The sequence below is a fragment of the Oncorhynchus kisutch genome, unplaced genomic scaffold (assembly GCF_002021735.2).
Source record: "Oncorhynchus kisutch isolate 150728-3 unplaced genomic scaffold, Okis_V2 Okis02a-Okis13b_hom, whole genome shotgun sequence".
Lineage (NCBI taxonomy): Eukaryota > Metazoa > Chordata > Actinopteri > Salmoniformes > Salmonidae > Oncorhynchus > Oncorhynchus kisutch.
In genome coordinates, this window is record NW_022261979.1 from 5,377,353 (window position 1) to 6,333,115 (window position 955,763).

Below are 955,763 nucleotides of genomic sequence, written 5' to 3' on the forward strand. Positions count from 1 at the left end.
CTCTCTTCTCCACCCCTCCCTCTCTCTCGCTCACTCTCTCAACCCCTCTCTCTCTCTCTCTCTCGCTCACTCTCTCAACCCCTCTCTCTCTCTCTCTCTCTCTCTCTCTCTCAACCCCTCTCTCTCTCTCCCTCTCTCTCTCAACCCTCCCTCCTCCCTCTCCCCTCCTCCTCTCTCTCCTCTCTCTCTCTCTCTCTCTCTCTCCACCCCTCCCTCTCCCTCCTCTCTCTCTCTCTCTCTCTCTCTCCATCAGGTGGTGAGTGCGTTAGATGTGGTTTACAGTCTGTTGAGGAGCAGCCCTCCCAGAGAGCAGGTCCAGGCTGTACTGTTGGAGTGGGGAGTAGAACAGCTCTACTGTCTGCTGCTCAAACCCAGCTTTGGAGATGAGGTCAGGGAGAGAGTCTTCAGGGTGAGTCAGTCTGCTGCATCACACCACCATTACACTACCACATCACACCACCACACCACACTACCACATCACACCACCACATCACACTACCACACCACCACCACCACATCACACCACCACCACCACACTAACATCACCACCACCACACTACCACATCACACCACCACACCACCACCACACTAACACCACCACCACCACACTAACACCACCACCACCACACTACCACATCACACCACCACACTAACACCACCACCACCACACTACCACATCACACCACCATTACACTACCACATCACACTACCACACCACCACCACCACCACCACATCACACTACCACATCACACTACCACACCACCACCACACTACCACATCACACCACCACCACACCACACTACCACATCACACCACATCACACCACCACCACACCACCACCACACCACACCACACTACCACACCACCACACCACACCACCACACCACACTACCACATCACACTACCACACCACCACACCACACTACCACATCACACCACACTACCATACCACACTACCACACCACACTACCACACCACCACACTACCACATCACACTACCACACCACCACCACACTACCACAGTACCACCACATCACACCACCACCACACCTCACTACCACATCACACCACCACACCTCACTACCACATCACACCACCACACCACACTACCACATCACACCACCATTACACTACCACATCACACCACACTACCACATCACACCACCACACCACACTACCACATCACACTACCACATCACACTACCACACCACCACCACACTACCACACTACCACCACACTACCACATCACACCACCACCACACCTCACTACCACATCACACCACCACATCACACTACCACATCACACTACCACATCACACCACCATCACACTACCACCACCACATCACACTACCACCACATCACACTACCACCACCACCACATCACACTACCACCACCACCACATCACACTACCACCACCACATCACACGACCACTACCACCGCATCACACTACCACCATCACATCACACTACCATCCCCACACCTACATCTCACCACCACACCAACATCTCACCATCACACCACCACACCAACATCACACCACCACACCACCATCTCACCAACATCTCACCACCACACCAACATCACACCAACATCACACCAACATCACACCACCATCTCACCACATCACACTACCACCACCACCACATCACACTACCACCACCACCACATCACACTACCACCACCACCGCATCACACTACCACCACCACATCACACGACCACTACCACCGCATCACACTACCACCACATCACACTACCACCACATCACACTACCACCACCACATCACACTACCACCACATCACACTACCACCACCACATCACACTACCACCACATCACACTACCACCACATCACACTACCACCATCACATCACACTACCACCATCACATCACACTACCACCATCACATCACACTACCACCATCACATCACACTACCACCATCACATCACACTACCACCATCACATCACACTACCACCACCACATCACACTACCACCACCACATCACACTACCACCACCACATCACACTACCACCACCACATCACACAACCACTACCCCCGCATCACACTACCACCATCACATCACACTACCACCACCACACCACACCAACATCTCACCACCACACCAACATCTCACCACCACACCAACATCACACCACCACACCAACATCACACCACCACACCACCATCTCACCAACATCTCACCACATCACACTACCACCACCACCACATCACACTACCACCACCACCACATCACACTACCACCACCACCGCATCACACTACCACCACCACATCACACGACCACTACCACCGCATCACACTACCACCACATCACACTACCACCACATCACACTACCACCACCACCACATCACACTACCACCACATCACACTACCACCACCACATCACACTACCACCACATCACACTACCACCACATCACACTACCACCATCACATCACACTACCACCATCACATCACACTACCACCATCACATCACACTACCACCATCACATCACACTACCACCACCACATCACACTACCACCACCACATCACACTACCACCACCACATCACACTACCACCACCACATCACACAACCACTACCCCCGCATCACACTACCACCATCACATCACACTACCACCACCACACCACACCAACATCTCACCACCACACCAACATCTCACCACCACACCAACATCACACCACCACACCACCATCTCACCAACATCACACCACCACACCACCATCTCACCAACATCACACCACCACACCACCATCTCACCAACATCTCACCACCACACCAACATCACACCAACATCACACCACCACACCACCATCTCACCAACATCACACCACCACACCACCATCTCACCACCACACCAACATCTCACCACCACACCAACATCACACCAACATCACACCAACATCACACCAACATCACACCAACATCACACCACCATACCACACCACCACCATCACACCACCACACCACCATACAACCATATCACACCATCACACCACCATACCACAGCACACCATCACACCACCACACCACCACCACCACACCACCATACCACACCACCACACCACACCATCACACCACCACCATCACACCACCATACCACACCATCACACCACCATACCACACCACACCATCACACCATCACACCACCACCATCACACCAACATCACACCACCACCATCACACCAACATCACACCACCATACCACACCACCATACCACACCACCATACCACACCACCACACCACCACCATCACACCACCAACATCACACCACCACATATTAGACCCTCTGTCAGTCAGTATTTTGGCCACTGCTGGGGTAAGCAGGAAATCTGGAATCCTCCAACCAGGACTTCTGGAAAACCTGTGCATGTTGGGGAATTGACCAAAGATACTGCAACTATAGCCATTCTATGTTCAGAGTTTTACCTAGTCATACGCTCAATACACAATCTCCCCATCTTTCCTAGTTTATCTGAGCCGTAGGTCAGTGTTGTTGTTAATCTCCTGCTCTCCTCCTTGGTCATTGACGCAGGTTCTGTACAAGATCCTGAAGAGTGAACGAGTGTCTGAGCGCGCCAAGCAACGTGTCAAGTTGAAGGATTTTGGATACCTGGGTCTTGTTTGTTTTCTAGGAGACGTCCCCGTAACCATGACCACCGTGCGCTGTCTTTACGAGCAGGTCCTCGCTACAGGTAGGCCTCAAATATAGCCTCTGGTCGTGTCCCAAATGGAGCCCCATTCCCTTTATACAGTCTAGTAAACTATTAGGGCCCATTGTGCCCTGTCAAAACTCTATAGGGACTAGGGTTCTCATAGGGCTCTGGTCAAAAGTAGTGCACTCTATAGGGACTAGGGTTCTCATAGGGCTCTGGTCAAAAGTAGTGCACTATATAGGGACTAGGGTGCCATTTGTTTTTGTAGCACTGCTTTGCTATATCTTGGCCAGGTCGCAGTTGTAAATGAGAACTTGTTCTCAACTGGCCTACCTGGTTAAATAAAGGTGTTCTCAACTGGCCTACCTGGTTAAATAAAGGTGTTCTCAACTAGCCTACCTGGTTAAATAAAGGTGTTCTCAACTGGCCTACCTGGTTAAATAAAGGTGTTCTCAACTAGCCTACCTGGTTAAATAAAGGTGTTCTCAACTAGCCTCCCTGGTTAAATAAAGGTGTTCTCAACTAGCCTCCCTGGTTAAATAAAGGTGTTCTCAACTAGCCTACCTGGTTAAATAAAGGTGAAATAATCAAATAAATCAACATTTGGAACACATCCTCTGAGAGGGACAGACAGAGGAATACTGAGAGGAAGGAGGGAGGATGTTCCTGATGTAGTTGCTAAGAGTCCATTTAAAAGCATCCATGTGATAGGGGCTCCCGAGTGGCGCAGCAGTTTAAGGCACTGCATCTCAGTCCCTGGTTTGAATCCAGGCTGTATCACATCCGGCTGTGATTGGGAGTCCCATAAGTCGGCTCACAATTGACCCAGCATCGTCCGGGTTTGGCAGGGGTAGGCCGTCATTGTAAATGAGAATTTGTTCTCAACTGGCCTACCTGGTTAAATAAAGGTTAAATAAAGGTTAAATAAAGGTTCAATAAAAAATGTCAGGTCTGTTTGTGTCCTGTTTTTCTGTACAGGCATCCTTTTACAAAGCATTTTGTTCTTGTATTGATGGCTAGTCTTCAGAAAGGCTTTAGAGCTGAAATGTCAACATGAAACAGTCTCAACTATAACCTTGTTGTTCCTATAGTATGTATATCTATAGGGGATATATTTTACTGTGTTTAACCCCTCTCCTTGTTGTTCCTATAGTAGGTACAGTTGAAGTCGGAAGTTTACATAAACCTTAGCCATATACATTTAAACTCAGTTTTTCACAATTCCTGACATTTAATCCTAGTAAAAATTATCGTTTTAGGTCAGTTTGGATCACCACTTTATTTTAAGAATGTGAAATGTCAGAATAATAATAGACAGAACGATTTATTTCAGCTTTTATTTCTTTCATCACATTCCCAGTGGGTCAAAAGTTTACATACTAATTGAGTGTATTTGGTAGCATTGCCTTTTAAATAGTTTAACTTGGGTCAAACATTTCAGGTAGCCTTCCACAAGCTTCCCATAAGTTGGGTGAATTTTGTCCCATTCCTCCTGACAGAGCTGGTGTAACTGAGTCAGGTTTGTAAGCCTCCTTGCTCGCACACGTTTTTTCAGTTCTGCCCACAAATGTTCTATATGATTGAGGTCAGGGCTTGGTGATGGCCACTCCAATACCTTGACTTTGTTGTCCTTAAGCCATTTTGCCACAACTTTGGATGTATGCCAGAGGTCATTGTCCATTTGGAAGACCCATTTGTGACCAAGCTTTAACTTCCTGACTGATGTCTTGAGATGTTGCTTCAATATATCCACATAATTTTCCTGCCTCATGAAGCCATCTATTTTGTGAAGTGCACCAGTCCCTCCTGCAGCAAAGCACCCCCACAACATGATGCTGCCACCCCCGTGCTTCACGGTTGGGATGATGTTCTTCAGCTTGCAAGCCTCTCCCTTTTTCCTCCAAACATAACAATGGTCATTATGGCCAAACAGTTCTATTTTTGTTTCATCAGACCAGAGGACATTTCTCCAAAAAAGTACGATCTTTGTCCCCATGTGCAGTTGTAAACTGTAGTCTGGCTTTTTTTATGGCGGTTTTGGAGAAGTGGCTTCTTCCTTGCTGAGCGGCCTTTCAGGTTATGTCGATATAGGACTCGTTTTACTGTGGATATAGATACTTTTGTACCTGTTTCCTCCAGCATCTTCACAAGGTCCTTTGCTGTTGTTCTGGGATTGATTTGCAATTTTCGCACCAAAGTACGTTCATCTCTAGGAGACAGAACACGTCTCCTTCCTGAGCGGTATGACGGCTGCGTGGTCCCATGGTGTTTATACTTGTGTACTATTGTTTGTACAGATGGAAGTGGTACCTTCCGGCATTTGGAAATTGCTCCCAAGGATGAACCAGACTTGTGGAGGTCTACAATTGTTTTTCTGAGGTCTTGGCTGATTTCTTTTGATTTTCCCATGATGTCAAGCAAAGAGGCACTGAGTTTGAAGGTAGGCCTTGAAATACATCCACAGGTACACCTCCAATTGACTCAAGCGGTGTCATTTACCCTATCAGAAGCTTCTAAAGCCATGACATAATTTTCTGGAATTTTCCAAGCTGTTTGGATGCACAGTCAACTTAGTGCATGTAAACTTCCGACTTCAACTGTATGTCTATAGGGGATATACTTTACTGTGTATAACCCCTCTCCTTGATGTTCCTATAGTATGTATGTCTATAGGGGATATACTTTACTGTGTATAACCCCTCTCCTTGATGTTCCTATAGTATGTATATCTATTGGGGATATACTTTACTGTGTACATCTGATTGTCATTGTTTTGTGTAGATGCCACTCCTAACTTCAGAGACCTGCTGGCTGTGGTCCATCTGTCCCATCGTGCTGAGCTCACTGTCCGTCTGGACGTCTGTCGCAAGGTCAGTCCTTACCTACTCTAATCTTCTTTCCCTTCCACTGTCCTGTTTCCCCACCTCTAGTCCTCTTTCCCCACCTCTAGTCCTCTTTCCCCTCCTCTAGTCCTCTTTCCCTTCCTCTCGTCCTCTTTCCCTTCCTCTCATCCTCTTTCCCTTCCTCTAGTCCTCTTTCCCCGCCTCTAGTCCTCTTTCCCCACCTCTAGTCCTCTTTCCCCACCTCTAGTCCTCTTTCCCCTCCTCTAGTCCTCTTTCCCCACCTCTAGTCCTCTTTCCCCTCCTCTAGTCCTCTTTCCCTTCCTCTCGTCCTCTTTCCCTAGCCTCTAGTCCTCTTTCCCTAGCCTCTAGTCCTCTTTCCCTAGCCTCTTTCCCTTCCTCTAGTCCTCTTTCCCCTACTCTAGTCCTCTTTCCCCTCCACTGTCCTCTTTCCCCTCCACTGTATATCTTCACATTCTCTCAGGTCATTACTAAGTATAGTACAATTGAAGATAAAGGTATATACTATTTGGCAGCTAAAGGTATAGACTATAGGGCAGCTACAGGTATAGACTATAGGGCAGCTACAGGTATAGACTATAGGGCAGCTACAGGTATAGACTATTGGGCAGCTACGGGTATAGACTATAGGGCAGCTACAGGTATAGACTATAGGGCAGCTACAGATATTGACTATTGGGCAGCTACAGGTATGGACTATAGGGCAGCTACGGGTATAGACTATTGGGCAGCTACGGGTATAGACTATAGGGCAGCTACGGGTATAGACTATAGGGCAGCTACAGGTATTGACTATTGGGCAGCTACAGGTATAGACTATAGGGCAGCTACGGGTATAGACTATTGGGCAGCTACGGGTATAGACTATAGGGCAGCTACGGGTATAGACTATAGGGCAGCTACAGGTATAGACTATTGGGCAGCTACAGGTATAGACTATTGGGCAGCTACAGGTATAGACTATTGGGCATCTACAGGTATAGACCATAGGGCAGCTACAGGTATTGACTATAGGGCAGCTACAGGTATAGACTATTGGGCAGCTACAGGTATTGACTATAGGGCAGCTACAGGTATTGACTATAGGGCAGCTACAGGTTTAGATTATAGGGCAGCTACAGGTATTGACTATAGGGCAGCTACAGGTTTAGACTATAGGGCAGCTACAGGTATAGACTATTGGGCAGCTACAGGTTTAGACTATAGGGCAGCTACAGGTATAGACTATTGGGCAGCTACAGGTATTGACTATAGGGCAGCTACAGGTTTAGACTATTGGGCAGCTACAGGTTTAGACTATTGGGCAGCTACAGGTTTAGACTATTGGGCAGCTACAGGTATTGACTATAGGGCAGCTACAGGTATAGACTATTGGGCAGCTGAAGGCTTGACTGTTCCCTGTTTTTGTCTTTCTCTCTCCTTCTCTCTCTCTCTCTTTCCCCCTGCTCTCTCCCTCGCCTTCTCCCCCCCTCTCTCTCCATCGCTTCTCTCTCTCTCTCTCCATCGCTCCTCTCTCTCTCCTTCTCCCAGCTCTTCTACCTGATCTATGACAATGAGGACTATGTTCGTCAGCTGGCCCGTCAGCCAGGCTGGCAGGATGTGTTAACTAAGCTCTATATGAAGGAGTCCTATGAGTCTCGCGGTCCCTCCCTGGCAGGCTCCAGCACCCACAGCTCCCTGGACCCCTCCTCCTCCCGCCCCCCTCTCAGGTAGGGATGAGTTCCATTAGTCGATTGAGGGAATCTGTATTGATTCGAAGAGTTGGGAATCAATAATAACTTAAGTGATATTTTATATTTCTGGACAATAAACAAGATAGTTTCTGGATACAGCTCTACCCCAGCTATAGATCAGTTAACATGTGTTCAGCTCTATCCCTGCTATAGATCAGTTAACATGTGTTCAGCGCTTCCCCTGCTATAGATCAGTTAACATGTGTTCAGCTCTATCCCTGCTATAGATCAGTTAACATGTGTTCAGCTCTACCCCTGCTATAGATCAGTTAACATGTGTTCAGCTCTATCCCTGCTATAGATCAGTTAACATGTGTTCAGGTCTACCCCTGCTATAGATCAGTTAACATGTGTTCAGGTCTACCCCTGCTATAGATCAGTTAACATGTGTTCAGCTCTATCCCTGCTATAGATCAGTTAACATGTGTTCAGCGCTTCCCCTGCTATAGATCAGTTAACATGTGTTCAGCTCTACCCCTGCTATAGATCAGTTAACATGTGTTCAGCTCTATCCCTGCTATAGATCAGTTAACATGTGTTCAGCTCTACCCCTGCTATAGATCAGTTAACATGTGTTCAGCTCTATCCCTGCTATAGATCAGTTAACATGTGTTCAGCTCTATCCCTGCTATAGATCAGTTAACATGTGTTCAGCTCTATCCCTGCTATAGATCAGTTAACATGTGTTCAGCTCTACCCCTGCTATAGATCAGTTAACACACAACTCTTACTAAATGTTGAACTGCTCCCCTCAGGAGAGATCACAGCATGGTCATAGAGGACTCTCAGTACGCTCACACAGACGTCTTCCTCCCTTACACCTCGCCGGACGATGAAGAGGAGGAGGAGGGAGACGGCGAGGGCCTGGTAGGGAGGAATATCTCAGAGCGTTTCTCCGACCTCTCTCGGTCTTCCCCTAACAGCAGTGGAGGCACGTTGAAGGACTTTGACGACTCTCTCCAATTTAAGTCGTTTGACTCGGTAGAGCAGGGGAGCCGCTCGTCCTCCCTGTCCAACACCGTGGACATCCCCTCCGGTCGGCCCCAAGAGGAGGCTCTCTACCACCCTCTGTCCCCCTTCGGCACCTCGCCCTTTGAGCTGGAGCTGGGGGGTATGAGGGGTGAGACGGGGACATGGAACCACAACCCTGTGGGGGGTAGTCAGGCAGGCACCCCCTCCCCCCTGGAGCACAGCCGGTCGTTCCCCTCTCTGAGACCCAGGAAGAGCTCCAGTCTGTCCAACGTGCTGGACGACACCAACTATGGAACTGACCCCCGGGCAGCTGACACCATCTCCAACACCTCCAACCCACAGGTACTGCTGCCCTAACCTTGACCCTAACCACAGGTACTGTTATCCTAACCTTAGCCCTAACCACAGGTACTGTTATCCTAACCTTAACCCTAACCACAGGTACTGTTATCCTAACCTTAACCCTAACCACAGGTACTGTTATCCTAACCTTAGCCCTAACCACAGGTACTGTTATCCTAACCTTAGCCCTAACCACAGGTACTGTTATCCTAACCTTAACCCTAACCACAGGTACTGTTATCCTAACCTTAACCCTAACCACAGGTACTGCTGCCCTAACCTTGACCCTAACCACAGGTACTGTTATCCTAACCTTAGCCCTAACCACAGGTACTATTATCCTAACCTTAACCCTAACCACAGGTACTGTTATCCTAACCTTAGCCCTAACCACAGGTACTGTTATCCTAACCTTAACCCTAACCACAGGTACTGTTATCCTAACCTTAACCCTAACCACAGGTACTGTTATCCTAACCTTAACCCTAACCACAGGTACTGTTATCCTAACCTTAACCCTAACCACAGGTACTGTTATCCTAACCTTAGCCCTAACCACAGGTACTGCTGCCCTAACCTTGACCCTAACCACAGGTACTGTTATCCTAACCTTAGCCCTAACCACAGGTACTGCTATCCTAACCTTAACCCTAACCACAGGTACTGTTATCCTAACCGTAACCTTAGCCCTAACCACAGGTACTGTTGTCCTAACCTTAACCCTAACCACAGGTACTGTTATCCTAACCTTAGCCCTAACCACAGGTACTGTTATCCTAACCTTAACCTTAGCCCTAACCACAGGTACTGTTATCCTAACCTTAGCCCTAACCACAGGTACTGTTATCCTAACCTTAACCCTAACCACAGGTACTGTTATCCTAACCTTAACCCTAACCACAGGTACTGTTATCCTAACCTTAACCCTAACCACAGGTACTGTTATCCTAACCTTAACCCTAACCACAGGTACTGTTATCCTAACCTTAGCCCTAACCACAGGTACTGCTGCCCTAACCTTGACCCTAACCACAGGTACTGTTATCCTAACCTTAGCCCTAACCACAGGTACTGCTATCCTAACCTTAACCCTAACCACAGGTACTGTTATCCTAACCTTAACCTTAGCCCTAACCACAGGTACTGTTGTCCTAACCTTAACCCTAACCACAGGTACTGTTATCCTAACCTTAGCCCTAACCACAGGTACTGTTATCCTAACCTTAACCTTAGCCCAACCACAGGTACTGTTATCCTAACCTTAGCCCTAACCACAGGTACTGTTATCCTAACCTTAGCCCTAACCACAGGTACTGCTGCCCTAACCTTAACCCTAACCACAGGTACTGTTATCCTAACCTTAACCTTAGCCCTAACCACAGGTACTGTTATCCTAACCTTAGCCCTAACCACAGGTACTGTTATCCTAACCTTAACCCTAACCACAGGTACTGTTATCCTAACCTTAACCCTAACCACAGGTACTGTTATCCTAACCTTAACCCTAACCACAGGTACTGTTATCCTAACCTTAACCCTAACCACAGGTACTGTTATCCTAACCTTAGCCCTAACCACAGGTACTGCTGCCCTAACCTTGACCCTAACCACAGGTACTGTTATCCTAACCTTAGCCCTAACCACAGGTACTGCTATCCTAACCTTAACCCTAACCACAGGTACTGTTATCCTAACCTTAACCTTAGCCCTAACCACAGGTACTGTTGTCCTAACCTTAACCCTAACCACAGGTACTGTTATCCTAACCTTAACCCTAACCACAGGTACTGTTATCCTAACCTTAACCCTAACCACAGGTACTGTTATCCTAACCTTAGCCCTAACCACAGGTACTGCTGCCCTAACCTTGACCCTAACCACAGGTACTGTTATCCTAACCTTAGCCCTAACCACAGGTACTATTATCCTAACCTTAACCCTAACCACAGGTACTGTTATCCTAACCTTAGCCCTAACCACAGGTACTGTTATCCTAACCTTAACCCTAACCACAGGTACTGTTATCCTAACCTTAACCCTAACCACAGGTACTGTTATCCTAACCTTAACCCTAACCACAGGTACTGTTATCCTAACCTTAACCCTAACCACAGGTACTGTTATCCTAACCTTAGCCCTAACCACAGGTACTGCTGCCCTAACCTTGACCCTAACCACAGGTACTGTTATCCTAACCTTAGCCCTAACCACAGGTACTGCTATCCTAACCTTAACCCTAACCACAGGTACTGTTATCCTAACCGTAACCTTAGCCCTAACCACAGGTACTGTTGTCCTAACCTTAACCCTAACCACAGGTACTGTTATCCTAACCTTAGCCCTAACCACAGGTACTGTTATCCTAACCTTAACCTTAGCCCTAACCACAGGTACTGTTATCCTAACCTTAGCCCTAACCACAGGTACTGTTATCCTAACCTTAACCCTAACCACAGGTACTGTTATCCTAACCTTAACCCTAACCACAGGTACTGTTATCCTAACCTTAACCCTAACCACAGGTACTGTTATCCTAACCTTAACCCTAACCACAGGTACTGTTATCCTAACCTTAGCCCTAACCACAGGTACTGCTGCCCTAACCTTGACCCTAACCACAGGTACTGTTATCCTAACCTTAGCCCTAACCACAGGTACTGCTATCCTAACCTTAACCCTAACCACAGGTACTGTTATCCTAACCTTAACCTTAGCCCTAACCACAGGTACTGTTGTCCTAACCTTAACCCTAACCACAGGTACTGTTATCCTAACCTTAGCCCTAACCACAGGTACTGTTATCCTAACCTTAACCTTAGCCCAACCACAGGTACTGTTATCCTAACCTTAGCCCTAACCACAGGTACTGTTATCCTAACCTTAGCCCTAACCACAGGTACTGCTGCCCTAACCTTAACCCTAACCACAGGTACTGTTATCCTAACCTTAACCTTAGCCCTAACCACAGGTACTGTTATCCTAACCTTAGCCCTAACCACAGGTACTGTTATCCTAACCTTAACCCTAACCACAGGTACTGTTATCCTAACCTTAACCCTAACCACAGGTACTGTTATCCTAACCTTAACCCTAACCACAGGTACTGTTATCCTAACCTTAACCCTAACCACAGGTACTGTTATCCTAACCTTAGCCCTAACCACAGGTACTGCTGCCCTAACCTTGACCCTAACCACAGGTACTGTTATCCTAACCTTAGCCCTAACCACAGGTACTGCTATCCTAACCTTAACCCTAACCACAGGTACTGTTATCCTAACCTTAACCTTAGCCCTAACCACAGGTACTGTTGTCCTAACCTTAACCCTAACCACAGGTACTGTTATCCTAACCTTAACCCTAACCACAGGTACTGTTATCCTAACCTTAACCCTAACCACAGGTACTGTTATCCTAACCTTAGCCCTAACCACAGGTACTGCTGCCCTAACCTTGACCCTAACCACAGGTACTGTTATCCTAACCTTAGCCCTAACCACAGGTACTGCTATCCTAACCTTAACCCTAACCACAGGTACTGTTATCCTAACCGTAACCTTAGCCCTAACCACAGGTACTGTTGTCCTAACCTTAACCCTAACCACAGGTACTGTTATCCTAACCTTAGCCCTAACCACAGGTACTGTTATCCTAACCTTAACCTTAGCCCTAACCACAGGTACTGTTATCCTAACCTTAGCCCTAACCACAGGTACTGTTATCCTAACCTTAACCCTAACCACAGGTACTGTTATCCTAACCTTAACCCTAACCACAGGTACTGTTATCCTAACCTTAACCCTAACCACAGGTACTGTTATCCTAACCTTAACCCTAACCACAGGTACTGTTATCCTAACCTTAGCCCTAACCACAGGTACTGCTGCCCTAACCTTGACCCTAACCACAGGTACTGTTATCCTAACCTTAGCCCTAACCACAGGTACTGCTATCCTAACCTTAACCCTAACCACAGGTACTGTTATCCTAACCTTAACCTTAGCCCTAACCACAGGTACTGTTGTCCTAACCTTAACCCTAACCACAGGTACTGTTATCCTAACCTTAGCCCTAACCACAGGTACTGTTATCCTAACCTTAACCTTAGCCCAACCACAGGTACTGTTATCCTAACCTTAGCCCTAACCACAGGTACTGTTATCCTAACCTTAGCCCTAACCACAGGTACTGCTGCCCTAACCTTAACCCTAACCACAGGTACTGTTATCCTAACCTTAACCTTAGCCCTAACCACAGGTACTGTTATCCTAACCTTAGCCCTAACCACAGGTACTGTTATCCTAACCTTAACCCTAACCACAGGTACTGTTATCCTAACCTTAACCCTAACCACAGGTACTGTTATCCTAACCTTAACCCTAACCACAGGTACTGTTATCCTAACCTTAACCCTAACCACAGGTACTGTTATCCTAACCTTAGCCCTAACCACAGGTACTGCTGCCCTAACCTTGACCCTAACCACAGGTACTGTTATCCTAACCTTAGCCCTAACCACAGGTACTGCTATCCTAACCTTAACCCTAACCACAGGTACTGTTATCCTAACCTTAACCTTAGCCCTAACCACAGGTACTGTTGTCCTAACCTTAACCCTAACCACAGGTACTGTTATCCTAACCTTAGCCCTAACCACAGGTACTGTTATCCTAACCTTAACCTTAGCCCTAACCACAGGTACTGTTATCCTAACCTTAGCCCTAACCACAGGTACTGTTATCCTAACCTTAGCCCTAACCACAGGTACTGCTGCCCTAACCTTAACCCTAACCACAGGTACTGTTATCCTAACCTTAACCTTAGCCCTAACCACAGGTACTGTTATCCTAACCGTAGCTCTAACCACAGGTACTGTTGTCCTAACCTTAACCCTAACCACAGGTACTGAGCATTCCTAGGAGGTATGTTGTGTGGTGTTTGAAAAAACTGGACCGAACGTGTTGAATATGAAGCCCAGTGTCTTGTGTCCCATATCCATAATGCTAATGGATTTCTCCTGAAATGTGTCAGTCAGAAACTCACAAGTATTAGCATCCCGTAAGCATGTTTCAGAGTCCACAGTCGTGATAGTCTGGTAGACTCTGTGACCCCCATCTGCTGGGGTCGTACAGCCTGACCTCATACCTCAGAAAAATTCCCATCCAACGTGGCTCAGTGTACATGACTCCTATTCAACCAGCGTGGCTCAGTGTACATGACTCCTATACAACCAGCGTGGCTCAGTGTACATGACTCCTATACAACCAGCGTGGCTCAGTGTACATGACTCCTATACAACCAGCGTGGCTCAGTGTACATGACTCCTATACAACCAGCGTGGCTCAGTGTACATGACTCCTATACAACCAGCGTGGCTCAGTGTTCATGACTCCTATACAACCAGCGTGGCTCAGTGTTCATGACTCCTATACAACCAGCGTGGCTCAGTGTACATGACTCCTATACAACCAGCGTGGCTCAGTGTACATGACTCCTATACAACCAGCGTGGCTCAGTGTACATGACTCCTATACAACCAGCGTGGCTCAGTGTTCATGACTCCTATACAACCAGCGTGGCTCAGTGTTCATGACTCCTATACAACCAGCGTGGCTCAGTGTACATGACTCCTATACAACCAGCGTGGCTCAGTGTACATGACTCCTATACAACCAGCGTGGCTCAGTGTACATGACTCCTATACAACCAGCGTGGCTCAGTGTTCATGACTCCTATACAACCAGCGTGGCTCAGTGTACATGACTCCTATACAACCAGCGTGGCTCAGTGTACATGACTCCTATACAACCAGCGTGGCTCAGTGTACATGACTCCTATACAACCAGCGTGGCTCAGTGTACATGACTCCTATACAACCAGCGTGGCTCAGTGTACATGACTCCTATACAACCAGCGTGGCTCAGTGTACATGACTCCTATACAACCAGCGTGGCTCAGTGTTCATGACTCCTATACAACCAGCGTGGCTCAGTGTACATGACTCCTATACAACCAGCGTGGCTCAGTGTACATGACTCCTATACAACCAGCGTGGCTCAGTGTACATGACTCCTATACAACCAGCGTGGCTCAGTGTTCATGACTCCTATACAACCAGCGTGGCTCAGTGTTCATGACTCCTATACAACCAGCGTGGCTCAGTGTACATGACTCCTATACAACCAGCGTGGCTCAGTGTTCATGACTCCTATACAACCAGCGTGGCTCAGTGTACATGACTCCTATACAACCAGCGTGGCTCAGTGTACATGACTCCTATACAACCAGCGTGGCTCAGTGTACATGACTCCTATACAACCAGCGTGGCTCAGTGTACATGACTCCTATACAACCAGCGTGGCTCAGTGTACATGACTCCTATACAACCAGCGTGGCTCAGTGTTCATGGCTCCAATTCAACTGAATGTGATGAGGGATAGAGTCGTGCTGAGAATGATGAAACTATTCAACCAATGGTTCAATATCCTAGAATACGGCTGTGCAGATGCCTCCGCGGTTTAGTCCGTCTCCGACACGATGTACTGTATCTGTGTGTCTAACTGTGATTATGGTGTGTGTGTGTGTTTGTGTGTGTGTGTGTGTGTGTGTGTGTGTGTGTGTGTGTGTGTGTGTGTGTGTGTGTGTGTGTGTGTGTGTGTGTGTGTGTGTGTGTGTGTGTGTGTGTGTGTGTGTGTGTGTGTGTGTGTGTGTGTGTGTGTGTGTGTGTGGTCCCTTTCAGCAGATGCCAGAGGAGGAGCTGTGTAACCTGCTGACTAACATCGTGTTCTCTGTGCTGTGGTGCGGCAGCGGGTCGGAGGGGGGGGAGGACGCCGTGTGGAGGGAGAGGGGACAGGTCTTCTCTGTCCTCACCAAGCTGGGCTCCTCATGCCAACTGGTCCGCCCGCCTGACGATATCAAATGCAGGTCAGTCGGTCTACAGCCAGCCAGCCAGTCAGCTATTTAGTTAGTTATCCAGTCAGCTATTTAGTTAGCCAGCCAGCCAGCCAATCAGTCAGTCAGATATTTAGTTAGTTATTCAGTCAGCTATTTAGTTAGTTATCCAGTCAGCTATTTAGTTAGCCAGCCAGCCAGCCAATCAGTCAGTCAGATATTTAGTTAGTTATTCAGTCAGCTATCTAGTCAGCCAGCCAGCCAATCAGTCAGTCAGATATTTAGTCAGCCAGCCAGTCAGTCAGTGTCTGCATCCCAAATGGCACCCTATGGGCCCTGGTCAAACGTGTTGTTTGGGACCCAGGTTAGTCAGTCAGTCACTCCCACTGTCCTTGATATGCAACTCCCTCTGTCTCATGTCAGTAAACAGATTCATTAAGGTGACTTCAAACCAAGTTGTATTTGTCAAATGCTTGGTAAACAACAGGTGTGGACTAACAGTGAAGTGCTTACTGACGGGCCCTTCACAACCATGCAGAGAGAAAAGGAATAACAATGAGGAACGATAACTAGGTACAAACACAGGGTACCAGTACTGAGTCCATGTGCAGGGGTGAGAGATCATTGATAACTAGACTAGTACCGAGGCCAGTACTGAGTCCATGTGCAGGGGTGAGAGATCATTGATAACTAGGCTACATACACAGGGTACCAGTACTGAGTCCATGTGCAGGGGTGAGAGATCATTGATAACTAGGTACAAACACAGGGTACCAGTACTGAGTCCATGTGCAGGGGTGAGAGATCATTGATAACTAGACTAGTACCGAGGCCAGTACTGAGTCCATGTGCAGGAGTAAGAGATCATTGATAACTAGGCTACATACACAGGGTACCAGTACTGAGTCCATGTGCAGGAGTAAGAGATCATTGATAACTAGGCTACATACACAGGGTACCAGTACTGAGTCCATGTGCAGGAGTAAGAGATCATTGATAACTAGGCTACATACACAGGGTACCAGTACTGAGTCCATGTGCAGGGGTGAGAGATCATTGATAACTAGGCTACATACACAGGGTACCAGTACTGAGTCCATGTGCAGGAGTAAGAGATCATTGATAACTAGGCTACATACACAGGGTACCAGTACTGAGTCCATGTGCAGGGGTGAGAGATCATTGATAACTAGGCTACATACACAGGGTACCAGTACTGAGTCCATGTGCAGGAGTAAGAGATCATTGATAACTAGGCTACATACACAGGGTACCAGTACTGAGTCCATGTGCAGGGGTAAGAGATCATTGATAACTAGGCTACATACACAGGGTACCAGTGATGTACTGGGCCGTACGTACTTCCCTCTGTAGCGCCTTGTGGTGGAATGCAGCCTGTCAAGATGCTCTCAATGGTGCAGCTGTAGAACTTTGAGGATCTGAGGTCCCTTGACACATCTTTACCGCCTCCTGAGGGGGAAGAGGCGTTGTCGTGCCTCCTGAGGGGGAAGAGGCGTTGTCGTGCCTTCTTCATGACACATCTTTACCGCCTCCTGAGGGGGAAGAGGCGTTGTCGTGCCTTCTTCCAGACACATCTTTACCGCCTCCTGAGGGGGAAGAGGCGTTGTCGTGCCTTCTTCATGACACATCTTTACCGCCTCCTGAGGGGGAAGAGGCGTTGTCGTGCCTTCTTCATGACACATCTTTACCGCCTCCTGGGGGGGAAGAGGCGTTGTCGTGCCTTCTTCATGACACATCTTTACCGCCTCCTGAGGGGGAAGAGGCGTTGTCGTGCCTTCTTCATGACACATCTTTACCGCCTCCTGAGGGGGAAGAGGCGTTGTCGTGCCTTCTTCATGACACATCTTTACCGCCTCCTGAGGGGGAAGAGGCGTTGTCGTGCCTTCTTCATGACACATCTTTACCGCCTCCTGAGGGGGAAGAGGCGTTGTCGTGCCTTCTTCATGACACATCTTTACATCCTCCTGAGGGGGAAGAGGCGTTGTCGTGCCTCCTGAGGGGGAAGAGGCGTTGTCGTGCCTCCTGAGGGGGAAGAGGCGTTGTCGTACCTTCTTCATGACACATCTTTACCGCCTCCTGAGGGGGAAGAGGCGTTGTCGTGCCTTCTTCATGACACATCTTTACCGCCTCCTGAGGGGGAAGAGGCGTTGTCGTGCCTTCTTCATGACACATCTTTACCGCCTCCTGAGGGGGAAGAGGCGTTGTCGTGCCTTCTTCATGACACATCTTTACCGCCTCCTGAGGGGGAAGAGGCATTGTCATGCCTTCTGAGGGGGAAGAGGCGTTGTCGTGCCTCCTGAGGAGGAAGAGGCGTTGCCGTGCCTTCTGAGGGGGAAGAGGCGTTGTCGTGCCTCCTGAGGGGGAAGAGGCGTTGTCATGCCTTCTTCATGACACATCTTTACCGCCTCCTGGGGGGAAGAGGCGTTGTCGTACCTTCTTCATGACACATCTTTACCGCCTCCTGAGGGGGAAGAGGCGTTGTCGTGCCTTCTTCATGACACATCTTTACCGCCTCCTGAGGGGGAAGAGGCGTTGTCGTACCTTCTTCATGACACATCTTTACCGCCTCCTGAGGGGGAAGAGGCGTTGTCGTGCCTTCTTCATGACACATCTTTACCGCCTCCTGAGGGGGAAGAGGCGTTGTCGTGCCTTCTTCATGACACATCTTTACCGCCTCCTGAGGGGGAAGAGGCGTTGTCGTGCCTTCTTCATGACACATCTTTACCGCCTCCTGAGGGGGAAGAGGCGTTGTCGTGCCTTCTGAGGGGGAAGAGGCGTTGTCGTACCTTCTATGGTGGTCTATGGTGGACTATGGTGGTCTACTGGAAACATGTAGGTATTACTGGGTCAGGTAGAGGTTGAACATGTCAGTGAAGACACTTGCCAGTTGGTTGGTGCTTGCTCAGAGTATGCATCCTGGTAATCAGTCTGGCTCTGTGGCCTTGTGAACGTTAACCAGTTTAATGGTCTTACTCACATCAACCACAGAAATAAACTTTTTTTCGGTTCTGTGCTGTTTTGGTTGAGCAAAATGTAACCCTAAATGTTAACTGGCTAGTTAAATTGCCTCGCCTGGTTCACCAACTACTTCTCTGATAGAGTTCAGTGTGTCAAATCGGGGGGTCTGCTGTCCGGACCTCTGGCAGTCTCTATGGGGGTGCCACAGGGTTCAATTCTTGGACCGACTCTCTTCTCTGTATACATCAATGAGGTCGCTCTTGCTGCTGGTGAGTCCCTGATCCACCTCTACGCAGACGACACCATTCTGTATACTTCCGGCCCTTCTTTGGACACTGTGTTAACAACCCTCCAGGCAAGCTTCAATGCCATACAACTCTCCTTCCGTGGCCTCCAATTGCTCTTAAATACAAGTAAAACTAAATGCATGCTCTTCAACCGATCGCTACCTGCACCTACCCGCCTGTCCAACATCACTACTCTGGACGGCTCTGACTTAGAATACGTGGACAACTACAAATACTTAGGTGTCTGGTTAGACTGTAAACTCTCCTTCCAGACCCATATCAAACATCTCCAATCCAAAGTTAAATCTAGAATTGGCTTCCTATTTCGCAACAAAGCATCCTTCACTCATGCTGCCAAACATACCCTTGTAAAACTGACCATCCTACCAATCCTCGACTTTGGCGATGTCATTTACAAAATAGCCTCCAATACCCTACTCAACAAATTGGATGCAGTCTATCACAGTGCAATCCGTTTTATCACCAAAGCCCCATATACTACCCACCATTGCGACCTGTACGCTCTCGTTGGCTGGCCCTCGCTTCATACTCGTCGCCAAACCCACTGGCTCCATGTCATCTACAAGACCCTGCTAGGTAAAGTCCCCCCTTATCTCAGCTCGCTGGTCACCATAGCATCTCCCACCTGTAGCACACGCGCCAGCAGGTATATCTCTCTAGTCACCCCCAAAACCAATTCTTTCTTTGGCCGCCTCTCCTTCCAGTTCTCTGCTGCCAATGACTGGAACGAACTACAAAAATCTCTGAAACTGGAAACACTTATCTCCCTCACTAGCTTTAAGCACCAACTGTCAGAGCAGCTCACAGATTACTGCACCTGTACATAGCCCACCTATAATTTAGCCCAAACAACTACCTCTTTCCCAACTGTATTTAATTTTTATTTATTTATTTATTTTGCTCCTTTGCACCCCATTATTTTTATTTCTACTTTGCACATTCTTCCATTGCAAAACTACCATTCCAGTATTTTACTTGCTATATTGTATTTACTTTGCCATCATGGCCTTTTTTGCCTTTACCTCCCTTCTCACCTCATTTGCTCACATTGTATATAGACTTGTTTATACTGCAATATTGACTGTATGTTTGTTTTTACTCCATGTGTAACTCTGTGTCGTTTTATCTGTCGAACTGCTTTGCTTTATCTTGGCCAGGTCGCAATTGTAAATGAGAACTTGTTCTCAACTTGCCTACCTGGTTAAATAAAGGTAAAATTTAAAAATTTAAAAAAATGTTGACTGGCTATTCTCCCTCCCTCCTTTCTGCTGCGTTTCTATCTCTCAGTCTGTTAGAGATGATGCTGGAGTCTTCTCTGTCAGACCTGAGGGACTCTCAGGGTGTCTCTCTACCATACTTCCCCAGTCTGCTGCGTCTCCTCAGGCTGCTCCAGGACTTCCTCTTCTCAGAGGGAACAGACAACCAGGCCCTGTGGAGCGAGAAGGTACAGTACTGCACCATGCTCCACACGTTGTCTGCATCTCAAATGGCACCATATACAGTGGGGCAAAAAAGTATTTAGTCAGCCACCAATTGTGCAAGTTCTCCCACTTAAAAAGATGAGAGAGGCCTGTAATTTTCATCATAGGTACACTTCAACTATGACAGACAAAATGAGAGAAAAAAAATCCTGAAAATCACATTGTAGGATTTTTTATGAATTTATTTGCAAATTATGGTGGAAAATACGTTTTTGGTCAATAACAAAAGTTTATCTCAATACTTTGGTATATACCTTTTGTTGGCAATGACAGAGGTCAAACGTTTTCTGTAAGTCTTATAATCTGATTATACTATATTTAGAAAGCGTATAAGTCATTTCAAGCCTTATTCATTACAGTTTTATTGAATAGGAAATACGTCATAAAATATTTCATATTTTCAATATTTGTATAATATTTGTACTGTGTATTTGAGCTCAAAAGTTACTTCATCTCAGCAATGTATAACTATTTTTTCCCAGAAAGGTGAGATTGAACCTTTCTTGTAGTATGCAGCATTACTAGTTATTGTTTATGGTCCTCTCATGGTAAATAATACATATTCTGGGATTAGGTAGATTACATTTTAGATTACATGTAGTTACATGTATTAACAGCACAGCTACTTCCTGTAATCGTGAATGTGTGTGTTTAATGTCAGTGGATGCGTGTTGGCTTTAGCTTGGCTACTGTTTTGAAGGATGTTTTGAATAGTAGTTCTAGCTATATCATTTAACTGTGTGGTAACCCAGTCTTGAGAATTGAGTCACTGTTATGTTGTTTTCACGTATCTGCACTCTTGCCTACATAATTGCCCCTCGTGGGAATTGAATTGAATGAAAATGTGTTGTAGACTGTTAACAGGTGTGTTGTTGTTGTAGATCTTTGAGGGGGTGGTGAACCTCCTGGACAGACTACAGGCGTGGCACAGCACCCCTGGTACCCCCGGGGCTCTGGAGCTCAGAGAGATGGCTCAGATCGGCCTGCGCATCATCACCGGCTACATCCAGCAACAGGACTCACAGGTCAGTCACCTATGTTACACTACGCCCACCTCCCTCTAGCCAAACTAGACTGGCTCAAACTCTGGCTTGCATGCCGAATGGCTCCCTATTCACTATATAGTGTACTACTTTTGACCAGAACCCATAGGCTGAGATAGGGGTGGAATAGGGTGCTATTTGGGGAAACAACTTCTTTCTCCAAACTACATCCATTGAGGGCATAAGTCAACGCGTGGGTTTGAAAGTTTAAACTCCAAATGCCGTGGGACCAATCCCAATGCTCTGTCTGTCAGTACACATTTACTATCAAATAAAGGTTAGACCTTTTGAGAGGAAGGTGTGTTTAGAACACCAGTCCTTCTATGGTTATCTATCAGTGCACAGAGAACATAGCTAGCATTCCTAACGAGGAGTGTTGTGTAGGACGGGGGCAGCTCTTCTCTGAGTTATAACTACTGTTGGTGTGCATCCCAAATGGTACCCTGTTCCCTACATAGTGCATCACTTTCTGGTCAGAGGTAGTGCACTATGTAGGGAATGGGGTGCTATTTTGCACTCCTGTAGGAGTAGTATCAAGTGGTCATAAATAAATGGTCCAAAATGGTCCTTTAAGTGTTGGGATTTGTTTATTTCTTTTTTGAAGGAGCAAAGCTTTTTCCATCCACTTGAATTGTTGTTGTGTGTGTTGTTAGTATTAGTACCCCACTTTAAAAATACATCTGCTGAGGAATAATACTATTAGGTTTGTGTCCTGATGAAACATTTACTAGGACTTCTGTTGATTTTAAGACCTGTGAGAATAATTTTGAAGTGGAGCCTAATTTGCTTTTTGACCAAAGAATTTCTCTCTCTCTGTGTCTCTCTCTGTGTCTCTCTCTGTTTCTCCCTCTGTGTCTCTCTCTGTTTCTCCCTCTGTGTCTCTCTCTGTTTCTCTCTCTGTGTCTCTCTGTTTCTCTCTCTGTGTCTCTCTTTCTCCCTCTGTGTCTCTCTGTTTCTCCCTCTGTGTCTCTGTCTCTCTCCCTTCCCTCTCTCCCCAGGTGTCTGTAATGGCCTGCGTTAAACTCCACAGCCTCCTACAGACAGTTCTGTCTCTGGGCTGGGACGAGGTTTGCTTCCTGCTGGGGCGACTAGGTGCCCCCCTGTGGCCCGGCGGGGTAATGGAGGTACATTTACGTTGGACATTTCTGTCATTTTAGCAGACGTCCAGAGAGACTTAGTTAATGCATCTGTTATTCTGGTGTTTCCATTCTTATCACCGGCTTTACACTAGTAAATAAAGACAAGTACGACTGCTAGTGTAAGAAAGACAAGTACAACAGTAAGGTGTTTTTTATTTTTAGGCGGGCCCCAACGGAGGACACACGGAGACCTTTTCTCAGCTGGTGCCCATCGTGCGTACCCTCCTGGACCAACACGCTGACCCCGTGACCCTGCACGGCCTGCTGCCCAGCCTGCCAGTCACCAACGGCAGCCCCACCTTCGCCCAGGACCTCCAGAGCTACAGCCACACAGTAGAGTGGCTGGACTTCTACCAACGCCACGTCAGTACCACTCAACCTTCATCTATCTTCTTCTTTATATAGTCTGTATCCCAAATGGCACACTATTCCCTATATAGTGCACTACATTTGACCAGGGCCTTACAGACGGGTTGGTTGTTTAGCAACAAAACCAACGGTTGCGAAACTCTGGGTGGGGCCAAACAGACGGGGTCGGCTTAGATTGTTAACAACATGTAAACTATATTTCATCTCAGTGTTTATTGAAACTGAATATATGAGCACAAGGAGCTCTTTTTGTTTCTAAAATCTAAAGTTGCAGTTGTAGGTTAGCTAGCTAAGGAACTTGAGCCATATTAGCATAGACATGACATCAGTCAAACACGTCAAAACAGAACATGGTATCAAGAACAACTTAAAACTAGTTGAAACGAGTTGAAACGAGCTGAAACCAGCTGAAACCAGCTGAAACGAGTTGAAACCAGCTGAAACGATTTGAAACCAGCTGAAACCAGCTGAAATGAGCTGAAACGAGCCGAAATGAGCTGAAACGAGCCACCTACGATTCCCCATATGACAGCTTGTTGCTCGCTATCTGACCATCCAGAATCACAACATCACACAGCCTTCGTCACCATGGAAGCCATTTGGGACGTGATTTATTTCACACGGACAATTAACAATAAAGGTATTTTTTTAAGGACTGGGTCAGTCCCACTACTTTAATTTGGCTTTTTGTATTGAAGCGATAGTAAACTGTTTGAAAGACAGGGAAGGGTGAGTGAAAGGGCAGTGGGACGGATTCAAACCCACGCCGACTCTGGTATACATGTGTGTTGTAACGGATGGACCACACAGGTTATGGACAATGGATTATAGTCAACGTCTCAGACAGTGTCGTATTTAAAAATATATATATATATATATTTATTTATTTAACCAGGTAGGCCAGTTGGGAACAAGTTCTCATTTACAACTGCGACCTGGCCAAGATAAAGCAAAGCAGTGTGACACAAACAACAACACAGAGTTACACATGGAGTAAACAAACATACAGTCAAGTATGTTGGACAGCTCATTTCCCTCAGTAGTTCCTGGACAGGCTAAAAACATTAGCTTGTACACTTCTCTCTTTAGTTCAGAAACTAAACTGAGTTCGTAGGTTCTTCTACTAAATGCGGTGTTGACGTTTTGTCTCTTTTCTTCTTTAGTTCAGAAACTAAGCTGAGTCCGTAGGTTCTACTACTAAACGCGGTGTTGACGTTTTGTCTCTTCTCTTCTTTAGTTCAGAAACTAAACTGAGTCCGTAGGTTCTACTACTAAACGCGGTGTTGACGTTTTGTCTCTTCTCTCAGGCTAGTGTTTCTAGACAGGCTGATGTCACATCCTCCTTTCTGCCTCAGAGTGAAAACTAAACCAGGGACAGATAATCTGTCTGTTCAGTGTTCTCTTGTCCTCCTCTCATTATTTACCTCTTAATCTACGTGGATGGAAGGCCAGGATTTTGTCCAGGACAGTGTCTTCTCTCCCAGGTTAGAAGAACAGAATCGGAACGCTTTCCTTGTATTTACCGTGTGAATTTAATGGAAGAGAAGTCACCTAGCAGACCAAGAGGTTTGAGGATATGAAGCCAAACAGACGTCTACCCACTTGGTTCAGCTGAGGATTTATTATAAATATGTGTGACGGTGAATAATCACACATCTGTTTTGTTTAGATATCTTGTAAATAGAGAATGTCATAGATCTGGCAGTAGAGCCCAGTTTTGACCTTTGCTCCCAGTCTGAGTCAGAGGGGCTGGGTTAAATGCAGAAGACACATTTCAGTTGAATGCATTCAGTTCATTCAATAGGTAGTATATAACATTACTGTATATAATGTATCGGTAGTGTATAACATTACTGTATGTAATGTGTAGGTAGTATATAACATTACTGTATATAATGTATAGGTAGTATATAACATTACTGTATAAAATGTATAGGTAGTATATAACATTACTGTATATAATGTATAGGTAGTATATAACATTACTGTATATAATGTATAGGTAGTATATAACATTACTGTATATAATGTGTGTATATAATGTATAGGTAGTATATAACATTACTGTATATAATGTGTGTATATAATGTATAGGTAGTATATAACATTACTGTATATAATGTGTGTATGTAATGTGTAGGTAGTGTGTAACATTACTGTATGTAATGTGTAGGTGCAGCCCACCATGGAGCAGTATGAACTGGATCAGTTTGGGAAGAGTCATGACCTCATGTCTAACTTCTGGAACTCGTGCTTTGATGACCTGATGAGCACTGCCATACGGCGGGACAAAGAGAAGACCTACAGCAAAGACAAGTTCCAGGTAAACTATGCTACTAGCAGGCCTGGTACTCTTATGAGGTCATAGTACAGCCCACTGTCCTCCATTATGACATAACCTCCATTATGACATAACCTCCATTATGACATAACCTCCATTATGACATTAATAATATCAAGTCAATATTATGTGCCTTGAAAGTTGTTTTTGTTCAGCTAGTTATACTGTCTTCATTATATTGTGGTGATCTGGAGTATTCTGAAGCAGTGGATTATCAGCCCAGTACAACTTGGTTTGTGCTCGTATTGCTGATTGGTCACTAATCTACAGGGATATCTGTGTGTGTGCGTGTTCGTGCGTGCTCATGGGGACTGTGCGTGCTCTTACAGGAGGTGATAGTGGACCCGTACCTGAGGCGGGTCCGCAGTGAAAACAGCCGTTACCACAGTGGTCAGAAACAGAGCTCCGGCCAGCAAGGAGTAGTGTGGCGCCACTGGGAGTCCCTCCGCAGGCTGCTCACCAGCGAGAGAGGGGCCTGGGCACACAGGTCTGACTCTATCCTATCTATACCTATGGATCCGTCCCAAATGGCACCCTATTCCCTATATAGTGATCTACTTTTGGCCAAGGCCCATAGGGCTAATGGCACCCTATTCCCTATATAGTGATCTACTTTTGACCAAGGCCCATAGGGCTAATGGCACCCAATTCCCTATATAGTGATCTACTTTTGACCAAGGCCCATAGGGCTAATGGCACCCTATTCCATAGTAAGGTGTATATATCTAGGCTCTGGTTACCTTCCCCATGTCCTAACATTAAAGGAGTAGTTCATTATTTTACAACATGACGTTAGCTGGTTCCTCACCCTGAAAGTAGTCTTTGGGCCAGGAGAAACTTGAATCTATGGTGCAGTTATCTTTAATCAACCCTTTTCAAACTTCAGCTAACTTTAGCCACTGCTAGCTACAAATCAATGGACGTGATGGGGGCATGTTTAGAAACAAATACTGTCCAAGTCACCTGACATCAACTCCATATTTGGTTTGATGTTACTTTAAGATGATTTGGCCATGTAAAAGATAAACATGCTCACCCCCCCATCACTTCCATTGATTTTTAGCTAGCGGTTGCTAAAGTTAGCTTAGGTTTCTAATGACTGTTTCTCCTGGCTCATAGGCTACTTTCAAGGTGAGGAACCATCTAACATCATGTTGTAAAATAGTGAACAACTCCTTTAACCATTAGCGGTTAAAGTGCAAAACTGACCCTAGATCAACATATAATGGGAGCTTTGCCCTGCACCAGATGGACTCGACTACTAATGTCATCATATGTTGTAAGCTTTGTTGTGGTGCTTTGTGCCTGACTGGAATCTACTGTGATTTGTACCTCAAGAGTCCCACTAGAGGTGAAATGGAAGTTGTCCAGCGCGGAGACGTACTCTAAGATGCGTCTGAAACTAGTGCCTAACTACCAGTACGACACTCACCAGGAAGCCAGCGCCTTCAGAGACAACATGGGTACGCCTTATGAGATGACAACTATACATCGCATGTTAGGAGGACTTTATGTGCTTCGCCCAGTTATGATGTCATAGCCATGTCTAACAGATTTCAGTTAATTGCTTTTGTTGAGCAGAAGCAAGTTTCCAATGTAAATTGGTAGGTGATCTGTTTTCGTGTGCAGGTTAGCTCCGGACACTGCTGTGTTTTACAAATCTGTGTTCAGGTAACATTAGATTAGAAGACCTTTATTTTCCTAAGATTGGGGAATTCGTTTGGCATTAAGCTTCACAACATCAGGAAAAAAAAGAGTTATCATCCTGAATCTCTGCTCAGGTAATATAGGTCTGTGAGTGTGTGTTCAGGTAATATAGGTCTGTGAGTGTGTGTTCAGGTAATATAGGTCTGTGAGTGTGTGTTCAGGTAATATAGGTCTGTGAGTGTGTGTTCAGGTAATATAGGTCTGTGAGTGTGTGCTCAGGTAATATAGGTCTGTGAGTGTGTGCTCAGGTAATATAGGTCTGTGAGTGTGTGCTCAGGTAATATAGGTCTGTGAGTGTGTGCTCAGGTAATATAGGTCTGTGAGTGTGTGTTCAGGTAATATAGGTCTGTGAGTGTGTGTTCAGGTAATATAGGTCTGTGAGAGTGTGCTCAGGTAATATAGGTCTGTGAGAGTGTGCTCAGGTAATATAGGTCTGTGAGTGTGTGCTCAGGTAATATAGGTCTGTGAGTGTGTGTTCAGGTAATATAGGTCTATGAGTGTGTGCTCAGATAATATAGGTCTGTGAGTGTGTGCTCAGGTAATATAGGTCTGTGAGAGTATGCTCAGGTAATATAGGTCTGTGAGAGTGTGCTCAGGTTCAGTAGAATGTATTGTCTGTCTGCATCTCTCCACATCAGGAGCTGATAGTCCTCGCAGTTCAGAACCCCTCCCATTGGCTGTTGCCAAGGAGGCTAAAGTGAGTGACATGGAGGATGACCAGTTAGGAGAAGAGGACATTGTCTTTCTGGACAATAAGTGAGTGATTTGATCTCCACCCCCCTACCCACTCCCCATATCAACCTCAGAACCAGTGACCTGATTCAACTAGTAAAATAATCAGCAAGCCCTTGGTTAGTTGAATCAGAAATGCTAGTGGTGAAATATTCATCTGATACATGTCTTTTCTCTAACGGTTCCTCAGGGGGGTGGAGGGGGAGGACGACAGTCAGAAGGAGAAGCTGGTTCTGTCGGAGGACTGTGAGCTCATCACCATCGTGGCGGTGGTTCCGGGTCGGCTGGAGGTCACCACACATCACCTGTACTTCTACGACGCCAGCAGCGAGAAGGAGGAGACGGAAGAGGGTGAGGACATAAAGACGTCTGGCAATGAACACTATGGGGCAGTTTCCCAGACACAGATTAAATCTAGTCTGAGACCGGTAAAGGTATATCAATGGAGATTCTCCATTCACCAGGCTTCTTAGTCCAGAACCAGGCTTCATCTGACCAGAGGATCTGTCTTTGTGTATGCATCATTCCCCAGTCACAGTAAACAACACTCACTGCTGACATCATGATACAATTGAATCTGAAAGAGTTGTTGTTGACAAACTTCTATCGATCCAGGAATTGGTTTTGATTTCAAGCGGCCCCTGTCTCAGCTGAGAGAGGTGCACCTGAGACGCTACAACCTGCGTCGCTCTGCTGTGGAGCTGTTCTTCATCGACCAGTCACACTACTTCATCAACTTCAAGAAGAAGGTGTGTCTCTAGTCTAACTGCTAGATTCAAGGGCCTGAGGCCTTAGTACAGTGAAGGCTAATGAGGGGAATATGGCTCCCAGTAATGGCTGGAATAGAGTCAATGTATTGGTATCAAACACAAGGAAACCATGCCTTTGTTGTGGCTGATACCATGCCGTTTCCAGCCGAGCCACGTCCTCCGATTTAACGTGGAACCAGCCACCACTGTCTTTGTACCACAGTGTTGATCCCAATACCTGTAATAAGATGTGGAATTGTATCATTATTTGACACTAATGATAATGTGAAGTGATTTGAAAAGGACCAGTGTAAGAGACATGTATAACCTGACCCCGACCTCCCTCCCCAGGTGAGGAACATGGTGTACTCTAGGATCCTGGGGCTGCGGCCCCCCAACCTCTTCTATTTCGGCTCCCGCTCTCCTCAGGAGCTCCTCAAGGCTTCTGGACTCACACAGGTAAATCTGTTAACTCTGTCTGCATCACAAATGGGACTCTATTCCCTATGTAGGGAGTAGGGTGCCGTTTGGGATGCAACCTGTGTGTTACACAGATAACTATTGATTCGGTAAGGACCTACTACCTCAGCCTACTACCTCAGCCTACTGCCTCAGCCTACTGCCTCAGCCTACTACCTCAGCCTACTACCTCAGTAACATCTTAATGATTGAGTCTCAGATGATGATGTCAAACATGTCAACTAAACTAAGAGGAAGCTAACTGTTTGTTTGTCATTAGAGATGGGTATGTAGAGAGGAAGCTAACTGTTTGTGTTTTGTCATTAGAGATGGGTATGCAGAGAGGAAGCTAACTGTTTGTGTTTTGTCATTAGAGATGGGTATGCAGAGAGGAAGCTAACTGTTTGTGTTTTGTCATTAGAGATGGGTATGCAGAGAGGAAGCTAACTGTTTGGGTTTTGTCATTAGAGATGGGTATGCAGAGAGGAAGCTAACTGTTTGTGTTTTGTCATTAGAGATGGGTATGCAGAGAGGAAGCTAACTGTTTGTGTTTTGTCAATAGAGATGGGTATGCAGAGAGGAAGCTAACTGTTTGTGTTTGTCATTAGAGATGGGTATGCAGAGAGATTTCCAACTTTGAATATCTGATGCAACTGAACACCATCTCTGGACGTACCTACAACGACCTGTCTCAGTACCCTGTGGTAAGTCCCTGTCCCGTAAACCAGGGAGGGAGGAAGGAATGAAATGAATAAACAGAAGAATCAATGAACAGAATAATCAACAAACGAATGAATCATTGAATCTATGAATGAATGAATGAACAGAAGAATCAACAAACGAATGAATCATTGAATCTATGAATGAATGAATGAACAGAAGAATAAACAAACAAATGAATCATGAATGCAGGAACAAATGAGCGAACAGCATTCATGCTGTAGTCCAGTCTAATCTAATGGTGTCCCTGGGTTGGGTTGGGTCCAGTTCCCATGGGTGCTGAGTGACTACACCTCTCCAGATCTGGACCTGGAGAACCCAGCCGTGTTCAGAGACCTGTCCAAACCCATGGGAGTAGTCAACCCCCGCCACGCACAGAACGTCAGGGAGAAGTGAGTACTGCAGTAACCTCGCACAGAGAACTCCAGGGTTGTGTCCCAAATGGCACCCGGTTTCCTATGTACACTAGGTCACTATTTATAACCAGGGAATAGGTGGCTCTGGTCAAAAGGTAGATCCACTATGTAGGGAAGATGATGCTTTGGGACGCAGACCAGATCATCTCCAGTTCTGTTTAAACACCAAGCTCATCCTAGTATATGTGTTGTGTGATCTGAATTCATTCTGTTTTATAATGACCAGTATTATACACAGCCTACGTGCTCCACAAATACACTGTGTTACTGCCTGTGTTTCATGTTGACTTCATTATTGTTCCTGTTAATGCAGGGTACCATTTGAATCATTGTGTCTTGTCTGATCAGGTATGAGAGCTTTGAGGACTCAACGGGCACCATAGATAAGTTCCACTATGGAACACACTACTCTAACGCTGCAGGAGTCATGCACTACATGATCCGTATGGAGCCCTTCACTACCCTCCACATCCAGCTGCAGAGTGGCAGGTACAGTAACCCTTCACTACCCTCCTCATCCAGCTGTAGGTACAGTAACCCTTCACTACCCTCCTCATCCAGCTGTAGGTACAGTAACCCTTCACTACCCTCCACATCCAGCTGTAGGTACAGTAACCCTTCACTACCCTCCTCATCCAGCTGTAGGTACAGTAACCCTTCACTACCCTCCTCATCCAGCTGTAGGTACAGTAGCCCTTCACTACCCTCCACATCCAGCTGCAGAGTGGCAGGTACAGTAACCCTTCACTACCCTCCTCATCCAGCTGTAGGTACAGTAACCCTTCACTACCCTCCACATCCAGCTGTAGGTACAGTAACCCTTCACTACCCTCCACATCCAGCTGTAAGTACAGTAACCCTTCACTACCCTCCACATCCAGCTGCAGAGTGGCAGGTACAGTAACCCTTCACTACCCTCCTCATCCAGCTGTAGGTACAGTAACACTTCACTACCCTCCTCATCCAGCTGCAGGTACAGTAACCCTTCACTACCCTCCTCATCCAGCTGTAGGTACAGTAACCCTTCACTACCCTCCTCATCCAGCTGTAGGTACAGTAACCCTTCACTACCCTCCTCATCCAGCTGTAGGTACAGTAACCCTTCACTACCCTCCTCATCCAGCTGTAGGTACAGTAACCCTTCACTACCCTCCTCATCCAGCTGCAGGTACAGTAACCATTCACTACCCTCCTCATCCAGCTGTAGGTACAGTAACCCTTCACTACCCTCCTCATCCAGCTGTAGGTACAGTAACCCTTCACTACCCTCCTCATCCAGCTGTAGGTACAGTAACCCTTCACTACCCTCCTCATCCAGCTGTAGGTACAGTAGCCCTTCACTACCCTCCACATCCAGCTGCAGAGTGGCAGGTACAGTAACCCTTCACTACCCTCCTCATCCAGCTGTAGGTACAGTAACACTTCACTACCCTCCTCATCCAGCTGCAGGTACAGTAACCCTTCACTACCCTCCTCATCCAGCTGTAGGTACAGTAACCCTTCACTACCCTCCTCATCCAGCTGTAGGTACAGTAACCCTTCACTACCCTCCTCATCCAGCTGCAGGTACAGTAACCATTCACTACCCTCCTCATCCAGCTGTAGGTACAGTAACCCTTCACTACCCTCCTCATCCAGCTGTAGGTACAGTAACCCTTCACTACCCTCCTCATCCACACCCCTGCTGTAGGTACAGCAGGGGTGTGTGTATATTGGGTTGTTTGGGTTGTTTGAAGACGCAAGTGTGTATCAGGGTGTATGGAGCTGTGGAAGGGAGTGTGGTGGTGTTTGAAGTTGTATGAGGGTGTAACATATTAACCTAACACTTCAAAGTGTGTGTGGTACATTTGAACAGTGTGGTTCCTGGCCGTGTGTGTTACATTTGAACAGTGTGGTTCCTGGCCGTGTGTGTTACATTTGAACAGTGTGGTTCCTGGCCGTGTGTGTTACATTTGAACAGTGTGGTTCCTGGCCGTGTGTGTTACATTTGAACAGTGTGGTTCCTGGCCGTGTGTGTTACATTTGAACAGTGTGGTTCCTGGCCGTGTGTGGTACATTTGAACAGTGTGGTTCCTGGCCGTGTGTGGTACATTTGAACAGTGTGGTTCCTGGCCGTGTGTGGTACATTTGAACAGTGTGGTTCCTGGCCGTGTGTGGTACATTTGAACAGTGTGGTTCCTGGCCGTGTGTGGTACATTTGAACAGTGTGGTTCCTGGCCGTGTGTGGTACATTTGAACAGTGTGGTTCCTGGCCGTGTGTGGTTCCTGGCCGTGTGTGTTACATTTGAACAGTGTGGTACCTGGCCGTGTGTGTTACATTTGAACAGTGTGGTTCCTGGCCGTGTGTGGTACATTTGAACAGTGTGGTTCCTGGCCGTGTGTGGTACATTTGAACAGAGTGGTTCCTGGCCGTGTGTGGTTCCTGGCCGTGTGTGTTACATTTGAACAGTGTGGTACCTGGCCGTGTGTGGTACATTTGAACAGTGTGGTTCCTGGCCGTGTGTGTTACAGTTGAACAGTTTGGTTCCTGGCCGTGTGTGTTACATTTGAACAGTGTGGTTCCTGGCCGTGTGTGTTACATTTGAACAGTGTGGTTCCTGGCCGTGTGTGTTACATTTGAACAGTGTGGTTCCTGGCCGTGTGTGTTACATTTGAACAGTGTGGTTCCTGGCCGTGTGTGTTACATTTGAACAGTGTGGTTCCTGGCCGTGTGTGGTACATTTGAACAGTGTGGTTCCTGGCCGTGTGTGGTACATTTGAACAGTGTGGTTCCTGGCCGTGTGTGGTACATTTGAACAGTGTGGTTCCTGGCCGTGTGTGGTACATTTGAACAGTGTGGTTCCTGGCCGTGTGTGGTACATTTGAACAGTGTGGTTCCTGGCCGTGTGTGGTTCCTGGCCGTGTGTGTTACATTTGAACAGTGTGGTACCTGGCCGTGTGTGTTACATTTGAACAGTGTGGTTCCTGGCCGTGTGTGGTACATTTGAACAGTGTGGTTCCTGGCCGTGTGTGGTACATTTGAACAGTGTGGTTCCTGGCCGTGTGTGGTTCCTGGCCGTGTGTGTTACATTTGAACAGTGTGGTACCTGGCCGTGTGTGGTACATTTGAACAGTGTGGTTCCTGGCCGTGTGTGTTACAGTTGAACAGTTTGGTTCCTGGCCGTGTGTGTTACATTTGAACAGTGTGGTTCCTGGCCGTGTGTGTTGTAGGTTTGACTGTGCAGACCGTCAGTTCCACTCTGTAGCAGCAGCCTGGCAGGCTCGCATGGAGAGTCCCGCTGACGTCAAGGAGCTCATCCCGGAGTTCTTCTACTTTCCAGAGTTCCTGCAGAACATCAACGGTGAGTAGCACTAAGGCTGTGTTCCCTTCACATGAGGGGAGACTAAGGCTGTGTTCCCTTCACATGAGGAAGAGTAAGGCTGTGTTCCCTTCACATGAGGAAGAGTAAGGCTGTGTTCCCTTCACATGATGAAGACTAAGGCTGTGTTCCCTTCACATGAGGAAGACTAAGGCTGTGTTCCCTTCACATGAGGAAGACTAGGGCTGTGTTCCCTTCACATGAGGAAGACCAGGGCTGTGTTCCCTTCACATGAGGAAGACTAAGGCTGTGTTCCCTTCACATGAGGAAGACTAGGGCTGTGTTCCCTTCACATGAGGAAGACTAGGGCTGTGTTCCCTTCACATGAGGAAGACCAGGGCTGTGTTCCCTTCACATGAGGAAGACTAGGGCTGTGTTCCCTTCACATGAGGAAGACTAAGGCTGTGTTCCCTTCACATGAGGAAGACTAGGGCTGTGTTCCCTTCACATGAGGAAGACTAGGGCTGTGTTCCTTTCACATGAGGAAGACTAGGGCTGTGTTCCCTTCACATGAGGAAGACTAAGGCTGTGTTCCCTTCACATGAGGAAGACTAAGGCTGTGTTCCCTTCACATGAGGAAGACTAGGGCTGTGTTCCCTTCACATGAGGAAGACTAAGGCTGTGTTAGCGAACTCACTCTGGAGTGTCAAAGTGCACTCTGGGAACTGTCAAACCAGATTTCCAGGGTGTATTTATGAAAGCATCCTAAGGGGAATGCAACGATGTTATGTTAATTCCTATTCACAAGTCATTCCTTACACAGTATATCAACACAACAGAAATATGGGCTGTCGTAGTGTTTCATAGAGCCTCATACCCTACCAACTGTTGGACACTCTGTTTACGTAGCTGAGGAAGGATGGACTGTCTCTGTGTGTGTTTACTGCAGGGTTTGACCTGGGCAGTCTGCAGATGACCCAGAACAATGTGACTGATGTTCTGTTACCACAATGGGCCTTGTCTAGAGAAGACTTCATCAGGAAACACAGGAAAGCTCTGGTGAGGCCTTCCACCTGGACAAATAATCTATGGGAAACGCTGGTGCAACCCCCACAGCCATGCTACACTCTCTGATTGGACACATTTTAATCAAGTAATCTAATACATTTCCTTGTACAAATGCATTTGTCCCCTAATATGGTGCAGGAGTGTGAACACGTTTCCTCTCACCTCCATGAGTGGATTGACCTGATCTTTGGCTGCAAGCAGAGAGGGGAGGAGGCGGTGGAGGCTCTCAATGTCTTCTACTACTGCACCTATGAAGGTATGGAGAGAGAAGAGTCCCGAATTACACCCTATTCTCTATATAGGTCACTACTTTGGACCAAAGCCCTATGGCTCCTAGTCTAAAGTAGTGCACTATATACTGAAAAGGGTACAATTTGAGACTCTCAACTTCGCCCAATGTGATATGAGGAGTAGGAATGGGTGAGAGAGCTCTTCCCTCCATCCTCACTCAGACACCACAATGTATACTAGGTACATTTCCTTATCAATAGAGTTCTGTCCTATTCTGGTCTGTTCTATTCTGGTCTGTTCTATTCTGATCTGTTCTGTTCTATTCTGGTCTGTTCTATTCTGGTCTGTTCTATTCTGGTCTGTTCTATTCTGGTCTGTTCTATTCTGGTCTGTTCTATTCTGTTCTATTCTATTCTGGTCTGTTCTATTCTGGTCTGTTCTATTCTGGTCTGTCCTATTCTGTTCTATTCTATTCTGGTCTGTTCTATTCTGATCTGTTCTGTTCTATTCTGGTCTGTTCTATTCTGGTCTGTTCTATTCTGGTCTGTTCTATTCTGGTCTGTTCTATTCTGGTCTGGTCTGTTCTATTCTGATCTGTTCTATTCTGGTCTGTTCTGTTCCATTCTGTTGTTCTTTTCTGGTCTGTTCTGTCCTATTCTGGTCTGTTATATTCTGGTCTGTTCTATTCTGGTCTGTTCTGTTCCATTCTGTTGTTCTTTTCTGGTCTGTTCTGTCCTATTCTGGTCTGTCCTATTCTGTTCTGTTCTATTCTGATCTGTTCTATTCTGGTCTGTTCTATTCTGATCTGTTCTGTTCTATTCTGGTCTGTTCTATTCTGGTCTGTTCTATTCTGGTCTGTTCTATTCTGGTCTGTTCTATTCTGGTCTGTTCTATTCTGGTCTGTTCTATTCTGGTCTGTTCTATTCTGGTCTGTTCTATTCTGGTCTGTCCTATTCTGTTCTATTCTATTCTGGTCTGTTCTATTCTGATCTGTTCTGTTCTATTCTGGTCTGTTCTATTCTGGTCTGTTCTATTCTGATCTGTTCTGTTTTATTCTGGTCTGTTCTATTCTGGTCTGGTCTGTTCTATTCTGATCTGTTCTATTCTGGTCTGTTCTGTTCCATTCTGTTGTTCTTTTCTGGTCTGTTCTGTCCTATTCTGGTCTGTTCTATTCTGGTCTGTTCTATTCTGGTCTGTTCTGTTCCATTCTGTTGTTCTTTTCTGGTCTGTTCTGTCCTATTCTGGTCTGTTATATTCTGGTCTGTTATATTCTGGTCTGTTGTGGTCTGTTCTGTTCCATTCTGTTGTTCTTTTCTGGTCTGTTCTGTCCTATTCTGTTCTGTCCTATTCTGGTCTGTTATATTCTGGTCTGTTGTGGTCTGTTCTGTTCCATTCTGTTGTTCTTTTCTGGTCTGTTCTGTCCTATTCTGTTCTGTCCTATTCTGGTCTGTTATATTCTGGTCTGTTGTGGTCTGTTCTGTTCCATTCTGTTGTTCTTTTCTGGTCTGTTCTGTCCTATTCTGTTCTGTCCTATTCTGGTCTGTTATATTCTGGTCTGTTGTGGTCTGTTCTGTTCCATTCTGTTGTTCTTTTCTGGTCTGTTCTGTCCTATTCTGGTCTGTTATATTCTGGTCTGTTCTGTTCCATTCTGTTGTGTTCTATTCTGTTGTTCTTTTCTGGTCTGTTCTGTTCCATTCTGTTGTTCTTTTCTGGTCTGTTCTGTTCCATTCTGTTGTTCTTTTCTGGTCTGTTGTGGTCTGTTGTGTTCCATTCTGTTGTTCTTTTCTGGTCTGTTGTGGTCTGTTGTGTTCCATTCTGTTGTTCTTTTCTGGTCTGTTGTGTTCTATTTATTATATTCTGTTATTTTGTGTAGGTGCGGTGGACCTGGACGCCATAGCCAATGAGACGGAGCGCAAGGCCCTGGAGGGCATCATCAGTAACTTTGGACAGACGCCCTGTCAACTACTCAAGGTGTGTGTGTGTGTCTCCCTCTCTCTCTCTCTCTCTCAAGGTCTGACCCCTGTCACATTACATTTACAGTCCTGCTTGATTTGTTAAACACTCCCTCAATGTAGAGTCTCACTCCATAAACCAGAGGGAATGGTTGTATTGAGTCTGGAGAGTAGAGTGTGTGTGTGTTTGACTGAAGGACATTGTTTATCAGTGTCTGGGTGTCTGTAGCTCCCTGCCTGGGTGTCTGTCTGTAGTGCCCTGCCTGGGTGTCTGTCTGTAGCTCCCTGCCTGGGTGTCTGTCTGTAGCTCCCTGCCTGGGTGTCTGTCTGTAGTTCCCTGCCTGGGTGTCTGTCTGTAGCTCCCTGTCTGGGTGTCTGTCTGTAGTTCCCTGCCTGGGTGTCTGTCTGTAGCTCCCTGTCTGGGTGTCTGTCTGTTGCTCCCTGTCTGGGTGTCTGTCTGTAGTTCCCTGCCTGGGTGTCTGTCTGTAGTTCCCTGCCTGGGTGTCTGTCTGTAGCTCCCTGCCTGGGTGTCTGTCTGTAGCTCCCTGCCTGGGTGAAGGTCTGTTGCTCCCTGTCTGGGTGTCTGTCTGTAGTTCCCTGCCTGGGTGTCTGTCTGTAGCTCCCTGTCTGGGTGTCTGTCTGTAGCTCCCTGTCTGGGTGTCTGTCTGTAGCTCCCTGTCTGGGTGTCTGTCTGTAGCTCCCTGTCTGGGTGTCTGTCTATAGCTAGCTCTCTGGGTGTCTGTCTGTAGCTAGCTGTCTGGGTGTCTGTCTGTAGCTAGCTGTCTGGGTGTCTATAGCTAGCTGTCTGGGTGTCTGTAGCTAGCTGTCTGGGTGTCTGTCTGTAGCTAGCTGTCTGGGTGTCTATAGCTAGCTGTCTGGGTGTCTGTAGCTAGCTGTCTGGGTGTCTGTCTATAGCTGGGTGTCTGTCTATAGCTAGCTGTCTGGGTGTCTGTCTATAGCTAGCTGTCTGGGTGTCTATAGCTAGCTGTCTGGGTGTCTGTCTATAGCTAGCTGTCTGGGTGTCTGTCTATAGCTAGCTGTCTGGGTGTCTGTCTATAGCTAGCTGTCTGGGTGTCTGTCTATAGCTGTCTGGGTGTCTGTCTGTAGCTAGCTGTCTGGGTGTCTATAGCTAGCTGTCTGGGTGTCTGTAGCTAGCTGTCTGGGTGTCTGTCTGTAGCTAGCTGTCTGGGTGTCTGTAGCTAGCTGTCTGGGTGTCTGTAGCTAGCTGTCTGGGTGTCTGTCTGTAGCTAGCTGTCTGGGTGTCTATAGCTAGCTGTCTGGGTGTCTGTCTATAGCTAGCTGTCTGGGTGTCTGTCTGTAGCTAGCTGTCTGGGTGTCTGTAGCTAGCTGTCTGGGTGTCTGTAGCTAGCTGTCTGGGTGTCTGTAGCTAGCTGTCTGGGTGTCTGTAGCTAGCTGTCTGGGTGTCTGTCTGTAGCTAGCTGTCTGGGTGTCTGTCTATAGCTAGCTGTCTGGGTGTCTGTCTATAGCTAGCTGTCTGGGTGTCTGTCTATAGCTAGCTGTCTGGGTGTCTGTAGCTAGCTGTCTGGGTGTCTGTCTATAGCTAGTATCTCAGTGGGACATTGACTGACTCAGTGTGCTCCTTTCTTTCATTCTTTCTTTCTTTCTTTCTTTCTTATTAGGAGCCACACCCTCCTCGTATGTCATCAGAGAATGCATCTAGGAGGCAGGCCCGCATGGACACTCTACCCCCCAACCTGTTTGAACAGCTCGACAAACTACGCCCTTTTAAGGAGGTAAAGAGAGGAATCATTCTCCTATATTTCATTAGAATCATAAAGATCATATATTTTCTCTAGTAGTCTACCACTTCAGTATTCAAATGTTGATTGTGTGTGCGTGTGCATGTGTGTGCGTGTGTGTGTGTATGTGTGTGTGTATGTGTGGTGTGGTGTGTTGTGGTGTGGTGTGTGTGCTCCTAGGTGGTGTGTGATGGGCGACCTCTGGTCCAGGCGGTGGTTCCTAGGAACCAGAACCGCTCCTTTATCATCCAGGGCTCTGACGTACTGGTGAGAACACACACACACACACACACACACACACACACACACACACACACACACACACACACAGGCAGCAGGTAGCCTAGCGGTTGGAGTGTTGGTCGACCAGCCTTCTTATTTGCAGTAGTTAATCAATATTAAATCAAGATGATTGTTTGAAGAAATGACCACATCTCTCTCAGTAGTGAATTTCCAGGACAGTCTCCGTTGATAATGGCTGCCGCTGGCCGTGACCTCCCTCTCCCAGGGTGTCTCAGGGGGACTGGCCGTGACCTCCCTCTCCCAGGATGTCTCAGGGGGACTGGCCGTGACCTCCCTCTCCCAGGGTGTCTCGGGGGGACTGGCCGTGACCTCCCTCTCCCAGGGTGTCTCAGGGGGACTGGCCGTGACCTCCCTCTCCCAGGGTGTCTCGGGGGGACTGGCCGTGACCTCCCTCTCCCAGGGTGTCTCAGGGGGACTGGCCGTGACCTCCCTCTCCCAGGGTGTCTCAGGGGGACTGGCCGTGACCTCCCTCTCCCAGGGTGTCTCAGGGGGACTGGCCGTGACCTCCCTCTCCCAGGGTGTCTCAGGGGGACTGGCCGTGACCTCCCTCTCCCAGGGTGTCTCAGGGGGACTGGCCGTGACCTCCCTCTCCCAGGATGTCTCAGGGGGACTGGCCGTGACCTCCCTCTCCCAGGGTGTCTCAGGGGGACTGGGGATCTGCAAAAAACACTTTCCCAATTCACACATGGTATTAATACACACTTGTTAATGTGTGATATAGGGCAAATACTGTATACGCACCAAGTTATTACTCACTCACTCACTCACTCTCTCACTCTCTCACTCTCTCACTCTCTCACTCACTCACTCACTCACTCACTCACTCACTCACACACACACAAAGAGACAAACTAGAGAAGGGATACCTCACTGACACCAGCCTCTCTCACGCACAACACAACTATATGAAACAACACATTCAGACACAACTATATGAAACAACACATTCACACACAACTATATGAAACAACACATTCACACACAACACAGCTATATGAAACAACACATTCACACACAACTACATGAAACAGCACATTCACACACAACAAGGTGTGCTAAAGGTTTTGAACCTTTCTGCTTGGTTGAAGAGATACAGAGGTGTTGGACCTTTCTGCTTGGTTGAAGAGATACAGAGGTGTTGGACCTTTCTGCTTGGTTGAAGAGATACAGAGGTGTTGGACCTTTCTGCTTGGTTGAAGAGATACAGAGGTGTTGGACCTTTCTGCTTGGTTGAAGAGATACAGAGGTGTTGGACCTTTCTGCTTGGTTGAAGAGATACAGAGGTGTTGGACCTTTCTGCTTGGTTGAAGAGATACAGAGGTGTTGGACCTTTCTGCTTGGTTGAAGAGACACAGAGGTGTTGAACCTTTCTGCTTGGTTGAAGAGATACAGAGGTGCTGCACAAGTCCGGTAACTTTCTCAGGTCAACCAGAAATCCCAGTTGGTAGACTCCTGGAATGAGGAGGAGTCTGGGAATGAGGAGGAGTCTGGGAATGAGGAGGAGTCTGGGAATGAGGAGGAGTCTGGGAATGAGGAGGAGTCTGGGAATGAGGAGGAGTCTGGGAATGAGGGAGTCTGGGAATGAGGAGGAGTCTGGGAATGCTCTTACCAGGACTTCTAGGAAACCCAGGGGGGAAAGTTACCAGAATTGTTTAACCCTAGTGCAGTATGGGGCTTCTTTTGACTGTCTCCCTCCCTGCTCTCTTCCTTCCCTGTAGGTGACAGTGAGTTCTGACGGTCTGATTGGGACCCACAGCTGGCTGCCTTACGATAAGAACATCGCCAACTACTTCACCTTCACCAAGGACCCCACCGTGGCCAATCCCAAGTAAGTTAGTGGCCCTACAGAATGCCTGCCAAGAAATGACAACAAAAAGTAAATCCCACTCTAAACACCGAGAGAAGGATAAGGAGGACCCCACCACACACAGTGTTCTGCATCCCAAATGGCACCCTATCCGCTATATAGTGCCCTACAGGACCCTATGGGCTCTGGTCAAAAGGAGTGGGCTAAATAGGGCACAGTGTTCCATTTGGGACACACACTGTGTAGTGTGTAGCCATCCCATCTGGTCCCCAGCTCAGCCGCGTGCTTTTATTCATGTGACTTCAAAGCACAAGTTGAAATGGATGGAGAAGTCTGTGCTTTATGAGGTTGGAGCGTTAGAACTGCTCTGGTCCTATAAACACGTGTCTTATTGAGATTAGTCTGAATGGGAAACACTTGAGTTCCTTTTCATTGATAAACAACATCTTTCTGCTAGAAAATGTTAAAGGACAAATCACCATTTGTTTATATCAACATGACACAACTATAGAAACATTTTGGTTTCAACAACCTCTCTTTTCCTTCAGTTAAAGGCCCATTATTGTAAATCATTACTAGGTTTACTCAACCTCCTCTCTTGACTCTCTCTCCTCCCTCCTGCAGAACCCAGAGGTTCCTCAGCGGTCTCTTCGCCCCAGGGGTAGATCTCAGTACCCAGGTGTTGGTGGTGTCCAACGATGGCCGTCTGCTGTTCAGTGGAGGACACTGGGACTGCAGCCTCCGAGTCACCCAGCTGGGAAAGGGCAAACTGGTGGGCAGGATCTGCCGACACATCGGTGAGCTACAAGATAATGATGGGAGGACGGTGAGGGAGGGAGGACGGTGAGGGAGGGAGGACGGTGAGGGAGGGAGGACGGTGAGGGAGGGAGGGGTGGACGGTGAGGGAGGACGGTGAGGGAGGGAGGACGGTGAGGGAGGGAGGGTGGACGGTGAGGGAGGGAGGACGGTGAGGGAGGGAGGGAGGACGGTGAGGGAGGGAGGGAGGGAGGACGGTGAGGGAGGGTGGATGGTGAGGGAGGGAGGGTGGACGGTGAGGGAGGGTGGACGGTGAGGGAGGGAGGGTGGACGGTGAGGGAGGGAGGACGGTGAGGGAGGGAGGACGGTGAGGGAGGGAGGGTGGACCGGTGAGGGAGGGAGGACGGTGAGGGAGGGAGGGTGGACGGTGAGGGAGGGAGGGAGGACGGTGAGGGAGGGAGGACGGTGAGGGAGGGAGGACGGTGAGGGCGGGAGGGAAAGAGGACGGGGAGGGAGGGAGGGAAAGAGGATGAGGAGGGAGGGTGGACGGTGAGGGAGGGAGGACGGTGAGGGAGGGTGGACGGTGAGGGAGGGTGGACGGTGAGGGAGGGAGGATGGTGAGGGACGGAGGGTGGACGGTGAGGGAGAGGAAGGTGAGGGAGGGAAGTGAGGACGGTGAGTGAGGGAGGACGGTGAGGGAGGACGGTGAGGGAGGGAGGGAGGGAAAGAGCACGGGGAGGGAGGGAGGGAAAGAGGACGGGGAGGGAGGGAGGACAGTGAGGGAGGGAAGGAGGGAGGGAGGACGGTGAGTGAGGGAGGACGGTGAGGGCGGGAGGGAAAGAGGACGGGGAGGGAGGGAGGGAGGACGGTGAGGGAGGGAGGACGGTGAGGGAGGGAGGACGGTGAGTGAGGGAGGACGGTGAGGGAGGACGGTGAGGGAGGGAGGGAAAGAGGACGGGGAGGGAGGGAGGGAGGGAGGGAGGACGGTGAGGGCGGGAGGGAAAGAGGACGGTGAGGGAGGGTGGACGGTGAGGGAGGGTGGACGGTGAGGGAGGGAGGACGGTGAGGGAGGGAGGGTGGACGGTGAGGGAGGGAGGGAGGACGGTGAGGGAGGGTGGGAGGAAGGTGAGGGAGGGAGGGAGGACGGTGAGTGAGGGAGAACGGTGAGGGAGGACGGTGAGGGAGGACGGTGAGGGAGGGAGGGAAAGAGGACTGGGAGGGAGGGAAAGAGGACTGGGAGGGAGGGAGGACAGTGAGGGAGGGAGGGAGGATGGTGAGTGAGGGAGGACGGTGAGGGCGGGAGGGAAAGAGGACGGGGAGGGAGGGAGGGAAAGAGGACGGGGAGGGAGGGAGGGAGGGAAAGAGGACGGGGAGGGAGGGAGGACGGTGAGGGAGGGAGGACGGTGAGGGAGGGAGGGAAAAAGGACGGGAGGGAGGGAGGAAGGAAGGATGGGGGGGCGGATGGGGGGGAGACCATGTTTCAATTTTGTCATAGTAAGAGTTTTAGGATCAGTTTTGCCTTTTAGATCAAAATCAGTAAGGTTACTTGAACAGGGGGATCTGATTCTAGATCAGTAAGGTTACTTGAACAGGGGGGATCTGATTCTAGATCAGTAAGGTTACTTGAACAGGGGGGATCTGATTCTAGATCAGTAAGGTTACTTGGACAGGGGGGATCTGATTCTAGATCAGTAAGGTTACTTGAACAGGGGGGGATCTGATTCTAGATCAGTAAGGTTACTTGAACAGGGGGGATCTGATTCTAGATCAGTAAGGTTACTTGAACAGGGGGGATCTGATTCTAGATCAGTAAGGTTACTTGGACAGGGGGGATCTGATTCTAGATCAGTAAGGTTACTTGGACAGGGGGGGGATCTGATTCTAGATCAGAAAGGTTACTTGGACAGGGGGGGATCTGATTCTAGATCAGTAAGGTTACTTGGACAGGGGGGATCTGATTCTAGATCAGTAAGGTTACTTGGACAGGGGGGATCTGATTCTAGATCAGCATGGTTACTTGGACAGGGGGGGATCTGATTCTAGATCAGCCCCCAAATAGTTATATTGTAATTTCTGTTGTCCAGAAAGAGATCAGAGTTACTGTCTGTCCTGTAGACCTGGTAACATGTCTGATAGTGATGGGTGTCCTGTAGACGTGGTAACATGTCTGATAGTGATGAGTGTCCTGTAGACCTGGTAACATGTCTGATAGTGATGGGTGTCCTGTCTGTCCTATAGACGTGGTAACATGTCTGATAGTGATGAGTGTCCTGTCTGTCCTGTAGACGTGGTAACATGTCTGATAGTGATGAGTGTCCTGTAGACCTGGTAACATGTCTGATAGTGATGGGTGTCCTGTCTGTCCTGTAGACGTGGTAACATGTCTGATAGTGATGAGTGTCCTGTCTGTCCTGTAGACGTGGTAACATGTCTGATAGTGATGAGTGTCCTGTAGACCTGGTAACATGTCTGATAGTGATGGGTGTCCTGTCTGTCCTATAGACGTGGTAACATGTCTGATAGTGATGAGTGTCCTGTCTGTCCTGTAGACGTGGTAACATGTCTGATAGTGATGGGTGTCCTGTCTGTCCTGTAGACCTGGTAACATGTCTGATAGTGATGAGTGTCCTGTAGACCTGGTAACATGTCTGATAGTGATGGGTGTCCTGTCTGTCCTGTAGACGTGGTAACATGTCTGATAGTGATGAGTGTCCTGTCTGTCCTGTAGACGTGGTAACATGTCTGATAGTGATGGGTGTCCTGTCTGTCCTGTAGACGTGGTAACATGTCTGATAGTGATGAGTGTCCTGTCTGTCCTGTAGACGTGGTAACATGTCTGATAGTGATGGGTGTCCTGTCTGTCCTGTAGACCTGGTAACATGTCTGATAGTGATGGGTGTCCTGTCTGTCCTGTAGATGTGGTAACATGTCTGATAGTGATGAGTGTCCTGTCTGTCCTGTCTGTCCTGTAGACCTGGTAACATGTCTGATAGTGATGGGTGTCCTGTCTGTCCTGTAGACCTGGTAACATGTCTGATAGTGATGAGTGTCCTGTCTGTCCTGTCTGTCCTGTAGACGTGGTGACATGTCTGATAGTGATGGGTGTCCTGTCTGTCCTGTCTGTCCTGTAGACCTGGTGACATGTCTGAGTGATGGGTGTCCTGTCTGTCCTGTAGACCTGGTGACATGTCTGATAGTGATGGGTGCCCTGTCTGTCCTGTCTGTCCTGTAGACGTGGTAACATGTCTGATAGTGATGGGTGTCCTGTCTGTCCTGTCTGTCCTGTAGACCTGGTGACATGTCTGATAGTGATGAGTGTCCTGTCTGTCCTGTCTGTCCTGTAGACGTGGTAACATGTCTGATAGTGATGGGTGTCCTGTCTGTCCTGTCTGTCCTGTAGACGTGGTAACATGTCTGATAGTGATGGGTGTCCTGTCTGTCCTGTAGACGTGGTGACATGTCTGGCTCTGGACCTCTGTGGAATCTACCTCATATCTGGTTCCAGAGACACATCCTGTATCGTGTGGCAGGTTCTACAGCAGGTAGGACTTTCATCTTCCTCTGTCACAGGTCTTAGGAAATCACTGGCTCTAGTAGAATAAGCAGGGTGCATCTCCTAATTATCTTCATATTTCTACTTTGTCTGTAAAAATGGTCTTCTGATGGAGAGTCCAAAAGGTTTCATCCCCCCCCCCTCCCTCTCTCTCTCCTCTCCCAGGGTGAGTTCTCCAGTGGTCTCTCTCCTCGTCCAGTGCAGGTCCTCTGTGGACACGACCAGGAGGTCACCTGTGTGGCCATCAGCACCGAGCTGGACATGGCTGTCTCTGGGTCAAAGGTGAGAGGTCAGGGGTCAGATATGGTGTGTTAAAGGGGAAATCTGGGATTTGAGAGAGACCTTCATTCCAGTTTGAGTGAAATTATCCAGGGTGTAGACTGTCACATTTGGTTTCTTACCCTCTCTCTCTCTGTCTCTCTCTCTGTCTCTCTGTCTCTCTGTCTCTCTGTCTCTCTCTCTCTCTCTCTCTCTCTCTCTCTCAGGATGGTACTCTGATAATCCACAGTGTACGTCGTGGCCAGTTCCTCCGTACCCTGCGTCCGCCCGGTGAGAGCTGCCTGCCTGCCCGGGTCACTGAGTTGCAGGTGGGCATGGAGGGGCACATCGTGGTACAGACCGCCCTGGAGGGACGCACTGCTGGAAAGGTACGGAACACACACATTCATTTTGCATGCACACACACATACACACACACACACACACACACACAAACTAATCAACTGTATTGATATTTCATTGTATCGCTCTCAATAATCGCCTCTTCCCTCGCTGTCTCTCTTTCTCTGTCTCCCCCTCTTCCTTCTCCTCTCTCTGTCTCCCCCCTCTTCCTTCTCCTCTCTCTGTCTCCCCCCTCTTCCTTCTCCTCTCGTCTCTGTCTCCCCTCTTCCTTCTCCTCTCTCTGTCTCCCCCCTCTTCCTTCTCCTCTCTCTGTCTCCCCCTCTTCCTTCTCCTCTCTCTGTCTCCCCCCCTCTTCCTTGTCCTTTCTCTGTCTCCCCCCTCTTCCTTCTCCTCTCTCTGTCGCCCCCCTCTTCCTTCTCTCTCTCTTCTCCTCTCCTCTCTCTGTCTCCCCCTCTTCCTTCTCCTCTCTTCCTTCCCCTCTCCTTTCCTTTCTCTGTTCCCCCTCTTCCTTCTCCTCTCTCTGTCTCCCCCCTCTTCCTTCTCCTCTCTCTGTCTCCCCCTCTTCCTTCTCCTCTCTCTGTCTCCCCCCTCTTCCTTCTCCTCTCTCTGTCTCCCCCCTCTTCCTTCTCCTTTCTCTGTCTCCCCCCTCTTCCTTCTCCTCTCTCTGTCTCCCCCCTCTTCCTTCTCCTCTCTCTGTCTCCCCCCTCTTCCTTCCTCCTCTCTCTGTCTCCCCCTCTTCCTTCTCCTCTCTCTGTCTCCCCCTCTTCCTTCTCCTCTCTCTGTCGCCCCCCTCTTCCTTCTCCTCTCTCTGTCGCCCCCCTCTTCCTTCTCCTCTCTCTGTCGCCCCCCTCTTCCTTCTCCTCTCTCTGTCTCCCCCCTCTTCCTTCTCCTTTCTCTGTCTCCCCCCCCTCTTCCTTCTCCTCTCTCTGTCTCCCCTCTGTCTCCCTCCCTCTTCCTTCTCCTCTCTTGTCTCCCCCTCTTCCTTCTCTTCTCTCTGTCTTCTCCCCCTCTTCCTTCTCCTCTCTCTGTCTCCCCCCTCTTCCTTCTCCTCTCTCCTCCTCCCCCCTCTGCTCCCCCCTCTTCCTTCTCCTTCTCTGTCTCCCTCCTCTGTCCTTCTCCCCCCTCTTCCTCTCCTCTCTCTGTGTCCCCCCCTCTTCCTTCTCTTTTCTCTGTCTCCCTCCTTTCTCTGTCTCCCCCTCTTCCTTCTCCTTTCTCTGTCTCCCCCCTCTTCTTCTCCTCCTCTGCTCCCCCCTGCTTCCTTGTCCCTTTCCTCTGTCTCCCCCTCTTTCCTTCTCCTCTCTCTGTCCGCCCCCCTCTTCCTTCTCCTCCTTCTGTCCCCTCTCCTCCCTCTTCTCCTCCCTTCCTTCTCTGTCTCCCCCTCTTCCTTCCCTCTCTCTAGTCGGCCCCCCTCTTACCTTGTCCTTTCTCTGTCTCCCCCCTCTTCCCCTCTCTCTCTCTCCCCCTGTCGCCCCCCTCTTCCTTCTCGTCTCTCTGACTCCCCCCTCTTCCTTCTCTCTCTCTGTCTCCCCCCTCTTCCTTCTCCTTTCTCTGTCTCCCCCTCTTCTTCCTTCTCCTCTCTCTGTCTCCCCCTCTTCCTTCTCCTCTCTCCTGTCTCCCCCTCTCCTTCTCCTCTCTCTGTCTCCCCCCCTTCCTTCTCCTTCCTCTGTCTCCCCCCTCTTCCCTTCTCCTCTCTCTGCCTCCCCTTCCCCCCCCCCCCTTTTCTCTGTCTCCCCCCTCTTCCTTCTCCTCTCTCTGTCTCTCCCCACTCATCCTTCTCCTCTTCTCTGTCTCCCCCATCTTCCTTGCTCCCTCTCTCATGTCTCCCCCCGTCATTCCTTCTCGCTGCTCTCTTGTCTCCACCTCTTCCTGTCTCCTCTCTCTGTCTCCCCCCTCCTGCGCACCTTCTCCCTCTTCTTCTGTCGCCCCCTCTTCATTCCCTTACTCTCTGGTCCGCCCCCCTCCTTACCTTCTCCTCTCTCTGTCGCCCGCCCTCTCCTTCTCCCTCTCGTCTGTCCATCCCCCTTCTTCCTTCTCCTTTCGTCTCGTCTCCCCCTCTTTCCTTACTCATCTCTCTGTCCTCCCCCCTCTTCCTTCCCTTTCTCCTATGTCTCCCCCCTGTCCCCCTCTTCCTTTCTCCTTTCTCTGATCATCCCCCCTCATTCCTTCTCCCTCTCCTGTCTCCCCCTCTTCCATTGTCCCTTCCTCCTGTCTCCCGCCCTCTTGCCTTCTCCTTTCTCTGGTCTCCCCTCTTCCTTCATCCCTCTCTCTGTCCTCCCCTCTTCCTTTCTCTTTTCTCTTCTCCCTTTCTCTGTTCCCCCCCTCTTCCTTCTCCCTTCTCTGTCTCCCCGCCTCTTCCTTCTCCCTCTCTGTCTCCCCCTCTTCCTTCTCCTCTCTCTGTCTCCCCCCTCTTCCTTCTCCTCTCTCTGTCTCCCCCCTCTTCCTTCTCCTCTCTCTGTCTCCCCCCCTTCCTTCTCCCTCTCTCTGTCCTCCCCTCTATCCTTCCCTCCTCTATCTGTCTCCCCTCTCCTCTCCTTCTGTCCTCCCCCCCTCTTCCTTCTCCTCTCTCTGTCTCCCCCTCTTCCTTCTCCTTTCTCTGTCTCCCCCTCTTCCTTCCTCTCTCTGTCTCCCCCTCTTCCTTCTCCTCTCTCTGTCCCCCCCTCTTCCTTCTCCTCTCTCTGTCTCCCCTCTTCCCATTCTCCTCTCCTTCTTTCCTTCTCTTTCTCTGTCTCCGTCTCCCCTCTTCCTTCTCCTTTCTCTGTCTCCCCCCTCTTCCTTCTCCTCTCTCTGTCTCCCCCCTCTTCCTTCTCCTTTCTCTGTCTCCCCCTCTTCCTTCTCCTCTCTCTGTCGCCCCCCTCTTCCTTCTCCTCTCTCTGTCTCCCCCCTCTTCCTTCTCCTCTCTCTGTCTCCCCCTCTTCCTTCTCCTCTCTCTGTCTCCCCCCTTTTCCTTCTCCTCTCTCTGTCTCCCCCCCTCTTCCTTCTCCTCTCTCTGTCCTGTAATTAAAGGAGAAGTACTCCCTCCATGTTTACTCTGTGAATGGCTGTCTGCTGTCGTCTGTCAGCCTGGAGGAAGAGGTGACAGCTCTCTACCTGGTCCCTGAGTACATCATTCTGGGGACCCAGCAGGGAAACCTACACATCAGACACCTGTACAGGTAAGACATGCAACACAGTGTGTATGGCCATCATCAACACACACTTCCATTAGACTACACCACCTTCCATAACATTCATTCATCTGTGTGTGTGTGTGTGTGTGTGTGTGTGTGTGTGTGTGTGTGTGGTGTGTGTGTGTGTGTGTGTGTGTGTGTGTGTGTGTGTGTGTGTCAGTCTGGCGCTGGCGGTGTCTCCCCTGCCGTTGAAGGTGGCTGTGAGGAGTGTGTCGGTGACCAGAGAGAGTAGCCACATCCTGGTGGGCTGCAGGATGGAAAGCTCATCGTGGTGGGGGCTGGGAAACCAGAGGATGTAACGTCTGCATCCCTAATGCACGCTGTTCCAGAACAACTTGCTCCTGAGCTTCTATCCCATCTGGAAATCATGTTAGATGATAACAAGATTATCTTTAGTTCAATAACATCCCTTACCCTAATAGTTACATTCTCCTACTTTCAACACATGCTCAGTGATGACCTGTTCTCTCTCTCTCTCTCTCTGTGTATCTCTCCCTCTCTCTCTGTGTGTATCTCTCTCTGTCTCTCTCTCTCTCTGTGTATCTCTCTCTGTCTCTCTGTATATCTCTCTCTGTCTCTCTCCTTCTCTGTGTATCTTTCTCTCTCTCTGTGTGTATCTCTCTCTCTCTCTCTCTGTCTCCCTCTCTCTCTCTCTGTATCTATCTCTCTATGTATGTCTCTCTGTATATCTCTCTCTCTCTCTGTGTATCTCTCTCTCTCTCTGTGTGTATCTCTCTCTCTCTCTGTCTCCCTCTCTCTCCTCTCTCTCTCTCTCTCTGTATCTATCTTATATATGTATGTCTATCTGTATACTCTCTATGTCTCGTCTCTCTCTCTCGTTGTATTGTTATCTCTTCTCTCTCTCTGTGTGTTATCTATTCTCTCTGTCTCCCTCTCTCTCTTCTCTATCTCCTATCTCTCTCTGTAATCTATCTCTCTGTGTATCTCTCTCTGTCTATCTGTATATCTCTCTCTGTCTCTCTCTCTCTCTGTGTATCTCTTCTCTCTCTCGTGTGTCTCTCTATCTGTACTACATCTCTCTCTATCTATCAGCTATGTATCTATCTATTATTGTATCTCCTCTCTCATGTTATCTCTCTCTGTCTCTCTCTCTCTCTCTCTCTCCTCTCTCTCTCTGTGTATCTCTCTCTCTCTCTCTGTCCTCCTCTCTCTTTCTCTCTCTCTCTCTCTCGTATCTATCTATCTGTGTATCTCTCTCTGTCTCTTGTATATCTCTCTCCTCTTCTCTCTGTCTCTCTGTAATATCTCTGTATCTCTCTCTCTCTCTGTGTATCTCTCACTGTCTCTCTGTATATCTCTCTCTCTGTATCTCTCTCTCTCTCTCTCTCTGTATCTATCTCTCTGTATCTCTCTCTCTCTCTCTGTATATCTCTCTCTGTATATCTCTCTCTGTCTCCCTCTCTCTCTCTGTATATCTCTCTCTCTCTCCTCTAGGTACGCTCGGGTCAGTTTTCCCGTCGGCTGTGGGGCTCAACACGCCGAATCTCTCAGGTTTCCTCAGGAGAGACAGAATACAACCCCACTGAGACTTCTGGGAAGTGAGGGTCGCCATGAAAACATACAGAAGGCAATATTATCGTAGCCTGTTAGACTCACCCGAGGCTTGGTTGATGGCCGACACCCAAATGGCATCCTATTCCTATATAGTGCCTATTGGGTTCTGGTCAAGAACAGCAGTATATAGGGAACAGGGTGCCATTTGGGACACAGACATTTTTCTACCCACCAGCAGTGGATTTGCTGGATCAGAATGAAGGGAGTAGAGACCCTGGATGTTGGCGTCAGAAAGCCCACCCAGAACTTTGCTGGACAGGATTGACTGTTAAACGGCCTCTCCAAACCTCTCTGGGTCCAAACCTCTATGGGTTTCAAGCCTCTATGGGTTCAAGCCTCTATGGGTTCAAGCCTCTATGGGTCCAAGCCTCTATGGGTTCAAGCCTCTATGGGTTCAAGCCTCTATGGGTTCAAGCCTCTATGGGTTCAAGCCTCTATGGGTTCAAGCCTCTATGGGTTCAAGCCTCTATGGGTTCAAGCCTCTGAGCGCTCCGAGAGAGACATGATAAACAAAGGCCTTTTTTTTCTACAAAAGGGAAAATAAAATATTTTTTGATTTAGGTGGTTTTATACTCTATTTTTAAAAAGGCATCATTCCAAAGATGACTCGTGTTTTGTAGACAAGAAAGGAGACTCTGTTTTATGTGACTCCCAACCCCTTTTACTGGGTTGTTCCGAGGCCAGTTGTGTGGCATTGGCACCTTGTCTAAAACTCCTTGAAACTTGAAAACGATAAACGTTGCAAGAGATTTCCATGGTGCAGTACCAGTGTAGACCACTAGAGGGTGGGATTTCTCTCTCTACATGTGTGCAATCCTGCTGACAATACAATGCAATAACCTGTTTGGAGTGGTCCAGACGGTATGTGCGGTTTGTATTGTCACATGATGGACGGTGATGTTCACAACAAATGAACCACTGTTGCCTTAAATAGGAGAGAAGAGATGTTGTATGACTTGTACGGTATATAGCATCTGTATGTGCAGCTCACATTACCGCTTTAGAGGATTGCTTTGATTGGTTGTGTGTTCCTGATGTGTTGCCTGTGTTGCATTCATTGATGACTCATTTAGTTTGTCTGTGTCTTCATCTTCACTCTTTACACAGATACTATTTTCCAGCAGAGAATACCTTACTGTAGCTGTTGTTATTGTTTCAAACTTGTTGTAACTGAAAAGTGCCTGTCATCTTTCCCTCCAGCACTGATTGGCAGGAGATGAGATGATCCCCTCCTTCTTTTTTCAGTCTCTCATCTGCCTGTCATCTTTCCCTCCCTCCCTCCTGGTCTGTCCATCACTTTTTCTTCTGTTGCAGGCCGGTGTTTCACAGTAGCTCCAGTCTTCGTAAGGACCTGCGTGTCCTCGGCAACCAAACCTGCATCACTTGTAACTAACGGTCATATTGTTGGTAAACTGTTAGACAGACAGCTGTGAAAGGGTCCTCATCCATCAGGGCGATTTAACCTTTTATACTGCTAGTATCTTGTTATTTTCTGAAGCACTGAGTTGAACCCTTTTGAACTAGAGATGGCTTGTGTCCCAAATGGCACTCTTTCCCCTATTATAGTGCACTACTTTTGCTCAGGGCTCCGGTCCAAAGCACTGCACCATATAGGGAATAGGGTGCGATTTGAGAGGCAGTCGTGGTGTCTGTAGAACACATGGGTGGAAAGATAGACTTGGGCTCCCAACGAGCCAGTAGAGGAATGTACTTCCTGTGAAAACCCCCCTTTTTTCTGCGGTTGGGTTGGAGAGAGACTGTTGTTATGCACTGTCATGTTGGGATGGAAGAGACGCAAAGGGAGCGTTCCAAATAGCGCCATGTGTAGTGCACTACTTTTGACCCGGGGCCCCATATATGGTGGCATTTGGGACTCAGTCACAAAGACAAAAGGGAACTGTTGGGGAAATGCAATGGCAACGAAATCGCGCCTACCAGCTACCGTCTCCAGTCTCTACTAACAGGCTGCAATCTGTGATTGGATGGACAGTGGAATTTTTAGAGAAAAAGAGAGAATATTGCTGTAATCTTTTCCACCATTCCGACTCTCTCAGTAGCACTTGAGTCTGGGAACGAGGTTAATATTGCTGTAATCTTTGATGGTTGTTTTACTGCGTGTCGCTATACTATGTGTTTAAAAGGTCAAGGGTCACAATATATGGTAATGCATTATTACATGTCTGTGTTAATGATCTGGCTGTGATGTTGACAGAATGCCTGGGTTTTATTGAAAAAGGTGGGCCTGAAATGCCTGCAGAAATGATACGTGTCTGTTTGCTTTATTGTCTCTTGTCAATAGTTTCTCTATTGGCCCTGGTCCAAAGTCGTACACTATATAGGGAATAGGACCTATGGAACTCTGACTTGTTTTCATAGTCAGTTCATCCACTTTTATCCTCCTGACTGATCTCTCACCAGACCTGGGTTCAAATACTATTCAGAATCCTTAAAAATACTTTATCTGAGCTTGATTGAGCATGCCTGATTTGACGGACCAATAGAATAGTCCCAAAATGGGAAACGCCATTTGGCATTCCTGGCAGGCTAGAGCCAAACTCTCTAAATATCTGAAAGATTAAAAGTAGTATTTTGATCCCAGGTCTGTGTCCCACGCCACAGTCTAGACACTGATCTAGAATCAGGACCCTGAGCCCCAGGATACTACTGCTGAATAAAGATCTCCAGGTGGAAGTTGCCTCTAGACACTGATCTAGAATCAGGACCCTGAGCCCCAGGATACTACTGCTGAATAAAGAACTCCAGGTGGAAGTTGCCTCTAGACACTGATCTAGAATCAGGTCCCTGAGCCCCAGGACACTACTGATGAATAAAGATCTCCAGGTGGAAGTTGCCTCTAGACACTGATCTAGAATCAGGTCCCTGAGCCCCAGGACACTACTGCTGAATAAAGATCTCCAGGTGGAGGTTACCTCTAGACACTGATCTAGAATCAGGTCCCTGAGCCCCAGGACACTACTGCTGAATAAAGATCTCCAGGTGGAAGTTGCCTCTAGACACTGATCTAGAATCAGATTCTAACCTTAAGTAATAATGGGGGAAATGAAAAATGTATCTAATGGCCGAACCGAACGTGTGTGTGTGTGCTCGCATACACCCCTAAAAGACCTTCGCTTGAAAAAAATAGAAATAGTACTGTTTGTCCATTTTGAGACGCCGTAGCCAGTATACACTTCCTCAAAAATAATCTGAATTAGTCTAAGATCATTTAAGAAATCTGTCATTAATTTTTATGTTTTTGTTGCGCAATTTTACAGTGGTGGGAAAAGTACTCAATTGTCATGACTTAAGTGAAAGTAAAATACTACTTAAGTAAAAGGCTAAAAGTATTTGGTTTTAAATATACTTCAGTATCAAAAGTAAAAAATCTTTTAAAATTCCTTATATTAAGCAAACCAGATGGCATAATTGTCTTGTTGTTTTAATTTACCGATAGTCAGGGGCACACTCCAACATCATTCACAAACCAAGCATTTGTGTTTAGTGAGTCCTCCAGATCAGAGGCAGTAGGGATGACCAGGGATGTTCTCTGTTTAGTGAGTCCGCCAGATCAGAGGCAGTAGGGATGACCAGGGATGTTCTCTGTTTAGTGAGTCCCCCAGATCAGAGGCAGTAGGGATGACCAGGGATGTTCTCTGTTTAGTGAGTCCCCCAGATCAGAGGCAGTAGGGATGACCAGGGATGTTCTCTGTTTAGTGAGTCCTCCAGATCAGAGGCAGTAGGGATGACCAGGGATGTTCTCTGTTTAGTGAGTCCGCCAGATCAGAGGCAGTAGGGATGACCAGGGATGTTCTCTGTTTAGTGAGTCCCCCAGATCAGAGGCAGTAGGGATGACCAGGGATGTTCTCTGTTTAGTGAGTCCGCCAGATCAGAGGCAGTAGGGATGACCAGGGATGTTCTCTGTTTAGTGAGTCCTCCAGATCAGAGGCAGTAGGGATGACCAGGGATGTTCTCTGTTTAGTGAGTCCCCCAGATCAGAGGCAGTAGGGATGACCAGGGATGTTCTCTGTTTAGTGAGTCCTCCAGATCAGAGGCAGTAGGGATGACCAGGGATGTTCTCTGTTTAGTGAGTCCGCCAGATCAGAGGCAGTAGGGATGACCAGGGATGTTCTCTGTTTAGTGAGTCCTCCAGATCAGAGGCAGTAGGGATGACCAGGGATGTTCTCTGTTTAGTGAGTCCGCCAGATCAGAGGCAGTAGGGATGACCAGGGATGTTCTCTGTTTAGTGAGTCCGCCAGATCAGAGGCAGTAGGGATGACCAGGGATGTTCTCTGTTTAGTGAGTCCGCCAGATCAGAGGCAGTAGGGATGACCAGGGATGTTCTCTGTTTAGTGAGTCCTCCAGATCAGAGGCAGTAGGGATGACCAGGGATGTTGTCTGTTTAGTGAGTCAGCCAGATCAGAGGCAGTAGGGATGACCAGGGATGTTCTCTGTTTAGTGAGTCCTCCAGATCAGAGGCAGTAGGGATGACCAGGGATGTTCTCTGTTTAGTGAGTCCGCCAGATCAGAGGCAGTAGGGATGACCAGGGATGTTCTCTGTTTAGTGAGTCCGCCAGATCAGAGGCAGTAGGGATGACCAGGGATGTTCTCTGTTTAGTGAGTCCCCCAGATCAGAGGCAGTAGGGATGACCAGGGATGTTCTCTGTTTAGTGAGTCCGCCAGATCAGAGGCAGTAGGGATGACCAGGGATGTTCTCTGTTTAGTGAGTCCGCCAGATCAGAGGCAGTAGGGATGACCAGGGATGTTCTCTGTTTAGTGAGTCCGCCAGATCAGAGGCAGTAGGGATGACCAGGGATGTTCTCTGTTTAGTGAGTCCGCCAGATCAGAGGCAGTAGGGATGACCAGGGATGTTCTCTGTTTAGTGAGTCCTCCAGATCAGAGGCAGTAGGGATGACCAGGGATGTTCTCTGTTTAGTGAGTCCGCCAGATCAGAGGCAGTAGGGATGACCAGGGATGTTCTCTTGATAAGCACGTGAATTTGACAATTTTCCAAATGGGTGCCATTTGGGATGCATCCCATATAAATACTGTACATATCTGAGAGAGACTAAAAAGTGTGCTCATTTACACCCAGCTCAATCCCAACTGAAACCTGAGGTGAGGTGAGATGAGGTGAGGGCAGGTGAGGTGAGGTGAGGTGAGGTGAGGTGAGATGAGATGAGGGCAGGTGAGGTGAGGTGAGATGAGATGAGGGCAGGTGAGGTGAGGTGAGGGCAGGTGAGGTGAGGTGAGGGCAGGTGAGGGCAGGTGAGGGCAGGTGAGGGCAGGTGAGGGCAGGTGAGGTGAGGTGAGGTGAGGTGAGGTGAGATGAGGGCAGGTGAGGTGAGATGAGATGAGGGCAGGTGAGGTGAGATGAGATGAGGGCAGGTGAGGTGAGGGCAGGTGAGGTGAGATGAGATGAGGGCAGGTGAGGTGAGGTGAGGGCAGGTGAGGTGAGGTGAGGTGAGGGCAGGTGAGGTGAGGTGAGGGCAGGTGAGGTGAGGGCAGGTGAGGTGAGGTGAGGTGAGGTGAGGGCAGGTGAGGTGAGGTGAGGTGAGGTGAGGTGAGGGCAGGTGAGGTGAGGGCAGGTGAGGTGAGGTGAGGGCAGGTGAGGTGAGGTGGGTGAGGTGAGGGCAGGTGAGGTGAGGTGAGGGCAGGTGAGGTGAGGTGAGGTGAGGTGAGGTGAGGGCAGGTGAGGTGAGGTGAGGGCAGGTGAGGTGAGGTGAGGGCAGGTGAGGTGAGGTGAGGGCAGGCCTGTCTTGGTTTGGACCTGTTCTACTGCTTCTGAACTACTGTTTTGGTGTCTCTAATGTTCTTCTAAGCTGTTGAAATAACAAGCTTTTCTAATCAAACTGCTTGTCTGTCATGTGTAACTTTTCCATAAGCACACAGCTCACATCGTCAAGGTCATTCTCTGTGAGGTTGTTATTTTTCTCCAGTGTGAGGATCATCAAAATCAAGACAGTACCGATCTGATGTTACTTCTTCAACTCAGCCCATTTCTATCTGATGTTACTTCTTCAACTCAGCCCATTTTGTTGTCAATACAGAAGATCATTCATTCACATTTATTCATTCACTCAGGAAGAGAGAACATTTCAATGCTGCTTATTCTACCGCTCATCTCAACAGTTTTTCTGTTGTAGAGTTGTATGTTTTTGTTGAAAAGGTCACAGCAGGTTCACCACATTTACTTAAAGGGGATCCTTTGAGCCAACATCCTGTCAGCCGGCCCATAAACACCTCTAGGGGACAATTCAGCAGGCCGTGGGGAGGGGTGTAAAACAGGCCTGTAAGCCCTTCCAGTCAATACAAGCAGAGAAGAAGAGGGGGGAGGTCAGGAAGGGAGGGATGGAGGGATACAGAGGCTATTCTCCCTCTGATGTGGTCCTGTTGACAATGGGAGGAGGGCTTGACACCTTGCTCTCGGTTCTGGCAGGTAGATTGCTCCTCCTGTCCTATCCTGACCTCTCTAGTCCTGAGTGGAGACTGATGGTGGTGGGAGGCAGAGGTGGTATCCCAAAGTTCCTATGTAGAACCAGGGCCCATAGTGTCCTGACCTCTCCTGTCTTGAGGGGAGACCTTCCCTCCGCATCTCGCTCCCTCCCTCCCTGTCTTCTTCTCCCCTTCTCTCCCTCCCTCCTTCTCTACTTTCCTGTTTCCTTCCCTGTCTTCTCCCCTTCTCTCCCTCCGTCTTCTCTCCTCCCTGTCTTCTCTCGTCCCTCCCTCCCTGTCTTCTCTCATCCCTCCCTCTCTCCCTGTCTTCTCTCATCCCTCCCTTCCTGTCTTCTCTCCTCCCTGTCTTCTCTCATCCCTCCCTCCCTGTCTTCTCTCCTCCCTGTCTTCTCCCCTTCCCTCCCTCCCTGTCTTCTCTCCTCCCTCCCTGTCTTCTCTCCTCCCTGTCTTCTCCCCTTCCCTCCCTCCCGGTCTTCTCTCATCCCTCCCTCCCTATCTTCTCTCCTCCCTGTCTTCTCTCCTCCCTCCCTCCCTCCCTGTCTTCTCTCATCCCTCCCTCCCTGTCTTCTCCCCTTCCATACCTCCTTGTGTATTCTTGGCTGTAGGACAGACAGATCAGGGTTGTAGTACTGCCTGATCTCTCGTCCTGAGGGAAGACTGAGGGAAACGGAGGATGGCAGTCAGGGGGAGGGGGGATATCATGAGTTCCCCCTATCTTGGTGGTCTTCCTGACCAGAACCACAACTACCTTCAAACTATCTAACTATCCTCTGCTCTGACCCCTCCCTCCCTCCCTGTGTCTTCATCCTCTCCCTCCCTGTGTCTTCTCCCTCCCTCCCTGTGTCTTCTCCCTCCTTCCCTGTGTCTTCACCCTCCCTCCCTCCCTGTGTCTTCATCCTCTCCCTCCCTGTGTCTTCTCCCTCCCTCCCTCCCTCCCTCTGTGTCTTCTCCCTCCCTCCCTCCCTCCCTCCCTCCCTCCCTCCCTCCCTCCCTCCCTCTGTGTCTTCTCCCTCCCTCCCTGTGTCTTTTCCCTCCCTCCCGGTGTCTTCTCCCTCCCTCCCTGTGTCTTCATCCTCTCCCTCCCTGTGTCTTCTCCCTCCCTCCGTCTTCTTGGCTGTCGGACAGACAGACCAGGGTTTTAATTATGTCCTTTACACTGAGCTGCTATTTCTCACCCTGGTATGATGACCACAGCCTGACCACTGACCTCCACCCCAGCCACTGGACAATATGAGGATGCTGATGGTCTGGAGAACCTAGTCATCTCTGACAAAGTCTATGTTCAAAAAGACGCCCTTTTCCCTACGTAGTGCACTACTTTTGACCAGAGTCCTATGGGCCCATCACCACATAGTGATGGGGTGCCGTTTGGGACTCAGCCCTAGTAATCACTGACTGTAGCCTATTGTTGTCACAAGGATTTAGTCCCGAAAATGAACGATAAACTCACTTTTTGTGAAGTAAACCATTTTGAAAATGTATAAAGTAGTCTGTAACTGTACTCTGACTATACCAAACATTAGGAACACCTACCTAATGTATATTTTTTGTCTTGCCCATTCGTCCTCTGAATGGCACACACACAATCCATGTCTCAATTGTCTTCATGTTTAAAAATCCTTCTTTAACCAGTCTCCTCCCCTTCATCTACACTGATTGAAGTGGATTTAACTTGTAACCTCAATAAGGGATCATAGCTTTCACCTGGATTCACCTGGTCAGTCTGTCATGGAAAGAGCAGGTGTTCTTAATGTTTTGTATACTCAGTAGAATCCATACAGTATTTCACTGCAAAGAGTCATTTTAGAAAAACATTTTTACAAGGTTGGTTGGAAAACAGAGCTGAGCCTGAGAGAACGAACCACCAGAATAAACCAATGGAAATGTGTCAACTCAAACTGTCAGCACAAGCAGCTCACAGATGTTGTACTGGTCTTTGTTGAACTAACACATGATGTTGTACTGGTCTTTGTTGAACTGACACTTGATGTTGTACTGGTCTTTGTTGAACTAACACTAGATGTTGTACTGATCTTTGTTGAACTAACACTTGATGTTGTACTGGTCTTTGTTGAACTAACACTTGATGTTGTACTGGTCTTTGTTGAACTAACACTTGATGTTGTACTGGTCTTTGTTGAACTAACACTAGATGTTGTACTGGTCTTTGTTGAACTAACACTTGATGTTGTACTGGTCTTTGTTGAACTAACACTTGATGTTGTACTGGTCTTTGTTGAACTAACACTTGATGTTGTACTGGTCTTTGTTGAACTAACACTTGATGTTGTACTGGTCTTTGTTGAACTAACACTTGATGTTGTACTGGTCTTTGTTGAACTAACACTCGATAGCTGCTTTATTGACTGTCGTGTTTTTATCGTACCAAACATTTGTTTGTTTGTTTACATTCCCCTCAGTTGAGTCACACTGTTAATCTTTGTTGGCATGTTCCTCTTGCAGTGAGAGAGTCTGATGTGCAGCGTTTTGGCCCCGAGATCTTCAAGTGGTCGAGTCACTTTCAAAGCCTATAGTTATTTTTCCTAGTGGTTACTGATATTTATATTTGTGGCTAATATTCTCCCCCGCCAGTATTTTTATGAACATGAATAACACTAATATTAGCCTATAGTTTTAGTAAATACACTACATGACCAAAAGCATGAGCATTAATATGGATTTGGTCCCCCTCTTTGCTGCTATAACAGCCTCCACTCTTCTGGGAAGGCAGTCCACTAGATGTTGGAACATTGCTGCAGGGACTTACTTCCATTCAGCCACAAGAGCATCAGTGAGGTTGGACACTGATGTTGGGCGATGAGGCCTGGCTCGCAATCTGGTTTCCAATTCATCCCAAAGGTGTTCAATGGGGTCGAGGTCAGGGCTCTGTGCAGGCCAGTCAAGTTCTTCCACACCGATCTAAATAAATAATTTCTGTATGAACCAAGCTTTGTGCTAGTTGGCATTGTCATGCTGAAACTGGAAAGGGCCTTCTCCAAACTGTTGCCAGAAAGTTGTAAGCACAGAATCCTCTAGAATGTCATTGTATGCTGTAGCGTTAAGATTTCCCTTCACTGGTACTAAGGGGCCAAGTCCGAACCATGAAAAACTGCCCCGGATATTTATTCCTCCTCCACCAAACTTTACAGTTGGCACTATGCATTCGGGTAGGTAGCGTTCCGGCATCCGCCAAACCCAGATTTGTCCGTCGTACTGCCAGATGGTGAAGCATGATTCATCACTCCAAGTAATGTGTTTCCACTGCCCCAGGGTCCAATGGCAGTGAGCTTTACAACACTCCAGACGACGTTTGGCATTGCGAGTGGTGATCTTAGGCTTGTGTGTGTCTGCTCGGCCATGGAAACCCATTTCATGAAGCTCCCGACGAACAGTTATTGCGCTGATGTGGCTTCCAAAGGCAGTTTGGAACTCTGTAGTGAGTGTTGCAACTGAGGACAGACGATTTTTACGCGCTACGTCCTTCAGCACTCAGCTATCCCGTTCTATTGGCTTGTGTGGCCTACACTTTTGTTTGAGGCTGAGCCGTTGTTGCTCCTAGACGTTTCCACTTCACAATAACAGCACTTGGGGCGGCAGGTAGCCTAGTGGTTATAGCGTTGGACTTGCAACCGAAAGGCTACCGAAAGGTTGCAAGATCGAATCCCTGAGTTGACAAGGTATAAATCTGTTGTTCTGCCCCTGAACAAGGCAGTTAACCCACTGTTCCTAGGCCATCATTGAAAATAAGAATTTGTTCTTAACTGACTTGCCTAGTTAGATAAAGGTTTAAAAAACTTAAAATAACAGCACTTACAGTTGCCAGGGGCAGCTTTAAACATGGCAGAATAACAGCACTTACAGTTGCCTGAGGCAGAATAACAGCACTTACAGTTGCCTGGGGAAGCTCTAACAGGGCAGAATAACAGCACTTACAGTTGCCTGGGGCAGCTCTAACAGGACAGAATAACAGCACTTACAGTTTCCCGGGGCAGCTCTAAACAGGGCAGAATAACAGCACTTACAGTTGCCCGGGGCAGCTCTAAACATGGCAGAATAACAGCACTTACAGTTGCCTGAGGCAGAATAACAGCACTTACAGTTGCCTGGGGCAGCTCTAACAGGACAGAATAACAGCACTTACAGTTTCCCGGGGCAGCTCTAAACAGGGCAGAATAACAGCACTTACAGTTGCCTGGAGCAGCTCTAACATGGCAGAATAACAGCACTTACAGTCGCCTGGGGCAGAATAACAGCACTTACAGTTGACCGGGGCAGCTCTAACTGGGCAGAATAACAGCACTTACAGTTGCCTGGGGCAGCTCTAACAGGGCAGAATAACAGCACTTACAGTTGCCTGGGGCAGCTCTAACAGGGCAGAAATTTGACGAACTGACTTGTTGGAAAGGTGTGCATCCTATGACGGTGCCACATTTGAAAGTCACTGAGCTCTTCAGTAAAGCGATTCTACTGCCAGTGTTTGTTTATGGAGATTACATGGCCCTGTGCTCAATGTTATTCACCTGTCAGCAACGGGTGTGGCTGAAATATCCAAAACCACTCATTTGAAGGAGAGTCCACATACTTTGTATACATAGTGTAGGTACATGCTTATAAAAGTATATGTTGTATACAAATTATATAGGATAATTAGGATGTCAATGTATAATATTGTAACCTAGCACTTGTAAAACCATGTAGGCTAAGCTCTACTGTCGTAGCATGTTGAAGGACAATCACTGATATTTAGCTTAGGCCTAAATCATTTCTGGGCTATTTAATAGGCCTATTAGTTACAATCAGAGGTCATCCATTTTATGGGTGTGGCCCAGGCATGCAGAAAGTAGCAGCTTTTCAAGTTCATGTTAGATCTTTTAAATGATACAAAAGGATTTCTAAGACAAACATTGGGTGAATGACACACCTTGTAAATAGTTAAGAAGGCACTGCATGGGGTCCTGGGACTTCAGAGGGGGACAAATGGAGATATCTCTCAGACACAATAGCAGTACCACTTCAAAGACTGTCTGGCTGCTGGAGAGAGAGACAGAAGAGGAAGAGACAGCCAGGATAGAACAATCAACAGAGTAGGTCACTGATATGTTACAACTCTGGTAGGCTACTGTCGGAATGTCCCAATGGCACCTTATTCCCTATCTAGTGCACTACATTTGAGCAGGGCACTATATAGGGAATAGGGTGCCATTAGGGACGTAACAATAGGCTACTGCGTGAGACTACTTTCTAGGCTACTAAAATTAAGAAGTACCTGAAATGAGTTATGTGTAGAGGCAGCTGGTCCAAAAATCTAAAATATAGAGGCCATACCATATGCCTTCCCTGAATATTTGAAAACTGTTTAAATAATGTCTGGGCTATTACATGTATATTTTAGTCATTAGCAGAATCTGTTATCCAAACCGACTTGCTAATAGTACATTAATTAAATAGCCCTGACATTATTTAGGACTAAGCTAAATATCTGTGTTTGTGCTTCAATAGTCTATTACAGTACAGTTTAACCTACTTACCGGTATTACAACTACTAGGTTACAATATTCTACATTGATATCTTAATTATCCTATATAATTTATATACAACATATATCATTTTATAAGCATGTGCTTATTTACATATCTACAAAAATATGTAGGCTATTATTTGTGTTATTAATGTTAAGAGTGTGACAGAGAATATTATTCTGTAACCCCCCTGGAGAAATAACCGGGGGTTTAAAAATTAAGACCGCAAAATACAGCCCGGGCTACATCAAAGTCCCAACTTCCATTATTTAAACAGATCCCTAAAGGCATCTTCCGGAATGTATCCCCTTTATTTATTACAGTGTATCAAGTTTCATCTCCATTTGAATATCACTTCAATGTGTTTATTGCCGTCGCGTATCAGCCAATCACAAAGCGAGGACCCGGGTTCCAGCCGTAGAGAGCTGAAGGCGTTGAAAGTGAACCAAGCGCTTGAAGATCGAGAGGCCAAAACGCTGCGCTTCAGACTCACACTCTGCAAGAGGAACATGCCAACAAAGATTGAAGTGTGACTCAACTATAGGGAATGTAACAAAGAAACGGTCTACAGTAAAAGTAGATGGTGTGTAGCCTAAAGAAGAGGATTTTTTTTACTGTTTTCCTGACGTTTTCTTTCATGGCAGTTGATTTCACTGAAGAGAAGCGGCACTCGGACTGAAGAGAAGCGGCACTCGGACTTGCTGTTGAGTTTTGGGACATTTTTTCTTCCGCCGTATGTGTAGGATACTTTGATGCAGTTAAAAAAAATGCTCTCATTTGGTCGTGTTCTTGTTACTTTCAAAGTGGTTTCTTGACAGCTGTGAAGAGTTTTTAGGAACCTAGGTGCGCTTTTTTTGGCATTTACCTGGGTTACGTCTCACGGAGTAGGCTATTGAAGCCTTCTTTGGTCCCAAAGACTTTTGAAGGGGTATAGCCAACTCATTGTACGGGATTTTCCATCGGCGAAGAACTGTGACATGGATGCGCTTTGGGTCTGCACACTTTTTCTGTTCGTAAATGTAAGTGTCATGTCGCTCCTATTCCTGATATACATAGGCTGTAACTCACTAATATATCTCATAGGCTACTGTACAGTAATACACGAACAGATCAATTCCCTCCCTGTTATTTTCTGCTGAGAGTGCAATGTATAGTAACGCACATTACTGGCCAACATGAGGCGAATTCATTATTTAGCCAATCTGCATAAAGTTAATGATTTTGGCTGCATTGTAAACTATGTTGGCATTACGCACGCGCTACATTGTAAACTATGTTGGCATTACGCACGCGCTACATTGTAAACTATGTTGGCATTACGCACGCGCTACATTGTAAACTATGTTGGCATTACGCAGGCGCTACATTGTAATTACATGCATTTATTTGATTTAACCCTTATTTTACCAGGTCATTTGACTGAGAACACATTCTCATTTACTGCAGCGACCTGGGGAATAGTTACAGGGGGGAGGGAGGGTGGTGGTGAATGAGCCAATTGGAAGCTGGCAATGATTAGATGCCTTGCGTCTTGGTTGTGTTACATTGTAATCTAGCCTACTTCTCACTCTACATTGACAATGTTCTGTATAGCTACAGAATGTGACATATTGTCATTATCTACAACTCTCCTGCTTTTACTCAGAGATAAACTCTGTTTTTCTTTTCTGATCTTAGTTTATCTTCCTTACCAATTGATAAGGCTTAGGCTGTATTATAAGTGTGTGTAATTGAAACGTTAATGCAGGTAGTTAAAGTCAGAATAATCCTTTCCACAGCTGGAGACGATGACACTGTGACACTCCATCTCCTTTCAAGTCCAACAGACCCGAGGGCCTGTAGAGGAGAGGAGAGGCAGCATGTCTTGTCATGTTCCCAGGGCCTAACCCTTTCTTCAAGATCAAAGCGCTGGAGATAAAACTCCGTCGGATCTTAATTCACTCTGCATTCATGTGACCCCGGAAAGATATGTATCTGTTTAATGAGGGGATAATAACAACAAACGTTCATTTTAAATGGAAAACAAAGTTTTGTTTCCCCAAAACACACCTTTGTTTCTATCACAGAGGTTTGTTTGAAAATTTAAAAAACAACATTTTTTTTGTGAACTTCTCCAATTAGTTTTCTCTGCTTAATATGAATGTTTTTTCAAACCTCAATGTATTAAAGATCATATTACTTGTCGTTGAATCACACCGGCCCACTAATGTTAGTGGTGTGATTGTCCAAGGTTCTCTGTTACATTACCAAACTGTATTACAATTCATAGATAGTGCCATAGTCCTTCCTTGCGGCAATTCCTGGTAGAAATGCGTCATGAGTAAAACTATCGCTGCGGTCTGGATATCCGGAGCAAAGAAATTATAATTTCTCTCAGTCTGTGGCGAGAGAAGGGCGACCCTGTTTGTAACAGAACAGTAAATGTAATTTCCATGTTGACGCTAAGCAGTTTTCTGATTGGTTTTCTCTTGAACTCACGACCGCCGCTTTGCTTTCCCACAGCGACATCTTTGAGACAGTAAGTCAGCATATTGAGAACTTTAATAATACATTGCGGACAGACAAGCAGGCTTACAGTGGCATGACTATTGGTATCCAGTAGTTTGTCATGCTGTTAGGAGGAGATGGAAAGCTCAGCATATTCCCTGACTGGAACAAAACATGGTTAACAAAAAAAAAAGTTCCAGATTCCAAACGTTGACTTTTTAAAGATGACCTGCAACTGCTGATGACAGTAATCAGTGTGCAGATTAATATCATGGACCAATCAGACAGGCAAGCAGCTCTAGCTCCACCCTCCCTACACGTCCCTCTGCCTTAGTGTGTCTGTCCCAAAATGGCACCCTATTGCGTATATATAGTGCACTGCCTCCCAAATGGCACCCTATTCCCTATATTGTGCACTACTTTTGACCAGGGCCGATAGGTCCACATTTTGACCAGACTTGCCCAGATAATGAGTCATGGAGGCAATTATGTGCATCCCAAATAGCACCCTATTCCCTATATAGTGCACTACAGGACCTCTATCTACATCTCCTGTTCTTCTGTCTGCTGGACATCTCAGGGTGGAGGTGGTGACACCACGCTGCTATCCTCAGGGTGGAGGTGGTGACACCACGCTGCTGTCCTCAGGGTGGAGGTGGTGACACCATGCTGCTATCCTCAGGGTGGAGGTGGTGACACCACGCTGCTGTCCTCAGGGTGGAGGTGGTGACACCACGCTGCTGTCCTCAGGGTGGAGGTGGTGACACCACGCTGCTTTCCTCAGGGTGGAGGTGGTGACACCACGCTGCTGTCGTCAGGGTGGAGGGGGTGATACCACGCTGCTGTCCTCAGGGTGGAGGTGGTGACACCACGCTGCTGTCCTCAGGGTGGAGGTTGTGACACCATGCTGCTGTCCTCAGGGTGGAGGTGGTGACACCACACTGCTGTCCCCAGGGTGGAGGTGGTGACACCACACTGCTGTCGTCAGGGTGGAGGTGGTGACACCACGCTGCTGTCCCCAGGGTGTGAGGGTCAGGGAAGAGGTGGTGACACCATGCTGCTGTCCCCAGGGTGTGAGGGTCAGGGTGGAGGTGGTGACACCATGCTGCTGTCCCCAGCGTGTGAGGGTCAGGGTCAGGGTGGAGGTGGTGACACCATGCTGCTGTCCTCAGGGTGTGAGGGTCAGGGTGGAGGTGGTGACACCATGCTGCTGTCCCCATGGTGTGAGGGTCAGGGTCAGGGTGGAGGGAGAGACCTGCCTCCTGGGGCTCCCCACCCTTTCATGTGCTCATCACTCTCACGTGGAAACTAGTGCTGCTGCAGACAAGGAGTCAAATATCATGTCAAATGGGATCGCACTGCAAAAAGGCCGAAGGGCGGCTTTAGGGAGTGTGTGTGCTCACGACTGGGTGACTGCACGCTTCTGTGTGTACGTGCGCTTCTGTGTACATGAGCTTCTGTGTGTATTCACACTTTTGTGTGTGTGTGTGCGTTGATTATGTGTGTGTGTTGACGGAGTGACCGTGACAGCCGTGGAGTTCATAGCCCCTTTTGAAAGCAGATAGGGCTCCATGGAGGTCTCCTCTCACCAGGGAATCAAGTCCTCTACTACTGAAGTGGAGAGAGCAACTGCGGCCCCTCAACTCTCTCCAGTGGCCCTGGAGCAGACCGATCAGGTCTGTGTGTTCTCTTTTCTCATGGTCCTTGAGCCAAGGAGGTGTCGACTGTGTAGGCTGCTTGGCTCTGTATGTAAGCAAGTCCTGAGCTACCACATAACAGTCTGAAAATGGTTTATATAAGCTAGCATATAACAGTCTGAAAATGGTTTATATAAGCTAGCATATAACAGAACACAAGGATTCTAATATAGTTCATCAAAATTCTAACAAGTCAGCACTTTTTTGGAACAAGATTCCGCTCTGATGTCATATGCAAATCGGGTCACTTTTCATGTTGACTTTCTCAACTGCCTTTTCCTGTTCAGTAGGCGAGTACGGAGACCTTTTACACAAGTCACACATTCCCTCTGAGGTCCATAAATCAGAGCTCTGTTAGTCCCAGTCCTGATTACTGTGGTCATTAAGCCCTGGGCAGGGTGGATGTTTACACACACACTCCACCCCATGAACTGGTGCACGGAGGGGAATATTTAGCTCTATATTTGGTCAGCACAATAGGAAATGCCAATGGGTCTGGATCTGCAGAGCAAAGTAGAGCTGGAGTGGACTCTGTCTGGACTTTCTCGTGTGTGTGTGTGTGCGCGTGTGTAGTGCGTGTGTGTGTAGTGTGTGTGTGCGCGTGTGTAGTGCGTGTGTGTGTAGTGTGTTTTGTGTGTGTGTGTGTAGTGCGTGTGTGTAGTGTGTTGTGTGTGTGTGTGTGTAGTGTGTAGTGTGTTGTGTGTGCGGTTGCCAGTTTCTGGTCTACAGCACGATGAAGCAGCAGTTGGAGACACTGCCAGACAGCATCGCTGGCACAAAACATTTATAATTCAGTGGATGGGTAATTGTATGTGTGGGGTACAGAGATGAGGTAGTCAATCAAAAATCATGTTAAACACTATTATTGCACACAGAGTGAGTCCATTCTACTTATTATGTAACTTGTTAAGCAAATGTTTACTTCTGAACTTATTTAGGCTTGCCATAACAAAGGGGTTGAATACTTAATGACTCAAGACATTATGGGGTCTTTTGTTTAGGCAAGTTACACAAAATCTGAATTGAATCTATTTCAAATTCAGGCTGTAAAGCAACAAAATGTGGAAAAAGTCATGGGTTGTGAATCCTTTGTGAAGGTGCTGTACGTTCCCAGTTTAAAATGATACCAGTAGACAATGTACACCAGATGTTGTACATTTAGCCTGTTAAGTGCTGAAATATAAACTAGTTTAGTGCAAATGCAAAGCCTTGTAATTTAGGTGCAGGATTACATTAGTTTTAGATGACAGTTAGGCTGCAGGAGGTGAACATTACAGGTAATATACAAGATGTTGTGAAAACCAGCGTGCTGTAAACATTCTAAACATGTTGTGAAAACCAGCGTGCTGTAAACATTCTAAAATGTTGTGAAAACCAGCGTGCTGTAAACATTCTAAACATGTTGTGAAAACCAGCGTGCTGTAAACATTCTAAACATGTTGTGAAAACCAGCGTGCTGTAAACATTCTAAACATGTTGTAAAAACCAGCGTGCTGTAAACATTCTAAAATGTTGTGAAAACCAGCGTGCTGTAAACATGGTGTGAAAACCAGCGTGCTGTAAACATTCTAAACATGTTGTGAAAACCAGCGTGCTGTAAACATTCTAAAATGTTGTGAAAACCAGCGTGCTGTAAACATTCTAAACATGTTGTGAAAACCAGCGTGCTGTAAACATTCTAAACATGTTGTGAAAACCAGCGTGCTGTAAACATTCTAAACATGTTGTAAAAACCAGCGTGCTGTAAACATTCTAAAATGTTGTGAAAACCAGCGTGCTGTAAACATGTTGTAAAAACCAGCATGCTGTAAACATTCTAAAATGCTGTGAAAACCAGCGTGCTGTAAACATGGTGTGAAAACCAGCGTAATGTAAACATTATAAAATGCTGTGAAAACCAGCGTGCTGTAAACATTATAAAATGTTGTGAAAACCAGCATGCTGTAAACATGTTGTAAAAACCAGCGTGCTGTAAGCATTCTAAAATGTTGTGAAAACCAGCGTGCTGTAAACATTCTAAAATGCTGTGAAAACCAGCGTGCTGTAATCATTCTAAAATGTTGTGAAAACCAGCGTGCTGTAAACATTCTAAAATGCTGTGAAAACCAGCGTGCTGTAAACATTCTAAAATGTTGTGAAAACCAGCGCGCTGTAAACATGTTGTAAAAACCAGCGTGCTGTAAACATTCTAAAATGCTGTGAAAACCAGCGTGCTGTAAACATTCTAAAATGTTGTGAAAACCAGCGTGCTGTAAACATTCTAAAATGCTGTGAAAACCAGCGTGCTGTAAACATTCTAAAATGTTGTGAAAACCAGCGTGCTGTAAACATGTTGTAAAAACCAGCGTGCTGTAAACATTCTAAAATGCTGTGAAAACCAGCATGCTGTAAACATTCTAAAATGTTGTGAAAACCAGCGTGCTGTAAACATGTTGTAAAAACCAGCGTGCTGTAAGCATTCTAAAATGTTGTGAAAACCAGCGTGCTGTAAACATTCTAAAATGCTGTGAAAACCAGCGTGCTGTAAACATTCTAAAATGCTGTGAAGACCAGCGTGCTGTAAACATTCTAAAATGTTGTGAAAACCAGCGTGCTGTAAACATTCTAAAATGCTGTGAAAACCAGCGTGCTGTAAACATTCTAAAATGCTGTGAAAACCAGCGTGCTGTAAACATTCTAAAATGTTGTAAAAACCAGCGTGCTGTAAACATTCTAAAATGTTGTGAAAACCAGCATGCTGTAAACATTCTAAAATGCTGTGAAAACCAGCGTGCTGTAAACATGGTGTGAAAACCAGCGTAATGTAAACATTATAAAATGCTGTGAAAACCAGCGTGCTGTAAACATTATAAAATGCTGTGAAAACCAGCGTGCTGTAAACATTCTAAAATGTTGTGAAAACCAGCGTGCTGTAAACATTCTAAAATGTTGTGAAAACCAGCGTGCTATAAACATTCTAAAATGCTGTGAAAACCAGCGTGCTGTAAACATGGTGTGAAAACCAGCGTGCTGTAAACATGGTGTGAAAACCAGCGTGCTGTAAACATTCTAAAATGCTGTGAAAACCAGCGTGCTGTAAACATTCTAAAATGCTGTGAAAACCAGCGTGCTGTAAACATTCTCAAATGTTGCGAAAACCAGCGTGCTGTAAACATTCTAAAATGTTGTGAAAACCAGCGTGCTGTAAACATTCTAAAATGTTGTGAAAACCAGCGTGCTGTAAACATTCTAAAATGTTGTAAACATTCTAAAATGTTGTGAAAACCAGCGTGCTGTAAACATTCTAAAATGTTGTAAAAACCAGCATGCTGTAAACATTCTAAAATGTTTTGTCACCAGTGCTTGTTTTGTTGAACTGTTGTCGTCCTCACTGTTGCTCCTACGGCACTAATCTGATGAGCACCTTTTGGAGCTCTGCCCAAGCAGATCATTGGATTGGTTTGACATGTTGTGAGGTGTCACTGATTCCGGGTTCTGACCCCTCTTTAGCTGATTTCTGCCATGGAACTTCCCCGGGAAGCCTGGTTCAGAACAAGGCTTGTGCATTCCAATTTGAACCCTATAGGACTCTGATCAAAACAAGTGCACCAAGTAGGGAATAGGGTGTATTTGGGACACATACTAAATACACGACCGTTGAAAGAGACTACAAGCCATTAGCCAAGCTCTTCTCACACAACTCACTGTGATGGGCCATTCTCACATTTACATTTTCTGTCATTTAGCAGACACTCTAATCCAGAGTGATTTACAGTCAGTAGTTATTTAGCAGACACTCTAATCCAGAGTGATTTACAGTCAGTAGTTATTTAGCAGAGACTCTAATCCAGAGGGATTTACAGTCAGTAGTTATTTAGCAGAGACTCTAATCCAGAGTGATTTACAGTCAGTAGTTATTTAGCAGAGACTAATCCAGAGTGATTTACAGTCAGTAGTTATTTAGCAGACACTCTAATCCAGAGGGATTTACAGTCAGTAGTTATTTAGCAGACACTCTAATCCAGAGTGATTTACAGTCAGTAGTTATTTAGCAGAGACTCTAATCCAGAGGGATTTACAGTCAGTAGTTATTTAGCAGACACTCTAATCCAGAGTGATTTACAGTCAGTGGTTATTTAGCAGACACTCTAATCCAGAGTGATTTACAGTCAGTAGTTATTTAGCAGACACTCTAATCCAGAGTGATTTATAGTCAGTAGTTATTTAGCAGACACTATTATCCAGAGTGATTTACAGTCAGTAGTTTTTTTAGCAGACACTCTAATCCAGAGTGATTTACAGTCAGTAGTTATTTAGCAGAGACTCTAATCCAGAGGGATTTACAGTCAGTAGTTATTTAGCAGAGACTCTAATCCAGAGTGATTAACCGACTGTGCATTCAACTAAGGTAGGTAGAACAACCACATATCACAGTGATAAGACAACCACAGCTCACTGTAGAAGCGCATGTGATCGCTGAGATGAATACCTGTTGAAACTGAGCTCCCATCACCCTGATACTGCAGATCTGTGCTAGCTGAGGTTCAGATGTTGTCTGGCTCCTCAAATAATGGTGCAATAAAACCTCTGTGCTGTATTTCTTGGCATGAAATGTGCCCTCCTTCCCTTCAAAGTTGTGCTGTTGTTCTTGGAATGAAACATACCCTCCTTTCCCTTCAAAGTTATTCTGTTTCTAGTGGTGGAATTGTATCAGTGCTGTTTTGTGACTGGAATTATCAAATTAAATTAAATATTATTTGTCATGTTGGCCGAACACAACAGTGAATTCTTACTTACAAGCCCTTAAAAATAGTGTTATATTTACTAAATAAACTAAAGTAAAAATGTTTTATTAAATTAAAAGTAACACAATAAAATAACAATAACGAGGCTATATACAGGGAGTCAATGTGCAGGGGTATAAGTTAGTTGAGGTCATTTGCACATTTGGTCTGCACATGCTCTGAGTACACATCCTGGTAATCTTTCTGGTCCCGCGGCCTTGTGAATGTTGATCTGTTTAAAGTTCTTGCTCACATCGACTACGGAGAACGTGATCAAACAGTCGTCTGGAACAGCTGGTGCTCTCATGCATGCTTAAGTGTTGCTTGCCTCGAAGCGAGCATAAATCTGAGTACACATCCTGGTAATCTTTCTGGTCCCGCGGCCTTGTGAATGTTGATCTGTTTAAAGTTCTTGCTCACATCGACTACGGAGAACGTGATCAAACAGTCGTCTGGAACAGCTGGTGCTCTCATGCATGCTTAAGTGTTGCTTGCCTCGAAGCGAGCATAAAAGGCATTTAGCTCATCTGGTATGCTTGCGTCACTGGGCAGCTCGTGACTGGGTTTCCCTTTGTAGTCCATAATAGTTTGTATGCCCTGCCACATCCGACGAGCACCAGAGCCAGTGTAGTATTCAATCTTTGTCTTGTATTGCCACTTTGCCTGTTTGATGGTTCGTCTGAGGGAATAGCGGGATTTTTTATAAGCGTCCGGATTAGTGTCCTTCTTATTGAAAGTGGCAGCTTTAGCCTTTAGCTAGGTGCAGATGTTGCCTGTAATCCATGGCTTCTGGTTGGGATATATACGTACGGTCACTGTGGGGACGACGTTGTCGATGCACTTATTAATGAAGCCTGTAACTGAGGTGGTATATTCCTCAATGCCATTGGATGAATCGCGGAACATATTCCAGTCTGTGCTAGCAAAACAGTCCTGTAGCGTAGCATCCACATCATCTGACCACTGGCATGGTGTGTGTGTGCGTGCGTTGGTTCCTGTGTGCGTTGGGCTCGTTGGAGGCTCCACATGTTGACACAAGCTGCTTCTTGGAGCAGACATCGGAGACAGCGGTTTCTCCCAAATGGCACCCTATTCCCTACGTAGTGCCCTACTTTTGACCAGAATCCTATTGGCCCAGGTTAAAAGTGTGTACTATAAAAGGGAATATGGTGCCATTTGGGAGTGAGTCGGCGAGAAATCAGAGGGTTGTTTAGCTGTTAGCAGGAGGTTAGTTGTTAGACATCTGTTAGTTCCTGTCTACCCTCAGGCTCCAGGGATAATGGCTAGTGGGTCAATCAGCCCTCAACATGGGCATGTTTCAGATGCCTGACTGCTTTAGAGGAGGGCCTTGATGGGGGGAGGAGAGTGTGCGTGTGTGTGTGTGTAAATCTCTTGTTCTTAGACATAGTGAGGGGCAGTCGGGAGGGAGCGACACACACACACACACACACACACACACACACACACACACCTGCAGGGCTGGGGGGGGGGGACATCAAAGGCCCCCTCAAAATAGACACACATGCTTGGCTGCGGGGGCTAACTGACACACCCGCCTGGGGCTACAACGGTCTCCCCTCCTCCTCACCCTCCCTCCCTTCCTCCCACCCCTCACTGTGTCTGAGGACAAGAGACACACACACACATTGTGACTATAATGTCATTCACACCCATGTGGAATGTGTCAATGTGGGAGGAAGCCCTTTCTACTCCTTCCTCTTCCTCATGTCTCAGTGTTTTCCTTCTGCTTTGTTTTAATTCTTTCCATGGGATTAAAGCCAGTCTGATTTAAAGCCAGTCTGATTTATAGCCAGTCTGATTTATAGCCAGTCTGATTAAAGCCAGTCTGATTTAAAGCCAGTCTGATTTATAGCCAGTCTGATTAAAGCCAGTCTGATTTAAAGCCAGTCTGATTAAAGCCAGTCTGATTAAAGCCAGTCTGATTTAAAGCCAGTCTGATTTATAGCCAGTCTGATTAAAGACAGTCTGATTAAAGCCAGTCTGATTTAAAGCCAGTCTGATTAAAGCCAGTCTGATTAAAGCCAGTCTGATTTAAAGCCAGTCTGATTTAAAGCCAGTCTGATTATAGCCAGTCTGATTTAAAGCCAGTCTGATTTAAAGCCAGTCTGATTATAGCCAGTCTGATTTAAAGCCAGTCTGATTATAGCCAGTCTGATTTAAAGCCAGTCTGATTAAAGCCAGTCTGATTATAGCCAGTCTGATTTAAAGCCAGTCTGATTAAAGCCAGTCTGATTTAAAGCCAGTCTGATTAAAGCCAGTCTGATTTAAAGCCGGTCTGATTTAAAGCCAGTCTGATTTAAAGCCAGTCTGATTGAAAGCCAGTCTGATTGAAAGCCAGTCTGATGATTATAGCCAGTCTGATGATTATAGCCAGTCTGATTATAGCCAGTCTAATTTAAGGCCAGTCTAATTTAAAGCCAGCCTGATTAAAGCCAGTCTGATTATAGCCAGTCTGATTTAAAGCCAGTCTGATTAAAGCCAGTCTGATTTAAAGCCAGTCTGATTAAAGCCAGTCTGATTTAAAGCCGGTCTGATTTAAAGCCAGTCTGATTTAAAGCCAGTCTGATTGAAAGCCAGTCTGATTGAAAGCCAGTCTGATGATTATAGCCAGTCTGATGATTATAGCCAGTCTGATTATAGCCAGTCTAATTTAAGGCCAGTCTAATTTAAAGCCAGCCTGATTAAAGCCAGTCTGATTATAGCCAGTCTGATTATAGCCAGTCTGATTATAGCCAGTCTGATTTAAAGCCAGTCTGATTTAAAGCCAGTCTAATTTAAAGCCAGCCTGATTAAAGCCAGTCTGATTATAGCCAGTCTGATTATAGCCAGTCTGATTAAAGCCAGTCTGATTTAAAGCCAGTCTGATTTAAAGCCAGTCTGATTGAAAGCCAGTCTGATGATTATAGCCAGTCTGATTATAGCCAGTCTGATTATAGCCAGTCTAATTTAAAGCCAGTCTAATTTAAAGCCAGCCTGATTAAAGCCAGTCTGATTATACCCAGTCTGATTATAGCCAGTCTGATTTAAAGCCAGTCTGATTAAAGCCAGTCTGATTAAAGCCAGTCTGATTTAAAGCCAGTCTTATTAAAGCCAGTCTGATTATAGCCAGTCTGATTATAGCCAGTCTGATTTAAAGCCAGTCTGATTAAAGCCAGTCTGATTATAGCCAGTCTCATTTAAAGCCAGTCTAATTTAAAGCCAGTCTGATTACAGCCAGTCTGATTATAGCCAGTCTAATTTAAAGCCAGTCTGATTAAAGCCAGTCTGATTATAGCCAGTCTGATTAAAGCCAGTCCCTCCTGCTAGGCTGCACTGGGCTCTATAAGCCCTTAGGAATGTCTGATGTATCCCTCATGTTTAACACACACTGGGGCTGCCTCCCAAAAGGCACCCTATTCCCTCTAGAGTGCACTACTTTTGAGCAGAGCCCGGCTAGCCCTATAGACCCTGGTCCAATGTAGAGCCCCATATAGGGAATAGGGTGCCATCTGGGCCTCAGTCTGGCCCCTCCATTACCCGGCCGGGGCAGATAAGCGCTCAGCACTCTGAAAACAGAGCCAGATCAAAATATAAAAAAAGACTATTTTCAATACGCCCACCTTCTCCCCATTTCAATACGCCCACCTTCTCCCCATTTCAATACGCCCACCTTCTCCCCATTTCAATACGCCCACCTTCTCCCCATTTCAATACGCCCACCTTCTCCCCATTTCAATACGCCCACCTTCTCCCCATTTCAATACGCCCACCTTCTCCCCATTTCAATACGCCCACCTTCTCCCCATTTCAATACGCCCACCTTCTCCCCATTTCAATACGCCCACCTTCTCCCCATTTCAATACGCCCACCTTCTCCCCATTTCAATACGCCCACCTTCTCCCCATTTCAATACGCCCACCTTCTCCCCATTTCAATACGCCCACCTTCTCCCCATTTCAATACGCCCACCTTCTCCCCATTTCAATACGCCCACCTTCTCCCCATTTCAATACGCCCACCTTCTCCCCATTTCAATACGCCCACCTTCTCCCCATTTCAATACGCCCACCTTCTCCCCATTTCAATACGCCCACCTTCTCCCCATTTCAATACGCCCACCTTCTCCCCATTTCAATACGCCCACCTTCTCCCCATTTCAATACGCCCACCTTCTCCCCATTTCAATACGCCCACCTTCTCCCCATTTCAATACGCCCACCTTCTCCCCATTTCAATACGCCCACCTTCTCCCCATTTCAATACGCCCACCTTCTCCCCATTTCAATACGCCCACCTTCTCCCCATTTCAATACGCCCACCTTCTCCCCATTTCAATACGCCCACCTTCTCCCCATTTCAATACGCCCACCTTCTCCCCATTTCAATACGCCCACCTTCTCCCCATTCTTTCCATCCGATGTCGAAGCAGGCAAAGGGGTGTGTGTATTTGATTTCCTGATTTCTACACGAACATTGAGGTCTTATTTTTGAGTCTTTGGTTGGTGGAACTGGACTGGCCTTGACTGAGACCAGCCGAGAGAGACGCTTGTGCTCTTACTCCTCCAAACATAGCTTGTCACCATAGTTTCCATCATAGTCTTGAACATGTCTATGTGTTGGTTTGTCACCATAGTTTCCATCCTAGTCTTGAACATGTCACAATAGTTTCCATCATAGTCTTGAACATGTCTATGTGTTGGCTTGTCACCATAGTTTCCATCCTAGTCTTGAACATGTCTATGTGTTGGCTTGTCACCATAGTTTCCATCCTAGTATTGAGCAATATAGCTGACTGGGTCAGTGGGGGGCTGGTAGCTGTCAACCACTTAGCACTCATCAGTTTGATCTATAAAAGAGTTCCCTCATCACTGGCATCTGCAGCACCGATAAATAAATCACTATCTATCTATCTGATAATTGATGCTAAGCTAACTGTTTTGTTTCTCCTTCCAGGTTGCCCTGGGAGATGCCTGTGTCAGTGGGAAGTTCAGCCAGTCAGGGGAGTGCTGTAGCCGTATCTATCTGATCATTGATGCTAAGCTAACCGTTTTGTTTCTCCTTCCAGGTTGCCCTGGGAGATGCCTGTGTCAGTGGGCAGTTCAGACAGTCAGGGGAGTGCTGTAGCCGTATCTATCTGATCATTGATGCTAAGCTAACCGTTTTGTTTCTCCTTCCAGGTTGCCCTGGGAGATGCCTGTGTCAGTGGGCAGTTCAGCCAGTCAGGGGAGTGCTGTAGCCTGTGTCCTCCAGGCCATGGGGTGGAGGTAGAGTGTGGGATGGAGGACACCAAGTGCCAGCCTTGCCCTGAGGGTGAGTCATGGAGGCAATAGGGTTTAGATGCTGTTGCTTATGCCATTCCCCCAGTAGACATACAGCTATAGTACATACATACTGATAACACTGTGAGATACATTCAAATCCCCTATACCTTGTATGTTCTAGGAAGGTTCTCCCCATCAGACGGTCTCTCCCCGTGCCTCCCCTGTGCCCGCTGCCCAGCTGGCATCCCAGAGCTGACCTCCTGCAGCGCCACCCAGGATACCCACTGTGACTGTGACCAGCACTTCTACCTGTGGCGGGATGGGAAGAGTGTGGCAGGGCTGTGTGCCGCCTGCACCATGTGTGGACGGGGCGAGGGGGTGGTGAGGCTGTGTGGTGCCCAGGGGAACACCCAGTGCCAACCATGTCGCCCAGGAACGTTCTCAGAGGAGAAGAGTGATATCAAGCCCTGCCAGGTCTGCTCTCAGTGCTCTGACACTGAGGTGGAGATCAGAGCCTGCCAGCTCAACTCTGACACCCTCTGCATGGGTGCGTCTCTGTGTGTATGGTGTGTGTGTATGGACTTAAAGTTGACCGGGGCAGCTCTAGCAGGGCAGACATTTGACAAACTGACTTATTGGAAAGATGGAATCCTATGACGGTGCCACGCTGAAAGTCACTGAGTTCTTCAGTACTGCCAATTTTTGTCTATGGAGATTGCATTGCTGTGTGCTCCATTTTATACAGTTGTCAGCAACGGGTGTGGCTGAAATAGCTGAATCCACTCATTTGAAGGGGTGTCCACATACACTATATATACAAAAGTATGTTTCCCATGCCAATAAAGCCCCTTAGAGAGAGAGAGGGGGGGGGGGGGGGGGGGGGGGGGGAGGGAGGGAGAGAGGGGGGGGGGGGGGAGGGAGGGAGGGAGGGGACATGTGGCCAACACCTGTACCCACACCTAATCTGAACACTTAGCAACACTTGAGGAAACATGAGCACAGTCCAACAGAGAGAAAACACTCTTAAGTGCTGCAGTCAAATGGCTCGGAGCCGACAGCTCTTAAAAAGGGCCTGACAATCTAACTACCCCCACACCAGACCCCAGGGCCTTGGCACATTGGTGACCCCAACATGGTAACCCCTCACCGGCTCCAAATGACCAAGCCTTGGTCTAGTGGCCTGGATCTCCCCAGGAGACTGGTCATCTGAACATACACAGGTCACCCCATCTGACACTGTAGATAGAGGTCAGGGGAGTCCCCAGTCGTGTTTGATCCTAAAATGGTCCGGCTGTAGAAGGAGTAAGGAGGGGTTTGGGGGGGGGTGACTGAGTCAGGGGCTGTAGAAGGAGTAAGGAGGGTTTTGGGGGGGCTGAGTCAGGGGCTGTAGAAGGAGTAAGGAGGGGTTTGGGGGGGGGGGTGACTGAGTCAGGGGCTGTAGAAGGAGTAAGGAGGGGTTTGGGGAGGGGTGACTGAGTCAGGGGCTGTAGAAGGAGTAAGGAGGGGTTTTGGGGGGGGGGGTGACTGAGTCCGGGGCTGTAGAAGGAGTAAGGAGGGGTTTGGGGGGGGTGACTGAGTCAGGGGCTGTAGAAAGGGGTAAAGACAAGGGGGGGTTGACTGAGTCAGGGGATGGTAGCTGACTGGGTCGGGGGGGGCTGGTAGCTGACTGGGGGGGGGGGCTGGTAGCTGAATGGGTCAGAGGGGGCTTGTAGCTGACTGGGTCAGAGGGGGGCTGGTAGCTGACTGGGTCAAAGGGGGCTGGTAGCTGAATGGGTCAAAGGGGGCTGGTAGCTGAATGGGTCAAAGGGGGCTGGTAGCTGAATGGGTCAGAAGGGGCTGGGAGCTGTAGAAGGAGTAAGGATATGTAGAGACTGGGATAAGGACAGGGCAGATATGTAGCGACGGGGATAAGGACAGGGCAGATATGTAGCGACGGGGATAAGGACAGGGCAGATATGTAGAGACGGGGATAAGGACAGGGCAGATATGTAGCGACGGGGATAAGGACAGGGTAGATATGTAGAGACGGGGATAAGGACAGGGCAGATATGTAGAGACGGGGATAAGGACAGGGCAGATATGTAGAGACGGGGATAAGGACAGGGTAGATATGTAGAGACGGGGATAAGGACAGGGCAGATATGTAGCGACGGGGATAAGGACAGGGCAGATATGTAGCGACGGGGATAAGGACAGGGCAGATATGTAGCGACGGGGATAAGGACAGGGCAGATATGTAGCGACGGGGATAAGGACAGGGCAGATATGTAGCGACGGGGATAAGGAAAGGGCAGATATGTAGAGGCAGGGATACGGACAGGGCAGATATGTAGAGACAGGGATAAGGACAGGGCAGATATGTCGAGACGGGGATAAGGACAGGGCAGATATGTAGCGACAGGGATAAGGACAGGGCAGATATGTAACGACGGGGATAAGGACAGGGCATATATGTAGCGACGGGGATAAGGACAGGGCAGATATGTAGCGAGGGGGATAAGGACAGGGCAGATACGTTGAGACGGGGATAGGGACAGGGCAGATACGTTGAGACGGGGATAGGGACAGGGCAGATACGTTGAGACGGGGATAGGGACAGGGCAGATACATTGAGACGGGGATAAGGACAGGGCAGATGCGTTGAGACGGGGATAAGGACAGGGCAGATACGTTGAGACGGGGATAGGGACAGGGCAGATACGTTGAGACGGGGATAAGGACAGGGCAGATACGTTGAGACGGGGATAAGGACAGGGCAGATATGTTGAGACGGGGATAAGGACAGGGCAGATACGTTGAGACAGGGATAAGGACAGGGCAGATACGTTGAGACGGGGATAAGGACAGGGCAGATACGTTGAGACGGGGATAGGGACAGGGCAGATACATTGAGACGGGGATAAGGACAGGGCAGATGCGTTGAGACGGGGATAAGGACAGGGCAGATACGTTGAGACGGGGATAGGGACAGGGCAGATACGTTTAGACGGGGATAAGGACAGGGCAGATACGTTGAGACGGGGATAAGGACAGGGCAGATATGTTGAGACGGGGATAAGGACAGGGCAGATACGTTGAGACGGGGATAAGGACAGGGCAGATACGTTGAGACGGGGATAAGGACAGGGCAGATACGTTGAGACGGGGATAAGGACAAGGCTGATACGTTGAGACGGGGATAAGGACAGGGCAGATACGTTGAGACGGGGATAAGGACAGGGCAGATACATTGAGACGGGGATAAGGCCAGGGCAGATATGTTGAGACGGGGATAAGGACAGGGCAGATATGTTGAGACAGGGATAAGGACAGGGCAGATATGTCAAGTGGCCCCCTTCTATCCTTAGTGTTTCCTTCATGGTTCAGTGGTTCTCTAATCAACAGTCTCCCATCTATCTCCAACCAACAGATAAGAAACTCCACATCCTGTCTCGTCCCCCTGAGTCTGACGGCCCTCTGGCCGCTCCTCGCCTGCCTGGGTTAGGGTTGGTGAATGATGGAGAGGAGGCCAGCCCTGCCCCTGGAGGAGGAGCAGCCCCCAGGGCCCCCGGGTTCACCCCTCAGGATGATGGGAGCAGCAACCACATCCTGGTCTACGTATCTGTTCTGGCTGCTGTGGTGCTGGGCCTGCTGCTCTACGTCGCCTACAAGTGGTGAGTTGACAGGAGGCACGCTGCCGTCTCATTGGCTGCATCCTGATTCTCCACACTTGAAGCATTGCATTGGTGTGAGCATTGGCTGGAGGGAGTTGTTAAATGCATGACAGGGGGGAGAATTGTTTGCAAACCTTTCGATTGCCGTCATGTATTTCTGTAATAGGTTGTGATACAAATGATCCTGTTGTTATGTTTTAGTAAAGAGTATAAACGTGTTTCCTCCCATGTCTCGTCAGCTGGACGTCGTATAAGCAGAAGCAGGCGTTGAGTAAAGCCCGCGCTGCAGAGCTGGGGACGTGTCCTGAAGGAGAAAAACTCCACAGTGACAGCGGTGTGTTCCTGGACTCACACAGCCTGCAGGATGGCCAGCCAAGTAAAGGTAACAACCAACAGCCACGACTACACTACAATTAACCTCACTGCACTACACTGTTACCTGAGTGAGAACAGAAGCCCAAGTTAAATACATGTTCTAATCTCTCTCAATGTAGAGCACATTTAGCATTTATCAGACACTCTCATCCAGAACAACTTACAGACGTCTTTTCTCATTGGCTTTTATCATCTATTATAACTGTTGAATGGACTTGTGACGATCTGTGTCTGTTGTGTATTCTACCCCCAGGTAGTAAGAGGGACAGTAAGCAGGACGGCCGTCTGTACATCAACCTGCCCCCCCACAGACAGGAGGAGGTGGAGCGTCTGCTCCAGGAGGGGAGCGGGGGCCGCAGAGGCTCCTGGAGGACCCTGGGGGCCGCGCTGGGCTACGAGGCCGAGCAGATGGACCTGTTTGGGCACGGCGAGGCCCCTGTACACACCCTCCTTTCCAACTGGGCTCAGCAGGAGGGCTCCACTCTGGGACTTCTGTGCTCGGCGCTGGCCCGCATCGAGAGGCCCGACGTAGCCGCCGCCCTCACCTGCCCTGCCCAGGGGGTGTCTGTGGTCTGAGGAAGGAGCCATGGTTGGTCCCAAATGGCACCCTATTCCCTATATAGTGCACTACTGGTAAGCTAAAGGTCAAAAGTAGTGCACTATGTAGGGTGCCACAGAGCCTTCCTCATGAGCCTGATAAGACTGGGTGGCATTCATTAGGAACCAAACGGACTGAATCAGGGAGTGACGACCTGAACTTGAACCAATAAGAAATGTTTGTTTTCCGTTGCGAAACATACTGTGTGTCCTAATGAATACGACCCTTGTGGACATAGGAGAGGATGGATGGGGCAAACAGCCCTCCTTCTCACCCAGTGGGATGGCATAGCATGCCAGGGGAGGTACTCTTGACTGCCCCATAATGCCTCAGACATTTGAACTGAAGAGGACAGTGGAAGTGTTGTTGCTGGCTCGTTGAGCTGGTTCATCCTCTATTGGAAATGTACAGTATATCCACCATTCTTCCAGTATATATATATATATATATATATATATATATATATTACCATACTTGTGTATAATCTGCCCAAGCGTTCTAGGAATGGGTATTTATTTGCAGCAATGTCAGAAGGATCCACTCTCTTTCCTGATTTGTTTTGCAGCAATGTGAGGAAGATGCACAATAGCTGACTGTAACTAACTGAACAGGCATGGGAATGAAATATTCTGTAGAATATTCTTTACAACTATGAAATAAATGCATTCTGTTCATATTGACAATCAGTAGTGAATTTTAAGACCTTTGTAAATATTTGATCATACATTCATTGTAATATAGTGTTAGAAAGGTTTTCAAGCATGAAGGGGCAATCGCAAACCTCTTTGACTGAGGATGCATGATGACTCTCTCTCTCTCTCTCTCTCTCAGCTTCTCCATCTTAAAGACATTGGGAGGCCTCAAATCAGTGATGTACTATCAGCGTTGCTAGTCACTGCCTCTCTCCTATCATGGTTTCTGGTGTGGCTGGCTATCCAGAACATTATCGTTATGTAACAATCACTTATTCTGGTCTATATTCTAATGTCATGGTGTGTGTTTTTCTAAGACGTTGTCTCATATAATAAATGCTTTTGAAGGTGTGAGTGAGTGAGAGTCAAACGGTGCTCTCTGAGCTTGTTGTGTTACATGCTCTGACAAGAACAGTGGTTTCTGTCCTACCCGGACGTAAAAGCAAGCAGCTACCTGCTCTGTGGTAGTTTATTCTGGAGATAATCAATGGCCGTCTTTGTTTGTCTCAGTCACCTAACTGAACAGGGGTGTGACTTGTAACATAAATGAAACAAGTATGTGGTCATGTCAGAGGAAAGTATGGAAGACTTTCATTTACAATTGAAGTCGGAAGTTTACATACACTTAGGTTGGGGTCATTAAAACTAATTTTTCAACCACTCCACAACTTTCTTGTTAACAAACTGTAGTTTTGGCAAGTTGGTTAGGACATCTACTTTGTGCATGACACAAGTAATTTTTACAACAATTGTTTACAGACAGATTATTTCACTTATAATTCACTGTATCACAATTCCAGTGGGTCAGAAGTTTACATACACTAAGTTGACTGTGCCTTTAAACAGCTTGGAAAATTCCAGAAAATGATGTCATGGCTTTAGAAGCTTCTGATAGGCTAAGTACCTGTGGATGTATTTCAAGGCCTACCTTCAAACTCAGTGCCTCTTTGCTTGACATCATGGAAAAATCTAAAGAAATCAGAAATATTTTTAGACCTCCACAAGTCAGGTTCATCCTTGAGAGCAATTTCCAAACGCCTGAAGGTACCACGTTCATCTGTACAAACAATAGTAAGCAAGTATAAACACTATGGGACCACGCAGCCGTCATTGCGCTCAGGAAGGAGACGCGTTCTGTCTCCTAGAGATGAACGTACTTTGGTGCGAAAAGTGCAAATCGATTCCAGAACAACAGGTACTTGTGAAGATGCTGCAGGAAACAGGTACAAAAGTATCTATATCCACAGTAAAACGAGTCCTATATGGACATAACCTGAAAGGCCGCTCAGCAAGGAAGAAGCCACTGCTCCAAAACCGACATAAAAAACATTCTATGGTTTGCAACTGCACATGGGGACAAAGATTGTACTTTTTGGAGAAATGTCCTCTGGTCTGATGAAACAGAAATAGTGTGGTTGGCCATAATGACAATCGTTATGTTTGGAGGACAAATGGGGAGGCTTGCAAGCCGGAGAACACCATCCCAACCGTGAAGCACGGGGGTGGCAGCATCATGTTGTGGGGGTGCTTTGCTTGCAGGAGGGACTGGTGAACTTCAAAAAATAGATGGCATCATGAGGGGGGGAAATGATGTGGATATATTGAAGCAACATCTCAAGACATCAGTCAGGAAGTTAAAACTTGGTCGCAAATGGGTCTTCCAAATGGACAATGACCCCAAGCATACATCCAAAGTGGTGGCAAAATGGCTTAAGGACAACAAAGTCAAGGTCTTGGAGTGGCCAACACAAAGCCCTGACCTCAATTCCATAGAAAATCTGTGGGCAGAACTGAAAAAGCGTGTGCGAGCAAGGAGGCCTACAAACCTGACTCCAGCTATGTGAGGAGGAAGGGGACAAAATTCACCCAACTTATTGTGGGACGCATGTGAAAGGCTGCCAAAAACGTTTGAACCAAGTTAAACAATTTAAAGGCAATGCTACCAAATTCTAATTGAGTGTATGTAAACTTCTGACCCACTGGCAATGTGATGAAAGAAATAAAAGCTGAAATAAATCTCACTATCATTATTCTGACATTTCACATTCTTAAAATAAAGTGGTGATCCTAACTGACATAAGACAGGAGTTTTTACTCTGATTAAATGTCAAGAATTGTGAAAAACTGAGTTTAAACTTCCAACTTCAACTGTAACTCTCCCCATTAGTACTGAATCTGAGGAGACTTCCATTTAACTCTCCCCATTAGTACTGAATCTGAGGAGACTTCCATTTAACTCTCCCCATTACTACTGAATCTGAGGAGACTTCCATTTAACTCTCCCCATTAGTGCTGAATCTGAGGAGACTTCCATTTAACTCTCCCCATTAGTACTGAATCTGAGGAGACTTCCATTTAACTCTCCCCATTACTACTGAATCTGAGGAGACTTCCATTTAACTCTCCCCATTACTACTGAATCTGAGGAGACTTCCATTTACAGTGCCTTGCGAAAGTATTCGGCCCCCTTGAACTTTGCGACCGTTTGCCACATTTCAGGCTTCAAACATAAAGATATAAAACTGTATTTTTTTGTGAAGAATCAACAACAAGTGGGACACAATCATGAAGTGGAACGACATTTATTGGATATTTCAAACTTTTTTAACAAATCAAAAACTGAAAAATTGGGCGTGCTAAATTATTCAGCCCCCTTAAGTTAATACTTTGTAGCGCCACCTTTTGCTGCGCTTACAGCTGTAAGTCGCTTAGGGTATGCCTCTATCAGTTTTGCACATCGAGAGACTGAATTTTTTTTCCCATTCCTCCTTGCAAAACAGCTCGAGCTCAGTGAGGTTGGACGGAGAGCATTTGTGAACAGCAGTTTTCAGTTCTTTCCACAGATTCTCGATTGGATTCAGGTCTGGACTTTGACTTGGCCATTCTAACACCTGGATATGTTTATTTTTGAACCATTCCATTGTAGATTTTGCTTTATGTTTTGGATCATTGTCTTGTTGGAAGACAAATCTCCGTCCCAGTCTCAGGTCTTTTGCAGACTCCATCAGGTTTTCTTCCAGAATGGTCCTGTAATTGGCTCCATCCATCTTCCCATTAATTTTAACCATCTTCCCTGTCCCTGCTGAAGAAAAGCAGGCCCAAACCATGATGCTGCCACCACCATGTTTGACAGTGGGGATAGTGTGTTCAGGGTGATGAGCTGTGTTGCTTTTACGCCAAACATAACGTTTTGCATTGTTGCCAAAAAGTTCAATTTTGGTTTCATCTGACCAGAGCACCTTCTTCAACATGTTTGGTGTGTCTCCCAGGTGGCTTGTGGCAAACTTTAAACAACACTTTTTATGGATATCTTTAAGAAATGGCTTTCTTCTTGCCACTCTTCCATAAAGGCCAGATTTGTGCAATATACGACTGATTGTTGTCCTATGGACAGAGTCTCCCACCTCAGCTGTAGATCTCTGCAGTTCATCCAGAGTGATCATGGGCCTCTTGGCTGCATCTCTGATCAGTCTTCTCCTTGTATGAGCTGAAAGTTTAGAGGGACGGCCAGGTCTTGGTAGATTTGCAGTGGTCTGATACTCCTTCCATTTCAATATTATCGCTTGCACAGTGCTCCTTGGGATGTTTAAAGCCTGGGAAATCTTTTTGTATCCAAATCCGGCTTTAAACTTCTTCACAACAGTATCTCGGACCTGCCTGGTGTGTTCCTTGTTCTTCATGATGCTCTCTGCGCTTTTAACAGACCTCTGAGACTATCACAGTGCAGGTGCATTTATACGGAGACTTGATTACACACAGGTGGATTGTATTTATCATCATTTAATCATTCAGGTCAACATTGGATCATTCAGAGATCCTCACTGAACTTCTGGAGAGAGTTTGCTGCACTGAAAGTAAAGGGGCTGAATAATTTTGCACGCCCAATTTTTCAGTTTTTGATTTGTTAAAAAAGTTTGAAATATCCAATAAATGTCGTTCCACTTCATGATTGTGTCCCACTTGTTGTTGATTCTTCACAAAAAAATACAGTTTTATATCTTTATGTTTGAAGCCTGAAATGTGGCAAAAGGTCGCAAAGTTCAAGGGGGCCGAATACTTTCGCAAGGCACTGTAACTCCCCATTAGTACTGAATCTGAGGAGACTTCCATTTAACTCTCCCCATTAGTGCTGAATCTGAGGAATATAATTCTATACTAGGAATAAGTTAATTTGTTTTTCCACAGAATGATCATAGGGCACATATGGAGATGTAATTTACAGTTATTACATGTTGGTCTTGAATCATAATACAACTCTTTAACAGTTTTATTAAATACTCCTCAATTAAACCACTTGACGGGTCACACTGTTAAGAGGTTTGGATTTAGGAGGGTATTTAAAGGGGTTGTGACAGAGACAGTATTAGGAGGGTATTTAAAGGGGTTGGGGCAGAGACAGTATTTAGGAGGGTATTTAAAGGGGTTGTGACAGAGACAGTATTAGGAGGGTATTTAAAGGGTTTGGGACAGAGACAGTATTAGGAGGGTATTTAAAGGGTTTGGGGCAGAGAGAGCATTAGGAGGGTATTTAAAGGGGTTGGGACAGAGACAGTATTAGGAGGGTATTTAAAGGGGTTGGGATAGAGAGAGCATTAGGAGGGTATTTAAAGGGTTTGGGATAGAGAGAGCATTAGGAGGGTATTTAAAGGGTTTGAGGCAGTATTAGGAGGGTATTTAAAGGGTTTGGGACAGAGACAGTATTAGGAGGGTATTTAAAGGGTTTGGGACAGAGACAGTATTAGGAGGGTATTTAAAGGGGTTGTGACAGAGACAGTATTAGGAGGGTATTTAAAGGGGTTGGGGCAGAGACCGTATTTAGGAGGGTATTTAAAGGAGTTGTGACAGAGACAGTATTAGGAGGGTATTTAAAGGGGTTGTGACAGAGACAGTATTAGGAGGGTATTTAAAGGGGTTGTGACAGAGACAGTATTAGGAGGGTATTTAAAGGGGTTGGGACAGAGACAGTATTAGATAAGTCTTCACCCAAATATCCAATAAATGTCGTTCCACTTCATGATTGTGTCCCACTTGTTGTTGATTCTTCACAAAAAAATACAGTTTTATATCTTTATGTTTGAAGCCTGAAATGTGGCAAAAGGTCGCAAAGTTCAAGGGGGCCGAATACTTTCGCAAGGCACTGTAACTCCCCATTAGTACTGAATCTGAGGAGACTTCCATTTAACTCTCCCCATTAGTGCTGAATCTGAGGAATATAATTCTATACTAGGAATAAGTTAATTTGTTTTTCCACAGAATGATCATAGGGCACATATGGAGATGTAATTTACAGTTATTACATGTTGGTCTTGAATCATAATACAACTCTTTAACAGTTTTATTAAATACTCCTCAATTAAACCACTTGACGGGTCACACTGTTAAGAGGTTTGGATTTAGGAGGGTATTTAAAGGGGTTGTGACAGAGACAGTATTAGGAGGGTATTTAAAGGGGTTGGGGCAGAGACAGTATTTAGGAGGGTATTTAAAGGGGTTGTGACAGAGACAGTATTAGGAGGGTATTTAAAGGGTTTGGGACAGAGACAGTATTAGGAGGGTATTTAAAGGGTTTGGGGCAGAGAGAGCATTAGGAGGGTATTTAAAGGGGTTGGGACAGAGACAGTATTAGGAGGGTATTTAAAGGGGTTGGGATAGAGAGAGCATTAGGAGGGTATTTAAAGGGTTTGGGATAGAGAGAGCATTAGGAGGGTATTTAAAGGGTTTGAGGCAGTATTAGGAGGGTATTTAAAGGGTTTGGGACAGAGACAGTATTAGGAGGGTATTTAAAGGGTTTGGGACAGAGACAGTATTAGGAGGGTATTTAAAGGGGTTGTGACAGAGACAGTATTAGGAGGGTATTTAAAGGGGTTGGGGCAGAGACCGTATTTAGGAGGGTATTTAAAGGAGTTGTGACAGAGACAGTATTAGGAGGGTATTTAAAGGGGTTGTGACAGAGACAGTATTAGGAGGGTATTTAAAGGGGTTGTGACAGAGACAGTATTAGGAGGGTATTTAAAGGGGTTGGGACAGAGACAGTATTAGATAAGTCTTCACCCAACCTGTTTTTAAAAATATGCTTTCCCTTTCCTTGATATTCCTGCTCCCTCCCTCCCCTCCATCCCAACCCCCTCCTCCACGACTTCTACTCACTCTGTCCTCAGCTGAAATCTGTTCATGATTTCTCTCTCTGTCTTTACTCTGTGCTCTAAGTGGGAGCAGGCCTGCGTCTCTCTCTAGCAGGGCCCGGGGCAGGCAGCGTTCCACGATTTCTCTCTCTGTCTTTACTCTGTGCTCTAAGTGGGAGCAGGCCTGCATCTCTCTCTAGCAGGGCCCGGGGCAGGCAGCGTTCTATGTCGTCATGGACACCAGACACTCCAGCTTAACTGCGGTCTGGAGCACACAGGCATGGGGCTGCGGAATGCACATTAACTCAGAGTGGGATGGAGGTGAGGGGGGGACCTGGTTTTCTGATCCCCACCCCTATCTTTTTTTTATTATGGTATCTGGGACCAACAGATCAGTGGAGGCTCTTCAGAGGAGGAAGGGGAGGACCATCCTCAGCAAATTTCATAAAAATAAAAATGTTAAGACATTGAAAAAGTTGACCTATTTAGATAAAACTACACTAAATATATTCACAGCACCAAACAATTGAATGAAACACTGTTTGCAATGAAGGTCTACAGTAGCCTCAACAGCATTCTGTAGGGTAGCACCATGGTGTAGCCGGAGGACAGCTAGCATCCGTCCTCTTCTTGGTACATTGACTTCAATACAAAACCTAGAAGGCTCTTGGTTCCCACCCCCTTCCATGGACTTACACAGTAATTATGACAAATTTCAGAGGACATCCTCCAACCTATCAGAGATCTTGCAGCATGAACTGACATGTCCAACCAATCAAAGGATCAGATAATTAATCTAGAGCTAGCTAGCACTGCAGTGCATAAAATGTGGTGAGTAGTTGACTCAAAGAGAGAAAGAAAATAGTTTAACAGTTGTCAACAAATTAATTTCTTCAAAAATGAAGGAGAAGCAAGAGAGCTAGTGTCATTCTTTTTCACTTTCAGTTTCACTTACTTAGCTACAAATGCAGCTGGCTAGTTTAGCCTACTGAAACACCCTGCTCAAACAGAGGGATGCTATGTTAGCTAGCTGGCTATGACAGAGGGATGCTAAGTTAGCTAGCTGGCTATGACAGAGGGATGCTATGTTAGCTAGCTGGCTATGACAGAGGGATGCTAAGTTAGCTAGCTGGCTATGCATCGGGGCGGCAGGGTAGCCTAGTGGTTAGAGCGTTGGACTAGTAACCGGAAGGTTTCAAGTTCAAACCCCCGAGCTGACAAGGTACAAATCTGTCGTTCTGCCTGAACAGGCAGTTAACCCACTGTTCCTAGACCGTCATTGAAAATAAGAATTAACTTGTTAGCTAGCTGGCTATGACAGAGGGATGCTAAGTTAGCTAGCTGGCTATGACAGAGGGATGCTATGTTAGCTAGCTGGCTATGACAGAGGGATGCTATGTTAGCTAGCTGGCTATGACAGAGGGATGCTATGTTAGCTAGCTGGCTATGACTACCCAACACAACACTGGATCCAAGTCAAGGTAAACTTTTAGTTGTATTAAGTTTTTGCCCCTGGACCGCCGGTGTAACGTTACTACATGATTGTAGCGGGTTTACTAACGCATTAATTATATTAGCTGTTGACTAGGATATTACTTTAGCTAATACGGGGACAACAATGTAGGTTGTGTGTAGCGGTTATGACATGGTTTGGTTTAGAAAGGTTTTTTCGTCTGGTCACACAAACGAAGGGAAAAGGTTGAGAGGGAATACGTGGCTGCTCTAACACTGAACTGTGTTTATACGTGATCAGTGGTGTATTCATTCCGCCTCTTCTGTTGAAAAACGTTTCTTAAACGAAAGCAAACGAAACAGGGAGACACATTCCATGCATTTGTTCAATAGAAAACTCTCGTTTGCAACTGTTGGACTAATGATTACACCCTAGATCAGCTAGAAGCAGGCAAGAGTGTACAAGGCTGTATTGCATGTGTCACTGTCATCTTACATTTTTATCTCGACCTGTGTTGAAAACGTTCATTCATTGGCTAGGTTGTAGCAACCTCATGATGGGTATAGGGAACATTTGACTATCGTGTAGTAGCCTAAAACCTATCAATGTTACATTGAACTGGGTGAATGGAATATGAATGACAGTCATCCAATATGCTGGAATAGAAATAAGGCCATGCTCATGAAAAAGAAAAGTGCTCCCTCAGAGGCACAGACCGCCACTGTAACAGATGCATATCTGTATTCCCAGTCACGTGAAAGCCATAGATTAGCGCCTAATGAATTGTTTTCATTATATGAACTGGAACGAAGTAAAATATTTGAAATTGTTGCATTTATATTTTTGTTCCGCATACATATTTCAAATCAGTAAAACAGGGCATCTACATCTTGTCAAAAGTAGTGCACTAAAATAGGGAACAGGCTACCATTTGGGATGTGAACAGCCTGTCCCTCCATATGCACCCTGTATTGAAGGGGTAAGTACACAGTGAAACGGGGATTGGGTGGTATGCAGTGCACTACTGGGTGTCTAACCATGTAGTGGAGGTACTTCTCACTCTAGAAATATTTCAATAGTGTGCAAGTTGAAAATGGAATACACATTTTTACAAAAACTTTATTTTTCTTTTAAAATGTTTGTACACTCAGTATGACAATGTGCTTGCACAGTACTTACAGTAGAGTTGGGGTGAAACTCTTCGTACATACAAAAAAAAAGAAGTCTCAAAACAAACAAAACAGAAAAATGCTGCAACCCCCACCACCAAAATTAAATTAAATTCAAACAAGAGGCTGTGAATCGGTGGAATCCTGGCTTTAGCTTACAGAGGAAGGAGGTGTTGATTTGAGCTGCTGGAGCAGACAGGGGTACACACTTCGACCCCCCCCCCTCCCCCCCTTCATTCACCTGTGTTTGGTATACTGACACCAGGCTATTGACAGGTTATATCACGGACCAACAGTCCATCCTTTCACAAGACTCTGCTTACCTAAACATTCTCAAACTATTTCTCAATATATTCACATATAAAGCACTATAATACAAGTGTGTTTGAACATGGTTTTAATGCAATTTAAATGGTGGTGTGAGAGTTACCTAAAGGATTAACGACCCCAAGCCTATGAACCGGTAACCCTGACGACAGGACACAAACCTTGTTACCCCGGAGACTAAGGAGTAAAACAGCTTGTGTAGCAACAAGACGACAGCACAGGCACCTCTGATGCCCGTCTAAAGGAATTATAATAGTAAAAAAAAAGAGTTAAAATGACCACGCCACACCCCATTGAGGAGGGGGGTCGAAACAGAACGGGGGACACACTGACTGACACATAAGCATCATGTGTCTGATAGCATCCAAATCCTGTTCACTTCATAGTACAAGTTAATTAAAGACAAAAACATTGATCAGTAACCCCATCCCCTGCTGTTCCTTATTCACCACCAAGTCCTCTTGAACTGTCCGTCTGTCTGTCTCACTGAAAAGAACAAGCTTCATAAAAGTTCATTCTTCAATTTTTGTATATAAAAACAAAATGTACTCAGGGAGGGAGCATTGGAACATGGACTATGTCCCAAATGCACACTATTCCCTACATAGAGCTCTCGTCTAAAGTAGTGCACTCTGGGATTCCCCTATGGGCCCTGGTCTAAAGTAGTGCTCTTTTTAGGGAATAGGGTGCTATTTGGTAAGCAGCCATGGAGGAATTCCCATAAGTACACCAGTCAGCACGATAGAACAGAACCCAGCCTCCATCCGAACCGATCCCAGCCTCCATCCGAACCCAGCCTCCATCCGAACCGAACCCAGCCTCCATCAAGCATTCATATAACAACAGAGGCTCCGGAGGATTGTGGTCTGAAGGCAGGGAGGGCACCAGATACCCTAGTCGAGTTAATGGCTGGCTTGGGGGTGTGGCAGGCGGGCGCACCAGGGGAAAGCCAGTCATATGGACAAACAGCGATTTTGTCTTTCTTTACATGGATCCATTTTGACCAGTTAATTGCCACTGCTGGACTTCATACAGCAACATCCCAACAGTGGAAAAACATTGAAGAGCAAATTAAAATGATGGTAAGTCTGACTCTTTCATGAATCCTTTTCAGACAGGGGAGGAAGAGTTCTAGAGAGAATATGTAGATAAGATTTGAAAACATTGTTAGTTAGGTAAGAAAGTTAAACTGGAAAAAAAATGTAGAAAGCTAACATGATAGTGACACTATAGGTCAATGTAGCACCCCTCTCTGGGTCTGAGTGCCAAACAGCACCCTATTCCCTACATAGGGCACAGAGAATAGGGTGCTAGTTGAGACGCAAGCCTAGGTGTCGCACACTTCTCTGTGGACACTTCACCTGGAGCCTCCGCCCCTTGGGAGACACCTCCCTCCTCGTCATGATTCTCGCCCCCCTCCCACTAGTCCCCTCCCATTAGTCAGTGGGCCCGGCGGCAAGCCTTCAAGGCATCAGTTTAAGACACAGTCTTAGTCAACATAAATATGTGTCTGGAGTGATCCCACCTCCACAGTTCAGTTTCCCAGCGTGACTTGACTTTAATCTGGGTTTCAGTGTGCCTCCTTTCACCGTTTGTGGGCCCCAAACAACTGTAGCCTAATCATATTTTCAAGTCTTGATCCCCGTTCTGTTCCTCCAGTCAGACGCAGTGTTAGTCCAGCTCAGTGTCCTCTTTGGGCCGGTAGATGTTGCCGAACTTCTGCATGTATTTCTTGATGTACTCCTTGGTCTTGTGCTTCACGTTCTCGTTGCACTCCAGGTCCTCTGGGTTCTTACAGGACTTCAGCTCCTTGTTCATCACGCCGTGAGTTAGCTGGAGGAATAGAAAGGGGGAGACAAGGAAGATGTTTCTCCTGACAACAACATCGGTAATGGGTAACTTTCCCATAATTCCCAAGTTTTCTAGAATCCTGGTTTGAGGATTCAGGATCTTCTGCTAATTCCGTCCTGATTCCATGAATCTTCCAAACATGATTTCTGGAAAACCTGGAAAGTTATGGGAATTTTACAACCCTGCAACAACAAAAGTGAAACTAGCTCCATCAAAAGGAAGAATGGAGGTTAGGGTCACACTGTGAAGAGATGAGGCTTTCATTCTGACGGATCCATTTCATGAGCTTTGTTCTCCTCCTAAAAATGTAGACAGTCAAATGTCAGGGCTGCGTCCCCAAAAATCTCAGCTTTCTATAGAAAACGAGTCAATCCAAAACGTTAGCTGGCGCTCTAGTTTTTAAGAGGTTCTGCTTTAAGGGTTTGTTCTGCACGGTAATTAAATTAAAAATGTGAACATGCCAGTTTACTTGGCCTCTCTTTTGTTTATTGTGACCATGTGCTCAAGAGTAGTAGTGTGTCCAAATGGCACTCCATTTAAACAAGTCCCCACCAAGTTGTGGTTGTCAACCCAGAGAAACACTCAAAACTACTTGAGGGGAAAAATCAGAGCTTTATTGCCCTTTGAAAAAAAGAATGCAGGCTGAGCATTGAGTGAGAGAGAGAATGTCCCAAATGGCACCATTTTCAATACATAGTGCACTACTTTGGAATAGGGTGCCATTTGGGATACAAGCAGAAGCAGTGGGAGCTGAAGGTTCAGGCGTTTAGTTCTGGTCTGAGGGAAGAGCTTTAGTGAGATGTGAAGGGGAAAACCTTTATCCTTTGAAGTTAATTGCTATCCAGGACTTTAATTCAATACTCTGACTGTTGGGAGAGGTTCATGTTTTGGATAGTTTGAGACAATAAAATACAAATACCCAAATGATTGCTTTCCACACACAACCCCCCTACCTTTCTGGCAAGGTGTTTGAAATCCTCGGTGTTGACAATGCGTCCCAGTTTGCAGTCTGGTTTCCGGAACGGATTCAAGCAGGTCACAATGAACTGTGACATCTAAACACAGGAAATAGGAGGTCAAATCGATCGTGTAGAGATGACATTCATTACATTTCAGTCATTTAACAGACACTCTTATCCAGAGCCACTTACAAGTGCATTCATCTTAATAAGATAGCTAGGTGGGACGACCACGTATCTCAGTCATAGTCAGATGACTTCACAGGGCTTCACATTAACTTGTAACTTTTTTAGCCACTTGTCAAAATGTGCAAACGCGGTCCCCCCCCCAAAAAAAATAAATAATAATAATACATCTCGCAAATACATAATTGAAAGACCACTTGTGCCTGTTGGCTGGATATCCTGGATATCACCATGTGCAATGCCAAGCGTCATTTGGAGTCATGAATCACAATTCACCATCTGGCAGAAGAATCTGTGTTTGGCAGATGCCAGGAGAATACTACCTGTCCCACCCAATACATGGTGCCAACTGTAAAGTTTGGTGGAGGAGGAATAATAGTCTGGGTCTGTTTTTCATGGTTTGGCCTAGATCTCTTAGTTCCAGTGAAGGGAAACCCTAACACTATAGCAATAAATGACATTCTAGACAATTCTGTGTTTCCAACTTTGTGGCAAGTTTGGGGAAGGCCCTTTCCTGTTTCAGCAGGACAAATGCCCCGTGCACAAAGCGAGGTCCATACAGAAATTATTTGTCAAGATCGGTGTGGAAGAACTTGACTCGCCTGCACAGAGCCCTGACCTCAACCCCATCCAACACCTTTGGGATGAATTTTAACCCCGACTGCGAGCCAGGCCTAATCGCCCAACATCCGTGCCCGACCTCACAAATGCTCGGCTGAATGGACGCAAGTCCCTGCAGCAATGTTCCAACATCGAGTAGAAAGCCTTCTCAGAAGAGTGGAGGCTGATATAGCAGCAAAGGGGGAGACCAACTCCATATTAATGCCCATGATTTTGGAATGAGATGTTCGATGAGCAGGTATCCACATACTGTTGGCCATGTGTAGTTGAGGAGGAGGTGAGGAGAGGAGGAATCACAGGAAGACTGAGATATGGACGCTGACTCACCTCTTTCCGGAACGTCTCCTTGCTCCTCTTGGCCAGCTCACTGGATGTGTCTGCCTCTGCTGTCTTAGTAGAGAACTGTGGAAACACACACACACACACACAAACACACACACGAGAGAGAGGTCAGGGAACATGTCAGTCTATAGAACAGTCACGTTTCGTTTGACTAGCTTGGTTCGGCCGTGGATTCATCTAAACGGTCGCCTAGCAGTCTGTCTGGGTTATAGCTACTGTCATTTTCTCAGCTGTGGCAGACAGCAGCAGGCGGCAGCCATTTCTTGGAGCTAAAAAGGCCCAGATCAAAGGAAGTGAGGCTGTATCAGCCACATGGATGAAACATGGCAGGTGTGGAGCCGAGGCCCTGGACTTCAAGGCCAGTGGGGAAGGCAGGCAGGCCACACCTGGTCACCAGCCCCCTCCAACAGGAAAGGAGGGAGCCACACAAAGCAGGGATATCCTGCCAGGATAAAGGCAGGGCTCCCTCTCCGGCTAACAGTACCCACCCTACTCAGACCCAGAGACAGGCAGTAGACAGTTGATCCCCCCCAGAGACAGGCAGTAGCCAGTTGATGCCCCCCCCCCAGAGACAGGCAGTAGACAGTTGATGCCCCTCCCCCAGAGACAGGCAGTAGCCAGTTGATGCCCCCCCCCCCAGAGACAGGCAGTAGCCAGTTGATGCCCCTCCCCCAGAGACAGGCAGTAGCCAGTTGATGCCCCTCCCCCAGAGACAGGCAGTAGCCAGTTGATGGGGCCCCCCCCCCAGAGACAGGCAGTAGCCAGTTGATGGGGGCCCCCCCCCCAGAGACAGGCAGTAGCCAGTTGATGGGCCCCCCCCCCAGAGACAGGCAGTAGCCAGTTGATGGCCCCTCCCCCAGAGACAGGCAGTAGCCAGTTGATGGCCCCTCCCCCAGAGACAGGCAGTAGCCAGTTGATGCCCCTCCCCAGAGACAGGCAGTAGCCAGTTGATGCCCCTCCCCAGAGACAGGCAGTAGCCAGTTGATGCCCCTCCCCCAGAGACAGGCAGTAGCCAGTTGATGCCCCTCCCCCAGAGACAGGCAGTAGCCAGTTGATGGCCCTCCCCCAGAGACAGGCAGTAGCCAGTTGATGGCCCCTCCCCCAGAGACAGGCAGTAGCCAGTTGATGGCCCCTCCCCCAGAGACAGGCAGTAGCCAGTTGATGGCCCCTCCCCCAGAGACAGGCAGTAGCCAGTTGATGGCCCCTCCCCCAGAGACAGGCAGTAGCCAGTTGATGGCCCCTCCCCCAGAGACAGGCAGTAGCCAGTTGATGGCCCCTCCCCCAGAGACAGGCAGTAGCCAGTTGATGGCCCCTCCCCCAGAGACAGGCAGTAGCCAGTTGATGGCCCCTCCCCCAGAGACAGGCAGTAGCCAGTTGATGCCCCCCCCCCCCCAGAGACAGGCAGTAGCCAGTTGATGGCCCCTCCCCCAGAGACAGGCAGTAGCCAGTTGATGGCCCCTCCCCCAGAGACAGGCAGTAGCCAGTTGATGGCCCCTCCCCCAGAGACAGGCAGTAGCCAGTTGATGCCCCCCCCCCCCCCCCCCCAGAGACAGGCAGTAGCCAGTTGATGGCCCCTCCCCCAGAGACAGGCAGTAGCCAGTTGATGCCCCCTCCCCCAGAGACAGGCAGTAGCCAGTTGATGCCCCTCCCCCAGAGACAGGCAGTAGCCAGTTGATGCCCCTCCCCCAGAGACAGGCAGTAGCCAGTTGATGGCCCCTCCCCCAGAGACAGGCAGTAGCCAGTTGATGGCCCCTCCCCCAGAGACAGGCAGTAGCCAGTTGATGGCCCCTCCCCCAGAGACAGGCAGTAGCCAGTTGATGGCCCCTCCCCCAGAGACAGGCAGTAGACAGTTGATGCCCCCCCCCCCCAGAGACAGGCAGTAGACAGTTGATGCCCCCCCCCCCCCCCCCCCCAGAGACAGGCAGTAGATGCCCCCCCCAGAGACAGGCCGTAGACCCCCCCCCCCCCCCCACATGCACCAAACCAAGGTGGTGAGGATCAAAGGGAACCACAATAGAGTCACACACAGTTCTCCTTCGTGCTTCCTGAGGGGTGGTGTGCCCACGGAGCGTACCAGGGAGAAGCATTCAGACTGATAAGACAACACATTATGAGCTAGTGTTTAACCTAGATTATTTTCCAGGTGGGATGCAAAGCCCTCTAACCAAAACACCAAATTATTATCAGGGGTCAACAGAGCTAAGGAATATAACATTTAAGTGGTGTCAGAAACTCAGTGGTTATCATTTCAGGTCCTGGTCAGTAGAGACAGACAGAGAGAGACACAGGCACCACTATCAAGACATGTTGGAAATGGTCCTTGAGCTCATTGCTTTTATTGGCCAACGACATCCCATCGTAAAGAAAGAGAGAGATGGAGACATCTCATCGTAAAGAGAGAGAGAGAGATGGAGACATCTCATCATAAAGAAAGGGTCTCTCCCTCTCTGGAGACACACATATGAAAACATTTCAGCTCAGAGACAAAAGGGCCCAGTGCGTAGACGCTAAACCAAGAGACCACAAACCTGGTTTCCATTACGATCAAAGAAGAGGGGAAACAAATGACAGAAAAGAGAGAGAGCGAGCGAGAGCTCAAGAGAGAAATGCATAATAACCATTCCTACTACAACCCATATAGGCCCCCTCAGATCAGACCTATGACACTCCTGCCCACCCCATGCCCCCCACTCCCACAAAGAGGGCCTCAACATGGAAGTCACACATACACCCATCCTAACAGGCCCAACCCCCACTCTTACACTAGCCCAAGCCAATGGCATGTACCAGATGCTCAGCAGGTTCTGCTCACACTTACTGGTCTGAGGCCAAACCACACGATTAACAACATTGGACACTTTATGGAACACAAAGCATTCACTATCTCATCCTGGAATATCCAAGGCCTGAGGTCATCTACCTTTGGCCTAAAGAGCAGGAACCCAGACTTCACTAAAGAAATACAGACATTGTCATCCTACAAAAAACACGGTATAGATGGACTCATTGGTTACTCTCTAGGTTACAGAGAGCTGGTAGTCCCATCCACCAAACTACCAGGTGTGAAACAGGGAAGGGTCTCAGGGGCTTTGCTTATTTGGTATAGAGCAGACCTAACTCACTCTCTTAAATTAATCAAAACAGGAACATTTTATATTTGGCTAGAAATTCAAAAGGAAATGAACTAAACAGAGAAAAACATCCCACTGTGTGCTACCTATACCCCCCTACTAGAATACCAATACTTTAATGCAGACAGCTTCTCCATCCTGGAGGGGGAAATCAATAATTTCCAGGCACAGGGACATGTACTAATTTATGGCAACAAACACCTACCTGGAAGTGACAGCATTCCCTTACCCATCCATATAACCCCCTAGGCACAACTACGACAATCTAACCAACAAAATGGGTCAACTCCTGCAGCTCTGTCACACGCTGGGTATACACACACATAGTCCATGGTAGGTGTCGAGGGGACTCCTATGGTAGGTACACCTACAGCTCATCTCTTGGCAGTAGTACCGTAGACTACTTTATCACTGACCTCAACCCACATTCTCTCAGAGCGTTCAGTCAGCCCACTGACACCCCTATCAGACCACAGCAAAATCACAGTCTACTTGAACAGAGCAATATTCAATCATGAAGCATCAAAGCCAAAGCAACTGAATAATATTAAGAAATGCTATAGTTGGAAGGAAAGTAGTGTGGAAACCGAACCAAAAAAACAATTAGGCAAATTCAACCCCTGTTAGACAACTGCCTAGACTAAATGTAATAGTGAAGATGTAAACTTGGCAGTAGAAAACAAACAGTATTTCTCAGCTTCCCTATCAAATCAAAACTGTCAAGACAACCTATGAAAAGTAGCAACAATGACAAATAGTTTGATGAAGCAAAAAAAACCTAAAGAAAAGAAATTGAGAAACCTGTCCAACCAAAACCAGACCCAGAAAACCTGAGCCTACGCCTTCACTATGGTGAATCACTAAAACAATACAGAAATACACTACGGAAAAAGAAGAAACAGCACGTCTGAAATCAGCTCAATGTAATTGAAGAATCCATAGAATCTAACCACTTCTGGGAAAATGCTAAAGAAACAACACAGAGCTATCTATCCAAAAACAGAGATGTGTGGATAAACCACTTCTCCGAATCCTTTTGGCTCTATAACAAAGAACAAAAACATATACATGATCAAATACAAATCTTAGAATCAACTATTAAAAGACGACCAGAACCCACTGGATTCCAGAACCCACTGGATTCTCTAATTACATTGAATGAACTACAGGACAAAATACAAACCCTCTAACCCAAAAAGGCCTGTGGTGTTGACAGTATCCTAAATGAAATGATAAAATATACAGACCACAAATTCCAATTGATATGCATCAACAACAACCTTGGGAAAATTGTCTGCATTATCATCAACAGCAGACTTGTACATTTCCTCAGTGCCAAACAATGTAGTGAGGAAATGTCATATTGGCTTTTTACCAAATTACCGTACGACAGACCACGTATTCATCCTGCACACCCCACTTGACAAATAAACCTAAACAAAGGCAGTTCTCATGCTTTGTTGATTTCAGAAAAGCCTTCCACTCAATTTGGCATGAGGGTCTGCTATACAAACTGATGGAAAGTGGTGTTGGGGGAAAAACATACGACATTATAAAATCCATGTACACAAAACAACAAGTGTGATAAAATTGGCAACACACACATACACATTTCTTTCCACAGGGCCATGGGCTAAGACAGGGATGCAGCTTAAGCCCCACCCGCTTCAACATATACATCAACGAATTGGCGAGGACACTAGAACAGTCTGTAGCTCCCATCCTCACCCTACTAGAATCTGAAGTCAAATGTCTACTGTTTGCTGATGATCTGGTGCTTCTGTCCCCAACCAAGGAGGGCCTAGAGCAGCACCTAGATCTTTTGCACAGATTCTGTCAGACCTGGGACCCGACAGAAAATCCCGTAAGACAAAAATAATGGTGTTCCAAAAAGGTCCAGTTGCCAGGACCACAAATTCAAATTACATATAGACACCGTTGCCCTAGAGCACACAAAAAACTAGACATATCTCGGCCTAAACATCAGCGCCACAGGTAACTTCCACAAAGCTATGAACGATCTGAGAGACAAGGCAAGAAGGGCCTTCTTCGCCATCAAAAGGAACTTAAATTCAACATACCAGTTAAGATCTGACTAAAAAAAATATATACTTGAATCAAACCATTGAATCAAACCATTGCCCTTTATGGTTGTGAGGTTTGGGGTCCGCACATCAACCAAGAATTCACAAAATGGGACGAATACCAAATTGTGACTCCACATGCAGAATTCTGAAAATATATCCTTGTACAACGTAAAACACCAAATAATGCATGCAGAGCGGAGCAGGAATGATATGTGGGTTGGATCTTGTAGCTCCTAAACCTAGTTCACCCTTACCTTCAGATGTTGATGAAGATGTGTGGGTTGATTTAACAGCTCCTAAACCTAGTTCATCCTTACCTTCAGATGTTGATGAAGATGTGTGGGTTGATTTAACAGCTCCTAAACCTAGTTCACCCTTACCTTCAGATGTTGATGAAGATGTGTGGGTTGATTTAACAGCTCCTAAACCTAGTTCATCCTTACCTTCAGATGTTGATGAAGCTTTTTAAAGATGTGATTCACTGCATCAAATCAACTGCATCTGCAGCTAGCGTTATAGTGTCTGTCTACATCCCAAATGGAACCCTCACCCCTATGTAGTGCACTACTTTAGACCAGGACGCATAGGGTAGTGGTGCACTATGTAGGGAATAGGGTGCCATTTTAGGATGTAGCCTCTGTATGACACTCCAGACTAGAGGCCCTTCGGGGGGGTGATTTTCTCTCCCAGGAGAGGAACCACAGCTGAAAATGATCCCTTTTCCAACATCTTCAATTAACCGATGGGAGGAACACTATCATCATGTTTTACAGGCAAGAACAGACATTCCAGGAAGCAAACCAAGCTCAAATAGTTTTGCTTTCGCACCGATGTGTTAGACTAGATCTGTTTTTCACACCATCATCTATTAGAAAAACCTCTCGTGTCCAAAAACCACAAGGCAATGTAATGGATATTATAGCAGGGTTTCTACTCCTAGACACACACCACTAGGGGCTCGGACCTAAAAGACTGTATGGAACTCTGCTGACCATGTTTGACCATTGTCCCGTGGACAAATGACACCTTAGTCCCTGGACAGTGCACTACATTTGACTAGAGTCCTGTGTGAATCTGATGCAACCGTGAGACATGAGATTTGGGCCCTATTCAAATACCTTAATAACCACCCACCCACCCAACCTTCCGTCCTTCCTTGAGGAAATCACTGACCTACCAGTCAGATTGGTGAAAGTAATGCGATGAAAGGAAGCCATGTTTTCATCTATCAACTAACATACAGATCAGTGCCCACGTTTCCATCCAACCTTCTTATACGAGTAAAGTACTTGTCAGATATTGTTGTTGTTGTCATGACAGGCCTGATGGAAACACAGTAAATCAAAACCCTCTCCACAAGGTGAGATCTTTTTGTGTCTATAAAATGAACAACGCGAGAAATGTCTTCAGAAATGCTTTTATGCTCAAATATTGATATAATAACCATTATATGGAAGTAAACTTGGAGTCATGCGATGACATGTTGTGTGGTCCTCCCACTACGACTGGTCAGGAACGCCTGCAGTTTATTAGGCTGCATATGAAATAAATGATTCACTTCACAGGGTGATGAGCTTGATGCTCCTTTCCATTAAACATCCAGAGAAAACCATCAATAGGGTTGAAAATGAGACGGAAACCCATTTAACTTGGATTTAAAACCATCAATAGAGTTGAAAATGAGACGGAAACCCAATTAACTTGGATTTAAAACCATCAATAGAGTTGAAAATGAGACGGAAACCCAATTAACTTGGATTTAAAACCATCAATAGAGTTGAAAATGAGACGGAAACCCATTTAACTTGGATTTAAAACCATCAATAGAGTTGAAAATGAGACGGAAACCCAATTAGCTTGGATTTAAAACCATCAATAGAGTTGAAAATGAGACGGAAACCCATTTAACTTGGATTTAAAACCATCAATAGAGTTGAAAATGAGACGGAAACCCATTTAACTTGGATTTAAAACCGCAAAAAGTATTGCATGTGCACCGTCATCACACAGCCTTTCATCTGCAACAAGTCAATTTGATGGAAACATCTCTGGAGGGAAAATACACAATGGTTTTTATGCAGATTTTAGAATATTCGTCACCAATTGGATGGACTCTGTCACCAATTGGATATCTGTCACCAATTGGAAACCTAGCTAGTGATTATATCAAGGAAGGAAGGATGCATTTGAAAGGCCTTGGCCTGTGTGTTTTCAGGGTCAAAGGTCACCTTGGAGGGGTTCTCGTCGTAGGTGGGCGTCCCCAGGTCCATCTCAGCCTCGTGGTCTAAGCTGTGAGAGTCTTCACTGACCCCGTCCCAGCTGCTGGGAGGATCCCACTGAGTCTGCCTGTAGGAGGGAGGGGTTAGATACACAGTAAGACACACAATCCCAGGCAGACAAACGCAGCCAGACACACAGAGTTAGTCAGACATGTGCAGTCAGACCAACAAGCTGACAGATACACACACAGTCACAAAACCAGACGGGCAGAGACCCGGGGCAGAGACCCGGGGCAGAGACCCGGGGCAGAGACAGGCAGCCTACCTGGTGATGACGTGATAATAGTAGATCTTTCCCTCTCCGTCCCGTGCTACTTTCCAGCTGGGGGGCAGGACAATGGTTTTGGGTTTGGGAGGAGAGGGAGGGGGCAGGTCTATCATACTGTTGGGGACTAACAGAGTGTTGGGCATCTCCTGCACAGAGGAAAAGAGGTAGGTGAAAAGACAGGAAGTCTCCTCTAGTGGTTAGAAAACAACTGTTTATGAGGCCTTCATCATGATAAAAAACACGGTATGAAACCGCTGGACAAGAATCAAGACGACCATCACGTTGATACACTGCCTCCCCCTTGTGGTAGCTTGGGGAAGGGTACGGCCAGACAGATTTGGTGTATGAGGTAGTGAGACAATGTTTTTGTTTTTTTCAACGGAGTCATCCGCTGACGGATGACGGACAACCGAGAGGATGCGCAACATGTCGATTGTGAGTCTGCAACTAGTCTGAAAGTCATTGACTTTGTGTGAAGTTTTAACAGACAACTATGGACAACGATTAATGCATATATTTCCTCAGTGTTCATGCGTCTGGGTCTGGCTAGAGGCCTTACCTGCTGGACAGTCTGTGAGGTGACGATGGTAGTGACCGTACCCCCCTGCTGAACCACCACTCCTTGCTGGTGACCTGTGTACACCGGCTGACCATGGAGGTAGTTGGCAGCCGGATCAGCGTAGGCCTGGCCAGAACAGGGTTGACAGATCACACAGAGATCATACAGATACTCAGAGAGAGACCTTCTGATCTAGTCATGAAACAGGTCTTTTTTCCCATGCGTTGTTTGAAAGCCTCCATCTACGAAGGGCGATATGTGTTGAGTGTTCATGGACACTGTGCAGTGTGTGTGCCTACCTGCAGGACAGGTGTGTTAGCCTGTGGATAGGCCGTGGGGATACTGTAGATGGTCTGACAGGGCTGGCCCTGGTAGTAGATGGCTGTCTGGGTGGGAGGTGGTGCTGGGACAACCTGGTACTGTGGTGCTACCTGGGTCTGTACCGTCACAGCCTGCTGGGTGGTAGGGTCCCACAGCGTGGCGTAACTCCCCTGGCCTGCCGACACCTACAACAATAATATAGGACGTTTGGAGTTAGGGGACCAGACGGAATTTGCAACTTGCACCGATGCGGCCAATTAAAACTGTTTACTCGCACATTCAAGTCAAAGGGACCAAACGAGACCAATGGCAGCACTCTGGAGCCATGAATAATAATGAATGTTATTTAAATTTATTTGCTTTTCAAAACACCGAAAGGCACTTTACAATAAAAAATTAAATACCCTGTTAAAATGATGAGAAATATAAAAAGTAAAGCACCTGAGGGGGCGCTGACACGGCTGACAGCACGCCTACACCCGGGTCCTGGCCCGCCACGCTGGGCTGCTGGGCATACTGCTGGGCGGTGCCGGGGTGGAGCTCCAGAGGCGTAGTGTGTTGGTGGATGTGTTGGGAGATGCTGGAGACTGGAGGGGGCTGGGAGGTAGAGGAGGGAGAGGTCATGCCAAGCTCGGTGATCAGAGCCTGGGGAGGTGTCTGCTCCAAGACCAGAGTGGCTGGGACCAGGGGCTCCACGGGAGGGGTAGGCAGCAGCACCTTGCCTGCGTTGGGGTTGACGGGGTCCACGTAGGTCTGGAGGGGGTAGCCAGGGGGGTAGTGGATGAAGCCAGCTGGGCTGGTATTGTAGGTCAGGGCTGCATCGTAGGCTAGAGTCTGGAGCTGCTGCTGCCGTTGTTGATGTTGTTGTTGTAACTGTTGTTGTTGTAACTGTTGTTGTTGATGTTGTTGTAACTGTTGTTGTTGATGTAACTGTTGTTGTTGATGTTGTTGTAACTGTTGTTGTTTCTGGACCTCGCGCTGGGCCACCTCCTGCTCAAACAGCTTCCTGCGCTCCTCTGTGGACAGCTTGGTGCGTTCCTTGGTGATGGAACGGGTCTTCTTACTGCTGTTAGCCAGGTCAAACCTAGAAACACACAGTCAATACTACTGTCTACAGAGATCAACACAACAGACATTTCTACAAGTCAATAACAGTTTTGGTATGCGTCCCAAATGGCTCCCTATATAGTACACTACTTTTAACCAGAGCCCTATGGGACCCTATTCAGTACACTACTTTTAACCAGAGCCCTATGGGACCCTATTCAGTACACTACTTTTAACCAGAGCCCTATGGGACCCTATTCAGTACACTACTTTTACCCTGTGCCCTATGAGACCCTATTCAGTACACTACTTTTAACCAGAGCCCTATGGGACCATATTCAGTACACTACTTTTAACCAGAGCCCTATGGGACCCTATTCAGTACACTACTTTTAACCAGAGCCCTATGGGACCCTATTCAGTACACTACTTTTAACCAGAGCCCTATGGGACCCTATTCAGTACACTACTTTTACCCTGTGCCCTATGAGACCCTATTCAGTACACTACTTTTAACCAGAGCCCTATGGGACCATATTCAGTACACTACTTTTAACCAGAGCCCTATGGGACCCTATTCAGTACACTACTTTTAACCAGAGCCCTATGGGACCCTATTCAGTACACTACTTTTGGGAAAAGGGTGCAATTTGAAAAGGAGCCTAAAGTCCTCAAGAGTTTTGTTTCTAAAAGCGTGGAAGTTTTCTAGAACGATTCAGAAAGTCCATTCAGTCCTACAGTCCAAGGACATGTGATCATTCATAGCTAGTCAGTCTATATGTTGGTGTTCCAGCCAGTCCTACAGTCCAAGGACATGTGATCATTCATAGCTAGTCAGTCTATATGTTGGTGTTCCAGCCAGTCCTACAGTCCAAGGACATGTGATCAATCATAGCTAGTCAGTCTATATGGTGGTGTTCCAGCCAGTCCTACAGTCCAAGGACATGTCAGTCTATATGTTGGTGTTCCAGCCAGTCCTACAGTCCAAGGACATGTCAGTCTATATGTTGGTGTTCCATTCAGTCCTACAGTCTAAGGACATGTGATCATTCATAGCTAGTCAGTCTATATGTTGGTGTTCCAGCCAGTCCTACAGTCCAAGGACATGTCAGTCTATATGTTGGTGTTCCAGCCAGTCCAAGGACATGTGATCATTCATAGCTAGTCAGTCTATATGTTGGTGTTCCAGCCAGTCCTACAGTCCAAGGACATGTCAGTCTATATGTTGGTGTTCCAGCCAGTCCTACAGTCCAAGGACATGTGATCATTCATAGCTAGTCAGTCTATATGTTGGTGTTCCATTCAGTCCTACAGTCTAAGGACATGTGATCATTCATAGCTAGTCAGTCTATATGTTGGTGTTCCAGCCAGTCCTACAGTCCAAGGACATGTCAGTCTATATGTTGGTGTTCCAGCCAGTCCTACCGGTCCTCCTGTCTCCTGCTGCTCCTCTCGTATGCTGAGGGCGGTGGGGAGGTGGAGGCACGTCGCCGCCGTCTCTCTGTGCTGCGGGGTGTCTTCTCAGAGTCTCTGTCCCAGTCTCTCTCTCTATCTCTCTCCCGGTCTCTCTCCCAATCCCTGTCCCTTTCTCTCTCTCTCTCCCGGTCACGTTCCCTGTCCCGTTCTCGTTCTCGATCTCGTTCCCGGTCCCTCTCCCTGTCCCGCTCCCTCTCACGTTCCCTCTCACGTTCCCGGCTGCCGGAGGGGGTGCGAGCCGGGGCAGCGTCTCGGTCTCGACTACGATCTGTATACGTGGAACAATGGAAACAGGTTAAAGCCTCACACCAACGGTAGGCTGTCAGCACTGTTGAAAATAAAACGTGACACTGTAACAGGTGTGGACACAGACCTGGTGAGAGAAAGAGCAGGAGAGAGGGACAGAGGCCTACCGTGTATCTCTTTCTCCACCTGGCTCTTCTTGGGGATCCTGTACACCTCCTGAAGGATGAGTCACACATGTAAATAACAATAAACTCAGCGTGTGTGTGTGTTTATTTATTGATCAGTGTTTGTCCTTGCCTTCAGGTCCTTCCAGCTGTCCAGCAGCCTAGCAGCCATGTCTCCTATATCCACAGCACTGAGCAGGGCTTCCTGGCTCCTCTCGCTCTCTACATCAGACACACCCTCCTCCTCATCCTGCGAGGGCGTCCCCACCGCCGCAGGCTCCACGGGGACCACCGGAGAGGGAGGTGGAGGGGCCTCTGAAGCAGGGGTCACTACCTGGGCAGCGTCCTCAGTGCCAGGGGCCACCTCCAGGGGACCCTCGGGGGCCACCTGGCCTGGATGTTCCTGGCTGCCTGGAGCCTTTTCTGTATCTTCAGTCCCAGTCTCTGCTGTGGTGGTCTCCTCTTCCTTCTCCTCGGCAGGCTGCTCCGCTGAAGGGGTCTCAGTAACTTCCGTCTGAATATGTGATGATTCCTGGACCTCCACGTTGGCCTGCTCTCCTGCCACAACCTCCCTCTCCTCCACTGACTGACTTGCCTGCTGCTGCTCCTCCTCCTCTCTGTTCTCCTTCTGTCCCTCACTCCACTCGTCTTTCACCTCCTCGTCACCGCCCTTCTCATTCACCTCCTCCTGATCTGTAGCGTCTTGGCTCTCCGCTTGGGGTTCTGTGATCTCCATGGTCTCCACCACCTCCTCTGGTGTCTCCTTCAGCTCTGTGACTGGCTCTTCTGGCAGCTCCTCCGTTGTGAGAGTCTGAGCCTGGACCTCAACCACCAGCTCTGTGACTGGCTCTTCTGTCAGCTCCTCTGTTGTGGGAGTCTGAGCCTGGACCTCAACCACCAGCTCTGTGACTGGCTCTTCTGTCAGCTCCTCTGTTGTGGGAGTCTGAGCCTGGACCTCTACCACCAGCTCTGTGACTGGCTCTTCTGTCAGCTCCTCTGTTGTGGGAGTCTGAGCCTGGACCTCAACCACCAGCTCTGTGACTGGCTCTTCTGGCAGCTCCTCTGTTGTGGGAGTCTGAGCCTGGACCTCAACCATCAGCTCTGTCTTGGACCGTTTACTGCTCTCCACTGGAGGCTCAGATGGCGAGACCTCCTCGTCCTCCATCTCCTCTTCATCCTCCTCTTCCTCCTCCTTACCGTCCGAGGCCTTGCTGGCGTCCGACATGGCGCTGTCCAGGCTGTTCTCGCTGATCTTGAGGCGACGATAAACGGCCCGTTTGGGAGTGTCGCTGTCCAACTCAGGGCCCAGTTTGGCGACAGAGGCAGAGGAGCCGTCGGGAGTGTTGAGAGGGGTCTGGGCGCGAGACATGTTCTCACTGGAGTAGCCGTCCTGTTCAGCCCCGGGGGCCTGGGGGAGGGAGTGTGTTTGGGCCCAGCGCTGGATGAGGCTCAGGACATGACTCTCCTCCAACATGTTCTTAGTGGAGATAGGCAGCGCTGACAGGGTCTTCATGATCTGGAGACACAGGGAATAGTCAGTTGGTAACAACACACACACCTTGTTTTGATATTCCTAGAACCTTTGAATTAAAACAATCTGAATTGGTTTATTCTGAAGTGGATTCTCATATAGATTCAGTGATCATGGTTGTCATGATCACAAGTGTGAGGGATGAGCAACCGACATTAAATATAAAAACATGTTTTGACCCCGAACGGATTTAATTGTCACCTGAAACTGCAGTTTGATGTTGTTGACACTGTTGCCCTTGGCTTCAGAGAGCTCCACCATGAAGATCCACAGTAGAGACAGACCGTGATGGTCCAGGAACTGCTTCAGACAGGATGGGCTCTGGGTATCCTGTTCATACACAACCACCAAGTCAACATTATGGTAGAGAAACCCTCCACACAATAACACAGTACACAGACATCCCCAATACAATACATCCTCCACACAATATAACAACCTATTAAATCACATTTTATTTGTCACATTCAAAATAAATAAAACTAAATAAAACAAGCAACTGAAATAAAATGTTGGTCCCAAATGACCAGGGCCTATAAATATATACATCTATAAGTATAGCGCACTATAAATGACCAGGGCCTATAAATATATACATCTATAAGTATAGCGCACTATAAATGACCAGGGCCTATAAATATATACATCTATAAGTATAGTGCACTATAAATGACCAGGGCCTATAAATATATACATCTATAAGTATAGCGCACTATAAATGACCAGGGCCTATAAATATATACATCTATAAGTATAGTGCACTATAAATGACCAGGGCCTATAAATATATACATCTATAAGTATAGCGCACTATAAATGACCAGGGCCTATAAATATATACATCTATAAGTATAGCGCACTATAAATGACCAGGGCCTATAAATATATACATCTATAAGTATAGTGCACTATAAATGACCAGGGCCTATAAATATATACATCTATAAGTATAGCGCACTATAAATGACCAGGGCCTATAAATATATACATCTATAAGTATAGTGCACTATAAATGACCAGGGCCTATAAATATATACATCTATAAGTATAGCGCACTATAAATGACCAGGGCCTATAAATATATACATCTATAAGTATAGCGCACTATAAATGACCAGGGCCTATAAATATATACATCTATAAGTATAGCGCACTATAAATGACCAGGGCCTATAAATATATACATCTATAAGTATAGTGCACTATAAATGACCAGGGCCTATAAATATATACATCTATAAGTATAGCGCACTATAAATGACCAGGGCCTATAAATATATACATCTATAAGTATAGCGCACTATAAATGACCAGGGCCTATAAATATATACATCTATAAGTATAGTGCACTATAAATGACCAGGGCCTATAAATATATACATCTATAAGTATAGCGCACTATAAATGACCAGGGCCTATAAATATATACATCTATAAGTATAGTGCACTATAAATGACCAGGGCCTATAAATATATACATCTATAAGTATAGTGCACTATAAATGACCAGGGCCTATAAATATATACATCTATAAGTATAGCGCACTATAAATGACCAGGGCCTATAAATATATACATCTATAAGTATAGCGCACTATAAATGACCAGGGCCTATAAATATATACATCTATAAGTATAGTGCACTATAAATGACCAGGGCCTATAAATATATACATCTATAAGTATAGCGCACTATAAATGACCAGGGCCTATAAATATATACATCTATAAGTATAGCGCACTATAAATGACCAGGGCCTATAAATATATACATCTATAAGTATAGTGCACTATAAATGACCAGGGCCTATAAATATATACATCTATAAGTATAGCGCACTATAAATGACCAGGGCCTATAAATATATACATCTATAAGTATAGTGCACTATAAATGACCAGGGCCTATAAATATATACATCTATAAGTATAGTGCACTATAAATGACCAGGGCCTATAAATATATACATCTATAAGTATAGCGCACTATAAATGACCAGGGCCATCCCAGACAGCCAGTGTTCATTGGTGGTGGGGGGTCAGGTGTGCTTACTTGGATAAGTTTGAGGCAGATGAGTTTCTGCTCCATGGTCTCCACTCTGACCATCAGCCTGCAGAGAGACACCACCTCCTTCTCATCATACAGACCCTCCCCGTTCTCCAGCAGAGCCTCTAGTTCCTCGTCCACCTGGCGACACAGCAGACCAGCTTTAACACACTGAGCATTAACAGACCAGCATTAACACTGACCAGTAACAGACCAGCATTAGCATTAACACACTGACCAGTAAGAGACCAGCTTTAACACACTGAGCATTAACAGACCAGCATTAACACACTGACCAGTAACAGACCAGCATTAACACTGACCAGTAATAGACCAGCATTAACACACTGACCAGTAAGAGACCAGCATTAACACACTGACCAGTAACAGACCAGCATTAACACACTGACCAGTAACAGACCAGCATTAGCATTAACACACTGAGTAGTAACAGACCAGCATTAACACACTGAGCAGTAACAGACCAGCATTAACACACTGAGCAGTAAGAGACCAGCATTAACACACTGAGCAGTAAGAGACCAGCATTAACACACTGAGCAGTAAGAGACCAGCATTAACACACTGAGCAGTAAGAGACCAGCATTAACACTGACCAGTAAGAGACCAGCATTAACACTGACCAGTAACAGACCAGCATTAACACTGGCCAGTAACAGACCTGCATTAACACACTGAGGAGTAACAGACCAGCATTAACACACTGACCATTAACAGACCAGCATTAACACTGACCAGTTACAGACCAGCATTAACACTGACCAGTAACAGACCAGCATTAACACTGGCCAGTAACAGACCTGCATTAACACCCTGAGCAGTAACAGACCAACATTAACACCCTGAGCAGTAACAGACCAGCAATAACACCCTGAGCAGTAACAGGCCAGCATTAACACCCTGAGCAGTAACAGACCAACATTAACACCCTGAGCAGTACCAGGCCAGCATTAACACCCTGAGCAGTAACAGACCAGCATTAACACTGACCAGTAACAGACCAGCATTAACACACTGACCAGTAACAGACCAGCATTAACACCCTGACCAGTAACAGACCAGCATTAACACCCTGACCAGTAACATACCAGCATTAACACCCTGACCAGTAACAGACCAGCATTAACACCCTGACCAGTAACAGACCAGCATTAACACACTGACCAGTAACAGACCAGCATTAACACACTGACCAGTAACAGACCAGCATTAACACCCTGACCAGCAACAGACCAGCATTAACACACTGACCAGTAACAGACCAGCATTAACACACTGACCAGTAACAGACCAGCATTAACACACTGACCAGTAACAGACCAGCATTAACACCCTGACCAGTAACAGACCAGCATTAACACCCTGACCAGCAACAGACCAGCATTAACACACTGACCAGTAACAGACCAGCATTAACACACTGACCAGTAACAGACCAGCATTAACACACTGACCAGTAACAGACCAGCATTAACACACTGACCAGTAACAGACCAGCATTAACACTCAGCATCAGCAGTAACAAACAGTCGTTTTTTACTACACTTGTAGCTTTTGCCAGCGTGAGCAGAGCATAAGCCACTTTATCAAGTGTTCTCTGGCCTGAATCGTGCCAAATTCTTGACAATAGGACAGCGTAGCGAATTTTTACAATGAGCCACTTGAGCCTCCTATGCCAAGGTTTCATTGAACATGAATGGGAGAGTCTCACGCTCAGCAGAAGTTAGTGTAGCTCTATCAAGACCACAGATAATCCATTCGACGTACTAAACACAGAACTGACAAAACTACTACTTCTCTGCAAAACTGAAGCAGCTTTCATGGTGATTGGGGGGGGTAAAATTGCCAGTCCTTTTGTGTTCAGTAGCAGTGTTATTTATGGAAAGGAGAAGACACTGGAGCTCTCAGAACAATTAGCCTAAAGCTAGTACAAACCTGACCCCTATCTGCCTCTCTGGACCATGTCAGCGTCTCTAATGGCACCATTCCCTATATAGTGCACACTTTGTACCAGAGCCCTGGTTAAAAAAGTAGTGCACTAAATAGGGAATAGGGTGCCATTTGAGACACAGTTCATCGCTGCTGGGGGTTTCAGCAGATCATCCGATCAGAGGTATGAAATAACTACATGCCACTGTAGTTAATCAATTGGCCTGAGTTTAAAGATGAACTCAATGGCATGGGTCAACAGCAACAACAAATAAAAAGTGTGGAATCCTAACTACCAGGGTGAGAACACATAAACCTAGATCGCAGGGGAAGAGAACAGATTGTAGCGTCGGCAGTTGTATTTCAAATGAGTTGAATTCTATATTTACACACTAGGAGGTTGGGATAATACTGTGCAAATGATGATAATGCCATTTTAGTGTAATAGCTGTTTGAAAAGGCTGAAATTTCAGCCCAGCTTGGTGGGATAATGGTTTGTCCTCCCGGGTGACACGACATCAGGCGGTAAATTAGTTAACTGACAAATAAGAAAGAGTTCCAAACCTTCTCCTCTCTACTCAGTCCACTCCCAAACAAAAACAGTCCTAGCTACATTCTTGCTGGAGTAATTGCTCTTCGCTAAGAATATATTGTTAGTTTTTTTGACCATTTTAATTGAAAACAATCACAGTAAGGTATTTCATTGTTACCTCAGAAATGATTTGATATTGAGATAAAAACAGGTGCATTGGACCTTTAAATATTCCCTATGGTTGATAGAGACATGAACTCCACAACAGGTCACTTCCCCAACACCTTTTCAAGTGATGGCTGTTCAGACAGTCAGTCCTAGGTTCGCAACATGTTGATCACTTCTTTGTATTGAAGATTCCCCAGATGTCCTACTTATTCCAGGAATCTTCCAAAACAGCATTTATGGAAAACCTGGGACTCTTGGGGGGAGTGCCATTACCAAACCTGACCCAAACACTCACCGTAGTGAGTGCATTGCTCACGGAGGTGTCCTTCTTGCGAGGGCGCTCTTTCTTCATCTTCCCTGCCGCTGCTCTTACACTGACCCTGTTCTCCCCGCCCAGGAAGCCTCGGCAGCTGGGAGCCCCACAGAAGCACTTCTGGGCCTCTTTCCTGGCGTGTACAGAGGAGAAGGAGTAAAAACACTACACCATAGCTATGTGGTCGGTCCAGAGAGCAACACGGGCTTCATAATGTATCGTTATGTTGTCAATGACTACAACAGCAGGGAGACGTATTAGAACAGACAAACATTGATATGTTACAACAGACAGTTAAAATCCAAAGAGAGAATCTGCGTCCTAAATGGCATCCTATGAGTTTTGGTCAAAAATAGCTCACTAAAAAGGGAATAGGGTGCCATTTGGGACAAAAGTAGAGAGAGACACTAACCCATATCTCTGGAACTGGTAATCGAAGGGAGAGAGAGACACTAACCCATATCTCTGGAACTGGTAATCGAAGGGAGAGAGAGACACTAACCCATATCTCTGGAACTGGTAATCGAAGGGAGAGAGAGACACTAACCCATATCTCTGGAACTGGTAATCGAAGGGAGAGAGAGACACTAACCCATATCTCTGGAACTGGTAATCGAAAGGAGAGAGAGACACTAACCCATATCCCTGGAACTGGTAATCGAAGGGAGAGAGAGACACTAACCCATATCCCTGGAACTGGTAATCGAAGGGAGACAGAGACACTAACCCATATCCCTGGAACTGGTAATCGAAGGGAGAGAGAGACACTAACCCATATCTCTGGAACTGGTAATCGAAGGGAGAGAGAGACACTAACCCATATCTCTGGAACTGGTAATCGAAGGGAGAGAGACACTAACCCATATCTCTGGAACTGGTAATCGAAGGTAAGCTCTGTACCAGCTGTGACGGTCTTGGAGGTGAAGAACCCAACTCTCAGCTGGCCGTTCACAGTCCACTGAAATACAGAAACCAAGAAAGAAACATTAGCGAGGTCAGGATAAAACAAACTTGGTTTTGACTTTGCTGATAAATACTTTGTTGAGGGAAAGTGTACTTGTCATGACCGTGATGTGCTGTTGTCTCACCCAGCCACCTTAAGACGAATGACTAATTGTAAATCCCTCTGGATAAGAACGTCTGATAAACGACTCAAATGTCAAATGAAAATCCCAGCCTGAGACGCAGCTCACTGATAAAGTAGCCTCAGTGCCAGTCTGTGTTAGAATGCAAACTTCTTGTCGCTCATTGTCATGTTTGGCTTGACAACGGCAGCAATGGAGCTGACAAGAGAACACACGCACAAGGTACCAGCCTAAAAGTAGAGCGAAGTACAGGCAAATATGGTTCTGAACCAAGACAAGTGAATGAAATGCATTTACATTTTACAATGAACTGTCCAGTGAAATTCTTACTTTTAAATGCTCATAATCTGTTAACTCGTACGCAAATAAATGTTGTTGACTCGGTCCTATACTTGTATGTGGCCGAAGCATCAATTAGAGAGAAATAAACCCCACCTCAAACTTATAAATCAAACAGACCTTTTCAAAAACGCTTGCTATTTCCGCATATAGAGGATAAGGTCGTGTTTTTAGCCAAGGCGGCTAACTGGCCAGTCAGCTATTTACTGTCTATAAAAATATTCATGACGGTATACGCCCACCCCATCCATCCCGTTGTTGGGGGTAAGCCCACCCCATCCATCCCGTTGTTGGGGGTAAGCCCACCCCATCCATCCCGTTGTTGGGGGTAAGCCCACCCCATCCATCCCGTTGTTGGGGGTAAGCCCACCCCATCCATCCCGTTGTTGGGGGTAAGCCCACCCCATCCATCCCGTTGTTGGGGGTAAGCCCACCCCATCCATCCCGTTGTTGGGGGTAAGCCCACCCCATCCATCCCGTTGTTGGGGGTAAGCCCACCCCATCCATCCCGTTGTTGGGGGTAAGCCCACCCCATCCATCCCGTTGTTGGGGGTAAGCCCACCCCATCCCGTTGTTGGGGTAAGCCCACCCCATCCCGTTGTTGGGGTAAGCCCACCCCATCCCGTTGTTGGGGTAAGCCCACCCCATCCCGTTGTTGGGGGTAAGCCCACCCCATCCCGTTGTTGGGGGTAAGCCCACCCCATCCCGTTGTTGGGGTAAGCCCACCCCATCCCGTTGTTGGGGTAAGCCCACCCCATCCCGTTGTTGGGGTAAGCCCACCCCATCCCGTTGTTGGGGTAAGCCCACCCCATCCCGTTGTTGGGGTAAGCCCACCCCATCCCGTTGTTGGGGGTAAGCCCACCCCATCCCGTTGTTGGGGGTAAGCCCACCCCATCCCGTTGTTGGGGTAAGCCCACCCCATCCCGTTGTTGGGGTAAGCCCACCCCATCCCGTTGTTGGGGTAAGCCCACCCCATCCCGTTGTTGGGGGTAAGCCCACCCCATCCCGTTGTTGGGGGTAAGCCCACCCCATCCCGTTGTTGGGGTAAGCCCACCCCATCCCGTTGTTGGGGTAAGCCCACCCCATCCCGTTGTTGGGGGTAAGCCCACCCCATCCCGTTGTTGGGGGTAAGCCCACCCCATCCCGTTGTTGGGGTAAGCCCACCCCATCCCGTTGTTGGGGTAAGCCCACCCCATCCCGTTGTTGGGGGTAAGCCCACCCCATCCCGTTGTTGGGGGTAAGCCCACCCCATCCCGTTGTTGGGGTAAGCCCACCCCATCCCGTTGTTGGGGTAAGCCCACCCCATCCCGTTGTTGGGGTAAGCCCACCCCATCCCGTTGTTGGGGTAAGCCCACCCCATCCTGTTGTTGGGGTAAGCCCACCCCATCCCGTTGTTGGGGTAAGCCCACCCCATCCCGTTGTTGGGGTAAGCCCACCCCATCCCGTTGTTGGGGTAAGCCCACCCCATCCTGTTGTTGGGGTAAGCCCACCCCATCCTGTTGTTGGGGTAAGCCCACCCCATCCTGTTGTTGGGGTAAGCCCACCCCATCCCGTTGTTGGGGTAAGCCCACCCCATCCCGTTGTTGGGGTAAGCCCACCCCATCCTGTTGTTGGGGTAAGCCCACCCCATCCTGTTGTTGGGGTAAGCCCACCCCATCCCGTTGTTGGGGTAAGCCCACCCCATCCTGTTGTTGGGGTAAGCCCACCCCATCCTGTTGTTGGGGTAAGCCCACCCCATCCTGTTGTTGGGGTAAGCCCACCCCATCCTGTTGTTGGGGTAAGCCCACCCCATCCCGTTGTTGGGGTAAGCCCACCCCATCCTGTTGTTGGGGTAAGCCCACCCCATCCTGTTGTTGGGGTAAGCCCACCCCATCCTGTTGTTGGGGTAAGCCCACCCCATCCTGTTGTTGGGGTAAGCCCACCCCATCCTGTTGTTGGGGTAAGCCCACCCCATCCTGTTGTTGGGGTAAGCCCACCCCATCCCGTTGTTGGGGTAAGCCCACCCCATTAAAAACATATAAAAGCTGCTTTTTAACGTAGTTTTTCTTCCAAAAAATTGTAATGAACTATTTCACTCATATTATAACTAATTATAGATCCTATTTCATAGAAATCTGGAAACACTGGACAGATACCAGGTAGCCTAGTTTGTTCGCGCATTGGGCCAGTAACCGAAAGGTTGCTAGATCGAATCCCTGAGCTGACAAGGTAAAAAAAAATCTGTCGTTCTGCCCCTGAACAAGGCAGTTAACCCACTGTTCCTCATTGTAAATAAGAATATGTTCCTAACTGACTTGCCTAGTTAAATAAAACATACCGAAAGGGGCTCCTGGGCTACATACCTTCTGGGTCTCACAGTTGGGCTCACAGCTGTGGTTCATGAAGCGAGAGCAGTTCCCCTTCAGTGTGGCATCTATGATCTGAGAAGACACAGAGGAAAGGAGTTTCAGGTAACATTACCTGTCAGTTGGAAACAATACAGCACTTGGTGCATCCCAAAATGGCACCCTATATAGCCACTACTTTTGACCAGAGCCAAATCAGGGTGTCATTTGGGATGCACACCTAAAACTTGTTGGGGTCTGGTAGTGCACTTTATAGGGAATAGGGAGCCATGTTGGACGCAGCCTATACTTGTTCCTGTTTCAGGAGTTCAGTGGATGACATGTCAACGTTCCAGTGGTCTCACCTCGTTATTCTTCAAGGCCATGAAATAGTAGTGGATGTTCTTCATGCTAGCGTATTTTTTCACCCGTGTCTTGAACTCCTTGTGGTCCAACACCTCTCCACAGTACTCCAGCACAAAAGTGTTTCTGAAATGTGATTAAAATGGGGGGGGGGGTGAGGTGAGCATGACTCCTTTGTGTACAGCTTTTAGTACAATGACCAGGGCTCCATCTCATTTTGTCTTTACGCAACTCCTCGCATCCTATCGCCACACCTCCTTCTCAACCGTACTGGAGAAGGTCCAAGGGGTTTCTCTCAGACCTTCCTCTCCTATGTGTGTTGAGGAGGCGAAGAGATAGGATGCGAGGAATCCAGGTTAAGATCTATTGAGAACGAGCCCTGGGCGCTAGTTATAACTTTATTATGAATCAAGGAGTACAGGGCTCCTGAGTGGCGCAGCGGTCTCAGGTACTGTATCTCGGTGCAAGTGATGTAACTACAGTCCCTGGTTCGAATCCCTGTCCGCTCCAAGGTGGCATAGCAGTTCAGACGTCTTTTGTCCTCGTCTTGTCGTGTCCTGTATATATATATATTTACAACTTTTTCACATACATTTTATTTTTATTTTCCATCAACTCATCTTCAAAACACTCTCCTGCAACCCGCCTCACCAATGTATATTTATAAAAAAGTATTATTTACCTCAGATCTGTAATCCTCCAAGAAGCTAGCCAGAAACTACAGGAGGCTGGCCTGAAACTAGCCAGAAGCTAATCCAGAAGCTAGTTCAGAAGCTAGTTGGCTCCTTTACTGGCAAGTCGTTGGTGTTCAGCTAACCACGGTTTGTGGTCATCGGCTATCCTTTGGCTCGAAAGTCTATCGCCAGTTCTGTACGGCGCAGCGCGGCTCGGAGCGGAGCATACCGGACCAATTTTTCTCTCCATGTCCCTGGATTTCGACTGCTCTCTGGACATTCATGCCCGGATCTCACAGCTAGCTAGCTGCTATCCGTGTGACTATCGGCCTTCGTCGATTCCGGAGCAAACATCAATTGTTCCGGAGCTAGCAAGCTCCGTCAATCACTCCTGAGTTCCATCAATCGCACCTGGGCTGCAGTCGCCTATCCGGACCCGTTTTGCTGCCTTCGCGGAGCCCCACCGGGCCTTCACAACTGGACTGCCGGCGTTATCTACCCGAAGGAGTTATTCGGCTGGCTCCTCCGTCGCGACGTTACCTGAACGCTCATCTGCGGCCTGCTAACCGTTAGCTGTCTTACCGGCTGCTATCTGAATAGACAATCGGACAATTTTTAATTATTTTTAAATTTTATTTTTTATTATTTTTTTTATTATTATTATTATGTTTTCTTCTTGGGCCTCTATAACTATATCTATTGTTTTTATTTTTGTTGTTGTTGTGTGATTTGGATTGATCCCCTCTACCACACGGAACCCCACTAATCTACTGACGGAGCGCAGGAGGTGGCTAACAACAGACCTCCATCCTATGCTAGCTTGCTACCGATGCCCTGGCTAGCTGTCTAAATCACCAACCAACCTCTCCACTCACCGGACCCTTTTGATCACTCGACTAAGCATGCCTCTCCTTAATGTCAATATGTCTTGTCCATTTCTGTTCTGGTTAGTGTTTATTGGCTTATTTCACTGTAGAGCCTCTAGTCCTGCTCACTATACCTTATCCAACCTATTAGTTCCACCACCCACACATGCAATGACATCTCCTGGTTTCAACGATGTTTCTAGAGACAATATCTCTCTCTTCATCACTCAATACCTAGGTTTACCTCCACTGTATTCACATCCTACCATACATTTGTCTGTACATTATACCTTGATGCTATTTTATCGCCCCCAGAAACCTCCTTTTACTCTATGTTCCAGACGTTCTAGACGACCAATTCTCATAGCTTTTAGCCGTACCCTTATTCTACTCCTCCTATGTTCCTCTGGCGATGTAGAGGTGAATCCAGGCCCTGCAGTGCCTAGCTCCACTCCTATTCCCCAGGCGCTCTCTTTTGACGACTTCTGTAACCGTAATAGCCTTGGTTTCATGCATGTTAACATTAGAAGCCTCCTCCCTAAGTTTGTTCTATTCACTGCTTTAGCACACTCTGCCAACCCGGATGTTCTAGCTGTGTCTGAATCCTGGCTTAGGAAGACCACCAAAAACTCAGACATTTTAATTCCAAACTACAACATTTTCAGACAAGATAGAACTGCCAAAGGGGGCGGTGTTGCAATCTACTGCAAAGATAGCCTGCAGAGTTCTGTCCTACTATCCAGGTCTGTACCCAAACAATTTGAACTTCTACTTTTAAAAATCCACCTCTCTAAAAACAAGTCTCTCACCGTTGCCGCCTGCTATAGACCACCCTCTGCCCCCAGCTGTGCTCTGGACACCATATGTGAACTGATTGCACCCCATGTATCTTCAGAGTTCGTGCTGCTAGGCGACCTAAACTGGAACATGCTTAACACCCCAGCCATCCTACAATCTAAACTTGATGCCCTCAATCTCACACAAATAATCAATGAACCTACCAGGTACCTCCCCAAAACCTTAAACACGGGCACCCTCATAGATATCATCCTAACCAACTTCCCCTCTAAATACACCTCTGCTGTCTTCAACCAAGATCTCAGCGATCACTGCCTCATTGCCTGCATCCGTAATGGGTCAGCGGTCAAACGACCTCCACTCATCACTGTAAAACGCTCCCTGAAACACTTCTGCGAGCAGGCCTTTCTAATCGACCTGGCCGGGGTATCCTGGAAGGATATTGATCTCATCCCGTCAGTAGAGGATGCCTGGATATTTTAAAAAAAATGCCTTCCTAACCATCTTAAATAAACATGCCCCATTTAAGAAATTTAGAACCAGGAACAGATATAGCCCTTGGTTCTCCCCAGACCTGACTGCCCTTAACCAACACAAAAACATCCTATGGCGTTCTGCATTAGCATCGAACAGCCCCCGTGATATGCAGCTGTTCAGGGAAGCTAGAAATCATTATACACAGGCAGTTAGAAAAGCCAAGGCTAGCTTTTTCAAGCAGAAATTTGCTTCCTGCAACACTAACTCAAAAAAGTTCTGGGACACTGTAAAGTCCATGGAGAATAAGAACACCTCCTCCCAGCTGCCCACTGCACTGAAGATAGGAAACACTGTCACCACTGATAAATCCACCATAATTGAGAATTTCAATAAGCATTTTTCTACGGCTGGCCATGCTTTCCACCTGGCTACTCCTACCCCGGACAACAGCACTGCACCCCCAACAGCAACTCGCCCAAGCCTTCCCCATTTCTCCTTCTCCCAAATCCATTCAGCTGATGTTCTGAAAGAGCTGCAAAATCTGGACCCCTACAAATCAGCCGGGCTAGACAATCTGGACCCTTTCTTTCTAAAATTATCTGCCGAAATTGTTGCCACCCCTATTACTAGCCTGTTCAACCTCTCTTTCGTGTCGTCTGAGATTCCCAAAGATTGGAAAGCAGCTGCGGTCATCCCCCTCTTCAAAGGGGGGGGACACTCTTGACCCAAACTGCTACAGACCTATATCTATCCTACCGTGCCTTTCTAAGGTCTTCGAAAGCCAAGTCAACAAACAGATTACCGACCATTTCGAATCTCACCATACCTTCTCTGCTATGCAATCCGGTTTCAGAGCTGGTCATGGGTGCACCTCAGCCACGCTCAAGGTCCTAAACGATATCTTAACCGCCATCGATAAGAAACATTACTGTGCAGCCGTATTCATTGATCTGGCCAAGGCTTTCGACTCTGTCAATCACCATATCCTCATCGGCAGACTCGACAGCCTTGGTTTCTCAAATGATTGCCTCGCCTGGTTCACCAACTACTTCTCTGATAGAGTTCAGTGTGTCAAATCGGAGGGTCTGCTGTCCGGACCTCTGGCAGTCTCTATGGGGGTGCCACAGGGTTCAATTCTTGGACCGACTCTCTTCTCTGTATACATCAATGAGGTCGCTCTTGCTGCTGGTGAGTCCCTGATCCACCTCTACGCAGACGACACCATTCTGTATACTTCCGGCCCTTCTTTGGACACTGTTAACAACCCTCCAGGCAAGCTTCAATGCCATACAACTCTCCTTCCGTGGCCTCCAATTGCTCTTAAATACAAGTAAAACTAAATGCATGCTCTTCAACCGATCGCTACCTGCACCTACCCGCCTGTCCAACATCACTACTCTGGACGGCTCTGACTTAGAATACGTGGACAACTACAAATACTTAGGTGTCTGGTTAGACTGTAAACTCTCCTTCCAGACCCATATCAAACATCTCCAATCCAAAGTTAAATCTAGAATTGGCTTCCTATTTCGCAACAAAGCATCCTTCACTCATGCTGCCAAACATACCCTTGTAAAACTGACCATCCTACCAATCCTCGACTTTGGCGATGTCATTTACAAAATAGCCTCCAATACCCTACTCAACAAATTGGATGCAGTCTATCACAGTGCAATCCGTTTTATCACCAAAGCCCCATATACTACCCACCATTGCGACCTGTACGCTCTCGTTGGCTGGCCCTCGCTTCATACTCGTCGCCAAACCCACTGGCTCCATGTCATCTACAAGACCCTGCTAGGTAAAGTCCCCCCTTATCTCAGTTCGCTGGTCACCATAGCATCTCCCACCTGTAGCACACGCTCCAGCAGGTATATCTCTCTAGTCACCCCCAAAACCAATTCTTTCTTTGGCCGCCTCTCCTTCCAGTTCTCTGCTGCCAATGACTGGAACGAACTACAAAAATCTCTGAAACTGGAAACACTTATCTCCCTCACTAGCTTTAAGCACCAACTGTCAGAGCAGCTCACAGATTACTGCACCTGTACATAGCCCACCTATAATTTAGCCCAAACAACTACCTCTTTCCCAACTGTATTTAATTTTTATTTATTTATTTATTTTGCTCCTTTGAACCCCATTATTTTTATTTCTACTTTGCACATTCTTCCATTGCAAAACTACCATTCCAGTATTTTACTTGCTATATTGTATTTACTTTGCCATCATGGCCTTTTTTGCCTTTACCTCCCTTCTCACCTCATTTGCTCACATTGTATATAGACTTGTTTATACTGCATTATTGACTGTATGTTTGTTTTTACTCCATGTGTAACTCTGTGTCGTTTTATCTGTCGAACTGCTTTGCTTTATCTTGGCCAGGTCGCAATTGTAAATGAGAACTTGTTCTCAACTTGCCTACCTGGTTAAATAAAGGTAAAATAAAAAAAATTAAAAAATCCAGGCTGTATCACATTGGGCAGCGCACGATTGGCCCAGTGTCGTCCAGGTTTGGCAGGTGTAGACTGTCATTGTAAATAAGAATTTGTTCTTAACTGACCAGCCTAGTTAAATAAAAGGTTACATGTAAAAAATAAGATGTAAGAGCCTTACGGTATCAGGTCCCTGGCAGCCCTCAGTCCCCAGCCCTTATCTTCAGTCAGGATGACCTCAAAGTCTGCATGCAGTTTCATCTGGAAACGCCGGTTGGAGCAGTAGCCTTCATTCAGGCAGCGCGACGAGCTGCAAAAGACAAGGACATTACAGTTGTTTTCATTTTGGCCATTTAGCGGACACTCTTCTTCAGACTTAGTCAGTGCATTCGACTAGGTTAAATAAGGCAACCACATATCAGTCATTGCAAATCTTCCTATGTTTGAAGATGAACTGGTAAAGGACCAACGATGTAAAACTATCGTGCATTCGGGAAGTATTCAGACCCCTTGACTTTTTCTACATCATTACATTACAGCCATATTCTAAAATGGATTAAATGCTTTTTTCCCCTCATCCATCTACACACAATACCCCATAATGACAAAACAAAAAACAGGGGAAAAATTGTATAATTTTATTAAAATATATCACAAAAGTAAATCAGACCCTTTAAGTAGAACTTTGTTGAAGCACCTTTGACAGCGATTACAGCCTTGAGTCTTCTTGGGTATGACGCTACAAGCTTGGCACACCTGTATTTGGGGAGATTCTTCTCATTCTTCTCTGCAGATCCTCTCAAGCTCTGTCAGGCTGGACGGGAGCGTTGCTGCACAGCTATTTTTCAGGTCTCTCCAGAGATGTTCGATCGGGTTCAAGTTCGGGCTCTGGCTGGGACATTCAGAGACTTGTCCCGAAGGCACTCCTGCGTTGTCTTGGCTGTGTGCTTAGGGTCCTTGTCTTTTTGGATCTTCGTACTTTGCTCCGTTAATCTTTCCCTTGATCCTGACTAGTCTACCAGTCCCTGCCGCTGAAAACATCCCCACAACATGATGCTGCCACCTCCAGATGTGACGCTTGGCATTCAGACCAAAGAGTTAAATCTTGGTTTCATCAGACCAGAGAATCTTATTTCTCATGGTTTGAGAGTCCTTTAGGTGCCTTTTGGCAAACTCCAAGCAGCCTGTCGTGTGCCTTTTACTGAGGAGTGGCTTCCGTCTGGCCAGTCTGCCATAAAGGCCTGATTGGTGGAGTGCTGCAGATATGGTTGTCGTTCTGGAAGGTTCTCCCATCTCCACAGAGGAACTCTGGAGCTGTCAGAGTGACCGTCGGGTTCTTGGTCACCTCCCTGGCAAAGACCCTTCTCACCCAATTGCTCAGTTTGGCCAGCTCTAGGAAGGGCCTTGGTAGTTCTAAACTTCTTCCATTTAAGAATGACGAAGGCCACTGTGTTCTTGGGGACCTTCAATGCTGCAGACATTGTTTGGTACCCTTCCCCAGATCTGTGCTTCGACACAATGCTGTCTCGGAGCTCTACGGGGAATTCCTTCGACCTCATGGCTTGGTTTTTGCTCTGACATGCACTGTCAACTGTGTGACTTTATACCGGGCGGTAGGTAGTCTAGTGGTTAGAGCGTTGGACTAGTAACCGAAAGGTTGCAAGATTGAATCCCCGAGAAGACAAGGTAAAAATCTGTCGTTCTGCCCCTGAACAAGGCAGTTAACCCACTGTTCCTAGGCCGTCATTGAAAATAATAATTTGTTCTTAACCGACTTGCCTAGTTAAATAAAAGGTTAAAAAAAAGAATAGACAGGCAAGTTCCTTTCCAAAGCATGTCCAATCAATTGAATTTACCACAGGTGGACTTGTTTTCCATGAAAACAGATGAAATTAGTTGCAAAATGAATAGGAAACAGTCAAGATGTTGACATGGTTATAAATAATGATATTTTTCTTTAAATAATTGGGTCCTTCAAACTTTGCATCATCAAAGAATTCTCAATTTTTAGCAATTACAGCCTTCCAGACCTTTGGCATTCTAGTAATCTGAAGTGACGCCACGAGTTGGAGTGGCTTGATGGACACTTCTTACGTACCATACGGTCAAGCTGCTCCCAACAACAGCTCAATAGGGTTGAGATCCGCTGACTGTGCTGGCCACTCCATTATAGACAGGATACCAGCTGACTGCTTCTTCCCTAAACAGTTCTTGCAGTTCGGAGCTGTGCGTTGGGTCATTGTCCTGTTGTAGGAGGAAATTGTCTCCAATCAATTAAGCACCGTCCACAGGGTATGGCATGGCGTTGTAAAATGGAGCGATAGCCTTCCTTCGACAAGATCCCTTTTACCCTGTACAAATCTCCCACTTTACCACCACCAACGCACCCCCAGACCATCACATTGCCTCCACCATGCTTGACAGATGGCGTCAAGCACTCCTCTAGCATTTTTTTCTGGGTCTCATGAATGTTCTTCTTTGTGATCCAAACACCTCAAACTTGTTCATAACACTTTTTTCCAATATTCCTCAGTCCAGTGTCTGTTCTTTGCCCATCTTAATCTTTTATTTTTATTGGCCAGTCTGTGATATGGCTTTTTCTTTGCAACTCTGCCTAGAAGGCCAGCATCCCGGAGTCGCCTCTTCACTGTTGACGTTGAGACCGGTGTTTTGCGGGTATTATTTAATGAAGCTGCCAGTTGAGGACTTGTGAGGCGTCTGTTTCTCAAACTACACACTAATGTAGTTGTCCTCTTACTCAGTTGTGCACTCCCACTCCTATTTCTATTCTGGTTAGAGCCAGTTTGCGCTATTCTGTGAAGGGAGTTGTACAGTTGTTTCTTGGCAATTTCTCGCATGCAATAGCCTTAATTTCTCAGAACAAGAATAGACTGACGAGTTTTAGAAGAAATGTCTTTGTTTCTGGCAATTTTGAGCCTGTAATCGATCCCACAAATGCTGATGATCCAGATACTTAACTAGTTTTAAAAAGGTGGCCAGTTGTATTGCTTCTTGAAAATCAGCACAAGTTTTCAGCTGTGCTAACATAATTGCAAAAGGGTTTTCTAATGATCAATTAGCTAATCCAGGTTTATCATTTTAAAAGGCCAACACAACGTGCCATTGGAACACAGAAGTGATGGATGCTGATAATGGGCCTCTGTACACCTATGTAGATATTCCATTTATTTATTTTAAACTGCCGTTTCCAGCTACAATAGTCATTTACAACATTAACAATGCCTACACTGTATTTCTGATCAATTTGATGTTATTTTAATGGACAAAAAATAAACAGTAGTACATGTTCTGAATGGTAGTGTACGTTTTTTAATTATTTTTTTAAATACATTTACACACCAACAATTTTTTAAATAAAGTTGACTGGGGTATTGGGTGTAGATTGATGAGGACATTGTTTTATTTAACCCATGTATTAGTTACAGTTGTCTCCTATCACGGCCATTAAACTCTGGAACTATTTTAAAGTCACCATTGGCCTCATGGTGAAATCCCTGAGCGGTTTCCTTCCTCTCTGGCAACTGTTAGAAAGGATGCCTGCATCTTCATAGTGACTGGGTGTATTGATACACCATACAACATGTCATTAACAACTTCCTGTTCAAAGGGATATTCCATGTCTGTTTTTATGCATTTATTTGTAACCTTCTACCAAGAGGTGCTCTTCTTTGCAAGGCATTAGAAAACCTCCCTGGACTTTGTGGTTGAATAGGTGTTTGAAATTCACTGCTCGACTGAGGGATCTTACAGATCATTCTGTGTGTGGGGTACAGAGGAGGTAGTAATTCAAAAACCATGTTAAAACACTATCATTGCGCACAGAATGAGTCCATGCAATTTATTATGTGACTTGTTAAGCATATTTTTATTCCTGAATTTATTTAGCCAAAACAAAGTGGTTGAATACGTGTCGAGTTAAAACATTTCAGCTTTTCATTTATTATTCATTTGTAAACATAATTCCACGTTGATATTCTGGGGTATTGTGTGTAGGCCAGTGACACAAAATGTAAATACATTTTAAAACAAAACGTGGAAAAGTCAAGGGGTGTGAATACTTTCTGAAGACACTATTTGATCTGCTTTACAGTTTTGTATTACCAGGGTGACGCAAAGGAGAACAACTCACCACTCGATCATCAGCAGACGGTTAAGGCAGTCCTCCCCACAAGCCATCATTCCACGAGACCTCTCCTCCCTCGAGAGCATAGAGCACTCACACTGCATTCGCTTGATGTCTCGGTGAGACTTGTTCTTCTTCCTGTACAGATCAACAGAAATCCCTCACTTTCTCTACAGTCAGATTTATTTCACCTTTATTTAACCAGGTAGGCAAGTTGAGAACAAGTTCTCATTTACAGCTGCGACCTGGCCATGTACTTATGCTGAAGTCGTATGATGATAATCGCTTTTAAATTATGTACAACTAATTTATAAAATAAAACATAGTGCATGCCAACTACTGAAAAAAAAGAAAATGGAACAAAATCTCACCGTTCAGTCAGATACAGGTTTTCCTCAATCAGGTCAAAGTACGGTGGCATCTTCTTAGACCTTGCCATCTCCCTCCAGTTGCTGGCGTCCCGGAAGTCCCTCAGACTGAGCAAAGGGCGTTGCACCTCAGCCTGACCTGGAATCTCCCTGGATTCTTTGGAGACCTTGGGGAGCTCCCTCTCTGCCAGTCGCTCCCTTTTGCTAGCCAGCACAGGTTCTGCCTCGCTGTCCGAATCTGACTCCATTTCTGGACGCCTTTTCTTGGGAGGACCCCTGCCTCTGTGGGGCCTTGAGTTGTCCTTGTCTCTGGGGGGTTCAACTATGGAAATATTCTCTGGAGTGGCGTTGACAGAGCCTCTACAGTTGCTACTTATTTCATGGGCTTGTACGAAGGCTAGCGAGCCTGGAAGCTTGGGACCATTGCATTCAACATCTAGTCTACTAAGGCCTGCTGGTTTCCCTTCACTGTCCTCATCACAGTCATTAGTCAAGGAGTCAGGATGGACTTGACCAACAGGCTCCTGATAATGTGTTGCAGGCACATGGAGGTAGACCGGTCTACAGGTGGGTTGAGTCGTAGTTGGTAGTTGGGTCCAGTAGGCCCCATTGTTTGTCCTGTACACCTGCCCCAAAGAAGAGTTCCCTGGCTGTTGTGTGTTAGGATGCTGTTGGGATGCCCCATAGCTGCTGTCAGGCTGCTGGTACGTACTGCTGGGCTGCTCCGACTGCGTGAAGTCCCAGCCCAGACTGCCCAGACTGCTGTTGAAGTCATCAGAGCTAGCAAAGTCTCCATGTTGGTAACGGGAAAGCATCCTGCCACCCCTGCCACTTCCATAATGCTGTGGATGCCCTGTGTCAGACTGCCTGAAGGAGTTCTCAAGGCTGTGGGCAGCAATCTGGCTCACCGATGCATCACCAATCTTTGGTCTCTCACGAGCACTGCTATAAGGATCCTTAGAAGGCTGGGCATCAGTGGCGTTGGAGCCCTCGAGCTGGCTGGTGCTATCGACCATGTTGCTCTGCGATTGATATACCATGATGTCATGTGCAGAGAGACTTCCATCAACACAAGGATTACTGGCCTGCCTAGTGCTCTCACACATGGCGGGAAAGCCTCTATGTCTCTGCTGAGGGCTTACTCTGCTTGGGATCTCATTCCTGTCCAGATCACCCTCTTGGCCACTGGCCCTGTTAGCGTGTTGTTGACGTCCTGGGCTAGTGCTTGGAGTGCAGGGAGACGCAGGCTTGTCTGTTGTGTCCGAGTGAGTCAGGGTGGAATTCTTTGGTACAACCACCACAGAGTGCATCCGTTTCACGGCAACACCGCAGTCGGAGTCCGACTCTGAATCGTCAGTGTCACTGTCCTCGCTTTGGCCTACAGCGTCCTGGCTCGCCACTCGTGTCGTCAGCGGTTTGCTCTTGTGAGGGCCATCTTTAGGTTTCTCTTCATTACCATCGTCATTCCTACACTGCTCCCTTCTAGCTCGGTCTACATGTGAGGTATTATTTAAAAGTGAGGGATCTCCATCCATTTGGCTGACGTGGGGTTTGATGTCTAAATGGTCACTGCTGGTTTCACAGGTGCCTGGTTGTGCAGTTGGGTTTGCGGACTCTGATTGCTCGTTCCCAAAAGTTATTGGTGCCGAGCTGTGTTCTTGTGTGATAATAATTTCTTGCTTAATCGTCTTGGAATGCAACTCAGCTTCCCATTTCAGTTGACCCTTCAGAGACGGATCTTCCTGGCTGACGTCTTGAGAAAACTCAATTCTCTTGACGGAGATGACCTTTTTCAGAGCAGGTTTACTTTCTTGGGAAGGCAATTTCTGGGGATTATCACTGTCTGAGGTGTCTTGTCCAACAATATCCCAACGTGATTGTTTTGTTTTCCCTCTGTTTTTTCTTATACTAGAGTTCTGTTGTTCCGTCTGGTTGGAAAACTGAGGTGCGGGACTAGAGGGTTCAGATTTGAGAGGGAGGTTTTTGCAAGACTGCATGTTGATATTCACATTTCTACTAGAACACAAGGTATTTTCTGGTTTAGTGTTCTGCTTAGGGTGGTCTCTGATAGATACATCCACTGTAGATGGTAATGACTTTGACCCAACTGAATCTTGAAAAACAGTCTTATCCTGGCTGGGTATTACTCTGTCATTACTGCAGGAAAAGCTAGAGTTGGTTACATCAACCCACTTCTCAGTGGATTCTATTTGGGGGTCTACACGCTGTGCATCTTTCATTTGTTCAGAGCAAAGGCTTTTATTAACATTGTCAATGTCCCCTAAGGCAAATTTTTCACATAATTGGTCTCCACTAGAGTTGTTCGGTGAAGTTGCTGCCGAGTCATTCTGAACCTCAATGCAATGATGGATCTTCTCATTAACTAGATCCAACGCTGGTTCTTGCAATCTGTCAGTTGGATCACAATTTGACGGTAACGACAGATTTGGTTTTTGTAAGCATTTATCTTGGGATGTGATGTCATTCATGTTGCCAACATCCTCCCTTTGGCAAGTATCTGCTAGATGGGAATCTGCTCCTGCTTTGTCAATTTTGCTCTGAGGGTGAGCATCAGAAGGGGTTTGTACCTTATTGGGACTGTGAAATGTGTCCTTTGATTGTCTATTAGTTTTCACGGATGACATGGTGGCAGACATTTGCTTAGAGTCTGATTTACTGGTGGAAGATGTCCATGCCCCTTCAGAACCAGAAGAGCGGTCAGAGCCCTGTGACTGAGACTTCCCTTTGTGAGCTACCTCAGATTCAGTATAGCTACTTTTCTGGAGACGTTTGTCTGATGTTTGAGAGAGGGCATGTGGACTGGAACGAGTGGATCGAACACCGATGTCCGGCTTGTAGTGGGTGTTGGATTTCCTGTGATTAGGTTCTACATCAGTAGAGCACTTTTGGAGGGAACTGGAGTCAACAGTTCTCTTTGAGGCCCTCTCAGACTTAGAAGATTGTGTTATTTTATCTATCTCTGAATCTCGTTCAGATTTCGAGTCTCGCTCAGATTTCGAGTGAGATAAGTATGACTTTGAATCTCTCTGCAAGCTAGAATGGGTGAATGACCTGCTGGAATCACTTGTTCTAGTCCGAGTTCTTCTGTGGTCATCTTCAGAGTCAGAGCTGTCGCCGCGGACTCTGCTGCTATCGGTCCGAGAGCGAGAGCTGCCTCTCCTCTCTCTGTATGGAGAACTTCTGTGACCCCCTGACCTCCGCTCAGAGTCGTAATATGACCGATCCGACCGCGATCCTGACCCTCTCTCGCTTCTAGATCTCTCAGATCTGGAGCGTGTCTCAGATCTGGAACTCGTCCGGGGACCTCTTGATCTGGACCTCGACCGACTCTTAGTCCTTCTGCGGCCTTTGTCAGAGCGGGATGACCGCGAGGGTGTGTGCTTTGATTCTCGGTCAGAGGTTGACCTTAATTCTCGGTCAGAGGTTGACCTTAATTCTCGGTCAGATTTTGAGTAACTCGAGGTTCTTTCGTCCTTCTCAGAACGTGAATGGTTAGAACTTTTTTCTGTTTCCTCTAATTTGGAGCGAGAAGAGGACATATTTTTTGTATCGTTACTTCTACTCTCCAATTTCGCTGTGGCCTTGGGTTCACCTGACTTGTAGCTAGAAGACGTCTGCACTGAATCAGCATCAGATTCTGAGCCAGGGAGTGTGCTGTCCGACCGGGAACGGATTTGTATGTTTTCTGAGGTGTCTTGCTGCTCTGTTATACTGGAAGTGTTTACATCCACTTTCTCTTTGTGGGAGGAGTCAGTGGGTTCCTTGAGGTCCAGCTTCACGTCAGATACACGAGTTAGAGCATTCTCAGAGGGGCCGTCATTGTCCATGTTCTGAAGATTGTTCTGAGACTGGGGCGTTCGTGTTGGGGTGACAGTTTCAATTTTACCTGAAGATTCCGTTAAAACCTGTTGCTCGGAAGGGGGTGGATCCTGTAAGACAACACTGGTTATGGGACTCTCTTCAATAACAGATGCACTGAGGATCTGTTTCTTGAAGTGCATCATTCCCAAGTCCACTTTAGGTTTGGGGACGGAGGAGACTGCCGTCTGAGGTGCAAGGATCTCTGCTACTGGTGTGGGCACCAACAATGGTGGCTGCATTTGCTCATTTGGGCATTCCGTATGCTGCCCTGCTCTGTCCTGAGGGAGTGAGGTTGTAGGTGACAGGACAGAGGGGAGTTCAGCAAGAGATTTTTCCTGACTGGGAGGGGCAAGGAATAAGTTCTGCAGCGGTTTCTTTGTCAGAGAGAAGCTGAAAGACACTTTCTGGCGACCCTGATCGTCCAGGTTCACCTTCCTCTTGGTTCCTTTAGGCAGGAGATGGCTGGACAACATCACTCGAGGAGAGAGCCCTTTGAGTAAAGCTGCCTTGGTGAGACCCTCAACCTTGACCTGTACAGTGAACAAAATAAGTAGATGTTACCATGGCTATAATTTCAGGAGAAACTATTACAGTAAGCCAAATCATATGACCGATCATTCAGTTTCCCCAAAAGGTGATTTCTATGTTATTGAAATGGTCAAGCTCAAAAAGATCCACAACACCAGCTGTTTGTCCAATAGAAAACAGATGAACAAAGACGTATTCATCACACGTTTGATAATAGACTTACCGAGGTATCTCCTCCCTCTTCCCTGAGGTAACATTAGGAGTGCATGGGGGGGGGACAAAAAACAAATCAATGTAAACTATTCATAGACTTATATTGCAACATCTGAAAATCTCTTCAACGCTTTAGCAATCACACAAAATGTATTATGAAATGTAATGCAAATCCATGTCCAATAAGGCAAGGCTAAAACATACACAAAACAAAAGCTATTTCATGCAAAGATGTAGATCACACGGCGGCTTGAGGGATACCCTGGCGGTTGGTGAACAATGTTTAACGCAGGGGGTCTCATCATAGAAACTACATGTCATCGTAGTGTAAAAAAAAAGGCCTATTTCACATTTATGACAAAGTAATCAACTCTTTTGTTCTACTAGGAGGACTCAATATTGTCGTGGTTTTCTTTACGGTACAATAAGCTGCTAGGCAACAAACTGGGTAACGTATTCCTTTAGGACTTGATGTTCTCGTTTTCCTCTGTGACCTTCAAAAGTCAGACCCTTCTAAAATTACCGTTACCAACATGGGAGGAGCCTTTTCATGTCCACTTTAGTGTCAGTTCCTGTTATTTTAACAAATGAGAAAACAGGATTGTGGTTTCATTCATTTGAATTTAGGCTATACCCATCACAAACCCCGCGCATCCTCCTAAAATAGGCATATCTGCAATACATCATTATAAACATAATGAATTAGCTGTATTTACAAATAGCAAAACATATTTTTAGAGTCAGGTTTGAATCGTTTAGTTTTTTTACATTGAGGTAGACAATGTGTAAGGGTGGCAGAATACTTGAGAAATAAGCTATCTGACAAAAATAGTGCTGAGCCATGAATCAAAATGTCACTTTTTTTGTTATTAAAACAACTAATTGACTGATGTCGGTTCAATTACTTGAATACAATGTCGGGTTTTTTTGTGAGCAAAATGCGCTGTTTCTCAAGAGAAATCAAAATCATTCACGAGAGAAATTAAGTCAAGAACTATGTGGGATGCTGGGTGAAGGGAGTTGTAGTTTTCATTAAGGAAATATTCAACCTAGTTAAGCGCAGAAACGTGGTAATTAACTACAATGACCATAATCTATTGTGGCTGTCCTTTCTGGCTCAGACAGAGACAGATACACTTATTGCCTACTACTTTAGGTCAGATATACAGACTGCATGAGAGAGGAATGTACACAACAACTAGGGATAGAGACAGTTTGTGAAAGTTTGCCTTATCTACTTTGAAGAACTAGTAGAAGGATTGTCAGAGAGCTTTGCAGCATACTTAGGCAGGCTAGCTAAATAAGATGACTAAAGACAGTACAGTATGGGGAGCACAGAGATAACGTTAGATGGCCTGGCTGGCTGCTACTACCTGAGCAGAGCGGAGCTGATGACTAAGGAATGAAAATAATAAAATAAAACTAAAGTAATATACACAACTGAAATATTATTTCATAGCAATTTCATGTTTTTCCTTCTGATGTGGACCTGACAGAGACAATGGAAAATGTTCAATGCAATTGAATATTCACTATTTCCATTCCAAAGGAATTCCGATTGAAAAGCTCATTATTTCATAATGGATTTAATGTTAAAAAAAAAAGAGATTATTTTTTAATAATTGAAACGACCTCAAAAAAGCACTAGGCACTCAGGACAAAGGGGTGGCAGGGTAGCCTAGTGGTTAGAGCGTTGGACTAGTAACCGAAAGGTTGCAAGTTCAAATCCCCGAGCTGACAAGGTACAAATCTGTCGTTCTGCCCCTGAACAGGCAGTTAGCCACTGTTCCTAGGCCGTCATTGAAAATAAGAATTTGTTCTTAACTGACTTGCCTAGTAAAATAAAGGTAAAATTAAAAAAGACAAAAGCAATCTTAACACAGTGAACCCTGTCATCATCTCTCAAGGGCAAAGGACAAAGAGTCATGGAATCTTTGCACTCAGGTTGTGCACCTTTCGTCTGTTAATATTCTGTGAGGTTGACTGCTGCCATGGTGACCAAGACTTCTGAGTCCACACCAGGTTGGTTGAGCAAACAAACTCGGCAGACAGAGGCTGAAGCTTGAGTACACACTAACATCTATAGGACAGGGGCACTTGACATACTAGCCGATATCTGATGTAACCTCCCCTGGTATGCAGAGAGATTAACCCCCGGGAAGAGGGGTGCCGAAAAGTCGGATCTGCAGCCACTTTAAAAAATGTTTTATCTAGCTAGCCTTTTTACAAGCTAGGTTGATAGAACACATTCTCCTGGTGAGTATCGTCGTTTTTATTAGGGTCCAATTGCGACTGCTTTGACCTTGCTCACATTGAGTCACGAAATTCAGCAACTTTGCTCAAATAAGAAAGTTATGATGGGCACAAAGCACTGACAGAATGTGGTCAAAGTATACAGTAAACAACTACATCAACCTACACAAGGCAGGTGCTTTTCAAACAGACGCCTTTCCCTAAAGCAGCACTGATAGTCTTTAGAACTGGAGCACTGGGATGAGATCAACATTCCAGAATTCAACACACCATGAATGATGTCATGGCTATTCATTGGATACACCAATGGACCAAATGACCAATAGGAGGGGAGGTGGGTGTCTTTTTAGATCCAAATGAATTTGTTCAGGGGTGTGGTCTACTTTGCATGCATACATACATTCCAATATCCACCATTGAGGGTGACAATCTCCAGGGCCAGTGTTTCCCAACACCAGTCCTTGATTACTCCCAACAGTACACATTTTGGTTGTAGCCCCTGACAAACGCACCTAATTCAACTCATTGAGGGCTTGATGATTAGTTGAATCGGGTGTGTCTGTCCGGAGCTACAACAAACATGTGTACAGTTGGCAGTACTCAAGGACTGGAGTTGAGAAACACTGTCCTAGACTCTAGTGTCACTTCAGTTAGCTAGCAACGGGCATTGATTACAGACAGTCTATAGTGCCACTCTGACACTCTGTCAAAAGGAGAAAAAAGATCCCTGTGTGTGTATTGGTAGTACCTGATCTCTGAGTTCACCAGAGCATCCATTACACAGTGGTTCTGGCGTTTGTAGCCCAGTAGAAGCTGCTGGCCAAGAATAAACCAGTTCAGAGCAGTGAGCTCTCCAACGTGATGTCACACCTAACAAAATATGAAAACAAATACATTGGGTTACACACCAACAATAAAAATACAATACACAGTCTCAAAAGAATTTAAGCTGATCCCCCAACTCAAATCGGGTAGACAATTTGGGGGTTGAGCTGCTACCATCTCTGTTATCTTAGGATCAAATCAAAGAACATCTGGATGCATTTGTTTACCTTATGACCACCACATGTTCAACACTGGAGGTTGCTTGTAAACAAAGCTTTGACTAGAAAATGTGCAAACTGTTTTCTGTGCAAATGAACACATCAGTTTAAACGTTGAACACAAACTACAGCCAGTAGCTAATGCCTATGAATAAACTGTGTATATGTCATCTCTGCAGATGATTATTTTCTGCCTGAAGTGCCCAGAGGCATGCCACAACACTTACAACAGGAGTAAAATAGAAGAATGGTTCCTATGCCAAATGTAGATGTATAAATGATGTATAAATCTACCAAATGTTTACATGGCGGTTCTAGCTACAATTCTTACTAAATGCCATTAAATAAGAGTATGTATGACATAGACCCGTTTCCTCTGACCCGTTGGTCAGAAACGACATGTCTGTTTAACGGCAATATCTGTCCTTTCAATTTGGCAGAAAGAGGAAGCCATTGCTCGCATTGACATTCATAGTAGTCAGTGGATTGAAAGCAAGTGATTAGCTCATGATAGAGGAGCCGAGTAGCTGTCTTGCGATATAACAACACAGTAGAGAAAAGAACACAATTCAAAAACATTACACAGAAATGTTTTGACGCTTCCACTAAATCACATATAGCAAGGTTATCTAGGCTGGCTAGCTACACCAACAGCGAGAAGACAAGGCGACATGACAATCTTCTCATCGCACAGCTTGCAAATGTGGGGTAACCGATTAGTTTAATATGTAACGTTACACAGATGAGATCAACAACAGAGCCAAGGGCCTCTTCTGTGAACTGGTTTAACGTTAAATACATACACAAAAATGCATACACTTGAATGGCTTGGAGTTTCTATAAATCTACTCCATAAGACCGGGTCTAACGTTTTACAACGAGGAGTCGAGGCCTGCAAGTGAGGCCTGTTGTGGTGGGAGGGGGGGTGACCGAATTGGCTAACGTTAGCTAACTAAATATCCAAGTTAGCACAACCTAGTTAATAACCGAGTAATGTTTGTGTTGTAAACTTAACTGTCTGTTCCCAAAAGTAATGTGCACAACATCTAGCTAACCAGCTAGCTTGCAACCAATGCATCGTCCATTATTAAATACATCCAGCAACGTTAGTTAGCTGGCAACATTGGTGGCTAACTATACTTGGTTGTGTGAAAGATCTGGTGGTAGTTAACTAAATTGAAGGCTAGCTGCCGGTGTACATAGGAGGGTTGAGATCATGTCGCATTCACTAAATACAACATGCCACTTTACCATAGTTAGCTATGTTTCGTGAAATGTGACCACAAAGGTAACTCCAACACTAGTTTGTGTAGGAAACTAGACTGGAAAGCGAACTAGCGTAGCGTGCATGGAAACGGCTAAGCTAACGTTAGCTGGTATCTAGCTAGCTTGTAACTAAATAACACTTTGGAAGTTGTGTGTATTATGGCAAGCCCAATAAATCATCAACAACAACAAAAAAATACCGAAAATAAGCCAGCCAAATACTCACTCTTTCGGGTGCTCTGGGTCATAAAGGTCCCCCATCTCCTAACATTAACCTCACGCCGATAACAAACAGCTCCCGTCTTGGCTGAAAAACATCCAGCGCTGCCGACGTCCACACGGGGTCGAAATGGTACCTAGCTAGTTAACTGTAAGTACCTAGCCTATTAAATCAGAAAAGCGGTGCAAAGTTGTGATTACTACTCAATTTGGTGAGGTATTCTAAAAAAATAAAATAAAGAGGCAGCTAATTAAACATGTGATTTCTAGCTGGATTGCACAATTTTGTTGGCTAACGTTATATTTTCTTTTGACAATGGCTACCTAGATAAATGTCTAGAAATGCCGTGCTACAACGGCGACTCCTCCCCTCTCGACATTCCATCATGACGATAAAATATAGTTTTATTTTTTATATATATATATTTAGCTTTCCCACTGTTCCCCACCAACTATCTAGTTGGATAATAACGTGCAAACTGGAAACGTCCAAGTGTCTAGAAGTTCTGCTTGTGGAACGAAGCTAAAGTTAATCACCTGGCTGGCGGATTGTTTGTAACAAACACCCCACTGTTTGTAGGTAGCCTACGTTCATGATTAGCTCGCTATGTGTGATACAAGTCTAATGTGATAGATATTCAGTTAGTTGACATAGCTAGTTACCATACAAGCTCAATGTTTATGTTGAAAAGTGAAGAAAAAAAAGGATGTTCCTCGTGATTTGACTAGTTGGGGTTTTGTTCTGTTTATCAGAGCACAGTTGTGCTAGCTGGATCACTGCAAGACCATACTGATAGATGTCTGCAGATGTGCTTCAGGTTGGCCAGTGTGTAAACCAGCTGGGCTTGGAATGGAGACTCATTACCAAGAGTGGTGCAGTCCAGAGCAAGCAGAATGACAGGTGATCAATTTTGGATAAAAAAGTATCATTGCAGGTCCATAGTTCACAGTACCAAAGTGACTGTGACTTGAACAAGGTACTTGAACAATCCCCAAATAGCTTGTGAGGGATACCAGGGCTATGTGCTAACTTTTCCCCCAAGGAGTACATGTGCTTCTAAATAAAAATAAAAATGTAGAAGCACACAAATAAATTTAGGAGCACAATGAAAAATGTTCAAGTAACACGAGAGTTTATTAACAAACAATTTATTACATACATAATTATACTGCGTGCGTGTACTAAGGGACACATACCACCAATCACACATTGACTCATGGCTACTAGACGCAAAGGATATCAGTTGTCCAGCTGCTTTTGTATGTTGGCACGCTTAGAGGTCAGCCAGCGGTCCACGACAGGAGTGGGATCCAACTCCTCGACAGAAGACCCCCAGGCTGATCCTCATCAGGTCTTCGGTGGTAGAGACCCCAAGGCAGCTTCTTGTCAATCTTAATCGAGTTCTGTGCAGAGAAGCCTCACTCACACTGGGCGGCTGAAATGGGCAGCACCAGCATAAGCTGCACCAACTCCAGTATGTTCTAGGGAAAAGATGATATCTTTCAATTCCATTTTAATCTTACCATTAACTTATCAAAACCAACCATAAAAGGATACCATACATAACCACTCTGGACTGTTAGTCTACCTTGTAATCGTGCCTGTAGGGGTCCTTTGTCAACATGGTCTCCCACATGCCACTAAGACTTGTCCTTGAAATTGTGGCTGACCAGGATTTTCAGCCCCTGCCACTCATCCTGGATTGCAGCCATGTTGCACCCCAATCTGTAGGATTTAACAGAGCAAGTGAGTTTGCAAATATGCAAATATAACATTGTCTCATATGGCAATGCAGTGTCAAATAAATTCTCAGCTCCTTGAAATGCCTCATCAGGTCTGCCACACCATCATTGCCAAAGGTGAGAAGGCTGGCCTGGTCTTCTGGCCATGTGTCAGGGTTTAGCACTCTGAAAGTCTCCACTGGGGTCTGGACACCCTCATTCTTCAGCAAACATGGCTTTGAGATCATCCACGCCAATGTTGATGGCCGCCTCCATGTGCTGCTTCAGCTAGGGATTGGTGAGGTCTGTGAAGCCTTTCAGATTCCCCTTCAGTGTTATACCCTTTAACAGAAATAACACACACACACAATGACATGTCTGGCCATTTGTCTGTCTCCCATAAACATTTTTTGAAGACTTCTCCACTGCATTTCCCTCCTTATCCTCAAATTGTTCTATTGGGTAACGAATACATAGATTCTCAGTGTGGGAATCAGTCTTAATCGTTGATTTTAATAATCGATTTCTCTTGCATCCTAACAAGCTCTCAGCCTAACACACCTGGAATCTCCTCTCATCACCCTGCTGCTGAGCAAGCATGGTCTGGATCTTCTCCAGCATGCCTCCTGCCTTTGCCCTAAGCTTTAGTGCTTCCAGTCAGGCCACTGTCTTCCCCAACTCTGACATGGCTTGGGGAAGGATCAGGTAATTTCTTTGCAGGGTGAGGCTAAGTGAGGATAGCTCCTCAACTCTGACATGGCTTGGGGGAGGATCAGGTCATTTCTTTGCAGGGTGAGGCTAAGTGAGGATAGCTCCTCAACTCTGACATGGCTTGGGGGAGGATCAGGTCATTTCTTTGCAGGGTGAGGCTAAGTGAGGATAGCTCCTCAAACATGTCAGAGAAAATGGCAGAATACACACGTGCATTCTCCATTTCCCGCTTTATCGGTTAAGTAGTGAGTAAATAAACTAGCACCTGTAAATTACTTTATTCTGAAAGTTAATTTGACCTATTTTTTAAAACTAGTGTTGTATTCCATTTCCTGTGTAAAACAGACCTTCTTTGCCTGCCCTTGAACGTCCGCTGTTGTTGATGTGTTGCAGAACAACGGAGTCCTGGCCTTCGTCAGAGGTAAGGTCCTTGTCTCGTCCATGCCTCAGGAACACTGAGGGCTATGTGGACATGGGGGATCCAGCGAGTTCCCTCGACGCTAGACGGTGTGCAAATATCTACACTGAGCTCGTGCCCGAGAACATAGAGCTCTCGTTTGGATTTTCCGCTGAAGTGATACATCTTCTGAAGTGATACATATCAGATTCAGAAGATCATACACGACAGACACATTTGTCTCTTTCTTCTGAATGGTCAGTATTGCCAGCTCTAGCCTGTGAAAGTCAGAACAGAATCTTCCAAACAATTCACCCCCCCCCCCCCCCCCATCTCTTGTGCCAACAGAAAACAATAATTCTGTGGTATTTACCATTCCAGCACTTAGAGCACACACAGACACACACAGTATTGTTTAACAAATCAAATCCAATTTATTTATAATGCCCTTCGTACATCAGCTGATATCTCAAAGTGCTGTACAGAAACCCAGCCTAAAACCCCAAACAGCAAGCAATGCAGGTGTAGAAGCACGGTGGCTAGGAAAAACTCCCCAGAAAGGCCAAAACCTAGGAAGAAACCTAGAGAGGAACCAGGCTATGTGGGGTGGCCAGTCCTCTTCTGGCTGTGCCGGGTGGAGATTATAACAGAACATGGCCAAGATGTTCAAATGTTCATAAATGACCAGCATGGTCGTATAATAATAAGGCAGAACAGTTGAAACTGGAGCAGCAGCACGGTCAGATGGACTGGGGACAGCAAGGAGTCATCATGTCAGGTAGTCCTGAGGCATGGTCCTAGGGCTCAGGTCCTCCGAGAGAGAGAATTAGAGAGAGCATACTTAAATTCACACAGGACACCAGATAGGACAGGAGAAGTATTCCAGATATAACAAACTGACCCTATCCCCCCGACACATAAACTACTGCAGCATAAATACTGGAGGCTGAGACAGGAGGGGTCAGGAGACACTGTGGCCCCATCCGAGGACACCCCCGGACAGGGGGTCCTAGTTTTATCTGATAGCAAATAAATCTGAAACTAAATCAGATCATTTATTAGTTACAAATATATGTGGCATACAGTGGATTGGGATTATATGCCCGCCTGCCTCTCTGCAGGTGGTCAATCACTCCCCCATGGTGGCACCATCTGCCCCAAAGGAGACCCACTTCTTCATCCATGACCCTCCATCTTCCTCTGGGCAAACAGCACGATATGCGGTCTTGGTGGCATCCAAAACACCTCGAATGGACCAAAAAATAATAATACAAAAGCATTTATTACTAAATAAATTATATCTTCATTACGAATAAGGATTCAATTTTACACCAAAATAACGCCTATAAAGATAAACAATTTACCAATGGCATGGAGTGTTCCGAAGTCTGTTGTCCGACCAAATTTGACTAAAGGTTCTTTCGCAATTTAGTATGGTATGTTTAGCTTATTTTCAGCTGTCTCCTCCTCAGACAGCAGCACTTGCCTCCTCAAGGCTGCTGACACCGTGGTTTATGGTGTCTCCTGTCTCAACATGTTCAGATCTCTGCACTGGATATGCCGCAGACAGATGTTATGTTTCGCTGCGCTATATCTCTTTTCAGATGCGGGTTTCCTGACACGAAGGACGGGTTGCCTGCCTGTTGCAGCCTTCTACAATATTTGCAGAACATTACATTGTTTTCTAACTCTAGCCATGGTAACATTTTGAGCCAATTCGCGTTGAATCTATATGTTCTCCCTCCGCCGGCTACAGTGGACGTTGAAGTGACAGCCGGGGGTCACCGTAGCTTCGCTAAGCGCCTCATGTAAACCTTGTGAAGAGGCTTCATTAGTTGAACCTTGCGAATCCCCCTCGCCTGATTACTCTTTCTCCTCGTCTCTTATTCGCTTAAAATAAAAATGTAATGGGCTTCATTTTTAGCTTAGTCTGCACGTTAATTTACAGCCTATACCAATACTTTCCCCCCAGTGTTGTTCACCTTTCTCTCACTCTGACTGGACTGCGTCAGCACTGAAAACCCTACTGTGGTTGGCGCTTGTGGGGAGAAAAAAAAATAGATTACGGTAGATTGTAATCTTTACTCGCACACTGTGCTCGTAAATCATTTTTCCGGTTCGCACACATCAATTTAAGGGCAAATGCGAGTGAAATACTCGCATTGTAGAGCCCTGGATACCTTTTACAGAATGCTCTGAGTTGTTATGATACTGCTATTTAAACCCACAAGGTTACAATGAACATTGGGGCGAGGAGAGTAATAGTTTACTCCAGCAGACGATGCAGGTGGAGAGAATAGATTACAACATTGGAGGGGTGCTACTTCACAGCCTGAGTGGGGGACACAGGATCTGGTGGGTAAGCATGGGACCAGTCCCAAATGGCACCCTGTTCTCTATGTAGTGCCCTACTGTTGACCAGTGCCCATAGGGATATGGGACTCTACTCAAAAGTAGTGCACTTTATAGGGAAAAATTTGTGATTTGAGATGCAGACATGGGCTCTAGCATAATTTGGAAAGAATAGAGGTCAGTGAACAGTAATAAGGGCCAGTTTCCCAGACACAGATTAAGCCTAGTCCTGGACTAAACAACACAGTCAATGGAGAATCTCCATTGAAATAGCTTTGTAGTCCAGGACTGAACGTATTATCTGGGTCTGGGAAACTGGCCCTGCTGGTGTGTAGTCGCGATCTTCAGAGAAATGTCCTTTATGCTGATAGAAAACATCTAGTCATCTAGGCAGCATAACATAATTGGCGATGATGAGTTTGCTGACTGTTTGTGCTGTCATTGTTCCAGGGCTCAGTTCCAAGCTGTGTGAGGAGATCCGTGACACGTTTCGGTCACATTTTGACTGGATCAGTGGCGCCGCACCAAAGTGCAGAGAATCCCGTTCAACACTACAGCACACTGCTGAGTTTAGCCTCACTGCAAAGGTCTGTGTTTGTCTTCTTTGAGTCAAAAGTAGCCTTCGTTGCCCAATAATACTAAACCCAGAAGGAATACCAAATGTCTAGTTTTGAGTCAGACTTGGGCCTGTATTCAAAAAGCTTTAGTAGGACTGCTGATCTAGGATCAGGTCCTCCCTGTCCATAATAATCTGATTCAACATCAAATTATATTTTATTGGTCGCATACACATATTTAGTAGATGTTATTGCAGGTGTAGGTAAATGCTTGTGTTCCTAGCTCCCAGCAGTTCAGTAATATCTAGCTGTAAAGATATTAAGGACAGTATGTGGATAGAATATTTAGTATATCTAGAATACGTAGGATAGAATAGTGACTATGATATAAAAGGCAAAACTGAGCCTAGATCAGCACTCTGAGAAGTTTTATGAATATGGGCCCTGGTCCTCGCCTGCCTTCATGTCTGCTGACAATGTGCTCCTGTTTCATAATGACCAGGCCCTGACCCTGAGCCCAGGCCCTACAGAGGGCGCTCATGAGCACATCATCCTCTCTCTCTCTCTGTTGTTACACCAGCAGCAGAATCCCTCTCTGTGATGAATACACACATCACCTCACGCATGGCTGGAATACTGCTGCCTGTCCACAGCCTCACCACAGTCAGGTAGGTACCCATAGTCAGACACAAGTCTGTATCCCAAATGGCACCCTATATAGTGCACTACTTTTGACCATAGTGCACTACTTTTGACCATAGTGCACTACTTTTGACAGGGGCTATGTACGGAATAGGGTTCCATTTGGGATGCAAACCAAGGACAATGACTACATTGTGATAGAAGGGCAATACGTTCTACTCTGCTGACCATAGCATTTTGTTACTAATGCCTTGTATTAAATACATGTCAATTCAATTGTCCCTCAGTGTAAATTGCTGATGTTGGTGGTTTCTCCAGTGGCCTGAGTTGAGGTGTGGAGCCCTTGGAACTGATTAGGTCTGTGTGCCCTTTACCTGCAGCCAGACTCCTTCACCCCTCAGGCTTGTTCCAGATGTGCCATTACAAACACTTGTATGATGTCCATCTGAAAGACTTCTTGGAAAATCGCATGTCTTTATTACATTGTAATTACATGTGTAAGTACAGTGTTTGGATGGATCAGTTGAATTATTTAATACACAGGGAATTGCTGGCCTCTCAGCGAAAGTGTTTGTTTGTGTCCGAATGGCACCCTCCTATTTATAGTGGACTACTTTTGACTAGGTTCCCTACAGGTCTCTGGTCAAAAGTAGTGCACTACACAGGGAGTAATGTGCCATTTGGGACTTAACCTGTATGTATTGTGATGCCTCTCCCACTTCAGTGAGAAGACTCGCTGGGAATCCTTGGCCAGCTGCACCCTCCAACCTGTTCCACAGCTTTCCCCCACAGGGAAATCTGTATCCTTCAAACTATTGTCCAGATTCAACTCCAATTGCCGTTTTTAAGATCAATGGTGATGTTAAGGCAAATTTGCCCTGAAATCAATAGGCCTGTGTTTGGATATCTCTCACACCCAAGTCAGACTGTTCTCTCTGCTACCACACGGCAAGTGGTACCAATGCACCAAGTCTGGAACCAACAGCACCCTGAACAGCTTCAACCCGCAAGCCATAAAACTGCTAAATAGCTAATCAAATGGCTCCCTGCATTGACCCTATTTTGCACAAACTCTCTTGCACTGACTCTATACACACATACTGGACTCTACCCACACGCTCACACATACTTACACTGACACCCCAACACACACACCACATACTGGACTCTACCCCCACACACACACACACACGCTGTTGCTACTGTCTTATCTATCCTGTTGCCTAGTAACGTGACCCAAACCTATATGTACAGTACATAGCTACCTCGTACCCCTGCACATAAACTCTGTTTTTTTTTCTTCACCTTTATTTAACCAGGTAGGCCAGTTGAGAACAAGTTCTCATTTGCAACTGCGACCTGGCCAAGATAGGGCAAAGCAGTGTGACACAAACAACACAGAGTTACACATGGAGTAAACAATAAGCAAGCCAATAACAAACAAATCAATGACACAGTAGAAAAAATAAAGTCTATATACATTGTGTGCAAAAGGCATGAAGAGGTAGGCAATAAATAGGCCATAGGAGCGAATAGTTACAATTTAGCAGATTAACACTGGAGTGATAAATGAGCAGATGATGATGTGCAGGTAGAGATACTGGTGTGCAAAAGAGCAGAAAAGTAAATTAAATAAAAACAGTATGTTTTTATTTAATTTGAGGACCGCCACAGGAAAAGAAGACCCAGAGTTACCTCTGCTGCTGAGGATAAGTTCATTAGAGTTACCAGCCTCAAATCGGCAATTAACTGCACCTCAGATTGCAGCCCATATAAATGCTTCACAGAGATCAAGTAACAGACACATCTCAACATCAACTGTTCATAGGAGACTGTGTGAATCAGGCCTTCATGGTTGAATTGCTTCAAAGAAACCACCACTAAAGGACACCAATAATAAGAAGATACTTGCTTGGGCCAAGAAACATGAGCAATGGACATTAGACAGGTGGAAATCTGTCCTTTGGTCTGATTTTTGGTTCCAACCGCCGTGTCTTTGTGAGACGCAGAGTATGTGAACGGATGATCTCCGCATGTGTGGTTCCCACCGTGAAGCATGGAGAAGGAGGTGTGATGGTGTGGGGGTGCGTTGCACCAAGAAGGAGAGTGAAGGAGTGCTACATCAGATGACCTGGCCTACACAATCACCCGACCTCAACCTTATTGAGATGGTTTGGGATGAGTTGGAATGCAGAGTGAAGTAAAAGCAGCCAACAAGTGCTCAGCATATGTGGGAAAGCATTTCATGTGAAGCTGGTTGAGAGAATGTCAAGAGTTTGCAAAGCTATCATCAAGGCAAAGGGTGGCTCCTTTGAAGAATATAAATACAATTTGATTTGCTTGGTTACTACATGATTCCATATGTGTTATTTCATAGTTGTGATGTCTTCCCTATTATTCTACAATATATAGAAAACCCCTTGAATGAGAAGGTGTGTCCAAACTTTGGACTGGTACTATGTGTGTATTTATATATATATATTTTTTGTATCACAAAATGTAACGTGATTTAACACACACAACCACAAAGTAGGTGGCGGCATGCACAAACAAAATGTGTGAACGCCATGATGCCAAAGAAGAAGAAGAAGAAATGACATGCGAGACAGTGTTGCCAACCCCCCGTAGCGACACATTTTCAAAAAAGCGACTCGCGACAAATCTAGCGACTTTTTCTGGTGTTATTGGAGACTTTTGGAGACTGACGTGAAAGCACTTATCGTTCTTACTCTTCTCAACGAGCAGCAGGTGCTGCTGTGGGCCCCCACCCCACGTCCCAATGCACTCACAGGAGGCCCAGTCCTCACACAGCAGTCCCTCCCAGCTGCAGTCAGAACAGGAGATGTTCACCCCTTCGTGTCCAGATTGCAAATGAATTGCGCATGCGGGAAGCCGCCACTGGCTGATCCCACCCTGGCTTACATAAAAATATATACACTGCTCAAAAAAATAAAGGGAACACTAAAATAACACAACCTAGATCTGAATGAATGAAATGTTATTAAATACTTTTTTCTTTACATCGTTGAATGTGCTGAATGTGCTGATGTAATGTCCTTAAAACAAGTCAAAATGAGGCTCAGTAGTGTGTGTGGCCTCCACGTGCCTGTATGACCTCCCTACAACGCCTGGGCATGCTCCTGATGAGGTGGCGGATGGTCTCCTGAGGGATCTCCTCCCAGACCTGGACTAAAGCATCCGCCAACTCCTGGACAGTCTGTGGTGCAACGTTGGCGTTGGTGGATGGAGCAAGACATGATGTCCCAGATGTGCTCAATTGGATTCAGGTCTGGGGAACAGGCGGGCCAGTCCATAGCATCAATGCCTTCCTCTTGCAGGAACTGCTGACACACTCCAGCCACATGAGGTCCAGCATTGTCTTGCATTAGGAGGAACCCTGGGCCAACCGCACCAGCATATGGTCTCACAAGGGGTCTGAGGATCTCATCTCGGTACCTAATGGCAGTCAGGCTACCTCTGGCGAGCACATGGAGGGCTGTGCGGCCCCCCAAAGAAATGCCACCCCACACCATGACTGACCCACCGCCAAACCAGTCATGCTGGAGGATGTTTCAGGCAGCAGAAAGTTCTCCACGGCGTCTCCAGACTGTCACATGTGCTCAGTGTGAACCTGCTTTCATCTGTGAGGAGCACAGGGCACCAGTGGCAATTTTTTTGCCCTCCTACGGCCTCCTCCACATCTCCTGATGTACTGGCCTGTCTCCTGGTAGCGCCTCCATGCTCTGGACACTACGCTGACAGGCACAGCAAACCTTCTTGCCACAGCTCGCATTAGTGTGCCATCCTGGATGAGCTGCACTACCTGAGCTACTTGTGTGGGTTGTAGACTCCGTCTCATGCTACCACTAGAGTGAAAGCACCGCCAGCATTCAAAAGTGACCAAAACATCAGCCAGGAAGCATAGGAACTGAGAAGTGGTCTGTGGTCACCACCTGCAGAACCACTCCTTTATTGGGAGTTGCCCAATAAAGGAGTGCTAATTGCCTATAATTTCCACCTGTTGTCTATTCCATTTGGACAACAGCATGTGAAATTGATTGTCAATCAGTGTTGCTTCCTAAGTGGACAGTTTGATTTCACAGAAGTGTGATTGACTTGGAGTTACATTGTGTTGTTTAAGTGTTCCCTTTATTTTTTGGAGCAGTGTATTTTTTACCTGAATTAGGGCCAGACTAGTTAACATAACTTTCTCACATTGCCAGTATTTATGCTGCAGTAGTTTATGTGTCGGGGGGCTGGGGTCAGTTTGTTACTTCTCCTGTCCTATTCGGTGTCCTGTGTGAATCTAAGTGTGCGTTCTCTAATTCTCTCCTTCTCTCTTTCTTTCTCTCTCTCGGAGGACCTGAGCCCTAGGACCATGCCCCAGGACTACCTGACATGATGACTCCTTGCTGTCCCCAGGCCACCTGGCCATGCTGCTGTTCCAGTTTCAACTGACCTGAGCCCTAGGACCATGCCCCAGGACTACCTGACATGATGACTCCTTGCTGTCCCCAGTCCACCTGGCCATGCTGCTGCTCCAGTTTCAACTTCCACCTGACTGTGCTGCTGCTCCAGTTTCAACTGTTCTGCCTTATTATTATTCGACCATGCTGGTCATTTATGAACATTTGAACATCTTGGCCATGTTCTGTTATAATCTCCACCCGGCACAGCCAGAAGAGGACTGGACACCCCACATAGCCTGGTTCCTCTCTAGGTTTCTTCCTAGGTATTGGCCTTTCTAGGGAGTTTTTCCTTGCCACCGTGCTTCTACACCTGCATTGCTTGCTGTTTGGGGTTTTAGGCTGGGTTTCTGTACAGCACTTTGAGATATCAGCTGATGTACGAAGGGCTATATAAATAAATTTGATTTGATTTGATTGACAGTTTTTTCTACTGTCTCTTTTTGGTCCATTTAGATTGTTAATGTAGATTGTATACAAAATAGTTTTTAAAAATGTAATGGTTAAAAATGTTCACGTTTTACTGTGACTTATTGTAGGCTCCTACTTGTTGTAGGCTCCTAAGTGGACCATAAGGTTAAAAACCAAACCAAATTTAGAAAACTAAAGTAAAAAACAAAAAACAAAAATAGAAAAGTAAGTAATTCAGCCAGAGTGTCTCTTTTGGGTCACTTTTGCCGGTCCCAAGCCCGGATAAAGGAGGAGGGTTGGAATTGTGACATAAAAAAAACAAGAATGGACAAAAGAACGTTCATTTGTAATTCTAAACATATTTAGGGTGTTTTTTTACTCACTTTTTATCTCTCCCACGACGTTATTCCTCTCTCCTACAGCGTACATCACAATTACATGCACATTGTCAATTGTACAAATTAAGCGATGACGTCATTTATCGACTTTTAGGACAGCCAATAGCTACGTTCCTTACTGAGGAGTCGGCAACACTGACATTGCGAGATCTTCTAACTTCTCCGTTTCCGTATTTCCAAACGTGTTATATCCTCAAGAAGTGCAAAAAATATATTATTTCCCGCCATCCTTTTGATTTTTTTGGTCACATTTTCTAAGAAATAACATTTTCTCTCGCTGCCTGTGTAAGTTTCTCTCTTCGGTGTGACTCTTGGGATGAAATTATCATGCTAGCGTAGCGTTATTTTACGAGTAGCCAGGCTAAAAGGCCCTGCTAGCTAGCGTTGTTAGCTACGCTAGCTGATATGTAGCTAGCTAACGTTAGATTGCGACTTTCTTTAAAACAAATACTAATTCAGTGTTTAATGTTGTATGGTGTATTTTCTTAGGTAACTAAAACGCTGACAATGTGGCTGTTCAACTGAACTAACCGGCTAGCATACACAGTGGCTAGCTAACGTTAGGAACCGTGCTATGGTGGGCTGTTTATTTTTTTGTTTGACCTTTCATTTAACTAGGCAAATCAGTTAATAAGAGCAAATTCTTATTTTCAATGACGGCCTAGGAACAGTGTGCTAACTTCCTCAAGTGATGGCATAGCTTTTGGTTTTTCTAACTAGTTTCACGTATCCTGATTTGTTCTAGCCAGATGAGTGCGTTTCGCACTGGTTGCTTTGTGACGGTTTTCTTCTCTTCTCTGCATTTAACTGAAATGTCGCCCCCTCCAATTATGTTAATGGTCGATGATTATGAAACCCTGAATCACGGTGTGCGACTGGAGATTTTTTATCTCGCTCGCCGTAAAAAGTAATCTATCTAGTTTATACAAATTATATATTTTTATAGGTGTCAGTATATGTTGGCGTTAAATTGACCAATGGCGTGTGTGTGCTCTACATGAAATGTATTTTGTGGCATGACGTTTTGACTAGTAGCCGTCACAGTAGGGTGTGGGCTGCTTCTTTTTGATTTGTGCAGCAGAACGACTAATCATACTCAAGTATGCCAGATATTACTCTTATGCCTATGGTGCATTTCCAGTAGACTTTACCCTGGTGATTGGACTGAAGACTTGTTTTTTTCCACCTCTGAGGCCTGGCCCCCCAAAAATCGAAAGGTCTTGGGCCGTGAACTTACTCACGCCAGACCTGGGAAAGTAACTTTTTTTCCAGAACATGGTTAACACAAAGTAAGTAAGTAACTGTTCCAAGTCCTTAGCGTAGTGATGGAAACACTTTCCTTATTAGTAATACACCAGGGTGTATGGACTGGAGTAACAACACTGCTGTATTGGAAAAGCCCATTGGGGCAGCAGTGTAGCCTAGTGGTTAGAGCATTGGACCAGTAACCGAAAGGTTACAAGTTCAAACCCCCGAGCTGACAAGGTACAAAATCTGTCGTTCTGCCCTTGAACAGGCAGTTAACCCACTGTTCCTAGGCCGTCATTGAAAATAAGAATTTGTTCTTAACTGACTTGCCTAGTTAAATAAAGGTAAAGATAAAAATATCTGACTCTGTGGACTGATACATATCAAAGAAAAGGATTAAAGGCACGGACAGAAAGCACGGGGTGGCACAATTCTATCCAGGCGGAGCGGTCGGTGGTTCTCATTGCACACGGAAGCCGCTCAGCCAGAGAAAATAGGATTCTGCTCTTATTTTCAAGGGGTGCCGTTGTTGACCAATCACAGTAGAACATGTAGCCTGCGTGGCGATACATCCACACTGACGTCCAACAGCAGGATCAGCTAACTTGCCCACTGGCAAACACTTGTCAGTTTAGAGTCACGTTTAACAATACATATTTTTCTCCCTAATACATTTTTTGGATTTATAATTTCTGTTGCGTGTAAATACTTTTTTTTTTATGAATGCTTATGGCGTTATAGCGTTTCTTCGTTCGTACGTATAGCGTTACTTCGTTCGTACGTCGATTATGTTTATTTCGTTGTTATGGTCACAGTCTTTGGAACAGCTGCCGGAGACACTAGCCGCTTTGATTTGAGGGACAAGTGGTGTACTCAGAGGGGTACTAGGCGATATTCTGCTGTCCGAAAAGCGCTTAACTATGTCCATGGCTAATCTCATTCCCCATCTCATTCCCCTATTTATCAATTATGGTGTGTATGTGTATGGTATGTCGAGATGTAGGCCTAATGATTGATGGGTTATTGCTAGATATTAAGTATCTACAGAAATTTGTTTTTTTGTGGTCTGGATATTCTGATGGTCTGAAATATATGCCTGTTTCTCATATAGTTTGGAGAGTTTCTGGCAAATACACAATTTCATGCCAGCGACACAGAGAATAAATACTTTTGTGTATATAGTGTATGTGGACACACCTTCAAATTAGTGGATTTTGTCATTTCAGCCACACCCGTTGCAGACAGGTGTATAAAATCGAGCACACAGCCATGGCCAAGCAGCCGCACACGAACCTAAGATCACCATGTGCAATGCCAAGTGTCGGCTGGAGTGGTGTAAAGCTCACCGCCATTGGACTCTGGAGCAGTGGAAATGCGTTCTCTGGCGTGATGAATCACGCTTCACCATCTGGCAGTCCGATGGACAAATCTGGGTTTGGCGGATGCCAGGAGAACCCTACCTGCCTCATTGCATAGTGCCAACTGTAACCTTTTGGGGAGGAGGAATAATGGTCTGGGTCTGTTTTTCATGGTTCGGGCCCCTTGGTTCCAGTGAAGGGAAATCTTAACACTATAGCATACAATTTCATTCTAGATGATTCTGTGTTTCCAACTTTGTGGAAACAATTTGGGGAGGGCCCTTTCCTGTTTCAGCATGACAATGACCCCGTGCACAAAGTGAGGTCCATACAGAAATGGTTTGCCGTGTGGAAGAACTTGACTGGTCTGCACAGAGCCCTGACCTCAACACCGTTGAACACCTTTGGGATTAATTGGAACGCAGACTGCAAGGCAGTCCTAATTGCCCGACCTCACCAATGCTCTTGTGGTTGAATGCAAGCAAGTCCCCGCAGAAATGTTCCAACATCTAGTGGAAATCCTTCCCAGAAGAGTGGAGGCTGTTATAGCGGCAAAGGGGGGACCAACTCCATATTAATGCCTGTGGTTTTGGAATGACATGTTCGACAAGCAGGCGTCAACATACTCTTGGTCATGTAGTGTATATGTGACTTAATGAAGGAGAATATTGCATGAAACTTGTGAACCTTTTAACACTATTGAATAAAGTGAAGCCTGGAATTGTAGATTGAAAGCCTGCCATTATACTATGGTGAAGGTTCATACCTGATGCATTTAATGTATGCACAGCTGATTTGAGATGGAACACTCTGTGAAAGGGACATCCAGTTTAATGGTTGAACTTTGTCACTCCTGGAGATGACATACTAATCTTTCAGATGTTAGAATCTCCGACCTACCGTTGTTGCCTGTATATAGATTTTTTATGGTGTTTCCATTTTTGTAGTGGCGTAAGTGTCGTATTGGGACCTTCAGATTTGTGCACAGCGTAGTCCTTTCAGAACATTTTCAGTTGCTGTTTTCATTCTCAAGGTGTCACCTGTTTTGGTGATGTTATAGTGGAATGGTCTGGAGAGCATTGGTGAGCTGGACACGACTGTTCTGCAATAATGCTATTATGTACCCCTCTGTCTACAGGTGGTGCTGTTTGTGCTGTTGTCGGAATGGCGGTGGTCATCCATTTACAGGGGCTCAGAATCACTGCAGGTTCTGAGGATGTTCGCAATTTCTTCACTGGCCTCAAAATCCCAGATGGTGGGGTGCACATTATTGGTGGGGAGCGTGAGGAGGCTTTCATAATCTTTGCTTCCGATGAAGACGCGAGGCGGGCGATGACCCGTTCGGAGGGATCCATCAAAGGTTTTCCGGTTCACTTACGGCTGAGCAGCAAGTCAGAAATGCAGGCCGTTCTCAAGCAAAGTATAAAACCCGAGGTGACCAAAAAGAGGCCGTATAAGGAAGGTTTCAGAAGACCGGAAAGAGAGGGCAGGAATGAGGAACCTGGAAGAAAAGAGCTTGTAGAGATGGGCAGTAGATCAGGGTCTTACAGTAATGTACGTAGTCAGGCCCGAAAGCCTTCCTCACAGCCCATCAGTCAAGATGACTTGTATTTGCTTATGCAAGGCATGCCTTTTACTACGAACGAAGACGACGTGAAAGAATTCTTTAGCGGATTAGAGGTGGAGGACATTATTATAATGAGAAATGACCGCGGCCAACCAAATGTGAAAGGAATTGTCAAGTTCAAATCCAGACGGGATGCTAGAGAGGGTCTGAAAAGAAATCGGCATTACATTGGAACTAGGTTTGTGGAAATCGATGTATGCTCAGAAGAGCAGTATTTTAAGGCAGATGTTGGTAGGGAACAGATGTTGGCATGGAACAGCAGTGGTACGTTTAGAAGAGGGCCTTCCTCAGCTCCCACTGAGAGGTCTCCTCCAGACCGTGCTAGGTCTTTCTCACCAGTGGCCTACAGGTCTAAGTCCCCTTCTCCTTCCAATGATGAGTTCTGTGTCTTGGTGGAAAACCTTCCCTACTTAGTGGAGAAGAGGGACATAAAGGAGATCTTCATTCATGCAGACCTCAAGTATGATCAGATCCTTCACCTTCTTGACAAGTATGGGTCAGAGACAAGGTCCGCATTTGTGCTGTTCAACAACCTGAGGGACTACGGTGCTGCCTTGACTCTTCACAAGAAGAAATTTCTCAAACGATGTGTGTACATCTCTCCTATCTCGAAAGAGAAAATGGTCACCATGCTAGAATCTGGGGGAAATACAATGGAGGGCACACCACCCTCTGAAAGGTCTTCCAGCCGATCTCAGGAAAGGCCTCCAAGAGAGACCGAGAAGGATGTGTATGAATCTGAGAAGATTTGCCTGTATGTGCGAAACCTGCCTTTCGACGTGCGCAAAGTTGAGATTGTGGACTTCTTCCTAGGCTTCAGAATCTCAGAGGAGGCTGTTGTTTTGCTGCTTGACCATAAGGGCAATGGGCTTGGAGAGGCTTTGGTGATCTTTCAGACTGAGGAGGAGGCTATGAGGGCACAGTCTCTGAATGGGCAAGGGTTTCTTGGAACAAATCTCATCCTGAAATGCATTTCTCTGGCTCAGATGCGTGAATTTGGTGTTGGTGAACCTGCAGTGAAAGAGCAAAAGATAGAGAGAAGCTCAGAGAGGTACCTGGCCAGGAACAGTGAGGCGATGTCCCATCTGTACACTGATTACAGGGTAAACCCTGATATAGGCCATCTTCCTATGAACGACCTGCAGGTTCATATTCATGGAGGCAGCAGTCTGGGTCTCGATTCTCAAATGATGGAAAGCCCTGTTCTGCTTGACAACCGGGGCAATGGCTCTGCTCATAGACATGGAGGCTATGGACCTTCTGCACCGCAGCAGTTTGATGGTCCAACATGCCTGAAACTGGTTAATCTGCCTTCGACTATCAGAATTGACGAAATCTATGACTTTTGCTATGGATATCGTGTAATTCCTGGATCGGTCTCATTGCAGTATGACAACAAAGGGATTCCCAAAGGCTCAGCAACGGTTGTTTTTGGATCTCGCTTGGAGGCGTTAACGGCAGTTGAGGAATTGAGTGGAAGACCAATAGGCAGCAGAAAAGTAAAACTAGTTTTTGTGTGAAATCCGTATAGAACAGGAAAGAACCTTTTGGGGCTTTAAAATGTGATGTTTTAGGAAGAACAACTCACAGTATTTGGTTAGTCTGATGGATTCCAACAATGGCGACTGAACAATTGTAGATTTAAAAAAATACTGTGTGTGTATGTGTATATAGCCTTCTACTCAATGTGTAACGGACAAACCTTTTGTCCATAGTTTTTTTCCCCCCCTTAAAGAATAACAAAATGATTTATTTGTATTTTGCCCATCGCTTGCTTGTCATGTAGCCTGTTTCTGAAGCTTTTTCTTTTTAGTGAAATTTGCCTGAAATTGTATTTTCTTTAACAGCTGGGTGAAGGTAAAACTTAATTTTGCTACTATTTGTTTAAATGTTTATTGCATTCTGTAGTGTAAAAGTTGTCCATTTAAACTTAGTGGAAATTCTTTTGATTAAAATTCATAATGTTCTCCTGTTGTCATCTTCCAAGATTGTCTAAGATATTGTGTTGTATGATAAATACTGCATTGCCCATGGTCCTTTTTTCTCCCTGTGGTCAATCTGGTGGTCTTTGGAATCAGAATGACCATGAATGCAATGTTATTTTACTTCAACTGGGGGACACACGCTAACACTCAAATTGTTAAGTATCTATATACGTTAGGTATTCCCCAAATCATACGGCAAGTTATGCAGGATTTAACACAAGCAAAGGGTGTAACTGTCTGCATTCACTCCCTTTTTATTTGATTCTGTTGCAGATGCATGTATTTAGTTCGTCAGGAGCAGTGAGAATAAAGCCCGAGTTTAGAAGGCAGGAGACTTTCACGCTTTACTGAGGATCTGTGAATTGCACCTACATTAATTCCAGCTACCCAATTTCCAGAAGTAACCAAGAGTTGGACTACGGTGACCAAAGGATAGAATGTTGTTCACTTATCTCACAGAAATGACGGTTTTCCCCTTTAAACCTTGAAGTAATAACTGGGTGGCCGGTAGCCTAGCGGTTAGAGCTTTGGGCCAGTAATCAAAAGGTCACTGGTTCGAATACCTTGGAGAAGGGCCCTAAGAATGGTCAAGAACTCCACCCACCCAAGTCATAGACTGTTCATTCTGCTACCGTACAGCAAGCTCGGGCCTCCTGAGTGGTGCAGCGATCTAAGGCACAATATCTCAGTGCCTGAGGCGTCACTACAGGCACCCTGGTTCGAATCCGGGCTGTATCACACCCAGCCGTGATTGGAGTCCCAATCAGCACACAATTGGCCCAGCATTGTCTGGGTAGGGCTGGTGTAGGTTGTCATTGTAAATAAGAATTTGTTCTTAACCGACTTGCCTAGTTAAAAAGGAAAAAAAGCTGTACCGGGGCGCCAGGTCGGGAACCAAAAGGCTCCTTAACAGCTTCTACCACCAAACCATAAGGCAGCTGAGAAACTCATATGAACACTTTCTCACACATCACATGCTGCTGTTACGTTATCCTGATTACCTCGTCTCTTTTACCCCTACCTACATGTACAAATGACCTCAACTACCTCGTACCCCTGCACATTGACCTGGTAAGGCTTCTTGTATATAGCCTGATTATTTTGTCTTACTATTTACTTTTTGTGCTAATCCCGCTTTACTTTTTAACTCTGCATTGTTGGGAAAGGGTTCCTAAGTAAGCATTTCACGATAAAGTCTACACCTGTTTTCGGCGCATGTCACAAATAAAATTTGATTTTTGACAAGGTGTCGATGTGCCCTTGAGCAAGGCACTGCAGCTATCCGGTATATGTGACCATTTTATTTATATATATATATATACACGTATAAAATGAATCGATAGGTACATTTCTTCTTTCCAGTCTAATGGCCCATGGCGTTGTACCATAGCGCGCTCTTGTGGCATAAACATGAACTTTACTACATACTGACACGCCAATTACATTTATTGAAATAATTATTGTCAATTATCCTATTTCTGTAACACAAATGTATATTTAAGCAATAAGGCCAGATAACTGAACAGACAGATTTGCCTTGGAAAATGTGCAGCAGAACTTTTAAAGTTATTTTATCAAACGAGTATTGTAACGGTGAACATGACGATAAAGCAGGAAAACGCCGTTTGATATCAGTATGATATTCTAAGAATTTGTTCTGCACGGATTTCAATAGGGAAAGATTGCGTCCGTAACCCGTTCGTCTCCGCTCGCGTGTATTTCGTTCGAAACGTTGCTTTGCTGCGCGTCTGGTGTTGAACCTTTGTGACCACAGCAGAAACGGCACCTCATCAGTGTGGCATCTCTCGGAAGGGAAAGGCACGCCTGTGTCGCCGAACATACAGGGTCAGGTAAATATGACCTAGACACAATAATGGTAGCCTGCTAGGGTTTTCATAGTGAACAGAACTTGAGAAACTTTTTGTTTGTTTGTTGCCATGATAAATAAATTACGGTCAGCATTATTCGATTTTTTTTTTTTTTTAATGGCCAACGAGATAACTTCGCTAGCTAACGTTAGGTGGCAGCCATGGCTATTTAGCCAGCCGCCTAGCGATGATGGGAATGCTAGCGCTGAAAGTTTTCACCGAGATACTGCATCCATTTAGTAGCTATTTCACGCGAAATGACTGTCACAACTTAACAACTAACTTAGCCAAGTTGAATTGATTAAAACCCATAAATCAAAGTTGATAAAGCATAGCTCGTTTTTCTAACGTTATCCGGTGGATTTCTAATGGGGTTGCCAGTGCTAGCTAGCTAGGCTTTTTGGAAATAGCAAATCAGCTGACTGGGAGAGTTTTTAGGATAGTTTAACTCATCTGTCAAATTATCTGTTGCTAGTTTATTAAAGACAACATTCACATCTTATGTAACTAGCCCCGGTCAAAACATCAAACTTTCTAGAATAATAAACTTATCACCTTTTTATGGGGTCAAAACGAATCAATTCAAGTCAACACTTCAGCTTTTGCAGTGCTGATGAGCGAGTGATGAAAGACCTGAGGTCATGTTTTTATCAAATGTGGTGGGTGACACGCACCACTTTGAATTAGCTCGAGTGACAATCTGTGCCGTCATAATCATACAATTGTCTCTCATTGTAGTTTGACAATCCGAGCAGGCAAGAGCACAAACAGATCTGGGACCAGACTAACTTTAAATAGACATGACCATGACATCCTAAGTTAGACGGCTTCATTACACTTTGCTGTTACAGGATGGAAGTGTCAAGGAGGCGGATCTTACAGAAGCACCTGCAGCCAGCCAGACCACTGCGGCGCTGCAGTACTGACCAGGGTAAACTTAACTGGACTAGTTCACTCTCTCTCATGTTCAACTGTCAACCTACACCTCTTGCTACTTTTTAAGTCATCCTTGGCCCAATTTTATGAAGTGTGATCCTCACAAACAGTCATGGACTAAGAACAAAAATGAATGAATGTGTCGGCTAACAGGCAGTATTCAAGATCTGATTACCTACCTACCCTTCTACCCAAAGTGTGTTCTTGCTCCCTCCCTGTTATATTTAAAAGGATAGGATTGGTGTAGGCAAAGGTTGTCAGTTTCTACGATATTTCTTACTCAAGTCAATTCCTTTTTAGTCGATGAGGGGAAGTGAGTGAGTGAGTGCACACTTCAAAGAGAAGGGTAGAGAATCCAACTGCAGCCAGTGTCCCACTTTCTCTTTATACAGATTCCTGCTTTAGAAATGAGCCATCTGCGTGTGGACAAGCTGGAGAAAAAACAGTGAGTGATGCATAGTTTTACCCAGAGAACTGACAATTACGTGCTTGGATAAGTAGTCAGTCTATAAGATTAATCTATTTCTTGCATTGACCATGTTTTTATCCTGTGGAAAGATTAACAGTATTGGAGTGGAACAGTTTTTTGAAATCCTCCATCTCCATACTCAGACACCACAAAAAGACTCCACCCCAACTAAAGGTAAGCTATCTATCTATCTATCTATAGAAGTGTGAGTTGAAAATGTTTGAATTACTTTAGTCCATAGTTGTGTCCCAAATGGCACTCTATTCCCTATAGTGCGCTACTGTTCACCAAGGCTCAAAGGAAGTGCACTATATAGGGTGCCATTTGGGACACAATCCACATGTTATCGTGTATGGATGTTGACTGATTCAAGTGATTCTCTCTCCTAGTGAGGATATCTTACACTAGAGACTTCCTGATTCAACTGGCCAGTTCCCCCATTGCCAAAAGAAAACCGGACTTCTTACCAGAACATCCTGTTGTTTTGGAAAAGGCAGTAAGCTCGTCATTCGACTCGTACTCAATTATGGCTTGTTTAGTAGTTCCTTTATTGAATCAGAGTAAATTCAGAAGCCTCTCCTTTTGATTTACCTTTCGTATCACTTGCCAACCTGCTCAGTATGTTTACCTTTAACCTGTTCTCAGTGCCATAACTTAACGTGGCTTATTGCAAATTCCTGATATTGAATGTTCATTCATTTCCACAGAGAGAACCTGGTGTGCCATGGTTGGAGAAGAGGTTTGATGAAAACAATGAAATGTAAGTAAAAATACAAGTGTGTCAATGAACTTGCCTGGTGCGAAGATACATTTTGTAAAGAATATCTACAGTTATTAGGTGAAGATTTGAGAGATTCTGTGAAATCAGACCAAAGTGTTTTCCTTTACCACAGCTTCTGTAGAAGTCAATAAAGCTTCTTTTTTTGGGTGCAATATCTATTTTAACACAATTGTAGAAATAATGAATGATTTATTAATCCAACATGTTTGTGTGAATATTTTCTCGTTTAGGCTTGCCTAGGCTAACATGGAGCCAGGAAGTCTGGTTGCTGCTGCTGCTTTTCAAACCACACACCACTACAACTTGCTCTGCCATTGAGTGATATACCAACAACAACAACAAAAATCCCAGTTGAGCCCAGAACACCACAGGCATGGGATGCGTCCCAAATAGCACCCTATGTCCTATTTAGTGCACTACTTTTGACCAGGGTCGATAGGGTTCAGATCATAAACAGCCATGACCATGAGAGTTGTAAGCGAGAGGTATATATATATATTTTTTTTTCCTTTGACAAATGTTGGTTCCTTTGGTGGACACAAACCTGAAAATGTACCGTAGCCTACATGTTTTAAATGGTGTGTTTCAGTCTAAAATAATAATGCGTGGTTGAATGATGTGCCTTGATGCTAACAAATGCCCCTTGCACTGTGTGATGTTTACATATGGCATAATGCTAATAACGCCTCAGTTGGAGGCCATTGACTCTGAGTAACCTTACAACGACCTCCCAAGACCAACACTACATTCATTTAACCCTTTCACTTTTTCATATGTTGGAGTATGGGTGTTTTAGGTTTGATATTGTCACTGAAGATTGATTATTGACTTATATCAACTAGTTGAATGTTGAAGTATAGGCCTGCTGCATAACTTGTCTCTATTCCCCCATTGAAAACTGAGCCTGCCTTTGCACACTATCCTTCTGAGGGTCAGTCCTGTAGTCACATCAAATAGTACATCTCTCCCCCACTTCTCTGAGGGTCAGTCCTGTAGTCACATCAAATAGTACATCTCTCCCCCACTTCTCTGAGGGTCAGTCCTGTAGTCACATCAAATGGTGCATCTCTCCCCCACTTCTCTGAGGGTCAGTCCTGTAGTCACATCAAATAGTACATCTCTCCCCCACTCCTCTGAGGGTCAGTCCTGTAGTCACATCAAATAATACATCTCTCCCCCACTCCTCTGAGGGTCAGTCCTGTAGTCACATCAAATAGTACATCTCTCCCCCACTCCTCTGAGGGTCAGTCCTGTAGTCACATCAAATAATACATCTCTCCCCCACTCCTCTGAGGGTCAGTCCTCTAGTCATATCAAATAGTACATCTCTCCCCTACTGCACCTTTTCTCAGTTTATTCTATAGTAGTTGAATGTGAATAACAGCTGTGTAAATTAGCACAGAGTTAGTGAAACCCGTCGCCTTGACTTGCCTGTGTACATAAGGGGTAGTTTATTATGCAGCTTGTGTTCGGAGACTGTTGTGGTTCTAGTGTGGAATGGGGAGACTGTTGTGGTTCTAGTGTGGAATGGGGAGACTGTTGTGGTTCTAGTGTGGAATGGGGAGACTGTTGTGGTTCTAGTGTGGAATGGGGAGACTGTTGTGGTTCTAGTGTGGAATGGGGAGACTGTTGTGGTTCTAGTGTGGAATGGGGAGACTGTTGTGGTTCTAGTGTGGAATGGGGAGACTGTTGTGGTTCTAGTGTGGAATGGGGGAAATTGAGTGCCTGTTTATTTTTGAAGTGTATTTATTTAATTTATCCTTATTTTGTTATAAGCTATTTGCCTATCGAGGCTTAGTCATGATGGCGGGCTTCATTCCAAGATGTTGGCCTTTTGTTGATACAAGGCTGAGAGGACTTTCCTATGCTAATGTAAAGGGACTGCCAAAGTGTAACCATGTATTTTCAGATATGCAGTAGGTTAAATAAGTGCCCCCCCCCCCCCCCCACATTGATTTTGACTTTCAAGTTGCACATTGTGAAGATAGTACACAAAATTAAATAGGCTATGGTGCACATCCTCTCCTTGCTCCAAGACGTATGAGCTGATCTGGGATCTGCCCTAATAGCCCTGTACATTTCTGTGCTCTTATAAAAAATAAAAAAATGTATGACAAATGTTGTCTTGTGAAGTGTCATTTTACACCAGAAGCAGCTCAAATGCTGACTATACCTCAAATTCGAACCTTGCATTATCAAAATCTGTAATAATGAAACCTCGCCATGTAATCTAGTTTACATGTAAGACTAAAACAGAAATTGTAGTCACACAGCGTAAACGAGAAACCAGAGACAATAACCATTCTAGTGGTAATTCACTGGTGTAAAAACTGCGCCAGTGGTGCGCACAGATCCTGTGTAACATCTCCCCTACTGGCGTTTTGATGTTCATGAGTTACGTCTACAGTGAGTCCAGACAGATTAATATAATAGTTCGTTTTAAAACGTTTACATGTTCTGCAAGAACGATTTTCCTAATCATGGACGCATCTGAAATCAGGCTACCTGATGGGACTTCAATCAATTCCAAAAATGGCCAATAAACGTTCTACCACCGAAATCATGTTATTTTTGCCAAGTCTATTTGATTCAGAGTTGGGACATAAAGTTTGTATGTGAACTATTTGTAAATTGCATACTTTGTAAATTGCATAATTCCAGAGTCACTCGCGCATAAGAGGCGGTGTTAGCACATGCGCAGATCAGATACTCCGATTAAACTGTTTAGATGTGATGATAATTCGAAAGATTGCTAAAAAACTAAAATCAGGGTTTAATCGGCGTATGCTTCTATTTTGAATTTACGACGATTAAAATAAACAGATTAAAGTGTTTACTTGACTATTGCCGTACTCGGCCAACTGCCATAATCCGTATAATATCGAATTATTAGTGCGCATATCAACGTACTCACTAGTGACACCTTCATATACAGTCAATGGCAGGGCATTCACGAGTTGCCACAGCCACAAAGTCATAATTATGGCTAAACCCCGCCTATTTCTACAATTTATCTTCTTAAAATCAGATGTTAAACCTAAACAGCACTGCTAACCTTTTCATTTCTCAAATTTTAATTAAGACCAAAAACAAATTTTAGTTTTCATGAATTTTTAGTTAAGATCTACACCATTTTTACTTTGCGGCTGTGATAACTAGTGACAACCCAATGTCAGTGACAAGTTCCTTAGCACAGCTTTCAATTACTGCATCTTATACATTTACTACATTGCAGATAGATATTTAGGAAACGGGACGCATCTAACGCAGCATCGTGCATATGCGAATCATCCACCTGCTACAGGTAATCTACATATATTCAATCGCTGTTTATCTGACATACCAGCCGGCATATTTTTGGTAGTAGTCGATGTTAGCCTACAGACTACGATATGGGATACATCACATCCTCGCAGAAACCGATGTTCGTATCACTAACTGGACCAGTAGTGACGACATCTATGTCTGAATTTGACAAATCCAACATTTGGAAATCAAGTTCATTTCATGTGTTTGCTCCGGTGGTTTGTGCTTCTTCCGTTTTTTTCAGGAATATGGCACCAGGACCAGGTTTCAGTGATGAAAAGAATGAGACATTGTGCGAGAGGTACACTAACATCTAATAAGTAATGGTTGGATCACGTCATTGTCTATAACTATGTCATCAAAGTGATTTGATTCGTGTTATCGTCTGAAAATTAAATGAATTCAACGTCATGACAAATAACACCCGGATAAAGCTTTTACTATTGTACTGTACATTTTACATTGACTTTTGTACTGTACATTTTACATTGACTTTTGTACTGTACATTTTACATTGACTTTTGTACTGTACATTTTACATTGACTTTTGACAGTAGGCTAACCACTCCCTTTAATCAGTGGACTATATTTGAGTTCATCTGTAAAACCAGGAAACGGCAGAGAGGTGTGTCATCCAGAGAAATTGACTTCCTGTACAGAAGCACGTATCATTGAGCATTACATTACACCCTACAAGGATAAAGGAAAATGACTCACAACCAGGCGATTATATCCTATTGACAAACAGTAATACGAAGACAATGTTGAACATGTCGAACCAAAACCAAATATGCTTCATGAACATGGGCCCAGAAGTTTAGCAGGTCGTCAAATAAAAGACTGGTCTTCCCTAAATGTCCTTGTATGATTGATTTTCTTAGTGAAAGTACTGTCTATGTGCATAACCCCCACCTGGATGGGATGAAAGATGACATTCTCTACCACTTTAACCTGGGGACCTCCACACACAACCTGCCTGCCATGTTTGGCGATGTCAAAGTAAGATTACTGATTGATTCATTCGGCTACTAGCTAGATTGCGTCAGTAAATGGACATTCATAACATCTTATTTCCTGCATTCAATAAGGTCAGCTTTTCTGTATTCCTCACACATTGGGCTGGTTTACCAGATTCAGATTAAGTTTAGTCCTGGACTAAAAAACCCTTTCAATGGACGTTCACCAAAGACCATGTGTTTTAATCCAGGACTAGGTTTATTGTATTGTTGTCTCTACCTTCTTGTCCTTTGTGCTGTTGTCTGTGCCCAATAATTGTTTGTACCATGTTTTGTGCTGCTACCATGTTGTGACCATGTTGTTGTCATGTTGTGTTGTTGTCATGTTGTGTTGCTACCATGCTGTGTTGTCATGTGTTGCTGCCTTGCTATGTTGTTGTCTTAGATTTCTCCTTATGTAGTGTCTCTCTTGTCGTGATGTGTGTTTTGTCCTATATTTTCATTTTTAATCCAAGCCCCATTTCCCGCAGGAGGCCTTTTGCCTTTTGGTAGGCCGTCATTCTAAATAAGAATTTGTTCTTAACAGACCTGCCCAGTTAAATAATGGTTCAATAAAATAACAAATAGAGTAGGAATCATCTGTGTTCAGGAAAGCAGTCCTGTATTTCTATTGATGTTTTGTATTCCTTCCCAGGACGTTAACATTTACATTGTCTGCTCTTATGTTCATGTCTCAGTTTGTGTGTGTTGGGGGCAGTCCCTGGAGAATGAAGTCCTTCATAGAGTACATTGCTGGAGAGCTGAGTCTGGAGGACCCCAAGGCTGAGTACCCCAACATCTGTGCAGGAACTGACCGCTATGCCATGTACAAGATTGGCCCCGTGCTGTCCGTCAGCGTAAGTGAAGAAATACAATACCGCTAGCCATTTCAATCACTTGTAGTTTATTATAGTGTCATTAGATGTTAGTAGGTTTAACACAGGTTTCAGTCACTTGTAGTTTATTAGAGTCGCTAGATGTTAGTAGGTTTAACACAGGTTTCAATCACTTGTAGTTTATTAGAGTCGCTAGATGTTAGTAGGTTTAACACAGGTTTCAGTCACTTGTAGTTTATTATAGTGTCATTAGATGTTAGTAGGTTTAACACAGGTTTCAGTCACTTGTAGTTTATTATAGAGTCACTAGATGTTAGTAGGTTTAACACAGGTTTCAGTCACTTGTAGTTTATTATAGAGTCACTAGATGTTAGTAGGTTTAACACAGGTTTCAGTCACTTGTAGTTTATTATAGAGTCACTAGATGTTAGTAGGTTTAACACAGGTTTCAATCACTTGTAGTTTATTATAGAGTCACTAGATGTTAGTAGGTTTAACACAGGTTTCAGTCACTTGTAGTTTATTAGAGTCGCTAGATGTTAGTAGGTTTAACATGAGTTGTATCTCAAATGGTACTCTATATTAAACTACTTTGGACAAGGGCTCTGGACAAAGGCCATCACCAGGTAATATGCTGCAATTTGGGACGCACTCACAATGTTGCACCTTTGGGTGGAATTGTAATCGATGTCCTGGGTTTGAAAGGTAATATGAAGTAATAGAGAAGGTTTCTTTGTAAAATAAATGGACGTGTCGGTGTAGCAGTGTGTTCTGCCGAACAGACTGAATTGAGTGGCTTCATCAGTGTCGTCCTTCTAACTCAACCGCGTTGCCATGAAGTAGTGCAGACGAGGTCGCCACGCTATCTGACGTGAGACTGTGGTGGTGTAATGTGGTACATCTATGACATCACGTGTCTCTCTCTCGTTGTTTTTCAGCATGGCATGGGTATCCCCTCCATCGCCATCATGTTACACGAGCTCATCAAGCTCCTCTACCATGCTCGCTGCACTGATGTTACCATCTTTCGCATTGGGACCTCCGGTGGATTAGGTAGGCCTAGAGAGTTTGTTCAGACGTTTTCTGTCTGGTTGTACTTCTCAAGTGCTTTGGATATGATTTCATTCCTTTCTGATTAACCACAGCACATCTGAATCCCACTGTAGTCAAACTAGTAATAACGCTAATATGGGGTGTTTCAATCAATCAATCAATCAATTAAAGTCCTTTGATTAATCTAAAGATGTGTTCCAAATGGCACCCTATTCCCTATATATGTATATATTTTTATTTAACTTTTAACCAGGCAAGTCAGTTAAGAACAAATTCTTATTTACAATCACGGCCCTATGGGACTCCCAATCACGGCCCTATGGGACTCCCAATCACGGCCCTATGGGACTCCCAATCACGGCCCTATGGGACTCCCAATCACGGCCCTATGGGACTCCCAATCACGGCCCTATGGGACTCCCAATCACGGCCCTATGGGACTCCTAATCACGGCCCTATGGGACTCCCAATCACGGCCCTATGGGACTCCCAATCCTGGCCGGATGTGATGCAGCCTGGATTCAAACCAGGGACTGCAGTGACGCCTCTGACGCTGAGATGCAGTGCCTTAGACCGCTGCGCCACTCGGGAGCCCAAAAGTATGGCCCAAAAGTAGTGTACTTTATAGGGAATAGGGTGCCATTTGGGACACAGGCCTAAAACAAGCCATATTTGCTGTACATTGTCCATCCACTCTGTTCCCCTTTCTCTCTCCAGGCCTCGAGCCTGGCACGGTTGTTGTCACCAAGCAGTCAGTAGACGCCACCTTCCTGCCCAGGTTGGAGCAGGTCATCCTGGGGAATACTGTGGTACGCAGCACGGACCTGGACCAAGGTCTGGCTGAAGAGCTGCTCCAGTGTAGCAAGGACCTGGGTCAATTTGAGACGGTCATCGGAAACACTATGTGCACAATGGATTTCTATGAAGGTGTCGGTTATTATACGCTACTTCCCTTTTCTGCTTGTTGTCTGCGAATCTGTCTTTTTATTTCAATGTTATCCTGTGTTAACTTGATACCCGATCTGTCTGTGCCCCTGTCAACTCCATTGCTGTCATTGTAAAGCCCAACATGTTAGGCATGACTGTGAGTGAGTTGGCATGATGGCACAAACAGACTGGCACTCAGGTTATATGGATGTGCCCTACTAGAGTTACTGTGTGTATCTAGCTGGTATTTTGTGTGTCCAGGACAAGCGCGTCTGGATGGGGCCTTCTGCTCCTACACAGAGAAGGATAAACAGGACTACTTGACCAAGGCCTATGAGTCTGGGGTTCGGAACATCGAGATGGAGTCTTCCGTGTTCGCTGCCATGTGTAAACTCAGCGGTCTGAAAGGTACCCCACGGGTGTAGTTGTAGCTCTCCATGATGACAGTACCAGCCGTATTAGCAGTGTTGTTCGCAGACATAAAGGTTTTTTTAAAATAAAGAAACAAAACCTTTGACTTTATATGCGTTAAAGATGAAATAAAGATGCATTTGAATAGATGTATTAAATACATGTGTTTTTACATCATATTCATTCCCTTGAAGGTCCTAATGTTGGACCTTTTGGTAGGATCAAAGTTCTGTATTGTGTTGCTGGTTATAAATAGGCTGGTCCTTGATCTCTTTGTGTTGTCATGCCAACTCCCTGTCTCATGTTCGAGGAGTTGGCATGATACTGTAGCAGACTGGCACTCAGGACTAGTAAATAATCAATCTCTGTCCTCTGTCACTGTGTCCCTCTGAAGCGGCCGTGGTGTGTGTGACGCTATTGGACCGTCAGAAAGGTGACCAGCTGATCAGCTCTCATGAAGTTCTCCACAGCTACCAACAACGTCCTCAGATACTGGTCGGTCACCTGATCAAGAAGATGCTCCAAACCTCAGCCTCAGTTGCAGTTCTTGACAAAAAAACGGTGCTCCAGGCACCTACTACATAACCCATTGAAAGGCACGTTTGTCTTGCCCACTCACCATCTGAATGGCACACATAGACAATCCATGTCTCAATTGTCTCAAGGTTTAAAAATCTTTCTTTAACCCGTCTCCTCCACTTCATCTACACTGATTGAAGTGGATTTAACATGTGACATCAATAAGGGATCATAGCTTTCACCTTGATTCACCTGGTCAGTGTCATGGAAAGAGCTTAAGCTTAATGTTTTGTATACTCGGTGTAAGTGTAATTTAGGGCAGCCCTTATTCAGTCATTCATTCCATATAGCCTGGCTGCTTTCACTATGGATTTTCACAATCATTCTCAATAGCAATCATTGACCGTATAGAAGCCATTATATATATATATATATCGATCATATCTATTGTTTCTGGATTGTAGCTAAGTGTAACCAAATTAGTACAGTAATCATGAGAAACATCAAACACACCTCTTACCTGACACTACCTCTGTTTTTATACCAAATAAACCAATGCTGAGCGAAGTAAAGTAACCTGTTCCATAAGTTGTTGCTTTGTGTAACATTAGAAAATATATTATACACAGTTTGTTTTTTAAAACCTTTTTTTTTAACCCCAAGCTTTTAAAATGACATGTTTTGTTTTAATTCACCAGTATGTATATTTTAGTTTTATATGCTGTAGCTATGGTAACGAGCAAGTTATGAATATTAAAGATAAGACTTCTCTGCACTTCGTTAGCTACTTTGAAGACTTATCGACACTGCATTGTACTGTACTATCAAATGTTGCTCTGAAACCATAATCATACATTCAACGTGTCGTCCTGTTACTGAGAAAATATGTAACTGAGTGCTTCTAATGTCATCTTATGAGTAATAAAACCACAAATACTGTAAATATTTCAGTGTGATTAAAATGGGTTTATGTCATCAACATTAGGAAGCAGCTAATGGGGATCCTTAGTAAGTACAGATACAGAAGCCGTCCCTGTATGGGAGGTTTCCTGGACACAGATTAAACCTGGACCTGGACGTAAAAGCAAGATCAGTGTAGACTCTCCATGGAAACTATCTTTATAGTCCAGGACTATCTGTGTCCGGGAAACTGGCCCACAGTGTCGGGCAGGCCTTGGATTTTCTGTCATGCATATTTCAGTTGATTGACATTGATCATTGATTGACTCATGTCCCTAGCAGCATTGCCTTGTCTCATTGATAAATGCACTAATTCTCTATACCAACATTGTGATGATGCTCCTTGTTTCCCCTTTTTAGCTGTGTCTGAAGCCATTCACAAGGTCTGGTAGCCTTTAGCATACGTGAGCTAGGGGCGTGTTCAAGTGGGACCTGTGAATATGTTTAGGTCATAAATGTGTTCCATAGGTTTATATACTGTAATATACACTATATATACAAAAGTATGTGGCCAGCCCATCAAATTAGTGGATTCGGCTATTTCAGCCACACCTGTTGCTGACAGGTGTATAAAATCGAGCACACCGCCATGCAATCTCCATAAAAAAACATTGGCTGTAGAATGGCCTTATTGAAGAGCTCAGTGACTTTCAAATGTGGCACCGTCATAAGATGCCACTTTTCCAGCAAGTCAGTTTGTCAAATTGTTGCCCTGATCGAGCTAGCCTGGTCAACTGTTCAGTAAGTGCTGTTATTGTGAATTGGAAACGTCTAGAAGCAACAGCGGCTCAGCCGCGAAGTGGTAGGACACATGAGCGCACGAAAGGGACCGCCAAGTGCTGAAGCACCTGGAGCATAAAAATTCTCTGTCCTTGGTTGCAACACTCACTACCGAATTCAAAACTGCCTCTGGAAGCACAATCAGGACAAGAACTGTTCGTCGGGAGCTTCATGAAATGGGTTTCCATGGCCGAGCAGCCGCACACAAGCCTAAGATTACCATGTGTAATGCACAACCTCACTAATGCCCTTGTGACTAAATGGAAGCAAGACCCCACAGCAATGTTCCAACATCTAGCGGAAAGTCTTCCCAGAAGAGTGGAGGCTGTTATTGCAGCAACGGGGACCAACTCCATATTAATGTCCATGATTTTGGAATGAGATGTTCAACGAGCAGGTGTCAGCACACTTTTGGTCATGTTGTGTATTTGTAAGTATTTAAACATTTCAAACAGAATACTTTATTCGTTTTTCCTCAAAATGTACCTCTGTAACATTTTTACTGTAGGCTATTCCTACGGTACCACTAGGCCTATTCTATTGCTGTGGATGGAATGTCTGATCTCGACGAGAGAGGCGCGTCAAAGGACGGAGGGTGGCCAAGCAATCTGCTCATGCGCAGAGACGCTCATAATTCAACCGCTCCCATCTTCCAGCTCGCTCCGCACCTCTCATCCTGATCTCAGCCCCCGGTCTTGTCTTTTTCGCTGACACAGTGCCTTAAAACAATATTTTCGCCCTTCAGACCCTAGCCGCAAAACACCCGCAGACAGCCATGGCCAAAACTGCAATTGGTAAGGATGCGAGTAAGATTTTTCAGCATGGATTATTGTTAGAGTTTGTTATAGGGATGGAGGCTGAGATCTGCGCGGACACCTGCATCGTCCTCATTATTTTATTACAGTATATGGGCCCGTAGGGACTGCAGCCAAAAACTGCTCTTCTAGATTGGACATTTTATGTATGTTATGATTTTATATCAAGTGTAAGATTTATTTTGGTTAATATGTTGGCGCGACTGTTTTTTTCTTATTTATAGCGGTTTTATTTACAACGCTGCACCTACTGCTGGTGATACGGCGGCGGCTCTAGTAGAAGCATAATGCAGAGAGACCCCACCCAATACGCGGTTTGACTACCATTTCAACACAGCTTGACAGGCTGAGATATCATTTATTTTTTCATTTATGTACTTTTATGAGTATACTCATATAACGGTTATATCGCTTGTTTGAGCTCGAATATGATAGAGAATCAATTTTAGGTGAATGAAAGGGGCGTGCTGACAATGCATTGAATTCAGTGGTTCATTTGTTGGGCTACAATAGTTAGTCATGTATTTGTTACCATCATTTGGCTGATATGTATTTAGGATCATTTGGCAGTTTTGTGTGTTTTATATTACAGTAAATGTGGGTTACATTTAATATATTAAACAAAAAGTATAAATGAATAAGGGCCTTGTCATCAATATCAGCCATGATATGCCAATGCAAAACAAGGCCAAGAGTATTTTGTTTTAGTGGAGGATACTACACTGAATTCAACTGTTCTATGTCAATATAACACAATAAAAGGGGGAGAGAAAACAATTTGTTGCTTTATGTTTTGTTTGACATTTTTCTGAGTTGTTTCTTAGTGGAACTGTAAAAGTGATTGATTATCCAAAAGAGTTGATTCTCTTTTCTGTCTGACAATAGCCAACACTTAAAAGGTATAGGCCTACTTCCTGTTCTCTGATCTCTGTTTTACCTAGAAATATTTGCTCTTGGGCTTCCATAGTGCCGGAATGTATTCTATGTTCAGTAGGGCCTACATTCTATTATGGAATGGAAATGGATCCATGCAGTTCCATAGGATCTTAGTGATTCTGATGACATGTGGCAGCAGGCTGTGTTGAGCAGTGGGCCATGGCACGCAGGTGTAGCAGGCCGCCAGACAGCAGGCTGGGATAGTGGCCAGCCCTGCAGCAATGGGCCGCTCCACACGCTGCTGGCCTTTGCAGCAGTTGGCTAATCAGTATTGACAATCTGCAGTCGTCTTCGGACAGAGCTCTCTCTCTCTCTCTCGCTCTCTGATGCTGTACCTTAGTGGAGTCAGGGCTACTAGTACCTAATACAGTAGGGTGATAGTAATACACTAGGTATTTCTTTTGGTGTTGGTGTTGGTGTTGAGGTAGAGACTTTGTGTGTGCCATATGGGGCCCTGATCCAAAGGGTGCCATTTTGAATTTGGACAGAGCCTGTCACTTCTAAATCCCTCCGTCACTATTGAAGTGAAGACTTCCTCGTAATAATGACAATTTAAACACTATTAAGATAGAGTAGCATCTAGCCTTTAGCTAATGCCCATTAGCTTACTGTTATCAGATCATGATAGAATTCATTAATAGAGCTCAAGTTCAACAAAAAATCATGATCAGTTATGGGCTGCTCTGGCAAGGCTTTTTATTACTGTATTTAACCAGGCAAGTCAGTTAAGAACTAACTCTTATTTACAATGACGGCCTAGGAACAGTGGGTTAACTGGCCTAGGAACAGTGGGTTAACTGGCCTAGGAACAGTGGGTTAACTGGCCTAGGAACAGTGGGTTAACTGGCCTAGGAACAGTGGGTTAACTGGCCTAGGAACAGTGGGTTAACTTCCTTGTTCAGGGGCAGAACCACAGATTTTTACCTTGTCAGCTTGGGGATTCGATCTAGCAACCTTTCAGGTTACTAGCTCAACACTCTAACCACTAGGATACCTGCCACCCCAACCACTACCCACTAGGCTACCTACCACCCCAACCACTACCCACTAGGCTACCTGCCGCCCCAACCACTACCCACTAGGCTACCTACCGCCCCAACCACTACCCACTAGGCTACCTACCGCCCCAACCACTACCCACTAGGCTACCTGCCGCCCCAACCACTACCCACTAGGCTACCTACCGCCCCAACCACTACCCACTAGGCTACCTGCCGCCCCAACCACTACCCACTAGGCTACCTACCGCCCCAACCACTACCCACTAGGCTACCTGCCGCCCCAACCACTACCCACTAGGCTACCTACCGCCCCAACCACTACCCACTAGGCTACCTGCCGCCCCAACCACTACCCACTAGGCTACCTGCCGCCCCAACCACTACCCACTAGGCTACCTACCGCCCCAACCACTACCCACTAGGCTACCTACCGCCCCAACCACTACCCACTAGGCTACCTACCGCCCCAACCACTACCCACTAGGCTACCTGCCGCCCCAACCACTACCCACTAGGCTACCTACCGCCCCAACCACTACCCACTAGGCTACCTGCCGCCCCAACCACTACCCACTAGGCTACCTACCTGCCGCTTTAACACTGTCAGTGTGAAGCAAGCCTGTATGAATGTTCTCTATGGGCCACTCTGGCTCAGACAAGGCTTTAATACTGTCCATGTGAAGCAAGCCTGTATGAATGTTCTCTCTGGGCCACTCTGGCTCGGACAAGGCTTTATACTGCCAGTGTGAAGCAAGCCTGTATGAATGATCTTTATTCCACAAGCCTGGCTGTATGAGCCACTCCGGCTCGGACAAGGCTTTAATACTGTCCATGTGAAGCAAGCCTGTATGAATGTTCTCTATGGGCCACTCTGGCTCGAACAAGGCTTTATACTGTCAGTGTGAAGCAAGCCTGTATGAATGATCTTTATTCCACACGCCTGGCTGTATGAGCCACTCCGGCTCGGACAAGGCTTTAATACTGTCCATGTGAAGCAAGCCTGTATGAATGTTCTCTATGGGCCACTCTGGCTCGGACAAGGCTTTATACTGTCAGTGTGAAGCAAGCCTGTATGAATGTTCTGTATGAGCTGCTCTGGCCCGCACAAGGCTTTATACTGTAAGTGTGAAGCAAGCCTGTATGAAGGATCTTTATTCCACACGCCTGGCTGTATGAGCCACTCTGGCCCGCACAAGGCTTTATACTGTAAGTGTGAAGCAAGCCTGTATGAATGATCTTTATTCCACAGTCAATAAACAGCATAATAACAATGTTATCTCCTATAGGTGCCATTATAGTGTCTGACTTTGGTTGTGTCAAAAATGGCACCCTGTTCCCTATAGTGCTTTACTTTTGCACTATATAGAGAATAGGGTGCTAAAGCACTATATAGGGAATAGGGTGCTAAAGCACTATATAGGGAATAGGGGGCCATTTTGGACTCCTCCACATAGCAGTGTTAACAGTCTTGTGTGTTTGTATTCCCTCAGCATACAAAGAGAAGATGAAGGAGCTGTCTGTTTTCTCCCTCATCTGCTCCTGCTTTTATCCAGAGGCACGCAACAAGCTGGTCGTCTGTGAGTTCGAAGGTAAGAACCAGGTCACACGAGAGGTAAGAACCAATCAGGATAGGAAAGTTACTACAGATATTGCAGGAGTTTCCTCTTGAAATCCGACATGTCTGTGGTAAGGACAGCTTGGTTGCTGATTATCTCCCAAGGGTGGGCAGGTAATACGTTTTGTGTTTTGCGTTCAGCCAGTTTGTTGCCCTGGCTCACAATTTGTTTTGAGTATCGTCTTGGCTGAGCTCGTTCCGAGGGGACGAGAGTTATAGAAGCGTACGTGAGTTTTTCAAAAACACGTGAGTTTTAGGAAACTATAAGAAAAAAAAAAGAGGAAAAATAAGATTGAAAAATAAAAAATATATACTGTATATATATAAAATACCAGTCAGAGGTTTTATACACCTACTCATTCAAGGGTTTTTCAACAGGACAATGACCCAACACACCTCCAGGTAACCTCAAAGGCAAAGGGTGTCTACTTTGAAGAATCTTAAATATAAACATATTTTGATTTATTTCACACTTTTTGGTTACTACATGATTCCATATGTGTTATTTCATCATTTTGATGTCTTCTACAATGTAGAAAAGAGTAAAAATAATATAAGACCAGTCCCCAGAAGACCAGACCTCAGAAGACCAGAACCCAGAAGACCAGACCCCAGAACACAGAAGACCAGACTCCAGAAGACCAGACCCCAGAAGACCAGTCCCCAGAAGACCAGAAGACCAGAACCCAGGAGACCAGAACCCAGAAGACCAGACCCCAGAAGACCAGACCCCAGAAGACCAGACCTCAAAACCCAGAAGGCCAGACCCCAGAAGACCAGACCCCAGAAGACCAGACCCCAGAAGATCCGACCCCAGAAGACCAGACCCCAGAAGACCAGACCCCAGAAAAAAATAATACATCTTTTCACTTGTTTTCAGACATGGAGGTGAAGCCAATCAACAAGCGGGCGTCGGGCCAGGCCTTTGAGGTGATTCTGAAGCCCCCCTCCCCGATGTCAGATGCGGCCCACAGCATCGCTTCGCCCCCCAAGAGGGAAGTGTCCCTAGAGGACATCCAGAAGAAATTGGAGGCAGCTGAGGACCGGAGGAGGGTGAGTAGTAGAACTATAGAACTAGAATGATAAAAACAGTAGGTACACTCTAAGAAAAAAGATCCCAAAAGTGTTCTTCGGCTGTCCCCTTAGTGGAACCCTTTTTGGTTCCATGGTTCTACCTGGAACCAAAATGACGGCTCTCTGATAGCAGCTTTTTTTCCTTAGAGTGTATAGAATTCTAGATCTTTGAGTAGGCAACCCCAGGGCCCTGCGTTTTGATATAATCATTCATATCCATATAATTAGAATCAACAGAACAGCTGTCCCATTCATGTTCACATTCCGTGGTGGATGGATCGGCGGCCATATTGAATGTACCAGTCAAATTACTATTGTCTGGGCCTCCCGGGTGGCGCAGTGGTCTAGGGCACTGCATCGCAGCGCTAGCTGTGCCACCAGATACTCTGGGTTTGCACCCAGGCTCTGTCGCAGCCGGCCGCGACCGGGAGGTCCGCGGGGCGACGCACAATTGGCGTTAAGAAGCAGTGCGACTTGGTTGGGTTGTGTATCGGAGGACGCATGGCTTTCGACCTTTGTCTCTCCCGAGCCCGTACGTGAGTTGTAGCGATGAGACAAGATAGTAATTACTAACAATTGGATACCACGAAATTGGGGAGAAAAGGGGGTACAATTTAAAAAATTACTATTACTATTGTCTGAGGTGCTTTGACCATTCTAGTGATTCCAACTCTATGGTGACATCCATGGTTTCTCTGTGGTCCAGTCCCAGGAGGCCCAGGTGCTGAGGGCCCTGGCAGAGAAGAGGGAGCATGAGAGGGATGTGCTGCTCAAGGCCATGGAAGAGAACAACAACTTCAGCAAAATGGCAGAGGAGAAGCTCACCATGAAGATGGAGCAGATCAAGGAGAACCGGGAGGCCCACCTGGCAGCCATGATGGAACGCCTGCAGGAGAAGGTGAGAGAAGACTGGCCAGTAGTACTGTAGAAGTAGTAATGGAGTAGTAGAACCAGTAGTAGTAGAAGTAGTAATAGATGTAGTAGTATTAGTAATAATGGAGTACTAGTAGTAGTATTATTATTATTATAAGTAGTAGTATTAGTAGTAGCAGTAGTACAGTAGTAGTAGTAGTAGTAGTAGTAATGGAGTAGTAGTAGTAGTATTTGTAGTAGTAGCAGTATTAGTAGTAGTAGTAGTAATGGAGTAGTAGTAGTAGTAGTAATGGAGAAGTAGTTGTAGTATTAGTAGTAGTAGCAGTATTAGTAGTAGTAGAAGTAATGGAGTAGTAGTAGTAGTAGTAGCAGTAGAAGTAGTCGTAGTAATACTACTACGGCTACTACTCCATTAATACTACTGCCAGTAGTACTGAAGTCGTAGTAGTAGTAGTAGTAGTAGTATTAGTAGTAGCAGAATGACTGTAGTAGTAGTAGTAGTAATGGAGTAGTAGTAGTAGTATTAGTAGTAGTAGTAGTAGCAGTAATACTACTACTACAGTATTACTACTACTAATACTACTGCTACTACTACTACTACAGTCCTACTGCTACTACTAATACTACTACTAATACTACTACTACTACTACTACTACTACTACTACTACTACTACAACAGTACTACAGTACTACTGTAGTAGTAGTAGTAGTAATGGAGTAGTAGTAGTAGCAGTAGTAGCAGAAATTGAATAATAGTAGTAGTATTAGTAGTACTGTAGTAGCAGTAGTATAAGTAGTAGTAGCAGTAGTAGTAGTAGTGTAGTGGTAGTAGTAGTAGTAGTAGTAGAAGTAATGGAGTAGTCGTAGTAGTAGTAGTATTAGTAGTAGTAGTCGTAGTAATATAACTACGTCTACACTACCACTCCATTAATACTACTGCCAGTATTAGTATTAGTATTAGTATTAGTAGTATTAGTCTTAGTATTAGTATTAGTAGTAGCAGCAGGACTGTACTAGTAGTAGCAGTAGTAGTATTAGTATTAGTAGTAGTAGCAGTAGTAGTAGTAGTAGTAATAATACTACTACTACTACTACAATATTACTACTACTAATACTACTGCTACTACTACTAATACTACTACTACTACTAATACAGTCCTACTGCTACTACTATTACTAATACTACTACCACAGTACTAATGCTACTACTAATACTAATACAACTACCGGCAGTAATATTAATGGAGTAGTAGTCGTAGTAGTATTACTACGACTACTACTACTGCTACTAATACTACTACTACTAATACTACTACTACTAATACTAATACTACTACTACTACTACAGTACTACTGCTACTACTAATACTAATACTATGGTTACTACTACTGTACTACTGCTACTACTACTAATAATAATTATTATACTAGCAGTAGTATCAATGGAGTAGCAGTAGTAGTAATATTAGTATCATAATAGTGGCAGTAATATTGTAGTAGTAGTAGTAGTAGTAGTAATAATGGAGTAGTAGTAGTTGTATTAATAATGGAGTACTAGTAGTAGTAGCAATGGAGTAGTAGTAGTAGTAATACTGTAGTAGTAATAATGGAGCAGTAGTAGTTGTACTAATAATGGAGTACTAGTAGTAGTAGTAGCAGCAATGGAGTAGTAGTAGTAGTAATACTGTAGTAGTAGTAGTAGTAGTTGCAGTAATGGAATAGTAGTAGTAGTATTAGTATTAGTATTAGTAGTAGTAGCAGTAGTAGTAGTAGTAGTAGTACTACTACTACTACTACAGTATTACTGCTACTAATACTACTACTACTAATACAGTCCTACTGCTACTACTATTACTAATACTACTACTACTACTACTACCACAGTACTAATGCTACTACTAATGCTAATACAACTACCGGCAGTAGTATTAATGGAGTAGTAGTCGTAGTAGTATTACTACGACTACTACTACTGCTACTAATACTACTACTACTAATACTACTACTACTACTACTACTACTACTACTACTACAGTACTACTGCTACTACTAATACTAATACTACGATTACTACTGCTGTACTACTGCTACCACTACTACTAATAATACTTCTACTAGCAGTAGTATCAATGGAGTAGCAGTAGTAGTAGTAATATTAGTATCATAATAGTGGCAGTAATACTGTAGTAGTAGTAGTAGTAGTAGTAATAATGGAGTAGTAGTAGTTGTATTAATAATGGAGTACTAGTAGTAGTAGTAGTAGTAGCAATGGAGTAGTAGTATTAATACTGTAGTAGTAGTCATAGTTGCAGTAATGGAGTAGTAGTAGTAGTAATAGTAGTAATAGTACTGTAGTAGTAGTAATGGAGTAGTAGTAGTAGTAGTGGTATAAGTAGTAATAGCAGTAGTAGTAGTGTAGTAGCAGTAATAGAGTAGTAGTCGTAGTAGTAGTAGTATTAGTAGTAGTAGTAATAGTAGTAGTATGAGTGTAGTAGTAATGGAGTCGTAGTAGTAGAAGTAGCAATGGAGTAGTAGTAGTAGTAGTAGTAGTAGTACTAGTAGAAGTAGTAATGGAGTAGTAGTAGTAGTAGTAGTAGTAGTAGTAGTAGTATTGTAGTAGTAGTAGTATTAGTAGGAGTATTAGTAGTAGTGTAGCAGTAGTAATAGAGTAGTAGCAGTGGTAGTAGTAGTAGTAATGTAGTAGTAGTAGTAGTAGTAATGTAGTAGTAGTAGTAGTAATAGTAGTAGTATTAATGGAGTTGTAGTGGTAGTAGTAGTAGTAGTAGTAGTAGAGACAATCCAGTTCAGTAGCAGTGAGCTCCCTTCTCCTACTGTAGAGCGTTAGAGAGGTGTAGGTCTTCTCATCCTCATCCCATCTCTCCAGGGTCAGGAGGCAGTCTGAGCACGTTGTCAGGAGAACCTCAGAAACAGGGATGGGGGTCACTGAGGTCCATGTGTTATTGTCATGCAGAGTAAAGTTAGAGTTGATCCTGAAGCATCAGAGTCCTCTGATCCGGAATACTGAAGCCAAAGAAGTCTAAGACCTTTATCCAGGCGGTATTCAGTATTCAGTATTAGCTACCAGTGGTATTACTAGTATGAGTACTGTAGTAATAGTAGTACTGTGTTAGTACTACTGTCATAATAGTAGTAGTAGTAGTAGTAGTAGTGTAGTTGTAGTAGTAGTAGTAGTAGTAGTAGTAGTAGTAGTAGTATTGAAATAGTAGTAGTAGTACTGTAGAAGTAGTAGTAGTACTGTAGTTGTAGAAGTAGTAGTAGTAATGAAATAGTACTAGTAGTACTGTAGTAGTAGTAGTATTGAAATAGTAGTAGTAGTACTGTAGTTGTAGTAGTAGTATTGAAATTGTAGTAGTAGTAGTAGTAGTACTGCAGTAGCAGTATGAGTTATGTGGTAGTAGTAATGGTATTGTAGTAATGGTGTAGCAGGGTAGTAATGTAATAGTAATGTAAGATGGAGCAGATCAAGGAGAACCGCCAGGCCAACCTGGCAGCCATGATGGAACGCCTGCAGGAGAAGGTGTGATCTAGAATTAGAATGATAGAACTAGAATGAAAATAGAGACTTCATTCTAAGAGACCACTAGGGGTGCATCCTGCCTGTGTAAGCTACAGCTCTAACTTCCTGTCCAGTGTGGATGTTAACTTCCTCCTCTCTATCTGTGGTGTCTGTGACCTGTGTTTCAGGAGAGACACGCAGCCGTGGTGCGCAGGAACAAAGAGCTGAGGGAGGAGCTGACAGCGTGAGCCCCACCTCTCCCCAACGTCCACCAATCACGCCCCCCAACCCAGCCTCACCCCTGGAAACTCCACAGCAGACAGCAAGCCCTGGAGTCCTGGAGGGTGGAGGACTTCACTACCAACACACTACACCACCCACCCTGACCCATACACACACACACACACACACACACACACACTCAGTATTAACAGTATTTTCCATTAGATAATTCATGATTTATTTTTTCCGAAGGGAAAAAAAATCAACAACATGAAAACATGGGTATTATTTTGTAAATACTTCCTTTTTGTATCTATCTTGATGGGTAGGCTAGGCTGATTGAGCGCAAACAAGTGTATCAAATGCACTGTGTTGTACAATTTCAAATGTTTCTTTTGCTATCTAATTATTTATTGGTTCTTGAAATTTGAATCTACAATAATTTTTTTGTGAAAGTATTTTTTGGTGTTGTGAGTTGGTTGTTAGCTGACGTTTGCATTGTTTTCTGATGATGTCAGTTTCTGCGTCTTTGTGAAGAATGTTAACAGGTAGTGAACTCAGACTCCTGACAGTGCATCCCATTTTATCACCTCACACACACACTCACGGACGCACGCACGCACGCACACACACACACACACAATTACACACACACACACACACACACAGACACACACACACACACACACAAACACACACACACACACACACACACACACACACACACACACACACACACACACACACACACACACACACACACACACACACACATACACACATACACACACACACACATGCTGTGAACTAACATTAAAAATCTGCCAAACTCTCGGCTTAAAATGTCCACATGTCCTCAAATGATCTTGAGGTAGCTGGAACAAGAGAGGTGATTGGTCCTCTTTAACAATGTGTCTCCAGAGGGAGCAGCTGTTTATCACTTCCTCCAGACTGACCCCTGACTATATATGGCAGCCTGTTCCCTATAAAGTGCACTGCTGTTGACCAGAGTAGTGCAGAAAAAAGGGTATAGTGTTCCATTTGGGATGCAGGCCAGGTGATTAACTTTAGCTTACTCTAGTCTGATATGTCCACGGAATCTGGAGACTTGAATGTTATGATGACATCATAGAGCCACCATACATGACATCCTGGCCAGTAGAATGTTCTAAAGCCCCCTTTCCTTTATCTTGACAGACATGTTCACTCTAAGTCTACATGTGTGTGTGTGTGTGTGTGTGTGTGTGTGTGTGTGTGTGTGTGTGTGTGTGTGTGTTTCAAGTGAGGTGTCATATCATCAGCGTCCTCTCTCTGGTAGTTCCATACATAGAGAATGGATACTCCACATTCAGCACACTACAATGACTCTGTTTAAATATGTCACAACGATCTGCCTGCATCCTCCACAAGCTGACTACTACAGTACAAGTGTTCTCCCTCCATGTGTCTCAAGCTTTGCTGAATAAAGCTTTGGGCTTCTGTCAACATGACATGTACCATCTCATTATTTTCTGTGCTAAAGACAAGGGAACATGTAAACTGCCAAATAAAAGAACCAATGACCTAAACATATTGAGTGGTTGATGTTTTAGGAATGACTGTCCTGCTGTCGATAAGAGACGTTGAGTAGGCTACTGTAAGTGATGTCAGTAGAACAGGGTTTCCCTAACTCGGTCCTGGGGACTGAACGTTCCCTTGGGGGCCCCGGGACCCAGTTTGAGAAACCCGGAAGTAGACTATCACCCATTCTTTTATTTCCTTTTCTGTTTAAAGGCTCCTGATTGTAGCTGGTTATTGGGACAAACAAAACAATGTAAATCACACTTGTCTTAATCTGGATTTATTGTGTTGAATGTAGAGCAACATGAGCAGAGTGGAGTTTGGTCCCACATCAAGGCATCAGGGACTGTTTACAGGCTTGCTGGGTTAGGTACTGTAACCCTGGGTTACTGTTGCCCACATGGTGGAGGACTACTCATTACCCGAAAATGTCAGAAAATGCCTGATAAACAGAATTCTTTAATTCTTCAAATGCATTTCTGAGCATTCTTGGAATCTCTGAAATAAGTTCAACTGCATTCTCAACTTCCTTCGCAATTTGATCTTCTAAGAGTGGAGTTGTGTCGCGACAGAGATCTTTCTTTGGATCGATGAACGTTGCTGGTGGCAGACTGAGACAATCCACCTGTTTCTTATAGAAGTCCAGTTCAGTAGCAGTGAGCTCCCGTCTCCTACTGTAGAGCGTTAGAGAGGTGTAGGTCTTCCCATCCTCATCCCATTTCTCCAGGGTCAGGAGGCAGTCTGAGCACGTTGTCAGGAGAACCTCAGTAACAGGGATGGGACTCACTGAGGTCCATGTGCTATTGTCATGCAGAGTAAAGTTAGAGTTGATCCTGGAGCATCCGAATCCAAAAGCATTTTGATGTGGAATACCGATGCCATAGAACTGGGCGATGTCGAGAATGTTGTTCTGGGTACCGACCGGCACAGAGACCTCTATCCAGGCACTGTGTAATAAGGTATACAGTATTTGTTCCCAGAAAGGACGGTCTGAACTCTCAGCAATATACATCCACTTCCCCAGAGTCTGCAAGATTGAAAGGCAGGTAGACAATAACTGGGTTAGCTGACACAAACAACCCTGTCTCTCTAACCATGGGTGGACAGACAGACGACGGACAGACAGGCGTACGGACAGACAGACGTACGGACAGACAGACGGAGTGACAGACAGACAGACGGAGTGATAGACAGACAGACAGACAGACAGACAGACAGACAGACAGACAGACAGACAGACAGACAGACAGACAGACAGACAGACAGACAGACAGACAGACAGACAGACAGACAGACAGACAGACAGACAGACAGACAGACAGACGGACGGACGGACGGACGGATGGACGGACAGACATGCAGACAGACAGACAGACAGACAGACAGACAGACAGACAGACAGACAGACAGACAGACAGACAGACAGACAGACAGACAGACAGACAGACAGACAGACAGACAGACAGACAGACGACAGACAGACAGACAGGTAGACGGACAGACAGACAGACAGGTAGATGGACAGACAGAAGGACAGACAGGTAGACGGACAGACAGACAGGTAGATGGACAGACAGACAGACAGACAGTACAGCTCAGTAGATACTACCTGAGTGACACTGCTCAGCTCCAGTGGTCTCAGGAGATCCTCACAGGTTAAAGGGGCCGCCTGGGAGCCACTCACTGAGAGAAGGCCCAGGACAACAGTAACACACACAGCCAGCATCATATCTGTCTCACTCTGCCTGTTGATGTTTCAGTAATGCTAAGGATAGTTCCAGTCTTTATATGATCTAATGTTTGCTCTCCTCTGTCTTTCATGGTACAACAGATCAGCCAGTACAATGAGGCCGTCCTCCTATAGCTCCTCCCACTGTCCTGCTCTGCTGTCTGGGTTCACAGTTCCACCACTGTTGCTTAATCTAAAAAAGACTCCTAATCTCGAGTGGACAGACTACATCATTTAAAATGAGTATCTGGAGCAAATAAGGAACATTTTAGTTCTGAGTTTCTGAAATTAACCTATTCTTAAACAAAACTTGAACTGAAGTGTCAACACAACATACTGACTATAAAAACAACCTGAACTCAAGGGTCAACGTAACATACTGACTGTAAAAACAACCTAAACTCAGGGGTCAACATAACATACTGACTATAAAAACAACCTGAACTCAAGGGTCAACGTAACATACTGACTGTAAAAACAACCTGAACTCAGGGGTCAACATGACACACTGACTGTAAAAACAACCTAAACTCAGGGGTCAACATAACATACTGACTGTAAAAACAACCTAAACTCAGGGGTCAACATAACATACTGACTGTAAAAACAACCTAAACTCAGGGGTCAACATAACATACTGACTGTAAAAACAACCTAAACTCAGGGGTCAACATAACATACTGACTGTAAAAACAACCTAAACTCAGGGGTCAACATAACATACTGACTGTAAAAACAACCTAAACTCAGGGGTCAACATGACACACTGACTGTAAAAACAACCTAAACTCAAGGGTCAACGTAACATACTGACTGTAAAAACAACCTGAACTCAGGGGTCAACATGACACACTGACTGTAAAAACAACCTAAACTCAGGGGTCAACATAACATACTGACTGTAAAAACAACCTAAACTCAGGGGTCAACATAACATACTGACTGTAAAAACAACCTAAACTCAGGGGTCAACGTAACATACTGACTGTAAAAGAGACAATAATGGGGACTGTTACAAGTCTATTTGCTGGGTATGTGGCTAGATTATACGGTCAGTCTGTAGACCAACACCCAGTGGGTTTTGTTAACCAGAGGGTATGAAACCAGGCGCCTCCCGAGGGGTGCAGTGATCTAAGGCACTGCACCAAAGTGCTTGCTGTGTCACTAGATATCCTGGTTCGAGTCCAGGCTCTGTCGTAGCCGATGGCGAACAGTTAGCCCAGCGTCATCCGGGTTAAGGGAGGGTTTGGCCGGCAGGGATGTTTTTGTTCCATCATGCAGTGCACGCAAGCAGTAACGCAGAACTTCAGTAACAGGGATGGGGGTCACTGAGGTCCATGTGTTATTGTCATGCAGAGTAAAGTTGATCCTGAAGCATCAGTTCTCTGATCCGGAATACTGAAGACATAGAAGTCTACAACATTGACCGGCACAGAGACCTTTATCCAGGCACTGTGTAACAATGTATTCAGTATTAGCTACCAGGAAGGACGGCCTGAACTCTCAACAATAGACACCCACTTCCCCACAGTCTGCTAGATGGAAAGGCAGATAGACAATAACTGGGTCAGCTGACACAAACAACACTGGCTCCATAACCATGGGTGGACAGACAGAAGGGCGGATGGGTGGACAGATGGACAGGCGGACAGGCGGACAGACAGACTGACAGGCGGACGGACAGACGGACAGGCGGACGGACAGACGGACAGGCGGACCGACATGCGGACAAACTAATAGCTATAATGTTTACACTCCTGTGCCTTTTATGACACAACAAGTCAGGTCCCAGGAACATTTGCTGTTTGTTCCGTCACGGTTTCCAGTTCTAGAACGGTTGCTAAATCTAATCAACTCAAAGTCCCATTTGCCCATTCCTGATCTTTTGTGGACAGACTGTTACATAAATCGAGTAACTGACACAATTTTTGTTCTGAGTTTTCCAAGATGAACTCATTCCTAACACAGAGTGCTGTTGTTTCCAGCAGGGGGCAGTAAAGCTTTTTGACGACTAATACTGAACTTAATTGTATTGTCTATACTGTATTGCATTGATTGAAAGGGGCTTTTTAGATTCCCTACAGTGCCTTTATTGAAGTCTTAAGTCTTGTATGTGAGCGTCTTGATCTGGTGCAGCACTTGTACTTCCAAGTCTAACATCCCAGCATTCTAAAGTCTAACATCCCAGCATTCTAAAGTCTAACATCCCAGCATTCTAAAGTCTAACATCCCAGCATTCTAAAGTCTAACATCCCAGCATTCTAAAGTCTAACATCCCAGCATTCTAAAATCTAACATCCCAGCATTCTAAAGTCTAACATCCCAGCATTCTAAAGTCTAACATCCCAGCATTCTAAAGTCTAACATCGTAGTATTCTAAAGTCTAACATCCCAGCAGTCTAAAATCTAACATCCCAGCATTTTAATGTCTAACATCCCAGCATTCTAAAGTCTAACATCCCAGCATTCTAAAGTCTAACATCCCAGTATTCTAAAGTCTAACATCCCAGCATTTTAAAGTCTAACATCCCAGCATTCTAAAGTCTAACATCCCTGTTACAACTTCTAACAGTGATGAGTGGAGGAGTCAAGTGCAGAGAGCAGGTAATTCAGTTCGTGGATATTTTATTCCATAGACTGTGGAGCCACGACATGCAAAACACCAGGGCCATGAAACAACCCATCCCAAAATACAACGGACTAAAACTGTCCGGAAAAATACTGATTACACTCATACACCAGATAACAGGGAAACAAGCCCGCACAAATACCCAGCGGGCCTAGTACCCTTAAATAGCCTACAAACAAACACTAACTCAAAACAGGTGTACCCAATTACCCAATAAACAGAAACAAACGGAAAGGGAATCGATGGCAGCTAATAGGCCGGCGACGACGACCGCCGAGCGCCGCCCGAACAGGAAGAGGCACCATCTTCGGCGAGATTCGTGACAATCCCAGCATTCTAAAGTCTAACATCCCAGCATTCTAAAGTCTAACATCCCAGCATTCTAAATTCTAACATCCCAGTATTCTAAAGTATAACATCCCAGCATTCTAAAGTCTAACATCCCAGCATTCTAAATTCTAACATCCCAGTATTCTAAAGTCTAACATCCCAGTATTCTAAAGTCTAACATCCCAGTATTCTAAAGTATAACATCCCAGTATTCTAAAGTCTAACATCCCAGTATTCTAAAGTCTAACATCCCAGTATTCTAAAGTCTAACATTGTAGTATTCTAAAGTCTAACATCCAAGTATTCTAAAGTCTAACATCCCAGCATTCTGAAGTCTAACATCCCAGCATTCTAAAGTCTAACATCCCAGCATTCTAAAGTCTAACATCCCAGCATTCTAAAGTCTAACATCCCAGCATTCTAAAGTCTAACATCCCAGCATTCTAAAGTCTAACATCCCAGTATTCTAAAGTCTAACATCCCAGTATTCTAAAGTCTAACATCCCAGTATTCTAAAGTCTAACATCCCAGCATTCTAAAGTCTAACATCCCAGTATTCTAAAGTCTAACATCGTAGTATTCTAAAGTCTAACATCCAAGTATTCTAAAGTCTAACATCCCAGCATTCTGAAGTCTAACATCCCAGCATTCTAAAGTCTAACATCCCAGCATTCTAAAGTCTAACATCCCAGCATTCTAAAGTCTAACATCCCAGTATTCTCAAGTCTAACATCCCAGTATTCTAAAGTCTAACATCTCAGCATTCTAAAGTCTAACATCCCAGTATTCTAAAGTCTAACATCCCAGCATTCTAAAGTCTAACATCCCAGTATTCTAAAGTCTAACATCCCAGTATTCTAAAGTCTAACATCCCAGTATTCTAAAGTCTAACATCCCAGCATTCTAAAGTCTAACATCGTAGTATTCTAAAGTCTAACATCCCAGAATTCTAAAGTCTAACATTGTAGTATTCTAAAGTCTAACATCCCAGTATTCTAAAGTCTAACATCCCAGCATTCTAAAGTCTAACATCCCAGTATTCTAAAGTCTAACATCCCAGCATTCTAAAGTCTAACATCCCAGTATTCTGAAGTCTAACATCCCAGTATTCTAAAGTCTAACATCCCAGCATTCTAAAGTCTAACATCGTAGTATTCTAAAGTCTAACATCCCAGAATTCTAAAGTCTAACATTGTAGTATTCTAAAGTCTAACATCCCAGTATTCTAAAGTCTAACATCCCAGTATTCTCAAGTCTAACATCCCAGTATTCTAAAGTCTAACATCCCAGCATTCTGAAGTCTAACATCCCAGTATTCTAAAGTCTAACATCCCAGTATTCTAAAGTCTAACATCCCAGTATTTTAAAGTCTAACATCCCAGCATTCTAAAGTCTAAAATCGTAGTATTCTAAAGTCTAACATCCCAGAATTCTAAAGTCTAACATTGTAGTATTCTAAAGTCTAACATCCCAGTATTCTAAAGTCTAACATCCCAGTATTCTAAAGTCTAACATCCCAGCATTCTAAAGTCTAACATCCCAGTATTCTGAAGTCTAACATCCCAGTATTCTAAAGTCTAACATCCCAGTATTCTATAGCATGCTGTTTACCACCCTAATAAGAGGAGACGTTGTTGTCTTCTCACCCAGGGTGGAGCCAGGTGCTATCTAGCAGGCTGTAGAGCCCCGAGATACCCTGTAATGAACATGAACTCTCCCTGGCAGTCACAGAGGAGGCCTTTCTCCCAGCGTTTCATCAACACTCCAGTCCCCTATTGATGGGGCCAACACTGGCTTTATATACTGTACAAACAGAAGCTAGGAGCCGCAGCACACTGACTCATTCTTCTTTGTGTGAGAACGTAGGGGGAGCCCCTGTCTGCTCCTTTGTGACGGTGTCTGTCAACAGTGTAGTTGTGTAGTTGGAGGCTGAGGCCATTGTGGCGGCCAGTGCCTTTTATTGACTCAGGGCCTCGCCAGGTTTGTTCCCAGGGCCCAACCTGAGGGCTCATGAATAATGGAGACAGGATCCTCGGGTGCAAAGGGAGGTTGAGAGGAGGTTTGGCACACTATTCACTATTTAGTGCACTACTTTTGACCAGGACCCATAGGGAATAGGGTGCCATTTGGGACACAACATGTGACGAAGTGGGGTTATTTCAAATCTGAAGCTGCTTGTTTTAACCTTTTAAGCAAATGGTGGGGTCACATTCACTACCAGTGTGTCTGCTGTAACCTGGAGTCAGATAGCTGCAGTGCTCTGTGTGTGTGCAATGTATTTATGCGTGTGCGTGTGCGTGTGTGTGTAACATACTATACATCTGGATGTTGATGTATTATATTGACTCAGTAAGAATCACGTGTGCAGGTCCTTGTATATTCACAGAGCTAAGACATCCCGAAGATTTGACAGTTGAGAAAGTTATTTTTCCTTTCTGAGACCTCGGGCATGTTCATACAGCCTTTCACTTGTCACAGCAACCACTTCCTGCTCTGTGTATAGAGGAGTAATATACCTGTCCCTGCTCTGTGTATAGAGAAGTAATATACCTGTCCCTGCTCTGTGTATAGAGGAGTAATATACCTGTCCCTGCTCTGTGTATAGAGGAGTAATATACCTGTCCCTGCTCTGTGTATAGAGGAGTAATATACCTGTCCCTGCTCTGTGTATAGAGGAGTAATATACCTGTCCCTGCTATGTGTATAGAGGAGTAATATACCTGTCCCTGCTCTGTGTATAGAGGAGTAATATACCTGTCCCACAGCAACCACTTCCTGCTCTGTGTATAGAGGAGTAATATACCTGTCCCTGCTCTGTGTATAGAGGAGTAATATACCTGTCCCTGCTCTGTGTATAGAGGAGTAATATACCTGTCCCTGCTCTGTGTATAGAGGAGTAATATACCTGTCCCTGCTCTGTGTATAGAGGAGTAATATACCTGTCCCTGCTCTGTGTATAGAGGAGTAATATACCTGTCCCTGCTCTGTGTATAGAGGAGTAATATACCTGTCCCTGCTCTGTGTATAGAGGAGTAATATACCTGTCCCTGCTCTGTGTATAGAGGAGTAATATACCTGTCCCTGCTCTGTGTATAGAGGAGTAATATACCTGTCCCTGCTCTGTGTATAGAGGAGTAATATACCTGTCCCTGCTCTGTGTATAGAGGAGTAATATACCTGTCCCTGCTCTGTGTATAGAGGAGTAATATACCTGTCCCTGCTCTGTGTATAGAGGAGTAATATACCTGTCCCTGCTCTGTGTATAGAGGAGTAATATACCTGTCCCTGCTCTGTGTATAGAGGAGTAATATACCTGTCCTGCTCTGTGTATAGAGGAGTAATATACCTGTCCCACACAACCACTTCCTGATCTGTGTAGACTGAGGGTTTGTCCTTTTCCCATTCACTTCTGTGAATGTTATTCTCCTCTTCACCTATGCCCTTCACCTGTCCCTGCTCTGTGTATAGAGGAGTAATATACCTGTCCCTGCTCTGTGTATAGAGGAGTAATATACCTGTCCCTGCTCTGTGTATAGAGGAGTAATATACCTGTCCCTGCTCTGTGTATAGAGGAGTAATATACCTGTCCCTGCTCTGTGTATAGAGGAGTAATATACCTGTCCCTGCTCTGTATATAGAGGAGTAATATACCTGTCCCTGCTCTGTGTATAGAGGAGTAATATACCTGTCCCTGCTCTGTGTATAGAGGAGTAATATACCTGTCCCTGCTCTGTATATAGAGGAGTAATACACCTGTCCCTGCTCTGTGTATAGAGGAGTAATATACCTGTCCCTACTCTGTGTATAGAGTAGGGACTCTGTGTATAGAGGAGTAATATACCTGTCCCTGCTCTGTGTATAGAGGAGTAATATACCTGTCCCACACAACCACTTCCTGATCTGTGTGGACTGAGGGTTTGTCCTTTTCCCATTCACTTCTGTGAATGTTATTCTCCTCTTCACCTATGCCCTTCGCCTGTCCCTGCTCTGTGTATAGAGGAGTAATATACCTGTCCCTGCTCTGTGTATAGAGCAGTAATATACCTGTCCCTACTCTGTGTATAGAGTAGGGACTCTGTGTATAGAGGAGTAATATACCTGTCCCTGCTCTGTGTATAGAGAAGTAATATACCTGTCCCTGCTCTGTGTATAGAGGAGTAATATACCTGTCCCTGCTCTGTGTATAGAGGAGTAATATACCTGTCCCTGCTCTGTGTATAGAGGAGTAATATACCTGTCCCTGCTCTGTGTATAGAGGAGTAATATACCTGTCCCTGCTATGTGTATAGAGGAGTAATATACCTGTCCCTGCTCTGTGTATAGAGGAGTAATATACCTGTCCCACAGCAACCACTTCCTGCTCTGTGTATAGAGGAGTAATATACCTGTCCCTGCTCTGTGTATAGAGGAGTAATATACCTGTCCCTGCTCTGTGTATAGAGGAGTAATATACCTGTCCCTGCTCTGTGTATAGAGGAGTAATATACCTGTCCCTGCTCTGTGTATAGAGGAGTAATATACCTGTCCCTGCTATGTGTATAGAGGAGTAATATACCTGTCCCTGCTCTGTGTATAGAGGAGTAATATACCTGTCCCACAGCAACCACTTCCTGCTCTGTGTATAGAGGGGTAATATACCTGTCCCTGCTCTGTGTATAGAGGAGTAATATACCTGTCCCTGCTCTGTGTATAGAGGAGTAATATACCTGTCCCTGCTCTGTGTATAGAGGAGTAATATACCTGTCCCTGCTCTGTGTATAGAGGAGTAATATACCTGTCCCTGCTCTGTGTATAGAGGAGTAATATACCTGTCCCTGCTCTGTGTATAGAGGAGTAATATACCTGTCCCTGCTCTGTGTATAGAGGAGTAATATACCTGTCCCTGCTCTGTGTATAGAGGAGTAATATACCTGTCCCTGCTCTGTGTATAGAGGAGTAATATACCTGTCCCTGCTCTGTGTATAGAGGAGTAATATACCTGTCCCTGCTCTGTGTATAGAGGAGTAATATACCTGTCCCTGCTCTGTGTATAGAGGAGTAATATACCTGTCCCTGCTCTGTGTATAGAGGAGTAATATACCTGTCCCTGCTCTGTGTATAGAGGAGTAATATACCTGTCCCACACAACCACTTCCTGATCTGTGTAGACTGAGGGTTTGTCCTTTTCCCATTCACTTCTGTGAATGTTATTCTCCTCTTCACCTATGCCCTTCACCTGTCCCTGCTCTGTGTATAGAGGAGTAATATACCTGTCCCTGCTCTGTGTATAGAGGAGTAATATACCTGTCCCACACAACCACTTCCTGATCTGTGTAGACTGAGGGTTTGTCCTTTTCCCATTCACTTCTGTGAATGTTATTCTCCTCTTCACCTATGCCCTTCGCCTGTCCCTGCTCTGTGTATAGAGGAGTAATATACCTGTCCCTGCTCTGTGTATAGAGGAGTAATATACCTGTCCCTGCTCTGTGTATAGAGGAGTAATATACCTGTCCCTGCTCTGTGTATAGAGGAGTAATATACCTGTCCCTGCTCTGTATATAGAGGAGTAATATACCTGTCCCTGCTCTGTGTATAGAGGAGTAATATACCTGTCCCTGCTCTGTGTATAGAGGAGTAATATACCTGTCCCTGCTCTGTATATAGAGGAGTAATACACCTGTCCCTGCTCTGTGTATAGAGGAGTAATATACCTGTCCCTACTCTGTGTATAGAGTAGGGACTCTGTGTATAGAGGAGTAATATACCTGTCCCTGCTCTGTGTATAGAGGAGTAATATACCTGTCCCACACAACCACTTCCTGATCTGTGTGGACTGAGGGTTTGTCCTTTTCCCATTCACTTCTGTGAATGTTATTCTCCTCTTCACCTATGCCCTTCGCCTGTCCCTGCTCTGTGTATAGAGGAGTAATATACCTGTCCCTGCTCTGTGTATAGAGCAGTAATATACCTGTCCCTACTCTGTGTATAGAGTAGGGACTCTGTGTATAGAGGAGTAATATACCTGTCCCTGCTCTGTGTATAGAGAAGTAATATACCTGTCCCTGCTCTGTGTATAGAGGAGTAATATACCTGTCCCTGCTCTGTGTATAGAGGAGTAATATACCTGTCCCTGCTCTGTGTATAGAGGAGTAATATACCTGTCCCTGCTCTGTGTATAGAGGAGTAATATACCTGTCCCTGCTATGTGTATAGAGGAGTAATATACCTGTCCCTGCTCTGTGTATAGAGGAGTAATATACCTGTCCCACAGCAACCACTTCCTGCTCTGTGTATAGAGGAGTAATATACCTGTCCCTGCTCTGTGTATAGAGGAGTAATATACCTGTCCCTGCTCTGTGTATAGAGGAGTAATATACCTGTCCCTGCTCTGTGTATAGAGGAGTAATATACCTGTCCCTGCTCTGTGTATAGAGGAGTAATATACCTGTCCCTGCTATGTGTATAGAGGAGTAATATACCTGTCCCTGCTCTGTGTATAGAGGAGTAATATACCTGTCCCACAGCAACCACTTCCTGCTCTGTGTATAGAGGGGTAATATACCTGTCCCTGCTCTGTGTATAGAGGAGTAATATACCTGTCCCTGCTCTGTGTATAGAGGAGTAATATACCTGTCCCTGCTCTGTGTATAGAGGAGTAATATACCTGTCCCTGCTCTGTGTATAGAGGAGTAATATACCTGTCCCTGCTCTGTGTATAGAGGAGTAATATACCTGTCCCTGCTCTGTGTATAGAGGAGTAATATACCTGTCCCTGCTCTGTGTATAGAGGAGTAATATACCTGTCCCTGCTCTGTGTATAGAGGAGTAATATACCTGTCCCTGCTCTGTGTATAGAGGAGTAATATACCTGTCCCTGCTCTGTGTATAGAGGAGTAATATACCTGTCCCTGCTCTGTGTATAGAGGAGTAATATACCTGTCCCTGCTCTGTGTATAGAGGAGTAATATACCTGTCCCTGCTCTGTGTATAGAGGAGTAATATACCTGTCCCTGCTCTGTGTATAGAGGAGTAATATACCTGTCCCACACAACCACTTCCTGATCTGTGTAGACTGAGGGTTTGTCCTTTTCCCATTCACTTCTGTGAATGTTATTCTCCTCTTCACCTATGCCCTTCACCTGTCCCTGCTCTGTGTATAGAGGAGTAATATACCTGTCCCTGCTCTGTGTATAGAGGAGTAATATACCTGTCCCACACAACCACTTCCTGATCTGTGTAGACTGAGGGTTTGTCCTTTTCCCATTCACTTCTGTGAATGTTATTCTCCTCTTCACCTATGCCCTTCGCCTGTCCCTGCTCTGTGTATAGAGGAGTAATATACCTGTCCCTGCTCTGTGTATAGAGGAGTAATATACCTGTCCCTGCTCTGTGTATAGAGGAGTAATATACCTGTCCCTGCTCTGTGTATAGAGGAGTAATATACCTGTCCCTGCTCTGTGTATAGAGGAGTAATATACCTGTCCCTGCTCTGTATATAGAGGAGTAATATACCTGTCCCTGCTCTGTGTATAGAGGAGTAATATACCTGTCCCTGCTCTGTGTATAGAGGAGTAATATACCTGTCCCTGCTCTGTATATAGAGGAGTAATACACCTGTCCCTGCTCTGTGTATAGAGGAGTAATATACCTGTCCCTACTCTGTGTATAGAGTAGGGACTCTGTGTATAGAGGAGTAATATACCTGTCCCTGCTCTGTGTATAGAGGAGTAATATACCTGTCCCACACAACCACTTCCTGATCTGTGTGGACTGAGGGTTTGTCCTTTTCCCATTCACTTCTGTGAATGTTATTCTCCTCTTCACCTATGCCCTTCGCCTGTCCCTGCTCTGTGTATAGAGGAGTAATATACCTGTCCCTGCTCTGTGTATAGAGCAGTAATATACCTGTCCCTACTCTGTGTATAGAGTAGGGACTCTGTGTATAGAGGAGTAATATACCTGTCCCTGCTCTGTGTATAGAGGAGTAATATACCTGTCCCTGCTCTGTGTATAGAGGAGTAATATACCTGTCCCACAGCAACCACTTCCTGATCTGTGTGGACTGAGGGTTTGTCCTTTTCCCATTCACTTCTGTGAATGTTATTCTCCTCTTCACCTATGCCCTTCACCTGTCCCTGCTCTGTGTATAGAGGAGTAATATACCTGTCCCTACTCTGTGTATAGAGGAGTAATATACCTGTCCCTGCTCTGTGTATAGAGGAGTAATATACCTGTCCCTGCTCTGTGTATAGAGGAGTAATATACCTGTCCCTGCTCTGTGTATAGAGGAGTAATATACCTGTCCCTGCTCTGTGTATAGAGGAGTAATATACCTGTCCCTGCTCTGTGTATAGAGGAGTAATATACCTGTCCCTGCTCTGTGTATAGAGGAGTAATATACCTGTCCCACACAACCACTTCCTGATCTCTGTGGACTGAGGGTTTGTCCTTTTCCCATTCACTTCTGTGAATGTTATTCTCCTCTTCACCTATGCCCTTCACCTGTCCCTGCTCTGTGTATAGAGGAGTAATATACCTGTCCCTGCTCTGTGTATAGAGGAGTAATACACCTGTCCCTACTCTGTGTATAGAGGAGTAATATACCTGTCCCTGCTCTGTGTATAGAGGAGTAATATACCTGTCCCTACTCTGTGTATAGAGGAGTAATATACCTGTCCCTGCTCTGTGTATAGAGGAGTAATATACCTGTCCCTACTCTGTGTATAGAGGAGTAATATACCTGTCCCTACTCTGTGTATAGAGGAGTAATATACCTGTCCCTGCTCTGTGTATAGAGGAGTAATATACCTGTCCCTACTCTGTGTATAGAGGAGTAATATACCTGTCCCTGCTCTGTGTATAGAGGAGTAATATACCTGTCCCTACTCTGTGTATAGAGGAGTAATATACCTGTCCCTACTCTGTGTATAGAGGAGTAATATACCTGTCCCTGCTCTGTGTATAGAGGAGTAATATACCTGTCCCTGCTCTGTGTATAGAGGAGTAATATACCTGTCCCTGCTCTGTGTATAGAGTAGGGACTCTGTGTATAGAGGAGTAATATACCTGTCCCTGCTCTGTGTATAGAGGAGTAATATACCTGTCCCTACTCTGTGTATAGAGGAGTAATATACCTGTCCCTGCTCTGTGTATAGAGAAGTAATATACCTGTCCCTGCTCTGTATATAGAGGAGTAATATACCTGTCCCTGCTCTGTGTATAGAGGAGTAATATACCTGTCCCTGCTCTGTATATAGAGGAGTAATATACCTGTCCCTGCTCTGTATATAGAGGAGTAATATACCTGTCCCTGCTCTGTGTATAGAGAAGTAATATACCTGTCCCTGCTCTGTGTATAGTGGAGTAATATACCTGTCCCTGCTCTGTGTATAGAGGAGTAATATACCTGTCCCTGCTCTGTATATAGAGGAGTAATATACCTGTCCCTGCTCTGTGTATAGAGAAGTAATATACCTGTCCCTGCTCTGTGTATAGAGGAGTAATATACCTGTCCCTGCTCTGTGTATAGAGAAGTAATATACCTGTCCCTGCTCTGTGTATAGAGGAGTAATATACCTGTCCCTACTCTGTGTATAGAGAAGTAATATACCTGTCCCTGCTCTGTATATAGAGGAGTAATATACCTGTCCCTGCTCTGTATATAGAGGAGTAATATACCTGTCCCTGCTCTGTGTATAGAGAAGTAATATACCTGTCCCTACTCTGTGTATAGAGAAGTAATATACCTGTCCCTGCTCTGTATATAGAGGAGTAATATACCTGTCCCTGCTCTGTGTATAGAGGAGTAATATACCTGTCCCTGCTCTGTGTATAGAGAAGTAATATACCTGTCCCTGCTCTGTATATAGAGGAGTAATATACCTGTCCCTGCTCTGTGTATAGAGGAGTAATATACCTGTCCCTGCTCTGTATATAGAGGAGTAATATACCTGTCCCTGCTCTGTGTATAGAGGAGTAATATACATGTCCCTGCTCTGTGTATAGAGAAGTAATATACCTGTCCCTGCTCTGTATATAGAGGAGTAATATACCTGTCCCTGCTCTGTGTATAGAGAAGTAATATACCTGTCCCTGCTCTGTGTATAGAGGAGTAATATACCTGTCCCTGCTCTGTGTATAGAGGAGTAATATACCTGTCCCTGCTCTGTATATAGAGGAGTAATATACCTGTCCCTGCTCTGTGTATAGAGGAGTAATATACCTGTCCCTGCTCTGTGTATAGAGGAGTAATATACCTGTCCCTGCTCTGTATATAGAGGAGTAATATACCTGTCCCTGCTCTGTGTATAGAGGAGTAATATACCTGTCCCTGCTCTGTGTATAGAGGAGTAATATACCTGTCCCTGCTCTGTGTATAGAGGAGTAATATACCTGTCCCTGCTCTGTGTATAGAGAAGTAATATACCTGTCCCTACTCTGTGTATAGAGAAGTAATATACCTGTCCCTGCTCTGTATATAGAGGAGTAATATACCTGTCCCTGCTCTGTGTATAGAGGAGTAATATACCTGTCCCTGCTCTGTGTATAGAGGAGTAATATACCTGTCCCTGCTATGTGTATAGAGGAGTAATATACCTGTCCCTGCTCTGTGTATAGAGGAGTAATATACCTGTCCCTGCTCTGTATATAGAGGAGTAATATACCTGTCCCTGCTCTGTGTATAGAGGAGTAATATACCTGTCCCTGCTCTGTGTATAGAGGAGTAATCCTTCCCCTGTAGACCAGGACCTTCCACCTAATCCTACAGGATTACTCTAGATGCTTTAGTACAGGCTTTAATTTAGTTATGACAGGCCTGTGTCAACAATGTTACCTTCTCACCCCACAACGTGATGGAAAAAATCTTTGTCCAGGGAAAGCCACTTGTCTAAACAGAGAACTCTGAGAACGACAAATGTAGTTTTTTATAAATGGGAACGTTGTGATTGATTTGAGTTTGTATGAAAGCACAGACTGCAGTGTGATTTAACCACACTATTTAGACTATTTATAGGAAGAGCCATGGTGCCCATATTTGGGCATGGAGTGCTGCCAATTGTGGAATAATCACATGGCCTTGGTCTGATCTACTGATCACTTTGCATCCTAAATTACTAGTCATTATTATATGAAGATCACAGTCAGTCACAAGTTACCCTAAACGCATCATGTCAGCTGTGAAGTCGGACAAGCCCACTTTCTCTCACAGGCATGGAGAATGTCCTTGAGATGTTGTTGCCAGCTCTGAGCTCCAGCAGGGGGCTTGTGTTATGGTCCGTGCTCCCCAGTCTCAGCCATCTGTTGTCAGGCTCACACGGCCTTGGGACCTGCCCTCTCCTCACAGCCTCCACGGGCGGCTGCTGTATGAAGGGGGGGCGAGAGGCGAGAGGCTCTGTGTGTGTATGTAGGGAGGAGGCTTACTTGTGTGATGGGAGCCTTTTCATGCCTCCTGCTTTGATCTTCTCTCTGTGCCTCAGGCCCCCAGTCTGCAGAGCACCCCGATGGACAGGGGAGGGGGGACGTGGGGATACGGGGGCGGCCGCTGCTCCTCTCACTGAGACACTGCTTGTTCTGTGTCCATAATGCTGGGAGGTGCTGCAAGCTGCACATGGGACACTGCAATCACAATCTGCACAGGGGACACTGCAATCACAAGCTGCACAGGGGACACTGCAATCACAAGCTGCACAGGGGACACTGCAATCACAAGCTGCACAGGGGACACTGCAATCACAAGCTGTGTCCTAAATGGCACTTTTCTATGTACAGGGTGTCATTACTATGATCCTCAAACAATTACACATTACACACACATTACACACACATTACACACACATTACACACACATTACATACACATTACACCCACATTACACACACGTTACACACACATTACACACACATTACACACACATTACACACACATTACACACACATTACATACACATTACACACACATTACACACACATTACACACACATTACATACACATTACACCCACATTACACACACATTACACACACATTACACACACATTACACACACATTACATACACATTACACACACATTACACACACATTACACACACATTACATACACATTACACCCACATTACACACACGTTACACACACATTACACACACATTACACACACATTACATACACATTACACACTCACTACACACACATTACACACACATTACACACACATTACATACACATTACACACACATTACACACACATTACACACACATTACACACACATTACACACACATTACATACACATTACACACACATTACACACACGTTACACACACATTACACACACATTACACACACATTACACACACGTTACACACACATTACACACACATTACACACACAAAACAGTGGAAATCCACAAAATTTGTTCCCGAAAATCTGGATATTGCAACACAAGACATAATATGACAGCCAACTAATTTAATGTGACAGTCTCCAACCCCCCCTACCCCTTCCCCCAATCACCCTCATCCTCCCCTTTCACTCCCTGCTGGGTAGTCAGCAGTCAGCCATGGGCTGAGTGAGGAGCACAGATGCGAAAGCACAGAGTGGTGACCCTAATTGTGGACTAATTGGATGGGTAGAACACTTACCTTTCATTAGACATGTGGCTTGTGTTAGACCCTGACAACCAATCACCCACGAACAACATCGTCTCAACACATGACTGCACTTAATAATGCATGACCAACACATTTGGGTCGGCGGGAGGGAGGAGGGGGAGGAGGAGGAGGGAGGGAGGGAGGGAGGAGGAGGGAGGGGGGAGGGAGGAGGGAGGAGGAGGATGGAGGGAGCGAGGGAGGAGGAAGGAGGGAGGAGGGAGGAGGAGGAGGAAGGAGGAGGGAGGGAGGAGGGAGGAGGAGGAAGGAGGGAGGAGGGACGGAGGGGGAATGTCTGTGTTCTAATAACAGTGTGATGATGTGGGGGGTGTCTGTGTTCTAATAACAGTGTGATGATGTGGGGGGTGTCTGTGTTCTAATAACACAGTGTGATGATATGGGGGGTGTCTGTATTCTAATAACAGTGTGATGATGTGGGGGAGTGTCTGTGTTCTAATAACACAGTGTGATGATATGGGGGGTGTCTGTATTCTAATAACAGTGTGATGATATGGGGGGTGTCTGTGTTCTAATAACAGTGTGATGATATGGGGGGTGTCTGTGTTCTAATAACAGTGTGATGATATGGGGGGTGTCTGTGTTCTAATAACAGTGTGATGATATGGGGGGTGTCTGTGTTCTAATAACAGTGTGATGATATGGGGGGTGTCTGTGTTTTAATAACAGTGTGATGATATGGGGGGTGTCTGTGTTCTAATAACAGTGTGATGATATGGGGGGTGTCTGTATTCTAATAACAGTGTGATGATATGGGGGGTGTCTGTGTTCTAATAACAGTGTGATGATATGGGGGGTGTCTGTGTTCTAATAACAGTGTGATGATATGGGGGGTGTCTGTGTTCTAATAACAGTGTGATGATATGGGGGGTGTCTGTGTTCTAATAACATAGTGTGATGACAATGACAGATTGGTGAATTGCCATGACAACAAGCCACCGCACCTTATCCCTGCATTTCAGAGCCAATCTCCTTTACATTGAATGGCAGTGTTGGATTTGAAAGATTGGCACTAGAGATAGTAGTAAGGTGTTTAGTATTCACTTATTATTAATTGGTACAACATGTTGTGATGCCACGCTTTCATAGAGGGGAAGTGCATGTGTGTGTGTGCGTGGGTGTGTGTGTCTTGCCTGTTGCATTGGCTGTCTGATGTACTGTATGTAACTACATTAACTACTACATCTCTCTCTCTCTATCCCTCTCTCTCTCTCTCTCTCTCTCTCCCTCTCTCTCTCTCTCTCTGTCTCTCTCTCTCTGTCTCTCTCTCTCTCTCTCTCTCTCTCTCTCTCTCTCTCTCTCTCTGTCTCTCTGTCTCTCTGTCTCTCTCTCTCTCTGTCTGTCTGACACCCCTATCAGATCACAGCAAACTCACAGTCTACTTGAACAGAGCAATACTATCATCACACTGTTATTAGAATAAGGCATCAAAGCCATAGGAACTGAATAATATTAAGAAATGCTATAGATGGAAGGAAAGTAGTGTGGAAACCTACAAAAAAAAACAATTAGGCAACAACAAATTCAATCCCTTTTAGACAACTTCCTGGACAAAACGTTACACTGTAATAGTGAAGGTGTAAACTTGGCAGTAGAAAATCTAAACAGTATATTTGACCTCTCAGCTTCCCTATCAAATCTAACAACAATGACAAATAGTTTGATGAAGAATTCAAAAACCTAAGAAAGAAATTGAGAAACCTATCCAAACAAAACCATAGAGACCCAGAAAACCTCTACGCCTTCACTATGGTGAATCACTAAAACAATACAGAAATACACGACAGAAGAAGAAGGAACAGCACGTCCGAAATCCGCTCAATGTAACTGAATAATCCATAGACTCAAACCACTTCTGGGAAATTTGGAAAACACTAAAGAAACAACAACACGAAGAATTATCTATCCAAAATGGAGATGTATGGAACAAACAGCAAAAACATAAACATGATCAAATACAAATCTTAGAATCAACTATTAAAGACGACCAGAACCCAATGGATTCTCTAATTACATTGAATGAACTACATACAGGACAAAATACAAACCCTCCAACCCAAAAAGGTCTGTGGTGTTGATGGTCTCCTCAATGAAATGATCAAATATACAGACAACAAATTCCAATTGGCTATACTTAAACTTTTAAACATCATCCTTAGCTCTGGCATCTTCCCCAATATTCGGAACCAAGGACTGATCACCCCAATACACAAAAGTGGAGACAAATTTGACCCCAATAACTACCGTGGGGTATACATCAACAGCAACCTTGGGAAAATCCTCTGCATTGTCATTAACAGCAGACTCGTACATTTCCTCAGTGAAAACAATGCACTGAGCAAATGTCAAATTGGCTTTTTACCAATTTACCGTACGACAGACCACGTATTCACCCTGTACACTCTAATTGCTTTGTTGATTTCAAAAAAGCCTTTGACTTGATTTGGAAAGAGGGTCTGATATACTTGATAATTGATGGAAAGGGGGTTTGGGGGAAAAACATACGACATTATAAAATCAATGTACACAAACAACAGGTGTGTGGTTAAATGGCAAAAAAACACATTTCTTTCCACAGGGCTGGGGGCGAGACAGGGATGCAGCTCAAGCCCTACCCTCTTCAACATACACTGCTCAAAATAATAACACACTAAACACTAAAATAACACATCCTAGATCTGAATGAATGAAATATTCTTATTAAATACTTTTTTCTTTACATAGTTGAATGTGCTGACAACAAAATCACACAACAATTATCAATGGAAATCAAATTTATCATCCCATGGAGGTCTGGATTTGGAGTCACACTCAAAATTAAAGTGGAAAACCACACTACAGGCTAATCCAACAAGTCAAAATGAGGCTCAGTAGTGTGTGTGGCCTCCACGTGCCTGTATGACCTCCCTACAAAGCCTGGGCATGCTCCTGATGAGGTGGCGGATGGTCTCCTGAGGGATCTCCTCCCAGACCTGGACTAAAGCATCCGCCAACTCCTGCACAACGTGGCGTTGGTGGATGGAGCGAGACATGATGTCCCAGATGTGCTCAATTGGATTCAGGTCTGGGGAACGGGCGGGTCAGTCCATAGCATCAATGCCTTTCTCTTGCAGGAACTGCTGACACACTCCAGCCACATGAGGTCTAGCATTGTCTTGCATTAGGAGGAACCCAGGGCCAACCGCACCAGCATATGGTCTCACAAGGGGTCTGAGGATCTCATCTCGGTACCTAATGGCAGTCAGGCTACCTCTGGCGAGCACATGGAGGGCTGTGCGGCCCCCCAAAGAAATGCCACCCCACACCATGACTGACCCACCGCCAAACCGGTCATGCTGGAGGATGTTGCAGGCAGCGGAACGTTCTCCACGGCGTCTCCAGTCACGTCTGTCACATGTGCTCAGTGTGAACCTGCTTTCATCTGTGAAGAACACAGGGCGCCAGTGGCGAATTTGCCACTCTTGGTGTTCTCTGGCAAATGCCAAACGTCCTGCACGGTGTTGGGCTGTAAGCACAACCCCCACCTGTGGACGTCGGGCCCTCATACCACCCGCATGGAGTCTGTTTCTGACCGTTTGAGCAGACACATGCACATTTGTGGCATGCTGGAGGTCATTTTGCAGGGTTCTGGCAGTGCTCCTCCTGCTCCTCCTTGCACAAAGGCGGAACCCATTGCCCTTTATGGTTGTGAGGTCTGGGGTCCGCTTACCAACCAAGAATTCACAAAATGGGACAAACACCAAATTGAGACTCCGCATGCAGAATTCTGCAAAAACATCCTCAGTGTATAACGTAAAACCAATAATGCATGCAGAACATAATTAGGCTGATACCCGCTAATTAGCAAAATCCAGAAAAGAGACGTTAAATTCTACAACCACTTAAAGGGAAGTGATTCCCAACCCTTCCATAACAAAGCCATCACCTACAGAAAAATGAACATGGAGAAGAGTCCCCTAAGCAAGCTGGTCCTGGGGCTCTGTTCACAAACACAAACAGACCACACAGATCCCAAGGACAGCAACACAATTAGATCCAACCAAATCATGAGAAAACATTCCAATAAAGCCCCTTAAATTGAAATTCAAATTGAAATTGAGAGGGAGAGAGAGAGAGAGAGAGAGAGAGAGAGAGAGAGAGAGAGAGAGAGAGAAAGGGGGCTGTACTAACACTAAAAGGCTTATTGCAGGCCGCTGAAAGTTTCAATGCAGTAGAAAGTAATGGGGCTGGCAGGGCGGAATCAATTATTAACCACAACAGAATTTCCCACAGGTCTGAGGCTGCCAGCTGGTATTGTGCTTCCACTGAGGAAGGAAGACTTTACTGCAGCAAAGGCAGCTGACATGTAGCAGGTCCAGTCTCTCTATATATAGTAGCAGGTCCATTCTCTATATATAGTAACAGGTCCAGTCTGTCTCTATATAGTAGCAGGTCCAGTCTCTCTATATATAGTAGCAGGTCCAGTCTCTCTATATATAGTAACAGGTCCAGTCTCTCTATATATAGTAACAGGTCCAGTCTCTCTCTATATATAGTAGCAGGTCCAGTCTCTCTCTATATATAGTAGCAGGTCCAGTCTCTCTATATATAGTAACAGGTCCAGTCTCTCTCTCTATAGTAGCAGGTCCAGTCTCTCTCTATATATAGTAGCAGGTCCAGTCTCTCTATATATAGTAGCAGGTCCAGTCTCTCTCTATATATAGTAGCAGGTCCAGTCTCTCTCTATATAGTAGCAGGTCCAGTCTCTCTATATATAGTAGCAGGTCCAGTCTCTCTCTATATATAGTAGCAGGTCCAGTCTCTCTCTATATAGTAGCAGGTCCAGTCTCTCTCTATATAGCAGCAGGTCCAGTCTCTCTCTATATATAGTAGCAGGTCCAGTCTCTCTATATATATTAGCAGGTCCAGTCTCTCTTTCTCTACAGTAGCAGGTCCAGTCTCTCTCTATATATAGTAGCAGGTCCAGTCTCTCTCTATATAGTAGCAGGTCCAGTCTCTCTCTATATATAGTAGCAGGTCCAGTCTGTCTCTATATAGTAGCAGGTCCAGTCTCTCTCTATATATAGTAGCAGGTCCAGTCTCTCTCTATATAGTAGCAGGTCCAGTCTCTCTCTATATAGTAGCAGGTCCAGTCTCTCTATATATAGTAGCAGGTCCAGTCTCTCTCTATATAGTAGCAGGTCCAGTCTCTCTCTATATAGTAGCAGGCCCAGTCTCTCTCTATATATAGTAGCAGGTCCAGTCTCTCTCTATATAGTAGCAGGTCCAGTCTCTCTCTATATAGTAGCAGGTCCAGTCTCTCTATATATAGTAGCAGGTCCAGTCTCTCTCTATATATAGTAGCAGGTCCAGTCTCTCTATATATAGTAGCAGGTCCAGTCTCTCTCTACATATAGTAACAGGTCCAGTCTCTCTCTATATATAGTAGCAGGTCCAGTCTCTCTCTATATATAGTAGCAGGTCCAGTCTCTCTCTATATAGTAGCAGGTCCAGTCTCTCTCTATATAGTAGCAGGTCCAGTCTCTCTATATATAGTAGCAGGTCCAGTCTCTCTCTATATAGTAGCAGGTCCAGTCTCTCTCTATATAGTAGCAGGCCCAGTCTCTCTCTATATATAGTAGCAGGTCCAGTCTCTCTCTATATAGTAGCAGGTCCAGTCTCTCTCTATATAGTAGCAGGTCCAGTCTCTCTATATATAGTAGCAGGTCCAGTCTCTCTCTATATATAGTAGCAGGTCCAGTCTCTCTATATATAGTAGCAGGTCCAGTCTCTCTCTACATATAGTAACAGGTCCAGTCTCTCTCTATATATAGTAGCAGGTCCAGTCTCTCTCTATATATAGTAGCAGGTCCAGTCTCTCTCTATATAGTAGCAGGTCCAGTCTCTCTCTATATAGTAGCAGGTCCAGTCTCTCTATATATAGTAGCAGGTCCAGTCTCTCTCTATATAGTAGCAGGTCCAGTCTCTCTCTATATAGTAGCAGGCCCAGTCTCTCTCTATATATAGTAGCAGGTCCAGTCTCTCTCTATATAGTAGCAGGTCCAGTCTCTCTCTATATAGTAGCAGGTCCAGTCTCTCTATATATAGTAGCAGGTCCAGTCTCTCTCTATATATAGTAGCAGGTCCAGTCTCTCTCTATATAGTAGCAGGTCCAGTCTGTCTCTATATAGTAGCAGGTCCAGTCTCTCTCTATATATAGTAGCAGGTCCAGTCTCTCTCTATATAGTAGCAGGTCCAGTCTGTCTCTATATAGTAGCAGGCCCAGTCTCTCTCTATATATAGTAGCAGGTCCAGTCTCTCTCTATATATAGTAGCAGGTCCAGTCTCTCTATATATAGTAGCAGGTCCAGTCTCTCTCTACATATAGTAACAGGTCCAGTCTCTCTCTATATATAGTAGCAGGTCCAGTCTCTCTCTATATATAGTAGCAGGTCCAGTCTCTCTCTATATAGTAGCAGGTCCAGTCTCTCTCTATATAGTAGCAGGTCCAGTCTCTCTATATATAGTAGCAGGTCCAGTCTCTCTATATAGTAGCAGGTCCAGTCTCTCTCTATATAGCAGCAGGTCCAGTCTCTCTCTACATAGTAGCAGGTCCAGTCTCTCTCTATATAGTAGCAGGTCCAGTCTGTCTCTATATAGTAGCAGGCCCAGTCTCTCTCTATATATAGTAGCAGGTCCAGTCTCTCTCTATATATAGTAGCAGGTCCAGTCTCTCTATATATAGTAGCAGGTCCAGTCTCTCTCTACATATAGTAACAGGTCCAGTCTCTCTCTATATATAGTAGCAGGTCCAGTCTCTCTCTATATATAGTAGCAGGTCCAGTCTCTCTCTATATAGTAGCAGGTCCAGTCTCTCTCTATATAGTAGCAGGTCCAGTCTCTCTATATATAGTAGCAGGTCCAGTCTCTCTCTATATAGTAGCAGGTCCAGTCTCTCTCTATATAGTAGCAGGTCCAGTCTCTCTATATATAGTAGCAGGTCCAGTCTCTCTATATATAGTAGCAGGTCCAGTCTCTCTCTATATAGTAGCAGGTCCAGTCTCTCTCTATATAGTAGCAGGTCCAGTCTCTCTATATATAGTAGCAGGTCCAGTCTCTCTCTATATAGTAGCAGGTCCAGTCTCTCTCTATATAGTAGCAGGTCCAGTCTCTCTATATATAGTAGCAGGTCCAGTCTCTCTATATATAGTAACAGGTCCAGTCTCTCTCTATATATAGTAGCAGGTCCAGTCTCTCTCTATATAGTAGCAGGTCCAGTCTCTCTATATATAGTAGCAGGTCCAGTCTCTCTCTATATAGTAGCAGGTCCAGTCTCTCTCTATATAGTAGCAGGTCCAGTCTCTCTCTATATAGTAGCAGGTCCAGTCTCTCTCTATATAGTAGCAGGTCCAGTCTCTCTATATATAGTAGCAGGTCCAGTCTCTCTCTATATAGTAGCAGGTCCAGTCTCTCTCTATATAGTAGCAGGTCCAGTCTCTCTATATATAGTAGCAGGTCCAGTCTCTCTCTATATAGCAGCGGGTCCAGTCTCTCTATATATATAGTAGCAGGTCCAGTCTCTCTATATATATAGTAGCAGGTCCAGTCTCTCTCTATATATATATTAGCAGGTCCAGTCTCTCTATATATATATTAGCAGGTCCAGTCTCTCTCTCTATATATAGTAGCAGGTCCAGTCTCTCTCTATATAGCAGCAGGTCCAGTCTCTCTCTATATAGTAGCAGGCCCAGTCTCTCTCTACATATAGTAACAGGTCCAGTCTCTCTCTATATAGTAGCAGGTCCAGTCTCTCTCTATATAGCAGCGGGTCCAGTCTCTCTATATATATAGTAGCAGGTCCAGTCTCTCTATATATATAGTAGCAGGTCCAGTCTCTCTCTATATAGTAGCAGGTCCAGTCTCTCTCTATATAGTAGCAGGTCCAGTCTCTCTCTATATATAGTAGCAGGTCCAGTCTCTCTCTATATAGTAGCAGGTCCAGTCTCTCTCTATATAGTAGCAGGTCCAGTCTCTCTATATATAGTAGCAGGTCCAGTCTCTCTATATATATAGTAGCAGGTCCAGTCTCTCTCTATATATAGTAGCAGGTCCAGTCTCTCTATATATATAGTAGCAGGTCCAGTCTCTCTATATATATAGTAGCAGGTCCAGTCTCTCTATATATAGTAGCAGGTCCAGTCTCTCTATATATAGTAGCAGGTCCAGTCTCTCTATATATAGTAGCAGGTCCAGTCTCTCTATATATAGTAGCAGGTCCAGTCTCTCTCTATATATAGTAGCAGGTCCAGTCTCTCTCTATATATAGTAGCAGGTCCAGTCTCTCTATATATAGTAGCAGGTCCAGTCTCTCTATATATAGTAGCAGGTCCAGTCTCTCTATATATATAGTAACAGGTCCAGTCTCTCTCTATATAGTAGCAGGTCCAGTCTCTCTCTATATAGCAGCAGGTCCAGTCTCTCTCTATATAGCAGCAGGTCCAGTCTCTCTCTATATATAGTAGCAGGTCCAGTCTCTCTCTATATAGTAGCAGGTCCAGTCTCTCTCTATATATAGTAGCAGGTCCAGTCTCTCTCTATATATAGTAGCAGGTCCAGTCTCTCTATATATAGTAGCAGGTCCAGTCTCTCTATATATAGTAGCAGGTCCAGTCTCTCTATATATATAGTAACAGGTCCAGTCTCTCTCTATATAGTAGCAGGTCCAGTCTCTCTCTATATAGCAGCAGGTCCAGTCTCTCTCTATATAGCAGCAGGTCCAGTCTCTCTCTATATAGCAGCGGGTCCAGTCTCTCTATATATATAGTAGCAGGTCCAGTCTCTCTATATATATATTAGCAGGTCCAGTCTCTCTCTCTCTATATAGCAGCAGGTCCAGCCTCTTATTTCATGATCTTAGCCAGCCAGAGTTACGTTTCACTCCAGGTTTTGTTTTTGCCACTTTCCCATTGATATGCAAACATTGTTTTTCCGGAATGTAGGTCGGGGGACAATGTGTGGCCTCAAAAGCTGCTTTCTCTTTGGTCCTCACTTCCCTGGTGAGGACTTCACGTGCTGTCTCCTGTTGTGCTGGTTTGGGAACCAGTCTTTAGGGCTGCCTTGCCTGCCTTCCAACCATTGTGTCATTGCTTAAGGCTGGATGCTGGTAGTAGGTGTATTGGATTATAGTGTGCCTGCTTATGGTGTGACATGTACTCTGTTACAGGGGAGATATGGCAGTAGGTTTGGAAGAATGCATCAAGTCTAGTAAACATACATATTGTGATGGGGATTGGAGTGTTTGCCAATACTTAGTGTTTAAAATATATATTTTTTATTTTGGGTTAATGGTTAGAAGATTGAAGATTCTAGAATTCAAGAGAAGGTTAGTGTTTAAGTTAAAAGCACCCTATTCACTACATGCCCTGTGAGCCCTGGTCCAACGTAGTGCACTATATGTAGGGTTTAGGGACTAGGATGCCATTTAGGACGAGTCCATGTGATGTCACTGGTGTGTAACCTGAGGAGCTCTCTTCAAATCAAAACAAACCTTTGACTAAACAGAGGAACAGGGAAGTGAACACATCCTCCTTTACAAGGTTTCACCTGTCCAGAAACCACCGCACACTAAAATGAATGGATGACTTTACAAGGTTTCACCTGTCCAGAAACCACCGCACACTAAAATGAATGGATGACTTTACAAGGTTTCACCTGTCCAGAAACCACCGCACACTAAAATGAATGGATGACTTTACAAGGTTTCACCTGTCCAGAAACCACCGCACACTAAAATGAATGGATGACTTTACAAGGTTTCACCTGTCCAGAAACCACCGCACACTAAAATGAATGGATGACTTTACAAGGTTTCACCTGTCCAGAAACCACCGCACACTAAAATGAATGGATGACTTTACAAGGTTTCACCTGTCCAGAAACCACCGCACACTAAAATGAATGGATGACTTTACAAGGTTTCACCTGTTCAGAAACCACCGCACACTAAAATGAATGGATGACTTTACAAGGTTTCACCTGTCAAAATACAAACACAGACTAAAATTAATGGATGCTTTTACAAGGCCTTATCTGTCAAAATACAAACACAGACTAGAATTAATGGATGCCAACAAAGGTAGGAAGGTGAACAGCGAGAAGGAAGGTGTATTTTGGTCTGATGGCTGGTGGGAATGGGTCTGGTCTGGTCCCGGTATAGAAACTGACTGACTGGTCGACCGGCCGCCTGTCGACCGACCGACACACACTTTATTATAGATCCCTGGTGGATCAGGGTACCTGCCTGACTGACTGACTGACTGCTTGACTGACTGGGTGCTGACTACCTGACTGAGTGCAGACTGACTGACTGACTGGGTACAGACTGACTGACTGACTGACTGACTGTTTGACTGACTGGGTACTGACTACCTGACTGAGTGCAGACTGACTGAATGACTGACTGACTGCCTGACTGGGTACAGACTGAATGACTACCTGACTACCTGACTGAATGCAGACTGACTGACTGCCTGCCTGAGTGTAGACTGACTGACTGACTGGGTGTAGACTGACTGACTGACTGACTGCCTGACTGGGTACAGACTGACTGACTGACTGACTGCCTGCCTGGGTACAGACTGACTGACTGCCTGGGTACAGACTGACTGACTGACTGGGTACAGACTGACTGACTGACTGGCTGACTGACTGACTGGGTGTAGACTGACTGACTGACTGGGTGTAGACTGGAACCAGTGGGAGGGAGACAGGAAGCTGTGGCCCATACGATAACATTGTTGTACTGAGGGTGTCTGGGGGGACACAGGCAGGTTAGGAGCACCATGGGTAGCGCTGAGATGCATGTCTAAAGTGCTGTCCCAAATAACACCCTATTCCCTATATAGTGCACTACTTTGTCCAGAGACCTCATCAAAAGTAGTGCACTACATAGGAAATAGGGTGTTATTTGGGACACACCTAAGTCTCTGAAGTCACTATGTGGTATATTGTGAGGCATTTATTTACTCTCTCTTTTTAAATGCCTTTGTCTATTTAGGATTCTAATTATTACATTAAATGAGAACTTTGAATTATTGATTTACTAATGGTTAAGAATGATGATCAAGAAATGAATCCTTACCATGCAGTCAGTCAACACTCACTCACTCACACACACACACACACACACACACACACACACACACACACACACACACACACACACACACACACACACACACACACACACACACACACACACACACACACACACACATACACGCACAACCACATACACGCACACACGCACACACACACACGCACACCCGCACCCCCCCCCCCCCCCCACACACGCACACACTCCCTTATTCTCTTGCAGTTGTTGCATGACAGATATAAGATGTCTTGGTGGTGTGCACACAGGACGCAGGAGGCCTGTGAGTGCCGTTGCTGCCGACAGACCCCACAGTCGACACAGTAAATCAACCCTGGGAGGTTCCTGTGAGACTTACCTGCTGTGTGTGTGTGTGTGTGTGTGTGTGTGTGTGTGTGTGTGTGTGTGTGTGTGTGTGTGTGTGTGTGTGTGTGTGTGTGTGTGTGTGTGTGTGTATGTGTGTATGTGTGTGTGTGTGTGTGTGTGTGTGTGTGTGTGTGTGTGTGTGTGTGTGTGTGTGTGTGTGTGTGTGTGTGTCACATCCAGCCAGCTAGAGAGGGTCTGTAGACGGGTGGGATAACGCTCGCCGGGACCCGCTCACACGGAGATTGAATTACCACAGAATTAGCTCAGGGCTGTGGGAATCAGCACCTCCTGAACACACACACTCACTGAGACACACACACAAACACACACACAAACAGTCACTAAGGGAAACCTGAGGGAAGACTGAGGAAGGCAGCTGGGCACACGCCGTGTCTCTAACAAATGCTTTCTGATAGCTTTTAACTTCCTGAGTCTGCCTTGAGAACCAGTATGAGGCTCATGGTCCATGGGATTCTTGGATTAGTTCATTATTAATAGTTCTGGTGCCATATTTATATTTCTTTACAGTAAGGTCATAATATTACAATCATGTAAAATAAAGACGAAGCAAACGAACTAAGGGCAAATTATTGCAAATCAGAAGACCCTTTTGTTCCAATGCCATGAGGGCAAACATCCAAACATCCAGAAGAGATATGAGGGTTGAAATTGGTTTGCTGGGGAAAGCAACAAAATTGGTTTGCTGGGGAAAGTAACATAATTGGTTTGCTGGGGAAAGTAACATAATTGGTTTGCTGGGGGGGAAAGCAACATAATTGATTTGCTGGGGAAAGTAACATAATTGGTTTGCTGGGGAAAGTAACATAATTGGATTGCTGGGGAAAGCAACAAAATTGGTTTGCTGGGGAAAGTAACATAATTGGTTTGCTGGGGAAAGTAACATAAATGGTTTGCTGGGGAAAGTAACATAATTGGTTTGCTGGGGAAAGTAACATAATTGGATTGCTGGGGAAAGCAACAAAATTGGTTTGCTGGGGAAAGTAACATAATTGATTTGCTGGGGAAAGTAACATAATTGGTTTGCTGGGGAAAGTAACATAATTGTGTGTAAAGAACACAAATAATTCAGTACTAATACAGAAGGCCTTGACAGTAGTCAGTGTGAGGAGAACGGTTTGTGTCTGGCTAATGGAAACCATCTGATCACCAATCTTGGCTGAGTATCCCAAATGGCACCCTAAAGTGTATATAGTGCACTACTTTTGACCAGGGTAGTGCAAAAGTAGTGCACTATATATGGAATAGGGTGCCATTTGTTACGCATACCTAGTGTAGATGTAGCAGCACCACCGTAGAGCCTGATTAGGGCTAGCCGCTCCATAAACAGAGTTGGAGCGACGCCTCCTAAATCCACTGAAGCTCAGGGGAAAGTCACAGAGGGGCCATGTTCGGCTTCTGTCTGGGGTCAAGGTAAAGCAAGTGGTTGTCGTTGATCTGGCTGAGTTGTTAGGTCAGTGGACTGTCCTGCCAAAGGCCTGTCAGAACTCCCTAAGCATTCTGGAATACAGAGAGAATAACACAGGGAGGCTGTCCAGGGAGGCTGTCCAGGGAGGCTGTCCAGGGGAGGCCGTCCAGGTTACGCCGTCTAGGGAGACTGTCCAGGGAGGCTGTCCAGGGGAGGCTGTCCAGGGAGGCTGTCCAGGGAAGCTGTCCAGGGAGGCTGTCCAGGGATACTGTCCAGGGAGGCTGTCCAGGGAGGCTGTCCAGGGATACTGTCCAGGGAGGCTGTCCAGGGAGGCTGTCCAGGGAGGCTGTCCAGGGGAGGCTGTCTAGGGAGGCTGACCAGGGAGGCTGTCCAGGGGAAGCTGCAGAGGGAGACTGTCCAGGGAGACTGTTCAGGGAGGCTGTCCAGGGAGGCTGTCCAGGGAGGCTGTCCAGGGATACTGTCCAGGAAGGCTGTCCGGGGAGGCTGTCCAGGGAGGCTGTCCAGGGAGGCTGTCCAGGGATACTGTCCAGGGAGGCTGTCCAGGGGAGGCTGTCTAGGGAGGCTGTCCAGGGAGGCAGTCCAGGGAGGCAGTCCAGGGAGGCTGTCCAGGGAGGCTGTCCAGGGGAGGCTGCCCAGGGGAGGCTGTCCAGGGAGATTGTCCAGCGGAGGCTGTCCAGGGAGGCTGTCCAGTGGAGGCTGTCCAGGGGAGGCTGTCCAGGGAGGCTGTCCAGGGAGGCTGTCCAGGGAGGCTGTCCAGGGGAGGCTGTCTAGGGGAGGCTGTCTAGGGAGGCTGTCCAGGGAGGCTGTTCAGGGAGGCTGTCCAGGGATACTGTCCAGGGAGGCTGTCCAGGGAGGCTGTCCAGGGATACTGTCCAGGGAGGCTGTCCAGGGAGGCTGTACAGCAGAGAGACTGTACAGCAGGGAGGCTGTACAGCAGAGAGCCTGTACAGCAGGGAGACTGTCCAGCAGAGAGACTGTACAGCAGGGAGGCTGTACAGCAGAGAGACTGTACAGCAGGGAGACTGTCCAGCAGGGAGACTGTACAGCAGGGAGACTGTCCAGCAGGGAGACTGGCAAGCAGGGAGACTGTACAGCAGGGAGACTGTACAGCAGGGAGACTGCCCAGCAGGGAGACTGTCCAGCAGGGAGACTGTACAGCAGGGAGACTGTCCAACAGGGGGACTGTACAGCAGGGAGACTGTCCAGCAGGGAGACTGTCTAGCAGGGAGACTGTACAGCAGGGAGACTGTCCAGAAGGGGGACTGTACAGCAGGGGGACTGTACAGCAGGGAGACTGTCCAGCAGGGAGACTGTACAGTAGGTAGACTGTACAGCAGGGAGACTGTCCAGCAGGGGGACTGTACAGCAGGGGGACTGTCCAGCAGGGAGACTGTCCAGCAGGGGGACTGTACAGCAGGGAGACTGTCCAGCAGGGAGACTGTACAGCAGAGAGACTGTACAGCAGGGAGACTGTACAGCAGAGAGACTGTACAGCAGGGAGACTGTCCAGCAGGGAGACTGTACAGCAGGGAGACTGTCCAGCAGGGAGACTGGCAAGCAGGGAGACTGTACAGCAGGGAGACTGTCCAGCAGGGGGACTGTACAGCAGGGAGACTGCCCAGCAGGGAGACTGTCCAGCAGGGAGACTGTACAGCAGGGAGACTGTCCAGCAGGGAGACTGTCTAACAGGGAGACTGTACAGCAGGGAGACTGTCCAGAAGGGGGACTGTACAGCAGGGAGACTGTCCAGAAGGGGGACTGTACAGCAGGGGGACTGTACAGCAGGGAGACTGTCCAGCAGGGAGACTGTACAGTAGGTAGACTGTACAGCAGGGAGACTGTCCAGCAGGGGGACTGTACAGCAGGGGGACTGTACAGCAGGGGGACTGTACAGCAGGGAGACTGTCCAGCAGGGGGACTGTACAGCAGGGAGACTGTCCAGCAGGGAGACTGTCAAGCAGGGGGACTGTACAGCAGGGAGACTGTACAGCAGGGGGACTGTACAGCAGGGGGACTGTACAGCAGGGAGACTGTCCAGCAGGGAGACTGTACAGCAGGGAGACTGTCCAGCAGGGAGACTGTACAGCAGGGAGACTGTCCAGCAGGGGGACTGTACAGCAGGGGGACTGTACAGCAGGGAGACTGTCCAGCAGGGAGACTGTACAGCAGGGAGACTGTCCAGCAGGGAGACTGTACAGCAGGGAGACTGTCCAGCAGGGGGACTGTACAGCAGGGGGACTGTACAGCAGGGGGACTGTACAGCAGGGAGACTGTCCAGCAGGGAGACTGCACAGCAGGGAGACTGTCCAGCAGGGAGACTGTACAGCAGGGAGAATGTACAGGGGCGCAGGAAGGGATATGACTGTTTTACACCACTGCATTACACACACATGTCAAGCTCTATAATTTGGCCAGTGTGGAAATGTAAGTATTTGCTGCAGTTGGTCAGGACTTGATGGGTGTGTGTGTGTGTGTGTGTGTGTGTGTGTGTGTGTGTGTGTGTGTGTGTGTGTGTGTGTGTGTGTGTGTGTGTGTGTGTGTGTGTGTGTGTGTGTGTGTGTGTGTGTGTGTGCGTGCGTGCGTGCGTGTGTGTGTGTGTGTGTGTGTGTGTGTGTGTGTGTGTGTGTGTGTGTGTGTGTGTGTGTGTGTGTGTGTGTGTGTGTGTGTGTGTGTGTGTGTGTGTGTGTGTTTGTGTGTGCAGCTGCTCCTTGGAATCAACTCCAAGTGCCAACAAGTTAACAACTGAGCTGATGGGCAGGCCAGGGAAACAGGTGCTCTCCTCCAAGGTGCTGCTGGGTACAGAACAGAGACGGGCAGGGCAGAGACCTGCTCTAAGGTGCTGCTGGGAACAGAACAGAGACAGACAGGGCAGAGACCTGCTCCAAGGTGCTGCTGGGAACAGAACAGAGACAGACAGGGCAGAGACCTGCTCTAAGGTGCTGCTGGGAACAGAACAGAGACAGACAGGGCAGAGACCTGCTCCAAGGTGCTGCTGGGAACAGAACAGAGACAGACAACTGTTGACTCAACTCTGGAGAAACATCTAGTTTTGCCCATGGTAAAGATCTGTCAGTGTCATGCTTTTCTTTCTCCAATTACTGGCTGAATGTTTCCTAGGTGAGGGGTGCCATTCAGGCTCCTTGAGCCAGTCAATTCACCTGGTTGCTCTTCAGAACAGGGAACTTCCTAGAAGTGCTTGGCCACTGAAGCAACCAGAGCCACTGAGGCCTCCAGTCCGATCAATGCTGCTGTTGACCCACACAGCTGACAGCATACAATGAACAACACACTCTGCCTAATGGCCCATGAGTCCTGTTACACACCAGTGAAGAGGGTGAGGGCTCTTGGGCTAATGGTCCCTGTGGCCCCTGACTCGGAGCTCAACAGGGGGGCTGAGGACCGACTGACAGGCTGGCTGCCTGGGAGTCTTGGTTTGAGCCTCAAGTGGCAACCCTATAGGGATCTGGTCAAAAGTAGTGCATTTTATGGAGAATAGCGTGCTATTTGGGACAAATCCTTGAGGAGGTTAAAAGTATTTATTGAATGGTGATTGAAAACATATTTTGTGGGTTATCTTAAAACTGCAATTATGTATCTTTTTTGGTTACTCGACCATATTCACATAGAAAATGGAGTTATAGATATGTAATTTTTGTTGAAAGCAAGTCTAAGAAGTGTTAGATCAGTTCTATGTGCGCTATTGCTATGCCTCCCGTTCTTAAGTTTCCAATTGGCTCACTCATCCCTCCCTCCTCTCCCTGTAACTATTTTCCAGGTCATTGCTGTAAATGAGAACCTGTTCTCAGTAAATGTACATTGTAAAATAAGGGTACAAAAAATGTATGAAATAAAATAAAACATTTCGGTGTTTGCGTAAACAGAAATTAGGCAAACTATTAGAATACAACATTTGTTTTTTTTGCGTAAAATGAAATTAGGCAAACTTAGAATTTGCTGAGCAATTTCTGCCTAGTGCATCTTTAACTAATGGTAGACCTACATTTGGAGTCTACGGATTATATTTGTGTCGCCCATACTGCTATTCAGAGAGGCCCCGCCATCATTGAGCGAAAACAACAAAACATATCACTCAAACGTCAGCTTGATTTTAATAGGCTTAGTACTTTTAAAGCCCGCCTATTCCCCGCCCCTTTCATTTTAAGCTACATGGTCTGAAAAGAATACCCTGAGAACAAGGCTTGACTTTAAACAGTTGCGCGGACACGTCGCTTTCACAGGATTTGCGGAGATCACACTGAGGGACGGACAATCTATACTGAATATTGCTACTTGGGATTCTGGAGCAAAATGAGACGAAATCACAATTACAGCTGTTCATCTGATAGCGAACTTGATGACAATATAGAAGTGGAGAAGGACAGTGGTGACGAAAATGTGTATGTTGAAAATTCAGTAATGAAGAATAGGAAATATTTTAAATGAGAAAATCAATTTATTTGTCATTCTGATATAAGCCTAATGTGTATTTCTTTGTGGTAGGCTAATCTAAGTCACGCATCTCTACACCGTGTGTCTCTCTTGAAAAACAGGCTATGCGTGACAGAAGCCTATCGTCACCAATATGTTATTGAAACTGAATGAAAATTACTTTGATTATTTCAGAAACCTTGACTCTTCGCATGACTTGATGTCACCCCCGAAAACCACTCCAACTCAAGCCAGAAAACGACGCAGAGGAGTGAGAATTACATTTCTCTTGCATAATTATACACCATATATTGCCATTATTAAGGTTCACCATCACCTTGATATGCTGTCGGAGACGCAAAAATCTAATTATACCTCGCTCTCATCCACAGATTATTGAGAAACGGCGACGTGACCGAATCAACAACAGCCTGACTGATCTCAGAAGACTTGTACCAAGTGCGTTTGAGAAGCAGGTAGGCTACAGTACAATTGTATATACCATACAGACCTATTGGATTCAGAGTATATTCATCTCAGTAGTCAACTTCCGCCTTTTCTACATCTTTGGTTAGGACTGTTATTTTACAAGTAACACAATCTAATCGAATGTTTGCCTTTTGTCACAGGGATCGTCAAAATTGGAAAAAGCGGAAATTTTGCAGATTACTGTAGATCATTTGAAGATGATACATGCTGCCAACGGACAAGGTGAGCCAATACCAAAACAATACAAAGATGTGATTTATGATGACAGCCTGTAAAAAATATGTAGTGATAGGGAAACTAATGCATATTTGTAGGGAACTAGCCATATCCTCCAAGCTCCACCACAGAATTAGACCAAGTCTCCATGTCCTTTAGTTCCTGTAGTGCTCTGTATACTCCTGTGTAGTTCCTGACCCTCTGCCTCCCTCTCCTGGTAGGGTATTTTGAAGCCCACGCCCTGGCCAAGGACTACCGCAGCCTGGGCTTCAGGGAGTGTCTGTCAGAGACGGCCCGCTACCTAAGCATCATGGAGGGCTGGAACAGTGTCGACCTACTCCGCGTACGCCTGGTCTCTCACCTCAACAACTACGCCTCTCAGAGAGACATCCACACTGGATTGACTGGACACCCTGGACAACTAGCCTGGGGCTCCGCTTTGAGGACACCCTCCGCCCACCTGCCACACCCCCTCTTACCACTTCCCCAGGGACGGACACTAGCCCACCACAGTACCAGCAGCCCACCCTCCTCCTGCTCCATCTCCTCCTCCTCCTCCACCTCCTCCTCCATGTCATCCCCCTGTTCTACTGATACCTCAGTGACCTCCAGACTCAGCGTGACGGCCCCCTCCAAGGCACTCAGGGTGCCCCCCAATGACAATCTACCCCTGGGGCTGGCCCTGTCAGTCTCAGCCTCCAAGCTCTCCCAACCACTCTCCTCCCTGTCTGCCTTGTCCTTCACTACTTTTCCCCTAGTGTCCCCGGCAGCCCTCAATTCATCAGGCTCCTCCACAGCCCTGAGAAATCAGCCTTACAGGCCCTGGGGGACTGAGATCGGGGCCTTCTGAACTCTTGTGATCATCAGAACCGGAAGGCAACAACTTAGATCCCCGCCAACCTGCCTCCCCCCAATCTGCCTCCCCCAACCTGCCTCCCCCCAACCCGCCTCCCCCCAACCCGCCTCCCCCCAACCCGCCTCCCCCCAACCCGCCTTTTATCATGAATAATTGTTAAATGTTGTTGTGAGCCCAGGTATGGCCTCCAAGGTAGGAAAGGACTGACTATTGTTTCATGACCACAAAACTGATTTCATTTGGTTTATTATCAGAGTGCACTAAGAAGGATTTTGGGGTATTTGTAGGTCAAATATAATATTGTAAAAATAGAACTCCTGCAGCTTTGAAAGAGAACAAATACACCTGCAATGTATCACAAATAGAGTTAAACATGAACTGGATCTGCTAATACATTAGTTATGTCTATATGGGATTGTCGAACATGCTTTATATAGAAAGCAACTTTGAAAAAATGTAGTTTTGTAATATTTTTGTACCAATAAACTGAGTTTGTAAGAAGATGCGTGTTTTTTTTAATCAATGCTCAGGATTCATGTGTTTAACCTATGAACTGTTGTGGGGTTTAGATTATGTTGTCCACTTCCCACATCACTTCAAATAAACTCATTTATCAGTTTCAACTGTGTCACGGCTGGCTGGGTGTGTAGCGAGGAATCAGGCGCAGAGAGCAGCGAGGTTCAGGGGAAAAGTGCACTTTAATACGGCACCAAAATGAAATGCCCAACACGCAGGGAGCAAACACTGACCAACCCAAACCAACGGGTAACAAGGTCCAGAGCACGAACAACACCGACGAAAACAACGTGAACATCAAAATAACCCCGCACAATAAAGGGGCGGGTTCCATACGCTAAATAGGAAAGACAATCAAGCACACATAAAATAGGAACAGGTGTAACGAATGAGACAAAACTAACCGAACATAAAAAGGGATCGTTGGCGGCTAGTAGGCCGGTGACGAAGACCTCCGAGCACCACCCGACCAGGCGGGGGAGCCAACTTCGACGGGAGTCGTGACAAACTGCCCTTTTTCTTGGTTTTTGGTGAATGAAGGAGTTGCATACAGATGTTGGCTCTTCATTTGATCACTCTTCTGTTGCTGAGAATTGTCCTACACAGCAGGAAATTCAAACTTGTAGTGTATTTGAGTTTTATAAAGACTTCTAAAGTGTAATTCCGACATTGAAATTTCAGACTTGATTTGCCCTGCAGAAAAAGGTATCAACCCCTACAAAAATGTCCATTAATTATAATCCACATATTTCACATTTTCTGTTGCTGCAGGATTATTTTCCTATTGTAACAAACTGGCTCAAATTAAGATCCTACATCTGTCTGTACTATATGTTTTATATATGAGCAAAGTGGTAGCTAGCAGTAATATAGCAGAGAATCTGACTGACTGACTAGCTGGCTGGTTGTAATCTCTTGTGGACAGACGCAAGATTGTGTTTCTGGGTTGACGAGATTAGGGTTGGTCGAGACACAGTCTCCAAAACTTAGTTTTAGTGCCATTGTTGCCTCCATGAATACCCAGGAAGTGATTAAAAGGAAATCCTTGAGGAAATCATCGATGCCCCTTGACCCCACTCATATGGACTGGCCTGATCTGACCTCACTAATATAGTCTGGTCTGACCCCACTAATATGGTCTGGTCTGACCCCACTAATATGGTCTGGTCTGGGCAGGAGACTATTGTGTGGCCAAGATTGAGGTATAGATGGCAGCTGGATGACACATACTGAAGCCTGTAGACAACAGTAGATCACTTTTGACTAGGGCTCATGGGGTTCTGGTCAAAAGTAGTGTACAGTAGGGAATAGGGTGCCATTTGGGACTCAATCACTCAATGTGCCCTTTACGTTCCTGCTGTAGTAGTATGCAATGTATCCACTAGAGACCATTGGATAGCAGTAGAAAACTAGTGATGGAGACTAATATCCCCTATGGGAAAAATGAATGGTGGAAAAATGTTTGGAACCATTTCCCTGTTTGACCTCTAAGTTTAATGGGTATTATGACACCTCCACCGTGGGGCTTCTCTGTCCAGTATCTGTGGTCTTTGCCCATCTTCATCTTTTATTGTCTTAGATATGGCTTTTTCTTTGCAACTCTGCCTAGAAGGCCAGCATCCCGGAGTCGCCTCTTCACTGTTGATGTTGAGACTGGTGTTTTCCGGGTACTATTTAATGAAGCTGCCAGTTGAAGACTTGTGAGGTGTATGTTTCTCAAACTAGACACGCTAATGTACTTGTCCTCTTGCTCAGTTGTGCACCGGGGCCTCCCACTCTTTCTATTCTGGTTAGAGCCAGTTTGCACTGTTCTGTGAAAGGAGTAGTACCCAGCGTTGTACGAGATCTTCAGTATCTTGGCAATTTCTCGCATGGAATAGCCTTCATTTCTCAGAACAAGAATAGAATTTCAGAAGAAAGGTCTTTGTTTCTGGCCATTTTGATGATGCTCCAGACACTCAAATGATGATGGTCCAGACACTCAACTAGTCTAAAGAATGCCAGTTTTATTGCTTCTTTAATCATAACAACAGTTTTCAGCTGTGCTAACATAATTGCTAAAGGGTTTTCAAATGATCAATTAGCCTTTTCAAATGATAGACTTGAATTAGCTAACACAACGTGCCATTGGAACACAGGAGTGATGGTTGCTGATAATGGGCCTCTGTATGCCTATGTAGATATTCCATAAAAATTCTGCAGTTTCCAGCTACAATAGTCATTTACAACGTTAACAATGTCTACACTGTATTTCTGATACATTTTATGTTATTTAAATGTGCAAAAAATGTTTTTTTTTTCACAAACAAGGACATTTCTATGTGACCCCAAACTTTTGAACAGTAGTGTATATATTAAAATAAATAAAAAAGTGAAAAATATTTGAATTTATTTAAATGTTTTTATGAATATCGCTAGCAATAATGGAATAAACAAAATGTGTATTATATACCCACAGTAGAAAAGAGGAGAATATATTATTTTATAAATGTGTATGTTTTTTTCCTCCAATTCCTATTATTGAGCAAATCACCCTTTCAAAAATCACCCTCAAATAGGCTCCCATTGCTTCAAGGGCCGCTGGCTGCTGATAGGCTTTCTTGACTTTACATCCATTTTTGCCAACACATCCTTGTTGTCTTTAATCTCTGTTTTACCAGCTAAACAGCTGCTCTTAGTGAAAATGTTTTTGAGTTACCTTTCTAGCTAATTGGCTATGTTAGGGTTTACACGTTCTCTTCCAATTAGGCTATCATGTGTTGAGGTCAAAACTATCAACCAAATCTATTGATTTGAAAATGTTGATTACTTCTCCTTGACATTATCATTCACCAGATGATAAGACAAGATACAGAATATTATGTGATTCGGGTTCCTTGGTCTCCGGTTTGCCTGGCAGGGTGTCCCTGGGTAAGAAAATGTTGAAGACCCATGTCAAAACAGTGCAGTCTGAGTCCCCGCCCCTCATCCTCTCTGTTGCCATGGAAGCACCAGATATAGCACTTGATTGGCTTGCATGGGTAAGCACGTGCTAGATGAGGCTTCAAATATGACAACAAGCCCATATGTAATTATTGCAGAGTCGAAGCAGTGTGCGTTAACGTGGTTTGTGGTGTTGATTAGCTCAAATTTACAACATGGTCGAGGCATTCGTTGGAACTTGGAAGATGACTTCCAGCGAGAATTTTGATGAATATATGAAGGCAATCGGTGAAGTCTTATCTTATTAAATAAAGCAGTTTTTTTTTATGAAAGACATCTAGAACCTTACTAAAGTTGATTAGATAAATATCCGTTTGTTTCACAGGTGCGGGTTTTGCTACTCGGCAGATGGGGAATATGGCGAAGCCCAATTTGCTGTTCAGCATCGACGACGGTGTAATATCAATGAAATCCCAGAGCACTTTCAAAACCACAGAGGCCAAGTTTAAATTGAATGAAGAATTCGACGAGATGACTGCAGATGACAGGAAAACCAAGGTGGGTGCAGGAGCCACACTATAGACATGCCGGTTGTTACAGTAGTGTGGCTTCCAATTTATTTTTTCTTAAATGTAATTTTACTTTAAAATTTAGTGAGTTGTGCTCTCCTGACAACACTCTATTTCAAGACTCTGATGACCTTTGAGAACGGAAAACTGGTACAGAAACAAACGTGGGACGGCAAGACTACCACGCTCGAGCGCGAGTTGCAAGATGGAAAATTGATTGCGGTAAGGTTTAATGTCTTGCTTGCTATTCCCTTCTGTGCTTGGTTTGACATAAAATATGCGTTTTTCATAAGCCTATTTTGCAATGTCCATGCTTGATATTGCAATATTGTTCAATGTTGCATGTGATCATCATTATGCAGTACACGTTATGTTGTAAATTGCGTTCTCCCGGGGTACCAGCAAGGATGGCACGCGTTTTTACGCGCGAACGTGTTCAAAATGTCCTTTCTAGTTTTTGCTGGGAAGCGTGGCTTGATAAGCACTTGCAGTCATGTGCAACACTACTTAATTATTTTAAACTAATTGATTCATTGCTAATAAACCCAATGATTTACATACATGCTGCTGGTGAGTCCCTGATCCACCTCTACGCAGACGACACCATTCTGTATACTTCCGGCCCTTCTTTGGACACTGTGTTAACAACCCTCCAGGCAAGCTTCAATGCCATACAACTCTCCTTCCGTGGCCTCCAATTGCTCTTAAATACAAGTAAAACTAAATGCATGCTCTTCAACCGATCGCTACCTGCACCTACCCGCCTGTCCAACATCACTACTCTGGACGGCTCTGACTTAGAATACGTGGACAACTACAAATACTTAGGTGTCTGGTTAGACTGTAAACTCTCCTTCCAGACCCATATCAAACATCTCCAATCCAAAGTTAAATCTAGAATTGGCTTCCTATTTCGCAACAAAGCATCCTTCACTCATGCTGCCAAACATACCCTTGTAAAACTGACCATCCTACCAATCCTCGACTTTGGCGATGTCATTTACAAAATAGCCTCCAATACCCTACTCAACAAATTGGATGCAGTCTATCACAGTGCAATCCGTTTTATCACCAAAGCCCCATATACTACCCACCATTGCGACCTGTACGCTCTCGTTGGCTGGCCCTCGCTTCATACTCGTCGCCAAACCCACTGGCTCCATGTCATCTACAAGACCCTGCTAGGTAAAGTCCCCCCTTATCTCAGCTCGCTGGTCACCATAGCATCTCCCACCTGTAGCACACGCTCCAGCAGGTATATCTCTCTAGTCACCCCCAAGACCAATTCTTTCTTTGGCCGCCTCTCCTTCCAGTTCTCTGCTGCCAATGACTGGAACGAACTACAAAAATCTCTGAAACTGGAAACACTTATCTCCCTCACTAGCTTTAAGCACCAACTGTCAGAGCAGCTCACAGATTACTGCACCTGTACATAGCCCACCTAAAATTGAGCCCAAACAACTACCTCTTTCCCAACTGTATTTAATTTTTATTTATTTATTTATTTTGCTCCTTTGCACCCCATTATTTTTTTATTTCTACTTTGCACATTCTTCCATTGCAAAACTACCATTCCAGTATTTTACTTGCTATATTGTATTTACTTTGCCATCATGGCCTTTTTTTGCCTTTACCTCCCTTCTCACCTCATTTGCTCACATTGTATATAGACTTGTTTATACTGCATTATTGACTGTATGTTTGTTTTTACTCCATGTGTAACTCTGTGTCGTTTTATCTGTCGAACTGCTTTGCTTTATCTTGGCCAGGTCGCAATTGTAAATGAGAACTTGTTCTCAACTTGCCTACCTGGTTAAATAAAGGTAAAATAAAATAAATAAATAAAAAATAAACCTGGGATTGCTGCTGCATGTGTTGGCATTGCCATTGCGAGGCTTTACTGCCACCTGTCCGCCATATGCACTATCCAGTAGGACCAGTCCTCCATAGGAATGAATGGAATGCATGTTTTTTGGGGGGGGTGATGGGGTTGTAGTGGGTAGAGTAACATCAGTTTCCTTAAAGTAATTTATAATGCATTATTTAGCTCACATAATGTAAAGTGCCTGTTATAGAATAAATTAATATAGATTCCAACAGGTATTTGGTGGTTTTCATCACTGAATGTATCATTACATTTTGAGTTCTCAGTTCTGACACTTGTTGTCATTGCATGACCTAAAGCGTGTACTGCTCTCTTTTCTAGAAATGTGTAATGGATGATGTGGTGGCACTGAGGACCTATGAGAAAGAGGTGTGATTCCAGCCTGCTGAATTGAAGACCCCCACCAGCAAATCAAAAACATGCATGTTATCTGTTCAATACCTACCATGTTAAATTTACTGACTCCATTGGTACTCTAATCCCATGAAGCTTTCAATAAAGTCAGTTCTGCTTTGTGAAAAGTGGTATTTCCTTCATTGCAATATGTAGGCCAGTTTGTTGGCTAAGGCCTATTCAGCTAACTTAATCCATGTGGATACAAACGGGCAAATCTCTGGTCTATCCTGAGTACTTCAGTTGTAGGTGGTGCTAACATTCAAGACATTTCAGTGTCAATTTATTGGAGAAAAATGGATGTTTGCTTACTTTGAGCACTCTACACTGAGTTCACGGCAAAATACATTGATTTCACACTACCTATTTTGAGAACTGGTGACCAAGTAGAAATGTCCAACTGACCATTTGTCTAATATGAAAAAACTGCCATGACTGACTAGTGGGTTAACTAAACCCTGGATGCCTTCATATTAGCGTCCTGCTGCTAACTAGCTATTACACAACTTTAAAACCAGAATTTCTTTGCCTATTTAGGACTGATCTATTCTGAAATTTTCAGCAGCATTCAGGTGCTTCTGAATATGACTACTGGGACCAGTGGTCTGCCCAGTGGTGCTGTTTGTTCCAAGTGTCTCTAGGAAAGGTGCTACTTTGATTATTTCAGAACATGACTTGATGTCACCCCCGAAAACAACTCTAACTAAAGCCAGAAAACGATGCAGAGGATTGAGTATTCCATTACTCTTGCATAATTATGCACCAAATATTGCCATTGAGGTTCACCATCGCCTTGATATGCTGTCAGAGACCCCAAAATCCTACCTCTCTCTCAGCCACAGATTATTGAAAAACGGCGATGTGACCGAATCAACAACAGCCTGATCTCAAGACTTGTGCGTTTGAGAAGCAGGTAGGCTACAGTACAATTGTGTGTGTGTGTATATATATATATACCATACAGACATTAGATTCATAGTATCTGTCAACTTCCGCCTTTTCTACATCTTTGGTTAGGACTTATTTTACAAGTAACAGTCTAATCGAATGTTTGCCTTTTGTCACAGGGATCGTCAAAATTGGAAAAAGCTGAAATTTTGCAGATTACTGTAGATCATTTGAAGATGATACATGCTGCCAGCGGACAAGGTGAGCCAATACCAAAACAATACAAAGATGTGATTTATGATGACAGCCTGTACAAAATATGTAGTGATAGGGGAACTACTAGAAAAACTTCTGCATATTTGTCGAACTAGGAATATCCTCCAAGCTCCACCACAGAATTAGAACCAAGTGTCTCCATGTCCTTTTGTTCCTCTAGTTGTCTAGTGCTCTGTATACTCCTGTAGTTCCTGTTCCTGACCCTCTGCCTCCCTCTCCTGGAAGGGTATTTAAAAGCCCACGCCCTGGCCAAGGACTACCGCAGCCTAGGCTTCATGGAGTGTGTTAGAGACGGCCCGCTACCTAAGCATCGTGGAGGGCTGGAACAGTGTCGACCCACTCCGCGTACACCTGGTCTCTCACCTCAACAACTATGCCTCTCAGAGACATCCACACTGGATTGACTGGACACCCTGGACAACTAGCCTGGGGCTCTGCTTTGGACACCCTCCGCCCACCTACCACACCCCCTCTTACCACTCCCCCAGGGACGGACACTAGCCCCCCACAGTACCAGCAGCCCACCCTCCTCCTCCTCCTCCATGTTCAACTGATACCTCAGTGACCTCCAGACTCAGCGTGACGGCCCCCTCAGAGGCACTCAGGGTGCCCCCCTAATGACAATCTACCCCTGGGCCTGGCCCTGTCAGTCTCAGCCTCCAAGCTCTCCCAACCACCACCCCTCCTCTCCTCCCTGTCTGCCTTCTCCTTCACTACTTTTCCCCTAGTGTCCCCGACAGCCCTCAATTCAGCAGGCTCCTCCACAGCCCTGAGAAATCAGCCTTACAGGCCCTGGGGGACTGAGATCGGGGCCTTCTGAACTCTTGTGATCATCAGGACCGGAAGGCAACAACTTAGATCCCCGCCTCCCGCCAACCTGCCTCCCGCCAACACGCCTCCCGCCAACACGCCTCCCGCCAACCTGCCTCCCTCCAACACTCCACAAACCCAGCAGGAGTACCTGGCTGTCTCATCTGTTTTTCCCCCTCTGCCAATGAGGGGGATGAGGTTGGTCAGTATTGCTGTAGAAAGGAACATGGATAACAGTGTTCTATCCTATATGTTTTTATCATGAATAATTGTTAAATGTTGTGAGCCCAGGTATGGCCTCCAAGGTAGGAAAGGACTGACTATTGTTTCATGACCACAAAACTGATTTCATTTGGTTTATTATCAGAGTGCACTAAGAAGGATTTTGGGGTATTTGTAGGTCAAATATAATATTGTAAAAATAGAACTCCTGCAGCTTTGAAAGAGAACAAATACACCTGCAATGTATCACAAATAGAGTTAAACATGAACTGGATCTGCTAATACATTAGTTATGTCTATATGGGATTGTCGAACATGCTTTATATAGAAAGCAACTTTGAAAAAATGTAGTTTTGTAATATTTTTGTACCAATAAACTGAGTTTGTAAGAAGATGCTGTTTTTTTAATCAATGCTCAGGATTCATGTGTTTAACCTATGAACTGTTGTGGGGTTTAGATTATGTTGTCCACTTCCCACATCACTTCAAATAAACTCAAATCATTTATCGGTTTCAACTGTGTCACGGCTGGCTGGGTGTGTAGCCAAGATTGAGGTATAGATGGCAGCTGGATGACACATACTGAAGCCTGTAGACAACAGTAGATCACTTTTGACTAGGGCTCATGGGGTTCTGGTCAAAAGTAGTGTACAGTAGGGTATAGGGTGCCATTTGGGACACAGTCACTCGATGTGCCCTTTAAGTTCCTGCTGTAGTAGTATGCAATGTATCCACTAGAGACCATTGGGTGACAGTAGAATACTAGTGTTGGAGACTTGCTGCAGCCACATCATTAGTGTAAAGGTTTAAAGCGTCCCAGCGGAAAGAAAAAGCGTAAAATCTCTAAAACTGAAACTTTTCAGGAAATGAAAGAAGAGCCATATTCTACCATTTATGAACATACAATCACAACTTAAAGCTATTTTGAAATGTATTTTATTGGACCTGGAGTCATGAACTGTTCAGCGTACATAAAGGACCATCATGTTAACAGTAACTATGCAGGTCCCTCAAGATTTCTCTTCCCTCCCCTGTTCTTTACAATCTGTTACTGAGTCAGACAAACTTTTGTTGGATGTGGACGTGGAAGGTTGTTCAATATGGTGTTCACTGGCTCCATCTGCTGGCTCAATGGACCTCACTGCTTTACAATAGAATAGAACAGGACAGAATAGAATAGAATAGAAGAGAACAGAAGAGAATAGAACAGAACAAAATGGAATAGAACATAATACCCATTAAAACTAGCGGTCAATCAAGGAAATGGTTTCAATAATTTCCCCACCATTAATTTTCCACAGAGGATTTTAGAAGCATTTCCCGGTAAAGTCTACACTTGTTGTATTCGGTGCATGTGACAAATAAAGTTTGATTTGATGTCTAGTTTAATGCTAATTAGCATTTTAGAATCTGAGAGCAAATAGAGCAGAATATATTGATAAAAGTCACCTTGTCCGAGAGAGATTGAAATGGTTATCAAAACGTCACACCAGGGGAAGTCTACACGATACACAGCCCTTATTTGAAGTGTTTCTAAAATCCCCTATGGGAAAAATGAATGGTGGAAAAATGTTTGGAACCATTTCCCTGTTTGACCTCTAAGTTTAATGGGTATTATGACACCTCCACCGTGGGGCTTCTCTGTCCAGTGTCTGTGTTCTTTGCCCATCTTCATCTTTTATTGTCTTAGATATGGCTTTTTCTTTGCAACTCTGCATAGAAGGCCAGCATCCCGGAGTCGCCTCTTCACTGTTGACGTTGAGACTGGTGTTTTGCGGGTACTATTTAATGAAGCTGACAGTTGAAGACTTGTGAGGTGTCTGTTTCTCAAACTAGACACTCTAATGTACTTGTCCTCTTGCTCAGTTGTGCACCGGGGCCTCTCACTCTTTCTATTCTGGTTAGAGCCAGTCTGCGCTGTTCTGTGAAGGGAGTAGTACACAGCGTTGTACGAGATCTTCAGTTTCTTGGCAATTTCTCACATGGAATAGCCTTCATTTCTCAGAACAAGAATATCATTTCAGAAGAAAGGTCTTTGTTTCTGGCCATTTTGATGATGCTCCAGACACTCAAATGATGATGGTCCAGACACTCACCTAGTCTAAAGAATGCCTAGTTTTATTGCTTCTTTAATCATAACAACAGTTTTCAGCTGTGCTAACATAATTGCTAAAGGGTTTTCTAATGATCAATTAGCCTTTTCAAATGATAGACTTGAATTAGCTAACACAACGTGCCATTGGAACACAGGAGTGGTGGTTGCTGATAATGGGCCTCTGTACGCCTATGTAGATATTCCATAAAAATACTGCAGTTTCCAGCTACAATAGTCATTTACAACGTTAACAATGTCTACACTGTATTTCTGATCAATTTGATGTTATTTAAATGTGCAAAAAATGTGTTTGTTTTATTCACAAACAAGGACATTTCTATGTGACCCCCAAACCTTTGAACAGTAGTGTATATATTAAAATAAATAAAAAAGTGAAAAATATTTTAATTTATTTAAATGTTTTTATGAATATCGCTAGCAATAATGGAATAAACTAAATGTGTATTATATACCCACAGTAGAAAAGAGGAGAATATATTATTTTATAAATGTGTATGTTTTTTTTCTCCAATTCCTATTATTGAGCAAATCACCCTTTCAAAAATCACCCTCAAATAGGCTACCATTGCTTCAAGGGCCGCTGGCTGCTGATAGGCTTTCTTGACTTTACATCCATTTTTGCCAACACATCCTTGTTGTCTTTAATCTCTGTTTTATCAGCTAAACAGCTGCTCTTAGTGAACATGTTTTTGAGTTACCTTTCTAACTAATTGGCTATGTTAGGGTTTTACACGTTCTCTTCCAATTAGGCTATCATGTGTTGAGGTCAAAACTATCTACCAAATCTATTCATTTGAAAATGTTGATTACTTCTCCTTGACATGATCATTCACATCTGTTTTTAAATATATTTTTGCCAACATGTGATTCGGGTTCCTTGGTCTCCGGTTTGCCTGGCAGGGTGTCCCTGGGTAAGAAAAGGTTGAAGACCCATGTCAAAACAGTGCAGGCTGAGTCCCTGCCCGAAAATAATTCCCCGCCCCTCATCCTCTCTGTTGCCATGGAAGCACCAGATATAGCACTTGATTGGCTTGCATGGGTAAGCACGTGCTAGATGAGGCTTCAAATATGTCAACGGGGCCCATATGTAATTATTGCAGAGTCGAAGCAGTGTGCGTTAACGTGGTTTGTGGTGTTGATTAGCTCAAATTTACAACATGGTCGAGGCATTCGTTGGAACTTGGAAGATGACTTCCAGCGAGAATTTTGATGAATATATGAAGGCAATAGGTGAAGTCTTACCTTACTAAATAAAGCAGTTTTTTTTTAAATGAAAGACATCTAGAACCTTACTAAAGTTGATTAGATAAATATCCGTTTGTTTCACAGGTGTCGGGTTTGCTACTCGGCAGATGGGGAATATGGCGAAGCCCAATTTGCTGTTCAGCATCGACGACGGTGTAATATCAATGAAATCCCAGAGCACTTTCAAAACCACAGAGGCCAAGTTTAAATTGAATGAAGAATTCGACGAGATGACTGCAGATGACAGGAAAACCAAGGTGGGTGCAGGAGCCACACTATAGACATGCCGGTTGTTACAGTAGTGTGGCTTCCAATAAATTGCAGAAACAAACTTGGGACGGCAAGACTACCACGCTCGAGCGGGAGTTGCAAGATGGAAAATTGATTGCGGTAAGGTTTAATGTCTTCAAATCAAATCAAATTTATTTATATAGCCCTTCGTACATCAGCTGATATCTCAAAGTGCTGTACAGAAACTCAGCCTAAAACCCCAAACAGCAAGCAATGCAGGTGTAGAAGCACGGTGGCTAGGAAAAACTCCCTAGAAAGGCCAATACCTAGGAAGAAACCTAGAGGAACCAGGCTATGTGGGGTGGCCAGTCCTCTTCTGGCTGTGCCGGGTGGAGATTATAACAGAACATGGCCAAGATGTTCAAATGTTCATAAATGACCAGCATGGTCGAATAATAATAAGGCAGAACAGTTGTAACTGGAGCAGCAGCACAGTCAGGTGGAAGTTGAAACTGGAGCAGCAGCATGGCCAGGTGGACTGGGGACAGCAAGGAGTCATCATGTCAGGTAGTCCTTGCTTGCTATTCCCTTCTGTGCTTGGTTTGACATAAAATATGTGTTTTTCATAAGCCTATTTTGCAATGTCCATGCTTGATATTGCAATATTGTTCAATGTTGCATGTGATCATCATTATGCAATACACGTTATCTTGTAAATTGCGTTCTCCCGGGGTACCAGCAAGGATGGCACGCGTTTTTACGCGCAGACCGGTTCAAAATGTCCTTTATAGTTTTGGCTGGGAAGCGTGGCTTGATAAGCATTTGCAGTCATGTGCAACACGCTACTTAATTATTTTAAACTAAATGATTCATTGCTAATCGAGTGCTAATAAACCCAATGATTTACATAAACCTGGGATTGCTGCTGCATGTGTTGGCATTGCCATTGCGAGGCTTTGCTGCCACCTGTCCGCCATAGGCACTATCCAGTAGGACCAGTCCTCCAAAGGAATGAATGGAATGCATGTTTTTTGGGGGGGTGAGGGTTGTAGTGGGTACAGTAACATCAGTTTCCTTAAAGTAATTTATAATGCATTTTATTTAGCTCACATTATGTGAAAGTGTCTGTTATAGATTCAATCATGGATTTTATGATTGAATATTACGGTGGCTGCACAGTGGTATCAATGGTGCCCCCGGTCAGTCATCCAGGGTTTATGTCATATTAAACCTGTTAACTACGCTCTGTTCATTGGTCAACATTGTCAGTTCCCTTTTTATATTTGACGTTTTAACTCCTACCCTGTCACATTTGGCTTCCGTCATAATGCCCTTCAGTTTAAAGGAAGGTAACGTGGTTTGGCTCATTCAGACTGCAGTTTAAAGTGGAACTACAACGACTGACACACTCAGGCTGATTTGGTGGTTTGTTCATCACTGAATGTGTCATTACATTTTGAGTTCTAGGTTCTGACACGTGTTATTGCATGAACTCGAGCGTGTACTGCTCTCTTTTCCAGAAATGTGTAATGGATGATGTGGTGGCGCTGAGGACCTATGAGAAAGAGGTGTGATTCCAGTTTGCTGAATTGAAGACCCCCACCAGCAAATCAAACATGTTATCTGTTCAATACCTACCATGTTAAATTCACTGACTCCATTGGTACTCTAATCCCATGAAGCTTTCAATAAAGTCAGTTCTGCTTTGTGAAAAGTGGTATTTCCTTCATTGCAATATGTAGGCCAGTTTGGAGGCTAAGGCCTATTCAGCAAACTTAATCCATGTGGATTACAAACGGGCAAATCTCTGGTCTATCCTGAGTACTTCGGTTGTAGGTGGCGTTAACATTCAACATTTCAGTGTCAATTTTTCTCCAATAAATGAATGTTAGTTTACTTTGAGCACGCTACAGTGTTCACAGCAAAATACATTGATTTCACACTACCTATTTTGAGAACTGGTGACCAAGTAGAAATGTCCGAAACGGACCATTTGTCTACAATACGATGCAAAAAATGCTAGACTGACTAGTGGGGGGGGGAATGATTCTTTATTGTGACACTGGGCTATCACCACTCCTAAACCACTGAGGAATATGAAGTATTGTCTGAGCAGTGGCATGGTAACTAAACCCTGGATACCTTCATATTAGTTTGCTGCTGCTAACTAGCTATTACTGAACTTTAAAACCTGAATTTCTTTGCCCATTTAGGACTGTTCTATGCTGTGAACTTTTCAGGTGCTTCTGAATATGACTACTGGGACCAGTGGTCTGCCCAGTGGTGCTGTTGACTGCAGCGTTGCCGTTTGTTCAATGTGTCTCTAGGAAAGGTCCTACTCAAGTGTTCCAAATGCCACCCTGTTAGGTTTATAGTGCACTCATTTTCACAAGCCTTAAGGGCCCTTGTCAAAATTCCTAAATGCAAATAAAGTTACAGGACACTTGCTGAATCCTAAATCCATTCATGGGTGGGAAATAATTCACAAGCTTACCCAGGCTGGGTGCCAAAATTAAACATTCTCATACTACAAGTACAGATGCCAAGTTGTCTACAATAAAAAATATAATCGGCTTACATTCTACATAGTAGTTCCCCCCCCCCCCCCCCCGTTTGGCTGTTCGGTTGTAGGGCTAATTTGTCCCAGAGGTAGGCCTAACAGCTTACGGGTTTATATGTAGACCCAAGATCAGAAATGGTAACATTTCAAGACCAAGTCAAGATTGTCAGAGGTTTAATGTGCCAGCGCGTCTATGGAATGGGGTGTTTTATCTGGGTAGAGTCATGTAGTCCCAAAAAGTAAAGGTTATGCCGTCTCCCATAAGACTGACATATCACCCTACTGTTATGGGCTAACAAAATACAGAAATCTTCCAGAAAGATTAGTCCAAATGAGCTCGTCATCAAGTCCCAATAATGTCAAATCCAATAAGAAGGCACAATGCCATAGGGAGTACTGTCCAGCCCTCTTCATAGTCTTCCAGCACCCATTAGACATTACACCTGACACCTTATGCTGCATTTGTAACGGAGTGGGAATTTACCACATACGACTGGGGGAAAATCCATTAGAACAGACTTCCAACTGGTAATTACTAGTGGGAAACTCAACCTGAGCTCTCACTTCTCCCACATGCTGACCTCTGTTAGATTATGGTTTATGTAGCTTGTTGGCCATTAGCCAATCAGCATTCCTCAACGAGTTCAAAGCACGTGAATGCATCCAACTGGTATTCATGGCTTCACAACTGGTAACATCCCACCTGGTTAGGAACGCAGCATTAACAGTCTCTTGTTCATGAACGGAGGAAGTTCTGAGTATTAAAGTTGTAAAACCACTGGTTTAGTGTTGCTGCTTAATGGACCTGGACTGATGAATGAATGACAAGCACCTTTTTGTATCTGGCTCTTTGGGTTGAGATGCCTTAAACCTAAAACTTTAATGCATCCCAAATGGCTCCCTATTCCCTACATAGTGCACTACTTTTGACCCGGGCCTAACCTTTTCTGCATCACAAATGTCTCCCTATTCCCTGCATAGTGCACTACTTTTGACCAGAGCCCCTATGCGCTATAAAGGGAATCGGGTGTCACTTGGGATGCAGACCTTGAGAGAAGACCAACTTTCCTTTGCTTCATGGTCAGATTTTTCACACATGATATCATGTGCTTTTTGAAACTAAGTGTTGATTTTTCATGATAGCGTCACTACAGTTGCAAGTTAGTTGGTTACACACACACACACACACAGATTCAGTCAACACATCCGGGAGTGTTTCTTCAAAACCAAGGCCAAACTATTCCTCGAACATTGTGTTTGCCAAATGTATCAAGTATGCACATAACTATTGGATCAAAAAGCTCACACTGCCTTGCACACACTTTGAAACCAGCAGGGTTACAACTGAGGAGTGTCACGGGGTCCCTTGTTATGCTGTTGTTAGTCAAACAGTTAGTCTAAACCCCCTCAGCCACTCTGATACTACATCTGCCTCAAATGGCACCCTATTCCCATTATAGTGCACTACTTATGACTAGGGCCCATAGGAGGGCCCATAGGGCTCTGGTCAAAAGAAATGCACTAAATAGGGAATGGGGTGCCATTTAGGACACAGCCACAGACTTCCAGTCCAAGCAAGTGCACCTAATTCCTTTAATTAGGGCTTTCTGGGGCAGTAGGTTGCGGCCAAATTCTCAGAAAGATTTGGGGGTTTTAGTGAATGATTATGACCATGGGTGGTGCTCCTGCAGCAAGCAAAATGTCCTGATTAATGAAAAGCTGATCTAGCCAAGTTGAATAAGACCAAGGACACACACGCACTCACACACATTTACACATACTCCTCTGATACTCTTTCGCTCCATTTTCCCATTTCTTCTCCTTACTATATCCCCTGTCCACCCCTACTCAACTTACCAGTCCCCTGTCCACCCCTACTCAACTTACCAGTCCCCTGTCCACCCCTACTCAACCTACCAGTCCCCTGTCCACCCCTACTCAACTTACCAGTCCCCTGTCCACCCCTACTTAACTTACCAGTCCCCTGTCCACCCCTACTCAACTTACCAGTCCCCTGTCCACCCCTACTCAACTTACCAGTCCCCTGTCCACCCCTACTCAACTTACCAGTCCCCTGTCCACCCCTACTCAACTTACCAGTCCCCTGTCCACCCCTACTCAACTTACCAGTCCCCTGTCCACCCCTACTCAACTTACCAGTCCCCTGTCCACCCCTACTCAACTTACCAGACCCCTGTCCACCCCTACTCAACTTACCAGACCCCTGTCCACCCCTACTCAACTTACCAGACCCCTGTCCACCCCTACTCAACTTACCAGACCCCTGTCCACCCCTACTCAACTTACCAGACCCCTGTCCACCCCTACTCAACTTACCAGACCCCTGTCCACCCCTACTCAACTTACCAGACCCCTGTCCACCCCTACTCAACTTACCAGACCCCTGTCCACCCCTACTCAACTTACCAGACCCCTGTCCACCCCTACTCAACTTACCAGACCCCTGTCCACCCCTACTCAACTTACCAGACCCCTGTCCACCCCTACTCAACTTACCATACCAGACCCCTGTCCACCCCTACTCAACTTACCAGACCCCTGTCCACCCCTACTCAACTTACCAGACCCCTGTCCACCCCTACTCAACTTACCAGACCCCTGTCCACCCCTACTCAACTTACCAGACCCCTGTCCACCCCTACTCAACTTACCAGACCCCTGTCCACCCCTACTCAACTTACCAGACCCCTGTCCACCCCTACTCAACTTACCAGACCCCTGTCCACCCCTACTCAACTTACCAGACCCCTGTCCACCCCTACTCAACTTACCAGACCCCTGTCCACCCTACTCAACTTACCAGACCCCTGTCCACCCCTACTCAACTTACCAGACCCCTGTCCACCCCTACTCAACTTACCAGTTCCCTGTATCCTGAGAACACATTCAGGGACTTTCTATTACAATCTGATCTCCCAAAGAACGTCGGAACCCTGGGTGTCCGATTGTTACGGCTGAATAACCACATTGTTGTTTAGGTTAAGCTGACTTAGGGCAGTTCTTTGAAAATGGCCTTGTGCCTCAGATTTTTCTTTAGACTCTGTGGTAGTGGCAGGGGTCCTTTGAACATATTTATTTTATTTTGAGGCATCAAAGAACCGATTGGCAAGTTCTTTGAAATGAGTTGGCTAAGGAATTCTGAGATGAAGGCTGTAATGTAATTGAACTTATTAACTGTTTGCTTGCTGTAAAACGTTAAGAAAAGCAGCAGTAGCGGTGGACATAGAGGGCATATCAGATGCATCCAATTTCACAATTCTCAAAGTGCAAAAAAACACAGAGTGGTTAAATAGCCTACTATTGCTATATAAAATATACAGACAGTGGCAGATTTGCAGGACAAGGTTGTGCACACTGCACCTCCAGTCATCCATTGAAGGTGTGAGATGTAAGTCATTTCAAGGATATACCAGGCCTTAATGGAACAAAGATCTCCTCTCTCTCTCTGGTCATTCTTTGGAAATGATCTGAAAACAGGATAGGTGAAAATAATATGGCTATTAGTGATGGGTTTGGAACTAAAGACCATAGTCGAATTCATTGTGATTGGAGTGAAGACTAGTCAATAATACTATCTGGTACAGAAGGCTAGTCAGTGTATTTCCAATGCTCTGCGTCTTTCACTATAAGGGAAGCAGTGCTGCGCCCTAGTGGTATGTAGAAGTGCACGGTGTTCATTTCGGCCAGACTGGGAATAGGATGACGAAACTATTTATTTTATGAGATGTTGCTGTGAGTGATTGTTTTATCATCGATATTGTTTACCTCTTTGAATGCAGCTTACTCGCAAAATATTTGCAATTATTATCACAGTAATTATGTTATTCCAGAAATCGTATATTTTCTTCACGGAAATGGAAACATCCTTCCGGATGTGACGTCGACGTTAAACATGGCTGATGTGGAGAACACAAACAGACAAGTCGATAAGAAAAACATGTCTTTTAATATTAGAGAGAAGCTAGATATCGGCGAAAATATGCCAAAATTACGTCATCAAGACACTTCGGAAAGTGGAAAGGGCACTGTCGAAACACGTACAACCTCGGAGTACTGTGAAAAGTTGCAGGGGTGGATGTGGCAGTACTACACGGCATATGTGAACTGGCAAAGTTGGCTGGCAGTGTCTGCTTCTCCGTATTTTGCACCGCAACCAATGCAACCACTCACTGCACCCGTCTGGCCAGCGGATTTCCCTAATTTTGATGCCCAGAACTGGTACAATAATCCATTTGGACTCCCCTTATCGACGTATCCAACCGCCATCCCCGCGGCTGGGATTCCGCCTGGGGAAACGGCTGGGAGTGGTGCTGTGTCCACTTCAGTACCAGCGCAACAACAACCACAACAGAACGGCAATGCACAACGGCCAGGTAGCTATCAGAGACACAGGTGTTGTTATTATTGTATTTGTTTAATGTGTCTAATATGATAACTTTGGTTATATAGCTAAATACCTGTTTGAGATAAAGCAACATGACAACAGGCCTGTTACAGTGATGAATTATGAAAATAGTGCCCTCTGTTGTCTGCTAAAGTAAACACCGTAGGCTCATCTGCTATAGGCCTGGGTTGCTAAAGACCCCCCAACCTAGGCATATTAACATTTTTGAAACAAGGAATTTCCTCTTGAAGGACAATAACCGTCGTCAATGAATGTGTTGGCGACATCTGTGGCTCATTTGGTAGAGCACGTTGCTTGCAACACCAGGGTTGTGGGTTCGATCCCCATGGGAGACCAGTACAGAAAATCAATATGAAAATATATTTACTCACGACTTTAAGATGCTCTGGATAAAAGCATCTGCTAAATCGGAGGTTCCCAAATCTATGGGGAGACCCATAGATATTGTTGTCATTTTTTTGGTCACTCAAAAATCACATGAATTCACATTAGACATGGTAAAATGTATAGAATTCCAAGAAAATGTCCTTTAAAACTGCAGCATTTTCTTGCACCACATGACAAAATGTGTAGAATTGCAGGAAATAAGCTTTAAACCTGCAAAATTCTCTCCACCAACGAGGAGTGTGAACAGTGTGTGTCGTGAACATTGCCTGTGCCCATAGAAATAGACATGGTGCGTGCACGCACAGGGGTGGCCTGGGATGTTCCCCAACGCTGGAAGGGGGGCCCCGAAAGGAAAGAGTTTGGTGACCCCTGGCGTCTGCTAAATGACTCAAATGTAAATATTTTGTATGTGTTTGCAGGTCGAGAATACAGTATTCCCTCTCCTCTTCAAAGGTTCATGGCTGAAATGGTGGATTTCTTCATTCTGTTCTTCATCAAAGCAACTATTATTCTCAGCATCATGCATCTGAGTGGGATGAAGTGAGTTTAGTATAATACAAATGTTTCTGTTCTTTTATTCCCTATAGTGCATTCCTTTAGACCAGAGCACTATGGGTCCCCCTCTATGGGGCCCCCCTCTATGGGGTCCCCTCTATTGGGCCTCTGATCAAAAGTAGTGCACTACAGGGAATAGTATTTTATTTAAATATCCTAGAAATTGATTTGTTTCGCACTCCATGGGTGTTGGTGAAGATTAGTCCAATGCATACATAACTACTGTGAATTAGAGGTCGACCGATTAATCGGAATGGCCCTTTTTCAAGTTTTCATAACAATCAGAAATCGGTCAATTTGGATGCTGATTTTTTAATAAATTTTTTATGTAAAAAAAATAATATATATATATATCTATATTTTTTTTTACACCTTTATTTAATCTTTATTTAACTAGGCAAGTCAGTTAAGAACACATTCTTATTTTCAATGACGGCCTAGGAACGGTGGGTTAACTGCCTTGTTCAGGGGCAGAACGACAGATTTTTACCTTGTCAGCTCAGGGATTCAGTCTTGCAACCTTACGGTTAACTAGTCCAACACTCTAACCACCTGCCTCACGAGGAGCCCGCCTGTTACGCAAACGCAGTAAGAAGCCAAGATAAGTTGCTAGGTAGCATTAAACTTAATCAATCATAATCACTAGTTATAACTACACATGGTTGATGATATTACTAGTTTATCTAGCGTGTCCTGCGTTGCAGTGCATTCACGAAAAAGGACTGTCGTTGCTCCAACATGTACCTAACCATAAACACCAATGCCTTTCTTAAAATCAATACACAGAAGTATATATTTAAAACTGCATATTTAGCTAAAATAAATCCAGGTTAGAAGGCAATATTAACCAGGTGAAATTGTCACTTCTCTTGCGTTCATTGCACTCAGAGTCAGGGTATATGCAATAGTTTGGGCCGCCTGGCTCATTGCGAACTAATTTGCCAGAATTTTACGTAATTATAACATAACATTGAAGGTTGCGTCAATTCGAATCTGGTATCAGGATAAATATAACAATGAGTCACCGATTGTATGCTATGTATTTTTTATTAGCTAAGCAATAAGTGGTAAATGCAACTTTCATATATACGGGCTCACTGTAATACCACGCAGGGCAGAACAGAGAACTGACTTGTTCCTGACAAAGATATTATAATATACCCTGATGACAGTAGTAGTTCCGGCTTCCGAGCCGGCCTGTCAGAGTAAAGACTGGGCGTGGTTTAAACTTGCTCAGCCTATTGCAGGCGCTCAGGCGGGTCCCCGCCTCTTGGCGCTTCTGTTGATAGATGTAACTGTTGCTGTGAAGAACATCCATGCGCTCATGCTCGATACCGTTATCTCACACCTGGCTCCTGTTATCTAACAAAAGACCGCTTGTTCTGCAACCCCACGCTCTGAATGTGCCCCCCCCCAACTCATTGCACAGTTCCTGTCTTCTGTATTTTTCCATCATGAGAAAGGCCCATGGCCTTGAAACTTTTAACAATGTTTCAAGTCAGCTATGTTGCACAACACATACATACATCCACACAAGCCAACAGCAGATAATATTAAATCATATATATGGTAATGGGCTATAGTGCATAACACAGAAACCTCATAAATGTAACAGGACTATTTAGACATATGGATGCCACCCGTTAGATAAAATACGGAACGGTTCCGTATTTCACTGAAAGAATAAACGTCTTGTTTTCGAGAGGATAGTTTCCGGATTCGACCATATTATTGATGACCTACGGCTCGTATTTCTGTGTGTTATTATGTTATAATTAAGTCTATGATTTGATACAGCAGTCTGCGCGATGGTAGGCACCAGCAGGCTCATAAGCATTAATTCAAACAGCACTTTTGTGCGTTTTGCCAGCAGCTCTGCTGTTTATGTCTCCAAGCCTATCAACTCCCGAGATTAGGCTGGTGTAACGATGTGATGTGAAATGGCTAGCTAGTTAGCGGGGTGCGCACTAATAGCGTTTCAAACGTCACTCGCTCTGAGACTTGGAGTAGTTGTTCCCCTTGCTCTGCATGGGTAACGCTGCTTTGAGGGTGGCTGGTCGTTGTGTTCCTGGTTCGAGCCCAGGTAGGAGCGAGGAGAGGTACGGAAGCTATACTGTTACACTGGCAATACTAAAGTGCCTATAAGAACATCCAATAGTCAGGTATATGAAATACAAATGGTATAGAGAGAAATAGTCCTATAAATCCTATAATAACTACAACCTAAAACTATTGAAGACTCATGTTAAAAGGAACCACCAGCTTTCATATGTTCTCATGTTCTGAGCAAGGAACTGAAACGTTAGCTTTCTTACATGGCACATATTGCACTTTTACTTTCTTCTCCAACACTTTGTTTTTGCATTAATTAAACCAAATTGAACATGTGTCATTATTTATTTGAGGCTAAATTGATTTTATTGATGCGTTATATTAAGTTAAAATAAGCGTTCATTCAGTATTGTTGTAATTGTCATTTTACAAATACATTTTCGGTATCTGCTTTTTTTGTCCTACAATAATCGGTATCGGCGTTGAAAAGTCATAATCGGTCAACCTCTACTGTGAATATATAGTCATGATTGAAGAATAATTTGTAGCATGCATAACTACTGTATAGAACGTGTTCTCAGTCAACTTACCTGGTAAAATAACGGATAAATAAATAAAATATAGTCATGGTTGAAGAATCATTTGTAGCATGCATAACTACTGTGTATAGTCATGATTGAAGAATCATTTGTAGCATGCATAACTACTGTATGTATTAATGATTGAAGAATCATTTGTAGCATGCATAACTACTGTATATATTATACTGTACTCGATATCATCTACTGTATCTTGCCAATGCTGCTCTGTACCATCACTCATTCATATATCCTTATGTACATATTCTTTATCCCCTTACACTGTGTATAAGACAGTAGTTTTGGAATTGTTAGTTAGATTACTTGTTGGTTATTACTGCATTGTCGGAACTAGAAGCACAAGCATTTCGCTACACTCGCATTAACATCTGCTAACCATGTGTATGTGACAAATAAAATTTGATTTGATTTGATTTATGTATTAATGATTGAAGAATCATTTGTAGCATGCATAACTACTGTGTATAGTCATAATTGAAGAATCATTTGTAGCATGCATAACTACTGTATATAGTCATGATTGAAGAATCATTTGTATTCTTGTTTCAGGGACATTTCCAAGTTCGCCATGCATTTCATTGTGGAGGAAATAGATGAAGACACGTCCATGGAAGAACTCCAGAAGATGATGCTGGTCGCCCTGGTCTACCGGATATTAGTCTGTTTCTATGAGGTCAGGTGACAAATCAAACTGCTACTGTGAACAGAAATCACATACAATGTTTTGATTTTCTGCTTTAAATGTCTCTGGGCTGTGAAATGACCCTTGACTGTCTTTGTTCTGACGTTGCAGTGGGATGATGTTTCTGTCTTTGTTCTGACGTTGCAGTGGGATGATGTTTCTGTCTTTGTCCTGATGTTTCTGTCTTTGTTCTGACGTTGCTGTGGGATGATGTTTCTGTCTTTGTTCTGACGTTGCAGTGGGATGATGTTTCTGTCTTTATCCTGACGTTGCAGTGGGATGATGTTTCTGTCTTTGTCCTGACGTTGCAGTGGGATGATGTTTCTGTCTTTGTCCTGACGTTGCAGAGGGATGATGTTTCTGTCTTTGTCCTGACGTTGCAGTGGGATGATGTTTCTGTCTTTGTCCTGACGTTGCAGTGGGATGATGTTTCTGTCTTTGTCCTGACGTTGCAGTGGGATGATGTTTCTGTCTTTGTCCTGACGTTGCAGTGGGATGATGTTTCTGTCTTTGTCCTGACGTTGCAGTGGGATGATGTTTCTGTCTTTGTCCTGACGTTGCAGTGGGATGATGTTTCTGTCTTTGTCCTGACGTTGCAGTGGGATGATGTTTCTGTCTTTGTCCTGACGTTGCAGTGGGATGATGTTTCTGTCTTTGTCCTGACGTTGCAGTGGGATGATGTTTCTGTCTTTGTCCTGACGTTGCAGTGGGATGATGTTTCTGTCTTTGTCCTGACGTTGCAGTGGGATGATGTTTCTGTCTTTGTCCTGACGTTGCAGTGGGATGATGTTTCTGTCTTTGTCCTGACGTTGCAGTGGGATGATGTTTCTGTCTTTGTCCTGACGTTGCAGTGGGATGATGTTTCTGTCTTTGTCCTGACGTTGCAGTGGGATGATGTTTCTGTCTTTGTCCGGACGTTGCAGTGGGATGATGTTTCTGTCTTTGTCCGGACGTTGCAGTGGGATGATGTTTCTGTCTTTGTCCGGACGTTGCAGTGGGATGATGTTTCTGTCTTTGTCCGGACGTTGCAGTGGGATGATGTTTCTGTCTTTGTCCTGACGTTTCTGTCTTTGTCCTGACGTTTCTGTCTTTGTCCTGACGTTTCTGTCTTTGTCCTGACGTTTCTGTCTTTGTCCTGACGTTTCTGTCTTTGTCCGGACGTTGCAGTGGGATGATGTTTCTGTCTTTGTCCTGACTTTGCAGAGGGATGATGTTTCTGTCTTTGTCCTGACTTTGCAGAGGGATGATGTTTCTGTCTTTGTCCTGATGTTGCAGTGGGATGATGTTTCTGTCTTTGTCCTGACATTTCTGTCTTTGTCCTGATGTTTCTGTCTTTGTCCTGATGTTTCTGTCTTTGTCCTGACGTTGCAGTGGGATGATGTTTCTGTCTTTGTCCTGACGTTGCAGAGGGATGATGTTTCTGTGTTTGTCCTGACGTTGCAGAGGGATGATGTTTCTGTGTTTGTCCTGACGTTGCAGTGGGATGATGTTTCTGTCTTTGTCCTGACGTTGCAGAGGGATGATGTTTCTGTCTTTGTCCTGACGTTACAGTGGGATGATGTTTCTGTCTTTGTCCTGACGTTGCAGTGGGATGATGTTTCTGTCTTTGTCCTGACGTTGCAGAGGGATGATGTTTCTGTGTTTGTCCTGACGTTGCAGAGGGATGATGTTTCTGTCTTTGTCCTGACGTTGCAGAGGGATGATGTTTCTGTCTTTGTCCTGACGTTGCAGAGGGATGATGTTTCTGTGTTTGTCCTGACGTTGCAGAGGGATGATGTTTCTGTCTTTGTCCTGACGTTGCAGAGGGATGATGTTTCTGTCTTTGTCCTGACGTTGCAGAGGGATGATGTTTCTGTCTTTGTCCTGACGTTGCAGAGGGATGATGTTTCTGTCTTTGTCCTGACGTTGCAGAGGGATGATGTTTCTGTGTTTGTCCTGACGTTGCTGAGGGATGATGTTTCTGTGTTTGTCCTGACGTTGCAGAGGGATGATGTTTCTGTCTTTGTCCTGATGTTTCTGTCTTTGTCCTGACGTTGCAGAGGGATGATGTTTCTGTCTTTGTCCTGACGTTGCAGAGGGATGATGTTTCTGTGCTTGTCCTGACGTTGCAGTGGGATGATGTTTCTGTGTTTGTCCTGACGTTGCAGAGGGATGATGTTTCTGTCTTTGTCCTGACGTTGCAGAGGGATGATGTTTCTGTCTTTGTCCTGATGTTTCTGTCTTTGTCCTGACGTTGCAGAGGGATGATGTTTCTGTCTTTGTCCTGACGTTGCAGAGGGATGATGTTTCTGTGTTTGTCCTGACGTTGCAGAGGGATGATGTTTCTGTCTTTGTCCTGACGTTGCAGAGGGATGATGTTTCTGTGTTTGTCCTGACGTTGCAGAGGGATGATGTTTCTGTGTTTGTCCTGACGTTGCAGAGGGATGATGTTTCTGTGTTTGTCCTGACGTTGCAGAGGGATGATGTTTCTGTGTTTGTCCTGACGTTGCAGTGTGATAGTTTAAGTCTTTGATATGGATTTGGTGTATTTTATCATGTTTCTCCTCTCTGTCTGCAAATACAAGTTCCCTCTTGATAGTACGGTTTTATTGATTGATTGTCTCCTGTCAGATTGTGTGTATCTGGGGAGCAGGGGGTGCCACTCCAGGGAAGTTTCTCATTGGTCTCAGAGTGATCAGCTGTGATTCCTCCATCCTGGTTCAACCCAACCGGGTCCTCGTGGTGCCTGCCACTAATGTCACTCTCTCTGCGTAAGTAGTGGATCACACCAACACCAACCCTCCATCCACGTGTTGTGAAATAATAAACCAGCTCATTTGGTTATTTGACACTTGATTTTTGAAGTGGTGATGAGGGGAAACATGACAATCTGGCCATTAGATGAAGTCCCTTGATGTTCTGCTCGTCTGTTGTTTCTATCATCTCCGTGACTTTCACACGTATTGTCCCTGTGTCCTTCTTCAGATCGACAGTCCGAGCCATGAACAAAAACTTCTCCATTGCCTTCTTGTTCCCAGCCTTCATCACGGTCTTCTTCTTCCAACACAACAGGACTGTGTATGACATGGTGGCTGGCACTATCGTTGTCAAGCGCACCGGAGCCAGATGACCATTCTGATTGGTTAAGGCCAAGCTAATGCCTGGCTGGGACCTGGCTACTATTTTATTTAAAGAGGTACATGTTGCTCTCAACCCTGCAGTACAGAGGAGGCTGGTGAGGGGAGGACATCTCATAATAATGGCTGGAGTGGAGTGAATGGAATGGTATCAAACACATGGAAACCATAAATTCCGTTCCATCCATTACAGTGAGCCCGTCCTCCGGTTGAAAGTGACACCACTAAGGCAGCCTAGTGTCACTAGTCTGGGGAGACAACTGAACTGGGAACCACTCTGCAAAAACGATGACGGGAGGCGAAAGCTCTGCATGAGCCTGAAGACAGGAAATACACTATGACATCATCAGTATCTAGGTCCCTCTACAAAGCTCTTGTTTGTGACGTCAGAGTTTTTAGAACCATCTCTTGTTTCTCAACTACTGTACTCTGGTTGTTTTTCAGAGGAGGTAGACGCTCTACCCTTTTAGATTTGTGCAATGGTAGTATGCAAATTAGCACCCGATCAGTTAGGAAGCACTGAGGAAAAGTTATTAAAGGTTTTCATTGAATTGCCTTTGCTTTTCAAAATGTATTAAATGAAAATCTAATCTCTAGGATGAGTAAGTGGAAGACTAGAGAATAGTTATTTAGTAGTTTTAACCTATCAGCATATTGATGCAGTTTTATGATTTGACTTATTTTAAGATATTGCTTGGTAACAATCCAACACTCCTAGAATTACAACATGCTAATGGTTTGGTTGACATTGCCCTCGTGTCTTACTGCACTATGGGTGAATTATTGTCTCATCATTATCTGGTTACAACTAGACACTTCTTTGGTTGTCATCAGACTATAAAATAGCTTTATTTTGGATCTGTTAACAGAACACCTGGGCTGATTCAGTGTAGACTTTCACGTGTATTATCTCAATGCTCAAGAGGAGATGTATTTAACCTGGCAAGTCAGTTAAAGAACAAATTCTTATTTACATTGACGGCCTACCCCTAACACGGACGAAGCTAGGCCAATTGCACGCCGCCCTTATGGGACTCCCAATCATGGCCGGCTGTGATACAGCCTGGAATCGAACCAGGGTCTCTAGTGATGCCTCTAGCACTGAGATGCAGTGCCTTAGACCGCTGCGCCACTCAGGAGCCCCATGTGGTTGTGTTTCAGTTGATATAGTATCTGATCTAACATGGAAAAACACATTTGTTTCTTAGGACTGTATTTATGTTTGGAACTTCCGTCGCAATTGAACCACTCTCTAAATCATTCCTTAAACTTTGTAACATGAGATAATTTACCAAATACCAGAAAGCTGGAGTGAGTGGCACGTTGTTCTCCATCACAGCATTAAGCAATTTTACCACAGCCTGCATTAATGAACTCAACAAGTATTAAGGGGAATATTAATGATTGGTCTAATCTTGTCTAAATGTACCCATGACCACCAAACTTGTCACCATATCCAATTTCGCCACGGAGATTAAAACATTTTGAGTGCTTCAAGCGGACAGTATTATGATAGTGTCTGTCAGTAAATGCTACTACCATATGAGGTGCCATTGGGGTTTCAATTCTGGTCATTTCCCCCAAATTCCCAGGTTTTCCAGAAATCCCAGTTTGAAGATTCCTGAATTCTGAAGCAAGAAATCTGGAATCCTTTATACCTGAGTATGGAGTCCAGATGTAGTATCACTTTTTCAGAATTAGATGTCAGCTAACTATGATTCTAATTTCTGTTTGTTGTTTTAAGTCCAAAGTGACAGGCTCACCTGTCTTCCTAACAACATGTTACCTTTCCTTGGTTGTCATTTTAATATATTTGCCTTGATTATAGAATATAAGTACTACAGTATTGCTATACATTTGTAAAAGTACAGTAACCGTGTAACCGTAAGTAATTCAGTTGCTAGGCTACATCTAATACCATGGGATGATAGTGCAGTATTGATGTATTTTATTTGTAGTTTTATACATTAATTTATGAAATATGATTGTGTACTAATTATTTTATTTTAGTAAATGAGCTTGGTGTATTAGTTGGAATTGTCGGCACATTTCGGGGTTGAATTTGCACTTTTTATGGATTTTAATTCACATGAATAAAACTTTATTGATCATTATTTTACAGAGAATGGGTTTCAAATTTCATGGACCAGTCATGGCAACTGTTCAGTTTCCTTGGCGTCTGTGTGATGATATCGATATGTGCCAAAGTATTCTGTTATGAAGTGTAATTAACCCAACAATACCATGACGTATTGTATTGTCTGTGTGTGCTGGCAAATGGAGACCACTGGATCACTCAGAGCGTCCCGAACGGTGCAGCCTATGGGCCCTGGTCACTGAGTGAACTATCCTGGCTAAATATATTGATTGACTAGACCCCTTAGCTAGTTCTGCCATGCATGACTAGTTCTGCCATGCAACAACACACCAGTGTTGCATTATTCCAGACCGGTCTACAGTGTGTTGGTCTCGACGTTGGATAAGTTTTTACTCGGTCTTGACTCCATGTCAGACACTAGCTTCTGTTCCCATCCAATTTCTGACAGATTTTCATACAAATAGTCTAAAATCCGAATAAAAAAATCATTTGCATTTTCCCATCAGTGGTGTTTCCACCAAACTGACTTTTTTGTATTAATTAATTTTAATATTTTTTTAAACGTTTTAAAAAAAAATGTATAATACAAAATTATCAACTTTACACCGCTACATCAAACATGTCTAACAAAACAAAACACAAAACAGGTATAAACAAGAAAATACTAAATACATACAGAAAATAAAATATAGAAATAATAATTAAAAAACACAATTCTAGTGCAATTCTAGGCCTTGGACGTGCGCTCTAGTCAACTGTTCGAAGATACTTTGCGGGTAGTCTACATTTATGAAATTATTATGGATAAGATTGAGAATATTTTTAGTTGTCAAACGGCAGTCAAGCATCGATCATCATGTCACCAGAATCAGACCCTCAATATTTATTGGAAAGGTGTAGCCTTCACCACCCTGTTAAATTGGAAAGAACCGGGATGAACACTTTAACGCCGTTTTCCCCCTAATTACTCACAGATCGATAGCGCTAGAGAGAACGTATTTTATGACAAACAATGTATATGTCCTCTACTATTAGCAACTGTAATTTCGTTTCTAGAATAAATGACAAAAAAATCTAATAGACCAAGAACGGAATTTCAGCAAAATTACGCAGCCTGGTCTCAGAGCATTTCGTATTATTCTGTACGTTGGCCGAAGGGGCGGGAGAAACCCAACCTTGGGATGAAAGTAACAGCTGGCGAGAAGTGCACAATATCTGTTTTATTTCCATATTTCTGTTTAGTAATGCTTGTTACTTTCAACAAATGTACTATCAGCCATCATTTCATGTTTCTATTGAGTTCAGTAATTCATGCTATAGGTTAAAAATGTATGAAAATGAACCATGCTTCAACATTGCAATGTTGCGCAAACACAACAATTTGCCTTAGAATATGAATCAGACTAAAATGTATCAGATAACAGCTATATTAACCATTTTCTCACCTCACATTAATGGGAATGTAGTAGGATATCTTTCCATTTTCCATGACTATTTATGCTAAGCCAATCAGGTGCGCTCCAACTGTCCTTCTCATGCACAATCCTCGTGTCTTGATAGAATAAACGTTTATATTATTTTCACAAACGGCAAACTCATCAGGCTTATCACATTTTCATGACTTGACACAAGGTAACTAACCCACAGAATCATAAAAAAATATATTTTAAATAACCCCTAACCTGTCGATAAAAGCTTATGTGAGTAGCTGATTCATCAAGTGAATTGATTAAGGCATAATTCTAATAATATCATATAGAATTTTCGAACATTCAGTCACTTGTTGACATTTGGCATTGTAAAAGCAGTGTCAACTAGAGAAGACAATGGCCTGTGTTAAAACATTTACCCAATTTTATTCCGTTAACATTGTGTTACTTTCGTCCCACCCATCTCTCCTGTAACTTCTCCCAGGCTAATGTCGAGTTCAAAAGAACTGGGAACTCAGAAATCTCTAACTACCGACTCACTGGGAACTCAACAAAAAAAAAACTATCCCTGACAGGGGGAAATGGTTTTCAACGGTCATCCAACACAGAATTTCAATTTGGGAATTCAGGCCTCTATCTAGAGCTCCAACTTTCTGACCGGAAGATCATGGACGTCATGCTTTGACCTTGTATTTTTCAGAGTTCCACAATGCACCACAACACCCATGAATAGCTAGCATGATACTTGAAACCTATGCTGTCATTTAGTCACTAGATGGGTTAAAATCTTTTACATATGTTAGGAACCTTGAACAACTAAACACAACTCTATAGTTCAAAACCACTTTTTATTGATAACTTAGCAAAACATGATCGGACTGGGCTGTTTTTTTTTTTTCAGGGAGCTCGTCCTCTGCATTAGGTACATGCTTCTGTCTGTGTTACTTTCACCCCATGTTACTTTTCTCCCGGGTCTCCCTTCATAATTTGTTTTATTTTAGCCTAATAAACATGGTTTTCTGGGTCGTAGTGGGGGGACCACACACCATATCATCGTGTGACTCCAAGTTTACTTTGATATGATGGTTATCATATCAATATTTGTGCAAAAAGGCGGTTCAACTGCCATTTCCTGCATAATTAATTTGACCAACAAAATAATATCCCACCATGTCGAAAAACACATTTTCTGTCGTCATTTGTAAAATTGTATCAAAACTTCCTCTTTCCATCACTTTTTTAATACGCTATGACTTTACTGGCATAACACCTGTGGATGAACACGCTATGACTATACTGGTATAACACCTGTGGATGAATATGCTATGACTTTACTGGCATAACACCTGTGGATGAAAACGCTATGACTTTACTGGCATAACACCTGTGGATGAATACGCTATGACTTTACTGGCATAACACCTGTGGATGAATACGCTATGACTTTACTGGCATAACACCTGTGGATGAATACGCTATGACTTTACTGGCATAACACCTGTGGATGAATACGCTATGACTTTACTGGCATAACACCTGTGGATGAATACGCTATGACTTTACTGGTATAACACCTGTGGATGAATACGCTATGACTTTACTGGTATAACACCTGTGGATGGAAATGTGGTTAATGAGGACTTTTCTTTCCAAGACAAATTCCATTTGACAAATAAAACTATTCTTGCTCTTATCCATAATAACCTCGTCATGTAGACTAGCCTACCTGCACTGTATCTGCCAGCTGTAGGCTAGAGAGCACGTGCAAAGACCAGAGGAGGCACATTTGCTATTCAACGCAGCAGTTTTTGTGACAAAACTTTTGGTAAAGTTGGTCAATGATATGCTCCATGACATGTTGAACCTGTTCGTGTTCATCGACCACGAAGACACCCCCCACCCCCCACCCCTCCCCCTGTTCAGCTCAAGAGGACGTCCTCTAGGTCCTCCAGCATTTCCTGGAGAACCAGCTTTTTGTGAAAGCAGAGAAATGTGAATTCCATCGCTCCACTGTCTCCTCCCTGCAGGAAATATTCAGATGGATTCTGACAAGGTGAGGGTCCCCAGGTTTTATCGGCCCTTGCCTCATCTCTAAAATCCTTAGCCCCTCTGCTGTTCGTCTTCTGTTGCCCCAGCACCCTCCGTATACATCCCACTTTTCATGTGTCTAGGATTAAACCTCTGTCTCTCAGCCCTCTGTCTCCTGTGTCTGCATCTGGGTCTTATACTGAGCCGTGACAGGGATTCCTTCCTTAACTGTAACATTACTGTCTCTCAGCCCTCTGTCTCCTGTGTCTGCATCTGGGTCTTATACTGAGCCGTGACAGGGCTTCCTTCCTTAAAGTAGTACCACGGTCATCTTCTATCTCGTTAACGAAAAAATCTACATGTATAAACGTATATACTTATGTTTGTTTATTTTCGTTTCGGTAAAAAAGTATTTTTGGCTTTGGTTACTAACCTTTACTTTCATTGAAAAATATCCTTGAACTCTCATGCTTGTCTGAATTAACTTGATTCGTGGGTAGGGAAGAGTGAGGGAAATTATTTTAAAGTTACACGTTCCATTAGTAAGGGGAGACCGGGGGAAGTTGTAACATATTTAGTCTTTTTTAATCTAGTATAGACCTGTTTGGGTTAGTGATCAATAAATGTATTGGAAAATGTGTGTGTTTGGCCGGTGTCTGTTATTTTTCCCTCCACGCAGTACACGCAGTAGGGAGATCTGCCTCTCTATTCCGTTGTAGAAATCTACAGTGTTTTCCAAGAGAAGGACAGATGAGAAAGCTGTTGAGGGTGTGTCCCCAAAATGGCACCATGTTCCCTTGTCTGGCTACCCATCCTCATCTCATCGTTTCTTTTGCACGATGAGTCTGGATTTGCCTCCCTCTCTGATGATTTTCTGGAATGCGAACACATTCTGACCGTTCTGATTGGTCCCCAGAAAACTAATGGGTTGGGAAAAAGGCGGCCCTACATGATATCAACTTTGATACTCTGACTGGTTAGAGACGATCCAATCGCTGATGAACGGCCCTCATTTTGAAGTCCCACAAACAACTTCTAGGGTGGCAGTTTCAGACTGTATGTAGTGAACGATAGAGCAGAGGAGTTAAATTGAGGATGAGTCGTGAGGAACCATATTTCCTACATAGCACACTACCTTTGACCATAGCCCAATAGGAATAGGTCACCATTTGGGACGCAATCTAGGTTTGGTTAAGATATGAAGACAACCAGTTCTGTCCACAAGAGAGATTAAATGAATGTCAGCTCTACTTCATCTACTTACCTCCCTGTTTTCATTATAATAAATGGCCCAGTACATAGGGTAATAAGCAAGGGCAGACAGACAAAGTAGAGAGTTGTTTTTCTGTGGTACTGCTAATGGCTTAGCCTGGAGAGGTGCTTGTCCACGTCTGACTGTCCCCAGCCCAGGCTAACTGCCGCTCCAGTGTTCCACTTTATCACAGATTGGAACCAAGCAGCAAATCTGATCTGCCTGGCAACAGTTCAATGTTTATTAAACAACTTAACCCCACAATGTTCTAGAAGCCATTTCGGGCCAATCAGTCATTTCCCCACCATAAGCTGGACAAGGTCATAGTATGCCCTATATAGTGCCCTATATAGTGCATTATTTTTGACCAGAATCCTATTACATGGATAGAGTTTTGTGGATTTTGATGAATTTGTTGTCGTCATGGTTATGTTCTGGGTATTCCACCCCTTACTCCAAATATAGTGCAGCCTTCCTACATGTAACGTCATTTTTCTGCCACTGGAATCCCACTTGTACAATACAATGGATTGTGTTGTGTAATGTATGCTGGGTTGTAATGTGCTGCATTGAACACTGCCCTCTGTTGTGTGAATCCGGTACTGCAACTAGGGACTACATTGAAGGGCCTCTCACTGATTCATATGCCCCAAATGGCCCCCTACCTGGGTGATGTTCATGATGCTGTTGACCTTAACAAGGGCCCCAGTACCAGTGGGAGTGAAATAGCCCCATAACATCAAAGCTTCACCACCATATTTTACAGTAGGTATGGGTATTATTTTCTGCTTATCGTCGCTGTGATGAAAACCTTGTAACAAAAATTTTGCTAATTTACTTTTATTTTTTTATTATTACTTTTATACATGTATTGAAAGCAGTGGGTTTGATGTTGAAAAACAGAAGCTTCTGCAGAAAAATACCTCATACCTACAGTAAAATATGGTAGTGGATCTGTGATGTTATGGCGCTATTTAGCTTCCACTGGTCCTGGGGCCCTTTAAGGTCAAAGACATCACAAACTTTACCAACTTTTTGCATAGGTGCTTTGAGTTTTTGTAGTAGGACTAGAAAAAAATGCCTGGAATGTATAAGAACTTCATTAACCGGTTCCCATGCTTTTAAAGTAACGGTTCTGTTCCGGAACAGTATGGATCACTTTCGTTCCAGGTTCTATTTCTGTTCCTTGAAAAATGTTGTTCTGTTCCCTGAACAGGTTCCAACCCCTGGTGTTAATTGCTTAATTAACTCAGGAACCCCACCTGTGTGGAAGCACCTGCTTTCAATATACATGGAATCTCTCATTTACTCAAGTGTTTCCATATGAGAATTGGTTTAAGCTTAGGATAAGAGTTAGCTAAAATTGTTAGACACGACTCAATTTAAAAAAATGTTTTTTGAACTTTAGCTGTACTCTATCTAGTCACAACTGCAGATGGGAGTCTGGTTCACTGGAAGTTAAAAGGTTTGCTGACTGTAACTGATTAATAATGTCCCAAATGTCCCAAATACCCCACTATCTAAAACCTTTTATAATTCATTACTTGTATCCAGGGCCCTGGGCAAAACTCTCTAAGATCAGGAGTCAAATCGATGTCTTCTTTCCAGTAACTCACAATGTTCATACTAGATTTAACACAAGTCATTGTGTTTGCTCAACTGGAGGAGTGTGACTCTTGAGTGACAACCTGTAATTTAGTTGAAATTGGTGATCAAATCGCTAGTTCCAGGGAGACGGGGCCCCATAGACAATAGTAAAGTGTGATATGGTGTAAAAAGCTGTTAAATGAATACACACTTTTTTTAAACAGTCTCTTACGCAAAACAATTTGTAGTTTTATATCCTGTTTATTCAGAGCACAGGGAAGAAAACACATCACTTCCTCTTACCGCTGTACAGTGCCTTGCGAAAGTATTCAGCCCCCTTGAACTTTGCGATCTTTTGACACATTTCAAACATAAAGATATAAAACTGTATTTTTTTGTGAAGAATCAACAACAAGTGGGACACAATCATGAAGTGGAACGACATTTATTGGATATTTCAAACTTTTTTAACAAATCAAAAACTGAAAAATTGGGCGTGCAAAATTATTCAGCCCCTTTACTTTCAGTGCAGCAAACTCTCTCCAGAAGTTCAGTGAGGATCTCTGAATGATCCAATGTTGACCTAAATGACTAATGATGATAAATACAATCCACCTGTGTGTAATCAAGTCTCCGTATAAATGCACCTGCACTGTGATAGTCTCAGAGGTCCGTTAAAAGCGCAGAGAGCATCATGAAGAACAAGGAACACACCAGGCAGGTCCGAGATACTGTTGTGAAGAAGTTTAAAGCCGGATTTGGATACAAAAAGATTTCCCAAGCTTTAAACATCCCAAGGAGCACTGTGCAAGCGATAATATTGAAATGGAAGGAGTATCAGACCACTGCAAATCTACCAAGACCTGGCCGTCCCTCTAAACTTTCAGCTCATACAAGGAGAAGACTGATCAGAGATGCAGCCAAGAGGCCCATGATCACTCTGGATGAACTGCAGAGATCTACAGCTGAGGTGGGAGACTCTGTCCATAGGACAACAATCAGTCGTATATTGCACAAATCTGGCCTTTATGGAAGAGTGGCAAGAAGAAAGCCATTTCTTAAAGATATCCATAAAAAGTGTTGTTTAAAGTTTGCCACAAGCCACCTGGGAGACACACCAAACATGTGGAAGAAGGTGCTCTGGTCAGATGAAACCAAAATTGAACTTTTTGGCAACAATGCAAAACGTTATGTTTGACGTAAAAGCAACACAGCTCATCACCCTGAACACACCATCCCCACTGTCAAACATGGTGGTGGCAGCATCATGGTTTGGGCCTGCTTTTCTTCAGCAGGGACAGGGAAGATGGTTAAAATTGATGGGAAGATGGATGGAGCCAAATACAGGACCATTCTGGAAGAAAACCTGATGGAGTCTGCAAAAGACCTGAGACTGGGACGGAGATTTGTCTTCCAACAAGACAATGATCCAAAACATAAAGCAAAATCTACAATGGAATGGTTCAAAAATAAACATATCCAGGTGTTAGAATGGCCAAGTCAAAGTCCAGACCTGAATCCAATCGAGAATCTGTGGAAAGAACTGAAAACTGCTGTTCACAAATGCTCTCCATCCAACCTCACTGAGCTCGAGCTGTTTTGCAAGGAGGAATGGGAAAAAATGTCAGTCTCTCGATATGCAAAACTGATAGAGACATACCCCAAGCGACTTACAGCTGTAATCGCAGCAAAAGGTGGCGCTACAAAGTATTAACTTAAGGGGGCTGAATAATTTTGCACGCCCAATTTTTCAGTTTTTGATTTGTTAAAAAAGTTTGAAATATCCAATAAATGTCATTCCACTTCATGATTGTGTCCCACTTGTTGTTGATTCTTCACAAAAAAATAGTTTTATATCTTTATGTTTGAAGCCTGAAATGTGGCAAAAGGTCACAAAGTTCAAGGGGGCCGAATACTTTCGCAAGGCACTGTAGATAGGGCATGGAGTGGAGCGGTCAGTCTTCATTCCCTGAAAGCACGGGGAAGAAAACACATCACTTCCTCTTACCTCTGTAGACAGACTGGGAAGGCTGAGGGTTATATGGACCAGTGTGGTGGTACAGACTGGGAAGGCTGAGGGATATATGGACCAGTGTGGTGGTACAGACTGGGAAGGCTGAGGGTTATATGGACCAGTGTGGTGGTACAGACTGGGAAGGCTGAGGGTTATATGGACCAGTGTGGTGGTACAGACTGGGAAGGCTGAGGGTTATATGGACCAGTGTGGTGGAACAGACTGGGAAGGCTGAGGGTTATATGGACCAGTGTGGTGGTACAGACTGCTGGGAAGGCTGAGGGTTATATAGACCAGTGTGGTGGTACAGACTGGGAAGGCTGAGGATTATATGGACCAGTGTGGTGGTACAGACTGGGAAGGCTGAGGGTTATATGGACCAGTGTGGTGGTACAGACTGGGAAGGCTGAGGGTTATATGGACCAGTGTGGTGGTACAGACTGGGAATGCTGAGGGTTATATGGACCAGTGTGGTGGTACAGACTGGGAAGGCTGAGGGTTATATGGACCAGTGTGGTGGCACAGACTGGGAAGGCTGAGGGTTATATGGACCAGTGTGGTGGTACAGACTGGGAAGGCTGAGGGTTTTATTGACCAGACATTTAGTGGGTGCTAGAATAAAAGCGGTGTATGGTACTCACGCCTGACAGCATTGCATGTCCCCGTTGGCTTGACAATAGCAGTTCATGCAATCACTGGTCCTCCAGCGGGACCCGATATCATGCCACGTCCCATCCTTGTCGTAAAGACACTGCCTCATGCCTAACCAAGAAAACAATAAATAAATAAAATATTTGTTGTGATGTCATGCCACGTCCAAGAAACATCAGTCCATAACAATATGAAATGAGGTTAAAGGTCATGTGGAGGACCACTGAAATAAAAACTGAAAATCGCATCATAATATTTCTATAAGAGGGGTTCTTTTTTTTCTGACCCCTTCCATTTTCCACATTTTGTTACGCTACAGCCTTATTCTGAAATGGATTCAATCGTGAAGAAAATACAAAACAGGAGTAGAGTACTGAACGTAACCAAAACCAATACTGCCTGACGACTGAGGGTTATAATGAAGGGGGAGTAATCAGGGTGGTGATGAAGTCCAGGTGTGCTTAACGATGGGGAGCAGGTGTGCTTAACGATCGGGAGCAGGTGTGCCGATGGGGAGCAGGTGTGCTTAATGATGGGGAGAAGGTGTGCTTAACGATGGGGAGCAGGTGTGCGCAATGATGGTTGCCAGGTGTGCAAAATGTGGGATGCCAGGTATGCGCAATGATGGTTGCCAGGTGTGCAAAATGTGGGATGCCAGGTGTGCAAAATGTGGGATGCCAGGTGTGCAAAATGTGGGATGCCAGTTGTGCGCAATGATGGTTGCCAGGTGTGCAAAATGTGGGATGCCAGGACCAGTGGTTAGTAGACCGTCAACGTCGAGCCCTGGAGGAAGGGAGCAGGAGTAAGCCCTGGAGGAAGGGAGCAGGAGTAAGCCCTGGAGGAAGGGAGCAGGAGTAAGCGTGACGGGCTGCAATGTTCTTGCTCACTGTTCTCACTAGTGACGGACTGTGTGTCCCAAATGGCACCTGGGCCAAGAAACACAACCTGATGAGTCCAAATTTGAGATTTTTGGTTCCAACCACCCTGTCTTTGTGAGACGCAGAGTAGATGAACGGATGATCTCCACACGTGTAGTTCCCACCGTGAAGCATGGAAGGAAGAGGTGTGATGGTGCCTTGCTGGTGACACTGTCTGGGATTTATTTAGAATTAAAGGCACACTTAACCAGCATGGCTACCACAGCATTCTTCAGCGATACGCCATACCATCTGGTTTGCGCTTAGGGGGACTATCATTTGTTTTTCAACAGGACAATGAGCCAACACACCTCCAGGCTGTGTAAGGTCTATTTTTTCAAGAAGGAGTGATGGAGTGCTGCATCAGATGACCTGGCCTCCACAATCCCCTGGCCTCAACCTTATTGAGATAGTTTGGGATGAGTTGGACCACAGAGTGAAGGAAAAGCAGCATATGTGGGAACTCCTTCAAGACTGTTGAAAAAGCATTCCAGATGAAGCTGGTTGAGAGAATGACAAGAGTGTGCAAAGCTGTCATCAAGGCAAAGGGTGGCTACTTTGTTGAGTCTCAAATATAACATGTAACACTTTGTAGGCTACTATTTTGGGCTAATATTGCATAGTTTTGATGTCTTCACTATTATTCTACAATGTAGAAACTAGTAGGAACAAAGAAAAGCCCATTGAAAGTAGATGTGTCCAAACCTTTGACTGGTACTGTATATGTATGTATATTTTTTTACTGTTCTAGGGATATAATTATTGTTTGGATAACCTTATTTATGATTTTTATATTTTCATTGTTTCACTCTTTATGCGATGCACACTACAGAGAACACTGGAAGACTAAATTATCACTGAATTATCACAGTGAATTGTTGTAATGTTTGTTTATCTGTCAATTGATCCCATATGGGAAGGGTTGCCAACTGGCGATGTGACACGAAAATAACATTTCATTCATTCATTCATTCATTCATTCATTCAATAGTCCATAATTCACATTATACAGGCCTTCCTGAGGTTGAAATTGCTGCTCACGTCTCACAATATAATGCCCTATTTCTAGAGAACAAAACTGCTGTTCCTCACACCATAGCTTGACACCATAGCTTGACACATCTATGAGGTTTGGTCTTACTATTGCATCACCAAATGTGTATTCACCAAAACCAGTTCCCCAGCAATATGACCTTAAGACCACCCTTTTATTGTGCTGAATTGATTGGGTCAAGGAGAATGTTTCAAAACGCTCCAACCTCAGAATATTCAGCTTATTCTTTATTCCCCAGGGTTCTATTCATTATTCTACATTCCCCAATGTTCTATTCATTATTCTACATTCCCCAATCATTATTCTACAATCTATTAATTATTCTATATTCCCCAGGGTTCTAATCATTACTCTACATTCCCCAGGGTTCTATTCATTATTCTATATTCCCCCGGGTTCTATTCATTAAACTCTATTCCCCAGGGTTCTATTCTATATTCCCCAGGGTTCTATTCTATATTCCCCAGGGTTCTATTCATTATTATATATTCCCCAGGGTTCTAATCATTACTCTACATTCCCCAGGGTTCTATTAATTATTCTATATTCCCCTGGGTTCTATTCATTAATCTCTATTCCCCAGGGTTCTATTCTATATTCCCCAGGGTTCAATTCTATATTCCCCAGGGTTCTATTCTATATTCCCCAGGGTTCTATTCATTATTCTCTATTCCCCAGGGTTCTATTAATTATTCTATATTCCCCAGGGTTCTATTCATTATTCTCTATTCCCCAGGGTTCTATTCATTATTCTATATTCCCCAGGGTTCTATTCATTATTCTCTATTCCCCAGGGTTCTATTAATTATTCTATATTCCCCAGGGTTCTATTCATTCATCTCTATTCCCCAGGGTTCTATTAATTATTCTCCCCAGGGTTCTATTCATTATTCTCTATTCCCCAGGGTTCTATTCATTATTCTCTATTCCCCAGGGTTCTATTCATTATTCTCTATTCCCCAGGGTTCTATTCATTATTCTCTATTCCCCAGGGTTATATTCATTATTCTCTATTCCCCAGGGTTATATTCTATATTCCCCAGGGTTCTATTCATTAATCTCTATTCCCCAGGGTTCTATTCATTAATCTCTATTCCCCAGGGTTATATTCTATATTCCCCAGGGTTCTATTAATTCATTTCTATTCCCCAGGGTTATATTCTATATTCCCCAGGGTTATATTCATTATTCTCTATTCCCCAGGGTTATATTCTATATTCCCCAGGGTTCTATTCATTAATCTCTATTCCCCAGGGTTCTATTAATTCATTTCTATTCCCCAGGGTTATATTCTATATTCCCCAGGGTTATATTCATTATTCTCTATTCCCCAGGGTTATATTCTATATTCCCCAGGGTTCTATTCATTAATCTCTATTCCCCAGGGTTCTATTCATTATTCTATATTCCCCAGGGTTATATTCTATATTCCCCAGGGTTCTATTCATTAATCTCTATTCCCCAGGGTTATATTCATTATTCTATATTCCCCAGGGTTCTATTCATTATTCTATATTCCCCAGGGTTCTATTCTATATTCCACAGGGTTCTATTCTATATTCCCCAGGGTTCTATTCATTATTCTATATTCCCCAGGGTTCTATTCATTAATCTCTATTCCCCAGGGTTATATTCATTATTCTATATTCCCCAGGGTTCTATTCATTATTCTATATTCCCCAGGGTTCTATTCTATATTCCACAGGGTTCTATTCTATATTCCCCAGGGTTCTATTCATTATTCTATATTCCCCAGGGTTCTATTCATTATTCTATATTCCACAGGGTTCTATTCATTATTCTATATTCCACAGGGTTCTATTCTATATTCCCCAGGGTTCTATTCATTATTCTATATTCCCCAGGGTTCTATTCTATATTCCACAGGGTTCTATTCTATATTCCCCAGGGTTCTATTCATTATTCTATATTCCCCAGGGTTCTATTCATTATTCTATATTCCACAGGGTTCTATTCTATATTCCCCAGGGTTCTATTCATTATTCTATATTCCACAGGGTTCTATTCTATATTCCCCAGGGTTCTATTCATTATTCTATATTCCCCAGGGTTCTATTCTATATTCCACAGGGTTCTATTCTATATTCCCCAGGGTTCTATTCATTATTCTATATTCCCCGGGGTTCTATTCTATATTCCCCAGGGTTCTATTCTATATTCCCCAGGGTTCTATTCATTATTCTATATTCCCCAGGGTTCTATTCTATATTCCCCAGGGTTCTATTCTATATTCCCCAGGGTTCTATTCATTATTCTATATTCCCCAGTGTTGTGTGTGGTACAACACCAACATGTATTTTTGTTTCTGCTGCTTGAAACTCAGGTGGTGGGGTGAGATGAGTGACACCTTGCCAATGGATCTGAGCTGGCCCTGGTCAAAAGTAGTGCACTGTGGGTCCTGGTCAAAAGTAGTGCACTATATAGGGACTAGCGTGCTATTTGGGAGACAACCCTGCTATTTTCCTTAACTGCTGAATTCCTCAGCTTAGTCTCAATGGGCTCTATAAGCACGGCGGTGTCATGCTACAGCACCATTGAGGGCAGAGCTGCAGAGCCGCAGAGCCACCACATCTTTCTTAATGGAGTGGGGAGAACTGTGGCGCTGCCCTGTTGCCATGGCAGCAAGCACTGCTCTTGTTGGCATTTCCCCAGCTACTGTTGACTGGCTTGCTGTTCCTTCAGAATGCTCCCTTCCACGACACAGAGACCGCTCTGCTCTGCTCTCTGAGGGAGCACAGTGAAGCTTACCGTCTCCTCTGATGTAGTGACACTTCAGATGTTTCCCAATTGGCACCCTATTCCCAATAGGCCCCTGGTCAAAAGTAGTGCACTATAAAGGGAATAGGGTGCCATTTGGAACAAAGCCTTAATCCCACTGCTGACACCAATATCTGAATCACATTATTCCTAACTAATACAAGGTGCTGCCCAATAACCACCTCTCATATATCTTCTGTCATACCTTTCTGTAGGTATCGTGATGTTGTTTCAGAAGACTTCTGGATTGGAGAAAAAGAGAACGTCTTATTTCTTTTTATATCTCGTGTGTTTTTATTCTACCTTATTATTTTTAATATTACATCGTTATTGATGACTGCATTGTTGGGTTTAGAGTTTGTTAAAAAAAGGCATTTCACTGTATTTGTGCACGTGACATTAAAACTGGAAACTGCCGGTACGGTGGTCCTTTAGGTGGTCCTAAAGTGTCACTGTATTTGTGCACGTGACATTAAAACTGGAAACTGCCAGTACGGTGGTCCTTTAGGTGGTCCTTTAGGTGGTCCTATGGGGTAAAGTGTCGGTTAAAATTCAGTTACAGTGCACATGCAAAACAATACCTTGAACCGTTTTGAGACGCTGTCCCATCCCTGGTATGAGGAGAACCGTTTTGCGACGCTGCCCCGTCCCTGGTATGAGGAGAACCGTTTTGCGACGCTGCCCCGTCCCTGGTATGAGGAGAACCGTTTTGCGACGCTGTCCCGTCCCTGGTATGAGGAGAACCGTTTTGCGACGCTGCCCCGTCCCTGGTATGAGGAGAACCGTTTTGAGACGCTGTCCCGTCCCTGGTATGAGGAGAACCGTTTTGAGACGCTGTCCCGTCCCTGGTATGAGGAGAACCGTTTTGAGACGCTGTCCCGTCCCTGGTATGAGGAGAACCGTTTTGAGACGCTGTCCCGTCCCTGGTATGAGGAGAACCGTTTTGAGACGCTGTCCCGTCCCTGGTATGAGGAGAACCGTTTTGAGACGCTGTCCCGTCCCTGGTATGAGGAGAACCGTTTTGAGACGCTGTCCCGTCCCTGGTATGAGGAGAACCGTTTTGAGACGCTGTCCCGTCCCTGGTATGAGGAGAACCGTTTTGAGACGCTGTCCCGTCCCTGGTATGAGGAGAACCGTTTTGAGACGCTGTCCCGTCCCTGGTATGAGGAGAACCGTTTTGAGACGCTGTCCCGTCCCTGGTATGAGGAGAACCGTTTTGAGACGCTGTCCCGTCCCTGGTATGAGGAGAACCGTTTTGAGACGCTGTCCCGTCCCTGGTATGAGGAGAACCGTTTTGAGACGCTGTCCCGTCCCTGGTATGAGGAGAACCGTTTTGAGACGCTGTCCCGTCCCTGGTATGAGGAGAACCGTTTTGAGACGCTGTCCCGTCCCTGGTATGAGGAGAACCGTTTTGAGACGCTGTCCCGTCCCTGGTATGAGGAGAACCGTTTTGAGACGCTGTCCCGTCCCTGGTATGAGGAGAACCGTTTTGAGACGCTGTCCCGTCCCTGGTATGAGGAGAACCGTTTTGAGACGCTGTCCCGTCCCTGGTATGAGGAGAACCGTTTTGAGACGCTGTCCCGTCCCTGGTATGAGGAGAACCGTTTTGAGACGCTGTCCCGTCCCTGGTATGAGGAGAACCGTTTTGAGACGCTGTCCCGTCCCTGGTATGAGGAGAACCGTTTTGAGACGCTGTCCCGTCCCTGGTATGAGGAGAACCGTTTTGAGACACTGTCCCGTCCCTGGTATGAGGAGAACCGTTTTGAGACACTGTCCCGTCCCTGGTATGAGGAGAACCGTTTTGAGACGCTGTCCCGTCCCTGGTATGAGGAGAATGGTTTTTCCTTGTTTTGTATTTTTTCCACAAATCATTGTTCAAATGTCATTGAATTGCTGCCATTTGAACAATGGTTAAATAATAAAAACACAACATTATTATCATCGTTATACCAGGGAAGGAACAGCATTGCAAAATTGTTTATCACAAGTGTGTTTCCTTTTGATAACAACATGTTACAACACATCACACTTTACTATTGTCTATGTAACTCCACTTCTTACTGGACTTAACAATAGTGATCACCGATTTCACCAGAATTACAAGATCGCAAAGTCACGCCCCTTGGTTGAGCAACTACAAGGACTTGTGTTACATCTAGTATAAAATGGTTAGAAGACATGGACTTGACTCCTGAACACACAGACCAGCTCCAGCATCTTGTCTGGACTCCTGATCACACAGACCAGCTCCAGCATCTTGTCTGGACTCCTGATCACACAGACCAGCTCCAGCATCTTGTCTGGACTCCTGATCACACAGACCAGTTCCAGGATCTTGTCTTGACTCCTGATCACACAGACCAGCTCCAGCATCTTGTCTTGACTCCTGATCACACAGACCAGCTCCAGCATCTTGTCTTGACTCCTGATCACACAGACCAGTTCCAGCATCTTGTCTTGACTCCTGATCACACAGACCAGCTCCAGCATCATGTCTTGACTCCTGATCACACAGACCAGCTCCAGCATCTTGTCTTGACTCCTGATCACACAGACCAGCTCCAGCATCTTGTCTTGACTCCTGATCACACAGACCAGCTCCAGCATCTTGTCTGGACTCCTGATCACACAGACCAGCTCCAGCATCTTGTCTTGACTCCTGATCACACAGACCAGCTCCAGCATCTTGTCTTGACTCCTGATCACACAGACCAGCTCCAGCATCTTGTCTTGACTCCTGATCACACAGACCAGCTCCAGCATCTTGTCTTGACTCCTGATCACACAGACCAGCTCCAGCATCTTGTCTTGACTCCTGATCACACAGACCAGCTCCAGCATCTTGTCTTGACTCCTGATCACGCAGACCAGCTCCACCATCTTGTCTTGACTCCTGATCACACAGACCAGCTCCAGCATCTTGTCTTGACTCCTGATCACACAGACCAGCTCCAGCATCTTGTCTTGACTCCTGATCACACAGACCAGCTCCAGCATCTTGTCTTGACTCCTGATCACGCAGACCAGCTCCACCATCTTGTCTTGACTCCTGATCACACAGACCAGCTCCAGCATCTTGTCTTGACTCATGATCACGCAGACAGCTCCACCATCTTGTCTTGACTCCTGATCACACAGACCAGCTCCAGCATCTTGTCTTGACTCCTGATCACACAGACCAGCTCCAGCATCTTGTCTTGACTCCTGATCACACAGACCAGCTCCAGCATCTTGTCTTGACTCCTGATCACGCAGACCAGCTCCACCATCTTGTCTTGACTCCTGATCACACAGACCAGCTCCAGCATCTTGTCTTGGCTCCTGATCACACAGACCAGCTCCAGCATCTTGTCTTGACTCCTGATCACACAGACCAGCTTGTCTTGTCTTTGGCATCATTAAACTGAAGATTAATCTTTATAAAAAATTATCTGTAATTATTATTACGTGATTAAACTACTTAATCATGTAACTGTAATTAACTAGGAAATCGGGGCACAAAGGAAAATATTCAGATTACAAAGTTATAATATTCCTAATATAACTTTCTGATATTTTAATATCTGATCAATTGGTCTTCTGATTAATGAATTATTCTTTACCTCACATTGTCACACCCTGAGCTTAGAGCTTCTTATGTCTCTATTTTGGTTTGGTCAGGGTGTGATTTGGGTGGACATTCTATGTTCCTTTTTCTATGTTTTGTATTTCTTTGTTTTGGCCGGGTATGGTTCTCAATCAGGGACAGCTGTCTATCGTTGCATCTGATTGGGAACCATACTTAGGTAGCTTTTTCCCACCATTGTTTTGTGGGTAGTTATTTTCTGTTTAGTGTTTTCTGCACCAGATAGGACTGTTTCGTTTATTTCTCTTTGTTATTTTGTTATAGTGTTCAGTTACAATAAAAAGGCATGAACACTTACCACGCTGCGCTTTGGTCCGATTCCTCTTCTTCAGACGACGACACCCGTGACACACGTTAATCTCATTCCAAACGTCCTAAATTGTTGGTTATCTGCACAAACCCAGTCTTCACTATGAGTCATCCATACATCAATCGTCTTAAAATAATTTATTTACTAACTAATTCACAGAAATGCATAACACAAACAAAGTAGATATGGTTACAAAGAAATTATAGGGGAGTGTGCCCTAGTGGGCTAAACCGGCATGGGGGCTTGTTAGACAGAGGGACTGATAAGGGCGCGAAAGATAAGAGACACTATAAAGTTGATCATTATAACAATTGAAATGCCAATCCTTTGCACATGAACGCTCACTCATTCGGGAATAATTGCAATCAATATATATATTTACGCTCAGTGTGTCGTCGGGATCTCTGTTGGAAAGTTTGTTTCTGTTGGAGAGTTTGTCCGCCCTCTCTCTCTGTCTCTCTCGTGGTTAGAATGGATAGTTCAGAGTGACGATGTTTCTGCGGTTGTCGGCTCAATGATACCGAATTCCTAGCTGCAGACTAGTAATTAATATCAAAGACTTGTTCTTATTCTGTCCGTATTGATAGTCTAAGAGTTTAACCACGTGGGATGGTTAAAAGATTCAGCAATCTACTTAAACCTTATTTCCCTCTGTGATAGAGCTACTGGTCTGGTCTCAAACCTTGGCCCTTTTGTTATCGAGGTAAGCTGGTCTGGTGATAGAAAACCCAGGTGGGGGTTTTATTCGGAACATAGAAAAGGCTGTCTCATGTCCTGTCCTGTCTGTGCCCCTGGAGGCAAAATTCCTTTGTTCACTCTATGAAAACTCACTCTATCTATACTGTCTGGCCCTGAGGCAGGATTCTCCTCCAGGAATTTACAACCTCTCTGACCACAGCAGCCTGGGTGTGGGAGACAGATGTAGGGGGATGGTGCAGAGGGAGGGGGAATAGCTTGCACATTATTAGAACATTTGAAAGGAAAAATGTTTTTCCTAATTTTCCAACGTTTGGTTTTGGAATATGTTGGGAGCTGCAAAGACGATTAAAAAAAGTATTATTATTTAACCCCTTGTTAGTAATTACTATCTTGTCTCATCGCTACAACTCCCGTACGGGCTCAGAAGAGACAAAGGTCAAAAGCCACACTGCTTCTTAACACAGCGCACCTCCAACCCAGAAGCCAGCTGCACCAATGTCAGAGGAAACACCGTGCACCTGGCCACCTTGGTTAGCGCGCACACAGGAGACAAGGATATCCCTACCTACCGGCCAAACCCTCCCTAACCCGAACGACGCTAGGCCAACCCAGAGTCGAACCCAGAGTCTCTGGTGGCACAGCTAGCACTACGATGCAGCGTCCTAGACCACTGCGCCACCCGAGAGGCCCCACATGATTTTAATCTTTAATGAACCATCAGTACTGGACAATTTGATTAATCATACCTGGGAATTAAACTTTAAATTAACCTGGGAAGTTGGTTCATCTAGGTTACTATTGTAAAGTTTAAGATGTATAATTTAATTGGAAGAACCTAGAAAAGTATGTTCAACAATTTAAATAAATAAATTGAATGAGACGATGATACCCAAGCAATTGAGATTGCTGGATTATCATAAAAGTAATGTTAGGTACTTTCACTACTATGGTACACTTTCCCCTCAGGCCACATCCATATGGGATTCCCACTGGAGGCGGGACTGATTGATTGTGCTTTGCAAAAGCAGATTTGACTGATTGATCAAATCTAATGAATAATCAAACCTGTATAGGCCATCTGGGAATTAAACTTTAAATTAACCTGAGAGCTTTGCTTCATCTAAGTTAATGTGGGAAAAAAATTCATATTGTCTCATTGTAGAAGCCCAATCAATTTGGATATTATTTAAAAGATCCACTTAAATCAGGCAATTTCACTTGTTAGTTAAATTGTATGAGACGTCGATATTCAGTCAATTGCGATTGGCTGGATATCTTAACGTGATCCAAGTTTGGATTTCCCTACTTCTTTTAAGAGATGTACTTGCGATTCTCACCACCATTGATGCAGAATGCTGAAATCAAACGGAAGTACAAAGGGCGGGACTTCCGTCGCGCAAGGCGGAGGAATTTAAACGGGACACAGGAAGAGAAAATATTGTTTCCCTTTTTTTTTAGCTTAGCATCTCGTGCAAACTAATCCTACTTTTTTCAGAAATATTACTTCCAATGACAAAATTGGGTTAATGTGAGAAGACCTTTTCGGCATACTTTGCTAGCGCCAGCGTCTTGTTACTGAAGGTAAGAGACTGATTGGGTTTCCTTCTCTTGTTGTGCTTATTGTCTGATGTTATGGGGAAGGATTATTGAATGACACCTCGCTCTACAGCTCAACAGAACCTACAGAATCTACCTGTGAATCCAGTCTAAATTCCTGTCAATCATGGTAAGTTCCTTCTATCATTGCATGTTATGTATGAGGAATTAGAAATTACTTTAAGTTATCTTATTACCCAGAGATCTAGAGGAGGGTTAATGACCTATCACCTCCACATGTTAAAATGTGTCAGTTCACTTTGCTAGTTCTTCATCTTTAATGTTTAGACGGTTTGATGAAAGGCCTATGTTTTATTGCCCTCGGTCTGCGTCTATGTATCCTGTGTGTATATTCTCTTCATTGTGGTCAGAAAGTACTGTAAATGTAGCCTACTTGGAGAATAAAGGTGATTCTGATAACATATGCTATTTTCTTCTTTCTCCCCGTGAAGAGGTCCTTGGCTGTAGCTGTAATGCTGTGTGCACTGCTGCCACTGTTCCATGCTGGCTGCTGGTTTGAACAAGCTAAACCAGGTAAAGGACAAAGATAACCAGCTGTTAACACACACACACACACACACAACCATAGGGCTCTGGGCAAAAGCAGTTGGTGTTGTACCGCACACACACACACCCCTGTACATTTATCAATTTAATAAAATAACCACTTGTACCAAATCATTATGTGATTTTAGTGTTTTATATTTGTATTTTATGACCTGTAAAGAGCATCTCATTTCATATTGTTATGCAATTATGTTTCTAATACACTTGAGTCTTGAATCTCATTGAAAAGACAACAAACATAGTGATATGTTATATTGTTTCCTTGTTTAGGCATGAGGCAGTGTCTTTACGACAAGGATGGGACGTTGCATGATATCGGGTCCCGCTGGAAGACCAGTGATTGCATGAACTGCTATTGTCAAGCCAACGGGGACATGCAATGCTGTCAGGCGTGAGTACCATACACCGCTTTTATTCTAGCACCCACTAAATGTCTGGTCAATAAAACCCTCAGCCTTCCCAGTCTGTACCACCACACTGGTCCATATAACCCTCAGCCTTCCCAGTCTGTACCACCACACTTGTCCATATAACCCTCAGCCTTCCCAGTCTGTACCACCACACTGGTCCATATAACCCTCAGCCTTCCCAGTCTGTACCACCACACTGGTCCATATAACCCTCAGCCTTCCCAGTCTGTACCACCACACTGGTCCATATAACCCTCAGCCTTCCCAGTCTGTACCACCACACTGGTCCATATAACTCTCAGCCTTCCCAGTCTGTACCACCACACTGGTCCATATAACTCTCAGCCTTCCCAGTCTGTACCACCACACTGGTCCATATAACCCTCAGCCTTCCCAGTCTGTACCACCACACTGGTCCATATAACCCTCAGCCTTCCCAGTCTGTACCACCACACTGGTCCATATAACCCTCAGCCTTCCCAGTCTGTACCACCACACTGGTCCATATAACCCTCAGCCTTCCCAGTCTGTACCACCACACTGGTCCATATAACCCTCAGCCTTCCCAGTCTGTACCACCACACTGGTCCATATAACCCTCAGCCTTCCCAGTCTGTACCACCACACTGGTCCATATAACTCTCAGCCTTCCCAGTCTGTACCACCACACTGGTCCATATAACTCTCAGCCTTCCCAGTCTGTACCACCACACTGGTCCATATAACCCTCAGCCTTCCCAGTCTGTACCACCACACTGGTCCATATAACCCTCAGCCTTCCCAGTCTGTACCACCACACTGGTCCATATAACCCTCAGCCTTCCCAGTCTGTACCACCACACTGGTCCATATAACCCTCAGCCTTCCCAGTCTGTACCACCACACTGGTCCATATAACCCTCAGCCTTCCCAGTCTGTACCACCACACTGGTCCATATAACTATCACAGTGCTCATTATTTCCATCTCTACAAGCAGCGGTTTAAGTCTTCACTGACATTTTCAACCTCTAACTGACCCAGTCTGTAATACCTACATGTTTCAAGCAGACCACCATAGTCCCTGTGCCCAAGACCGCCAAAGTAACCTGCCTAAATGACTATCGCCCTGTAGCGCTCACATCTGTAGCCATGAAGTGCTTTGAAAGGCTGGTTATGACTCACATCAACACTATCATCCCGGAAACCCTAGACCCACTCCTCTCCCTCAACATGAGCAAGACAAAAGAGCTGTTTGTGGACTACAGGAAAAGGAGGGCCGAACACGCCCCTATTCACATCAACGGGGCTGATCGTGGACTACAGGAAAAGGAGGGCCGAACACGCCCCCATTCACATCGACGGGGCTGTGGTGGAGTGGGTCGAGAGCTTCCAGTGTCCACATCACCAACAAACTATCATGGTCCAAACACACCAAGACAGTCGTGAAGACTATTCCCCCCCAGGAGATGGAAAAGATTTGGCATGGGTCCTCAGATCCTCAAATAGTTATACAGCTGCACCATCGAGAGCATCTTGACTGGCTGCATCACCGCTTGGTATGGAAACTGCTCGGCGTCTTGACTCAAATGCGCTACAGAAGGTAGTGCGTATGGCCCAGTACATCACTAGGGTCAAGCTCCCTGCCATCCAAGACCTCTATACCAGGCGGTGTCAGGTTGTTTTCAAAGACTCCAGCCACCCAAGTCATTGTCTATTCTCTCTGCTATCACACGGCAAGTGGTACCAGAATGCCAAGTCTAGGTCCAAAAGGCTCCTTAACAGCTTCTACCCCAAACCATAAGTCTCCTGAACAATTAAACACCGTTCGGGCCTCCATTTGATTCATCTATACATAGTCACTTTACCTCTACCTACATGTACAAATGACCTCAATTACCTCGACTAACCTGTACCCCGCACATTAATTCAGTACCCACTCTACATATCCTCGTTATTTTATTGTGTTACTTTTTTAAACTTTAGTTTATTTAGTAAATATTTTCTTAACTGCATTGTAAGGGCTTGTAAGGAAGCATTTCACGGTACGGTCTACATCTGTTGAATTCCAACGCACATGACAAATAATATTTGATTTGAGAATGAGTGGGTGAGTGATAGCTCATACATTGTTTTACCAAAGCATTTGCTGATGTTGATTGTTTGATTGCAGGTATTCTGAGCCCACAAGATTTCCTGATGATTGCATGATGGAGTTTGACCAAAAGGCATGTAAATACAACGTGTTCAAGAAGACCGACCGCTCCACCTCATGCCCCATCTACGGCGGTAAGGGGAAGTGATGGCTTTTCTTCCCCCGTGCTCTCAGGGAATGAAGAATGAAAGGGAAAAGTACAGTATTTGTTTTATAGATTTAATTGACATAATTGTTAGCTTAGCTCAGCCATACTGTCGGGTAACTTTCTGTTACTGTAACGATTGAAAAGCCATACTGTAATGTGTATCATTGAAGATCTGTTATCATCTGCTCTGACTGTGTCATGAGAAGAACCTGGGTTCAAATACTATCTGAACCTGTGAGCGTTTGATCTGTCCTGCCTGGAGTGCCAGATGGGCGGAGTTTGCTATTTTGGGGCAATTCTATTGGTTCACAAAGCCAGTGTTTCCTGACCCTGGACCTCAAGTACCCCCAACAGTACAAATGTTTACTGTAAACCTGGACAAGCACACTTGATTCAACTTGTTAACTAATCATAAAGCCTTCAATGAGTTGACTGAGTTGTTTGTCCAGGGCTAAAGTTTAAAATGTGTTATGTTGGGGGTACTGGAGGACCAGGGTTGGGCTGTTGGGGGTACTGGAGGACCAGGGTTGGGCTGTTGGGGGTACTGGAGGACCAGGGTTGGGCTGTTGGGGGTACTGGAGGACCAGGGTTGGGCTGTTGGGGGTACTGGAGGACCAGGGTTGGGCGTACTGGAGGACCAGGGTTGGGCTGTTGGGCGTACTGGAGGACCAGGGTTGGGCTGTTGGGCGTACTGGAGGACCAGGGTTGGGAAACACTGCATTTAGCCATGCAAGCTCAATCAATCAAGATAAAGTATTTGAAATTATTTCAAATATTATTTGAACCCAGGTCTGTTAAAGACACACAAGCTGCATAATGTACATGAGGTGTTGATATATAACCTTGAATAATAATACTGTTTATCAATGCTTTCTTATTAGTCCATAGCCATAAAGGTGGATATTGATATGCTGTTTCTCCTGTGGTTCCCGACCCACAATGCAGTTGCTTTGGATACATTTATACATACATTCATTTAATGTCAATAAATCTATGCAATCAAGGTTGTCTTGTCCTTGGGGCTTATGTGTAGAAACTCTAAAACCCTGGTCACATGACATAGGAGCTGACTTCCTCTTCCTCTGTGGTGTCACATGGAGTAGTTCACTCTGAGCAGGTTTGGTGAACATTTCCTGAATTAACTAAGGGGTCATTATTGTGTTTAACTACTACTAACTAGGGCTACCAATGGGGCCAACCACCAACCACACTCCAGTTAGCTCTACTACATGTATTTGCATCACAGGAGGTTGGTGGCACCTTAATTGGGGAGGGTAGGCTCATGGTAATGGCTGGAGTGGAATTAGTGGAATGGTATCAAATGCATCAAACAGTCCATTAGTTCTGTTCCAGCCATTATTATGAGCCTTCCTTCACTCAGCAGCCTCCTGTGATTTATACGTGAGTCACCCTGCCTGCCCCCTGTGTTTCTGACTCTGTGCTACATGTCCGGACATGTCTACAACTGGGTTTAGGGAAAATTAAAGGTAATGTCCTGCTGGGAGTAGACTGTTAAGAGGAGAATAAAAGGTGCATATATTCAGACAGGACAGGCAGTCTGGTGCATATATTCAGACAGGACAGGCAGTCTGGTGCATATATTCAGACAGGATTGGCAGTCTGGTGCATGTATTCAGACAGGACAGACCGTGTGGTGCATATATTCAGGCAGTCTGGTGCATATATTCAGACAGGACAGGCAGTCTGGTGCATATATTCAGACAGGACAGGCAGTCTGGTGCATGTATTCAGACAGGACAGACCGTGTGGTGCATATATTCAGGCAGTCTGGTGCATATATTCAGACAGGACAGACCGTGTGGTGCATATATTCAGACAGGACAGACCGTGTGGTGCATGCCCTATTAGTTATGGAGTTCTCTCAGTTCTGGGAGGAGGCGGGTCTGTCTATATGCCCTATTAGTTATGGAGTTCTCTCAGTTCCGGGAGGAGGTGGGTCTGTCTATATGCCCTATTAGTTATGGAGTTCTCTCAGTTCTGGGAGGAGGTGGGTCTGTCTAGATGCCCTATTAGTTATGGAGTTCTCTCAGTTCCGGGAGGAGGTGGGTCTGTCTATATGCCCTATTAGTTATGGAGTTCTCTCAGTTCTGGGAGGAGGTGGGTCTGTCTAGATGCCCTATTAGTGATGGAGTTCTCTCAGTTCCGGGAGGAGGCGGGTCTGTCTAGATGCCCTATTAAAGGGAAAGTTGTGTAACATGCCACAACAAAACAGCCGTGGTTCTCCTGGTGATGACAAGGTGAAAGGTGTGAAAAAGGAAATGAGAAAATGTGAAAATAAAGTATTCATGGTGATTGTGTGTATATATATATATATATGTATGTATAGAGAGAGAGATGACTAGCTAGGCCTTGAAATAGAAGAATAGCCTACGTCACAGAAAGTGTGTGGGGACAGGCTGCGTAGATACAGAACAGGGAAGGAAATGCTTGTAGACAGACCATTTTTATGTCCACAGTAACTGGTTCAACTGTGCCCGTCGTTGGCTATGGACATAGTTCCATGTTAGTTTAGAGGTCATTAAAGATCCCATTATCATAAGAGTAGGGGTGTTAACCCTGGTGTCCTGGCTACATTCCCAAATCTGGCCCTCAAACCGTCACGGTCACCTAATAATCCCCAGTTTGTCACAAGCAAAAATAAGACCGTTTGTCTCACTCACACTCACTCACTCACTCACTCACTCACACACACACACACACACACACACAAGCTCACACACCTTTCTCATGGTTACAGTGATGAATTTTCTGTGAACATCATCCACAGACTGATCCAAGCCACCCTTGTTCACATGTTGCCTTGTAAAGTCAGTACATATGTAGTTTGACCCTGCAGGAGCCATAGAAGTTGCTATTGTAGCAGCTACAGTAGACCTTTTAGTACAGCAGCGTCCCCAATGGCATCCTATTCCCTGTATACTGTAGGGCACTACTTTGGACCAGAGCACTATAGGCCTATAATGGGAAAGGCACCATTTAGGACACAGTTGTGTTTTAGTGAAAATATTCAACACTCATAACATTTGTGGCTGTGGGATGTCAGGTGTGTGTGTGTGTGTGTGTGTTAGGGTGCTGTGGAGGGTGTATGTGGGGGAGGCTAGGGGAGGCCTGGGGAGAGCTAGGGGAGGTCTGGGGGAGAGCTAGGGGAGGTCTGGGGGAGAGCTAGGGGAGGTCTGGGGTAGATCTAGGGGAGGTCTGTGGAGAGCTAGGGGAGGTCTGTGGGGAAGTCTGGGGTAGAGCTAGGGGAGGTCTGGGGGAAGGTTAGGGGAGGTCTGGGGAGAGCTAGGGGAGGTCTGGGATGGAGCTAGGGGAGGTCTGTGGAGAGCAAGGGGATGTCTGGAGGAGAGCTAGGGGAGGCCTGGGGAGAGCTAGGGGAGGTCTGGGGAGAGCTAGGGGAGGTCTGGGGGAGAGCTAGGGGAGGTCTGGGGGAGAGCTAGGGGAGGTCTGGGGGAGAGCTAGGGGAGGTCTGGGGGAGAGCTAGGGGAGGTCTGGAGGAGAGCTAGGGGAGGTCTGGGGGAGAGCTAGGGGAGGTCTGGGGTAGAGCTAGGGGAGGTCTGTGGAGAGCTAGGGGAGGTCTGTGGGGAAGTCTGGGGTAGAGCTAGGGGAGGTCTGGGGGAAGGTTAGGGGAGGTCTGGGGAGAGCTAGGGGAGGTCTGGGATGGAGCTAGGGGAGGTCTGTGGAGAGCTAGGTGAGGTCTGTGGGGAGGTCTGGGGTAGAGCTAGGGGAGGTCTGGGGGAAGGTTAGGGGAGGTCTGGGGAGGTCTGGGATAGAGCTAGGGGACGTCTGTGGAGAGCAAGGGGAGGTCTGGAGGAGAGCTAGGGGAGGCATGGGGAGAGCTAGGGGAGGTCTGGGGAGAGCTAGGGGAGGTCTGGGGGAGATCTAAAGGAGGCTTGGGGGAGAGTTAGGGGAGGTCTGGGGGAGAGCTAGGGGACGTCTGGGGTAGAGCTAGGGGAGGTCTGGGGAGAGCTAGGGGAGGTCTGGGGAGGGCTAGGGGAGGCCTGGGGAGAGCTAGGGGAGGTCTGGGGGAGAGCTAGGGAAGGTCTGGGGGAGATCTAGAGGAGGCCTGGTGGAGAGCTAGGGAAGGTCTGGGGGAGATCTAGAGGAGGCCTGGTGGAGAGCTAGGGAAGGTCTGGGGGAGATCTAGAGGAGGCCTGGTGGAGAGCTAGGGAAGGTCTGGGGTAGAGCTAGGGGAGGTCTGGGGAGAGCTAGGGGAGGTCTGGGGGAGAGCTAGGGGACGTCTGGGGGAGAGCTAGGGGAGGCCTGGGGAGAGCTAGGGGAGGTCTGGGGGAGATCTAGAGGAGGCCTGGGGGAGAGCTAGGGGAGGTCTGGGGGAGAGCTGGGGGAGAGCTAGGGGAGGTCTGGGATAGAGCTAGGGGAGGTCTGGGGTAGAGCTAGGGGAGGTCTGGGGTAGAGCTAGGGGAGGTCTGGGGAGAGCTAGGGGAGGTCTGGGGAGGGCTAGGGGAGGCCTGGGGGAGAGCTAGGGGAGGTCTGGGGTAGAGCTAGGGGAGGTCTGGGGAGAGCTAGGGGAGGCCTGGGGGAGAGCTAGGGGAGGTCTGGGGGAGAGCTAGGGGAGGTCTGGGGGAGATCTAAAGGAGGCCTGGGGGAGAGCTAGGGGAGGTCTGGGGGAGAGCTAGGGGAGGTCTGGGGTAGAGCTAGGGGAGGTCTGGGGAGAGCTAGGGGAGGCCTGGGGAGAGCTAGGGGAGGTCTGGGGAGAGCTAGGGGAGGTCTGGGGGAGAGCTAGGGGAGGTCTGGGGGAGAGCTAGGGGAGGCCTGGGGAGAGCTAGGGGAGGTCTGGGGGAGATCTAGAGGAGGTCTGGGGAGAGCTAGGGGAGGGCTAGGGGAGGCCTGGGGGAGAGCTAGGGGAGGTCTGGGGGAGAGCTAGGGGAGGTCTGGGGGAGATCTAGAGGAGGCCTGGTGGAGAGCTAGGGGAGGTCTGTGGAGAGCAAGGGGAGGTCTAGAGGAGAGCTAGGGGAGGCCTGGGGAGAGCTAGGGGAGGTCTGGGGGAGAGCTAGGGGATGTCTGGGGGAGAGCTAGGGGAGGCCTGGGGAGAGCTAGGGGAGGTCTGGGGGAGATCTAGAGGAGGCCTGGGGAGAGCTAGGGGAGGTCTGGGGGAGATCTAGAGGAGGCCTGGGGGAGAGCTAGGGGAGGTCTGGGGGAGAGCTAGGGGAGGTCTGGGGGAGAGCTAGGGGAGGTCTGGGGAGAGCTAGGGGATGTCTGGGGGAGAGCTAGGGGAGGTCTGGGGGAGAGCTAGGGGACGTCTGGGGGAGAGCTAGGGGACGTCTGGGGGAGAGCTAGGGGAGGCCTGGGGAGAGCTAGGGGAGGTCTGGGGGAGATCTAGAGGAGGTCTGGGGGAGATCTAGGGGAGGTCTGGGGAGGGCTAGGGGAGGCCTGGGGGAGAGCTAGGGGAGGTCTGGGGGAGAGCTAGGGGAGGTCTGGGGGAGATCTAGAGGAGGCCTGGTGGAGAGCTAGGGGAGGTCTATGGAGAGCAAGGGGAGGTCTGGAGGAGAGCTAGGGGAGGCCTGGGGAGAGCTAGGGGAGGTCTGGGGAGAGCTAGGGGAGGTCTGGGGGAGAGCTAGGGGAGAGCTAGGGGACGTCTGGGGGAGAGCTAGGGGAGGCCTGGGGAGAGCTAGGGGAGGTCTGGGGGAGATCTAGAGGAGGCCTGGGGGAGAGCTAGGGGAGGTCTGGGGGAGAGCTAGGGGAGGTCTGGGGGAGAGCTAGGGGAGGTCTGGGGTAGAGCTAGGGGAGGTCTGGGGAGAGCTAGGGGAGGTCTGGGGAGGGCTAGGGGAGGCCTGGGGGAGAGCTAGGGGAGGTCTGGGGGAGAGCTAGGGGAGGCCTGGGGGAGAGCTAGGGGAGGTCTGGGGGAGAGCTAGGGGAGGTCTGGGGGAGATCTAGAGGAGGCCTGGTGGAGAGCTAGGGGAGGTCTGGGGTAGAGCTAGGGGAGGTCTGGGGAGAGCTAGGGGAGGTCTGGGGAGGGCTAGGGGAGAGCTAGGGGAGGTCTGGGGGAGATCTAGAGGAGGCCTGGTGGAGAGCTAGGGGAGGTCTGTGGAGAGCAAGGGGAGGTCTGGAGGAGAGCTAGGGGAGGTCTGGGGGAGAGCTAGGGGAGGTCTGGGGGAGATCTAGAGGAGGCCTGGTGGAGAGCTAGGGGAGGTCTGGGGTAGAGCTAGGGGAGGTCTGGGGAGAGCTAGGGGAGGTCTGGGGAGGGCTAGGGGAGGCCTGGGGGAGAGCTAGGGGAGAGCTAGGGGAGGTCTGGGGGAGATCTAGAGGAGGCCTGGTGGAGAGCTAGGGGAGGTCTGGGGTAGAGCTAGGGGAGGTCTGGGGAGAGATGCCCTCTCTCTCCTTCCTCCCTCCTTTGTGTGTGAGCGTAGTCTGGTGTGTGTGTGTGTGTATATATATATATAAGTCTGTACAAGCTATTCACTTACTTTCTATCTTCCACCCATCCCTCTTTTATCCCCTCCTCCCTCTCTTCCTCCCTTCTCTCTCTGTCTCCTCCCTCTCTCCCTCTCTTCCTCCTTTCTCTCTCTGTCTCCTCCCTCTCTTCTCTCTCTGCCTCCTCCCTCTCTTCCTCCCTTCTCTCTCTGTCTCCTCCCTCTCTTCCTGCCCTCTCTCTGTCTCCTCCCTCTCTTCCTCCCTTCTCTCTGTCTCCTCCCTCTCTTCCTCCCTTCTCTCTCTCTCTCCTCCCTCTCTTCCTCCCTTCTCTCTCTCTTCCTCCCTTCTCTCTCTCTCCCCCCTCTCTTCCTCCCTTCTCTCTCTCTCTCCTCCCTCTCTTCCTCCCTTCTCTCTCTGCCTCCTCCCCCTCTCTCTACCTCCTCCCTTCTCTGTGTGTGAGCGTAGTCTGGGCGCTCAGCCAAGTAGAATGTGTTTTTGAATGAATATCTGATGCGGCTGGCTGTGGGAGGAGCTATGTTACTGGAGTATTGGGAGAAAAGGAGGGAGGGAGCGTGGGAGAGAGAGAGACCGAATGAGAGAGAGATGGAGAGAGTGAGAGAGGGAGAAAGGGAGAGACAGAGAGAGAGGTCTGACTGCCTTGCATAACACACGTTGGAGCAGCTTTGCACGCAGGACTTCATGTGATTCTTCAACCAGGGGGACTTCCTCTATCGCTGGCTCATCACAGAGCCTTACGGCTAGGTGTACATGTTCACCCGCTCTCCCGGACGGACCCTACCTGGAGCTTGGAGGAAAACAGGGCTGGCTCTGAAAAATAGACCTGCACAAAGGAGACGTAGAGAAAGAGGATTTCCCTATAGGAATACGTAGTGTAGAAGCTACACAGGCAAGAGGAAGTCTGACAATGCTCTGCCAGCTGTGGCTGTGTACAGCCTGGTAAGCTTTTCCCCTCTACCTCGGCAAAGGCAGTGTTTCTTCTGGTTTCTTCTTAATTTGTGACATAGTATTTTGGACCCTGGTCCTCTCCACTCATGCGTTCATCACCACTGTCATTCCCTCATCCAGTAATGCCCCTAGAGGCTACAGAACGTACACTGCATCTGGTTGGCTTTGGATCGCATTACGATAAATACATTTACAAAAGAGCCAAGTCATACAGGTTTTGTAGAGAGAGGTGTTTGCTTGTTTACACGGGAATCCCTGACCTCTCTGTTTGTCTCTGCCTCTCTGTCTGCCTCTGTCTGCGTCTGTCTGTCGTCTAACATTGTGTGAGCTTAGTGAGGAGATGAGCGATGCAGGACGCTGGAGTCATTGTGAAAAGAAGACAAACAGCCAGCTAGCCACAGCTCTCTCTCTCTCTTTCTCTCTCACGCTAATACTGCGTTCATAACTAAATGGGAATTCACCACATACGACTGGGAAAAATCCAGTTGAACGGCCCTCCAACCGGTAATTACTAGTGTAAAACTCATCTGTCATCCTGAGCTGCCACTTCACCCACATGCTGACCTCTGACGTCACCTACCAAGGAAATGACCTTCACAACAGCATTTTGGGTATTTAACTGCAAACAACAAAACTTTTTTAAATAAAAATCAATCTGTTAATATGTTGTTGTTTTTTAACACTATAATTTGTTTATAAGCACGATAGCTGTACTTTTAGTTTATGGTTTACGCAGTTTGTTGGCCATTAGCCAATCGGCGTTTCTTTTAAACTTGTTTCAAGTATGTGAATGCATCCGACTTTGTATATTCCCACCTCCCACTTGGTGACGAACACAGCATTAGAATCTCCTTTACACTCCGAGGTCCGCCTTTTAAAGGGAGAGTCAGAATGGAAGGGTTTATTTGGAGCATTAAAGCTAGTAGCCCAATAGACACACACAGATGGTTAACCTTGTGTTTGGTACATTTATAGGAGGTTTGTGGGGGAAAGATAATATCTGATGGAGAGTGTAGACAGTCAGTTAGTCATTGTCAGTCAGCCTGTCATTCAGTCAACCAGTCAGCCAATCATTCAGCCAGTCAACCAGTCAGTCAGCCAGTCAATCAGTCAGTCAATCAACCAGTCAGTCATTCAGCCAGTCAGTCAGTCAGTTAGTCAGTCAGCCAGCCAGCCAGTCAGTCATTCAGTCAACCAGTCAGTTAGTCAGTCAGTCAGACAGCCAGCTAGTCATTGTCAGTCATTCATTAATTCAGTCATTCAGCCAGCCAGTCTATCAGTCAGTTAGTAAGCCAGCCAGTCAGTCATTCAATCAGTCAGTCAGTAAGCCAGTCAATCATCCATTCAATCAGTCATCCATTCAGTCAGCCATTCAGTCAGCCAGCCAGCCAGCCATCCAGCCAGTCATTCAATCAGTCAGTCAGTAAGCCAGTCAGTCATCCATTCAGTCAGCCATTCAGTCAGCCAGCCATCCAGCCAGTCTATCAGTCAGTTAGTCAGCCAGCCAGCCAGTCATTCAATCAGTCAGTCAGTAAGCCAGTCAGTCATCCATTCAATCAGTCAGCCATTCAGTCAGCCAGCCATCCAGCCAGTCATTCAGCTAGTCATATGTAGTGTAGTCTCTGTGACAACAACAGAGTCAGGTGACAGAAACACAGCAAGGCAACATGTTGTTTCATCGTCAATGTTTGGTTGTTTTTTGTTGTTATTTGGTCGTCAAAGCTAATTTCTGGGAATAATGTACATAATGTGACCATGGCCCATAAGGTCAAGTGCACTATATAGGGAATAGGGTGCCATACGGGATGCAACTAGTCCCTCTCCAGATCTGCCTAGCCAAAGGACCCAAAGAGCTTCCTGTATTTGTGGACTGTGGGTTTAGTACATGAGTGTTCTCATCAGTGTTATCTTACTGGCCGTGTGTTTGTTGGTCTCAAGGTTATAATAATAACTGTGGGAAATGGAGACGGTTTCCTCCTTGGTTTCTGTGCTGCTTGCTATCCATGTCAGTGAGTGCCTGCATCCCAAATGCCATCATACAGATACACTACATGACCAAAAGTATGTGGACACCTGCTCTTCGAACATCTCCTTCCAAAATCATGGGCATTCATATAGAGTTGGTCCCCCCTTTGCTGCTATGACAGCCTCCCGTCTTCTGGGAAGGCTTTCCACTAGATGTTGGAACATTACTGCAGGAGCTTGCTTCTATTCAGCCACAAGAGCATTAGTGAGGTCAGGCACTGATGTTAGACGATTAGGCCTGGCTCGCAGTCGACGTTCCAATTCATCCCAAAGGTGATCGATAGGGTACAGGTCAGGTCTTTGTGCAGGCCAGTCAAAATTTTCCACACTGATCATGACAAACCATTTCTGTACAGACCTCGATTTGTGCACAGGGGCATTGTCATGCTGAAACAGGAAAGGGCCTTCCCCAAACTGTTGCCACAAAGTTGGAAGCACAGAATCTTCTGGAATGTCATTGTATGCTGTAGTGTTAAGATTTCCCTTCATTGGAACTAAAGGACACAAACCATGAAAAACAGCCCCAGTCCATTATTCCTCCTCCAACAAACTTGGAGCAGGTAGTGTTGTCCTGGCATCCACCAAACCCAGATTTAGGACATAGCCAGTCATTGGTAGTGAGTGAGTTGAGTTGAGGTGAGGTGAGATGAGGTAGGTGAGATGAGGTGAGATGGGTGAGGTGAGATAAATGAGGTAGGTGAGGTGAGGTAGGTGAGATGAGGTGAGGTGAGAGGGGGTGAGGTGAGATGGGTGAGGTAGGTGAGGTGAGGTGAGATGAGGTAGGTGAGGTGAGATGGGTGAGGTAGGTGAGATGAGTTGAGGTGAGGTGAGATGGGTGAGGTAGGTGAGGTGAGATGAGGTGAGGTGAGGTAGGTTAGATGAGGTGAGGTGAGGTGAGGTGAGGTGAGGTAGGTGAGGTGAGGTGAAATAGGTGAGTTGAGGTGAGGTGAGGTAAGGTGACTGAGTGGTAGTGAATGGAACCAATGCTTGTTCCCATTCAGGACGTGTCTGCTGCCTTTGGGGCATGTGAGGAGAGACTCTCTATATAGCTGAGCACAGGAGAGTTGTCCAAGGGTGCTGGGATCCTCTGGTTGTCTGTAGCGTTGTGGAGCTGTGTGTGTGTGTGTGTGTGTTGGACTCTAAACAGATGACTATTTTTACACCAGTGGAAAGTGGGACATGGTGTCTCCGTGTTGTGACTCTCCTGTAACCATGCCTCAGAGATTGTTTTTGTGTTACCGCAGTGTTCATTGTCAAGGCTTGGGTTGTTGTGGTGTTGTCATGGGATTGCCATGGTGATGGGGTTGTGCTGTAGCAGTGTCGTAGTGTGTGTGTGTCTGTGTGGAGCTAATCGACAATGTCTGCGTGAAGTGGAGGCTATATGGTGCTCTGATGCTACAGGCACCGCTTAATGTGGGTCAGGAAAAGCAGCTCTCTCTTTCCCTCCCTCTCCTCTCTCTTTCTCTCTCTTTCTCTCTCTTTCTCTCTCTTTCTCTCTCTTTCTCCCATCCTCTGCCACGTTCTGTTTTTCCTCTCTCCCTCCCTCTCGCTTTGTTTTTCTCTCTCTTTTTTCCCCTCCCTCTTTCTTTGTCACTCCATGTTTTTCGCTGCATCTCTCCCTCCCTGCCTGCCATCATGCGTGTTGTCTTTCTGTTTATCTCTTTCTCCCTCCCTGCCTGCCATCATGCTTTCTGTCTTCCTGCCTCTCTGTTTATCTCCTCTCCTTCTCGCTTTCTTCCTGCCTCTCTGTTTATCTCCTCTCCTTCTCCCTTTCTTCACGCCTCTCTGTTTATCTCCTCTCCTTCTCACTTTCTTCCTGCCTCTCTGTTTATCTCCTCTCCTTCTCCCTTTCCTCCTGCCTCTCTGTTTATCTCCTCTCCTTCTCCCTTTCTTCCTGCCTCTGTTTATCTCCTCTCCTTCTCCCTTTCTTCCTGCCTCTGTTTATCTCCTCTCCTTCTCCCTTTCCTCCTGCCTCTCTGTTTATCTCCTCTCCTTCTCCCTTTCTTCCCGCCTCTCTGTTTATCTCCTCTCCTTCTCCCTTTCCTCCTGCCTCTCTGTTTATCTCCTCTCCTTCTCCCTTTCTTCCCGCCTCTCTGTTTATCTCCTCTCCTTCTCCCTTTCCTCCTGCCTCTCTGTTTATCTCCTCTCCTTCTCCCTTTCCTCCTGCCTCTCTGTTTATCTCCTCTCCTTCTCCCTTTCTTCCCGCCTCTCTGTTTATCTCCTCTCCTTCTCCCTTTCTTCCTGCCTCTCTGTTTATCTCCTCTCCTTCTCCCTTTCTTCCTGCCTCTGTTTATCTCCTCTCCTTCTCCCTTTCCTCCTGCCTCTCTGTTTATCTCCTCTCCTTCTCCCTTTCTTCCTGCCTCTCTGTTTATCTCCTCTCCTTCTCCCTTTCCTCCTGCCTCTCTGTTTATCTCCTCTCCTTCTCCCTTTCTTCCCGCCTCTCTGTTTATCTCCTCTCCTTCTCCCTTTCTTCCTGCCTCTCTGTTTATCTCCTCTCCTTCTCCCTTTCTTCCTGCCTCTCTGTTTATCTCCTCTCCTTCTCCCTTTCTTCCTGCCTCTCTGTTTATCTCCTCTCCTTCTCCCTTTCTTCCTGCCTCTCTGTTTATCTCCTCTCTTGCCTCTCAGCTGCACCTCTCCTTTGTTACCTCTGGTACATCTAGCAGGCTTTATCAGGCTGTTCTGTTATAGATATAGAATGGTACATCTAGCAGGCTTTATCAGGCTGTTCTGTTATAGATATAGAATGGTACATCTAGCAGGCTTTATCAGGCTGTTCTGTTATAGATATAGAATGGTACATCTAGCAGGCTTTATCAGGCTGTTCTGTTATAGATATAGAATGGTACATCTAGCAGGCTTTATCAGGCTGTTCTGTTATAGATATAGAATGGTACATCTAGCAGGCTTTATCAGGCTGTTCTGTTATAGATATAGAATGGTACATCTAGCAGGCTTTATCAGGCTGTTCTGTTATAGGATATAGAATGGTACATCTAGCAGGCTTTATCAGGCTGTTCTGTTATAGATATAGAATGGTACATCTAGCAGGCTTTATCAGGCTGTTCTGTTATAGATATAGAATGGTACATCTAGCAGGCTTTATCAGGCTGTTCTGTTATAGATATAGAATGGTACATCTAGCAGGCTTTATCAGGCTGTTCTGTTATAGATATAGAATGGTACATCCAGCAGGCTTTATCAGGCTGTTCTGTTATAGATATAGAATGGTACATCTAGCAGGCTTTATCAGGCTGTTCTGTTATAGGATATAGAATGGTACATCTAGCAGACTTTATCAGGCTGTTCTGTTATAGATATAGAATGGTACATCTAGCAGGCTTTATCAGGCTGTTCTGTTATAGATATAGAATGGTACATCTAGCAGGCTTTATCAGGCTGTTCTGTTATAGATATAGAATGGTACATCTAGCAGGCTTTATCAGGCTGTTCTGTTATAGATATAGAATGGTACATCTAGCAGGCTTTATCAGGCTGTTCTGTTATAGATATAGAATGGTACATCTAGCAGGCTTTATCAGGCTGTTCTGTTATAGGATATAGAATGGTACATCTAGCAGGCTTTATCAGGCTGTTCTGTTATAGATATAGAATGGTACATCTAGCAGGCTTTATCAGGCTGTTCTGTTATAGATATAGAATGGTACATCTAGCAGGCTTTATCAGGCTGTTCTGTTATAGATATAGAATGGTACATCTAGCAGGCTTTATCAGGCTGTTCTGTTATAGATATAGAATGGTACATCTAGCAGGCTTTATCAGGCTGTTCTGTTATAGATATAGAATGGTACATCTAGCAGGCTTTATCAGGCTGTTCTGTTATAGATATAGAATGGTACATCTAGCAGGCTTTATCAGGCTGTTCTGTTATAGATATAGAATGGTACATCTAGCAGGCTTTATCAGGCTGTTCTGTTATAGATATAGAATGGTACATCTACAGGCTTTATCAGGCTGTTCTGTTATAGATATAGAATGGTACATCTAGCAGGCTTTATCAGGCTGTTCTGTTATAGATATAGAATGGTACATCTAGCAGGCTTTATCAGGCTGTTCTGTTATAGATATAGAATGGTACATCTAGCAGGCTTTATCAGGCTGTTCTGTTATAGATATAGAATGGTACATCTAGCAGGCTTTATCAGGCTGTTCTGTTATAGATATAGAATGGTATATCTAGCAGGCTTTATCAGGCTGTTCTGTTATAGATATAGAATGGTACATCTAGCAGGCTTTATCAGGCTGTTCTGTTATAGATATAGAATGGTACATCTAGCAGGCTTTATCAGGCTGTTCTGTTATAGATATAGAATGGTACATCTAGCAGGCTTTATCAGGCACACATGGAGGTTCACTGAGGTCTTCAGTCCGGTTGCCTGTATGTTTATTGTTGAATGTGTAGATGATGTAGATGTGATGACGTGAGGCAGGGGGTAATATACACAATACAACGTGACTTCCTAGAACATCATGATGTGATTGTCAAATTATCATTTCAATGCGGAGTGACTTGGGTGAAATGGATGGACACACACACACACGCACACGCACGCACATAAATACACACACACAGGCCTCCCGAGTGGCACAGTGGTTTAAGGCACTGCATCACCAGCTGTACCACTAGAGATTCTGGGTTCGAGTCCAGACCGGGAGCGGCCGCGACCGGGAGACCCATGGGGTGGTGCACAATTGGCCCAGCGTCGTCCGGGTTAGGGGAGGGTTTGGCCGGCAGGGGTGTCCTTGTCTCATCGCACACTAGCGACACCTGGGGCGGGCCGGGCGCAGTGCACGCTGACACGGTCGCCAGGTGTAAGGTGTTTCCTCCGACACATTGGTGCGGCTGGCTTCCAGGTTAAGTGGGCATTGTGTCAAGAAGCAGTGCGGCTTGGTTGGGTTGTGTTTCGGAGGACGCATGGCTCTCGACCTTCGTCTCTCCCGAGTCCGTACGGGAGTTGCAGCGATGAGACAAGACTGTAACTACTAATTGGAAACCAGGACATTGGGGAGAAAAAGGGGTACATTTTAAAAATATAAATACACACAGAACAACAACAACAACCAGGATGTCATTGGATCTGGTGTCTGGCTTGATTTTCACACCTACCTTTTTCCACTCACAGTCATTGAAGCAGGGGTTGGTACCGGTTCAGGAAACAGAACCCAAAACTGTGAAAAAAACAACAAAAATTCAAGTAACAGAAATAGAACCAGCAACTAAAGAGATCTCTAGTGTTCCGGAACAGAACTGTTATTTTCAAATCTTGAGAATCGGTTAATAATGTTATTGTTTTGTTCCCGAAAATATTCTGTATTTAAGTAAAGTTCTGATGCTAGTAATAGCCTAAACTCATGCCATGATGTTCAGCACTTCAAGCCAAGCCTGTTACATGTCCACCCCTCTTTTTCACTCTCTACTCACCCGCATCTCATGCCTGCAGGGGCGCATGTTAAAATATGGAATGTGATGATTGCTTATATCCTTTGACGTGTGTCATGCACAGAGAGTAAGCATGTTGGAAATGTACAGCCATCATTCTTCTCTGTTGTTTCAACATGCTAGAACATAACAATTGTGTTTCTTCCTCTGTCTCCAGATTTACAGCTGGCGGACGTTGTGGAGGCTGGTGGTTAGTCAGAGATGATTCCTCATGAAGTCCATGGAGTCGTCCTCTCTGTCACCTGGCGGACGTCACTCTGCCCTCTCTAGACTACTGAGTCCAGGACACACAGTCACACAGTGAAGACCTGAAAGAGACCTGATAGAGCCCACGACAACACTTGAGAGAGAGAGATGTTTCCCATGCCAATAAAGCCCTTAAATTGAATTGAAATTGAGAGAGAAACAGAGATAGGGACAAAGAGAGAGAGAGACAGTAGGTTCAAAAAGCCTACTTGAGAGACAAACAAAGAGTGAAAAACAACCATGAAATCCAACCAGGAGAGGAGCCATGGCTGTCTACCTCCAAAGAAGCGTGAAATCCTAGCCCTGGAGCAGAGGCCTGTGGTGGTAACAGCAGCAGCTGAGATCCTAGCTCTGGAGCAGAAGCCTGTGGTGGTACCAGCAGCAGCTGAGATCCTAGCCCTGGAGCAGAGGCCTGTAGTGGTAACAGCAGCAGCTGAGATCCTGGCTCTGGAGCAGAGGCCTGTGGTGGTACCAGCAGCAGCTGCAGCCTCAGCAGACACTACCTTACACACAGAGAACCTGGCTTGGCTGGCCAATGTAGCCAGCGAACGCTGCAGATCCACAGAAACTCCCAGCCCCAGGTTTCATGTCTCCTCGTCCTCCTCTTCATCCCCCTCCCATTCTGCTCTCCCCCTGTCCTCTCTCTCCACGATCTACCCCACTGGGGTGGGGCTCAGCCAACAGGGCGGGACAATCCAGTACGCCCAGCTGGCCCCTAACCTCCAGTTCATTAGCTCGGGGCCGTACACTGGCTACATCTCCTCTCAGATCATCCAGTCCACTGCCACCAATGTAGCCGCCTCCACAGGGCAACAGCGCCACCATCTGGACGGCCACTGCTACACCACCGCCCTCATCTCCCAGGCCACCAAGGTGTGTGTCTATTGTGTATGCATTCGGAAAGTATTCAGACCCCTTGAGTTTTTCCACATTTTGTTACGTTACAGCCTTATTGTAAAATGGATTAAATAGTTTTCCCCTCATTAATCTACACACAATAAGGTATTTTATACATTTATTTTTATACAATTACAAAAATGTATAAAAAGCTGGTTTTGCTTTGTCATTATGTTCACTGTGTTCAGATTGTTTATGTATTTACTCCATTGTGGAAAAGTCAAGGGGTCTGAATACTTTCCAAAGGCACCGTATATCAGTGTTGGGGAGTAGTGAACTACATGGAGTTCAACTAGTAAGTTAACTACATTTTGCAGTATTTTGCTGGTAGTTTATTATTATGGGAAGACAATTTGTGTCAGACCTGCCCAATTCTCACATAAAACATCATTTTTGTGTTTAATAGACTAGATTGTAATCTGTTTTTGCAATTTCTAGACTATGACATTTCAGATTTCAATATGATAATGAATCATTAATGTAGTCAACTACTTTTTCAAGGTAACTTTAAGGTTCAGTAAACTATATTTTCTTAAGGCTAGATTTAATGTAGCGTAACTTCTTCCAGAGTGAAGTAATTGTTAGCTTGATAAACTTTCATAGTAGCTTCCCCAACAATGGTATTTATTGTGTAATTAATTAGTGGTATTATTATTATACAGTGGGGCAAAAAAGTATTTAGTCAGCCACCAATTGTGCAAGTTCTCCCACTTAAAAAGCTGAGAGAGGCCTGTCATTTTCATCATAGGTACACTTCAACTCAGACAAAATGAGAAAATAAATCCAGAAAATCACATTGTAGGATTTTTTATGAATTTATTTGCAAATTATGGTGGAAAATAAGTATTTGGTCAATAACAAAAGTTTATCTCAATACTTTGTTATATACCCTTTGTTGGCAATGACAGAGGTCAAACGTTTTCTGTAAGTCTTCACAAGGTTTTCACACACTGTTGCTGGTATTTCGGCCCATTCCTCCATGCAGATCTCCTCTAGAGCAGTGATGTTTTGGGGCTGTTGCTGGGCAACACGGACTTTCAACTCCCTCCAAAGATTTTCTATGGGGTTGAGATCTGGAGACTGGCTAGGCCACTCCAGGACCTTGAAATGCTTCTTATGAAGCCACTCCTTCGTTGCCCGGGTGGTGTGTTTTGGATCATTGTCATGCCGAAAGACCCAGCCACGTTTCTCTGTTATGTTAAGGTTGGGGACCAGCAGAACCAGGTCCAGATAGGTCTGCCGTCTGACCTGACTGTTATGTTACGTTAAGGTTGGGGACCAGCAGAACCAGGTCCAGATAGGTCTGCCGTCTGACCTGGCTGTTGTGTTATGTTAAGGTTGGGGACCAGCAGAACCAGCTCCAGATAGGTCTGCCGTCTGACCTGGCTGTTATGTTATGTTAAGGTTGGGGACCAGCAGAACCAGGTCCAGATAGGTCTGCCGTCTGACCTAGCTGTGTCCGTTGGAGGGACCCACTTCACCACTACCCACCAGTACATCCAGCTGGACAGCAGCAGCCCTCTGACCGTCACCTCCCCTACCCAGGGCCACCTCCAGCCTCTCCAGCTCCACACCCACCCTGGGGTGGGCCTCCTCCCCCACACCCTCACCCTCGCCCCCTCCCAGGTGCTGGTCCAGTATACGGATGGGTTAGGGATCAACAAAGCTGAGGGCGGACACACCAAGGTATTTACATCGTTTTTTAATTTAAGATATTTGTTTGCAAGGAGAGCTTGTGGGTAAGCATGTCATTCTACAGTGTAGACTACACTGTATCCTGTGGATATGGCAAATAAAGATTGATTTGATTTGAAGGTGGTGCAGCTGAATGGAGAGCTGGAGAGGAGTTTCGGTAAACAGAGCTGTGCTGGCATCAAAGGAACCTCCTACTCTAACCAGAACAATCAGCAGGTTCACCATGGATATGAAGCTCGACACATCCTCATTCCCGCAGACTACACTACCCAGGATTCCACAGGGCTACAAACCTCCCTGGTGCTGGTAGCAAACGCCCAGCCCAGCCCCCACCCCCACCCTCACCCTACCAGTGGTGCTGAGCAGGACACGGTCCAGGTCCACCCATCATTAATACACAGTGAGGGAGGAGGCATCTGTCTAAGGAAACCTGTCTCCAGAACCTCCTCTTTCACCTCCCTCAACTCCTCTGAGGCTCTGAAGGTCTCTTCTGCCCCTCACACGGTTATCCAGACCACCCACCACTCTGACGAGCATGTACACAGCCTGTACTCCACCACCCAGGCACCAATCATCGGCTACATTGCCAGGGCAGGTAACCAGCATGGCGTCAGCTACGCCACCCTGCCGCAGCACCTGGTCATCCCGGACGGCCAGTCCCTCCAGTCTCTCCTGATACCCGTTAACGGAGTTACCACCACTACGGACCTCGAGGCTGCCTGCTCGGTGACCGCTAGGACGGCCAGCACCACCGCCTCTCAGCTGGCTCCAGCGACCGCATCCCTCCCCCGCCACACCTACCTCACCGCGTCCCTGTCCAAGTGTGAGATGCTGGAGTCGGACGGCCACCACCAGTCCCCTGCTGTACTCCAGGCCCAAGTACTACCCATCCAACACATCCAAATCCCATCTAACACAACTGCTAATGTGGTGGCGTCCCCCTCCCCTGCCCCAGCCCTAGCTCCAGGACCTGTCCAGGTCTCCCCCTCTCTCTCCTCTTCCCCCTCCCCTGCCCCAGCCCTAGCTCCGGGACCTGTCCAGGTCTCCCCCTCTCTCTCCTCTTCCCCCTCCCCTGCCCCAGCCCTAGCTCCAGCCCCTGTTCAGGCCTCCCCCTCTCTCTCCTCTTCCCCCTCCCCTGCCCCAGCCCTAGCTCCAGCCCCTGTTCAGGCCTCCCCCTCTCTCTCCTCTTCCCCCTCCCCTGCCCCAGCCCTAGCTCCAGGACCTGTCCAGGCCTCCCCCTGTCTCTCCTCTTCCCCCTCCCCTGCCCCAGCCCTAGCTCCAGGACCTGTCCAGGCCTCCCCCTCTCTCTCCTCCTCTCCAACCACGCTCCCTCCGTTCTTCATGCGTGGCTCCATCATCCAGCTGGCGGACGGGGAGCTGAAGCGAGTGGAGGACCTGAAGACGGAGGACTTTATCCAGAGTGCTGAGATCAGCAGTGAGCTGAAGATTGACTCCAGCACAGTGGAACGCATCGACACGGGCCAGACACCCAACGCTGTCATCATACAGTTCGGTGTCGGGGAACACAAAGCACAGGTAAGCTTGCAAATGCTTGTTGTTGTCTCCATTCCCCTAGACTCAGTGCCAGTCTGTTTGTACTACCCTGCCAATGCCTTGTCACTCATTCTCACACCGCAATGGTGTTGAAAAGAGCACAAACAGATCTGAGACCAGGCTACCATAACCCCATCCTAATGTCAATGTTTATGCCAATAACAGTTTATTGTGTATCCTTTGTGTGTTGTATTCCTCTGCAGGTGTGTGTGGAGGTGCTGTTAGAGTACCCGTTCTTTGTGTTCGGCCAGGGCTGGTCGTCCTGCTGCCCTGACCGGACCACTCAGCTGTTGGAGCTGAGCTGTGCCAAGCTGTGTGTTGGGGACGTGTGTGTCTCCCTGACCCTCAGGAGCCTGAGGGGTGGCGGTGGCTCTGTGTCTGGGAGGAACCACAACAGCCAGGGTCACGAAGTCAAGCTGAGGCACAGCCACAACACTGGGGACATCACACAGGGGTCTAACAGTCAGGGGAATAACCAGAGTAATGGTCAGAGAGACGGTCAGAGTATGGACAAGGACTTTAGGAACAGTTTGAATGCTGCAGGCAGCAACAGTGTCTTCCTGGTGCAAGTGGCCAAAACAGACATGTTGAATAAGGAGGATAGGGACGCCCGCTGTGTGGACCAGGGGACAGGATCTGGACTGAGACCCGGATCTGGACCAGGGGTCTACGGAACTGGAGTTGGACCCAGGAGCACCTCGGACCTGCATGCTGTCTCAGGGAATGGAGAGATGAGAGACAGAGAACAGAATAGCCCCATGCTCCCTCCGCCCCTCAAGACAGAAGTGGGTGAGGCAGACAAAGAAAAACCCTGGGGTCGTAAGAGGAGGTGGTCTGCTCCAGAGAGAGATCAGACAGAGAGGGCGGACGAGGAACCCCCTTTGACTCTGCCAAAACCCTCTTTTATAACTCAGCAGGTCAAACTCTCCATCGAAGGAAGGTCAAAGGTTAGTTGTTGAAGGAGCTGGAGTGTTGTACAGGAGGGAACATAGTTTTATATGTTTGTAACGTTGTTAGTGCTGTTTGGTTTAATCTATCTATCCACCTTAATGGAAACGATTCATTTACCTGGTATATACATGTTTTATGATTCTATTTCTATGGAAGGAACATTGTTGTCTCTGTGTTTGGCCTACTGTCTGGGAGGCCAGTCTCTCTCCAGAACACAGTGAGTGGCCCACTGTCTGGGAGGCCAGTCTCTCTCCAGAACACTGTTAGTGGCCCACTGCCTGGAAGGCCAGTCTCTCTCTAGAACACAGTGAGTGGCCCACTGTCTGGGAGGCCAGTCTCTCTCCAGAACACAGTTAGTGGCCCACTGCCTGGAAGGCCAGTCTCTCTCTAGAACACAGTTAGTGGCCCACTGTCTGGAAGGCCAGTCTCTCTCCAGAACACAGTGAGTGGCCCACTGTCTGGGAGGCCAGTCTCTCTGCAAAAACAGTTAGTGGCCCACTGCCTGGGAGGCCAGTCTCTCTCCAGAACACAGTGAGTGGCCCACTGTCTGGGAGGCCAGTCTCTCTCTAGAACACAGTTAGTGGCCCACTGCCTGGGAGGCCAGTCTCTCTCCAGAACACAGTGAGTGGCCCACTGCCTGGGAGGCCAGTCTCTCTCCAGAACACAATTAGTGGCCCACTTGCCTGGGAGGCCAGTCTCTCTCCAGAACACAGTGAGTGGCCCACTGCCTGGGAGGCCAGTCTCTCTCCAGAACACAGTGAGTGGCCCACTGCCTGGGAGGCCAGTCTCTCTCCAGAACACAGTTAGTGGCCCACTGTCTGGGAGGCCAGTCTCTCTACAGAACACAGTTAGTGGCCCACTGCCTGGGAGGCCAGTCTCTCTCCAGAACACAGTGAGTGGCCCACTGTCTGGGAGGCCAGTCTCTCTCCAGAACACAGTGAGTGGCCCACTGTCTGGGAGGCCAGTCTCTCTCCAGAACACAGTGAGTGGCCCACTGCCTGGGAGGCCAGTCTCTCTCCAGAACACAGTTAGTGGCCCACTGCCTGGGAGGCCAGTCTCTCTCCAGAACACAATGAGTTGATACTGTAGCTAGCAGATGGTTGACCTGGACAGGCTTGAATTTACTAAACCATGAGATTTGTCCTCTATATTGACCTATAAAGTGAATTATGCATGTGTGAGTTATATCAATTGATAATTTCTGCCTTGTTAGAATACAACCCTCTACTGCTCATCGTTACCCTCAGTCATCAGAACCCCCACCCCCCATACATTTGAGGACATTGTTTTATGTGATGAAATGTAGTTTTCATTTTGCTGCCTCAGGACAACGTTGTGCAGTTAGGCTACTTTAAAGGGAAATACAATGCTGAATGATAGACATGTAGATTCCCAGACAATGAACCCAGGGACATTCTAAGGGCCAAAGCAGCCTAATTGAGCAGTTAAGATCATACCCTCTGATTGTGAGGACAGTCCCAGCGAGGAAGAATGGACCTCAGAATCAGGTTTGAGAGGCAGTGAAATACTAGTTTAGGGAAAAGCTTTCACTATCAGCTTTTCCATGGTGTTATTGTATTAGTAGCGGCACAGAACGCCTAAATCTACCCCCCCCCCCCCCCCCAAAAAAATAGGATGGAATATTTGTTTCAATGAAAAAACACAATGTGTGTAGTAAAGGATTACACATACACCGTATACAGTGCATTCCTGAAGTATTCAGACCCTTTGACTTTTCATACATTTTGTTACGTTACAGCCTTATTCTGAAATTGATTTTTCTTTTAAATCTTTATCAATCTACACACAATACCACATAATGACAAAGTGAAAACAGTTTTTTTTTTGACATTTTTAACCCCTAACAAACAGTAGTACCTTATTTACGTAATTATTCAAACCTTTTGCTATGAGACTCGAAATTGAGCTCAGGTGCATCATCCTTGAGACTCTTCCTAGAGGTTGGCCGCCCGGCCAGAAACAAGTCTCTCACCGTTGCCGCTTGCTATAGACCACCCTCTGCCCCCAGCTGTGCCCTCAACACCATATGTGAATTGATTTGTCCCCCATCTATCTTCAGAGCTCGTGCTGCTAGGTGACCTAAACTGGGACATGCTTAACACCCCGGCCATCCTACAATCTAAGCTTGATGCCCTCAATCTCACACAAATTATCAATGAACCTACTAGGTACAACCCCAAATCCGTAAACACGGGCACCCTCATAGATGTCATCCTAACTAACTCGCCCTCCAAATACACCTCTGCTGTTTTCAACCAAGATCTCAGCGATCACTGCCTCATTGCCTGCATCCGTTATGGGTCTGCGGTCAAACGACCACCCCTCACCACTGTCAAACGCTCCTTAAAACACTTCAGCGAGCAGGCCTTTCTAATTGACCTGGTCGGGGTATCTTGGAATGACACATCCCGTCAGCAGAAGATGCCTGGTTATTCTTTAAAAGTGCCTTCCTCACCATCTTAAATAAGCATGCTCCATTCAAAAAATGTAGAACCAGGAACAGATATAGCCCTTGGTTCACTCCAGACCTGACTGCCCTTGACCAGCACAAAAACAGCACAAAACCTGTGGTGTTCTGCATTAGCATCGAATAGCCCCCGTGATATGCAACTTTTCAGGGAAGTTAGGAACCAATATACACAGGCAGTTAGGAAAGCTAAGGCTAGCTTTTTCAAACAGAAATTTGCATCCTGTAGCACAAACTCAAAAAAGTTCTGGGACACTGTAAAGTCCATGGAGAATAAGAACACCTCCTCCCAGCTGTCCACTGCACTGAGGCTAGGAAACACTGTCACCACCGATAAATCCACTATAATAGATCATTTTAATAAGCATTTTTCTACGGCTGGCCGTTCTTTCCACCTGGCTACCCCTACCCCGGTCAACTGCCCGGCACCCCCCACAGCAACTCGCCCAAGCCTCCCCATTTCTCCTTCACCCAAATCCAGATAGCTGATGTTCTGAAAGAGCGGCAAAATCTGGACCCCTACAAATCAGCCGGGCTAGACAATCTGGACCCTCTCTTTCTAAAATTATCTGCCGAAATTGTTGCAAACCCTATTACTAGCCTGTTCAACCTCTCTTTCGTATCATCTGAGATTCCCAAAGATTGGAAAGCTGCCGCTATCATCCCCCTCTTCAATGGGGGAGACACTCTAGACCTAAACTGCTACAAACCTATATCTATCCTACCCTGCCTTTCTAAGGTCTTTGAAAGCCAAGTTAAGAAACAGATCACCGACCATTTCGAATCCCACCGTACCTTCTCCGCTATGCAGTCTGGTTTCAGAGCTGGTCATGAGTGCACCTCAGCCACACTCAAGGTACTAAACGATACCATAACCGCCATCAATAAGAGACATTACTGTGCAGCCGTATTCATCGACCTGGCCAAGGCTTTCGACTCTGTCAATCACCACATTCTTATCGGCAGACTAAACAGCCTTGGTTTCTCAAATGACTGCCTCGCCTGGCTCACCAACTACTTCTCAGATAGAGTCAGCGTGTCAAATCGGAGGGCCTGTTGTCTCGACCTCTGGCAGTCTCTATGGAGGTGCCACAGGGTTCAATTCTAGGGACGACTCTCTTCTCTGTATATATCAATAATGTTGCTCTTGCTGCTGGTGATTCTCTGATCCACATCTATGCAGACGACACCATTCTGTATACTTCTGGCCCTTCTTTGGACACTGTGTTAACTAACCTCCAGATGAGCTTCAATGCCATACAACTCTCCTTCTGTTGCCTCCAATTGCTCTTAAATGCAAGTAAAACTAAATGCATGCTCTTTAACTGATCGCTGCCTGCACCTGCCCGCCCGTCCAGCATCACTACTCTGGACGGTTCTGACTTAGAATATGTGGACAACTACAAATACCTAGGTGTCTGGTTAGACTGTAAACTCTCCTTTCAGGCTCACATTAAGCATCTCCAATCCAAAATTAAATATAAAATTAAATCTAGAATCGGCTTCCTATTTCGCAACAAAGCATCCTTCACTCATGCTGCCAAACATACCCTCGTAAAACTCACCATCCTACCGATCCTCGACTTCGGCGATGTCATTTACAAAATAGCCTCCAACACTCTACTCAACAAATTGGGTGCAGTCTATCACAGTGCCATCCGTTTTGTCACCAAAGCCCCATATACTACCCACCATTGCGACCTGTATACTCTCGTTGGCTGGCCCTCGCTTCATACTCGTCGCCAAACCCACTGGCTCCAGGTAATCTACAACTCTGCTAGGTAAAGCCCCGCCTTTATCTCAGCTCACTGGTCACTATAGCAGCACCCACTCGTAGCACGCGCTCCAGCAGGTATATCTCACTAGTCACCCCCAAAGCCAATTCCTTCTTTGGCCGCCTTTCAAGTTCTCTGCTACCAATGACTGGAACGAACTGCAAAAATCACTGAAGCTGGAGACTAATATATCCCTCACTAGCTTTAAGCACCAGCTGTCAGAGCAGCTCACAGACCACTGCACCTGTACATAGCCCATCTGTAATATCGCCCATCCAACTACCTCATCCCCATACTGTATTTATTTATTTATCTTGCTCCTTTGCTCCCCAGTATCTCTACTTGCACATTCATCTGCACATCAATCACTCCAGTGTTTAATTGGTATGTTGTAATTACTTCGCCACCATGGCCTATTTATTGCCTTACCTCTCTTATCTTACCTCATTTGCACACACTGTATATAGACCTTTTCTACTGTATTATTGACTGTATGTTTGTTTATTCCATGTGTAACTCTGTGTTGTTGTATGTGTCGAACTGCTTTGCTTTATTCTTGGCCAGGTCGCAGTTGTAAATGAGAACTTGTTCTCAACTAGTCTACCTGGTTAAATAAAGGTGAAATAAAAAACCCAGATGGTCACTCTGACAGAGCTCCAGAGTTTCTCTGTGCAGATGGGAGAACCTTCCAGAAGGACATCCATCTCTGCAGCACTCCACCAATCAGGCCTTTATGGTAGGGTGGCCAGATGGAAGCCACTCCTCAGTAAAAGGCACATGACAGCCCGCTTGGAGCTCGCCAAAAGGCACCTAAATGACTCTGACCATGAGAAACAAGATTATCTGGTCTGATGAAACCAAGATTAAACTTGTTGGACTGAATGCTAAGCATCACGTCTGGAGGAAACTTGGTACCATCCCTATGGTGAAGCATGGTGGTGGCAGCATCATGCTGTGGGGATGTTTTTCAGCAGAAGGGACTGGGAGGCTAGCCAGGATCGAGGGAAAGATGAACGGAGCAAAGTACAGGGAGATCTTTGATGAAAACCTTCTCCAGTGCGCTCAGGACCTTAGACTGGGGCGAAGGGTCACCTTCTAACAGGACAATGACCCTAAGCACACAGCCAAGACAATGCAGGAGTGGCTTCGGGACAAGTCTCTGAATGTCCTTGAGTGGCCCAGCCAGAGCCTGGACTTGAACCCAATCGAACATCTCTGGAGGGACCTGAAAATAGCTGTGCAGCGACACTCCCCATCCAACCTGACAGAGCTTGAGAGGATCTGCAGAGAAGAATGGGAGAAACTCCCCAAAATACAGGTGTGCCAAGCTTGTAGCGTCATACCCAAGAAGACTTGATGCTGTAATCTCTGCCAAAGGTGCTTCAACAAAGTACTGAGTAAAGGGTCTGAATACTTATGTAAATGTGATATTTCAGTTTTGTATTTTTATAAATTAGCAAAAAAACAAAAAATAGTTTTGCTTTGTCAGTATGGCGTGTTGTGATGTCATTATGGGGTATTGTGATGTCAGTATGGCGTGTTGTGTGTAGATTGATGAGGGAAAAAAACTATTGAATCCATTTTAGAATAAGGCTGTAACGTAACAAAATGTGGAAAAAGTCAAGGGGTCTGAACACTTTCCAAAGGCACTGTATGTTGCAATCATGTTAGTTTGCAGAAATGTGGGTGTGTATAATTTAGTTATAGGCCATATTCCAGAAAGTCAATTCAAAGAGTAACCATATTGATCTGAACATCAACCAATGTCTACAGGACAGGGTTAGTAGTATCGTTGTTGCTAGTTTGTGTCCCAAATGGCACCCTTTTCCTATAAAGTGCACAAATTTTGGGCTATGGTCAGATGTAGTGCACTATAAAGCGATGAGGGTGCCATTTGGGATGTATTCTTTGTGATTTAATGTCTTCATTCCCTTCTTGTTTTAGATATACTGTAGTAAGTTACCTGATAGCTTCTCCTGCAGTGAGTTGTACTTCACCTTTTATCGGTGGCATTCTGTGGTTCTTCTGGACGTTATACAACGTTTTACAGTGGTTCTTCTGGACGTTATACAACGTTTTACAGTGGTTCTTCTGGACGTTATACAACGTTTTACAGTGGTTCTTCTGGACGTTATACAACGTTTTACAGTGGTTCTTCTGGACGTTATACAACGTTTTACAGTGGTTCTTCTGGACGTTATACAACGTTTTACACTGTAAAAGGTGGTGGAGGGAGAGCCACTGACATTGAACTACAGGTATAGTGAACCTGTACAATTAACTTAGTTGTAATTGTGTTGTATGTGCAATACCTGAATAATAGGTTTGTGTTTTTCCATGTTAAATCATTACAGCCAATGACCCTCTAAAATGTCTCTGATTCACTTTCATCAGTTCTTTGTATGAATGACATCCCATGTAAAACTCAAACCTCAACTTGCAATATGTCACCTAAGAACACATTGTATCTTCACGTGACATGAATCATTAAAATGTATATTTTCATACTTTTAATTCAGGCAAATCCGAGTAATCATGGTACTATCAAGTGAAAAAGCTAGAGTCAAGATCATCAGTGAATATGGACCAGTGCCATAGGTTCAACAGTAGAGGAACCTGTGCACATGCATGTGGACATTTCTCTACATTCTGTAACTACCTGGCCTCACTACCCGCTCGTGTACCCAACTTACTTTAGACTGAATTCTCACAGGTGTCTCTCTTTTCTTTCAGTTTAAAATTATACTATTTATCATTTTTCTTACAGCCAAAATAAAGTATTTACTACAGAAGTCAGGAATGGTGTGTGTGTGTGTGTGTGATTATCATAAAACTGTTTATCATCACAGAAAGCTATTGGATATTTTCAAATTCATTGAGAGAGAGAGAGCAAGAGAGGAGGGAGAGAGAGAACAAGAGAGGAGGGAGAGTGAGAGCGAGAGAGGAGGGAGAGAGAGAGCAAGAGAGGAGGGAGAGTGAGAGAAAGAGAGGAGGGAGAGCGAGAGAGAGAGGAGAGGAGAGAGAGGAAGAGAGCGAGAGAGGAGGGAGAGAGAGAGAGAGAATAGAATGAATAGAGATTATTAGACTGTTGTTTGCATCTTGCCAATAATCAGGTGAACTGGCAGAGAAACAGACACCGCCTATTGACTGTTTTTCCCTGAGATATGTATGTGCTAAAATATAAACATTGTTGTAGATATTATACAAAATAGGATCATTGTTATTATTGTACAATCTGTGATTTAAAAAATGTTCACGCATTGGTCCGCAAACCCCAAAAAAGGTTGTGAAATAACTTTTTTGTGTACCTCATATGTAAGATACATTTATGTACAACAGGAAACAGGAAACAAGAGGCATTGAAGACTTCAAAGTTGCTTTTCTAACTGTGGTTTTACGGTTTAATTTGTAGGATATACTCCAATCTGTTCTGTATGTTCTATGGTCTCTTTCTTAGAGAGGTTTTGTAGGTTTATGGACAAAATATTTCAGTGGTCATTTTTTAAACGTTTCATTTAGATTTCAACAAATTTGTTTAAAGAAACACAAAAGAACATTAACAAATGTATTGTCTCTGTATACTCAGAGTAATAAATAACAGAGTCAACTGAAATTCTGTCATTCGTCTTCCAAGAGGAGCTAGAGTGCTTACTCTAGCACTCTGTTTTTCCAGCCTGGTCTCATAGACTACACGTAACATACTCTAGCACTCTGTTTTTCCAGCCTGGTCTCATAGACAACACGTAACATACTCTAGCACTCTGTTTTTCCAGCCTGGTCTCATAGACTACACGTAACATACTCTAGCACCTCTGTTTTTCCAGCCTGGTCTCATAGACTACACGTAACATACCCTAGCACTCTGTTTTTCCAGCCTGGTCTCATAGACTACACGTAACATACTCTAGCACCTCTGTTTTTCCAGCCTGGTCTCATAGACTACACGTAACATACTCTAGCACTCTGTTTTTCCAGCCTGGTCTCATAGACAACACGTAACATACTCTAGCACTCTGTTTTTCCAGCCTGGTCTCATAGACTACACGTAACATACTCTAGCACCTCTGTTTTTCCAGCCTGGTCTCATAGACTACACGTAACATACTCTAGCACTCTGTTTTTCCAGCCTGGTCTCATAGACTACACGTAACATACTCTAGCACTCTGTTTTTCCAGCCTGGTCTCATAGACTACATGTAACATACTCTAGCACTCTGTTTTTCCAGCCTGGTCTCAGACTACACGTAACATACTCTAGCACTGTTTTCCCAGCCTGGTGTCATAGACTACACGTAACATAGTAAATGGAAATCCAGATTTCGAAAACACTCAATTTATTATAATATGTTACATTTGGTATGGTTACATAAGACAGAAGGTTACTTAAGACAAAAAACTAAAGTAGAGTGGTTGGTCAGGTTGGGTAGGTGTAAAACATGAACATCAAGCAACCCAAAGGCTGTGTGTATGAATAACATCACAGACAATTTTTGAATTTTATCTAATTAGCAACTTTGGAACTACTTACCAATTTTTTGCAACTTTGCAACTACTTAACATGTTAGCTAACCCTTCCCGTAACCTTAACCTAACTCCTAACCTTAACCCCTAACCTGGCTAACATTAGCCACCTAGATAACTTTAGCCTCAACAAATTAGAATTCATAACATATCATACGTTTTGCAAATTCGTAACATATTGTACGAAATGGAAGATGGACATCCACAATTGAAAAGCATGCCAAACGTTACATATCATACTATTTGGAGTGTCACGGATATAAGTTTACTATGTCTACCCCTGAGTCCAGGTTGGTATTTCATTCTGTTTCTCCTCTTTCTGTTTATTGTGTACAGGCAACAAAAAAAACGCATGCATTCACATAAATATTGCTCTAGATTCACACTTTAAGTTAAATCAGCACAATTGAAACAAGAAAGTTCATGTTGTCCGTCCCTCCATCCGTCCGTCTATTTACTACTATGTGAACATGTGGCTGGCCTGCTGTGTGACTCTGATAAAGGTGGTCCTGCGACTGAGCTCCTTCAGTTTGGCAGCTCCTACGTAGGTGCAGGTGGAGCGCAGACCACCCAGAATGTCCCTGATGGTGGCCTCTACATCCCCCCTGTACGGTACCTCCACCGTCCTGCCCTCTGATGCTCTGTAGGAGGAGAGGGGTATGGAGGGATTGAGGAAGAGGGGAAAACTTGTCAATAAATCTATGGTCTTTCCATTGGGTTGATCAGGCACATTGATTTCTTAGGTCTTCGACATCATCTACAGTTTTGTCCTAAACAGACCAGAGCTAACTACTAAATGAACATTTTGTGAAGGATTTCGCTTGCTTGTAAGTTACTGTAAGAAAAACAGAAAGGATACTGTATTTATATAGTGTGGGTGGAAGGTAGGCTGGTGCAGGGGTTCCCAACCAGGGGTACAAGGACCCCCAGGGGTACTTGAGAAGACTCATGAGACCATAGGCCTTCTGGTAAAATGCACAAGGGGGTACTTCAGGGGTACTCCAGGCAGAGCTAAATTCAGTCGGTGGTACAGTAACCCGAAGAAGGCTGGGAACCACTGGCCTAGCGGTTAGATCATTGGACCATTAACCGTAAGGTTGCTACTTTGAATCCCCACCCCGGCAAGGTGAAAACAATCTGTTGATGTGCCCTTGAGCAAGGCACTTAACACTCATTTCTCCAGGGCCCTGGCTTTGACCTCACTCTCCGAGGGCATCTCAGGGAGAACGGGATATGCCCCCCCCCCACGTGTAAGACAGGACAGATATAAGCACCTACCTAATGAGTACTGTTTACCTGTACTCTGCCACTCCCCCTACATGTTTCTTCATGGCCGTGTCAGAGCTCATCCCATAGAACAGCTGGACCTTTCTGCCATTCTTCTCAATGACCTCCCCGGCACACTGGTCGTGGCCAGCCAGCATGCCCCCCAGCATCACAAAATCAGCTCCAGCGCCTAGAATCACACACACACAACCCTGTTGAGAGAGGGGCAGGCAAGGCAGTATTTTTGAGTGACACAACACAATGCATGCGTTCCAAATGCATCCTATCACCAATATAGTGCACTACAATGACCAGGCACCATAAAGAATAGGACACACACACACACACACAATGTCACTATGATAGTATGATTTATCAAACCAGGACTCACCAAATGCCTTAGCCACATCCCCAGGACAGCTGCATCCGCCATCCTGGTGAGATAAAACAAAACATATTGAGCAAGCATTGTGGGAACGTTCAGTGGTTTAATGTCTCAAAGGGAAAGCCAAGCGTAACCCGAGCTCCAGCACCTTTAACCCCTGGGTTCGTTCAGATAGAAATGTTGTGTAGATACATGTATTGTGCAAGTGCGTTGAACCCTCCTGAATCTGACCCAAGAGGTCAGAATGTCAGAAGGTTCTTGAGGTCAGAGGTCACTCACTGAGATGATGTGAGCCTTCAGGCCGTGGGCGGAGTCTGCACACTCTATGACAGCACTGAGCTGGGGGTATCCCACTCCCGTTTTAATGCGCGTCGTACACACAGAACCTAGAGGGGAATCATGACGTGGCAGTTTGTCAGGAGCTGAATGCACTCAGCTGAAGTATTTTTCTCTCTTGAAGGGAGCCCTGGTGAACTCATGACTCCATATAGTACACTGTGCAGGGAAGAGGGTGCTAGAGTAACAGACAGAGTAACAGACAGAGTAACAGACAGAGTAACAGACAGAGTAACAGAGAGTAACATACAGAGTAACAGACAGAGTAACAGACAGAGTAACAGACAGAGTAACAGAGAGTAACATACAGAGTACCAGACAGAGTAACAGACAGAGTAACAGACAGAGTAACAGACAGAGTAACAGAGAGTAACATACAGAGTACCAGACAGAGTAACAGACAGAGTAACAGACAGAGTAACAGAGAGTAACATACAGAGTACCAGACAGAGTAACAGACAGAGTAACAGACAGAGTAACAGAGAGTAACATACAGAGTACCAGACAGAGTAACAGAGTAACAGACAGAGTGCCAGAGTAACAGAGAGTACCAGACAGAGTAACAGAGTACCAGACGGAGTACCGGAGTAACAGACAGAGTAACGGACAGAGTAACAGAGTACCAGACAGAGTACCAGAGTACCAGAGTAACAGACAGAGTAACAGACAGAGTACCAGACAGAGTAACAGAGTACCAGAGTAACAGACAGAGTACCAGAGTAACAGACAGGGTAACAGAGTAACATATGGAGTAACAGACAGAGTAACAGAGTAACATACGGAGTACCAGAGTAACAGACAGAGTAACAGAGTACCAGAGTAACAGACCCACCTGGCCCAATACCCACTTTAATGATGTCAGCTCCTGCCAGGATCAGCTCCTCCACCATCTCTCCTGTCACCACGTTGCCAGCCTGACCACAGTTAGAGACACACAGACAGACACACAGACAGACACACAGACAGACACACAGACAGACACACAGACAGACACACAGACAGACACAGTCATAGCATTTAGAATCCCTATACAGCTACCAAACCAACTAACTACCAAACAGGTGATAGTTTAACATTGCATGGCACATCACATTGCACATGTTAGAATATTTGCAGTAATTAAAATGACATAAGCAAATGAAGTCTTGGAAAGCTGTTCTGCTTTGTGTTAACTTGATGGAACAGCCTCACCATGATAGTGTGTTGAGGAAACCTCCCCCTGACGGTTTTGACAAACTCCACAAAGTGTTCAGAGTAGCCGTTGGCAACGTCCAGACAGACGAATCTGATGTCAGAGACGGCCTCCAGGACGCTGCACAGCTTCTCCAGGTCGGCTTGACCGCTGCCTGAACTGACCGCTACGTGCTGAGGGGGATGGGGACAGGCCGGCAGTGTGAGAGAACAACCAGGGTTGGAAGGATGGAGGTGCTACCGTAGAAATAGAATCATTAGAACGGGTCTGGAGCCTCTGATTTGACTGGTAAACTCATGGGGGAAACTCAAAATGGCTACCAGTCATGGCATCATTGACTTGTAAAGGGGTGGCCGTTCTAGCAATTATATTTCTATGGGTGCTACTATAAGCACTCCCATAACAAATCAGAGCACTAGTCCTTATAAGCGTTAGAAACATTACCATGGGCCACCCACTATTTCCATAACAACTCCTGAATTCAATACATTATTCAACCCTGGGGACACCACTGTTGCATGAGGTCATGAAAATGCTGTATGAAGGCAATTCTAGCTGTCCTCCAAACATTGTTGTCTGGGATTATTACAAACCTCCAAACATTGTTGTCTGGGATTATTACAAACCTCCAAACATTGTTGTCTGGGATTATTACAAACCTCCAAACATTTTGGAAACTTGGCTGCAAAAGCCTTCCACTCCTCCACAGTGTAGTGCTTCTGCATGGCGGTGAAGAGAGTTTGCTAGAGGAGAATGTAGAGAAACAAGAAGAACGGAAATTCACAGCGTTACTTAGTCCTCTGGCAACTGACCTTTCACAGGTCATCACCTTGGCAACTCTTTCACAGGTCATTACCCTGGCAACCCTTTCACAGGTCATCACCCTGGCTACCCATTCACAGGTCATCACCCTGGCAACCCATTCACAGGTCATCACCCTGGCTACCCATTCACAGGTCATCACCCTGGCTTCTCTTTCACAGGTCATCAGGTGGTCAAGACTTCACTGAAGCAGACCTGGGGATGACTGGACTTGTTGTTGTTGTTGTTGTTGTTGACAGAGAATCAACAGAACCACTGGAGTTTTTCCAGGTCTGATCATGTGGTCAGTAGAAACTCCCTGACCCTTACCATGGCATGTGTCCAGGTCTGATCATGTGGTCAGTAGAAACTCCCTGACCCTTACCATGGCAAGGTTTGGCATGGGTCCTCAGATCCTCAAAAGGTTTTACAGCTGCACCATCGAGAGCATCCTGACGGGTTGCATCAATGCCTGGTATGGCAACTGCTCGGCCTCAGACCGCAAGGCACTACAGAGGGTAGTGCGTACGGCCCAGTACATCACCGAGGCCAAGCTTCCTGCCATTCAGGACCTCTATACCAGGTGGTGTCAGAGGAAGGCCCTAAAAATGGTCAAAGACTCCAGCCACCCTAGTCATAGACTGTTCTCTCTGCTACCGCACGGCAAGCGGTACCGGAGCGCAAAGTCTAGGTCCAAGCGGCTCCTAAATAGCTTCTACCCCCAAGCCATGAGACTCCTAAACAGAAAATCAAATGACTACCCAGACTATTTGCAAATCAATTTAAGTTGATTTGACTATTGACCAGAGCCCTGTGGGAATAGGGTGCCATTTTGGAATAGGGTGCCATTTTGGGAATAGGGTGCCATTTTGGGAATAGGGTGCCATTTTGGGAATAGGGTGCCATTTTGGGAATAGGGTGCCATTTTGGAATAGGGTGCCATTTTGGAATAGGGTGCCATTTTGGGAAAGGGTGCCATTTTGGGAATAGGGTGCCATTTTGGGAATAGGGTGCCATTTTGGGAATAGGGTGCCATTTTGGGAATAGGGTGCCATTTGGGAATAGAGTGCCATTTGGGAATAGAGTGCCATTTGGGAATAGAGTGCCATTTGGAATGCACAATCCCAAACGGTATAGTGCTAACCTTGCTGAGGACCTGTGCCATCTCAAAGGTACCCGTGGTGTCCATGTTGGCAGCGATGATGGGGATGCCATGGTAACTCTGTTTGGAATTACGGAACGTGAACGTCCTCCGTAGGTCCACCTGTGAGGAGGGGAGCACAGTAACAATAAATAATCCTAGTGTATCCCAAATGGGACACTATTCCCTATATAGTGCACTACTTCTGACCAGAGCCCTATGTGCACTACATAGAGAACAGAGGGTGCCATTTGGGACGCAAGCCAATAAATCACACATTTTATTCATTCAACGTCTATCAAAACACCAAAAGGTACAAATGCACATCCTAAAAAGTAAGAATCGAAGAGGAAACCACACAGGCATTTAGCATTAGAAGTTGTGGGAATACTGCCTGAAGTCAGGACAGTTGACATAACATGAGAGGATTGGGAAGACCAGTTAAGTTGTGGTAATGTATAACATACAGGTGATGTTTGCTGGATTTGCCCCCAGAGTGACGGCCTGTATTGAAACTATTTGATGGTGTAAAGAAGTTAGACCACTGGTATTGAAGTAGAATTATTATAAAACTATTAAAACAAACATATGTTGATATTTCTCCCCGAGATGTCTCTCCATCCGGGATAAAATGTATGACAATGCTGGCAACAAATAACCTATTATCCATCCTTCAATCTAATTCAATGACTAATCAACGAACCAATGGCTGCTAGTGAGTGTATGGCCATATGCTAAAAGCATAATATTGTGTCAACTACAGTAAAACGACACGTTAAAAAAAGCCTTGATCTCAATCCTCTGATGATGATGTCTCATTGTTTCCTCAGCCTGCCTGGCTTCATCATGAATCAGCCTGAGCATCAGGCTGCCTGGGTTCACCATACATCAGCCTGAGCCTCAGCCTGCCTTGGTTCACCATGAATCAGCCTGAGCATCAGGCTGCCTGGGTTAACCGTGAATCAGCCTGAATCAGCCTGTCTGGGTTCCCCATGAATCAGCCTGAATGGGTTCATCATGAATCAGCCTGCCTGTGTTCACCATGAATCAGCCTGTCTGGGTTAATCAGGAATCAGTCTGAACCTCAGCCTGTCTGGGTTCACTGTGAATCAGCCTGTCTGGGTTCCCCCTGAATCAGCCTGTCTGGGTTCCCCCTGAATCAGCCTGTCTGGGTTCACCCTGAATCAGCCTGTCTGGGTTCCCCCTGAATCAGCCTGTCTGGGTTCCCCCTGAATCAGCCTGTCTGGGTTCACCCTGAATCAGCCTGTCTGGGTTCACCCTGAATCAACCTGTCTGGGTTCACCCTGAATCAGCCTGTCTGGGTTCACCCTGAATCAGCCTGTCTGGGTTCCCCCTGAATGAATAAGCAAATAGAACCTCACATGTAGGACAGAACAGATTAACAGTGTCTCTGTCTACGTCCCAAATGGCACCCTATATAGTACTCTACATTTGAGAGCCCTATGGTGCATTATATAGGGAATAGGGTGCCACTCAGTGTCACACTCACTGTCCCCTATGGGCCCTGGTCAAAATAAGTGAACTATATAGGGAATATCGTGCCATATGGGAATAAGGTGCAAGCCTGACTCTCTCATGTCATGTACTGTAAAAAAAAATATATATAAAATAGAAACACCCACAAATGTAGTTGTTTCAACCAATCCTTATTCAGTAACTGGTACCAAAGCCTTGTTTAAGTTTACTCAACTCTTCGGTCAAAGTGTTACCTGAACTTTTTTAGTAGGCCCAACAATATCTCTAATATGAGAAAACGCAGGAAAAGAATTCAGCCAACTTAAAGGGATGGGTTTTCTCTATTTGTCTCATATGTTCATTCAACTATAAATTATTATTTTTGGTATCTTACCTGAAAAAAAGGCTGTGGAACAGTCACACACACACACACACACACACACACACACACACACACACACACACACACACACACACACACACACACACACACACACACACACACACACACACACACAAATATCCTAATAACAGCCTGTGGATTGTTGTCAACAATGAGGCATATTCCATTTAGTTAGCGTTTAACTCAGAGTGTCATGTGTCATATCCCGCCGTGTCATGTCTCATATCCTGCCGTGTCATGTCTCATATCCTGCCGTGTCATGTGTCATATCCCGCCGTGTCATGTCTCATATCACGCCGTGTCATGTCTCATATCACGCCGTGTCATGTCTCATATCCTGCCGTGTCATGTCTCACATCCTACCGTGTCATGTCTCATATCCTGCCGTGTCATGTCTCATATCCCGCCGTGTCATGTCTCATATCCCGCCGTGTCATGTCTCATATCCCGCCGTGTCATGTCTCATATCCCGCCGTGTCATGTGTCATATCCCGCCGTGTCATATCCCGCCGTGTCATGTGTCATATCCCGCCGTGTCATATCCTGCCGTGTCATGTCTCATATCCCGCCGTGTCATGTGTCATATCACGCCGTGTCATATCCTGCCGTGTCATGTCTCATATCCTGCCGTGTCATGTCTCATATCCCACCGTGTCATGTCTCATATCCTGCCGTGTCATGTCTCATATCCTGCCGTGTCATGTTTCATATCCTGCCGTGTCATGTCTCATATCCCACCGTGTCATGTCTCATATCCCGCCGTGTCATGTGTCATATCACGCCGTGTCATATCCTGCCGTGTCATGTCTCATATCCTGCCGTGTCATGTCTCATATCCCACCGTGTCATGTCTCATATCCTGCCGTGTCATGTCTCATATCCTGCCGTGTCATGTCTCATATCCCACCGTGTCATGTCTCATATCTTGCCGTGTCATATCTCGCCGTGTCATGTCTCATATCCCGCAGTGTCATATCCTGCCGTGTCATGTCTCATATCCCACCGTGTCATGTCTCATATCCTGCCGTGTCATGTCTCATATCCTGCCGTGTCATCTCATATCCCACCGTGTCATGTCTCATATCCCGCCGTGTCATGTCTCATATCTCGCCGTGTCATGTCTCATATCCCACCGTGTCATGTCTCATATCCCACCGTGTCATGTCTCATATCTCGCCGTGTCATGTCTCATATTCTGCCGTGTCATGTCTCATATCCCACCGTGTCATGTCTCATATCCTGCCGTGTCATATCCTGCCGTGTCATGTCTCATATCCTACCGTGTCATGTCTCATATCCCACCGTGTCATGTCTCATATCCCACCGTGTCATGTCTCATATCCCACCGTGTCATGTCTCATATCCTGCCGTGTCATATCCTGCCGTGTCATGTCTCATATCTCGTCGTGTCATGTCTCATATCCTGCCGTGTCATATCCTGCCGTGTCATGTCTCATATCCCGCCGTCTCATATCCTGCCGTGTCATGTCTCATATCCTGCCGTGTCATGTCTCATATCCTGCCGTGTCATGTCTCATATCCCACCGTGTCATGTCTCATATCCCGCCGTGTCATGTGTCATATCACGCCGTGTCATATCCTGCCGTGTCATGTCTCATATCCTGCCGTGTCATGTCTCATATCCCACCGTGTCATGTCTCATATCCTGCCGTGTCATGTCTCATATCCTGCCGTGTCATGTCTCATATCCCACCGTGTCATGTCTCATATCCTGCCGTGTCATATCTCGCCGTGTCATGTCTCATATCCCGCAGTGTCATATCCTGCCGTGTCATGTCTCATATCCCACCGTGTCATGTCTCATATCTCGCCGTGTCATGTCTCATATCCCGCCGTGTCATGTCTCATATCTCGCCGTGTCATGTCTCATATTCTGCCGTGTCATGTCTCATATCCCACCGTGTCATGTCTCATATCCCGCCGTGTCATGTCTCATATCTCGCCGTGTCATGTCTCATATCCCACCGTGTCATGTCTCATATCCCGCCGTGTCATGTCTCATATCTCGCCGTGTCATGTCTCATATCCCGCCGTGTCATGTCTCATATCTCGCCGTGTCATGTCTCATATTCTGCCGTGTCATGTCTCATATCCCACCGTGTCATGTCTCATATCCCACCGTGTCATGTCTCATATCCTGCCGTGTCATATCCTGCCGTGTCATGTCTCATATCCCGCCGTGTCATGTCTCATATCCTGCCGTGTCATGTCTCATATCTCGCCGTGTCATGTCTCATATCCTGCCGTCTCATATCCTGCCGTGTCATGTCTCATATCCTGCCGTGTCATGTCTCATATCCTGCCGTGTCATGTCTCATATCCTGCCGTGTCATGTCTCATATCCTGCCGTGTCATGTCTCATATCCTGCCGTGTCATGTCTCATATCCTGCCGTGTCATGTCTCATATCCTGCCGTGTCATGTCTCATATCCTGCCGTGTCATGTCATGTTTGTCTCATGTCATTACATAGAGGTATAGGTGTTGACAGGCGCTAGCCAGACAGAACATTGTGAACTCTGTGCCAGGCAGGCAGTGGGAGAAGGCACAAATAGACACACACATTGACGTATGCACACACACACACACACACACACAAAGACCAACATAAAGAGTCAAACACACACAAGCATGCACGCACAGGCGCACACACACGCCCATACAAGTCCCGCTTATGGGAAGGTGACCTCCACACACACAGGGAAGGTTACTGTGTTCTGCTGTAGCAAGCTAAGGAACCATAGAGTATGTTCTACACATATATCCTCTACATCACCAGTTCTATATGGAATCCTATGGTATCTTTCATCACTGACCCTCCACAACTGACCCACCCAACACAGCTGGCTTGGGCTAGTTAGTATGTCATTTGTGATTCAACGCAGATTTGAACATAAGACTTGATGTTCTTGGCCCCCTTGGGAGTCCACCATGGCTCCACCTTTCTCTTTTCTGTGCTGACAAGGCAAAACACAGACATCTACAACAGCAGCTATAAAGGCTGGTTTATAACACCTTACCTCTGACCTGCTCTTCAGGCTGCTTCTCTTGGGTCTGAACAGGACATCTTTAAAGTCCAGCTTCACATCCATGTCTATCCGAGGCATGATGGCCTGTTACCTCCGGGATGGTCCAATCCCTGTCCCAGTCCAATAAATCAATAATTCTATGAATCACTAGATCCACATAGAGCCTGTGATGTGGTCTGCTGAGACCCAGACAGTAGCCAACCCTGAACCTCCAGATGCATTAAATATTTATAGCATGCTTAACAGGCTCTCCCCTCCTAGCAGCACACGCACCTATGGCTTTATTTGGTCTCTCTCTCTCTCTCTCTCTGTCTCTCTCTCTCATATATATAATTGAGAGCAGTGCAGAGGGAGGCAGCCGCAGTTGCAGCACTAGTAGAAGTGGTATTGTCACTGGCCATCTGACACACATCCATGTCAGATGGACCTATCACTGCAGAGAACAGCACAGCTGCTAACAGAACCAGGAAGTGCTTGAGTCAGTCAACATTCTCAGAGGGGATGGGGTGAGGTATATACACTAAAACATTCACAAGGTAGGAAACCCCAAAATGTTTTTTTAATGGGTCACTGAAGGCCAAATTCTATGCATTACTTTGCATTAATTCTATGTGTTATTATCCTATGGATAAAATGATCATCATCATCCTCTTCATTGTATCATGCTATTCATCATCCTCAACTATATAATCAAAATAGTTTCTCAAATATTGAGAAAATGGAACCTGAATCACATAATGAAATAGGATGTATTACCCAACCACACCACTAGGTGGGGAAAGGGAGTTTCTTTTCATGAGGAAACAGATGAAATACAAACTGTTCCAGTCCCACCAAGAAATGTCCTAATAACTGCGGAACGTATTCAACGAGACATTTTCCATTTAGTTAGTATTTAACACAAATGATCACTTTAACAAATGATGATATCTTCACCCTGCATCCCATAGGCTACCCTAACTTTAAGGAATTCAACAAAAAGTTATTCAAATGAGCAGTAGTTCACATTGTGTGTAGCCTAAGGTTTTAAAAATTATTTTTTTACATGTCAAATTAATATTTTATTTCACCCATTTTAAAGTATTGAATTGGTTATCTTTCAAAATGTGACAGAAACATGGTTACTGACATGTCACTCTTGTAGTCTCTTGGTTGGCACATTGCCATGGCTGCTGGGTTGGGGACAAAAGTAACGCAGTGTTAAATGAGCCAAGCAGCCAGAGCCAGGCAGTTAACCCACTGTTCCCCCAGTTAACCCACTGTTCCCGCTGAAGACGTGGATGTTGATTAAGGCAGCCCCCCCCCCCCCGCACCTCTCTGATTCAGAGGGGTTGGGTTAAAACGCAGAAGACACATTTCAGTTGTACAACTGACTAGGTATCCCCCCCCCCTTTCCCTAATGATAAAAACATGACTGGCCTACTTCAAGGGGTCTCTGAGCAAAATACACTTTTACAATTTCCCCCAGTCTCCCCTAATCATCGATGGAGGTTGTCACTCAGATATCTGTCTTTAGGTTATCAGTAACAGCATTGCTCAGTGCAAACACAACTCCTTTAGGATCTCTATGACATCTTGAGACTAGTTCACAACTGATAGAAAATACTCACAAATGAAACATTAAGTTACAAAATAAATATTTTATTAATACTTGAAAATAAATATGAAATCTTGGTTAAAAATGTCAACTCATTAAAACAGAACTTTAAATACAGAACAGAACCTTAACTACAGAAATCATTGATCAACAAATTGAAATCCATTCTTCAGGTACATAGTGTAAATAGCTATTTAAAAAGAAATGAAGAGCTTTGGTAGAGAATTCTTCTCAATTTCATTTAACCCTTATTTTACCAGTTAAGTTGACTGAGAACATTTTCTCATTTACAGCAACGACCTGGGGAATAGTTACAGGGGAGAGGATGTATGAGCCAATTGGCAGCTCATACATGATTAAGTGTCCATGATGGTATGAAGGCCAGATTGGGAATTTAGTCAGGACATCAGGGTTAACACCCCTACTCTTGTAATTAAGTGCCATGGGATCTTTAGTGACCACAGAGAGTCAGGACACCCGTTTAACGTCTCATCCGAAAGACGACACGCTACACAGGGCAATGTCCCCAAACACTGTCCTGGGTCATTGGGATGTTTTTTTTTTTAGAGCAGAGGAAAGGGTGCCTCCTACTGGCCCTCCAACACCACTTCCAGCAGCATCCAGAGACAAACCATGTTTAGATCTGAGCAAGCCAGCAGTGGGATGCAGGATGGTATGAGAAGCAATACTGTGACCTCTGTAGACTGGTAACAGGCCTGGTATGGTACATTGTTTGAACTCGCTGCAGGCCAGAAGATAGATTGAGTAACTCATCTGTGTAAGACAGTGGGAACATCCATCCCAACAGACACCCTATATAGTGCACTACTTCATTACAGCCCTATGGGCCCTGATAAAAAAAAAAATCTAATAAAGACTATTTACCTGGTCTGGTACACTCTTCTAGTCTAATGTAATGACGATTTCAACACTATGGTCAGAGACATCACATTTATATACCAGAGATAAAGATAAACATACAATGGAGTGTAAAGTATACATATAATGAACAACAAGCTTATTTCTCTCAAATTGTGCACAAATCTGTTTACATCCCCGGTAGTGAGCATTTCCCCTGTGCCAAGATAATCAAGAAGCTGGCATATCAAGAAGCTGATTAAAACAGCACAATCATTACACAGGTGCACCTTGTGCTGGGGGAAAATAAAAGATCGTTCTAAAATGTGCAGTTGTCACACAACATCAATACCATAGATGTCTCAAGTTGAGGGAGCGTGCAGTTGGCATGCTGACTGCAGGAATGTCCACCAGAGCTGTTGCCAGAGAAATTAATGTTCAGAATGCTACTGTATGCAGTCATATAGCACCGCATACAGTAGCACACTACTACTACTACAACACCAATACTGCAGTACTACTACACTACTGGTATACTACCCCTGGTATATTCCTACTGCAGCACTACCCCTGGTATACTACTACAGCACTACCCCTGGTATACAACTACTACAGCACTACTACTGGTATACAACTACTACATCACTACTACTGGTATACTACTACAGCACTACCCCTGGTATACAACTACTGGTATACAACTACTACAGCATCACCCCTGGTATACAACTACTACAGCACTACTACTGGTATACTACTACAGCACTACCCCTGGTATACTACTACTACAGCACTACTACTGGTATACTACTACTACAGCACTACTACTGGTATACAACTACTACAGCACTACTACTGGTATACAACTACTACATCACTACTACTGGTATACAACTACTGGTATACCAGTAGACTTCGGCGATGTCATCTACAAAATGGCTTCCAACACTCTACTCAGCAAACTGGATGCAGTCTATCACAGTGCCATCCGTTTTGTCACTAAAGCACCTTATACTACCCACCACTGCGACTTGTATGCTCTAGTCGGCTGGCCCTCGCTACATATTCGTCGCCAGACCCACTGGCTCCAGGTCATCTACAAGTCTATGCTAGGTAAAGCTCCGCCTTATCTCAGCTCACTGGTCACGATGGCAACACCCATCCGTAGCACGCGCTCCAGCAGGTGTATCTCACTGATCATCCCTAAAGCCAACACCTCATTTGGCCGCCTTTCGTTCCAGTACTCTGCTGCCTGTGACTGGAACGAATTGCAAAAATCGCTGAAGTTGGAGACTTTTATCTCCCTCACCAACTTCAAACATCAGCTATCTGAGCAGCTAACCGATCGCTGCAGCTGTACATAGTCTATTGGTAAATAGCCCACCCTTTTCACCTACCTCATCCCCGTACTGTTTCTATTTATTTACTTTTCTGCTCTTCTGCACACCAATATCTCTACCTGTACATGACCATCTGATCTTTTATCACTCCAGTGTTAATCTGCAAAATTGTAATTATTTGCCTACCTCCTCATGCCTTTTGCACACATTGTATATAGACCCCCCCTTCGTTTTCTACTGTGTTATTGACTTGTTAATTGTTTACTCCATGTGTAACTCTTTGTTGTATGCTCACACTGCTATGCTTTATCTTGGCCAGGTCGCAGTTGCAAATGAGAACTTGTTCTCAACTAGCCTACCTGGTTAAATAAAGGTGAAATAAAATAAATAAAAAAAAACTACTACAGCACTACTACTGGTATACAACTACTACAGCACTACTACTGGTATACAACTACTACAGCACTACTACTGGTATACTACTACAGCACTACCCCTGGTATACTACTACTACAGCACTACAACTACTACAGCACTACTACTGGTATACTACTACTACAGCACTACTACTGGTATACAACTACTACAGCACTACTACTGGTATACAACTACTACAGCATCACCCCTGGTATACAACTACTACAGCACTACTACTGGTATACTACTACAGCACTACCCCTGGTATACAACTACTACAGCACTACCCCTGGTATACAACTACTACAGCACTACCCCTGGTATACTACTACTGGTATACTACTACAGCACTACCCCTGGTATACAACTACTACAGCACTACCCCTGGTATACAACTACTACAGCACTACCCCTGGTATACAACTACTACAGCACTACCCCTGGTATACAACTACTACAGCACTACCCCTGGTATACAACTACTACAGCACTACCCCTGGTATACTACTACTGGTATACTACTACAGCACTACCCCTGGTATACAACTACTACAGCACTACTACTGGTATACAACTACTACAGCACTACTACTGGTATACAACTACTACAGCACTACCCCTGGTATACTACTACAGCACTACCCCTGGTATACAACTACTACAGCACTACCCCTGGTATACAACTACTACAGCACTACCCCTGGTATACTACTACTGGTATACTACTACAGCACTACCCCTGGTATACAACTACTACAGCACTACTACTGGTATACAACTACTACAGCACTACCCCTGGTATACAACTACTACAGCACTACCCCTGGTATACAACTACTGCAGCACTACTACTGGTATACTACTACAGCATCACCCCTGGTATACTACTACAGCACTACTACTGGTATACAACTACTACAGCACTACCCCTGGTATACAACTACTACAGCACTACTACTGGTATACAACTACTACTGGTATACAACTACTACAGCACTACTACTGGTATACAACTACTACTGGTATACAACTACTACAGCACTACTACTGGTATACAACTACTGCAGCACTACCCCTGGTATACAACTACTACAGCACTACTACAGCACTACTACTGGTATACAACTACTACTGGTATACAACTACTGCAGCACTACCCCTGGTATACAACTACTACAGCACTACTACTGGTATACAACTACCCCTGGTATACAACTACTACAGCACTACGACTGGTATACAACTACTACTGGTATACAACTACTGCAGCACTACCCCTGGTATACAACTACTACTGGTATACAACTACTACAGCACTACTACTGGTATACTACTACAGCACTACCCCTGGTATACAACTACTACAGCACTACTACTGGTATACTACTACAGCACTACCCCTGGTATTTATGGTTTGCACGTTGCTTCACAATATTGTTTTGAAGGTTTGTTTTAGGACTGATGCCCAACTGAACATTCTACTCAATGCATCCTCATTGGGGGCTGATGAATATTCAGTCTAAAGTTTATTACTGTGGCTTGAAAACACAATGACATTTCTAAAGGCGGCAAATAGCTAGTAGGAAAACCTTTTTTCATCATTTTGATGTCGCCGGATTAACTTTAGATGCAGTATAACGTTAGCCAGCTAGCTAAGATTGAGGGGAGACCTCCAGATTTTAGCTAGCTAACGTTAGTTAGGTAGCTAAGATTGAGGGGAGACCTCCAGATTTTAGCTAGCTAACGTTAGCCAGCTAGCTAAGATTGAGGGGAGACCTCCAGATTTTAGCTAGCTAACGTTAGCCAGCTAGCTAAGATTGAGGGGAGACCTCCAGATTTTTAGCTAGCTAACGTTAGCAATGATAGCAATGATAGCTATTTGGAAGTAAATCTACGTGTGACAGATCTGGTCTGTGCTGGTGTAGAACTCTCTGGAGGAACAGAGGTGAGTGGCCAGGTCTCTGGGAATATTGAAGGGGGCAGCACTGCTCACTGCCAGGGACAGCAGGTTGGCACAGGTGGGCAGGTAGATGTGTTGGACATGGTCCACCTCTGACCGACACACCGGACACACCTGAAGGGGTGAGATCAAAAGATTTGATTAGAATATAATATGCTAATCTAACATTAAAACACTGTATATATATATATATATATATATATATATATATAGAATCAAACAGACTTATTGTTAAGATACAGTCCTATAGATCTGGATGAATTAATCTATATAATCTTGGATTAACGGTGTCCACAGAGTAGCTGACAGTACTGCACTACAGGCATTTAACCTACGACCTACAGGCTACAGAAGGTTCCGGACAGCCAATAAACCACGGGAAGAAGGGTAACTATAGTTTCTGCAAACATTCCTCCCGGCTACCATACTCCTCCTCACCAAACAGTTCACTTCATTTGCTTAAAAAGGGAAAAAAACAGTACCAGCTCTTTACATTCACTGCCAACCACCATGACCTCTCTAAAAGTTTAACTTGGAGCTTCAAAGTTCATTCAGCACAGTGGAAGATACTAGAACATGGCGTTATGGTGTAACAGGGACTAGTGTTTAGTGCTACCACCCCTGGAACACATAAAACCCATGGAGGCTGCGGTTCAAACCCCGACTGAGTCACATTCCATTCTGTCCTTCTCCTCCATTTCAATCACTTCTTCACTGTATCTATCAATACAGACTACAAAATACATCAATAATTATATACTGTACACACACAACCGGTCAAAAGTTTTAGAACACCTACTCATACAAGGGTTTTTCTTAATTTTTTTTACTATTTTCTACATTGTAGAATAATAGTGACTCCATCAAAACTATGAAATAACACATATGGAATCATGTAGTAACCAAAAAAAAGTGTTAAATAAATCAAAATATATTTTATTTTTGAGATTCTTCAAATATAAAAAAATTCTTCAAATACACCCTTTGCCTTGATGACAGCTTTGCACACTCTTGGTATTCTCTCAACCAGCTTCATGAGGTAGTCACCTGGAATGCATTTCAATTAACAGGTGTGCCTTCTTAAAAGTTAATTTGTGGAATTTCTTTCCTTCATAATGCGTTTGAGCCACTCAGTTGTGTTGTGACAAGGTAGGGGTGGTATACAGAAGATAGCCCTATTTGGTAAAATACCAAGTCCATATTATGGCAAGAACAGCTCAAATAAGCAAAAAGAAACGACAGTCCACCATTACTTTAACCCTTGTGTAGTCTTAACATTCTGTATACTCCCCTTGTCCTAAAAGGTTAAAAAATGACCCGCCTTCACTAAACCCCTAAAATAAAGCAGCCTAATTGAATGTTAAACCCTAAATGTGTTTTGCTTGAAGAAACAACCTGTCATTCATCACAAACTTTGTGAATATCTGGTTTTTGATATATACTTATGGACTGTACAATGAGGAATTCAACTACAAAATACTAGTCTTCTCCCATTGTTTTAACCCTCGCCCCCCACCCACAAGGTGTATAAACAACAACAATAAATAACAATAAAATAAGATCGATACAAAACAAAAACGTGAAGAACAGAAATCAATCAACTCTAATTAGCATCTGTAGGACAGTATGCAAGTGTGTGTGCGTGGACTTTACAGGTGTATTTCTCACATGTGCAGCACATAGTATTTGTTAACTTGCCACAAGCACTGCAAAGGCTGCTGTGTGGGGGGAGGCACTCCCTTCTTTGAATGTGTGGGGTTACAAGAGCATTTTCCTCGCACACGTCTTGCAGGTCTTGACTCACGGTTCTCAAATCGTAGCATTCTTGAGAAAGTGTGAAAAACTTTCAGTGGCATTGTGGCACAAAAAAGAATAATATATATATTTTTTAAAAGGCGTTTTTTAATAATGTTTTATTTTTTTAAATCGCCCTTCCACTCTCTGCATCCCAGAGACTACATGTAGCCTCACCTCGGGACCTATACACACCCGCTAAGACTAGCAGCCCTATGTAGACACGCAGGTCAATCTGATCCATCCTTTTCCAGTTGTGTCCATATTTACGGAAATCCTCCAAATTTGTCTTCTCCAGGATAATTTTTTCGACGGCTGGTGTGATGAACATGTAGAATGTTGAGGTGATGTCCTGGATATGCATGTCTTGTGGGCCCTGGGGTCGTCCTTCTGACATGTTGTGCTGCCATCCTGCCCTGGTTGTCATATGGTGACAAGGACCATGTTATGTTGCTGTTCTTTGACAAAAATGTCTCTTTCAGCTTGGGGGTTCTCTTCTTCATCTGAAGATGATACATCGTGGCTCTGGGTTGTATTCTTCCCCATCTTCTTCTTCAGATACCTAATCTTCTTCTAAATCTTTGTTATCTTGTTCCTCCTGGACATCTGACAAAATCTGATCTACGACCTGTGCACTCATGGCTTCAGCAAAGAGAGAACTGGGGAGGACGGTCATCTGCAGAACCGTTATAGTCTCTGACTGCATTCCCCATTAGTAAACAAGGCTTTCAATACATTTTAATTTAGTCTGAAATTGTTTTAATTTTGTCTGTGAACTTGAGTCATGTGTTGATGTGTGTGGTGGTGGAGGGGAGATGCTGCAGGTGCACAAGAAGGTTTTAGTTTTGTCTGAGTTCAATCAGTAGCACACAGAATCTACATTTCTCATTGTGTGTGTGTGTGTGTCTTCGTGGTTTTTGTGGTGTGTAAATGATTTTAACTGCCGGGTCAAAAATGCCCCCGAAGACAATCTTTGTATCCTGGTGATGTACAGCTTTCATGGAAATATGAACAAAGGCGATGTTTCACTTTTTATAATGTTGAGGTCACTCTAGGAAAAAGTCATCAAATTTCAAGTTGAAAAAATATCATTTAGGGGGTTCTCTCTGCTGTTAAACAGAATGGCGGGTCGTTTTCTACCCTTAAGACAACACAAAGGTTAAGACATGAAGGTCAGTCAATACGGAACATTTAAAGAACTTTTTAAGTTTCTTCAAGTGCAGTCGCAAAAACCATCAAGCGCTGTGATGAAACTGGCTCTCATGAGGACCGCCACAGGAAAAGAAGACCCAGAGTTACCTCTGCTGCAGAGGATAAGTTCATTGGAGTTACCAGCCTCAGAAACTGCAGTCCAAATAAATGCTTCACAGAGTTCAAGTAACAGAAATATCTCAACATCAACTGTTCAGAGGAGACTGTGTGAATCAGGCCTTCATGGTCGAATTGCTGCAAAGAAACCACAACTAAAGGACAACAATAAGAAGAATAGACTTGATTGGGCCGAGAAACACGAGCAATGGACATTAGACCGGGGGGAATCTGGCCTTAGGTCTGGAGTCCAAATTGGAGATTTTTGGTTCCAACCGCCGTGTCTTTGTGAGACACAGAGTAGGTGAATGGATGATCTCCGCATGTGTGGTTCCCACCGTGAAGCATGGAGGAGGTGGTGTTATGGTGTTTTGCTGGTGACACTGTCGATGATGTATTTAGAATTCAAGGCACACTTAACCAGCATGGCTACCACAGCATTCTGTAGTGTTACGCCTTCCCATCTGGCTTGCGCTGAATGGGACTATCATTTGTTTTTCAACAGGACAACGACCCAACACACCTCCAGGCTGTGTAAGGGATATTTGACCAAGAAGGAGAGTGATGGAGCGCTGCATCAGTTGACCTGGCCTCCACAATCACACAACCTCAACCAAATTGAGATAGTTTGGATTGAGTCAGACCGCAGAGTGAAAGAAAAGCAGCCGACAAGTGCTCAGCATGTGTGGGAACTGCTTCAATACTGTTGGAAAAGCATTCCGGGTTAAACTGGTTGAGAGAATACCAAGAGTGTGCAAAGCTGTCATCAAGGCAAAGGGTGGCTATTTGAAGAATAAAATATTTTTCTTTGTTTAATACTTTTTTGGTTACTCCATGATTCCATATGTGTTATTTCATAGTTTTGATGGCTTCACTCTTATGTAGAAAATAGTAAAAATAAAGAAAAACCCTTGAATGAGTAGGTGTTCTAAAACTTTTGACTGGTAGTGAGTATGTATATACTTATTTTAAACCATGGCGTTATGGTTACCTCTAGCTGGACAGCACAGTTGTGGCAGCACACCATGTGTCCACAGGGGCAGAAGGCAGCGTCCATCTCCTCTTCACAGCACAGCATACACAGCAGAGCATCCTGGAGCTGCTGCAGCTTCTCCTCCAGAACCCGGCTCCTCTGGCACCCCTCACAGCCTCCTTCCCCCACCCCAGGGGACCGCGACGGGCTCTGCTCGCCGGACACACAGTCCCCTGCCATGCCGGCGTTGTAGAGCGCCCTGCGGCAGTGGTCGTAGACCTCCTTAGAGGTGCGTCGGATGTCGAAGACATACTTCTTGCCCAGGTCGATGCTCTCGTTGAGGAAGAGAGACGCCAGGTGACCCTTGAAGTCACGGCTGTACTGCATCATCACGTCGTTCGTCACCGTGTCACACCTGAAGGACAAGTAACATCACAGTTACTGACCAAAAACACTAAAATCAATATTATAAAATGTTATTACACTGTGAAACTGGAGTGACTCCACATGTACACTAAAACTAAACTTAGCAGCAACTCATGGAAATGATCATATGATGATGATGCATATTATACATTTCTTACTCTACATTGGCTCACAGCAGAGATGTTTTTACAAGAGGAAAATGTCACCCTGTGTGAGCATGTTGTTGGTGTGTGAGCCATGCTACATGCTACATGGTTGCTGACCTGTAGAAGGCATGTTGTTGGTGTGTGAGCCATGCTACATGGTTGCTGACCTATAGAAGGCATGTTGTTGGTGTGTAAGCCATGCTACATGGTTTCTGACCTGTAAAAGGCATGTTGTTGGTATGTGAGCCATGCTACATGCTACATGGTTGCTGACCTATAGAAGGCATGTTGTTGGTGTGTAAGCCATGCTACATGCTACATGCTAGCTGACCTGTAGAAGGCATGTTGTTGGTATGTGAGCCATGCTACATGGTTGCTGACCTATAGAAGGCATGTTGTTGGTGTGTAAGCCATGCTACATGGTTTCTGACCTGTAAAAGGCATGTTGTTGGTATGTGAGCCATGCTACATGCTACATGGTTGCTGACCTATAGAAGGCATGTTGTTGGTGTGTAAGCCATGCTACATGGTTTCTGACCTGTAGAAGGCATGTTGTTGGTATGTGAGCCATGCTACATGGTTGCTGACCTGTAGAAGGCATGTTGTTGGTGTGTAAGCCATGCTACATGGTTGCTGACCTGTAGAAGGCATGTTGTTGGTATGTGAGCCATGCTACATGGTTGCTGACCTGTAGAAGGCATGTTGTTGGTGTGTAAGCCATGCTACATGGTTGCTGACCTGTAGAAGGCATGTTGTTGGTGTGTGAGCCATGCTACATGCTACATGGTTGCTGACCTGTAGAAGGCATGTTGTTGGTATGTGAGCCATGCTACATGCTACATAGTTTCTGACCTGTAGAAGGCATTTTGTTGGTGTGTAAGCCATGCTACATGGTTTCTGACCTGTAGAAGGCATGTTGTTGGTATGTGAGCCATGCTTCATGCTACATGGTTGCTGACCTGTAGAAGGCATGTTGTTGGTGTGTAAGCCATGCTACATGGTTTCTGACCTGTAGAAGGCATGTTGTTGGTATGTGAGCCATGCTACATGCTACATGGTTGCTGACCTGTAGAAGGCATGTTGTTGGTATGTGAGCCATGCTACATGGTTGCTGACCTGTAGAAGGCATGTTGTTGGTGTGTAAGCCATGCTACATGGTTGCTGACCTGTAGAAGGCATGTTGTTGGTGTGTAAGCCATGCTACATGGTTGCTGACCTGTAGAAGGCATGTTGTTGGTGTGTGAGCCATGCTACATGCTACATGGTTGCTGACCTGTAGAAGGCATGTTGTTGGTGTGTGAGCCATGCTACATGCTACATGGTTGCTGACCTGTAGAAGGCATGTTGTTGGTATGTGAGCCATGCTACATGCTACATGGTTTCTGACCTGTAGAAGGCATTTTGTTGGTATGTGAGCCATGCTACATGCTACATGGTTGCTGACCTGTAGAAGGCATGTTGTTGGTATGTGAGCCATGCTACATGCTACATGGTTGCTGACCTGTAGAAGGCATGTTGGTGGTATGTGAGCCATGCTACATGCTACATGGTTGCTGACCTGTAGAAGGCATGTTGTTGGTGTGTAAGCCATGCTACATGGTTTCTGACCTGTAGAAGGCATGTTGTTGGTATGTGAGCCATGCTACATGCTACATGGTTGCTGACCTGTAGAAGGCATGTTGTTGGTGTGTAAGCCATGCTACATGGTTTCTGACCTGTAGAAGGCATGTTGTTGGTATGTGAGCCATGCTACATGGTTGCTGACCTGTAGAAGGCATGTTGTTGGTGTGTAAGCCATGCTACATGGTTGCTGACCTGTAGAAGGCATGTTGTTGGTGTGTGAGCCATGCTACATGGTTGCTGACCTGTAGAAGGCATGTTGTTGGTATGTGAGCCATGCTACATGGTTGCTGACCTGTAGAAGGCGTGGGTCTCTGTGATGGCCCGGTACAGGCCGCTGGCAGCTCTGGTGCTTGTCATCTTAAACAGCAGGGCCACATCCTCACCACTGTCCTTAGTGATGGTCATGTACACATTCTTCCCTGACTGGGTGGCCATCTGGATGATGGGATAAATGATCCTAGAACAGAGGACAGAGAGTCATTGTAGGCTCTATATAACTTCATATCAAATGTCCAACATAATATATAATCACATAGTAACGGTGTCTAGACCTGTAGATAGAACTACATAATCACATAGTAACGGTGTCTAGACCTGTAGATAGAACTACATAATCACATAGTAACAGTGTCTAGACCTGTAGATAGAACTACATAATCACATAGTAACGGTGTCTAGACCTGTAGATAGAACTACATAATCACATCGTAACGGTGTCTAGACCTGTAGACAGAACTACATAATCACATATTAACGGTGTCTAGACCTGTAGATAGAACTACATAATCACATAGTAACAGTGTCTAGACCTGTAGATAGAACTACATAGTAACGGTGTCTAGACCTGTCGATAGAACTACATAATCACATAGTAACGGTGTCTACTCTAACAGGAGCATGCTGAGTTTGTATAACCGGTCAGTGTTATATTTTCAACTCTGCTACATCCGTATACAAACACTGCACAGTAGAAAAAGGCAGGCAGCCGACCTCAACATTAGTTTCTTTGTTGTTGTTGTTCAGTGCATCAACGAATAACATGTTTTGCAAACAGAACTGTCAGGTTAGTTTAATACCTGTTGGTGGGGGTGAAGTCAGGTTAGTTTAATACCTGTTGGTGGGGGTGAGGTCAGGTTAGTTTAATACCTGTTGGTGGGGGTGAAGTCAGGTTAGTTTAGTGAATATACCTGTTGGTGGGGGTGAAGTCAGGTTAGTTTAGTGAATATACCTGTTGGTGGGGGTGAAGTCAGGTTAGTTTAGTGAATATACCTGTTGGTGGGGGTGAAGTGAGGTTAGTTTAGTGAATATACCTGTTGGTGGGGGTGAAGTGAGGTTAGTTTAATACCTGTTGGTGGGGGTGAAGTCAGGTTAGTTTAATACCTGTTGGTGGGGGTGAAGTCAGGTTAGTTTAGTGAATATACCTGTTGGTGGGGGTGAAGTCAGGTTAGTTTAGTGAATATACCTGTTGGTGGGGGTGAAGTCAGGTTAGTTTAGTGAATATACCTGTTGGTGGGGGTGAAGTCAGGTTAGTTTAGTGAATATACCTGTTGGTGGGGGTGAAGTCAGGTTAGTTTAGTGAATATATCTGTTGGTGGGGGTGAAGTCAGGTTAGTTTAGTGAATATACCTGTTGGTGGGGGTGAAGTCAGGTTAGTGAATATACCTCTTGGTGGGGGTGAAGTCAGGTTAGTTTAGTGAATATACCTGTTGGTGGGGGTGAAGTCAGGTTAGTTTAGTGAATATACCTCTTGGTGGGGGTGAAGTCAGGTTAGTTTAGTGAATATACCTGTTGGTGGGGGTGAAGTCAGGTTAGTTTAGTGAATATACCTCTTGGTGGGGGTGAAGTCAGGTTAGTTTAGTGAATATACCTCTTGGTGGGGGTGAAGTCAGGTTAGTTTAGTGAATATACCTGTTGGTGGGGGTGAAGTCAGGTTAGTTTAGTGAATATACCTGTTGGTGGGGGTGAAGTCAGGTTAGTTTAGTGAATATACCTGTTGGTGGGGGTGAAGTCAGGTTAGTTTAGTGAATATACCTGTTGGTGGGGGTGAAGTCAGGTTAGTTTAGTGAATATACCTGTTGGTGGGGCTGAAGTCAGGTTAGTTTAGTGAATATACCTGTTGGTGGGGGTGAAGTCAGGTTAGTTTAGTGAATATACCTCTTGGTTGGGGTGAAGTCAGGTTAGTTTAGTGAATATACCTCTTGGTTGGGGTGAAGTCAGGTTAGTTTAATGAATATACCTGTTGGTGGGGGTGAAGTCCTCCTGACAGATAGATACCCCTTCAGGGCCGACCCCTACAGCCAGCCTCTGTCCCTCTGAGTCCCTGGCCCAGTGCCACTCCACCCCGTAGTTCTCCAGGGAGGACACCAGCTGTAGGGCCTGGTACTCTGCTGACGCCTGGCTCAGACCCTCTAGCTCACGGTGCTTCTCCTGGATGCTGCAGACGGACACGGCAGGACGGGACAGAAGGGTTACGTTTTCTGCTGTTGTAATACTGTTCACTCACCAGGGGGGCCCACCCATACAATTAAACATGTTTTCTACCTTCTATTTCAAATGCTGCCTCCAAATAATCCCTGCTGGGTTTCTTTTCTTTTGTCCCTTAAATGGATTATTTATATATAAAAAAAAAAAGATCTACGAAATAAAATGTACTTAAACTAAACTAAACACATGAGGAATGAGAACTGTACTTTAGTGCCCGGTAGTGAATGTATATAGCTGCAGGGCTAGCTGAGTCAGCAGCCTAGTGTTTTAGGGACAGATGTTGTGAATCCCATTTATATGCTAATTTGGGAGTATTTAGGCTCCTCCCACATCAAGGCCATAACAGAAGACCAAACCATGGTTTAGTCAGCTCTTCAGATGGCCTTCACACATCAAAAATGTTATATTTTTATCATGTTGTATCTGTAGCACTTCTACAAGTCAGCACAGAGAAGTAGTTAGTAAGACATGGAATGCAGGTGGAGTCAAGTTAATCATTGCTGTGCTGACCTGTTGATGGTTGCCAGGTCAGGCTCCTGTCTGAAGATCTGGCTGGAGCAGTACTTGGCTGTGTTCTGGTTGTAGTCTCCATACTCAGCCTGGGCTAGGAGGGCACACAGCTCCTTGGCCTGCTCAGCCTCCATCTGCAGGCTGCCACTGTCCAGCTCCTTCTTTATGTGCAGGAAGAACATATGTCTGGAGGAGAGAGGGATGTGTAAAGGGTTATATGATGGACATGAGGAAGAACGAGAATACAACTTCACAAAACTGCCTCGTCATTGCACTGAAAAGAGGAAGGAAGATAATCCTCTTTGTAGGCCCTAAATCTAGGTTGAAGATACCCAGGTTAGAACAACGCAATAACTAGTATCACTGGTCCCTTTGTCTAGAATTCTTCCTCATTTATGCAAAGAATTATGGGATATTAGAATCCTCTTGTTGTTATCTTCAACACAGTCCTAAAAGAGAAAGAACAAGAATACAGCTTAACTGGTGATGGTAAACTAGCCCTCTGTGCCTCCTCAAAACAGGAAGTTGCACTGAATATAGGAATGAAGATAGCCTTCTTTATAAAATGACAGTTCTCTCATGCCTGCTATGAGCGCTTGACCTTTCTGTCCACAGGGTCAGCTATCCATCGTATTGCTCCAGTGAGGAATGTGGGTGGCAGAATTGCTGGTACAGGCAGGTCACGACCCCAGACTGTCCCATGTGATAAACAGGAAGCCTGTTTAAACTTAACAAACTCAGTCTGTGCTTCACTCCAATGTATACTACTATGGTGTAACGGCACAGTGTCGGAGGTGTAATGGCACAGTGTCGGAGGTGTAATGGCACAGTGTCGGAGGTGTAACTGCACAGTATCGGGGGCGCACTGGTTTCTGGTATAACATCATATATGCACTCGTCTCTGGTATAACATCATATATGCACTGGTTTCTGGTATAACATCACATATGCACTGGTCTCTGGTATAACATCACATATCCACTGGTCTCTGGTATAACATCACATATCCACTGGTCTCTGGTATAACATCACATATGCACTGGTCTCTGGTATAACATCACATATCCACTGGTCTCTGGTATAACATCACATATGCACTGGTCTCTGGTATAACATCACATATGCACTGGTCTCTGGTATAACATCACATATCCACTGGTTTCTGGTATAACATCACATATCCACTGGTCTCTGGTATAACATCACATATCCACTGGTTTCTGGTATAACATCACATATGCACTGGTTTCTGGTATAACATCACATATCCACTGGTCTCTGGTATAACATCACATATCCACTGGTCTCTGGTATAACATCACATATCCACTGGTCTCTGGTATAACATCACATATGCACTAGTCTCTGGTATAACATCACATATGCACTGGTCTCTGGTATAACATCACATATGCACTGGTCTCTGGTATAACATCACATATGCACTGGTCTCTGGTATAACATCACATATGCACTGGTCTCTGGTATAACATCACATATGCACTGGTCTCTGGTATAACATCACATATGCACTGGTCTCTGGTATAACATCACATATGCACTGGTCTCTGGTATAACATCACATATCCACTGGTTTCTGGTATAACATCACATATCCACTGGTCTCTGGTATAACATCACATATGCACTGGTCTCTGGTATAACATCACATATCCACTGGTTTCTGGTATAACATCACATATCCACTGGTCTCTGGTATAACATCACATATCCACTGGTTTCTGGTATAACATCACATATGCACTGGTTTCTGGTATAACATCACATATCCACTGGTCTCTGGTATAACATCACATATCCACTGGTCTCTGGTATAACATCACATATCCACTGGTCTCTGGTATAACATCACATATGCACTAGTCTCTGGTATAACATCACATATGCACTGGTCTCTGGTATAACATCACATATGCACTGGTCTCTGGTATAACATCACATATGCACTGGTCTCTGGTATAACATCACATATGCACTGGTCTCTGGTATAACCTCACATATCCACTGGTCTCTGGTATAACATCACATATCCACTGGTCTCTGGTATAACATCACATATGCACTGGTCTCTGGTATAACATCACATATCCACTGGTCTCTGGTATAACATCACATATCCACTGGTCTCTGGTATAACATCACATATGCACTGGTCTCTGGTATAACATCACATATGCACTGGTCTCTGGTATAACATCACATATCCACTGTTCTCTGGTATAACATCACATATCCACTGGTTTCTGGTATAACATCACATATCCACTGGTCTCTGGTATAACATCACATATGCACTGGTCTCTGGTATAACATCACATATCCACTGGTTTCTGGTATAACATCACATATCCACTGGTCTCTGGTATAACATCACATATCCACTGGTTTCTGGTATAACATCACATATGCACTGGTTTCTGGTATAACATCACATATCCACTGGTCTCTGGTATAACATCACATATCCACTGGTCTCTGGTATAACATCACATATCCACTGGTCTCTGGTATAACATCACATATGCACTAGTCTCTGGTATAACATCACATATGCACTGGTCTCTGGTATAACATCACATATGCACTGGTCTCTGGTATAACATCACATATGCACTGGTCTCTGGTATAACATCACATATGCACTGGTCTCTGGTATAACCTCACATATCCACTGGTCTCTGGTATAACATCACATATCCACTGGTCTCTGGTATAACATCACATATGCACTGGTCTCTGGTATAACATCACATATCCACTGGTCTCTGGTATAACATCACATATCCACTGGTCTCTGGTATAACATCACATATGCACTGGTCTCTGGTATAACATCACATATGCACTGGTCTCTGGTATAACATCACATATCCACTGTTCTCTGGTATAACATCACATATCCACTGGTTTCTGGTATAACATCACATATCCACTGGTCTCTGGTATAACATCACATATGCACTGGTCTCTGGTATAACATCACATATCCACTGGTCTCTGGTATAACATCACATATCCACTGGTTTCTGGTATAACATCACATATCCACTGGTCTCTGGTATAACATCACATATCCACTGGTCTCTGGTATAACATCACATATCCACTGGTTTCTGGTATCACATATCCACTGGTCTCTGGAATAACATCACATATGCACTGGTTTCTGGTATAACATCATATATGCACTGGTTTCTGGTATAACATCACATATCCACTGGTCTCTGGTATAACATCACATATCCACTGGTCTCTGGTATAACATCACATATCCACTGGTCTCTGGTATAACATCACATATCCACTGGTCTCTGGTATAACATCACATATCCACTGGTCTCTGGTATAACATCACATATCCACTGGTCTTTGGTATAACATCACATATCCACTGGTCTCTCGTTACAGCCATAACATTAACATTCAGTAGCTGATTTGGTTCTGGGTGCTGAGATTAGGCTAGATATCCACATATCTGCTGCATTGAATTTACAGCAGGTATATGAATCTACAGTACGTAGCCTACAGTGGGTATATGAATCTACAGTACGTAGCCTACAGTGGGTACATGAATCTACAGTACGTAGCCTACAGTGGGTACATGAATCTACAGTACGTAGCCAATAGTGGGTACATGAATCTACAGTACGTAGCCTACAGTGGGTACATGAATCTACAGTACGTAGCCTACAGTGGGTACATGAATCTACAGTACGTAGCCTACAGTAGGTACATTAATCTACAGTACATAGCCTACAGTAGGCACATGAATCTACAGTACGTAGCCTACAGTGGGTACATGGATCTACAGCCTACAGTAGGTATATTCATGTATGTTTCATGGCTCTAGTTCTAAAGATGTAGCCTATCAAGTCCTAACAGGCTCCCGTTAGACAATGTAGGCAGAGGACTGATAGTCACAGACAAGACACCGTAGGTAGAGGACTGACAGTCACAGACAAGACACCGTAGGTAGAGGACTGACAGTGACAGACAAGACACCGTAGGTAGAGGACTGACAGTGACAGACAAGACACCTATAGGTAGAGGACTGACAGTGACAGACAAGACACCTATAGGTAGAGGACTGACAGTGACAGACAAGACACCTATAGGTAGAGGACTGACAGTGACAGACAAGACACCTATAGGTAGAGGACTGACAGTGACAGACAAGACACCTATAGGTAGAGGACTGACAGTGACAGACAAGACACCTATAGGTAGAGGACTGACAGTGACAGACAAGACACCTATAGGTAGAGGACTGACAGTGACAGACAAGACACCTATAGGTAGAGGACTGACAGTGACAGACAAGACACCTATAGGTAGAGGACTGACAGTGACAGACAAGACACCTATAGGTAGAGGACTGACAGTGACAGACAAGACACCTATAGGTAGAGGACTGACAGTGACAGACAAGACACCTATAGGTAGAGGACTGACAGTCACAGACAAGACACTGTAGGTAGAGGACTGACAGTCACAGACAAGACACTGTAGGTAGAGGACTGACAGTCACAGACAAGACACTGTAGGTACAGGACTGACAGTCACAGACAAGACACTGTAGGTACAGGACTGACAGTCACAGACAAGACACCTATAGGTAGAGGACTGACAGTCACAGACAAGACACTGTAGGTAGAGGACTGACAGTCAGAGACAAGACACTGTAGGTAGAGGAATGACAGTCACAGACAAGACAACACACTGTAGCAGCTGTTTTGACAAAATGGTTTTACTCATTATGAATTTTAAAATGGAAACCACCAACTCTCAACCACACATTCTCCCATGGTGCCGCTCAGCTGTAGGACAGATGAAGTGCTGAATGCTCTCCGGAACTGTTGCTATGTGAACTCTGCCCTGCAAGTTGATATCAGCAGAACATCCTATTTAAACAGCTTGTATGCAGTACAATGTGATAAAGCAGTGGGTGTTTAGCTAGTGGGGCTCTCAGCTGTAGCCAACAGGATGGATGCCTGCTTGGATTAACAATGGCTAGTACCGTGTGTTCTCACTCTCAGCCAGCCAGGAGGTAAGGGGGTGGCTGGATGTGGGGGACTGTGCATGCTAAGCCTGCAGGATGCATGGCTTTCATTGTCAGTGAGTGTGGAGCTGCATGTGGACTGCTGACAGACCGAGGGCCTCTCCCCTCTCTTGTTTGCCCAACTCTTTCAGGGCCAGCAGAGCACGTGCTTAGAGATTACTTACATAAGCCTCCTGTTGAATTGATTCAACAAATCAAACATTGTTGTTACGAGTCATGATTCCCAAGGTGTGTTCTTTTACTTTTGGAATAATCTGAAGGCTGAGTTATATAGTAGCACTATAAATTTACCACATTATTCATTAAATGTAAAAAAAATTATAATAATAATAAAAAATAAAAATAAAATAAAATAATAAATAAAATAATAATATAATAATAATAATAAATAATAATAATACTTATTGGGCGACAGCCGATACTTTGTTGTTATCTGTGATACATGGTTCATGTTCCATCGTTTGCAGTGTTTCCTCGTGTCAACCCTACTCACGCAAAGGCTGAGAACACACCAGTACGGTGTTAGCCCATCTAGCAGACAAGGTGAACATTTTTTAAAATGTATATAAAAATATTAAAAATAAAACCCTAAAAAGAAAAACGAATTTGTATGGCTGACCCTTAACACATTTCACTGCATCCATCTGGTGAATGTGACAAAAGAAATAAACATGACACTTTCTGATCTTGCCACCTACATGCCTGCATATTAGCCTGCATATTAGCCTGCATATTAGCCTGCATATTAAACTGCATATTAGCCTGCATATTAGCCTGCATATTAGCCTGCATATTAAACTGCATATTAGCCTGCATATTAGCCTGCATATTAAACTGCATATTAGCCTGCATATTAGCCTGCATATTAGCCTGCATATTAGCCTGCATATTAAACTGCATATTAGCCTGCATATTAGCCTGCATATTAGCCTGCATATTGGGCTGCATATTGGGCTGCATATTAGCCTGCATATTAAACTGCATATTAGCCTGCATATTAAACTGCATATTATCCTACATATTAGCCTACATATTGGGCTGCATATTAGCCTGCATATTGGGCTGCATATTAGCCTGCATATTGGGCTGCATATTAGCCTGCATATTAGCCTGCATATTAGCCTGCATATTAGCCTGCATATTAGCCTGCATATTGGGCTGCATATTAGCCTGCATATTGGCCTGCATATTAGCCTGCATATTGGACTGCATATTGGGCTGCATATTAGCCTGCATATTGGGCTGCATATTAGCCTGCATATTAGCCTGCATATTAGCCTGCATATTAGCCTGCATATTAGCCTGCATATTGGGCTGCATATTAGCCTGCATATTAGCCTGCATATTGGACTGCATATTGGGCTGCATATTAGCCTGCATATTAGCCTGCATATTAAACTGCATATTGGGCTGCATATTAGCCTGCATATTAGCCTGCATATTAGCCTGCATATTAAACTGCATATTAGCCTGCATATTGGGCTGCATATTAGCCTGCATATTAAACTGCATATTAGCCTGCATATTAAACTGCATATTATCCTACATATTGGGCTGCATATTAGCCTGCATATTGGGCTGCATATTAGCCTGCATATTGGGCTGCATATTAGCCTGCATATTAGCCTGCATATTAAACTGCATATTAGCCTGCATATTAGCCTGCATATTGGGCTGCATATTAGCCTGCATATTGGCCTGCATATTAGCCTGCATATTGGACTGCATATTGGGCTGCATATTAGCCTGCATATTGGGCTGCATATTAGCCTGCATATTAGCCTGCATATTAGCCTGCATATTAGCCTGCATATTAGCCTGCATATTAGCCTGCATATTGGGCTGCATATTAGCCTGCATATTAGCCTGCATATTGGACTGCATATTGGGCTGCATATTAGCCTGCATATTAGCCTGCATATTATCCTGCATATTAGCCTGCATATTAGCCTGCATATTAGCCTGCATATTAGCCTGCATATTAGCCTGCATATTAGCCTGCATATTGGGCTGCATATTAGCCTGCATATTGGGCTGCATATTAGCCTGCATATTAAACTGCATATTAGCCTGCATATTAGCCTGCATATTAGCCTGCATGCTCACATTAGGTGTGTTTTGCCCGTGTTTGGCTATGAGAATGAATAATGTAATCTACGTTGTCCTACTGTACATTAAGAAATGATATGGATTTCCACGTAGATTACAGGATTTAGGCTACACTATGACAGAGGATTAAGAGCATCTGTCCTTTTCTGTTAAATTGACTTTCTCAATCCTTTGTTTAGCCAGAGAAGTTGTCCTTACTGGTTAATGTTTCAGACATTCTTTCCCACACCTGTCAGTTATGCAATGTGTCTTTTCTGAAGTTCAGCATTTCAGATATGCCGTGTCAGCTGTGTTATTACTACAGGCCTCGTGTCAGCCGTGTTATTAGTACAGGCCTCGTGTCAGCCGTGTTATTAGTACAGGCCTCGTGTCAGCCGTGTTATTACTACAGGCATCGTGTCAGCCGTGTTATTAGTACAGGCCTCGTGTCAGCCGTGTTATTAGTACAGGCCTCGTGTCAGCCGTGTTATTACTACAGGCCTCGTGTCAGCCGTGTTATTACTACAGGCCTCGTGTCAGCCGTGTTATTACTACAGGCCTCGTGTCAGCTGTGTTATTACTACAGGCCTCGTGTCAGCTGTGTTATTACTACAGGCCTCGTGTCAGCTGTGTTATTACTACAGGCCTCGTGTCAGCCGTGTTATTACTACAGGCCTCGTGTCAGCTGTGTTATTAGTACACACACCTCATAGTGACATGATCCCGATCCCTTCAATGAGAATGGGTTGGTTGGTCACTGGAGGACAACATTCCATATTGAAAGTCTTTGTTATTGGTCACATACACATGTTTAGCAGATGTTATTGGTCACATACACATGGTTAGCAGATGTTATTGGTCACATACACATGGTTAGCAGATGTTATTGGTCACATACACATGGCTAGCAGATGTTATTGCGAATTAAGCAAAATGCTTGTGCTTCTAGTTGACATTACTGCACTAACTAACAAGTAATCTAACAATTCCACAAGAACTACCTAAAACACACAAATCTAAGTAAAGGGATGGAATAAGATTCCTCCCGATATAATCAATATAGCTCCTGTAGTGAGGAGGAGAGACCAGATAGATCAAATAAGAGTCACATACAGTATCTATGTATGTATGTATGTATGTATGTATGTATGTATGTATGTATGTATGTATGTATGTATGTATGTATGTATGTATGTATGTATGTATGTATGTATGTATGTATGTATATATGTGTATATATGTATGTATATATGTGTATGTGTATGTATATATATATATATATATATATATACATATATACACACACACACACATATATACAGGCTCCTGAACTAGTCTGAGGACTACAGTTGCAAAGGGTTGGAAACCTTCAGGTAAATTTCTGGAATTTGTCAATATGAAGTTAAGTCATTTCGCTTAAATTCATTAAAAAAAAGGTAGCTTATAACAGTGAATCTGTTTTTTGTGGGATACACAAAAGGCAATTCTAGGTCTTGTGGCATATTATGGTTAAACTATCCCCAATTCAATGGAATTGCAACCCTCTGCATGCACAGCGCATTCTGTACAGCTGATTCTCAAGATCTTGCACACAAATGAGATGCTATTGAGCTCACACTACTACACTGTCTGAGCCAAGGATTACATGCTTTCTGGTAAGTTTTGATTACAATACTGGGTGGGGTGAATATATTTTATATGACATACATGTTATTTTTGTTAACTAGTAAATAGTAACCTACAGCAAAGTGTGTTTAAATAATTTCTAACTTGTTAACAATTTCTGCTAGTTAGTTTTTGCTACCATGTGGGTTTTAGCTTGCTGGAGCCTGCTAACCGAGGAGTGTTAATTCACCCGTTTCATGTTAAAACATTTATCTTACCAAGGAGTCGTTTAATCTAATGGTGTCACTATTTATCTGTACATGGAATTGTATTTGTTGTTTTTTAATACTCGTTTTTTTCTCATCTTTACAGGAAAATGCCACGGGCACTATCTGATGTGTAGAGACATTTCACTGCAGCTAATGTAGAAGGAAAAGCTGTGTACATTTCCAAATACTGTGCCAAATCATATGTGAAGAATGCAACAATGTGCACAGCGTTCCCTCAGCGCTCACAACAAGCAACTGACAAACATCCCTCTACTTCTATTGGAGCAGAACATTATGAATCAGACACCTTATCAACAGCTCATGATTCTCCTGGAATCAGACACAGCTCATGATTCTCCTGGAATCAGACACAGCTCATGATTCTCCTGGAATCAGACACAGCTCATGATTCTCCTGGAATCAGACACAGCTCATGATTCTCCTGGAATCAGACACAGCTCATGATTCTCCTGGAATCAGACACAGCTCATGATTCTCCTGGAATCAGACAGCTCATGATTCTCCTGGAATCAGACACCTTATCAACAGCTCATGATTCTCCTGGAATCAGACACCTTATCAACAGCTCATGATTCTCCTGGAATCAGACACCTTATCAACAGCTCATGATTCTCCTGGAATCAGACACCTTATCAACAGCTCATGGTTCTCCTGGAATCAGACACCTTATCAACAGCTCATGGTTCTCCTGGAATAAGACACCTTATCAACAGCTCATGGTTCTCCTGGAATCAGACACCTTATCAACAGCTCATGGTTCTCCTGGAATCAGACGTTGTTTAACTCAATGGAGGAACGTAGTCAGAGAAATGCTGATGAATGTCTTGCTCAAGCTGTGTATGCAAACTGGTTCACCTCTGATGCTCACTGGCAATGTGTGTTGGAAGAGATTTCTCAATGTTCTTCTCCCAGCATACACCCCTCCAACCAGACATGCTTTATCTACTCATTTGCTGGATGCAGAGTTCAACAGAGTTCAAGTGAAGGTCAAGAAAATCATAGAGAAAGCAGGCTATTGCAATCATCTCTGATGGGTGGTTGAATGTTTTCATTTATTTTATTTGACCTTTATTTAACTAGGCAAGTCAGTTAAGAACAAATTCGTATTTTCAATGACGGCCTAAGAACAGTGGGTTAACTGCCTGTTCAGGGGCAGAACAACAGATTTGTACCTTGTCAGCTTAGGGATTTGAACTTGCAACCTTCCGGTTACTAGTCCAACGCTCTAACCACTAGACTACCCTGCCGCCCCGTTTGTGGCCAAGAAATAATTAACTACATCATCTCCACCCCTCAACCAGTATTCTACAAGAGCACAGACACAAGGGACAGACACAGCAGTCTCTACATTGCAGATGAGCTGAAGGCCATCATCAATGACCTTGGACCACAGAAGGTATTTGCACTGGTGACAGACAATGCTGCAAACATCTTGGTTTAAAGTGTAGGAGTCCTACCCCCACATCACACCCACTGGCTGTTCTGCTCATGCATTGAATCTGCTCCTCAAGGGCATCATGTCACTGAAAACAATGGATACACTCTACAAGAGAGCCAGGGAAATGGTTAAGTATGTGAAGGGTCATTAAGTTATAGCAGCAATCCACCTCACCAAGCAAAGTGTAAGAATAAGACCACCAGATTGAAGCTGCCCAGCAACACCCGTTGGGGTGGTGTTGTCATCATGTTTGACAGTCTCCTGGAGGGGAAGGAGTCTCTCCAAGAAATGGCCATATCACAGTCTGCCGATATGGACAGTCCGATCAAGAGCATCCTCCTGGATGGTGTATTTTGGGAGAGAGTGGTAAGCAGCCTGAAACCTGTAGCAGTAGCCATTGCACTGATTGAGGGAGACAATGCCAGCCTGTCTGATGTTCAGACTCTGCTTGCAGATGTAAGAGAAGAAATCCATACTGCCCTGCCCACTTCTCTGTTGCTCCAAGCAGAGGAAACTGCAGTTCTGAAATACATCAAAAAGCGTGAAGACTTCTGCCTGAACCCCAAACACGCTACAGTATTCATGTTGGATCCCAAGTCTGCTGGCAAGAGCATCCTGTCTGGTGCAGAGATCAACAAGGCCTATGGTGTCATCACTAACGTGTCTTGCCACCTTGGCCTGGATGAAAGCAAGGTTCTTGGTAGATGGAGATGCAATATGGCAATCGTGCCAACATTTCCACCAGGTGGCTGATGCGATGGGACTTTGTGGATCTGAGGCCCTTTCCCCTGTTGCCTCCATCATTCTCCAAATCCCACCAACATCAGCCGCCTCAGAGCGCAACTGGTCCTTGTTTGGGAACACACACACACCAAAGCACGCAACGGGCTGACCAATACAAGGGTTGAAAAATTGGTGGGCATCCGGGCAAATTTGAGGCTTTTTGAGCCTGACAACTAGCCATCCTCAACAGGGTTGGAAAGTGACAGTGAAGCTGAGGCCTCAGAGTCTGATGTTCAAGAGGTGGACATTGAGGAGGTCCAGGGAGAAGACATGAAAGCCTGAGAGGAAGACAACCAAAGATTATTTTCTAAACTATCATTTTACAGATGCATGTTGAAAACGGTTTTGGGAGATGCGATGGATAATTTAATATCCCCTTTACTTTGTTGTTCAGTGAAATCATCCATGTGAAGAGTCAACTCATTTAATTCAAGTTAAATTCGTAACTAAATTATTTAGATGTTTTTTCTATTAGAAGGATTTAATCATTTGCAATTATGTGTAATTATTATTTTTATTTTTATTTTACCTTTATTTAACCAGGCAAGTCAGTTAAGAACATATTCTTATTTTCAATGACGGCCTGGGAACAATGGGTTAACTGCCTGTTCAGGGGCAGAATGACAGATTTGTACCTTGTCAGCTCGGGGGTTTGAACTCGCAACCTTCCGGTTACAAGTCCAACGCTCTAACCACTAGGCTACGCTGCCGCCCCGATAAGGTAAAAGGTTTATGTTTCTGTCTCCATATGATATGGTAAATATATCCAATGCAAAAAACCACATCTAAATATAAATGGTATTCATATTAATTAGTATATATTTCCGTGAATTCCCATATATTACCATTAATTCCCACGGAAAGTTTCCACCTCTGAATATTCCCCAAAATATGCAACCCTACTGAGGACTCATCCTGAATAACAGTCACATACAGTAGGTTCCTGAACTATCCTGAGGACTCATTCTGAATAACAGTCACATACAGTAGGTTCCTGAACTAGCCTGAGGACTCATTCTGAATAACAGTCACATACAGTAGGTTCCTGAACTAGCCTGAGGACTCATCCTGAATAACGGTCACATACAGTAGGTTCCTGAACTAGCCTGAGGACTCATCCTGAATAACAGTCACATACAGTAGGTTCCTGAACTAGCCTGAGGACTCATCCTGAATAAAAGTCACATACAGTAGGTTCCTGAACTATCCTGAGGACTCATCCTGAATAACGGTCACATACAGTAGGTTCCTGAACTAGCCTGAGGACTCATCCTGAATAACGGACACATACAGTAGGTTCCTGAACTATCCTGAGGACTCATCCTGAATAACGGTCACATACAGTAGGTTCCTGAACTAGCCTGAGGACTCATCCTGAATAACGGTCACATACAGTAGGTTCCTGAACTAGCCTGAGGACTCATCCTGAATAACGGACACATACAGTAGGTTCCTGAACTAGCCTGAGGACTCATCCTGAATAACAGTCACATACAGTAGGTTCCTGAACTAGCCTGAGGACTCATCCTGAATAACAGTCACATACAGTAGGTTCCTGAACTAGCCTGAGGACTCATCCTGAATAACAGTCACATACAGTAGGTTCCTGAACTAGCCTGAGGACTCATCCTGAATAAAAGTCACATACAGTAGGTTCCTGAACTATCCTGAGGACTCATCCTGAATAACGGTCACATACAGTAGGTTCCTGAACTATCCTGAGGACTCATCCTGAATAACGGTCACATACAGTAGGTTCCTGAACTAGCCTGAGGACTCATCCTGAATAACGGTCACATACAGTAGGTTCCTGAACTAGCCTGAGGACTCATCCTGAATAAAAGTCACATACAGTAGGTTCCTGAACTATCCTGAGGACTCATCCTGAATAACGGTCACATACAGTAGGTTCCTGAACTAGCCTGAGGACTCATCCTGAATAACGGTCACATACAGTAGGCTCCTGAACTAGCCTGAGGACTCATCCTGAATAACGGACACATACAGTAGGTTCCTGAACTAGCCTGAGGACTCATCCTGAATAAAAGTCACATACAGTAGGTTCCTGAACTATCCTGAGGACTCATCCTGAATAACGGTCACATACAGTAGGTTCCTGAACTAGCCTGAGGGCTCATCCTGAATAACGGTCACATACAGTAGGCTCCTGAACTAGCCTGAGGACTCATCCTGAATAACGGACACATACAGTAGGTTCCTGAACTAGCCTGAGGACTCATCCTGAATAAAAGTCACATACAGTAGGTTCCTGAACTATCCTGAGGACTCATCCTGAATAACGGTCACATACAGTAGGTTCCTGAACTAGCCTGAGGACTCATCCTGAATAACGGTCACATACAGTAGGTTCCTGAACTAGCCTGAGGACTCATCCTGAATAACAGTCACATACAGTAGGTTCCTGAACTAGCCTGAGGACTCATTCTGAATAACGGTCACATACAGTAGGCTCCTGAACTAGCCTGAGGACTCATCCTGAATAACGGACACATACAGTAGGTTCCTGAACTAGCCTGAGGACTCATCCTGAATAACTGTCACATACAGTAGGTTCCTGAACTAGCCTGAGGATTCATCCTGAATAACGGTCACATACAGTAGGCTCCTGAACTAGCCTGAGGACTCATCCTGAATAACGGACACATACAGTAGGTTCCTGAACTAGCCTGAGGACTCATCCTGAATAACGGTCACATACAGTAGGCTCCTGAACTAGCCTGAGGACTCATCCTGAATAACGGTCACATACAGTAGGTTCCTGAACTAGCCTGAGGACTCATCCTGAATAACGGACACATACAGTAGGCTCCTGAACTAGCCTGAGGACTCATCCTGAATAACGGTCACATACAGTAGGTTCCTGAACTAGCCTGAGGACTCAGCCTGAATAACGGTCACATACAGTAGGTTCCTGAACTAGCCTGAGGACTCATCCTGAATAACGGTCACATACAGTAGGTTCCTGAACTAGCCTGAGGACTCATCCTGAATAACGGTCACATACAGTAGGCTCCTGAACTAGCCTGAGGACTCATCCTGAATAACGGTCACATACAGTAGGTTCCTGAACTAGCCTGAGGACTCATCCTGAATAACGGTCACATACAGTAGGCTCCTGAACTAGCCTGAGGACTCATCCTGAATGGAACTCTGCTGCTCTATCGATCGCTCTACACATTAGAAGAAACTATAGTGACGTGGTGTTTGGCCAGAGCGATGTGGATGGTAGTCAGGCCACTCCCCTTCATAGCACACAGTGCCCTCTGTCTTGTCAGTCGATACACGGTGTCAGGGTTACCCAGGGCAAAGCAAACTGGTTTGACATGTCCAGGTTGACATTGACATGTCATTTGAAGCTATGCCCTAGTAGTAGGCTACTTTCTGGGGGGAAACAATTTTGTCATTGAAGAAAATACACTAGGCTCTTGTATTACCCTGGCTGGCTGGCATAGTACTGTAGGTACCCTGGTATAGTACTGTAGGAAAACCTGGTATAGTACTGTAGGTACCCTGGTATAGTACTGTAGGTACCCTGGCATAGTACTGTAGGTACCCTGGCATAGTACTGTAGGTACCTTGGCATAGTACTGTAGGTACCCTGGCTGGCTGGCATAGTACTGTAGGTACCCTGGCTGGCAGGCATAGTACTGTTGGTACCCTGGCATAGTACTGTAGGTACCCTGGTATAGTACTGTAGGTACCCTGGTATAGTACTGTAGGTACCCTGGTATAGTACTGTAGGTACCCTGGTATAGTACTGTAGGTACCCTGGTATAGTACTGTAGGTACCCTGGTATAGTACTGTAGGTACCCTGGCATAGTACTGTAGGTACCCTGGTATAGTACTGTCGGTACCATGGTATAGTACTGTCGGTGCCCTGGCATAGTACTGTAGGTACCCTGGCATAGTACTGTAGGTACCCTGGCATAGTACTGTAGGTACCCTGGCATAGTACTGTAGGTACCCTGGCTGGCAGGCATAGTACTGTAGGTACCCTGGCTGGCTGGCATAGTACTGTAGGTACCCTGGCTGGCTGGCATAGTGCTGTAGGTATCCTGGCCGGCATAGTGCTGTAGGTATCCTGGCTGGCTGGTAGAGTACTGTAGGTATCCTGGCTGGCTGGTAGAGTACTGTAGGTATCCTGGCTGGCTGGCATAGTGCTGTAGGTATCCTGGCTGGCATAGTACTGTAGGTACCCTGGCTGGCTGGTAGAGTACTGTAGGTACCCTGGCTGGCTGGCATAGTACTGTAGGTATCCTGGCTGGTATAGTACTGTAGGTACCCTGGCTGGCTGGTATAGTACTGTAGGTACCCTGGCTGGCAGGCATAGTACTGTAGGTACCCTGGCTGGCATAGTACTGTAGGTATCCTGGCTGGTATAGTACTGTAGGTACCCTGGCATAGTACTGTAGGTATCCTGGCTGGTATAGTACTGTAGGTACCCTGGCATAGTACTGTAGGTACCCTGGCTGGCTGGCATAGTACTGTAGGTACCCTGGCTGGCTGGTAGAGTACTGTAGATACCCTGGCTGGTATAGTACTGTAGGTACCCTGGCTGGCTGGCATAGTACTGTAGGTACCCTGGCTGGCTGGTAGAATACTGTAGGTACCCTGGCTGGCATAGTACTGTAGGTATCCTGGCTGGTATAGTACTGTAGGTACCCTGGCATAGTACTGTAGGTATCCTGGCTGGTATAGTACTGTAGGTACCCTGGCATAGTACTGTAGGTACCCTGGCTGGCAGGCATAGTACTGTAGGTACCCTGGCTGGCTGGTAGAGTACTGTAGATACCCTGGCTGGTATAGTACTGTAGGTACCCTGGTATAGTACTGTAGGTATCCTGGCATAGTACTGTAGGTACCCTGGCTGGCATAGTACTGTAGGTACCCTGGTATAGTACTGTAGGTACCCTGGCATAGTACTGTAGGTACCCTGGCATAGTACTGTAGGTACCCTGGCATAGTACTGTAGGTACCCTGGTATAGTGCTGTAGGTACCCTGGCTGGCAGGTATAGTACTGTAGGTACCCTGGCATAGTACTGTAGGTACCCTGGCATAGTACTGTAGGTACCCTGGCATAGTATTGTAGGTACCCTGGCATAGTACTGTAGGTACCCTGGCATAGTACTGTAGGTACCCTGGTATAGTACTGTAGGTACCCTGGCTGGCAGAGTACTGTAGGTATCCTGGCTGGTATAGTACTGTAGATACCCTGGTATAGTACTGTAGGTACCCTGGCTGGCTGGCATAGTACTGTAGGTATCCTGGCATAGTACTGTAGGTACCCTGGTATAGTACTGTAGGTACCCTGGCTGGCTGGCATAGTACTGTTGGTACCCTGGTATAGTACTGTAGGTACCCTGGCTGGCATAGTACTGTAGGTACCCTGGCTGGCATAGTACTGTAGGTACCCTGGCATAGTACAGTAGGTACCCTGGCTGGCATAGTACTGTAGGTACCCTGGCTGGCTGGCATAGTACTGTAGGTATCCTGGCTGGCTGGCATAGTACTGTAGGTATCCTGGCATAGTACTGTAGGTACCCTGGCTGGCAGGTATAGTACTGTAGGTATCCTGGCATAGTACTGTAGGTACCCTGGCTGGCAGGTATAGTACTGTAGGTACCCTGGCTGGTATAGTACTGTAGGTACCCTGGCTGGCAGGTATAGTACTGTAGGTACCCTGGCTGGCTGTTATAGTGCTGTAAGTACCCTGGCTGGCTGGTATAGTACTGTAGGTACCCTGGCTGGTAGAGTACTGTAGGTACCCTGGCTGGCTGGCATAGCACTGTAAGTATCCTGGCTGGTATAGTACTGTAGGTACCCTGGCTGTTATAGTGCTGTAGGTACCCTGGCTGACTGGTATAGTACTGTAGGTACCCTGGCTGGTATAGTACTGTAGGTACCCTGGCTGACTGGTATAGTACTGTAGGTACCCTGGCTGGTATAGTACTGTAGGTATCCTGGCTGGTATAGTACTGTAGGTACCCTGGCTGGTATAGTACTGTAAGTACCCTGGGTGACTGGTATAGTACTGTAGGTACCCTGGCTGTTATAGTGCTGTAGGTACCCTGGCTGTTATAGTGCTGTAGGTACCCTGGGTGACTGGTATAGTACTGTAGGTACCCTGGCTGGCTGGTATAGTACTGTAGGTATCCTGGCTGGTATAGTACTGTAGGTACCCTGGCTGGCTTGGTATAGTACTGTAGGTACCCTGGGTGACTGGTATAGTACTGTAGGTACCCTGGCTGGTATACTACTGTAGGTACCCTGGCTGGTATAGTACTGTAGGTACCCTGGCTGGTATAGTACTGTAGGTATCCTGGCTGACTGGTATAGTACTGTAGGTATCCTGGCTGACTGGTATAGTACTGTAGGTACCCTGGCTGGCTGGTATAGTACTGTAGGTACCCTGGCTGGCTGGTATAGTACTGTAGGTACCCTGGTATAGTACTGTAGGTACCCTGGCTGGCTGGTATAGTACTGTAGGTACCCTGGCTGGCTGGTATAGTACTGTAGGTACCCTGGCTGGCTGGTATAGTACTGTAGGTACCCTGGTATAGTACTGTAGGTACCCTGGCTGGCTGGTATAGTACTGTAGGTACCCTGGCTGGCTGGTATAGTACTGTAGGTACCCTGGCTGGCTGGTATAGTACTGTAGGTACCCTGGCTGGCTGGTATAGTACTGTAGGTACCCTGGCTGGTATAGTACTGTAGGTACCCTGGCTGGCTGGTATAGTACTGTAGTTTATTTGAATTCCATTTTTTATTTTTGTGAGCTCAATACTCACATTCCACAGTTTCTCTAGAGATAAATCAGATCCAGACTGAACTGTGCGATGTGGTAGGGAGTTGTAGTTTCCAACAGGCCGATATTCTACATAGTTTAGTGCATCAAAACGTGGTAATTAACTACAATGACTATAATCCATTGAGCAACTACTTGTCTGGTATGTGCGTTTTTTTTTCTTTTCACACCTGCTTCAAAAGAGGCAAAAGAATGCATTGTCTTGATGGGATGTAGCGAGCAGCTGTTGCTTCGTCAGGTATCTCTAACTGAAAATACATGATCTAAGTAATTAATAGTTGGCATTCAGCAGTCATAAAAGTATGCCTTACTTACTTTGAAGAACTACTAAAATATGAATTTTGTCAGAAAGCATAGGGAGGAGCTCTATAGAGATGAGATGACTTGGAATGAAATAATAAAGTCATCAAATAAAAAAAATGTAAAATACACAACAACTGAAATATGTTATTAAAGTAAAGTACTGTGAATAAATGATGGTTAATAAGGGATCAGCAGTAATGGACATCACTACCATCATGGGACTAATTCATTGTTTTATTCTGTGTTGTTACAGCACTCATCCCAAATCATCGAAACCGTGAGATATTTTTTAAGCAAGCCTCAAAAAGCAATAAGCACTCAGCAAGGTGGAGTGTGCAAAGTGCACATTTTGGGATAAGGGTAGAGAAATTGGGACACAACCCTAGTGCACCCATAGGAACGCAGTGCACTATAAAGAGAATAGGGTGCCCTCTGGGATGCACCCCGAGTCACGTTATACACTGTTACAACGCCTATAGAGCACATTGACATGTCGGTTGGGATAGAACCTGCTGGACACACAGTGAAATGCATGTAACTAACTCGCTGCAGATGCGTCACCAGACACTGGTACAACGCCTATAGAGCACATTGACATGTCGGTTTGGGATAGAACCTGCTGGACACACAGTGAAATGCACGGTAACTAACTCGCTGCAGACGCTTCACCAGACACTGTTTGCATACGGGAGGTCAAACTTCCCCTTGATGGGGAGAGAAGCCATTAGGTCATATTATTTATTGATCCTAAATGGGCTGAAAAACTACAAGTTAACTGAATTAGCAGGGTTTTAATGTTTGATAGGGTGGGTTTAACTCAATTTTATCTGATCCATTCTGTTCTGTCACTACATTTGTTAATCTTATTGCATTTAAAAAATATACTACTATCTAATGTTTGCAGTACCATTAGCTACAATAGGCAGAGTGCCTTACTGCAAATAGGTCCCCTACAATAAACATACCTTGTCTGTTCTTGCAGGGTCAGATGGGGTTCCACAAAGAACTTGACTCTGAGCTTCAGTCTGCAGGGAGACAGGTTATCCATCTGTTGGGAGATCCTGTTCCTGAGATTCAACCACAAACTCTCCCCTTTGCTTCCACAGAACTGAAGCCCAAAGTAATCCACCTCTATTATTCCCAGTTTCCGACAGACCTGTGAGTCAAAACAATAGAACAACCCACTTCACTAAAGAAGTTAATGCCTCATAAAGACTGGTAGTTAAATACAACGTTACATGTACTACGCTGTTGATACATTGTTACAAGTGTACGTACACGTTAACTTTTATTCAAATTCTCAAAATATTTACAGAAACCAAAATGATTAAAACTGCATTAATTTGCAACCCCAACACACAGATACTAACAACATGGAATAAAATAGACTTGAATGGTACCTTGTGTAAACAGTCCTCTCCATTAGCCTTCGAATCAACATCCACCTCCATCACCATCGAGTCCGGTCGCGTGATATGGCAAAGCATTTTTATTTGTCTGTATGTTTGCAATAGTTGTCCTATAGTAGTTTAATCTATCGATACACTTACACTTTACAGGAAAACCAAACATTCAAACTTTACAGTCCATGGACTGATCAGGCCGTGTCCAAAAATACAACCGTGGGATTTTATATGGCTCGGAGAGTAAAACACCGCCCCCTTCATTCAACGAACTTCTCAACAACCAATCAGTGTAAACACACAGACGTAAACAAGGTTTTTGTCGCCACCTACCGGGTTGTTCATTCTAACCATGTTACCTGTTCATTCATATAAAACCGCTTTTAGAAGCTATGCTACACAAATATTCATGTAAACTCACAATCATTTTACCCTCAAAATATTCAGAAATGTGTTATTTTAACATTTTGATGTACCTAATGAATGGCTTCCTGTGTTCTATGTGAAAGAATGTCGGCTGCGAATAGCTGCGCAACCCTGATTCTACTCAACAACCCCACTGCATGTTGACACTTGACTGCGTCTGGAAAACAGCTGAGCAAAGACCAAACAACAACCATCTATCAGACTTTAGCTACTTATAGAAGTATACAATCTGAACATTGACCCGTAGCTTAACATGGCACTTGAGGAATATTCACAAAGAAGCTAGCTAATACAGTTAATGCGAAGAGAAGAAAAAAAACGGATTTGCAGTTTGGAAGAAACCAGGAAGATGTTTGAGAATTTCAAAGAAAGGTTGCAGACGGTGCAGCAAGATTTCACAACGGGGTTTGTATTAAAGCTACTTTTATAGCTAATGCCTCATTCATGGCCCTATGTATTGTGACCCTGCCTGTTCTGACATTTCTGTATTAGCAATTTAAAAAACCATCTACGTTAATTAGCTCGCTAGTTTCTCCCTCTTTGCCAGCATGGCTGAAAGGCTATCTATCTAGCTGGATGTAACTGTGTGGGACGAAACCACCGAACAAGTTTTGCGTAACTAACTAATACTAAACACAAAACACACCCAGGCTGGCAGTAAATGAAAACCATGAATTTAGATGCTGCCACAGCTTATTGATACAGTTAGCTAACTACAGCTAGCTAAGTTGATTACATTCAGCTGACCATCATGTGATGGAAGTGAGAGAGACATTCTGGACTGGAACCTGATGCCGGAAGAGTGAAGCAGAACAAGTCTCAGCAAATATTTATGGCTCCCTATATATTGCACTACTTTGGGTTCTGGTATAAATTAGTTCACTATATAGAGAATAGGGTGCCATTTAGGAAACAGACAAAGTGTCTACTGTCATCCAATGAATATTGACATTGCTGTGACGGCTGTCCCACATATACATGTTGATTTACCTGCTCACATCTTTATCATTTCCCTTTAGGATGAAGACTCTGAGTGACAAATCAAAGGAGGCCAAAGTAAAGCAGAAACACAGGTAAGGCAGTCCTGTATCCATAGTGGCTCAGAGTTGGAGTCATAAAATTAAAAAAAGTTGATTTATTAACTTAACTGAGTGATGATGTAATATCAGGTTGGCCTTTAAGATCATAATGAATATAGACTATATGGACAGAGAGGACCTGATCTTAGGTGCTTTATGAATACGGCCCAGGAGTACCAGTCAAGTCATCCATTTACATCTACTTTCATTCTCTTATATCCTCTTCATTGTCTATTTCCCTTAATGACTCATTTCCTGTCTCTCAACAGACATGAACATCTGACACAGTTTTCTGCTGGAGTAGAACTGCTCAGTCGGTAGGTGTTGCTCTCATTGGATATAACTTTGGACCAGGCCCCACAGGTCTCTTTGGATCAGGCTCCACAGGTCTCTTTGGACCAGGCCCCACAGGTCTCTTTGGACCAGGCCCCACAGGTCTCTTTGGACCAGGCCCCACAGGTCTCTTTGGACCAGGCCCCACGGGTCTCTTTGGACCAGGCCCCACAGGTCTCTTTGGACCAGGCCCCACAGGTCTCTTTGGATCAGGCCCCACAGGTCTCTTTGGACCAGGCCCCACAGGTCTCTTTGGACCAGGCCCCACAGGTCTCTTTGGACCAGGCCCCACAGGTCTCTTTGGACCAGGCCCCACAGGTCTCTTTGGACCAGGTCCCACAGGTCTCTTTGGACTCATTTGTATAGAAGTATACAATCTGTATACAATCTGAACATTGACCCGTAGCTTAACATGGCACTTGAGGAATATTCACAAAGAAGCTAGCTAATACAGTTAATGCGAAGAGAAGAAAAAAAACGGATTTGCAGTTTGGAAGAAACCAGGAAGATGTTTGAGAATTTCAAAGAAAGGTTGCAGACGGTGCAGCAAGATTTCACAACGGGGTTTGTATTAAAGCTACTTTTATAGCTAATGCCTCATTCATGGCCCTATGTATTGTGACCCTGCCTGTTCTGACATTTCTGTATTAGCAATTTAAAAAACCATCTACGTTAATTAGCTCGCTAGTTTCTCCCTCTTTGCCAGCATGGCTGAAAGGCTATCTATCTAGCTGGATGTAACTGTGTGGGACGAAACCACCGAACAAGTTTTGCGTAACTAACTAATACTAAACACAAAACACACCCAGGCTGGCAGTAAATGAAAACCATGAATTTAGATGCTGCCACAGCTTATTGATACAGTTAGCTAACTACAGCTAGCTAAGTTGATTACATTCAGCTGACCATCATGTGATGGAAGTGAGAGAGACATTCTGGACTGGAACCTGATGCCGGAAGAGTGAAGCAGAACAAGTCTCAGCAAATATTTATGGCTCCCTATATATTGCACTACTTTGGGTTCTGGTATAAATTAGTTCACTATATAGAGAATAGGGTGCCATTTAGGAAACAGACAAAGTGTCTACTGTCATCCAATGAATATTGACATTGCTGTGACGGCTGTCCCACATATACATGTTGATTTACCTGCTCACATCTTTATCATTTCCCTTTAGGATGAAGACTCTGAGTGACAAATCAAAGGAGGCCAAAGTAAAGCAGAAACACAGGTAAGGCAGTCCTGTATCCATAGTGGCTCAGAGTTGGAGTCATAAAATTAAAAAAAGTTGATTTATTAACTTAACTGAGTGATGATGTAATATCAGGTTGGCCTTTAAGATCATAATGAATATAGACTATATGGACAGAGAGGACCTGATCTTAGGTGCTTTATGAATACGGCCCAGGAGTACCAGTCAAGTCATCCATTTACATCTACTTTCATTCTCTTATATCCTCTTCATTGTCTATTTCCCTTAATGACTCATTTCCTGTCTCTCAACAGACATGAACATCTGACACAGTTTTCTGCTGGAGTAGAACTGCTCAGTCGGTAGGTGTTGCTCTCATTGGATATAACTTTGGACCAGGCCCCACAGGTCTCTTTGGATCAGGCTCCACAGGTCTCTTTGGACCAGGCCCCACAGGTCTCTTTGGACCAGGCCCCACAGGTCTCTTTGGACCAGGCCCCACAGGTCTCTTTGGACCAGGCCCCACGGGTCTCTTTGGACCAGGCCCCACAGGTCTCTTTGGACCAGGCCCCACAGGTCTCTTTGGATCAGGCCCCACAGGTCTCTTTGGACCAGGCCCCACAGGTCTCTTTGGACCAGGCCCCACAGGTCTCTTTGGACCAGGCCCCACAGGTCTCTTTGGACCAGGCCCCACAGGTCTCTTTGGACCAGGTCCCACAGGTCTCTTTGGACCAGGTCCCACAGGGTCTAAATTATTGCACAATATAGGGAATAGTGTGCCATTTGTGATGCAGACATTGAAACACTAATAAAACACAAGGCCTCGTTTGTTTCATTAGTTTCTTGTCTTTCAAAGGTACGAAGACACCTGGGTGACTCTCCACAGAAAAGCTAAAGACTGTGCGAAAGCTGGAGAGGTTTGTATGAACTGTAGCTCAATGTATTAATTAGACAACAATAATAATACATAGGAACATCTCACCTTCTCTCTCTCGTCTGTCTTCTCTCTCTCGTTTGTCTTCTCTCTCTCTCATCTCTCTCTCTCTCTCATCTGTCTTCTCTCTCTCTCTCATCTGTCTTCTCTCTCTCTCTCGTCTGTCTTCTCTCTCTCGTCTGTCTTCTCTCTCTCGTCTGTCTTCTCTCTCTCGTCTGTCTTCTCTCTCTCGTCTGTCTTCTCTCTCTCTCATCTCTCTCTCTCTCATGTCTTCTCTCTCTCGTCTGTCTTCTCTCGTCTTGTCTTCTCTCTCGTCTGTCTTCTCTCTCTCGTCTGTCTTCTCTCTCCCTCGTCTGTCTTCTCTCTCTCTCTCTCGTCTGTCTTCTCTCTCTCTCTCTCTCGTCTGTCTTCTCTCTCTCTCTCTCTCGTCTGTCTTCTCTCTCTCTCTCTCTCGTCTGTCTTCTCTCTCTCTCTCTCGTCTGTCTTCTCTCTCTCTCTCTCGTCTGTCTTCTCTCTCTCGTCTGTCTTCTCTCTCTCTCTCTCGTCTGTCTTCTCTCTCTCTCTCTCGTCTGTCTTCTCTCTCTCTCGTCTGTCTTCTCTCTCTCTCTCTCGTCTGTCTTCTCTCTCGTCTGTCTTCTCTCTTTCTCTCGCTCGTCTGTCTTCTCTCTCTCTCGTCTTCTCTCTCTTTCTCTCTCGTCGGTCTCTCTCGTCTTCTCTCTCTCATCTTCTCTCTCTTTCTCTCTCTCGTCTGTCTCTCTCTCTCGTCTTGTCTTCTCTTTCTGTATGTCTCTGTATGTCTCAGACAGTGGATGGAGAGGTGGTGATGCTGTCTGCACACTGGGAGAAGAGAAGAGCAGCAGTGGTGGAACTACAGGAACAACTACAGCAGATCCCAGGCTTCCTCACAGACCTGGAGACGTGCACCAACCGCATCGGTGAGTCACTATGTCTGAGTTTAGAGTCTTCACTCTTCTGCTCAAGTGTGTACTTGCACACTCTTTCTCGCATGGATTTTACAATGGTGGAAACTCTCCAGACAATGCTTACACCAAGTGCACACTTGGGAGGAAGAGGGTGGAAATTCAGGACGTAGCCTAAGTATCATAGACTGCACCAGGAAACCTTTAGGACCAGTCAACAGTGGATCCTATTATAGTGGAGAGAAATGTCACAATTACTGAATGTCAATGCCACTCTTCATTAAAAATTAATTTTGGGGGGACCTTTTGTTACCATTGTTGTAGAGTAGGTTGATGTCAGAGGTGTTTATGACGGGCTGAGCTGTGTTCACCTTGAGAGAGCGGTGGTATTGTAGGGCACCAGCTGCCACGGCCTGCCTGTTACCTGTGGTGCTTCAGCTGGCAGTGGGGTAATAACAGCTACTGGTGCCAACATGGTGAAGGGGGGGTTGGTAGACAACAACAGAGACAACGGGAAAAGATGAAGCCTTTTTACACATGGCTAGTTTGAAACACAACACGTTTATAGTCTAAGGGGACGGATCTGACATCAAATCTGACTTCAGAATCAGATTCCCAAGCCACCTCTGTAGGTAGCTTGACCTACTTCCTCATCATATACCATATAGCACGGAGTAGTCTTCGATACTTTCTGTATTATTCCATGCAGTGGCCTTTACCAGTATGTATCGGTCTTCTCTAAATAGTTTCTAGTTTTGTACATTGTTCATGGAATTGGAACCCTCCTCCCCTGCCCTGCCCTGAATAGTCAGTAGTGACGGAGACTCCTCCCCTACCCTGAAAAGTCAGTAGTGACGGAGACTCCTCCCCTCCCTGAAAAGTCAGTAGTGACGGAGATCTCATCAGGATAATAATCTGTCTCTGTTGTAGTGTACCCTGTGATTTGTCACTGGCCATAGGGTGTGTTCTCCTAATGCCATTGATTTCCTGTTGATTCGCCAGATGTCTTCAAGCCTGAGCCCAAAACTGCCAAGCCCAAAATGTGGACATTAGAGCAAACAACCCTTAGATTTGTAGTTTATTTTAACTCACTGTTCAGCGCTGGTTGTGCTGTAATCCATGTTAGATAGTAGTTGGACTGTTTAGAACTCTGAGGACTTTCATTCCATCATTCTAGAATGGGTGTCTCCTGTCTCAGCCAATGAGTTGCACGTGATGTGAATTCTAGCGAGCACATGGGGAATTCCAGTATGAACAGACTGAGAGATGTGTTCTAGGAAGGTGAAAGAAGTTGAATATAATTCAGTGGATTTAACTTTATTTAGAACATTTACATTTGTAAGATTTGTTCCTGCCCTGTATAGAGTTCCAGATATTGCCTCAAAAATGGCACATTTCCTTTTATGTTGTCTTTGCCTTTGGACAGTGATAGTGGTTGGGCTCCCGAGTGGCGCAGCGGTCTCAGGTTAGGTGAGGGTTTGGCCGGGGTAAGCTGTCATTGTAAATAATAATTTGTTCTTAACTGACTTGCCTAGTTAAATATTTTTTTTATTAATAAATAGTGTTCCAAGTACAAACAGTTTCCCTATATGACCACCATATGTCAGTGTTCACTTGTGTTTCAGTAGTGTAGTGAATAATAGTTCCTTTGTGTTTTATTGGAATTATTCACATGAAAATGTTATACAGAGTCTGGCAACAGTCTCCCAGCAGCAGATGGACAGAGTCTGGCAACAGTCTCCCAGCAGCAGATGGACAGAGTCTGGCAACAGTCTCCCAGCAGCAGATGGACAGAGTCTGGCAACAGTCTCCCAGCAGCAGTTGGACAGAGTCTGGCAACAGTCTCCCAGCAGCAGTTGGACAGAGTCTGGCAACAGTCTCCCAGCAGCAGTTGGACAGAGTCTGGCAACAGTCTCCCAGCAGCAGTTGGACAGAGTCTGGCAACAGTCTCCCAGCAGCAGATGGACAGAGTCTGGCAACAGTCTCCCAGCAGCAGATGGACAGAGTCTGGCAACAGTCTCCCAGCAGCAGTTGGACAGAGTCTGGCAACAGTCTCCCAGCAGCAGTTGGACAGAGTCTGGCAACAGTCTCCCAGCAGCAGTTGGACAGAGTCTGGCAACAGTCTCCCAGCAGCAGTTGGACAGAGTCTGGCAACAGTCTCCCAGCAGCAGTTGGACAGAGTCTGGCAACAGTCTCCCAGCAGCAGTTGGACAGAGTCTGGCAACAGTCTCCCAGCAGCAGTTGGACAGAGTCTGGTAACAGTCTCCCAGCAGCAGTTGGACAGAGTCTGGCAACAGTCTCCCAGCAGCAGTTGGACAGAGTCTGGCAACAGTCTCCCAGCAGCAGTTGGACAGACACAACAGTCTCCCAGCAGCAGTTGGACAGAGTCTGGCAACAGTCTCCCAGCAGCAGTTGGACAGAGTCTGGCAACAGTCTCCCAGCAGCAGTTGGACAGAGTCTGGCAACAGTCTCCCAGCAGCAGTTGGACAGACACAACAGTCTCCCAGCAGCAGTTGGACAGAGTCTGGCAACAGTCTCCCAGCAGCAGTTGGACAGAGTCTGGCAACAGTCTCCCAGCAGCAGTTGGACAGAGTCTGGCAACAGTCTCCCAGCAGCAGTTGGACAGAGTCTGGCAACAGTCTCCCAGCAGCAGTTGGACAGAGTCTGGCAACAGTCTCCCAGCAGCAGTTGGACAGACACAACAATGAGATACAGCTTCACAGCACAATGAAGTTGTCATGACAATAGTTCCATCAGGTAGCCTAGCAGTAAAAAGCTTTGGGACAGTAACTGAAAAGTTGCTGGTTTGAATCTGCTGATGTGCTCTTGAGCAAGGCACTTTAACCCTAACTGCTCCTGTAAGTCGCTCTGGATGACTAAAATGACTAAATGTAATATGTTCCCTCTGCCACATACAGCCCACCTGGAGGCAGACTTTGAGGAGCTGGAGAGCCGGCTGATGTACCTGGACAACCTGTGTGGTCAGTGTGAGCAGCAGCGTTTCAGACACTTCCAGGTCCTGCAGCTGGAGAACTACAAGAAGAAAAAGAGGTAGGTTTTCCGTTCTCTCTGACCTCAGGATTTTACAACATAATAACATTGTGGTCATTTGTCCTGGCTAATACTCCACTTCACGTGACAACCAGCCTCCAACTCTATATCCCTGAGTTAATGTCTACTATGAAAACAGGTTCACCACTTGATGCACCACTGTGTTGCGTCCAGATGGATTCTTCAGTATTATAACATAGTATCATACCGGCCCAGGAAAAACAAGCAGCAGGGTCAGAATACTGTGGGAAATGTGACATTTCAGACATTTAAAAAAATATATATATATTTTCCAAAAACATCTATATCTGTTTTTGCTTTGTCATTATGGGATATTGTGTGTAGATTGACGAGGGAATAAAAAACAAATCCATTTTAGACTAAGGTTGTATCGTAAACAAAATGTAGAGAAACTCATTGGGTCTGAATACTTTCTAAATGCACTGTATGAACAAGCTCCACATATAATCTGCTGATGGCTATCATTATCACATAGTCACAGGAAAAAACCTTACTGAATCTACAAGCTGCACTTGTAGCTGCTCATTTGTGACAGATAGACTAGTGTCCTGTCCAGGGGGTGTACTGGTACATCAAGCTGCCTCACTACAGAAACAGGAGATAGACTAGTGTCCTGTCCAGGGGGTTGTTGTGTCTTTGGTTATGCCGGATTAAGTGATATGCCATGCTATTCTATAAAATCATTTTTCTGTAAATAATATTACCTGATTAAGCTAATCAGGTAAATAATTAACTAGGAAGGTGGGGCACCACGAAATAATGTTTATAGAGCTGTTGTCTTCCGAGTAAACTCTTAAAGACCTGGTAATCTTTAACGTCAGTAGCAGTCAATATTTAATCCTCACCTTATTTAGTCTCATCTGAAAGTTGTAAATTCTCATCTTCATGAAACCTGGCTAACAAGTTGAATCAGCAACACAACATTTGGTTTAATTATTTATTTACTATATACTAATCACACAGAATTACATATACACAGAATGAATCATACATTGATGGACCTGGTGAACGGAGCCGATACAGCGGCTGGTTACACAAAGAAAAGGGGCTGGGTTTGAGTGAAAGAGCGGGAAGACTGAGTAACAAAGGGAGAAGCTATGCTATCGTAAATACAGTATCTTATGCATTCTAAATTACCGCCTATTTGAGAAAGGAAAATGCAAGAAATATTTACTGAGCTCTGCTTCGGTAGATTGGTCGTAGATGGTAGGCCGGGTTGTCCTTTGAAGACTGTCTAGTGATGAACTGGAGCGTGGTAGAATGGTTACTCTGTCCGTCCTCTCCTAGCCCACGTTTAGCGGGCGGAGGGGGTAGCACTTCTTTAGTGAATAACAGTTTAAAGTTCACACCAAGTTGCCACACTTTAAGCTCGTGCTATATTCTGGCTGGTATAGTCAAAATTCATGAGAGACAGAAATCTTGCTTGTTTGTAGGTGACCAAATACTTATTTTCCACCATAATTTTCAAATAAATTCATAAAAAATCCTACAATGTGATTTTTAAATATTTTTTTTTCTCTCATTTTGTCTGTCATAGTTTAAGTGTTCCTATGATGAAAATTACAGGCCTCTCTTATCTTTTTAAGTGGGAGAACTTGCACATTTGGTGGCTGACTAAATACTTTTTTGCCCCACTGTATGACCCATTGACGTTGTATATCCTAAAATATTCACATCTGTGGGGGAAATTGGATACTTCATAGAAACGTGTACAGAAAGCGATGTACTGTCATTGCTGCTTAAGCCTTTCTGCACCTCGGTAGAAAAGCCTTCACAGCAGCAATCCTCCAGCGGCATTGTCCTCTTATCTGTGATGTGGGATTATTATTCTGTACGCCTTGAGGTTCTCATTACGGTGTGATGCTGCCTGACAGTTTACCAAGATGCACAAAGCTGCTTCTTCAATTCCACTGTTGTTACGCCGTCAGAAACTGCCAGGTCTATTTGATGGCGTGTCCACTAGACTACAGTCATCATTAAGAGCCCAGTGCTTCATTTGTCAATGTGAGCGTGAGAGTGGGCAGAACCTGGGGAGTTCTGAGGTTCACCTTCTATAATAAAGCATTGCATGCATATCACCGTATTGGCATAGAGCAGTGGAGTAGAGATACCTACTGACATAACACACATGGGGACATTTTTAGTAGCCCGGGGTCCTTTTATAAACACATTACATGAAGTCGTCTTTTTACATGACTGGAGACTGACAGAATCTTGTTTTAATACCACACCTGATGGAGACTGACAGAATCTTGTTTTAATACCACACCTGATGGAGACTGACAGAATCTTGTTTTAATACCACACCTGATGGAGACTGACAGAATCTTGTTTTAATACCACACCTGATGGAGACTGACATAATCTTGTTTTAATACCACACCTGATGGAGACTGACAATCTTGTTTTAATACCACACACCTGATGGAGACTGACAGAATCTTGTTTTAATACCACACCTGATGGAGACTGACAGAATCTTGTTTTAATACCACACCTGATGGAGACTGACATAATCTTGTTTTAATACCACACACCTGATGGAGACTGACAGAATGTTGTTTTAATATCACACACCTGATGGAGACTGACAGAATGTTGTTTTAATATCACACCTGATGGAGACTGACATAATCTTGTTTTAATATCACACACCTGATGGAGACTGACAGAATGTTGTTTTAATGTCACACCTTATGGAGACTGACAGAATCTTGTTTTAATACCACACCTGATGGAGACTGACAGAATCTTGTTTTAATACCACACACCTGATGGAGACTGACAGAATGTTGTTTTAATATCACACCTGATGGAGACTGACAGAATGTTGTTTTAATATCACACCAGATGGAGACTGACATAATCTTGTTTTAATATCACACACCTGATGGAGACTGACAGAATGTTGTTTTAATATCACACCTGATGGAGACTGACAGAATCTTGTTTTAATACCACACCTGATGGAGACTGACAATCTTGTTTTAATACCACACACCTGATGGAGACTGACAGAATCTTGTTTTAATACCACACCTGATGGAGACTGACATAATCTTGTTTTAATACCACACACCTGATGGAGACTGACAGAATCTTGTTTTAATACCACACACCTGATGGAGACGGCAGGCTACTATGACACTGAGAATCTGAGATCAATAAAACCACCTTGGCCTCCCGGGTGGCGCAGTGGTTAAGGGCGCTGTACTGCAGCGCCAGCTGCACCACCAGAGACTCTGGGTTCGCGTCCAGGCTCTGTCGTAACCGGCCGCGACCGGGAGGTCCGTGGGACGACGCACAATTGGCCTTGCGTCGTCCTTGTTAGGGAGGGTTTGGCTGGTAGGGATATCCTTGTCTCATCGCGCACCAGCGACTCCTGTGGCGGGCCGGGCGCAGTGCACGCTAACCAGGTCGCCAAGTGCAGGGTGTTTCCTCCGACACATTGGTGCGGCTGGCTTCTGGGTTGGAGGCGCGCTGTGTTAAGAAGCAGTGCGGCTTGGTTGGGATTCGATCCAGGGACTGTAGTGATGCCGCTTGCACTAAGATGCAGTGCCTTAGACTGCTGCGTCACTCGGGAGCCCAGTTTCACTGAATCACTCACTGATGAGCAGCTCACTCTCTGGTGATTGACGACGCGCTCGTGTCAAAAGCTTCTCTCTCTCTTCTTGTAAAACAATATTTGGAAGTAGATCTAATATGTTGGTAGCCTACAGTGTTTTCAGCAGGAGCCATTTGCTTTCCAACCTGTGTTTTCACTGACAGATTTGCCTCACGTTCCCGACTGTAGGCTATTTCTTTTTATTGGGCTACAGTCCACAGCTAGTGGTCCTCTGTGGCTAAATGATAGTCCTTTTTATTGGGCTACAGTCCACAGCTAGTGGTCCTCTGTGGCTAAATGATAGTCCTTTTTATTGGGCTACAGTCCACAGCTAGTGGTCCTCTGTGGCTAAATGATAGTCCTTTTTATTGGGCTACAGTCCACAGCTAGTGGTCCTCTGTGGCTAAATGACAGTCCTTTTTATTGGGCTACAGTCCACAGCTAGTGGTCCTCTGTGGCTAAATGACAGTCCTTTTTATTGGGCTACAGTCCACAGCTAGTGGTCCTCTGTGGCTAAATGATAGTCCTTTTTATTGGGCTACAGTCCACAGCTAGTGGTCCTCTGTGGCTAAATGATAGTCCTTTTTATTGGGCTACAGTCCACAGCTAGTGGTCCTCTGTGGCTAAATGATAGTCCTTTTTATTGGGCTACTGTCCACAGCTAGTGGTCCTCTGTGGCTAAATGATAGTCCTTTTTATTGGGCTACAGTCCACAGCTAGTGGTCCTCTGTGGCTAAATGATAGTCCTTTTTATTGGGCTACAGTCCACAGCTAGTGGTCCTCTGTGGCTAAATGACAGTCCTTTTTATTGGGCTACAGTCCACAGCTAGTGGTCCTCTGTGGCTAAATGATAGTCCTTCTCATGCTGTACCAGGCTGTTCTGAATGTTCTGAATTTCTTTCTGAACAGGAATTCTATAACTTTGGTAAATGTATTTCCATGAACCAGGGTGGCTCGTTCAGAACCCTTCACGTGGCTATGATTCTATAAGGAAATAAATGATGAAGTGCAATGCGGTTAAGAGGTTAATTAAAGGTTTTTTGACCTTTTATTTAACGAGGCAAGTCAGTTGAGAACAAATTCTTATTTTCAATGACGGCCTAGGAACAGTGGGTCAACTGCCTTGTTCAGGGGCAGAACGACAGATTTGTACCTTGTCAGCTCGGGGTTTGAACTTGTAACCTTCCGGTTACTAGTCCAACGCTCTAACCACTAGGCTGGAGGGAGGGAGGGAGGGAGGGAGGGAGGGAGGGAGGGAGGGAGGGAGGGAGGGAGGGAGGGAGGGAGGGAGGGAGGGAGGGAGGGAGGGAGGGAGGGAGGGAGGGAGGGAGGGAGGGAGGGAGGGAGGGAGGGAGGGAGGGAGGGAGGGAGGGAGGGAGGGAGGGAGGGAGGGAGGGAGGGAGGGAGGGAGGGAGGGAGGGAGGGAGGGAGGGAGGGAGGGAGGGAGGGAGGGAGGGAGGGAGGGAGGGAGGGAGTTTCACGTTCAGTGATTTATGTGAGACAAAATGAAGCGGCATCCGTTGAAAGGAAAACAACATGCCTGTTATTCATGTCAGGCCTTGGCATTATAGTGCTTCTAGTCGTCCGGGTTTGGCCGGGGTAGGCAGTCAGGATGAATAACAATTTGTTCTTAACTGACTTGCGTACTAAAATAAAGGTTAAATAAAAAGATTTGTGTTTTTAGTTGTACTTTGCCATTAAACAGCCATTAAATAGCCCTGGCTGTTAAGTGATGTGTAAACCCAGACATCTGAAAGACTTTGTTTCTGGCCTTGATTCACAGATGGGAGGTTATTGTTCATCTGAGGGTGTAGACTAGAGAGAGGAGCTGTTGGGAGGTTATTGTTCATCTGAGGGTAGAGACTAGAGAGAGGAGCTGATGGGAGGTTATTGTTCATCTGAGGGTGTAGACTAGAGAGAGGAGCTGATGGGAGGTTACTGTTCATCTGAGGGTAGAGACTAGAGAGAGAGAGGAGCTGATGGGAGGTTATTGTTCATCTGAGGGTAGAGACTAGAGAGAGGAGCTGATGGGAGGTTATTGTTCATCTGAGGGTATAGACTAGAGAGAGAGAGAGAGAGAGGAGCTGATGGGAGGTTATTGTTCATCTGAGGGTATAGACTAGAGAGAGAGAGAGAGAGAGGAGCTGATGGGAGGTTATTGTTCATCTGAGGGTAGAGACTAGAGAGAGGAGCTGAACTCTGCTGTATCTGAATGAAGCTTTAGAATGAGCATCATGTAGTTATAGACTCAATGATGGACTGACTGTAGCAGCACTTTGCAGTAGTTGTTAAATGAAAAGCATGTTACAATTGAAATGTCTTGCTGTTATTTCTGGTCCTGCAGGAACAAGCTGTAAAGACTCCTTCACAGAGCGTGAGGGACACTAGTGAAAAGACTCCTTCACAGAGCGTGAGGGACACTAGTGAAAAGACTCCTTCACAGAGCGTGAGGGACACTAGTGTAAAGACTCCTTCACAGAGCGTGAGGGACACTAGTGTAAAGACTCCTTCACAGAGCGTGAGGGACACTAGTGAAAAGACTCCTTCACAGAGCGTGAGGGACACTAGTGTAAAGACTGCTTCACAGAGTGTGAGGGACACTAGTGTAAAGACTCCTTCACAGAGCGTGAGGGACACTAGTGTAAAGACTCCTTCACAGAGCGTGAGGGACACTAGTGTAAAGACTCCTTCACAGAGCGTGAGGGACACTAGTGTAAAGACTCCTTCACAGAGCGTGAGGGACACTAGTGTAAAGACTCCTTCACAGAGCGTGAGGGACACTAGTGTAAAGACTCCTTCACAGAGCGTGAGGGACACTAGTGTAAAGACTCCTTCACAGAGCGTGAGGGACACTAGTGTAAAGACTCCTTCACAGAGCGTGAGGGACACTAGTGTAAAGACTCCTTCACAGAGCGTGAGGGACACTAGTGTAAAGACTCCTTCACAGAGCGTGAGGGACACTAGTGAAAAGACTGCTTCTAACTGTTGTTCCTATTTTCTTTCACAGGAAAGAGCTGGAGTCTCTCAAAGGTAAGAACCCATCTAAACAGAACCCATCTAAACAGAACCCATCTAAACAGAACAGTATTCTGTACAGTCAGTAAGATGTCTAAACAGAACAGTATTCTGTACAGTCAGTAAGATGTCTAAACAGAACAGTATTCTGTACAGTCAGTAAGATCCCCTCTAAACAGAACAGTATTCTGTACAGTCTGTAAGATGTCCTCTAAACAGAACAGTATTCTGTACAGTCAGTAAGATGTCCTCTAAACAGAACAGTATTCTGTACAGTCAGTAAGATGTCTAAACAGAACAGTATTCTGTACAGTCAGTAAGATGTCCTCTAAACAGAACAGTATTCTGTACAGTCAGTAAGATGTCCTCTAAACAGAACAGTATTCTGTACAGTCAGTAAGATCCCATCTAAACAGAACAGTATTCTGTACAGTCAGTAAGATCCCATCTAAACAGAACAGTATTCTGTACAGTCAGTAAGATCCCCTCTAAACAGAACAGTATTCTGTACAGTCTGTAAGATGTCCTCTAAACAGAACAGTATTCTGTACAGTCAGTAAGATGTCCTCTAAACAGAACAGTATTCTGTACAGTCAGTAAGATGTCCTCTAAACAGAACAGTATTGTCAGTAAGAGTATCGTCACAAGCTGCGTCACATTGACCTCTGTCATAATGAACCTCTCTGTCATAATGAACCTCTCAGCAGGAATATCCTGGTTCTGGTATGGATCTTCATGCTACATTACAACGTTACTTCACCTCCAATAGAATGAACAGTGTGACATTACAACGTTACGTTACCTCCAATAGAATGAACAGTGCTACATTACAACGTTACTTCACCTCCAATAGAATGAACAGTGCTACATTACAACGTTACGTTACCTCCAATAGAATGAACAGTGCTACATTACAACGTTACTTCACCTCCAATAGAATGAACAGTGCGACATTACTTTACGTCACCTCCAATAGAATGAACAGTGCTACATTACAACGTTTCTTCACCTCCAATAGAATGAACAGTGCTACATTACAACGTTACTTCACCTCCAATAGAATGAACAGTGTTACATTACAACGTTACGTCACCTCCAATAGAATGAACAGTGCTACATTACAACATTACGTCGCCTCCAATAGAATGAACAGTGTGACATTACAACGTTACGTTACCTCCAATAGAATGAACAGTGCTACATTACAACGTTACTTCACCTCCAATAGAATGAACAGTGCGACATTACAACGTGCCCCCCCCCCCCCCCCAGGGAATAAAATATGTTTCACAGCTATAAACACAGTATTCTCACAGAATAGCTAGTTGTGATGTTATCGAAGCGAACATGATGAGATTCCCTTGTTGGAGGCAGTTTACTGGCTCCCAGGCTGAATCCCAAAGGACACCCTGTTCTCTATATAGTGCCTTGCTTTTGACCAGAGGTCCTGGTCGTGCACTAAATAGGGAATAGAGTGTCATTTGGGACGCAGACACAGTGAGAGTCAGGGAGGGGGGGAGAGATGATGTGGGAGGGGAGGAGGAGGGAGGGAGGAGGGGAGGAGGAGGGGAGGGGGAGGAGAGATGATGTGGGAGGAGAGGAGGAGGAGGAGGAGGAGGAGGAGGAGGGGAGGAGAGATGATGTGGGAGAGGGGGGGGGGGGGGGGAGGAGAGATGATGTAGGAGGAGGAGGGGAGGAGAGATGATGTGGAGGGGGGGAGGAGGAGGAGGGGAGGAGAGATGATGTAGGAGGAGGAGGGGAGGAGAGATGATGTGGGAGGGGAGGAGGAGGGGAGGAGGAGGGGAGGAGAGATGATGTGGGAGGGGAGGAGGAGGGGAGGAGAGATGATGTGGGAGGGGAGAGGAGGGGAGGAGGAGGGGAGGAGAGATGATGTGGGAGGGGAGGAGGAGGGAGGAGAGATGATGTGGGAGGGGAGGAGGAGGGGAGGAGAGATGATGTGGGAGGGGAGGAGGAGGGGAGGAGAGATGGATCAACCTGACTATAAAGGTCTGCCTGACAGTGATGTGTCCAGAAACGAGTTTGACGCTAGAAGCTTAGTTCTGTCCAGTGTCTATAATGAATCATTCATGAGCCATTCAATAACCACTTTACTAGTGTGTGTGTGGTACTAAAAAAGAAAATAGCGATTTGGATGTTGCTATGCAAGAGTTGCGTTCTCAGGATATGAATAATGGAAGGGGATCAATGAGTGTGTCTGTTGTGGTCTTTTAAACAGGTAGGCTGTTCTCTGTGAAGTGTAATTGTCCATGGATATTCTCATCTGGAAATGTTACGTGGTAGAATACATATTGTTTTTGTTTAGTTAATATTCATACGTGGCTTTCATTGTTTATATTTGTGGCTTTTATTCCGTATTAACATATAAATTAAACTGAATGGGCCAGAATAGCAGTAAGACACAAGATTTTAGCTTCAGGGGCTACATTTCCTTGAAATTCTCCTCGCCTCATTATGCATGACGTTAATTTCCTGTTGTAGCCAGGATGGGAACTGCTTAGAACACCCCACCACCTTGCTATTTTTAGTCGGAGTGATCTATCACATTAGATACACCACAGAGATCATGTCACAATAAGGAGTTAAAGAAAGGAAAGAAAGAAAGGAATTAGATAGTCGTTTGTCCCCTCCAGCGAGCTGAGACATAAATTGCATCTCTTTTCAGAGATGTATATTTTATATGTCTGTTCTCTACACTTTTACATTAGTTTAGTCAGTGTTTGTATCCCAAATAGCACCCAATACCCTATATAGTGCACTATTTTTGGCCTGGGCCCTGGTCAATAGGGTGCCATTTGGGATGCTACCTTGAAGCAGTGTGGTCTTGTTCAGTACTGCAGGAGCAGATCCTTTCTAGTAGAAAGAGAGAGAGAGAGCTGCTGAGCTAATGTGAGATTAAACTAAAGGCTTGAGTCTTGACCGCAGACGGAACGGGCGTGACCGTGTCTTGACCGCAGACTGAACGGGCGTGACCGTGTCTTGACCGCAGACTGAACGGGCGTGACCGTGTCTTGACCGCAGACTGAACGGGCGTGACCGTGTCTTGACCGCAGACTGAACGGGCGTGACTGTGTCTTGACCGCAGACGGAACGGGCGTGACCGTGTCTTGACCGCAGACTGAACGGGCGTGACCGTGTCTTGACCGCAGACGGAACGGGCGTGACCGTGTCTTGACCGCAGACGGAACGGGCGTGACCGTGTCTTGACCGCAGACTGAACGGGCGTGACCGTGTCTTGACCGCAGACTGAACGGGCGTGACCGTGTCTTGACCGCAGACTGAACGGGCGTGACCGTGTCTTGACCGCAGACTGAACGGGCGTGACCGTGTCTTGACCGCAGACGGAACGGGCGTGACCGTGTCTTGACCGCAGACTGAACGGGCGTGACCGTGTCTTGACCGCAGACTGAACGGGCGTGACCGTGTCTTGACCGCAGACTGAACGGGCGTGACCGTGTCTTGACCGCAGACTGAACGGGCGTGACCGTGTCTTGACCGCAGACGGAACGGGCGTGACCGCGTCTTGACCGCAGACGGAACGGACGGGAGAGACTGTTCTAAGTTCAGTCACAGAATCTATTCCGCTGTCAGGGATCTTAACTAAAGACATGGGAGTTTTTGTGGTTCTTTTATAGAAACTCATCTAGCTAGGTGCTTTGAATTTCTAATGCAGTAGGTGTGTCAATCCCTCCTCCACAGTAGTCTCTATAGAGATCAATCTCAATCAATATCTCTTATGAGCTTCTCTTCAGCAAAAAGAGCATTTTAACTCGACTTGGAAGAGCACCGTACATTTACTGTATCTTTATATAGGAAATGCCGAGGATAAGGTTAATTACCTGATCATTTGCATAGCATTATGATATGCAGATTGTACAGTAGCTCAGTGGTTCCCAAACATTTTCACAGAGGATTAAATCAAATGTATTTATATAGCCCTTCGTACATCAACTGATATCGCAAAGTGCTGTACAGAAACCCAGCCTAAAACCCCAAACAGCAAGCAATGCAGGTGTAGAAGCACGGTGGCTAGGAAAAACTCCCTAGAAAGGCCAGAACCTAGGAAGAAACCTTTGTTCCTTGGGGAACGTGACACATCTATTTCTATGGGCACAACCACTGGCCACGACACATTGTTCACACGCCTCTTGTTGGCGGAGAGAACATTTAGCAGTTTTAAAGCAAATTCCTTGCAATTTTCGGGGCATTTCTGAACCTGGACGTTATAAATAGCTGTCTAAGGCAGTGGTCCTAGGATGATCAAAGGAAATTGGATGCAGCTGAGCTCAATTTGGAGTGTCGTGGCAAAGAGGTGTGAATGAGATATTTGTGTTTTTAATTTTCAATAAATTTGCAGATGTTTCTCAACATGTTTTCACTTTGTCATTATGGGGTATAGATGGGTGAGGGGGAAAAATATATATTTAATCCGTTTTGAATTCAGGCTGTAACACAACAAAATGTGGCATGTCGGAAGGCACTGTGGCCTACCACTTCATGGCTGAGCCGTTGTTGCTCCTATATGTTTTCACTTCACAAAAACAGCACTTAAATTTGACCGGGGCAGGTCGATGAACTTGGGGGGGGGGGGGGGGGGTAATTGGCAGGTTGTTTAGTGCACTACTTCCAAAACCAGTGCACTATGTAGGGAAGAGGGTGGCATTTATGATGCCGCCTAGGTTTCCCACTATCTGTCTTTATTATTAGAAGCCTCTCCCTCTCTTGTGAGTGGTACACTCCCAGGCAGCCCTCCCCCTCTTGTGAGAAGTGAGTGGTACACTCCCAGGCAGCTCTCCCCCTCTTGTGAGAAGTGAGTGGTACACTCCCAGGCAGCTCTCCCCCTCTTGTGAGAAGTGAGTGGTACACTCCCAGGCAGCTCTCCCCCTCTTGTGAGAAGTGAGTGGTACACTCCCAGGCAGCTCTCCCTCTCTTGTGAGTGGTACACTCCCAGGCAGCCCTCCCCCTCTTGTGAGAAGTGAGTGGTACACCCCCAGGCAGCTCTCCCGCTCTTGTGAGAAGTGAGTGGTATACTCCCAGGCAGCTCTCCCTCTCTTGTGAGAAGTGAGTGGTACACGCCCAGGCAGCCCTCCCCCTCTTGTGAGAAGTGAGTGGTACACCCCCAGGCAGCTCTCCCCCTCTTGTGAGAAGTGAGTGGTACACTCCCAGGCAGCTCTCCCCCTCTTGTGAGAAGTGAGTGGTACACTCCCAGGCAGCTGTCCCCCCTCTTGTGAGAAGTGAGTGGTACACTCCCAGGCAGCCCTCCCATCCTCTCTTCTCACCACTACAGCAGTGTCTCCTCAGCCTGGCAGTACTGCACGTGCTCCCTCACAGCATCGCGGTGTGTGTGTGTTTGGCAGCACAGAAGCGTTATCCGTCCGAGCGAGGTAGTGTGTAACCACTCTGTCGATGCAGAATGGGGGGTTAGCTGTAGTGGTGGTGTAGCCGTGGCATAGCTGAACGTCTGGTCTCGCTCTCCGCTCGGGGTCTGGGCCGGCCTGGGTCGTCACGATCACCAGGACACCAGACATGTCCTCTCCAGGGAGCAGCTCCAGGAACTCCTGTAGGTTACAATGCTTTTCTCCTCTCTGTCTCTCTCTCTCATTTTTCTCTCGTTTTTTTCTCTCTGTTATGTCTCTCCATATTCCTCTCTCTTTCTCTGTCTCTCTCCATGTCCCTGTCTTTATGTCTTCATGTCTGTCTCTCTCCCTCTCTTTGTCTCTCTCTCTCCATGTCCCTCTCTTTATGTCTTCATGTCTGTCTCTCTCTCCATGTCCCTCTCTTAATGTCTTCATGTCTGTCTCTCTCCCTCTCGTTGTCTGTCTCTCTCTCCATGTCCCTCTCTTTATGTCTTCATGTCTGTCTCTCTCTCCATGTCCCTGTCTTTGTCTTCATGTCTCTCTCTCTCCATGTCCCTCTCTTTATGTCTTCATGTCTGTCTCTCTCCCTCTATTTGTCTGTCTCTCTCTCCATGTCCCTCTCTTTATGTCTTCATGTCTGTCTCTCTCTCCATGTCCCTCTCTTTATGTCTTCATGTCTGTCTCTCTCCCTCTCTTTGTCTGTCTCTCTCTCCATGTCCCTCTCTTTATGTCTTCATGTCTGTCTCTCTCTCCATGTCCCTCTCTTTATGTCTTCATGTCTGTCTCTCTCTCTCTCTCTCCATGTCCCTCTCTTTATGTCTTCATGTCTGTCTCTCTCCCTCTCTTTGTCTGTCTGTCTCTCTCTCCATGTCCCTGTCTTTGTCTTCATGTCTGTCTCTCTCCATGTCCCTCTCTTTATGGCTTCATGTCTGTCTCTCCCTCTCGTTGTCTGTCTCTCTCCATGTCCCTCTCTTTATGTCTTCATGTCTGTCTCTCTCTCCATGTCCCTCTCTTTATGTCTTCATGTCTGTCTCTCTCTCCATGTCCCTGTCTTTATGTCTTCATGTCTGTCTCTCTCCCTCTCTTTGTCTGTCTCTCTCCCTCTCTTTGTCTGTCTGTCTCTCTCTCCATGTCCCTCTCTTTATGTCTTCATGTCTGTCTCTCTATGTCCCTCTCTTTATGTCTTCATGTCTGTCTCTCTCCCTCTGTCTGTCTCTCTCTCCATGTCCCTGTCTTTATGTCTTCATGTCTGTCTCTCTCCCTCTCTGTCTCTCTCTCCATGTCCCTGTCTTTATGTCTTCATGTCTGTCTCTCTCCCTCTGTCTGTCTGTCTCTCCATGTCCCTGTCTTCATGTCTGTCTCTCTCCCTCTCTTTGTCTGTCTGTCTCTCTCTCCATGTCCCTGTCTTTATGTCTTCATGTCTGTCTCTCTCCCTCTCTTTGTCTGTCTGTCTGTCTCTCTCTCCATGTCCCTGTCTTTATGTCTGTCTGTCTGTCTCTCTCTCCATGTCCCTGTCTTTATGTCTTCATGTCTCTCTCCCTCCCTCTGTCTGTCTGTCTCTCCATGTCCCTGTCTTCATGTCTGTCTCCCTCCCTCTGTCTGTCTCTCTGTATTAGTTATTCTCCTCATGTTTAAAGTGGAATGTCTATTTGGTGATGCTTTGATGTTGGTGATCTGTGCTACTGCCACGGTATTCTTTCAGTAGGACTTTACTTAGTGCAGCCTGGGTTGTGTGTGTGTGTGTGTGTGTGTGACTCAGTCATATGATGAACCCATGCAGTTACGCTCTGCTCCTTTTTGCCCCAACAGTTTGTCTATTGTCAGGAAACAGAAAAGGTCATGTTGAAGGGATCTAAGTGTTAGTAACGTAGGTAACGGGAGCGATTCTACCCATCAATAACTCCTCTATGAATGCAGTGGTCACCAGTTACCTTAATATACATCACTGGTCAGGAATGTGCAGCAACGTTCTTCCATAACATGTAGAGCTGATATGCCACATTAGAATCTAATTAGAATGCCTCCACGCAGACATAGACGGTCTGGGGTATCTGCTCTGGTGCTCACTGGACTGTGAACGGTGTGTTCCACTGTTACCGGGCGACTTGCCGTGTCGCTATGGGTGATTTGGGGCGGCAGGGTAGCCTAGTGGTTAGAGCGTTGGACTAGTAACCGGAAGGTTGCAAGTTCAAATCCCCGAGCTGACAAGGTACAAATCTGTCGTTCTGCCCCTGAACAGGCAGTTAACCCACTGTTCCCAGGCCGTCATTGAAAATAAGAATTTGTTCTTAACTGACTTGCCTGGTTAAATAAAGGTAAAAGAAAAAGAAAAAAGATTACAGGCAGCGATAGGACACCTGTCTGAAATGTGGGTCTTTGTTGTTGTTGCTGTTGTTTTACTACTTAAATCAGTCTCGGCAGCGGGTGAGGAGGGTAATTCGCTCGGTGGGTGTGGGTAAAAATGCAGCACTGGAGAAGTAATAGCAGGAAAATGGCTTAAAGTGTCAGTCTATTCACTCCTTACTTTTACGCTCCCTTCAGAGGGTATTGATTTCTCTAGCTCTTAACCATTATAGTAAAGAGGCAGGGATTTAGAGTAAGATGGTAGGTCTACGTCCCAAATGGTACCCTATTCCCTATATAGTGCACTACTTTTGATCAGGTCTCTGGTAGAAAGTAGTGCACTATATAGGGTGACATTTGGGACGTACACTGTGGCTGCTATTGCGGAGATCAATGGCTTGCTGAGGTAAGCAGTGCTGTCTGAAACCGCTATGATTGGATTACTTGTGAGTACCAAATCTGGTCAGGCCTGACGGGAGTTGGGACGGGAGGTCATATCTGAAGAGCAGGCTGCCCACACCTGACCAGAGTTTGGTGTGTGTGTGTTTTAAATTTTTAATTTCACCTTTATTTAACCAGGTAGGCTAGTTGAGAACAAGTTCTCATTTACAATTGCGACTTGACCAAGATAAAGCAAAGCAGTGCAGTGTGTGTGCCACAGTAGCCTAACTTGGCAGCCCACAGTAGCCTAACTTGGCAGCCCACAGTAGCCTAACTTGGCAGCCCACAGTAGCCTAACTTGGCAGCCCACAGTAGCCTAACTTGGCAGCCCACAGTAGCCTAACTTGGCAGCCCACAGTAGCCTAACTTGGCAGCCCACAGTAGCCTAACTTGGCAGCCCACAGTAGCCTAACTTGGCAGCCCACAGTAGCCTAACTTGGCAGCCCACAGTAGCCTAACTTGGCAGCCCACAGTAGCCTAACTTGGCAGCCCACTGTAGCCTAACTTGGCAGCCCACTGTAGCCTAACTTGGCAGCCCACTGTAGCCTAACTTGGCAGCCCACTGTAGCCTAACTTGGCAGCCCACTGTAGCCTAACTTGGCAGCCCACAGTAGCCTAACTTGGCAGCCCACAGTAGCCTAACTTGGCAGCCCACTGTAGCCTAACTTGGCAGCCCACTGTAGCCTAACTTGGCAGCCCACTGTAGCCTAACTTGGCAGCCCACTGTAGCCTAACTTGGCAGCCCACAGTAGCCTAACTTGGCAGCCCACAGTAGCCTAACTTGGCAGCCCACAGGAGCCTAACTTGGCAGCCCACAGGAGCCTAACTTGGCAGCCCACAGGAGCCTAACTTGGCAGCCCACAGGAGCCTAACTTGGCAGCCCACTGTAGCCTAACTTGGCAGCCCACTGTAGCCTAACTTGGCAGCCCACTGTAGCCTAACTTGGCAGCCCACAGTAGCCTAACTTGGCAGCCCACAGTAGCCTAACTTGGCAGCCCACTGTAGCCTAACTTGGCAGCCCACTGTAGCCTAACTTGGCAGCCCACTGTAGCCTAACTTGGCAGCCCACTGTAGCCTAACTTGGCAGCCCACTGTAGCCTAACTTGGCAGCCCACTGTAGCCTAACTTGGCAGCCCACAGTAGCCTAACTTGGCAGCCCACAGTAGCCTAACTTGGCAGCCCACTGTAGCCTAACTTGGCAGCCCACTGTAGCCTAACTTGGCAGCCCACTGTAGCCTAACTTGGCAGCCCACAGTAGCCTAACTTGGCAGCCCACATGTTGGAGATGAGTAGTATACAGCAACCTAACATGAGAGCTGAGGCTGGGGCCAGTGCTCTGCCTCCCCCTCTCAGATCATAGCTAATATAATAGCTTTACATCTATGGCTCAGCCCCTTTAGAACAGTGGTCAAAACCGCAGTCAAAGTTCTCATTAACCTAATTAAACCAGTTCAGTAGGAATGAGGTTTGTGCAGTAGGCCTGAAACGTTATCACATCATATATTGGCTATATGCCTGGCCTGCCAATATTGTTCCTCTCAGACCATATTATATTTTAAAACTTAAGCATTAATAACAATACATCAGTTGGTGTAGAACATGCTGAGCCTAAATTGAGATAATTGTGTTTTACTGGACTGATGGTACATGCATCTGACGGTCATGATGCTTTCAAGACAACTGGGAACTCTGGAAGAAATGAGATCAAATGATGATGTCCGTGAACATCAGGTCGGTAAGTCTGAGATCTAGAAAGATGCCAGAGTTTCCAAGTTGGATGACCTTTAAAAAAAAAAGAATTTCCCTGGAGTTCCCAGTTGTCTTGAATGTACTGAAGTCAGACATTTCCAAGTTCCCAGTTGTTTTGAACACGGCATTAGTCTCAGCGGGGGGAGTGAGAGCAGCAGAGGGTCTGCCTCTCACGGTCCCTGCTCTCTCTTTAATTTCCTTGAGTATCAAACTTTGCCTGGGTGGTGGAAGCTGTAGGGAGGCACGGTGATTTGAACTATCCGATTGGCCAGCGCAGTAGGCACCGTCGATTTAGCCACCGATCTCAAGAGTCTGCCGGGTTGGAGAAGTTTGTCTTTTCAGACAAATAAAATGGTTCAAACTGGGAACACTTTGCCTACCTGGTACATCAAGTGCACCGACCGCCAACAGCACAACACGAAGAAAACCAAAAGGAACGCAAGCCTTTATGCCGTTGGCTTTTCTACTGAAATGTTTGGTGATCCGCTAGAAATGCCTTGAAGATGGCGATCGACCGGTTGGTGACCACTGCTTTGATAATATATAGGAATGTAATGAACTGTAGGGGTCTCTGACCTTTTTTTTCACTCTTCACAAGTCTATCAGTTGAGGGTATATGACTGAATTCACTAGGCTTTACAGAATGTCACCACTGGTTGCCCTCTGAAACCCCCCTAACATAGCTTGGTATTAAATATAATTACATTTCTCTGAACATTTAATCTTGGTTCCTATTTATAGTGGTGACGCATGACTTGGAGAATGTTTATAACAGTGGAATTAGGAGCAGTAATATAAAGTTTATAACAGTGGAATTAGGAGCTGTAATAGAATGTTTATAACAGTGGAATTAGGAGCAGTAATAGAATGCTGTGTCTCTCCTTCCCTGGGGGTCAATAGAGAGGTTGGAGGGCTCATCATTATACATTTATCCTGCTGGGGGGGGGGGGGGGGGATAGGCTGTGTCTCTCCTTCCCTGGGGGTCAATAGAGAGGTTGGAGGGCTCATTGACATCATTCTCTCACTCAGAAAGCCATTGACATCATTCTCTCTCTGTCAGAAAGCCATTGACATCATTCTCTCTCTCTCAGAAAGCCATTGACATCATTCTCTCTCTCTCTCAGAAAGCCATTGACATCATTCTCTCTCTCTCTCAGAAAGCCATTGACATCATTCTCTCTCTCTCTCAGAAAGCCATTGACATCATTCTCTCTCTCTCTCAGAAAGCCATTGACATCATTCTCTCTGTCAGAAAGCCATTGACATCATTCTCTCTCTCAGAAAGCCATTGACATCATTCTCTCTGTCAGAAAGCCATTGACGTCATTCTCTCTGTCAGAAAGCCATTGACGTCATTCTCTCTGTCAGAAAGCCATTGACATCATTCTCTCTGTCAGAAAGCCATTGACATCATTCTCTCTGTCAGAAAGCCATTGACATCATTCTCTCTGTCAGAAAGCCATTGACATCACGTTACCTATGGGAGATCATCACGTTACCTATGGGAGGCCGTCATGTAGATGTATTGTGGATGAAGAGTTATGGTGTTGCAATATATGATAAAAGGAGAGTGGTATTTCTAGTGAATCAGAGGCTGGTTCTGTTGAGCTGCTGTTCACCATGTGGAAGATAGAATGCATGTCTCTGATCACAGGTAGCTTCCCAGATGGAAGCCTAGTATTCCCTAGAAATGGCACCCTAGTCTGTGTATTTCCTATGGGCCCTGGTCCAAAAGTAGTGCACTAATAATGAGCCGTTTGGGGCACAGACAGTTATTGTGGGGCCCTGCCTGGTGACAGCTGGCTTGACTTCCTGCCCACCTGGGACTAGTCGAGTTGACACATCCAGCCCACTGACAACAACACCCCTTTACCACAGGGGTGACTGACTGACTGTGTTCAAATGCTTTGGTAGATTCTGACGAGGAGAAATTACCTACCTGGAAATCCTGAGCCTGTATTGGCACCTTGGCGGGCATTTCAAGGATTTGTGAGAATCCAATGATTCAGGGTTGAAATTCTTATTTTCAATGAGGCAGCATTTCTGGGATGAACTTTTGTCAGAAAACAAAGAAGATACTTAGTTCCTCAATCTGCTGTTACTTGACTCCACACGGATGTCAGTTCTTGTAAAGGCAGCTGATGAGTAGAGCTTGATCTAGGACAAAAGATTCACTGCAACAATATGCATCTTTTAAAAGGATGTAGCACCTCTAGCCATAACACAGACACTCCTATGGTTCCATAAAAGTAACATAACCACTTCCTGCTGTTCTGAGAAGTGGGTAGGTGCTTCCTGTCTTTAAGACCGAGAGAGACATGGCTCACAGTGGGGACTAGAGCTTACTGGGACGATAGTCACGATACATGTCTGGCTTCACATAACAGAACCGTCCCGTTGTTTTCTGATCTGGAGGAGACACATTGGGCAGGCAGGTAAATAATTAGCCTACAATGTGGGTGATATAAATGTATATTTTAGTCATTTAGCAGGTGCTTTTATCCAGAGTGATTTTCATCTTAAGGTAACTAGGTGAGACAGTCTTGTATCTCAGTCACAGTAAGTCTGTATGTAGCCTCGCTACTTTTATAGCCTCGCTACTGTATAAAGCCTCTCTACTGTATATAGCCTCTCTACTGTATATAGCCTCTCTACTGTATATAGCCTGTCTACTGTATGTAGCCTCTCTACTGTATATAGCCTCGTTACTGTATATAGCCTGTCTACTGTATGTAGCCTCTCTACTGTATATAGCCTCTCTACTGTATATAGCCTCTCTACTGTATATAGCCTGTCTACTGTATGTAGCCTCTCTACTGTATATAGCCTCGCTACTGTATATAGCCTGTCTACTGTATGTAGCCTCACTACTGTATATAGCCTCTCTACTGTATTTGGCCTGTCTTTTTACTGTTGTTTTATTTCTTTACTTATTTCTTTGTTCACCTAATACCTTTTTTGCACTGTTGGTTAGTGCCTGGAAGTAAGCATTTCACTGTAAGGTCTACTACACCTGTTGTATTCAGCATTTCACTGTAAGGTCTACTACACCTGTTGTATTCAGCATTTCACTGTAAGGTCTACCTACACCTGTTGTATTCAGCATTTCACTGTAAGGTCTACTACACCTGTTGTATTCAGCATTTCACTGTAAGGTCTACCTACACCTGTTGTATTCAGCATTTCACTGTAAGGTCTACTACACCTGTTGTATTCAGCATTTCACTGTAAGGTCTACTGCACCTGTTGTATTCAGCATTTCACTGTAAGGTCTACTGCACCTGTTGTATTCAGCATTTCACTGTAAGGTCTACTACACCTGTTGTATTCAGCATTTCACTGTAAGGTCTACTACACCTGTTGTATTCAGCATTTCACTGTAAGGTCTACTACACCTGTTGTATTCAGCATTTCACTGTAAGGTCTACTACACCTGTTGTATTCAGCATTTCACTGTAAGGTCTACTACACCTGTTGTATTCAGCATTTCACTGTAAGGTCTACTACACCTACTGTATTCAGCATTTCACTGTAAGGTCTACTACACCTGTTGTATTCAGCATTTCACTGTAAGGTCTACTACACCTGTTGTATTCAGCATTTCACTGTAAGGTCTACCTACACCTGTTGTATTCAGCATTTCACTGTAAGGTCTACTACACCTGTTGTATTCAGCATTTCACTGTAAGGTCTACTGCACCTGTTGTATTCAGCATTTCACTGTATGGTCTACTGCACCTGTTGTATTCAGCATTTCACTGTAAGGTCTACTACACCTGTTGTATTCAGCATTTCACTGTAAGGTCTACTACACCTGTTGTATTCAGCATTTCACTGTAAGGTCTACTACACCTGTTGTATTCAGCATTTCACTGTAAGGTCTACTACACCTGTTGTAGTCAGCATTTCACTGTAAGGTCTACTGCACCTGTTGTATTCAGCATTTCCCTGTAAGGTCTACTGCACCTGTTGTATTCAGCATTTCACTGTAAGGTCTACTGCACCTGTTGTATTCAGCAGTTCACTGTAAGGTCTACTACACCTGTTGTATTCAGCATTTCACTGTAAGGTCTACTACACCTGTTGTATTCAGCATTTCACTGTAAGGTCTACTGCACCTGTTGTATTCAGCATTTCCCTGTAAGGTCTACTGCACCTGTTGTATTCAGCATTTCACTGTAAGGTCTACTACACCTGTTGTATTCAGCATTTCACTGTAAGGTCTACTACACCTGTTGTATTCAGCATTTCACTGTAAGGTCTACTACACCTGTTGTATTCAGCATTTCACTGTAAGGTCTACTACACCTGTTGTATTCAGCATTTCACTGTAAGGTCTACTACACCTGTTGTATTAAGCATTTCACTGTAAGGTCTACTACACCTGTTGTATTCAGCATTTCCCTGTAAGGTCTACTGCACCTGTTGTATTCAGCATTTCACTGTAAGGTCTACTACACCTGTTGTATTCAGCATTTCACTGTAAGGTCTACTACACCTGTTGTATTCAGCATTTCACTGTAAGGTCTACTACACCTGTTGTATTCAGCATTTCACTGTAAGGTCTACTACACCTGTTGTATTCGGCCACGTGACAAATAAAGTTTGATTTGATTTAAAACCGTTCCTCAATAAAGCAGCTGTCAGCAAAGTTGGTGCTTATAAGAAAATACAAGTGTGACGATAAAGTCAAGGGTTCCTCTGCTGTTGTTACTATCCTGTAGTACTGTAGGGGTGTCTTGTTAGTATCCTGTAGTATTGTAGTGGTATCTTGTTAGTATCCTGTAGTACTGTAGTGGTATCTTGTTAGTATCCTGTAGTATTGTAGTGGTATCTTGTTAGTATCCTGTAGTGGTATCTTGTTAGTATCCTGTAGTATTGTAGTGGTATCTTGTTAGTATCCTGTAGTATTGTAGTGGTATCTTGTTAGTATCCTGTAGTATTGTAGTGGTATCTTGTTAGTATCCTGTAGTATTGTAGTGGTATCTTGTTAGTATCCTGTAGTACTGTAGGGGTATCTTGTTAGTATCCTGTAGTATTGTAGTGGTATCTTGTTAGTATCCTGTAGTATTGTAGTGGTATCCTGGTACTGTAGTATTGTAGTGGTATCTTGTTAGTATCCTGTAGTATTGTAGTGGTATCTTGTTAGTATCCTGTAGTATTGTAGTGGTATCTTGTTAGTATCCTAGTATCACAAGAAAGGGTTGTTATCTGAGATAAAGAGGTCACAGAATAGTCTCTCTGGACAGACTCAGGGTGCTAGTCTCTGCACGCTCCACACAGAAGTGTCTCTGGCCAGACTCAGGGCTCTGTGAGGAGACGCTACAGTAAGGATGGTGTCTCTGGCCAGACTCAGGGCTCTGTGAGGAGACTCTACAGTAAGGATGGTGTCTGGCCAGACTCAGGGCTCTGTGGGGAGATGCTACAGTAAGGACATTGTCTCTGGCCAGACTCAGGGCTCTGTGAGGAGACTCTACAGTAAGGATGGTGTCTGGCCAGACTCAGGGCTCTGTGAGGAGACTCTACCGTAAGGACAGTGTCTCTGGCCAGACTCTGGGACCTGTGAGGAGACGCTACAGTAAGGACAGTGTCTCTGGCCAGACTCAGGGCTCTGTGAGAAGACTCTACAGTAAGGACAGTGTCTCTGGCCAGACTCAGGGCTCTGTGAGGAGACTCTATAGTAAGGACAGTGTCTCTGGCCAGACTCGGGGACCTGTGAGGAGAGAGCCCCTACAGTAAGGATGGTGTCTGGCCAGACTCAGGGACCTGTGAGGAGACTCTATAGTAAGGATGGTGTCTGGCCAGACTCGGGGACCTGTGAGGAGAGAGCCCCTACAGTAAGGATGGTGTCTGGCCAGACTCAGGGACCTGTGAGGAGAGAGCCCCAACAGTAAGGATGGTCTCTGACCAGACTCAGGGACCTGTGAGGACAGTGTCTGGCCAGACTCAGGAACCTGTGAGGAGACTCTATAGTAAGGATGGTCTCTGACCAGACTCAGGGACCTGTGAGGAGAGAGCCCCTACAGTAAGGATGGTCTCTGACCAGACTCAGGGACCTGTGAGGAGAGAGCCCCTACAGTAAGGACAGTGTCTCTGGCCAGACTCAGGGCTCTGTGAGAAGACTCTACAGTAAGGACAGTGTCTCTGGCCAGACTCAGGGCTCTGTGAGAAGACTCTACAGTAAGGATAGTGTCTCTGGCCAGACTCAGGGCTCTGTGAGGAGAGAGCCCCTACAGTAAGGATGGTGTCTGGCCAGACTCAGGGACCTGTGAGGAGAGAGCCCCTACAGTAAGGATGGTCTCTGACCAGACTCAGGGACCTGTGAGGAGAGAGCCCCTACAGTAAGGATGGTCTCTGACCAGACTCAGGGACCTGTGAGGAGAGAGCCCCTACAGTAAGGACAGTGTCTCTGGCCAGACTCAGGGCTCTGTGAGAAGACTCTACAGTAAGGACAGTGTCTCTGGCCAGACTCAGGGCTCTGTGAGAAGACTCTACAGTAAGGACAGTGTCTCTGGCCAGACTCAGGGCTCTGTGAGGAGAGAGCCCCTACAGTAAGGATGGTGTCTGGCCAGACTCAGGGACCTGTGAGGAGAGAGCCCCTACAGTAAGGACAGTGTCTCTGGCCAGACTCAGGGCTCTGTGAGAAGACTCTACAGTAAGGACAGTGTCTCTGGCCAGACTCAGGGCTCTGTGAGAAGACTCTACAGTAAGGATAGTGTCTCTGGCCAGACTCAGGGCTCTGTGAGGAGAGAGCCCCTACAGTAAGGATGGTGTCTGGCCAGACTCAGGGACCTGTGAGGAGAGAGCCCCTACAGTAAGGATGGTGTCTGGCCAGACTCAGGGACCTGTGAGGAGAGAGCCCCAACAGTAAGGATGGTCTCTGACCAGACTCAGGGACCTGTGAGGACAGTGTCTGGCCAGACTCAGGAACCTGTGAGGAGACTCTATAGTAAGGATGGTCTCTGACCAGACTCAGGGACCTGTGAGGAGAGAGCCCCTACAGTAAGGACAGTGTCTCTGGCCAGACTCAGGGCTCTGTGAGAAGACTCTACAGTAAGGACAGTGTCTCTGGCCAGACTCAGGGCTCTGTGAGAAGACTCTACAGTAAGGATAGTGTCTCTGGCCAGACTCAGGGCTCTGTGAGGAGAGAGCCCCTACAGTAAGGATGGTGTCTGGCCAGACTCAGGGACCTGTGAGGAGAGAGCCCCTACAGTAAGGATGGTCTCTGACCAGACTCAGGGACCTGTGAGGAGACTCTATAGTAAGGATGGTGTCTGGCCAGACTCGGGGACCTGTGAGGAGAGAGCCCCTACAGTAAGGATGGTGTCTGGCCAGACTCAGGGACCTGTGAGGAGAGAGCCCCAACAGTAAGGATGGTCTCTGACCAGACTCAGGGACCTGTGAGGACAGTGTCTGGCCAGACTCAGGAACCTGTGAGGAGACTCTATAGTAAGGATGGTCTCTGACCAGACTCAGGGACCTGTGAGGAGAGAGCCCCTACAGTAAGGATGGTCTCTGACCAGACTCAGGGACCTGTGAGGAGAGAGCCCCTACAGTAAGGACAGTGTCTCTGGCCAGACTCAGGGCTCTGTGAGAAGACTCTACAGTAAGGACAGTGTCTCTGGCCAGACTCAGGGCTCTGTGAGAAGACTCTACAGTAAGGATAGTGTCTCTGGCCAGACTCAGGGCTCTGTGAGGAGAGAGCCCCTACAGTAAGGATGGTGTCTGGCCAGACTCAGGGACCTGTGAGGAGAGAGCCCCTACAGTAAGGATGGTCTCTGACCAGACTCAGGGACCTGTGAGGAGAGAGCCCCTACAGTAAGGATGGTCTCTGACCAGACTCAGGGACCTGTGAGGAGAGAGCCCCTACAGTAAGGACAGTGTCTCTGGCCAGACTCAGGGCTCTGTGAGAAGACTCTACAGTAAGGACAGTGTCTCTGGCCAGACTCAGGGCTCTGTGAGAAGACTCTACAGTAAGGACAGTGTCTCTGGCCAGACTCAGGGCTCTGTGAGGAGAGAGCCCCTACAGTAAGGATGGTGTCTGGCCAGACTCAGGGACCTGTGAGGAGAGAGCCCCTACAGTAAGGATGGTCTCTGACCAGACTCAGGGACCTGTGAGGAGAGAGCCCCTACAGTAAGGATGGTCTCTGACCAGACTCAGGGACCTGCGAGGAGAGAGCCCCTACAGTAAGGACAGTGTCTCTGGCCAGACTCAGGGACCTGTGAAGAGAGAGCCCCTACAGTAAGGACAGTGTCTCTGACCAGACTCAGGGACCTGTGAGGAGAGAGCCCCTACAGTAAGGACAGTGTCTCTGGCCAGACTCAGGGACCTGTGAGGAGAGAACCACTACAGTAAGGACAGTGCGAGAGAGATGAGGAGCTCTGTTCTCTGCCGCTACAGAGGAAGTCTTTCAATAATAACTTGGGACTAATTACTGACTTCTATCTTATGATATCTATAGGATGATGTTGATCATTATAATAGTGAGAAGACATTTATCTTATGATATCTGTAGGATGATGTTGATCATTATAATAGTGAGAAGACATTTATCTGATGTAAACGGCTAACTACAGGTTGCGTCCCAACCTGTATGTATGTGGTCAATGGATTTGGGGTCACTATAAAAGAGCACAGGCTACTCTGACAAAAAGCTGCCACTTCCCATGGAGCTTAACAGGAATACCAAACAATGACTTGTTTATATTCAGTGACCTACACAGTGACTTATACTGTAACCTGTACAGTGACTTATACAGTAACCTATACAGTAACTATACAGTAACTATATATAGTGACTTATACAGTGACTTACACAGTGACCTACACAGTGACTTATACAGTGACTTATACTGTAACCTATACAGTGACTTATACAGTAACCTATACAGTAACTATACAGTAACTATATAGTGACTTATACAGTGACCTACACAGTGACTTATACAGTGACTTATACTGTAACCTATACAGTGACTTATACAGTAACCTATACAGTAACTATACAGTAACTATATAGTGACTTATACAGTGACTTACACAGTGACCTACACAGTGACTTATACAGTGACTTATACTGTAACCTATACAGTGACTTATACAGTAACCTATACAGTAACTATACAGTAACTATATAGTGACTTACACAGTGACCTACACAGTGATTTATACTGTAACCTATACAGTAACTATATAGTAACTATATAGTGACTTACACAGTGACTTACACAGTGACCTACACAGTGACTTATACAGTGACTTATACTGTAACCTATACAGTGACTTATACAGTAACCTATACAGTAACTATATAGTGACTTATACAGTGACTTACACACTGACCTACACAGTGACTTATACAGTGACTTATACTGTAACCTATACAGTGACTTATACAGTAACCTATACAGTAACTATACAGTAACTATATAGTGACTTACACAGTGACCTACACAGTGATTTATACAGTAACCTATACAGTAACTTTTACAGTGACCTACACAGTGACCTTCACAGTGCAGATTTGTGAAACATGTTTCCATTAAATAATGGAAGACTGAGGCATTTGACTGTGGCTTGTCCTTATGTCTATCCAGAGGGTATTACTGACCTCCATAGAAATGTACTAGAGCTCATCTACTATCTTTTCAATGGCTGCTTCCGTGAGCGCAAGTCAACCCTCTATCCACCTCTATGTTTATGTGTACTTCCTGTTTCCCCCCAGCCGAGCTGGACTCTGAGCACGCCCAGAAGGTGCTGGACATGGAGCACGCCCAGCAGGGGAAGCTGAAGGAGAGGCAGAAGTACTTTGAAGAAGCTTTCCAACAGGACATGGATCAGTACCTCTCTACTGGCTACCTGCAGATCACTGACAGAAGAGGTGAGCTGGAACCCAGAACACACACTGTGCAGCTCCCCTTTTTATAGTGCACTGCTTGGGACCATAGCACTACGGACCCTGGGAAGTAGTGCACTACGGGTCTGTAGGAAATAGGGGTCCATTTGGAACACTACCTCTGTTGATATGGCAGGGGGCGGCAGGGTAGCCTAGTGGTTGGCTAGTAACCGAAAGGTTGCTAGATCGAATCCCCGAGCTGACAAGGTACAAATCTGTCGTTCTGCCCCTGAACAAGGCAGTTAACCCACTGTTCCCCAGTAGGCCGTCATTGAAAATAAGAATTTGTTCTTAACTGACTTGCCAAGTTAAATAAAGGTAAAATAAAAAATAATAAACGTTGCAGAAGGTCAAAGAAAGGCTCTTTTTAAAAAGGTTGACTTGTGTTTTAAGATGATATTTTCTGTATTGACTTTGGTCTGGTGTAACTGCTGTTGTAACTGCTGGTGTAACTGCTGGTGTAACTGCTGGTGTAACTGCTGGTGTAACTGCTGGTGTAACTGCTGTTGTAACTGCTGTTGTAACTGCTGTTGTAACTGCTGTTGTAACTGCTGTTGTAACTGCTGTTGTAACTGCTGTTGTAACTGCTGTTGTAACTGCTGGTGTAACTGCTGGTGTAACTGCTGGTGTAACAGCTGTTGTAACTGCTGGTGTAACCGCTGGTGTAACTGCTGTTGTAACTGCTGTTGTAACTGCTGTTGTAACTGCTGTTTTGGTGTAGATTCTATGACTTTTCCCTTGTTCTGCTCTGTCTGGGACATTGAGCTTTACAGTAACCAGTGATGCTACGCCGGTTAATGGACTGTTTCCTACGTCTTTTATTGTGCTTCCCCTTCCTGCTTTCATCATACATGAGGTATGATAGTGCTGTCTGTCTGTGTGTCTCATGTCAGAGCTGTGTTGTCTGTAACAGTGACGTGTGTGTATCTTCAGTGTTGTACTGTCTGTCCGTCTGTAACAGTGACGTGTGTGTATCTTCAGTGTTGTACTGTCTGTCCGTCTGTAACAGTGACGTGTGTGTATACCTGCATTGCTTGCTGTTTGGGGTTTTAGGCTGGGTTTTCTGTACAGCACTTTGAGATATCAGCTGATGTACGAAGGGCTATATAAATACATTTGATTTGATTTGTATCTTCAGTGTTGTACTGTCTGTCAGTCTGTAACAGTGACGTGTGTGTATCTTCAGTGTTGTGCTGTTGTACTGTCTGTCAGTCTGTAACAGTGACGTGTGTGTGTGTATCTTCAGTGTTGTACTGTCTGTCAGTCTGTAACAGTGACATGTGTGTATCTTCAGTGTTGTACTGTCCGCCAGTCTGAGGTTCTGAATTCGTCATTCCGTGATTCCTCGCACCCCATCTCCTCGCCTCCCTTTCAACCACATTGGAGGATAAGTCCCAGGGTTCCTTGTGAGAAATGGAGGCAGGATGGGAATGCGGAACAGTAGCGGTGTGGTGCAGCTGCAGTGTGAAGTGATGCTGGTTGTGTGTGTCGCTCCACAGGGCCAATAGGTAGCATGTCTTCCATGGAGGTGAACGTCGACGTTCTGGAACAGATGGACCTGATGGACGTGTCAGACCACGAGGCCCTCGACGTCTTTCTCAACTCTGGAGGAGAAGACGACAGCCTGACCTCCTCACTCACCTCAGGTAGTTATCAACAGCCTGACCTCCTCACTCACCTCAGGTAGTTATCAACACAGTGCACTCTGTAGGGAATAACCAACTCAGTGGCCTTGTGGTTAGTGTCCTCCCTGAAATTGGAGGATTGGGAGTAGCTTCACGCTACGGAAACAGGAGATAGACTAGTGTCCTGTCCAGGGGGTGTACTGGTACATCAAGCTGTCTCACTAGAGAAACAGGAGATAGACTAGTGTCCTGTCCAGGAGGTGTACTGGTACATGAAGCTGTCTCACTACAGAAACAGGCTTGCAGAAGGCTTGCTACTTATTTGTACTCATTCATGTAGGGAATAGGGTGCAATTTGGGACGACCATTTGTTGATATCATGTAGCCACCAATGGTACAGAGACAGTATGGCTAATGCTATCACGTAGCCACCAACGGTACAGAGACACTATGGCTAATGCTATCACGTAGCCACCAACGGTACAGAGACAGTATGGCTAATGCTATCACGTAGCCACCAACGGTACAGAGACACTATGGCTAATGCTATCATGTAGCCACCAACGGTACAGAGACAGTATGGCTAATGCTATCATGTAGCCTCCAACGGTACAGAGACAGTATGGCTAATGCTATCATGTAGCCACCAATGGTACACAGTATGGCTAATGCTATCACGTAGCCACCAACGGTACAGGGACAGTATGGCTAATGCTATCACGTAGCCACCAACGGTACAGAGACAGTATGACTAATGCTATCACGTAGCCACCAACGGTACAGAGACAGTATGACTAATGCTATCACGTAGCCACCAACGGTACAGAGACAGTATGGCTAATGCTATCACGTAGCCACCAATGGTACAGAGACAGTATGGCTAATGCTATCACGTAGCCACCAACGGTACAGAGACAGTATGGCTAATGCTATCACGTAGCCACCAACGGTACAGAGACAGTATGGCTAATGCTATCACGTAGCCACCAATGGTACAGAAACAGTATGGCTAATGCTATCACGTAGCCACCAACGGTACAGAGACAGTATGGCTAATGCTATCACGTAGCCACCAATGGTACAGAGACAGTATGGCTAATGCTATCACGTAGCCACCAATGGTACAGAGACAGTATGGCTAATGCTATCACGTAGCCACCAACGGTACAGGGACAGTATGGCTAATGCTATCACGTAGCCACCAACGGTACAGAGACAGTATGGCTAATGCTATCACGTAGCCACCAACGGTACAGAGACAGTATGGCTAATGCTATCACGTAGCCACCAATGGTACAGAGACAGTATGGCTAATGCTATCACGTAGCCACCAACGGTACAGAGACAGTATGGCTAATGCTATCACGTAGCCACCAATGGTACAGAGACAGTATGGCTAATGCTATCACGTAGCCACCAATGGTACAGAGACAGTATGGCTAATGCTATCACGTAGCCACCAACGGTACAGGGACAGTATGGCTAATGCTATCACGTAGCCACCAACGGTACAGAGACAGTATGGCTAATGCTATCACGTAGCCACCAACGGTACAGAGACAGTATGGCTAATGCTATCACGTAGCCACCAACGGTACAGAGACAGTATGGCTAATGCTATCACGTAGCCACCAATGGTACAGAGACAGTATGGCTAATGCTATCACGTAGCCACCAACGGTACAGGGACAGTATGGCTAATGCTATCACGTAGCCACCAACGGTACAGAGACAGTATGGCTAATGCTATCACGTAGCCACCAACGGTACAGAGACAGTATGGCTAATGCTATCACGTAGCCACCAACGGTACAGAGACAGTATGGCTAATGCTATCACGTAGCCACCAACGGTACAGAGACAGTATGGCTAATGCTATCACGTAGCCACCAACGGTACAGCGACAGTATGGCTAATGCTATCACGTAGCCACCAACGGTACAGAGACAGTATGGCTAATGCTATCACGTAGCCACCAACGGTACAGCGACAGTATGGCTAATGCTATCACGTAGCCACCAACGGTACAGAGACAGTATGGCTAATGCTATCACGTAGCCACCAACGGTACAGAGACAGTATGGCTAATGCTATCACGTAGCCACCAATGGTACAGAGACCGTATTCGCTTGTGTCCATTCATGTTATTAAGTGCGTTGCTAGCGAGCCACTTTCTTATGAACGCATGGTATCAAAGCATGCGCGTCACCCTGGGGATAACAAGAGTTGTGTTGTCACGAGTTCAAACAAAACAGAGATTATACACTGCAGCACACTAGAATCACATGATGGAGCATGTGGATGAGTCCCAAATGGAACCCTGTATCCCATATATGGGCAGAGCCGTGATGTTGGACTGATCCCCTCTCCCTCCCTCCTTTCCCCCCAGGTCCAGACCCTGAGTCGTTGTCCTCTGAGATCTCCCTGCGGGTGCCCACCCAGGCGGAACTGAGGAACAAGCCGTCTTCCTTCTCCTCCACGGAGCCAGGCTCAGCCGGCCAGGACACCAGCCAGGCCACCAGCCTGGGGGAGTGCCAGGACACCAGCCAGGACACCAGCCTGGGGGAGTGCCAGGAGGGGGAGGGCAGTGAGGCCAGCGGAGACGGAGACCAGCCCCTGGTACTGCCAGACGAGGAGGAAGTGCAGGCCGACACAGCCCTGGTGTCGTTGCCCGAGGCAGAGATGTTCAAGAACTCTGACGACAGCGACTCGCAGGCCTCTTAGGAGCCGTCACAGAGCTGCCCCCTGGGTGAGACCGGCTCTAGGCGGTATAGGGCAGCTCCTAGACGCTGATCTGGGGGTCCGTTTTGCATTTTTTCCCCCAAAAACTTTTTTTCTTTTCTGTTTTTTTTATAAATGAAATGTAGCTTCCTTCCTTGTATCCAATTCTAAGTAAATAATAATAAAGTTGTTTAAAATGTTCAAGGGACTGCATTCTTCAGACATTACACTGGGAGTTTAAACCAAAGCTTTGAAGTCAATTACTAGAATAGCTTGGTGGTTCTTAAACACAGAGATGTTTATAGAAGGATGCTTGGAGGGTACAGACACACGGCACTGAGAAGAACACGTTTGGATAGACACTGTCAAACCTTTTTATTCAACCTTAATGGGTACTAACAAATAAAATAGAAAATAAAAGGGTCATTGTCCAACTTGAATCAGCATGGAAGGAAAACAGAATCAGAGATAAGAAATGAGACGGTCGGCTGTAATGAGCCTGTTGTAAAAAAAACAACCAAAACATTAAGCACGCTTTTTAAAAAACATCCAACTCTGTATATATGTGAACTTCGAAAATGGATAGTTTTTGTAAGGGGTCTCAACAAGCTGATTTGAAAGGACTCTTGTCGCGAGGCTGGAGTGCAACAACAGGAGTTACTCCTTCTGTACATAGTAGATTTGACCATTTTTATTATTCTTCTACTTATTTTCCCTTTTCATTAAAAAAAAGTTTAGGTAAAAAACGAGGGGATTCAAACTATGCAGCACTTCTCCATACTTGTTACCAGGGCAACCCTGGCCCCATACAACTAATGTCCAACACAGTTGACACAAGGGTTGTGATACAATATATTATTATTTTGTGTCTGCACAAAAAGTGTTTACACAACCATTTCACCGTCTCCACAACACTTGTGTAATTCTAGATTTGTTTTGTATCACAACCGTTGAGTATACGGGGCCACAGATGAAGTAACTGGTGGTGGTGGAGGGGGGGGTAAGGCTTTTTCTTCATAAATCCCCTACTCCAAAACACTGCATTCCATTCCTTAAAAGGCTCAGGTACATGTATCTTTAGACATTGACAATGTTTTATATGTACAATGCTGTTGTGGTTTTCAGTTTTTGTTCTTTGATAAAACACCTGGACTGTGACTCTCCCAAATGGCACCCTATTCCCTATATAGTGCCCTTGAGGCTCGGGTCAAAATTAGTGCTCTAAATAGGGGATAGGCTGCCATTTGGAACGCAGTCCCGCAGACCCAAGAGTTACAGGTCAAGAGCCTGTAAGGGTCTAGAGTGGATAACTTGGTCACAAAACAAAAACTATCGGCACCAGAAGTGATTGAAAATTATTAGTATGCATTTTTTTTTTTAGGCACAGTGTTTCACACCAAAATGGTCAGATGAGCGGTGTGAAGCCCATGATTACCGTTCCACTCTTGGCCAATTCTCTAAATAATTATAACATCAATGATCTGAGAAGGGGCCCTGTTTAATACTGAGGCCAGGGTCGTATTCACTAGGAAGCAAAAGGGCCAAAACGGGGAGGGACTTCCTGAACATGTCCAATAAGGAACGCTTGTTTTTTTCTGTTTGCAAAAAGTTTTGCTACGTTTAGCACTAATAAACACAACCCACTTTTTGCGCTCCGCTGGAAACATCTTTGTATCGTAATGCATGTATTACAAACCCCTGAAGAGCCTTATTACTGGTTGGAGTCTAAATGCAAAACTGTGTGTAGAATCAACTTATTGGTAACAAGTTCTAAAAAAGTGTTCACAGTTCAGGATGCAGTCCAATGGCTTTGAGCAAAAGAGAAATGATCATTATTATTACTACTACACCAATGACAGTATAAATTGAGCACCAAGATGTAGCACCAGGGAAGTGAAGTCTGTAGGTAATAACAGTAGGTGTAGCTAGGAGGATATTGTGATATCTAGATACAATATACAGTATTGGACGAAGGGCTGGGTTTCAATCCATATCGATGAAGATCCGCGCTAACATTTTAAAGGTAATTTCCAATTGAGCTGAGATACGCTGGAACGTTGCCTTCAAATTTCAATTGAGCTGTGGATCCTCCGATACGGAACTGAATCCAGCCATTAATGCCTCTTAAAAACATGTTTTTTACTCTAGTGCAAAAGCCGTGGTTTAAGGAGCACATTCTCCACACTGAGCAGAGAGAAATGTACCGTAGTGAAGCACTGGTCCTGTTGGAACACTTCAGAAGTCCTTCCTTCCTTCCTTCCTTTGAAGTAATCACAGGTGTGAATCGGTTGGATTGGTGACAGTAATTGGGTGGTAGTAACCTAACCACTTGTAAATCTGTGTTTACCTCAAAGAACCCAGGAAGGAAGGATGTGAAGTAATGGAACGCGGCCCATGATGTGAGTTATTTAGAGCTGAGGGCGGTCTTGGGCAGGGTGGAGGAGGGGAGGCGGGTGAGGGACACAGTGATGGAGGTTCTGTTTCGGGCGCTGCGTTTGGCTGGGGTGGACACCTCACCGGGGCCCTGAAGTCCTCTCATCCCTCTCCTCTTCTCAGCGCCGCTCTTCTCCAGCACTCTCCCACACACCCTGCTCACCAGATGGTTGATTTGGTCCTGAGAGGAAGAGGAATTGGAATCAGGAGAAGAAGAATGTGGGTTGACATTGAAGAGTGGGTGTAGTAATTGACGACCTCCTACTGCCTAATAATGGAGGTACTGTAGTAGTGTGTAGTGTACTGTAGTAGTGTGTAGTGGGTGTAGTAATAGTGTGTAGTGTACTGTAATAGTGTGTAGGGTACTGTAGTAGTGTGTAGTGTACTGTAGTAGTGTGTAGTTTACTGTAGTAGTGTGTAGTGTACTGTAGTAGTGTGTAGTGTACTGTAATAGTGTGTAGTTTACTGTAGTGTAGTGTACTGTAGTAGTGTGTACTGTAGTAGTGTGTAGTGTACTGTAGTAGTGTGTATTGTAGTAGTGTGTAGTGTAGTGTGTAGTGTAGTTTACTGTAGTAGTGTGTAGGGTACTGTAGTAGTGTAGTTTACTATAGTAGTGTGTAGTGTAGTTTACTGTAGTAGTGTGTACTGTAGTAGTGTGTAGTGTACTGTAGTAGTGTGTAGTGTACTGTAGTAGTGTGTAGTGTAGTTTACTGTAGTAGTGTGTAGTGTAGTTTACTGTAGTAGTGTGTACTGTAGTAGTGTGTAGTGTACTGTAGTAGTGTGTAGTGTACTGTAGTAGTGTGTAGTGTAGTTTACTGTAGTAGTGTGTAGTGTAGTTTACTGTAGTAGTGTGTAGTGTACTGTAGTAGTGTGTAGTGTAGTTTACTGTAGTAGTGTACTGTAGTAGTGTGTAGTGTAGTGTGTAGTGTACTGTAGTGTACTGTAGTAGTGTGTAGTGTAGTGTAGTACCTCGTCGTAACGGTACATCATTTTGAGGCCTCGGCAGGACTTGTGTTTCTGTACGTACAGCAGGACACACTCCAGACAGAACACCACGTTCTCACTCTCCTGAACCACCTGCAGCGACATGAGGAGCATGCCATCAGGACAGAATAAACACATTTTCCCTCCTGAACCACCTGCAGCAACATGAGGAGCATGCCATCAGGACAGAATAAACACATTTTCCCTCCTGAACCATCTGCAGCGACATGAGGAGCATGCCATCAGGACAGAATAAACACATTTTCCCTCCTGAACCATCTGCAGCGACATGAGGAGCATGCCATCAGGACAGAATAAACACATTTTCCCTCCTGAACCATCTGCAGCGACATGAGGAGCATGCCATCAGGACAGAATAAACACATTTTCCCTCCTGAACCATCTGCAGCGACATGAGGAGCATGCCATCAGGACAGAATAAACACATTTTCCCTCCTGAACCATCTGCAGCGACATGAGGAGCATGCCATCAGGACACGGAATAAACACATTTTCCCTCCTGAACCATCTGCAGCGACATGAGGAGCATGCCATCAGGACATGGAATAAACACATTTTCCCTCCTGAACCATCTGCAGCGACATGAGGAGCATGCCATCAGGACAGAGAATAAACACATTTTCCCTCCTGAACCATCTGCAGCGACATGAGGAGCATGCCATCAGGACACAGAATAAGCACATTTTCCCTTCAGGGACAATAAAGTAAGACCAGTCTTTTTACAGGACATTTACGATTGAGCCCCCATCTGCAGACTTAACCATTGATGCCATCTCCACGAACATCAGGGAAATGTCCTTTAGAAGGCACCTTATTGGCCGTACAGTACGCTTGTCGACAACCTGCCTTTGATTGAATCCCTGTTTGTGCCCAACCTTCCCTGCCCAGTAAAGACTCACCATGGAGAGGTAGCAGAGGTGTTGGCACACTTGGCAGCGTCGGTCCGAGGGGTCGAGCCTCAGCCACTGGCGCTGGATCCTCCTGCTCTCTGACGAGGCCTGGTTGTCATGGCTACAGTAGCGGGCAACAGACCGCAGCCCGGCATCAAACAGATCCCTGCGCTGTCTCAACTCTGTATCCCTGGAACAGGTAGAGCAGACTGGTGTATCGTCTGTCATCACTGGCTACTGTTGACTTTTTAAGTTGTGGAAAGGGTCAATTTGAGAGAGGTAACATGTTGTACTTTTAAATGAATGATGTATAGCTATTGATTCTTGAGTGGTTACATTTCTCCAGCCCCACCCCACAGCTGTTTATTCAACAGGTGGAGGGGTGACTGCTGTTTATTCAACAGGTGGTGACTGTTGTTTATTCAACAGGTGGTGACTGCTGTTTATTCAACAGGTGGTAGGGTGACTGCTGTTTATTCAACAGGTGGTAGGGGTGAATGCTGTTTATTCAACAGGTGGAGGGGTGACTGCTGTTTATTCAACAGGTGGTAGGGTGACTGCTGTTTATTCAACAGGTGGAGGGGTGACTGCTGTTTATTCAACAGGTGGAGGGGTGACTGCTGTTTATTCAACAGGTGGAGGGATGACTGCTGTTTATTCAACAGGTGGTGGGGTGACTGCTGTTTATTCAACAGGTGGAGGGGTGACTGCTGTTTATTCAACAGGTGGTGGGGTGACTACTGTGATCTACAATGATAATACTGCTATTAATACTGTGATCTACAATGATAATACTGCTATTGATACTGTGATCTACAATGATAATACTGCTATTGATACTGTGATCTACAATGATAATACTGCTATTAATACTGTGATCTACAATGATAATACTGCTACTGATACTGTGATCTACAAATATAGTACTGCTATTGATACTGTGATCTACAAATATAGTACTGCTATTAATGCTGTGATCTACAATGATACTGTGATCTGGAATGATAATACTGCTATTGATACTGTGATCTACAATGATACTGTGATCTAAAATGATAATACTGCTATTGATACTGTGATCTGGAATGATAATACTGCTATTGATACTGTGATCTGGAATGATAATACTGCTATTGATACTGTGATCTACAATGATAATACTGCTATTGATACTGTGATCTGGAATGATAATACTGCTATTGATACTGTGATCTACAATGATAATACTGCTATTGATACTGTGATCTGGAATGATAATACTGCTATTGGTTAAATAGTTAAACCCACCTGAGGTCTTTGAGAAGTGAGGTCATGGTACTCAGAATGACACCATTCTCCCGTTTGGATTCTGACATTGCGATCTGGTACAGCAACTTCTCCATGGAGAAGGACCTCTCTATGCGTCGACATTTCAGCTCCTGGGAAGGAGAGGTAAGAGATATTTGAACATTTGATATGACAGGGTCTTTTCACAACATATCCCAGTTCAGATTAATGGAGGTGCTCAGTTTGGTAAACCCTCGCAAATCCCTCCTTTCATGCAGTAGATGTGTAGGGAACTAAGATCCATGTGGATAACAGAATCTTTGATACTGAATTGACCAGCGTAACACTGGGTACACAGAGGCACTCTCTACCCTCAGTTTGTCCACTCTATCTGAACTGACTGACTGATAGACAGACTGACTGACTGACTAAACTAAGCTGGTTAAGTCAGACTTTAGAGCCTGGTTTACCACCCCTTCGTGAGGAGCTTTCAGGACTGGAACTCAGTCAAACTGGCCACCCCAAGATGTACAGGAGCATGGAGAGGTACAGGACAGGAGTTCATACTCTATGTGGTCAGACCCCTAAACGAAAATGAATTTTCGTTAATTTTAGCAAAGACATTTATATCATTTTAAAATTGTCTTGAATAACAATATATCTATTTTATTGTAACAGCAAAGTAATTCAGATTTTTTTTTAAATGGAGAATTGAATCTGTATTAATGCTTAAGACCAATACTTTAAACAAACTGATCTTGCAACTTTATCTGTGAAAACAACATTTAATGCCAATGACTAGTAACACTATACTAAATACTACAGTAATGTTAGCATGGCACGTAACATTATAATACATTATGTACTGAATTAAACTATACTCTTCTTTCAACGAATAGCTTTTCCTTCAAGTATTGATACGACGGGGGGCTCCAACCTTGGCAGCCTGGTATCCCGTGTTCAGCCACTGGGGGGTGGCGAAGTGCACTGTCTCGGAGACGCTGTAGCCGCAGCACACCTTGGAGACGAACGCCGCCGGGAAACAGACGACGAACTGGCCACTCTGCTGGACGGTCCGGTGCACTTTGACCCCCGCTCGACACAGCACCTCCGGAGAGATCTGGCGGGAGGGAGAGAGACAGAGAACATGTATTACCTAACGACCATGTCTACATCCCAAATGGCATCCTGTTCCCTATATAGTGCACTACTTACACCCTGTTCCCTATATAGTGCAGAACTTTTCACCAGAGCACAGTGTGTATGTGTGGGGACAGTGTTTCTGTAGTCCATGTTTATACTGTAGGGGGGACAGTGTTTCTGTAGTCCATGTTTATACTGTATGTGTAGTCCATGTTTATACTGTATGTGGGGACAGTGTATCTGTAGTCCATGTTTATACTGTAGGGGGGGGGGGACAGTGTTTCTGTAGTCCATGTTTATACTGTAGGGGGGGGGACAGTGTTTCTGTAGTCCATGTTTATACTGTAGGAGGGGGGACAGTGTTTCTGTAGTCCATGTTTATACTGTAGGGGGGGGGAACAGTGTTTCTGTAGTCCATGTTTATACTGTAGGGGGGGGAACAGTGTTTCTGTAGTCCATGTTTATACTGTAGGGGGGGGACAGTGTTTCTGTAGTCCATGTTTATACTGTAGGGGGGGACAGTGTATCTGTAGTCCATGTTTATACTGTATGTGTGGACAGTGTATCCTGCAGTCACACCATGATGTTGTTCTCCAACATCTCCAGTCCTGGGGTTCCATTAGCCTGCAGTAGTGTGTGAACCACCTTGTCCAGCTTCACCTTCTCCTCAGCAGGAATACAGTACCTGAACACCGGGTCACATGGGTTATTGGGATCTAATTGTGTATCACTATATGATAACATGTTGGAGTTAGTGGACACATGTCATAGCACTAGTAAATCAAAAATATCCTTGTCTGGCAATGAAACTTTATTTTTTATTGTAGTTTTATAGGATTTTATTTGAGCTCAACAATTACATTAAGGGGAATTTTATGAGGGGAAAGATTTGCTTTCGGAATTTTCTAAATATTTTCAATATGATTCATTTCCATGTTGGCTCTATACCTGGAAATGCCATTGTCTGAAGAAAAGGATCCCAATTTCAAACTCTCCAAAAAAGTAGCAATAATTAACATTAACTGAAAAAGGATCTTGTGTAGTTATTTGCAATAGCCCTTATCTCGAAACGGTGATTCCTGAAAGATGTGTCTGGAGATTGGGTCAACTCAAATCAGGAATGAGCAGGGTGAGCTCTACCATAATGACCTCTTATTCATGTTCTCATTACATGTAGTGCAACAAGACCACTTGTGTTCTGGAAAGTTCTCTGCTATCTGATATGTTTTAAACAAACAATATAGAAATCACCACGGTAACGTCAACGTCAAATCACCACGGTAACGCTAACGCCAACTCCGTCAGAGTGCTGAAAGAATCATTTAATATATTTTACAAATGTAAAATACTTTGAGGCAAAAATGTCTGTTTTGAGTATCTGTTGTCAACTCCGTCACTGATGGCTAAACCCCTTATGAATTTTTTTTATTGTTATAAAAAAATATTTGAATCGCTCTTCTGCAACACATGGTTAAACTATTGACATATTTGCTGTGATAGAGCTAAGGGATAATGTTTCCTTTATAAATTATGTTTTATGCCAAAACGCTAAATGTTTTATGTTCTGAATCTAGAAAAACATGCCAAAATGCTAATAAATGTTTTATGTTCTGAATCTAGAAAAACATGCCAAAATGCTAATAAATGTTTTATGTTCTGAATCTAGAAAAACATGCCAAAATGCTAATAAATGTTTTATGTTCTGAATCTAGAAAAACATGCCAAAATGCTAATAAATGTTTTATGTTCTGAATCTAGAAAAACATGCCAAAATGCTAATAAATGTTTTATGTTCTGAATCTAGAAAAACATGCCAAAATGCTAATAAATGTTTTATGTTCTGAATCTAGAAAAACATGCCAAAATGCTAATAAATGTTTTATGTTCTGAATCTAGAAAAACATGCCAAAATGCTAACAAAATGAGCCCCGGAGCATTATATATAGCGTTATAAAAATGCTTTATAAAAATACATTTGGAGATTTGTATTTCATATTTGAATAATGTAATGATAGAATTAAACAAACAAGGTCTTCAAACACTTGGACAATATATGTACAAATTAAATGCATTTTATGGTGTCTGACTGAGTTGACATAAATCCACTTAGTTGTAATTTATGAGAAAAACATTTGTGAATTAGGAGGTTGTTCCTTTACATGGTGTGATATATATATTATTTGGTCTATCAGATATTAAGACAAATATTTGTGGAAGAAAAGTTTATATTGTACCGTCTTTCAAGAATTCCTGATTTTATATATTTATATATATAATAAACTGGGTGGTTCGGGCCCTGAATGCTGATTGGCTGACAGCCGTAGTATATCAGACCGTATACCATGGGTATGACAAAACATTTTGCTGCTCTAATTACATTGGTAACCAGTTTATAATGGCATTAAGGCACCCCGTGGGTTTGTGGTATATGGCCAATATACCACGACTACGGGCTGTGTCCAGGCACTCCGCAATGCGCTGTGCTTAAGAACAGCCCTTAGCTGTGGTATATTGGCCATATACCACACCCCTCGTGGCCTAATTGCTTAAATATATACCATTTAGCAGATTTATCCAATAAAGACTTAGTCATACTGCATACATTTTACGTATGGATGGCCCAGAGAATCAAACCCACTATCCTGGTGTTGCGAGCGTCATGCTCTACCTACTGAGCCATACAGCGTTTCCTTCATACTGTACTGACCACGCTCAGGGAGTTCTATTAAATCAATCTCCACCAGTTCTATTTGATCAGGCTTGACTAACTGACGCTGAGCTCGTTCTCCATTGGCTGTGGCAGGTGGTGAACCTGAGTGACCGTAGGATTAAACTGGGAGAGGGCAGTGAGCAGTGAACCACTACTTACCAAATGCAGTCAGCACCAGTGTGTAAGTAATCAATGTATGGAAGGCGGTGATGGTCTCGCGACCAGCATGAGGTAGAGAAGACCATGCCGATGTTCAGCCAAGGAATGGTCACTCCTGTACAACCACAAAGGAAGACATAGTAGACCGTCAAGCTTTTCTAGTCAGTTCAAGTTCACTTAATTCATAGCAGAATACTATTGAATTGTGTCACCAAAAATGAGGATATACTGTATAAAACAATACAAAACTATCACAACATACATTCAAGGAACTGTTGTAGTTAATCGGGGCGGCAGCGTAGCCTAGTGGTTAGAGTGTTGGACTAGTAACCGGAAGGTTGCGAGTTCAAACCCCCGAGCTGACAAGGTACAAATCTGTCGTTCTGCCCCTGAACAGGCAGTTAACCCACTGTTCCTAGGCCATCATTGAAAGTAAGAATGTGTTCTTAACTGACTTGCCTGGTTAAATAAAGGTAAAATTTTAAAAATAAATTTAAAAAAAAGCTGATGGGAGTCCTTCAGTTCACTCTGCAGCTACTTACAACGGTCTGTATTACAATACAATGTACTGTCATCCTGTGTAACAGGAGAGGGTCATAGGTACAGATGATTACCTGGCACAGCACCAAGATGGCGTAGGATGGATCCTGAATTATTGGGAAGGATTGTAAGGTTCCATCCATGTCTTGAGTGGAGACAAGAGAACAGAACACATATTTTATGCATGTCCTTATAGGGTTGTAAAATTCCCCTAACTTTCCCAAAATTTTCCCGGTTCTCCAGAAATCCCAGTTGGAAGATTCCAGGAATCAGGAGGGAATAAGCAGGATATTCAAAATCCTCCATTCATGTGATCGGATAATGCCGTTAGGCCCTTACTTTGAAAACGTCTCAGACTTTCCAACTGGGAAGCCACTCCCATGAGTTTTAGTGTCTACTTTCCCACAGTGCACTGCAACATGACATTCTCTCTGCTCCACGATGTTCCAGTACTCCTGCTGCAATCACAGACAGAAACATTATTGCATTAATGTAGATGAAAAAACAAGTAGTGACAGTAGATCACACAGTGGGATGGCTGACAAGAAAGACAAAAGGAGAAAATAAATATGTCAATGACTTGATCAGTCATCTCCATACTACTTACGGTCCCAGTGAATTATACTACTTATGGTCCCAGTGAATTATACTACTTATGGTCCCAGTGAATTATCCTACTTATGGTCCCAGTGAATTATACTACTTATGGTCCCAGTGAATTATACTACTTACAGTCCCAGTGAATTATACTACTTATGGTCCCAGTGAATTATACTACTTATGGTCCCAGTGAATTATACTACTTATGGTCCCAGTGAATTATACTACTTATGGTCCCAGTGAATTATACAACTTATGGTCCCAGTGAATTATCCTACTTATGGTCCCAGTGAATTATACTACTTATGGTCCCAGTGAATTATACTACTTATGGTCCCAGTGAATTATCCTACTTATGGTCCCAGTGAATTATACTACTTATGGTCCCAGTGAATTATACTACTTATGGTCCCAGTGAATTATACTACTTATGGTCCCAGTGAATTATACTACTGATGGTCCCAGTGAATTATACTACTTATGGTCCCAGTGAATTATCCTACTTATGGTCCCAGTGAATTATCCTACTTACGGTCCCAGTGAATTATACTACTTACGGTCCCAGTGAATTATCCTACTTATGGTCCCAGTGAATTATACTACTTATGGTCCCAGTGAATTATACTACTTACGGTCCCAGTGAATTATCCTACTTATGGTCCCAGTGAATTATACTACTTATGGTCTCGGTGAATTATCCTACTTATGGTCCCAGTGAATTATACTACTTATGGTCCCAGTGAATTATACTACTTATGGTCCCAGTGAATTATACTGCTTACGGTCCCAGTGAATTATACTACTTATGGTCCCAGTGAATTATACTACTTACGGTCCCAGTGAATTATACTACTTATGGTCCCAGTGAATTATACTACTTATGGTCCCAGTGAATTATACTACTTATGATCCCAGTGAATTATACTACTTATGGTCCCAGTGAATTATACTACTTATGGTCCCAGTGAATTATACTACTTATGGTCCCAGTGAATTATCCTACTTATGGTCCCAGTGAATTATCCTACTTACGGTCCCAGTGAATTATACTACTTATGGTCCCAGTGAATTATACTACTTATGGTCCCAGTGAATTATCCTACTTATGGTCCCAGTGAATTATACTACTTATGGTCCCAGTGAATTATACTACTTACGGTCCCAGTGAATTATACTACTTATTCATTATGACTATATGGTTGCGTCCCAAAAAGCAGGACCCTGGCCAAAAGTAGTGCACTAAGGGCCGATTCAGACTTGAAATAAGTAGACTTAACATGGATTTATGTCTATAAAATATGGACAAGTCAATTTTTAAATTTTTTAAATTTAAGTCCATGTTAAGTCAACTTCTCTGAAACCTGAATAGGGCCTTAAGTAGCGCAACCTACGTAGCAGGTATATAACAGTTTGGGATATGTAGACCTTACCTCCACCTCAGCCGTCCCTGGCTCCTTATTGAAACACATGTTCATAGTATTCCTGGCTGTCCTGTAGAACGTAGTGAGAGAAACCGACTTCCCCTGCCATAGAGAAACACAAAGAGAGGGCTGAGACCTTACGGTCCCTTTCAAGTTCCCTGATACACAGTCAATGTAAAGATTATCACAGCAAATCATCAATCATCACAAAGAGTGTACGAGCTTATGGACTGAGGTGTTTTGATATCCTGCCAATCGAATGACTCAGAAGCATAACCAAAGAGACTAGTAAGACCATACAGGAAGTAGTCTTTTATGTCCCTTGATACACTGTCTCCGTCCCTAACGACATCCTACTTTTGAACAGGCTCTGGTCAAAAGTAGTGCATCAGAAAAGGGAATAGGAATGTGATTTGGGACGCAGACCACTGTCAATGTAACGATTATCACAGCCAACCAGATGGGAGAGTTAGTTGAACAGCCAGACAAAAATGATACATGTGGATGTCACTGTGCTGCATGACATCATCTTCCTTCCTCTCCCTGCTGTTGCAGCCTCAGCACATTCTGAAGGGGAGTCTTGCATCCAGACGGCTTTCTCAGGTTGCCTCCCAAATGGCACCCGATTCCCTTATCCAAATGGCACCCTATTCCCTTATCCAAATGGCTAACTATTCCCTTATATAGAGTACTACTTTCGATCGGAGCCCTAAGGGCCCTGGTTAAAAGTAGTGCACTAGACAGGGAATTGGGCACCATTTGGGACATAAGCTCAGATACACGACAGACAGCCGGGCAGGGACAGAGACTGAGAGCCTGTATGAATGTGCCAGGAAAATCCCTGGTTGGTTGGACTACGGTCAGTCACTGTAAGCTTTCCCACATGTGTGGAGGAGATGTATTTCTTACTATGGTCCAATATATTGATTTCATATGGGTCCAGCTATGCTGGCAGTCACAGACAGAATAGTCCCTACGAGCCAGGTTTAAAAAGTAGTAAGTCAAACTGAGAGATGAAACGCTAGAACTAACTGATACTACAGAAGAACTAGCTGATACTACAAGAGAACTAACTGACACTACAGGACAACTAACTGATACTACAGGAGAACTAGCTGATACTACAGGAAAACTAGCTGATACTACAGGAGAACTAACTGATACTACAGGAAAACTAACTGATACGACAGGAGAACTAGCTGATACTACAGGAGAACTAGCTGATACTACAGGAAAACTAGCTGATACTATAGGAGAACTAACTGATACGACAGGAGAACTAACTGATACTACAGGAGAACTAGCTGATACTACAGGAGAACTAACTGATACTACAGGAGAACTAACTGATACTACAGGAGAACTAACTGATACTACAGGAGAACTAAATGATACTACAGGAGAACTAACTGACACTACAGGACAACTAACTGATACTACAGGAGAACTAGCTGATACTACAGGAAAACTAGCTGATACTACAGGAGAACTGTAACTGATACTACAGGAGAACTAGCTGATACTACAGGAAAACTAGCTGATACTACAGGAGAACTAACTGATACGACAGGAGAACTAGCTGATACTACAGGAGAACTAGCTGATACTACAGGAGAACTAACTGATACTACAGAAGAACTAGCTGATACTACAGGAGAACTAAATGATACTACAGGAGAACTAACTGACACTACAGGACAACTGACTGATACTACAGGAGAACTAACTGATACTACAGGAGAACTAACTGATACTACAGGAGAACTAGCTGATACTACAGGAGAACTAGCTGATACTACAGGAGAACTAACTGATACTACAGGAGAACTAACTGATACGACAGGAGAACTAGCTGATACTACAGGAGAACTAACTGATACTACAGAAGAACTAGCTGATACTACAGGATAACTAACTGATACTACAGAAGAACTAGCTGATACTACAGGAGAACTAACTGATACCACAGGAGAACTAACTGATACTACAGGAGAACTGTAACTGATACTACAGGAGAACTAGCTGATACTACATGATAACTAACTGATACGACAGGAGAACTAACTGATACTACAGGAGAACTAACTGATACTACAGGAGAACTAACTGATACTACAGGAGAACTGTAACTGATACTACAGGAGAACTAGCTGATACTACATGATAACTAACTGATACTACAGGAGAACTAGCTGATACTACAGGAGAACTAACTGATACTACAGGAGAACTAACTGATACTACAGGAGAACTAACTGATACTACAGGAGAACTAGCTGATACTACAGGAGAACTAGCTGATACTACAGGAGAACTGTAACTGATACTACAGGAGAACTAACTGATACTACAGGAGAACTGACTGATACTACAGGAGAACTAACTGATACTACATGAGAACTAGCTGATACTACAGGAGAACTAGCTGATACTACAGGAGAACTGTAACTGATACTACAGGAGAACTAACTGATACTACAGGATAACTAACTGATACTACAGGATAACTAACTGATATTACAGGAGAACTAACTGATACTACAGGAGAACTGTAACTGATACTACAGGAGAACTAGCTGATACTACAGGAGAACTAACTGATACTACAGGAGAACTAACTGATACGACAGGAGAACTAACTGATACTACAGGAGAACTGTGGCTGATACTACAGGAGAACTGTAACTGATACCACAGGACAACTAACTGATACTACAGGAGAACTATAACTGATACTACAGGAGAACTAACTGATACTACAGGAGAACTAACTGATACTACAGGAGAACTAACTGATACGACAGGAGAACTAGCTGATACTACAGGAGAACTAGCTGATACTAAAGGAGAACTAACTGATACTACAGAAGAACTAGCTGATACTACAGGATAACTAACTGATACTACAGAAGAACTAGCTGATACTACAGGAGAACTAACTGATACCACAGGAGAACTAACTGATACTACAGGAGAACTGTAACTGATACTACAGGAGAACTAGCTGATACTACATGATAACTAACTGATACGACAGGAGAACTAACTGATACTACAGGAGAACTAACTGATACTACAGGAGAACTAACTGATACTACAGGAGAACTGTAACTGATACTACAGGAGAACTAGCTGATACTACATGATAACTAACTGATACTACAGGAGAACTAGCTGATACTACAGGAGAACTAACTGATACTACAGGAGAACTAACTGATACTACAGGAGAACTAACTGATACTACAGGAGAACTAACTGATACTACAGGAGAACTAGCTGATACTACAGGAGAACTAGCTGATACTACAGGAGAACTGTAACTGATACTACAGGAGAACTAACTGATACTACAGGAGAACTGACTGATACTACAGGAGAACTAACTGATACTACAGGAGAACTAGCTGATACTACAGGAGAACTAGCTGATACTACAGGAGAACTGTAACTGATACTACAGGAGAACTAACTGATACTACAGGATAACTAACTGATACTACAGGATAACTAACTGATATTACAGGAGAACTAACTGATACTACAGGAGAACTGTAACTGATACTACAGGAGAACTAGCTGATACTACAGGAGAACTAACTGATACTACAGGAGAACTAACTGATACGACAGGAGAACTAACTGATACTACAGGAGAACTGTGACTGATACTACAGGAGAACTGTAACTGATACCACAGGACAACTAACTGATACTACAGGAGAACTATAACTGATACTACAGGAGAACTAGCTGATACTACATGATAACTAACTGATACGACAGGAGAACTAACTGATACTACAGGAGAACTAACTGATACTACAGGAGAACTAACTGATACTACAGGAGAACTGTAACTGATACTACAGGAGAACTAGCTGATACTACATGATAACTAACTGATACTACAGGAGAACTAGCTGATACTACAGGAGAACTAACTGATACTACAGGAGAACTAACTGATACTACAGGAGAACTAACTGATACTACAGGAGAACTAACTGATACTACAGGAGAACTAGCTGATACTACAGGAGAACTAGCTGATACTACAGGAGAACTGTAACTGATACTACAGGAGAACTAACTGATACTACAGGAGAACTGACTGATACTACAGGAGAACTAACTGATACTACAGGAGAACTAGCTGATACTACAGGAGAACTAGCTGATACTACAGGAGAACTGTAACTGATACTACAGGATAACTAACTGATACTACAGGATAACTAACTGATATTACAGGAGAACTAACTGATACTACAGGAGAACTGTAACTGATACTACAGGAGAACTAGCTGATACTACAGGAGAACTAACTGATACTACAGGAGAACTAACTGATACGACAGGAGAACTAACTGATACTACAGGAGAACTGTGACTGATACTACAGGAGAACTGTAACTGATACCACAGGACAACTAACTGATACTACAGGAGAACTATAACTGATACTACAGGAGAACTAACTGATACTACAGGAGAACTGTAACTGATACTACAGGAGAACTAGCTGATACTACAGGAGAACTAACTGATACTACAGGAGAACTAACTGATACGACAGGAGAACTAACTGATACTACAGGAGAACTGTGACTGATACTACAGGAGAACTGTAACTGATACCACAGGACAACTAACTGATACTACAGGAGAACTAACTGATACTACAGGAGAACTATAACTGATACTACAGGAGAACTAACTGATACTACAGGAGAACTGTAACTGATACTACAGGAGAACTAACTGATACTAGAGGAGAACTGGAACTGACACTACTGATAAGAGAAGTGTGAGCAACAGAAGATCATCATGCAGCATCAAGACATAAATACTGGCAGTGATAAGTTCACATGAGGTGACAAAATGAGGTGAGGTGTGTGTGTCTGATCGTGTGTGTGTCTGATCGTGTGTGTGTCTGATCGTGTGTGTGTGTGTGTGTCTGATCGTGTGTGTGGCCTCTGTGCTTGCAGATGTGCAATGACCTATATTAGATGTGAGAGCAACTGAACCAGGGATATTGTAGTTCTGCCTCCAGGCACTAACAGCTATACACACTGTATTGACAGTGCTGCACTGTATTCAATCTGCCCACACACAGCTACCACAGAGCTCATTAACCAATAGATTTAACCAATCGAATATTTACACAAGCATTGTGCATGTTGTAGTGCCTCCACTATGCTTAGGTAATTATTTTGGTCCAGAAAAACTGTCTGTTGGATCACATTTGTTGTGCCAAATGTGTTGTACATCAGTTGTTCAACCTGAGTGTGAACAGGGCCAGAGAAAGGGGCTAACATGACCTACCCTGTATATACACTTGTGCTGGTCGCTAAGAAACTCTTTCTCCTCCTCTGCTCCTCCTCTTCCTCCTTTCTTCTCCTGAGAGAACAGTCTCCTCCTGCTCGACCTCAGCCACATGTCCTTCTCTTGAGAGAACAGTCTCCTCCTGCTGGACCTCAGCCACATGTCCTTCTCCTGATTCTTCCCCTCTTTCGCTCCTTCCTCCAGGTTCCTGGGCAGGCCGTTCCTCCGGATCACCCCGTTTACCAGGCCGTTCCTCCGGATCACCCCGTTTACCAGGCCGTTCTTGGGCTCACAGCGGGGCAGCTGGAGCAGGCTCTGTTGGGAGTCATCTGAGTGGCCCTCCAGGGGCCCTCTCTTCTTCTCCAGCCTCCCCTTCTCCTCCAGCACCTCCCTCTCCAGGCGGATGCGCTCAGCGGGGTCCAGGGAGTCGTAGGACAGTAGGTACTGACAATAGGCCTCCTGCAGCTTGGCCAGACGATCCTGTGGTCGGGTGGTAGGATATTATTACGTTGCAGTTGACAGTTGACAGGGAGGGCAGTGTTAACATCAAATGTCAAAGTGCTATACTTAGCTATGCAGCTAGCTGGGCTGGCTGTTGGTTTTCATCAGAAGTCAATCTCAAATACAAAAGTAGGATAAAAACAAAATGACCCACTTCAGTGTAGATGAAACACTACAAGACACGGATACCGGAAGGAATTGTTTGATACAGAACAGCATCATGGTCAACACAAGAGGCTGAGTACCGAATGGCCCCCTATTCCCTATATAGTAGGCCAGAGCCTTATGGACCCTGGTCAAAAGCAGTCTACTATATAGAGGACATGGTGCCATGTATGCAGCCTTGAAGCAGTACCGTACCTGTGCAGTCTTGGGGATACGGAGCTGGTCGGCTAGCTTATTCCATTTCTTCATGTCGCTGACCTGCTGCATGCCGCCCATGTCGTTGATGAGCTGAAAGAACCGGGCCAGGTCCAACTCACATCCGCCTGGCAGGGAGGGGGGGGGGGGAGGATATGGAGGAAGAGGAGGGAGTGAAGGAGAGAGAGGGAGGATAAGGAGGAAGAGGAGGGAGTGAAGGAGGGAGGGAGGAAGAGGGAGGACATGGAGGAAGAGGAGGGAGTGAAGGAGAGAGAGGGAGGAAGAGGGAGGACATGGAGGAAGAGGAGGGAGTGAAGGAGGGAGGGAGTGAAAGAGGGTGAGAGGGAGGGAGGGAGGGAGGATAGGGAGGGAGTGAAAGAGGGAGGGAATGAGGGTGAGAGGGAGGGTGAGAGGGAGGGTGAGAGGGATAGGGAGGGAGTGAAGGAGGAAGAGAGGGAGGGAGGAGGTTGGGAGGGAGTGAAGGAGGGAGCGAGGGAGAGAAGGGAGCGAGGATAAGGAGGAAGAGAAGGGAATGAAGGAGGGTGAGACAGAACACAGAACAAGGAGGTTAAAACAATGTTCTTTAATCCTGGTTCTGTGAAACCACATGGCTTATAATGATTGGTTGATTTGGTGTATTAGTACTGGGCTGTTAGTGATGGGAACAAAAGCATGCGCTCCCTGTGGGCGCCCATGACCAAGATAGTAGAACACAGGTTAAAATGTATATACTGTATGCATCTGGGAGGATATAGAGAGGACCAACGGGGCTGATAAACTTGGATTCTGAAAAAGCAGCAACATTCACTACATTTACAATAAGCTTTCAAACAAATTACAGCCAAATTATGAGAGGCTGTGGATGTTTGATGAATGAATGACTTGGCTCTGTTAGCCAGGACAGCCTGGTTTAGACAGCCTGGTTTAGACAGCCTGGTTTAGACAGCCATGATCCTGTTTGAGGTTGAGGCCCACTCTGACAAAGCAGAGGCCTGTAGGTATTGGAGCCTGTGAGAGAGAATGTCTGTGTCCCAAATGGCAACCTATTCCCTATATAACTAATATGGGCCCTGGTCATGCACTATATAGGGAATAGTGTGCCATTTGAGATGCAGACAGAGTGTAATATCTCTGCTACTTCGTTCCTCTCCTTTCCCTCACCGTGGGATTCTGCTGCCTGTAAAATCCCCTTACAGACGTTCCCCATTTGTCACACACACTCACACACACACACACTCACACACACATTCACTCTCATACACACACACTCACTCTCTCACACACACACACACACTCACTCACTCACTCTCTCACACACACACACACACACACACACACACACACACACACACACACACACACACTGCTACTGGTCTGGGGGTTGTCAGTGTGTGTGAGTGTGAGTGTATGTGACTGTGTGTGAGCTACATTAGTTGTGTGTGTGTGTGTGTGTGTGTGTGGTGTGTGTGTGTGTGTGTGTGTGTGTGTGTGTGTGTGTGTGTGTGTGTGTGTGTGTGTGTGTGTGTGTGTGTGTGTGTGTGTGGGTGACTGTGTGTGTGTGTGTGTCGGGGATCCTGACAACCCCCATCTCTCCCAGTGTAATCTCATCAAAGCTGCCACCTGGCAGAGGAACTGTAATCCTTCCTCACTTGGTAAGGTCAGAATCAAGGTCTCACTTACAAACACACTAAGAGCAATCAGCAGCAGCCAATGGGCAGTATGGCCAGGATGAGAGGTGGTTCAGAGGTCAAAATGAGAGGTGGTTCAGAGGTCAGGATGAGAGGTGGTTCAGAGGTCAGAATGAGAGGTGGTTCAGAGGTCAGAATGAGAGGTGGTTCAGAGGTCAGGATGAGAGGTGGTTCAGAGGTCAGGATGAGAGGTGGTTCAGAGGTCAGGATGAGGGGGTCAGAGGTAATTTGGGAGAAGCCATTTAACTATAGTATAGTTCCCTCAGAAGGAAACCTTTAGCAGCACACTGAATTAACAAGAGGAAACTTCAAACTGTAAAACCTGATAGATAGCCACTCTATGTAGAGTTGACATATGTGCTAGAATCAGATGAAACTGTACTAGAATCAGATAAAACTGTACTAGAATAACATGACTGTACTAGAATAAGATGAAACTGTACTAGAATCAGATGAAACTGTACTAGAATCAGATGAAACTGTGCTAGAATAAGATGAAGCTGTACTAGAATAAGATGAAACTATACTAGAATAAGATGAAACTGTACTAGAATAACATGAAACTGTACTAGAATAACATGAAACTGTACTAGAATGTACAGTACTTGTTCGTTATTACTGCATTGTCGGAACTAGAAGCACAAGCATTTCGCTACACTCGCATTAACATCTGCTAACCATGTGTATGTGACAAATAAGATTTGATTTGATTTGATTTGAATAAGATGAAACTGTACTAGAATAAGATGAAACTGTACTAGAATAAGATGAAACTGTACTAGAATAAGATGAAACTGTACTAGAATAAGATGAAACTGTACTAGAATAACATGAAACTGTACTAGAATAACAGGATGTGGCGGAACTAAATGTCTTTGACATTCAACCTTAGCGACAGTCTTAGTCCCAAATGAAACCCTTTTCCCTATTTAGTACATTACTTTTGACCAGGGTCCATAGGGCCCCCATAGGGCTCTGGTCAAAAGTAGTGTACTATGTAGCAAATAGGGTGCCAGTTGCGATGCACACTAAGTATCAGTTCTACAGAAATGTACCTATGAGCGGGGGGTCCTCCATGGAGATGCCCTGGGCCTGGAGGTGTTTCCTGATGCAGGCCAGCCGGAGTACATTGGGCCCCCAGCGCCGACCCAGCTTATGGATGTGCTGCACCTGGGTCACAAACCTCATGTCCTCTTTCAGCTTGCACTCTGGCCTCCAGTCCTGAGGAGGAGCCACCCTGCACAGCCCATAGCTCTCTGCCTGCCCCCGCACCGCTTCCACATACACCAGGGGGTCGTGGAACTCCTCCAGACTGGGCCTGAACACTGGCACCTCGGTTAGGGGCGGGGGAGGGGGCGGTGCTGCACCTCTCTTCTCCCCACTCTCCCGCTGCCTCTCTGCTGCTGGTTTAGCTGGGCTGCTGGTGCCTGGTTTCACCTTGGCTGCTGAGCTAGTGGAAGTGGAGGTGGAAGTGCCCTTGGAAGTGACATGGGAAGTGTTCTTGGAAGTGCCCTGGAAAGTTTTCTTAGAAGTGGTGTTCTTAGCTGGTGGTGTAGTATTAGCAGTAGTAGTAGTATTAGCAGTAGGGGGTATGGGCTGTGCTTGTCGGGTCAGCTTGGCAGCGGAGGCTCGTTTGGGTCTTTGCTTCGAGGAGGAAGGTCGGGATGACGTGACCTTACCAAGATGGCCGCCGGACCCCGCCACAGCCTTCTCCTGGACATTGACCTTCCTGCTGCTTCGCGTCTCCGGGGCATTGACCTGCAGTCTAACCTTTTTGACCTCCGGCGAAGACTCCGGTGTCTCTGTTGGACTCTCCTCAGCCGGGAGCCCCAGACGTCGCTTGGAGTGTCTGACGCCCTCACGCCCCTGCAGTACCTGCTTACCGCCACATCGGCGTGGGTGAAGCTGCCCGTTGACTCGTTGTAGGCAACACCTGCCAGCTGCCTTGTTGGATTGTACCTTCTGTTTGTTGGGAGTCTTTGCATCGCCACTTGAGAGTTTTCCTGAGTTGGAGTGTGGTGGGCGTGGGTGGCGGCGGGCACTGCCACAGGCAGAGCGCCGTTGGTTCTTCAGGGGTTGGCGAGCTTTGGGGGAGGCTCTTTTGCCCACGGTGAGTTTGGCCTCTTTGAGAAGTCTGGCTTTGGTGTAGCGGACGTGGCCCCTGGGAAGCGCTGTGGCTGCAGACTTCACAGTTCTGGACAGCAGTGGTCGGGAGGCCGGGGGCTTTTTGGCACAGGAGTTGCGTACGGTAGCTGACGATACCCGCGACAGCCTGTTCACTGTTGAAACCTGCAATAGACACAAGGATGATTTTGGAAATCTCACATCATCATCATTTATACCTAGCTCCATCATCATTTATACCTAGCTCCATCATCACTTATACCTAGCTCCATCATCATTTATACCTAGCTCCATCATCATTTATACCTAGCTCCATCATCATTTATACCTAGCTCCATCATCATTTATACCTAGCTCCATCATCATTTATACCTAGCTCCATCATCACTTATACCTAGCTCCATCATCATTTATACCTAGCTCCATCATCATTTATACCTAGCTCCATCATCATTTATACCTAGCTCCATCATCACTTATACCTAGCTCCATCATCACTTATACCTAGCTCCATCATCATTTATACCTAGCTCCATCATCATTTATACCTAGCTCCATCATCATTTATACCTAGCTCCATCATCATTTATACCTAGCTCCATCATCATTTATACCTAGCTCCATCATCATTTATACCTAGGTCCATCATCATTTGTACCTAGCTCCATCATCATTTATACCTAGCTCCATCATCATTTATACCTAGCTCCATCATCATTTGTACCTAGCTCCATCATCATTTATACCTAGCTCCATCATCATTTATACCTAGCTCCATCATCATTTATACCTAGCTCCATCATCATTTATACCTAGCTCCATCATCATTTATACCTAGCTCCATCATCATTTGTACCTAGCTCCATCATCATTTGTACCTAGCTCCATCATCATTTATACCTAGCTCCATCATCATTTATACCTAGCTCCATCATCATTTATACCTAGCTCCATCATCATACCTAGCTCCATCATCATTTATACCTAGCTCCATCATCATTTATACCTAGCTCCATCATCATTTATACCTAGCTCCATCATCATTTATACCTAGCTCCATCATCATTTATACCTAGCTCCATCATCATTTGTACCTAGCTCCATCATCATTTGTACCTAGCTCCATCATCATTTGTACCTAGCTCCATCATCATTTATACCTAGCTCCATCATCATTTATACCTAGCTCCATCATCATTTATACCTAGCTCCATCATCATTTATACCTAGCTCCATCATCATTTATACCTAGCTCCATCATCATTTATACCTAGCTCCATCATCATTTGTACCTAGCTCCATCATCATTTGTACCTAGCTCCATCATCATTTGTACCTAGCTCCATCATCATTTGTACCTAGCTCCATCATCATTTGTACCTAGCTCCATCATCATTTATACCTAGCTCCATCATCATTTATACCTAGCTCCATCATCATTTATACCTAGCTCCATCATCATTTATACCTAGCTCCATCATCATTTGTACCTAGCTCCATCATCATTTATACCTAGCTCCATCATCATTTGTACCTAGCTCCATCATCATTTATACCTAGCTCCATCATCATTTGTACCTAGCTCCATCATCATTTATACCTAGCTCCATCATAATTTGTACCTAGCTCCATCATCATTTATACCTAGCTCCATCATCATTTATACCTAGCTCCATCATCATTTGTACCTAGCTCCATCATCATTTATACCTAGCTCCATCATCATTTGTACCTAGGTCCATCATCATTTATACCTAGCTCCATCATCATTTATACCTAGCTCCATCATAATTTATACCTAGCTCCATCATCATTTGTACCTAGCTCCATCATCATTTATACCTAGCTCCATCATCATTTATACCTAGCTCCATCATCATTTATACCTAGCTCCATCATCATTTATACCTAGCTCCATCATCATTTATACCTAGCTCCATCATCATTTGTACCTAGGTCCAGTATGTCTTCTCCTTCTATATCTATTAGCTGCTGTACATTTCATCATTGACCATCGGTCCACGTTTTAACCTGATCATATACAGTAGTGGAACATTACAGACTTCATATCTCCTCTCTTACTGAGGTGTAGTTGATTAGTTCCACACCAAGGTGGACAGGACACCAGACAATCTGTCACCTGTTGGTTTGCCAAGGACAGGGAGAGGTTTCTGGCATCCCTCCTATACAACAGCAGATGCACAAAGGAGATCAGGTCTGTGTCCCAAATGGCATCCTAATCCCTATATAGTTGCCTACTTTTGTCCAGAGCCCATAGGGCACCAATCAAAAGTAGTGCACTACATAGGGTATAGGGTGCCATTTGGATCAGAGACTGAATGAAGACCCAAATTGGAATGTGTTTGAAATAGCACTCATGCTAAATATTCTTAATGACGTATGTCTGCCAAGGTTATGTACATGAAGCCAGTAGCTGTCAGTATTATTCCTCTGCATAAAGGTGTCTGTGTGTGTGTGTCGGGGAGGGGCTGAGCGTTGCTGGGGAGAATGAGGGAACCATCCCACTCCGCCCACCAGAGGGCATCACTGCTCCCAGTTGCCATACAGAACAGTGTCACTATGTCAGCAGTGTAATGGTGGAGTTTCCATCATACTGCTTCCTTAAACCTTACAGATTTGTAAACGTTGAGGGGTTAGTTACGGCCGAGGGGAAGGGGAAGTCTGGCTTGAGACATAGAGAGAATTTGGGGGAGTGAGAGAGGTCAGCATGTCTGTAGCCAACAGGAAGCTGTACCAAGAGGACAGGAAATGTAAACCCTCCAGCAGCGACAGAATACTGGGGCCAACACTAACAGACTGGCATGCTGGCATCAGACCATTAAGATACACACTTAATCTGTCCCGAAAGGCACCCTATTCACTATACAGTACACCACTTTTGTCCAGAGCCCTATAGGCCTTGGTCAAGGGTAGTACACTACATATAGAATATTCAATAGAGTGCCGTTTGGGATTCAGCCCAGGCACTCTCCATCCCAGCCCATCTGTGTCTCCCTGGTGTACCTGCTTTGGGTGCTCCTTGTTGGGCCTGCTGTGGCGAAGACTGTGGGTGGTGCTGGAGGTCCTGGCTGAGGGTCCTGTAGAGGTCCTGTGGTTCTCCCTCCGGGCCTCTCCCCTCTCAGCCCTCTCTCTGGCCTGGATAGCCTCTCTCCCTCTGGGCCTCAGGAAGAGCTCCTTCCCCCGTAAGGACCTGCTGTGGCCATTCAACACTGGAACACAGAATGAGAACGATGAAATGTATGGACTGTTTACACTGTTTTCAACATCAGTTTTACAACTTTTCTGTTTACTCTATCCTTACATTAACCTTGAACCTGGTGTGGCCAAAGCCACATCCACACTGAATGCGTGTGCAGCTATTATTAACAAACCATAAATACCATACTAAATGGACAAACAAAAGTAGGCTAGCTATTCAAACTATGCAGAAGCTTCTCAGATAAACCATATTTCACACTTGAATAATATACGGAAGACAATGCCTAAGCTGATAACTATGATAGCAGTGTCAGTCTATCTGTCATGTGTTAAGAGCTATCCCACTGGGCACAGACGTCAATTCAACGTCTAATCCACGTTGGTTCAACGTAACTTCATTGAATTGACGTGGAAACAACATTGATTCAACCAGTGTGTTCTCAGTGGGATGCAACTGGCAGTCCGTTATGATATGTCTATATTTGTTTGATGTCAGGTACAGTTACATTATTATTACAAAGTAACCTGAAAAGACTGTACATTGAAGAGACTGTACATTGAAGACTGTACGTTGAAGAGACTGTACATTGAAGAGACTGTACATTAAAGACTGTACGTTGAAGACTGTACGTTGAAGACTGTACGTTGAAGACTGTACATTGAAGACTGTACATTGAAGACTGTACGTTGAAGACTGTACGTTGAAGACTGTACATTGAAGACTACATTGAAGACTGTACGTTGAAGAGACTGTACGTTGAAGAGACTGTACATTGAAGAGACTGTACATTGAAGACTGTACGTTGAAGACTGTACGTTGAAGACTACATTGAAGACTGTACGTTGAAGAGACTGTACATTGAAGAGACTGTACATTGAAGACTGTACGTTGAAGACTGTACGTTGAAGACTGTACATTGAAGACTACATTGAAGACTGTACGTTGAAGAGACTGTACGTTGAAGAGACTGTACATTGAAGACTGTACGTTGAAGACTGTACGTTGAAGACTGTACATTGAAGACTACATTGAAGACTGTACGTTGAAGACTGTACATTGAAGACTGTACGTTGAAGACTGTACGTTGAAGACTGTACGTTGAAGACTGTACGTTGAAGACTGTACATTGAAGACTGTACATTGAAGACTACATTGAAGACTGTACATTGAAGACTGTACGTTGAAGACTGTACATTGAAGACTGTACGTTGAAGACTGTACATTGAAGACTGTACATTGAAGACTGTACATTGAAGACTGTACGTTGAAGACTGTACGTTGAAGACTGTACATTGAAGACTGTACATTGAAGACTGTATGTTGAAGACTGTACATTGAAGACTGTACATCGAAGACTGTACATTGAAGACTGTACGTTGAAGACTGTACGTTGAAGACTGTACGTTGAAGACTGTACATTGAAGACTGTATGTTGAAGACTGTACATTGAAGACTACATTGAAGACTGTACGTTGAAGACTGTACATTGAAGACTACATTGAAGACTGTACGTTGAAGCCTGTACATTGAAGACTACATTGAAGACTGTACGTTAAAGACTGTACGTTGAAGACTGTACATTGAAGACTGTACATTGAAGACTGTACGTTGAAGACTGTACATTGAAGACTGTACATTGAAGACTACATTGAAGACTACATTGAAGACTGTACGTTGAAGACTGTACATTGAAGACTACATTGAAGACTGTACGTTGAAGACTGTACATTGAAGACTGTACATTGAAGACTGTATGTTGAAGACTGTACATTGAAGACTGTACATTGAAGACTGTACATTGAAGACTACATTGAAGACTGTACGTTGAAGACTGTACATTGAAGACTGTACATGGAAGACTGTACATTGAAGACTGTACATTGAAGACTGTACGTTGAAGACTGTACCGTTGAAGACTGTACATTGAAGACTGTACATTGAAGACTGTATGTTGAAGACTGTACATTGAAGACTACATTGAAGACTGTACGTTGAAGACTGTACATTGAAGACTACATTGAAGACTGTACGTTGAAGACTACATTGAAGACTGTACGTTGAAGAGACTGTACGTTGAAGAGACTGTACATTGAAGAGACTGTACATTGAAGACTGTACGTTGAAGACTGTACGTTGAAGACTGTACATTGAAGACTACATTGAAGACTGTACGTTGAAGAGACTGTGCGTTGAAGAGACTGTACATTGAAGACTGTACATTGAAGACTGTACGTTGAAGACTACATTGAAGACTGTACGTTGAAGACTGTACATTGAAGACTGTACGTTGAAGACTGTACGTTGAAGAGACTGAACGTTGAAGAGACTGTACATTGAAGACTGTACATTGAAGACTACATTGAAGACTGTACGTTGAAGACTGTACATTGAAGACTGTACGTTGAAGACTGTACGTTGAAGACTGTACATTGAAGACTGTACATTGAAGACTACATTGAAGACTGTACATTGAAGACTGTACGTTGAAGACTGTACATTGAAGACTGTACGTTGAAGACTGTACATTGAAGACTGTACATTGAAGACTGTACATTGAAGACTGTACGTTGAAGACTGTACATTGAAGACTGTACATTGAAGACTGTATGTTGAAGACTGTACATTGAAGACTGTACATTGAAGACTGTACATTGAAGACTGTACGTTGAAGACTGTACATTGAAGACTGTACATTGAAGACTGTATGTTGAAGACTGTACATTGAAGACTACATTGAAGACTGTACGTTGAAGACTGTACATTGAAGACTACATTGAAGACTGTACGTTGAAGCCTGTACATTGAAGACTACATTGAAGACTGTACGTTGAAGACTGTACGTTGAAGACTGTACATTGAAGACTGTACATTGAAGACTGTACGTTGAAGACTGTACATTGAAGACTGTACATTGAAGACTGTACATTGAAGACTACATTGAAGACTGTACGTTGAAGACTGTACATTGAAGACTACATTGAAGACTGTACGTTGAAGACTGTACATTGAAGACTGTACATTGAAGACTGTATGTTGAAGACTGTACATTGAAGACTGTACATTGAAGACTGTACATTGAAGACTGTACATTGAAGACTGTACATTGAAGACTGTACATTGAAGACTGTACGTTGAAGACTGTACCGTTGAAGACTGTACATTGAAGACTGTACATTGAAGACTGTATGTTGAAGACTGTACATTGAAGACTACATTGAAGACTGTACGTTGAAGACTGTACATTGAAGACTACATTGAAGACTGTACGTTGAAGACTACATTGAAGACTGTACGTTGAAGAGACTGTACATTGAAGAGACTGTACATTGAAGACTGTACGTTGAAGACTGTACGTTGAAGACTGTACATTGAAGACTACATTGAAGACTGTACGTTGAAGAGACTGTACGTTGAAGAGACTGTACATTGAAGATGGTCCGTTGAAGACTGTACGTTGAAGAGACTGTACGTTGAAGAGACTGTACATTGAAGACTGTACATTGAAGACTGTACATTGAAGACTACATTGAAGACTGTACGTTGAAGACTGTACATTGAAGACTGTACGTTGAAGACTGTACGTTGAAGACTGTACATTGAAGACTGTACATTGAAGACTACATTGAAGACTGTACATTGAAGACTGTACGTTGAAGACTGTACATTGAAGACTGTACGTTGAAGACTGTACATTGAAGACTGTACATTGAAGACTGTACGTTGAAGACTGTACGTTGAAGACTGTACATTGAAGACTGTACATTGAAGACTGTATGTTGAAGACTGTACATTGAAGACTGTACATTGAAGACTGTATGTTGAAGACTGTACGTTGAAGACTGTACATTGAAGACTGTACATTGAAGACTGTATGTTGAAGACTGTACATTGAAGACTACATTGAAGACTGTACGTTGAAGACTGTACATTGAAGACTACATTGAAGACTGTACGTTGAAGCCTGTACATTGAAGACTGTACGTTGAAGCCTGTACATTGAAGACTACATTGAAGACTGTACGTTGAAGACTGTACGTTGAAGACTGTACATTGAAGACTGTACATTGAAGACTGTACGTTGAAGACTGTACATTGAAGACTGTACATTGAAGACTGTACATTGAAGACTACATTGAAGACTGTACATTGAAGACTGTACATTGAAGACTGTACATGGAAGACTGTACATTGAAGACTGTACATTGAAGACTGTACGTTGAAGACTGTACTGTTGAAGACTGTACATTGAAGACTGTACATTGAAGACTGTATGTTGAAGACTGTACATTGAAGACTACATTGAAGACTGTACGTTGAAGACTGTACATTGAAGACTACATTGAAGACTGTACGTTGAAGCCTGTACATTGAAGACTACATTGAAGACTGTACGTTGAAGACTGTACGTTGAATACTGTACATTGAAGACTGTACATTGAAGACTGTACGTTGAAGACTGTACATTGAAGACTGTACATTGAAGACTACATTGAAGACTACATTGAAGACTGTACGTTGAAGACTGTACATTGAAGACTGTACATTGAAGACTGTACGTTGAAGACTGTACATTGAAGACTACATTGACGACTGTACGTTGAAGACTGTACATTGAAGACTGTACATTGAAGACTGTACATTGAAGACTACATTGAAGACTGTACGTTGAAGACGGTACATTGAAGACTGTACATTGAAGACTGTACCGTTGAAGACTGTACATTGAAGACTGTACATTGAAGACTAAATTTAAGACTGTAAGTTGAAGACTGTACATTGAAGACTACATTGAAGACTGTACGTTGAAGACTGTACATTGAAGACTGTACATTGAAGACTGTATGTTGAAGACTGTACTTTGAAGACAGTACATTGAAGACTACATTGAAGACTGTACGTTGAAGACTGTACATTGAAGACTGTACATTGAAGACTGTACGTTGAAGACTGTACATTGAAGACTGTACGTTGAAGACTGTACATTGAAGACTGTACATTGAAGACTGTACGTTGAAGACTGTACGTTGAAGAGACTGTATGTTGAAGAGACTGTACATTGAAGAGACTGTACATTGAAGAGACTGTATGTTGAAGAGACTGTATGTTGAAGAGACTGTACATTGAAGAGACTGTATGTTGAAGAGACTGTACGTTAAAGACTGTACGTTAACGACTGTACGTTAAAGACTGTACGTTGAGGAGACAGTACGTTGAAGAGACTGTACATTGAAGAGACTGTACATTGAAGAGACTGTATGTTGAAGAGACTGTATGTTGAAGAGACTGTACATTGAAGAGACTGTATGTTGAAGAGACTGTACATTGAAGAGACTGTACGTTGAAGAGACTGTATGTTGAAGAGACTGTACATTGAAGAGACTGTGCTTAATCAAATCAGTTGAAAAGCTTTCAGTGAGTCCCTGTGGTGCTCCCAGAAGTGTCATTCTAACAAACACCTATTTGAACGGTGACCAATCCCATTTCTTTACAACGCTTTCATTTCAACACCACTCAATATCTCTTGGAAAAAAGGAACAAAATGCATCAAGAACCACCCAAGGTTATATCAACATCTAAAAATCCATCCCTTCAAATATCCTGCCGCTGTCAAACTACAAGTACTGTGACGGTAGACCTACTGAAAAGAAAGTGTCCAATGTTGGAAAGTAAGATGATAGTGAAACAGAGAAATAGTGTTTGTTGGGTCAGTTAATCAGTGAAAGCAGTGCTCTATATCTGCCTGAGGGAGCTGTATTTGACACCAAGCAGTTGGCCTCCCGCCAGTGCAGCATATTAAAGTGTCCTACTTGGCACAAGCTCTAGCTGGGAGAAGTCTCTGGTTCCCTCAACGTGTGTCGGACCAACACTCTGGCTCTGGGTAACGTTTGGCTTTCCCACAGAGCACTTTTCAGCACACACACACACACACACACAGACACAGACACAGACACAGACACACACACACACACACACACACACACACACACACACACACACACACACACACACACACACACACACACACACACACACACACACACACACACTCATACACACACTCATACACACACTCATACACATACACACACACACACACACACACACACACACACACACACACACACACACACACACACACACACACACCCTCTGTATACAGTACACACACACACACAAACAAATGCTCTCACACACACTCATACACACAAACAAATGCTCACACACACATCCCTTCCCTAATTCTGGCCAGGCTGTTTAAGTGTATGTCCAACATGTAGACAAGCACTCCTCCTCCTCCTCCTCCTCCTCCTCCTCCTCCATCCATCATAGTTGACAGAATAAACATGAGCTCAACTTTTGACCTCCACAGTAAGTTTCTCTCTCTCTCTATAAGGTGGTGTCAGTGCTGAGCTGTGTGTGGACTGTTGACCTCCACAGTAAGTTTCTCTCTGTAAGGTGGTGTCAGTGCTGAGCTGTGTGTGGACTTTTGACCTCCACAGTAAGTTTCTCTCTCTCTCTATAAGGTGGTGTCAGTGCTGAGCTGTGTGTGGACTGTTGTCCTCCACAGTAAGTTTCTCTCTGTAAGGTGGTGTCAGTGCTGAGCTGTGTGTGGACTGTTGTCCTCCACAGTAAGTTTCTCTCTATAAGGTGGTGTCAGTGCTGAGCTGTGTGTGGACTGTTGACCTCCACAGTAAGTTTCTATCTGTAAGGTGGTGTCAGTGCTGAGCTGTGTGTGGACTGTTGACCTCCACAGTAAGTTTCTCTCTCTCTCTATAAGGTGGTGTCAGTGCTGAGCTGTGTGTGGACTGTTGACCTCCACAGTAAGTTTCTCTCTGTAAGGTGGTGTCAGTGCTGAGCTGTGTGTGGACTGTTGTCCTCCACAGTAAGTTTCTCTCTATAAGGTGGTGTCAGTGCTGAGCTGTGTGTGGACTGTTGACCTCCACAGTAAGTTTCTCTCTGTAAGGTGGTGTCAGTGCTGAGCTGTGTGTGGACTGTTGACCTCCACAGTAAGTTTCTCTCTCTCTCTATAAGGTGGTGTCAGTGCTGAGCTGTGTGTGGACTGTTGACCTCCACAGTAAGTTTCTCTCTGTAAGGTGGTGTCAGTGCTGAGCTGTGTGTGGACTGTTGTCCTCCACAGTAAGTTTCTCTCTGTAAGGTGGTGTCAGTGCTGAGCTGTGTGTGGACTGTTGATCTCCACAGTAAGTTTCTCTCTCTCTCTCTATAAGGTGGTGTCAGTGCTGAGCTGTGTGTGGACTGTTGTCCTCCACAGTAAGTTTCTCTCTCGCTCTGTAAGGTGGTGTCAGTGCTGAGCTGTGTGTGGACTGTTGTCCTCCACAGCAAGTTTCTCTCTCAATCTGTAAGGTGGTGTCAGTGCTGAGCTGTGTGTGGACTGTTGTCCTCCACAGTAAGTTTCTCTCTCTCTCGGATTCCTGCTGAGTTGATCCCCCATACATACTACTGACTGTCTGCACAAGACCTAGCATGTTCACATCCGTCCTAAGACACGCTTCCTCAAACACTGTGCTCTACTCTGGTTGTGTCCCAAATGGCAAACTATTACCTTTATAGTGACCAGGTCAAAAACTAAGGGCTCTGGTTAAAAGTAGTGGACTATTTTACCTTTATTTAACTAGGCAAGTCAGTTAAGAACAAATTCTTATTTTCAATGAGGGCCTAGGAACAGTGGGTTAACTGCCTGTTCAGGGGCAGAACGACAGATTTTTACCTTGTCAGCTCAGGGATTCGATCTTGCATCCTTTCGGTTACTAGGCCAATGCACTAACCACTAGGCTACCTAGCAGCCGCACTATAAAGGGAATAGGGTGACATTTGTGACTCGGACTCTGTAGGCCCATAGAGCTGCTGCTCCTTTAAGACCCATGGCCCTGGGTGAGAGCTGCTCCTTTAAGACCCATGACCCTGGGTGAGAGCTGCTGCTCCTTTAAGACCCATGACCCTGGGTGAGAGCTGCTACTCCTTTAAGACCCATGGCCCTGGGTGAGAGCTGCTACTCCTTTAAGACCCATGGCCCTGGGTGAGAGCTGCTCCTTTAAGACACATGACCCTGGGTGAGAGCTGCTACTCCTTTAAGACCCATGGCCCTGGGTGAGAGCTGCTCCTTTAAGACCCATGGCCCTGGGTGAGAGCTGCTACTCCTTTAAGACCCATGGCCCTGGGCGAGAGCTGCTGCTCTTTTAAGACCCATGGCCCTGGGTGAGAGCTGCTCCTTTAAGACCCATGAACCTGGGTGAGAGCTGCTACTCCTTTAAGACCCATGGCCCTGGGTGAGAGCTGCTGCTCCTTTAAGACCCATGGCCCTGGGTGAGAGCTGCTCCTTTAAGACCCATGACCCTGGGTGAGAGCTGCTACTCCTTTAAGACCCATGACCCTGGGTGAGAGCTGCTACTCCTTTAAGACCCATGGCCCTGGGTGAGAGCTGCTCCTTTAAGACCCATGAACCTGGGTGAGAGCTGCTACTCCTTTAAGACCCATGGCCCTGGGTGAGAGCTGCTCCTTTAAGACCCATGAACCTGGGTGAGAGCTGCTACTCCTTTAAGACCCATGGCCCTGGGTGAGAGCTGCTACTCCTTTAAGACCCATGGCCCTGGGTGAGAGCTGCTACTCCTTTAAGACCCATGGCCCTGGGTGAGAGCTGCTACTCCTTTAAGACCCATGGCCCTGGGTGAGAGCTGCTACTCCTTTAAGACCCATGGCCCTGGGTGAGAGCTGCTACTCCTTTAAGACCCATGGCCCTGGGTGAGAGCTGCTGCTCCTTTAAGACCCATGAACCTGGGTGAGAGCTGCTACTCCTTTAAGACCCATGGCCCTGGGTGAGAGCTGCTACTCCTTTAAGACCCATGAACCTGGGTGAGGACTGTTTATACTTTGCTTCAGTAGAAGTGAAAAACGCCCGGTGCTATGCTTACAGGGTGTGTGTGTGTGTGTGTGTGTGTGTGTGTGTGTGTGTGTGTGTGTGTGTGTGTGTGTGTGTGTGTGTGTAAAGGGAGGATGATGGATCTCTGTTTGTGGACGTGGATCATTGAGTACATCGTTTGCTTCCTAAATGGCACCCTATTCCCTATGTAGTGCACTACTTTGGGCCTGGGCGCTGGTTAAAAGTAGTGCACTATAGATTTGGGATGCTCTCCATCAACTCATGGTGTGAGAGGAGACAGAGATGTAATTCACTAGGCTTCTTCTGATTGGTGAGGGAGAATTATACAGTATGGGCCTCTAGGCTCTGTTACTAGGTAGAGTAGAACGACGTCTGGGAAAGAGTGAGTGATGTGACTGGCTGACTGAGTGAGTGACTGAGTAAGTGAGTGACTGAGTGAGTGACTGAGTGAATAAGAAGGAGAACAAAACAACATGGTATATCAGTAGTGAGTACCAAAACAACATGGAGATCAGTAGTGTGTACCAAAACAACATGGTATATCAGTAGTGAGTACCAAAACAACATGGTATATCAGTAGTGTGTACCAAAACAACATGGTATATCAGTAGTGAGTACCAAAACAACATGGAGATCAGTAGTGAGTACCAAAACAACATGGAGATCAGTAGTGAGTACCAAAACAACATGGAGATCAGTTGTGAGTACCAAAACAACATGGAGATCAGTAGTGAGTACCAAAACAACATGGTATATCAGTAGTGAGTACCAAAACAACATGGAGATCAGTAGTGTGTACCAAAACAACATGGTATATCAGTAGTGAGTACCAAAATAACATGGTATATCAGTAGTGTGTACCAAAACAACATGGTATATCAGTAGTGAGTACCAAAACAACATGGAGATCAGTAGTGAGTACCAAAACAACATGGAGATCAGTTGTGAGTACCAAAACAACATGGAGATCAGTAGTGAGTACCAAAACAACATGGTATATCAGTAGTGAGTACCAAAACAACATGGTATATCAGTAGTGAGTACCAAAACAACATGGAGATCAGTTGTGAGTACCAAAACAACATGGTATATCAGTAGTGAGTACCAAAACAACATGGAGATCAGTTGTGAGTACCAAAACAACATGGAGATCAGTTGTGAGTACCAAAACAACATGGAGATCAGTTGTGAGTACCAAAACAACATGGAGATCAGTAGTGTGTACCAAAACAACATGGAGATCAGTAGTGAGTACCAAAACAACATGGAGATCAGTTGTGAGTACCAAAACAACATGGAGATCAGTAGTGTGTACCAAAACAACATGGAGATCAGTAGTGTGTACCAAAACAACATGGAGATCAGTAGTGAGTACCAAAACAACATGGAGATCAGTAGTGAGTACCAAAACAACATGGAGATCAGTAGTGAGTACCAAAACAACATGGTAGATCAGTAGTGAGTACCAAAACAACATGGAGATCAGTAGTGAGTACCAAAACAACATGGAGATCAGTAGTGAGTACCAAAACAACATGGAGATCAGTAGTGTGTACCAAAACAACATGGAGATCAGTAGTGAGTACCAAAACAACATGGTAGATCAGTAGTGAGTACCAAAACAACATGGAGATCAGTAGTGAGTACCAAAACAACATGGAGATCAGTAGTGAGTACCAAAACAACATGGTAGATCAGTAGTGTGTACCAAAACAACATGGTAGATCAGTAGTACCATGTCCATTGGAGACCTTCTTCCCCGGCGTTGTTTTGTTTTTCCGCTGTGAGGACGGACAGGAAGTTGAGTTGTGGCTGTGAGCTGACATCCTGTCGTCACACTCCTCCTCTTCATCATCTTCATCCTCCAGATCCACATCATCCTGGGCACTCCCAAAGTACGCCATGTTGCCCGGCAACGCAGCCGAGCCTGAGAGGAAGGATGGGAGGGAGGAGAGTAGAGAGGGGGAGAACAGACAGAGGGATGGGCATGGAGGAAGAGAGGGACAGAGAGAGGAATGGGCATGGAGGAAGAGAGGGACAGAGAAAGGGATGGGCATGGAGGAAGAGAGGGACAGAGAGAGGGATGGGCATGGAGGAAGAGAGGGACAGAGAGAGGGAAACAGACACTTTTAGAAAGGAGTCTGTAGCACACAACTGAGCCGATATTACCACTAGCAACAAGAACATAGCACATAGCAACAAGAACATAGCACATAGCAACAAGAATATAGCACATAGCAACTAGCCGTAGCAACAAGAACATTCATTTATTGTAACTCAAACACATTTTGACGTAGAGATACTCAACACAATGATGAAGAGCTCTTATTGCAGTATGACTTGGTTTGAGGCCCTTGTTGGCATGGAAAATGCCAGATGTGCTTCAATCTTCCTCTGACCAGGAAATCAGCTGTCATTTTCTGTTTATTTTCCAATTCTACACGCTGAATCAGCATCGTTGGTCGACACCCAGCAGGTGATCACATGGCCACACCGACACGGTGTGTTTAGTGCTTTACTCATCTCCATCCATACTACCCACCTCCCTCCTCATCTCCATCTATACTACCCACCTCCCTCCTCATCTCCATCTATACTACCCACCTCCCTCCTCATCTCCATCTATACTACCCACCTCCCTCCTCATCTCCATCTATACTACCCACCTCCCTCCTCATCTCCATCTATACTACCCACCTCCCTCCTCATCTCCATCTATACTACCCACCTCCCTCCTCATCTCCATCTATACTACCCACCTCCCTCCTCATCTCCATCCATACTACCCACCCACCTCCCTCCTCATCTCCATCTATACTACCCACCTCCCTCCTCATCTCCATCTATACTACCCACCTCCCTCCTCATCTCCATCTATACTACCCACCTCCCTCCTCATCTCCATCCATACTACCCACCCACCTCCCTCCTCATCTCCATCTATACTACCCACCTCCCTCCTCATCTCCATCTATACTACCCACCTCCCTCCTCATCTCCATCTATACTACCCACCCACCTCCCTCCTCATCTCCATCCATACTACCCACCTCCCTCCTCATCTCCATCTATACTACCCACCTCCCTCCTCATCTCCATCTATACTACCCACCTCCCTCCTCATCTCCATCTATACTACCCACCTCCCTCCTCATCTCCATCTATACTACCCACCTCCCTCCTCACCTCCATCCATACTACCCACGTCCCTCCTCATCTCCATATATACTACCCACCTCCCTCCTCATCTCCATCTATACTACCCACCTCCCTCCTCATCTCCATCTATACTACCCACCTCCCTCCTCATCTCCATCTATACTACCCACCTCCCTCCTCATCTCCATCTATACTACCCACCTCCCTCCTCATCTCCATCTATACTACCTACCCACCTCCCTCCTCATCTCCATCTATACTACCCACCTCCCTCCTCATCTCCATCTATACTACCCACCCACCTCCCTCCTCATCTCCATCTATACTACCCACCCACCTCCCTCCTCATCTCCATCCATACTACCCACCTCCCTCCTCATCTCCATCTATACTACCCACCTCCCTCCTCATCTCCATCCATACTACCCACCCACCTCCCTCCTCATCTCCATCTATACTACCCACCTCCCTCCTCATCTCCATCTATACTACCCACCTCCCTCCTCATAGTTGTAATCACGAGGAATAAAGACCACACCCAATATCCTTGTATTTTATTTTTTCCACTGTCTCTATGCACACTCACAGGACTCTACACACTCTCACACACGGACACTCCAACTCACACACAACATGCACACACTGTCACGTTGGCATAAATGATTCCGGAGACAGACGCAGGAATGCGTAATAGTAAAAAAAAATGTTTTAACCCAAATTACGACCCGTAATCATCTGCGCACAATGGTACGAAAGCCAAAACACACAGCACAGGTAGTCAAACATCCCAACAGCCCAATGGAAACCAAAGGGAACACTTATACAAGTACTAATCAGTGGGAACAGGGGCCAGGTAACCGTAATGAACGTTCCGGAGGGATCCGTGACACACACATTTATACTGACTCTACACACACATTTATACTGACTCTACACACACATTTATACTGACTCGACACACACATTTATACTGACTCTACACACACACACATTTATACTGACTCTACACACACACACATTTATACTGACTGGGTCTCGACCCCGCCCTGTGCAACTGGGTACTGGACTTCCTGACGGGCCGCCCCCAGGTGGTGAGGGTAGGCAACAACATCTCCACCCCGCTGATCCTCAACACTGGGGCCCCACAAGGGTGCGTTCTGAGCCCTCTCCTGTACTCCCTGTTCACCCACGACTGTGTGGCCACGCACGCCTCCAACTCAATCATCAAGTTTGCGGACGACACAACAGTGGTAGGCTTGATTACCAACAACGACGAGACGGCCTACAGGGAGGACGTGAGGGCCCTCGGAGTGTGGTGTCAGGAAAATAACCTCACACTCAACGTCAACAAAACTAAGGAGATGATTGTGGACTTCAGGAAACAGCAGAGGGAACACCCCCCTATCCACATCGATGGAACAGTAGTGGAGAGGGTAGTAAGTTTTAAGTTCCTCGGCGTACACATCACAGACAAACTGAATTGGTCCACCCACACAGACAGCATCGTGAAGAAGGCGCAGCAGTGCCTCTTCAACCTCAGGAGGCTGAAGAAATTTGGCTTGTCACCAAAAGCACTCACAAACTTCTACAGATGCACAATCGAGAGCATCCTGTCCGGCTGTAAGGCTCTCCAGAGGGTAGTGAGGTCTGCACAACGCATCACCGGGGGCAAACTACCTGCCCTCCTGGACACCTACACCACCCGATGTCACAGGAAGGCTATAAAGATCATCAAGGACAGCAACCACCCGAGCCACTGCCTGTTCACCCCGCTATCATCTAGAAGGCGAGGTCAGTACAGGTGCATCAAAGCTGGGACCGAGAGACTGAAAAACAGCTTCTATCTCAAGGCCATCAGACTGTTAAACAGCCACCACTAACATTGAGTGGCTGCTGCCAACACACTGACTCAACTCCAGCCACTTTAATAATGGGAATTGATGGGAAATTATGTAAAATATATCACTAGCCACTTTAAACAATGCTACCTAATATAATGTTTACATACCCTACATTATTCATCTCATATGTATACGTATATACTGTACTCTATATCATCTACTGCATCCTTATGTAATACATGTATCACTAGCCACTTTAACTATGCCACTTTGTTTACATACTCATCTCATATGTATATACTGCACTCAATACCATCTACTGTATCTTGCCTATGCCGCTCTGTACCATCACTCATTCATATATCTTTATGTACATATTCTTTATCCCCTTACACTTGTGTCTATAAGGTAGTAGTTTTGGAATTGTTAGCTAGATTACTTGTTGGTTATTACTGCATTGTCGGAACTAGAAGCACAAGCATTTCGCTACACTCGCACTAACATCTGCTAACCATGTGTATGTGACAAATAAAATTTGATTTGATTTGATTTGATTTACACACACACACATTTATACTGACTCTACACAAACACACATTTATACGGACTCTACACACACACGCATTTATACTGACTCTACACACACACACACATACACACACACTGACACCAACACACACACATACACATTTATACTGACTCTACACACACACATTTATACTGACTCTACACACACTGACACTCCAACACACACACAACATGCACACACATTTATACTGACTCTACACACACACAGTCACATACAATCATCATTTACACTGCTGCTACTCTGTTTATCATATATCCTGATGCCTAGTCACCTTTAACCCTTTACATATCTACCTCTACCACTCCAGTGTCCCTGTACATTGTTAATATGTTACTGAACTGACCCTGTATATAGTATGTTTACCCCTCTACATTGTTAATATGTTACTGAACTGACCCTGTATATAGTATGTTTACCCCTCTACATTGTTAATATGTTACTGAACTGACCCTGTATATAGTATGTTTACCCCTCTACATTGTTAATATGGTACTGAACTGACCCTGTTTACAGCTTCTTACTTTCTCCTGTTATTTTTATTTCTTATTTTTATATCTCCTGTGTTTTTGTTCTACCTTGTTATTTTTAGTACCACATTGATATTGATTACTGCATTGTTGGGTTTAGAGTTTGTTAAAAAAAGGCATTTCACTGTATTTGTGCACGTGACATTAAAACACATCTGGACACACCACATGTCTATAGGACACTCAGTATTAATAGCCCCTGGGCCATGACACTAACCAACCAACCCTGGAGGCATCAGCTGAACCTAATGACAGGAAGCGTCCCAAATGGCACCCTATTCCCTACATAGTGCACTACTTTTGATCAAGACCCATATGGCTCTGGTCAAAAAGTATGCACTTCAGTCTGTACGTGCCCTAGTCACAAGTAGTGCACTATGTAGGGAATAGGGTGCCATTTGGGACGAAGACAGCTCCCTCCGTCCCCCCGACCTCCCTCTAGTCCACCATGACGATGATCCTCACTGAGAGGAGACCCCAGGCTACTGCCCTCCTCACAATGGAGAGCCTGTTCAGCCTACTCAGCCCTCATCTCGGCCCAAGGGCAAATGAATGGCCATTTATCCTCTCTGAAGGTCAGCGGGTCCATGGCACTGCATGCCTGCCGCTTGGGCTGCCATGTGATCGTGCATTGGGGAGATAGTATGCAGAGTTGCATGGTGGGCTAGTAATTGATTGCAGTTAGGCTATGGCATTGGGGCTGGTGTGAATGTGTACGGGCATTGGGGAAAGATTCCATTGAGTTGCATGGGCTAGACCAAGATAATCGATCAGAAAGGCAATCATGATAATATAGTTGAATGGGATAGACCAAGATAATCGATCAGAAAGGCAATCATGATAATATAGTTGCATGGGCTAGACCAAGATAATCGATCAGAAAGGCAATCATGATAATATAGTTGCATGGGCTAGACCAAGATAATCGATCAGAAAGGCAATCATGATAATATAGTTGCATGGGCTAGACCAAGATAATCGATCAGAAAGGCAATCATGATAATATAGTTGCATGGGCTAGACCAAGATAATCGATCAGAAAGGCAATCATGATAATATAGTTGCATGGGCTAGACCAAGATAATCGATCAGAAAGGCAATCATGATAATATAGTTGCATGGGCTAGACCAAGATAATCGATCAGAAAGGCAATCATGATAATATAGTTGAATGGGAGAGAAAAACGCTGAGCTTTAATGCCAGTCTGCATTTGTACTGCTTTCCATAGTGCTACATGTTGAAGTATGACACTTGACATAAGACTAGTCTGAGCAGCAAGTGGGCAGGTCTTTGCTGTTCCTGGTGGTATGTGAGCTGGTTGGTAATGTAGTGTGCTGTGAGTGTGAGCTGGTTGGTAATGTAGTGTACTGTGAGTGTGAGCTGGTTGGTATTGTAGTGTACTGTGAACTGGTTGGTAATGTAGTGTACTGTGAGTGTGAGCTGGTTGGTATTATAGTGTACTGTGAGTGTGAGCTGGTTGGTATTGTAGTGTACTGTGAGTTGGTGGGTATTGTAGTGTACTGTGAGTGTGAGCTGGTTGGTATTGTAGTGTACTGTGAGCTGGTGGGTATTGTAGTATACTGTGAGTGTGAGCTGGTTGGTATTGTAGTGTACTGTGAGTTGGTTGGTAATGTAGTGTACTGTGAGTGTGAGCTGGTTGGTATTGTAGTGTACTGTGAGCTGGTTGGTATTATAGTGTACTGTGAGTGTGAGCTGGTTGGTATTGTAGTATACTGTGAGCTGGTTGGTATTGTAGTATACTGTGAGCTGGTTGGTATGGTAGTATACTGTGAGCTGGTTGGTATTGTAGTATACTGTGAGCTGGTTGGTATTGTAGTGTACTGTGAGTGTGAGCTGGTTGGTATTGTAGTATACTGTGAGCTGGTTGGTATTGTAGTATACTGTGAGCTGGTTGGTATTGTAGTATACTGTGAGCTGGTTGGTATTGTAGTGTACTGTGAGTGTGAGCTGGTTGGTATTGTAGTGTACTGTGAGTGCGAGCTGGTTGGTATTGTAGTGTACTATGAGCTGGTTGGTAGTGTAGTGTACTGTGAGCTGGTTGGTATTATAGTATAGTGTGAGTGTGAGCTGGTTGGTATTGTAGTGTACTGTGAGTGTGCGATGGTTGGTATTGTAGTGTACTGTGAGTGTGAGCTAGTTGGTATTGTAGTGTACTGTGAGTGTGAGCTGGTTGGTATTGTAGTGTACTGTGAGTGTGAGCTAGTTGGTATTGTAGTGTACTGTGAGTGTGAGCTGTTTGGTATTGTAGTGTACTGTGAGCTGGTTGGTATTATAGTGTACTGTGAGTGTTAGCTGGTTGGAATTGTAGTATACTGTGAGCTGGTTGGTATTGTAGTGTTCTGTGAGCTGGTTGGTATTGTAGTGTACTGTGAGCTGGTTGGTAATATAGTATACTGTGAGCTGGTTGGTATTGTAGTATACTGTGAGCTGGTTGGTATTGTAGTATACTGTGAGCTGGTTGGTATTGTAGTGTACTGTGAGTGTGAGCTGGTTGGTATTGTAGTGTACTGTGAGTGTGAGCTGGTTGGTATTGTAGTGTACTATGAGCTGGTTGGTAGTGTAGTGTACTGTGAGCTGGTTGGTATTATAGTATAGTGTGAGTGTGAGCTGGTTGGTATTGTAGTGTACTGTGAGTGTGCGATGGTTGGTATTGTAGTGTACTGTGAGTGTGAGCTAGTTGGTATTGTAGTGTACTGTGAGTGTGAGCTGGTTGGTATTGTAGTGTACTGTGAGTGTGAGCTAGTTGGTATTGTAGTGTACTGTGAGTGTGAGCTGTTTGGTATTGTAGTGTACTGTGAGCTGGTTGGTATTATAGTGTACTGTGAGTGTTAGCTGGTTGGAATTGTAGTATACTGTGAGCTGGTTGGTATTGTAGTGTTCTGTGAGCTGGTTGGTATTGTAGTGTACTGTGAGCTGGTTGGTATTATAGTATACTGTGAGCTGGTTGGTATTATAGTATACTGTGAGCTGGTTGGTATTGTAGTGTACTGTGAGCTGGTTGGTATTGTAGTGTTCTGTGAGCTGGTTGGTATTGTAGTGTACTGTGAGCTGGTTGGTATTGTAGTGTACTGTGAGCTGGTTGGTATTGTAGTGTACTGTGAGTGTGAGCTGGTTGGTATTGTAGTGTACTGTGAGTGCGAGCTGGTTGGTATTGTAGTGTACTATGAGCTGGTTGGTAGTGTAGTGTACTGTGAGCTGGTTGGTATTATAGTATAGTGTGAGTGTGAGCTGGTTGGTATTGTAGTGTACTGTGAGTGTGCGATGGTTGGTATTGTAGTGTACTGTGAGTGTGAGCTGGTTGGTATTGTAGTGTACTGTGACTGTGAGCTGGTTTGTATTGTAGTGTACTGTGATTTGGTTGGTATTGTAGTGTACTGTGAGCTGGTTGGTATTGTAGTGTACTGTGAGCTGGTTGGTATTGTAGTGTAATGTGAGCTGGTTGGTAGTGTAGTGTACTGTGAGCTGGTTGGTATTATAGTATACTGTGAGCTGGTTGGTATTATAGTATACTGTGAGCTGGTTGGTATTGTAGTGTACTGTGAGCTGGTTGGTATTGTAGTGTTCTGTGAGCTGGTTGGTATTGTAGTGTACTGTGAGCTGGTTGGTATTGTAGTGTACTGTGAGCTGGTTGGTATTGTAGTGTACTGTGAGTGCGAGCTGGTTGGTATTGTAGTGTACTATGAGCTGGTTGGTAGTGTAGTGTACTGTGAGCTGGTTGGTATTATAGTATAGTGTGAGTGTGAGCTGGTTGGTATTGTAGTGTACTGTGAGTGTGCGATGGTTGGTATTGTAGTGTACTGTGAGTGTGAGCTAGTTGGTATTGTAGTGTACTGTGAGTGTGAGCTGGTTGGTATTGTAGTGTACTGTGAGTGTGAGCTAGTTGGTATTGTAGTGTACTGTGAGTGTGAGCTGTTTGGTATTGTAGTGTACTGTGAGCTGGTTGGTATTATAGTGTACTGTGAGTGTTAGCTGGTTGGAATTGTAGTATACTGTGAGCCGGTTGGTATTGTAGTGTTCTGTGAGCTGGTTGGTATTGTAGTGTACTGTGAGCTGGTTGGTATTATAGTATACTGTGAGCTGGTTGGTATTATAGTATACTGTGAGCTGGTTGGTATTGTAGTGTACTGTGAGCTGGTTGGTATTGTAGTGTTCTGTGAGCTGGTTGGTATTGTAGTGTACTGTGAGCTGGTTGGTATTGTAGTGTACTGTGAGCTGGTTGGTATTATAGTATACTGTTAGCTCGTTGGTATTGTAATGTACTGAGAGCTGGTTGGTATTGTAGTGTACTGTGAGTGTGAGCTGGTTGATATTGTAGTGTACTGTGAGCTGGTTGGTAATATAGTGTATTGTGAGTGTGAGCTGGTTGGTATTGTAGTGTACAGTGAGTGTGAGGTGGTTGGTATTGTAGTGTACTGTGAGCTGGTTCGTTCTGTAGTGTACTGTGAGCTGGTTGGTATTGTAATGTACTGTGAGCTGGTTGGTATTGTAGTGTACTGTGAGCTGGTTGGTATTGTAGTGTACTGTGAGTGTGAGCTGGTTGGTATTGTAGTGTACTATGAGCTGGTTGGTAGTGTAGTGTACTGTGAGCTGGTTGGTATTGTAGTATACTGTGAGCTGTGAGCTGGTTGGTAATGTAGTGTACTGTGAGTGTGAGCTGGTTGGTATTGTAGTGTACTGTGACTGTGAGCTGGTTTGTATTGTAGTGTACTGTGATTTGGTTGGTATTGTAGTGTACTGTGAGCTGGTTGGTATTGTAGTGTACTGTGAGCTGGTTGGTATTGTAGTGTAATGTGAGCTGGTTGGTAGTGTAGTGTACTGTGAGCTGGTTGGTATTGTAGTGTACTGTGAGCTGGTTGTTACTGTAGTGTAATGTGAGCTGTGAACTGGTTGTTACTGTAGTGTACTGTGAGTTGGTTGGTATTATAGTGTACTGTGAGCTGGTTGGTAGTGTAGTGTACTGTGAGATGGTTGGTATTGTAGTGTAATGTGAGCTGGTTGGTATTATAGGTTACTGTGAGCTGGTTGGTATTGTAGTGTACTGTGAGCTGGTTGGTATTATAGTGTACTGTGAGCTGGTTGGTACTTTAGTGTACTATGAGCTGGTTGGTATTGTAGTGTACTGTGAGCTGGTTGGTATTGTAGTGTAATGTGAGCTGGTTGGTATTATAGTATACTGTTAGCTCGTTGGTATTGTAGTGTACTGAGAGCTGGTTGGTATTGTAGTGTACTGTGAGTGTGAGCTGGTTGATATTGTAGTGTACTGTGAGCTGGTTGGTATTATAGTGTATTGTGAGTGTGAGCTGGTTGGTATTGTAGTGTACTGTGAGTGTGAGGTGGTTGGTATTGTAGTGTACTGTGAGCTGGTTCATTCTGTAGTGTACTGTGAGCTGGTTGGTATTGTAATGTACTGTGAGCTGGTTGGTATTGTAGTGTACTGTGAGCTGGTTGGTATTCTAGTGTACTGTGAGTGTGAGCTGGTTGGTATTGTAGTGTACTGTGAGCTGGTTGGTAGTGTAGTGTACTGTGAGCTGGTTGGTATTGTAATATACTGTGAGCTGTGAGCTGGTTGGTAATGTAGTGTACTGTGAGTGTGAGCTGGTTGGTATTGTAGTGTACTGTGACTGTGAGCTGGTTTGTATTGTAGTGTACTGTGATTTGGTTGGTATTGTAGTGTACTGTGAGCTGGTTGGTATTGTAGTGTACTGTGAGCTGGTTGGTATTGTAGTGTAATGTGAGCTGGTTGGTAGTGTAGTGTACTGTGAGCTGGTTGGTATTGTAGTGTACTGTGAGCTGGTTGTTACTGTAGTGTAATGTGAGCTGTGAGCTGGTTGTTACTGTAGTGTACTGTGAGTTGGTTGGTATTATAGTGTACTGTGAGCTGGTTGGTAGTGTAGTGTACTGTGAGATGGTTGGTATTGTAGTATATTTTGATCTGGTTGGTATTATAGGTTACTGTGAGCTGGTTGGTATTGTAGTGTACTGTGATCTGGTTGGTATTATAGTGTACTGTGAGTATGAGGTGGTTGGTATTGTAGTGTACTGTGAGATGGTTGGTTCTGTAGTGTACTGTGAGCTGGTTGGTATTGTAATGTACTGTGAGCTGGTTGGTATTGTAGTGTACTGTGAGCTGGTTGGTATTGTAGTGTACTGTGAGCTGGTTGGTATTGTAGTGTACTGTGAGTGTGAGCTGGTTGGTATTGTAGTGTACTGTGAGTGTGAGCTGGTTGGTATTATAGTGTACTATGAGCTGGTTGGTAGTGTAGTGTACTGTGAGCTGGTTGGTATTGTAGTATACTGTGAGCTGTGAGCTGGTTGGTAATGTAGTGTACTGTGAGTGTGAGCTGGTTGGTATTGTAGTGTACTGTGAGCTGGTTGGTATTATAGTGTACTGTGAGTGTTAGCTGGTTGGAATTGTAGTATACTGTGAGCTGGTTGGTATTGTAGTGTTCTGTGAGCTGGTTGGTATTGTAGTGTACTGTGAGCTGGTTGGTATTATAGTATACTGTGAGCTGGTTGGTATTATAGTATACTGTGAGCTCGTTGGTATTGTAATGTACTGTGAGATGGTTGGAATTGTAGTGTACTGTGAGCTGGTTGGTATTGTAGTGTACTGTGAGCTGGTTGGTATTATAGTATACTGTGAGCTGGTTGGTATTGTAGTGTTCTGTGAGCTGGTTGGTATTGTAGTGTACTGTGAGGTGGTTGGTATTGTAGTGTACTGCGAGCTGGTTGGTATTATAGTGTTCTGTGAGCTGGTTGGTATTGTAGTGTACTGTGAGCTGGTTGGTATTATAGTATACTGTGAGCTGGTTGGTATTATAGTGTTCTGTGAGCTGGTTGGTATTGTAGTGTACTGTGAGCTGGTTGGTATTATAGTATACTGTTAGCTCGTTGGTAGTGTACTGTACTGAGAGCTGGTTGGTATTGTAGTGTACTGTGAGTGTGAGATGGTTGATATTGTAGTGTACTGTGAGCTGGTTGGTATTATAGTGTATTGTGAGTGTGAGCTGGTTGGTATTGTAGTGTACTGTGAGTGTGAGGTGGTTGGCATTGTAGTGTACTGTGAGCTGGTTGGTTCTGTAGTGTACTGTGAGCTGGTTGGTATTGTAATGTACTGTGAGCTGGTTGGTATTGTAGTGTACTGTGAGCTGGTTGGTATTGTAGTGTACTGTGAGTGTGAGCTGGTTGGTATTGTAGTGTACTGTGAGCTGGTTGGTATTATTGTATACTGTTAGCTCGTTGGTATTGTAATGTACTGAGAGCTGGTTGGTATTGTAGTGTACTGTGAGTGTGAGCTGGTTGATATTGTAGTGTACTGTGAGCTGGTTGGTATTATAGTGTATTGTGAGTGTGAGCTGGTTGGTATTGTAGTGTACTATGAGTGTGAGGTGGTTGGTATTGTAGTGTACTGTGAGCTGGTTCGTTCTGTAGTGTACTGTGAGCTGGTTGGTATAGTAATGTACTGTGAGCTGGTTGGTATTGTAGGGTACTGTGAGCTGGTTGGTATTGTAGTGTACTGTGAGTGTGAGCTGGTTGGTATTGTAGTGTACTGTGAGCTGGTTGGTATTGTAGTGTACTGTGAGTGTGAGCTGGTTGGTATTGTAGTGTACTGTGACTGTGAGCTGGTTGGTATTGTAGTGTACTGTGAGCTGGTTGGTATTGTAGTGTAATGTGAGCTGGTTGGTAGTGTAGTGTACTGTGAGATGGTTGGTATTGTAGTGTACTGTGAGCTGGTTGGTATTGTAATGTACTGAGAGCTGGTTAGTATTGTAGTGTACTGTGAGTGTGAGCTGGTTGTTACTGTAGTGTACTGTGAGTTGGTTGGTATTATAGTGTACTGTGAGCTGGTTGGTATTGTAGTATATTTTGATCTGGTTGGTATTATAGGTTACTGTGTGCTGGTTGGTATTGTAGTGTACTGTGAGCTGGTTGGTATTATAGTGTACTGTGAGCTGGTTGGTACTTTAGTGTACTATGAGCTGGTTGGTATTGTAGTGTACTGTGAGCTGGTTGGTATTGTAGTGTACTGTGAGCTGGTTGGTATTATAGTGTACTGTGAGCTGGTTGGTATTGTAGTGTACTGTGAGCTGGTTGGTACTGTAGTGTACTGTGAGCTGGTTGGTATTGTAGTATACTGTGAGCTGGTTGGTATTGTAGTATACTGTGAGTGTTAGCTGGTTGGAATTGTAGTATACTGTGAGCTGGTTGGAATTGTAGTATACTGTGAGCTGGTTGGTATTGTAGTGTTTTGTGAGCTGGTTGGTATTGTAGTGTACTGTGAGCTGGTTGGTATTATAGTATACTGTGAGCTGGTTGGTATTGTAGTGTTCTGTGAGCTGGTTGGTATTGTAGCGTACTGTGAGCTGGTTGGTATTATAGTATACTGTGAGCTGGTGGGTATTGTAATGTACTGAGAGCTGGTTGGTATTGTAGTGTACTGTGAGTGTGAGCTGGTTGATATTGTAGTGTACTGTGAGCTGGTTGGTATTATAGTGTATTGTGAGTGTGAGCTGGTTGGTATTGTAGTGTACTGTGAGTATGAGGTGGTTGGTATTGTAGTGTACTGTGAGATGGTTGGTTCTGTAGTGTACTGTGAGTGTGAGCTGGTTGGTATTGTAGTGTACTGTGAGTATGAGGTGGTTGGTATTGTAGTGTACTGTGAGCTGGTTGGTATTGTAGTGTACTGTGAGTGTGAGCTGGTTGGTATTGTAGTATACTGTGAGTGTGAGCTGGTTGGTATTATAGTGTACTATGAGCTGGTTGGTAGTGTAGTGTACTGTGAGCTGGTTGGTATTGTAGTATACTGTGAGCTGTGAGCTGGTTGGTGATGTAGTGTAATTTGAGTGTGAGCTGGTTGGTATTGTAGTGTACTGTGAGCTGGTTGGTATTATAGTGTACTGTGAGTGTTAGCTGGTTGGAATTGTAGTATACTGTGAGCTGGTTGGTATTGTAGTGTTCTGTGAGCTGGTTGGTATTGTAGTGTACTGTGAGCTGGTTGGTATTATAGTATACTGTGAGCTGGTTGGTATTGTAGTGTACTGTGAGCTGGTTGGTATTGTAGTGTACTGTGAGCTGGTTGGTATTGTAGTGTACTGTGAGCTGGTTCGTACTGTAGTGTACTGTGAGCTGGTTGGTATTGTAGTGTACTGTGAGCTGGTTCGTACTGTAGTGTACTGTGAGCTGGTTGGTACTGTAGTGTACTGTGAGCTGGTTGGTACTGTAGTGTACTGTGAGCTGGTTGGTACTGTAGTGTACTGTGAGCTGGTTGGTACTGTAGTGTAACGTTGTGTGGGCCACTGACTGTAAGTGATTTATTAGCCGGTTGACTGGGTTCTCCGTCTCCCTGCCACAGGAAAGGCTAATATATTCTACAGGCCTTTAGGCTATAGGCTTATTCTGTCTACGTCCCAAATGGTGCACATCCTTTGTAGTGCACTACTTTTGAACAGGACCCATACGGCTCTGGTGAAAAGTAGTGCACCACATAGGGAATAGCTGCTAATAAAGCTGGTGGTTTTCTTCCCTTTTCCTCTATAATAAATGAGTATATAGTGTTACAGGAAACACATTATTACTCCAATAATGCAAATAAAGACACATTATTTACCAACGGTAAAGTACAGCAGGACTCATTCATTCACTTCCTGGTCTACAACGGTGGTGTGTTACATGTACCTGGTCTACAATAGTGTTTTTTGCTAGATGTAACTAACCTTGGTGGTGCCCTGAGGAGTGTCTTGAAGTTAAATGTAGAGTAAACTAGTGTTAGATTCAGATGGACCAAAAGGGCAGAATGGAAAATGTGACATAGGTAAGGGATCTTTAGTCATTTTCTGTTCCATTTCCTGACGATTGTACATATGTTGAATCACCACCGTTTGTCGACACCCAGCAGGTGATGTGCAGTGCAGAGCTGTCATTCGTTATAGTATGTCTTGTCCTTAACTGCTCTGTGGAAGAGCTTTGGTTTTCTTGTCAACAGAGGCTTAACAACCCAGCAGGGGTCTATAACATAACGGGTTTGTCAATCAGTCAGCCAGCCAGCCAGCTAGCCATTCAGTCCGCCAGCCAGTCAGCCATTCAGTTCACCAGTCCGCATGGTCAGCCAGACAGCCAGCCAGTCTGTCTCCCAGTCAGCCATTCAGTCCACCAGCCAGCCAGCCAGCCAGCTAGCCATTCAGTCCGCCAGCCAGTCAGCCAGCCAGTCTGTCTCCCAGTCAGCCATTCAGTCCGCCAGCCAGTCAGCCAGCCAGTCTGTCTCCCAGTCAGCCAGCCAGTCAGCCATTCAGTTCCCCAGTCCGCATGGTCAGCCAGACAGCCAGCCAGTCTGTCTCCCAGTCAGCCAGTCTGTCTCCCAGTCAGCCATTCAGCCAGTCTGTCTCCCAGTCAGCCAGCCAGTCTGTCTCCCAGTCAGCCAGCCAGTCAGCCATTCAGTTCACCAGTCCGCATGGTCAGCCAGACAGCCAGTCAGTCTGTCTCCCAGTCAGCCAGCCAGTCAGCCATTCAGCCAGTCTGTCTCCCAGTCAGCCATTCAGCCAGTCTGTCTCCCAGTCAGCCAGCCAGTCAGTTCACCAGTCCGCATGGTCAGCCAGACAGCCAGTCAGGCAGCCAGTCAGGTACACTAATTCACCAGGGCTCAGAGGGAGACAGGCAGAAGAGAAAGGCTGGTTTGTTTACAGCAGCAGTCTGTTTGTCAGTCTGTCTCAGGAGAGCTCCTCTAACAGGCCTGCTGTTTCCTGGCTGCCTAGAGATCTGATAACAGGCCTGCTGTCTCCATGAATACACAGCAGGGTTTGTTACACAGTGTACTGTGACTATACAAGTGTGAAGATGCTCTTTCTGCACAAGAGAGATTTGCTTATTTGCTCATGGTGGCGCAATGCGCAGGTTGACAGGATGCCATAGCTCTCTGTTGTTCATGACAGATAGTATAATAGGTTAATAAATAAACTATTTTCTTCCTCACAACAATGATGTGAAAGTAGACTACACTGGGGGATAAATCATATCTATTTCCTACATCCTGTCACGCCCTGACCATAGAGAGCTGTTTATTCTCTATGTTGGTTGGGTCGGGGTGTGATTTAGGGTGGGTTATCTAGGGGAATTGTATATCTATGTTGGCTTGCTATGATCCCCAATCAGAGGCAGCTGTTAATCATTGTCTCTGGTTGGGGATCATATTTAGGTAGCCATTTTCCCCATTGTGATTTGTGGGATCTTGACTATGTTTGTGTGTAGTTGCTTTCTGCACTGCATGTAGCTTCACGGTTCGTTTATTCGCTTGATTGTTTTTTGTGCTTTAAGTTTCTCTTCTAAATAAAAGGATGGAAACATCCCACGCTGCATCTTGGTCCACTCATTTCAACGACCGTGACACATCCGACCTGTGACTGGGAGTCCCACAGGGTGGCGCACAGCATCGTCCGGGTTTGGCCGGGGTAGGCCGTCATTGTAAATAATAATTTGTTCTTAACTGACTTGCCTAGTTAAATAAAGGTTAAATAAAGGTTAAATTTAAAAAATACAGCGAATACAGAGTTCTGGTGTCTTCAGGATTCTACTGTCATGTATGTTCTCCTACAGTCAGTTTGTACACATCACAATATCTCAGGCCTGGATTATGTTCCGTGTTATTTGATAGATGACTTAGTGAAAATCACTACACAATACTGTACATGCAGCCTATGCATTTGACTGAGTGTATTCGATTGAACATCTATCAAATGGAGATTGATTCATATTCTGACTTGACACGCTCAACATTTAAATGTTTGTTCTTGGATTTTCTGCAGCTTTCCAAGTTAAATAGATGTAAATAAAGGAGCTTTCATCGTGTTTGAAATAACTGACTACTTTTCCCAGCTAGACTTTTAGACTGATATCCAGTGAGCATATGAAGTCATGTCTGTGTGAAAGATCAGCTGTTCGGTTGGAAAGCACTGCTTTAAAACACAACGACTACATTCCAAATGGCACCCTATTCCCTATATAGTGCACTAGTCAGAAGTAGTATATAGGGAAAAAGGTGCAATTTGGGACGCAACCCAACAGCTAGTGCTGCTGCTGGTCCATTGACACTTCACTACTATACTGTTCCATTGACACCACTACTATACTGTTCCATTGACACTCCACTACTATACTGTTCCATTGACACTCCACTACTATACTGTTCCATTGACACTCCACTACTATACTGTTCCATTGACACCACTACTATACTGTTCCATTGACACTCCACTACTATACTGTTCCATTGACACTCCACTACTATACTGTTCCATTGACACTCCACTACTATACTGTTCCATTGACACTCCACTATTATACTGTTCCATTGACACCACTACTATACTGTTCCATTGACACCACTACTATACTGTTCCATTGACACTCCACTACTATACTGTTCCATTGACACCACTACTATACTGTTCCATTGACACTCCACTACTATTCTGTTCCATTGACACCACTACTATACTGTTCCATTGACACTCCACTACTATACTGTTCCATGGACACTCCACTACTATACTGTTCCATTGACACCACTACTATACTGTTCCATTGACACCACTACTATACTGTTCCATTGACACCACTACTATACTGTTCCATTGCCACTCCACTACTATACTGTTCCATTGACACCACTACTATACTGTTCCATTGACACCACTACTATACTGTTCCATTGACACCACTACTATACTGTTCCATTGACACCACTACTATACTGTTCCATTGACACCACTACTATACTGTTCCATTGACACCACTACTATACTGTTCCATTGACACTCCATTGCTATACTGCTCCATTGACACCACTACTATACTGTTCCATGGACACTCCACTACTATACTGTTCCATTGACACCACTACTATACTGTTCCATTGACACCACTACTATACTGTTCCATTGACACTCCACTACTATACTGTTCCATTGACACCACTACTATACTGTTCCATTGACACTCCATTGCTATACTGCTCCATTGACACCACTACTATACTGTTCCATGGACACTCCACTACTATACTGTTCCATTGACACCACTACTATACTGTTCCATTGACACCACTACTATACTGTTCCATTGACACCACTACTATACTGTTCCATTGACACCACTACTATACTGTTCCATTGACACCACTACTATACTGTTCCATTGACACCACTACTATACTGTTCCATTGACACACCACGACTATACTGTTCCATTGACACTCCACTACTATACTGTTCCATTGACACCACTACTATACTGTTCCATTGACACTCCACTACTATACTGTTCCATTGACACTCCACTACTATACTGCTCCATTGACACCACTACTATACTGTTCCATTGACACTCCACTACTATACTGTTCCATTGACACCACTACTATACTGTTCCATTAACACCACTACTATACTGTTCCATTGACACTCCACTACTATACTGTTCCATTGACACTCCACTACTATACTGTTCCATTGACACCACTACTATAGTGTTCCATTGACACCACTACTATACTGTTCCATTGACACCATTACTATACTGTTCCATTGACACTACTACTATACTGTTCCATTGACACCACTACTATACTGTTCCATTAACACCACTACTATACTGCTCCATTGACACCACTGCTATACTGTTCCATTGACACTCCACTACTATACTGTTCCATTGACACCACTGCTATACTGTTCCATTGACACCACTACTATACTGTTCCATTGACACCACTGCTATACTGTTCCATTGACACCACTACTATACTGTTCCATTGACACCATTACTATACTGTTCCATTGACACTCCACTACTATACTGTTCCATTGACACTACTACTATACTGTTCCATTGACACCACTGCTATACTGTTCCATTGACACCACTACTATACTGTTCCATTGACACCACTACTATACTGTTCCATTGACACCACTACTATACTGTTCCATTAACACTCCACTACTATACTATTCCATTGACACTCCACTACTATACTGTTCCATTGACACTCCACTACTATACTGTTCCATTAACACCACTACTATACTGTTCCATTGACACCACTGCTATACTGTTCCATTGACACTCCACTACTATACTGTTCCATTGACACCACTGCTATACTGTTCCATTGACACTCCACTACTATACTGTTCCATTGACACCACTACTATACTGTTCCATTGACACCACTGCTATACTGACAAGTTACAGAGATAGAGACACAGATCAGCATGAATGTATTCTCTGATTTGGTACGTAAGTTTCAGTGTTTGTCTGGCTATTCCAACCCCTTCATCACTAGATGAATAAGATAAGACACTGAGACATATTCAAGGCTGTCTGGAACCTGAAGCTGTCACTAACTTTTTCAGGGGGAAAAGAGATTTGTGTTTGAGGTTGAGGTTGAGGTTAGGAGGAAGCCAACCCACAGTATAATGGACTGTAATTCAGATCCACCCTGGGACTGGAGCCAGACCAGACACTCTAAATACTTAGCCCAGTTACAGGCCACTTAAAGGGAACACCATCATAAAACCAGAACTGTGTCCCTAGTGGCACCCTATTCCCTACATAGCGCACTACTTACTGCGTTAGCCTATGACATTGAAGCATTACTTCCTCGTGAGCTCGTGTTCCGCATTCGACCAATAAGCTTACACGACAGGTTGCCAAGTCAGCCCACGACTAAAACTGTTGAACACGTGTACCATCCACTTCACAGTAGTACATGAGGGAACACACACACACACACACACACACACACACACACACACACACACACACACACACACACACACACACACACAGCACTTCAACACATAACTGAACTTTGCAATCCAAATGTGTTAATTTGTGTAAAATGGGATTGGACATGAAAGTGCACAGAATGTCACACCTTGATCTGTTTTTCACCTGTCTTGTGCTTGTCTCCACCCCCTACCAAGTGTCTCTGAGGTCTCCACCCCCTACCAGGTGTCTCCGAGGTCTCCACCCCCTACCAGGTGTCTCCGAGGAGGTCTCCACCCCCTACCAGGTGTCTCCGAGGAGGTCTCCAACCCCTACCAGGTGTCTCCGAGGAGGTCTCCACCCCCTACCAGGTGTCTCCGAGGAGGTCTCCACCCCCTACCAGGTGTCTCCGAGGAGGTCTCCAACCCCTACCAGGTGTCTCCGAGGAGGTCTCCACCCCCTAACAGGTGTCTCCGAGGAGGTCTCCACCCCCTACCAGGTGTCTCCGAGGAGGTCTCCACCCCTACCAGGTGTCTCCGAGGAGGTCTCCACCCCCTACCAGGTGTCTCCGAGGAGGTCTCCACCCCCTACCAGGTGTCTCCGAGGAGGACTCCACCCCCTACCAGGTGTCTCTGAGGAGGTCTCCACCCCCTACCAGGTGTCTCCGAGGAGGTCTCCACCCCCTACCAGGTGTCTCTGAGGAGGTCTCCACCCCCTACCAGGTGTCTCCGAGGAGGTCTCCACCCCCTACCAGGTGTCTCCGAGGAGGACTCCACCCCCTACCAGGTGTCTCTGAGGACGTCTCCACCCCCTACCAGGTGTCTCCGAGGAGGTCTCCACCCCCTACCAGGTGTCTCCGAGGAGGTCTCCACCCCCTACCAGGTGTCTCCGAGGAGGTCTCCACCCCCTACCAGGTGTCTCCGAGGAGGTCTCCACCCCCTACCAGGTGTCTCCGAGGAGGTCTCCACCCCCTACCAGGTGTCTCCGAGGAGGTCTCCACCCCCTACCAGGTGTCTCCGAGGAGGTCTCCACCCCCTACCAGGTGTCTCCGAGGAGGTCTCCACCCCCTACCAGGTGTCTCCGAGGAGGTCTCCATTATCTCCTGTCTATTTATTGCTGCGTTTTCTGTTTGTCTGTTGCCAGTTCGTCTTGTCCTGTCAAGTCCTACCAGCGTGTTCCCTGTGTTTTCCTGTGCTCTAGTTTTTTGTTTCTCCTAGTCTTCCCAGTTCTGACATGTCTGCCTATCATGACCCTGATCATGCCTGTTGTCCTGTACCTGTCTGACTCTGATTTGGATTAGGACTCTTTGCCTGTCTTGACTTACCTTTCCTCTGCCCCTTGTTCTATAATAAACTCTGAGACTCGTACTATCCGCCTCATGTGTCTGTATCTGGGTCTTAGTCTGAGCCGTGACACAGAAGCCCTTTATATTGTGGTAGGTCTCCCTTGTAAAAGAGCTATTCTGACCTCTACAGAACTTCCTGGATAAATCAAAGTTCCATAAAAACTAAAGGTTGCAGGCCACTCACCTCGTAAACAGAGGAAGGTGAGGAAGTCCTCGGTCTTGGGCTTGCGTCTGGTGAGGTCGCTGAGGGGAGAGGTGGGGCTGGGGGGCAAGAGGGTCTCAGACAGCTTGATCGGTGTGGCACTGGGGGAGCTGGGCTGAGACTGGGCAAACTTCCTCTGAGCCTGCAGCCGTGGTCTGGCAAGGGAGAGAAGAGACATTTTCACATTTACATTCTATGGGCCCTGGTAGTAAACTAGTGCACTGAATAGGGTATCATTTGGGACTCAGGTTAAGAAGAGATGAGACAGATATCAATATTACCCAATTACAAATATCCAACTGATTCATTGGGCCAATAAATGGAAGTAATTAGAATATTCCCACCTTCAGTTGATAACCGGTGTCTGTAAGTAGCCTCACTACTTTTATAGCCTCGCTACTGTAAATAGCCTGTCTTTTTAATGTTGTTTAATTTCTTTACTTACCTATTGTTCACCTAATACCCTTTTTGCAGGTTAGAGCCTGTAAGTAAGCATTTCACTGTAAGGTCTACTACACCTGTTGTATTCAGCGCACGTGACAAATAAACTTTGATTTGATTTGCTCTCCCTCTTTTCAGTTGATAAGCTCGCTCTCTCTCTCTTCAGTTGATAAGCTCGCTCTCTCTCTCTTCAGTTGATAAGCCCTCTCTCTCGCTCTTCAGTTGATAAGCTCTCTCTCTCGCTCTTCAGTTGATAAGCTCTCTCTCTCTCTCTTCAGTTGATAAGCTCTCTCTCTCTCTCTCTTCAGTTGATAAGCTCTCTCTCTTCAGTTGATAAGCTCTCTCCTCTCTCTCTTCAGTTGATAAGCTCTCTCTCTCGCTCTTCAGTTGATAAGCTCTCTCTCTCTCTCTTCAGTTGATAAGCTCTCTCTCTCTCTCTCTTCAGTTGATAAGCTCTCTCCTCTCTCTCTCTCTCTCTTCAGTTGATAAGCTCTCTCTCTCTCTCTCTTCAGTTGATAAGCTCTCTCTCTCTCTCTCTCTTCAGTTGATAAGCTCTCTCTCTCTCTCTCTCTCTCTTCAGTTGATAAGCTCTCTCTCTCTCTCTCTTCAGTTGATAAGCTCTCTCCTCTCTCTCTCTCTCTCTTCAGTTGATAAGCTCTCTCTCTCTCTCTCTTCAGTTGATAAGCTCTCTCTCTCTCTCTCTCTCTCTCTCTTCAGTTGATAAGCTCTCTCCTCTCTCTCTCTCTCTCTTCAGTTGAAAAGCTCTCTCTCTCTCTCTCTTCAGTTGATAAGCTCTCTCCTCTCTCTCTCTCTCTCTCTTCAGTTGATAAGCTCTCTCTCTCTCTCTCTTCAGTTGATAAGCTCTCTCCTCTCTCTCTCTCTCTCTTCAGTTGATAAGCTCTCTCCTCTCTCTCTCTCTCTCTTCAGTTGATAAGCTCTCTCTCTCTCTCTCTTCAGTTGATAAGCTCTCTCTCTCTCTCTTCAGTTGATAAGCTCTCTCTCTCTCTCTTCAGTTGATAAGCTCTCTCTCAGTGATCTCAGCATCTCCTTCCTGACTAAATTAGGTCAATACTAGCCCCAGAGCTCTGGTCAAAAGTAGTGCACTATGCAGGGAATAGGGTGCCATTTGAAACACAGACACTGTCTTTTGGTGGGCTTTGTTTTCAGCACCACAGAAACACAGACTGTCACAAACACTGGCTGTTCTTTTAGATGTCTTTGAATATGATTTAAAACAGTTGTAAAAACATCGGTAGTTGTTTTATTAGATCTGGACTTGGCAGAGTGGAGCAACAGGACAGTTGGCTGTCACACAGCCCGGTCTGATTGGCTGCCAATAGGAGACAGCCGGTGGACAGCAGGAGGACTGTACACTACACAACGTCCCTTCTTACCAGCGCCTCCCTGGTCCAAACAGTAACACAGTGCCCAGACCACAGCAGTCCAATCCTCCTGTTCTCGTACATACTCAGATCACAACACTATAACATATTGCTGTTCTGAGTAAAACAAGCTTTTATTTTGGGTTCTGATAGGGTAAGACTGTTGAGCTAAGCTTATGAGACATTTATAGAGAGAGCTTTATATTATTCAAGAATCAATATATATATCATTCATGTAAGGCCAGAAATATATGTACCAATCCCAGATTGCCCCTTTAACACAGTTGAACCACATTGTAAATACAGGGAGGGGGTCACCTCTTTCTGACTGGATCGTCCCCTGAATACTCGCTGCTGCCATCGTTGCTTTGAGACGAGCAGCGTGAGCACTCAGCTTTACCGTTGACTGCCAGTATCCCTGCCTTTGGTCCTGACCGGCAGCCATGGCTGTGTGGGAAAGAGCCTGTTGGTCAGGGAGAGGGACAATCAATTACAATCAACACTAACTGATATTTCAAAGGTGCAGAATCAAATTCAGTAGCTAGAGCCTCAGCCATGTAACTTGTTTTTAAAAAGAGAAAGTAGGAAAGTGTTAGGGGTGGGATTCAATCCCATGTCGCACACGGCCGTTCCGCTTTGTAACGATGCAAAGTTATATTCCATGACGCAACAGCTTTATCCCAAACCATCAAGCAATCTGGCTTGGCAAGAAAACAGCCTTTTTTACATTCTCATATGTGTTTCTGTTGATTCTAAACAGACAGATGGTGTTACTGAATGTGATTATTGTTTAGCATCTTTTTATCAGTTTCAATACCAATTAAACATTTCTGATGTACTTTTTAAGCACTTGTTTGCTATACTTGGCTGATGCATTTACTACTGTAATAATACTGTCTATAGCCAGCAAACTATCCCAGTTGAACAAAACCAAAAGCCCTGTCATTGTTCATCATTGTTTGGCTCAAAGGCCACATCAGGGTTTTGAAATTCAACTGAGGGACGCATTTTTTAGGGCACCAATTGTTTGTTCAAATCAATTTGCGGGGGCCTCCCAAGCCTAAGGCATTACTACAGACCCAGGTTCTATCCCAGGCCGGTCGTGACTGGGAGACCCATGAGGCGGCGCACAATTGGCCCAGCATCGTCCGGGTTAGGAGAGGTTTAAACAGGCCGAGATTTCCTTGTCCCATCGCGCTCTAGCGACTCCTGTGTCAGGCCGGACACATGCACACTGACATGGTCGCCAGGTGTACGGTGTTTCCTCCGACACATTGGTGCTGCTGGCTTCTGGGTTAAGCAGGCATTGTGTCAAGAAGCAGTGCGGCTTGGTTGGGTCGTGTTTCGGAGGATGCACGGCTCTCGACCTTCGCCTCTACCGGGAGTACTGTACGGGAGTTGCAGCGATGGGACAAGACTGTAACTACCAAACTGGACACAACGGAATTGTGGAGAAAAAAGGGGGCCGGATTGAAGTGCCCGTGGGCCGTACTTTTCCCCCCCTTAAGTTGTTGCCCCCCCTTGTACCTAAGTTGTTGTCCCCCCTTGTACCTAAGTTGTTGTCCCCCGTAAGTCGTTGTCCCCCGTAAGTCGTTGTCCCCCATAAGTCGTTGTCCCCCGTAAGTCGTTGTCCCCTGTAAGTCGTTGTCCCCCCGTAAGTCGTTGTCCCCCATAAGTTGTTGTCCCCCCGTAAGTTGTTGTCCCCACGTAAGTTGTTGTCCCCACGTAAGTTGTTGTCCCCACGTAAGTTGTTGTCCCCCCGTAAGTTGTTGTCCCCCCGTAAGTCGTTGTCCCCCCGTAAGTCGTTGTCCCCGTAAGTTGTTGTCCCCCGTAAGTTGTCGTCCCCCCGTAAGTTGTTGTCCCCCGTAAGTTGTTGCCCCCCGTAAGTTGTTGTCCCCCTTGTACCTAAGTTGTTGTCCCCCCCTTGTACCTAAGTTGTTGCTCCCCCTTGTACCTAAGTTGTTGTCCCCCCCTTGTACCTAAGTTGTTGTCCCCCCCTTGTACCTAAGTTGTTGTCCCCCCCTTGTACCTAAGTTGTTGTCCCCCCCTTGTACCTAAGTTGTTGTCCCCCCCTTGTACCTAAGTTGTTGCTCCCCCTTGTACCTAAGTTGTTGTCCCCCCCTTGTACCTAAGTTGTTGTTCCCCCCTTGTACCTAAGTTGTTGCTCCCCCTTGTACCTAAGTTGTTGATCATTGTTGATCGTTGTTGAGGACATAAATGCATGCAGCGAGCCCAGAAACAGAAGTCGTCCGTCGGTGTTGCTGTACTTTGGTCTGCTCAAAGGACTGTGTCCCAAATGACACCCTATTCCATATTTAGTGCAAGGCCAATATGTCTCTGGTAAAAAAGTAGCGCACTATATAGGGCATAGGGTGCCATTTGTCAGGGAATGGCTCGTTCCTGTACCAGAACACCAGGTACAGCTGGTTATTTGCCTGCAGTCCCATTGATAATGACCTGAGGGACACTGAGCTGAATGTTAGAGCGTTTCAATGCTGTAAGATTGACAATCAGACTGATTCTGTCTGTGTGTGTGTGTGTGTGTGTCTGTGTGTGTGTGTGTGTGTGTGTGTGCGAGTGTGTGTGTGTGTGTGCGTGTGTGCGAGTGTGTGTGTGTGTGTGCGAGTGTGTGTGTGTGTGTGCGAGTGTGTGTGTGTGTGTGTGTGTCTCTCTCTCTGCGCGCACGAGTGCGTGATTGTGTGTGTGTGTGTGTGTGTGTGTGCGTGCGTGCGTAGGAGAGCCCATTAGAGAGAAATGAATCAGACAGGAAGTCCACAGTAAAAGCCACAGAAGGGGGCATTATCCTTACATTATTAGACAGAATGCACTTTACTAACAGACAGTCACTGTAATCATGGCAGAATTATAATATTCCTAATGACCCATTGAACTAGAGAAATAACTGAATTTAGCATGGCACTAGTATAACACTGGCAATGGGGATCTTGCATAGCTTTTGTCCAGAGGATGAATAATGTCTGCATGCCGGTAGTGACTGAGATTTAGGGTTCATCAGCTTATTATGTGCTTCTCCACCTGCATTGCTTGCTGTTTGGGGTTTTAGGCTGGGTTTCTGTACAGCACTTTGAGATATCAGCTGATGTACGAAGGGCTATATAAATACATTTGATTTGATTTGATTTGATTTGATTATGTCTGACAGTTTGTTGATTATGTTTGATATATATTTTATTTGTACCTTTATTTAACTAGGCAAGTTAGATAAGAACAAATTCTTATTTACAATGACGGCCTCACCCTGGTGAAAACACGAACCACGCTGTGCGCCGCCCTATGGGATTCCTAATCACGGCCGGGTTGTGATACAGCCTGGATTCGAACCAGGGTGTCTGTAGTGACGCCTCAAATATTCCTCTGTCTGTAGTGTAAAGGAGCATGCTTCTGTGGCACAGTCGATGGCGCTCTGGGCTTCAGGCCAGAAGGTCGAGGGTTCAAGCTGCTCTCCTCTGCCTGTTTCATTTCGTTGGTGTTACTGAACAAATGATTGGCATCAATCAATCAAATGTCTTTATGAAGCACTTTTTTACATCAGCAGATGTCCCAAAGTGATTATACAGAAACCCAGTCTTAAACACCACACAGCAAGCAATGCAGATGTAGAAGCCCAGTCTTAAACACCACACAGCAAGCAATGCAGATGTAGAAGCCCAGTCTTAAACACCAAACAGCAAGCAATGCAGATGTAGAAGCACGGTGGCTGGGAAAAACTCCCTAGAAAGGCAGGAACCTAGAGAGGAACCAGGCTCTGAGGGGTGGCCAGTCCTCTTCTGGCTGTACCGGGTGGAGATTAGACACCTAGAGAGGAACCAGGCTCTGAGGGGTGGCCAGTCCTCTTCTGGCTGTACCGGGTGGAGATTAGACACCTAGAGAGGAACCAGGCTCTGAGGGGTGGCCAGTCCTCTTCTGGCTGTACCGGGTGGAGATTAGACACCTAGAGAGGAACCAGGCCCTGAGGGGTGGCCAGTCCTCTTCTGGCTGTGCCGGGCGGAGATTAGAAACCTAGAGAGGAACCAGGCTCTGAGGGGTGGCCAGTCCTCTTCTGGCTGTACCGGGTGGAGATTAGAAACCTAGAGAGGAACCAGGCTCTGAGGGGTGGCCAGTCCTCTTCTGGCTGTACCGGGTGGAGATTAGACACCTAGAGAGGAACCAGGCTCTGAGGGGTGGCCAGTCCTCTTCTGGCTGTACCGGGTGGAGATTAGACACCTAGAGAGGAACCAGGCTCTGAGGGGTGGCCAGTCCTCTTCTGGCTGTGCCGGGTGGAGATTAGAAGAGTACAAGTGGATGAGTGAACATGAATAGTGCACATAGGAAAGAGGGAAAAGGAGGAAGTGATTTATACAGAATTCTATTCTAGTCTAGTTTAATCTAATCTAGTCTGCCTTGAGAATTCATCTGAAACATTTGCACTTTTTGAGAATTCAAAAAATATATATTTTAGATATTAGATATTGGTGTGAAAATAGGATATTTTCTGTGCAGGAATGCCATGCGTTGTCTCTTAGTGGTGTTAAAGTGCAGAGAAACACGTTAAGCCAAGAGATAATAATATCCTCCTCCATGCATAGGGAGATTCCTGCTGAGGTTCAGAAGTGGCCTGGAGTGGCACCGTGGAGAGGCTGAGCACAGCACTTCCATATCCTGACTCAAATGCCAATCAGTCACAAACATCAGAAGAGAGTCTAAACAGAAAGTGAACAAAGAGAAAAAGAGGCATGCATCCCAAATGGCACACTATACCCTACATAGTAGAACTCCTTTGGACCAGGGCCCCTAGGGAAAATGGCCTAAATAGGGAGAAGGGTGCCATTTGGGATGCATACAGGGAAAAGAGGAATCCCCCCCCCAGTGTGTCAGTGTGGGTAAACAGCCAGAGAAGACGTGTTACTGTAGAGAAGACGTGTTACTGTAGAGAAGACGTGTTACTGTAGAGAAGACGTGTTACTGTAGAGAAGACGTTTTACTGTAGAGAAGACGTGTTACTGTAGAGAAGACGTGTTACTGTAGAGAAGACGTGTTACTGTAGAGAAGACGTGTTACTGTAGAGAAGACGTTTTACTGTAGAGAAGACGTTTTACTGTAGAGAAGACGTGTTACTGTAGAGAAGACGTGTTACTGTAGAGAAGACGTGTTACTGTAGAGAAGACGTGTTACTGTAGAGAAGACGTGTTACTGTAGAGAAGACGTGTTACTGTAGAGAAGGGAAGCCAGAATGGAAGCATCTACTTGTGTATGCAGTTGGTGGTTGAAGATATCCCTCTAGTGGTGTGGGGGCTGTGCTTTGGCAAAGTGGGTGGGGTTATATCCTTCCTGTTTGGCCCTGTCCGGGGGTGTCCTCGGATGGGGCCACAGTGTCTCCTGACCCCTCCTGTCTCAGCCTCCAGTATTTATGCTGCAGTAGTTTATGTGTCGGGGGGCTGGGGTCAGTTTGTTATATCTGGAGTACTTCTCCTGTCCTATTCGGTGTCCTGTGTGAATCTAAGTGTGCGTTCTCTAATTCTCTCCTTCTCTCTTTCTTTCTCTCTCTCGGAGGACCTGAGCCCTAGGACCATGCCCCAGGACTACCTGACATGATGACTCCTTGCTGTCCCCAGTCCACCTGGCCATGCTGCTGTTCCAGTTTCAACTGACCTGAGCCCTAGGACCATGCCCCAGGACTACCTGACATGATGACTCCTTGCTGTCCCCAGTCTACCTGGCCATGCTGCTGCTCCAGTTTCAACTTTCACCTGACTGTGCTGCTGCTCTAGTTTCAACTGTTCTGCCTTATTATTATTCGACCATGCTGGTCATTTATGAACATTGAACATCTTGACCATGTTCTGTTATAATCTCCACCCGGCACAGCCAGAAGAGGACTGGCCACCCCACATAGCCTGGTTCCTCTCTAGGTTTCTTCCTAGGTATTGGCCTTTCTAGGGAGTTTTTCCTAGCCACTGTGCTTCTCCACCTGCATTGCTTGCTGTTTGGGGTTTTAGGCTGGGTTTCTGTACAGCACTTTGAGATATCAGCTGATGTACGAAGGGCTATATAAATAAATTTGATTTGATTTGATTTGATTCACTTCCTGTTCCATTTCTGTTATTCCCAGATGACTTATTCTGATCTTTAGAGCCTGTCTGAATAGCACAATGCTTTTCCTACAGTTTGGGGCGGCAGGGTAGCCTAGTGGTTAGAGCGTTGGACTAGGAACCGGAAGGTTGCAAGTTCAAATCCCCGAGCTGACATGGTACAAATCTGTCGTTCTTCCCCTGAACAGGCAGTTAACCCACTGTTCCTAGGCCGTCATTGAAAATAATAATTTGTTCTTAACTGACTTGCCTAGTTAAATAAAGGTAAAATAAATAAAAACTGTTAGTTTGTGTCTAGGTGTGCATTCCAAACGGCACCCTGTGACTTTTATTAGTGAACCGGGACTCTACGGGCCGTGGTCAAAAGCAGTGCACTACATAACGGGGAATAGGGTTTGAGTCTGACTCTGAATGCGTTGGTGTTTAGTTCGAAAGGCTGAATCATTTCGCATAAAACAGGCCTTTCTCCTGCCTGCTCAGAATACTCTTTATCCAGGTTGGAAAATTATAATATTGTACTGTATGAACAGGAGGCTATTTCACCAAGGAGGTATAACATGGTATTTGTGAATACCAAAATGAACCTATTCTTTCTCACTTCTTATGGTAAGAAATTCTAGCCTCATGAAACCAGACTAAACACTGCGCTCACATTTGGTTAAGTGAAACAGACTTTGATCTCACGAGGTCTGGCTGGTTTGATGAGACTAAAGAAACTAACTGTGCCAGAGAACCATTTAGTGACAAGTATTCTGTGGATGTGGTAGAAAGTGAAACGGTCAACACAATTGTCATTTCTAAGGCAACGCAGGCTATTGTTGAAGGCCCACTGACAATGGCTTCCTCCCAAATGGAACCCTATTCTCCCATAGGGCTCTGGTCAAAAGTAGTACACCACATAGGGATTAGGGTGCCATTTGGGATGTGGCCATTGTGACAATAACAGCTACAGGCGACAGACTCACCGTTGATGTTTCCTGTGCCGAGGCCATCTGTCACCTTGTTCCTCTGGGTGTTCTTAAACTCCTTCAGAGAAAGGTAGAGCACCTTCCTCACCTCTCGTTCCTCTAACCACGGGATTCCGTCACTGTCGTCCTGAGAAAGGACGGGGGACACGCAGGGTTAGCGATGTCCGCTTATTGTAGCAAACGCCACGGTCTCAGAGAGGGAAGAACATCATAACTGTTTTCACAACTGGTATCTGTCCCAAACTGGCACCCTATTTCTTATATAGTGCACTACTTATCCCCATAGGCCCTGGTCAAAGGTAGTGCACTATATAGGGAATAGGGCGCCATATTGGGCTGAAACCTTTTTCATTCAGTGAATGGAACTGATGTCTTCTGACAGTGAGATGTGAAAAACTCACACACACACACACACACACTCTCTCTCTCACACACAAACACACGGCAGCTGGGCCAGGTAAGAGCCAACAATTAGTCATATAATATAATGGTTTCATTTGTTCCTTTCAAAGCAAGTCCTGCTCTAGTTTGTCTTATGTTGATTATTGTCCATTCGCGTGGTCCAGTGCTGCTGGGAAAGACGTCGTTAAGCTGTAGCTGGCCCAGAACAGAGCGGCACGTCTCTACACTGTAATCCGAGGGATAATATCCATACTATGCATTCAGGCTCTCTTGGTTAAGAGTTGAGGAGAGACTGAATGCATCAATTCTTATTTTTTCTAAGAAACATTAATGTGTTGAAAATGACAAATTGTTTGTATAGTATAACTTACACAACTTGCACTGACACACACACGTTTCAGTCCCCAAATCCAGAACAAGTTCAAGAAAGTGAACAGTATTATACAGAGCCATGACTGCATCCCTTCCATCTCATGTTGCTCAAATAAACAGCAAACCTGGTTTCAAAAACAGATAAAGCAACACCTCACAACACCTCTCCTCTATTTGATATTGTGTGTGTATCTACTGATACGTGACATTTTAAATGGATGTAGTTCTGTCCTTGTCTATTAATGTTCTGTATTCTGTCATGTTTCATGTTCTGTGTTGGACCCCAGGAAGAGTAGTTTCTGCTTTCTCAACAGCTAAATGCTGATCCTAATAAAATACCAAATACCAATACCGGTCGGTCACCTTGAGCTGAGCCTGTCCTACACAGAGTAAGTCCCTTTCAGTTGTTGGGTTGCGTCCCAAACGTCAGCCTATTCCCTATATAGTGCACTACTTTTTTGTAAACCAAATCTCTTTGAACCTTGGTCAAAAGTAGTGCACTATGTAGGGAATAGGCTACTATTTGGAACACAACCTTGCTCCACACATCTCCTCCCTTCGGACCTTACATGTGGAAATTACCCAGAGAGCTTTTCAGGAACAAAGCATTGAAGCAATACCCTGGGTGAGATGTATAGCAGGCAGTCGGGCAGCCTCCCTGTGTGTGACTACAGAGCTGGGCTACGTCCAAAATGGCACCCTGTTCCCTATATAGGACCACTACTGACCCATAAGGCTCTGGTCAAAAGTAGTGCACTTAAATGGTAATAGGGTGCCATTTGGGATGTAGTATCCCTCGTCTCACTTCTGGGTGTTTGTTCTATAAATCACAGGCTTTCATCTCTCAGCCTACGTCCCAAACCACACCCAGGGCTTTGGTCAAAAAGTAGTGCACTATGTAGGGAATAGGGTGCCATTTGGGATGCACTGACTCAGACAGACACAGTTTGAAATAGTATTTGTTCAGCTGGAGAGCACCTGGCTGAAATGTCTATGACACATCAAATCAAAGAGACTGGACATAGCAGTTCAACGGGAAAACAAGGAACCAAACTGAACGTGGGGGGGGGGTTCTCTCTCAACTAGTCAACTTTCATCTAGGTACTAACCAAATGGAAATGAACCCAGAACCACACAGTACAGTAATGCATGAATCATATAGACTAATGTGTCCTTCAGCAGTGTGTCGGTCTTGAGACTCAAGCCCCTTCACCACAGTAGTAAGTCTGTCTATGCACCAGTCAAGGCCAGCCAGGCTGTACTGTATAACATGTACAAAGAGAGAGTCATTACAAACACTTGATATGAAAATGCTGTTGAACTTGAAATCCTCTGTTAGAGAGTCAGAGAGGGTTTCCAACAGGCGGAATCGTGTTATTATAGCACACACTGCCTGTCGGTGAACTGTAGTGGTCGTATCTCAAATCGCACCCTATTCCCTATATAAGACTGTTGACCAGGGACAACAGAGCTCTCTGGCTGCCATTTGGGACGTAGGCCACAGTGTTTGAACAGCATACATTCCTCCCCCAGAAGCTGTTCCTGTGTGGATCTCCCCTCTTCCTGTTCCACATGACCCACATCTCTACACACACACACACACACACCGACATGCACGCACACGCACACAAACAGACGTACACACACGCAGTCGCATACACACACACAGACAGATGCGGCACACACACACACACACACACCAAACATGGATGCACACACTCACAGGGAAAATCCCACATAGCACTGTGTCTAAAAATTCCTTTCACGTTTACTGTAGCAGTGCTGCTGCAGTGAAGGAGTCACACACACACACACACACACACACACACACACACACACACACACACACACACACACACACACCTAATAAAAACCCGTCTGGCCTTTAGCCAATAGGTCAAGTCCTTCCCAACACAGAGTGATAATAGCAGCCTACTGAATGTCACAACAGAAATGAGTGGTTTACAGGACCATTACCAGGAGCTTCCTCAGGATGTTCTCTTATAAGAGCGATCAGATAGCATAAAAAACACAATGCAATCTTCACATGATGACAGACTGACCAGGGAGAACAATAAACATGATGACAGACTGACCAGGGAGAACACTAAACATGATGACAGACAGACCAGGGAGAACACTAAACATGATGACAGACTGACCAGGGAGAACACTAAACATGATGACAGACTAACCAGGGAGAACAAAAAACATGATGACAGACTGACCAGGGAGTGAACTAGACATGATGACAGACAGACCAGGGAGAACACTAAACATGATGACAGACTGACCAGGGAGAACACTAAACATGATGACAGACTGACCAGGGAGAACACTAAACATGATGACAGACTGACCAGGGAGTGAACTAGACATGATGACAGACAGACCAGGGAGAACACTAAACATGATGACAGACTGACCAGGGAGAACACTAAACATGATGACAGACTGACCAGGGAGTGAACTAGACATGATGACAGACAGACCAGGGAGAACACTAAACATGATGACAGACTGACCAGGGAGAACACTAAACATGATGACAGACTGACCAGGGAGAACACTAAACATGATGACAGACAGACCAGGGAGAACAATAAACATGATGACAGACTGACCAGGGAGAACACTAAACATGATGACAGACTAACCAGGGAGAACAAAAAACATGATGACAGACTGACCAGGGAGTGAACTAGACATGATGACAGACTAACCAGGGAGAACACTAAACATGATGACAGACAGACCAGGGAGAACACTAAACATGATGACAGACTAACCAGGGAGAACAAAAAACATGATGACAGACTGACCAGGGAGTGAACTAGACATGATGACAGACTAACCAGGAAGTGAACTAGACATGATGACAGACCGACCCGGAAGTGAACTAGACATGATGACAGACTAACCAGGAAGTGAACTAGACATGATGACAGACTAACCAGGAAGTTAACTAGACATGATGACAGACTAACCAGGAAGTGAACTAGACATGATGACAGACTAACCTGGGAGAACATTAAACATGATGACAGACTGACCAGGGAGAACACTAAACATGATGACAGACAGACCAGGGAGAACACTAAACATGATGACAGACTAACCAGGGAGAACACTAAACATGATGACAGACTAACCTGGGAGAACAATAAACATGATGACAGACTGACCAGGGAGAACACTAAACATGATGACAGACAGACCAGGGAGAACACTAAACATGATGACAGACTAACCAGGGAGAACACTAAACATGATGACAGACAGACCAGGGAGAACACTAAACATGATGACAGACTAACCAGGGAGAACACTAAACATGATGACAGACTAACCTGGGAGAACAATAAACATGATGACAGACTGACCAGGGAGAACACTAAACATGATGACAGACAGACCAGGGAGAACACTAAACATGATGACAGACAGACCAGGGAGAACACTAAACATGATGACAGACTGACCAGGGAGTGAACTAGACATGATGACAGACTAACCAGGAAGTGAACTAGACATGATGACAGACTAACCAGGAAGTGAACTAGACATGATGACAGACCGACCCGGAAGTGAACTAGACATGATGACAGACTAACCAGGAAGTGAACTAGACATGATGACAGACTAACCAGGAAGTGAACTAGACATGATGACAGACTAACCAGGAAGTGAACTAGACATGATGACAGACTAACCAGGAAGTGAACTAGACATGATGACAGACTAACCAGGAAGTGAACTAGACATGATGACAGACTAACCAGGAAGTGAACTAGACATGATGACAGACCGACCCGGAAGTGAACTAGACATGATGACAGACTAACCAGGAAGTGAACTAGACATGATGACAGACTAACCAGGAAGTGAATTAGACATGATGACAGACTAACCTGGGAGAACAATAAACATGATGACAGACTGACCAGGGAGAACACTAAACATGATGACAGACTGACCAGGGAGAACACTAAACATGATGACAGACTAACCAGGGAGAACACTAAACATGATGACAGACTAACCTGGGAGAACAATAAACATGATGACAGACTGACCAGGGAGAACACTAAACATGATGACAGACAGACCAGGGAGAACACTAAACATGATGACAGACTAACCAGGGAGAACACTAAACATGATGACAGACCGACCCGGAAGTGAACTAGACATGATGACAGACTAACCAGGAAGTGAACTAGACATGATGACAGACTAACCAGGAAGTGAACTAGACATGATGACAGACTAACCCGGAAGTGAACTAGACATGATGACAGACTAACCCGGAAGTGAACTAGACATGATGACAGACTAACCAGGAAGTGAACTAGACATGATGACAGACTAACCCGGAAGTGAACTAGACATGATGACAGACTAACCCGGAAGTGAACTAGACATGATGACAGACTAACCAGGAAGTGAACTAGACATTGGATAAAAGCGAAAACAGAGTATCCGGGTAAGCCTGTGTGAAGAGGTGTGTCTTTAGTGTGGACTAGAATATGTGTGGGGATTTTGAGGTTCTGACATGGAGGAAGGTCCAGAGTAGTGGAGCTGCACTGCTTAAAGCCTGCTCTCCCATGGAGGGGAGCCTGGTGGTGGGCTGGTGAGGAGGCCAGTGGCCTGGTCTCCCATGGAGGGGAGCCTGGTGGTGGGATGGTGAGGAGGCCAGTGGCCTGGTCTCCCATGGAGAGGAGCCTGGTGGTGGGATGGTGAGGAGGCCAGTGGCCTGGTCTCCCATGGAGAGGAGCCTGGTGGTGGGATGGTGAGGAGGCCAGTGGCCTGGTCTCCCATGGAGAGGAGCCTGGTGGTGGGATGGTGAGGTGGCCAGTGGCCTGGTCTCCCATGGAGGGGAGCCTGGTGGTGGGATGGTGAGGAGGCCAGTGGCCTGGTCTCCCATGGAGAGGAGCCTGGTGGTGGGATGGTGAGGAGGCCAGTGGCCTGGTCTCCCATGGAGAGGAGCCTGGTGGTGGGATGGTGAGGTGGCCAGTGGCCTGGTCTCCCATGGAGGGGAGCCTGGTGGTGGGATGGTGAGGAGGCCAGTGGCCTGGTCTCCCATGGAGAGGAGCCTGGTGGTGGCCAGTGGCCTGGTCTCCCATGGAGGAGAGCCTGGTGGTGGGATGGTGAGGAGGCCGGTGGCCTGGTCTCCCATGGAGAAGAGCCTGGTGGTAGGATGGTGAAGAGGCCAGTGGCTTGGTGTCCCATGGAGAGTAGCCTGATGGTGGGATGGTGAGGAGGCTAGTGGCCTGGTCTCCCATGGAGAGGAGCCTGGTGGTGGGATGGTGAGGAGGCCAGTGGCCTGGTCTCCCATGGAGAGGAGCCTGGTGGTGGGATGGTGAGGAGGCCAGTGGCCTGGTCTCCCATGGAGAGGAGCCTGGTGGTGGGATGGTGAGGTGGCCAGTGGCCTGGTCTCCCATGGAGGGGAGCCTGGTGGTGGGATGGTGAGGAGGCCAGTGGCCTGGTCTCCCATGGAGAGGAGCCTGGTGGTGGGATGGTGAGGTGGCCAGTGGCCTGGTCTCCCATGGAGGGGAGCCTGGTGGTGGGATGGTGAGGAGGCCAGTGGCCTGGTCTCCCATGGAGAGGAGCCTGGTGGTGGCCAGTGGCCTGGTCTCCCATGGAGAGGAGCCTGGTGGTGGGATGGTGAGGAGACCAGTGGCCTGGTCTCCCATGGAGGGGAGCCTGGTGGTGGGATGGTGCGGATGCCGGTGGCCTGGTCTCCCATGGAGAAGAGCCTGGTGGTAGGATGGTGAAGAGACCAGTGGCCTGGTGTCCCATGGAGAGGAGCCTGATGGTGGGATGGTGAGGAGGCTAGTGACCTGGTCTCCCATGGAGAGGATCCTAGTGGTGGGATGGTGAGGAGGCCAGTGTCAGAGCAGTGCACTGAACAGGTTGAATGTAGGGGTGCAGCAGGTCAGTAAGGTATGTGGGCACCAGTCCATTGAGCATTTTCTAGGTGAGCATGAGCAGTCCTGTGTTGAACTGGGATCCAGTGGAGTTTGATGGGGGTGGGGGTGATGTGGTCCTTGTGCAGCTGAATGTTGAATATGTTGAAGTCTGTCCAGTGTTTTGGCGGGGAGTCCGTAGAGAATGGCATTGCAGTAGTCCGAGCGTGAATGAGGGTTTCAGCAGTGGGGTCAACGAGAGAGCAGATGTGTGTTTTAGCATCTGCTAAATGGTATACATTATACGTTGTTTCTCCCAAAGCACTCTTAGAATAGTGAGACGTCAAGTCATGTGATCCTTACATTTCTAGCATTGTGTAGGTTTGTGTTTCTGTCCCAGAGCATCCTTCAGTTCACCCAGGCATGTACACTGAAGCACATCAACTCCTTCAGGGAGGACCTAACTAACCCACAGCCTGTTTTATTTATCAACACTTTGCACTTGATCTCATGAAACGCCACACAGCTATAAATAACCATCACCCCTGAATCACCCCTTGAGAAGCCCACTGAAAAGACTGCGTTCCAACTGGCACCCTATTCCTTGTGTACTGTATAGACCCTGAGCAAAAGTAGTGCACTATGTAGGGAATAGGGTGCCATTTGGGATGCAACCTTGTACGGATTGCTGTGGACGATCCAGTACTTTTACGTGTCATGCTTTTCAGGGTTTGACAGATGTGGGATACTGTCTGACATACCAGCTAGTTATCTGGCAGATATCATGGAGGGAAACAATCCTGCATTTCAGGCTGTTCAACACTCTTCAACAACACTGACTAGACTGAGGCTGCATCGCCAATGGCCCCCTGTTCCTTATTTAATGCATTACTTTTGACCAGCAGTGCACTAAAAAGGAAATAGAGGGTGCCATTTGGGACTCAAGAAGTCACTAGACTGACAGTCCCCCAGAGACTGAAGTCAAAGTGCTAAACGTGCTGCTCAGACTCTCTGTCTCTCTCTCTCTCTCTCTCTCTCTTTCTCTTTCTCCCTCTTTCTCTCAAATCAAATCAAATCACATTTATTTATATAGCCCTTCATACATCAGCTGATATCTCAAAGTGCTGTACAGAAACCCAGCCTAAAACCCCAAACAGCAAGCAATGCAGGTGTAGAAGCACGGTGGCTAGGAAAAACTCCCTAAAAACTCCCCTCTCCCTCTCCCTCTTTCTCCCTCTCTCTCTCTCTCTCTCTCTCTCTCTCTCTCTCTCTCTTTCTCTCTTTCTCTCTTTCTCTCTCTTTCTTTCTCTTTCTTTCTCTCTCTCTCTTTCTTTCTCTCTCTCTCTCTCTCTTTCTTTCTCTCTCTCTCTCTCTCCCTCTCTTTCTCTCTCTCTCTTTCTCTCTCTCTCTTTCTCTCTCTCTTTCTTTCTCTTTCTCCGTCTCTCTCCCTCTTTCTCTCTCTCTTTCTCCCTTTCTCTCTCTCTTTCTCCCTCTTTCTCTCTTTCTCTCTCTCGCTCTCTCTCTCTCTTTCTCCCTCTTTCTCTCTCTTTTTTCCTCTCTCTTTCTCCCTCTCTCTTTTCCTCCCTCTCTCTTTTCTCTCTCTCTCTCTTTCTTTCCCCTCTATTTTCTCTCTCTCAATTCAATTCAATTCAATTCAATTCAATTCAATTCAAGGGGCTTTATTGGCATGGGAAACGTGTTAAAATTGCCAAAGCAAGTGAGGTAGATAATATACAAAAGTGAAATAAACAATAAAGATTAACAGTAAACATTACACATACAGAAGTTTCAAAACAATAAAGACATTACAAATGTAATATTATATTCTCTCTCTCTCTCTCTTTCTCTCTCTCTGTGGGTTAGAAGATCTTAATCATCAAATACAGACAGACAGACAGTCCTTCGCCCCTGAGCCGAAGCAGAGACTGGAGTCAAATACAGACAGACAGTCCTTCGCCCCTGAGCCGAAGCAGAGACTGGAGTCAAATACAGACAGACAGTCCTTCGCCCCTGAGCCGAAGCAGACTGGAGTCAAATACAGACAGACAGACAGTCCTTCGCCCCTGAGCCGAAGCAGAGACTGGAGTCAAATACAGACAGACAGACAGTCCTTCGCCCCTGAGCCGAAGCAGAGACTGGAGTCAAATACAGACAGACAGACAGTCCTTCGCCCCTGAGACGAAGCAAAGACTGGAGTCAAATACAGACAGACAGTCCTTCGCCCCTGAGCCGAAGCAAAGACTGGAGTCAAATACAGACAGACAGACAGTCCTTCGCCCCTGAGCCAAAGCAGAGACTGGAGTCAAATACAGACAGACAGACAGACAGTCCTTCGCCCCTGAGCCGAAGCAAAGACTGGAGTCAAATACAGACAGACAGACAGACAGTCCTTCGCCCCTGAGCCGAAGCAAAGACTGGAGTCAAATACAGTCAGACAGACAGTCCTTCGCCCCTGACCCGAAAGCAGAGACTGGAGTCAAATACAGACCGACAGACAGTGCTTCGCCCCTGACCGAAGCAGAGACTGGAGTCAAATACAGACAGACAGTTCTTCGCCCCTGAGTCCGAAGCAGAGACTGGAGTCAAATACAGACATACAGTCCTTCGCCCCTGAGCCGAAGCAGAGACTGGAGTCAAATACAGACAGACAGTCCTTCGCCCCTGAGCCGAAGCAGAGACTGGAGTCAAATACAGACAGACAGTCCTTCGCCCTGAGCCGAAGCAGAGACTGGAGTCAAATACAGACAGACAGTCCTTCGCCCCTGAGCCGAAGCAGAGACTGGAGTCAATATAGTCAGACAGACAGTCCTTCGCCCTGAGCCGAAGCAGAGACTGGAGTCAAATACAGTCAGACAGACAGTCCTTCGCCCTGAGCGAAGCAGAGACTGGAGTCAAATTACAGACAGACAGACAGACAGTCTTCGCCCCTGAGCCGAAGCAAAGACTGGAGTCAAATACCGACAGACAGACAGTCCTTCGCCCTGAGCCGAAGCAAAGACTGGAGTCAAATACAGACAGACAGACAGTCCTTCGCCCCTGAGCCGAAGCAGAGACTGGAGTCAAATACAGACAGACCGACAGTCCTTCGCCCTGAGCGAAGCAAAGACTGGAGTCAAATACAGACAGACAGACAGTCTCTTCGCCCCTGGAAAGCCGAAGCAAAGACTGGAGTCAAATACAGACAGACAAACAGTCCCTTCGCCTGAGGCCAAAGCAGAGACTGGAGTCAAATAACAGACAGACAGACAGACAGTCCTTTCGGCCCTGAGCCGAAGCAAAGACTGGAGTCCAAATACAAGGATCAGACAGACAGTCCTTCGCCCCTGACGCGAAGCGCAAAGACTGGGAGTCAAATAAAGTCAGACAGATAGTCCCTTCGCCCCTGAGGCCGAAAGTCCTTCGCCCCTGGAGCAGACTGGAGTCAAATACAGTCAGACAGACAGTCCTTCGCCCCTGACCCGAAGCAGAGACTGGAGTCAAATACAGTCAGACAGACAGTCCTTCGCCCCTGAGCGAAGCAGAGACTGGAGTCAAATACAGACAGACAGTCCTTCGCCCCTGAGCCGAAGCAGAGACTGGAGTCAAATACAGACATACAGTCCTTCGCCCCTGAGCCGAAGCAGAGACTGGAGTCAAATACAGACAGACAGTCCTTCGCCCCTGAGCCGAAGCAGAGACTGGAGTCAAATACAGACAGACAGTCCCTTCGCCCCTGAGCCGAAGCAGAGACTGGAGTCAAATACAGACAGACAGTCCTTCGCCCTGAGCCGAAGCAGAGACTGGAGTCAAATATAGTCAGACAGACAGTCCTTCGCCCCTGAGCTGAAGCAGAGACTGGAGTCAAATACAGTCAGACAGACAGTCCTTCGCCCCTGAGCCGAAGCAGAGACTGGAGTCAAATACAGACAGACAGACAGTCCTTCGCCCCTGAGCCGAAGCAGAGACTGGAGTCAAATACAGACAGACAGTCCTTCGCCCCTGAGCCGAAAGCAGAGACTGGAGTCAAATACAGACAGACAGTCCTTCGCCCCTGAGCCGAAGCAGAGACTGGAGTCAAATACAGACAGACAGTCCTTCGCCCCTGAGCCGAAGCAGAGACTGGAGTCAAATACAGACAGACAGTCCTTCGCTCCTGAGGCGAAGCCAGAGACTGGAGTCAAATACAGAAGACAGTCCTCGCCCCTGAGCCGAAGCAGAGACTGGAGTCAAATACAGACAGACAGACAGTCCTTCGCCCCTGAGCCGAAGCAGAGACTGGAGTCAAATATAGTCAGACAGTCCTTCGCCCCTGAGCCGAAGCAGAGACTGGAGTCAAATATAGTCAGACAGACAGTCCTTCGCCCCTGAGCCGAAGCAGAGACTGGAGTCAAATACAGTCAGACAGACAGTCCTTCGCCCCTGAGCCGAAGCAGAGACTGGAGTCAAATACTAGTCCAGACAGACCTTCGCCCCTGAGCCGAAGCAGAGACTGGAGTCAAATATAGCAGACAGACAGTCCTTCGCCCTGAGCCGAAGCAGAGACTGGAAGTCAAATATAGTCAGACAGTCCTTCGCCCCTGAGCCGAAGCAGAGACTGGGAGTCAAATATAGTCAGACAGACAGTCCTTCGCCCCTGACGCCGAAGCAGAGACTGGAGTCAAATATAGTCAGACAGTCCTTCGCCCCTGAGCCGAAGCAGAGACTGGAGTCAAATCTAGTCAGACAGTCTTCGCCCCTGAGCCGAAGCAGAGACTGGAGTCAAATATAGTCAACAGACAGTCCTTCGCCCCTGAAGCCGAAGCAGAGACTGGACGTCAAATATAGTCAGACAGCCTTCGCCCCTGAGCCGAAGCAGAGACTGGAGTCAAATATAGTCAGACAGTCCTTCGCCCCTGAGCCGAAGCAGAAGACTGGAGTCAAATATAGTCAGACAGACAGTCCTTCGCCCCTGAGCCGAAGCAGAGACTGGAGTCAAATATAGTCAGACAGACAGTCCTTCGCCCCTGAGCCGAAGCAGAGACTGGAGTCAAATACAGACAGACAGACAAGACAGTCCTTCGCCCCTGAGCGAAGCAGAGACTGGAGTCAAATACAGACAGACAGACAGTCCTTCGCCCCTGAGCCGAAGCAGAGACTGGAGTCAAATACAGACAGACAGACAGTCCTTCGCCCCTGAGCCGAAGCAGAGACTGGAGTCAAATACAGTCAGACAGACAGTCCTTCGCCCCTGAGCCGAAGCAGAGACTGGAGTCAAATACAGTCAGACAGTCCTTCGCCCCTGAGCCGAAGCAGAGACTGGAGTCAAATACAGTCAGACAGACAGTCCTTCGCCCCTGAGCCGAAGCAGAGACTGGAGTCAAATACAGTCAGACAGACAGTCCTTCGCCCCTGAGCCGAAGCAGAGACTGGAGTCAAATACAGTCAGACAGACAGTCCTTCGCCCCTGAGCCGAAGCAGAGACTGGAGTCAAATACAGTCAGACAGACAGTCCTTCGCCCCTGAGCCGAAGCAGAGACTGGAGTCAAATACAGTCAGACAGACAGTCCTTCGCCCCTGAGCCGAAGCAGAGACTGGAGTCAAATACAGTCAGACAGACAGTCCTTCGCCCCTGAGCCGAAGCAGAGACTGGAGTCAAATACAGTCAGACAGACAGTCCTTCGCCCCTGAGCCGAAGCAGAGACTGGAGTCAAATACAGACAGACAGACAGTCCTTCGCCCCTGAGCCGAAGCAGAGACTGGAGTCAAATACAGTCAGACAGACAGTCCTTCGCCCCTGAGCCGAAGCAGAGACTGGAGTCAAATACAGACAGACAGACAGTCCTTCGCCCCTGAGCCGAAGCAGAGACTGGAGTCAAATACAGTCAGACAGACAGTCCTTCGCCCCTGAGCCGAAGCAGAGACTGGAGTCAAATACAGACAGACAGACAGTCCTTCGCCCCTGAGCCGAAGCAGAGACTGGAGTCAAATACAGACAGACAGACAGTCCTTCGCCCCTGAGCCGAAGCAGAGACTGGAGTCAAATACAGTCAGACAGACAGTCCTTCGCCCCTGAGCCGAAGCAGAGACTGGAGTCAAATACAGTCAGACAGACAGTCCTTCGCCCCTGAGCCGAAGCAGAGACTGGAGTCAAATACAGACAGACAGACAGTCCTTCGCCCCTGAGCCGAAGCAGAGACTGGAGTCAAATACAGACAGACAGTCCTTCGCCCCTGAGCCGAAGCAGAGACTGGAGTCAAATACAGACAGACAGTCCTTCGCCCCTGAGCCGAAGCAGAGACTGGAGTCAAATACAGACAGACAGTCCTTCGCCCCTGAGCCGAAGCAGAGACTGGAGTCAAATACAGACAGACAGTCCTTCGCCCCTGAGCCGAAGCAGAGACTGGAGTCAAATACAGTCAGACAGACAGTCCTTCGCCCCTGAGCCGAAGCAGAGACTGGAGTCAAATACAGACAGACAGACAGTCCTTCGCCCCTGAGCCGAAGCAGAGACTGGAGTCAAATACAGACAGACAGACAGTCCTTCGCCCCTGAGCCGAAGCAGAGACTGGAGTCAAATACAGACAGACAGTCCTTCTTCGCCCCTTGAGCCGAAGCAAGGACTGGAGTCAAATTACAGTACAGCAGACAGTCCTTCGCCCTGAGCCGAAGCAAGACTGGAGTCAAATTACAGTCAGGACAGGACAGTCCTTCGCCCCTGAGCCGAAGCAGAGAGCTGGAGTCAAATACAGTCAGACAGACAGTCCTTCGCCCCCTGACCGAAGCAGAGACTGGAGTCAAATACAGACAGACAGACAGTCCTTCGCCCCTGAGCCGAAGCAGAGACTGGAGTCAAATACAGACAGACAGTCCTTCGCCCCCTGAGCCGAAGCAGAGACTGGAGTCAAATACAGACATACAGTCCTTCGCCCCTGAGCCGAGCAGAGAATGGAGTCAAATACAGTCAGACAGACAGTCCTTCGCCCCTGAGCCGAAGCAGGAGACTGGAGTCAAATAACAGACAGACAGTCCTTCGCCCCTGAGCCGAAAGCAAGAGACTGGAGTCAAATACAGGACAGAACAGTCCTTCGCCCCTGAGCCGAAGCAGAGACTGGAGTCAAATATAGTCAGACAGACAGTCCTTCGCCCCTGAGCCGAAGCAGAGACTGGAGTCAAATACAGTCAGACAGACAGTCCTTCGCCCCTGAGCCGAAGCAGAGACTGGAGTCAAATACAGACAGACAGGACAGTCCTCGCCCCTGAGCCGGAAGCAGAGACTGGAGTCAAATACAGACAGACCAGTCCTTCGCCCCTGAGCCGAAGCAGAGACTGGAGTCAAATACAGACATACAGTCCTTCGCCCCTGAGCCAAAGCAGAGACTGGAGTCAAATACAGACAGCACAGTCCTTCGCCCCGGAGCCGAAGCAGAGACTGGAGTCAAATACAGACAGGACAGTCCGTTCGCCCCTGAGCCGAAGCAGAGACTGGAGTCAAATACAGACAGACAGTCCTTCGCTCTGAGCCGAAGCAGAGACTGGAGGCAAATACAGTCAGACAGACAGTCCTTCGCCCCTGAGCCGAAGCAGAGACTGGAGTCAAATACAGTCAGACAGTCCTTCGCCCCTGAGCCGAAGCAGAGACTGGAGTCAAATACAGTCAGACAGACAGTCCTTCGCCCCTGAGCCGAAGCAGAGACTGGAGTCAAATACAGTCAGACAGACAGTCCTTCGCCCCTGAGCCGAAGCAGAGACTGGAGTCAAATACAGACAGACAGTCCTTCGCCCCTGAGCCGAAGCAGAGACTGGAGTCAAATACAGACAGACAGTCCTTCGCCCCTGAGCCGAAGCAGAGACTGGAGTCAAATATAGTCAGACAGACAGTCCTTCGCCCCTGAGCCGAAGCAGAGACTGGAGTCAAATACAGTCAGGACAGACAGTCCTTCGCCCCTGAGCCGAAGCAGAGACTGGAGTCAAATACAGACAGACAGACAGTCCTTCGCCCCTGAGCCGAAGCAGAGACTGGAGTCAAATACAGTCAGACAGACAGTCCTTCGCCCCTGAGCCGAAGCAGAGACTGGAGTCAAATACAGTCAGACAGTCCTTCGCCCCTGAGCCGAAGCAGAGACTGGAGTCAAATATAGACAGACAGACAGTCCTTCGCCCCTGAGCCGAAGCAGAGACTGGAGTCAAATATAGTCAGACAGTCCTTCGCCCCTGAGCCGAAGCAGAGACTGGAGTCAAATATAGTCAGACAGACAGTCCTTCGCCCCTGAGCCGAAGCAGAGACTGGAGTCAAATACAGTCAGACAGACAGTCCTTCGCCCCTGAGACGAAGCAAAGACTGGAGTCAAAATACAGTCAGACAGACAGTCCTTCGCCCCTGAGACGAAGCAAAGACTGGAGTCAAATACAGACAGACAGTCCTTCGCCCCTGAGCCGAAGCAAAGACTGGAGTCAAATACAGACAGACAGACAGTCCTTCGCCCCTGAGCCAAAGCAGAGACTGGAGTCAAATACAGACAGACAGACAGACAGTCCTTCGCCCCTGAGCCGAAGCAAAGACTGGAGTCAAATACAGACAGACAGACAGACAGTCCTTCGCCCCTGAGCCGAAGCAAAGACTGGAGTCAAATACAGTCAGACAGACAGTCCTTCGCCCCTGACCCGAAGCAGAGACTGGAGTCAAATACAGACAGACAGACAGTCCTTCGCCCCTGAGCCGAAGCAGAGACTGGAGTCAAATACAGACAGACAGTCCTTCGCCCCTGAGCCGAAGCAGAGACTGGAGTCAAATACAGACATACAGTCCTTCGCCCCTGAGCCGAAGCAGAGACTGGAGTCAAATACAGACAGACAGTCCTTCGCCCCTGAGCCGAAGCAGAGACTGGAGTCAAATACAGACAGACAGTCCTTCGCCCCTGAGCCGAAGCAGAGACTGGAGTCAAATACAGACAGACAGTCCTTCGCCCCTGAGCCGAAGCAGAGACTGGAGTCAAATATAGTCAGACAGACAGTCCTTCGCCCCTGAGCCGAAGCAGAGACTGGAGTCAAATACAGTCAGACAGACAGTCCTTCGCCCCTGAGCCGAAGCAGAGACTGGAGTCAAATACAGACAGACAGACAGTCCTTCGCCCCTGAGCCGAAGCAAAGACTGGAGTCAAATACAGACAGACAGACAGTCCTTCGCCCCTGAGCCGAAGCAAAGACTGGAGTCAAATACAGACAGACAGACAGTCCTTCGCCCCTGAGCCGAAGCAGAGACTGGAGTCAAATACAGACAGACAGACAGTCCTTCGCCCCTGAGACGAAGCAAAGACTGGAGTCAAATACAGACAGACAGACAGTCCTTCGCCCCTGAGCCGAAGCAAAGACTGGAGTCAAATACAGACAGACAGACAGTCCTTCGCCCCTGAGCCAAAGCAGAGACTGGAGTCAAATACAGACAGACAGACAGACAGTCCTTCGCCCCTGAGCCGAAGCAAAGACTGGAGTCAAATACAGACAGACAGACCTTCGCCCCTGAGCCGAAGCAAAGACTGGAGTCAAATAAAGTCAGACAGACAGTCCTTCGCCCCAGAGCCGAAGCAGACACTGGAGTCAAATACAGTCAGACAGACAGTCCTTCGCCCCTGACCCGAAGCAGAGACTGGAGTCAAATACAGACAGACAGACAGTCCTTCGCCCCTGAGCCGAAGCAGAGACTGGAGTCAAATACAGACAGACAGTCCTTCGCCCCTGAGCCGAAGCAGAGACTGGAGTCAAATACAGACATACAGTCCTTCGCCCCTGAGCCGAAGCAGAGACTGGAGTCAAATACAGACAGACAGTCCTTCGCCCCTGAGCCGAAGCAGAGACTGGAGTCAAATACAGACAGACAGTCCTTCGCCCCTGAGCCGAAGCAGAGACTGGAGTCAAATACAGACAGACAGTCCTTCGCCCCTGAGCCGAAGCAGAGACTGGAGTCAAATATAGTCAGACAGACAGTCCTTCGCCCCTGAGCTGAAGCAGAGACTGGAGTCAAATACAGTCAGACAGACAGTCCTTCGCCCCTGAGCCGAAGCAGAGACTGGAGTCAAATACAGACAGACAGACAGTCCTTCGCCCCTGAGCCGAAGCAGAGACTGGAGTCAAATACAGACAGACAGTCCTTCGCCCCTGAGCCGAAGCAGAGACTGGAGTCAAATACAGACATACAGTCCTTCGCCCCTGAGCCAAAGCAGAGACTGGAGTCAAATACAGACAGACAGTCCTTCGCCCCTGAGCCGAAGCAGAGACTGGAGTCAAATACAGACAGACAGTCCTTCGCCCCTGAGCCGAAGCAGAGACTGGAGTCAAATACAGACAGACAGTCCTTCGCTCCTGAGCCGAAGCAGAGACTGGAGTCAAATACAGACAGACAGACAGTCCTTCGCCCCTGAGCCGAAGCAGAGACTGGAGTCAAATACAGTCAGACAGACAGTCCTTCGCCCCTGAGCCGAAGCAGAGACTGGAGTCAAATACAGACAGACAGACAGTCCTTCGCCCCTGAGCCGAAGCAGAGACTGGAGTCAAATACAGTCAGACAGTCCTTCGCCCCTGAGCCGAAGCAGAGACTGGAGTCAAATACAGACAGACAGACAGTCCTTCGCCCCTGAGCCGAAGCAGAGACTGGAGTCAAATACAGACAGACAGACAGTCCTTCGCCCCTGAGCCGAAGCAGAGACTGGAGTCAAATACAGTCAAACAGACAGTCCTTCGCCCCTGAGCCGAAGCAGAGACTGGAGTCAAATACAGACAGACAGACAGTCCTTCGCCCCTGAGCCGAAGCAGAGACTGGAGTCAAATACAGTCAGACAGACAGTCCTTCGCCCCTGAGCCGAAGCAGAGACTGGAGTCAAATACAGACAGACAGACAGTCCTTCGCCCCTGAGCCGAAGCAGAGACTGGAGTCAAATACAGTCAGACAGTCCTTCGCCCCTGAGCCGAAGCAGAGACTGGAGTCAAATACAGACAGACAGACAGTCCTTCGCCCCTGAGCCGAAGCAGAGACTGGAGTCAAATACAGTCAGACAGTCCTTCGCCCCTGAGCCGAAGCAGAGACTGGAGTCAAATACAGACAGACAGACAGTCCTTCGCCCCTGAGCCGAAGCAGAGACTGGAGTCAAATACAGACAGACAGACAGTCCTTCGCCCCTGAGCCGAAGCAGAGACTGGAGTCAAATACAGTCAGACAGACAGTCCTTCGCCCCTGAGCCGAAGCAGAGACTGGAGTCAAATACAGTCAGACAGTCCTTCGCCCCTGAGCCGAAGCAGAGACTGGAGTCAAATACAGTCAGACAGACAGTCCTTCGCCCCTGAGCCGAAGCAGAGACTGGAGTCAAATACAGTCAGACAGACAGTCCTTCGCCCCTGAGCCGAAGCAGAGACTGGAGTCAAATACAGTCAGACAGACAGTCCTTCGCCCCTGAGCCGAAGCAGAGACTGGAGTCAAATACAGTCAGACAGACAGTCCTTCGCCCCTGAGCCGAAGCAGAGACTGGAGTCAAATACAGTCAGACAGACAGTCCTTCGCCCCTGAGCCGAAGCAGAGACTGGAGTCAAATACAGACAGACAGACAGTCCTTCGCCCCTGAGCCGAAGCAGAGACTGGAGTCAAATACAGTCAGACAGACAGTCCTTCGCCCCTGAGCCGAAGCAGAGACTGGAGTCAAATACAGACAGACAGACAGTCCTTCGCCCCTGAGCCGAAGCAGAGACTGGAGTCAAATACAGTCAGACAGACAGTCCTTCGCCCCTGAGCCGAAGCAGAGACTGGAGTCAAATATAGTCAGACAGACAGACAGTCCTTCGCCCCTGAGCCGAAGCAAAGACTGGAGTCAAATACAGACAGACAGACAGTCCTTCGCCCCTGAGCCGAAGCAAAGACTGGAGTCAAATAAAGTCAGACAGACAGTCCTTCGCCCCTGAGCCGAAGCAGAGACTGGAGTCAAATACAGTCAGACAGACAGTCCTTCGCCCCTGACCCGAAGCAGAGACTGGAGTCAAATACAGACAGACAGACAGTCCTTCGCCCCTGAGCCGAAGCAGAGACTGGAGTCAAATACAGACAGACAGTCCTTCGCCCCTGAGCCGAAGCAGAGACTGGAGTCAAATACAGACATACAGTCCTTCGCCCCTGAGCCGAAGCAGAGACTGGAGTCAAATACAGACAGACAGTCCTTCGCCCCTGAGCCGAAGCAGAGACTGGAGTCAAATACAGACAGACAGTCCTTCGCCCCTGAGCCGAAGCAGAGACTGGAGTCAAATATAGTCAGACAGACAGTCCTTCGCCCCTGAGCCGAAGCAGAGACTGGAGTCAAATACAGTCAGACAGACAGTCCTTCGCCCCTGAGCCGAAGCAGAGACTGGAGTCAAATACAGACAGACAGACAGTCCTTCGCCCCTGAGCCGAAGCAGAGACTGGAGTCAAATACAGACAGAGTCCTTCGCCCCTGAGCCGAAGCAGAGACTGGAGTCAAATACAGACATACAGTCCTTCGCCCCTGAGCCAAAGCAGAGACTGGAGTCAAATACAGACAGACAGTCCTTCGCCCCTGAGCCGAAGCAGAGACTGGAGTCAAATACAGACAGACAGTCCTTCGCCCCTGAGCCGAAGCAGAGACTGGAGTCAAATACAGACAGACAGTCCTTCGCTCCTGAGCCGAAGCAGAGACTGGAGTCAAATACAGACAGACAGACAGTCCTTCGCCCCTGAGCCGAAGCAGAGACTGGAGTCAAATACAGTCAGACAGACAGTCCTTCGCCCCTGAGCCGAAGCAGAGACTGGAGTCAAATACAGTCAGACAGTCCTTCGCCCCTGAGCCGAAGCAGAGACTGGAGTCAAATACAGTCAGACAGACAGTCCTTCGCCCCTGAGCCGAAGCAGAGACTGGAGTCAAATACAGTCAGACAGACAGTCCTTCGCCCCTGAGCCGAAGCAGAGACTGGAGTCAAATACAGACAGACAGTCCTTCGCCCCTGAGCCGAAGCAGAGACTGGAGTCAAATACAGACAGACAGTCCTTCGCCCCTGAGCCGAAGCAGAGACTGGAGTCAAATATAGTCAGACAGACAGTCCTTCGCCCCTGAGCCGAAGCAGAGACTGGAGTCAAATACAGTCAGACAGACAGTCCTTCGCCCCTGAGCCGAAGCAGAGACTGGAGTCAAATACAGACAGACAGACAGTCCTTCGCCCCTGAGCCGAAGCAGAGACTGGAGTCAAATACAGACAGACAGTCCTTCGCCCCTGAGCCGAAGCAGAGACTGGAGTCAAATACAGACATACAGTCCTTCGCCCCTGAGCCAAAGCAGAGACTGGAGTCAAATACAGACAGACAGTCCTTCGCCCCTGAGCCGAAGCAGAGACTGGAGTCAAATACAGACAGACAGTCCTTCGCCCCTGAGCCGAAGCAGAGACTGGAGTCAAATACAGACAGACAGTCCTTCGCTCCTGAGCCGAAGCAGAGACTGGAGTCAAATACAGACAGACAGACAGTCCTTCGCCCCTGAGCCGAAGCAGAGACTGGAGTCAAATACAGTCAGACAGACAGTCCTTCGCCCCTGAGCCGAAGCAGAGACTGGAGTCAAATACAGACAGACAGACAGTCCTTCGCCCCTGAGCCGAAGCAGAGACTGGAGTCAAATACAGTCAGACAGTCCTTCGCCCCTGAGCCGAAGCAGAGACTGGAGTCAAATACAGACAGACAGACAGTCCTTCGCCCCTGAGCCGAAGCAGAGACTGGAGTCAAATACAGACAGACAGACAGTCCTTCGCCCCTGAGCCGAAGCAGAGACTGGAGTCAAATACAGTCAGACAGACAGTCCTTCGCCCCTGAGCCGAAGCAGAGACTGGAGTCAAATACAGACAGACAGACAGTCCTTCGCCCCTGAGCCGAAGCAGAGACTGGAGTCAAATACAGTCAGACAGACAGTCCTTCGCCCCTGAGCCGAAGCAGAGACTGGAGTCAAATACAGTCAGACAGTCCTTCGCCCCTGAGCCGAAGCAGAGACTGGAGTCAAATATAGACAGACAGACAGTCCTTCGCCCCTGAGCCGAAGCAGAGACTGGAGTCAAATATAGTCAGACAGTCCTTCGCCCCTGAGCCGAAGCAGAGACTGGAGTCAAATATAGTCAGACAGACAGTCCTTCGCCCCTGAGCCGAAGCAGAGACTGGAGTCAAATACAGTCAGACAGACAGTCCTTCGCCCCTGAGCCGAAGCAGAGACTGGAGTCAAATATAGTCAGACAGACCTTCGCCCCTGAGCCGAAGCAGAGACTGGAGTCAAATATAGTCAGACAGACAGTCCTTCGCCCCTGAGCCGAAGCAGAGACTGGAGTCAAATATAGTCAGACAGTCCTTCGCCCCTGAGCCGAAGCAGAGACTGGAGTCAAATATAGTCAGACAGACAGTCCTTCGCCCCTGAGCCGAAGCAGAGACTGGAGTCAAATATAGTCAGACAGTCCTTCGCCCCTGAGCCGAAGCAGAGACTGGAGTCAAATATAGTCAGACAGTCCTTCGCCCCTGAGCCGAAGCAGAGACTGGAGTCAAATATAGTCAGACAGACAGTCCTTCGCCCCTGAGCCGAAGCAGAGACTGGAGTCAAATATAGTCAGACAGACAGTCCTTCGCCCCTGAGCCGAACCAGAGACTGGAGTCAAATACAGACAGACAGACAGACAGACAGTCCTTCGCCCCTGAGCCGAAGCAAAGACTGGAGTCAAATACAGACAGACAGACAGTCCTTCGCCCCTGAGCCGAAGCAAAGACTGGAGTCAAATACAGACAGACAGACAGTCCTTCGCCCCTGAGCCGAAGCAGAGACTGGAGTCAAATACAGACAGACAGACAGTCCTTCGCCCCTGAGACGAAGCAAAGACTGGAGTCAAATACAGACAGACAGACAGTCCTTCGCCCCTGAGCCGAAGCAAAGACTGGAGTCAAATACAGACAGACAGACAGTCCTTCGCCCCTGAGCCAAAGCAGAGACTGGAGTCAAATACAGACAGACAGACAGACAGTCCTTCGCCCCTGAGCCGAAGCAAAGACTGGAGTCAAATACAGACAGACAGACAGTCCTTCGCCCCTGAGCCGAAGCAAAGACTGGAGTCAAATAAAGTCAGACAGACAGTCCTTCGCCCCTGAGCCGAAGCAGAGACTGGAGTCAAATACAGTCAGACAGACAGTCCTTCGCCCCTGACCCGAAGCAGAGACTGGAGTCAAATACAGACAGACAGACAGTCCTTCGCCCCTGAGCCGAAGCAGAGACTGGAGTCAAATACAGACAGACAGTCCTTCGCCCCTGAGCCGAAGCAGAGACTGGAGTCAAATACAGACATACAGTCCTTCGCCCCTGAGCCGAAGCAGAGACTGGAGTCAAATACAGACAGACAGTCCTTCGCCCCTGAGCCGAAGCAGAGACTGGAGTCAAATACAGACAGACAGTCCTTCGCCCCTGAGCCGAAGCAGAGACTGGAGTCAAATACAGACAGACAGTCCTTCGCCCCTGAGCCGAAGCAGAGACTGGAGTCAAATATAGTCAGACAGACAGTCCTTCGCCCCTGAGCCGAAGCAGAGACTGGAGTCAAATACAGTCAGACAGACAGTCCTTCGCCCCTGAGCCGAAGCAGAGACTGGAGTCAAATACAGACAGACAGACAGTCCTTCGCCCCTGAGCCGAAGCAGAGACTGGAGTCAAATACAGACAGACAGTCCTTCGCCCCTGAGCCGAAGCAGAGACTGGAGTCAAATACAGACATACAGTCCTTCGCCCCTGAGCCAAAGCAGAGACTGGAGTCAAATACAGACAGACAGTCCTTCGCCCCTGAGCCGAAGCAGAGACTGGAGTCAAATACAGACAGACAGTCCTTCGCCCCTGAGCCGAAGCAGAGACTGGAGTCAAATACAGACAGACAGTCCTTCGCTCCTGAGCCGAAGCAGAGACTGGAGTCAAATACAGACAGACAGACAGTCCTTCGCCCCTGAGCCGAAGCAGAGACTGGAGTCAAATACAGTCAGACAGACAGTCCTTCGCCCCTGAGCCGAAGCAGAGACTGGAGTCAAATACAGACAGACAGACAGTCCTTCGCCCCTGAGCCGAAGCAGAGACTGGAGTCAAATACAGTCAGACAGTCCTTCGCCCCTGAGCCGAAGCAGAGACTGGAGTCAAATACAGACAGACACAGTCCTTCGCCCCTGAGCCGAAGCAGAGACTGGAGTCAAATACAGACAGACAGACAGTCCTTCGCCCCTGAGCCGAAGCAGAGACTGGAGTCAAATACAGTCAGACAGACAGTCCTTCGCCCCTGAGCCGAAGCAGAGACTGGAGTCAAATACAGTCAGACAGTCCTTCGCCCCTGAGCCGAAGCAGAGACTGGAGTCAAATACAGTCAGACAGACAGTCCTTCGCCCCTGAGCCGAAGCAGAGACTGGAGTCAAATACAGTCAGACAGACAGTCCTTCGCCCCTGAGCCGAAGCAGAGACTGGAGTCAAATACAGTCAGACAGACAGTCCTTCGCCCCTGAGCCGAAGCAGAGACTGGAGTCAAATACAGTCAGACAGACAGTCCTTCGCCCCTGAGCCGAAGCAGAGACTGGAGTCAAATACAGTCAGACAGACAGTCCTTCGCCCCTGAGCCGAAGCAGAGACTGGAGTCAAATACAGACAGACAGACAGTCCTTCGCCCCTGAGCCGAAGCAGAGACTGGAGTCAAATACAGTCAGACAGACAGTCCTTCGCCCCTGAGCCGAAGCAGAGACTGGAGTCAAATACAGACAGACAGACAGTCCTTCGCCCCTGAGCCGAAGCAGAGACTGGAGTCAAATACAGTCAGACAGACAGTCCTTCGCCCCTGAGCCGAAGCAGAGACTGGAGTCAAATATAGTCAGACAGACAGACAGTCCTTCGCCCCTGAGCCGAAGCAAAGACTGGAGTCAAATACAGACAGACAGACAGTCCTTCGCCCCTGAGCCGAAGCAAAGACTGGAGTCAAATAAAGTCAGACAGACAGTCCTTCGCCCCTGAGCCGAAGCAGAGACTGGAGTCAAATACAGTCAGACAGACAGTCCTTCGCCCCTGACCCGAAGCAGAGACTGGAGTCAAATACAGACAGACAGACAGTCCTTCGCCCCTGAGCCGAAGCAGAGACTGGAGTCAAATACAGACAGACAGTCCTTCGCCCCTGAGCCGAAGCAGAGACTGGAGTCAAATACAGACATACAGTCCTTCGCCCCTGAGCCGAAGCAGAGACTGGAGTCAAATACAGACAGACAGTCCTTCGCCCCTGAGCCGAAGCAGAGACTGGAGTCAAATACAGACAGACAGTCCTTCGCCCCTGAGCCGAAGCAGAGACTGGAGTCAAATACAGACAGACAGTCCTTCGCCCCTGAGCCGAAGCAGAGACTGGAGTCAAATATAGTCAGACAGACAGTCCTTCGCCCCTGAGCCGAAGCAGAGACTGGAGTCAAATACAGTCAGACAGACAGTCCTTCGCCCCTGAGCCGAAGCAGAGACTGGAGTCAAATACAGACAGACAGACAGTCCTTCGCCCCTGAGCCGAAGCAGAGACTGGAGTCAAATACAGACAGACAGTCCTTCGCCCCTGAGCCGAAGCAGAGACTGGAGTCAAATACAGACATACAGTCCTTCGCCCCTGAGCCAAAGCAGAGACTGGAGTCAAATACAGACAGACAGTCCTTCGCCCCTGAGCCGAAGCAGAGACTGGAGTCAAATACAGACAGACAGTCCTTCGCCCCTGAGCCGAAGCAGAGACTGGAGTCAAATACAGACAGACAGTCCTTCGCTCCTGAGCCGAAGCAGAGACTGGAGTCAAATACAGTCAGACAGACAGTCCTTCGCCCCTGAGCCGAAGCAGAGACTGGAGTCAAATACAGTCAGACAGTCCTTCGCCCCTGAGCCGAAGCAGAGACTGGAGTCAAATACAGTCAGACAGACAGTCCTTCGCCCCTGAGCCGAAGCAGAGACTGGAGTCAAATACAGTCAGACAGACAGTCCTTCGCCCCTGAGCCGAAGCAGAGACTGGAGTCAAATACAGACAGACAGTCCTTCGCCCCTGAGCCGAAGCAGAGACTGGAGTCAAATACAGACAGACAGTCCTTCGCCCCTGAGCCGAAGCAGAGACTGGAGTCAAATATAGTCAGACAGACAGTCCTTCGCCCCTGAGCCGAAGCAGAGACTGGAGTCAAATACAGTCAGACAGACAGTCCTTCGCCCCTGAGCCGAAGCAGAGACTGGAGTCAAATACAGACAGACAGACAGTCCTTCGCCCCTGAGCCGAAGCAGAGACTGGAGTCAAATACAGACAGACAGTCCTTCGCCCCTGAGCCGAAGCAGAGACTGGAGTCAAATACAGACATACAGTCCTTCGCCCCTGAGCCAAAGCAGAGACTGGAGTCAAATACAGACAGACAGTCCTTCGCCCCTGAGCCGAAGCAGAGACTGGAGTCAAATACAGACAGACAGTCCTTCGCCCCTGAGCCGAAGCAGAGACTGGAGTCAAATACAGACAGACAGTCCTTCGCTCCTGAGCCGAAGCAGAGACTGGAGTCAAATACAGACAGACAGACAGTCCTTCGCCCCTGAGCCGAAGCAGAGACTGGAGTCAAATACAGTCAGACAGACAGTCCTTCGCCCCTGAGCCGAAGCAGAGACTGGAGTCAAATACAGACAGACAGACAGTCCTTCGCCCCTGAGCCGAAGCAGAGACTGGAGTCAAATACAGTCAGACAGTCCTTCGCCCCTGAGCCGAAGCAGAGACTGGAGTCAAATACAGACAGACAGACAGTCCTTCGCCCCTGAGCCGAAGCAGAGACTGGAGTCAAATACAGACAGACAGACAGTCCTTCGCCCCTGAGCCGAAGCAGAGACTGGAGTCAAATACAGTCAGACAGACAGTCCTTCGCCCCTGAGCCGAAGCAGAGACTGGAGTCAAATACAGACAGACAGACAGTCCTTCGCCCCTGAGCCGAAGCAGAGACTGGAGTCAAATACAGTCAGACAGACAGTCCTTCGCCCCTGAGCCGAAGCAGAGACTGGAGTCAAATACAGTCAGACAGTCCTTCGCCCCTGAGCCGAAGCAGAGACTGGAGTCAAATATAGACAGACAGACAGTCCTTCGCCCCTGAGCCGAAGCAGAGACTGGAGTCAAATATAGTCAGACAGTCCTTCGCCCCTGAGCCGAAGCAGAGACTGGAGTCAAATATAGTCAGACAGACAGTCCTTCGCCCCTGAGCCGAAGCAGAGACCGGAGTCAAATACAGTCAGACAGACAGTCCTTCGCCCCTGAGCCGAAGCAGAGACTGGAGTCAAATATAGTCAGACAGACCTTCGCCCCTGAGCCGAAGCAGAGACTGGAGTCAAATATAGTCAGACAGACAGTCCTTCGCCCCTGAGCCGAAGCAGAGACTGGAGTCAAATATAGTCAGACAGTCCTTCGCCCCTGAGCCGAAGCAGAGACTGGAGTCAAATATAGTCAGACAGACAGTCCTTCGCCCCTGAGCCGAAGCAGAGACTGGAGTCAAATATAGTCAGACAGTCCTTCGCCCCTGAGCCGAAGCAGAGACTGGAGTCAAATATAGTCAGACAGTCCTTCGCCCCTGAGCCGAAGCAGAGACTGGAGTCAAATATAGTCAGACAGACAGTCCTTCGCCCCTGAGCCGAAGCAGAGACTGGAGTCAAATATAGTCAGACAGACAGTCCTTCGCCCCTGAGCCGAAGCAGAGACTGGAGTCAAATATAGTCAGACAGTCCTTCGCCCCTGAGCCGAAGCAGAGACTGGAGTCAAATATAGTCAGACAGACAGTCCTTCGCCCCTGAGCCGAAGCAGAGACTGGAGTCAAATATAGTCAGACAGACAGTCCTTCGCCCCTGAGCCGAAGCAGAGACTGGAGTCAAATATAGTCAGACAGACAGTCCTTCGCCCCTGAGCCGAGGCAGAGACTGGAGTCAAATATAGTCAGACAGACAGTCCTTCGCCCCTGAGCCGAAGCAGAGACTGGAGTCAAATATAGTCAGACAGACAGTCCTTCGCCCCTGAGCCGAGGCAGAGACTGGAGTCAAATATAGTCAGACAGACAGTCCTTCGCCCCTGAGCCGAAGCAGAGACTGGAGTCAAATATAGTCAGACAGTCCTTCGCCCCTGAGCCGAAGCAGAGACTGGAGTCAAATATAGTCAGACAGTCCTTCGCCCCTGAGCCGAAGCAGAGACTGGAGTCAAATACAGTCAGACAGACAGTCCTTCGCCCCTGAGCCGAAGCAGAGACTGGAGTCAAATACAGTCCTGCTCATCTGGATTTTCTTTAAATGTATTTTCAAGATTTATTTAGACAGATTGTAAATTATAGGGGGCGACATTTTACATGTAGCAGACGTTCTTATCCAGAGAGAATTACAGGAGCAATTAGGGTTAAATGTCTTGCTCAAGGGCACAGACAGAGTGTTAGCTACCACTCAGCCACCACTCTACATTGTAGGTCCTGACTGATACATGATGAATAGGGAACTGTGAAGACCATGTTGTAAGGACCCATAGTGAGTCCAATCCTCGTCTTTCTACTCTCTACTCCAGATTAGGTTTGGGGTCAATTCCTTCCTGTCAATATATGATCCAAATGCAATTCGTGAACTGAAAATGACTAATAATTGTCACAAAATGTGTGAATTGAATGTATTTAATGTAAATTCCCTTTCCTGGGTTAACGGAGTCGGAATGAGATTGAGCCACGACCCTGTGCCAGTTTCTTTTGGCTCAGTGTATCTGCACATGTTCCTGTGGCAGCTGAAGAGTTAAGGGTGCTGCTGCTGAGCCAGAATGACAAACCTGGCCTAATTTCACCAGCCTTAACAGAACTGGATCTTTCCAGTCCACACAGTGTGAGGCCACAGCACACACCGCTCAGTCAGAATCCACCGTCACACACAGACACTGTAATGTACTTTCATGCAGAGACAGATGTGAAAGGATTTTCCCAAATTACACCCTATTCCCTATATAGTGCCATAGGGCTCTGGTCAAATGTAATGCACTATATATATGGAATTGCAGGGTGCACACCATGTGAAGGGGAACGAATACAGCCACGAACTCACTCTCTGCCGTGTGTACAGGACACAAAACCACACTGCAGATTTAGAAGCATTTACATTGTATTCACTACACTGTCCCTCCATATCTACACTGTCCCTCCATATCTACACTGTCCCTCCATATCTACACTGTCCCTCCATATCTACACTGTCCCTCCATATCTACACTGTCCCTCCATATCTGTCCAACAGTTTGCACTTTTGGGACTTTTTTTTTCACCTTTATTTAACCAGGTAGGCTAGTTGAGAACACCTTTATTTAACCAGGTATGCTAGTTGAGAACACCTTTATTTAACCAGGTAGGCTAGTTGAGAACAAGTTCTCATTTGCAACTGCGACCTGGCCAAGATAAAGCTTAGCAATTCGACACATACAACAACACACAGTTACACATGGAATAAACAAAACATAGTCAATAATACAGTAGAACAAAAGAGAACAAAAGAAAACAAAAAGTCTATATACAATGTGTGCAAATGAGGTACGATAAGGGAGTTAAGGCAATAAATAGGCCGTTGTGGTGAAGTAATTACAATATAGCAATTAAACACTGGAGTGATAGATGTGCAGAAGATGAATGTGCAAGTAGAGATACTGGGGTGCAAAGGGGCAATATAAATAAATAAATACAGTATGGGGATGAGGTAGGTAGATAGATGGGCTGTTTACAGATGGGCTATGTACAGGTGCAGTGATCTGTGAGCTGCTCTGACAGCTGGCGCTGTGAGGGGAGCTAGTGAGGGAGATATGAGTCTCCAGCTTCAGAGATTTTTGTAGTTTGATATGGGTTCACAATGTGAGACATCTGGGATTTGTCATTGTTAGTTTGGTAAAGAGGGTGAATGATTTGATTTAATCTGGGCCTCGATAATATCTGGGCCCCGATTTAATCTGGGTTTCGATATAATCTGGGCCTCGATATAATCAGGGCCTGTATATAATCAGGGCCTGTATATAATCTGGGCCTGTATATAGCCTCGCTACTGTTATTTTATTGTCTCACTTTAATTATTTGTTATTTTTCTATTTTCTTCTTTTAAATTTAAATGTTTCATTTATGTATTTTTTATTTTTTTTTACTTCAGTTTATTTTATTAAATAATTTCTTAACACTTATTTTTCTTAAAGCTGCATTGTTGGTTAATGGCTTGTACGTAAGCATTTCACTGTAAAGTCTACACCTGTTGTATTCGGTGCATGTGACAAATAACATTTGTTTAAATTTGATTTGACTATACAACACAACACAACCATGAGAGTCTCCATCTGCCTCCCAGATAGAACACTAGTCCTTATAATAGGGTGCCATTTTGTCCTGTCCTACTCACACTACACTTCCTGGTCCTGTCACACTTCTCTCCCTTCTGCTTCCTTCAGGCTGGTCTTGTCTGGTCTGCTGGACTCTATCCCCCTCACCCCTGCCAGCCCTGGGGTCAAAGGGGACTGTTGACCTCTGACTTCCTGTCAGCAATTTAGTCAGCCGGTAATGAGCATGGCGCCTGACCACAAAGAATAGCTCTTTTAAAGACGTCTGTCTTGTTCTGTTCTCTCTCCCTGCGTGTGTGAGTGTGTGTGTGTGCGTGTGTGTGCGTGAGTGTGCGTGAGTGTTAATCTGTCCGTCATCTAAGTGCAGCTACAACGACGTGATGAATAAACCAAGCCAACCTTTTTATTAAGTTTATTCTACACCTCTTTGAACATCCTCCTCACACTGCACTTCCTGGTCCTGTCCTCCTCACACTGCACTTCCTGGTCCTGTCCTCCTCACACTTCTTGGTCCTGTCCTCCTCACACTACACTTCTTGGTCCTGTCCTCCTCACACTTCTTGGTCATGTCCTCCTCACACTACACTTCCTGGTCCTGTCCTCTTCACACTACACTTCCTGGTCCTGTCCTCCTCACACTTCCAGGTCTTGTCCTCTTCACACTACACTTCCTGGTCCTGTCCTCCTCACACTTCTTGGTCCTGTCCTCCTCACACTTCTTGGTCCTGTCCTCCTCACACTACACTTCCAGGTCTTGTTCTCGTCACACTACACTTCCTGGTCCTGTCCTCCTCACACTTCCTGGTCCTGTCCTCCTCACACTTCCATGTCCTGTCCTCTTCACACTACACTTCCAGGTCCTGTCCTCTTCACACTACACTTCCAGGTCCTGTCCTCTTCACACTTCCTGGTCCTGTCCTCCTCACACTTCCATGTCCTGTCCTCTTCACACTACACTTCCTGGTCCTGTCCTCATGACTGAATGTAATCAGATTTGACTCCAGGCCTTTTCTTTCCTCCTCAACTTGTTAAACATCGTTCCCAGAGTATTCTAGAGGATTTCTGTCCAATCATTGTCTGTCTGTTAGACACGCTAGCAAATGTGAAGAGACGTGAACGTGAGGTGTTTTTTTAAGGGAAGTCAGTCACTGTGGCAGCCATGTAGCTAGTGGATTCATCCCAAATGGCACCCTATTCCCTATATAGTGTTAGTGAACTACTTTTGACCAGAGCCCTATGGGCTAATGGGAAGGGCTAGTGATCCCTCCCACCCTGCCTCCCACCTTGCCTCCCTCCCTCCTCCTTCCTGCCCTCACTTCCATCTTGCCTTCCTCCCTCCTGCCCTCCCTCCCTCCTTCCAACCCACCCACCAACCTTCCCTCCCTGCTTGCCTCCCTGCCTGCCTCCCTCCTTGCCTGCCTCCCTGCCTCCCTCCCTCCATGCCTCCCTCTCTCCCCTGACACAAAGGACATTCCACAGTGGGGCCTAGATGTCACCCTCGGAGACCCACAGACAAGCACGACACACAATGTGAGATAAAGCATCCCAAATGGCCCTATTCCCTATGTAGTGCACTGATTTAGACCAGGAGCATAAGGAGTAGGGTACCATTTGGGACAAAAACACAAATATCCCCATGAACAGGGCAGAAACAAACCCACTCGCCCCTGGGTTGTACATCATCAAGCATTACACTACAAAGCCTAAAATGGGGGGGCAGAGAGAGGGTTTAAGTGTCACACTTTCTTCATAGGTTAAACACTTTAAAAGGAAAGAATAAACTCTTCTCTAGTCTCTCCCTGTGTCAGTCTGACCTGTCTAGTGGTGCTGCTAGCTGCTACAACCCATCTGTGTGTTGCTAGTCTCTCCATGTGTCAGTCAGACCTGTCTAGTGGTGCTGCTAGTCTCTCCCTGTGTCAGTCAGACCTGTCTAGTGGTGCTGCTAGCTGCTACAACCCGTCTGTGTGTTGCTAGTCTCTCCCTGTGTCAGTCTGACCTGTCTAGTGGTGCTGCTAGCTGCTACAACCCGTCTGTGTGTTGCTAGTCTCTCCCTGTGTCAGTCAGACCTGTCTAGTGGTGCTGCTAGCTGCTACAACCCGTCTGTGTGTTGCTAGTCTCTCCCTGTGTCAGTCTGACCTGTCTAGTGGTGCTGCTAGCTGCTACAACCCGTCTGTGTGTTGCTAGTCTCTCCCTGTGTCAGTCAGACCTGTCTAGTGGTGCTGCTAGCTGCTACAACCCGTCTGTGTGTTGCTAGTCTCTCCCTGTGTCAGTCAGACCTGTCTAGTGGTGCTGCTAGCTGCTACAACCCGTCTGTGTGTTGCTAGTCTCTCCCTGTGTCAGTCAGACCTGTCTAGTGGTGCTGCTAGTCTCTCCATGTGTCAGTCTGACCTGTCTAGTGGTGCTGCTAGTCTCTCCATGTGTCAGTCTGACCTGTCTAGTGGTGCTGCTAGTCTCTCCATGTGTCAGTCTGACCTGTCTAGTGGTGCTGCTAGTCTCTCCATGTGTCAGTCAGACCTGTCTAGTGGTGCTGCTAGTCTCTCCATGTGTCAGTCTGACCTGTCTAGTGGTGCTGCTAGTCTCTCCATGTGTCAGTCTGACCTGTCTAGTGGTGCTGCTAGCTGCTACAACCCGTCTGTGTGTTGCTAGTCTCTCCCTGTGTCAGTCTGACCTGTCTAGTGGTGCTGCTAGCTGCTACAACCCGTCTGTGTGTTGCTAGTCTCTCCCTGTGTCAGTCTGACCTGTCTAGTGGTGCTGCTAGCTTCTACAACCCGTCTGTGTGTTGCTAGTCTCTCCCTGTGTCAGTCTGACCTGTCTAGTGGTGCTGCTAGCTTCTACAACCCGTCTGTGTGTTGCTAGTCTCTCCCTGTGTCAGTCTGACCTGTCTAGTGGTGCTGCTAGTCTCTCCCTGTGTCAGTCTGACCTGTCTAGTGGTGCTGCTAGCTGCTACAACCCGTCTGTGTGTTGCTAGTCTCTCCATGTGTCAGTCTGACCTGTCTAGTGGTGCTGCTAGTCTCTCCCTGTGTCAGTTAGACCTGTCTAGTGGTGCTGCTAGCTGCTACAACCCGTCTGTGTGTTGCTAGTCTCTCCCTGTGTCAGTCTGACCTGTCTAGTGGTGCTGCTAGCTGCTACAACCCGTCTGTGTGTTGCTAGTCTCTCCCTGTGTCAGTCTGACCTGTCTAGTGGTGCTGCTAGCTTCTACAACCCGTCTGTGTGTTGAGGGGGCTCTTGTTCACCATGTTATTAGCAGTGTAAACACAAAAGGACAATGCTCTGCGGACTCCTGAAGCGTCCGATTACGCCACACAGAGATCCGGAGTTGGCTCATCAAGGGCACTTTGTTCTCTGTGACAGCATTATCCAATCAGTCACCTCGCGCCGCAAGATGGATCAGCGTGGACCCAGCCAGACAACAGCAGAAAGAGAAAGAGAGCCCCTCCTTTCCTCTCCAGCTCTCCCTGGCAACAAGCTGTTTTTTCCACGCCAGCCCGTTTCTCTATCTCTGTCGTAGACCAAACGCTTTGCCCTCTACTCCACTCTACTCTTCATCATCTTGGTTCTGACACAGTGTGAACCTTCTCTGTGAATCAGATGGTCCGGCGGATAGCTTGACCTCACCCTGACCCTCGTTGGATTCTGTTTGGGTTTAAACAGAACAGAGCCACTCGGGGCCTGTACTTGTACCCATGGGCCTTTAGTGTTTTCACTGAACACCCCCCCGCCCCCCCCCCCCCACTGAACACCCCCCCCCCCCCCCCCCCCAAGCTTTTATCAGGAAGCTCGGGTTGCCTGATGTCGTGGGGCTTAACGTACAGTCAGATCCCATAATGCTGCAGTCAGCTGGCTGCCTGGCTCTGCAGGAAACACTGTATGAGGTTCCTTTACAATGACCTACTTGGCACGAATCTCCAAAAACAGAGAGTGAGTGAGGAGAAGGATTTGAGAATAACCTTTTCCATCAACCTTTTTTTGGTTGAGAAACGGGAGGGGAAAGAGCAGGGATATGTTGTTGTTTTTCGCCCAGCATCCCTTGAAAAATTCAGCAGCCATTTATTGAATTAAAAAAATATAGGCTAAAGACTACTTGCATGTCCATCCTATCTCTCTATACAACATGTTGTCCACCCTATCTCTCTATACAACATGTTGTCCACCCTATCTCTCTATACAACATGTTGTCCATCCTATCTCTCTATACAACATGTTGTCCATCCTATCTCTCTATAGAACATGTTGTCCATCCTATCTCTCTATACAACATGTTGTCCACCCTATCTCTCTATACAACATGTTGTCCACCCTATCTCTCTATACAACATGTTGTCCATCCTATCTCTCTATACAACATGTTGTCCATCCTATCTCTCCATACAACATGTTGTCCATCCTATCTCTCTATACAACATGTTGTCCATCCTATCTCTCTATACAACATGTTGTCCATCCTATCTCTCTATACAACATGTTGTCCATCCTATCTCTCTATACATGTTGTCCATCCTATCTCTCTATACAACATGTTGTCCATCCTATCTCTCTATACAACATGTTGTCCACCCTATCTCTCCTCCATACAACATGTTGTCCATCCTATCTCTCTATACAACATGCTGTCCATCCTATCTCTCTATACAACATGTTGTCCATCCTATCTCTCCATACAACATGTTGTCCATCCTATCTCTCTATACAACATGTTGTCCATCCTATCTCTCTATACAACATGTTGTCCATCCTATCTCTCTATACAACATGTTGTCCATCCTATCTCTCTATACAACATGTTGTCCATCCTATCTCTCTATACAACATGTTGTCCATCCTATCTCTCTATACAACATGTTGTCCATCCTATCTCTCTATACAACATGTTGTCCATCCTATCTCTCTATACAACATGTTGTCCACCCTATCTCTCTATACAACATGTTGTCCATCCTATCTCTCTATACAACATGTTGTCCATCCTATCTCTCCATACAACATGTTGTCCATCCTATCTCTCTATACAACATGTTGTCCATCCTATCTCTCTATACAACATGTTGTCCATCCTATCTCTCTATACAACATGTTGCCCATCCTATCTCTCTATACATGTTGTCCATCCTATCTCTCTATACAACATGTTGTCCATCCTATCTCTCTATACAACATGTTGTCCACCCTATCTCTCCTCCATACAACATGTTGTCCATCCTATCTCTCTATACAACATGCTGTCCATCCTATCTCTCTATACAACATGTTGTCCATCCTATCTCTCCATACAACATGTTGTCCATCCTATCTCTCTATACAACATGTTGTCCATCCTATCTCTCTATACAACATGTTGTCCATCCTATCTCTCTATACAACATGTTGTCCATCCTATCTCTCTATACAACATGTTGTCCATCCTATCTCTCTATACAACATGTTGTCCATCCTATCTCTCTATACAACATGTTGTCCATCCTATCTCTCTATACAACATGTTGTCCATCCTATCTCTCTATACAACATGTTGTCCATCCTATCTCTCTATACAACATGTTGTCCATCCTATCTCTCTATACAACATGTTGTCCATCCTATCTCTCTATACAACATGTTGTCCATCCTATCTCTCTATACAACATGTTGTCCCTCCTATCTCTCTATACAACATGTTGTCCATCCTATCTCTCTATACAACATGTTGTCCATCCTATCTCTCTATACAACATGTTGTCCATCCTATCTCTCTATACAACATGTTGTCCATCCTATCTCTCTATACAACATGTTGTCCATCCTATCTCTCTATACAACATGTTGTCCATCCTATCTCTCCATACAACATGTTGTCCATCCTATCTCTCTATACAACATGGAAGTAAGAAGTAGTGCCTGTCTCTGTTCAGTGCTTTGCCACCATGCCAGGATTTCATGACTGGGGCCCCATGTCAACCTGGAGCGGCAGTAAAACAGCTTGATCCACATCATTAAGGAGGTGGATTAACAGCACCTCATTTTAACCAACACATTTAGACTCTCTCAATGGAGTCTGTGTTGATCCTAGAAATCACTACCTTAATAGCAGCTCTGTTGGACATGGCTAAGGTTATGAACAGAGACTTGATACAGTGCAATAAAAAATAAGTACTTTCACATAAATTCATCATGAATTCAAACTATTTACAATGAGCAAATGTGAATTATGCCTGGGCCAATCAGTGCATGTTTCTAATTCTGTCTTTGGCATTATAGTTAGTCAGTTAGTTAGTCTAGATACAGTGTGGATCTGTCACAAATGCCAAACTATTCCCTACATACAGGGCTCCCGAGTGGCGCAGCGGTCTAAGGCACTGCATCTCAGCGCTAGAGGTGTCACTACAGACCCTGGTTGGATTCCAGGCTGTATCACAACCGTCCGTGATTGGGAGTCCCATAGGGTGGCGCAAAATTGGTCTAGCGTCGTCCGGGTTAGGGTTTGGCCCGGGGGAAGGCTGTCACTGTAAATAACAATTTGTTCTTAACTGACTTGCCTAGTTAAATAAAGGTTAAATTTAAAAAAAATACAAATATCAAAAGAGTATCATCTGTCTGTGGGGAGTAGTCTGTATGTATCGGTCCTTCTTCATCACCTCGTAACAATGCTGAAGTATAAATCTGTCTGTGGGGAGTAGTCTGTATGTATCGGTCCTTCTTCATCACCTCGTAACAATGCTGAAGTATGAATCTGTCTGTGGGGAGTAGTCTGTATGTATCGGTCCTTCTTCATCACCTCGTAACAATGCTGAAGTATAAATCTGTCTGTGGGGAGTAGTCTGGATTTATCTGTTGACAATCCCTAAGATGAAAACTGCCTCTCCTTTGTGTCCCACTCTCGCATTCTATGTAGAATCCTGTAGAATCCTGTTCTGTATCAGAACTACCTCTGTTTGGTCAATAAACCTCGCTGCTGCTGCTTTTCCTGAAGGAAAGAAATACTGAACAATGAATTCATCTGAAATTAAAAGTCTCTTTTCGATGTTTTCACTTCTCTCAACATCTATGGTCTCCAGTATGGATTAAACGTAGAGATTGAGGAAATGATTAAATATTCCAAAAGGCTTGCTGTAATCTAGCTCAGATGTATTATAAATCCCATACAATTATCTTGAAGACGTTGACAAATCCCCTAGTTTCTATTAACCTGATTTGAATAATAAAGCTACCGACTGATATCTGATTGTCTGTTTTACTGACAGTTCTTCTCACTACTGGAATCACATCTCACTTCACTCTATAAAAAGGGCCTGAAAACCCTTTAATACAAGAGTAGAAATGTGTAGGCCTTTAAATCAAAGTAGACTTTTAAATCAAAGTAGACTTTTAAATCAAAGTAGGCCTTTAAATCAAAGTAGGCCTTTAAATCAAAGTAGGCCTTTAAATCAAAGTAGGCCTTTAAATCAAAGTAGGCCTTTAAATCAAAGTAGGCCCTTAAATCAAAGTAGGCCTTTAAATCAAAGTAGGCCCTTAAATCAAAGTAGGCCCTTAAATCAAAGTAGACCTTTAAATCAAAGTAGGCCTTTAAATCAAAGTAGGCCTTTAAATCAAAGTAGGCCTTTAAATCAAAGTAGGCCCTTAAATCAAAGTAGGCCTTTAAATCAAAGTAGGCCTTTAAATCAAAGTAGGCCCTTAAATCAAAGTAGGCCTTTAAATCAAAGTAGTCCTTTAAATCAAAGTAGGCCCTTAAAGCTACTTTGATTAAGCGTAATGTCCTGAACACTGATTTAGCCATGAGACTGTATGACACTGATAAAGCTCCTCTGATTAAGTCATTTGTAACTGCCCTGTAGACAGCTAATACACCCATTACATAACAGACAACTGTCAAACTGTGTAAACAAAAGCAAAACGATTGCCTCACTGTGTTAGGAGAAAGACTGTTTACTGCTGACACTGCACATCTAATTCAGGGAGAAACCCCGGCGACTACGCAGCGAAGTGGAACATTCCCTATTGGCAGCAAAATCACAGCTCACAACTTCCCAGGCCAAGAAATAAAATAACAAACTTGTCTTGTTCGTTCATCCGAGTTCATTCCTCCATTTCTCCATTCATATCTCCCTGGGCTTCTCCTGTTGCAACTATGTGTCAATCTAGTTACATTTCCATCTGTCTTCACGATGACTCCACTCCCGCGTCTAAAACAGTATTTAGATCAAATCTATTTTGGCTCTGACACAATGAGTCAGCCTTGTAGTTAGGGAGGGTTTAAGGCAGTGTCCCAAATGGCACCTCATTCCCTATGGGCCCTGGTCAAACGTTGTATACTATATAGGGAATAGGGAGTCATTTGGGACAAGCCTTAGTCTTTCCAGCTGCAGGCCTCCTGTCTGTCTGTCCTCTCTCTCTCCATGTCGCTGGCCAGGCCACACACCCATCTGCTGCTCTGTGTCTGTCTGTCCTCTCTCTCTCCATGGCGCTGGCCCGGCCACACACCCATCTGCTGCTCTGTGTCTGTCTGTCCTCTCTCTCTCCATGGCGCTGGCCCGGCCACACACCCCTCTGCTGCTCTGTGTCTGTCTGTCCTCTCTCTCTCCATGGCGCTGGCCCGGCCACACACCCATCTGCTGCTCTGTGTCTGTCTGTCCTCTCTCTCTCCATGGCGCTGGCCCGGCCACACACCCATCTGCTGCTCTGTGTCTGTCCTCTCTCTCTATATGGCGCTGGCCAGGCCACACACCTCTCTGCTGCTCTGTGTCTGTCTGTCCTCTCTCTCTCCATGGCGCTGGCCAGGCCACACACCCCTCTGCTGCTCTGTGTCTGTCTGTCCTCTCTCTCCATGGCGCTGGCCAGGCCACACACCTCTCTGCTGCTCTGTGTCTGTCCTCTCTCTCTATATGGCGCTGGCCAGGCCACACACCTCTCTGCTGCTCTGTGTCTGTCTGTCCTCTCTCTCTCCATGGCGCTGGCCAGGCCACACACCCCTCTGCTGCTCTGTGTCTGTCTGTCCTCTCTCTCCATGGCGCTGGCCAGGCCACACACCCATCTGCTGCTCTGTGTCTGTCCTCTCTCTCCATGGCGCTGGCCAGGCCACACACCCATCTGCTGCTCTGTGTCTGTCCTCTCTCTCCATGGCGCTGGCCCGGCCACACACCTCTCTGCTGCTCTGTGTCTGTCTGTCCTCTCTCTCCATGGCGCTGGCCCGGCCACACACCCATCTGCTGCTCTGTCTGTCCTCTCTCTCTCCATGGCGCTGGCCCGGCCACACACCCATCTGCTGCTCTGTGTCTGTCCTCTCTCTCTATATGGCGCTGGCCTGGCCACACACCCCTCTGCTGCTCTGTGTCTGTCTGTCTGTCCTCTCTCTCCATGGCGCTGGCCCGGCCACACACCCATCTGCTGCTCTGTGTCTGTCTGTCCTCTCTCTCCATGGCGCTGGCCTGGCCACACACCCCTCTGCTGCTCTGTCTGTCCCCTCTCTCTCCATGGCGCTGGCCCGGCCACACACCTCTCTGCTGCTCTGTGTCTGTCCTCTCTCTCCATGGCGCTGGCCCGGCCACACACCTCTCTGCTGCTCTGTGTCTGTCTGTCCTCTCTCTCCATGGCGCTGGCCTGGCCACACACCTCTCTGCTGCTCTGTGTCTGTCTGTCCTCTCTCTCCATGGCGCTGGCCCGGCCACACACCCCTCTGCTGCTCGGTGTCTGTCTGGTTCCGCCACACACTGAAGCACATACTTCAACTTGGCCCTCCTCACTTGTGCGCCTGATAAAACAACGTGACTGTGTCCCAAATGTCCCCCTGTTCCCTATATAGTGCAGTACTTTAGATCAGGGACCATAGAGCTCTGGTCAAATTGCCCACTGGGATTTGGTCAATTGCCCCATTGGGCCCTGGTCAAAAGTAGTGCACTATATAGGGAATAGGGTGCCATTTGGGACGTAGGCTGTGACAGCCTCTTTACATGTGTAAAGGCCCAGCAGTGGCAGCTGTGCTTACCCCACCACACACCAATGAATTAGGCTTTAGACCGGCTGAGGGGCTGCACTGAGGCAACTACACAGAGGAGCCCTGTTATCCTCTATAGGATCCCCTTTGATGTACTGTTCTGAAGCTTTAACTACTGTCGTTCATTAAAACAACACTTTCAATGTTTAACACCCCTCGTCTCTCATTATGTTGTTTTTCTTTATGAATTGTGAATAATAACTTGAGAAAGAGAAAAGTCCATCAAATATCAGAGGAAAAGTCCTGCCAATATGTTGCCCAAGAAACTCGATACCCAAATGAATTTTCACCCGTTAAAGGGGCAATATGGTATTCAAACAAAAATGACTTAAAAGTGCAAAAATGTACACTTTAAAACGCAATTTTGTGTTATGGGAAATCAATGATTCCTGTTCTTGGTCTGATTATGTTTATTATATCATGCTAACACAGTAAGTCCTTGGCATAGAACTGTTCACAAATCAGGTTTGATTTTAGCCATCAGACCCGGCTTGTTCTTTCAGTGAGCCCTTCTTTCAGCTTGCACACATCGCACCGAATGTGGATCTAGCGTTCGGCTACCGATCGTTCAGCACACATCGCACCGAATGTGGATCTAGCGTTCGTCTACCGATCGTTCAGCACACATCGCACCGAATGTGGATCTAGCGTTCGTCTACCGATCGTTCAGCACACATCGCACCGAATGTGGATCTAGCGTTCGTCTACCGATCGTTCAGCACACATCGCACCGAATGTGGATCTAGCGTTCGTCTACCGATCGTTCAGCACACATCGCACCGAATGTGGATCTAGCGTTCGTCTACCGATCGTTCAGCACACATCGCACCGAATGTGGATCTAGCGTTCGTCTACCGATCGTTCAGCACACATCGCACCGAATGTGGATCTAGCGTTCGTCTACCGATCGTTCAGCACACATCGCACCGAATGTGGATCTAGCGTTCGTCTACCGATCGTTCAGCACACATCGCACCGAATGTGGATCTAGCGTTCGTCTACCGATCATTCAGCACACATCGCACCGAATGTGGATCTAGCGTTCGTCTACCGATCGTTCAGCACACATCGCACCGAATGTGGATCTAGCGTTCGTCTACCGATCGTTCAGCACACATCGCACCGAATGTGGATCTAGCGTTCGTCTACCGATCGTTCAGCAAAATCGCACCGAATGTGGATCTAGCGTTCGTCTACCGATCGTTCAGCACACATCGCACCGAATGTGGATCTAGCGTTCGTCTACCGATCGTTCAGCAAAATCGCACCGAATGTGGATCTAGCGTTCGTCTACCGATCGTTCAGCACACATCGCACCGAATGTGGATCTAGCGTTCGTCTACCGATCGTTCAGCACACATCGCACTGAATGTGGATCTAGCGTTCGTCTACCGATTTGTCAGCACACATCGCACCGAATGTGGATCTAGCGTTCGTCTGCCAATCGTTCAGCACACATCGCACCGAATGTGGATCTAGCGTTCGTCTACCGATCGTTCAGCACACATCGCACCGAATGTGGATCTAGCGTTCGTCTACCGATCGTTCAGCACACATCGCACCGAATGTGGATCTAGCGTTCGTCTACCGATCGTTCAGCACACATCGCACCGAATGTGGATCTAGCGTTCGTCTACCGATCTTTCAGCACACATCGCACCGAATGTGGATCTAGCGTTCGTCTACCGATCGTTCAGCACACATCCACCGAATGTGGATCTAGCGTTCGTCTACCGATCGTTCAGCACACATCGCACCGAATGTGGATCTAGCGTTCGTCTGCCGATCGTTCAGCACACATCGCACCGAATGTGGATCTAGCGTTTGTCTACCGATCGTTCAGCACACATCGCACCGAATATGGATCTAGCGTTTGTCTACCGATCGTTCAGCACACATTGCTTTAGGGACCACCTGCTGTAGAGGTCTGCTGATCGTTCAGCACACATTGCTTTAGGGACCACCTGCTGTAGAGGTCTGCCGATCATTCAGCACACATTGCTTTAGGGACCACCCGCTGTAGAGGTCTGCCGATCATTCAGCTCACATTGCTTCAGGGACCACCCGCTGTAGAGGTCTGCCGATCATTCAGCTCACATTGCTTTAGTGACCACCTGCTGTAGAGGTCTGCCGATCGTTCAGCACACATTGCTTTAGGGACCACCTGCTGTAGAGGTCTGCCGATCGTTCAGCACACATTGCTTTAGGGACCACCTGCTGTAGAGGTCTGCCGATCATTCAGCTCACATTGCTTTAGGGACCACCTGCTGTAGAGGTCTGCCGATCATTCAGCTCACATTGCTTTAGGGACCACCCAATGTAGAGGTCTGCCCATCGTTCAGCACACATTGCTTTAGGGACCACCCTCTGTAGACGTCTGCCGACATTTTTCACGCGATACTACTTGCGGCACTCACTCGGGTTGGTAAATGACGTTCTATTACTCTCAGCCAGGAACCGCTTACTGGTGTGTCTCAGCCCTTAAACAAAGCCTCGGTAATAACAATCACACGCTCATTGAGAGGAAGTTAAATGTTGATGTTTTAGAACAGTCTGATGTTGATGTTTTAGGACAGTCTAAAGTTGATGTCTTAGGACAGTCTGATGTTGATGTTTTAGGACAGTCTGAAGTTTTAGAACAGTATGGTGTTGATGTTTTAGGACATCTGATGTGGATGTTTTAGGACAGTCTGATGTTGATGTCTTAGGACAGTCTGATGTTGATGTTTTAGGACAGTCTGAAGTTTTAGAACAGTATGGTGTTGATGTTTTAGGACATCTGATGTTGATGTTTTAGGACAGTCTAATGTTAATGTTTTAGGACAGTCTGATGTTAATGTTTTAGGACAGTATGGTGTTGTTGTTTTAGGACAGTATGGTGTTGATGTTTTAGGACAGTATGGTGTTGATGTTTTAGGACAGTCTGATGTTGATGTTTTAGGCCAGTCTTATGTTGATGTTTTAGGACAGTCTGATGTTGATGTTTTAGGACAGTCTTGTGTTTTAGGACAGTCTGATGTTGATGTTTTAGGACAGTCCAGTGTTGATGTTTTAGGATAGTCTGCTGTTTTGGGACAGTCTGATGTTAATTTTTAGGACAGTATGGTGTTGTTGTTTTAGGACAGTATGTTGTTGATGTTTTAGGACAGTATGTTGTTGATGTTTTAGGACAGTCTGATGTTGATGTTTTAGGCCAGTCTTATGTTGATGTTTTAGGGATAGTCTGCTGTTTTAGGATAGTCTGAAGTTGATGTTTTAGGGATAGTCTGCTGTTTTAGGACAGTCTGATGTTGATGTTTTAGGCCAGTCTTATGTTGATGTTTTAGGGATAGTCTGCTGTTTTAGGACAGTATGGTGTTGTTGTTTAGGACAGTCTGATGTTAATGTTTTAGGACAGTATGGGGTTGTTGTTTTTGGACAGTCTGGTGTTAATGTTTTAGGACAGTATGGGGTTGTTGTTTAAAGGACAGTATGGTGTTGATATTTTAGGACAGTCTGATGTTAATGTTTTAGGACAGTATGGTGTTGTTGTTTTTGGACAGTCTGGTGCTAATGTTTTAGGACAGTATGGGGTTGTTGTTTTTGGACAGTCTGGTGTTAATGTTTTAGGACAGTCTGATGTTTTGGGACAGTCTGATGTTGATGTTTTAGGACAGTCTGCTGTTGATGTTTTAGAACAGTCTGATGTTTTAGGACAGTCGATGTTAATGTGTTAGGACAGTATGGTGTTTGTTTTTTTAGGAAAGTCTGATATTGATGTTTTAGGACAGTCTGATGTCGATATTTTAGGACAGGCTGAAGTTTTAGAACAGTATGGTGTTGGTGTTTTAGGACAGTCTTATGTTGATGTTTTAGGACAGTCTGATGTTGATGTTTTAGGACAGTCTGAAGTTTTAGAACAGTATGGTGTTGATGTCTTAGGACAGTCTGATGTTGATGTTTTAGGACAGTCTGATGTCTTAGGACAGTCTGATGTTGATGTTTTAGAACAGTCTGATGTTGATGTTTTAGGACAGTCTAAAGTTGATGTCTTAGGACAGTCTGATGTTGATGTTTTAGGACAGTCTGAAGTTTTAGAACAGTATGGTGTTGATGTTTTAGGACATCTGATGTGGATGTTTTAGGACAGTCTGATGTTGATGTCTTAGGACAGTCTGATGTTGATGTTTTAGGACAGTCTGAAGTTTTAGAACAGTATGGTGTTGATGTTTTAGGACATCTGATGTGGATGTTTTAGGACAGTCTGATGTTGATGTCTTAGGACGGTCTGATGTTGATGTTTTAGAACAGTCTGATGTTGATGTTTTAGGACAGTCTGATGTTGATGTTTTAGGACAGTCTAAAGTTTTAGGACATCTGATGTTGATGTTTTAGGACAAAAAAAATGACATGAAACCAATATGTAAACACACTAATGCATACCACACACAGTTTATATGACGTTATCCATTAGCAAGAGAGAAGTTTTGGAACGATATTAAGCATTTCAGAACACATTTAGAATATACTTACGTATTTCTTCTGTATGATGTTCCTTTTGGGTCTGTCTTTACTCATCCTGCAAACCGGATTGGTTCGGTTAAACACCGAATAGCCACATGTATATCCTTTTTTAGAACATGCAATTATTTAAATCCCGTGGTGTGATCCAGCGAGGTGGCAGTGTCTTTATCCCCACTCTCTCCCTCTCTCTCTCTCTCTCTCTCGCGGTCTCTACTTCCCTTTTCGCTGAGTCGCCTGGGAGAGAAATTCCAATTTTGCAATCCACGGCAAGAAACACAAATTTAAACCCCCCCAAAATCACTGCGTTATAACATATGCATAACAACGAACCGGACAATCTCCCATTATGCGAATGAAAAGGGCATGTATCCTGGATATCCTCGAGGCACAAATCAAACACGCTTTGAGGGCCCAGCAGATTCCGTGTTGAAGAATATCACAGACGGGAGTTAAAAGGTACAAAAAAAATGCTTCTCCCCCGAATTTTTTTCTTCTCCAAAATCCAGAAACACGTTTCAGCGGTGTCTGCCAGACGACGAGTTAACTCTCCCACACCGCTAGTAATGGTAACGGCATGGGGTTATCTGCAGCGTCTTCCTACCGCGACAGACCGGGGAATATGCCCCAGCGGTGAGTCTCGAGGAATACAGTACCACGTTAGGGACTGGGTGAAAATACAAACACAGTCATCTGGCGTGAGGAGCAATGTCGCGATACATCCCTCGAAGATCCATGGACCGGCCTCCTAAATGAGTTCCATATCAATAAATAACATTTACAATGCCATATACTATATTATTGTAATGTACCTTTATTCATAATTTAAAATGTATTAAAATAGGCCCATCAATAAAGACTACACACATAATAACCAAGTTAGAAATGCCAACGATGTAGCCGCTAACATTGTAATTACATGGTCACAATGTATTTACCATACGAACGACAATGTTTATTTTGTTGAGTTGCAGAACAAGGGCTACACAGTCTATATATGTATTGATGTGAGTGTGAGATAAGCTACACGGAGGGATGTTGAGTCTGCTGCATGGTGGCAAATAACAAACTGGAAAAAATGGGATGTCCAACACCTATTGAAATCACTCTGACCAACAGACAAGAACATGAGAGAGAGGGAGAGATTATTGTTTATTTCACTCTTGTTAATGATCTATTTCACTTGCTTTGGAAATGTAAACATACATTTCCCATGCCAAGAAAGCCCTTAAATTGAAATTGAATTGAATTGAGAGAGAGAGAGAGATCATTACAACACTGTACATACAACACTGTACATAGCCATAATATGACATTTGAAATGTCTCTATTCCTCTGAAACTTTGGTGATGTTTACTGTTAATTATGATTGTTTATTTCACTTTTGTTTATGAACTATTTCACCTGCTATGGCAATGTAAACATATATTTCCCATACCAATAAAGCCCTTAAATTGAATTGAATTGAGAGAGGGAGAGAGAGAGAGAGAGAGAGTGCAAAAGAGAGAGAAAGAGAGAAAGGGAGAGAGAGAGCGAGAGAGAGAGTGAGAGAGGAGAGAGAGAGAGAGCGAAAGAGAAAGGGAGAGAGAGAGCGAGGGGGGGGGGAGAAAGAGAGAGAGACTAATGCAGGGGTGGAGTCATGTCTCTGCAGGAATAAACTGAGAAGGAAAGTACATGCAGCTGCATGAGGACAATGCTAAAGAACGTTTGGCAGGTCCTCAAAGCCTGTCTAAATGAGGACCTTAGTTTACATTTCTAAATTAGAAACAGAGAGCCTACTGTTAGACTGCGAATGAGGAATGAAAGGGGGAGGTTGTAGACTATTAATGTCTATATTCACATTCTAATGATTTCACTGGTGTATTTAAAGTGTGCGTGGTGTGTGTGTGGGGGGGGGGGTGACTGGACGGTTGGTGACGTTTGTTATGACGACTTGATTTCAGGTGTGTAAGCCAAGGTGGACCCCTCATTACAATCATGTGAACTGGCGTTTAGACTTGAGTTGACAAATGATCTGGTAGTCAACCACTAAAAGTCCACAGACTGGAGCTGATGCAGAATTCATTAGGCCCTGCAGTCAAGCACATCCTTCAACTCAACTGACCATTATCCCTCGCTATAAATGGGTAATATAAACTGTGTTCCACATGACACCCTATTCCCAAAATAGTGCACTACATTCGACCAGAGTCCTATTAGCCCTGGTCAAAAGTAATGCACTATAAAGGAAATGCTGTGCCATTTGGGACGGGCCCAAAGAAGCACTTTGATTTACAAGCATCTAGACTGATCACTGCAGGGGTCCATCCAGTTTGTTGTATTATATTTCAGAATCCCAATACATTCCTGTATGTTTTCTCAGGGGCTTTTGAGACAAGAATCTAGCCGTGGCCCAAGGCCATACACACATTACTAATATGTTACAGTCATCATTTATTTAGTTTGATGTTGAGCTTAGCCTTTTTATACAACACAAACCCCTCTTGTGATTCATAGACTGGTTTCAGCAGCATCATTAGAGGGACTGTTGTCCTTCAACGCTGATTTAAAGCATGTTGTTTTCCATTTGTAGAGATAAACTTTTAGTGTTGTAAAGCTGTGTTATTCTATAGTAGGCCTTTACGGGGCCTTTACTGTCTGTCTACAGACACAGTCCTTCAGGGCTTACATCTGGGGCCTGACTATACTGACAGGGCCTTTACTGTCTGTCTACAGACACAGTCCTTCAGGGCTTACATCTGGGGCCTGACTATACTGACAGGGCCTTTACTGTCTGTCTACAGACACAGTCCTTCAGGGCTTACATCTGGGGCCTGACTATACTGACAGGGCCTTTACTGTCTGTCTACAGACACAGTCCTGCAGGGCTTACATCTGGGCCCTGACTATACTGACAGGGCCTTTACTGTCTGTCTACAGACACAGTCCTTCAGGGCTTACATCTGGGGCCTGACTATACTGACAGGGTCTTTACTGTCTGTCTACAGACACAGTCCTTCAGGGCTTACATCTGGGGCCTGACTATACTGACAGGGCCTTTACTGTCTGTCTACAGACACAGTCCTTCAGGGCTTACATCTGGGGCCTGACTATACTGACAGGGCCTTTACTGTCTGTCTACAGACACAGTCCTTCAGGGCTTACATCTGGGGCCTGGCTATACTGACAGGGTCTTTACTGTCTGTCTACAGACACAGTCCTTCAGGGCTTACATCTGGGGCCTGACTATACTGACAGGGCCTTTACTGTCTGTCTACAGACACAGTCCTTCAGGGCTTACATCTGGGGCCTGACTATACTGACAGGGTCTTTACTGTCTGTCTACAGACACAGTCCTTCAGGGCTTACATCTGGGGCCTGGCTATACTGACAGGGTCTTTACTGTCTGTCTACAGACACAGTCCTTCAGGGCTTACATCTGGGGCCTGACTATACTGACAGGGCCTTTACTGTCTGTCTACAGACACAGTCCTTCAGGGCTTACATCTGGGGCCTGACTATACTGACAGGGCCTTTACTGTCTGTCTACAGACACAGTCCTTCAGGGCTTACATCTGGGGCCTGACTATACTGACAGGGCCTTTACTGTCTGTCTACAGACACAGTCCTTCAGGGCTTACATCTGGGGCCTGACTATACTGACAGGGTCTTTACTGTCTGTCTACAGACACAGTCCTTCAGGGCTTACATCTGGGGCCTGACTATACTGACAGGGCCTTTACTGTCTGTCTACAGGACACAGTCCTTCAGGGCTTACATCTGGGGCCTGACTATACTGACAGGGCCTTTACTGTCTGTCTACAGACACAGTCCTTCAGGGCTTACATCTGGGGCCTGACTATACTGACAGGGCCTTTACTGTCTGTCTACAGACACAGTCCTTCAGGGCTTACATCTGGGGCCTGACTATACTGACAGGGCCTTTACTGTCTGTCTACAGACACAGTCCTTCAGGGACCAAGCCCAGAAGACCATAGGGGGCATTGGACACCAGCATTAATTATGGGGCTGACACAGGGGTGACTGACTGGGGTCAGGCTGTCACTGAACCACCCGGCAAAAGGAGGGGAGGAACCATGTAGAGAACTTGAGCTGCCTCTCTCACTTCTGAATGGTTGCGTCCCAAATTTTGCACTCTTTTCCAGGAGTGTGCACGTTCACATTCTTCACGTCGTCAGGGGTTTAAAGCATAGGATTGGGGCAAGCATTTGGGCTAGAGAAAGTTTCCATACACAAATCATATCCTTTAAAATCCATGAAGGGAAATAAACGAGTGATAGGAATAGCAGGTGTGTGAATTCAAAAGATTGTACATGGCATGTTAGGTATGCGGCACAAGGGCCCAAACAGCTTAACGGAAATGAGTTGCATCAGTTTGACCAAAAGAAGACAGTCATTCACTCAAATCCAATTTTATTTGTCACATGTGCCGAATACAACAGGTACCTTACCTTAAAATGCTTACTTACAAACCCTTAACCAACAATGCAGTTTTAAGAAAATAGAGTTAAGAAAATATTTATTTTAGTCAAGTATAATATTTACTCAGTCATTCATTGTCGTTTAGTCAGTCATTCATTCAGTCATTCACTCAGTAAATCACTCCCTCAGTCATTCATTCTTGTTAAAGTAAGGAAGGGCAGTATAACATGACCAGAGGAATACTACCTGACCTTTAGCTGATCATTAGAAATTAATGAGGACAATGCTAAAGAACGTTTGGCAGGTCCTCAAAGCCTGTCTAAATGAGGACCTTAGTTTACATTTCTAAATTAGAAACAGAGAGCCTACTGTTAGACTGTGAATGAGGACCTTAGTTTACATTTCTAAATTAGAAAGAGAGCCTACTGTTAGACTGAATGAGGACCTTAGTTTACATTTCTAAATTAGAAACAGAGAGCCTACTGTTAGACTGTGAATGAGGAAAGGAAGGGGGAGGTTGTAGACTATTAATGTCTATATTCACATTCTAATGGTTTCACTGGTGTATTTAAAGTGTATGTGGTGTGTGTGTGGATGGTTGGTGACGTTTGTCATGACGACTTGATTTCAGGTGTATAGGCCAAGGTGGACCCCTCATTACAATCATGTGAACTGGCGTTTAGACTTGAGTTGACAAATGATCTGGTAGTCAACCACTAAAGGCTTCATTCATTCTTGGAAAAGTAAGGAAGGGCAGTATAACATGACCAGAGCAATACTAGCTGATCATTAGAAATGAATGAGGCAGATCTCGAGCTCTGTGGGACGTGTGTATTATTCCCCCTGCTGGACATATGGACAGGCTTCCTGAAACTGGATTTACTTTTAGTCATCTTGGTCATTACAAGTAAACAAATAAATACAAATGCAAACTCTGATTCTCATGAAACTAACACACACACACACACACACACACATACACACACACACACACACACAGACACAGTCTTTCACACACGCACACACACGCACACGCACACGCACACACAGTCTTTCACACACACACACACACACACACAGTCTTTCTCACACACACACACACACACACACACACACACACACACACACACACACACACACACACACACACACACACACACACACACACACACACACACACACACACACACACACACACACACACACACACACAGTCTGTGTTGATGTTTTAGGACAGTCTGATGATGATGTTTTAGGACAGTCTGATATTAACGTTTTAGGACAGTCTGCTGTTGTTTTAGGACAGTCCGATGCTAATGTTTTAGGACAGTTTGATGATGATGATGATGATGTTGTAGGACGGTCTGATGTAGATGTTTTAGACTTAAACATGACATGAAATCAACATGTAAACACACTAATGCATACCACACACAGTTTGAATGAGGTTATCCATTTGAGAGAGAGAAGTTTTAGAACTCGATCTCTCTTGAGTTGATTATCTGTCGCTACATACTCTGTTATGTAGGACAGAGTGGGTTAGTGGATTAATGTTTGTCTTGTTCCCATTGGCATGTTGTACAGAGCCCTGTGAATATTTCACAGACTAAAGCCTCCTTTCATCGGTGAAACGGTAGTTGATTAATCGCGCCTGGCTGTCAAACAGACATGACATGTTCCATTTGATACACAGATTGAAGACTCCACTGCTGTCATTTGGAGGAACGCGCACAATATCCCAACGGGTAAGGAAGTGAAATATACTTTTATGATCATGTCTTGACGAAGAAAATGTTTCTTTAGACTATCTTGTTTACGTAGTGACGTCTGAGCTTTGATAGCGGACTGTTGCAGACGAATCTCGACATACATACATACATACATATGAAGAAGGTTTACTTAAACAGTGAATGATCTTTTGGAAAATTAGAATTGGTTAGAATGCATTTACAATCTGAAATGCCTACTCTATTGTATTGTTCTACATTTTGAAACAATTGTGAAAACAGTTGACGATTATAGTGATATCCAAAGCGATCTACTCCGTTTATTGTTCCATAAACGTTATGTTGAATGCCATTGAAATAGAATGATTAGAATATATATATATATATATATATATATAGAGAGAGAGAATATAAAAAAACCCTGATTTATTCTCGTTCAGATCAACATGGAGAAGCCCTGCATACTGGCCACTACCTTCGGAGCACATGGAGGCATCTACAAATGCTTTGCACCTGTTGTCGAGAAACACTTCACCATTATCCCATACGAGACATTCCTGCTAGACCAGAAGAATCTGTCAGAACAGGTCAAAGCAGTGTTTGTATGGGGCGTTGCCCTGAAAGTTGACAGAGGTCTGATGCAGTCTCTGCCTAACCTCAAGGTGGTGGTTAACGGAGGGGTGGGAGTGAACCATCTGGACATACCCATGATCAACAGCTTTGGGGTGAAGGTGTGCAACACCCCTCATGTTGTTGACAACGCCACTGCCGACATCGGGATGGGTTTGATGCTGGCATCTGCAAGGAAGATCGTTGAAGGTAGGTCTACTGTATGTCAGAAACTCAGAGTTAGTTGTTTCTCATTCAAACATATAGGGCCAGTTTCCCATACACAGATGAAGTCTAGTTCTGGATTAAGAAGAATGCTCAATGAAGAATCTCTATTGAAAGTGCTTTTTAATCCAGGACTAGTCTTAATCTGTTTCCGGGGGAACCCGCCCATAAAGTGACAGAATGAATCCCCTTCTATTCCTTATCATATTCCTACAGGTCACCATTACACCCTAACCCACAACAATGAGGACTTGCCAGAGAGCTCCATGGGTATGGACGTCAGCGGGGCCACCCTGGGCATCATCGGTATGGGGAGGATAGGATACAAGGTGGCCAGGAGGGCCCAGGCGTTTGATATGAAGATCCTCTATCATAACAGGAACCGCAGGTGGTCATAATACATTTGATTTGACATAGTTTCCAAACACACTCTAAGACACCTTACATCCAAAGTACATCAAATGCTGGTCAAATTAAATCAGCAGGACGTTACTCAATCTAGACAGTAGAATGGTTGTGGTTAAGGTTTAGGTTTAGACATTGGTCTGCTGTGTGATTCTGAAAGCTACACATTCACCCTGTTCATTAATTTACTACTCATTTACTGATTCAAACTAAATTAGGATTTTTAACTCTAAACTCACTGTAACACAGACTCAGTACCCAAACAGACTTCTTTCATCTTTAATTTATTCTAAAGACAATGTGATTGTGGTTTGTTTACTTGTATTTTCTTTCTTTCCAGGAAAGAGGAAGAGAGAGCAGTGGGAGCGATGTACTGTGCCAACATGGAGGATCTGCTCCAGCAGTCAGACTTTGTGATGGTGGTGGTGAACCTGTCACCTGCCACCCAGAAACTGATCGGTGCCAAGGAACTAGCCATGATGAAACCTACCAGCACTCTCATCAACATCAGTAGAGGTATGACCAGACCATAGAGTTAGAATAAGTAGAATGGCCCTCCCCATTCAGGTCATTATGAGTGTCCCCGTAGCAGTAAGTCAGTGATTCTATATCTAAGGACCTGACACACATAAGACTAAATCCTGACCTGAGATCTATGGGCGGAAGAACTTACGACTTTCACATAAATCATGCATTGATGTAAATTAGAGTATTGTACAAAATGTGAGCCACACACAAGGACCTAAAGTTAGATTCACCCTAAAGTTATTGTGATCAGACTCGCCATAACAAATGTAATAAACATTGGAGCATTTGTTTTCACAGGCCTCGTTGTAGACCAAGATGCGTTGGTGGAAGCCCTCCTGAAGAAAGTGATCCGAGCCGCTGCACTGGATGTGACTTATCCTGAACCCCTACCAATGTTAGACTGATACCATGAACCCCTACCAATGTTAGACTGATACCATGAACCCCTACCAATGTTAGACTGATACCATGAACCCCTACCAATGTTAGACTGATACCCTGAACCCCTACCAATGTTAGACTGATACTCTGAACCCCTACCAATGTTAGACTGATACCATGAACCCCTACCAATGTTAGACTGATACCCTAAACCCCCTACCAATGTTAGACTGATACCCTGAACCCCTACCAATGTTAGACTGATACCCTGAACCCCTACCAATGTTAGACTGATACCCTGAACCCCTACCAATGTTAGACTGATACCATGAACCCCTACCAATGTTAGACTGATACCATGAACCCCTACCAATGTTAGACTGATACCATGAACCCCTACCAATGTTAGACTGATACCATGAACCCCTACCAATGTTAGACTGATACCCTGAACCCCTACCAATGTTAGACTGATACCCTAAACCCTTACCAATGCTAGACTGATACCCTAAACCCTTCCCAATGTTAGACTGATACCCTAAACCCCTACCTATGTTAGACTGATACCCTAAACCCCTACCAATGTTAGACTGATACCATGAACCCCTACCAATGTTAGACTGATACCATGAACCCCTACCAATGTTAGACTGATACCCTAAATCCCTCCCAATGTTAGACTGATACCCTAAACCCCTACCAATGTTAGACTGATACCCTAAACCCCTACCAATGTTAGACTGATACCATGAACCCCTACCAATGTTAGACTGATACCATGAACCCCTACCAATGTTAGACTGATACCCTAAATCCCTCCCAATGTTAGACTGATACCCTAAACCCCTACCAATGTTAGACTGATACCATGAACCCCTACCAATGTTAGACTGATACCCTGAACCCCTACCAATGTTAGACTGATACCCTGAACCCCTACCAATGTTAGACTGATACCCTAAACCCCTACCAATGTTAGACTGATACCCTAAACCCCTACCAATGTTAGACTGATACCCTAAACCCCTACCAATGTTAGACTGATACCCTAAATCCTTACCAATGTTAGACTGATACCCTAAATCCCTACCAATGTTAGACTGATACCCTAAATCCTTACCAATGTTAGACTGATACCCTAAACCCCTACCAATGTTAGACTGATACCCTAAACCCCTACCAATGTTAGACTGATACCCTAAACCCCTACCAATGTTAGACTGATACCCTAAACCCCTACCAATGTTAGACTGATACCCTGAACCCTTACCAATGTTAGAATGATACCATGAACTCCTACCAATGTTAGACTGATACCCTGAACCCCTACCAATGTTAGACTGATACCCTGAACCCCTACCAATGTTAGACTGATACCCTGAACCCCTACCAATGTTAGACTGATACCCTAAACCCCTACCAATGTTAGACTGATACCCTAAATCCTTACCAATGTTAGACTGATACCCTAAACCCCTACCAATGTTAGACTGACACCCTAAACCCCTACCAATGTTAGACTGATACCATGAACCCCTCAAGCGCTCCAGAGTACTCCGTAATGTCAAAGTGAAAATGTTACAAATTCATACAAATTACATAACTAAAATATAGAAATTCAATAAGTATTCACCCCCTTTGTTTGGGCAAGCCTAAATTAGTTCCCAAGTAAAATTTGGCTTAAGAAATCACTTAAGTTATATGGACTCACTCTGTGTGAGAGTGGGAGGTTGTAGATAGAGGTTGACATGATTTTTTAATGACTACCCCTTCCTCTGTCCCCCATACAGTACATACAGCATCTGTAAGGTCACTCAGTCAAGTATTTCAAGCACGGATTCAACTACAAATACCAGGGAGCTTTTCGAAAGCCTCATAATGAAGGGCAGTGATTGGTAGATGGGTAACAATAACAAATCGGACATTGAATATATCTTAGTCAAGTTAATAATTATGCTGTGGATGATGTATTAAATCACCCAAACACATCAAAGATGCAGTCGTCCTTCTGAACTGAGCTGCAGGACAGGAAGGAAACTGCTTAGGAATGTCACCATGAGGCCATTGGGAATTTGAAAACAGCTACAGAGCTTAGTGGCTGTCATGGGAGACAACGGAGGATGGATCAACAACATTGTAGTGACCCCACAATAACCTAAACGACAGAGTGAAAAGAGGAATACAAATATACAGAATACATTTTTCCCAAAAACATTCATATACAGTATATGTATGGTAAAAGGCACTAAAATAATACTGTAAAAAAATACATTTAAACGTGGCAAAGGAATGCACTTTTTTGGCCTAAAAGCAAAGCCTTATGTTTGGGGCAAATCCAACACATCACTGAGTAACTGCCTCTTTATTTTCAAGCTTGGTTGTGGGTATGTTTGACATTGGCAAAGACGGGGTGTTTTTCAGGATGAAAAAAAGCAGGATGGAGCTAAGCACAATCCTAGAGGAAAACCTGCTTCGGCAAAACAATAACCTACAACACAAAGCCAAATCTACCAAGGAGATAGTGAAGGTTCCTGAGTGGCCTAGTTACATTTTTGAAAAGACTTTCTTTAGGCACTTGTATAACCCTCAAATAACACATTTCTGTTTATTTTTTCCTGGACAGAGGCCACCCCCTTGCTGCTCTTCCAAATGTCATCATCCTGCCCCACATAGGGACCCACTCCGTTGAGACGACGCAGCTAATGGTGGAGAAGATGGTGACCAACGCCCTGGCAGTACTAGGAGGGAACCATCCTCCTGATGAGGTCAAGGTGTAGGTCAGAGAAGTTTCCTCTAGGTACAGATCTAGGATCAGTTTCTATTCCCCCAATCCTAACCTGAACCATTAGTGGGCAAAATGCTAAATATAAAACCAAAATCGGCATCTTGGGGCAACTTCACCCTATTCCTCAGGAATCACCCTGGACCCTCCATGCCAGTTTTAACTAGCAGCCATGCCTTAGAGCAGGGGTGTCAAACATACGGCCCCGCACACCAGGGGGTCCAATCCGGCCCATGGGTGGTTTGAGTAGCCTCAAATATTTAGGAAACATTCATACAGTATCTTGACTGTGTCCAGCTCGCTAATAATCCCAGAAATTAGAGCTACACAGTCAGGAAGCAAATTTCTAAAATGATGGATAAAGGACTATTTTTTTTCTCACATTTTGACGGCAAGGAAATACAACACTTTCAGTGCGGTCCTCGGGGTGCCCCCCTTCCAGCATTGGGGAACATCCCGCGCCATGTCTATTTCTATGGGCACAAGCAATGTTCATGACACAAACTGTTCACACCCCTCTTGTTGGTGGAGAGAATTTTGCAGGTTTAAAGCTTATTTCCTGCAATTCAACACATTTTGTCATGTGGTGCAAATAAAATGTTGCAGTTTTAAAGCAAAAATATTCTTGCAATTCCACACATTTTGCCATGTCTAATGTGTATACATGTGATATTTGTGGGACAAAAAAATGACCACAATATTTATGGGCAAATTTTTTTAAATTAAAATAAAACCGTTAGCTGACATGGGCTAGTTGATCTGGACATTTCAGACCAGTTATACATACATAGCTCTCTAAGGTCTGCAATCACACATGACAAGAGGAACTGATGATGCACCACTCAATTTCACTTTGCACCTTGTGCATTCTACTATTACAACTTTCAAAAGTAAGTTTAAAGCCAGACTGAAATATTTAAAAAATGGGGGGGGGGGGGGGGGGACCCCTCCCTCCCTCCCTCCCCCTGCCGACCTCTCAGTTTGGGAACCATTGTTGTAGAAGACCTGCCTTAGAGGGTCCTAACTTCCACCATCACTGATCTAGCAGAATGTGGAAGGAAGGAGGACGATGGGGTAAATCTATCCAGCGGGGATGAAGGAAAGGAGAGGAGGAAAATTAGATATTTAGTATTGAGACTTAGCCACCACAATGCAGCAGTGTCACTAATCAGAGAAGTCTTCACCATCCACATTAATAAGCACCTAATCATAGCTCCGTCCTGGAAAATTCTATAGAAGTTATGACACTATAGATAATAGAATGTTGGATAGAAATGGAATATATTGCTTCTGAATGGTGAATATGCCTTCTCAGACAGTACATGGAAATGTACTGTAATTTATATCACTTCATATTGACTGTTGATTGAACTCATTATAACCACTGATTATAAAGGTTTAGAGCATTATGCATACTGTGTTTCTAACTGCAAAATAAACAACTTGACACACCAGGTTATTTTTGTGTATTAATGTGTCACAAATATATACATCAAATGTTATAAATATTTAGTAAATCTGAAGCAAAGTTATAAATATTTAGTAAATCTGAAGCAAAGTTATAAGATATTTAGTAGTCCAATGTAATCCATCCCTACAGCACTTAAGAGAAGAAACTGCGTCCTCCGGTGGAGAGGAGAGGGAAGCTATGGAAAGGATGAGGGCGGTGATGTCATGATGGTTAACTTTACCCAATCCGTCGGCCCCGGTCCCGCACCAGTCAGCCGGGAACAACACAGTTTTTTTTTATGTGACAGAAGAAAGCAGTAACTACTCCCGCAGAAGTACGGGAAAACGGCTTTGTTTGAAGAAGCGTAACTTTACGCACAGGCAGCAGACAGTGGATCAAACTGAACCCACAGACGTAGTAGTCTACAACCCACACAGAACCCAGTGGGGTTCTGAAGAATAAGAAAATGAATCGGAGTTTAAGTAAATCGCAGTCTTCTTTGCAGTATCGTGCGACAGTGGAAGTGAAAAGCAAAGTAAGTAGCCGCGCGGGAGTTGGGCATCCTGTTTTATGGGATGACTATTGTTCCATTTGGAGAGGATGCTGTCTAGCTGCGCATTGTGCTCCCGATAAATGGAAGAATAACGGTCCTTGACTAAAATTATATATAGTCCTACAACCAATATGTCACCCTAGTGTAGGCTACTGTCATTTAAAAAAAATGTGTTTATGTTTTTATGGTATGAAATCATCTGTTTACCACCAATTTGGTGGTCCATTCACCCATTCATTTCCATTTTTACCTGCCATAACATTATATTTTAGATTATAAGAAATGTGTTATTACCTGCATATGTAGTAGCCAATATTATGGCTATAAGCTAGATAGATTTTCTGCTCACAATTCATGGCTGATCTATAGGTACATGTATATTTTGCTCCATATCATCTTAGTTTAGTCCAGTAGCCTAATACATCGCTGACACTCAATATCAAAACCGCATTCGTCAATGAATTGCTTTGATTTGTCTAATAAGTATGGAAAGGACAACTTTTCTTTATCGTTCAAAGTTTCTCCGAAACATTCTGTCTTTAGTATGGAGCAGAGTTCAGAAGGTTTTCCCTTAACCGTTCCAACCCCGGGGAGTTCCAAGATTTCTACAAGCTCATCCTGCGCCTGCACCGTCTAACCAGCATTGATGTCATCATTGGCTATGCAGATATCCAGGGAGAGCTACTACCCATCAATAACGATGGCAACTTCTGCAAGGCCGTGTCCACTGCTCCTACCTTACTGCGGATCTTCATACAGAGACAAGGTATACACCCAGAACAGACCAGCCTGTTGTTTTACTCTGAAGCCCTAAACACAACTAGCTGTAATTATGCAAGACTAAGCCAGTTATTATGGTTATCTGTCATTAAAAAGGTAATAAAAACCAGGTAACATCGATAGGCTTCAATAACACTGAGATAACATATCATCCAAAGCTGAGACTGGAATTCATATATGCTTCTTGCAAGCCTTCGTCATACGGGATTTATCAGAGTTTGCATCAGGGAAGTTGTTTATGTGTGTCTCCACCAACAGCAGAAGGGGAAGTCATTTAGTTGTCCAGGGTTGATGTTTATTCTCATGTAATTGCTGTGTGCTGCTATTTTCGTATGTTTGTTTACATGGTGGACTATCTACATTTGTTTCCCTTGTTTATGTACCCTCAGGAACTCCTGTTTATATAGTTTGTAGAGAATCAGAACATATCCTGCATGTTGACAGTATGATTTATGCCCTGGTTGTTGTGCTAAGTCAGAAGTTGTTTCTTGCCCACATTGACCCACACAGTAAAACAAACAATGCATCAGTTGATTTGCATTGTAGCCCTTAGGGGAATTAAACTAGTTAGTACATTTGACAAGTTTTGCTTTTCAAGACGCGTACTAACAGATTTCCTTTTCACAGAGGAAGTAGACGACAATACCTTCTGCCCCAATGCCACTGTGACACGCCGGAGGAAGGTGCCAGCGATCCCCCTGCCACGCGGCGACGTGAACCGCAAAAGGCCCACGGTCCACATCAGCAGGCCGCAGGACTTCCGCCCCATCTCGTCCATTATTGACACAGATTTCCTGCCCGCATCTCAGCGCCGGGTGCGCCTTTACCGCCAGGGCTCAGAGAGGCCCCTGGGGTTCTATATCCGGGATGGGACCACTGTGAGGGTGACTCCCCACGGCCTGGAGAAGGTACCTGGGATCTTCATCTCACGGCTGGTCCCTGGAGGCCTGGCTGAGAGCACAGGGCTGCTGGCCATTAACGACCAGGTGCTTGAGGTGAATGGGATTGAGGTGATGGGCAAGGTGTTAGACCAGGTAACAGACATGATGATCGCAAACAGTCACAATCTTATCATCACAGTGAAGCCAGTGAACCAGCGTAATAACATAGTGCGTACCGGCAGCTGGATGTCGGGGATAAACTCAGGCAGTGTCAGCTCTTTAGACTACCAGAGTTACCACAGCATGCCCATCTGTGTGGGAGCCTACAGCTTCACTGATGACGAGCTGCAGAGCGACGAGGACTTGGACATTGTGATTGAGAGAAGACTCAGAAACTCATCCCGTCGCTCCTGTGCCTCCACCTCCACAGCCTCCCGTTCCCAGGCTTGGTCCCAGCCCCAGCAGAGTCCTAGGCCTTCTCCTAGGCCATCCACCCGACGTCCTCCCCGTCGACCTTACTCTATCATCTCCTCAACCTCCTATCACTCACAGCCCAGCCTCACTAACCTGAACCTCAGACTGAACCGAGACCTGACCCTGCAGCAGCACTACAGTAGCAGCCCAGCCATCAGGGAGATGAATGGAGGTGTGTTTAACCACAGCAGCCTGCTCACCCTGAGGACAGAGCTACGACGCAGCCTGGTGCTACAGAGGGGAGGGGTGGAGGAGGACGGAATGGTCATCACCTTGTGATTCTACAGTCAGATTCTAGAACACTACAAACCACAGGGAGCTGCTGAGGGGAGGACGGAATGGTCATCACCCTGTGATTCTACAGACAGATTCTAGAACACTACAAACCACAGGGGGCTGCCGAGGGGAGGACGGAATGGTCATCACCTTGTGATTCTACAGTCAGATTCTAGAACACTACAAACCACAGGGGGCTGCCGAGGGGAGGACGGAATGGTCATCACCTTGTGATTCTACAGTCAGATTCTAGAACACTACAAACCACAGGGAGGGGAGGACGGAATGGTCATCACCTTGTGATTCTACAGTCAGATTCTAGAACACTACAAACCACAGGGAGGGGAGGACGGAATGGTCATCACCTTGTGATTCTACAGTCAGATTCTAGAACACTACAAACCACAGGGAGGGGAGGACGGAATGGTCATCACCTTGTGATTCTACAGTCAGATTCTAGAACACTACAAACCACAGGGAGGGGAGGACGGAATGGTCATCACCTTGTGATTCTACAGTCAGATTCTAGAACACTACAAACCACAGGGAGCTGCTGAGGGGAGGACGGAATGGTCATCACCCTGTGATTCTACAGTCAGATTCTAGAACACTACAAACCACAGGGAGGGGAGGACGGCACATAAAAATGGGCAGAATGAAGTGAATGGTATAAAACAGGTGTTTGATTAAACCACGTGTTTGATGTATTTGATACCATTCCACTCATTCTGCTCCAGCCATTACCACGAGCCTGTCCTCCCTAATTAAGGTGCCACCAACCTCCTGTGCTACAGACACTGCCAGCCTTTGTTATACCTTTTCAATGCTTGAGACGGAGGAGACGTTTCTTATTGGCTCCCAAATGGCACCCCATTTCCTATATAGCACACTGCTTTGACCTGGACCCTGGTCACAAGTAGTGCACTATAAAGGGAATAGGGTGTTGATGATACATTGTGAATTCAGGGATCTGACCTTTTGAACCCACTTAAATGTTGTCCCTCTCAGCGTCAGTCTCTCAGCACATTTGAAACCACAAAGCGGAGCGCCTAAGTATTTAATATGGAAATAGTCATGAAACACCATTATGTATTATTAGTAAATGCAGTTCTGGCACTTGTTGTTATACTGTGAATGTGCATGTCCTTTACATGTACTGCTGATGCATTGTGTAGAGAGATTGTATTATTAAAGCTACAGCACTGTTGTGGTTTTATTATGTCTCCCAAGTGGCACAGCGGTCTAAGTCACTGCATCTCAGCGCTAGAGGCGTCACTACAGACCCTGGTTCGATTCCAGACTGTATCACAATTGGCCCGTCATTGTAAATAAGAATTTGTTCTTAACTGACTTGCCTAGTTAAATAAATATGTCTAATGCCATTTATGACGAATACATCCTTAACTATCCCCTTACCAAAATATCAAGCCATTATGTGTGTCCCAAATGTCATTATGAACTGTGTCATTATGAACTGTGTCATTATGAATTGTGACATTATGAATTGTGTCATTATGAACTGTGTCATTATGAACCGTGACATTATGAACTGTGTCATTATGAACTGTGTCATTATGAACTGTGTGAGCCACTGGCGTTTGTATCTGTGAGTTTTCAGCCCTTCTGTCCACAGACATTGATTAAAGAGGATGTGGGCTAAATATCAACCACAGTTTCAGTAATTTGTGATTTGCTTACAGTAGGCCCATAGGTTTAACTCAAAGATGAAACAAAACAGTCTCCCCGACCCACTTCAACAATACAGATGTAGACCATGCATGCTGATAAGTTATCAAAAATATTGTTCAAGTACCTAATGCTTGACCCTGTCTTGAGCTCACATCTGACCTGGTATGATATTTGTTGTCATAATGTTCTGCTTATGGGAAAATGACATTGACCAGAAATACTTAGAGCTGCAGAAATCTCTCATTGAACCAGGCAAATTTGAATTCTAGAATTCTATATGTATTCCATAAAAATTCTATATGTATTCTATATTCAATATGCCATGTTAACCTATTGTAGTTTATCCCCCATAGGTGTGATTTCACAGGGTGCCCCAAGCTGCAACAGGTATGATATGAATTGATGAGTGTGATACACCTGGTGGCAACAGGTGTGGTCCCCAGTGGTGATCAAGGTCAGATCAATTGTTCTACTGTGCTCAAAATGATCCAGGGTAAGAATTAGAGACACACTCATTTGATTGGAGGGTCATGACCATGCAATATGTTAATGAGCAAACGTCACTTCCTCACTTCCTGTGCGCCATGTTTCCTATCAATAGTTGGATGATGCTCTTCAACAGAACAAACAAAAGAAATGGTTGATTAAAAATAGAGGAAATTCTGCCATTATTGGTATTAGAGGCGAAGAAAACGATTTGATAAATGCATGCCGAGTATTTCATGGTATATTTTTCATAGCCGTGTGGTGCGCGCGCCTAAGCTCTTCTCCACTCGGATTGGTGAAAACAGACTCACGAGCACGCACTCTGTCGAGAGCTGTCTCTTCGACTGCCAGGTCGTGTAAGGTACACTTTCCCAAATGTATCTTCACTATATATCTGCATGATTAACATTGTGTCCAAAACGTTGTTGCAATTCACCAAATATTTAAATCCTGCCGCCAAATGTGTATGACTGGTGAAGTTACCTCAGTGACCTGTCTGTGTGTGCATGCAAATTAGGCAAAATGCGATGCTAGCATCAGTCATCCAGCTAGCTAACAACTGTTTTAGCTGGCTTGCGCAGATGCAGTATTATTATGCATCCTGATGATTGATCAGTGGTTTGGTATTTCTCTGCTCATTCTTCGTAGTTATTTGCTAGCCAGTAACATCCAACTGTCAGTGTGCCATTCACAGAATTATGTAACTTCTCTTAACTGCAGTTTTTCGCAGCAGACGAAGTGACCAAATGATACGTTTTACTACTTGGCTGGCATTGCGTTCATGTAGCCAGTAACGAAAACCGAGGAACGTACCGTTTCCGCCAACAATGACTAATGACAAAGTTGTTATCATTTTATATAGAACTATTTATGGGATTCAGAGGCAACCGCTTGCTTGGCCTACTAGTCCAGAGGCACCTCCACTAAATGCTGCTTTGTATCACTGACACTGAAGTGGTTATTGTTTACAGTATATACAAAAAAACTGATTTAAAATGTCTTGTTTTTGTTTCTAGGCCTACCTCTGGCTTGTGAAATGAACCTTTTATTTACTGCTGTGTTTTGCTCGTGCAGGGAAAAGATGTACCAACTACCTGTGGAGAAACTGGACAAAATCAGACAATCAAGGAAGAGAGTCAAAGATATTCTATGTGACATTGGACTTGACAACTGCAAAAAGTTGTTGGATGTAAGTTCTGTTTGTACACTACAAATGTTCAAGCACAGATATTAGTGGGACTTTGTTCACTGTGGCTACTCTTAATAGAATATTGATAGATTCATTTTTGCATTAACCCTCTCTTGGTCTATTTTGTTTTCCAGGATCTTAAATGCTTTGATGCAGGAGACGACTGTTTTGAGAACACAGACTGGGAGGATTTAACGGACGGTTACCATGGCAAAAGGAGAAAAAGGGTACGCTCATCATTGTGGACGACAAGTCATTTATTATTCTGTCATAATAGCTGTTACAATACTGTAATATGTCTTAACTTTATATTTTAAATGTAACATTAATATTTAAATCACATGCTAACTTCATCATTAATATTTAAATCACATGCTAACTTCACCATTAATATTTAAATCACATGCTAACTTCATCATTAATATTTAAATCACATGCTAACTTCATCATCAATATTTAAATCACATGCTAACTTCATCATTAATATTTAAATCACATGCTAACTTCATCATTATTATTTAAATCACATGCTAACTTCATCATTAATATTTAAATCACATGCTAACTTCATCATTATTATTTAAATCACATGCTAACTTCATCATTATTATTTAAATCACATGCTAACCTCATCATTATTATTTAAATCACATGCTAACTTCATCATTATTATTTAAATCACATGCTAACTTCATCATTATTATTTAAATCACATGCTAACTTCATCATTATTATTTAAATCACATGCTAACTTCATCATTAATATTTAAATCACATGCTAACTTCATCATTATTATTTAAATCACATGCTAACTTCATCATTATTATTTAAATCACATGCTAACTTCATCATTATTATTTAAATCACATGCTAACTTCATCATTATTATTTAAATCACTCAGTGGCCATATCGCAGAGAGATGCTATGCTGTGCCCTGTGCTGGTTCTCTACCCGGTCATGGTACACCTTCAGAGGACACGTCCAGCGCTGTCACGAGGAGGAGGAGGACATCAGCGCCCTGTCCTCCTGCCCCAACTGTTCCTTCATCAGCCAGCCTGATGTCACCAATCAACACATCAAGCTGTTCCACGGGGGCTCAGCCAAAACCACCAGTGCCTCATGTACTTTAACCTCCACCACGTCCCATACTACCATCCATTCAGTCTCCACCACTGACGTAGGAGACAAATACTCGTGTCGAGGCTGTGGGTTCCACGACTCGCTGTTCTATGTCATGAGAAAACACGTCCTGGTGAACCACTACGGGTCGTTGTTGAACCGTTACTATGGTCACCGGAACGAAGCGGAACAGACAGCGGGCGGGGTCAAATTGTCCACGTTCTTCTGCAGGATGTGTAACATGCCGGCGGAGACGTCGGAGCACCTGCTCTACCACATTCTGAGCTCAGACAAACACAAGGAACTGCACGAGCACATCAGGCCCTTCATCGTCGAACATGTCAACACGAACCTCAAAACTAGCATAAGGAACGGCCCGCAGCAGAAGCTTCCGAACCTGGCTCCCAGGGCTGTCCAAAAAGTAGTCTCTCTGGTCTCCAAGAACAGTAACCAACAGCAACCCAACGGAAGGTCCATGTCAAAAAACCCTTCCACCGGTACTATGCTTCTGGCTGCTCCAAGTAACACAACGGCCCTTGTGTGTGGTCCAAACCAGAGGCACATGTTCCTCGCCACACAGGGCCCAGGAGGAAACGGCTTAGTACTCACTCAGCGGGCAGTTACTTCTCTTCAGAACCGTGCTGCCTTGCCCACCTCCACACTCGTCAAAGCTGGTCCCATCAGAATGATGCTGCCCAACACCCAGCAGAATGCCACCAAACCGTTACCAATAACAATTAGAGTTCCCCAACAACAACAACAACCCCGACAGGTCCTACTTCCACCTGGTGTCCAAATCAATGTCCACAACAAGATGGGTGGTGGTTCCCAGCCCTTTATGTTGACCCAGTCTGGTCCCAGAGGAGCCGTCATGTCCTCCCAGTCTGTCCGTCTGGTCCCTACTGGCAACAAGGTAAACGGCATGCCAACCTACACACTGGAAACTGTTCAGGTTGCCATGCCAGTCCAGTCTGCTGGGGTCACCCAAATTGTCAATAAAGGTGTGCTTGTGACGCAGAACATGACCACTCTACAACAGCAGAACAAGCCGTCGACTATAATCGTCATGGGAAACGGTACGGTGTCCAATCAAGCGCCTAGCACGGCCGTGATGAACCTGACACAAGGTGACAACGGCACTGAGAAACCCAAAGAGTTGGCTGTGCAGACACAATTTCTGAAGAAGATGGAGAATAACACAGTGAAATGCACAAGATGTAAAACGTTATTGTCGGAGAAGGGTATTTTTCAGCATTTGTTGCATGGTCTGCAGTGTTTACTCTGCCCATTGGTGTTCTATTCCATCCAGCAAGTCATGGTACACATGGGTAAGGAACACAAGCTCTCAGACAAAGCCAACTGTGACGTCCTCAAAGAGAAATATCGTCTGGGAATCAATCCCCAGGGGGGCCTTTTGTTTCCCTTTTTTGACATGAGCGCAACTGTCCCTAAAGACCTGCTTGCAGACAAGGAGCTAAACGTGGTTCTGGTCACATCGACTAAAGACCGGATCTATCTGAAGCTGAGACGAGAGTCCATCAAGTCAGCATATCAAAACCTAGCAAAAGACGGTTGTCCCTTCTGTCCAGAGAAGCCTCAGAACGGGGATGATTACGAGCTCCATCTGAAGACAAAGCATCACATTGTACCCACTATACATGCCATACTGAAGGCCCCAGCCTTCAAGTGTGTATACTGCCTGGGGGTGTACACAGACAAGTCCACTTCCAAAACCATCTCCATACACGTCCAGCGCTGTAGGTGTGCCCCCAAGGCAGCCAAGGATGCAGAGAGATTGATCAACCCTGATCCAAATGCCCAGACAATCAACGGTGGCGTGCCGGCCGCTACCCTGGATCAGAGCAGACCGAGTAGGTCTAGGGAAGCGACAGGGGGGGCCACCAAGCAGCAGGTGGGGCACAAATCCAAACCTGGTGCTTTTACATTTGACCCCACTGTGTCCCTGGTGCTGGATCCCACAGGAATGGAGATGCTTCCCTTCCAGGATAGAAAGGAGTTCCTCACTAGATACTTCCACCAGAGGCCCTACCTGTCTAGGAAAGAGATGGAGGCCCTGGCGGGCCGTCTGTGGTTCCAGAGGACTGATGTGGCGTCTCTGTTTGGGGCGAAGCGCAGCCGGTGTATGAAAGCACTCCGACAGAAGAAGACTAAGGTTCTGATGGGGTTTAACTGGACTGAGCTGAGCAAGCTGAAGCACGACCTTGTTGTTCCAGAGATTGAACCTGAAAAGAAAGCTGAGCCAGGGAACGTAAATGTCTAACTTACTGTATGCACAGTCATTCTGCAGACGGAATGCATTTAAAGTGAGTCAGTGTGCAAAAAAAACAAACAAACAAGGAAATATATTAACCAAATTGCAAGCTGTGTTTATCTAGAAGATATATTTTGGATGTATAGAAAGAAACGGTGATAACCCTTGTCATTATTTTCTTATTATGAAAAAGGGAATTTTAAAGGAAATGATGTCATCGAGACAACATTTAAAGAGTCATGAGAATTAGATGTCCCTTTTTGAAGTCATGGGGAGAAAAAAAAGTCTAACTAGTATTTTGTCAATTAACACTTGAGTTTATACATGTACCCATTTTGACAAACAAAAAAAAAAGACAGTGTGGACCAATTTGTTTTTGTACAATTGTAAAGAGTGTTTAGTAGAATTGAAACGTGTGTAGATATTTTATACGATCTGTTAATATACCCAAGAACTTGTGGACACATACAATGTTTATTTGGAATCTCATGTCATTGATAAACTATATGTACAGTATAACTTCACAGCCTGGGCAGCTTGTAAACACGCACTATTTGGCTCAAAAACTAAAGCAGTTTATTAGCCTAATATGCTGTAGTATATAATATTCAAGATGCATAGTACAAGTGCCTCTCGGTTCTCCTATAGAAGTTTTCACGGTGTGCTAAATTAAAGGATGTGTGTTTTTTCTTATTTTCTAGAAATGACCTCGTTGATCTGTGTTTTTGTTTTGCACATAAATTACCATATTTGTATAAATGTTAGTTTGTTTCTTTATTGGGTTTGGCGTGTGGATTAAAATGAATTACATATATTATGTCCTGGCTTGAAATACACCCAACAAGTCTACTAGTAGATTTATAAAAATTGTATTGACAATTTGAATTAATATTATCTAACCTTATCTGTGGTATAAATCCACAATCGATGATTTCTAGCGTGTACGGGCATTTTACTGCAGTAGAGTTACAAGATATTTTGAACGATAGTGTCCCGGGCTGCTGGCCTGAAGTAGGTTTAGATCGGGCTAAAGTAGTGGAGTAGTGGTGAGGTTTTAAGGGGTGCAAGGTTAGTTGGTAGGGTAATTGTTTCACAAAGTGTATTGAATACATACTACAGAATAGTAGGCGGATACACAGCCAATACAGTAGGTGGCGGCCTACACCTATTACATTTGTTTGCCACAATACCAAAAAATAAGTCGCTTTGACAACGATTGCTTCTGCCTTAACCCATTCTTCAGACAGACATTACTAGTTGTGCAGAGTGATGTTTATATACATGCTAGCTAGGTAGCTGGTGTGCGACCGAAGAAAATCACAAGCTTTTTTTTTTAAAGGGTTGAGTAACATTAATTATGTTTGGTATTAATACATACTCAAGAGTAAAGCAATGTCTAGTTGTTCAGCATTACGCGAGCAGTTGTATGGCTATGATGAAACGGACCAGCGGCAGTGTCGAACTTGATCCTCAGCATCGAGTCCATCATTTGAACCGCGAGCGCCGTTCGGTCTCATCAGTTTGTCATGACAGAAGAGATTTTCACACTTCTTCCAAGTGTGCTGGTAAAAACCTGTTGAGGAAGTTTGTCAACAAAACAAAGTAAGAGAACGTTATGGTTTGACGTTTTGGTAGCAAGCTCTTGTTGTTGTCTGATTTGATTCATCATGTCTTGCTAGCCTGTTTAGTCTGAGCCGTCATGTCAAATCCTTGTCACGCCAAGCATGTTTGGCTCGACAATAACAAGTTGTTAGCATGAGCACAAACGGATCAGGTACCAGGCTCCTCTTCTGCTATGACTTGAGTAACGTTTTCTTCATTGCATGTCTTCAACAGGAAGAAGCTCTGGTATGAAACACCGCCCCAGGTTGGTACTGTCTCATGTCATGATTTTAGATTGTAATTATGCTTATTCTCAGCCTGGTCCCTGATCTGTTGTCATTGGCATAACAATTCCATACGAGTTGTCAGGACAGTAGAAACAGACTGGCACTCAGGCTTGCTGTATCCGGTTTCACATTTTAACCTTTGTAATTCTGACAGGGGCCACCGTCCAGTCAGCTCAGTGCTCTGAAGCCACCTAAGAAACGAAGCCAAGAGGACAACATGCGCACCAGAGTCCTCAACTCCATCCTGTACAAGGCCATCACTGATCTACTGAGTTCCCCCGAAGTCAACTATGAGGTCTACAACTACAGTGTGGACATCTCAAGGGTAGGAATAACCTAGCCTGAGTGCCCGGTGTGTTTGTGCAATCATGCCAACTCCCTGTCACGCATTGTCATGTTTGGCTGGACAATGACAGCATTGAGCACAATCTGGGACTAGGCTAGGAAGTACTTCAGCTTGGACTGAAATATTCAATGACATTTTGGTAATGCAAAGTAGCTTCATAAAATTGGTGCTAGTATTGTGTACATTCTATCCCTCTCAGCACTGCCTGTTTGAGTTTTTATAATATTGCGTGTGTGTCACATCAGGTGTCACTGCCTGCAGACTTCTCTAGTTGCCGGGTCTATTGGAAAACCAGTGGTGTGTCAGAGAGGGATGACCAGATTCAGCAAGCACTGGACAAGAGCAGTCCTCGTATAAGGTAAGCACTCTCTCAGGAAAATAGCAGTACTCTTCTCTTTCTGTGGTGATTGTTTCTAGCCTGGTTCCAGATCTATGTGTTCTTGCCAACGGTCCATGTCAAGGAGTTGGCAGGATAGCACACGGAGACTGACACTCGGGCTAGGTGGTTTCAGGATGATGTTAGAGAGAACCCCTGTGCTGTTCTGTTGTTAACAGGTACCTCATTATGGCTCATCAAACCCTTGGTGGTGTCCCTCCTTTGGTTTTCATAAAGGATAAACAGTACGCAGCCATGTCTGAGGTAATTGGCATTTCATATTCATTAGACCACAAACAATATTCAACATTTTATGAAAGACTGTGCTGATGGACTTTGTGCTTGTGGACTGTGCTGTTAGGTTGAAAACCTACTCAAGATGGCTGACTTTGGTCCTGAAGATGGTCTGGGGTGAGAATCTGATGACTGGGGCACAAATAGTAAATACAGTCAAGTGAATTTTTGAAGTTGACATAATTACATCTAATTTCTTCCAGAGAACAACTACATGAAGTGGAATCAGGACAGCCCACCACATCTAAAAAACCTGTGCTGTTCGGGGTTGACCACGACGCTCTCAACAAACAGATCCTGGACTACAAACTGAGGGTCAAAGACACTACCTCAAACACCCTGGCACCAGAGCTCACAATGCAGCAGCTGGAGGTGCTGGCAGAGTACAGGAAGCAGAAGATAATGGAGAAGAAGAAGAAGTCTAAACGGCCCGTTGATGATGACATCACTCCTAAGGAGTACCTTCTGTCCAGGCACAGCCAGGGTCAGGAGAGGGAGGAGGAGGACGGCCGGGCATTCAGCCAGGAAGACGACCAGGTCAGAGAACTCATGGCTGAGGAGAGCAGGAAGTCCTAGATCCTTAGTTGAAAAGGTGAAATGTCAGTGACGAAACATCACAACTATCATCTCCATCACAGACTTTCCTATTCAGAAGTCCAACTTGGGAGAGTCATTCCAAGTGGTTTGTTTCGCCTTCGGAACCTTGTATTTCTCACTTCCGAGGAGCATTGGAAGGCAACATGAATGACCAGTGTTCTGGAGATCCCCTCTTCTTACATGTGTGTTTTGGTAGTTTTACACCAGAGATCAGACATGGGTGAATTGTTCATGTCAATAAACACTTTCAAGGTATTGAGTTTGTCATGATACGTTTAATTGTTCATTGACTACCATTCCAATAGGTGTAGAAATTAGTCAACAGGATGGGGGGGGGGTGTATATAGAAAAACATGATCACCAATCCAGTCCTGTAAATGATCTGTTGTAAACATTAAAGGCACATCATGCAAAAACTGCAACTATGTTGTAAGTTAAGTAAAAGGCCCGAGATGCAATCTGAAAAGGCTCTTGATATTTTTAAAAGGTCATTTCCGAAATAAGGCGTCCTCTGTAGCGTTTGCCTTGAATGTGATCTCTGTGAACGCGGTGACGAAGCCTTTCAAAGGCTCATTGTCCACAGCGTTACAGATTGAATCCCGCCATGAATATTTGAATGATCCCCTTACTAAATGACTTATACACTTGTATAAACAGTACATTCCAAAATCTTGTTTTCTAAGAAAATCCTTTGCTATATTAAGTTGAATTAATGTAAGAATATGCTAATCACAGAGAAAAGGCATAAGCGATGAAATGATACATTTCAAGCCACTATGTTATTCCAATCAAAGCCATTGGAGATTGGTTGTGGGTTTCATAGAGCAAGCCAGGGTGGAGTTCAATAGGGCACACTGTAGAAAAATGTCTAGCAACGGAACAATGCAAATCTGTGTTCTAATTGGACAAGTTCAGATAATATCTCCCCGTGTTAAAAATGTCTTCCACCTACTGAATGACCCGGGATGAAACTGTTGACTGCTCCTCCATGCCTGCACCAACTGCTCAGATAGATTCCACAGTATGCTCCTCAGTCTGCACAGCCTCTTGGACATAGACGATGAACTGGGAGGCGTCCTCTCCCTGAGTGTACACGGTGACCGTCTCCATGCCCTCCACATCATCAGACGACACCACCAGATGGTGCTCCTCACCCAGCCCCATGGAGGCTGCCTGCTGGAAGGGGTCCTGGATCATCACAGTGTGGCTCCCCTGCTCCTCCTCCTCAGCCACCTGGAAGATGTTGGAAAGAGGATTGGAGTGGTATGTCCTAAATGGCAACAAATAACCAAATTCAACCTAGCTAATTTCCGATTTATACGAAATTGTTTGACTACAGAGGTAGCAAAACTGTACTTCAAATCTATGATACTCCCCCACTTAACATACTGCTTGACTAGTTGGGCCCAAGCTTGCTGTACAACATTAAAACCTATTCAGTCTGTCTACAAACAGGCTCTCAAAGTGCTTGATAGGAAGCCCAATAGCCATCATCATTGTCACATCCTTAGAAAGCATGAGCTCTTGAGTTGGGAAAATCTTGTGCAATACACCGACGCATGACTTGTATTCAAGATCCTTAATGGCCTGGCTCCCCCTCCACTCAATATTTTTGTTAAACAGAAAACCCAGACATATGGCAGCAGATCCACAAGGTCTGCCATGAGAGGTGACTGTATAGTTCCCTTAAGGAAAAGCACCTTTAGTAAATCTGCATTCTCTGTGAGAGCTTCCCATGTCTGGAATACACTGCCATCAGACACACATAACTGCACCACATATCACACTTTCACAAAATGCTTGAAGACATGGCTAAAGGTCAATCAGATTTGTGAACATGGTCCCTAGCAGTATGTTGCCGCTCTCCATGTTGTCTGTTGTCTGTAGCTTGTGAGGTGTGGAAACACTTTGTTGCTTTTATGAATTTTGACTTGCTGCTTTTTGTTCTATGTTGCTCTGTCTGTATGCTACGTCTTGCTTGTCCTATGTTGCTCTGTCTGTATGCTATGTCTTGCTTGTCCTATGTTGCTCTGTCTGTATGCTACGTCTTGCTTGTCCTATGTTGCTCTGTCTGTATGCTACGTCTTGCTTGTCCTATGTTGCTCTGTCTGTATGCTATGTCTTGCTTGTCCTATGTTGCTCTGTCTGTATGCTATGTCTTGCTTGTCCTATGTTGCTATGTCTTGCCTGTTCTATGTTGCTATTGTCTATATTGTAATTGTTTTTAATAACCTGCCCAGGGACTGCGGTTGAAAATTAGCTGGCTGGCTAAAATCGGCACTTTTACTGAAACGTTGATTAATGTGCACTGTCCCTGTAAAAATAAAAATAAACTCAAACTCATATTCCCTATTGACAAGGGCCCAAGCACCATATTCCCTTTTATAGTGCACTAAGTTTGACCAAGAGAGCCCTGGTCAAAAGTAGTGCACTATTGGCACCCTATTCCCTTTATAGTGCACTACTTTTGACACTGCTCTTACCTGCTCCACCACGGTCACTCTGCCAGGGACCATGGCCACCATGGAGGCTGCTGTGGCATCATTAGACTCTGCCCCCAGCTCAATGATCTGCTGCAGGATGTTAACCGCTGTGGGATCCAGCCCTTCTGTGGTGGTCGCCACCACCCCTAAGCAGAGCACTCCAATACATTAAACACAGTGAGTGAAACCAAGGATATATCAACTCTTTGTCACTCTGTTGTATGTGGCTTAACAAGGAGCCAAATGGTGTTGGCAAGAGTACAAACAGATCTGGGATCAGGCTAACTTGTCCTAACCGTTCTCTGTGAACCTGAGATCCTGGAGGGCCGACACGGCAGCTTCGGTCCCCTGAGGGTCCTCTGTCTCAGTGATGTGGAGGTACTGGGTAAGGGGCTCCTCCACCGACTGCTCCACCACCTCAGAACACACACACACAACACGGTGTCTAGACAGAAAAACATCTTAATATTGACCATATATATAGGAGAGTATGAAACCTTACCTCCCATTGGTTGAGACCAAGCACGTCACTCTGAATCACTTTGAGGCCATGCTTGTTCTTCAGGTGTCTGTTCATCTCCCACTTGGTACCGTACACATAGTCACACACAGGACACTTCACTCCACCTAGAAATATAGGACATAGTCACACACAGGACACTTCACTCCACCTAGAGATATAGAACAGTCACACACAGGACACTTCACTCTACCTAGAGATACAGGACACTTCACTCCACCTAGAAATATAGGACATAGTCACACACAGGACACTTCACTCCACCTAGAGATATAGGACAGTCACACACAGGACACTTCACTCTACCTAGAGATACAGGACAGTCACACACAGGACACTTCACTCCACCTAGAGATATAGGACAGTCACACACAGGACACTTAACTCTACCTAGAGATACAGGACAGTCACACACAGGACACTTCACTCCACCTAGAGATATAGGACATAGTCACACACAGGACACTTCACTCCACCTAGAGATACAGGACAGTCACACACAGGACACTTCACTCCACCTAGAGATATAGGACACTTCACTCTACCTAGAGATACAGGACACTTCACTCCACCTAGAGATATAGGACACTTCACTCCACCTAGAGATATAGGACACTTCACTCTACCTAGAGATACAGGACACTTCACTCCACCTAGAGATACAGGACACTTCACTCCACCTAGAGATACAGGACACTTCACTCCACCTAGAGATACAGGACACTTCACTCCACCTAGAGATACAGGACACTTCACTCCACCTAGAGATACAGGACACTTCACTCCACCTAGAGATACAGGACAGTCACACACAGGACACTTCACTCTACCTAGAGATACAGGACAGTCACACACAGGACACTTCACTCCACCTAGAGATATAGGACAGTCACACACAGGACACTTAACTCTACCTAGAGATACAGGACAGTCACACACAGGACACTTCACTCCACCTAGAGATATAGGACATAGTCACACACAGGACACTTCACTCCACCTAGAGATACAGGACAGTCACACACAGGACACTTCACTCCACCTAGAGATATAGGACATAGTCACACACAGGACACTTCACTCCACCTAGAGATACAGGACAGTCACACACAGGACACTTCACTCCACCTAGAGATATAGGACACTTCACTCTACCTAGAGATACAGGACACTTCACTCCACCTAGAGATATAGGACACTTCACTCCACCTAGAGATATAGGACACTTCACTCTACCTAGAGATACAGGACACTTCACTCCACCTAGAGATACAGGACACTTCACTCCACCTAGAGATACAGGACACTTCACTCCACCTAGAGATACAGGACACTTCACTCCACCTAGAGATACAGGACACTTCACTCCACCTAGAGATACAGGACACTTCACTCCACCTAGAGATACAGGACACTTCACTCCACCTAGAGATACAGGACACTTCACTCCACCTAGAGATACAGGACACTTCACTCCACCTAGAGATATAGGACACTTCACTCTACCTAGAGATATAGGACACTTCACTCCACCTAGAGATATAGGACACTTCACTCTACCTAGAGATGGACACTTCACTCTACCTAGAGATACAGGACACTTCACTCCACCTAGAGATATAGGACAGTCACACACAGGACACTTCACTCCACCTAGAGATATAGGACACTTCACTCCACCTAGAGATACAGGACACTTCACTCCACCTAGAGATACAGGACACTTCACTCCACCTAGAGATATAGGACACTTCACTCTACCTAGAGATATAGGACACTTCACTCCACCTAGAGATATGGGACACTTCACTCTACCTAGAGATGGACACTTCATTCCAGGTCCTCTGTTTTCCTGAGTAAAGACTGATTCCAGGTCCTCTGTTCTACTGAGTAAAGACTGATTCCAGGTCCTCTGTTCTACTGAGTAAAGACTGATTCCATGTCCTCTGTTCTACTGAGTAAAGACTGATTCCAGGTCCTCTGTTCTACTGAGTAAAGACTGATTCCATGTCCTCTGTTCTACTGAGTAAAGACTGAATCCATGCCCTCTGTTCTACTGAGTAAAGACTGATTCCGGGTCCTCTGTTCTACTGAGTAAAGACTGATTCCGGGTCCTCTGTTCTACTGAGTAAAAACTGATTCCGGGTCCTCTGTTCTACTGAGTAAAGACTGATTCCGGGTCCTCTGTTCTACTGAGTAAAGACTGATTCCGGGTCCTCTGTTCTACTGAGTAAAGACTGATTCCGGGTCCTCTGTTCTACTGAGTAAAGACTGATTCCAGGTCCTCTGTTCTATTGAGTAAAGACTGATTCCAGGTCCTCTGTTCTACTGAGTAAAGACTGATTCCGGGTCCTCTGTTCTACTGAGTAAAGACTGATTCCAGGTTTTATTTTGGAGATGGGTCTACTGGAACTGACATGACTGATTTATTTATTTAACTAGGCAAGTCAGTTAAGAACAAATTCTTATTTACAATGACGGCCTACCAAAAGGCAAAATACCTCCTGCGGGGACGGTGGCTGGGATTGATAAAAATAATAATAATAATATATATATATATAGGACAAAACACACCACGACATAAAGAGAGACCTAAGACAACAACATAGCAAGGCAGCAACACAAAGGTAGAGACAACAGCACAATGGGCAAGAAGGTAGAGACAACAGCACAATGGGCAAGAAGGTAGAGACAACAGCACAATGGGCAAGAAGGTAGAGACAACAGCACAATGGGCAAGAAGGTAGAGACAACAGCACAATGGGCAAGAAGGTAGAGACAACAGCACAATGGGCAAGAAGGTAGAGACAACAGCACAATGGGCAAGAAGGTAGAGACAACAGCACAATGGGCAAGAAGGTAGAGACAACAGCACAATGGGCAAGAAGGTAGAGACAACAGCACAATGGGCAAGAAGGTAGAGACAACAGCACAATGGGCAAGAAGGTAGAGACAACAGCACAATGGGCAAGAAGGTAGAGACAACAGCACAATGGGCAAGAAGGTAGAGACAACAGCACAATGGGCAAGAAGGTAGAGACAACAGCACAATGGGCAAGAAGGTAGAGACAACAGCACAATGGGCAAGAAGGTAGAGACAACAGCACAATGGGCAAGAAGGTAGAGACAACAGCACAATGGGCAAGAAGGTAGAGACAACAGCACAATGGGCAAGAAGGTAGAGACAACAATACTTGTTTTTCCCTTTTAAACTTAGTTGAATACATTGACTGAGTCTTTCTGGATAAGAGCGTCTTCTAAGTGTGTCTCTGCTGAGCGACTCACCTTGCTGCTCCACAGCCTCAGAGGTGGCTGGCCCAGGCCCTGCGTTACAGTACTCCTGTTTGGTACAGTATGAGACACAGAGATCGGTGTGTCTCTGCTGAGCCACTCACCTTGCTGCTCCACAGCCTCAGAGGTGGCTGGCCCAGGCCCTGCGTTACAGTACTCCTGGTTGGTACAGTATGAGACACAGAGATCGGTGTGTCTCTGCTGAGCCACTCACCTTGCTGCTCCACAGCCTCAGAGGTGGCTGGCCCAGGCCCTGCGTTACAGTACTCCTGGTTGGTACAGTATGAGACACAGAGATCGGTGTGTCTCTGCTGAGCCACTCACCTTGCTGCTCCACAGCCTCAGAGGTGGCTGGCCCAGGCCCTGCGTTACAGTACTCCTGGTTGGTACAGTATGAGACACAGAGATCGGTGTGTCTCTGCTGAGCCACTCACCTTGCTGCTCCACAGCCTCAGAGGTGGCTGGCCCAGGCCCTGCATTACAGTACTCCTGGTTGGGGTGCTTCTTGCTGTAATGTCTCTTCAGGGGTCCTGCTATGTTACAGGAGTAGTGACAGTGGCCGCAGCGGTAGGGCTGTGGAAAACACATTTCAATTGGCTTCAATAATGAAGACTAGAAAGGGTCCTTTTTTTTCTGAGGGAACATTGTGCTGCTCCCTTAAGCTGTCCAAATGTATTTCATGGTAGTGGAAGTTGAACCTGTTAGAGGCTGGTGTTGATACGTTGATGCTAGTGACTGTATTATAAAAGCTTTATATAGAGAGACGGCCCTCTTCTGACTACCTTGAAAGAGGCGTGCTGCTCCATGTGTCGTACCAGTAGAGGTTTCTGTGCAGCGCTGTAATCACACTCTGTACATTGGTACTGCTTGCCTACAGTATGGAGGGACAGAGACAGGATGACAATACTCATCAGCACTGTAATCACACTCTGTACATACCTAACCCTACAGTATGGAGGGACAGAGACAGGATGACAATACTCATCAGCACTGTAATCACACTCTGTACATACCTAACCCTACAGTATGGAGGGACAAAGACAGGATGACAATACTCATCAGCACTGTAATCACACTCTGTACATACCTAACCCTACAGTATGGAGGGACAGAGACAGGATGACAATACTCATCAGCACTGTAATCACACTCTGTACATACCTAACCCTACAGTATGGAGGGACAGAGACAGGATGACAATACTCATCAGCACTGTAATCACACTCTGTACATACCTAACCCTACAGTATGGAGGGACAGAGACAGGATGACAATACTCATCAGCACTGTAATCACACTCTGTACATACCTAACCCTACAGTATTGAGGGACATACCTAACCCTACAGTATTGAGGGACATACCTAACCCTACAGTATGGAGGGACATACCTAACCCTACAGTATGGAGGGACATACCTAACCCTACAGTACGGAGGGACATACCTAACCCTACAGTATTGAGGGACATACCTAACCCTACAGTATGGAGGGACATACCTAACCCTACAGTACGGAGGGACATACCTAACCCTACAGTATGGAGGGACATACCTAACCCTACAGTATGGAAGGACATACCTAACCCTACAGTATGGAGGTACATACCTAACCCTACAGTATGGAGGGACATACCTAACCCTACAGTATGGAGGGACATACCTAACCCTACAGTAACCCTACAGTATGGAGGTACATACCTAACCCTACAGTAACCCTACAGTATGGAGGGACATACCTAACCCTACAGTAACCCTACAGTATGGAAGGACATACCTAACCCTACAGTAACCCTACAGTATGGAGGTACATACCTAACCCTACAGTAACCCTACAGTATGGAGGTACATACCTAACCCTACAGTAACCCTACAGTATGGAGGGACATACCTAACCCTACAGTATGGAGGGACATACCTATCCCTACAGTAACCCTACAGTATGGAGGGACATACCTAACCCTACAGTATGGGAGGTACATACCTAACCCTACAGTATGGAGGGACATACCTAACCCTACAGTATGGAGGGACATACCTAACCCTACAGTATGGAGGGACATACCTAACCCTACAGTATGGAGGTACATACCTAACCCTACAGTATGGAGGGACATACCTAACCCTACAGTATGGAGGGACATACCTAACCCTACAGTATGGAGGTACATACCTAACCCTACAGTAACGAGGTACATACCTAACCCTACAGTATGGAGGGACATACCTAACCCTACAGTATGGAGGTACATACCTAACCCTACAGTATGGAGGGACATACCTAACCCTACAGTATGGAGGGACATACCTAACCCTACAGTATGGAGGGACATACCTAACCCTACAGTAACCCTACAGTATGGAGGGACATACCTAACCCTACAGTATGGAGGGACATACCTAACCCTACAGTATGGAGGGACATACCTAACCCTACAGTAACCCTACAGTATGGAGGGACATACCTATCCCTACAGTAACCCTACAGTATGGAGGGACATACCTAACCCTACAGTATGGAGGTACATACCTAACCCTACAGTATGGAGGTACATACCTAACCCTACAGTATGGAGGGACATACCTAACCCTACAGTATGGAGGTACATACCTAACCCTACAGTATGGAGGGACATACCTAACCCTACAGTATGGAGGGACATACCTAACCCTACAGTAACCCTACAGTATGGAGGGACATACCTAACCCTACAGTATGGAGGTACATACCTAACCCTACAGTATGGAGGTACATACCTAACCCTACAGTATGGAGGGACATACCTAACCCTACAGTATGGAGGGACATACCTAACCCTACAGTAACCCTACAGTATGGAGGTACATACCTAACCCTACAGTATGGAGGGACATACCTAACCCTACAGTATGGAGGTACATACCTAACCCTACAGTATGGAGGTACATACCTAACCCTACAGTATGGAGGGACATACCTAACCCTACAGTATGGAGGGACATACCTAACCCTACAGTAACCCTACAGTATGGAGGGACATACCTAACCCTACAGTATGGAGGGACATACCTAACCCTACAGCATGGAGGTACATACCTAACCCTACCGTATGGAGGTACATACCTAACCCTACAGTATGGAGGTACAGAGACAGACTCATCAGCTGCTTAGTACAGTCAGAGTTAAAATACTTAAATGTTAACTGCCCAACTAGATCCCAAATGGCTCCCTATTCCATATATAGTGCACTACTATTGACCAGGAACTCTGACCAGAGCCCTATATATTGCACTACTATTGACCAGAGCCCTATATAGTGCACTACTTTTGACCAGGAACTCTTGACCAGAGTCCTATATAGTGCACTACTCTTGACCAGAGCCGTATATAGTGCACTACTATTGACCAGAGCCCTATATAGTGCACTACTATTGACCAGAGCCCTATATAGTGCACTACTTTTGACCAGGAACTCTGACCAGAGCCCTATATAGAGCCCTATATAGTGCACTACTATTGACCAGAGTCCTATATAGAGCCCTATATAGTGCACTACTATTGACCAGAGCCCTATATAGTGCACTACTATTGACCAGAGCCCTATATAGTGCACTACTATTGACCAGAGCCCTATATAGTGCACAACTTTTGACCAGAGCCCTATATAGTGCACAACTTTTGACCAGGAACTCTGACCAGGTCTAAAGTAGTGCACTATATAGGGAATAGCGTACCATTTGGGACTCATCCTAGATCTCAAAGCGTTTGTGGGTTTTCTCTCACCGTCCTCTGTGTGCATCAGCTTGTGGCTCTTCAGAGTGACCTTGGACTTGAACTTCTTGCCACACATGTCACACAGGTGTGTCTTCTCCGTGGTGTGTCTGCTCATGTGGGCCTTCAGGTTGCTCTTACTGCGGCTGGCGTAGTCACACAGGGAACACTTGAAGGGCTTCACTCCTAACAGGGAAGAGATACAGTGGCTTTTACATGTTGGTCATTTAGCAGACACTCTAATCCAGAGTAATTTACAGTCAGTAGTTATTTAGCAGACACTCTAATCCAGAGTGATTTACAGTCAGTAGTTATTTAGCAGACACTCTAATCCAGAGTGATTTACAGTCAGTAGTTATTTAGCAGACACTCTAATCCAGAGTGATTTACAGTCAGTAGTTATTTAGCAGAGACTCTAATCCAGAGTGATGTACAGTCAGTAGTTATTTAGCAGACACTCTAATCCAGAGTGATTTACAGTCAGTAGTTATTTAGCAGACACTCTAATCCAGAGTGATTTACAGTCAGTGCGATAAGACAAGCACACATCACAGCGATAAGACAAGCACACATCACAGCGATAAGACAAGCACACATCACAGCGATAAGACAAGCACACATCACAGCGACAAGACAAGCACACATCACAGCGACAAGACAAGCACACATCACAGCGACAAGACAAGCACACATCACAGCGACAAGACAAGCACACATCACAGCGATAAGACAAGCACACATCACAGCGACAAGACAAGCACACATCACAGCGACAAGACAAGCACACATCACAGCGACAAGACAAGCACACATCACAGCGATAAGACAAGCACACATCACAGCGACAAGACAAGCACACATCACAGCGACAAGACAAGCACACATCACAGCGACAAGACAAGCACACATCACAGCGATAAGACAAGCACACATCACAGCGATAAGACAAGCACACATCACAGCGATAAGACAAGCACACATCACAGTGATAAGACAAGCACACATCACAGCGACAAGACAAGCACACATCACAGCGACAAGACAAGCACACATCACAGCGATAAGACAAGCTCACATCACAGTGATAAGATAAGCTCACATCACAGCGATAAGACAAGCACACATCACAGCGATAAGACATGCACACATCACAGCGATAAGACAAGCACACATCACAGCGATAAGACAAGCACACATCACAGCAATAAGACAAGCTCACATCACAGCGATAAGACAAGCACACATCACAGCGACAAGACAAGCACACATCACAGCGACAAGACAAGCACACATCACAGCGATAAGACAAGCACACATCACAAGCACACATCACAGCAATAAGACAAGCTCACATCACAGCGATAAGACAAGCTCACATCACAGCGATAAGACAAGCACACATCACAGCGATAAGACAAGCTCACATCACAGCGATAAGATAAGCTCACATCACAGCGATAAGACAAGCTCACATCACAGCGATAAGACAAGCACACATCACAGCGATAAGACATGCACACATCACAGCGATAAGACAAGCACACATCACAGCGATAAGACAAGCACACATCACAGCGACAAGACAAGCACACATCACAGCGATAAGACAAGCACACATCACAGCGACAAGACAAGCACACATCACAGCGACAAGACAAGCACACATCACAGCGACAAGACAAGCACACATCACAGCGATAAGACAAGCACACATCACAGCGATAAGACAAGCACACATCACAGCGATAAGACAAGCACACATCACAGCGATAAGACAAGCACACATCACAGCGACAAGACAAGCACACATCACAGCGATAAGACAAGCACACATCACAGCGACAAGACAAGCACACATCACAGCGATAAGACAAGCACACATCACAGCGACAAGACAAGCACACATCACAGCGACAAGACAAGCACACATCACAGCGACAAGACAAGCACACATCACAGCGATAAGACAAGCACACATCACAGCGACAAGACAAGCACACATCACAGCGACAAGACAAGCACACATCACAGCGACAAGACAAGCACACATCACAGCGATAAGACAAGCACACATCACAGCGATAAGACAAGTACACATCACAAGCACACATCACAGCAATAAGACAAGCTCACATCACAGCGATAAGACAAGCACACATCACAGCGATAAGACAAGCACACATCACAGCGATAAGACAAGCACACATCACAGCGATAAGACAAGCACACATCACAGCGATAAGACAAGCACACATCACAGCGATAAGACAAGCACACATCACAGCGACAAGACAAGCACACATCACAGCGATAAGACAAGCACACATCACAGCGACAAGACAAGCACACATCACAGCGACAAGACAAGCACACATCACAGCGACAAGACAAGCACACATCACAGCGATAAGACAAGCACACATCACAGCGACAAGACAAGCACACATCACAGCGACAAGACAAGCACACATCACAGCGACAAGACAAGCACACATCACAGCGATAAGACAAGCACACATCACAGCGATAAGACAAGTACACATCACAAGCACACATCACAGCAATAAGACAAGCTCACATCACAGCGATAAGACAAGCACACATCACAGCGATAAGACAAGCACACATCACAGCGATAAGACAAGCACACATCACAGCGATAAGACAAGCACACATCACAGCGATAAGACAAGCACACATCACAAGCACACATCACAGGGATAAGACAAGCTCACATCACAGCGATAAGACAAGTACACATCACAAGCACACATCACAGCAATAAGACAAGCTCACATCACAGCGATAAGACAAGCACACATCACAGCGATAAGACAAGCACACATCACAGCGATAAGACAAGCACACATCACAAGCACACATCACAGCGATAAGACAAGCTCACATCACAGCGATAAGACAAGCACACAACACAGCGATAAGACAAGCTCACATCACAGCGATAAGACAAGCACACATCACAGCGATAAGACAAGCTCACATCACAGCGATAAGACAAGCACACATCACAGCGACAAGACAAGCACACATCACAGCGACAAGACAAGCACTCATCACAGCGACAAGACAAGCACTCATCACAGCGATAAGACAAGCACTCATCACAGCGATAAGACAAGCACACATCACAGCGATAAGACAAGCACACATCACAGCGACAAGACAAGCACACATCACAGCGACAAGACAAGCACACATCATAGCGACAAGACAAGCACACATCACAGCGATAAGACAAGCACACACCACAGCGATAAGACAAGCACACACCACAGCGACAAGACAAGCACACATCACAGCGACAAGACAAGCACACATCGACAAGACAAGCACACATCACAGCGATAAGACAAGCACACATCACAGCGATAAGACAAGCACACATCACAGCGATAAGACAAGCACACATCACAGCGATAAGACAAGCACACATCACAGCGACAAGACAAGCACACATCACAGCGACAAGACAAGCACACATCACAGCGATAAGACAAGCTCACATCACAGCGATAAGATAAGCTCACATCACAGCGATAAGACAAGCTCACATCACAGCGATAAGACAAGCACACATCACAGCGATAAGACATGCACACATCACAGCGATAAGACAAGCACACATCACAGTGATAAGACAAGCACATATCACAGCAATAAGACAAGCACACATCACATTCGTTGCAAGCAAAACGTTCCTCTAAAAAGTTAAGTGTGGTAGTTTCTATTGCCTATTGTGTAGAAAACCACTTCGGGCCACCTCAGAGTCCAACAGTAGAACTCATTATAGGGAATAGGATGGCATTTGGTACGCAGCCTAATGAGTTTGATTGTCCTACCTTGGTGAGCCCAGATGTGCTGCTGCAGATCAGCTCCGTTCCTCATGAAGTAGCTGTCACAGTAAGGACACTTAGACGCTCTCTTCCCGATCAAGCCCTTCACCTGCACCCGTACCCCAAGCGCCTCGGAGATTGTATTCATCGGCGTATCTGCAGATAAGAGATGGTTTAACCTACATAGCCAGCGTCCTGTCCAGGGGCTGTACATGTACATTAAAGCTGTCTCAAGATTCAGAAACAGGATTAGGCTCCTGCCCTATGGGCCGTTCTGGCTCTGACGAGGCTTACTTACCTTCCTGCCTGGCTCCAATCAGGAAATGGCTATGATATTTTTGGATTTAAACATGATTAACACTCTGCTGTTGTAATAGAACACTAAAGAGTAGGTTTAGTTCCGGTCTCTTACCTGGATGAATGTTCTTGATATGATGCTTGAGTTTATCTTCAGTGAACGTTTCCTCACACACAGGGCAGGCAACGCTTTTCTTCTCCTTTAATATTGGATTCAATTGATGATGTTAAGAATCCACAATCGTCAACAAACAGACATTTCAATGTAATAATGATCATAATTGTGACCCCCTATGGGCCCTGGTCAAAAGTAGGGTTCCATTTGGGCCCCGGCCCCAGACTCACATTGTCAAAGTGTGTTTTGAGGTGGGCCTGCAGCTTGTACTTGTCAGGTGTGCAGTACTGACAGTGTTCCATGGGGCACTGGAGCAGGATGTTACTGTGTCTCTGGATCAGATGACGCTTCAGACAGTTCTTGGTGATGGACGAATAGCTGCACTGGGTACAGTAATGTAGATGCTCTTTTGTGTGAGTACGCACATGCATGTTGTAGTGCACTTGGTACCAGAAGAGCTTTCCTAGATGGGGAACAACAAAACACATGTGGCTTAAAAAAAACAGCTGGTTTACAGATGAATTACCAACACACAGGAAATGATGAAATAGCTCAAATTACAAACTCTTGTAAAAATGCAACTTATACTGCTAGAAAATGGTTTCCTATGTCAATATATTTGTGTGATATATTCTTACCACAGTATTCACATTCCAGGTCTCCGTATACTTTTCGGATTCTGTCAAAGACAACCATGTTCAGCTGCCTTTTCTGCAACTTATCTAGAATCTGTTGGAAAGCGCTCCTCTCCTCCGTTGTGCCATCTTCTCCTTGTGGGCCAGCTGAAGCGTTTGTTTGACCTATGACCTCCCCCTGAATCAGAACCAAAGACCGGAGAGTCTCCTCAACGTGACCTTGTGATGTTGATGAAGAACCTTTGTCTTCTTCTGGATGCTGCTGGTGGCCCACCACTGACTCCTCCTTGCCTGAAGGCCTTTCTACCAAAGTGTCTTGTTCAGCCACAATGACGTCATTCTCCCCATGAGGCTTGTCTTCCTCCATCAGTGTCTTATCAGGTCTCTCCTCACTGATTACTTCCTGGGTCGTGCCTTTGCTTGCTGTCTGGGTTTGTTCAGGACTGATTGGTTCAGTTCTGTCTTGTAGAGTCTCAGTCTCTTGTGCAGGTTGATTTAACACGCATGTCTCCTCAGGCCCCAGATCAGGGACCACCTGTTCTTCCCCCTCTCCCAGTCCTTCCTCCTGTTCCTCTCCCTCCCCCTCCTCCTGTTCCTCTCCCTCCCCCTCCTCCTCCTCCTGTTCCTCTCCCTCCCCCTCCTCCTGTTCCTCTCCCTCCCCCTCCTCCTGCTCCTCTGAGGGGTCACCAGCGAGGGCCTCCTCCTCCTCCTCCTCCTGTTCCTCTGAGGGGTCACCAGCGAGGGCCTCCTCCTCCTGTTCCTCTGAGGAGTCACCAGCGAGGGCCTCCTCCTCCTGTTCCTCTGAGGGGTCACCAGCGAGGGCCTCCTCCTGTTCCTCTGAAGGGTCACCAGCGAGGGCCTCCTCCTGTTCCTCTGAGGGGTCACCAGCGAGGGCCTCCTCCTGTTCCTCTGAGGGGTCACCAGCGAGGGCCTCCTCCTCCTCCTGCTGGGCGTTGAGTAGAGATAGCTCCTCAGCCATCCTGATCTCATCCTGTCTCAGCATCTCTCTCTTGATGTCATCCCCCGGCTCCAGCAGACAGAAGCTGCTGTTGATGGACTCTGAGAACCCAACCGCCTCCTCTGACTCTGGGTGAGCCTCCTTCAGGTGGGCCTTCAGCCGCACGGAGCTGACAAACTTCTGCTGGCAGGCGGCACATACGTAGAGGAAGGGATGCTTACGGACGTGAGCCTGGAGAGCCTGAAACTTGGTGCAGCCGTGGTCACACAGCTCGCAGCCGAACGGCCTCTCGCTACCGTGAACCATCATGTGGCGGTCACGGTCCAGCTCGTTCTTGAACTTGCGGTCGCAGATCTGGCAGTCGTAGAGGAGCTGCCTCTTGCCTTCCCTGGTCTGTAGACTATACTCATGGTACGAGTCCTTCACCTACATCATAATACATGTTATTAATATCTACATCAATAAGATCTCATAATAAAGACAGTATAAAGGCATATGATTTTTAAAAAGAGAGAGGTCCGTCACCTTCTTGTCCTCTAGGTCGTGGCTCTCCCTCATGTGTTTCAGCAGGTTCTTGACATCAGAGTACTTCTTTTTGCAGAAGAGACAGTGCTGCTTGATCTTGTGGTGAACTCTCTCCACGTGCACCTTGAGGTGGCCCTTGCTGAGGCACTGGAAGGAGCAGTGTTCACAGCTGAACTTCTCTCCCGTGTGCTTGCGCAAGTGAACACTGAGGTTGGCTTTGATGGCACTGGCGTAGTCACAGTGTGGGCACTTGAAGGGTTTCTCGTTGGTGTGGGTTCGCAGATGGGCCTGCAACGAGTGGCGGAACTTGAAGACCTTGTTGCAGTATTCGCAGGTGAAGATCTTCAACTGGGTCTGTCCTATTCTGTATGAACGAGGGATGTTGCAATACACATACAGTAGAACCAAATATGTGTTGCTCTTTTTCCAAAATAACTTGCCAAAATTATATTTGCGCTATAGCAAAAACATGATGTTTGTATCTACAGTGACAATGCTGAAATCTGTTGTTGACACATCCATTAAAGTGTTACATATAGACTATGACATTTCCCAATGCTTGATAATACTGTAGACTACATTGATTCAGTTCACTCAATACATCATTATGTTTATTAACGCCACAATACAGTCTGGGTACTTCATCTTCAACTGCTGTGTGGTGAACAACCCAAACGTCTGTACCTGTTTGACTTTAATGGCACTTCATAAGCAGCTTGTTGTATGGAATATTCCTGAAATCCTCTCTTCTGTCCTGCCTCCTGAGGGTCTGTGTCTGCTGGAGCAACCGGCTCTGCCGGGGTGGCCTCGATCGGCACTATCCTTGTCGCACCTAAATAAACAAATACACAGACAGATAAAAGTTTATACAGCCTAGGTACAAAGACAAGTCATCGGGAATACATAGACTATAAACTTTCTTGATTTTTCATACATAAAACTCTGAAAATGTACCAACAGCAACATTGTGAATCTATACTTTTCTGGATAAAATCTGAAGATCCTCTGGTTGATCCACGTGCATCCTATTCCCTACAGCCTATTCCCTACAGCCTATTCCCTACAGCCTATTCCCTACAGCCTATTCCCTACAGCCTATTCCCTACAGCCTATTCCCTACAGCCTATTCCCTACAGTCTATTCCCTACAGCCTAATCCCTACAGCCTAATCCCTACAGCCTATTCCCTACAGCCTATTCCCTACAGTCTATTCCCTACAGTCTATTCCCTACAGTCTATTCCCTACAGCCTATTCCCTACAGCCTATTCCCTATGGGCCCTGGTCAAAATTATAACACCGTGTAGGTAGTAGGGTGCCATTTGAGGCGCAGGCATAATATAGTTGTAGCTTACCAGGAAGTGCCTCATGAGTGGTCAGAACCACACTGATAATGTGCCTCATGAGCGGTCAGAACCACACTGATGATAATGTAGTTGTAACTTACCAGGAAGTGCCTCATGAGCGGTCAGAACCACACTGATGATAATGTAGTTGTAACTTACCAGGAAGTGCCTCATGAGCGGTCAGAACCACACTGATGATGGGGTTCTTGGGGCCTCCTGCTGGTTCCTGCTCCTTCACAAGAGAAACCCTCTCAGAGCGGAGTGGCCGTGGCCTCTTTGAGCTTCTCTCCCCATCCTCCTCTTTGCCTTCTGCTGCGCCAGGTTGAGCCTCAAACTCTTTGTCTGTGGGGAGAGATCATGAAAACTAAGCATCAATCAATAAAACAGAGCAGATAGACATTTAGATGGTGAACATATATAGACATTTAGATGGTATAGATATAGACATTTAAATGGTGAACATATTGATATAGACATTTAAATGGTGAACATATTGATACAGAGATTTAGATGGTGAACATATTGATATAGGCATTTAGATGGTAAACATATGGACAGGCATTTAGATGGTGAACATATAGATAGACATTTAGATGGTATAGACATTTAGATGGTGAACATATAGACAGACATTTAGATGGTGAACATATAGATATAGACATTTAGATGGTGAACATATTGATATAGACATTTAGATGGTGAACATATTGATATAGACATTTAGATGGTGAACATATTGATATAGACATTTAGATGGTGAACATATTGATATAGACATTTAGATGGTGAACATATTGATATAGACATTTAGATGGTGAACATATTGATATAGACATTTAGATGGTGAACATAGCTCTTTCCATGATTGACCAGATGAATCCAGGTGAAAGCTATGATGCCTTATTGATGTCACTTGCTAAATCCACTTCAATCAGAGACATGGATTTTGTATGTGTGCCATTCAGAGGGTGAATAGGCAAGACAAAAGATTTAAGTGCCTTTGAATGGGGTATGGTAGTAGGTGCCAGTAGAACCAGATTGTGTCAAGAACTGCAACGCTGCTGGGTTTTTCATGCTCAACAGTTTCCTGTGTGTATCAAGAATGGTCCACCACTCAAAGGACATCCAGCCAACTTGACACAACTGTGGGATCATTGGAGTCAACATGGGGTAGCATCCCTGTGGAACGCTTGACGGGAAGGGCGTGTATGCAATCCATGCCATCTCCATAGATAGACATTGGCAGCCTTACTGATGAACTCAGTGACTTTCAACGTGGCACCGTCATTGGATGCCACTTTTCCAACAAGTCAGTTTGTATAATTTCTGCCCTGCTAGAGCTGCCCCTGTCAACTGTAAGTGATTTTATTGGGAAGTGGAAACGTCTAGGAGCAACAACGGCTCAGACGCAAAGTGGTAGGCCACACATGCTCACAGAACGGGACCGCCAAGTGCTGAAGTGCGTGGCACGTAAAAATCGCCTAACCTCTGTTGCAACACTCACTACAGAGTTCCAAACTGCCTCTGGAAGCAACGTCAGCACAATAACTGTTCGTCGGGAGCTTCATGAAATGGGTTTCCATGGCCGAGCAGCCGCACATAAGCCTAAGATCCCCATGCACAATGCCAAGCCTCGGCTGGAGTGGTGTAAAGCTCGCCACCATTGGACTCTGGAGCAGTGGAATCACGCTTCACCATCTGGCAGTCTGATGGACAAATCTGGGTTTGGTGGATGCCAGGAGAACACTACCTGTCCCAATGCATAGTGCCAACTGTAAAGTTTGGTGGAGGAGGAATAATGGTCTGGGGCTGTTTTTCATGGTTCGGGCTAGGCCCCTTAGTTCCAGAGAAGGGAAAGCTTAACGCTACAGCATACAATGACATTCTAGATGATTCTGTGCTTCCAACTTTGTGGCAACAGTTTGGTGAAGACTCTTTCCTGTTTCAGCATGACAATACCCCCGTACACAGAGAGAGGTTCATACAGAAATGGTTTGTCGAGATTGTTGTGGAAGAACTTGACTGGTCTGCAAAAAGCCCTGACCTCAACCCCATCGAACACCTTTGGGATGAATTGGAACGCAGACTGCGAGCCAGGCCTAATCACCCAACCTCAGTCTTGTGGCTGAATGGAAGCAAGTCCCCACAGCAATGTTCCAACAACATCTAGTAGAAAGCCTTCCCAGAAGAGTGGAGGCTGTTACACCAGCAAAAGGGGGGACCAACTCCATATTAATGCCCATGATTTTGGAATGAGATGTCTGATGAGCAGGTGTCCACATACCTTTGGCCATGTCGTGTATGGGCCCTGGTAAAAAGTAGTGAACTATATAGGAAATAGGATGCCATTTGGGACATATCCCTAGATGGACCATAAAGCACTATTCTATTCCGATCTATTCTAAACAGACATAAAACAGTTGACTTCACACATACCGTTGTCCTCCTCCTGATCCTCATCCTCTCTGAGGTCCATCAAGCAGATGTGTTTCATGATCTGTCGTCTGTTGCCGAACACACGGTTGCACTTCTTGCAGTCCAGGGCATTGTTGTCCTCTGGTTCTTCCTCGTCCACTGGCCCAGCTTCTGATTGCGCCTCTACTTTCTGTTGTTTCTGCTTTTTCTGGTTGGGGCTAGTAGTCTCTGTCATGGGCCCATCAGCTACAATCTTCTTGGTTGAGCCCTTAGGACGTCCTCGTTTTCTCTTAACAGGGCTATCTGTGGGGGAAATATGATCACTGCCATCAATCACTCTATTACACACAGACAGACCTATAGGGCCGGTTTCCCAGACACAAATTAAGCCTAGTCCTGGATTAAAAAGAGCTGTCAAAATCGGATTACAATCTGCTACAAATGTTTGAAGGACTACCGAGGCACTGAGTAGCCAATTATTCAGATCGTTGAAAAACAAAGAAACACCATAATACGGTCGGTTGTTAGTATCCCTGGTTGCTTTGAAGAGGTGTTCACCTCCACCCTTAGTATCCCTGGTTGCTTTGAAGAGGTTCTCACCTCCACCCTTAGTATCCCTGGTTGCTTTGAAGAGGTGTTCACCTCAACTATTAGTATCCCTGGCTGCTTTGAAGAGGTGCTCACCTCCACCCTTAGTATCCCTGGCTGCTTTGAAGAGGTGCTCACCTCCACCATTAGTGTCCCTGGCTGCTTTGAAGAGGTGCTCACCTCAACTATTAGTATCCCTGGCTGCTTTGAAGAGGTGCTCACCTCAACTATTAGTTTCCCTGTCTGCTTTGAAGAGGTGCTCACCTCAACTATTAGTATCCCTGGTTGCTTTGAAGAGGTGTTCACCTCCACCTCCACCCTTAGTATCCCTGGTTGCTTTGAAGAGGTGTTCACCTCCACCCTTAGTATCCCTGGTTGCTTTGAAGAGGTGCTCACCTCCACCCTTAGTATCCCTGGTTGCTTTGAAGAGGTGCTCACCTCCACCATTTGTATCCCTGTCTGCTTTGAAGAGGTGTTCACCTCCACCTCCACCCTTAGTATCCCTGGTTGCTTTGAAGAGGTGCTCACCTCCACCCTTAGTATCTCTGGTTGCTTTGAAGAGGTGCTCACCTCCACCATTTGTATCCCTGTCTGCTTTGAAGAGGTGTTCACCTCCACCTCCACCCTTAGTATCCCTGGTTGCTTTGAAGAGGTGCTCACCTCCACCCTTAGTATCCCTGGCTGCTTTGAAGAGGTGCTCAGCTCAACTATTAGTATCCCTGGCTGCTTTGAAGAGGTGATCACCACCATTAGTATCCCTGGTTGCTTTGAGGAGGTGCTCACCTCCACCATTCTCCAGTGGAGCTGTCAATGGCATGAGGGCCACAATGATGTCATCAGGGTTGAGCCCCTCTGTGTGGTGCTTCTCAGACACATGGGAGAGGAGCTGTGCTCGGTGTGGAGAGAACAGGTTGCACAGTTTACACATGAAGATGGAGGAAGTCCCACCTGTGAATTAACAGCCAGGCAGGCCAAGATTAATGTGTGTTTATGTACAAATTTGACTGTGGAAAAGGTTGACGGCCCAATAATAAAATCATTACACATTGACAGTTGAATTGACAGTTGGTAGAGCATGGTGCTTGCAACGCCAGAATTGTGAGTTCGATTTCCACGGGGGACCAGTACGCAAGAAAAAGAAGAGAATGAAAACGTAAGTCGCTCTGGAGAAGAGTGTCTGCTAAATTACTTCAATGGAAATGAGATCTTTTCAATAGGCTGGCAGTGGATTGGCCTTTACATTGTGCTTGTGTGTCTCCTCGTGTGTTTAGTGTTCGTTCTGCGTGGTTCATTCTTTGGTCAGGGACTGTATATTTTTCCTCTAGCTACCTACCTTTCTTTCAGTTAAAATACTGATTTCAACCCTAGCTAGGGCCTACATGATCAAGCCAGCCTAGCAACTACAAGCTGGGAATACAGAAATGGAATGAGGTCAGTGCAGTATAGTTTATTGGTTTGCTCTGTAGCTCTCCAGGCAGGTTTAGCTACCACTGCAACAGCAAAGATGGTTGAACTCCTGACTCCTCAGCAGTATGAATAAAGCTAGCTAAACCCTGGGAGAAACAGGAACAGTTTCGTGATAAATACTTTCTTTACAAACTAAATCTAATAACTTTAGGCTGAACATTTAGCTGCAATAAATGTGCTGTCAATGTTGTGGCTGGTCACGGTAATTATGTACCCCACTTTTAGCATAGAATAAACTTTACATGAGTAATTTGACTACATCTGTTGGCTAGCTTGCTACTTTTACCTAGCTAAGAAATGTTATTTCTCGACATAGTACTGTACGAAAAGGTAAACAATCGAATCGAGTACTTACCTGCAGTTGACGTCGCCATGTTTGTAAAATAAAACGTAATACCCCAAGAGTTACATGTGCATTTATTTATATCTACATTACTTATTGAATAAGTAATTGAAAATCGTATTTTTATTTGTTTTGAGGAAGGTTTCTGGCGAATCTGCGACAACAAATATGGCGGATAAAGTCTTCCTGTGGAGAGAAAAGCAGGCTGGTTTGGGATGTTCTCCCCCAGTGGCTGGGATGACCAGAAGGCATAGTCTACCCTTGACACATTTGTAAAAGGTTTCCACTCCATTCTTTTGAATAGGATCGTGTACAGTACTCTCCTTATTACAAAATCCTCTGACATATCATGATTGGTTACTCACGCCAAGATATATATGCTCAATGGTTATTAAATTTGTTCCCATAACAGTAGAAAACTGTAATTTATATAAATAATGTGATGAAATGATTAAGCTTTAAATTAATGTAGCCTACATGGATTTTGAATACAGGTGTGTGAACTGGCAAAACATTTCAATTTGTGAATGAATGTGCATTTTCTTCAGCAATCACTACCATTTTTAACCAGGTCCATAAAAATGTTAGGCTAATAGTATGCTATAAACTGTGATATACATTATAAACATTCCAAGGAATAAAAGAAAGTCACTTAATCAATACACATTTGAACATTCCAATGAATAAAATAATCAGTCAAGTCAATCAATCAATCCACATTTGCAAAGTTTAATTTTTTGCAATAACAAACAGTATTGTCATTATTGATCGGTGACAATGCATCCAAATATCATCCATTGATTGCATCTTCTACATGTTAGGTTTCTCATAAAAAAATACCAATGGGAATCAATTGCATGTTCATACAAAAATAAATCTTTCCATCTCGTCATGAGTGATCCATTAAATCCCATCCATGCAGATTGAAGCTGTCCAAGCCAGCCAAAGTAAACACCCTCTCCCCAGCCTTCCATACAGGCTATAGCTGAGTGTAGGATGTTTACAGTAACTACACTCAGAATGGATACTTCCATTTCCACAGCAGTAGAACTGGAAGTAAAGCACACTCACTTGTGTCTGGGAAACACCAGATGTACAAACAATAACATTCAGTTATTTAAATGCAGATGCAAACCTGAGGTTGGTGGCATCTTAATAGGGTAGGACAGGCTTGTGGTAATGGCTGGAGCAGAATGGTATCAAATACATCAAACGCATGCCATTCCATTCATGCAGTTCTGGCCATTATTATGAGCCATCCTCCCCTCAGCAGCCTCCCGTGGTCCCGATCCACTTTTACTTGCAACCGCTTCCCTCATCCACTTCGCCATACATACATCACTGGAGGGTTTACTCCAAGTGATGGGAGGAAGAGAAGGTGCTAATTTTGACTGGAATGCAGCCCTAGATCTACAAACAACAACACTGGTCTAGGAGTCTGCGGAAGAATGGAGCAGCAAACACCCTACTGAAAGCTAGAACATGTACATCACAGCTTCCAGTCGGGGATGTTTACAGTACCAGGCAACCAATCTTGACAACACACTGAACATATCTGTAAAGATGATACTACTGTATGCAGTCTGTCACTGACAATAGCAGCTAAGGAAATTGAAAGTGAACTTTGACCTTGGTCGCCCCCTACAGGGCTGTGAGAAAACATGAACAAGTCAAATAAGACAATACTGACAAGTTTATCTATCCATATATTACAACATTCAGTGTTGTTGTTATTCCATTGACCATGTCTCCCTCATACGGTGTCATTTTAGAAACAGCAGAGATGGCGTTGGATTGACGTTGGATTTCAACGATCTGCCAGAATAATGGTGTAACTAACTCAGAACCTGGGTTGTGTGAAAAACATTCCATTTCAAATCTTTATCTGCATTATGAAAACATTCAGAGCCCTGCTACATCATAAGTCTAAAAACAAGCTAGTTAGGAACATTAGGTAACAAAAAAGATAGTTATAGCATTTGATAAATTCAATCGGCATTAGAACAAGTTCCCGAGAAAATAGAGAAGCTAGCTTGCTTGACTTTAATATATGTGGTTTTTAAAACGAAACGAACTTGTACTGCTTGCTACCGCTAGTGCTGCTAACCTCTGCAGAGTGCAATCAAGCACAAAGCTAGCAAGCTAACACGGGCAGAAGTAAACTGGAGAAAGGCCGACAAGTAGCTTCACAATATTAAACATAAACATGGATTACTAGGTAGCGAACTACGGTTCTCTATTTGGCTTTAGTCGCCCGTCATTTAGCTAACTGACTTGCAAGCAAAAAAAATCTGTCAAAAAGTAATCTAGCAGATTAGCATATCCAACTAGCCAGCTGTGCTATCCTTTCGAGTAAAGTCAAACATGCTAGCCAGCTGAGCTATCCTTCCGAGTAAAGTCAAACTCCTTCAGGCTTACTAGCGAGGCTATGCTCCGCTCAGACTGTCCTCCCCGTGACCACGCATAGAATAAACCAAGTACCACGAAAACGAAACGACACTGAAGCCACACCATACGAGAATATCTCGCCGTTTTAAAGCACAACAGTTAAGTTTACCTCCGCCATTCTGTTTCCTTCTGTGTGGCGCTTGTCTTTAGCATGACCTTTAGTTACCCGACACTAATATTGACGTAATTGTCATGGAAACAGAACTCCGCCTGCTACGTGGATTCGCGTACGTTCGAAAATGACCACTGAGCTATAATAAGAAGTCAACGACAGTGGACAAGGAAAGAAAAAGCCACCTCTTTACCAAGATTACCCCTTTCATAAATAACATCGCAATAGGTCAATTCTCAAAGTAGGACGCACAGTACATTCACACGATGATACTACAACGGACCTCAATCAATATTTTACAGTAGCTGACTGAGGATGGTTTATATCAAATGACTGTACAAATGTTTCGATTCAATATCAAACACAGAAATGGCATAGGTGGAATATTTAAATAATGGTAGTAAAATGTTAAATGCAATACACACTGTAAATGTATTATCTTCGACCATAACGCTAAAACTTCTACGACAGTACTACAGTAGCCCATATAGCCTGGCCTGTGAGATTTGTGGCATACATCCCCCTCAGTATTTATCCATATTTTATTGTCAATTGTTGTCCTTACAGCAAAAAGCCATACATTTTTAGACTTATTTCTTAGAACAAAACAAAATGGTTTAACAGCAAACAAAATGTAATAATGATCATGCTAATGCACTGAAAAGCCCAAAAGCTACTTAAAAACATTATTAAAGGTCAACTTGGATATCTTGAGAAAACAATGATCCACCTTGTTATTAATGCAGCTTTTATAACCTTGAAGAAAGAAGAACACGAACAGATCACAGGAATATGATAATCAAACCTCATGAGTAGAATATAAGGATCATATCTAGCTCACTCCAACATTTAGACCCACGTTAGACCCATAAGCACATTATCATTGCAAGCCATATGATTCTGATATCAAGTATATACATATCAACTGTTTAATTAACCAATAACAAATAAATAACCCTGGTAAGAATAGTTGTTGCCCCGGGCAAATCGGCTTTTCATACTTTGATCTATGGAGCATAAGCTTGGAGTCAGTCTAATCCCAATGACTTGAATCTCACTGAACCGTGCTGCTGTTGTTACGTCAGTAAATGATGGTTTGTTGTCTGTAAATGTCTGTTATCAGGCTGTCAGTCCTGAAACGTTGCATTGCATTGATGAGAGGGTGAGAAGGTTTCAGGCTGGTAGCTCCACGGCCCCCTCCTCCTCTCCATCCCCGCGGTTGGCACGGATCTCAACTAGGGTGCGGGCGAAGTGGCTCCAGTCCTCAGGGTGTGGCACTGCCAGCTACAGGAGACAAACACGGTCAGTCACATATCAAATCAAATCCAATGTTATTGGTCACATACACATGGTTAGCAGATGTTATTGCGAGCGTAGCGAAATGCTTATGCTTCTAGATCCGGCAGTGCAGCAATATCTAACAAATTCCACAACGAAACGTAATACACACAATCTAGTAAAGGAATGGGACAAGAATATAGAAGTATAAAATATATGGATGAGCATAAATATGAAGAAAAAAAACCTGAAAAACAATTGGATAGAAACAACAGTAGGCTAACTGACGTATCACATTACAGCAAAGAAGTGCATAAGAATCCAAGGCACAACAACAAGGCCACGAGTTCCATCTTGTTTCAGCTACAGCACCCATTCTCTCATCGTTCCAACCCTTTAAATGATGGACTTAATTATTTCACCTCTCCCACATCGTAGATCCAGACACGTCCCTCCGAGTCACCCACGGCAACCTCTCTGCCTCCCGACGCCCATCTCACACGGTTCAGAGCACACGCCCCCTCAATCGTCACACTCGCTGTGGGCACCTTTAAAAAGAAAAGTGTCATATTATCTTACAACCACATACCAACAACAGATAGCTATGTAGAAATATGATCAAATCCTATTCTGCATCATACACATCCAGTCCAGGATAAAAGAAAGCTGTACAGTTGTAAACAATTAACTAATAAAACCGTCATGGAGAAGAACGAGCTGGAGGAGACTGCCCAGAACAGAGTGTGATGGAGAGGAACCAGCTGGAGGAGACTGCCCAGAACAGAGTGTGATGGAGAGGAACCAGCTGGAGGAGACCGCCCAGAACAGAGTGTGATGGAGAGGAACCAGCTGGAGGAGACCGCCCAGAACAGAGTGTGATGGAGAGGAACCAGCTGGAGGAGACTGCCCAGAACAGAGTGTGATGGAGAGGAACCAGCTGGAGGAGACCGCCCAGAACAGAGTGTGATGGAGAGGAACCAGCTGGAGGAGACCGCCCAGAACAGAGTGTGATGGAGAGGAACCAGCTGGAGGAGACCGCCCAGAACAGAGTGTGATGGAGAGGAACCAGCTGGAGGAGACCGCCCAGAACAGAGTGTGATGGAGAGGAACCAGCTGGAGGAGACTGCCCAGAACAGAGTGTGATGGAGAGGAACCAGCTGGAGGAGACTGCCCAGAACAGAGTGTGATGGAGAGGAACCAGCTGGAGGAGACTGCCCAGAACAGAGTGTGATGGAGAGGAACGAGCTGGAGGAGACCGCCCAGAACAGAGTGTGATGGAGAGGAACGAGCTGGAGGAGACTGCCCAGAACAGAGTGTGATGGAGAGGAATGAGCTGGAGGAGACCGCCCAGAACAGAGTGTGATGGAGAGGCACGAGCTGGAGGAGACTTCCCAGAACAGAGTGTGATGGAGAGGAACCAGCTGGAGGAGACTGCCCAGAACAGAGTGTGATGGAGAGGAACCAGCTGGAGGAGACTGCCCAGAACAGAGTGTGATGGAGAGGAACCAGCTGGAGGAGACCGCCCAGAACAGAGTGTGATGGAGAGGAACGAGCTGGAGGAGACCGCCCAGAACAGAGTGTGATGGAGAGGAACGAGCTGGAGGAGACTGCCCAGAACAGAGTGTGATGGAGAGGAACGAGCTGGAGGAGACCGCCCAGAACAGAGTGTGATGGAGAGGAACGAGCTGGAGGAGACTTCCCAGAACAGAGTGTGATGGAGAGGAACCAGCTGGAGGAGACTGCCCAGAACAGAGTGTGATGGAGAGGAACCAGCTGGAGGAGACCGCCCAGAACAGAGTGTGATGGAGAGGAACGAGCTGGAGGAGACTGCCCAGAACAGAGTGTGATGGAGAGGAACCAGCTGGAGGAGACCGCCCAGAACAGAGTGTGATGGAGAGGAACGAGCTGGAGGAGACCGCCCAGAACAGAGTGTGATGGAGAGGAACGAGCTGGAGGAGACTGCCCAGAACAGAGTGTGATGGAGAGGAACGGGCTGGAGGAGACCGCCCAGAACAGAGTGTGATGGAGAGGAACGAGCTGGAGGAGACTGCCCAGAACAGAGTGTGATGGAGAGGAACCAGCTGGAGAAGACCGCCCAGAACAGAGTGTGATGGAGAGGAACGAGCTGGAGGAGACTGCCCAGAACAGAGTGTGATGGAGAGGAACCAGCTGGAGGAGACCGCCCAGAACAGAGTGTGATGGAGAGGAACGAGCTGGAGGAGACTGCCCAGAACAGAGTGTGATGGAGAGGAACCAGCTGGAGGAGACCGCCCAGAACAGAGTGTGATGGAGAGGAACGAGCTGGAGGAGACCGCCCAGAACAGAGTGTGATGGAGAGGAACGAGCTGGAGGAGACTGCCCAGAACAGAGTGTGATGGAGAGGAACGAGCTGGAGGAGACCGCATAGAACAGAGTGTGATGGAGAGGAACGAGCTGGAGGAGACTGCCCAGAACAGAGTGTGATGGAGAGGAACGAGCTGGAGGAGACTGCCCAGAACAGAGTGTGATGGAGAGGAACGAGCTGGAGGAGACTGCCCAGAACAGAGTGTGATGGAGAGGAACGAGCTGGAGGAGACCGCCCAGAACAGAGAGTGATGGAGAGGAACGAGCTGGAGGAGACTGCCCAGAACAGAGTGTGATGGAGAGGAACGAGCTGGAGGAGACTGCCCAGAACAAAGTGTGATGGACAAGAGTTGTCGATGACTTATGCTCCCAAAGGAACGATGGGCCATATGTAAGTAAAGTAACCAATGAGATTGTGTGACTCACCTCAGTGTCATTGTTGAGGTTCCACAGGTCCAAACGACCCATCCCATCCACGGAGGCAAAGAGAGCCGGATGCACAGGGGACCAACTGACATCATAGACATAGTCTGCATTATCCTCAAAGGAGTACAGTGGCTTGTTGTGCTGGAGAGAGAGACAGACACAGAAAGAACAACAAATTTAAATTCTATTCTACGAGAATTCTATTCTATTCTACAGAGAGCGCAAGAATGCTGCTACCGCTGAGGGTTGTTTGGGGCCTTAGGTGGCAGTTATAACTGTCTTGTAATTGTTAGTTTAAAATGTAGATCAGGGAACAGGGGTAACACCCTGAGTAGAGTAATGTGACTTGTCTTACCTTGATGGACCACAGTTTTACAGTCCAGTCAAAGGAGGACGTGATGAAGAGGTGTGAGAAGTCCACAGTGCCCACAGCGTTATGGCAGCTGATCCCAGTCACTGGGCCCTGGTGCCCCTCAAACATCTCAGCTATACCTGCTTTACTGCACACAACAACATAACAAGGCATTCACCTAAGTACATTCAATGAGCCTTAAGATAAAGCTATCATTCCAGAGGTTGGTTGGTCGAAGGACACACACATATCGCAAACATCTTACGCTGTTTTAATTGGAAACATAAATAACATCAACTTCATGATGTTGCATTCATTTGTAACAATAAAAAACATTGTAAAATGTAGATAATGTGAGAGACTGACATTACACACATCCCCCAGTGTCATGTGCTGTTTCTATGGAAACGTGAAGACACATTCATGTTATAAATAAGTGTCCCTGTTGAGCCTCAGCTCACTAACCTGCCGTGGCGGGACGCAGAGTACACCATCCCTTCCTCGCTTCCCACCACGTAGTTGTTAACATCTCCGGCAGGGAAGGCCATTCCTGTTACTGCTACGGGCTTGGACTTATTGTAGACCAGCTCCATACTCTCCTGTTAAATGCAGGCTCATATAGTTTACCTCAATAAACATGGAACAAAGACAAATACTAGTCATTTTCTTTATGGATAAAAAAATCATATATAATGAAATCGTTTATTTAGATAAATTCTCTTGAGGAGAATTAATAGGAGTTTATTGCGATACATACGTCTCAAATGGCACCCTATTCCCTTTATAGTGCACTACTACCCAATGGACCCTGGTCAAAAGTAGTGCACTACTACCCAATGGACCCTGGTCAAAAGTAGTGCACTATTACCCAATGGACCCTGGTCAAAAGTAGTGCACTACTACCCAATGGACCCTGGTCAAAAATAGTGCACTATTACCCAATGGACCCTGGTCAAAAGTAGTGCACTATTACCCAATGGACCCTGGTCAAAAGTAGTGCTTTACTACCAAATGGACCCTGGTCAAAAGTAGTGCACTACTACCCAATGGACCCTGGTCAAAAGTAGTGCACTATTACCCAATGGACCTTGGTCAAAATAAGTGCACTATAAAGGGAATAGGGGGCCATTTAGGAAGCAGCTTATGCCCCTCTGCTCACCTGAGGCTGAGAGAGCATGTCTAGACTCCAGGAGCACATCTTCCCATCAGTAGACACTGTTATCAGGTTGTTGGCGTTCTGGGTACCCACCACGTTCACACAGTACACTGGATGCTAGAGGAAAGAACAGTAGGTCGGTTCTTAGATATGTTACCACAAATCTAATGTTGTTCCCCAGACACTTCTTCCCAACGCTTCTTATACGCAACTGGCCTGGGGACGAGGTTAACACAAATCTGTTTGAAATCTTTTAGAATTAGTTAAAAAAAGAAAGAAAAAGCAGCTTGAATCAGAGACCAGGGGCTGATCAGGGGCTGTATATACGAAGCAACTTAGAGTAGGAGTTCTCAGATGACAACCAATAAGATTCCATGGACACGGGATACCTGATCCTAGATCAGCACTCCTACTCTAAAAAGTTTGATACGGTCCCAGAGGTCACACTGATATAAACACGCTACAGTAGAGTATATGAGAGGCAGAGGGAGATGTCTGTTAACTTACAGTGTGTAGAGGGAGATGTCTGTTAACTTACAGTGTGTAGAGGGAGATGTCTGTTAGCTTACAGTGTGTAGAGGGAGGTGTCTGTTAGCTTACAGTGTGTGGAGGGAGGTGTCTGTTAACTTACAGTGTGTGCTGCAGCAGACAGGGGGGTCCTCTGGACGGGGGTCCTCCTGTGACTACGGTTATCCCACAACACAATCTGTCCTGAGTAAGTTCCCCCCACCACCAGGTTAGGATGGAACTGAGCAAAGCCCACAGACATCACTGACGACTGAGACAGAGACAGAGAGAGAGAGAGGGAGAGAGGGATAGAGAGACAGAGAGAGGGGGGGGGATAGAGAGACAGAGAGAGAGAGAGAGAGAGGGGGGGATAGAGAGACAGAGAGAGAGGGAGAGAGAGGGAGAGAGAGAGAGAGAGAGGGAGAGAGAGAGGGGGGGATAGAGAGACAGAGAGAGAGAGAGGGATAGAGAGACAGAGAGAGAGAGAGAGAGAGGGGGGGTAGAGAGACAGAGAGAGAAAGAGAGAGAGAGAGAGGGATAGAGAGAGAGGGGGGATAGAGAGACAGAGAGAGAGAGAGAGAGAGAGAGAGGGATAGAGAAACAGAGAGAGAGAGAGGGGGGGTAGAGAGACAGAGAGAGAAAGAGAGAGAGAGAGAGGGATAGAGAGACAGAGAGAGAGAGAGGGGGGGATAGAGAGACAGAGAGAGAAAGAGAGAGAGAGGGGAAGAGAGGGATAGAGAGACAGCGAGAGAAAGAGAGAGAGACAGAGAGCGAGAGAGAGAGAAAGACAGAGAGAGAGAAGTGAGAAAGAGACAGAGAGAAAGACAGAGAGAGAAAGTAAGAAAGAAACAGAGAGAGAGAAAGTGAGAAAGAGACAGTGAGAAAGACAGAGAAAGAGAAAGTGAGAAAGAGACAGAGAGAAAGACATAGAGAGAGAAAGTAAGAAAGAAACAGAGAGAGAGAAAGTGAGAAAGAGACAGAGAGAAAGACAGAGAGAGAGAAAGTGAGAAAGAGGGAGAGAAAGACAGAGAGAGAAAGAAAGAGAGAAAGACATAGAGAGAGAAAGAGGGAGAGGCAGATAACCAGAGGAGGCAGAGACAGAAATAGAGAGATAGAGAGAGAGTAAAATGAGATGCCAATATACAGCAAAACTACCTAGAATAATATAATAATGATTTGAATCAAGTTAAATTATGTTAGTTTTTATTTTACCTTTATTTAACTAGGCAAGTCAGTTAAAAACAAATTCTTATTTACAATGAGGCTAGGAACAGTGGGGGCAGAACGATCGATTTTTACCTTGTCAGCTCAGAGATTCAATCTAGCAACCTTTCGGTTACTGGTCCAACACTCTAACCACTAGGTTACTGGGACTTAAAGACACAGTCAGACTGCTACTAATACTGGGACTTAAAGACACAGTCAGACTGCTACTAATACTGGGACTTAAAGACACAGTCAGACTGCTACTAATACTGAGACTTAAAGACACAGTCAGACTGCTGTTAATACCGGGACTTAAAGACACAGTCAGACTGCTGTTAATACTGGGACTTAAAGACACAGTCAGACCGCTACTAATAAAGGGACTTAAAGACACAGTCAGACTGCTGTTAATACTGGGACTTAAAGACACAGTCAGACTGCTGTTAATACTGGGACTTAAAGACAGTCAGACTGCTACTAATACTGGGACTTAAAGACACAGTCAGACTGCTGTTAATACTGGGACTTAAAGACACAGTCAGACTGCTACTAATACTGGGACTTAAAGACACAGTCAGACTGCTGTTAATACTGGGACTTAAAGACACAGTCAGACTGCTACTAATACTGGGACTTAAAGACACAGTCAGACTGCTGTTAATACTGGGACTTAAAGACACAGTCAGACTGCTACTAATACTGGGACTTAAAGACACAGTCAGACTGCTGTTAATACTGGGACTTAAAGACACAGTCAGACTGCTGTTAATACTGGGACTTAAAGACACAGTCAGACTGCTGTTAATACTGGGACTTAAAGACACAGTCACACTGCTACTAATACTGGGACTTAAAGACAGTCAGACTGCTACTAATACTGGGACTTAAAGACACAGTCAGACTGCTACTAATACTGGGACTTAAAGACACAGTCACACTGCTACTAAAACGCTCTAACCACTAGGCTGCCTGCCATTATATTGTGTGATATTTAACAATATATTCCCTTCCATTATGTTTTTAACTTGTGGTTCTGAATGTTAGCAAGTAAAATGACTTCAACGTTGTATAATGAAATGTCATCCATCCTCTCTGAAGCATCAGTCATACGTCACATCAGATCAACAAACAGCTGCTGACCTGGCAGTGAAATGTATACTCTGGAGTGGTCTTCTTGAACTTCATGTTCCACACCAGCGCTATCCCATCAGGCTCGTGTGGAGCATCCTCGTTGCTGTTGTAAGAGGCCACCATCAGTTCAGGGTACTGCAAAGACACAATATAGTATAGAACAGGACTGGGATTGTTACTTCAACCAAGTCTTCTTCTTCTGTCTTGACCATAGAAATGGAATGAACAGAACGGGCTTGGAACCTCTGACCATGACTGTAAACTCAGGGGTGAACTCAAAGTGGCATTCATTCTGGTTCTGTGGTCTTGACATAGACAAAAAAAGGAAATAAAGGAAGTAGATGCTTCAGATATGTTCTAAACTGGGAGAAAGTTCCATTGTACCTGTGGGGACCAGTCTAAGCAGGTGACTACTCGGTGTTTGGACCAGTGATCGTCATGGAACACACGGTTGAAAGACAGATTGGATCCACCTTGCATGTCCCTGATAAGACAGAAAGGGAAATGGGAAATATGTTCGCTCCAGTTCTACTCTGATTCTACTCCGGCGCTACTCCAGTGCTACTCCAGTGCTACTCCAGTTCTATTACTACAGTGCTACCCCAGTGCTACTTCAGTTCTAATCCAGTTCTAATCCAGTGTCACTCCAGTGCTACTTCAGTTCTAATCCAGTTCTATTACAGTTCTACTCCAGTGCTACTTCAGTTCTAATCCAGTTCTATTACAGTGCTACTCCAGTTATACTCCAGTTCTATTACAGTGCTACTCCAGTTCTAATCCAGCTCTATTACAGTGCTACTCCAGTGCCACTCCAGTGCTACTCCAGTTCTAATCCAGTTCTATTACAGTGCTACTCCAATGCCACTCCAGTGCTACTCCAGTTCTACTTCAGTTATACTCCAGTTATATTACAGTGCTACTCCAGTGCCACTCCAGTTCTAATCCAGTTCTATTACAGTGCTACTCCAGTTATACTCCAGTTCCTAATCCAGTTCTATTACAGTACTACTCCAGTGCTACTCCAGTTCTAATCCAGCTCTATTACAGTTCTATTACAGTGCTACTCCAATGCCACTCCAGTGCTACTCCAGTTCTACTTCAGTTATACTCCAGTTCTATTGCAGTGCTACTCCAATGCCACTCCAGTGCTACTCCAGTTCTACTTCAGTTATACTCCAGTTCTATTACAGTGCTACTCCAGTGCTACTCCAGTGCTACTCCAGTTATACTCCAGTTATATTACAGTGCTACTCCAGTGCCACTCCAGTTCTAATCCAGTTCTATTACAGTGCTACTCCAGTTATACTCCAGTTCCTAATCCAGTTCTATTACAGTTCTACTCCAGTGCTACTCCAGTTCTAATCCAGTTCTATTACAGTGCTACTCCAGTTCTAATCCAGTGCTACTCCAGTGCTACTCCAGTGCCACTCCAGTGCTACTCCAGTTATACTCCAGTTCTATTCCAGTGCCACTCCAGTGCTACTCCAGTTATACTCCAGTGCTACTCCAGTGCCACTCCAGTGCTACTCCAGTGCTACTCCAGTTCTAATCCAGTGCTACTCCAGTGCCACTCCAGTGCCACTCCAGTGCTACTCCAGTGCTACTCCAGTGCTACTCCAGTGCTACTCCAGTTATACTCCAGTTATATTACAGTGCTACTCCAGTGCCACTCCAGTTCTAATCCAGTTCTATTACAGTGCTACTCCAGTTATACTCCAGTTCCTAATCCAGTTCTATTACAGTTCTACTCCAGTGCTACTCCAGTTCTAATCCAGTTCTATTACAGTGCTAATCCAGTGCTACTCCAGTGCCACTCCAGTGCTACTCCAGTTATACTCCAGTTCTATTCCAGTGCCACTCCAGTGCTACTCCAGTTATACTCCAGTGCTACTCCAGTGCCACTCCAGTGCTACTCCAGTGCTACTCCAGTTCTAATCCAGTGCTACTCCAGTGCCACTCCAGTGTAATGTGTACTTATTCCTCCCATAACATCCATCCACAGGGAACATGGTGTGCATCCTAAATGGCCCCATTCCTTGGATATCCTGCAATAACTGGGACTTTTCAGTTTTTCATTGTTTTATTAATGGAAATTCAGTACAAAGCTGTGATGAGCTGATGAGCCCTATGGACCTTGGTCAAACGTAGTGCACTACATAGGGATCAGGGTGCCATTTGGGACACGCCAATGCTCACCCTTCTTTGTCCTCCAGGTCCCGGCCGCTGTAGTCGAAGAAGATGTCTCCCTCCTCGGCCAGCGCCCGCTCCACCACAGAGACCGACCGCTCAAAGAACACCAGGAAGTCCTCTGAGTGGAGAATCTGTTCCCTCTCCTCCTCCGTCAGCTCTCTGGGATGGGCTGAGAGGGATCACACACATTGTGATACCAGTGTTGAGAATATCTGTTGGTTGTATATGTTTAGCTGCCCAACAAGTCACCTCAGAGGCTGCGAGTGCTTTTCCTAACAGCAGTGTGTTAAAGAACATAAAGTCATTATTACCCTCTTTACTGTCCTCTGCCTCTCCTTCCTCCTCCGGCTGGTCAGTCTGAGGGGAAGCTTTAGGCTCACTGCTCTCCTCATCCTCTTCTTCTTCTGGGAAGAAAGACGTGTTTTATGTTCTACACTACAGGTGGCTGCAGAGGGGAGAACGGCTCATAATAACATCCAGAACGGAGTGAATGGAATGGTGTCAAACACCTGGAAACCATGGAAACCATGTGTATGAGGTATTTGATTCCATTCCACTGATTCCACTCCAGTCATTACCACGAGCCCAGTCCTCCCCAATTAAGGTGCCACCAACCTCCTGTGTTACACACATACATACAACATAGGCTTCAACATTCTTTCACTCTGTGGGGAGAGAGCATGTTGAAAATATCAACCATACCCATTCAACCATACCCATGTCAACTCAAATTCAAGAGTCAATTCAACATCCAACTCAATATTCATTACCTTCAGATTGATGTGCTGCTGAAGGAGTCTGGGTCTCTTTAGTGTAGGTCACAAGCTCTTTGGGAACGAAGTCAATCTGTACTATTTTTGACGCTCCAAGTCTGTGCATCCTGCGCCTGAAAGATGGAATAAATGGTTTAGAAGACATACAGGGAACACTCTGCTATCAGTCAAATAGAAAAATATAACCTTTGTGTAAGTCCTATGGGCTCTGGTCAAAAGTAGTGCACTATATAGGGAATAGGGTGCCATTTGGGAGCAGAATCAAGAGGAAAGACATACCCCAGCTCAGAGTCTGCCTGCAGCTGGAGAGCAGAGGGGTCCGTGTCCCACTGCAGGGTCCTAAACACAGCAGCAGGGGGCGCCAAAACAACACAAATTAGTCCATACATCAACTCAAGGGACATCCCTTTTAGAACATATGAATTCATGCATGACAGTGTGTACACAAAACAAACATTAAACAAAACACAGGATGGATCCCAAATACCACCCTATGTTCTATGTAGTAGTGCACAAATGTTGACCAGGGCTCATAGGGCTCTGGTCAAGAATAGTTGACTATATGGGGAATAGGGTGGCATTTGGGACAGAGACACATTCACAGTTCCACTGCTGTCACTGTTGTCACATAATCAACTGATCTCACATAATCAACTGGTGTCACTGATCTCACATAATCAACTGGTGTCACTGATCTCACATAATCAACTGGTGTCACTGATCTCACATAATCAACTGGTGTCACTGATCTCACGTAATCAACTGGTGTCACTGATCTCACATAATCAACTGATCTCACATAATCAACTGATCTCACATAATCAACTGGTGTCACTGATCTCACATAATCAACTGGTGTCACTGATCTCACATAATCAACTGGTGTCACTGATCTCACATAATCAACTGGTGTCACTGATCTCACATAATCAACTGATCTCATATAATCAACTGATCTCACATAATCAACTGATGTCACTGATGTCACATAATCAACTGATGTCACTGATCTCACATAATCAACTGATGTCACTGATGTCACATAATCAACTGATGTCACTGATGACACATAATCAACTGATGACACATAATCAACTGATGTCACTGATGTCACATAATCAACTGATGTCACTGATGTCACATAATCAACTGATGTCACATAATCAACTGATGTCACTGATGTCACATAATCAACTGATGTCACTGCACGACGATACTGAAGTCTCCCTGAACAGAAACATCTTCTCCATAATCACTAGTACATCGACTCTGGTTCTTACCTATATCTGATGTCCCATTACAAGATGAAAAGAGAAGGGATAAACATCAGATACTCTGTGCCACTGTGCACATATACATTGTCTGAGTCCCAAATGGTACCCCTTTCCCAACATAGTGAACTACTTTTGACCAGAAGTCCTATGGGCTCTTGTCAAAAGTAGTGCACTATATTATTTGCTGTATGGAATAGAGTGCCATTTGGGACACAAGCATTTCCACAGTTCTCATGTTCAATGTCATATGTTCATAATGTTAGCTACATTGATAGACTAACATTTAGGAATTGTTAGAACCAAAGAGAGAAGCTTCTAGCATACAATATACCTTGTTGTTGTCGTATAGAATGCCAATACCAATTCTTTCCAACTGTACATCCATGTGTCTGTGTGTTCATATAGAAAATCATGGAACAGTACTAAAATACCTTCTGCTTGGTTGTAACAGTGAACATCTTCCATGACATCAATACTACATCTGATAGCAGGTGTGTGTGTGTGTGTGTGTGTGTGTCTGTGTGTGTGTGTGTGTGTGTGTGTCAGTGTGTGTGTGTGTGTGTGTGTGTGTGTGTGTGTGTGTGTGTGTGTGTGTCAGTGTGTGTGTGTGTGTGTGTGTGTGTGTCAGTGTGTGTGTGTGTGTGTGTGTGTGTGTGTGTGTCGGTGTGTGTGTGTGTGTGTGTGTCGGTGTGTGTGTGTGTGTGTGTGTGTGTGTCAGTGTGTGTGTGTGTGTGTGTCGGTGTGTCGGTGTGTCGGTGTGTGTGTGTCGGTGTGTGTGTGTGTGTGTGTGTGTGTGTGTGTCGATGTGTGTGTGTGTGTGTGTGTGTGTGTGTGTGTGTGTGTGTGTGTATCGGTGTGTGATAGAGTAAAGAGCATGTTCCATACCTTCCCACTGTCCCCCCATCTACGGACTCCTGGCTGCCAGCATCACTGGTGGTGCTCACTGATTGTGAAGAGGGAGACATAGGGGTTGGGACTAAATAATGAAAATAACAGGTATCCCATGTTAAGAGCTGCAGAGGCTGCACTGGTGGCCAGCAGTCAGACCCCCACAGCCAAACCAGAAGGGTTCCAAATCAACAGGATGGATTGAAATGGTTCAACGCAAAGGAAGAAGAATTCACAAGAAAAGAGGGAAAGAAATCGTCAAACGTACTTCCGGATGGACACCCAACTGGTTTGTGACATAATAACGCCAAACTAGTGTGAAATCTTTCAATATGTTGACGCATCATATCAAACTAACCCTCTGAACCGAATACATAGATTCATACCTGCAGTAGTCTCTTCAAATACATCTTCATTTAAACAAAATGGCATCAAAGCCATGAATATATAACCCTACCAACCAAATCACTGGATTTTTATACCTAAGCTTTTGGCAATGACACAATGGAATTTTAATGTGTTTATACCATAAAGGGAAATTAGAGTCAATTAATAATGTAAATGATTTGTTTAAATATATGATATACTGTAAACTGAAGATCATTTCATGACCTGATTATTTTGTATGGAGACCATTACCACAAGATACACTCAATAAACAAAGACGGGCCAGTTTCCCACACACAGATTAAACCTAGTTCAGGTCTGAAAAACATTCTCTGGAAATGTTTTTTGTTAGGGTAGAATGATCTCAGAAAGGTCAGTAGGATGGTAGGGTAGAATGATCTCAGAAAGGTCAGTAGGATGGTAGGGTAGAATGATCTCAGAAAGGTCAGTAGGATGGTAGGGTAGGATGGTCTCAGAAAGGTCAGTAGGATGGTAGGGTGGAATGATCTCAGAAAGGTCAGTAGGATGGTAGGGTAGGATGGTCTCAGAAAGGTCAGTAGGATGGTAGGGTAGGATGGTCTCAGAAAGGTCAGTAGGATGGTAGGGTAGAATGATCTCAGAAAGGTCAGTAGGATGGTAGGGTAGAATGATCTCAGAAAGGTCAGTAGGATGGTAGGGTAGGATGATCTCAGAAAGGTCAGTAGGATGGTAGGGTAGAATGATCTCAGAAAGGTCAGTAGGATGGTAGGGTAGAATGATCTCAGAATGGTCAGTAGGATGGTAGGGTAGAAAGATCTCAGAAAGGTCAGTAGGATGGTAGGGTAGAAAGATCTCAGAAAGTTCAGTAGGATGGTAGGGTAGAAAGATCTCAGAAAGGTCAGTAGGATGGTAGGGTAGAATGATCTCAGAAAGGTCAGTAGGATGGTAGGGTAGAATGATCTCAGAAAGGTCAGTAGGATGGTAGGGTAGAATGATCTCAGAAAGGTCAGTAGGATGGTAGGGTAGGATGGTCTCAGAAAGGTCAGTAGGATGGTAGGGTAGAATGATCTCAGAAAGGTCAGTAGGATGGTAGGGTAGGATGGTCTCAGAAAGGTCAGTAGGATGGTAGGGTAGGATGGTCTCAGAAAGGTCAGTAGGATGGTAGGGTAGAATGATCTCAGAAAGGTCAGTAGGATGGTAGGGTAGAATGATCTCAGAAAGGTCAGTACAATGGTAGGGTAGAATGATCTCAGAAAGGTCAGTACAATGGTAGGGTAGAATGATCTCAGAAAGGTCAGTAGGATGGTAGGGTAGAATGATCTCAGAAAGGTCAGTAGGATGGTAGGGTTAAATGATCTCAGAAAGGTCAGTAGGATGGTAGGGTAGAATGATCTCAGAAAGGTCAGTACAATGGTAGGGTAGAATGATCTCAGAAAGGTCAGTAGGATGGTAGGGTAGAATGATCTCAGAAAGGTCAGTAGGATGGTAGGGTAGGATGGTCTCAGAAAGGTCAGTACAATGGTAGGGTAGAATGATCTCAGAAAGGTCAGTAGGATGGTAGGGTAGAATGATCTCAGAAAGGTCAGTAGGATGGTAGGGTAGAATGATCTCAGAAAGGTCAGTAGGATGGTAGGGTAGAATGATCTCAGAAAGGTCAGTAGGATGGTAGGGTAGGATGGTCTCAGAAAGGTCAGTAGGATGGTAGGGTAGAATGATCTCAGAAAGGTCAGTAGGATGGTAGGGTAGGATGGTCTCAGAAAAGTCAGTAGGATGGTAGGGTAGAATGATCTCAGAAAGGTCAGTAGGATGGTAGGATAGGATGATCTCAGAAAGGTCAGTACAATGGTAGGGTAGAATGAACTCAGAAAGGTCAGTACAATGGTAGGGTAGAATGATCTCAGAAAGGTCAGTAGGATGGTAGGGTAGAATGATCTCAGAAAGGTCAGTAGGATGGTAGGGTAGAATGATCTCAGAAAGGTCAGTAGGATGGTAGGGTAGGATGGTCTCAGAAAGGTCAGTACAATGGTAGGGTAGAATGATCTCAGAAAGGTCAGTAGGATGGTAGGGTAGAATGATCTCAGAAAGGTCAGTAGGATGGTAGGGTAGAATGATCTCAGAAAGGTCAGTAGGATGGTAGGGTAGAATGATCTCAGAAAGGTCAGTAGGATGGTAGGGTAGGATGGTCTCAGAAAGGTCAGTAGGATGGTAGGGTAGAATGATCTCAGAAAGGTCAGTAGGATGGTAGGGTAGGATGGTCTCAGAAAAGTCAGTAGGATGGTAGGGTAGAATGATCTCAGAAAGGTCAGTAGGATGGTAGGATAGGATGATCTCAGAAAGGTCAGTACAATGGTAGGGTAGAATGAACTCAGAAAGGTCAGTACAATGGTAGGGTAGAATGATCTCAGAAAGGTCAGTAGGATGGTAGGGTAGAATGATCTCAGAAAGGTCAGTAGGATGGTAGGGTAGAATGATCTCAGAAAGGTCAGTAGGATGGTAGGGTAGGATGGTCTCAGAAAGGTCAGTAGGATGGTAGGGTAGAATGATCTCAGAAAGGTCAGTAGGATGGTAGGGTAGGATGGTCTCAGAAAAGTCAGTAGGATGGTAGGGTAGAATGATCTCAGAAAGGTCAGTAGGATGGTAGGATAGGATGATCTCAGAAAGGTCAGTACAATGGTAGGGTAGAATGAACTCAGAAAGGTCAGTACAATGGTAGGGTAGAAAGATCTCAGAAAGTCAATAGGATGGTAGGGTAGAATGATCTCAGAAAGGTCAGTAGGATGGTAGGATAGGATGATCTCAGAAAGGTCAGTAGGATGGTAGGGTAGGATGATCTCAGAAAGGTCAGTAGGATGGTAGGATAGGATGATCTCAGAAAGGTCAGTAGGATGGTAGGATAGGATGATCTCAGAAAGGTCAGTAGGATGGTAGGATAGGATGATCTCAGAAAGGTCAGTAGGATGGTAGGATAGGATGATCTCAGAAAGGTCAGTAGGATGGTAGGATAGGATGGTCTCAGAAAGGTCAGTAGGATGGCAGGGTAGGATGATCTCAGAAAGGTCAGTAGGATGATCTCAGTAAGGTCAGTAGGATGGTAGGGTAGGATGGTCTCAGAAAGGTCAGTAGGATGGTAGGGTAGGATGGTCTCAGAAAGGTCAGTAGGATGGTAGGATAGGATGGTCTCAGAAAGCAACAAGGATATGACTGGTATACCTAATGGTGGTTCTGGTGAGATCCCAATACTCTGCAGCAGCGCCTCCGTCTCTCTTCGTTTGCGGTCCAAGTCAGAATCTTCAGAGACATTCTCTGTTTTCTGCTGCAGACTCTCAGACTGAACAGGTGTTGGGGAGAACTTCAGTATCACTGTCTCTGTCCCAAATAGCACCCTATTCCCTACGTGGTGAACTGGCCAGAAGTAGTGCAATATCTAGGGAATAGGGTGTTATTTGAAGTGCATTATATAGGGAATAGGGTGCCATTTGAAGTGCACCATATAGGGCATAGGGTGCCATTTGAAGTGCACTATATAGGGAATAGGGTGCCATTTGAAGTGGACTATATAGGGAATAGGGTGTCATTTGGATCGGAGCCAGTGTATTTCCACAAAGACTTCAGAAACACTACCAACCCAAATCAGACTTCTTATAACCTGTTGTAGAAATGCTCTATTCACTAAACCAAAGAAGTTCACATCACATTCAAATGAATAGAGATTTCTCCTCACCTCTTTCTTTTTCCTGTCCTCCTCCTTTCTCTTCTTCTCCTCTCGTATTTGAGCTAGCCTCTGTTTCTTTCGCTCCAGCTCAGCTTTCAGGTCGCTTTTGTCAGACATCTTCGTCCTACTAGATAGATAAGAAAGCAGCAATCTGCCTGTTGATACATACAGCACAGTTAGCCTGGTTCATTCTGCATGTTGATACAGCACAGTTAGCCTGGTTCATTCTGCATGTTGATACATACAGTACAGTTAGCCTGGTTCATTCTGTATGTTGATACAGCACAGTGAGCCTGGTTCATTCTGCATGTTGATACAACACAGTTAGCCTGGTTCATTCTGCATGTTGATACATATAACACAGTGAGCCTGGTTCATTCTGCATGTTGATACATATAACACAGTGAGCCTGGTTCATTCTGCATGTTGATACATATAACACAGTGAGCCTGGTTCATTCTGCATGTTGATACATACAGCACAGTTAGCCTGGTTCATTCTGCATGTTGATACAGCACAGTTAGCCTGGTTCATTCTGCATGTTGATACATACAACACAGTGAGCCTGGTTCATTCTGCATGTTGATACAGCACAGTTAGCCTGGTTCATTCTGCATGTTGATACAGCACAGTTAGCCTGGTTCATTCTGCATGTTGATACAGCACAGTTAGCCTGGTTCATTCTGTATGTTGATACAACACAGTTAGCCTGGTTCATTCTGCATGTTGATACAGCACAGTTAGCCTGGTTCATTCTGTATGTTGATACAACACAGTTAGCCTGGTTCATTCTGCATGTTGATACAACACAGTTAGCCTGGTTCATTCTGCATGTTGATACAGCACAGTTAGCCTGGTTCATTCTGTATGTTGATACAGCACAGTGAGCCTGGTTCATTCTGCATGTTGATACAGCACAGTTAGCCTGGTTCATTCTGTATGTTGATACAGCACAGTTAGCCTGGTTCATTCTGCATGTTGATACAGCACAGTTAGCCTGGTTCATTCTGTATGTTGATACATACAACACAGTTAGCCTGGTTCATTCTGCATGTTGATACAGCACAGTTAGCCTGGTTCATTCTGTATGTTGATACATACAACACAGTTAGCCTGGTTCATTCTGCATGTTGATACAGCACAGTTAGCCTGGTTCATTCTGTATGTTGATACATACAGCACAGTTAGCCTGGTTCATTCTGTGTGTTGATACAGCACAGTTAGCCTGGTTCATTCTGTATGTTGATACATACAGCACAGTTAGCCTGGTTCATTCTGTATGTTGATACAGCACAGTTAGCCTGGTTCATTCTGTATGTTGATACATACAACACAGTTAGCCTGGTTCATTCTGCATGTTGATACAGCACAGTTAGCCTGGTTCATTCTGCATGTTGATACAGCACAGTTAGCCTGGTTCATTCTGCATGTTGATACAGCACAGTTAGCCTGGTTCCTTCTGTATGTTGATATATCACAGTTAGCCTGGTTCATTCTGCATGTTGATACAGCACAATTAGCCTGGTTCATTCTGTATGTTGATACAGCACAGTTAGCCTGGTTCATTCTGTGTGTTGATACAGCACAGGTAGCCTGGTTCATTCTGTATGTTGATACAGCACAGTTAGCCTGGTTCATTCTGTATGTTGATACAGCACAGTTAGCCTGGTTCATTCTGTATGTTGATACATACAACACAGTTAGCCTGGTTCATTCTGCATGTTGATACAGCACAGTTAGCCTGGTTCATTCTGCATGTTGATACAGCACAGTTAGCCTGGTTCATTCTGCATGTTGATACAGCACAGTTAGCCTGGTTCATTCTGTATGTTGATATAGCACAGTTAGCCTGGTTCATTCTGCATGTTGATACAGCACAATTAGCCTGGTTCATTCTGTATGTTGATACATAGGACACAGTTAGCCTGGTTCATTCTGAATGTTGATACATAGGACACAGTTAGCCTGGTTCATTCTGCATGTTGATACAGCACAGTTAGCCTGGGTCATTCTGCATGTTGATACAGCACAGTTAGCCTGGTTCATTCTGCATGTTGATACAGCACAGTTAGCCTGGTTCATTCTGTATGTTGATACATACAACACAGTTAGCCTGGTTCATTCTGCATGTTGATACAGCACAGGTAGCCTGGTTCATTCTGTATGTTGATACAGCACAGTTAGCCTGGTTCATTCTGTATGTTGATACAGCACAGTTAGCCTGGTTCATTCTGTATGTTGATACATACAACACAGTTAGCCTGGTTCATTCTGCATGTTGATACAGCACAGTTAGCCTGGTTCATTCTGCATGTTGATACAGCACAGTTAGCCTGGTTCATTCTGCATGTTGATACAGCACAGTTAGCCTGGTTCATTCTGCATGTTGATATAGCACAGTTAGCCTGGTTCATTCTGCATGTTGATACAGCACAGTTAGCCTGGTTCATTCTGTATGTTGATATAGCACAGTTAGCCTGGTTCATTCTGCATGTTGATACAGCACAATTAGCCTGGTTCATTCTGTATGTTGATACAGCACAGTTAGCCTGGTTCATTCTGTGTGTTGATACAGCACAGGTAGCCTGGTTCATTCTGTATGTTGATACAGCACAGTTAGCCTGGTTCATTCTGTATGTTGATACAGCACAGTTAGCCTGGTTCATTCTGTATGTTGATACATACAACACAGTTAGCCTGGTTCATTCTGCATGTTGATACAGCACAGTTAGCCTGGTTCATTCTGCATGTTGATACAGCACAGTTAGCCTGGTTCATTCTGCATGTTGATACAGCACAGTTAGCCTGGTTCATTCTGTATGTTGATATAGCACAGTTAGCCTGGTTCATTCTGCATGTTGATACAGCACAATTAGCCTGGTTCATTCTGTATGTTGATACATAGGACACAGTTAGCATGGTTCATTCTGAATGTTGATACATAGGACACAGTTAGCCTGGTTCATTCTGCATGTTGATACAGCACAGTTAGCCTGGGTCATTCTGCATGTTGATACAGCACAGTTAGCCTGGTTCATTCTGTATGTTGATACATACAACACAGTTAGCCTGGTTCATTCTGTATGTTGATACATACAACACAGGTAGCCTGGTTCATTCTGCATGTTGATACAGCACAGTTAGCCTGGTTCATTCTGCATGTTGATACAGCACAGTTAGCCTGGTTCATTCTGCATGTTGATACAGCACAGTTAGCCTGGTTCATTCTGTGTGTTGATACAGCACAGTTAGCCTGGTTCATTCTGTATGTTGATATAGCACAGTTAGCCTGGTTCATTCTGCATGTTGATACATACAACACAGTTAGCCTGGTTCATTCTGTATGTTGATACAACACAGTTAGCCTGGTTCATTCTGCATGTTGATATACAACACAGTAGGACCACTAGAAAATTCACCAATTCTCTCTGAGAACTGCTAGCCTGAGTGCCAGTCTGTTTGTGCTAACATGCCAACTCCTTGTCCTTCCTTGTCATGTATGTTTGGCTTGACAATGAGCAAATGAGTTGGCAAGAGCACAGACAGATCTGGGACCAGGCTACAGAAGGAGACAACAGATCTGGGACCAGGCTACAGAAAGAGACAACAGATCTGGGACCAGGCTACAGAAGGAGACAACAGACCTGGGACCAGGCTACAGAAAGAGACAACAGACCTGGGACCAGGCTACAGAAGGAGACAACAGACCTGGGACCAGGCTACAGAAAGAGACAACAGACCTGGGACCAGGCTACAGAAAGAGACAACAGACCTGGGACCAGGCTACAGAAGGAGACAACAGACCTGGGACCAGGCTACAGAAGGAGACAACAGACCTGGGACCAGGCTATAGAAGGAGACAACAGACCTGCGACCAGGCTACAGAAGGAGACAACAGATCTGGGACCAGGCTACAGAAGGAGACAACAGATCTGGGATCAGGCTACAGAAGGAGACAACAGATCTGGGACCAGGCTATAGAAGGAGACAACAGATCTGGGACCAGGCTACAGAAGGAGACAACAGATCTGGGACCAGGCTATAGGAGACAACAGACCTGGGACCAGGCTATAGAAGGAGACAACAGACCTGCGACCAGGCTACAGAAGGAGACAACAGATCTGGGACCAGGCTACAGAAGGAGACAACAGATCTGGGACCAGGCTACAGAAAGAGACAACAGATCTGGGACCAGGCTACAGAAGGAGACAACAGATCTGGGACCAGGCTACAGAAGGAGACAACAGATCTGGGACCAGGCTACAGAACTGCATGGAAAATGGAATTATCATAATTTAAAATGTTTCATATTTTTATTGAACCTTTATGTAACAAGTCAGTTAGGAACATATTCTTATTTAATATATATTTTGATTTGTTTAAACCTTTTTTGGTTACTACATGATTCCATATGTGTTATTTCATAGTGTTGATGTCTTTACTATTATTCTACAATGTAGAAAATGGTTTAAAAAAATAAAAATAAAGAAAAACCCTTGAATGAGTCGGTGTGTCCAAACTTTGACTGGTGCTGTAGGTTCAGAAAGCTGGCTGGTAGACAAGATTAACAAGCCCCTTTCTAGCACTAAATATAGGTGTTCTACAAAACCCTTCAATGCTACCATTACAGTTGATTACACATCAATCCATGGATCATGCACAGCATCATGTCCACCTACATCTCTCTGTATGTCGTGTTGTGTTGTCTCTCTTGTCGTGATGTGTGTTGTGTCCTATATTCATATTTCATTTATTTGACATTTTTAATCCCAGCCTCCGTCCCCGCAGGAGGCCTTTTGCCTTTTGGTAGGCCGTCATTGTAAATAAAAATTTGTTCTTAACTGACTTGCCTGGTTAAATAAAATAAATAAATATAGGTTTAATCTCTGTATCAGTATCATGTCCACCTATAGGTTTAATCTCTGTTTCAGTATCATGTCCACCTATAGGTTTAATCTCTGTATCAGTATCCACCTATAGGTTTAATCTCTGTATCAGTATCCACCTATAGGTTTAATCTCTGTATCAGTATCGCGTCCACCTATAGGTTTAATCTCTGTATCAGTATCCACCTATAGGTTTAATCTCTGTATCAGTATCCACCTATATGTTTAATCTCTGTATCAGTATCATGTCCACCTATAGGTTTAATCTCTGTATCAGTATCATGTCCACCTATAGGTTTAATCTCTGTATCAGTATCCACCTATAGGTTTAATCTCTGTATCAGTATCATGTCCACCTATAGGTTTAATCTCTGTATCAGTATCCACCTATAGGTTTAATCTCTGTATCAGTATCCACCTATAGGTTTAATCTCTGTATCAGTATCATGTCCACCTATAGGTTTAATCTCTGTATCAGTATCATGTCCACCTATAGGTTTAATCTCTGTATCAGTATCCACCTATAGGTTTAATCTCTGTATCAGTATCATGTCCACCTATAGGTTTAATCTCTGTATCAGTATCATGTCCACCTATAGGTTTAATCTCTGTATCAGTATCCACCTATAGGTTTAATCTCTGTATCAGTATCCACCTATAGGTTTAATCTCTGTATCAGTATCATGTCCACCTATAGGTTTAATCTCTGTATCAGTATCCACCTATAGGTTTAATCTCTGTATCAGTATCATGTCCACCTATAGGTTTAATCTCTGTATCAGTATCATGTCCACCTATAGGTTTAATCTCTGTATCAGTATCCACCTATATGTTTAATCTCTGTATCAGTATCATGTCCACCTATAGGTTTAATCTCTGTATCAGTATCATGTCCACCTATAGGTTTAATCTCTGTATCAGTATCCACCTATAGGTTTAATCTCTGTATCAGTATCCAACTATAGGTTTAATCTCTGTATCAGTATCCACCTATAGGTTTAATCTCTGTATCAGTATCCACCTATAGGTTTAATCTCTGTATCAGTATCCACCTATAGGTTTAATCTCTGTATCAGTATCCACCTATAGCTTTAATCTCTGTATCAGTATCCACCTATAGCTTTAATCTCTGCATCGGTATCATGTCCACCTATAGGTTTAATCTCTTTATCAGTATCCACCTATAGCTTTAATCTCTGTATCAGTGTCATTGTGTATCTATCAATGCCGGAAACATAAACTAACGTATGGGCGAATGGTTGGGATGTTCAATTCGACATGAAATTGTGTGATTGGACTGACAAAGCATAGTGAGAATGGAACATCATTTATTCTAATTATATGGATGGAACTATTTACAGCACTAGGAGCCAAGGAGATGCAACTCCCAAAGATGCAGTTATTACATTGGAAAGTGGCAAGTACATTTTGAAAGCAAATGATACATTTGATACTAAATGAACAACGTACTGTAATGAAACAGCAGGGAGCAGGTCTCGAACCCGCGACCTTCTAGCTTGAGGTCCGGCGCGCTATATACAAGACCCTGCTAGGTAAAGTCCCCCCTTATCTCAGCTCGCTGGTCACCATAGCATCTCCCACCTGTAGCACACGCTCCAGCAGGTATATCTCTCTAGTCACCCCCAAAACCAATTCTTTCTTTGGCCGCCTCTCCTTCCAGTTCTCTGCTGCCAATGACTGGAACGAACTACAAAAATCTCTGAAACTGGAAACACTTATCTCCCTCACTAGCTTTAAGCACCAACTGTCAGAGCAGCTCACAGATTACTGCACCTGTACATAGCCCACCTATAATTTAGCCCAAACAACTACCTCTTTCCCAACTGTATTTAATTTTTATTTATTTATTTTGCTCCTTTGCACCCCATTATTTTTATTTCTACTTTGCACATTCTTCCATTGCAAAACTACCATTCCATTATATTTTACTTATTTTACTATATTGTATTTACTTTGCCATCATGGCCTTTTTTGCCTTTACCTCCCTTCTCACCTCATTTGCTCACATTGTATATAGACTTGTTTATACTGCATTATTGACTGTATGTTTGTTTTTACTCCATGTGTAACTCTGTGTCGTTTTATCTGTCGAACTGCTTTGCTTTATCTTGGCCAGGTCGCAATTGTAAATGAGAACTTGTTCTCAACTTGCCTACCTGGTTAAATAAAGGTAAAATAAATCAAAATAAAATAAAATTGACTGTGCCGCAAAAGCATGCTCGTGCTGCAGAGTCGATTTCCGCGCTTATAAACCCAGGGTCGTTACAGTACAAATATTTTCTTTACCTGCACGATCAGTAAGTAGGTGCTATTAAATTATGAAAATGAGAAGTGGGAACGTAATGCAAAACATAAATAAAATGACAAAACACTACGAGACAAAGATTTTTTTTAATTTTAAATCCTGATGGATGACCGAGCAGACCGAGGCATGGAAAACAAAACAAGCAGAAATTAGGATTGTAGCCTATGGCATGATGGTAGAGAAATGTTGATATCACGCACTCCAAATACTGTACATCATACAGTATTTGACAGTGTGGACTCGCCTATAATAACTACCAATTAAATAATAAAAACGAAAAAGCAATGGCCCTGGATGCCATGGTGAGGCTTATTACGCTGTACATACATTGAACATGTTTTGCTACATTTGCAGCACATTGAATACATTTCATTTCTAGATTGTTCTCCCCATCACCAGTAAAACCATGTATTCTCCAGTTAAAATCGTGGTGCGCCTAGGTTTTCACACAATGACCAGAACACATTTTGAACCGTTAGATAGACTTGGCCTACATTGGGTGCCGGCTAAAAGGATGCTCATGCAAGACAAAGGTGCATTTTAATTAGCCTACCGTCTGCACTGTGCCTTGCGTTTATCTCGGGTCCTTTCCAGAATTAGCTAAAAAGACCTGCGTGATTTATATAGACAATATCACCACGGACAAGACGTTTATATAATACAACAAAGGACATAGAATTAGCCGCTCGAGCGCTGCTCTCTTTCTCAATTGTAATTAGATTCCGTCCGGAAGTAGACAGTATAGCATACGTCATTGTTGTACAAACAGGAATGTTTGAGATAATAAGGTGATGACTTAATCTACAATATAGATGATACATGTGCCATATTATAATCTCAAATTAACAATATGGTCATTGAAGAGAAAACGATAAATCTATTTCGGAAATTGCAAAAATTAAGGCCAACAATGCCACTACTAATAATGTGTGAATAACTGCACATGGCCACTAGATGGCAGCATTTAGCTTGCTTTCACAACAAGGCAAAAGTGGTTGTTTAAAATGATTCGTTTCACCACAAGTCAACTCCAGAATAAAGCACAAAACAGGCCAGCATACTTTTAACAATTACTTTATTTCTTGTACTTCATTAACTGTGAACAATCTGAAGTGGGTTACTTCCAAGGCAGCAGATAAATGTGACAGCTTTCTTCCAAGGATACGAGTCATTCCTTCAGTACCGGTCCTTAACTGAGACTGCGTCTTGCACCCTATTCCCCATTTAGTGCACTACGTTTGACCAGAGCCCATAGGACTATAGTCAAAAGTGTGCTATATAGTAGTGCACTATAAAAGGGGAATAGGGTGCTATTTCAGAGGCAGGATGAGAGACATTTATATCCACACTGACAGATACAGAGCCAGGACGTTATTTCTGAGCAGACGGTTCAGTTGGCTGTTTTTCATCCCAGAGACGACTACGGGGCACCGCCATGTTTACGTTCCCAAAGCATAGTACGCGTCCCAGATGGCACCCTACTCCCTATATAGTGCACAACTTTTGACCGGAGCCCATAGGATCAGTGCGAGTCCATGTTTTTGTGTATATTTCAAGGCATTGTAGCCCATAGACATCTGATCAAAAGTAGTGCACTATATAGGGAATAGGGTGCCATCTGGGACACAGACGGTGTTGCCTACCAAGCCCACCCAGGCTCAGCTGACTCCTACATGATACACTGAGATCCTTCATGTTGTACAACAGAAGCAGCCAGTGGTGAAGAATCCTAATCCCAGAGAATTTCATATCACAATGTAAAAAATATTGCTATTTAAAAAACGGCGACTCAGCACAAAACCTCGTCCTATTTTAAGTCCCATCCCGCATCCCCATATCCTCAAAAAAAAAGGAGACAAGGACATGATTCTAACAAGTGTTAACTTACATGCATTATGAAAACGGAGCAAGGAGCAAGATGGCTGAGCTCTGTGGATGGCATTTCAATTTAACAAAGACGTTAAACTGGATTTCCTTGAAACATTGAGATAAAAACACACAGACAGCATAAAATCTGTTATTTTTCATGATTATTTCATTCATGTCATCATGGCTAGCAGGGGCTTTCAGTTAACATGGTGTATGGTGATGCAGACCTGTTGTGACAGCTAGTGGTGTGTTTCATTGACAGTGCTTTGGGTTGGGTCAGTGCTACCTAGCAGCAGGGAGGAAAGAGGAACGATCAGGCCTGGGACCAAGCTGACAGTGTTGCTGCTGGTTGAGGGGTTGGTCTGGTGGTCAATGGCGCTGTGTGTGTATGTCACAGTATGTCACAATCAGTGCAAAATAGTTTGTCAGTGTGTGTGTGTGTGTGTGTGTGTGTGTGTGTGTGTGTGTGTATGTGTGTGTATGTGTGTGTATATGTGTGTGTGTGTGTGTGTGTGTGTGTGTGTATGTACTTGATGGAAATAGGGCTTGTTTGTTTTTCCTCTCTCTGAGTTCAATTGGCCGGCAGTTGGGGACGAACGTGTTCATTCAAAGACATCAGAGAGGAGATGGTCTCTAACAGCCCTGAGAGTGAGAAGCAGAAAAATCCCAACAGAACAGTGGCAACTAACTGTCCCCATGGAGACAGACAACAGGTCAAGTCCTAAATGCATCTTAGCGGGGTGGAGGTCGGTCCAATATTAAAAGTTCATGTAGTCGTTCTATATGGGTCAGAACAAGCGGGCTGCGGGGTCACACTACATCATCACATCACACAGCACTTGTTCTTGTGTTTGTGAGGGTCTTTGAAGCGTAGTCGCTGTCTGGAGCGGTATTTCTCCAGGTAGGTCAGCTGCTTGCTGTTGATCGCTCCCCTGCGCTTCCTGAGGAGACAGAGAGAGACAGGTCTACGGTTACTCCCTACAGGAACCTCTGTTGTGTCCCAATTGGCACCCTGTTCACTACTTCTGACCCGTGTCCACTCTGGTTAAAAGCAGTGCAACATTTAGGGACTAGGGGCCCACAGGGCTCTGGTTAAAAGCAGTGCAACATTTAGGGACTAGGGGACCACAGGGCTCTGGTTAAAAGCAGTGCAACATTTAGGGACTAGGGGACCACAGGGCTCTGGTTAAAAGCAGTGCAACATTTAGGGACTAGGGGCCCACAGGGCTCTGGTTAAAAGCAGTGCAACATTTAGGGACTAGGGGCCCACAGGGCTCTGGTTAAAAGCAGTGCAACATTTGGGGACTAGGGGCTCTTTATATGTGAAGCTAAACAGCTTGACACTGTAGCCACACAGACACACCTTTGCTGTATATAAGGGCCCTCATGTAAAGAGACAATTATAATTCACTTGGGGGATGATTTTCCCAGATCCACACGAAGCCTATTTATTCCTGGACTAAAAAGCACCTTCAATTCAGATTGTCCATTGAGCATCATGGTGCTCAGACCGGGAGGGTAGTAGGCTTGATGTTTTTCCAGAGAACCTGACCCATAATGTAGAGCCAATGAGTGTCAGAAGAATCCAGAGGTGTGCAGAGCCCCGGCGGAGTGAAAGACACTCCCGGCTCAAACCACATAATCCCCCTCAGTACAGAGCAGTTCAAACCCTTTCTCCCTCCTCATGATGTCCCATAATCCCCCTCAGTACAGAGCGGTTCAAACCCTTTCTCCCTCCTCATAATGTCCCATAATCCCCCTCAGTACAGAGCGGTTCAAACCCTTTCTCCCTCCTCATGATGTCCCATAATCCCCCTCAGTACAGAGCGGTTCAAACCCTTTCTCCCTCCTCATAATGTCCCATAATCCTCCTCAGTACAGAGCGGTTCAATCCCTTCCTCCCTCCTCATGATGTCCCATAATCCTCCTCAATACAGAGCGGTTCAAACCCTTTCTCCCTCCTCATAATGTCCCATAATCCTCCTCAGTACAGAGCGGTTCAATCCCTTCCTCCCTCCTCATGATGTCCCATAATCCTCCTCAATACAGAGCGGTTCAATCCCTTTCTCCCTCCTCATGATGTCCCATAATCCCCCTCAGTACAGAGCAGTTCAAACCCTTTCTCCCTCCTCATGATGTCCCATAATCCCCCTCAGTACAGAGCGGTTCAAACCCTTTCTCCCTCCTCATGATGTCCCATAATCCTCCTCAGTACAGAGCGGTTCAAACCCTTTCTCCCTCCTCATGATGTCCCATAATCCCCCTCAGTACAGAGCGGTTCAAACCCTTTCTCCCTCCTCATGATGTCCCATAATCCTCCTCAGTACAGAGCGGTTCAATCCCTTTCTCCCTCCTCATGATGTCCCATAATCCTCCTCAGTACAGAGCGGTTCAATCCCTTTCTCCCTCCTCATGATGTCCCATAATCCTCCTCAGTACAGAGCGGTTCAATCCCTTTCTCCCTCCTCATAATGTCCCATAATCCTCCTCAGTACAGAGCGGTTCAATCCCTTTCTCCCTCCACATAATGTCCCATAATCCTCAGTACAGAGTGGTTCAATCCCTTTCTCCCTCCTCATGATGTCCCATAATCCTCCTCAGTACAGAGCGGTTCAATCCCTTCCTCCCTCCTCATGATGTCCCATAATGTCCCCATCTAAATATACAGCTGTCAGATGAAACAGGAACAACACTAAAAAGGTTGAGTGGACTTCCACTCTCCTTAAAAACATCAAGAGACGGAAGGTGAGATGTTCCTACTGCCTGATAAACTGAACTGAATCTGGAGGTGAGGTGTTCCTACTGACTGCCTGATGAACTGAATCTGGTGTACATACTGCCCGATGAACTGAATCTGGTGTACATACTGCCCGATGAACTGAATCTGGTGTACATACTGCCCGATGAACTGAATCTGGTGTACATACTGCCCGATGAACTGAATCTGGTGTACATACTGCCCGATGAACTGAATCTGGAGGTGGTGTACATACTGCCTGATGAACTGAACTGCCTCCTCATACTTCATCCCGCCCTCGATCAGAGCCAGAGCCACCAGCACAGGAGCCCTGGAGGGAGAAACAAAGAAACAGCCTTTACATGCTGCTACTAATACTGGGACTTAAAGACAGTCAGACTGCTGTTAATACTGGGACTTAAAGACAGTCAGACTGCTGTTAATACTGGGACTTAAAGACAGTCAGACTGCTGTTAATACTGGGACTTAAAGACAGTCAGACTGCTGTTAATACTGGGACTTAAAGACAGTCAGACTGCTACTAATACTGGGACTTAAAGACAGTCAGACTGCTGTTAATACTGGGACTTAAAGACAGTCAGACTGCTGTTAATACTGGGACTTAAAGACAGTCAGACTGCTACTAATACTGGGACTTAAAGACAGTCAGACTGCTACTAATACTGGGACTTAAAGACACAGTCACACTGCTACTAATACTGGGACTTAAAGACAGTCAGACTGCTGTTAATACTGGGACTTAAAGACACAGTCAGACTGCTGTTAATACTGGGACTTAAAGACAGTCAGACTGCTGTTAATACTGGGACTTAAAGACAGTCAGACTGCTGTTAATACTGGGACTTAAAGACAGTCAGACTGCTACTAATACTGGGACTTAAAGACAGTCAGACTGCTGTTAATACTGGGACTTAAAGACAGTCAGACTGCTACTAATACTGGGACTTAAAGACAGTCAGACTGCTGTTAATACTGGGACTTAAAGACACAGTCAGACTGCTGTTAATACTGAGACTTAAAGACAGTCAGACTGCTGTTAATACTGGGACTTAACGACACAGTCAGACTGCTACTAATACGGGGACTTAACGACACAGTCAGACTGCTGTTAATACTGGGACTTAACGACACAGTCAGACTGCTGTTAATACTGGGACTTAAAGACACAGTCAGACTGCTGTTAATACTGGGACTTAAAGACACAGTCAGACTGCTGTTAATACTGGGACTTAAAGACACAGTCAGACTGCTACTAATACTGGGACTTAAAGACACAGTCAGACTGCTGTTAATACTGGGACTTAAAGACACAGTCAGACTGCTACTAATACTGGGACTTAAAGACACAGTCAGACTGCTACTAATACTGGGACTTAAGGACACAGTCAGAACCTTATGGGCCCTGGTCAAAAGTAGTGCACTTAACAGGGAATATAGCGCCATTTGGGACGTTAGAAACAGCATTCACATATTAAGACGGGGAATAAAAGACATCCATTAGTATCCTTCCTGTTATGCCCCCAGCAACGTCTCTCTCTCCATGTTGTCACAACACAGCCAGTTCCCAGGGAATGGAGTTCATTCTGGTTTGGACAAAGGAAAGCCCTGCTGCACGTTGAGAAATGGAACTAGTTGTGCTGTATTTGGCCACTAATATTTACAGGTAACAAATCATTAGGAAAAGCTGTAGCCCACTTTCCCCTTTTCTAGCCTTATATGGGTTGTTGCTGTGGTTACGGTAAGTCAGTGTGGAAATAGAGAGCTGAAGAGCATAACACCACTAACACAAACATGGGACTTCTAGGAATCAGTGAAACAGATGAGGTGCCTGCCTGCATGGACATTCAAACATATTCATCTAACTCTACCCTGTCAAGCCATATCAGCCCCCAGACCACTTAGATGTTGCAGAGGTTACCAGCTGAAAGCCAAAGACTCCCCAGCTGATTAACAGGACAACAAACAGTTCAGAGTTAAGTAAACATTGGCGCCCTGTCAAAAACCACAGACGAGTCCCAGAGGAGGTCTCCAGTACGTCAGAGATAGACGGTGCTTCACCAACCCAGGGAGGGGAGGCTGGGGAGCTCCTTCAGCTAAGACAGGAGGGGAGGGAGGGAAGAGCCTGGGGGGGCTCCTTCAGCTAACACAGGAGGGGAGGGAAGAGCCTGGGGGGGCTCCTTCAGCTAACACAGGAGGGAAGGGAGAGAAGAGCCTGGGGAGGTCAGGGGGCTGGGGAGCTCCTTCAGCCAACACAGGAGGGGAGGGAGAGAAGAGCCTGTGGAGGCCAGGGGGCTGGGGGACTCCTTCAGCTTACCCAGGAGGAGAGGGAAGAGCCTGGGGAGGTCAGGGGGCTGGGGAGCTCCTTCAGCTAACACAGGAGGGGAGGGAAGAGCCTGGGGAGGCCAGGGGGCTCCTTCAGCTAACACAGGAGGGGAGGGAAGAGCCTGGGGAGGCCAGGGGGCTGGGGGGGTTCCTTCAGCTAACACAGGAAGGGGAACGGAAGAGCCTGGGGAGGCCAGGGGGCTGGGGGACTCCTTCAGCTTACCCAGGAGGGGAGGGGAACAGGGGCTCCTTCAGCTTCCTACCAATGAGCTCAACCATTATTAGTACCAAAGGCCTGGTTTAACCTGGTTTAATGGCTCCCTATTGCCCACAGGGCTCTGGTCAAAAGTAGTGCACTATGTATAGAACAGGGTACCATTTGAGACATTTTCTCCTCTACTAGCTAATATACTCCATCAGTACAGATGTGACTCGTTGTCTCTCCTCTGCCATAGAGGACACCTGAAGGAACACCAGACAGGACAGGGTTAAAATGAGCCTGGTAACCAGATCAGTTTGTGCTTCTATTTCGTCAACTCCTCTGTTATGTTGGTTGGCATGCCAACCGTACGAACTAATGTACGGCATGGCCAACCGTACGAACTAATGTACGGCATGGCCAACCGTAAGAACTAATGTACGGCATGGCCAACCGTAAGAACTAATGTACTGCATGGCCAACCATAAGAACTAATGTACGGCATGGCCAACCATAAGAACTAATGTACGACATGGCCAACTGTACGAACTAATGTACGACATGGCCAACCATAAGAACTAATGTACGGCATGGCCAACGGGAGTCCAGAGGCTCAACTACAGAACATACATTACAAGTCTGGGCATGGCCAACCAGAATACAGCTAACTGACATTTCACAAGACAACTGGCTACATCCCAAATGGCACCCTATTCCCTATATAGTGCACTACTTTTGACCAGAGTTCTGGTGAGCTAACTAATAGAGATCCAATCTGAGAGGAAACACTTAGACACACAATAGAAATAAATGCTGCTTCAACGTTTTTCAGAACTCAACCTCTGTGCTTTGAATAATAAACGGTGGATTAGTTGTGAAGGAGTGGCCCTTGGCTAACAGTTGGCTTGGTTCTGTCTATATGCAGAGAGAGGGCCCTTGGCTAACAGTTGGCTTGGTTCTGTCTATATGCAGAGAGAGGGCCCTTGGCTAACAGTTGGCTTGGTTCTGTCTATATGCAGAGAGAGGGCCCTTGGCTAACAGTTGGCTTGGTTCTGTCTATATGCAGAGAGAGGGCCCTTGGCTAACAGTTGGCTTGGTTCTGTCTGCATGCAGAGAGAGGGCCCTTGGCTAACAGTTGGCTTGGTTCTGTCTATATGCAGAGAGAGGGCCCTTGGCTAACAGTTGGCTTGGTTCTGTCTATATGCAGAGAGAGGGCCCTTGGCTAACAGTTGGCTTGGTTCTGTCTGCATGCAGAGAGAGGGCCCTTGGCTAACAGTTGGCTTGGTTCTGTCTGCATGCAGAGAGAGGGCCCTTGGCTAACAGTTGGCTTGGTTCTGTCTATATGCAGAGAGAGGGCCCTTGGCTAACAGTTGGCTTGGTTCTGTCTATATGCAGAGAGAGGGCCCTTGGCTAACAGTTGGCTTGGTTCTGTCTGCATGCAGAGAGAGGGCCCTTGGCTAACAGTTGGCTTGGTTCTGTCTGCATGCAGAGAGAGGGCCCTTGGCTAACAGTTGGCTTGGTTCTGTCTATATGCAGAGAGAGGGCCCTTGGCTAACAGTTGGCTTGGTTCTGTCTGCATGCAGAGAGAGGGCCCTTGGCTAACAGTTGGCTTGGTTCTGTCTATATGCAGAGAGAGGGCCCTTGGCTAACAGTTGGCTTGGTTCTGTCTATATGCAGAGAGAGGGCCCTTGGCTAACAGTTGGCTTGGTTCTGTCTATATGCAGAGAGAGGGCCCTTGGCTAACAGTTGGCTTGGTTCTGTCTATATGCAGAGAGAGGGCCCTTGGCTAACAGTTGGCTTGGTTCTGTCTGCATGCAGAGAGAGGGCCCTTGGCTAACAGTTGGCTTGGTTCTGTCTGCATGCAGAGAGAGGGCCCTTGGCTAACAGTTGGCTTGGTTCTGTCTATATGCAGAGAGAGGGCCCTTGGCTAACAGTTGGCTTGGTTCTGTCTGCATGCAGAGAGAGGGCCCTTGGCTAACAGTTGGCTTGGTTCTGTCTATATGCAGAGAGAGGGCCCTTGGCTAACAGTTGGCTTGGTTCTGTCTATATGCAGAGAGAGGGCCCTTGGCTAACAGTTGGCTTGGTTCTGTCTATATGCAGAGAGAGGGCCCTTGGCTAACAGTTGGCTTGGTTCTGTCTATATGCAGAGAGAGGGCCCTTGGCTAACAGTTGGCTTGGTTCTGTCTATATGCAGAGAGAGGGCCCTTGGCTAACAGTTGGCTTGGTTCTGTCTATATGCAGAGAGAGGGCCCTTGGCTAACAGTTGGCTTGGTTCTGTCTATATGCAGAGAGAGGGCCCTTGGCTAACAGTTGGCTTGGTTCTGTCTGCATGCAGAGAGAGGGCCCTTGGCTAACAGTTGGCTTGGTTCTGTCTATATGCAGAGAGAGGGCCCTTGGCTAACAGTTGGCTTGGTTCTGTCTATATGCAGAGAGAGGGCCCTTGGCTAACAGTTGGCTTGGTTCTGTCTATATGCAGAGAGAGGGCCCTTGGCTAACAGTTGGCTTGGTTCTGTCTATATGCAGAGAGAGGGCCCTTGGCTAACAGTTGGCTTGGTTCTGTCTGCATGCAGAGAGAGGGCCCTTGGCTTACAGTTGGCTTGGTTCTGTCTGCATGCAGAGAGAGGGCCCTTGGCTAACAGTTGACTTGGTTCTGTCTGCATGCAGAGAGAGGGCCCTGGTCTGGCTGTAGGAGAAGGGGAGAGACTGGTGGCTGCTGGGACAGTGGCCGTCACAGTGGGTGGATGACACTGCAGCCTTGTGATCTTGGTTCAACTGTCTCGCCCAATCAGAACCCTAAGACAGAAGAGTATTAAAGATCCGTACCGTCCCAGCCCGGCAACACAGTGCACCGCCACGCAGCAGCCAGGGTCTTCGCGGAACTTAGTCTTCAGCAGGTTCAGCCAATCATCTACGATCTTAGTGGGAGGAGGGGCACCGTCATCAAAGGCCCAGTCCTGGAAAACATACAAATACATTCACATTAGAAAACAATGTAATTATCCACACAATGTGGGAATTGGTCTTCAGCATCACACATCATAAACAGTACAGTTCTGTCTCTCTGACAGAAACAGCTGATTAGCATTGGCACTCTGAGGGAGCCCATTGTTACGAAACAAAGCAGCTCTACACTGCACCCCTATCTACTTCAAACTGAGGAACCAGACAAAGCAGAATCCCCTACTGAGGGTGAATGTTTTTAAAAGAGTTTGTGAAGCGCTGCATGTCTGAAACAACTGGTTCCAAGCCGCTACACACTGTGAAATGAGACATCTGTACCCACGTAACAGGGAGGAACGCAGAGTGTACCAACCTCAGTCATCTAAGCATGACTCGCAACATGAACCAACTGTCCCCACAGACAACACACTGTGTCCTTCCTACACTATTCACTGTTCCTGCCATCTCAACAAGCACCTCCCATCCAAATAGTGGGAACATTCAGTCAGCGACTGGTGGCTTCTGAGGGCCTAAATTCGTCTCAAATGGTACCCTAATTCCCTATATAGTGCACTACAATAGGGCTCTGGTCAAAAGTAGTGCACAATGTAGGCAATAGGGTGCCATTTGGGACACATAACATGTTCCATCAGCACCCACAGCATCAGGAAAGCCTTCTGTCAACACAGACACACTATAAGGGGTTTGTTTGTAGTTGGTGCAGAACCACAACAGAGAACAGATGTGTGGTCACCTCTTCTTCACTGAGTGAACTGTGGTGAACTGTTTGACTTCAACGTTTAATTGGTTTGGTTAGTGTACATTAAATCAGTCGGTTGGATACAATGTATTTTTCTGGCCATGTTGGGCTACCATCCCCTATAATGACAAACACTCTTTCATTGAAGGATTAGGCAACGATGGTAGATTAACTAAGACATCCATCACCTGGTCAGATGTAGACCTAATGCACCATACAGCATCAAGGATGCTCAAACCAGCTGTTTGACTCCTCCATTGGACAGATGAAGGCTTAAAGCAGAAACCATGGGTGTCTAGGAGGGATCAGTCACACTAGAGACCCATCAGACACTGTATCACATCCGGCCGTGATTGGGAGTCCCATAGGGCGGCGCACAATTGGCCCAGCGCCGTCCGGGTTTGGCCAGGGTAGGCCGTCATTATAAATAAGAATTTGTTCTTAACTGGCTTGCCTAGTTAAATAAAAGGTTACATGTAAAAAATAACACACACACACACACACAGAGAGAGAGTCATCTCTTATCTTCTAGTGGAGTGGGACTTCCAACAACACAATACCTGCTCCCAGGGACAAACATCTTGTGTGTTTGACGACAATGCGTTACCAAGGCAACAGCTCAGCTGAGCAAGTGGATCATTCTACCAGTAACACACAGGCAAAACCCACAACAGGATTCATTCTACCAGTAACACACAGGCAAAACCCACAACAGGATCCATTCTACCAGTAACACACAGGCAAAACCCACAACAGGATCCATTCTACCAGTAACACACAGGAAAAACCCACAACAGGATCCATTCTACCAGTAACACACAGGAAAAACCCACAACAGGATCCATTCTACCAGTAACACACAGGCAAAACCCACAACAGGATCCATTCTACCAGTAACACACAGGCAAAAACAACAACAGGATCCATTCTACCAGTAACACACAGGAAAAACCCACAACAGGATCCATTCTACCAGTAACACACAGGCAAAACCCACAACAGGATCCATTCTACCAGTAACACACAGGCAAAACCCACAACAGGATCCATTCTACCAGTAACACACAACAGGATCCATTCTACCAGTAACCCACCGGCAAAACCCACCACAGGATCCATTCTACCAGTATCACACAGCCAAAACCCACCACAGGATACATTCTACTCTCTGTTCAATGTTCCAGGTAGGACACTAAATCCTGTATATGGCAAGGCCTGACCCTAACCTCACATGAAATGCCTTGAATTGCTCTGCATCCTGTTGTGGATATCTAAAGAAGTTGTGGGCATCAAGATATGTAGAAGTCACCACAACACCGAAGATACAGAAATGTCCATTTACACGTCTGTTTTGACGCCACAGAACTCCATAATGGGTGAACCTGTTGTGACAACCTTGAGAGTAAATCTCTCCCTAATAGAATCTTCGACTGTAGAGAGGATGTGGTTAAAAATAACATTTACATCTACTAAGAGGTGAACAGAGCCGCCTGGTATGTCAACAGTAAGCTATTCATGTCGTGAAGCTCATTCCAAGTCCAACCAACGCAGCCCAGAGCTTGAGACAAGAGCTTGGAGGAGGAGGCGGCAGAGTTCTAATTGTGGCCCGAAGAACGTCTTGGGCCGTTTCTCGGAACCCCCAGAACAGACCTTGTCACCATGGTATCCTTCTTCCTCTGCAACTTGACTCTCATACGACAACCAGCGAGACGTTTGACAGAGTGTAGGTCTCACATCTGGCACCCTATTCCCTTTATAGTGCAGTGCACTACTTATGATTAGGGACCATAGAGCTCTGCTCAAAAGTAGTGCACTATATAGACACAATAGGGTGCCATTTTGGGCCACTTCCTGAATGCGTCCACAGTCCCTTTATATCAGCCAGCTGAACGTTATCACATGCTACAGAGGATGGTCTATGTTAAGTCAGTCACAAGGTGGATGGACGCACCTCTGGTACTTACCACTGTCATTACTGGTTATATATGGCCTCCAAATATACCCCCACCATTACTGATACACTGGTAAGACTAAAGAAACCTGCAAAAGCAGAGATTGAGGGAGTAACATTTCTCCATATAATGCCAATAAATAACCTCTCTGAGCAATGAAAGCATCCCGAGCCACGTCAGACAGAACAGCACATTACACAGCGTTCTGAATGAGACAGACAACATGGTTTTCATCTGGAGTTCAGGAAGATGTGGAGGGGAACAGGGAACTGGGTTTCACCTGCCAGCCAGTCTCTCTCAGCTGGTGGCTAATCTTCTGCTCTCTGCTGTGTTCCTATTGAAGAGGAGGCACTGAGCCAGTCAGTCAGCAAGTGTACAAGGGTACGTCCCAAATGGCACCCTATTCCCTACACATGCACTACCTTTGACCAGAGCCGGACTCAGTCAGCCAGGATACAAGGCTCTCTCTCACACAGGGAAGAGAAGAGAGAGGACTCAGTCAGCCAGGATACAAGACTCTCTCTCACACAGGGAAGAGAAGAGAGAGGACTCTGTGTGACCGTGTCACTCTGATAACCACCCTCTGTCTGTTGTGTTAAGGGCCTTATGTAACCCGGGCCTCTAGCTATCTCTACATCCCTACATTCTTCTCATCTGATGCTACCCCTCCTCTGAGAGGGTACTCGCTCACTGCTCCCAACAACGTTATTAACTCAGAGGGAGAGAATGGAGAGAGCGAGAGTGAAGAAAAAGAAAGACCAGGTGAGAGGAGAGGATGTTGGGAGACAAGAGAGGAGTAAAACCATGAGGTAAACCCTGACGCTGAGCCAGATGTGTGTGTGTGTGTGTGTGTGTTCGGGGCAGGAGGTAGTGTTTCCTCTACTCCAACACATGTGCAGCAGGGTGAGATCATGAATAACATCCTCCACATGGCAGAGAGAGAGGAAACAGGGTCAGTAGGAACATACTGGAGAAAATGTTTTGAAACAGAGCGAGTAGACTAGTGTCAATGGACCAGTTCAGATAGCAGTAGACTAGTCTCAATGGACCAGTAGACTAGTCTCAATGGACCAGTAGACTAGTCTCAATGGACCAGTAGACTAGTCTCAATGGACCAGTAGACTAGTCTCAATGGACCAGTAGACTAGTCTCAATGGACCAGTAGACTAGTCTCAATGGACCAGTAGACTAGTCTCAATGGACCAGTAGACTAGTCTCAATGGACCAGTAGACTAGTCTCAATGGACCAGTAGACTAGTCTCAATGGACCAGTAGACTAGTCTCAATGGACCAGTAGACTAGTCTCAATGGACCAGTCTCAATGGACCAGTTCAGACAGTAGCAGGCCACGTTTCACCTCATTTTGTACCTACTGAACACCACCAGGGTCGTATTCATTAGTGCACAGCGTACCAGAACGTTTGGCACCGTAGCAAAACGTCTTGCAACAGAAAAATGAAAAAAAGCTTTTCTCATTGAACAAATTCAGGTCGGTCCCCCTTTGTTTCAGCCTGTTTTGCTTCCGTTTGGTTCCTAGTGAATAGGACCCTAGTGAGAGAGTGTAGAGAAGAGGGATCCGATGTGTGTGTGTGTGTGTGTGTGTGTATCTTTGCGCACCATGACTGTGATGCCATCCTTCTCCAGAGGTGTCTTGTCGTAGGTGACCTCACACACCCGCACCACTGTTGTTGCACCATACTGCTTCAGGTCCTAGAAAAGGGAGAGGTAACTTCATTAAAACCATTCACGAGTCGGAGGTTTGACAATGACAGTTGTAATACCAGTTAGATTGATTTGGTAACCGCCCTGTCACATGACACAGCTAGTTACAGTGGTAATACCAATCAGACAGAGTAGGATTAAGTTCCCTAGATGCTGATCTACCATCAGTTCTGAGTTTTCCCTGAGAGGCTCACACTCATACTGGTCCATTGAGACTAGTCTACTTGTTCTTAGAAACAAGTTTTCAGGGTTAGCCAATCACAGATTGTCACCCAATTTAAATATTCATTGTCATGAAATTCCATTCATTGTGACATTTCCATTTTCACCTAACATGAATATTCATGAAGCTTAGCCCTGAGAAGTAATCGGATTTTAGATCAGTTACCTAGGTACCACTTCTAACTCAGCAGGATTAGACGACCGAGAGCCAGAACAGTCTGGAAGATTCCTCTGTCTCACCTCGATGAAGGTGATAAGAGTGGTGTTAGTGGTGTTGTGTGGAAGGTTCTTCTCTGTCTCACCTCGATGAAGGTGTCGAGGGTGGCGTTGGTAGGGTTGTGTGTGATGAGGAACCTCATGTTCTTGTAGGAGACCTCGACGGGGGGAGCCGGACGGTTCATTCTGGACACACTGAGGATCCCACTCTCAGGAGAAGACGCCACGACGTCGACCCAGACCCAGGGGCCCACACCCACCCTGACAGAGGAGCACCCAGCCCACCAGCTACACTACACTGTCCTGACACAGCAGGCAGGAAGCCAGGCAGAAAGCCAAGAAGGCAGGTCACCCCTGCTAGTCTCTCTGAGGCTGAGGAACAAACCCCAGCAACAACACCCCACCTCAGAAGGACTTTACAAGGTCCTCTCAAGTCTCTCCTGTCCAGGGTGTCTTGGGGTGCTGGGAATAGAGTGGGGGTTGGACAGGGTGAAGAGTAAGGTGCCGGGGGGGTTCGGGGGAGGTGAAGAGGTAGCTGTCCGTTAGCTTACGCTGCCCTTGGCCACCGACACTCACTACCCCATCTGGTGAGTTAGTGGGCCTGCCGTCCGTCGGTCAGTCTACAGTCAGAGTGGGGGTGTCTGGGTCTGGGTGGAGAGGGCGACCTGGCTGTGGGCATTCAGGGGTGGGAGGTGCAGCAGGGCAACAGGGCCATCCTCCCCCCGGGGCCTGGGTTCAAGCGCTGAGATGTTGGGCGTGGCAGTAGTCACCGCTCCCCTGCAAGAACTCCATCAACGACTGGCCGGCCTGAGTGCAGCGCTGCAGAGACAGAGGAGAGAGTCAGTGGGACTAACAGTCAAACCACACACACACACAGAGACAGAGGAGAGAGTCAGTGGGACTAACAGTCAAACCACACACACAGAGGAGAGAGTCAGTGGGACTAACAGTCAAACCACACACACACAGAGACAGAGGAGAGAGTCAGTGGGACTAACAGTCAAACCACACACACACACAGAGGAGAGAGTCAGTGGGACAAACAGTCAAACCACACACACACACAGAGGAGAGAGTCAGTGGGACAAACAGTCAAACCACACACACACACAGAGGAGAGAGTCAGTGGGACTAACAGTCAAACCACACACACACAGAGACAGAGGAGAGAGTCAGTGGGACTAACAGTCAAACCACACACACACAGAGACAGAGGAGAGAGTCAGTGGGACTAACAGTCAAACCACACACACACACACACACACACACACACACACACACACACACACACACACACAGAGAGAGACAGAGGAGAGAGTCAGTGGGACTAACAGTCAAACCACACACACACACAGAGAGACAGAGGAGAGAGTCAGTGGGACTAACAGTCAAACCACACACACACACACACACACAGAGACAGAGGAGAGAGTCAGTGGGACTAACAGTCAAACCACACACACACACACACACACACACACACACACACACACACACACAGAGACAGAGGAGAGAGTCAGTGGGACTAACAGTCAAATCACACACACACAGAGACAGAGGAGAGAGTCAGTGGGACTAACAGTCAAACCACACACACAGAGACAGAGGAAAGAGTCAGTGGGACTAACAGTCAAACCACACACACACACGAGACAGAGGAGAGAGTCAGTGGGACTAACAGTCAAACCACACACACACACACACACACACACACACAAAGACAGAGGAGAGATTCAGTGGGACTAACAGTCAAACCACACACACACACACAGTTAGTTGGGGAGAGAAAGTCTACCTATTCTCCATTATCCCCAGTCAGTCAGTTCAGGACATCATTTCCTGTTTTGATCAAGCTGGGCTGAAGATCATTTGGTAAACTTTTATTCTATCAAACTACACACACAGGGTAAGGAGAGGACACAGACAGATAAAGACAGGCCTAGACAGGGCCTAAAACTAACTTGTTTGTATAGCAGCCACTGTGGCAGGTAGATACAAAAAAAATCTACCAGCCAAAATGTAAAAAAATGTGCTGCCATAATTACACAAAGAAACAAACAAACTGCCATGCTTAGTAATGTTTCTAAAACAAGAAATGTATTACTAGTAAGAAGTTATTGGTTATATTTCTCAATGTAATTTACTATTCTGTGACCTGAGTATTTTTTTACATAAATATCAGACAAAAAATGTTTAGCTGCCCTTTTAAGGTTACCTTGGTAACAGGGCCACTCAAGTCATCACCTGTGCCTGTGTCACTAGTAGAGAGCCAACGAGGTCTCTTTTTGCTAGCAGTGGGAGGAAACTCAAACATTGAAAAAGTAACCTAGTTTGTGAACAAAACAATGTAAATTAACAAGAAATCACTGTAGGATACTTGAGTAAATTAGACCAACTTTTATGCCTGAGCCCATTGCTTCTAAAAACAAATATTTCCACACTCAAAGCCCCCCAGACAGGCAGTGTTGCTGCCTGATATCTGAATCCTAATGTTATAGCTTTCTTTGTGCATTAACAGATACGAAACAAAATGGCATTAATACTTTGAAAACAGCTACTGCAGCTTTTATTTAGCTATAAATCACAACTCACTTGGGCCAATGCTTGACTATTTTTATGAAATACCCACACTGTAGAGCCTGGAGTACCGCCACGCACTAACATAGCTGGTGAATTATACATTCTTACCTGCCAACGGCAAAATCTACCCACGTTCAGCAGGTGGCGGGTGTTAATTTTAGGCCCTGGGCCTAGGTGAGGATAACTGATACCCTAGAACTGCCAATTCCACAAATACCACACACAGCCCCATACGCTAACCCCACACAGCCCCATACGCTAACCCCACACAGCCCCATACGCTAACCCCACACAGCCCCATACGCTAACCGCACACAGCCCCATACGCTAACCGCACACAGCCCCATACGCTAACCGCACACAGCGCCATACGCTAACCCCACACAGCCCCATACGCTAACCCCACACAGCCCCATACGCTAACCCCACACAGCCCCATACGCTAACCCCACACAGCCCCATACGCTAACCGCACACAGCCCCATACGCTAACCGCACACAGCCCCATACGCTAACCGCACACAGCGCCATACGCTAACCCCACACAGCCCCATACGCTAACCGCACACAGCGCCATACGCTAACCCCACACAGCCCCATACGCTAACCGCACACAGCCCCATACGCTAACCCCACACAGCCCCATACGCTAACCGCACACAGCCCCATACGCTAACCGCACACAGCCCCATACGCTAACCGCACACAGCCCCATACGCTAACCGCACACAGCCCCATACGCTAACCCCACACAGCCCCATACGCTAACCCCACACAGCCCCATACGCTAACCCCACACAGCCCCATACGCTAACCGCACACAGCCCCATACGCTAACCGCACACAGCGCCATACGCTAACCGCACACAGCGCCATACGCTAACCGCACACAGCGCCATACGCTAACCGCACACAGCGCCATACGCTAAACATACTGCATACTTCGAGATGGTAGGACACAAATGGAAAACACTGTGCAGTAGGGACACTTCTCCAGTTATTTCTACAGTTATACCACAATTCACAAACTTGATCAGGATGATACTAGTAGTGTTGTTTTACCTGTAGAGACATACTGTAACCTAGTAGTGTTGTCTGTCGTAATGTTATAGGTTGCAGCCTACCGTTTAAATGTAATAAGGATGAGGTTGCAGCCTACCGGTTAAATGTAATAAGGATGAGGTTGCAGCCTACCGGTTAAATGTAATAAGGATGAGGTTGCAGCCTACCGGTTAAATGTAATAAGGATGAGGTTGCAGCCTACCGGTTAAATGTAATAAGGATGAGGTTGCAGCCTACCGGTTAAATGTAATAAGGATGAGGTTGCAGCCTAGCGTTTAAATGTAATAAGGATGAGGTTGCAGCCTAGCGTTTAAATGTAATAAGGATGAGGTTGCAGCCTAGCGTTTAAATGTAATAAGGATGAGGTTGCAGCCTAGCGTTTAAATGTAATAAGGATGAGGTTGCAGCCTAGCGTTTAAATGTAATAAGGATGAGGTTGCAGCCTAGCGTTTAAATGTAATAAGGATGAGGTTGCAACCTAGCGTTTAAATGTAATAAGGATGAGGTTGCAGCCTAGCGTTTAAATGTAATAAGGATGAGGTTGCAGCCTAGCGTTTAACTGTAATAAGGATGAGGTTGTAGCCTACCGTTTAAATGTAATAAGGAAGAGGTTGCTGCCTAATTGAGGTAACGCGGACACACTGACAGTAATTCGATACAATCTATGGGGGCTTCGGCTTTACAGTTATTACTACACTATCTCCTTGCCAAAATAACTTCCCTCACTACCTCCTAATGGAACACATAGTAGCCAACTGTGAAGTAGAAAATACAACTGTTGAAGTCAACTGTATGTGAAAGTAAAAGTCCAGAGTAAAACTAGCACTTAGAGAAGCCACCGATTGTACTGCTCACCTGAGACAACTTCTTTGACAAGAAAACATCCTCAAATAGACAAGAAGAGAAACAACAAGCAGTCTTCTTTAGATTCCTCCCTCACAGCTATAGCCCAAGAAGCATTTCATTCCTCTGTCACCACCAGGTTGATCAAGCTCATCAAACCCCAGGTCCTCCAAGGAGTCTCTCCAACCTGTTACTCTGCAGAGCTTCCCCTTCACACACTGAGCGTCCATCCACACTGCACACACCCGTGAGAAAGCTTATAGTAATCTAGGCAAATACATCTTCACCACGCCTCTCCTCCTGTGGTCCCTCCCACAGGCTCTCTCTCCTCCTGTGGTCCCTCCCACAGGCTCTCTCTCCTCCTGTGGTCCCTCCCACAGGCTCTCTCTCCTCCTGTGGTCCCTCCCACAGGCTCTCTCTCCTCCTGTGGTCCCTCCCACAGGCTCTCTCTCCTCCTGTGGTCCCTCCCACAGGCTCTCTCTCCTCCTGTGGTCCCTCCCACAGGCTCTCTCTCCTCCTGTGGTCCCTCCCACAGGCTCTCTCTCCTCCTGTGGTCCCTCCCACAGGCTCTCTCTCTCTCTGCCATCTCTGTTCTGAACCAGTTGAGGCTGCCCAGGTTTGTCATATGACACTGACAGCACTCAACTGTTAATGTCACAAACAAATGCATGTAATGCTCTAGGAGGCACAGAGAGTTGACCCATAAATATAGTGAAGTTGGTTAGGGTTATGGGTTGTTCTGAATCCTGGGGGTGACTGTTAAATATAGTGAAGTTGGTTAGGGTTAACAGTCACCCCCATGAGTCAGAACAACCCATAACCCTAACCAACTTCACTATATTTAACAGTCACCCCCAGGAGTCAGAACAACCCATAAACCTAACCAACTTCACTCTGTTCTCTCCCCTTCCCCTTAACTGCTAGTATACAGAAACATAATGTACCACCATTACTCTGTTCACTCCCCTTCACTGCTAGTATACAGAAACATGTACCACCATGGGACATCTCTTCAGCTGTCAATCAAACCCATAGTGGCGCTAGCTAGCTGACAGAAACCTGTGGCGGCTGAACAAAGGGGCTTGACGGGCTATTTCTGTGTAGCTGCCAGCACGCCAGCCAAGGACTTTAATGGAGCCCACAGGTCAGCCATTCCTATAAGAGCATTAACTGTGGCTCTAGTCCCAAATGGAACCCTACTCCCTATCGGGCCTGGTCAAAGGTCGCGCACTATATAAGGGAATGGGGTGCCATTTGGGACTCAGACAGTGTGACTGTGGGTCAGGTGGGGAATGAAAGGACTACATCTACTGACTGGCTCATAAATAACATCACACATGAGTCAGACTTCTATCTGCAGCAATGAAGCAGTGTTTTTGATGGGCTGTTTCATTGTCATTGCTGCAGAGTGCGTGAGCGGAGCGGTCGGAAATCCCACTCCTCGCTCACGGGCACGCCATGTCCTTTCTAACCGCTCCGCTAGAAAACGCTCCTCGCTCACGGGCGCGCAATGTCCTTTCTACCCGCTCCGCTAGAAAACGCTCCTCGCGCACGGGCGCGCCATGTCCTTTCTACCCGCTCCGCTAGAAAACGCTCCTCGCGCACGGGCGCGCCATGTCCTTTCTAACCGCTCCGCTAGAAAACACTCCTCGCTTACAGGACATTTAAAAAAACGCAGCTCCAAATTCGTTCTATTCATTAATATATATATATTTTTTTAACCAACACCCATCTATTTGTGACTACATGGACCGACCATTTGCTTTTGAAGTATTGAAACCAAACCATATAATTTGAATGAAAATAATTGAAACATGTAAAAGGTGACTAAGAAGCGCTCTTCATTTGAAAACAGGTCATGTGTCGTATTAAACAGCATAGAAACACTGTAAATAGGCCAGTAGCCAGACAGGTAGCCTAAGACGGAACAACAATGTATTTTTTAAGCTATATTATTAGACTATTATCACAAGGCTATAGCCTACAAATAAATCCATTGTGGAGCATTAGTGAGTGTGACACACTAGGCTGGTAGAGAGGCAGGGACAAAGAGCGCTTAGCATTTAAACATTTAGTTGTGTTAAATCATTGTCGTCTAGAAATTGCACATATAGGATGTGACTTAGAATTAAATACAAATTATACAAAGAATGCCTTATAAGGCTCAATCTACAGTGCCTTTGAATTCATTTAAAAAAACTGTAGTAAGTACCCAATCATGCATTTATTTAAGGTGATTTTTCAGATTCCACAAGGATTCATTAGTTGTGGACACTACATCACACTCCCTCCACTGCTTGGTCCTCCTCATCTTTGTAAGTCACCTTGGTTTAGCACCTGTGTGTTTCATCATTTTCTTTATGAAAATATTTAGTGAACTCCATGACAGTAGCTAAAGCAAGGGGATACAGCAGCACACAAGTAGGCTACAAATGCATGCTGGGCCAGGCATGTCCTGGGCTGGTGAAGTGAGCGTTACTAGAGCGATATTGGAGCTGGTGAAAGTCCGACGCTCCAGCCGTTGGGAAAGTTGCTCCGTGCTCCAGTTAAATTGGGCATGCTCCGCCTCTCGCTCCAGCTCCACTCACATACTCTGCATTACCGCTGTTACAACTCCCTGCTCCACCTCTTAACATTTTTTATCAGACTTTAGGTGTGTTATTTGTCACGAATAGTCCAGACTGTTGGAGTACAAACAATAGTCCTTGGCTCAGGCTAGCTAGCTACATCACCAGTATACCATGCTCCAGTCCAGGATCAGGCTAGCTAGCTAGCTTCATCAACAGTATACCATGCTCCAGTCCAGGATCAGGCTAGCTAGCTAGCTAGCTTCATCACCAGTATACCATGCTCCAGGATCAGGCTAGCTAGCTAGCTTCATCACCAGTATACCATGCTCCAGTCCAGGATCAGGCTAGCTAGCTACATCACCAGTATACCATGCTCCAGTCCAGGATCAGGCTAGCTACATCACCAGTATACCATGCTCCAGTCCAGGATCAGGCTAGCTACATCACCAGTATACCATGCTCCAGTCCAGGATCAGGCTAGATACATCACCAGTATACCATGCTCCAGTCCAGGATCAGGCTAGATACATCACCAGTATACCATGCTCCAGTCCAAAATCAGGCTAGCTAGCTACATCACCAGTATACCATGCTCCAGTCCAGGATCAGGCTAGCTACATCACCAGTATACCATGCTCCAGTCCAAAATCAGGCTAGCTAGCTACATCACCAGTATACCACGCTCCAGTCCAGGATCAGGCTAGCTAGCTAGCTTCATCACCAGTATACCATGCTCCAGTCCAGGATCAGGCTAGCTAGCTAGCTACATCACCAGTATACCATGCTCCAGTCCAGGATCAGGCTAGCTAGCTACATCACCAGTATACCATGCTCCAGTCCAGGATCAGGCTAGCTACATCACCAGTATACCATGCTCCAGTCCAAAATCAGGCTAGCTAGCTACATCACCAGTATACCATGCTCCAGTCCAGGATCAGGCTAGCAAGCTAGATCACCAGTATACCATGCTCCAGTCCAGGATCACTGTTCCAATAACAGCCTTACTGTAGCCTAGCCAAACACCACTCCTTTATCTAATGTTGTTATGTGTCTATTCCGGTCTCACCTGAACACAGTAGCCTATTATATCTATCAGGGCTGTTGTTGTTCTAAATAGGAGGGAGATTTACAGGGCCTCCTGTGGAGTAAAACCATTTCAGCCTATCAAGAGGTAGGAAGCCCTGCTGAGTAGCTGAAACTGGGCCAAAGGTTGCTTACCAAATAGCACCCTATATCTACTATGACGGGCCCTGGTCAAAAGTAGTGCACTATAAACGGAATAGGGTGTCATTTGGGATGTAGTCCAAGTCTGAGCCTTGCCAGAGGACCAGATATTATGTATGATTACTCATATGGAGTCACACACACACAGACTCACCAGCCCAAACCCCACACACACACACACACTCTCTCACCAGCCCAAACACGAGACCCAAACCTTAGAGACCAGTTAGATGTTTGTAGCAGGGACAGAGCAGCAAGCTGTGGTCCTTCCTCCTTTGAGGAGCAGGTACACAGAGTTTTAAACCCAGAGTGCCGAGCAGCTTCAGGAGATGCAGACCAAACAGACCAGACCTGAATTTGAGGTTTGGGAAGTCAATTCGTTGGTTTGTAAGTCTTCAGCTTCCATTAAAACTAGCACTTGATAACTGACTAAATGAATCAGGATACTATAGACAACAGCAACACATGGCAGACAACAGAACAACAATTCCTCATAGCCTAACTTCTCTCTCTCCACCATGGCTTATCTCTCCACTCTCCTTAATGGCTTCTCACCTGTACACACAGTCTAATCCTTCATACACAGGGCCAGTGTGTTACAAAACTAGACTTTAACAGCTCTGTCTCTGGATAGGCCTAAATATAGTGCCCAGTGATCCCGGAGGAGGGCAATCTGTTTGTTGTTGGCTTTATACTCGGGTTATGAAGTCATGCCGTGGCTCAGTAAAGGATGTAGCTTGGCCAAGCTTATTAGCTACTACATTGACTGTCAACCACAACAAGCTGGGATTAAAAAAACTATTAAGCTTAGCAGTTTGAGGGCTCAAATAGACCTCAGGGTTGACTTCGTAAACACAAGATTTATCATAAAACGCTATTTAGTCCTAGGTATTGTAGGTCCACTACTTTAGAGTCATCGATGCACAGCAGTACCGGGCAGATATCCACAACAACTAGAGGGCACGGCGGTGAGGCTAGACTTCTCCATTGTTGTTGTCACGCAGACTGACTAGATGACTAGTAAACATGTCCACACAGTATCCTAGCAGCCAGGCCACAGAGGCCAGAGCATCATTCTGAGAAATCTTCAGAAGGCTTGGGCTGTCCTCTGAGGACGTTAGTTGGATGATTATGTGGCTGGAATGGACGATCACATGACTACACTGGGTAGACAACAGAGATCACAGAGAGCATAACAGGTCAATCAAATGTATATATAAAGCCTTTCTTACATCAGCCGATGTCACAAAGTGCTGTACAGAAACCCAGACTAAAACCCCAAACAGCAAGCAATGCAGATGGAGAAGCACGGTGGCTAGGAAAAACACCCTAAAAAGGCCAAAACCTAGGAAGAAACCTAGAGGGGAACCAGGCTATGAGGGGTGGCCAGTCCTTTTCTGGCTGTGCCGGGTGGAGATTATAACAGAACATGGCCAAGATGTTCAAACATTCATAGATGACCAGCAGGGTCAATTAATAATAATCACAGGGTGCAACAGGTCAGCACCTCAGGAGTAAATGTCAGTTGGCTTTTCATAGCTGTTCATTCAGAGTTAGAGACATTAGGTGCGTTTAGAGAGAGAGAGAGTCAAACACTGATGACTTGTTGTGAACAACATGAAAGACATTGAGTGACATGATGTTACTGTATTGATACAGCTCATGATGCTATAGGGTACGGACCCCTAGTTCTAATGATCAGTCTCTACATCAATCACCGTGGTGAAGGAACTAACTAGGTTTGGGAATTGCCAGGGACCTCACGATCACGATACGGAGGTGCCGATTCTATATGGATTGCGATTCGATACTGAGATTTTATTCAGATTCATGCTCACCATACAGTACCAAGTCAACAGTTTGGACACACCTACTCATTCAAGTGTTTCTTTATTTTTTACTATTTTCTGCATTGTAGAATTATAGTGAAGACATCAAAACTATTAAATTACACATATGGAATCATGTAGTAACCAAAATATATTTTATATGTGAAATTCTTCAAAGTAGCCACCCTTTGCCTTGACGACAGCTTTGCACTCTCTCGGCATTCTCTCAACCATTTTGATATTCTATTACACACCTAAATGCATACTTTAAAATTATATAATGTGAGCTAAACATACAACAAAAACGCTAGAGGCATCACTACAGACCCTGGTTGGATTCCAGGCTGTGTCACAACTGGCCGTGATTGGGAGTCCCATATGGCGGCGCACAATTGGCCCAGTGTCAATCGGGTTTGGCAAATGATAATTTGTTCTTAACTGACTTGCCTAGTTAAATAAAGGGAAATAAAAAAAAGTTGTGTTACTATATAGGGAATAGGGTCCCCATAGGGCTCTGGTCAAAAGTAGTGCACTATATAGGGAATAGGGTCCCCATAGGTCTCTGGTCAAAAGTTGTGCACTATATAGGGAATAGGGTCCCCATAGGGCTCTGGTCAAAAGTAGTGCACTATATAGGGAATAGGGTCCCCATAGGTCTCTGGTCAAAAGTTGTGCACTATATAGGGAATAGGGTCCCCATAGGGCTCTGGTCAAAAGTAGTGCACTATATAGGGAATAGGGTCCCCATAGGGCTCTGGTCAAAAGTAGTGCACTATATAGGGAATAGGGTCCCCATAGGTCTCTGGTCAAAAGTTGTGCACTATATAGGGAATAGGGTCCCCATAGGGCTCTGGTCAAAAGTAGTGCACTATATAGGGAATAGGGTCCCCATAGGGCTCTGGTCAAAAGTAGTGCACTATATAGGGAATAGGGTCCCCATAGGTCTCTGGTCAAAAGTAGTGCACTATATAGGAAATAGGGTGTAATTTGGGACATACACAAGGTATCAAAGTTGATAGTTGGGTTGGAATTCTGTAGCAGTCTGTCGGCATTACAGGCGTTCCCCCAGGTGGGTCAAGTCTTGGTAAGGACAGAACAGGTCTGCTGCGTTTGACAGGATGGGAGATGTGTGTTGGACACCAGCATTGTTGTGACACTACACTCCAGAGTGTCTTCACAGTGAGTACTGTAGTCAGGGCCCTCGCAGACACCTGCTGTCTATATTTAACACCACCAGCTGTTATCTAATACATTTAGCCTGGGCTGGCTGCAACCAAGAGTAGCCAGGCAACGTTGGATAACTCCGGGAGCTAGCTGGGGTCGCTTGTTTTGAAACCCGAGACCCCTCCTCTGGTCCAAAAACAAAGTCAAACAGGAAGAAGATTGCAGATTTAAAAAAGACACTGAACATAAAATGGAGCAGCATTGATACGTTTCAGAGGAGGCCATTTTAGAATTCGTCTGGCGTCCTTGTGATGGGAGTGTCTTCTGGAGTACACTACCACACCTTGTTATGTCATTATATTTGGTTGTTAATAAGGTTGATGTACTGCACATGTATCACTCCATTTGTTACACTTACAACTCTGAACATTTAGGCTGGACTACACATCTAGGGTAATGAATGGTACAAGACATGGAATAGCTACATTAGGCTGGACTACACGTCTAGGGTAATGAATGGTACAAGACATGGAATAGCTACATTAGGCTGGACTACACGTCTAGGGTAATGAATGGTACAAGACATGGAATAGCTACATTAGGCTGGACTACACATCTAGGGTAATGAATGGTACAAGACATGGAATAGCTACATTAGGTTGGACTACACATCTAGGGTAATGAATGGTACAAGACATGGAATAGCTACATTAGGCTGGACTACACATCTAGGGTAATGAATGGTACAAGACATGGAATAGCTACATTAAGCTGGACTACACGTCTAGGGTAATGAATGGTACAAGACATGGAATAGCTACATTAGGCTGGACTACACATCTAGGGTAATGAATGGTACAAGACATGGAATAGCTACATTAGGCTGGACTACACATCTAGGGTAATGAATGGTACAAGACATGGAATAGCTACATTAGGTTGGACTACACATCTAGGGTAATGAATGGTACAAGACATGGAATAGCTACATTAGGCTGGACTACACATCTAGGGTAATGAATGGTACAAGACATGGAATAGCTACATTAAGCTGGACTACACGTCTAGGGTAATGAATGGTACAAGACATGGAATAGCTACATTAGGTTGGACTACACATCTAGGGTAATGAATGGTACAAGACATGGAATAGCTACATTAGGCTGGACTACACATCTAGGGTAATGAATGGTACAAGACATGGAATAGCTACATTAGGCTGGACTACACATCTAGGGTAATGAATGGTACAAGACATGGAATAGCTACATTAGGCTGGACTACACGTCTAGGGTAATGAATGGTACAAGACATGGAATAGCTACATTAGGCTGGACTACACATCTAGGGTAATGATTGGTACAAGACATGGAATAGCTACATTAGGTTGGACTACACATCTAGGGTAATGAATGGTACAAGACATGGAATAGCTACATTAGGTTGGACTACACATCTAGGGTAATGAATGGTACAAGACATGGAATAGCTACATTAGGTTGGACTACACATCTAGGGTAATGAATGGTACAAGAATCCACTGGGATTCTCTGCCTCTAACCCTATTACAGGGGCTGAGTCACTGGCTTGCTGGGGCTCTCTCATGCCGTCCCTGGAGGGGGTGCGTCACCTGAGTGGGTTGATTCACTGTTGTGGTCATCCTGTCTGGGTTGGCGCCCCCCCCCCCTTGGGTTGTGCCGTGGCGGAGATCTTTGTGGGCTATACTCAGCCTTGTCTCAGGATGGTAAGTTGGTGGTTGAAGATATCCCTCTAGTGGTGTGGGGGCTGTGCTTTGGCAAAGTGGGTGGGGTTATATCCTTCCTGTTTGGCCCTGTCCGGGGGTGTCCTCGGATGGGGCCACAGTGTCTCCTGACCCCTCCTGTCTCAGCCTCCAGTATTTATGCTGCAGTAGTTTATGTGTCGGGGGGCTGGGGTCAGTTTGTTATATCTGGAGTACTTCTCCTGTCCTATTCGGTGTCCTGTGTGAATCTAAGTGTGCGTTCTCTAATTCTCTCCTTCTCTCTTTCTTTCTCTCTCTCGGAGGACCTGAGACCTAGGACCATGCCCCAGGACATGATGACTCCTTGCTGTCCCCAGTCCACCTGGCCATGCTGCTGCTCCAGTTTCAACTTCCACCTGACTGTGCTGCTGCTCTAGTTTCAACTGTTCTGCCTTATTATTATTCGACCATGCTGGTCATTTATGAACATTTGAACATCTTGGCCATGTTCTGTTATAATCTCCACCCGGCACAGCCAGAAGAGGACTGGCCACCCCACATAGCCTGGTTCCTCTCTAGGTTTCTTCCTAGGTATTGGCCTTTCTAGGGAGTTTTTCCTAGCCACCGTGCTTCTACACCTGCATTGCTTGCTGTTTGGGGTTTTAGGCTGGGTTTCTGTACAGCACTTTGAGATATCAGCTGATGTACGAAGGGCTATATAAATAAAAAAATAAAAAAAAGTTTTAAAAAAAAGACATGGAATAGCTACATTAGGCTGGACTACACGTCTAGGGTAATGAATGGTACAAGACATGGAATAGCTACATTAGGCTGGACTACACGTCTATGGTAATGAATGGTACAAGACATGGAATAGCTACATTAGGCTGGACTACACGTCTATGGTAATGAATGGTACAAGACATGGAATAGCTACATTAGGCTGGACTACACGTCTATGGTAATGAATGGTACAAGACATGGAATAGCTACATTAGGCTGGACTACACGTCTATGGTAATGAATGGTACAAGACATGGAATAGCTACATTAGGCTGGACTACACGTCTATGGTAATGAATGGTACAAGACATGGAATAGCTACATTAGGCTGGACTACACGTCTATGGTAATGAATGGTACAAGACATGGAATAGCTACATTAGGCTGGACTACACGTCTATGGTAATGAATGGTACAAGACATGGAATAGCTACATTAGGCTGGACTACACGTCTATGGTAATGAATGGTACAAGACATGGAATAGCTACATTAGGCTGGACTACACGTCTATGGTAATGAATGGTACAAGACATGGAATAGCTACATTAGGCTGGACTACACGTCTAGGGTAATGAATGGTACAAGACATGGAATAGCTACATTAGGCTGGACTACACGTCTAGGGTAATGAATGGTACAAGACATGGAATAGCTACATTAGGCTGGACTACACATCTAGGGTAATGAATGGTACAAGACATGGAATAGCTACATTAGGCTGGACTACACGTCTAGGGTAATGAATGGTACAAGACATGGAATAGCTACATTAGGCTGGACTACACATCTAGGGTAATGAATGGTACAAGACATGGAATAGCTACATTAGGATGGACTACACGTCTAGGGTAATGAATGGTACAAGACATGGAATAGCTACATTAGGCTGGACTACACATCTAGGGTAATGAATGGTACAAGACATGGAATAGCTACATTAGGCTGGACTACACATCTAGGGTAATGAATGGTACAAGACATGGAATAGCTACATTAGGCTGGACTACACGTCTATGGTAATGAATGGTACAAGACATGGAAAAGCTACATTAGGCTGGACTACACGTCTATGGTAATGAATGGTACAAGACATGGAATAGCTACATTAGGCTGGACTACACGTCTATGGTAATGAATGGTACAAGACATGGAATAGCTACATTAGGCTGGACTACACATCTAGGGTAATGAATGGTACAAGACATGGAATAGCTACATTAGGCTGGACTACACGTCTAGGGTAATGAATGGTACAAGACATGGAATAGCTACATTAGGCTGGACTACACGTCTAGGGTAATGAATGGTACAAGACCTGGAATAGGCTTACTGATAGCATATATTTAAAATTTCAAATTTCAGTTTGCCCACCTTATCTACCCCCCCCCCCCCCCCCGGCTGCCGATAGCCCTTTCATGTAGTCATGGGAGTGCATTGCCCAACTGTAAAGGTCAAACTGACAAAAACAAACACAATGACGCACCCTGGGATACCCTACACCCTGGAGAAGGCGGAGCCTAGAAGACAACGGTGTTACACAACATCTTGGCAACCTAGCTTTGGGTGGAAAGGCTATATACACCACAGCAGTACCATTTACATCAATGGGCATGCCTGATTTGTGGTATCAAAAAAAAAATATATATATATTTCGGAGAGCCTCATTTCAAACCAGGGGCTTCCTGAATGTGCCAACACAGGTAACATACATATGCAATGTTAACTAGGCATGCTCTTGTTCAATTAGAATGGGGGCTGTCCTCATTTAATTGATCAGTCACAACTAACCCATAAGAAACCACTTTGCTGACCAATTAGATATGTGCTTTCTCTCTCCGTGCATAAAGTATCTCTTTGATTGCCAGGTTCTCTGACTACAGGGTTAAATCAAGCCCTCTAAGAAATATTATGTAACCTCAGGTTCTTAGAAAGTCAAAAGAAACTTCTCTGTTAGAAAGGCACGGGTTATAGAAGGTCAGATTGCACAATTACTGTACAATCGCAGAGCAAAAGACTAGAAGGACAGGGACTTTGTTATATTGGTAGGTCATTGATTCATACAGAGAGAGAGAGAGAGCCCTGAGACTCTGATATATCCCAACATGATAAAAACTGTGATAGCTGGTAAAGTAAAACTTCCTTTTGAGATGAAGGGCTATTCTTGACCTCATGGGAATCCTTTGTTGGACGTCAGAAATCAAGGTCAAGTGCATGTTTAAACAGCCAGCCTGTCAGACCCCAAGGAGTCAGAGATCTGTCACTATAGTGACTCCTAAAGGGATAGTACAGCTGGTATGCATCCTGCCAGGTCACTCCCCTGCAGGCACATGTGATCATACATACCCCCTCAAAATCCTGGCTCGTTTTTAGATTTGACATCAAATCCATTATTAATGTTTACACACAGTTTTACTCATTTCATATGTAGATACTGTATTCTACTGTATTTAGTCAATGCCACTCCGACATTGCTCATCCTAATATTTATATTATTCTTAATTCCATTCTTTTACTTTTAGATGTGTGTGTATTGTTTTGAATTGTTAGATACTACTGCACTGTTGGAGCTAGGACCACCAGCATTTCACTACACCCGCAATAACATCGGCTAAATATGTGACCAATAAAATGTGATTTGATTGTACCCCACTCACCATTGCTACCCTCTTGGCCAGGTCTCCCTTGTAAAAGAGGTCTTCTGACCTTAATGGGACTTCCTGGTTGGATAAAGGTTCAATAAATATGTTTTAAAAAACCCACCCAGGGTTACCTGAAGACGTGTGTACACAGTGTAACCTTGGAATCACCTCAGTGAGTGCGGTCATCAAATATCTAGCTAATGCGTTCAGCTGAGTGGACTAGATGAACTGCTCTGTATGGAAAGTGGACGTAAGTATGAGTAATATAATCACTGAGATAACATGAGCTCATCCTTTTTTCCCCTTGGTTGGCTCACATGGTCAGAGGAGGTAACCAACCAGAGAGATTCATTATCTTTATGACATCATCACTGTTGTTATTGCTGCCAATATGCCCTCTCCACCTGTGGCATCTGCAAGCCTCGGCGAGCAACTACAGTCTGGTAAAAAGTAGGCCTACAAGGCTTCTGGCTATGGGGACTTGTGTGTGTGTCATACACATCTATAAAAAGGCCATAGGGGATAGGATGGATTTTTCCCAGAAAGCTACGTGCTTGATGTGGCTTCTACACAAAACCCCACTCCAATACTGCTTTCTCTTAGAGCGGGGAGTCCTGCGGAGGACATACCAGCTTCCAAAAATAGGATGAATGGCTTTTTTCCCCCAACAGAGCCCACTCCAAAGGCCAATGTCAGCCAGTGGCACACTGGTTAATTTAGCTGAACTAAGGGTAACCCACAAGAAAGCTGCACTCTCATGTAGAGAAACAGGAACAGATTGCTCTACTATCTCTGCTCTGTCTGATGTACTTGCTCAACTCTGAGCCAGTCACAGATCTATGGTTTAGACATGGGGTAGGCTACGTCCCAAATGGCACTCTATTCCCTTTAACCACACACACACAGGTCAAATGTTTTAGAACACCTACTCAGTCAAGTGTTTCTTTCATTTGTACCATTTTCTACATTGTAGAATAATAGTGAAGACATCACAACTATGAAATAACATATATGGAATCATGTAGTAACCAAAAAAGTGCTTAAAGAAATCTAAATCTATTTTATATTTGAGATTCTTCAAATATCCACATTTTGCTTTGATGACAGCTTTGCACACTCATGGCATTCTCTCAACCAACTTCATGAGGTAGTCACCTGAAATGCATTTAAATGAATTAAATTAAGTCAATTTGTGGAATTTCTTTCCTTTTTAATGTGTTAGAGCCAATCAGTTGTGTTGTGACAAGGTATACAGAATATAGTAAAGGTCGGGCCAATTTTAAGTGTTCATAACAATCGGTAATCTGCATTTTTGGACACCGATTATGGCCGATTACATTGCACTCCACGAGGAGACTGTGTGGCAGGCTGACTACCTGTTGTGCGAGTGCAGCAAGGAGCCAAGGTAAGGTGCTAGCTAGCATTAAAATTATCTTATAAAAAACAATCTTAACATAATCACTAGTTAACTACACATGGTTGATGATATTACTAGTTTATCTAGCTTGTACTGCGTTGCATATAATCGATGCGGTGCCTGATAATTTATCATTGAATCACAGCCTACTTCGCCAAACAGGTGATTTAACAAGTGCATTCGCGAAAAAAGCACTGTCGTTGCACCAATGTGTACCTAACCATAAACATCAACACCTTTCTTAAAATCAATACACAAGTATATATTTTTAAACCTGCATATTTAGTTAATATTGCCTGCTAACATGAATTTATTTTAACTAGGGAAATTGTGTCACTTCTCTTGCGTTCATTGCACGCAGAGTCAGGGTATATGCAGCAGTTTGGGCCGCCTGGCTCGTTGCAAACTAATTTGTCCGAATTTTACGTAATTATGACACAACATTGAAGGTTGTGCAAAGTAACAGCAATATTTAGACATATGGATGCCACCCGTTAGATAAAATACGGAACTGTTCCGTATTTCACTGAAAGAATAAACATTTTGTTTTCGAAATGATAGTTTCCGGATTTGACCATATTAATGACCTAAGGCTCGTATTTCTGTGTGTTATTATATTATAATTAAGTCTATGATTTGATAGAGCAGTCTGACTGAGTGGTAGTAGGCAGCAGCAGGCTTGTAAGCATTCATTCAAACAGCACTTCCTTGCGTTTGCCAGCAGCTTTTCGCAATGCTTCAAGCATTGCACTGTTTATGACGTCAAGCCTCCAGTTTATGCCGTATCAACTCCAAATTAAGATGGCAATACTAAGTACATATTAGAACATTCAATAGTCAAAGGTATATGAAATACAAATGGTATAGAGAAATAGTCCTATAATAACTACAACCTAAAACTTACCTGGGAATATTGAAGACTCATGTTAAAAGGAACCACCAGCTTTCATATGTTCTCATGTTCTGAGTAAGGAACTTAAACATTACCTTTTTTACATGGCACATATTGCACTTTTACTTTCTTCTACAACACTTTGTTTTTGCATTATTTAAAGCAAATTGAACATGTTTCATTATTTATTTGATACTAAATTGATTTTATTGATGTATTATATTAAGTTAAAATAAAAGTGTTCATTCAGTATTGTTGTAATTGTCATTATTACAAATATATATATTTCAAAAAAATATTTTAAATTCTTAAAAAAATATATATTTTTTTTCTTCTTTAAATCGGCCAATTTAAATTGGCATCGCCTTTTTTTTTGGTCCTCCAATAATCGGCATCGGTATTGAAAAATCATTTAAAAAAATAAAAAATAAAAAAACGGTCGACCTCTAGAATATAGCCTTGTTCGGTAAAAGACCAAGTCCATATTATGGCAAGAACAGCTCAAATAAGCAAAACAGAAACGACTGTCCATCATTACTTGAAGACATGAAGGTCAGTCAACATAGAAATTTCAAAAACTTTAAACGTTTCTTCAAGTGCAGTCGCAAAAACAATCAATCGCTATGATGAAACTGGCTGTCATGAGGACCGCCACAGGAATGGAAAACCCAGAGTTACCTCTTATCCTGCAGAGGAAGTTCATTAGAGTTTTCCAGCCTCAGAAATTGCAGCCCAAATAAATGCTTCAAAGAGTACAAGCAACAGACACATCTCAACATCAACTGTTCAGAGGAGACTGTGTGAATCAGGCCTTCATGGTCAAATTTCTGCAAAGAAACCACTACTAAAGGACACCAATAAAAAGAAGAGACTTGCTTGGGCCAAGAAACACGAGCAATGGACATTAGACCGGTGGAAATCTGTCCTTTGGTCTGAAGATCGAAATTTGAGATTCTTGGTTCCAACCACTGTCTTTGTGAGACGCTGTGTGGGGGAACGGATGATCTCCGCATGTGTATTTCCCACGGTAAAGTATAGAGGGGGAGGTGTTATGGTGTGGGTGTGCTTTGCTGGTGATACTGTCTGTGATTTATTTAGAATTCAAGGCACACTTAACCAGCATGGCTACCACAGCATTCTGCAGCAATACTCTATCCCATCTGGTTTGGGCTTATTGGGACGATCATTTGTTTTTCAACAGAACAATGACCCAATACACCTCCAGGCTGTGTAAGGGCTATTTTACCAAGGAGAAGAGTGATGAGTGCTGCATCAGATGACCTGGCCTCCACAATCCACCGACCTCAACCAAATTGAGATGGTTTGGGATGAGTCGGACCGCAGAGTGAAACAAAAGCAGCCAACAAGTGCTCAGCATGTGGGAACTCTCAAAACTGTTGGAAAAGCATCTAGGTAAAACTGGTTAAGAGAATGCCAAGAGGCAAAGGGTGGCTATTTGAAGAATCTCAAATATAAAATCTATTTTGAATTGTTTAACACTTTTTTGGTTACTACGTGATTCCATATGTGTTATTTCATAGTTTAGATGGTCACTATTATTCTACAATGTAGAAAATAGTAAAAATAAAGAAAAACCCTGGAATGAGAAAGTGTTCTAAAACGTTTGACCAGTAGTGCACATATAGGGAAGAGAGTGACATTTGGGACGCAGGCATGGCACAAATATTGGAAGAGGGTTAGACCTACCAGTGAATCTTAAGAACCTCAGCAAAATGGTATTTATAACATGATAAGGCTGAATTTATTTCCTGGAAATACTTGGCTATATAGTAGGCAGAAGTTGCTAGGAGCAACACGGCCCAGTAGGAAGATGTTGCTAGGAGCAACACGGCCCAGTAGGATGATGTTGCTAGGAGCAACACGGTCTGTAGCTTTCAAATCCCCATGGTAAATATATCATCACGGGACATGTTGAGCTTGACACATGGGTTTGATCAAGGCAACAAATACACATGCACACTTGACTAATCCTTGCGCAATAGCTTTCAAGCATCTTCATTCCAACTTCCTTTTTTTTATTGCATTTCCTGTTATGAGCAGGAAGCCAGCTGCTGCTGCAACTGAACTCTTTCATCCAGGCCACAACAGATCACATGAGGACTGGTGGCTCTGAAAGGTGGACCTGCTGTAAGCCACAACTGAGACATACAGGATTGGTGTTTCAGATATAAATAGGAGCCACAGGGTGTGGAACACCGGAACTGAATACCTCTTAACGCCCTGCTAGACATGAGGATTTCATTCTGCATTACTGACCCTGCTGGGCTCATGGTGTAAATGTCTTCTTCCTCTATCTTTAGAGAGTTGCCTCTCGTATTGAGTTGTCCTGGATTCAGATCAGACACCTCGTTGTTGTTGATCGATTGGACGTTAGGCTACAGTACTACAGGGGTTCACATGATCCATGGTGCAGCCAGCCTGCCTTTAGACCGGTCCCACATCTGTTTGTGCTCTTACCAGCTCCATTGATGCCATTGTCAAGCCAAACATGACCATGAGTGACAACGGTTTGGCATGATGGCACAAACAGACTGGCACTCAGGCTACCTGCCTTTCACCTCAGATTCCCTTTTCAACGTTAAGCAACTACTTCTCATCTTCAGCCTTGCTACCAATGACCTCAGACAACATCTAACAATGAACTTCTGTTTGGCATTCTGAATTCCACTCCGAATTGAAAGTCATGGGGAATTAGGCTACTGAAAGATTAGGGCTAAATATACCAACCAGGCTGCATTCACTTGGAAGCAAGAACTGTGTAGAACTAGGTGACTAGCAGTACACATGCCCCGGGTTATTTAATACTGTGTAGAACTAGGTGACTAGCAGTACACATGCCCTGGGTTATTTAATACTGCGTAGAACTAGGTGACTAGCAGTACACATGCCCTGTGTTATTTAACACTGTGTAGAACTAGGTGACTAGCAGTACACATGCCCTGGGTTATTTAACACTGTGTAGAACTAGGTGACTAGCAGTACACATGCCCTGGGTTATTTAATACTGCGTAGAACTAGCAGTACACATGCCCTGGGTCATTTAACACTGCGTAGAACTAGGTGACTAGCAGTACACATGCCCTGGGTTATTTAACACTGCGTAGAACTAGGTGACTAGCAGTACACATGCCCTGGGTTTTTTAATACTGTGTAGAACTAGGTGACTAGCAGTACACATGCCCTGGGTTATTTAATACTGCGTAGAACTAGGTGACTAGCAGTACACATGCCCTGTGTTATTTAACACTGCGTAGAACTAGGTGACTAGCAGTACACATGCCCTGTGTTATTTAACACTGTGTAGAACTAGGTGACTAGCAGTACACATGCCCTGTGTTATTTAACACTGTGTAGAACTAGGTGACTAGCAGTACACATGCCCTGGGTTATTTAACACTGTGTAGAACTAGGTGACTAGCAGTACACATGCCCTGGGTTATTTAATACGGCGTAGAACTAGGTGACTAGCAGTACACATGCCCTGGGTTATTTAACACTGTGTAGAACTAGGGGACTAGCAGTACACATGCCCTGGGTTATTTAACACTGTGTAGAACTATGCAGTACACATGCCCTGGGTTTTTTAACACTGTGTAGAACTAGGCAACTAGCAGTACAAATGCCCTGGGTTATTTAACACTGTAGAACTAGGGGACTAGCAGTACACATGCCCTGGGTTACGTAACACTGCGTAGAACTAGATGACTAGCAGTACACATGCCCTGGGTTATTTAATAGTGTGTAGAACTAGGCAGTACACATGCCCTGGGTTATTTAATACTGCGTAGAACTAGGGGACTAGCAGTACACATGCCCTGGGTTATTTAACACTGTGTAGAACTAGGCAACTAGCAGTACAAATGCCCTGGGTTATTTAACACTGTGTAGAACTATGCAGTACACATGCCCTGGGTTTTTTAACACTGTGTAGAACTAGGCAACTAGCAGTACAAATGCCCTGGGTTATTTAACACTGTGTAGAACTAGGGGACTAGCAGTACACATGCCCTGGGTTACGTAACACTGCGTAGAACTAGATGACTAGCAGTACACATGCCCTGGGTTATTTAATAGTGTGTAGAACTAGGCAGTACACATGCCCTGGGTTATTTAATAGTGTGTAGAACTAGGCAGTACACATGCCCTGGGTTATTTAACACTGTGTAGAACTAGGCAGTACACATGCCCTGGGTTATTTAATACTGCGTAGAACTAGGGGACTAGCAGTACACATGCCCTGGGTTATTTAATACTGCGTAGAACTAGGTGACTAGCAGTACACATGCCCTGGGTTATTTAATACTGCGTAGAACTAGGGGACTAGCAGTACACATGCCCTGGGTTATTTAATAATGCGTAGAACTAGGTGACTAGCAGTACACATGCCCTGGGTTGTCACCTAGTTCTACACAGTGTTAAATAACCCAGGGCATGTGTACTGCTAGTCATCTAGTTCTACAGTGTTAAATAACCCAGGGCATGTGTACTGCTAGTCCCCTAGTTCTACACAGTGTTAAATAACCCAGGGCATGTGTACTTCTAGTCCCCTAGTTCTACACAGTGTGAAATAACCCAGGGCATGTGTACTGCTAGTCACCTAGTTCTACGCGGTATTAAATAACCCAGGGCATGTGTAATGCTAGTCCCCTAGTTCTACGCAGTATTCAATAACCCAGGGCATGTGTACTGCTAGTCCCCTAGTTCTACGCAGTATTAAATAACCCAGGGCATGTGTACTGCCTAGTTCTACACAGTATTAAATAACCCAGGGCATGTGTACTGCTAGTCATCTAGTTCTACGCAGTGTTAAATAACCCAGGGCATGTGTACTGCCTAGTTCTACACAGCGTTAAATAACCCAGGGCATGTGTACTGCTAGTCCCCTAGTTCTACAGTGTTAAATAACCCAGGGCATGTGTACTGCTAGTCACCTAGTTCTACGCAGTATTAAATAACCCAGGGCATGTGTACTGCCTAGTTCTACACAGTGTTAAATAACCCAGGGCATGTGTACTGCCTAGTTCTACACACTATTAAATAACCCAGGGCATGTGTACTGCTAGTCATCTAGTTCTACGCAGTGTTACGTAACCCAGGGCATGTGTACTGCTAGTCCCCTAGTTCTACAGTGTTAAATAACCCAGGGCATTTGTACTGCTAGTTGCCTAGTTCTACACAGTGTTAAATAACCCAGGGCATGTGTACTGCTAGTCCCCTAGTTCTACGCAGTATTAAATAACCCAGGGCATGTGTACTGCTAGTCACCTAGTTCTACGCAGTATGAAATAACCCAGGGCATGTGTACTGCTAGTCCCCTAGTTCTACGCAGTATTAAATAACCCAGGGCATGTGTACTGCCTAGTTCTACACAGTGTTAAATAACCCAGGGCATGTGTACTGCCTAGTTCTACACACTATTAAATAACCCAGGGCATGTGTACTGCTAATTTAACACTGCGTAGAACTAGGCGACTAGCAGTGCACATGTTACCATGACGAGGGCTGTTACCATGACGAGGGCTGTTACCATGACGAGGGCTGGTAGGGCTGTTACTATGACTAGGGCTGTTACTATGACTAGGGTTGGTAGGGCTGTTACTATGACTAGGGTTGGTAGGGCTGTTACTATGACTAGGGTTGGTAGGGCTGTTACTATGACTAGGGTTGGTAGGGCTGTTACTGTGACTAGGGTGGGTAGGGCTGTTACTGTGACTAGGGTGGATAGGGCTGTTACTATGACTAGGGTGGATAGGGCTGTTACTATGACTAGGGTGGGTAGGGCTGTTACTATGACTAGGGTGGGTAGGGCTGTTACTATGACTAGGGTTGGTAGGGCTGTTACTATGACTAGGGTTGGTAGGGCTGTTACTATGACTAGGGTTGGTAGGGCTGTTACTATGACTAGGGTTGGTAGGGCTGTTACTATGACTAGGGTTGGTAGGGCTGTTACTATGACTAGGGTTGGTAGGGCTGTTACTATGACTAGGGTTGGTAGGGCTGTTACTATGACTAGGGTTGGTAGGGCTGTTACTATGACTAGGGTTGGTAGGGCTGTTACTATGACTAGGGTTGGTAGGGCTGTTACTATGACTAGGGTTGGTAGGGCTGTTACTATGACTAGGGTGGGTAGGGCTGTTACTATGACTAGGGTTGGTAGGGCTGTTACTATGACTAGGGTTGGTAGGGCTGTTACTATGACTAGGGTTGGTAGGGCTGTTACTATGACTAGGGTTGGTGGGGCTGTTACTATGACTAGGGTTGGTAGAGCTGTTACTATGACTAGGGTTGGTAGGGCTGTTACTATGACTAGGGTTGTTACTATGACTAGGGTTGTTAGGGCTGTTAATATGACTAGGGTTGTTACTATGACTAGGGTTGTTAGGGCTGTTACTATGACTAGGGTTGTTACTATGACTAGGATTGTGTCTTTGGCTCCTCGACAACGAAAGAAAGTTGAGAACATGAGATAAATACTGGTTTCAATGGCATATAAGGAAGTGTTTATGAAAGAATCCCCATAACATTCCTATGCTAGTAACTCTAAGACATGCCTCATAAAATACCCCAAAACGTCCAGGTTTGAAACAATTATGTTTATGGTTAAATAGTTTCAAAATGTTTACTGCCTACGCTTAGATTGCAAGATTGGTGAAGTTGCACAAATGGCAACTTCAGAAGAAACAGTGCCTCAGGAATTCAGTTTTCAAATCAATTTAATTGGATATTTTGGTTAATGGCCTTGGTGCCGTGGCAGATTGGGCACCGCTTGAACGCCATATGGCCTTGCCCCTAAAAATCACTAAATTCAAGGCCTGGGCCTGTCATTTACAGTAGATTGCAGTAATCACATCTCACACGGGTTCAAATTTGCTAGCATTTTCCCACTACAATGACAATAACACCAGTCCAATCCATCTTACCCTTTAAGAGAAAAACAAACCTGCCAAAGACTGTTTGAAAATCCTAACCCAAGTCAAGTGTCACTTTAGTTCCTCTTCCAGTCATCTCGACCTGCTGGAGTGTCACTGATAATACATAGGGCCTATGACCTACAATATAGGTAGGTCAAACAGCCCCTAGCGCCATAAAATGTGGAAACTCGAGACAGAACTATAAGTTGAGAGATCCTGGTACTAGTTAGCCTAGTTCTCTGGAGGGGAGAACGTGAGGTGATCCTGGTACTAGTTAGCCTAGTTCTCTGGAGGGGAGAATGTGAGGTGATCCTGGTACTAGTTAGCCTAGTTCTCTGGAGGGGAGAACGTGAGGTGATCCTGGTACTAGTTAGCCTAGTTCTCTGGAGGGGAGAACGTGAGGTGATCCTGGTACTAGTTAGCCTAGTTCTCTGGAGGGGAGAACGTGAGGTGATCCTGGTACTAGTTAGCCTAGTTCTCTGGAGGGGAGAACGTGAGGTGATCCTGGTACTAGTTAGCCTAGTTCTCTGGAGGGGAGAACGTGAGGTGATCCTGGTACTAGTTAGCCTAGTTCTCTGGAGGGGAGAACGTGAGGTGATCCTGGTACTAGTTAGCCTAGTTCTCTGGAGGGGAGAATGTGAGGTGATCCTGGTACTAGTTAGCCTAGTTCTCTGGAGGGGAGAACGTGAGGTCAGCAGCAAAGCAACACTTGGGTTTTTACCCGTCTAAGAAAGCTGACAACCGTACCATGGTCTTGTTTCCATGTGCCAGTTTTCAAGATTAGATATCAGGTTAAGAGAGGCCGGCATTCGTGTGCTCATCTGACAGCTCTACAGTGTTGGCAGTCAGAACAGGCACCAGCAGGCACTGGCACTTTCCACCCTTAAGGACTCCAGAGGTGATCTTAAATATAGCTTCACTGCCTCAAAGCCTTCCATAAACACAGGCAAATATGCCAGTGCTCGGAGCTTTTTGCAGATGACAAATACAATTGCTTCACCCCCCCCATCCCCATCTCTCTCTCTGACAACACATCACAAAATTCCAAAAATATCCCATCTGATTTAGCCAAGTGTGGCAGAAGTTGGCGGGATCCCCCACAGGAAGCATTTCCCTTCATTGTATCTCTGTGGTGCCTGTCTATGCTATGGGGTCCTCTGAGGCTTGGCTGACACTAGCCAGCAGAGTACACACACACACACAGTGGCTGAGTCTCAAACACCACCCAATTCCCTATATATACTTCACTGCTTTTGACCAAAGCCCTAGAAGCAGTGCACTATGTAGATAACAGGGTGCCCTTTAGGACACACATAACCACAGCCGTCCATCAGCAGACAAGCGAGCGCACACTCCCTAGAGTAAGGGCTCACTGGCACTTCATAAATCAAGATTAGGAGTGTCTGGAGAATCCCCTCCCCAGAGTGTCATTAAAAAGGCCATGTCAGATGGAATATATCAGATGAGGGTGAGAGAACCAGATGAAAGACGAGCCAGGTCAAGAAGACCTCTGTGAGCAACAGCAACATTTAAATGAGTTAGTATGACTCTGGAGTTTTCTGGAGATAATGCACGCCATGCTAACTAGCCTAAACTGTGCAGCTGCCTGCAGGCTTGAAGGAACCTCCTGAACTTCAGAGGCCTGCGTTGAGTCTTTCCTCATGGGTTGGTTGAACTTCTTCAGTCACTTGCTTGAGAATCTCTTTCACTAAGTTAATTAATCCTGCAGAAGATTATATCATACACTGGGAGACAAAGCTAGATAAATACAACAAGCTACTGGAAGGGAGAAAAATACAACAAGCTACTGGAAGGGAGAAAAATACAACAAGCTACTGGAAGGGAGAAAAATACAACAAGCTACTGGAAGGGAGAAAAATACAACAAGCTACTGGAAGGGAGAAAAATACAACAAGCTACTGGAAGGGAGAAAAATACAACAAGCTACTGGAAGGGAGAAAAATACAACAAGCTACTGTAGGGAGGAAAATACAACAAGCTACTGTAGGGAGGAAAATACAACAAGCTACTGTAGGGAGAAAAATACAACAAGCTACTGTAGGGAGAAAAATACAACAAAGAAATATGTCCAACACGTCTCTACAATGAAAAGCCTTAAATTGCTGAGGATTTTCCTAAATACCAATTGACTGACTTACCCTGTTAACAATTCACGAAGGACATCTATATCCACACAGCACAATGAGACGTACAGCTCTGTAATTCATGAAGGACAGCTATATCCACACAGCACAATGAGACGTACAGCTCCGTAATTCATGAAGGACAGCTATATCCACACAGCACAATGAGACATACAGCTCTGTAATTCATGAAGGACAACTATATCCATACAGCACAATGAGACGTACAGCTCCGTAATTCATGAAGGACAACTATATACACACAGCACAATGAGACATACAGCTCTGTAATTCATGAAGGACAGCTATATCCACACAGCACAATGAGACATACAGCTCTGTAATTCATGAAGGACAACTATATCCACACAGCACAATGAGACGTACAGCTCCGTAATTCATGAAGGACAGCTATATCCACACAGCACAATGAGACATACAGCTCTGTAATTCATGAAGGACAACTATATCCACACAGCACAATGAGACGTACAGCTCCGTAATTCATGAAGGACAACTATATACACACAGCACAATGAGACATACAGCTGTAATTCATGAAGGACAGCTATATCCACACAGCACAATGAGACGTACAGCTCCGTAATTCATGAAGGACATTATATCCACACAGCACAATGAGACGTACAGCTCTGTAATTCATGAAGGACATTATATCCACACAGCACAATGAGACGTACAGCTCTGTAATTCATGAAGGACAGCTATATCAACACAGCACAATGAGACATACAGCTCTGTAATTAATGAAAGACATTATATCCACACAGCACAATGAGACATAAAGCTCTGTAATTCATGAAGGACATTATATCCACACAGCACAATGAGACGTACAGCTCTGTAATTCTAAGAAGCATCGGTGCAATACCTGCTATTACTTTGCCACGAGGCTAAACATTCTATAAAAGTCACAGACCATATCATTACAGAACAAAAAGGGAAAAGCAGAAAGCTCTGCCTTACAGTTTTGCACTGTAACAAGCAGAAATAACAAGAATAGCTTGAAACTTAACGGAGATCTCACCTTTCAGAGTGGTCGATCCAAATGGGTCAGGAACCTATTTGCACTTCCAGAAAAAGTTCCCTTTTAAAACCATGTGCTTCCTGCTTGCCTCTCTTTTTGAGAGTGTACATGCGTACCAGTGGGCTTGCCTGGGCTGTGATGTCTGTGCCCAATTAGTGCTCCAAAATGCCAATATGAGGAAAAGGGGAGGCCTGCTCCTTAGGGAATCCTAACATAACCATTTATTAGGCTCCCATACGAGTCCCAAAGCTCCACCAGTTGTATTCTGTCCCTTTATGCTTCTTTAACAGCAGTTGGTTGGCTGGGAGCCAGGTCCTGCATGCAGAAGGCAAGAGGAAAGTCAGATGGAGGGCCAATTAACAAATGGCACCCTATTCCCTATATAGTGCACTACTTTGACCAAGACCTATGGGCCCTAGTCCTGGTCAAAGGTAGTGCACTAAATAGGTAATAGGGTGCCATTTGAGCTGTAGCTGTGAAACTTGGCTCTGGGCAACATGGCTGGTTCTGCTATGAACTTGGGGCGGTATTACCAGCCAGCCACAGAGTAACAGGTTCCCTCACTACTGTCAAGAGTGATCTGGGGGGGTATTACCAGCCAGCCACAAAGTAACAGGTTCTCTCACTACTGTCAAGAGTGACCTGGGGGGGTATTACCAGCCACAGAGTAACAGGTTCCCTCACTACTGTCAAGAGTGACCTGGCCCCCCCAGCCACAGAGTAACAGGTTCTCTCACTACTGTCAAGAGTGACCTGGGGGGGTATTACCAGCCACAGAGTAACAGGTTCCCTCACTACTGTCAAGAGTGACCTGGCCCCCCCAGCCACAGAGTAACAGGTTCTCTCACTACTGTCAAGAGTGACCTGGGGGGGTATTACCAGCCACAGAGTAACAGGTTCCCTCACTACTGTCAAGAGTGACCTGGCCCCCCCAGCCACAGAGTAACAGGTTCTCTCACTACTGTCAAGAGTGACCTGGGGGGGTATTACCAGCCACAGAGTAACAGGTTCCCTCACTACTGTCAAGAGTGACCTGGCCCCCCCAGCCACAGAGTAACAGGTTCCCTCACTACTGTCAAGAGTGACCTGGGGGGGTATTACCAGCCACAGAGTAACAGGTTCTCTCACTACTGTCAAGAGTGACCTGGGGGGGTATTACCAGCCACAGAGTAACAGGTTCCCTCACTACTGTCAAGAGTGACCTGGCCCCCCCAGCCACAGAGTAACAGGTTCCCTCACTACTGTCAAGAGTGACCTGGGGGGGTATTACCAGCCACAGAGTAACAGGTTCCCTCACTACTGTCAAGAGTGACTGATCCCAGGGGGCTTTGAGAACAAAGCTGGATTCCCAGAAGAGGCCTCCTCATGAGTTGGGATCACTTGACTCAGCCACACGCAACTGCTTTCACAGCATAAAAACATAAAAGGGTCTAACACAACGGAATAATCCAACTTAGAAATCAAGTGCGTACAGGGATATCATTTGCAAGGGAAAGCGAGATCATTTGCGAGGTTTCCATGCTTTTATAGCTAATCATTTCTTCATAGATTGAATTGTAGCTCTGTTTCCAGCATCAGGGAAACTGTTTGCTTGTGCCCCCCAACAAGTTCCACACAGAGTGTGTGCCAGCACATCCACCACCCACCAGTCCTCCTTGATGCATTTTCCAGGGCCTCATATTTTCCCAATAAAAGGGGCGTATCAGGATTACTGAAGCGGAGGAAGCCACCCCTTGCCCCATGGCAGCCATTTACGTCAATGGTTGCCGATGCCATGAGTGAGGACTGACACATTCAACTGTTAGGACACCCCTGCCCAGCGGTGGTGGGCGTGGGCTCCACCCTTCCCTCTCCTGGCCCTTCCTGAGTCAGCGGTGGGGGAGCGGGGGCTCCACCCTTCCCTCCCCCTTCCTGAGCCAGCGGCTGATTAGGTAGGCTGTGGCTACATCTCAAAACAGCACCTAATTCCCTATGTGGTGCCCCAATAGAGCCCTGGTCAGAAGTCGGGAATAAGGTATCATTTGGGATGCCGGCCGGTGTGTGACAAACTGGGGTGGGTCTCCCTCCTCACACCTTCCTGGTTTACAACCAGCAGAGAAAAGCCGGTGTCACAGTAAGGGGGGAAACAATGAGGTTGAGCCAGGTCAGTGGGCAGAGCAGCAGGGTGACTAGAACAGGACTTAATGCATAAGGAGTTTCCACTGTGACCTAGCCTCTACTCAGGACCTATATCAAAAATAACTGCCGTCATCAACCTCAGCACTAGAGGGACAGGTTCTTTACAATTAGACATGGGGTTGAATCCCAAATGGCACACTATAGGGATACTCTATATAGTGCACTACTTTGGACCAAGACCCACCGGGAAAAGCATGCCATTTGGGATACACTCCAAGGAGAAATATGCCCATTATGTCAGTGGCTCACAAATAAAATGTGGCCACAATAGAGCCTTGAGTTTGAGCCTGTCCTAAGCATGACTTCCTTTAGGAAGGAACACACAAAACCAAGAAAGAAGAGGAGAGTTGTTCCCAGGCCTCAGCGCTTCCTGCTGTTAGGCCTATATGACAGAAGAAACATATTGGAGACCCACCGGGACCACAAACCACAGCAGTAGCCTGTAATGAAGTCAGTCTGGACAATAGTACCACAGCCTCAGTAAAACAGAGAGAGAATGCTATGTGAAAGTCTGTGACGGAGCGACTTCATGTGGGAAAGACAGGAGAAGTAATCAACAGGGCAGATGAGATGCCCACCCTCTCACCAGGTTGCTGCTTCACACACACACCTGTTCACACCTGTGACAACAGGGCAGAGTACTTTAACAGAAAAATCTAGAGCTACCTGCTAGCCGACACTACGCTATTCCAATCAGACCCACTTTCCATAACCACTGGCAGCCGGTGTAGTAAACGTATACAGGGGTATTTTGAAATACAGCACAATAACTTTTTCCCAGACAGATTTATCCATGTCGAACTGTGTTACTTGCAAAAGGCCAAACGGTTCTTAAAGCCGCAATCAGCAGTTGAAACAATAACAAAGCGGCTCCCCGTCACTGTTTCACAACAAAGCAAAGGGATAGGACAGATATTTTTTTACTACTCTCAAACTCATAGCCAGAGCTATGGACGCAAGGACTGATCATCTATGATATTAAAATGATCGTTTTAAAGGATACCTGTATTTAACTAGGCCAGTCAGTTAAGAACTAATTCTTATTTACAATGACGGCCTTCCCTGGCCAAACCCGGACGACGCTGGGCCAATTGTGCGCCGCCCTATGGGACTCCCAATCATGGCCAAATGTGATACAGCCTGGATTCGAACCAGGGCCTGTAGTGTCGCCTCTTGCACTGAGATGCAGTGCCTTAGACCACTGCGCCCCAAATCAGGATTTATTTCACTAATTGGATAAAGAACATTTCGTGAAGTGAAAGGGATTTAGCTGCTGTACATGGTTGTATAACTGCTTTTAAAATATCAATAGTAAATCTACAAATCAGCTTTGGACATTTTGAGAATGAGAAAACAGCAGCACTATGTTCAATTGTCTATATGCATAAATATAATCTTGTCTGGTGCTGTTAAATTTCATCAGTATCTTGATCTGAAATAAAACTGGGAGCAGCGCCCATAGCCCGCAGTGTATAAAAGCTGGACTCGAGGTTTTAGAGAGAGTTCCTCCATAAAGTTGCATAGAAATGGGCATAACGTTGGTGTGCCATCATCAACTAAAGTAAACAAAGGACTGGAGCAAGAATTTATTTGCATCTCAGCGAGCCGGGCATTTTCAAGAAAAACGAATCGTTTTTTTCCCGAGGAATTGCGGTAGAAATAAGATGTTCGTGTGTAACAGTATTTGTATAGCCAACCTCAATAGCAAAAAAGCTTCTAAAATGGTTTGATTCAAGGAAGAAGCACAAGGACTGCGCACCACCTTAAAAATGCTAACCTGTTGCCATCAAAACACTAAGCCTGTTTCAAGAATCTTCACATGGTTGGTTAGTTAGCGCACAACGCAAGTTTACAGTTTGCATGGTAGCTAGTTACAATGACCATAATGACCATCATAAACAGACCGCTACTGTTGTTATGGGCAAGCTAACTAGCACTAAGCTAGCTAACGTTAGATAGCTACATCCGTAACGTTAGACTAGATCTTGCATGCAAATTCATATTTCATTTGATAAAGGCTTACCGTTTCCAAGCTACCGATGGTATCTTAAACTGCTTGGTCGGCAGCAGCTCTTGGATACTTTTATGAGCAATTTCACATTGTTTGTAGCTATTTCATTGCACACAGACGGAGCGATCAAAACTCGGTCCATGTGATTTTAAAACGACAATGACATTTCTCCCTCCTCTGTCTCCATGGGGACCTCGCGTCACAATCGTTCTGTGAGAATAGGGGCGGGTCTCAGAACCATTTAAACAGCTGGCGGGAACACGCTTATGTCAGATTCTAAATGTCATCTGTCCAGACGTTTTCAAAAATATTTTCTACCTAACCCCATTATTTGTTGTCCAATACCCAGCTGCATAGCATAATGATACGTCTACAATGCTCTAAACGTATATATTTTAGGTTGCTCTGGTACGCCATCTAGCGTACGATAAAAGTGTACACAACAGCTACTTGGTGGTGATGTTACACCGAGTACTATTATTCTGGTACGACAGACAGACAGACCAATCAAACGATAGATCCAAGCCTCTTGACCACAGTCAAACATGTGTGACTGTATGTAATAAAGTATAAAAGCAGGCTCTGACACAGAATGCAGTGTAATTTAATGCTCAGAAAGATATTAATAATCCGACAGTAATCTACAATAGCTTTGTCTATCTGATAAATAGGACAAGGAAGGCCTGTGATGGGAGAGGGGAATAGGGTGGGGCCCATTGGGAATAGGGTGTGCCATGTATGGGCCCTGGTCAACATTTGTGCACTAAATAGGGAATATGATCCTATTCCTCGGGCTCCTGAGTGGCGCAGCGATCTAAGGCCCTGCATATCATTGCACGAGGTGTCACTACAGTCCCTGGTTTGAATCCAGGCTGTATCACATCCAGCTGTGATTGAGAGTCCCATAGGACGGTGCACAATTGGCCCAGTGTTGTCTGGGGTAGGCCGTCATTGTAAATAAGAATTTGTTCTTTAACTGACTTGCCTAGTTAAATAAAACACTTTTTAAAAAATCCTACAGTATATAGTGCCCTACTTTTGTATGGGTCCTGGTCAAAATTAGTGCACTATATATTAAACAGGGTGCAATTTAGGATGTAGCCATAGGTGTAAGCCGTGGTAAGAAATAAGAATGCTTGACAGCTGTGTCATTCCAGCAGGCAGTGGCAGACTCTGTTCTGAAGCGATTACCATGGCCTAGACTCTAGACCAGGGGTGTCATGCACTCCAAAGATCTGAGGTGATGTAAAGTATATGAGGATGGCTGGAGGGGGTTCTAGGCCCCTGACCGTAAATTGGAGAGCACCTGAAACAGCTTTTTTTTCTGCAATCAAGAGACATAATCATTATGCTTAATTCTATGTCAAATCCTCCTGACTGGTGTTTTTTTTTTTTCAAGAAACAAAATATGCTACTCTGCATCTCTGCTCAAATCTGGGTAAGAGATTGAAAGGAATGTGAGTCTTTTTCAGTATATTTAGTTATTGCATGCTTTGGTACCAACCTTTCCAACAAGCACACCAGCTAAGATACTCTAACTTAATGGATAACCTGAAATGGATTCTTGGTAGCTAGTTAAGAAGTTAGGAGATTGGGAATCTTTCAAAGCTAGCTAAAGCCAACTTCATAAAATTGCTTAGGTGTCTAGTAATGTTACAGAGAAACGACAACAACAACAAAATGTCATTTTAAAAAACAGGATAGGGCCCGTGCCCCTGTGTTCCCTATGGGCTCTGCTCTAGACCAGGGATGAGGGTCCGCAGTGGCACACGCGGGTTTGCATTCCCACATCCATACCCACACATGCAGTCAAAGGCCTCAGCCTTTTTTGGCGCCCACATTTTAGGGTTGCCCTCTTGACAGCAAAGAGAAAAAAGGTACGTTTTAGAGTTAATTTCAATTCTACACATTTTCCTTGGAGCGCAGAAAGTAGATTTTGAAATGTGCTAACCCATTTCATGTAATTCTACTCATTTAGCCATGGGGAGGAAGTAAGTAAGTGTTTCACTGTTAGTTTACACCTGTTATTTACAAAGCATGTGACAAATAACATTTGATTTGATTTGAGGAGAGACATTTTTTGCAGTTTCACAGCAATTTTTTTGCAATTCTACACATTATGCAGTAGGGTTTTTGTTTGCGGTTTTTAATATGATATCTGCCCATGCCTGCTCTAGACTTACATCCTAAATTGCAACCTATTCCCATTATAGTGTACTTCTTTTGACCAGGTCCTATACAGGGAATAGGGTGCCATTTGGGATATATATTCTCTCTAGTCTTTGGCATTGACTGACTGAAACAGATCCCCTGCTGCACCTGCTGCAAAAGATTTATGGGCTTTTTGGCATGCCAGGCATAGGCAGCGACCCCCCCCCCCGATTACTGAACCAACAGGATATACGCCTGTGTCCCAAATGGCACCCTACACTCTTAAGAAAAAAAGGAACTATCTAGAACCTAAAAGGGTTCTTCGACTGTTTTATTCCTACATAAGCAGGAATAAAACATTCAGAACAATTATTTAGGGTGCCATTTGGGACAAAGCTTGAAGTTTATTAAAACCATACTGTTGCAGATTATACAAATATCTCATATGTTACCCTATTCCATTTCTAGTGCATGACTTTTGACCGGGGCCAATAGTGCTCTGGTCAAATGTTGTCCTCTCTAGGTTACCATTTAGGATAGACTCTCTATCTTTTTCTGTTGATGGCATTTTTGATAAAACAGAGTTTAACAACTCACTCAAAAAAAAGGAACTATCTAGAACCTAAAAGGGTTCTTCGACTGTCCCCATAGAACCCTTTGAAGACCCCTTTTTGGTTCCAGGTAAAACTCTTTTGGGTTCCATGGACTGTAGGACCCTTTCCACAGAGACAACCAAAGAACCCTTTTGTGTGTTCCCTTGATAGTGCTTGGACATTTGATCAGGGCCCATCACTGTGTAGACAATAGGGGGCCATTTGTCTCGCTGCCCCAGGACATGAACAGTTTGTGGTGAGGAGTTTATGACATGTGAATGATTAAAACGGTGAGGAGTAAATTGTGATTGTTGTGATGTAACCCTCTCACATGTTGTGTTCAACCTGTAAATCTGGGTTAGAGTGATACCCATGGAGAGGCTTAGCACACATAGGCTTATCATAACCCCCCTATAGTTGTATTAATCTGAACAGTATTCAAATATAGCCTACTGTAGGCTATGCACTTATATTTTGAGTTGTTTTTTCTTGCATTGAGCACCGCATATTTGAAGTAAAATACACTATTGGGCAGGCTATAAAATCCAAACTAGAAACCAGTCATATGATTAAAAAACACGAGGTCATCATGATGAGGCTTGCTATAAATAACCGAGGGTAATTGTCTAGGGATTTGCCTTTCATTTGAACTGGCAGACCATGATGACCGTTATGACAACCAGATATTCCAAACTCTTTGTGACATCTGAATGAAATGTGTTTATTAGGCTAAACGTCATAGTCAGAGTTGCCAAGGAAACAATTGAGGAAGTTAAGAATCTTGGTGCCTTTTCGATTTTCAATCAACACATCTGTACCACCATCGACTGAGTGTCATGTCTAGGAAGGTGGGTATGTGTCACTGAGGTATAAAGTACGGGTATGCGTACTTATGTGATTTTGAGATGATGTGGTACTGGCAGGAAGTAGTGATGATGGGTCCTTCGCGAACGGCTCTTTTTGAACGGATCTTATTGGAAAGAGCCGTTATTTTGGCTCCCTGATTTGCATAATGCTTTTTGAGCTCAAAGCAACTTTTTCTGCAGACAAACGAATTATTAAGTTACAAACGAATTATCTAAAGACGGTGAATCTTCACTGCAAAAACAATAAATATTCAGGAGAGCGCGTCAATCTGGTTATTTTTTTTATAGGCCATCTAATAATTTGGCCAGGTAAAAATGTACTTGAACGCACATTTCACGATCTGACATAATGGTAACCTACCTTTTGGGCTTTACATTGGATATTCGCACCTTTTTCATGGTTCTCGGTCGATTTTGAAGCATTTTGAACGAAGAGCTGTTTGAGAGATAAATGAACCGGCTCTTTTACGTGAACCGAGACAAATGAGCCAGCTCACTGAAAAGACTCGGAATGCCCATCACTAGCAGGAGGTCTCTCGTGCGCTGGAAATCCTTTGCGCGCTCACACGTGCGCAAAGGCTGACAAACTTCAGGACGTGTAGTAGGCTACCCTTTTAGCTAATTCATAAAAGAAACCCAGTGTAAATAAATACATTTGCTGTAATCTGTTCACTGATATAATGACACATATGGTCCGCAGCACCATGGCAAATGTTACCTGTACATATGCTGCTTGATGTTTCCGTTTGTTGACCATGGCAAATAAGCCTACAGAAGCGTTTCAGAACAATGCAGCTAATGTAATACCTACATCCCCACTGTATAACACATCCAATAGCTTTGCTATCGATTTAAAATGTGATATTGATGTTTTTATTTATTTATATGTTGGTTGTTTGACTTAGGATTTCTCCCAAACTGCACCCTATTACCCATGTAGTGCACTACTTTTGACCAGAGACCGCTTGGCTCCTGGTCAAAAGTAGTGCACTACATAGGTAATAGAGACCATTTGGCCCTGGTCAAAAGTAGTGCACTACATAGGGAATAGAGACCATTTGGTCCTGGTAAAAACTAGTGCACTATATAGGGAATAGGGTGCCAGTTGGGAAGCACTACATAGGGAATAGAGACCATTTGGTCCTGGTAAAAACTAGTGCACTATATAGGGAATAGGGTGCCAGTTGGGAAGCAACCATTAGTTTCTTGTGCAACTTTTCTTTTTCATTCAACAGGGTGCTCATCAACATCAACAGGCTTCTCAGCAGATCCCCTCTTTGATGGAGCTGGATGAGGTTGACCTGGAGGAAAATGAGGCGCAGGTCAACGTTAACCCACTTCCTGTGAGTCGTTTAGTTGTTTATACACCTGGAAAGTTCTGGATATCAGTTTGGATTAAATGGTGCACAGGTCATTCAAAATACATAGGCAGGAATAAAACATTCAGAACAATTATTTAGGGTGTCATTTGGGACGAACCCTGAGGTTACTTAAAACCATACTGTTGCAGATTATACAAATATCTCATATGTTACCCTATTCCCTTTCTAGTGCATGACTTTTGACCAGTGCTCTGGTCAAATGTTGTACTCTCTAGGTTACCATTTAGGATAGACTCTCTATCTTTTTCTGTTGATGGCATTTTTGATAAAACAGAGTTTAACAACTCACTCCAACAAGTTGATTTATGATGCTGTAGTCTGTGGTTAATGCGATTTTGTTTTGTCCTTCAGGGGCTCACAGGGGCGGTTACTAGACTTATGGTCGGCTTTAGGGTACGTATCAACACCTAAAACCCATGTATTTACATCATACCAGCTGCAAGGTAACAATGTACCAGTTACTCACTACAGTATGTAACTACCATGTAGATACACAGGTTATTCCTGTGCAGAGGAGTGTATCTTGAGATCCAGGTGCTGGTTTTGGTGTTGAGGCAGGTTACCTATTTAACCACTATTTAACTAGGCAAGTCAGTTAAGAACAAATTCTTATTTTCAATGACGGCCTAGGAACTGCCTTGTTCAGGGCCAGAACGACAGATTTTTACGTTGTCAGCTCGGGGATTCGATCTTGCAACCTTTAAGTTACAAGTCCAACGCACTAACTAGGCTACCCTGACGCCCTAGTATTCTGAATGTACTGGGTGAGGTAGAAGCTGACACAGGAGCAGGTGTCCTGGTTAGAGGACAAGGATAAGGAGAGAGACTTGAGGTTGCGTTTTAGAGAGTCTATGCTCCTGTTTATAATAATCCATTCAGTTTCCATTACTGACTTGTTTGTGTGGTTGGATACTGTGAGGCCCAGATAACAGAATACAAGGATAAACGCAGGAGAGTTCTTCACAAATACATGGGTTGTTTGGCTCTGAACTAAAGGGCAAAGGAACTCTGCTATTTAACTGTTCAGGGAAGTCAGGAACCAAAACACGCTGTCAGTCAGGAAAGCAAAGGCCAGCTTTTTCAAGCAGAAATTTGCATCCTGTAGCTCTAACTCCAAAAAGTTTTGGGACACTGTAAAGTCCATGGAGAACAAGAGCACCTCCTCCCAGCTGCCCACTGCACTGAGGCTAGGTAACATGGTCACCACCGATCAATCCATGATAACTTCAACAAGCATTTCTCTTGAAAAGCTTACTGGTAAAATGCACAAAGGTACATCAAGGGTACTCCGGGCAAAGTAAAATTCAGTTGGTGGTACAGTAACCGAAAAGGGTTGGGAACAGTTATAGTTGTGTAAACCAGTTGTTTTGCCATGACAGGAGGATGACGTGGAGACTCAGTTTGGACAGGTCCACTGCACCATGAAGGGGGTTCCCAAGGGTAGCCGCCCCGTCATCATGACCTTCCATGATATTGGACTGAACTGTATGTGTTGTGGTTGTTGTGAGAGACCTCTGTCTGGGCAGTCCAGTTGATCTTAAGATTACTTTATTGTTATTGTGCACATCTGGCAGCAAAGAGATAAGTTCCATTCCATATTGATATGCATCTAAACCAGTGAGAGCACAGCGCTTTGATGACAAACAGAACTTTAAACAAATGACTTGTTTTTTAATGTGTTAATTCAGGCTTGCATGTCATGATCTGTATACAGTCCCATATGGTTGTTCTATTCAATTCAATGTCCATTTCAAAAGCAGCAATGCACAAGAAAGAAAACAAACATTTAGGAGCACTTTGCTGAACTTGTCTTATATTCTCCTGTGTGTCTAGACAAGTCGTGCTTCAACCCCCTGTTCAGCCACGAGGACATGCAGGAGATCATGAGGCACTTTGCCGTGTGCCATGTTGATGCCCCTGGGCAGCATGAGGGTGCCTCCACTCTCTCCACAGAGTGAGTGACCAGTGCCAACCTCAATTAGCAGCATGAATTTGTGCTTCGCAGGCGGGTTATTTAGTTGAAGATTCTCTGGTGGTTGTAGTCCTCAGTGTACCATGAAATTGATTAGAAACAAATTAGTCAGATCCAAGGATTTCACATAGCACAGATCCCATCTGATCTAGTCCCATCTGTTGTTAGTCTTAGTGGACACTGGGAACTAGTCCCATCTGTTGTTAGTCTTAGTGGACACTGGGATCTAATCCCATCTGTTGTTAGTGGAGACTGGAATCTAGTCCCATCTGTTGTTAGTGGACACTGGGTTTTAGTCCCATCTGTTGTTAGTGGAGACTGGGATGTAGTCCCATCTGTTGTTAGTGAACACTGGGATCTAGTCCCATCTGTTGTTAGTGGAGACTGGAATCTAGTCCCATCTGTTGTTAGTGGACACTGGGTTTTAGTCCCATCTGTTGTTAGTGGAGACTGGGTTTTAGTCCCATCTGTTGTTAGTGTTAGTGGACACTGGGATCTAGTCCCATCTGTTGTTAGTGGACACTGGGATCTAGTCCCATCTGTTGTTAGTGGACAATGGGACCTAGTCCCATCTGTTAGTGTTAGTGGACATCAGGACTAAGAGCAGCTGCCTGCCATGCTATTCCACTGTCACATGGCACCTGGTCCACAATACTCTTAAACAGTCAACATCGGGGACCGAGTCACTCCTAGGCCACTGTAGGTCACTCTACCTGAATGTGGAGGTAGTAGAAGTATCCAGTGAGAAAATAGATGATATCCACAGGGTAGCAAGACAATGACAAGGCACCAACAGATAACAAATGGATGATACATTCATTTGAAACATGTCAACAACAACAACATGTTTGTGAGTCAAGTTTGGCACAATAACATTATGTCTGCATCCTAAATGGCACCCTATTCCCTTTACAGTGCACTACTTGTAAGTAGTGCACAATATAGGGAATAGGTTGCCATTTGGGACACATTCATGACTTGTTTTGTGTTAGTGATGATGAGGAGCACTTGAGGTAACTTTTGTTCTGGTCTTCCGCTGCAGGTACACCTACCCCTCTATGGACCAGCTCTCTGAGACTCTCCCTGAGGTCCTCAAGCACTTTCGGTAAATCACAGATCAACGTTTATTTGTCACATACACAGTTTACAGCAGGTATAAATGGTGCAGCTAAATGTGCACTGGCAAGCTCCCTCAACAGTGCAGTACAAATATCAACATAAACATGATTTAAAATATATATATATTTACACTACCGTTCAAAGGTTTGGGGTCACTTATAAATGTCCTTGTTTTTGAAAGAAAATCTTTTTTTTGTCCATTAAATTAACATCAAATTGATCAGAAATACAGTGTAGACATTGTTAATGTTGTAAATGACTATTGTAGCTGGAAACTGCAGAGATTTTTAATGGATTATCTACATAGGCGAACAGAGGCCCATTATCAGCAACCATCACTCCTGTATTCCAATGGCACGTTGTGTTAGCTAATCCAAGTTTATAATTTTAAAAGGCTAATTGATCATTAGAAAACCCTTTTGCAGTTATGTTAGCACAGCTGAAAACTGTTGTTCTTATTAAAGACGCAATAAAACTGGCCGCCTTTAGACAAGTTGAGTATCTGGAGCATCAGCATTTGTGGGTTCACTTACAGGCTCAAAATGGCCAGAAACAAAGAACTTTCTTCTGAAACTCGTCAGTCTATTTTTGTTCTGGGAAATCATAAAATGTATTTATAAAGCCCTTCTTACATCAGCTTATATATCAAAGTGCTGTACAGAAACCCAGCCTAAAACCCCAAACAGCAAGCAATGAGGGTGTAAAAGCACGGCTATAAATGAAGGCTATTCCATGCGAGAAATTGCCAAGAAACTGAAGATCTCGTACAACGCTGTGTACGTCCCGGAGTCGCCTTTTCACTGTTGACGTTGAGACTGGTGTTTTGCGGGTACTATTTAATGAAGCTGCCAGCTGAGTACTTGTGAGGCGTCTGTTTCTCAAACTAGACACTCTAATGTACTTGTCCTCTTGCTCAGTTGTGCACCGGGGCCTCCCACTCTTTCTATTCTGGTTAGGGCCAGTTTGCACTGTTCTGTGAAGGGAATAGTACACAACGTTGTACGAGATCTTCAATTTCTTGACAATTTCTTGACAATTTCTCGCATGGAATAGCCTTAATTTCTCAGAACAAGAATAGATTGATGAGTTTCAGAAGAAAGGACTTTGTTTCTGGCCATTTTGAGCCTGTAATTAAACCCGCTGATGCTCCAGATACTCAACTAGTCTAAAGAAGGACAGTTTTATTTCTTCTTTAATCAGAAAAAGAGTTTTCAGCTGTGCTAAGATAACTGCAAAAGGGTTTTCTAATGATCAATTAGCCTTTTAAAATTATAAACTTGGATTAGCTAACACAACGTGCCATTTGAACACAGGAGTGATGGTTGCTGATAATGGGCCTCTGTACGCTTACAGTATGAAAATATTCCATAAAAAATCGTCCGTTTCCTGCTACAATAGTCATTTACAACATTAACAATGTCTACACCGTATTTATGATCAATTTGATGTTATTTTAATGGACAAAAAAATGTGATTTTCTTTAAAAAACAAGGACATTTCTAAGCAACCCCAAACTTTTGAACAGTAGTGTATATTTAACCAGGCAAGATTTCGCTTATGATTGATTTGTTTTACCATTGAGAAACACTTGTTTTAATAAATGCTTTCAAGTGTTACACTCCGGGATCAAAAACACATTTATTATGTGGATAACTAAATATAAATTACATTCACGAAGAGGTTTACATCCTCTTCTTATAAGCTTCAAACTCCCATCAAACCTCTTCTTGTTTCCTTTCAGGTTTAAGAGTGTCATTGGACTGGGCAGCGGTGCTGGTGCCTACATCCTCGCTAAATTTGCTGTGAGTGGATTTAGTTGTCGTTGAACTCTTTTGTTTTTGTTAAATTGAGCAGCCATAATTCAACGAGGATTTAAACCTAGTAAAAGTCCTTCAACATACCACAGTGTTGATACTGATATAACATAATCTTGATAATTGTTATTGCCAAGCAAATCAAATCAAATTGTATTGGTCACATACACATGGTTAGCAGATGTTATTGCGAGCGTAGCGAAATGCTTGTGCTTCTAGTTCCGACCGTGCAGCAATATCTAACATGTAATCTGACAGTTCCACAACAACGTCCTAATACACACAAATCTATGTAAAGGAATGGAATAAGAATATATACAGTACATGTAAATACATGGATGAGCAATGACAGAGCTCATAGGCAAGATGCAATAGATGGTATAAAATACAGTATATACATATGAGATGAGTAATGCAAGATATGTAAACATTATTAAAGTGGCATTATTAAAGTGTCTTTTGGAATGGTCTTTTGTTTGTACACATCTACACTGTTCTGTACTGTACAGACACAGCCTGTGTGATGGTTATCATTGAGTTAGACGAACCCCTGAAACAATGAAGCTCATAGTAGATATCACAACAAAGTTAATGTTGTTGTGATAAGTGTTTGTGTCATTTCCTGCTCTCTGAATCCTAAATATGTCCCAAATGGGTTGTGCTATGTTCTTCATGTCTTTATTCTTCCTGTCTACAGCTGAACCATCCAGATAAGGTTGAGGGACTTGTCCTCATCAACATCAATGCACGTGCAGAGAGCGTGATTGATTCACTTACACACAAGGTAGCATAGCATAACATAACTAACATAGCATAGCATGACTAACATAAGATAACATAATTAACATAGCATAACATAGCATAACTAACATATCATAACATAGCATAACTAACATAACAGAGCATAGCATAACTAGCATAGCATAGCATAAGTAACATAGCATAACTAACATAACCTAGCACAGCATAACTAACAGAGCAAAGCATACCACAGCATAATTAACATAACATAATTAACAGAACATAGCATAACTAGCATAACATAACATGGCAAAATGAACATAACTAACATAGCATAGCATAAGTAACAAAGCATAACTAACATAGCATAGCATAACTAACATAGCATAACTAACATAGCATAGCATAAGTAACATAGCATAACTAACATAGCATAGCATAAGTAACATAGCATAGCATAAGTAACATAGCATAACTAACATAGCATAGCATAGCATAACTAACAAAGTTAAGTTAAGTGCTTTTGAAAATGTAAATAAAAGAATATGCAATATCTGTATTTGTTTTGTATTATTGTTAAGACCCTCCAGCATAACAATCCACATTGTGGTGGGTCTTTCAGGCTAACATAACAATCCACATTGTGGTGGGTCTTTCAGGCTAACATAACAATCCACATTGTGGTGGGTCTTTCAGGCTAACATAACAATCCACATTGTGGTGGGTCTTTCAGGCTAACATAACAATCCACATTGTGGTGGGTCTTTCAGGCTAACATAACAGTCCACATTGTGGTGGGTATTTCAGGCTAACATAACAATTCAGGCTAAGCTCATGGTGACATGCTGATTTACTCTGATAAGAGTTAAATTCTTAGGGGATTATGTATAAATATGCTTTAATGTCCTTTGTGTTAGATCAGAGCCTGGCTTGGAGGAGCCTGCACACACCACTGTAAACTCCCAACTCTCTCTCTGTTCAGATGACTGGCTGGATCCAAGCACTTCCTGATCATGTTCTAAACCACATGTTTGGAAAGGTAGAAACAGGAACTATAGTAGCACTAACACCTTAATGACTATTTCATCTACTACACTACAACCACTGACAGTCTGTATGGAAAGGTAAGGGTTAGATAGAAACAGGAACTATAGTAGCACTAACACCTCAATGACTATTTCATCTACTACACTACAACCACTGACAGTCTGTATGGAAAGGTAAGGGTTAGATAGAAACAGGAACTATAGTAGCACTAACACCTCAATGACTATTTCATCTACTACACTACAACCACTGACAGTCTGTATGGAAAGGTAAGGGTTAGATAGAAACAGGAACTATAGTAGCACTAACACCTCAATGACTATTTCATCTACTACACTACAACCACTGACAGTCTGTATGGAAAGGTAAGGGTTAGATAGAAACAGGAACTATAGTAGCACTAACACCTTAATGACTATTTCTGTTTCATCTACTACACTACAACTACTGACAGTCCGTATGGAAAGAGCAACATATTGTTTTGAAACATCCTAAAGATGTAGCTTCGTTCAATAACCTGTCAATATAAGACTTCTGTCCCCCTCTGGAAGCTACACTTGTCCCCCTCTGGAAGCTACACTTGTCCCCCTCTGGAAGCTACAGTATATGCATGATTATGAATGATACAATTACATTTATATTTAACTAGCTATGAATTGTTGTGAAACATCAACCCTTTGTTATGGATGTTTATAGTCGGTGTCATAACACATTACATGTGTATTATAATGCATTATAAACTATGTTATAATGCATTATAAACTATGTTATAATGCATTATAAACTATGTTATAAGGCATTATAAACTATGTTATAAGGCATTATAAACTATGTTATGATGCATTATAAACTATGTTATAATGCATTATAAACTATGTTATAATGCATTATAAACTATGTTATAATGCATTATAAACTATGTTATAAGGCATTATAAACTATGTTATAAGGCATTATAAACTATGTTATAAGGAATTATAAACTATGTTATAAGGCATTATAAGTATGTACATCATAGAAAGCGTTACCATTGAGATTTGTTCTTTGCGCAACAGGAGGAGATCCAGAACAACCCTGATCTGATCGCCACATACCGCAACCACATCACCAATGATGTCAACCAGTCCAACCTGGCCCAGTTCTTCAAGTCCTACCAGAGCCGCAGGGGCCTGGAGATCGAGAGGCCTGTCCCAGGGAGAAACATTAACGCCAGAACTCTGCAGTACGTCACACGGACCGACTCAGCATCAGGACCCTGACTCTACCTGGCCACATGACCTGACCAGGGAAAACTCAGGGCCCTAGCTACTCATGATTGTTTCAGTTATGATATTGACTGAGTATTAGTTATGGTATTGACTATGAGTATTAGTTATGATATTGATTATGAGTATTAGGTATGATATTGACTATGAGTATTACTTGACTATGAGTATTAGTTATGATATTGACTATGAGTATTAGTTATGATATTGACTATGAGTATTAGTTATGATATTGACTATGAGTATTACTTGACTATGAGTATTAGTTATGATATTGACTATGAGTATTAGTTATGATATTGACTATGAGTATTAGTTATGCTATTGACTGAGTATTAGTTTTGATATTGACTATGAGTATTAGTTATGATATTGACTATGAGTATTAGTTATGATATTGACTATGAGTATTAGTTATGATATTGACTATGAGTATTACTTGACTATGAGTATTAGTTATGATATTGACTATGAGTATTAGTTATGGTATTGACTACGAGTATTAGTTATGCTACTGACTATGAGTATTAGTTATGGTATTGACTATGAGTATTAGTTATGATATTGACTGAGTATTAGTTATGATATTGACTATGAGTATTGGTTATGATATTGACTATGAGTATTAGTTATAATATTGACTATGAGTATTAGGTATGATATTGACTACGAGTTTTAGTTATGGTATTGACTATGAGTATCAGTTATGATATTGACTATGAGCATTATTAGTTAAGTAGATAATTAATCTGCTGACTCCTGCAGGTGTCCTGCTCTGTTGGTGGTGGGAGACAGCTCCCCTGCAGTCGAGGCTGTGGTCGAGAGCAACGCAAAGCTCAACCCAACACAGACCACACTGCTCAAGGTGAGTTTAATGTGTGGCTCAGACAGATGTAACAATTCATATTACTGTCAAAAGTACTTTGTAAGTAAAGATGCGCAACCACAATGTCATTGACCATCCCAGAACAATACATGTGATGGATAATGAGAAAGGGTTGTTGTGATCAAATGACGGTTGGTTGGCCAATGATCTTTTGTCTCTGTCCAATCAGATGGCTGACTGTGGAGGACTTCCCCAGGTGAGTCAGCCTGGCAAACTGACAGAGGCCTTCAAGTACTTCATCCAGGGCATGGGTTACAGTAAGTATCATGGGTTACAGTAAGTATCGTGGGTTACGGTAAGTATCGTGGGTTACAGTAAGTATCGTGGGTTACAGTAAGTATCGTGGTTTACATTAAGTATCGTGGGTTACAGTAAGTATCGTGGGTTACAGTAAGTATCGTGGGTTACAGTAAGTACCGTGGGTTACAGTAAGTACCGTGGGTTACACTAAGTATTGTGGGTTACAGTAAGTATCGTGGGTTACAGTAAGTATCGTGGGTTACAGTAAGTATCGTGGGTTACAGTAAGTATCGTGGGTTACAGTAAGTATCGTGGGTTACACTAAATATTGTGGGTTACAGTAAGTATCGTGGGTTACACTAAGTATCGTGGGTTACAGTAAGTATCATGGGTTACAGTAAGTATCATGGGTTACAGTAAGTATCATGGGTTACACTAAGTATCGTGGGTTACAGTAAGTATCGTGGGTTACAGTAAGTATCATGGGTTACGGTAAGTATCATGGGTTACAGTAAGTATCGTAACACACATTTCCACTATCCCTGCACCTAAACACACAATGTTTCTACATTATCCTTGCACCCAAACACACAATGTTTCTACATTATCCCTGCACCCAAACACACAATGTTTCTACATTATCCTTGCACCCAAACACACAATGTTTCTACATTATCCCTGCACCCAAACACACAATGTTTCTACATTATCCTTGCACCCAAACACACAATGTTTCTACATTATCCTTGCACCCAAACACACCATGTTTCTACATTATCCCTGCACCCAAACACACCATGTTTCTACATTATCCCTGCACCCAAACACACAATGTTTCCACTATCCCTGCACCCAAACACACAATGTTTCTACATTATCCTTGCACCCAAACACACAATGTTTCCACTATCCCTGCACCCAAACACACAATGTTTCTACATGATCCTTGCACCCAAACACAGTGTTTCTACATTATCCCTGCACCCAAACAAACAATGTTTCTACATTATCCCTGCACCCAAACACACGTTTCCACTTCACAGAAGCTGTGAAGACTAGGGGCTCTATTCAAACGGTGTCCCCTCCGCTAAGACTAGGGGCTCTATTCAAACGGTGTCCCCTCCACTAAGACTAGGGGCTCTATTCAAACGGTGTCCCCTCCACTAAGACTAGGGGCTCTATTCAAACGGTGTCCCCTCCACTAAGACTAGGGGCTCTATTCAAACGGTGTTCCCTCCACTAAGACTAGGGGCTCTATTCAAACGGTGTTCCCTCCACTAAGACTAGGGGCTCTATTCAAACGGTGTTCCCTCCACTAAGACTAGGGGCTCTATTCAAACGGTGTTCCCTCCACTAAGACTAGGGGCTCTATTCAAACGGTGTCCCCTCCACTAAGACTAGGGGCTCTATTCAAACGGTGTCCCCTCCACTAAGACTAGGGGCTCTATTCAAACGGTGTCCCCTCCACTAAGACTAGGGGCTCTATTCAAACGGTGTCCCCTCCACTGAGACCAGGGGCTCTATTCAAACGGTGTCCCCTCCGCTAAGACTAGGGGCTCTATTCAAACGGTGTCCCCTCCACTGAGACCAGGGGCTCTATTCAAACGGTGTCCCCTCCACTAAGACTAGGGGCTCTATTCAAACGGTGTCCCCTCCACTAAGACTAGGGGCTCTATTCAAACGGTGTCCCCTCCACTAAGACTAGGGGCTCTATTCAAACGGTGTCCCCTCCACTAAGACTAGGGGCTCTATCCAAACGGTGTCCCCTCCACTAAGACTAGGGGCTCTATTCAAACAGTGTCCCCTCCACTAAGACTAGGGGCTCTATTCAAACGGTGTCCCCTCCACTAAGACTAGGGGCTCTATTCAAACGGTGTCCCCTCCACTAAGACTAGGGGCTCTATTCAAACGGTGTCCCCTCCACTAAGACTAGGGGCTCTATTCAAACGGTGTTGCTGAAGCGTTAGAAATGTAACAGTCATTTCCAGTCGAGGCGACGTACTGTGTGTAGCATTTTACCGTGAATGCCGTCTCTGCATTGCATTTCAATCACGCTGTAATACAGCATTTCCGCGATACGGATTGAATAGAGCCCTCAGGTCAAAGCAATACACTATATAGGGAATAGGGTGGACGTGACAATTACATTGATGGAAGCTACACTCTATCTGCAATATTAAAGCTGATCTACCCCCTAAACATAAAAAAAAATATGTATGCTATGCTTGTTATGCTATGTTATGTTAGATATACCAAGCTATGGTAACTGTCTCTCCTTCCTTCTCTTAGTGTCCTCAGCCAGCATGACCAGACTGGTGAGGTCCCGCACCGCCTCAGGCTCCAGCATCGCCTCCTGCGACAGCAGCAGGAGCCGCTCTCACGCCAACGACCACCAGCCCGCCCGGGAGCACACCGACGTGTCCATGGAGAATGTCTCCAACAGCACCGTAGATCAGACCGTTGTCGTGTCCAGCAGCAAGACTGAGGACGTCTGCTAGTGCCCTGGTCACTGAAAGGTCATAGGTTGTCTCCTAAATGGCTCCCTATTTCCTTTATAGTGCAGTACTTTTGACTATGTGGGAAATAGGGAACATTTGGGACACAACTCGTGTCCCTAAACCCTGACCTCATGACCCCAGTCCTGTCTACCCTACTGCCTGTGTTGCTGCTGACAATATACCTCATAACCCCTGTCCTGTCTACTGCCTGTGTTGCTGCTGACAAACCTCATAACCCCTGTCCTGTCCTGTCTACCCTACTGCCTGTGTTGCTGCTGACAACAAACCTCATAACCCCTGTCCTGTCTACCCTACTGCCTGTGTTGCTGCTGACAACAAACCTCATAACCCCTGTCCTGTCCTGTCTACCCTACTGCCTGTGTTGCTGCTGACAACAAACCTCATAACGCCTGTCCTGTCTACCCTACTGCCTGTGTTGCTGCTGACAACAAACCTCATAACCCCTGTCATGTCCTGTCTACCCTACTGCCTGTGTTGCTGCTGACAACAAACCCCATAACCCCTGTCCTGTCTACCCTACTGCCTGTGTTGCTGCTGACAACAAACCCCATAACCCCTGTCCTGTCCCTACTGCCTGTGTTGCTGCTGACAACAAACCCCATAACCCCTGTCCTGTCTACCCTACTGCCTGTGTTGCTGCTGACAATAAACCACAACATATGGCTATGATAGACTGTCCTCTACCTATGCTCTGTTCTCACTGCATTGTGGGTAATAAGAGTTTATACCCAACGGTTGTCATACTGTATGTCATTTGGGTCATATGTAATCTGTATGGATGTTCCTCTGTGGAAATAGTATCTCTGATATGTTAGAATGTAACAATGCCAGGGGGGTTTTCCACCATTAACATGTCATGGACAGTTGTGGTGTTAAAGCCATCTGTGTCTATTGTCTGGCTTTTTATATGTGATGGATCAAACTGACGACTCCCTATTTTATAACATGAGACGTCTGTAATACATAATGACTGTAGCTATCAGTGATCCTAGGATGACGCTTAAATAACCCTGAGATAAGATGTATTAATGTTTGGTCAAATCTTTCAAATGATGAAAAACTGATTATATTACGATTTAAATGATATAGAAATGCAATGTATGTATAGTACCACTTTGTATTAAAGAAATAGCAAAAAAAATGCAGAAATTATTTTTACAAAATTTATTTGAAAAGATTTGTCACGACCCAAATCTTAATACTTTGTATTTATTTGAACCAATCAAATGTGACTTCCTGGATGAGTTTGTTTGTTGTTTATGATGACATTTGATATGGTACATGGTTTACTAGAGTATTGACCAATGAAATAAATGACAACACTTATTGAGCTGATCAATCAAGTTTCAATCAATAAAAAGTTGATACACTTTTAACCTCGTAGAGCTCAAATAATAACTGACTTGACAACGCAGACATTGAGACAAACACTATTATTGTTCACTAAGAGTCAATGGAAATCAATGCAAAACTGAGAAAATGTGAGAGAATCTTGTCTGATATACTGTACACTTTGCAGTAAACTACAAAATACTTGACTAAATGTTGAGCACAACAGTACATACACAGTAAGCTTAATGACATGGCACAAAAAGAGGGAAACAGAAGAGTACACAACAGGATGACCACTCCAGTGGTTAATGCCCTAACTTGGTAGAAGATTATCCCCATATGAATATGATGCATAATTACAATAGGTTTGACCCCTGTGTCCTACTATGGTATCATCACAAATACATGATCAACTTCCTTTAATATACTGAGTGTACAAAACATTCCATGACAGACTGACCAGGTGAATACAGGTGAAAGATATGATCCCTTACTGATGTCACTTTGTTAAATCCACTTCAATCAGTGTAGATGAAGGGGAGGAGACGGGTTAAAGAATGATTTTAAAGCCTTGAGACATGGATTGTGTCTGTGTGCCATTCAGACAGTGACAAAAGATGTCAGTGCCTTTGAACGGGGTATGGTAGTAGGTGCCAGGTGAACCGGTTTGTATCAAGAACTGCAACGCTGCTGGGTTTTTCACGCTCAACAGTTTCCTGTGTGTATCAAGAATGGTCCACCACTCAAAGGACATCCAGCCAATTTGACACAACTGTGGGAAGCATTGAAGTCAACATGGGCCAGCATCCCTGTGGAATGCTTTGGACACCTTTTAGAGTCAACATGGGCCAGCATCCCTGTGGAATGCTTTTGACACCTTGTAGAGTCAACATGGGCCAGCATCCCTGTGGAATGCTTTTGACACCTTGTAGAGTCAAAATGGGCCAGCATCCCTGTGGAATGCTTTTGACACCTTGTAGAGTCAACATGGACCAGCATCCCTGTGGAATGCTTTTGACACCTTGTAGAGTCCACATGGGCCAGCATCCCTGTGGAATGCTTTTGACACCTTGTAGAGTCCACATGGACCAGCATCCCTGTGGAATGCTTTTGACACCTTGTAGAGTCCACATGGACCAGCATCCCTGTGGAATGCTTTTGACACCTTGTAGAGTTCACATGGGCCAGCATCCCTGTGGAATGCTTTTGACACCTTGTAGAGTCCACATGGACCAGCATCCCTGTGGAATGCTTTGGACACCTTGTAGAGTCCACATGGACCAGCATCCCTGTGGAATGCTTTGGACACCTTGTAGAGTCCACATGGACCAGCATCCCTGTGGAATGCTTTGGACACCTTGTAGAGTTCATTCTCTGATGAATTGAATTGAAAAACAACTACATCCCTTTTCCTTTCATTGAATGGAGGTTAAATAATTGATAAACTCTGTGCATTATTTATTTTTATTTTTTATCAAGATTATAATGAAGAGTTTGGGCAGGGTTCAACTGCAATGTTCTTCAATCCTACTCCTGGTGACCTTAGGGGTGTGCAGGCTTTGTTCCAGCCTGGTACTTGAACATCTAATTCAACTAAGCAACAAATCATCAATCCCTTTATTCCAAGGAATGTAAAGCTGGAGTCAATAATAACCTAAATGAACCTGTCCTCTGCTCAGTTCTCCCCAGTCGAATCATACCAAAGACTCTAAAAACGCTTGGCATTCAGCATTCAGGAGATGTATTTGGGTAAAAGGCCCCGAGGCAGACTAGTGTCTTACCCAGGGGTTGTACTTGTACACTAAACTACCTCATGCTACAGAAACAGGAGATGGTCTCCTGCCCTGTGGGCCGTACGTTCAGGCTCGGACAAGGCTGCTCAGTTGTCAGTTGATGACGTCATTGTGGTCGTAGTAGTGCTCCAGCTCAGAGAAGATATCGTTGGGGTTCCTGCAGCTGAGGTTACAGAAGCAGGCGTTGATCCACATCACCTGCCATGTCAGAGTGGCTCCGTTGGGACACTCGAACTCCACCTCGATAGTCTTGGACTTGTAAGGGATGCAGCAGCGATCGTCTGTGGCCACGCAGACACCACAGTATTTTGGACGGTAGGGCTTCTTGCTGTTGCAGCCTGAGATTGTGAAGTTCTGGCTCTGCTCTTCCCTGTAAATGTTCAGACACTTCTTCCCTGGCTGAGGGGTTCATAGGTCAACATGTGTCAGAATCAACACTTGAGTGGTTGACATATGGAGTCAGAATACCGTTACACTGTCAAAACGATGTTCAACTGTATTGAGAAAACATATGTCACCCAGTTGACTTTAAAACCATGTTCATATGCACAATACATGAGTTGATGAAGTTGGGGCTGGTTTCATTGAAAGCAAAAGTGAGAGATATTGTGTGCGTCTATAAAGTGTACTACTTTTGACCAGGGACCAACCTATTCCCTATAGAGTGCACTACTTTTGACCAGAGCCCTATGGGTAGTACACTTTATACGGAATAGGGTGCCATTTAGGGCACAAGCCATGACAGATGTTCTCACCTTGATGTGCTTGGTGATGTCCACGTCACAGGGCCGGATGTTGCAGAGGCGCGACTCCTTGATCAACTCACACTGGTCGTTGGCGTTGGAGATCCTCAGGGACAGGCCACGTCCACAGGTCTTGGAACACGGGGACCAGGAGGTTGTCTGGGTAATGCAGTTCTTATGCCAGACCTCATTGTGGCTGGCGCGCACTGCCATGTCAACAGAGGAACAGACTCCTGATTAGGGATGCCAAATTCCGGTAACTCCCCCCCCCAAAAAACACCCAGGTTTTCCAGAAATACTGGTTGGAAGACTCCTGGATTCCCTGCTTAATCCTTCCTGATTTCAGGAATCTTCCAAACGGGTTTTCTGGGAAACCAATGGGCCCCATAGTGCTCTGGTCAAAAGTAGTGCACTACAAAGGACATAGGGTACCATTTGAGATGCATCCCATAGAATGTAGTAGTGTACCTATCTCCGCATGCTTGGGGTCTGCCTTGCGCGTCTTCCTGGGCTCGTCACAGATCCACTGCTCACAGCATCGACCCGGCAGTTTGACCCGCCTGGGCGTCTGGCACCACACCCGGGGTGGTTGGGAGTCTGTGCAGAGCGGCACACAACCGATGGCGCCGTTTACACACAGACAGCGGTACTTACAGCTGGGTTGGAAGCTCTGACCGTTCCGGTAGATCACTCCGTCGTACTCGCAGCCTGTGCCCACCATGTCTGTTTGATAGATCATGTAAAAAAATAATAAGAATCAGCGCTACACAGTAAAGTACATCCCCTATAGGGATACATAGGAAAACAAGAAGCACGTTATAGTTGAGACTGTTCAATGTCGGCATTCCAGCTCTAAACGCCTTCCTCAAGAAAGACCCGTGTGTCAATGCACTGTGGCACACGAAGAAATACATGCATCAATTCAGTTGTCGAATCAAAACAACGTCCATTCTCATTACTGAATCTATATTTACAAACGGACTTCACAGCACAGATGGAGATGATACAAAAGATACAACTCAAAGAGGAAAGTTATCTGACACTTACAGGCACATACTCCTTTTTCGTACCTCGGCTTGTCCACGCTGTAGTCACAGTACAGTCCCTTATGGTAGTCACAGACGTCCGCCTCGTTGCAGGTCTCCCCCACCTGCTTGGAACAGGCCTTACAGCAGTCACAGCCGTCCATGAGCACACTGACCCCTGGCGGACACAGGGGGGCGCTCTTGGCACACTTGCACGGCCATTTGCAGTACGCTGTACGGTTATACAGCTCTATGGTCGGTGTCAAGGGAGGCATGGCTGTGGGATGTTGGGAAAAGACCTGTAGGATGGACAGAACAACATTTATGAAATACTGGGTCATACAGGTGGGTTGGTCTTTGGCATGTCAGTCTTCCTGCAAACCCACAGAGTGGAGACCAGCAGCAGCTCCAGGTTCATCATCACTACCTATGTCATTGGTCATGTGCACCAACAACTAACATCCCCTCCTCACACAGCCAGTATAGTGATACAGTAGACAGGGGTTATGGGGTCACCCAGCCAGTATAGTGATACAGTAGACAGGGGTTATGGGGTCACCCAGCCAGTATAGTGATACAGTAGACAGGGGTTATGGGGTCACCCAGCCAGTATAGTAATACAGTAGACAGGGGTTATGGGGTCACCCAGCCAGTATAGTGATACAGTAGACAGGGGTTATGGGGTCACCCAGCCAGTATAGTGATACAGTAGACAGGGGTTATAGGGTCACCCAGCCAGTATAGTGATACAGTAGACAGGGGTTATGGGGTCACCCAGCCAGTATAGTGATACAGTAGACAGGGGTTATGGGGTCACCCAGCCAGTATAGTGATACAGTAGACAGGGGTTATAGGGTCACCCAGCCAGTATAGTGATACAGTAGACAGGGGTTATGGGGTCACCCAGCCAGTATAGTGATACAGTAGACAGGGGTTATGGGGTCACCCAGCCAGTATAGTGATACAGTAGACAGAGGTTATGGGGTCACCCAGCCAGTATAGTGATACAGTAGACAGGGGTTACATTGGAATGGGGCCTGTAGTTTCATTCACCCCAAATGTGTTGTGGAAGGAAGTCGTTCTTCCAGGAACATTTTTGACAGTAGTAGATGACATCAGACCACAGCAGGTGGAAATATGTTTGATTCCAGAGGAAAACACTCTGACACATTTCCAAACTAAGGCCAGGAGTTCCACCACCAACCTAAAGATGAAGATAAAGTTGTGTATGAGGCTGCAGTATTGTAGACTGAAGATCAATGTAGGGTAGGGATCACATGCAAAACACACCCGTTTGTTCTTCCTTAGTCATTACATTTACTGAATTCAATCTAGTTCAGTTTGTGCCCCATGGACACAAATACCAAACTGGATCTAGTGGTTTGGTTTCCCCTTATAAGGTCATCCATGGGACTAGTGACTGACAGAAATAAATCACTTTCAGGCCAGGGTCATTTAACCACACCTACCAAATAACACACTTTCAACTATATTAGTCAGAGACAGTACTGAGGTAGTACCTGACCTGTCATTAGCTGAGCTAAAATGAGAGAGAGTGGAAGAGAGAGTGAAGGAGAGAGTAGAGAAAAGAGAGGAAGAGAGTAGAGGAGAAAGTAGAGCTAAGAGAGGAAGAGAGAGTAGAGGAAAGAGAGTGGAGGAGAGACTAGAGGAAAGAGAGAAAGAGAGAGTGGAGGAGAGAGTAGAGTAAAGAGAGTGGAGGAGAGACTAGAGGAAAGAGAGAAAGAGAGAGTGGAGGAGAGAGTAGAGGTAAGAGAGGAAGAGAGAGTGGAGGAGAAAGTAGAGCTAAGAGAGGAAGAGAGAGTAGAGGAAAGAGAGAAAGAGAGAGTGGAGGAGAGAGTGGAGGAGAGAGTAGAGGAAAGAGAGGAAGAGAGAATGGAGGAGAGAGTGGAGGAGAGAGTAGAGCTAAGAGAGGAAGAGAGAATGGAGGAGAGAGTGGAGGAAAGAGAGAGTGGAGGAGAGAGTAGAGCTAAGAGAGGAAGAGAGAATGGAGGAGAGAGTGGAGGAGAGACTAGAGCTAAGAGAGGAAGAGAGAATGGAGGAGAGAGTGGAGGAAAGAGAGAGTGGAGGAGAGAGTAGAGCTAAGAGAGGAAGAGAGAATGGAGGAGAGAGTGGAGGAGAGAGTAGAGCTAAGAGAGGAAGAGAGAATGTAGGAGAGAGTGGAGGAGAGAGTAGAGCTAAGAGAGGAAGAGAGAATGGAGGAGAGAGTGGAGGAGAGAGTAGAGCTAAGAGAGGAAGAGAGAATGGAGGAGAGAGTGGAGGAAAGAGAGAGTAGAGGAAAGAGAGAGTAGAGGAAAGAGAGAGTAGAGGAGAGAGAGTGGAGGAGAGAGTAGAGGAGAGAGAGAGTGGAGGAGAGAGTAGAGGAGAGAGAGAGTGGAGGAGAGAGTAGAGGAAAGAGTAAGAGCTAAGAGAGGAAGAGAGAGTAGAGTGGAGGAGAGAGTAGAGCTAAGAGAGGAAGAGAGAGTAGAGGAAAGAGAGAGTGGAAGAGAGAGTAGAGGAGAGAGAGAGTAGAGGAAAGAGTAGAGCTAAGAGAGGAAGAGAGAGTAGAGTGGAGGAGAGAGTAGAGCTAAGAGAGGAAGAGAGAGTAGAGGAAAGAGAGAGTGGAAGAGAGAGTAGAGGAGTGCCCAATCTTAGCGTTTCATGACTGTCTAGGTTTCAGCGCTAGCACAGAGACAGATTCTGAGTAGGTCTATTGTATGATTAACATTGACAACACGATTATAGCCCAGTGTCAATGCGAAACCAATAATGGGTAATTGGTAATTGGCACCGCGCGCAAAAAGTCTGTTATTACGCAATTACATAATCTAATCTGGATAGATGTGCACAACCTGCGATCATTTATACGTCTCATATTCTTATGATGTGTAATCCATAACCTGTAATCTTGAAAACCATAGATAAAATAAATCAAAAGTTAGTATGAACGTTAGAATTAAATCAAATAAGTAATGTTACCTGATGAGTGCTGGCTACTATTAGAATCCACGGCAGAAGCCACCTCATTACGAGATGCCAATATCAACTTCATTGAACCCAGAATGAGATTCTTGTAAAAAAAAATAGAACGTATTCCACGAGCTCAGATTATTGCAAAACGGCGCCGAGGAAATGACAGCCAGCGCCGGTCAACGCTCGCTACAAGTGAGTCCTTCTGTCTGACGTCACATTTCGGGACAAACCCTGGAGTTTTGCTTTGGTGGTTTTAATCCCTTCCTTTTCTTCAGTCCCCACCTCTCCCTCCTCCACACACAAAAAAATATTTGTAAAAAGCTTGGGCTGACCAACAAAAATAAATAGTTGATACAACATAAAATCATCTTCCTAGGCAGGGTAGCCTAGTGGTATGTTGATTTATTAATAAAAACAATTTTAAACAAATTCAAACCAATCAACCAACCAGCAAATAAGGTGCCAGCCAGCCAGCCAGCCAGCCTGCCTTCCTGCTTGCATGTCTGTCTGTCTCTGTTAATCATAAATTCATTTCATAGCCCAATAAAATGTCCAAAACCCCAATTTAACTCACACATAAACTTGAAGAATAACATTGCACATAAAATATGTGCTTTTAATAATCCCAGTCAAAGGTCAACTCTAAACTTCACTGAAACAGGCACTTCTACAAGCAGATGCTCAAATACTTAGTGAACCATCGTTGTTGGGTTTTCAATGAGATGTTGAATTGAACGCTGCAAAGGGCTAAAAGCACAGGATTGAACTAAACCACATACTGGCTTTCATTTCTTTAACATGTACAGCACTGGGTAAACAAAGTTATACTTTGGACAAGGACTACTGTGTTTGTTTGTGAATATACTTTTTGATGCGGCAGGGTAGCCTAGTGGTTAGAGTGGAGGGACGGCAGGTAGCCTAGTGGTTAGAGTGTATGGACGGCAGGGTAGCCTAGTGGTTAGAGTGTAGGGACGGCAGGGTAGCCTAGTGGTTAGAGTGTAGGGACGGCAGGGTAGCCTAGTGGTTAGAGTGTAGGGACGGCAGGGTAGCCTAGTGGTTAGAGTGGAGGGACGGCAGGGTAGCCTAGTGGTTAGAGTGGAGGGACGGCAGGGTAGCCTAGTGGTTAGAGTGTAGGGACGGCAGGTAGCCTAGTGGTTAGAGTGTAGGGACGGCAGGTAGCCTAGTGGTTAGAGTGTAGGGACGGCAGGTAGCCTAGTGGTTAGAGTGTAGGGACGGCAGGGTAGCCTAGTGGTTAGAGTGTAGGGACGGCAGGGTAGCCTAGTGGTTAGAGTGTAGGGACGGCAGGGTAGCCTAGTGGTTAGAGTGTAGGGACGGCAGGGTAGCCTAGTGGTTAGAGTGTAGGGACGGCAGGGTAGCCTAGTGGTTAGAGTGTAGGGACGGCAGGGTAGCCTAGTGGTTAGAGTGTAGGGACGGCAGGGTAGCCTAGTGGTTAGAGTGTAGGGACGGCAGGGTAGCCTAGTGGTTAGAGTGGAGGGACGGCAGGGTAGCCTAGTGGTTAGAGTGTAGGGACGGCAGGGTAGCCTAGTGGTTAGAGTGTAGGGACGGCAGGGTAGCCTAGTGGTTAGAGTGTAGGGACGGCAGGGTAGCCTAGTGGTTAGAGTGTAGGGACGGCAGGGTAGCCTAGTGGTTAGAGTGGAGGGACGGCAGGGTAGCCTAGTGGTTAGAGTGGAGGGACGGCAGGGTAGCCTAGTGGTTAGAGTGTAGGGACGGCAGGTAGCCTAGTGGTTAGAGTGTAGGGACGGCAGGTAGCCTAGTGGTTAGAGTGTAGGGACGGCAGGGTAGCCTAGTGGTTAGAGTGTAGGGACGGCAGGGTAGCCTAGTGGTTAGAGTGTAGGGACGGCAGGTAGCCTAGTGGTTAGAGTGTAGGGACGGCAGGGTAGCCTAGTGGTTAGAGTGTAGGGACGGCAGGGTAGCCTAGTGGTTAGAGTGTAGGGACGGCAGGGTAGCCTAGTGGTTAGAGTGGAGGGACGGCAGGGTAGCCTAGTGGTTAGAGTGGAGGGACGGCAGGTAGCCTAGTGGTTAGAGTGTAGGGACGGCAGGGTAGCCTAGTGGTTAGAGTGTAGGGACGGCAGGGTAGCCTAGTGGTTAGAGTGTAGCGACGGCAGGTAGCCTAGTGGTTAGAGTGTAGGGACGGCAGGGTAGCCTAGTGGTTAGAGTGTAGGGACGGCAGGGTAGCCTAGTGGTTAGAGTGTAGGGACGGCAGGGTAGCCTAGTGGTTAGAGTGGAGGGACGGCAGGGTAGCCTAGTGGTTAGAGTGTAGGGACGGCAGGTAGCCTAGTGGTTAGAGTGTAGGGACGGCAGGTAGCCTAGTGGTTAGAGTGTAGGGACGGCAGGGTAGCCTAGTGGTTAGAGTGGAGGGACGGCAGGTAGCCTAGTGGTTAGAGTGGAGGGACGGCAGGTAGCCTAGTGGTTAGAGTGTAGGGACGGCAGGTAGCCTAGTGGTTAGAGTGTAGGGACGGCAGGGTAGCCTAGTGGTTAGAGTGTAGGGACGGCAGGTAGCCTAGTGGTTAGAGTGTAGGGACGGCAGGTAGCCTAGTGGTTAGAGCGTTGGACTAGTAACCGGAAGGTTGCAAGTTTAAACCCCCAAGCTGACAAGGTACAAATCTGTCGTTCTGCCCCTGAACAGGCAGTTAACCCACTGTTCCTAGGCCGTCATTGAAAATAAGAATTTGTTCTTAACTGACTTGCCTAGTTAAATAAAGGTTAAAAAAAAGAAGTAATTGTTATTCATTTCCAGTCTTGGATATGGGGGGCTTAGTAGCTCTGGTACTCTCAAAGAGGCTCAGCGTTCAGGGTTAACAAGCCACACAGGCCCCCTGGACCAGAGCTAAGAATTTAGAAAATGAGGAATACTGTATTAATCCTAAAATGTACAAGAGGAATACTGTATTAATCCTAAAATGTACAAGAGGAATACTGTATTAATCCTAAAATGATAGAGAGGAATACTGTATTAATCCTAAAAGGTACAAGAGGAATACTGTATTAATCCTAAAAGCGGAGGATGTATCCTCAGTCAGAGGATCATATCCTATGATAATCAGACTGGCCAAACCTCAGTAGGGGATTGGGCATCCAGCAGGATATCTCTAGCAGAGCTCTGTATCCAACAGAGTAGACTCACTGATGTAGAGAATTACTTTAACCTTGTGGTGTGTCTAATAAATTAAAACACACAACTAAAATCCACCCTTTGTCCTTAAAGCAGTTCTAGAAAATTACCAGGTGGGTTTTGGTATCCTAACTCATTGCTTTATCCTTGTATGTAGGCTGTTGCTAATTGATGCTGAATGGGTCGCTGCTTTTTGGAGAATAAAGGTGTAGAGAGTGGCGGGTATCCTGGCAGGGTTAGAAGATGCTGTGTCCAAAATGGTATTCTATTCCCTACCACTTTTGACCTGCATGTAGGGAATAGGTTGCCATTTGGGGACATAGACAGAGAGGATGGGAAATCCCTAATTTAACTGTATCTAACATGTTGACCTCCTTGATGAGGACAGTGAACCCTCAGAACACTGACCTGTTGACCTCTCTGATGAGGACCGTGAACCCTCTGAACACTGACCTGTTGTCTCTCTGATGAGGACTGTGAACCCTCAGAACACTGGCCTGTTGACCTCTCTGATGAGGACCGTGAACCCTCAGAACACTGACCTGTTGACCTCTCTGATGAGGACCGTGAACCCTCAGAACACTGACCTGTTGACCTCTCTGATGAGGAACACTATCACAAGCACTGATATTTGTTGATTGGGAGATCGTGGATGCATCCCAAATGGGATTAAGGGCACTACTTTTGACCAGGGCCCATATGGCTCTGGTCAAAAGTAGTGCACTCCATAGGGAATAGGGTGCCATTTGGGATGTAGACCAGCCTGCAACACCAGTTGCATCATAGCATGGCCTCTTGAACTGGTAGTTGAATTAGAGGAGGAGAGGTGTGGTAGGCTGAGCATGAATCTGTCTAGAGGACAACAAAAGGTGTGGTAGGTTTAGCATTAATCTGTCTAGAGGACATGGAGAGCTGTGGTAGGCTTAGCATTAATCTGTCTAGAGGACATGGAGAGGTTTGGTGTGGTAGGCCTAGCATTAATCTGTCCAGATGGCAAGGAGAGGTGTGGTGTGGTAGGACAAGCATTAATCTGTCTAGAGGACATGGAGAGGTTTGGTGTGGTAGGCCTAGCATTAATCTGTCCAGATGGCAAGGAGAGGTGTGGTGTGGTAGGACAAGCATTAATCTGTCCAGATGACATGGAGAGGTGTGGTGTGGTAGGACTAGCATTAATCTTTCCAGATGACATGGTGTGGTGTGGTAGGACTAGCATTAATCTGTCTAGAGAACCAGGAGAGGTGTGGTGTGGTAGGACTAGCATGAATCTGTCTAGAGGACATGGAGAGGTGTGGTGTGGTAGGACTAGCTTTAATCTGTCTAGAGAACCAGGAGAGGTGTGGTGTGGTAGGCCTAGCATTAATCTGTCCAGATGACATGGAGAGGTGTGGTGTGGTAGGCCAAGCATTAATCTGTCTAGAGGACATGGAGAGGTGTGGTGTGGTAGGCCTAGCATTAATCTGTCTAGATGACATGGAGAGGTGTGGTGTGGTAGGCCTAGCATTAATCTGTCCAGATGACATGGAGAGGTGTGGTGTGGTAGGCCAAGCATTAATCTGTCCAGATGACATGGAGAGGTGTGGTGTGGTAGGACTAGCATTAATCTTTCCAGATGACATGGTGTGGTGTGGTAGGACTAGCATTAATCTGTCTAGAGAACCAGGAGAGGTGTGGTGTGGTAGGACTAGCATTAATCTGTCTAGAGGACATGGAGAGGTGTGGTGTGGTAGGACTAGCTTTAATCTGTCTAGAGAACCAGGAGAGGTGTGGTGTGGTAGGACTAGCATTAATCTGTCTAGAGAACCAGGAGAGGTGTGATGTGGTAGGCCTAGCATTAATCTGTCCAGATGACATGGAGAGGTGTGGTGTGGTAGGCCAAGCATTAATCTGTCTAGAGGACATGGAGAGGTGTGGTGTGGTAGGCCTAGCATTAATCTGTCTAGATGACATGGAGAGGTGTGGTGTGGTAGGCCTAGCATTAATCTGTCCAGATGACATGGAGAGGTGTGGTGTGGTAGGCCTAGCATTAATCTGTCTAGATGACATGGAGAGGTGTGGTGTGGTAGGCCTAGCATTAATCTGTCTAGATGACATGGAGAGGTGTGGTGTGGTAGGCCTAGCATTAATCTGTCCAGATGACATGGAGAGGTGTGGTGTGGTAGGCCAAGCATTAATCTGTCCAGATGACATGGAGAGGTGTGGTGTGGTAGGCCAAGCATTAATCTGTCCAGATGACATGGAGAGGTGTGGTAGGCCAAGCATTAATCTGTCCAGATGACATGGAGAGGTGTGGTGTGGTACGACTAGCATTAATCTGTCCAGATGACATGGAGAGGTGTGGTGTGGTAGGCCTAGCATTAATCTGTCTAGAGGACGTGGAGAGGTGTGGTGTGGTAGGACTAGCATTAATCTGTCCAGATCACGTAACTCATTTTTATTTCTCTGTTCATCTATTTGGCATCCATGAGGTGGAATGTGTACAACGTACACAGAACAGTGTAGTGTGTGTGAGCGCCAGGAACAAAGCTTAGCTACGGTCATGTAAGGTTAGGGCCAGCTCAGTCAGTCTCTACAAAACAGTAATAAACCTTGTAAGGTTAGAGACAGCTCAGTCAGTCTCTACAGTAGTAAACCCTATAAGGTTAGAGCGAGCTCAGTCAGTCTCTACAGTAGTAAACCCTGTAAGGTTAGGGCCAGCTCAGTCAGTCTCTACAGTAGTAAACCCTGTAAGGTTAGGGCCAGCTCAGTCAGTCTCTACAAAACAGTAATAAACCTTGTAAGGTTAGAGCCAGCTCAGTCTGTCTCTACAAAACAGTAAACCCTATAAAAGGTTAGAGCCAGCTCAGTCAGTCTCTACAAAACAGTCATAAACCCTGTAAGGTTAGGGCCAGCTCAGTCAGTCTCTACAGTAGTAAACCCTGTAAGGTTAGGGCCAGCTCAGTCAGTCTCTACAGTAGTAAACCCTGTAAGGTTAGGGCCAGCTCAGTCAGTCTCTACAGTAGTAAACCCTGTAAGGTTAGGGCCAGCTCCGTCATCTCTACAGAACAGTAGTAAACCCTGTAAGGTTAGGGCCAGCTCAGTCAGTCTCTACAGTAGTAAACCCTGTAAGGTTAGGGCCAGGTTAGTCAGTCTCTATGGTAGTAAACCCTGTAAGGTTAGGGCCAGCTCAGTCAGTCTCTACAGTAGTAAACCCTGTAAGGTTAGGGCCAGCTCAGTCAGTCTCTACAGTAGTAAACCCTGTAAGGTTAGGGCCAGCTCAGTCAGTCTCTACAGTAGTAAACCCTATAAGGTTAGGGCCAGCTCAGTCAGTCTCTACAGTAGTAAACCCTATAAGGTTAGGGCCAGCTCAGTCAGTCTCTACAGTAGTAAACCCTGGTGCCACTAGGACTAGAGAGACCTCATGGGCCCTCTTATCCTTTAGATTGTATCTCTTGTGGTCTCCTTTCGAGCAACTGGCCAAAGTGGTGAATTATCCGGTGGGTGAATAAATTCAAGAATGTGACATACAGTGGGGAGAACAAGTATTTGAAACACTGCCCTCACCTTCCTCATGATCATTGATGCCCCACGAGGTGAGATCTTGCATGGAGCCCCAGATCGTCATCTTGAACTTCTTACATTTTCTAATAATTGCGCCAACAATTGTTGCCTTCTCACCAAGCTGCTTGCCTATTGTCCTGTAGTCCATCCCAGCCTTGTGCAGGTCTACAATTTTACCCCTGATGTCCTTACACAGCTCTCTGGTCTTGGCCATTGTGGAGAGGTTGGAGTCTGTTTGATTGAGTGTGTGGACAGGTGTCTTTTATACAGATAACGAGTTCAAGTGCAGTTAATACAGGTAATGAGTGGAGAACAGGAGGGCTTCTTAAAGAAAAACGAACAGGTCTGTGAGAGCCGGAATTCTTACTGGTTGGTAGGTGATCAAATACTTATATCATGCAATAAAATGCAAATTAATTACTTAAAAATCATACAATTAGATTTTCTGGATTTTTGTTTTAGATTCCGTCTCTCACAGTTGAAGTGTACCTATGATAAAAAAAATTACAGACCTCTACATGCTTTGTAAGTAGGAAAACCTGCAAAATCGGCAGTGTATCAAATACTTGTTCTCCCCACTGTATATGACTGAAAGAGGAAGTTATGACAAACATTATTGAAGTGTTGGTTTATGTGTTAATATGTAATAGTATAAATATATTTTGGAACATTCCTAGAGGAGGGGCATCCTGGAAAAAGTACTTAGTTGCTCTTGGCCTTTGTTTGGTTTGAATAGTCATTGGTATGAAAAGAAAGGCAAGCATTCTGTTAGATTAGTGAGATAATTCGTTGGCTATTACTACTCCCCCCCCCCCCTATGAACACCTGGAATTGTCCAACAATCCACTTTCTTAAAACGCACAAAGGCAGCATCTCAAATGGCACCCTAAATAGTGCACTACTTTGGACCAGGGCCCATATGACTCTGGTTAGAAGTAGTGCACTAAAATAGTAGGGTACACTATTGGGACGGAGCCAAGTGAAACAAGACTTCACACGGATGGAAGTTTCTGGAAACTTTCACCAAACGTTCACTGCAATAAGACAGATGTTTTACACCTCTATTATCAGTCTAGTAACTGACTGGAGACTCTCCGATTCGACTCCATTAAAGTCACGTCTCCTTGGTTACCAATCCCAGCACACAGACCCAAATGAGCTAGTTGACTTTAATGTTCAAGCTATCCGGAGAGATGACCTGATTACTACTCTAGACGTGAAGAACGTATAAATAACACCACAGACTTCAGGAGTATTATGTAATGCAATTGTTTTATTTCATTTGTATGGAAACTAAACAGGCAGTTAAATGACACGACTTAATTTAGCGACTACTTTGGCAGTTGAAACAACATGTCATTTCTCACTATGTGTGAGTGATAAACCCTAAATGCAGATTAGACGATACGTAGTGTGGATGTTCTTTCTAATTATAAGCATCCTTCTCTGACTTGGGTTTGCTCTGGGTGACAGTTGTCAAGAAATTAACAAATAACTTGGTTTCTGGTGTTGGAGTTCCAGCCCCCAAACCAGCAGATTCCCCTTCCAACACAGCAGATGAAAGTTTGCCTGAAAAACAGAGAGACATCTTTCTTGTGACACCAAGTCATCCCGTGAAGTAAGAGTAGCTTCTCTAAAGTGGTGATATATGGATGTTTTTCCTAAAGATTAAAGGCTCTGCAGTTGGAGACTGAACGTTTGGCACCATCTAAGTACATACAGTAGCAAACCTCTAATTACTGGCTACATACAGTGCAAAGTATTCAGACCCCTTGACTTGTTCCACATTTTGTTACGTTACAGCCTTATTCTAAAATGGATCACATTGTTTTTTTTCTCATCAATCTACACCCAATAACCCATAAAGGCAAAGCAAAAACAGGTTTTTATAAATATTACATTAGTAGTCAGTACTTTGTTGAAGCACCTTTGGCAGCGATTAACAGCCTGGAGTCTTCTTGTGTATGACGCTACAAGCTTGGCACACCTGTATTTGGGGAGTTTCTCCCATTCTTTTCTGCAGATCCTCTCAAGCTCTGTCAGGTTGGATGGGGAGCGTCGCTGCACAGCTATTTTCAGGTCTCTCCATAGATGTTCGATCGGGTTCAAGTCCGGGCTCAGCATTATGGTGCCAGCACCATGCATCACTATATGGATAGTGCTAGGTTTCCTCCAGACGTGACGCTTGGCATTCAGGCCAAAGAGTTCAATCTTGGTTTCATCAGACCAGAGAATCTTGTTTCTCATGGTCTGAGTGTCCTTTAGGTGCATTTAGGCAAACCCCCAGCTGGCTGTCATGTGCCTTTTACTGAGGAGTGGCTTCCGTCTGGCCACTCTACCATAAAGGCCTGATTGATGGATTGCTGCAGAGATGGTTGTCTTTCTGGTTCTCCCATCTCCACAGAGGAACTCTGGAACTCTGTCAGAGTGACCATCAGGTTATTGGTCACTTCCCTGACCAAGGCCCTTCTGCCCCGATTGGTCAGTTTGGCCGGGTGGCCAGCTCTGGAAGAGTCTTGGTGGTTCCAAACTTCTTCCATTTAAGAATGGTGGAGTCCACTGAGTTCTTGGGGACATTCAATGCTGCAGAAATGTTTTGGTACCCTTCCGCAGATCTGTACCTCGACACAATCCTGTCTCGGAGCTCTACGGACAATTCCTTCGACCTCATGGCTTGGTTTTTGCTCTGTTCGACCCAACATAGACAGGTGTTTGCCTTTCCAAATCATGTCCAATCAATTGAATTTACCACAGGTGGACTCCAATCTAGTTGTAGAAACATCTCAAGGATGATCAATGGCAAAGGGTCTGAATACTTAGGTAAATACGTTTTTTAATTTTATACATTTGCAAAACTTTTTACTGTTTCTCTTTGTCATTATTGGGTATTGTGTATAGATTTATGAGGGGGGGAATTATTTAATACATTTTAGAATAAGGCTGTAAAGTAACCAAATGAAGAAAAAGTAAGGTGTCTGAATACTGTATGTTTCTATGTATGTCCTTCTGACACTGAAAGAACAGGAAGTGAATAATTAACACTTGTTTTCTGTGTTTTTTATTTAGCCTTTGTGTTACTCTTTTTTTTGGCAAAGATGTCTGTGGTTTGTTTGGCAAACTGATGATTTACATCATCTTATTTTGAGTTTGGACTTGTACCCACCAGTGGAGGCGGTCAGAGAGGGGACATAGTCAGCCCAGAAGGAGCACTGGGCCCTGCGGAGGCCCCTGTGGTTGCTGAGGCCTGGCTCCACCTCCATATAGCTGTCCCCCTCAGGGTGAGACTGGAAGGCATGCCAGAGGGGCAGCGCCGCCTCGCTGAAGGCCACGCGGGACACACTGTGAGCCTGGTTGGGATTTCTGTTCACAAGGAGAAGACGTACAGTAAGAGACGTGATGTTCGCACGGCTGTAAGTCACTTTGGAAAAAAGTGTCTGCTAAATGACAGATATGGTATATTCTGATGCCACATGCATAAGGCACTATTCTCCAGTCATGCAGATTGGTTTAGATGTACCAAACAATACAAAATAAACCAATTGATTTAGATTGAAAAGGAAATACTATAAAGTATGGTTGGCGTTTATTTAAAGTAATTTCTATTTTAAAAGTATTTTTTTTACCCGGACTTGATGAAGTTGGCCATGTAGGTCATCATCTGTAGGGAGAGGCGTCTCTCTGTGTTGGTGAACAGGTCATAGGTCAGGGGGCTGTGGGGGAGGCCAAAGGCATAGTGGACATCCAGGGGTACTGACAGGTCAGCACTGAAATGAAAACAAATCACACACAAATAAACACTACATCATCATGCCACCTCCCTAGCAACACAGCAAAACAAAATAAATAATACATCATCATGCCACTTCCCTAGCAACACAGCAAATCAAAATAAATACATCATCATGCCACTTCCCTAGCAACACAGCAAATCAAAATAAATACATCATCATGCCACTTCCCTAGCAACACAGCAAATCAAAATAAATAATACATCATCATGCCACTTCCCTAGCAACACAGCAAATCAAAATAAATACATCATCATGCCACTTCCCTAGCAACACAGCAAAACAAAATAAATAATACATCATCATGCCACCTCCCTAGCAACACAGCAAAACAAAATAAATAATACGTCATCATGCCACTTCCCTAGCAACACAGCAAAACAAAATAAATAATACGTCATCATGCCACTTCCCTAGCAACACAGCAAATCAAAATAAATACATCATCATGCCACCTCCCTAGCAACACAGCAAAACAAAACAATTAAATAATAGATTATCATGCCACTTCCATAGCAACACAGCAAAACAAATGTAATAGTATTTCTGGACACAACGAGGTAGTCTGAGTTAACGCAAGTACTACTTGACTAGTAGTCAATGGTCTGGAGGCCTAACCTGACCTGGCTGCCTCGTCCTCCTCACACCCAGTGATTACCTGGTCTGGGCGGTGTCCTCAGGCAGGTAGTACATGAACACATTGGATCTGGTGTTAGCTGCCCAGAAGTTGGCCATCTTTATGGTGGGGCACACAATGAAGAGATCTCTGCACAGAGACACAGAGAGACAGATACAGAGAGACATGGTTGAGAAATGTAACACTTCACATCATCGTTTCCCTTTTCTTTGTGGACAAAGACAGAGAAAGGATAAAGCAAGGTGTACCTATTCTGTACATGACAGGACAGCAGTTCACTGACAATCACTCACACAGTGTTGTCTAACAAACCAAACATTTACATGTGTGACTGAGGGCCGTGAGTGTGTATGTTTGTGTCTAGAGAAGAGATGGTCTGTCTGGCTGCCACAGTGCCAGGCTAGTTAACTAAGACTAGAGGTTTCACTTTTAAAGAGATGATCTGGCTGCCAAAGTGCCAGGCTAGTTAACTAAGACTACGTTCCAAATGGCACCCTATTCCCTATATAGTGCACTACTTTTGACAAGTGCTTATAGGGGTAAGTGCACTATACAGGGAATAGGGTGCCATTTTGGGACATATCCAGTGTGTTACAGCAGGGCAGGTATTTACTGAGTGAGGACCACTTCTGCTGCAGCCAAAATACACTGATGGATTTGGATAAACAAGCAGTGGCCCTATCTGCCTTTAAATTACAGGCGTTTTAAACTCTGGAAACTGTCTAGTATAACTCCTAGCATAGTGATCGTTTCAGGTCAGGACTCTTTTACTGAAATACATGTAGACATGGTCTTATTGTGAATGTGAGATATGCTGTTGTTTGTCTTCAAGGCATCGGTCGGTTGCTATCCTCAGCTAACCTCAGGTCCATGGGTGTGTTGTGTGGGTCAGCCTCAGCCCTGTTCCCTGCTATATTTGACACTAGTTATTATGTGGGCGAAGTCCAGTGTAGTAGACACTGAAGAGCAGAGGCAGCAGCCACCGTACATATCACTACCGTAGCCTGGATCAAGGGCATTAGAAGAATGTCTGTCAATACTGCAGAACTACAGTGTACAGAACATGTCTGTCAATACTGCAGAACTACAGTGTACAGAACATGTCTCAATACTGCAGAACTACAGTGTACAGAACATGTCTGTCAATACTGCAGAACTACAGTGTACAGAACATGTCTCAATACTGCAGAACTACAGTGTACAGAACATCTCTGTCTATACTGCAGAACTACAGTGTACAGAACATGTCTGTCAATACTGCAGAACTACAGTATACAGAACATCTCTGTCAATACTGCAGAACTACAGTGTACAGAACATGTCTCAATACTGCAGAACTACAGTGTACAGAACATGTCTGTCAATACTGCAGAACTACAGTGTACAGAAGATGTCTGTCAATACTGCAGAACTACAGAGACATACAGTATATACAGTATATACAGTATATACAGAATCCATTGCATATTTATTTATTTTAATTTTACCTTTATTTAACTTGGCAAGAACAAATTCTTATTTTCAATGACGAACAGTTAACTGCCTGTTCAGGGGCAGATTTGTACCTTGTCAGCTCAGGGGTTTGAACTTGCAACCTTCCGGTTACTAGTCCAACGCTCTAACCACTAGGCTACCCTGCCGCCCCAATATAAGGGCATATAAGATTACAAAAATAATGATTGATCTTGAGTGAATCTGGGACCGTATTCATGAGCTGATCTACACTGAACAGAAATATAAAGGCAACATGTAAAGTGTTGGTCCCATGTTTCACGAGCTGAAAACCTAAATCCTAGCAAATTATCCAAACGCACAAAAAGCCTATTTCTCTCAAATTTTGCGCACAAATTGCTTACATCCCTGTTAGTGAGCATTTCTCCATTGTCAAGATAATCCATCCACTTGACAAGTGTGGAATATCAAGAAGCTGATTAAACAGTATGATCATTGCACAGGTGCACCTTGTGCTGGGGGACAATAAAAGGCCACTTTAAAATGTGCAGTTTTGTCACACAACACAATGTCGCAGATGTCTCAAGTTGTCAATTGGCATGCAGACTGCAGGAATGTCCACCAGAGCTGCTACCAGAAAACTGAATGTTCATTTCTCTACCATAAGCCGCCTCCAACGTTGGTTTAGGGAATTTATTTAAATTGACTGATTTCCTTATATGAACTGTAACTCAGTAAAATCTCTGAAATTGTTGCATGTTGCACATATATTTTTGTTCAGTATAGAATCAGATTCCATCTATCCATTCATTTTATAACCCAAAAGGCAAAACTGGTCCGAGAACAGGATTCCTTCTCTAAGGCGCTTTATGAATATGGGCCCTGACATACTGTTTTCTTATGACATATTTCTGGTGAAAAGCTTGGTCTGCGCCACATGTCAGGGCCACGTTAAATGGCCGAACCACGGCACTAGTAGTTCTATTTCTGAATTGTTATATTCTTTTCTTTTCTGAACACGCTGCTTCTAACACCCTCAGTAAAACAGTTCACACAGTCCTTCTAAATCCTCAGGTTATTTCAGTCTTCAGTCGGCTGTCTGTTTCCTTCCTCAAGACCACAAGTGAAACGCACTCTGTTCCAGCTCTTCATAGTTGTGTCCCAAATGGCACCCTATTCCCTTTATAGTGCACTACTTTTGAACAGGAGTCACAGGGCTCCCACAGGGCTCTGGTCTAAAGTAGTCCACTATATAGGGAATAGGGTGTCATTTGGAATGTATGCTCTGTTCCAGTTTGTCAATCACATTAAAGCAACATATAACAGTGTAAAGAGATCAATAGTCTAGCTATGGGTTTCCACTCACGCTGCACGGCATAGAACTCACTGCATAGAACTCACTGCATAGAATTCACTGCTGACCTTCAGAAAGTATTCACGGCATAGAACTCACGGCATAGAACTCACGGCATAGAACTCACGGCATAGAACTCACGGCATAGAACTCACGGCATAGAACTCACGGCAGTTTAAAACTCACGGCAGTTTAAAACTCACGGCAGTTTAAAACTCACGGCAGTTTAAAACTCACGGCAGTTTAAAACTCACGGCAGTTTAAAACTCACGGCAGTTTAAAACTCACTGAACAGAACTCATTGAACAGAACTCATTGAACAGAACTCATTGAACAGAACTCATTGAACAGAACTCATTGAACAGAACTCATTGAACAGAACTCATCGCTATTGAACGTGAAGAGAATTCCTGTAAAAGGTCAAATAAACCAAGTGAACTGAACTAATAACTGAACACACAGAACTGAACAGAGAATGGTATCTTGTGACGTGAATATTATGGGTTGTGCTTCTCCATACAGGAACTGTATAGTCAAATGGCTACCCAGACTATTGCCATTGACCCCCCCCCCTCTCCCACTCATTAAACCGCTGCTACTCTCTGTTGTCATCTATGCATAGTCACTTTAATTACTCTACCTACATGTACATATTACCTCAACTAATCGGTAGCCCCCTGTATATAGACTCACTATTGTTATTTTACTGCTGCTCCTTAATTACTTGTTACTTTTATTTCTTATTCTTATCCGTATTTTTTTAAACTGCATTGTTGGTTAGGGGCTCGTAAGTAAGCATTTCACTGTGAGGTTTACACCTGTTGTATTGGGCGCATGTGACGAATACAATTTGATTTGATATTTATACACTGAATTCAATGAATAAGAGTAAGGTATTCCGGAACTACATGAATACCGTATACAGTAGTGTGCCTAGCACATTTCTCACCTGGTTGCACTGTTAAGAGCCTGAGAGAAGAGGTTGTAGCCAGCTGGAGAGGGAGAGTGCTGCATGGAGTAGAACCAGGTGGCTGCAGCCTTGACAAACACATTGGCATCGTCTCCACCCAGAGAGTTGGACAGGGCTTCGTAGAACGCTGTTTTACTGTCAGCTCGCCCCTGGAGCTCCTCAAAGTTCTGTCGTCAGACATTCGGGGGGGAAAGTAGACGTTGGTGATATGAAACGTGGCTGAGTAGAGTAATACTACTCAATACTAATACCATGTGAATGAGGACAAACCGCTAACATACGAGTCACCTGCTGAGTTGAACTAGGAGTCTACGCATTACAATATGTCCTACACTGTATGAAAAACAAAGAGCCATATTCCCCAATTCCATCCTGCATGGGGAAGGCTTAATAAGCAGGTACATCTAAATAGACGGACGACACTAGAAGTGAATGTTCTCACCATAGAAACACAAAGAACGTCTTTGAATTATAGGATCTCCGGTTCTCACCTTGATCCTCTTGGCCCTGCTGATGAGTCCATCCTCAGCGGAGGAGCCCAGCAGGAGGTCAGCTCTGTGGAAGCCTGCATTCATCAGGGCCATGGAGGGTTTCCCCTGGACAGAGACCCCATCCACCACTGGACCCCAAGCCTGCAGGGGCCCACTGACTGACAGCAACTGAAACAGATAACATAAAATAAGACAGGGGGGGGGGGGGGGGAAGTATGGTAGTGTCCCAAATAGCACTCTACTGCCTTTATAGTGCACTACTTCTGACCAGAGCCCTATGGGCCTTGGACAAAAGAAGTGCACTAAACAGGGAATTGGGTGCCATTTGGGATACATACAGCCTATGATACATCTGGGACTATAAGGCTTCCTTCCTTAGTCTGTGACTATAAGACCAACAGTACCTCAGTCTGGGTCTACAAGACCAACAGTACCTCAGTCTGGGTCTACAAGACCAACAGTACCTCAGTCTGGGTCTACAAGACCAACAGTACCTCAGTCTGGGTCTACAAGACCAACAGTACCTCAGTCTGGGTCTACAAGACCAACAGTACCTCAGTCTGGGTCTACAAGACCAACAGTACCTCAGTCTGGGTCTACAAGACCAACAGTACCTCAGTCTGGGTCTACAAGACCAACAGTACCTCAGTCTGGGTCTACAAGACCAACAGTACCTCAGTCTGGGTCTACAAGACCAACAGTACCTCAGTCTGGGTCTACAAGACCAACAGTACCTCAGTCTGGGTCTACAAGACCAACAGTACCTCAGTCTGGGTCTACAAGACCAACAGTACCTCAGTCTGGGTCTACAAGACCAACAGTACCTCAGTCTGGGTCTACAAGACCAACAGTACCTCAGTCTGGGTCTACAAGACCAACAGTACCTCAGTCTGGGTCTACAAGACCAACAGTACCTCAGTCTGGGTCTACAAGACCAACAGTACCTCAGTCTGGGTCTACAAGACCAACAGTACCTCAGTCTGGGTCTACAAGACCAACAGTACCTCAGTCTGGGTCTACAAGGTCAACAGTACCTCAGTCTGGGTCTACAAGGTCAACAGTACCTCAGTCTGGGTCTACAAGGTCAACAGTACCTCAGTCTGGGTCTACAAGGTCAACAGTGCCTCAGTCTGGGTCTACAAGGGCAACAGTGCCTCAGTCTGGGTCTACAAGGGCAACAGTGCCTCAGTCTGGGTCTACAAGGGCAACAGTGCCTCAGTCTGGGTCTATAAGGTCAACAGTACCTCAGTCTGGGTCTATAAGGTCAACAGTACCTCAGTCTGGGTCTATAAGGCCAACAGTACCTTAGTCTGGGTCTATAAGGCCAACAGTACCTTAGTCTGGGTCTATAAGGCCAAACAGTACCTTAGTCTGGGTCTATAAGGTCAACAGTACCTTAGTCTGGGTCTATAAGGCCAACAGTACCTTAGTCTGGGTCTATAAGGCCAACAGTACCTTGGTCTGGGCAGCGTTGAGGTCCTGTGCTGGAGCTGCTCTCAGGCAGGAGCCCAGCTGTTCTGGGTCAGAGGAGGGGGGACAGCCCAGCTCCCGGGCCAGAGCATCAGCCTGCCCCTGGGCTTTGGATACACTCAGCACTGAGGCAGGGGAGAACACAGAACCACCCTGGGGAGAGAGAGAGAGGAGGGACAGAGTCAGAGAACCACTCAGCACTGAGGCAGGGGAGAACACAGAACCACCCTGGGGAGAGAGAGAGAGGAGGGACAGAGTCAGATAACCACTCAGCACTGAGGCAGGGGAGAACACAGAACCACCCTGGGGAGAGAGAGAGAGGAGGGACAGAGTCAGAGAACCACTCAGCACTGAGGCAGGGGAGAACACAGAACCACCCTGGGGAGAGAGAAAGAGGAGGGACAGAGTCAGATAACCACTCAGCACTGAGGCAGGGGAGAACACAGAACCACCCTGGGGAGAGAGAGAGAGGAGGGACAGAGTCAGAGAACCACTCAGCACTGAGGCAGGGGAGAACACAGAACCACCCTGGGGAGAGAGAGAGAGGAGGGACAGAGTCAGATAACCACTCAGCACTGAGGCAGGGGAGAACACAGAACCACCCTGGGGAGAGAGAGAGAGGAGGGAATTATTATTATTTATAGCTTGGCATTATTAGCTCCAAAATGGAATTACTTTTAATGTTAGAAATACTACATACCAATTGGTTGCACACATCTTTCAAGTGTTTATTTGAATGCTGTCTGGGCATCTATTAGCTACCGCACTGTGATGATTGGTCTCATCTATTAGCTACCGCACTGTGGTGATTAGTCTCATCTATTAGCTACCGCACTGTGATGATTGGTCTCATCTATTAGCTACCGCACTGTGGTGATTAGTCTCATCTATTGGCTACAGCACTGTGATGATTGGTCTCATCTATTAGCTACCGCACTGTGATGATTGGTCTCATCTATTAGCTACCGCACTGTGATGATTGGTCTCATCTATTAGCTACAGCACTGTGGTGATTAGTCTCATCTATTGGCTACAGCACTGTGATGATTAGTTTCATCTATTGGCTACAGCACTGTGATGATTGGTCTCATCTATTAGCTACCGCACTGTGATGATTGGTCTCATCTATTAGCTACAGCACTGTGGTGATTAGTCTCATCTATTGGCTACAGCACTGTGATGATTAGTCTCATCTATTAGCTACAGCACTGTGGTGATTAGTCTCATCTATTGGCTACAGCACTGTGATGATTAGTCTCATCTATTGGCTACAGCACTGTGGTGATTAGTCTCATCTATTGGCTACAGCACTGTGATGATTAGTCTCATCTATTGGCTACAGCACTGTGGTGATTAGTCTGTCATCTATTGGCTACAGCACTGTGGTGATTAGTCTGTCATCTATTGGCTACCGCACTGTGGTGATTAGTCTGTCATCTATTGGCTACAGCACTGTGATGATTGGTCTCATCTATTAGCTACAGCACTGTGGTGATTAGTCTCATCTATTAGCTACAGCACTGTGGTGATTAGTCTGTCATCTATTGGCTACAGCACTGTGGTGATTAGTCTCATCTATTGGCTACAGCACTGTGATGATTAGTCTCATCTATTGGCTACAGCACTGTGGTGATTAGTCTGTCATCTTTTGGCTACAGCACTGTGATGATTGGTATCATCTATTGGCTACAGCACTGTGATGATTGGTCTCATCAATTGGCTACAGCACTGTAGTGATTAGTCTCCTCTATTGGCTACAGCACTGTGGTGATTAGTCTGTCATCTATTGGCTACAGCACTGTGGTGATTAGTCTGTCATCTATTGGCTACAGCACTGTGGTGATTAGTCTCCTCTATTGGCTACAGCACTGTAGTGATTAGTCTCCTCTATTGGCTACAGCACTGTGGTGATTAGTCTGTCATCTATTGGCTACAGCACTGTGGTGATTAGTCTCATCTATTGGCTACAGCACTGTAGTGATTAGTCTCATCTATTGGCTACAGCACTGTGGTGATTAGTCTGTCATCTATTGGCTACAGCACTGTGGTGATTAGTCTCATCTATTGGCTACAGCACTGTAGTGATTAGTCTCCTCTATTGGCTACAGCACTGTGGTGATTAGTCTCATCTATTGGCTACAGCACTGTAGTGAATAGTCTGTCATCTATTGGCTACAGCACTGTGGTGATTAGTCTGTCATCTATTGGCTACAGCACTGTGGTGATTAGTCTCATCTATTGGCTACAGCACTGTAGTGATTAGTCTGTCATCTATTGGCTACAGCACTGTGGTGATTAGTCTGTCATCTATTGGCTACAGCACTGTGGTGATTAGTCTCATCTATTGGCTACAGCACTGTGGTGATTAGTCTATTTCAGGAGTGGAAAAATGTGGTGAAAAACAAGTCACACAACTTCCCCATTAGTGAGGAAGTGACTAGATGAGATCAACAGAAACAGATTGGCAGGATGACTAGAATAGACTGATGAGCTGCTGCTTATCACCGTTATACAGTATCGTAGCATCATGCTAAGCTAATTCAGGCTATATTACATTATAATTCCGGCTATATTACACCAAATATTGGTTATATTAGGTATAACGACGGAGGCTGCTACAGGCTGGTATGGTAAGTCTATCTGAGGAAAGGGTGATGATATCCACATCCTAAACTGGAGAATACCAGTGCTGGGCTAAATAGTGAGATAAAGGAATGAGAGGCAAGCACACATAGCACTGCTACTTCCCAGCTCTTTCTTCCTGCATCCAAATGATCAACAAGGCTCTCTGACCAGACATGGGGAACGTCTGGACCAGCCCAGTCTCTATGCCAGAGAATGGAGATGACACCAACACCAGCTCTGATCCCTTTTTGAGAAGTAAGTCTCTCTGGGTTAAAGAAGTCTGTATTTTGGTAATGATCGTTTTATTCATGAAAGGATCCTGTTAAAAGGGACAATCTGGGATTCAAATTTGTTTTGTATTCTTCAAGAATCAATGGCTATGAAATGATTAATTTAAACGCTTGGAATCGCAGATTGTCTCTGATGGGAAATGGTTCATTTGATGTAATATTTTAAGTAAGGGTGGAGTGACTTGGTTTCAGAAGCTGTACTGGCCCTGTACTGCTCTGTGTATGTGTAAACATTTGCATAATTTCACCCAAAATAAATAAGGTTCCTCTCATGCAAACTGTGGCCAAACAACTGCAAGTGTATAAATGTAGAATTAGGTCAAATGATCACTATGCAATATTTCAAACATTTTGTTTACACATTAAATTGTTGGGAGCATATGAACAGTGTACTGTATGACTTTCTGTTGTAGACGGTTTACTATTCCATTAATCTGCACCTCTACCAACATGGATGTGTCACCTCTTGCTTTTTACTGGACCATTATGCAATATAAAACATATTTCTTCATTAAATGAAATACCGAACAGCATCCTACTTCCCTACCCCTCCACAACATGTACTCATATCTAAAAATATTTAAAAAATAACAAAAAAGTATTTTTTAAATATTTTTGTAATAGCATCAGTGTGTGAGCATTCAGCATCTTGAAATGACCGTCCAAGAGCTGTTGACTGAATGGAAAAATAATATAATCTTCATCTGATATGGATACCCGATAACACTTTTGCTTTCGCTGTGATTGGCAGATACTGTACAGATGTACTCTCTTAATTTGATCACCCTGTTGTCGCAGAGAATTTTCCTTTGCAGAAGGAAATGCAAATTGTTGTCTATTCAAGGTTTAAAAAGACTTCTAACATTTGTAATTTCCACTTTAAAATGTCAGACTTAAAAAAAAAAAAAATTAAATGTCAGATTGTTCTTAACTAAAAATGACTCAACCCCTACAATAAAGTCCATTAATTATAATCCACATAATCATTTAAATTTCCTGCTGCTGCAGGATTATTTCCCTGCTGTGAGAAACTGGTCAAATTGAGATAGTACACCAGTACACGGCATTTGGAAAGGTGTTTACGCCTGGTCACAGTGCAGCTGATGTATTGTGCAATGAAGACCACAAGCGAAAGGGAAAAGGGTGAGAGGAGGAGAGAGAGTAGATAAGTTATACAACTTCCAAAGGAATCATGCTGTTTGTATGTGGCTGCTATGAAAGAGAACTGCTTGCATGTGGCTGCTATGAAAGAACTGCTTGCATGTGGCTGCTATGAAAGAGAACTGTTTGTATGTGGCTGCTATGAAAGAGAACTGTTTGCATGTGATCAGGGGTGTATTCATTCCGCCGATTCTGTTGAAAATATTTCTTAAAAACGTAAGCAAAAGGAAAGAAACGGGGATAAATGCACCTGAATTTGTCCAATAGAAACTCTTGTTTTCAACTGATTTACACCCTAGATCAGCTAGATGCAGGCAAGAGTGTGCAAGGGGTTAATGAATGTGTTACTGTCTGTCACCTTGATTACTCACATTTTCTCTCGACCTGTGCACCTACCATTGTAAACTTTAATTCATAGGCTAGGTTGTAGCAACCTCATGATGAGTATAGGGGAAATTAGAGTATCATGTCGTAGCCTAAACCTATCAATGTTACATTGAGCTGGGTGAATGGAATATGAATGACAGTCATCTAATATGCTGTAAAAAATATATATATATATATATATTTACTCTTCTCTCCAGACAACGATACCCTGAGAGTCCTGTCTGACTGCACCTCTGCAGACGTCAGTGAAACCCTGGTAGTCTTGTCTGACTACCCCTCAGCAGACGTCAGCGTTCCTCTCTTCAGGATAGGAGAGAGACTGAGACTCCTGGCAGAGTGAGTGACTGAACCCAACTGAATCTAAGAACTGTGTCCCAAATGGCACCCTAGTCCCTAGATAGTGCCCTACTTTTGACCAGAGCCCTATGAGTCCTGGTCAAACGTAGGGCACTATCTAGGGACTAGGAGGCAATTTGGGACCAACTGAATCTAAGAACTGAGTCCCATATGGCACCCTAGTCCCTAGATAGTGCCCTACTTTTGACCAGAGCCCTATGAGTCCTGGTCAAACGTAGGGAACTATCTAGGGACTAGGGGGCAATTTGGGATGCAGACCTAGTCTTCCACATTCAGTCCCTCAACACAACACCACCTCCTCTAAGAGCTGATCTGTTTGACTAGACTGACAGAGACAGGGGTCAAATCTGACCAATTCTACTTTTGACCAGAGCCCTATTGGTCTATAACAGTGCACTAAATAAGGAATAGGGTGCTATTCGGGACTCAACCTCCTTCTTCCCTTGTTTCTTCTCTTCTGTCAGGGAGGGTTACTGGTGGAGGGTTTGTTCTGTCCAAACAGGATATGAGAACTACATCCCCAACAACCATGTGGCCAAGGTCTATCACGGGTAGGTGAACTCACATTAACCTACCTGACACTGTCAAGGTCTATCACGGGTAGGTGAACTCACACTAACACTAACCTACCTGTCACAGACCACTGCCATGTCATCTGCCTCCTACATCAAATCACATTTAAATCCAATTTAAATTTGTCATGTGCCGAATACAACAGGTGTAGGTAGACCTTACAGGGAAATGCTGAATACAACAGGTGCAGTAGACCTTACAGTGAAATGCTGAATACAACAGGTGTAGGTAGACCTTACAGTGAAATGCTGAATACAACAGGTGTAGTAGACCTTACAGTGAAATGCTGAATACAACAGGTGTAGTAGACCTTACAGTGAAATGCTGAATACAACAGGTGTAGTAGACCTTACAGTGAAATGCTGAATACAACAGGTGTAGTAGACCTTACAGTGACATGCTGAATACAACAGGTGCAGTAGACCTTACAGTGAAATGCTGAATACAACAGGTGTAGTAGACCTTACAGTGAAATGCTGAATACAACAGGTGTAGTAGACCTTACAGTGAAATGCTGAATACAACAGGTGTAGTAGACCTTACAGTGAAATGCTGAATACAACAGGTGTAGTAGACCTTACAGTGAAATGCTGAATACAACAGGTGCAGTAGACCTTACAGTGAAATGCTGAATACAACAGGTGTAGTAGACCTTACAGTGAAATGCTGAATACAACAGGTGTAGTAGACCTTACAGTGAAATGCTGAATACAACAGGTGTAGTAGACCTTACAGTGAAATGCTGAATACAACAGGTGTAGTAGACCTTACAGTGAAATGCTGAATACAACAGGTGTAGTAGACCTTACAGTGAAATGCTGAATACAACAGGTGTAGTAGACCTTACAGTGACATGCTGAATACAACAGGTGTAGGTAGACCTTACAGTGAAATGCTGAATACAACAGGTGTAGTAGACCTTACAGTGAAATGCTGAATACAAACAGGTGCAGTAGACCTTACAGTGAAATGCTTAATACAACAGGTGTAGTAGACCTTACAGTGAAATGCTGAATACAACAGATGTAGTAGACCTTACAGTGAAATGCTGAATACAACAGGTGTAGTAGACCTTACAGTGAAATGCTGAATACAACAGGTGCAGTAGACCTTACAGTGAAATGCTGAATACAACAGGTGCAGTAGACCTTACAGTGAAATGCTGAATACAACAGGTGTAGTAGACCTTACAGTGAAATGCTGAATACAACAGGTGCAGTAGACCTTACAGTGAAATGCTGAATACAACAGGTGCAGTAGACCTTACAGTGAAATGCTGAATACAACAGGTGTAGTAGACCTTACAGTGAAATGCTGAATACAACAGGTGTAGTAGACCTTACAGTGAAATGCTGAATACAACAGGTGTAGTAGACCTTACAGTGAAATGCTGAATACAACAGGTGTAGTAGACCTTACAGTGAAATGCTGAATACAACAGGTGTAGTATACCTTACAGTGAAATGCTGAATACAACAGGTGCAGTAGACCTTACAGTGAAATGCTGAATACAATAGGTGCAGTAGACCTTACAGTGAAATGCTGAATACAACAGGTGTAGTAGACCTTACAGTGAAATGCTGAATACAACAGGTGCAGTAGACCTTACAGTGAAATGCTGAATACAACAGGTGCAGTAGACCTTACAGTGAAATGCTGAATACAACAGGTGTAGTAGACCTTACAGTGAAATGCTGAATACAACAGGTGTAGTAGACCTTACAGTGAAATGCTGAATACAACAGGTGTAGTAGACCTTACAGTGAAATGCTGAATACAACAGGTGTAGTAGACCTTACAGTGAAATGCTGAATACAACAGGTGTAGTAGACCTTACAGTGAAATGCTGAATACAACAGGTGTAGGTAGACAGTGAAATGCTGAATACAACAGGTGTAGTAGACCTTACAGTGAAATGCTGAATACAACAGGTGTAGGTAGACAGTGAAATGCTGAATACAACAGGTGTAGTAGACCTTACAGTGAAATGCTGAATACAACAGGTGTAGGTAGACAGTGAAATGCTGAATACAACAGGTGTAGTAGACCTTACAGTGAAATGCTGAATACAACAGGTGTAGTAGACCTTACAGTGAAATGCTGAATACAACAGGTGTAGTAGACCTTACAGTGAAATGCTGAATACAACAGGTGTAGTAGACCTTACAGTGAAATGCTGAATACAACAGGTGTAGTAGACCTTACAGTGAAATGCTGAATACAACAGGTGTAGTAGACCTTACAGGGAAGGTCTAACTTACAAGCCCTTAACCAACAATGCAGTTAAGAAAAATAGATACGTTTTTAAAAATGAAAAGATATACTAACCTAACACTTTCCTAGTCCAGTGTTGGATTATAGCTGACGATAATGGTTTAAGGCTTGGTATTCTGAAAAGGAGAAGGTGATGGCATCTACGATACCATTATGATTAAAACATCCGGTGGCCATGTTTTAATCGTTCTTCATAGCTGGTTGTTTTATGTGGGGTTCTAAGGCCATGGAAATACATGCTTTATGAACAGGGCCGAACTGTATTCTGTATTCATTTAGCTGGTTGTTTGAAGGGGTGGCCCGACCCAAAGCAGAGGAACTGCTTCGTCTGCCCGGAAACAGAGCTGGCTCCTTCATGATCAGAGAAAGTCAAAAAGGTGAGTGGCCTAGAGACAGACGTCTGTACCATAACTTAAATGGAATTTAGGTGCTCCTGTGGTGCTCCTGTGGTGCCCCTTGTGGTGCCCCTTGTGGTGCCCCTTGTGGTGCCCCTTGTGGTGCTCCTTGTGGTGCTCCTTGTGGTGCTCCTTGTGGTGCTCCTTGTGGTGCTCCTTGTGGTGCTCCTTGTGCTGCTCTGTTCGTAGAGCATAGCGCTCACAACGCGATGGTTGTGGGTACTACTGTAAGTCACTTAGGATAAAGGTGTTCGCTTGCTGTAGTTCTAGACTTCGACTACGGGACTGCTGATAGATTCTCTCACAATCAACTACTAAAATGATCAACCAAAATCAACCAGCTTTAAAAACAGATGTAATAATGTCTGGTTTTTCTTTGCCTGTGTGGTGTTGTAGGAGTGTATACCCTGTCTGTACGGCACAGGGTTATGGTACACTATCGTATTATCCGCCTTCCCAACAACTGGTACTACATCTCTCCTGGTCTAACCTTCCAGTGTCTCGAGGACCTCGTCAACCACTACTCTGGTAAGTAACCATCCCCGGGGACATGATCATGGACATTTAGTCCAAATCTATTCATCGGAAACCTTGTACCTCACTTTTTGTAGATTGATTAAAGTAGTCATCCCCCCTTCATATTCTGTGAAAGGTCCCTGATTAAAGTAGTCATCCCCCCTTCATATTCTGTGAAAGGTCCCTGATTAAAGTAGTCATCCCTATTCATAATCTGTGAAAGGTTCATGATTAAAGTAGTCATCCCTCTTCATAATCTGTGAAAGGTTCATGATTAAAGTAGTCATCCCTCTTCATATTCTGTGAAAGGTTCATGATTAAAGTAGTCATCCCTCTTCATATTCTGTGAATGATTTGCAGGCATTATGTCTGACAATAGCCGTATCTGAAAATACATCTTAAAAAAATAAAAAAATAAAAAAATATGTTAGTTTTTTTCCGGGACACCAACATATCTGATCTTATTACAATCTGACATTAAAGTCAAACACATGTAGACTCTATGTGAACCTATTTATAGGAACCATGAGCTGATAAGTATAGTATTATTATAAAGGGTGGAACTATTCATTATTTTTTAACATGTGACACCACCGGTAGTTATCACTTTCTAACGTGGAATTATTGACTCTTTCAAGCCGCACCAACTCCAACGCACTGCAACGCTGCTATACTATCTCCACTAAGTGGAGTCATATGAGCTGTATGCTGCTGTGGTTGAAGTACATTTCTGAAGTTGGCTATTTTGAGGATGTGGAAGATATTCAGCTCTAGTGCTCTCCTTGTGTCATTAATGTGTCCTTGTACATGTATATTTTAGTCATTGTGTATGGTTTCTGGTAGCTAACTGGTTATAACCACAGGATAGATGCGTATGGTTTCTGGTAGCTAACTGGTTATAACCACAGGATAGCTGCGTATGGTTTCTGGTAGCTAACTGGTTATAACCACAGGATAGCTGCGTATGGTTTCTGGTAGCTAACTGGTTATAACCACAGGATAGCTGCGTATGGTTTCTGGTAGCTAACTGGTTATAACCACAGGATAGCTGCGTATGGTTTCTGGTAGCTAACTGGTTATAACCACAGGATAGCTGCGTATGGTTTCTGGTAGCTAACTGGTTATAACCACAGGATAGCTGCGTATGGTTTCTGGTAGCTAACTGGTTATAACCACAGGATAGCTGCGTATGGTTTCTGGTAGCTAACTGGTTATAACCACAGGATAGCTGCGTATGGTTTCTGGTAGCTAACTGGTTATAACCACAGGATAGCTGCGTATGGTTTCTGGTAGCTAACTGGTTATAACCACAGGATAGCTGCGTATGGTTTCTGGTAGCTAACTGGTTATAACCACAGGATAGCTGCGTATGGTTTCTGGTAGCTAACTGGTTATAACCACAGGATAGCTGCGTATGGTTTCTGGTAGCTAACTGGTTATAACCACAGGATAGCTGCGTATGGTTTCTGGTAGCTAACTGGTTATAACCACAGGATAGCTGCGTATGGTTTCTGGTAGCTAACTGGTTATAACCACAGGATAGCTGCGTATGGTTTCTGGTAGCTAACTGGTTATAACCACAGGATAGCTGCGTATGGTTTCTGGTAGCTAACTGGTTATAACCACAGGATAGCTGCGTATGGTTTCTGGTAGCTAACTGGTTATAACCACAGGATAGCTGCGTATGGTTTCTGGTAGCTAACTGGTTATAACCACAGGATAGCTGCGTATGGTTTCTGGTAGCTAACTGGTTATAACCACAGGATAGCTGCGTATGGTTTCTGGTAGCTAACTGGTTATAACCACAGGATAGCTGCGTATGGTTTCTGGTAGCTAACTGGTTATAACCACAGGATAGCTGCGTATGGTTTCTGGTAGCTAACTGGTTATAACCACAGGATAGCTGCGTATGGTTTCTGGTAGCTAACTGGTTATAACCACAGGATAGCTGCGTATGGTTTCTGGTAGCTAACTGGTTATAACCACAGGATAGCTGCGTATGGTTTCTGGTAGCTAACTGGTTATAACCACAGGATAGCTGCGTATGGTTTCTGGTAGCTAACTGGTTATAACCACAGGATAGCTGCGTATGGTTTCTGGTAGCTAACTGGTTATAACCACAGGATAGCTGCGTATGGTTTCTGGTAGCTAACTGGTTATAACCACAGGATAGCTGCGTATGGTTTCTGGTAGCTAACTGGTTATAACCACAGGATAGCTGCGTATGGTTTCTGGTAGCTAACTGGTTATAACCACATGATAGCTGCGTATGGTTTCTGGTAGCTAACTGGTTATAACCACATGATAGCTGCGTATGGTTTCTGGTAGCTAACTGGTTATAACCACAGGATAGCTGCGTATGGTTTCTGGTAATGACAGTGGCCCCTCTGACAGATTGTGCAGACGGCCTGTGCTGTATTCTCACCACCCCCTGTCAGGCTGTAACCAATGGCAACCTCAACCTGGCCTCCCAGGCACCCCCTGTGGTGATGCAAAACAACTTCGACTGGAAAGACGTCAACAGGTACATCTTTCTCTAACGTTGACCTCTCTTTCCCTCTCTCCCCGCCTTCAGGCCCCTCTCTCTCTCGCCTTCAGCCCCTCTCTCTCTCGCCTTCAGCCCCTCTCTCTCTCTCGCCTTCAGCCCCTCTCTCTCTCTCGCCTTCAGCCCCTCTCTCTCTCTCGCCTTCAGCCCCTCTCTCTCTCGCCTTCAGCCCCTCTCTCTCTCTCGCCTTCAGCCCCTCTCTCTCCCCGCCAGCCCCTCTCTCTCTCTCTCTCTCGCCTTCAGCCCCTCTCTCTCTCTCCCCGCCAGCCCCTCTCTCTCGCCTTCAGTCCCTCTCTCTCTCTCTCGCCTTCAGTCCCTCTCTCTCTCTCTCGCCTTCAGTCCCTCTCTCTCTCTCTCGCCTTCAGTCCCCCTCTCTCTCGCCTTCAGTCCCCCTCTCTCTCGCCTTCAGTCCCCCTCTCTCCCGCCTTCAGTCCCCCTCTCTCCCGCCTTCAGTCCCCCTCTCTCCCGCCTTCAGTCCCCCTCTCTCCCGCCTTCAGTCCCCCTCTCTCCCGCCTTCAGTCCCCTCTCTCTCCCGCCTTCAGTCCCCCTCTCTCCCGCCTTCAGTCCCCCTCTCTTTCCCGCCTTCAGTCCCCCTCTCTTTCCCGCCTTCAGTCCCCCTCTCTTTCCCGCCTTCAGTCCCCCTCTCTTTCCCGCCTTCAGTCCCCCTCTCTCCCGCCTTCAGTCCCCTTCTCTCCCGCCTTCAGTCCCCTTCTCTCCCGCCTTCAGTCCCCTTCTCTCCCGCCTTCAGTCCCCTTCTCTCCCGCCTTCAGTCCCCCTCTCCCGCCTTCAGCCCCCCTCTCCCGCCTTCAGCCCCCCTCTCCCGCCTTCAGTCCCCTTCTCTCCCGCCTTCAGTCCCCTTCTCTCCCGCCTTCAGTCCCCTTCTCTCCCGCCTTCAGTCCCCCTCTCCCGCCTTCAGCCCCCCTCTCCCGCCTTCAGCCCCCCTCTCCCGCCTTCAGTCCCCCTCTCTCCCGCCTTCAGTCCCCCTCTCTCCCGCCTTCAGTCCCCCTCTCTCCCGCCTTCAGTCCCCCTCTCTCCCGCCTTCAGTCCCCCTCTCTCTCGCCTTCAGTCCCCCTCTCTCCCGCCTTCAGCCCCCCCCCCCCCCCTCTCTCCCGCCTTCAGCCCCCCTTTCTCCCGCCTTCAGTCCCCCTCTCTCCCGCCTTCAGTCCCCCTCTCTCCTCGCCTTCAGTCCCTCCCTCTCCAACCTTGTTTCTCCCCATCCATCTGTATCTGTCACTACCCCTCTCTGGGAGTTTCATGGAGTCTGAAAATTACATATGTGTTTGAGCTTATTTTTGAGTTTAGCTTTCAATGTACTTTATCAGTGATAGATAACAGACTAACGCTGCATCATATCTATTCTAACCCCAGCTCGGAGCTGACAGACCAGCCTCATCGTTACCCCGGCAACAGAGACTCTATGATCAGCTTTGGCCTGCGGAACACAGTCTCCTCCTACATGTCTCTGGGGGACACGAGGAAGGAGAGGAAGAGCAGCAGCTGGAGGAGGAATAAGAGGAGGAGTGTGTGTGTACCTCCCGGTCACGGTCACGGACTCAGCACTACAGCACTGGAAGAGGAAGAGGGGGAGTACACACAAGCCATCCTCCTGAACTCTTAAGACTGGATATGGGCTTAAATGTAGAGGACATGTCCTGCTGTATAGAGAGGACATAATCCTGCGGTATAGAGAGGATATAATCCTGCTGTAGAGAGGGGACATAATCCTGCTGTATAGAGAGGACATAATCCTGCTGTATAGAGAGGACATAATCCTGCTGTATAGAGAGGACATGTCCTGCTGTATAGAGAGGACATAAACCTGCTGTATAGAGAGGACATAATCCTGCGGTATAGAGAGGACATAATCCTGCTGTATAGAGAGGACATAATCCTGCTGTATAGAGAGGACATATCGTGCTGTATAGAGAGGACATAATTCCTGCTGTATAGAGAGGACATAATTCCTGCTGTATAGAGAGGACATATCGTGCTGTATAGAGAGGACATGTCCTGCTGTATAGAGAGGACATAATCCTGCTGTATAGAGGACATAATCCTGATGTATAGAGAGGACATAATCCTGCTGTATAGAGAGGACATAATCCTGCTGTATAGAGAGGACATAATTCCTGCTGTATAGAGAGGACATATCGTGCTGTATAGAGAGGACATATCCTGCTGTATAGAGAGGACATGTCCTGCTGTATAGAGAGGACATAGCATACTGGACTATGCCGTGAATGTGGAAGTAAAACTGTGATGACTGTCACACTGCATAATCAGTGACATTCGTACCATTAATCACAAGGGTGTTACTGCTTGACAGCCTAAACTAGTTGTAAACAGCTGGAATGGTTAAGACCGTTACTGTAACAGCATTATTTACACACGAGGGCTTAGTAACACATCCACAATAGCCCTATTTATATTTAGTGCACTACTATAGTGTACTACTTTTGATAGGGGCTCTGGTCAAAAGCAGTACACTATATAGGGAATAGGGCGCCATTTGGGACTCTTAGTGGTCAGTGAGGATCAGGGGTCACAGGTCAGCTTACCATGAGCAGCATCCTGTCGAAGAGACCACGCGAGGAGGGGGAGGTCAGATGTAGGCTGGCCACGTCACCTCCACTCCGCTCTGCCCCCACCGTCACCAGCCTGGGGTCACCTCCAAACGCCTCAATGTTCTCCTGGACCCACTTCAGAGCGGCTACCTGGTCCTGGAAGCCGGCGTTACCTGGCAGGGCTGTGGAGCCTAGAGCCATTCAATTCACACTGCTGTTATTTCATGTACCGCGTCAGGAGTCAAAACCATTCAAGAGATATATTACGTTATATAAGTGTGTTCTTTGGTTGTGACTTGTTGTCGTCTACATCATTTCCAAAAATATACAAACAACATGTTTTTATTCCATTTGGGTTCCAAAAGCCACTGCAGCACATGAATACTGTAATTACCCACTAAGAATGGATCAAGAAACTATTGGATAGATTTCAAATATCATTTTACCAAAGCCTGGTAAGAATGTGAATACACTCAGCAACAGCAAACAGAAAGCTTGCAACATTCCAAAGTGTTGCTTTAGAAAAGCTCCCTCTAGAAGACAATAGGTGGAGAGATATCTGGGACCAGTGGTTTAGTAGGTGTTGCTGTGTTGCATGGCTTTATAGAAGAGCTGTCTGGGAGGGGCCAGTGGTTTAGTAGGTGTTGCTGTGTTGCAGGGCTTTATAGAAGAGCTGTGTGGGAGGGACCAGAGGTTTAGTAGGTGTGGCTGTGTTGCAGGGCTTTATAGAAGAGCTGTCTGGGAGGGACCAGAGGTTTAGTAGGTGTGGCTGTGTTGCAGGGCTTTATAGAAGAGCTGTGTGGGAGGGGCCAGTGGTTTAGTAGGTGTTGCTGTGTTGCAGGGCTTTATAGAAGAGCTGTCTGGGAGGGGCCAGTGGTTTAGTAGGTGTTGCTGTGTTGCAGGGCTTTATAGAAGGGCTGTCTGGGAGGGGCCAGTGGTTTAGTAGGTGTTGCAGGGCTTTATAGAAGAGCTGTGTGGGAGGGGCCAGTGGTTTAGTAGGTGTTGCTGTGTTGCAGGGCTTTATAGAAGAGCTGTGTGGGAGGGGCCAGTTGTTTAGTAGGTGTTGCAGGGCTTTATAGAAGAGCTGTCTGGGAGGGGCCAGTTGTTTAGTAGGTGTTGCTGTGTTGCAGGGCTTTATAGAAGGGCTGTCTGGGAGGGGCCAGTTGTTTAGTAGGTGTGGCAGGGCTTTATAGAAGAGCTGTCTGGGAGGGGCCAGTTGTTTAGTAGGTGTTGCTGTGTTGCAGGGCTTTATAGAAGGGCTGTCTGGGAGGGGCCAGTTGTTTAGTAGGTGTTGCAGGGCTTTATAGAAGAGCTGTGTGGGAGGGACCAGAGGTTTAGTAGGTGTGGCTGTGTTGCAGGGCTTTATAGAAGAGCTGTGTGGGAGGGGCCAGAGGTTTAGTAGGTGTGGCTGTGTTGCAGGGCTTTATAGAAGAGCTGTCTGGGAGGGGCCAATGGCTTAGTAGGTGTGGCTGTGTTGCAGGGTCTTCTAGAGTTGCTGGCTGAGGGCTCCTATCACCAAGACTACACATCACTCTAAAACAGAACGTGCCGTCTAGGATAATAAAGTTGAAACTTGAACACACACACACAGTCCTTCCACATGTCTGTGAGTGTGCCAGCTGTGTGCTATGGCTGGCTAGCTGACTGTGGAGAGAGTCACTCCTCCCTCTCAGTGCCACATCAGCACAGAACACACCATCAGCACAGAACACACCATCAGCACAGAACACACCATCAGCACAGAACACACCATCAGCACAGAACACACCATCAGCACAGAACACACCATCAGCACAGAACACACCATCATCAAAGAACACACCATCAGCACAGAACACACCATCATCAAAGAACACACCATCAGCACAGAACACACCATCAGCACAGAACACACCATCAGCAAAGAACACACCATCATCAAAGAACACACCATCAGCAGAGATGTATCTTCCTCCCGTCCCCCCCACATATCTCTCCCTCCCCCATCTCTCCCTCATCTCTCCCCTCCCCCTCATCTCCCCCCATCTCTCCCCATCCCTCCCCCTCATCACCCCCATCCCCCCCATCTCTCCTCATCTCTCTCCCCCCCCCCCCCCCCCCCCCCATCTCTCCCTCTGGGCCCTCTCAGCCCCCCCACAGCAGCAGAATACCAACAGTAAACATGTCATCCTCTCCCCTTCACTTTCATCGTGACCTGATTCTAACTTCATGTCCACTGTCTTTCCTCCTACATTTACATTTACTTCTCATGCCATTTCAGCAGCGCTCTCAGACCCAGTGGTGAGTTCAGATTTAGAAGGCAGCACTTGTTTGTGTCTTTTGTTACTTTTGAAATCATATAACCGATAAGATAACTGAATGCTGCTTCTGACGTGTGTTATTAAGAGGAGCACCTGTGCTGAGGAATCCGAACGCTGCAACCCTGGTGTTGACGGTAACCACGACGACGTTGCCGACGGCAGCCAGGTAGGAGCCGTCCAGTAGAGATGCTGTGTCATCGCTGGCTGCTCCAGACGGGTTATGGAAGAACACCAGGACCGCTGCACTCCCTCTCTATCAGAGGAAAAGACAAGAACAGGAATGACACGGCAGACCAACTGTCAATCTGAGGGACCGGTAGTGGAGTGGTGTTTGAGGTGTCTAGGGGTTATTAAAGGAGAGGTCAACAGGGCCTTCAAGTGAAACAAAGATCTCTATCGGTACAATGTGACTTACGATGCCGCTGGGGACGAAGATGTTGAGGTACAGACAGTCCTCACTGCTGGCTAATGACTCCACAGCTCCAGGTTGCAGACAACTGGGTCTACCATGGAAACATCCATAACAACAGGGTTAGAGGTCACATTAACACACTGGGTCTACCATGGAAACATCCATAACAACAGGGTTAGAGGTCACATTAACACACTGGGTCTACCATGGAAACATCCATAACAACAGGGTTAGAGGTCACATTAACACACTGGGTCTACCATGGAAACATCCATAACAACAGGGTTAGAGGACACATTAACACACTGGGTCTACCATGGAAACATCCATAACAACAGGGTTAGAGGACACATTAACACACTGGGTTTACCATGGGGAAACATCCATAACAACAGGGTTAGAGGTCACATTAACACACTGGGTCTACCATGGAAACATCCATAACAACAGGGTTAGAGGACACATTAACACACTGGGTCTACCATGGGGAAACATCCATAACAACAGGGTTAGAGGTCACATTAACACACTGGGTCTACCATGGAAACATCCATAACAACAGGGTTAGAGGACACATTAACACACTGCATGTGGTACAACTGGGTCTACCATGGAAACATCCTTAACAACAGGGTTATAGGACACATTAACACACTGGGTCTACCATGGAAACATCCATAACAACAGGGTTAGAGGTCACATTAACACACTGCATGTGGTACAACTGGGTCTACCATGGAAACATCCATAACAACAGGGTTAGAGGACACATTAACACACTGGGTCTACCATGGAAACATCCATAACAACAGGGTTAGAGGTCACATTAACACACTGCATGTGGTACAACTGGGAATACCATGGAAAACGTCCATAATAACAAGCTGTTTCTCAACTAGACACACTAATGTCCTTGTCCTCTTGTTCAGTTGTGCACCGGGGCCTCCCACTCTTTCTATTCTGGTTAGAGCCAGTTTGTGCTGTTCTGTGAAGGCTGCGGTACACAGCGTTATACGAGATCTTCAGTTTTTTGGCAATTTCTCGCATGGAATAGCCTTCATTTCTCAGAACAAAAATAGACTAATGCTTTTCAGAAGAAAGGTCTTTGTGTCTGGCCATTTTGAGCCTGCAATCGAACCCACAAATGCTGATGCTCCAGATGCTCAGCTCGTCTAAAGAAGGCCAGTTTTATTGCTTCTTTAATCAGAACAACAGTTTTCAGCTGTGCTAACATGATTGCAAAAGGGTTTTCTAATGATCAATTAGCATTTTAAAATGATACTTTAGCTAACACATTGTGCCATTGGAACACAGGAGTGATGGTTGCTGATAATGGGCCTCTGTACACCTATGTAGATATTCCATAAAAAATCTGCTGTTTCCAGCTACAATAGTCATTTACAACATTAACCATTTCTGATGAATTTTATGTTATTTCAATGGACAAAAAATTTGCTTTTCTTTCAAAAACAAGAACATTTCTAAGTGGCCCCAAACGTTTTAACGGTAGTGTGTCTATATAAAAATTCCAGGATGTAACATTTCATAGTGGTTAGCCGAAAGGTTGCTAGATCGAATCCCCGAGCTGACAAGGTAAAAATCTGTCGTTCTGCCCCTGAACAAGGCAGTTAACCCACTGTTCCTAGGCCGTCATTGTGAATAAGAATTTGTTCTTGCCTACTTAAATAAAGGTTCAATATTATGATTTTTTATTTTTTTAAATAACATTTTCAGGGACCCGTTTTGGCTTGTGAACACCCCTTTCCAAACTACTGGATGAAATTATACAAAACCTTTATAACGCATTTAAAAAAGCAAATCTTCCTCCACAGAGTCATTGTTTACCTGGTAACCATGGCGTTCCATGTGCCACTCCATTCAGCAGGCTGTGGGGGTACGAAACGGAGGGCTCTGATAGGAGGACGAGCGTACGGAACTCCCAAGAACTGTCTGACTGTCTTCCTGTCTGACCCGAGCAGCGTTGTCACGGCCGATCCCTGGAGCGTTCCGTGAGCCGGGATAAACACTGACGTCAACGCCGTCTTGGGTTCTGGATCCCACAGAATACATAACCATCAGTCAGAGGGAAGCCTGGACTGACAAGTATGGGCCCTGGTCAAAAGTAATGCACCATATAGGGAACAGGGTGCCATTTGGGACAGAGATACTGTCTGCACTGGAATCAACCAGCTGTAAAACTCCTTCAGCACCTCTCGGATGATAAATCACGCTTTCTAATAAAAATGACCATTACAGGAAGTAGGCTGCAGTGATTGACACGACCTAACCCACCAATAAACATCTCTGTTTCTTCAAACACTAGTCACATTAGCAGCAGTAAAGTGAGCCAGGTACGGGGATGTATAGTCACCCAGGGTCAGGGATGTAAAGTGAGCCAGGGATGTATAGTCACCCAGGGTCAGGGATGTATAGTGAGCCAGGGATGTATAGTGACCCAGGGTCAGGGATGTACAGTCACCCAGGGTCAGGGATGTATAGTCACCCAGGGATGTATAGTGAGCCAGGGTCAGGGATGTATAGTGAGCCAGGGTCAGGGATGTATAGTGAGCCAGGGTCAGGGATGTATAGTCACCCAGGGTCAGGGATGTATAGTCACCCAGGGTCAGGGATGTATAGTCACCCAGGGTCAGGGATGTATAGTCACCCAGGGTCAGGGATGTATAGTGAGCCAGGGATGTATAGTGACCCAGGGTCAGGGATGTACAGTCACCCAGGGTCAGGGATGTATAGTCACCCAGGGCCAGGGATGTATAGTGAGCCAGGGTCAGGGATGTATAGTGAGCCAGGGATGTATAGTCACCCAGGGTCAGGGATGTATAGTGAGCCAGGGATGTATAGTGAGCCAGGGATGTATAGTCACCCAGGGTCAGGGATGTATAGTCACCCAGGGTCAGGGATGTATAGTCACCCAGGGTCAGGGATGTATAGTCACCCAGGGTCAGGGATGTATAGTGAGCCAGGGATGTATAGTGAGCCAGGGATGTATAGTGAGCCAGGGTCAGGGATGTATAGTGAGCCAGGGTCACGGATGTATAGTGAGCCAGGGATGTATAGTGAGCCAGGGTCAGGGATGTATAGTCACCCAGGGTCAGGGATGTATAGTGAGCCAGGGATGTATAGTGAGCCAGGGATGTATAGTGACCCAGGGTCAGGGATGTATAGTGAGCCAGGGTCACGGATGTATAGTGAGCCAGGGTCACGGATGTATAGTGAGCCAGGGTCAGGGATGTATAGTGAGCCAGGGATGTATAGTGAGCCAGGGATGTATAGTGACCCAGGGTCAGGGATGTATAGTGACCCAGGGTCAGGGATGTATAGTGACCCAGGGTCAGGGATGAATAGTGAGCCAGGGTCAGGGATGTATAGTCACCCAGGGTCAGGGATGAATAGTGAGCCAGGGTCAGGGATGTATAGTGAGCCAGGGTCAGGGATGTATAGTGAGCCAGGGATGTATAGTGAGCCAGGGTCAGGGATGTATAGTGAGCCAGGGTCACGGATGTATAGTGAGCCAGGGTCAGGGATGTATAGTGAGCCAGGGATGTATAGTGAGCCAGGGTCAGGGATGTATAGTGACCCAGGGTCAGGGATGTATAGTGACCCAGGGTCAGGGATGTATAGTGACCCAGGGTCAGGGATGTATAGTGACCCAGGGTCAGGGATGAATAGTGAGCCAGGGTCAGGGATGAATAGTGAGCCAGGGTCAGGGATGTATAGTGAGCCAGGGTCAGGGATGTATAGTGAGCCAGGGTCAGGGATGTATAGTGAGCCAGGGATGTATAGTGAGCCAGGGTCAGGGATGTATAGTGAGCCAGGGTCAGGGATGTATAGTGAGCCAGGGTCACGGATGTATAGTGACCCAGGGTCACGGATGTATAGTGACCCAGGGTCAGGGATGTATAGTGACCCAGGGTCAGGGATGTATAGTGAGCCAGGGATGTATAGTGAGCCAGGGATGTATAGTGAGCCAGGGATGAATACTGAGCCAGGGTCAGGGATGTATAGTGAGCCAGGGTCAGGGATGTATAGTGAGCCAGGGATGTATAGTGAGCCAGGGTCAGGGATGTATAGTGACCCAGGGATGTATAGTGAGCCAGGGTCAGGGATGTATAGTGAGCCAGGGATGTATAGTGAGCCAGGGTCAGGGATGTATAGTGAGCCAGGGTCAGGGATGTATAGTGAGCCAGGGATGTATAGTGAGCCAGGGATGTATAGTGAGCCAGGGATGTATAGTGACCCAGGGTCAGGGATGTATAGTGACCCAGGGTCAGGGATGTATAGTGAGCCTGGGTCACTGATGTATAGTGACCCAGGGTCAGGGATGTATAGTGACCCTGGGTCAGGGATGTATAGTGAGCCAGGGATGTATAGTGACCCAGGGTCAGGGATGTATAGTGACCCAGGGTCAGGGATGTATAGTGAGCCAGGGATGTATAGTGAGCCAGGGTCAGGGATGTATAGTGACCCAGGGTCAGGGATGTATAGTGAGCCAGGGTCAGGGATGTATAGTGACCCAGGGTCAGGGATGTATAGTGAGCCAGGGTCAAGGATGTATAGTGACCCAGGGTCAGGGATGTACAGTCACCCAGGGTCAGGGATGTATAGTCACCCAGGGATGTATAGTCACCCAGGGATGTATAGTCACCCAGGGTCAGGGATGTATAGTGAGCCAGGGTCAGGGATGTATAGTGAGCCAGGGTCAGGGATGTATAGTCACCCAGGGTCAGGGATGTATAGTCACCCAGGGTCAGGGATGTATAGTCACCCAGGGTCAGGGATGTTTAGTCACCCAGGGTCAGGGATGTATAGTGAGCCAGGGATGTATAGTGACCCAGGGTCAGGGATGTACAGTCACCCAGGGTCAGGGATGTATAGTCACCCAGGGCCAGGGATGTATAGTCACCCAGGGCCAGGGATGTATAGTCACCCAGGGTCAGGGATGTATAGTGAGCCAGGGATGTATAGTGAGCCAGGGATGTATAGTCACCCAGGGTCAGGGATGTATAGTGAGCCAGGGATGTATAGTGAGCCAGGGATGTATAGTCACCCAGGGTCAGGGATGTATAGTCACCCAGGGTCAGGGATGTATAGTGAGCCAGGGATGTATAGTGAGCCAGGGATGTATAGTGAGCCAGGGTCAGGGATGTATAGTGACCCAGGGTCAGGGATGTATAGTGAGCCAGGGTCAGGGATGTATAGTGACCCAGGGTCAGGGATGTATAGTGAGCCAGGGTCAAGGATGTATAGTGACCCAGGGTCAGGGATGTATAGTGAGCCAGGGTCAGGGATGTATAGTGAGCCAGGGATGTATAGTGAGCCAGGGTCAGGGATGTATAGTGAGCCAGGGTCAGGGATGTATAGTGAGCCAGGGATGTATAGTGAGCCAGGGATGTATAGTGAGCCAGGGATGTATAGTGACCCAGGGTCAGGGATGTATAGTGACCCAGGGTCAGGGATGTATAGTCACCCAGGGTCAGGGATGTATAGTGAGCCAGGGATGTATAGTGACCCAGGGTCAGGGATGTACAGTCACCCAGGGTCAGGGATGTATAGTCACCCAGGGCCAGGGATGTATAGTGAGCCAGGGTCAGGGATGTATAGTGAGCCAGGGATGTATAGTCACCCAGGGTCAGGGATGTATAGTGAGCCAGGGATGTATAGTGAGCCAGGGATGTATAGTCACCCAGGGTCAGGGATGTATAGTCACCCAGGGTCAGGGATGTATAGTCACCCAGGGTCAGGGATGTATAGTCACCCAGGGTCAGGGATGTATAGTGAGCCAGGGATGTATAGTGAGCCAGGGATGTATAGTGAGCCAGGGTCAGGGATGTATAGTGAGCCAGGGTCACGGATGTATAGTGAGCCAGGGATGTATAGTGAGCCAGGGTCAGGGATGTATAGTCACCCAGGGTCAGGGATGTATAGTGAGCCAGGGATGTATAGTGAGCCAGGGATGTATAGTGACCCAGGGTCAGGGATGTATAGTGAGCCAGGGTCACGGATGTATAGTGAGCCAGGGTCACGGATGTATAGTGAGCCAGGGTCAGGGATGTATAGTGAGCCAGGGATGTATAGTGAGCCAGGGATGTATAGTGACCCAGGGTCAGGGATGTATAGTGACCCAGGGTCAGGGATGTATAGTGACCCAGGGTCAGGGATGAATAGTGAGCCAGGGTCAGGGATGTATAGTCACCCAGGGTCAGGGATGAATAGTGAGCCAGGGTCAGGGATGTATAGTGAGCCAGGGTCAGGGATGTATAGTGAGCCAGGGATGTATAGTGAGCCAGGGTCAGGGATGTATAGTGAGCCAGGGTCACGGATGTATAGTGAGCCAGGGTCAGGGATGTATAGTGAGCCAGGGATGTATAGTGAGCCAGGGTCAGGGATGTATAGTGACCCAGGGTCAGGGATGTATAGTGACCCAGGGTCAGGGATGTATAGTGACCCAGGGTCAGGGATGTATCGTGACCCAGGGTCAGGGATGAATAGTGAGCCAGGGTCAGGGATGAATAGTGAGCCAGGGTCAGGGATGTATAGTGAGCCAGGGTCAGGGATGTATAGTGAGCCAGGGTCAGGGATGTATAGTGAGCCAGGGATGTATAGTGAGCCAGGGTCAGGGATGTATAGTGAGCCAGGGTCAGGGATGTATAGTGAGCCAGGGTCACGGATGTATAGTGACCCAGGGTCACGGATGTATAGTGACCCAGGGTCAGGGATGTATAGTGACCCAGGGTCAGGGATGTATAGTGAGCCAGGGATGTATAGTGAGCCAGGGATGTATAGTGAGCCAGGGATGAATACTGAGCCAGGGTCAGGGATGTATAGTGAGCCAGGGTCAGGGATGTATAGTGAGCCAGGGATGTATAGTGAGCCAGGGTCAGGGATGTATAGTGACCCAGGGATGTATAGTGAGCCAGGGTCAGGGATGTATAGTGAGCCAGGGATGTATAGTGAGCCAGGGTCAGGGATGTATAGTGAGCCAGGGTCAGGGATGTATAGTGAGCCAGGGATGTATAGTGAGCCAGGGATGTATAGTGAGCCAGGGATGTATAGTGACCCAGGGTCAGGGATGTATAGTGACCCAGGGTCAGGGATGTATAGTGAGCCTGGGTCACTGATGTATAGTGACCCAGGGTCAGGGATGTATAGTGACCCTGGGTCAGGGATGTATAGTGAGCCAGGGATGTATAGTGACCCAGGGTCAGGGATGTATAGTGACCCAGGGTCAGGGATGTATAGTGAGCCAGGGATGTATAGTGAGCCAGGGTCAGGGATGTATAGTGACCCAGGGTCAGGGATGTATAGTGAGCCAGGGTCAGGGATGTATAGTGACCCAGGGTCAGGGATGTATAGTGAGCCAGGGTCAAGGATGTATAGTGACCCAGGGTCAGGGATGTACAGTCACCCAGGGTCAGGGATGTATAGTCACCCAGGGATGTATAGTCACCCAGGGTCAGGGATGTATAGTGAGCCAGGGTCAGGGATGTATAGTGAGCCAGGGTCAGGGATGTATAGTCACCCAGGGTCAGGGATGTATAGTCACCCAGGGTCAGGGATGTATAGTCACCCAGGGTCAGGGATGTTTAGTCACCCAGGGTCAGGGATGTATAGTGAGCCAGGGATGTATAGTGACCCAGGGTCAGGGATGTACAGTCACCCAGGGTCAGGGATGTATAGTCACCCAGGGCCAGGGATGTATAGTCACCCAGGGCCAGGGATGTATAGTCACCCAGGGTCAGGGATGTATAGTGAGCCAGGGATGTATAGTGAGCCAGGGATGTATAGTCACCCAGGGTCAGGGATGTATAGTGAGCCAGGGATGTATAGTGAGCCAGGGATGTATAGTCACCCAGGGTCAGGGATGTATAGTCACCCAGGGTCAGGGATGTATAGTGAGCCAGGGATGTATAGTGAGCCAGGGATGTATAGTGAGCCAGGGTCAGGGATGTATAGTGACCCAGGGTCAGGGATGTATAGTGAGCCAGGGTCAGGGATGTATAGTGACCCAGGGTCAGGGATGTATAGTGAGCCAGGGTCAAGGATGTATAGTGACCCAGGGTCAGGGATGTATAGTGAGCCAGGGTCAGGGATGTATAGTGAGCCAGGGATGTATAGTGAGCCAGGGTCAGGGATGTATAGTGACCCAGGGTCAGGGATGTATAGTGAGCCAGGGTCAGGGATGTATAGTGAGCCAGGGATGTATAGTGACCCAGGGATGTATAGTGACCCAGGGTCAGGGATGTATAGTGAGCCAGGGATGTATAGTGAGCCAGGGTCAGGGATGTATAGTGAGCCAGGGTCAGGGATGTATAGTGAGCCAGGGTCAGGGATGTATAGTGAGCCAGGGTCAGGGATGTATAGTGACCCAGGGTCAGGGATGTATAGTGACCCAGGGTCAGGGATGTATAGTGACCCAGGGTCAGGGATGTATAGTGACCCAGGGTCAGGGATGTATAGTGACCCTGGGTCAGGGATGTATAGTGACCCAGGGTCAGGGATGTATAGTGACCCAGGGTCAGGGATGTATAGTGAGCCAGGGTCAGGGATGTATAGTGAGCCAGGGTCAGGGATGAATAGTGAGCCAGGGTCAGGGATGTATAGTGACCCAGGGTCAGGGATGTATAGTCACCCAGGGTCAGGGATGTATAGTGAGCCAGGGTCAGGGATGTATAGTGAGCCAGGGTCAGGGATGTATAGTGAGCCAGGGTCAGGGATGTATAGTGACCCAGGGTCAGGGATGTATAGTGAGCCAGGGTCAGGAATGTATAGTGACCCTGGGTCAGGGATGTATAGTGACCCAGGGTCAGGGATGTATAGTGACCCAGGGTCAGGGATGTATAGTGAGCCAGGGTCAGGGATGTATAGTGAGCCAGGGTCAGGGATGAATAGTGAGCCAGGGTCAGGGATGTATAGTGAGCCAGGGTCAGGGATGAATAGTGAGCCAGGGTCAGGGATGAATAGTGAGCCAGGGTCAGGGATGTATAGTGACCCAGGGTCAGGGATGTATAGTCACCCAGGGTCAGGGATGAATAGTGAGCCAGGGTCAGGGATGTATAGTGAGCCAGGGTCAGGGATGTATAGTGAGCCAGGGTCAGGGATGTATAGTGAGCCAGGGTCAGGGATGTATAGTGAGCCAGGGTCAGGGATGTATAGTGAGCCAGGGATGTATAGTGAGCCAGGGTCAGGGATGTATAGTGAGCCAGGGTCAGGGATGTATAGTGAGCCAGGGTCAGGGATGTTGCCCACCTTTGTGGAGGTAGACCTGGAGAGCTGACTCTCTGATGACCAGCCGACAGTCCTGACCTCCGGTGGTGGTAGTGGAGGGGCCACAGGCCAGGGTGTCTGGGTAGAGGACACAGCGGACAGCCGAGTCGGTCCACCCCACTGACACCACAACACAGGACTCAGCCTCCTCACAGGCTGAGGGGAGACACACACACAAGGAGGAGAGTAGAGAGAGGTAAATACAAGGATTGGGGCTCAGACAGGAGAGACCGAGGAGGGGCACAGACAGGAGAGACCGAGGAGGGGCACAGATGAGGGGCTCAGACAGGAGAGACCGAGGAGGGGCTCAGACAGGAGAGACCGAGGAGGGGCACAGACAGGAGAGACCGAGGAGGGGCACAGACAGGAGAGACCGAGGAGGGGCACAGACAGGAGAGACCGGGGAGGGGCACAGACAGGAGAGACCGAGGAGGGGCTCAGACAGGAGAGACCGAGGAGGGGCACAGATGAGGGGCACAGACAGCAGAGACCGAGGAGGGGCACAGATGAGGGGCACAGACAGGAGAGACCAAGGAGGGGCACAGATGAGGGACACAGACAGCAGAGACGGAGGAGGGGCACAGATGAGGGGCACAGACAGGAGAGACCGAGGAGGGGCACAGATGAGGGGCACAGACAGGAGAGACCGAGGAGGGGCACAGACAGGAGAGACCGAGGAGGGGCACACATGAGGGGCACAGACAGGAGAGACCAAGGAGGGGCACAAATGAGGGGCACAGACAGGAGAGACCGAGGAGGGACTTAAACCCCTCTTCTTGCCAGGGGACATGTGTGGTCCTGAGTTGGGAGATGTTGACCGTTAGACTAGACTCTGGCACACGATGAAGATGTTTCTCACCAGACAGACACCAGTCTCTGGTCCTGTCCAGGTCCTCAGCGATGTCTTTACTGATGTGAATAATGTCAAACGTGGAGACGGACGGATCCACCAGAGTAGAGGACGCATCCAGGAGTCTCCACTCACTCAAACTCACTGGCAGAGAGACACACATCTTTTTATCAGCAGGGGATGCATCTAACACATTGTCTGCATCTAACACATTGTCTGCATCTAACACATTGTCTGCATCTAACACATTGTCTGCATCTAACACATTGTCTGCATCTAACACATTGCCCCATAGGGCTCTGTTCAGAAGCAGTGTCCTGCACAAGGTAAAAGGCTCCATATTTGGGATGCAGCCATTGAAATTTATTTTAATGTCAAAAGGACAGAGCTCTCTTAAGCATCAAATTCCAACACTATCCACTGTGCTAGATAGTAATGAGAGCAGCTGAAAGCCTGTACTCTCCTCTGTCTAATGGACAGGTTTCTAGCTACTGGAGCCATTATCTCCTCTGTCTAATGGACAGGTTTCTAGCTACTGGAGCCATTGGAGACAGTATCTCCTCTGTCAAATGGACAGGTTTCTAGCTACTGGAGACAGTATCTCCTCTGTCTAATGGACAGGTTTCTAGCTACTGGAGCCATTATCTCCTCTGTCTAATGGACAGGTTTCTAGCTACTGGAGCCGTTATCTCCTCTGTCTAATGGACAGGTTTCTAGCTACTGGAGCCATTATCTCTGTCTAATGGACAGGTTTCTAGCTACTGGAGCCGCTGGAGACAGTATCTCCTCTGTCTAATGGACAGGTTTCTAGCTACTGGAGCCATTGGAGACAGTATCTCCTCTGTCTAATGGACAGGTTTCTAGCTACTGGAGACAGTATCTCCTCTGTCTAATGGACAGGTTTCTAGCTACTGGGGGGTATGGAGACAGTATCTCCTCTGTCTAATGGACAGGTTTCTAGCTACTGGAGACAGTATCTCCTCTGTCTAATGGACAGGTTTCTAGCTACTGGAGTCATTATCTCCTCTGTCTAATGGACAGGTTTCTAGCTACTGGAGGGTATGGGGACAGTATCTCCTCTGTCTAATGGACAGGTTTCTAGCTACTGGAGACAGTATATCCTCTGTCTAATGGACAGGTTTCTAGCTACTGGAGGGTATGGAGACAGTATCTCCTCTGTCTAATGGACAGGTTTCTAGCTACTGGAGCCGTTGGAGACAGTATCTCCTCTGTCTAATGGACAGGTTTCTAGCTACTGGAGGGTATGGAGACAGTATCTCCTCTGTCTAATGGACAGGTTTCTAGCTACTGGAGGGTATGGAGGAAGTGAGTCTAATTAAAGGCTAACTGGGAAACACTGTGGCTTGTAAACATTTCAGCACGTCAGCACAATGAAAGCTCGCAAAATGACCATGTTAGTTTGTCTCTTTGATGTGAGGGGGAGGGTCCCTTTGAACACACACTAATGTGAAATGGGTTGTCGCCCAAACAGCACCCCATTCCCCATAATGCACTATTTTTTAACAGAGCCCTATGGGCCCGGGTCAAAAGTGGAGCACTATATAAGGAATAGGCTCCCGAGTGGCGCAGCGGTCTAAGGCGCTACATTGCAGTGCTAGAGGCGTCACTACAGACCCTGGTTCTATCCCGGGCTGTATCACAACCGGCCGTGATCGGGAGTCCCATAGGGCGGCGTACAATTGGCCCAGTGCTGTCTGGGTTAGGGGAGGGTTTGGCCGAGGGGGAGGGTTTGGCCGGGGGGGAGGGTTTGGCCGGGGGGGAGGGTTTGGCCGAGGGGGAGGGTTTGGCCGGGGGGGAGGGTTTGGCCGAGGGGGAGGGTTTGGCCGGGGGGGAGGGTTTGGCCGGGGGGGAGGGTTTGGCCGGGGGGGTGGGTTTGGCCGAGGGGGAGGGTTTGGCCGAGGGGGAGGGTTTGGCCGGGGGGGAGGGTTTGGCCCGGGGGGGGAGGGTTTGGCCGGGGGGGAGGGTTTGGCCGGGGGGGGAGGGTTTGGCCGGGGGGTGGGGGGGTAGCCGGGGGGTGGGGGGGTAGCCCGTCATTGTAAATGATAATTTGTTCTGAACTGACTTGCCTTGTTAAATAAAGGTTACATAAATAAAACACATACAGAAGGACCTGGGGGGCCTCATCCAGAGACAGAAAGGATGACGTGTTTCCATTCAACCGTTTACAGGAGGATGACAGCAGGAATAAACACACAGTCAGTCTGTGTATTGTAGCTGACGTATCAAACTAACAGTGTGATGTTATTGTACATTCTAACTCCTGAGGTGAAATATTAACTGCACTCTCACCATTCTTTGAAGGAACACGTAGTTGGAAACTGGGGCACAACCGTGGTGATTTAGTCCACTGGTTCACTGTGGAGAACAATGGAAACGTTAGAGTCATTACGTAATAAACTCCTTAACGATCAGACAACTACTTGGTTAAATAAATGTGTCTGCTAGATCATGTGGTTCAGCAACACCAACTGGAGAAAAGATTTATTACCGCTGTGTCCCGAATAGCACCCTAGTACACGACATAGATAGGGAGCCACTTGAAACAGAAACAAATGTGTGAGCTGTGGGACTCTTAAAAATTGAAAAATTACCAGCGAGTCTGAGAATTTCTCCCCAAAAAAGTAAGAACAATTTGTAGTCTCTGCAATCCTTACCAGGTGGCAAAATATAACCCACAAAATGAGATGAACAGCTGAGGCATAATAACACATGTTTCTGTTTAAATCAGTGTTTTAACTGTGTCCCAAATAGCACACCATTCCTCCAATGGGCTCTGGTCAAATGTAGTGCACTATATAAAGAGAAGGTGCCATTTGGGACACACAGACTGTAACCAGGGCAACGCCGCTGTCACTATTCTCCAAAAGAGAAAGTAACATCAAGACATCAAACTTAAAAGGTAAGAGACAACTCAAGATGTTGGCCAGAAGTTCGAACAAGATGTGTTTCATGCCTCCTCGCTGAGTAAGCTACCCTAAACGCTGTAGAGTTTCAAACGGCACCCTATTCCCTATGTAGTGCACTACTTTTGACCAGGAGAACATAGGGAATAGGGTGCCATTTGGGAGTCACCCTGTACCTACTTATCCTCGGACGTTTACACACACCTGGTTTCTCGTACCAGCCAAGCGGATACACTCCGGTTTCTACTTTGGAGGGGGTGCAGTCCTGGACTCTCCAGGTTGTCCGTTCTCCTTCACCACACGTCTGGATACCAAAGCTGTTCAGAGTCAGGCAGAGAACATCTGATCCTGGATGGAGACAGCACACACACACACACACAAAGACACACACACACAAAGACACACACACACACACAAAGACACACACACACACACACAAAGACACACACACACACACAAAGACACACACACACACACACAAAGACACACACACACAAAGACACACACACACAAAGACACACACACACAAAGACACACACACACACACACAAAGACACACACACACACACACACACACACACACACAAAGACACACACAAAGACACACACACACAAAGACACACACACACAAAGACACACACACACAAAGACACACACACACAAAGACACACACACACACACAAAGACACACACACACACACAAAGACACACACACACACACAAAGACACACACACACACAAAGACACACACACACACAAAGACACACACACACACACACACAAAGACACACACACACACACAAAGACACACACACACACACACACACAAAGACACACACACACAAAGACACAAAGACACACACACAAAGACACACACACACAAAGACACACACACACAAAGACACACACACACAAAGACACACACACACAAAGACACTTTAGAGGACATTTTTGTGTCTCCTTTGGACTTTGGTGCTATATTGTGATTGTTTCCCTCTTCTCTCTCGCCCCTTGAACTTTGAATGTCGGAGGAATTGTCAGCACTGTAAAAAACATGTCAGCTAATATGTTGACTGAAATAACAACTGACCAGGTGACTGTGTGTCCCTGACGTATCCGATTCCACGGCAACACGGGTCTTCATCACATCTCCGTTCACACTCACGGAACCTGGTACAAACACAAAGCAGGCACACACCTTTTCTTTGGGGAAACTAAACAGGAATTGTCTAACACTTTTCCTAAAGACTTTGTCATTATCCTAAAGAAGATGTTTGTTATTGCTTGAAGTAGTGAAATATAACAGAACCAGTGGGGCCCAGGTAACACTGCCCTAAGGTCTCTCAGCCCCAGAACCAGTGGGACCCAGGTAACACTGCCCTAAGGTCTCTCAGCCCCAGAACCAGTGGGACCCAGGTAACACTGCCCTAAGGTCTCTCAGCCCCAGAACCAGTGGGGCCCAGGTAACACTGCCCTAAGGTTGACACCGCCCTAAGGCCTCTTACCCCTCAGTGATAGGCTTGTCACTCAGGTAACACTGCCCTAAGGCCTCTTACCCCTCAGTGATAGACTTGGCACTCAGGTAACACCGCCCTAAGGCCTCTTACCCCTCAGTGATAGGCTTGGCACTCAGGTTGACACCGCCCTAAGGCCTCTTACCCCTCAGTGATAGGCTTAACACTCAGGTTGACACCGCCTTAAGGCCTCTTGGCACTCAGGTAACACCGCCCTAAGGCCTCTTACCCCTCAGTGATAGGCTTGTCACTCAGGTTGACGCGGCTTCGGACGGAATAAGACACCATCTTCTTAAAGGGAACACGGCTGTAAAAACTCTCCACACTTCCAGTCAGATCAACTGTTAAAACACAACAGAGAGAACAACACAAATGAGCTCCTGAAATAATAGAAAAGGTTATTACTTTCTGGAGAAAAACTGTGTGTGCTTCCTTCCGCTGTTTTAATAGAGATAAGTTGATGACGTTTTCGAGGCTAATGTTTTATTCTGGTAAATAATATGGTAGTGGGATAAGTTGAAGAAGACCTACAGCACCTCACTACAACATACTGACCATGAACCTACCAGGGATCTCATCACTACAACATACTGACCATGAACCTACCAGGGATCTCATCCTGCAGAACCTCACTACAACATACTGACCATGAACCTACCAGGGATCTCATCACTACAACATACTGACCATGAACCTACCAGGGATCTCATCACTACAACATACTGACCATGAACCTACCAGGGATCTCATCCTGCAGAACCTCACTACAACATACTGACCATGAACCTACCAGGGATCTCATCACTACAACATACTGACCATGAACCTACCAGGGATCTCATCCTGCAGAACCTCACTACAACATACTGACCATGAACCTACCAGGGATCTCATCCTGCAGAACCTCACTACAACATACTGACCATGAACCTAGCAGGGATCTCATCACTACAACATACTGACCATGAACCTACCAGGGATCTCATCCTGCAGCACCTCACTACAACATACTGAACCATGAACCTACCAGTGATATCATCACTACAACATACTGACCATGAACCTACCAGGGACCTCATCCTGCAGAACCTCACTACAACATACTGACCATGAACCTACCAGGGATCTCGTCCTGCAGCACATCACTACAACATACTGACCATGAACCTACCAGGGATCTCATCCTGCAGAACCTCACTACAACATACTGACCATGAACCTACCAGGGATCTCATCCTGCAGCACCACACTACAACATACTGACCATGAACCTACCAGGGATCTCATCCCTACAACATACTGACCATGAACCTACCAGGGATCTCATCCCTACAACATACTGACCATGAACCTACCAGGGATCTCGTCCTGCAGCACATCACTACAACATACTGACCATGAACCTACCAGGGATCTCATCCTGCAGAACCTCACTACAACATACTGACCATGAACCTACCAGGGATCTCATCCTGCAGCACCACACTACAACATACTGACCATGAACCTACCAGGGATCTCATCCCTACAACATACTGACCATGAACCTACCAGGGATCTCATCCTGCAGCACATCACTACAACATACTAACCATGAACCTACCAGGGATCTCATCCTGCAGAACCTCACTACAACATACTGACCATGAACCTACCAGGGATCTCATCACTACAACATACTGGCCATGAACCTACCAGGGATCTCATCCTGCAGCACATCACTACAACATACTGACCATGAACCTACCAGTGATCTCGTCCTACAGCACCTCACTACAACATACTGACCATGAACCTACCAGTGATCTCATCCTGCAGCACATCACTACAACATACTGACCATGAACCTCCCAGTGATCTCATCCTGCAGCACATCACTACAACATACTGACCATGAACCTACCAGGGATCTCATCCTGCAGCACATCACTACAACATACTGACCATGAACCTACCAGTGATCTCATCCTGCAGCACATCACTACAACATACTGACCATGAACCTCCCAGTGATCTCATCCTGCAGCACATCACTACAACATACTGACCATGAACCTACCAGGGATCTCATCCTGCAGCACATCACTACAACATACTGACCATGAACCTCCCAGTGATCTCATCCTGCAGCACCTCACTTTCCACCAACAGAAAGAACAATGCCGTACTCTTTGCCTGACTGGACTCTGTCTAACTGAGCTCAATGTTTACCTAACTAGTATGATTCATTATGACTGGGCTACAGTACAGTCCTCTGGCCAGGGTTACTGGGTCTGAGTGAATCTGGCTGTGGTCTTGAAGTACAGGATGTCCCAGAGAGAGCCCTGTTCCTGTCTGAACACCCCAGATGTCAACAGCCCAGAACCCTTTAATGAGAGGAAATGAGGGTTTAATGAGCAAATCAAGGAGAGATGTAACTAGCTGTCTGCTTGGAAATGAGTTTTATACAGAGGGAAGCACAGTTTTGGACAATATGTTACAGACCCCATCACCATAAGGCCCAGCATTTTGGTCTGGTGGGCGTTTTCTGTACGTACAACATGTCTCTCATAACAACAGACAACATGTTGCTGTTAAACGGGATGAGTTGGGGGTACTTGTGATAATATTAAGTGATCTTGACTAGATAAAGTCTCCACTACCGTGGATAAGAGACTACATGTGGCAGGTAGCAAATAATTTCCCACAAAATCAAGTGGATTATTTTATTTCATTTTCCATCTGGTCTGCATCTATAAATGACTCTGGTACACCGGCGGCAGACTCCCCTCAGAGAGAGAGAGAAGTGACAGTATCATTATACACACCTCTAGTAGCCTCGTGGTTAGAGCGTTGGACTAGTAACCGAAAGGTTGCTGGATCAAATCCCCGAGCTGACAAGGTAAAAAATCTGTTGTTCTGCCCCTGAACAAGGCAGTTAACCCACTGTTCCCCGAAGACGTGAATGTCAATTAAGGCAGCCCCCCCCCCCCCCCCGCTCTAGAATGACAGACAGACCTGTAGAGAAGCTCTATGACAGACAGACCTGTGGAGAAGCTCTATGACAGACAGACAGACCTGTAGAGAAGCTCTATGACAGACAGACCTGTGGAGAAGCTCTATAACAGACAGACCTGTGGAGAAGCTCTATGACAGACAGACCTGTGGAGAAGCTCTATGACAGACAGACCTGTGGAGAAGCTCTATAACAGACAGACCTGTGGAGAAGCTCTATAACAGACAGACCTGTAGAGAAGCTCTATAACAGACAGACCTGTAGAGAAGCTCTATGACAGACAGACAGACCTGTAGAGAAGCTCTATGACAGACAGACCTGTAGAGAAGCTCTATGACAGACAGACAGACCTGTAGAGAAGCTCTATGACAGACAGAACTGTAGAGAAGTTATAAAGCATGTGCAGACAGAGGTCAGTAGTAAAGAGGAGATGGGATAGCCCCTGTTGAAGCTTACAGACTCACACACACACATACACGTGTATCGCAGGAGGTTGGTGGAACCTTAATTGGGGAGGACTGGGCTCGTGGTAATGACTGGAGTGGAATCAGTGGAATGGTATCAAATACATCAAACACATGGTTTCCAGGTGTTTGACACCATTCCATTTACTCTGTTTCGGCAATTATTATGAGCCGTTGTCCTCTCAGCAACCACCTGTAGTGTGTATATTACAACTGTCTGTGTTCAGAGATCTTTAAGAGCAGTAGAGATGACATGCAGCTGTCATAACAGAATCTGTCTGTACATCTTAATGTACTGATAGATGAGAGACGAGACACATTTATGCAAACGTCTATCCCCAATAATATCAATTGGATGAAGAACTTTCTAAGTCATGGCAAACAAAGCATGTTCATCTACACTCAGTTCCCAGAAAGCCTTTGGAAAGATATTTGATTGGTCTTTTAGTCCATCAGCTGGTGGTACATCTGCTGCTGGAGTTAACAAGGGAACAATTGTTTTGGGCCGTGAGGGGAGTGTGTGTGTGTGTGTGTGTGGTGTGTGTGTGTGGTGTGTGTGTGTGTGTATGTGTGTGTGTGTGGTGTGTGTGTGTGGTGTGTGTGTGGTGTGTGTGTGTGGTGTGTGTGTGTGGTGGTGTGTGTGGTGTGTGGTGTGTGGTGTGTATGGTGTGTGTGTGGTGTGTATGGTGTGTGTGTGTGGTGTGTATGGTGTGTGTGTGTGTGGTGTGTGTGTGTGGTGTGTGCGTGTGGTGTGTGTGTCTGTGTGTGGTGTGTATGGTGTGTATGGTGTGTGTGTGTGTGGTGTGTGTGTGTGTGTGTGGTGTGTGGTGTGTATGGTGTGTGTGTGGTGTGTATGGTGTGTGTGTGTGATACTGCTCCTCCTCCAGTGAGCTACAGTGGGTATGTTCCCCTGCAGATATCAAAGGGTTCTTTATAATGACGTCCCAGACAGTCACTGGTTCCACAGAGTCATGTTAATGAGGGAACCTCCACCTGCCGTACACCTCGGCAAGCATATTAAACACGTTCTTTTAAGGTAAAGGTACTACTGAGCTAGCTAGCTGTTTTCAATGCAGCAGAAGCACACAAAGCACCATTCAGAAGGACAAGACACCCACCTGAAAATCATATGGTTTGAATTCATCCACAACAAGGCTCATTCTGTTTCACTGCTGCTGTGAAGAGCACGATAATCATAACAAGAGCTCTGGGTTACAGGCAAATGAATCGTCTGACAGCAGAGAGAGAAGGGGAGGGAAAGGTAGAGAGGGAGAGAGTGGGAGGGAAAGGGAGAGAGGGGAGGGAATGGTAGAGAGGGGGAGGGAAAGGGAGAGAGGTAGAGAGGGGGAGGGAAAGGGAGAAGGGGAGGGAACGGTAGAGAGGGAGAGAGGCGGAGGGAAAGGTAGAGAGGGGAGGGAGAGAGGGGAGGGAAAGGTAGAGAGGGAGAGGGAAAGGGAGAAAGGGGAGGGAAAGGGAGAGAGGGGATGGAAAGGTAGAGAGGGGGAGAGGACAGTAGAGAGGGAGAGAGGGGGAGGGTAAGGGAGAGAGGGAGAGAGGGGAGGGAAAAGGGAGAAGGGGAGGGAAAGGTAGAGAGGGGGAGAGGGGGAGGGATGGTAGAGAGGGAGAGGGAGAGGGAAAGAGAGAGGGAGAGAGGGGGAGGGAAAGGGAGAGAGGGGGGGAAAGGTAGAGAGGGAAAGAGAGGGAGGGAAAGGGAGAGGGGGGAGGAAAAGGTAGAGAGGGAGAGAGAGGGAGGGAGAGAGGGGGAGGGAGGGAGAGAGGGGGAGGGAAAGGGAGAAAGGGAGAGAGGGGGAGGGAGGGAGAGAGGGGGAGGGAAAGGTAGAGAGGGGGAGAGGGGAGGGAGAGAGGGGAGGGAAAGGTAGAGAGGGAGAGAGGGGAGGGAAAGGTAGAGAGGGAGAGAGGGGGAGGGAAAGGGAGAAAGGGGAGGGAAAGGGAGAGAGGGGAGGGAAAAGGTAGAGAGGGGGAGAGGACAGTAGAGAGGGAGAGAGGGGGAGGGTAAGGGAGAGAGGGAGAGAGGGGGAGGGAAAGGGAGAAGGGGAGGGAAAGGTAGAGAGGGGGAGAAGGGGAGGGAAAGGTAGAGAGGGGGAGAAGGGGAGGGAAAGGTAGAGAGGGGGAGAGGGGGAGGGATGGTAGAGAGGGAGAGAGGGGGAGGGAAAGAGAGAGGGAGAGAGGGGGAGGGACAGGGGGAGAGGGGGAGGGAAAGGTAGAGAGGGAAAGAGAGGGAGGGAAAGGGAGAGGGGGGAGGAAAAGGTAGAGAGGGAGAAAGAGGGAGGGAAAGGGAGAGGGGGAGGAAAAGGTAGAGAGGGAGAGAGGGGGAGGGAGGGAGAGAGGGGAGGAAAAGGGAGAGAGGGGGAGGAAAAGGGAGAGAGAGAGAGAGGGAGGGGGAGGGAAAGGTAGAGAGGGAGAGAGAAAGGGAGGGAAAGGGAGAGAGGGGGAGGAAAAGGGAGAGAGGGGGAGGGAGGGAGGGAGGGAGGGAGGGAGGGAGGGAGGGAGGGAGGGAGGGAGGGAGGGAGGGAGGGAGGGAGGGAGGGAGGGAGGGAGGGAGGGAGGGAGGGAGGGAGGGAGGGAGGGAGAAAGCAGATGCTCTTCAGAGAGCTGTATTGAATTTAACAGGACACTCAGGTTAGCTGTGACCACCAGTAGAACCAGTGGATGTGTCCACAAATGGTCATAAGACTCTGGTCAGCAGTAGTGCACTACATAGGGAATAGGGTCCCTATAGGGCTCTGGTCAAAAGTAGTGCACTACATAGGGAATAGGGTCCCCATAGGGCTCTGGTCAAAAGTAGTGCACTAAATAGGGAATAGGGTTCCATTTGAATCACAGCATCTGACAGAGACGACTAACTTACTCACTCACGGCACAACATATTAAAAAACAGAGAATTCTGAAGAAGTCAGTGGTGCCCTGTCAGTGGTGCCCTGTCTGTCAGTGGTGCCCTGTCTGTCAGTGGTACCCTGTCTGTCAGTGGTACCCTGTCTGTCAGTGGTACCCTGTCTGTCAGTGGTACCCTGTCTGTCAGTGGTACCCTGTCAGTGGTGCTCTGTCTGTCAGTGGTACCCTGTCAGTGGTGCTCTGTCTGTCAGTGGTACCCTGTCAGTGGTGCTCTGTCTGTCAGTGGTACCCTGTCAGTGGTGCTCTGTCTGTCAGTGGTACCCTGTCAGTTGTGCTCTGTCTGTCAGTGGTACCCTGTCAGTGGTGCCCTGTCTGTCAGTGGTGCCCTGTCAGTGGTGCCCTGTCTGTCAGTGGTACCCTGTCAGTGGTGCTCTGTCTGCCAGTGGTACCCTGTCAGTGGTGCCCTGTCTGTCAGTGGTACCCTGTCTGTCAGTGGTACCCTGTCTGTCAGTGGTACCCTGTCAGTGGTACCCTGTCAATGGTGCTCTGTCTGTCAGTGGTACCCTGTCTGTCAGGGGTACCCTGTCTGTCAGTGGTACCCTGTCTGTCAGTGGTACCCTGTCAGTGGTGCTCTGTCTGTCAGTGGTACCCTGTCAGTGGTGCCCTGTCTGTCAGTGGTGCCCTGTCAGTGGTGCTCTGTCAGTGGTACCCTGTCAGTGGTGCTCTGTCTGTCAGTGGTGCTCTGTCAGTGGTACCCTGTCAGTGGTGCTCTGTCAGTGGTACCCTGTCAGTGGTGCTCTGTCAGTGGTACCCTGTCAGTGGTGCCCTGTCTGTCAGTGGTGCCCTGTCTGTCAGTGGTGCCCTGTCAGTGGTGCTCTGTCAGTGGCACCCTGTCAGTGGTGCTCTGTCTGTCAGTGGTGCTCTGTCAGTGGTACCCTGTCAGTGGTGCTCTGTCAGTGGTGCTCTGTCAGTGGTGCTCTGTCTGTCAGTGGTGCTCTGTCTGTCAGTGGTGCTCTGTCAGTGGTGCTCTGTCAGTGGTGCTCTGTCTGTCAGTGGTGCTCTGTCAGTGGTGCTCTGTCAGTGGTACCCTGTCAGTGGTGCTCTGTCAGTGGTACCCTGTCAGTGGTGCTCTGTCAGTGGTACTCTGTCAGTGGTACCCTGTCAGTGGTGCTCTGTCAGTGGTACCCTGTCAGTGGTGCTCTGTCAGTGGTACCCTGTCAGTGGTGCTCTGTCAGTGGTACCCTGTCAGTGGTGCTCTGTCAGTGGTACCCTGTCTGTCAGTGGTACCCTGTCAGTGGTACCCTGTCTGTCAGTGGTACCCTGTCTGTCAGTGGTACCCTGTCTGTCAGTGGTGCTCTGTCAGTGGTATGCACTACGCATATAAACACAGACAGGAAACCTTCAAAACTGTCTTTTGTTCTTTTTAAACCTCTTGCCAATTCACACAAGCTGAGAGATAAAAGCAAGAGACAGTATCACAACAGAGAAGAGTGGTTGTTTTCAACAGCGACTACATGGACAGTATCACAACAGAGAAGAGCGGTTGTTTTCAACAGCGACTACATGGACAGTATCACAACAGAGAAGAGCGGTTGTTTTCAACAACGACTACATGGACAGTATCACAACAGAGAAGAGTGGTTGTTTTCAACAGCGACTACATGGACAGTATCACAACAGAGAAGAGTGGTTGTTTTCAACAGCGACTACATGGACAGTATCACAACAGAGAAGAGTGGTTGTTTTCAACAGCGACTACATGGACAGTATCACAACAGAGAAGAGTGGTTGTTTTCAACAGCGACTACATGGACAGTATCACAACAGAGAAGAGCGGTTGTTTTCAACAGCGACTACATGGACAGTATCACAACAGAGAAGAGCGGTTGTTTTCAACAGCGACTACATGGACAGCCTGGGTTTGTGTAACCTTGGAAAAGGCAGCCTGCTGTCATTTGAGCAAGAGCAGGATCACGCTACCGACATTACTCACAGGTCTACTTTCTCAACCCGCAGAGCTGCTCAAGTGTACGGTTGTGTCCCAAATGGCACCCTATTCCCTACATAATGCAGTACTTTAAATGAGCCCTGGTCAAAAGTAGTGCTCTATATAGGGAATAGGAAGCCATTTTGGGAGTCGCCCAGAGCCAAGCAGTGGCAGTCGTCCTAACTTCTGATATACATCCTTGTTGACCTGTTGCTAGGAACAAGACCAAAACAAGCCTAGAATCACAAACAGCGAGGCTGCTGGGATTCCAAACTTCATCAGTCATTATGAAGTAGAGGGAGGAAGGGAAGACAACACTAGTGATGACTGGGCCAGTCATTATGAAGTAGAGGGAGGAGGGGAAGACAACACTAGTGATGGCTGGGCCAGTCATTATGAAGTAGAGGGAGGAGGGGAAGACAACACTAGTGATGGCTGGGCTTCATGTTCAGATGATTGTTAACAGTTTGGATTGATAATAACTTGTGTAGTATATCAAGTCCGTAGCGTAATTTGTCTAAATGTTTTAAATAGAAGGCTCTTAAACTAACCATTCCTTTGCTTTCAGGGTAACCTCCAGTATAAATACCTCTACCATAGAATTATATATACAACGTTAATAGGACTATGTGGACTCACCCTCCTTGGTGTGTGAGGTGTGGGGTTGCTAGAGTTAAAAACTCACCCTTCTTGGTGTGAGCAGTGTGGGGTTGCTGGAGTTAAAAACTCACCCTTCTTGGTGTGAGCGGTGTGGGGTTGCTGGAGTTAAAGACTCACCCTTCTTGGTGTGAGCGGTGTGGGGTTGCTGGGGGAGCACAGGGCTGCAGGCCTGTCTCAGGGGTTTGTCGTAGGCCCCACACACCTGGGTGTCTGGGTACAGGGCGCAGGTAAAGTACACTGAGCTCTCATCTCTCACATCAGCCAAGTGGCACAGCTCCTCCTCCTCACAGCCTGAAACACACAGAGAACACCTGAAACACACCTAAAACACACAGAGGACACATGAAACACACAGAACACCTGAAACACACAGAGAACATCTTAAACACACAGAGGACACCTGAAACACACAGAGGACACCTGAAACACACAGAGGACACCTGAAACACACAGAGGACACCTGAAACACACAGAGGACACATGAAACACACAGAGAACACCTGAAACACACCTAAAACACACAGAGGACACATGAAACACACAGAACACCTAAAACACACAGAGGACACATGAAACACACAGAGAACACCTGAAACACACCTAAAACACACAGAGGACACATGAAACACACAGAACACCTGAAACACACAGAGAACATCTGAAACACACAGAGGACACCTGAAACACACCTGAAACACACAGAGAACACCTGAAACACACCTGAAACACACAGAGAACACCTGAAACACACAGAGAACACCTAAAACACACAGAGAACACCTAAAACACACAGAGAACACCTAAAACACACAGAGGGCACCTGAAACACACAGAGAACATCTGAAACACACAGAGAACATCTGAAACACACAGAGAACATCTGAAACACACAGAGGACACCTGAAACACACAGAGGACACCTGAAACACACAGAGGACACCTGAAACACACAGAGGACACCTGAAACACACAGAGGACACCTGAAACACACAGAGGACACATAAAACACACAGAGAACACCTAATACACACATTATACGAGTGCTAAAGATGAAGGCCATGTGATAGTAGTGAGAAACAACTAAAATATTCAGTGTATGAGATTCAAGGTGAATTGCTTTTGCAAAAGGCAAGCCATGAAGCTGATATATCCTACGTTTCAGACACCACAGCTGAGCCTCCTGTGCAGAGAACTGATGTTTAAAGATCCAGTAGTGCAGGCTGGGGATGTCCCGTTCAGAGTCCACAACAACAGCACTGCTGTCCAGGGCCACAAACGTCTCCTTCACTGCATCTACGGGACGGGACAGGATGAGGTACAGCGTAACAAACAGTTGGTTTAGGTTTTGTCTCCTAGTAATCGGAGAATTAAGAAGGCTAAACTAACCCGACAGAACGACTCTAGGGGCTTGTTGTGGGAGGACACTGCTACAGGCTGGGGAGGTCTTGGGACGAGTGGTCATGTCAGACTCTGAAAGATGGATCATTTTAGCATGTGTGAAAGATAAGTCAAGACAACACAGTAATGTTTATTCAGAAGTACATTGTTTTATAAATCTGCATAAGGAATAAAATGTACAATACCTTTCCAGAGGTAAATGCCTTGGAACCCAATAATGGTGGCCTGGTAGTCAGTTTTGTTCTTGCTTGATGTTGGCAGAGCTGTATCCGCTGTGAGAGAAACATACTGACCATTACATTTTTCCTAACCACTTAGTAACAGAGTAACACTTCATAACCACTTAGTAACAGAGTAACACTTCATAACCACTTCGTTACAGAGTAACACTTCATAAACACTTAGTTACAGAGTAACACTTCATAAACACTTAGTTACAGAGTAACACTTCATAACCACTTAGTAACAGAGTAACACTTCATAACCACTTAGTAACACTTCATAACCACTTAGTTACAGAGTAACACTTCATAACCACTTAGTAACAGAGTAACACTTCATAACCACTTAGTAACACTTCATAACCACTTAGTTACAGAGTAACACTTCATAACCACTTAGTTACAGAGTAACACTTCATAACCACTTAGTAACAGAGTAACACTTCATAACCACTTAGTAACACTTCATAACCACTTAGTTACAGAGTAACACTTCATAACCACTTAGTAACAGAGTAACACTTCATAACCACTTAGTAACACTTCATAACCACTTAGTTACAGAGTAACACTTCATAACCACTTAGTTACAGAGTAACACTTCATAACCACTTAGTTACAGAGTAACACTTCATAACCACTTAGTAACAATTCATAACCACTTAGTAACACTTCATAACCACTTAGTAACAGAGTAACACTTCATAACCACTTAGTAACACTTCATAACCACTTAGTTACAGAGTAACACTTCATAACCACTTAGTTACAGAGTAACACTTCATAACCACTTAGTAACACTTCATAACAACTTAGTAACACTTCATAACCACTTAGTTACAGAGTAACACTTCATAACCACTTAGTTACAGAGTAACACTTCATAACCACTTAGTTACAGAGTAACACTTCATAACCACTTAGTTACAGAGTAACACTTCATAACCACTTAGTTACAGAGTAACACTTCATAACCACTTAGTTACAGAGTAACACTTCATAACCACTTAGTTACAGAGCAGAGTAACACTTCATAACCACTTAGTTACAGAGTAACACTTCATAACCACTTAGTTACAGAGTAACACTTCATAACCACTTAGTTACAGAGTAACACTTCATAACCACTTAGTTACAGAGAAGAGTAACACTTCATAACCACTTAGTTACAGAGCAGAGTAACACTTCATAACCACTTAGTTACAGAGCAGAGTAACACTTCATAACCACTTAGTTACAGAGTAACACTTCATAACCACTTAGTTACAGAGTAACACTTCATAACCACTTAGTTACAGAGTAACACTTCATAACCACTTAGTAACAGAGTAACACTTCATAACCACTTAGTTACAGAGTAACACTTCATAACCACTTAGTTACAGAGTAACACTTCATAACCACTTAGTTACAGAGTAACACTTCATAACCACTTAGTTACAGAGTAACACTTCATAACCACTTAGTAACAGAGTAACACTTCATAACCACTTAGTTACAGAGTAACACTTCATAACCACTTAGTTACAGAGTAACACTTCATAACCACTTAGTTACAGAGTAGAGTAACACTTCATAACCACTTAGTTACAGAGTAACACTTCATAACCACATACTGTAGTTAGATTATAGTATCATCATCTATTCCATCTATACTGTAGAGGCAGGTTTCCTGGACACAGCTTCAGCCTAGTCTTTGACCCCAAAAGATTTCCAATGGAGATCCTTAATTGAGCTTTTAAGTCCAGGAATAGGTTTAATCTGAGTCTGGGAAACGGTCCTTAAATGTTACGGTAATAGTCTAGGTAGATATACTTACTGATGGTGAAGTCGTGTCCTCCAAAGTTAAAGATGAACTGTTTCTGCAGTTTATTGTAGGTGACTCCAGCCCCACAGATCCTGTTCGCCTTGGCCAGGCCAGACACGTCCCAGTCTGCCTCACTGCATAGCAACATGTCTGGGTAGCTCAGCAGACCACACATAATGGTACCTGGACGGACAGAGAGAGACAGAGAGACAGAGAGACAGAGAGAGAGAGAGAGACGGAGAGAAAGAGAGAGAGAGAGAGAGAGAAAGAGAGAGAGGGGGGAGATTTGAAGAATTTAATTGCTCATCAATGATAATAAAATATAATATATTGAGATTTACATTGGTTCAGGATGTGCATTGTTTTTTATAAACTGGGTGGTTCGAGCCCTGAATGCTGATTGGCTGTAAGCCGTGGTATATTAGACCATATATCATGGGTATGACAAAATATTATTTGTACTGCTCTAATTAAGTAGGTAACCTGTTTATAATAGCAATAAGGCACCTGGGGAGTTTGTGATATATGGCCAATATAACACGTCTAAGGGCTGTATCTTGGGGCCCCTATTGACGTCGCGGTCTAAGGCACTGCATCTCAGTGCAAGAGGCATCACTACAGTCCCTGGTTCAATTCCAGGCTGTATCACATCCGGCCGTGATTGGGAGTCCCATAGGGCGGCGCATAATTGGCCCAGCGTCGTCCGGGTTTGGCCGGGGTATGCCGTCATTGTAAATAAGAATTTGTTCTTAACTGACTTGCCTAATTAAATAAAGGTTAAATAAAATAATAATTAAAAACAGCTCTTAGTCGTGTTATATTGGCCATATACCTCAGGCCTTATTGATGAAATATCCAACCTATTGGAAATGGGCTAAGATTCAATAAGTGTATGAGCTTCCTCACTAAGCAGCATCACACAATGTGGTTCTGGATGCTGTCTTCACATATGACCACTTAGTAACAGCATCACACAATGTGGTTCTGGATGCTGCCTTCACATATGACCACTTAGTAACAGCATCACACAATGTGGTTCTGGATGCTGCCTTCACATATGACCACTTAGTAACAGCATCACACAATGTGGTTCTGGATGCTGCCTTCACATATGACAGCATCACACAATGTGGTTCTGGATGCTGCCTTCACATATGACCACTTAGTAACAGCATCACACAATGTGGTTCTGGATGCTGCCTTCACATATAACCACTTAGTAACAGCATCACACAATGTGGTTCTGGATGCTGTCTTCACATGTGACACAGCCTTTTTAGCTCGGTCCATTTGTGCTCTTGTCCACTCCATTGATGTCTTGGGCATGTTAGCACAAACAGACTGGCACTCAGGCTACAGGCTTTTACCTCCGCTGAGAACGTTCTGATTGAGGATGAAGCCGTCACAGCAGGTGTTCTGGGTACACTCGTCCTGACAGAAACGATGGACGTCGGTCAGAGTGGTTCCTTCAGCTGCAAACACCACGGTACGGTACACACCAGAACTGGCCTTATGGAAACTCAACCTTTCAAAGGTCTTCTGGGCCTTAGTGGTGAATTCATGACCTGTGATACAGAGAGAGACTGATTCTCATGGTCTGGTAGAGAAACACAGCTGCAGAAAAAAAATGAAACAGATTCATGTCTGTGCAGTAGGTGAATTCCTTATTCTATTGAGAGGAGCTAGAGAGAGAGAGGACTTCATGGACTGTTGTGAGAGACGAGGACGAACAGGATGGACGTAGTGGAGTTCAGCAGAGTCACTTTATAAGAGGACAAACAAGCTCATACGGAACCTTTCTTCCTGATGACCGTGACGTTCTGTCTGTCAGCCCCGTTCACCTTCAGAGAACAGCTCAGGTTCTGGAACATATCAGCACCTGCATTTCCCAGGAACCCTTTGGTCTGGGAATCACAAGCAAAGGGGACACTTGAAAGAGTTATCACACAACCCAACAATATCTAATGGAAACAGCAGTCACAGCCAAACTGTTTCGAAAGCATCAAACCTACTATGTCAATGTGGTGTGTTGATTTGTTCTGCAATGAATAATTGAATATAATACGATAGTAACATTTCTGGGAGATTATAGGGATGTTCCTCGTTTGATTAGATGAGCCCTAATAACCATGTAACCCTCTTCTATCTCCTGTAGTGTGAATCAGGGTTCCAGAACCCTCTTCTATCTCCTGTAGTGTGAATCAGGGGTCCAGAGCCCTCTTCTATCTCCTGTAGTGTGAATCAGGGTTCCAGAACCCTCTTCTATCTCCTGTAGTGTGAATCAGGGTTCCAGAACCCTCTTCTATCTCCTGTAGTGTGAATCAGGGTTCCAGAACCCTCTTCTATCTCCTGTAGTGTGAATCAGGGTTCCAGAACCCTCTTCTATCTCCTGTAGTGTGAATCAGGGTTCCAGAACCCTCTTCTATCTCCTGTAGTGTGAATCAGGGTTCCTGAACCCTCTTCTATCTCCTGTAGTGTGAATCAGGGTTCCAGAACCCTCTTCTATCTCCTGTAGTGTGAATCAGGGTTCCAGAGCCCTCTTCTATCTCCTGTAGTGTGAATCAGGGTTCCAGAGCCCTCTTCTATCTCCTGTAGTGTGAATCAGGGTTCCAGAACCCTCTTCTATCTCCTGTAGTGTGAATCAGGGTTCCAGAACCCTCTTCTATCTCCTGTAGTGTGAATCAGGGTTCCAGAACCCTCTTCTATCACCTGTAGTGTGAATCAGGGGTCCAGAACCAGCAGTGTAGGTGATGCCTGATGAAAGCTCAGTGTACAACACACCAACATGACATAGGTTGCTTCCCAAATGGCACCCTACACCCTTTATAGAGCACTGCTTTCGACCAGTGGTGTAAAGTACTTCACTAAAAACACTTTAAAGTACAAAGTTGTTTTTTTTAGGGCATCTGTACTTTATGGAATCTGTAAATTATGGATCACTTTTACTTGAGTTATTTTCTATAAAGGTATCTTCACTTTTACTTGAGTTATTTTCTATAAAGGTATCTTCACTTTGACTTGAGTTATTTTCTATAAAGGTATCTTCACTTTGACTTGAGTTATTTTCTATAAAGGTATCTTCACTTTTACTTGAGTTATTTTCTATAAAAGGTATCTTCACTTTGCCTTGAGTTATTTTCTATAAAAGGTATCTTCACTTTGACTTGAGTTATTTTCTATAAAAGGTATCTTCACTTTGCCTTGAGTTATTTTCTATAAAGGTATCTTCACTTTGCCTTGAGTTATTTTCTATAAAAGGTATTTTCACTTTGACTTGAGTATAACTACTGAGTACTTTTTCCACCACTGCTTTAGACCAGAGCCCACAGACGGGTCCACACTGTGGACGGAGAAAAAGACAGATTGTGGACGTCCCATACTTGCTCAGAGGTTTGGCATCGGATGTTAGCAGCGTCGGTGCTGTAGAGTTCACAGTGACTTTGTCCTTCTTCAGCGTAAAGGACGACGTAAAGACAAGTCTGGACCTGGGCGCAAGCTGGGGAGGGACACCAACATAACCAATGTTTTACACTCGTGGTTTTGGTATATAAACACTTGTAGTGAGTCAGAACTTGCACCCTATTCCCTATATAGTGTATGACTTTTGACCAGGGTCCATAGGCCTGTAGTGAGTAACACACACTACAGGGAATCGGGTGCCATTTGTGACACATCCTTTTTATTGTGGAAAGACGACAACTTTTTTTGTATTTTTTAAAATGTAACTTTGCACAGTGACCTCACCTGACACACACGTCCTGAGTTGTTCCTCCGTGGTCGTGTCTGACGTCTCTGAGCTGAGGACGACATAGTCTTCTGCTGCTAGAGAAAACGCTGATCTGGGAACTGTCTCAAACCTCTCCAGAACTGTAGAAGGAGAAAGGGAAATATTAGGATACACAACAACAACAACAAATGAAGGTGTCTTGACTCACACAACAACAAAAAAACAGCCAAACTTCAGAAATGACTTTTTTTTGTTTTTGAATGTGTTTTTCCTCTTGTTGTACACAACAACGGCACATTGCTCTTAACACTTCAGTCATTCCTGTACTGTAGATATAATATGTAGAAATATACCACTTCACTTAATACGAGTTCCTTTTAGTAAAAAAAAAGAAAACTAAATAAAGTTCAAGAAAGGTTGTAATTGAACTGTTGACTAAGAGCATAGCAGCACAAGTAGAGGTCACACACAAAACTCTTAACCTCAGTTGTCAGTGCTTCAAATCCTCATAACATTGTTGAACATGATTCCTGGGTTTAGTCTCTCTCTAGTGATCCTCGGACAGAACCTGAGTCACAGGAAGTGGTCCAACTGGCACCCTACGCAGTGCACTACTTTTGACCAAAGCCCAATGGTCCCTGGCCAAAACAGGAAGTATGGCTCCATTTGGGACGCACACAGTGTGACTCAGGTATCTATTGATGTTTCAGCCATGTGTTAAAACACTGGTCCACAAAAAATACTTCAATAGACCTGAGTCACCTGACTAAGAACTTCACGCTCAAACTGTTTGTTTGTTTCCAGTCCACAGAGACAATACATTCATTTTCTGGGGCAGTAATACAAGATACTCTTTGTTCTTAAAACGCTGACCCAGACAGTACCTGAACATTCTCCCTCAGACAGATGCTGGCCAGTGGTTGTCCACTCCAGCTGCTCTCCGCTGGATGTGACACAGCGCCACCTCCTGGTCTGGATGTCCTGCTGGGCCGACAGGAAGTCCCCTCCCTCTGAACACCTCAGGCCACTGCGCTGGCACTCTGTCAAACCTGGACATTACAAAACAAATCAAATCAAATTTATTTATATAGCCCTTCGTACATCAGCTGATATCTCAAAGTGCTGTACAGAAACCCAGCCTAAAACCCCAAACAGCAAGCAATGCAGGTGTAGAAGCACGGTGGCTAGGAAAAACTCCCTAGAAAGGCCAATACCTAGGAAGAAACCTAGAGAGGAACCAGGCTATGTGGGGTGGCCAGTCCTCTTCTGGCTGTGCCGGGTGGAGATTATAACAGAACATGGCCAAGATGTTCAAATGTTCATAAATGACCAGCATGGTCGAATAATAATAAGGCAGAACAGTTGAAACTAGAGCAGCAGCACAGTCAGGTGGAAGTTGAAACTGGAGCAGCAGCTCCAGTGGTGACAGTGGTGAGCTGAGCAGTTAAGCTGCCTATGTTTAGGGGATAGGACCACGGTCCTAGACCTTAGTAAATATCATAGATCTACATAATAATAAGGCAGAACAGTTGAAACTAGAGCAGCAGCACAGTCAGGTGGAAGTTGAAACTGGAGCAGCAGCTCCAGTGGTGACAGTGGTGAGCTGAGCAGTTAAGCTGCCTATGTTTAGGGGATAGGACCACGGTCCTAGACCTTAGTAAATATCATAGATCTACATAATAATAAGGCAGAACAGTTGAAACTGGAGCAGCAGCTCCAGTGGTGACAGTGGTGAGCTGAGCAGTTAAGCTGCCTATGTTTAGGGGATAGGACCACGGTCCTAGACCTTAGTAAATATCATAGATCTACATAATAATAAGGCAGAACAGTTGAAACTGGAGCAGCAGCTCCAGTGGTGACAGTGGTGAGCTGAGCAGTTAAGCTGCCTATGTTTAGGGGATAGGACCACGGTCCTAGACCTTAGTAAATATCATAGATCTACATAATAATAAGGCAGAACAGTTGAAACTGGAGCAGCAGCTCCAGTGGTGACAGTGGTGAGCTGAGCAGTTAAGCTGCCTATGTTTAGGGGATAGGACCACGGTCCTAGACCTTAGTAAATATCATAGATCTACATAATAATAAGGCAGAACAGTTGAAACTGGAGCAGCAGCTCCAGTGGTGACAGTGGTGAGCTGAGCAGTTAAGCTGCCTATGTTTAGGGGATAGGACCACGGTCCTAGACCTTAGTAAATATCATAGATCTACATAATAATAAGGCAGCTCCAGTGGTGACAGTGGTGAGCTGAGCAGTTAAGCTGCCTATGTTTAGGGGATAGGACCACGGTCCTAGACCTTAGTAAATATCATAGATCTACATAATAATAAGGCAGAACAGTTGAAACTAGAGCAGCAGCTCCAGTGGTGACAGTGGTGAGCTGAGCAGTTAAGCTGCCTATGTTTAGGGGATAGGACCACGGTCCTAGACCTTAGTAAATATCATAGATCTACATAATAATAAGGCAGCTCCAGTGGTGACAGTGGTGAGCTGAGCAGTTAAGCTGCCTATGTTTAGGGGATAGGACCACGGTCCTAGACCTTAGTAAATATCATAGATCTACATAATAATAAGGCAGAACAGTTGAAACTGGAGCAGCAGCTCCAGTGGTGACAGTGGTGAGCTGAGCAGTTAAGCTGCCTATGTTTAGGGGATAGGACCACGGTCCTAGACCTTAGTAAATATCATAGATCTACATAATAATAAGGCAGAACAGTTGAAACTAGAGCAGCAGCACAGTCAGGTGGAAGTTGAAACTGGAGCAGCAGCTCCAGTGGTGACAGTGGTGAGCTGAGCAGTTAAGCTGCCTATGTTTAGGGGATAGGACCACGGTCCTAGACCTTAGTAAATATCATAGATCTACATAATAATAAGGCAGAACAGTTGAAACTAGAGCAGCAGCTCCAGTGGTGACAGTGGTGAGCTGAGCAGTTAAGCTGCCTATGTTTAGGGGATAGGACCACGGTCCTAGACCTTAGTAAATATCATAGATCTACATAATAATAAGGCAGCTCCAGTGGTGACAGTGGTGAGCTGAGCAGTTAAGCTGCCTATGTTTAGGGGATAGGACCACGGTCCTAGACCTTAGTAAATATCATAGATCTACATAATAATAAGGCAGAACAGTTGAAACTGGAGCAGCAGCTCCAGTGGTGACAGTGGTGAGCTGAGCAGTTAAGCTGCCTATGTTTAGGGGATAGGACCACGGTCCTAGACCTTAGTAAATATCATAGATCTACATAATAATAAGGCAGCTCCAGTGGTGACAGTGGTGAGCTGAGCAGTTAAGCTGCCTATGTTTAGGGGATAGGACCACGGTCCTAGACCTTAGTAAATATCATAGATCTACATAATAATAAGGCAGAACAGTTGAAACTGGAGCAGCAGCTCCAGTGGTGACAGTGGTGAGCTGAGCAGTTAAGCTGCCTATGTTTAGGGGATAGGACCACGGTCCTAGACCTTAGTAAATATCATAGATCTACATAATAATAAGGCAGCTCCAGTGGTGACAGTGGTGAGCTGAGCAGTTAAGCTGCCTATGTTTAGGGGATAGGACCACGGTCCTAGACCTTAGTAAATATCATAGATCTACATAATAATAAGGCAGCTCCAGTGGTGACAGTGGTGAGCTGAGCAGTTAAGCTGCCTATGTTTAGGGGATAGGACCACGGTCCTAGACCTTAGTAAATATCATAGATCTACATAATAATAAGGCAGCTCCAGTGGTGACAGTGGTGAGCTGAGCAGTTAAGCTGCCTATGTTTAGGGGATAGGACCACGGTCCTAGACCTTAGTAAATATCATAGATCTACATAATAATAAGGCAGCTCCAGTGGTGACAGTGGTGAGCTGAGCAGTTAAGCTGCCTATGTTTAGGGGATAGGACCACGGTCCTAGACCTTAGTAAATATCATAGATCTACATAATAATAAGGCAGAACAGTTGAAACTAGAGCAGCAGCTCCAGTGGTGACAGTGGTGAGCTGAGCAGTTAAGCTGCCTATGTTTAGGGGATAGGACCACGGTCCTAGACCTTAGTAAATATCATAGATCTACATAATAATAAGGCAGCTCCAGTGGTGACAGTGGTGAGCTGAGCAGTTAAGCTGCCTATGTTTAGGGGATAGGACCACGGTCCTAGACCTTAGTAAATATCATAGATCTACATAATAATAAGGCAGCTCCAGTGGTGACAGTGGTGAGCTGAGCAGTTAAGCTGCCTATGTTTAGGGGATAGGACCACGGTCCTAGACCTTAGTAAATATCATAGCTCTACATAATAATAAGGCAGCTCCAGTGGTGACAGTGGTGAGCTGAGCAGTTAAGCTGCCTATGTTTAGGGGATAGGACCACGGTCCTAGACCTTAGTAAATATCATAGATCTACATAATAATAAGGCAGCTCCAGTGGTGACAGTGGTGAGCTGAGCAGTTAAGCTGCCTATGTTTAGGGGATAGGACCACGGTCCTAGACCTTAGTAAATATCATAGCTCTACATAATAATAAGGCAGCTCCAGTGGTGACAGTGGTGAGCTGAGCAGTTAAGCTGCCTATGTTTAGGGGATAGGACCACGGTCCTAGACCTTAGTAAATATCATAGATCTACATTATAATAAAGGGCTCTCTAACACTGGGTGAGCTGAGCAACAGAAAGACAGTGGTAATAAGGAACGTGTCTCCTATCTCCTCACTCACACTGTGTGGCAGTGGAAGCTCCGTTAGTGGACGTGCCTTTAGGACACATGGTACAGAAGTCTGACCCCTCCTGGTCTTGGTAGGAGCCCTGAGGACAGGGAGAACACACACCTCCACTGGAAAACATACCCGCAGGACACACCACTATAGGGGAGAGGGAGAGGGGGGAGAAGAAAGAGGGAGAGAGGGGAGAAGAAAGAGGGAGAGAGAGGGGGCGAGAGAGCAAAGAGGGAGAGAGAGCGCAAAGAGAGAGAGAGGGAGAGAAAACAGAGAGAGAGGGAGAAAAGAAAGATGGAGGGAGAGAGAGAGAAAAGAATGATGAGGGAACGAGAGAAGCAGGGAGAAGAGAAAGATAGAGGGAGAGAGAGCGAAGGAGAAGAGAAAGATAGAGGGAGAAAGATAGAGGGAGAGAGAGAGAAGGAGAAGAGAAAGATAGAGGGAGAAAGAGAGGGAGAAGAGAAAGATAGAGGGAGAGAGATAGAGGGAGAGAGAGAGGGAGAAGAGAAAGATAGAGGGAGAGAGAGAGAGGGAGAAGAGAAAGATAGAGGGAGAGAGAGAGAGGGAGAAGAGAAAGATAGAGGGAGAGGGAGAGAGAGAGAGGGAGAAGAGAAAGATAGAGGGAGAGAGAGAGAAGGAGAAGAGAAAGATAGAGGGAGAGAGAGAGAAGGAGAAGAGAAAGAGGGAGAGAGAGAGATAGAGGGAGAGAGATAGAGGGAGAAGAGAGAGAGGGAGAAGAGAGAGAGGGAGAAGAGAAAGATAGAGGGAGAGAGAGAGAAGGAGAAGAGAAAGATAGAGGGAGAGAGAGAGATAGAGAAAGATAGAGGGAGAGAGAGAGATAGAGGGAGAGAGATAGAGGGAGAGAGAGAGAGGGAGAAGAGAAAGATAGAGGGAGAGAGACAGAGAGAGAGACAGAGAGAGAGAGAGTAGGGAAAAGAAAGCAGGGGAGAGAGAGTGAGGAGAATGAGAAAAGAGGGAGAGAGGACAGAGAGAAAAGAGAGAGAGGAGAGAGGGTGTGTGTTATACATTCAGTTATTAATAATGCTGTCAACCGGGTCGTGACCTTTAGTAAATCAGTCAGTATGTACTTTCATTACATATGAACTGATGTACAGTAGTTCAAATCAAATCAAATCAAATCTATTTGTCACATACACATGGTTAGCAGATGTTAATGTGAGTGTAGCGAAATGCTTGTGCTTCTTGTTCCGACAATGCAGTAATAACGAACAAGTAATCTAACTAACAATTCCAAAAAAAACTACTGTCTTATACACAATGTAAGGGGATAAAGAATATGTACATAAGGATATATGAATGAGTGATGGTACAGAGCAGCATAGGCAAGATACAGTAGATGATATCGAGTACAGTATATACATATGAGATGAGTATGTAAACCAAGTGGCATAGTTAAAGTGGCTAGTGATACATGTATTACATAAGGATGCAGTCGATGATATAGAGTACAGTATCTTATGCATATGAGATGAATAATGTAGGGTAAGTAACATTATATAAGGTAGCATTGTTTAAAGTGGCTAGTGATATATTTACATCATTTCCCATCAATTCCCATGATTAAAGTGGCTGGAGTAGAGTCAGTGGCATTGACAGTGTGTTGGCAGTAGCCACTCAATGTTAGTGGTGGCTGTTTAACAGTCTGATGGCCTTGAGATAGAAGCTGTTTTTCAGTCTCTCGGTCCCAGCTTTGATGCACCTGTACTGACCTCGCCTTCTGGATGACAGCGGGGTGAACAGGCAGTGGCTCGGGTGGTTGATGTCCTTGATGATCTTTATGGCCTTCCTGTAGCATCGGGTGGTGTAGGTGTCCTGGAGGGCAGGTAGTTTGCCCCCGGTGATGCGTTGTGCAGACCTCACTACCCTCTGGAGAGCCTTACGGTTGAGGGCGGTGCAGTTGCCATACCAGGCGGTGATACAGCCCGCCAGGATGCTCTCGATTGTGCATCTGTAGAAGTTTGTGAGTGCTTTTGGTGACAAGCCGAATTTCTTCAGCCTCCTGAGGTTGAAGAGGCGCTGCTGCGCCTTCCTCACGATGCTGTCTGTGTGAGTGGACCAATTCAGTTTGTCTGTGATGTGTATGCCGAGGAACTTAAAACTTGCTACCCTCTCCACTACTGTTCCATCGATGTGGATGGGGGGGTGTTCCCTCTGCTGTTTCCTGAAGTCCACAATCATCTCCTTAGTTTTGTTGACGTTGAGTGTGAGGTTATTTTCCTGACACCACACTCCGAGGGCCCTCACGTCCTCCCTGTAGGCCGTCTCGTCGTTGTTGGTAATCAAGCCTACCACTGTTGTGTCGTCCGCAAACTTGATGATTGAGTTGGAGGCGTGCGTGGCCACGCAGTCGTGGGTGAACAGGGAGTACAGGAGAGGGCTCAGAACGCACCCTTGTGGGGCCCCAGTGTTGAGGATCAGCGGGGAGGAGATGTTGTTGCCTACCCTCACTACCTGGGGGCGGCCCATCAGGAAGTCCAGTACCCAGTTGCACAGGGCGGGGTCGAGACCCAGGGTCTCGAGCTTGATGACGAGCTTGGAGGGTACTATGGTGTTGAATGCCGAGCTGTAGTCGATGAACAGCATTCTCACATAGGTATTCCTCTTGTCCAGATGGGTTAGGGCAGTGTGCAGTGTGGTTGAGATTGCATCGTCTGTGGACCTATTTGGGCGGTAAGCAAATTGGAGTGGGTCAAGGGTGTCAGGTAGGGTGGAGGTGATATGGTCCTTGACTAGTCTCTCAAAGCACTTCATGATGACGGATGTGAGTGCTACGGGGCGGTAGTCGTTTAGCTCAGTTACCTTAGCTTTCTTGGGAACAGGAACAATGGTGGCCCTCTTGAAGCATGTGGGAACAGCAGACTGGTATAGGGATTGGTTGAATATGTCCGTAAACACACCGGCCAGCTGGTCTGCGCATGCTCTGAGGGCGCGGCTGGGGATGCCGTCTGGGCCTGCAGCCTTGCGAGGGTTAACACGTTTAAATGTCTTACTCACTTCGGCTGCAGTGAAGGAGAGACCGCATGTTTTCGTTGCAGGCCGTGTCAGTGGCACTGTATTGTCCTCAAAGCGGGCAAAAAAGTTGTTTAGTCTGCCTGGGAGCAAGACATCCTGGTCCGTGACTGGGCTGGGTTTCTTCCTGTAGTCCGTGATTGACTGTAGACCCTGCCACATGCCTCTTGTGTCTGAGCCGTTGAATTGAGATTCTACTTTGTCTCTGTACTGGCGCTTAGCTTGTTTGATAGCCTTGCGGAGGGAATAGCTGCACAGTTTGTATTCAGTCATGTTACCAGACACCTTGCCCTGATTAAAAGCAGTGGTTCGCGCCTTCAGTTCCACACGAATGCTGCCATCAATCCACGGTTTCTGGTTGGGGAATGTTTTAATCGTTGCTATGGGAACGACATCTTCAACGCACGTTCTAATGAACTCGCACACCGAATCAGCGTATTCGTCAATGTTGTTGGCTGACGCAATACGAAACATCTCCCAGTCCACGTGATGGAAGCAGTCTTGGAGTGTGGAATCAGCTTGGTCGGACCAGCGTTGGACAGACCTCAGCGTGGGAGCTTCTTGTTTTAGTTTCTGTCTGTAGGCAGGGATCAACAAAATGGAGTCGTGGTCAGCTTTTCCGAAAGGGGGGCGGGGCAGGGCCTTATATGCGTCGCGGAAGTTAGAGTAACAATGATCCAGGGTCTTTCCACCCCTGGTTGCGCAATCGATATGCTGATAAAATTTAGGGAGTCTTGTTTTCAGATTAGCCTTGTTAAAATCCCCAGCTACAATGAATGCAGCCTCCGGATAAATCGTTTCCAGTTTGCAGAGAGTTAAATAAAGTTCGTTCAGAGCCATCGATGTGTCTGCTTGGGGGGGGATATATACGGCTGTGATTATAATCGAAGAGAATTCTCTTGGTAGATAATGCGGTCTACATTTGATTGTGAGGAATTCTAAATCAGGTGAACAGAAGGATTTGAGTTCCTGTATGTTTCTTTCATCACACCATGTCACGTTGGCCATAAGGCATACGCCCCTCTTCTTACCAGAAAGATGTTTGTTTCTGAGAAACCCGCTGGCTGCACCGCTTCGGATTGCGTCTCTCCAGTGAGCCACGTTTCCGTGAAGCAGAGAACGTTACAGTCTCTGATGTCCCTCTGGAATGCTACCCTTGCTCGGATTTCATCAACCTTGTTGTCAAGAGACTGGACATTGGCAAGAAGAATGCTAGGGAGTGGTGCACGATGTGCCCGTCTCCGGAGTCTGACCAGAAGACCGCTTCGTTTCCCTCTTTTTCTGAGTCGTTTTTTTGGGTCGCTGCATGGGAACCATCCCGTGGCACTGGTTGTAAGGCAGAACACAGGATCCGCATCGCGAAAAACATATTCTTGGTCGTACTGGTGGTGAGTTGACGCTGATCTTATATTCAGTAGTTCTTCTCGGCTGTATGTGATGAAACCTAAGATGACCTGGGGTACTAGTGTAAGAAATAACACGTAAAAAAACTAAAAACTGCATAGTTTCCTAGGAACGCGAAGCGAGGCGGCCATCTCTGTCGGCGCCGGAAGTAACTATGTCGGCGCCGGGTTGTGTTTTAGGGGGAAAGGTTGTGTTTTAGGGGGAAAGGTAATAAGGACGTACCACATCCTGTTCCAACACGCTGGTAGCCATGGGAACAGCCAAAGTTGGGTGCTGAGGTAGAGAGGACTCTGGGTTCAGAGGTCAAGAGAGAGCGGTAGGCGTCACTACCCATCAGGCCTAGCAGCCCATCCAACAGCCTGTCCTCACTGAGCGCTACATCTGGAAACAGATAAATCACTAATGACTCAAATCCACAAATACTTCTGTTGTTCCATTAAATGAAACATGAAAATGCACTTTGGCAGACCTCCAATAAAATATACACACAAAGTCAAAGTTTAAAATGTAGAAACTAGTCTTGAGACGTATTTAAAGGGTGTGAGACAGTATGTTGTTTTTCATTGAGAAATATTTCTGAAATGTTGTCTGTGCTCCTTACCGACGTCATGCAGGTCAGGCAGAACAGAGACAGGAAGGTCTGAGAGAAGAGCCCTCCAGCTGACCTGAACACTGACGCTTTCCTCACTCACACACTCTACAGAGACGGACGACTCATCACACACTGACACAGAGACGGACGTCAGCTAGAACAGGAGAGACACAGTAGTCAGACAACCTGTACAGACTCATCACACACTGACACAGAGACAGGAAGGTCTGAGAGAAGAGCCCTCCAGCTGACCTGAACACTGACGCTTTCCTCACTCAACCTGTACAGACTCATCACACACTGACACAGAGACAGGAAGGTCTGAGAGAAGAGCCCTCCAGCTGACCTGAACACTGACGCTTTCCTCACTCAACCTGTACAGACTCATCACACACTGGCACAGAGATGAAGGACACAGTAGTCAGACAACCTGTACAGACTAATCACACACTGACACAGAGCTGAACATCACAGTAGTCAGACAACCTGTACAGACTCATCACACACTGACACAGAGCTGAACGTCACAGTAGTCAGACAACCTGTACAGACTCATCACACACTGACACAGAGCTGAACGTCACAGTAGTCAGACAACCTGTACAGACTCATCACACACTGACACAGAGCTGAACATCCCAGTAGTCAGACAACCTGTACAGACTCATCACACACTGACACAGAGCTGAACGTCACAGTAGTCAGACATCCTGTACAGACTCATCACACACTGACACAGAGCTGAACGTCACAGTAGTCAGACAACCTGTACAGACTCATCACACACTGACACAGAGCTGAACATCACAGTAGTCAGACAACCTGTACAGACTCATCACACACTGACACAGAGCTGAACATCACAGTAGTCAGACAACCTGTACAGACTCATCACACACTGACACAGAGCTTAACATCACAGTAGTCAGACAACCTGTACAGACTCATCACACACTGACACAGAGCTGAACGTCACAGTAGTCAGACAACCTGTACAGACTCATCACACACTGACACAGAGCTGAACATCCCAGTAGTCAGACAACCTGTACAGACTCATCACACACTGACACAGAGATGAACGTCACAGTAGTCAGACAACCTGTACAGACTCATCACACACTGACACAGAGATGAACATCCCAGTAGTCAGACAACCTGTACAGACTCATCACACACTGACACAGAGCTGAACATCACAGTAGTCAGACAACCTGTACAGACTCATCACACACTGAAACAGAGCTGAACATCACAGTAGTCAGACAACCTGTACAGACTCATCACACACTGACACAGAGATGAACATCACAGTAGTCAGACAACCTGTACAGACTCATCACACACTGACACAGAGATGAACATCACAGTAGTCAGACAACCTGTACAGACTCATCACACACTGACACAGAGCTTAACATCACAGTAGTCAGACAACCTGTACAGACTCATCACACACTGACACAGAGCTTAACATCACAGTAGTCAGACAACCTGTACAGACTCATCACACACTGAAACAGAGATGAACATCACAGTAGTCAGACAACCTGTACAGACTCATCACACACTGACACAGAGATGAACATCACAGTAGTCAGACAACCTGTACAGATGTAGGATCTTAATTTGATCTCCCTGCTGCAGGACATTTTAAAATTGTAGAGTATTTGAGGTTTAAAAAGGCTTCTGAAGTTTGTAATTCCCACTTTCAGACTTGCTTTTCCTTTATGAAAAAGATATCAACCACAAAATTACTCAATAATTATAATCAACTAAACAATGAATATTTCCTGTTGCTGGAGGACTATTTTCCTGCTGTAGCAAACTGGCTCAAATTAAGATCCTACATCTGTAGCTAGTCAACCAGCTGTCCAGTGGGGGTCCTTGTGCATCAAGCTGCTCTACGCTACAGTTCTGTCTCAGACAAGACTTCCTTAGTCAACTATAGACAACTAGCTGTGGTACAAAACAGTCATATGCAAATCAATAAAGTCCATATCAATAAATCCTACATGTATATTTTCTAGAGGGTTTATGGGGCTGCGTTTATGAATACATCTGTAGTTAATGAGTTTTCTAAGAACGTATGTTTTGCATTAGTTCAGGTTCTGGAATATCTCCTGCAGGCACCTTTCCATTCAAAGCAAGTTACACATGGTTTTCACTATCGTTTATTGCAACAGTAGATGGCAGACATTCGCACACACAGAGACACACACAGAGACACACAGACAGACACACACACACGCACACACACACAGAGACACACACACATGCAGAGACACACACACACACGCAGAGACACACACACACGCAGAGACACACACACACGCAGAGACACACACACGCAGACACACACACACGCACACACACACACACAGAGACACACACACACGCAGAGACACACACACACGCAGAGACACACACACACGCAGAGACACACACACACGCAGACACACACACGCAGACACACACACACGCAGACACACACACACGCAGACACACACACACGCAGACACACACACACGCAGACACACACACACGCAGACACACACGCGCACACAGAGAGACACACACACACACACACCAACCTGCAGGCTGCAAAGACCCTTGGCCCTCATGTCATTGAGTAGAGAGGTGTGCAGGCTGGAGTGGAGGGAGGAGCTGCAGGGTCCCTGGCCTGGACGCAGGGTGAGCTGGAGCACCACAGAGGTCTGGACGGTCTGCAGCACCTGAAGTCCTAGAACACACAGAGACACAGATAGAGACATGACACAGAGACATGACACAGAGACATGACACAGAGACATGACACAGAGACACAGACAGAGACATGACACAGAGACATGACACAGAGACACAGACAGAGATGTGACACAGAGACATGACACAGAGACACAGACAGAGACGTGACACAGAGACATGACACAGAGACATGACACAGAGACATGACACAGAGACATGATACAGAGACATGACACAGAGACATGACACAGAGACAGAGACACAGAGACAGAAACATGACACAGAGACACAGACAGAGACAGAGACGTGACACAGAGACATGACACAGAGACATGACACAGAGACATGACACAGAGACACAGACAGAGACGTGACACAGAGACATGACACAGAGACATGACACAGAGACACAGACAGAGACGTGACACAGAGACATGACACAGAGACAGAGACAGATACAGAGACATGACACAGAGACATGATACAGAGACATGATACAGAGACATGACACAGAGACATGACACAGAGACATGACACAGAGACATGACACAGAGACAGAGACATGACACAGAGACATGACACAGATACAGAGACATGACACAGAGACATGACACAGATACAGAGACATGACACAGAGACAGAGACATGACACAGAGACAGAGACATGACACAGACATGACACAGAGACATGACACAGACACAGAGACATTACACAGACACAGAGACATGACACAGAGACAGACACATACATGACAGACACAGAGACATGACACAGACACAGACACAGAGACATGACACAGAGACATGACACAGACACATGACACAGACACATGACACAGACACAGAGACAGACACAGAGACAGACACAGAGACAGACAGAGACACAGAGACATGACACAGACACAGAGACATGACACAGAGACATGATACAGACACAGAGACATGACACAGAGACATGACACAGACACATGACACAGACACATGACACAGACACAGAGACAGACACAGAGACAGACACAGAGACAGACAGAGACACAGAGACATGACACAGACACAGAGACATGACACAGAGACATGATACAGACACAGAGACATGACACAGAGACATGACACAGACACATGACACAGACACAGAGACAGACACAGACACAGACACAGAGACCGACACAGAGACCGACACAGAGACCGACACAGAGACCGACACAGAGACCGACACAGAGACAGACACAGAGACATGACACAGAGACATGACACAGAGACATGACACAGAGACATGACACAGAGACATGACACAGACACAGAGACATGACACAGACACAAAGACACAGACACAAAGACACAGACACAGAGACACAGACACAGACACAGAGACACAGACACAGAGACAGACACAGAGACAGACACAGAGACAGACACAGAGACAGACACAGAGACATGACACAGAGACATGACACAGAGACATGATACAGACACAGAGACAGACACAGAGACAGACACAGAGACATGACACAGAGACATGACACAGAGACATGACACAGAGACATGACACAGAGACATGACACAGACACAGAGACATGACACAGACACAAAGACACAGACACAAAGACACAGACACAGAGACACAGACACAGACACAGAGACACAGACACAGAGACAGACACAGACACAGAGACAGACACAGAGACAGACACAGAGACATGACACAGAGACATGACACAGAGACAGAGACATGACACAGACACAGAGACATGACACAGACATGACACAGACATGACACAGACACAGAGACATGACACAGACACAGAGACATGACACAGACACAGAGACATTACACAGACACAGAGACAGAGACCGACAGAGACAGACACAGAGACAGAGACCGACAGAGACAGACACAGAGACAGACACAGAGACAGACACAGAGACAGAGACAGACACAGAGACAGAGACCGACAGAGACAGACACAGAGACAGACAGAGACAGAGACATGACGTAATGAAGTCTAGGCTCCCTGCCAAACACACAGTGATTCCATCAAACTGTACACAGCACTGATTACAGTGTGACGCATCAACGGTCCAAGAGAGACGTAAACAGTCAGACATGAGCAACAACTGAACGCTGAGGGAGAAAACAACTTCCCTTCAACATCAGGACACTTTCACTACTAGATAGTCTATGAGTGTTATGACTGAATGTCAACTCCTGTGAGCATTTGTCATATTACCCTGTTTTTCAGACAGAGAGGAAGTCTGGTCATTCTGTGTTATACTACACACTGTGGAGGTCTGTCTGGTCATTCTGTGTTACACTACACACTGTGGAGGTCTGGTCATTCTGTGTTATACTACACACTGTGGAGGTCTGGTCATTCTGTGTTTCACTACACACTGTGGAGGTCTGGTCATTCTGTGTTAGACTACACACTGTGGAGGTCTGGTCATTCCGTGTTAGACTACACACTGTGGTAAATTAGACTACACACATCTGCTAAATTAGATAATGTCAAGCTTGGCAGAAGTTACATCTTATAACAGGAAGCTTGAGATAATTTTCTAGGTCATTGAGGCAAACCAAAAGACCCAATACAGCTTGACTATTCAGAAATTGAGAGAGAGACAGATAGACAGAGATACAGAGAGAGAAAGAGAGAGAGAGAGAGAGAGAGAGACAGACAGATAGAGAGAGAGACAGACAGATAGAGAGAGGTACAGAGAGAGAGAGAGACAGAGAGAGACAGACAGAGAGAGAGACAGATAGACAGAGATACAAAGAGAGACAGAGATACAAAGAGAGACAGAGATACAAAGAGAGAGGGAGACAGAGAGAGAGAGAGATACAAAGAGAGAGAGAGAGAGGGAGACAGATAGAGAGAGATACAGAGCGAGAGAGATACAGACAGAGAGAGAGAGAGAGAGGGAGACAGAGAGAGACAGATAGAGATACAAAGAGAGAGAGAGAGAGGGAGACAGAGAGAGACAGATAGAGAGAGATACAGAGAGAGAGAGGGAGACAGAGAGAGACAGATAGACAGAAATACAAAGAGAGAGGGAGATAGAGAGAGAGATACAGAGCGAGAGAGATAGAGAGAGAGATGGAGACAGAGAGAGACAGATAGAGAGATACAAAGAGAGAGAGAGAGGGAGACAGAGAGAGACAGAGAGAGATACAGAGAGAGAGAGAGAGGGGGAGACAGAGAGAGACAGAGAGAGAGATACAGAGAGACAGAGAGAGAGAGATACAGAGAGATAGAGACACACAGAGAGACACAGAGAGAGAGATACAGAGAGATAGAGACACACAGAGAGACACAGAGAGAGAGAGAGACACAGAGAGAGAGAGACACAGAGAGAGAGAGACAGAGACAGAGAGAGTGAGACACAGAGAGCGAGACACAGAGAGCGAGACACAGAGAGCGAGAGACATATTGCATTTTAGGGATAATAAAGAATCTCTACTGTACAGAGCCAGAGAGAGGTAGAGAGCCAGACAGACAGACAGACAGAATATGAGGTGTTTGTTTGATGTGGTGTGTGGTTAGTTACTCTGGCAGGCTTGAGGAAGTGGGGCCTCTGTCACCCAGGCTCTTGTCTCCACGTCACACAGTAACTGCATGTTTACAGGAAGTGTGCTTTCGTAACCCAGGTGACAGATGAGGTCACAGTTCTGCTGGCCACCAATCACGTCAGAGCGACAGACCACGTCACCGTAGGTAACGGTGATGTCAGAGAAAGGAGAGGGACACTGGGGACCTGGAGACAGATAGAATACAGGTAAATAGATAGAAGACAAAGTTTTACTGAGATGCGTAAATAAATAGTGATTTTTAATATCATGTGTTTGTCTTTCTTTTTATACAGCTAGAATAAACTTTTGGTAACAGATGGAATATTGTTATTGGCCAACTAAACGCTTTCGCGTGCTTATGTAAACACCTGTGGCCATCTTTAAACATCCAGGACATATATACCAGACTTACTGTCACAGGCTGGGGTCTTCGCGGTGCCGCGTGGCGTCCTGGTTCCAGGCAGCTCCTGTCCATCTGTCTGAGACACACACCAGCAGTCTGTCTGGTCACACTGCAGCGGGGAGAACAGCCTTCCATCCACCTGACACTCCGGCTCATAACCCACCACAGACTGACCTCTGTCTTTCAACAACTGACACCAGCTAGGACCTAGAGAGACACATGGAGGACAGAGGAGGAGATGGTTTAAAGATTTCATCCTGTTATACATGTTCAACCTTTTGATTTAGCAAACTGCAAAAGGCAAACAAGATGTGAAGTAGTTGAGTCCTTCAGATGGACTTGATATAAAATGAAATTATATTTCTTGAAAAGGGAAGTATATGAACATGTCTGTCCCAAAATGGTTGGACCACTAAGTGATTGATTGTTATATGTGTTGATTGTTATAAGTGATTGATTATAATATGTGATTGATTATAATATGTGATTGATTGTTATAAGTGATTGATTGTTAAGTGATTGATTATAATATGTGATTGATTGTAATATGTGATTGATTGTTATAAGTGATTGATTGTAATAAGTGATTGATTGTTATAAGTGATTGATTGTAATAAGTGATTTATTGTTAAATGTGATTGATTGTAAAATGTGATTGATTGTAATAAGTGATTTATTGTTAAATGTGATTGATTGTTAAATGTGATTGATTGTAAAATGTGATTGATTGTAAAATGTGATTGATTGTTAAAAGTGATTGATTATAATAAGTGATTGATTGTTATATGTGCAGTGTGTTAAACATGTCAGTACATGTGAGGTCTCCACTGGGACTCAGGGTAGCAGGCTGGATGGTTTCCCCAGAAACAGGACTGACACACCAGGCTCCACCTGAAGACCCCTTCTGGAGCACAGAGAACTGGCCACTCTGGAAACACACAGACAGCACCACAACCACTGTTATCAAGGACACATACTGTACATACAGGACAATAGAAGAAGACTTTATACCAACTCCTCTGAGAGACACAGACAGACGTTACAGCAAGGAGTCAGACAGACAGAAGTTACAACAAGGAGGAGACTGACAGAAGTTACAACAAGGAGGCAGACAGAAGTTACAACAAGGAGACAGACAGAAGTTACAACAAGGAGACAGACAGAAGTTACAACAAGGAGTCAGACAGAAGTTACAACAAGGAGACAGACAGAAGTTACAACAAGGAGGCAGACAGAAGTTACAACAAGGAGGCAGACAGAAGTTACAACAAGGAGGCAGACAGAAGTTACAACAAGGAGACAGACAGAAGTTACAACAAGGAGACAGACAGAAGTTACAACAAGGAGACAGACAGAAGTTACAACAAGGAGACAGACAGAAGTTACAACAAGGAGACAGACAGAGCAGAATTAAGGCAGAATAAAACAAAACGAATCAATTTCCTGATATTTATGCTCAACATTCTGACGAGGATATTCACCACTTCACAAGTTGGGTCGTAGGAGGAATGTGTCCAATCAGAGAGCAGAGCCTGAGCATAACCTCTCTGACACCGGGTCTGGCCTGGAAGACGAGAGGAAAATTCCAGAAAACAACTCAAATCATTCAACACCGACAAAAGAAGATCGGAGGAGTGCTATTCTTACATACAGAACAATGGAAGTCAGTGAGTAAATATATTATGTCCTGTCTTACACTGTGGTCTCCGCAGGGAGCGACTGGTCAGGGAAGCTGGGATGTATCCTCCTTCCTCATCCACACACCAACACTGACCTGGAGACAGTTACAACTCCGTCAATAAAACACTGACCTGGAGACAGTTACAACTCAGTCAATATAACACTGACCTGGAGACAGTTACATCTCAGTCAATATAACACTGACCTGGAGGCAGTTACAACTCAGTCAATATAACACTGACCTGGAGACAGTTACAACTCAGTCAATATAACACTGACCTGGAGACAGTTACATCTCAGTCAATATAGCACTGACCTGGAGACAGTTACAACTCAGTCAATATAACACTGACCTGGAGACAGTTACAACTCAGTCAATATAAAACTGACCTGGAGACAGTTACAACTCAGTCAATATAACACTGACCTGGAGACAGTTACAACTCAGTCAATATAACACTGACCCGGAGACAGTTACAACTCAGTCAATATAATACTGACCTGGAGACAGTTACAACTCAGTCAATATAACACTGACCTGGAGACAGTTACAACTCAGTCAATATAACACTGACCTGGAGACAGTTACAACTCAGTCAATATAACACCACTGTAGCTACTTCATTAGTCTTATCTGTTTCCAATCAACATATTATGAAGGAAACAATGAGACGTTGCTCATTACGAGAGATGTCCTTCTAGAAGAGTCTAGAGAAGGTACACTGTACTGTGGCTTGTGTTACACTACTACAGTTACAATGCAGAGTTGGGTTGGAGGTCAGAGGTCGGAGGTGTGACTCTGACCTGTGCTGGGGTGGCACTGGGTGGGCAGCCACTGTCTGTGAACATCACACTGGGGCCTGTAGGGCTGGTAGCCCAGCAGTAGAGACTGTCTCTCCTCCACAGATGCTGCCTGCTGGCTCTGCCAATAGAACCTCAGAGCTGGGAGAGAAAATACAACAGGTATGTTCACAGCGTGTTTGACTGCAATATTAACGACATGTTTCAGTTAATAACAACAACAACAAACAACACACTATGAGAGAGAAACACTGACATTGAGATGACACTAAATATTACAACAGTAGCCACCTAACACTCTTTAGTAGTTAACTCCTGGAAATGCCTTTTGCACACAATGTATATAGACTCCCCTTTTTTTCCTACTGTGTTATTGACTTGTTAATTGTTTATTCCATGTGTAACTCTGTGTTGTCTGTTCACACTGCTATGCTTTATCTTGGCCAGGTCGCAGTTGCAAATGAGAACTTGTTCTCAACTAGCCTACCTGGTTAAATAAAGGTGTTCTCAACTAGCCTACCTGGTTAAATAAAGGTGAAATACATTTTTTTAAATTTTTAATTAAAGAAACAAGTAGTGGAGCACGTCACGCAGAGAAGGATATGACGACATATCCAGAGGATATGACATCACACCAGACACATACTGGAGTGGGCAGCAAGTCGTAGAGCAGAGTGTGAGTGGCTCAGCAGCCTATCAGAGAGCAGCGTGGTCTGGTCGGAGGAGGAGAGGGCGTGGAGTAGCTCGTCAGAGGTCAGACGGAGACCTTCAGCCAGCAGGTAGCTGGTACCCCAGAGGAGAACATCCAGCAGAAGAGCATGAGTTGACACACAAACATGTTGGAGAGGTTCTGACTCACGGAACAGTACAGTGACTTTATGTAAAATACAACGTATTATCAATATTGTAAATAAATATAGTCACACTCTGTACATGGTCCAATAATGTGATGGGTAAACACCCAGGTGTCGGCACACTGTCTCTTCTTCAGGGTTACCTGTAGCCCAGAGGGATGTGGGAGCTGTTGGAGAGGAGGACCAGACGCTCAGCCTCCTCCTGGAATTGGTCCACCTCAGCCACTGCCAGGGAACAGGAGCCTGGAGCTGACCCTGGGGAGGGAAGGGGAGAGAGAGGGGGAGGACCTGGAGACAGAGGGATAGCTCAAACAATTGTTATGTCCAAAATGACACCCTACCCCCTTAATTAATAATGTAGTGGTTTGGACCAGGGCACCCTACCCCCTTAATAATGTAGTAGTTTGGACCAGGGCACCCTACCCCCTTAATAATGTAGTGGTTTGGACCAGGGCACCCTACCCCCTTAATAATGTAGTGGTTTGGACCAGGGCACCCTACTCCCTTAATAATGTAGTGGTTTGGACCAGGGCACCCTACCCCCTTAATAATGTAGTGGTTTGGACCAGGGCACCCTACCCCCTTAATAATGTAGTGGTTTGGACCAGGGCACCCTACCCCCTTAATAATGTAGTGGTTTGGACCAGGGCACCCTACCCCCTTAATAATGTAGTGGTTTGGACCAGGGCACCCTAACCCCTTAATCATGTAGTGGTTTGGACCAGGGCACCCTACTCCCTTAATAATGTAGTGGTTTGGACCAGGGCACTGTTAAGGGATTATTTATCAATAATGACTAATTATGTATACATTTCAATCAGGACTGACTAATCAGAATACTATTATGTTACTGTATAGATGTAGGAATTTTCTTTTAACCCTAGTACTGAATATAATGTGTGTAAATATAATCAAGAATTAGAACAATGACGGTCTGTTCCTTGGTAGAAATGAATGAACTATATCGCCAGGCTGGCTAGAATGCTTATTTACACAGGCAGGCCTTGGCTCGGTCGTAAATTATCTAAATTAGGAGAGACGATGTGGGAAGGCTTGAGAACTATACAGCCTTTGTACCAGTGTCAAGAAGAGACGGGACAGTTCGAAAACTAATGAAGTCATTTTCAGTTTATAACCTGTGGTAAACTGTATCATGTTCAGTACTCTCGAGAATAAACGGAGCTGGTTGATTGTGAGACTGGTCTCTGTCCCTTTTATGCAAATAAGAGTCTTACAAATTCTTAGGAATTGATAGAGTGTTTAATTTTAATTGGGTATTAAAACATAGAGGAATTTAATTCCTGTAACAGGCACCCTACTCCCTTAATAATGTAGTAGTTTGGACCAGGGCACCCTACTCACTTAATAATGTAGTGGTTTGGACCAGGGCACCCTACCCCCTTAATAATGTAGTAGTTTGGACCAGGGCACCCTACCCCCTTAATAATGTAGTGGTTTGGACCAGGGCACCCTACCCCCTTAATAATGTAGTGGTTTGGACCAGGGCACCCTACCCCCTTAATAATGTAGTGGTTTGGACCAGGGCACCCTACCCCCTTAATAATGTAGTGGTTTGGGCCAAGGCACCCTACTCCCTTAATAATGTAGTGGTTTGGACCAGGGCACCCTACTCCATTAATAATGTAGTGGTTTGGACCAGGGCACCCTACCCCCTTAATAATGTAGTGGTTTGGACCAGGGCACCCTACCCCCTTAATAATGTAATGGTTTGGACCAGGGCACCCTACCCCCTTAATAATGTAGTGGTTTGGACCAGGGCACCCTACTCCATTAATAATGTAGTGGTTTGGACCAAGGCACCCTACTCCCTTAATAATGTAGTAGTTTGGACCAGGGCACCCTACTCACTTAATAATGTAGTGGTTTGGACCAGGGAACCCTACTCACTTAATAATGTAGTAGTTTGGACCAGGGCACCCTACTCCATTAATAATGTAGTGGTTTGGACCAGGGCACCCTACTCCATTAATAATGTAGTGGTTTGGACCAGGGCACCCTAACCCCTTAATAATGTAGTGGTTTGGACCAGGGCACCCTACTCCATTAATAATGTAGTGGTTTGGACCAGGGCAAGGTAATACAGCTAGATGGACTGCACACTATGGGCCAGTTTACCGGACACAGATTAAACCTGGTCTTGGACTAAGAAGCAATTTCAATCTCCATGGAACATGCTTTTCAGTCCAGGCCTAGGCTTAATCTGTGTCTGACGAGTGGTGGATCTGCCTACTCACACTGAACAGTCTGTCCTGAAGAGATAGTGGCGTGTCTCTCTCCCAGGAGGTCCAGACAGAAGCAACTCTTTCCCAGACACTGCAACGCCACGTAGCTCCCGTCCTCTGCACACTTCGGCATGAACACCTCTACCCCAGCAGCCTGGCCTGACTTCACCTTCAAATTGTATCAAAGTTTATTTGCATATGCACATTGTAGGTTTACGCAGTACACTACAATGAAATGCTTACTCTCAAGCTCTCTGCACTAACAGCGTAACCAATATGTAAAGTATTCAACAAAGATACAATAAAAAAAATACAAAGTGAGTTCAAATACAGTACAGAAAGAAGAGTCAGTACGGTAGTTATTTACAGACAGGATGCAGGTAGAGAAGAGTCAGTACGGTAGTTATTTACAGACAGGATGCAGGTAGAGAAGAGTCAGGTCGGTAGTTATTTACAGACAGGATGCAGGTAGAGAATAGTCAGTACGGTAGTTATTTACAGACAGGATGCAGGTAGAGAAGAGTCAGTACGGTAGTTATTTACAGACAGGATGCAGGTAGAGAAGAGTCAGTACGGTAGTTATTTACAGACAGGATGCAGGTAGAGAAGAGTCAGGTCGGTAGTTATTTACAGACAGGATGCAGGTAGAGAATAGTCAGTACGGTAGTTATTTACAGACAGGATGCAGGTAGAGAAGAGTCAGTTCATTAGTTATAAACAGACAGGATGAAGGTAGAGAAGAGTCAGTACGGTAGTTATTTACAGACAGGATGCAGGTAGAGAAGAAGAGTCAGTACGGTAGTTATTTACAGACAGGATGCAGGTAGAGAAGAGTCAGTACGGTAGTTATTTACAGACAGGATGCAGGTAGAGAAGAGTCAGTACGGTAGTTATTTACAGACAGGATGCAGGTAGAGAAGAGTCAGGTCGGTAGTTATTTACAGACAGGATGCAGGTAGAGAATAGTCAGTACGGTAGTTATTTACAGACAGGATGCAGGTAGAGAAGAGTCAGTTCATTAGTTATAAACAGACAGGATGCAGGTAGAGAAGAGTCAGTACGGTAGTTATTTACAGACAGGATGCAGGTAGAGAAGAAGAGTCAGTACGGTAGTTATTTACAGACAGGATGCAGGTAGAGAAGAGTCAGTACGGTAGTTATTTACAGACAGGATGCAGGTAGAGAAGAGTCAGTACGGTAGTTATAAACAGACAGGATGCAGGTAGAGAAGAGTCAGTTCGGTAGTTATTTACAGACAGGATGCAGGTAGAGAAGAGTCAGTTCATTAGTTATAAACAGACAGGATGCAGGTAGAGAAGAGTCAGTACGGTAGTTATTTACAGACAGGATGCAGGTAGAGAAGAAGAGTCAGTATGGTAGTTATTTACAGACAGGATGCAGGTAGAGAAGAAGAGTCAGTACGGTAGTTATTTACAGACAGGATGCAGGTAGAGAAGAGTCAGTACGGTAGTTATAAACAGACAGGATGCAGGTAGAGAAGAGTCAGTTCGGTAGTTATTTACAGACAGGATGCAGGTAGAGAAGAGTCAGTTCATTAGTTATAAACAGACAGGATGCAGGTAGAGAAGAGTCAGTACGGTAGTTATTTACAGACAGGATGCAGGTAGAGAAGAGTCAGTACGGTAGTTATTTACAGACAGGATGCAGGTAGAGAAGAGTCAGTACGGTAGTTATTTACAGACAGGATGCAGGTAGAGAAGAAGAGTCAGTACGGTAGTTATTTACAGACAGGATGCAGGTAGAGAAGGGTCAGTTCGGTAGTTATTTACAGACAGGATGCAGGTAGAGAAGAGTCAGTTCATTAGTTATAAACAGACAGGATGCAGGTAGAGAAGAGTCAGGTCGGTAGTTATTTACAGACAGGATGCAGGTAGAGAAGAAGAGTCAGTACGGTAGTTATTTACAGACAGGATGCAGGTAGAGAAGAAGAGTCAGGACGGTAGTTATTTACAGACAGGATGCAGGTAGAGAAGAGTCAGTACGGTAGTTATTTACAGACAGGATGCAGGTAGAGAAGAGTCAGTACGGTAGTTATTTACAGACAGGATGCAGGTAGAGAAGAGTCAGTACGGTAGTTATTTACAGACAGGGTGCAGGTAGAGAAGAGTCAGTACGGTAGTTATTTACAGACAGGATGCAGGTAGAGAAGAGTCAGGTCGGTAGTTATTTACAGACAGGATGCAGGTAGAGAAGAGTCAGGTCGGTAGTTATTTACAGTCGTTCTGGGGGAGTGTCATAAAGTAATTACCTTCTGAGCAGCCGCTCGCTCCCTCTCGCATTGTGACGGACACCTTGGCCTTTGACCATTGAAACGTGACCCCGTGACCTCCTGACCCTTGGGGTCAGCACACCAACACTCCGAGCCTTGGCACTGGATCTCCTGATACTGGCCGCTGTCATCACAGCTGGGCACGTACAGGGCAGAGGGCTCCCTCTCACAACCAGCACCACCGGACTGGGCGCTCTCAAACAGGACCCTGAACAGCTCACCTTTTGAATTTAAATGATTTTAATTTATTTGGGTAAAAAAGCAACTAATACAGTAAGATGTACATTGAATCCCCAGTGGACAACACATTTATCTAAACACTTGTTTCCAAAGAGTTCCTCGATGGTAGAAACAAATAGCTTGTAATGATTTTTAAAAGTCAAGACGAAGTTACAAAACAAACCTAGCTGGGTGCTGTCCTCGGCTTTGGATAAGAGGATGGTTTGGCGTAGGGTGGAGAGGAAGTCTCCGTTTTCCAGGGTGGCGCTGATGAGTTGAACCAGATCTTGGTTGTTTGCCAGACTGGCTTGACTGAAACTCAACGTGCCACTGACACCGACGGCCCCAGTGAAGTTAAACATCCCAGCGTTTCCTAAGAACTTTCCTCCGAACAGGTTCTCCTGGAGTCTCTTGGGGTTGGAGGCTAGAGATAGGGCCTTGAGGGCCATGGCCCCACTAGGGAACATCCCCTGGATCGTCTCAGCCAGGATGGCTCCTAAATCGGATCGCTCGGAAAGGGACTCTCCAAGAGTCCCCAGCAGGAGCTGTTGGAGTTGGGGGCTGCATGGAGACAGGGGGCTTGGGACTGGGTGTGTCTGTGAGTCCTTGGCTGATGGCACCTGACCTGAGGGGCTGGAGAGGAGCCTGGAGAGGGCCTGGCGACGCTCAGAGGTACAGTCCTTCACTCCAGCACCTGGGTTCAGTAGAGGGAAAATGGCATGTTTCTATTCATTTTCTATAGAGGCCTAAAATATTGACTGTTGTTTTTTTAATGGCTTCTATGTACAGCATGATACATGAATTTCCCCCTGTGGGATAATAAAGTTAACTGAAATGAAAATACAAAACAACGCAGATAAGTTTTCATTCAGTAAGCGATTATTGAGGTGTGCTCTCTGTCTGCACAGTCAATGGTATTGTACTGTTGGTTTGGAACACCTAAATGGTCAAAGCATTATTTAAAACCAACAACACTGTTACTTAGTTACCACAGTCAGGGTGTCCTCCATGTTGTCGTGTCCCAAAGATCTCCTTCCCTGTGGGGTCGACACACCAGCACTGCCCACCCGCCTGGCACTGTGTTGGCACGTAGCCCCCGTCGGAAGCACAGGACGCCACAAACACATTGCCAGCTTGGGCACCAGCGGATCGCTCACTCTCACAAGGGCTGGGGCCTACAGGACAGATAGTGGGAGAGAGGGAAAATGAAATACAGGAAATGTAATGGGAACCAGAGGAGGCTGGTTACGGGAGGACAGCTTCTAATGATAGCAGGAATAAAGGGAATGGAATTAAACACATGGAAAGTGCGTGTTTAATGTGTTTGATTCCAGTCTAGTTATTCGCTATGAACCCGTCCTACAAGTGAATGTGCCACCAGCCACCACTGATAGAAACAAGGCCAGATTGATGAAACTTAACGTACATCTGAACCTGCCACTCATCGCCAGCTGGATGGCCAGGAACCTCCTCTGTAGGATACGGTACATGTTGGTCTGGGAGAAGGAGCGGCCTGATTCCAGACCTGAGAAGGCTGTGTCGTACACCTCATCTAGCAACAGCTCTACACCTGAACACAGGGAAACAAGGATTTTACTAACACACACTGTTTAATAGCGACACGTATTGCTCTTCATTGTAAATCAGAGGGCTGATATAAATACTATGCCAGTCTCTCTTGGCTAAGAGTTGAGGAGAGACTAACTGCATCACTTACATTTTCTATAGTTTTTTATAAGAAACAATGTGTTGAAAATCCCTAATTGTTTGCATCGTCAACTTAGACACAGCTCTGACACAAATACTTTCCCCACCAGACATGCCACCAGGGGTCTTTTCTAAGTCCCCAAATCCAGAACAAGTTCAAGAAAGTGAACAGTATTATACAGAGCCATGACTGCATCCCTTCCATCTCTTATTGCTCAAATAAACAGCAAACCTGGTTTCAAAAACAGATAAAGCAACACCTCACAACACCTCTCCTCTATTTGACATGGATATTGTGTGTGTATCTACTGATACGTAGGCTTTTTTAAATATATGTAGTTCTGTCGTTGAGCTGTTGTCTATTAATGTTCTGTATTCTGTCGTTGAGCTGTTGTCTATTAATGTTCTGTATTCTGTCATTGAGCTGTTGTCTATTAATGTTCTGTATTCTGTCATTGAGCTGTTGTCTATTAATGTTCTGTATTCTGTCATTGAGCTGTTGTCTATTAATGTTCTGTATTCTGTCGTTGAGCTGTTGTCTATTAATGTTCTGTAGTTCTGTCGTTGAGCTGTTGTCTATTAATGTTCTGTAGTTCTGTCGTTGAGCTGTTGTCTATTAATGTTCTGTATTCTGTCGTTGAGCTGTTGTCTATTAATGTTCTGTATTCTGTCATGTTTCATGTTCTGTGTTGGACCCCAGGAACAGTAGCTGCTGCTTTCTCAACAGCTAATGGGGATCCTAATAAAATAATATACCAAAATGTTACCGTTATTTAAAAATATCTATTTCTGATTCTTGATGAAAATCCAGTTAAGAGTTATTGTAAATAATGGTTCCTGTGTGTGTGTGTCACCTGTTGATGTAGCATCTATCTCACCTGTGCTGGGGAGCTCCCTGCCTCTGCTGTCAGCACAGAAACAGTAACTGGACACCTCTGGGAACATCTGTCTGAAGCTGCTGAACGTCTGGAATACTTTAGGGAACCTGTGGAAGATATCACACCTCTTCTCACTTCACTCTGTCTAAAATAGGCTAAGAGAAGAGTAAAATACATGACAGTACTCTATAATACTAATTATAATACTGCAATACTAATTATAATACTGCAATACTAATTATAATACTGCAATACTAATTATAATACTACAATACTAATTATAATACTACAATACTAATTATAATACTATAATACTATAACATACAGTACATGTAGATGACAAAGTAATTCAAGTTATCTGGGAGGAACTCATTAAAGTTGTAAAGAGTTCGCTCTTCCACAAAGATGGACAGTATTTCATTAACTGACAACATTGATCCACATACAATAACTCTCTTCAAGAGCGCCTGCCTTGATGGTTAAAGGAAGACCCAAAATAAACACTTCATGTACGAAGCCGACGCCATCCTCCTTCAATATAAAAAGGAATCTCTTCCTTTACGTTTTTGATCTTGGGAGTCATTTGAGAAATGTCTGCTGGCTGGTTGGAAGTTAAGACCAGTTCCTGAGTGGTTTTAGAGAACCAGGAACAACTTGAGTCTTGACCCCTTGGCTGTACTTGGCTGGAGCCTGGAGTGATAACAGAGACAGTCTTGTCCAGCCTGGGGGTCAATCATGCAAAGAGTTCACTGCACAAGCCCGGGTACACACACTAAGTAAGGAATATAATGCCATTTGTTGCCGAGAGACGGATGTGAAAACATCCGCTAGCCAGAAATAGACAAGATAAAGATTATTATTATAAAATTATAATTCAAGGTCTGAAAGTAGACATTTTTGTGTAGGCCTCAGTGGTTTGGGTTGGAATTTTAACTAACTTAACTAACTTTAGCTAACTAAGAAGGACTAAGAAGGACTGAAAACCCTCCACGTGAAGGAGAGGACCGTCATACTCCTCCATGAGATTTACAACGTGTCAACTATTTGTCCAAACCCACATTCCAGATGAAATGTTTACATATTGGTGGATTATCTGAAACATCTGCAATGATTACATTGTTTACTTTAGACACTGTGAAACATTTCTAATGAATGAGGGGCGGCAGGTAGCCTAGTGGTTAGAGAGGCAGGTAGCCTAGTGGTTAGAAAGGCAGGTAGCCTAGTGGTTAGAGCCGCAGGTAGCCTAGTGGTTAGAGAGGCAGGTAGCCTAGTGGTTAGAGAGGCAGGTAGCCTAGTGGTTAGAGAGGCAGGTAGCCTAGTGGTTAGAGAGGCAGGTAGCCTAGTGGTTAGAGGAGGCAGGTAGCCTAGTGGTAGGAGAGACAGGTAGCCTAGTGGTTAGAGGAGGCAGGTAGCCTAGTGGTTAGAGAGGCAGGTAGCCTAGTGGTTAGAGAGGCAGGTAGCCTAGTGGTTAGAGAGGCAGGTAGCCTAGTGGTTAGAGCGTTGGACTAGTAACCGAAAGGTTGAAAAATCGAAACCCTGAGCTGACAAGGTAAAAATCTGTTGTTCTTCCCCTGAACAGTTAACCCACTGTTCCTAGGCCGTCATTGAAAATAAGAATTTGTTCATAACTGAGTTGCCTAGTTAAATAAAGGTAAAATTAAATTAAAATATGTGAATTCTGAAAATTACAATAAGTTCCCAGGAGACCAAGCATCTCCATTCCTCATAACATGTTCCAGTCAACCATACACAAGAATAGGATCCTATCAGGTCAGAAATGTAGAGCGAGGAGGGAAAGATAAAGTGAATTTGGGCTCCCAGTTCTCCTGTCAGAGCATCAGTGTCCACGGGTCTAAGCATTACGCTGCCATCTAGAGGCAGAAACGATAAAAAGCTTTGTACAAAACCTGTCTCACTCACACACAGGATCCCAATGCACAGCCAGGTCAAAGCAAACCCCCAGCAGTGTGTTTGTGTGTGTGAGTGATAGATGAGATTCCAACGGTCCAACGGTACATTATTCCCCTGATATAGTGCACTACTTTTGACAAGAGCCCTATGGACCCCGGTCAAAAGTAGTGCACTACACATACGGAATAGGGTGTCATTTGGGGCGCACCCTTTAGAGTGCATATCTTTCCCTTCCAGGCACTCACCTGTTGAACGTGTGCAGCAGGTCCAAGACCATCCTGTCAGTGGTGTTGACAAACTTGCACTGCACGGACAGGAAGGAGCCATCGGCCGAGCACTGAGGGGGGGAGCGCTCCCCGACGCCGTGGAGGAGACGCCTCGACCTCACCTCACAGCTGCCTGGGCCTGAGGGAAAAGGTCAAAGGTTGTTCTGATCAGCTCTAGTCATTTATATATTACTGTGCTGTGTGGCTAAGTTGGTAGAGCATGGCACTTGCAACGTCAGGATTTGTGGGTTTGATTCCCGCTGGGGGTCACCCATTAGAAAACGGATGCACATAATACTGTAGGTGCTAAATGACATATCAATACACAACACAAGTCATCCTGCTCCTAACTAACTCACACTGAGAGGGCTTTCCGTTCTGCCGGGTCCCGTAGAGCTCCATGCCTTCCAGGTCTACACACCAGCACTGTCCCCGGGCGCTGTCACACTGCACCGCCTGGTACTCCCCAGAGGCCTGGCACTGGGGCACCAGGGGGGCATCGCCACTCAGCAGGGCCTGCTGTCTGTGGAGCTGGCAGGACGTCAGACCTGTGGGAGGAGGAGGAGGAGGAGGAAGAGGAGGAGGAAGAGGAGGAGGAGGAAGGGGAGGAAAAGGAGGAGGAGGAGGAGGAAGAGGTCAATGATGATAGACAGCATTTACATAGTGCATCTCAAAAGGTCTCCAGTGTTCAACATGAGCCTGGCTCGGGTTCCCAGGGGGAATTCATCCCATCAGGCACCAATGTGGTTTCACTGTTAAAACAGATATTTCTAGAAAGAGGGGCGTTCTGCTCACAGTACACAGCTGATCCGTTCTGTCTGGATCCAGAGATCTCAGCTCCCTCTGCGTTCACACACCAGCACTCACCACCAGCACCGCTGCACTGGACGTGTCTGGAGCACACAACAGTTAGAAGAGAGCAGGGAACAGCGGTACGCTTCCCAAATGGCACCCTATTCCCGGCATAGTGCACTACGTTTGACAGGAGCCTTAGGCAAGTAGTGCACTACATAGGGATTGGGAATAGGGTTCCATTTGGGACATATTCAGGGAAATTGCTTCTTTACCGTCCTGGCTAGCTTTACCGTCCAGGCTAGCTTACCGTCCTGGCTAGCTTTACCGTCCAGGCTAGCTTACCGTCCTGGCTAGCTTTACCGTCCAGGCTAGCTTACCGTCCTGGCTAGCTTTACCGTCCTGGCTAGCTTTACCCGTCCTGGCTAGCTTTACCCATCCTGGCTAGCTTTACACATCCTGGCTAGCTTTTACCGTCCTGGCTAGCTTTTACCGTCCAGGCTAGCTTACCGTCCTGGCTAGCTTTACCGTCCAGGCTAGCTTACCGTCCTGGCTAGCTTTACCGTCCAGGCTAGCTTACCGTCCAGGCTAGCTTACCGTCCTGGCTAGCTTTACCGTCCTGGCTAGCTTTACCCGTCCTGGCTAGCTCTACCCATCCTGGCTAGCTTTACCCATCCTGGCTAGCTTTACACATCCTGGCTAGCTTTTACCGTCCTGGCTAGCTTTACCATCCAGGCTAGCTTTATCCGTCCTGGCTAGCTTGTGTCATATACAGCACTGTCAGGTATACCTGAATCGCCCATCCTCTGAGCACTGGGGGACATGGTCTTGTTGCCGGGCAGAACTACCACCACGTAGAGACTCACACTGACTCAGGGTCTCAGACTCCAGTTGATATTCTGAAAACAGCAGCAAATACAATTTAGTTGTTCAAAACTGTGTCCATTTCTTTGTGGGGAAATTAAAGATGCTGTATTCGGGCTTACAGGCATATGGCTCATACACACAGGAAACATAAACACAGCCTAAATGATAGTGTAATAAATACACTACATCCTCAAAAGTATGTGGACACCTGCACGTCCAACACCTCATTCCAAAATCAAGGACATTAATATGGAGTTGGTCTCCCCCTTTGCTGCTATAACAGCCTCCTGTCTTCTGGGAAGTCTTTCCACTAGATGTTGGAACATTGCTGTGGTGACTTGCATCCATTAAGCCACAAGTGCATCAGTGAGGTTGGGCACTGGATGTTGGGTGATTACGCCTGGCTGGCAGACGGCTTTCCAATTCATCCCATTCCTGATGGGGTCAGGAACCTGTGCAGGCCAGTCAAGTTCTTCCACACTGAACTCGACAAACCATTTCTATAGTGACCTCGCTTTGTGCATCGATGGCATTGTCATGCTGAAAAACAATAAAGTGCTTTCCCCAAACTGTTGCCACAAAGTTGGAAACACAGAATCGTGTAGAATGTCATTGTTTTCTGTAGCGTTAAGCTTTCCCCTCACTGAAATTAAAAGGGCCTAGCCTGAACCATGAAAAACAGCCCCAGACCATTATTCATTTTCCACCAAACTTTACAGTTGGCACTATGCTTTTGGGTAGGTAGTGCCAAACCCAGATTTGTCCGTTGGACTGCCGGATGGTGAAGCGTGATTCATCACTCCAGAGAACGTGTCTCCACTGCTCCAGAGGGTGAAGCGTGATTCATCACTCCAGAGAACGTGTCTCCACTGCTCCAGAGGGTGAAGCGTGATTCATCACTGCCCGGCCATGAAAACACATTTCACGAAGCTCCCGACGAACAGTAATTGTGCCGACGTTGCTTTCAGAGGCAGTTTGGAACTCGGTAGCGAGTGTGGCAACCGAGGACAGGCGATTTTTACGCGCTTCAGAACTTGGCGGTCCTTTTCTGTGAGCTTGTGTGGCCTACCACTTTGCGTCTGAGCCGTTGTTGCTCCTAGACGTTTCCACTTCCCAATAAAAGCCCTTACAGTTGACAGGGGCAGCTCTAGCAGGGCAGACATTATATAAACTGACTTGTTGGAAAGGTGGCATCCTATGACGGTGCCACGTTGAAAGTCACTGAGCTCATCAGTAAGGCCATTCTACTGTTAGTGTTTGTCTATGGAGATTGCATGGCGGTGTGCTAGATTTTATACAGGGTGAAATAGCCGAATATACTAATTCGAAGGGGTGTCTACATAGTTTGGAATATATAGTGGATATACAAAACACAAATAATTATAAACATAGAAAAAGCATAATCAGAAATAAGTTTAAATTACAGCTGAAAATAACTTTGAAATATTCAAAAACACAAGATAAACTAAGAGCCCCAAGGTTTTACCTGAAATCTTCCCCTCAGAAAGACAGAGGTAACACAGCAGCATGGAGGAGAACTGGACCAGGCTCATCATCATCTTCCTCAGTCAGTCTGCCCGTTGAACTGTGAGGAGACTGGGACTAAACCTCTGGATTTATACCATCAGTGTTAACTGCAATGTCATCCTCCCCTAGGTAGTCACCGCACTCAGGATGGAGTGTGTGACACACGTGGTCCTCACTCGCCAAACATGGAACACTCGTGTGTGTTTGGAACAATGGAAGTTCTGGAACATTCTAGTGGGAGCAGCCAAGCCTGAGACTCAGAGAGCCATCAGAAGGGAGGAGTTGGTCATGCCTGACTTGACCTGGGATGCAGTAGAAACCTCGAAACCAAATCGGAAGAAAACGGACAGAAATCTGAATTTGTCCAATAAGAAACTGTTGTTTACGTTGCAAAACATTTTTCTACGGTTTACACAAATAAATACGACCCAGGTGAACATGACTTGCACCTTCGGGATGATGCTCTTTCAAGAGCCAACGGACGACAGGTTTCTGAAGTCTAATGACATAAAACATGGCAAACAAGGTCAGCAACAGACAACACTAATTAACATTTGAATGTGTAACAGTTTAGCACACAACAACTTTGTAATATAATCATTTAAAATAATAAGCGTAAGACGAGATATTAAATATCCAGAATATCTTTAATGGCATTGTACATGTAGTAAAGCACAAAGAACAGGTCTTAAATAAACTCTTAATGTACAGCTGGTATATGTCAATAAAAATCTACTTTGTTTTCTCCCCTACCGACTGGTTCTAAAACACTTTTTATACAGGTTAATAGAAACGCTAAATACACATTTTTCTTCAAGTATATTTTATCCTCTTATGCATTTCTATAGATGTTTCCTCATCTTCACAGTTATAAAAACTGTACATAAAATGACCCAAACAACAGCAATCAACACATTGCTTTGTTTAATACGCATTGTACATCCAGCTGGTAATTTAGCTTTACTGTGGTACAAGTCAAACGTGTCCCCTTAGCCCGAAGACATTGTGGTGTTATGTGACGTAGCAGCCATACTGGGGCCGTACTGAGAGCATAAAAAAAAAACACAGACAGAGGCGACGTCCCCAAATGGCACCCTATTCCCTACACAGTGCGCTACTTTTTGAACAGGCTCCATAGGGCTCAGGGTCAAAAGTAGTGCACTTACATAGGAAATAGGGTGCCATTTCGGGACGTACACACAGAGACAAACGTGCCACAGATGTCCCGTGACATCAAGGCCATTTCCGTGGTTGTCATGGAGATATCCTGAAGACACACAGTCGTATGTCTGTCTGTGGATTGGGTATATTATATACACCAGTCCAAATATATATATCTCTTTCCCCATGTTAACATTGTAAACTTGGTGGGTCATACCTTCAGACTTGGCACATAAAGAGAATGAAAGTTAACGATTGTAAAAGGTGGCAATAGATTCCTGAAATGAAATCAGAATGCAGTCGCTAAATGACTGATGTTAGCACTGTTTTTTCTAAACAAATCATCTCACCCTAGTGTGAACTTGAGGGGGGAACTCACATTTTTAAAACATGTCAAACAAGTTTCAGACCATGTTTCCAAAACAGAACAGATTTCTGGCAGGTTAAAGCGACAATATCATCTAACATTCACCTTGGTGATTTAGTTTCTGCATGAACTCATATATCACACAAGCAAGGCTTCCACAGCTCTGCTCCTACTGAGGCAAGAGAGTGATGGGTCGTTTCCCAAATGGCCCCCATATATTCCCTACATACTGTAGTGTACTACGGTCTAAAGTAGTGCACTATAAACGGAATAGGGTTCTATTTGGGACGGATCCATGACAAGGTGATCTCATAGCATTTTAATAATCTAATTGAATTAAATAGAATTTCAGCTATATCATAGAATGCGTGTGAACAGATTTAATGTACGTGGACAAACCCTCATTTCCTGGTTATGAAAACGTTGTGGGCACTTCATAACAAGGAGTCTTAGTTAAAACAACAAACGTCCTGGGCCCTACAAACTAACACTGTGTTAAACTGGTACTTTTCATCCACAAGTGCCATTTCGTCAACTCAATACTTGTCAGTTACTCCAACTCAAAACACCCTTCTTTCCAATACCAAGAGTCCACTGGACTCAACTCTTTCCTGTTGGTCTCTATACATCCATTCATCGCCATTGTATTGAGCCAACTGAAGCTTCACTCCCACAGTCTGTCTAGGAGGAGAAGGTATGCTCAGTTTGACAGTTTATGGACCACAGCAGACAGTGTGCTTCGGTGCCAGAGAGAGAGGACGGGGTTCACCCTGGGTTTGGATAGGACTCTCCTCTGTGAAGTGCTGTGATGACACCAGATGCCTGGTGCTGTTGCCATGCTAACCCAGGCCAGACACGGGCCAGATTCTACCTAGGTCAGGCCAACCCAAACTCACACAGAACACAGGGTGCTCATCTGTTGCACCTTGCTCAGGTCTGTGAGGAGCTGCTTGATGCGGTGTTTGAGCTGAGGCAGTCTGGCCAGGGGGTCCGGAGGCTCCAACTCCCCAGTGAAGTCCAGCCAGCTCTCCAACACTGAGGGACGCAGAGAGAGAGACGGTTAGGATCTAATAAGGTAAGAACGAGTTCCTCCTTCAATTACAATCAGGTCATTACCTCCCACTGCTTTGGTATTATTAGTGTATAGGATAGGACAGTGTAGTATTAGTCTATAGGATAGGACAGTGTAGTATTAGTCTATAGGATAGGACAGTGTAGTATTAGTCTATAGGATAGGACAGTGTAGTATTAGTCTATAGGATAGGACAGTGTAGTATTAGTCTATAGGATAGGACAGCGTATTATTAGTGTATAGGATAGGACAGTGTATTATTAGTGTATAGGATAGGACAGTATTAGTTTATTGATAGGACAGTGCGATTAGTTTATTGATAGGACAGTATTAGTTTATTGATAGGACAGTGTATTAGTCGTGTATAGGATAGGACAGTGTATTATTCGTGTATAGGATAGGACAGTGTATTATTCGTTTATAGGATAGGACAGTGTATTATTAGTGTATAGGATAGGACAGTATTAGTCTATAGGATAGGACAGTGTATTAGTTGTGTATAGGATAGGACAGTATTAGTGTATAGGATAGGACAGTGTATTAGTTTATTGATAGGACAGTGTATTAGTGTATAGGATAGGACAGTATATTAGTGTATAGGATAGGACAGTATTAGTTTATTGATAGGACAGTGTATTTAGTGGACCACCCACTACCATTTACCATCAAGCTCCTTCTCTAGACCACCCAGAACACCCCATTTACCATCAAGCTCCTTCTCTAGACCACCCCATTTACCATCAAGCTCCTTCTCTAGACCACCCCATTTACCATCAAGCTCCTTCTCTAGACCACCCAGAACACCCCATTTACCATCAAGCTCCTTCTCTAGACCACCCCATTTACCATCAAGCTCCTTCTCTAGACCACCCAGAACACCCCATTTACCATCAAGCTCCTTCTCTAGACCACCCCATTTACCATCAAGCTCCTTCTCTAGACCACCCCATTTACCATCAAGCTCCTTCTCTAGACCACCCAGAACACCCCATTTACCATCAAGCTCCTTCTCTAGACCACCCCATTTACCATCAAGCTCCTTCTCTAGACCACCCAGAACACCCCATTTACCATCAAGCTCCTTCTCTAGACCACCCCATTTACCATCAAGCTCCTTCTCTAGACCACTACCATTTACCATCAAGCTCCTTCTCTAGACCACCCAGAACACCCCATTTACCATCAAGCTCCTTCTCTAGACCACCCAGAACACCCCATTTACCATCAAGCTCCTTCTCTATGAGGTCCATCCTGCCTGCCACCTGGTTCTGAACATCTTCTATGTGAGTCAGGAGGTTCATCTGCCACTGGAGACAGTTCCTGGCATGTTCCACTGAGTCTGGTCCCCTCTCATTCAGACAGCCAGGCACAGCCAGCACTGAGTCTGGTCCCCTCTCATTTAGACAGCCAGGCATAGCCAGGGAGCCAGGCACAGCCAGGGCAGTTGTCTTCTGTTGACAACACACAGCATTAACTCAACCACAAAAATCTAATCAAAATTGATCAACACATTTTACAGTTAATTTTCTTTAAAGGAAAGCCGGTAGCCTAGTGGTTAGAGGCGAGACAGCAACCAGAGGGTTGCCAGTTCGAACCCCGGGTCTGACAGGAAAAATCTGTCCCGGAAGTGAGCTGGTGGGGAGGGGTTAAATGTATCAAACCCTAGATACCACGGGCACCCCCTGTTCCTACCTCTCCATGTAGTATATTGTCTTTATGAGAGGTTGAGATAAACAGTCCCCTGTTCCTACCTCTCCATGTAGTGTATTGTCTTTAGGAGAGGTTGAGATAAACAGTCCCCTGTTCCTACCTCTCCATGTAGTGTATTGTCTTTAGGAGAGGTTGAGATAAACAGTCCCCTGATCCTACCTCTCCATGTAGTGTATTGTCTTTAGGAGAGGTTGAGATAAACAGTCCCCTGTTCCTACCTCTCCATGTAGTGTATTGTCTTTAGGAGAGGTTGAGATAAACAGTCCCCTGTTCCTACCTCTCCATGTAGTGTATTGTCTTTAGGAGAGGTTGGGATAAACAGTCCCCTGTTCCTACCTCTCCATGTAGTGTATTGTCTTTAGGAGAGGTTGAGATACAGTCCCCTGTTCCTACCTCTCCATGTAGTGTATTGTCTTTAGGAGAGGTTGAGATAAACAGTCCCCTGTTCCTACCTCTCCATGTAGTGTATTGTCTTTAGGAGAGGTTGGGATAAACAGTCCCCTGTTCCTACCTCTCCATGTAGTGTATTGTCTTTTAGGAGAGGTTGGGATAAACAGTCCCCTGTTCCTACCTCTCCATGTAGTGTATTGTCTTTAGGAGAGGTTGGGATAAACAGTCCCCTGTTCCTACCTCTCCATGTAGTGTATTGTCTTTAGGAGAGGTTGGGATAAACAGTCCCCTGTTCCTACCTCTCCATGTAGTGTATTGTCTTTAGGAGAGGTTGGGATAAACAGTCCCCTGTTCCTACCTCTCCATGTAGTGTATTGTCTTTAGGAGAGGTTGAGATAAACAGTCCCCTGTTCCTACCTCTCCATGTAGTGTATTGTCTTTAGGAGAGGTTGGGATGAAGTTACATCCCAGTTGGACCTGATGTACAACTGAAGAATAAAGTGATCGCCTTAAAAACAAACAAGAGACAATGAAGATCAACAACACCTTTCTTACTTCCTGTTCCTTGGCTGTGAAGTGGGTGGAGTGGGAGGCGGGGTTAGTATTAGCCAGCACCAGGTCCGCCCCCACCCCTCCTCCCTCCTGGCTGTTAGAGCCGTGGGGGTCTGTAGAGGGCCAGTGTTCCAGCTGTCCGGGGCTGGGGGGTTTCTGGTAGCTGTAGAGCAGAGTGATTACAAAGACAATCAATAAAATACATTATGAGCACACTGTAAACTAGTGACGGGCACCAATATGGCTAATTCAACACAACATGGATAATGTTTGATTCCATACCAGTGCCCATCGCTACTAAAATCAGGTGTTACTCAGCTGAATGTGTACCTGTGTTCGCTGGTGATGTAAGTGTCTGTCTTGGAGGAGTTCTGGTTGTTCAGAGAGTTATCTGTCATGTGGATGCAGTCAGGGAGACCGCCCATGGGCTGGTCCTCGTCAGAGTTCACCCATGACCGAGCCCAGAAGTGCAAATTGGGATTGTGTTTGTTCCTATAGGTGGACAAGGAAGTAATGGTTCATTTTGACTCCAAATGATCATGGATCCGTTTCAAATAGCACCCTATTCCCTTTATAGTGCACTAGATTTGACCAGAACCCTATGGCACATTATTCCCTTTATAGTGCACTAGATTTGACCAGAGCCCTATGGCACCCTATTCCCTTTATAGTGCACTAGATTTGACCAGAACCCTATGGCACCCTATTCCCTTTATAGTGCACTAGATTTGACCAGAACCCTATGGCACCCTATTCCCTTTATAGTGCACTAGATTTGACCAGAACCCTATGGCACCCTATTCCCTTTATAGTGCACTAGATTTGACCAGAACCCTATGGCACCCTATTCCCTTTATAGTGCACTAGATTTGACCAGAACCCTATGGCACATTATTCCCTTTATAGTGCACTAGATTTGACCAGAGCCCTATGGCACCCTATTCCCTTTATAGTACACTAGATTTGACCAGAGCCCTATGGCACCCTATTCCCTTTATAGTGCACTAGATTTGACCAGAACCCTATGGTGCCCTATTCCCTTTATAGTGCACTAGATTTGACCAGAGTCCTATGGCACCCTATTCCCTTTATAGTGCACTAGATTTGACCAGAACCCTATGGCACCCTATTCCCTTTATAGTGCACTAGATTTGACCAGAACCCTATGGCATCCTATTCCCTTTATAGTGCACTAGATTTGACCAGAACCCTATGGCACCCTATTCCCTTTATAGTGCACTAGATTTGACCAGAACCCTATGGCACCCTATTCCCTTTATAGTGCACTAGATTTGACCAGAACCCTATGGCACCCTATTCCCTTTATAGTGCACTAGATTTGACCAGAACCCTATGGCACCCTATTCCCTTTATAGTGCACTAGATTTGACCAGAACCCTATGGCACCCTATTCCCTTTATAGTGCACTAGATTTGACCAGAACCCTATGGCACCCTATTCCCTTTATAGTGCACTAGATTTGACCAGAACCCTATGGCACCCTATTCCCTTTATAGTGCACTAGATTTGACCAGAACCCTATGGCACCCTATTCCCTTCATAGTGCACTAGATTTGACCAGAACCCTATGGCACCCTATTCCCTTTATAGTGCACTAGATTTGACCAGAACCCTATGGCACCCTATTCCCTTTATAGTGCACTAGATTTGACCAGAACCCTATGGCACCCTATTCCCTTTATAGTGCACTAGATTTGACCAGAACCCTATGGCACCCTATTCCCTTTATAGTGCACTAGATTTGACCAGAACCCTATGGCACATTATTCCCTTTATAGTGCACTAGATTTGACCAGAGCCCTATGGCACCCTATTCCCTTTATAGTACACTAGATTTGACCAGAGCCCTATGGCACCCTATTCCCTTTATAGTGCACTAGATTTGACCAGAACCCTATGGTGCCCTATTCCCTTTATAGTGCACTAGATTTGACCAGAGTCCTATGGCACCCTATTCCCTTTATAGTGCACTAGATTTGACCAGAACCCTATGGCACCCTATTCCCTTTATAGTGCACTAGATTTGACCAGAACCCTATGGCATCCTATTCCCTTTATAGTGCACTAGATTTGACCAGAACCCTATGGCACCCTATTCCCTTTATAGTGCACTAGATTTGACCAGAACCCTATGGCACCCTATTCCCTTTATAGTGCACTAGATTTGACCAGAACCCTATGGCACCCTATTCCCTTTATAGTGCACTAGATTTGACCAGAACCCTATGGCACCCTATTCCCTTTATAGTGCACTAGATTTGACCAGAACCCTATGGCACCCTATTCCCTTTATAGTGCACTAGATTTGACCAGAACCCTATGGCACCCTATTCCCTTTATAGTGCACTAGATTTGACCAGAACCCTATGGCACCCTATTCCCTTTATAGTGCACTAGATTTGACCAGAACCCTATGGCACCCTATTCCCTTTATAGTGCACTAGATTTGACCAGAACCCTATGGCACCCTATTCCCTTTATAGTGCACTAGATTTGACCAGAACCCTATGGCACCCTATTCCCTTTATAGTGCACTAGATTTGACCAGAACCCTATGGCACCCTATTCCCTTTATAGTGCACTAGATTTGACCAGAACCCTATGGCACCCTATTCCCTTCATAGTGCACTAGATTTGACCAGAACCCTATGGCACCCTATTCCCTTTATAGTGCACTAGATTTGACCAGAACCCTATGGCACCCTATTCCCTTTATAGTGCACTAGATTTGACCAGAACCCTATGGCACCCTATTCCCTTCATAGTGCACTAGATTTGACCAGAACCCTATGGCACCCTATTCCCTTCATAGTGCACTAGATTTGACCAGAACCCTATGGCACCCTATTCCCTTCATAGTGCACTAGATTTGACCAGAACCCTATGGCACCCTATTCCCTTTATAGTGCACTAGATTTGACCAGAACCCTATGGCACCCTATTCCCTTTATAGTGCACTAGATTTGACCAGAACCCTATGGCACCCTATTCCCTTCATAGTGCACTAGATTTGACCAGAACCCTATGGCACCCTATTCCCTTCATAGTGCACTAGATTTGACCAGAACCCTATGGCACCCTATTCCCTTCATAGTGCACTAGATTTGACCAGAACCCTATGGCACCCTATTCCCTTTATAGTGCACTAGATTTGACCAGAACCCTATGGCACCCTATTCCCTTCATAGTGCACTAGATTTGACCAGAACCCTATGGCACCCTATTCCCTTCATAGTGCACTAGATTTGACCAGAACCCAGTACTACAGACAATGAGTTCCACAGTTCTCTTCAGTGTGATGAAAACGTTGCCCTACATGTTGACAGGGGACCTACTGTAGTATGTCCATCTTCAGCTGTAGTCCGTGAAGGACGTTGTTGACACTGAACACGTCTGCTAACAGCTGATGGGTGGACACGCTGGTCTTACAGTTCTGCTCAGAGTAGTTCTCAGAGAGGAAGGACAAGCCGTACATCTGACCCTTGTTCAACCAGTCTTTGTCATGGAGATATTTGGCACTCCACCTTTGACCTAAACAACAAAAACAAATGGACATGTCAGGAAAACAACCAACATGTTGATGATGATAATAATAATAATAATAATGATGTAGGAATATCTTGGTCTTGTTTGTAAATTGTATAGGGTAGGTAGAAGTTGCCTAGCCGGAGTGCCAGTCTTGTTTGTAAATTGTATAGGGTAGGTAGAAGTTGCCTAGCCTGAGTGCCAGTCTTGTTTGTAAATTGTATAGGGTAGGTAGAAGTTGCCTAGCCGGAGTGCCAGTCTTGTTTGTAAATTGTATAGGGTAGGTAGAAGTTGCCTAGCCGGAGTGCCAGTCTTGTTTGTAAATTGTATAGGGTAGGTAGAAGTTGCCTAGCCGGAGTGCCAGTCTTGTTTGTAAATTGTATAGGGTAGGTAGAAGTTGCCTAGCCTGAGTGCCAGTCTTGTTTGTAAATTGTATAGGGTAGGTAGAAGTTGCCTAGCCTGAGTGCCAGTCTTGTTTATAAATTGTATAGGGTAGGTAGAAGTTGCCTAGCCGGAGTGCCAGTCTTGTTTGTAAATTGTATAGGGTAGGTAGAAGTTGCCTAGCCGGAGTGCCAGTCTTGTTTGTAAATTGTATAGGGTAGGTAGAAGTTGCCTAGCCTGAGTGCCAGTCTTGTTTGTAAATTGTATAGGGTAGGTAGAAGTTGCCTAGCCTGAGTGCCAGTCTTGTTTGTAAATTGTATAGGGTAGGTAGAAGTTGCCTAGCCTGAGTGCCAGTCTTGTTTGTAAATTGTATAGGGTAGGTAGAAGTTGCCTAGCCTGAGTGCCAGTCTTGTTTGTAAATTGTATAGGGTAGGTAGAAGTTGCCTAGCCTGAGTGCCAGTCTTGTTTGTAAATTGTATAGGGTAGGTAGAAGTTGCCTAGCCTGAGTGCCAGTCTTGTTTGTAAATTGTATAGGGTAGACAGAAGTTGCCTAGCCTGAGTGCCAGTCTGTTTGTGTTATCATACCAACTCCTTGTCACTCATGGTCATGTTTGGTTTGACAATGACATCAACGGAGCTGTCAAGAGCACAAACAGATCTGGGACCAGGCTAAAAGTTGTCTCTAACCACTGACACAGGGTGAGATTATCTTTCATCCCCTGAATGGTTTAGGTTGGAGAATAATCTGATCCTAGATCTGTGGTTAGGGGAATGTAGGGTATGATGTTACCTGGAGGGTCTCTGCAGATGTAACATATGTACTGGTCCGGGATGCTATCCTCCAGAAGCCCCATACACACACTGTGCTGCCAGCACATACACTCCTCACACTGAAACACAGAGCGAGAGAGAGACTGAATGTGTGTGTTTAGGTGGAAACAAATACTATCTGAACCCAGGTCTGAAACATATATAATACATTGTATTTATTTATTTAACTAGACAAGTCAGTTAGGAACAAATTCTTATTTACAAATGACAGCCTACCCCGTCCAAACCCGGACGAGCACCACCCTATGGGACTCCCAATCATGGCCGGTTGTGATACAGCCTGGATTCCAACCAGGGTGTCTGTAGTGACTCCTCTAGTACTGAGATGCTGTGCCTTAGACAGCTGCGCCACTCGGGAGCCCACATGACAACAGACATGTTTATGCCCCATTGTTATGTCTGAGGGACAGTTGGAAAATTCCGGAAACTCCCCCCAAATTCCTGAAACACTCCCCAAATCCCCCCACCCCCGGCCAAACGCACCACTAACCCAGACAACGCTGGGCCAATTGTGCGCCGCCCTATGGGACTCCCGACCACGGCCGGTTGTGATACAGCCCGGGATCGAACCAGGGTAAGTAGTGACGCCTCTAGCACTGCAATGTAGCACCTTAGACCACTGCGCCACTCAGGAGGCCCATATTAGAGGCCTGAAGGGAACGCCCTGGCGGAGCTTGTGGCAGACTTGTACTTTGTACATGTATTTGTTGTAAACTCCCCAGTTAACTGATACTAAAGAGTGATTCATTTAATATTAACTTCAGGTGTCCTTGGTGTTGAATTTACACCACAAGTGACTGGAATGTTCCAACCCCACCTCAGGCAGAACCACCCCACCTCAGGCAGAACCACCCCACCTCAGGCAGAACCACCCCACCTCAGGCAGAACCACCCCACCTCAGGCAGAACCACCCCACCTCAGGCAGAACCACCCCACCTCAGGCAGAACCACCCCACCTCAGACAGAACCACCCCACCTCAGGCAGAACACTAGTCTGAGGGCTCCAGTCAGTCCAGTACCTGAATCATGAATCCATTCTCCTCATCCATCTCACAGATACAGCGGACGATCTCCTGGGTACCATCCTCATCCTCCTCCTGGAAGTCCTCCATGTTTAGAGAGTCAAAGTCCTGGTCGGAGGGTTCAAAACAAACCCCCTTAGTCACATCTATACATTTCCTAAGCTATAACACACAATCTATTACATAGAGGAGGATCCTAAAGGACCATGGAGTCCAGTCTGCTTCCTGTTTTCTATGTTTCCAGAAATAAATGGTAGTATGGTGACAACCCTACCTGGTTGTACTCATCTCCACTAAACAGCAGGCTCTCTGTGGTCGAGTCCTCCAGGAACTCTATGTCTGACAGGTCTGGAGAGGGAGAGGGGGGGGGGAGGAGATAGGTAGAGAAAGGGGGAAGTGGGAGAGAGAGAGGGAGAGAGAGAGAGAAAGGGGGAAGTGAGAGAGAGAGGGGGGGGTAGGTAGAGAAGGGGAGGTAGGTAGAGAAGGGGAGGTAGGGAGATAAGGGGAGGTAGGGAGATAAGGGGAGGTAGGGAGATAAGGGGAGGTAGGGAGATAAGGGGAGGTAGGGAGATAAGGGGAGGTAGGGAGATAAGGGGAGGTAGGGAGGTAGGGAGAGAGGGGGAGGTAGGGAGAAGGGGAGGTAGGGAGAGGTAGGGAGAGAGGGGGAGGTAGGGAGAGAAGGGGAGGTAGGGAGAGAAGTGGAGGTAGGGAGAGAAGGGGAGGTAGGGAGAGAAGGGGAGGTAGGGAGATAAGGGGAGGTAGGGAGATAAGGGGAGGTAGGGAGATAAGGGGAGGTAGGGAGATAAGGGGAGGTAGGGAGGTAGGGAGAGAGGGGGAGGTAGGGAGAAGGGGAGGTAGGGAGAGGTAGGGAGAGAGGGGGAGGTAGGGAGAGAAGGGGAGGTAGGGAGAGAAGGGGAGGTAGGGAGAGAAGGGGAGGTAGGGAGAGAAGGGGAGGTAGGGAGAGAAGGGGAGGTAGGGAGAGAAGGGGAGGTAGGGAGAGAAGGGGAGGTAGGGAGAGAGGGGGAGGTAGGGAGAGAGGGAGAGAAAGGGGGAAGTGGGAGAGAGAGAGAGGGAGAGAGAGAAAGGGGGAAGTGGGAGAGGGGGAGGTAGGGAGAGAGGGGGAGGTAGGGAGAGAGGGGGGAGGGGGAGAGGGAGATATATGTGAGTTGATCCATTTGAACAGCACATTCATGTAAAGATGAAATGTGATCGATTGATATACACATGTATTGATACGCGTTCATTCCATAGAAAAGATGCCCTGTCAGGCGATTCCCACTCACTCTCTCCGGTCAGGTCCACAGAGAGGATGGCGCGGGGGTACTGGTAATGTTTGGTGGTGGAGCAGGAGGAAGAGGAGGAGCGGTGAAGAGCAGACGCCGTAGATCGCTCCAGGAAGGACAGGGACATGTCATCGTAGTCAGAATAACCTGCAGGTGAGAAAACACAGAATGTGTTTTTATGATGTATTGAAGATGTGCTACTTCTAGCATCTGTTTATCTTTCACTTCTGTATTTATTGGTGTTGTGTGTATTGGCTGGGGAAATTAAACTCCCCCCTTTGAGGATTGATTAAGTACTATCTTATGTCTCGGGGCGGCAGCGTAGCCTAGTGGTTAGAGCATTGGACTAGTAACCGGAAGGTTGCGAGTTCAAACCCCGAGCTGACAAGGTACAAATCTGTCGTTCTGCCCCTGAACAGGCAGTTAACCCACTGTTCCCAGGCCATCATTGAAAATAAGAATGTGTTCTTAACTGACTTGCCTAGTTAAATAAAAGGTAAAATTATTTATTTATTTTTTAAATAAAAAAAAATAGAAAAAAAATTGAATTAAAAAAAATATATATATACGTTTACAATAAGCTATACAAATGGACTGGTCATTCGCTGACAACATACTACACACAACAGCAGGAGCCCTTGGAGAAACAGTAAGATACAGCACCTGAACTAAACGTACAGTGCTGCTTAGATTTCCTCCTCTTCTTCTTCTTCTTCTTCTGTTTCATTTTGAAGTGTTCCTTCTCTTTCCTGTCCCTCCGCTCTTTGTCCTTCTTTTTTCCTAAAAACCAAAACACAACATCTATTTAATCACCAAACTGATTTGCTCGGAACAACGGAGGAATGTTATTTATTACAACTGCTAAGAAGAGAACTAGAACACAATCTCACCGATCACCTGGGATTTCTCCTCCAGTTTCACCTTCTTCTCATTCTTTATTAACCCTGTAGAAGGAGTCATGTAATTCAATCACAGGTCTCTGCAGCGAACTGGGTTGATTTAAATGTGTGACCCAAACGGTACCCTATTCCCTATATAGTGCACTACTTTAGATTGTTTCTTTTCCCCTCTGTCGTATTTCATGTGTTTTTCTTCTCATCTATATCACTACCTCATTGTGTGTTGTTGGGAAAGAGCTGGCCAGTGAAGCATGTCACTGGGCTGTTTTACACCTGCTGCATCCTGCCCTGCCTCCAGGCCTCACAGCCCCTCAGGAAGGCCCACTGCCCTGCCACTAACCTGGCTCCAGGCCTCACAGCCCCTCAGGAAGGCCCACTGCCCTGCCATTAACCTGGCTCCAGGCCTCACAGCCCCTCAGGAAGGCCCACTGCCCTGCCATTAACCTGGCTCCAGGCCTCACAGCCCCTCAGGAAGGCCCACTGCCCTGCCATTAACCTGGCTCCAGGCCTCACAGCCCCTCAGGAAGGCCCACTGCCCTGCCACTAACCTGGCTCCAGGTGCTTGTCCTTATCGATCACCTTCTTCAGAATCTTGTCGTGGAGGGACTCGAAGCTCTTCTCCTGAGGCGGCGGAGGGAGAGACAGCTCTGTGCTGTCAGAGCTCATGGAGGCAGAGGAGCGCTTCTTCCTGTTCAACCTGGGAGGTTTCAGACAGCTCCCCAGTCCAGTACAGTCCAGTTGGAACATATGGCCCGGAGGGTACAGTGCTGGAGGACAGAGGAGACAGTATAAAAACATATGGCCCTGAGGGGACAGAGGAGACAGTATAAAACATATGGCACCGAGGAGACAGTATAAAATATATGGCCCAGAGGAGACAGTATAAAACATATGGCCCTGAGGGGACAGAGGAGACAGTATAAAACATATGGCCCTGAGGGGACAGTATAAAACATATGGCCCTGAGGGGACAGAGGAGACAGTATAAAACATATGGCCCTGAGGGGACAGCGCTGAGGGACAGAGGGGGGTGAGAGAGAGTATAAGGTTGGGCTCTGGACAAAAGTAGTGCACTATAGGAAATAGGGTGCCATTTGGGATATGCACTATAGGAAATAGGGTGCCATTTGGGATATAACCTAAAACAATTTTGTGAATTTGTGTATTCAAGTTACATACAACTAACTGTGTTTTCAAATGAATGAAATGTAAATCCATACACGATGAGGTGGAGACAGTCCTGCGTCTCTTCGTGTTGTCAGGGACCTCCAGCAGGGTGGTGGTGGTGGGCATGGAGGCTGAGGTGGCCCGGGTACGACCAGCCCTGTCTGGGGAGCCTGGCAGCTCAGAGTCCTGGAGGTCCTTGTCAGCGTTGTGGTAATACTTGAGGTGGTAGTCCAGCAGCTTGGCTTTGCGGAAGGCCTTGGAGCACCCAGGGATCTTACACTTGTAGAGGTCCAGGTCGTTGGGAGACGTTGGGTCATCACACCACTTGGTGTTCATGACTGAGAGAGAGAGAGGACACAGAAGAGAGAGAGAGAGAGAGAGAGAGAGAGAGAGAGAGAGAGAGAGAGAGAGAGAGAGAGAGAGGTGACACAGAAGAGAGAGAGAGTGAGAGAGGTGACACAAGGGAGAGAGAGAGAGAGAGAGAGAGAGAGAGAGAGAGAGGTGACAGAGAGGAGACAGAGAGGAGAGAGAGAGAGAGGTGACACACAGAGGAGAGAGAGAGGGGGGGGGGGGGGGGGGGGGGGGAATGTTTTACTGGATTATCAAGTCTCTCAGTCCAGAACATGACACCCTTTTTGTTCAAGCTGGGCTGAAGAGCGTTTGAGTATGCTTCCATTCTATCGGACAGAGAGGACTTGGTAAAGATCGGCTTCTTACCGGAACATGAATAATAATTGCAGTAAGCCTTGAAGGAAATGAAAAGTAATGGTTGAAAGTAATACAATCAAAGTAAAATAATCTGTAATAAATTTGAGGAGAAAACCTACTTGGCTCCCTGGTGTGTTTGTTTAGTTTAGAGGTCCTGGTAATACTTCTCCTCCCAGCAGCTACAAATCAAACAGAAACACAGATGGATTAGGACATTATCTAACGTACATTATCCTGTACAATGTCTGACCCTAACGGCACCCTACTCCCCTAGAAAGTACACTCCTTTAGCGCACTTTGTAGGGAATAGGAGGCCATTTGAGATGCTGCAGTTGAGAATAAATCACTTCCCCAGTCAAGAATTACCTGCAGCTAAGGGTGGGAATTTGTCTGCCACTGCCGTATGATTGGCTGATGGCCCGTCAGTCAGCTGGTCTCTGTGTGTGATTGGTGGATGAGATGGTGTGAGGATGGAGGCAGCAGATGAAGGTGTAGGTGGTGTGCCGACACAGTAGTTGTGGAGGGTCGATGACTCTGCCTTCTCCACAGAGTTTGTCATTTGATCTAAAGGAGGACAATTACACACAGAATAGATTCAGGGTTGAATAAATAGACCTGTTTTCCTGGTTGTTCATGTTTTTTTTTTTCTTGGTCAGGGTTGTATTCATTAGTGCACACTGTAGCAAAACATTTTGTCACGCAAAATTAAAAACAAGCGTTTGTTATTTGACAAGTTCAGGTAGTTCACTCTCTGTTTCGGCCCATTCGGTTCCTAGTTAATATGACCCCGTTCACGAAGGTCGTCAGGAAGAACTCCTGTCCCTCGAGGCTGCACTCACCCTCTGGAGAGGAGGGGTCTTTGTGAGATGTGTTGTGCTCCCTCCCATGGGGTGAGAGGTCCGGGCACTGGGTGGTGGCGGGGTGAGAGGTCACGCTGGGGTCAGAGTTTATATCAGGGCTGACGGTGGCCAGGCGCTGGGAGCGTCTCCTCCTCTGGCTCTGTTCTGAGCTCCTGGGGGAGCCTGGAGGAACCGTCTCACCATGCCCTGTTGGAGAGGAAGCACAGCGCCGTCACTTAACAAACAGCCAAATGACCCACTAAGTATCATCATGGAAAATAGTTTTGTGCTGACAGTGATCGCAGCCCGAGCTCCCCAAGTCTTACTACTGTTGGGTTCTGAGAATATGAAATATACTAATTCATGTCACTGAGGGAGAGAGCTTAATGTATAACGTTTACATTATGTCAGGATATGTTATTGTTAGCCATCAGGCATCCTATGGGTGGGATCCTCTGGGATGAGAAGACACACAGTCTGGTACCAATCACCATGTCAGCCTTGAGTTGGGGAGGAGTGAGCACTTTGGGGTAGCGGTCAGGTCAGATGAAGTGAAGAAGAACAGATATCACTAAGGTTCTGTCTAGTAACAGAGATGCATTGGCTGTTTAGAGGTGTAGGAGGAGACTCAGCATAGGAGGAAGGGTTAAATATCAGTGCTTGTACAGAGGTGTAGGAGGAGACTCAGCATAGGAGGAAGGGTTAAATATCAGTGCTTGTACAGAGGTGTAGGAGGAGACTCAGCATAGGAGGAAGGGTTAAATATCAGTGCTTGTACAGAGGTGTAGGAGGAGACTCAGCATAGGAGGAAGGGTTAAATATCAGTGCTTGTACAGATGTGTAGGAGGAGACTCAGCATATGAGGAAGGGTTAAATATCAGTGCTTGTACAGATGTGTAGGAGGAGACTCAGCATAGGAGGAAGGGTTAAATATCAGTGCTTGTACAGATGTGTAGGAGGAGACTCAGCATAGGAGGAAGGGTTAAATATCAGTGCTTGTACAGAGGTGTAGGAGGAGACTCAGCATAGGAGGAAGGGTTAAATATCAGTGCTTGTACAGAGGTGTAGGAGGAGACTCAGCATAGGAGGAAGGGTTAAATATCAGTGCTTGTACAGAGGTGTAGGAGGAGACTCAGCATAGGAGGAAGGGTTAAATATCAGTGCTTGTACAGAGGTGTAGGAGGAGACTCAGCATAGGAGGAAGGGTTAAATATCAGTGCTTGTACAGAGGTGTAGGAGGAGACTCAGCATAGGAGGAAGGGTTAAATATCAGTGCTTGTACAGAGGTGTAGGAGGAGACTCAGCATAGGAGGAAGGGTTAAATATCAGTGCTTGTACAGAGGTGTAGGAGGAGACTCAGCATAGGAGGAAGGGTTAAATATCAGTGCTTGTACAGAGGTGTAGGAGGAGACTCAGCATAGGAGGAAGGGTTAAATATCAGTGCTTGTACAGAGGTGTAGGAGGAGACTCAGCATAGGAGGAAGGGTTAAATATCAGTGCTTGTACAGAGGTGTAGGAGGAGACTCAGCATAGGAGGAAGGGTTAAATATCAGTGCTTGTACAGAGGTGTAGGAGGAGACTCAGCATAGGAGGAAGGGTTAAGTATCAGTGCTTGTACAGAGGTGTAGGAGGAGACTCAGCATAGGAGGAAGGGTTAAATATCAGTGCTTGTACAGAGGTGTAGGAGGAGACTCAGCATAGGAGGAAGGGTTAAATATCAGTGCTTGTACAGAGGTGTAGGAGGAGACTCAGCATAGGAGGAAGGGTTAAATATCAGTGCTTGTACAGATGTGTAGGAGGAGACTCAGCATAGGAGGAAGGGTTAAATATCAGTGCTTGTACAGAGGTGTAGGAGGAGACTCAGCATAGGAGGAAGGGTTAAATATCAGTGCTTGTACAGAGGTGTAGGAGGAGACTCAGCATAGGAGGAAGGGTTAAATATCAGTGCTTGTACAGATGTGTAGGAGGAGACTCAGCATAGGAGGAAGGGTTAAATATCAGTGCTTGTACAGAGGTGTAGGAGGAGACTCAGCATAGGAGGAAGGGTTAAATATCAGTGCTTGTACAGAGGTGTAGGAGGAGACTCAGCATAGGAGGAAGGGTTAAATATCAGTGCTTGTACAGATGTGTAGGAGGAGACTCAGCATAGGAGGAAGGGTTAAATATCAGTGCTTGTACAGATGTGTAGGAGGAGACTCAGCATAGGAGGAAGGGTTAAGTATCAGTGCTTGTACAGAGGTGTAGGAGGAGACTCAGCATAGGAGGAAGGGTTAAATATCAGTGCTTGTACAGATGTGTAGGAGGAGACTCAGCATAGGAGGAAGGGTTAAATATCAGTGCTTGTACAGAGGTGTAGGAGGAGACTCAGCATAGGAGGAAGGGTTAAATATCAGTGCTTGTACAGAGGTGTAGGAGGAGACTCAGCATAGGAGGAAGGGTTAAATATCAGTGCTTGTACAGAGGTGTAGGAGGAGACTCAGCATAGGAGGAAGGGTTAAGTATCAGTGCTTGTACAGAGGTGTAGGAGGAGACTCAGCATAGGAGGAAGGGTTAAATATCAGTGCTTGTACAGAGGTGTAGGAGGAGACTCAGCATAGGAGGAAGGGTTAAGTATCAGTGCTTGTACAGAGGTGTAGGAGGAGACTCAGCATAGGAGGAAGGGTTAAGTATCAGTGCTTGTACAGAGGTGTAGGAGGAGACTCAGCATAGGAGGAAGGGTTAAGTATCAGTGCTTGTACAGAGGTGTAGGAGGAGACTCAGCATAGGAGGAAGGGTTAAGTATCAGTGCTTGTACAGAGGTGTAGGAGGAGACTCAGCATAGGAGGAAGGGTTAAGTATCAGTGCTTGTACAGAGGTGTAGGAGGAGACTCAGCATAGGAGGAAGGGTTAAGTATCAGTGCTTGTACAGAGGTGTAGGAGGAGACTCAGCATAGGAGGAAGGGTTAAGTATCAGTGCTTGTACAGAGGTGTAGGAGGAGACTCAGCATAGGAGGAAGGGTTAAATATCAGTGCTTGTACAGAGGTGTAGGAGGAGACTCAGCATAGGAGGAAGGGTTAAATATCAGTGCTTGTACAGAGGTGTAGGAGGAGACTCAGCATAGGAGGAAGGGTTAAGTATCAGTGCTTGTACAGAGGTGTAGGAGGAGACTCAGCATAGGAGGAAGGGTTAAGTATCAGTGCTTGTACAGAGGTGTAGGAGGAGACTCAGCATAGGAGGAAGGGTTAAATATCAGTGCTTGTACAGAGGTGTAGGAGGAGACTCAGCATAGGAGGAAGGGTTAAATATCAGTGCTTGTACAGAGGTGTAGGAGGAGACTCAGCATAGGAGGAAGGGTTAAATATCAGTGCTTGTACAGAGGTGTAGGAGGAGACTCAGCATAGGAGGAAGGGTTAAGTATCAGTGCTTGTACAGAGGTGTAGGAGGAGACTCAGCATAGGAGGAAGGGTTAAATATCAGTGCTTGTACAGAGGTGTAGGAGGAGACTCAGCATAGGAGGAAGGGTTAAGTATCAGTGCTTGTGTGAACAACGTCTGTGACTAATGCAGCTGTATTAGTCCTCTGGGAAGAATAAACTTGGTTTAAGCTTTCAGTCCATCGAGTTTTTACTGGGAGAATTAGAACCTAACACTTCTGAGGCAATTAGTTTGTTTTTCCCCCAAACAATCTTCCAAAAAACTGTATCCATAAAGTTCATATTTGTAACACCACTTGTGTCTAAGACTATACACTACTTTGACATAGTTAGTGGAAGTACCTTTCCCACTGTGACCCTGTCCCTCAGCAGACCGACCTGAGGTAGCCGTGTCTGGGCAGCTGTGTCTGGGGGAGGGACTCAGCATGGACTCTGGGGCTGACATGGTGTCCTCCCCAGCAGACAGAGTAGTGATGGAGCACGGCGGCCTGGACGCTCTCTGCTTCTGGCTGCTGTTAACCATGACAAATGGGTTCTTCATTATTTAACAAATGATTATACAAAAATATGAATTACAAGTACAACTTACAATGACATTATTAATGACAAATTATTACCTGATTACAATACACTATAAATATACCAATAAACCACAGATTTCCTAAGGCATTGAAAGCCAATAGCTATCTTGTCAAACGCTACCTGTTGGACTCCCCAGAGTGGTGCTTCAGACGCCTGTTCCGACACTTGGCTGGAGAGCCCGTCACAGAGGACCCCGTCTGTCTCTGGGTCTGCCTCTGTAAGGAATCATGGTCTGCTGTTCTTGGTACCTTCTGGAAGAATACAGAGAGGAATAAACAGTGGGATTGCTGTCATGACATGACTCTTGGGTTAAGTCCCAAATGGGATCCTATTCCGTATTTGGTGCACTACTTTTGTTATGGGCTCTGGTCCAAAGCAGTGCACTTTATAGGGAATATGATGCCATTTGGGACAGCCTTAGAAAAACAACTGTTATGGAGCAAAGTCTGTCTTTTAGTGACTTTTAGTGACTAGCTGGTACCTGTTGTTGGGACATTATCTACACTACAGTGAGTGACTAGCTGGTACCTGTTGTTGGGACATTATCTGCACTACAGTGAGTGACTAGCCGGTGCCTGTTGTTGGGACATTATCTGCACTACAGTGAGTGACTAGCCGGTACCTGTTGTTGGGACATTATCTGCACTACAGTGAGTGACTAGCTGGTACCTGTTGTTGGGACATTATCTACACTAGAGTGAGTGACTAGCTGGTACCTGTTGTTGGGACATTATCTGCACTACAGTGAGTGACTAGCTGGTACCTGTTGTTGGGACATTATCTACACTACAGTGAGTGACTAGCTGGTACCTGTTGTTGGGACATTATCTACACTACAGTGAGTGACTAGCTGGTACCTGTTGTTGGGACATTATCTACACTACAGTGAGTGACTAGCTGGTACCTGTTGTTGGGACATTATCTACACTACAGTGAGTGACTAGCTGGTACCTGTTGTTGGGAGATTATCTACACTACAGTGAGTGACTAGCTGGTACCTGTTGTTGGGACATTATCTACACTACAGTGAGTGACTAGCTGGTACCTGTTGTTGGGACGTCACTGGGACTTCTGTCCGCTCCTTCTTACAGTCAGCATCATCTTCATGGGATTCTGAAGGCAGAGGGAGAAGAATATAACAGGTCCATTAACAGGTTGGAACGCCACACACACTGGCTGTCCCAAATGGCACCCTATATCCTCTATACCCAGTCCCTGGTCAAAAGTAGTGCCCTATAAAAGGGACTATGGTGCCATTTGGGAGACACATCGTACATGTGATGGCTAACTAAGAAGGAGGGCCCTGGGGTGAAACCCTGTGGGGTGAAACCTGTGGTTTTACAGGCCTGGACCCTCCGTGGTGAAATATGACCTGTGGTTTTACAGGCCTGGATCCTCAGGGGTGAAATATGACCTGTGGTTTTACAGGCCTGGACCCTCCAGGGTGAAATATGACCTGTGGTTTTACAGGCCTGGACCCTCCAGGGTGAAATATGACCTGTGGTTTTACAGGCCTGGACCCTCTGAGTTGAATAACATGCTATCTCTTAGATCTCATGTCTTGCTGCTCTGAGGAGGGCTTGGTTTCTTCCTCATCATCACCACGGCGTCTTAGTTATCATTGGAGAGGTTGAGAGTAAAGAATCATAACATCTAAATGATACCACTACTCCATATCACTGGTGTATGATACTAACATACAGCACTAGCTGCATGAGAACAGACACTGAGAAATGATCATTCATTTTTAAAGGGCCTGCTAATTTGAAACCCATATGTGTCCCAAATCGCACCCTATTCCCTATTCAGTGCACAACTTTTGACCAGGGAATATGGTCCCATTTGGGAAATACCCACAGTGTGCATGTATCTGTTGGGGTGAGGGAAGGAGAGGACTCAAGTTACCTAGTTTGTCAGAGTCGGACTGATCCTGCAACTCTTCATCCAGCTCTTCCTGACCGTCCTCATCGTCAGACTTCCCTCCGTGAGGGTCGTCCCTGTCCTTGTTGCTGTTGGCACTGGTACGAGGCGTACTGCTTCCTTTGCTCTTGGCTGCAGCCGAGGCAGCTTTCACCAGGGCTATCCAGTCCTGTTGGGAGGAGAGACACTTGTTTTTCTATTTTGTTTTGTTGTGCTTTGTCCTTGTTGTTGTTGTTGTTGTTGGAAAAGCTCTTTAAATCCAATGTATCCATATGTTGTTATGAAACGTAGTATTAGAGACTGGTGGTTAGATAAATGCATCTATTCTATAGGCTGCTGCTGTAAGTTAGTTAGGGTGCGTTCCAAATGGAACCCTATTACCTATATAGGAAATAAATCAAATGGTATTTGTCACATACGCGTGTTTAGCAGATGTTATCGCGGTTCGTAGCGAAACGTTTGTGTTTCTAGGTCCAACAGTGCAGTAATATCTAATATCTAACAAGTAATATCAAACTAAATACACAATCTAAAGTAAAAGGAATGGAATGTAAAACATATATAAACATTTGGACGAGCAACGTCAGAGCGGCATAGACTAAGATACAGTAGAATAGGATAGAATACAGTATATAGATATGAGAGGAGTCATGCATAGACTAAGATACAGTAGAATAGGACAGAATACAGTATATAGATATGAGAGGAGTCATGCATAGACTAAGATACAGTAGAATAGGACAGAATACAGTATATAGATATGAGAGGAGTCATGCATAGACTAAGATACAGTAGAATAGGACAGAATACAGTATATAGATATGAGAGGAGTCATGCATAGACTAAGATACAGTAGAATAGGACAGAATACAGTATATAGATATGAGAGGAGTCATGCATATACTAAGATACAGTAGAATAGGATAGAATACAGTATATAGATATGAGAGGAGTCATGCATAGACTAAGATACAGTAGAATAGGATAGAATACAGTATATAGATATGAGAGGAGTCATGCATAGACTAAGATACAGTAGAATAGGATAGAATACAGTATATAGATATGAGAGGAGTCATGCATATACTAAGATACAGTAGAATAGGACAGAATACAGTATATAGATATGAGAGGAGTCATGCATAGACTAAGATACAGTAGAATAGGATAGAATACAGTATATAGATATGAGAGGAGTCATGCATATACTAAGATACAGTAGAATAGGATAGAATACAGTATATAGATATGAGAGGAGTCATGCATAGACTAAGATACAGTAGAATAGGACAGAATACAGTATATAGATATGAGAGGAGTCATGCATAGACTAAGATACAGTAGAATAGGACAGAATACAGTATATAGATATGAGAGGAGTCATGCATAGACTAAGATACAGTAGAATAGGACAGAATACAGTATATAGATGAGAGGAGTCATGCATAGACTAAGATACAGTAGAATAGGACAGAATACAGTATATAGATATGAGAGGAGTCATGCATAGACTAAGATACAGTAGAATAGGATAGAATACAGTATATAGATATGAGAGGAGTCATGCATATACTAAGATACAGTAGAATAGGACAGAATACAGTATATAGATATGAGAGGAGTCATGCATAGACTAAGATACAGTAGAATAGGACAGAATACAGTATATAGATATGAGAGGAGTCATGCATAGACTAAGATACAGTAGAATAGGACAGAATACAGTATATAGATGAGAGGAGTCATGCATAGACTAAGATACAGTAGAATAGGACAGAATACAGTATATAGATATGAGAGGAGTCATGCATAGACTAAGATACAGTAGAATAGGATAGAATACAGTATATAGATATGAGAGGAGTCATGCATATACTAAGATACAGTAGAATAGGACAGAATACAGTATATAGATATGAGAGGAGTCATGCATAGACTAAGATACAGTAGAATAGGACAGAATACAGTATATAGATATGAGAGGAGTCATGCATAGACTAAGATACAGTAGAATAGGACAGAATACAGTATATAGATATGAGAGGAGTCATGCATATACTAAGATACAGTAGAATAGGACAGAATACAGTATATAGATATGAGAGGAGTCATGCATAGACTAAGATACAGTAGAATAGGACAGAATACAGTATATAGATATGAGAGGAGTCATGCATAGACTAAGATACAGTAGAATAGGACAGAATACAGTATATAGATATGAGAGGAGTCATGCATAGACTAAGATACAGTAGAATAGGACAGAATACAGTATATAGATATGAGAGGAGTCATGCATAGACTAAGATACAGTAGAATAGGATAGAATACAGTATATAGATATGAGAGGAGTCATGCATAGACTAAGATAAATTAGAATAGGATAGAATACAGTATATAGATATGAGAGGAGTCAAGCATAGACTAAGATACAGTAGAATAGGATAGAATACAGTATATAGATATGAGAGGAGTAATGCATATAGACTAAGATACAGTAGAATAGGATAGAATACAGTATATAGATATGAGAGGAGTAATGCATAGACTAAGATACAGTAGAATAGGATAGAATACAGTATATAGATATGAGAGGAGTAATGCATATAGACTAAGATACAGTAGAATAGGATAGAATACAGTATATAGATAGAGGAGTAATGCAAAATATGTCAATGTTATTATTAAATGGACTAGTTCCAATTATTAAAGTGACCAGTGATTCCAAGTCTATGTATATAGGGCAGCAGCCTCTAATTAGGGTGCCATTTGGGACTCTGGCGTAGTGTGTGGAGAAGTAACAGGGTTAACCGTGACTAAACAGATCGTCTAGGTGTCAGACTAGGTAACGACCTTGGTCGGTGAGAAAATAGCAAGACTCAATAGTAAAGAAATCAATATATTTAACCAATAGGGACTTGTGTTTAAACTATTAGCTACTACTTTCCAAGTGTACTGCTCCACATTAAAAGTAAAAAAATTCTAAGTAAAATAAATTAAATCTTAATTAAGTAGTAAATAAGATTAGACTCTGGTCTCCTTGAGAGTGTCTGCTGGTTGGAACAAGGGAGATGCCAGCAAGTCTATCCTGCCAAGACTGTGGGAATCAGCCTTCGCATTAAATCCAGCAATTCCCTGTTGCCCTTTACCTTCTGAAAAAGAGGGAGAAGTGAAATAGAAAATTATGGTATCCTACACTGTCTACAACAGACTTTCAAGAATTTTAACTTGCCTTCTTTTAATCAGTATATCTATAACCACCAGACCTCACCGCCAGACCCCTAGCTATAACGCCAGACCCTTAGCTATAACGCCAGACCCCTAGCTACAACGCCAGACCCCTAGCTACAACGCCAGACCCCTAGCTACAACGCCAGACCCCTAGCTATAATGCCAGGTTCTTACTAAGCTACATGTTCCTTACTTCTATTGGAGGAATGCTATCCAGGCCGTTATTGTAAATAAGAATTTGTTCTTAACGGACTTGCCTTGTTAAATAAAGGTTCAATTTACATATATATTTTTTTAAATATGCTCATGCTGATTCCAGAAGTGATTGTATGATCATGTGACCAGCTCACCTGTCCTTTTGCATCATGGGGCATAGATTTGATATGAATTTTTTTCACACAGCGAATAACTCCATCATAAAACTGCACCGTGTAGATACCTAGAATTTAACAAAGACACTTCAGTTGGGACGGACACAATTGCAAGTCATTGTGTTATGTGTATTGGCCATATGGCTACTGCTTCAGAAATAGTTAGTGATAAATACCCTCTTTGTTTACAGATTCAATCTTTGCAGGATAGTAGCGACAATCTGTCCATCGAGCAAGCACCTCTTCACCATCTCTCAATTCCTGTAAAACAAGTCAAGCCAAACAAACCTCCATTACTCTAAATATGTATTTAACAAACACGTGCCATGAGAGACAAAAGTTTGAAATTATACTGAACAAAAATATAAGCGCAACATGTAAAGTGTTGGTTCCATGCTTCATGAACTGAAATAAAAGATCCTTGGAATTTGAGAGTGGGGGGGGCGGTGCTTAGGAGTATTTCTGTCTGTAATAAAGTCCTTTTGTGGGATAAACTCATTCTGATTGGCTGGGCCTGGCTCCCAAGTGGGTTGGGCTTTCTGTGAACTGTAACTCCGTAGAATCTTTGAAATTGTTGCATGTTACATTTATATTTCTGTCCAGTATAGATACTGTAGAAGCACTAAATGTTGTTGTCTGATTCAGGATGAAAGGAATTGCTTGTAAGGTTGAAAGTGTAGCTTGAATATTAAAGGCCCAGTGCTGTAAAAAAAAAAACGTGATTTCTTGTGTGTTAAATGCATTCCCACACCGACGTTAAAATAATACTTTGAAATTCTGAAAAAGCCATTTTAGTGTAAGAGCTGTTTGAAAAGGACACCTGAAATTTCTGCCTTTTTTGTTGGGATGGAGTTTTGGCCTGCCTGGTGACATCAACAGGCTGTAAATTAGTTAATAGACCAATAAGAAAGAGAGTTCCAAACCTCTCTGCCAATAAGAGCTAGTTTTAAGTTATCCCCTCCCCATTCAGACCACTCCCAGACAGTCCTAGCATAACTTTTACTTGAGAAATTGATCTTTGCTAAGAAGCTATTTTGGATCATTTTAATTGAAAACACAGTAAGGTACTAAATGATGTAATATTGAGATACAAATGGTTGCATTGGAACTTTAAGGCAAAGGGAAATGTTTGTAAGACAAAAAGCTCAAAGATAAATGTTACAAACATTTGACAGGAACACAAAGAGCAAAAGCTTGAATAATGCAGAATGAGCCCCTTTAGACCACAGAATAGCACTGCAGTATGGAAATGCCTAAACTCTGATATAGCTATGTCAGATTCAGTTATGCCTCAACAAAAATGATCTGATGGTTTTGACCAAAGCTGTGTTATGTGAAGAATCGAAACAGTGAGTGAGACAAGGAGTTAATAATTCAGCCAAATCACTGCAAAATGAGACACAGGGAATGTATGTATACTTGTCTCGGCTGCGGTAACTCTGTTTGGTCCTCTGTGCTCTCTGTACATCCAGGAAGCTCATCAAGGCGAGATGCTGACATCTCGCTGAGTCTCTCCTGGTAGAAATATTTATAAGATATAAGGCATAAACAATTTGTTATTTATTTTAAAACGATAGTTCACTCAGAATCGATATGTTACTACTATGCATCTATCACTCATCCAATTGATTGCACACTCTCAACCATCTACAACAAAACTCCTCATGAGGCAAACTGTCTCTAGCCCAGAGAAAGCTGTTTTGAGTACTTGGCATGCCATATGAGTTTCATCAAATCCATCCATACATTGCAAGCCACAATACATGGGGGAGTCTGACACTCCCATTTCATATTTTCTCAATTCCTCACATCATCATATCTTCTCAAATAGAGAAGAAGGTCTGAGGGGAGGGACCTTGGACCTTCTCCTCCAATACGGTTGAGAATGCAGGAAATAGGAAATAGGATGCGAGGAATCGTGGAGAGACGAATTGAGAAGTAGTCTGTGGCTGGACAAAAACACCTACAGTCACCTCCCCCTCCTCTTCCTTCAGTCCCTCTTTACGGAGTGTTGGCCTTTCAAGAGGCCGCAGCCGAGTGCTGTCCCAGGCGATCCACTCATCATATCGATGGCTCCAACGATCAAAGTGGACAAGCATCTTCCCCTCATCGAAATCGATGTCCTCAATGCGTGACGAGTACCTAGAAGGTTGTAAAAGAAAGAAGACAAGAACAAAATGTCTACTATGTTACATGTATATCTGTCATTATGCACATGATTACATAAAGGAACGTGACCGTTACAGACCATTTTTGTAGATAGTCTTGAGCTTCAATTCTAGCACCGACTTCAAAAGTGATCCCTGGACGATTAGGTGTCTTCCTGCTCATCTTCACAACGTCTATGTTTCAAGACTGATGATCTGTCTGTCTGTGGCAGCTGAAAACAAAACAAAGGTAATGGATAGACCATGTTAAGCATCCGTCTTTCTCTTAAATGTAAACCACACATACGAGACCCTCTGCAAAGATTAACTATCTGTTCAATTGGCACCATATGGGAAGGTGATTAGCTAGCTAGCTATATGGCTTAAGTAACGGCACGAACAATATTGTCTTGTTGAACTAGCTAGCATGATAGTTTGCTCACATAGGTCAGCAGTATTCCAGTTGATTCATAAAACAAAAATGTTATTGGAATAGATAGCAGACTAGCTAGCTAACATCCTCTCTAGTAAACCAACTGTCTTTCAAACAAGCTGTTCAGACATGCCACTAGCCAAAATAGATCCAGACCCTACGCTTGTTTACAACTGCTTTGGGGTCAGACAGGATTCCAGGCTCAAAAAATGTATCTCAATCGTGGGATGAGAAATGTCTTGTACTCAAAATTCTACCATTATAACAACTGTTATACAGAGAAGACTACTCGTTTTTCCAGAAAAGTTCCCCTTTCGTCCTCATGATAGGTAGCAGAAGCCACAGCAGCAATTCCACAATGACAGATGTGGTTACTATTGAAAGTCAGTGAGTCGTTCAACCTTCTCGGTATAACATTTGGAATAATGGGACAATTCAGAATACAATGCATTTCTCATCCCTGGATTGAGGTACGTTTTCCCGAGCCATATCTTGTGCAGGCTCTGCAGTGTCTTAATCTAAACAAGAAGCCTGTCCGACCCCAGTGCAACTATAAACAAGTGCAGGGTCGATAATCTATTCTGACTAAAATGACACCGCCACCATACTCACCCAACTGGCACATTCTGGTCATTAAAACATCATGGCACAATCATTCATAACAGTACTAGTTTGTTAATTAATCAACAATTAATATATTCATATTATTCGTTAACTAGCTATCTTAATTTACGTACTAAGATAGTTAGCTAGCCTAATGTACTAAACTAGGTAGCTAGCAGGCTATCGTAGACTAGCTAGCTAAAGTCACACAAGCGGTTGGTTGGTTACCTAGCATGTCGGTTATTAAAAGTGGCAAAAGTCAAGTGATAAAACAAGCGTTATATTAACATTTAATGTCTGAACAAATAGGATATTTATTTGCAACAAAACGTTTAGCTAACTGGCCGTTAGTTGTCCATTTACTATGGTACCTAATGCTACAGTAACTAGTTAACTTTGCAATAAGTTAGCTGGCTAACGTTATATTTTTAACTGGCCTAACTAACGTATTACTAGCCAACTAAACGATGGTGATATGACAAGGGCAAAGAAAGTTAAGATGAATATATTAATGAAACCCATGTATTTCACAGATTAAATGGCAAGCGAACCACTATTTGGGTTAGCTATTAGCTTGTCCGACGAAAACGCTAACTTGCTAGCAGCAAGCTAATTTGCCAAGCTCTGCAGAATAATAGCTAGCCAAAAAACTGTTAGCCAGCTTCTAGCTATCTGATGGCATACATTCTCATGTATTTTGTGAGTGCATTGTCCTCTTTGGAATGAATTGCAAATTGTTTTACCTTTGCGAACACATTTGGTAAATGATCGTTATTGTTATAAACTCATATCATGAGTACATATCAGTCTTCTTCCCATTCTTCTGCTCAGATATTTACCCTAAATAAAATAGAGGACGTAACAACGTAACGACGTAAGCACACGCCATGATCACATGACCTACATTGAAGTACAACATGTCTGCATTGTAAACAGTACTGCAAATATGTCTCTAGAATACAAGACTATCACATAATATTCTGCAATCAACGTTAGCCTGCGTAAGGTCAACACAGGTAAGAGAGACGTTGACAACTATCTGACATTGCCTGACAGTGACAACGTTGAAGTAAGAGGTCAGATTGAAAGAAGGGGGGAACTTTTCTACTGTCTCATGTTTTCAATGTTAAGATTTTGATAAATTCAAGGAGGTATTTTTGTCAGAAACAGGGCAGCAATCTTTACTTGTTTTAGAGTGTTCTCTTCTCCCATTTGACTAACAATCTTTGTACTTTTTTCTTGTGCAAAACCAAGATGATGATGAAGAAGATGCAGACTGCTGCACGATTCAGGTCTCAGTTGTGGAGTCTGAAGATGCCTAGCCTCTGTCACAGAAGCTTTGCTGCCATCTCCACTTACAAAGCTGTCATTTTTGACATGTATGGAGTTCTCATTCCGTCACCTGTCAAATTGGCAACAGGTATGTTATATAGGCCACACAATGTGCCACACAATGTGCCACACAATGTACCACACAAGCCTTGTATAACCCAACATCAAAAATAGGCCATTACGGTAGACTTACTTATTTCCATTCAACTCCTAATGGAAGAAAGGGCCTCAATACATAGGGGTGGCAGGGAGCCTAGTGGTTAGAGCGTTGGACTAGTGAACGAAAGGTTTCAATATCGAATCCCTAAGCTGACATGGTACAAATCTGTAGTTCTGCCCCTGAACAAGGCAGTTAACCCACTGTTCCCCGGTAGGCCGTCATTTAAAATAAGAATTTGTTCTTAACTGACTTGCCTAGTTAAATAAAGGTTCAATCAAAATAAACATAGAAGTCAATATAGTGCAACATAATATTCTCGGTCTCTTTTTCTCTCTAGTGTTTGAACAACAGAACAGTGTTCCTCTGGGCACGCTGGGCAAGGCCATCAGTACAGGTGGGGAGGTGAACACGTGGAAGAGGTTCATGCGTGGAGAGATTGGGGCTGAGGAGTTTGTGGAGACCTTCGGCAGGCAGTGCAGTGAGATAGTGAGCTTATGTCTACTACATCACGACTAGCCATGTCTATCTGTACGTACAGCCTGTACCCTATGGGCCCTGGTTAAAAGTAGTACACTAAACTAGGGAATAGGGTGCCATTTGGGATTCGAACCCACATCTTAATTCATTATCCCCCTCTGCTGCTCCACCCTCAGGCAGGAAGTCCTGTTCCCATTGGCTCATTCTTGTCTAATCTGACCAGTGGGCCAATGACCAGGCCTCTACCCGTCATGATGGAGGCCATTTTGTGTGCTCGCTCCAGGGGCCTGAAGACTGCTGTCCTCAGCAACAACTTCCTCCAGCTGAACGGTGACCCCTTCCTGCCTCTGAACCACTCTCTCTTCGATGTGGTGACTAAGCATTTTATGGTTACATCGACTGCGTCCCAAATTGCACCCTATTCCCTATATAGTGCACTACTTTTATTCAGAGCCCTATAGGCCCTGGTTAAAAGTAGTACACTACATAGGAATAGGGTGCCATTTGGGACGCATACATTATTTAGTAATGATAGTAAAAGTAACACAAATAGTAGCTGTGTAATTCTATGTCAAATTTCAGTGTTTGAGTACAGAAATGGCATTATGATTACAATGTAGACTCTCTCTCTCTCTCTCCCTTTGTCCCCATCCTGCCTCTCACCATCCCTCTTTCCCACCTTTCCCATCTCATTACTCCTCTCTCCCCACATCTCTGGTTGTAGATAGTTGAGTCGTGTAGGGAGGGCCTCAGTAAGCCAGACCCTAGGATCTACCACCTGTGTCTGAACAGACTGGGTGTCTCTGCCCATGAGGCTGTGTTTCTGGATGACCTGAAGTTAAACGTTGAGGCAGCTGCCCAGCTAGGAATGCATGCTATCAAGGTGAGTGAGCCGCGTCTCTGCATTCTTAACTCCCCCATACACATACCACTCTATCTTGGAGATGTTGTGGTGTACTGTGCAAGTGACTGCAACCTAGTGAATGATCTCGCTGTTTCATTGAGCAGTGTTTCAAGTTCCTCCCCAAGCTTCGTTGTAGTCACCAAACACTAGGGAACTCTGTGACCGAGCCACCGGTGAGTGATAGATATTGTTCTTCAGGTAGGGGACATTGCAGCGTCAGTGAAGGAGCTGGAAGGGGTGCTGGGGATCCCCCTGTCAGGGTTTGTTCCTGGGCCTGGTTCTGCCCCTGTGGCCACAAAGCTCCCTATGGACCAACTCACACAGTACCTGAGGAAGGCTCTCCATCTGTCTGACAAAGGTACATCTACCCATTTCTTTAAAGAAAAAGAAAAACTTGCACACAACTCTTGCCAGTATGTAGTTTAAAATATTACGTATCGGCCTCTTGGCCTTTGTCAGAGCTTCGTCAGAACATTTCAAAACTTCTGTCCTGAAATGGATAGAATTGATATTACCTCAGTGTTGTCAGTAGAAAGTCCCGTAGCCTCTAAAGGCACTGGGGGAAGGGAGGACCAGGACATGTATGTTGATCTATGATGTCTGTCTAGAAATTGATAGAATTTATATTACCTCAGTGTTGTCAGTAGAAAGCCCCGTAGCCTCTAAAGGCACTGGAGGAAGGGAGGACCAAGACATGTATGTTGATCTATGATGTCTGTTTAGAAAGCTCACCTATATGATGGCTACGTCCCAAACAGCACCCTATTCCTAAAAAGGGCCCTTGTCAAAAGAAGTAGGAATAAGAATCCATTCGGGACACACCCGGTGTCTCTATTTACTGTTGATGCTGTCTGTCTCTATATCTGAAGCAGACTCTATTGCTGTCCAACAACTCAACCCCAGTCAGTCAAACTCCTTATATCACTTGACCACTGGAGGGCGCCATCTCCTCCTGAGGAAACAGCAGAAGACCTCCCGAGCCATGGAGACAGAGTTCAGGTTGGGCTCCTCCAACACACCACCTACCAAGCTGTGGGAATTAGATGGGTGTGAGATGGAAGTGATCAGCATCTGGATTGGTCATCCGTCTCTTCTATCTAGATCACTGTGTCTGTGTCCCAAACGGCACCATGTTCCCTATATAGTGTACCCTATGGGCCCCTGGTCAACAGCAGTGCCCTGTAGGGAATAGAATGTCATTTGTGACACCATTTGTATCATTAACCTTTTAGTTCATTTCCAGTTGTATGAAGAAACGTTGTGTTCTTTCATCACTCTCTTCTCTTTACTCCACAGGTTGTTGAAATCTCTCAGTGGATCCGGCATCCCTGTTCCAGAGATCATTGATCTGTGTGAGGACCCAAGGTGAGAACGCACCCTGCCTGACAGACACACACACAGAAACAAGCACAGAAACATACATACACTCATGCACGTTACATAGTTCTAGATTCTTTTTTTTTTTTTGTCTCTGTCTTCTTCCTGTATGTGGTTGTGTTGCCCAGTGTCCTGGGTGCTCCCTTCCTCTTGATGGAGGTCTGTCTAGGGAGGATGTTCAGTGACCCCTCCTTGCCAGGCCTGACCCCCGGGGACAGGAGGGCCTTGTACCAAGCCATGCAACACACACTCTGCCAGATCCACTGTCTAGATACTAGAGCAGTCGGCCTGGAGGACTACGGCGAGCCAGGTAATTCATTTATTTAGCAAAGATTGTTTTGTGTCATTCTCTATCTCTCTCTCTCTCTCTCTTTCCTCTCTTTCCTCTCTCTTTCTTTCACTCTCTCCTTTCTCTCGTTCTCGCTTTCTTTCACTCTTCTCTCTCTCGTTCTCTCTCTCTTTCTCTCTTTCCTTCTCTTTCTTTCACTCTCTCCTTCATCTTCTCTCTCTCCTTCTTTCTCCTCTGTAGTGGATTACATGGGGCTTCAGGTACAGTGGTGGACTCAGCAGTACAGGGACAGTGAGACTCCGCCCATTCCAGCCATGGAGAGACTTATACAGTGGATTCCTCTGCACCTCCCCAAACACCAGAGATCTACGCTGATCCATGGAAGCTTCAGGTATAACACAAACACAGCATGTACATATTTACATAACCAGCAGTAATATTTGTATTTGAAAAGTCTCCTGATTAGGTGTGCATCTCACATGGCACGCTATTCCCCATATAGTGTACTAATCCCATTGATCTGGTCAAAAGTAGTGCACTATGAAGGGAAAAGGGTGCCATTTTGAACACAGCCGTGGTGAAATGAATCCAACCCAAAACCCCCTCTGGTCCGTAGCCTGGAGAACCTTGTGTTCCACCCAGAGAAGCCAGAGGTGGTTGCGGTGATGGACTGGGGCCGTTCCAGACTGGGTGACCCTCTAACAGACCTGACCTTCAGCTGTATGGCTCACTGCCTGCCCCAGGACAACCCTCTACTGACAGGTACCATTATACCACCTAACCATACTACTGCACCCTACCAGGTCCACGGATATAAAACTCAAATGGCACCCTATTCCCATGCGCCTTGGTCAAAAGTAGTGCAGTATATAGGGTGCCATTTGGGATATAACCTAGAAGTAATATGCATTTACACTGAACCAAAATATAAACACAACAAAAGTGTTGTTCCCATGTTTCATGAGCTTGAAATAAAAGATCCCAGAAATGTTCCATACGCACAAAAAACGTATTTCTCTCAAATTTTTGTGCACAACTTTGTTTACATTTCTGTTAGTGAGCATTTCACCTTTGCCAAGATAATCCATCCACCTGACAGGTGTGGCATATCAAGAAGCTGATTAAACAGCATGATCATTACACAGGTGCACCTTGTGCTGGGGGACAATAAAAGGCCACTCTAAAATGTGCATGTGGTTATATTATGTCAAAATAATGGTGCAACGCTAATAGATCTAATATTATTTTGTAACAAATGTGCTTTCTCCTGCGTTGGATACGGTCGCTGTCCGCAGTTCTGAAAGATAATCTTCAGTGCACCATAGAATTGGCACCTTTCCCTATGTTGCTATGTGCATAGTAGCAAAATTAACCAGCATATTGGGATTGAGAACAATTCCTTAAACCATATTCAGATGGGATTAGTTTTACTGGGGGTGGTCAGGTAATGTAATTATGTGCAATTCCAGCCAGAATAACCTACTGTTTTTTGGTCCTCTGATAATACCAGTTCCTTGTGAATCGACATCCCTGTGTTTTGAGAGAAATGTCTGAGTTTGACAAGAAAATAATAAGTGATTTGATAGATTGAACATAGTGTATATAGGCTATGTGGCCAAAAGTATGTGGACACCTGCTCGTTGAACATCTCATTCCAAAATCATGGCCATTAACATGGAGTTGGTCCACCCTTTGCTGCTATAACTGCCTCTGCTGTTCTGGGAAGGCTTCCCACTAGATGTTGGAACATTGCTGCGGGGACTCCATTAGGCCACAAGAGTATGAGTGAGGTCGGGCGATTAGGCCTGGCTCGCAGTTGGCGTTCCAGTTCATCCCAAAGGTGTTCGATGGGGTTGAGGTCAGGGCTCTGTGCAGGCCAGTCAAGTTCTTCGACACCGATCTAGACAAACCATTTCTATATGGACCTTGCTTTGTGCACAGGGGCATTGTCATGCTGAAACAAGAAAGAGCCCTCCCCAAACTGTTGCCACAAAGTTGGAAGCACATAATCATCTAGAATGTAATTGAATGCTGTAGCGTTAAGATTTCCCTTCACTGGAACTTGGGGCCTAGGCCGAACCATGAAAAACAACCATTATTCCTCCTCCACCAAACTTTACAGTTGGCACTATGCATTGGGGCATGTAACGTTCTCCTAGCATCCGCCAAACCCAGATTTGTCAGTCAGACTGCCAGATGGTGCAACGTTATTCATCACTCCAGAGAACGCGTTTCCACTGCTCCAGAGTCCAATGGCAGCGAGCTTTATACCACTTCAACCGACACTTGGCATTGCGCATGGTGATCTTAGGCTTGTGTGTGGCTGCTCGGCCATGGAAACTCATTTCATGAAGCTCCCAACGAACAGTTCTTGTGCTGACGTTACTACCGAGGTCCAAACTGCCTTTGGAAGCGAGTGTTGCAACCAAGGACACGCTTCAGCACTCGGTGGTCCCGTTCTGTGAGCTTGTGTGGCCTATCACATCCCGGCTGAGCCGTTGTTGATCCTATACATTTCTACTTAACAGCACTTACAGTTGACCAGGGCAGTTCTTGAACTGACTTGTTGGAAAGGTGCATGCGACTGTTTTTAGTCTGCTGTAATAAAGGCTTTATGTATTTTTTATTATTTTTTATGCTAGAACAGATTCTGGTACACTTATTTGGTGTTGTTTACTGTTCCAAATGGTCAGAGAAAATAATAATATTATTGTAATCTAACAACACCTGTTTGGCACATAATACTCACGCAACGCTTGCTCCTATACATTTTCTTTTTCTAGATCTCCAGTAGTCTCCACAACCAAGTCAAATGTCTTCCACAGATCTGACTTCCCCTTTCCCTCCTGAACAACCAGTAAACATTCACCCGTTTCGAGTTTCTTTTTCACGTCCTCCACATCCATTTTGCAGTCAACATAACTGTGTTCGGAGTTTGTTATAACCAATTTATTAATGTGATTATGATGGGCTATAGGTCAGGCCCTATTGGTCACATGCATGCGATGCTTACATGTTTTACGTAAAGAGAGTATGGGTTGAGTGATGAGGGAACATTTTTCCAAAACAAATGAGGGATTTCGTTAACGGAACTTTTCAGTCAGAATCCAGACAGAAACTAAATGGCTGTAATGATGTGGCAGCTTCAGCATGGACAGCGCAATAAACACTTGCTGTGTTGTGGTGCCTTTTCGCTGCAGTAGGGAGGAGAGCGAGACAACGTGCGCCAGTCACACAGGCACTCGCTGTATTTTTTTTTTAACACATTGTGACCATCGGGGTCTTTCTTGAGTCATTTGTGTGACGTTCATTTTATATAATCAAATAGTGTGCTTAAAGCATCAGACAAGCTCAGTGCATATGTAGTTGGTTCTTATTCACATAGGGTGTGTCTGTCTATATATGGAAAAATAAGTTTAAACATTTTGACCAATCGATTGGTCGAAAGAAAAGCACTACTCTCGGTTGACCAATATTTTATTTTAGTTGGGGACAGCCCTAGTATGGACAGGCATAAGCTATGGACAGCTAACACAATTGCATTTTATCGATGGCCATTTGAATGCACAGAGATACCGTGACGAGATCCTGAGGCCCATTGTGGTGCCATTTAATCCGCTGCAATCACCTCATGATTCAGCATGATAATGCACGACCCCATGACGCAAGGATCAGTACACAATTCCTGGAAGCTGAAAATGTCCCAGTTCTTCCATGGCCTGCATACTCACCAGACATGTCACCCATTGAGCATGTTTGGGATGCTCTAGATAGACTTGTACGACAGCGTGTTCCAGTTCCTGCCAATATCCAGCAACTTCGCACAGCCATTGAAGAGGAGTAGGACAGCATTCCACAGGCCACAATCAACAGCCTGATCAACTCTATGCACTGCATACGGCAAATGGAGGTCACACCAGATACTGACTGGTTTTCTGATTCACGCCTACCTTTAAAAAAAAAAAGAAGGTATTTGTGACGAACAGATGCATATCTGTATTCCCAGTCATGTGAAATCCATAGATTAGGGCCTAATGAACTTATTTAAATTGACTGATTTCCTTATGAACTGTAACTCAGTAAAATCTTTGAAATTGTTGCATTTTGCGTTTTATATTTTTGTTCAGTATAGTTATGATTCAATAGATCAACACAGTGGTGGTTTCATTGTGTTTCCTACAGGTATATCTGACAGGGGCCTAGTCCAGCTGGGTATCCCCACTGTGGAGGAGGTGATGGGGCAGTACTGCAGCTCTATGGGTCTGGAGGAGGGAGTCCCAGACTGGAACTTCTACATGGCCTTCCACCTCTTCTGCCTGGCAGCCAGCCACCAGGGAGAGAGCAAGAGTACCATTGCAGGTACCAGAACATAGACCAGAGTTTAGGATTGTGTCTCAGGCAATATCTTCAATGACAATTAATAAAGCTTCGTAAAGGTACATTGTTTGGATCTTATAGCTTGTCAGCTATTACTTGGTCCTCTGTAGCTGTTGGAAGAGCATCACTCTTGCAACACCAGGATAGTGGGTTCGATTCCCGGGACCACTCATACATAAAATAATCTATGCATGCATGACTAATTTGCTTTGGATAAAAGTGTCTGCTAAATGGCATATATTACTATTATTTAGCTAGCCTAACAGTCTGTCCAGATTATAGTATTACTTAGCTGGCCTAACAGTCTGTCCAGATTATATTATTATTTAGCTGGCCCAACAGGCTGTCCAGATTATAGTATTACTTAGCTGGCCTAACAGTCTGTCCAGATTATAGTATTACTTAGTTGGCCTAACAGTCTGTCCAGATTATATTATTATTTAGCTGGCCCAACAGGCTGTCCAGATTATAGTATTACTTAGCTGGCCTAACAGTCTGTCCAGATTATATTATTATTTAGCTGGCCCAACAGTCTGTCCAGATTATAGTATTACTTAGCTGGCCTAACAGTCTGTCCAGATTATATTATTATTTAGCTGGCCTAACAGTCTGTCCAGATTATATTATTATTTAGCTGGCCTAACAGTCTGTCCAGATTATAGTATTATTTAGCTGGCCTAACAGTCTGTCCAGATTATAGTATTATTTAGCTGGCCTAACAGTCTGTCCAGATTATAGTATTATTTAGCTGGCCTAACAGTCTGTCCAGATTATATTATTATTTAGCTGGCCTAACAGTCTGTCCAGATTATAGTATTATTTAGCTGGCCTAACAGTCTGTCCAGATTATAGTATTATTTAGCTGGCCTAACAGTCTGTCCAGATTATATTATTATTTAGCTGGCCTAACAGTCTGTCCAGATTATATTATTATTTAGCTGGCCTAACAGTCTGTCCAGATTATATTATTATTTAGCTGGCCTAACAGTCTGTCCAGATTATATTATTATTTAGCTGGCCTAACAGTCTGTCCAGATTATATTATTATTTAGCTGGCCTAACAGTCTGTCCAGATTATATTATTATTTAGCTGGCCTAACAGTCTGTCCAGATTATAGTATTATTTAGCTGGCCTAACAGTCTGTCCAGATTATAGTATTATTTAGCTGGCCTAACAGTCTGTCCAGATTATATTATTATTTAGCTGGCCTAACAGTCTGTCCAGATTATATTATTATTTAGCTGGCCTAACAGTCTGTCCAGATTATATTATTATTTAGCTGGCCTAACAGTCTGTCCAGATTATAGTATTATTTAGCTGGCCTAACAGTCTGTCCAGATTATAGTATTATTTAGCTGGCCTAACAGTCTGTCCAGATTATAGTATTATTTAGCTGGCCTAACAGTCTGTCCAGAATATAGTATTATTTAGCTGGCCTAACAGTCTGTCCAGATTATAGTATTATTTAGCTGGCCTAACAGTCTGTCCAGATTATATTATTATTTAGCTGGCCTAATAGTCTGTCCAGATTATAGTATTATTTAGCTGGCCTAACAGTCTGTCCAGATTATATTATTATTTAGCTGGCCTAACAGTCTGTCCAGATTATAGTATTATTTAGCTGGCCTAACAGTCTGTCCAGATTATAGTATTATTTAGCTGGCCTAACAGTCTGTCCAGATTATAGTATTATTTAGCTGGCCTAACAGTCTGTCCAGATTATATTATTATTTAGCTGGCCCAACAGTCTGTCCAGATTATATTATTATTTAGCTGGCCCAACAGTCTGTCCAGATTATATTATTATTTAGCTGGCCTAACAGTCTGTCCAGATTATATTATTATTTAGCTGGCCTAACAGTCTGTCCAGATTATATTATTATTTAGCTGGCCTAACAGTCTGTCCAGATTATATTATTATTTAGCTGGCCTAACAGTCTGTCCAGATTATAGTATTACTTAGCTGGCCTAACAGTCTGTCCAGATTATATTATTATTTAGCTGGCCTAACAGTCTGTCCAGATTATAGTATTATTTAGCTGGCCTAACAGTCTGTCCAGATTATATTATTATTTAGCTGGCCTAACAGTCTGTCCAGATTATATTATTATTTAGCTGGCCTAACAGTCTGTCCAGATTATATTATTATTTAGCTGGCCTAACAGTCTGTCCAGATTATATTATTATTTAGCTGGCCTAACAGGCTGTCCAGATTATATTATTATTTAGCTGGCCTAACAGTCTGTCCAGATTATATTATTATTTAGCTGGCCTAACAGGCTGTCCAGATTATATTATTATTTAGCTGGCCTAACAGGCTGTCCAGATTATATTATTATTTAGCTGGCCTAACAGGCTGTCCAGATTATATTATTATTTAGCTGGCCTAACAGTCTGTCCAGATTATATTATTATTTAGCTGGCCTAACAGTCTGTCCAGATTATAGTATTACTTAGCTGGCCTAACAGTCTGTCCAGATTATAGTATTATTTAGCTGGCCTAACAGTCTGTCCAGATTATATTATTATTTAGCTGGCCTAACAGTCTGTCCAGATTATATTATTATTTAGCTGGCCTAACAGTCTGTCCAGATTATAGTATTACTTAGCTGGCCTAACAGTCTGTCCAGATTATATTATTATTTAGCTGGCCTAACAGTCTGTCCAGATTATATTATTATTTAGCTGGCCTAACAGTCTGTCCAGATTATATTATTATTTAGCTGGCCTAACAGTCTGTCCAGATTATATTATTATTTAGCTGGCCTAACAGTCTGTCCAGATTATAGTATTATTTAGCTGGCCTAACAGTCTGTCCAGATGTTAACCTTACATCTGTTTTATGAACAATATGTAGTTGTAGTCTTAACTATCCCTCTTTTACAGGACAAACCGGCTCCGGGAGGTTAGCTGAGCAGGTGGCTGACCTGGCCTGGGACTTTGCCACCAAACAGGGCTTCCGTATCTTCAATGCCATGCCCAGGTCGCCTCATGCAGGCACCTCCCCTTTAAAGGGGCAAGTAGCAGAGTGACTGCTTTGTTGTTTTTCAAATCCTGGATTGCCCCCTTTAAAACCAGATTTCAGTAGCTGAAGTGATTGGCGGCATAGAGGAAGTTGTATGTTCTTTGTTGGCTCTTAAGTACACATTACATCACTACATTTATACCCAGGATATTGTTTTTCAACGGGAAAAGGTCAAAAATAACTGGAGTGGGACTGTAGAGAGGATGGTGTCTTAGAGGGGATGACTGCCAACCCTATCCAGACTTCCAGAGCTCAGCTGTTCATCCACTATTCCCTCCAGGAGCCAGGAAACGGCAGCCTTCCCTGGGCAGGATCGCCCCTGGCCGGAGATGGACTAAAACTGATAGGAAATTGCTGTGCCTCAGAATATTTTGCACTTGTTTTTCTCTTCCTGGCTTTTTTCTACTAATAACAGCTGTTTCCAAGAAGGCTTTTCTTGCAATAACTGTGGTTGGTTTTTTTCCCCTACAAAACTTCATCTCTGGACAAGAGTGTCCGCTACATGAATAAAATGTAAATTTTTGCTCAGGTCTATTACTTCGATTCAGTTTACATTAGTTCAAGCTTTATGGAGCCTGTGGAAGCTATGGTCAGCAATGCTTGTCAGTCCTGGGCTTTACTCAACCAATACCTCTAATTAAATAACCCACACAAAGTATCTAGTCAGAGATGTCAGTATATTACATGTCATTACAACCACAGTCTGTTATAACTTTGTATATTCTGTCAAAATAAAGTATATCACTATTCTTTTCTACATGACTGACCAAACAGCTGTGATGTCCAATGTGGATATACATGATTTTATCAAAAGGAAATATTCCTCTAGAATTCATGATACTGTATCATATCATCCAACATTGGGTTTGGAGTGCAAAGACAAAACTATAGTTGTGAAAATATCCCTGACATTCAATGACAATTCCATTGGCATTTACTGTGTTTCACTAGTAACAAAGTAAGCGTTTACATTTGTCAAGAGTCATAAAATGATGTAGAGGAAATGAAATATACAAACTAATTCACCATTTAGTGAAAAAAGAAAGCATTTGTGCAGTCAAGAAGACTGTTACTATATACTCAAGGTCAACCCTATCAAGGTCAACCCTATCAAGGTCACTTGAGGTCATTCTTGACTCCCAGTATTGAGTCCTCTGCCCGTTTATGCGTCTCCATGGTAACCTGCAGCTGCCAATATCTGAGGTAGAGCCACATCAAGCTACCATTCTTCCTCTTGTCCATTTTCTTCACGTTGAGGAGGCGATTGTTGCCTTTGGCACAGTAGCGGTCGTTCTTAAAGATATCCTTCAGGTCTCCCTCCAGATCTGTATCCGTTCCCAACGGTTCCTTCACCACCTTGAGGAGCAGGTTCTTCTCCATCTCCAGCCTATGTTCCCTGGGGAGGAGCAGGTTGCAGTAGGCCCCCTGTCTCTCCACAAGGTCCTCCTCCAGATCCTTCAGCATGGCTGAGGCCCTCTGGTGCCAGTCACTCTCTCTGGCCAGAGCGTGTTGGAGGACGGCCCCAGCGGCGCCGGATTCTAAAAGTTTAATCTTCTTTTGCTCCAGAGCCTGGCGATTTGAAAATGAAATGTTTAGTAAACACAAGATAATACAAATCTCAACTGTTGCTTCAGGGTTTAGTCTAGTGGTTAGTTACACAGCACTGTGGTTAGAGCGATGGGCCAGTAACCGAAAGGTTGCTGGATTGAATCACTGAGCTGACAAGGTCAAAATCTGTTGCTCTACCCCTGCGCAAGGCAGTTAACCCAGTGTTCCCCGGGCGCCGAAGACGTGGATGTCGATTTAAGGCAGCCCCCTGCACCTCTCTGATTCAGAGGGGTTGGGTTAAATGCAGAAGACACATTTCAGTTGAAGGCATTCAATTGTACAACTGACTAGGTATCCCCCTTTCCCCTTTCAGTACACATATATTGGTATACCAGTGTCTGCATGGGTTTGAATCTGACCCATCGTCCTTCTGGAACACATCTCATACCTTTCCTGTCTCTCTTTCACTGTCCCTATCTGTTCAATTTAAACATCAACAAATAACCTCAGCTTATAACAACTCCATCTTAAAAGCAACATTCCCCTCACACCTTCAAGGCCCTTACCAGGCTCCACTAGAAGTTAAAACTAAGTTAAAGATGTATTCTCAAACATTTGGATAATTTCAGCCTGTAGTTTTGAAAGTGTTGCTCCTGAGCCAAAAGTGGTCCCTGTTTATTGTGTACTACATCATCCAATTGTGTACTACATCATCCAATTGTGTACTACATCATCCAATTGTGTACTACATCATCCAATTGTGTACTACATCATCCAATTGTGTACTACTTCATCCAATTGTGTACTACATCATCCAATTGTGTACTACATCATCCAATTGTGTACTACTTCATCCAATTGTGTACTACTTCATCCAATTGTGTACTACATCATCCATTTCTTGCGACATGCTACGAATTTTGCAATTTGTATGATATCATACGAATTTCGAAATATGTGTGATATGTTACAAATCCAAATTGTGCTATATGTTACACATTTGCTGTGCTTAAGATCCCGGGGTGCATCTTTAAGTCAAGTCCTCCTACCTCTCGTTCCACCTGTAGCTGTTTGCGTTCCTCCATGACCTGCTGGCTCTGTGAGATGAGGGCCTGGCGGTACCCCTGGACCCTCTGCCTCTCCTTCTCCAGCTCCAGCTCTAAGATGGCCGCTGCCCGCCGGTTCTCCGTCAGGGTGTCTCTGTACTTCATCTCAAGGTTGGAGGTCACGGCAGACATGTCCTGGTCGTACCGGGCCTTGACCTTTATGATCTCTGTCTGAGACTCTCTGGTCCAGATCCAGCCTGAGGATGGGAGGTTGTTTAGTTATTATAGGGCGTAGTCCTGACTAGGGCTTAAACCCAGGACATTGTGGCTGTTGACCAAACACCTTCTCATATAATAACCCACCAACCTCCCCTCCTCAGAGAAGGTGTTGGTTCAACAGTCCCATGTTCAAGCCCCGGTTGGAACTACCCCATCGGAACTTCCCAATCACTTTCCTGCAATATTATATGTAGTGATTGTAATAATACTGTTATAATGTTGTAATGACAACCTATTTGGTGTAGGGCAATGCAGTGAAGTCACCACAAAAGAGTATAAGGCTTATACTTACTTATAAGTAAGTACAAGATTGGCCTACAACTTTGGTCTTCAGTTGTATATACGCCACATGTCATGTATAGTGAATATCCTGTCCTTGTGTAACAGCACTGTACTGTGCAGGCTACTTACGAAAGGCAGCCAGCCCCAGCATTGGCACGAGGAGGGCATAATTCCATTTGTTCCCGTCAGCAGCAGCACCTTCTCGTGGGTCTGGCCCCATGTTCCATCTAGGGGGGTCATTCAAGTTGTTCATGGAGGAGCCCTATTCCAGGGGAGAGTCGAATGTTTATACACGTACCTGTCATCACCACATACATTGTTTTATCTAGCTAGCTGACTAGCTGTTGTTACTTACAACCAACCTGACCATAAGGCATTACCTTGACCTAAAATGAGGAATAGTAATAACGTTAATTATATTTAAATAAATAGCTAGGCAAGTCAACTAGAAAATATTAGCAGGGGAAACGGATGGTCTTATGTGATATCAAACTCCCTAAACCACAACATTGGCATGCATCCCACATGACGACTGGCACAGCAATGCAGCTAATGGCAGTCTCTCTTTGTTGTCATTGTAACATTTTTAAAAATGTCCATTCTTTGGCCTGAACATGAATAGCTAATTAACACCAACAAAACAAGTGCGGTTTGCTAGCACACTTGCCACAGCTAACACAACAACACAGCTTTACATGGTGGTTAGCTTGCAGGCTAAAATTAACAACAGCTAACTGAGTCATTGCATTAGTGCACGGCTATTTCAGTCCCAAATAACACATTGCAAAGAAGTACAGTAGATTATTTATTTTAAATTGAGCAGACGCTCACCTTGACTAAATGTGTCTAGGTCAATTAGCTATACATTTGTCCCTGTACCGATGGGAAAGAGCGATTATACGTTTTTACGCAAGACAATTACAAAGAGACCACTTGTGTTGTACGAGGGTGTTACGGTCGAAGATATAGTCTCTATGTCATTACAATATATGTGTAAAGATATATTTTTTATTTAAAACTCAACATTTTGTCTAACATTTTATCTAATGTGTGCTGAAATGGATTTAGAACTTGAAGCGTTGTCAAAAGCCATGAGCCTCCCCCAAACCACGTTTGAGATGGTTTATTCCAGTGGGCGGGACCCCAGGAAGGAATAGTTTTTCCCCCAATCAGTATAGATCTGTTGGTTCCTAGACAGTTACTGTGTAATTGTTAGCAGGAAACCTGTGAATAATAAGGATGGCAAGTGTATCCAGAGTCCTGACCAAGAGGATTTTATCAACTAAAGCCGTGAGTTTAATAATTGTTGTTGGATAATGCATTTGTGTAGTCTGTGAAAAGTCAGTTGTGTAACTGCGAGGGGGAGGGAATGCTTCTCTTTCAGCTTTCGTAACCAGCAGCAGACACAGCCTTTCATAACAGTCCTCCAGACCAGACCCTTCGTTACATAACGTTAGCTGTCTGAGAGTCACTTATTGAACATGTCAAAATGAATATACTGTACTTGCTAAATGACCTATTCATAATGACAGAGATTTTCTTTGGGGGTTTAGAGTGTTTTTCCACCTTGATGTGATTGAATGTGTTGCTGGTTCAGTGTGAAATTATGATGCTTTTTGTTTTCTATGTATTTGAGAGTTAATTATATGTCTATGATCTCTACCTATTGATTTATCATGTTTTCCCCATAATTATAGCTCCCTGCAGCCGCCCGATGTAGCTCCAGGAACATCCACTTCTCCATCTATGGGAAGAAGGACAACGCCAAAGTGTCAGATGGTGTGAGTTTTACACAAACATAACACCCACTGTGTTTCTTCTTCTTCTGTTTAATGCAAGACACATTTTTAAATGAAGGTCTTCAAGAGACATTCTGGTTATGAAGTCGTTTGTATTTACATATTGTATTTACATATCTACATACAATTATTTATTTATTTATAAAAAATAAAAAAAGTCAGTTAAGAACAAATTCTTATTTTCAATGACGGCCTAGGAACAGTAGGTTAACTGCCTGTTCAGGGGCAGAACGACAGATTTGTACCTTGTCAGCTCGGGGGTTTGAACTTGCAACCTTCCGGTTACTAGTCCAACGCTCTAACCACTAGGCTACCCTGCCGCCCCGATATGCATTGTTTATTATTTTTTTTTTTTAATGATTCCCTTTTAATTTGTATGATTTGTTCGCAATTTTGTTTGTTACAATGTCATATCAGCCATGTTTTTTTTGTAGTTATCAATATTCACAGGAGGTCCATGTCTGTCTCTGTGTATCCGAGTCAATATTATTCTGATCCTCAGATCTCAACCCAGTACCCGGTAGTGGATCATGAGTTTGATGCGGTGGTGGTAGGGGCTGGGGGAGCAGGTCTGAGAGCTGCTTTTGGTCTGTCTGAGGCTGGCTTCAACACGGCCTGTGTCACCAAGCTGTTCCCCACTAGGTCTCACACTGTGGCAGCACAGGTAGGCCTATGCATATTTATGGGTGAATATCTAACTTCAGTCTCCCATTGACATCAATGCATCAAGCGATTCGTACCTCATTTCATTTTTTTTCTTCATATTTTACTAGTCGGAGGGAATTGGGGTTTGGCTTGGGAGTAGTTGGGTAGCTTCTCAACAATCATCTGTAGTTGAAGTGCATGTGAAGAGTAATTACTATCATTACAGTACTATGATGATGAATGAATAGAAATGCACTTGATTCATTTACCGTTCTACATTTGTGTCCAATCCAGGGTGGGATCAATGCAGCCCTGGGTAACATGGAGGGAGATGATTGGAGGTGGCACTTCTACGACACAGTGAAGGGATCTGATTGGCTAGGGGACCAGGATGCTATCCACTACATGACAGAGCAGGCCCCAGCTGCCGTGGTGGAGGTGAGAGATAATTAGTGCACTACATTTTGAACACTATTATATAGGGTGCAATTTCAGACACAGATCCTGGTGTTTTAGTCTGTTTTTCCTCAAAGACATAAAATAAAGTGCTGGTATATGTGTAGCGTCTGTTTCCAACTCACACTGTCAAAACACGTAGAAACCAGAACACAGCTCACACTGCAGCTCACACTGTCAAAACACGTAGAAACCAGAACACAGCTCACACTCTCAAACACATAGACCCCCCCCCCAGAACACAGCTCACTCTCCAGCTCATAGACCCCCCCCCAGAACACAGCTCACTCTGCAGCTCACACTCGCAAACACATAGACCCCCCCCCAGAACACAGCTCACTCTGCAGCTCACACTCTCAAACACATAGATCCCCCCCTGAATGCAGGTCACTATCCAGCTCACACTCTCAAACACATAGACCCCCCCCAGAACACAGCTCACTCTGCAGCTCACACTCTCAAACACATAGATCCCCCCCTGAATGCAGCTCACTCTCCAGCTCACACTCTCAAACACATAGATCCCCCCCTGAATGCAGCTCACTCTCCAGCTCACACTCTCAAACACATAGATCCCCCCTGAACACAGCTCGCTCTCCAGCTCACACTCTCAAACACATAGACCCCCCCCCCTGAATGCAGCTCACTCTCCAGCTCACACTCTCAAACACATAGATCCCCCCCCAGAACACAGCTCACTCTCCAGCTCACACTCTCAAACACATAGATCCCCCCTGAACTCAGGTCACTATCCAGCTCACACTCTCAAACACATAGATCCCCCCTGAACTCAGGTCACTATCCAGCTCACACTCTCAAACACATAGATCCCCCCTGAACTCAGGTCACTATCCAGCTCACACTCTCAAACACATAGATCCCCCCTGAACTCAGCTCACTCTTCAGATGCCAGTCACCTGAATTCTGATAACCTGTTCCCACACCTGTATGTCATTATCACACACTATTTAGTTCAGTTCTTTGCACCCCATCATTGTGAGGTATTGTTTGTTTTGTGACACCCTTCTATTCGGAGCTCTGTTTTCCTGTAATTTACTCCTCCCATGTATGATAGTTTTAGCCTGTCTCACTAATGACGCCTTTTGCCTGTCGGATTTCCTGTTGTCAACCTATTGCCTGATCTCCCGGATGACATTACTAGCCTTTTTCCTGCCTGTACTGTTGCCTTTTTGGACCCCCTGTGTATGACCTTCTGGCTGCCCCTGGACCCAGCTACCTGTTTCCTCCTGTGGTCCTTTACAATAAACACCTGCTGTGCCCTGCGCTTGAAACCATCTCTGTCTCCCATCGTGTTCATGACAATATAGTTGTATCACATTGTTCTTTGTGCCCCACCCCCGCTAGCTGGAGAACTTTGGAATGCCCTTCAGTCGGACAGATGATGGGAAGATCTATCAGAGGGCCTTCGGGGGTCAGAGCCTGAATTTTGGAAAGGGAGGCCAAGCACACCGATGCTGCTGTGTAGCTGACAGGACTGGACACTCCCTTCTTCACACATTGTATGGACGGGTATGTTTAATGTTATCATGAGACTAGACTCGCTGTATTAAATATGTCCTCTAGTTTGGTTGGATCATTGACCGATTTTTATTTGACAGTTAAAACACTTTGTAAAAACTTGACAGGAATAACACACACAAAGGTCATTGACTTATTTCCATTGTGGTCCCTAAGGTGAATGGCACAAAGACATTTCAAGGCCAATGTGTGGTAGTGGACCAGTAAAAGCTAGAAGCAGAGCTGAGACAAGGGTTTAGTTTGCATTCACAAGTCTGGCTTCAGTCTGAGACCTTGCATACATTTACTGTTTATTTATACAACCATGAACCTCTTTGATTTTCAATGTCCCATGAGTTGTTCTTCTCCAGTCCTTAAGGTATGATACCAGCTACTTTGTGGAGTACTTTGCCCTGGACCTGCTGATGGAGGATGGTGAATGCAGAGGAGTGATCGCTCTCTGTATGGAGGATGGATCCATCCACCGCTTCAGATCCAACAACACTGTCATCGCTACTGGGTGTGTTTGTTCATGTCCCAGAGCCTTTCATATTTCTCCCTCTGAATGAAGCCCTGTAATGTCCTGACTACTGGGTGTGTTTGTTCATGTCCCAGAGCCTTTCATATTTCTCCCTCTGAATGAAGCCCTGTAATGTCCTGACTACTGGGTGTGTTTGTTCATGTCCCAGAGCCTTTCATATTTCTCCCTCTGAATGAAGCCCTGTAATGTCCTGACTACTGGGTGTGTTTGTTCATGTCCCAGAGCCTTTCATATTTCTCCCTCTGAATGAAGCCCTGTAATGTCCTGACTACTGGGTGTGTTTGTTCATGTCCCAGAGCCTTTCATATTTCTCATGTCCCTCTGAATGAAGCCCTGTAATGTCCCGACTACTGGGTGTGTTTGTTCATGTCCCAGAGCCTTTCATATTTCTCATGTCCCTCTGAATGAAGCCCTGTAATGTCCCGACTACTGGGTGTGTTTTGTTCATGTCCCAGAGCCTTTCATATTTCTCATGTCCCTCTGAATGAAGCCCTGTAATGTCCTGACAATTGCTTTGAGTCAGCAGGATTATACATCGCACATGTCTACACCAGTTGCAACCTCCTTATATCCATTATCTCTCTTTGTATGTGTAGTGGTTATGGCCGTACCTACTTCAGCTGTACCTCAGCCCACACCAGCACCGGGGATGGCAACGCCATGGTAACCAGAGCTGGTCTACCATGCCAGGACCTGGAGTTTGTACAGTTCCACCCCACCGGTAAGAACCACAGCCACTAACTATACTGTAACTATACTGTAACTATACTGTTACCAGTAAGAACCACAGCCACTAACTATACTGTAACTATACTGTAACTATACTGTAACTATACTGTAAGCAGTAAGAACCACAGCCACTAACTATACTGTAACTATACTGTAACTATACTGTACTATACTGTAACCAGTAAGAACCACAGCCACTAACTATACTGTAACTATACTGTAACTATACTGTAACTAGTAAGAACCACAACCACTAACTATACCTTAACTATACTGTAGCTAGTAAGAACCACAGCCACTAACTATACTGTAACTATACTGTAACCAGTAAGAACCACAGCCACTAACTATACTGTACCATACTGTAACTATACTGTAACTATACTGTAACCTGTAAGAACCACAGCCACTAACTATACTGTAACTATACTGTAACTATACTGTAACTATACTGTAACCTGTAAGAACCACAGCCACTAACTATACTGTAACTATACTGTAACTATACTGTAACTATACTGTAACCTGTAAGAACCACAGCCACTAACTATACTGTAACTATACTGTAACTATACTGTAACTATACTGTAACCAGTAAGAACCACAGCCACTAACTATACTGTACTATACTGTAACTATACTGTAACTATACTGTAACTATACTGTAACCAGTAAGAACCACAGCCACTAACTATACTGTACTATACTGTAACTATACTGTAACTATACTGTAACCAGTAAGAACCACAGCCACTAACTGTACTGTAACTATACTGTAACTATACTGTAACTATATTGTAACCAGTAAGAACCACAGCCACTAACTATACCTTAACTATACTGTGACTAGTAAGGAGATCCATGGCCACTTCCCACTTATGAAATCCATATTTACTATAAGGATTTGTTTTAAGGTCAACTGACTGACCTTCACATTACGTAAATGCAAAGGTCATCAGTGTATATTTGACCTGAGGTGACACTCGACACCATAGCTGTGATGTAACCCTGTCAGGTATCTATGGCGCCGGCTGCCTCATCACTGAGGGTAGCCGTGGCGAGGGAGGGATCCTCATCAACAGTGAAGGAGAGCGCTTTATGGAACGCTACGCTCCCAACGCCAAAGATCTGGCCTCCCGGGATGTGGTGTCACGCTCCATGACCATTGAGATCCGTGAGGGAAGGTATGATAATCAACAATACTGAATATTGATTTAATTACATATTTCGTTCCACCAGTAGTATCTGACTCAATCCCTAACCCCTTTAATAGCGTTCATTCCTGGAGATGGAAGTAAACATTTTATTGGAATTTGAGGCCACAACTTGAAATTGGCACTAAAATCTATGATTCGACTTGAAAGACTCTCTCTCTCACAGAAAGACTCTCTCTCTCACAGAAAGACTCTCTCTCTCTCTCACAGAAAGACTCTCTCTCTCTCTCACAGAAAGACACACTCTCTCTCTCACAGAAAGACACTCTCTCTCACAGAAAGACACTCTCTCTCACAGAAAGACACTCTCTCTCACAGAAAGACTCTCTCTCTCTCTCACAGAAAGACACACTCTCTCTCTCACAGAAAGACACTCTCTCTCACAGAAAGACACTCTCTCTCACAGAAAGACACACTCTCTCTCTCACAGAAAGACACACTCTCTCTCTCACAGAAAGACACTCTCTCTCTCTCACAGAAAGACACACTCTCTCTCTCACAGAAAGACACTCTCTCACAGAAAGACACTCCCTCTCTCTCACAGAAAGACACACTCTCTCTCTCACAGAAAGACACACTCTCTCTCTCACAGAAAGACACTCTCTCTTTCTCACAGAAAGACACTCTCTCTCTCTCACAGAAAGACACTCTCTCTCTCACAGAAAGACACTCTCTCTCTCACAGAAAGACACTCTCTCTCTCTCACAGAAAGACACTCTCTCTCACAGAAAGACTCTCAAAGAAGCCTTTTTTTCCATTTCCAGGGGTTGTGGTCCGGAGAAGGACCATGTGTACCTGCAGTTGCACCACCTGCCCCACCAGCAGCTGGCCACCCGCCTGCCTGGTATCTCTGAGACCGCCATGATCTTCGCTGGGGTTGACGTCACCAAAGAGCCCATCCCTGTCCTGCCCACCGTCCACTACAACATGGGAGGAATCCCCACTAACTATAAGGGACAGGTAGATTATAACACTCTTTACAATTCTCACTGTTAGTTTGGGGGAATTTTCTTGTCTCCGTAAGGGATGGTGTTCACTGTGGCTGGGTAAGAGAGATTAGATTAGTTAACATTTATTGTCCTTCAAGAAACTTCACGTCAATCAATCAGTCTTACCCAGAACTAGATAGACATTATTTGACTCTAGACTGACCTGTAACGGTTTTGGTCATCTTCCTCTCAGGTCATAACTCATCCAGATGGGGAGGACAAGGTGGTGCCAGGGCTGTATGCCTGTGGTGAGGCTGCCTGTGCCAGTGTCCATGGTGCCAACCGGCTGGGTGCCAACTCCCTGCTGGATCTGGTGGTGTTTGGCAGAGCCTGTGCCCTCACCATCGCTGACACCTGCACTCCAGGTAAGCAGGCTCTTCACATTATGACTGATTGGTTAGATAAATGGTTGATTTCTAGATTTTTTAAATCCGTCATGTTAAAAAGCGAATAGCTAATAATGCTTTAATGTACTTGGAGTTTGACTGTCTCTTTTTGACATTCTAGGTGAGAAGCTTTCCCCACTGAAGCCCAGTGCTGGAGAGGAGTCTGTTGCCAACCTGGACAAGATCAGGTTTGCTGACGGGAACACCAGAACCTCTGAGATCAGACTCAACATGCAGAGAGTGAGGAATACATGTTGAAATGTATTGGCATCTGTATCCAGTCTAGTGTATTTAACTAGACAGTGCAGTGGTACACATAGAGCAGGGCTCCCCAACCCTGTTCCTGGAGAGCCACCCTCCTGTAGGTTTTATCTCCAACCCTGTTCCTGGAGAGCCACCCTCTTGTAGGTTTTATCTCCAACCCTGTTCCTGGAGAGCCACCCTCCTGTAGGTTAACTCCAACCCTGTTCCTGGAGAGTTACCCTCCTGTAGGTTTTCTGCTCCAACCCTGTTCCTGGAGAGTTACCCTCCTGTAGGTTTTCTGCTCCAACCCTGTTCCTGGAGAGTTACCCTCCTGTAGGTTTTCTGCTCCAACCCTGTTCCTGGAGAGTTACCCTCCTGTAGGTTTTCTGCTCCAACCCTGTTCCTGGAGAGTTACCCTCCTGTAGGTTTGAACTCCAACCCTGTTCCTGGAGAGTTACCCTCCTGTAGGTTTTCTGCTCCAACCCTGTTCCTGGAGAGTTACCCTCCTGTAGGTTTGAACTCCAACCCTGTTCCTGGAGAGTTACCCTCCTGTAGGTTTTCTGCTCCAACCCTGTTCCTGGAGAGTTACCCTCCTGTAGTAGGTTAACTCCAACCCCAGTTGTAACTGACCTGATTCAGCTTATCAACCAGCTAATTATTAGAATCAGGTGTGCTAGATTAGGGTTGGAGTTAAAACCTACAGGAGGGTATCTCTCCAGGAACAGGGTTGGAGGGAAAACCTACAGGAGGGTATCTCTCCAGGAACAGGGTTGGAGTTAAAACCTACAGGAGGGTAGCTCTCCAGGAACAGGGTTGGAGTAAAAACCTACAGGAGGGTAGCTCTCCAGGAACAGGGTTGGAGTGAAAACCTACAGGAGGGTAGCTCTCCAGGAACAGGGTTGGAGTTAAAACCTACAGGAGGGTAGCTCTCCAGGAACAGGGTTGGAGTTAAAACCTACAGGAGGGTAGCTCTCCAGGAACAGGGTTGGAGTTAAAACCTACAGTAGGGTAGCTCTCCAGGAACAGGGTTGGAGTTAAAACCTACAGTAGGGTTGGACAGGGAACAGGGTTGGACAGTCCTGACATAGATGTTTCATTTGTCATGTCTGAGCTCTTTAAAACCAATCTTCTTCTCTTTTTGTCTCCGTCTCCAGACGATGCAGACCCATGCAGCAGTGTTCCGTACCGGTGACGTTCTGAAGGAGGGATGTGACAAGATGGACGCCATCTACCAGACCATGGAGGACATCAAGACATTCGACCGTGGTCAGTAGTTTACCTCAAATTAATATTCAGAGTTGATCTCACTTAGATGTGTTGACTTTATGTTGTTATCGTATCTCTTGATTCAGTCGTTTTCAGTGAGATTTAAGACAGTTTTACCCATAGCTGCAGGAAGTAGAGGTCCTGAGGCTGCTGCAGCACTCCTGAAAAATCAGAAGAAAAAAATATGTAAAAAAATATATATATTGTTCACAAAAGTAGTGCTCTGGGCCTTTACTAGTCCTGTATTTGCAGACCGATATAAAAAAAATCAGCACCCCCCTGTCTCCAAAATAATCTCAACAGCTCCACCCCAAAGCTATTGTCCTTCCTGGACTCAGGGTTTTACCAGACCTAGATTAAAACACTTCTCCTGGACTCAGGGTTTTACCAGACCTAGATTAAAACACTTCTCCTGGACTCAGGGTTTTACCAGACCTAGATTAAAACACTTCTCCTGGACTCAGGGTTTTACCAGACCTAGATTAAAACGCTTCTCCTGGACTCAGAGTTTTACCAGACCTAGATTAAAACGCTTCTCCTGGACTCAGGGTTTTACCAGACCTAGATTAAAACGCTTCTCCTGGACTCAGGGTTTTACCAGACCTAGATTAAAACACTTCTCCTGGACTCAGGGTTTTACCAGACCTAGATTAAAACACTTCTCCTGGACTCAGGGTTTTACCAGACCTAGATTAAAACACTTCTCCTGGACTCAGGGTTTTACCAGACCTAGATTAAAACACTTCTCCTGGACTCAGGATCGTCAGGTCACAGGATTGGTGTTGGTTGTTCTAACTGACGTTTCCCTCCCGTTCGGTCAGGTATGGTGTGGAACACTGACCTGGTCGAGTCTCTGGAGCTGCAGAACCTGATGCTGAACGCGGTCCAGACTATCCACTCTGCCGAGGCCCGCAAGGAGACCAGGGGAGCACACGCCCGGGAGGACTACAAGGTGAGAGGAGGATGGATTCTCACCTGGTTGAATAAGATGAAGAGAGCACTCTCCAACCAGCCACTCAAATGAAGTGATCTACAACTCAGGGCCTCAACGCTGCACTACACATCTCCTAATTGTAGCGATACAAGGATTGATTGGCTGGTTGATTTATAGATGAATTGGTTAATTTATTTGTTGAATGTCCGGTTGATTGATTGGTTGATTGGTTCATTTATTTGTTGAATGTCCGGTTGATTGATTGGTTAATTGGTTAATTTATTTGTTGAATGTCCGGTTGATTGATTGGTTGATTGGTTAATTTATTTTTTGAATGTCCGGTTGATTGATTGGTTGATTGGTTAATTGATAGGCAGGGGACTTAAATGTGACAATGTGTGTTCCAGGACCGTATGGATGAGCTGGACTACGCCAGGCCTCTGGCAGGACAGGAGAGGAAGCCTTTCGAACAGCATTGGAGAAAACACACCATGTCCACTGTGGATCCTCAGACTGGCGAGGTAAAACAACTACCACGACTCCTGTCTGTGTGTCTGATGGAAACGCACAGGGACAATCTGGCGAGGTAAAACAACTACCACGACTCCTGTCTGTGTGTCTGATGGAAACGCATAGGGACAATCTGGCGAGGTAAAACAACTACCACGACTCCTGTCTGTGTGTCTGATGGAAACGCACAGGGACAATCTGGCGAGGTAAAACAACTACCACGACTCCTGTCTGTGTGTCTGATGGAAACGCACAGGGACAATCTGGCGAGGTAAAACAACTACCACGACTCCTGTCTGTGTGTCTGATGGAAACGCATAGGGACAATCTGGCGAGGTAAAACAACTACCACGACTCCTGTCTGTGTGTCTGATGGAAACGCATAGGGACAATCTGGCGAGGTAAAACAACTACCACGACTCCTGTCTGTGTGTCTGATGGAAACGCACAGGGACAATCTGGCGAGGTAAAACAACTACCACGACTCCTGTCTGTGTGTCTGATGGAAACGCATAGGGACAATCTGGCGAGGTAAAACAACTACCACGACTCCTGTCTGTGTGTCTGATGGAAACGCATAGGGACAATCTGGCGAGGTAAAACAACTACCACGACTCCTGTCTGTGTGTCTGATGGAAACGCATAGGGACAATCTGGCGAGGTAAAACAACTACCACGACTCCTGTCTGTGTGTCTGATGGAAACGAATAGGGACAATCTTCCCTGAACAGAATCAAGCCTGTCTGGACTAAAAAAACATGCTCTTGGTTGAACATACTGTTTAGTCCAGAAATAGGTTTTTGGATGGAGATGGAGAAATACAAATGAGTGCCTTTGGACTGATCTGGTATTAGGAAACTGATCTGGTATTAGGAGACTGATCTGGTATTAGGAGACTGATCTGTATTAGGAGACTGATCTGGTATTAGGAGACTGATCTGGTATTAGGAGACTGATCTGTTATTAGGAGACGGATCTGGTATTAGGAGACTGATCTGTTATTAGGAGACGGATCTGGTATTAGGAGACTGATCTGTTATTAGGAGACGGATCTGGTATTAGGAGACTGATCTGTTATTAGGAGACGGATCTGGTATTAGGAGACGGATCTGTTATTAGGAAGCGGATCTGTTATTCGGAGACGTATCTGGTATTAGGAGACGTATCTGGTATTAGGAGACGGATCTGGTATTACGAGACGGATCTGGTATTAGGAGACGGATCTGTTATTAGGAGACGGTTCTGTTATTAGGAGACGGACCTGTTATTCGGAGACGGATCTGGTATTAGGAGACTGATCTGTTATTAGGAGACGGTTCTGTTATTAGGAGACAGACCTGTTATTCGGAGACAGACCTGGTATTAGGAGACAGACCTGGTATTAGGAGACGGATCTGGTATTAGGAGACGGATCTGGTATTAGGAGACTGATCTGTTATTAGGAGACGGTTCTGTTATTAGGAGACGGTTCTGTTATTAGGAGACAGACCTGTTATTCGGAGACAGACCTGGTATTAGGAGACAGACCTGGTATTAGGAGACGGATCTGGTATTAGGAGACTGATCTGTTATTAGGACACTGATCTGTTATTAGGAGACGGATCTGGTATTAGGAGACTGATCTGTTATTAGGAGACGGTTCTGTTATTAGGAGACTGATCTCTCTGTCATGTTCCAGGTAACTCTGGAGTACCGACCAGTGATTGACACCTCTCTGGACCAGGGGGAATGTTCAGCCGTCCCTCCAGCCATCCGCTCCTATTGAGACCATCTCAACAGGAACACTTATTTATTAGTGTCAGTCTGTATGCTTCCAGCAAAACCCACCTAGGATCCATTTCACTGTGTGACCTTCACTCTGTGTGAGGGAGCACTGTAGATAGGGATTTATTGCTGTCTCACATGCAGTTTGACTTTCAACCCACATATTGTAGTCTACACTGCAAGCAAAGGAATTGTTAAGGTATTGTGATTGAAGTTTGTAAATATAGAACTGTTTTCTAATTGTCTGTTGTCGTATGAAGTTGTAGAGTAGTTTCCCTATAGGTATGTAGGTACCTAAATACTCCCATTCTCTGTCTCCTTTATTATCCAATGATACCATAATATTAGGACTCTTAATGGAAAACTGAATTTGAATGTTGTGTAATCGTTGTAGTTCAGAGTGCTGAGACATCCTATTTCCTGTAGATGTCCCTTCAGCGTCATGAACACATCGTCTTTAATCATTATCCTTTCAGGATGAATTCATGTGTAGAACTGGCGTGTGACCAGCGATGTTTGATGGGATGTTTGATTTCACTCTGCTTGCTACAGGTTATGCACTTTATGGCAATATTAAAAAATATTCTCAACTATAGTTGTGCTATTTACTGGTGGAATATAGTGGACATTAAGACAATTAGGAAGGGGAAATAAATAAAATACTATGTATGTTACCAAGAATTAATTTATATTAGCTTTGTTCTTATGTTCTGTGTATTATTTCAAATGTGTCATTAAACTTTAAATCATTAAATCAACTCTAGACAACTATTTTTTCCCCCCTATTCATTTGACTATGTCTGAACATTTCATTCATGTCACCTGGCTACCTAAACAGGAACAGTACATGTTCCCCTTCTCTCCAGTTGTGAGTTGCTGTTATATGTACCACAGTGAGGAAGTCCAGGTTACATCCCAAATGTCACCTTATTCCCTATGTAGTGCACTTTTTTATTTATTTCACCTTTATTTAACCAGGTAGGCTAGTTGAGAACACCTTTATTTAACCAGGTAGGCTAGTTGAGAACACCTTTATTTAACCAGGTAGGCTAGTTGAGAACACCTTTATTTAACCAGGTAGGCTAGTTGAGAACACCTTTATTTAACCAGGTAGGCTAGTTGAGAACACCTTTATTTAACCAGGTAGGCTAGTTGAGAACACCTTTATTTAACCAGGTAGGCTAGTTGAGAACAAGTTCTCATTTGCAACTGCGACCTGGCCAAGATAAAGCATAGCAGTGTGAGCAGACAACAAAGAGTTACACATGGAGTAAACAATTAACAAGTCAATAACACAGTAGAAAACAAAGGGGGGGTCTATATACAATGTGTGCAAAAGGCATGAGGAGGTAGGCAAATAATTACAATTTTGCAGATTAACACTGGAGTGATGAATGATCAGATGGTCATGTACAGGTAGAGATATTGGTGTGCAAAAGAGCAGAAAAGTAAATAAATAAAAACAGTATGGGGATGAGGTAGGTGAAAAAGGGTGGGCTATTTACCAATAGACTATGTACAGCTGCAGCGATCGGTTAGCTGCTCAGATAGCTGATGTTTGAAGTTGGTGAGGGAGATAAAAGTCTCCACTACATTTGACCAGGAACCATACGGTGCCATTTGGGAAGTTGCCAAGCTGAATGCACAGGAGGAGTCTTTTTCTCACTAGATGTATAGCACGTCTCAACAGGCATGGAAAACATACCTCGGCGCTCCGAGGGACTGATTCTGCAGGTACGGGACTGAGCAGAGGATCAGACTGTTATCACACAGATATTTAACTCTCCCGTTGCAGGTCAGTAAAATGAATAACCAAATTATGTTTTATTATTCATTGTATTACTTTTAAATGTTTGATTACTGCTATTGTACATCTGAGATGAGCTTAAAGATGTTTGGTGTTCTTGGAATAGAAGAGATTACTGCTATTGTACATCTGAGATGAGCTTAAAGATGTTTGGTGTTCTTGGAATAGAAGAGATTACTGCTATTGTACATCTGAGATGAGCTTAAAGATGTTTGGTGTTCTTGGAATAGAAGAGATTACTGCTATTGTACATCTGAGATGAGCTTAAAGATGTTTGGTGTTCTTGGAATAGAAGAGATTACTGCTATTGTACATCTGAGATGAGCTTAAAGATGTTTGGTGTTCTTGGAATAGAAGAGATTACTGCTATTGTACATCTGAGATGAGCTTAAATATGTTTGGTGTTCTTGGAATAGAAGAGATTACTGCTATTGTACATCTGAGATGAGCTTAAAGATGTTTGGTGTTCTTGGAATAGAAGAGATTACTGCTATTGTACATCTGAGATGAGCTTAAAGATGTTTGGTGTTCTTGGAATAGAAGAGATTACTGCTATTGTACATCTGAGATGAGCTTAAAGATGTTTGGTGTTCTTGGAATAGAAGAGATTACTGCTATTGTACATCTGAGATGAGCTTAAAGATGTTTGGTGTTCTTGGAATAGAAGAGATTACTGCTATTGTACATCTGAGATGAGCTTAAAGATGTTTGGTGTTCTTGGAATAGAAGAGATTACTGCTATTGTACATCTGAGATGAGCTTAAAGATGTTTGGTGTTCTTGGAATAGAAGAGATTACTGCTATTGTACATCTGAGATGAGCTTAAAGATGTTTGGTGTTCTTGGAATAGAAGAGATTACTGCTATTGTACATCTGAGATGAGCTTAAAGATGTTTGGTGTTCTTGGAATAGAAGAGATTACTGCTATTGTACATCTGAGATGAGCTTAAAGATGTTTGGTGTTCTTGGAATAGAAGAGATTACTGCTATTGTACATCTGAGATGAGCTTAAAGATGTTTGGTGTTCTTGGAATAGAAGAGATTACTGCTATTGTACATCTGAGATGAGCTTAAAGATGTTTGGTGTTCTTGGAATAGAAGAGATTACTGCTATTGTACATCTGAGATGAGCTTAAAGATGTTTGGTGTTCTTGGAATAGAAGAGATTACTGCTATTGTACATCTGAGATGAGCTTAAAGATGTTTGGTGTTCTTGGAATAGAAGAGATTACTGCTATTGTACATCTGAGATGAGCTTAAAGATGTTTGGTGTTCTTGGAATAGAAGAGATTACTGCTATTGTACATCTGAGATGAGCTTAAAGATGTTTGGTGTTCTTGGAATAGAAGAGATTACTGCTATTGTACATCTGAGATTAGCTTAAAGATGTTTGGTGTTCTTGGAATAGAAGAGATTACTGCTATTGTACATCTGAGATGAGCTTAAAGATGTTTGGTGTTCTTGGAATAGAAGAGATTACTGTTAGTAGCTTTTGTTTGGTATTTTTAGAAAGTCTAGGAGACTTTTTCATTTATTTATTTTATTTTTAATTTTATGTATCTGTTATTTTACCAGGTAAGTTGACTGAGAACACGTTCTCATTTACAGCAACGACCCGGGGAATAGTTACAGGGGAGAAGAGGGGGATGAAAAAGCCAATTGTAAACTGGGGATTATTAGGTGACCATGATGGTTTGAGGGCCAGATTGGGAATTTAGTCAGGACACCGGGGTTAACACCCCTACTCTTACGATAAGTGCCATGGGATCTTTAATGACCTCAGAGAGTCAGGACACCCGTTTAATGTCCCATCCGAAAGACGGCACCCTACACAGGGCAGTGTCCCCAATCACTGCCCTGGGGCATTGGGATATTTTTTTAGACCAGAGGAAAGAGTACCTCCTACTAGCACTCCAACACCACTTCCAGCAGCATCTGGTCTCCCGTCCAGGGACTGACCAGGACCATATAAAGTAGCTATTTCAGTCAAGTAATGCGGACAAAATGCACGTTTGGATATTGTTTGCTAACCAAGGATAAGATACTGTAACGACACTGGGTTTATAAGCGCGGATATCGACTCTGCCTCTCGGGCATGCTTTTGCGGCACAGGCTTCGTGCTAGAAGGTAGAGGGTTCGAGACCTGCTCCCTGCCTGTTTCATTACAATACAATCAAATAATCTGAATGTTTGATAGATTGAGGTGTGTATACCAGAGAGTAGCAGTTGTATTAAATAGGTTTAAAAGAGACTTTGACTTAACATGTTGAGTAGATCCCTATGGCCTCAAGCATGATCTGTTTTCAGCTACCTTTTAGACGATGTTTCCCGCACCTGGGAGGTTTTACTCTGGAAACAGGATGTCTTAAGTACAGGGCTGTCAGCCCATCATTACACTGTTCTTTGTTGGAATCAGTTCAACCAGAAACCCTTACTGTAACCGTCCAGGCATGAGGGATGGGTAATACCTTTACAGAACATATGTATGTTTTACACAATTAATGTCTTTACTCTCCATTGCCTGCAATTATTTTACAAATGACCTAAACCATGTAACAAACGATCAGTTTAAAGACCACGGAACAGACGATCAGTAGAAAGACCACGGAAAAGAGGATCAGTTGAAAGACCACGGAACAGAGGATCAGTTGAAAGACCACGGAACAGAGGATCAGTTGAAAGACCACGGAACAGACGATCAGTAGAAAGACCACGGAACAGAGGATCAGTTGAAAGACCACGGAACAGAGGATCAGTTGAAAGACCACGGAACAGAGGATCAGTTGAAAGACCACGGAACAGAGGATCAGCTGAAAGACCATGGAACAGAGGATCATTTGAAAGACCACGGAACAGAGGATCAGTTGAAAGACCACAGAACAGAGGATCAGCTGAAAGACCACGGAACAGAGGATCAGCTGAAAGACCATGGAACAGAGGATCAGCTGAAAGACCATGGAACATACAGTGTCAAACGATAACCTGCCTTCGTATACCACCAGAAGTGTCTGGCTATATTCCTCACAAAATATAGAACAGTAATCATTGTGTGGGTGTTTATATTTGTCCTGTTCACACAGTGTGTACTGGAAAGGTGTTTGTTGCATATCCCAACTCTCCCTGAGACACCCGCAGGAAGTGGGGTCACGGCCAAGGTCACCATATCCCAACTCTCCCTGAGACACCCGTAGGAAGTGGGGTCACAGCCAGGTTCACCATTGTACAGCGCCTCTGGAGAAATTAGGGTTTAGTGCCTTGCTCAAGGGCACAGCGATAGCTTTTTCAATTTGTCAGCTCCGGTATTTAAATGAGCGACCTTTTGGTGACTGGCCCAACGCTCTAACCTCGAAGGCTACCTGCCACATTTATTACTTTCCAAACCGTAGTTAATTAGGCTTATAAAACTAAACCTTTTCCTTTTCTGTGTAGACAGTATTACACAGATCGGACACCTGTACACCTCCACACACAGAGGCATCATGACAGGAGTACTGAAGGCTGTCCTGTTGCTGTGGGTCCTCCAGGTCTCTGCCCAGGACCCAGAATACGACCACCTGTTAGTGAGGCCCAGGAACATCAGTGGTATGGCGTGGTGGAAGCATAGAGATCTTGGCTGTGAATATAAATTACAAGAGCCATCAAATGTTATGATATGATTGATGTACTATTTAGCAATATTTGTAGATACATGTCGTTAACTTAAGTCTAGTATACACAAGTAGATTAGCAATTGTGGAGGAATAATGGTGGATATTCATGAACTACTTCAAGCAAGGTGCTGCATGTTGTTTAATCACTTTCTGCCCAGACGAAATGGACGATTGCCCCATCAATGTGTACTTCGTCATGGACACCTCTGAGAGTGTTGCTCTGAGGGAGTTCCCCTGGGGCAGTCTGGTGGATGAGCTCAAGGAGTTCCTCCAGATTTTTGTGAAGAGGCTCCAGACCACCTCCCTCAGGGCCAAGAGGGCCCAGTGGGCCTACGGTGGGCTGCACTTCTCAGACCGTGTGGAAGTCTTCAGCCAGGTGGTCACTGATGCTGCACATTTCCTGGGAAGGGCACAGGCCATCAGGTATATTACTCAGTCAGCCAGCCAGACACTGTCAGTCCCTCCCTCATTATTACTTGCTTACTTACTTACTGAATCGTCTTCATCTCTTTTGGGAGTATTATAAGATAATACTAAGTTGAGCACACCAATCTTTCATAATAAGAGTTGAGCACGCCAATCTTTCATAATAAGAGTTGAGCACGCCAATCTTTCATAATAAGAGTTGAGCACGCCAATCTTTCATAATAAGAGTTGAGCACACCAATCTATCATAATAAGAGTTGAGCACACCAATCTTTCATAATAAGAGTTGAGCACGCCAATACTTTATTCTCCTCGTCACCAGGTACATTGGTAGGGGAACCTTCATCGACTGTGCCCTGGGGAACATGACAGAACAAGTGAGGCTAACGGCCAGTGGAAAGCCCCGGCTCCAGTACGCTGTGGTCCTGACTGACGGCCACATCACTGGCAGCCCCTGTGGAGGGGTCTCACGGGCCGCCGAGGCTGCCAAGGCAGCGGGCATCAAGATCTTTGTAGTGGCCACCAACGAGTACACCATGGAGAGTGAGCTCAAGCAGATAGCCAGTTCTCCTGTGGAGCTGTATAGGAAAGACTACATGGCATTCCCAGCTAGCAACCGCCAGGAAGCTGTCAACAGGATAACTGACACCATGGTAGTGAACTGACACCATTTATAGTGAAGTTTCCGTTTGTGAAGTGGAGTACGGATGTTATTGTGCTGTCATGGTTGATGCCAAGTTGTGTCAGTGTTACAGTGTCTGTGTGTTTTATGTATCCTAGTGTGTGTTTAATATGCTGTCATTTCTTTCTCTTTCCAGATCAAAGAGGCCGAATTTGAGGTGAGTCATATGAAGCACTGAGGGATGTAGAATGAACGACACAATGGTCTTCTTTTTAATATTTGAAACCTCATATCTATATTTTTTGTGATATCCAATTGGTAGTTACAGTCTTAACCCATTGCTGCAACTCCCCTATGGACTCGGGAGGGACTCGGGAGAGGCGGAGGTCGAGAGCCATGCGTCCTCTGAAACACGACCCTACCAAGCCGCAATGCTTCTTGACACACTGCTCACTTAACCCGGAAGCCAGCCGCACCAATGTGTCGGAGGAAACACCGTCCAACTGGCGACCGGATGCCAGCTTGCAGGCGCCTGGCCCGCCACAAGGAGTCGCTAGAGCGCGATGAGACTGCGACACAGCCTGGGATCGAACCCGGGGCTGTAGTGACACCTTAACACACTGCAATGCAGTGCCTTAGATCGCTACGCCATTCGGGAGGCCCATATTTGAAACCTCTTTGACCATATCTTCTGTGATTTCTCTCTAGTGCCAAGCCCCGATGTGCATACAAATAAAAGGAGCTGTCGGGCCGAAAGGACACAAGGGAAAGAAAGTAAATAAGCAATCTCTTATTTTGATAAACCTAAATATGTATTGGTTTATGACACTTCATGACATCAATGTTTGTTTTGTGTCTTGTAGGGTGGGAAGGGAACTAATGGTGCAATAGGAGATCCTGGACTGCCTGGGCAACAGGTTAGATTAAATACACGATGACACAATACAGGACGTACTAGCCAATTACACTCAATAAGATTTTACACTTCATTTATGTTGGCATTTTTTCCCCTACAGGGAGACCTTGGTGTGGAGGGCTCCATAGGTTTGCATGGACAGAAGGTAAGAGGAATGATGATATTTCTAACGTTGATATTTGTCTGTGCCAGGCTGCTTTCATTGAATATTTCACACATTATTTACATTATTTGCCTAATATATATTTACAGGGTCTTCCAGGCCTCAAAGGAGAGAAGGTAACATATTAGAAAATGCTCTAACCATTTGTTACTTGTGTATATACTACCAAGCTTGTTGTAATACTGCATTGCTGTCTGTATTTGACGTCATGTTTTGTCCTTGTTTCACAGGGAGATATTGGTGGATCTGGTCTGAAGGTACTCCTTTTCCATTGTTATTAATACATCTCAATCATGATTGGTTCCTTAATGATTTCATTAGATTGATGATCTACATGCTACATTTGGCGTAGTCGGCAGGATCAGTTCATTAGGACAAGCACTATGTCACCAATTAACAATGAACAATTTCCTCAATCGGATCTCGTCAGGGTCAAAGGGGATCTCCTGGGTATAACGGCATTGATGGCGAAAAGGTACGTCTTATTTATTTGCTTACTTATTGATAAAAAGACTGTATTTAGACATGTCTAGTTAGTGATGTCATCTACTTCGTTGTTTTCTAGGGAAAGACTGGCACCACTGGGACACCTGGATGTAAAGGAGACGCTGGCATGTCGGTGAGATAATGCAGCGACGTTGAGCATAATATGCAGTAGGTGTGAATGTAACGTACTACACAGCCTGTATGCATTGTGGTTATAAATGTCCTCCTCCACCACCTTTGCGGTCTCACAGGGAGAAGCCGGTCTTGCCGGTGACTTTGGTATCAAGGGTGACACGGGCAAGTCAGGTGAAAAGGTAGGTGGATTCTTCACCTGATTCCTGGATTTAGCACCTTTGTACAGTGTCCTGTTACATATAGAGTCATAATACCCATAAAACCTAGCGGTCAAACAGGGAAATGCTTCCAATCGTTTATTCACCATTCATTTTTACCATAGGGTATTTTAGAAACACTTAAAATAAGGGCTACAAGTGAAGTCGGAAGTTTACATACACCTTAGCCAAATACATTTAAACTCAGTTTTTCCACAATTCCTGACATTTAATCCTAGTACAAATTTCCTGTTTTAGGTGAGTTAGGATCACCACTTTATTTTAAGAATGTGAAATGTCAGAATAATAGTAGAGAGAGTGACTGATTTCAGCTTTTATTTCTTTCATCACATTCCCAGTGGGTCAGAAGTTAACATGCACTCAATTAGTATTTGGTAGCGTTGCCTTTAAATTGTTTAACTTGGGTCAAAGGTTTTGGGTGGCCTTCCACAAGCTTCCCACAATAAGTTGGGTGAATTTTGGCCCATTCCTCCTAACAGAGCTGGTGTAACTGAGTCAGGTTTGTAGGCCTCCTTGCTCGCACGTGCTTTTTCAGTTCTGCCCACAGATGTTCTATGGGATTGAGGTCAGGGCTTTGTGATGGCCACTCCAATACTTTGACTTTGTTGTCCTTAAACCATTTTGCCACAACTTTGGAAGTATGGTTTGGGCCATTGTCCATTTGGAAGACCCATTTGCGACCAAGCTTTAACTGATGTCTTGAGATGTTGCTTCAATATATCCAAATAATTTTCCTCCCTCATGATGCCATCTATTTTGTGAAGTGCACCAGTCCCTCCTGCAGCAAAGCACCCTCACAACATGACGCTGCCACCCCCGTACTTCACGGTTGGGATGGTGTTCTTCGGCTTGCAAGCCTTACCCTTTTTCCTCCAAAAATAATGATGGTCATTATGGCCAAACAGTTCTATTTTTGTTTCATCTGACCAGAGGACATTTCTCCAAAAAATACGATCTTTGTCCCCGTGTGCAGTTCCAAAGTGTGCTCTGGCTTTTTTATGTCGGTTTTGGAGCAGTGGCTTCTTCCTTGCTGAGTGGCCTTTCAGGTTATGTCGATATAGGACTCGTTTTACTGTGGATATAGATACTTTTGTACCTGTTTCCTGCAGCATCTTCACAAGGTCCATTTCTGTTGTTCTGGGATTGATTTGCACTTTTCGCACCAAAGTACATTCATCTCTAAGAGACAGAACGCGTCTCCTTCCTGAGCGGTATGGCGGCTGTGTAGTCCCATGGTGTTTATACTTGCTTACTATTGTTTGTACAGATGAACGTTTTACCTTCAGGCATTTGGAATTTACTCCCAATAATGAACCAGACTTGTGGAGTTCTTGGCTGATTTCTTTTAATTTTCCATGATGTCAAGCAAAGAGGCACTGGGTTTGAAGGTAGACCCTGAATAAATCCGCAGGTACATCTCCAATTGAACTCCAATGAAGTCAAAAAGCCATGACATAATTTTCTGGAATTTTCCAATCTGTTTAAAGGCACAGTCAATTTAGTGTATGTAAACTTCTGACCCACTGGAATTGTGATACAGTGAATTATAAGTGAAATAATCTGGTCTTTAAACAATGGTTGGAAAAATTACTTGTGTCATGCACAATGTAGATGTCCTAACCGACTTGCCAAAACGATAGTTTGTTAACAAGAAATCTGTGGAGTGGTTGAAAAACGAGTTTTAATGACTCCAACCTAAGTGTATGTAATCTTCTGACTTCAACTGTATGTTTCGTGTAGGCTTACCCTGGCGTGATATTTTGATAACAGCGTAAATCTCTCTATATATTCGCCTGTATTTACCCCCCAAAAATGAAATGCTAATTATCTTCTAATGTGGCTATCATAAAGAACTACAAATGCCATGATGCGGATCTGGATGAGACTGCCGAATCGAGGCAAAGGTAAGAATCTCTGGATTAACTATTTAATTTGAGCTACATTTAGTAATAAATAAATTGATAAAAATGTCTTAAAATTTACAATTATGTGAACTATCTTGTGCAAGTTTTAAATGGACCTTAAATACCTTAAATTAAAAAAGGTTAAAAGGTGTCAGCTAGAGATGACGTGCAGGAGCTTGCAGGGATTTGTAGTAATGATGTCTACTTTTATGCTAATTCGCATTTTTGAATTTGCGAGAAAATAGAGCCGAATGTCCAATAGAGATTGACATGGTTATCAAAACGTCACACCAGGGGAAGTCTACACGAATCACAGCCCTTATTTTAAGTGTTTCTAAAATGAATGGTGGAAAAACGATTGGAACCATTTCCCTGTTTGACCGCTAGGTTTTATGGGTATTATGACACGTCCACTGTGGGGCTCTATAGGCTACCTGAAACATGAGTCTTGTGCACCTGGTACATCCTGTATTGTTGTTGTCTTCAGGGTGTTGCTGGGCAGAGTGGCAGGCCTGGACCACAGGGTGATCATGGAGACAGTGGAAATAAGGTCTGGAGCGCCATCTGAACGACACGTTATCAGAAACACTATCAACTTGTAGTTATTTAGACAACAATACATTACGTGTGACTGTTACAGGGTGTTGCTGGCTATATTGGAAACCCTGGTCTGCCTGGGAAAAAAGGAAACAAGGTACTATATCGGCTCAGAGATTAACACAGTTTACTAACTAGGAGTATTAGGCTGCCAAATCAAACCACCGAATCATCGGCTTAAACACTATTTCTGTTCATTAGGGTAAAGCTGGACCTGGTGGAAGTCCTGGCGACACTGTGAGTCTCCTATCGAAGTCTGTATTAAATAAGCTGTAGACCAAGTGATAGTGTCTTCATACAGCGTTGTGAGTTGCACAACAATCACACGAGAAAGAGCAGGACTCACAACATTTACATGTTTTATTTGGGGCCTTGGTGAAACATGAGAACATGTCTCTTTCAGGGAAGCAGAGGAGACAGTGGCAGAGCTGGACGACGGGGCAAGGCTGGCAAGAGAGGAGATAAGGTTTCCACCAACAAACTAAAAAACATCAAACATCTCATCTGTTTTTACTGCATCACAATAGTCGATTCCATGTTGGTTGTATTCATTGTGTTGCATCTTGCAGGGAGAACGAGGCCCAGAGAGGGAGAATCCATGTTGGTTGTATTCATTGTGTTGCATCTTGCAGGGAGAACGAGGCCCAGAGAGAGAGAATCCATGTTGGTTGTATTCATTGTGTTGCATCTTGCAGGGAGAACGAGGCCCAGAGAGAGAGAATCCATGTTGGTTGTATTCATTGTGTTGCATCTTGCAGGGAGAACGAGGCCCAGAGAGAGAGAATCCATGTTGGTTGTATTCATTGTGTTGCATCTTGCAGGGAGAACGAGGCCCAGAGAGAGAGAATCCATGTTGGTTGTATTCATTGTGTTGCATCTTGCAGGGAGAACGAGGCCCAGAGAGAGAGAATCCATGTTGGTTGTATTCATTGTGTTGCATCTTGCAGGGAGAACGAGGCCCAGAGAGGGAGAATCCATGTTGGTTGTATTCATTGTGTTGCATCTTGCAGGGAGAACGAGGCCCAGAGAGAGAGAATCCATGTTGGTTGTATTCATTGTGTTGCATCTTGCAGGGAGAACGAGGCCCAGAGAGAGAGAATCCATGTTGGTTGTATTCATTGTGTTGCATCTTGCAGGGAGAACGAGGCCCAGAGAGGGGTGAATCCATGTTGGTTGTATTCATTGTGTTGCATCTTGCACGGAGAACGAGGCCCAGAGAGAGAGAATCCATGTTGGTTGTATTCATTGTGTTGCATCTTGCAGGGAGAACGAGGCCCAGAGAGGGGTGAATCCATGTTGGTTGTATTCATTGTGTTGCATCTTGCAGGGAGAATGAGGCCCAGAGAGGGGTGAATCCATGTTGGTTGTATTCATTGTGTTGCATCTTGCAGGGAGAACGAGGCCCAGAGGGGGAGAATCCATGTTGGTTGTATTCATTGTGTTGCATCTTGCAGGGAGAACGAGGCCCAGAGGGGGGTGAATCCATGTTGGTTGTATTCATTGTGTTGCATCTTGCAGGGAGAACGAGGCCCAGAGAGAGAGAATCCATGTTGGTTGTATTCATTGTGTTGCATCGTGCAGGGAGAACGAGGCCCAGAGAGGGAGAATCCATGTTGGTTGTATTCATTGTGTTGCATCGTGCAGGGAGAACGAGGCCCAGAGAGGGAGAATCCATGTTGGTTGTATTCATTGTGTTGCATCGTGCAGGGAGAACGAGGCCCAGAGAGGGAGAATCCATGTTGGTTGTATTCATTGTGTTGCATCGTGCAGGGAGAACGAGGCCCAGAGAGGGGTGAATCCATGTTGGTTGTATTCATTGTGTTGCATCTTGCAGGGAGAACGAGGCCCAGAGAGGGGTGAATCCATGTTGGTTGTATTCATTGTGTTGCATCTTGCAGGGAGAACGAGGCCCAGAGAGGGGTGAATCCATGTTGGTTGTATTCATTGTGTTGCATCTTGCAGGGAGAACGAGGCCCAGAGGGGGAGAATCCATGTTGGTTGTATTCATTGTGTTGCATCTTGCAGGGAGAACGAGGCCCAGAGGGGGGTGAATCCATGTTGGTTGTATTCATTGTGTTGCATCTTGCAGGGAGAATGAGGCCCAAAGAGGGAGAATCCATGTTGGTTGTATTCATTGTGTTGCATCTTGCAGGGAGAACGAGGCCCAGAGAGGGAGAATCCATGTTGGTTGTATTCATTGTGTTGCATCTTGCAGGGAGAACGAGGCCCAGAGAGGGAGAATCCATGTTGGTTGTATTCATTGTGTTGCATCTTGCAGGGAGAACGAGGCCCAGAGAGAGAGAATCCATGTTGGTTGTATTCATTGTGTTGCATCTTGCAGGGAGAACGAGGCCCAGAGGGGGAGAATCCATGTTGGTTGTATTCATTGTGTTGCATCTTGCAGGGAGAACGAGGCCCAGAGAGAGAGAATCCATGTTGGTTGTATTCATTGTGTTGCATCTTGCAGGGAGAACGAGGCCCAGAGGGGGAGAATCCATGTTGGTTGTATTCATTGTGTTGCATCTTGCAGGGAGAACGAGGCCCAGAGGGGGGTGAATCCATGTTGGTTGTATTCATTGTGTTGCATCTTGCAGGGAGAACGAGGCCCAGAGGGGGAGAATCCATGTTGGTTGTATTCATTGTGTTGCATCTTGCAGGGAGAACGAGGCCCAGAGAGAGAGAATCCATGTTGGTTGTATTCATTGTGTTGCATCTTGCACGGAGAACGAGGCCCAGAGGGGGGTGAATCCATGTTGGTTGTATTCATTGAGTTGCATCTTGCAGGGAGAACGAGGCCCAGAGAGAGAGAATCCATGTTGGTTGTATTCATTGTGTTGCATCTTGCACGGAGAACGAGGCCCAGAGGGGGGTGAATCCATGTTGGTTGTATTCATTGTGTTGCATCTTGCAGGGAGAACGAGGCCCAAAGAGGGAGAATCCATGTTGGTTGTATTCATTGTGTTGCATCTTGCAGGGAGAACGAGGCCCAAAGAGGGAGAATCCATGTTGGTTTTATTCATTGTGTTGCATCTTGCAGGGAGAACGAGGCCCAGAGAGGGGTGAATCCATGTTGGTTGTATTCATTGTGTTGCATCTTGCAGGGAGAATGATGCCCAGAGAGAGAGAATCCATGTTGGTTGTATTCATTGTGTTACATCTTGCAGGGAGATCTAGGCCCAGAGGGGGTGAATCCATGTTGGTTGTATTCATTGTGTTGCATCTTGCAGGGAGAACTAGGCCCAGAGGGGGTGAGAGGAGTTCCTGGAGAGAATGGAGAAGAAGGAGCAGCAGTGAGTCAACTTTTAATAAATCAAATGTAATCAATATGCAGGTGTTGTATTTCAATCAATACATTGAACTGTATCTTTTTCAATCCCTATCATATCCATCTCATAACAGGGGGCACCAGGTTTCCCAGGGGTTCGTGGTCCACCAGGTGAGGTTGGAGAGGCGGGACTTCAGGTGAATACTGCCCTAAATAATAATAATAATACCTGGTAAGAGCAGAGGTGCTCCACTAACCATTCAACCCGTCACCAAATATACCATTGGTTAAACAGGTGATATCTATGACAGGTGATGTAATGACATGAGAAAATAATATTCTGCCCTGTCACCATCCGTGTCCATGTTTTCTGCATGTCCTCGTTAGGGCTCTCAGGGGGATGCAGGGGACTTTGGCCCCCGAGGAAACACTGGAGCAGCAGGAGCTAAGGTAAGTTGATTTGGGTTCAGCTTTTAACACTTACACTGCCAGGCCTCGATTCCCCCCTTACTACGCCAATGAGCAGGATTCTGTTTTTACTGCAACATTCTAACAGTCTAATAAGCCTCCTTTGTTTGTGTTTCTAAAGGTCTTGGGTAACATTAGAATAGAGAATAGCATTATCATTAGTTTATGTTACTGTAGGTGATCTGCAGCTACATGAACATGTGTGGAGAACAAAGGAAAAGCAGTCCAACTTGGTTAAAGGGATATTTAGAAATTGAGCTCATCTCTCAAATGCTATAGAGTTATTTAGAACCTGCTGATTTATATGTAGTATCAGAAAGACAACGTCTTACCTGCATGTAATTCTGTAGGAGTATTTGAAAAAGTCACTCTGACATCACTGCGGGGGGGGGGGGATGACGTTCTCTAAAAGGGTAGGTAACATCAACGTAACTACATGTAACATATGGATTTGTATCAGACCTCAGAATAAGACTCAGATGCAGACAGCTTGAATAACAGATGTTTGTTAACAAAACAGGGGTCAGGGCAGGCAGACGACGGGTCAAGGGCAGGAAGAGGTCAGTAAATCCAGGACAGGGTCAGACAGGTATAGAACGACAGGCTCAGGGTCAAGGCAGGCAGACGACGGGTCAAGGGCAGGAAGAGGTCAGTAATCCAGGACAGGGTCAGACAGGTATAGAACGACAGGCTCAGGGTCAAGGCAGGCAGACGACGGGTCAAGGGCAGGAAGAGGTCAGTAAATCCAGGACAGGGTCAGACAGGTATAGAACGACAGGCTCAGGGTCAAGGCAGGCAGACGACGGGTCAAGGGCAGGAAGAGGTCAGTAATCCAGGACAGGGTCAGACAGGTATAGAACGACAGGCTCAGGGTCAAGGCAGGCAGACGACGGGTCAAGCAGGCAGAGGTCAGTAATCCAGGGCAGTGTCAGACAGGTATAGCGTTCTACAGGCTCAGGGTCATGGCAGGCAAGGTGGTCAAAACCAGAAAAACAAGGGCTAGAGAGAAACATGAGTACGGGGGAAAACACTGGTAGGCTTGATGAGACAAGACAAACTGGCAACAGACGGCAGGCAGGGTGGTCAAAACCAGAAAAACAAGGGCTAGAGAGAAACATGAGTACGGGGGAAAACACTGATAGGCTTGATGAGACAAGACAAACTGGCAACAGACGGCAGGCAGGGTGGTCAAAACCAGAAAAACAAGGGCTAGAGAGAAACATGAGTACGGGGGAAAACACTGGTAGGCGTGATGAGACAAGACAAACTGGCAACAGACAGAGAACACAGGTATAAATGCACAGGGGATAATGGGGAAGATGAGCGACACCCGGAGGGGGGTGGAGACGAGCACAAGACAGGTGAAACAGATCAGGGTGTGACAGATTTGCTTTAGTATACGCATGAAAAGTCCCAATGCAAAGTTACACCTCTCTTTCCTATTTTCCAAGTTATTACATAAAATAGATAAAAATTCAGTCAAATGCCAAGTCAGACCTACACAAGGCTGGGATGGGCTACAGGACAATAGGCATGCAGCTTGGTGAGAAGGCAACAACTGTTGGCGCAATTATTAGAAAATGAAAGACGTTCAAGATGACGGTCAATCACCCTCGGTCTGGGGCTCCATGCAAGATCTCACCTCGTGGGGCATCAATGATCGTGAGGGATCAGCCCAGAACTACACAGCAGGACCTGGTCAATGACCTGAAGAGAGCTAGGACCACAGTCTCAAAGAAAACCATTAGTAACACACTACGCCGTCATGGATTAAAATCCTGCAGCACACGCAAGGTCCCCCTGCTCAAGCCAGCGCATGTCCAGGCCCGTCTGAAGTTTGCCAATGACCATCTGGATGATCCAGAGGGGGAATGGGAGAAGGTCATGTGGTCTGATGAGACAAAAATAGAGCTTTTTGGTCTAAACTCCACTCGCCATGTTTGGAGGAAGAAGGATGAGTACAACCCCAAGAAACCATCCCAACCGTGAAGCATGGAGGTGGAAACATCATTCTTTGGGGATGCTTTTCTGCAAAGGGGACAGTACGACTACACCGTATTGAGGGGAGGATGGATGGGGCCATGTATCGCAAGATCTTGGCCAACAACCTCCTGCCCTCAGTAAGAGCATTGAAAATGGGTTGTGGCTGGGTCTTCCAGCATGACAACGACCCGAAACACACAGCCAGGGCAACTAAGGAGTGGCTCCGTAAGAAGCATCTCAATGTCATGGAGTGGCCTAGCCAGTCTCCAGACCTGAACCCAATAGAACATCTTTGGGGGGAGCTGAAAGTCCGTATTGCCCAGCAACAGCCCCAAAAACTGAAGGATCTGGAGAAGGTCTGTATGGAGGAGTGGGCCAAAATCCCTGCTGCAGTGTGTGCAAACCTGGTCAAGAACTACAGAAAACGTATGATCTCTGTAATTGCAAACAAAGGTTTCTGTACCAAATATTAAGTTCTGCTTTTCTGATGTGTCAAATACTTACGTCATGCAATAAAGTGCAAATGAATTACTTAAAAATCATACAATGTGATTTTCTGATTTTCTCTCACAGTTGAAGTGTAAAAAAATTACATACCTCTACATGCTTTGTAAGTAGGAAAACCTGCAAAATCGGCAGTGTATCAAATACTTGTTCTCCCCACTGTATATATATTTTAAAATGGATCTTGGCACATTGAATTCACTGCAGAGCTCTTGAAAGGATTTCACTGTAGTGGTTTTCTGATGAAATAGGTCTGGAAAGGTCCTGATTCCTAGAGTATGCCAAAGATTAAAGTTGGCACCACTCAGGGCTTTTGGCAAGTCTGAGCTGCATACTATAGGCGAGTGAGAACATATTTGGAAGGAAATGCACAGGTATTTCTTACAGTCCCTCCGTGCTAGTAGGGTGCTGTAAATCAAAGGTTTTGGCTATGTTGCCCACTTCACTAAAGCTATTAATGAATATACTTGAACTTTAGAGGCAATGAACCACAGGATTGGGCTTCTGAATCCACGTTGAGTTGTCTGTTTGTGATCATGCATGTTGCAGATTTGGGCAGACCAGTAGTACAATTGAAGGGAGGGAAGGGCAAGACCATCCTTAGATTCAGGTTTCGATAGAGTGGAGAACTTGATCCTAGGTTTTTCTTCACCTCGTCAAACTCTCGGCGTATTCCAGCTGACAGGTCCTGGTGTAAAGTGAGTTTGGCGTTTCCCACTGTGATGGTGTTGTTTTTCGCCGCCTGTCGGTGAATCTCAGGAAACGTATGGTGATTGGGCACGTGGTTGTCTGGCTGCTGGTGGGGGCCTCAGTGCTCTGTGAGCTCTCTCAGGTTCTATGGGCCTGTCAGTGGACAGGTGGAGCCACTCGGGAAGTTTGTCTTGCAGGTAGCGGATCAGTGGCATGTTTCCCCTCTTCTTTTTCGCCCAGATTTAATAGAACACAATGATTCCTTCGCCCCCTGCTTTCCAGGTCCCCTGTCCAGATGCCAGACGCGTTGATGATTCTTGTTGTTGATGTCAGGCAAAGCATTTTCTAGGGTTGTCACCTTGCTCCCTATCGCACTGAGTTGAGAGTTAATGCCATCTAATTTGATGTTGAGTTCTGTACGCACAGAAATGATGTCTTCGACAGAGTGCGAGGTTGGCATTTGTTGGGTCTCGGGGGGGGGGGATCCTCTTGCTAATGGCGCTAGCTGTTTCTTGGAGGCTTTTTCCGCGGATAATGCTCAAGTCCGGGTAAAAATGGCACCTGTAATGTAGCCGCCATGACTTTCTGACTAAAGCTAAAGGAGTTTTAACTTGAAGTGGAGGTAAGATTAAGAATGGTAAACTACTTGTGCGGAGCTCTTAGTTCATGCGGCCATTTTGTTCAAGGGTGTTACGAATCCCTTTGGTCCGGCAGTCTAGGGGGGGGGGGGGGGGGATGGTAACTAGACCCGTAACATACCTCATGCAAAGTGTAATAGTGACAAAGTAACGGTGCGAACAAAAAACTGAATTACACTGTGTTGTTAATAAGGCACAAGGGGGTGTGGTATAGGGCTTATGTACCACTCCTAAGTGCTGTTCTTAGGCACGACGCAACGCAGAGGTATATTGGCCATATACCACAAACCCCCGAGGTGCCTTATTGCTATTAGAAACTGGTTACCAACGTAATTAGAGCAGTAAAAATAAATGTATTGTCATACCTGTGATATATGCTCTGATATACCACGGCTGTCAGCCAATCAGCATTCATGGCTCGATTCACCCAGTTTATAAAACTGCTTATAGCACACATTTGTGATATCTAAATTCTAACAACATATTTATTTTGGAAAAATAAAGAAAAAATGGCAGTTATTTCAATGTTTTGTTCATATGCAGTCAAAATGACACTCGACACGTTGCAACAGGCCTATGCATTATAACACATACCTGAATCTGACAATGGAAGGTATTTATGTTGAGGTTATGTTGGAAACTGTACAGAGTACTGAGTAGGGCCCCCCTAAACATTTACTACGAGGGGAAATTATTCTTTGTTGACATTCCCTGGTCACGTTCTTTTCTTAGAATGAGAAAGTGGTCTTACAGTGTTTTTTTTTGTAGTACACCTTCACAAGAACGGTAGCTGAGGCAAAAAATAAAGTTCTAGAAAATGGGAGCTAAACAGTGCTAAAAATGCTGTTTGTCTTTTTTTAATTGGTAGGGAGATAGAGGAAGTGATGGATACAACTACCCAGGACCCAGAGGGAACCAGGTTTGAACTGCAGCCGACACCTGACTGAATAACAAAACACAATTTCAATGTGTTTTGGTAATTGAATTGGATTGGTAATCCTGTTTTAATTAGTGCGATTGGCAAACATGCTAACTCAACCTTATTATCTCTTAGGGAGGGAGAGGAGACCCTGGTTTACCGGGACTGCAGGTAATCATATGTACCTGTTCTTAGCCGTCCATATTTAAAATCTGAAAATGTTCGACCCCTCTATTTCACTACCATGTCTATATTTTTTCACAGGGCACCAGAGGTTATAATGGAGAGAAAGGAGCCCAGGGAACTACAGGAACAAAAGGATCGGCAGTACGTACAGCAGGGTAGCCTAGTGGTTAGAGTGTAGGGACGGCAGGTAGCCTAGTGGTTAGAGTGTAGGGACGGCAGGTAGCCTAGTGGTTAGAGTGTTGGGGTGGCAGGGTAGCCTAGTGGTTAGAGCGTTGGACTAGTAACGAAAGGTTGCAAGTTCATATCCCCGAGCTGACAAGGTACAAATCTGTCGTTCTGCCCCTGAACAGGCAGTTAACCCACTGTTCCTAGGCCGTCATTGAACATAAGAATTTGTTCTTAACTGACTAGCATAGTTAAATAAAGGTAAAATAAAAAAATATCATAAACAGAGATATTATATTAATAAATGCACTCGTTTATTTAAATCGATTTATGTATTTCTATAAAAAAAAACGTGTGTATTGTTTAACAGGGGGAGCCAGGGCAAGAGGGTGTTCCTGGGGACAGAGGAGTGAGGGGGTCACCTGGACCACTGGTGAGTCTCATTCCTATGTACACATACCAAGGTACATTTAGTTCTCATTTGTGATTAATTTCATCCACTAAGAGTCTGTCATTGGTCGTTAAATGTTTCTGTTGATGGTGTCTAGGGAGTACCTGGTACTCGTGGGTCCTCTGGTCTATCGGTATGTAACTGACTTTATTTGTTCATCCTGATTGACAGATATCTTTCATATCCCTTTACTCTCTCTGAGAGAATGCTGATGAATATTCTCAACTTTCAGGAGTGTGAAATCATGGGATTTGTCAGAGAAACGTGTGGCTGCTGTGGTAATGGTTTATTTTAATGACAACCGATTTTCCTTGTAATAATAATAAAAAATGCCCAAGTCTTATTGTTAAATGTCTCTCTGTGCAGATTGTGAAAAGGTTTGTCCTCCCCTGGACCTGGTGTTTGTGATTGACAGCTCTGAAAGTATTGGAAAAACCAACTTCAGTCTGGCTAAAAACTTTGTCATCAGTGTAGCAAACAGGCTTGGGAAGATGGCCAAAAACATATCTGACGCCTCAGGTGAACTTCATGATACGGTGTTACTACTACAACCACTGTTTGAATGGAAAAACAATAGATCACCAATATTTAAAATATATACATTTTAAACATGTAATCAATTTTATTCCCTGAACTACTTCTAAACCCCCAAAAGGGTCTCGTCTGGGTGTGGTTCAGTACAGTCACCAAGGGGCGGTTCAGGCCATCAGGATGGACGATAGGGGCATCACCTCTGTGACCTCCTTCAACACAAAGGTCAAAGCCATGGAGTGGATCGCTGGAGGCACCTGGACTGCCTCTGCCCTGAAGTACACATACGACCATCTGATAGTTCCAGGTCGCAGGGGGAGGACCAAGGTGGTGGCCATAGTTATCACAGACGGTCGCAACGATCCTAAAGACCTGGATAATCTTGGAGCCCTGTGTAACGGAGTGGACGTGTATGCCATCGCCATCGGTGATATGTTTGACTCTGGGGCAGAGAGGCAGAATCTGGAGAAGATTGCCTGTAATATGGGCGACCGGGTGAAGACCCTGAGTGTCTACGCTGAACTTACTGCTGAGGAATTCTTAGAGGAATTAGAACAAATCCTCTGCCCAGGCAAGTCTATGTCTGCATCCCAAATGGCACCCTCTTCCCTATATAGTGCACTACTTTTGTCCAGAGCTCTATATAGGGAATATAGGGTGCCATTGGGATGCACACTACATTTTATCAACAGTTCAATTATTTTATTTTGTGAAAATTACCAACCCTGACAAATGAACTACATTCACTTCTCTTCTTCTCTAGAACCAGAGATGATCTGTCCAGACCTGAAGTGTGCCTCGGGTGAAAAGACTATTTATTTTCTATTGATGTTTTTACATCTAAATAATGGGACTGAGTTTTTTGTTATTATTTTATACTGCACGAATGAAAATCACTGACCTTGAATATTTGTTCAGTTGGAAATGATCTATTAATGTCTTTCCAATATATTCTGCATATGTAAATGACAGACAACTACAGATGTATTAAGAGTTTATGAATCAACAGTCTGTATAACACTGACTTTTCTATTATTGGCAAAGATTTGAGTTTGGCTCCACTGATCCAGCGCCCCGTAGACATCCTCTTCTTCATTGACGGTTCTGAGAGAACAGGGGGCAGAAACTTCATCAGCATCCTGCGCTTCATCGGGAGACTCTCCCAATCGATCCCTCTCTCCAAGGAGGTCTCTTCAGGAGCTCGCTTCGCCGTGCTGCAGTTTGGAGGGGAGCAGGACCCGGAGGTTCTTCTGGACTTCTCCAACAACCACAGAAAGATTAGCTCCCTGGTCTCTAATGCAGTCTACCGCGACTTATCCTCCACTCTGGGCAGCGCTATTCTCTACGCAACTGAGAACCTCGTCAGTAACCCTGGAGGTCGGTTCGGAGGGGTACGTCCAGACGCAGAGCTCACCTTTGTGTTCATTACAGAAGGAGTGACCTCAGACAAGAACTTTGCTGAGGGTATTAGAGCCATGAGAAGGGCCAACGCAGTGGGTGTTGCTATCACAGTGGGATCAGATATTGACAGGGAGCAGTTGCTGCAACTCACTCTTAGGGACAAAGCTCTTATCTTTAACCTGATGAGTTTCAATGACTTGGCCCTCCCTGGGGTTGTTAAACACATGGCTCATTGCCTTGGTTAAACCAGGTTTGAAATATATTCAGGGCCCCATTTGATTTAACACGGGGAGTGTAGGCTAACTGAAAGACCTAGAACTGATTTCATGTGTCCTTTTATGCATCTTTTCTATAATTCGTTTTTATTAGACAACATAAAAAAAAGATGTGTTACTAATCTAATTGAAATGTGACCCCAATAAAGCCTTTTTTTTTCAAATAAAGATTCATTCTCATTAATAACAAAGGTATAGCATGTTCCTACCAACATGTAGAGGATGTACAATATGTGACATTGTAGCCATGTTCCAATAACAAGACAAAGAAAATGAACCACATTTGAAGGTTCTGTCATGTGTTGATAACAAAACAAAAAAAAGAATGCTGCTGTTGATTTTTTTAATCAATGCATTTACTTCACTACAGAAACTGGGATATTAGCAACCTAATTACTGGTGTGACTAAATGCTACCTCAATAGATACTGAACCAGGAGGGTCGTTTTCTGTTTCTCTCCACTATCCTCTTGTCTTTGTCGGACTCCCATGGACTCTCGCTGTCATACAGGACCAGGGTCTCCTGCGCTGGTGTGTTGAGAGGCCTGCCCTCCATGGATTTAATCTGACCTCGGATCAGCGCTGTCTCCTTCCTGATCTTCTCATAACAGAACCCACACAGAATATGCTTCTGCTTCAGGTGGCCACACTCCACGCACGGCTCAATGTTGGTCTGACAAAGAGGGGGAGAGAGAGAAAGGGGGGAGAACGAGGGAGGGGGAGAACGAGGGAGAGACAAAGGGGGGATAGGGAGAATGAGGGAGAGAGAGAGATGAGGGGGAGAGAGAAAGGGGGGATAGGGAGGGGGAGAAAGAGAGAGATGAGGGGGAGAGAGAGAAAGGGGGGATAGGGAGGGGGAGAGAGAAAGAGAGAGATGAGGGGGAGAGAGAGAAAGGGGGGATAGGGAGGGGGAGAACGAGAGAGAGATGAGGGGGAGAGAGAAAGGGGGGATAGGGAGGAGGAGAACGAGGGAGAGAGAGAGATGAGGGGGAGAGAGAGAAAGGGGGGATAGGGAGGAGGAGAACGAGGGAGAGAGAGAGCACAAAACATCAGAAAAATCTATTGCCTTTTCAATTGTGTTTATTGCAATATTTATTACATAAAATATGCTACATACAACTGGACATCAGAGGACAATAATTACAGGTGAAATGATACAAGTAATCAAAGTTAATACCTTAACTTTGAGCATAAAGCTTGGGTCTCGTCTTCTGGTCCTGTTGATTTCTATTGTGCGTCTCTTTTTGGGTGCTGCCATCCAGAACACATTGTCCAGGAAGCTGGGCTCCGAGGGCACCTCTTGCTCATCGTGGGGATGTGGGAGGATGCTGGGCCCATGGACAGCTAGAGCTGGGGCTGATTAGAAACAAAACACACAGAGACACAATCACATATCAACAATCTATGCAATAGACAGAAACGATGTATGCATGTCAGTCAGTATACATCTAGTAGTCTACTCATAGATTGAAGCACGTATAGAATCGTACATCATCATAGTTCTTACTGTCCAACACAAAGTCATAGATTATGCAGGGTAACATAGCTACCATGGAAGTTTTAAAGCTAGCTTACTAGTTAGTTCGAGTGTTAGCCAGCCAGCTAGCTACAAATAAACACAAGGCAGAATGTTGTGTAAAGCTCAAACTCACCAAATTGTCTGTCAAGTCCTGTAGCCTCTATAATTCTGCATTCCAGCTGTAACAACGAACGTCTCAAAAAACACATGAAACCAGACGAATTCATAATTTTAGAGGTTTGAGTAGTGCCTTTACACTCATGTCACACAGCTCACGGTCATTGAATCACATACGTCATTGAACTGCGACAACCGAAGAACCAATTGCATCTTGTCATATAACGCGTTATCACCAGTACTGAGTAAATATGGGAGAAAGGGGGTACAGTTTCTCACTCACCACATTCAGGTAACTTTTACAAATTACTGTAGTAGCAACAGTTTTGTTAGTTTGGTTATTGCAGGAAGACATTGAAAGGAAGAAAAATTGAGATCGAGCGAGTTGTTTAGAAACCAGACTGTTGCTCGCGGTGGTTTGATGCTTTGTCATTCTGTTACTCTGGCTAGCTAATGTTAGGCTAGTAGTAGGAAGTGTGATGTTTCTTTTTCAAGATCTTCAAACAGGCTATTTTGATTTCCAACACATTTAGTCTCTTCATACCATTTGCTCTCTTTCAGTAATTAAGTGATTAGCTGAGTTGCGATCTTTTCAAAAAGGCATCTGGCTTTGCTGTTGCAAGTTTACATTCACTTTCAGTTTGTTGATTGCTGAGTGAGACTGAGTCACTAGCTAACGTTACACCAATAAATATAAACTCTAAAAGCACTGATCAGACCAAGACGAAATTATTTGTCATGACGTCTTTAATGAAAAGTTTAAACAATTTCCCTCCCAAACAGCCCATCTGGTAAACTGGTCCAGATTGAGTATGCCCTGTCAGCAGTAGCAGCAGGAGCCCCCTCAGTGGGAATCAAAGGTAAAGATGACTTAAAATGATCACCCAATATGACTGCGTTCACACGGGCAGACAAATTTCACTTAAGAGCTAATCTGATGAGAGAGAAAAATCTGAAGTTGCTGCCTGTTTAAACGCAGCCCATGTATGTATACAGTGGAGCAACCACCAGGTAATGGCTTTTTGTATGCAGGCATCTTGTATATATGTGTCCATGGCACCAAACTCTTTTAAAGAGCAACTGTCCCTGAAAACCAACTTCTAATTTAGAAGACAGCCATCGATATGAGTCAGTAACATTTATTCTAATGTCAAAATTGACTACAAAGTGTAAATAGGATAATTTTGGTCATAAAGTCAGTTTTGTCCAAAACAGATTTTTCTACTGGAGTATGCCACAATGTAAATGAAGGTTGGGTTTATTTCAACCCGGTCCACAGCTGGCAGCAAACAAGTTCTCATCCATTTGGAGTGTAGCAGCATGCGACCCCGATCGTAATGGAAGTGGTAAATGTGGTTTGACTTTGGATATCCCTAAATATTGAAAACAGTTCATGAGAAATAAAAAGTGTGCAACGTGAAAATATTGCCTAATTTACATTGTTATTTATTGACGGTTCCATACTAGGCCCAGAGATGGGCTATCCAAAGTCAAACCAATTTTGCCACGGTAGCACACCAGCCGGCTAAAGCAAAACGGCAATATAATTTGGCTAACTCTTCCCACCTGCGAACACACGAGACCCCCATATCAAACCACACCTGAAACCAACTCACATTTGAATTCAGTCATGGCTGCTGGGATTTTTAAGGCTACTTTTAGATATTTTTTTTTACTGATTGGTCTTTCGAACACTCAGATCAGCTCTGAAAAAGATCTGATGTGATTGGTCAAAAAAACAACTAGTGGGAAAAAAAATATCAGTATTGAGCTACCTGTTGAAACAGCCTTAATGAACCAAATCTAAGACAAGGCCAAATCAAGAAGTTTAGCCGCATTACAGAAGACAGTCCAGATTTTGATGGTTTCTTTCTCCCCGTTTAAAGCCTCAAATGGAGTCGTTTTGGCAACCGAGAAGAAACAGAAGTCTATACTGTACGATGAGACGAGTGTTCACAAAGTCGAGATGATAACCAAACATATTGGCATGGTCTACAGTGGAATGGGTCCAGACTACAGGTACATCCTGGTGTGTGTGAGGGAGACTGCCTTTCCTTGAGTTTCTAAATCTTGGGTTTACAACAGGGATAAGAATATCTTAGAAATGTGTCTCTTGTTACTCTGCAGGGTGCTGTTGAGGAGAGCGAGGAAACTGGCCCAGCAGTACTTCCTGGTCTACCAGGAGCCAATCCCCACAGCCCAGCTTGTCCAGCGGGTAGCCTCTGTCATGCAGGAGTACACACAGTCTGGGTCAGTTCTGTTCTGTGGGTTTCCTCAAGTTTGATCAGGCTGGCCGACTGATTGTGCAGGCTTTTGATCCAACCTTGCTGAAACACCACTGATTCAGCTTATCAAGGTCCTGCTGACCATCTGATTGGTAAAACCAGGTGTGTTAGGCTTTTCCTTCAGCCCTAAAGCCCTTACACCCAGTATAGAACCAGGTGTGTTAGAGCAGGGCTGGCTGAAGGAAAAGCCTAAAGCCCGGACACCCAGTATAGAACCAGGTGTGTTAGAGCAGGGCTGGCTGAAGGAAAAGCCTAAAGCCCGTACACCCCATATAGAACCAGGTGTGTTAGAGCAGGGCTGAAGGAAAAGCCTAAAGCCCTTACACCCAGTATAGAACCAGGTGTGTTAGAGCAGGGCTGGCTGAAGGAAAAGCCTAAAGCCCGGACACCCAGTATAGAACCAGGTGTGTTAGAGCAGGACTGAAGGAAAAGCCTAAAGCCCTTACACCCAGTATAGAACCAGGTGTGTTAGAGCAGGGCTGGCTGAAGGAAAAGCCTAAAGCCCGGACACCTAGTATCTTTCCACGAGGGTTGGCCACTGCTGAATTACAATATCCATGTGTGTTGATAAAGTAGTTGTTTTCACCTGAATTTCTAGAGAGTAACATCCTGTGTTTTTTTCAGTGGAGTGCGACCCTTTGGTGTGTCACTGTTGATAGCTGGATGGGATGATGATCACCCTTACCTCTTCCAGTCAGATCCCTCTGTAAGTATTCATGGTAGTATAAACACACTATCGTTGAATTGCTTCACTCCTAGGCCGAGTCTAGACAGTTTATGGAGCTTTTGTGTTCTGATCATGGAGTTCTAATCATGGAACTCCGAACTCGTCATGCATCTAAACCTACATTTTAAATGTGCCCTGATTCCCTTTTCCTGCGCTATATTCAAATGCCAGAATGCATAATGCAAACGGTGGAACAGGCTACATCTGGTAACAACACAGCAAGTTGATGGAAGTAGCAAACTACTGTAGCTAACTAGCCAGCTAACCTCTGTAACTAGCCAGCAAGCTAGCTAGCAAAGCTAAAGGGATTGCAAACAGGCAAAACAAAAAATTGTTTTACCAATAAAAAATAAAAAATACACCTTTATTTAACCAGGTAGGCCAGTTGAGAACAAGTTCTCCTTTACAACTGTGACCTGGCCAAGATAAAGCATAGCGACAAAAACAACAACACAGAGTTACACATAAACAAAACGTACAGTCAATAACACAGGTAGCTTGATTAAATAAGCTAGCTGGCTAGCATTTATGAAGCCAGCAAACACATTCCACACTTGGAACATATTTCCTTCAACTTTTTAATGAAAAAAGGTGCCTCTCGCTCCCAAAACATGTGCTGATGACAGTGGGCGATGGTAGCCTGATTGTGTCCAGACTGAGGAGAGATCTGTACAAAATGTGTCCCTGACCACCACCTGAAGTGGTCGGCCAGAACTGAACACAATCCGACCACAACCAGTCTTTTCAATGCAATCTCCGTATTCTGATTGCAGAAGTAGCATGTAAGTGTCAAGTGTAGACGGCCCAAGTGTCTTCTCTACTGTTATATGTGCATATGTTACGGACGTTGCTGGCTTAGCGAGTACCCCCCCCCAAATCAGCTCGAACTCGGGACCTCTGCTTTGATAACACACGTGGCTGCCCTCCTTGACAACGTTTCAACGGTTTGAGCCACCCAAAAGTGTACCAATCAGATGGCTCCATCCGTGACATTTCAAGCTAGCTGTGGAGTGAGCTTACTTCTTAACTCCGTGTTGCCCAGCAACAGTCCCAAAATATCACTGCTCTAGAGGAGATCTGCATGGAGGAATGGGCCAAAAATACCAGCAACAGTGTGTGAAAACCTTGTGAAGACTTACAGAAAACGTTTGACCTCTGTCGTTGCCAACAAAGGGTATATAACAAAGTATTGAGATTAACTTTTGTTATTGACCAAATACTTATTTTCCACCATAATTTGCAAATAAATTCATTAAAAATCCTACAATGTGATTTTTCTGGATATTTTTTCTCATTTTGTCTGTCATAGTTGAAGTGTACCTATGATGTAAATTACAGGCCTTTCTCATCTTTTTAAGTGGGAGAACTTGCACAATTGGTGGCTGACTAAATACTTTTTTGCCCCCACTCTACATAGTTTTTTCCCGGTACTCACTATATGATTATTTTGATGTACACAGGGTGCATACTTTGCATGGAAAGCCACAGCGATGGGAAAGAACTACGTCAATGGGAAAACATTCCTAGAAAAGAGATATAACGTGGATCTGGAGCTGGAAGATGCAATCCACACAGCAATCTTAACCTTGAAGGTAATTCATCTCACCTGCAGCTTTAGTACTCTTCCCTCTCAGAGGTGTTTAAGAAACACAGTAGAGGGCCTCCCGGGTGGCGCAGTGGTTAAGGGCGCTGTACTGCAGCGCCAGCTGTGCCATCAGAGACTCTGGGTTCGCGCCCAGGCTCTGTCGTAACCAGCCGCGACCGGGAGGTCCGTGGGGCGACGCACAATTGGCCTAGCGTCGTCCGGGTTAGGGAGGGCTTGGTCGGTAGGGATGTCCTTGTCTCATCGCGCACCAGCGACTCCTGTGGTGGGCAGGGCGCAGTGCGCGCTAACCAAGGTTGCCAGGTGCACAGTGTTTCCTCCGACACATTGGTGCGGCTGGCTTCCGGGTTGGATGCAGTGCGGCTTGTTTGGGTTGTGTATCGGAGGACGCATGACTTTCAACCTTCATCTCTCCCGAGCCCGTATGGGAGTTGTAGCGATGAGACAAGACAGTAGCTACTACAACAATTGGACACCACGAAATTGGGGAGAAAAAGGGCAACATGTGATACTTTAGGTTAAACCTTTAGGTTAAACCTGGAATAGTTTGAAAACTTAATGATTTAATTTATCATAGTGTTCTAATGAAATCCATGCATTAATATTGTGTTCTGTGTGTGTTTTTAAAGGAAAGTTTTGAGGGTCAGATGACAGAAGATAACATTGAGGTGGGAATCTGCAACGAGGCAGGTTTCAGAAGACTCACCACAGCAGAGGTCAAGGACTACCTGGCAGCCATTGCATAAAATGCCCCCTCCATGGGGGTCTGTTGGCATGGACTCATTCAGATCAGCTGAAAACACACACCAATACAGTTTTTTTGCAGTTTAGCAGATTACTACAATTTGTCGTTTTTTTTCTCCGGTTATACCTAGTCACATACTAATAATAAAATACGATTTATTTAATAATATTTCGTCCTTTTATCAATTTTTGTTTTCTTCATATAATTTCATGTTTGGCTTCAGTTTGCGATTTGATAATTAGTTGTTTAATTCTCAATTTCTCACTATATTGCGAAAGTGTAAATATACATTTTGCATGAGTAGTAGTCCCCCCCCCCCCAAATACAGAGCCTTCAGAAAGTATTCATACCACTTGACTTATTCAACATTTACAGCCTGATTTCAAAATGGATTAAAAAATAAATAAATCACCCATCTACACACAATACCCAATAATGAGTGTTTTTGTAAATGTTTCCCAATTAATACATATTATTTACAGGAATGTCTAACTGACATTGGTAGCCTTTTCACACCCACTTCCTATAACACACAAATTAAGCTCAGCTGCATCCAATTTCCTGTGATCTTCACTGACGTTGCCACAACTTGATTGGAGTCCACCTGTGGCCAATTCAATCGTTTGGACATGATTTAGAAACACCTGTCTATTTAAGGTCCCACAGTTGACAGTGCATGTCAGAGGGAGGAGGAGTAATGGCGGCTGGTAACAGTGATGGCGACTGGTAACAGTGATGGCGGCTGGTAACAGTGATGGCGGCTGGTAACAGTGATGGCGGCTGGTAACAGTGATGGCGGCTGGTAACAGTGATGGCGACTGGTAACAGTGATGGCGACTGGTAACAGTGATGGCGACTGGTAACAGTGATGGCGACTGGTAACAGTGATGGCGACTGGTAACAGTGATGGCGACTGGTAACAGTTGACTGCATGTCAGAGGGACTGGGGTTTCCAGGAGGAGTAATGGCGACTGATAGAGCGTTTTGAGTCGACGCGAGAAATTCAAGAAACAATTTTAAACAGTTTGTTACTACAGAGGATGAAGGAGTGGAAAGAGCTTGGATATGTAGAAATGGACACCATGAAATGAGATGTGTACAGGGAAGCGGTGTGGTCGGGAAAATTATCGTTAAGTACAAAAAGAAAACGTACTCCTGTCGCTCAGAAATGTAACCTGGTGAGGATCAACTACCAGCGGCAGGTGCGGTGAAGGCCGTCAAGTTCGTGCCTCGTCCAGATGATGACAAAAATGATGGCGGCTCAGTGGGTGTGAGATTTTTTTTGTTGTTGTTGAGAGACTGGATCCTTGCCTTCTGGCTGATCCATACGGGGTGTCAGGTTGGTTGGGGGCTGTTGAGTCGGTGACAGTAACTCAAAGTGGACTCGCGATTCTTCAGTCCAGAGGGAGCGGGCGCTGCTCACCACACGCCAAGGGACAAGAACTTTGACTTGCTTTGCTCTCTGCAGCAGGGCGCCATTGAAAGGAGGGATAACCAGTGCCGTGTATTCATGGACTCTAGCCCCGAATATTTATTTAAATGTTTATATACTTTTCAGTCAATTCGCAAGTGGCTGAATATCATCTGCGGGAGGGAAATAGCGCCTCTCTGTCTCAGTATGTGTGGCCCAATATCTATGATGTCGACTTGTATGACACGTTGCCAGCTGTAGCATTTGGCCTCCCTTGATTAAATAAAATAATACAATTATAGAAAATAATTAGCCTATCAGTGTTCAGCTGAGTCTACTGTGGGTTGTCTTGGTGCAGCAAAACGCACTCCAAGGGAGGCCAGTTTGGATTTGGCTTCCTAAGATAAATGTCCTCAGTGTTTGTTTCTGGTTTACTTGTGGTGATTTCCCTTTCCTAATCCAGGGATGGGGATTTGGACTTGTGCTTTTGACTTAATTCTCTATACTGGCCAATGATAATGACGGCGATTCTGATCTAGCCCTAAATTCATATACTGTGGCTCTGGCTTGAGACGGTAGAAGATCAATATGTAGGGTAAATGTAGGCTCTCATTTAGCTAGCTAAATTAGCTGGTTCATTGTTGCCCATGTCAGGAAGTTAAGCTAACAAGCATGTTTAGCTAGGTTGCCTATGAAAACTAACACTAAAAGCATACTGTATGATGAAATCATTGACCATTTCGCCAACATGAGAGGGGAGGATGGCTCATGCTGAGCAATGGATCACGCCGGCACGCCAGCCACCTCAGAAAAGTCCCTGCCCCTCAATGAACACAAATGCCTACAAAACTGACTTACAAGCCAGAAACGCCACCTGATGGACCTCCCCCACTACTACCACCTCCCCCCAGCCTCTGTGGGCTCCCCAAGGGCCAGAGCCACGGCGGCTGAAGAACGGCCTATGAGGGCACAAACTCGCCCAGCTCATCTGGGGGACTACTTAACCTCCTTTAATTCTTAGTCAACCTCTAGGTTACTGGACTGAACTGGCTAGTTCGGATTGTCGTTATTTACCTCTTCCGTTTAAGGGTTAATGTTTCTTTCTTACAGGTATCACTCTATGTTCTTGCCCTATGGGCATTGTTATATATGGTACCCGTCCCTGGTTTTGGAAAGGGGGGGAATGTTATGTATGGTACCAGTCCCTGGTTTTGGAAAGGGGGGGAATGTTATGTATGGCACCAGTCCCTGGTTTTGGAAAGGGGGGGGAATGTTATATATGGAACCAGTCCCTGGTTTTGGAAAGGGGGGGAATGTTATGTATGGCACCAGTCCCTGGTTTTGGAAAGGGGGGGAATGTTATGTATGGTACGACGTGCTGTTCGTAGTGCTGTACGTTATTATGGTTTACGACAGTGTGCTGCTTTACGGATGAATGGGTTGTCAGAATGTGTGGCACATGTCATTAAACGAGAGAGTGATGTGCAATGTGGAAAAAAGAGAGAGAGGATGATGGCATTAGCATTCATCTAGTCTACAAGGGTGTCAACCTATAATGTTTTTTAGTTTTTTTACCTGTGCAAGAGCACACACACAGACAGAAATCAGTACCATGGACAGCGACATGATATTTATCAACAATGATTGGACTAAATAGATTTTATTTTGTAAGTTTGTTTCAGTGTATTAAACTAAGCATATGTAGCCTAGTTTTTTTTTTTAACCTTTTATTTAACTAGGCAAGTCAGTTAAGAACACATTCTTATTTTCAATGATGGCCTAGGAACAGTGGGTTAACTGCCTGTTTAGGGGCAGAATGACAGATTTGTACCTTGTCAGCTTGGTGGTTTGATCCGTACGAGAGCGTTGTGAAACAGAAGACACGGTCTGTCCTGCTGAGTTTTGATGCAGAGTTTTTACCCGACAAAGTCAAGTTAGGATGTGTCAGTTACCCTGTGAGCTTTTGTCCCAAAACCATTACATTGTTTTAGGTGCCAAGCTTACGGTCATGTTGCAGCAGTGTGTAGGAGCGAGATTCCTATATGTGAGAAGTGTGCAGGAAAACATAAAACAAAGGAATGTGTGTGTGTGTGTGTGTGTGTGTGTGTGTGTGTGTGTGTGTGTGTGTGTGTGTGTGTGTGTGAATTGTAGGGGTACCCATGGTGCTGTAGATCAGAAGTGTCCTGGGAAAGGCAGGTTGAGGTTGCTGGGATCAGAGTTGTACTAACAGTGTCATGCTGAGGCGGTGAATAGAGTAGGAGGGGATGTGTACAGGGTGAGGGATCCTGCTGTGAGTAGGCCGAGGCCAATAAAAAGTGATAAGAATAACGTGCCTCAGTAATGTTGGTTTCTTTAGCGTTCATAGCCATCGTTATCAACTATACTGCAGAAAATCACATTTAAAATAGATGTTGTGGTGGCAGCTGCAGAGAAGTGCTTGGGTGTACGAGATTTTACGGCAGAAGAGTTACGAGGTGTGTTGAACGATAGTGTCCCATTCTACCAGGATGCCGGTCTGGTGTTGGATCAGATAGGGCCAAGTAGTGGAATATTGGTGTGGCTTTAATGGGAGTAGGTTTAGGTGGTAGAGTGGTGAGGTTTTAATGGGTGTAGGGTTAGGTGGTATAGTTGTGTGGTTTTAATGGGTGCAGGGTTAGGTGGTATAGTGGTGTGGTTTTAAAACCAACTGGTTTTAATGGGTGTAGGGTTAGTTGGTATAGTGGTGAGGTTTTAATGGGTGTAGGGTTAGTTGGTAGAGTGGTGTGGTTTTAATGGGTGTAGGGTCCAGACCTGGGTCCAGACCTGACTGCCCTCGACCAGCACAAAAACATCCTGTGGCGGACTGCAATAGCATCGAATAGTCCCCGCGATATGCAGCTGTTCAGGGAAGTCAGGAACCAATACACGCAGTCAGTCAGGAAAGCTAAGGCCAGCTTCTTCAGGCAGAAATTTGCATCCTGTAGCTCCAACTCCAAAAAGTTCTGGGACACTGTGAAGTCCATGGAGAACAAGAACACCTCCTCCCAGCTGCCCACTGCACTGAGGCTAGGTAACACGGTCACCACCGATAAATCCATGATTATCGAAAACTTCAACAAGCATTTCTCAACGGCTGGTCATGCCTTCCTCCTGACTACTCTAACCTCGGCCACAGCTCCCCCCCCCCCCCCCCCGCAGCTACTCGCCCAAGCCTCTCCAGGTTCTCCTTTACCCAAATCCAGATAGCAGATGTTCTGAAAGAGCTGCAAAACCTGGACCCGTACAAATCAGCTGGGCTTGACAATCTGGACCCTCTATTTCTGAAACTATCCGCCGCCATTGTCGCAACCCCTATTACCAGCCTGTTCAACCTCTCTTTCATATCGTCTGAGATCCCCAAGGATTGGAAAGCTGCCTCATCCCCCTCTTCAAAGGGGGAGACACCCTGGACCCAAACTGTTACAGACCTATATCCATCCTGCCCTGCCTATCTAAGGTCTTCGAAAGCCAAGTCAACAAACAGGTCACTGACCATCTCGAATCCCACCGTACCTTCTCCGCTGTGCAATCTGGTTTCCGAGCCGGTCACGGGTGCACCTCAGCCACGCTCAAGGTACTAAACGATATCATAACCGCCATCGATAAAAGGGAGTACTGTACAGCCGTCTTCATCGACCTTGCCAAGGCTTTCGACTCTGTCAATCACCATATTCTTATCGGCAGACTCAGTAGCCTCGGTTTTTCTGATGACTGCCTTGCCTGGTTCACCAACTACTTTGCAGACAGAGTTCAGTGTGTCAAATCGGAGGGCATGCTGTCCGGTCCTCTGGCAGTCTCTATGGGGGTGCCACAGGGTTCATTTCTCGGGCCGACTCTTCTCTGTATATATCAATGATGTTGCTCTTGCTGCGGGCGATTCCCTGATCCACCTCTACGCAGACGACACCATTCTATATACTTCCGGCCCGTCCTTGGACACTGTGCTATCTAACCTCCAAACGAGCTTCAATGCCACACAACACTCCTTCCGTGGCCTCCAACTGCTCTTAAACGCTAGTAAAACCAAATGCATGCTTTTCAACCGTTCGCTGCCTGCACCCGCACGCCTGACTAGCATCACCACCCTGGATGGTTCCGACCTTGAATATGTGGACGTCTATAAGTACCTAGGTGTCTGGCTAGACTGTGAACTCTCCTTCCAGACTCATATCAAACAGCTCCAATCCAAAATCAAATCAAGAGTCGGCTTTCTATTCCGCAACAAAGCCTCCTTCACTCACGCCGCCAAACTTACCCTAGTAAAACGGACTATCCTACCGATCCTCGACTTCGGCGATGTCATCTACAAAATTGCTTCCAACACTCTACTCAGCAAACTGGATGCAGTTTATCACAGTGCCATCCGTTTTGTCACTAAAGCACCTTATACCACCCACCACTGCGACCTGTATGCTCTAGTCGGCTGGCCCTCGCTAAATATTCGTCGCCAGACCCACTGGCTCCAGGTCATCTACAAGTCCATGCTAGGTAAAGTTCCGCCTTATCTCAGTTCACTGGTCACGATGGCAACACCCACCCGTAGCACGCGCTCCAGCAGGTGTATCTCACTGATCATCCCTAAAGCCAACACCTCATTTGGCCGCCTTTCGTTACGGTTCTCTGCTGCCTGTGACTGGAACGAATTGCAAAAATCGCTGAAGTTGGAGACTTTTATCTCCCTCACCAACTTCAACATCTGCTATCTGAGCAGCTAACCAATCGCTGCAGCTGTACATAGTCTATCGGTAAATAGCCCACCCATTTTTACCTACCTCATCCCCATACTGTTTTTATTTATTTACTTTTCTGCTCTTTTGCACACCAATATCTCTACCTGTACATGACCATCTGATCATTTATCACTCCAGTGTTAATCTGCAAAATTGTAATTTTTCGCCTACCTCCTCATGCCTTTTGCACACATTGTATATAGACTCTCCTTTTTTTCTACTGTGTTATTGACTTGTTAATTGTTTACTCCATGTGTAACTCTGTGTTGTTGTTCACACTACTATGCTTTATCTTGGCCAGGTCGCAGTTGCAAATGAGAACTTGTTCTCAACTAGCCTACCTGGTTAAATAAAGGTAGATTTTTTCTTTTTTAAAGGGTTAGTTGGCAGAGTGGTGTGGTTTTAATGGGTGTAAGGTTAGTTGGCAGAGTGGTGTGGTTTTAATGGGTGTAGGGTTAGTTGGTATAGTGGTGAGGTTTTAATGGGTGTAATGGCAGAGTGGTGTGGTTTTAATGGGTGTAGGGTTAGTTGGCAGAGTGGTGTGGTTTTAATGGGTGTAGGGTTAGTTGGTATAGTGGTGAGGTTTTAATGGGTGTAATGGCAGAGTGGTGTGGTTTTAATGGGTGTAGGGTTAGTTGGTATAGTGGTGAGGTTTTAATGGGTGTAGGGTTAGGTGATATAGTGGTGAGGTTTTAATGGGTGTAGGGTTAGTTGGTAGTGGTGTGGTTTTAATGGGTGTAGGGTTAGTTGGTAGTGGTGTGGTTTTAATGGGTGTAGTGTTAGTTGGTAGTGGTGTGGTTTTAATGGGCGTAGTGTTAGTTGGTAGTGGTGTGGTTTTAATGGGTGCAGGGTTAGTTGGTATAGTGGTGTGGTTTTAATGGGTGCAGGGTTAGTTGGTATAGTGGTGAGGTTTTAATGGGTGTAATGGCAGAGTGGTGTGGTTTTAATGGGTGTAGGGTTAGTTGGTATAGTGGTGAGGTTTTAATGGGTGTAGGGTTAGGTGATATAGTGGTGAGGTTTTAATGGGTGTAGGGTTAGTTGGTAGTGGTGTGGTTTTAATGGGCGTAGGGTTAGTTGGTAGTGGTGTGGTTTTAATGGGTGTAGTGTTAGTTGGTAGTGGTGTGGTTTTAATGGGCGTAGTGTTAGTTGGTAGTGGTGTGGTTTTAATGGGCGTAGTGTTAGTTGGTAGTGGTGTGGTTTTAATGGGTGCAGGGTTAGTTGGTATAGTGGTGTGGTTTTAATGGGTGCAGGGTTAGTTGGTATAGTGGTGTGGTTTTAATGGGTGTAGGGTTAGTTGGTATAGTGGTGTGGTTTTAATGGGTGCAGGGTTAGTTGGTATAGTGGTGTGGTTTTAATGGGTGTAGGGTTAGTTGGTATAGTGGTGAGGTTTTAATGGGTGTAGGGTTAGTTGGTAGGGCACATTTTTCCCCCCTTCCCTTTGTGTCACAAAGTGTAATGAATTAACGCTCAAGAACAGCAGGCTGATAGCCCAGACAGTAGGTGGCGGCATGCACCTCTAACGTATGTTTGCGGACTGCCATAATACCATAAAATAAATGCATGTCAGAGCAGAAACTATACCATGAAGTCCAAGGGACTGTCCATAGATCTGAGATAGAAATGTGACGAGGCATATTATCTGTGGAAGGGTATAAAACACTTTCTAGAATGTTGAAAGTTTCCAAGAGCACAGTTGTCTCCATCATTTGAAAATGGAAGAAATATGGAACTACCTGGATGCTGGCCGTCTGACCAAACTGAGCAACCTGGCGAGAAGGGCATTGGTTAGAGAGGTGACCAAGAACCCAATGAACACAGTGACAGAACTACAGAGTTCCTTGGCTGAGATGGGAGAACCTGTCTCTACAGCACTTCATCAATCTGGGCTTTATGGGAGAGTGGCCACATGACAGCACACCTGGAGTTTACAAAAAAAGCATGTGAAAGACACATGTAAAGCACTATGTCTGTACAAAACCAGGCACAGCTCATCACCCATCTAACACCATCCCTACCTTGAAGTGGTGGTGGCAGAATCATGCAATGGGGAGGCTTTTCAGCGGCAGGGAAAGGGAGACTGGTAAGGATAGAGGGAACAATGAATTGGGCCAAATACAGGCACATCCTTGAGAACCTGCTTCAGAATGCAGAATGTCCTGTTGGAAGATATACGTTTCAACAGGACAATGACCCCAAGCATATAGCAAAAGCAACTCTGGAAATGCCTCAAAACAAGAATGTGAAAGTCGTTCAGTGGCCTAGACTTGAAGATTGCTGTTTGCTGCAGCTCCCCATCTAACTTAACAGAGCTCGAGGAAATATGCAAGGAAGATTGGAGACAACCCCCAAATCCAGATGTGCAAAGGTGATACAGACATTCCCATGACAACGCAAAGCTGTAATCACTGCCCAAGGTGCTTCTAGAAAATATTAACTTGGGTGTGAATACTTACATAAATAGATATTTTTGTTTTTCATTTTCAATAAATGTTATAACATTTCTAAAAACATGTTTTCACGTTGTCATTATGGGGTATTGTGTGTAGATGGGTAAGAAAAACAATTATATTTAAATATATTTCAATTCAGGGTGTAACAACAGAATGTGGAATAAGTCAAGGGGTATAAATACTTTCTGAAGGCACTGTATTACCCCCATCATTTTAGAATTAATGAAACAGAGCTCCTCTAGACATTTAGTATAGTTGATATTAAAATGTCAGAAAACTCTATCAAATATAATTGACATTTTATAGTAAACCAGTTATATTTTTATAACGGTAAAGAAAATGCTTTATCATGAACCTGTAGCTAGGCTTTCCATAATGCGCAATTTACAGCGCGCCAAAAATAACCGGGACATCATTCCCATAATATCCTTCCGCACAACTGAATGATATAAGAACATATCACTGTTGGCCCTGGGATAGATTTCTATAATTATAATATTTATATATATTCATGTGGTCATTGATATGAATACAGCATGACATAATTGGTGATTAGAAATGTATAATCACTACTTTTTATGATGAACTATGTTGTCTTGCGCCAGGATACTGCATGCTGTCACTTGTCTTCCAGTGACGTTTGTGGCGCCAGAAATCAAGGGTTTTGGTTGGGGAGGGTTGTGTGTTAGTACGCGCCATATATTACCTAGGAATGTTATTCATTCGTTTCAGTTTTGATACAATTAAGTAGTCCCATATTTATGCTTTAGTATTAAAAAAATCGGTCTAATGTTAGGATGGTGATGCTACGCAGCAGCGGCGTGGGCGCGGAACATGCAACTCGGAAGAGGAACCGGGTTGACTTGGATACGAGCTCCGAGTTTCTGTCGCTGGAGAGCGCATCGCAGACAAAGTCGAGTCGGCTGAAGAGGGGCCTGGATGACAGCTCCAGTATCACTGAAAACACGCGAAATGTGAGGCCCTTTTAGATAGTTGACATTATAAAATGTCACTGTAAACTCAGCTGTTGTTAGCTATATGACAGCTGTTAGCTAACCAGCTAACTAGCTAGCCCGACATTGATGTTGTTTATGTGCCTAGTTAACCGCATGCTATGCCAGTTGTAAGCTAACTGGAGGCTAATGTTATAAATGAGTTGGCCTGTTAGCTCCTGTCTCTAGTTTACATACCCTATGGGGTATCGCCCATAGATGTATAGATCGTGGAGTTGAGTAAACTCAGCTAGTTAGCTAGCCCCTTTTTAGATGGCTAGTAAGTAGCACTGACTAACAATAACTTTAATGATTGTTTCTGAATGTGGACAGGTATGTTGCCTGCTAGCTAACTTCTATAGCTAGCCAGCTGTAAGTTAGCTTACTACACTTAAAATGACTGGATTCCTATGTGAATGCAGCTGATGTTTTTGTTTTTTCCTAACATAGGGCCACTCGATGGTGAAGGAGGAGGATAGCCCTCCGAGACGAGGATCCCTGAGGACCAGGGGACAGACCGTCAAACACGAGGTGTCCTTGGCTAAAATAAATGGCCAAACCAAGTCCCCTGAGAAAGAGGAGGAAACTGGCGAACACAGCACAAGGTAACTACTTGTGTTTTATTTATGCAGATAACTGGTATTCATTGTATGTAAAATCAGCTTCTACTCCTCTCAGTATAGTCAAAATCAAATCAAATGTATTTATATAGCCCTTCGTACATCAGCTGATATCTCAAAGTGCTGTACAGAAACCCAGCCTAAAACCCCAAACAGCAAGCAATGCAGGTGTAGAAGCACGGTGGCTAGGAAAAACTCCCTAGAAAGGCCAAAACCTAGGAAGAAACCTAGAGAGGAACCAGGCTATGTGGGGTGGCCAGTCCTCTTCTGGCTGTGCCGGGTGGAGATTATAACAGAACATGGCCAAGATGTTAAAATGTTCATAAATGACCAGCATGTTCGAATAATAATAAGGCAGAACAGTTGAAACTGGAGCAGCAGCACGGCCAGGTGGACTGTGGACAGCAAGGAGTCATCATGTCAGGTAATCCTGGGGCATGGTCCTAGGGCTCAGGTCCTTCGAGAGAGAAAGAAAGAGAGAAGGAGAGAATTAGAGAACGCACACTTAGATTCACACAGGACACCGAATAGGACAGGAGAAGTACTCCAGATATAACAAACTGACCCTAGCCCCCCGACACATAAACTACTGCAGCATAAATACTGGAGGCTGAGAAATCAAATTTTATTTGTCACATACACATGGTTAGCAGATGTTAATGCGAGTGTAGCGAAATGCTTGTGCTTCTAGTTCCGACAATGCAGTAATAACCAACAAGTAATCTAGCTAACAATTCCAAAACTACTACCTTAGACACAAGTGTAAGGGGATAAAGAATATGTACATAAAGATATGAATGAGTGATGGTACAGAGTGGCATAGGCAAGACACAGTAGATGGTATTGAGTGCAGTATATACATATGAGATGAGTATGTAAACAAAGTGGCATAGTTAAAGTGGCTAGTGATACATGTATTACATAAAGATGCAGTAGATGATATAGAGTACAGTATATACATATGAGATGAATAATGTAGGGTATGTAAACATTATATTAGGTAGCATTGTTTAAAGTGGCTAGTGATATATTTTACATGATTTCGCATCAATTCCCATTATTAAAGTGGCTGGAGTTGAGTCAGTGTCAGTGTCAGTGTGTTGGCAGCAGCCACTCAATGTTAGTGGTGGCTGTTTAACAGTCTGATGGCCTTGAGATAGAAGCTGTTTTTCAGTCTCTCGGTCCCAGCTTTGATGCACCTGTACTGACCTCGCCTTCTGGATGATAGTGGGGATGGAACAGTAGTGGAGAGGGTAGTAAGTTTTAAGTTCCTCGGCGTACACATCACAGACAAACTGAATTGGTCCACCCACACAGACAGCATCGTGAAGAAGGCGCAGTCTAGTCGGTGATATGCATGACGACAGAAACATGTTTACAAACCTAAGGTGTCATCACAACCCTTAATGTTTGTTCTCATTTTGTTGATCTCTGCAGGAAATCCCCAAGACTGCAGGGCGATGGAAAAGCCTCCGCATCATCCAGGGATAAGCAATCTGAAGCTGGTAACTAGATCATTTCTAGATCACATTTCACATGAATCAATGCCACCTCCAACAGTACAGCGAGAAGGAGACACCATTGGTTTCATTTATGTCAGCTACAATGTTTATCATCAAGTTAATAATAAATAAATCTTCTTCCAGATGCTACTGATGAAGTTGAGGAAGAAGAGGCCTCTACTCTGAAGACCCAGTTTGTTCTGCGTCCCAGGGAGGAGGACAGCTCTGTGAGACGCAGCTCCAGGATCACCAGATACAAGCGGAACTCCAGGAACCAGTCTGTCCTCTATAACCGCCTCATCACCAAGTAAGAACATCGCCATCAGCAGGCATCGTACATCAGGGGTGGCCAACCCTCCTAGCTACCCATCTACCACAGGGGTTTTCCCTCCAGCCCTAATCTAGCACCGGGGCAGAAGAAATCATGCCCCAGTAACTCTCGTGGAGGAGGGTTGGGTCACTACTGTTGTTCTTGTCAGTCTGGTTTGCATGTTGATAACAGCAAAGTTGATAACGGCTAGCGGTAGTAACTAGCCCCAGTAACTCTCGTGGGGGAGGGTTGGGTCACCACTGTTGTTCTTGTCAGTCTGGTTTGCATGTTGATAACAGCAAAGTTGATAACGGCTAGCGGTAGTAACTAGCCCCAGTAACTCTCGTGGAGGAGGGTTGGGCCACCACTGTTGTGCATGTTCTTGTCAGTCTGGTTTGCATGTTTATAACAGCAAAGTTGATAACGGCTAGCGGTAGTAACTAGCCCCAGTAACTCTTGTGGAGGAGGGTTGGGTCACCACTGTTGTACATGTTCTTGTCAGTCTGGTTTGCATGTTTATAACAGCAAAGTTGATAACGGCTAGCGGTAGTAACTAGCCCCAGTAACTCTCGTGGAGGAGGGTTGGGTCACCACTGTTGTACATGTTCTTGTCAGTCTGGTTTGCATGTTTATAACAGCAAAGTTGATAACGGCTAGCGGTAGTAACTAGCCCCAGTAACTCTCGTGGAGGAGGGTTGGGTCACCACTGTTGTGCATGTTCTTGTCAGTCTGGTTTGCATGTTTATAACAGCAAAGTTGATAACGGCTAGCGGTAGCGGTGAAATGAAACAGTCCCTGTTTTTGTTTTTTCCATTCTATTCGTAAAGCACAGCTGAGGCAGTGCTGCAGAAGATGGATGATATGCAGAAAATGCGTCGCCGGCTAAGAAGCAGGGATACTACAGAGGAGGTCAACATTATTCATGCTACAGGTTCACAGCGTTTATAATAGATTTAGTTCAATATCACCATGATGTCCCCCCAATAATGTTATTTTCCCCCTTTTTTTATTTTAGGACCTTGTAATCTACGCTGGGGCCAAGAGGAAAAGGACTTCTGAAAGAACCGAGGAAGGAAGTGAAGACCCTCAAGAGAATAAAAATGGAGTGACCTCCAGTGAAGAGGAGAATGATGAGGAAGAGGGAGGCAAAAATAATCAGGCAGATGACGACGACGATGATGACGACCGTAATGAAGATGATGAGGACGATGATGATGACCATGATGAAGATGACAACCAGAAACGTTATGACTTCAGGCAGAGGAAAGCTGCCGTTCGCTACCAGGCACCACGGGAGGGTTAGATATTTTCTGTTGAAACTATTTGCATCTTTTATTTCACTGAAGTCTGTATACTTCTAGCCATCAGCACCGGTGCATGGACTCTACATTTATTGTCACGCTTTAGTAGTAGTAGTTATTATTCCCATAACCTGTCCTTCTGCTCATTTCTCATGGTTGACCTTTTATTTCCCACAGAGCCCAAGACAAAGGCCATCTTCTTCAAGACTTCAAGACACTTGTCCCCATCCAGGCGGAGGTATGGGTTCAGCTCTACTGGTCCGAGAAGCCCTTACAACATAAGGAGAGGCAACAGGTCTGTGGACTAAAGAACCTAGTACCTACTACCTTCCATGTCTGACCTATCAAGTTTAGTTTAACATTCTTTCCTAACTATTACAACAAATCACAATTCATTCCTAAGTTCTACTTCCTTGTGCTTCTGATTTCTGGCATCCACAGGAGTGTGTCTGATAGGTAAGTCATTGTCAGTGTCATTGTCAGTCATTGTCAGTGTCTCAGATGTGTGGTGACATCAGGGTTTCTGTAATGGCTGGTTTCTTGGTCATTGAGCTGCATGGTGGTGATTTGTGTGCATTACGTTGTCTGTATTAGTCAGTGACGTTACTGACCTCTTGACTTCTGGCTCTGCCATACTCCTTTCTTTACCGTGTAGAAGAAGACATGCCATCCACAGTAGTGACTCCACCTCCTCGTCCTCCTCCTCTTCCTCCTCCTCCTCTGACGATGATAAGTTCCAGAGGAGGAGGAGGAAGAGCAGGAACAGATCGGTGAATAGATGTCTTCCCATGAATTTGCTGAAGGAGGATGTCCTGGGAATCCACAAGGACAGGATGAAGATTGGAGCCAGTCTAGCTGACGTTGACCCCATGCAGATAGACCAGACAGTAAGTCTAGCTGACGTTGACCCCATGCAGGTAGACCAGACAGTAAGTCTAGCTGACGTTGACCCCATGCAGGTAGACCAGACAGTAAGTCTAGCTGACGTTGACCCCATGCAGGTTGACCAGACACTGATGTTGACCCCATGCAGGTAGACCAGACAGTAAGACCAGCTGATGTTGACCCCATGCAGGTAGACCAGACAGTAAGTCTAGCTGACGTTGACCCCATGCAGGTAGACCAGACAGTAAGTCTAGCTGACGTTGACCCCATGCAGGTAGACCAGACAGTAAGTCTAGCTGACGTTGACCCCATGCAGGTAGACCAGACAGTAAGTCTGACTAGTAACAGTAAGAAGGAAACCTTCAGGTAGACCAGACAGTCTCTCCAGTCCATACCTGCTCCAGTCATATGTTAAGTCCGTGAGGGGGAATGAAAGAGGGAAAGGATAGATAACTGGGACAGCCCCGGACAACCATTGTCCAACATTGAAATGGTGTAATGTTGTTTTCTAGGTGCGTTTTGACAGCATTGGGGGACTGACCAGACACATCTCTGCCTTGAAAGAGATGGTGGTCTTCCCTCTGCTTTACCCAGAGGTGTTTGAGAGGTTCAAGATCCAACCACCAAGGTAGCGAGAAATAAATGTTTAGAAAGTCATCCATACTGTTACGGTGAAATGATCTAGGATCTGTTGTTGCTCTTGATGCTGTAGATTCTTAGTGTGTGTGTGTGTGTGTGTGTGTGTGTGTGTGTGTGTGTGTGTGTGTGTAGGGGCTGTTTGTTCTACGGACCTCCTGGAACAGGGAAGACTCTAGTGGCCAGGGCATTGGCTAACGAGTGCAGTCAGGGAGAGAGGAAGGTCTCTTTCTTCATGAGAAAGGGAGCAGACTGCCTCAGCAAGTGGGTGGGAGAGTCCGAAAGGCAGCTACGTCTTCTCTTCGACCAGGTCATTACCTACCGGTATTCTCCATGGAAGTTGGCTTCTTGTTCTGAAATATATTGTGTTCCAGGATGTTGAAACCAAGATGAGTTGGAGGAGGAAATACTAAAAATATATATATATATTTTTTTTACAAATCTTTTAGGCGTATCAGATGCGGCCATCGATTATATTCTTTGATGAGGTTGATGGGTTGGCTCCCGTCCGCTCAAGCAGACAGGACCAGATACACAGGTTAGACACTGTGTTGATCACTGGAACAAATTGATTTGAATACAAACATTTATTGCTTCTCGTTTTAGCTATTTGGTATCTTTTTGTTTAGTACGACTTCGTAAAGTGGGAATAATGTTCTGTATGTGTTTCCATCTTACAGCTCCATCGTGTCCACTCTTCTTGCCCTGATGGATGGGTTAGACAGCAGAGGAGAGGTCGTGGTGATCGGAGCGACTAACCGTCTGGATTCTATAGACCCAGCTCTCAGGCGACCTGGGCGCTTCGACCGAGAGTTCCTCTTTGGCCTGCCTGACAGAGAGGTGAGACAAGGGTCTTAGTGACCACGGCTGTAGTCATTAGTGCACGCCGTAGAAAACAGTTTTGCAACAAAAACCCAGATTTCTAGTAGACACATTCAGGTAGGTCCCTCTCTGGTTGAGTTTGCTTCCGTTTGGTTCCTAGTGAAAACACCACTGATGGAGGTCATGTTTGTTCAAATCATATTATTTGTGTGTGTGCGCGCACATACACACACAGTACCTGTCAAAATAGTGGGCACCTACTCATTCAAGGGTTTTTCTTATTTTTTTTACTATTTTCTACTTTGTAGCATAATAGTGAAGTCATCAAACTATGAAATAACACATTGAATCATGTAGTAACCACAAAAAAGTGTTAAACAAATCAGAATATATTTTATATTTGAGATTCTTCAAAGTAGCTACCCTTTGCCTTGATGACAGCTTTGCACACTCTTGGCATTCTCCCAACCAGCTTCATTAGGTAGTCACCTGGAATGCATTTCAATTAACAAATGTGCCTTGTTAAAACTTAATTTGTGAAACTTCTTTCCTTAATGCGTTTGAGCCAATCGGTTGTGACAAGAAAGGGGTGGTATACAGAAGATAGCCCTATTTGGTAAAAGACCAAGTCCATATTGTGGCAAGAACAGCTCAAATAAGCAAAGAGAAACGAGAGTCCATCATTACTTTTAAGACATGAAGGTCAATCAAACCGGATAATATCAAGAACTTTTAACGTTTCTTCAAATGCAGTCGCAAAAACCATCAAGCACTGTGATGAAACTGACACTCATGAGGACCACCACAGGAATGGAAGACCCAGAGTTACGTCTGCTGCTGAGGATTATAAGTTCATTAGAGTTACCAGCCTCAAAATCGGCAATTCACTGCACATCAGATTGCAGCCCAAATAAATGCTTCACAGAGTTCAAGTAACAGACGCATCTCAACATCAACTGTTCAGAGGAGACTGCGTGAATCAGGCCTTCATGGTCGAATTGCTGCAAAGAAACCACTACTAGAGAACACCAATAAGAAGAGACTTGCTTAGGCAAAGAAACACAAGCAATGGACATTAGACTGGTGGAAATCTGTCCTTTGGTCTGATGAGTCCAAATTTGTGAGACGCAGAGAAAGTGAACGGATGATCACCGCATTAGTGGTTCCCACCGTGAAGCATGGAGGAGGAGGTGTGGTGGTTCCCACCGTGAAGCATGGAGGAGGAGGTGTGTGGTTCCCACCGTGAAACATGGAGGAAATGGTGTGTGGTTCCCACCGTGAAGCATGGAGGAAATGGTGTGTGGTTCCCACCGTGAAGCATGGAGGAGGTGTGTGGTTCCCACCGCGAAGCATGGAGGAGGAGGTGTGTGGTTCCCACCGTGAAGCATGGAGGAAGAGGTGTGTGGTTCCCACTGTGAAGCATGGAGGAGGAGGTGTGTGGTTCCCACCGTGAAGCATGGAGGAAGAGGTGTGTGGTTTCCACCGTGAAGCATGGAGGAAGAGGTGTGGTGGTGCTTTGCTGGTGACAGTGTCAGTGATTTATTTAGAATTCAAGGCACACTTAACCAGCATGTCTACCACAGCATTCTGCAGTGATTCGCCATCCCATCTGGTTTGGGCTTAGTGGGACTATCATTTGTTTTTCATCAGGACAATGACTATTTGACCAAGAAGGAGAGTGATGTAGTGTTGCATCAGATGACCTGGCCTCCACAATCCCCCGACCTCAACCCAATTGAGATGGTTTGGGATGAGTTGGACCGCAGAATGAAGGAAAAGCAGCCAACAAGTGCTCAGCATGTGTGAGAATGCCTTCAAGACTGTTGGAAAAGCATTCCAGGTGAAGCTGGTTGAGAGAATACCAAGCGTGTGCAAAAGCTGTCAAGGCAAAAGGTGTCTACTTTGAAGAATCTCAAGTATAAAATGTTTTGATTAATAAAAATAATAAAAAATGTTGTGTTACTACATGTTTCCATATGTGTTATTTCATAGTTTGGATGTCTTCACTATTATTCTAGAATGTAGAAAATAGTTAAAAAAATAAAAGCCCTTGAATGAGTAGCTGTCCAAACTTTTGACTGGTACTGTATGTATGATAAAAGATCACTTGTGTGAGAAGTAAACAGGTAACATTGCTTTGTTCTACTAAGATTAAGGTATTTTGTTTTTCATGTAGGAGAACTGTTTTTTGAAACATTCATATTTGACATAAATGGTCATGTTTTTGTCCACTGCAGGCTCGGAAGGATATTCTGCAGATCCACACCAGACAGTGGACTCCCCAGCCATCAGCCTCGTTCCTGGAAGAACTGGCAGACAAGTGTGTTGGTATGTTTTCTTTTAATCCCTCCTCTCCCAAACCAACCAAGAATTTTTAGAAGATTACCCATTCTTTCAAACGACATTTTAAAATTCCAATCTGTTAAATATTCCAATAGTTTTCGGAGGCTCACTGAAAGTGTTGTGTGTGTGTGTGTGTGTGTGTGTGTGTGTGTGTGTGTAATCAGAACATGTAGAGGATGCTCTCTTGCATTGTCACTCTGTTTCCCAATGTCCCCCTGCTGTCTCCTAGGTTACTGCGGTGCTGACATGAAGGCGGTGTGTGCTGAGGCGGCTCTGTGTGCCCTGAGGAGACGCTACCCTCAGATCTACTCCTCGTCCCAGAAGCTGGTTTTAGATGTGGCCTCTATCTCCATCGGCAGCAGGGACTTCCTGTCAGCCATGAGGAAGACAGTCCCAGCCTCCCAGAGAGCTGTGTCGTCCCCGGCCAAGGCTCTGACTCCTGTGGTCCAGCCACTGCTTGGTGCAGCCTTACAGACTGTACTGGGTGCAGTTAGCAGGCTGTTCCCACATGCAGAACAGGGGCTCAAGAGAGATAAGCGAGACAACGGTGAGTCAACTGGGACAAGAGAATCTCTCTTATTTCTCATGTGAACTGTCTTCATTGTCGGGAGATTTTTTGTTGTTGTCGACAGGGCCGTGTTGAGTAGGGGGCAATGTTTTGAAATTTGGAGGTACTACCGGAACTATTCTAATTTGTTTTTTGTTGCCAAAGGTTTTGCTACAGTGTGCCCTAATAAACATGACCCAGGTTTGGTATGCCTGTTGTATAAGAATGGGTGTGTTGTATTGTGTTCTTGTATTGTATTGTCATACTTGGTTTATCATGTTCTAAGATGTTTCACCACTTGTCTTCAGGTGTCCTCCCAGCTGGTGTTTTAGATGCTGATCTCCTGCACAGTGAAGATGAGGACTCCTCTGTCTGCATCACCGGTCTCTCTCACAAGGCCAAGGCAGCTGGGGGCTTCCTGCATTTCAGCAGGCGAGTAACAGGTTGTCCAATGCACAGAAATCCTTATTCCAACTGTGTCCTTCTCCCACTCCTCCCTGAAGTGTGCACGGGACATCTTTGAAATCTGTGTTGGGGACTGAAGTGTACACTTCATGAGAATGGGTATTGAGCTCCGGTCTTGTAAAGTATTTTATAGTCTTTTTCTCTCCCCTCTCCTCTGTTCTCCCAGGAGCGTGCTGAACCAGCCCACATCGTACCGTCCCAGGCTGCTGCTGGCGGGGCGTCCTGGGTCAGGTCAGAGCAGTCACCTGGCCCCTGCCGTGCTCCATGCCCTGGAGAAGTTCACAGTTTACACCCTGGACATGGCCGTGCTGTTCGGAGTCAGCACCACCTCTCCAGAGGAGGCCTGCGCTCAGGTACTGACCCCCCTCCCCTGGATCACACCCTGTTTTCTGTATAGTGCACTATTGAGCCCTGTGCCATCGGCCATGACAGTCGGAGTATATTTAGTCTTTCCTTGAGTCCTTGATTCTTCACATATTTGGAGAAGGTTCTAGGAGAGAGGAGTCAAGGAGTCAAAGAAAGTCTTTTGAGATTAACCCAGAGATGGACAGTATTGAGGTCTTGTATTGATGAACCCAGAGATGGACAGTATTGATGAACCCAGATATGGACAGTATTGAGGTCTTGTATTGATGAACCCAGAGATGGACAGTATTGATGAACCCAGAGATGGACAGTATTGATGAACCCAGAGATGGACAGTATTGATGAACCCAGAGATGGACAGTATTGATGTCTTGTATTGATGAACCCAGAGATGGACAGTATTGATGAACCCAGAGATGGACAGTATTGATGTCTTGTATTGATGAACCTAGAGATGGACAGTATTGATGAACCCAGAGATGGACAGTATTGATGTCTTGTATTGATGAACCCAGAGATGGACAGTATTGATGAACCTAGAGATGGACAGTATTGATGAACCTAGAGATGGACAGTATTGATGAACCCAGAGATGGACAGTATTGATGTCTTGTATTGATGAACCCAGAGATGGACAGTATTGATGAACCCAGAGATGGACAGTATTGATGAACCCAGAGATGGACAGTATTGATGAACCCAGAGATGGACAGTATTGATGAACCCAGAGATGGACAGTATTGATGAACCCAGAGATGGACAGTATTGATGAATCCAGAGATGGACAGTATTGATGAATCCAGAGATGGACAGTATTGATGTCTTGTATTGATGAACCCAGATATGGACAGTATTGTTGAACCTAGAGATGGACAGTATTGATGAACCCAGAGATGGACAGTATTGTTTAACCTAGAGATGGACAGTATTGATGAACCCAGAGATGGACAGTATTGATGTCTTGTATGTTTGGACTCGTAGCTCTTCTGTGAGGAGGCATGCAGGTCCATATAAACACTGTTCTGTAATGATGTTTCGTTGTGTTGTAGATGTTCTGTGAGGCCAAGAGGACGTCCCCCAGTATCCTTTATATCCCTCACATCCAGCGGTGGTGGGACACGGTGGGGTCTGCTCTCAGAGCTACCTTCCTCAGCTTGTTACAGGACATCCCCTCATTCTCACCCATCCTGCTGCTGGCCACCTGTAATGTCCCCCACAGCAGCCTCTTCCCTGAGGTAGGTACTGTAGACACACACCGCCCCACAGCAGTCTAATGGGATGTAGTGAACACACCACCCCACAGCAGTCTAACAGGATGTAGTGAACACACCGCCCCACAGCAGTCTAACGGGATGTAGTGAACACACCGCCCCACAGCAGTCTAATGGGATGTAGTGAACACACCGCCCCACAGCAGTCTAATGGGATGTAGTGAACACACCGCCCCACAGCAGTCTAACAGGATGTAGTGAACACACCGCCCCTAACATCACCAACATGGCAGTGTATTTTGTCTGCTGTGTGTTATGTGAGTGTAGGATTTTGATGTTTTTTAAGGACTCTTGGAAGATTAGTCCAAACGTGGACTAAAAGAGATCCTAATAAAATCGAATCACCAACGGGACACAAGCCCTAGAAAATGTGCACTCATTCCCTCCCCGTGTGGGAGAAGCTGGAGGGTTGGAATTGGGCTTCTGGGCAGGGGATCAGTCAGAATGATCTCGTTCATTCCCATTCAGCTGAATGTTATGTTCACTTGGTGAATCCCCCCCCCCTCTCATAGGTCCAGGACCTGTTCTGTGCTGAGTATGGAGAGGTGCTCCAGGTTCAGGTCCCAACCCCACAGGAGAGAAGGAACTTCTTTGACGATCTCATCCTAAACCAGGCTGCCAAAGCTCCTGCATCCCAGAAGAAAGCAGGTAAGACTGCATCATACTCTGAGATATTCTAGTGGAATCCTGGATAATGGTCCAAAATGGTTAAACAAGCTCAACTTAAACTAGAACGTTCTCTGTACCAAAGCTGTCAGCACTAGCTCAGTCATGTGGTTAGTCACTAACCTCCCTGTTCTCCTCCCCAGTGCTTGCAGCCCTGGAGGTGCTTCCTGTTGCTCCCCCTCTTCCCCCAAGGATGCTGACAGAAAAGGAGCAGCAGCGATTGGAGGAGCAGGAGGAAGACACTCTCAGGGAGCTCCGCCTCTTCCTGCGTGATGTCACCAACCGCCTCTCTCAGGACAAACGCTTCAAGGCCTTCACCAAGCCTGTCGACCTGGAGGAGGTGAGACTGACCATCAATTGCTGTAAAAGTGTCTGTGTTCTAGAGGGGCGGGGATGCGTCCTAGAGGGGGGCCGCGCACTGAGCCATAAATAAACATCAGATGAGGGTTAAATAAAGAGAAGAGGCCAGATGTTGTCTAGACATGGACATGGTAGAATCTCTATCACATGGAGAATGGCTGACCTGTTGTTTTGATGGATCATGGTCTTGTCTAGGTACCTGACTATGCTACAGTTATAGAGCAGCCAATGGACCTGTCCACTGTCCTCTCCAACATCGACACTCACAAGTACGTGACTGTGAAGGAGTTTGTCCACGACGTGGATCTCATCTGGAAGAACTGTCTGGAATACAACCCTGACAAAGATCCTTCAGGTAGGAAATAGGTTTATCCAGAATTTTTACAGATGTTGTATTCCTGTTCATGGGAGAATGTTTCCTTTATTTCATAAATTCATGTATTAATTCAACTAATCATTCATTATTTCATTCAGCCAACTATTAATTCATGAATCAATCCATTCATCATCAGATCGTCAGATCCGCCACAGAGCCTGTGCTCTGAAGGACACTGTTCAGGCCATCGTCAAAGACGAACTGGATGAAGACTTTGAGAAGATCTGCGAGGATATCAAGGAGTCCCGCAGCACAAGAGGTCAGGTGTTATTCTATTGGTGCAGAGTAGTTCCAGAAAGATGGTTCTAGAGTAGAAATGCATTTTATCTTTTAATTTGTTCAGGGACCAGTTGATCTGTTCTGCTGCTCTCCTGGATGGATGAAAGAAGAGCATTCCTGATAGATTTAAATATGAACTGCCTCTCTCTTTACTTCCAGGTTGCTCCACTTCAAGGTTCGCTCCATCCTACTATCACGTTCATCCCAAGACCAGAGCAGTGGATGCCAAGAGCACCGATGCAGCAGGCCCCTCTAAAGAGTCTACCGCTGCTGCTCCCTCAGCTGTGACCACGCCACGCCCTTCAGGTTAGCAAGCAACTCAATGTACAGACACACAATGATACACAGGTTAGCATTTCACTACTCTGCAGACAGACTGTTTCCACTAGCCCATAGAGAATGAGCTGCGGAGAGCTTTACAGATCTATCCTCTACTGCACAGGTTAGCATTTCACTACTCTGCAGACAGACTGGTAGTTTCCACTAGCCCATAGAGAATAAGCTGCAGAGAGCTTTACAGATCTATCCTCTACTAACTGCTGGTAATGAGGGATGATAATGGTAATGAGGGATGATAACACCGTGTCAGTTTCTCTCACCATGTTTACACTCATCATTCAGTCATTCATAAAGTTGGTTTTTGAATTGGCTTTGATTATCTGGTCATCTGCTTCTCAGCAGCTCAGAAGAAGAAGCGCAGGAAGAGCCGCTGGTGCAACGGCATCATCAGGAAAAGGTCCTCTCCTCACACTTCTAAAGACCACTCTGCTGTGGTGGAGTCTGGAGAGGAAGAAGAGGAGAGGAGAGGGGCAGAGAGTGAGGAGGAGGAGGAGGGGGGTGATGCTGCAGCAGAGTCAGGCCTGGAGGAGCTGGAGATCACTGGGGCTGAGGAGACCCCCATGGAGCAGGAGGAACCAGCCCAACAGGAGAACCAGGACAGACAGCCCATGGAGAAAGACACTAAGGACAGCCAGACCACGGAGGAGGCTAGCCAGGCTACAACGGAGGCTACCCAGCCCAGGGTGGAGGAAGCTGTGGAGGCTAGGGCTGGAGACCAGAGCAGTGAGGGCACCCAGGACCCTGTAGTGGTGGTTGGAGCCCAGGGAAACCACTTCTTACCAGAAGGGGGAGATAATGTATGTTATTTTGTTGTAAAATGGATGTTGCTTTTTGTATGGATGATTCTCCTGCTGAATTGATTTTATTTTTCTGTTTAAACTTTTTCCTCATTCCCCCAGGGGCAGGTGTCCTCTACAGACAAAACTGAGCCTCAGAGAGTGGAAGTGGACGAAGAGAATACCACAGGTGTGCAGCCTCCCTTCCCACAATGGACCCCCCCCCCCACACACACACACACACTATCTGTTGTTTTTAAGTGAACTTTGTTGAATTGTACACTCACTCCTCCCCTCTGTCCTCTTGTCAGAAGTAGGAGTGAGGCGTGTGACGCGGGGCTTGAAGTACCAGGGGATGCAGCAGGTGATGGATGTTGACCAGGAGATACTGGACCAGAAGACACAGCCCCCTGTGGTTGATCACAACAAACTAAAGGTAAACAGATTATCACTGCAGCTGGTCCAGGGTCAGGTCGTCGCCCGAGCCTCCTAATGGAGGTTGTCAAATGATCCTAGATCTGTGGTTAAGGCAACGAGCCAGTGGCAGTCTATTGGAATTGTCATGTCAAGCCATGTTTTGGCTTGACAATGACAGCAATAATGGATGTGCAAGAGCACAAATGGATCTGGAATCGGACAGAGGCACCTTCTTCCTTTAGACCAAGATGGAGGATATAAGACCTCTGTGCTGAGCTGGTTTTCTGCTCCATCATTTCAGGAGCTGCTTCAGAGAGCGGTGTCTAAGACTGAGGGATATGAGGTCTATCAACTGGAGAAGCTATACGCCTTGTTATGTCAGAGTATCTACAGACATCGCAAAGACTACGACAAGACTGCCCTGCTGAAGGTTTGTCATTCTATACATTTTAATTTGTATGAACTTATGAAACATATCATTGAGCAATGCCCCATAAATTGAGTTATGTTTTCTAATGTTTTCTTATTCTCTTTCCAGGAAATTGAAAATGAAATTGAAGATTTTTCATAATGAGTTTTATAAAATAAAGATGTAGCTAGTCATGGATTGCACGTATTTCCCGTTGTCTAAATGTATAAAGAACAAGTCTAGAACTATATTTTGATAGAAATATACAGATGTGTATTTCCTAACAACTTGTATACTGGTGCTTTTATTTAATTAAAGTGTTTTTTTTTACAAGTATTTGTTCCTGTGTCTTGTTATACCATAAAGGCATGCCGACATTGATGTGTTAATTGGTTGAAAAATATCTATTACCAGTTAAAGCGGAATACAAACTGAGCATGGTGCAGCCTCAGGTGATGTTTTTTTGTCGTCAGACGGTAACGATAAATACTGTATGCATACAAACGTCAGGACCGTCACTTTTTAAATGCTTGTATTGGTTGATAGACATTTTATTTGAAGCAACATTTCTCTATGCATGCGTGACAGATGTCGCCTTTGAATGACGTCAAGACGTACCGCATTAACGTGATGACGCCGCTTAATCATTAAAAACTGCCATTAAAAAAACAACACACTGTGATATAATTTGATGGACAAATGGCTTACTTGAAGTGACTAATGTCGTGGCTTCCTGCCTTTTTTAAATACGTCTGTAAAGGGATATCAGTCGGGAAAAGAACTGTTGCAGCGAAAATGTTACATGTTTTCATCTGCAGACAGCGGTGAACTGGACTCGCCTGCCTCCGAGCAAAACTACTGCAGTCCGGCAGAGCGCTCTGGCTGAACTGTACAGGGGTAGGCTAGCTAACATTAGACGAGAACCTAAGACAAATTGCGGGGGGCAGGAGAGCCTGCGCAGAAGCTACCTCTTGTCCTGGTAAGTACACGCAAACTCAGCTGCTGTTCTGTGGTGGCTAGCTACAGTATTTGGCTTCCAGCCGCAATGTCTATCCCAGGTGTAAACTGGCTGGCTAGATGCAGAAATGGAAGCTAGGTTAGTTAGCTAGATCTGGATAGCTAGCAATCTAATAAAATAATCAATTTGCTATAGTCACACTGCTTAGAAATATTTTTTTTCTACATAAACAAATGACATTTAAGAGCAATTTGGTCCAATCGTATTGTAAATGACCAGCTACTACAAACTAGACAGTTGCTACAAACAAGTTGCACTAGTGTGCAGAAATAATCATTGTAATAGGTTTCGCATGCAAAAGGTGGTATAGCTAGGACACATTTCAACTTCACTGTAATTACTGTACAATGAACATACTATTACCATTATACAGTAATCCATACAGATTGTAGCTGTTCAAGTGAAGCTATATTGGATGGAACCTGTCAAATACATATTTTTTTATTTCAGTCCACAGATGAAAATATTGGAAGTTTTAGTATGTGAATCAAACCGTCACTAGCGGAAGGTCAAATCCATTCCAGACATCTCTTTACACAAAGTTATCTTGGAGGATAGCCTACCTACAAAATGGCAAGCAGGAGGAAGTCAACAACACCTTGCATGGTCCTGCCTTCTAACGTGATGGAGGAGCAGGATGCAGACATGCAGGTGGAGGAGGGAAAGGATGGAGCTGAGAGCGCTGCAGAGGGACTTACAGACACCGCTGTGGTCTCCACTGACCCAGAGACAGGTGGGGAAGGGTTTTATTCATCTTCAACATGTTGCTCACACCTGTTTCTTGAAATGTTAATCACCTGGCTCGATCTTGACTGGCTGCATCACCGCTTGGTATGGCAACTGCTTGGCATCCAATCGCAAGGCGCTACAGAGGGTAGTGTGTACGTTCCGGTACATCACTGGGGCTGAGCTCCCTGCCATCCAGGACCTTTATACCAGGCGGTGTCAGAGGAAAGCCCTAACAATTGTCAGACTCCAGCCACCCAAGTCCTAGACTGTTCTTTATGCTACCGCACGGCAAGTTTGGAACCAACAGAACCCTGAACAACTTCTACCCCCCCCCCCCAAGCCATAAAACTGTTAACCAATAGCTACCAGGACTAACTATCTGCATGGACCCTTTTTGCACTCTTGACCCATCACTTACACTGCTGCTACTGTTTATTATCTATCTTGTTGCCTAGTCACTTTGTCCCTATTTATATGTACATATCTGCCTCAATTACATCGTACCCCTGCACAATGACACGGTGCTGGTACCCCTTGTATATAGCCTAGTTATCTTTACTCTGGATATAATCAAATCAAATGTATTTATAAAGCTCTTCGTACATCAGCTGATATCTCAAAGTGCTGTACAGAAACCCAGCCTAAAACCCCAAACAGCAAGCAATGCAGGTGTAGAAGCACGGTGGCTAGGAAAAACTCCCTAGAAAGGCCTAAACCTAGGAAGAAACCTAGAGAGGAACCAGGCTATGAGGGGTGGCCAGTCCTCTTCTGGCTGTGCCGGGTGGAGATTATAACAGAACATGGCCAAGATGTTAAAATGTTCATAAATGACCCGCATGGTCAAATAATAATCACAGTGGTTGTCGAGGGTGCAACAAGTCAGCACCTCAGGAGTAAATGTCAGTTGGCTTTTCATAGCCGATCATTAAGAGTATCTCTACCGCTCCTGCTGTCTCTAGAGAGTTGAAAACAGCAGGTCTGGGAAAGGTAGCACGTCCGGTGAACAGGTCAGGGTTCCATAGCCGCAGGCAGAACAGTTGAAACTGGAGCAGCAGCACGGCCAGGTGTTATTATTTTTCCTTTTCTCTTCTCTTTATCTCTGCGTTGTTGGGAACGACCCGTAAGTAAGCAGTCTACACCTGTTGTTTACCAAGCATGTGACAAATAAAATGTGATTTGATTTTGTTCTGTAGGCACTAAACAGGAGAAAAGCTTTTGAAACCTATATGAAATGCCCATATTGACCTACTGTTTCAACACCGATCTGCTATGGTGTGCTCTACTCCTGAAAATGACCCTTGTTCTCTGATGTAGTTAAACTAACATAGCTGAGCAATTTACTTTTCAGAGCACGACATCAGTCATTCCAGCGGAGAGGACGGTGTCACCTGCACAGGAGGGAAACGCAGCAACCAACCAACCCTGGAGCAGACGCTCAGTGACCTTCTCTCGGATGGGGGTTACACACAGCATGAGACGGAAGAGAGCGATGACCCCGCATCAGCTGGCATCTCACTCAGCAAAACCCCCATCATGAAGATGAGGGGTAAATCGGAACCGAAGAGGATCGCCGTGTCTCTGAAAGCAGCCGAGGAGAGTGACGGGATGGGAGAGAGTGAAGGGGAGCAGGAGCCTATCGAAGCACCTCTGGGGCTGGGTTCCCTCACTCCTGTAGAGAAGATGAGCCCACATTACACCGAGTCCATGAAACACAGTGTTCTCCTAAACATTCCCAATATGATGTCATCAGAGCACAAGAAATCCTCTGTCCTCAGCTCCAATATGTCTGGACTCCAGCTCCCCCCTGGTCTGGCCCAGGTCCTCTCAGCTCTGCAGGCCCAGCAGGTGATCATATTTTCAAATTCTTTGAAATTGTAAATTGTATAAAACAAATCACCTTTCACTGCTGTTGATACTATGTAATGTTACTGATAAATAAGTGACTGAAACCTCTCTCTCTCTCTACTCTCTCTCTTGCGTTCTCTTTCTCCCTCCCTCCCGGCAGAGCGCCCAAGCCCAGCTCCTCATCCCCGTCAGCAGTATCCCCTCATACAACCAATCCATGGATACCAACACAGTCCTGGTCAACACCTACAAGAAGTTCCCGTACCCTTCAGTATCAGAGATCATGGGTCTGTCGGCTCAGACCAAATTCAGTGAGGAACAGATAAAGATCTGGTTCTCTGCCCAGCGTCTGAAGCACGGGGTCAGCTGGACACCTGAGGAGGTGCTTTTTCTGCTAGATTCATGTTTGTCTTCTACCAGAGTTACATTTTTGGGGGGGACATAGTGTTTTTATTGTGATTTAAAAAACAAACATTTTCACTCATTGAATATATGTTTTCATTGTTGTCGCTCTATTGAAGGGGGACGCTTGCAAGTACGCATTTCGTTGTACCATTTACACTACGTCTATCCTGTGTATATGACAAATCAACTTTTTGATTTGAGGTGGAGGAGGCTAGGAGGAAGCAGTTCAACGGGACTGTGCACACGGTGCCTCAGACCATCACTGTTATCCCGGCCCACCAGCTCTCTGCTGCGGCCAACGGCCTGCAGTCTATCCTCCAGACCTGTCAGATAGTAGGGCAGCCAGGCCTGGTTTTTACACAGGTTGGTACTTATTGATGACATTGTGGATGATGTAATGTAATATTTTCTGTTTATAGTTTCTCAACTCAATATGTCTTGTCAGTTGTTGTAATATTGTGGAGTGAGTGAAACTTTTCTAAACTCTGAACAGGTTGGCACGCCTGTGACCACACCCATCACCTTGACAGTAGCAGGGATGCCAAGCCACAGCCTGGTCCCCAAGATGTCCTCCCACCAGACCAGCCCAGCGGTCAGTGAGATGAAGAGAGCCACCACTGTCCAGCCTCCCTCCCTGACCCCACAGGAGAACTCGGCCCTCAGCGCCGACCACTTTGGAATGCGACCTAAGAAGTCCAAGGAGCAGCTGGCGGAGCTGAAAGCCAGCTACCTGAAGAACCACTTCGCCAGCGACGCGGAGATCGCCAGGCTCATGATGCTGACCTGCCTCACAAAAGGGGAGATCAAGAAGTGGTTCAGCGACACGCGCTACAACCAGCGCAACTCCAAGAACAGCAACGTCATCGTGTTCCATGACAGCCAGAGTCCCAGGGGTCACGGCAGCGGCACCACCATCGTCATTGACTCCAGCGACGAGACCCCTCAGTCTCCACCACCCACACCATCTGTCAAAGAGAAAGAGCCACGCCCCAAGACCTGGAACTCCTTCCCAGACTTCACATTGCAGAAGTTCAAGGAGAAGACAGCAGAGCAGCTGGTGGTTCTTGAGGAGAGTTATCAGAAGGGAAGCACTCCGTCTGATGACGAGCTGACCCGGCTGAGGACGGAGACCAAGCTGACCCGGAGAGAGATCGACGCCTGGTTCACAGAGAAGAGGAAGGTAGTGGAGGCAGAGTCACCTGAGCTGAAAGCAGAGCGGATGGAGAGCGAGGCCACCTCGTCTAGAAAAAGATCCCAGACCCCTCCGTGTGGCCGGCGGCCAAACAGGGGGGACAAGAACATTGGAAAGAAAACCCCAGAGCAGCTCCACGTTCTGAAGAGTGCCTTTGTCCGTACCCAATGGCCCTCCACAGAGGAATATGACAAGCTGGCAGAGGAGAGCGGGCTGCCCAGGGTCTACGTAGTCAACTGGTTCGGAGATACCCGGTACTCCTTCAAGAACGGCAACCTCAAGTGGTTCTTCCACTACCAGAGCGGTAACGTGGAGGGACTGAACGGCAACAAAAACAGAAAGAGGAGGATACGTAACCGAGGCTGGGGGAGGTCTCGGAGCAGGAAGGCTAAGAGGTCAACCAGCACGGAGAAGTCACCACCACTGCCCCTCATCAAGTTAAAGTCTGGGAAAGACATCCTGAAGGAGTATTACCTGAAGCACAAGTTGTTGAATGAGCAGGACCTGGATGAGCTTGTGACCAAGTCTAGTATGGGATACGAGCAGGTGAGAGAGTGGTTCGCTGAGGTACACAAGAGGGAAGATATGGGTGCTGATCCGTTTGGGGATGTTGAGGTAAACGAGGACCAGCAAGAAGAGGAAGTGTTGCTGGGTGAGAATGAGATGGCACCTGACGAGCAGGATGACACTGTGGTGGGTGAGGAAGATGAGGAGGAGGAGGAGGATGACGACACTGATGAAAGTGATTCTTGGGAGCCCTCTCAGGGTGCCAGAAAAACACAGTCAGAGTAATGAAGGACAGCTGGGCTGTGTTCATTAGGCACCAAATGGACTGAAACAGGGAGGGACTACATGGAATTGTCCAATTTAGAAATGCCCAGTTTCACTTTCTGTTGCAAAACATTTTGCCATGGTGTGCCCAAATGAACACAACATTGGATTTAGTCAAACAGCACAAACACATTTCGCTTTCTCGTACGTATTTTAAAAGGTACTGTCTGAATGCAAAGACTGAACCATAATATCCCACCAACACAAACGATATGTGCACCTTTTTACAGTGCTAGAGTAGCGCCATTAAGTCAATCTAGTCAAGAATTACAAACCAGTACTTTAAATACCTAATTTTATATGAATTGGTCAGACATTAAAATGCTGAAATTCAATTGATAATACAATATTTGATATGATGATAATTAATGGAAGATTAACATTTGTTAATCTACAGTATTCGGCACAGTTATTTATGTGCAATTAAGAGGTCCTTTTTTTAATGGCTAATGTCTCTCGTATATATCCCTATTATTATAGAGATTACAAAGTACTGTAAGTACATTCATGGAATGAATGCAATGAGTTGTGAAATCAGATTATATTATGGGTTCCCATTGAAATTGATTGGAGGAACTGCGGTGCCAAAGTTAACTATTGAATGTGGACTCCTGTGCTATGAAAGACTTAAAAACCAAGGGACTCGAGAGTAGGAGTGCTGATCTAGGATCAGTTTAGCCTTTTAGATTCTAATGAGTCCATAGACTGACCCATGAGCTCGTGTGAATCCTTAAAGAGATGGTTGGGGCTAAGGCTTAAGAGGGTGTGAACAAATTCCAGCTCTCTGGCAAGTGTGAAAAAAAAACCCTTAAAGCTTTTTTTGCAAAACTGGTTATACAAGAATAGCCATTTTTAAAGCTCCATAGCTTTCTCCAACTGTAGTGTATAATATACCATTACGAAGCTCTGAGTCTGTACTTTTGTACAATGTAAAAGATGACATACATACTCTAAGACGCTTTATGAGTACGGACCTGGAGGCCCAGTATGTACAGTACCAGTCAACAGTTTGGACACACCGACTCATTCCAGGGTTTTCCTTTATTTTTACTATTTTCTACATTGTAAAATAATAGTGAAGACATCACAACTATGAAATAACACATATGGAATCATGTAGTAACCAAAAAAGTGTTATATATATTTTTTATTTTAGATTCTTCAAAGTAGCCACCCATTGCCTTGACAGCTTTGCACACTCTTGGCATTCTCTCAACCAGGTTCATGAGGTTGTCACCTGGAATGCATTTCAATTAACAGGTGTGCCTTGTTAAAGTAATTTGTGGAATTTCTTTCCTTAATGCGTTTGAGCCAATCAGTTGTGTTGTGACAAGGTAGGGGTGGTATACAGAAGAAAATACAGAGTCCATATTATGTCAAGAACAGCTCAAATAAGCAAACAGAAGTGACAGTCCATTACTTTAAGACATGAAGGTCAGTAAATCCGGAAAGTTTTCACGTTTCTTCAAGTGCAGTCGCAAAAACCATCAAGTGCTATGATGAAACTGGCTCTCATGAGGACCGCCACAGGAAAGGAAGACCCAGAGTTACCTCTGGTGCAGACGATAAGTTCATTTGAGTTAACTGCACCTCAGATTGCAGTCCAAATAAATGCTTCACCGAGTTCAAGTAACAGACGCATCTCAACATCAACTGTTCAGAGGAGACTGCGTGAATCAGGCCTTCATGGTCAAATTGCTGTGAAGAAACCACTACTAAAGGACACCAATAAGAAGAAGAGACTTGCTCGTGTTTCCTGGCCCAAGCAATGGACATTAGACCGGTGGGAATCTGTCCTTTGGTCTGTAGGCCAAATTTTAGATTTTTGGTTCCAACCGCCGTGTCTTTGTGAGACGCAGAGTAGGTGAACGGATGATCTCTGCATTGTGTAGTTCCCACCGTGAAGCATGGAGGAGGAGGTGTGGGGGTGCTTAGCTGGTGACACTCTGTGATTTATTTAGAATTCAAGGCACACTTAACTAGCATGGCTACCACAGCATTCTGCAGCGATACGCCATCCCATCTGGTTTGGGCTTAGTGGGACTATCATTTGTTTTTCAACAGGACAATGACCCAACACACCTCCAGGCTGTGTATGGGCTATTTGACCGAGAAGGAGAGTGATGGAGTGCTGCATCAGATTACCTGGCCTCCACAATCACCCGACCTCAACCCAATTGAGATGGTTTGGAATGATTTGGACTGCAGAGTGAAGGAAAAGCAGCCAACTAGTGCTCAGCATATGTGGGAACTCTTTCAAGACTGTTGGAAAAGCATTCCTCATGAAGCTGGTTGAGAGAATACCAAGGGAGTGCAAAGCTGTCAAGGCAAAAGGTGGCTACTTTGAAGAATCTCAAATATAACATATTTTCATTTGTTTTAACACTTTTTTTTTTTTTGGTTACTACATGATTCCATATGTGTTATTTCATAGTTTTATGTCTTCACTATTATTCTACAATGTAGAAAATAGTAAAAAATTTAAGAAAAACCCTTGAATGAGTGGGTGTGGCCAAACTTTTGACTGGTACTGTATACTGTGGTGTCTCTGAAGGAAACTGACAGTGTAGCACTTATTATTGTGCACTTTGCCCACTACTGTATTAAAGACATGCTCCGGAACTTTTGCGACTACCAAGTATTTTTTTAAACCTCCTGCTTTGGACTGGACGTGTCAGTGTTCAGACCTCCCTCGCAAGGTCTCTGTGTTCTATGCCAGTGATGTGAGGTAGTTCACAATTTAGCTGAACGCTACATTCTGAACTACTGGCTAAAATGTATACAAAAGTTCCGGAGAATCTCTTTAACATGTTATTGTGGGGGGGAAACAACTTTGATTAGGCACCTTATATCCCTTTTATCTTTTTAATGGCTTTAAGAGACCAAATCTCTTTCTATATGAGCTCTTTATGAACGCTGAAGTATTGATGTATTCTGCCTTGTATTGTCCTCCTCTGAAATGATTCTATTTTCAAGAGGATGCACCTTATTGACTTTACCCTTCTCCTCGTGGATCAATTCTAAAGTTGGGTGTTGATATGACACACATGAAAATCAATGGGCTGTATGTGGCCTACTGTTTCCTGCACCAACCAACTGGCACAATGTGGGTCCCTAATTGTAATCATGTGAAACTCTGCTGACTTGGAAACGTGTAACGTGAGTTTGACTTACGTATAACTTGTATTGTTTTTAAGCCTGCAGTACTTGTATGTATGAAGACTAGTGTTGGAGGACTTGATACAGGGCTGTTTTCAAACGAGTGTTTTTCTAATGTATGTTCAGATGCATGTTTGTTTTGCTTTTATTCTGAAAACGTTTGCAGACTATGCTCTCCCCAACTGGCATTTTAAATGACAAGTTTTGACATGTGCACATTAGTAGAACCAAGACATTGTTGCTTACCTGTAAGCCATGTCCTATATGCTCTGGTCACTGGGTTCCAGCCTGGCCCGGACCTGATGAGTTACCAACGGTCTCTCAAACTATTCTAAACATGCTTTACCAAGTTCTAGAATCTCAATCTAGAATCTAGTTGAAACATCACAACATTTGACAGTAAAACGGATGGAACCTTCGGAACCTTTTTGAGGAGACAAAACCTATGTGCCTGCATGGCTCATTCTTTCTGAGCAGGGTTTCATCAAGACTTGACAACAGAAGAGGTGGAGGAGGAGAAGATCGTGGATACCTCATGCTCATCATAAACATTTCAAATTGGGCAGCATGTTATGCTGTGAAATCGTTAACGTTTTCATGCAGGAACAGTTATTTGTACCATAGTTAAGGTAAAAGATGCATTTGAATTTTGAGATCCATATAGTGCATGAAATAATCACCTGACTGCAGAGGAAACAGCATTATGTGCTTGTCTTAGAAAAGTTGTTTTTAATGGTTTTATAATCTTTATTTATGATTAATCCTGTCTCTCAACTTCAACTAATAGCTTGTATGGCGTTTTACTGTTAATGTGTAAAAATATACTTTGCCTTCAGTTGGCAACTCAATGTATCCACATTGCTCTTTTTTTTTGTACAGTAGACGTGACATTGTGACCATAGTACATGACTGTTTTTATCCTAGTACAATAATTCTTACCTGTCTGTCTTTGCTATTTCTCAATATTTAGAAAGGTGCTTGTTTAGTACTAATACCCAAAAGTTGAATACATAACTTTAATACATGTTTTAACAGTTTTCCTATTAGATTGTGCGCACACAATATTTGAACCTGTCTTTTAATATACTATTCTGCTAGCTACAGCTATAATGGATCATGTCAGTCAGTCTCCTTTCTCCTACTGTATTTATTAAGTTATCTATGAGAAGAATGTTTGGCTCAATGTTTGGTTTCTGGATATGTTGAGGTGCTTTGGGAAAAGTGAGAGGGTTTATTTGCAAACGTTATGGTAAACCAAGGAATTTTTCATGTTGAGACAGAGTAGCCTTGGAGCTGAAAACTCAGTGGAAAAAGCTTTAGTCCCCTGAGCCATAGACTTTGCAATGCTTTTTAATTGAAATCAAACTGTTTTTATTTTAGGCTGTGGCTTGATTTAGACAAATATATATTTTATACTTGTTTTGAGGACAAAATACAATACATTTGGACGAAAAGGCGTGTATTTTGGTGTCTTATAAAATATTTAACTTCAAAATATGACTGGAGTTTCTCTTATAGAAAATATTACAGCATTTCATTGAAGAAAGAAAAGCGTCTGTCATTGGAACATATCACCCGGAACACATTCTATATTCTTCTGTTTCCCAACGGTCATATTAGCTTGTAACACTGCACACGTTGACGTTTGTTTTGTTTTTTTAGTGTTGGTAAAATCTGAATTCGCTGTCATTCATCGTTTGAAATGGAGATTTTCGGTAGCACCTTTGACGATTCGGTGTTCGAGGAATCAAGAGCGAAGCCGAATGTTGTTGCACTGTCGACTTACAATGCAAAGTTCTGTGAAGCAGAGGTGAGTGTTAACTAACTACCTAACGTTAAGTAGCATCAGTTTTTTTTTGCTAGCATTGCAATGTGTGGATATTTTAAACTACGAGTTATCTATTTCAACAGTGGTTTTGGGAGAGCATCGACACAGAGGACATTTTGGAGGTGCAAAAGATCTTCAAATTTCGAGCTGATATGGCGTACAGGCGGAAAAACTTCCAGGTATTGACCCCTCTTCCCTTGAGTCATTTAGTTACACACTGTCTATCATATCCATCTAGTATCCAAATGCTTTTCTCATCTGTTAACTATATCCATTTCCCCAGGAAGCTTTAAACGCCTACACTACCTGCCTCTCCTATATCCCTGACGGCAACCTGGCCATTAGACGGGACATAATGGAGGGAATGGCAAGGTGCTGTTGTCACCTGGGGAAGAGAGTGGAGGCCCTGGAGATCACAGAAACACTTGTAAGAACCGTTGCTGTTGAGTGAGTCTTTATACATTATTGCAACATATGGTTTTTTATTATACATGAATAATAGAAAATACCTCGTCTCGTCGTCCAGCCAGCCAGCTCTAGTCTGTGGACAAGGTTACAGTATACCAGGTAGTAAAATGGTTGTTTTGAAAATTCATTCCATGGACAGAAAAATGAAGCCTCCAACACCTGTCACCTTACCGGTCTACTTCACCTGACTGCGAACGTCCACGAGCGCTTCGGAGACCTCAGGAGCCAGGTCACGTGTCTGCAGCAGCTGTGTTCTCTCCACCCCTACCACCAGTGGCACTGGATGAAGCTGGCAGAAAGCTACCTTCATCTTCTTCAGTCTCTGTCAACACCCTCAGGCTCCAGTCCTCTTCAACAGGGAGATGGTGTAGTGCCACAGCCTGACTCTCAGACTGAGGAGCAACTGAAGGAAGAGCGTGACGGCGTTTGGCTCAAGGCCTGCATGTGTTTTGTCCGGGCCAGGTAAATAATCAGTGAGAGACAAGCAGACATCCTATTGGCCTATTCTATATGGAATTCCATGGATACAAGTTTGTTGGGCAGTCTTTAGGACTGGTTTCCCGAACACAGATTGAGATTCTCCATTGAAAGTGCTTCTTAGTCCAGGAAAATACTTACTTTACCTCCGGGGAAATTAGCCCTTGGATTAAAGCAGAGAGCATATTTACATATTCATCCTAAATGTCACTGTTTAGCACAGTCTTTGTCTTGTGAAGATGGTTGTTTGACTGTACTATGTTGCCTTGCCAGACTCCTCCTCAGGGCATTAAAGGGCCAACAGTCATCCTTTGTTCTCCAGAACAGTGAGAGAGCCCTACAGAAGGCTGATGAGGCTCTACGTTGGCTGGAACTGAAAGACACCACACTACAACTAGTCTCTGAGGTGAAACCCGGTTAGAGACACAGAACATAGACTACTGTTCTCACATGGTGTCTATTCATCAAATAATGTCCTGTAGTTTGTCTTCTGGTATGTTTTAAATGAAAGGAAATGTGTGGCTTGCTGGCACCAAGATGTCATGGTTATGCTTTTAGATGTATTACAAGTGTAATGTTTTGAAAAGGTAAGAGGTACCACTTCTGACCAGATTGATCATGCATCGTTATTGGTGATTTGCCCTTCAGGTGATGTCAGAAGATCTAGTTCCAGAGAGAATGAGAGACGACAACCAGGATGGAGAGAGCTTGGCAGGTCTCTCTCTGAAGGACTTTGAAGACCGGTGGTGGAACAGACTGGTACAGACAGGAGTACTGAAGGAGGATGGACCTAAAATACCCTCTGTAAAGACCAACTAGGCTACACATTTTGATGAATGTATTTATTTTGTAATATTGCGTGTAACAACGTGCTGACCGCCATATGAAATGAAATATTGTCACAATCTACAGTACAGTTTAATTGGATCATTGTATTGAATTTCAAAGTAGAACCATTTGGAAAAAGTGTGACAAACTTTTGATTTGCCATTCTGCATTACCTCGGGCTTGACAGTGTATGGATCAGAAGATTTGTCAGAAGGTATGTTTGTTAAGAGGCCCGGCCCTTGGCTAAGCGTAGCACACATCACTAGGCTGTCACTCAGCGTGGTTCTATCAGGGTTGATGGGTGGAAGAGGAATTCATGTCTGTGACATGTTGTTTTTACTCCGTTGAATTAACATGTACTGGAACACAAAGCTCTCAGCCTGAAGGCAGACAATGATCATCCTTATGAGATAATGATGTGATTGAAGTGCTACTCCTGTACTCCAGGCATCAAGCAAAGCAAAACAGGCACATTTACTCTATGAAGGTTACGTGCCCATTTTCAGTTGTGAGAACATTGCCTCAAACAGGGTGTACTGTCAAATTTCAGTATAATGCCATTTCAGTTATTTAGGAACAGTAAACCACTGGCCAGTCTTGAGAAGTGGGTGTCTGTCCAACAAGCCGGTTGTCCCTCCATAAAGAAGGTAATTGCTGTTAAAGGGTCGCCAGGTCAGGTTGTCTCCAGTACTATAATCACTGGAGAAGGTTCTCTGGAACAGGACAGGCCTGGTTGCAGTGTGTCTCTGTGTGATCCAGTCAAACCTGTGGCTCCGGGGACCTGTGTAGTAAGACTGATTCACCAAGCACTGGGAGGTTGGTGGCGCTGTTGACTGAGTGTTGGGGTGTCTCTGCTGGGAGGTTGGTGGTGCTGTTGGCTGAGTGTTGGGGTGTCTCTGCTGGGAGGTTGGTGGTGCTGTTGGCTGAGTGTTGGGGTGTCTCTGCTGGGAGGTTGGTGGTGCTGTTGGCTGAGTGTTGGGGTGTCTCTGCTGGGAGGTTGGTGGTGCTGTTGGCTGAGTGTTGGGGTGTCTCTGCTGGGAGGTTGGTGGTGCTGTTGGTTGAGTGTTGGGGTGTCTCTGCTGGGAGGTTGGTGGTGCTGTTGGCTGAGTGTTGGGTTGTCTCTGCTGGGAGGTTGTTGGCTGAGTGTTGGGGTGTCTCTGCCGGGAGGTTGGTGGTGCTGTTGGCTCAGTGTTGGGGTACCTCTGCTGGGAGGTTGGTGGTGCTGTTGGCTGAGTGTTGGGGTGTCTCTGCTGGGAGGCTGGTGGTGCTGTTGGCTGAGTGTTGGGGTGTCTTTGCTGGGTGGTTGTAGTTAGCTGACCCGTTGGGTTTTGGCTAGAGTATCTGAGCTGGGCTGTGGTGGTTGGTTGAACAGTAGGTTGATTGTTGAATCTGGGCACAACTGTGGTGGTTGGTTGATCCTTAGCCTGGTTGTTGAAGTATCTGTTCTGGGTCGTGGTACCAGCACTGGGGCAAGGAAGGTTTGTCAGTGGGGTTGAGGTGGCTGCTGCTTGATGGGTGATAAGCGGCCTGGTAAGGTTGAACTCCGTTGCCACGGTGAGGAAGGCTGGCACAGGCTTGGAGCTGGCGTAGAGCTTCCTGAACTCCAGGTCGAAAGGCTTGACCGCGCTGCCCTTGAAGAGCACAGCCAGACTTCTGTGGACCTGCCAGGACAGCCAGGTGAAACTGAGGAACAGAGCACAGGACAGCCAGGTGGAACAGAGCACAGTGAACAGATACTACTACTACTACTACAAACATTACTGAAAATTCAAACAACCATCATAACGTTGATCTACCTATTCAGAATGACAACCATCATAACATTGATCTACCTATTCAGAATGACAACCATCATAACGTTGATCTACCTATTCAGAATGACAACCATCATAACGTTGATCTACCTATTCAGAATGACAACCATCATAACGTTGATCTACCTATTCAGAATGACAACCATCATAACGTTGATCTACCTATTCAGAATGACAACCATCATAACGTTGATCTACCTATTCAGAATGACAACCATCATAACGTTGATCTACCTATTCAGAATGACAACCATCATAACGTTGATTTACCTATTCAGAATGACAACCATCATAACGTTGATCTACCTATTCAGAATGACGTCAACCATCATAACGTTGACCTACCTATTCAGAATGACATCGACCATCATAACGTTGATCTACCTATTCAGAATGACATCAACCATTGTGATTGTGACTATTAGCTAATTATACAACAGAAATGTACCTGAATGATCCAGCCAGCACTAAAGTGCAGTCAATGATCATGAACTTCTCTTTGATCTGTCCAGTGAGTTTCCTTCCAGACTTTGCACAATACGTCTCTCCTTGTATACTACGGACCGACATTTTCTGCAGACAGAACACGGCGGCATTTCATGAAGCAGTGAGTGAATGACAAACACAGAAAGCTATCATCAAATTGCTAGTTTACAGTACAGTTAAAAAGATGAAGAAATGTCTGAAAGGTGTACCTTTAAAAAATATATATATATTTAACTAGGCAAGTCAGTTATGAACAAATTCTTATTTACAATGATGGCCTAGGAACAGTGGGTTAACTGCCTTGTTCAGGGGCAGAACAACAGATTTTTTACCTTGTCTGCTTGGGAATTCTATCTAGCAACTTTTCGGTTACTGGCCCAAAACTCTAACCACTAGGCTACCTGCCTCCTCTAACCACTAGGCTACCTGCCTCCTCTAACCACTAGGCTACCTGCCTCCTCTAACCACTAGGCTACCTGCCTCCTCTAACCACTAGGCTACCTGCCTCCTCTAACCACTAGGCTACCTGCCTCCTCTAACCACTAGGCTACCTGCCGCTCTAACCACTAGGTTACCTGCCTCCTCTAACCACTAGGTTACCTGCCGCTCTAACCACTAGGCTACCTGCCGCTCTAACCACTAGGCTACCTGCCGCTCTAACCACTAGGTTACCTGCCTCCTCTAACCACTAGGCTACCTGCCGCCCCACCTTTTGCAATCATTAGTGTCATCTAAATATCATGATGAAAATAACCATTAGCAGAGACTCACAGTGAGGTGATTACTGTTGATCTGTAGCGTCTCACACATCTTGACAAAGACCTGCAGGTTGATATGGTCCAGGAGCAGGTAGACAGACACATTCCTCTTCCTGGTTGCCTCCAGGATGTCACAGAACATCTCCACATCACTGAATGTGTCCATTACAATGGCCAGAACCTGCAGACATATCACATGTTTGCTGTGATTCGTATCTTCCACATTATTAGTTGTCATTATGAACTGGGTGGTTTGAGCCCTTGAATGCTGATTGGCTGACAGCCGTGGTATATCAGACCGTATACCACGGGTATGACGAGATTTATTTTTACTACTCTAAATACGTTGGTAACGAGTTCATAATAGCAATAAGGCACCTCGGGGTGTGTGATATATGGCCAATATACCACAGCTACGGGCTGTATCCAGGCACTCCGCGTTGCGTCGTGCATAAGAACAGCCTTTAGCTGTGGTATAGTGGCTATATACCACACCTCCTTGGGCCTTATTGCTTAATTATAGACGATACTGAATCTGCTTGATCAAACTCTCAAAACATCATTATCCAACTTTCAGGGCATTCAGACATCAGCAGCTTTCTAAAAGTCTTGCAAAAATATAATGCAGGTATAATCATGAGAGTAGATTGACATCTCCAAATAGTTACCAGTGAAAGTTGTATCACGTACCATTGTGGCCTTGCTGATGAACTCCCTGAGCAGGTCTTTCATGCTGGCTGCTCTATCAGACTGGAAGTAGACCTCTACACTGGGTTCACCCTGCAGGCGGTAGCTCCAGTCCTCTGCCGGCCAGCCATGGTCCAAGCCAGGGGGCTCGCTCTCCAACACCGATGGACAACAGGTGTTTGTCTGGGAAGAGGTGGTGGAGCCCTCTGCCTGGTCGTCGTTCTCCGTCCCACACAGACTGCTGGTGCTCAGGTCTGTAGTGTTCTCCAGGATATAACCTTTGAAGAAACATAAGTGATAATACATTGGCTTTATATCTAGTGCTTTTTACACAATGCTTTTCAGGGAGGAAGCCCTTTACAGTTGTGCAACAAATACAGTACTAGAACAGACAGATGGGTTTAAAGTAGATAAGAGGAGGCAGGAACAGACTGAGGGTTTAAAGTAGATAAGAGGAGGCAGGAACAGACTGAGGGTTTAAGGTAGATAAGAGGAGGCAGGAACAGACTGAGGGTTTAAGGTAGATAAGAGGAGGCAGGAACAGACTGAGGGTTTAAGGTAGATAAGAGGAGGCAGGAACAGACAGATGGGTTTAAAGTAGATAAGAGGAGGCAGGGACAGACTGATGGGTTTAAGGTAGATAAGAGGAGGCAGGGACAGACTGATGGTTTAAGGTAGATAAGGAGTCAGGGACAGACAGGGTTTAAGGTAGATAAGGAGTCAGGGACAGACAGGGTTTAAGGTAGATAAGAGGAGGCAGGGACAGACTGAGGGTTTAAGGTAGATAAGAAGAGGCAGGAACAGACTGAGGGTTTAAGGTAGATGAGTCAGGGACAGACTGAGGGTTTAAGGTAGATAAGAAGAGGCAGGGACAGACAGGGTTTAAGGTAGATAAGAAGAGACAGGAACAGACTGAGGGTTTAAGGTAGATAAGAAGAGGCAGGAACAGACTGAGGGTTTAAGGTAGATAAGGAGGCAGGAACAGAATGAGGGTTTAAGGTAGATAAGAAGAGACAGGAACAGACTGAGGGTTTAAGGTAGATAAGAAGAGACAGGAACAGACTGAGGGTTTAAGGTAGATAAGAAGAGACAGGAACAGACTGAGGGTTTAAGGTAGATAAGAGGTACAGAGTAGAAAAAAAGATCAACCTTTCTCCTCCTTGGACAGGAAGTCCACCTCGCCCTCTCCGGCCAGTACTTCCTGGTACATGTCCAATCCCTGGTTCAGCAAGGCGTCCATGGCCAATCTGGTGCTCTCGTTGTGGCTGAGGTCAACGTCACCTGACACCAGGGACACAGATGGGTTTTTCATCTCCTGTACACGCCGCCTCACCTTTCCCACCGGCTTGGACTTCAGGTACCACTGAACAGACAGGCCGTTGCTCTGCAGGTTCATAGTGAAGCTGTACAAGGCTCTCTGATCAACACGTATTACCTGTCGTTACCTACTGCTGCTACTGAGTGAAAAACCCTAGTGGAGACACAGACAGGGATGGAGTAGCAGCCGTGAGGTTTCTGAGCTCTGCCCTCCTCAATCAATTGTACAGTTGGCTACACCCATAGAAATAGAATTACATTGACTTGAATGGGGATGCACAGTCTAGTATTGTTATTTCTGAGGACATTCCAGCTGTGGGTTGCAGTGTGCTGGGGGGGACAGGTGAGCTGTTATGGGAGTGAGAGCGTGACAGAGACCTGCTGTTTAAAGCACTCCCTCCCTTAGTGGGGGAGAGAAGTCTAGTTGAGTGACAGAGGTGAACATGACTGTCTGATCAGCTCAGTGGAGGCTGATAACACCTGACTGCATTTTTCACAGACGTGTCACTGCAATGTGAGTCTCTCTCTCTCACTGTGTCGAAAGCGTTCCACAGGGATGCTGGCCCATGTTGACTCCAATGCTTCCCACAGTTGTGTCAAGTTGGCTGGGTGTTGAAACCGTTGAGCGTGAAAAAACCCAGCAGCGTTGCAGTTCTTGACATAGTCAAACTGGAGGCGCTTGACACCTACTGCCATACCCTGTTCAAAGGCACTTCAATCTTTTGTCTTGCCCATTCACCCTCTGAATGTTACACACACACAATCTATGTCTCAAGGCTTAAAAATCCTTCTTTAACTTGTCTCCTCCCCTTCATCTACACTGATTGAAGCCAATTGATCGTTACTCCCCTGTGTGTGTATCCAAGTGATCGTTAGTCGCCCTGTGTGTATCCAAGTGATCGTTAGTCGCCCTGTGTGTATCCAAGTGATCGTTAGTCGCCCTGCGTGTGTATCCAAGTGATCGTTAGTCGCCCTGCGTGTGTATCCAAGTGATCGTTACTCGCCCTGTGTGTGTATCCAAGTGATCGTTAGTCGCCCTGTGTGTGTATCCAAGTGATCGTTACTCGCCCTGTGTGTGTATCCAAGTGATCGTTAGTCGTCCTGTGTGTGTATCCAAGTGATCGTTAGTCGTCCTGTGTGTGTATCCAAGTGATCGTTACTCGCCCTGTGTGTGTATCCAAGTGATCGTTAGTCGCCCTGTGTGTGTATCCAAGTGATCGTTAGTCGCCCTGTGTGTGTATCCAAGTGATCGTTAGTCGCCCTGTGTGTGTATCCAAGTGATCGTTACTCGCCCTGTGTGTGTATCCAAGTGATCGTTACTCGCCCTGTGTGTGTATCCAAGTGATCGTTACTCGCCCTGTGTGTGTATCCAAGTGATCGTTACTCGCCCTGTGTGTGTATCCAAGTGATCGTTACTCGCCCTGTGTGTGTATCCAAGTGATCGTTACTCGCCCTGTGTGTGTATCCAAGTGATCGTTACTCGCCCTGCGTGTGTATCCAAGTGATCGTTACTCGCCCTGCGTGTGTATCCAAGTGATCGTTAGTCGCCCTGCGTGTGTATCCAAGTGATCGTTAGTCGCCCTGCGTGTGTATCCAAGTGATCGTTACTCGCCTTGTGTGTGTATCCAAGTGATCGTTACTCGCCTTGTGTGTGTATCCAAGTGATCGTTACTCGCCTTGTGTGTGTATCCAAGTGATCGTTACTCGCCTTGTGTGTGTATCCAAGTGATCGTTACTCGCCCTGTGTGTGTATCCAAGTGATCGTTACTCGCCCTGTGTGTGTATCCAAGTGATCGTTACTCGCCGTGTGTGTATCCAAGTGATCGTTACTCGCCCTGCGTGTGTATCCAAGTGATCGTTAGTCGCCCTGCGTGTGTATCCAAGTGATCGTTAGTCGCCCTGTGTGTGTATCCAAGTGATCGTTACTCGCCTTGTGTGTGTATCCAAGTGATCGTTACTCGCCTTGTGTGTGTATCCAAGTGATCGTTACTCGCCTTGTGTGTGTATCCAAGTGATCGTTACTCGCCCTGTGTGTGTATCCAAGTGATCGTTACTCGCCCTGTGTGTGTATCCAAGTGATCGTTACTCGCCCTGTGTGTGTATCCAAGTGATCGTTACTCGCCCTGTGTGTGTATCCAAGTGATCGTTACTCGCCTTGTGTGTGTATCCAAGTGATCGTTACTCGCCTTGTGTGTGTATCCAAGTGATCGTTACTCGCCTTGTGTGTGTATCCAAGTGATCGTTACTCGCCTTGTGTGTGTATCCAAGTGATCGTTACTCGCCTTGTGTGTGTATCCAAGTGATCGTTACTCGCCCTGTGTGTGTATCCAAGTGATCGTTACTCGCCCTGTGTGTGTATCCAAGTGATCGTTACTCGCCCTGCGTGTGTATCCAAGTGATCGTTAGTCGCCCTGTGTGTGTATCCAAGTGATCGTTAGTCGCCCTGTGTGTGTATCCAAGTGATCGTTACTCGCCTTGTGTGTGTATCCAAGTGATCGTTACTCGCCTTGTGTGTGTATCCAAGTGATCGTTACTCGCCTTGTGTGTGTATCCAAGTGATCGTTACTCGCCTTGTGTGTGTATCCAAGTGATCGTTACTCGCCCTGTGTGTGTATCCAAGGGATCGTTACTCGCCCTGTGTGTGTATCCAAGGGATCGTTACTCGCCCTGTGTGTGTATCCAAGTGATCGTTACTCGCCCTGTGTGTGTATCCAAGTGATCGTTACTCGCCCTGTGTGTGTATCCAAGTGATCGTTACTCGCCCTGTGTGTGTATCCAAGTGATCGTTAGTCGCCCTGTGTGTGTATCCAAGTGATCGTTACTCGCCCTGTGTGTGTATCCAAGTGATCGTTAGTCGCCCTGTGTGTGTATCCAAGTGATCGTTACTCGCCCTGTGTGTGTATCCAAGTGATCCTTACTCGCCCTGTGTGTGTATCCAAGTGATCGTTAGTCGCCCTGTGTGTGTATCCAAGTGATCGTTAGTCGCCCTGTGTGTGTATCCAAGTGATCCTTACTCGCCCTGTGTGTGTATCCAAGTGATCGTTAGTCGCCCTGTGTGTATCCAAGTGATCGTTAGTCGCCCTGTGTGTGTATCCAAGTGATCGTTAGTCGCCCTGTGTGTGTATCCAAGTGATCGTTACTCGCCCTGTGTGTGTATCCAAGTGATCGTTAGTCGCCCTGTGTGTGTATCCAAGTGATCGTTAGTCGCCCTGTGTGTGTATCCAAGTGATCGTTAGTCGCCCTGTGTGTGTATCCAAGTGATCGTTACTCGCCTTGTGTGTGTATCCAAGTGATCGTTAGTCGCCCTGTGTGTGTATCCAAGTGATCGTTACTCGCCCTGTGTGTGTATCCAAGTGATCGTTACTCGCCCTGTGTGTGTATCCAAGTGATCGTTAGTCGCCCTGTGTGTGTATCCAAGTGATCGTTACTCGCCTTGTGTGTGTATCCAAGTGATCGTTAGTCGCCCTGTGTGTGTATCCAAGTGATCGTTACTCGCCCTGTGTGTGTATCCAAGTGATCGTTACTCGCCCTGTGTGTGTATCCAAGTGATCGTTACTCGCCCTGTGTGTGTATCCAAGTGATCGTTAGTCGCCCTGTGTGTGTATCCAAGTGATCGTTACTCGCCCTGTGTGTGTATCCAAGTGATCGTTACTCGCCCTGTGTGTGTATCCAAGTGATCGTTACTCGCCCTGTGTGTGTATATTATAACTCATATTATTACCTGTTTTCTTTCTCTCTACATTGTTGTGACCCGTCAGTCACCATTTCACTGTTAGTCTACACCTGTTGTTTACCAAGCATTTCACTGTTAGTCTACACCTGTTGTTTACCAAGCATTTCACTGTTAGTCTACACCTGTTGTTTACCAAGCATTTCACTGTTAGTCTACACCTGTTGTTTACCAAGCATTTCACTGTTAGTCTACACCTGTTGTTTACCAAGCATTTCACTGTTAGTCTACACCTGTTGTTTACCAAGCATTTCACTGTTAGTCTACACCTGTTGTTTACCAAGCATTTCACTGTTAGTCTACACCTGTTGTTTACCAAGCATTTCACTGTTAGTCTACACCTGTTGTTTACCAAGCATTTCACTGTTAGTCTACACCTGTTGTTTACCAAGCATTTCACTGTTAGTCTACACCTGTTGTTTACCAAGCATTTCACTGTTAGTCTACACCTGTTGTTTACCAAGCATTTCACTGTTAGTCTACACCTGATGTTTACCAAGCATTTCACTGTTAGTCTACACCTGTTGTTTACCAAGCATTTCACTGTTAGTCTCCACTGTTGTTTACCAAGCATTTCACTGTTAGTCTACACCTGTTGTTTACCAAGCATTTCACTGTTAGTCTACACCTGTTGTTTACCAAGCATTTCACTGTTAGTCTACACCTGTTGTTTACCAAGCATTTCACTGTTAATCTACACCTGTTGTTTACCAAGCATTTCACTGTTAGTCTACACCTGTTGTTTACCAAGCATTTCACTGTTAGTCTACACCTGTTGTTTACCAAGCATTTCACTGTTAGTCTACACCTGTTGTTTACCAAGCATTTCACTGTTAGTCTACACCTGTTGTTTACCAAGCATTTCACTGTTAGTCTACACCTGTTGTTTACCAAGCATTTCACTGTTAGTCTCCACTGTTGTTTACCAAGAATCTGACAAAAACAATTTGATTTGCTAAGGTTTTATTAAAAGGTGAATGACCTGGATACCTATGCTGAGGTTAGCAAGTCAAGTCACCATCAGACCAGAGCACGACTGGTGAGTATAGTCTGTCAAAGACTGAAACTAGTCAACAAGGCAGAGATAAAATGACTCAGAGTTGATACAACAATACTTAAAAACAACTTAAATAACTAAATATACACAGGAGACGGTTGTGCTACAAATCTCATTAAGACCATGGAATGCTTTCATTGAATCCCTCTTTAACTAGTCAACATCAGGGTGGTGGTTAGAGGACAGCTGTTTGTTAAGGCAAATAATATCAGCTTTCAAACGGACAAACGAGCAGAAAACCACAAACCATTTCAGTTTCCTTTTCAAGTCTAGATATGCTAAATTAAAAAGGCACAGCAGGTGTGTTTGTGTGTCGTCGTGGTTACTGGGAGACGGTAGAGTTGGAGGTTCTGGCGCGGGCCGCCAGTTTCTGCCGCAGCTCTCTGATGTTCTGCATCAACTCCCTCTCTCTGCAGTCCAGCTCCCCTCGACCCCGGTCCAGAGAGACTGAGAAAACAAGACACCACAGGACTCTTCAGGGACTTACTGTATGGATGTACACTCAGCAAGATTAGTGGGAACACTGAATAATGTCTTGGTAGATGAGAATTCTGTTGATATTTTCTTCTGGAGTACAGACCTGTAGAAACAGTGAATGTAGATTTGTTTCTATTGGTATTGACTGTACATTTGTTTATTCCAGGTGTAACTCTGTGTTTCTATTGGTATTGACTGTACATGTGTTTATTCCAGGTGTAACTCTGTGTTTCTATTGGTATTGACTGTACATGTGTTTATTCCAGGTGTAACTCTGTGTTTCTATTGGTATTGACTGTACATGTGTTTATTCCAGGTGTAACTCTGTGTTTCTATTGGTATTGACTGTACATGTGTTTATTCCAGGTGTAACTCTGTGTTTCTATTGGTATTGACTGTACATGTGTTTATTCCAGGTGTAACTCTGTGTTTCTATTGGTATTGACTGTACATGTGTTTATTCCAGGTGTAACTCTGTGTTTCTATTGGTATTGACTGTACATGTGTTTATTCCAGGTGTAACTCTGTGTTTCTATTGGTATTGACTGTACATGTGTTTATTCCAGGTGTAACTCTGTGTTTCTATTGGTATTGACTGTACATGTGTTTATTCCAGGTGTAACTCTGTGTTTCTATTGGTATTGACTGTACATGTGTTTATTCCAGGTGTAACTCTGTGTTTCTATTGGTATTGACTGTACATGTGTTTATTCCAGGTGTAACTCTGTTTCTATTGGTATTGACTGTACATGTGTTTATTCCAGGTGTAACTCTGTGTTTCTATTGGTATTGACTGTACATGTGTTTATTCCAGGTGTAACTCTGTGTTTCTATTGGTATTGACTGTACATGTGTTTATTCCAGGTGTAACTCTGTTTTTTGTCGCACTGCTTTGCTTTATCTTGGCCAGGTCGCAGTTGTAAATAAGAACCTGTTCTCAACTGGTCTACCTGGTTAAATAAAGGTGAAATAAACGTGGTACAGACAGTCAGAAACACTCACAGCAAGTAGAGTCGTCTGAGGTGGACTGGTTGTTTAGACAGATGTTGGGACTGTGACGTTGTTGAGACTGATGAGGACCAGGAGAAGCAACAGGATTGTGAAGCAGGCCACTAGTGGAGCACGGAGACCTGGCTCTCATCTCCCACTGTTGACCTGCCAAAACATACTGTATTAGTCACCAACACCCCATACACGGCCTGCCTTAGAAACACTGAAACCTTCAACATCAACTATTAGCTTAGAGGAACACTGAAACTATTAGCTTAGAGGAACACTGAAACCTTCAACATCAACTATTAGCTGAGAGGAACACTGTAACCATCAACTATTAGCTTAGAAGAACACTGATACCTTCAACTATTAGCTTAGAGGAACACTGTAACCTTCAACTATTAGCTTAGAGGAACACTGTAACCATCAACTATTAGCTTAGAGGGACACTGTAACCATCAACTAATAGCTTAGAGGAACACTGTAACCATCAACTATTAGCTTAGAGGAACACTGTAACCATCAACTATTAGCTTAGAGGAACACTGTAACCATCAACTATTAGCTTAGAGGAACACTGAAACCTTCAACTATTAGCTTAGAGGAACACTGATACCTTCAACTATTAGCTTAGAGGAACACTGATACCTTCAACTATTAGCTTAGAGGAACACTGTAACCATCAACTATTAGCTTAGAGGAACACTGAAACCTTCAACTATTAGCTTAGAGGAACACTAACCTTCAACATCAACTATTAGCTTAGAGGAACACTGAAACCTTCAACATCAACTATTAGCTTAGAGGAACACTGACCTTCAACATCAACTATTAGCTTAGAGGAACACTGTAACCTTCAACTATTAGCTTAGAGGAACACTGTAACCTTCAACTATTAGCTTAGATGAACACTGACCTTCAACATCAACTATTAGCTTAGAGGAACACTGTAACCTTCAACTATTAGCTTAGAGGAACACTGATACCTTCAACATCAACTATTAGCTTAGAGGAACACTGATACCTTCAACATCAACTATTAGCTTAGAGGAACACTGACCTTCAACATCAACTATTAGCTTAGAGGAACACTGATATCTTCAACATCAACTATTAGCTTAGAGGAACACTGTAACCTTCAACATCAACTATTAGCTTAGAGGAACACTAACCTTCAACATCAACTATTAGCTTAGAGGGACACTGATACCTTCAACATCAACTATTAGCTTAGAGCAACACTGTAATCTTCAACTATTAGCTTAGAGGAACACTAACCTTCAACATCAACTATTAGCTTAGAGGAACACTGTAACCTTCAACATAAACTATTAGCTTAGAGGAACACTGTAACCTTCAACATCAACTATTAGCTTAGAGGAACACTGTAACCTTCAACATCAACTATTAGCTTAGAGGAACACTAACCTTCAACATCAACTATTAGCTTAGAGGAACACTAACCTTAGGTGACAGGACTGTAGTGTAGTAGTGTGGGTGGTGGGGTAGAATACTCAGCATACTGCAGATAGATATAGAATGTATAGAGGACCTGACTGCCTATTCTCTCCACAACATATATTTCTATGGGGCTGGGCTCACTGAGTGAGTGGTCTTGGCTCCTGCGGAGGTTGTCTCTGTGCTGCTCGTTCTCCTCTTCCTCCTGGCTGAAGAAGACTCTCCTGTTGGCCTCGGCTGTGGCTGCAGCCTGCCTCTGCTCCTCTAGCTGGGCCTTCTGAGACACCACCTCCTCCCACTGAAACGCAGAATGGCTGAATAAACTGTACACCTCCTGCTGAACACACTGCACACCCCCCCCCCTCCCGCTGAACACCACCCCCTCCTCTGCTGAACACCACCCCCTCCTCCGCTGAACACACCCCCTCCTCCGCTGAACACACCCCCTCCTCCCGCTGAACACCACCCCTCCTGCTGAACACCACCCCCTCCTGCTGAACACCACCCCCTCCTCCGCTGAACACACCCCCTCCTCCCGCTGAACACCACCCCTCCTCCCGCTGAACACCACCCCTCCTCCCGCTGAACACCACCCCTCCTCCTGCTGAACACCACCCCCTCCTCCGCTGAACACCACCCCCTCCTCCCGCTGAACACACTGCACACCTCCCGCTGAACACACCCCCTCCTCTCGCTGAACACACCCCCATCTCCCGCTGAACACCACCCCCTCCTCCCACCATAAATCAATCCTTCAGTTGATCAACAGGTACAGTAACTAACAGGACCCTCCATGACCAACTGTATATACTCTCTACATCACCTACCCTCTGTCCCTCATGACCTACTGTATATACTCTCTACATCACCTACCCTCTGTCCCTCATGACCTACTGTATATACTCTCTACATCACCTACCCTCTGTCCCTCATGACCTACTGTATATACTCTCTACATCACCTACCCTCTGTCCCTCATGACCTACTGTATATACTCTCTACATCATCTCCCCTCCTACCCTCTGTCCCGCTATGTCCTCATGACCTACTGTATATACCGTCCTCTACATCATCATCTCTCCTCCTACCCTCCGTCCTCATGACCTACTGTATATACCCTCTACATCATCTCTCCTCCTACCCTCTGCCCCTATGTCCTTCTGACCTACTGTATATACCCTCTACATCATCTCTCCTCCTACCCTCTGTCTCTCCACGTCCTCATGACCTACTGTATATATCCTCTCTACATCATCTCTCCTCTTACCCTCTGCCCCTATGTCCTTCTGACCTACTGTATATACCCTCTACATCATCTCTCCTCCTACCCTCTGTCTCTCCACGTCCTCATGACCTACTGTATATATCCTCTCTACATCATCTCTCCTCCTACCCTCTGCCCCTCTACGACCTCGTGACCTACTGTATATACCCTCTACATCATCTCTCCTCCTACCCTCTGTCCCTCTACGACCTCGTGACCTACTGTATATACCCTCCTCTACATCATCATCTCTCCTCCTATCCTCTGTCCCTCTACGTCCTCATGACCTACTGTATATACCCTCTACATCATCTCTCCTCCTACCCTCTGTCCCTCTACGTCCTTGTGACCTACTGTATATACCCTCTACATCATCCTCTCTCCACGTCCTCATGACCTACTGTTTATACCCTCTACATCCTCTCTCCTCCTACCCTGTCCCTCTACGTCCTCATGACCTACTGTATATACCCTCTACATCATCTCTCCTCCTACACTCTGTCCCTCTACATCCTCATGATCTACTGTATATACCCTCTCTACATCATCTCTCCTACCCTCTGTCCCTCTACGTCCTCCATGATGTTAACTAGCTGCTGCTCCTTGGTGAGGGTCTCTCTGTGTAGTCCAGCCAGATGGTGGTAGTGTCTGTCCCGGGCTGCATCCTCCTGGTCTAGACGCCTCATCACCTCAGCCTGCCACTCGGTGTCCACTCCCAGCTGGCCTGCTTCAGCTAAACACTCCTCTAGAACCTGAGACGGGGAGGAGGTCAGTCTCTCTCTCCAGTCATTGTTTAATAACTCCCTATATTTCAGTCTAGAACCTGAGACGGGGTGGAGGTCAGTCTCTCTCTCTCTCCAGTCATTGTTTAATAACCCCCTATATTTCAGTCTAGAACCTGAGACGGGGAGGAGGTCAGTCTCTCTCTCTAGTCATTGTTCAATAACCCCCTATATTTCAGTCTAGAACCTGAGATGGGGTGGAGGTCAGTCTCTCTCTCTCTCTCTCCAGTCATTGTTTAATAACCCCCTATATTTCAGTCTAGAACCTGAGACAGGGTGGAGGTCAGTCTCTCTCTCTCTCCAGTCATTGTTTAATAACCCCCTATATTTCAGTCTAGAACCTGAGACGGGGTGGAGGTCAGTCTCTCTCTCTCTCCAGTCATTGTTTAATAACCCCCTATATTTCAGTCTCTGGAAGTATACAGTAGATGAACGCTCACCTTCTTGGTTCCCAGGCTGACGTCAGTGTCGTTGTTAAGGAGGTGTTGGAAGGTGGTTTCCTCGACCTCTGACCTGTGTCTCCTGGTATCCACCTCTGCTCTGACCTCCTGAGTCACACGCACCTGCTCCTTGGCCAGTTGCTACATCACAAGGATTACACGGTGACATCACGGTCTGGTGAATGAAGACCAAGCCATATTGTAGCTGGACAGCGTTAAAATGGCCAATGTTAAATGACGTGTGGTGTCTTAACTTTATGCTGCCCGGAATAGAATGTGAATGACGAGATGGTGTTTGTCTCAGGGGCAGGTCTCTGCACATTGTTGCTGTGATGAGGACAGTCACTGACCTGTTCAAACAGCCGTCTCTGTGCTTCCAGCTCCATCTGTCTGACTTGTATATCCTGTACTGCTGCTGCCGTCTCCTGGTCTCTGGTGTTCATCTGAGCCCAACAAACACACCATACAGTAGAGGACATATAGGACACCCCATTATAGACAGAGGACATATAGACACCCCATTATAGACAGAGGACATATAGACACCCCATTATATACAGTAGAGTACATATAGACACCCCATTATATACAGTAGAGGACATATAGACACCCCATTATAGACAGAGGACATATAGACACCCCATTATATACAGTAGAGGACATATAGACACCCCATTATAGACAGAGGACATATAGACACCCCATTATATACAGTAGAGGACATATAGACACACCATTATATACAGTAGAGGACATATAGACACCCCATTATATACAGTAGAGGACATATAGACACCCCATTATAGACAGAGGACATATAGACACCCCATTATATACAGTAGAGGACATATAGACACCCCATTATATACAGTAGAGGACATATAGACACCCCATTATATACAGTAGAGGACATATAGACACCCCATTATATACAGTAGAGGACATATAGACACCCCATTATATACAGTAGAGGACATATAGACACCCCATTATATACAGTAGAGGACATATAGACACCCCATTATAGACAGAGGACATATAGACACCCCACTATATACAGTAGAGGACATATAGACACCCCATTATAGACAGAGGACATATAGACACCCCATTATATACAGTAGAGGACATATAGACACCCCATTATATACAGTAGAGGACATATAGACACCCCATTATATACAGTAGAGGACATATAGACACCCCATTATATACAGTAGAGGACATATAGACACCCCATTATATACAGTAGAGGACATATAGACACCCCATTATATACAGTAGAGGACATATAGACACCCCATTATATACAGTAGAGGACATATAGACACCCCATTATAGACAGAGGACATATAGACACCCCATTATATACAGTAGAGGACATATAGACACCCCATTATATACAGTAGAGGACATATAGACACCCCATTATATACAGTAGAGGACATATAGACACCCCATTATATACAGTAGAGGACATATAGACACCCCATTATATACAGTAGAGGACATATAGACACCCCATTATATACAGTAGAGGACATATAGACACCCCATTATAGACAGTAGAGGACATAGACACCCCATTATAGACAGTAGAGGACATAGACACCCCATTATATACAGTAGAGTACATATAGACACCCCATTATATACAGTAGAGGACATATAGACACCCCATTATATACAGTAGAGGACATATAGACACCCCATTATATACAGTAGAGGACATATAGACACCCCATTATATACAGTAGAGGACATATAGACACCCCATTATATACAGTAGAGGACATATAGACACCCCATTATATACAGTAGAGGACATATAGACACCCCATTATATACAGTAGAGGACATATAGGCACCCCATTATATACAGTAGAGTACATATAGACACCCCATTATAGACAGTAGAGGACATATAGACACCCCATTATATACAGTAGAGTACATATAGACACCCCATTATATACAGTAGAGGACATATAGACACCCCATTGAGGACATATAGATACCCCATTATATACAGTAGAGGACATATAGACACCCCATTATAGACAGAGGACATATAGACACCCCATTATATACAGTAGAGGACATATAGACACCCCATTATATACAGTAGAGGACATATAGACACCCCATTATATACAGTAGAGGACATATAGACACCCCATTATAGACAGAGGACATATAGACACCCCATTATATACAGTAGAGGACATATAGACACCCCATTATATACAGTAGAGGACATATAGACACCCCATTATAGACAGAGGACATATAGACACCCCATTATATACAGAGGACATATAGACACCCCATTATATACAGTAGAGGACATATAGACACCCCATTATATACAGTAGAGGACATATAGACACCCCATTATATACAGTAGAGGACATATAGACACCCCATTATATACAGTAGAGGACATATAGACACCCCATTATAGACAGAGGACATATAGACACCCCATTATATACAGTAGAGGACATATAGACACCCCATTATATACAGTAGAGGACATATAGACACCCCATTATATACAGTAGAGGACATATAGACACCCCATTATAGACAGTAGAGGACATATAGACACCCCATTATATACAGTAGAGGACATATAGACACCCCATTATATACAGCAGAGGACATATAGACACCCCATTATATACAGTAGAGGACATATAGACACCCCATTATATACAGTAGAGGACATATAGACACCCCATTATAGACAGTAGAGGACATATAGACACCCCATTATATACAGTAGAGTACATATAGACACCCCATTATATACAGTAGAGGACATATAGACACCCCATTATATACAGTAGAGTACATATAGACACCCCATTATAGACAGTAGAGGACATATAGACACCCCATTATATACAGTAGAGGACATATAGACACCCCATTATAGACAGTAGAGGACATATAGACACCCCATTATATACAGTAGAGGACATATAGACACCCCATTATATACAGTAGAGTACATATAGACACCCCATTATAGACAGTAGAGGACATATAGACACCCCATTATATACAGTAGAGTACATATAGACACCCCATTATAGACAGTAGAGGACATATAGACACCCCATTATATACAGTAGAGTACATATAGATACCCCATTATATACAGTAGAGTACATATAGACACCCCATTATATACAGTAGAGTACATATAGATACCCCATTACATACAGTAGAGTACATATAGACACCCCATTATATACAGTAGAGTACATATAGATACCCCATTACATACAGTAGAGTACATATAGACACCCCATTATATACAGTAGAGGACATAGACACCCCATTATATACAGTAGAGTACATATAGACACCCCATTATATACAGTAGAGGACATATAGACACCCCATTGAGGACATATAGATACCCCATTATATACAGTAGAGGACATATAGACACCCCATTATAGACAGAGGACATATAGACACCCCATTATATACAGTAGAGGACATATAGACACCCCATTATATACAGTAGAGGACATATAGACACCCCATTATATACAGTAGAGGACATATAGACACCCCATTATATACAGTAGAGGACATATAGACACCCCATTATAGACAGAGGACATATAGACACCCCATTATATACAGTAGAGGACATATAGACACCCCATTATATACAGTAGAGGACATATAGACACCCCATTATAGACAGAGGACATATAGACACCCCATTATATACAGTAGAGGACATATAGACACCCCATTATATACAGTAGAGGACATATAGACACCCCATTATATACAGTAGAGGACATATAGACACCCCATTATATACAGTAGAGGACATATAGACACCCCATTATAGACAGAGGACATATAGACACCCCATTATATACAGTAGAGGACATATAGACACCCCATTATATACAGTAGAGGACATATAGACACCCCATTATATACAGTAGAGAACATATAGACACCCCATTATAGACAGTAGAGGACATATAGACACCCCATTATATACAGTAGAGGACATATAGACACCCCATTATATACAGTAGAGGACATATAGACACCCCATTATATACAGTAGAGGACATATAGACACCCCATTATATACAGTAGAGGACATATAGACACCCCATTATAGACAGTAGAGGACATAGACACCCCATTATATACAGTAGAGGACATATAGACACCCCATTATATACAGTAGAGGACATATAGACACCCCATTATAGACAGAGGACATATAGACACCCCATTATATACAGTAGAGGACATATAGACACCCCATTATATACAGCAGAGGACATATAGACACCCCATTATATACAGTAGAGGACATATAGACACCCCATTATATACAGTAGAGGACATATAGACACCCCATTATAGACAGTAGAGGACATATAGACACCCCATTATATACAGTAGAGTACATATAGACACCCCATTATATACAGTAGAGGACATATAGACACCCCATTATATACAGTAGAGTACATATAGACACCCCATTATAGACAGTAGAGGACATATAGACACCCCATTATATACAGTAGAGGACATATAGACACCCCATTATAGACAGTAGAGGACATATAGACACCCCATTATATACAGTAGAGGACATATAGACACCCCATTATATACAGTAGAGTACATATAGACACCCCATTATAGACAGTAGAGGACATATAGACACCCCATTATATACAGTAGAGTACATATAGACACCCCATTATAGACAGTAGAGGACATATAGACACCCCATTATATACAGTAGAGTACATATAGATACCCCATTATATACAGTAGAGTACATATAGACACCCCATTATATACAGTAGAGTACATATAGATACCCCATTACATACAGTAGAGTACATATAGACACCCCATTATATACAGTAGAGTACATATAGATACCCCATTACATACAGTAGAGTACATATAGACACCCCATTATATACAGTAGAGGACATATCGGACACCCCATTATATACAGTAGAGGACATATAGACACCCCATTGAGGACATATAGACACCCCATTATAGACAGTAGAGTACATATAGACACCCCATTATATACAGTAGAGGACATATAGACACCCCATTATATACAGTAGAGGACATATAGACACCCCCTTATATACAGTAGAGGACATAGACACCCCATTATTGACAGTAGAGTACATATAGGCACACCATTATATACAGTAGAGTACATATAGACACCCCATTATATACAGTAGAGGACATAGACACCCCATTATAGACAGTAGAGTACATATAGACACCCCATTATATACAGTAGAGGACATAGACACCCCATTATAGACAGTAGAGTACATATAGACACCCCATTATATACAGTAGAGGACATAGACACCCCATTATAGACAGTAGAGTACATATAGACACCCCATTATATACAGTAGAGGACATAGACACCCCATTATAGACAGTAGAGTACATATAGACACCCCATTATATACAGTAGAGTACATATAGGCACCCCATTATATACAGTAGAGGACATAGACACCCCATTATAGACAGTAGAGTACATATAGACACCCCATTATAGACAGTAGAGTACATATAGACACCCCATTATATACAGTAGAGTACATATAGACACCCCATTATAGACAGTAGAGTACATATAGGCACACCATCACATTACACACAAAATAAAAGGATGGAATGAATCTCTTCTTTCAATATTAAATACAGGGAGGTGACTGAAGTGAAAACAGACCTTCCTCTGTATCTGCTCGTCCAGTCTGTGTAGATCAGTCAGTCTCTGGTCCTGCTGCTGTTTCAGGAAGCGTCTCCTGGCAGCATCCATCAGCTGGAGCTCCTTCACCTTCAACTCACGCTTCATGGCTGTTAACCTGGAGACACATTATAGACTGTCAGAGAGACTAACCTGGGGATACATTACAGACTGTCAGAGAGACTAACCTGGAGACACCGACTGTCAGAGAGACTAACCTGGGGACGCATTACAGACTGTCAGAGAGACTAACCTGGAGACACCAACTGTCAGAGAGACTAACCTGGGGACGCATTACAGACTGTCAGAGAGACTAACCTGGAGACACATGACAGACTGTCAGAGAGACTAACCTGGGGATACATTAGACTGTCAGAGAGACTAACCTGGAGACACATTACAGACTGTCAAAGAGACTAACCTAGGTCCACAGATGATGCAATCTCAACCACACTGCACACTGCCCTAACCCATCTGGACAAGAGGAATACCTATGTGAGAATGCTGTTCATCGACTACAGCTCGGCATTCAACACCATAGTACCCTCCAAGCTCGTCATCAAGCTCGAGACCCTGGGTCTCGACCCCGCCTTGTGCAACTTGGTACTGGACTTCCTGACGGGCTGCCCCCAGGTGGTGAGGGTAGGCAACAACATCTCCTCCCTGCTGATCCTCAACACTGGGGCCCCACAAGGGTGCGTTCTGAGCCCTCTCCTGTACTCCCTGTTCACCCACGACTGCGTGGCCACGCACGCCTCCAACTCAATCATCAAGTTTGCGGACGACACAACAGTGGTAGGCTTGATTACCAACAACGACGAGACGGCCTACAGGGAGGAGGTGAGGGCCCTCGGAGTGTGGTGTCAGGAAAATAACCTCACACTCAACGTCAACAAAACTAAGGAGATGATTGTGGACTTCAGGAAACAGCAGAGGGAACACCCCCCTATCCACATCGATGGAACAGTAGTGGAGAGGGTAGCAAGTTTTAAGTTCCTCGGCATACACATCACAGACAAACTGAATTGGTCCACTCACACAGACAGCATCGTGAAGAAGGCGCAGCAGCGCCTCTTCAACCTCAGGAGGCTGAAGAAATTCGGCTTGTCACCAAAAGCACTCACAAACTTCTACAGATGCACAATCGAGAGCATCCTGGCGGGCTGTAACACCGCCTGGTACGGCAACTGCTCCGCCCTCAACCGTAAGGCTCTCCAGAGGGTAGTGAGGTCTGCACAACGTATCACCGGGGGCAAACTACCTGCCCTCCAGGACACCTACACCACCCGATGTTACAGGAAGGCCATAAAGATCATCAAGGACATCAACCACCCGAGCCACTGCCTGTTCACCCCGCTATCATCCAGAAGGCGAGGTCAGTACAGGTGCATCAAAGCTGGGACCGAGAGACTGAAAAACAGCTTCTATCTCAAGGCCATCAGACTGTTAAACAGCCACCACTACATTGAGTGGCTGCTGCCAACACACTGACACTGACACTGACTCAACTCCAGCCATTTTAATAATGGGAATTGATGGGAAATTATGTAAATATATCACTAGCCACTTTAAACAATGCTACCTTATATAATGTTACTTACCCTACATTATTCATCTCATATGCATACGTATATACTGTACTCTATATCATCGACTGCATCCTTATGTAATACATGTATCACTAGCCACTTTAACTATGCCACTTTGTTTACATACTCATCTCATATGTATATACTGTACTCGATACCATCTACTGTATCTTGCCTATGCTGCTCTGTACCATCACTCATTCATATATCCTTATGTACATATTCTTTATCCCCTTACACTGTGTATAAGACAGTAGTTTTGGAATTGTTAGTTAGATTACTTGTTGGTTATTACTGCATTGTCGGAACTAGAAGCACAAGCATTTCGCTACACTCGCATTAACATCTGCTAACCATGTGTATGTGACAAATAAAATTTGATTTGATTTGATTTAGAGACACATTACAGACTGTCAGAGAGACTAACCTGGAGACACATTACAGACTGTCAGAGAGACTAACCTGGAGACAGACTGTCAGAGAGACTAACCTGGAGACACATTACAGACTGTCAGGGAGACTAACCTGGAGACACATTACAGACTGTCAGAGAGACTAACCTGGGGACACATTACAGACTGTCCAAGAGACTAACCTGGGGATACATTACAGACTATCAGAGAGACTAACCTGGAGACACATTACAGACTGTCAGAGAGACTAACCTGGAGACACAGACTGTCAGAGAGACTAACCTGGGGACACATTACAGACTGTCAGAGAGACTAACCTGGAGACAGACTGTCAGAGAGACTAACCTGGAGACACATTACAGACTGTCAGGGAGACTAACCTGGGGACACATTACAGACTGTCCAAGAGACTAACCTGGGGATACATTACAGACTATCAGAGAGACTAACCTGGAGACACAGACTGTCAGAGAGACTAACCTGGGGATACATTACAGACTGTCAGAGAGACTAACCTGGAGACACATTACAGACTGTCAGACTAACCTTGGAACACATTACAGACTGTCAGAGAGACTAACCTGGGGACACATTACAGACTGTCAGAGAGACTAACCTGGGGATACATTACAGACTGTCAGATAAATAAACCTTGGAACACATTACAGACTGTCAGACTAACCTGGGGACACATTACAGACTGTCAGACTAACCTGGGGATACATTACAGACTGTTAGATAAATAAACCTTGGAACACATTACAGACTGTCAGACTAACCTGGGGACACATTACAGACTGTTAGATAAATAAACCTTGGAACAGGGAACTCAAGTCTATTTCATCTTAATTAGTGACATCACATTTGATGGGCCTGTACCAAGTCATTTATGAGGATCAATAACTATGACATGGGAGTGTCACATTACCTCAGAATGTACTCCTCATACATGATGCAGACACAGTTCTGGCTTGGAAAGGGGGGGGCTAGTCAAATTGTACAACTGAATGTATTCAACTGAAATGTGTATTCCGCATTTAACCCAACCTCTCAATCAGAAAGGTGCAGGGGGCTGCCTTAAATTAACATCCACGTCTTCGGCACCCGGGGAACAGTGGGTTAACTGCCTTGTTCATGGGATTCGATCCAGCAACATTTCGGTTACTGGCCCTACACTCTAACCACTAGGCTACCTGCCTGCCCCTACACTCTAACCACTAGGCTACCTGAATGATTGATGTGGTAATAAATTGGCAGACATAGATGACTGTCTGTTCTCTGACCTGGTTCTCTGTTCAGCCAGCTTGCTCTCCTCCTGCTGTAGGATGTCCCTGCGTTTCTCCTCAGCCTGCTGCAGTATCTCCTGCTGGGTGTACCATGCCTCGTCCTCAGCCTGCCTCTGAACCGCCTTCGCACGCAGCTCCTGCACCGCCTGCCTGGAGAGACACGCACACATATCTGACACTGTTCTTTGACACAAATACTGAAGAAGGCTTTGACCGAAACGTCCGTGTCAAGCCTTTCCCCCCTTGCTACTGCAAGAAAAACAGAGATAAGATATTAAGAGTTTGACTTTGTGTGAACCTTATCGTCTTTGCCAGTGTTCTAGAATGCCACAGAAAGGATAAGATGGCAATGATATAATCTGACCTCTCTCTGAGGTAGTCCACTTCCTGTTGGCGTATCCTCTCTCTCTCCTGAGACTGGTACTCCACTATGTAGGTGGGGTACTTGTTGAAGACAGGGTACTGTCCCCTGGTCAGAGGCTGAAAGTCATCCAGCATGTTCCTGGGGTGGATGTCTGCTGGGGTGCTCTCCATCAGCCTGTAGGTCTCCTTTATCACGGAGCTGACGTCCAGGTTGTTACGGTGATGGAAGAAATACTGGGAGGGAGAGAAAGAAGGAGGCAGGGAGAGAATCAAGGGTGCATTTTCCCTTCATGAAGAAGAAGGTACATATACTGTAGCTGCAAGCAGCAATGAACAGGGTTCATAGGATGGCAGAAAGGACATCTGGGTAATAGTTACGATATCAACGCCAAACTGAATAGGGTTCATCATGGTAATGTCTCTGATGACCCTAAAAAGTTCCACGTTGATAGGCCCTTGTGGAGTGGATTTACAAAGGATTTAAAATGGACTCTTAAATGTTGATTTCCTGATTGAGCAGTCACTTCTTCTAGTCAAAACCGGCAGACCTGCCCTGAGAACAGTGTGAATATCCACTCAGTGTGACAGTGCTTTGATGGATCCTTGAGGCAAATTTGTTCAGCATGAGAAAAGTCACCTACATACAAAGTTCCAAGCCTCTAGGTCAAGGGGAATTCAACTGGGGTGAACACATTGTGGATGACCTACCTACAGTAGAAAAGAGGAGAATATCTTTATTCTAACGATGTCAACTGTATTTCTCAACTCCTTATAATGAGCCAATCACACTCATTGGAGCAGCTGACAAAAGGCTTTGAAAAGCCCTTGCTAATAGACTACCAGTACGACAAGTACCGATGGCTGCTGGTAGGATTTCTGGACTTCATCTTTTTGCCACCACCACACTAAACAGCTGCTCTTAGGAAAAAGGACACTTCCTCTTGCAATTATAAAATGTGTTGAGGTCAAAATAATGAAACACTATTTAGCTAATCTATTCATTTAAAAAAAATGTTGATTACTTCTCCTTGACATTATCATTCACCTGATGATAAGACATGTGCATTTAATTATTATTACTTTTGCTAATGTATGATGGGGGTCCCTGGGAGGGGTTCTGGGAATGGGTCCCTGGGGAAGGGGTCCCTGGGAGGGGTTCTGGGAATGGGTCCCTGGGGAAGGGGTCCCTGGAGGGGGTCCCTGGAGGGGTTCTGGGAATGGGTCCCTGGGATATTTTTTTATTTATAAAAATTCAGCTTTGCTGTGAACAACTAATAGATTAGACTAGAGTAACCATGTTAAAATGATGCTCTGTTCTTCAATATTCATCCTTAATATACAATTCGGAGACTGTCGCAGTAGTCATGACAACATATATAGTGGCATATAGTCATAACATGAAGTCATATAAAGGGCCTAACCAATGAAAGTGTCCCTTCCCATGGTTTACATAAAACATCTTACCGTAAACCTTCCCATGGTTTATATAAAACATCTTACCGTAAACCTTCCCATGGTTTATATAAAACATCTTACCGTAAACCTTCCCATGGTTTATATAAAACATCTTACCGTAAACCTTCCCATGGTTTACATAAAACATCTTACCGTAAACCTTCCCGTGGTTTACATAAAACATCTTACCGTAAACCTTCCCATGGTTTATATAAAACATCTTACCGTAAACCTTCCTATGGTTTATATAAAACCTCTTACCGTAAACCTTCCCTATATAAAACCTCTTACCGTAAACCTTCCCTATATAAAACATCTTACCGTAAACCTTCCCATGGTTTATATAAAACCTCTTACCGTAAACCTTCCTATGGTTTATATAAAACCTCTTACCGTAAACCTTCCCTATATAAAACATCTTACCGTAAACCTTCCCATGGTTTACATAAAACCTCTTACCTCAAAGTCCTCTTTGTGGCTGCAGAGCAGTAGTGGGGCTCGGCAGCAGGTGACATATGAGACCACAGATACCAATAAGAAGGCAGGATGGTTAGAGAAGACGTTGTCAAACAGTTTGAGCCACTCATCTCTGGTCAGCACCTCAGAGAACAGAGTCTCTAACAGGGGCCACACATACAGCTGGAGGAGAGGGAGGGGAGATAGAGGTTATTAAAGAGTTTCAGACACTTTTCTCTGGTCAACATCTCAGAGAACAGAGTCTCTAACAGCGAGTGGAAATGTATCACTGAACGCTTGTAATGTGGGAGCAGATAAAATAACAACCGTACAATACTAGTGTCATTACAATACAGTTGTAAGGAGAGTTTAAAAAGAGATCTCCTGGTCGTCTCACCTGAGAGGTGACTCCACAGTCGATGAGGTGCTGCAGCAGTTCCTTGTCATGGTGAGCCAGAACATTCTCTGCCATGCTCAGTACATTGAGAGGAGGGTTGGGGAAGTATTCAAACCAGTGCTGGCACCAGTTCACTGCAAAGGACAAACAAAACTGTCAAAACTCTATTTTACAACCAAAGGTACATAAACAAGGTACACTAAAAAGCAAACTGAAAAAGTGACAAATATTCAGCAACGCGAAGTTAGCAAACAGGGCCGACATGAAAGGACAAGTGAAACATGATTCAGTTTCTAGTAGTGTGTATACTGTGTGTACAGTGTGTATTGTGTACAGTGTATACTGTGTGTATTGTGTATACTGTGTGTATTGTGTATACTGTGTGTACAGTGTGTATTGTGTACAGTGTATACTGTGTGTATTGTGTATACTGTGTGTATTGTGTATACTGTGTGTACAGTGTGTATTGTGTACAGTGTATACTGTGTGTATTGTGTATACTGTGTGTATTGTGTATACTGTGTGTACAGTGTGTATTGTGTACAGTGTATACTGTGTGTACAGTGTGTATTGTGTATACTGTGTGTACAGTGTGTATTGTGTATACTGTTTGTACTGTGTGTACTGTGTGCACTGTGTGTACTGTGTGTACAGTGTGTACAGTGTATACTGTGTGTACTGTGTGTATTGTGTATACTGTGTGTATTGTGTATACTGTGTGTATTGTGTATACTGTGTGTATTGTGTATACTGTGTGTATTGTGTATACTGTGTGTACAGTGTGTATTGTGTACAGTGTATACTGTGTGCACTGTGTGTACTGTGTGTACAGTGTGTACAGTGTATACTGTGTGTACAGTGTAAACTGTGTGTACAGTGTGTACTGTGTATACTGTGTATACAGTGTGTACTGTGTGTACTGTGTATACTGTGTATACTGTGTGTACTGTGTGTACAGTGTGTACTGTGTATACTGTGTGTACAGTGTAAACTGTGTGTACAGTGTGTACTGTGTATACAGTGTGTACTGTGTGTACTGTGTATACTGTGTGTACTGTGTGTACTGTGTGTACTGTGTATACTGTGTGTACTGTGTATACTGTGTGTATTGTGTATACTGTGTGTACAGTGTGTACAGTGTGTACAGTACCTATAGTGGTGGAGACCACTTCAAAACAGAGCAGTGGGTTATTCTGGAAGAGCTTGACGAAGGGAAACGCCATCAGAGGGAGGTAGTCTGTCTCTCCAAAGATGGCCGCCCAGTGGGCTAGTGCAGACAACACTCTGTAGGCAGACAAGAGATGGAAATGACAGCACTGTCAGATACACCCATCACAATAATTAATCATCAAAGACGTTTTGATAAAAATTGAAGAACCATTAGCTCCTACTATGAATAATTCCATCTGATCTGAAGGTGCCCAGGCCAACATGCCAGCAGGCCCATAGTGCCAGCCAGGTAAGTGGTAAGTATACCGTTGAAGTCCCCGCTGCAGTTTGTGGCTCTTGATGGGGTATCTCTCCTGGATGCTGAGGTAGGCAGAGTGCAGGCCTTTATCGGTCAGACTGCTGAAAGCTGCGTGGTTCTCTGGTAGACGCAGGAGGGACCTCCACACAAACATCCTGACAAATAAAACGCATGATCATCATAATGGAACCCGTTTACCGTAGTGTCTAAAGGAGCACCGTTTACCGTAGTGTCTAAAGGAGCACCGTTTACCGTAGTGTCTAAAGGAGCACCGTTTACCGTAGTGTCTAAAGGAGCACCGTTTACCGTAGTGTCTAAAGGAGCACCGTTTACCGTAGTGTCTAAAGGAGCACCGTTTACCGTAGTGTCTAAAGGAGCACCGTTTACCGTAGTGTCTAAAGGAGCACCGTTTACCGTAGTGTCTAAAGGAGCACCGTTTACCGTAGTGTCTAAAGGAGCACCGTTTACCGTAGTGTCTAAAGGAGCACCGTTTACCGTAGTGTCTAAAGGAGCACCGTTTACCGTAGTGTCTAAAGGAGCACCGTTTACCGTAGTGTCTAAAGGAGCACCGTTTACCGTAGTGTCTAAAGGAGCACCGTTTACCGTAGTGTCTAAAGGAGCACCGTTTACCGTAGTGTCTAAAGGAGCACCGTTTACCGTAGTGTCTAAAGGAGCACCGTTTACCGTAGTGTCTAAAGGAGCACCGTTTACCGTAGTGTCTAAAGGAGCACCGTTTACCGTAGTGTCTAAAGGAGCACCGTTTACCGTAGTGCCTAAAGGAGCACCGTTTACCGTGGTGTCTAAAGGAGCACCGTTTACCGTAGTGTCTAAAGGAGCACCGTTTACCGTAGTGTCTAAAGGAGCACCGTTTACCGTAGTGCCTAAAGGAGCACCGTTTACCGTAGTGTCTAAAGGAGCACCGTTTACCGTAGTGTCTAAAGGAGCACCGTTTACCGTAGTGTCTAAAGGAGCACCGTTTACCGTAGTGTCTAAAGGAGCACCGTTTACCGTAGTGTCTAAAGGAGCACCGTTTACCGTAGTGTCTAAAGGAGCACCGTTTACCGTAGTGTCTAAAGGAGCACCGTTTACCGTAGTGTCTAAAGGAGCACCGTTTACCGTAGTGTCTAAAGGAGCACCGTTTACCGTAGTGTCTAAAGGAGCACCGTTTACCGTAGTGTCTAAAGGAGCACCGTTTACCGTAGTGTCTAAAGGAGCACCGTTTACCGTAGTGCCTAAAGGAGCACCGTTTACCGTAGTGTCTAAAGGAGCACCGTTTACCGTAGTGTCTAAAGGAGCACCGTTTACCGTAGTGTCTAAAGGAGCACCGTTTACTGTCGTGTCTAAAGGAGCACCGTTTACTGTAGTGTCTAAAGGAGCACCGTTTACTGTAGTGTCTAAAGGAGCACCGTTTACTGTAGTGTCTAAAGGAGCACCGTTTACTGTAGTGTCTAAAGGAGCACATTTGTATGTTGCTGCCCCTCGTTAAAACTGTGACACATTGGCCCCGATTCCTGATTTGTAGTTAGTTACCTGTATTTAGCTGGATATTCTCCAAATGCCTTCAGTAACGTCACAAGTCTCTTCTTGTTTAGACCGTCAGGCAGTTCATTCTGAAAAAGAAAAGCCACAAATCAGTTGAATGCCTCACTTGATTCAAAAGAACATCATTCAAAATGTGGGATGAGGAAAACCAATGGTAAAATCATTAGACAGCTTGGCTCCAGACCAGAGAAGTAAATAAGGTCATGCTATTATACGGTCACTATGAGATTATACCACAAGTATCTATGCTTCTGTCTGCCATGTGTTTCTGCATGCTCTACAGGTGTAGGCTCTTAATTTGAGGCAGTTTGCTACAGAGGGAAAATAATCCTGGAGCAACAGGAAATGTGAATTACAATATTGATTATAATTAATGGATTTTTTTTTGTAGGGGTCAAAATCTGACATTTTCAAGGGGAAATTACAAACTTCAGAAGCCTTTTAAAACCTTGAATACAAGTTTTCATTTCCTGTTGTGCAACAAAAGAGTGATCCAATGAATATCCTACATCTGTACCTCTTTATCCTCTGTCATGGGGACAGCTGGAGGCCTCAGGACTTTAGTCTTGACCCGTCGACCAGAGTTTTTGGCCGGCCGCTGGACCCCTTCTGACTTCACCTTCATTGTCAGAGCGGAACACTCTCCACCAGACACCACTTTGACCAGGGACGGAGGAGGCTAGGAGAGGATGACGAGTGGCTCAGGGGAAGGCAGAAACATGACTGATGTGTGCTAATGTAAAAACTACACAGATGAAACGAAGCTGCCAGGGTCATTCAGTCAAATTCAAGGACACGTGTCAGATGAACGGCCTTTCTAATCACTCTGATGATTGCTACCTTGTTGTAGTCCTGGGTCAGACACTGAACACTGTAGATGTTTAGGCTGCCGTTGTCCATTATCGTGACAATATGGCGTCCGTTGGGACTGACGGTGGCTGAGGTGATGGCGTCATCATGGGATCCGATGTTGAAGAGCAGCTTGCAGGTCTGGATGTTGATGAAACGCATCACACCATCCTGACTCAGCACCCCAAGAGTCTGAAGAACAAAAACTAAATGTTGTCTAATTTTCCAACCACCGAGACAAATGAAGCATGTTCTCCAAAATACCTCAGTATCAGATAGCATTGGCTGTACATTGGCTGCTTGTTTTGGCAAGGGTTCACTTGAAAAAGAGATGTAAAACTCAATGTGACTTCCTTGGTTAAAGGATGAATAAATAGAATGAATGAATACATACCTGGCTGGCCCCACCATCGAAGCTGTCTGGTAGGAACTCCAGCTGTCTGACAGTGCGGACCTTGGGAGGCATCTGGACCACTCTAAGCAGCTGCCTGGTGTCCAGACACCACAGATGGAGAAGGTTGGATCTGCCCCCTGCAGCCAGAATCTTCCCATCACTGTCAAGAGAACACAGATGGTTTTAGGAGGACATCACTGGTACTGAACATCTGCTTTGTTGTTCAGGGCTTATCTGTAATTGTCATAGCCCCACAGACAGACACACTTTTGTATATTAGACTTCCACTCAACCGTTCAAAAACACACACACACACACCGTGTGACAGCAAATGCCTTGTAGTGTATCCTGGGTCCCTCATCAGGAACAGGCAGCTGGTATTTGCAGAACAACGTGTCACTCTCCCAGGCAAAGATGGAGTCATCGTTGAAACAGCTGAGGATGGTGTTCCCCAGAGGAAGAAAGAACACCTAGAAAAAAATAACACACACAGTTAAAATGAATTTTCACAAATTCAGATAAATTGTTTAGAGTTCTACAAAATGTAAAATATAAAAAGGCACTGTATGAATTTTGCCATTATGTATTCATTGTACTGTCAAATCTGAAAAATGAAATGATTCAGTTGTGTAAATGTGAATGATCTAACCCTCTGTATGCCGACAGACTGGCGGACATTGAGTTTCCTCTTCCTCTGGAAGGTGTCCAGGTCCCAGAGCTGAGCCGTGTCAGCTGATGTACTGATGGCGTAGCGGCCAGAGCCATGGACCGACACGGAGGATACCGCCCCCTCGTGACCTCTCATCCAGCTCACCAGCTGCTTCGTATCTGACGGAATCAAACAATCAATCAATCACTTTTTTTGTTCCAATTGGCAAACACCCAGCAAAAACTCCATTATCTGATGGAATCATTGGTCTTTCAACATACACAGAAGATGACTTTACCCTCCTCAATCAGCTAATCAGTTCCTAACCTTTTGGAAAACAATTAAGCAGTAATGTAAGGAGGCAAACCTTTGTCAAAGCACTTGATGGAGTAGTCTGCAAGAGCAACCAAGAATTCCGTTGTTCTGCGCAAGTTGAAGGCCAAGGCAGTGCATGCTTGACCGGTTTTCTGGACAAGTCTAAACCTGGAGAGAGACAGAACAGGTATGAGCACGGCCTGCACCAGTAAGAGTATTGCAATGCAATATTGTGGTGTTGACAGTGTGACATACTGCACCTGTTTCTGGTGATGTCTAAGACATAAATATTCCCATGGTGATCTCCAGCCAGGAAAGAGTCCCCTGTAGTGTCAAAGGTGACATGAAGGAAGCGGACTGTTTTGGACTGGTAGGCAGCTGCACTGCGAATCACTGTGACCATGATACTGTTAAAGCAAAAACTGTTATTGTGGTCTACATACAAGATGCACGTCTAGCTGTCAGACAAGAATGCAAAGCACAGCTTCTATTCAAGATATGCAGAAACAGACACTAGCATTCCCCTCTCGTTTACGATCAACAACACTCAACAGCCAGGCTTCACTATCACAAGGTGATGGAGCCTCAACAAGTGAGTTATGAGCTAACGTTATCCTTTGAAACGACCTACCCAGTATTACTTGGTGTTGGTTTTCGATGCCATACTTTTCCCTCCTCCTTGTTTCCAATGTCGGTCGTTTGCATTTTTTTTATGAGCAGAATTGGGGATATGATACGTTTGGATCTAGCTAGCTAGTGAGTTAGCAGTGGTAACTAATTCACTGTTAATTAGCTAGCCTGAATACCAGCCTATCGTCTGGCGGTCTGTACAGCGCGAAATTTGAAATAACACGTTATTGCTGGTCTCCAATCGCAAGAAGAGCATTCACACGCATATTATCGAGCAATCAATATCGCGCAAAATTATTTATTGAGTACAAAACTCAAATGAAAGCCATAATATTATACATCTATTATAAATCTGTCTTCAGTTAGAAAGTTGTCAGCGGTTATCTTGTCGCTTCTTGAATGACGTCCCGAAGGGGATGTAAACAGTAGCAGGAATTGTGGTTACTGGAGTTCTCTATGATCAAATAGGTTAAATTGGAGGATTGGAGGTTTGAAACACTCTGTGTAGATGTACCACAGTTACAAACGAATAAATGTGATTGTTCTATAGTCATTACTGCTAATTATAAGGGGGTGCATAACATAGCCATAGGCCATGAAGGTGGACAAGGACCAATGCCGTGCCAAGTTTTGGTTTAGAAAAAAGTATGATAGGCGGACACTTTCTCAAGGTGATCACAATACAAGATCAAATGTATCTAGCTAGCTACAGTATTTGACACCTGTCTTATTTTCCTGCACTCTTAGCAACGCGGTTCTAATTATATACACTAGCGTTGCTTTCAATTGTATTGAGACAAAATATCTTAAAGGATCATATTATTAAACAGACTTTCCAAACGTGGGTCTGTTGTAGACCCACTTCCTCTCTGCTGACCTCATGTCAAAATAAAGGTCCTGCACGTGCACCATTAGTGGAGAAAAAATTTATAACTTGTAGGGGACTTTTATTTTGACATTAAGTAAGCAGAGAGGAAGTGGGTCTACAACAGACCCACGTTTGGTAAGTTTGTCTCAAATTCCCAAGCCATAATGACCAACCGTCCTGCCCAATGCACAGTAGGTTCAAATGCAATTGTATTTAACTTCTGGCTTCCCACGGAAAGTTTTTGTGCAACCCAATACAATTGAAAGCAATTCTACTGTATGTAAATACTACACCCGCGTTGATAAAAGCACCTACCTTAACCACAGGAATAGAAATATCAATGCAACATGTAAAGTGTTGGGCCCAAGTTTCATGAGCTGAAATAAATGATCCACAAAATGTTCCATATGCACAAAAAGCTTATCTCTCAAATGTTGTGCATAAATGATTTTACATCCCTGTTAGTGAGCATTTATTCTTTGCCAAGATAATCCATCCACTTGACAGCTGTGGTGGAGACAATAAAAGGCCACTCTAAAATGTGCAGTTTTGTCACACAACACAATGCCACAATTGGCATGCTGACTGCAGGAATGTCCATCAGAGCTGTTGCCCGAGAATTTAATGTTCATTTGTCTACCATAAGCCGCTTCCAACGTTTTAGAGAATTTGGCAGTACGTCCAACCGGCCTCACAACCGCAGACCACGTGTAAACACGTCAGCCCAAGACCTCCATATCCGTCTTCTTCACCTACGGGATCGTCTGAGACTAGCCACTCGGACAGCTGATGAAACTGTGGGTTTGCACAACCAAAGAATTTCTGCATAAACTGTCAGAAATCGTCTCAGGGAAGCTCATCTGTGTGATCATCGTCCTCACCAGGGTCTTGTCCAGTGGAGGCTGCTGAGGGGAGAATGGCTCATAATAATGTCTGGAACGGAGCAAATAGAATGGGAACCATGTGTTTGATGTATTTGATACCGTTCCACCTATTCCACTCCAGCCATTACCACGAGCAGGTTCGCCACAATGAAGGTGCCACCAACTTCCTGTGGTCTTGACCTGACTGCAGTCAGTGGGCAAATGCTTACCTTCGATGGATGAATCCAGGTTTCAACTGTACCGGACAGATGGCAGAGAGCGTGTATGACGTCATGTGGGCAAGCGGTTTGCCGATGTCAACGTTGTGAACAGAGTGCCCCATGGTGGGGTTATGGTATGGGCAGGCATAAGCTACGGACAACAAACACAATTGCATTTTATCAATGGCAATTTGAATGAACAGAGATGCCATAACGAGATCCTGAGGCCCATTATCGTGCCATTCTTCCACCGCCATCACCTCAATGTAGCATTTCTCTACACTCGCATTAACATCTGCTAACCATGTGTATGTGACAAATAATTTGATTTGATTTGATGTTTCAGCATGATAATGCACGACCCCATGTCACAAGGATCTTTACACCATTCCTGGAAGATGAAAATGTCCCAGTTTTTCCATGGCCTGCATACTCACCAGACATGTCAACCATTGAGCATGTTTGGGATGCTCTGGATTGACGTGTACAACAGTGTGTTCCAGTTCCCGCCAATATCCAGCAATTTCGCACAGCCATTGAAGAGGAGTGGGAAAACATTCCACAAGGCCACAAGCAACAGCCTAGTCAACTCTATGCAAAGGAAATGTGTCACACTGCCTGAGGCAAATTGTGGTGTCATCAGATACTGATCTGTTTTCTGATCCACGCCCCTACCTTTTTTTTTAAAGGTATCTTTGACCAACAGATGCATATCTGTATTTCCAGTCATGTGAAATCCATAGATTAGGGCCTAATGAATTTATTTAAATTGACTGATTTCCGTATATGAACTGTAACTCAGTGCAATCTTAGAAATTGTTGCATGTTGTGTTTATATTTTTGTTCAGTGTAAATCATTAAAAATGTCAACTTCAATGGGTAACGTCAGAGTTGTGACGTCCGAAGGATCCCAGATAGCAAGGACTGCTGTGCAAATTTGACAGGAAGTGAGCAGTTCAAGAGCTAGTCGCGAGAAGATTGAGGTATAATAAGAAGCCACGTCATGAAAACTTGACTGAGGAACCAAACGTTCGTGAATAATTGTTGTCTTCGAAAGGGAATATAACACAAGGGGTATCGTCAGTCGCCACAGGACTTTGGGACTGTTCGTTTGCCTTTAGGCAATTCGTTGACTGTGGTCGTTTTGCCAAGATCGTATGGAAAGATGTCAGATATCGGGGACTGGTTCAAAACAATCCCGTTCATCACCCGGTACTGGTTTGCTGGGTCGATTGCGGTTCCCTTGATAGGTAAACTGGGACTAATCAGTCCCATGTACCTCGTCTTATGGCCAGAGAACTTCTTTCACAAATTTCAGGTAAGTTATAGGCAGTGGGGTTGTTTTTCTGTGCTACAATTTGCTGTGTTTCTATGATAGCCTAGCATCAAGGCTAGCAGGCCTTGGATTGTACGAGGGGTGTGAATTCAGTCCAATCACAAAACGAACAGGTTGGACTTCCGGGATGTATGAAGACGCTAGTTCAGTGATAGGATAGCAGCATTTTCAATAGCAATTATGTACAAATTAACTACATGATTATTTAGAAAGGTTTGGTGAATATCTCACATATATTTGATATTCCTGGATTTGTTATAGGTTTGGTTGAGTGAGGTTTGACCAAAAATAATGTCAATGCAATTCCAACAGGTGGTGCTATCACATCCACATTTGGACATCCTCATCATAACTGGCACCTCCCACATTACATACAGTAGTCATCATGACTCTCAAGCAAGGGTTTCATCATAGTCTTCTGACAGGTGGCGTCACAACGTGACACTCGACCCTTCTTTTGTTACTGGACCCCACCTCTATGAAGTGGGTTCACACACACGCACACAGAGTGGTGTAAAGTTTTCAAGTAAAAATACTTGAAAGTACCACACAATTATTATTAATTCTTTTAGGTATCTGAACCTTACTTTACTATTGATATTTTTGACAACTTTTACTTCACTACATTCCTAAAGAAAATAATCTACTTTTTACTCCATACATTTTCCCTGACACCCAAAAGTACTTGTTATATTTTCAATGCTTAGCAGGACAGGAAAGTGGGCCAATTCACTCACTCATCAAGAGATCATCCCTACTGCCTCTGATCTGGCGGACTCACTAAACACACATGCCTAGTTTGTAAGCATTGTCTGCGTGTTGTAGTTTGCCTAGGCCTATCCTTAAAAACGTATAAAAAAATACTTGTTTTCTTTTAATATAAGATATTTTAATTTATTAATTTATTTTACTTTTGATACTTAATTATATTTAAAACCAAATACTTTTACTCAAGTAGTATTTTTTTGGGTGACTTACTTTAATAGAAAATGACTCAAGTATCTTTTTTTTATTTTTTTAACTCAAGTATGATAATTGGGTTATTTCTCACCACGACCACATACCGGGTGGACAGTATCGGTTCTCAGCCCTGACAGCTCAGCTGACTACTGGTTGTTATCTTGTGAAGGCAGAGTAGGTTTCCATTGGCGAGGCCACAGCTGGCACACCTGTGCTGGGCAGTCTGGGCTGTTGTTCCATTGGGGTTTTTGTGTAAACCAGTGCAGTGCCCCAACCTGGTCAGATGGCCCAGGGTGTATGTTTTAGGGTTCTCACGATACCAGTATTGCAATACTTGGAAGTATTGTGGCCACAAAACATGAAGCAGACTTCATTTGTTGAGAAAAAAAACATTCTAAAGCTGTAAACACACAGCCTTCTGTTGTCAACAGTCACATTAGTTTCTCCCAACTAGGCTTATATCATAGACCGTTACATGCAGGCAGGCTTTAAAGAACCATAGAGTTTAGTCTGCTTTGGATTTTCCTGGTATCACAATACGTGTATGGTATCCTGAATACCCTCGTGTGTTTACATCAACCAGTGAATGTGACAGTTGAGTTCACATTTTGTCACTGTGATCTGGTGCCCCATTACATCACATGAGAATAAAGTGTCTAGCTGTGGAGGGCCTGCAAATCTCCCCCCACACACCAGTTACTGCTCTGGCACTCCCCCCCCCCCCCCCCCGCCCACACACCAGTTACTGCCCTGGCACCCCCCCCGCCCACACACCAGTTACTGCCCTGGCACCCCCCCCCGCCCACACACCAGTTACTGCCCTGGCACCCCCCCCCCCCCCCCACTACCAGTTACTGCCCTGACCTGCCTAAATGCTAACATACTCTATGATATCTCTCTTTCTCTCTCTCTACAGGTATGGAGACCAATCACCTCCACCCTATACTTCCCTGTGGGCCCTGGAACAGGCTTCCTCTACCTAGTCAATCTTTATTTCCTCTACCAGTACTCTACCAGGCTGGAAACAGGTGGGTTCACACTACTCTACCGGGCTGGAGACAGGTGGGTTCACACAGTACTCTACCGGGCTGGAGACAAGTGGGTTCACACAGTACTCTACCGGGCTGGAGACAGGTGGGTTCAAACAGTACTCTACCGGGCTGGAGACAGGTGGGTTCACACAGTACTCTACCGGGCTGGAGACAGGTGGGTTCACACAGTACTCTACCGGGCTGGAGACAGGTGGGTTCACACAGTACTCTACCGGGCTGGAGACAGGTGGGTTCACACAGTACTCTACCGGGCTGGAGACAGGTGGGTTCACACAGTACTCTACCGGGCTGGAGACAGGTGGGTTCACACAGTACTCTACCGGGCTGGAGACAGGTGGGTTCACACAGTACTCTACCGGGCTGGAGACAGGTGGGTTCACGCCAGGTCACGGGGGTTGGAGACAGGTGAGCTCACGCCAGGTCACAGAAGGTGGGTTCACGCCAGGTCACAGAAGGTGGGTTCACGCCAGGTCACAGAAGGTGGGTTCACGCCAGGTCACAGAAGGTGGGTTCACGCCAGGTCAGAGGCTAGCTAGGCTGACAGTCTGCCAGCTCTCATTTGCAGTTGTTATGTCTGAGGGTAAATAATACACATTGAGCCTGTCCTGTGGAAGAGGCCCCTCCACCAGGCACCATAATACATGTTGAGCCTGTCCTGTGGAAGAGGCCTGTCCTGTGAAAGAGGCCCCTCCATCAGGCACCATAATACACATTGAGCCTGTCCTGTGGAAGAGGCCCCTCCATCAGGCACCATAATACACATTGAGTCTGTCCTGTGGAAGAGGCCCCTCCATCAGGTACCATAATACACATTGAGTCTGTCCTGTGGAAGAGGCCCCTCGATCAGGTACCATAATACACATTGAGTCTGTCCTGTGGAAGAGGCCCCTCCATCAGGTACCATAATAAACATTGAGTCTGTCCTGTGGAAGAGGCCCCTCCATCAGGTACCATAATACACATTGAGTCTGTCCTGTGGAAGAGGCCCCTCCATCAGGTACCATAATAAACATTGAGCCTGTCCTGTGGAAGAGACCCCTCCATCAGGCACCATAATACACATTGAGTCTTCCGTGCTTCTACACCTGCATTGCTTGCTGTTTGGGGTTTTAGGCTGGGTTTCTGTACAGCACTTTGAGATATCAGCTGATGTACGAAGGGCTATATAAATACATTTGATTTGAGTCTGTCCTGTGGAAGAGGCCCCTCCATCAGATACCATAATACACGTTGAGCCTGTCCTGTGGAAGAGGCCCCTCCACCAGGCACCAATCTATGAGCAGCCCAATAGACATCACTTGTTTTTATATAGACAGGAATGTTGTATGTTTATGGGCTAGATGGAGGTGAAAGGTAGGAGAGAGCAGGCTTAAAGAGCAGTGGGCTGGACTGGAACCCATGCTGACAGCGGTACATGGTAGATGTGCTCCAGAGGAAGTGGGTTAGACGGCTAGACCATCCCAGGCCTCACCGATCACTTCTTATCGTTAGTCAGGCTCCATTATACATCTGATCTGTTACACAACATTAGGACGGTAGGAGGAAGCAGACCATGTCGTTCACTACACACACACAGATTTAAAAATAATCTTGTGACCATGGTGGGGTTAGGCAATTAGAATATGATTAAATAAAGAATTGTGGTGTAAGGTCTGTATGTACAGTATTTTTAAATGTGATGACACCTATTGCCTGCCGCTCAAATAAATCTCTCAATGTCATTTCAAAGGGGATTTATTGGCATGGTAAACATGTTTACGTTGCCAAAGCACATGAAATAAACAAACAAAAGTGTTTCTCTCATATCTCCTCTCTCTCCCTCTCTATCCTCTCTCCCTCTCACTCCCTCTCTATCCTCTCCCTCTCATATCTCCTCTCTATCTTCTCTCCCTCTCATCTCTTCTCTCTATCCTCTCTCTCTCTCACTCCCCCTCTATCCTCTCTCATCTCTTCCAGGGGCGTTTGATGGGCGTCCGGCTGACTTTGTGTTCATGCTGCTCTTCAACTGGCTCTGCATCGTTGTATCCTTTACCTACTTATCAATATGATGCCTTCATCTGTTATGCAGCTGACAACATTATCAGTTCTAGTAAATCAATTAGCCATACATTTAACTTATCGTCTCCGTCTGAAAACCTCTTCATACATTTAACTTATCGTCTCCGTCTGAATACCTCTTCATACATTTAACTTATCGTCTCCGTCTGAATACCTCTTCATACATTTAACTTATCGTCTCTGTCTGAAAACCTCTTCATACATTTAACTTATCGTCTCCGTCTGAATACCTCTTCATACATTTAACTTATCGTCTCCGTCTGAATACCTCTTCATACATTTAACTTATCGTCTCCGTCTGAATACCTCTTCATACATTTAACTTATCGTCTCCGTCTGAAAACCTCTTCATACATTTAACTTATCGTCTCTGTCCGAAAACCTTCAAAACAGAAACTTTTCAGGAATTGGAACATACCATTATGAAACTTTTCAGGAATTGGAACATACCATTATGAAACTTTTCAGGAATTGGAACATACCATTATGAAACTTTTCAGGAATTGGAACATACCATTATGAAACTTTTCAGGAATTGGAACATACCATTATGAAACTTTTCAGGAATTGGAACATACCATTATGAAACTTTTAATATATTTTGAATACATGTTTTGTGTCCTTGAGTCATGAAATGTTCAGAGAACATTGAGGGGAGTTCATTTAAAGCGGTAATGTAAAAAAATATATATTTGCAAAATTGGAGTTACAAGGTTTTCATCAGACAGCGACGTTATGCTGTTTTGTCCATTGTTAAAGGTAGGCTAATAGTTTTTCATGTTTTTTTGCCATGATTTCCCAATGTTTTTGCCTCTCCTGAGTCCAGGCCTTGTTATAGTATGTATTATTAGAGCCACCCCCCTACCTGTTATGCTGCCAAGCAACAGTTCAGCCCCTTTCCAGTGGCCTAGCTACAATCTGTTTCTCTGGACAGCAAAACCCCCTGTCTGGTAGTGGCCTAGCTACAGTCTGTACAGCCATACCCCCCTGCCTGCTAGTGGCCTAGCTACAGTCTGTACAGCCATACCCCCCTGCCTGCTAGTGGCCTAGCTACAGTCTGTATAGCCAACCCCCCTGCCTGCTAGTGGCCTAGCTACAGTCTCTGTACAGCCAAACCCCCAGCCTGCTAGTGGCCTAGCTACAGTCTCTGTACAGCCAAACCCCCTGTCTGCTAGTGGCCTAGCTACAGTCTCTGTACAGCCAAACCCCCTGTCTGCTAGTGGCCTAGCTACAGTCTCTGTACAGCCAAACCCCCTGTCTGCTAGTGGCCTAGCTACAGTCTCTGTACAGCCAAACCCCCTGTCTGCTAGTGGCCTAGCTACAGTCTCTGTACAGCCAAACCCCCTGTCTGCTAGTGGCCTAGCTACAGTCTCTGTACAGCCAAACCCCCTGTCTGCTAGTGGCCTAGCTACAGTCTCTGTACAGCCAAACCCCCTGTCTGCTAGTGGCCTAGCTACAGTCTCTGTACAGCCAAACCCCCTGTCTGCTAGTGGCCTAGCTAGTCTCTGTACAGCCAAACCCCCTGTTTGCTAGTAGCCTAGCTACAGTCTGTACAGCCATGTGGTTAATGCAGGTCATATGGATGGACAACACTACTCACGTGAAAGATCGGGTTGAAATACAGCCTCTGTCTTTCTGCCCATGCTGCCTCAGTTACTGTGTTGTGGTTCCAGAATCTCAGTACAGCTGGAATGGATCATTAGGCTCCTCTATGCTCCATGACAGAACAGATACAATAGTTCTGTTGTCAAGTCATCTGTTCCACTGCTTTTCCTTTTGAGTAACTAGAAGGGAACTGAAGGTCAGGGTAACTAGAAGGGAAATGAAGGTCAGGGTAACTAGAAGGGAAATGAAGGTCCGGGTAACTAGAAGGGAAATGAAGGTCGGGGCAACTAGAAGGGAAATGAAGGTCGGGGCAACTAGAAGGGAAATGAAGGTCGGGGTAACTAGAAGGGAAATGAAGGTCGGGGTAACTAGAAGGGAAATTAAGGTCGGGGTAACTGGAAGGGGAATGAAGGTCAGGGTAACTAGAAGGGAAATGAAGGTCGGGGTATGTGGCCTGTTTATATACAACTAGACGAAGGGAGTTTGATTCAACATGTGAATGCAGATTTCCTTGACATTGCTTGTGTAGATAACCGGCTTAATGATGGACATGCAGGTAGGTTCCTTCTATTCTCTCTGTCCTTTAGAAGAATTAAGACCTGTTGCCTTTTTCATTTACCAAGACACATAGTCAAACCCTGCATTAATTAAAGGCTGTCAGCCCATCCCTACTGCACCTGTCAAGGATAGGCAAGGTTTTATTAGATATATATATATATATATATGTGTGTGTGTGTGTGTGTGTGTGTGTATGGAAAATCCACTCAAACTATCTTTTGGTATTATTTTCCATTAGTCCATTGTTGATACAGTCCCAATATGTTTTGCATGTCAGCAATCACATGTTCAAGATAATGGACTTTCTAGAAGCAAAGTGTCACTGGCCACAGCATCATGTCAAGATAATGGACTTTCTAGAAGCAAAGTGTCACTGGCCACAGCATCATGTCAAGATAATGGACTTTCTAGAAGCAAAGTGTCACTGGTGCATCATGATGATGCAAAACAACTTGACTGCTGACACGCAAAACACATCGGGATTGAATCAACAGTGGACTATTGGAACAATAGCCTCCACATTGACTCTGTACCGGTATCCCCTGTATATAGCCTCCACATTGACTCTGTACCGGTACCCCCTGTATATAGCCTCCACATTGACTCTGTACCGTAACACCCTGTATATAGTCTCCACATTGACTCTGTACCGGTACCCCCTGTATATAGTCTCCACATTGACTCTGTACAGGTATCCCCTGTATATAGTCTCCACATTGACTCTGTACAGGTATCCCCTGTATATAGCCTCCACATTGACTCTGTACCGGTATCCCCTGTATATAGCCTCCACATTGACTATGTACCGGTACCCCCTGTATATAGTCTCCACATTGACTCTGTACCGGTATCCCCTGTATATAGCCTCCACATTGACTCTGTACCGGTACCCCCTGTATATAGTCTCCACATTGACTCTGTACCGGTATCCCCTGTATATAGCCTCCACATCGACTCTGTACCGGTATCCCCTGTATATAGCCTCCACATTGACTCTGTACCGGTACCCCCTGTATATAGCCTCCACATTGACTCTGTACCGGTACCCCCTGTATATAGCCTCCACATTGACTCTGTACAGGTATCCCCTGTATATAGTCTCCACATTGACTCTGTACCGGTATCCCCTGTATATAGTCTCCACATTGACTCCGTACTGGTATCCCCTGTATATAGCCTCCACATTGACTCCGTACCGGTATCCCCTGTATATAGTCTCCACATTGACTCCGTACCGGTACCCCCTGTATATAGCCTCCACATTGACTCTGTACCGGTATCCCCTGTATATAGTCTCCACATTGACTCTGTACCGGTACCCCCTGTATATAGCCTCCACATTGACTCCGTACCGGTACCCCCTGTATATAGCCTCCACATTGACTCCGTACCGGTACCCCCTGTATATAGCCTCCACATTGACTCTGTACTGGTATCCCCTGTATATAGCCTCCACATTGACTCCTTACTGGTATCCCCTGTATATAGCCTCCACATTGACTCTGTACCGGTATCCCCTGTATAAAGCCTCCACATTGACTCTGTACCGGTACCCCCTGTATATAGCCTCCACATTGACTCTGTACCGGTATCCCCTGTATATAGCCTCCACATTGACTCTGTACCGGTACCCCCTGTATATAGTCTCCACATTGACTCTGTACCGGTACCCCTGTATATAGCCTCCACATTGACTCTGTACCGGTACCCCTGTATATAGCCTCCACATTGACTCTGTACCGGTACCCCCTGTATATAGCCTCCACATTGACTCTGTACCGGTACCCCCTGTATATAGCCTCCACATTGACTCCTTACTGGTATCCCCTGTATATAGCCTCCACATTGACTCCTTACTGGTATCCCCTGTATATAGCCTCCACATTGACTCTGTACCGGTATCCCCTGTATAAAGCCTCCACATTGACTCTGTACCGGTATCCCCTGTATATAGCCTCCACATTGACTCTGTACCGGTATCCCCTGTATATAGCCTCCACATTGACTCTGTACCGGTACCCCCTGTATATAGCCTCCACATTGACTCTGTACCAGTACCCCCCTGTATATAGCCTCCACATTGACTCCGTACCGGTATCCCCTGTATAAAGCCTCCACATTGACTCTGTACCGGTATCCCCTGTATATAGCCTCCACATTGACTCTGTACCGGTATCCCCTGTATATAGCCTCCACATTGACTCTGTACCGGTATCCCCTGTATATAGCCTCCACATTGACTCTGTACCGGTATCCCCTGTATATAGCCTCCACATTGACTCTGTACCGATATCCCCTGTATATAGCCTCCACATTGACTCTGTACCGGTACCCCCTGTATAAAGCCTCCACATTGACTCTGTACCGATATCCCCTGTATATAGCCTCCACATTGACTCTGTACCGGTATCCCCTGTATAAAGCCTCGCTATTGTTATTTTACTGGTGCTCTTTAATTATGTTACTTTAATCTATTTTTTTAAAACTGCGTTGTTGGTTAAGGGCTCATAAGCATTTCACTGTAAGGTCTACACCTGTTGTATTCAGCGCATGTGACAAATACATTTTGATTTTTAAAATATGCAAATCGATGTTGTGTTTTCCAGCTCCTGATGATCCCGTTGATAATGTCCGTCCTGTACGTGTGGGCTCAGCTGAACAGAGAAACCATAGTCTCCTTCTGGTTTGGGACACGCTTCAAAGCATGTTATCTACCCTGGGTCATCCTTGGATTCAACTACATTATTGGGGGCTCGTAAGTAGTTCTATTATTTAATCAACAATCCAATATGTTATAACTACAATTTACATATAACAGAAATGTCTAAAGCCATTAGGATTTTACTAAGTGTCTTTGTTGTTCTCATCTCCAGTGTTGTCAATGAACTGATTGGGAACCTGGTGGGCCATCTCTACTTCTTCCTGATGTTTAAATACCCCATGGACCTGGGAGGCAGGTCCTTCCTGTCAACACCTGACTTCCTGTGAGTTCCTCTGCTTCTCTGCCTGTCTGGTGTCCCAGTCATGTGTTGCTTTAATCCTGAAGCAACATGACGGGTAGAAATGTCATGAATAGAGGTGACACGATTCCTTATACTACATGTCAGAGATGTGTGTCTGTTCTACACAAATATATTTCTACGTGAACATTCCTGCTGAACACAGCCCTGTTGTCCTCATTCTACATTTCAGAGATGCATGTCTGTTTTAATACAGTGTGCTTTCTTCTGTCTCTACAGGTACCGCTTCCTGCCCAACAGACGAGGGGGCGTGTCTGGGTTTGGAGCGCCACCCAGCAGGAGACCTGCAGCTCCCGAGGCCGGTGGTGGTGGTGGTGGTGGAGGAGGTATGGGAGGACGTCATGCCTGGGGAGCTGGCTTCCGTCTAGGGGACGACTGAGGAGACTGTCCTACCGAGTAGCAGGACAAAGACTCTTGTCTCCACTCCTCAAGACTACCGCCGATGCCCAAATTATGCAGAAGAAAGCAGATTGTTTTTGTATCCAACTCCCCTTCCTTTGGACTGTTCAGAAAAGAGATGTCTCAGCTGTGGATATGATCAGCATGTTATTCTTTCAGTGCTCTCTTTTACACAAGATGCCATATCTGATTACACTGTAATTACAGGGCTCCTCCTAACCAGTGTGTTGCCGCAGCCAGCCTTTTCAGAGCGTGGGTTTGGCTATTTAGAAAAGAATTGTTCTGGGAGAGAACAGCCGAAGCACTAAGGACTGAATTCTCTTTGCTCCTTAAATAGAACACGGGGCAACAGCAACACTCACGCTGGCTGTGTAGATAGGCTCATATATAATAACACAAAACAATATTTCTTGTTCACCCCCCCCCGGGTCTACGCGGTTGTATGATCACACCACACTGAATGTTTGTCTGTTTTGAATGGGGGAGTAGGGTCGAAGTTGTGGGGGATTGAAAAATGTAATCTTCAACATAGTATAATGATGCAACAATGCAGTTTGTATTTTGAGATAAAAGCCTACGGTTCGTGCTCCGACTGTCCCAGTAGATGCTTTGGATCCATATCAAACTGCAGTGTCATGGTTCTGTTTCTCCTTTCATTTAGCTCTGCAACATGGCAATTAAATGAAACTGAAAAGATTTGATGAATACCCCCAGTTGGTGTGAAATGGGTATTAACTGTTTCCACGATGAGTGATTTGCTTGTTGCCAACTTGATTTCCATTCAGAAGATGAACCAGGCTAAATAGCAGCATTCTTGTCTTGAGGATGAATATTTAGTTATTCACTAGGGTCAATTCAACAAGTTAACTGAAATTACAATTTGTTTTTACAATGGAATTGACCCCGACACACATGTACAGTGACCTTATACCAGAGGATGTCTTTCAGTTGAGTATCTTATGATTTCTCTTTTCTGGCTGGGTCTGCTTCTAACTTTTGTACAATGCCATTTTGTACTTGAGTAAACAGAACGTAACAACTTCAAATCAAATCCTGTACATGTCTCTGGACCGAAACATTGTTAAAGGACACAGAGGAAGGGGGAAATGCAGATTAAGGCAGCCCATATACACTGAGAACACAACACTCTGACAGACTGACCAGGTGAAAGCTATGATCCTTTGGTATTCACTTGAATCAGTGTAGATAAAGGGGAGACCGGCTGGAGGAGGATTGTGGGTAAATGGGCAAGACACAAAATGTAAGCGCCTTTGAACGGGGTACGCTCTGGTTTGTGACAAGAATTGCAAACGCTGCTGGGTTTTTCCACACACAAGTTTCCCGTGTGTATCAAGAATGATCCAGTCAACTTGACTGTGGGAAGCTTTGGAGTCCACGTGGATCAGCATCCCTGTGAAACGCTTTCAACACCTTGTAGTCCATGCTCTGAAGAGTTGAGGCTGTTCTGAGGGCAAAAGGGGATGCAACTCAATATTTGGTCTACCCAGTGTGCATTTCCCCTAGAGTTGATTGACATGCCCGCTTAATCTAATCAGCATAACACAAATCAGTCTGTTTTTGTTGTTGCATGGGCCAGTCCTCAATCCAGCACATCTACTGTGCAAGGTGGCAGAACTGCAGCTGTGTTTGTCAGACCAGGAGGAGACATCCTAAAAATCGTTTATCTCACAAATATCTTTAGTGTCCAAAAGGTTTGGGCTACAAACTAATACGACCAGTCTATGGAAAGATGACTCACAAACACAATGGTGTTCTCCATTTTGCTCTACGACCACAAGTGTCACGGTACCAGGCGGGAAAGGTTCCACAGTCAAATGCAACCCCCCCCCCCCCTCAAGAGAGTATCTCTCTTGAGTAGTAACCCAGCCCTGGGCCCTTAGGGTTGAGTATCTCTCTGAGTAGTAACCCAGCCCTGGGCCCTTAGGGTTGAGTATCTCTCTGAGTAGTAACCCAGCCCTGGGCCCTTAGGGTTGAGTATCTCTGAGTAGTAACCCTGGGCCCTTAGGGTTGAGTATCTCTCTGAGTAGTAACCCAGCCCTGGGCCCTTAGGGTTGAGTATCTCTGAGTAGTGACCACTGCACAACGGACCAAGAGACATCCTTCAGTTGGTTGTGTTTTATTGAGTTACAGCAGACGGATAAATTAAAAAAACAGGAAGCAAAGAGATTCTTGGTAGCAGTACAGTATTCCAGATACATGTGTGAACATGATTCACTAATAGAAGAAGCATGAAACTGAAGGAGCGAGCCATTGAAATGGAGCCTAACTACACCTAGGATATCTATGGATATCTAGAAAGCCAACACGAGAAAAGACCAGTCACTGATGCAACGGACGCTGCAATTCAAAAATTAGACTGAACTACAAAAAAACATGTACAGTGCATTTTCTTGTTTTCTAAAATGTCTTCATGTCCATTCTGTGGCTGACTGTCGTCTCAGGCAGCAGGAGCATTCAGCATGAGAGAGCGGGGAGAACTGTTATTGTAATGTAAGTATGTGATTCTTAGCCTGGGTAGCGGACCTGTTTGTGCCATCATTCCACTCCTTGTCATATGCCAAACATCTGGAACCCAGGCTAGGTGATTCTATGGTCTGGTAGAGAACCACTAGTCCCTTTAGTCCAAATGGATGAACTCACTGGTTATCAGATCAGAAGTGTTACTAGTCTATTCACTTGAAATAAGTGCCATCTATGACCAGCTGTCAGTCACTAAATGTTTTGTTAAAAAGAAAATAATTACCAACTGATGAATTGGTTTACAATTTCCATCGTAGTCATAAAAACCAAAAAAACATTCCTCTTTTAGGGGTTATTGACTCCTGTTAGAAATGTAAAAACCAGCAACCCTGAAAATGTTTACAAAGCTTTTGCAATACAGAAAAATATTTACAAGGGCCCTTTTGTTTATTAAGTGTAATAATAATAATAATAATGATGCATCAAGTCCAACTTTGGCACTCAATGGTTTTGCCAGTCAGTGTTTGGCGTGGACTCTACTGTCCACTGTGCTGATGTCACAGGCCAGGTAGGAAATCATTGGTTCCAGATTCAACAATCTTGAGAATCTTCTGCCTGAGAAACTCAGTATCCTCTGAAACAAAGGAAAATGTCAAAACACAAGACTTGTTATACAGATGGCTGACTACACACCCTTTGTTGTTAACCTATCAGTCTGCAGTTAACATACCCATACAGCAGGCTATCAGAGGTGCTTTTCTGTTCACCAGGGGGAAAAATCCCCAGTGATAACCACATGTGTATAATCTCAATAGCCTCTTCCTGCCAAGATGTTTTTCTGAAGGCTAAATTACAGGCATCCCGTGTGGTTCAAAGCCACAGCTGCTAGATTGTTGCTAGCCATCGCTCTGTTAAAGGGAAAACCATCACTACATAACCAATTCCCCTTCATCTGGGACATCTTTTTTGACAGTTTACTTACAGGCATCAAGACGAGATAATTATGCATTTCAGTGTTAATGATCAAAGGAATTGTAAACTTGCAGGACAGTAGCTTATCATAGACTACTCACCATGCTCTTTTCATCCAGTCACCCGACCAGGTTGGTCTCCCATCAGCACCTCTGCTTCCGAGCCGATCTTCTGGTTCTCCAAAGCACCTTTAGTCTCGTCCCCTACAGCCATGGTCACCTTCACCCATCTGCTTCTGTCCACGTTGGCCTGTCCATGTTGGTCCCTGCCCCTGCTGATGTCTGTCATACTCTGGCCCAGCTTACTGGTAAACCACTGGACTATGTCCTGGTTGATGAGTTTCGACTGCAAAGGAAGCTTCTCTGCGTCCTCTGCCGAAAGCAGCGTGGTCTTGGCTTCTGTGAAGTGCTGCTGGAGAATGCTGCTTGGGGGTCGTTCGGTGATGCCTGACGAGCTCTGACCATTCTGTCCTGCTTTGCCGTTGACTTTGTGGAACTGGTCCATCCAGTCCATGGTTCCGTTCTTCAGGGAAGATCGGTTTTCCTTGAACCAGCGGACAATCTCTGTGCGAGACAAACCCGTCTGTCCCTCCAGCTGGCTGTACTCCTCTGGCGACGGCCACTGGGTCTGGGTGAACACCTCTTTGAGAAGCCCTAGTGATTTCCTGTCGATGGGCTCAGGACTGGTGGAAGTGGTGACGATGGGAAGAGGTGAGCACCGGACTTTGCTGTCCTGTTCGTAAACACTATTCAGTATCCCTCGTTGCTCCTCAAGGCTCTTCGGACACATGGAGTTTGCCAGGGCTTGCTCCAAGTTGTCCCGCAGTGCTCTGCGCTCTGAGAACCAGCAGTCGATCTCAGTCTTGGAGAGCCTTGTGTCCACAACGAGATTGTCAACGTCAATTTCAGTGGGGGAGCTGGTCCTCTGAAAACTCTCCTCTAGCATCTTGAGCTGCTCAGAGGATTTGCCTTTGAGCCTCTCCAGGAGAGGAAACTGGGTGGGGACAGCCTTTTTGGGCTGACTGTCTTTCAATGCCTGGGGCTCAATCTTAATCACCTGTGGCGCCACCTTGTGATTGAGGAGTCGTTGCTCACTGAACCACTTCTTGATTTCTCCTCTAGAGAGGCCGGTGGACTCAATGAGGCGGTACACTTCCTCCTCTTCAGGGAACTGGCACTGGGTGTAACTCGCTTTCAGTACAGCAATCTGGTCCGGGGTTTTATTGGAGTCTGAAGTGAAGCTGGGTTTAGGCGAAGCCACCAGTCTAGGTGTAGGTGCCTGAATCGTCTGGATTATGGAGGGACGTTTGATCTCTGAAGCGGCCACTACTGGAGCTACCAAGGGTCGCTTGACTGACTGTACGACCTGGTTTGCCATGGTTAGTGTGATGGGAGAACAACTGACAGCTGAGCCGTTCGCAACCGGCGTCAACACATAACTGGTCTGTCCCAGGAGGTTGAAGGGGACGGATTGAACTAGGGACTGTTGTCCTTTGGTGGACTGAGCCATCTGGGCGCCGCTCAGCACGGTGAAGGTGGTCTGTGGGACTGACTGGATGGTGCCGTTGAACATCTTCTTCCGAGCTTCTTCCACCTCTTCAGGGGACCAGCTGATGCCTTGCTTCAGTCTCTGGAGGGTGAACCACACCTTGATCTGTTCCTCGGGGTGCTTGGAGGCAACGGTAAGCCAGGACAGCTCCGCTTGGGTCGGGTACGGGAACTTGGTGAAGGATGTGATGAGTGTCATGTTACTGTCCAGTGAAGGGTTGTACTTGGAGGTGTTCAAAGGGACAGCGATTTTTGGTACTAAGTTGTAGTTAGGCGGGCGCTGAAGAGAAGGCATGATATGAGAGACGCCATCTTTTAGGGTTGCTTCTGGGATGATCACGGTCCCGGTCACATTCACGGCGGCGATCTGCTTTCTGGGGAGCTCGTGGTCGAGTCTGTCCGGTTGACTTTCTGTGAATAACCGTTTGTTGTCTGTTTTTGGCTTACTAATCTTCACCGTGGTGGATTTGCTCAGGGGGAAAGTGGCGAAGTCTTCTCCTGTCTGAATGCCGTTGGTTGAATCACAGACCACAGCGTTGCCTGCTCCTTCTATCGACTGCTCTAGGATGGTCTGATTGTTCAGCTTGATTCTCTTGAACTTGAAGTTGCTCTCCCCTGGATGACACCTCTCGTTGTGCTCTGTCAAGGTGTCAAACTTCTTTGTGTTGAAGTTGCACACAGCACACAGGTAGAGCGGGTTGAGAATGACATTGGGGTGATTGGAGTCCACGTGTTCCTTGAACTCATTCAGGTTCTGCGTAGAGAACGGACAGTACTTGCATTCATAGCCTCCCTGCTGCTTCCTCTGAGGCCTTGAATCCACCGCATTAGGTTTCTCAGGGGCCGGCGACTCCTGAAGTGAACCACTAGGCTCTGTCCCGGAGCTCCAGTCCTCTCCAGGAAGCATCTCTGTGGATCCATTCACCACTGTGCTTTTGTCCTTTGCCGATACCTCCACCTCCATCTCACCTGGATCCTCTTGCCACATCATGTCATCACCTCGAAAAACAGCATCAGCTCTACAAGGGGTCGTGGTCTTCCTTCGGCTGGCCATGGCGTGCGTACGTCACCTGGGACTGTTAGACGGACGTTGTAGGGGAAACGAGGGGAGGTTTCTGTCTTGTGAAGAATATGCACTTGTTCCTGCTGACTGTTAATGTCAGCTCCAATGAGGGAATTCATGAGACTTCATCCCAGATCACCCAATCTGAGGGAGAGAGACAGAGAGAGGAGAAATTAAACAAGGACAATCCTGCAATAACCTGAAAACAGACCACATTAAAACCCCATACCGCTGGTTCAATAGTCAGCATCACTTTTCTTCCTGTTCTCTACTTAACATAAATGGCCATGGTAATAAGGCCTAACTCTGCAATGAAAATGTCCCTAAACCATTGTACATATTCAGAGTCATTGTTCTCTATCCCTCTGTCCCTTCTGTGACAAAACAAGCATTTCAAACTCAATGACGGTAGAAACCCTAAACTGCTTCCGATCCCGTCTCCCTAGTAGCGGATTACATATAACAGTCTCCCTAGTAGCGGATTACATATAACAGTCTCCCTAGTAGCGGATTACATATGTCATCTCTCTGTTAAAGATGCAATATGTAACTGTCTCCCTAGTAGTAGATTACATGTCATCTCTCTGTTACAGCTGCAATATGTAACTGTCTCCCTAGTAGCAGATTACATATGTAACAGTCTCCCCAGTAGCGGATTACATATATAACAGTCTCCCCAGTAGCAGATTACATATGTAACAGTCTCCCCAGTAGCGGATTACATATGTAACAGTCTCCCCAGTAGCGGATTACATATATAACAGTCTCCCCAGTAGCGGATTACATATGTAACAGTCTCCCCAGTAGCGGATTACATATGTCATCTCTCTGTTAGATGCAATGTGTAACAGTCTCCCTAGTAGTAGATTACATATGTCATCTCTCTGTTAGATGCAATGTGTAACTGTCTCCCTAGTAGCAGATTACATATGTCATCTCTCTGTTAGATGCAATGTGTAACTGTCTCCCTAGTAGCAGATTACATATGTCATCTCTCTGTTAGATGCCATATGTAACTGTGTCCCTAGTAGTAGATTACATATGTCATCTCTGTGTTACAGCTGCAATATGTAACTGTCTCCCTAGTAGTAGATTACATATGTCATCTCTGTGTTACAGCTGCAATATGTAACTGTCTCCCTAGTAGTAGATTACATATGTCATCTCTGTGTTACAGCTGCAATATGTAACTGTCTCCCTAGTAGTAGATTACATATGTCATCTCTGTTAAAGATGCAATGTCACTTTTATGGGCAACCCAACCAAATTAACACAGAAATGTGTGTTATAGATCTGTCACTCATTGAAAGCAAGTCTAAAGAAGCTGTAGATCTGTTCTGTGTGCACTGGTTTTTTAGTCTTTTACAGTTTTGTACACTAGTATCCAAGAGCTGAAAATACTTTCGTTTTAGTTATGGAAAAAAAACATTTTTCACAGCAGTTTACATGGTACAATGATTCTCTACACTATACTTGCTTGTTTTGTCACAAACTGAAATTAAGCGAACTATTTGAAATTTAGCAACCAGGAAATAGTGTTTTTTCCACAAAGTGCATCTTTAGCTTTACTTTACTGACTTTATTGTCCTCATGGGGGGAAACTGTGTTGCAGTGTCATGTACACATTTAAAGTAGCATTTCAAATACAAAAGAAAATTGACAATACAACTTTCATAACAGTTACGTATCAATAAAGAAAGAAAACATTTTAAAAAAGACAAGATAGGAACATTAGCCTGCTGGCCATACGGAGTCGATAGGAACATTAGCCTGCTGGCCATACGGAGTCGATAGGAACATTAGCCTGCTGGCCATACGGAGTCGATAGGAACATTAGCCTGCTGGCCATACGGAGTCGATAGGAACATTAGCCTGCTGGCCATACGGAGTCGATAGGAACATTAGCCTGCTGGCCATACGGAGTCGATAGGAACATTAGCCTGCTGGCCATACGGAGTCGATAGGAACATTAGCCTGCTGGCCATACGGAGTCGATAGGAACATTAACCTGCTGGCCATACGGAGTCGATAGGAACATTAGCCTGCTGGCCATACGGAGTCGATAGGAACATTAGCCTGCTGGCCATACGGAGTCGATAGGAACATTAGCCTGCTGGCCATACGGAGTCGATAGGAACATTAGCCTGCTGGCCATACGGAGTCGATAGGAACATTAGCCTGCTGGCCTTACGGAGTCGATAGGAACATTAGCCTGCTGGCCATACGGAGTCGATAGGAACATTAGCCTGCTGGCCATACGGAGTCGATAGGAACATTAGCCTGCTGGCCATACGGAGTCGATAGGAACATTAGCCTGCTGGCCATACGGAGTCGATAGGAACATTAGCCTGCTGGCCATACGGAGTCGATAGGAACATTAGCCTGCTGGCCATACGGAGTCGATAGGAACATTAGCCTGCTGGCCATACGGAGTCGATAGGAACATTAGCCTGCTGGCCATACGGAGTCGATAGGAACATTAGCCTGCTGGCCATACGGAGTCGATAGGAACATTAGCCTGCTGGCCATACGGAGTCGATAGGAACATTAGCCTGCTGGCCATACGGAGTCGATAGGAACATTAGCCTGCTGGCCATACGGAGTCGATAGGAACATTAGCCTGCTGGCCATACGGAGTCGATAGGAACATTAGCCTGCTGGCCATACGGAGTCGATAGGAACATTAGCCTGCTGGCCATACGGAGTCGATAGGAACATTAGCCTGCTGGCCATACGGAGTCGATAGGAACATTAGCCTGCTGGCCATACGGAGTCGATAGGAACATTAGCCTACTGGCCATACGGAGTCGATAGGAACATTTGCTTGCTGGCCTTACGGAGTCGATAGGAACATTAGCCTGCTGGCCATACGGAGTCGATAGGAACATTCACCCGAGCTATTTAGGAGGGATATCACGTCTGGCACAAATGATTGTCTAGTTGTGTTTTTCCTGCTGAGGGGTGCCCTATACCTGCACCCAGAGGGGAGTAGTTCAAAGTCCAGGTACAGGGGGTGGCTTGGGTCTAAAATTATTTTGTGAGCCTTACAGAGGGACCTGACCTTAAAAGATCTCATCCAGGCCTCTCTGTTTGACTCCTAGTACCTTGCTTGCTGTGTTGATAATCCTTCTCAACATATTTCTCTGGCTGACAGTGGCATTGCCAAACCAACAAACAATACCAAAAGTTCAAATACTCTCAAAAGATTTGTAAAACAGAGTCAGTATAGTACACTCTACATTAAAGGCCTAGAGCCAGTAGTACATACACCCAAAGCCAAGACAGCTCCATGTTGGTGCAACACATACTGGAGCTAAATCTGACAACGCACCAAAACAGAATCGGCTCCAAGGTAACAGATGTGAAAAAACTTCAGAGAAGCCTTAAGGATGCAATATAATACAGTACATGGATTTCATTTCCCTGAGCATTTCTTTTTTCTATGAAGCGATAGAGGAGCTGATTCAAGAGAGCGTGAAAAAGAAGTAATTGATATTCTAGTTGCCTCATGCATTTACCAAATCACATTTCCATGCAACAAAACTGTAAGGGAGAACGTGTTTTTATATAACAAACATCATAGACTTCTGGTTCTGCAATAGAACACTTCTATAAGGGCCGATGTGTTCCGACATTCAGCAGTGACTGAGCTGATAGAATCTGATTCGACAGGAAGTGATGGTAGGAGGACTTTAATAAAAGAGTAGGCTTTGTGTGATGAATGGTGAATAATGTAGCTTTTGGCTCCAAAATGATACAAATCTGTTTTCACAGTGGACTGCCTGACCTCGGATCAGTTATCACTTCTCTAAATCAGGAGAAAACGATCAAATATCACATTTCAGTAACTGCCGCTCTTCAAACTCTTCAAAGATCACTTTGCTGTGAAAACCCCATTTTTATTCACAACGGTGACTAAGACCCAGTGGTGCTCGGGATGAGAACCAACATGTTTCATTTCAGGAACAACTGTTACAGCCTCCTGTTTAGAACCCAGAACATCCATGTTCCATGCTGTTGGTCAGGGCTCTGGTAAGAGATGGTCTAAGTAGAACATGTTCCATGCTGTTGGTCAGGGCTCTGGTAAGAGATGGTCTAAGTAGAACATCATGTTCCATGCTGTTGGTCTGGTGGTCAGGGCTCTGGTAAGAGATGGTCTAGGTAGAACATCCATGTTCCATGCTGTTGGTCTGGTGGTCAGGGCTCTGGTAAGAGATGGTCTAGGTAGAACATCCATGTTCCATGCTGTTGGTCTGGTGGTCAGGACTCTGGTAAGAGATGGTCTAGGTAGAACATCCATGTTCCATGCTGTTGGTCTGGTGGTCAGGGCTCTGGTAAGAGATGGTCTAGGTAGAACATCCATGTTCCATGCTGTTGGTCTGGTGGTCAGGGCTCTGGTAAGAGATGGTCTAGGTAGAACATCATGTTCCATGCTGTTGGTCTGGTGGTCAGGGCACTGGTAAGAGATGGTCTAATTGGAACAGCGAAGACTAGATACATCAGCACTGGGAAGTGTTAAATACAAATGACTGCCGTCAAACTCAGTCACTCATTGGATCGTCACTTGGGGTATTCCCATAACCATCAGAAGAGGAGCATTGTTAAAACTCAGGCCAGCCTCATTTCCATAAGGTAGTTATGACAACCACCGTCCGGAAATGGACTTGCCCTCGATGCATTGCTGTTGATGCTACTGCTGCAGTGTATTAAAAACACACCTCCCAGGTATTCATTCATCTGGGAGGAGACATGGAGCCAGGAAGTCAGGCAGACTCAGGGGCCGTTGCTAAGAGCCAGTCCGTCTGTCGACCAGACCTGGGTTGTGTTCAGTAGGCTCCAAATGGAAGAAAGAGGACTGAAACCTCGACTTGAGAAACACTAATGGTCCGTTTCAAAATGTAGCAGACCGACGCTCTCCTCTCCATTCAGGACTGTGCTGCTGTGGCGTGTCAGGCTGGGCGTCTTATCCCTGTGCTGCTGTGGAGTGTCAGGCTGGGCGTCTTATCCCTGTGCTGCTGTGGAGTGTCAGGCTGGGCGTCTTATCCCTGTGCTGCTGTGGCGTGTCAGGCTGGGCGTCTTATCCCTGTGCTGCTGTGGCGTGTCAGGCTGGGTGGAGAGGAGCACAGCCATACTGGAGCCAAATTAAACTTGCATGATGTTCCAGCCGACGCCTTGTCTCTCATATCATGTCCTCAGCTCACCGTCTCTGCTCTGGAGAGACCTACTCTGTCCACTCATATGCTCCCAGCCCGACTAACCCAGGCCAGCAGATACCAAAGTAACTCCCCCAATGGACACTGCTGTGGTGACTCGCTGCTGTATTCATGGGCTTTCATTATTTGCTTCCAACAGGAGAACATACATCATTCCTGACGATTTAGCTTGCCACAGACGTCAACATCAGTTACAGAACATGAAACATCCATAGGACGATGGATGACTCCCTCTCACCAGATCACTACCGTCATTCCATTTGACACAATAACAACCAAAGCTCAAGAGTTAATGACTTCACTCTGCTGTGTATCAACCTGCTATGTGTTCAGGAATAGCAGCAGGACAATGAATCCCTACAAGTGTGAAGCTGCTGAATCACAGACTGTGTGTCAAAGGACCTTTCTATCCGGCCAATCAGAGACAACACTATGACTCATGAGCCTATCACTACAGCCCTTCCACCACACCGTCACTACAGCCCTTCCATCACACCGTCACTACAGCCCTTCCATCACACCGTCACTACAGCCCTTCCACCACACCGTCACTACAGCCCTTCCACCACACCGTCACTACAGCCCTTCCATCACTACAGCCCTTCCATCACACCGTCACTACAGCCCTTCCATCACACCGTCACTACAGCCCTTCCACCACTACAGCCCTTCCACCACACCGTCACTACAGCCCTTCCACCACACCGTCACTACAGCCCTTCCGTCACTACAGCCCTTCCACCACACCGTCACTACAGCCCTTCCACCACACCGTCACTACAGCCCTTCCACCACACCGTCACTACAGCCCTTCCACCACACCGTCACTACAGCCCTTCCACCACACCGTCACTACAGCCCTTCCACCACACCGTCACTACAACCCTTCCACCACACCGTCACTACAGCCCTTCCACCACACCGTCACTACAGCCCTTCCATCACACCGTCACTACAGCCCTTCCATCACACCATCACTACAGCCCTTCCATCACTACAGCCCTTCCATCACACCGTCACTACAGCCCTTCCATCACACCATCACTACAGCCCTTCCATCACTACAGCCCTTCCATCACACCGTCACTACAGCCCTTCCATCACACCATCACTACAGCCCTTCCATCACACCATCACTACAGCCCTTCCATCACTACAGCCCTTCCATCACTACAGCCCTTCCATCACTACAGCCCTTCCATCACTACAGCCCTTCCATCACTACAGCCCTTCCATCACTACAGCCCTTCCATCACTACAGCCCTTCCATCACTACAGCCCTTCCATCACTACAGCCCTTCCATCACTACAGCCCTTCCATCACTACAGCCCTTCCATCACTACAGCCCTTCCATCACTACAGCCCTTCCATCACTACAGCCCTTCCATCACTACAGCCCTTCCATCACTACAGCCCTTCCATCACTACAGCCCTTCCATCACTACAGCCCTTCCATCACTACAGCCCTTCCATCACTACAGCCCTTCCATCACTACAGCCCTTCCATCACTACAGCCCTTCCATCACTACCATGACAACAAGACAGTTGGTAAATTATAAACAGGCCGAAGAGCAGAATGGATCCACCTGCTGAGTGCCGAGACACTTTCAGAGCAGCCTTCATCTGACGTGACAGAAACACACGTCATGGTGGGTGTGGGGAGGGGGACAAGGCACAGACTACTGTTGCTAGGATGATAGAGTAGACAGGAAGACAGTAGGCATTCCATCCAGACTGGCTCATTGTTCCATAGATCTGCTGTATTCAGTGAGGTGAAGCGTTCAGAACTTTGACCGCGACAGAAACACAACAAAATAGAGGTGACTTAATTCCCTATTCTACCAGACAGAGAACTGTGTCTGATCTAGACAATGCATTTCTATCCGAACTTTAATGTTTTGAAACATTGCGGCGTTCTGAACAGACCCACAGCTGCAGTGTTCTAGAGGAGGTTGATGTGATGATAGTAGAGAGCGAGAAGAGAAAAGCTGTGTGGGAGGAGACAGTGCTCTGCTAATACTGCATCCCCCAGTAGGGGGGCTGAATTTGGGAACGTCACAGAATGAATTTAAATCTCATCAAATGGGCCCTGAAAAAACCCACTGTAGCTCTGCATTGAAACCGGCAATTTCTCTATCCCTGCTTTACTTACCATTCTATTTAGGGTATGAACACAGAATATTAATAAGTCAATTGGTTCAAGGAATGTTGAGTAGTGCACTGAAAGCTTGGTGCAGATTCTCTGCATTAGAAGTGTACAAATAACAGTGTTTAAAGCCCAATGTTAAAGCCTACCAGGCTACTACTGGACTGGAGCAAGTCTATCCTCTCCGGGGTGAGTCCAGTCAATCCCCCATCACATTGATTCTGATTTGGACAATGAAATAGTCCACACAGTTACTGGTTAGGGTCCCATTGGTGTCTTTAAATATAACAGTCAAAGTCTGGATGGGAGTCTGAACTGGTCTAGCAGCCAGGTTACCATGGAAACAGGCTAACAGCAGGGGGGTGGGGGGGGATTTATTCTCTCCACTTCACCAGAGACCAGAATGTTCCGCCTCAAAGTTGGTCGGGCCAAAAGTAGTAAGACACCACCCCTTTTGATGATACTGTAAACACATCAAGTTGGAGGGGGTCCACAAGACATATCCTTCTATTCAACTGGTGGGATCCAGGTAGGGGTCAATTGAATGGATACTTTGCCCAAGCGGAGCATTGAGTAGCCTGCATTACATAGTACTTTCCCACTGGTAAAGACCTAGTACCTCTACAACACCGAGCCTGGTATTCACAGTGAACACAGACAGCATGAGGAGTACTTTCCCACTGGTAAAGACCTAGTACCTCTACAACACAGAGCCTGGTATTCACAGTGAACACAGACAGCATGAGGAGTACTTTCCCACTGGTAAAGACCTAGTACCTCTACAACACCGCGGCTGGTATTCACAGTGAACACAGACAGCATGAGGAGTACTTTCCCACTGGTAAAGACCTAGTACCTCTACAACACAGAGCCTGGTATTCACAGTGAACACAGACAGCATGAGGTGGTAAGTATTTGGTTTAGAAAAGGAATCCTGATATTAATACCAAGCTGAGGGAAACATGAAGACTTCCAGTCAAGAAATATTTTGACAGTTATCAAACCATGTCCCTGCTTTCACAATGCAGTCTAACCATGAGAATGACCATGCAGTCTAACCCTGAGAATGACAATGCAGTCTAACCCTGAGAATGACCATGCTTTCACAATGCAGTCTAACCCTGAGAATGACCATGCTTTCACAATGCAGTCTAACCCTGAGAATGACCATGCTTTCACAATGCAGTCTAACCCTGAGAATGACCATGCTTTCACAATGCAGTCTAACCCTGAGAATGACCATGCTTTCACAATGCAGTCTAACCCTGAGAATGACCATGCAGTCTAACCCTGAGAATGGCCCTGCTTTCACAATGCAGTCTTACCCTGAGAATGACCCTGCTTTCACAATGCAGTCTTACCCTGAGAATGACCCTGCTTTCACAATGCAGTCTTACCCTGAGAATGACCCTGCTTTCACAATGCAGTCTTACCCTGAGAATGACCCTGCTTTCACAATGCAGTCTTACCCTGAGAATGACCCTGCTTTCACAATGCAGTCTTACCCTGAGAATGACCATGCTTTCACAATGCAGTCTAACCCTGAGAATGACCATGCAGTCTAACCCTGAGAATGACCATGCTTTCACAATGCAGTCTAACCCTGAGAATGACCATGCTTTCAATATGCAGTCTAACCCTGAGAATGACCATGCAGTCTAACCCTGAGAATGACCATGCATTCACAATGCAGTCTAACCCTGAGAATGTCCCTGCTTTCCCAATGCAGTCTAACCCTGAGAATGACCATGCAGTCTAACCCTGAGAATGACCATGCAGTCTAACCCTGAGAATGACCCTGCTTTCACAATGCAGTCTAACCCTGAGAATGACCATGCTTTCACAATGCAGTCTAACCCTGAGAATGACCATGCAGTCTAACCCTGAGAATGACCATGCAGTCTAACCCTGAGAATGACCATGCAGTCTAACCCTGAGAATGACCATGCAGTCTAACCCTGAGAATGACCCTGCAGTCTAACCCTGAGAATGACCATGCTTTCACAATGCAGTCTAACCCTGAGAATGACCATGCTTTCACAATGCAGTCTAACCCTGAGAATGACCATGCTTTCACAATGCAGTCTAACCCTGAGAATGACCATGCTTTCACAATGCAGTCTAACCCTGAGAATGACCATGCTTTCACAATGCAGTCTAACCCTGAGAATGACCATGCTTTCACAATGCAGTCTAACCCTGAGAATGACCATGCAGTCTAACCCTGAGAATGACCCTGCTTTCACAATGCAGTCTAACCCTGAGAATGACCATGCAGTCTAACCCTGAGAATGACCCTGCTTTCACAATGCAGTCTTACCCTGAGAATGACCATGCTTTCACAATGCAGTCTAACCCTGAGAATGACCATGCTTTCAATATGCAGTCTAACCCTGAGAATGACAATGCTTTCACAATGCAGTCTAACCCTGAGAATGACCATGCTTTCACAATGCAGTCTAACCCTGAGAATGACCATGCTTTCACAATGCAGTCTAACCCTGAGAATGACCATGCTTTCACAATGCAGTCTAACCCTGAGGATGACCATGCAGTCTAACCCTGAGAATGACCATGCTTTCACAATGCAGTCTAACCCTGAGAATGACCCTGCTTTCACAATGCAGTCTAACCCTGAGAATGACCATGCTTTCACAATGCAGTCTAACCCTGAGAATGACCCTGCTTTCACAATGCAGTCTAACCCTGAGAATGACCATGCTTTCACAATGCAGTCCAACCCTGAGAATGACCATGCTTTCACAATGCAGTCTAACCCTGAGAATGACCATGCTTTCACAATGCAGTCTAACCCTGAGAATGACCATGCTTTCACAATGCAGTCTAACCCTGAGAATGACCATGCTTTCACAATGCAGTCTAACCCTGAGAATGACCATGCTTTCACAATGCAGTCTAACCCTGAGAATGACCATGCTTTCACAATGCAGTCTAACCCTGAGAATGACCATGCAGTCTAACCCTGAGAATGACCCTGCTTTCACAATGCAGTCTAACCCTGAGAATGACCATGCAGTCTAACCCTGAGAATGACCCTGCTTTCACAATGCAGTCTTACCCTGAGAATGACCATGCTTTCACAATGCAGTCTAACCCTGAGAATGACCATGCTTTCAATATGCAGTCTAACCCTGAGAATGACAATGCTTTCACAATGCAGTCTAACCCTGAGAATGACCATGCTTTCACAATGCAGTCTAACCCTGAGAATGACCCTGCTTTCACAATGCAGTCTAACCCTGAGAATGACCCTGCTTTCACAATGCAGTCTAACCCTGAGAATGACCATGCTTTCACAATGCAGTCTAACCCTGAGAATGACCATGCTTTCACAATGCAGTCTAACCCTGAGGATGACCATGCAGTCTAACCCTGAGAATGACCATGCTTTCACAATGCAGTCTAACCCTGAGAATGACCCTGCTTTCACAATGCAGTCTAACCCTGAGAATGACCATGCTTTCACAATGCAGTCTAACCCTGAGAATGACCCTGCTTTCACAATGCAGTCTAACCCTGAGAATGACCATGCTTTCACAATGCAGTCCAACCCTGAGAATGACCATGCTTTCACAATGCAGTCCAACCCTGAGAATGACCATGCTTTCACAATGCAGTCTAACCCTGAGAATGACCCTGCTTTCACAATGCAGTCTAACCCTGAGAATGACCATGCATTTACAATGCAGTCTAACCCGGAGAATGACCATGCAGTCTAACCCTGAGAATGACCCTGCTTTCACAATGCAGTCTAACCCTGAGAATGACCCTGCTTTCACAATGCAGTCTAACCCTGAGAATGACCCTGCTTTCACAATGCAGTCTAACCCTGAGAATGACCATGCATTTACAATGCAGTCTAACCCTGAGAATGACCCTGCAGTCTAACCCTGAGAATGACCATGCAGTCTAACCCTGAGAATGACCCTGCAGTCTAACCCTGAGAATGACCCTGCAGTCTAACCCTGAGAATGACCCTGCAGTCTAACCCTGAGAATGACCCTGCAGTCTAACCCTGAGAATGACCATGCAGTCTAACCCTGAGAATGACCCTGCAGTCTAACCCTGAGAATGACCCTGCAGTCTAACCCTGAGAATGACCCTGCAGTCTAACCCTGAGAATGACCCTGCAGTCTAACCCTGAGAATGACCCTGCAGTCTAACCCTGAGAATGACCCTGCAGTCTAACCCTGAGAATGACCCTGCAGTCTAACCCTGAGAATGACCCTGCAGTCTAACCCCGAGAATGACCCTGCAGTCTAACCCCGAGAATGACCCTGCAGTCTAACCCCGAGAATGACCCTGCAGTCTAACCCCGAGAATGACCCTGCAGTCTAACCCCGAGAATGACCCTGCAGTCTAACCCCGAGAATGACCCTGCAGTCTAACCCCGAGAATGACCCTGCAGTCTAACCCCGAGAATGACCCTGCAGTCTAACCCTGAGAATGACCCTGCAGTCTAACCCTGAGAATGACCATGCAGTCTAACCCTGAGAATGACCCTGCAGTCTAACCCTGAGAATGACCCTGCAGTCTAACCCTGAGAATGACCCTGCAGTCTAACCCTGAGAATGACCCTGCAGTCTAACCCTGAGAATGACCCTGCAGTCTAACCCTGAGAATGACCCTGCAGTCTAACCCTGAGAATGACCCTGCAGTCTAACCCTGAGAATGACCCTGCAGTCTAACCCTGAGAATGACCCTGCAGTCTAACCCTGAGAATGACCCTGCAGTCTAACCCTGAGAATGACCCTGCAGTCTAACCCTGAGAATGACCCTGCAGTCTAACCCTGAGAATGACCCTGCAGTCTAACCCTGAGAATGACCCTGCAGTCTAACCCTGAGAATGACCCTGCAGTCTAACCCTGAGAATGACCCTGCAGTCTAACCCTGAGAATGACCCTGCAGTCTAACCCTGAGAATGACCCTGCAGTCTAACCCTGAGAATGACCCTGCAGTCTAACCCTGAGAATGACCCTGCAGTCTAACCCTGAGAATGACCCTGCAGTCTAACCCTGAGAATGACCCTGCAGTCTAACCCTGAGAATGACCCTGCAGTCTAACCCTGAGAATGACCCTGCAGTCTAACCCTGAGAATGACCCTGCAGTCTAACCCTGAGAATGACCCTGCAGTCTAACCCTGAGAATGACCCTGCAGTCTAACCCTGAGAATGACCATGCAGTCTAACCCTGAGAATGACCCTGCAGTCTAACCCTGAGAATGACCCTGCAGTCTAACCCTGAGAATGACCATGCAGTCTAACCCTGAGAATGACCATGCAGTCAAACCCTGAGAATGACCCTGCTTTCTTCAACTCTGTCCTCCTGAACAAAAATATAAAGAAAAGCAACATGCAACAATTTGAAAGATTTTACTGAGTTACAGTTCATAAGGAAATCAGTCAATTTAAATAAATAAATTAGGTCCCAATCTATGGATTTCACATGACTGGAAATACAGATATGCATCTGTTGGTCAAAGATACCTTTAAAAAAAAGGTAGGGGCGTGGATCAGAAAACAGATCAGTATCTGGTGTGACCACCATGTGCCTCATGAAGCACGACATCTCCTTCGCATAGATGTCGTGCTGCATGTCTTAAAGTAATGGACTGTCGTTTCTCTTTTCTTATTTGAGCTGTTCTTGCCATATTATGGACTTGGTCTTTTACCATATATGGTCATATTGGTTTGGACCAATATAAAACAATTACAGCACTGTACGTACGTCATTGTTACCCAGAAAGGATTTGATATAAAACAGTCTGCATTGGGCTTTAGGCAGGGTGGTGTCTGGCAGGGTGGTGTCTGGTAAAACCATCTGTACCAGGGTGGTGTCTGGTAAAACCATCTGTACCAGGGTGGTGTCTGGTAAAACCATCTGTACCAGGGTGGTGTCTGGTAAAACCATCTGTACCAGGGTGGTGTCTGGTAAAACCATCTGTACCAGGGTGGTGTCTGGTAAAACCATCTGTACCAGGGTGGTGTCTGGTAAAACCATCTGTAGCAGTCAGTCCTGGCAGGGTGGTGTCTGGCAGGGTGGTGTCTGGTAAAACCATCTGTACCAGGGTGGTGTCTGGTAAAACCATCTGTAGCAGTCAGTCCTGGCAGGGTGGTGTCTGGCAGGGTGGTGTCTGGTAAAACCATCTGTACCAGGGTGGTGTCTGGTAAAACCATCTGTAGCAGTCAGTCCTGGCAGGGTGGTGTCTGGTAAAACCATCTGTACCAGGGTGGTGTCTGGCAGGGTGGTGTCTGGTAAAACCATCTGTACCAGGGTGGTGTCTGGTAAAACCATCTGTAGCAGTCAGTCCTGGCAGGGCGGTGTCTGGTAAAACCATCTGTAGCAGGGTGGTGTCAGGTAAAACCATCTGTACCAGGGTGGTGTCTGGTAAAACCATCTGTAGCAGTCAGTCCTGGCAGGGCGGTGTCTGGTAAAACCATCTGTAGCAGGGTGGTGTCAGGTAAAACCATCTGTACCAGGGTGGTGTCTGGTAAAACCATCTGTAGCAGTCAGTCCTGGCAGGGCGGTGTCTGGTAAAACCATCTGTAGCAGGGTGGTGTCAGGTAAAACCATCTGTACCAGGGTGGTGTCTGGTAAAACCATCTGTAGCAGTGAGACCTGGCATGGTGGTGTCTGGTAAAACCATCTGTAGCAGTCAGTCCTGGCAGGGTGGTGTCTGGTAAAACCATCTGTAGCAGTCAGTCCTGGCAGGGTGGTGTCTGGTAAAACCATCTGTAGCAGTCAGTCGTGTCAGGGTGGTGTCTGGTAAAACCATCTGTAGCAGTCAGTCGTGGCAGGGTGGTGTCTGGTAAAACCATCTGTAGCAGTCAGTCCTGGCAGGGTGGTGTCTGGTAAAACCATCTGTAGCAGTCAGTCCTGGCAGGGTGGTGTCTGGTAAAACCATCTGTAGCAGTCAGTAAGTTCCCTCCTAACCCTGGGCTACATATGGCGTTTCCAACTGAAACCAAAACCAGCCAGGCAGAGACAGATAGCCTCTTCCATGGCTGCCAGACCCCGGTTAAATTTTATTTTAAATCAAATACTCCATCTGGGCTTGATTTAGCTTGCCTGGCACAATGGAAGTAGAGTAGTTGTGAAAGTGAAAAACCCATCTGGCACACCAGGCAGGCTCAAGCAAACGCTCAACATATTTGAAAGATTTAAAATAGTATTTGAACCCAGATCCTGATGGCTGCCGTCCCAGACAGTTATGAAATACTGATGGAATGGGTTAGACCGCATGGCATATTTGTGCCAGGGTCATCTTTTAAAAGCGGCTTCTCCACTACGGAGATCAAATACAGTCAGAGAACTACGTTTTGGAACATTACTTCTTATGCAATTGTATTTCACATGTTGGGATAAAGGTTGGGATAGAATAAATAGGGAGTTTCTGTTGTGGCATTCAACACAAGGTTATACCTAGTAGTGTTTCTCTAACGAACCATCTGTACATCCAGAGTACCTCCTCTAGCCTATATCAGCGACAGACAGTTGTTCGACCTACTGTAGAGTCAACCAAGCTTGACTGGCGTTACTGGGTGTCCACATATCAGACAGCCTCTGCTACAGCAGGGGTGACCTGCTGGTCAGGCCGGAGACACGTGACTGGGTCAGAGCTGTGGGTTTCTGCAGTCAGAGAGAAGAGCCCCAGCTGAGCACTTCTGTCCTCTCCCTTCCTCCAGCATTTCCCTGCACCTGCGACATCTGCAAATCTGTGTATGCAACCAATAAACCTTGATTCTGATTTGTCCTCGCCTCTTATGCTCTCTCCTTGCCTTCACGTACTCATCTCCTTCTCTCGTCTTCTCTCAACCTGTCCTCGTGTCCTCCCCCCCTTTCTCCTCCCCCCCTTTCTCCCCTCCGTCTCCTCCCCCCCTTTCTCCCCTCCCCCTCCTTTCTCCCCCCCGTCTCCTCCCCCCCTCCCCCCATTGTTAAAATAATTGGGGTCATAGGATTTTCCAACTGTTTTCTATGGGATACCCTTATTATTAGGAACCTGGCTGCAGTTCCTATGGCTTCCACTAGATGTCAACAGTCTTTAGAAATTGTTCAATGTTTTTCTTTTGAGAAATGAATAAGTAGTGCTATTAATGGTAAGTGTCACTCCAGGTGGACGACTGTTTTGATGCGCGTGAACTGGAGCGAGCTTTCCGTCTTAAATTATATCAATTATTTACATTTTAGGGTACCCGAGGTTGGATTAGGAACGTTGTTTGAAATGTTTGGATCAAGTTTACAGGTAACTTATTAGATACTTCGTAGGCATGTTGGGCGAGTTGAAACCTGTGTATTTCTGAATCAAACGCGCCAAACAAAGGGACATTTTTGGGACACAAAGGACATTATCGAACAAAAGGACCATTTGTGATGTTTCTGGGACATTTGAGTGCCAACAGAAGATCTTCAAAAGGTAAGGCATGAAATATCGCTATTTCTGACTTTTGTGTCGCACCTGCCTGGTTGAAATATGATTTATGTGTTTGTATGCGGAGCATTGTCCTCAGATAATCGCATGGTTTACGTTCGTCGTAAAACCTTTTTGAAATCTGACACAGCGGCTGGATTAACAAGAAGTGAAGCTTTATTTTGTTGTAGAACACATATTTTCAAGAAAGTTAAATATTTGAATTTGGTATTTTTTTATTTCACGCTCTGCAATTTCACCAGATGTTGGCCAGGTGGGACGCTACCGCTACCGTCCCACCTGCCCATAAGAAGTGAACGCAGTGTCCAAAGAAGATGTATACAGAATGGTGCCGCCTGTGTAGAGGTGGATCAGAGAATCAGCAGCAGCAAGAGCGACATCATTGATATATAAAGAGAAAAGAGTCAGCCCGAGAATTGAACCCTGTGGCACCCCCATAGAGATTGCCAGAGGTCCGGACAACAGGCCCTCCGATTTGACACACTGAACTCCATCTGAGAAGTAGTTGGTGAACCAGGCGAGGCAGTCATTTGAGAAACCAAGGCTATCGAGTCTGCCGATAAGAATGCGGTGATCGACAGAGTCGAAAGCCTTGGCCAGGTCGATGAAGACGGCTGCACAGTACTGTCTTTTATCGATGGCGGTTATGATATCGTTTAGGACCTTGAGTGTGGCTGAGGTGCACCCATGACCAGCTCGGAAACCAGATTGTATCGTGAAAAAAGGTACGGTGGGATTCGAAATGGTCGGTGATAAGTTTGTTACTTGGCTTTCAATGACTTTAGAAAGGCAGGGCAGGACAGATATGGGTCTATAACGGTTTGGGTCTAGAGGGTCTTCCCTTTTGAAGAGGGGGATGACCGTGGCAGCTTTCCAATCTTTAGGAATCTCAGACGAAAGAGGTTGAACAGACTAGTAATAGGGGTTGGAACAATTTTGGTGGTTCATTTTAGAAAGGGTCCAGATTGTCCAGCCCAGCTGATTTGTAGGGATCCAGATTTTGCAGCTCTTCCAGAACATCAGCTGTCTGGATTTGGGTGAAGGAGAAGCAGAGGGGGCTTGGGCAATTTTCTGCGGGGAGGGGGGTTGCAGAGCTGTTGGGCGGGGTAGGGGTAGCCAGGTGGAAAGCATAGCCAGCCGTAGAAAAATGCTTTTTGAAATCACCGATAAATATATGATAATCGATAGTGACAGTGTTTCCTAGCATAGTGCATTGGGCAGCTGGGAGGAGGTGCTCTTATTCTCCATGGACTTTAGTGTCCCAAAACTTTTTGTAATTAGTGCTTTTTCTGTTTGAAAAAGTTAGCCTTAGCTTTCCTAACTGACTGTGTATATTGGTTCCTGAAGTCCCCGAAAAGGCTATTCGATGCTAATGCAGTACGCCACAGGATGTTTTTGTGCTGGTCAAGGGCAGTCAAGTCTGGGGTGAACCAAGGGCTATATACGTTCTTAATTCTACATTTTTTGAACGGGGCATGCTTATTTAAGTTGGTGAGGAAAGCACTTTTAAAGAGAAACCAAGTGTTTAAGGTAGCGTTTGACAGTGTTGAGGGATGGTCGTTTGACCGCGGACCCATTACGGACGCAGGCAATGAGGCAGTGATCGCTGAGATCCTGGTTGAAGACAGCAGAGGTGTATTTAGAGGGCAAGTTGGTCAGGATGATATCTATGAGGGTGCCCATGGTTACGGATTTAGGGTTGTACCTGGTAGGTTCCTAGATCGTTTGTGTGAGATTGAGGGCATCTAGCTTAGATTGTAGGACAGCCGGGGTGTTAAGCATATCCCAGTTTAGGTCACCTAACAGTACGAACTCCCTCTCCTATCATCTCTCTTTCTCTCCTATCGTATCCCTCTCTCGTTCCTCTCCTATCACCTCTTTCTTTCCTTCCTATCATCTTTCTCTTCCTCTCCTATCATCTTCTCTCCCTCCTATCATCATCATCATCATCTCTTTCTCTCCTTCCTTTCCCTGTACTCTTCTAACATGAAAGCCTGCCCATTACACACATGAATACATCAATTTACTGTTGTCGAGTAGAAAACAGATGGGAGACGTTACCTAGGAAACCCATGCGGTCTGTGTGAGAGTTGTGTGGCTCCAGGACGCTATTTACAGTCACTGCTTCTCCTCTGTGAAGCTCTTTCTTTCCAAGAGATTGGCTTCTTTTGGTTCCAGATAAAACAATCCCTATGTAACTCAAAATACTGGCACTTGTCTTTTCCTACTTGCACTGACTTGGCCGATAAACACCGAGGACAAATGAGCATGTTTCAGTCCATAGTACGTCTCACCTAGCCGTCTATCTGAAGCTGAACTGACTTGCCTAGTTAAATAAAGGTTCAATAAAACAACAACAATAATAATATTAACTTAGACACACTGGTTAAACGTTTGCCTGCAGACAGTACTTAGCACCTCTGAACGGTGTCGGCACTCATTCTTTTTGTGTCCACACAGCAAAAACCTTTAAGTCGTCAGCTACTCAGCCTTGTTAAAATACTCCAAACCAGAAGGTGGCAGTAGTGTTTGTATGTCCATGTGCTAATCTCTGCTGAATGTGTTGCACTTTCTCCTGTTGTGCCATTTACAAACAAACACGTGACTGTCTCAACTGTTCTGGGGATGACGGTGAGCTTCATAATGTGACAGGTGACATGATCAACGCGATCAGCGTCCTCTCTTAATGTATTGCACAAGTTGACTGCAGGTATTTACTTAAAAAGTAGCAACACGCCACTGTTGTCCAGTCAGAACATGATGGTGAGGCCCATACTAAACACACCATCACACGCCACTGTTGTCCAGTCAGAACATGATGGTGAGGCCCATACTAAACACACCATCACACGCCACTGTTGTCCAGTCAGAACATGATGGTGAGGCCCATACTAAACACACCATCACACGCCACTGTTGTCCAGTCAGAACATGATGGTGAGGCCCATACTAAACACACCATCACACGCCACTGTTGTCCAGTCAGAACATGATGGTGAGGCCCATACTAAACACACCATCACACGCCACTGTTGTCCAGTCAGAACATGATGGTGAGGCCCATACTAAACACTTGGAAACCATCACACGGCACACAGACGATTCAGTTCAACTTGTTGATATTGTTGTGTGGTTATGTTCGATGGACAGACGATTCAGTTCAACTTGTTGATATTGTTGTGTGGTTATGTTCGATGGTTCAACTTGTTGATATTGTTGTGTGGTTATGTTCGATGGACAGGCGATTCAGTTCAACTTGTTGATATTGTTGTGTGGTTATGTTCGATGGAAGCACAACACCTCAGGATAGAAACAGTACGTCACGACACAACATGTATCTTCTCTTCTTACGACGACATGTAAACACGCGCTAACTTGAGGTGACTGGGTGGAGCACTAGAGTGTGTCCAAGCTCCCCGATTGGTTGGAATGAGTGGGGGGGGGGGGAATTGAAGGGTGATTGACAGGGCTGCAGGCCTATCAGGTTGAAAGGGCTAGCCCTTTATTTTACACAAAGACATAAAAAGAGGGTAATCATATGGTGATTATCATATGATTCATGATGAGCACATGCACTGCATTAGTCTGGACTCTTCCTCAACCTCCTCATTGAGGAGATAAACTACATTTTGGGGGCCTGACTGCCTAATAAATATATTTGAGTCATTTAGCGGATGCTATTATCCAGAGCGACAGTAGAGAGTGAGTACATTTTCAAACACGAGTAGCTCCTCAACCCTGTCACTGAGAAGATGAACTTCATTTTGGGGGCCCGACTGCCTAATAAATAAGTGCAAGGCTAACGAGGCTGTCTCTATGCCGTCATGAAGTCATCATGACTACGGCCGCTCCACACAGACTACAGGGATTTTACAGGAAGACGTGCTCACAGCAGGTATGACATCACCAGGGCCATCTTAGTCCCCTAGCTAACGACACAACATCTAGAAGCAGAGGAGGCAGGAGCAACATCTCCCCGAGTCTGACAGAGGATATTGCTGAGGTGAGCACCACATGAGTCACAAAGAACAGGCAGCCATCTTTAAACAAGCCATTCGCTGCCTGGACCATGAAAAAAAAAATCAAGGACACTGAATGGGGAGGGAGACCAAATGGATGTAGGCCTACGTTTCTCTTCAGCAACCTAAGCCCAAGTAATAGAAGTGTGATCTACACCTGCTGTATGACAACAGCAGCAGTCAGTGTGCACATATGACTTGAGAATGACTGCCATGCCTTGATCTGAATGAATACATCCCACCAGTCAGAAATTAACTGAGGTTGTCACCCTAGAGACGCTGCACAACTGTGACATGACTGGATTAGTCAGGTCACTAATGTTGATGATACACCCCCCGACTAATGTTGATGATATCCCCCCCCGACTAATGTTGATGATATCCCCCCCGACTAATGTTGATGATATCCCCCCCTGACTAATGTTGATGATATCCCCCCCTGACTAATGTTGATGATATCCCCCCCCGACTAATGTTGATGATATCCCTCCCCCGACTAATGTTGATGATATCCCCCCCCCCGACTAATGTTGATGATATCCCTCCCCCCGACTAATGTTGATGATACCCCTCCCCCCGACTAATGTTGATGATACCCCCCCCCCCGACTAATGTTGATGATATCCCCCCCCGACTAATGTTGATGATATCCCCCCCGACTAATGTTGAAAATATCCCCCCCCCCCCGACTAATGTTGATGATATCCCCCCCCGACTAATGTTGATGATATCCCCCCCCGACTAATGTTGATGATATCCCCCCCCGACTAATGTTGATGATATCCCCCCCGACTAATGTTGAAAATATCCCCCCCCCCCGACTAATGTTGATGATATCCCCCCCCGACTAATGTGATGAATGCACAAGCCGTGCGTGATCCTCTCCTGAATATGCCTAGTAACCAGTGGAGGCTGCTGAGGGGAGAACAGCTCATCATTTTCCAGAACCATGTGTTTGATACCATTCCACTTATTCTGCTCCAGTCATTTCCACGAGCCCCATCCTCCCCAATGAATGTGCCACCAACCTCCTGTGTTAGTAACCTAGTTGATGAGGTCTACAATAATTGTATTATTATTTAATTATTGTTGGTGTGTCCTGTGTGAATCCTGTGTGAACATAAAAACATGCGCTGTACCTTTAACAGTGGTGTAAGAGGACACATGCAATGGGCTAAAAGTCAAATCAGGTCATCCTGCTGAGAGCTGCATCTTTTCAGGCTTTTGGACACCATAATCATACTGTACCCACCACCCACCACTAAATACCACAATAAAATAACTCCCATTCAGACGTTTCTTGACTTGGCTACATGAGCATGTGGTGTAGCATGAGGAAATAACACGAAGATAACATGAGGCATGTCATTGGGCAACAGTACTGTAGTTTGTAAAGATACTGCCTATTGTGTCAGGCTCATTTCATATGCATAGATCTTCATCAAGAAACAAACTTGATACTGAGAACCAAGTCCATGGTAAACCACCAATATGTGCAATATATTCTACTTCGGCCAGTAGCCTGGCTGTACTGCAACGAGGCGTTTAATTCCACTGTGACTGTTGCCACAGTGCAGTAGAGACGTGCAAGAAGGCGTCACCGCTGCCTGCAGCCTGCCTACATCATACGACGGACGGCATTGGTACCCGACATCGAAGTAGGTTGCTGGTTAAACTCCAGAACTAGAAAACAATTTATAACCTTCTGGTCTTAGGAGTCCAATCGCCATTCCATAGCATACAACAGAAATAGGCTTTTAAAGCTCCCCAAATGTCCCCTTTCCTCGCCAACGACGTAACGCCATGTCGGCGTGGAGGCCATATTTTGCTGGTTATGTCGACATAGGGGAAAAAGTACAAGTCCTCTCCCACAAAATCTCGACTAACATTACCGCAGCATTGTAGCAAACAAAACTTCCTAAAGCGAGAGGACTGTAGGCACATCGTTTCATTGCTTGAAACTGGACACATTGTTACTACTCGCAGGTCGTCAATCAGGTGTAGCCAGCCACACCGGGACAATCAAAGTTTACTGGCTAACCAAGTTAAAATGTGTAGTGGCGTCTGCGTACAGAAACAGTGGTGGTGGGAGGCTAGCTAGCTACATAGCTAGGCTACAGGTTTAACTTTGGGACTTGTTTTCGCCGATATGCAAAACTGATAAATATTCTATTTGGCAGATTCTTACCTGTCCACCACGTATGATGCGCTGTAATGCCGAGCACCGGTAAACGGGGTCCAAAACGGGTCTTACAACACGATAACAACCGAATACGACGATTTATTCTACAGATTCGACCGAATCCGCCAGACAACAGCCGGAAAAAATCGGCGTTCGCAGGGGGATCTACGCCAAAAACCACGTGATCAACTACGTCAGCGTACGTATTTGCATACGATACCAGGGCCACTTCCATCCTGGAGTTGTTCTAATCGCTCCTAAAAGTTAGGACGGCGGTCAGTATCAAGCCTCGGATAGTGTCCAGGAAATGACAGCCCTTCGGTGGTTGCTGGAACCTTGCTTTCGACTTTTGAAAAGGAATAAGCTGTTGTTGACGTCCTGTGCTCTGCGCCAGCTCATCGTTGTGTAGGTCATTGAATAGTAAGCAGTAAACTGAGAGGACTGGGCGTGTCAGAGCCTGTCTAGGGAGGGACACTACTTTACTGCTAGTGTTGCTGCAGTACTGACAGCTGCGTCTCAGGGCAATGGTGTCTAGAAGTGCTACTGACTGTGATTTTACATTTCTCTCTTTCTCTCGGTCTCTTTTTGGCGTCTAACCTAGTTTGACATTCTTCACTGAATACCTTCCATCTGAGTAGCTAATGAGACATCGTGAAAGGCAGCAGTGATTTATTGCCCTCACTCCTTCTCTCTCAATTTCAAATCAATTGAAGGGCTTTATTGGCATGGGAAACATATGTTGACATTGCCAAAGCAAGGGAAGTAGATAATAAACAAAAATGAACAGTAAACATTACACTCACAGAAGTTACAAAAGAATAAAGACATTTCAATTGTCATATTATGTACAAATAGTTAAAGTACAAAAGGGAAAATAAATAAACAAATATGGGTTGAATTTACAATGGTGTTTGTTCTTCTACACCTGTTGTATTCGGCGCATGTGACTAATACAATTTGATTTGATTCACTGGTTGCCCTTTTCTTGTGGCATGAGGTCACGAATCTTGCTGCTGTGATGGCATACTGTGGTATTTCACCCAGTAGATATGGGAGTTTATCAGTATTGTTTTTTAAATTATTTGTGATCTGTTTTGTTTTCTGAATTCTGTGTGATCTGAGGGAAATATGTGTCTCTAATATGGTCATACATTTGGCAAGAGGTTAGGAAGTGCAGCTCAGTTTCCACCTCATTTTGTGGGCAGTGTGCAAATAGCCTGTCTTCTCTTGAGATCCAGGTCTGCCTACGACGGCCTGTTTCAATAGCAAGGCTATGCTCACTGAGTCTGTACATAGTCAAAGCTTTCCTTAATTTTGGGTCAGTCACAGTGGTCAGGTATTCTGCCACTGTGTTCTCTCTGTTTAGGGCCAAATAGCATTCTAGTTTACTTTGTTTTTTTGTTAATTCTTTCCAATGTGTCAAGTAATTATCTTTTTGTTTTCTCAGGATTTGGTTGGGTCTAATTGTGTTGCTGTCCTGGGGCTCTATGGGGTCTCTTTGTGAACAGAGCCCCAGGACCAGCTTGCTTAGGGGACTCTTCAGGTTAATCTCTCTGTAGATGATGGCTTTGTTATGGAAGGTTTGGGAATCGTTTCCTTTTAGGTGGTTGTAGAATTTAACAGCTCTTTTCCAGATTTGGATAATTAGCGGGTATCGGCCTAATTCTGCTCTGCTTGCAGTATTTGGTGTTTTATGTTGAACACAGAGGATATTTTTGCAGAATTCACTCTCTCTCCCCCCCTCTCTCTCTCTCATATGTCGTTTGAATAGTTTTTAATCGTGTTTGTGAATAGACCTATATATATGTATTATTATTATGTAATATTAGGTCAGATTATAGAGCTCCAGTCTCATTAATTAAGTGCTAATATTGAACAGTTCATAGATATATAAATAAAAGACTCAACAATCTGTAGACAACAGTGACACCATCTGTTGTCTGTTGTAATAGAATAGCTCATTCTGGCTTTGGTTTTTCCAAATACAGTAGCTGACCCATATTGTTATTATAAACAACCCTGGTATTCTGAGATGACCCACTGAATTCCCATGGGACGCATCAATGAAATCAATCAATTGAAATCAATTTGTACCTAAACTGTTTTGCCTAAATTAAAGTTTAACCCCAGTAAGAAAACAAAACAGCACATTGTCTAAATTGGGGGGGGGGGGGGGGGGGGGGGGTGAGGCATTTCCAAAACATGATGCAGTTCTCTGCTGCAGTGAGAAGCTTGGTGGAGGCTCAGGTTACGGTCCAAATTACACACTAGCCCCTATATAGTTGTGCACTACCTTATGGACCCTGGTCAAAAGTAGTGCACTTTAAAAGGGAATAGGGTGCCATTTGGGATGTGTCGCAGGCTCAGCTCATGCATTATTCATTAAGCAGAGTGGAGTTGGGTTGCTATGGTTTGTGGACACATTTACATACAAATTTGTTTTCTAATGCAATATTAATAATTACTTTACTGCTGTCTTTGTTTCTGTGTCGTCACTGAAGAGGCTTAGTTAACATCGACAATACAGAACATGCATAAACAGCCACCTACCTCCAAACTAAATAAATTAAATGTGACAGGTGGCTGTCCAAAACCATAAAAACAGTGTAATATGTGTCATGTAAGTTTTGTTAAATAAAACAGTACGATGCATGAAGCTTGAACTAAAGGTTCTGAATATTCATTATTTCATTACTTGTGTGAAGTAGCCTAATGTAGCCAGTAGATGGAGCCAAAGGACATGTTACCTCAACATACATCTCACGCTAAGTTGACCTCAGTGGACAGACGGTTCTGAATACTTAACAAAGAGGATGTGTATATTTACGGATAGACCGGTTATGGACAGGCACTATGCAGAACAAATTCCGATATAAATACCACAATGTGTTGTGAATATTTTGACCAGTAAATATAGATATAGACATGCCTGAATATGACATGAGTCTTGAGAGAGAGAGAGAGAGCAGAGCGTGGAGGAAGCATCACACAATGGTCTTATTGAGGGGAAATGTCAGCTTGGACAGCTTGGTAAGAAGTGATCTGCATTATTGGCATGGACCCACTGGCCAGGTCACAGGGAAACCTCCATCCATGATGACCACGGTGTAGGCCGGCAGAGGAAGCTGAGAACGCACACGCAGACACACGCGCTGAAGACGAGATGAGCGTCTCCCTTTTCCATCATGTTTCCCCTATTTCAACTGGCACTCCTACCCTTCTGGAGCAGGAGGACGGCTGGTTGGACAGCAGAGGTTATTGTTTCATGACTTATCTGCTTGAGGAGTTTAAGTGGGTTTGGAGTTCTGTGGTTTAGGAGAACATTCCATCAACGTCCCACCAAACATATACGGAACACGGTTGCCATGTTCCCCGATGATATTAATGTACGAGACATGAGAACATTGCAAGAACATTCATGCTTCCGGGTTCTGTGCAATAGGAGCATATTCTGTCAACATTTCACCAAACATACACAGAACGTGAACTCCTTGATCCATTCGTAGCTCTTTGTCTGTTGACGAGGTTAGAGATACTCACTCACAGTGCTTTTAACATACACTGTTTTCAACTGACATAATGACATTGCGCATGTTAATTTATAGAGTAATTATTATTGAACATGTCCTCACCTGGGATGTGAACTCACATCCTCTTGCTTCACTGTACTCCCATCTTCCTGCTGCTCCACCATGTCTGTGTCAGCTATCAGTTAATCTGACTATTCTCATCATTTGAATGACTTATTTCAGCAATTGAAAGGCCTACTGTATAGTTGTAACGCTGGTCGTTGGAATGAGGTGAGGACCAAAGCACAGAGTGGTAAGTGTTCATCATTATATTCTTAAACAGAGAACACTAAACAAAATAACAGAGAACGAAACAGTTCTGAAAGGTGACAGACACATAACAGAAAATAATCACCCACACAGGTGGGAAAAGGCTACCTAAGTATGATTCTCAATCATAGACAACGAACGACACCTGCCTCTGATTGAGAACCATACCAGGACAAACACAAAACCACAACGTTGAAAAAAGAACATAGACTACCCACCCAACTCACACCCTGACCAAACTAAAACAAAGACATAACAAAATAACTAAGGCCAGAACGTGACAGAGGCATATAACCTCTTTTTAATGATACCCCTGATTCTCTAGGATTGTACTTTTTTAACAGAGATTGAGATTGACTTCAAAAGTGCATTCTTCCTGTTGCTTCCACCTATCAGGTTGGTACAGATCTACCTAAGTGTCTAAGGAGGAGTGGTTAGGGTTTCTTCTAGAGGAGATCCCTTATTGGGACTGTGGTTAGGGTGTTCGTCATTGGTGCTGCTGGCCTAGGGTTTGAGTCCCCGGTAAGGGGAGTCACCCCTACTCTCATATTCTTAGCAATACACACTGAGTGTACAAAACATGAGGTACGCCCTTCCTAATATTGAGTTGCCCCCACCCCCCCCCCCCCCCCCTTTGCCCTCAGAACAGCCTAAATGCGTCGGGGGCATGGACTCTACAAGGTGTCGATAGTTAGGCCCTTGTCTGGGATCTGATTGACAGGAAGTTGATTCAGAGGATGTAAAGGGATTCACTAGAAACTGATTCACCTGGAGCTAAAACACAGGGATCTGATTCAGTAGGAATGAGATTAACAAGGAACTGAATCACCTGGAGCTAAAACACAGGGATCTGATTCAGTAGTGAATGAGATTAACAAGGAACTGAATCACCTGGAGCTAAAACACAGGGATCTGATTCAGTAGGAATGATATTAACAAGGAACTGAATCACCTGGAGCTAAAACACAGGGATCTGATTCAGTAGGAATGAGATTAACAAGGAACTGAATCACCTGGAGCTAAAACACAGGGATCTGATTCAGTAGGAATGAGATTAACAAGGAACTGAATCACCTGGAGCTAAAACACAGGGATCTGATTCAGTAGTGAATGAGATTAACAAGGAACTGAATCACCTGGAGCTAAAACACAGGGATCTGATTCAGTAGTGAATGAGATTAACAAGGAACTGAATCACCTGGAGCTAAAACACAGGGATCTGATTCAGTAGTGAATGAGATTAACAAGGAACTGAATCACCTGGAGTTAAAACACAGGGATCTGATTCAGTAGGAATGAGATCAACAAGGAACTGAATCACCTGGAGCTAAAACACAGGGATCTGATTCAGTAGTGAATGAGATTAACAAGGAACTGAATCACCTGGAGCTAAAACACAGGGATCTGATTCAGTAGTGAATGAGATTAACAAGGAACTGAATCACCTGGAGTTAAAACACAGGGATCTGATTCAGTAGGAATGAGATTAACAAGGAACTGAATCACCTGGAGCTAAAACACAGGGATCTGATTCAGTAGGACTGAGATTAGCAAGGAACTGAATCACCTGGAGCTAAAACACAGGGATCTGATTCAGTAGGACTGAGATTAGCAAGGAACTGAATCAGTGATTCTCTTGAGATGAACTGCAACGGACTTTATCAGATGACGTGAAAGTTTGATTTGACCCCCGGAGAAGACTATGTAATTACATGGAAAGCACATCAGTAGTGATGGTGAATATGAAGCTTCCTAGCATGTCCTAATTGACCTCTGAGAAGGACTGTTATCCCCCCACTGCCCACTAGAGAGGGAGGTAACACAGCACACAGCTTGCTCCCTCTGTCACATCAGTTGTTCATTTTGGCATCAGACCAACAACGTCCATGGCCATGATGGATCGTGGGTAAATTGTGACCGACTGATCGACAAATAATAATTAGTATTTATCTATGATGCAAGGTGATTTGTAGATCAGTCAGTTGGCAGTCGCCTGCACTGTCAGCTGCAATGTGGAACAAGCCCAATGGGCGCGTTCGAGCAGATCACTTTTGTCAAGTTTGTAATCGTTCGTCACCGCCTTTCAAAGTGTGTTGCATTATGGTTATAATAATTGTCCAACTTAAAGACTACGATGTCGACTGCATAAACTTGCAGTGTTTGATGAAGTCGCCATGAAGTCTCATCACCTGCAATGCAACCGACCATTAGGGTGTTTTAGTTGGACTCAGGCGCGTAGCCAAAGATGCGACTGAAACAGGAACCAACTTTGCTGTGATTCTAAAGCTACAGGGGATACAAACGAAAGTGATATTTGAGACGTCTCTTTAAACAATTCATTGTACACATGTTATGTCACACTCACAAACTGTTTATTTAGACATTTATTGCAGAAAAACTTTTATAAACAATAGCAGCTATGTTGAAACACTGCCATGTTCATCTGAGCCTTGCTGTTGTAAAAAACCACTGCAGTGTCCCGGCTTTCGACTGTCACAGATACAAGTCCCCCGACTTCACACTCCAACTTTCGTCTACAGTCGGCTCTGTTGAGGCTTACTGCTCAAACACCCCCCGAATGTCGCTGGCAAGCAGCACAGGCACTACAGACGCCAGCCTAGTGGACGTAATTCAAGACGACATTTGGAAAGGAAGGTTTGAAGGATTTCTCAAGAGGCCTGTAAAGCATGTCAACAGAGCAGACCCAACACTTTCTTTCCCACAGTACGGGTTAGTGTTAGCCAATGGAGAGCTTGTTTGTCTAAATAGATGACTATGGGATATAGACATGGCACAGGACGAAAGGCTTTCACATCTTAATCAGTTTAATACCTGTAATCAACGTAGATTGTAACTTTCAACTGGCGACTGCTTTGTGGCAGTGCTGCGTGTATCCTGCATTCATACACGAAGATGAGAAATGGGTTTCTAAATCTGAGTGACAAATCTGTATGATGTATTAGCCTAGTTCTTAGTAAGTTTGTGTTCCATATTTTATACTGTATGTGTACGTGTGGTTTGGTCCTCGTGCAATTATCAAAGGAGGCAGTTAAAAGAGCAAAACGTCTGGTAGACACTAAACATGATCCACATTTTCCACGTTGACAGTGACACAAAGCAGACCTGTTTCTGTAATGGAGGAATTAAGAGGACGTGTTGACCTCTAGAACATGACCCCAGGTTACCTAGGAGACGTGGAAGCCGACAGTGTTGGGGAGTAGTACCATTACATGTTATTTTAATAGTAATTTAACTACATTTTGGAAGGTTAACTAAATGCAAATCGTCCTAGTGTTTTCAGTAGTTAATTGAAAAAAATAAAAAATTCACAAATGACCCCCTATTTTTTTTCTCTCTCCTTGCACTCATGAAAAAGTACTACTGAATTACTACACAAAATCTATTTGTGCAGTAGTGAATATGTAGAGACGTGTATGGGGTTCTGTAGTTAATGTGTAGTTAATGCACTACTCAAGATACACAAATAGAGTTTTATAGTGTTCAGTAGGAAAACAGTAGTTTCCAGTTGTAATCAGGTAGAGATTTTATAGTGTTCAGTAGCAAAACAGTAGTGTTTCAAGTAGTAATCAGGTAGAGATTTTATAGTGTTCAGTAGGAAAACAGTCGTGTTTCAAGTTGTAATCAGGTAGAGATTTTATAGTGTTCAGTAGGAAAACAGTAGTGTTTCAAGTAGTAATCAGGTAGAGATTTTATAGTGTTCAGTAAGAAAACAGTCGTTTCTGGTAATCAGGTAGAGATTTTATAGTGTTCAGTAGCAAAACAGTCGTGTTTCAAGTAGTAATCAGGTAGAGATTTTATAGTGTTCAGTAGGAAAACAGTCGTGTTTCAAGTTGTAATCAGGTAGAGATTTTATAGTGTTCAGTAGGAAAACAGTCGTGTTTCAAGTTGTAATCAGGTAGAGATTTTATAGTGTTCAGTAGGAAAACAGTCGTGTTTCAAGTAGTAATCAGGTAGAGATTTTATAGTGTTCAGTAGGAAAACAGTCATGTTTCAAATTGTAATCAGGTAGAGATTTTATAGTGTTCAGTAGGAAAACAGTCGTGTTTCAAGTTGTAATCAGGTAGAGATTTTATAGTGTTCAGTAGGAAAACAGTCGTGTTTCAAGTAGTAATCAGGTAGAGATTTTATAGTGTTCAGTAGGAAAACAGTCATGTTTCAAATTGTAATCAGGTAGAGATTTTATAGTGTTCAGTAGGAAAACAGTCGTGTTTCAAGTTGTAATCAGGTAGAGATTTTATAGTGTTCAGTAGGAAAACAGTCGTGTTTCAAGTTGTAATCAGGTAGAGATTTTATAGTGTTCAGTAGGAAAACAGTCGTGTTTCAAGTAGTAATCAGGTAGAGATTTTACTACTTGATATTAGTGGTAAATAAGTTTTCAAAACTCTACAGCTTTACTTCACAGGCTTTTCAGTAGTAATCAGGTAGAGTTTTTACTACTTGTGTTGGTAGTAAATAAGCAGCCACAACACTACAGCCAGACTACACCGGCTTTTCACGACCGCAGAAGACAAAACAGGAAGTAGTTGGTTGTTGTTGCCTAGTTATTGTTTTTGAACAACCCCTGAATGGAATGATCTTCCATCCTTTGTCATCATGTCTTTCACAGCCCTTATGATGGCACCATCTGGAAGTTTAACTTTTCTTTATTTTTTATAAATGCCTTCATGTCGTTGTTTAGCCGCTTATATAACTTCCTACCAGATCAAAAAGATTGCTAGCCAAAACAGACTTTTGTTTACCCTATCTGTTTGCTAGCCCCATTGAAATGTACTTACCCATTCTACTTAGCTCCTTTGACCTATGGCCAAGGAGGCCCTCGACATTAGAAGACTGGAGGCCATCGTTGGTAAGATTAACATTGTTTATCTGTGTTGTCGTATGTGACCTCTGTTAGCAGAGGTTGTCTCTTCGGTTGTCTCTTGTGCGTGTCTTTATTTACTAAAACGTTACTGTGGTGGAGAAATGTGGCTGCAACAAAAAGAGGATCTGAAGATAGTTAAGTGAAAGTTGAAGAATCTGAAGATAGTTAAGTGAAAGTTGAAGGATCTGAAGATAGTTAAGTGAAAGTTGAAGGATCTGAAGATAGTTAAGTGAAAGTTGAAGGATCTGAAGATAGTTAAGTGAAAGTTGAAGGATCTGAAGATAGATAAATCAAAGTTGAAGGATCTGAAGATAGTTAAGTCAAAGTTGAAGGATCTGAAGACCGATAAATCAAAGTTGAAGGATCTGAAGATAGATAAGTCAAAGTTGAAGGATCTGAAGATAGTTAAGTCAAAGTTGAAGGATCTGAAGATAGTTAAGTCAAAGTTGAAGGATCTGAAGAGAGTTAAGTCAAAGTTGAATGATCTGAAGATAGTTAAGTCAAAGTTGAAGGATCTGAAGAGAGTTAAGTCAAAGTTGAATGATCTGAAGATAGTTAAGTCAAAGTTGAAGAATCTGAAGATAGATAAGTCAAAGTTGAAGGATCTGAAGATAGGTGTGATAATAGGTAGGTGCGTTTAGTAGGTGCGTTTAGAAGGTAGGTGAAGGACTCAGGCGCAGGAGAGCAGGGATGTCTGAGACTTTAATTGGCATGTCCACCAACACAGGTATGGCACAATCAAACAAGTACAACACCCTCGACAACAGAGAACCCGTACAAACGCACGGAGGAACAAACAAAGTTCAGACAATAACACTCTTATGAATCCATGAAAACAAAGAATGGCATAACCTCACTGAGCCAATCACAATGAAATAATTATCCCGCACAAACCCAGGCAGGAAACAGGGTAAATATATACACACAGAAATGAAAGCAAATGAAACCAGGTGTGAAAAAGAACCAAAGACAAAACCAACAGAAAAGGAAAAAGGGATCGTTGATGGCTAGTAGACCGGCGATGCCGAGCGCCGCCCGAACAGCGAGAGGAACTACCTCCGGTAGAACTCGTGACAATAGGTAAATCCAAGCTGAATGAAGACAAGGCCTCAAAGGGATTAACACATTTGTAAATATGTAATCGAATGTGTAATGTAATACACTTAATTACGTTTGAAGAAGCTGATCACTTGTTGTTTTATGATGTAACTACAGTTAGAAACTTGAAGAAATAACACAGTGAACCAGTATAGTAGTAACACACTATTGAGACAGGGATTTTGACTGGGCAAACAGTAGTACATTGGTCAGTTGTCAATATTAACTCAAAAGGGTTTATGTAGGAAATGAAAATAAGATCAAGAGCAATTGAGTAATGATACACACATGGTAGCAGTAATGTGTAGGCATTACATAGTAATTCAATAGGGATTGATTAGGCATTACATAGTAATTCAATAGGGATTGATTAGGCATTACATAGTAATTCAATAGGGATTGATTAGGCATTACATAGTAATTCAACAGGGATTGATTAGGCATGTAGCAGTAATGTATAGGCATTACATAGTAATTCAACAGGGATTGATTAGGCATGTAGCAGTAATGTGTAGGCATTACATAGTAATTCAATAGGGATTGATTAGGCATGTAGCAGGACTCTACAAGGTGCCAAAGCACAGTTGTCAGTTGTGTCAATTTGCATACCAGCAGCATACCACCCTGCACCCCACTGCTGGCTTGCCTCTGAAGCTCAGTAAGGTTGGTCCTGGTCAGTCTCTGGATGGGAGACCAGATGCTGCTGGAAGTGGTGTTGGAGGGCCAATAGCAGGCCCTCTTTCCTTTGGTCTAAAATAAATAAATATCCCAATGCCCCAAGGCAGTAATTGGGTACCTTCTTCCGGATGGGACGTTAAACGGGTGTCCTGACTCTCTGTGATCACTAAAGATCCCATGGCACTTATTGTAAGAGTAGGGGTGTTAACCCCGGTGTCCTGGCCCTCATACCATCATGGCCACCAAATCATCCCCAGTTTCCAATTGGCTCATTCCTTTTCCCTGTAACTATTCCCCAGGTTGTTGCTGTAAATGAGAATGTGTTCTCAGTCAACTTGCCTGGTAATTTAAGGGTTCAATAAAAAGTTGTCCTTTAAGGTGGTGGATCATTCTTGATACACACAGGTGACTGTTGAGCTTGAAAAACCCAGCAGCGTTGCAGATCTGGACACACTCAAACCTTTGCGCCTACTACCATACCCTGGTTCAAAGGCACCTACTACCATACCCGGTTCAAAGGCACATACTACCATACCCGGTTCAAAGGCACATACTACCATACCCTGGTTCAAAGGCACCTACTACCATACCCTGTTCAAAGGCACCTACTACCATACCCTGTTCAAAGGCACATACTACCATACCCGGTTCAAAGGCACATACTACCATACCCGGTTCAAAGGCACCTACTACCATACCCGGTTCAAAGGCACCTACTACCATACCCTGGTTCAAAGGCACCTACTACCATACCCTGTTCAAAGGCACCTACTACCATACCCTGTTCAAAGGCACCTACTACCATACCCTGTTCAAAGGCACCTACTACCATACCCTGTTCAAAGGCACCTACTACCATACCCTGTTCAAAGGCACCTACTACCATACCCTGTTCAAAGGCACCTACTACCATACCCTGTTCAAAGGCACCTACTACCATACCCTGTTCAAAGGCACCTACCACCATACCCTGTTCAACGGCACCTATTACCATACCCTGTTCAAAGGCACCTACTACCATACCCTGTTCAAAGGCACCTACTACCATACCCTGTTCAATATTTGGTCTTGCCTCATTCACTCTATGAATGGCACACACACAATCCATGTCTCAATTGTCTCAAGGCTTATAAATCCTCCTCTTCATCTACACTGATTGAAATGATTGTAATCATAGCTTTCACCTGGATTCACCTGGTCAGTCTATATCATAGAAAGAGCAGGTGTTCATAATGTTTTGTCCAGTCAGCGTATATATTCAGAGCAGCTTCCCCAACATTGGAGGCCAGACAGTGTATGATGCACTCCTAGTTAGAGCTATGGGGAGAGATGCTGTGGGTGCTTGTGTAATGGAGGGGGACAGTGAACCATGTTCACGGGATGAGTAACCGTGACTGAAGCCTGGAGACTTGTGTTAGCTCCCGAATTAATGCCTCAGCTGAGATGAGCAATTTGTCCAGCAGATAATGCATTGTAATAGTTCAGTACGTGAAGAGATACAGTGAACATCTCAAAGGGTCTAATACTTCCAAGTCTTGCGTTACCATACTTCCAAGTCTTGCTTTTACCCATGAGGAAGCCTGGATATCAAGGTTTGCATACTACAGAAGATTTTGCTAATCTCAGCTGAGTTTGTCCAGCAGGAATCCATCTGGATAGCCCAGCAGGTCAACTGATACTGACACAGTGACCATCTCAAAGACTACAGCTTCACCCCAGGTCCCAGTGACCATCTCAAAGACTACAGCTTCACCACCAGGTCTCAGTGACCATCTCAAAGACTACAGCTTCACCACCAGGTCTCAGTGACCATCTCAAAGACTACAGCTTCACCCCAGGTCTCAGTGACCATCTCAAAGACTACAGCTTCACCACCAGGTCTCAGTGACCATCTCAAAGACTACAGCTTCACCACCAGGTCTCAGTGACCATCTCTAAGACTACAGCTTCACCACCAGGTCTCAGTGACCATCTCAAAGACTACATCTTCACCCCAGGTCTCAGTGACCATCTCTAAGACTACAGCTTCACCACCAGGTCTCAGTGACCATCTCAAAGACTACAGCTTCACCACCAGGTCTCAGTGACCATCTCAAAGACTACAGCTTCACCACCAGGTCTCAGTGACCATCTCTAAGACTACAGCTTCACCACCAGGTCTCAGTGACCATCTCAAAGACTACAGCTTCACCCCAGGTCTCAGTGACCATCTCTAAGACTACAGCTTCACCACCAGGTCTCAGTGACCATCTCTAAGACTACATCTACACAACAGCTCTCAGGTCTTTTCAGCCCCTTCTTCTTAAAGAAACGAATAGACTAGAGAGGATTAGTCCCTTTCTAAGCTGTCCTCCATTAGGGCCCAGGCAACATTAACCAGTCACACGTGTGCTAACTATTACGTCAGGGTCACGTCCCATTTGAACAAGGACAGATGTAACACTACTAATGATGAACACTACTCTACAGGCTGGGGTTATTCCTCAACAGGGAAAATACCCGCATCACAAATTACACCCCAATTCCCTAAATAGTGCACTACTTTTGACCTAACCATGTCCCCAGGCTCAATTGCTACCGCATATAAACTTGACAGCGAGAGAGCCGGCCGGTGGGCGAGATTACTAAGTAGTAATTATTAAGTAGTGCACTACATAGGAAATAGTGTGCCATGTTGGGATGCAGACATTGTGATTCACACATGCATAGGAACCATACACTCCAATAATCACTGGAGAGAGGTCAACGGATTGGCCTCCTGGATAGAAACCGTACATTCCAATAATCACTGGAGAGAGGTCAACGGATTGGCCTCCTGCATAGAAACCGTACACTCCAATAATCACTGGAGAGAGGTCAACGGATTGGCCTCCTGCATAGAAACCGTACACTCCAATAATCACTGGAGAGAGGTCAACGGATTGGCCTCCTGCATAGAAACCGTACACTCCAATAATCACTGGAGAGAGGTCAACGGATTGGCCTCCTGGATAGAAACCGTACACTCCAATAATCACTGGAGAGAGGTCAACGGATTGGCCTCCTGGATAGAAACCGTACACTCCAATAATCACTGGAGAGAGGGCCAACGGATTGGCCTCCTGGATAGAAACCGTACACTCCAATAATCACTGGAGAGAGGTCAACGGATTGGCCTCCTGCATAGAAACTGTACACTCCAATAATCACTGGAGAGAGGTCAACGGATTGGCCTCCTGCATAGAAACCGTACACTCCAATAATCACTGGAGAGACTTCATATATATATATTCTTTATGAGGTCCCTGTAGTGGAGAGAACTCTGTCCTCAGTGCTGTTACTTTATGAGGTCCCTGTAGTGGAGAGAACTCTGTCCTCAGTGTTACTTTATGAGGTCCCTGTAGTGGAGAGAACTCTGTCCTCAGTGTTACTTTATGAGGTCCCTGTAGTGGAGAGAACTCTGTCCTCAGTGCTGTTACTTTATGAGGTCCCTGTAGTGGAGAGAACTCTGTCCTCAGTGTTACTTTATGAGGTCCCTGTAGTGGAGAGAACTCTGTCCTCAGTGTTTCTTTATGAGGTCCCTGTAGTGGAGAGAACTCTGTCCTCAGTGTTACTTTATGAGGTCCCTGTAGTGGAGAGAACTCTGTCCTCAGTGTTACTTTATGAGGTCCCTGTAGTGGAGAGAACTCTGTCCTCAGTGTTACTTTATGTGGTCCCTGTAGTGGAGAGAACTCTGTCCTCAGTGTTACTTTATGAGGTCCCTGTAGTGGAGAGAACTCTGTCCTCAGTGCTGTTACTTTATGAGGTCCCTGTAGTGGAGAGAACTCTGTCCTCAGTGTTACTTTATGAGGTCCCTGTAGTGGAGAGAACTCTGTCCTCAGTGTTACTTTATGAGGTCCCTGTAGTGGAGAGAACTCTGTCCTCAGTGTTACTTTATGAGGTCCCTGTAGTGGAGAGAACTCTGTCCTCAGTGTTTCTTTATGAGGTCCCTGTAGTGGAGAGAACTCTGTCCTCAGTGTTACTTTATGAGGTCCCTGTAGTGGAGAGAACTCTGTCCTCAGTGTTACTTTATGAGGTCCCTGTAGTGGAGAGAACTCTGTCCTCAGTGTTACTTTATGAGGTCCCTGTAGTGGAGAGAACTCTGTCCTCAGTGTTACTTTATGAGGTCCCTGTAGTGGAGAGAACTCTGTCCTCAGTGCTGTTACTTTATGAGGTCCCTGTAGTGGAGAGAACTCTGTCCTCAGTGTTACTTTATGAGGTCCCTGTAGTGGAGAGAACTCTGTCCTCAGTGTTACTTTATGAGGTCCCTGTAGTGGAGAGAACTCTGTCCTCAGTGCTGTTACTTTATGAGGTCCCTGTAGTGGAGAGAACTCTGTCCTCAGTGTTACTTTATGAGGTCCCTGTAGTGGAGAGAACTCTGTCCTCAGTGTTACTTTATGAGGTCCCTGTAGTGGAGAGAACTCTGTCCTCAGTGTTACTTTATGAGGTCCCTGTAGTGGATAGAACTCTGTCCTCAGTGTTACTTTATGAGGTCCCTGTAGTGGAGAGAACTCTGTCCTCAGTGTTACTTTATGAGGTCCCTGTAGTGGAGAGAACTCTGTCCTCAGTGCTGTTACTTTATGAGGTCCCTGTAGTGGAGAGAACTCTGTCCTCAGTGTTACTTTATGAGGTCCCTGTAGTGGAGAGAACTCTGTCCTCAGTGTTACTTTATGAGGTCCCTGTAGTGGAGAGAACTCTGTCCTCAGTGTTACTTTATGAGGTCCCTGTAGTGGAGAGAACTCTGTCCTCAGTGCTGTTACTTTATGAGGTCCCTGTAGTGGAGAGAACTCTGTCCTCAGTGTTACTTTATGAGGTCCCTGTAGTGGAGAGAACTCTGTCCTCAGTGCTGTTACTTTATGAGGTCCCTGTAGTGGAGAGAACTCTGTCCTCAGTGCTGTTACTTTATGAGGTCCCTGTAGTGGAGAGAACTCTGTCCTCAGTGTTACTTTATGAGGTCCCTGTAGTGGAGAGAACTCTGTCCTCAGTGTTACTTTATGAGGTCCCTGTAGTGGAGAGAACTCTGTCCTCAGTGTTACTTTATGAGGACCCTGTAGTGGAGAGAACTCTGTCCTCAGTGCTGTTACTTTATGAGGTCCCTGTAGTGGAGAGAACTCTGTCCTCAGTGTTACTTTATGAGGTCCCTGTAGTGGAGAGAACTCTGTCCTCAGTGTTACTTTATGAGGTCCCTGTAGTGGAGAGAACTCTGTCCTCAGTGCTGTTACTTTATGAGGTCCCTGTAGTGGAGAGAACTCTGTCCTCAGTGTTACTTTATGAGGTCCCTGTAGTGGAGAGAACTCTGTCCTCAGTGCTGTTACTTTATGAGGTCCCTGTAGTGGAGAGAACTCTGTCCTCAGTGTTACTTTATGAGGTCCCTGTAGTGGAGAGAACTCTGTCCTCAGTGTTACTTTATGAGGTCCCTGTAGTGGAGAGAACTCTGTCCTCAGTGTTACTTTATGAGGTCCCTGTAGTGGAGAGAACTCTGTCCTCAGTGTTACTTTATGAGGTCCCTGTAGTGGAGAGAACTCTGTCCTCAGTGTTACTTTATGAGGTCCCTGTAGTGGAGAGAACTCTGTCCTCAGTGCTGTTACTTTATGAGGTCCCTGTAGTGGAGAGAACTCTGTCCTCAGTGTTACTTTATGAGGTCCCTGTAGTGGAGAGAACTCTGTCCTCAGTGTTACTTTATGAGGTCCCTGTAGTGGAGAGAACTCTGTCCTCAGTGCTGTTACTTTATGAGGTCCCTGTAGTGGAGAGAACTCTGTCCTCAGTGCTGTTACTTTATGAGGTCCCTGTAGTGGAGAGAACTCTGTCCTCAGTGTTACTTTATGAGGTCCCTGTAGTGGAGAGAACTCTGTCCTCAGTGTTACTTTATGAGGTCCCTGTAGTGGAGAGAACTCTGTCCTCAGTGTTACTTTATGAGGTCCCTGTAGTGGAGAGAACTCTGTCCTCAGTGTTACTTTATGAGGTCCTGTAGTGGAGAGAACTCTGTCCTCAGTGTTACTTTATGAGGTCCCTGTAGTGGAGAGAACTCTGTCCTCAGTGCTGTTACTTTATGAGGTCCCTGTAGTGGAGAGAACTCTGTCCTCAGTGTTACTTTATGAGGTCCCTGTAGTGGAGAGAACTCTGTCCTCAGTGTTACTTTATGAGGTCCCTGTAGTGGAGAGAACTCTGTCCTCAGTGTTACTTTATGAGGTCCCTGTAGTGGAGAGAACTCTGTCCTCAGTGCTGTTACTTTATGAGGTCCCTGTAGTGGAGAGAACTCTGTCCTCAGTGTTACTTTATGAGGTCCCTGTAGTGGAGAGAACTCTGTCCTCAGTGCTGTTACTTTATGAGGTCCCTGTAGTGGAGAGAACTCTGTCCTCAGTGCTGTTACTTTATGAGGTCCCTGTAGTGGAGAGAACTCTGTCCTCAGTGTTACTTTATGAGGTCCCTGTAGTGGAGAGAACTCTGTCCTCAGTGTTACTTTATGAGGTCCCTGTAGTGGAGAGAACTCTGTCCTCAGTGTTACTTTATGAGGACCCTGTAGTGGAGAGAACTCTGTCCTCAGTGCTGTTACTTTTATGAGGTCCCTGTAGTGGAGAGAACTCTGTCCTCAGTGTTACTTTATGAGGTCCCTGTAGTGGAGAGAACTCTGTCCTCAGTGTTACTTTATGAGGTCCCTGTAGTGGAGAGAACTCTGTCCTCAGTGTTACTTTATGAGGTCCCTGTAGTGGAGAGAACTCTGTCCTCAGTGTTACTTTATGAGGTCCCTGTAGTGGATAGAACTCTGTCCTCAGTGTTACTTTATGAGGTCCCTGTAGTGGAGAGAACTCTGTCCTCAGTGTTACTTTATGAGGTCCCTGTAGTGGAGAGAACTCTGTCCTCAGTGCTGTTACTTTATGAGGTCCCTGTAGTGGAGAGAACTCTGTCCTCAGTGTTACTTTATGAGGTCCCTGTAGTGGAGAGAACTCTGTCCTCAGTGTTACTTTATGAGGTCCCTGTAGTGGAGAGAACTCTGTCCTCAGTGTTACTTTATGAGGTCCCTGTAGTGGAGAGAACTCTGTCCTCAGTGCTGTTACTTTATGAGGTCCCTGTAGTGGAGAGAACTCTGTCCTCAGTGTTACTTTATGAGGTCCCTGTAGTGGAGAGAACTCTGTCCTCAGTGCTGTTACTTTATGAGGTCCCTGTAGTGGAGAGAACTCTGTCCTCAGTGCTGTTACTTTATGAGGTCCCTGTAGTGGAGAGAACTCTGTCCTCAGTGTTACTTTTATGAGGTCCCTGTAGTGGAGAGAACTCTGTCCTCAGTGTTACTTTATGAGGTCCCTGTAGTGGAGAGAACTCTGTCCTCAGTGTTACTTTAATGAGGACCCTGTAGTGGAGAGAAACTCTGTCCTCCGTGCTGTTACTTTATGAGGTCCCTGTAGTGGGAGAGAACTCTGTCCTCAGTGTTACTTTATGAGGTCCCTGTAGTGGAGAGAACTCTGTCCTCAGTGTTACTTTATGAGGTCCCTGTAGTGGAGAGAACTCTGTCCTCAGTGCTGTTACTTTATGAGGTCCTGTAGTGGAGAGACCTCTGTCCTCAGTGTTACTTTATGAGGTCCTGTAGTGAGAGAACTCTGTCTCAGTGCTGTTACTTTATGAGGTCCCTGTAGTGGAGAGAACTCTGTCCTCAGTGTTACTTTATGAGGTCCCTGTAGTGGAGAGAACTCTGTCTCAGTGTTACTTTATGAGGTCCCTGTAGTGGAGAGAACTCTGTCCTCAGTGTTACTTTATGAGGTCCCTGTAGTGGAGAGAACTCTGTCCTCAGTGTTACTTTAATGAGGTCCCTGTAGTGGAGAGAACTCTGTCCTCAGTGTTACTTTATGAGGTCCCTGTAGTGGAGAGAACTCTGTCCTCAGTGTTACTTTATGAGGTCCCTGTAGTGGAGAGAACTCTGTCCTCAGTGTTACTTTATGAGGTCCCTGTAGTGGAGAGAACTCTGTCCTCAGTGTTACTTTATGAGGTCCCTGTAGTGGAGAGAACTCTGTCCTCAGTGTTACTTTATGAGGTCCCTGTAGTGGAGAGAACTCTGTCCTCAGTGCTGTTACTTTATGAGGTCCCTGTAGTGGAGAGAACTCTGTCCTCAGTGTTACTTTATGAGGTCCCTGTAGTGGAGAGAACTCTGTCCTCAGTGTTACTTTATGAGGTCCCTGTAGTGGAGAGAACTCTGTCCTCAGTGTTACTTTGGGATTGTTTAATGTCTTTTTAGTTCAGTGTTGGGCCCCAGGAAGGTTAACTGATGTTATGGCGTCTGCTAATGGGGATCTTAACGGAATAGCATACCATCCTTCTGGCAGAAACAATCACCATCCTAACACATTTTTTAAACCATGTTTTAGACATTTATTAGAAATGCCATCGTGGACTGGGACTGGGACTGAGACTGGGACTGTGATTGCATAGATGTTTCCTTCCAGATGGCCAGTCTTACTCGAGCTAGCTCCAGTAACTGTGATGGGACAGAGCACCAGAACAGAACAATCTCTGCAGATAGCCAACCAACCCAACTCAGTGCCAGGGCTTTTTCAGTACAGGCAGTTGTGCTAAATGAAGTGGAATATGGCGTACAGTTGGGTTATAATTATAACCCAACTGTACGCCAATATTCCACTTCATTTAGCACAACTGCCTGTACTGAAAAAGCCCTGGCACTGAGTTGGGTTGGTTGGCTATCTGCAGAGATTGTTCTGTTCTGGTGCTCTGTCCCATCACAGTTACTGGAGCTAGCTCGAGTAAGACTGGCCATCTGGAAGGAAACATCTATGCAATCACAGTCCCAGTCTCAGTCCCAGTCCCAGTCCACGATGGCATTTCTAATAAATGTCTAAAACATGGTTTAAAAATGTGTTAGGATGTGATTGTTTCTGCCAGAAGGATGGTATGCTATTCCGTTAAGATCCCCATTAGCAGACGCCATAACATCAGTTAACCTTCCTGGGGCCCAACACTGAACTAAAAAGACATTAAACAATCCCAAAGTAACACTGAGGACAGAGTTCTCTCCACTACAGGGACCTCATAAAGTAACACTGAGGACAGAGTTCTCTCCACTACAGGGACCTCATAAAGTAACACTGAGGACAGAGTTCTCTCACTACAGGGACCTCATAAAGTAACAGCACTGAGGACAGAGTTCTCTCCACTACAGGGACCTCATAAGTAACACTGAGGACAGAGTTCTCTCCACTACAGGGACCTCATAAAGTAACACTGAGGACAGAGTTCTCTCCACTACAGGGACCTCATAAAGTAACACTGAGGACAGAGTTCTCTCCACTACAGGGACCTCATAAAGTAACACTGAGGACAGAGTTCTCTCCACTACAGGGACCTCATAAAGTAACACTGAGGACAGAGTTCTCTCCACTACAGGGACCTCATAAGTAACACTGAGGACAGAGTTCTCTCCACTACAGGGACCTCATAAAGTAACACTGAGGACAGAGTTCTCTCCACTACAGGGACCTCATAAAGTAACACTGAGGACAGAGTTCTCTCCACTACAGGGACCTCATAAAGTAACACTGAGGACAGAGTTCTCTCCACTACAGGGACCTCATAAAGTAACAGCACTGAGGACAGAGTTCTCTCCACTACAGGGACCTCATAAAGTAACACTGAGGACAGAGTTCTCTCCACTACAGGGACCTCATAAAGTAACAGCACTGAGGACAGAGTTCTCTCCACTACAGGGACCTCATAAGTAACACTGAGGACAGAGTTCTCTCCACTACAGGGACCTCATAAAGTAACAGCACTGAGGACAGAGTTCTCTCCACTACAGGGACCTCATAAAGTAACACTGAGGACAGAGTTCTCTCCACTACAGGGACCTCATAAAGTAACACTGAGGACAGAGTTCTCTCCACTACAGGGACCTCATAAAGTAACAGCACTGAGGACAGAGTTCTCTCCACTACAGGACCTCATAAAGTAACACTGAGGACAGAGTTCTCTCCACTACAGGGACCTCATAAAGTAACACTGAGGACAGAGTTCTCTCCACTACAGGGACCTCATAAAGTAACACTGAGGACAGAGTTCTCTCCACTACAGGGACCTCATAAAGTAACACTGAGGACAGAGTTCTCTCCACTACAGGGACCTCATAAAGAAACACTGAGGACAGAGTTCTCTCCACTACAGGGACCTCATAAAGTAACACTGAGGACAGAGTTCTCTCCACTACAGGGACCTCATAAAGTAACACTGAGGACAGAGTTCTCTCCACTACAGGGACCTCATAAAGTAACACTGAGGACAGAGTTCTCTCCACTACAGGGACCTCATAAAGTAACAGCACTGAGGACAGAGTTCTCTCCACTACAGGGACCTCATAAAGTAACACTGAGGACAGAGTTCTCTCCACTACAGGGACCACATAAAGTAACACTGAGGACAGAGTTCTCTCCACTACAGGGACCTCATAAAGTAACACTGAGGACAGAGTTCTCTCCACTACAGGGACCTCATAAAGTAACACTGAGGACAGAGTTCTCTCCACTACAGGGACCTCATAAAGAAACACTGAGGACAGAGTTCTCTCCACTACAGGGACCTCATAAAGTAACACTGAGGACAGAGTTCTCTCACTACAGGGACCTCATAAAGTAACAGCACTGAGGACAGAGTTCTCTCCACTACAGGGACCTCATAAAGTAACACTGAGGACAGAGTTCTCTCCACTACAGGGACCTCATAAAGTAACACTGAGGACAGAGTTCTCTCCACTACAGGGACCTCATAAAGTAACAGCACTGAGGACAGAGTTCTCTCCACTACAGGGACCTCATAAAGAATATATATATATGAAGTCTCTCCAGTGATTATTGGAGTGTACGGTTTCTATGCAGGAGGCCAATCCGTTGACCTCTCTCCAGTGATTATTGGAGTGTACAGTTTCTATGCAGGAGGCCAATCCGTTGACCTCTCTCCAGTGATTATTGGAGTGTACGGTTTCTATCCAGGAGGCCAATCCGTTGGCCCTCTCTCCAGTGATTATTGGAGTGTACGGTTTCTATCCAGGAGGCCAATCCGTTGACCTCTCTCCAGTGATTATTGGAGTGTACGGTTTCTATCCAGGAGGCCAATCCGTTGACCTCTCTCCAGTGATTATTGGAGTGTACGGTTTCTATGCAGGAGGCCAATCCGTTGACCTCTCTCCAGTGATTATTGGAGTGTACGGTTTCTATGCAGGAGGCCAATCCGTTGACCTCTCTCCAGTGATTATTGGAGTGTACGGTTTCTATGCAGGAGGCCAATCCGTTGACCTCTCTCCAGTGATTATTGGAATGTACGGTTTCTATCCAGGAGGCCAATCCGTTGACCTCTCTCCAGTGATTATTGGAGTGTATGGTTCCTATGCATGTGTGAATCACAATGTCTGCATCCCAACATGGCACACTATTTCCTATGTAGTGCACTACTTAATAATTACTACTTAGTATCTCGCCCACGGCCGGCTCTCTCGCTGTCAACTTGATATGCGGTAGCAATTGAGCCTGGGGACATGGTACTAGGTCAAAAGTAGTGCACTACATAGGAAATAGTGTGCCATGTTGGGATGCAGACATTGTGATTCACACATGCATAGGAACCATACACTCCAATAATCACTGGAGAGAGGTCAACGGATTGGCCTCCTGGATAGAAACCGTACATTCCAATAATCACTGGAGAGAGGTCAACGGATTGGCCTCCTGCATAGAAACCGTACACTCCAATAATCACTGGAGAGAGGTCAACGGATTGGCCTCCTGCATAGAAACCGTACACTCCAATAATCACTGGAGAGAGGTCAACGGATTGGCCTCCTGCATAGAAACCGTACACTCCAATAATCACTGGAGAGAGGTCAACGGATTGGCCTCCTGGATAGAAACCGTACACTCCAATAATCACTGGAGAGAGGTCAACGGATTGGCCTCCTGGATAGAAACCGTACACTCCAATAATCACTGGAGAGAGGGCCAACGGATTGGCCTCCTGGATAGAAACCGTACACTCCAATAATCACTGGAGAGAGGTCAACGGATTGGCCTCCTGCATAGAAACTGTACACTCCAATAATCACTGGAGAGAGGTCAACGGATTGGCCTCCTGCATAGAAACCGTACACTCCAATAATCACTGGAGAGACTTCATATATATATATTCTTTATGAGGTCCCTGTAGTGGAGAGAACTCTGTCCTCAGTGCTGTTACTTTATGAGGTCCCTGTAGTGGAGAGAACTCTGTCCTCAGTGTTACTTTATGAGGTCCCTGTAGTGGAGAGAACTCTGTCCTCAGTGTTACTTTATGAGGTCCCTGTAGTGGAGAGAACTCTGTCCTCAGTGCTGTTACTTTATGAGGTCCCTGTAGTGGAGAGAACTCTGTCCTCAGTGTTACTTTATGAGGTCCCTGTAGTGGAGAGAACTCTGTCCTCAGTGTTTCTTTATGAGGTCCCTGTAGTGGAGAGAACTCTGTCCTCAGTGTTACTTTATGAGGTCCCTGTAGTGGAGAGAACTCTGTCCTCAGTGTTACTTTATGAGGTCCCTGTAGTGGAGAGAACTCTGTCCTCAGTGTTACTTTATGTGGTCCCTGTAGTGGAGAGAACTCTGTCCTCAGTGTTACTTTATGAGGTCCCTGTAGTGGAGAGAACTCTGTCCTCAGTGCTGTTACTTTATGAGGTCCCTGTAGTGGAGAGAACTCTGTCCTCAGTGTTACTTTATGAGGTCCCTGTAGTGGAGAGAACTCTGTCCTCAGTGTTACTTTATGAGGTCCCTGTAGTGGAGAGAACTCTGTCCTCAGTGTTACTTTATGAGGTCCCTGTAGTGGAGAGAACTCTGTCCTCAGTGTTTCTTTATGAGGTCCCTGTAGTGGAGAGAAACTCTGTCCTCAGTGTTACTTTATGAGGTCCTGTAGTGGAGAGAACTCTGTCCTCAGTGTTACTTTATGAGGTCCTGTAGTGGAGAGAACTCTGTCCTCAGTGTTACTTTATGAGGTCCCTGTAGTGGAGAGAACTCTGTCCTCAGTGTTACTTTATGAGGTCCCTGTAGTGGAGAGAACTCTGTCCTCAGTGCTGTTACTTTATGAGGTCCCTGTAGTGGAGAGAACTCTGTCCTCAGTGTTACTTTATGAGGTCCCTGTAGTGGAGAGAACTCTGTCCTCAGTGTTACTTTATGAGGTCCCTGTAGTGGAGAGAACTCTGTCCTCAGTGCTGTTACTTTATGAGGTCCCTGTAGTGGAGAGAACTCTGTCCTCAGTGTTACT

General features: G+C 45.3%; 40 protein-coding genes and 3 long non-coding RNA genes across 90 annotated transcripts in view; 26 read left to right on the top strand and 17 right to left on the bottom strand.

Annotated features, from left to right (window-relative positions):
- Window positions 1-53,279, top strand: part of nbeal2 (neurobeachin-like 2) — a gene marked incomplete in the record, with an annotated part of 127,642 nt that extends 74,363 nt beyond the window's left edge. The window contains 35 exon segments of the mRNA XM_031811792.1: window positions 254-409; window positions 3,562-3,721; window positions 6,464-6,552; window positions 8,074-8,252; window positions 9,032-9,590; window positions 16,330-16,514; window positions 21,056-21,212; window positions 22,131-22,274; window positions 23,291-23,416; window positions 23,594-23,794; window positions 25,974-26,123; window positions 26,471-26,628; window positions 27,480-27,604; window positions 28,487-28,604; window positions 28,771-28,931; window positions 29,196-29,329; window positions 29,681-29,788; window positions 30,397-30,492; window positions 30,776-30,900; window positions 31,273-31,413; window positions 34,135-34,265; window positions 35,173-35,282; window positions 35,430-35,547; window positions 37,396-37,493; window positions 39,115-39,228; window positions 39,415-39,501; window positions 41,256-41,365; window positions 41,969-42,141; window positions 45,548-45,642; window positions 45,819-45,935; window positions 46,139-46,300; window positions 49,278-49,426; window positions 49,602-49,681; window positions 49,684-49,736; window positions 50,897-53,279. Coding sequence (XP_031667652.1) covers window positions 254-409; window positions 3,562-3,721; window positions 6,464-6,552; window positions 8,074-8,252; window positions 9,032-9,590; window positions 16,330-16,514; window positions 21,056-21,212; window positions 22,131-22,274; window positions 23,291-23,416; window positions 23,594-23,794; window positions 25,974-26,123; window positions 26,471-26,628; window positions 27,480-27,604; window positions 28,487-28,604; window positions 28,771-28,931; window positions 29,196-29,329; window positions 29,681-29,788; window positions 30,397-30,492; window positions 30,776-30,900; window positions 31,273-31,413; window positions 34,135-34,265; window positions 35,173-35,282; window positions 35,430-35,547; window positions 37,396-37,493; window positions 39,115-39,228; window positions 39,415-39,501; window positions 41,256-41,365; window positions 41,969-42,141; window positions 45,548-45,642; window positions 45,819-45,935; window positions 46,139-46,300; window positions 49,278-49,426; window positions 49,602-49,681; window positions 49,684-49,736; window positions 50,897-51,004 — 4,977 coding nt within the window.
- Window positions 53,280-63,405: 10,126 nt separating this feature from the next.
- LOC109881605 (tumor necrosis factor receptor superfamily member 16) lies at window positions 63,406-82,867 on the top strand. The gene is made up of 6 exons (XM_020473717.2): window positions 63,406-64,008; window positions 77,115-77,247; window positions 77,380-77,745; window positions 80,608-80,851; window positions 81,091-81,233; window positions 81,480-82,867. The coding sequence occupies exons 1-6, from the start codon at window positions 63,967-63,969 to the stop codon at window positions 81,800-81,802; spliced, it is 1,251 nt and encodes a 416-aa protein (XP_020329306.1). The 5' UTR covers window positions 63,406-63,966; the 3' UTR covers window positions 81,803-82,867.
- Window positions 82,868-91,192: 8,325 nt separating this feature from the next.
- Window positions 91,193-137,294, bottom strand: setd2 (SET domain containing 2, histone lysine methyltransferase). Of its 2 annotated transcripts, XM_031811794.1 has the most exons (24): window positions 136,947-137,294; window positions 135,160-135,281; window positions 132,169-132,190; window positions 127,539-131,947; window positions 127,174-127,305; window positions 123,205-123,333; window positions 117,779-117,902; window positions 117,432-117,509; window positions 114,526-114,623; window positions 113,648-113,798; window positions 110,709-110,843; window positions 108,857-108,985; window positions 108,008-108,640; window positions 107,258-107,941; window positions 107,128-107,176; window positions 106,664-106,982; window positions 104,633-105,275; window positions 104,170-104,376; window positions 103,871-103,996; window positions 103,309-103,457; window positions 102,993-103,110; window positions 95,532-95,606; window positions 94,392-94,493; window positions 91,193-93,420 (listed from the first exon to the last, which is right to left on the bottom strand). In XM_031811794.1, the coding sequence occupies exons 2-24, from the start codon at window positions 135,186-135,188 to the stop codon at window positions 93,259-93,261; spliced, it is 8,703 nt and encodes a 2,900-aa protein (XP_031667654.1). In that variant the 5' UTR covers window positions 135,189-135,281; window positions 136,947-137,294; the 3' UTR covers window positions 91,193-93,258. The 2 variants fall into 2 exon arrangements, with proteins under 2 accessions (XP_031667654.1, XP_031667653.1); XM_031811793.1 differs by having other exon boundaries at window positions 107,258-108,640; window positions 136,947-137,289.
- Window positions 137,295-138,051: 757 nt separating this feature from the next.
- On the bottom strand, window positions 138,052-148,704 carry LOC116359246 (uncharacterized). The gene is made up of 3 exons (XR_004206624.1): window positions 148,581-148,704; window positions 138,529-138,665; window positions 138,052-138,421 (listed from the first exon to the last, which is right to left on the bottom strand). It is a non-coding gene; the product is annotated as an uncharacterized LOC116359246 (long non-coding RNA).
- A 4-nt stretch (window positions 148,705-148,708) lies between these two features.
- On the top strand, window positions 148,709-160,985 carry LOC109882686 (RNA-binding protein 12B). Of its 7 annotated transcripts, none has more exons than XR_004206623.1 (7): window positions 148,713-148,880; window positions 157,533-157,612; window positions 158,010-158,062; window positions 158,176-158,260; window positions 158,476-158,582; window positions 158,794-158,846; window positions 159,098-160,985. XR_004206623.1 is itself a non-coding variant. In XM_031811799.1 (7 exons), exons 1-7 carry the CDS (start codon window positions 155,847-155,849, stop codon window positions 159,105-159,107), a joined length of 426 nt encoding a protein of 141 aa, XP_031667659.1. In that variant the 5' UTR covers window positions 154,813-155,846; the 3' UTR covers window positions 159,108-160,985. The 7 variants fall into 7 exon arrangements, 5 of the variants coding, with proteins under 5 accessions (XP_031667655.1, XP_031667656.1, XP_031667657.1 ...); XM_031811799.1 differs by lacking the exon at window positions 148,713-148,880 and adding an exon at window positions 154,813-155,884; XR_004206622.1 differs by lacking the exon at window positions 148,713-148,880 and adding an exon at window positions 156,229-156,663.
- An 881-nt stretch (window positions 160,986-161,866) lies between these two features.
- Window positions 161,867-167,859, top strand: LOC109882685 (uridine phosphorylase 1). 2 transcript variants are annotated; one of them, XM_020474781.2, is made up of 8 exons: window positions 161,868-162,171; window positions 162,418-162,474; window positions 163,055-163,172; window positions 163,867-164,025; window positions 164,943-165,057; window positions 165,775-165,984; window positions 166,246-166,392; window positions 166,790-167,859. In XM_020474781.2, exons 2-8 carry the CDS (start codon window positions 162,422-162,424, stop codon window positions 166,978-166,980), a joined length of 993 nt encoding a protein of 330 aa, XP_020330370.2. In that variant the 5' UTR covers window positions 161,868-162,171; window positions 162,418-162,421; the 3' UTR covers window positions 166,981-167,859. The 2 variants fall into 2 exon arrangements, with proteins under 2 accessions (XP_031667660.1, XP_020330370.2); XM_031811800.1 differs by lacking the exon at window positions 163,055-163,172 and having other exon boundaries at window positions 161,867-162,171; window positions 166,790-167,506.
- Window positions 167,860-169,275: 1,416 nt separating this feature from the next.
- Window positions 169,276-180,280, top strand: LOC116359248 (stathmin-2-like). The gene is made up of 5 exons (XM_031811802.1): window positions 169,276-169,448; window positions 172,897-172,995; window positions 173,902-174,074; window positions 174,802-174,993; window positions 178,675-180,280. The coding sequence occupies exons 1-5, from the start codon at window positions 169,430-169,432 to the stop codon at window positions 178,732-178,734; spliced, it is 543 nt and encodes a 180-aa protein (XP_031667662.1). The 5' UTR covers window positions 169,276-169,429; the 3' UTR covers window positions 178,735-180,280.
- A 246-nt stretch (window positions 180,281-180,526) lies between these two features.
- On the bottom strand, window positions 180,527-182,101 carry LOC116359247 (uncharacterized). Its single transcript, XM_031811801.1, has 2 exons — window positions 181,878-182,101; window positions 180,527-181,295 (listed from the first exon to the last, which is right to left on the bottom strand). Exons 1-2 carry the CDS (start codon window positions 181,995-181,997, stop codon window positions 180,687-180,689), a joined length of 729 nt encoding a protein of 242 aa, XP_031667661.1. The 5' UTR covers window positions 181,998-182,101; the 3' UTR covers window positions 180,527-180,686.
- A 32,623-nt stretch (window positions 182,102-214,724) lies between these two features.
- On the top strand, window positions 214,725-217,030 carry LOC109882594 (hairy/enhancer-of-split related with YRPW motif protein 1-like). Its single transcript, XM_020474693.2, has 5 exons — window positions 214,725-214,937; window positions 215,164-215,239; window positions 215,361-215,444; window positions 215,598-215,679; window positions 215,895-217,030. The coding sequence occupies exons 1-5, from the start codon at window positions 214,849-214,851 to the stop codon at window positions 216,521-216,523; spliced, it is 960 nt and encodes a 319-aa protein (XP_020330282.2). The 5' UTR covers window positions 214,725-214,848; the 3' UTR covers window positions 216,524-217,030.
- Window positions 217,031-220,100: 3,070 nt separating this feature from the next.
- LOC116359272 (fatty acid-binding protein, adipocyte-like) lies at window positions 220,101-230,316 on the top strand. 3 transcript variants are annotated; one of them, XM_031811934.1, is made up of 4 exons: window positions 220,101-220,255; window positions 220,353-220,525; window positions 220,657-220,758; window positions 230,123-230,316. In XM_031811934.1, the coding sequence occupies exons 1-4, from the start codon at window positions 220,183-220,185 to the stop codon at window positions 230,174-230,176; spliced, it is 402 nt and encodes a 133-aa protein (XP_031667794.1). In that variant the 5' UTR covers window positions 220,101-220,182; the 3' UTR covers window positions 230,177-230,316. The 3 variants fall into 3 exon arrangements, 2 of the variants coding, with proteins under 2 accessions (XP_031667794.1, XP_031667793.1); XM_031811933.1 differs by lacking the exon at window positions 230,123-230,316 and adding an exon at window positions 222,743-222,942; XR_004206634.1 differs by lacking the exons at window positions 220,101-220,255; window positions 220,353-220,525; window positions 220,657-220,758 and adding exons at window positions 228,252-228,356; window positions 228,456-228,761.
- A 4,713-nt stretch (window positions 230,317-235,029) lies between these two features.
- LOC109882596 (protein FAM8A1) lies at window positions 235,030-245,098 on the top strand. Its single transcript, XM_020474695.2, has 5 exons — window positions 235,030-235,556; window positions 236,395-236,515; window positions 239,731-239,854; window positions 242,474-242,613; window positions 242,828-245,098. Exons 1-5 carry the CDS (start codon window positions 235,076-235,078, stop codon window positions 242,970-242,972), a joined length of 1,011 nt encoding a protein of 336 aa, XP_020330284.1. The 5' UTR covers window positions 235,030-235,075; the 3' UTR covers window positions 242,973-245,098.
- A 19,644-nt stretch (window positions 245,099-264,742) lies between these two features.
- Window positions 264,743-269,279, top strand: LOC116359304 (uncharacterized). The gene is made up of 5 exons (XR_004206660.1): window positions 264,743-265,003; window positions 265,092-265,148; window positions 265,471-265,552; window positions 265,856-265,976; window positions 268,146-269,279. It is a non-coding gene; the product is annotated as an uncharacterized LOC116359304 (long non-coding RNA).
- Window positions 269,280-275,100: 5,821 nt separating this feature from the next.
- Window positions 275,101-290,454, top strand: LOC109882592 (ataxin-1). Its single transcript, XM_031812205.1, has 5 exons — window positions 275,101-275,622; window positions 283,272-284,233; window positions 285,662-285,943; window positions 286,073-287,488; window positions 287,710-290,454. The coding sequence occupies exons 2-5, from the start codon at window positions 283,601-283,603 to the stop codon at window positions 288,463-288,465; spliced, it is 3,087 nt and encodes a 1,028-aa protein (XP_031668065.1). The 5' UTR covers window positions 275,101-275,622; window positions 283,272-283,600; the 3' UTR covers window positions 288,466-290,454.
- A 3,830-nt stretch (window positions 290,455-294,284) lies between these two features.
- Window positions 294,285-295,516, top strand: LOC116359326 (uncharacterized). Its single transcript, XR_004206682.1, has 2 exons — window positions 294,285-294,514; window positions 294,607-295,516. It is a non-coding gene; the product is annotated as an uncharacterized LOC116359326 (long non-coding RNA).
- Window positions 295,517-296,359: 843 nt separating this feature from the next.
- Window positions 296,360-307,667, bottom strand: LOC109882599 (GMP reductase 1). Its single transcript, XM_031812214.1, has 9 exons — window positions 307,281-307,667; window positions 302,366-302,485; window positions 301,080-301,163; window positions 300,420-300,593; window positions 300,061-300,142; window positions 299,172-299,278; window positions 298,899-298,941; window positions 298,538-298,697; window positions 296,360-297,882 (listed from the first exon to the last, which is right to left on the bottom strand). The coding sequence occupies exons 1-9, from the start codon at window positions 307,365-307,367 to the stop codon at window positions 297,702-297,704; spliced, it is 1,038 nt and encodes a 345-aa protein (XP_031668074.1). The 5' UTR covers window positions 307,368-307,667; the 3' UTR covers window positions 296,360-297,701.
- Window positions 307,668-313,261: 5,594 nt separating this feature from the next.
- On the bottom strand, window positions 313,262-342,894 carry LOC109878855 (E3 ubiquitin-protein ligase MYLIP-A). Its single transcript, XM_031812044.1, has 7 exons — window positions 342,541-342,894; window positions 342,106-342,296; window positions 322,726-322,911; window positions 321,968-322,165; window positions 320,024-320,188; window positions 317,555-317,951; window positions 313,262-313,575 (listed from the first exon to the last, which is right to left on the bottom strand). The coding sequence occupies exons 1-7, from the start codon at window positions 342,625-342,627 to the stop codon at window positions 313,393-313,395; spliced, it is 1,407 nt and encodes a 468-aa protein (XP_031667904.1). The 5' UTR covers window positions 342,628-342,894; the 3' UTR covers window positions 313,262-313,392.
- Window positions 342,895-343,073: 179 nt separating this feature from the next.
- On the top strand, window positions 343,074-381,470 carry LOC109878847 (dysbindin-A). Of its 4 annotated transcripts, XM_031812045.1 has the most exons (12): window positions 343,076-343,374; window positions 343,989-344,042; window positions 344,318-344,945; window positions 345,560-345,613; window positions 345,889-345,936; window positions 346,431-346,491; window positions 347,311-347,443; window positions 350,347-350,479; window positions 357,112-357,134; window positions 376,753-376,908; window positions 378,423-378,569; window positions 380,938-381,470. In XM_031812045.1, the coding sequence occupies exons 3-12, from the start codon at window positions 344,839-344,841 to the stop codon at window positions 381,270-381,272; spliced, it is 1,197 nt and encodes a 398-aa protein (XP_031667905.1). In that variant the 5' UTR covers window positions 343,076-343,374; window positions 343,989-344,042; window positions 344,318-344,838; the 3' UTR covers window positions 381,273-381,470. The 4 variants fall into 4 exon arrangements, with proteins under 4 accessions (XP_031667908.1, XP_031667905.1, XP_031667907.1 ...); XM_031812047.1 differs by lacking the exon at window positions 343,989-344,042 and having other exon boundaries at window positions 343,076-343,234; window positions 344,806-344,945; XM_031812046.1 differs by lacking the exon at window positions 343,989-344,042 and having other exon boundaries at window positions 343,116-343,204; window positions 344,776-344,945.
- A 149-nt stretch (window positions 381,471-381,619) lies between these two features.
- Window positions 381,620-491,107, bottom strand: LOC109883683 (protein Jumonji-like). 2 transcript variants are annotated; one of them, XM_031812042.1, is made up of 19 exons: window positions 490,376-491,107; window positions 446,876-447,005; window positions 440,140-440,284; window positions 437,981-438,153; window positions 417,289-417,480; window positions 406,462-406,667; window positions 402,369-403,602; window positions 399,626-399,753; window positions 398,765-399,244; window positions 393,446-393,538; window positions 391,755-391,873; window positions 391,490-391,560; window positions 390,876-390,990; window positions 388,586-388,691; window positions 387,882-387,983; window positions 386,885-387,015; window positions 385,607-385,787; window positions 384,672-384,779; window positions 381,620-383,883 (listed from the first exon to the last, which is right to left on the bottom strand). In XM_031812042.1, exons 1-19 carry the CDS (start codon window positions 490,418-490,420, stop codon window positions 383,674-383,676), a joined length of 3,969 nt encoding a protein of 1,322 aa, XP_031667902.1. In that variant the 5' UTR covers window positions 490,421-491,107; the 3' UTR covers window positions 381,620-383,673. The 2 variants fall into 2 exon arrangements, with proteins under 2 accessions (XP_031667902.1, XP_031667901.1); XM_031812041.1 differs by having other exon boundaries at window positions 387,801-387,983.
- A 5,290-nt stretch (window positions 491,108-496,397) lies between these two features.
- LOC109876515 (putative 2-hydroxyacid dehydrogenase SE_1879) lies at window positions 496,398-501,972 on the top strand. 2 transcript variants are annotated; one of them, XM_020468924.2, is made up of 6 exons: window positions 496,398-496,530; window positions 496,953-497,331; window positions 497,563-497,734; window positions 498,092-498,267; window positions 498,577-498,673; window positions 501,284-501,972. In XM_020468924.2, exons 1-6 carry the CDS (start codon window positions 496,459-496,461, stop codon window positions 501,435-501,437), a joined length of 1,050 nt encoding a protein of 349 aa, XP_020324513.1. In that variant the 5' UTR covers window positions 496,398-496,458; the 3' UTR covers window positions 501,438-501,972. The 2 variants fall into 2 exon arrangements, with proteins under 2 accessions (XP_020324513.1, XP_031667982.1); XM_031812122.1 differs by having other exon boundaries at window positions 498,577-498,703; window positions 501,284-501,392.
- A 1,136-nt stretch (window positions 501,973-503,108) lies between these two features.
- Window positions 503,109-507,523, top strand: LOC116359324 (partitioning defective 6 homolog gamma-like). Its single transcript, XM_031812209.1, has 3 exons — window positions 503,109-503,427; window positions 503,989-504,211; window positions 504,853-507,523. Exons 1-3 carry the CDS (start codon window positions 503,359-503,361, stop codon window positions 505,857-505,859), a joined length of 1,299 nt encoding a protein of 432 aa, XP_031668069.1. The 5' UTR covers window positions 503,109-503,358; the 3' UTR covers window positions 505,860-507,523.
- A 584-nt stretch (window positions 507,524-508,107) lies between these two features.
- LOC116359308 (activity-dependent neuroprotector homeobox protein 2-like) lies at window positions 508,108-513,373 on the top strand. Of its 3 annotated transcripts, none has more exons than XM_031812108.1 (4): window positions 508,108-508,392; window positions 509,106-509,220; window positions 509,355-509,447; window positions 510,124-513,373. In XM_031812108.1, the coding sequence occupies exons 2-4, from the start codon at window positions 509,113-509,115 to the stop codon at window positions 512,620-512,622; spliced, it is 2,700 nt and encodes an 899-aa protein (XP_031667968.1). In that variant the 5' UTR covers window positions 508,108-508,392; window positions 509,106-509,112; the 3' UTR covers window positions 512,623-513,373. The 3 variants fall into 3 exon arrangements, with proteins under 3 accessions (XP_031667968.1, XP_031667967.1, XP_031667969.1); XM_031812107.1 differs by having other exon boundaries at window positions 508,108-508,387; XM_031812109.1 differs by having other exon boundaries at window positions 508,108-508,382.
- A 423-nt stretch (window positions 513,374-513,796) lies between these two features.
- Window positions 513,797-516,370, top strand: LOC109877618 (putative ribosome-binding factor A, mitochondrial). The gene is made up of 7 exons (XM_031812114.1): window positions 513,797-514,215; window positions 514,450-514,480; window positions 514,657-514,827; window positions 515,094-515,206; window positions 515,404-515,488; window positions 515,586-515,635; window positions 515,722-516,370. Exons 1-7 carry the CDS (start codon window positions 513,971-513,973, stop codon window positions 516,092-516,094), a joined length of 1,068 nt encoding a protein of 355 aa, XP_031667974.1. The 5' UTR covers window positions 513,797-513,970; the 3' UTR covers window positions 516,095-516,370.
- Window positions 516,371-539,087, bottom strand: LOC109876926 (zinc finger protein ZFAT). The gene is made up of 18 exons (XM_031811813.1): window positions 538,711-539,087; window positions 537,672-537,836; window positions 536,322-536,603; window positions 534,045-534,227; window positions 533,226-533,373; window positions 532,542-532,905; window positions 531,756-532,442; window positions 531,062-531,689; window positions 530,654-530,886; window positions 530,424-530,508; window positions 530,018-530,167; window positions 526,170-526,343; window positions 523,192-523,280; window positions 522,844-522,982; window positions 519,101-519,225; window positions 518,895-519,015; window positions 518,599-518,744; window positions 516,371-517,348 (listed from the first exon to the last, which is right to left on the bottom strand). The coding sequence occupies exons 1-18, from the start codon at window positions 539,042-539,044 to the stop codon at window positions 517,121-517,123; spliced, it is 4,281 nt and encodes a 1,426-aa protein (XP_031667673.1). The 5' UTR covers window positions 539,045-539,087; the 3' UTR covers window positions 516,371-517,120.
- Window positions 539,088-539,407: 320 nt separating this feature from the next.
- Window positions 539,408-567,068, bottom strand: LOC116352902 (cytoplasmic dynein 1 intermediate chain 1). Of its 4 annotated transcripts, none has more exons than XM_031812111.1 (18): window positions 566,626-567,068; window positions 558,870-559,015; window positions 558,359-558,476; window positions 554,780-554,837; window positions 553,901-553,906; window positions 552,900-552,959; window positions 552,618-552,733; window positions 552,159-552,248; window positions 551,854-552,016; window positions 550,042-550,141; window positions 549,667-549,792; window positions 547,445-547,591; window positions 546,817-546,930; window positions 546,123-546,256; window positions 545,661-545,805; window positions 545,306-545,446; window positions 542,959-543,084; window positions 539,408-542,542 (listed from the first exon to the last, which is right to left on the bottom strand). In XM_031812111.1, exons 2-18 carry the CDS (start codon window positions 558,975-558,977, stop codon window positions 542,432-542,434), a joined length of 1,863 nt encoding a protein of 620 aa, XP_031667971.1. In that variant the 5' UTR covers window positions 558,978-559,015; window positions 566,626-567,068; the 3' UTR covers window positions 539,408-542,431. The 4 variants fall into 4 exon arrangements, with proteins under 4 accessions (XP_031667971.1, XP_031667970.1, XP_031667973.1 ...); XM_031812110.1 differs by having other exon boundaries at window positions 552,159-552,251; XM_031812113.1 differs by lacking the exon at window positions 553,901-553,906.
- A 62-nt stretch (window positions 567,069-567,130) lies between these two features.
- On the bottom strand, window positions 567,131-614,270 carry LOC109876540 (protein tyrosine phosphatase type IVA 3-like). Of its 3 annotated transcripts, none has more exons than XM_031812116.1 (6): window positions 614,083-614,270; window positions 581,119-581,851; window positions 580,490-580,582; window positions 576,044-576,174; window positions 570,935-571,009; window positions 567,131-568,882 (listed from the first exon to the last, which is right to left on the bottom strand). In XM_031812116.1, the coding sequence occupies exons 2-6, from the start codon at window positions 581,215-581,217 to the stop codon at window positions 568,765-568,767; spliced, it is 516 nt and encodes a 171-aa protein (XP_031667976.1). In that variant the 5' UTR covers window positions 581,218-581,851; window positions 614,083-614,270; the 3' UTR covers window positions 567,131-568,764. The 3 variants fall into 3 exon arrangements, with proteins under 3 accessions (XP_031667976.1, XP_031667975.1, XP_031667977.1); XM_031812115.1 differs by lacking the exon at window positions 614,083-614,270 and adding an exon at window positions 585,530-585,772; XM_031812117.1 differs by lacking the exons at window positions 570,935-571,009; window positions 614,083-614,270 and adding an exon at window positions 585,530-585,772.
- A 4,650-nt stretch (window positions 614,271-618,920) lies between these two features.
- Window positions 618,921-631,854, top strand: LOC109877198 (protein NDRG1). The gene is made up of 12 exons (XM_031812152.1): window positions 618,921-619,023; window positions 619,414-619,455; window positions 620,442-620,547; window positions 620,896-621,016; window positions 622,077-622,139; window positions 623,895-623,955; window positions 624,665-624,751; window positions 625,691-625,747; window positions 626,811-626,977; window positions 627,786-627,885; window positions 628,076-628,163; window positions 630,436-631,854. The coding sequence occupies exons 1-12, from the start codon at window positions 618,961-618,963 to the stop codon at window positions 630,642-630,644; spliced, it is 1,164 nt and encodes a 387-aa protein (XP_031668012.1). The 5' UTR covers window positions 618,921-618,960; the 3' UTR covers window positions 630,645-631,854.
- Window positions 631,815-638,769, bottom strand: LOC109877008 (WNT1-inducible-signaling pathway protein 1-like). 2 transcript variants are annotated; one of them, XM_031812150.1, is made up of 6 exons: window positions 638,535-638,769; window positions 636,612-636,762; window positions 635,581-635,857; window positions 635,002-635,256; window positions 634,546-634,739; window positions 633,115-634,189 (listed from the first exon to the last, which is right to left on the bottom strand). In XM_031812150.1, the coding sequence occupies exons 2-6, from the start codon at window positions 636,672-636,674 to the stop codon at window positions 633,884-633,886; spliced, it is 1,095 nt and encodes a 364-aa protein (XP_031668010.1). In that variant the 5' UTR covers window positions 636,675-636,762; window positions 638,535-638,769; the 3' UTR covers window positions 633,115-633,883. The 2 variants fall into 2 exon arrangements, with proteins under 2 accessions (XP_031668011.1, XP_031668010.1); XM_031812151.1 differs by lacking the exon at window positions 636,612-636,762 and having other exon boundaries at window positions 631,815-634,189; window positions 638,535-638,768.
- Window positions 638,770-646,451: 7,682 nt separating this feature from the next.
- tg (thyroglobulin) lies at window positions 646,452-737,081 on the bottom strand. Its single transcript, XM_031811815.1, has 51 exons — window positions 737,023-737,081; window positions 734,870-734,946; window positions 733,307-733,415; window positions 732,520-732,617; window positions 732,084-732,272; window positions 731,704-731,863; window positions 729,548-729,654; window positions 728,389-728,532; window positions 727,952-728,137; window positions 727,147-727,656; window positions 726,723-726,964; window positions 724,466-724,622; window positions 722,354-722,474; window positions 722,003-722,139; window positions 721,360-721,497; window positions 720,572-720,649; window positions 720,345-720,439; window positions 719,689-719,803; window positions 718,885-719,082; window positions 718,451-718,657; window positions 714,751-714,899; window positions 712,166-712,310; window positions 711,787-711,945; window positions 707,134-707,277; window positions 703,326-703,490; window positions 702,459-702,581; window positions 702,095-702,210; window positions 700,510-700,618; window positions 700,082-700,279; window positions 698,727-698,897; window positions 696,872-696,958; window positions 696,675-696,758; window positions 696,444-696,581; window positions 695,406-695,579; window positions 686,559-686,670; window positions 685,906-685,985; window positions 685,020-685,163; window positions 684,202-684,267; window positions 681,901-682,035; window positions 681,024-681,197; window positions 673,605-673,809; window positions 671,759-671,850; window positions 671,441-671,596; window positions 669,042-669,238; window positions 655,346-655,513; window positions 653,891-654,058; window positions 653,379-653,566; window positions 649,645-649,752; window positions 648,822-648,962; window positions 648,362-648,558; window positions 646,452-646,767 (listed from the first exon to the last, which is right to left on the bottom strand). Exons 1-51 carry the CDS (start codon window positions 737,079-737,081, stop codon window positions 646,625-646,627), a joined length of 7,563 nt encoding a protein of 2,520 aa, XP_031667675.1. The 3' UTR covers window positions 646,452-646,624.
- Window positions 657,733-669,397, top strand: LOC109877157 (src-like-adapter). The gene is made up of 7 exons (XM_031812060.1): window positions 657,733-658,240; window positions 660,021-660,159; window positions 660,645-660,731; window positions 663,307-663,404; window positions 663,819-663,950; window positions 666,333-666,462; window positions 667,852-669,397. The coding sequence occupies exons 1-7, from the start codon at window positions 658,159-658,161 to the stop codon at window positions 668,099-668,101; spliced, it is 918 nt and encodes a 305-aa protein (XP_031667920.1). The 5' UTR covers window positions 657,733-658,158; the 3' UTR covers window positions 668,102-669,397.
- Window positions 735,539-764,402, bottom strand: LOC109877214 (PHD finger protein 20-like protein 1). 13 transcript variants are annotated; one of them, XM_031811708.1, is made up of 27 exons: window positions 764,283-764,402; window positions 762,605-762,736; window positions 762,330-762,498; window positions 761,776-761,871; window positions 760,533-760,617; window positions 760,336-760,424; window positions 759,904-759,906; window positions 756,740-756,923; window positions 755,880-755,947; window positions 754,955-755,085; window positions 754,595-754,764; window positions 750,840-751,046; window positions 750,367-750,564; window positions 750,120-750,179; window positions 749,346-749,630; window positions 748,674-748,892; window positions 748,117-748,170; window positions 747,890-748,006; window positions 747,227-747,373; window positions 746,218-746,291; window positions 745,941-746,051; window positions 744,880-744,979; window positions 743,519-743,714; window positions 740,493-740,654; window positions 740,157-740,325; window positions 738,733-738,961; window positions 735,539-737,473 (listed from the first exon to the last, which is right to left on the bottom strand). In XM_031811708.1, exons 2-27 carry the CDS (start codon window positions 762,685-762,687, stop codon window positions 737,331-737,333), a joined length of 3,549 nt encoding a protein of 1,182 aa, XP_031667568.1. In that variant the 5' UTR covers window positions 762,688-762,736; window positions 764,283-764,402; the 3' UTR covers window positions 735,539-737,330. The 13 variants fall into 13 exon arrangements, with proteins under 13 accessions (XP_031667568.1, XP_031667567.1, XP_031667573.1 ...); XM_031811707.1 differs by having other exon boundaries at window positions 754,595-754,761; window positions 762,324-762,498; XM_031811713.1 differs by having other exon boundaries at window positions 754,631-754,764; window positions 762,324-762,498.
- A 17-nt stretch (window positions 764,403-764,419) lies between these two features.
- Window positions 764,420-776,236, top strand: LOC116359233 (acyl-CoA dehydrogenase family member 10). 5 transcript variants are annotated; one of them, XM_031811718.1, is made up of 13 exons: window positions 764,420-764,555; window positions 764,794-764,959; window positions 765,369-765,517; window positions 765,685-765,879; window positions 766,233-766,391; window positions 766,611-766,770; window positions 767,282-767,411; window positions 767,709-767,777; window positions 767,918-768,099; window positions 768,319-768,469; window positions 768,695-768,840; window positions 772,261-772,437; window positions 775,343-776,236. In XM_031811718.1, the coding sequence occupies exons 2-13, from the start codon at window positions 764,794-764,796 to the stop codon at window positions 775,486-775,488; spliced, it is 1,830 nt and encodes a 609-aa protein (XP_031667578.1). In that variant the 5' UTR covers window positions 764,420-764,555; the 3' UTR covers window positions 775,489-776,236. The 5 variants fall into 5 exon arrangements, with proteins under 5 accessions (XP_031667578.1, XP_031667579.1, XP_031667580.1 ...); XM_031811719.1 differs by having other exon boundaries at window positions 767,285-767,411; window positions 775,343-776,230; XM_031811720.1 differs by lacking the exon at window positions 775,343-776,236 and having other exon boundaries at window positions 767,285-767,411; window positions 772,261-772,466.
- LOC109877529 (coiled-coil domain-containing protein 127) lies at window positions 776,140-779,623 on the bottom strand. The gene is made up of 4 exons (XM_020469767.2): window positions 779,468-779,623; window positions 778,766-778,898; window positions 778,079-778,332; window positions 776,140-777,050 (listed from the first exon to the last, which is right to left on the bottom strand). The coding sequence occupies exons 2-4, from the start codon at window positions 778,887-778,889 to the stop codon at window positions 776,598-776,600; spliced, it is 831 nt and encodes a 276-aa protein (XP_020325356.1). The 5' UTR covers window positions 778,890-778,898; window positions 779,468-779,623; the 3' UTR covers window positions 776,140-776,597.
- A 128-nt stretch (window positions 779,624-779,751) lies between these two features.
- LOC109877317 (succinate dehydrogenase [ubiquinone] flavoprotein subunit, mitochondrial) lies at window positions 779,752-792,388 on the top strand. Of its 2 annotated transcripts, none has more exons than XM_031812019.1 (15): window positions 779,752-779,926; window positions 780,334-780,417; window positions 780,938-781,099; window positions 781,375-781,518; window positions 782,902-783,066; window positions 783,426-783,574; window positions 784,192-784,316; window positions 785,340-785,508; window positions 786,303-786,498; window positions 786,721-786,892; window positions 787,035-787,153; window positions 788,311-788,422; window positions 789,244-789,374; window positions 789,764-789,877; window positions 791,545-792,388. In XM_031812019.1, exons 1-15 carry the CDS (start codon window positions 779,876-779,878, stop codon window positions 791,629-791,631), a joined length of 1,980 nt encoding a protein of 659 aa, XP_031667879.1. In that variant the 5' UTR covers window positions 779,752-779,875; the 3' UTR covers window positions 791,632-792,388. The 2 variants fall into 2 exon arrangements, with proteins under 2 accessions (XP_031667879.1, XP_031667880.1); XM_031812020.1 differs by lacking the exon at window positions 791,545-792,388 and adding an exon at window positions 789,943-791,538 and having other exon boundaries at window positions 779,782-779,926.
- Window positions 792,389-793,278: 890 nt separating this feature from the next.
- On the top strand, window positions 793,279-814,131 carry LOC109888072 (collagen alpha-2(VI) chain-like). 2 transcript variants are annotated; one of them, XM_031811936.1, is made up of 30 exons: window positions 793,279-793,425; window positions 796,867-797,019; window positions 797,246-797,510; window positions 797,836-798,166; window positions 798,332-798,352; window positions 798,844-798,909; window positions 798,999-799,052; window positions 799,152-799,196; window positions 799,304-799,330; window positions 799,445-799,471; window positions 799,645-799,689; window positions 799,780-799,833; window positions 799,952-800,014; window positions 802,445-802,507; window positions 802,598-802,651; window positions 802,756-802,791; window positions 802,958-803,020; window positions 805,782-805,844; window positions 805,954-806,016; window positions 806,207-806,269; window positions 810,971-811,021; window positions 811,157-811,192; window positions 811,286-811,348; window positions 811,743-811,805; window positions 811,921-811,956; window positions 812,056-812,101; window positions 812,190-812,342; window positions 812,479-812,925; window positions 813,118-813,156; window positions 813,399-814,131. In XM_031811936.1, exons 2-30 carry the CDS (start codon window positions 796,917-796,919, stop codon window positions 813,998-814,000), a joined length of 3,042 nt encoding a protein of 1,013 aa, XP_031667796.1. In that variant the 5' UTR covers window positions 793,279-793,425; window positions 796,867-796,916; the 3' UTR covers window positions 814,001-814,131. The 2 variants fall into 2 exon arrangements, with proteins under 2 accessions (XP_031667796.1, XP_031667797.1); XM_031811937.1 differs by having other exon boundaries at window positions 796,871-797,019.
- Window positions 814,132-814,181: 50 nt separating this feature from the next.
- Window positions 814,182-815,862, bottom strand: LOC116359274 (39S ribosomal protein L32, mitochondrial). Its single transcript, XM_031811939.1, has 3 exons — window positions 815,682-815,862; window positions 815,207-815,385; window positions 814,182-814,702 (listed from the first exon to the last, which is right to left on the bottom strand). The coding sequence occupies exons 1-3, from the start codon at window positions 815,773-815,775 to the stop codon at window positions 814,448-814,450; spliced, it is 528 nt and encodes a 175-aa protein (XP_031667799.1). The 5' UTR covers window positions 815,776-815,862; the 3' UTR covers window positions 814,182-814,447.
- LOC116359273 (proteasome subunit alpha type-2-like) lies at window positions 815,827-821,193 on the top strand. The gene is made up of 7 exons (XM_031811938.1): window positions 815,827-815,957; window positions 816,449-816,525; window positions 817,552-817,684; window positions 817,793-817,915; window positions 818,575-818,656; window positions 820,138-820,269; window positions 820,910-821,193. The coding sequence occupies exons 1-7, from the start codon at window positions 815,917-815,919 to the stop codon at window positions 821,024-821,026; spliced, it is 705 nt and encodes a 234-aa protein (XP_031667798.1). The 5' UTR covers window positions 815,827-815,916; the 3' UTR covers window positions 821,027-821,193.
- A 9,082-nt stretch (window positions 821,194-830,275) lies between these two features.
- Window positions 830,276-845,649, top strand: LOC116359243 (ATPase family AAA domain-containing protein 2). 6 transcript variants are annotated; one of them, XM_031811776.1, is made up of 28 exons: window positions 830,276-830,608; window positions 831,077-831,231; window positions 832,684-832,751; window positions 832,893-833,055; window positions 833,886-833,967; window positions 834,074-834,356; window positions 834,537-834,654; window positions 834,801-834,815; window positions 835,015-835,246; window positions 835,757-835,872; window positions 836,016-836,190; window positions 836,330-836,418; window positions 836,561-836,720; window positions 838,940-839,030; window positions 839,275-839,592; window positions 839,901-840,024; window positions 840,224-840,410; window positions 841,473-841,658; window positions 842,207-842,342; window positions 842,504-842,700; window positions 842,916-843,075; window positions 843,233-843,355; window positions 843,535-843,681; window positions 844,054-844,511; window positions 844,614-844,680; window positions 844,802-844,926; window positions 845,209-845,337; window positions 845,446-845,649. In XM_031811776.1, exons 1-28 carry the CDS (start codon window positions 830,432-830,434, stop codon window positions 845,476-845,478), a joined length of 4,314 nt encoding a protein of 1,437 aa, XP_031667636.1. In that variant the 5' UTR covers window positions 830,276-830,431; the 3' UTR covers window positions 845,479-845,649. The 6 variants fall into 6 exon arrangements, with proteins under 6 accessions (XP_031667636.1, XP_031667638.1, XP_031667639.1 ...); XM_031811778.1 differs by having other exon boundaries at window positions 844,805-844,926; XM_031811779.1 differs by having other exon boundaries at window positions 844,057-844,511; window positions 844,805-844,926.
- Window positions 845,650-845,753: 104 nt separating this feature from the next.
- On the top strand, window positions 845,754-852,303 carry LOC116359244 (zinc fingers and homeoboxes protein 1-like). The gene is made up of 6 exons (XM_031811782.1): window positions 845,754-846,295; window positions 846,785-847,067; window positions 848,412-848,908; window positions 849,069-849,290; window positions 849,515-849,676; window positions 849,807-852,303. Exons 2-6 carry the CDS (start codon window positions 846,905-846,907, stop codon window positions 851,295-851,297), a joined length of 2,535 nt encoding a protein of 844 aa, XP_031667642.1. The 5' UTR covers window positions 845,754-846,295; window positions 846,785-846,904; the 3' UTR covers window positions 851,298-852,303.
- A 3,792-nt stretch (window positions 852,304-856,095) lies between these two features.
- Window positions 856,096-858,182, top strand: LOC109877363 (uncharacterized protein C8orf76). Its single transcript, XM_031811785.1, has 6 exons — window positions 856,096-856,305; window positions 856,407-856,502; window positions 856,607-856,750; window positions 856,931-857,253; window positions 857,542-857,674; window positions 857,917-858,182. The coding sequence occupies exons 1-6, from the start codon at window positions 856,198-856,200 to the stop codon at window positions 858,085-858,087; spliced, it is 975 nt and encodes a 324-aa protein (XP_031667645.1). The 5' UTR covers window positions 856,096-856,197; the 3' UTR covers window positions 858,088-858,182.
- On the bottom strand, window positions 858,101-863,315 carry LOC109877365 (protein FAM83A). Its single transcript, XM_031811784.1, has 5 exons — window positions 862,991-863,315; window positions 861,845-862,119; window positions 861,168-861,335; window positions 860,359-860,483; window positions 858,101-859,779 (listed from the first exon to the last, which is right to left on the bottom strand). Exons 1-5 carry the CDS (start codon window positions 863,235-863,237, stop codon window positions 858,663-858,665), a joined length of 1,932 nt encoding a protein of 643 aa, XP_031667644.1. The 5' UTR covers window positions 863,238-863,315; the 3' UTR covers window positions 858,101-858,662.
- Window positions 863,316-867,834: 4,519 nt separating this feature from the next.
- Window positions 867,835-891,807, bottom strand: LOC109876953 (TBC1 domain family member 31-like). Of its 2 annotated transcripts, none has more exons than XM_031812206.1 (22): window positions 890,970-891,807; window positions 890,599-890,745; window positions 890,391-890,506; window positions 890,024-890,202; window positions 889,693-889,844; window positions 889,375-889,534; window positions 888,972-889,172; window positions 888,649-888,810; window positions 888,120-888,199; window positions 886,598-886,744; window positions 886,272-886,405; window positions 885,122-885,255; window positions 884,728-884,907; window positions 882,815-883,047; window positions 882,448-882,600; window positions 879,145-879,280; window positions 873,710-873,802; window positions 873,360-873,500; window positions 872,695-872,889; window positions 871,018-871,171; window positions 869,425-869,577; window positions 867,835-868,525 (listed from the first exon to the last, which is right to left on the bottom strand). In XM_031812206.1, the coding sequence occupies exons 1-22, from the start codon at window positions 891,041-891,043 to the stop codon at window positions 868,224-868,226; spliced, it is 3,426 nt and encodes a 1,141-aa protein (XP_031668066.1). In that variant the 5' UTR covers window positions 891,044-891,807; the 3' UTR covers window positions 867,835-868,223. The 2 variants fall into 2 exon arrangements, with proteins under 2 accessions (XP_031668066.1, XP_031668067.1); XM_031812207.1 differs by having other exon boundaries at window positions 867,835-868,392; window positions 890,970-891,805.
- Window positions 891,808-893,807: 2,000 nt separating this feature from the next.
- Window positions 893,808-904,621, top strand: LOC109876952 (derlin-1). Its single transcript, XM_020469286.2, has 7 exons — window positions 893,808-894,238; window positions 896,133-896,244; window positions 898,225-898,289; window positions 900,461-900,487; window positions 903,096-903,244; window positions 903,363-903,473; window positions 903,729-904,621. The coding sequence occupies exons 1-7, from the start codon at window positions 894,086-894,088 to the stop codon at window positions 903,886-903,888; spliced, it is 777 nt and encodes a 258-aa protein (XP_020324875.2). The 5' UTR covers window positions 893,808-894,085; the 3' UTR covers window positions 903,889-904,621.
- A 1,900-nt stretch (window positions 904,622-906,521) lies between these two features.
- Window positions 906,522-932,199, bottom strand: LOC116359323 (zinc fingers and homeoboxes protein 2). The gene is made up of 3 exons (XM_031812208.1): window positions 931,989-932,199; window positions 907,463-910,115; window positions 906,522-907,023 (listed from the first exon to the last, which is right to left on the bottom strand). Exon 2 carries the CDS (start codon window positions 909,960-909,962, stop codon window positions 907,473-907,475), a length of 2,490 nt encoding a protein of 829 aa, XP_031668068.1. The 5' UTR covers window positions 909,963-910,115; window positions 931,989-932,199; the 3' UTR covers window positions 906,522-907,023; window positions 907,463-907,472.
- Window positions 932,200-955,763: the final 23,564 nt, after the last annotated feature.

Excerpts from the sequence above, each read along its gene's own strand:
- LOC109881605 (XM_020473717.2), top strand. The coding sequence starts at position 63,967 with ATGGATGCGCTTTGGGTCTGCACACTTTTTCTGTTCGTAAAT. Across the intron at positions 77,248-77,379 it reads GTGCCAGCCTTGCCCTGAGG|GAAGGTTCTCCCCATCAGAC; the intron begins GTGAGTCATGGA and ends TGTATGTTCTAG. Across the intron at positions 81,234-81,479 it reads GGATGGCCAGCCAAGTAAAG|GTAGTAAGAGGGACAGTAAG; the intron begins GTAACAACCAAC and ends TTCTACCCCCAG.
- setd2 (XM_031811793.1), bottom strand. The coding sequence starts at position 135,188 with ATGGATGCTCTGGTGAACTCAGAGATCAG. Across the intron at positions 117,903-123,204 it reads GCTGCCAGGGACCTGATACC|AAACACTTTTGTGCTGGAGT; the intron begins GTAAGGCTCTTA and ends ATCACATTTCAG. Across the intron at positions 103,111-103,308 it reads TATTATCACGTCATCACCAG|GCAGACTCAGTGGGATCCTC; the intron begins GTAGGCTGCCTG and ends TCCCTCCTACAG.
- LOC109882686 (XM_031811795.1), top strand. The coding sequence starts at position 152,366 with ATGGCGGTGGTCATCCATTTACAGGGGCTCAGAATCACTGCAGGTTCT.
- LOC109882685 (XM_020474781.2), top strand. The coding sequence starts at position 162,422 with ATGGCACCAGGACCAGGTTTCAGTGATGAAAAGAATGAGACATTGTGC. Across the intron at positions 162,475-163,054 it reads AATGAGACATTGTGCGAGAG|TGAAAGTACTGTCTATGTGC; the intron begins GTACACTAACAT and ends TGATTTTCTTAG. Across the intron at positions 165,058-165,774 it reads TGGGACCTCCGGTGGATTAG|GCCTCGAGCCTGGCACGGTT; the intron begins GTAGGCCTAGAG and ends TTCTCTCTCCAG.
- LOC116359248 (XM_031811802.1), top strand. Across the intron at positions 172,996-173,901 it reads GGTCGTCTGTGAGTTCGAAG|ACATGGAGGTGAAGCCAATC; the intron begins GTAAGAACCAGG and ends ACTTGTTTTCAG. Across the intron at positions 174,994-178,674 it reads TGGAACGCCTGCAGGAGAAG|GAGAGACACGCAGCCGTGGT; the intron begins GTGAGAGAAGAC and ends CCTGTGTTTCAG.
- LOC116359247 (XM_031811801.1), bottom strand. The coding sequence starts at position 181,997 with ATGATGCTGGCTGTGTGTGTTACTGTTGTCCTGGGCCTTCTCTCAGTG. Across the intron at positions 181,296-181,877 it reads AGCTGAGCAGTGTCACTCAG|ACTCTGGGGAAGTGGATGTA; the intron begins GTAGTATCTACT and ends TCAATCTTGCAG.
- LOC109882594 (XM_020474693.2), top strand. The coding sequence starts at position 214,849 with ATGAGACGAAATCACAATTACAGCTGTTCATCTGATAGCGAACTTGAT. Across the intron at positions 215,240-215,360 it reads CCAGAAAACGACGCAGAGGA|ATTATTGAGAAACGGCGACG; the intron begins GTGAGAATTACA and ends TCTCATCCACAG. Across the intron at positions 215,680-215,894 it reads ACATGCTGCCAACGGACAAG|GGTATTTTGAAGCCCACGCC; the intron begins GTGAGCCAATAC and ends CTCTCCTGGTAG.
- LOC116359272 (XM_031811934.1), top strand. The coding sequence starts at position 220,183 with ATGGTCGAGGCATTCGTTGGAACTTGGAAGATGACTTCCAGCGAGAAT. Across the intron at positions 220,256-220,352 it reads TGAATATATGAAGGCAATCG|GTGCGGGTTTTGCTACTCGG; the intron begins GTGAAGTCTTAT and ends TTTGTTTCACAG. Across the intron at positions 220,759-230,122 it reads AAGATGGAAAATTGATTGCG|AAATGTGTAATGGATGATGT; the intron begins GTAAGGTTTAAT and ends TCTCTTTTCCAG.
- LOC109882596 (XM_020474695.2), top strand. The coding sequence starts at position 235,076 with ATGGCTGATGTGGAGAACACAAACAGACAAGTCGATAAGAAAAACATG. Across the intron at positions 239,855-242,473 it reads TATTAGTCTGTTTCTATGAG|ATTGTGTGTATCTGGGGAGC; the intron begins GTCAGGTGACAA and ends GTCTCCTGTCAG. Across the intron at positions 242,614-242,827 it reads ACTAATGTCACTCTCTCTGC|ATCGACAGTCCGAGCCATGA; the intron begins GTAAGTAGTGGA and ends GTCCTTCTTCAG.
- LOC109882592 (XM_031812205.1), top strand. The coding sequence starts at position 283,601 with ATGAAATCCAACCAGGAGAGGAGCCATGGCTGTCTACCTCCAAAGAAG. Across the intron at positions 285,944-286,072 it reads CTGAGGGCGGACACACCAAG|GTGGTGCAGCTGAATGGAGA; the intron begins GTATTTACATCG and ends TTTGATTTGAAG. Across the intron at positions 287,489-287,709 it reads TCGGGGAACACAAAGCACAG|GTGTGTGTGGAGGTGCTGTT; the intron begins GTAAGCTTGCAA and ends ATTCCTCTGCAG.
- LOC109882599 (XM_031812214.1), bottom strand. The coding sequence starts at position 307,367 with ATGCCTCGGATAGACATGGATGTGAAGCTGGACTTTAAAGATGTCCTG. Across the intron at positions 298,942-299,171 it reads TGAAGGCTCACATCATCTCA|GATGGCGGATGCAGCTGTCC; the intron begins GTGAGTGACCTC and ends TTATCTCACCAG. Across the intron at positions 297,883-298,537 it reads GGGGGAGTGGCAGAGTACAG|AGCATCAGAGGGCAGGACGG; the intron begins GTAAACAGTACT and ends CTCCTCCTACAG.
- LOC109878855 (XM_031812044.1), bottom strand. The coding sequence starts at position 342,627 with ATGCTTTGCCATATCACGCGACCGGACTCGATGGTGATGGAGGTGGAT. Across the intron at positions 322,912-342,105 it reads ACCCTGCAAGAACAGACAAG|ACATATGTTCTTCCTGCACA; the intron begins GTATGTTTATTG and ends TCTCTCCTCCAG. Across the intron at positions 322,166-322,725 it reads GACCTGGCAACCATCAACAG|CATCCAGGAGAAGCACCGTG; the intron begins GTCAGCACAGCA and ends GTCCGTCTGCAG.
- LOC109878847 (XM_031812048.1), top strand. The coding sequence starts at position 343,268 with ATGCGAAGAGAAGAAAAAAAACGGATTTGCAGTTTGGAAGAAACCAGG. Across the intron at positions 343,375-343,988 it reads CAGCAAGATTTCACAACGGG|GATGAAGACTCTGAGTGACA; the intron begins GTTTGTATTAAA and ends ATTTCCCTTTAG. Across the intron at positions 345,937-346,430 it reads GGAGTAGAACTGCTCAGTCG|GTACGAAGACACCTGGGTGA; the intron begins GTAGGTGTTGCT and ends TGTCTTTCAAAG.
- LOC109883683 (XM_031812041.1), bottom strand. The coding sequence starts at position 490,420 with ATGAGTAAAGACAGACCCAAAAGGAACATCATACAGAAGAAATAC. Across the intron at positions 438,154-440,139 it reads GACGATCCAGTCAGAAAGAG|ACCACGGCTGCAGGCTCAGA; the intron begins GTGACCCCCTCC and ends CTCCCTTGCCAG. Across the intron at positions 399,754-402,368 it reads GGAGGACCCCCCGCTCATAG|GCGGATGTGAGTTGGACCTG; the intron begins GTACATTTCTGT and ends CCTCCCTGCCAG.
- LOC109876515 (XM_020468924.2), top strand. The coding sequence starts at position 496,459 with ATGTTCCATTTGATACACAGATTGAAGACTCCACTGCTGTCATTTGGA. Across the intron at positions 496,531-496,952 it reads CGCGCACAATATCCCAACGG|ATCAACATGGAGAAGCCCTG; the intron begins GTAAGGAAGTGA and ends ATTCTCGTTCAG. Across the intron at positions 497,735-498,091 it reads TATCATAACAGGAACCGCAG|GAAAGAGGAAGAGAGAGCAG; the intron begins GTGGTCATAATA and ends CTTTCTTTCCAG.
- LOC116359324 (XM_031812209.1), top strand. The coding sequence starts at position 503,359 with ATGAATCGGAGTTTAAGTAAATCGCAGTCTTCTTTGCAGTATCGTGCG. Across the intron at positions 503,428-503,988 it reads CAGTGGAAGTGAAAAGCAAA|TATGGAGCAGAGTTCAGAAG; the intron begins GTAAGTAGCCGC and ends TTCTGTCTTTAG. Across the intron at positions 504,212-504,852 it reads GATCTTCATACAGAGACAAG|AGGAAGTAGACGACAATACC; the intron begins GTATACACCCAG and ends TCCTTTTCACAG.
- LOC116359308 (XM_031812107.1), top strand. The coding sequence starts at position 508,254 with ATGCCGAGTATTTCATGGTATATTTTTCATAGCCGTGTGGTGCGCGCG. Across the intron at positions 508,388-509,105 it reads CTCTTCGACTGCCAGGTCGT|GGAAAAGATGTACCAACTAC; the intron begins GTAAGGTACACT and ends TTGCTCGTGCAG. Across the intron at positions 509,448-510,123 it reads ATGGCAAAAGGAGAAAAAGG|TGGCCATATCGCAGAGAGAT; the intron begins GTACGCTCATCA and ends TAAATCACTCAG.
- LOC109877618 (XM_031812114.1), top strand. The coding sequence starts at position 513,971 with ATGTTTGGTATTAATACATACTCAAGAGTAAAGCAATGTCTAGTTGTT. Across the intron at positions 514,481-514,656 it reads GGTATGAAACACCGCCCCAG|GGGCCACCGTCCAGTCAGCT; the intron begins GTTGGTACTGTC and ends TAATTCTGACAG. Across the intron at positions 515,489-515,585 it reads AGTACGCAGCCATGTCTGAG|GTTGAAAACCTACTCAAGAT; the intron begins GTAATTGGCATT and ends CTGTGCTGTTAG.
- LOC109876926 (XM_031811813.1), bottom strand. The coding sequence starts at position 539,044 with ATGTCAGAGGATTTTGTAATAAGGAGAGTACTGTACACGATCCTATTC. Across the intron at positions 519,016-519,100 it reads TTGGTCTCAACCAATGGGAG|GTGGTGGAGCAGTCGGTGGA; the intron begins GTAAGGTTTCAT and ends GTGTGTTCTGAG. Across the intron at positions 517,349-518,598 it reads GAGTGACCGTGGTGGAGCAG|GTGGCTGAGGAGGAGGAGCA; the intron begins GTAAGAGCAGTG and ends AACATCTTCCAG.
- LOC116352902 (XM_031812110.1), bottom strand. The coding sequence starts at position 558,977 with ATGTCTGACAAAAGCGACCTGAAAGCTGAGCTGGAGCGAAAGAAACAG. Across the intron at positions 558,477-558,869 it reads AGGACAGGAAAAAGAAAGAG|TCTGAGAGTCTGCAGCAGAA; the intron begins GTGAGGAGAAAT and ends ACACCTGTTCAG. Across the intron at positions 545,447-545,660 it reads TAAAACTGTGGTCCATCAAG|CACAACAAGCCACTGTACTC; the intron begins GTAAGACAAGTC and ends CTCTCTCTCCAG.
- LOC109876540 (XM_031812116.1), bottom strand. The coding sequence starts at position 581,217 with ATGAACCGTCCGGCTCCCCCCGTCGAGGTCTCCTACAAGAACATGAGG. Across the intron at positions 571,010-576,043 it reads TGTGTTGCCGGGCTGGGACG|GGCTCCTGTGCTGGTGGCTC; the intron begins GTACGGATCTTT and ends TTCTCCCTCCAG. Across the intron at positions 568,883-570,934 it reads GCAGTTCAGTTCATCAGGCA|GAAGCGCAGGGGAGCGATCA; the intron begins GTATGTACACCA and ends CTGTCTCCTCAG.
- LOC109877198 (XM_031812152.1), top strand. The coding sequence starts at position 618,961 with ATGGAGCTGGATGAGGTTGACCTGGAGGAAAATGAGGCGCAGGTCAAC. Across the intron at positions 627,886-628,075 it reads CACAGACCACACTGCTCAAG|ATGGCTGACTGTGGAGGACT; the intron begins GTGAGTTTAATG and ends CTGTCCAATCAG. Across the intron at positions 628,164-630,435 it reads CATCCAGGGCATGGGTTACA|TGTCCTCAGCCAGCATGACC; the intron begins GTAAGTATCATG and ends TCCTTCTCTTAG.
- LOC109877008 (XM_031812150.1), bottom strand. The coding sequence starts at position 636,674 with ATGTCATCTACTACTGTCAAAAATGTTCCTGGAAGAACGACTTCCTTC. Across the intron at positions 635,257-635,580 it reads CGAAAAAGGAGTATGTGCCT|ACATGGTGGGCACAGGCTGC; the intron begins GTAAGTGTCAGA and ends TCTATCAAACAG. Across the intron at positions 634,190-634,545 it reads ACATCACCAAGCACATCAAG|CCAGGGAAGAAGTGTCTGAA; the intron begins GTGAGAACATCT and ends TGAACCCCTCAG.
- LOC109877157 (XM_031812060.1), top strand. The coding sequence starts at position 658,159 with ATGGGGAACGTCTGGACCAGCCCAGTCTCTATGCCAGAGAATGGAGAT. Across the intron at positions 660,160-660,644 it reads AGACTGAGACTCCTGGCAGA|GGAGGGTTACTGGTGGAGGG; the intron begins GTGAGTGACTGA and ends CTCTTCTGTCAG. Across the intron at positions 660,732-663,306 it reads GTGGCCAAGGTCTATCACGG|CTGGTTGTTTGAAGGGGTGG; the intron begins GTAGGTGAACTC and ends GTATTCATTTAG.
- tg (XM_031811815.1), bottom strand. The coding sequence starts at position 737,081 with ATGGCGATGAATGGATGTATAGAGACCAACAGGAAAGAGTTGAGTCCA. Across the intron at positions 698,898-700,081 it reads TCAGAACGTTCTCAGCGGAG|GTACCATTATGTGTGGTCTG; the intron begins GTAAAAGCCTGT and ends CTGTCCGTCCAG. Across the intron at positions 655,514-669,041 it reads TCGACAGGATGCTGCTCATG|GGTGGTTCTGTGTTCTCCCC; the intron begins GTAAGCTGACCT and ends CTCTCTCCCCAG.
- LOC109877214 (XM_031811704.1), bottom strand. The coding sequence starts at position 762,687 with ATGAGCAGGAAGACACCTAATCGTCCAGGGATCACTTTTGAAGTCGGT. Across the intron at positions 748,893-749,345 it reads GACTGTCTCCACCTCATCGT|CACTGTACCCTCCGGGCCAT; the intron begins GTATGGATTTAC and ends TCTGTCCTCCAG. Across the intron at positions 746,292-747,226 it reads TGTGGACCTGACCGGAGAGA|ACCTGTCAGACATAGAGTTC; the intron begins GTGAGTGGGAAT and ends CTCCCTCTCCAG.
- LOC116359233 (XM_031811718.1), top strand. The coding sequence starts at position 764,794 with ATGATGATGAAGAAGATGCAGACTGCTGCACGATTCAGGTCTCAGTTG. Across the intron at positions 765,880-766,232 it reads ACCACTCTCTCTTCGATGTG|ATAGTTGAGTCGTGTAGGGA; the intron begins GTGACTAAGCAT and ends CTCTGGTTGTAG. Across the intron at positions 772,438-775,342 it reads GAGCAAGAGTACCATTGCAG|GACAAACCGGCTCCGGGAGG; the intron begins GTACCAGAACAT and ends CCTCTTTTACAG.
- LOC109877529 (XM_020469767.2), bottom strand. The coding sequence starts at position 778,889 with ATGAACAACTTGAATGACCCCCCTAGATGGAACATGGGGCCAGACCCA. Across the intron at positions 778,333-778,765 it reads GCTGGGGCTGGCTGCCTTTC|GCTGGATCTGGACCAGAGAG; the intron begins GTAAGTAGCCTG and ends TCCCATCCTCAG. Across the intron at positions 777,051-778,078 it reads AGCTACAGGTGGAACGAGAG|GCTCTGGAGCAAAAGAAGAT; the intron begins GTAGGAGGACTT and ends TCAAATCGCCAG.
- LOC109877317 (XM_031812019.1), top strand. The coding sequence starts at position 779,876 with ATGGCAAGTGTATCCAGAGTCCTGACCAAGAGGATTTTATCAACTAAA. Across the intron at positions 785,509-786,302 it reads ATTGAGATCCGTGAGGGAAG|GGGTTGTGGTCCGGAGAAGG; the intron begins GTATGATAATCA and ends TTCCATTTCCAG. Across the intron at positions 787,154-788,310 it reads TCAGACTCAACATGCAGAGA|ACGATGCAGACCCATGCAGC; the intron begins GTGAGGAATACA and ends CTCCGTCTCCAG.
- LOC109888072 (XM_031811936.1), top strand. The coding sequence starts at position 796,917 with ATGACAGGAGTACTGAAGGCTGTCCTGTTGCTGTGGGTCCTCCAGGTC. Across the intron at positions 799,331-799,444 it reads CAGGCCTCAAAGGAGAGAAG|GGAGATATTGGTGGATCTGG; the intron begins GTAACATATTAG and ends CTTGTTTCACAG. Across the intron at positions 806,270-810,970 it reads CTGGAGCAGCAGGAGCTAAG|GGAGATAGAGGAAGTGATGG; the intron begins GTAAGTTGATTT and ends TTTAATTGGTAG.
- LOC116359274 (XM_031811939.1), bottom strand. The coding sequence starts at position 815,775 with ATGAATTCGTCTGGTTTCATGTGTTTTTTGAGACGTTCGTTGTTACAG. Across the intron at positions 815,386-815,681 it reads AGGACTTGACAGACAATTTG|CCCCAGCTCTAGCTGTCCAT; the intron begins GTGAGTTTGAGC and ends GTTTCTAATCAG. Across the intron at positions 814,703-815,206 it reads GCTTTATGCTCAAAGTTAAG|ACCAACATTGAGCCGTGCGT; the intron begins GTATTAACTTTG and ends CCTCTTTGTCAG.
- LOC116359273 (XM_031811938.1), top strand. The coding sequence starts at position 815,917 with ATGGGAGAAAGGGGGTACAGTTTCTCACTCACCACATTCAG. Across the intron at positions 815,958-816,448 it reads TTCTCACTCACCACATTCAG|CCCATCTGGTAAACTGGTCC; the intron begins GTAACTTTTACA and ends CCTCCCAAACAG. Across the intron at positions 816,526-817,551 it reads CCCCTCAGTGGGAATCAAAG|CCTCAAATGGAGTCGTTTTG; the intron begins GTAAAGATGACT and ends CCCCGTTTAAAG.
- LOC116359243 (XM_031811776.1), top strand. The coding sequence starts at position 830,432 with ATGGTGATGCTACGCAGCAGCGGCGTGGGCGCGGAACATGCAACTCGG. Across the intron at positions 835,247-835,756 it reads CCATGCAGATAGACCAGACA|GTGCGTTTTGACAGCATTGG; the intron begins GTAAGTCTAGCT and ends GTTGTTTTCTAG. Across the intron at positions 836,191-836,329 it reads TACGTCTTCTCTTCGACCAG|GCGTATCAGATGCGGCCATC; the intron begins GTCATTACCTAC and ends CAAATCTTTTAG.
- LOC116359244 (XM_031811782.1), top strand. The coding sequence starts at position 846,905 with ATGGCAAGCAGGAGGAAGTCAACAACACCTTGCATGGTCCTGCCTTCT. Across the intron at positions 847,068-848,411 it reads CTCCACTGACCCAGAGACAG|AGCACGACATCAGTCATTCC; the intron begins GTGGGGAAGGGT and ends TTTACTTTTCAG. Across the intron at positions 849,291-849,514 it reads TCAGCTGGACACCTGAGGAG|GTGGAGGAGGCTAGGAGGAA; the intron begins GTGCTTTTTCTG and ends TTTTGATTTGAG.
- LOC109877363 (XM_031811785.1), top strand. The coding sequence starts at position 856,198 with ATGGAGATTTTCGGTAGCACCTTTGACGATTCGGTGTTCGAGGAATCA. Across the intron at positions 856,503-856,606 it reads ACAGGCGGAAAAACTTCCAG|GAAGCTTTAAACGCCTACAC; the intron begins GTATTGACCCCT and ends CCATTTCCCCAG. Across the intron at positions 856,751-856,930 it reads TGGAGATCACAGAAACACTT|AAAAATGAAGCCTCCAACAC; the intron begins GTAAGAACCGTT and ends TTCCATGGACAG.
- LOC109877365 (XM_031811784.1), bottom strand. The coding sequence starts at position 863,237 with ATGAACCTGCAGAGCAACGGCCTGTCTGTTCAGTGGTACCTGAAGTCC. Across the intron at positions 862,120-862,990 it reads CCTGTCCAAGGAGGAGAAAG|GTTATATCCTGGAGAACACT; the intron begins GTTGATCTTTTT and ends GTTTCTTCAAAG. Across the intron at positions 859,780-860,358 it reads GTGCTGGCTGGATCATTCAG|TTTCACCTGGCTGTCCTGGC; the intron begins GTACATTTCTGT and ends TCTGTTCCTCAG.
- LOC109876953 (XM_031812206.1), bottom strand. The coding sequence starts at position 891,043 with ATGCAAACGACCGACATTGGAAACAAGGAGGAGGGAAAAGTATGGCAT. Across the intron at positions 890,507-890,598 it reads TTAGACATCACCAGAAACAG|GTTTAGACTTGTCCAGAAAA; the intron begins GTGCAGTATGTC and ends GTCTCTCTCCAG. Across the intron at positions 888,200-888,648 it reads CCATGACAGAGGATAAAGAG|AATGAACTGCCTGACGGTCT; the intron begins GTACAGATGTAG and ends TTTCTTTTTCAG.
- LOC109876952 (XM_020469286.2), top strand. The coding sequence starts at position 894,086 with ATGTCAGATATCGGGGACTGGTTCAAAACAATCCCGTTCATCACCCGG. Across the intron at positions 894,239-896,132 it reads ACTTCTTTCACAAATTTCAG|GTATGGAGACCAATCACCTC; the intron begins GTAAGTTATAGG and ends CTCTCTCTACAG. Across the intron at positions 898,290-900,460 it reads TCAACTGGCTCTGCATCGTT|ATAACCGGCTTAATGATGGA; the intron begins GTATCCTTTACC and ends TTGCTTGTGTAG.
- LOC116359323 (XM_031812208.1), bottom strand. The coding sequence starts at position 909,962 with ATGGCCAGCCGAAGGAAGACCACGACCCCTTGTAGAGCTGATGCTGTT.